Source organism: Triturus cristatus, chromosome 9 (assembly GCF_964204655.1).
Source record: "Triturus cristatus chromosome 9, aTriCri1.1, whole genome shotgun sequence".
NCBI classification, from domain to species: domain Eukaryota; kingdom Metazoa; phylum Chordata; class Amphibia; order Caudata; family Salamandridae; genus Triturus; species Triturus cristatus.
This window is the reverse complement of record NC_140592.1, coordinates 1,096,562,214-1,097,715,646: the sequence shown is the minus strand read 5'-3', so window position 1 is coordinate 1,097,715,646 and position 1,153,433 is coordinate 1,096,562,214. Positions and strand designations below refer to the sequence as shown.

The window sequence follows — 1,153,433 nt, the reverse complement described above, 5'->3', positions numbered from 1 at the left end:
GTATTCAAGGGATTATATATGGTATCACAGCTGGCTTCACATGCCATTCAGAGTTTAGCCTAAGACTGCTCTTGTCCATGCTACCACTAGGATAGCTGGTCTATAAGGCTGACTTTACAACCAATAACCATAAGGGTTGTTTGGACTGATATAAGGTGTACACTAGAACTACATACATCAGTCCAACTTCTCACAAAGGCTACCTGTTCTCCATAGGCCAGAATGGGCAGTTTGAATATTACATTTTATAATCCTAACTGACTCAGGGAACATGGTAGAAATTCAAGTTTAGTATGCCTGAACTCAGAATGATAAAATACATCTTTTAGTGAAGTTGGTTTTAACATTCTGTGTTTGAAAATACCACTTTTAGAAAGTAGGTATTTTCTTGTCTAACCATCCGAACCTGCCACTGCTAGGCTGTGTATTCCTTGTCTGGAGTTTGAGTGACAGGGGCTGGGGGATTCCAGGAGACAGGGTCAGCACAAGGTTGAATAGAGAGATCTGCATCTAAATAGGTGGGAGGAGTTGCACCTGGGACCTGAATAGGGCTGGGCCTTTCCTCCACAATGCTGGGTCCACCTCCTGTGGTGTGTCTGATGTCCCTGCCCTGCACTGTGAAAGGAAAGTAGGAGACATGTCAACAAAGTGCTCCAGGACTGACCAGAACTGGTTTGGACTAGACAAAGGCCTCTCTGCCTTCAGAGAACAAAGTGAAAAGTAGTAAAAATATTGGGACCCAGACCCAAGAACTTTAGATCACTTCTGGGAATCAAGACAAACCTTTGCTGAGGAGAAGAACCAGGATGCCGAATGAGGAGACTACCCCTGTGCTGTGTGTTTGGGGGTTGGCCTGCAGTGGTTGCTTCATTAGCAAAGAGAGGAGAAAAGGACTGAGTGTGCTTTCTATCAACTTGAAGAAGAATCTCCAAGGGCTTGAACTAGAGCTTGCCTCCTGCCTGAAGTCTCAGGGATACAAGACTTCACCAACCAGCTCCCCCCATGAATTCCCTTGCTGGGAATTGAAGTGCCTGCTGTTGTGCTGGGCCTTCTGAGAGACTGCTTGTCGCTGGGAGCTGGAAGCGCGACGCAACAACGAGAAGCGTGTCGCCGCCGCAGCCGCTGTCATCGCATCGCCAAGGAAGTGAGCCGCTGCTGCCGCTGTCATCATCACCGGAGAAGTGGGACGCTGCCACAGAGATCATCGTCGCATCACCGGAGAAGCGTGTCGCAGGGCCTGTCGCGGATCCAAAGATCATTGAGTCGCCGCACGGCCGTCAGGCGTGCACGCACTACACCAAAGTTGTCGCATCGCAACCAGGACGCCATTTTATCGCATCGCGCCGGTAACGAGTATCGTATGGAGGTGCCAGCGTGTAGCATCGCACCGGAGAGCAGTAAGAAACCGACGCATCAACTCCCCACACAGTAAGGAAGTGAGCATCAACTCCCCTGCGCAGCAGTAAGGAACTGACGCATCCACTCCCCTGCGTGTAAGAAACCGAAGCATCAACTTCGCTGCGACCCTTTTGTTTTCTTTGCGTTACTCATTTAAGGTACATTGAGAGTAAAGTGTCGCATTTACAACTTGAGAGAACTGAGCTATTTTAAAACATTCTAAAGTCTATTTTTGAGTACAGTATTGTGGATTTTGGTCATTTGGTCTTGTGTTAAGTCTATATAAAAATACCTATTTTTATAATGGTGTCCATTTGTAGTGTTGTCATTGTATTACTGTATGTGTTCACTAATGCTTTACACACTGCCTCTGAGATAAGCCTGTTTGCTCGTTCCAAGCTACCAAGGGGGTGAGCAGGGGTTATTTTAGGAGTCTAGCCCCTTACCCTGACTAGACGCAAGGGTCCCTATTTGTCACAGGTACCTACCTATGCCAACTAGAGACCCCCAAATCTAACATTGGTGGTCAGCGGTGAGGATTTGGACTTGCATTTGTGATTCATATACAGTGATTGGTGTACACTACTAGTGAGTGCAGACCATAACGCAACCACATACTTTGAGAGAATTTTTCCTTGGAACTTCTTTTCTATTTTGGATTCCTGAGAACTGACAGTCTTTTTGCTACCATGAGCAAGTCAGCATCCGTAGTATCTGTAGACATTGTGTTGGAAGAAGAGAGAATTGATACTTACACTGTGCCTCATCTTAAAGCTTTTTGCAAAATATTTAAAATCTCTGTGAAAGCCCTCACCAAGAAGGAGGAATTCCAAAAGGCGCTGAGGGCCTGGGTGGAATCTAGGAATGCCCTGAGCATTCTGAGGAGCCAGCAGTAGAGGCACAGGATTTAAATGGGCAGCTTGAGGGGCCAGTGGGCCTAACCGGATGGAAAACACCTTCAGGGGCGGGCAGCAGTGTTTCTTCCAAAGGATTGTCCCCAGGAGAGCTGGAGGACAGAGCAAACAAGAGGATGCATAAGTTGGAGCTGGCTAGGCTCAAAATGAATGGTCAGAAAGACATAGAGAGCAAGAAAATAGAGCTTGGGATGGAATTAGAGATGACGAAGTTAGCCTTAGAGGAAAAGAGAATGCATTTTGAGCATGAGAGAGGATTGAGGGAATTAGTACTCAAGGCCAAAAGTTTAGAGGTTTCTCCCTCTGATGGCAGCATACCGCCAGTGCAGGCAGAAGCAAGAGCTTACATCTCCAAAGATGTAGTTAAAGATTTTCACAAAAATGAGGATATTGGTCAGTGGTTTAGGGCTTATGAAGCTGCAATGTTGGCCCACCGGGTCCCTGAGAAGGATTGAGGAGCGGGGTTGTGGGGCCGCTTTGTTAGTGATGGGAGAGACACTTTGTTGGATTTGCCTACAGAGGAGCAGATGTCCTATACCCACATGAAGGGAGCCCTAATGTCCAGATTTGGTTTGACCCCAGAGTTATGCAGACAAAGGTTTAGAAATTGCAGAAAACTGGAGTCTACCACTTGGGTCTTTCTTTTGCAGAGCATTGGATGGTTGGGTGAAGGGTAGCAAAGTGCATAAGTTTGAGGCGCTCTATGATTTGTTACCATGGGAGAACTTGTCAAATAACTGATTTCCAGAGCTATGCCAGCATCTTATTGATAGCAAGCTAACTAACCCTAGGAAGCTTGCTGAGGAGGCGGACCGCTGGGTGAGCACCCGGGTCCAGAAGGGTCATGTGGGAGACTTCGCCAAAGGTGGGCAGGATCCCCAGCAGAAGAGTTGGGGGGACAAGGGTAAACAGAGGGAGTTTCAAAAAGGGCCCCAAAGTAATCCCCAAGGGAACCAAGGGAAAGGTTCCCAGCCTCCCCCTGAGAAGAAGGCAGTGGCCCGACAGATAAACCTGTTCACAAGGGGCCCAAGACCTATTTTAAGTGTGGTCTGGTAGGCCACTGTTCTTATGACGCTAGATGTCCCTTGTATGGGAAGACAGCACCCACTGGTGCACCACCCCGGCAGTTGGCTAGTGTAGCCCTGGGGGAAGAGATGGGTGCCCAAGGTGGGTGGGGTCCCGCAGAGATGTCCCTCGTCTCTTTAAGAGACTGTGAAGTGGTCCCAAGTACCCAGCTGCCTGATAACACTAAGAAATACAGACAGTGGGTGACCATCAATGGCAAGAGGGTGGAAGCTCTTAGAGACACCGGAGCAAGTGTGACAGCTGTCAGTTGTCGGCTGGTGTCTGAAGAGCAGGTAGTCCCAAATGCATTTTACCCAGTTGTTGCCGCTGACAACACAGAGAGCCACTGCAAGGTGGCACAGATTCCCTTTGAGTGGGGGGTGGTCTCAGGGACTCTTCAATTAGCTGTGAGGCCAGCCATGCCTGTTGATTGTCTGTTAGGTAACGATCTGGAGAGCTCCCCTTGGGCTAAGGTGGAGCGAAGAGCTGATTTAGAGATGTTGGGTTTGCCTGAGTGGGCCTGCATGACCACTCGGTCTATGGCAGCCAGTAAGGGTGTTTAAGAGGACCTGGAGCCTGAGAAAATGGCCCAGGTGCCTGCTTTAAAGAGAAGAGGTAGGGGGCACGGGAAACCGGCCCCTGAGATTCCCACGGCCCAGGAGGAGGCAGACCCTGAGGGGGATGCCCTGGAGCCTACTGGGGAAGAGATTGCTGAACTCGGAGACCTGCCCGAGCTGACCCATTGGCAGCAGGAAGGAGGTCCCTCCAGGGAGGAGTTCTGTGAGGAGCAGAACAAGTGCCCTTCTCTTGTGGGTTTGCGGCAGCAGGCTGCAAACCAGGTAGCAGGTGATCAGTCTGGATTACATTGGATCTACTGGGAGAATGGTCTCCTGTATAGTGAGCCTAAGGTTGCTGAGCCTGGGTCAGCCCGTGTGCTGGTGGTACCCCGGCGCTTCAGAGCCTTCCTACTGGGGCTGGCTCATAATGTGCCTTTAGCAGGACATTTGGGGCAAGACAAGACCTTTGAAAGGCTTGTCACCCACTTTTATTGGCCCCAAATGCGCAAGAGTTCAGACACTCATTGCAGGACCTGTCAGACTTGCCAGGTAAGTGGAAAGAGTGGGAGGAAGCACAAAGCTCCTCTCCAGCGATTCCCTGTGGTCAGCACCCCCTTTGAGAGGGTGGGCATTGACATTGTGGCGCCTCTGGATCCCAAGACAGCCATGGGCAACAGGTTCATCCTGGTCTTGGTGGACCATGCCACCCGGAAGCCATACCTCTGAAGACAGTGATGGCCCCCGTGGTGGGACAGGCACTGATGGGAATTTTCTCACGAGTAGGATTCCCTAGAGAGGTGGTGTCTGATCGAGGTACCAACTTCATTTCTAAGTATATGAAGTCCCTGTGGCAGGAGTGTGGTGTAACCTACAAGTTCACCACTCATTACCACCCCCAAGGAAATGGGTTGGTTGAAAGGTTCAACCGAACCCTAAAAGGCATGATAATGGGTCTTGAGGAACCTATGAGGCATAAGTGGGACGTCCTCTTACCAAGCCTGCTCTTTGCATACCGTGAGGTGCCACGGAAATCTCTAGGGTTCAGTCCCTTTGAGTTTCTCGATGGACACCCAGTGAGAGGACCTTTGAGTTTGGTCAAGGAAGGCTGGGAGCAATTTCCCAGGAACCCTCCCCAGGATGTATATAGCTACATGCTGGCCTTCAGGAACCAAACTAGGCGTTTCAGAAAACTCGCTGAGGCGAATCTGGAAGCCAGCCAGGAGGAGATGAAGCAGTGGTATGACCAGAATGCCACTCTGGTAGAGCTTTAGCCAGGTCAGAGAGTGTGGGACATGGCCCCAGTGGTGCCCTGTGCGCTCCAGGATAAGTGGACTGGACCATTTGAGGTGGTGGAGCGCAAGAGTCCGGTTAGCTACTTGGTGGACTTGCGGTCTCCCAGGAGCCCCTTGCGGGTCCGGCATGTCAACCGCCTGAAGCTCCACTTAGAGAGGTCCAAAGTGGGCATGCTCCTAGCAACAGATGCTGGAATGGAGGAGGAAACTGAGCCTCTTCCTGACCTCCTGTCTGCAACAGAGCAAGAGGGTCTCTTCCACCTTGACCCCTGAGCAACAGGATGACTGTCACCAGTTGCTGAGACAGTTTTCTGACCTGTTCTCCCTGATTCCCAGTGTCACTGATTGGTGCGTCCATGATGTAGACACTGGGGGCAGTCCTCCTGTCAAGTACAAAACTTACAGGGTGACTGACAGGATGAGAGCTTGCATCAAGGAGGAGGTCTCCAAGATGCTTGCGTTAGGGGTGATTGAGTCCTCTAACAGTTCTTGAGCCAGCCCAGTGGTCCTGGTCACAAAGGCTGCTGCACCGGGTGTCACGCCAGAACTGCGGTCCTGGGTGGACTACCGAGGGCTCAATTCAGTCACCAGGACTGACGCGCACCCCATCCCCAGAGCTGATGAGCTCATCGATCGGTTAGGGGCTGCCCGGTACCTCAGCACGTTTGACTTAACGTCTGGGTACTGGCAGATCGCCTTGACTGATGGGGCAAGAGAGAGGTCAGCATTCTCCACACCAGATGGGCACTACCAATTCCGGGTTATGCCCTTTGGGATGAAGAATGCCCCTGCCACCTTCAGAGGTTGGTCAACCAGGTGTTGGTTGGACTGGATGAGTTCAGTGCCGCCTACCTGGATGACATTGCAGTGTTCAGCGCCAGTTGGGAAGAACATCTGCACCACCTCTGGGAAGTGTTGATGGCGCTGCGGAGAGCAGCCTCACGATCAAGGCGAGTAAGTGCCAGAACGGGCAGAGTTCCGTGGTGTACTTGGGACACCAGGTTGGGAGCGGCCAGGTGGCTCCCCTACAGCCCAAGAATGAAACCATCCTGGCTTGAGAACCCCCCCAAGACCCAGAAAGAGGTGAGAGCCTTTTTAGGACTCACCGGGTATTACAGGAGGTTTGTCAAGGGGTATGGTAACATTGTTGCACCCTTGACAGAGCTGACTTCCAGGAAGCAGCCCAAGAGTGATTTGGACTGACACCTGTCAGAGAGCTTTTGATGCCCTGAAGTCTGCCATGTGCGCTCGTGCACCTGGCACCCAACTTCTCAAAAGAGTTTATTGTGCAAACGGACAAATCAGAGCATGGTGTGGGGGCTGTTCTATCACAAATTAATGAAGAGGGCCTAAATCAACCTGTAGCCTTCATCAGTAGGAGGTTACTTCCACGGGAACAGAGGTGGAGTGCAATTGAGCATGAGGCATTTGCTGTGGTCTGGGCACTGAAGAAGTTGAGACCATACTTCCGGGTTCAGACAGACCACAGGCCCCTCAGATAGTTTATGCAGATGAGGGGTGAGAATCCAAAGCTGTTGAGGTGTTCCATTTCCCTACAGGGGATGGATTTCACGGTGGAACACGCCCTGGTACAGAACATGCCAATGCTGATGGTCAGTCCAGGTTTTTCCGCCTTAGTGATGAGAACTCTCAGGTGGTAGGGTAGTTCTCCCCCCATTTCAGCTGGAGGGGACACGTGTTAGACCTTGCACCATTGGCGTGGGTCTCCCTTACATTTTTTGCTGTTGCCTCATGTGTTTTTGCTGGTTATAGATGCTTAGGGCACTGTGCCACTGCTGTTCAGTGCCACAGTGCAAGTGCTCCCTATGGTAAATTGATGTATGGATTAGTGACTCCATGATGGGCTTGATTGGTTTACTTGTCAGACCCTAGTACATGGCACTGCATGTGCCCAGGGTTTGTAACCAATGCTGCTGGTGGGCTTGCAGCACTGATTGTGCCACCCACCAGAGCAGCTTGTAAAGTGTGTCTAAGGTCTGCCACTGCAGAGCCTGGGTGCAGTCTGGTACTACCATGCTGACTGGGCAAGTGCACCCACTTGCCAGTCCCTAAACCTCCCCCTTTCATACATATTAGTCACCCCTATGGTAGGCCCAATGGCAGGGTGCATTGTAGGTAAGAGGTAGTACATGCCCTGATGTGTTTGGCATGTCCTGATAGTGAATTACAGCCATTTTCGTTTTTCACTATTGCAAGGCTACCTGTACTCCATAGACCAGAATGGGCAGTTTGATTATAACATTTTATAATCCTAACTGACTCAGGGAACATGCTAGAAATTCTAGTTTAGTATGCCTGAACTCAGAATGATAAAATACATCTTTTAGTGAAGTTGGTTTTAATATTCCGGTGCCGATTCCGATCCGGGTCGGAAAGCACTCCGACCGAGCCGGATCCAAGTGTTTTCCGACCGAGCCGGAGTCCTGCAGTCCGACCGAGCCAGTACGATGCCGCCGTATGCTGCCGGACTCGGTTCGGTCAGACTCCCATAGAAGTCAATGGGAGCCGGTCGTACAACGCGTACATGGGCTCCCATTGACTGAATGGGTACATCTCGCGCAAGGGCGCCCCCTACAGTGGGCATACGTCGGTGCCATCCGCCCCGTACATGCCTGTGTCCGAGTCGTAAGACAGGGGGTCCGACGCGGACTGGCAAAGGCAACCACCCGGACGATTTGCGAGCCGGACACTCCAGCTCGCACAGGCTGTCCGACGCGTGCATCGTACTGGCTCGGTCGTGAATCGCATCCATTGCATGCCACGGTTAGCTTACGACCGAGACGTACGGAGCGATTCGGACCCAGAAACGACTCGGTCGGTGAATTTCATGTAGCTCGCATCATACTTGCTTGCTCGTACAGCTGTACGGGTCGGACGGAAAACACGCGTACGGCTCGTAGTTTTTCCGGCTGTGTATTCCTTGTCTGGAGTTTGAGTGACAGGGGCTGGGGGATTCCATGAGACAGGGTGAGTCAGCACAAGGCTGAATAGAGAGATCTGCATCTAGATGGGTGGGAGGAGTTGCACCTGGGACCTGAATAGGGCTGGGCCTTCTCTCCACAATGCTGGCTCCACCTCCTGTGGTGTGTCTGATGTCCTTGCCCTGCACTGTGAAAGGACGGTAGGAGGCATGTCAACAAAGTGCTCCAAGACTGACCAGAACTGGTTTGGACTAGGCAAAGGCCTCTCTGCCTTCAGAGAACAAAGAGAAAAGTAGTATAAATATTGGGAACCAGACCCAAGAACTTTAGATCACTTCTGGGGATCAAAACAAACCTTTGCTGAGGAGAAGAACCAGGAAGCTGAAGGAGGAGACTACCCCTGTGCTGTGTGTTTGGGGGTTGGCCTGCAGTGGTTGCTTCATTACCAAAGAGAGGAGAAAAGGACTGAGTGTGCTTTCTATCAACTTGAAGAAAGAATCTCCAAGGGATTGAACTAGAGCTTGCCTCCTGCCTGAAGTCTCAGGGATACAAGACTTCACCAACCATCTCCCCCCCTGAATTCCCTTGCTGGGAATTAAAGTGCTAGCTGTTGTGCTGGACCTTCTGAGAGACTGCGTGTCGCTGGGAGCCCGACGCAACAACGAGAAGCGTGTCGCCGCCGCGGTCATCGCATCACAGAGGAAGCGAACCGCCGCTACCATCATCGCATCGCCGAAGCGCGGCGCATCGCCGGAGAAGTGGGACGCTGCCACAGAAGTCTTCGTCGCATCACCGGAGAAGCGTGTCGCAGGGCCTGTTGCGGCTCCGAAGATCATCGAGTCGCCGCACGGCCATCGGGCGTGCACGCATCACACCAACGTTGTCGCATCGCAACCAAGACGCCATTTTGTCGCATCGCACTGGAGAAGAGTATCGCATTGAGGTGCCAGCGTGTCGCATCGCACCAAAGAGCAGTAAGAAACCGACGCATCAACTCCTCACACAGTAAGGAAGCGAGCATCAACTCCCCTGCGCAGCAGTAAGGAACCGACGCATCCACTCCCCTGCGTGTAAGGAACCGACTCATCAACTTCCCTGCGACCCTTTGTTTTCTTTGCGTTTCACATTTAAGGTACATTGAGAGTAAAGTGTTGCATTTACAACTTGAGAGAACTGAGCTATTTTATAACATTCTAAAGTCTATTTTTGAGTACAGTATTGTGGATTTTTGTCATTTGGTCTTTTGTTAAGTCTATATAAAAATACCTATTTTTATAATACAACCTGTGTGGTGTCCATTTGTAGTGTTGTCACTGTATTACTGTATGTGTTCACAAATGCTTTACACACTGCCTCTGAGATAAGCCTGCCTGCTCGTGCTACGCTACCAAGGGGGTGAGCAGGGGTTATTTTAGGAGTGTAGCCCCTTACCCTGACTAGACGCAAGGGTCCCTATTTGTCACAGGTACCTACCTATGCCAACTAGAGACCCCCAAATCTAACAAATATTTAAAAGGGATTTAGGCCTTTAGGATGTGCATTCTTCAGGAGCCTTCCCAGGTTTAAAAATGAGGACAATGGTCACCTGTATAAGGTCTCTAGGAATTGTACCCCTAGCACATGCCTTGTGGTACATCTCACTAAGGGGCTTGACCACCTTGCTATTCACACACTTGAAAAACTCTTTAGGGAAGCCATTAGAGCCCAGAATGTTCCGAATCTTAATTTGAGATAGTGCCTCTGCTATTTCCCGCTCCATAATTTCTGCATCTAGGGAAGTCCTAGCCTCCCTTCCCAGCTGTGGTACTGGGATGTCCCTGCGGAATTTCTGCATTTCATCTACCGCCTCCTAGGAGAGATGGGAGGCATACAAGTCTCGCAGAAACTGCACAAATGTCTACACGATCACCACTGCCAATTCCGTCAGCTCCTCCGGTGCACACACATTGCCGAGATCCACCTCTGGCCCTTCTCTTTCTTCGCCAGCCAGGATAGCATCTTTCCCACCTTATTCCCCTTTGCATTTATATGGGACTGCCACGCCCTATAGAGTATCCTGACCTCCTGGTGGACCAAGTGCCAACAGCTCTTCCTAATGTGAGCCAAACTCATTGCTAGATTAGGGTTTGGTGTCTCAGCATACCTGGCCTCTCCGTCTAGTAGCGCTTCCTCCTTTTCTACTTCCATTTTGTCCTGTGAGCTCTCTTGCCTGCTATGCGGGATAGGAGTTGGCCTCTCACAAATGCCTTATACACATGCCAGAGGACCACCTTGGAAGTCACAGACTCTTCACGTTCCTTAAAATACTTGGTGGTCACTTCTTGGATTGGACGTGTTTTGGGGTGGTCCAAACTGTCAACACCCATGGGTTCAGGCGCCAACAAGTTCCAGTCCAAGGACCTTCCAAGGCCCATAACTCCGTGGAAATATGCCTTACATTTGGCTTAACACAGGTATATAAAAACGCTTGCCTGAAATGATCTCTCATTCTCTATAAATTATGGTCTGATATAATAACGGCCTATAAGATCTCAGAAATAATTTAAACCATGTCTACCTGAAACAACCCTGATTTCCCAGCTGCATTCAAAATTTCTACTGGGCAAGCAAGGACATTTGAGCATCTAAATGCTTTTGAACAAATTCAAATCTTGTGATCAAATATTACAAGGATATGGGACTCCGAGGTGATTTTCAACATCATTAATATGTACCAGTGTGGGAACGTTATCCTATATGAAATAGTGACTCCTAGAAATGTATCCAGTTGGGGGTATATTATCCCATAACATGTGTATCTGGCGGCTGGCCCACCATGTGCAGTCTCTCTCCGTGGCTGAATGGGCAACTGTGCATGCCCTTTCAATGTTAAGGACTGGAAGAAGATGGGCCAAGGTATGTAGTTCTCAGGGCTTGCTGGTCTGTGCACTCTCGTTAACTGGTGACAGCTCCCTACGCAGACTCCCATTGTTAACAGGCTACAGATGGTGGCTTGGCAACGCCTCTTACTGGTTGGATAGCCACCTGCTGGTAAGGTCATAGAGGGGCACACACTATTTGCTTGTGAATTGTTATTATAAGCAATTGGTGTCCTGGATGTCAAAAATGCACTTGTGATAAGAAGATAATATGCAGCCTCTGAAAGGTAAATATCACTGTGTCACAAACTATGCACTTCAAGAATTATCCAGAACTGGTCTTGGCACTCTAGGAGATGTCCCAGGGCTAGATAAAGACCCCAGAAATGGTCACAATACACTACAGATAGCCTCTAGGACTGAACACAAAACTTAAGGTAAGTCTTTTGGAACTGGGACAGGACCCAATACTCCAGAGATGTCCTTGAGAACTTGCCAAAACATTCCAGATGTGGCCTCCAGAACTGGAGTCAATACCGCACAGTTATTCTCCAAAACTGCACTCCAGACACAGTCTACCAACAGATTCCAGACAAATCACTCCAGATGAGGCCTTCAGTATAGCATACAGTGATGCCAGATGTGGCTTTTAAAAGTAGAAGCCGTGCTTCACGTGTGGCATTGTGAGCTAGTCTCGATTTTCCAGATGAGTCTTGTAGAACTGGACACAGCAATATAGGTGGTGTACATGATGCACTGGTAACAAAGCCTCCTTTATCTGCTGAGTTTATCACATTTGGCTCTGCACCCAAACATTCCTTCATCTCTCCCTATGTTTAGTCCCTCTGACGTCATTCAGGGTCAGAACTGAAGGATGTCCGAGGACAAAGGATGCTATTATTGCTGTTGCTAGTACTGTAACTGGTGGGATGTGCGTGAAGCTTGCACTGCAACTGCATGTGATGTGCCCGTTTGCTGTAGGGATAGAGGCTTTGATTGCTGCGCCGTGCATTGCATGGTAGGAAGCATTCCCTACTGCTTCCTGTGCTATACATGTACAGGAGTTTGATGAAAACCTTTCCACTATGTGAATGCCAAGCATTTGGCTTCTTCAGCGTTTGCTGTAGCTTCTTTGGCAAATCTCTGGTCTGTTCCCTATGTGGACAACATCAGAGGATGTCTGACAACTTTAAGGAGGCTGGCGGCTACTAAAACAGGAGTACAGAGGATAACATGCAGTTTGTATTAAATTCAAATTCATTGAGTGCCCAGTTACTCATTAACAATTGATTTTAGCCATAATCAGGCGAATGAGTGCAGGGCATGTTATAGGTCCTATCCTTAGTAAACTAGACTATGCCCGCCCAACGCAGTCCGATGAAACGCTCAGATAAAAACAGCATTGCACATGTTTAACAGATTGATTCAGATGCATTTTATTGATCTCCTGTACATTTGAAATATACTGTATACTGAAGACAAAAAATGAACGAAATACAGAGTTGTGTTCAGAAGCAGACAAATAGCATGACTGACAAAATCACTGCTCGACCCATAGAAAAAACACACATTGTGACACTCGTGTGTGCCACTCTCTCTCTTGCACCCGCCTAGGGTACACAGATATAAAAAATGAACGAAATACAGAGTTGTGTTCAGAAGCAGACAAATAGCATGACTGACAAAATCACTGCTCGACCCATAGAAAAAACACAAATTGTGACACTCGTGTGTGCCACTCTCTCTCTTGCACCCGCCTAGGGTACACAGATATATTACCTGGTTGGGTACTTTTATTGCACAAAATCCAGTGGCATAGACCCAAAGACCTTTTCGATATGGAAACTATTTCATGGGTTCTTGTGAAAAATGAGTTTTAGCATCACAATGAGAGTTCCAAACCACTCTGCTTTATCATTGCCCATAGTTTAATCAATTTGTCATAACAGGTAAATAAAACTTTAACATTCTAATTCCAGTCACTGCACCTTGCAGAAAACAGCTTCAATGGTCTCTCTATTCAATTGACGGAATGTGTTGTTAACAATGCAAAGAGTATTTTTTCTAACATTCTTCTATTAACTTTAGGACAAATGTACAAACACTGGGAATAGCAATTTCTAAATTGAGATTTACTCTGAATCACAATTTGAAATCGCTAATCCTAATGTATGAAACTTTTATTTTTAAATTAGCAAATCCTAGTGGGTCTCAATTTGATGAGGTAGGTCACAACTGCGACATACTAGTAATAGCAGTCACAACAGAGATGGTGGCCTGCTGATGTCAGCAGAACCCCATGTCTGTGAATGCTTTTAAATAAAGCATTTTTTTTTCTTTAAATGCATCCCATTTTCCTTAAAGGAAAAATGGATGGGTTTAAAAAAAAATAGAAAGCGTATTTATTATTTTTTTAAGAGTTGACAGTGGACTCTTGAATATTTTTTTCAACTTTCAAAAAAGGAGAGGGGTTCCTTAGGGACACCTTACTGTGTGCTAATGGTTTCCCATTTTGTTCGAGGAGGTGGTATAAGGTTCAAGTTTTGCAATCAGAGTTCAGTCACAAAACATTAATACATACCATTCCAATTCGGTATTAGGGAGGAACGTCCTAAACATACCCCTTCCTAATATCGACTTAGGTTAGCGATTTGTTAACCTGTAATGATTTGCAATTTGGGTATGATACATCAGAAAAAGCTATTTTGCTGTCACAAATGAATTGGGCCGTTAGCGAAGGCAAAAAGGCTTCGTACATCTGTCCCCGAAATGCTGGAGTTCGGTATCTCACTTTTTTCAATAAACATTTCTCTAACTGAAGTAAACAGGTTTTTCAAGTTAACTGCTTCAAAAGAAACATACAATATAAAAAACACATATAATGAATAAAGTATAATATAGTCCTGCATCGCCATCTAAAGCTTCAGGTGTCATTTTCAAAGCACTTGGACTCGGGTCCTGTAGTTTATGATGACAACAGAAACCTACTAAAGTACTATGGAACCATATTACATGGTTACCCGTTATGTATAAAATCAAAAGGAAGGGACACCTACCAACTTTACGTACATTTTTTAATATTTATTGAAACAGACATTATTCAGCATTGTAGACTGTACATTGTCGTCCAACTAAAAATATATTTGAGGTAGCACCAAAGGAGAGGTAAAACGCACTGTTCTCTGCTGATTAGAACACAAACACAGCTGAAATCAGAAAAAAGAATGACACGATAGCGACATGTTATGGATGAAAAAATACAATAATGCGGGTGTTTCTGTTTTGGCACGTTGGGTATTTTCATTTATTTTGTTTTTATTTTGATTTGGCTTGCTTGAGATCTTACTGCGAAAAAAAATGGCAGCACGTGCGTTTGGCGACTTTATGAACTGCAAGCATTGTCATGGGAAAAAAGTTGTGATCTTGTTTTTAAAAAGGTAAAATGCTCGCCTTTAGTGCATAGAATGTCATTCACAAAAAACGCGGCACTTGATTCAGTGCCATTTTTTCAATCACTTGGTGAAAGTTACTTCTGTTGTTACATACAATACACCGTACATCTGCCAAAAAAGAGGATTAAACGAGACTGCCACAGTTAAAAGCCCTATTACTGAATGAAGGCTCTTGACTTTCATAAATCCAAAGTAATGCATATAAAACAAACTTATCGCATAAACCATTTTAGTTTAAAAATAGGTATTGTGTCCTTCACCGCAGCTTCGTTTGCATCTGTCCCGCCCAAGCTTGAAATATTCTTCGTCCAATGTCGCCGCGGTATGTCCTCTTTCTTGAATAAATATCTTTCGGATGGGGGGGGGGGGGCGCCAGATTTAAATGTTTGGAAACCGGTAGTTGAATTTCCTCGTGTTGGTGTAATAATACTTCTTCCCATCCAAGGCCGGTAAAATGTTACTGCTGGTCAGCTGAGGCAGGTGCTGTAACTGAACATGGAAGACAAAGTGTAAGCGTTAAAGTGACTCTTAAAGAGCGTTCCCGGAAACACAGATGTACTGGCCTTTAGAAACATTCCAGGACCGACTCAAAGAAAATCATAAACCCGCACCCACAAGTTCACGAGCCCGCATGCGTGGAGATTTACGACTGTCTGGAAATAACAATGCTTTTCCTAAGTAGGTCGTCAAAGCAGTGTCAGCTAGCTGTAGGTTTCCAGGCGTAATTCTGCAATATTTCATGAATTCCTTTCTCGAAAAATTGTGGTAGCTTTTTTGCATGTGTAATTAATTGTACATGTTGCATTATTATGCATTACTTTTTTTTATTATATTCAAAATTTTCCTAGTGGAGAATACCTTCCCTTACACCTAACCAAATTTGGGAGGCTTTCCTTTCGTTTTCCTCTAAGTAAAGGGGAGCTCTGACTATATATTTCCCTTCTTTTTACCAAGCACTTCATTCAAGTTTTACTGCTTATTTTATTTTCATTTTTTTCTGGAGCTTCTCTGAACTACTGTAGTAACCCCCTTCTTCCACCATGTCCTCCACCTTCCACCCTGTTGTAACCCCTTGCGCTACTCCAGGAAATTGTCTTCGAGATCTGGGTCTTACATTTTGTTTTATCTTCAATACACACTGATAGCCATTAGGTTGAGGGTACCACTATATATATAAAGCATATTATAATAAACACATTCCCAAGATGGGAGAGGAGTTTATGAACATCTCCAAAGTCTCAGGTGTGTGGGTGTTCACAAGCTTTACAAGGAAACCTTACCCTAGAACGCCCTGAAAGAGATTTACAACTGAGGTTTATTATACGATTGTGGGGTAAAATGATTTACGAATGCATGGTCAACTTGTCTAAATAACTTACATTCTGACTTAAAACTGCAAATGTCTTTATTGTACTCTATGATTTACAAGGTACCAGAATTGTTGACCATTACTACCAAAGACAAGTGTGCAACATTTTATAAACCTAAATATTTGTCTCGGTTAAATCCAGGAACTAGAATTATTGTACTTATGACCTTCCTATGGCAACAGTTGCACAAACACGCTACTTATTGCTGCTGTCTTTGAATAAGAGAAAGGGTAGGTCCCGATAAGTGGGCCACTTCCTCATGTCCACCAGTATTGTGCAACATAATGTCTGCTACCTTAATAGAGTTCTGATTGGTTCATTGCATCTTATACTTTCCATCATGTCTAGTTTGTTATAACTTCTTTTTCATATTCTCTCATCTTGCCCTTGGTTAGTTTTGCCTTCTCTATTTTCACCTGCATGAAGGATTAATATCTGTATCTATCATGCCTGTCTTAGCTGTATCTCCAGACAGTTCCTTTGACTTTGCAGTGGACAAGTGCTACACAGACTCCTAAGGCGTTTACGCAAGTGGGAATATCTTGTGCATAATGTAGGCAGTGTATACATACATTGCACGTCTAAATTCTGAATTACATCCGAAAACTGATCATAAACAGTGTAACTGTCACAGGAGTAGCCAGGTAAACCGAGTGCAGAATAGGGTACCACACACAAAATAATCGCTTTTTGGGTATTGCCAAACATATAGGACTACGCTGCTACACCAAATAGATCAGGTGCAAGGGAAACAGTTGGGAAGAGTATGGGAAAGTGCACTAATCAGCATATTTTTCTGTATACGTCAACAGTCTGTTTTTTTAAAAGAACTGTACAACATGGAAAACCACATATTTTTTCTAACCGTCCATATGCATACTAAACACATGGCATACTTTACAGAATATCATCCAATATACATGACTACCATATGTTTAATATTTAATGCAGTGCAAGGTACATAATTTACAAATGGGTTGCAAGGCCATTTATGTGACTGCCCCCCTAAATGCAGTAAACTATGAATACTCAAATTGTAAATTATACACTGCAGAATTTACACATCTAAATCTGTATGTATATGAATTGAGTTATTGGCATAGTGGTAAATCACAGTTTAATACTAATGATTAATATTGTTAATTTGGTGTAATTATTTGGAGGAGGAGTTGTAAAACGCATGAGCTTTTCAGTACTGCTCAAACTTCAGAGCAAGTTTTAATTTTCCAATAGTTACCCCTGGAAAGTGCTTTCTGGCTGGTCGCGTTGTTCGCCTTGTGACTCTCTCTGGTTCTCTTCCAGAGTCTGTATCTTCTCGAATGCTATCGAAATACGGATGTTCAAGAAGCTGCTGACATGTTAACCTCTCAGAGGGGTCCATGTGAAGGCAACCCTGAGTAAGGGATAAAGAACACAAGAGATCTGAGTTATGCACAAATCAAGAACAACTGTATTTAGTACTGGACCGCCGAAGACCAGAATGTCAACCTGGCCTCCACGTGCATTCCCACCAAATCGCGTGAGTGGCAGCCAACTTTGGTGTAGGCCCTTAGTCAGCCACACTTCCCTTCTCTGTATAGACCCTTTGCTGGACATGCCTGCTTACAACACTGAAACCCTGGAAATCCATCATTGGGAAACATCAAAATGGAGACTGAAACATAAAATTGCACTCAAGTTTCATTACTATAGCTGGGACAATCTCTTCAAAACTATGCAGGGACATAGCTTTAATAGAGCCACCCTGAATCGATTTGCTGTCTCTTTCTGGTTTTGTATGTTAACTCCTCAGGCCTCTATCACAGATTATTGCTGGAGATCTGTAGTCAACCACCCATCTGATCGTGACACAGTCCGCTCTCAACAAATCTCAAACGAGTGTTCACCTATGACCTGACAACCATCACAGGCAAGTCCATACAATCTATTGATTTTCGTTTAGATTTTTATGAAACTAAAAACGATTTCTACAAACTTCCTCAAACCTCTGACAGGACTTTCTCATACTCAAAAGTCCCTTCCTGTTGATCTTCCATCCATCTCCCACTGCTTGCATCCCCACACATCTTTGTGGCAGATATATCTATCCCCCTTCCTCCAAATCAGATCTTCCTAAAAAACAGAAATAAGGGTCGTGGCTGTGTTGTAGCCTTGGTTCATCATGGTCCCCTAATACTCTGGGATACTTGATGACCCATCATTTATTTATTTATATAGTGCACTGCTATCCCGAGGGCATCTAGGCGCTTGCAGAGTTGGCGCACAGAACACCAATGAGATGTTAGAGTTCCAGTCCTTAAATGAGAATATAGAGTATAAAGCCATGTCTTAAGATCTTTCCTAAAGGACAATAGATCAGAGGAATTCTTTCAATAAAAAGGTAGCTTGTGGTAATACTAGTAAAGCTTTTACCACCCCATCTCTGGAGAAGGAAGGTTGGCTCTATCACCAACTTCAGTGAGGCCGACCGAAGTGTATGTGCTGGGATGTGCCATTGGAAGCACTTTATCAGGTAGATAGGGCTTGAATTCTGTAATGCCTTAAAGGCAATACATAATGCCTTGAACCTGATGCGCTTCTCAATTGGTAGCCAGTGTAGGGTGTCGAGAGCATGTTTAGCTGATAAATATTTAGCTTGTCCAAAGAGCAATCTAGCTGCAGAATTCTGAAGTACCTGCAGTTTTGCCACTACTATTTTGTTTGCTCCGACCAGTAGCCCATTGCAATAATAGAGTTTCGATAACCCTAAAGCTGCCACAGCTGTTTTCTGCAGATTTACCGGTATAAATGGAAGAATTTTCCTCAGGATTTTCAGAGTGTAGTAGATAGATGCAGTAAGCGATTTTACATGATGGAAAAAAAAGTGGTATCTAAGATGACTCCAAGATTTTTGGCCTTGGTGACTGGGGTAGGAACAGTTCCCAACTCCAACAGCCACCATTCTGAGGACCAGAATGATGCATCGCTGCCAAACAGTAGAACCTCTGTTTTATTGGAGTTCAACTTAAGGCAGTTCTCAGCCATCCATTCACTGACACATCTCATGCACTCCTTGAAATTATGGGCTATATCATGGTTTTATGATAATCGGAGTGTCGTCTGCGTATGATACCAACTCAAAACCATGAGTTTTAATCATACGAGCCAGAGGAGCGACATAAATGTTGAAAAGGGTAGGGCTCAAGGATGAACTTTGATGCACCCCGCATGGGAGCCTGACACATTTTGATTTGAAACCTCCTACTTCAACAAATTGGTCACGATGAAGCAAAAATGACCAGAGGAGGAACAGAGTTGGACCTGCTACCCCTGCTTCTTGAAGCCGATATATTAAAGTGCCATGATCCTCCATATCAAAGGCAGCTGACAAGTCTAGTAGTATCAGAGCTGCCGAACCAGCTTTGCCAACCGCCAATCTAATTTCCTCAGCTCCGGTGAATAAGGCCAGTTCGGTACTATGCTGGGCTCTAAAACCTTACTAGGTGGAGTCAATAAAGGCGACTAACTCATGATTCACGTTTCTCTAAAAATTTTGCTGGTAGAGGTAAACGGGAGATGGGGTGATACTTCCCTACATCTGTTTTATCAAAGTTTGATTTTTTTAACGGAGGTAAAATTGATGTTTTTTTCCACATCATTGGGAAGCTCCCCATTTCAATAGCGGTATTAAGAACCTCCATGAGTGGATGTGCAACTGGCATTTGAAATTACTCTAGGAGGACAAGGATCCAAAGGGGATCCAGATTTAGTGGCTAAAAGAAGTTTTAAGGTTTGTTCATAAGAGATCGATGTAAAATTTTAAAAGCAGGATGGATTGAGTTCAGGATATGGAATGGACAAGTCTGAGAGTGGATTTACAGTATCTATTATTGAAGCCTGAACACTCTGGGCATTTACAGAGCGTAAGGAAAAGGTGAAGTAAATGGAAGAAACTTTATCACAAAAGTAAGAGGCCAAACTATTGCAAAAAGCTTGAACTGTTGTGCTTTGACTAGTCTCCTGCAAATGGCTGAGTTTCAAAACCGTTGTTCTTTGCTCCTTCTGTTTTTCTGAAAAATAGCTGATTTTAGTTTTCTTAATCATTTCTTTATATTGTGCCAGTCTTAACTTATATATTTCTTTCTCCCTGGGATCGTAGTGTTTGCGCCTGCATCTTTCTTGACTACGACAGAGTCTTTTTGATAGCTTTAGTTCTTCAGAGAACCAGGGTTCAGTGGGTGCTTTCCTGCTTGTTTTCTCAGCTCTCTGGGGAATGGTGGTATGTGCCGCTGCTGTAATCCAGTTATGATATTGTAAAGAAGTTGTTTCTGGGTCTCTGGCAAGGCAGGGGTTGTTCTGACTCAAATGAGTAGAAAATTCGGTTTTATCTATATGCTGCCACAAGTAGCTTTTATGGCTACTATCATGACCATGCTAATAGCCGGTTGAAAGAGGCGGAATGAGAGTTAGCATCACTGCAAAATGGTCGGATCAGTGAAGTTGTAAGTTAATATTGTATTTCAACAGGGACAAGTCCAAGAGGTGTATTGTAGTAGGGCCCAGCAGTATGAGTGAGCCCTTCTACAATCTGCTCTAGGCCTGCGCCTATCACTAGGTCCATCAAGGCCCGAGAATCTTTATCAGAAAGGTTATCTAAATGGAAATTGAAGTCGCCTAAAATGGTGAAATCTTGTGAGTTTACTTTATATTCCAAAAGCTGCCCCATAGTTTGCATGAAGTTGATTCTGGAGCCAGGCGGCCTATACACTCGCAGCCCATTGCATGAGAACACATGGCTGGCTGCTATCTTAAAGGAGAGTACCACAGCTTCCTTGTCTGTGGGAATACCTTTAAAATATGCTTTCAGATGATCTCTATCAAATTTTTGCCAGACCTCCTCCCTTTTTGTCCAATCGGTCCTGCCTGGCTATTGCAAACCCTGGTGGGATAGCTAGGACTAAATCTGGCCCGGAGGTTTCATCAGCCCAGGTTTCGTGACGAAAATAAGATCCGGGGCGTGGGAATCAACAAAATGACCAAATTCATACTTTTGTTTAATTAGTGACCGCGCATTTAGCAATGCGCATGACCACCCGCGATTAGGTTTTTTGATCTTAGGGCCGACCTGGTCCCTCCTTGTCCCTACCGGGTGCACCTTATGGCTGTCCGTTGTAACCTCATCTAAGTGAACCATACTTGAGTATATTTTAACCACCTCTACTACATCTCTGGTCTGTACTGTTTTCTACCATCCACCCAAGAAATGCTTCCACACCTTCAAATATAATCTACTAAATCTCAACCAACATGCTCTGCTGCTCTCTGATTATATGGGTAGACGGTCTTACAAATTCTTTTTATCTGAGTATAATCAAATATGTGCACACCCTTCGTTTTTCAGAATTGGACAAAAAATCAACACGATTGGACCACTGCCTGGACCTCAAGTTTAGTACATTACTTGAACTCCAACTCCTCGATGTTTATCAGCTATCTTGATGAGACTAAGGAGGTGAGGTGGTAAAGTCAGTGATAATGATATATGGGACTTGGGATGACTTGCAATTCAAGCAAAATTGGATGAAATTCCACCGCGATTACAGGTATACTAGTTGGGGAAGCCTCGTATTATTTGCTTCTCATATGTGGACTCTTGCTCCTAATTCAACCAAGTGGATATGATATGCACATGGATTTTCAAGGAAAAAGACAGAGTAGTTTGCTATTGATGGGTGGTTAGGAACATAACTACCAAAGTAATTGGGTTTGGTATGGTGCAGAATAAGGTGTACTAAACTAATGGAATGGAAGGATGTTGTATCCATCACGTACAAACATTATTATGTGCTCTCTAGAGGGAGGGCAATGATTTAAAGCAGGATGCTGCTTGGATTAGGTACTAGTTGTTGTAGTTTTTGTTTATTGCACTGATTAAAGTTCAGATGCTAACTCTCACAAGAATCAGGGGTGAAGATGTAATATTTGGAGATATACATGTCTGATTCATTGTTGATGTTGGATTAATCGAGCTGCCTGAGATAAAGTGTGTCTGTCTTCATATAGTTGAAATTTAAATAAAGGATGAATACAAAAGGCCATTCTGGAGCCATCACACAACAATAATTTAGATGTTTTTAACCATTTGATCTCAAAGTTATCCAATACCCTTAACTCCGATGCTCCCTCCACAGTCCAGAATCAGAGCCCTGTGAAACCCAGTAGTTGGTATACCGACAGCCTGTGCCAAAGGTAAAAAGTGCTTTACTCAGACGATGGATATTAATCAAATGTCTCTCTGACGATATAGCCTGCCATGGCCATGCAAACAGCTTCTTAACCACTGGGATAACCCCCCAGTTCCTAAAGCATGACATTATTACCAGCATTGTAAAGAGACCCATAGCTGATTTGGGGAGTCACAACCCCTAATGTTCACTAGATCACAAAGTTTGTGACAGCTAAATGGCTTTAAAATATTTACTAAACCAATTTTGCGATTCAGTAAGTGCTTACTTAATCGCAAAATGGATTTAGAAATGCATACTGACTAGCAGTTTGTAAAGTTGCTTCCATTAGTTATTATTTCTAGAAAATATGCTTCCTGTTGCTGAAAGGGAAATATATTATCTTTCAAGTACTGTAGCCTGAAAACATTGTTTAAATACAATAAAATGACTATAAAAAAATAGATGGATGTAAAGAAAAAAAACATTGGCCAAATAAAGTATAAGCCCACCAGCCTTGGCCCTGACGTATACTACTTTTTAGGTGTTTGTGCGGGTGATCAGGTTGAATGCCATCACTCACAGTGCAAGAGAGCCAATGGTCGAAGTGGGCTGACCCAATGCTGTATGCTGTGGTTAGGTGGATGTAAAATGTGAAAAACAGGTGAACAAGCCGGTACTTAAAGAGGACCGGTTCAAAGCCTCTTTATACATGTGAACAGGCTTATACGTTTCTTATTACATGACACAGGCGAGACAACTAGATCAGTCTATAGACCAGAACCAAAAGGTGTTCTTGGTTAATTAGTGTTACAAAGGGTTTGCTTCAGTGGGGTTTGGAGGGGTGAATCATTCATGAGTAACAGAAAGAGGGACAGAGATTAGTATGAGCGCTACACTAAAGTCTTTCATAATAGTAGACCATAAGGAAAGTAGTAAATGCGTAATTAGTTCAAATATTTGAATAACTTACTCACTACCAAAACACTGCTCCAGATTTTTTACGTAAAGATTGATGATTTCTCACAAAAAGTAACATAATTCAGTGAGTGAAACTCAAAACAGTGTTGTTGCAGCTGAACTACAGGCGTCCCAGGAGGTTCTACGGTTAAGGCAGTGTATTTGTATTCATGTCTTGGCAATAATGCCCCTCTGTAAATACAATATCGCCAATTCTAATGGCCTGCTGTCCAGTAAAAGAATTCACGTAAAATATCTGGGATCTCGTTGGTCTGGTTTATTGTGTTTTTGCAATGGATGCAGAGTTAGGGATCTACATGTTTTGTTGTGTGAATTAACTCCCCTTCCTGCCATTGGCTGGTAGCTGGCGGCCATGTCAGATCTTCCAGACTGTTATTAGATCATGCTTTGCACAAGCCAAACTGAGTCAACTAAACGTGATATAAACGTGCATTGAACAGAGTGCTAAAGGAATTGGTATATTGCACCTTTTTAGTGAAATCTCAGTTTGAGGACGAGTTGAATGTAACGATTTGCTTTATGCAAAACCAAATAAAGAAGTATTCCCTATAACACTTTTATCTATTACTTTATTTAAAAATGAAGGAACAAGATAAGTAAGAAAACAAGTTACTTACCTGTAACTACAGTTATCCAGTATTGGTATCTTTCATAGATTCACATGCCTGAATCATTCCCCGTCTCCGAGGCGGGAGTCCCACGGTAAATACAAAAGTAGTGCCAAATATTAATAGTAGTAGTAGGCCCCAAAGAAAAGGCCTGAGGCCTAGATCTTAGCAGCCTATCTACATCAGTATTCCAAAAGAACCACAAAATTGGTCCCAACCAATCAGCACCCTCTAGAACACTCTCAGCAGAGCCAGTTCTCCTCAGATTTTCCTTAGCACAAGTGGGAAGTAAGTGTCCCAAAACATAGAGAACTGACTCTATGGGGAGGAGGGTGGGTGCATGTGAATCTATGAAAGATACCAATACTGGATAACTGTAGTTACAGGTAAGTAACTTGTTTTCTTATCCGGTATTGGGGTATCTTTCATAGATTCACATGCCTGAATCAGAGTAGCAAGCAGTATGCCAAGTATACAGTTGTTTGCGGATGGTGGGAGACTAGTGCTGATAAACTCCCAATTGCATCCACAACTTGTTAACAAAAGGTATAATAAACCAAACTTTAGAATTCAAAAGCATGTAACATACACAGGGAAATGAATCATGCACCATAATAACATTCTATGTCAGACATGCCATCATTGCAGAAAATGTCAGTGTCATGAATATTGCAAGCCATAGATAGCATGTAAAAGACAGAAAAGGTACCTGAAACTGACCTCAAAGAAAAAGATGGCGTAGGACAGCTTGTCCAACTGCTGCACCATCCTGATGTGTAGATTGAAGGCAGTAATGTCTCGTGAACGTGTGGACATTCTTCCATGTCACAGCACGACCGATATTTTCTAGAGTTACCCCAGCAAACCACGCTGTAGACGCTGCCACTGTTCTTGTGGAGTGGGCCTTGGCTTTCCTTAGCAATGGCCTGTTAGCCTTGTCATGGCAGAAATGGATTGTAGATGCTATCCATCTGGCAAAAGTGGCTTTTGTGCCTGCAGTTCCCAGAGTAGTTTGGCCGTAAGCCACGAACAACTGGTCGGATTTTCTAATGCTCTTTGTTTTTTGAAGGTAGAATTTTAAACATCTTTTAATATCAAGAGAATGTAAGGCTCTTTCCGCTGGTGTAGACGGATTTGGGGAGAAAGTCCTTAATTTTACCGGTTCGTTGAGGTGAAACTGTGACGGTACTTTAGGTATGAATGTAGGATTAGTCCGGAGGGTCACGTAGTCCTGAGTGAAATGTAGAAATGGTTCTTTTATAGTGAAGGACAAATTTCACTAACTCTTCTAGCGGATGTCAGAGCCAGAAGTAAGGCAACTTTCCAGGTGAGGAATTTGAGTTCGGCCTTGTGGATCGGCTCGAATGGGTGTTTCATTAGTTGCGTTAGGATAGTGTTAAGTTCCCACTCCGGTGGAGGAGGCCTTACCGGAGGAAACGCTCGGAAAAGTCCTTTCATGAATTGTTTGATCAAAGAGGATGAACATAAAGAAGGAAGTTGAGCACCTTTTCTGAATCTGGAAAGTGCGGCTAAATGGACTTTGACTGATGAAAAAGTGAGTCCAGACCTTGCCAGATTTAGCAACTAAGGAAGGATCTGTTCCGCAGGAGCTTCCACAGGGTGAACGTTGTTAGCCTTGCACCAACAGCAAAAACGCTTCCATTTTAGACGGTAAGTCTTAAATGTGCTGTGAGCTCGCGATTTTGTCAATATGTCACAACAGTCCTGAGGGATGTTAAGGTCCTTGAATTCTAAGAAATCAGGAGCCATGCGTGTAAATGTAGAGACTGAGGGTCTGGGTGAAGCACCTGACCTTTGTTCCTCGACAACATTGTGGGTGTCGGAAGAAGACGGATCGGCGGGTCCTGGGATAATAACAGAAGTTCTTGGAACCAGTACTGGCATGGCCACCGGGGTGCAATCAGGATGAGACGGCAGCCCTCCAATTTCATCTTGCGTATTACCCTAGGGATTAGAGGTATTGGGGAAAAAGCGTAAGCACAAATCCCTGACCATCGCATGGACAGGGCATTCCCCATTGATCCCTGTTGAGAGTATCTGCTGGCGTAATATCGGCATTTTTTGTTGTCCTTCGTTGCGAACAAATCCAGTGCCGGCTTGCCCCAAGCTCTGAACACCTTGTTCACTTGATTCTGCTCTAGCTCCCACTCGTGGCAGTCCGATTGGGACCTGCTGAGCATGTCCGCCAGGGTATTGTGGAGACCCCTGACATGTTCTGCTCTTAGGGTTATGTTGTGGAGTGTGACCCATTCCCACAACTCCTGAGCCTCTCTTGACAAAGTTGCCGATCTTGTTTATGTAAAACATGCTGGTGGTATTGTCGGTCCGAACCAGTACTGATGAACCTGCAATCCTTGGAAGGAAAGCTTGCAGGGACAGGAAAATTGCTCGCAATTCCAGGCTGTTGATATGTTGTTTCTTGTACTCTGGAGACCACTTTCCTTGTATCTGTATATCTTGGAGATGACCTCCCCATCCTTCCATGGAGGCATCCGTTGTGAGAACAAAATCTGGAATATCCTGTATGAAAGTGAGCCCTTCTGCTAAGTTGGGCATCTGTGACCACCAATGCAGAGCGTTTTTCATGCGTGGTGGGACTCTGAGGATGTCGTCGAAGGAACCCACGGCCTGCTGCCACTGAAGGTGTAGCTCCTCCTGTAGAGGTCTTATTCGGAGTCTTGCCAAAGGGACGAGATTTATTGCCGAAGAGCACATCCTCAGGAGTGAAGCAAACATGCGGACAGAAACTGACTTTCTTCTGGAAATCAGAATTGCCAGCTTTTGAAGACGAACCTGTAGTTCGTGAGATAAGAATGCCCTGCAATGGACTGTATCCAGCAGAGCTCCAAGAAATGGAAGGACCTACTTCGGGCGTAACTGAGATTTGCTCCTGTTCACAGTTAGCCCCAGAGATTTGAAAAGATGAAGAGACGTTGTAATGGCAATCTTGACTGCTAGTTCCGAAGGACCTTTGATTAACCAATCGTCCAAATACGGGAATACTTGGATTCCCCAGGATCTTAACGCAGCTGCTACAGGAGCTAGGTACTTTGTGAAGATCCTCTGAGCCGATTTGAGTCCAAACGGGACCACCTTGAGCTGATAATGGGCGCCAGCCACAGTGAAGCGAAGATATTTGCGATGTTTGGGATGTATTGGGATGTGGAAGTAAGCGTCTTCCATATCCAGAGAAGCCATAAAATCTCCCTCGTTGAGACAACCTAGAATCTCTGAAAGTGTGACCATGAGAAATCCTTGTTTTTTGAGGAATCTGTTCAGGTTGCGATGGTCTAGAATCGGGCGCCATTCCCCCGATTTCTTTTTGATCAGAAAAAATCGGGAATAGAAACCTGTCCATTGCTGATGTGATGGAACCTTCTCTATTGCATTCTTGAGGAGCATCGTTAAAGTTTCTTTGAATAATAAGTGAAGACGAGGAGGAGGGGGTCACTTGGGCGGAGTGGTGGGTGGCTTGGTGACAAATTCTAGGGTATGACCGTTGTTCACCAGGTCTAGAACCCATTGATCTGAGGTAATTTCTTGCCACTTGTCCACAAATGCTGAAATTTTCGCGCCCACGGGAAGGGGAATAGGTGTGGTAGACGGCCTGCGGAGATCACTGCTTTCTGTTGGCGTCTCGTCCTTGATTTTGAGATCGTTTTCGACCGCCCTGATGAGAGAAACCAGACGTGTTGGATTGCCTGTATGAAGATTGGTAATTTTGTCTATATTGGGGCTGGTATTGTCTGTTCTGCTGGTTTTGGTATCCTCCTCTAGAGGAAAACCCACGCCCCCTTGCGCCTCTGAAGGATCTGCGTTTGTACTGCAATGAACCCAATGATCTTGCAGTATCTGTATCAGTTTTTATTGCCTGGAGGGCTTCATCGATGTGTTTTCCGAACAACGATTCGCCATCATAGGCCATGTACAATATTTTTGTCTGGACTTGAGGTCTGAAAGTGGTGGCCTTAAGCCAACCCTGGCGTCTGAGTACTGCCACACCAGCCAGCTGGCGAAAATTTGTATTGACAATGTCTAGTGCGCAATCTATGGTTTCAGATGGCGCGCACTCTCCCTCTAATAGAATTTTTCTTCCTTCCTGTCTCCTGTCTTCCGGAATGAGCTCAATAAGTCCAGCCATCTCCGACCACATTTGGCAGTCATAATGCCCTATTATTGCTAGGGAGTTAGCTGCTCTGATGGAGGCAGCTGCCATTGTCGAAAACTTTTTGCCGATCAAATCAAGATGACGCCCTTCCTTGACTGGCGGTGTAGTAATGGGTGTTGCGGGTTCTTGGATCTTTGTTGGGCAGCCTGGGAAATTACTGAATCTGGTCGAGGAAGGCCAATGAGACAGGATGGACTATTGGCCGGAGCACTGTATTTCTTATCTATCCGTGGAAGCACTGCTGGCACAGATGCAGGAGTTTTCATGATTTTGATCCCTTCTTTCCAGATGTAATCAATTATCGGGACAGCCCTCGTATTCTTTCTGGATTCCTTCTTAAAATCATGTAGGAAGCATTTAGTTTGTTCAACCGTGACAGGCAATTGAAATCTAACAGCAGCTCGCTGCATTAGATTATGAAATCCCCCTATATCCTCTGGGGGGGATTCATATGGTAGAGGAGTCGGTGGTGATAATATAGGGATAATATAAGAATCCCAAGGATTTGCAGGAATGGTCTCTGGAAGTTCACCCTCTTCAACTTCCTCTTCGGAGGACGTGTCCTGACCATGATGAGGGTCTTCAGGAGGGTCTGGAAGCTGAGGCGTTGGAACAGGAGCGTCAGGTGAAGGCAAAGGATCCGGAACCAGCACAGGTGGTGGTGGAACTTGTGGAATGACGTGCTGTGGGGGAAAACACTGTCTGTAATCTGCTAGCATGGCTTGCAGGTCTTGTATTAGAGTTGGAGGCAGATGGCACATCTCACTCTGGCGAGGTTGTCTATGGTAAACTCTCTGATGCGGGACAACAATGTCCTCTTGATAATATTGTTCTTGATAATCCTCCTCCTCTTCATCATCATCATCATCATCTTGACATTTGATGTGTAGCTCCGAAGGATGATGAGCTATCCCAAATAGTCCTTCTTCCTCTTCGTCCTCGTAATCATCATCCTCTTCCTGCACATATGTTTCCAGGAGATGTGAGGGAGTAAGCAGTGAAATATTGCTATATTCATGTCTTTGAAATGTTCTGAGCTGAAAACACATAGATGAAACAGGTGTTGAATGAGTAGGAGCCATAGGCAATGCAGGTGCCGCAGACGGAACAGGTAAGTCCCCAGTCGATGGAATTGTCGTCGACGGGCTCTCCATCGATGGATTAGTCGTCCTACGTCGACGGGACCTTCATCGCCGGACTCGACGTCGACGGGACCTTCGTCGACGGGCTTGACGTCGATGGAACGGTCGTCGACGGTGTCGTGGGTAATCACCAGCTGCGTCTTCGTCGACGATACTACTCTCGTCGACGGTGGAGGCTTCGTCGACGGTAATTTCGTCGATGTGGACTTCGACGCTGACTTCCTCGACGACGGTTTTCTTTGACAGGATAGTAATCCTCATCGACAGACGTCGTCGACACAGTCTCTGTCGACGAAGGAGCAGAAGAAGTGACAGAAATCGTCGACGATGGAGGGAAAGCCAGAGATTTTGAAAGGCTTTTACTCAGTTTTTGTAGACGTCTTTTTAGAGTCCTTGAGAGCAGAGTCCTGAGGAGACTGCGTTGACCCAGAGGAGATGAGAGGAGTCCTCTGAGAAGGGCCAGAAGTAGAGTGGGAAGATTTATGGTGTTTTTTCCCCTCGCTTGAAGAGCTGTCCTGAGACCTAGCTCTCTTGCTAGAAGTTGAGGCTCTATCATCCTCTTCAGCCGAAGAGGATTTAAGCCATAACAGCACTCTCGCCTCCCTATCCCTAAGAGTCTTAGTAGGGAAGGTACGGCAAATTTTGCAATCTTTTACCTCATGTTTAGGGTAGAGGCAGTAGATGCAGTCCATATGCTGGTCATCAACATGGACTCTCTTCTTGGCGCAGGTTCTGCAGGACTTGAACAAGGCTTTATTGTCAGACATCATGGAATAAAGAAGAAAAACTGAGTGGCACTCAGGGAGACTCCCTTCCACACAACGTGCGGTGAAAATCTGAGGAGAACTGGCTCTGCTGAGAGTGTTCTAGAGGGTGCTGATAGCTGATTGGTTGGGACCATTTTGACATAATGATGTACATAGGCTGCTAAGATCTAGGCCTCAGGCCTTTTCTTTGGGGCCTACTACTACTATTATTTGGTACTACTTTTGTATTTACCGTGGGACTCCCGCCTCGGCGACGGGGAATGGTTCAGGCATGTGAATCTATGAAAGATACCCCAAACAAGCATTATTTTATGATTCTTTTTCACCATACACGTTTTAACTGCTCCATACAAGTAGTTTTTTAAAACAAATAATTTACTTATTAAATTGGGAAGGTAAGGGGTGTAAGGACCAGGAATTGAGTTAGAAGTGAAACAAATAGTAACAAGAAAGCCTGACGTAATAATAGATACAAAATTCACATAGATGAAAAAAAATAAAAGAGGGAAAATGTTTGGTTAAGGGGGTAGTCTAGGGGAAACACTAGAGCGCAACCAATTTTGGCAAAAATGAGAGGGGGAGGGGGAAGCAACACCAGCCAACAAAACCTGGCAAACCACAACAGATTTGGCCTAGGCAAATGTTTATTTTATTTTTTCCTTTTTGTCCCCCAAACACCTGCAAAATGCATAAAGACTGGCAAAAAAACACACAAAAATAAACAACATGAGTTGCAGAGGAGCTATGGCACACCAGTCCTGGCACGGACGTGCACTTCTTTTTGTACTTGTAATCAGTCAAAATACAGTCACTCTTAGTGCAAGACACTCTGTGGATGAAGTTATCCTACCTACCGCCCTGGCTATATGCTGAGGTGGACAGAAGCAAAATGTGAATGACAGTGAACAGATCAATGGATGAAAAGGGTTGCCTGAAAACCCGTCTGTACATGTGTGTGTAGTTTTATTATGATTTTCTTTGAAAAACATGTGGCTTGTGTGGCAGCTAAAGCTATTTATAGGTCAGGCTTAAACACCATGTTCAAAAAATGTAATGAAGACACTTTGATTTAAAGTGATATTGATCTTTTGAACATCGATATTTTAATATATATCTTTCTAAGGAAAATGTAATATTGTCTTAAATCAAGTCTATTCTGCAGATTTTGTTTTGTGTCCTCATATTTATAATATTGCAATTATACTATAAGAGGTGGCTGAGGAAATTGGGAACCCCTGATCCTCCTGCTGGTCTGATCCGGCTTATGCCTCCAATAATAGTGGGATTTGGTAATATTTGTTTAAAACCGTGAATTTTATACTATTTATTTAAACTTGGTGCAATCTAATAACCTGTTGTTCGGAATTCAACAGATGCTACAAATAGCACTAAGAACAGAGTTTGTCCTAAAAAAATGGAGCATAACACAGAGATTTTGGTGATTTATGACGTAAAAGAAAACAAGTTACTTACCTGTAACTGTAGTTCTCCAGTATTGGACCTTTCATAGATTCACATGCCTGAATCATTCCCCGTCGTCGAGACGGGAGTCTCCGGTACATAAAAAAGCATTGCTTAGTATCATAGCAAACAGAAAAAAAGGCCTAGGCTCATTTTCCTTTGCAACCCATAACCTTCGTTATGTAAAAAAGGACTAACCTTGTCCCTGAGCCAATCAGAGCCTCTCACCCTCTAGAACACTCCTGAGAGAACCTTCTGCCCTCAGATTTTCGTGCACTTGTGCAATAACACTCTTTGTGCTAAATCCGAGGTGAGCCTCTCAGGGGAGGAGGGTGGGTTGCATGTGAATCTATGAAAGGTCCAATACTGGAGAACTACAGTTACAGGTAAGTAACTTGTTTTCTTACTCCAGTATTGGAGCCTTTCATAGATTCACTTGCCTGAATCAGAATAGCGAGCAGTAAATAAATGCACATTTTTTGTTACCTAGAAAGTGAATCCAGGAAACATATACAGTGTGATAAAACTGGTATCTGTAAACCAAATTCCACATATCAAAAATTCTTTGCAAATGGTAATACAATGAACAATAAAATGTGCCAACGTACATAACCAAGGAAGGAGGGATGGTAAAGAACGCTCACCGTTACTGGATAAGGTTCCTCAGCACCGCTTCTCCCACCGCCACATCTCTCTCTGTGGCTGCATCCAAGCAGTAATGCCTGGTGAAGGTGTGCATACTCGTCCAGGTCGCCGCCCTGCAGATATCCTGGATCGGTACTCCTGCAAATAGAGCAGTAGAGGTGGAGACTGCTCTTGTAGAATGTGCACGGACTCGTGCATTCAAAGGTCGGCCAGCTGCCTGATGACAATACCCTATGGCACTTGATATCCATCTGGCAATTCCTCTCTTTGACAAAGGGAAACCCTTTCTGGGTGCGCTGTAGGCCACAAAAAGCTGTGAAGACTTGCGGAAAGGCTTAGTTTTCTGCAAATAGAATTTCAAACAACGCTGGACATCCAGCGAGTGGAGAGCTCTTTCCGCCGCTGTTGATGGTTGTGGAAAAGATCTTTTGAGAATTAAAGGTTCGTTCAAATGAAAGTCAGTTGGAACCTTAGGGATGAATCTTGGATTAGTCCGGAGTATTATCCTGTCCTCCTTGAACTGCAAGAAAGGTTCTTGGATCGTGAGAGCCTGAATTTCTCCCACTCTCCTGGCTGAAGTGAGCGCAATGAGAAGCGCAACTTTCCAGGAAAGAAATTTCAGTTCCGCCCTGTGAATTGGCTCAAAGGGCTGTTTCATCAACTGGGAAAGAACGACGTTCAATTGCCAGAGAGGTGGTGGCGGTTTTATTGGAGGGAAAACTCGGAACAGACCTTTCATAAATTGCTTGATGACTCTAGCAGACCACAGAGATGGACCAGAGGCCGTTCTTCTAAATCGTGAAATTGCAGCTAGGTGTACTTTTATAGATGCATGAGCCAAACCTGACTTAGCCAAAAGCAAGAGGTATGGAATAATCTCGTGAGCTTCTGAAAGCAGCGGATGAATGTTAGACCTTTTCAACCATAAACAGAACCTTTTCCACTTCATCCGATATGTCTTGTTTGTACTATCCGCTCTGGCTCTAGATAGAATCTCTCTGCACTCCGTAGGGATATTCAGATGTTGAAATTCACGGTATTCAGGAGCCAGGCTGCTAACTGCAGAGATTTCGGATCCGGATGCAGAACTTCCCCCTGGAACATTGTCAGCAGAGACGGTATCGGCTGTAGGCAAATCGGGCGCTCCTCTGACAGTAGAAGAAGCTCCGCAAAGCAATGCTGTCTGGGCCACCACGGAGCTATCAGGATTAACCTGCATGGTTCTTTCTTGATCTTCATAAGAACCCGCAGCAGGAGGGGAATTGGAGGAAAGGTGTAGGCAAAGATGCCTGACCATGCCATCAAAAACGCATTCCCCCAAGATCCCCGTTGGGGAAGCCAGCTTGCGAAGAACCGGCATTTTCTGTTCTCCCTTGTCGCAAAAAGATCTACTATTGGAGTTCCCCATTTCTGGAAGATGATGTTCAAAATCCCGTTGTCGATTTCTCAATCGTGACAGACAGACTTTAGTCTGCTTAGAGTATCCGCTTTGGTGTTCTGGTCCCCTGGAAGATGTTCCGCTGTAATGGATACTTGGTGTCGTAGAGCCCATTCCCATATCCACTGGGCTTCCAGAGACAGGGAGAGTGATCTTGTTCCTCCCTGTTTGTTCAAGTAGTGCATTGCTGTTGTGTTGTCTGTTCTTACCAACACGGCTGCACCTTGAATCCTTGGCAGGAACGCCAACAATGCTAAGCGGACGGCTCTGAGCTCCAAAAGGTTGATATGCAATTGTTGTTCGTCCGCTTTCCAACGACCGCTGACCTGCAGATCCTGAAGGAATGCTCCCCATCCTTCCAAGGACGCATCTGTCGTAATGACCAATGGAGCTGGCTGAGTCAGGAAAGAAAGACCCTGCAAGATGTTTCGTTTTCGGGTCCACCATGTCGCCGCGTGGATCATGATCGGCGTCACTTTGATTGTATCCTCGAAGGATCCTGTCGCTTGATGCCACTGAAGATCCAACTGCTCTTGTAACGGACGCATCCGTAGCCTGCAGCAAGGTACGAGGGGAATGCAAGATGATATCGTTCCCAGCAAAGACTTGTACCTGCGTACTGAAAGAGACTTTCTTTTTATAAACGCCTGGGATAGAGATATTATTCCCCGCTGTCTCTCCTCGGAGGGGAACGCTCTGTTTACTTACGTATCCAGAATCGCTCCCAAGAAAGTTATATTTCTTGACGGTTGCAGAGTCGACTTCTCCTCGTTTAGAGTGAGGCCTAAACTGGCAAATAGTTCTATGCAAGCCTCTGTTGACAACTGGGCTGACGCTTTCGATGGAGCCTTGACTAGCCAGTCGTCGAGGTAAGGAAACACTTGGTGTTTCTGTCTCCTTAATGCCACTGGAGCCAGGCATTTTGTAAAAATCCTCGGGGCCGATTTCAGACCAAAAGGAAGCACCTTGAATTGGTAATGATCTTCGGCCACCACGAACCGAAGGTACTGCCTGTGTGAAGGATGGATTGGGATATGGAAATACGCATCCCGTAAGTCCAGTTTGGTCATATAATCCCCTGGGTTTAACAGCAGCAGAATATCCTGGAGGGAGATCATTCTGAAGGTCTGATCCTTGAGGTAAGTATTTAGGGATCTGAGATCCAAAATGGGGCGCCATTGAAGAATGTTTTTCTTGATCAGAAAAAAACGGGAATAAAATCCCCTTCCTTTCTGGGAATTCGGTACCGGTTCTATTGCTCCCTTTCGGAGCATTGTCCGAATTTCTTGACGCATCTGATGTAAATACTTGACCTCTTGAAATCTTGGAGGTGAACAAGGGGGGATTTCCAGAAACTCTAGAGTATGACCGAATTGTATTATGTGGAGGACCCATTGGTCCGTCGTTATCTGCTGCCAATTTTGATGAGGATAGGAAATTCTTCCACCCAGGAGAATATATGACATATGAGGAGTAAGTGTCACCAGAATGTCATTGTCTTCGGGTGGTGTCTTTGGCGACCTCCTCGACCTCTAGGAGTAGATTTTGTGAAACCTCCTCTCTGTGAATATTGTTGTTGACGATATGGTTGAGATGATGTGGAGTAGGAAGAATAGCGGCCTTGTTGATAACCTCCTCTATAAGAGGGCTGGCCCCTACCTCGTGAGCCACGAAAAGGAACTTTTCTATACTGCGATGTTCCCAGAGATTTCGCTGTTTCCGTATCCTTCTTGATACTCTGTAAGGCCTCATCCACATGCTTTCCGAACAGATCTTCCCCATTGAACGGAAGATCCAAGATCTTATTCTGGACTTCAGGCCTAAAAGATGTTGCTCTCAACCATCCTTGTCTGCGTAAAACAGCCGCTCCTCCCAGAGATCTGAAGGCCGTGGTCGCAATGTCCATTGCACAATCTATGACTTCAGCCGAAGTCCTTTCACCTTCCTGGAGGATTTTTCTGGCCTCTTGTCTGTCCGCTTCAGGTATGCTATCAATGTATGGTGATAGGTCGCACCACATCTGCCTATCATACCTGCCCAGGATGGCTAGTGCATTTGCTGCCTTGACCAGAAGAGCAGACATGGACGAAAACCTTTTACCTGCATTATCCAAGCGCCTACCCTCTCTGTCCGGTGGCGTCGAAATTGGAGCAGACGGATTCCTCGATTTTTGCTGCGCCGCTTGAGTTATAACCGAGTCCGGTTTGGGGTGACCTAATAAACAAGCCGGAGCATCGGAAGGCGCTTTGTATTTTTTGTCCAGCCTAGCAAGCACTGGAGTAACCATTGCCGGCGTAGATGACTCACAATTGGAAGAGATCTAACCGTCTTGCGAAACGGTTCTTTGAAATCATATAAAAAGCATTCTGCTTTATCTGATGACATATTGAGCGCAAATCTCTGCGCGGCTCTTTCCATCAGATTATGGAACCCTCCAATGTCCTCCGGAGGGGAATCCACAGGTCTTGGTGACAGAGATGAAGGGGACGGAATCAAATACTCATCCCATTCCTTACTAGGATCTGTTCTCTCCCCTTCCTCCTGCTCTTCATCCTCAGAAGTGTCCAGAACCGGCTGTGGCAAAGGTGTTAGTGGCCGCGGAACCGGTATCTCCTTTCTTCGCACTGGTGTACATGGAACAGAGTGCGCCGGAGCCACTGGCATCCTTTGGGTAGACTGAGGCAAAGTATGCCTCTTCTTGTAATCATCCAACATGAACTGTAAATCCGTCAGAAGAGAAGCTGGAACACTCACCATCTCTTCCTGATCATGTTGTCGGGGGCGGTCCTGATAACCCCCATACTCATCCTCCAAGTCATCCTCCTGACATTTAACATGCAACTGAGAGGGGCTACTTGCATAGCCAAACGGACCCTCATTATCATCTTCCTGCGAATCTTCCTCCTCCAATAAATGGGATGGAACCAGAGGCGTTACCTTACTATGAGACGTAATGTCCGGGGTAATCCTTCTTTCCCTGGCAAAATCCCGCTTTTCTGGGGTTTTTTCCCTCGGCGACAAGCCCGTCGACGAGATTGCCATAGTAACCGCCGACGACACCGTCGTCGTCGATGCCGTCGTCGACGCTGTAGACATCGTCGTCGTTGCCGCCGTCGACGATGTAGTTGTGGTCGTCGTCATTGTCGTCGCCGTCGACGCTCTCGTCGTCGACACTGCCGTCGACTATGCCATCGTCGACGAGAGTATAGGTTTAATAATGACTTTTATTTCACTCTTCTTCGTCGACGACGCTACCTTCTTCGTCGACGATCCCGTCGACGATGTAGATTTTTCTAATTTCTCCTCAGGTGAAGTAGACGCTGGCTTTTTAAGCGCATGTTTAATTTTAAGGGGTGATTTTGAAGGCTCAGAACTTGTTTTCTTTGGCTGTTTCACCCCTGAAGCATGACCCTTGCTCTCCTTTTCTTTAGTTTTAGGAGATTTTGAGGGACTGCGCTCTGAAGACCCAGAAGTGGTCTTTTTAAGAGCCTTCTCAGGTTTCTCCCCTGAGGTATGAGCCTGAGGAGATCTGCCTCTCTTCTGAGATCTCCTTGAAACAGTTGACGCCTCATCACTGTCACTAGACACGACGTCCTTCCTGGTTTTAAGTTTTTGGAGCCAAATTAGCAGTCTGCCTTCACGATCCCTTAAAGTCTTATTAGAAAAGGTGCGACATACCGTACACTCCTTCGCCTGGTGGTGTGGGTAAAGGCAGTATATACAGTCTTTATGAGGATCATCAGTATTTAATCTCTTCTTTGAGCAGGTGGCACAGGCCCTAAACAAGCCTTTCTTTTCTTTATCAGCCATTCTCCAAGATGATGTAGAAATTTCAGTAGAAAAAATCTCCTCAATCTAAAACCAACTGTAGAATTTGAGCAGAGCTCAAAGGAGACTCCCTAGCACAACGTGCGGTAGAAAATCTAAGGGCAGAAGGTTCTCTCAGGAGTGTTCTAGAGGGTGAGAGGCTCTGATTGTCTCAGGGACAAGTTTAGTCCTTTTTTACATAACGAATGTTATGGGTTGCAAAGGAAAATTGGCCTAGGCCTTTTTTTCTGTTTGCTATGATACTAAGCAATGCTTTTTTATGTACCGGAGACTCCCGTCTCGACGACGGGGAATGATTCAGGCATGTGAATCTATGAAAGGCTCCAATACTGGAGTAATGTGCAGGTGCTGATATTTACAGTGGTTTTTTCACCCATTAAATTTCGATAGATGGACCCGCCAAAATTTAAATGGGAAAAATTCAAAGAGTGTAACGTTTATCGCAACAATTGTAATTGCTACCCCCGCGCAAACAAGTGGTTCTGCAGTAGCTGCAATTTAAGAGCACACTATACATTAAGGTCTTTATCTTTAGGAAGGCAAAGTGGCCGAAACGAGTTAAACCACCATTCATAGGCAACAGCGATTTGCCCGCCTTCATTTTTTATTATTATACAATTAGTATAATAAAAAGGCTGACCCTCACCAGGGGCAGTGGTCCGACAGTCTGAGGCAGGCAGCGGCAGCTTTCTGATGCCTGGAACATGAAGTCGACTGCACCAGCCAACAGACAGAGGGCCGAATTCACAAAGGTCCTTTGCGCTTGTGGCAGAGACCCCACATTCGAGGGGTAGTCTCCGCTCTTGAGGCGGAATCTCCGCAATGTGAATTCTCATGGTGGAGATTCCGCCCCGAGTGCAGCGTCTCCCTCACGAGTGCCGGGCCTCCGCCATGAGTGCCGGGCCTCCGCCATGAGTGCGGAGGCTCTGAAATAAGCAAGGCAGCCTGGTTTCATATGTTGAAGAATTTATTGTAATGGTACCACCCACTACATGGAGCGACCTCCTGGCCTGGTGATCGGACGGCAACTGACAAGATGCCATTCAAACCCTGGTCAGTGACCACTTCATGCGCGGGACATATTCAAGTATATACAAACACATGCGGTGCTCAGGCGTGAAGTGCGCGATGAACTAATAACAACTCTACAACACCTTCCCCCTTATTAAAATGAAAAGGAAACGCCACACCAAAAGACATGGCTACACATTCTCTAAAAAAACTAAACATAGGTGCAAATACTTAGCAATTAACAGAAACAAATATGTATATATTTTCTTAATATCTAACAAAGTCCTCAAAACTTTCTGGTGCCCTAATGACACGGCCCCTGCTTGAACTACTTGAACTAATGTGACGCCCTCCTGGATCAGAGCGGACGCTGATGTTCCCCCCATCTGTAACCAATGCCCCCAACCAAGATAGTCTTCAACACACTTCTTTCTATGTCACATGATATCAGCTTGCTCAGGAGACACATTCTTAACAGTTGCCTCTTGTTCCACCATCCTTTACCTCCTACAAAAGCAGCCCCCTTGCTGACCCTGGTCAGCCGCTCAGGTATTGAAAATTTAGACTCTCCTTTCTTTACTTTGATTGCTGACAAGATGCCATTCGAACCATGGTCAGTGACCACTCCATGCACGAGACATATTCAAGTATATACAAAAACACATGTGGTGATGCACTAATAACAACACTACAGGCTCTTTGTGAATCAGGCCCAGAATGTCCAGGACTGGTAGAATCCCAGCCCTGGCCTCGGGGGCCTGCCATGCCTCAGTTCTTCCCCATTTGACATGCATTTGACTGTCTCTGCTTTAGGCTTACGCCTTCTTATGTTCGGGATATGTGCCAATCACCCTGCCATCCCACCCTTTGTAAATGTGTCACAGAGTTAAAAAAAAAAAAAAGGGTCTGGTGAGAAACCAGGTGACTGAAACCTGGAGCATGCAATTTGAGTTTCCTGCTTTAATCGAGTGTCTGCCTCGAGGGTCAAAAGGGGCACCAAGAGCTGGAATGGTACAAGTTTAAGCAGCTGAGGGGAGTAAAAACAAAATGCTTTCATTTGCATGTTGTTTGCATGCCAGTGAGCATGTGTATGTGTGAGCATGCATGTATGAGTGAGCACCTCTGTGAGTAAAAGTGAGGGGCAGAGGGAGTGAGAATGAGTGAGAGTCAGAGTGAGAATATCTGAGATTGTAAGTAAGAGTAAAAGTGAGTGAGAGAAAATAAATGAGTGTACATGAGTGAAGACAGTGTGAGTGAGTGTAGTTGTGATGGATCACTGATGGTAAAATGGTGGCACTGGCATACTAGAGGACATTCTTGGCATATGAAGCACCTGTTGCAAAATGCAGCCCCTGGCATTCCATAGTTAATACATGCATATGGCACAGCAAGGGCGCAGTGCTGGTGTTCACATACGCAACATATGAGGCACCTGTGACAAAATGCTGGTGCTGGCATATTGAAGATCATTTTTGGGATAAGTGTAGTATGCAAGGTTTAGACCTTGTTGATGTTAGGGGCAGAACATTGGGTTTTTAGTCCCTTTTGTCCAAGTGACTAGTCTCCTTCTTGGAGAACTCACTTCTTATATTTATCTTCCGTATTTGAGGAGGGGGATGGGTATATTGTATTGAGTATCCATCTTTCCTTCTTGTCTTTGGTTCCTTTCCCTCTCGTGGTGCGGTCCCGTCATCCCTGGGTCTGGGCTTTTTTTTTTTTTTTTTTTTCCAGAAACCTTTATTCTTGTAAATCATTGACACAGCTATTCAGCCGACAACCCGGAGGTACGGCAGCTTTAGAAACACAACACATGCGAGCGTCTACATTTCACTGACAGGAGAGTCAACGGTTCTGTTTTAAATAAACACAAACCCAAACCTAAACACAAGCAAGGCGATAAGTACTGTAAGCACCAAAAGGGGTTTCCATCAGGGGGAGCGAGCCCCATTTCGTCCAACAGACACAGGTCTATAATAAGGGAAAGGAGGGGAAGTCAGAGACTCAAGAAGACAAACACATACCAGCAAGGAGTTCAAAGCCGGAAAGAAGCTAAGGGGAGAGCTGCTCCTCAGGCGGGTCCGGATCTGGGGGCAGGCATATGCCCCCTCTGTACTGGTTCCATCGCCCCCATACAGAGTGCCATTTCCGAGGGCGCCCTCGAGCACAATACACTGTCTTCTTCCTAAACATGCTCCAATCCATGTTTTCCATCCACGCTGTCAATGTAGGAGGCCTATTAGAGCCCCACAGACGAGCGATGTCGCGCTTGGCTACCATGTTCCCTAGGGTCACCCACTGAGTCTGTGCCGCGTCGTGGTCAGTAGGACCTCAAACATTCAGGAGACAACACCGCGCCTCAGGCTGTATGACGATGCCCGTCACCTCCCCCATCACCTCGTGGATTCGCCTCCAAAACTCCATAATCGCACCGCATTCCCAAATAATATGTAGGAAGGTGCCCACCATACCACAGCCTCTCTTACATTAGCCCTCCTCAGAGAAACCCATATGGACCAGCCTGGGCCCCGTCACGTAGACCCTGTGGAGTATTTTAAGCTGCACCAACCGCAGGCGCGCGGGGATAGCGACCTCTTTGGGAGAAGAAACTGCATACTGCCAATCCTCGTCATTAGTTCAAGGCCATCCCTGGTCCATTGATCGCGCAACCCTAGAAGAAGATCCGCCCGAACATTAATAAGTTTCTTATAAATGAGCGAGATCGTACTCTCTGGCATATGGCCATCCAGGATCCGGTCCTCTAACGGAGAGGACTCAGGCACCTTCTCCCCTTCTACAAGGACTGACCGCAAGGCGTGGCACACTTGAGCGTAGCGGAAAAACTCCGTGCGCCCTAGCTCGTATTCCTTCTGCAGCTCCTCGAATGTCTTTATCCTACCCTTAACCAAAAGGTCTCCAACCCTGGATATACCGATCAAGTCCCACTTCTCAAACCCTTTTGTATGCCAAAGCTTTCCCAGAATATCGGAGTCAAACAGAGGGGTGGCAAGGGTAAGTTTACCCTTCCAGCCCAGTGAATCCGTCGCCACCTTCCATACATGCACGGCCACCCTGGTGGGCCCCGTAAGGGTTAAGTCCGACGACTTCGAGTACAACGCTCTGGGGTAATTACCCCCACGTAGCAACCATCGGTCCATGGCGAAGCCGGTGCTCAGCGCCGGACCATATACACCATGGTTAATCGCGCTCAACTGGGTGGCCCAGTAATAACGTCGAATGTCTGGAAGCGCGATACCACCGTCGTACCACGGAAGCGTTAACTTAGCAATCGCTATACGCGGACGCCCTTCCCACAATAGCGCACGCTGGTGGCTTTCGACCTCATGGAAGTAACTGGCCGGGACCAAGTCAAGGGTATTCTGCAGGGCATAGAGGAAACGGGGAAGAGACATCATTTTGAACAGAGCGGCACGGCCAAGGAGGGAAAGCGGCAACCGCCGCCAGCCCGCCACGTCCCGCCGCAGACGTGCCAAGGGAGGGAGCAAGTTCTTCTCGTATCGTAAAATGGGGTCGGTGGAAATATAGATCCCCAAATACAAAAAGCCCTGCTGGGCTATCTGGATCGAGCAGTTGCGCGGGACAGGCGGGACATCCCCACACAGGACATACAAGTATGACTTCCCCCAATTAATGACAAGACCAGAGTTCCTACCGAAAGAAGTCAAGACGTCACAAACCACTATCAGAGATTTCTTAGGCGAGGTGAGGTATAGCAGAATATCGTCGGCGTAAAGTGAAATATGGTCTTCGTGGTCAGACGACCAACGAATCCCACGTATATCCGGGTGCCATCGTATCCACGCCGCCAGTGGCTCAAGAGCAAGGGCGAACAACAACGGCGACAGGGGACAGCCCTGCCGGGTGCCTCTCCCGAGCTCGAACGGTGCCGACGCCCGCCCGTTCACCACAACGCTAGCAAGAGGCCCCTCATAGAGCAACCTCACCCAGCCTACAAATCCAGGCCCAAAGCCGAACTTGGCTAGCACAGCCCACAGGTATGCCCACTCCACCGTATCGAAGGCCATCGTGGCATCGAGGGACGCCACAATAGCCGGCTCTCGCATCGTGCCCGTCCTAGCAATCACTCCATGGAGGCGTCTAAGATTCAGTGCGGTGTTACGGTGCGGGATAAAGCCCGACTGATCCGGGTGGATCAAGTCGTCAAGCACCCGGACCAGGCGGTTAGCAAGGATCTTAGCAAGGATGTTCGGCTCAGCGTTGAGAAGTGATATCGGCCGATAGGAGCCACACTTGTCCCGGGGCTTACCGTCTTTATGTATTACCACAATCGTCGCCAGCCGTTGATCGAGCGGAAGAAACCCATTCACCCGCGCCTCCACGAACATGGCGCGCAGGTGAGGAGCCAACTTATCCGGACGAAGCTTATACAGCTCAATCGGCAAACCATTTGGGCCCGAAGCCTTACCGGAGCGCAGCGCACGGATAGCACACGCCACTTCGTCTACAGTTATATCTCCATCGAGGTCATCCCTATCAATGGCAGAAAGGCAGGGCAGAGCGATATCACGCAGAAGGTCACACGAGTCCTCAGTCGGCCTATCCGAGACCGAGGTGTATACCTTACGAAAATAGTCCGAGAAACACTGAACTATACCGTCGGGGTCAGTGACAACCTCTCCCCCATCCGTCGACAACTCCGGCACCACTCGATTAACACGCTCTTTTTTATCTAACCACGCCAGCAATTTCCCGGCCTTATCACCAACATCGTACAATCGACCCTGCTGCTCCCTATTGAGGGTCTTGGCAGCGTTCGTCACCAGATCCCTATATTCCAATTGCTTCAAGCTCAAATTATGCAGTGTGGCCGTTGCAACATCCTCTTCCAAGGCCACTTCTAAAGCCGCTATCTCCTCCTCTACTTGTGTCACCTCGGCGTCTCTCCGCCGCTTGGCGGCCACTACTAAGGAGAGGGCCTCCCCTCTCAATACAGTCTTAAAAGCTTCCCACAAGGACACCGCAGATTCAACTGAACCCTGATTATCTTGAAAATAGTGGTCAACTGTCTTCAGCAACGCACTGCGCAGCTTGGGGTCACGAAAGTACCAGGGGTTAATGGGAGCCACCCTGCCACCCACCACCCGGCCAATATCCAGACGGGCCCACACCGGTGAATGATCAGATATGCCATGTGCCTAGCCTCAGATACCAAAGAGGCGTGCGCAGCCAGAGTGAGCAAGTAATCAATCCGAGAGAGACTCCCGTGGGCCCCGGAATGAAAGGTATACTGTCTCTGAGTGGGGTGCCGTAGCCTCCAACAGTCTACCAGACCAAAAGTATCTATAAAATCGGGAAGCCACTTCTGAGCACCCCCGGTGTCTCTGGGCGGGTACCTATCGAGCATTCCAGAACCAACCGCATTGAAGTCTCCTCCCACCACTAGCATCCCTTCGGGGAGTTCCAACAAGGCCTTGCCCAGATCAGCAAACGTGGAGGCCTGCAGGGCAGGAGGGACATAAACAGAAACCAATACCAACGTTCTGCCCTCCCACCTCCCCGCCACAGCCACAAAGCGCCCCCTGTCATCAGCAATGGTGGAGTCAACCTCGAATGGTAGGGAAGCTCTAACAAGTATGCCCGCACCCCTGGAGCCCGAGGAGAACCCCGAGTGAGCAATGAATTTATAACCCTTTCTGTTAAGTGCATAACACATATTCCCTATAAGGTGGGTCTCCTGCAGGAGGACCACATCAGGCGAGGTCCGTTTCAAGAATTGCAGGACTATCCCCCGTTTAATACGATCCCCTAAGCCATTAACATTCCAGCTAATTATGTTTAAGCCCCTATCCCCTATCCCCGAACACAAAGAGACCTCCACCCCCCCCCCGGAGAACCACGATCGGACAATACTGACAACCATTGCTACGCCTTGCAAGAAAAAAACAACCCCCAACAACAACCCCAACATCCCGAATCCCCCCCCTCCCTGCACCCCTGCGTCAGCTTACAAAGCCCCCCCAACTTGCAGTGTGCCTGTCGCCCTATCAAAAAACAAATCTACAAAAAGTACCCCAAGGGAGGAAAGAGCTCCTATCTTCCCCCCGCCGCCCTCCCATTACTGCAGTAAGGTGCGAGTCACTGTCCGGGGCTGAGTCAAAACAGGCCGACACCGGAGTTATCACTTCTGTCCATCCCGGTCGCCTTCCGCTCCGTCCACGCTGTCCCGGCCGGGCTGTCGCCGAGGGAGCGCATCCAACCAGTCCCCTGCCATGTCCGGTGATTCAAAGAAGAAAGTCCGATCCTCATACACCACACGTAACCTGGCGGGGAAAAGCATGGCATACTTCAGGTCCATCTCCCTAAGCCGTCGCTTCACCCCCAGGAAACTTTGCCTCTGTTTCTGCACCATCTGGGTGAAGTCAGGATAAAAGCTGACAGAGGCATTCTGAAAAGGCACCGGGCCTGTCACCCTCGATGCTTGCAGGATAGCGTCTCGATCCCGAAAATTAAAGATCCGGGCGACAATCGGCCGCGGGGGGGCTCCCACCTTAGGCCGTCCGCCAGGCACTCGGTGAGCCCGCTCCACCGCAAAAAACTTGCCGAGGCCCTTAGGCGCAAGATGATTCACCACCAAATCCTCGACGAGTAAATCCACGGAGAGCTCCTCTGAAGTTTCCGGGACCCCAATAAGGCGCACATTGTTGCGCCGGGCCCGACCTTCAAAGTCTTCGAGCCGGCGGGCGGAGAGGTCATTCGCGGTTCGTAACTTACGAACCTCAGCCTGGAGTTCCGAGACATCGTCCGCGAGGCCAGTAGTCTTGAGGTCCAGGGACTTGACCCGCTCATTGGTTTTGCCCAGGTCCGCGCGAATCAAGTTGACATCAACCAAAATCATGTCCACCTTGTGCGCCAGGGTCTCGAACTGTCGCCCAATCGAAGATTGCATCCCATCTATCGCCCCCTTGATATCCTGCAATGATAACTCCGAGGCTGGGGGTGAATCGGCCTTCTGTGCTTCCAGCGACTGTCCCGATCCACCAGGCGACCCCTTCTGCTGGGCATAACGATCCATATTGTTGGACTGGGTATAACCTCCCCGCCTGGTAGTCTTAGACTTCGACCTGTCTGCCTCCGATTTGGTCGACATCTCGAACTGCAGGACGGTCAGTCGCAGAAGGACGTCCCTCACTCAGCTAGAGGAAACAGGGTCAACTAGGACTTCAGCAGCCAGTCAGGACCGAGTGGAGGTCTTCCAGACAACAGAGGATCTGCATGAAGCACTCCCAACCCAGAGCAAACAAAGGGCGAGAAAGCGAAAGTGAAAGTGCAGCGGCATCCGTCCGTCAGTTCACACCTCCCAAGGCCGCTGTTGTTCAATTAGTAGCCGGGCATCCTGCAAACGCAAGCCCCTGGAATCCTTCGGAGGTAGGCCGCAATCTTCCGCCATGCACAACTTCGGTCCCCGGTGGGCGATCTTAGCCCGGACAACGTCAATCGCCCCAGCTGTGACTCATCTGCAGGATTCCGTGCATGAAAATCAGGATTTAGGACAGGATGATTGCCGGAGGGCGCGAGGGTAGCGGGAGCTCAAGGCTCACGCGGCCATCTTGGTCAAGCGCTAGGCTTGACCAAGATGGCTGGGCTTTTGACTCTGTTTTATTATAGTTCTTTTCACTTTATGGTGTGGGTGTGTTTTCCTTCATCTTTTGGTTGTGGACTATGTATTTTTACTGTATTTATTATGTTCATAGTTTATGTATTGGTTTCGTTCATTCTTCTGTTCAAAAGGGAAGAGATATGTAGCATTCTTACATGATGTTTTATTCCCTATGTTTCTCTACTATAGCTGCTCAGCCTGTATGTGTGTCTGCTGCATGGAAAGTTGGTGAGTGACCTTGAGTAGAATGCCTGGGTGACTGGATGAGGAGCGTCAGTTAGTGAGAGGGGCTGAGCAGCTAGCAGGCTGCTCCTGGTGGGGCTGTGATTTACCACCTAGAGGACTTATTTACCTGTTATGATTACTTGCTGAAGATTTTTACTACCTGTTAATCTACCTGTAAATAAACCTACTTGGTTTACATCATACCAGCATGGCTTGATTACTACAATAAGGAGTGCCATCCATGACGAAATTCTGTCCTTAACATATTAGAGATCTTTCTTTCCAAATGGGCCACCCGTTGTTCTTTACTTAAAAGGGCACGGCTGACTTACGGAAGCCCTGAAAACAAAATGCTGGTCCTGGCACAAAGGAGGAAATTATTGATATATGGAGGGGTTCCACAGTGCATTTTCAAAAAATTGAGTAAATTTCTGAGGAGCATCAGCCTTCAGTGGCTTGGCACATCAATGGTTTCTGAGCAACTTTATGTGAAAACTGTGTTTAAATTCACTGTTTAACATCCATTTTTTCAACATTTTTCAAGGGAGAATCACACTAACTTCACTAGAAAATGTTAGGCTTGCTCACTTCATTCTGGAATTAGGGGCATGTATTATTCCAACCTCTTTCAAAGAAAACTAGCTGCCACTAAAACAAGTTATGCTTCTCCAAAAGTTACATACTTTGCATAGATCACAAATCTAACATATACCTAGGTGTTAAAAACAGAATACGCGATTGATACCCTTCTTTATGGAACTCGTTACATTTAACTCAAAAGAATGAACTGCTGAGTTGCTCCTGCTACAGTGGTTCACTAGATCCGGTGGTTGCTGATCTGGACTTGTCATCATTAGACTATGATTCTGAGCGAGAGAGAGAAAGTCAGAATGGCAGAAAGGAGTAGGAATCGAAAGGTGGCAAATGGAGAAGGTAGCGATGAAAAAGAACCCGCAAGAGTGAGATCAAGATACCCTTTAGCTTCTGCACTTAATATTTGTTATTTCTTTTTGCAAATTAAGCACAGCCCTGCTGTGACTCAAGCACGCGGCAAGCAGTATAGGTTCGTGGTCATACATGGTGTGAACGCGATGCTTCACCTTAACAACCAAGGGCTTTTTAAATTCTTCACGTTGTCTTCCAGGACGTTTTCTGCATTGCAGAAGGAAACGTTCTTTATACAGTTATGTTGTATGTGAGTGGTAAACTCTATCCACACCTTCTCTCAGGGTTCACATAGCTATCCTGTAAAAGACATGTCCCTGTGGTATCTGTACACATGGAAGCTGCATTGGAGAACCAGACTGGCTGTGACACAGGCAGCTATAGATAACCCTGCATGGCATTGCTCGTCTGTGCTGAGTGAGTAATGAAAGTGAAGCATTAATAATATTTGGAGGTTTGACAGAGGATCCCATCTTTATTGATGCTGAGTTGTGACAGTGCCTGGATCCACGCGTCACATACATCTCAGCCTTGTCACAACTTCGCTGCACCAGGAAGCATACAGATTCCGTTGAGACGATAAACGGCAGACTAATCAATGAAAAGCCTATCTCTCCCCATAAACACCCACCATGTCTGGTGCAAGCCTTATTTTTATTTTAACCAATTCAGTTCAAGTTTATTAAGGTTAAGACTCTTGCCTTTAAACAATAATACGTAAAAGCAGTTTAAAATGATGGTGCACACCTCAACCAACGGCAAACAAGAAAGCCACCAGAAGCGTCGAGGGTGGAATGCATCCTAACGAAGTAAGGTAAATAGGCCACCTCGGCCTGTATGACCAATAAGGTGCATTGCCTCAGTCTTTAACAGGATGCGCGTTGAGCAGTCTGGGACACTAACCCCAATAGCACTCAGAACAGCACACTAGTGAAAGGCTGAGTGGCAGTGTGAAACTGCTAGTCTGCTTGTCACTTTGCAGGGATCAACCCAGCTTGCATTTGAGAAGAGAGCAGAAACCTTCCTACAGGTGGTGAATTGAGTGGCTGCATCTGTCTGCAGTGGGATGCCGAGGGGGTCCCTGGAACTCCTGTTCCATTTCTAGGGGGCGGGGCGCTCGTGGGGATGTGGACTGCTCTACCTCTATGTAGCATAAATTCAGTGTGCCTCCTGATGGCCCCTTACCCTTGTAATGTGGTGCAGGTGCAAAGGTAAAGTGTTTACTTATTTATGTGCATCCCACCCCCATGAAAATGGGGGAATGTCCCCTTGTGATTGCACCAAAGCATATTTTATATCATAGGAGGGGCCTCACAAGCATCTCCTCCCCCTTCTAACACACCAAAGTTCTCCGGTGCAGAAGAAGTGGGTGTAAACGCAGCTGTGCCCTCGGGCAACTTACTGCCCTTGGTATGGCAAGAAGGAGGAGCCCTGCCTAGAGTGCAGAGGGCCCAGTTAAACCTCTGGAGCCACTTCCCCTGCGGCACTAATGATAGCTGGGTCACTGAAATTGACGATTCCCAGCCGTGCAAAATAGGAACTTCTAGAAGAAGAGAACACTTTTATCTGCGTTATGGACAAAGGGCTAATTTGTATGTAAAATATGTGGAGCACCCTCCTTCCTCCAAAAGGATAAATGGAAGGCATGCTTATTATTTGCTCCTAAAACATGCACAAATCCAAGGCTGCAGGTTTAACGTCAAATTCTAAGCTGTACATTTCGGAAATCGAAAAGGAAAATGATATTGAACCTTACTTTTCAAAATATCTTTTGGCAAAGCTCCACTGCAGAAATTCAGAAATAAGCTTTTGTACCAAATTACAAAAGAGCAGCATAGACATGACAGAACCCCCCAGAAAACAACGTGAGACTGCACGAGTATCTATAGACGGATTTCGAAATGATGCGTTCTAGCTTTACAGATATCCCCCTGCAGTGTTTTCAACGAGCAATGAAGCATCTACACTTGTTGTAGTGAGGAAATTAGCACAAGAAGAGTTCTGAGTTGGTGCAGGTTGAGTTGATTGAATATGCTGTAGCATCCTTCAAAGGGCTATCCCCTGTAGGGTGAAAGACACTTATCTTTGCCCAGTCCGGCATCTCGAACAACCACCAACAAGAGGAGTTCTAGTATCTTTGTTTGTCTATGCTTTGCTCCGCCGAAAGGTTAAGCGCATGGCTACCTGAAGGCTTCCACGCGCTTAGTGAGAACCAGCGAGCATGCAACTGCAAGGGCAGAAGAGGGTTACATTAGTGAGGGTATAACTAGGGTTTTAACAATTTTCTGAACCTGAGCTCATTTGTTTCGATTCTCAACCCCTGGGGCATTGAGTTCCACAGCTTTGGTACAAGGTACGAGAAGGATCGGCCTCCCCATCTGTCCCTTTGTATTCCCTGCACTTTTAGTCGCTGTGCATTGGAGGACTGGCCATGGGTGTAAGGGACCAAGAAATTCCTGATCACCGAGGGCCCTTGTGTGCAAGTTGGAGTGCCTTAAATTTGACCCTCTAGTCTACTGGGAACCAGTGCAAGGAGGCCAGTGCATCCTTTACCGAGACATATTTGGGGAGTTTGAAAATGATCCTTGCAGCTGCGTTCCAGACCACCTGGAGTGTCTTGATAATGTATTTAGGCGACCCCCAGATAAAAAGAGTTCCCGTGGTTCAGACGGTAAAGAATCAGAGTGTGGACCACTGACCTTCTGAATTGTGGGGGTAGCAGGTCTAACATTTTCCTACACTTCTAATTAAGCCAAAACAGGTGGCTGTCATTTTTTTTTTTTACCTGGGCTTCCATAGATAGCGAACTATCTAGCCACATGCCTTAACTCTTTATGAAAGAGGCAGGGGCAGGTTGGCTCCAGACGTTCTTCTGCCAACCAATGTCTTTTTGTGGTGTCTCTTTATTTCCTATACAGCATCGCCTCTGCTTCGTCTCGTTTAGCTTGAGTAAGCAATTTGCCATCCAGCTTGCCACCTTTTCTAAGCATGAGATTAGTTGTTGTTGTGAACCTGCTCCTGAAGAAATTGGGTATCGTCTGCATAGGAAATAATCAACACTCCACATTCCCTTACTGTGTCTGCCAGAGGACGCAGCTAAATATTAAAGAGTGTGGGGCTTTATGGTGAGCCCTGCGGAACCCCACTGTTTAGAGGGAAGACATGGGAATAACATGGTGGCTCCCAAATTTGACAGGACCTTTCTGTCAAAAAGGATTATAGCCAGTTCAAATAACCATCCTTAATTGCAACTTCACTGATTCCTGAGCATCAGAGTATCATGTTCCACAGTGTCAAAGGCTGCACTCAGGTCGAGGAGAATAAGAGCAGCAGCCACACCTTTATCTAGGAGAGATTTCAACTCTTGCATTACGGTAAGTATGGCGGTTTGTGTGCTGGGGACGGAAACCAGTCTGTGTAGGACAAGGAAGATAGTTATCTTCCAGATATAGAGAGAGGGTTTGGTTGATATGTTGTTCCAGCACCTTCCCAATGATTGGGAGCAAGGAGATGGGCCTATAGCTCCTGGGGCACAGGGGGTCAAGAATCGATTTGTTTAACAGAGGTTTGACCACTGCATGTTTCCAAGCCTGGTGAACTATTCCAGTGTCAAAGAAGAGATTAAGAAGGTTAAGCATCTTGGAAGCTCCTTGTCACAGGATATAGGGTGGCACTAGGTCCAACGAGGACCAGTCTGAGGATGTCAGATAGGGTTTTGACATCATTGACCGGACGACCCTTTTTCCAAGCTATGAGAGGACCCAGAACCATGTATCACGTACAACTTAGTTCTGTTGCACCTCCGCGAACCACAGCCACCACCTCACTCTTCCTCGTTATTTCACACACCTGTCCAGAGTATAACAACCATAATTACACTGAAAAGTAAAGTTCCTATTGCGTTGCCCCTGCCGACTCATCAGAATGTAACAGCCTTGTTGCCAGGCAATGTATATATGTCATCCAAATTATCTACGAAGTCCTCCCTGCAGTTGTTTTGGTACTAACTCCTGGTGCTGCCTTCTTGCATAACCACAGAGAATAGAAGTGGGCTTTACTCCTGAATAAGGATGCTGTTGTGGCAGCGAGCTTTGCAGTGTACAGAGTGAATGCTGTGTGGTTACGTGAGTGAGTTTTGCACCATCTGTTTTGAGACGCATTTTACCTTCCCCACAGGGACTGTTCGTTTATTTTATGAGATATCTGACTTCAGAGACTTATTAGGTCAGGCCTAGGGTCAACCTCAGGAGTCTCGCCAAGGTCATGTTTTCCCCAAAATCATAAATATATACATATATTTCAGACAGCTCTCTTCATCCATTAATCTGTCCACCTGTCATTCACATTTTGCTAACACAAAACATTACAGCAGGGGCCAATGGGTTAGCTCGCTTCATCCACTGGCTGTTTTGTCCTGTGAGTGACAGCATTTTGGCTGATCACATTCACAACTGCCTGGGAAGGAGTGTACTTGCGTGCCAGGGATAGTAGAGCTGGCTGCTAGGTCACTCCTTTACTTATATATGTTTTAAATAGGTTTGCCAAACATTGTTTTGCATGTTGCATTTGTTTGCAAAAAAAAATCCAAAAACATTACATGCTTGTCAAAGGAGATATTTGTGCTTGTTCGGAGGTTGCAGACAGACAGATTACTAACCGAGAACAGTTGGCTACAGCATCGTGGCATCCTCAAATTTGGAGCATATAGAAAAGCATTAGCACAAGTCACATCAAAGGAAAGGCCCAAAGAGCTGTGACAAAAATTCTCATTAACCGTCAAATAGGCAGAGGAGGTAAATATATGTTTCTTCTTACTCCTCCTTAGATACTGACATGGTGCAAGTGTCTACAGAAAAAACAGCAGCACTCCTATAGAAGGACACGGCAAAGGCTGATAAACAATGTCTCCTCCTCCACATAGGTTTCCCTCCTGAAGTTCTTCAGCTTGCCCGGCTTACTTAGGAGGTCAATGCAGAGACTGAAAAGCCCTAATGAGCAGGATAGTAGGACTCCAGTTTTTTATAAAGTTCTCAAGGTGTTCATGTGGCTCATGTTCTTGGACATGTGGAGGAAAATTTGAGTTTCACATCCGCTCCAGCAGAAGACAAATTAATAATTTCCCCAAGAGGCACGTTCGGACATGGCCTTTAATGGTGAGGAAGAGAAGGCAGGACTTCTTTGGACGTACGCCTTAGTCGTTTCTCCTCTATCTCCTGCTAAGCCACTGTGATCTGAAGACTCTTCCGAGTGGGTTGTTTACAACATTTTGATCTTGTCTGGTCTTCCTGGATGACCAAATGGTGTGTCCTGGCAATGGTCAAGGCAAAGTCACTCAACAGAGTTCCAGTTTTTACAAAAGCCCAGTGGTTGAGGCCCCATTGAAAAAGACTGCGATTGTTCCTGTACCTCAGGAAGAGAGAGGAAAGTATTATTTATCTATGCCAGTCTCAGTCCTAGACAAGGTGGAAACTTCGAACCTGTAATAGATTTTACGTATGAGTTGGTTAATAGTTCATCTCCCATTCAACAGAGTTTGCACAGCATTGAGCCAATTGCCCCTGGAGGCTGCCACCACAATGAGCACAAAACTGTAATGAAAGGCCTCAGAAAGAATCTGGTTGCTCTGAGAAGATGGTGGGGGGAGGGGGGGGGGAGAAAAAAGGGCTATTTTCTCTGAGGCTTCAAAATTCCTTTCACCAGAGCTGCTTTTCAAGATGATTACTCTCCGACGTATCATTAGAATCAGCAGGTTTCAATGCTGCAGAGGAGACATTTATATCTGTATAATCCCACCTTCAATGGTGGGATTTTTGCTGAACAGGAGAGTTACATTTTTGTCTATCTGGAAGAAAGAGATACTCTGACAAGTGTCTTCAACAAATAATAGAGTTCTGAGATGGCTTGTTCCTTCACCCAGGAACACAGCTGCATAAGTTAGCATCAGAAATGTTGTCTACTTCTGGCCCAAATTTTGTTGTTTATCAGCACACTCTACAAACCAGCAAAGGGAGAAAGTATTCCTGATGCCAAATGAACACCAGCTGGACAATCTTGTACACAAGTCTCGGCATAAAACACATAAACAGTTGATAGCTCAAGAGAATATGACTGCCTTTCGAGCTATTGTTCTCGAAGCTACTTTATGCCAGAAGCCATTGGTGCCCGAGCTGGTGCATTTATGGTGTCTGGCCTTCAAGTTCTTTAACTAGTAAGTGCTCATTTTCCAGCAGTTTCAGAGGGTAAATACAATGGCTTGTCTCAAACGTCTGGACAGGGGAATGCGCCCAGGTCCACCAGCACCAACCAACATCATAACAGATGTCTGTATCCAAGTCTGAACTACTACAATGAGTTCTTCCTTCTGCAAGGCCTAGTTATCCTCCGCTGATGCACATTACTTATGTAATTGGAGAGAACTGTCAGAAGGCTTCCTTGCGTCTTTCATGTCCCGATGGGATTTCCAATCCAGGTTCACAAGATAGCCTTATACACAAAAAGCTCTGTTCAGGGAGGTTGAACAGAAGTGGACACATTTGGAAGTTGAAACTGTGGAAATGTGCAATGTGGGCAAGAATAGGAATTCAATTTATTTTTGGGATCTCTGAACATGCAAAGGGGGGGTAACCCGAAATGTAGGCAAACTACTATGAAAAAGTAGCTGCATCACTAGTTACTACCAGATGTGCTCTCAATCACACAAGAATGTAATATGCCATCATAACACAGCTTATTTCATTGGGCGTATAGCAATGCAAGATTTTGAGAGAAGCGTTCCATGACTGTGAAGAGTCACAATGCCTAAGTGATACCCGTCGTATTGTGTTTTTTATGGAAGAATAGTTTTTTAAAGTGCCAAACCACCATTTCCAGAATTATATAGTGATTTGGTGAGATATGCAGCTCAACACAATTTTACATGCTCACCTTTACTGTGGAACTCCATATTAGCCAAGTTCATGTATATGCAGGATTCAACGCTCACTACAGCACGATCCCAAAATGAGCATTGTTCAGCAAGTGGGTCAGAGTGAGGGGGACATATGTAGAAGTGGTGATTTTTCAAAGAGCCTTAATTTAGCGCCAGTGACCTCTAATTCTTCACATAGTCTACAATCCTACTTTGCTCTTACTGTCAAGCCTTACTCCTGATCTATAGCTAACTTGACTATCACACCTTATTGAACTGTGGCTATTCTACACCTATTATGTTTGTCAAATATTTGGCTTTTTTATAGTAATGCCTCTTTTGAAAGAACTGTTGCTATATATTATATAGTGCCTATATCCTTCACAGTGGATGAGCGCTATAGAAAGCTATTAAATATAGACCCTGCCATATTGCACAGATACATCATAGACAATATTGTTAAGAAATTTGCATATAACTAACACATGCTTAACCATTCAGCAACAAATTGGGAAGGGACAACATTTTTGCTGATTTTGAAAATAAATTAAATATTGGTGCTCTAATCTTAGACGTAAAGGACTCTGTAGTAATTAAAAGATCAAAACCAAAATCAACCAGATGAGCAAAAGCAGAATGCTGTAGAACATTGTTATGTCTAGCGGTGATGAAAAAACTACCCCAACCCAGCCCCCCCGCCCAGAGCACCAAAACCTGCCCCCAGTCCTAAAAACTACCCCTACACCACAAAACCCAGCCAACTTACCAAGCCGCGTTGCGGTCCTTCCTCTCCCGATCCTTCCTGTTCCTCTCCCCGCCCATCCGCTCTACATCTAGACCGCTGACCGCCTTAACCACGCATACGTGTGGTTAGGGAGGGCATATGCATATCAGGCAAGTGTTGTTCCGCTTGCGTTGAAACGGCACACGGGGCTAAGCCTGTGTTGTAAAAGCCATTTCCCCCACCAAGGCATCACTAACCACAGATGCCAGCATCTGGAAGCTCACTTAAAGCAAACAAACAGCAGAGCATGTGCTGTAGCACCACCATATTGGCAGAGACTTTAGGGGACACCAGCAGTCACTGTAACCACCACAGGCAAGCTCACCTATAACTCAATTACCCTGCATGTGGTTTTTGCAACAACCACAACTTGGGGGTCCTTCATCTGTTTCTTAAAACAGAAACAAACGGGAAGGCTTCCAGGGCAGAGTTCAATTTAAATCTAGGCTGTAAAGAGGATAGTCCCCACAGGACTGGTGTGGGTGAGTCAAAGACATCATAAGGAACTCCACAGTGCACAGATTCAGGTGTTCGACAGACACGTTCTGGAGCTACAGCTGACAGGGTATACTCCACCAAGGCAGCACTGCAATGAACTTCAAACCTTTTTCAGAGCTGAAAAATACCTACAGAAACATTGCACTGCATAGAAAGAAGTGTCTACATGTGAACATGGGTCAATGTAGCGGCGGGCCAGAAAAGTAATCTCACCTGCAATAAAACTATCTGCATCTCACATCTCAGGCAGCAGGGCAGACCACGGGTTCATACACAGCACACAACACAGGCTGCAGAAATACACAGCTGTGTGCTGATAGGTGAAGGCTAATCCAACTTAATTATGCCAAGGAGAGGTCATCACATTATGTCACTCAGTGATAGAGTGTAGAACTGTATTATTGCAAGGTAAAAATGGATCTAAGAAACAAGAACACTTAATTCTCAGGTCCAAGATCATATCCACCGACAACAGCAGCTTCGTCTGTTCAAGATCTGTTTTGGTGGCTGGCATCTAACGTCATATGGGTACAATAACCTCCAACCTACTAGAAAGCGCGCTCACTTACAGAGTGAATTTATTGGAATTGTATAGCCATATTTTAGTGTGCATTGCCTTAAAATGTATACAGTGAACTCACTGTCCAGTCCAACAGCTGGACTCAAAATGTGTTACGATGCAGAATGCCTACGGGCTTTCAGAGACGGAGGTTTCAGCCACCTGGTAAAAGTCAGTAAGGTACGATCTGTAATTGTTAAAAAAAAAAAAAAGCTTTGACATGTTCAAGTGATGTCATAGCGCTGAAGCGCAAGCCACCAGCAATACACTGATGGAAGCATGGTTTTATCATATATGGCATAACATTAAATCATGATTAGATTCCAGGCCCTTCAAAATAAGAAATTGATGATAAACTATCCCCACACGAATTATTGTAATAAACAGCCTAACTAAATCTGCACTTACTTTCATTAGTCCAAATGCATGATGGGAAATGTTAGAGAATTTCACCTCTAGCGGTTCCTGCGAACATAAAAATATACTATGTAAATATGTATGAAAAATGTACGATGACAGTGCAAATAACAACAGGTAATAATCACATTTAACATACATGCAACAGAAACAAATATATGTCTTCCCCATCCCAGAGCACAGGCTCTGAATCTTGTTAACTTCATGTCTATTAACATTTCTTCTGGATTAAATCTCAAACACCTCATTATTTGCTCTTAGATTTGTGCTTTTTATACTTTTATACTTTTATATCTGACACTCACTTGAACACATGCCCAGGCCTCTCTCCAGTCCACGTTTGAGTGTAACTAGCCCTTTAATAAAGGCGTTTGTTCTCAGAAACACTTCCATCAAATGTACAGCCCGTTTCTCTTCTCATCTCTTCCTCTTAAACACCTGTCACACTGAGGGCAGGAAGTAAGTTTGGAGGCGCATGGAGTTCTCTTTAACTAAGCTTGCATACACGATAAGAAATCTTCATCCAAAAATGATAGTTTGTAAACAAAGGGTGGTGGTATGCCCGGTGCTACACCTCATTTTGGTCATATGTTCTGGTCTTAACACCATGTTCCGGAACCCTTTAATGAAGTCTCTTTAGAGGCCTGGGCTTGTGAAATCCTCAATGGACCTAGCTGTCATCTAGGGACTTGTCCTAGGGACAATGGAGCTTAGGGTCCTCTTTCTGCTGACGATGTTCGGCTGTGTATCACCAATCCAGATTGCAGAATTCAAGGTGACTGCGTTCCCAAACCAAGACCCAAGGGCCTAGCACGGCAATGCAAGCGGTATGTCCTGAAGGAAGACTACACGGGGACCAAAACAGTCCCAGCTGAAGAGGTGATTCCAAGGGAGGAAGAGGAAGAGCTCTAGGGGTTGTATTTGAGATGTACAGTAGTTAGGGACACTTCACGTTGATATATATCAGATGTGGAGTCAAGGAATACACTTCTAAAGAAGCAGATGAATACCCAGTGCTGTCCCATTCATGAGGATGTCAGAGATCAATTTGTGAAAGAAAGAGTGCCGGTGCCCCAAGCTCTGCACTGAAGCCGGCAACCAGTGCCCGTAAATGTTGGTGCGGCGAATAACAGGGTCGGTAGTCTTTACTCCACTACCAGACACTTCCTAGCTCTTTTTCTCGCACTTGCAGATTCCTGCTTTCAGTTTGAGACAGTTCTGCAATCCTTTTCTTCCACTGTCTTCACCAATCTGTGTGTTTTTCCCAATCTTGCACTTGGTAAATACTTAATATGGGAAAAATAAGAGCCTGTCCCCAAAAATAAGTGCCGACGCCTCCCCTCCCTACCGGCATCCAAAGGCTCAAATTAAGCACTGCAGAGATCCGATGCAGCAGAATAGTCCTGGTAATAGTGAACAACATATCTTCACTGGGGTGGGTACAGGACTTTGACTGATTACGAAGAACTCGAGCTTAAAGGCCCAGATTCATGCATATCGAGCTGTAAAGGTAAAATGCCCCTGCACATGCAGCTGAACGACAGGTCAAAGGGTTAAAGATGTGGGACAGACTTATGAGGCAGGATTTGTGTTCATCTAAACGATCAAATGCTTTTCGAAGGAAATTGTCACAATGAGGGCTGATTTGCAATGGCATCCTCCTGCAAAGAAATACTTGAGAAAGAGGTATCTGAACACCTCCGAATGCTCAACACATCAAGGCCTCTCTCAGGACGCTTAAGAGGGTTTTTCTTTTTTTAGGCACACATTTTATTGTTAATGGTCTTACACGGGGCTGAGCCCCTAAATCCAGAGAGTAACAGCCATAAAATACATTTCCAAGCAATGTCACTGACATTTAGTTTACACCATTGCGAAATAAAGATAATATCAAACAAAGTAACCTGAACGAATTGAACCCCACCCCCCCTTGCCTTAGGCCCCTGCTGCGTCTCTTTTGCCACCAACTTATGACGTTTATTGATGAATGCAGTTCCTATGCAGGGCCTGCACTTGCAAGGTGCTGTTTTTGCAACCATACCTCCTTCCAAAAGAGCTTATGCACTTACTAAGATTGTGTTTTTGAACCTTCACGTCTGTGCATTGCCCCACACTACAGACCAGGTAGGTCAGGGCGATATTATTTTGGAACCTCCTCGAAGGTGGGTGATACAGGGGTGTGGTACCACTATTGTGCCCAACATATACAAAAACACAGCCTGACTGAAGTAAACAATGGAAATTCTACATCAAAAGGAGTTTCGCAAATTATATTTAGGACACCATTATCTGAGACACCATTCCTGCATACAAAATTCTGACATTAAACCATTCCTCAAGAATGAATGACAGTCAGGGCTGTGATGGGGGCTGCCTAATCTTTGACAGGATCAAAGCTGTATTGGTCTGCAGCACTTTAGTCCCCACCATTGCCCTGTGGACAAGCATATTAATTACAAAGGCAAGCAGTGCAGCATGGTGCTTAGAGCATGGAAATAATCTAATTAAACAAATCTCTTCACCAATGACCCCCTACTTTGCCAGCTCGAATTCCTGTAATCTGAAAAAGTGCAAATCTGTGTCCACATCAGTCAAATGTAAAGTTAATAAAGGTAGAAATGTACACAAATAACTCCTACACAGGCAATCACAAAATAACTTTCTGCCTAATTGCTGACCTGGGGCTTGAGATGCTAAATATTTTTCTCTCAATGTATCTGTGCTGTGATTTCACTTGTCTCATACAGACAATCCAAACAGGGTCATTCTAGGACTTCCTGAGTACTAGGTTCAATGCTTGGAAAGGCTATAAAATTCAGCAGAGCCCAACATGGTAAGTATGTTTCCAATCTGCTGAAGTCCCTTTGCTGGCTCCCAGTGGAACACTGGTAGAACTCAGGATTCTGTGCATGGTAGCAAAGGCTGGCTCACAAGCCCTTTGTTCTTGCCAAATTTTCTTGAGGATCTGATGCTCCTCATTCAATTTTCTGCTGAAAGCCACCAAGATCTGTAAAGAAGGCACTGGCTGGCTCCTGCCCACCAAACCTGGATAGCCCTGCCACAGCATCTTCAAGGAACCATCAAAACAAAACAAAATTCAGGCGCAGAAGCTTAGTTCATTTCTCAGTAATTCAATTTTACATGTAATTGTCCATCCCAGGGCCATGAGGCCACAGACTGTAGAAGTTCTCAATGAACGTTTATGACATACGACAACACAACACATACTCACAAGTTGTCTTCAGTGGACAGTGCATGGGCCTCTAACCCTGTAAGCAAAATGTTCCATTCAAAGTGCTGAAGATACCTTAATTAGAACATCCCTGACATCCATACGATCTCTGTTTTCCGATCTCTAAATTAGTTGCCAGTGAAACAGAAGATTCTGTTTTAAAAGTCTTGCATGATACAATGTGCCATTTGAAAACAGGGTGTAGCTTTGTCAGCAGGAATGTAGTCTCTTAGAAGCCATCTAAAACACTACGCTCAGCTTTGGTCCTACTCTGGCTGTACCAAAAATTAAAGTGGATTGTAGTTGATTCTAAACCAAGCTTCTTTGACATACACTGCCACTGGCCTCGAGATGGATTGACCACCTCTGATATTGTTCGAACACCTAAAATCATTCCTAGTAATTATTAACCATATGATAGCTGGAGCGGATGACTGTTGTTCTATGTGTGGCAATAATTTATGTAGAGCTATTCAGCCCAAAAGTCAAGAGATAGCCTGCTTTTCCATCTGCCATTTGTTGAAAGAATGGCGTGCAACAGAGTAGACTTTGATTATAATCCTGGTGACACATAGCTTAAAACATGTATCTGAAATCATCCCAAATGAGTTATGAAAGAAGAGTTTTGATTGTAATTTACAGCCTTCAACTGAACCGTGCCATTTCGTGAAGCCTGTATAAAGGTGGAGTCCGGCAGTGTGTCTCACTTACTGTCAACCAATAGTATACCTTTACCTTGTCTCCGCTTAAGAGTGCCAGCTAAGCAGAAAATTAGGGACTCAAGTTCATTACTGGATTCAAACTTCCCAATGGGAACAAGAATTGGGTTTCCAGCAGCCTTACTTACCATATTTTCTGGATCTGGAATGGACACTCCATTAAAGAATTGATTGGTGCTGAAGGCCTGCTGATGCCTCGGAATTAGATCTCCTTGAAATGACAGAAATGAGTGTTAGCATAATAAATACTACTCTTTTTTTTATTAACAACACTTTTTATTGTTCTTTTTTGGTTTTTGCAACAGGCGATACCAGAAACAATTCTACACTGTAGACGCTGGTTGAGTATACAACGCTCCACCATTACAAAGCCCCTTTGGAAGGCCCCCTCATTAGACAGTCCAGCAATAATCACCAATCCTCCTCTAAACGACCAAAGTCCCAATTGCATGTATTTCATTGTCCAAAAACCACTCCCGAGTTGGGAGTGGCTCAAGGTGTATAACCTTGTGACGGGCTCAGTCTCACCATATCCTACAGTGTTTATGTGGACAACCCTGTGCCATGTATATGGGATTCTTGAACCATGGGCAGTGGTCAAATCCCTTCCTCCAACACTCCAGTGACATCTCCTCAGCCCCCTTTCATGATTTCACGATGTGCCGTTTGGCTAGTACTAATCCGAGCCTCAGCAGGGTCCTTCTATATCTTTCACTATCTATATCATCAATAAATACCATTCCTTGTTCAAAATAGTAGGATTATGTGCATAAACCTGGTATTGAACAGCAACCAAGATTTCTGCATTTCGGGAGCTAATCACCAAGTCATTTTGTAGTATGTAAAGTACACCTACAGTATTCTTTTAAGAACTCTTAGATGTCTTTGTCGATTCACCCCAAAACATCTAAAATGGAAGTAAAATGAGAATATGCAGCGAATATTCAAATACCATTACTACAGATAGAAGGCACTGTGCCCTCTTTGAACTTTTACTAATAGGTAGTTGGAGATTTTGGAGTGATTCACAAAGGCTTGTACATAAAAAGTACTTGTTAAGGTTTTCTTCCCACACACAAATGCTTCTGTGAATTGCCCCCCTAGAAAGGATATTACTGAAATCAGTTTTTACTGCACAAACCTGCAGTAGCATGTTCCAATTTAGACATTGATGGCATGGATTTGAGGCTATTTTGAAATGTAATATTATAGAGTTAACGAATAAAAAAGAGGGCAATATCATGAGATCACTGCTCACTACCCAAGGCGTGCATCACTGGGTAGGAAAGTGAGAGTGCAGAATGGAAACCCAAGTTATTTGACTAAAACATGCCCACCAAGAACAATAGGGGTTTAGGAAATATCTTCTGAATCTACATTAAACAAGCACCATGAGCTGTGTGCCTAATTTCTGTGCAAAGCAATGCCAGTCAATACGCATCTGCTTGTGATGCCATAAAGAGGACCTTTGTATGAGTTAAGCAGCAGAGCCAGTCATGAGAGTCGCATTATGATCCATTGAATATTACATTTCAAACTTCAGAGCTGTGAATAGCACCTTTCATAGTAAGTTAGCGCCCTCTTTCTTAAGCAAGGTGATCGGCTGGCACAGCCTGATTAATCTGTTACATGTTCCAATTCTAGCATAAGGCTGTTCATGTTGTTTTATCTTAACTGATGGAAAATGTGATCATTTCAGGAGAATTTAGTGGTCTTAAAAATATGAATCTTCTAATCCTGAGTACACTAGGGACTGTTTCAGTGAAAGCACTTTTTTTTTTCAAGGACTTGCAACTTGCACGACTTTTGCATGACCCAAAAAGGGAAAACTGTGTGTAGTGTTTGTAGAATTTGTCAAACACGTGCAGCTTTGTGGTGTTTGTGAGTTTCCTATGTTAACTGTAAGTAGCTGTAAGAAGGCAAGTGGACGGGAAAAAAAATTCAATAAAATCATCTCGTATGCGTATGAAATCTCAGTGGAGGGGTCATGTACAAGCAATTCAAGAGACTGAATGCAACATAAATGTTTGCTGCTTCAGAAAGGTTGAAGTATGTGCACAGATTACTCTTTGCTTATGATGGGCCCCCATCCAGACCATAGACAAAAAGATATGTGCCCACATGGCTCCAGTATGCCCCTCCGGCATATAGCAAATATCATTTAGTTTCAGATAAATATTCCTTTTACGAGGCAAAATCCTTCAAACTTCCGTAAATCCTTTTTATTGCTTAACCTTATGCCACACACTAGTTATACTTTTGTAAGTGTTACCTGCATGTCCATGCACATCTTGAAGTATGCCTAACCTAGACATTTACACAAACTCAACTTAAACCTTGTAGAAGTACCAAACATATGTTAGACAGTTCTGGATGTATTTACTAATTTACATCATTAACCAAGGACAGTTCAGTACCCTTAATCAAAATAAGTGATATAGTCAAGTGCAGCCAAGCAACCATAACAAACGAGCACTGGCAAAGCCAAAAGATCTTGCTCACTGTGCCAACACATATAAACCCAGGCATTCACAAATTCTGTTTACATGTGTAGCACACACAAACGTTTATCATATTGAAGCCCTACTGGGTTTTCCAAAGTGTGTGAACAATATAGCAAACAAGGACTGCTTTGTGTAAAGAATGCATGCTGGATGCAAAGATTATGAATAGATCAATGGATAATTGAGTGTACTTTTCAGATGTGAAATAGTCCCTAATGATATCCAATGGAAGCACCCCCTGGAAGACAGAATAAAACTCCAGTCAACAGCATGAATAAGAGAAAGTAATACTCCTGCGAGTGGAGCCAAAGCCCACTTTACAGTACTTGCAACAATATGTCTTGCAGACAGCTGCACTGTCAAGAAGGACCTGAAAATGATAGCCAAGATTTAGGGCCTGATTTAGATTTATGGATGGGTTACTCTGTTTCAACAGTGACAGATATCCCGTCCACCGAATTATACATTTTATAGGATAATATGGGGTTTATATTTCGGCTGACCAGATATCCGTCACCTTTGTGATGGAGTAACCTGTTGCGTGAAATCTAAATCAGGCCCTTACACAAAAGTGATGCAGAATGGTGTAACGTATTGAATTGGGATTTACTGCCCTGTTGCTAATAAACAATAGTTGTAGTCAAGCACTGTTTAGCACCTATTACAGCAATATTATAATGTGGAAAATTAAAGAATGTATACCCTTTTACAAAATAATCCTAAAAATATATAGGCATGGTCTGGTGTCCGTAACAAAAAATGGTTTAAATAGGCAAGCATGGTCATATATACTCTATTTTAAAAAGTGGCAAAAGAGTCAAGGAAGGTCTTGTGCCAGCAAGAAAACAGAATAGTAAGGTACAGTGTAGAGCTTACATGGTGAACACAAAAGTCCAGCACAGCATTGCACCAGTAGGGAATATATGATATAATAGGCTCCCGGTTTTATGGTATTTATTTTTTTGACATTTCCATCTGTATTTATCCATATTTATTTTTTGTCAACTTTATCTGTATTTATCCATATTTATTATGGGTTTTGTGGAAAAAATCAAGCTGAAACTGGTATATTTCCACATTTATCAAGCCAATAAAGATGCTTGAATGCCTGCCAGGTTTCAGTAATATGAACACCTGCAGAAGATAAATCAATGCACTTATATGAAAATATGCACACTTCTGTTTCAGCCTTGTGCATATGTACTGCTGTTTAAGCCTATTTACTAAAATTCCTTTCTTTTATAACCCTCTTACCTATCAATGCACACAATTTGGGGTCTGGTAGTGATGGCAAAGTGTATTTAGAATAACTGAAAAAGCACCGAATTTCCTTTTTTATCCACATTTAAAAATAAATACAGACAAGAAAATAAATGGTTTTTGGTCTGTATTTATCTGTAAAAATCAGTAAAAACGGGAAAACAGCGAGCCTTAGATATAAATAGCCAAAGATTGTTAGCAATCATAAATAAAAATTATATACGTAGTCAAGCACATTCTCCCAGACGCAATAATAAATAATACAGCCCACCATGGTCTATTGTAGATAATTAAATTATATAAATATTCGAGATATTGTCTGGACAACAAAAGAAAAGTATACACATTTTCAAGCACATTCAAAAATATTAGAAATGCCTTAGGACAATTTATGGCACCATGTTTTAAAAGTCACACATAATTATGGCATACCACCTATAATTCCAAATTTTAGAACAGCTTACTACGTGTTTACTCAATAACGTGAGCACCAGAGCATAAATAAGTACCCATAATTACACAATAATATACAAGACCAGACTTGTATACCCTCTTACAAATTGATAAAATGCATAAGCTCAGTATAACAACCAAGAGTCTCATTTGATCTCCTTGTCTCTCAGGATCCATTGTCTTCTTCTATCTGAACACCTAAAAACTGGTTCCATATCTCAATCTACTGCAACAACTTCATCTACCTATGACACTGGTATTATCCAGGTTTGGTTATGTCAGTGGCTTCTAGCTAGTTCTGACTGCATTCTTGACAAAGTTTATATTGGTTACAGGCGTAAAAACGTACTATGTTTAAAATCCCATGCACAGTACGCTGTGCCTTTCATGACACTCAACTTTCTCTTCCAAGCAACACAAGTGAGGCATACATACACAGTCCTTGTTCCGCACGGCCATCTCTAGAGTTGAAAAGGAGGTTTGCATCTGTCAGACTTGAATGAAAGTGTGTTCTATTTTGGTCCTTAATCTTCTTCAGCTCTTGGCCAGCATTTCACCTGATCTCAGACCTTTAACTATTATTCATTATGTTTATTCATTTATTTTCAGTTTTCTATAGCGCTTTCATACCTAAAATGTATTAGTGCTCTTTACAAGCAACAGTTGAAGCATAAAAGACTAATACATTAGGGCTTCTCATATTGAGAGACTCGTAATAATACATTCAACAGTTTTCTGAAGGTGAGAAGGTCTGGTTGTGTTCTGAGCAGCAGGGCGTTCAGGAAAAGAGCTGCAGTGCCAGTTTAGGATTTGTTCAATGCCAGAGTTGGTTTCAGATTTGGGGTTTCCAGTTGAAGAGTATGTTTGCCCCAAAATCTCCTATGTCCTTAAAAAATAGTGCAAAAAGAACTATTGATGGACAGAATGCAGAACAATGTCATACATTCACCCCAGTACAGAGATCTGGGCCTAAATCCATCGTTTTTTTGCTCACCATGCCATTCCAGTTTGGACCCAGCCATATACAAATCAGTCTTGACCCTGTGCCCAATGGGAACAGTCCAGCCCGAACTGCCAGGCCAGGTCCTCCCTGGACTGGAAACAAGCATTCTAGGACCGGTTTCGGGGATTCACTCCTCTTCAGCCAGGATAGCTTGATTCCAGTGGCATGGAGAGCACGGGACTCACGTCTGAGCATACCCGCCCCACTTGGGGTGACAAATGCAAAAAGAACTATTGATGGACCGAATGCAGAACAATGTCATACATTCACCCCAGTACAGAGATCTGGGCCTAAATCCATCGTTTTTTTGCTCACCATGCCATTCCAGTTTGGACCCAGCCATATGCAAATCAGTCTTGACCCTGTGCCCAATGGGAACAGTCCAGCCAAAACTTAAAAAATAGTGAGCAGCAGTGTCAGATAAGCAGGGGTGACTGGGTGCAGAGCCTTCTAGCTCAGACAGCAGATTAATTTTTTTTATCCTGGCCTGGATTGGGAGTCAATCTGCCCCATTCTTGTAAATCACTGGAAACATGGCTGAGCGTTCCCTGTTGAGGCACCAAGACACCTGCAGAGACTGCGGTACACGATGCAAGAATATCTTGGAACAGGTTATTTGTAACAGGAACTTCCACCAGGTTAGGTAGTTCTGATCGATATTGGTTCTGGTCCTACATTTCAGCTGGTTGAAATTAGCAATGTCACCTCAAATCGCACCTCCTAACCTTTGGTGTACTAGAAGCCCCTGTCTTGTTTAACCTCTGTACTGAAACTATAGGCGAACTCCTGCAAAAACATAGAATTTATTTTTTCCAATGTTTGGACAATATCCAGATTTACTTGAAAATAGATTGTCCAAACGGCGTCACAGGCCTACCCTAAATGCAGACTGGGATGGAAAATATGAAAGTCAAACTTAAGTCACAGAAAAGAGAGTTCTTTGGTCTTTTATCCAAGCAAAATTACATTTCCAACAAGTTAGACTGAACACCTGAACAAGATGGGTATCATCCCACCATTAATCTAGACAACATTTTTGTGTGCAACTCTGCCTAACCTTGACACCCACATAAAATGAATCACAAAGAGCAACAACTAACATTTCAGAACCAATAAAATCTTCTGACACTTTTTGCCAAAATGAAACATGAAGGAAATGACTTAAGCTATGGATAGTAATATCCAAAATTGAATACTGTAACGCTCTTTGCACAGGCTTCGCTAAGATTTGGCTTGCCCCTCTGAAAGCAGTCCTCTACTCTGCAGCTCCCCTGGTCTAAAAAACTACACAATTTGATCACATTACTGGAATTAATGAAATGGCTGTTTTTAGAGGCTCTTTCAAATAAAAAGCACAACATATGGGTACTCTAAACTACCTGATTAACTAACCGAACTTAGTTGGAGAAAGTAAAACATTAAGAGGGAAAATCTCACTAGATCTCAACCTACCCAGTTCAAGAGAAGAACCACCATAATACTGGCATTATCGGGCAATGGTTCCAAAATCGATAATTCACTTCCAATTATGATCTGTTACACCCCGGTTCAGGAAAGCCCGGAGAGGTGGTAAAGCCTTCTCCTATTTGGCCCCCCATTACTGGAATCAACAACTGATACATCTTCTAAAATTTTCAGAATATTTTTCTTTTAGAAGACTTCTTAAAATGGAACTCTTCTGAGTCGTGGTTTTCTTGTCTGTTCTGTCTGCTTTGCTTCCTATAGCGCAGAGATATTCCATCGGGGGTGATTCATGCACTTTATAAATAAAAATAAAAAATAAAAAAAATAAAATCTGCACGGCTTAAGACCAACCTGAAAATGTATCTACTGTCTAAATGTTGCTGCTATACCCCAAGCTATGTGTACTGCATTTACAATTGTTACCAAAGGACAGTCTGTAAAATACCCTGCAGTGCACAATGTGTTCTTCAAAAGTAGCCTTGACTAGGGTGAGCAGAGTTCTATATATTAATAACAATATAAATAAAAGAACAGGTCCAGATTTGTTTAAGTTTTTATACTTATTTGAATGAACACTAGATAGCACCTTTTAATGTCAGACTTACCCAAAGTTTTTCTGATGAGGTACAACTGATCCACATCTGATTTCCCTGGCCACAAGGGAACACCTGACAACAGCTCTGCAAAGACGCAGCCCACCGCCCAGACATCCACAGGTGGCCCATACTGAGTGTCTCCTACCAATAGCTCAGGAGCACGGTACCATCTTGTTGCCACATAGTCTGTGTAGTAGTCGCTAGGACCAGCTGTGGAAAAATGATGGAAGAGGAAGAAAAACACATTATTAAAAGGCAGGATAATATGATCTTAACCACATTTGCGGGGTCCTGATGGGGTTTCAAAACACATCAATCTGTAGCATATTTGATGCCATTTTGTCATCTGTGAAGATTTCCAACACTGGGGTGCTTTGTCACTGACACAGGTCACATCAATACTCTGAAGATGAACCCAATGCCTTAATTACTACATCTGTTCCAAATTATTTCAGATCTATATGATGGTATATGCTAAATACTTATTTAGTGACACAATGTGTCAAGTATAAACTAATTTTATCTCCTGTAGAGAATACATAGTCAAGAAGCTCGAGTTAGTTACCTTACTAATAGAGAGGAATGTTGATGAACACATATAAAGATACTCAAGTTTTGTTATGCTTTAGTATTGAGAATAGCAAGTTTTGTATCAGAGCCACAGAGAGCTGGTTAGACAGAGATGTGGCTAAGGTTTATCCTTTCACTGTTGCCGTTAGATGCAGGACTTTATGAAGGTTACTAAGATATCTCCTATTACCTTTAGATCGCCACTTCGACCTGCAGACTCCGATAGCCAGCAAAACTGATGAGTCCGATTGGTGGTTTCCGGTATCTCTGTTTTCTCTTTGATCTCATTCCTCTTCCCCATGTCTATTACTCACCCGTATGTCATTAGCGAAGTGCTGAGACATGGAAGAGTGCATCACTTCTGTTAGATCCAGAGTACAAGGCTAGTGCTCTCTGACAGTTAATCACCAAGAGCTCAACGAACTAAGATCTTAATCAACAGGGGTCACCCATTTCTGGAAATTCAGCAGTGAGTAGTAAAGAGCGAGTAGGTCATACCTACAGGCCCATCTCTGTAAATTGGGATGTAAGATGTCTGCATTAGAGCTTGATAAGTAATTAGAACCTACTGAGAATTCCTTGAAGTACTGCTTCTTCCGTTGCCCCCGCCTTCTTTGTTCCCTATTCCTGGTTCATAAAAAAAGATTGTCTAAATGAATGTGTCCTCATGTTACGCAACTGGTGCTGGTGTAATGCGCTCTGATACCCGATACCTTCGGGTCAAGTTCACGCTATATAAAACTCAGTAAAAAAAAAACAAAAAAACTAATTCTTGAGAACTGATTTCTATGCATACTACATATTGACACTCTGTTTCTGCATCCAAGCTAAATAGTTTACATGAACATAATTTCCTTCAGGAAGATTTCTATGTGGATACTTTGGCCCACTTATATACTATGTCATTCAGATAATCGTATCGATTGCTCTTACTTTTCATACTTCCCATTGTTCAATTTCTTTTGTTAACTTAGAAATCATAGTACTGAAATAATCTGTCCAAAATAAGCTCACTTGTATGACCGAGTCTCATCTTTTACGATTTTTCCAAGTTTGTAGTAAATATTCATGGCGTTTCAAATTACATTCTTGTTAAGTTCGTAGTGGATGGCTCTGTTTTGTACCTTTAAACAGATCCATAATATATTTATCATTCTCATTTTAGGAGCCCAATGTATTGTCATGGTTGCTTAGGACGGCTTCCATTTTGCCAAACAACAATTTATACAGATTATCAAATTAAAATGTAAATATTTATAACAGTTTGGTTTATGCATCTTCAAAAATTCTATGGCCATGCAAACAAGTAAAATGACATTTTCATGTTCATAGCCAGTCATGAAAAGTCATATTTGCTAGCTTGTGCTCAGATTATCATAAATCACTCAACACAAGGGCCTGATTAGTGGCAATAGAGAAACGTTGCCCATTGTTTCCAAGACTGCAATGAACGTTTTTGCAGAAGCATCATTGTATCAGCAATTGAGACTTTTTGGGCCTCACTCGCGTTGAAATGCAACCTAGTGCTCTGGCCTGACACACAAATGTCAGCCAGATCATTAAATGAAAAGAAGATATACTTTTGTTGTGGTTCTTGGTGTTACTTGGAGCTGTGTAAATACCTTCTTGGTTGTCAATTTCAGCAAAACTGATAAACCATTTTCTACTAAAGTTTTCATTGAGGAAACATTTTCCTGTTTCCTGACTGTCGGTCAGGTAGAGTCTCTTTACATTCTCTACTCTCTTGACTCAATGGTGATCATGCTGTTGTGCACAAGGGTCTGCACCTAATTACGAAGGGTGGCATTTCACTTGGAGCTATAACTTTAAGTGGAATTCCACCATTCGCACTTCTGAGTGACCCCAGGCTAGGAGCTATCAGGTGAGCAAGTTCTGGAGCCGATAATTCTAGGATTGAGATACCGGACACTGATACAAGCTGCAGTAGCAGAGACTGTGGGGAGAAGCACAGCCTGGCGCCTACCTGGTGCCTGCAGCAGCTTGGGGGTACAGTCGATGCTCCCCACGGACAGGCTCATGCTGCCATAACCACACCCTCCCCACCGTCACCAGCCCTTTGGGTGACACTTTCTGGCTGCTCAGAGCAGGAGGAAAACGCCATCGGTCTTCTGCCCAGAATCAGGAAAACTGCACAGAAAAGGACCTGGTATCTCAGGGTCCTTGTTGTTACTTCTCCTTTTTAAGAAGAGAAATCATAGTTGCCATGGGGAATACGGCCCTGCAGTATACCTTCACCAAAAACTGACATAATCAGGACCTCTGTGCATTAGTGTCTCAAACAGTTCTGGCTTCAGATTCAGCAGTCGCAGACTACTGATGATCACGATCTGCCTAACTTCTCACGGTGACATATTCCTCAGGTAATACTTCTTCCTACCACAGGGCTTAGCAAAGGGGCATAACCAAAGAAAAGGTTGGCTAATGGCGAGATGGTGTATCCTACTCACACTTTCTCTCTTGCAGGCAGACACAGTAAGAAAGTCTGTCCTATCCTGCACTGTGCAGAACAGTCTGATCTCCCCATTTTTAGTTCTATTTCTCCCCCGCACAAAACACAGAGTGAGATAAGAATGCATACTATATCTCACTGCCCACGTCAACATGTTTATTTCTACTGACCTAATTGATGTTTTGTGGGTAGGTGTGTTACAGCTCACACAAATATACATTATCAAAACAGTAAATGTTTCTTTATTCCTCAACTAAATTACTAGGCAGTCAATGAATACACCAAGTGGAGTTCATTGGATGTTCTGGCTGCCATTTAAAGTTTCCACAAGCACTAGTATTGCTAACCAGATGTGTAATAGATGGGTCTGAAATATAGACAACATTATGAAGACGAGGGACACATCACACACATACATAAATGAGTAGGACTGCGACTAAAATCATCATTATTTATTTAGTTTTTATAGATCAAAGAAATGTAACTTACTGAGTATTCTGGCAAAGCCGAAGTCACACAACTTAATAACAGAGTGCTTTGTGATCAAGATGTTTTCTGGTTTAACATCACGATGTATGCACTGCAGAAAAAACACATCATCGACAGATAAGGACCCAGCAAAAGGGTGCATGCATATCATGAGTCATATTATTGAATAATGTTAAGTACATTACCCTTTAGTTCTACTGGGTTGTTGTTCACCCTTGAAAATTAACTAGGCGATGTAGAAAGCTGGCTCTGTATATACTATACCAAAGTGAGGTATAGTGTGCACAGAGTCCAGTGGAACCCCAAAGGTAGGCAGAGGCAATGTTAGATAGAACCTTACTCTCTCTTTGTGGTAGTGTAGTCGAGCAGTAGGGCAATATCAGAGGACAGTGTTAAGCATTTGTTGTACCCACCCAATCAGCAAATGATTTGACACACTCAAAGACTGAACTTCAGACCAATTGGTTTTGTATAAAGATTTTCTTTTAGTTATTTTATTTTCTAGAACCAAGCAAGCCTGGCACAGGTAAGTGATAAATACTCTGCAGTAAAAATACAGTTTGAAATGCAATTGTAAATGTGCTTCGCTGGAGAAGTGAACGGGAGCAGAGGTGCTGTTTTCCACTGCGGGGTGAAACGCTGAAGGCTACAATTGACCGCAAACATCTTTGGGGACATTCAGGCTCAGACGCACGGGACTCCCAGGACCAGGAGTCCATGCACCAGCGCACCTGTGCTGAGATCCGCCCCATCTCCACCGGCCTGTAAAACTCCTCGCCGGACCCGCTGGGATCATGTGCCAAACCTAAGCCCCACTCTAAACAGAAGCAGGTAATGGAACAATTCCTTTTTTTATATAACCCTCACCAACTCTAGTAGTGGCATCAGGTTCACCCTGGCTCTTAAAGGCCAGGGTGGGCTCGACCTTATTCCAGGGAGCTCTTATCAAGGGAGTTGTGTAGCTCACTGCTGTCTTGGAGCGGGAAAAGCGGGGAATCGCATCAGCAAATCTCGCAGGAGTGGCTACAGACCTCTATCTGAATGATGCCGAGCAAGAACAGACCAACTACTGGAGCTCACTGCCAGAGAAGACCCCCATGCGCACACACACACACACACATCAAATCCTCACTAAACGAGAAGCATCTGTCTGTACACAGAGCCCCACTGATAAGGCTACTCGACATCCATCAGTCTCAATACCACAAGAAACTGCACACCACAAACCCTCACAGAAAGAGAACTCTGTGCGGGGGTATAAAAGAACCTCACTACAAGAACAACCCTGCAGCCTCACTGAGAACAGCCACATAGATCAACGAACTGTATGAAAATTGGTGCGTACAAAAGAGGGACACTGACATAAAGCACTGAAAGCAGAAAACGGGCACTGAGAAAAGGCGCGTCCGCCAGCAGGGCCTGCTTGGACCACTGTGCATAGAGCAGAGCATCACTGTTACAAAACACTGTTCACAAAGCAGAGCCTCACTGTCAGAAGACACTACAGAGCAGACAGTGCATCACTGGCAGGAAGAACACGCATCAGAGTCTCACTGACATAACAGCATACATGGGCCCCAGCTGCAGAGAAAACACCGAAGTACAGCAGAGCCTCACTGTTGTAAAACACTACACAGAGCAGAGCGTCGATTATAGGAACGCCCTTACACGCACCAGTCTCACTGACTGAACAATAATAATAATAATTGTCAAGACCACACTTAGGGCAGTCTGCCACAAGGTGGCGCTGCTCATGTAATTTAGAGATTAGCAGTATAACAGTGTTTAGGAAAACAATATACATTAAAACATTACTAATACCTGCCTCCCCCAGCCATTCCTTTAGCTTTGGGGACCTGGAATAATCTGAACTGTCGCATTCTGATGCGAGAGAGATGGTCAGTTGTTTTGGCAGCGGTGACAGGGCGACGGGTGGTGAAAGCTGTAGTGGCCTCCTGGCCAGAGCCCTAGCACTTCATATTTTACAAATTAAGCACTGCTCCATCTTGTACGGTGTTATAACGTTAAATCTGGCAAGGGGACACTTAACGAAAACACGAAAATAGGATGTGAAAATGGTTTCAATGCTTATAAATTAGACATGGATTTGTGTGGGCTCGCATAAGAAAAAGGGCAGGAGTTTAGAAAAGGGCCACGCCTAGGCCAGGGGATTATTGCTCGGAAAGCATAACTCATTAGGAGACAGTATGGACAGCCGCCAGGCAAAGAAGCAACAGACGCAGCCCTTGCTCAGAGGGCATGAACATGCCTGTGGTCTGACAGACATGCAACAGTACAGATGGCAAGAATGGCAGCACAGAGAGGCGGCCGCAAGCTGACGACCTTGGAACTGGGAAGCACGCGATATTGTGCGGCCTCCGTGCGTGTTGCTGCTTGCACTTAACGTATGTGCCGCAAACTGAATAACTCCAGGCGCGGCCTTTTTCCACCTTGCGAACAGAGAACAAGAAGCCACGGCATATTGGAGAGTGAGCAAGGGGGAGGGAGTGAAAAAGTGTCGCGCTCGTGAGGGAAAGAGGAATCAGTGACAAAAAAGGCGGGGCATGTTCTGTCAGGACAGGAACCGGTGCTGGTCTGAGAGGGACAGAGATAAAGGCCCGAGAGGGATAAAGAGAGAGAGATGATTCACAGGCAGTGCATAAGAAAGAAGGTGTGGGTGCACCAGGATAGAGGGGAAGGCAGGGACTAGGGGAGAAACAGCAAGTGACAAATATAAGGGAAGCAAGGCGAGAATCAGAGAGAAGGGGCGGTGAGCAGTGCATGTGAGGGGTAGCAGGGCTAGAAAGAGGGGAAGAAGAGAAAGGAGACAACCACCATGGGTTGGCAGTAACATAGGAACCATGGTAACGATATCAAGAGTGGACAGGATCTCACCGAAAGCTGCATTAAAGTCAAAGGAATAAATATTGAGCATAAAGGGAAACTGAGCGCAAAAGAAAAACCACGATGGAAGAATCGAGAAAAGATTTGGGGCAACAAAAGAACCTGGAAAATTAAGAAACAAGCGGCCGTGCGGCCGCGAAAGTGAAAGTAATCACGGTAAAGCGCGGCGCGTGTGCCCGCGCACATGCATCGTACCTCTAGGCTGGCCTGGTAGCACTTTTTGGAGCCCTCACAAAATGTCTTGCCAGACCAGCGCATGCGCTGGGTCAGGCGAGACCTAAAAACTAAATTAGGGATTGGAAGGATATAATGGTCCTATGACCCTAAAACACCAACATGTTTCAGCCCTATACTATTGGCCTGAACGGTCCTGGCTTTTGTCAGGGTGGAATCATATGTATGTCACCCCCATAAATGTTGATGTGCATGAGTAGGTATATGATGCAGACACCCACTTACATTTTAACAGTATGAAAAAAGCACGGAAGGAGAGGTGATTGGTGTGTTGAATTTGAGCAATCAAATATTGGGATTTATCCTTATGCCATATATACTTTCACTTTCAGGAACTACCCAGAATGGTTAGTAGTAGCACTGCCTGTGCATGCTTTGAATAAAATTGCATGCCCACAAAAAAAAAACCACATTGAATATGGTAAGGTCGAGCCCACCCTGGCCCTTAGACGCCAGGGAGAACTAGACGATGAAGCATGGCATTACTAGAGTGGGTGAGGGTTATATTAAAAAAAATATTTTTCTTTTCCTTGCCTCACTCCTATTAAAGTGGTGCTTATGTTTGGTACGTGATCCCATTGTTTCCTTGCACATATGATGATACTGCAGAGGGGATACTTTTAGGTCAGAAGGAGTCACGTAGGGAGGATGTATCCCTCTTTCCATGGTTCAAAGGACCTCTTTAACCTTTTGGTACCGTGGGATTCCCCTAGCTCTCTGGACCTCTATGTTTTGAGTACACTGCTCCTCCACCACATTCTCACAAACTGAGACAATTAGAGGACGCACAATCCTCGGAGAAACAGTGGCATTCATTGTTGCCTGTCCCTATTCCAGCCCTCGGCATTGCTTCCTCTCCAGGCAGCTCCCAGAAGACCCCTTACTCAGCCTGCTTGTCTAGCAAGATGCTAGTGCTCAGGCCTCACCTGGGTTCAGCAGCAGAGCACTGACCAAGCACCTCTAAGTCTCCTAAGCTCTTAGGAAACCTCCTGCTGTGCTTTGCGGCATGGCAGTCCCCAACAAGCTCTGCCAGATGACATGTAGCAGTGATTAAGTGGGTCAGAAGAATCCCTGCTAAGCCATCAGCAGTACCTGCATTTTTGGAGGTAAATAAATGGGCGTAGGAGACTGGAGGTACTTTGTGCGTTTATGAATGTGTGGTTGTACAAGTGTAAGATTCAGGGCCAGATTAATCATAGTATTGCGTTGCACTTGAGTCACGCAGGCTAACGCAAGAGCAATGCAAACTAAACTCAGATATACCAAGCAACACAAGGCCATCTGTGTTCTTGGTAAATCTGGAGTAACGCAAGGAAGCGCAAGTCGTTGCCTTGCATTATTCCGCACCAGGGAGGTGTTACATGGGTGGAGATTCGGTGTTCACACACATCCACCTATGGATTTTGATGCATTCCCAGATTTACCATGAGTTGTAGACCTGGGAATGTGTCACAATGATAAGCCTTCCCAGGGGAGGCGTAACATGGAAAAATATAATTATTTCTCCTCATTTGTAACTCTATCTACATATACTGCATTCTGCAGCACACATAGAAAGAGGAAACAGCCTTAGAGTTTTATTTTGATCAGGCAAGTGTCTTCCTGCATATAAACAACCTTGCCTACAATGCATACACCTTGCACCACAGAGCAAGGGTGTCGTGCGCCATAGCAAAGAGAGGACAGGAATGCACCATAGAATGGTAAATGTGGCACATTCCTGTCGTCTCTCTTTCACGCAGCACAGCATAGAAAGGTTTCTTGCTGCGTTGCGTTGTATGAAAGTTTGATATATCTGGGCCTAAGTGTATATGTTATTTTGCATGTGTACAACAGGGCATATCTGTGCCCCTGTGTCTGGAATTATGTTTGTCCATGGGGGCATCCCTGGCATAATAGCAACTCTGCCATGTTGTGGCTAGCCTAGGCATTATGGTGGCCACCCCTGGTATACTGGTGACCATGTCCTATTATGGACATATTTAGCATATCGTGGCCAACCTTTGCATTATGGTGCTTTATAGCAAATACTGGCACTCTTTGTAGTATCCTCTCATTATTGTTGCCATTTCCGACATAGTGGTGGTTAACTATGTGGTAACAGTGGAGATCCCTGGTAGAATGGCGGCCCTAGAATATGATGGCCATCCTAGGCATATTATGGCCCTGCATTGTCAATATGGTGCCACCGCTGGCATTTTCTGTGTATGCTTGGTATTACAGTGGCCATCCTTTACATAACTATGGTTGTTTTAGGTACAAGGGTGCTTATCCCTGGCATAGTTGTAGGCCTAGCATACCTTGGCAAACCTTGGCCATGCTTTGCATTAGTTTCACTTCTGGCATACTGTGCCCATGCAGGGCATTATGAGGGCCTTTCCTAACATATGTATGGCTTTTCAGGCATAGTGGTGTTTATGTCGGGTATAACGGGTACCGTCTTCAGAATAAGGGTGACCTGGCACATTGCCGGCATCCTTGGCACAGTGGTGGCCAGCCCAGGCAGAGTGGTGGTTATCCCCAACACTTGGCCAATACAGGTTTATAGAATAGGTTTCCAAAATAGTATGAATAGTTATCATCTAGTTGGAAATGTATCTAGCCACCAAGAGAGGATGTGGCCTTACGCTAGAGTGGTCGACCTCAAAGCTGGGGAACCGGGTCCAAGTCTCGGCAGGGACACTCAACATCCTGTGATTCTGGGCAAATCACTTAATCTCACCGTGCCTAACAAAAAATGAATGTGTCCTTCTGTAACACAACTGGTGCTCGTGTAAAGTGCTCTAATACCTTCGGGTCAAGTGTGCGCTATATAAATCCCCCCTCCCCCTCAAAAAAACTGGAGTATCCCACATATCATACTGTAGGATACGCACATTTCTGTTGCATCCCCTCCACAATGCCATTGTAATTTTAAAAAAGCTGCCTCTGCTGTCTCATAGTTCAAATAACTGCATGTAACAAAACAAAGCTTATCTAATAGGATGGTTCTAAGCCACAGAAAATGCAAAAACAGCATGATGCAATGAAAGGCAATTAATTGAATGTTATTTGTGTATCAAATAGTCTGTCTCAACTACTACATTTTAATGCACAAACGTTGGTTTAGCATTGTGAAACAGAAAATCAGAGTTTACTAATTTATTTATTCTTTTGATAAGAATGCTTTTGTGTTAGCCAAGTACGTTAACCACTCCTTATTGTACATCAGTGTGTGCGAGTGTTACCTGAGCATCGTTATCAGCCCATGGTGTGCTGATTAACCCACACTGTGCTTCCAGTGTACCCACCACACACGAGTCATGTGCCACGTGACTTACATTGTGATTATGACAGAAGTTTACTGCTTGCAGCGTCTGCCAGGTTATGCTTTTTACGAGATGCTCTGGTACGCTATAAAAAAGCACAGTTTTTTAATGTGTTAGTAAAATTAAACAAACACAGAGATCAGACGTGAAATAAAGACAGTAGCTTTATGACAATCAAAACAATAGTATGAAGTCGATCACTAGCTGCCAAAACTCAATGGCGCTTGGGTGTGACGTTGCATCACCTTTGAAGTTACAAGGTGAAAATCTGTAGTAATGATTTGGCAGAGGAGAATACTGTGCCCGTCTGCAAAGTAAGCACAACACACTCCCTAAAGTAGTGATAATGTCATTTGCTTGGCTTTAGTACAGTAAAGGCCTCTTACAGGCGCGAGTAAGACAAAACAAGGGTACATCATGGGCCAGCATCAGTCCAGGCGGCACTAACACAAGAAAAGGTAAAAGACAGCATAGCTGCCATGTTTTTAGATTCCTTATGTGTGACATTTACATGGCTTCAGTGTACATATGAGTGCCATTAAACAACCAAATGTGTGACACCTGGAGTGACACTTTTTGTGAGTAAAACCAAGCAGTGAACTACCCGCCATCCACACACACAACACACATGGCAGGAAGGCAGGTGAAAGTTGTTTACATCCCTGGTTCCGTGGTGCCTAGACAGCAGCAATGTCTGCCTGGGGCCGGGGCTGCTGAGGTTGGGTGAGGATGGCTGTGAGGACTTGGAAAGCATCCTCCCTGTGCCAGTAAGCCCAACCTCCTCCACAGCAGAGCAGCATTGTAGGATCCCATGTAAACCAGGCGAGGCAACACTCTTGTGGCGGCTGGCCTTTCAAGGAAAACCAAATCTGCCGACCACCACCGAAGGGCCAATCATACACATTGTGATGTCACGGTGGGGTGGCGCCATGGCAGAAAAAAACAACAGGCAAGGCGCTACCCCAACGCCCCACCTCGATCCACATAAATGCACCGTTGGGTCCTCCAAATTGTATTGGTTTATGCCACTCTCTGACGTGTTACTCTGGAGAAAGAGAGGCCAGGATGGGCTTGATTGAAGTCCCAGCCCATGGTGCCTAAACAAGATTAAAGAGCTGTCGATCAGATAAACAAGAGGGCCACTGTGTATGTGTGTGACTGCAGGCTGTCAGACAGCACAGCACACTTACTACCAGTGCACTTGTTACTTACATGCGGTTCCGGTTAAGTGCGCCTCGTGGGGTGAACCCGGCGCTCTATAAATATTAACTAATACATTTTAGTGTTAGACGAGGACACTACACTGAAATGCATTACATTAGTCTAAGCCCTGAAGTTGGGAAATGGTGGGATCCTCACATACATCTATCTGACGAAATATTTAAAAGTTAGTTTCGTAGTATAGCAAAGGTTTAGTCCACTCGACGATTATAGTGCTGTCTGTCAAAGCGTCCAAGGGGCTGTATTATGAATGAATGCACAGGGAATAACTGTGCAATGCTTTTATGTGATCCTTTCTTGCGGTCACAGAGTAGAAGGGCTCTTGCACCCATTCGGCCTGTTTTTGTCGCCAGCAATGCTGCTCGCATCAGCGGCTCTTGCTTACTCGGTTTGGGAAACTGAAGATTGGCAGTTTGCAGCCGTCCTTCTGTAATGGGGGCACTATCTTTCGTGAAGATCAGGGCAAGACGGGCACTGCAGACCCTCTCTCCTCAGGAGACAGCAGCTTGCAGAAGGTCGGGTGTGACAGGCGTTCTGAGTGTTGGCTCTATGCAGAGCTGCTCTGAAAGTGGAGGTGCAGCATTCCAGGATGCAAAGTATTAATGCTGGAAAGTCATAGATTCCAGGCCATCACTTTCTTCACATAAAACAGGAACCAATTTAAGATGCTCACCGATAATCTGAGAAAGTGGAACACAGCCAATCAAATATAGCCCCTGTTCTTCTTTCTCTATGTAAGAGAAAACTAGAAAACTCTGTCGCAAAGCAACCAAGGTATTTAGCGATGGGTTCTACATACCTAGGCTTTTATTTTTGTCTCATTTTTATTCCACTTGCACACTAGTCATTGGATACTTTTCCAGCCTTGGTTTTCTTCTAGTGCTGCACTGTGCTCAATCTTGGACTCTGTTTGTTTTGCCCTCAAGCTTTTTCCATCCGCAATGGACCCCTTCTTGCAGGGACCTATCTTTTGCACATTAATTATGATCATGTTGGGACACGTGGCTACCGGAAGGCAGATCCCATGCATTGGAATTGCCAAACCCAAGACAAAGGAAGAGATGCTGCATCCGGCCCTTAACAAGTGTGCTGTCTGCAGCACAGGCATATGTGGTGGGGGAAACTGGACTAAAGAGAGACAAGCCTTCTCTGGCACGGCAAAAGTAGGTTTAATCGCAACGGCTGGGAGACCAGTCACTTCCGTAGAGCTGAAAAGCTGATCTCAAATGACTGCTCGCAGGCAGCTCTTTACATAGTCACAAAAATGCTGATTATCTTAAAAAGCAATAGCAAGGCAGGCAAAATACGCATTAATATTGCACTTTCACATAAACACAACACCTGTGTTCTTAAACTCTTTCCTTTCTCTAAGTTCCCCTTATCAAAATCCTAACAAAACATGGATGAAACATTAACCTTCCCTCCTTGTGTGTGTAAATGTTTATTGCTCTATTCCCAAGACTTCTTATCTGACTCTGTATACTCTTGACTAAAGTTACCTTTGGCCAAGTCCAAGTCATGTTTCTATTGACAATGAGAATGAAATACATGCTTGAGCATTGTGATCATAAACTCTTCAAGGCCTGTCAAACATGTTTTTGCATTTGACTAAAACTTGCTGATCTTGTGTTCTGCTTTCTGGCGAACTCTCACCTACTTTGTTTACTTGTGAAACTTAGGCTTGTACTGCTCTTTAACTATATATAGTTCTGCAACACTCCCTACTGATGTCTGTGGTGGTAAGATTTCCTCCCATTTTATTATTTCCTTGACACAGAGAAATTCCGTAGGCATGTTCATGACAAGGCCCCGAAAAATGCCTTCTCAGAAATGTGTAATTACGGTGCTGAGTTGCAGAATACATGGTCTGTGATTACCACTTTTAGCAGTAGATTAATGTATGCTTTAAACACTTGATAAAAGAGTTCAGTATCACATGTGGTGCTCCCTTTATAGCAGAGCAGGAGGTTTCATGATGAAGATGCAAGACTAGGTGACTTGGAAGAATTGTGGACACTGGTGGCTGGCATCAACAGGAAGGGTGTTGGACGCGCACTCAAATAAAATAAAAAAATTAACGGGCACGTGCAAATATAAACTTAATATATAAGGAAATACTTAACTGACAACAGAACCTCCTGATCCAGACCTCCTCGTTCTGCAGTCTGGCCACCTGGACATTCCCTTGACCAATCAGGACACAGCTCTCACAAGCATGAAAGCAGCGCCCTGACTGGAAGGAGCATCTTCCCTCTGCGCTCCACATCACTCTTGAGGCCTGCACTTACTCTAACCCAGCTGTCTTAAGACAGCTGGGTTAGAGGTTTCAAAGTGCGCATATCTGGCTGGCTGTTGCAAGACGGCCGGTCAAAAAGACATGCAGACTTTGAAAAGTTCACATACAACCCACCCTCATACCAGTCCCTGCTGCTGTCATTCAGAAGTGACCCTGCCCCCCGTCCTGACGCTTGATCGGGATGGGAAGATGAAAAATAAAATGGTAATGATCAATTTCCATTTTATTCTTCATCTTGTGGCTTTGGGGAAATTAATTGGAGCTACGCTCCTCTGCTCCAACAGAGGAGCCTCCCCTAACTGTGGAGGGGTAAAAGGAAATAAGATTAAGATGCAGTTGCAGTACTGTGTGGAGCACTGGAAACAGTGGAGTCTGGAGAACTTTGAAAGTTGTAGGGCTGACACAAAAGATGGAGGGTGTGAAGTACAACTAATTTTAGGGACCATAAGGGTGGAGGGGAGCATCTTGAAAAAGCACAGCCATATGCTGTAATTTGCAGCACAATTTTCAGAGAAACCAGCTGAAAATGTAGAGGTTCTGAATAAACTATTTCACTACCTTTGTCTTGTGACAGGCAAACCTTACGCTCCTGAGTAAACTTGAGGCTCAACTTCCCCTAAACATCATTGAAAACATGGTGGCAAAATTGGGGATGTTTCAGTACAATTTTCCTCAAAGTGCCTTAAAGAGATATATATACAGGCAGCTAAAGAAATCGGGATACACAATTCCATGAGACTTGTTTTTTTCCAAAATGTTTGAAGCGTCTTTATTCACTTCACTTCATTTTTCCTTTTCTATCTTGCTTCTTCAGTGTCATTTGGAGACAGTATTATGACCAAGGCAACTGGAATTATCCAATGTTATTACCACAGTATTTTCCGCATAATTCTGGATTTGCCACATTTACCTCATAATCCATCATCTGATGCGTAATTAGCAGATTTTAACAAAAAAATATTTCTACTTCAAACATTAATAAACATGCAGCAGCATGTGTTGCTGCACAGTGGAACGCCCTTTACAAAGGTCACCTTTCAGTTGCTTATTGGTGTATTTTATTTACACTGGTACTAATGAGGTAAAACTTTTGCCCATTGTATACATGTGTAAAGATTATGAAATAATGAATGAATACGACCATAAAATATGCTGCATTAAGCTGCATACTTTACCTTTTCTTGCTGCATAATTTAGTTATGTCAGAGTTTCTAATTGGAGAGGGCAGATTGGGAAAACAAAAGTAATACAAATCTCACAATCCCAGGCCAAGAACACTAGAGCCAGATAAATTCTACAGACTCATGCTGCAATGTTAATGTTCAATTCAATAGAGACTATAGGACCAGAATTGTTCAACCAACTGTGAATGCTCACCCCTCAGACTGCAGTGGCGATACTATTATATAAAGGTTTATCAATATGGGGGAATTAATGCCTCCACAAAATCAAACCAAGAAATAACATGTATCCTCTGGTTCCAAACAACTATATTAGCAGCAAGCTCACCCTGAACCATTCTTCGAATCCCAGCTTTAAACATTTTGCAAATACAATTATTATGCCAATAACGACACCTTGCCAGTTTTTGAAAATACAGCCATTTCACATGAAAAGGCAGATTATCATTTTGCATAAATAAATGTAATTGTCCAGAACAGAAGCTTGTCATTTTTATGAAAACGAGTATTTTGTCCTCATATATCAGATTTTCATTTTATATTGAATACACGTTTGATCACCAAACAGCTTGTAAGTTGCAAAACACTCACATGTACAGCTATCACATGGACAGATTCCACCTTTTTTGCCCATTTTTCATCATTATGTGCATGGGATACCCACCACATAGAAGGGATTTGGATTTTAACCACCGTTAAGCCAGGGATATCCAGATCAATGTACAAAATGACCACAACAACTCAAGAGCGGGCACCACTGTAGTCGACCACCATTATGCAATGAAGAGCGATAATTACAATTATGTCAAGAACACATACATTAGGTGTAGGATGAGGATTATTGTGCCATTGATAGTTGTCATAAATGGCCATAAAATGTCAAGTATGTGTCATTATTATGCCAGGATACCCAAACTACTGTTGCAAAATGCTCACAGTATGCCAAGAATAAGCTATTATTATGCAGACATACCCGGAATGTTGTTACAGGTGCCCACAGTATGTTAAGGATGAGCCACTAATACACCAGCAATAGCCAAAATGTTGTCATAACTGCCCAAATGATATCAAGAATGGCTCACTTGTCCTCCCACTGTTTATGTCAAGGTACTACTTTTATTTTTTTAATTGCATGTTATTTTAATGGGAGGGAATGTCTTTCTTCTAACTTTTCATTAGTGCTCCTGGTGCTCTTTCCTTTGCTCCCCTGGACTCGCTCCTTCTCTCCGTATCACCCTCCCTCTCATTACTCCTCTGCCAGGGTTGTACTGGGATTAGAAATCGACCCGGGCACGCAAAAAAAAGTGCCACATATTTGCATATTGCCTTTCCGCAAAACACTTCTTCAGCGAAGTTTTATAACCACCTGAAAACAAGTGAGGCCACTTCTGCTCAGGCCCCCTGCCCCCGCTCAGTATGCACACATTAATTGAGGGCCCAGCGAGAGAAAGGGAGTGACTCCTCTGCGAGTTGATAAAAGGGAGGTAAAGGACGCCCATCTGCCACCAGAAAGGCCACTCAGGGCCCCACTGGGCCGCTGGAGACATCTGGCCATTACAAAAATGGGGTTACCCAATCATGGTCAAGGACCTGGGTTCAGTGTGATACAGAATACAATGGTCCTGGACCTCTATTTACAAATTAGTATAAATCAAAAATCACAGTAATAAGTAAAAATCGATTGAGAAGCCTGAATGAGTAAGCTTGCTGAAGTCAATACTTCACAGTGATTACTTTGAAGGGGAAGAAAAGTGCAACAACCATAATGCTTTTTCATACACCCGGCATTTATTAATTTATATCACTGGGTGAACAATTAAATATTCACTGTATTTGAGGCGAGAGAGGGAAAATGAAGGTTGCTCCAGTGGGAACGTGCAAGGAAAAGGGGTGAGGGGTGCTCCATTGTATATAGGAAGTGAAATTAGAATCACAGAAAAATGCGGGAGAGAGTATTAAAACCATTTACTCCTGGACTGGTTATACATCCCAGTCTTCTGAAAGACCTGGTCACATCAAATAGTAGTCAACACTTTTTTGTAAAGTTCATAAACACAAAACACAAAAAATGTTTGAATTGAATGGCACATCTAAAGGTAGAGCTGATGATCCAGGCCACTTAAGGGGGAGGCGTCGACGTTTCGACCCGACTTGGGGCTATCAGGGAAATTCGTGGCCTCAGCCTTGCGGGTCTTCTTCAGGACTAGGTGAGCAACCTAGATAGGTGTGATGGTTGAGTCCTACACCTGTAGGGGAGAGGGGACTGGCGTCAGAAAGTTGCACTAATGGGATAATCAAGTGTGATTGAATGCGTAACCACGCTTACCAACAATGTATGTGCTGGACACGCGGTCATCATGTGGAATAAATCACATAAATCACAAGTGGGCATGTCCTTCCAAGGTAGGTATTAATTCCACTGTGCTGTGAAGGAGGAGTAGATTATTTGTGGTAGGTTCTCCAAAGATAATAGTTGGGCTAATTAACATGGACAAGGGACCAGCTATAGCAAGATTCAAATTACCTGATGGCGGTAATAAGACATCCAAAACCATGTGGGATTAACTCGATTATTTCCTTTTTACAGCTTGAAAAAGCGGCTCCGTCCGTGAGTCACAATAGGGCAGAGCCAGGGCAGTGAATGCTAAAGAGAAATTAAAAGAAGGGGGGATTTAGGGCTGGGAATTGAGATTAAAAAAGACTCGTCTGTGAGGGGCCAAGGGGAGTCCCTGATTGAGAATTACCTTTTGTGGAGTGCGTGTTCGGCAACCGTCCTCCGCTCGTGTCGGCTGGAGACAGAACCGGTGCACCGCGAGGACGTTCTATATGAAGTCCCGCTTGCGTGTGTTCCACGTTAGGTACGCGTTGTGAACGTACCGGAGAAGAAAGACTATTGGCAGCTCGCTGCCCAGTGTTAAGAAGGAAGATCCATAATTGTGAGGATAGCATGGTCATACAGTTAATTTCGTATCAGAATTCATAAGAAATTCCTTTTGGAAATCGAACATTTGTTTTAGTGTGGCAGATAACAAAAGATTCCTACTCGAGCATCCACATTTACATATAACACAGGCACATGTCAATACATAAATGTGCCAAAGCATTAAGCAACATCGTTATCATAAATAGTAAAACGAAAAACGTGTTATTGAGAAGTGTCAGGAAGACGACAAAGCATCGGACATCAGATATTATGTAAGTAACTGCAAAAATAGAATGTAAAGATACATATCCCACAAAATACATGATGCGCCAGGTTGTGGAAATATGGATTTTTATGATCAGTTATGTCCCCTATCTTGGACCCCAACGATTTCATGTATAAGTCACAAGTACATGTATGTTCCCTCCAGTTCCAGTTTTGAAGACGCAAACACATGTGCGTCCACCGTCAACATGTCCTCTTTCAGACCCGCCATGAATGGGTCAGATATCCTATTCCTAAGTATGAAAGGCCACCGGCTTTATATGGTTCATTTATGCCATTTTACAGTCCAGGCGAGTAGGCCCTGATTCTGCCATTAAGCCTTTTCCTGCCTTCTGCCTCTGAAAGCTCCAGTCTGAGCTCGCATCTGTATCCATGAACTTTGTCCTACTCCCTGCGCGGCTAACGGTGCCTGACTCGGCCTGTCGGCCTGTCTGCCTGCCAAAAACTGTATTTCACCTTCAAGATTATCTGCTCTGCTCCGCTCCTCATCCAATGCATTCCTGTCTAGCAGTTTAAGTAAACATTCCTCTAGCTACCGTGCAAATGGGCCCGGCTTCTCTGTCTTTATGCAAGTAATTCATAGCACTGTTACTATGGAAGATTTCTGCCCTCGCATCTAGTGTAGACACTTAGACGCTTGTACACGCACTAACAGTCAGTATAGTCAGTATAGAATAAGATTCTATCCTAAGAGACCTCTCTTTTTGGATAACACAGTTCTTTAAACATAGGATATTAGATATGATTTGGGATTAGGTTGACATAACCCCAGACTTCTGTCTCCACATGTAGAGCTAAATGTCAAGTCCCATTCACCCCCTAGTTGCACGTCAATCACACGTCATGCTGCTGCGCGCGCAGCTATGCCAAGTATTTTTGCTGACATTGCGAAATTCTTTCATGAAACCACCCATTTGTGACATCATACCTAATGACGTTCTTTAGTTACGCCTAGTTACACCCATTTTAGTTACGCATGTATGCCTTTATCTCTGTTATCAACTGTTACGCCTCCTGCATCTGTTTCACTGTAATGCCTCTTCTATAAAAATGATTACCTGTCAATAAAGTATTGTCCTTCACTTCCTGAACCTTCGTGGTGATGGAATATGAAGCCCACAAATTCGAATTGTGTTTTGGAATAAAGCCCGTTCCGAACCTCTAATACCACGGATTCTGCCTCTTATTTTATTGAGCTATTCTTATTAATTTTCCGCATCAAATTAAGTTCCGGTAATTAAATTATTTACCACATATATGGCGCCCGAACAGGGACACTTTCTCATCTCACGCGCCGGAGGTGCGTTGCAGGCCCGGTCTCCTGCCACAGCTGGACGGACAACAACGCGTACCCACAGGATTTCCTGTATCTCCCTCCTGCCGAGCGGGGGTAACTGAGGCTGCGATCAACACCCAGACGAGGCGGTGAGAAGTGCGAAGTATCCCGACCAGAGCCTAGCTGAGAGAGCAAGATCCGAGGTATACAGAGGCCCACCAGGTTCCGAAGTTCCAAAGTTTCGAGTCGAGTCCAGTCTGGTCCAAGTCCAGTTCAGTTCAGTTCAGTTCCGAGGCCTTCCGTTCCGAGCTACCCGGTGAGTACCATTGCCGGGGAGGCGTTCTGACGTGCACATAGGTTGTGCCGGTCAAGACGGGTTTGGGTACACAAATCCGGTCTGCACTGTTTCAGCAGTGTATCTGTACTGTTTAGCAGTATATCAAGTATGTCTAGTATATAATTCAGAATTACCTAGTTAGTGCCGAGTATTGTGCTTAGTGACTAGTTCCCTAAATGGCCATCATTGTTGTTCATTAAATGTTAAATGTTAAAATGTTTTAAATACGTTCTGCATATTGTGGTGTGAATGACTGTTCATTATTGTGTTTTGTTGTATTAAACGTGTTCAAAATTAGGTATCAGATCAGTTCTCAATATGCCGCTCTTTTCGAGATTAAGACAGATCAAAACTAGAAAAGGGGTACTCGAAGAAGCTGTTCCCATTCCTCCTAGGGACACTCCAGGGTACTTCATGTATCATAAACATGGCCTAGACGCCATATTATTTCTTGATTTATGGGTAGACTACACCAAGGAATTACCAGAAAGTCAGAGGTGGCCCGCAGCTGGGACCTGGGATGCAGGTTGCATCATGAAAGTAGAGGAAGAATTATGGAAAAAGAAAGCTAGACAATCACAGAAAGATGCCATTGAATTATGGCGTAAAGAATCATATAGACGTACAGAAAAAGCACTCAGACAGGAAGAGAAAAGTAAGGAGAATTCAAATAAAGTCCGAGAAAATCTATTAATTGAAGAAGGTACCCGAGCAAAATCAGAACAAGCAGACAGACAAAGAAATGCCCTTATGAATGGTATGTATCCTCTTCTGGCCGAAGGGTTACCTAAGGCTACTCCGGAGATACCAAAAGACTTGCCACCTCCATTGTTTCCGATAAAAGCACATCCCAAAGGGCATCCCAGAACCGCAGAAGATGTTTTCCTTTCCTCTTATTTAGACGACGCAGCTCCCGAGTATGCTAAATACTGCACCACATAGACCGCCTGACGAGGGGGTTCAACGCCAAGACCCTCCGTCTGTACCTCCGCAACAACAAACTCCGACACAAGTTCCGGCAAGCACATCTGTTTCTACAGCTGTACCCACACCTATGGTTGCTATATCACGTTCAACGAATCCTTTCACATCCAGCACCCCAGGCGGTGCTACAGGAGGTACAGCAAACATTTTTTCCACGCCACCCAGAGTAAATAAACTTTCCTTTCAAGAATTAGCCCACCAACGTACGCCCAAACTAGTAACTCCCGACATGCTTAAGGAACTTCTAGTAGATTGTAGATATGATCCTGTGCCCGGCAAGGAGGACGAAATGCTGCTGGCATCATTACGTATCCGACGAGCTGCAATATATTTAGGGAGGCTACCAGGAATGACTACACATTTAGAAAATATATATCACTTTGTCCAGTCAGGACGAGATTCTGAAAGTATTAATAGAGCCATGGAGTACCAGAAAGTGGAGATACAGGGGGAACTGTTACGTTTCCTCATAAATTGTGTGATCAGAAATCAAGACCGACCAGGGGTAAATCCGGAAGAAATGCGAATTCTTACCACATGGAGTCGGAATATATCAGAGGGGAGACATAATAAACTATTAAGTATAGTAGCTATGTGTCGAAAGATCCGCAAAGAAGTAGAACGAATACACGAAGAAAGATTAGCGGTAGACCAGCCTGAACAAAACGAGGAGGAGGAGGAGGAAGAATTAGAACTGCCCACAGGACAGTTAGAAACCATGGCCTATGTAGGTAGAGGGAGATCTTGTAATAATACTAGATGCTTTACTGATCCGATACGTCCGATACGTCCAGATAATAACAGAAATTTCCAAAACCCTATAATAAATATAAGGTCCCCCGAACATTCGTTCCAAGCCGCTGACAAATTACTCCGAGAACGAAGGGGTTATCATATACTCGATTCTATGGACGAACAAGAATTAGCCAGGTCAGCCGTTCACTGGGTTGACAGTCCCGGAAAATATAGTGATGATACACTAGCACATACGTTTTTGAACCTCACCCCAGATGAACAGCGTTTAGCTGGTATCTATATGATTCAACAACTCCTTATATTATATAAAAGCCAACACTCCGATCCTGGTCCCTTACCTGATATATTGACTGAATTACTCACGAATAAATGGAGAGGTTCAGGTACTGAGTTAATTAGAGAAATACTGGAATCCAGAAAGCAGTACATTCTTTTTGTATGCCCCGAACATGTCTCACTGCCCATCAAGGAAAGAACGACGTATTATATGGATAGACAGAATCCCTTACGCGAAGTCCACCCAATAAAAGGTGATGACAATCAGTTTAAACGTGTGTTTGTATACACACCCATATCTAAAATGGAACTATTAGAAATGAAGAAAGTGGTACCCAGTCATGACAAAGACCCAGCGGGTTTCCACCGTGAAATTAAAGACATGTTGCTCATGGGAGAGTATACCTATCCCGACATTATGAAAATATTAAAGGTATTAATGCCTGCGGGCATTTACGAAAAACTCAAAGAAAAGGATTGGGAGGTGGGAGACCAAAAAATAGATTGGACAGCATTAGAAAACGAAGAAACAGCTCGAGGTCCAGGTTTAGGGCTCGGGGAAAAGACCAGAATACTACCAGGTTTATTAGTACAGGTACTGCCACGTTTATTAACTACGAAAAAGGAAGACTGGGGTGCAATCTCAGCCTGTAAACAAAAGCAAGATGAAGACACTAGTGATTTCTATGCCCGATTAGAAAAATGTTTCGGTATAAATAGTGGAATAAAAGCAAGTAGCGAATCGTATCCACATCTGTTTGTGACAAAATTAGTTGAAAATGCCTTGCCCCAAGTTAAGAATAGAGTATTGAAATTCGAGAGTACCTGGCAAGGTAACACTCCGTCACAAATGTTACAAATGCTACAGTACCATCACAATAGAATTAGAGAGGAACAAGAACATGAACAAAGACGCATGAAAGACACGAAAATGAAAATGCTAGTTTCCCAGACAGTTCCAGCTGACGGTCATAAAAAGGGTATGACACAGTCCAGTGTTTCAGCAGGTCCTGTAAAAGGGACATGCAACTATTGTAAACAGCCAGGTCATTATGTACACGATTGTCCAGTTTTAAAACATAATATCGCCATAGGTAATACAAAAGAAAGACCACGGCCACTTAGACAGGATCAGAACCAACAAGGAGCCCCACAGCATGCACAGTCCATGCCAGCTCCGCAACAGTCTATGCCAGCTCCACCACCGCAGCCTATTGCTGCCACACAAACAACGACACAACAGATGTACCAGACCGCACAGTATGACTATCCTGATTATCAACGATACTCATGAAACAGCCTAGAGAGGGAAGTTGGCTTACCCCTTATCGAGGTCCCTGTAGATCAAGAAGGACCTTATGTACACAGTGAATTATTAGGCCAAGATAGAAAATTTTTACTTGATACAGGGGCAAGCCGAACAACCATAAAACGTAGTGAAGTTCCAGGGGCACCCCTCTCAGGCTCACAGAATATTTCCCTTGGTTTTTCGGGAAAACCTATCATTAACGAAGTATCACAGCCTCTTCCCCTTACGATTGGTCCTTTGACACGAACTACAGATTTATTACTTACTAAATCATGTCCAGAAAACCTGTTAGGTATAAAAACATTGAAAGCTCTAGGAGCTATAATATGTTGTTCTCCGGAAGGAGTAAGATTGTTTTTATGTGATTTCAAAGGGCACTACGTGTCCCGAGACATGGATCACCGACTGCAGACTTTACCCACACATTTATGGGCACAAGGCCCTACAGATGTTGGTTGCATGAACATTACACCATATCGAGTCACACTAAAAACAGGAGTGGTACTACCACGAATGCGACAATACAAGTTACCCCCAGATGCTGTAGTGGCTTTACTGCAAATCATTGACGAGCTTATTACCCAAGGAGTGGTTGTGGAAACCGACTCCAATGTATGTAATTCCCCGATAATTCCGATTCTTAAACGAACTGATCCAAAGGCCCCGCCAGTATATCGATTGGTTATTGATCTGCGCGAATTAAATAAATGTATTGTACCACAATACCCCGTAGTCCCAGACATTTCTTCATTACTGACAGCCATTGATTCCGAAGCAACATTCTTTACTGTAATTGATCTCAAGAATGCCTTTTTCAGCGTCCCAATAGATCCGGAAAGCCAATACTTGTTCGGATTTAGTTTAAATGGACGAAGCTTTAAATTCACACGCGCACCTCAAGGATTCACAGAAAGCCCCAGCATCTATAGCCAAGCACTGAAACGAGAACTTGACAGTATCCACATGCCAGTCAACACTGCCCTGCTTCAATATGTCGATGATCTGCTGATCACCGCTAGAAGCGAACCTGAATGTGAAAAAGCCTCACTGACGGTTTTACAATTTTTGGCCGAAAAGGGGCACAAGGTGTCCCCTTCTAAGCTGCAATTCTGTGTTCAGCGAGTTGTTTACCTTGGTCACTCGCTGTCCAAGGAGGGAAGGCAGCTTACACCCGATCGCATCCAGTTAATTGCTAACATGCCAATACCCAAGACACAAAAGGAGGTGCGGGCTTTTATAGGCCTCACTTCATATTGTAGGCAGTGGATCCCTCAGTATGCATTTCTAGCAAAACCACTCATTCAGTTGACAACACAGGAGGCAGCCACATCGACTGTCCTCCCTTGGACTCAGGAACATACACAAGCTTTTGAAAGCCTAAAGAAAGCTTTATGTCAAGCACCTGTTTTAGCAACACCATGTTACAATAAACAGTTTACACTCTTTGTTACAGAACGCGAAGGTACTGCCTTGTCAGTACTCACTCAGGAACAAGCAGGATCACACAAACCATGTGCTTATTTTTCTAGTACATTAGATCCCGTAGCTCAGGCTCTGCCTGCGTGCCTGAAATCAGTGGCAGCGACAGCTTTAGCAATCAGACAAAGCGATGCCATAGTGTTAGGACATCCATTGACAGTACAAGTACCACACGCAGTAGAGGTTCTCTTGAACCGAACGCAAACACAACACTTGACTATAGCAAGACTCACCGGTTACGAATTAACATTGTTTCAGCCACACATAGAAATCAGACGTTGTAGTACATTAAATCCTGCCACACTGTTACCAGTAAACGGAACAGACCCACTAGCACATGATTGTATTGAAGTTATTACTATCACGACGAAACCTAGACAAGACTTGACAGACGTCCCATTGTCAGATCCAGACCTGACGTTGTATGTAGATGGTTCATGTATGAGAACAAGTACAGGAGAGCTAGTGGCCGCGTATGCAGTCACAACAGTCACTGAAGTCATTGAAACAAATTGCATAAATACCTTGTCAGCTCAAGCAGCAGAGCTCATCGCTCTGACACAAGCCTGTATTCAAGCCAAAAATAAGAAAGTCAACATATACACTGATTCACGTTATGCATTCGGAGTTGTACATGACTTCGGCGTGCTGTGGCGAGAGAGAGGTTATTTAACTTCTCACGGTGCCCACATTCAGCACGGACCCCTCATTCATGCCTTATTAGATGCAATACATCTACCCACTGCAATATCAATTATGAAATGTAAAGCTCATACGAAAGTTACTGATATCATTTCCCAAGGCAATGATCTAGCTGACAGAACAGCTAAACAGACTGCTCAAACTTACACATCTGACATGACAAAGACAATAGTTCCGACACCAACACATTGCATGATGGTTAAGGATCCCGCTCTTGACGTAATTGACATACAGACACATGCTACACCAGATGAAATAAAGAAATGGACTGAATTAGGAGGGATCCAAACGGATCAAGGATGGATGACGAAGGAAAAATCTGTATGGTTCCTTCCTGATTCTATGGTTCAAGTTATCATTAATACAATACATAGTCCAGCACACCTAGGAGAAAAAGCTATGCTAGACAGCATTCAACACATTTGGTTCAACAAACATTTACGAGCAGCAGCTAAACAAAAAGTTCGTACCTGTATGATCTGTTGTCAGTTTAACCCAGGTAAAAGCATTCCCGTAGAACAGGGTGGATTTCAGCCTCCTGATCACCCTTTTGAAGTCCTCCAGATGGATTATATCCAGATGGAACGATGTCGAGGATTCAAATATGTTCTTGTAGTTGTCTGTGCTCTTTCCCGTTGGACAGAAGCATACCCGGTCTCAGATTACACTGCCCCGACTACTGCCAAACAGTTGGTTCGAGAATTCTTCCCACGGTACGGTTTACCACGTGTTGTCTACTCAGATAACGGCCAGCCGTTCTCATCCGAACTAATGAAACACGTTTCACTTTTGTTAGGCTATCAATGGAGATTTCACTGTGTCCGACACCCCGAGGCAGCAGGTCTCGTGGAACGACATAATCAAACTCTGAAAATTAGATTGTCCAAAATATGTAGGGAGAAAGGTGCCGATTGGGTAGTAGCCTTACCAGTTGCACTCTTTTACATGAGAATGGTAGCACACTCTCGAACAGGGCTATCCCCTTATGAGGTGATCTTCGGTAGACCACCAAATATGTGGGGGACGCCTATACCACGCAAAATAACTGATGTTGACTGTAATATGCTGACAGATTACCTGGCTTCCTTGATGTCTGCACTACAATCTTGTCGTTCACAGGTAGCTGCAGCCTTTCCCGACAACACCGAGGTGAAACCCCATGACGTAGTTCCCGGGGACCTGGTGTTAGTGCGGAATTTCGACCGGAAGACTCAGCTGGATCCTAGGTGGAAATCGCCACAACTTGTACTACTCACCACGAGGACAGCCGTGAAGATCGAAGGTCGCAAAGGTTGGATACATTCAAGTCATATCAAGAAATTTCATGGACTACCGTCTGATGTAAATAATACACCTCGCGTGTCTTCACCGATTGACTCAAAGCTTCCTTTGGTTGAACTAAGCGATAAGGAACTATACAAACTAAAACTACGGTCTAAGAAGTCAGACAATTTGATTGTTTAAGTCCTCTCCAAGGTGAATCGGTCGAATTTGTCTCTGACATGTATCCCCTAGACCTGAATAGAGAAAGAAACGGAAAAATGCAGTTGAAAAAACATGCGTACTATAAATCACTGCGTAGTCATTGCACAGTGACGTTATTAATTTTGTTTTTCTTAAGTCTTTTAATAATCGTTGCAAGTATATTGTTGCACATATATTATCCTATTTCTAAACATGTTTACAATGTTACTGCTGAACATTCTTTTAGTGAATTACCCCTGCATGAGTTGTCCTATAGATTTGCGCTGCGCAATAACACTTTTATTAGTATGTTACATCATTCCCATCAGACTAGCAATGCTACAAATTGTTGGATATGTGGCCGACTCCCTCCCTATCAGAACTATAAGGGAATTCTGCCTCTCTTTCCATATCCGTTCACACACAATGGTTCCTGTGGAGCATGGTTTAGTTTAATTAATTCCCTAGATTCGAATTCTGCAGTTTATCAAGATAACTGGGTATGGGGAAATCTGAACTTAGTTTTGCTTAAAGTCTGCTACCCTAACAAGGAGGGACTTCCCAAAAGAACAGGAACTGATCTAGAAAATGAAGTATACGGATTAGGTAATTTCACGCTTAATCTCATGATCCTGAATGTTGAATCCGAAGCTGCACCAATTTTGCCCGCTATGTCAGTATTTCCAGTTAAAGGTGAATTGTGTGTAAGAAAGAATGGTTCCATACATATGGGCCATAGTAAGTGCACCACTGTAATAGAATTCAGTGATCAAGGCAAGTCTACATTTAGAGCTTCTCGCCATTCCTACTTTATATGTGATCAGACTGCATATACACGTTTGCCTCTAGATTGGGATGGTACCTGTTACATCGGATTCCTTTTGCCACCTGTTTTCCTAGCTCCTCCTGATTATCATAGAAATACTCATTTAGTACACAATAGACAGCAGAGAGATCTCCCAATCGTCGATTACACTGAAACAGCAAGGGAAAAATACACAGATTTCAATAAAGGTTTCTTCCCCTATATAGGTACAGTCACTAATAGTAAGTTGATACGTAGATTAACCAGAACCCTTGAAGCAGTAGTGAACGAAACTATTTCCGCCTTAGGCAATTTAACAGAAGAGCAGTCTGCTATGCGGATTGTCGTGCTTCAAAATCGTCTTGTCCTTGACGTCATCCTGGCCGATAGGGGCGGAGCTTGTAGGGTCATCGGATCAAGTTGTTGCATTTTCATACCAGAAAATTCGCCGTCTGTATATAAAGCCATAACTCGCCTTCATAAGATTGTAAGCCAGATACACCAGAGTCCAGGCACCTGGACTTGGTCCGGTTGGTTCTGGGGCGTGTTGTCAGCCTGGGGATGGAGAATGCTCTCCTTCCTAGGTATTGGCTTTCTCATACTATTCAGTTGCTGCTTATGTCTACAATGTGGGCCAGCGATTTGTGGTCTGTGTGCCACCTCGTGTATCCCACATCCAAGTTTTCGTTCGAGATCCCGGAAGAAGAAAGAAGAACAAATGATGTTATATGAACAGATCAACGGATTGATGAAGATTGATATCTCTTAAGGGCAAGTAGGGGACAAGGAGGGAATGTGGAAATATGGATTTTTATGATCAGTTATGTCCCCTATCTTGGACCCCAACGGTTTCATGTATAAGTCACAAGTACATGTATGTTCCCTCCAGTTCCAGTTTTGAAGACGCAAACACATGTGCGTCCACCGTCAACATGTCCTCTTTCAGACCCGCCATGAATGGGTCAGATATCCTATTCCTAAGTATGAAAGGCCACCGGCTTTATATGGTTCATTTATGCCATTTTACAGTCCAGGCGAGTAGGCCCTGATTCTGCCATTAAGCCTTTTCCTGCCTTCTGCCTCTGAAAGCTCCAGTCTGAGCTCGCATCTGTATCCATGAACTTTGTCCTACTCCCTGCGCGGCTAACGGTGCCTGACTCGGCCTGTCGGCCTGTCTGCCTGCCAAAAACTGTATTTCACCTTCAAGATTATCTGCTCTGCTCCGCTCCTCATCCAATGCATTCCTGTCTAGCAGTTTAAGTAAACATTCCTCTAGCTACCGTGCAAATGGGCCCGGCTTCTCTGTCTTTATGCAAGTAATTCATAGCCCTGTTACTATGGAAGATTTCTGCCCTCGCATCTAGTGTAGACACTTAGACGCTTGTACACGCACTAACAGTCAGTATAGTCAGTATAGAATAAGATTCTATCCAAAGAGACCTCTCTTTTTGGATAACACAGTTCTTTAAACATAGGATATTAGATATGATTTGGGATTAGGTTGACATAACCCCAGACTTCTGTCTCCACATGTAGAGCTAAATGTCAAGTCCCATTCACCCCCTAGTTGCACGTCAATCACACGTCATGCTGCTGCGCGCGCATCTATGCCAAGTATTTTTGCTGACATTGCGAAATTCTTTCATGAAACCACCCATTTGTGACATCATACCTAATGACGTTCTTTAGTTACGCCTAGTTACACCCATTTTAGTTACGCATGTATGCCTTTATCTCTGTTATCAACTGTTACGCCTCCTGCATCTGTTTCACTGTAATGCCTCTTCTATAAAAATGATTACCTGTCAATAAAGTATTGTCCTTCACTTCCTGAACCTTCGTGGTGATGGAATATGAAGCCCACAAATTCGAATTGTGTTTTGGAATAAAGCCCGTTCCGAACCTCTAATACCACGGATTCTGCCTCTTATTTTATTGAGCTATTCTTATTAATTTTCCGCATCAAATTAAGTTCCGGTAATTAAATTATTTACCACAAGGTTAGCCAATAAAGAACACATCATTGTCATAATATCAAAACATGAAAATGTGTTATTTAAAACTTAATGGGACATCCGTCATTACAGATGTAAATGCTGAAAATAGTAGTAGCCTGTGTGTTAAAAAGGGCGCCTACCCCACAACAACTTGGAGGCCCCAGCCTGGTCAATGTTGTGGTGCGTAAGTAACAACATTATCTTAAAGTTAAACAAAGGGCGCATGATGGTCAATTTACAAGGGATAGCCCCGATGAAACATAAATGATTATACATGTAAATAAAGAAAGCTTAGAAAATTCCTGTGTTCTTAAATTGGGCGTACGGCGCCAATAAGGTCGAAGACCAGTAACATACATCTGTGTGTGTGTTCTGTCACGGAAAGGGAGGCAATAAAACCTGAGAAAACCATGGGTCACGTATGTCGTATGTGACCGGTAATCATAAGGCTAGAGTATTACAAATGCTTAACCATTATTTAATACCGACACCTGTCTGCTGATCTCCTCATACTCGTTGAGGCCCCGTGATATGGTGTTGAATGAATGTATCCACCTGCATTCCTGTGTATTGAGTATGTTGCTGAAGTTGCCACCTCTCGGGTTAGGTTTGGCCTTCTCTAGGACCCACCATTTGAGACTGTCTGGGCTATGTACGAAAGTTGTAAAGTGGTCCACTAAAGGGGCACCCTGAACTTTACATCGTATACGGCTGCAGTGTTGTAGAATGCGACATTTGATTTTTTGGGTGGTCTGGCCGACGTACAGAAAACCACATGGGCAGATGATGGCATAAATGACCCCTGTCGTGTAGCAGTTACTATGGCCCTGTAGTGTGTAAGTTTGGTCATTGTGGATAAACTGAGTGCCTTCCTAGGTTAGAGGGCAAGCCTTACAATGGCCAAATCTGTGATGACCCTTAATGGGTGGAATACCCCATAATGTTGTTTGACGAGGGGTGCACTGAGTGGGTAAGAGTGATTTTACGACATAGTCCCTCACATTCTTGCCTTTCTTAAATGCGTGTAGGGGTGGTGGCATGTTCCCTAGTTCGTCAGAGATCAGATGCCAATGTTTGTTGATAATTTTCTTTATATCACTACTTTTAGTTGAAAAGGTAGTGGCACACACTATACGTTCCTCATTTACTTTGTCCTTCTGTCTGGGTACAAGGAGGAACTCCCTGTGATTATGCCATGCACGTTTACGTGCTTTGAGGAGTCTGATCGGATATCCCCTCTCTATCAATCTGGACATGAGGCCCGTAGATTCCTAAAAAAAAAATCTTCTTTTTTGGAACAGTTCCGTTGCAACCTCAAAAATTGCCCAAAGGGGAGATTGTCCCTGAGGTTGCGTGGATGGTGGCTAGAGTAGCGTAATAATTTTATTCCGTTCGCTGCTCTTTCTGTACAAACTGGTGTGTATTGAGTCAGATTCTGCTTTAATCGTGATGTCCAAAAAATGTATGGAGCACCTGTCAAACTCAAGGGTGAACTGTATATCATTCGAACATGTGTTGAGGCAGTTATGGAATGATTTTAATTGGTCCTCACTACCCTTCCAGATGATGAGCACGTCATCTATGTAGCGCCGCCATAGTTCTATGCAGTCGTTGTACGGGTTTTGTTCATTGAGTACATATTGTTGTTCATAGTCATCCATATAGATGATTGCCAGATATGGGGCAAAGCTGGCCCCCATAGCCACACCTTTAGTTTGTAAATAGTATTGGCCTTGAAAGAAAAAATAGTTCTTGGTCATGGCGATCCTCAAGAGATCTACAATAAAGTCTGTGGGGACCCTATGTGGCACTGGTCGTCTATTGAGGGCTGCTTCAATGGTGATTAAAGCGGCAGATTGTGGAATGTTGGTGTATAGTGACGTAATGTCCATGGTAGCCATCAAAGTGGTAGTATGTTCATGTGGACGTTCGTCCTCCAGTTGGATGGTTTGCATGGTGTCTCTAAGGTATGTCTCAGTTTTCTCAGCGATAGGTTTAAGGAACACATCAATATATTTGCATAACGGTTCCAGGACTGAACCACATCCTTAGATGATCGGTCTACCTGGTGGATCGTGCATGCGCTTGTGTATCTTAGGGAGGGTGTAGATGGTGGGCATCCTAGGGTGTTTATTGTTGAGGTAATCATATTCCTGTTTACTAAGAAGTCCCTCATTTAGTGCCTTTAATGTCAAGTTCGCTATCATGTCACTGATCTCTCCAGTGGGATCTCCCCTAAGTCTCTCATAGTTTCCTTGAACTCCCAATTGTGATAGGATTTCCTTCTTGTAATCCTCAGAGTTCTGGACCACTATTGCACCTCCTTTGTCGGCAGGTTTGATGACTATGCTGCTGTTCTTTAGGGATTCTAAAGCTTCCCGTTCTAATCTGCTAATGTTGTATTTGACATACTGCCGGTTTGAGAGTGTTTTGGTAATGTCCCGCAAGACCACCTGTTTATAGGCCAGGATTTTATGTGGCATGGTGTGTGTGGGAGGGTTAAATTTAGAGGGCGGTCTCAGACCACTTCCTGAAAAAATGGGATTAGGAGGCATCTTTTGGAAATAGTGTCTCAACCTTATTTTCCGAAAAAACTGGTGGAGTTCCAACTTCAAGTTGAAACTATTTGGCATCGATGTCGGGACAAAAGACAGGCCCTTTTCCAAAATGTCTTGCTTATTGGGTTTCAAAATGTAGTTGGATAGATTGACCACAGGGTTCACAGGTGTATGTACTACCATCTGTAGTGTTGTCGCCGTGTCTGTATTTCCCCGTGGGATTCCTGCTGGAAGTGTATTTGACGTTTGGACCTCCCTCTGCCCTGATTCCACATTGGTTGCCTCGCCCCCCTGGGTCTGCCCCAGGGGCGACCCCGCCCTCGGTGTCCCCACCATTGACCTTCTCCTAAAAAAGGTTGTTGGTCAGTGAAAGTACGACTTTGTTCAGGTGTGTCGGTGCTGGTGCTGGGGCCTGGGCGCTCGGTATCACTATCAGAGCTACTCCCAATTGAGGAACCCGAAAAAGTTGTGTATCTTCTGAAACCACTTCTACCTCTACTTGAGAAAGTCCCTTGTTGTTCCCTTACGTAGTACCCTTCCTGCAAGTATGGGTAAGCGATTTTTTTATCGTAGGATCTTATGTCTCTGGCTACTTTATCTAGTTTAGTAGTCTGTGTGTAGAGGTCAAAATCGCGGATAGTCCTCTCCAGTCTTTCTAAAGCTTCCTTAGCATTGCTAAGTGCTTTATCATCAATAATTTCTTTTTTTAAATCTGATATTTCTTTTATCAAGCGTTGTACCTCTTCAACAGCTGTCTCAATTCCAAGCACCATCCAGTGCCTTGAACAGTTGTTAGAGACAAAGCCTCCCCCTTAAGTGGCCTGGATCATCAGCTCTACCTTTAGACGTGCCATTCAATTCAAACATTTTTTGTGTTTATGAACTTTACAAAAAAGTGTTGACTACTATTTGATGTGACCAGGTCTTTCAGAAGACTGGGATGTATAACCAGTCCAGGAGTAAATGGTTTTAATACTCTCTCCCGCATTTTTCTGTGATTCTAATTTCACTTCCTATATACACCGGAGTACCCCTCACCCCTTTTCCTTGCACGTTCCCACTGGAGCAACCTTCATTTTCCCTCTCTCGCCTCAAATACAGTGAATATTTAACTGTCACCTAGTGATATAAATTAATAAATGCTGGGTGTATGAAAAAGCATTATGGTTGTTGCACTTTTCTTCCCCTTCAAAGCAATCACTGTGAAGTATTGACTTCAGCAAGCTTACACATTCAGGCTTCTCAATCGATTTTTACTTATTACTGTGATTTTTGATTTATACTAATTTGCTGGAGACATCTGAACACAACAGACACAGCCCAAATCGGCCCCCCAGGCTGACTAAAAAGCAGCCCAGAGCTGGAACTTCGAAAGCAGCCCTCGACCTATACCCAAGTGCCCGCCTTACCAATCCGACCCTGCCCTCCGCAGCACATCAGGCACCGAATAGTGGCCTTGTGAATGCGCTGGATATTGTCTTACTATATTTTCAAGGTGCTCTTTGTGCCCCCTTTGCCAGTCTTCTCCCCCTCAACCTCTGCCCCTGTCTTGCTCCATGGTGGCAGCTCCAATTTGTATTGCACCAGCACTTGCAAAGTCAATGGTGGTGACTAAAGTAGAGTAAACATTGCTTTCTGGATTGTCAAGCTGGCCGCCTCATTTCATGATACAACATGAGTTCTATCATGACGTTGCGTCATGCAGCACGGCAGCCATCTTGAAAGTGTAGAACGTTTTTCCTCTGCTTTCAAGGTGGCCGCCGTGTTGCATCATCTTGAGGGTATAGAAAGTACAGAGGACAATGTTGTCCATACTTTTAACACTGCGGTCCGCCACTATTGGCTTTGCCAATGCCAACACATTTTAAAAGCCTCCAAGACTAGCAAACCCAATAGCGCTGCCTGCACCGCATTGACAAAGCAAGACTGACTGGTTTTGACACTGCTTGTTTAAAAAGGAAACAGAAAAGCCTGTTTCAAGATGTCACAAGTCCCTGCAGTCTCTAAAGGTTGATTAGTAGGGAAGTTAAAGCAGAAACCACCCAGATGGAGTGTTTGGGGTGTTACACCCCCCACCTAATACATCTATTTTTTGATAATTAGCTAGGTGCAGGGGCTTTTTGTCAGATATGCTGAGGTGTCTTTCGGATTTCACCAGGAATTTTTACTTACACACAAACAAAAAAGCACACACACTCTCTTCCTCTCTCTGTTTTGAAAGTCCTAAAAAATGATATTTAAAAAAAAAAGTTATTATGTTTTCCCTGATTTGGTACTTTGACCGATCCACAGCCACTCCCTTTCCACTGCCCCTTTGGCCCCTCTCATGCACGCTTCTTGTCCCACAATGAATTTTAACATTATATGCCAGAGTGGTAGTTGGAAAATCTGAAGCTCACACCCCACCCCCAATTTTACTGACCAAGCTACGCCGCGGAAACAATCTGTGTCGCTTGTTTGATGCATTTCACAGACCAGGCATCCAACAGGAAACATAATTTAAAAGACTTTAGCTGGGCCAAAATAAAAAAAAAAACAGCGAGGATGTGGAAAGTGATAGTAAGTGCACAGGAGGTTGGCTAGGCAACACGTCTTTACAGCTGCTGAAATGAAATCAGACTTTGAGCCTGTGTAGTACAAGACGTTCTACTGAAGTACATTTCATATGTAAAAACAATCTTCAGAGTTTTTTAGAGGGGTTAATAGAAAAATACAGACAGAAGAGTTATTTAATGATGCTGAAAACTTCTTTTAATAGTATTTCCTACATTGAGAATTCGATTTTGATAATAATCAGCACGAGCATTAGAGGCCACTTTTTTTTTTATACGTTTTAATATTTTCTCCAATTTATGATCAGGGCACCATGCGCATTCAGCTTTTGCCAGTGATTTTAACCTTTAGTAGAGAAGCATCTTACCTGGGGGTACAGCGACCAGAGAATCTTTTAATGCTCTCTTTGTGCAGTGCAGTAGTCTGCACTGATCAAAACATCTGATATTAATAAAACTGATTACCATAGAGCGCTTCTTTGAATGAAAAAGAAAAAAGAATGGCCCACTAGTATACCACGGATAGAAGGAACAGTGACAAAAATTATGCCAGGAATAGCCAGAAAGTTGGAAAATATGTTGACAGATTTCCAAGATGGGTCATTTTAGTTGTTGGGCGTAGTAAATATGCAGAGACATTCAAGCACTAGTACTACCTCTCATCCAGGCACACTGGTACCCAACTCTAGCACCAGATCTCACGTGGACAACTATCTGTGCTGTGGGGTTACAGATGCCATAAAGACTCTCTGCTCATTCTTTGGCTCTGCAGAGATGAGACATCTGACACTGCCAAGACTCAAAGTCACCCCTTTCTATCCTAAATGTTTCAGTTAAAACAGCAGTATTACATACTCCTCCTGTCCCGGACCCAAAACCCAACTCAGTACCTCCAAGATTTTTGGTTAATCAATCCCAAACTGAGCTCAGGCCTTGCCTAAAACCTCAGTTTACCATTATGTCAGAGCAGGGAATATCACACAGAAAACTCAAACAACTTTTAACTGGTAAAATGATCTCCGCACCGACACCACAACCTCAAGCCCTCCCCAAACAGCTGATAAAGACTCCTCTCTCTATCACGTGCCAGGATAGCGCTCTGGTTGACCCTTCTAGTCCGGAATATCCTGGGCTCTCTCTGGCTTGGCTTCTGAAAGGACAGGGGCTACATATCTCCCATCACCCAAGCAGGTTCCTAAACTCGAGATGCTACGCTGCCTGGGTCATGCACAGCAGCCCCAATATGGGTTATGCCTGTAGGAAGGGAGAAAAAATTAAATATGCCCCTCACGTGCACAATCAAAAGCTCAATGGAGCCTGCCTGATGAAACAGACGGATCAACAATTTGTCACTTGGTTTTCATCTGTGAAGCTTGAAGCTGCAGAGGCATCTTCGCTATGTGTGCACGCGGGTGGGTCGGTCGTCACAGTGACACCAGCATGTTGGGATTACATGCACACCTGTGTGGAGGTGGAGTGTTGAAACTGCAGCTGCTGTTTCATTACACATGAGCTCCATGCAAGCCTTGAAACAGTATTTATAATTATCCCCAGGTCAGGATTGGGAGTGCACTGGATATGGTTTGTAGAGTCTGTTTAGGTGCCACTGGATGATTAATAAAACAAGCATTGCAGCATCTTGGTGCTAAAACTATTAAGCAAACTTCGATATATAGGCATGCTGTATGGTTCTCAGTGTTTGTCGAGTAAGGAGACACGACGACTACATAAACAATTTCAGTGCAGACTTTCATAGGTTTTTTTTATCAGATCTGCTGCTCTCCACAGAACACCTACACCAGCCACTGTCTTTAGGAGACCTCATAATGGTAGGAGGTTGAAACACGTCGACAAGAGGGTCAACGGAAATTGGACCACAAGGACATGAAAAATCAGCCCTCCAGAGATAGCTAGTCGCTATGAAAAGCCCTATGGTCTGCACCCTGATCACGGGACATTTGAAGTGGGATACACAATAATCCTGGAGCAGTCCCCAGGTGAAGTTTTAAATTTAGGAATGGTATTTCAAAACTCATTATGCACTACACTATACGTTTCTGATCATTGAAACCCTTCTCTTCTTATGCACATTCTCTCATTAGGTTATATGTTGTGATGGTGTTTCACCGTTCTAGGTTGTTAAATGAAGAAGTTGAGGAAATATGTGCTCGTCTTGTTTATTTTTTATATGGATTAAAATTATGCAATGCAATGTTGAAAATTGATTGTTAAGTTTCTTACAGGATACAATAGATTCACGTGTATTTTACGTTGAGCATTAGAGAAACAGAGCAGGAAAATTACAGTTTTCTGTACAGTGTTCCTATATTCAGTCAAGGATTAAAATATACGGTAAGAATCAAAGGCAAAGCTCATGTGCTATGCTCTTTATAGAATCCAACCTTGTTTATCAGTGTTGTTGTTATACCCTATGCTAAAACTTGAGTTATGTGTAATCATAATGGTTTTCCCTTGAATTCTGTGAAAATTACACAAAGTTACATGATAGTTTTTGAATTCCCATGGTGCAATTGTGCATGAAAAGTAAATGAATACTGTTTTAGCAATCTGGTCAAAACCAGATTTCAGGTTGATATTCTTGTGAAATATTGGTTTTATTATTTAGCGCCTTTTCAAAAGAGGACCAGGCACAAATAACACATCTGCAACAGTGCTGGACAAATTCATGCACTCAGGTTTTCTGCAAGCCCTCCTTCGCTTTGGAGTGGGTGCTAAAATTCACATCCAATAGTTTTTATGATTTTGCTGTGGGTATTTTTAAAGGAGTAATGTTCTGTGGGTTTTAAGTTATTAAAAACACAAGGACTGCTTAAAAAGATTTAGGATGTTCTTCTGGTGATCTACACCTTTGAGATTATAATCTGCCTGCTCTTAGTTTAGAATGGGTGTATTTCTCTTATTTCATTGAGATCGCAATGAAGGATTTTGAACTTTGTTGATTTATTTGCATTTGATGATACACGAATTTGCAACTCGAATAGATGTTCTTTATTATAATGAACCCTTGAGATAGCTGCTGTAGTATTTTCTGTAAGATGCTGTACAGAGTGACTGAAAGCCAATAGGTCACAAAACAAGACCTATTGACTTTGCCAATGCTTTTTATCTTTCGCTCAATTTATATTATGTGCACTTCTTGATTAAGAAAACTTCCCTACTTCGAGAAACGAGACAGAAAACTGCAAAACGCCTACAGCCATTGATGATCCTAACCAGTCACAAATGTTATTGGCAAGAGGATCGGCGGATCTGCTTTTTGAATACATCCTGTTTCTTTCTGGTCTTCCATGGGATCTTCATAAACTGTTCTTCAGATTTTGTTTATCTCTAATGGCTTTTATGGTGCTTCAATCTGTATAGGTTTGCTTGATTTTGTTCTAGGAATGAGTTCGAACATTTCTGTAGCAGTTTTCAGGTCAAAGCTGCTGCGTTGTGAAGCACTGACACCTGCGACCTCAAATCATTTTAAGTCTCATGACAAATCTTTTATAGTGTGTATGTATATATATATTCACTTAAAAAACCATAGGTTTCACACATGTTATAGTTAGGTGGATATTTCACTCGTAAAAAACCAATGAAATTCCCCCGTTATAGTTACTTCAGATAACTATAACTCGCGCGCACACACACACACACACACTATAAAAGATTTGTCATGAGACTTAAAATGATTTGAGGTCGCAGGTATATATATATATATATATACCTTGCCACCACCTCGAGTCAGCCTTGGAAAAGGCCTTTATTATCGGTACCAAGCCGGAAAACCCAACGCGTTTCGGCATAAACGCCTTGATCACGGGTAGTTTTTGTTTTCTTCTCTTATTGCATATATACAAACAGTCACAAGTCATTTACAGCGTGCATTTAGTGAAAACAAAAAGTGGACTGCAAAGTGAGCAAAAACGACCTTCTAAATGTCGGCCATCATGTAATGGGTAATTTTTCACTTCTTATACCATTCGGATACAGTTTTATAAAGCCGTTCTCACAGTTGTCCTATATTTCAGACATCTATATGACAATCTCTATTTGTTTTACAATTGTATATCTCAATAACAATTCATAAAAAATAATAACCTTGAACCCTTCTAATATAAAAAGAAGTGAATGTCTCTCAATTGTTCCAATCAATGTGCTAATATAACAATTCTCAATCATTCTTCTATTCACAGATTGGATTTGGTCACATCAACAGCACAGTTATCGTCAAGTGTACATTCTCCGTTAGCATAACTCAATACATATTTACTCTTGCGCAATAGTACGCGCTGGATAGCGTAATGGTTGCTAATACGACAGACATTTAGTAACATATCCATCTTTATGCGGAAAAACATACCCGTTAATTCATATGCATAATTCTTCATGTGAACTAATCTATATAATCCAAGTGGAAAAACTTACATATTCATACATTCTAGACTTAAGTACTTGGTGTTTTAGGTAGTTGCGCCCAAGTGGGCTAATTACTAGACGTATCCAGTAATATCTTCATAAGTCATAATATAAATAGAAGTAATTAATCACAGCAACTTTACGCCAAAATATTTCACCATCTGGAAAATGAGGAAACAAAAGGGAACTAAGTCTAATCCGATTATTTCTGATTTTATACTTCAATGGCTCATTATAGCAGTCAAAACAGTGGTGTCATTCAAAACGTGAAAAGTGCAAATTAAAATTATATAGTTAAGTTAAAAAATCAGATACAGATTGCCATAAAGACATTAAACGCTAAAAACTAAATCAAAAAACACTCATTGTTTCTCCAATTTTGAAATTAGCAAATTTTTCTTAGGAATTTCATTAAAAGTGTCCGGAATATGAAGACATCCAAGAACATTGATATCTAATAGACTCCACAATCCTGTTAACAACTAGATATCCCTCTTTAAAATAATGATCATACATGTTAAATCTGAGCATAATCCATCAAGATGATACACTTATTATTCACCCAAATGCCAGGACAGTTCTTCTTCAGAATTGAGGCCCCCAGGAATTTTAGTGTCCAACTCTAGAAGGTAGTTGGATTTCAACTGACGTAATTTACGTATCCTATCCCCACCTCTACTAATAGGAAGGACCAGATATATCACAAAAAAACGTAATAGATTGCGATTACTCTTATGGAGTTCCTCAAAATGGCGCGCCAAAGGAGATAACTTGTCTTTATTTTGAATCGCCCTCATATGCTCCAAGATTCGTCTTTTGCAGGGAACATAGAACTGCCTACATATTTTTTCGCACATGGGCAGATTAGGACGTATACACAAAAATCAGAAAGACAAGTCAAATGTTTTTCTATATTTCTTTCCAAATTTGTCACTGGATATAATACCTTCTTTACATTAGAACTAAATTTGCATGCTTTGCATGACATACAAGTAAAAAAGCCTTGAATATCTGAATTATGTGGTTTTGTGAGGGATACTCCATTCTTGCACAGTCTGTCTTTCAGGGAATTAGCCTTTCTAAATGTTATGGTCGGTGAGTCTTAACACCATCTAGTGTTACCTCCGTTTTTAAGACACCCAAATGTTTTCTTAGACATTTCCTCAGAACTTGTGAGCTTGAATTGTATGTAGTCACATATCTGATAATGCTATCTTCTTCTACACTCTGTTTAGGAGCTAACTGTGTTTCTCTTTTCAAATCTGTAGCTTTAGCACATGCCAAACTAACAGAATTGTAGCCCCTATCCAAAAATCTGTCCGTCATACACTCACACTCCTTTGTAAAGTCAGTGTCAGAGCTACAGTTCCTTCGAGCCCGAAGGAACTCGCCATATGGGATGCTTTGAATCAACGCTCTAGGATGCCCACTTTCTGCATGTAATAGAGTGTTTCCCGCAGTTTTCTTACGATAAAGTTTAGATGTTATTTGAACTTTTACTACTTCTATTTGTAGGTTCAAGAAATCAATGCTGGTATCACTCATACTGCCCTCAAATCCAAGATTCACCTCATTCTCATTGAGAATTGAAACAAAATCTAAGGCTTGTTCTTGGCTGCCATGCCAAATGATGAACAGGTCATGAATATAGTGTAACCAGATTTTAACATGGTTGGCATATTGTACAAAGGCCTTGGGCACCTGCCGCTCCCACCACCCCATAAAGTGGTTGGCATAACTGGGAAAAAAGCAGGTGCTCATTGCAGTTCCTTGTTTCTGTCTAAAAAACATCTCATTAAAAATAAAGAAATTGTTTTCCAGACAAAACTGGATCATCAGCAGTAACATTTCATTATGTTGCAGAAAGGAAATAGAGCGTGTTCTTACAAAATGTCTACAAGCCTGAATGCCATCCACCTGTTTAATTGAGGTATATAGGCTGCACACATCTAGCGTTATCAATAGAAAGCTATCTTGCCACACTACATCCTTGATCTTATTAAAAAAATTGTTGCTGTCCCTTACATAAGAAGGCAACATCTCAACATAAGGGCGCAAAAAGAAATCAATATATTTAGATGTTTTTTCCAATAGTGAACCTATAGAGGACACTATGGGTCTCCCTGGTGGTTTAAGTGGGTCCTTGTGTAATTTGGGCAAAAGATATAAGATAGCTGTTTTAGGAGAACGATTCAAAAGATAAGAATATTCATCCCACTCAAGTATACCTTGCGTGTGCCATGATTTACTAGCTCACGGCACATCCCTGGACCCAAAACAAGTAACAACTTCTCCTCAACTAACCACAGGACAGGCTATTAACAAGACAGCCCCTACATCAGACCACAGACTTGATGTGATACTACTATCCCTACATCAAATCAAAGAGGTCATCCAAACCCTTCACGACTTGATTCTGCAACAACACAAGCCACAAACTAAATGTAGTCATCGGCCATGTACTAACCCCCTGCCTCAGTTGCCCCCCAGATGGAAAACAGTGCCTTACCCCAATGCCCCATCACGCCCTACCAGGAAAACAACCCCCATATCAGCGAAAGATCTTACCTCCCTACTTCGCTCCTACGAACTCTCACCCCCTCCCCAGGAACCTATGCAGACAGACAACCTGCAAAAACTATCCTTTATCCAACCCATCCATCCTAATGCCTCTAGAGTCTCGAGACATACTCCTAGAGGTATTGTTGAAAACAACCTCAAGAGGGTACCCATCCTTCACAACCACAACACTACTCCCACCATGACCCAGCTAAAATGTATCCTACTAAACTGTAGATCCGCATCACGTCATGCCACGGATATAGCTGACCTCATATTAACTACTGAACCCGATCTCATAATTTTGACGGAAACGTAGCTAAACAATTCATCCACGCCCCTTTTAGACATACTAGTTCCCCCTAACTATTACATCACTAGACTAGACAGACTTGATAGGCCAGGGGGTGGCATTGCTTGCATCCATAGGAACTACCTCTCTGTGAACCGCATCAACTCACCGGTGCTTTCCTCCTGTGAGTACCTTTGCCTAGACATCACGAGCAATAACAAGCCTCTATGCTCTCTACATTCTTTTTACCACCCTCCTGGAAACAACCCCATCTTCATCAAACATGTAATGGATATCATAGCCGCAAATGTCGGACAACAAAATACTCAGATCTTCCTGGGGGACTTCAACCTCCACTGGAATGATCCTGACGACCCAGAGGTCAATAGCCTCCAAGCTTTTCTGTCCGACCTTAATTTGGCCCAAATCTGTGATTGCCCCACCCAGAAAAGGGTTCCATCCTCGACCTAGTAATTGCCAAAACAGACTCTACCCTTTTGGAATCGATTTTCCCTTGCAACTGGTCTGACCATCACATAATCACTTTCGACATCAAGAAGGAAGCCAAGCCCCTCTCTGTCCAACCGACGAGAACGAAAATTTGGAAGAGGAACCTAAAACACATTACCCCTGCCTCTCTCACAACCGCTAGTCACACCCTCACAGGATGGTCTAAAAGATATACATGTTCTAACCAATCACTACTTTCATTCTATGAACCAGGTACTAGACAACTTAGCCCCCCTACAACTGAAAAGAGTCCCCGCTAAAGGATCAAACCCCTGGTATGATGGTAGGCTAAATGAAGACAGAAGATCACTAAGAGCAGTTGAAAGACAATGGAGAGCCGCCCCATCCGCTGCTCACCTCAAATTTCTAAGAAGTAAGAGAAATTCCTATTATAGAAAGATTAATCGAAAGCGGACTTCATTCGTCAACAATTAGACCAAGCCAAGAATCGTCCCAAAAGACTATTCGAAATAATCAAAGCTCAATCTAAGGGTGTCTCCCACTCTCCCCAAGCTAATCCCGAAACACTTCCCAATTGTGAGGATCTTGCATCCTTTTTCAAAACAAAGACTGAAAACTTAAAGACAGTCCTACTTAACGATCTATTATCACATACTGACCCACATATGAGTGGCTCACTGATCACACCAAGTATCCCCATGATCTGCTCTACAAAGCTCGAACTCAAGAACAATGCCTCCTGGATCGACTTCAGCTTTTACAACGAAGAAACTATTTTAAAAATGATCACAGCACTGAATCCTTCCAATCACTTCACAGACCCTCTCCCAGCAACCCATTTAAAAACCTTCACTCCACTGCTATTGCCCCTATGGACAAGGATTATAAACACTTCTCTTTTACAAGGAATCATCCCAGACATCCTCAAAGCTGGTCAGGTGTCCCCCGTCCTAAAAAAACCATTGGCGGACCCATCTGACCTGAAAAACTATCGCCCAATTTCCAACATCTCGACCCTGGCCAAACTGCTAGAAAAATGTGTCCACGTGCAGCTTAGTAATCACATAGATCACTTCAACCTGCTCGATCAATTCCAATCAGGCTTTGGGTCAGGGCACAGCGCAGAATCAGCCATGACCCACATAACTGATGACGCACTACAAATATTGGATCAAAACAAGGGCTGCCTGCTAATCCTGCTTGATTTATCCTCAGCCTTTGACACAGTCAAACATGACAATCTTCTAGACCTCCTGAAACACAGGATGGGACTATCTGGTACTGTGTTAAATTGGTTCACTTCCTTCCTCCAAAACAGAACACAAAGATTCAAGATTAACCAATCGTTATCCATCCCCTCCCCTGTCACTCTGGGAGTACCCCAGGGTTCCTCCCTCTCCCCGACACTCTTCAATCTGTTTATGGAACCTCTCACTGAGCTTCTCAATTCATCAAATATCCAATACCACATGTATGCCGACGACACACAACTCTACATTAAGGTCCACTCACTTGAAGACATCAAGTCCCTTAATACAACACTCCATAAAACACAGATCTGGCTGTCAGAGAACCATCTAAAACTAAACACCCTAAAAACAGAATTTCTCTTAATCGCTCCTCCCAACCAAACAACCACCATCCGCGAATGGATGAAGCACATTACAGCACTCGATGGTCAACCTATCGTCATTGATTCCGCTAAATCACTAGGAATAACCTTGGACAATAAGCTAAATATGCAGAAGCACATCAGCGCTGCAACCAAAGGAGCTAATTTCCAGATTAACACCTTGAGAAAACTGTAACCCTTCATACCGGCAAGTGACTTTAAACAGGCAGTTCAATCCCTAGTAATTCCCAAAGTGGATTATGGAAGTATTACTCTTTGCGGCCTGCCCAGATCAACGGCCGCTCCTCTAAGAGCCTCAATAAATACAGCCGCTAGACTCATCACAGGCTCCAAAAGAAATTGCCACATTTCCCCTGACCTTCGTGCTCTCAACTGGCTTCCTTTTGAGGCCAGAATCCATTTGAATATCGCCTGTATGACACATAAGACCTTGTATCACAAAACAACGAGATACCTAGCGGAGAAATTGGTACTATCGGGTGGTAACAGATCTCCTAGGAGCTCCAACAATCTTCTACTTAAACCACAACGTTTCTCCAAGAAGAAAACATACTACTGCTCCTTCTCAGGAATGGCTCCCAGGATTTGGAATGCCTTGCTCCAAGAAACAAGACTTAATCCAACCGCAGCCTTTTTAGGTCTCCGCTCGAAGGCTGCGCTTGCGCAGTCTCGCTCCGACATTTAAATTTAATGTTTTGGAGTGGGGCTTTAACCCGCTCCTTTTTTTTTTACCTCTTCTCCATTGGCTGGCCTCTTAAATGCTGGTCAGCCATTGAAGAAGAGGTTTGTCTCTCCAAACAAGCCCCGTCCTTTTCGGATTCGGGGGCGTGTTTTTTCGCTACTTTTCGCTGGGCGTGTTTTTCTCTCCTCCAGCCAATGGCAAGAGGAGAGAAAAAGAAAAACACGCCCCCGTATCCGAAACCGCCGCTGCGTTTCTCCGAGGCATTTCTGCTTCACCTCGGAGAAAGGCGGCGGCGTTTTCTCCCCACTCACTACATAATCCCTACGTAACGCAGGGTCAGGTGTCGGGCCCGCTTGTGTGTTTGAAAGTTAGTGTAGTCCTTACTGTTTCTCTGGACTCTGCAGAACACCACCGTCCAGCCCGATTTTTCACTTTTCTGCCATCGCTCTCCCGTGCGCCTTAGCTCGTAGCTAACCTCGGGCCGCAGCCCCTTATCAGCCGCCATCGGCCTCCACTTTCATTATCCCCTTATTATTGCGATAATCACCAGGGTTATTATTAATAAGAGCCCGGAGGGGGCGGGGGCGCTGACAGGCCTTCCTTGTCCCTTCTCTCCGCGTTTTTTAATCCTGGGCCCTTATCTGGGCTAGAGACAACCTGATCCCTCCATTTTAATTAAAGAGCCACTGGTCAAGAGGGCCGAGAGCTGAGTGACGGGCACTGTGCGCACTTCCGGTGTCCAGGGGCGGACTGTGGTGGGCCCCTGTGTATAACAATGGCTGATGGTTGATTAACGGGCCCCTCGCGCGTGGTGGGTGTAGTTCCGAGTGACAGGCTCTGTGGGTAAGGCGGGTGTAGTCTTGAGTGACAGGCCCTGTGCCTATCAGGAGTCCGGAAGGTGAAGAGCAGGCCTTGGCCGTTGTTGTAGGCCCAGGAGCTCAGGGATGGGTCCAGTATATGCCAAGAGTTCAGAAACGGAGTGAAAGGTCGTGTAGGTATTGAAGGCCCGTCTTGGGGGGTTGACAGCCCCTGTGCATATCAGGGGTGCGGTAGCTCCTCCACAAGCCTTCAACCTATCGGAGATCTCGGACTATATCCATGATGTCACGTCGGAAGAGAGTTGTAAAACCACGACCACAGTGAGTAATTTTTGACACCGTAGCCAAACTGGTGTCTTGTAAGGTGTAGAATAATAGGGCACCCCCATTGCAGCAGAAAGCCCCTAATCTTTACTAGTTGAAACGGAAAAATGAACCAATTTCGTTCGTGGCCACGCCTTACCATGAGAGTGCCTTGGACCTAAAGGGGTACATTATAAAATGCCGGAACTCTATCACTGAAGCATTATCAACCCTTTATGTAAACACCAAACTCACTCCCCCTGTGCTAATCTTTCAAACCATGCTACCAGCCCCTTCGGGATTCACGGGACAAGCATGCAGCCAGAGGGCTGGGCACGGCCCGAAGGCATAAAGGCTGGGTGATTGCTCGTGGTCACTCGGCGTCAGCAGCCTCTTCCACGACAAAAAAAAGAGCGCCTCCGAGGAGCACATGTAGAGTTTGTGTGCTGTAAACAAATGAAGCCCCATGTATTCACATGCCACCCACACACTGTCCGCGCTGCTCCTCTTCCTGTTACAGGAAATTCATTTTCTGGGATTCCTGCACCTTTCAGTACCACCCATTATTTTAATTTCCTGTTTTAAACACCCATTCCTTACTTTAAAAAAATAATAATTTCGCATTTTATTTTATTCACTTTTGAGAGAGATGTGCAGAGCATCTATGTGTAATCCTATACCATACACAACAGCGAGGTTTAACTGCTTTGTTTTTGTGACTGGAAGTGCGATAACTTGATGTGAATGCCTCAGCATGAGGCCCATAGGCTTTGTTCAGCTTGGCCGCGAGCGTGTTGTGTGGAGGTGTTCTCTTCAAAAATGGCGGCGCCCCGATCACGGGTTCTAAGCAGGCTGGGTTGTTTGTCTGGCACTTGCTCGAAGAATTCTTTATTGGAAGAGCCCAGCTGCTAGACCAGAAACTAATATACTCTGAAAGGTTTCTCAGTTTGACCACATGAGCCGTCTGTCGGCATCTGCGTCAGTGTGTGGCTCTCTGTGTGTGTGGCTCTGTGTGTGTGGGGGTGGCTCTGTGTGTGTGGGGGTGGGTGGCTTTGTGTGTGTGGGTGGCTCTGTGGGTGGGTGGCTCTGTGTGTGTGTGTGTGGGTGGCTCTGTGGGTGGGTGGCTCTGTGTGTGTGTGGATGGGTGGCTCTGTGGGTGGCTCTGTGTGTGTGTGGGTGGGTGGCTGTGTGTGTGGGTGGGTGGCTCTATGTGTGGGTGCAAATGCAATAGGTCTCGCATTTGAGTGATTAAGCTATTGACATTGTAAATAACAATGCCGTTTCTTTAAATGTTTTAAAAACAAAAACATAAACAAAAATAATGTCATGAGCAATGCCAATAGCTCTAACTTTAACAATGCCGAGACCGTTGCATTGTAAATGCTTGTTCAAACAAGAAGTTAAATCGATTCTTCTGGCCAAATTCACCTGACTCATTGATATTCCACTGTAAATATGTGCTGTTCTTGTATGTTTACCATTACTGTATTCACCTGGTTCACGTTACTTATACGTTTTTATGTTGATATATCTGCACTGTAAAGCGCTCTGATACCTGCAAGGGTCTTGTTCACGCTATATAAAACTGTCCAAAAAAACCACAAAAAATAATGTAAGCATACCATGATATGATATGAAAATTTCCAAATCTCTCAAAGAGTGGGGGTCCAAGGGATTAAATTTATAGACTTAAACAGCTTTTATCCCCAAATCGACATATAAACTAACAAAACAAACTGTAAGTCTCAAAATATGATCCTACGGTGACAAAGAAATCGAAAAGGACTAATTACAGAGTTTCTAGGTTATACTTAGTAGTTGATTAAACAGTGATTCCCATCACCCACAAAAAGTGGCTTGCTTCATCATCTGGGAACCAAGAACTATCAGTAAACCACTTATTACTAAATATCGTGGTTACAGATGAGTCCCAGAGTTGATAACCATATCATTTATATGAGAGCAGCCTGTATGATTTCAATGGGGTGATGTTTGCAGTGCCTGTGATGATGTGAAAAAAGAAAAGTGATGTTAAGATTGGCTATCAAGACTCAAAGTTGTTTTAATAAGGCGTTGCCGTGATGCCAAAATAAAAACAGTGCTTATACAGCTCGAAATAATAGCTGTGAGAAAACAGGTCTACATGTTTCAGCCCATGGATGCTCGAATCCGGGCTTTCGTCAGGACCATGGGATAAGCTACTGCAAAGATGTATTAAATTTTAAACAAACACAGATTGGTTTACAAATTCGTAACGGTACAACCTGACCACCGGTACCCCTCACTATTCCTGAGTTCAAACTCAGGAATAGTGAGGGGTACCGACGGATAGAGCGGTGCCTCATGACCTGAGCAGTTGCCAGGTGAGGCGAGGTGCGTACCCGCAATATACCGGGTTTCGTTTTTGGAATCACTATCTGCCCATTTTCTCCGGGATACACAGAAGTGGTCAGGTTGTACCGTTACGAATTTGTAAACCAGGAGTTTCAACATTAATAACCGATTTCACACCACTAGATCCAAAGAGATTGAGTGCCATCTCCTCACGGCCATCATTATATTTTGGCATTTTTACAAAGATACAATCGTAAATTGGGTAAAAGAGTGCTTCAACAGTCCATAAAATGTTTTTACAAGAAAAAGATCCCACAGCCGACTATTGTTGAGCACATCAATATTTTAGTCCCATAATGGGACTAAAATATTGATGTGCTCAACAATAGTCGGTTGTGGGATCTTTTTCTTGTAAAGACAGTTTTATAAAGCCGTTCTCGCAGTTGTCCTATTTTTCAGACATCTATATGAAAATCTCTATTTGTTTTACAATTGTATATCTCTATAACAATTGATAAAAAATAATAACCCTGAACCCTTCTAATATAAAAAGAAGTGAATGTCTCTCATTTGTTCCAATCAATGTGCTATTACAACAATTCTCAATCATTCTTCTAAATATATATATATATATATTTCTTATTGAGGAGAGTAGATGATGAGGCTAGACATATATTTTGCTTGCAGCTGAAATCGATAACTACAATTACGTTCCTCTTTATATTTTTCTCTTCAGGGACACCAAGCTATAATTTGAATATTCATGTTGATCACACCAATTATTATCCTTTTGTGAATGTTACTGACATTCTTTTCACTCAAACACCCAAGGATGTGCGGCACAGGGTATAATTTAATTTCTGCCATTGTGAATTATTTCTATTTATACCACTGAAACAATAAGTCTATGAAGTAAATGTTCAGTGTCTTTTTTCTACACTTGCGAATAGATCTGCTCAGGAAACCCAGGTACTAAATACTTATGGCTTACATGGAAGCTTAGCCCACAGGTTGTTTAACCCATCTACTTCCCTTTCCTCATGACAGCTTCCTTCTGAATTCTTTCAATCACTAGTTTTTACTCTTCATAAGGTGCTGGTGACCATCTTGCCTGCTTTATTGGGAGATGGTGGCGGAACATCTCGTCCGTGTGCGGGTAGGTGGCTTGATCCTTCGATACACTCTCACCGTGCCATTCAGTGCATAAGCAGCATTCTGTGATATAAACATCAGTGCCTCCTCTTCTGCTATTCAAACGTGCCGAGCCAAGGTTTAGGAGTAACCTACCAAGTGCGTTAGACTGTCTTTTACAAATGAAGCCTCAGCATGTCCAGGAATAACTCCAAAGTGAATTAAAGGTCAAAGGCCCACGACAGCAAGGAACTCTTCAGCATCGTCAAAGAGTTCTCCAACCCCAGTGCCGGATACGACGACATCACTCCCTCGCAAGACCTATGCAACTCACTCGCCCCGTTCTTCCACCTCAAGATTGCCGACATACACAACAGCTTCGACGCACAGACAACGCACCCTACCACCGAACCAACGCCCGCCACCACCACCCTCTGCAACTGGACCCCGATCAGCACCGAAGACACCACCCGCACGATGAATTCCATCCACTCCGGATCTCCAACCGACCCCTGCCCACACCACGTCTTCAACAAAGCCGACGCCATCATCGCACCCCATCTCCGGGACATCATCAACTCCTCCTTCCACACCGCCACCTTCCCGGAGAGCTGGAAACACGCCGAGCTGACCGCCCTCCTGAAGAAACCAACGGCAGACCCCACCGACCTCAAGAACTACCGACCCATCTCGCTCCTTCTTTTTCCGGCCAAAGTCATCGAGAAGACCGTCAACAGACAGCTTGCCGCCTTCCTCGAGACAAACGGCTCCCTCGACCCCTCGCAGTCCGGGTTTCGGGCCAACCACAGCACCGAGACCGCCCTAATCGCAGCCACCGACGACATCAGAACCCTGATCGACAACGGGGAAACAGCGGCCCTCATCCTCCTGGACCTCTCTGCGGCGTTCGACACTGTCTGCCACCGCACCCTAGTGAAGCGCCTCAGCAACATTGGAATCCAAGAGAAAGCACTGGAATGGATCATCTCGTTCCTCGTCGGAAGAACCCAGAGAGTCCGCCTCCCCCCCATCAGATCCGAGGACACCGAAGTCATCTGCGGCGTACCACAAGGATCTTCACTCAGTCCAACCCTCTTCAACGTCTACATGAGCCCCCTCGCAGCCATCGCACGCCAACACAACCTCAACATCATCTCCTACGCCGACGACACCCAGCTGATCCTCTCCCTCACCAACGACCCCACCACCGCCAGAGCCAACCTACACGAAGGGATGAAAGACGTCACCGACTGGATGAGCAACAGCCGCCTCAAACTGAACTCGGACAAGACGGAGGTCCTCATCCTGGGATCATCACCCTCCGCCTGGGACGCTCCCAAACCAACAGACCACGCACGCAACCTGGGCTTCATCCTGGACTCCTCCCTCTCGATGACCAGACAAGTCAACGCCGTCACATCTTCGTGCTTCAACAACCTGCGCATGCTCCGCAAGATCTTCAGATGGATCCCCACCGAAACCAGGAAGACCGTCACCCAAGCACTCGTCACCAGCCGCCTGGACTACGGGAACACCCTCTATGCCAGAACCACAGCCAAACTTCAGAAAAGACTCCAACGCATCCACAACGCCTCCGCACGACTCATCCTGGACATCCCCCGACACAGCCACATCACCGGACACCTGAGAGTCCTGCACTGGCTCCCCGTCAGCAAGAGAATCACGTTCAGACTCCTCACCCACGCACACAAGGCTCTCCACAACCTGGGCCCCAAGTACCTCAATGACCGCATGACCTTCTACACGCCCACCCGCCAGCTACGATCGACCAGCCACGCCCTCGCCACCGTTCCACGCATCCGCAGAGCCACCGCCGGAGGAAGATCCTTCTCCTACCTGGCAGCCAAAACTTGGAACTCCCTCCCCACCCACCTTCGGCGAACCCAAGACCATCTCTCCTTCAGGAAGCAGCTCAAGACCTGGCTGTTCGAGCAGTAACATTTCCCCTTCCCCCAGCGCCTTGAGACCCTCCCGGGTGAGTAGCGCACTTTACAAATGCCGTGATTGATTGATTGAGATAGGATTGTTTTCGTTGGTTAATTGTCAGTGTTAATTTATCATTTACATTCATGCACCTATTACTAGCTTTAGCAACACTTTTACATACTTCAGAGTTTTAAATAATTGCATGTCCCTCACATTGTAACCAATAACTGGGGCAAGACACTTCTCACCCATCATTCCTACATTTCGTTACAATATTGGCCACTTAGCCCTTCTGCATAAGAAATGTTCTATCCTTCCTCCAGGGAATCATTTACCATTTCCATTTGCTGGAGGTTCACCTCGAGTAACCACTACGGTTGCCATTCTGCCCTTTTTGGGACAATAAATCAATCATAGAGTGTTGCTCTTTTGTCCATTTCAATAATTTGTATTCGATTTTTAGGTTATTCAATGCTGTGCAATGCAGTCATACATTTCGACAAGCATTTATCCACTGTATACATTAGTAGAGATTAATTCATTGGAGTGATATTACAAGACATTTAATATATAATGTGAATTGACATCAAGAGGTGAAGAGGTTTATAAAAAAAGGTTGGATCCTCCCTTTATCACTTGTCTCTAGTATGGAAAGAGAGCCTCTACTGTCCTAGACCTTTGAGTCTTAAATATTTGGCTGAACCTGGTTTATACTTCGTTGGGTGTGGTACTGTTTCAGCAAGGTTGGGTTATCTAAATATGATTAGATACTACTGAATATTTGGGGCCTCCAACACGGAGTAAAGAGGAAACTCTAACATGGGGAGGAAAACAAAGTGGAATGCAGGGGTGATTAACATGGATAGGCGGATGAGAGGACAGGGGGATTGGAGGGGAGGGGGTGCCCCGGAAAACTTTGAGCATCTAATAGCAAGAGGTGTTAGACCGGATTTCTTACTTTCCCCTTCAGTGGAGAATTGGGGGGGGGGGGGGGGGGTGCCTTTGAAGTTTTGTAGGGGATGATCACTGTGCATACAGGGAGGGGAAGGATGCCTGACTGGAACACGGAAGAGGACCTTTAGGATGCATTGGCTAGCCCCGGGTCTGAAGGGCGAGGAGTAGGGAGATGCAGGAGGGTTTTCAGCCATGAGTTCTTTGAATTGCGTTGCCAAGGGGTCCCAGGCTGCTGCTACAGGTACGTGTTGCTCTTTTGTCCATATCTCCACAACACATGGGATAGAATTCCAAGGCTTGAATATGATTAGTTCGGAATAGGGGTGATATTTACCTGACGCATACTGTTACCCTACACGGAGGTATTTACATGGAATCACCTCCTATTCCTAGCTTTCTACATGGACACGAGGTGTAATATGGGGATCAGTATTTAATGCAGCAAGTTTCACAGATTATTCATTGCTTCTGGGCATATTCCCCCCCAGTATATTTTAAAAGGTTTACCTGCTGAAACCTGTTGGGGTAACAATGTGAAGGTCTCATGTTTACCACAGATCTTGAATTCTGATCCAGTATGCACTCCTTATTTTATTATACTACTCAAGCAGACTAGGCGATTTTGCGGTTAGTGAACCCTGTACATGAAACTACGGAATACTCTCCAAACAACCCTTTCATCTGGATGTACGACTAGGCATGGAACCTATGGGCTGATGTGAGGTTACAATTGCCAGATTTAGCCTATCTTTCAGGCTGCAACACTCCTCTATACCACCGTTAACAAAGTCACCCACACTGCACCACATTTTGTTACTGAGAGAATTTTACTTGCCATCAGGGAACAATTGCTCTGAGGGAATTGTTCATTCACCATTCTCTCCCTAGCAATTGTCACAGCCTTACTCCTGGGAGCCCTGATCAGAACCCAGCATGTCCACAGGCACTTACGAGAACCCTGTAATCCTCCTTTTTCATTTTAATATGTCATCACATAGAACATGCAGATAAGTTATCTTTGTTGCGGTAGTAACCAAAGTACATTAAAGTGGCTCCAGTATTATAAATGTAATTGTCACTAGGAGTATTGGTAATGGGTCTTGTGAGACTATGGACAGAATATTATTCGTGCTACAGCCAGAAACTGGTTCAGGATCAACGAGATTTGAATACTCAAGAAAAATTGCTGGCAAGTCTTTAGGAGTCTTTAATTTGCAGAGAGTAGGTGCCAGACAAACGTCTATATGAACAAGTTACTTACCTTCGGTAACGCTTTTTCTGGTGGATACAATATCTGCCTGTGGATTCCTCACCTTTCGAATACCCCCTGCGCCAGCATTCCGCGGGAAAATTCTTTCCTAGCTCTCCCACGTCGACGAGGGCGGTACAATGGACCGGCTCCGCTCACGGCACCGTATGACGTCATCAGAGCCACAAAAGGACCTCGTCGGCGTGCTGACGTCAGTTCCACCTATTTTGTCCGTGCCACCGAGGCAAAACGGGCGGACCGACACATTTTCAAATGCAAACATAGCATACCAAATATATACATATATATAAATTCACAAGAGCATAATCAATAAAAGTATAGAGAAATAGCAACAGAATAAGCATTTCTCATTATTAAAATATAAACATGATTAAGACATATCAAAATAAAATATTTTTTGGTAGAAACAGGTGGACAACGGGGAGGCGGGTGGGAGCGTGAGGAATCTACAGGCAGATATTGTATCCCCCAGAAAAAGCGTTACCGAAGTTAAGTAACTTCTGATGGATACTTCTGCCTGTGGATTCCTCACCTTTCGAATAGATTCCCAAAGCCATACCCCACTCGGAGGAGGGTGTCCACCTGACTAGACCAAAAAATCCTGCAAAACAGAGCGAGCAAAATGGCCATCCCTCCTAACCTCAGAATCCAAGCAGTAATGCTTTACAAAGGTGTGGAGGGAGGCCCAGGTTGCTGCCTTACAGATATCAAGAACAGGAACACCTCTAGCCAAAGCAGAAGAAGTAGACTTCGCTCTGGTGGAATGAGCTCTGATACCTTCAGGAGGTTCCTTCTTGGCCAGGGCGTAGCAAATCTTGATGCACAAGATAATCCACCTGGAAAGTGTCCTCTTGTGCACTGCCTTGCCTTTCATTTTCCCAACATAGCCCACAAAGGGCTGATCGTCCAGCCTAAGATCTCTAGTCCGATCCCAAAAAAAAACGGACAGCCCTTTTAAAGTCCAACCGATGCAGTCTGTCTTCCTCCTTGGAAGAATGAGGGGGGAGGATAAAAGGTGGGTAAAGTGATGGATTGTCCCATTTGAAAAGGAGTAACCACCTTGGGAAGGAAAGCAGCCCTGGTTCTTGGAACCAACTTATCCGCATGAATGGTCAGGAAAGGAGGTTTCGAACTAAGAGTTTGAAGCTCACTTACCCTCCTAGCCGAGGTAATGGCAATCAAGAAAAACGTTTTAAAAGAAAGAAGCCTCAACGGGCAAGAGTGAAGAGGCTCAAACGGAGAACCCATTAAAAAAGTGAGTACTAGATTCAAATCCCACTGAGGCATAATGAAAGGTGTGGGAGGAAACTTATTTGTAAGGCCCTTAATGAACCTCATGACAATGGGGCACTTAAATAAAGACGGCTGGTCCGGCAAACATAAAAAGGCCGACAAAGCCGATAAATAGCCCTTAACAGTGGCTACAGCACAACCTTGCTGTGCTAAAGAAAGCGAAAACTCCAAAATATTAGACAAGCGGGCCTTCAAAGTGTCTCTCTCTCTGCACCACTTAACAAACCTGGACCACCTGGAAGAGTAAACAGACTTAGTGGAGTGTCGCCTGGATGATAAAATAACATCCACTATATCCGGCGGGAGAGAGAAAGAACTCAGGTTGCCCCGTTCAATCTCCAGGCATGAAGGTGCAGGCTCTGGAGGTGGGGGTGTTGAACCTGCCCCTGTGACTGTGAGAGGAGGTCTGCCCTGAGAGGGAGACGGAGCGGAGGGTGCGATGAGAGGTGAAGAAGATCTGTGTACCACACCCTTTTTGGCCAATCTGGGGCGATCAATATAACTTGGGCCCGGTCTTGGCGAATCTTCCTCGGAACCTAAGGAATCAAGGGTATGGGAGGAAACACGTAAAGAAGTTGTGAGCTTCAATCTATCTGAAACGCATCCCCCAAAGCTCCCTATAATGGGCAGGGCACGTTCTCGCAAGTGGCAAAGAGGTCCAACCGAGGAGATCCCCACATCTGAAAGATGCGATGGACCACCTCCGGATGAAGCCGCCACTCGTGATCAGCCGAGTAACGCCGACTGACACTGTCCGCACAAACATTCAGCACACCGGCCAGATGATTTATAAACACACAAATCTGTTAGCCCTGAGCCCAGGACCAGAGCCGCAGAGCCTCTCGACAGAGGCGATACGACCATACACCTCCCTGTTTGTTGATGTACCACATCACGGTAGTGTTGTCCGTTAGGACCTGAACTGACTGACCGCGAAGGGAAGGGAGAAAAGCCTTCAATGCTAAACGTATCACCCGTAATTCCAGAAGGTTGATGTGAAGCAACCTTTCCTCTGGAGACCAAAGGCCTTTGACCTTCAGATCCCCGAGATGAGCACCCCACCCTAGAGTGGAGGCATGCGTGATCACTGTGGCCACCAGTGGAGGAGGCTGAAAGCGCTTCCCTTGAGACAGGTTGCCCTGCACACTCCACCAAGACAGCTCCGCTGCAGCTTCTCTGGAGATTCTGATACTCTCCCCAAGATCTCCGTTGTGCTGATACCACTGCCTGCGGAGGCACCGCTGGAGTGCCCTCATGTGCCAGCGTGCATGGTTGACCAACAGAATGTAGGAAGCGAGCAGACCAAGCAGGCGAAGAACCTTCAGGACTGGAACAACCGCTCCATCGTGAAACAAAGGAATCATTTCCTGTATGTCGAGAATCCTCTGCGGTTGTGGGTATGCTCAGCACACAGAAGTGTCCAGTATTGCCGCTATGAACAGGCTGAGCTGAGAAGGCACCAGGTGAGATTTGGGTACATTTATTGAAAAACCCAATTTGAACAACAGATGAGTTGTCACTTGCAAGTGGCGCGAAACCAACTCTGGAGACTCCGCTTTCAACAACCAGTCGTCCAGGTAGGGGAAAACAGGAACCCCTAACCTTCTGAGATGAGCCGCTACCACCGCCATCACCTTTGTAAAGACTCGAGGCGCGGAAGTAAGACCGAAAGGAAGAACCGCAAACTGGTAATGTTGTGATCCCACCGTGAACCAGAGATACTTTAGATGCGACCTCAGGATGGGAAGATGAAAATACGCATCCTGCAGATCGATGGACCCATCCAGTCTTCCTGTTGCAGCGCAAGGAGAACCTGAGCCAATGCCAACATTTTGAACTTTTCCTGTCTGAGGTAAAGGTTCAAAATCCTGAGGTCCAAGATTGGTCTCAAGCGACCATCTTTTTTGGGGGATCTGGAAATATCAGGAGTAACAACCCTGACCCCTTTCCTGCTCCGGAACCACCTCTATCGCACCTCTTTGGAGTAAAGTGAGAACCTCCTGCTGCAAAAGCAACAGGTGGTCTTCTGAACAACCACCTTGGCGAGGAGGGTAAGGAGGAGGAAACTCCAAAAATGGGAGGGTGTACCCATTCTCTGCAAGATTCAAGACCCAACGATCTGATGTGATCAGTCTCCAATCTTGTAGAAGGTGGGACACCCGACCTCCAACTGGACCAACATGTTATAAGATGGGGAATCTAGAACTGCTTTCCTGATGTACCAACGGTGGCAGGAGGGGAGGAAGAGGCTTGTTGACAATTTGCACCCCTGAGGCCTCTCTTATTCTTCCCTCTGTATGATTTGTACAAGGGATTTTGCTGTTGATGGCTCTGCTGAAATTGTTGGCGGCCACAAAAGGAAGCAGATCTTCCAAAGCCCCGATATCTCTTGTATCTATAACCTCTAGACTGTACCTGAAGGCCTAAAGATCTTGCGGTGGCTCTACTATCTTTGAAACGTTCCAAGGCTGAGTCCGCCTTAGAACCAAAGAGCCTTGACCCATCAAAGGGCAAATCCAACAAGGTCGCCTGTACATCAGCCGAAAACCCTGAAGACTTGAGCCATGCCTGTCTCCTTGTAGCCACAGAAGACCCCATAACACGAGCCACAGAGTCAGCAGTGTCCATGCCTGACTGAATCACATGACGTGCTGCGGCCTGTGAATCCGAAAGGACTTCCAAGAAGTTGGCACGATTTTCCTCAGGCAACTTAGGAGCAAGTTGAACAACAGAGTCCATCAGTGCATGTATATATCGTCCAAGAAGGCAAGTCACATTAGTAGACTTTAGGGCCATTCTCGCAGATGAAAACACTTTCTTCACAGCTTGCTCTGTCTTTTCTGAGTCCCTATCACCCAAAATGGTAGGAAAAGCACCAGAAGACTGTTTTGAGCAAGAAGCTTGAACAACTAGACTCTCCGGTGTCGGATGTGATGACAAAAAAGCCGGATCACCAGGGGCAGGCTTGTATCTTCTCGAAATAGAACGAGATACAGCTGGAGCAGACAAAGGCTTCTGCCGCACCTCCAGAATTGGATCTGTTAAAGCCTCTGTGCATGGAAGTAGGGGCTCAGAGGTAGATGAAGAAGTATTCAAAACTTCCGTCAGTATGTTAGACTTAACCTCAGCAGAGGGAAGTTTAAGGGCCAATAAATGAGCTGCCTTCTTTATGACAACATGATAAGGTGCAACGTCTTGCCCAACACAACCACTTGCAGATGGTAAGCCATATTCAAGAGAAGTATCTAGGCCACTAGCTTCCTGAAGGCCTTCAAACTCATTCACAGAGTCCACAATTTCTCCTTCCTCCTGTTCTTGCAAATACTCCTCCTCCTCAAGCAATCTCTGAGCTTCTCTCCTGGAGCGTTGCTTAGGCAACGGTGCCGGCAGAGCCACACGCGGCGCCGGAGAAGACACCAGCGGCGTCGATGGAGGAGCCTCGACATCGAACCTTGACGTCGATCGAATCCGAGGTGGAGCAGACTCAGCAGCTGAAGGAGTCCGGGGAGCCGGGGTAGACTATCTCGGCGACGGGAAATGCCAAGCCGGAGTCGACGGCATAGAGGGCATGAAAGGTGCCTGGGGATAGAACTGAGGCACACCCAGGTTGAAAGCCAGAGGATCCACGGGGCCTGAAGGCGCACCGGATGGAGTCGAGGCTCTTGCAAATAAACCAAACATCACATTGAGAAAATGCGAAGAGTCAGCCCCAGGAGCAGGAAAAGGAGGATATGAATCCGTACCTTCCTGTAGGGGAGTTACCTGAGGTCGCACTGGAGCCTGCGGAGCCGGGGACGGCACCCGCACAGGTGTAGCCTCACGGCCTGGAGAGGACCCTCCCGGCGCCGGTGTCGTCGCTGGAGCCGGTGATTCTTCATGAAGCGAAGAAGCCTCTGAAATCTGCGACGCCACAGCTGGAGATGGTACTGGCGTCGCCAGAGGAGAAGGAGTAGGAGTCGGCGACCTCAATCTCGAGACTCTGGCCTTCGAAGAACGATGTCGAGAGGTATGTCTCCTCTTGGAATTTTTGTGCTTCTTTGACCTCGAAGTGTGTGAAGACGAAGACTTCGCCCTCTTCCTACCTCTCTTTTACTTCTTGGCTTTCGCCATTACCAATTTGGCTTCACGTTCTTTGATAGCTTTAGGATTCATTTTCCTGCAGCTCCTGCATTCCTCGACGTCGTGGTCAGAGGATAAACACCACAGGCAGTCATCATGTGGATCCGTGATAGACATGTGTCCTCCACACTTTCTGCAGGGTTTGAATCCAGTTTTCCTAGAAGTAGCCATTCTGACAAACTACAAGATATAACGTTTTCCACGATGAATATGGAGAGCCCTGAAAAAAAAACGTTGAGCGTCGACTGCGCGGAAAAAAGGGAACTGACGTCAGCACGCTCCAATGACGTCATACGGTGCCGCGAGCGGAACCTGTCCATTTTGACGTCTTCGTCGACGTGGGAGAGCTTTGGGGCAGGGGGTATTCGAAAGGTGAGGAATCCACAGGCAGAAGTATCCATCAGAAACATATGTTATAGACAATTTGACCTATCATTGTGTGTTCTGTAGCCCTGTGGGTTTAGTGGAGATCTAAGAGTTGATCACTGGACCCTCCAAAAAGAAAATCTTACCCATGTAATTCTGGATTAAACATCTGATGAACGGCTACCTGGCAGACTCCTAATGACAAGCTAAAATGCCAGGAAAGTAGAAGTCAGGCTGATCAGGTTTGAGAGACAGATATCCTTCAGCCAAATACTGGGGGATGCCTCTTGGTTGTTTTGTGTCCTGACCTTAAATCACATTATTCTGCAGGAAAGGAAGGGATAATATTATTGAGGGCTAACACCTTCTACTTAATCGGGTTAATTAGCATTTTTTCTGGAGCGCAGCCAAAAGGATCCTCAAACCATTTCTGTCATTGACACCACTAGGGGAGCAGAGACAAAAGAGATTTCTTGAATAAGGATGTTATTGTTGAACCATCAGGAAAGAGATAGGCAAACCTTCTGTGAGCAAGCTGAGCAGGTCCTATGCACAGATAAGTGTGTGATACTATGTTGATGTCAAGGGTCACGTGACAAAGTCTCCATAGGAACCATCATACAGTCGTCATGTTTCTCTCCTGGAAAACAGTCATCATTGTCCTGAGGATAATTCCTCTGTGTAATAAAAAAATGTAAAACACCAAACAGCACTATTGGAAAACAGACGAAAAAAATGAATAAGTGTACAATAATTGCAGCCCTGCAAAGTAAAGGATGGGGTTAGATATGGATGTTGGTTCTTTGAATGGCTAGGATTATGTTAAAATGTAAAGTGAGGATTAGGGTTGAGGATGGCGTTAGGGATTTGGTTAGGTTTAGGCTCAGGAAAGATTTGATGGTGTGAGTTAATTGTATGCATAGGGGTAGTGTTGTACTTAGGGTATGTTAAGTGGCGGTTTATGCGTGAGGGCGTCGGGGCTCCGCCCCCTTTACTTTCACCCCCTGGGTTGGTTACTACAAAAATAAAACCAAATTCAAATAATCAGTAAAAAAATTTAATAAATTACACACACCTCTTCTTGCTTGGGGCCAGTCCGGGGCTGTTGTTGCTGCGACCAGCAGTGATCACGAGTGTCATGTCATGTGACCCTGGCTGCCAAGCCTATGCATTCCATTTTGGCCCCGAGTCTTCTTTGCCGGGCTGACGAGCTCACAGCCCTGAGGCCTGTGAGGTCATCAGCTCGGCAAAAACATAACCTCAGGCAGCAGTCTCCACCCCCTAATGACGTGTGACTACAGTTAGCCCCGGGCGCTTCAGGCTCAAGCCCTGTATCGCCAGGGGCTTCACGTCAGTCAGGGAGTGGAGAGGATGACATCCCACCCTTTCCCAACACGTCACAGGGAGGTGGGTGCTGCCCTCTGACAAGCTGGGAAAGGCGTAGTAGAGGCTGCAGGTGGGAAGTCGAGTTTGCGCAGTTTGTCATCTGGACGCTTGAATACTAACTGCGCAGACTCAAGGTGTCTGCTTCCCGCGCTGCTGGTGCAGGGTTGTGTGAATGGCTGCCATCATTCATTTGCAGCTCCGGTGTTTCAGTGGGAGGCTCTGACCACCCTTTGTCATGGCGCACCTCTCTGTCCATGTCCTACCTCACACCTGTTATGTGCACCTTTTCTCTCCATCCAAGTCCCTTCCCAGGGTCTCCTCCGGCCCCCGACTCTGTGCTCATGAGTGCTGCAGTAAGAAGTCCGACTCGACTCCGCAGCTGACGAAATCCTCAGTCTTCTACCTGCGTTAGGGAAAGCTGACAGGAACGCTCCAGAAAGTTCTTTTCAATCTAACACACTCCCAGCTCGAGCACAGCTAGAGGCCGGAGACAAGCAGTCTAACAACTGTGCCAAGGTGGACAAAGAGGGCCAGTTGACCCGTAATCAGGTGAGACAATCCTTAAGTGTGACTTTGTTCTCTGTTGCAGATAATTAGTAAAACTTTGTTTTGGTTAGTTTGGCGGGAACTTAATGAGCTGTAATTATCTTCCGCTTTGCACAGCTGGTATCAGGGACCTGACTTCAGCCCTTCAGCTAACTAGCTGCTCCAGAGGGCTCCGAGGGCAGGGTGTATGCAAGGGGGAGGCCAGCACGGTTGCTACATACCCAGTGCTGTGAGCCGTGTGTATTTGAAGGGATGTAACTTAATTTTTCTTTCGGGGTTTTGGGTGCCTGCCCTTTGCTCGGCCAATGCAGATTGCAGAGTGTTTTTTAACTTAGACGTTACAATGAAGGTAAGTGCTATGCTGTGCGTGTGTGCACGAGAGTACAAGGGTTTTGTGATGTGCAAAGTTTCTCCCTTACATCCTTCCCTTCCTTCCTTCCTTCCAGGCATCTGACTCTCCTCTACTTTATGTCCCTCCTTCATGCCTCTAACATTATCTTCCTTCCTTTACTCCTTCTGTGCCTCTACCTCACGCTTGTTTTCTTTTCTCTCTCCATGTCTCTCTCTCGCCATTTCTTCCGGTCCCCTCCATGCCTCTTCCCCTAGCTTCAACACTCTTTCAGTCTCCTTTCGCACCTCATTTCTTGCTTCCTCGGTTTCCTTTATTACCCCTCCTTTCTTTCTTCTCTGCTTCCTTCCAGCTCCACTGCCTCCTTTTATCGCATGTGCCTGTCGTCCCATGTACAAGACGAGGCTGCGCTTTTCTCTGTGTTGCGATAGTTCCCCAGCAACTAAGTCAGGCATTTGATGGGAACATATGTCTAGCGTTTGCCTTGCTGCTGTACACAAAACTGAGCTGCACAGAGAGAACGGATACAGACAGCTATTAGGAAACAAGCATTGGCATAGCCGATAGGTCTCGCCTTTGGGACCTTATAAGTGTTTAGCTATGCAACAGTTGCATAACTAAATACTTATAAGGTTCCAAAAGTGAGACCTATTGGCTATGCAAAGTGATCGCGATCAAACATCAAAGTGGCCGCGAAAGTGAAAGTGAAAGTAATCGTGGTAAGGCGCGGCGCGCGCGCCCGCGCACATGCACTGTAGCTCTAGGCTGGCCTGGTAGCACTTTTTGGAGCCCTCTCAATAAGTCTCGCCAGACCAGCACATGCGCTGGGTCAGGCGGGACCTAAAAAAAAAGGCCAAACAATCAAACTTTCCCCGTTAAGGGAAAAAAAAACCTGCCTGGCCAAACTCGTGAAAGGTGGTAAATACGTTGTAAATTGGCAGTGAGGGTAATAAAGAGCAGGCAGCCCTCTCATGCACCTAGTGTGGAGTGGGCCCTGCACATTCCTCTCTCTCTCGACCTGTCCCTGGGCTCAGTTTCTTGTCTTGCAAAGTGTGCTCTTGGGCTCACAAGCTGCAAGCTTCAGGCTTTGAGCATTTCACAATGCACAATAGTTTAGCCTATTGCTATCGCAACATATTGTGGGCTCAATGCAAACAAGAGGGCGTATTTCTCCTGCAAACAAAAGAAAGGCAAGAAAACCATGTGTGCAGGTAAGATTATTACAAACCTTGCTTGTACTGTAAAATGTGTACACTACAGTTACTAAACAATTTTATTCTGTAAAATATGGAGTATTTGTCATGTGTTGAAATATTTCAAGTCGACACATCACAATTGCATTACAAATGGTCTTGCTTCATCAACTATGCCTTTAAATGCACGTATATGTTTGGTGAGGCAGTGTGGATGAGATATAATGAAGAGATGAAGGCCAGGATAGAATTAGACACCACAAAATCTTAGGGCGAGATTGACCAAGAGTTATGGCTGCACAATAACGAACTAGATCAGTACCAGCTGCAGATGCAGCGAATGGGTTACCGTTCCTGCATGGGCCAATTCAAGGACGCCCTGATTAGGATTTGACAAGGAGGCATGAGCTGGAATTTTAACAATGGAAGCTGCAGTAGGTACAATGCAGGTTCAGGCACGAGTGCTGCAGGCACAAAGCTCTATGGGGCAGGCAGGAAATGGCAGGGGCACTGAAGGGGCCAATACACCTGTTAAAGTAGAGGCCTTGGAGCTATGGCTGCACTTAAACCCCGACACACCACCTGCAGAGAAGTTGAGGAGGAGTTATTCCAGAGGTGTTCCCATATACCAGGCAGCTTCGGAGAAGGAACTGGGCTGACAGCCTGGAGTTCGTCAAAGGACTGTAAGACATTCTGTGGGACAAATTGGGAAAATAAATATGGGCGGGAACAATGCTAGGTGCATTTTGGGAATTACCCATTGCGAATTTGATGATTTCCCTTTTGGGGATTGTGTGCAAGAAGACAAAAAGAGAATGCAGATTGATACACCACCTGTCCTGGCCTGAAGGCAACTTGGTCAACAACTACATAGCAGCGGGTGAGTGCTCATTGTGTTCTTCGTATATAAATGAGGCTACACATTTAGAGAGAAATTGCAGAGTAGGGGCAGCGATGGAGAAAATAGACATCGAACCAGCCTTCAGAGCTTCCGAAGTTTTCTATATTAGGGATTCAGTTTGAGAGAACATATTTTGTAGACATAGTCAGTCCATAGGCTGCTCTGTGGCATGTGCTGTCTTTGAGGCCTTCCCTACACAACTGGGAGGTCAGAACTGTGACTTCTGCAAAGTGCTCTGCGAGGGCAGTGTGCCCTCCTACGGAGGCAAGTGTGTGTATTATACTTGTCTGCGGCCTACTCAAAAGTGGTTTCTTAAACATCATCCATACACATGGCCTGAAAACCTGATGATGCATTTGCATCTGGGAAAGAAAGTGGCTTCTCGTCTGCTACGGCAGGACCAGCTGCACGTCTTCTCATCTCAGAAAATGAATCAATCAATCAGGCGTTTATAAAGCGCGCTACTCATCTGTGAGCGTCTCAAGGAGCTGGGGGTGGGGAGGGTGCATCTCCGGATCAGTCGAAGAGCCAGGTCTTGAGGCTCTTCCTGAAGGTGTGCAGAGTGGGGGAGCGTCTGATGTTTACTGGGAGAATAACAACTACACTGAAAACTGGTGGTGATTCACCGTCCATTTTTAGATGCTGCAACTTAGAGCATGTGGTCGGTAATGGCAGCTTTCCAACACACTTATCTACAAATGCCTTGTCAAGCACACCAGGTTCTTCGGGGTGCTCATAGTAACTTAGCATATTAACCTTGGTGATCACGAGCTCTCTACTTGTGGGGTAGATTTGGGGAGGCATCTTTTCTCTGGTTGGAGAGGTAGTTTAGCGTGTTTATGCATCTGCTGCAGACATCTGTCTGTAACATGAAGGTAACAGAATCAAATCTTGGTTGGGCTCTCGGAGCATTTCGTTCTTCAGAGGATTATAGTGGAGTTGTACTGAGGTGGACAGTTTGCACTTTGGACTTGAAATAGAAACGTTATAAATGTATGAATGCATGCTTTTATTTTGTCACACTTCACAGCACAGTATTAAGTGGAAATCACCCCTGCCCCCACCCTTAACACAACTCTTTTAGTGCGCCTTAACCTCTGTTCTGTCAGATGTGACTTAAGAACCATCAATGATTTCAAGGTAAGAGGTCGAACAATCCTCTACCAAAACAAGATTTAATTACCATGAAGCACTGGAAAGCATATCAGTCTGAACCACTTGGTTTGTATATAACAAGTAAATATTGTTATGAGATACTTTAAGACAATAGAATTCCACAATATTACTCTATAAGGTGCTCCGTGCGTTACACATACTGTGCTTCACTCAGGCTACAATGGTAGGTGTGACGCCATGGTTGCACTGCCACTATAGAGAATGGCACAATAGGCGCTGTAGTCCCTTAGTGCCATCTAACTTCCAAGCCATTGGTACATTTTGTACCATATACAAGGGACTTATACACAATTTGGATATACCAATAAGGAGAATACCAATTCAACCATGGTTAAAGGAGGAGCAAAGTCACTTTAACACTGGTTAGCAGGGGTGAAGTGTGCAGAGTTCTACAGCAAGCACAAATATAGGGTCCGGCAAAAGGTGAAAAATCAGGGATGACCATGCAAAAAAGTTGGATTTCCTACAGGGCTTGTACTGGGTAAAGTAGTGCATAGCCTAATTGCCAGGTACCTAATGTCATTGCACTATACTGAAGTCACCTCACCCATCTACCATCTCTGCTTCAGACCAAACAGCACAAGCGGAGATAACTTATCTTCTCTCTGAGTATCCTTCATAAACAACATTACAAAGTTAACAATCGTCTGTGCACTTTTACAAACATTGTATGGCATATAAAATTCTCAATAACGCAACAGGTGGCAAGCGATAGTTTGGAGTGGTGGAAAAAGGGCAGAATGTTGCCGTGGAAACGGAGCTTAAGGACCATTAATGGTAATGTTGCCAGGGTGGTACCCAAGTATTCAAACTAAAAGTTATCCAAAAACCAAATGAAACTGTAATTTATTTTCAGCTGAGATTGGCAAACAATAACATAGTATTCTGATAGGGTACTGCTTTACTTTTTTCCAAGCAATCTGTCCCTACACTGTCCTACTTATTACAGATCTTACCTGCTCTTCACTAATATTATTGTTAATGTCACAGCGACTTGTAGAGCGCAAACAAATACACGAAGGGGTCAAGGCACTAGCAACTGAGAGAGAACATACATAACCCATAAAGTAATTGCTTAGTGAAAATCCAAGTTTTCAGTGCCTTCCTGAACTGGAGCAGGTTAGAGATAGATCTAATATGAAGGGGAAGTAGGTTCTATTGAATTGATGTGGTATTCGGAAAGCTCTTTCCACCCCAATTGGTTTGTTTAAATTTTCTGACCACCAGTTTCCCAGCTCCTGAAGATCTCAGATTTCTCTTTTGGCTGTACCCTCTGAAAGATTGTTTAAGGAACTCTGGGCCAGTTCCATGCAGACCTTTATGGGCAAGGCAAAGAGCCTTAAACTTAATGTCCTGCCTAATGGGCAGCCAGTGAAGACGTTTGATGGCTTGAGATGCTGATTTGTGTTTGGGATCCCTAGTTAACATTCTGGCCCCTGTATTCTTTAGAACCTGGAGTCTGTTAATCTGTTGCTGCTGCATGTTAGAGAATAAGGCATTGCAGTGATCTAATTTTGCTAGCAATAGTGCTGTGATCACTATTTCTTAGCCATTGATCGGGACAAAATTAAAAATCTTTTTGAGCATCCTTAAAATCAGGAAGGCCGAAGATGTGACCACCTTCACCTGTAGTCCAAAGGTTAGATGTTTGTCCATAACCACCACTAAGGTACTGACCTTGTTAACTGGGGTTGGAAGGGCACCCTGCTTTTCTGGCCACCAGGACAGGGCCAATAAAGAAGGTTATTTCAAAACAGGATGACCTCTGTTTTACTTAAATTAAGTTTTAAGCAATTGAGGTTAATCCATTTGTCAATGGCTGCCATACAGTCATGGAAATTTACACCCGTTTGGTTGTTGGAGGAAGACATAGCTACAACCAATTGGGTGTCGTCTGCATATAATTATAATAATCCACATTTGTAAAGTGTGAACAATCACCCGTAAGGGTCTCTAGGCGCTGGAGGCCGTCGGGAAGATTAAGCAAGCTATTGCCCAGAGTCACATGGTGCTGGGCTAATCTGCCACCGGCACCGGGGATCGAACCGTGATCCCCAGATTCCGGAGTCAGTCGCCCTGTCCGCGGCGCCACACCTCTTCCCATATGAAGTAAGTTCCAGCCCAAAAGATCTTACAAAGGAGGCCAGAGGTTTAACATACCAAGTTAAACAATGTGGGGCTGAGTGAGGCCCCTTTGGGGACCCCATATGGAAGACAGACAGTGGCGGCTGGTCCATTAGGGGCGTTGGGGCAGCGCCCCACAAAAGAATCGGCCAGTGAACACTACAGGATGGAATGTAAACAGACGAATTGACAGGCTCAGCTTACAATTCGTCTGTTTACATTTCCGGGCCGCCTGTGCGCTTCAATGCCAGTAAAAGTGCGCTGTGCGCATGTCACGCACAGCGCACGCAGGCAGAGACGAGCAGGAGTTAATAAGATGGTCTGCGCATGTGAGCGAGGAGCAAAGCCCCTCGCTCACATTCACAAACCATTAGGTTTGCTGCGCATGCCCTGTGTAGAGCAGGCGTTTGTAGATAGGCTCCTGTTCGGGCGGTGATGCGTTTTACGCAAAGTTGCCCCATGCCCAATTAAATTCCAGGAAATTAAAGAAGGTTCAGCCGCACGGCCCCCCAGTCTCCTGATTGGCAAATGATTGAAAAGAGCGGGGAGAAGTTACTTCCACCACGTTGCAGAGACGTGATGCGACCGTCGGGACCGGAGCGGAGGAGACTCAGGAGATGCCTGCCTGGTAAGTTCTTTAATTCATTAAATTACCCCCCCCCCTCCCAGCGCGTACCCCCCTCCCCCCGCGTGTACCCCCCTCCTTCCCCCTCTCATGCCGGCCGAGCCTGTCTATAATTATAAAGTGACTGGTGGGGTTTATTTCCGGTAATTCGGAGAATGCAGCGCGGTAATGACTTTCTCTGTTTGTTCTCTCTAATTGTAAGGTGCTATGCAGACACGCGTGATTACTCGGGGGGGGGGGGCTCGAGGGACAGCTGTGCGCCCTTCACAGGCCCTCCTGCAGTCTGTAGATACCATTACGCCATCATTCTGAGTCGCCACTACCACTATAAAAATCACCATGGGATATTCCACGTGCTGTGTTTGCGCTGGTGTCTGAATTTTCCTGCTTAGATGAACGATAGCCTGGCTTGGTCTTGTCAATATAGTGAAAGTTTATATTTGACATTTTTTTTGCATGGCGCAGTCTTGACAAGTGACTGGGCTTCTAGGCGCTGTTCAGAGGCTGGCCAGTTCGAGCCGTTTGTGTGTTGTGGATCATTCCAGAAGAAAGTGCAGAAGGTGTTGGGGAGTAGGAAGGAAAGAGGAGGGAAGGAACTTGACACACCAAAGGAAGCATGTAGTTCATGAAAACACACTGTTCATGTCAAACACAGACGTAATGTGTGTTTCCATTTCCCAGTAAGTTGCATTTAAGTTTACAGATCTCTTTCAGTTTGGGAAACAATGCATCATCAAAGATGGGAAAAGGGAAGAGGTCAAAATCAATTTGTTTTCTACAGTAGTTGATTCCGTGCTTTATTCGTTTTGACATTTCTTAGCTATGAAGCAAATGTTAGCTTTGAAAAGCCATTATCTCCAGCTCTTTCCTCAGCTTTTCGGCCATCCCCCTGACGTGTCGCTTTGGTTGTCTGCCTCAGCTCAGCATGCAGTAGCATTTGGCAAGTGAGTGGGCACTGTTTGCAGCTCAGTTTGACTGTATTATTCAATAGTGCTCCTGTAGCAGGCTTCACTATGGCATATTTCATTACCTATTCCTCTGTCAAAGTACAGTACGCGCCATGCTTGTTTATGTACAGGAAGAAGGGCAAACACAATCTTGGTGAGAAACTGCTGCAGCGGCATTATCCAGAACATAACCTCTGTCTGCGATTGTGTCACTATACCTATGCGTACCTGTTTGTGCAGTATGATATACGAGTGTATGCCAACGTGCCACTCACCCTGCAAGTGCTTATTTGTCCTTGGTGCAGTCACAGTGTCATGTGTGATTGTGCTGGACTCTTCCGTCGCTTTTAAGTGCCCTTGGTGCAATGTGCTGTGCGTGAGCGCGCAGTGCTGTGCTTGTGTGTGTGTGTGCCTGAAGCTGGGCCGTCGCACCCTGGGCCTGGCTCTCCCAGGAAGGCCTCTCTGCAACGAGCGGCATAGGACGCCATTGAACCCCGTCCCCATTGAACCCTGAAGAGTACACCGTCTGGCCACGCCACCCATGGGCGCACAAGCCCGGCTGCAGCTCTGCACACGTCCAATAAATAAGGAGAATTAATATGCGCGGAGGTGCTGCTGTCAAAGCGGGCAGCCTTTCAGATGGCGCTTCCCAATGTCAGGAAACAGGGAACATTTATTTATTTGTTAATATGGCGGTTGTGCAAGGGGGAGTGAGTTGCTGGCTACTCTACTTTCTATTACCTTCTGTGTGGGGCCAAAGCTTGACTTCCTGATCACAATGGCTTTGCTTTACCTTTGTCACTTTATTTTGCACTTTTTACAAAGAGAGGAACAGAGAGAGATGGAGCTAAGCAGAGCCAGAATGAGAGAGTGTGGCAGAAAGAGAGAGGGGCATAACGGGTATGTTGAGCTAGAGAGAGAAAAAGAGGGACATAGGAAGTAAGACAGATATAGGTATGAGCATACGTACACAGTTATCTCTACTATAATCAGACACTGAAACAGACCATTGAATGTTGGAATGTAAAATCTTGACCCGCTTTGGGGTAACTTAAAATTTTGTCTGCTACAGGAATTTTTAAATATGAGAGAATGTTACTTTGCTTTGGCAAGTCATGCATTGTAGACTGCACTTAACACACATGAAATGACACATGGGAGGCCTGCTTTGGCAGTGAATTGGATCTGGAATTTCTGAGTTTGAGTTGCATGGTCAATATTTGTGTGTCACTTTCATAGTTATTTAGACTGTGTTTCTGTTTTATACTGTTTCTGCCTACATATTGAGCCACAGTTTTGGTTGATTTTGATTGCAGTGGCTCAGTTTATTTGGTGATTCACAATTCCAATCATGGGTAAAACATGGCTTGTTGAACATAGATGAGATGTACTTGAAAATAATTGTTGGATTGCGTATTGCAGTTCAGGTTTTCAATTTGACAAATCTTTTTACTTCTTACCACCGAAATATGAGTGTCTTCCTGGTCGAGGACCACACTGCTTTTTCTCTTATCTGTCTTGTATCAAGACCCTGCTGGACTATGGGGTGAAAGAAAGCTTGAATAAGCAGCTACCTATGTTATTTGACATCTCTTTATTAATGTAATAACTGCACTTTCACAATTGCTTTATTAACCTTCCTGCGTTCTCAAATTTGCTTGAAAATGCACCATTTGTCCACTCGTTTTTCAAAATTTTCTCGGGGGGGGTAATCCCCCCGAACCCCCCTTAGGTTGTTCGGGCTCGCTCGCTACGCTCGCTCGCTGCGGTGCAGTATGCCAATACTTTTACGCCCCACCACTTTCAAATGTCACCAGCCGCCATGGTTAGGATTAGGATTAAATTTAAAGTGTTAGGGTTCTGCTTAGTGTGACACTTGGTGTTGGGGTGTTGTTTAATGTATGAGTGTGGGAAAGAAGCAGGGTAAAGGTTGGTCTTAAAGTCAGTTTAAGGATTATGTTTGCTGCTCTGGATTTATTTTTTTATTTTATTTAATATTGAACTCTCAAAGGTTTCTTCATAACTGTAAATACAAGTTCGTTATAATCACTTTTTCAAATATATTTTTGCATTACTCACTGATATCTGAAGAAATATTGTCATACACACTTTGTCTTTCTTTACAATGGCCGCTGTAGTACCTAGAGGTAATGTCAGAGGAGGAAATACAGCCACCACAGAGTCCAATAAGTCACCGGTGTGGCCTTACCTGCCCGCTTACAGCTCGGCTAGTCAGAATGGGGAATAATGCAGTAAAACTCTGCGCTTAACCGCGTTGTGATTTTAAAAAAATCAAAATCTTCTTCTGTGAACATTTCACCATGCTTTACCAGTTTACCTGAAAAACAATTCTGGGTAATTGGGTAATTGCACACCGATTGCAATCTAATTCGGGTGAAAACAACTATTTGAAACCATGTCAGTATTAATGCGGCCCATGAAATTAGAGCCTTTGTGTTTGAGACATAAAGGTTACCAAAATGTTATTAATGTGTTTAGTTATCTATATTAAATGTTCCGTTTTAATGTGTATGCATTCTAACGCCATTTTATGTGTTTGAATCCACACTTTTATACGCTGGTGCTTATGTGAATATTTATTCATGCACAATAATGCTACAACAATTTATCTGAATTATAACTGCTACCTACATACTTAAGAATATTACACGACGCTCAACCGGGTTAAAAAATGCAACAAAGGGAATGAACAAAAACAAACTGTAATAAAAGACACTCCTAGCCGTCCTTAACTGCACAAACCAACTTGAAGACAGAAAATAAGAAAGCGTTAGGCAATTGCTTCTCCTTCATAAAAGCACACACAAGAATCCTAAAAATAAACCGCGAATGTGTTTTTCCTCTCTTTTATTGCACCAGATGAAGCCTTGCCTTCTGTTTAACTGTTTACTGAGATGTATTTTCTCCTTTGGTAATAGCCAGGCCTAGACATGCAGCAACCTGCTGTATGTGCCATGTAAAGCTATAAATTGCTCTCTAGTGACATTTACAAGACCCAGCTGGATCCGGCGCTTGAGACATACCATTCAGAGCAACTCCAAGGGGGCCTCTCTTTAGGTATAGCTGGCCTGGATATTAGCATTTGTTCTTTTCCTCTCTGTGAACATTTATTCAATATAAAACGTAAGTACGTAATTAGTGAATTATTGAATTGCGATTTGCTTGAAAGGGGAAACAAAAGGAAACCATGTGGAAGCAGATGTCACGGTGCCCTACATTAAACATCGTTAAAAACCTCCTTTTCCTTTCACTGTACTAAATACACCCCTCTTCTCTGTCGCTTCTTCGCTCTCTACGTCCACATCTCTGGACTCCTTGGGCTGGCTTGATGCCCCTTAGCTGGCAGGACCATCGGCAGGGAATCCAAGCAGGGCATGTGGATAACATGAAGCTTCAAGTTCATAAAGTATGCAGCACAATCCTCAAGGATCTGTGTCGATGTAGATCTTCCCTAAGCTGTGTTGGAACTTCACCTCGTAATTGGGTAGCTCACAGCCAATCACTGCATAAAAACCTACCCAACCAAGATGGGGCTGAGGGTACCTCCTTGAGGGCTTCAGGGGAAGGGAGGCCTTGCTCCCAGAATGCACTGTTGGTCCATCGTTAAGTAGTTGGAACCTGGCAGTTGTGTCTGGAGAGGAGGCTAAAGGGTAAATTGGCCTGGTGAGTTAGTAGCCCATCAAGGTAAATGTCGGAGGGGGCAGTGGTGGTCTGTTGTGGATAAGTGAGGAAGCGGAGTTTTAGAATCAGACGAGGCAGGAAAGTAAACTACCTCTGGTTTTGATGAAATGAGTATTAGAGAGGAAGGGGCAAACCAATGTTAAATGGTAGCCAGACTTTATTTTTTTAGCTTTAAAGGAAGTGAGAGAGAAGTAAAGGTTTATATAATCCACTCAGAGGTGACGGGGAAACCAAAAGAAGAGATGTAGTCAATGAGTGAGGAGGCATTAAGGATGGGTGTTTCAGGCCAGATGTAAAGAGATGATGCTGAGCAGACTGCATGTATGTGTGTGTAGCAGATACACAGTGATGAATCTGCTGAGAGGCATTCTGTTTGTCGGTGTTCATGGAGGGGAAGAAGGACACAAAGGTGTTGTCAATTAGGCTAGATTGTATATCAATGTGGCGTGACAACGACTCACCTCTTTAAAGAACACTGCATCACAATGCAATAAACATCCACAGCCCAGCTACCTCTTCTATAACTTGATGACTTTATTCTTGTCTTTGACCATGTACAATGCTTTGTTGCCTCTTACCTAGGTTTGCGCTATAGAAATAACTCATACATACAGATGGATGCCAGTAAAAGATTACACCTCTACTTTTATAACACTTTGGCTCTGCCATTAATGACATACCGAAAAAAAGAGTCTTACCGCCACACCATCACTTGTGTACTACATTTGTATATATGGGTCCTCTATGATACTACTTGAAAATGAATTATTCCTCTGGTGGGAACTTGTTTCCAACGGTTGACCTTCTGCAAGGTAGACTTCCAGTTAGTAGCATTGCGGATGCGCCCTGCGTGCAGCTCACCTGATGCGAGGGCAGGGTAGACTATACAGAATCCATTGTGAGAACTTTACACACAAGGTAGTAGCATAACAAAGAGAAGAAGTTGCCACCGAGCACTTAGCATGGAAATAAGAAAACAATCATGTACATTTACACCAGGAATGGGAAGTAAGGTTACCCCAACCATAAGTTCAACTTATTTACACAAAACAACACCATCAGCAAGAACAAAATCGCAACCCTGTTTGACAGACTCCGGAATGATGGACTTTTGCTCTTACTTATAGCATTTGCAGGTACGAATAATCCACCAGTATCCTCAAATTCCGGATTGAGGGTACGTTTGTGGGCCTTCCGGAGAAGCACTACCTACAAAAGTGAGTGAACACCACTCAAATGGTAGTCAGTCACCGTGGAAACAAATGAAATTGTACTTCTATCAAGGGCAGGAGTGTGTGCGTTTCCAGGATGGCAATAAAGTATTACTCCAAATTTTATGGGGTGGGGAGGATGGGTTTCTTTGCATCTAAACAAGAAATTGAAATGTGTAAATGCAAATCTATGTCAGATGCATATACACAGAATTTCCCACATGGTGAAAATTCCACACATACACTTTACGAATGCAAGCAGCCCTGGTGAAACTATGGGGCCAGTTCACAACGGCATTCAAGTGAGTAGGATTTCTATAGTACTACTTCATGTACTCGTGAATGATTGTGTGAATTGGCTACAACATATCTAAAATGGAAATATTCAAAGGAATTTTAATATACAAGGATTATAAATAGAAACGTGTTTGTCATCTGTGCACTTTACTAATAGGGACTTGAACATTTAGGGGCCAGTTCACCAGATATTTTTGAGTGTGAGAGGTAGTACTCATGTAGAAGTACTTCAGGTATTCGTGTAAATGGCTTTGTGAATTAGCTCCTATGAGTAGTGCGCGTGCGCCAAGAGTATCAGCCAGTCAGTGTTCTTACCCATGGCCTGAAATTCGTTTCAAAGATAGAAATAGGCCTGAAATTCGTTTCAAAGATAGAAATAATACAGTGGAAGCAAATTTCCAGTTATTTTTTCCTGACTTCGTGAATCAGGCTGTGCGATCGGTCAAGCGGTGTACTCAAACCACTGCTGGCAACAGCAGTTCACATAAGGAGAAGGACGGAAGTGATGTTTTTCAGAGGGAGAGAGCGCTATAAAGGGAATGGCGTCACCGTTGCCATGGTGTGAGCTCCGAAACACCAAAAAGTGGTAGGGGGAGAGCGCTTCTCGAGAGCAAGTGATTCTGAAGTTGTTTTTAGACAGCAGCTGCAGCGAAAACCGGCCTGATTACACACACTAAACGTCACAACTAATCGTTTTAATGAGAGTTGTAATAAGTCTACTAGAATCCGTAACAACGTAAAGCACTCGGGCTATCTATGCGGTGTGCTTTACAACCAGGACAATTCCTCTCAGCAACGTTTGAGGGCCTGGTTAATAAGAGCTCCTGCAAAAGGCGCCCTTCTGTTGTACACAAGAGCCAAATACACAACAAGCATTGGCATAGCCAATAGGTCTCGCCTTTGGGACCTTATAACTGTTTAGCTATGCACCTCCCCTCCAACCATCAAAGACCCTGGGCATCAGTAAGCCTAGAAATAATTCCTCCAACCGCTACATCTGAATTATATTGACCATCTATCTATTCCACCCTCTTCTATATTACTATGTATGCCTACTATTTTTATTGTGTACTCCTTGTAATGATGTCTGTGCACATTTTGTAAAGCGCTCTGGTACCCTCGGGTGGATGTTACAGGGTGCAAGAGGAGGAAGGTTGCGTTTAAGGTTTTAAGCATAGACAAAACAGAAGTACCTTTTATTTTGAGAAAACAGCTCCATAGGTCATGGAAAGAAGCCTATGAAGCTCTCTTGCCTCAGGTGACCACCAGGGTGAATATAGCAGTTTTTTTGTTTAAGTAATGGCGGTGGTCACAATGTTTAGCAAGGTTTCAAGTTTTTGCAGGTCACTGGCCAACATGCCCAAACTGGTTTGATCCAGCGGGGTTAACAACATGCTTCCTTCCATATTGCACTAAGACTTGTTTTGGGGTGTTATCTGTGTGAAGGGTGAAAAAGTTGAGTAAAAGGACAACCTAGAATAATAAACACATGACACAGACAAATTCCAAAACTACACAAGTGATGTGGGGGTAAAGTGTATATTTTCCAGGGGGCAATTAAAATTAATGAGTGAATGCATTAATACCTCTTGAATGCAGTGAGTCACAGGTACTGAATAAAAGAAAGCATGGGAGTGTGCTGAAGGAGATGAGTGCGAGCGAACACGGACTAGATGTTAGGTTATTTAAGACAAAAAAAACATATTTACCAATTGATGGGGGGGAGGGCGGGGGGGACCTAAGGAATTAAAATGAATTTAGCATTTTTAAGTATGCTAAAAAGAGGACCGTTTTTGCACGGAGAAGGAATGCTCCTTGGAGCCGTACGGTTTCCCAATTAAGTGACATGGAGCGTGGGGCATGGCCATTTAACCAGAAAACAGACTCTATACATATACCCCCTCCCCCTTTTAATGGTCATTTGGTCGTACAAGCATGTTTACGGCGTGCCTACAGGATATGGCGTTGCTTGCCACACAGAAAGCTGCACCGGTTCATCTCATGCACAGCAGCGAAAGGGGGGGGCGCAGAAGTGTAGCAATTACGTACAATACCCTACACCACAAAAAATTGTACTCTTCACTAAATGGAGATTAACGCATTTGCCTAAAACGATTACAGCGCTAGTGAGGTACCTTTAATGAAGGCTCTTAGAAGCAGTCAACATGTGCCGCTGTAGCCTGATTTTAGTCCCCCTTAAACAGCCTACTGAAAAGCGCCGAACACCGCCACCAAAGCCCCACCAAAACAAGATTTATTTATTTATTTATTTAATGCGATTTTATATAGTGCGAACTTTACCCGAAGGTATTTTCTTTTATTAAGTATGCAGGGATGGCATTTTTTCCTACCGGTTCTCGAATGGCTCTAAAAGTAAGGTAAGTCATGAGGGAAGGAAAAGATATTAACAAGGCGGCTGCCATAAGGTAAATTTAAACACGCATCCACTTTAGCTAGAACGGGCCTCATAGTGCAAAAATTGTAAGATAAGGATTGGGGAGAAAAGGACAAGAGGCTGCGGGGGCGGGAGGAGGGAGGCATGGTCAGAGAGGAGAGGTGGGGAGTGAAAAAAACAATCGCGGCCGCGATGGGATGTTGTCGGGTAACGAAGGAAAGGAGTTCATAAAATGCCTGATGGTGGTTCCGAATTTTAAATGGGCAGGATGCTGTCTCATTCGTCCCTCCAGTACGATCGGTAAGTCTTCGATCCCCAGCCCATGTTCCCTTTTCTCCACTTCTGCAGAGAATACAGGCAGATCAGTATCGGTGGTACACAAGCAGGACACAGACATATCAGTGATGCCGAACACTAACTGAGCATGGCTGAATACTGGCACAATATGACAACAGAGTACAGACACAACACTGACCCATAGTACAGCTCCAGCAAGTCTGAACACTGGCACAGCAGCGGACTAAACAAGCACTGGCAGACCCCATAGGTCTGGCTTGTATTTTCAGCTCGGACTAAAATATTAAAAACAAACAGTCTCCTGCAGTGAAAAAACTAAAAAAGATAGTTTTCTGTGTCCAATGCATGTATGAGATAACGTATGATGGTTTACAAGACTTCTGAGACGTAAAATAGCCCGCCAGGCATGGCAATGCAGCCACAGCATGGAACACCAAACGACCAATAATACGAGGGGAGAGAAATGCTCCTCTGGGGGAGACGAAGCCCACTCCGTGCATATTTTAAAAAATCGGTACCGATAGGTCCCGAAAACAGCTGCGCTGGAACACTTTCATGGCGGCGTAGAGGACAGGCACACAGCGCAGAGCACAGGCACCGGGCGGGGGGGGGGAGGAGGGCGGCAGGCTTATTGAGATGGGGCAAGCGGAAAAAAAGTGACAAAAACTGCACGAAAAGCAAACACAACGAGGGAGAGAAACGAAGGTTTGGTGCTTCGGCCTGTTCATTGGTTCCCATGCTGGAAACTCGCGCCTTCGGCAGTCCCGGATGTGGCTCGCAATGTATACAGCTTCAAAAGAAATTATTAAATAAACGATGTTGGGTTTGGGCCTCTCTTTCAGTGACTGGACCATACCGTAGAAGGGAATATGGGCTGAGTATAAACAGTGCACATCGAAGGGGAAAAGATCCGGCTCCAATCACGGTTAATAAAGGTTCGCGTTGTACTGAGCCACATTCTAACTTGGGGCAGTGCACTGGGGAAAGGAGAAACGCGGGGGGAACAGACAAGCACGCACACGTGCGCCTCGCGCTTAAAGTAAAAAAGAAAACAAGACAAGCCCGGCAGTGGTGCGTCCAGCGTAACATGTACGAAAGCACTAATAGGTAGAGAGAAGCAGAACATAGGTATTTGTCTACAAAAGTGTTTTTTTAATTTTAATTAACAGCGTAACATGTTTAACAAGCCCGGGAGTGGTGTGAAGCACGCGAGTGGCGCGCGCGCAGCAGCGGCAAAAGTTTAAGTGCTCGCCCTCCAGATGGCGCCTCAGGCGCTGAAAGCTGGCAGCTGCGCGCGTAACTGCAAGCTTGAGGTCAGCAAAAGCCTCTGGTGGCACTTTTAAAAGCCACTTACTAAATGTCTCGAAGAGACAGCGCATGCGCTGTCTCAGGCGAGACCTAAAAAACCGAGTAACTTTCACCACGTGGTAAATGCTACTAATTAGGGCTGCGCATGAGCAGGGCCGCTAGAATTATGAGGCAAGAGAGAACCAAATTATGCGGCGTGGTTAACTAAATTATGAAGAAAGAAAATACAAATTATGCAGCATAGTGCGGCACATTCTGTGATATCACTTCATAATTTTGTCATTTTCACACGTTAACACTGTCTGGCAAAAGATTTAATTTTATTAGTACTAGTTCTACACCCAAATACAGAAATATTCAACTCAAATGTAAATCGTCAACCTTTGCGAAGTGCCTTCCGTTGCAAAGTAACACGCATAACTGCATTCTTAGTAACTTTTGATCTGTATGAGCTAGAAACAGATTTTTTATGTTGGTTACAGTCTGAAAATTATGCAGCAAATTATGGATTATGTGTCAAATGCGCCAAATCCATAATTATGTGAAAAAACCTGCAGCCGCAGAATCGCATGACTCCAGTGACCCCGCACGTTAACATTATTCACTGTTTGGCAACCGGACAGTTGCAGAAAAATACCCAAAGATGATGGACAATTAGCCAAACCTGTGCTTATTATGGGTAAAACAAATTGCAACAGAAGGTGTTCACTTTGGGTGTAACAAGCCCCTGCAGGTGCAGTGAGCCCCAAACCCTCCCGGATGGCTCCATTCCGCCCTAAACCGATGAATATATACGAGGGTGCCTTCTTCATGCTCTGCAGGGGACCCCAATTATTTTGCGTTACGTCAATGTTCTTATGGGTTTGACAGGCCGCAGGCTTCGTTGCAAACACTGTGGAGTTAGCTTGCAGATGTTGGTGGGTGAAGCCTGGCTGAGGGTTGTTAGTGAGATGATGGTACTAGAGGTCTGAGACGATCCCAGGCAACTGTGAGGGTGCAGCGAGGGCTGCTGTGTGGTAGAGGAGGCGGGACTATGCACTGGAGGCTTCTGCACCAATAAGGACCTCCACTGAGGCCACTTGACATAAGGAACCCCTCTGTGGCCTCGAGGTGCTGTCATGTACCGGTTCCACTTCTGCGATGGTCGCTCCAGAAGTTCTAAAAATGATATAGCGCAAGGCCTTGTGAAACTCAACAGTTCTGTTTTGCGTGAAATGAAACTTGTGCAGGCCATTGTAACAGAGACTCACATGCCAATGATGTTTTGTAGGTTTGCATGCAGGCAACTGTCCAGGGGCATACTGCGTAAAATTAGTAAATTTGTGGAACGTAACCATGTTCCGAGTGGAACTATCATGCGATATTATGCAAGCCTATTTACTGCCTGGCTTTATTTGGTGTTAGGATTCCACACAAGCTAGTTTGTACTACTCTGCATGCAATGTTAGGTTTATCTGTGGTGTACCTAATTAATTATGGCCCATCTGCACAGATCAGCAGTGCCTTGGGGGTACCCGATGCAAAGCATTTGGATTTACACTTAAATCAACTTTTGGCATGAAAATTGATCGGTGAAGCTGTTTGCCCCACTTAGTGTTGCAAGAGCGGCGACAGTACTCCTGGAAAATCTGGCTCTAGAAGCTAATAATAGCTACCTATTGGTGGCGAGAAGGAATGCAAGTGCTCAACTTCTTCAGCAAAGCGTGATGCTGCTCCACACAAAGAAATCGCACTGCCAGACCAGTTCTTCAGGACTTTTCAAATTCAAAGGCCATAAAGCAATTTTTGTATCAAGTGTACCTATTGTCCATGGAGCCACAAACACTAGATACTACCATTATATTACTAAATTACCAAGTACTGTCTATTCAGGTTTTGACTTTTAAAAGAATAGCTGGGCACATGAAGAAAAGAATCACTGCAAGCGTGAGTAGTACAATGAGAGTCAAGTGCCATTGAAGGCGCCTGTTCCTGGCTTCTCTACATACTCCATATCGCAGAGCCGCGTGGAGTACTGCAGTCTGACAATCCTTTCCTGTGCAGTGTCCAAGGTTCACGTAGGATAGATAACATGGCCTCCACCGTGTCATACATACCCTTTTCAGCACCAACCTAGCAAATCGATCACCCTACATGTGACCGACACCGGTCTACGGCACTGATCCATTAGAGCAATCCTTCACTTCGACCACTGCAGCCCAGGAGACACTTGTCTGTGGTTTAAGAGAATGTCACCGATAGAAGGTCCTCGAAGCAGCATGGTGCTCAGATACAGCCAGAGCTGGAAGATAAATTGAGATTGCGTCTCCACATTCCGGAAGGTCTTCATCTTCTCTTAGGCAGGGCGCAGCAGCAGACCCTCTTCCTTAGTCCTGGAGTATATTCACTACCCATACCGAGACGCAGCCAATATTTCTGCCTCAAGTCCTACCCTTGTCCTGTACAACTGTGCAAAGCTCTTCAAGAATAATCATCGACATTGAATAAGCCAAAACACCTGGGCGTTGATTCCCCAAAAATGCCAGGGGTAGCGGAAGTGATATCTATTGCATAATTTGTGCTGGTGGCCACCAGCACTTATTTTTTCTGTATCAGACATTTTCTGAGAGCAGGACAAGGAAAACACACATGTTTATGTAAAAGACAGAGGTAGAGAACGAGAAAGAGAAAAAAAAATCACAGAGGAAGAAAGCAGGAACCTGCAAGAGTGAGATAAAGGGGCAGGTAGTGTCTGGTAGATATAAAGCTACCAGCTTTGGTAGCTGGTGCCCCAACATTTAATTGCACAGGCATCCGAACAGAGCTTCGGGCTCTGGCAATCTTTATTTTAGGAAGTGAGCACTGGTGGCATCGCATAACATATGACCTTAATGACATCACTGAAAGTTACATTATAGGCCCCTTGACTCTGATTTCTTCCAGGAAGGTTTGTCACATTACCCATACATCACAATTGCCATCTCTGAAGTTCCATAATAACTCCACGATTAGCACAACAGCATAACAAACAAATGTCTAATTTAGATATCACCTATATTATGGAGCTGACTTGAACTTTTGGAAGTTTGGGTGGAAAATACTTGCCCTGAATTTTAGTGAGTGAGTGAGCAAATAAAGTAATCCAGAACTCTTCTAGGGGGTTTCTTCCCCCATGAGAAAAACTTGAAAAGAATGGGGTGAAATAGTGCATTTTAAAGTAAAATATTCACATAAATTTGCTAAAAAGCCATAGGCACTGAAATGGCACTAGTTAAATATTCAAATCATTTCATGGTGTACCAAGCCAATTCATCCTGATGTTCTCCAGGAGTTAATCCCATTTTTTTTTAAATGTGGTATGGGTGCCCCCATGTGTCAAAAATGACCTCCTTTGTGCCATAGCCAATATTGTGTCACGAGTGTTCCCATATTCCATGGCTGCCCCTTTCTACCAATAGTGACATAAAATGTACCAGTGCCAGAATTCTGCACGTTATACCATGCATATACCATAGGTGACTCCTATGTCAAAATGTACCTCTATGTTGTTGGGCAGCATTTTGTTATGGCTACTACGTTCCAACATGCCAGGTTGTTCACTGTTATGCCAATAATTAAGTCCATTGTGCTAGCATCGGCATTCTGCCACTGGTGTTCGCATGTCAAGAATTTCCTCAAGTACTGGGCTTAAACGCATGGGGGACCTATATGAAGAATGGACTATTCATTGACCGTGAGGCTTTGTTCGCTGGTGAAGCACCTACACCACTAGATGTTTTTATTATATCAGGCTCTGACATAACGTCAAGGCAGCCACTCCTGACTACCCCCAAGAGCCTCCCACAATTAATACCCTGCATACTTAACTCCACCAGTCCTACACATTTAGTCTGGTCTCTGTACGCCACGGTGCAGCTTGAAGCACCAGAGTGAGTTGGCGCAGAACGCCTTTACGGGATGGGATTCGGAGCTCGGGAGTCCACTTACTGAAAAACAGTATGCCAGCAGACACGCATATCTCCTCCAGTAGCATGCTCCATATCATTCATCTTATGTTCTAACTCCGCATATACTACATTCCCGCGAGACAGTACTGGTATCACTTAAACACAGATGATACGTGCACCAGGTGTGGCGCAGAGGGGGCGGACTTCCTTTATCAGGCCTGGTCTTGTGGACCGGTTTGGGCATACTGGAATAATATAGAACGGGCACTTGCACTCATGCTTGATCACACTATACAGCTCACACCACTACTCGTGCTACAGGGACATAAAGAGGCCATTGAGGCAAGGCGTAGGAAATATGTGGCACTTAGCAATCTCTTGGCCATGGGTAGAGTTGCGTGTAAGTGTGGTAGAAACAGCGCACCAAAATGTATGGAGTGGCTGGAAGACTTCACCTATTATAAGGACCAACTAACCACATACGCTGAGTTACTCCCCCCAGTACCAGACCCTGGGATATCTGGGATCCCCTGTAGGTATACCTGATGACACAAACATCTGACTCTGTTAGGCACACACGACACTAGTTAAAGGGCATAAATCCCCCGAGCCTACTGCGTAGCATATTACAGAGAATTAAGGAATTTGCATGATGTGTTGTTTTACTGCAGATGCTTCAAGTGCTGTTTTGGACGGGCATATATGAGGGGGTAATTGCATGGCAGACACTTTGAGACTGCTTCCTACAGGCATCTTGAATGACACCTAAGCATTGACCATAACGTAACAGATGCTCAATTCTCCGAATACCTTTGATGTATGAGGGTGGGGCTGGGTTACACTAGAGTCACCTGTTTTGGGGGGCACTGGGTATTGGAATGGTGCATAATGCTATTGCTTTGTCATAAGTTTTAACGTTATTGTCTTTGTACTGTGTCATTGATGAAAAATGAATAAAGAAAGTTTAAAAAAAAAAAATCCTCAAGTATGCAGGTATTATTCCATGGTTGTCCTATATGCCATTAAATACCTCTAGTATGCCAGAACCAGTATTTTACGATTGGTTTCCTTTATGCCAAGAATTATCCCCACTGTGCCAGTGACAGTATTTTCTCATGGGTGTCTGTCATGCTGAGCATTATTGCAAATATACTAACATCAGTATTTTGCCCCGAGTATAACATCACATTCTCCCTCACACACACACTCACATACCCTCACACTCATTCATTCTCAATCACACTCTTTTACACCCCATTACACTCATTCCTATTCATTCTCACTCACTCACTTGTATTCACTCTTCCTCTCACTTACTCACTTACTTACTGACACTCATGTGCAGGTTTACCAATGCTTTGTGGCAGGTTTGCATCACTTTAAGTATTAGGGTGGTATTTACTATCCAATGCAAATCAGGATTTCTATTGGATAGCATAACAAAGTAAAGCACAGTTGCGAGGCTTTACGCTACTTTGCATCAAGGGGGCGTTAATGCAACCCCTCATGGGTAGTGATGAAAATCCCAATCTACATACATTGGTACACAGGAATTTGACCAAATTCTTACACCTCCTCAAGCACATGTCCAGCACACATGCAAAGTAGGAAAAGCATTGAAGCATAGTTTTTTTTTTATTACTGGAAGGGACTCCTTCCAGTACAAAACCTATGCACACACACTCTTGCACTGTGGCGCCTGGGTGTGTGTGTTGGTGCATGGCTTTCAAAAGTGCGCCAGCACAAGGGGAGAGCAAACATACACCATATATTACACCATATATTTGTATACATGGCAAATGTTTCCTCTATCCCTTTGAAGCAATTAGCGCACAACCTTGCCTTGGTTCAAAATATAGTAAATCCGGTCCTCAATCTTACAAAAACTTACTACCTGCCACCTACTCTCACTTTCACTCAAACACTGTGGTGCTGGAGCAATTTTCAGACTGGGGGAGTTGCCATCAGTCTTACATCACTGAAGTCCTAGGGATTGTGAAAATTCCAAGCGCCACACAAAGAATATGTATTCAGCAGGACAGTGGTAAGGTAGCTGACAGAGCTAGCAGAAAGTGGTATGCAGCTGCTTTTTAGAGAACACTGTCCCAAATATAGTACTAAAGCATGGTAGCGCAGTATCATTTACAGACAGCATATTTCCATTGAAATGGCCTCTAATTTTGCTCAGACACATTTGTTTACTGATACAAAATGTATAAACAGTGCATTGAAATCGGATTTCAGGTAATAAGTATATCTTGACTCATTTTGATCCTATTCAAATCTTTGCTTGCATCTCACTTCAGAATTACAAACAAATTGTGCTTCGTTTGTGCTTTCCGAACTGCTGATAAAGTCTGAAACATTTTTGCAGTTCATTTACAGGTGTTTACATTTGATCATGTATTCGAAAAAACGACTTCTACTGTACACCTGCAAGATTGCCATATAGTTCGCTTTACAAAATCACCTCGCCTTGCAGTTAGAGAAAGTCAACTTCAACCTCCATGTTAAAAGAATAAATAGCCATTTGCGAGAATCCCAGTTGCCTGACCTCTGTATTAGAAGCACAGCAATTGTTACCAGACAACGAGCATCAATAGGTCTCGCCTTGTGGAAATTTAGCTTGTAACTGAACATTATCTGCGCCATCTTGCCTCTCCCCAGCGCCACGCACGGCGAACGCACGGCCGCCATATTAGGCACCCCACTCTCTCTCCCCGCTCATTGTCGATCGCCAGCACGTTCCCCTGGCGCTGCAAGCATCCCCCGCGCACCGGCCACCCCCGCTCTCTCATACACGGGCCATAAACCCTCTCCTTCTGCGCGACCCTGCCATGGAATCACACCCCGCGCCTGACCGACATCCCATACATGGTCATGCATCTCTTTGATAACCCCCTTCCTCTGCGCCCCATTGTCCGAACCGATCCCAGGCCATCACCTAGCCCTGCGGATGCAGTTTATTGCCCCTACTGTAAGGGAAACACCCCACATCAAAGGGATTACAGTAGATCAAAGCCCCTACCCCCTGAGACCCGGCCGGTCGCACGCACCCCCGGGAATTGGCGGAATGTCCAGCTGTGTGATAGCCATCTCCTACTGTGGATGGGAAGGGACTTCCACTGTAGATATGTGTGGGAACGAGCTCGAAGTGGGGATTCCGAGGATGTTCTTTCATGTTCCAAGACAATCTCAAGAATGTGCCATGTACGATAACCCTGCAATAAAGTCATAAACCTGTGTATAAGAGGCTAGGCCTCAGAGATGCAGTTAGAGCACCTCGTGACGATACCTTGCTGTCTGATCTGATGTGTTCTGCTCCGACGGAATAAAACTTTGTTTCCTGCCTTCCAGTCTCCGGCGCCTGCCTCTTTATTGGTTTAACATCGAATGGTATAAGAGGCGATTACCGCCGGGCAATACTTGAAAGGTTATCGACTGAAACTGCCGCTACCGTTTAACAATTGGCGTCCCAAGCGTGGGGCCCATCAGCGACACGTGGATCCAGTGGGAGAGGTCCCGACGACAGAGTGAACGACTGCAACGATCGGGAGAGCTCCTGCCCGATAGACCCTCGTCTGGCAGCTGATCATCCGAACTTCACTGGTTCCGAGCAGACCTCTCTCAAGTGATCTACGGTCCTGACTGGGAACCATCAGGAGTGCCGCGGCAAATACGGAGAGTAGAGGACGATCGGGCGCTGGAGGCGGAAGACGAGAAACTGTCCACGCGGTCCGGGTAAGGTCGTGAAACACGACAAATTGCGAAATAATTGATTGATTGACTGAAATACTAGTATTGCTCATTGATTGTTCTCTTTGAGATATTCGCTGTCTACAAACGGGGAGGAGTAGAAATACTCTCTCTCTCCCTTTGCAGATAGTGAAGGGTAGGTAACGCAGACTTTTGTCCCCGTTGTAACCCGTCGTGCCTATCTTTATCTCCCCACTGATTGATTGTCCGAACATTGATTGTTTTGAAGAATAGTGCTCTTTGAGATATTCTCTGTTTGCAAATAACGTAGAATAGAAATATTCTGTCTAGTCTTTGCAAATAGTGAAGGGTAGGTAACGCAGACTTTTGTCCCCGTTGTAACCCGTCGTGCCTATCTTTATCTCCCCATTGATTGATTGATTGTCCGAACACTAGCTGTTCGATATTGGTTCTTTTGGAGGTATTCTCTGCTTACAAATAACGAGGAATAGAGATATTCTGTCTGGTCTTTGCAAGCAGTGAAAAGATAGGTAGTGCTGACTTTTGTCCCCGTTGAAACCCGTCATGCCTATCTTCTCCCCACTGATTGGTAGTTGGTTCTGCCCGGACCGCTTATTAGAGGTGAACCATCCGGCTCCTCTGGAAGGCACCCCTAATAAGGACATGTTCACTAAAATACGAACTAATCGCCGTAGTTTATAGCAAGCTATGGCATAAAATATACAAAGGGGGACCCCGAGAGTCAGTGGCCACTGGTAGGATACTTTTTGACCCTACAAAACTAAAGAAACGCTAGGAAATAGCCCTTTGTGGGATATATGGAACTAGGGGAAGGAACCAAGCTCACGGTCAAGACGGCCACGAGGTAGCCCGGCTCCATCGCTCTCGCTGCCTAAACATGTCTGCCCTACCACCCACCCCGCCCAGTACACACGACCGAAAGCCTGTTGATACCCACCATCGACGTCACCGAACTTGACTAGGATCACGCACAATTGGACAATGCCATTTTCCGATTACACTAACTAGATTGCAAATATGTACAACACTCCAACAAAGTAGTATGATTAAACATTTTAATAACTTATAGGTATAACAACATTCCGACAAGGTGAACAGGTTAAAACACGTTTTAAACAACTATTTACATGACAGTCTGCTGCGACCTGCATCCCAAAGCATTTACGTCCACGTGACACCGTCCTCGCCTCTCCTCCTTTGAAGTTGCAACATTGACCTGCTTTGGGCGGTCCTTTTAGTCGGCTTTGGGCTATAAAAGCCATGCAAAATCCATCAACATCAGTGGCGGACGACTGTGCGAATAGGCCGGAGGCTACACGAAGCGCCGAAGCTCTGGCAGCGCCAAGGCGGAGTCTGCCACGCTGTGCGGATCTTCCCATTCTCTTCTTCCTTCAATAACGGAGGGTGCCCTGGCGGGGGGAAGCGACGCGGACGGGCCTCCCCCACCTCCCCAGGTGGAGGCTCGCCAGCAGATGAGGGCACCCCAACCGTCTCTTTCACCGGCCAGCCGAGTTACACCCTGCCATTTTACTCGCCGGCCAGCCGAGTTGCGCCCTGCCATTTCACTCGCCGGCCAGCTGAGTTGCACCCTGCCACTTCATTCGCCGTTCAGCTGAGTAGGCGCCCCTGCACTCGACCGCCGGACAACCACCCAAGCACGGGTTCACCAGGATTGCCACTAGCGCCCGACGCGAGGAGTGGGCCCCCGCAGCCGAGTGATCGGGGACCCACCCCGGTGGCGATACCATCTGAACTGCTGCTGTCGCTGCTACTGGACCCCCGGGGTGGCGGTTGATCTTTCAGATCCAGGCCCGGCCCGCTGGAAAGACGGCTCTGGACTCGGAAGCTTGTCTGCTTGGGCTTGGGCGTGGGCCCCACCCTTGGAAAAACGCCACCACAGCTTTGCAGATTCTGCGGGGGTCATTGGCCCTCGACTCCCGCGGACTTCCGGTAAGGACAAAACCGCCGCCATTGTTCTTTGCCCCGGGCGGCAGCCACCTTGCCTCCGCTTGGTGCAGTGAAAAAGACTGAGGCAGGACGTCGGCAGAAAGACCCGCCTACTGTCCCGCCCTAAGAACGGATCACGGCATCACCGTGAGACCGTGGTGACGCCATGCTGACGCAAGCTTCTGTTTGAATTATCAGAAGACACCGCGGCCTATCCGCTCGGATCGGGTCCGGTGGAATCTCAACATGACCCGGTAGGAACCAAAACTGTACCTCCCCATCCCCGAATCACGATTCATGCTGTCTGTTCTTTTCCATCGATGCCAACTAAAGTTCTCGAACTACCGAAAGGAATTCTGGTCCGACAGCTAATTCATGGAAAGACTTAGTCTGTACACTGGCCCGACCTCGCCCCAAAATGGCGCCGATGTAGGAGAGGCCTACAACTCCTTGTGGCGTTCCCGTCACGTGGCATTTGTGTTAAAAGGATATGTATGTGATGTTTCCACACATGATGAGCAGAGCGACGGGAAGGGTACTGACCGAGCATACGTACAACCTTACTGATTGCTGACCTACCCATTTTTTATTTAGCGTTTTTATTCTTTTATGCTAAGATAGTGTTGCTCATGATACTCGACGCCTCTCACGCCGTGGCCGGCCTGAACGGTTGTAGGCCCGTATTTGTATACTGACATTGTTTTAAATAAAGGGCTTCTTGAAAGGATTACGGAATCAGTGTCATGACAAATCATCTAGGTTGGTAAAGGTTTTTCTTTTGAATAAACGATTGTTACTCCCAACCAATAGAAAACAGATAATGCAGACCCCATTTACATGAATCTTTTTGATTAACGGAATTTGTGCCCGTCACACCTGTCTTTTCCAAGAGTTGTTAGAAAATGGTCAACCATAGCTTAAGGTATATGCCGAATGCAAGGTATGGTATCTTGCACCATAATACACGACCGATTGAGAAATGCATGTACGACCAGGGAACCCGAATTTAGGAGATGAATGAAATAGAGCATCTTTGTCTCGGGAGAAAAGAATAATAGGTCTGTGGTATTACCCACTCCTGCGGCTAGCCTGGTACGTGGTAAGTAGAACTTTTTCGTGTCTACGCGCGCTAAGGTACTTTGAATACTGCACATCCCCTCCCCTCTTTTCCCTCTCTATAGGTCACGACGAAGTTCCGACTGAAGAATGGAGTGGACATGGACCGCACCGTGTTCAATATCGAGAAAAACATAGACAAACGTTGTGGGATAGTGCGTAAAGTGCAGACCACCGTTGGGAACATGAAAAACTGTATGGTATGATTGTGCGTGTGTGCTACGATTATACGGTATGAATGTGTATGCATTTCATGCTTGGGTCGCTTGAAGAGAGCGTCATCGTATGATTGAAGTGCTCGTCCATCGATCAAAGGGAGGAGAGTAAAAGGTCCGACACCCCCCCCCCCCCAAGATAAACTACAAAATACTGAAAATACGCAGCATGCATAGGAAAGAGGACAGGAAAGGAGAGGTCCCCATACTCAACGTAGCCCTGAGTCTCCGTCTTAAGTTTCTGCGCTTGATGCATGTACTGTCCCACCCTATCCGGTATTCGTGTGTGCGTGATCACCAAATTTATGTCTTTCCCCCGCTTGTGTTTTCTTACATAGAACAGACCCATGCTACTCCATGTTGTGTGTGCACCAAGTGGCCTATTATCGTACACATGTCTCTCTCTCTCGTTTTGTGTCGTACATATGCCAAATAGCCTACTTGATGCACACGTCTCCGTCTCTCTCTCTCTCTCTCTCTCTCTCTCTCTCTCACTCTCTCTCACTCTCTCTCACTCTCTCTCACTCTCTCTCACTCTCACTCACTCTCACTCACTCTCACTCTCTCTCACTCTCTCTCACTCTCTCTCTCTCTCTCACTCTCTCTCACTCTCTCTCACTCTCTCTCCCTCCCTCACTAAAGGCTTTCTTGCCCTCTTTCTTTTTGAATAAATTAACGACACATACCTCTTCGGTAAGTGTATAATTGGCCTGAAACACGGCGGTGTTCGAACAAATTGGCAGAAACAAAAACCGACCGTACTTTACCACGTTACTACCTCTCCTTTCTGCAAATGTTGAACTTAATTGGCTGAGAAAGAAAGGACAGGTAAGACGACTGATGTCTCCCAATTTGGCCCTCATCACGGGGACTATATGTCAGTGGTTTTTGTTTCGTTTTTAGAGCTTTAACAACACCATCTCCACCGCCCAGAATTCCCCCGCCCAATTACCCCGAAATAGAATGTCTAAAGCACCCCGTTCTCCCAAAATAACCCCAGCCCTATACTAGCCGTCTCAGAGTATTTCGAACGAAACAGCTGGTGACCTTATTCTCTAAAAAATACATCGCCTAAACTGATAAGGGTTACCTATTGTCTCCAGCAAGAATAATGTTTGGCTTATGTCCCTCCCCGAAATAGATACCTGTGAACCCATGACAGTAGCACCTCGTACTTTTTCCATAAACTTAGCATTCCTCGGAGGAAAATGTGTATTAATAGAACTTGTGTTAAAATGAACGAGTCTCTACCGGAGAAGCCGGTTCGAGTTTTTGATAAACCAGAAAGTCAACAGATGTCAGGCCTCCTGCAACGATTATAGGGCGCAGGAATCGACACCTAGCAGGCCAGACGATGGACAGGGACACCCACAGAAACCTGCACCACAGCAATGATTAATAGATTAGTAACACGCACACTAACATCAGAGTTAATAGACATCAATCATACAGCAACCGATAAAAGCATTTCCCCAACTACTCGGTGGTTGGGAGAGAGGATGAAGTGTGTAAATGTCTTCCCTGCCAACTCTCTAAGATTTTGTTTCTCATTTAAAGATAACGTGCAGCCACCGGAAGAGAGGGGTCGGACGTGACGCACAGCCTGGCTACGGACCATGGAACATCTATGGCATCGACCAAGGGGGAAGCAACGAAGCAAAAAGGGCGTGAGACAAGGCACCATTATCAGGATGATAAGCGATAGAACGAAGGGCTATATCGAGGCCCCCTGCTCACTGACCAGCGTGCCTGAAGTCCCAACCCGTCGGGCCCGATTGATGGGCCCAGTGCTGGAAGATTCTGCTCTCCTTGGTCCGCATTTTGATCCGATCCCACTCCACCCCCTCTTCCCTCGGCATCCCGAAGCACGTCACACCCTTCTCTCTCTCTCTCTCTCTCTCTCTCTCCCTCTTTTATATGGATTTTGAATTTGACTTAACTACAGAAGAACAAAAAGCGGGTACCCTGTCTCAAAGTACCTATGATGAACTGTGTTAGGGAACAGGACTGTGATCGGAGAACAGCGAATGGTCACACCCTGCCACGTGAGAAATTGGATTTGAGCTGGACCTTAGCTCCACCGCCGGTGCTCAACAGTGCCAACAAAAGAACAACAATAAGAGCTTACCAGTGATGGCTCTTTATAATAGGACACTGGAAAGAAAAACTCATGTTAAGTTGAATTCCTCTCCCAACCACCTTTTTATATTAACTATCTTCCTATCGAGTTTTCATGATGCTGCGTCAGTCACTTCCGACTGTACACTGAGAAGTTAAGAAAATCTAACTTTGTATAATGACATTCATACAACACCAGCCATGCACACGACTATACTGACTATTTTTGATCCACACGAAGTCTGGGCCTTAAGTAATGTACGAAATATCCCTTGTTTTGCCAGAAACATTTTTGCTTTACAGTATCCTGTTTGTGCTCAAACAAGCTCCCCTCCTCCTATCCCTGGGCCTGACAAGCGGCGCAGCTGATGTAATTTTGTATGTACTACCTCCTCGCCTACTTTATCAACTGTATGTAACTATGTACAAATGTGTCAGATTGCTCCTGCCTGTCCTAAAAACTCTGTACTTTTAAGGAATGCATGAAAAACATTTACGATATTATAGCTAAAAGGTTAACGAAGGCGAATGTCGGCCAGGCAAGCTGGCGAGATATGTTAAAAGGGAGGACTGTGGAAATTTAGCTTGTAACTGAACATTATCTGCGCCATCTTGCCTCTCCCCAGCGCCACGCACGGCGAACGCACGGCCGCCATATTAGGCACCCCACTCTCTCTCCCCGCTCATTGTCGATCGCCAGCACGTTCCCCTGGCACTGCAAGCATCCCCCGCGCGCCGGCCACCCCCGCTCTCTCATACACGGGCCATAAACCCTCTCCTTCTGCGCGACCCTGCCATGGAATCACACCCCGCGCCTGACCGACATCCCATACATGGTCATGCATCTCTTTGATAACCCCCTTCCTCTGCGCCCCATTGTCCGAACCGATCCCAGGCCATCACCTAGCCCTGCGGATGCAGTTTATTGCCCCTACTGTAAGGGAAACACCCCACATCAAAGGGATTACAGTAGATCAAAGCCCCTACCCCCTGAGACCCGGCCGGTCGCACACACCCCCGGGAATTGGCGGAATGTCCAGCTGTGTGATAGCCATCTCCTACTGTGGATGGGGTGGGGACTTCCACTGTAGATATGTGTGGGAACGAGCTCGAAGTGGGGATTCCGAGGATGTTCTTTCATGTTCCAAGACAATCTCAAGAATGTGCCATGTACGATAACCCTTAAATAAAGTCATAAACCTGTGTATAAGAGGCTAGGCCTCAGAGATGCAGTTAGAGCACCTCGTGACAATACCTTGCTGTCTGATCTGATGTGTTCTGCTCCGACGGAATAAAACTTTGTTTCCTGCCTTCCAGTCTCCGGCGCCTGCCTCTTTATTGGTTTAACATCGAATGGTATAAGAGGCGATCACCGCCGGGCAATACTTGAAAGGTTATCGACTGAAACTGCCGCTACCGTTTAACAGCCTTTGGAACCTTATAAGAGATTATTAAAGAGATGTCCTTGCCTGTACTTAGAGGTATCGTATTACAAGATTTGGGGGAACTGTGGGTTGTTTTACCAAAAATGTAGTCTGCTGTTCAAAGTAAGTATTGAAATTCTTAAAGTGTCTGAAAAGCACCATTTTAAACATGATGAAATGGGCACGTTTTTTTTCCCACAAGACTTACTTTGACTGCTGAACTCTAATCAAAGCCCCGCAGCTGAACAAACAAACACAAGCTTTAAAGTTGCAAGGAAGCATGTTTGATTAATGTTACCTTTCGGATGCAATAAAGTGGGCCGAGAGCGCCATGAGCGAAATGAAATTGTAGAGGAAACAAGCAGGGACGACGTCAGCTCAACATCCTGGGATTTGTGGCAAATCACCCCCGCCTAAAAAATGAATGTGACCGTGTGTAAATGTAACTGGTGCTCTTATAAGTATCAATAAATGCCATGTTTGTGAAGCCCCTGAAGGCTTTACCCTTCTTTTAAATCACTCCGGTTGGTCTTCTTGGGCGAAGAAGCAACATTGATAGCTTGTTATGCTCTAGACTAGAGCGTAGTTTGTATCAATCAACATTGATGTTCCTTAACCAAGCCCTCCGTTTCTCTTGATGCAGAATCCACTATTAAATCCAGTGGAACGCTCAATCTTCAAGTGAAGTATTAAACAAAGGAACTGGATGTATCAATGGCCTATCACACAGACCTTCCTCTCCTAGGCACACTTCTGTAATTGTAATCAAAGACAGTCCTCTCGGATCCCATGCTCCCTTTCTATACATGGTCTCTTCCAATCAATTCAATTCACACATAATTAGTTCATAAGGCACAATTATAGCTTAATTCCTGAATATGTGTAAGGCTATATCAAGCTCGAATGGCACCCACTGCACACAAAACAAAAAGTGTATGCCAAATTGCAGGCACACAACGTATGAAGCAAAGTAAACAAGTGGCATTTGTTTGCTTCAAAGAGCGAAACCACAACTTAACTTAACAAAATCCAGTCCCTTAAACTGAAATCAAACTAACAAACAAGTTACTTACCTTCGGTAACGATATATCTGTAAGAAACATTAGTTAGTTATAGAGTCCTTACCTTAGAATTACCCCCAGGCGTCAGTCTGGATCTGGAGAGTTTTTTCATCAGCAGTACCTCTGCGCGTCGGATGGTGTCGTCGGTCGGCTCCGCGTCCGTCGGTGGGCGTCGTGGTCGCCGGGATGACGTCGCGGCTGCTACTTACACGCCGCGCTCGAGCGCGGACGTCAGTTCTGTACAGGACTTTCCGCGCCAGAAACACAGAGCTATGCAAGGCAATGACCACTGGTGCACAAAACTAGGGCCCTGAAGGGATGTCCTTAACCCTAGAAATCAGTTCGCAGAACCAACAGAATGGGTGGGACGGAAAGGAATCTATAAATAACTAATGTTTCTCACAGATATATCGTTACCGAAGGTAAGTAACTTGTTCATCTGAAAGAAACACGTTAGTTATAGATTCCTTACCTTAGAATAGATAACCCAGCAATACAAACCCCGGAGGTGGGTCTGCTAACCAAGATGACACCAGAAAATCCTGGAGAACAGAACGGCAAAAGAATCCGTCCCTCCGGACTTGGTTGTCAAGGCAGCAGTGTTCGGTAAATGTGTGCAGCGAAGCCCACGTAGCTGCCTGACAGATGTCGTTGAGAGGCACTCCTCGCCCCAAAGCAGTAGTTGGTGCCGTCGCCCTGGTGAAATGGGCGTGCAGCCCCACTGGAGGCTCCGTCTTTGAAAGAGAATAGCTGGCTTTGATACAGATCGGGAGATAGTCCGCTTGTGTACAGCCCGACCTTTCTTGGCAACCACATACCCAACAAAGAGCTGATCATCCACCTGGAACGGTTTGGTGCGATCCAAATAAAAAGAAAGCGCACGTTTTGGGTCCAGACGGTGGAGCCTCTCTTCCTTCGAAGGATGCGAGGCGGAAAGAAGGTGGGCAAAGTGATGTCTGCCCGATGTGAAAGACAGTGACGACCTTAGGCAGGAAGGATGGACAAGTCCGAAGGACAACTTTGTACGGATGCACATATAGAAACGCAACGAGGTGGAGGCTGGACTGGTTCGGGTGGAGGACCGTCCACTGTTGGTGCGACAGAAGATCCTCCAGAAGAGGCAGAGTGGTTGGAGGATCGATGGCCACGTTGAGCAGCTCAGGATACCATACTCTCCGTGCCCAGTCCGGAGCCACAAGAATGACTTTGTCCCGGTCACGCCTGATCTCCTTCAACACTCTGGGCAGAAGAAGTATAGGCGGAAAGGCGTACAACAGAACGCAATTCCACTCGCGACGAAAAGCGTTGCCTAGTGAGTGCCGCCTTGGAAATTTCAACGTACAGAATTGCTGACATTGCGTGTTCTCTTCGGTGGCGAATAGATCTAACCAAGGCTCTCCCCACTGTCGAAAGAGACCTTGCACCACCTCCGAGTGAAGACGCCATTCGTGATCCATCATGCACCTGCGGCTGAGTTCGTCGGCCCTGGTGTTCAGCGAACCTGCCAGGTGTTGAACCACCAAGGATATGCCCTGATGTTCCAGCCATGTCCAGAGGCGGAGGGCCTCCTGACAGGGCCCACGATCCCACCACGCCCTGTTTGTTGCAGTACAACATGGCGGTGGTGTTGTCTGTGAACACCTGCACTACTCTTCCCCGGACAGAGGGAAGGAATGCTTTGAGTGAAAGACGAATCGCCCGAAGCTCCAGAAGGTTGATGTGGAGCCTGGATTCGGCCGAGACCAGAGGCCACTGATCTCCACCTCTCCCATGTGGACACCCCGTCCCAGAAGGGATGCGTCCGTCACCACTGTGTATTCTGGTTGGGGAAGGGAGAGGGATCTGCCGCTGACCCAATCCTGGTTCGTGAGCCACTACTGCATTTGCCGTGCAGTGCCCTTCAAGATCTGGGAGCAATCGGACTGATTCCCCCGATGCTGCATTGACTGGAACTTCAGGTCTCACTGCAGAGCCCACATATGCCACCTGGCATGATCGACTAGCAGGATGCAGGAGGCCATGAGGCCCAGCAGCCTCAGTGTCAAACTGACTGAACCCAGGATAGAGGCTGAAAGATCCGAATCATAGCCTGAATAGCCCGGACTCGCTGTTCGGTAGGATAGACCTGAAACCGCATCGTGTCCAGAACCGCTCCGATGAAGAGGTGCTTCTGAGAGAGAATCATGTGTGACTTCGGCACATTGATGGAGAACCCCAGAGGTCAGCCGTAGTCTGGAGGTGGGTGACAACTGCCTGGGGCGAGCCCGCCTTCAACAGCCAATCGTCGAGATAGGGGAAGACTGAAACCCCTTATCTGCGCAGATGAACTGCGACCACCTTTGGGCCGCGGACTCGTTGGGGGGCCTAGGCCTTCTCAGCCGACTGCTCCGGCCATGGCGCCGCAGGCGCCCCTTGGATCCAAGCCCGGATCCGAATTGGTGCCAGTTGACCTGATTACGCCTCCACCGGAGCCGGGCAGTGGCGTCGGGCAATCATCCTGTCCACAGGAGCACCCTTGTTGGGCCTGGACCACGTGCCCAAAAGGAAGTTGTGAGGGCCTCATTAAACAGTAGCAAGGGCTCCGTAGACCTCGCAGCCGGTTGAAGCACTTCAGTCAGGAGGTTAGTCCTGACCGCCACCGTAGGAATCTCGAGGTTGAGAGCCTCGGCGGCCCTATGCAACACCACTGCGTATGACGCTCCCTCCTCCGTAGCCACAGTAGGAGGAGACAACATGCCAAGGTCAGGGGAGGTGTCCAGACCACTGGCATCCTCCAGTTCCTCTCTCCAGTCCTGTTCACTGTCCAACTGGTCAGTCAGAGGGTCCCCTCCTCCTCATCCTCTGGGTGTTAATCTGGCCTAAAAGGGACCCCAGGAGTGAGCAGGTGCACAAAAACCCCTCTCAGCGCCGGAACCGGCATCGGGCGGCATCGGTCTGGCTCCATGTCAAGCGGCGCCGGTGGAGGCGTAATCAGGTCAACCGGCACCAATTCGGATCCGGGCTTGGATCCAAGGGGGGCCTGCGGCACCAGGGCCGGAGCCGTCGGCTGAGAAGGCCTAGGCCCCCCAACGAATCCGCAGGGCCCATAGGTGCGCCGGCAGGTTTGGGCCGCTCAAAGATGGCATGCATCGCCAAGTAGAACGTACGAAGCTGGGTGGGAGTCGCTCCGGGTCCTGGGAAGGGAGGGAAACGCGAAGTCGACTCTTCGGGGCTCCGCGCGCGGAGCCGCGGGAGGGGCACCACCTGCATCCCTCGTCTGGTCGGTCGACTGACGAGGAGAAGTCGAAGAACGACGATGCTTCTTTGACTTCTTATGCTTCGACTTATCCGACCTTGAGTGCGAAGACATGGACGAATGGTGGTGGCTCTGCGACCGGGCCCTCGACCTCCCTCGCCACCGGGACCTCAAATGGTGTGGAGCCGACTGCTGGTGCTCAAGCAGCTTTCGGGACCGCTCCCACAAAGCCTTTGGTGCGATCGACCAGCAGTCGGAGCACGACTTGGGGTTGTGGTCGCGGTCCACGCAAAAGAGGCCCACGCGGTGCGGATCCGTCACCGGCATCATCCAATGACAGGAACCGCATGGCTTGAATCCGGGCATCTCTCGTGCACCAGGAGTCAAAGACTCGAAAAAGAAGTCGACAAAAATCGAGAAAAAAGTCAGTCAAAAAGTGACTGGAAGTACCGCTCTTTCCAGATCTGTGTTGGCTGGTGCGGAAAAAGAAAGAGCCGACGTCAGCGAGCGAGGGCGGCTTCTAAGTAGCTGCCGCGACGTCATCCCGGCAACCACGACGCCAAAGACGGACGCAGAGCTGACCGACGCCACCTTCCGACATGCAGAGGTACTGCTGATGAAAAAACTTTCCGGATCCAGTCTGACGTCTGGGGGTAATTCTAAGGTAAGGAATCTATAACTAACGTATTTCTTTTAGATAGCACTCATATGCACAGAAAAGGCAACCCACATCATGGTTTGAAATTACTGCTATCTCCAAGACATGAAGCTACCAGTCCTAACAAGGCAGATGTCCCAATTGAAACGCAACATTGTTCTCTAACATTTGAACTACGGACAGGCAGGAAAAGCAACTAGGAGAGACCTAAAAATATCTTCATAGGAAAAGAAATTAGACTGTATCAGTGGTACATATTATCCACAATGAGAAAGGAAAAGTAACCAAAAAGAGGGAAACAATGACAAAACAAACTATTAACCTCGCAGAAATGAAAAGTGTCCTTAAAGTAGCTCAAACTAATTTGGATGGTGAGAGTAGACCATTTCAAGTCAGCTCTATGAGGAATTAAGTCATGATAAGCCTTAAAAAAATGCTGAAAAAGAGCCACCGTAATATATATCAAGGAAATTGGCCATTATCACAAGGCACTGCAGAAATTAGTAAAGTAGAATGCAACTGACCTAAACCACATGGGATGCGACTACTCGCTCTGAACCATGAAGGCTCAGAGTGTAATCTGAATGCTAAAGTAGCGTGCACATCCAAAAAGAACGCCCCCAAAAATAGGAGGACTCATGCGAGCATCCCGCTATGGTGCACACAGGCATGCCATCTTGGAAGTTCGCCCAGAGAGCTGTGAGCAGCAAAGAAAACAAATCCTACCTTTAGATAAAGGGGCTGAAAAAAGATTATCTGAATTCTAAGTGCAGCGCGGGAGCCACACGTTTATTTAGGTGTTACAGAACATAAAGTATGACCCAAGTGTTATACTGTACAAGCACTTGTCTACAGTTGCACAGAAATGAAAATAATCTACTGCAGCAGTTCGTGCAGGAGTGCCATTTTGGGTATCCCCACCTTGTTCCACCACACAAAGTTAAAGTATTGAAAAAACAAGTGAGAAAAAAATATAAATAAATGACAAAACTCGGCCTCTCCCAGCCAAACACACTAATGCCTATGCCAAGCAATATTTGGAGAGAGGATGTGGCATAACATTTAGAGCTGCGGACTTGGAAGTGGGTAACGGGGTTCGAGTCTCAGCATCTATTATTCTCATGCCTCCAAAACAAACGATTTAAATACATGAAAATCGTTAACAAATGGAGATCGCACAAATCAAAAATACATTTCTAAAAAGCACTAACGCCATTTCAAAAGAAAAATAACGCAACCTCAAAAGAAAACAGAACTGATAGTTTTCATATCTTTTCAACCAATGAAAAAGCGGTTTGACAAACACTTACAATAAAATTAACTAGTGGAGTGATGTTGTACTTGGTCCCAGCTCTGGGGGTGGGATAAACACTGAAAGAGGCATGACAAATACATACCATAAACAAATAGAAAAGAAAGAATAGGGGGGTGAAAATGGAGCCAGCAAACTGCTCACACATACACACGCTCTCACTCACATAAACACACTCTCACCCAGAAGCCCACAAACAACATACATTTTAAACCATTTTTACTCATCACAGATCTAAAAAAAAGGTTTAGTTCCAGCTAAGCCTTCTTCATTTTAATTACACTAATACTGAAAATTAGGATATTATTCACTATTAGTATAATGAAAACAGGCAGAAAATCAAGCATGCAAAGCCGCTCCTGTATGCTTGCCACTGATTTTGCCACTTCTGAGGCCTGGTGTCGCAAAGGCAGTGCCCACAGGCGCAAGGGCCAAGCCAGAAATCACAGCTGCAACCCCTGGTGACTCCTAAATGACGTCCATGTCAAAAGGGCTAGGTTACATCTAGCACAGTGGAAACTGGCTAACCAGATTTGAAGATGGTCCCAAACCTTTGGAGGCAGCTAATCAGTAAAAAGTTAATTTCCTTCATGTGTGACTCAGCACCATGGCAACTAGCTACCATGGGAACTGCCTCTACGAGGTTGTAGATTGTCAACCAGATGACCTCTGTCCAATCAGGTGCTCTTGTGGGGGTCATGAATTCTTGAGAGACGAGGACACATGATGCAAAGGATCGGCTTGCAGCTCACCTCTTTTGTCAAAGTTTTCAGGTTTGGTCTCAGCTTCAAGCACATTTTTTATATGTGCTGCTTCACTTCGGCCCCAGACTGACCTAATTAAAATGGCTTTCATCTCGGAATACAAAACATTTTCCATTAAAGTGGATGTGAATTCCAACCAAACGTATGCATTTTCCCTTACAATAGATTCTGTGTGGAGTTGACTGGGGTGCTAAAGGAGCAGTGTTGGGAGACTGGCAGAGAATGGGTTGACAGCTACTTTGACTAACTCTGAATCCTCTCAAACAACCTTTTTGCCTACATGCATACAGGTGGGGACCCATCCAAAGGGTATCTACACCTCTCATGTACCCAAACCATTCTCATTCAATTATGGGAAAGTAATGGGCACAGTTTTTACAGACTATAGGGATATACACAAATATAGCTCATAGCAGTAGGCGGTCATCCCACTGGAGTGCAGGTAAAAAGGACTGTTCCCCACAACTATCACTCAGCTCCCACCAACTGCTAGTCGTATCTTGTCCTGGACACAGGGTCAGTAGTCGCCCTGGTGAAGCAGTACCACTTTGGGTGTACCCTTACGTTGGGACTTGGCAGTGGAATGTTAGGGGACAATGGTGATGGAATGTTATGGGGAGTTATTTAAATATGTATCAGTTAAGTGCTTGCTGCCCGCCCTGCCGGGTGTACCTTTAATCTTGAGTAGTTAAAGTTACCTTTGGAGGAAATCTAGAGTTTGTGTATTCCTTCCTGGACTTTTCATTAGCGAAGAGTGGGTTTGAGCCTTCCATGTGGCTCATTCTGTTCATGTTTGCCAGCAGGGCAGACATGCGAAGATGTGCGGAGACTGGGCCAGCACTGTTGAGGGCCCGGAACTCCAGCATGCCCGTCACCTTGCAGTAGACACAGCAGTAACATTAAGCATTTGGTGGATTTTGGGTTGAGACACACATAGATTTTCCACAAACTGCATTTTGGGAATTGCCAAAGGCTTGATGCCTACTAGGATGCCATTTGTGATCAAATGCGGGTATCGGACATTGGAGCTTATCGTTGCCATAACAATGCCAGTGGACACTTTCTTTAGGCTATAACATCAACATCGGTTATTGGCGTGTACAGTGCTGGGTTTCTCATGTAGTAATAGAATTTGTGCATATTGATAATTTGCACACCACAAGTTGTTTTGATCTCTCAATGCATTTCTTGGGTGCATCACAGGATCTCAGTGATGCCCAACATAGTGAGCAGGGTACTATCTTAAACTAGTTTTTGTACAGTGGAAATTGCGAGCATTGAAATCGCACTGATTCACACACCTTTGGATTAAGGGAATGGGTTTGATATATTTTTCACTTTCATTGATTTTGTTTTTGTCATTAGCCTATTGTGTTTGATTAGCCAGCATGCAGCAAAGTATGGTGCCCCTTCCTGCCTTCTTATCCCTACCTGGTAATCCTCCGGTGGAATGGGAAATGTGGATTTAAGGCATATCTGTAGGCTATTGAAGGGGAGGTTTTCACACAGAAAAAAACGTGCTTTATTGCGCCATTCTTAGAGTACGGAAGGGAGGAAAGTATTAGAACATTTAACTGTTGCAACAGTGATGGGTGAAAGAGATGCTGTGAAGATGGTAGACATGCGGTTTTAAAAAAAGGGAATGTTATTATGGAATGGCATAGGTTCTACATGAAATATCAGTTACCTAGTAAACCTGTGGAGAGTTTTGTTAGTGAGCTGAGAGTGTCAGCTGCAGCATGTGATTACAAAAGTTTCGTGGATGAAATGATAAGGGAACAACTGATGAAGAAAACTAGTTGTAGGAAAGTCTAGGAGAAGTTATTAACCCTGAAAACTTGATGTTGGATAAAGCTATTGAAGGCCACAGCATTATACATGGAACAAATGGCATTGCTGTAAGATATGTCAAAGAAAACAGGGAGGAAGAGTCACTGAAAACAAAAACATTTAGAATGTTACTGGTTTGGTAGCAAGAATCACTTGGGTAATTCCTCTTGTTGTACAGGTATGGATAAATGTAGTGCAAAATGCAAGAAAAGGTGGCATTTTAACAGTTTGTAAATCCAAAGTACAGGGTACCAGACTCCAATTGAAGAAAATTGTTGTGGCTGAGGTCAACCCGGATATAAGGGTACATTCAGATTCTGATGATGGTAATGTAGTGATGGGTGATTGATGAAATGGTGTCTGGGTGTGTATGTGAAGGGACGATATGTGCTGATGGAGTGCTTAATGTAGGTGCGGGCTCCATTAAAAGACCGTACTGTCAAATTGAAATCTTAAGGGTTCCCAATTCAATGATAGACTCCGGTTCTTTCTTCACTTTCATTGGACTGGAGGAATGGAAGAAATTTCAGAATGTAACCTTGAGACAATCCCAGTAGCCTATGGGGGCAATTCTGTGGAAGTTTTGGGAGAGTTCAAAGGTACTCTAAGTTTTAAAGGGAATCGCACTCCTGGGACAATTTATTTAGCCAAGTATGGAACATTTCTGCTGGAGTGGTTGGAACAAAGACATTTGGGAATAATTTTGGATCCCAACAGCTCTGAGAAAGTCAAGTTGAAGAACGAGTTTATGTCTGTGTGGAGCCTTAACAAAGCTGTGTGGGAAATGGCTTCCCGGAGGTTTTTAGAGAGAACCATGGAAAGGTTAATGGTTCTTCCCATCAAATTGTGCTGAATTCAGATGTGTGTCCAATGGTACATAAGCCAAGATGGGTACCCCTTGCCATGAGGAAAACCTGGAATAGAAATTAAAAATGTTATGTCAACAAGGTAGTATTTAACCCATCGAGAGTTCAGAATAGCTGTCACCAGTGGTATTGGCTAGGAAAAGTAATGGGTCTTTGCAGATGTGTATCGACTTAAGGGGTTTGAATGAAACAATCTAGATTGATAGGCATCCCTTCCCCAATATTACAAAAATGTTGGGTTCTCTGAAGGTAGCTAAAATTTTCACCACTTCAGATATGTCATCAGCATATCACAGGGAGAGTCACAGTTTAACATTGTTCCTTAACCATGTAGCTAGAGGCATTGGCTTTTTTGTGTGAGACGTTGATTACTTTAGGAAGTACTTGTAGGGAAAGGAGTTATTTACAACAAAAGGAGTGAGTGAGGCAACACCTTGGATTGCCAAATGGCATTGCAGGCTGCAAGAGTTTCAGTTTTATTTGGTGTGAAGAATGTTTTCACTGATTGTTTGTCCAGGATGCCCCTCAAGGTGGAGAAGGCAGGGAAGGATAATGAGTTTTTTTTGTATTGTTGCTTCTTTGTCAGAGTGTGAGTGACTGCGCATTTCACAGGAAGAGTGGAAGGCAGCTGCCATGGAGGATGAAGTTTTGCAAGAAATCATAAGGTGCCTGAATAAAGTTTGGATTGATAAGGGAGCAGGTGAATCGATTTCAGCATTCAAGATTGTGTTCCCGGAACAGAATGTCAAGGATGATATTTCGAGGAGGACCTATTTGCTGGTTGTTTCCCATTGCTTGCAGAATAAATTATTGAGTCTAGCGCTTCAGGGTCATGTGGGCATGACAGCCACGAAGAGACGGATTAGAGAAGTATTATGGTGCCCTGGTGTGGATAGGAGCATGGAACATTTTGTAAGGGACTGTGTAAACATGTGCGATCAGTGATAAAACCCAAGTCCAATGGAGGCTATACCTGTTCCAGAGAAACCCTGGTAAAAAACTCGGTTTCAACATTGTCAGACCAATGCATGTACTGGAAGAATGTTGTAGATATGGTCTGGTGTTGGTGGATCATAGGTTACGGTGGCCTGAGGTGAAATTTGTTAGAAATGCTGACACAGAGGAGGTGGTTGCTGAGGTTTTGTAGTCCCTGTTTTTGAAGGAAGGTGCCCATGTTGAGTTAGGGATGGACAATGGGGTGCAGTTTGTTTTTAAAGAGTTTTGGAGGTTATTGTCCCATTGGGCATAAAACAGATGACAACATCCTTGTATAATCCCAAAAGCAATGGGTTGTTTGAGAGGTGTAACAGTAATTAAGGATTACATTCAGTTGTCTGTGGCAAACAGGATGGATTGGAAAAAAGAGCTTAAGGACTTGGTGTGGGCAATTCGCACTCCTCCTAATGAATACCTGTTTACATTACTAAAGGGTAGTTTGGCGTCTACCAAGTTGGTTCGACCCTGCATGTGTGGGGGAACATCCATTACAACAAATGTATGACGTCGCATGCGTTTACGTCACAAGTGTTACAACGCAAGCAACGTTACACTGTGGACCATTACGCTGCGTACCATTACATCGCATGCACATTTAAAATGCATATGGTTTTAAATCGCATGTGGTGTAATGGACGCGAGGCGGGCTGCACGGACGAGCACCGGGATAAAGGCGGAGGACCACCGGGACGACGCGAGGACAGAGAGGTAAGGGGGAATTGTGCTTAAGAGTGTAGTGTTTAGGGTTTAGGGCAGTGTCTGGTGGTCTTAGTTTAGGGCAGTGTGTTAGGGTTTAGGCTTTAGGGTCGGTCTGTGCTTAGAGTGTAGTGTTTAGGGTTTAGGGCAGTGTCTGGTGGTCGTAGTGTAGGGCAATGTGTTAGGCTTTAGGGTTTAGGCTATAGGGTGGTATCTGTGCTTAGAGTGTAGTGTTTAGGGTTTAGGGCAGTGTGAAGTGTGTGTTATGTAGGCTAGTGTAGTAGTTTGGGCGTTACTTCGGGGGGAAAATCGCGAGGGTAAAGCATGCGGGGTGTTTGTGTGCGTTGTAAATGTCTTTTGCATGCATTTCAATGGGGGAACGAAGTAATGGTTTGTGTTGTGATAGGTTGCGTTGTAAATGTACATGTGATGTAAAGGCGGCAATGTTAAGGTATGCGATGTAAGCGTTTGCGATGTAGCATTATACATCCGGATGCGTGACATGTCAGTGCCTAAACAGAAACGTGCAGATAAAGAACGTGAGTGAAATAGTTCAAAGGAAGTACGTGAGTGCAGAGGTGGGAAAAGGAAGACTTCAAATAGCTTTTAGTGAAGTAGATTAGATGAGTGTTAAATAATTTGGCATAATATCCAAGGGCCATTCCAGATTTCTGATCCCATGGAACTAGTGCGTGTCAAGGATTGTGTGCTTATTCTTGAAGATGGTAAATGGTGGAACAAGGAAAAACTGTTGAAGCAGAGAAGGGACGTGATTTCAGGAAACAAGGGGACATATTTACAAGCCCCTATCGCCGTGCTGCTTTGAAAATAAGGCACCCTTTCACGCTATACTTAGCGGGAAAGTGGCGGGTCATGGGTTCTGTGGTGGGTGTTCCACCACAACACCCATTGATTTTGACGCTGCCCCATATTTACAACGGTGGCGTAAATATAGTGCAGCGCCAAAATTAGGACAAGGGAAAACCTGATCTTACCCTGACAAAATGAGGAGAAATGCTTTATTTCTCCTTGTTTTTGCTGTTTCTATGTGTGCTGCATTGTGCAGCTCACCTAGAAACAGCAAAACGCCATTGATTATTTATGTGCAGGAAGGGATCCCTTCCTGCACATAAACAATCATAAAAAAAAAATGACGAGTTGCAACTTCTATGTGTGCTGCAGAAGCTACACTTTGATAGTGGATCACTTTCAGACTGTTAAACCAACTGATGTTATTGCCCTTGAGATGGTGAAATGCAAATGCATCTGAGTGAGGACAGAAATGGTGTTTCTTCATTTCACATTATTTTCATTTATTCATGTCGATTTCTAACTGAAAACCAATACCTAGGAGGTAGCAGAAGGGTGTACATTCTGTAGGGCGGAACCTGGCACAGCTGTTAGGATAGGATTCATCTTTACATTCAAAAGTGCAGAAATTAAGCATATGCCAGGTAGAGGTAAAATCAATAACAGTTACATACCCATGTGTTTTGTGAAGTTTTGAATAATTTACTGTGTTAATTGAAGCTATGCTTCTTTCCTAAGTTGCAAAACGTTTTGCTGTTCGATTATTCAAACAGTTTCTAGTATTTTACAATCATTGGTTCTTATCTTATGAAAGTATATTACTATATTGCTAGTTTCGGGTATAATATTGCACTATTTTTACTTGTTTTCTCTCACAAGTTGATCAAGGAGCATTTTCATGTACACATTTTAGCCAATCCCTTGGCCACTTTCACATGCATCTTGACTGTTTTGGCAGACCTCTTGTTTAAGTTTGTGTAAATCCAATGTATATTCTTAATTATATTCAGTATTCCCTTTTGAATAGTCCAAATATTTTCATCAACCAAAAAAAAAATCATTGATAAAATACAGTTTCATTAGTCTCGGAGTCCTTATCATGGACAAAATGCTTTACTCGAGGCACACATCAATATGACTTTGTTGTCAGAAGAGTCAATCAAATGCCTCCAATACATGGAAAATAAATTAATAGTATCTAGTCATCAAAAAGTATTCAAAGCGTTTTAATTCAGTAGAATAATGCGGTCTCATTTTTTTTCATACCCCAGGTAGACATTTAAATTGTTTCACTAGTCAAAAAAATGTTTTTAAAATTTACAATAAACTATATCATTATTCCTACTATAACTTCATCATTTTCTTTTTGTCTACCTGTACTGCAGATCTCATATTTCTTGGGATGAACTAATATATATATATTTTATCATGTAGTATATTTTGCCTCTTTCAATTAAGTAGCGATTGCCTACATTTTTAGGTGGAAATGGTCCTCAAGTTTTAATTACAGGTTACAATTTCTATGCAGGAATCGTATTTGTCTTTTTCTTTTAAAGGTGCCAATTCAGGTTCCTAATGTTAAACTGAACTGAATGACTCGAATATTTTTTAAGGTGGCAAAGAAGGAGTAAGGAACAAGTAAAAGGGGGTAAACACTTCCATCCACAGGAGTGTACACTCTTTTCTGGTTTTCAAGCAGACTGTTGATTACAGATGGAGTTCTTGTTGTGTCACAAGATATGTGGTTTCTCTGAGGTATGTTATACAGTTTGTGGCCTCTATCATTGGCTGGATCCTTGGAAGACTCTGAAAAGAGACACAAGAAGCATGGTTGTCATCAAAAATGGTATAGTCAGAGTGAGCTGGGACAGATAAAGCAAATATGTTGCAAGTGACAGGTCAAGCACGTTCCATTGAAGGAGTGAAGAATGGTTTATGGTACAGGTCCCTGCCATTCCTAAGAGTCCCGGAAAGTCGGAGATGAGAAATAAGCAAGGAAGACCCTTGTTGCACGGGTACATAACTGAACAAAAAACAACAGTGGGCGATAGAGTCAGAGTCTTGGGGACAGGTGAAGAAACTTGGAAAGACTTTGCGTAAAAGAGAGAATATCTCTGGGGAACCTCACCCAAGTGGATGGTCAGCTCCCTTGGGCTCAGGTATAACTGCAGGATCCTAGCTGGGCCTCCAAGGAGCAGGGGAAAAAGCAGACATCTTTTGTGTCACAAAGTCACAGCTGCAAGCCTCTGCTGAGATGGAAAAGTAGTGGGAGCTTGGTGTCAGGGATTTCTTGTGGGATTCATAGTACTTTATGCCGGAACACCAGCTATGAGCTTTCTGTAGCGCTTCTCAACACTGGTTCATGCCCAAACAGAAGTAAGAAATTCACTAATTACTGTGTGACTACAACTGTAGTTTACTTAATTTCTTAGGGAAATGTGGCTACTTCCATCCGTGAACCCTGGTATCGCTATTGCATTACTCGAAGGCTGCAAAATTCTATCTCGGTCTAGTAAGGGATAAAGAGACAGCGACATGACTGTAGTATATAATCATAAGCTGGCTTCACATAACTGATGGCCTGGGATAAACAGACATACTGCTTTGTTCATGTCACTCTTAACGATCCTAGTCGTGGTTTATTGCACCCTAGGAGTAGATAAAAATACAACAATACCCTTAAAGACAGCATAGGGCAAATTATACTTCATCATCCTAAGACAATAGTCATAGGGCTTTTATTATGCTTATTGAAAATGTCCATGCTTTGTCTGCCAAGGACTTTTAAACACCATGTCCTCTCTCAGCTAATCTCAGATGCTGAAACTGCCCACCCAGCTAGTGGGGCAATGCCTCAATCAGAGTTTTGCGTTTGCGTTGAGCCAGAAGGCTGTTTATCAATGGGATAGACAGATCACCATCTGATTTTAATGAGATTCTTGTGTGAACCTCCAAACAGACCAAAATTAAATCTGCCAAAAACTGAAATTAAACTTTGGGCTACAAGGGACAAGAATGCAGTGATTACTAAGCTTAGAGCGGGTAAACATCTTCTAAATAGACAGGGTCAAACATTACCCTCTGTAAGCTGTATCAAAGAAGCTTTCATCTACTGAGTTCTTAGCAAACCGACTGGAACAAAAGCATTCATCTGCATAAGGGATGGCTCTCAGAGGAGACAAAAGAAAAACTCTGCACTCCTTAAGCAGAAAGAAAGTGAAGGTCTAGATATCAATTAAAAGTCTACAAGCAACTGCCAAATCCCAATTCTTTAATAAACAGATCATGGAAGCGAAAACCTCCTTCTCTCAGGTAGTCAATGTCATCATACACTTACTTGCCCCGTCTAGCCCAGCTAAAACCATGTCAGAAACTCACGAATTCTGCAATCAATTGGTAGACGGTTTCCTGCAAATATCAAATTGTGTATAGGGAAATCAACAATAGCACAGATTTCACAATAAAAAAAGCATTATTCTGTACAGCACGACGAGTATGAACAAACATTGACAAAGCCAATAGCTTTCGCCTGTGGAAGGTATTGACTTGGTGTACGAGTTACTTACCTTCGGTAACGTTGTATCTGGTAGAGATGATTCTAGCTGCAGATTCCTTCACGTAGAATTATCCCCAGCCGTGAGACTGGATCCGGAAACTTTTTTGCCACAGCATCCCTGCGCGCTGGGGGCGGGGTGACACCACGCGACTCCGCTCAGGCGTCGTTCGCGTATGTGAGGTCACATAAGACCCACCCCGGCGTGCCCACATCAGTTTTCTTCGGAGAACTTTTCCGCCCCACAACGCAGAATCACCAGATAAAAAACTGTGGAAACAACACCAGAGTAGTGCCAACACCGCAGAACCCAAGGCAGGGAAAGAAGAAAGAAGAAGCAGGAACCTGCACAGTCACCCTGCCTGCCCAGACAACCTCCCATCCCTGTGCCCCGGAGGCAAGAGCATACATAAAAGTCATGGCACACGTAGGCAAACACCCCCCCCCCCCCATCCTGAGCAAGGAATGGGACCAGTCCCAAGACAGACAGGGACAACAAACTTCCAAGCCACCCCAACCTAGAGGGCAACCACCTACGAGGACAAGGGCAAGACATGGCCAGAGGACCCTCAAACTAGAGGATAGCAATGGAAGGAAGGGAGGGAGGACAAGGATAGAAGGAATCTCCCCCTAACCTGGAGTAGCCAGAGCAGCAGGGCACCGGCGCACCAAAACCCCATCCTCCAAGGAACCAAGGGAGGAATGAACCGCCCCCAGACGGAGCCACCCGTCAAGAACAAGGAAGGCACTCACAGGAGACACAGCCCCCCACCGGGAGGCGAGTACCGAAGACCAACCAAAGGGTCCTCGCAGTATAGGGGAGGAAGGGCGGGCCGTGAAGGAATCTGCGGCTAGGATCGTCTCTACCAGATACATCGTTACCGAAGGTAAGTAACTCGTACATCTGATAGAGACTACTAGCCGCAGATTCCTTCACGTAGAATAGATACCTTAGCAATACCCCCTGGGAAGGAGGGTCTGTGAAAGGACCCCACCAGCCAATGCAGAACAGAGGGTCCCACAGGGGACCCGATCTGTGGACCAGGTGTAACCTCGCCCTTGACAGGCCAAGGGACCACCAGCAGAACCCCACCGACCCCATGGGGATGTTGGAGGGAAAGAAGGCTGAAGAGGCTCGTACACTCACAGCAGAGGAGCCAAGGGCAAGGGCTGAGAGGCCGAAGCACCCCACTCCCCCACAAGGCAACATAGCTTCCGCCGAATGCCAAGACAGGAAGACGGAAGAAGAAGAAGAAGCCTAGAGAGTCCAAGGAAACTAGGGAGAAGAAGGTGAGCCCACTCCAGATGGAGAGCAGCCTACCAGCCAAATCAATGCCGGCAGTCAAGGCCAGAAGCAAGAAGAACAGCCCGAGGCCCCAGGAAGGCCGAGTAGGCGACGCTTGGCAAGGGAGAACACAGGGACACCCCAGACCGCATAACGGGAGCAGGGAGAGGACCGGGCCACCACCATGAGTGGCCGCGTACATGACCGCAGGAAGCAAAAGCAACCTACGTAAACAGCATGGAGAACAGGTACCCGAAGGCTACCAGAACCCTCCAGCAGAGTGCAAGCCATATGACTGCCACCATAACTCCACATAGGGCACGCGAAGTCCCAAGACATGGGAACCCTCTTTGGAAGAACTTCCGCTGCAGAGGAAGAAACAAAAGAACCATGGGGAAAACAGCAGCCCAAGCAAAGCAGAAGGCCCAATCTCAGGGCCAAGTCTGCGCAACAACTCCTGCCGAACTCACACACAACAACAAAATGGCCGTCCAGCAGCCAACAATGCCAAAGTCCCAAGGAAGGACGTAAACGGCCAGAAAAACATACTCCACAACCAGAACAGCCGGCCGAAAAAGGCCCAGAAGCAACCCTAACTCCGAAGTCACTGAGGAGGGGACGGAGGAGGAGGAGGACAAGGCGGAGAAGGAGGACGGAGCCCTGCCAAGAGCCTCTGGATGGTGGAGTCGGCCGGGGCATGGAACAACAGACTGCCATCAAACGGGAGATCAATGAGCCTCTCCCGAATATTTTCGGGGAAGACGCAGTCCCGAAGCCAAGCATGGCGACAGAGAGCGACCGAGGAAGTCATGGCCTGGCGCCTCAGACGTCCAGAGCGGAGCGGAGAATAAACGCCACAAGCTCCCGGTTATCCAAGGCATGATGCCGCAAATCCATCTGAGCAGACTCCTTGGACGCTGCAGACCCCAGAGACTCAGCCATGTCCCACAAACAGGAGGAGGCCCGAGTCAGCACACACAAGGTGTTAAGGGCCCGCAGGGCTGCGCTGGTTGAGACGAAAATGTTGCGTCCCCAAGTGTCCAGCCAGCGGGCCTCTCTGGACGGCGGAGCCAACAGGGGCGGCAGGGAGGAAAAAGCAGTCTGCAAAAGGGGGCTGGCGGCTGAGGGGTGAATGGACAGGCACGCCGGGTCACGCGGCGTCGGAAGGTGCCGATGCAGAAGCACCGGGTCTCCGGAGGCAGGACGCCTCCAAGCCCCCGTCAAGGCAGAAAGGAGCGAACCTTCAAAGGGAAGCAAGATTTCCCTCCCACCAGAGCCCCGGTGGAGGACCTCCAACAGATGGTTCGCCGGAAAGTGAGCCACCGGGTCACCCATGCGTAGGATGCCCACAGCCATGGACACCGCGTGAGCGAAGGCCGCACCCGCATCCGTAGGGCCCCGAGGTGGAGAAAGCAGCTCCTCCGTGGGCGACGGCTGCAAACTAAGGCGACCGTCCCTGAGGCCAAGCGAGGCGGGCAAGGGCCAGACCTGGAAGTCAGGGGGAGCCGAAGAATGAGGGACCTGCCGCTCTTCTGACAAATACCTCTGCCTCAGGAAGGGCGGGGAGCCGCCCTTTGATGCCGGTGAAAAGGACACCACACGGCGACCAGTCTCCGGGGAGGACGATACCAATATGCAGCCTGCCTACAGAGAAGAAGGAGCGTCCGAAGACGAATACGCGGTACGACCCCTGCACGGAGCCGTAGAGTCCACCGCTTGAAGCAGGACACCGGCGCAATCCGGCGTCACCGGGCAAGGGACCTCCAAGTCACTCCGCACCGGAAACCGGAGCGGGGACCGGAGTAGAGCTGGAGCTACACTGGTTCCGAAGCGGCACCAGGACGGCGTCGGCCCGTCCACCGCCGACGCAACCACCTGCGTGGGGACACGGGACGGGGAAGCCCTCCGCTGGCACTGGCCCAGAAGGAGGCGAAGGTCGCCCGGCAACCCCTGTGGCGGCACCAGGGACGATACAACCTCCAACTCGCCCTCCAACAAGGCAGCCGCCTGTGAGGAGGTACGAGAGGGGCCCGGAGAGGGACGAGGGGTCCGCCATTGGCCTCGACCCGGAGCGGGACGAGGAGAGTCAACCGACTCCTGTGGCTCCGCACGGTCCAGCTGCTGCCGGCGCCGTAGCGGTGTCACCTCGGCTTTAGACAGGACCACCCTGTCAAGGGACCGAGAGGGGCTCGGGGATGCGACCCGAGCCCCGGCGACCTCCTGCGACACCACAGGGACCCCCGAAGGAGTTTGCGGTGAGGCAGAGACACCGTGGCCAGAAGGAGGTGCCCCAGAGGAGCCGCAACCCAACAGCACCACATCCTTCAAGCCTGGATCCGACCCAGCGGCGACACGGAGGGCCCTGCGCAGGGCGAGGGATCCACCGACGCCTCAGGAGGGGAAGGAGGAGGAGACGCTAGTGAGGCCTGCAAAGCCGGCGAGTAAGTCTCCATCTGGACTCTCGACGCCCCAGCACCGGGAAACGGTGGATAGGACGACACGCGTGCCGCATCACCCGCGGAGAGTCCATGCCCCCGGCAGGCTGGAAACCAGCCCCTGGGGATGAACTGCGACACTTACCCATCAGGGAGCGACGCTCACGTGACATCGGAGAAAGGCGAGGACGACGACCACGGTCAGACCTGAAGCCATCTGCCGAAGCAGACCCGAGGGGAGGATGTCGACCTGGAGAGACGCGCCGAGAGAAGTTTCATTTGGCGCTCCCGCCGCGACTTCGGCTTCAACTTTTGGCACGCCGCACAATCTGTGGTGCCGTGATCCTCCCCCAAACACCACATGCAAAAGAGGTGAGGGTCTGTCGCCGATATAAGACGCCAACAAAACGTGCAAGTTTTAAAGCCCGAAGGCATTCGCACACTGTTCCACCAAAAAGAATGTAAGAAAGGGGGGCCCTAAACAGGCCCGTAGCAAGGAAAGGATCCGCGTTGCACGCAGAAAAGGAAAAAACTGATGTGGGCGAGTCTATTGTGACCTCGCTGACGTCACGTACGCGGACGACGCCTGGGCGGAGTCGCGTGGTGTCGCCCCGGCGCTCAGGGATGCTGTCGCAAAAAAGTTTCCGGATCCAGTCTCACGCCTGTGGATAATTCTATGTGAAGGAATCTGCGGCTAGTAGTCTCTATCAGATCAATGTTTTTAACCAAGTTGTACAGTAGAGCCGCAGCTGTGCAGCACTGAAAGTTAAAAAAAAAAAAGCTTCTAAAGGCCAGTTAAGTCATTTTCAAAATTTCTGGGTACAGGCAACAGTGAGGATGGATGGGGGGTTCAATACGCACAATAGTGGGTGTGGGGAAAAAAGCTCTATGACACAGCCACTGGAGTCTGCGTCAGTGCTTTTTTACTTTATGGTGGATGGGGGAAGAAACAACAACACGGACAACAGGGGGGTGGGTGGTAGGTAGAAAAAAACAACAACATGGACAACATAGGAAGAAGCAACAACAAGGACATCGGGAGGGTGAGTGGGGGAAGAAGTAACATTACATTGACAACTGGAAGGCGAGTGGGGGAAGTAGCCATACAACATCAAAAACTATAACAACATGAAAAACGTGAGGGACGGTGTTGGCGAAGAAGCAACAACATAGTCAATGTGCGTCGGGCGGTGGGGGGAGAAGAAGTAACATGAAGGATGGAGGGCGGGTGGAGGAAGAAGCCACACAACATGGACAACTGGAGGGTGCTGTTGGGGAAGAAGCAACAATTCGGACAGCATGAGGGAGGATGGGGGAGAACAAACAGCACTGACAATGGAGGTTGGGTGGAGGTAAGAAGCAACAATACAGACTAGACAGCAGCAAGGAACAACATGGGCAATTGGAGGGTGGAGGAATGGGGCAAGAAGCAACAAAAGAGTAGTAGGACGAATGAGGGCAGGAAGCAACTACACAGACAATGAGAGGACAAGTGGGGGTAAGCAGCAACACCACAGACGGATGGTTTGGGGACATGCAACAAAACCACAGAGGCAGGGCAGGCGGGTAGGGGCAAGAAGCTAGACCGTTGATGGAATGAGGGAGGGTAGGCTAGTGGAGGCAAGCAACAGCATGGAAGTTGGAAAGGGAAGCCAGGTAGAAGCAAACCCATTACACGGATGAGGGGCGTCCGAGGGGCAAGGGGGAGGCAGGTAACATAATCGAGTGAGGAAGATAAAGGATGCATGGTGGAGCAAGCTCCATGGATGAGAGTGGGTGGGGCAAGCAACACATACGAGGGAGGGAAAGAAAGGGGCGTGAGAAGTACACAAGGAAACCATCTGAAAAAGCTGCACTCTGGTACAGTGCTTAAACACAAAAAAAAAACTAGTGTCTACAAAAATCAGCATTGCATGGATACAAATTATGCGTCTGTGCTCCAGGGGAGGGACCAACCCACGAAAAGGAAGGAAGCCTACAGCGGCTGACCAATAAGAAGCAATTGAAAGTGACAAAGGAGCCAACCAATGGTAAGAAATGGGCAGCCTCTAAGCCTATTGTTCGAAAACAAAAGATTTTGCAAGCAGAAGGGCATGCATTAAAAATGCAACAGGTCTCGTCTTTGTCCAAGTTAGAGCATTTTTTTTACCAAATGGTGTTTCTTTTTAGAAGTGTTTTTATTATTGTGTTAGCAGTTTTCAATGTATATATTATGCATATTTAGCGTGCATTTAGAGGTTTCGTTATTTAGATATGCAGATGTATTGTATGTGTATATATGTGCATATACATGTTGGTCTATATAGGTATATAATAGCATAGTGTGCATACATATACAGATCTATACATGTATAAAAGCATATTTTAGTGATATTGGGATGGATATATGTATATATAGTGATATCTTTAATAAAATTGCTTCAACTTTCACAAATGCGAGACCTGTTGCATTTGTAATGTTTGTTATTTAGTGTACATATATATATATATATATTGTAATCCAATCCCAACGGCGGCGAACAGACAGGCACTGACTCCGTGATATGATGGCAAAGAAATTTTAATCCAAACAATAACCTAGACGCGTTTCGACGGCGTACCGCCTTGGTCACTGCGTCAGGTTCAATCAAAAGTACAAGGTTATATGCACCTAGTTTCCACACGGTTGTCACAGCAACCACCAACCTGATGAGACATAGAGGGTTCCTATGTCCATTCAAACATGACAGCGCATATTATTTGTTTATGGTGCAAAAAGGTCAAAGCAAATAATTACAATTGCTGTTAATGTATACATATATTAGTAGCACAACAATGCACGATTAAAAGGTGATATAATGGTGATAAGTGAATTTCAAGAATTAAAAAACTCACACATCACATCATACCTCACCCTATATGTAGACATGGAAGAGTTGGCTAGGTCCGAATATTCCGTGGTGAGTGCTAATGTAAACGGAGAGTGTCTGCGAGAGTATGCTAACAGGTACGTGTATTGTAAATAGACACGTAGCGCTGCCATCGTCTATGTGAAAATCAATGCACGTGTGTAAGGCGGGCATGTTGGAAGACGTAGGATATATGTGGCAGCATTGGATTGTGCACGGTAACCTGTTAGGACAACTATGGTGCCCCTGTGGGCTGAGTGTATTGAAAAAGCAGCAATCTAGTGAGCGCTGAGTACAACGCGTGAATTGGGGTGTCATTAACAAGTGGACTAGGGGAGTGAGCGTACAAGTGTGTTTGTCGTTAATAATCATAATAATGCTGTTCCTAGTTACCCCTGCAAGTGCGCCGATTGGGGGACTTGGTTGGGAGCGACGGCCTCATATGCTGATGGTGAAGCTCTGGAGAACTGCGATCGCTAATGGCATGCTGCTCCCTGCTCGCGCATATCTATATGTAAGCGCCTGTATAAGCTAGGCATGAAAGAAATCATACGGGGAAGTGCGGCAGTAGTAAATGTGCACAGTAGTAATGGAACCCAACTGTGGTGCCCAAGTGGGCCAAGTATGTGAAGCGCTATGCCTCTCCTCTGTATAAGAAAAATAATATCTAATCGTATCTACTCAGAAAAACGGACACTGAATACAAAGCATACAGTCTGATGTCATTAAAATGTGAACTAGGATGAGAGTGGAAAAGTGTGAAAAAATTAATAAAAGTAAATTAAAAAAGTGATTGTAACCTGACGTTACAGAGACTGGGTATGGGGCGGGAGAGACAGCTAGGGGCAAGTTATAAGTGTACAGTTAAAGCTTCATCCGCATTCATTCCATGAGGAATCTTGGAATTATAGAGGATGATGTAACGAGATTCAAGCCTTCTAAGGGCGAGTTGTCTGTTACCTCCCCTTGGGTTTTTGGGGACGGTATCCACCACCGAGAAGGATAGGTCTTGCGCCTTACCACTATGGGATGTATTAATGTGTCTAGCGACGGGATAGGTAGGGTCATTGTTTGTAATGGCCCTAAGATGTTGCAAAATACGAACGTGCACTGGGTGATGGTACTACCCACGTACACTTTGCCACATGTGCAATTCAGGACATAAACCGCAAAATTGGATTTGCAGTTGTAACTGCCTCTGATCACACAAGGGGACTGCCTGAAGGGCATTTGGACCTCTCTAGTGTTCACGCCATGCTTGCACGCCTTGCATTTGGCACATTTATAAAATCCCTTAGGGGTTTTAAGCCATGTGCCACCCTTACTCGTGCTTAGCGCATTTTTGACTAGCTCCTGGCTCATCGATTTGGCTCTCCTAAAGGTAATTTGGGGAGTTTTGTTACAGAAGGTGCCTATGACTGGGTCATTGCGTACTGCATTCCAAAGCCTATGTATTATTCTACGTAGATTGGCATGGTACGCGTTGAAGCCTGTTATTAGTCTGGGCGTGTCCATTTTCTTAGGTTCATTGTCTGTGTGAGTTATTTTAGTCTCCTTGAACAGAAGATCCCTTCTGGTTACATTGGCTGTTTTATTTTTGGCTTTGGTGAGTGTTTCAGGACTGTAGCCTCTACGTTCTAGTCTATTGCAGAGTTCGCTGGTGGATTGTTCTAAGCCACTGGGGGTGCTACTGTTGCGCTTCATGCGTAAGCATTCCGCGTAGGGTATGCTTTCTTTCAAAGTGGTGGGATGGAAACTATGCGCGTGTAATATCGCGTTGCCCGCTGTGGGTTTTCGAAATGTTTTGTACTGTAGTTTTCCATTCTCTACATAGATCTCTAGGTCAAGAAAGTGTATACTCTTATCACTGGTGTTGCATGAAAACGTTAGATTAAGAGAATTGTTATTAATTTCTTCAGAGAAAATTCTGGCACTTTCAGCTGAACCTTTCCACAGGATAAAAATGTCATCTATGTACCTGACATATAGTACCACTTTTTCTGTAAATGCATCATGTTGGGTTGCCTTGAGTACTTGCTCCTCCCACCAGCCCATATGCAATTAGCATAGCTGGGGGCGAAGCAAGTACCCATAGCAGTACCCTGCAGCTGTTTGTAGGTGAGGTTATCAAATGTGAACACATTATTATCTAGACACATTTCCGCCATTTGTACAATCATCATAGAGTGTTGAAAGAGGTGCATAGATCTTTTGCCAAGGTAATAGTTCAGGGCATTGAGTCCATCCTTATGTCTGATACTGGTATAGAGCGTGTTCACATCTAATGTCATTAGTAAGTAATCACTATTCCAGTTTACATTGTAGATTTTTGTTAAAAAATCCCCTGTATCCTTAATGTATGCTGGTAATTTGCAAACAATGGGCTGAAGGAAGTGGTCTATGTATCTAGACCTATTCTCAAACAGACCTCCTATTGCGGCAATTATAGGTCTCCCCAGGGGGTTCCACACTGTTTTTGTGGATCTTGGGGATTAAGTATAGCAGTGGTATTGTAGGATAGTCAGTTTTGAGGTACTCAAATTCGTGCTTAGAGAGTGATCCCATGCTTTTCCAGTTGTATAAGGCTTTGTGGAATTTTTCTTTTATTCCCACAATGCTGTTCGGACTCACTCGACTGTAGCAATCTTTGTTTTGTAGTTGGTTATGCGCTTCTTTGTTGTATTGTTCCAATGGCCAGAGAACAACATTTCCACCCTTGTCTGACCAGCGGACCACTACGTCCGGTCTTTGTTTGATCTTATCAATGAGTTCATTGTATTTGGTCATCCTATTGTGATTAGTACTCAGGAATTCTTTGCTGCTTTTGTGTGCTAATTCTTTCAGATATTTTATGACATTTTCTGCAAAGATATCCAGCCCATCTTTGGGCATCATTGGTGTAAATACAGATCTGGGTTTAAAGGGCGTTCGTATAGTACTGAAAATGTCGAGGCCAGTTGTTAAGGCAAATTCAGTGGTTGTTTCTTGATTTTCTGTTTCCTCCATATTGACTAGATCTTGCAGTAGGGCCATGTCCCCCATTGTGAGAGAGTCGTTGGTATTTTCATTGTTAGCAAATATGTGGCAATGTGGAATATGTGGAAAGATATATGCATTTATATTGACGTATGTATACATATATATTTATATATATATATGTATGCACATATATACGTGGAAAGATATATGCATATATATATTGACATATGTATACATATATATCTTTATATATATGCATATATATGTGAAACAATGCTCGATCTCACAACTTCCATTCCGAAGATGAGAGAGACCCGGACTCCAGAATGCTTGGCAAAGTAGGTTTTTATTTAAAAGCCGTTATGACGCGTTTCGAGCACCTCCGTGCTCTTGATCACATACGGAAAACACAGTCCACTTTTACTTTTTATATTCTTCCACTACCACCTCCCCAGTGTCATGTGATTTCATAAACATAGAAAAAATTGTGATCATGTACCATGTTGATAGTGTGTTTTTAAACAACTGATAGTTTCAAAATTGTGGTATTTATCATGTAGATATTTTGTTTAAATAAATATATAAATAGACATATAAATATGTATATGTATTCCTATTTACAATACATAATTTATAAAACATAATTGAAAAATAATAACTGCTATTTTTGCTTCAATGCATAAATTATTACAGTCATTAAAATCAGATACATAAAATCTGATAAAAATCCACATGTGCAAAATGTGCTAATATATAACATGTCATTTAGACCAGGAGTATTTCGTATGGATCTTCATTGGGCACTTGCGCCTCTGAGTATCCTTGCTTGATGTCTGCATCAATGCTAGTAACAAATATAATGTAATTTGGACTTCCCTGGTCTTATCAATTCCTCATGATTGAACATTGTTGGCTGACATAAAAAACGCACGGTTGTATTCATAATTCAAACTAAGGTGCACATGTGAAAAAAAGCTCATGAAATTTTTGGCTCTCTTTTTTCCTTTCCTTTTCCCAATAAATCCAGTAGGACAGCCGTCCCAACATATAATTAAAGTGCTAGTGCATACAAATAATAAATAACAATAAATATGTCTATGAATATGTATATTTACTGTGAGGTTAAAATGTGGATACATTTAGCTGCCTGAGGTCTAATAGCAATATGTGAAGGGAAATACTATTGACAGCATGCATAATTTCTTTTTGTGCATATTTTACTCCCTTCTCCCTATTTATTACTTATGACATATGTATACATATATTTATATATGCATATATATGTATGCATGTATATAGGTAAGTGTGTAGGCCTCCTTTTGTTCGAGTCTCTTGGTTGGGAGCAGTCAGGAGCCTCACATCTGATGCAAATGCAGCAGGGAAAACAAAGGCTCACACTTTGTTAGCACTTCACACATACTTAATAAAGGCTGCTTGTGGACAATGACACAAACCAATGAAAAATATGGGCAGAGAGTGGGCGAAGCTTCAAGTCCATACCTGAATACAACATGCCTCGCAGAGCAGCGCATGTACTGCCCAGGCTCTACCTAAAAACAGTATTTGATGCCCAAATGCCTCAGCTAAGAAGCTTATAGGAGCAATTGGCTCTCCACTTGCTTACAATTGACAGTACCGATTATAAACTTTAAAGAGAGGTTTATCTTGCACAGAGGCACCACATAAGAAATGACCCATCCCTAATCTCCTCAGCAAGCAACATTACTGGCATCCCACCAAAACCAAATTAAAAAGGAGAAGCCAACAAGAGGAGATCACTTCACTTCCCATCATTCATCTGCACAGGATGAATTCTCGGGTGGTCTCACCACCTCATCTTTCAGACACACCCACATCACCCTCTTGGGTAACTTCACCTTCCCAGAAAAAGCAACGCTCAAAAACACAAGAGACACCCTCACCTACTTCATCGACACAGTCAACACATCGCTCAACCAACACACTTCAAACGCCACAACTATGACCTCGTCTTCTCAACAGCACCAGCAATCTAACGCAAAACACATGCTCCGGACCAGACCACCTCACCATCTCTATCTCCCTTCTCAGCATCTATCAACACCAGACTGCCTGGTCGGCAGTGGTTTCTACATCCTGGTGCAAGAGAGTGCCTCGTGGCAGCAGAGTTCAGCCGCATAAGCACCTGGGGAAGATGTGGCCTAACACCCAGAGAGGACGACTTCGGAGCGGAGGATCGGGTAGGTTCGAGTCTCGGCAATGACTCTAAACATCCTGTGATTCTGGCCAAATCACCTATTCCCCTCCTGCCGAGCAAAGATGAATGTGTCCTCGTGCAACACAACTGGTGCTCATGTAAAGCGCTCCGATACCCTCAGGTGGAAGTCGCGCTATAGAAAACTGCAAATGTAGCACCAAGAAGCAGGAGCAGACAGCGCTTGTCCTGCCAGCCTCATAGATGTGCGCTCTGTCCAGTGTGAGGGAGAGGGGAGGGGGGGCACACAGCTCATGTGCCCCTACAGCTCTCATTCAGTTGTGCGCCCTTAAAATCACAAACGTATCAAGCACTGACAAACCCAACAGGCGGGCTTTCGTTGCTTCTCTTTGTGTAATGCAAGCAGATGCCACAAAATTAAATCAAATCAAATGCAGATGTCTAAACTTGGCGGCCGCACGTTTGCTAAAGCCAGGGTGCATGATAAAAGCCCAGTTCTTGGGGAGTACACTGTTCATAGTAGTCACAGGTACAGCGGAGATCGCCTAGGGTGCCTGGCGCAAGAGAAAATTAGGCCACCCACCACAAAACCTGGTAATGAAAAACTGCAACAAACTGGGGTACCATAGGCCACACAATCCCCTGGGCCCCCTGGTGCCTGGCTATTGATAGCTCCACCCTCTACAGGTAAGGTCTCTTCATATAGGGCCACCCATTCACTTGTGATTCCCAGGATAACACCTGCTTGCATATTCATGAGTGTGGTCTATACAGAAACCTATGGTGTAATTCCCTTCAGAGAGGTGCGTAATTACAAAATAGTTTATATGGACTCACTATTTTTAGGTCTTTAACAACCTATTCAGTTCCTTGAAACTTCTGCTCCCAGGCATGAATATTAAAGCCTTTAGATGATACTTCACTATTGGGAACACAGCTCTTCAAAGGCAGAGGAGCGGCTTCAAAGCAATGTTACATATCAAAAGATCAAAAGGGAAAAGAAAAACAGCAGTAGTCGAATTTAAAATGTGCATACGTAAGTGGTATTTGTAAACGAATACTGCTTCGGTACCCGCTGCCAGCTGCAGTTTAGAAAGATGCTGTTCTACTTCTACATCCAGATTCTGGATACCTACCTTTGAAGACAGCAATAACCCTTTGCACCTTGATGTTGAACACATCAGGCCCTACTGAATAAGCAAATGCGTTTGCATGAATTTTATGTTTTCCGTTCACTGATTGTTTCCTGACACAATATGCCCACACGGCGTACAAAGTCAGGGTCAACCCACTGCAGAAAGTCCTAGTTCATATCACAGACGCTATCTTCTGGGTATGTCAATTAACGAGTCTCTGATGAACCAGGAGCAGTGTTCATCCCCTAAGGATTTAATTGCTCCTCACAGGATCAGGTCATTCAAACCAATACAATATTTTAAATACACTTTTTAGAATTAAACGTAAAGCACATTACACTTCACGATAAGACTGACAAGTATTATTATCAAATCATGAAGGTTTATTGAGCGTTTAAATCATTACAGCAAGTAAAATAAATGGTTAGAAGTCAGTCAATTTGTCATTTAAATCAAGAGCATGGAGCCCAGAATAAAATGCAAATAATGAAACAGCAGTACAAACTATCGTTCAGCTCGAGTAATGTCAGTCATAAATCAGAGGTCGGACCGACATACTGTCACCTCTTAAAGATCAGCAGAGTGAGCCCACAACCCTGGGATGTGGCCTCTGCTATAGGAAACTACTCAACAAGAACCATACATTTGGTGTCAATGTGCAAAGGTCCCACAATCCTATCCAATCACATTAAAGAAAAGAACAATACAGTTTGAAATCACATTCTTAAGTACTATCCCACAGATTCACATACTACAGGTTGCATTCTTCGTGCAGAGACCCAATGACTGGTACATAGTTTGTTACACAAGATGCAGAAGCAGGGTGACACAGTCACACCGTGGTCCCAATAGAGGAGGCATTGGGACAATTAACTGTACTAACAAAGCATTCTATGAACTTTGGGGATGTAGTATCATGCTATACATAGGAAAGAAACAGGTTTTAAAACATTGCTTACAAAGTTGCCTAAGTGTACTGTGAGCATGGTGTCTACATCTGCGTCTCTCTACCTATCATTAATTTAGCACTATATACATTCTACCTACTTCTGTTTAAGTACCTCTCTTACCTCTTGCTCTATCACCCCTCTCGCCCTACATTGCTCAAACTTTGTCTCTCCCTACCCATCTGTCTATACTCTCTTCCACCTTATAACGTACCTACTGCTGTTTTCCGTGCACCTCTATCTACCTCTTGCCTTTCTCTTTCTACCTCACTTTTCTATAATTCAACTATCTCTACCACAACAATCAGTAAAAAAAACCTCTCTCTTTACTTCATGTCTCTCAAACCCACCACTCATTAAAGCTTGAATTAGCTCAAAATGAGTAATAGATGTACTGATGTCTGGAACAGGGAACCCCAAAATATGTCTTGCCAAGGGCCCCCCAAAATCCTTAAGATGACACTGACTCCTACATGATGCACTTACAATACCTGACTGCCCTTCTGGGATATCAGAGGGTGAGGAAAGGGGGTGTCGTCAGGTGTCGAAGGGGGGACAGCAATGAACACAGTCTTGCAATCCTGTTTTTCTGCTCCCTCAGTGGAACTGCCAGTAAGAGTGCTGGAGGAATTAAGCGATTTCTGTTGTCTTCTGGTGTGACGTGCAGATCATGGGTTCGCAGGCCGGTAAGGCCAACATTGCAGTTCCACTTTCCAAGATCGACTAATTGAACGTCATTCAATTGTGTGATACCTGTGTTTTTGCAGCTCTTATAAACAGTTGTACTATATAAAAAGCAGATTACTTAGCATGTTGTCTGGCATTTCTACTGTCTGCAATATAGGGGAGGAGGCCTTGGAGACTGCTGTGAGCAGCTGTCAACTGTGTATGCAGAGGTGTTGATAACAGTGCGGACCAGCACTTACGGCTACTTAGTCTGAGCGGCCAGTTAGCCATCAACCAGTGCATGACCGGGCACACACACAGTCCGGACCATTAGCAAGCCATACATACCCTTAGTGACTTGCTTCATTGACGCCAACTAGACAGGAGAAACAATGGAAAACAACAAAAAAGATAACAGAGAGGTGAGAGGGCTTGTAAACAGTCAGTGTGTCTTTAATGAAGTTGGGACCATGCTGGTTCTAGTATGACAGTGGTGCTTTACATAGTGCAGGCTTGAGGTAATTCTTTTTACCTTTTATCAAAAAAAAGCCAAACGTTCCTGTCAAAATGCACTGGAAATTATGTGATATTGATTTTGTGATTATATTATTATTATTTTTTATTCATAACCCTTCTTACCCCCACTTTATACCTGTGCAGAAACTTGTCAGATCCATAATGATACTGTCGCGATTCACTCCCTGTTGGAAAACCACTCCCACACTAGAAGGGGTGGTGGTGGTCTTCCGGACACACTGTGGTAGCTTGGCTCGAGTGGTCAGGTATCAGGCTCCGTGCTAAGCATACAACATACCCAAACAATAACCATGCGTGCATCCGTTCCAAAAACGACTCTACACCGTAAAAATTATGAAAATAACTTTCTTTATCTGCTTTTTCTCTTAGTTGCTGATTGGAGAAAATAAATAAGTCAATCACAATATACAAATTTTAAATAGTGCAGATCAAATAAATACTGTCTGGAGATTCAATAAATAGGGGTGATCATAAATATAAAGGACATAAATAACAGTGCAGGTAATACAGGCAATTAAATATTCTGAGGCAATAAATACTGTCACCAATAAATATTGTACACCAACAAGTCCTGTGGACCAATAAATATAGTGAAGCAATAAATAGGTTAACCACAATAAATACAGGGCCCCCCAATAAATAATTAAGAGTATACAGCAACACTCATGTAATCAGATCACTTTTCAATTCCTAAGGGCTGATTTGGCCCAGGCACAGCTTGTAGGGTTGTGGAAGGCTGGAGGGGTTCTACTCCCTGGCTGGGACAAGGCTGAGGCCTAAACTGAGGTAGATCAAGGGGGGAATACCAGTGCCCTGGCTTTCTCTCTCCACACAACCTCTCTAGGTTAGTCCCAATTCACCCCTGGCACAGTCAGGTTGGTTCCAGCACCTCCCTAGCCCCTTAGAGCAGTCTCTCAGGTCTCCACAGGGCCTTAGGCGCCCTCTACTCCACTTACTGCCCTTTTTCTGATGTTCCGACGCCGCTGGAGTCGTGTCGATGCCGTGAGGCGGTTCCGGTTCGGTCTCGGCGGCCTCGGCACAATGTCAGTTCTAGACGACGCCGGTAGGCGGGTCCGGTCCGATGTCGGCGGCCTCGGTTCGATCTCGACCTCCGATTCGACGGCGTCGGGCAGTCTCTACTCGATGTCAACTTCGGGCGGCTCCGGTCCGATGGCGCTCTCGGCTTCGATGACGTCGGCCGGCCTGGCCTCGATGTCGACTTCCGGCGACTCCGGGGTGCGATCCTCACCCCCGACCTCCGGTGCTCCTCCTCTCAGGTTCCGGGCGACTCCGGAGTGCGATCCTCACTCCCGACCTCCGGTACACTTCACCTCGGTCTCCGACGACTCCGGAGGGTGGACTTCACTCCTCCGATGACGCCGCTCACTCGACCTCGGTTAACTTCCTCCTCGACCTTTGGTATTCCTCACGACCTCCGTCGGCGCCCTCTCACGACCTCAGGCGGCTCCGGGTACGACGTCTGCTTCTTCAGTCAGCGCCGCTTCTCCACCTCGGGCTCCAGGTCTTAGGCTACTCGACGCCGGACTCCAGGGAAACCAGTTTCCAGGTCAGGATCTTGCTGCTTTCTGCTTCTAAGGCCTGTTCCTGCTGTCCAGGTCCTTAGGATGAGTTTTTCTGGCTTCTTCCCACACAGGGCTACAGGCTGGGATCCATCAGTAGGGACTAGTATCAAGGGTGGGTTTATGGACCCCACTCCAGGCACAAGTTTCCACCCCTGCTGCTTCACTCCTTCCTCCTTCACTGTTGTGCTGCTCTCCCTTCACCAGTCAGGTGCCAACTGCCAGCTCCAACTGCCAACTCTCTCTCTTAGCTTCCCAACATTCTAAACCGCCTCCAACGGTCACAGGGTTCTGGAATGTTCTGGAAGGTGCTAGTAGGTTCCAGTGGATTCTGGTGATGTCACAGGTGGCCACCATTTTGTGCTCCAGGCCCTCAGACAGAAGTTTCAGGGGTAGGTAAAATGGCTCCCTGAATCTGCAGCAACACTAAAAAGTCTGGTGGTTCCCAAAAAGGAAAAATTCAAACAGGGTTTGAGGCAAAAGTGGGACAAAATAAATAATGATGAGGAGGGACCACCCAAAGGGCTGACAGGTCTAACACTCCCTGTGCTCTCGTTCCTACCACCAGGGGGGCGAATTGTGGGGCTTTTCAGTATTCTAATATGTTTCCAGACACTCCCCTGTTTGCATATCCTGACGCCCAGGCATTTGGACATCATTTAGGAATTGACACCCATTCCCAATCCATGCCGGGTTTTGTAGAAGCCAGTCTGCTCATGCTGGAAACTCCATTACCTATAATCCCCTGCTCACTGCTTTGTCTCCATCCCTGCAGGCCATGGAGGGGTGTAGAAATTCAGCTCACGTGTGGCTGGCTGCCGCTAGCCGGCTCACACCTGATGTGCATGAGTACTGTGAGCTCTTTTAAGCCCCAGCTCGCTTCAGCCCAGTGTTGGTCATTGTAGCTGTATACCGGTGAGACCGATCCTTGTTCCCAATACTTTTGATATTCCTCGATTCCTGAGCTATAGTTAATCCTTGTTCCTTGATTCCTTAGCACTGCCTCCAGTGCTACCTTGTTTCCTGAGATATAGTTATTCTTTGTTCATGTTCCTGGGCTTCAGCTATTTCTTGTTCCTGATTTGCACTGCTTGTGTAGTGTAGTTCCTATTTCCCTTATAGGCTCTGCGTATTGGAATAATATACTCTATAGTTCTGTGCATAGGACTGAGGTCAGTATGCTCCTATCGAGTATATTAAACTTAATTACTTGTGTGCCAGCTAACTCAGAGGTCACTAGAAACTTCTCGAATGAACAAGAAGGGATTAGTTTCTGACAACCCCATAAACATGACAACTTTGTTACTTTTCCGAATCAGAATGTGTCTCAGAATCGTGGAAACAATAGATAACAGTTTCACTCAGTCAATCGTGCATGCTTAGTTTCTTCAGAGTTACACATCAAATAAAAAGACGGCGTGTTCAATAAAAAAGGATTTATTGAACAGTATAGTTCTCGTTTAAGAGATATGAGCTGTCACGATCATTAGACAGTAAGCAAGATATAATATGCACAGCGTCAGCAGTAAGAAGAAGTAAAACTGCAACAGCATTATCTTTTAGCTATGACCTATATCTATATACATACACATAAATACACAGGCTAAAAGTGGATACTCATCTGGTGCTTCTAAATAATTGTACCCCAGTGTACCTAACTTGAATGTAGTGCGAGGTAGGAAGTAGGTGCCGATTTAAGCTATAGTTGGTCTGAGCTTAAGTTAGTATTTTATATGAGATGCCAAGAATTTCCTTAGGTTCTAGTCAGCTCCATACCTTAGAATGAAAGAGGTGGGAATCTCTTTCCAGATCTCGATCTCCAACACCCCGCAAGGGGAGTTGGAACACTGCAAGCTGGAATCTCTGCGTGCAGGGAAGACAGCGTCTGTTCAGTGCATCAGGCGGGGACTCGAACTCCTTCAGGACTTGCCTTGGCGAGCCGTATAGCCGAGCAGTGCCGTGCTGTGCTTTGCCAGGGCAAGTGAAGGTATATTTATACCTGGAAGGGGTCTAGGAATGCTAGCATTGACGTAAAGTCGGGCAGAGGAAGACGTCATGAATGAACCCCTAAGGAATAGTAGTTCATGCATAATAGATGAGTTCTTGGAGAAATCAATAATCCAAGCAGGGAAAATCCCAACGGCTTAAGGGTCTGGTTTCTAAGAACTCGTTGTGACGTGGATCAAAAACAAATTCAACATCTGTTGCAGCAAGAGAATTAACCCATTGTATCCATCGTGGATGTAAAGCTTTTACATTCAGAATGCTCGCTTTTGTAACCGCCTCTAAGGCTGGTACCGGAGTCACGACACTAAAGCATTTCCCCTGAGCTAGAGCTCTTTCTTTTGCTACAGCGGTTTGAACTGCTGTCAGAATTTTTTCTGTTGAAGTGAAGCGCATTTCCGCTTGTGTGTACAAATGGGATTTGTATGCAATCGGTACTTTTTCACCTTCATTAAATGTTAAGTGGGTGAATCCGCATTGACCCGGTATTATTCGGATTACTAAGTTACGTGTATTCACGCGTGTTTGTAAGTGGTTTGTTGCTAACATGTCAGCTTGTATTGAACGCAGGATATTTGTGTGTTCCTGTGTCCAATCTTTTTGTTTGAAATCTTGTTTGATTAATTCGTAGAGAGGTTTAACCCTTTCTGCGTAATTTAGAATGTAAGTTCTTCCAAAATTCAGGAAACCTAGAATCGACTAAGTTTGCTGCCAGGCTTTTGCCTTCACCTGAAAGTTCATGTCCTAGAAAGAGGACATTGAGATGGGCAATTCTTGATTTTTTTAAATTGAATTTGTAGCCCTCAGAGGCAAATCACAGAATTATGGTATTTACCCTGTTCAAGTGCCCATCCAGGTCATCGTCTGTTAAGTATATGTCATCGACATATGACAATGCCTCATCATCATAAATTTGTAGTAACTCTGTTACTCTTGCTGAGAATAACCCCGGGCTGTTCTTGAACCCTTGTGGGAGTCGACAAATGTGACGCTGGGTCCCCATTATTGAGAAAGCTGTCAAGTACCTACTTTCAGGTGCTATGTATTGACAAAAGAAACCATTTGAAATATCCAATGTGGTTTTATATTTTTTACGCACAATGTTATTCATTAATGCTGTACTGTGTGCATTTTGCACTGCAAATGTTTTAGAACAAGTGTTCAGGTGTCTGTAATCCAAAACTAGACGATAATTGTCTGGTTTTGCAACAGGAAACAAAGGATTGTTCATTGATGAGGTGCATGTTTCAATCACCCCTTGATATTCAAGTTGATCTAAGATCTCCCTGACCTGTTTTTTAGCTTCTTGCTTAATAGGGTACTGCCTTTGTGCAGTTGGTTGAGTTTTTAATTGGATTTTGTGGTAAGGTGAGTCCTCATCCCATCCGACATGATTTTTATATAATGTAGGAGCTTGGGCAACTGCCCATTTCCTGGCATAAGTATATTTTAGATGTACTGAAACATGGTTAGAGAAGGCTGGCATAATGATGTCTTCGCCATGTGGGCACTCCCTGACAAATTGTGGTGGCCAGTCTGTATCTGCTATCAGTATGTCATAAACCATTGAAAGCTTCTCCCAAAAGAGTGCTTTCACTTTTCTTGGTATGTCTCCCTCCATCCTGAGTGTTATTTCGTATAACTTTTGGGGAGAACGAACCCTGGTGTCTATAGATTCAACTGTTAAGTGTCCATTCAAGTCCACTATCTCCAGAAGTTCCTTCAGGTTCTGGCAACCTATTGTTACTTCTGCTGCACTGTCCAGCATTGTCTGAGCCCATTCTCCGTTCTTGAGTTGTGTCCTCAGGATTTTTGGCATGTCTGATCTTCACACCTGCTACCTTTTTCTTGGAGAACTGAGGTTTTGGTTTATTTTTCTGAACGTGTTGATCGTCTCTGGACTTCACGCATTCTTCTTTTTATTCTGACCATCCTCTTCTTTCGGATGTCTGTGAAGATGTCTGAAAGGTACGAGACGAACGTGTATCAGTATCTTGATACCTGTCAGGTTTTCTCAAATTGTCCCTATTCCGGAGGTAGGGCTCTTTTTGAGGAGCCCTACCTCGGGATTGAGAATGTTTCTCCTTTGAATGTAGTTTTTTGTTATCCCACTTCTTTTTAGAAGACGTAGGATTGTTTTTAATTGAGTCCTTTTCAGGATCGTTAGACAGTTGTGGTTTAAGTGGTTTCCCTCCTAAACAGTTCCTGCCCAATTCCTCATAGGATTTTTCTATTTTTCTGGGTAGTTCTTTTTGTTGTTCTGTTACATCAAATGCCCTTAATTTCTGGTGGATCGCCACCGATGCTGCCTCTCCTTTTATATTAGATAATATTATTGTTGAGACCTGGTCGAAGTTTTTCAGTAATGTCATACCTAGGTTCAGAGCAGGCTCTGCCCCGTATTCATTTTGAATATGTTTCAGGACATAAGGTATTACCGCAATAGACGGAACACCGTGTGTTTTAGTATAGATGGCAGCAAAGACTGTGCCCCAAGTGGTGCAGTCTTCCAGATGTGGTGTGATCCCCATTGGTAAACAGATTGTTAGGATTCTGTGTTTCTCATAAGGGCTAGTATTAGGAAATACTGCTTCGATTTGACAAATCTTTTGATCTATCCAGAATGGAATTTGTTCACGTTTTGTGGGCATTTTACCCATGACGGCGTGTAAAGTCTGTGGAGTAATTTTTAGTGTATTCCCCTGGTGGGGGGTTTCAGTTGGAATGGTTAATGGTTGCTGGACTGTGAAAGTCTGCATAACATATTGGACTAATTGTCTGTAAATTTTTATTAACTCTTTGAGCAGAGTGAGTAATTCATCGTCTCACATCTCTTCAATATCAGGATGAGGTGTGTAGCCAGCTAAAATCGGCCATGTTGCTCCTGGTCTACCCAGTCGACCGAGCCTGGTTATGTGATTGTAATGTTTTAGAGCGCCTTTAAACCAGAGCTGATGCTCCTGGTATGTGAGTGGAATTTCAATATCCTCGAAGGGAATGTATTCCTCAGGTGGTTCATCTTCTTTGAAGAAGTGAACCAAATGTGTTACTGGATTTGATCCTGGGAATGTAATCCATGAATAGAATACCTGTCTGAAAAGATTCATGTGCCTCTATTACAAAAACTGCTCTACCACCTCTTGGTGTTAGGCCATGTTTTATAAGTTTTAGAGTGATGGCTCTCCTTAAATTTGGATGGATGTTTAGGACACCCTCATCGGTTTCATTTAAACCTGTAGTATTAAAGGTTGCTATGGCTTGGTCAGCCGCAGCCTCAGTATTAACCTCGTTCTGGGACATTGTTTTTAAAAATGCAGAACAAGTTTCAAGGAAACAAAGATAAGGTGCACAATATTTTGGAACACTGTATCCTTCAACGTTGAATAAACCAAACAGCTAATACATAGGATTTTCGTCCTACTCAGCTATGGCGGATATTATCCCTATCCACTCCAGATGTCTTATGGAGTATTATGAGTAGGGGTCTCTGAGAAAAGCACGACTGAGTTACTTCAGTATCTAGCGTTAAATTAGTGCCTTACCAAACCGTTGGGCGCCATGTAGTGTAATTCCTATTTCCCTTATAGGCTCAGCGCATTGGAATAATATACACTATAGTTCTGTGCATAGAACTGAGGTCAGTATGCTCCTATGAAGTATATTAAACTTAATTACTTGTGTGTCAGCTAACTCAGAGGTCACTAGAAACTTCTCGAATGAACAAAAAGGGATTCGTTTCTGACAACCGCATAAACATGACCACTTTGTTTCCTTTCAGAATGTGTCTCAGAATCGTGGAAACAATAGATACCATTTTCACTCAGTCAATCATGCATGCTTAGTTTCTTCAGAGTTACACAGAAAATAGGAAGATGGGCGTTTTCAATAAAAACTGAGTTATTTAGCATGTTGTCTGGCATTTCTACTGTCTACAATATAGGGGAAGAGGCCTGTCAAGTCAAGTCAAAAATAAAGTTTATTTAGACCAATTGATCTATAAACCACAATACATATTTTATCATCTAAAATCGACATAACACAGATTCTTTCCATTTACTATAAAAATTCAACTGTCATAAAACTGCATTTATACAATTAAAAACAAAATTCATTAGAATTAAAAAACTTTGGCCTTTTCATGGGTCTCTACTCAGTTTAGAAATGTATAAATTTATAAACCCCCTGCATAAATTTCCCAATGGCTATCGCAATGTCAAGATTTTCCATTTCCACTAGGAGATCACGTGCTTGTGAGCGCTCATTGACATCATATTTTAAAAATATCGGGCGAAGAAACACTTTACGTAAATTTAAAAACAGATAGCAGTCCAATAAAAGGTGCAAAATATCACACTTCATTCCTATTTTACACACACATTTACCATCCGGATATGAAAGGGCAGCTTTTATTCTGCTATTTGTAAATAGCGGATTGATTCCTATTCTTAACTTAAAGACTTCTTTCCTTAACCAACGATTAGGTAGCAAGTCCATATATGGAAAGCTGGAGTCTTTCTCCCATCCTGCACTCATAAACTTTACAGAATCTTTTTCTCTCAAATACTTTAGATTTATTGCCCTCGAGCATACCTTACCCTGCACTTTAAGCACATTCTTTATCACATTAATTTGGAATGTCATAGGGTCTATGTCCACCATCAGGTGATCACAAATGGTCAGGAGTTTCCTTCTTGTTGCCTTCGCCCACTGTAACTCACTGGATTGAATTTCCTTCATACACCATTGTGATACCTTGGTGACTGCCCCCAGACCCAGGCGGTTCCAGAATCTAAGCAAGCTTGACTGGACCTGGACATTCCATGAAGGTAGGTCCAATTCCAATCTAATTGCCTGAATCATCGCCGACCCTAGAAGGGACAGCAGGGATTTTAGACATTTACCCTCCTCTTTGTCCCATGAACTTTTCCCATCAATGCATAGAACCTCTGCCCCATATTGGAATTGTGGCGGAACCATAGCCTTAAAGGCGGTCAATAAAGGTTTATGTGACATATCGCCATAGCTATAGTCAAATCTTTTCAACCCACATACCGCTAGAAGCGCTTTTAATTTCTGCGCTTCCAGATGGGTATCCCACTTCAAAGACCTTGTAAACCATATTCCGAGGTATTTATATTCATTTACAGTATCTAACTTGGTTTGGCCCAAGTACCAGCTAAACTTCGTACTCTTCTTCCCAAAACACAAGATTTTTGTTTTATCCATATTTACTGTAAGACGCTTTGCAGTGGTGTAATCGTTAAATACATTCAACTTTCTCTGCAGCCCTACCTCTGTTTGGGCCATTATTACAAGGTCATCAGCATACAACAAGCAGGACAGATGCTTACCATTTATTTTTGGGCTTGCACCTCTGGCTGTACCCAGGAGAAGAGGCAAGTCTGCTAAAAATACAGCAAAAAGTAACGGGGCCAATACACAGCCTTGCCTCAACCCATTGTTTATAGGAATTTCCATTGTAAGCCCGCCAGAGGTATCTTTGATTACACGTGCCCAGTTATGGCTATGCAGTTCTTGAATTACCAACAAGAGATCAGCAGGCACCTCATACTTCCTCAGTGCTTCCCACAGACAATCCCTATCCACTAAGTCAAAGGCTGCGCGAAAGTCCATGAAGCAGCAAAACAATTTGCCCCGCTGCTCCATGGACTTCCTCGCCACCGCCCACAGTGCAAAACAGTGATCAATAGTTGAGTGCCCCTCCTTAAAGCCACCCTGCTCAATTGGAACTATTGACCGCTGCTCCACCCATTCCTTCGACTTGCCCAGGATTATTTTCTAAAAGACCTTAACCCCAATATCTAATAAGTTAATTAACCTATAATTCTTGGGGTCCTTTTTTTCCCCTTTTTGTGCAAGGGTCCTTTCCAGGTCTTGGGGAAATTGCCTGACACCAGAATTGCCACAAACATATGGGAAAAGAAACCGGCCCACCAGTCTATCTGAGTTTTAATTAAGATAGCTGGGATGTTGTCTGGGCCAGCTGCACGTGATAAGTTCACTTTTTTGATGGTATCTTTTACTTTCTCTACAGAGAAGTCTGGTATTAAACCTTCTACTCCCCTTATCCAAGTTAATCGATTATTCTCGATTTCCGGGGGCCTTTTGGAATTGTAAAGGTTGCTTAAATAGTTTCCCCATGCTGCCTCCTCCACAACACTGCTCATAGTACCCGGAGTTCTACCTGCAGCCTCCTGTATCAACCTCCAAAACCCTTTTATATTTTTATTTTCAATTGTCTGTAAGAGGTTTGCCCAACATTCTTCTTTGAAAATCCCTTTCTGTCTCTTTATTAGGGATCTATACTCTTTTCTCAACCCGCACAACCGTTCCACATTCCCGGGATCATAACTGGTCCTCTGACATCGCTCTAGTTTCCGTATCACTCTTTTTTTGCTTTGACATTCCAGATTAAACCACTTTGACTTACATTTCATGGTTTGGGTATTTACCTTGCCCTGTTCCTTATCTTTCAGGTACACCCTTATACACTGCACCGCCTGTGCTATTATGTCCTCGTACCATGCTACCTGCTGCCCTTCAAACCTTTCCTTCGATAAATTTTGCTGGAAACAAGCTAATTTCTCAATATACTCATCCGTCAATTTTGTGGTCATGCGCTTGGGATATTCCACATTTTGAGGAATCACCCTTTCGCATTTACCTAATGACTCACCTACAATTTCACAGAATAACGCATTGTGATCGCTATCCCTGCGCTTGATTACATGGAATTTTTTTACCAATGCATAGTTCCATGCCAGGGTAAAAATATAATCTATAGGACATTGTTGGTTTCCCACTCTGAAGGTCTGGGAGGCTGGCCGATCTGTATCCTTCCTGCCATTTAAACATATTAAGCCCTTTGAACCCAGGAACTTCCCAAGAGCTTCATCCTGTCTGGTGGCTAGACACAATGGGAAAACTTCTGGTCCAATGCTATAGGCACTCATCATATCTTCAAACCAATGATCTAGCTTTTCAAAATTTAATTTATGGTTAAAATCGCCCATTAGCACCAAAGTATTCCTCCCATACTTTTCTGTCAGATCAATTATCTCCTTTTTAAAGAGGCTTAATTCTCTCTCATATTCTTTTTGAGACCCCCATTGAATATATACATTTATAATGATGAGATGGACGTCCTTGCCTTCGATACCTTTGTAACATACATTACAAACCAGCAGCCATTTGCATAATGAACTGATTAATTTTGACTCTTTTACGAACTTGGTTGAAGCAAGGGTCAACAATCCCCCTGAGGGGCGTCCAAATTTTGTATTTTTACTGGCTGGTTTATACACATGAACAAACCCTTCTACTACCTGAGTGTTGCCGCATAGCCAAGTCTCCTGTAAGCAAATGACATCAACACACTTTGCGAACTGGTTTAAACTATCCGCCTTTGATGTTCCTCCCAGCCCGTTTATGTTCCATGAAATCAATTTCAGGCTATGCGGCAACTCAGTAACCTAGTCGATGTCACTGAGGCATCCTGACTCATTCAAACCCCATGAACTGATACTATAGTCCCAATCCCTACATTCCTCTTCCCTACTGGGTTTGGAGTTTTCTACAGCTATGGTGATGTTGGCCTTCTCCCTCCACCCCCCGGTTAACCACCTCACCTGCCTTTCCCCCAGACCCGCATGAAATCTCAGGAAGCCTCCCTTTCGTTGTTTCCCTGCATCTACTTCTTCTTCTGAAATAATCCTTATACCCTCATTTAGGATTTCTTTCCCTGCTTTCTGAATTGCCGCTTTAACAAGTCCTGAATAAACTTGCACCTTTGTGTACTCTTCTCCATTATTATCACAGCAAAACCCTATCTGTCTCAGATCCTTTGATCCAATTTCTTTTAGGGATGGGCATTTTGCAAATGAAAATAAGAGATGGGAACGATTCAGCGGGCCTAACTTTCTTTGTTTTTTCCCTCCTGTTACCTGTTCATTGTGTTTAAAGTAAATCCACATTTTATTACTATTGCTTTTATCTGGGATTTCTAGATCACTGCCACCTCTTCCCACCTGTGTATTCGTTCTTAGGCAAGTGCCTGCTCTACTGCCTCCGACATCTACACTTTTTATTTGTACCTTCCCTCCTCGCTTGTTACAAGATTTTTTTAGAGAGGGGTTATACGTGTTTAACTGTGGTACCTTTTTCCTATCCCTTTCAATTTCAGTGACAGCACCTACAGAGTCTAGTTGCCTCCCAATTGCCCTTTTTTCTCTTATCTGATTTTTCCGCTGGGCATTTTCTTTTGGTTTTGTCCTGGACTGCATTTCTTTGCTCTTCTCTTTTTTTTGGGCCTTCAACTTGCCCTGGACATGAGAAGGTCTTTTACGTAGGTACCTTATGGTCTGATGCCTCAAGAACTCACCCCGCCTCTTTACCATCATAGGCCACCTAGAGATATAGACATTGCTCTGGGAACCACCCTCCACTGCTGGCTCTACTTTTTCTTCCCTTTGGTCGTCTAACCCTGGAGCTTGTACAGTTCTTACCATTGTAGGCATCAATCCCCTTATCCCCTGCAGTTCTTCTATCATTTTTTTAAACTGCAGTTCGTGATTATTTAACAAAGTATTATTTAACACCGAAACCTCCAGCAAGCCTTGCAACATTTTTTGGAGCATTAGCATAATGTCCAACATCGAGGCTGAGGATGAAGTTGTAATATCCATACCCAATGTACCATTACGTAGTATTTCATTTAAGGAGTCCAGAGGTTTCGGGCTTTGGAACCAGACTTGATCCAGGCTTTTGTCCAACATAGTTCTTGCCGAAGAATTTAACAGGATTGAACAGTCCCCCACATCAATGGGCCGCAAACCTGCCAAACCTACATCCACTGCTCTTAGCGAAGAGAAAATGCGTGGGGAGGATGAAAGTCTTGGTTCTGGGAGCGGTATCCTTTGGCTTAAATCATTCTGTGAAAAGGAGGTATCCATAATCTCCACGACATCCCTTGCTTCAGTACTTGGTATCTCTTTGTTAAACTCATGGATTTGGACTGAGGTTTGAGCTTGACTTTTACCTGGGGTTAGTGTTCTTTTAAAATGCTTCCCCACAAAGTCCTTTATCGATTTGGACACCAAGCCTCCGTCTTTCTCACTACTTATTAGTGTATTCTCAGTAATAACCTTCTTAGTAGCCTTTTTCTTTTCCTTTTTATCATTTTTATCATTAGTAACGCGTGGCTTCACAGTGATCTCTTTGGGCCCTTCTGCAGAGAAAAACACTTCGGACTCATCAGCATTATCCAATGACCCTGTACATGTTTCCTTCTGCTTTGCCTTCCTTGGCGCCATAACCGCGTTTCGCACCTGCTCTCTGGAGTATGCTCACTGCGTATTTTTTCCACCCTTTCTTTTTTCTTTTTATTACTCTCCCACTAGGCCAGATAATCAAAACAAATTTAAAATAAAATTTAAAACTCTTACCTTCCCTGTGAGCAGAACAAGTTTCAAGGAAACAAAGATAAGGTGCACAATATTTTGGAACACTGTATCCTTCAACGGTGAATAAACCAAACAGCTAATACATAGGATTTTCGTCCTACTCAGCTATGGCGGATATTATCCCTATCCACTCCAGATGTCTTATGGAGTATTATGAGTAGGGGTCTCTGAGAAAAGCACGACTGAGTTACTTCAGTATCTAGCGTTAAATTAGTGCCTTACCAAACCGTTGGGTGCCATGTAGTGTAATTCCTATTTCCCTTATAGGCTCAGCGCATTGGAATAATATACACTATAGTTCTGTGCATAGAACTGAGGTCAGTATGCTCCTATGAAGTATATTAAACTTAATTACTTGTGTGCCAGCTAACTCAGAGGTCACTAGAAACTTCTCGAATGAACAAAAAGGGATTAGTTTCTGACAACCGCATAAACATGACCACTTTGTTTCCCTTCAGAATCGGAATGTGTCTCAGAATCGTGGAAACAATAGATAACAGTTTCACTAAGTCAATCTTGCATGCTTAGTTTCTTCAGAGTTACACAGAAAATAGGAAGATGGGCGTTTTCAATAAAAACGGAGTTATTTAGCATGTTGTCTGGCATTTCTACTGTCTACAATATAGGGGAAGAGGCCTGTCAACTGTGTATGCAGCGGTGTTGATAACAGTGCGGACCAGCACTTACGGCTAATTAGTCTGAGCGGCCAGTTATCCATCAACCAGTGCATGACCGGGCACACACATAGTCCGGGCCATTAGCAAGCCAGATATACCCTTAGTGACTTGCTTCATTGAGGCCAACTAGCCAGACAAACAATGAAAAACAACACAAAAAAAACAGAGAGGTGAGAGGGCTTGTAAACAGTCAGTGTGTCTTTAATGAAGTTGGGACCATGCTGGTGCTAGTATGACGGTGGTGCTTTACATAGTGCAGGCTTGAGGTATTTGTTTTTACCTTTTGTCAAAAAAAAGCCAAACGTTCCTGACAAAATGCGCTGGAAATGATGTGATCTTGTTTTTTGTGATTACATTATTATTATTTTTTATTCATAACCCTTCTTACCCCCACTTTATACCCGTGCAGAAACTTTTTAGATCCATAATGACACTGTCACGATTCACTCCCTGTGCTCTCGTTCCCACCATCAGGGGGGCGAATTGTGGGGCTTTCCAGTATTCTAATATGCTTCCAGACACTCCCCTGTATGCATATCCTGACTTCCGGGCATTTGGACATCATTTAGGAATTGACATCCATTCCCAATCCATGCCGGGTTTTGTAGAAGCCAGTCTGCTCATGCTGGAAACTCCATTACCTATAATCCCCTGCTCACTGCTTTGTCTCCACCCATGCAGGCCAAGGATGGGTGGAGGAATTCAGCTCACCTGTGGCTGGCTGCTGCTAGCCGGCTCACACCTGATGTGCATGAGTACTGTGAGCTCTTTTAAGCCCCAGCTCTCTTCAGCCCAGTGTTGGTCATTGTAGCTGTATACCGGTGAAACCGATCCTTGTTCCCAGTACTTTTGATATTCCTCGATTCCTGAGCTATAGTTAATCCTTGTTCCTTGATTCCATAGCACTGCCTGCAGTGCTACTTTGTTTCCTGAGCCTTAGTTATTCTTTGTTCATGTTCCTGGGCTTCAGCTATTTCTTGTTCCTGATTTGCACTGCTTGTGTAGTGTAGTTCCTATTTCCCTTATAGGCTCTGCGCATTGGAATAATATACACTATAGTTCTGTGCATAGGACTGAGGTCATTATGCTCCTATCGAGTATATTAAACTTAATTACTTGTGTGCCAGCTAACTCAGAGGTCACTAGAAACTTCTCGAATAAACAAGAAGGGATTAGTTTATGACAACCCCATAAACATGACAACTTTGTTACCCTTCAGAATCGGAATGTGTCTCAGAATCGTGGCAACAATAGATAACAGTTTCACTCAGTCAATCGTGCATGCTTAGTTTCTTCAGAGTTACACATAAAATAAGAAGACAGAGTTTTCAATAAAAAAGGATTTATTTAACAGTATAGTTCTCGTGTAAGAGATATGAGCTGTCACGATCATTAGACAGTAAGCAAGATATAATATGCACAGCGTCAGCAGAAAGAAGTAAAACTGCAACAGCATTGTCTTTTAGCTATGACCTATATCTATATACATACACATAAATATACAGGCTAAAAGTGGATACTCATCTGGTGCTTCTAAATAATTCTACCCCAGTGTACCTAACTTGAATGTAGTGCGAGGTAGGAAGTAGGTGCTGATTTAAGCTATAGTTGGTCTGAGCTTAAGTTAGTATTTTATAGGAGATGCCAAGAATTTCCTTAGGTTCTAGTCAGCTCCATACCTTAGAATGAGAGAGGTGGGAATCTCTTTCCAGATCTCGAACTCCAACACCCCGCAAGGGGAGTTGGAACACTGGAAACTGGAATCTCGGTGTGCAGGGAAGACAGCGTCTGTTCAGTGCGTCAGGCGGGGACTCGAACTCCTTCAGGACTTGCCGCGGCGAGCCGTATAGCCGAGCTGTGCCGTGCTGTGCTTTGCCAGGGCAAGTGAAGGTATATTTATACCTGGAAGGTGTCTAGGAATGCTAGCATTGACGTAAAGTCGGGCAGAGGAAGACATCATGAATGAACCCCTAAGGAATAGTAGTTCATGCATAATAGATGAGTTCTTGGAGAAATCAATAATCCAAGCAGGGAAAATCCCAACGGCTTAAGGGTCTGGTTTCTAAGAACTCGTTGTGACGTGGATGCAAGGATGTAGGTGACCATGCCTGTATTTGGATCTGCATGGCCAATGCCTAAATAAGGACTGGAATATTATGCCTAAATAAGGACAAGTCGAATTGAGCCTATATAAGGACAAGATTCAATAGACCTATATACGGGTATCTAAAGCGACACACAACACCCACTCCATTTCCGATAGAACGACATTACTACTAAATATGTAAAATAGAGTATCAAATGATTTGATAAAAACATATCTAAAAGCATAAAAACCGCCTCTAAAAACAGTGGCTATGCATTAAAACACAATAGTGCTGTACATAATCAAAGCAAGTCTCATTCTAAGCAGAACATATTACATTGATCGCTAAATGGATGAGCACAAGTATGTAAAAATATACATACAATGAAATGGGTCAATGGTACAGAAAGGAAAAACAAACCATTTCATGTCATCATTACACTGGTATTAAAAAAAATAAGATGACAACGTAATTTGTAATTTGAGAGGGTATTTGTAGAGCGCAACGGTCGCTCCGGAAGGAGCATCTTGGCGCTGATTTCCAGGTAGAAGATCAAGTAACTTCCTAAAGGTAGAAAGGTTAGATGGCTGCCATGGTGTAGTCGTCGGGAAGATTAAAAATCCAAGTTTTTAGTGCTTTCCTGAAGTGTTTTTCTTGGGTTAAGGACCTCAGGAATTTTAGCATGCTGTTCCAAGCTTTAGTGGCAAGATGATTTAAGGTTTTGCCACCTTTGGTTTTCAAAGAGAACCTAGTAGGAAGGATTAGATTGTCCTTAGAGGAACGCAGGGTTCTGCTAGGGTTGTAGTGAGGGAAACGCTTGATAAGATATTTTGGGCCGGAGTGATTAAATGCCCGAAATGCTACAATAAGAATCTTGAAAAATATTCTTTTGTGCAGTGGGAGCCAATGTAAAGATTTTAAAGCAGCGGATATTGAAGATTTTCTGGGTAACTTCAGAACTAATCTGGCTGCAGAGTGAAGTACGCTTTGGAGTTTTTTAAGTTTAGCTTTCTTGGCGCCAGCCAGAAGACCGTTACAGTAGTCCAAGCGAGCAAGAACTAGGGCCACTGCGACGGTTTTTCTAGAGTCTATGGGTAAAAAGTTAAAAAACTTTTTTAAGAGATTTGATGATTCCGAAACAACGGCCGGCCACAGTCCTCACGTGTTGGTCGAAAGACAGATCAGTATCAAACAGGACTCCAAGGTTCCTTGCAGTTGTTACAGTCTGGGGGGGAACAGCTGAGTCTTCAGGCCACCATAGGCTAGGACAAAAATTGACATTTTTTCCCATAGGGAGGATCTCGGTCTTGCTGGAATTACATTTCAGATGGTTTAGATCCATCCAATGAAAAACAGCTTTCAGACAGCATTTGAGGTTCTGCTCCGCCTCAGTCGAGTGTTCCTCTAGGGGCACAATGAGTTGCGTATCATCGGCATATGATGTTACAAGTATGCCGAATGACTCAATCAGAGAGATGAGTGGAATTAGGTAAATGTTGAAGAGGAGAGGGCTCAGGATGGAGCCCTGAGGGACTCCAGATGAGACCCTCTTCTCTTTGGAGAGGAAAGGACCTAGGGCGATCGTTTGCGATCTGTCCGTTAGAAAGGACGTTATCCAAGCTAGAGCCACCTCTGAGATACCAATATCTGTCAGTCTGCTAATCAGAATGGAGTGTGAGATGGTGTCGAATGCCGCCGTGAGGTCTAAAAGAATGAGGACGGCATTCTTCTTCTGATCCTGCAGCAGCTTTATAGAGTCTGTTAACTCAATCAGTGCAGTGTCTGTAGAGTGATGGGGGCGAAAGCCTGATTGTTGGGGATGGAGTACATTGTGTGCTTCAAGATACCTTTTAAGTTCTCTATAAACCGTTTGTTCGGTGATCTTTCCTAGTGCTGGAAGGAGCGATATTGGGCGGAGATTAGTAAGTTCAGAGGGGGATTTGTTAGATTTCTTCATCAGGGTCCAGTGCTAAGAGAGGAATTAACAATCTTGTTAATAATTGGGTTCACCACGTCAATGAGTTGATGGAGTATTCTAGGGGGCAGGGGTCAGAGGGTGAACCAGATTTGCATGCCAAGATAGTTTCTCTAGTTTGATCTAAATTAACTGGAGTGAAGTTTTTAAGACTTCCAACAGGGATTTCTTTCTGGGCGGATTTACTTAAGGTCTGTGTTACTTGGGGAGGAGGAAATTTTTTTGGGATGGCATCTATTTTCTCCTCGAAGAAATCGGCAATTTGGTTACAAAACTCTTGGGATGGTGGAATTTCAGGTTGTAACGCTCTGGGCTGGGTGAACGTCTTCATAATTGAAAACAATGTTTTTTGTTTATGTTTGGACTCTTTAATGGCGTTTGTATAAAAAAAATTTTTTGCTGTTTTAATGTTGGAATGATAGGATTTCCTCAGCTGGATATATGAAAGTTTGTCTGCCATGCAGTACATTCTACGCCATTTGCGTTCAGCTTTTCTGCAAGCTAGATGGGCTATTGCTAGCTCTGGGGTGAACCAGGGGGCTCTGGTCTTAGATTTTTTATCTATTCTTCGGGGACGATTGGGAGGTTCACGAGCTTTAATTTCCTGACGAATCCAACTGTGGAAAAGGTTAGCGTCATGTTCGACGTTACCGGTAAAGTTAGGAATCTGAGAATTGGTGATGGGATTTAGGTCGATGTTTTCCTGTACCTTTTTCCAGTTAACGAGGTTATCCGGGTGTTCGCTAGGTTTACTGGTAGTTAGCACGCGTGAAGTTTTAATTTGGAACGGGATCAGGCTATGATCAGTCCATATTTGAGGGACAGGAGGTAGGGTTGTTAGAGGGGAGAGGTTAGTGCAAACCCCATCAAGTGTATGCCCTAGTAAGTGAGTGGGCTGATTAACTCTTTGATGGAGATTAAAGATTTCTAGGGTCTGAAGAAAGTTGTTGACTTGTACATCGGTTTTGGACTCAAGGTGTAGATTAAAGTCCCCAACGAGAGTGAAATGTGGATATCTGAGGAGGAGGTGAGCCAAGGAGTCACTCAAAGAGTCTAGGAATCTGGTGGCATTACCAGGGGGGCGATATATCAATCCTCCGGAGAAGGACGAAGAGTCGTTAAGTTTGATAGAGAAGCCAAGACCTTCCATGTCTTTTAGGGGGTCTAAGTTAAACGTGTGGCAGTTGAAGCTGTTTTTGATTACTACAGCGACACCACCACCTCTTCCCTTCAGTCTGTCTTGCCTAAAGATGGAAAAGCCCTGGGGGAGGGCTATGGCTAGATCAGGGTTACTATCGTCCGTTAGCCAAGTCTCAGTAATCAGGAGGCAATCAAGATCTAAATTTTGGATAAGGTCCCTTATGTCTTGGCTGTGCCGACACATGGAGCGAGCGTTGATCAGCCCTCCTTTAAAGTGTGGTGAGTTATCCGTGGAGTTGGTTACGGAGGTAGGTGATTTAGCTGGGTCGCTGTCAGAGGACCAACGGCAGAATTTACAGCTGAAGGGACCATATAGGTTCTTCATGTCAGGTTTGCAATTGCAATTGTACATCCCGCGTAGGCGGTATAATTCGTTAGGCAGATACCTTACTAAGGGGGGAGTTAGGACAGAATTTCCTGCGCCTGTCGCGGACTTGGCACGGACGGGCACAGACGGGCTTGCCTTAGGCGCGCCTTCGGCGCGCAAACGGCGCTCCCGCTGCGCTCGTCCGCTGCGATTCCTGTGCATGCACATATCTAGTTGAGGGGGGTGTGGCCTCAAGGGGGCGTGGTCAGCGAGCACGCCTGTGGGAATGGCGGCCGCTCGAGTAAACAAACAAACGCTACAGCGTTCAAATCGGCTGTGCGTGAGAAGAAGGAGCGAATGGCTGCTGCCCCAACCAGAGTAATGAGGGCGGTAAGCTTTGTATTGTCAGTGCGCAATTAAAACATAGCAAATTAAGTGACACCAATACAATTTTTAAAACCAGGAAGAAACAAGAAATCGTACCGCCACCTCCCGGCTTCCGCCTCAGGAGTGGGTTAGGAAATCGACGTGAACGCTAGTAATCAGCGTTTTTATAGGCTGTGCAGGGGGGCGTGGCCTCAAGGGGGCGTGGTCAGCGAGCACGCCTGTGGGAATGGTGGCCGCTCGAGTAAACAAACAAACGCTACAGCGTTCAAATCGGCTGTGCGTGAGAAGAAGGAGCGAATGGCTGCTGCCCCAACCAGAGTAATGAGGGCGGTAAGCTTTGTATTGTCAGTGCGCAATTAAAACATAGCAAATTAAGTGACACCAATACAATTTTTAAAACCAGGAAGAAACAAGAAATCGTACCGCCACCTCCCGGCTTCCGCCTCAGGAGTGGGTTAGGAAATCGACGTGAACGCTATTAATCAGCGTTTTTATAGGCTGTGCAGGGGGGCGTGGCCTCAAGGGGGCGTGGTCAGCGAGCACGCCTGTGGGAATGGCGGCCGCTCGAGTAAACAAACAAACGCTACAGCGTTCAAATCGGCTGTGCGTGAGAAGAAGGAGCGAATGGCTGCTGCCCCAACCAGAGTAATGAGGGCGGTAAGCTTTGTATTGTCAGTGCGCAATTAAAACATAGCAAATTAAGTGACACCAATACAATTTTTAAAACCAGGAAGAAACAAGAAATCGTACCGCCACCTCCCGGCTTCCGCCTCAGGAGTGGGTTAGGAACGTGTCCCTGGAAGTGTTCAAGGAAATCTAGTCTCTATGAATAGTTCTACTATAAGCAGAGTCCATGAGCCAAAAAAAAAAAAGAAAAAATCGAAATGTTCCAAGCTTTGTCTTTCGTTTTTAGAAAAATGAAGGCCAAATTCAGTGATTGTCTGGTACAATGTGAGCCAAATCAAAAGTCTGTGGAAGGTGTAGGAGAGAACATGTAATCCTCCAATCCTGTAGACAAGAAGTCGTCCACCGATTTTGGTGACAGGTCAAATACCTCGTTTAGAAGATTAACTGCACATAGATGTGAAACATCGTCAAAAGCAGTATTCAATGTTACCTGTGTGCCTGTTGATCCATCTCGTACCTCAGCAGTAGCATGCCTTCAACAGGATTGGTAGCCGCTGGGGACAACACAGAGCATGGGCCGTTATCCGGTCCAGTAGAGTATCGATATCCGTAGGCATGACTGATGGAAGTGTCAGACATATGTCTAGCACGCATACTTCACAGCAAAGCAGGCAGCACAGAACAGGTAAGATGCAATCCTGCCAGATTGGTCTGAATGACAGAAACCATGTGGCGTTCAGTTCTCGTAGACGAGGTAAACCCAGTAGTTGTACTATGCGCTCATGACACCTCCTCTCTAGGAGCACTTTTTCCAAATTGCTGGGAGTGACGCTGGTGGATAGGCTTGCCATAGCGCAGCAGGAGAAATAAAAATAGGATTCCCACAATGAGTGCTAAAAGAAGCGGCAGACCTCCAACCACCAAGTGCATAAAGTTTGGAATGATTTTGAGGACTGCTTGAAAAGGTGTTAACAGTCCTGAACATATGATCTTAAATACATGCACAATACCGCTCGTATCAGACATGTTTAAGATACGTCCCAATATTTCCGTGAAATGTGTAGGGCAGTTGGTACGTAAAACAGCCTGTATCTCAGCGGAAGTCCTTGCAATTTGTAGATCATAGGTCTCTTTGGCAGAGGTCCAAGGCACAGTTTTCTGTAAAAGAATGGCTTTCATTCTGCTTATAGTATCAATTTGTATAGAAGAGATGTTCAGTGAAGGCCATAAAGGTGACTCCCTCACTGTGTCTATTTGGGGGAACAAGACTTGCATACAGCAAGTGACCCTGGAAGTAACCGTTACTAGATATGGGATACCTGCCAACATGCCACAACAGCTCTGATCATTCAACATGAGGTAACTCCCATTTGAAAGTTGTTCAAACGTTGGATTAATCACAGCGGCTGGTGAACCTTGCAGGTGGCAGGATAAATTTGAAATGGAACCGCTACAGGCCCCGTGTAAACTAATATCCCGACATATGAGTGAACCGCTCAGTGCATTTTCACAGTGTGTACTGCTAATAACCACTTCACGCCCCCCACTCCAGCATCTGTGTGTGTAAGGTAAATCCCAGGATGTCTTGATGTATTCTTTACCCAACCTTTCATATTTGCCCGCTGGTATGTATTTGAGGCAATACTGAAAATGGAAGGTTGTAACAGGCAGAGTTATTTTGCCATGAATTATCCATTCAGTAGCTGGTTTTTCTGCTACCGTAAATGGCATTTTTTCCAGTTTTTCAATGCTCAGCATTGTATACTTAGCTCCCCTTTGTGCTAGTTCGATCTGTTTATAAGTGAGATTGTATTCTGAGAACAGACAAAAATGTGTTAATGAAACGCCAAGGCACATAGCCTGCACGCAGGTTTTGTAGCGTCCAGCCTAATGACAGAATAGAAAGTAATTGATACTGGCCTTGTTACAACTGGACCAAATCTTGTTCCACAATGTCTATTGCTGAGGATACAATGTTGCCCAATGAATATATCCTGGATGACAGTCGTTAACCCATTGTCGACTACAGCAAGAGCTTTCTCTAAATTAATACGATCAATTTCTCGTATTCTTTCTGCAGCGTCTGCTTGGGTAACCTTCCATATCTCATTTTAAGCAGCATAGATACCTGCATATACGAAACATTTTTGACGCGGTTTTCTTGGTTCTAGCAAGAAATACCTAAAGTCTGCGTTGTCTTTAAGTAAAGATAAGTGCTGTTTCACATCCTCTAGTGTAGATGTTTGCAGCCAATCGAGGCATAATTTTCCTACACTGTATGTTGTTACTATCCCTGGATGTTGTCTTTGGACATAGCGTGGGTCTGGCCTATTGATTGTGAAACCCCGTGTTCTGATCAGGAATCTTTCTTGACAGTTGTTTGTGTCTATGGGCCAGAGAAACCATTTCTCCCATTCGGCATCTGTTCTGTTGTTTTGTAGAAGTTTATGTACGTCGACCTCCGCCTGTGTAGTGCTATCACTGGCAGGTTTAGGTATGGACGGAGTGTTCATGTCTTTGATCTTGGCTTATCCAAGGCAAGACCTTTGTTGGACAGTGTCATTCAAAAACATTATCTGCTGTGGGATGATGCAGGCTCTAAACAAAGCTTCTATCCCCTGTACTTGTAAATCTTTTGTACCCCAGACAGACTGTGTGTCAATAGTTTGTTTCCAAAAATCGAAACCCTGTCTAGACAGTTGGTCAATAAAGGATGCAGAATAAATCTGTTTTGTAGTTGTTAACATATTTTTATTTCCTGTTTTGTTGATATTTTTATAATAAAACGTTTCTGGGATGGATGCATTGTACCCTGAAAATATGGAAACTTCTTTTCAAATGTTTTTGAGCTACCCCTTGGTGGTGTAGGACAATGTTCCCATTGGTTATACAAAAATACATTTCTAGGAGTTGTAGATTTATGCAAGAAATGATTACCATAGTGGTTGTAACAAAAACAGCTGTTCATAGTCTGTTGAACCCTCTAAATATTCATGGGTAGAAAATGCAGCAGACCTTTCTAGATCAGACATCATGCTTTTTCTCAAAGTCCCAATCATCAGAATAGGTACTAGAGGTAATAAAGTCACTTAATGATATTTTGAAAAAGTGTGGAATCTTCACAAGTTCAGACGGACAGAACATATCATAATCCGTTTTGTCCCAACTATACCATCTTGTATAGGAACGGCTGTGATGTTCACTGCTGACAAGTCTCTTGCTTCACGAAGGGATGATTTGTGTGGTTTCAGAAGTAAGTTCACAGTTCTGCTTTCTGTGTCCAAGTTAATATTTCTTCCCTCTGTCAACATGCTCAAAGTCATTACCAAAGCAAGCCAAAGTAGAAAGAAGAAAATTCCAGAAATAATCCATAGTTCAGTCCATGGTGAAACCAGATAAGTCTTTTTCAAGTGATGAAAAGAGTTTTGTGCTTGTTCTTTAAAAGTCATTTTCGCTGGCGTCGTTTCAGGTTCGCTGGGATCCTCAGAAAACGTATCACAGTTAATGAAATAGCCAGAGGCAGTTCTGTCAATGGTTGGAATTGCTTCAGGATTCGTTGGAATCGCTGGCACCAGCTGATCACGTGTTACGTTGCTGTAGACAGGTGTATCAGGACGAACTGTTATTTGGGTTTCAAGAGGAACGAGTTCTATAGCATTGTTGCTTAGTCCTTCATTTCTTACTGTTGGAATCTCAAAGGTGATGAGTCTTTCAGTTTGAACCTCTTGGATAATAGCTAGAGGAGTGTGTCTGCTACTTGGTCGGAGTCCACTTGGCCTACTATTCAGTATTGGCCACATGATGTGGTTTGATGTGGTCGATGGACACAAATCTTTTCTCCTTTTTACCAGCAAGGGGCGGCAGAAGTACTGTTCTTGTTCCGTGGATTGCTAGGACAGGTACTGGTTGTCTGTAAGAAGGCCCAAATTCCTTCTTATCCGCGATCTTTTCTCTGACTAGATCCCCAAGCTTTGGGATCCAGACAGGCCTTGCTGGGACGGCTGTTTTTTCCCCAGTGGTGGTTGGCTTCAGGAAGACGTTGCTTTGCTTCGTTCTCAATTCATTTAAGTCCTGTAAAACAGCCAAATGATCTTTGATATCAAAAGGTTTATTTTCCACCACTGTGCCTGCACATTCTAGATCTGGAACCCACATTCTTGTCCCAAATAGAACCTCATATGGAGTGATTCCCCCTAGAGAACTTCTTGGCAAATTGTTTAAAGAGCGTTGGACCCCATAAAGATGTTTGACCCACCCATCACACGTACCTAATACTCTAGCTGTTATAGACCGCTTTATGTCCCGTTTTTTTCTTTCCACAACAGAATTTCCCTCAGGATGGAATGGAGAAGAGTACCGCAATGCAACGCCCAAACTGGCCATGGCTTCTTTATAAGCTCGAGAGCTAAACGCAGGGTCCTGGTCAAAGTGTAGCGTGCCATTTGTGCGGATAAAGACTCGCAAATCTTTTATAACAGTTCGAGCGTCAGCCGAACGCTGAGGCCACATCCATAGGAACCTTGAGCACGAATCCACTGCGACCATGATATATTTATAGTTACCATCCCTTTGCAAGGGACCGCAGTGATCCAGGTAAACACAAGCTAATGGTTTATCTGAAATTAACAGGGGTGTCTGCGCAGGAAGTTTCACTGTAGGGATCTTCATTTTCTGGCATATTTCACTTTACAAAACATAGTTTTTGGTCTGTTTCCTAATGCCGGGCCACCAATATCTCTGTTTTAATAATGATACTGTTGCAGAAACACCTGCATGGATAGAGGCTATTCCTGCATGTGCTGCTAGGATTAGTCCTAATCTATTTTCCATGTTTGGAATTACCCTATCCCCACTCCAGGGATTCGAGCAAACGGAACATTGTTTGCATCAATTATGTATGAGTATTTGAGTGGAAACTTTTTAGGTAACGCTGCGCCGCTGCCTTTGCTTGAAGCATTGACAGCCAGTAATATCTCACTGTCTATTTTCGTTTTTGAACGAGTTATCGCAGCTACGGAAATTGTTTGCACAGCCCCCTTCGCGGCTTCGTCAGCCAATGAATTACCTGCAACGTGAACGCCATCACGTTGATGACTCAGCGTGTGTATCACGTGAGTGTTTTGTAGTCCGTCTCTCAACTGAACTACTTGTTCCCAAAGCGTCTTATGCTTAATTGTGCCACCTTTCGCATCTTTGAAGCCGGTTTGTAGCCATTTCTGTAAATATTCATTATATGATTGTACACAGTAAAAGGAATCGCACACCATAAGTGTGGGGAATTCGCGGTCCGTATTTTCAAGTGCCAATTTGAATGCTTGTAGTTCAGCTCGCTGAGCTGTACAGTCTCCTAGAGAATGTGTTTTTGTAACCATTGGTTGGAATTTACCATTGCACATATGACCTTTAACGATCGCGCATGCTGCACTGTAAGTTTGCTTACTCCCGGTAGCGAGTTGTGCTGATTTATACATTTTTACTGGTCAAGAGGGAGAATCTCAATAGGCAGAGGATATTCATGTTCATGTTGCAGGAATGCTTGAGTTTTCAAATAAGGATCAAAAACAAATTCAACATCTGTTGCAGCAAGAGAATTAACCCATTGTATCCATCTTGGATGTAAAGCTTTTCCACTCAGAATGCTCGCTTTTGTAACCGTCTCTAAGGCTGGTAACGGAGTCACGACAATAAAGCATTTCCCCTGAGCTAGAGCTCTTTCTTTTGCTACAGCGGTTTGAACTGCTGTCAGAATTTTTTCTGTTGAAGTGAAGCGCATTTCCGCTTGTGTGTTCAAATGGAATTTGTATGCAATCAGTACTTTTTCACCTTCATTAAATGTTAAGTAGGTGAATCCGCATTGACCCGGTATTATTCGGATTACTAAGTTACGTGTATTCACGCGTGTTTGTAAGTGGTTTCTTGCTAACATGTCAGCTTGTATTGAAGGCAGGATATTTGTGTGTTCCTGTGTCCAATCTTTTTGTTTGAAATCTTGTTTGATTAATTCGTAGAGAGGTTTAACCCTTTCTGGCGTAATTTAGAATGTAAGTTCTTCCAAAGTTCAGGAAACCTAGAATCGACTAATTTTTTCAGCGTTTTTGGAGGTTGGAGCAGCGCACATTTCTCTAAAAAGTTTGCTGCCAGGCTTTTGCCTTCACCTGAAAGTTCATGTCCTAAAAAGAGGACATTGAGATGGGCAATTCTTGATTTTTTTTTCATTGAATTTGTAGCCCTCAGAGGCAAATCCCAGAAATATGGTATTTACCCTGTTCAAGTGCCTATCCAGGTCATCGTCTGTTAAGTATATGTCATCGACATATGACAATGCCTCATCATCATAAATTTGTAGTAACTCTGTTACTCTTGCTGAGACTAACCCTGGGCTGTTCTTGAACCCTTGTGGGAGTTGACAAATGTGACGCTGGGTCCCCATTATTGAGAAAGCTGTCAAGTACCTACTTTCAGGTGCTATGTTTTCCCAAAAGTAACCATTTGAAATATCCAATGTGGTTTTATATTTTTTACGCACAATGTTATTCCTTAATGCTGTACTGTGTGCATTTTGCACTGCAAATGTTTTAGAACAAGTGTTCAGGTGTCTGTAATCCAAAACTAGACGATAATTGTCTGGTTTTGCAACAGGAAACAAAGGATTGTTCATTGATGAGGTGCATGTTTCAATCACCCCTTGATATTCAAGTTGATCTAAGATCTCCCTGACCTGTTTTTTAGCTTCTTGCTTAATAGGGTACTGCCTTTGTGCAGTTGGTTGAGTTTTCAATTGGATTTTGTGGTAAGGTGAGTCCTCATCCCATCCGACATGATTTTTATATAATGCAGGAGCTTGGGCAACTGCCCATTTCCTGGCATAAGTATATTTTAGATGTACTGAAACATGGTTAGAGAAGGCTGGCATAATGATGTCTTCACCATGTGGGCACTCCCTGTCAAATTGTGGTGGCCAGTCTTTTTCTGCTATCAGTATGTCATAAACCCTTGAAAGCTTCTCCCAAAAGAGTGCTTTCACTTTTCTTGGTATGTCTCCCTCCATCCGGAGTGCTATTTCGTATAACTTTTGTGGAGAACTAACCCTGGTGTCTATAGTTTCAACTGTTATGTATCCATTCAAGTCCACTATCTCCAGAAGTTCCTTCAGGTTCTGGCAACCTATTGTTACTTCTGCTGCACTGTCCAGCATTGTCTGAGCCCATTCTCCGTTCTTGAGTTGTGTCCTCAGGATTTTCGGCATGTCTGATCTTCACACCTGCTACCTTTTTCTTGGAGAACTGAGGTTTTGGTTTATTTTTCTGAACGTGTTGATCGTCTCTGGACTTCACGCGTTCTTCTTTTTATTCTGACCATCCTCTTCTTTCGGATGTCTGTGAAGATGTCTTAAAGATACGAGATGAACGTGTATCAGTATCTTGATACCCGTCAGGTTTTCTCAAATTGTCCCTATTCCGGAGGTAATACTACCTTTCAGAGGGCTCCTTTTGACGAGCCCTACCTCGGGATTGAGAATGTTTCTCCTTTGAATGTAGTTTTTTGTTTTCCCAATTCTTTTTAGAAGATGTAGGATTGTGTTTAATTGAGTCCTTTTCAGGATCGTCAGACAGTTGTGGTTTAAGTGGTTTCCCTCCTAAACAGTTCCTGCCCAATTCCTCATAGGATTTTTCTATTATTCTGGGTAGTTCTTTTTGTTGTTCTGTTACATCAAATGCCCTTAATTTCTGGTGGAACGCCACCGATGCTGCCTCCCCTTTTATATTAGATAATATTATTGTTGAGACCTTGTCGAAGTTTTTCAGTAATGTCATACTTAAGTTCAGAGCAGGCACTGCCCCGTATTCATTTTGAATATGTTTCAGGACATAAGGTATTACCGCAATAGACGGAACACCGTGTGTTTTAGTATAGATGGCAGCAAAGACTGTGCCCCCATTGGTAAACAGACTGTTAGGATTATGTGTTTCTCATAAGGGCTAGTATTAGGAAATACTGCTTCGATTTGACACATTTTTTGAGCTATCCAGAATGGAATTTGTTCACGTTTTGTGGGCATTTTACCCATGACGGCGTGTAAAGTCTGTGGAGTAATTTTTAGTGTATTCCCCTGGTGGGGGGTTTCAGTTGGAATGGTTAATGGTGGTTGGACTGTGAAAGTCTGCATAACATATTGGACTAATTGTCTGTAAATTTTTATTAACTCTTTGAGTAGAGTGAGTAATTCATCGTCTGACAGCTCTTCAATATCAGGATGAGGTGTGTAGCCGGCTAAAATCGGCCATGTTGCTCCTGGTCTACCTAGTGGACCGAGCCTGGTTATCTGATTGTAATGTTTTAGAGCGCCTTTAAACCAGAGCTGATGCTCCTGGTATGTGAGTGGAATTTCAATATCCTCGAAGGGAATGTATTCCTCAGGTGGTTCATCTTCTTTGAAGAAGTGAACCAAATGGGTTACTGGATTTGATCCTGGAAATTTAATCCATGAATAGAATACCTCTGTCTGAAAAGATTCATGTGCCTCTATTACAAAAACTGCTCTACCACCTCTTGGTGTTAGGCCATGTTTTATAAGTTTTAGAGTGATGGCTCTCCTTAAATTTGGATGGATGTTTAGGACACCCTCATTGGTTTCATTTAAACCTGTAGTATTAAAGGTTGCTATGGCTTGGTCAGCCGCAGCCTCAGTATTAACCTCGTTCTGGGACATTGTTTTTGAAAAACGCAGAACAAGTTTCAAGGAAACAAAGATAAGGTGCACAATATTTTGGAACACTGTATCCTTCAACGTTGAATAAACCAAACAGCTAATACATAGGATTTTCGTCCTACTCAGCTATGGCGGATATTATCGCTATCCACTCCAGACGTCTTATGGAGTATTATGAGTAGGGGTCTCTGAGAAAAGCACGACTGAGTTACTTCAGTATCAAGCGTTAAATTAGTGCCTTACCAAACCGTTGGGCGCCATGTAGTGTAATTCCTATTTCCCTTATAGGCTCAGCACATTGGAATAATATACACTATAGTTCTGTGCATAGAACTGAGGTCAGTATGCTCCTATGAAGTATATTAAACTTAATTACTTGTGTGCCAGCTAACTCAGAGGTCACTCGAAACTTCTCGAATGAACAAGAAGGGATTAGTTTCTGACAACCGCATAAACATGACAACTTTGTTTCCTTTCAGAATCGGAATGTGTCTCAGAATCGTGGAAACAATAGATACCATTTTCACTCAGTCAATCATGCATGCTTAGTTTCTTCAGAGTTACACAGAAAATAGGAAGATGGGCGTTTTCAATAAAAACTGAGTTATTTAGCATGTTGTCTGGCATTTCTACTGTCTACAATATAGGGGAAGAGGGCTGTCAACTGTGTATGCAGCGGTGTTGATAACAGTGCGGACCAGCACTTACGGCTAATTAGTCTGAGCGGCCAGTTATCCATCAACCAGTGCATGACCGGGCACACACATAGTCCGGGCCATTAGCAAACCAGATATACCCTTAGTGACTTGCTTCATTGAGGCCAACTAGCCAGACAAACAATGAAAAACAACACAAAAAAAACAGAGAGGTGAGAGGGCTTGCAAACAGTCAGTGTGTCTTTAATGAAGTTGGGACCATGCTGGTGCTAGTATGACGGTGGTGCTTTACATAGTGCAGGCTTGAGGTATTTGTTTTTACCTTTTGTCAAAAAAAAGCCAAACGTTCCTGTCAAAATGCGCTGGAAATGATGTGATATTGTTTTTTGTGATTACATTATTATTATTTTTTATTCATAACCCTTCTTACCCCCACTTTATACCTGTGCAGAAACTTTTCAGATCCATAATGACACTGTCACGATTCACTCCCTGTGCTCTCGTTCCCACCATCAGGGGGGCGAATTGTGGGGCTTTCCAGTATTCTAATATGCTTCCAGACACTCCCCTGTATGCATATCCTGACTTCCGGGCATTTGGACATCATTTAGGAATTGACATCCATTCCCAATCCATGCCGGGTTTTGTAGAAGCCAGTCTGCTCATGCTGGAAACTCCATTACCTATAATCCCCTGCTCACTGCTTTGTCTCCACCCATGCAGGCCAAGGATGGGTGGAGGAATTCAGCTCACCTGTGGCTGGCTGCTGCTAGCCTGCTCACACCTGATGTGCATGAGTACTGTGAGCTCTTTTAAGCCCCAGCTCTCTTCAGCCCAGTGTTGGTCATTGTAGCTGTATACCGGCGAAACCGGTCCTTGTTCCCAGTACTTTTGATATTCCTTGATTCCTGAGCTATAGTTAATCCTTGTTCCTTGACTCCTTAGCACTGCCTGCAGTGCTACTTTGTTTCCTGAGTTCCTGAGCGATAGTTATTTTTTGTTCATGTTCCTGGGTTTCAGCTATTTCTTGTTCCTGATTTGCACTGCTTGTGTAGTGTAGTTCCTATTTCCCTTATAGGCTCTGCGCATTGGAATAATATACACTATAGTTCTGTGCATAGGACTATGGTCAGTATGCTCCTATCAAGTATATTATGGTCAGTATGCTCCTATCAAGTATATTAAACTTAATTACTTGTGTGCCAGCTAACTCAGAGGTCACTAGAAACTTCGCGAATGAACAAGAAGGGATTAGTTTCAGACAACCGCATAAACATGATAACTTTGTTTCCTTTCAGAATCGGAATGTGTCTCAGAATCATGGAAACAATAGACACCAGTTTCACTCAGTCAATCGTGCATGCTTAGTTTCTTCAGAGTTACACAGAAAATAGGAAGACAGGCGTTTTCAATAAAAAAGGATTTATTGCACAGTCTTAGTTCTCGTGTAAGAGATATGAGCTGTTACAATCATTAGACAATAAGCAAGATATAATATGCACAGCGTCAGCAGTAAGAAGTAAAACTGCAACAGCATTGTCTTTTAGCTATGACCTATGTCTATATACATACACATAAATACACAGGCTAAAAGTGGATACTCATCTGGTGCTTCTAAATAATTCTACCCCAGTGTACCTAACTTGAATGTAGTGCGAGGTTGGAAGTAGGTGCTGATTTAAGCTATATTTGGTCTGAGCTTAAGTTAGTATTTTATATGAGATGCCACAAATTTCCTTAGGTTCTATTCAGCTCCATACCTTAGAATGAGAGAGGTGGGAATCTCTTTCCAGATCTCGAACTCCAACACCCCGCAAGGGGAGTTGGAAAACTGGAAGCTGGAATCTCTGCGTGCAGGGAAGACAGCGTCTGTCAGTGCGTCAGGCGGGGACTCGAACTCCTTCAGGACTTGCCGCGGTGAGCCGTATAGCCGAGCTGTGCCGTGCCGTACTTTGCCAGGGCAAGTGAAGGTATATTTATATGTGGAAGGTGTCTAGGAATGCTAGCATTGACGTAAAGTCGGGCAGAGGAAGACATCATGAACGAACCCCTAAGGAATAGTAGTTCATGCATAATAGAGGAGTTCTTGGAGAAATCAATTATCCAAGCAGGGAAAATCCCAACGGCTTAAGGGTCTGGTTTCTAAGAACTCGTTGTGACGTGGGATGCACGGATGTAGGTGACCATGCCTGTATTTGGATCTGCATTGCCAATGCCTAAATAAGGACTGGAATATTATGCCTAAATAAGGAAAAGTCGAATTGTGCCCATATAAGGACATGATTCAATAGACCTATATACGGGTATCTAAAGCGACACAACACTTGCAGTGCTCTCTTGACTCCTTGTTTCCACAGCTGTAGCTATTTCCTGTTTCCTTGAACTAGCACTGCCTGCAGTGCTACCTTGACTTCTGAGCTCTAGTAGTTTCCCTGTTCCTGAACTAGCACTGCCTGCAGTGCTACATTGACTCCAGAAGCTTTAGTAATTCTCTGATCCTGAACCAGCACTGCCTGCAGTGCTACCTTGACTTTTGAGCCTTAGCTTAATTCTTGTTCCTGCCACAGCACTGCCTTCTATGCTACTTTGTTTTCTTGATTCCTTAACCTGCACTATTCTAGTATACCCTTGTAGCCTCCCCATAGATATACGGTTCACAGACCCTGCCTGTCATGCGTATCCTATATGTGGGTATTTTCAGTCAGTATCTGTAACAGCAATTGTGGGAGAGGAACTTACTGAGCTTCAGTCTTACCGTGTGGAGATCCTGAGTGCTTTACCTCACACTCCCCTTTATTGTTAATGTTGTATTATATATATATGTCTTGCACGTCTGTCCTGGGTGTAGTTAGTCTGAATGCTAAATTGCCTTGTAAGTGCCTTTCCTTTCTGACTCTTAGCCATCTTGTACAGGCTTCCTCTTTGGATCCCTTTTTCTCCTCTGACTCCGTGTGTGATCCTGGGCAGTGCTGTACTACTCTTTCTGTGCACGGTACGTTTTCTACCCAGCCCTTACTCAAGTCCCCGACTGTGTCCCAGACACATTTTAAATATGTTGAGATCTATTGGCTTTAGCAATGATTCTTTATAAAGAGACTTTACATTTTAAATAAATTTAACTGAAAATAGTGTAGGCAATGTCTACAGAAAACTGACAATGTTCTTTAAATGATGGAAGGCAGTGAGCACATTTGACATTCGAACTGTTGCCCATAGGCAGGGGGTTATAATGTTTCACTCCATATAAAGAGCAGGCAAACTTGTAATAAAGTCTTAAATGCTTAGTGTCAATGCGAGAAGAGGATCACTATTTCCAAGCATTGTCTTTGTCCTTTTGCTTGAAAATATTCTTGAACCATTCGAAAGTTCTCTTAACTGCACTGCAATTGTGTTGTGTTTTCACTTTCAGTCCTGTGTTGATGTTTGTATTCTTATAGCGTGCATAGCAAAGCTGCAAGGTTTAACCCCTTGTGTGCGCACGACGGCTCCCGGCCGTCGTGCATTACGGTGGGCGTGTGCGCACGACGGCCGGGAGCCGTCGTGATCGTGAACGCCGTTTATTTCTCCCGCACAGTGGGAGAAATAAACCCGCACGCAAGGGGTTAACACTGTATACTGAATTTATTTACTGTGACACTGTGTTTAGTGTACTTTCTATTTTTGTGATCCCATTTGTACTGTAAAAACAATAATATATTTGGAACACAGGCAGTACATTCACATTCACTTGAACTAAGCCATGAAGTTTACTCATGTCCATCCATTAAGTAAAGGAGGCCAACTTCTGTCACAGACTATCAAGAGTCCTCATAAGAGGGGACCATAAGAAGTCACACTTTTGATAGAGCTTGGTTGTCTTTTCGACCGCACAGGCCAGGGTACAAGCCTGGCACTATGCCGTAAGAGGAGACAAAATGAGTTCATAACAAATATGTCACAGGTCTGATCAGGAGGTTTGTCGGCAGGGCCATTTCTATGACAAACCAGACAGTTCCAAGGACAACTCCAGAAGACCATGAGACCTAGAAGCAGCGGTGAACGTTCATCAAGGATGGGAAACATGTCGCTGATTTCAAGGCACCAAAAATTCACAGCTGAGCCCAGTTTGTAGGCAGCCAAAACCAATGTTAATACAGTTAAATGAAGAGGTATAACATGGGTCAGGTTTACACAGGGCCACTGTTGATGCTTTTCCGCATGCTTGTATTTATTTCCTGCTTACCTTGCAGAAGTGATATATCAAGCTGTGATTAACATTTCCATGGAACCAAGATGTTATGAGTAACTCATTCCCAGACATTACAGTTGCCACAATGTAAGAAACCCAAACCCTGCAATGGAATGTGCTTTCATCTACTGTAAACATAAGCCTTCCTGACAGCAATCGGCCACTTACAAGCGAAGTGCTTTTCACTTACTGAGAGGGTGCAATCAAAACCTGGGTGGCGTAACAGTGGCGCGGGCTGAGGTAACTGCCAAACACAGCGGATTAGTGTTTGTACCAGTCACGCTTCAGATCACCTTAAGCATTCAAGCGTAAGTGACGACGGAATCACTAGGAAGGTTTTTTGAACCAAACAATTACCATCATAAAGCCAACGGTGTCGCCTTACTGTGTATCTCTTAAATGATACTATACTAAAACGTTAACCATGTGTTGAGCCCCAGTTCTACCCCAAACACAGTCCTATTCCCCAACAGCCCCTTCTTAAACAAGCATTTGCAATGCAATAGGTCTCGCATTAGGAAAGTTTGAGCTTTTTGTATTGTAAATTGACTAATTTTTTATTTATGAGTTGGTATTGAAAATATTGAAATTACTAGCTTTCTCATGTACAATGTCAATAGTTTTAACTGTTGCAAATGTGACACCTATAGCATTTGTAATGCAATATGTGTTGTATTTACGTGACTTAGATGTATTGATATTACAAATAACAATGGCTTTTAATTTTTGCAAATAATTAATACTTAAATAAAAGTTAATGTCAATTATAATGGCAATCGTTTAAACTTTTGTTAATAACTCTTGTGAAGATTATGTTTAGTGTATTTAATTGCGCCTAAAATCCAAGAACAGAAGTTAAATATTATCATTTTTTTTGTGCCTTTTGTAATAAAGCCTAAATATTGAGAGAACATATTAGAGCCAGTTGTTGTTGAATGGTTGTACAGATTGATACTGTGGTGGCGGTGAGTGATGTTGTGGTGGTGTCGAGTGATGCTGTGGCGTTAATTGATGCTGTGGTAGCGCATAGTGATGTAGTGGTGCCCTTGAGTGATGCTGTGGTGGTGCTAAGTCATGCTGTGGTGATGCGATAGATAGATAGATAGAATGCAATAGTCCGATAGATAGATAGGTAAGATAGATAGATAAGATAGATAAGATAGATAGATAGATAGATAGATAGATAGATAGATAGATAGATAGATAGATAGATAGATAGATAGATAGATAGATAGATAGATAGATAGATAGATAGAGAGGGCGATAGATAGATAGAGTGTAATTATGTAGAATATAATTATGTGGCACTGAGTGGTTTTGTGTGGAGTGTATGTTGATTTTAGTGGCGTGTAATTATGTGGCATTGAGTGTTATTTTGAGTGTATCTTACATTGTTTGCATTGTAATTAATTGGCACTGAGTGTTATTTGAAGTGTATGTGGCATTGAGCGCTGTGTAATTATGTGGTGTGTAACTATGTGGCACTGATTGGTTTTTGGAGTGTCTGTTGTATTGAGTGCATTGTAGTTATGGGGCATGTAATTATGTGGCTCTGAGTGGCATTCGGAGTGTATGCTGCCTTGCCTTGTATTTCTATGGTTCCTTAAACCCTTAGAGGCAATTCTTTTATTTTAACTAAAAGGATGGTAGTTAAATGGTGTTTACGGCAGGATGGTCGTTAAATGGTGGCTACGGAGAAGCTGTGTGCTGAAAGGCAAAGAGAACACGGGCATGAAAGTGAAAGCGAGGATGAAAATGGAATGAGTGTGGCAGGATGATCGTTAAATGGTGGTTACGGGGAAGCTGAGTGCTGAAAGGCAAAGAGAACACGGGCCAAAGCTGGAAGAAAACACGAGATGCGAGAGGCATGTGTGTGTGGCAAACACTGGTGGGGCTCAGAGCATTCTGTTGCTGCCTTGATGCCTGTGTGTGTGAGCAGTGGGGCTGTGTGTGTGTGAAGTGCCTAAAGTTGCAAGAAAACATATGGTTATTTAAATCCTTAGACGCAGAATTAATGGAGCTAATGTTATCGACCTTAGAAGGATGAAAAGGGAATGAGCGCGGCATATGTTAACTTTGTAAGCGCAGAAAGCGTGCAGGGCAAACGTATTATTTTGGTTGTTTGAGACTCAGATCTGGGCAAAGCTGCAAGAAAACACGGAGGGGGGAGGGCGGGGGAGAGATAGGCGAGAGGCATGTGTGTGTGGCAAACACTGGTGGGGCTCAGAGCGTTCTGTTGCTGCCTTGCCTTGTATTTCTATGGTTCCTTAAACCCTTAGAGGCAATTCTTTTATTTTAACTAAAAGGATGGTAGTTAAATGGTGTTTACGGCAGGATGGTCGTTAAATGGTGGCTACGGAGAAGCTGTGTGCTGAAAGGCAAAGAGAACACGGGAATGAAAGTGAAAGCGAGGATGAAAATGGAATGAGTGTGGCAGGATGGTCGTTAAATGGTGGCTACGGAGAAGCTGTGTGCTGAAAGGCAAAGAGGTACAAAAGGAAGTGGTGATGGACGGAGCATCAGAACCAATCAAACACTCACACCCAGTCAACAGATCTGGGTTTGATCCATCACCGTTCTTTAGCCCACTCTGCCACCCCAGTTCAGACATGGCCATATGCAAATCAGTCTGACCCTGTGCCTCATGGGAACAGTCCAGCCCGAACTGCCAAGCCATGCCTTCCCTGGACCGCAAACAAGCTTCCTAGGACCGGTTTCTGGCATTTCAGCCGTCTTCAGCCAGGCTTGCTTGAATCCAGTGGCAAAGTGAGCAAGGGACTCACGTCTGAGCATACCCTGCCAACTTATGGCGAACAAAGCGGTACAAAAGGAAGTGGTGATGGACGGGGCATCAGAACCAATCAAACACTCACACCCAGTCAACAGATCTGGGTTTGATCCATCACCGTTCTTTAGCCCACTCTGCCACCCCAGTTCAGACATGGCCATATGCAAATCAGTCTGACCCTGTGCCTCATGGGAACAGTCCAGCCCGAACTGCCAAGCCATGCCTTCCCTGGACCGCAAACAAGCTTCCTAGGACCGGTTTCTGGCATTTCAGCCGTCTTCAGCCAGGCTTGCTTGAATCCAGTGGCAAAGTGAGCAAGGGACTCACGTCTGAGCATACCCTGCCAACTTATGGCGAACAAAGCGGTACAAAAGGAAGTGGTGATGGACGGAGCATCAGAACCAATCAAACACTCACACCCAGTCAACAGATCTGGGTTTGATCCATCACCGTTCTTTAGCCCACTCTGCCACCCCAGTTCAGACATGGCCATATGCAAATCAGTCTGACCCTGTGCCTCATGGGAACAGTCCAGCCCGAACTGCCAAGCCATGCCTTCCCTGGACCGCAAACAAGCTTCCTAGGACCGGTTTCTGGCATTTCAGCCAGGCTTGCTTGAATCCAGTGGCAAAGTGAGCAAGGGACTCACGTCTGAGCATACCCTGCCAACTTATGGCGAACAAAGCGGTACCAAAGGAAGTGGTGATGGACGGAGCATCAGAACCAATCAAACACTCACACCCAGTCAACAGATCTGGGTTTGATCCACCACCGTTCTTTAGCCCACTCTGCCACCCCAGTTCAGACATGGCCATATGCAAATCAGTCTGACCCTGTGCCTCATGGGAACAGTCCAGCCCGAACTGCCAAGCCATGCCTTCCCTGGACCGCAAACAAGCTTCCTAGGACCGGTTTCTGGCATTTCAGCCGTCTTCAGCCAGGCTTGCTTGAATCCAGTGGCAAAGTGAGCAAGGGACTCACGTCTGAGCATACCCTGCCAACTTATGGCGAACAAAGCGGTACAAAAGGAAGTGGTGATGGACGGAGCATCAGAACCAATCAAACACTCACACCCAGTCAACAGATCTGGGTTTGATCCATCACCGTTCTTTAGCCCACTCTGCCACCCCAGTTCAGACATGGCCATATGCAAATCAGTCTGACCCTGTGCCTCATGGGAACAGTCCAGCCCGAACTGCCAAGCCATGCCTTCCCTGGACCGCAAACAAGCTTCCTAGGACCGGTTTCTGGCATTTCAGCCGTCTTCAGCCAGGCTTGCTTGAATCCAGTGGCAAAGTGAGCAAGGGACTCACGTCTGAGCATACCCTGCCAACTTATGGCAAACAAAGCGGTACAAAAGGAAGTGGTGATGGACGGAGCATCAGAACCAATCAAACACTCACACCCAGTCAACAGATCTGGGTTTGATCCATCACCGTTCTTTAGCCCACTCTGCCACCCCAGTTCAGACATGGCCATATGCAAATCAGTCTGACCCTGTGCCTCATGGGAACAGTCCAGCCCGAACTGCCAAGCCATGCCTTCCCTGGACCGCAAACAAGCTTCCTAGGACCGGTTTCTGGCATTTCAGCCGTCTTCAGCCAGGCTTGCTTGAATCCAGTGGCAAAGTGAGCAAGGGACTCACGTCTGAGCATACCCTGCCAACTTATGGCGAACAAAGCGGTACAAAAGGAAGTGGTGATGGAGCTAATGTTATCGACCTTAGAAGGATGAAAAGGGAATGAGCGCGGCATATGTTAACTTTGTAAGCGCAGAAAGCGTGCAGGGCAAACTTATTATTTTGGTTGTTTGAGACTCAGATCTGGGCAAAGCTGCAAGAAAACACGGAGGGGGGAGGGCGGGGGAGAGATAGGCGAGAGGCATGTGTGTGTGGCAAACACTGGTGGGGCTCAGAGCGTTCTGTTGCTGCCTTGCCTTGTATTTCTATGGTTCCTTAAACCCTTAGAGGCAATTCTTTTATTTGAACTAAAAGGATGGTAGTTAAATGGTGTTTACGGCAGGATGGTCGTTAAATGGTGGCTACGGAGAAGCTGTGTGCTGAAAGGCAAAGAGAACACGGGCATGAAAGTGAAAGCGAGGATGAAAATGGAATGAGTGTGGCAGGATGGTCGTTAAATGGTGGCTACGGAGAAGCTGTGTGCTGAAAGGCAAAGAGAACACAGGCATGAAAGTGAAAGCGAGGATGGAAATGGAATGAGTGTGGAAGGATGTTAGTTAAATGGTGGTTACGGGGAAGCTGAGTGCTGAAAGGCAAAGAGAACACGGCCCAAAGCTGGAAGAAAACACGAGATGCAAGAGGCATGTGTGTGTTGCAAACACTGGTGGGGCTGAGAGCATTCTGTTGCTGCCTTGATGCCTGTGTGTGTGAGCAGTGGGGCTGTGTGTGTGAAGTGCCTAAAGTTGCAAGAAAACATATGGTTATTTAAATCCTTAGACGCAGAATTAATGGAGCTAATGTTATCGACCTTAGAAGGATGAAAAGGGAATGAGCGCGGCATATGTTAACTTTGTAAGCGCAGAAAGCGTGCAGGGCAAACGTATTATTTTGGTTGTTTGAGACTCAGATCTGGGCAAAGCTGCAAGAAAACATGAAGGGGGGAGGGGAGGGCTGTGTGCTGAAAGGCAAAGAGAACACAGGCATGAAAGTGAAATCAATGGATGGCAATGCGGCCGTGAGACTAGCCCTGTGGTGGGGGAGGGACAGTTGTGAGAGGCGCCATGAGGAAACAATCTCTCGGCATGCTGTGGCGGGGGAGCACATTCCAGGCGGGGGAGCGGCCCCTTTGAAGTATGATGCCGAGGCTGTGGCTACACGTGCACGCACCAGTGGGCTGAAGCGCTTCCCCAAACGGATTGCATGGCTGCACGATGCACGTGATTGTGCGCGTGCTCGCCATGCAATCCACTTTTGGGAGCACTTTGAAATGCCCCTCTTACTAGAGTCTCACATAGCGATTGCGTAAACGCAATAGATAGGCGAGACCTAAAAACCTTATAGAGTCTTGCTATTAACGACCACAACAAATAGGCTTCCACCTAAGACACCTAGCTTGTTGCCTATGAAGCTTAGCAAGAAGTGAACACCGGCTCTGCCTTGGACCCTCACTCTTTCTCCACATAATCTCTTTTAGAGAGATAATTTCCTCGCTCATCTCAGGCTGTAATTTGATTTGTGACACAAATAATCTTTTGCTTTCCATTTGAGACTTACACTGTCCTCTTCCACCTCATGTTATCATGTACCCCTTGTCATCTGTAGCTGTTTGGTTGTGCACTGCCTACCACCAGTGACGTAACTGGGGGTGGAGGGGTGGGGTGTGGAGTTACTGAACCGGGCAGCACACTTTTTAGGGGCAGCGAAGGTGAGCAATTCGCATCTGTCAACAACAACTAATCCCCGAGAACAAGTCGTCCTTCCCCCACCAACCCACCACCCCCTGAACAAGTCATCCATCTGCCAGAACCCCCCTCCCCCACTCTTAGCCTGCAACGGGTGGCAAACTTAGGGGCCGCCACGGTTGGCAGTAGGTCTAGCTACGCTACTGCCTACCGCTTAACTCCCCAGTGATAGACATAATATTCTTATTATCTTCCACTGCAACCCAAACCATTACCCCTCTCAAGTCTTTCCACCCCAAAAGACAGACCGGCCAGGTGGGAGACAGCAGAATCCTTGGCAGCTAGTAGTCTGTTCTCAATGTGGTTGAGATGAGTATCCCTCTGGCACTCTCTCAGCCCACCAGGCAATACTGCCAGAGAGGTTTATGTTTGTTGTTGTGCTCACTCTGTGTAAAATGGCACTGGTATTTAAACATTTCCCAGCACTATTTTTAGCTCACAGTCCAGCCCTGAGCTTGACAATAACAACCACTATCACTGGAACAAGAGGAAATCTATTGCGGTTTGACATCGAATGTTTTTGCTTACCTAAATATTTACTAAGGGGCAGATTTATGGGGATTTGGCATAGGGCAGCGCAGCAAGTCACCTTGCTGTGCTGCCCTACATCAAAATGAAAGGGCACTGTTTATATAATACGGTGCATTCTTGTCCTTTACCCCAGCAGTGGCGCTGTTTCGGCAGCCTAGCACCAATGCAGGCACCCTTGCACCATGGTGGAAGGTTGCCTGTGTTGTCGGCAGGATTGTTTTTGTGCAGGAAGGGGCGCCTTCCTGCACAAATAAAATTCCGGGAGGCTTTTTCCTCTTTCACACGGAAAGAGGAAAAAACTAGGAAAAATAAAGTTATTTATCCCTGTTGCACCTCTCCAGGGGACGCTTAAGGTTTTAGCGCATCCCCATGTTAACATGGCTTTGTAAATCTAGGGAAGCATCAAAATCCATTTGTGCTGCGGGGGAACACCCACCGCAACACCCATGGAACACCTCCCTAGTGCAGAGTAAGGCAACGCTGTGATTTGCACTGCCTTGCCTTACTCCATATCTATGAGGCCATTCAAAGTTATGCAAAGTGGGTTTGATTATATGGTTTGATTGTATGGTTTGCGCCACCGGAGCGCCACAAAAAGTAATGCTATGGTGGCCTAAGGTGCTCATAAATATGCCCCTGACTGGATATTGAGAGCAAGGTTGTGATCAAGTAGATAATGTAGAGGTGGGTACAGCCTGGCTTGTGTCTTTCCCTCAATAAATATGAACCTGAAGTCTGTTATGAAGGTTTATCCAAACCACCTTCTGCCACAATCTCTCTAATAACTGCCACACAGTGGTTTACGGAAGAGCTTTGATTTATACACTGATGAAGCTCGATTACTTTTATCAAGGCCCTATGGAACTCATCTTTAAACACCCCAAGTTTTATCATCAGTAGTGAAAACAAAAACCATTATTTTCAGGTACTGAAAGATATAATGATCAAGTCATTCACATTTACACATGGTTCATGTGTCACAACCAATACTATCCAAATCCAAAGTCCAATTTCAAGGCTGAGGTTTTAATTTCTCCAACGTACACCTTTACTGCTCCTTTCCAAGGAATATGTACCATTAAATGCAAGGACAATAACTGGCCAATGAGAAAAAATTCCTAATCAAAGCTCGCAGGGTAATGATGGAGCTCGATGATTCACATTCACTCACCATGGAAGCAATCTACCTAGCTAGGGCTTCCTTCCTATTGGCTCAAAACATACCTCACTCGCAGAAGGCAATCAGGAGTTTTGTGGCTCTCTCTAAAGCATTCCAAATCAATGTCTTGTAACAGCAGAGAAGCACACCCTGTACCTGGGTGTTAGTGCTCTTAACTAGCTGAGGCATAATGGACCAATTCTGCTCCAGCTGTTTCTGGCATTTATGTACAAATAGAATTTCAGAGTAGCCATCCTACCACAGACGCTCTCATGATCTGCTGCTTGAATGTTCATAGATACTCCTATCATTCAAGATTATATTCTGGAAATGAAGGGGCATTCAAACCTCTACAGGGACTCTATGGATTTGGTACTTAAATGTAGCCAGAATGAGGTGGGGCTAGAAGGTGAAAGGAAGAAAGTGTATGCTATATGAAAGAAACTCTGGGCACTATTAGAACCTCCTGTTCCTTTTCAGATCTTCAGAAGCTCTGGGAGAAACTTTACAATGAGCAATAAGAAGTATTCGAAGAACAGTGCCACACCTCGGGCCAGGGTAAACCTTGGAAGCAACTGAGAAACCATCTCATTCCTTTACATTGATTCAAAAGGAAAAGTCAATTAAATCACTTGTCCAAGTACCTGGATGGTATCTAGTTCATCTTTTATCCACCCAACCATGAGACAAGAGAGTTTAGAAGAGGATTTATGCAGAAACTTAAACAGTTGCTGCGGAGTTTACACTGCTTAAGAAGTAAGCACAAGGCGACGTTGAACTGAACAAACAAGACTATGAAATAGGGCAATCTTTAGCAGCATAGTATCTTACAGAAGGTTGCTGAGGCCTTCAGAAATGCCTACCTCAAACTTCAGACCCTGAAGTACCAGATTCCAAAATTCAAAACAGTCTAAGAACTGATCTTTTCCTTCACGGCCTTCCCTGGAGTTGTGGCACAAGTCATTTTGCCTCAACAGCATTAAGGATCATTTTACAGTGCTTCTGTCTGTGTAGTTGACAGACACATAACATGTCACCAATTCAGCAGCCAAAAAGAACACCTATCAAGATCTACAAAGGTCTTTGCAATGTCTGGATTTGAGACTGAAGTACTCGGATAAAAGCTGAAGCATGAAGCAGGGTATTGATGACATCCCATGCCATACCTGTTTATGAATAAATGGTGCATGTGACAGTTGGCTGGTGTCCCTAATTGGATAATTAATGTCATATTTGGTACATTTCCTGAAAACTCTTAAAATAAAAATGCATATCTGGATCTGACATTATACAGATATTTCAACACAAGAATCAGTAGATGTAGGAATGCTGCCTTTCCTGCATGAGCACCTCGGGGTTTTCACCTTTTTAATGAACTCTATTTTTAGGTGGTATTATGACTCTGTGCATTGTGACAAGGTCATTCACTGCAGCGGGTTGCAACCAAAAGGTGACTAAGTCCACCCAAAAACTCTGGACCGAAGGAAGGTGGCAATTCTGACAGAGTGAAGCAGTCTCAGGGACCTTAGGAATGCAGCTTATTCCCGCTTGGCGATTTTGTGCCATAACCAATGGCTTGCCTGGGCCTCCACCTTTGAGAGACTCTCCACAGCGTCAGTGTTTGCCTTACCCTGCTGGAGGACTTGGAAATCCAGAAAATACATTAAAGGGGTTATTTTGTGTTTGGTGGGCTGCACTCAGTACTGCAATGCAGCAGGTGCATGTACTTTGCTGCCTTGGTCACCTACAGCCTGCCATATGAGGCGATCCTCACCTGCCTGTCAAAATCTCTGTGCCTTAAAATGAGCCACCGCACATCGGCTCCTATGATGACAAAGTAGGTTTGCTGAATGGCCGCCATGTTTCAAAAACAAACTCCATAAGCAGGAGTTTATTTCTGGGAAAAATAGAATGGCCCCCACACTCTAGGAGTCTTTCTCCCAGGATGTGACGGCCATTTTTCATTTTTGATGTTCTGGACTTCCAGTTTCTCTTTACGATCCTGAAGAGAAAACAAGCATATGCAATGCAATCGATCTCGCCTTTGGGACCTTATATGCATTAGCCTGGGTGCTGTAACATCTACTGTTCTTTAACATGGAGGGAAAGTAAGCACCAAACTGCATGGCACGCCAGTTATGGGACCACATGGAGAGAAATATTGCCTTTCAGCAGGAAATGGTATAGTCCAAAGCTCTGTTTTTAATATAAAATCAGGGCCTTCGGTGGTCATATCACTGAAAATACAAGATTAAAAAAAATATTATTGTTTGGGGGTGCTTGTGGAAGACAATTTCTATGGACTGGAATCTAGAGAATGCTAAAGTGATTCTGGTATTTTACTGACCTCTGCTGGTTGTTTTCCATCAAGAAAATTAAATAGGGGCAGTTGAACAAGCAGAAAGCAATTCTGTGTTTTACTGACCATTACTGGTCGTTTTCTAACAAGACAGTTAAATAGAGGCAGTTGAACAAGCAGAAAGCAATTCTGTATTTTACTGACCTCTACTGGTCTTTTTCTACCAAGACAGTTAAATAGAGGCAGTTGAACAGAAAAAAAGAACCTACTCTCGACATATTCATACTGTTGCGCCTCCAGAGTACCTGTGCATTTTGTGTGCATTGTCTGTATCTCCTTGTGTGTCATATATATATATGCCCATGCACCTTAAGCATGCATGGAAACATTTCCAAATAAGAAGTGATGTTCCCAGACTCAAATCTTATCTTCCTCCTCCGTACACAGGTTTGTAATTACTTGACTGCTCCGCTGCTTTGAAGATTTGGGTTCAACTCCACCAAATTCACTGTCTCAATAAGTGTAAACTACTTCGATAGGCGAGGGCAAGGAGAAGCAATCGGAGGCAAGTTTAAACTGATTGACAGGATTCGGGGCAGCACTAGAAGGCTCAGAGCCGCAGAAATCCTGCAATTGGTTAGAGAAAACGTGCCGCCGAGAAAAGAGGTTAGTAATGTGACGCTAGATATACCCGTCACGTGGGCCAGACGCGTTGCTAGGGAACTTGCTATAACAGGAACTAATGACTACCAGCGAGCTCCACTTAGTGCACTTTACAACAAATTTGTTTATAGACACGGCTAAATATACCACCTGTGTCTACGTTTTGATGTTTAAGATAGTTGTATGGTATTGCAACGTCATGTCTGCGTGAATTTTTTGCACAACCATGAAGCTTTTGCTTGCAACAAAGCGGCCTCCCTTCTCGCTCGCTGTCCTTGGATTTCAAGGGAGCAACACTAACTTGCTTGTCACGTGGTGTGAACGCGATTCTTGTTGTTTTACTGTAATGTAATGGGATGTAGTCATTACGGAAGCTAGACTGGGGCAATTGGATTTTGTAGTCTGTTCATTCGGGGACTGAAGGTAAGCCTGAAGTCGGTAACCTTTAATCTGGTTCAGGACGATTGACATTAAAGCAGCATTAATATGTGTTCATTGTGTTTTTTAAATAATTATATTCTCTAACTATGCGCATTATTGCATTTTTTCCGAAAGAGGTATAATATTGTATCTTTGTTGTTAGAACTGCCCATAATGTGTAGAGAAATTAGTCTCCGTAGAGTGTGACTTAGTAGGACACAGAGAAAGTGTCACTGACATACTAGTCTGCTATAGTACTCATTCCAAGCAAATATTTACTTTATTCAGCTATTAAACACCGGTGCTCAGTGTTCTCATGTACCTCTGCATTACATCAAAGTTAAAGTTTCCAGTGTCTATAAGTGACGATAAAAAAGCATCTACTCCCAAAAGTACAGATACATCGAGCTACCTAGCACTGGCACATTTTTAGTAGCACCTTTAGTTCTTATTTGTACAGTCTGGGTGACACATTTTTATATCAAATGCATATTTCGCTACGCTGCTTTTTCTCTACCCTCTTAAATGTGCAATGGGTGGAGAGTGGATTCTGGTTGCAAGTTGAATCTTGCGAGCGTTGCTTTTCACGCCAAGGGTGTGCTTACCAGTGACAAGACAATGTTGCCAAGTTCGTAGAAGGTTTAGTTAAAATAATGTGCAGTCCTTTTCCCAATTTGAATCGGCGCGGATACATCAAAAGTCCAGTTTTATTTTAGTAGGCATCGAATTGGAGAACAAATAATCGCATTGGTAGCATAACGCTTTACAGCAAGCTAGGAGCACTCCCTCCTACGTCATGCCAAACCAAAGATGGTGTTGGCCTGTCCAGATGGGCCGTCCTAAAAGTGGACAAGGCGGTAACCCAAAAGCCCAGTTTTCAATCACGCGCCAGCATTTAACATAAGCGATTACGCGTGCCAATTGAAAACAAGGGCGGGGCTTAAAAGTCCCTTCCGAAACTGTATTGACTCCAAAAGGCCCTTGCATGGACAGAGCAGCGAATGCGCGCTACTAACGCCAGGCGAGACCTAAAAAGTATGTCAGAATTCCTTTCTTAAACAGAGTAGACAGCCTGATGTTCATTGGGCTAAGAATTCTGCCATCAGAGCCAGCAGTGCACTTGGCCTATCCCACCAACTCAATTTCCCTTACGCAGCCTGACATCGTGCCTAGGGCCAGGTTAACGGCAAACTCAACATTCTTATTGGTGCTTTGTGTTTTCCTGTGTTTTTTTGCCTCTCCAGATCCGCTTATCTAACTGCATTTTTTTGGTGTCTTTTTGCTCAAGAAATTGTTCTCTAAATTGCTTTGCAAATGATATTGTGTTGTAGTCTTGTGTTTTGAATTGTTGGCACTGTTTAAAATAACATGCATTTTTCTAGGGATTTGACCGTTGCTTCTACCACATCTACAATGGTGTGTTTGATAAGTTGGTAGGGGTAGCCCACTCCCAAATGATTACTCCATGTTCTGAAATCACTTACCATTTTACTCAATGTGGGAATCCGTGTGAAGGAGTCCTAATGATCATGGTTTAACCAAACCTAAGGTGAAAATTAGGCCCAGGTGAAATTTCTATTACAGTACCATAATCTTGTGTAATTTGGGGAATTTTGCATTACGCTTGTTACATGACATTCCTGAAATTACGTGATTGTGCCATGTGACAAACTTTTAGGCAGAGCACATGAATAACACAGAATGCGACCAACTGTTGTTTGTGGCATCTGTGTTTGTTGTGCAATTGTTTTTAGTGCTAAATGCTTACCCGTGTCCAAGTGGACACAGGGGCATGTTTTGAGCTACAATATAGTACTAAGGGGCATATTTACAAGCCCCTATCGCCACAGGACCGTCACTTTTTTCGACGTTCCTGTGGTGATAGGAGGTTCGCCTTATTTACAAGGTAACGGCTTAACGCTGCCTTGTAAATAACGCCACCTTTCACGCTATGCTTAGCGTGGAAAGGGAGGACAATGGGTGTTGCTGTGGGCGTTCCACCGCAACACCCATTGATTTTGACAATGTCCCAATTTACAAGGGCAGCATAATTATGGGGCAGCGCCAAAATTAAAACCTGATCTTACCCTGGCGCAACGAGAAGAAATATTTAATTTCTCCTCGTTTTTGCTGTTTTTATGTGTGCTGCATTGTGCAGCACACACGGAAACAGCAAAACGCCAATGATTGTTTATGTACAGGAAGGTCCCCCTTCCTGCACATAAACTATCATTTTAAAAAAATGCTGTTTTGAAAACTATGTGTGCTGTATTAAGCAGCACAATGCAGCACACATAGAAGTTACTAAACGGCATTTTAAGATTGTTGTAATCTTCCCCTCAACGCAAAAACCCTTGCACTATTGTGCATGGGTGTCTGCGTTGGAGTTAGGCTGCTGAGTTTAGCGCCAGCACAGAGGGAAGCACAGGGCTGCACCATATTCTTGTAAATATAGTGCAGCCCGGCGTTTCTGAAGTGGCGGAGTGCGGCGTTAAGTCAGGAAGGCTAACGCCTCACTCCACCACTTCCCTTGTAAATATGCCCCTAAATGTCAGCTTTGCATTCCATGTCATTTCTCATACCTTTACACAATTTTGGGGAAATTTCATGTAATTACTCAAACTCAAATTACGTGAATGGCGCACAACTTTAGTTACAATGTGTTATTTCCAATTTGAAAAACCCGAGCCTAAGTAAGAGCTAAAAGACCAGAACCAAAGCTTCCCTTCTGTCAAGGAACCCATTGCTTTGAGTGTTGGGGGAGGGCAAGAGAGCACTTAATTGTCAACAGCAAGCCATCCAAGAAAGAATGGAGAAGGAAGAGATAAGTATGGTATTACTGTGCCAAAAACAGAGTTAGGATATGGTTTCTGATCTCTCTTCTGATCAATGAGACAGCTCTACTAAGCAGGCCCTAGATCCTTTGCTAGAGATGAATCCCCATAGGGAGAGCCTCCTTCGCAGGAAAGTTTGACCCTGAACAAAAATGGCACCAGAAGCAGTGAAAAGGAACCCAAAGAAGGGTGCCACACCCCTTGGCCACAGACTGATGCTGGGGGAAATGGACGATTCTACACAAATGAACGTGGTTTATTGGAAAGGAAGTACGGCAGTTCAGACTTTGCCTCAAAAAGCCATACATCTCTCTGGATGCCTCCATTTACACTGACTCGACAGCAACGGAGATACAACAAAACCAAAGAACAAGATACACTCTAATCCACAAACCAAAGAGCATCATCTAAATACAATGGCGTTGTTCTCGCCATGCAGCATGGGACGGAACCTGAATTAATTTGTGTTATACATAAGGCACACACTAGAACTGTATTGCATTCCTGCAGCAAACAAAAAACAAGCATTGGCATAGCCAATAGGTCTCGCCTTTGGGACCTTATAAGTATTTCGTTATGCAGCAGAATATCCTTGGTGCAACAACATTAACTGTTGCATGGCTAAATACTTACAAGGTCCCAAAGGCGAGACCTATTGGCTATGCCAATGCTTGTTTTTTATGTTGCCGTAAAAATCAAAAGCATGTGAGAAGAAAAATATGAGTTGGATGAGCCTTTTGCAGTTTTCTCCCAGCTTCACTGCGTGCTGTATAATTTTGTAGGCAGTCCCCATACTCTCGTTTCTCTGCCGAGGCCCTTCAGCTCGGCTGGTTTGCAGGGGTGATGAGAGCCTCAGTACTATGCGGTGTTTGTCAGCATGTGGAGAGAATAGTAAAACAGATGAAGAGCAGAGTTTTTCTGAAGGCCTGCTTTGGCAGCAATGCTAAAATCTCAACTCGTATTCTATATGAGGGTGCAATTACACGATCTACATCATGAAAAACGCACTAAAGTTTTTTTGTTTTTTTTAAATGGAGAGTGAGTGATCTAATTTATCTCACCGACAATAGACCAATACCTCTTTATGTGCTGTTTTCTAACCCTTACTATGGCATATTTTGATGTCTAGGGCTCTGTAAACATCATGTTTTGTTATTGCTTAACACAGTTCACTATGGAAAGCCCAGAAGGATGAAGGGCTGGATTTATCACGTTGAGATTATAACTGTGAGTGCAGGATGCACCCAGACCGGCGCGCAATGCCCACTGCGCTGAAAGCGCATAAGCTGTGTGATGCCTGACCTATGCGTAGACTGAGAAATAGCAGGGCTGAATGTATAATTTATGTCTACCCAGAGGCTTACCTCTGTGAACAGTAACTAACAGTGCATTGTAAGAAATGTAGAATCGAATGAAAGCTTTGTGTGCTTTTTCTTCTGGATGGTATCTATGAAAAGGCAATAAATACACCAGCACTCCCTTGTGTAGCTATTGCATTGCCGTCTCCTGACTCTTCCAACTACTGTAGTTTGGTAACAAAATGCTTTTGAAATCTTATTCCACAGTCCAACTAAGCCTGTGTCCATCAAAAGCAGTATAACTTTTGATATTGGTAGAACAGGTTTCCAATGGAAAAGCAGTGCGCTATGAAAACACTTCTGTATGTGATACTTGTACCAATGTTACAGGGACAAACAGGAAACCTGACAAACTGGAAACTAAGGGGCAGATCTATGTTGCAGTTGCGCCACTTTTACGCCGCCGTTGCGTCACTTTTGTGACGCAGCGGCGGCGTAAACCCTGCGCCATGTTGCGCCCTATTTACATCATGACGCATCTATGGAGATGCGTCACGGTGTAAAGCCCTGCGCCACATGAAACCTGCGTCAGGTTTCATGTGGGCGTTTCGACACAGGGGGGGGCGTTCCGTCGCAGGAACGCCCCTGAAAAGTGACTATAAATCTATAAGATTTCACTGAGTCACTTTCCCAACGCTGATGCGTCAAACCCCTGCGCCTGCTTGAAGCAGGCGTAAGGCTTGACGCACCATGTTAGGGATAGGGTAGGTTGGAACAGTGCTGGAGTTGCGTCGCGCTTGCGACACAACTTCAGCACTGCGCCAACGTTACGCCGGCAGATACGTCACGCCTCTGCTTGTCCTTGTGCCACGATGCACCGCATCGTAAATGCGGCGCATCTGCGGTGGCGCAAGGGCAAACTTGCGTGACGCATCTTCCCTGGCGCATCCATGCTGATTTGCAGGGATGCGCCAGGGAACATAAATCTGCCCCTATGTTCTTCGCCTGTCTCTTGTGCCCCATTCAACATTGTCCTTTCGCTACCTAAGGCGGTCTAATTACTTTTATTAGCATTGACACTTATAAACAACCTTTATAGAGAATAAGGTCATTCTTAAAGGAATTTTGGATAAATTTGTAACATATGTCCTATTTTATAAACGGCGATACATTGGCACGTTTTAGAAAACAACATTGATATTTTAGTGGATCTGATTCTTAGTGTGCAGGGGGCTTCAGAACAGAATTGAAAGCATGGTTGTTGTTCTGATAGAATATGCTATTAAGAGGCACTGTTTATGTCAGAGTGACCATTTGTACTGCAGTAGTACATATCAGCAATTTATTGTAGTGCCGCTGTAGCTCACACAGAATAGACTGCTTCCACTCACTCATACCATAGGGGAGCATATTGCTCAGAATTACGGCACCAAGGAAGTGGAGGCGCAAGTGTGGGTAAAATGGGAGCCCGTATTCGAGCAACATTTTTCAATGCGTAAAAATGGAGCAGATAGATTCCTACAAGAAAGCACTGCAGCGTGCAGAAGTTTCAGATGCTTCGAAATACCCACCCCCCTCCGTTTGTGTCTGGAGAAGAAAATGGTTAAACAGTATTGAATCTTACCCTGGTCAATAGGGAATTGGATACCACAGATCACCGGAAGATGGTTCAGTGGTTAATACTCATTGTGGCCTGAGGCACACACATGCGTTGTCCCTGCCAGGGACTCGTGAGAATGCATAAAACATGAATCCATCCCTGTGCCAGAGGTGCACAGACGTTTCTCTGTAGACAGTGGTACGAGTCTTTTAGGAGCCTCAGCCACGTTGCTGTGGATGGCAGTATGTTACACTGGAACTCTGTGAGCTGTAGAAGAGTGTGTTTATATTTGTAGGTATCTTGCATTTGACTGCTGCTTGGGAAGCAAAATGGAAACCCTTACCAGAACACAAATGCAAATGATACAAAAAAGCAGGTGGTTTCAAGCCGAGTCAGATACCTGGAACGCTTGATGAAGGCTTGATTGGGGAGAGAATGTGGTCAATCGGTTTAGACTGCCGACTTTGGTGCAGGAAACCAGGGTTCGAGCCTCGAGGTCGCGTCCACATCCTATGATTCTGTGCAAATCACTTAATCTCCCCGTGCCTGAATGTGTAATGTAAACACGGTGGTATATAAAGCGCTCCAATACCTTCGGGCCGAGTTCGCGATATATAGAAGATGCAAAAATAAAAGGCGTCCTTGCTCCGCTTCCAGAATTCAAATGGTTGGCCTCGATCACGTCTTTTTAAAGTGACGAGGTAACAACAGGAAAGACAGCATGCAGCGCAGGAAGGCGGGTGGACTGCGTGCGAAACCCGGATTCCAAAGCTGGACCTGCGCTGCTCCCTGCGGCCGTGTCTGAGCCTGTCTTTGTAAATAAGCAGGTCCCCGGTGGCGCGGCCCCATAATGAGGAATAGGAAAAATAACAACTAAACATGTGTACAACAAGGAAGTTAACCGGGGAAAAATGGTACCGCCGGCCACAGCTTGCAATGCATGTGCGCGAGTGGTGCGCGCGGAGCAGTAATCACGCCATATGGCGCCTCTGCTCAAGCGCGCGCCCGCGCACATGCACTGTAGCTCTAGGCCGGGGGTAGCATTTTTTGAAGCCCTCACATAAAGTCTTGGCAGACCAGCGCAAGCGCTGGGTCAGCCGAGACCTAATAAATACAAACAGAAAATGGACAGTTTGACTTTGAATAAACCAGTGGCGACTCCTACGCAATGGCGGAGGAGCGTCGCCCCACTGCCTGGCTTAGAGCCAGCAAATGTAAAATAAAACGATGTTCTTGCATGGTTTTATTTTACATTTGCTGGCTCTTAGCCAGCGGTGTTGGGACGGGCAGGGCCGAGGCATGAGATGGGGGAGGAGAAGTGCTAGTGCACTCCACTCCCTAGGTGCTAATGTGTGTTTGTGTCTCAGGCTGACCAAAACACACATGCGCACTTAGGTTAGGAAACCCCACAGACTCCCTGGTCTTTCCTGCCTGCTCTGACCAATCCCTGCGCTGCTCTAGTACTTTAAAAAAAAAATTTGTATCTTACTCTTACACTTACACTTCCACCCCCGCCCCCGCGCGACGCCTCCTGCGCAACCCCACCACCCTTTGTTTATGGCGGCTGCCGCTAGAATTAATAACATAGAGGGAAGAGAAAATGCGACAATTTAAGTAGGGAGGCTTTTAAGCTTGTCTTTAATTCGAGCAGTGATGGTGAGGAACAGAGTTCAGAAGGCAAATAACTACAGCAAATATCCATCTTTGATGCTGCCTTTCCAAGCTATCTTGTCTTGATATGCATCCTTCTAGGGCTGCTTCAAATATAAACTTTCCTCAGACCCTTGCATAATATTGTATAATTTGAAAGAAAATGTAGATTTTCATAGTTGGAACTGGACTACCCTGTTCAGTTTACACTGCACGTTACCAAGTCTCTTGTGCACAGAGACAGCAGATATGTCTTTCCATCACATAACTCACCCTCGTTGGTACCGGTCCAGTTCGTGAAGTACGGTATGATCACAGTATTCAAACACTAAGTGAAGCTTTCGTTTTCTCCTGAAGACCTCGAGCAGATTGACCAGGTTGGGATGCTTGAGTTGCTGAAAAACAAACATGAGTTGGGGTTAATTGCTGTAAAGTTAATCTGCAATCAAAATAATTTATACTGCCATTTTTAGAAACTAAATGATCATTTAGGTAGAAGCCTGCTGAATCATAAAATGTGATGAAACTTTCTAGTGGTTTTTCATTTTGCAGTCTGAATATTGATTTGTGTTTTAATAAATAGGGTACTTGCTGATTCTGGATAAGTTGACTGGACAGAGATGAACATAAAAGTTACTGCAGTTAAAAGTGCTCCAACTGAGGCAGGGGGCGGATACCACATAACCCGCTGCTAGGCACAATCGGCCCGTCCCCTTCACTTCGCCTTCGTTTCCTGACTGCGGAGACGCCGCACGATGAACGTCCAGAACACCAGCCGAAATAAAGGATCGGCAGCTCTTGGCCGTGCTATGCAGCAGTGTGTAGCGTTTGTGGCGAGAAGTAGTTTCCTGACCAAAATGAGGCTTTTTATGATGCAATCGCTCCAATAACATCCAACATGGATGTGAAAGCAGTGCAGCACAGGGAACCACCGGGTTTCGCACCAGGGGTAAGTGCTATGGCTGCCTCCTAGTCATTTGCATGTTCGCCCGGTTGTGGGTCGCTGGGTAGGTTTTTCCCCTAAAATCTCAGACACTTCTATCCTGGTGGGGCTATCGTCAATCTGAGGTTGGCACCTGAGACTGGTTAATTAAAGGAAAATAGCGAAGGCCGCTACAACCATGGGGAACCCTCCTAAAAGCTGCCAATTTTGTTGGAAATCAATACTCTGCTTCAACACTCGCCCTTCAGTGAAATACGCGTGGGCAAAAGCAGTTCGCAGCTTTCAGTCTCGTCACGGCTCCGGGATGGCAACAAGTCCACTGAGCTCAGAAGAAGATTTATTATCAATCTATGAGGAAAGAGAGTTGGGAGTGGCAGGTGCCCCTCCGGAGACAGAGGGAGAAGGTGTGGTCCCAGGGGCAGACTCCCATAGAGGCAGAAGAAGGAAAAGAGAACAATGAGAGAAATAAAAAGACTGAGAGCAAAGAGAAAGAGAATGAAGCCAAAAACGATACACCGCTGGCTGGCACAGTAGATGGTACCATGAAACGTATCAAAACGAAAGAGTATACACTGTTTACGAAAGGGAAAGTAGTGTCATTGGGTCACAATGGGTCACATCAGCACTCTGATATTGGTGCACCAGCAGCTTTGCAGGCTCTTGCTCTAGGCTCACCCACGGGATGCTGAAGATCAGAACACTGAGCTTCAGCAATCTCAGTCTTCAAGCCCAGATCTAATTCAGAGGCACTCTCGCAAGTGCACCATCAGACTGCAGTGCCATCTTGGTCCCAGGAGATGCAACATCAGAATGTACAGGATGACGCAAAGTTCGCTGCACAGGGGGATATAAAGACAATGCTCAATGTCATCTTACACAAAATTAGAGAACTCAAAGCCTCACAGGCAATTGAAGAAGCAATGACACATTTTCCAGAATGGCTCCAGGAAGCCGAATGAAGTATTTCACAACTAGCGGATCAAGTCAGCTCAATGCAGGAGGAAGTCAGTCAGTCCAGGGAGCAAATATCTTCACTGGAATATAAAATCAAGGAGTTGGAAAATCTCTTGCGCCACTGTAATCTACAGATTGTTGGGAGTTCCGGAGGGTTGTGAGGGCCCTCAGTTCTTTCAATAGGTGGACTCTTTTATTAAGACTCATGTTTTGCCAGAATATTCAGAAGCATCGACAACTACACTAGCGCATCTGGTCCCAGCTCAACCATTTCCAAATTCGAAACTGCCTTGCACTAAATTGGTGAACTTCGCTGACTGTTGTCTTAAAGAGTGTATATTAGCAAGGCCATTGAGAAGAAACAGTTTTCAACAACAGAAATACCTCAGTGTCGTATATTTTCAGATATGCTGGCCACGGCATATTACACTCCAATGGCTCTCCACAGAATGTATCCATCAGTGGGGGATCGCTGCTTTCGCTGTCAGACACAGGGGATGGGAAGTTGTTTGAGACAAGACTAAAGTGTCCGAAGTTTTTGTACTGCTTTATAAAAACTTGTATAAAAGTAAGTACTTAATACCCCAATACTTTTAGGCCATCAGGTTGCTGAAGGTGGCAAATGGCCAGTTAGAAAGAATGGCTTTGGGTAAATTAGCATTAGAGATAAAGCAAGTGCTGTATGCAATGCTCAGTGGGAAGGCTTGTGGCAATAATAGTCTTCCTGTCAAGAGTTTTCAAAGCATTCGCGGGCGAGCTTCCAAGAGTGTGGAGGTTCCCTCTAGTTTCAAGGAGTCAATGGTTGTTAGTTTTTTTTAAAAGGATAAGAATCCAAGGGATGTCAACTCATATCGCCCAATTAGCTTGTTGAATACGGATTACAAGATTCTTATGAAAACATGGGCAATTCACATAGACCGGGTTTGTGGCTGGTCGGGAGATGTCAGTCAATACAGGATTTTTAATATACGCAGTGGACTACTTTGCTGTTAACCAGACTCCTGCAGCTATAATAATGGTCGATTTAGAGTAAGCATTTGACATGGTCAATTGGAATGCTTTTTTTATGGCTTGACAAGGTCTGGCATCCCTGCTCAATTCATCATAATGCTGCAGAAGCTATATCAAGGGGCTCAATCAAAGGTGTTTGTGAATTCTAATCTTGAAGAGGTGGTAGATATAAACAAGGCAATGCATCTGTCTCCAATCTTATTTACTTCCTTTTTAAGAGCCCATGGGAGTTTAGATTGGGGGCAATGAGGGGATTGAGGCCCCTGTAATATAGATGTCCAAATTTAAATTATTTGCGGATGACATGCTTCTTTACCTTGGGCCAGAAAAGCAGATTATCCAAAAGCTGTTGGAGGTGTTTGAGCAGTTTAAAAAGATTGGGGGATATAAAATCATGAGAGCAAAACGGAACTGCTCCTATTTAATACCTCCGTTAATAATCTCCTTCCTTCTCATCAGCAGCAAGCCTGCTCTCAAAACCCAATCCGCTACTAAGGGATCTATGTAACGAATGTGGTCATGATGAAGAAGATTAAGGAATTGTTGGACAGATGGACACCCCTTCCCCTTACACTAGTAGGTAGGGTAGCCCTTATTAAAGTGTCCATTTTACCTTTGTTGTTATTTCTTTTTTCAAATGTCCCCAAAAAAGTTAACAAGAGCTTTTTTAAGGAACTTGAGGCACATTTCGGGCGCTTCGTGTGGAATAAGAAGGCTCCCAGGGTTAAACTCTCTGTACTCCTATTAGACATCACCCAGGGTGGGGTGACATTACAAGAGGTGCAGACCTATTATGAAGCATCTCTTCTAGATGCATTATGTTATGTTAATGAGATTTGTAGAGCGCAACGGTTACCCTGGGGTGTCCTGGCGCTATGTACTGCCTAGCCAGAAGAAGGAGGAAATCATTGAGTAAATAGCCAGGTCTTCAAACCCTTCCTAAAAAGAAAAAGACTGGAGGCATTCCTCAAATGGAAAGGCAGATCATTCCAGGCCCTGGATGCACATGCCGTAAAGCTCCTGCCACCCCAGCTGGCCTTTTTATGTCTCGCTGGCTATCGCGTAAGTGATCGCTCAGCGAGACTCTAGTAAAGGGGCTCCCAAAAGTGCTCCCAAAAGCGGATTGCATGGCAAGCACGCGCACAATCACGTGCATCGTGCCCCCATGCAATCCGTTTGGCATCCTACTTCAAAGGGTCCGCTCCCCCGCCCCCGCCAAGCGCGCAAGCCATGCTCCGCCGGGCTTGTCTTGTTTTTTTTTTCTTGAGGTGCGCACGCTTGTCTTGTTTAAAATGAGAGTGCACTTTGAAAAGCACACGGAGAAACCAAAATATTTCATTTTGAGGAGAATGTCCGATCAACTCTTCGCCTGAAAACTGCCTCAATTGAGCCTTCGATCAATGATATTGACGGAAAGGGACAGTCCATATGTCACTGCGTGTATCATCCAATAGCGTTCCGTCCGGACGGCCATCAATCACTCTCTAATCATGTGATGGAGTCAGTGTAAACATTGCCTTCGCAAGAAGGGCTGCGCGCGCCGCCTTAGCATCTTCCACACAACACGCGCGGAAATTACACACACAGAGGGGAGATAATGCGCCCGCCGCTTCTAGAAAATGAGCCTTCTGGGAAGTGCTGAACGTCGTCGCCAGATCGCCTGTCTACCTAATGACAGGGCGAAGGAGTTATATTGTTTTTGAAAATAGCAGGTGTTATTCCTCTAATGCAAGGCCCTTGTTAGATGCTGCTATTGCGGTATTGGCAAGCGGTTGACAATGGCCACAATACAATAAAACGCCTTAAAAATGCGTAGGACTCGGAAGCGGTTCTACTCAGTGATTTTCTTTCAGTTGTGAGTAAGAACGACGAGACCCCGAGCGATGAATCCACCGAAATGTCATTAGATAGAGAGATGACCTTGAAATGACACTTGCCCGATTGCGAAGCTCTCGTTCGAGCCAAAATGCTATTTCGATGAAAAAAATGAGCGAATACAACATTTATAAAATGACGCTGATACTCTAACGTGCCTGTGCTAAATTGACCAGAGACAGCAGCACATCTGTTTATACATGATTAGTTGGGGCTGTAATGCTTATTGGCATCTGTGTAGCGCATCTATCTTCTTTCGTTGGTCTAATCGCTGGGGGCCCCACGATTAAATGTCAGAACAGAATGCAGAATAACTGCTGGGGCACAGGATATAGCAGAAAAGCTTTTTTACTTCATCTTTTTTGTACAGTCGCAGTAGGTGGGGGCACCATTCCCCCTAAAGTAAAGTTATCTCTGCAAAAATCACCGCTTCAAAAGCTGATTAAACACAGGAGAGGGTCCTCACTGTGCCACCAGATGTGCACAAGTCTTAATTAATTCACCTTTGATATTGGGCTGGGAGACAGGGTTATCAGCAAAGCATGCGTTTGATTGATTTTCGGTTGGTGGAAAAGAGAAGTTCTTCCAGTGTAACTTCCGCTCCAGATGTGCTTCCTCCTGATTTAAAGAGCTGCAAGAAGGTAGCAGACAAAGCCTACGCGCCAGAAACTCTGATCGATACCATACATAGCCAAATAACTTTTGGGAAAGGCATCCTCTTTATCGCTATTTTTGCGGTGTCAGAGCGAACCACACCTATGCACTTTTGTAAAAAATTAAATCTTTGCAAGCTCACAAACATTGAAAGAAAGAGGAGCATCTTGGCACACACCATCCCCAGAGAGCCGAGGGTGGGCTCCCAACCCCACCCAACCAGAGGTCATCCACTTGAAGCCAAATTCCCAGGCGCAGGAGGCCCACACTTCTGCGACAAGCATTGGCATAGCCAATAGGTCTCGCCTTTGGGGCCTTATAAGTGTTTAGCCACGCAATAGTTGATGTTTTTGCACCAAGGATATTATGCTGCATAACTAAATACTTATAAGGTCCCAAAAGCGAGACCTATTGGCTATGCCAATGCTTGTTAACAAAGGGCTTAGGACCTTTTTCGCTCCAGAGGACCGGAGGGTCCTGCTGGGAACGTACCACCTGAGTTTGTCCTGCAGGTGTCGTGGACCTATCCAATTGAGGGCCTTGAAAACTGTACATAGGGCCTTGAAGCATACTCTATGCTTCACAGGAAGCCAATGTAACCTGGTTAATTCTTTTTTTACCGAAACAAATTTCGGAATACCAGATAGCAACCTAGCAGCCGCATTTTGAGCCATCTGCAACCTGTTGACCAGATGTTTACGGGCATTCAAAAGAATGCCATTACAGTAATCTAATCTTGACATAACAAGCACCGTGACCACCACGTTAGCATTAGTAAGATTGTTTGATGGGAAGAAGACAGTCAATCTCTTTTCTTTTTTAGACAGAATGTTTCAGGAAGTGGAATCTCAGCTGCTGGTCTTTATTAAGACAGCCAAACTCCCAAAGAAAACAAGATATAAAATTATACAGGAGCCAGACTTCTAATGTTGAAACTTAGGGGTATTGGAAATTGGTTTAGACTACTACAGGACAAAGGGGGCAGTCAGCACCGGCCAAAAAGTGTTTTAGATAGAATTAGTCGTCAACACAATGCACTGTTTTAAAGGTAGAATGGCAGTCTATCTTGCTGTTAGGCCACAAGGCTTTAAGGCCACCAAATTTCAAGAGAATGCCCTTATTATCTCACTGGATGGCATATTACACTCCAATGGCTCTCCACAGAATGTACCCAGCAGTGGAGGATTGCTGCTTTCACTGTCAGCAACAAGGGCTGGGAGGATGGTTGCATAATTTTTTACCTGCCAAATGGTGGCACTGTTTTGGGAAACTGTTTTTTCTGCTCTTTGTCTTGGTTTCCAGATTAAGAGTGATCTGGATGCTCTTTGGGTTTCTAAGAAAGTGTCAGAGCAATGGGATTTATAGCTATGGCTTCATTAAATGCTCGCTCATTGATCCTACAAATCTGGAAAACATCTAAAGTACCAACACACCAAGAGTGGCATAATAAAATGGTTTGACATAAAGGTTTGAAGAGACATATGAAAAAGGTGGAGGGTCTAAAAAGATTTAACGCCTTGTGGCAGTTCATGGAGGCAATAGAAAAGGCGGCCCCAAATGCAGCAGCAGTGTAGCAATTCTTATTGGAAGGGAGTTTAATAAGGCATGATGGCACTTTGTGTGTTGCCTGTTGTTATACGTATATTGTACAATACTTCTGAACTTTTTCAGATGGCTCCCACTACATGTGTACTGTAGGAAATCTTTTTTTTTAGTAGAGTATGTATAAGCGACTGGGAAGGTTAAGAAGCTAATTTGGCACAAAGGCACTTTACTGTTGAATATAATTTACTATATATGATTGTTTCTCAATGAATGAGCGATCCTTGAAATTATAATTGATCATCAATTTTTATATTTTCTGTGGATAATATGAACGGCTATTTATATTCCATTTCCATGTTATGTCTTTTCCAATATGTAATTACTTTATGATTCTGCTCAATAAAAAATAAAAAAAAGTTACTGCAATTGTCAGAATGACTGACGCGGGGCCTGGTTTATTTGTTTTTGAGAATATAAAATAATATATTAAAAACCTCTATGTATGTGTGAATGCAATAGACTTGATCTTTGTTAGTCCGATTGGTGTCAGAAGTATATTAATTTTTCATAAATGAAGAATTATGTTGTTCCTTTGAATTTTATCTTGCAGAATTAGAGGTTCATCTGACCTATAGGTTGTCCTCCTAGCTAAGCATTACTCTCTGATTGGAGCATAAAGATTTTTGTCTTGGAGTGAGACTACAGGAGATGGGAGGAGACACTAAACTGACTCGGCAAACACGAACCAGCTATGTTCACAGGGCACAGTACTTGCCACCATTCAATATTGTTGATTCAAACTGCATGAACTCACTGAGGATCATCCAGTCAGCAAAGCATCTGTGACTGGGAGCATTTCAGAAGTGTGAAGATTGGTCAGGATAGTGTCTCAAAATCAGCATTGAAGATTCTGTCAATGCTGGGGCTGAACCGTAAGCATTGTCATGATTTTCTATATAACATTTTAGGAGTCATTTTTACGGGATGACTATCATGGTTCATTACCACTATGCGTACCACATCTAATGAAAAGAACATAAAACGGACTCTCAGGAATGCAAACAGAATACAATTTTCTTTTTTTACCTATGATCCATTGTACCACAATGTTCTGACTGATGGGGCGGGGTGCTGCACTGTGTGCATTATTCCCCTCACAAAAGTCCATTTCCCCTTCCTACATGAACACTTGCACTCGGCCCAATCCAAGCAGCCACCGAGAGGGTGCAGCACCGGCATGTAAAGCCAAGGAGCCACAAACCGGTTTGCTAATATGTCTATCCTTCTCTTGAGAAAGATCAGTCTGGGTTTAGATTACGCAGCCAGATATTGGAAACACCCAATGAAGTCCTGTGGATTGATTAAAAAAGTCAATGCAAATGACTAGAAGGCCAACAAAAGGGGTTGATCAATTTCCCTTTCTATGTGTACCGTACTGTGGGATGAACCCATAACAGACTGACACACCCACAAATCAAGATAAAAAAAGGCTGACCTGAGTCCCCTTTCTGTAAGTATTATTGCCATTAATATTATGTATGACTTTTGGAGATTCTGCTAAAGATGTACCGGTCTCTAGACCAGGCCAAAAAACTTGTAAAAAAGTTATTATAACAAGAACCATTATTATTAGTACTGCTACTACTAAGGAATTCACAAAACCCACAGCAAAACTAATGGAAACGTTTGACATTTATGAATATTCAGGCATGCTGTAGTGGAATAGCACATGGTAGAAAATCTATTGAAGTACAAATGGCAGAAATGTATACAACTCTTGTACCGTTTCCTACATTTACCCCTGAACAGGATAATCTTCCCATAAACCCTCATGAAAACAAAAATGGAGCTGTATCCCCTTCCTTTAGGATATAGAAATTTCCATCTGCAGATCAATTTTTGTGCTCTTCAGTGCATCATGCTAAATTTCATTTAAGAAATGTAAGAACTATATTCTGTACTATATTTATCACTATGAAAACCTTTCAATTACTCCAAATTTGCACATTTGAGCTAAGTCAGTTGCTCTTTTAACAGGCACTCAGCTCGCCATATTTAGGTGTGTATAGATGTCTTAGACCACAGGGTACTTGTGTTTCGTCTTACTGTGGCACTAAGCGCACTGGTATCAAGCATAAGTAACAATGGTCTATGATTTCTGTACATTTTAGTGCCCTAAAAAACTTGACCTTTTTTGAAATCTCAACATTACACGACACATCATTTAGTATAATCCAGTAGTATTCCTGTATATCAATTCACCAAAATACTAGGGGGTAGTGGAAGTGACACCATGCCTCCAGTAATCACTGGTGACATCACAGTATAGTTACCCCTGTCCCACACTTAGCCACTAAGATATCACCTATCTGCTGCTGGGATGCAAAGCATCCAATCAGCAAACAACGAACATTTTAATGTAGCAATGTTTAAATTATATTCCCTTTACAGTCATAATTATGATGAAGTAGCACAATGTGATCTTCATCTGGGACACCAGACCTGGCAATCTGCAGCAATCAATTTTGGAATATAAAAAGAGCGTAGCAATGTTTTCTCTATCACGTTTATTACAGATGACATGACCAGTGCATATATATTGATAAACCCCGTTTCCTTTAAATCCAATAACAGCTCTCTGAATAGCACTGGTAATAACACGATCCTGATAGGTGTGGATCCAATCTGTGTTATAATCAATGTAATAGATGTAATTATTGATGCCAAAAGCAGAGGCCTTTCGTCCGACTTGTCCGAGGTTCACCAAAATGTGCATAACCATCTGAATGGCTAACATTTAATGACCAGGTTTTCTGTTTGGGCAAAACATAAATGGTTCTCAGGAATTTACATACAATGACATCCATTTGCCTTGACCAGCCTATCATGTACTAAGATGTGTTTATGGTTTTATTGAGCAAAACAAAGTGGTGTTGTCTATGAACTAAGTTTGGACTCAAACAAACCTTCCTTTTCTTCAGTATCATCCATAGAAAATAATTCCCAGCTATTCTCTACACTAATATAAATCAGGCATGCACGTCATAAGCCATAAACATTCATATCAGAGTCATCATTAGTTTATTAGAGTTCTCGTGAGGAGATGTGAATGAGATTTGAGCTATGTTACCTATACTTATTCTCAATTTCTTATTTCTAAAGACTTATTTTTAGGGATCACTTCTTCATTAACTTCAATTCCTCTAAAGGAGATTATCTGTATGTATTCGTTAAAATGAGTACCCTAGTAAACAAAGATGTATTACTACTCTGGTGTCTGTGTAATTGAGACAAACCACAATTTTTAATTCCAGCACACTAGAACTCAGCTGCCTTTTTACCTCACAAACAAGAAATCCACATAACCATGATAGGTTATTGGATTTGCTAAAATAACAATCACCACTGCTCTAATCTATGGTGATTTTACATAAGGAATATATAATTTATCATTTTTAGATTTAAAAAAAAAACACTTTTTGAATTCTTCTTGAAAGAAATTGGTATGTTTTATATAACATTTTTCTAAAACACATCCAAGTTTGTTTTTATACTATTTTCCTCCCATTGTAACTGCTATAATGTACTATATATTTTGTGCTTTATTTTGCTTTTTCTCTTTTATAACCTTTACTCCCATTTTCCCAGTAAGTAGTTTCTCTTTTATTACCTTCTCATTACCACTAAGGGCAAGATTAAGAGTCTGGCGGTCCTCGGAATGACAGACTCGTGGTTGCGTGGCAGATCCAGACACCGCTGCACCCGCGGTGGTCATGCCCAATTAAGACTCGGGCAGTCGGACCGCACTAATTCCGCCTGCAAACCGCCGTTCCTTGGCATAGGAGCACCGGTCAGAGGCTGCAATATGCTTGGCGGGACAAAAGTTAATTATTCATTAGCAGTTGAGATACAAAAATATGTATAAGTAAACTAGAGAGAAAGTTCACTTTGGAATGGGTGCCCTCTGCAATTGCCCACTTTGCCCATGCCTTAAAACGTTTCTGCATTGGTATTATGCATTCAGTCTCTAATTTCATAGATGCCCAGGTTTCCACTGGCACCAACCAGAAGCTTTATTTTTTTTTAACATTATGTGGAATTGTAAAACACTCCTTCAAGTTGCTCAGTTCAAAAATAGAAAGCTAGAGCCACTATGTGTTAGACAATCATAATTCTATGTCAGGACTGGAGGCGAGGATTATGCCTTCTTTCTTCACTCTTTATTACAACAGCAGCCATGTAAAACATCAACAAAACTACTTTTCCCATGATACATCGGGAAACAACTGTAGTTTTAACAACCAATGAGAACATCAAAGTCCACCAATCAGCATAGATCCTGGTCCATATAGTCCCTTCTCTCTGTATGCTTTTCCTCTTTCTTCGCTGCTGCGCAGCCAAGATAAGTACACTGTTTGTTTTCCTAACAAAAATGTAACCTCGAGTTGATAATTGCTGCATACGTTTCTTTACAGATGTTTTCTGCTTTTGCTCTTATTGTTGCGGAATACCTGTGCTTAACTATTGTGCTTAATTATTTGCCGCTTTGGGGCGCAGTGTTCATGTTTTCCGTATTTTGTTGTACTTTCGCTATGTAACTTGCATTGCGTGTTGTTTCATGCTGCGTTGGTTTTTGGTGATTGACATGCTCACAGCGAGTATTCTCCAAGACGGGAGAGCGGTTCACTTCGCTCTTGCGCGTCCTTACACCTGGAGAGCAGTGACCTCCCGCCCCTAGCGGGCGTGGGAGGCACAGCGGGAGCGATGCGTTCCTTGAATTCCTCTCAGAGGAGTTTCAGCGTTCGCGCGCTTCCCGCTGTGTGGTACGCCAGTGAAGGGTGACGCCGGTGATGGGTCCGTAGATTGTGAGAGCTGGCCGGTTATTCCACTTGGCCTGAGCTGATACCTGCCAAAGCGGTATGAAGTTTTCACAGAACGCCTCTTGTGAGGTCTGGTAATCGCCTGTAAAAGGCTTGTTTGGGACACTTCCCCCTGGCTTATTCTTGGTTACCAGCTGCACATAAGTCTCAGACTCTAGGTGGTGTCCCAGGGATGTGACCCATTTTAAAACCTGCGTTTGTACGCTTCAGCACTGGACTGACACCCAGTCCCCCATATTCAAGGCCACTTACTCAAGGGCTAACAGTCTACCACCCAGACTTATTACTCGGTGGGGTCCCTCACTGTGTTTTTTCTCCATTTATTGGTTATTTATTTAACTTGGAGTATGAAGAGGATTCTCAGGGAGGTGCAGACCCAATGGCTGACCTCCCTTGGGACGACGATTTTTATGACGCAGTGGACGCCTCGATATATCGGGCGGTTGAGGAAGCTATGACTCCTCTTGAGGAGAGATTATCACGTCAGATTGCCCAAGCTCTTGATCAATTGGCTCAGCCATCTGCATCAGTTCCCCCTCCCCCTGTTTCGGTGGATCCATTGGGCCCTCCTGCAAAACGTATTCGTGAAGCGGGGTGGATATAGACAATTTTGACAGACTACGTCAGGTTTTTATGGCTTCTCAGCTACTTTACCACCTGGGATTGACGGGGTTACACCACTCACTCTCCCTTCTACCCCTAAGGGAGCAGAGAATGCAACTGATCTTTCTGGTCTTGCTGAGCCAGCCCGGCCTCCTCCCCCTGATGATGATATTTCAGACATGCTGAAACCAGCGGATATAATACACCTTCGATCCTCGGAGTGGGCGCCGGCCGCTAAGGTCGCGTGCTATATTGCAAGTCGTGTACGTACCCCACTGGAAAAGGAGGCGCGGAACTGCTTACGTGCAGAATGTCCCGACCCTCTTTGGAGGGAAAAGTAGCCTTGACCCGAGAAATTGATTCACGCATGGCTACTGTTTTGCAGAAATTTATAAAGGATCCCAAAAAGGGGATTGGTCGTTTTTGGCGCGCATGCCAGGATAAACTCCTGGATGCTTTGGGACCCCTAGCCAAAATTCTTGACATGGCTGAGGAAGCCAAGACTTCTGGTACACTAATTTCCCCTAAAACTCTGTCTGGGTGGGCTCAACGAACTATAATATTTTTGGGTAACGCAAACTGTGCCCTTTCAACTGAGAGACGTCGATCGCTTCTCATAAAAGTGGACCCGAAGTTGGGGGATCTTGCGGACTCTGAGGCAGGTGCTGTTGCCCAGGGGGGCCTAATTGGAGAACCATTTGTAAGAGAGCTCGGCAAGTTTGTGAACACTTTCACATCCTTGGATAAGGCGCAGTCAACCATTAAAAAAGTGTTTCCGCGGGGCTGGTCGAGGCACGGGTCGCTCGTCCGGCTGAGGTGGCAACCAGTACAAGCAGAAAGGTCAAGGCCCCCATCAGTATCAGGACCAGACAAGGTTCGGAAATTTCTACCCTACATGAGGACGACGTGGGAAGGGTAGAGGATACAGAGGAGCGAATTCAACCGCAAACTCCGGTGAGTGTACTCCCTTCTTCTCAGCTAAAGTTAGGGGGGCGGCTCGCAAATTTTTTCCCAACCTGGACTACCATCACGGGGAATGCATGGATCCTTCAAACAGTCCAGGGCTTTCATTTAGAGGTTTTGGGGAACCCAGTACAAAGAGGACGCCCACGCCCTCTCCAGTTTTCTCTTCAAGATACCATTCTAGTAGATCAAGAGGTAGCTTCTATGCTCATCAAAGGCACCATTCTGCCGACCGTTCCTCACCCTGCAGGGTTCATCCACAATATTTTTCTCGTCGAGAAGGTAGACGGTGATAAATTTGAGCGAATTCAATCAGTGGGGGGTTTATCACCATTTCAAAATGGAAGGGATTCACCTTCTCAGAGATGTACTGAGGCCTCTGGATTGGATGGTCCGCTTAGACCTCAAGGATGGGTATTTGGTGGTTCCGATATTTTCTCCACACAGAAAATTCCTACAATTCATCTAGAAGGATCAGACCTACAAGTTTGTATCCCTTCCGTTCGGTCTCTCTACCGCCCCGTGGTGCTTTACCAAGGTCCTCAAACCTGTAGTGGAACATCTCAGGACTCGAGGGGTACGCCTTATGGTCTACTTAGAGGATCTTCTCCTCATGGACTCTTGTCCACAGAGACTACTTTCACACCTTCACATGGCAGTGAATCTCTTGCAGAGCCTTGGTTTTATTATAAACGAGAAGAAGTCTCTTTTGACACCATTTCAGTCAGTGACGTTCTTGTGGTTCATCATAGACTCCACCTCCGCCACCTTGAGTCTTCCGTCCAGGAAAATGGCGAAGATTCGTCACGAATTGAGTTGGACTTTGTCCAAACCTCAGGTGACTCTCAGACAAATCGCTTGTGTGGTCGGTCTGCTCTCTTCATCGATTCAGGCCATTTTCCCAGGACCCTTGCACTACAGAGCCCTTCAACGTCTAAAGGCATCCCAACTCCTCAGGGGTTGTCCGTACTCTCACAAGGTGTCTCTCTCCGCAGAAGCCCGAGAAGAGATCGATTGGTGGCTTTGTCACATGAAGGCCTGGAACGGCCGTGCGATTTTCAGTTCAACGTCAGATTTAGTTATAGAGTCCGATGCCAGCAGGACAGGCTGGGGGGGCAAGATGCAGAGCAAGCAGTGTCCACAGGCTGTTTATGGTCGCCAGAAGAGCAATGCTTACACATAAATTGTCTGGAACTGCTAGCGGGTTCTTTTGCAGTGCGTTGCCGGACCAAAGACTCTATTCAGTCGTGTGTCCTCTTGAAGATGGACAACGTGTCGGTGGTCTGTTACATAAATCATCTGGGGGGCACATGCTCAAAGGCTCTTTCGGACCTGGCAGCGGCCTTTTGGCAGTATTGCCTGGAGCATCAGGTCTCAGTCACTGCAGAATACCTACCAGGCTGTGACAACCCGGAGGCAGACTTTCAATCTCGCAACCTTAGAGATGCCAGCCTTTGGAAGGTGGACACAGAGATTTTTGCAACACTAAATTGGTTTCCAGTTCTTCTGGAACTTTCTTGGGATTCTCCAATCCTACTTCCCCAGTTTCCATCTCTTCTCACGAGTCTGGAACAGGTTCCTCATCCTCTTCAAGAGAATTCACTTTGGCTCATGGCGTGGTGGATTTCCGGACACGTTGGGAAATCCCAGGCCTTTCGTAGACAGCTGAGTGTCTTATGGCCAGAGCATGGGCAGACAGTACGGTCAAGAGGTACAAGTCCGCTAGGGGCAGATGGTCCAGTTGGTGTCTGCGAAGGAGTCTCAATCCCTTGGACACAGCTGTAGTCCATATTCTTAATTTTCTGGCTTATTTAGCTCAGAGAGGATTGGCCTATGGGTCCATCAATACCTTCCGATCGGCCATTTCGGCCGGCCATGTCCCAGTTAATGATGTTGCAGTGGGTGAACACTCTCTCATCTGTAGATTACTTCGGGGTATCAGATTATCTTTACCCCCAGAACCTCGTTATTCCTCTCTTTGGTATGTTAATCAAGTTCTGAACCTTTTTCTCTCCTGGAAGCCTAACCAGTTGCTTTCCAGGAAAGAGCTTTCGGCCAAGTTGGCTATGTTACCCTGTCTAATTTCTTGCCGCCGTGTCTCTGATGGGAGGGCATTAGATGTCACTGGTCGAATATTTACTCCAAATGGTATCTCCTTCACTTTACACAGAACAAAATGCCATACAAGGGTTATTTCTTATCCAGAATTTTCAGAATCCCCTCAACTATGTGTGGTGCGATGCCTGAAGGCTCATGAAGAGATGACGGAGGAGCTCCGCCCCCCCGGGTGAGCGGCAACTTCTCATTGCTCTCCGGAAACCCTTTAGGGCAGTCTCTTCTCCCACCATTGTTCGGTGGGTTAGAAGGATGATGCAGGAAGCCGGAGTAGACCTCAAAATCTATGGAGCTCATTCCACTAGAAGCGCTATGGCCTCTAAGGCTTTTGGCTTAGGTGCTCGTTTGAAGGATATCCTAAACGCGGCGGATTGGTCATCAGATTCTACCTTTAAAAGGTTTTACTTCAAACCGGTGCTTAACATGGCACAACTGGTGTTTGACAAGCTTTAAACTAGCATAATCCTCGCCTCCAGCCCTGACATAGAACGAAAAATGTCCTAGCTAACGTAACAGAAAGTTTCAATTCTATTAAGGACTCGGAGGTGAGGATTATCCCACCCTAGGGAGTTTCCGAGGAACTTCGCCCTCCCCGTACTGAAGTACATAATCTATATATGTTCTGATTTCAAAGGTTTATGACTTAAAGTCTGTACTCAACCCACAGTCTATATTTATTCACAGGTTGGGTATCAGGATCAAAAACTTTGTGGTGACACGTCCTTCGTGTTGTAGGTGTTGATTCTAATAAACAAGATGCATGAAGAGGATCATTTGGCTGTCTTCGCGCTTTGAAAGAACAAGCATACAGAGAGAAGGGACTATATGGACCGGGCTCTATGCTGACTGGTGGACATAGGTGTTCTCATTGGTTGTTTAAACTACAGTTGTTTCCTGATGTATCATGGGAAAAATAGTTTTGTTGAAGTTTTACATGGCTGCTGTTGTAATAAAGAGTGAAGAAAGAAGGCATAATCCTCGCCTCTGAGTCCTTAATAGATTTGAAACTTTCCGTTACGTTAGCTAGGACATTTTTCATTATGTGCCAGTATTTTGAAATAAGTGCTGGTGCCAAGCACTGGCAAACACTCATAAATTAACCACTGGACTGGCTCTTCTACTATTTATCTGTGCCTAATTGTGAGTGCACAATCATAAGTCTTGAACTTACACATACGCCAGTCGTGTAGCTTTCTAATGTGAGAGACTTGGTTCAAGCAGAAATGCTTCAGGGCTGGACTGGGAACTGAAGGGAGCCAAGGTAAAAGATTTCATATCAGCCCTTTGCCTGTCTTTTACTTTTTCCTCTTTCCCTCTTTATGTTGCTTGATCTGCATCTCTCTTTGTAGCTGTCTCCTTGCATCTATCTCTCTTCTTAGGCACGAACTGTGCCTGCCTCAATAAGCTCCAGGGAGCTAGAGTCTTTTTGAAGGTACAGCAGCTGTTCTGGGCCTTTCAAAGCATCTGAGCCTTCAAAATCGTACTCCAAGCTCTCCAACCACCTGGAGAAATCACTGATGAGTTCAATGGCTAGACGTCCCTAAATGTTTTATGGGAACTGTGAAACTGACAGGTGCAGCAGAAGCAGGTGCTGTGGTAAAAAAAAATTGCTGCACCACATTTAAAGCTGGATGAACATACATTGATTGGCACCAGTACCTTGCGAGCCTTTCATATGAGAATGTGCACCTCATAAACACTTGCCTTGTTATTCACTGGAAAGTGGATAGTCATGAGGTTAAGCTACGAGGAAACGGATACTCATTTACAGGTGGTGAAAATCAGGGTGAAACGCAGTGCTGATTTCCAAATTTTTACATGTGCACTTTCTCTACTAACATGTGTAATAACCTGTAGTTCTCGGCAAAAATATGCATACTACCAGAGGAAAAAACCCTGTGACCTCACACCTAGTAAAATCTATGCTTGAATTCAGAATCCCCCTTCCATGGCGGCTGAGTGCCCAGAGTGCTTCCCACATGAGGGTCGGTATGCAGCGGATAGTCTACGGGGGCCAATGGAGAGCCTGGAGGTGCAGAGTGGGGCCTGGAACGGTAATGAGCATATAGAGGCTTGGTGAGTGCGCTGGGTGTTGGGCCCTGCACAGAGGGGTGCTGCGGCAGCGTTCCTGCACGTGCCCTCTTCCTCTCATCGGGCTCGTGCTCTTGTGGTGCTGGATGCCTCTACCTTAGGTGTCAATGGCGCAGGCCCCCGACTGACAAGGACTGGTCTCACTATGCCGAATGTTCCCCCTTCCCCAGATCTTGTAGTGGCCTTTCTGGATAAGACTGAGGTGTGGGGACGGGCCAGGCGCCCTTGAGGGAGCTGAGATTGCGCCTACAGTGTCTGTGACCCTCCCCCTCCTCTAGTGAAAACAGGTGAGGGACGTCATGCTGGCCCAGGCCCCTGGTGGATGGAAAGGAACCTGCTTCGGCTGATGTGATCTGGCCTGATGGGATGTGCGCTGATGTGCCAGGTTGTGTCCGGCATGTTGACAGAGGGAAAGTGCAGTCCCCCTGGTCATCCCGCTGGGTCTAGAGGCCTGTGCGGAGAGGGCCCCTCCGGAGGCGAGGGGGTCAGGACTACATCGGTTGCAGCCTAGACAGTGATGGTAGCTTCTTACTAACACCTGGCCGGTAGCGGGCCCTCTGGAACATCAGCGGACTCTGTTGGTGGGAAGGCGGCCCCGTGTGCCCACCTGCACTGGCGCCTTGGCCCCGGGTGGTCAGCAGATGCTGGCCTGCAGACTTTGGGGCTTGGAGGGGCCCTGGTGTGCCATGTCTGGGTTTCAGATTGTCTGGACTGGTCTCCCCCGCTTACCCAATGGCAGGGCTTCTTGGATGGGTCAGACGCGCGTTCCTGGCCTTTGGGGACCGTGGGACAGCGTTCTGCCTGCACTGCCTCGTTCTAGAGCACTGGATTGCACACCTGGCACTGATGCCACCAGTGTAGGACTCTCTTAGGGGGCCTCGCTGAGGGTGAGCCCCTTTGTTGCAGAAGCGATTGGGCTAGGTCCTGGTGTGGCTTGCAGCAGGGTGCTGACTGCTACACGGGTGTGCGGCGACCTCCTCTTCTTGGACTCCTCTTCCTTCATGGCTAGTAGACTAACACATTCTTCCTTGCTGCCGACAGCTTGTGCCGCCCCTCACGCTTGCTTGTAAGGGGACTCGCGGGTTAGGTACGGCGCTGGCGGTGTGATCTGGGTGCCATCACGAGAAGCATTATTCTCCATGACATAATAAAAACCACCCCATGTAGCTGTCAAACAGAGCACAATGGACAAATACGCTCAGATCAGGCCTGCGGCTCACGCGGTGGGTGCAGCAGACATTCCAGTAATGTGGCACTGCTGGCAGCCATAACACAGTCACGAAACATACTTGATACCAAGATAGGAGCAGTGCGCTCTGACATCCACTCTCCTTCGACAGGATCTTAGGAAGGAGATAGAGAGAATCATAGAGGCAGAGACAAGTGTCCAATGTCGAAGACTCTGTCACAACCATGCAGCTAAAGGTAAATGCACTAGTTTGTGACAGAAGAATTGGCCGTGCAAATGGAGGACGCGGAAGGCCGCGCCTGCCATAATAATCTATGGTTTGTTGTCTTCCCTGAAGGATGCGAGGACTAGTTTCTGGTGAACTGGCTCTGATGGATTGTGCCTGTGGAGTCTCTTTCGTCATGCTTTGTGGTAGAGAGAGCCCACAGGGCGCTGGTGAAGAAGCCCCCATTCTGGGGTGAGGACTCAACCAGTGATTGCTCAGATTCTCAACTATATGGATGGAGACAGGATCCTTAAGCACACCCGGAGTCAAGATAAAATCTCCTACCACTCCCATCACAATATCATATTTCCTGACTATACCAAGATGGTGCAACTACAGTGTCAATCCTTCATGGCTGCTAAGAAGCCCATTCGAAATCTAAATCCCAATACATGCCACTTTACCCTGCACGCCTAAGAATGGTCTCCCAAACCTTGTCCTTTGACCCTCCTGAGAAAGCTTTTAGCTGGACAGACGAGTCAGTGACTTTGAAGCTCATACCCCGCCCGCATGGACTCAGACTCGTCATAGGGTAGATTTGAAAACTGAAATCCACAGTGAAGCGGCATAATTGCTCTCGATCACAGAGGTCACGATGATATGACAGATCCTAGTTAAACTTGGCTGCCCTGGGTGGCCATTCCCTATTTACATAGGATGGATGCAAAATGCATCTTGGCCATAGTTGAATGTTTGGTAATCATTGCATGCTTAGCAGTGTGAGCTCAGTCTAAGACTGCGAACCACAGAGATAGAAAGCTAATTATCTCCAGTGATATTTCTTTTTTAGGTCGAACCTTGCGCAGCGCGCATGCGCTGCTCTGGGGAGACTTCTAGTAAGGGGGCTTCAAAAAGCTCACCACGTGCTCATGCATGTGGCCTATTGCTTGCGGTTACCCGCACAGGCACCATCTGTTTTGAATTGTCGTGCCCAGACGCGTGCGTGATAATGCAAAACAGATGTCCTGGTGCTCGCTCTCGCTCACACCAGTTGACGCTGCATTCCTTGAATTCCTTGTTCTCTCTCGTTCTTCAGACCTCATAGATGTCGATCTTGTCAGAGGTTTGTTTAAAGATGTTATAATAAAAACATGTTTCTGTACTTTTTGTTTTTTAATGTTTAGATTTTGTATTTTTTACTCCCATCATTTCCATCTACTGAAAACTTCCTCTTATTTCAACACTGCTTTTTCTTGAAGTCACTCAAACACTCATCACTGTTCATACACAACTACATTTGATTGTCTTTTTTAGTATCTTGCGTTTGCTCTCACTTATGATCTTAATTCGCCATCAAAATGATGAATGATGTTTTGCGTCTGAACCTTCACTGCTGCCCACATTGATTTTCTAAATTCTCTACGGGGGAAAGAAGAAGGGCGACCGCGGTACCTGGTCAGTAAAATGTTATTCATTGTTATAGCGTTTACACAGCTGGGCGGCACAAAGTAGAGGCAGGTAAATAAATACAGGTACCCTGTTTTCTTTAAGCCCCGGATGGAGCCACTCAAACTGCACGGGGAGAGATGTTTGCAAAGTGTTTGTTTCTTTAACAGCAAATTTACAGAATAAGATTTTTACTAACCATTCCCGTTTAAACTGCGAGCTTGACCTGTAGATAATGCTCAGTGCAATATTTTATCCTCATTGACTCTGCCATCTAGCGGCCACTGAGCTAATTACAGGCTAGTAGAAGCACCAGGTGAAACGGTTCTACTTATTTATTTTCCATTATTTGGTCTTTGTCGTTTTTTGTACTTCTTCCTTGTGAATACCGTTCCTACATATTAGCCCAGTACAAGCATTTAACAGTCACTTTATACATATTCGCCTGTCTCTCCTCATCCACTGAAAATGGAAGCATTATAAATGACAAATAAGAATCTACTTTGTTTAAAAAAAAAGTACAGCAAAGCTTGGTGATTAGAATCATGTCCACGTCTGACTTACCTGCAACAGGATGTACTAAGGCGCCTTAGCATGCTGACACCGCTGGCAGGGCACACTGGAGATAAATCGAGAATGCGACCGTAATTAAGGCTTCAACATCACTCTCTGCCGGGGATCTTTCGCTCTCTCTGTTAGACTCTTCTCTCTCCGCAATACTTCGTCATCCTCCTTTTTACTCTCCTACTTGATCTCAAGCTCTCAGTTCTGAGCCGCTCCTCGCTGCCCACCTTTCTTTTCACTCTGTTTTCTCCTCTTCGGTCTTTCTTTCTTTGATACTTTCCAGCTTTCACTTTTCTTCTCCTATGTCCTAGTCTATCTTGTAGCAGCTTTCGCTCTCTCTGTTAGACTCTTCTTTCCCCGCAATACTTTGTCAGTTCTCTCTGTCTCTCTTCTTCCTGTCTCTCTTTTTTCAGCTTCTCTTTCTTGTTTCTTTCTTGCCCTTCTAGCTTCTCTCCTGTCCCTTTTTTCCGACTTCTATTTCCTTCGTCTTTAGGGTCCTGTTCTGTTTTTTAGGCACTTGTCTTTCCGTCACGCTCTTCTTTTCATCTATTCCTTCCTATCATTTTCTTTTCGATCTTTCTTCTATTTCTCCTCTCCTTTTCCTTGATTCTTTCTGTCTCTATATTTCAGAGTTGTTAACTTCTCCGTCTCTCTAGCCCTTCTCTCCCGTAGTGTTTCACCTATTTTAATTCCACTCTTGCCTGTTCTCTGTGTGGAACATATGCTGTCTACTTTCCCTCCGCTTTTTCTCGGGTGTCTCTGCTTTCAGCGACCGCCCTCCCATCATCCTGTTCTACCAGTTCACTGACCCCTTCTCCTTCCTTAGCAGCCCGTGCCTGGAGAGAATGACACACCTGTTTTTCCAAGTCTAAAAGTAAAGAACCTGACGTTACTTCAAACAATATCGCGACATGTAGTTATCTTGGAACAAATTAAAAGACGTAGAGGACACCAACTTTAGTGTCATCGTGGGGCCACCAACATCCAACAAGCATTGGCATAGCCAATAGGTCTCGCCTTTGGGACATTATAAGTGTTTAGCCATGCAACAGTTGATGTTGTACCAAGGATCTTGTGCTTCATAATTAAATACTTATAAGGTCCCAAAGGCGAGACCTATTGGCTATGCTAATGCTTGTTTCAGTTGGGAATGGGGATCCATTGGAAGTACTTTTAGCGCCCTCCTTTGGGGCTCTGGGAAGACACTTACCGAGATAGGTACTTCTTGATGGGCGAAGTATTGGGGTACGTTGTGGGGTTGGGAATCTTCTTTGTTTTTAGAGTTGTCACATTCACTCCTGAGGCCATCCATTTTTGCCCAGATACATCCACTAACTTCCAATGAGTGCGTCATTAACTTCTAATCCCGCAGTTTGTGGGGTGTCCTGGAATATACAGGGGTTCTCAAAAAGATTAACTGTGTGTGGTCTTGAAATATGCCAAGAAGAAGGGCGCTGACATACTGCTCATACAGGAGATGCACCTCCTTAGTACTAGCCCATGCCTCGCCAGATACGGCTAAACTCAGATATTTCATTCTGGGTTTATGAAGGGATCGCAGAGGTTGACATTTTGATCCAGCATGGTGTTCTCTTCAGGCTCACCACATCCGACACAGTTTATGGTGAATCCCTTACACTTGGCAGCATATATGCCCCTCCCCCCTCTGTAGATCATGCAATCCATTTGTGGGGGGCCTTACCGGGTGGCCTCCTGGTGTTTGGAGGCAAATGGAATGATGAGGAATCAGAGGAATAGGTGGAATCCCCAAGGCAGGGTGGCAGAGGAGGGCAGGGCTAGGCTTGGTTCACCGACGTCGGTCTGGTTGATGCTTGGAGAGTGTACCACCCTACAGATAACGACTACACGTAATGACTACACATACAACTCCACAGCTCATGCTTCATTCTCTAGGCCTGATTACTTCTTGGTCCGCAGTACATTCATTCATAGGGTGTCTGACATAGCAAACAATAACCAGGGGCTTATCTGACCATTCCCCGGTGGCCCTTCGATTTTATGTAGGGCCCAAGTGACCTGTGTTTTGCCGTGGCATCGACGGGTTCCTACTTACAGGGCTCTGTCGACAAAGATTTTACCCTTAATACAGACACAGTAAAATCTATGCTATGGGAGACCTTTAAATCAATAATGCGAGGGATTGATATTAGCTATTGTGCTGGGAAACATCAACCTAGGGCCCAGGGCCTTGTTGTCCTTGAGGCACCGGTACAGATGCTGGAGGCGCATGGTCATCAACCTGACGGATCCATTGTGCGGCATAAAATGGGTATTTCACAACATCAGTACCAGCAACTATTGCTGAATGAAGCTAAGCTGGCTTGGTGGACGGCTCAGAGCCGCATATATCAATGGGGGGGACAATTCAAGCAAGATCCTGCACAGACTATGGCATGTTACCAAACATTCCGCCACTATACCTATAATCTGCAAAATGCAAGGGCAGATGCTGTCGGATCCTCATGAAGTGGCTCAGAGTTTTGCCACATAATTTAGATAAGTGTATGCTCAGAGGGAGACTCTCAACCAGATGATTGAATTTGTGACCGCTCTGCCTCTTCTTTCCCTATTGGACACTGCCAGTGTGAAACAAGAGGAAGCAATAACAGAGATGATCTCTCTTCTGCCCTGGCGAGGTTGCAGACCGGGAAGGCTCCAGGCCTCAATGGGTTCCCGTGTACATTTTTCAAGACATTTATGACTTCCTTGGGAAAGCATCTTCAGAAAGTGGTCCACTCCTCATTTGAAGGGACGTCACTCACACCAGACTAGCGACATGCAGAAATTGGGGTCTTTCCAAAGCCGGATCAGACACCGGAGAAACACTCATCGTATCACCTGATCTCCCTCTTAAATATGGAGGTAAAACTCCTCGCCAAAACCCTAGCTAATCGGCTGATGAGATGTCTGTCGGACCTGGCTCATCCTGACCAGGCAGGCTTTATGCCAGACTGAGCAACAAGGTATAATATCAGACGAGTGTATAATATCCTAGCTCTAGCTGATCGCTTAGGAAGGCCGGCTGCGATACTACTGGCAGATGCGGCCTGCATTGCTCTCAGGAAGTGTTTCTAGTCCACATATTGTGAGTGCCACAGCAGCTGTTTATTCATATTATTCTCCTTCTCACCTATTGCGTATAAACGATTGGTGGTATGACCATCATGAAGACCCAGCGTATGCAGTGGAAAAATGGGCAATGGGTTCTGCCTCTATACTCGACAACTTATACGATGGGGGGGAGTGAAGTCCCTTCCACCGGCAACACAGGTGGTCTTAACCCTGTGGAGGTGTTCACTGCAGCGGATGGGTTGGTGGTGGAAACTTACTGAATGGACGCGATTATGGCAACTCAACTTGCTAAGACAAGTAAATCAACGTGTGGGCTTTTGGAGGTTGGACACCATTGGAATCTCCACCCTTCGAGATATGATTCGAGCACAACCATGAAATCCTTCCAACAGATAAAGAATGAATATCAGCTGCACCGCAGCCAATTCCATCAGTATTTACAACTCAGCTATGCACTTACTCCCTACATTAAAGACCTTGCGACCCTTCCCGAATTTAACACACTAGAGGGAAAACTACTCCTAGGGGATTTTGGAGGTCACAAGAGAGCACAGATATACCAAACACTTGTTACGAATAGCACCAATACATTACCTGCACCAAGAGCGGCTTAAGAGGCAGATCTAGGCTCCTAGATGAAGATGACTGGACAGAGGCTTTGGGGGCGCCGTGTGAGGCTGCAATTTCGGCCCGTCTACGCTTGATTTAATTGAAATACCTCCACAGAGTTTATTACATGAAACATCACTCGTGACAAATGGGAGTGATTGAATCCCCGATATGCCTCTGCTGCAGGATGAATGAAGGCACTTTTATCCACACAGTGTGGACTTGCACATTTCTGGAATGTTTCTGGTGGGGTATGACAGCTTGTATAGGGGAGGTCCTTTCCTAGGTAAATGTGTTGGACCCCTAGTTGATCCTTCTCCATAGCACAGATGGCATGGGGGGGAACAGATATAAATGGCTATAAATTGTTCCTGGGGCTCACTTTGGCAACAAGCATTGGCATAGCCAGTAGGTCTCGCCTTTGGGACCTTATAAGTGTTTGGCCATGCAACACTTGATGTTGTTGCACCAAGGATATTGTGCTGGATAACTAAACACTTATGAGGTCCCAAAGGTGAGACCTATTGGCTATGCCAATGCTTGTTCTTATGAGTTTTTGCTGTGGAGGCCGAACCACTACTATAAGTCTCACACAAGACAAAGCCGGGTCGCCCTTGCACTGCAGCACAATGCTTAACATCGTTCTAAGACAGCATTTTTAGCAGGAGTGTAGCCAATGACATCATCGGCGTGCTACTTTTTACAAATGTGGTGTTGCACAAGTATTATTCCTGTCACAACGCGCAGACTATGCCCGCTCAGCACTGCTTCAGTGTTATAAAATCTGGGTCATTGTGTGATCTTCGCCAATTAACCTATTTGGTCTCTGTTTGGGAAGGCAGGAAAGTGGGCTAAACTCAGCGACTTTTAAATCAAAAAGAAAATATAGCATTTACATTTATATTAATTGCATACTATAAGTTTCCAGGAGATTCGTTAAAACATTCCAAATGCATACGCTCAAGCAAAGTTATTGGTCTAAGCCATGTTTGATGTTCTTATAATGAAAGGATGAAAAGATCATATGTCAATTTAAAAGCCGTTTGCTTCGCAAGTGACCAGTTTCTCGTTTTCTATGCTCCCTGCATAGGTTAGAGGCTAAAGAGCGCCTTGAGTCAGTTCCTTCTGCAGAACTCGACTAAACTATCTATTCAGTCGCCCAATTATTATTCTTCAAAGGTTTATGTATCAGAGATGGGAGCATTAGCCTTGATGCAGCCAGGAGAAGGTCTTCGGTGACACACGTGACCTTGAACTCGAGTTCAGAGGTCAGCGAGCTGCATTTGAATCCTACCTTCGCGATACAATTGAACCAGACTGAGGCAATGGCTATGCAATGAATGAACATCCAGGCCAACGGTAAGAAGAATATAGGTCACATAGAGAGGGAGAGGGCTGGGGAAGGGGGAGTGCAGTCAGAGGGAAATTGGGGGCGGCATGGGGGGCAGTCATAAAGGCCTTGAGTGAGGATCAGATGGACCAGGGGAGTGCGGCATTGGGGTACTGTCAGAGGTACCTGGGGCGGAGCACGGTGGAGTGCAGTCAGAGACATGGGGTGAGGCCTGGGGTGTGGGGAATAGTGGAGGAGAACTAGGACTAGGAGGCGGGTGACACTCAGGCGGAACTTGTACAGTCAGATGGACCTGGGGAGTGCGAAACAGAGGTGTGAACTGCCAGCGAGATCTGGGGCAAAGCATAAGTGTGAACCGTCAGGGAGATTCAGGGGGCGGGGCATACGTGTGAGCCGTCAGGGTGATGGGGGGGGGGGGGGGTGCATATGCGTGAACCGGCAGGGTGATCAGGGGGCGAGGCATACGTGTGAACCGGCAGGGTGATCCAGGGGCGGGGCATACGTGCGAACCATAAGGGAGATCCGGGGTCGGAACATAGGTGTAGAGGGGCCCAGACAGTGAAAGGCATGCACGTGAACAGGTGTGTACTACCACCGAGTTCTGGAGAGGGCGGGGCATATGTATGAACTCTGTTCAACAGTCAGAAAGATCTGGTGCACCGCATAGGTTGGAACAGCCAGGTAGATCAGGGGCGGAATACTGGTGGGTAGTGTCAGGGAGATCTGGGCGGTGCATAGATGTGTAATGACAGGGAGCTGTGAGGCAGGGCATAGGTGGGAACAGTCAAGGGAATCTGGGGGTGGGGCATAGGTGTTCACATCCACAGAGTCCTGTAGATGGCGGGCATACATGTATACAGGGCTCGAGTCGGGGTACCACGCTGGTGGACGGCGTCCCCCCACTTATTTTACCGGGTGGACGCCGTCCACCCTGCCCAAAAGATGGAGCCGGTACCCGAGCCTGCGCGCGCGCTCAGCACTCACCAAACCTAACCTTCTATTGTCGAGAGAGGGCGAATAGAGCTCTTTAAGTTGTTTCACGTTGATGGAGCCGTTCAGTATGACAGACGGGCGCTCGTGGCCCTATATTAGAAAAGGTCAGTATGTGTTTATGCATTTCAGACGGAGACCGGCAAATTTACTGTGGGCAATAAATACGCACCGAACAAGCGCATCTTTAATTTCCCCGCTCCTTTGAGTGTCAATACGGTGACTAATTCCAACGTAAACATTCTCCTTTGCCCTTTGAACCTGCCCCCATCGCCTTCTAACCTTTGTTAATTAGTGGGGACTCCATCTCGTGACGTCACTTCCGGCTGTGAGGTCACTTCCGGTGACACCACCTAACTTGGAGCGTCCCCCCACTTCTTTTTTTAGGACTTGTGCCCTGCATGTATACAGTCCTGTAGATCAGTCAGGGAGATCAGCGGCGGAGCATAGGTGTGTAGTGTCAGGGAGACGTGGGCGGGGCATAGATGTGTAATGAAAGGGAACTGTGGGTGGGCAGGGCATAGGTAGGAACAGTCAAGGGAATCTGGGGGCGGGGCATAGGTGTGGTTTCAAGTAGATCCGGGATAGGGGCATAGATGCGTACAGTCAGGTAAATCTGGGAGTGGAGCACAGGTGTGTACAGTGAGAGGGGCAGGTGAGGGCGGGGTACTGGTGTGTACAGTGAGAGGGGCTGGTGAGTGCAGGGCATACGTGTGCGTTCAGGGAGATGAAGGCGGGGCGTAGAGGGTAGTCAGATGGACGAGCTGGGAGTAAGGGGCCGAGGGGTTGGACAGTCCGAGTTCTGTCAGAGCTCCGTGGACCTGGGAGGTGAATGTAGTGTTTGCCAGTGGACCCTACCACTGTCATGGTGGTCCCTGGCAATAGCGAGAGTAATTTCCCCCCCTGAGCATGCCCACTGTGGACGTGTCTGACGTGCACACGGGAGGCACGTGACTTGAGCAAATAAATGGCCCGGAGTGCTGGGCGTGGCAAGCAGTGTTCTAGCCAGCACTTGTTAACACGTGTGTCGTGGCTAATGATTTCTAGGCCCCAGGCCCCAACATCACACTGGCGACGAGGTGGTCTTGCCACCCCATCGCGTGCTTCACCGCCCTCGCTCTTGCCCAAGGAGCGGACCTGTTTCCCCTCCTCGTGTGGCCGTCGCACTGCCCCGGTGTGGCCCCTGCCGTCTCCAGGCTGCCTACCTGGTGCCCAGCCGTGCTGTGTACATCCTTTGCCTGGACAGGCCCACCGCTGCGCCCTCGGCCCCCAGCGACCGCCTCCTGCCTGCCCGGGACACTTCAGAGCCTGCGGAGCCTGTTACTGCGGAGCAACGCGACTCGCCTGCCGTTTCTCACACATCTCGCGTGCAACGCATGGTCCGGACTTGCCGTTTCTCACGCATCTCGCGTGAGATGCAAATTTAGCCGTTCTGAAGCCCTGGATCGCCCTTCCTGATCCCCTGGCCGCCCCTGGACACCGCGGGGCCCCTCAGGACCAGCACACGATGCCTGGAGGACTAGTGCACCGCCACCGGAAGGGTGAAGGTGAGCCCGCCCCCGCTGCTGCGCCCATCCCTAGCGGCCATGGCCAACGTACCCCCTTTGGAGCTGTTTGCGGTCACCGGCAACCCCCCGTCGCAGGCGGCACGGTGGAAGAAGTGGGTGGAACGGCTCGAGAACTACTTTGTGGCGGCAGAGGTCGTGGCCGAGCGGCGGCGTGCCATGCTTCTACATTTAGGCGGAGAAGCCATCCATGACATTTCGAAGGACGTGACGGAGGCTGGCCCGCCCAAGACATATGACACACTGCGCGACGCCATCACCGCGTACTTTGAACCTTTCGCTAGCGCCGACTACGAGAGATTCCTACTCCGCCAAGCCCGCCAACTCCCGGAGGAGTCGGTTGACGTCTTTTACGCGAGACTGAAGAAGCTGGCCAGCACGTGCACCCTTACCGACGTGGACGACGAAATCCGCGCCCAATTCATCCAGGGCTGTGCGTCGTCGAAATTTGCCGAGAGGGTGTTGGAATCGGACAACATGCCCATGTGCGACATCCTCGTACTCGGGCGGTCAAAGGAGTTGTCTAAAGCCAGGGCCGCGCACATGGAGCCAAAGCCGGTGGTGTTGTATAATTGGGAGGGAGGCGTGCGCTTATTTTGCAGACAGTATGGTGAAACAAATTGTGTAAGGTTTTCTATGTGGATGTGCAAAAACCAATAAACTATGTTTAAAAAAAAAAATGGAGCCAAAGCCGGTGGTCGCAATCAAGACTGAGCCAGTGTGCGCCCTCAAGACCGACGCCGCCGAGACTCACACGAAACAATTCCGGTGAAGAAACCCAAGACCGGCGCAAGCCCCTCCCAGCCGCGCCTGCGCGTGTTGTGGTGGCGCGACACCCCACAGAGGAGTGTGCCCGGCACAAGGCAAAGTATGCAGCGCGTGTGGGAAGGCCAACCATTTCGCGAGCGTGTGTCTGTCGGCGCCCAAGAAGAAACAGAGTGGCCCACCCAGGAGGGTAAGACAGGTAGAACCGCTACCCAGTACATCCACCAGCAGCGACATGGATGACGACGAAGCAGACGTGGCCTCCGTACATGTCGTGAGAGTGCTCCACACGCTGGCGGCTGCACCATCCACAGAACCCATGTGTACAGTCAACGTGCGAGAACAAGCAGTGGCGGCCTTGATAGACACAGGCGCATCAATCAACCTGATGGCTGCCAGCGTATACCGGACGCTAGAAAATGCCCCGGCACTCCATCCCACGAGGGTACAAGTATACGCCTACTGCACCAGTCGCCCACTCCGCCTGTGCGGGATGTTCCGAACGGATCTGTCCCACGACACCACTCGCCTGCAGACCAAGATCTATCTGTCGCAAGAGGGGTCGGGATTCTTGCTTGGTTGCCGAACAGCCCAAGATCTCGGGCTGATCCACTTCGCGCTCACAGTCCAAGCCCGCAGTCTTGACCATCTGGTTCAAAACCACACATCTCTGTTCGAAGGGATCGGCTGTTTGAAGGGACCCGCCATCCACCTCCACATAGACAAGTTGGTCACCCCGGTAGCCCTCTGTCACCGACGTATTGCGTTCCACCTACGGCCCAAAGTGGAAGCAGAGCTGAGGGTACTCGAGCGAGCTGGAATCATTGAGATGGTAAGCGGGCCCACCCCGTGGGTGTCACCCATCGTAGTGGCCAAGAAGCCGAAACAGCCGGACGCGGTGCGAATCTGCGTGGATATGCGCATTCCCAACCTCGCTATCAAGCGCGAGCGCCACCTGACGCCAACCATAGACGAAATAGTCGGGGAGCTGTCGGGTTCGAGGTGGTTCTCCAAGATGGACCTGAGGTCTGGATACCACCAAATCCCCCTACACCCAGATTCGCGCCCAATTACCACCTTCTCCACGCACGCAGGCCTCTGGCGCTACACCCGGCTCAACTTTGGAATATCGAGTGCGGCGGAGGTGTTTCAAAACATAATTCAGAACATACTACAAGGGCTCGAAGGAGTCTTAAATGTCAGTGATGACATTCTGGTCCACGCACCAACTTTGGACGAGCACATCCAACGCCTCCAGGCAGTGTTCACCCGGCTTCAAGAGCAAGGGCTGACCCTCCACCGAGAAAAATGCGACGTCCTACGCAAGGACATCAGTTTTTTCGGCTACCGGTTTTCAGACCAAGGAATTGGCCCGGACCCAGAAAAAGTCAAGGATATTCACGCGGCCCCCGCCCCCACGTCGGTGACAGCAGTCCGCAGCTTCCTCGGGATGGTCACCTACTGCGGGAGGTTCATTAAGGATCTGTCTGACCTCACCGGCCCCCTTCGGGACCTCACAAAGGCGGCTGCCACCTGGGAGTGGGGCCTGGCACAGCAAGAGGCATTTCAGAGGACCAAAGCGGCACTATCGGCCGACACCACCATGGCCTATTTCGATCCCAGCAACGAATCGCAACTGGTGGTGGACGCCAGCCCGACAGGCCTGGGGGCCGTGTTAATCCAACAACAAGCATGCGGAGAGTGGGCCCCCATTGCATATGCGAGCAGAACCCTCACCCCGACGGAGCAGCGGTACTCGCAGATCGAACGAGAGGCCATCGCCATCCTGTGGGGGTGCCGGCATTTCCACATTTACCTGTACGCGCACCCCTTTGTGGTCATCACAGACCACAAACCTCTAGTCCCGCTGTTCCAAGGTTCCTGCACACGCCCCCCTCCTCGCATCGAGAAATGGGTGCTCCAACTCCAGGAATTCCAACTCACGGTGGAGTATCGGCCGGGCACCCGGAACCCTGCTGACTTTCTGTCGAGGCACGCACGCCCTGCAACGGACTCGGAAGCTGCAGAAGCCGCGGCCACGGAGGAATACGTCAGGATGATCGTGGAAAGGTCACGGCCGCTACCGATCTCTTTGAAGGAAGTGGCGCGAGCCACCAAAGATGATGACTGCCTACAGATCGCCATCCAAGCCGTCACGTCAGGCAACTGGAAAGCACTCCAAAGCCCATCGTCATTCCACACACCGGATGCCCAAGCGACACTTAAGGCCCTCCATCAAGTCCGGAACGAACTGTCCGTATCTCCGGAAGGATGCCTCCTGAGAGGGCCCCCTCACCCAACAGGCAGCCCTCCTGGAGCATGGCACGCACCAAGGCATTGTGAAGTCGAAGAACCGCCTTCGGAGCAAGCTCTGGTTCCCCGGCCTCGACAAGATGGTGGAGACAATCGTCCAGCGATGTCCTGTGTGTCTAGCGACCAGCCTACCCAACCCTCCAGCGCCAATAATCACCGAGGAAGGACCAACGGCTCCATGGGTGCGAGCCAGCGCAGACTTCGGCAGCCTCCCCGGGGGAAAGTACATGCTGGTGGTGGTGGACGATTTCTCGCGATACCCCGAAGTGGAGCTCCTGTCCTCGACAGCCGCATCTGAGGTAGTTCCCAAGTTGGAAAAGATACTTGCCACACACGGCCTCATCGGGGAGCTGCGCACGGACAATGGTCCCCCGTTCAATGGCACCGAGCTGGCAGAGTATTTGCAGTCCCACAGCATTAAGCACCGACACATAACCCCGAGGTGGCCTCAAGCTAACGGGGAAGTAGAGAGACTAATGAGAACTCTAAACAAGACAATTCAGATTGCACTGGCGGACGGCCAGGGCATAGAGTTGGCCCTCTATCAATTTCTACGGGAGTACAGGGTGACGCCCCACTGCACCACGGGGGTTGCTCCAAGCCGCCTCTGTTTCGGCAGAACGGTCACCGACACTATTCCACACCATCCCAGGTGGGCGTCAGCACCGACCCCGCCTAACCGGTCCATGGAACACAGGACAAAAACCAATCGCGAAGCGTCCCGGAAAAGGAGAGCTGCCGACAGCCCCATCCAAGTGGGTGACCGAGTGCTGGTGAGAGACCGCCACCCAGGGGGAAAGTTCCACCTGCCCTTCGAGCTAGACCCCTGGACAGTCACGAGGATCAGCGGAACACTGATCACGGCGGTCAGGAATGGAGAAGAGGTCACAAGAAATGTGTTGTTCTTCAAGAGGGTTGGAATAAACTGCTATTGATGAATTTGGCTTACGTCGTGTTCTTGATGAGAGGTTCGGATGGCCCAGCAGGAGCATTAGAAACCTGGGAAATTGCCTTAATACCTTGCATGCTGATTGGACAGTTTCTTAGAATGGTGAAATAGTGGAATGAATAATGGTGGAAAAGAAAGTGACTAAGCGATGAAGAAAATATTAAAATGCATCGCAAATGCAATTCGCTGTGCCAGTGGACAGGGGCAGAAAGTTGTCCCAATTGTTGGAGTTTAGTTAAATACGTGCCTGTTGGGCTGGGCACGATACCACTGAGCACGCTATGTAAAAAATGACCTTTTAAAAATTTGGAGGAACTATATAAGACATAAGATATGGTGTCGCAACCCGCATATATTTGATGTTCAAGAGAGACGGCCCTATCGTGTTAGCACCCACACAGAAAAGTGCATATTCAAGAAATGGATTGGCAATTACGTGATTCACCTTCATGCAAGGCGGAACATCTCAATTCACTTAGCATGTTTATTTTTGGTGTCAGAAGAAAAGGAAAATGTTTTTGTTGTTTTAAAATGAACTTCTTATAGAATGCATGTTGCATACAATTGGAAATGGTTTTTAACCATGACCACAGCAGCATTGAAATGTTATAAAGATGTTAAACGCACTCAGTATTTGACAACGTTCTTAAGTAAATGCATTATGGGAGTTGCAGTGTTTCATGTACGCTCGGGAGTTAAAAAGCAGCGCAGGTGATAATTACGTGGAGAGTAGGGGACAGGCTGCTAGATGGGAGGGGCGGAAGGTGTTTAAAAACAGCTGGGTGAAAGGGAAAAGGAGAATTTTTCTGGTGAAGGAGAGCGGAGGATGTTTGTTTGCTAGCAGGTACGTGATGAAGTCAGCAAAAGAAGTGGGGTGGAGTAACGCAGAATTGGGGCAAAAAGAACTTGGTAGCATGTAAAAAGGAATAGCAGAGCTAGAAGGAAAGAGAATACTTGGGAAAATTGAATGTTTTGGAGGGAAGGGTGATGTTGAAGGGGTGCGATAAACGCACAAAGAGAAGTGTGAAGAGGGATGTTTTGACGAGTGGAGTTGAAAGGGAAGGCATCGTTTGGAGAAAGTCAATGGGGAAGGATGAGATTGTAGGTTCTAGCAGTGGGGGTGAAAATATAGTAATTACTCATAGTGAGGCACTAAGTTTTACATGCTAATGGGAAAATGTAGAGACCGAGCTTGAATAAAGGCACCGAGGGGGTGATGGCGTTAAGTAATGTTAACAAACCATTTAAATGCAAAGAATAGCTGAGTTCGATAAGAGAAGTGAAATTGTAAAAATGTGACGTTTATGTATACATTGGTGGTATGGAATTTTAATCATCGACCAATTGTTATTTACAGTTTCCCCTGACGAAGGGCCTTTTCAGGCCCGAAATGCATTGGGTTGGAATTAACTGCTATTGATGAATTTGGCTTACGTCGTGTTCTTGATGAGAGGTTCGGATGGCCCAGCAGGAGCATTAGAAACCTGGGAAATTGCCTTAATACGTTGCATGCTGATTGGACAGTTTCTTAGAATGGTGAAATAGTGGAATGAATAATGGTGGAAAAGAAAGTGACTAAGCGATGAAGAAAATATTAAAATGCATCGCAAATGCAATTCGCTGTGCCAGTGGACAGGGGCAGAAAGCTGTCCCAATTGTTGGAGTTCTTCAAGAGGGTCCCAGGCGAAAGTGAGGAAGAGTCACCGAGCAAGAAGACTACTGGCCGGCGGCGCCCCCGAGTCCCAGAGAGGCCACGGAAGAAGAGACAGCGGCGGCAGGAGAGACTCCACGCAGAGTCGAAGACAAGGAGAGCGCCTCGACCACACCGGCCCAAGGAGATCGGGAATCGCAAGGAACACAGAGCAGCCCCAGCGTGGTGGGTGCAGACTGTTCAGAGGACATGTTCCCGACTCCTTCAGAAGGGCGCAGCCAGAGCAGGTACCACCTACGCCCATGCCCGCAGCCATCCCAGAGGTACCGAGACTTTGTGGCCCGATGTCAACTCCCAAAGCGGAAGTGAGCTGCACCAAGACCAAGTAAGACTGTTCTTTTGTTTGTTCAGGAAATCTGCAGAGACTGGGCTAGAGACTCTAGAAAAGTTTGTCGTTATGCATAATGTTTGTTCTGTTTTTGCATTTGTGGGTAAAGGAGGAATGTAGTGTTTGCCAGTGGACCCTACCACTGTCACGGGGGTCCCTGGCAATAGCGAGAGTAATTTCCCCCCCTGAGCGTGCCCACCGTGGACGTGTCTGACATCCACACGGGAGGCACGTGACTTGAGCAAATAAATGGCCCGGAGTGCTGGGCGTGGCAAGCAGTGTTCTAGCCACCACTTGTTAACACGTGTGTCGTGGCTAATGATTTCTAGGCCCCAGGCCCCAACATCACAGTGATGGGTGCGCAAGGGCACCTGAAAGGTTTACAAAGCCATGATAGATCGGGCTGACGGACCCCAACACAACAGACTCCAGCGCCTGTCCTCGTTACACACCAGGGCTCCGAGTTCCACAGCAGCCTCCTTATACACAGGGAAGAACTCCAACACACAAACCAACTCTTTGACAGGCGCGGGCACACTAACACGCACAGGTACAACCACGCATACAAACAGGCACATTCATAACAAGCAGCAGAGCCAATTAATGAGGGGCAGCTTTATTTGCTAAGTTGATTTCAGCCATGTGAAGTGCCACACATTTTCATGACTGTCTTCAAGCCTTGCAGGTATACGAAGACATTATCTATATGTGTAAATCACATCAGAGCTGGTATTTTGGAGCAAAGATTGGAAAATTGGTGGGAAATTTAGTTACTGCGGCATTACCCACAACACTAAAAAGACATTTAAAAAGACAAGCCCGCGAGTGGTGCGCGCACCACAGCGAGCGATCTGTTTACAATTATCACTCCCGGGTCTGGGCACAATAATTGAAAACAGATGTGGCCTGTGCGGGTAACCGCAGCCAATAGGCCATGGGCGGAGCAAAGGCGGGACATGCGCCCGCCTTTGCCCAATTGAGTGCTGTCTTTCTTAGAAAGACGCACGCAAAGCCCAATTGTCTGCGACGAAAACAAAACCACATGCACAAGCGTGTGGTGAGATTTCAAAAGCCCTACCAAAGTCTTCACCAGAACAGCGCATGCGCTGTTACAGGCTCGACCTAAAAAGAAATATAGCCAAGGCATGAAAAGCGGATGTACTCTCAACCATTGGGGTGTGAAAGAAGGGATTAGACAATTGTATGGGTTTAGAGATCGCTGTGTATCAAGGGAGAGGTTTCCCCCTGAAACACCCAAAGGTCTGGCAGCAGTAGGCGGACTAAATGGGCATCGTTCTGGATCCAATTCGCTCCCATAGTGCCCTTCTAGAGGAGGATATATGCCAATATGGAGCGGACTTATAAGAAACCGTTGTATATTACTAATATCTGTCTGTTGTGGGGTAAATAAATTTTGTTATTAAAAATAATCAGAATCTGTTTGATCATGGACTGTATGTGACGGTGATCATACAAAAACACCCACAAACCAAGTGCGGCCATGTACAGCATAGCTTTAACTAGTCTGCTCCCTTGAGCAAAGGCTATTTATTCGCAGACACTCATATACACACTGTTTGCACAGATACTTAGGATACAATCATTTACACACACTTGTTTGCACAGATACTTAGGATACACTCATATAAGCACAATTGTTTGCACAGATACTTAGAATACACTTATATGCAAACAACTGTTTGCACAAATACTTAGGATACACTCATATACACACAATTGTTCGCACAAACCTATAGTTTGGATACACCTACGTACTGATACTTGTTCGCACAAACTGACACTTAGGATACACTCATATACACAATGATGTTAGCACAAACAGGTACTTAGAATAAACAGGTACTTAGGATACACTCATGTACACATAATTGTTCGCACAAACCTATACTTAGGATATACTCATAGACACACACTTAATCGCACAAACAGATACTTAAGATTTCCTCCTCGCCACACTGAATACATTTCTTCAGTGTTTCACATTATACTCTGTTCCTTCGGCTCCACACGTTAGTTTTCTGTACCTATAAAACTAACCATGGTATTTTCTGAGAATTTGGACGGGCAGCTACAGATTGGCATGGATACCATCCTATGCAAAAAATGTCACCCCTTGATAAATTGCCTAATATGGCACTGACCCTGGCTCTGACAGAGAGGCTCAGAAGAGCTCACTGTTTTGATAGAACTTTGCTTGAATCTGTGTCAACTTTAACTCCGTTCAGGATTTTTCCTCTGTTGTTTGCACACTCTTGCTTCACTGTCCTGCCATAGACGCCTGGCAGCAGATTGGGGTTCCATGTATCCACCCCATCTCCTAATTTCTATCTTTCTAGGGCACCCAACCTGGACATCCAGGGATATGGCTTTGAGGATGTTTTCCCAGCACAAACATAACACCTAACCATCGCACTCCTACAAGTGTGACAATTCAGACTATTTCAGGCCACACAAAGCTATAATAACGGCATGAGAGGCTGGTATTATTCATTTTCAATGTATATTGGCTTAATAAATATAGTTGTGCTCATCTCAAAATTAGAAAAGACAGTGCCACCATGTGGTGAACTGTCACTAGTCCAAGCTACTTGCTTGAGGGCTCAAAAGTCTGAGACTTGATAAGAACGGTGTGTTGTTGTCAGTAGCCGTGTCAGGCTTCGATTCAGTTGGTGTGAGAAAGGACTATTACAGACCACACGTTATTCTGATCCTCTGGACCGCCAAGGACTTCTTGATGCCAATATCCCTGGTTGCCTTGTAACACCTTGAAAAAGACCCAGGCCTGCTCGTCATTAGGGGGCAAAACACATGTTGGCTGCGCTCTTAGAACCAGTGAGACTGACTTTAAAGAATCACATTGGAGTTTTCACTACTGAAAATAAAGACACAACTATAACACAACCTGTGATACTATCAATCTTCTCTATTGGAATTGTAGAAATATTTTAATAACACCCACTTGTCCATGCCCTTTTGCATGCAATGACAATGATGTCGATAGTCAAAGGCAGGGATACTCAAAGTACGGCCTGAGAGTTGCATGCGGTCCTCCTGACCTTGAATTGCGGCCCCCTGGTGAACAGCAGCACTGGCTGTTGTTCACTTGACAGAGCAGGAACATTCAGAAAGCTGCCAAACAGGCATACTTTATTTGCACTTTAATTAAACTAAAGATAAAGAAGCAAAGAATGTTTTCTAGACAACTTATCTTTAGCATGCATCTGCTTTGTGTCTCGCCCTCGGGAAGCGGTACAAAAGGGGGTGGTGATGGACGGAGCATCAGAACCAATCAAACACTCACACCCAGTCAACAGATCTGGGTTTGATCCATCACCGTTCTTTAGCCCACTCTGCCACCCCAGTTCAGACATGGCCATATGCAAATCAGTTTGACCCTGTGCCTCATGGGAACAGTCCAGCCCGAACTGCCAAGCCATGCCTTCCCTGGACCGGAAACAAGCTTCCTAGGACCGGTTTCTGGCATTTCAGCCGTCTTCAGCCAGGCTTGCTTGAATCCAGTGGCAAAGTGAGCAAGGGACTCACGTCTGAGCATACCCTGCCAACTTATGGCGAACAAAGCGGTACAAAAGGGGGTGGTGATGGACGGAGCATCAGAACCAATCAAACACTCACACCCAGTCAACAGATCTGGGTTTGATCCATCACCGTTCTTTAGCCCACTCTGCCACTCCAGTTCAGACATGGCCATATGCAAATCAGTCTGACCCTGTGCCTCATGGGAACAGTCCAGCCCGAACTGCCAAGCCATGCCTTCCCTGGACCGGAAACAAGCTTCCTAGGACCGTTTTCTGGCATTTCGGCCGTCTTCAGCCAGGCTTGCTTGAATCCAGTGGCAAAGTGAGCAAGGGACTAACGTCTGAGCATACCCTGCCAACTTATGGCGAACAAAGCGGTACAAAAGGGGGTGGTGATGGACGGAGCATCAGAACCAATCAAACACTCACACCCAGTCAACAGATCTGGGTTTGATCCATCACCGTTCTTTAGCCCACTCTGCCACCCCAGTTCAGACATGGCCATATGCAAATCAGTCTGACCCTGTGCCTCATGGGAACAGTCCAGCCCGAACTGCCAAGCCATGCCTTCCCTGGACCGGAAACAAGCTTCCTAGGACCGGTTTCTGGCATTTCAGCCGTCTTCAGCCAGGCTTGCTTGAATCCAGTGGCAAAGTGAGCAAGGGACTCACGTCTGAGCATACCCTGCCAACTTATGGCGAACAAAGCGGTACAAAAGGGGGTGGTGATGGACGGAGCATCAGAACCAATCAAACACTCACACCCAGTCAACAGATCTGGGTTTGATCCATCACCGTTCTTTAGCCCACTCTGCCACCCCAGTTCAGACATGGCCATATGCAAATCAGTTTGACCCTGTGCCTCATGGGAACAGTCCAGCCCGAACTGCCAAGCCATGCCTTCCCTGGACCGGAAACAAGCTTCCTAGGACCGGTTTCTGGCATTTCAGCCGTCTTCAGCCAGGCTTGCTTGAATCCAGTGGCAAAGTGAGCAAGGGACTCACGTCTGAGCATACCCTGCCAACTTATGGCGAACAAAGCGGTACAAAAGGGGGTGGTGATGGACGGAGCATCAGAACCAATCAAACACTCACACCCAGTCAACAGATCTGGGTTTGATCCATCACCGTTCTTTAGCCCACTCTGCCACTCCAGTTCAGACATGGCCATATGCAAATCAGTCTGACCCTGTGCCTCATGGGAACAGTCCAGCCCGAACTGCCAAGCCATGCCTTCCCTGGACCGGAAACAAGCTTCCTAGGACCGTTTTCTGGCATTTCGGCCGTCTTCAGCCAGGCTTGCTTGAATCCAGTGGCAAAGTGAGCAAGGGACTAACGTCTGAGCATACCCTGCCAACTTATGGCGAACAAAGCGGTACAAAAGGGGGTGGTGATGGACGGAGCATCAGAACCAATCAAACACTCACACCCAGTCAACAGATCTGGGTTTGATCCATCACCGTTCTTTAGCCCACTCTGCCACCCCAGTTCAGACATGGCCATATGCAAATCAGTCTGACCCTGTGCCTCATGGGAACAGTCCAGCCCGAACTGCCAAGCCATGCCTTCCCTGGACCGGAAACAAGCTTCCTAGGACCGGTTTCTGGCATTTCAGCCGTCTTCAGCCAGGCTTGCTTGAATCCAGTGGCAAAGTGAGCAAGGGACTCACGTCTGAGCATACCCTGCCAACTTATGGCGAACAAAGCGGTACAAAAGGGGGTGGTGATGGACGGAGCATCAGAACCAATCAAACACTCACACCCAGTCAACAGATCTGGGTTTGATCCATCACCGTTCTTTAGCCCACTCTGCCACCCCAGTTCAGACATGGCCATATGCAAATCAGTCTGACCCTGTGCCTCATGGGAACAGTCCAGCCCGAACTGCCAAGCCATGCCTTCCCTGGACCGGAAACAAGCTTCCTAGGACCGGTTTCTGGCATTTCAGCCGTCTTCAGCCAGGCTTGCTTGAATCCAGTGGCAAAGTGAGCAAGGGACTCACGTCTGAGCATACCCTGCCAACTTATGGCGAACAAAGCGGTACAAAAGGGGGTGGTGATGGACGGAGCATCAGAACAGAACTTTGCGGCCCCCGGGGAAATGTTTACAAGTACCCATGGTCTAAGGTCAAACTCCACGTCATTCATTTCAGAGGCCTTTTATATTTTCACTAGATATTTATTTCTCAGACACTGTAATTTGAATAGGGCCTGATGCATTACCCCTGCTCAAAACCTATCGATATGTAAATCAAGCACTGGCTGGTTTGCAAACCGGGATGTCATCTGCAATTCGGCCGGTGTACGGTGTTACAGTTAGCGCTCTAGCGTTTCCGCTAGAGCGCTGCAGAACGCGCGTAGGTTGCGCTCACGTCCCCGACGTGAGCGCGTGTATAAATAATAAACGGGTGGGCGAGCCCGGCAGTTCGCGCCCAACCTAACAACAGTGTGTGTGGTCTGATTATTACGCTGCCCTAGCGCTAGGCCTCCCCTGGGCTCCCCATACCACAAGGGTGCTGGCCCAGGGCCTTACCCCTCCCAGACAGAGGTCAGGGGTTAGAACATTACACTGGCGACGAGTGGTGACCACTGAACCCCAGGAACTCCTGCTACTAGGCTTCACAGCCAAGGAGGTCTCGCCTGACGGCGCAGCGCGCTGCACCTGCCCACGTGCGGCGACCGACCCACCAAGTGAGTGCACGACGACCCCTGTTCACACGTCGGTGATTTTGACACCACGATGGGTGATGATGAGACGCCCGGCCCTGCAGGGGCACTGCCCCATCACCCCGCGTCTGGAGTGCTACCTCCTTTTAGCGAAGCCGCAGACCCCACGACCGCCGCTCCAAGGTGGCAGACATGGCTGGGGAGGCTGGAAAACTACTTCATTGAGTCCAGAGAGACGGATGGAGCAGTGAAACGTTCTCTACTACTCCACTACGCTGGGGAGGAGATCTACCTCCTGTTCAAGCACCTGCCTGACACAGGTCCCCCGACGGACTATGCAGCAGCGGTTGCGGCCTTGAACGCACACTTTGACCCCCAGGTCAACCCTGATTACGAACACTTCAAACTTCGCCAAGCGAAACAGCGCGAAGGAGAGTCGGTTGACGCGTTCCACACGAGGCTGAGGGTCCTCGCGGACACGCACCTGGTCGGCGACCGGGCTAAAGAGGAAATCAGGGCGCAGCTGATCTTGGGGATCAGGAGTAAAACGCTACGAGGCATGATACTTCGCAAACCTAACATCGCGATGAACGACATCCTCGTCCTGGCCAGGACTCACGACCTGTTAGCGGCACATGCAGAGGAAATGGACTTAGCCCTAGTGAAAGGAGCTGCCAGCACAGTGGAGGTCAAAGTGGAGAAAGCGGACGCAGTCCGGAGGAAAGAACGGCCGCCTAAGCCCCGCGACCGGCGGGCCCCCGATCAAGCCAGGCAATGTGGGTACTGCGGATACGACGAACACCCCCTCAAGGCGTGCCCAGCCCGAGGGAAAACATGCACCAACTGTGGCATCGACAACCACTTCGCGTCAGTCTGCCGCAGGAAGATGCAACGGAGCAGCCACAAGCGGGACAAGCCGATGAGGAAGCTGGTACGGCAACTGTCACACACGTCATTATCGTCGCAGCCACGGCCCAAGAGAGAACCAGCCAGGGAGTACCCAGAATCAGACACTGAGTCCGACAGTGAGGAAGAAACGTACCTTGTGTCGTTTACCAAAGCCCTCAAAAGCACCCGGTGACCTCAGCCGCGCTGCGACATATTGATTGCTGGATCGGAGGTGAACGCTGTGATAGACACCGGTGCGTCGGTGACAGTAATGGGGGTGCAACAATACAACCGCCTCAGACCAAGGCCGGAGCTCCGACCGTCGAAGGCCAAGATCTTCGCTTATGGAAGCGACACGCCGCTTCCGCTGAAGGGTAAGATGACGGTAGCGGTACAGTCAGAGAAGGCGGAAATCGTCATCGACGTTCACATCATCAACCAGGAAGTAGACACACTTCTCAGCGGCCATGCGGCCGAGGATCTAGGACTGATCACATTCCTCAGAGTGGTCCAAGACCGACAAGTCGACGACCTGCTGGAAGCATTTCAGGGCCTGTTCTCAGGCCTAGGGAAGATCAAAAGGCCGCCCGTACGACTTCACATAGACCCCGCTGTGCAACCGACAGCCCTCCGGCACAGGCGCATCCCGTTTCACTTACGCCCATTAGTAGAGGAGGAGCTCCGACAACTGGAGGAACAGGGCGTCATAGAGAAGGTTACGGGACCCACACCTTGGGTGTCACCAATGGTAATAGCCGAGAAGCCACGACAACCTGGGAAGATCCGGCTATGCATCGAAATGCGCCTCCCGAACAAGCCCATCACAAGGGAGAGGCACATCACACCGACCATGGACGACACTGTCTCCGATCTGAACGGCGCCCGATGGTTCTCGAAACTGGACTTAAATGCAGGGTACCACCAACTCACCCTAGCCAAGGAGAGCCAAGACATTACCACCTTCAGCACGCACTTGGGGCTACGGCGATACAAACGCCTAAATTTCGGGATCTCATCGGCAGCCGAAATCTTTCAGAACACGATTAGAGACATCCTGGTCGGACTGCCTGGCGTCCTGAACGTGAGTGATGATATCCTCATCTACCCCAAGACAGTCGAGGAGCACTACCGACACGTCCGGGCCACCCTCACGCGCCTCCAAGAGCACGGAGTCACCCTACACCGGGAGAAGTGCCAGCTGTTCCAACAAAAGATTGAGTTCTTCGGCTACGTCTTTACCAAGGAAGGCATCCAAGTAGACACTCGAAAGTCGCTAGCCACCAAAACGGCCGCGGCCCACGCGTCAGTGGCGGAAGTGCGCAGCTTCCTAGGGATGGCCACATATTGCGGAAGGTTCGTCCCGAATCTGGCCACCCTGGCTGAGCCCCTGAGACGCCTCACCAAGACCGACGTGGCGTGGCAGTGGACTGACGCCGAAGAGCAGGCTTTCGAGGCGATCAAAGAAGCGCTTCTAGACCAGACAACACTGGTCTACTTTGACCCGACCAAGAAGACCGAGATCCTAGTGGATGCCAGCCCCGTAGGGCTAGGGGCAGTCCTAACGCAAGAACAGGAACCTGGGCAGTGGGCAACTCTGGCGTACGCTAGCAAGGCCCTCACCGACACGGAGAAGTGATACTCCCAAATCGAGCGGGAAGCACTACCAATCCGGTGGGGCTGCCGCCACTTCCATCTTTACGTGTGTGGACACCCATTCACAGTGGTGACCGGCCATCAGCCGCTGGTGCCGCTATTCCGGGGAACAGCACCACACCCGCCCCCACGCATAGAGCGGTGGGCCATCGGTCTGCAACAGTATCACCTGAGTGTAGTATACCGGCCAGGGGCCAAAAACCCGGCCGACTTCCTGTTCCGCCACCCAGAACATGACGGTGAACCCGAGCACAGGGACGCTGAGGACGACACCGAGGAACACCTTGACATGGTGGCGGCACTGACGTGTCCCCGGGCCATCACGCTTGAAGAGCTCCGAGATGTAGCCGACCAAGACCCCCGTGATGATCAAGGTCAAGAACACCATCCTCGAGAGAACCTGGCAGTCGTTTCTGCAAACGGCGAACTTGTGGGCCAGTGGAGACCGAGAGGATCTTCAACACATGTGGAGAGTACAACACGAGCAGAGCGTGACCAGAGGGGGACTCCTTCTAAGAGGTTCCCGAATCGTCGTCCCAGGGGCACTCCGGACAAGAGCGACACAGTTAGCACACAAGGGACACCAAGGTACAGAGAAGATGAAAGCCCGGATGAGAGAGAAGGTTTGGATCCCGGGTATGGACGACTATGTCACCGACACCGTCCGCAGCTGCCAGTCATGCCAGCTAACAGGGGAAGCCCAACCACCAGCGCCCATCATAACCGAAGAGCATGGGCATACCCCCTGGGAGAAGATCAGCGTGGACTTTGGGAGCCTGCCCGATGGGCGAGTCACCCTAGTCATCATGGACAGCTACTCGAAGTACCCTATTGCAGAGGCCCTGCCGTCCACCGCTTTCGTATATGTGAAACCTGCCCTGGAGAAGATATTTGGGATGTTCGGGTACCCCGAGGAACTGCGGAGTGACAATGGACCCCCGTTCCAAGGGCACGAGTTCGAAGAACTCCTGAAGGCACACGGCATCAGACACAGGCGCATCACCCCGCAATGGCCCCAAGCTAACGGGGAGGTGGAGCGGTTTATGCGCACCATCAATAAGATACTACGCATCGCTGTGTCTGAACAACTAGACCCAGAGCAAGAGCTACAGCGATTCCTAGGGGAATACCGCAGCACTCCCCACTGCTCCACCCGACAAGCCCCCTGGGCATTGATGTTCCAAGGAGCTCGCAGGGATGGGCTGCCAGTAGCCCCAGGCTGGGTAGCGCCACCTTTCAGTGAGGAAGAAGCTTTCCGAAGCCGCCAAAGGCGAAATAACAGAGTCAGTGAGGCTCGGCGGGCCGTGACCCGGGAAGTTCAAGCTGGAGACACGGTGGTCCTCAAAGAGCGCCGGCCAGGAGGAAAGTTGAAGACTCAGTATGAAAGAGGGTATTGGAGAGTGGTCGACCGCCGAGGAACCATGATGACAGCGCGTCGAAGGAGAGACCTGGTCACCCGGAACATATCGTGATTCAAGGTGGTGAGGAGACCCGCGGATGACCCAGAGACGGCAGATCTCGACGTGGACCACGACTTGGGAGACGGCTCGGGGGACACATCCCGCTCCGACCCACGGAGCAACACAGACTCTGAGCCAGGTGGCGCCGACGGCACAGAAATTGGGCCAAGGCAAGAAGTACCACCGGAAACCTCTGCCCCAGGCGCACGAAGGGCCACCAGGTATGAGCTGAGGGAGAACCCCAGGCCCAGCAGTCGGCTGAGAGACTTTGCGTGCCAAGTAAGTGATGCGGCGAAGCAATAAAGGAACTGTTGTCAAGGACTGAGTTGAGAAGGGATGTTACAGTTAGCGCGCTATCGTTTCCGCTAGAGCGCTGCAGAATGCGCGTAGGTTGCGCTCACGTCCCCGACGTGAGCGCGTGTATAAATAATAAACGGGCGGGCGAGCCCGGCAGTTCGCGCCCAACCTAACAGTGTGTGTGGTCTGATTATTACGCTGCCCTAGCGCTAGGCCTCCCCTGGGCTCCCCATACCACGAGGGTGCTGACCCAGGGCCTTACCCCTCCCAGACAGAGGTCAGGGGTTAGAACATTACATACGGGTAGGTCGCATCGCAAATTGTCCATAAGCGTGGGTGTACAAAACGACCTACTTAATTAATATTAATGAGACAGATTGCATTTTGGGACTCTTGTGAATTGCTGCAAATGCCAGGATGGTGGACTGGAACGGACAGAAAGGGACAGCTCACCATCACCGCTGCATTTGGTCCTAAACAGGAAACATTTTTAGAAGTAGCCTGTGTCTATTAAAGCGACAGGCGCTCCTTTTAAAATACATATTTCTCGGAACATATCAAGCGAAGGGGAAGCCCAGGGCCATCCATCATTATTTCCAAAGGGAACGCTCTCCTACATGGACAGTTAAGTCTGTTGCGAATCAGTTGCTCCCTCAACTTAAGTAGTAGTAACTGTTGAATGGTTTGCAACTCTAATTGAGGTCACAGACCATTGGTACGGACGGTCTGTTGTGAATTGCAAAGGGTGGGGGGGTTATGCCTCATCCACTTTGTGATTCAGAAAGAATCACAAAACCTTTTTCCTGAGATAGAAAAACTTTTCCAACTTACACAAAAGTTTTTTTACATTGTGAAAATCCGTTTTGTGGTTGCTAAGCCACATTCACAACCTTTGCAACCACAAAAAATTGAAGTACATGAGATTGATACTTAATATCTTTAACATACTGCTAAAATGTAATGGCTTTTTGTGAACACATCTTGAGGTCTGCTCATCATTAGTATCGCAAACAGTCGCGGCTCCTAGTGGCAGTGCTGCGGGGCGGGAGAGGGTGGGGGGTAGTAAACTCCAGCATACGGCCGACCGGTGTTAAGTACATATATAAATAAAACAAATTACATTGCTTGTGCTGCAACGCAAATAGCATTGCAGCACGAGCAATGTAATTCGTTTCATTTATTTATTTATGTACTTAACTCCGGTCAGCCGTATGCCGGAGTTAACAACCCCCCTCCCCACCCTGCCCCTCCCCCACGCCGCACCACCGCCCCGCAGTACTCCAACTAGGAGCAGCGACTGATCGCAATAGCTTTCTCTTTCAACTGTGCCCAAATAATGATATTCCCATTTCAGGAAAAACAATAATAAATTACCACTGAAAAAACATTTGATACTCGTGGCAACAATATATTACTTCAAGATGTCCAGAACAAATACTCAACTGGTATGGCAACAACGAGTAATAGATCTTTGTTCGTTCAAATGGACGACAATCCCAAAGCGCCTGGAATGTACTGTTAAACAATATTCTTCAAAGGTTTTTTGACAGGAGTGTGGCAAGCAATTGTTTGTCCCACAGATATTTCATTAAAGAGCACATTTTTGTATTTATTAATTATTTCAAGAAATAAGAACAAGATGTCTATTACTGATGGTGTACTATTTAAAAAACAATGTATTTATAAATGTTTCCGGCCATGGAGAATGCCTCTGAGTTGTTGTTACACTTGTGAAAAGGCTGGCAGGATTACTGACTTGCTCCCCAGTGGCAAGCAGCATTTTGCAGGCCAGAAGGACCCAAGCAGGTCCATGCTGCTCATTGTAGGGCAAGGGGTGGGGCTCATAGCACATAGAGGTAGCATGCGATATATAAATACTGCAATACAATAAACTATATATATCACCCCACCCTTGGGCAAGGTGGGGGTGGTAAAAAATGAACTTCACACAAGTGGGCAAGGCAGAGGAGCTAGATATACCCCTGAAACATGTATGGTCATATGGTTTTAAATCTTTACCGATATTCGCTAACATTGTAAGATTGGAAGAGACATCAAAATATTCTAGCCCTTGGGCCAGGCGAGGAGATAGGAGATTAATGTTAGCCCCTGCTCATTTGAATAAGGTCCGGGATACACCTGATTCAACGAAATTGACATTTTGCTGAAAATGAGCTGTTTTGATAACAAAGTGGCAATTTGGTTGAAAATGACAATGTTATTGATAGTGGTGATAGTGAGCAAGGATTGCGGACCAGGGACGGAGAGTAGGCCAAGTCCTGGGCAGAGTTTAATTAGTTGAATGATTCTGTCTGACCAAGGCTGGTGGAGGTTAACAAGGCAGAGAGTAAATGTTGCACCCCAATTCAAAGTAGTAAGACTCAAATGAGAAAGTGTACTGGGTGATAGCACAGGAAGGTGTGGATAATGGTGAGAGTTAAGGTTACATGTATGATATAGTGAAGTGGAGAAGAAAGGTGTCAATTAATAGGATCTTATAAGGAGTTAAAGTCAATGAGGTCTGAGATGCAGGATATGTTTTAACAAGGTTGTGCAGGGAGTGCAGTGAGGTGAATTGCACTTGGGAAGACAATACTGATAATCAGATTGAAATGCCAATTGGACTCACACATTGAGAGTGGCAACAGGAGAAACTGTTCAGTCGATGTAGAAATTCTCCTTTTTTTACCTAGTTGGAGGTAGGTCCGCTTCTCAGCGCATCCACGGACAGCTGGCTATTTCGTGAAAGCTGAAGGAAGAAGGATGCAAAGCTGAAGCTGGATCTGTAAGTAGTACATTTAAGAAGAATTTTCTCAATGTGAAACCAGGATTCGTTTGTATCAGGAAGTGAATCAGTAACCATCAGTAACCACGCCTCTGCTGCAGTGAAGGCAGTTTTGGGAAATTTGCAAACATTATTTTACAGTTTCATGAAGTTGGCAAAAGCATAACTGCGTAATTAAGAACATTCTTAGGATAGTGCTTTTATCCAAAGTGATATCCCCAATGGCCCTGTTCTACTCTTTAACTGGGGACAATCATTTAGTTCTGTGTTTCTTTATGTGACAGTTTGGTTAAGGGCTCTGTATCTTACAGTAATTTCAGAGCACTAAGGCACTTATAACAGTCTGCATTTGGCAATTGAGTGAGGTGTTACAATTTGATAGGAGTGAAAGACCTTTTCCTGATGTTCTTCAAAAACGAGCCCTTTTCCTATGTAGAGTTCATGTGCGGGCAAGCTTGAAGAGCTCACTTTTCAATATGTTTCTGAAGTACATCTCGTGTGATCTCGAATGTTAGGTTTCTGGTTCAAGGCATTACACGTTTTAGTAAGCTGAACTCTCACGTATCTGTTTCTATGCATGACTCGGTCGAAGGTACATTAGGCAAGGGATAATAAGTAAATTAGACTTCTCCACCAGAGCTTTGTGAAGAATGAAAAGGGCTTTGAACATATGTCAACTGGGAGCCAACATAGATTTCTCAGGACTTATTTATAATGGACTAGTTTGGGAAGGTTTGGGCACATCCTGACTGTTGTTAATATGCAGGTAATGCTGTAATACTTGAGGTTTGTCTTAGCTAAAGCTATAGTGAGCTCCACCCTGTGGTTAGGTTGAAGTAGCAGGTGTATTTTTCACAGGGTGGAGAGCTGCATGTTGAACCTCTAACTACAAAATTGGCTTGCCTTGGTATAAGAAATAATCCCAAAATTTCTTATGGTTGGTGAAGTGGGTAGTGTGGTTGCGAGGCCTTGGGACAGGTGTAGGTTATGTAATTGGGACCTGCAACCCTAATACGGCTTTGAGGGTTTACCTAACAGCCGAGGCCTGTGCAGGCAAGAGCAGTAGGGCCCACGGGGGAATGGGGGAGGGATTTCGACAGACGAGGGAAAATTAACTATTTATTTAATTTTCCCTCGTGATCGTCTGTTGAATCCCCCCAACCCGGCCCCACCGCTCTTAGCTGCACAGCAGGGGCTTAACACAGGCCCCCACAGAACCTGCAGTGTGCGGGGAGCCCCCAAGCTCCAAGGGCCCCCCCTCAGGACAGCACTCTGGCTGCAGAGCTCCTGTTCGAGCCCGGAGGGGGCCCCTCCACCTGCATTGCAGGGAGGCCACCTCCAGTTTTGTTACGCCAGTGCTGCACAGGCCACGGTTGATACCTGAAAATTGGAAGGGTTGTTGACAGTTTGCTTGCAAAACTGCTCCAGGAGGATGAAATGTTATAGAAACACAGGTGTGTAGACATAGAGTATGGTGAGCAGCACAAAGCAAAACTCCTGAACTTAGTACTGAAATGTCAAATTATGGAGGCCCTTTGAAAAATGTGGGGATCTCTTGAATAGCACCCCTACCTTGCTACACCTCTGCCTTAGACTTGCTTGCTTATGAAACTTATTGAGCATGTGCAGGGTATGTAAACTAGATCTAGGTTCACAGAAATTGAAACATTTTGTGTCAGGTTCCTGAATGAACAGAGAATAGAAAATGGTGGCGGTATGTGCCCTCTAAGCTCAAAGCACAGGAAGAATATCAGGCCGTGATTAGTCAGACTTCAGATTTTGTCTTGCTGAAGAGGGAGGAACTTCTGCTTTTGCTACAGAAAACACAGAGTAGAAGACACAGACTGGTCGGGCCAGAGTACTTAACCATAGCTGTTCAAACACTTGCATTGAGATGGCAAAAGAACTGCAGCTAAGCACATTGCCTTCTGCCTACAAGCAGATGAGCTGGATCATTTACAAACAAGCAGAGGCTTCACCATTGGACATCTTGTCTCCATTTAATAAGCAGGTACATTTAAAAGACTCTACCTCCAGAGTGGTACTCCTATCGCAGTTTAAAAGGGGGTCTAAAATAAAACCCCTTAAGTCTAGAGCCTTTCCCTACCACCCTTTCCATCCACTCTCATTAAGCCTGTGAATACATTTGTTGTTACTTCTTTTGCAAGTATATCCTTGTTACCAACAAAACGTCAGCAATATTGAATTTAACCAAGCCTGGGATATTTCTTGCCTGATACCAACACCCTACTGAACATGGCTCTATCTGCCGAATATAGGCTGCCTCGGAGGAGGAGGTTGGATGGATTGACAAACCAGTCCTTCATTTTTAAGTTTGGTTTAGTGGAACGCCTTTAACCGTGACTACGCCTCCCCACTGTAGCACATAAAATACAACAATGACCATCATACACATTTTTTTATATTTATTTCTGGGTAATGTATACTTGCCCCTTTTATCTGGCTCTACACTAACCCTTCCGGCTCTTATCTACCATAACGAAATGATTGTTTGTGTTACATGAATTAAATATTTGCTGCTTGTATTTGATCTAGGGCGTACTTGCCATTCCACAGTGAATCATCCAGGGAGGGAACGATGCCTATACAGAATCAGGCTAATCTTTGTATATCAGCAAGTGTAAGCCTAACAATGGAAGGTCCCCTCAAGCACAGTCAACATAGGGCATTCAAAGAACTCGGGTCACTGAAACCTGTGTCAATAAAGCTAAGTTACACCAGTGAGGGACTCACATTTATCACTGATACCCCCGACTGTAGGGTGCATGTGCCCTCTCAACAGACAACCGCTTTCTTCCACACTTTCTTGAGAGGCCTTAGATACGTCTTTGGTATGCTATGGATGACTCCAATGAAATTACATTTCTAACAAAATCTTTCCTAGGTCTTCTTCATTATTTGGAGTTGGAACGTTAAAGGATTCTTCAACTCTTAGTCGAGATTTGTGTCAGGTTTTTATGCTGTGCACCACAATCTAGCTGATACAACAAACAGTTATCCTACTACCAGGAATGATATAAGCAAACAGAGATCGGAAAAAGCACACCAGCACAAAGCACATAGACATACCCAGGTACATCCATCACCATATAGGTTTCAGAGGAGGATGAAAGGGATTAGCTTTATATCGCCAACTAGAAGAAGCTTGGTAAAATCTTACTCAATCCCTGACCACAACTATACATATATAGCTCAACTTAACTACTTCAAACAAATGTTAAATTGGTGCATATTAGCTGCATTGTGAACATGGATCCGGTCCCAAAATCAGCAGGTCATTTGCATATACAGAACAAGTGTAACACGTCTTCATTAGGCGCACTACATCAAACAGCATGAATGACATCATTTAAATCCTAACCTGGTCATTTTCAATTTTGTTCAGTAAATGTGATAAACAATGTTCTGCTGTAAAAGGTTTATGTCCTAATTGAATGATGATTAAAAGTTTGAGATTAACACTATCCCCAGAACAACATGTTGGATGCAGTGAGTTAAGGTATGAGTTGTCTGTGTTCATAATCCCAACTGGCGAATTTTAGTGTTTTTATGCGTTTGAGCCAGAACCATAACTCTTAACTGTGTTTTTTTCCAGTTATTGTCATAGTTTTTAGGTCTCGCGCCTAGGGTTGCAGTGCGCAGACCTGCTCGCGTAGTGAGAGTCTTTTTGTCCAGGGTTCGGAAATCGAGCCTGGAATTGCACACGCTCGTGCATGTGTTTTTACTTTCCTGTTCTGCTATTGGCCTTGGCGTGCGTGTTTGTTACTTAGTTTTACAGATGACCTGTGCACACGTTATAATGTCAACAGTATGAATTACTGCATGTAATGAATCCACAACTATAACAGTAGTCAATTGGCGTTTTCTTTCTTTGTGGTTTTAATCGGTGATCAGATGCCCAGCCAACACGTGTTTCGTCAGGGTATGAACCCACGACTTCTTCAGGGCTACAGGATGTACAATAGCAATGTATTAGCACAGTATATCATAAATTTAAAATTGCCTGTTGACGAAAAGGCGATACAATGTGACAACGGTGAGAAAAGCACCCAGTGCAACAAGAACCATGACCTGGAAATAACGTCGGGACTCCGATACACAGAGGGAAATGGAACCCACGTGAAAGTTTGGTGTCGGTGTGTCCAACCTGTCAAAAGTTGTGCACGACGTATACATTACATATGAACAATCAGCAACAAAATTATTTTAAAAGAAACATACAGATTATAATTCCACAATATAAGATGCATGATACAAAGTGACAGTGGAATAGCTATTTGACCGATAAGATGTTCAACTGTGCAAGTGACATGAAATAAAGGGAAAGAAAACCCTCACCAGAAAGACACTCAGAAAACACGATAAGAGAATAGCAAAGATGCTGAAAGGATGAAGGTATGAGAAAAAATAAAAAGTTGAAAATTCTAAGAGCACATCTTACCTAATGGACAGATGGTCTGAAAAGTGAATTTCTGCAAAATGAGGGGGGGGGGGGGAGGAGTAGAAGGGGAAACTAGTCAGTGAAAATGTTGCACGTGGGGTGGCAGTTTAAGTAAGCTAACGAGAGGATGAAAATCAAGCTCACCTCTCCACCGGTTGTAGTTCCGTCCCGGCTGAAATTGGTGAGCACCTCCCAGGAAGGGCAATGAGTAAAATAAGGTGAGTACCAGAATAGGGGCACTAGAGGGAAACAAAAAAGTGGGGTGTGGAATTAATATCAAAGCGGGCGGGAAAGGGGAGCAAAAGGATAAACTCAAGTAAAATAGAGGAATTGTAATCTAAGTATCTGCACCTCTGCCAGGTGATAGTAGAGTGCCAAAAAGTATGGTGTGACCCCATACGACAAAGGGCAAGAGCGGTCATCAATCTCAACCGTCACATCAGCAACAAGATATACTAAGCAACATGAGTGCAAACGGCCAGATCAGAAGCCAACATAAGGCTGATCCATGAATGAGTAAGAATAAGAATAAAGGATGGAGTGGGATAAGAGCATGAGGTGCACTCCATCGGCAATCCATACGAACACGTAACGTGCAATTACAAAATCCTCTACGAGAAATGCGGTTGGTAGGCATAACGTGTAAACAGCACTAATTAAACACTACAGTAGTGGTGGCACAGCAAACCTAGAGCCTAGGATAGGCGCTCGGAACAGTAAAAATGCACTGTCGGCTCTAACTAAGGCGCGTAGCTCTAAAATAGGATAGGACAGCATAACCAGTAAACGAGGTCCAAACGTGGACGATAATGTCTGGAGGACCTAGTACGAAACGCTATGAAGGCGGAGGGCTGTACGTCAAGTAAGGCAACGCGTGGGAATAACATAAAACCAGGGAATAAAAAGCTCAGATCCCCAAATAAAGGCTTACCTTCAGTGTAGCTGGATTCAGGTGGAAAGCGAGTACGCATACGAACGAAAGAGTAAAGCAACAAACCGGAAGTAGAGGGGAATCCATAACTTCCATTTAAATAACATGAACATAATTGAAAGGCTAGAACGTTAACTCAACCCCGACGAAACACGTGTTGGCTGGGCATCTGATCACCGATTAAAACCACAAAGAAAGAAAACGCCATTTGACTACTGTTATAGTTGTGTATTCATTACATGCAGCAATTCATACTGTTGACATTATAACGTGTGCACAGGTCATCTGTAAAACTTTCTACTAGACTCTGGTCTTCTTAGGAGGTTCAGGGTTATCCCCCCACCCTGTAGCACCGTGCAAATTTGTTTTGCTAGATACTGATGTCTACACGAGGAGGCGCCATCGCATACCGCATCACTTTAAATCCCTTGCGAGATTTTGTGTTTGTTACTTAGACTGCACGCAATAGGCCAAAGGAGGACGCATTGCTCCGCCCATGGCCTATTGGTGTCTATTACACGCACCAAAGGCCATGTAGTTTCAATTATCGTGCCCAGACATGTGCGCGATAATTGAAAACACATGTTCGCTGTGGCACGCGCGCACACCACTCGCGGGCGTGTATTTTTTATTTACAATAGCGATCGCTTTTGTGATCGCTTTCAGTGCCGCTTGTCTCTGTATTGCTCGTTTTTTTGTTTTAAACTGCAGCCATAGTTCATGCTTCTCCTTCTCTTATGTCGTTTTTCACTCCTCCGCTACAATTTTAAACTATTTCTTTCTCAATTTTTCTTACAAGCGCCATTCCTTCATTCATCTGTTTCTTTCTTTTCTCCCCTTGTGTTCGCTTCCCTTTTTTCCTTTACTCTCCCCTTTGTACCTTTCTTCTCTTGCATATTGCTTTCTTCTCGTTCATTTTCGTTCGCAATCGCTATGGGAGGGGGAGCCACCTTGTTTTAAGCACTGTCGCCGTTTTTGCAGAAAAGAAGATAGGTGACATTTTAAATATATTTCAGCGACATTGTCTCCACGCCCACAGGCAGGACCCCACAGCTCTGGCTTAATGTTTATTTAGTTGCACATCTTATTTGTTAACCAGACGAGTTAACGCGTTGCAGTGCTATATGGAAGTTCAAACAAGTGTGAGCTAATTTTGCATGCAAATAACAATACATGGTTGCTGTATTCGGGAACATCCTGAGCATTTCAGCAGGATACCTTGTCGTCGAAGCACCAGGTTTTTATGCGTGGTCCATTACCGGGCATTATGTGAGATGAAAGTCCACATTCATCAATCTGATTCTTCTTTTGCAACAGTATGTGAATCAGTTCTTTGGGAACTGGACTTCAGACTGAATTGCAATTGTATTTATATGGCGCTTACTACCTGACGAGGCGTCCCTTAGTGTTTATAGGTGAGTTTCACGCAACTCTGAACCCAAAAAGGATCAGTGGCGAATTAATATAGGGAAATAAGAATTAATTTGAGCGGAGGACATGGGAGTTTGTTGGTTGGTTAGATTGAAAAGGATAATGGAGAGATTAGGGGGAAAAATTAAGACATCACATAAACACAAAGCTTTATACAGCAAAGAATGATCATGTACATGGTTCTTTGAGAACAAAACAACTTGCATGAACTATGGTTACACATCAATTACAGCACAAGTTACAACATACACACTCCTGACTGAAGTAACTCCGCCTCTTTGAGCACCCATGTCAATACCTTTCCTTCTGTCACAATTCGATTACATTCAAATTGTATGTAATATATTTCCTTTTACAGGTTGATATATTTCTAGTTCGACGCTGCGCGGACTTTTGTCGACAGCATTTATACTCTCGTTCATGTCCCTTAAGTTATCACTGTTGTTTTAAAAAGTGTTGCATGCTGTGGGTCCGTTACATCGCTCTATATTTTGATCAACGCCGTACCGGTGACATTTTATCAGTCTGCCCGACATAGAACTGACGGCTGCCTCGCTGTGCTTGTGCTGCAGCACGCCCTTTACAGGCTGCCTCTAATGCCTTCTCTCATGGTCTCCGACTCATCCCTGACCTGACGGGATGTGCCTTGCCTTCAGATCAGCTTGTCAAGCATTTCTATATCTTAGACCCTGTCCTACAGGGTGGTGCGGTAGGCGGCATTTACCCTTTCCAAGTTAACCCTTTGAGGCGGACGTCCACCAGAGCAGTGTCAGGTTGAAAATTATTGATTTAGGTTCTCGGTATCTGGGGACACTGGGCCTAGGTCACACTCACTAGAGATGTTGATGGGCCTCTCAAGAAGAAATGTTTTCCGTTTAGGACCCCTCTCCCAGATTTTACACCTGGCCTGATCAGCAAAAATGCAAAGTTTCTCAACCCAGATGTTTGAGCGGGCTGGGCGAAAGTTCCTTTTGGCAGATTGGGAATGCGAACTGCGACCTCTGGGCGGACAGGATCAGCTCCATTTCTACTAAGAATTTATCTTATACTCTGCGACCTAGCCACGGATGAGGCAGGCCAGTGGCATAACGAAAATGCAGAACCAGTCTTCTACAGATATTCAAAGGCCTTGGGCTGGAGGGAGGCCCACAGGAAGGTTGCCTCACCTCATACTGTAAGGTCTACGCTGGGAGCCTTGACCAGTTGGCTGGAGGTCTATTATTCAGTCATCTAATTGTCAAAGAAACAAGGTCACTGGACTGACTACCAACAGAGAAAGGTCGTTCCCTCCAAAGCAGGAGCTGCTAGCGGTCATGCAGCAGGCCCTCTAACTCTTTTCATATGTGAGGCTGCACATTTCTTCTTTGTTACAACTGAGAGCAAGACTTTGATTGTTTAGTGAGGCTTGGGCTCAAATTACACAGGATGCTTGAGTGCTTTAGGTGGTAAGGGGCTTCCATTTGAAATTTTAGGACACTCCTCAAACTGTTCCCCTTGACACAAATACAATTGTCAACAGAGAAAAAAAAGCTGCAAAATAAATAACATTATTCCCCTTCCCCTATCTGGAGGTTTTATAAGCAACATTTTCCTCCTGGACAAGAGAGTGGGACATAAGTGGTCTGTCATCAACCTAGGGAATACAACATCTGGATTCCCTACAGGTATTTAACAAGCATTGGCATAGCCAATAGGTCTCGCCTTTGGGACCTTATAAATGTTTAGCCATGCAACAGTTGATGTTCTTGCACCAAGGATATTGTGCTGGATAACTAAACACTTATAAGGTCCCAAAGGCGAGACCTATTGGCTATGCCAATGCTTTTTTTTTTTTTTTTACCATAAGCTATGTTGCGCAGCAGTTCTAGTGCTGTGTAATATGTCAAACAATTGACAGAGCTAATAGATTTTGTAAAGGCGTAACCTGCTGGCTTTGCCAGTGCTTGTTAATACAGTAATGAGGGTGGTTTTTAAACGTATTTGCAAATGACATCAGAGATTCCTTCCTTGCAAGGTACCTGCTCTAAAATAAAAATTAATGTGAACGAGGAACCTTTATCCTAGTTTAAAGAAACAGACTTGCATGGCCATTTGCACATGTTTATTGATAAGCAAGTTTGGCTACTGCTTATGCTATCAATTTTTTAAAAGGAGGGTTCGGTCTACTCACTATGCCCAACTTGCTAAGGGCTAGTTTATTACAAGCATTTGCAATGCAATAGGTCTCGCATTACTGAATGTTTGAGCTATTGGTGTTGCATTATTATTAGCAATGCCAATAGCTCAAACTTTAATAATGCAAGACCTATTGCATTGCAAATGCTTGTTTTATGGGGTACTTAATCTCCAACCTTCACTGTGCACAGCCATGCACCTCAGGGTTTGGGCGCAGAACCTGCTTTGTGGCCGTGCCCTGAACCCAACTCGCCACGGGTGGGCAAGCCCTGCTGTGCACGGTATTCAGACATGCACAGTGGGGTTAGACACAGGGTCTCGCCTGCGGTCAGTTTGATATAAATGTATTTAGCTGTTCAGGCTACAGGTGTGAGCAAAATTTCCTACGAGATTGTCCAATGCATAAGACTTCAGGAAACGTAGAATGCAAAAACCTAGCTGCCCAAGTAAGTAAATACAGTGCCAACCACAGAGTAAATCTGTCCAAGACATAAAAATATACAAGCAAATCAAAAAATGTATTTTCCATGGGAATACGGTTTATAAAATCCACCATTTCTGCGTGATCACCCTGCAATTTTCACCTTTTGATGCACTGTATATTTTTGCTGGCTTTAGAACTCTGTGCACTTTAACCCTTCAAACCAGTAGTAAAGTGTCAGCATTCCCCATTTAAACACGGTTGAATTGTCATACTCCCCAGGCCAGGCATAAAGATTTATCAGGTCGAGCTATTTTTAGCACCTCTAGTCCCATCTGGTGAGTGAATTTAGGCTGGAAAGGAACAGATGTTCTGTTCATTCAGAAAGTGAATGAGCAAAAAAGATGCCACCAAACTTGTTTTTATCTTGACACATTTGCTGTCTGTTCAAGGAAAGAGGTTAAATGTCAGTTTTTCTTTTTACTAACTGATGCTTGGAAAATTGAGATCATTTTTCTCTCTCTTACTAGAGTTAGAGGTTTTTGGCAAGTGAGCTGTCTGAAGATGTCAGCTATTTTTCTCTAACACATAATATTAAAATAAATAGCCTGGAATTAATATTACAAATATTTCAATATATATCAGGAATTACAAAAGCACATTTATTTGTAATTAAGAAGTGTGATGCAAACAAAGAGTTAAATAGGAGCAAAATAAACCAGAACACTTGGTGAAGTGCAAATGACACATTTGTAGAAACTCTATTTCCAAACATTGTTTGTACACTGTATGGTTTTATCGGTAAAACTGCATGTTAGTGGGAAAGTTTGTGGCCATTTCAATGTAAAATCTGCTGATTACAAATGACAGTGTACTCTCATGCTTTGAATATTTATTTAATAAAAGTGAAAGTTTTAAAAATGATTTGAGAAACAATCCTGCCCCCGCCCTGATGACAACGCTATTAAAGAATGAAGAGGCAAGTGATGTGTATCCTGTGGCTAGATTTTTATTATATATGGAAAAAAGTTTAGTCTATTAAATCAAACGAAAGAGTTATTTGTACAGCAGACATGCTGAACTCCTACATTTGAAGGTGCTATCATATGTGATAATGGAGAAAATTGTGGGTCAATGAATTAAAATATATGACCACAATCACATCCTTTGAAACAAGTTTATGGGTCAAGATTACAAATAGGTCGAGTAGATTATTTAAGTGACTAGACCGGCAGGTCTAGTAAAAAATTTAGGATTTTTCAAGCCCTGCAAAGTGGCATATATCATTTACCTACAAGTCCCTAGAATACTGTACACAATGTAAGCAGGTCCTGGAAGTTAATTGCCACTACTACTACACCTCAGCACCTATTGTGACATCCTCTACATGTGGCTGTGCAAACCAGTGTAGCCTGATGTAACAGTATAAAAACTGCAGTTCAACCTGTCAAAATAAACTCTTTTGACATGTGAAAACCTCATTTTTAATTATTAGTAAGTCACTCCTATGTAGACATTGTCACCCACGAGCTAGGGTGCATGGTATTTAACAGTAGAACAAGCAGAAATGTAATGTTGACATGTTCGTACAGTGACCATCACCCAAAAGCTATTTTTCACTGTGTGGGCCTAGCAAACAAATGTAGAAAACCAGAGTAAATATTAAAACCCTAATACTGTACCTCAGAATGGGGCTAGCTAGAAAAATAAAAAGCTATTTATAATAGCTATTCAAAATACAATTCAATGTTGAAGTTGGAATTTTTTTTTTGATAAACAATTTTTATTGTTTTGGAACATAAGAAACAAATCAGCAAAAGCATGGAAGACATTAGATCAATTACATTCATAGGAGCATAGCATCCCAGAGTTTCAAACCCCATAAGATATACACAAGCAAAGTAAGGAAGCGAGTTAATCCAAACCTTTCACAGTACCCAGACACTTTCCCCACACCCTACGGTACGTCTTGGGACATCCTCTTGCCACATAAAGGGCTTTTTCTTGGGTCGCACACCGGTCCACCCCCTTTCGCTACTTCCCAAGGTCGGGCGGGTCAGGACATTTCCAAGCCGCCGCTATGTCGTGCTTGGCTACAATCAGGTCTGTGTTAAAAAATATCTTTTCATTTCTGGACCCGTCCAGCCCATCCGTGATCCCCAATAGTGAATGACGTGGGTCATGGGGAACCCCCCACTCCAGGACCTCCGTGAGCGCCTCCTCAATGGCCCCACAAAATCGCTCCAGGCGGGGGCATGACCAGACCACATGGAAAAATTTGGCCGTGACATGGCCGCACCTCGCGCAGGGGATTGAGGTAAGCAGCCTGCAGATACTATAGTTGGATCAACCTAAGTTTGGCGGACGCGGTGATCATCTTGGGTGCCATGAGGGCGTCGCGCCAATCCACCTCATCTAGGGGGCCCACCCATTCTACCCATTGGTCCCTCAACTTGTCCAGTGAGGTGGGAGTGTTGTTGACTAAAGTGCGATATATGCTGGAGATGCCCCCTTTGCCTAGGTCACCCGACATAGTCTGCGCGTCGGGAGGGCTGTATTCCGGGAGCCAAGTGTCATCAGTGCGTGCGCATGGAGGGCGTGCCCCAGCTGTAAATATTTATAGAATTGGGATGGATGTAGGGAGTAGCGGGCCCGAAGTTCCTGAAATGAGAGCATATGGCCGTTAGCCCACACATCCCCCAGTTGCGAGATGCCGATAAGGTCCCATGATTTAAATGCCCACAGCCCACTAACCTCTTGGAGCCAAGCCCCCTGACCGAGGAGTGTACATTGGGTCAACCTATGCGTCCAGCCAGTGTGGCGTAGTGAGGCCCGCCAGGCCAATAACACGGAACGCGTCACATCAGGTAGTTGGGATGGAATTAGCCCCCCCCATACATCATCGATTGGACTTTGGGTAGTCCCAGCTCACTCAGCTCGAGCCGATAGGCAGGGTCGGACCAGCCCCCATGGAACCAGTCGTGGACCACCAGGAGACGCGTAGCCAAGAAATAAAGATACAAATGTGTCATCCCCATACCCCCGTCAAAGGAGGGGATCCGGCATGCAGACAGGGCCAGGCACGCCCCCCCCAGCCCCCCCCCCCCCGGCTCCAAAGAAATTTGGTAGCGAGACTGTCCAGTTCCCGGAACCAGGTCCTGGGAAAGCAGAAGGGGGCATTCTGAAGGACGTAAAGAAATCTGGGGAGGATCATCATTTTCAACAGGGCAACCCTCCCCAGGTGATTCAGAGGCAGTATCTTCCATTTTTGAAGATCCTCTTTGGTCTTCTTTACCAATGGGGCGACATTGAGAGACCAACCCAATTCGGGAAGAAGGGTGACCCATATCCCTAAGTATTTAAAAGATTGGTGCCGAAGCGGTATGGTGGATTGCCAATCGTAGCAGTCCCTAGATAGGTGCAGTGGGACCAGTACCGATTTCCCTGGGTTCAGCCGAAGACCGGAGGCTTGCCCGAAGAACTGCAAGATCTGGAGGCAGTGCAGTCCCGAGGAGGTGGGTTCGGCCAGAAAGAGCAAGACGTCGTCTGCATATAGAGCAATCTTGTCCGTTGCCGTATTAGGCCACTCCCAGCCACAAATACGATCCTCAGCCCGCACCCGGGAAGTCAAGGAGCTCCATCGCCAGGGCGAATAGCAAGGGTGAGAGGGGACATCCCTGCCTTGTGCTCCTGGTAACAGGGAAAGCCTTGACAACACACCGTTGACCAACACGCGCGCTCGCGGGTGGGCGTAAAGGACATGGACCAAGGCACTAAACTGGGGTCCGAATCCCATCTCGGCCAACACATCCTGTAGGTATGCCCAGTTCACCGAGTCAAAGGCCTATCTATCTATGAGAAGGAGAGGTAGGTATGGATGGGCTAGAGCCAGCTGTAGCCTCCGAAGGCAATGTCGGGTCCCACGCGTGGGCATGAAGCCACATTGGTCTGGATGGACCAGAAGGGGTAGGTAGGGCTTCAGTCCTGAGCCAGGATGGTGGCATACAGCTTAACTTCCGTATTGAGGAGGGAGATGGGACGATAGTCCGCACATTGACAGGAGGGAGGCTGGGATTTTGGGAGGACCACAATGGTGGCAAAGTACGTCTTGTGGGAAGGAACCTTTCTCCAACGCTTCCTGAAAAAAGTCGGCCAGACGGGGCACAAGAGTCATCGCATAGTATTCTTGGGGAAGTCCATCTGGGCCCGGGGTCTTACCCGATGAGGTGAGGGAGATCGATTCATCGATTTCCTCCCGAGAGATGGGGCGGTCCAGATCCTTCTGGGCGGCCGTCTCCAGCCGAGGGAGACGTACGTTACCCCATTCAAGGAGAACATGGAGCGGTAGGTCGGGGTTTGCGCTATATATAATCACCGATAGTAGAGGGCGAAGGTGCGGGCCATCGCCAGTGGGGCGCGGTGCACTGTTCCCTCCTCGTCTACTACCTCCGGGATAATGCGGTTCGCCCTGGGATATGTGGCTAGCCTGTGTAGGATCGTACCGTTTCATGGGAGCTTAGCAGCATCCAGGGATAGTTGTCTGATTTCGGCCCGAAGGTGAGCGAGCTGTCGGGCATGGACGGCATCGTCGGACAGGGAAAGTGACTGCTCCAAGCGAAGCGCCTGCGCCTCCGTCAAGGTGATCTCCGGCAGTTGTGCCTGTCTCTGGAGCCCCTGTACTAAGGAGCACCGGGGAGTGATCGGAAACCCCTCTAGGAAGGATGCGAACATCTAGAATCTCAGAACAGTCAGTTGCGGGGAAAAAGACCACATCTATGAGCGCCTGTGTGAGGTGGACCTCTGAGGTGTGTGTAAATTGGACGGTGCGGGGGTGCCATGTGCGCTAAGCATCACAGAGGCCCAGAGACTCGGATCAGTTCCGTAGCTGTTTCTCTTGTGCCATTCGGGAAGCAGAGGGAGGGCCCGTTGTATCGAGGGCCGGGGAGGAGACTGCATTAAAGCCGCCCCCAATAACAGAGGCAGAGTATTCAGCAGGGCCGCGGTATGCATAAGTGTAGGTGTGAGCAGCGAGGGGGTGGGGGGAGGGTAGATGGACAGCCAGTGAGCCACAAATTATCACACATGAGCCTTGAGGGTCATGGATAACCTGGGAGAGGACAAAGGGCAGCATGCATTTCAGGAGGATAGCCACCCCATGGGAGCCACCCCATGGGAGCCCCTGGAGGAGCCGGAGTGCCATACTCTATCGTACCCGTAGCGAGCCAGGAAGGAACAACAATTGCCCAGGTGGTGTGTTTCTTGAAGTAAGAGGACGTCTTTGTGGAGGCGATGCGCGTAGCGCAGGACCACCGTGTGTTTAAGCCGGTCCAGGAGACAACTGACGTTCCACGATAAAACATGGAGAGACGCCCTAGGCGCAGTAGTATCGTTCATGGTGGGCGGTACATGGGTCTGGGACGTGTAAACCTACAGGGATGTGAGAATGGGCGTGGGAGCCCGCAAGTGTATGGGTATCGCATGCAGTGAGGACATATCTAGCCCCTGGAGAGGAAGCGCATGTCAATCCGTGGTAGCTGAAATAACAAAGCAATAAAAACAACAACATAGGAAAAAACAATACCAAACCCCCCCACCCCTCTCACCCCTAACTTCCGAGAACTGAAGCATCTGTCGACCCCCCATTGTAACAGTACCAAACTACAACGCTCAGGTTGGTTGCGTGGAGGACCCCTCCAGAAGGACGGATAAGCACTGGATCGGCATTAAAACAAGATAAGTGAGCTTAGAAGTCTACCAGTGCCATAGAACCCCGCCAGGGGAGAGTCCCGCCCCCGTAGCCTATAGGCAGCAAACCTGGTCCAGCAGGCCCTCAAAGAGTAGGAGTGCGGGAAAGGTCCGAATCTAGTCTGGGTGAGCCCACCCGGGCCGGCGATGAGGATGGTCCGGGTAGATCCTTGGTAGATTGGTGCAGGGAGGAGAGCCCGATTGGCGAGAAGAGTCTTGGAAGTCCATAGGCCGCCACGCTCGAGGATCTGGGTGCTGCTGCCTGAGACTGGCATCCCCTACGAGATTGCGTGTGGCGTTGGCACTGACGTCCCGGTGACCACGGCCCCTTGGCTTGGGAGCCCGTGGATCCCGGAGACAGATCACACCTCTGGCGGAGGGGACGCTCCTCCATCAACCATGTCCACGGTGCCTGGGGTGAGCCGAAAAACTGTGTTTTGTTCTGGAAAATGACCCGGAGGCGTGCAGGAAACTGAAGCGGATACTGTAGGCCCAGGGCACGCAGCTTCTTTTTAACATTTGTGTAAGAGCGCAGGAGTTCTTGCACCTAGTGTAGTCTGGGAATACCATAATGGTATGGTTTTGAAACTTGAGGGGACCTGTGGCACGTGCCGCCCGTAGGATGGCATCTCGATCTTTGAAGTTAAGAACTTTCGGAATGATAGGGCAAGGTGGAGCTCCAGGGGGTGGCTTAGGTGCAAGGGATCTGTGAGCTCTCTCAACCACAGCCATGTCGAGAGGGTGTCTTTAGGCATCCACGATGTAAACCAGGCCTCGACGAAGGTGGCCACCTTGCCCATCTCAACCCCTTTGGGAAACCCCACCAGGCGGAGGTTGTTGCGACGTGCGCGGTTCTTGGCCTCTTCAGCATGCCAATGGAGTTCCCTGGTATGAGTGCGAAGGTGAGCTACCTGTTTCTTCATCTGTGAGATGCCGTCCTCCACTGTGGATATGTGAGACTCTGCTTCCGTCAGCCGCGCAGTGGCGTTGCGGAGATCCTGCCATGCCGGAGGAGGGATACGTCCACCTTGAACTCCCCAATCTTCCCCTCAACGGATGCCTGCGAGGCACTAACAGCCTGAAGAATGGCGTAGAGATCCCTGCATTGGGGAGGGGGGAGCCTGATCAGAGGTGGTGACCCGGTCCATTTTCATCTGCATGGCCCGGCGTGGATTTAGGGGACCCTGTCCCTCCCCATAGCTGATGATAGGTCCTGTCGTTGCCTGGGCTCCAAGGACCAGATGTGGGGGGAACCAGCGATCATGGAAACTCTGCACAAAGGCCAAAAACCCACCGGTGCAAGTGGTATATAGGTCGGAACACAGGGACCGCATGAAGAGCAGGCAGCTGGGGGACCCAGCCCAGCGGAGAGTCAAGGCACCGGTATCGCAAGTCACTAGTCCGGAGGCAGTGGGAGACCAACCAATTAAATGCTTCCAGCAGGGCCCCCGTGGACCCGGCCCCAGGGCCGCCGGGGTGGTCCGCCGTGGGTTATGGCTCCCTCCCACCGCAAGTGTGGCACCAGGGCGGCAGGGAATTCACAGTCGGGGGGAGGGTGCCGCCAGTAGACAGGCCGGACGATCCTGGACACGCACCCAGGGGCTGCCCACAATGATGCCGCCACCCGGTATGGTGGCTGAAGTTACCCACCCATAAATAGAGGGCACTGGGTCGCAAGAACGTGTCCGAATCAGCCCCACCAGCGCACCGAATCCTGCAGTCCTCCACTCAGTGATGAAGGCAGAGGAAGGCCTCGGCCACAAGCCGGGGCACAGCCAATGTGTGAGCCAGGTGGTCTAGAACGTGCGCCCAAGGCTCATCCACAGCGGCACCCACGACCGCCACCCGATATGAAGGCCGAGATCACTTGCTCATCGAGGACGGGACCCGGGGCATAAGGGTGTAACAGGCCCAGCCCCACTGACACAGCAGGCCGCGAACCAGGCCACACCGTCCCCCACACAGCAGTACAAACAGGGGAAGCCCCCGCGGCGCGCCGGAGCACACCGGCCCCCAGATCAGCCTTGGAGTGGGGGGCGGGAGAAAAAGGGAGGGCATGCGTTTTCCCTCACGCTCGCTGCTGCCCGACAAGACAGCCGGTCCCCCGCCCCACTCACCGGAGGATGTAGCCACCCTCAGTCACGGCTGGAGGTCAGCACGGCTGATTGATCCCACAGGCACTCCTACTGGGGCTCAAGGATTAGATAGGCCCAGCCCTGCCGACGCAGCAGGCCGCGTTGCAGGCCTCACCGTCCTCCACACAGCAGGGCAGGCGGGAGAAGGCCTCCGCAGCACGCCGGAGCACACCGGCCCCCCGAAGCAGCCTCAAAGCATGGGGGGCGCCCCACCGTGCCAGGCCCAGGAGGGGGGGGCACGCATTTCCAACACGCACCACTGCCCGACCAGACAGCCGGTCCCCGCCCCACTCACGGGAGGATTCAGCAAATTAAGTTCACAGCCGGAGGTCCCGCCTGGCAGATTATCCCCACGGGCACTCCTCAACACCGCCGATAATGCCCCAGGAGCCCCAGTCGACTCACTGGCCGAACAGCGGAGGACAAAGGATTTCGGGCCTCGGGCCCCCCACTGCTAGCTTCGCGGGTGGCGGGGTTCCCGGAGTGCCTCCGAGCCGATCCTGCCCGCTGATCACGGGAACCCGCTCAAAAGGCCAGGGCACCAGACACAGCACAGGTGGGCTCTGCCGCCGCGGATCGCACAGCCCCGGCCCGCACCGCCAAACAAGAGGCACCTCAGCGCTGCCAGCAGGACGCCGCCGCAACAGGGGTGTCAGGCCTCTGCGGGCCGCGGGCTCTGGATGGTCTCAGAGGCCCCGCACCAGTATTTCGGGCACAGGTCAGCACCACCGTTCCGGGGATCGTCTTCAGACAAGTAGGGGTCACGGATGGGTGCCGTTACTAGCAGGATGCGAGGGGGATGACAGAGCGGTACGGAGCACTCTTAGAGTGCGACCGCCATCTTGACGCCTCAGGCCACACCCTCTGAAGTTGGATTTTTAATAAGTATTAAAAAAAATAACTTTTAAAAAGTTAATTTTTCCGTCTGGGGTTTTTGGAGGGTGTATTTGCATTTGCTTTCCCACTTCTGACAGCCAGTAATTAGCATCTGAATAGATGCTAAAGGCTTCCCAGAGGATGCCTCTTCTGAACTTAACAGAATATGGAGGATGGGGATGTGAGCATGTTTTTATCAAAAACAGTGTTAAATTCTGCTTGAATGTTAAATCCTGCTTAACAGGTCGGCTGGCTTTTACATGTAACACTGGGTGCACACTTGAAAGAAAGGGAAACAGGATGCCAAAAACAATTCTTGTGTGTCCACTGTTTGGTTGCTGGAAAACCCTGCTTTTGTTCTACCAGACTTCAGTCTCATGGTTTATCGTTTTTTTACAGTTACTACTCCTAACTGGATTTTAGTGTTAGATATGGGAAAACACTAGAATTACATAGTACTCTCCCCACAAATACACTCACAACCCTTAGAGCCCAAATTTAGGGTGGCCAAAGACGTTTGGCCATCTTGAAAATGTTCAAAGTGGTTAGGATTGCTCCTAAGAACTTGTATCCCATTGATTAGGGAGTGCCCATGAATCACTCCCACCAACTAGCTCATGCCAGGCATAAATGTGGCAGTTCCACGCACCCACTTGAGACACTCCTGGACTTGAGGAAGTTCAGAACGACTGAGCCTGCAGTTTGTGACCTGAGAAGAATCCTGAATGACTGGACCCGGACTCTCTTCTACACACGTGGATGACCACCTTTTAAAGCAACAGGAACACAACAATCTACAAGAGGCCTTTACCTACAACTGCCCGGTGGCATCTGGACTTGGGCTGGACCCTGCTCTTTGGCCTCTGCCTGACACCCTGTGAGTTTCTAAGTGCCTCCAATGAGGTCCTGGGGTTCTTTAGGGGTGTTATCTGTGGTGGATTTGGGACCTAAAAGACTTAAAACAGAAGGAAAAATCTTTGGCCAGGATGAACCTGGTTGGTGTATCCAACCCGTGTTCCATCGCGGTCAGCATCAACTTGTGCCCAGGTCCCGGTCTACGGTAACCTTTGGCACTTTTTTTGCTTCCTGGTGCTATTCCTACGGTTTCCCTCATTGGATTTGTGTCATTTTGGTGTTATTTTATTGTTATTTTATTAACTTTCATCTCCCAGAGGCTGTCGCCATTGGGTAGTTATAGTTAGGACAACATTGCCACTCAAATTTGATTGTTTAGGTTTGCTAATAAAATAACGCGTATGAAGAATCTTCACAAAACTTAATAAAAAAAAGCCTAGTTAACCTCAGCTCCTTAGGAATCGGGGTAGAAAGCTTCGGGTGATCCGTCATGTGGGGGGCAAAAAAAAGGGGAGTTTCAAATACACGTTACCATCATTCATTTTTCCATAGAAAAACTATACATAGCTATAGACAAAAGAGCTAAACAGAATTACACCAAATTTGCCAGAAAGATAGAGCTTGGTCCAGATAGCGCGATTTTTGTGATTTGTGGTAAGGATTTGAGCCATTAAGGTTTAAAAAATATAAATATTTCATGCAGGGGAGCATCCGCTGAGCTGACAGCTCTCTAAAAAAACAACTTTTATATTGTCATGGCCAGATCTTGCTGCCATTCCGATGCCGTCTGTGGGCGTTTGGGCAGAGCCTGGGCACACACATGGGCAATCCCAACATTGTGATGCCTTGGGCAAACTGAGGGCCTGGCCTGTGGCCAGTCTCCAGGCCCATAGCGCACAGGCACCATGGGGTAGGCCATAGGGCCTGGCCATCACAATATAAGGGTGTCATTTTTAAAAAGGCAGACATATTGGCTTTGGCAGAGGGTTACCACAAGAACATATACAAAGCAGATATATTGGCTTCGTCAATAGGTCAGCACATTAATATATCAGCCATATATCATAATTAGGGCTTCCAGTTTTATGATATTTATTTTTGTGCCAATTCTGCCTGTATTTATCCATATTTATTTGTGTTTTGCGTATGAATTAAGTTGTAAAACGGAACATTTCCATTTCCATTTAACAGCTAGACACGCACTCATACTTTGATGTCTGTCATATTTTAGCTATTTAAGCTGCCATATATTACACACCAATAGATACAATGGTAAATAGTAGCATTATACCATAAATGCATGTTGACATACGCCGTTATTTAAAGAAATGTCATCCTATTTTTTCATTTCCTATGCTGTCCATCTGCTCAGCTGCTGGCCTATAATTCATGAAAGACAGCACGGAGAGTCACTTAAAAGAAGCACAATTTTCTGTATTTATCCACTTTAAAAAATAAATGTAAACAGAAAACACATTGTTTTCTGTATGTATTTATCTGTAAAAATCTGTAAAAACAGAAAACAGGGAGCCTAAATCATAATTTACCATTAAAACCAATTTAATCAATAACCATAATCCAATGCATTCATTGCAATACATTGCACTGCAATGTTCAATAACAATAATTCTTCCTAAAGTACTTTTAAAAAACACTTTTAATGAAAATAACCATAAACATGTGTTTGAGCCTTTCCTTAATACTTTTTAGGCTAAATAATGCAACGATAGGACCAACCACAAATGGAGCCCAAACTCCAGCTAAAGAGCATGTGGCTCCAGCTTAGAGTGCTTAAAAATGATGGTAAGTTCTCCTTGGGTCATGTATTCAATGACCCATGAGATGCAAACATGTAGTTCTTTTCAGTGGTGCAAGATCCAAGTCATAGAGAGAGTAGAGGCACAAAGAGGCAGAGACAGCAAATAGATTTCAAGGCACAAAAAGAATGCATGCAGAAAGAGACACCTGGATGCACAGGGGCATGGAGACATAGGGCCATAGAGAGAAAGGGGCTGTAAGCATTGAGGCCAGAGGGACAGCAGGCATAGAGAGGTAGAGGACACTAACAGATAAGGGATACAGAAAGATGCACAGAAGACACAGAGAAACAGGGAAAAGAAAAACTGAGAACACGAACACAAAGGGAACAGAGGGATGTGCGGCACAGAGAGAAGATATATAGAGTGAAATGGGGCAGAGAGAGCGTCTGAGGCTCATGGAGAGACAATTGTATGTTGAGAGGCAGATTGAACAGAGAGAGACAAGGCACAGAAAAAAGAGAGAGATGTGTTAGAGAAACTGGTAAAGACCAATAGAGAGAGAACTGGGAGGTAGAGTGAACAGAGAGAGACATGGGACAGAGAGAGATGAGTTACAGAAACAGGCACACAGAGAGAGAACTGAGAAGCACAGAGTGAACAGACACGTGGCACAGAGAGATGAGCTGTAGAAACAGGTAGACACACGCAGAAAGGGAACGGAGAGAAAGAGACCAGAGAGAGACAAGGCTCAGCGAGATTGAGGGGGTACAGAGACAGGTAGAGACAACTGACAGGCAGAGTGAACAGAGAGGGGAAAGGCACAGACAGAGAGAGAGATGAGTTACAGAAACATGGAGAAAGAACTGAGGCAGAGTAAACAGAGAGACAAGGCACAGAGACAGAGAGAGATGAGTTACATGCAGGTAGACACACATGGAGAGAGAACTGTGAGGCAGAGTGAACAGAGAGACAGCACAGAGTGATGAGTTGCAGAAACAGATAGAGACACAAGGAGAGACAACTGAGAGGCAGAGTGAACAGAGTGAGACAAGGCACAGAAAGCAAGAGGGAGATGGGTAGAGAGACAGGTAGATACACATGGAGAGACAACTGAGAAACAGAGTGAACAGAGAGAGACACGGCACAGGGAGAAAAGAAAGAGCGTGGGAGAGAGGCAGAAAGCCTAGGGTACATAGCGAGCCGAGAGACAGATATGGCACAGAGAGACAGGGAGCACAGAAATACACATACACACAAAAGCACACAGGGGATGCAGAGATATGGTGTGAGGAACAAAAAGAAAGACTGACACAGAAAGGAGATGTGTACAAAAATGCTCTTAGGAAAGAGAGGAACACGGCAGAAAGATGCAGTGTTCTTTTACCTAAGGTAATGAAGTCTGTGCGTGACGTGATGAGGTGTGCCAGTAAGAATGAGTGAGCTCTCAGGGGCTAGGATGATGTGTGTAAGTATATGCTTTATAAGAGTCCCATTGCCTTTTGTCTATTCGCTCTATATTTATACTACATACATACATGTCCCTGAGCAAGAAGCATGTGGCCGGGCACACTGTGAAACACATCATGCTCTGCTTTGTCAGACTCCGCCTATTTAGTGTTCATAAACTTCTGAGTCTGTCATCCGAGCAGCTGAGCACTAGTTGGTATTGGAGCGACGTGCAGATCACGTTTTTAGGGTTATTTAGTGCACTCAAGAGGTACTACGGAAGTAGTAATAGTGAGACTGAGCATGCAAATTGGCCCCAACTACACCTCACATACCTGCCCAGGATATGCATTATGAGCATCCCCATGTACGGGTCTGCACTAACTCAGACGCTGTTGTGAGGGGCGAATGTCAGAGACGGGAAACAAGGGCCAGACTGAGGTGGAGTTATGTTATGTTACAGGATATTTATAGAGCGCGCGGCTACTCCCGATTGTGTCCCGGCGCTGACTTTACCCCATTGACAGAACAGTTGTACGCAACAGCAGGCGCTTCGTCTAATATTGAAAGAGCCAAGTTTGTAGCTTTCTCCTAAAGCTAAGGAGATCCACCACCTGGAAAGAGCGTCCGCCCTTACGCGAACTAGTGATTGGGCACAGAAGGAAAAGGATGGATAAATACACTGCAGGCAGTGATGGGACATAAGGGCATAAAGCAGTGATACTCAGTGCTTTAAATGGGTGGACCTAAAGACCTTTGGTAGCTTGGCTCAGGTGATAAGGCTTCATTCCGGAGTATTATGTTGTGCTTGCATTCCACTCAATTCAGCACTCCAGCGTACCACCACTAAAAACGACACTACACCAAGGAATTTAGAGAAATTAAAAAAGCTTTATCTTCTCTTTTATCATTCTTTTCCTTTCCTTTCAAATGGCCCTAATTAGCTTTTATCCGCTTCACATTAGGGTCTAAACATTTCTTCGTGACCAGATTGGCATTGCATAGACATTTTAAATCTGTTACGAAATCAAGCACGCCACCTGATGATCAATCACAGTACTGCCAATTCAATAGTGCTTTGGATAGAGACATTAAATATAGCACTACCTATAGCGATTTCATAGCGCCTTAAATAGAGTGTCTAAACGTAGCACTTCACATAGCGATTTCCTACCACTTTAAATAGTCTTTAGACATAGCGCTTTACTTGGCAATCACATAGTACTTTGAGTAGAGTCATTAACTATAGTGCTTCACTTATGGATCACATAGCACTTCAAGTAGAGACATTAAATATAGCGTTTCTCTTAGCATCACATAGTACTTTGAGTAGAGTCATTAAATATAGCGCTTCACTTATGCTTTTCATCAAGGGGACAAAGCGCTGAGCATTGAACTGGCTACCTCTGTAGGGGACTCATGTTGACTGGGGAGGCAGTTATTTCCACTCTGGGGGCCAACGTTTAGTATTACACTGGCACGAATTCACTGGGCCATGGTTCGACCGCTTCCCCCACTGCGGGGTAGTTGCAGGGCCAAGCAGGCCCGACGATCGGATTCCCCGGGGGAGGGGCGTGCACTGGGCTTCTCCCAGGCCTCCCACCCTCCTCCCCAGGGTTTACCTCAGACTTCGGCCTCACCGGCCCTTGCGAAGATCCTCCATCAGCCGTGCAGGTTTCCCGGCGATGTCCGGGTCGGTCACACCTCTCGAGGCTCCGCACTGACGACGCACCACAGCCAGGGCGCACCCGCAGCCGCCAATGACAGTGCGGCCTGCAGGGGCGCGGCCCAGTCAGCGACAGGTGAAGCGGCGGGGGCGGCGCTTGACAGTCCGCCCCCGTCAGATGACAGGAGACACCGGCTTCAGGCCTACGCGGCCTCGATTAGTCTGCTCGGCCTAACAAGGCCCTCCCTGAACTCTAGCGGCCTCCTCAGCCCTGGGGACCACGCAAACTCAGCTGTGACGTCAGCGACAGGACCCCGGGCTTCTCCGCGAGCCCCAGCAATAGCAGGGACAATCTTTCTGACCCCCAGGCCAGAGTGGTGAGTTCTTTAAGGATCTCCTCAATGGGGGTGTAGAAATTAAGGCCACATTTGAGGGGTGGTGAATAGTTTGACATCCAGCGCCCCCTACTCTCACAGGGTCGCCTCAGCTAAGCAAAGTCAGGGAAATGGTGGATAAGGTCGGTGAAGGTCACTCTCTCTCACTCAGTTCTCTTCAGGGGTCCTGAATAGGCGGGAAACACAGACGGTTAACGTGATCCCAGAGTTAGAGGTTGAAGGCAAGGCTAGGTCACAAGGTAGGGGGTAGTATCAACTGTGGGGGGAGAAACAGCAGGCCCTAAGAACAGTCAGTCCCCCCCCCCCCCAGCGCACCTACCTCCCCACTCAGGTGCCTTGCTCCTGACCACCTCACTTCACACCTTCCACCCCACCTAAAATGGCCGATGCAACTCCCCTCTATATATAGCCTGGGCCCTGACTATCCAGAGTGGTCCAGAAGGTTCTGGAACTCCTCATGCCAGCCTATGGCCCAGGTTCTGAGGTGACAGTTTTAGGCCACCATTTTGTGGAAGAGCTCTCTCCCTCCCTCCATTTTAGGGAAGCACCTTGCGCCACACCATCAATTAGTGATAATGGGGCGCCCAGAGCCTCTAAGTCAACACCAAAAAAACTAGTGGACAGAAAAATTAGAGGGTAAAGGAAGAAAAAATGAGGAGGGGACAGCCAGAGGACTGGCAGGTCTAACACGCGTCCCCCCCAGCTGAAAGTGGGGAGAGCTACCCAATCCCTTGGGAGTTCTCTTCACTAAGGCGGAAATACCTGGAGAGACCGTCAGCATTGGCGTGGTCCACTCCTGGCCGATGTTCCACCCTAAAGTCCATTCCCTGTAGGGAGATGGACCACCTCAACAACTTAGGATTCTCACCCCTCATTTGCATCAGCCACCTGAGGGGTCGGTGGTCGGTCTGAACCAGGAAGTGCGAGCCAAACAGGTATGGCCGCAACTTCTTCAGAGCCCACACCACCGCAAAAGCCTCCCTCTCAATCGCACTCCACCTCTGTTCCCGGGGGAGTAGTCTCCTGGATAGGAAAACCACAGGTTGGTCCAGACCCTCTTCATTGAGCTGCGACAGCACTGCCCCGATGCCATGCTCCGACGCATCCGTTTGGACGATGAATTTTTTGGAGAAGTCAGGGGCCCTGAGGAAAGGCGCCGCACACATTGCTTGTTTCAGGGTGTCAAAGGTTCTTTGATGTAAGCTCAGTCAAGGGAGCCACGAAAGTACCATACCCCTTGACGAAGCGTCGGTAGTAACCGGTGAGGCCCAGAAAGGCTCGGACCTCCGTCTGAGTCTTGGGGGGTTCCCAGGCCATGATGGTTTCGATCTTAGCCTGGAGGGGTTGCACCTAGCCCCGACCCACCAAGTGACCGAGGTACACTACCGACCCCTGCCCGATCTGACATTTGCTAGCCTTAATCGTCAGACCCGCCTGCTGCAGGGCCTGAAGGACAGCCTGAAGGTGACACAAATGGTCCTCCCAGCTGCTGCTGAAGACGGCGATGTCATCCAGGTAAGCAGCCGAGAAAGCCTCCATCCCGGAGAGGACCTGGTTCACCAGCCGCTGAAAAGTGGCAGGGGCGTTCTTGAGCCCAAAGGGCATCACGCAGAACTGGTAGTGACCCTCAGGTGTGGAGAAGGCTGACCTTTCCTTTGCTTCATCTGTCAGGGAGATCTGCCAGTACCCGGATGTAAGGTCAAAGGTACTTAGATATTGGGCAGCTCCCAGCCGGTCAATGAGCTCATCCGCCCTCGGGATAGGATGAGCATCGGTCTTCGTCACAGAGTTCAGTCCCCTATAATCCACACAGAACCTGAGTTCCGGGGTAGTGCCCGGTGGGGCAGCTTTAGGTACCAGTACCACCGGACTGGACCAGGGACTGCTTGAAGGTTCAATCACTCCCAGCTCCAGCATCTTGGTGACTTCACCATGGATGCTATCCTTCACCTTATCCGACAAACGGTAGGACTTGGACTTCACAGGTGGGCTGTCCCCTGTGTCCACATCATGGGTACACAGATGAGTCCTTCCCGGGATAAGTGAGAACAGTGAAGCATACTGCTCCAGGACCTGGCGGCAGTCTCTCCGATGTTCGGGAGTTAGAGATGGTGAGAGGATCACTCCCTCTACCGACCCATCCTTATCTTGGGACGCGAAAAGATCAGGGAGAGGTTCACTTTCCTCTTCCTCTGACCCATCAGTCACCATCATCAAAGTGACCTCTGATCTCTCTTGATAGGGCTTGAGGCGGTTGACATGGAGCACCCGATGGGGCTGCCTGGGGGTCTTAAGATCCACCACATAGGTGACCTTGCCCTTCTTCTCAATCACCTCAAAGGGGCCTGACCAGCGATCCTGGAGGGCGCTAAGCTCCCCAGGCTCCATGACCCACACCTTCTGGCCAGGCTCCAGCTCCACCAGGTGAGCATTTTGGTCATACCATTCCTTCATGACCGTCTGGCTGGCTTCTAGGTTTTCGGAAGCTTGCTTCCACAACCTAGCCATTTGGCTACGAAAGGCCAGCATGTAGCTCACCACATCCGGGGGACGTTTTCTGGGAGTCTTTTCCCATCCATCCTTCACCAGGCTGAGGGGTCCACAAACAGGGTGTCCATACAACAGCTCAAAGGGGCTGAAGCCCACTCCCTTCTGTGGTACCTCCCTGTAGGAGAATAGCAAACAAGGCAGGAGGACGTCCCATTTCCTCCGCAGGCTCTCGGGCAAACTTTTGATCATGCCCTTCAATGTTTTGTTAAACCTCTCCACCAGACCATTGGTCTGGAGGTGATAGGGGGTGGAGAACCGGTAAGTGACTCCACACTCTTTCCACATAGCCCGCATGTATGCTGACATGAAATTGGTACCTCTTTCAGATACAACTTCCTTGGGGAACCCCATCCGGGTGAAAATCCCCATCAGGGCCCGTGCCACCGCAGGTGCGGTAATGGTCCTCAGAGGAATAGCCTCTGGGTACCGGGTGGCATGATCCACCAGAACCAGGATAAACCTGTGACCGGCAGACGTTGGTGGATCCAATGGCCCAACAATGTCGATGCCCACCCTTTCAAAGGGGGTGCCAACAACAGGCAGTGGTTCCAGGGGAGCCTTCAGCTTCACCCCTGTTTTCCCACTAGCTTGGCAGGTAACACACGTCCTACAAAAAGTGTCGGACGTAATCCTCATCTGAGGCCAGTAAAAGTGAGGGACAAGCCGAGCAAAGGTCTTGTCCTGTCCCAAGTGTCCTGCCAAGGGTATCTCGTGAGCCAATTCCAAAAGGAAGGCTCGGTAACGCTGGGGAACCACCAAGGCCCGGGATGATCCATGCACCAGAGCCTTGGGTTCGCTATAGAGGAGTCCATCTTCCCAGTATATGTGGAAGTTCCCCGAATCGTTACCCACTGCCTGGGCTTCAGCCTGCCGCCGTAAGCCCTCAAGGGTGGGGCACTCCTTCTGGGCCCGACAAAACTCCTCCCTGGTAGGTCCTCCCTCCATCTGCCATTCTGCAGGGGTAGGTAAGCCCACCAGGAAAGTCACATCCCCCTCTGTGGACTCCGGGACCACCTCAGTTGCCCCATCTACCTTACGAGGTGCAGATGCCGGGGCAGGCTTCCCCTGTCCCCGTTTACCCTTTTTGGCAGCTGGTTGGGCCTTTGTCCCAGGCTCCAACGTCTGTGAACTCCCCCTCCGGGCAGTCACGGACCGCGTGTTGGCACAAGTCCACTCAGGCGAACCCAACATCTCCATATAAGCCTTGAACTCGACCTCCTTCCAGGCCATATGTTCAAGGTCATTTCCCAACAGACAGTCGACCGGCATAGCAGGGCTTACCGCAACTCGTAGAGGACCCGTAACCCCTCCCCACTCAAAGGGAATCTGGGCCACCGGATAGTGACCCTCTCGGTTGTCAGCCATCACAACCGGGTGGACTACGTTGAGAACCACCTGCTCTGGGGACACCAGCTGACTCCTTACCATAGTCATGCTGGCTCCTGTGTCCCTCAGAGCCTCCACCCTCTGGGCATTGATGGGTCTTAGGAACCATCTCGCAATCTCCAAGGGACACTAATGTTAGCCCTGCCCACTCACCTCCCTTATCTAGGGGCAACTCCTCCCCGAGCACTACACTCGCCACCCCAGGGGTCTTTCCTCCAGTGGGAGGGTGTGGTCTCTTGGGACACTTGGTATCCCCCTTGTAGTGCCCAATCTCGCCACACTCATAACAACGGACAACCCTAGGCTGCTGACTACGGTCAGGATTAGGGGGTTTGTGGGGGCCAACCTTAGGAGGGAATCCTGATCCCTTTCCCTGCAAATTCTTTTGGGGGCCTTTAGGGAACTCCCTCTTTTTGTCTCCCCCCTCTTTCTTCTGGGGAGCGCCCTGTCCAGTCCCATGGGAATTCCCCCCAACTCCTTTGGAAGACACCCGGGTACTAGCCCAGATGTCCGCCTCCTCCGCAAGCTTCCTAGGATTAGTCAGCTTGCTGTCCACCAGGTGTTGACGCAGCTCCGGAAAACTTTTCTCGAGGAGGTGCTCCCTCAAAAACCCCTCGTAGTCTTTCACCTCACTGCCCTGAACCCAGCCCTCCAAAGCTTTTTTGGCGTAGTCCAGAAAGTCCCCCCAATTCTGGACGGCCAGCTTTTGGCTACCCCGGAATCTCTGCCTGTATTTCTCAGGGGTCAGCCCAAACTTCCTAATCAAGGCGACCCTCATGGTGGGGTAATTGGTCTGCTCCCGTTGTTCTAGGGCTAAAAGGGCATCCCTCCCCACCGGAGGCATGTACCTGTACAGACCACCCCCCCCCACTGAGCTTCCGGGATCCCATGGGCTCGTAAGGAGAGACACTCTAGGTGAGATCACCGAGTGTGCGCTTGGCAGCTAATTGTGATTTTTGACTTGTTTAATGTTTAAATGACGAAGAAACTAGTATACCGTTTACCGTTTTTAAAGTGTCCAATTTTAAAAATTGTGTTTTTAAACCCTTGCGTGATTTGCACATTTGAGTGTTATACTGTGTAATTTTGCAAGCTTACCGTCTTCTGCCCGCCCCGGTCCATCCCGGCTGTGTGCCGTTTGTGTGGAGGGCGGGGCAGAGCGTGTCAGGACACACCACTTCCGGTCTGGTCGGCAGAGGCGGGGCTTCCGCCGGACTGCCTACAAGTAACCAATGTGTTCGCGACCGCGCAGCGGACGCGCGCAGCAGGCGCGCCTAAGGCGTGCCCAAGGCAAGCCCGTCTGTGCCCGACCGGGACCTAGGGCTAGGGACCCTGAAAGTATAAGGCCGGATACAAAGAAGCACTACACTAAAAAGGAATTACTTGGTCTACGAACAGCTGTCAGCACTGTTTGCAGGCATAGCACGAACGTGGATAACATGGAACCCGCATGTACACACTGTAAAGCATAGGTTTCACATAGGGTACTTACTATGAAGGAATCTAAAACAACTAGCTCTTTTAAACTGTAGGTCTTTGGCCAAACACAAGCTTGAGATATGCGATCTCCTTATCGAAAAACGTATTGATGCCTCAGCACCCGATATAAAAGACGCAGTCCCGAAGCACTACCACATAGTAAGGCAGGATAGAGAGGGCCAGAGAGGCGGGGGGATCGCCATTATCTACAAAGATGATATGTCATGCGAGATTAAACAAGCAGGTTTAGAAAAATGCGAGGCTTTCTTTTTTACCCTGTCTATGGTAAAGGGCAATACTATGACCAGTTTCCTTATATATCGCCCTCCGGGCCAGATAGCTCTGTTTGTGGCCAGTTTGGAGGATAAGATAATACACCCTGCTCTGAGACACAACAAATTGTTAATACTAGGAGACCTCAATATACACTTTGACGATACTGATAACCAGGAAGTATGGGCTATTTGCAAAGATATGCTCACACTTAATCTAACACAGAGAGTAGAAACGCAAACGCACCAAGGAGGCCACATATTAGATCCTATTTTCACCAACTTCGAGGAGGTTGAAATAGGAGATCCCTGGCCAGTCCCATGGTCAGATCATTTTTTAGTCCCGTTCACAGTGCCATCACATAGAAGGAGGGCGCCTTTTTCCAAGGAGGTCATTACCACTAGAAAGTGGAATAACTTGAACCCCTCATCCTTCGCCCAAGCATTGGGGGAGCAGAAACCTACGCTAGATAATAACATCGACGTAGCAAATGAGCAGATTGAGCTCTGGATCACCAAGGCTTTAGACAAAGCTGCACCTTGGAGTACTAGAATCCCTCAGAGAGAGAAAGCGACAGCACCCTGGTTCAATGAGGAATTACGTATGGCAAAAAAAAGATGTAAAAAGGCAGAACGAACTTGGAGGAAGACCTATTGTACTAAATTAAAAGAAGAATACAATAAGGACCTAAAAGCTTACCACTTGTTGATAAAGAAAACTAGACGGGTCTTCTACTCGGACAAAATTGATAGTGCAGAAAACTCTCACAAAGAACTGTTTACTATCCTAAAATTCCTCAAAAACCCTGGTGAGGAAAGAGTTACCACCTCCTCCAAAGAGATCAGCAATGAAATGGCGGATTTCTTTGCAAACAAAGTCACGAAGATATACTCGTCTTTTCCGACTGCGGCTCAATTGGGCTGTAACCAGTCTACGGGCAATCAGGGGGAGTTTGCTGGAGTGATACTCAATGAATTTATAATACAGGAAAGGGAAGAACTTATAGCCACTATCAATGGAATAAAATCTGAATCACCCCGCGATCCAGCACGATTTGAAAGAGTTATGGTAGGGATTAACATGATCCTGCCGTACATCTCCGGACTAATCCAACATTCTTTTAGGACTGGGACAGTTCCTTTAAGTTGGAAACAGGCCATCGTCAAACCTCTGAGGAAGAAACCCTCACTTGATTTCACTGTACTAGAGAACCTACGTCCCATCTCACTACTACCTTTGATGGCAAAAATTGCGGGAAAAATTACCAATAAACAACTAGTGGAGCACATCAACGCTAACGATCTTTTTCATCCTTCTCAATCAGGTTTTAGAAAGGCGCACTCCACTGAATCAGCCTTACTAATGGCAACTGAGACCCTAAGAAAATATGCGGATGAAGGGAAGACAGCTGCGCTGATCCTACTGGATCTCAGCGCAGCTTTCGACACTGTTTCTCATCCCCTGTTACTACAGAGACTAGAGGCTTGTGGCATCAGGAGCAATGCCCTCAAATGGCTGACTTCTTTCCTATCCCAACGGAGCTTTCAAGTAGCCCAACTCTCACATATATCAGACAGTCATCCATTAATGCAGGGAGTCCCTAAGGGATCTATTCTAAGCCCTACCCTGTTTAACATGTATGTGGGACCACTTGCAGAGTGTGTGCAAAAGCATGAGATATCAATTGTATCCTATGCTGATGATACCCAACTAATCGTTATGCTATCCCAAAATAGAGAACAGGCTGCCATCCGCTTTACAAAATGCCTTGAAGAAGTGGCAGGCTGGATGACTGACCACTGCCTCAAACTTAATGGGAATAAGACAGAGGTATTGGTAGTAGGAAAATCACCTTCCATTTGGTCATCTGCATGGTGGCCTGAAACACTAGGACAAGCCCCCCTCCCTAAAACAGAAGTAAAGAATCTGGGGATCTGGGTTGATTCTAAACTGTCTTTTGTCAGCCAGATACGTAAGGTTGCGGGAAAATGTTATGGAGCAATGAAAACCCTGAGGAAGGTTATAGATTTGCTCCCATTAAAAGCCAGGAGAACCATAGTCCATGCAATAATTACATCTCAACTAGACTATGGCAACGTACTGTATCTAGGTGCATCTAAAAGAGGACTAATGAAATTACAAAGGGTGCAAAATGCAGCTGCCCGCCTAGTCCTCAGCCTACCCAGGAGAACGAATACGAAAAGGGCTTTGGCTTCCCTTCACTGGCTGCCTATAGAAAAGAGAATTCTATTTAAGGCCATGTGCTATTGTCACCGCAAACTCACCTACAAAAGCCCTCTTTATCTTCAATCACTATTGACAAGATATACCCCTGGACGTAATCTACGATCCAGGGATATGGCCTTACTGACTGTCCCCAGAATATTTAGAGCCAGAATGGGAGCCCGCTCCTTTAGGTACCTGGCAGCCAAATTGTGGAATACTCTGCCAATGACCATGGGAACAGAATCTAGCGAAAATACTTTTCGTAGAACTCTCAAGACATGGCTATTTCATAAAACAGATCACTGATTGGCGCACGTTTTTTTTCTATCAGGTCCTCCCCTTGATGTCTCAGCGCGGGGACACACCGCTAGGTGTAACCAGGCGCTTTATAAGTGAATAAATAAATAAGGAGACCTCATAGGCAGCCAACCACTTGGCGATGTCGTCCCCAACACCGTAGCTGGCAACTACGTCCTTTGGCAAGTGGGGCCTAGGTTGCCTGGTGACTTCTTTCTGTACGCTGCCACCAGCAGGACTACCGGGGGCCCCAAACTGAAGGGCCTTGAGATCCAATTCTCTCAAATGGAGCTCATGAAGGAACCTCCGCTCTTCCCTCTCCTTCTCCAAGCGGGCTAATTCCATCCTGAATTGCCTCTCCTCCCTCCTGTCGGCTAAATCAGCCGAAGACAGGCTTCCCCCTGAAGCGCTACTACCGGCCCTTGAAGGTGCCCTGGGTCCTGCATCCATATTGCTGCTCTCAGGGGGGAAAAGTGATTCTGTCCCTTCCGTGGTGTCCGGTTCTGGTCCCTCCTCCTCCTGTCCCCCGCTAGGGTGGGCCATCACCCAGGCTCTCAAGCTAGTCTGGAGCTCCTCTTTCTTTGCTCCCCGCTTGAAAAATACCCCCCTCTCCTGGCAGAATTCCTTTAACTGGGTCACAGTGTACTCTTCTAGACTACCCAGCTCAAACTCCATCCTGCCAGATGGGGCCCTAACCAATGCGGAAAAGGACTCAGAAGGTAAGAAGAACCTTCTTTCAAGAAAAAGCCACACCACAGAACAGGGATAATTTCAGGAAATCAAATCAGGGAGACAACCTGGAGAAAACTCCAATAAAAACAAAAATCCGGTGTAGGGTGCGTGGCGCACACTGAATTGCTGATAAGTGGATGCAAGCACAAGCTCAGAATCCCACCACTGAACACCAACTTGTTGGACCTAAAGACCTTTGGTAACTTGGCTCAGGTGATAAGGCTTCATTCCGGAGTATTATGTCGTGCTTGCATTCCACTCAAATCAGCACTCCAGCGTACCACCACTAAAAACGACACTACACCAAGGAATTTAGAGAAATTAGAAAAGCTTTATCTTCTCTTTTATCATTCTTTTCCTTTCCTTTCAAATGTCCCTAATTAGCTTTTATCCGCTTCACATTAGGGTCTAAACATTTCTTCGTGACCAGATTGGCATTGCATAGACATTTTAAATCTGTTACGAAATCAAGCACGCCACCTGATGATCAATCACAGTACTGCCAATTCAATAGTGCTTTGGATAGAGACATTAAATATAGCACTACCTATAGCGATTTCATAGCGCCTTAAATAGAGTGTCTAAACATAGCACTTCACATAGCGATTTCCTACCACTTTAAATAGAGTCTTTAGACATAGCGCTTTACTTGGCAATCACATAGTACTTTGAGTAGAGTCATTAACTATAGCGCTTCACTTATGGATCACATAGCACTTCAGGTAGAGACATTAAATATAGCGTTTCTCTTAGCGATCACATAGTACTTTGAGTAGAGTCATTAAATATAGCAATTCACTTATGGATCACATAGCACTTCAAGTAGAGACATTAAATATAGCGTTTCTCTTAGCGATCACATAGTACTTTGAATAGAGTCATTAAATATAGCGCTTCACTTATGCTTTTCATCAAGGGGACAAAGCGCTGAGCATTGAACTGGCTACCTCCGTAGGGGACTCATGTTGACTGGGGAGGCAGTTATTTCCAACCTGGGGGCCAACGTTTAGTATTACACTGGCACGAATTCACTGGGCCATGGTTCGACCGCTTCCCCCACTGCGGGGTAGTTTCAGGGCCAAGCAGGCCCGACAATCGGATTCCCCGGGGGAGGGGTGTGCACTGGGCTTCTCCCAGGCCTCCCGCCCTCCTCCCCAGGGTTTACCTCAGACTTCGGCCTCACCGGCCCTTGCGAAGATCCTCCGTCAGCCGTGCAGGTTTCCCGGCGATGTCCGGGTCGGTCACACCTCTCGAGGCTCCGCACTGATGACGCACCACAGCCAGGGCGCACCCGCAGCCACCAATGACAGTGCGGCCTGCGGGGGCGCGGCCCAGTCAGCGACAGGTGAAGCGACAGGGGCGGCGCTTGACAGTCCGCCCCCGTCAGATGACAGGAGACACCGGCTTCAGGCCTACGCGGCCTAGATTAGTCTGCTCGGCCTAACAAGGCCCTCCCTGAACTCTAGCGGCCTCCTCAGCCCTGGGGACCACGCAAACTCAGCTGTGACATCAGCGACAGGGCCCAGGGCTTCTCCGCGGGCCCCAGCAATAGCAGGGACAATCTTTCTGGCCCCCAGGCCACAGTGGTGAGTTCTTTAAGGATCTCCTCAATGGGGGGTGTAGAAATTAAGGCCAGGTCTACCGTTTGAGGGGTGATGAATAGTTTGACACCCAGCGCCCCCTACTCTCACAGGGTCGCCTCAGCTAAGCAAAGTCAGGGAAATGGTGGATAAGGTCGTTGAAGGTCACTCTCTCACTCAGTTCTCTTTAGGGGTTCTGACTAGGCGGGAAACACAGACGGTTAACGTGATCCCAGAGTTAGAGGTTGAAGGCAAGGCTAGGTCACGAGGTAGGGGGTAGTATCAACTGTGGGGGGAGAAACAGCAGGCCCTAAGAACAGTCAGTTCTCCCCCCCCAGCGCACCTACCTCCCCACTCAGGTGCCTTGCTCCTGACCACCTCACTTCACACCTTCCACCCCACCTAAAATGGCCGACGCAACTCACCTCTATATATAGCCTGGGCCCTGACTATCCAGAGTGGTCCAGAAGGTTCTGCAACTCCTCATGCCAGGTTCTGAGGTGACAGTTTTAGGCCACCATTTTGTGGAAGAGCTCTCTCTCTCCCTCCCTCCATTTTAGGGAAGCACCTTGCGCCACACCATCAATTAGTGATAATGGGACAGAAAAATTAGAGGGTAAAGGAAGAAAAAATGAGGAGGGGACAGCCAGAGGACTGGCAGGTCTAACAGGCCGGTACTGTCCGGTACAGAGTACTGGCACTTTTTTATTTTGAGACTGAGAGTACCGGCACTTCTCAAGAGAAATGCTATACTTTTAATTGGAGAGTACCGGCACGTCTCAAAAACATGCAGGTACTCTGGAACAGAGTACCTGCATTTCTATTTTTCCATTTCAAGCACTGGTGATACTCAAAAAGGATTGGGGCGCTTGCGGCCCTCCTGACCTTCACGTTAGTTAAGAGAAAGAGAACGCTAACTTTCAGAAAGATATTAAATAAAGGGGCAAACTATTGTTTACAAGATAACTGAAGGAAAAGAAGCAAAAAAGGTATCCAGCACCACCTGACTTTAGGAACACTTTCATTTTTTAAGATCTCTTCCAACAAACGTGTATACAAACGACAAAGTCTTTCCAAACCTCAAAATGGTTTATACTATTGACATGAACAATTGTTTCACTTTAGTATATCAAATTATATCAGTGCATTGAGAAGTATTTATTAAAAGTGATAGTTTTCAAAAAATGACCGTAGAAGCATTCATGCCTCCTCCCTCCTGACAATGATGCCAATAGTGAGCTATGCAGTAAATTAGTCGTCGTGTGGACCCTTCTGGGTGGCCTGGTTTGTTATTATACATGGGCAACATTATAGTTCATTAAATCAAACACAAGAGAATGTTTTTTACTGGGCATATCCTGAACACATATATTTCAAGGTGACCTTACATGTGATAATAAAGAAAAGGGAAGCACAGTGAAATAAAACATTTGCTTAGGATCACACAATTTGGTCAAGTGGGGAAGCCAGGACTGATCATAGGTTTTCTGATTTCACATTCTGCAATGCTATTTCATTCCAATTCAGTAATGAAGTTACTTTTTTCACACCTGACTCTCCCAAGGTAGTGACAGCAAGTAAAGAAGGATTACCCCAAGGAGTGGTAGTGGGAAAGCGATTCAGATACTACACAACACAGGACTGTCAAATCTATGAATCTTCTAGACTAGAGGTTTATTTAAAAGGCAGTATGGAATGAAACCTTCAGAATGACACCATGACTCACGGACCACACTATGTACATGTTTCCCTTTCCCAACGTCCATCTTACCGCCGCCCTGGCCCTCCAAAGCAATACTCCCACCCCGCTTGTATCAATGCAGCCCCTTGGGCACATCACAAGCCATACTTTGTGGCCGCTGGGAATATGTTTATGAGTACCCATGGCATAACGGATAGGGTGCATACAGGGAAACCTGCACAGAATGAAACGGGGCTCAGTGAGAAACAGGACACTCGGAGTCAGGGGCAGCAAAAACAGATAGGAGCGAGGAGAAACATCCGGCGCAGACAGGAACCGGGGCAAAGAGAGACTGGGGTTGACAGACATAAGAACGCGACACAGAGTGATTTGGCTTCGGAATAAGTGTGCATCTGTGTCAATGTGTACACACAGTGTACTTAGGTTTTACAGAGTGTGTCTTGTTTCTACGTGTTAGTATCTGAGTTTGAGTGTCTGTGCAAATACATTTTGCCTTTGTGTCTCTGTACGTCTTAATATAGGCGTGAGTGCAGGGCCGACTTTTGGCACTGGCGAACTGAGCCAACGCCCAGGGCGCCAATCTTCAGATGGGCAAAAAGAACTGTCTGCATAAAGGTCTGGCAAACAGCAACGCCCCTCTACCTTACTCCAGTGCTTATGTTTAAAGTGCTTTAAATATGTTTTAATGTGCTGTGCTTTAGCATCCTACCAGCCCACTACCTTGCCCTCCCATTTACCTGTCACCCCCTGCCGCCACACATCAACAACCCTTCCCCTCTCCTTCAAACAACTTGGAACCAGCCTGACAGAGCTAAGTTATCAGTGATTTAGGTAAGCAGGAGAGATGCGGAGTTATGTGTTCAGAGGCAGGTCACTGCTTTGATGTAGCCAGCCAGGGACCGACCTGTCAAAAGGGACTGCTGTCTCATTTCACTCACCATCAGTAGGGATGGTGGCACATTTCTTTGTGCTCAGAGCGCTATTGGATCAAGGGCCGGCTCTGCGTGTGTGCCAGAGTGTGTACGCTGTGCGCGGGGTGCACATGTATGTGCACGTGTGTCCACAATAAAGACCTACACATTTGTTTTCCCAATTCTTGCTTATATGGTCATGCATTTCTTTTAATGAACACTCACTCTACATTGCCTCACAGTCCAAGCAAAAACCCTTTATGTTAACTGCCTGCTAGCTTGTTATGCATTCCTTGTTCTCTGTTGCATTCTAGCTACATCCTATACCCACAGGCCCATTTACCATACCTAGTAGCACAGCCTTTGTCATAGGTTTGAAACAGATACATGGACGAGATAGTTCTGCTCACGTCATGCACACTTTGACCTCCCCACCCCCTGTGACATCTCATGGTTGACCTGTTGTCTCACATATAGCCTTTCTTCCGCCTTCTATTGCAGCTGAGAAGCTAGACGAAGGACAAAGAATGTTAACTACAGAAAGCAAACGTGCCTCTTTTACGACTCTGATAGAGCGCGATGGTGCTCTTTCATTGTAGGGGTGCATCATAATCGTGAGTAGTTTGCACCTACATTTATTCTTTTGTCTCAGTAACGTGGAACAGTAGAATGTGTACAATAATAATATGAAATGTGATGTGCTAGGTATATTTTCATACAGACGTGAAGAAATGTATGTTGCAATAGATATGCGTTTAGCTGTAAACATCAACTTGCAGAATTTGTACAAGAGGCTAGCAAGAATTCACGTATTTGATGTGCTCATGTAACGTGTTGACTTAGAAATGCTCAGTAGAAGAGTTCATTGTTTGTTGATTTGATTTATTGCAGTTTTCCTCGCCGGATTTTAACATTAGTGTGAACTGTATTAGGTGCAGTGGTCGAAGTGGGCGGGAACGGCAGGGCACGGCGGGCCCCTACTGCTTTAATTCTATAGCTTCCGTTCCCCTACTTTTTTATTTTGAACATGCGTCCCGGGACGTCAGAAATATCCACGGCCTCAGAGAAGGCTTGGCATTAGTGGCTGTTCGAGGAGCAGGGAAGGAAAAGGTCTCCGTCTCTTGCTTCCTGCCCAGACGAGACAAGGACAGTGTCCGCTTCTGCTCTGCCGCTGGTAGCTGCCCCCCCCCCACCCACCCACCCTCTTTCTTACTTCTATTCCCTCTCTGTCTGTCTAACTCCTCCTCACTTACCGAAAACCATGACTCAAGAAATGGTTCTCACCCTCATTCTTTCTGTCGTTCATTTGTTCGCCTGTGAAATGGATGCAAAAAAGAAAACTTTTTCTGGAAATGCCATTTTTACATTTTTCTATTCCAAAGTGCAGCCGCGGAAATAAAAGGTTCATAATATGAAAAATCAATTTAAAAAAAAGTCTGAGTGTTCTTAAAGTGGCCAGATTGGTTTTATTCAAACCCCAAAAACATTAGCGTCACTTTACTGAGTTTGCCAGTGAAGCGCTGTTTTCCCCCGTTGGGGAAGTGCGCCAAACCTGGAGGTACTGAAATACTTGGTTGATGGGTGGATTGGAAAACAAAATGTGTACGGCGGCTTTGTGTTCACGAATTGGGGGGCATATTATCAAGGACGGTGTTAAAATTATAGCTGGTTTAGAGGCAGAAAACTGCCGCTAAAGCGGTGATAATGGGCTTGATATTATGCCCTAGAGAATTCCAATAGAAGCCCAGGTTCACACCAGAACATGGGCTTCTATTGGAATTCTCAAGGGCATATTATCAAGCCCATTATTGCAGCTTTAGCCACAGTTTTCTGCCGCTAAACCGGCGATAATTTTTAACGCCGTCCTTGATAATATGACCTGTGGTCTATTTAAACCTTACTGCTTACGTCTTGTAAGCATATAAGCAGTGGACATTGAAATGGGTCCTTTCTGGGCCCTGTAGTTTTCAGGCAAAAATACTCGTTGATTTCTGCATAAATGTAATAGCGTTAAGTTCACCATGTTTTTTCTGCTTGCATTTCACATCCTTTATTTAATCTTTCATTCCCAATGAGTGTTTGCTTTTCCCAGGATGTTGTTAATTTTTTCTTTAGGCAGCATATTGCTCTTGCCGAGTGCGTAATTTGAATTGAGTCGCATCCAGTTGTTTTTAGCAGGTCAAATTGGATTGTAGTTGAAGGCAGTGTGAATTTCTCTCAGTGGGGCAGTATGGTGTTCAATGAGGGAGTGGATGTAGCACTGGGGGCAGAGCTGCCGAATTTAGAACTAGGAACCAGGTTCAGCCTTCATGAACAGTCCCCCAGACCACTCTCCTGAGGGAGCACATTGCCATGCTAGGCCTTAGAAGGCCCTGCAAAACCGGAAAAGCCCTGGTGTCTTAGCACCAGTAGGTGGACCCTAGCAGTGGCAAGTGTGGGTTCACCTTGAAGGCTTACCCACCACAATCCATACTGAAGTTCACCTCCAGTCTTGTGAGCAGGCCTACGAAGTAGCAGACCCTAGAGCAACAGTGACTGTCACTGAGGTCACAGGACCCCTGAGAAGAACTGGCTCAAGGGTGATGCGAACGGTGTGACTGCAACGGGTTCTGACTTTGAGCGGGGGCGTTGTGAATTATGGTTTTAAAAGCACTTGCTGCCTCCTTCCTGGCCTACAGCAATTTTCGGCAATAATAAAAATGTCATGATAACTCCGGTGAATAAACTTCTTTCTAGAGAGAGATCGGAGTTTTGTCTAGTGGAAGTTTTGACTCAGGGAAAGATAGCGCAGAGGGTTAATGTGCCTGCTGCAAAGAAAATGTACCATGCCCATCACAAAGTGCACATATTGTAAATAGGTCAGTGGGTTACTGCTTTTGCCAGTAAGATCCTTTTGTTACTTGCAGTTTATAAGTTAAAATCCTAACAAAGAACAGTAAGCTATTAACTTTCATCTAAGAGCTGCATAAAAACTGCAAGGTATAAACTAGAGCTTTATGTTTTTTTCCCTAAGCCTTTCATTATCCTAATGTTGCAAAAAGTGTGTAGTATCCTCAGGTCATGTTAATATGTTCTCTTTCATTTGTACCTAGCTGCTCAGCCAGTGTCAGTGTTCCGCGTAGAATGTTAGTGTGGGTGGAATGCTTGGATGCCTGTGTGGGTCTTGGACAGTTGGGAAGATGGGCTGAACAGCTAGGATGCTGCTCCTGGTGGGGCCTATTGTGGAGCCTGATCTGGGGCCTGTTCTGGGCTTGTCCTAGCTTGCTGTAACTTCTATCTATGAACTTAATAAACTACATTAAATCACCTCGGCTACGTCTACTTCATCACATGAACATGTGGGCTCAGCCCACTACATTTATGGCGACGATCTGGAGCTCATCTCATGCAAAGAGTAGCCTGATGACAACTAAGAATGAGGAGTGGAGCAAGATTAAGTGTAGGAAAGAACCTACGTCAAGTAAAAGGAAGAAAAAAAAAACAAGCTTCAAGAAATTTAAAGAAAAGAAAAGAAACCCGTCTTGTGACGCAACTGAAGTCTAAGAATTATGTCAAGCATGCCTGACTGCCCCACCAGTGTCCATCACACCGGACAGCCCAGCCCAGGCATGCTGTGCCTTCATCTCGTCATCTACATCAGTAAACACGGTTACAAGCCAGTCTACATCTGGAAAAGAAGTTATACCACAAAAACGTCTACTATGCCACAACCAATGAATTTTGTGCAACAAGTAACAAGGTAATCAGTGGCTGTTTGTGACTTTGCCCACCAGTGCGGGGTTGAAATGTTTTCTTTGGCAAAAGGCATCCAGTTTTAAATTTGTGGCTGTGCTGAAGCTATAGATTTTAATATCCCATGGGCTCTGAAAGTGTGTTCTACAGCTTCGTACTTGTGGACTTGTTATTTAAATCTTCGGGTGCTATTTCGTGCCCAAATCAGTTGTTAGGGAATTTTCATTTTTTTTGACTGGTACACTGTCATTTTAGTGGATGCGAGAAAATACTGTCAAGTTTTAAGGAAGCGAGCGATGTACAGAGAGTTTTATGGAAGCGAGCGATGTACCGTAAGGAATTGTGACCTCATGTTGACTCTTTTTGGCTAAACTGCCGTTTTAAAGCATCTGGGTGAGAAAAATACATTTTCTATACTAGTTAACAGTTTATCAAGTATTCTCTCTGCATGGCTGGTGAGGATTTGCAGTTGCGCTTATTTAAAAAATTCAAAAGTGGCTCGTGCACCGCACCTGGTCTGTGTGTCGCGCGAAGCAGCTCCTGTTATCCATGACGTCCTTTTCGTTCTAATGCACGCATTACTGCCAAAAGACGTATCTATGCCTGGTGATGCCGGGAGCCATCCGGTACGGCGTCAGGCGGCGTGCCTCCATTTTGGAATTGGTGAAGTGTGTTCGTCTGGTATTTCGCAATCTGCCAACCACGTTTTTTTTTCCCCCTCAAGTACAACGTTTTCAATAAAGTTTTTCAATGACAAGGATGCCGCGATGACTAAGATCACTTGTTTTTCTTCTGTCACGCGTGTTCTCATGGAAGCAAGAAAAAGCAAGTACGGTTGGCAGCCAAGATATTGTTGAACTAAGTTTACTCACAGCTCAAAGGTAATTTATTTTTTGATCGTTTCGAAGATTAGAGATTTTCACACTCCTGTCTTCGCAATAAGTTTACGCATGAAGTGTTGGACAATATTCTGTTTTCGACCCGACGTAAGCGCAACAGTTGGCATTTTTAACACGTGCTGTTGGTTTAAAGTCCTCTCTGGTTCAAGCATTGGACACAGATTCTATTTTCATTTATGGTGCTCAATTGTTCCTAGGAACGCCTGTCCCTCATCATCGCGGTGACCGGCACACCATTGACTTTTTGAAATACGAGTGTGGTGCATGTTTTAAAGATTTAACGTAAAAATGTTGTATTTCACAGGAGAATGAGTTTTCTACAGTGTTTTGTATTGCTGTATGCCAACGATGTTAATTTGTTTTTCACACGTACATGTTTTGTTGGCATGGGAGTGGGTACTAGTCCCATGTCTCTTATTTACGCATTTTATCGTTTGTGATATTGTATCCCTGTACTGGGATTGGGAGTGGGTTTTTAGTCCCATGTTTCCATGTTGAAATTGCGTTATCCTTGCCTAAGGGATAGGAGTGGGTTATAGTCCCTTTTCCTTAACAGATATTTTATCCCCGTCTAGGGATGGGAGTGGGTTTTTAGTCCCATGACCCTTATTTCACATGTGTTATCCTTGCCTCAGGGATAGGAGTGGGTTTTAGTCCCATTTCCTTATTGATAGTTTAATCCCTGTTTAGGGATGGGAGTGGGTTTTTAGTCCCATCACCCCACGTTCACAGTAATTTTTATGGCAATGGGTTTCAGTCCCATTTTTCAAATTTGAAAGGGGGTTTTAGTCTCACCTTTGTTATTTTGAGTTTGGGTGTCAGTCCCATTTACTCTGTTATAGGGGGTTAGAGTCCCACCTATGTTAGGGGGTGTTAGTCCCACCTTTGTTACGTTTGTGTTGGGTATTAGTCCTTTCATTAACGTATTCGCTGTCTTGTGTGTGGGTAGCCATCTTTTGGTGCCACACTGTGCTGCATGTCGGTTTTGCACGCATGCTGCGCAAGTCAGTGGGTTTTAGTCCCATGTGACGTATTATGTACATTTGGGTGTCATTCCAAAAACAAAATGTTTATTTCACGTGGGTTTTAGTCCCATAGTGTCCCTCACATGAGGGGTGGCGTATTGGGTTGTCGCCACAGTCTTCTCACGTGAGAAGTACTTCCTTGGGTGTTGTTCTATACATAGGCATTTATACCCGTAGGATTCTACTCTGGGTATCCTATTCACTTGTTGTTTGTGAGCTCTTATTTCACTTCTTACATTTTTCTTTGTTCAGTATTAAGGGAGGGGGATGGTGTTAGTGTGTTGATCTATGCTTGCATCTTTCCTTTCTCCTTAGTTTGTCTGTTTTCCCTCTCGTGGTGTATTTCTTTATGCATCCCTGGGTTTATGGACTCTTTATATCTTTTGTACATTTTTGTATTTATTGTTTTCATTGTAGTTTGGGTTTAGTTTAAGTCTATTTAATTTTCAGAGTAAAGGGAGAGGATGTGTAGTATCCTCAGGTCATGTTAATATGTTCTCTTTCATTCTGTACCTAGCTGCTCAGCCAGTGTCAGTGTTCCGCGTAGAATGTTAGTGTGGGTGGAATGCTTGGATGCCTGTGTGGGTCTTGGACAGTTGGGAAGATGGGCTGAACAGCTAGAATGCTGCTCCTGGTGGGGCCTATTGTGGAGCCTGATCTGGGGCCTGTTCTGGGCTTGTCCTAGCTTGCTGTAACTTCTATCTATGGACTTGATAAACTACCTAAAATCATCTCGGCTACGTCTACTTCATCACTTGAACATGTGGGCCCAGCCCACAACAAAGTGTTAATTTGGATAGAAATCAATAATGATTATTAAAGAGAACCCCAATCATGGTATTAAGTTTTAAATTCTGAGTTTGTGTTTCTCCAGATCAATCACTATTAAGCAATACTGCCTGCTAATATGGTTGTCATGTGACTCCTACATCTTGTAGTCCTTTGTCTTATGTAACATTTCCTATACAGTGATTTACACACGTAAAATTGATTGTCGCTGTGTATATTGCTGACGACAGAAACTCCATGGCTCGGAAACAAATGGCTTGTGCTTCCATTTTTAAGCATATTTGGGACATTCTGTGATTAGAAACATATCCCTCTTTGTGAATTTATTTTAATGTCAATAACTCATATTAATCGTTAAATAATCATGTGTATCCATTGGATGAATTACATAACATAATAAGCTGTAACTGGTCAGTGAAATGCCAAACAAATACTAAAGATTGGGATGTTTTGCCAATCCTGGCCACACCTCTAACTCCGCCCACTGACCCCATTCTCGGGTTATTCCCACCATCTGATTCTCCGCCCATAGTTCCCCTACTTTTTTTCCCCCACTTCGACCACTGATTAGGTGTTATATTGCAAAATATGTACGAGCTTTATTGATTTTTGTATATGTTTTGAAGTTTTATTAGCACTCTGGAGTACAGAGTTTTTTTTATCATAAAATAATGTTAAACGCTACATCTCGATTTGGGGCATACATCTAAGATTTAGATCTCTACATATTGATTGAATACAAGAGTGTATGTATTATGAGCATGGTGTGCTAGTGAGTGGAAGTGTTGGTGTTATCTCTTTCATCCAGGGGAAGTCTTATTTCTCTACCGAACTCACCTAGCACAATAGGCGCTACTAGCATTGCAGACAGTTGGAATTCCTCACGCCCCCCCCCCCTCCCACCCCCCAATATGACCCCTTCGACCCGTGTCCTCCTGATATCCCCACCCTATATATATATATATTATAGATGTACTCAGATCTTCAGTTTGCAAGTCATAAGGCCCAATGACTTCAAACTTGAAGCCCATTCTGTTGTTGTGCAAGTCTAACGACTTCGACGACAAATTAATGTAAGCCACTTGGAGTCCACATGCCGCCGGTTTTCTTTTCAAGGTTGTTTAGAAAATGTAAGACATAGCAGCTAATCAGCTTCGAAGGAATCCGAGCTAAGGGAAGCAGGATTCCGTTCAAGGGAAGCGACTGACCGTTATAAAGTTTAAGAGGACTTCTGTGACGTTTGAATCAATGCAATCTTTGAGCGTCCTTGGCTTCCGGTCTCATGCATTCGGGATTTTTGTGGCTTTTACCAACACCTCAAAAATGACCAACAAGGCTTAACTGAGGCACTTGCGAGGAGGCGCCTCGGTTCGGAACATAGACGGCTCGCAAACTTAACAACGCTACCTGTTTGCTCGACGTTGTAAGTAATTTGTCCATATCGCTTCTGTCGCCGTCGCTGACAGGACCGGTTGGTTACTAACTGCCTGTTTACTAAATATTTACTAGGCAGCATTATTGCCGATGGGATGATTGATATTGCACGCATCCCAAACCCTTATCACACCAAAACAAACACTCGGCTGCTCAATAACGCGCCTCTGTTGCTATTTGCCGTGGCCGAGGGCCAGCGCAGGCCTCCACACGTTGAGTCAACACCGGTGCGCTGCGGCCTGCGCGCGCCTCGCGGGGGAGCACAGCCTCGTTTGTCTTTCTTTCATTTCCACAAACGACAGATTCATGCTCACGCGCTTCCCAAGAATGCTAGAGCCGCCAACCAGAACGCACCTCTCATTGTGTTATTGTTCTGGAGTTTCGTCGAAGTCGTTGCGTCTTCTCCTTCCGAAGCCTTGACAAAGTTCAAATTCAAGCATGTAACACGTCAAATGGAGTCCACACTAAAGCTGATCAAAAATCTTTAAACATGGGAGACACTGGCCCTATTCACCAAGAAACTAAGTTCTGCACTGGCTCTTTAAAGAGCCAGTGCAACAGCAGAGCCATAAAAATGTTTGCTATGTCAATCGTACAACAAACATCCCATAAAATAGAATAAAGTCTCTTCAAAATTTAACAAGGGTAATTTGACATTAATACATCATATTTTAAGCACAGCACTAAGAAGTACTTATTAAAGGAAATAGTTTATAGACATGAACTTAGAACCATTTATGCCCCCCCATCCCCTCATAGGCGAAAGTGTCATTAGTGAACCAAGAGGTATGTCACTTGTCACGTTTATACTGTATGTGGCCCAAATTACCATGGAGCAACATTATAGTCTATTAAATCAAACACAATAGGTTTGTGTACAGCCTGTATTCTGAACTCACACAAATTTGAAAGCGCTTTCATACGGCAATATGAATATCAAGCATTGGCATAGCCAATAGGTCTCGCCTTTGGGACCTTATAAGTGTTTAGCTATGCAACAGTTGATGTTGTTGCACCAAGGATATTGTGTATTGTGCTGCATAACTAAATACTTATAAGGTCCCAAAAGTGAGACCTATTGGCTATGCCAATGCTTGTTTTGGTAGGCACGGGGAGATTAAGTGATTTGCCCAGAATCACAGGATGTGGAGTCGACCCTGAGGCTTGAACCTTGGTATCCCAGCTCCAAAGTCGGCAGTCTAGCCGTTAGACCACATCCTTTCCCCTTTATTACACACAGGTACGCAAACATAAACTGGAACTTATTTCAAATGTGACAACTATGCCTTATGCATATGCGCCAATCTTGGGATGAGTTTTTCTTTATTTTTATTTTTTAAAGGAAACCCATTCTAAGATGGGTACCAGGCATCATGACGCACACAAATGAGTCATGCACATGCATTGCTCGTCTGCAGCAGGGATTGGATAAACCTGCAGTGCCACTCAACCCACGCTGTGCATGGTCTGCACCGAACCTCATGCCTTCCAAACAACTCAGCCACTTATTTTAGTGTTTGGATAGGTTAGGTTTTTTTTTTTTTACACTGCATCCATCTTCTGAATCAGTAACGACTCACGAGTGAAGAAAACACATGACTGCCAAATCCAGCACCAAAAATAGTGGCTCACTAGTCCTCGAGTCAGCCCCGATTTGCGAGCCGAGCACCAAAAATTCTGATTTTTTTAATGAAATGGTGGGTACCCATAACCATTGCCTTGGGTGGGCCACCATTTGGATTGGGCTCCCATGGCTGTGTGGATTTGTTTTACACAGCACGAAACATGTGAGTAGGTGTGTGCGAAGTTGGTGTAATTTGCATAAGCATAATTGGGTAAAATTTCTGAAAAAGTATGTAAAACTGCACATAATTACATGACAGGGACATCTGGTATTTAGTGTCTATTTTAGTGTAAAATGCGTCATCGCGTCCATTTTGAATGCATTTTGTACAAAAAAGCACCAAAAATTAGGTCCCACAACCAATTGACGCTTGCGTTCTAGTCATTTGTGTTGTTCCTGTGCTTTGATTTTGCCTCGAACACCCTGTAGCCTGTTGGCATAATTTCAATTAACAAAAGTAACATTAAATTCCCAAAATGACATTAGTTACCTCCTGCGTGATGTCCCCTCACTCCTATTTGTGAGTCGGCGCCAACTCCTGAGTTTCTGTTTAGCCAGAAAAAAAAAATCAGCCCTAGTCCAGTCAATCACATTGTCGTAAACGGGAAGGACTTGTGGATTTAAACGGCAGAGATATTGTGTTAACACTTTAAAGCCCGCTTGACACCTCTTGTAAACACTAATTTCTAGGGACGACTGAATGGATTTACCCCAAAGAGAAAAAAATGTGCTTCATGTTAAGTTAGATGGAAACATGTTCACCTGTGTGGGCTGTAGATGAGATGTGAGCTAAAATGCGAAATCACTCATTTTTGCACTCTCCCTTAACTTTTTTCCACAATAGATACATCTTCACCAAACTTGTCATGCCAAAACTAAGATAATGGAATTCATAGGCTGGTAAGTTTCGTGCCTATCTTTCAATGGGGATTAAAGTTATAGGCAAATAAAAAAATGATTTACAATGGAAAGTGTGATATATATATATATATATATATTTACACAAGAGAAATCAGACGTGAAAGGATTCCAGACGAGCCCACAAGGTTGATTCAGCAGGTACGATTTATTCCTAGCAGGTAAGACAACGTGTTTCGACCACGTATATATACACTGGTGCAGCGTTGGGGCTAAAAAACCACGAACCCCCGATATATACTACACAAAGAGAGACAACACTGCACTCCCGGAGGATCCAATTAGCAACATACTTTTGTTCAACAAACAGCATTTTGCACCACAACACGTTTCGACATCCGTCATTCTCACGTGGTGCCGATCTCATGTTGCTTTTATTGACTTGCCTTAAGTATACTCAAGGGCATTCTGGGAAATGTAGTGTCTTTCGCTGGTACACTTGAAAATCCTTGAGATAGTTTCAAAGAGTTTGACTGCAAAGTGCTCATATATTTTCCCAAAAGTCCCATTAGCCTAATTTCCAATGTGGCAGATTTCAGCTAATGTATCATTAAAACTCTTTTGCTGGCTCCCGGGCCCCTACTCCTGTTAATCATGGGCTGCATCAGTGTTGGGAAATCACAAGGACATTTTCTCACCGTTTCTCTTCGATGAAACTGTCCTATGAACACGAAGTCGCCAGGCATTTTGAAAAGACCTTCGGTCCTGCGTCTTCAAGTGTGTAGTACACACGCAGGAAATACGTATCTCCTCGCCAACTTCAAGATCTCAAATAGGTTGACAAAAAACTGGGCATGCCGCTTTTCTTTGAAGGTCAAACACAAAGTGGTCTGCAAGCTACACGCTGTGACTGCTGGCAAAGCGTTGGGGGTAAAAGACCTCAACCCCCGATATTTCCTACACAAAGGGAGATGACGCTGCTCGTCCGGAGGCTCCAATTAGCAACAGTCATTTATTCAATAAACAGCATTTTGCACCACAAAGCGTTCGACATCCGTCTTTCTTAAGTCTTAAGTGGTGCCGATCTCATGTCGCTTTGATTGACATTTGGAAAATATACGAGCACTTTGCAATCGCACTCTTTGAAACGAATTCAAGGATTTTAAAGTGTACTAACAAACTACATTTCCCAGAATGCCCTTGACTATACTTAAGGCAGTATAAGTATATATTGCAGACTTAGGGCCTAATTTACCAGGTTAGCGCCACAAGGAATCTTGCTGCACTGCCCTGCGTCAAAAGGAAAGGTAAACAAGCACTGGCAAAGCCAATAGTTCACGCAATGGCTTTGCCAATGTTTCTAGCCCTGATGTACAGGATGCACACTGATGTGAAGAATGGCAAAAAATAAAACATAAAAGCTAGATCGGTAAATAAAAATTACAAAAAATAAGAGGGGGAAGCATCTCAAAGAATACGGAAGGGGGAGCATTACAAAGAATGTGGTCGGGGAAGCATCATCACAGGCGTAGCATGAGGGAAATAACTGGAGGGCGGGGAAGGTAGGAAGCAAATTGGAAGGGCTCAAGAGGCAAGAAGCAACACAAAGTGAGGGATGGAAGCAAAATAGAATGGGGCTGAGAGAATAAACGGGAGAGAGCAACGTGAAACAGGCTGTGGAGAACCAATCGGGTGATAAAAGCAGTGTGGGAGGAGAAGTACACGAAGGCAAGTGCTACAGTGAATGGTCGGAGAGAACCTCATACGCAACAAATAGCAAAGCAAAGGAAGAGAAGTACATGGAAGAAGACAACTGGAAGACACATGCACTAAAACGTAGTGCCGAACCAAAAAGAACAAGCGCGCTCCTCTCACAAGTGGGGGTGGAGTGAGGCTGAGAGCAGGCAGCGTTTCCCTTGCGGGAGCGAGCGCATTAAATGCTACCATATGGTGCCGCTCGCTCCCGCAAGGGAATCGCCAGACGTGCACGCGTTGCCATTGGAAGCAATGCAACGCGTGCACGTTTTTGCCCGTAAAGCTGTGCCGATGACTAAAGGTCTCTCCTATGCAGCGATTGCGCGCTGCGTAGGTGAGAATTAAAAAGGAGTTTTTGTGAAATATCACATTTGGGTAAATTCATATAATTTAAGCGGGGAAGCCCTGATTTAACCAGGTTTTCTGGTTTCACTTTGTACAAATCAGCCAATAAATAGATATCTAACTCTCTCTCATTGTGATGTTAAAGATTTGTTTTTGCATATTTTTCTGCAGTTTTTATATACCGCAAACTCAACCAAAGGTATTGGAGACGTTTACATGAACACCAGTTACTTTACACATGGTTCACATGATTTTTTTTATTAGGTACAGGGAGATTAGGGTGACCATCTACATACAGGCAAATTCTGGACAGGACTGTAAAAAATTCAGGAGAAAGGGTCAAAATTCATGAAGAAAATTCACGGCTGTAGGAGGGTGGAATCTGACTACATGGTTGCCCCCACTTTTTTTCCTGGTGTTTGAATGGTTTTTGACTAGTCTGGCTGGGATCCTGCTATCCAGGACCCCAGCCTATCTGCTTACTCCCTTAAATGACTGGTGTGCATATTAGATGCACTAGTGATTGGATACTGTGGTACCTTATGAGCCCCTAGTATATGGTACCTTGGGTACCTAGGGCATAGGTACTTCACAGGCCTACCAGGGGCTGAAGCATGTATTATGCCACCCCTGGGAAGCAGACTCAATCTGACATCCCAGGCCTGCTACTGCAGCCTGTGTGAGGTAGTGTTAGCACTCCTCACAGAGATATAGGTTTCTATATCTCACCATACACACACATATAAACCTATCAGCTGCCCCTATGGCAGGCCCTATCAATCCTAAGGGCAGGGTGCTTGGTTTACATTGTGAGGGGGTGCCTCTGCCTGAGCAGGGCCCCTCTGCAGCCACCAGAGTCTATTCTCTATGGCTGTTTGTGGATGCGGTTAAACCATATACTCTTAAGTGCATTAAAATGCTAACTTTGGAATGACTGCATCAAAACATGTCGTGTTTGGTGTCAAACAACTTGGAATCATACCCCCACATCAGTCCATGATGTGGGAGCATGATCCCACCCTTCTAGAGGGGACGACATGCAAAACGATAGAAATCCTATAGAGCCCTGGCATCACAAAATGGATGCCACCAGCACAGACACTGGGCTGCCCTACTGCTGCGGACTGAAACTCGCAGTGGAGGAAGCCCAACAAAAGGCATCCTGTCACAGGGAGGTGTCACCACCTTCCAGACAGGATTTAGTGTATTGGGGCTAGGTGGGTGCACTCCTAGAGTACTTTGAAGTCCTGCACTGGGGGAGCAGTGCATATGCCAGCTCAAACTGGTTCAGAGGCTACCTGCCCCTGCTCTGGCGCGAAACTGGACAAAGGGAAGTGGGTGTAACTCCCAGAGGAGTGGTCATAGAGCTAGTCCCTCCCCTATCTTCACTATAAGATAACAAGCTTTGCCATTGCAAATCAGATAACCCTGGACGACGCTCAACAAAGAAGAATCCTGGCCCTTTGACGTTCCACTACCTTTGGAAGACAGAAGAATCTCCCTTGGAGTCAAGGAGTGACTCCCCTGCGTGGCAGGCACCAAAAACCTTAATCAATGGTTGTAAACATTCCCGCTCCCGCCGGAGTTCGAAGTCCCTGCTGCCCCGGAAGTGGATTTCCTGACTTCTCGATGGCCATTGTGAGTCCCCAGCAAAGCTGTGGCGAGTGGACCCCATGAGTCGACGAGGAACAGCAATACCCGGGGACCGTGCACTATTGTCGAGTACAAACCCTTCACAACGTCCTATGGACTTTTGCATTGGACCATTTGTGGCCCAAGCCTCCAGCAGGTTTTGCAGTGAAAATCAGAGGCCTACTCCGTCCCGAGTGACCGTGGGCTCCTGTGAAGCATTTCCTGAAGAGGCGCCTTTGCGATCCCTTGCCCGTTGGCTTGTGGGTCCCCCGAATACTTTCTCATCAACTAAAAGGGCCCCCCTGGTTGCTCCAGGCCTGCCCTCACTTACCCTTGCTGGGTGAGTCCCTCAGACCTTGCTGGTCTGCACCATCAACTTTCTTCAGTCTACACGTGACTTGCAGTTGCCAAGGCTTGTTGGCTCCAATCCGGTTGCCGACACCGCCATCAGCTGCAGTCGTTGTGGGACACGCCGAATCCAGCTGCTGGTCATCGTCGATCACTCCTGGACCTCGTGAGCGAAGAATCAAAACACCATAGATGACCTGAAATCACCCAACATCTGTGGTCATCCATATTCCTGGCCACCGGCCACTGGCAAGTGACCTTGAACACTGTCCCTTCAATTTTCAGGTCTTCTGCATCTAGAATCCACCCTTGGATTCAACCGGACACTTCTTCAGTTGATGCAAGCGGCAAGTCTTCTTTGGTCTCCATAGAAAACAGCGACGCGACCAGACACCAAAAGACACCTATGCACCCGGCTTCCCTGGGCGAGGTAACTCGTGCACTCCGGTGCCCTAGTGTGTGTTGGCCCTCGAAGTACTTACCTTGTAAGTGGCTTGCTTGTAGACTTCCTCGAAGTACCCTAGAACTTTAAAAATCAAACCGCAACTTGCACCATTATAATCAATAGGGAACCCGCGGCTGTGTTCACACACTGCATGCGTCTCCCGTGGGCCTGTTACTTACCTGCTAACACTGCAGTAGTGAAGCCCCAGTGATTCCCCAGGCCCTAGGCCTTGTCATTTTGCAAGTCGACATTCTTATACCATTTTTTCAGTATATGGTCTGGTACGCCCCTAGGGCTCCAGCCATATTTGTGCTTAATTTATTGTGAAACGTTGATTTGAATGTGTATCTGGCTTCTAATCTCATAAAGAGATTAGTAGAGTGTGTCTAGTAATAAATACATATATATTTGATATATATACCTGTGTGGTGTCCTTTCATTGGGCCCCATAGGGGGGGGAGGGCAACACAGACCACAGACTATATTGTTGGTGTGAAAAAGGCCGCTTTATTGGAAACAGGTGCACCTTACATAGAAACGTCCCTTGGCCTGTGCCGTACAAAACTAATCCTCGCTAAATATAGCCTTCCTAACTGACCCCCCACCCCCTCCCCTAAAAATGTTTCCCGCCCTGCAACAATCATAAACAACTTACAATTCCCAACTTTCCTACCCTATCTAACTAGGTAGATTCTTATATCCTACCCCCACCGTAAACACAACTCATTAGATGTTCCCCATGCCCTAGGGAAAACGCCCAAAATCCTAGCGCACCACACCAGCACCTGTTCCAGCGACAAACCCCCACAACTCAACCTTTCCTAATGCACCTGCCCCCAAGAAAAACACCCCTCCCCAACCCCCAATAGAGGGGTGGGGGGGGGGGCCACCAGCTCTAAAGGGAGGGTGGGCGGGCAAAAACCAACCCCTGACACACACCCCGCCGGCCGCTGTGTCACGATCCACCAAATGGTGGGTCGCCACACAAAATGGCCGGCTAAATAGCCCCCCAGCCCAAAACCAGCCCAAGGAGCCCAACCAGCCCAAACGGAGACCCCAGACCCGGAAGAGCTTGCTCGCGCTCCGGATGCCCTCCCCCTCCCCTGGCCCAAAACCCCCCGGGAGGGCGAGCCTCCCGCTGGTCGGCCGCCCTCCCAAAGCCCTATTGGGCCCCATAGGGGGGGGGGGGGGGAGGGCAACACAGACCACAGACTATATTGTTGGTGTGAAAAAGGCCGCTTTATTGGAAACAGGTGCACCTTACATAGAAACGTCCCTTGGCCTGTGCCGTACAAAACTAATCCTCGCTAAATATAGCCTTCCTAACTGACCCCCCACCCCCTCCCCTAAAAATGTTTCCCGCCCTGCGACAATCATAAACAACTTACAATTCCCAACTTTCCTACCCTATCTAACTAGGTAGATTCTTATATCCTACCCCCACCGTAAACACAACTCATTAGATGTCCCCATACCCTAGGGAAAACGCCACTCGAAAGTCGGAACTGCCGTCTTTCGACCCCCCCCCTTTAGGCCTCCTGACTTCTCGGGTACCTGCACACTCCCAATGCCCTGTCCACTGCCTCCTTCAACTGAACAATGTAAAGCTCCATGCCATACCGCGACAAATGCACCCCATCCTCCCTGAAAAAGTATACTGCCGCATAACGTAATTCCGGGTGTTCCATCCTGCCTATCCCCTCTCTGTCACAAAAAACCCGCATGTCCCTATTTATCTTCCGGCGCGCCCTATCTATGGCCGCTGGGCGCACAGCCCCCCTCCAAGTTCTCCGCGGAACAAATTCGGACCAGATGATGTAACACCCCGACCACTGTGACCTAAACTCCAGCAGATCCCTTTTCATCTGCTTCAGCAACGCCAGGCCCTTGCACTGCACCAAATCATTCTCCCCCAAATGTACCACCAGAACATCCGGACACACCCCCCCCTTTACAAACCTACGAAATACCGGGAAAAGTTTGTGCCATCTCATACCCCCTTGCCCCTGCCATTGACATTGAAACAACCTAGAATCCAACTCTAAATTCAGGTTCTTGCTCTTGTCCCATTCGTATCGCTCCGCTCGCTTGATGAAAGAGTGCCCCAGGATGAGGATGGACAGAACGTCCGCGTCCGGCCCCGCCACCGCACCTGGAAAGAGACACATGTCAGCACAAAGGGAGCACCCCGCCTACTCTTCCCCTCCCCCCCACCTGCGGCCGAACATATGTCTGGTAGCAGTCCGACTTCCACCTCCCCAGACGCATAATGTCCTTCTCCCCCCACCCTTGACGCGCCGCATCAGTCGCCGCCCGATCCGAAATGAATGTGTCCCGAACCATTTCGGCTCCATCCCCATGTCGCGCAGCGCGTGCCGCAAAACCCACAGCAGTTGGGCCGCCGTCACCCGTTCCCCCGCGACCCGGCGAAAAATCTCCCCCTCCGTTGACTGCAAACGTGATGCCAAACGCCGCCCCCACCCCGCTGGGCAGATGTCCTGCTCCCCTGCGGGCCCCAGAAAAACCCAGGTCCCCTCACCCCGCTGATCCGTCTTTGAACGTTGCAACCGCACCGCCACCTCCCCGGCCCGCAGTTCCACCGCCTCCCAGCACACCCCAGCCTTCCCCCGTTGCCCCACCAGCTCAGACACCCTGAAGGCCCCAAAATACATCCACGACATAAGGGTGGAAAACAAAAGAATCTCCTCCCGCGTGTGGCAAAACGCCGGCAGGCGCTGCAGCACCCCTCGGAGCATGGCCCCTGTAATAGGCCGACGTTGCCGAGCCGTGGCCCCCCGTTCCCGCACCCAACCCTCCAGTAGGCGCGCGCCCAGTTCACCTGCCGACGGCGCATAGCCCCACCACAACTTCCCCATGAATGCTATGGCCGACAGCTTGCCTGCAATTGTCGCTTTAGACAAGCCCTTGTCCATCAGTGCCAGCATGAAACACACCACCTGCTCACACCGAACCCCCGGATCTCCTTGCCACCCTGCCCCGCCGTCCACAAACTCCCGCCACGCCTGTTCATATGCCCTCCACGTCGACCTGGCCACGGACACTCTTACCAACTGTACGACCCTCTCTCTCCTACTGACCACATCCCCTCCGGCACCGGCGTCTTGCAGTCGTCCACCTCCGTGGCTAGCCCATGGAACCTCTGCCACTGTGAACAAGACAAAGCATCCGCAATGTCATTGTCCACTCCCGGCACATGTCGTGCCTGAAACAAGATATCATGCTCCAAACAACGTAGCACAAACACCCGCAACAACTTAAGCACCTGCGGATCCCTAGCGGACTGCCGATTTACGACATGTACCACTGCCATGTTGTCCACTTTGAAAATCACGCGTTTGTGCGCCAGCTCCCGTGCCCACACTGTCACTGCCACCACCAATGGGAACAGTTCCAAAAATGCTATGCTCCTCCCGCCGCCCTGCCACTGCGGCGGCCATTCCTCCGCACACCACTTCCCCTGCCAGAAAAGCCCGAAACCACCCACTCCCGCCGCATCCGACGAGATGGTGACATCCCACTCCCAATCTTCCGGGGGAGCCATCGGGATCCCATTGAAATGCGCCAAGAACGCCCGCCACATGCGCAGGTCCTCTTTTGTCCCTGCAGACAATCGCATATGATGATGCGGCAATGTCCCGCCCGCCAGGGCCAGCCCCAATCGCCTGCAAAACGTCCTACCGGCCCGCACCACCCGGCAAGCGAAATTCAAATGCCCCAACAGAACCTGCACCTCCCGCACCGTCACTTTCCGCTGCCCCAACATGCCGTCCACCAAACTCAGCATGCCCAACTTTTTGTCCCCCGGTAACCGGGCCTCCATGGCCACTGAATCTAGCTCAATGCCAAAAAACAACAGCACCGTGCTGGGACCTTGTGTCTTCTCTGGCGCCAGGGGCACACCCCAGTAGCCCATGAGCTCCGTAAAACTGTCCAGCTGCTGCTGGCAGTCCGCCGAACCGGGCAACCCCACCAGGAAAAAGTCATCCAGATAGTGCGTCATCGTCGCCTTCCCCGTGTGCCACGCAAACGCCCACTGTAGGAAGGTACTGAAGCGCTCAAACAACGCACACGAAATTGAACACCCCATGGGCAATGCTTTGTCCACGAAGATGTCACCGTCGAACTGTATCCCCAACAGTTGGTAGTCCTCCGGGTGTACCGGCAACAACCGGAACGCCGACTTGATATCGCACTTTGCCATGAGTGCCCCGGGTCCCACCGCCGTCACCAAACGCCGCGCCACGTCCACCGACGCATACGACACTGATGACAAATCCGTAGCAATATAATCGTTGACCGACGCCCCCTCCGGCCATGACAGATGCTGGATCAGTCGAAACTGCCCCGGCTCCTTCTTTGGCACCACCCCAATGGGCGAGATAATGAGATCCGGCATCGGCGGCCCCCCAAACGGCCCGCCATTCGCCCCTCCCGCACCTCCCTGTCCAACTTCTCCCGCACCACCGCCTTCTGTGCCGCGACCGATTTCAAGTTTTCCGCCCACCGAGCAATGCGCGGACCCTCATAGCCCAGCCGGAAACCCTCCCGGAAACCCTGCCGTAGCAGCCCTGCGTCCTCGGTCCGTGGATAAGACGCCAGCAGGGGTTCCAACCGATCCAGTCTAACCGGTGTACGAGCCCTTTCCCACAGTCCCTTGTCCCCCCCTACCTCCCCTGCCCGCCGCCTGCTGTCCCCCCGGCGCGGGCTGCTGACCCTTGTTTCCCCCCACCCCCCAGCATTGCACCACCGGGTGACGTTTGCCACATTTCGAGCATTCATGCCGGAACTTGCAATATTGCCGCGTACATAGACCCTTGTTGAAATCCCAGCATGCCCCCACCGGGGTTCCCCCGGCACTGTCGCCTTGCCCCACCCCCCCTCGGGTGGGGAGGCTGGGAAAGGGGCGGGGCGCCAGGGGCAACCCACTTGCCGTGTAGATTGTCTTGCCAAACTTGGCCCCCCCCCATGGTCTGCTGATACAAGTCGGAATCAATCTCTCCCCATTTCGCCACCGGGTCCCAGGCCAACCGCGCCCGAAACTCCTCATCATAATGGGACCACGCGTAACCCCCGTAGGTAACTTCCGCCCTCCGGACTACATCCATATACTTAAAAAGTGCCACGGACCTTTCCGGGTATTTTTCGCAGTAAACACTCGCAAAAATCAAAAACCCCGCGGACCAGTTCTCAATGTTCATGGGCACCCTGGGGCGTTTGGCTAATTCCTGTTCCTCTTCCTTCGACCCCTCCTTTGCTGTCAGTTCCCTATGTAAGAGCTTCAGGATGTCTACGTAGTCCCCTTTCCAGATCTTTTCCTTCGTGCCCAGCGACAGATGTGCCCCCAAGGGTTTCGTAATGCCCATATAGGGCAGTTTACGCACCGGCAGCTCATGGCTCTCCTTCCCCTCCTTCCCATCCAGATAGTGCGTCATCGTCGCCTTCCCCGTGTGCCACGCAAACGCCCACTGTAGGAAGGTACTGAAGCGCTCAAACAACGCACACGAAATTGAACACCCCATGGGCAATGCTTTGTCCACGAAGATGTCACCGTCGAACTGTATCCCCAACAGTTGGTAGTCCTCCGGGTGTACCGGCAACAACCGGAACGCCGACTTGATATCGCACTTTGCCATGAGTGCCCCGGGTCCCACCGCCGTCACCAAACGCCGCGCCACGTCCACCGACGCATACGACACTGATGACAAATCCGTAGCAATATAATCGTTGACCGACGCCCCCTCCGGCCATGACAGATGCTGGATCAGTCGAAACTGCCCCGGCTCCTTCTTTGGCACCACCCCAATGGGCGAGATAATGAGATCCGGCATCGGCGGCCCCCCAAACGGCCCGCCATTCGCCCCTCCCGCACCTCCCTGTCCAACTTCTCCCGCACCACCGCCTTCTGTGCCGCGACCGATTTCAAGTTTTCCGCCCACCGAGCAATGCGCGGACCCTCATAGCCCAGCCGGAAACCCTCCCGGAAACCCTGCCGTAGCAGCCCTGCGTCCTCGGTCCGTGGATAAGACGCCAGCAGGGGTTCCAACCGATCCAGTCTAACCGGTGTACGAGCCCTTTCCCACAGTCCCTTGTCCCCCCCTACCTCCCCTGCCCGCCGCCTGCTGTCCCCCCGGCGCGGGCTGCTGACCCTTGTTTCCCCCCACCCCCCAGCATTGCACCACCGGGTGACGTTTGCCACATTTCGAGCATTCATGCCGGAACTTGCAATATTGCCGCGTACATAGACCCTTGTTGAAATCCCAGCATGCCCCCACCGGGGTTCCCCCGGCACTGTCGCCTTGCCCCACCCCCCCTCGGGTGGGGAGGCTGGGAAAGGGGCGGGGCGCCAGGGGCAACCCACTTGCCGTGTAGATTGTCTTGCCAAACTTGCCCCCCCCCCATGGTCTGCTGATACAAGTCGGAATCAATCTCTCCCCATTTCGCCACCGGGTCCCAGGCCAACCGCGCCCGAAACTCCTCATCATAATGGGACCACGCGTAACCCCCGTAGGTAACTTCCGCCCTCCGGACTACATCCATATACTTAAAAAGTGCCACGGACCTTTCCGGGTATTTTTCGCAGTAAACACTCGCAAAAATCAAAAACCCCGCGGACCAGTTCTCAATGTTCATGGGCACCCTGGGGCGTTTGGCTAATTCCTGTTCCTCTTCCTTCGACCCCTCCTTTGCTGTCAGTTCCCTATGTAAGAGCTTCAGGATGTCTACGTAGTCCCCTTTCCAGATCTTTTCCTTCGTGCCCAGCGACAGATGTGCCCCCAAGGGTTTCGTAATGCCCATATAGGGCAGTTTACGCACCGGCAGCTCATGGCTCTCCTTCCCCTCCTTCCCCTCTTTTCCCTTCCCCCCTTCCTTGTCCGGAGTCGCGGCGCCCCCCGCCGCCCCCACGCTGTGCATGCCTACCCCCGCATCGCACACGTACTTGCCCTTATTCAGCCGCACACCCCCCTCCCCTCCCCCCGTCTCCGTACCAATCGCGACCGTGCGCCTGTCCCCCCCGAAACCCCACCCTGCCTTGTTTCCTGCCTTACCTGGCGTCAAGGTCGGCGTCCGCACCGGATCCCGCCGCCTCACCAGTGGAACAGGGGGGGCCGTCACTCTCGCCGCCTTGGTCCGCCGAGGCGCCTCCTGTAATGTACTAGACACAGCATTACTCGGCTCTCCCCCTCCCTCCTTCCGAATTTCCCCCTCCTCTTCACTCCCCTCCTCATAGTCCACTGACTCTCTCTCCTCCTCGCCATCCATTCCACGCTCTCGCCACAGGCCGCCCTCCGCGGGCTCCAGCCTGCTCAGACCAGCCCGCTCCCTGCACGTGAGCCACAGCTCACTAAGGTCCACACTCGCTCTCCGCCTCTTGCCCTGCCGCGCTTCTGGGTCCCGATCAAAACGGACGGACCGCTGCCCCCGTCCCCCAGCGGCCGCATCTACCCTTTGGGGTGGGGCTGGCGGGGACCTACCGCCCCGTCTGTCTCGTGCCACCGCTGCCAGGTCCCTCGTTGGAGCGCGGCCGCCCGCATGAAGCAGAGCCGGCCCATCCCCTTGGCGGATTGGAGCCGTATGCAGCTCTCCCGAGCACCTCTCTTGACGCTCCTGTGGAAACAAAGAAGTGGAGTCCAACGTGCCGGGGTTAAAACGACCCACCCCCCACCCCCCCGCATCACCCCACCCTCCCCCGCCCCTCCCGATCCACGACGAATGACCCCCCCGCCGCGCCGCGGCCGACCGCCATGCACCCGCCTCCCACCCCCCGCCCCCCATCCCCCAACCCGCCCCCTCCTCCCCTTCACTCCACTCCAGTGCCTCCAGTTCCCGCCGCACCACCCCGCTCTCCTGGGCCGCGCCCCAGCCCCCCACCAACCCCCCCGGCGCCCCCCACTCCAGGCGTCCGCACGGTCCCCCCCGCTCCCCCCCCCTGCTGCCCCGCCCGACCGCCCGCACTCCAGGCCCCCTCCCCGCCGCTCCCCGACCCCCCCCGGTCACCCTCTCCCCCCTGCTCCACCCCCTCCCCCGCGCTCCGCGTCCTCGCCCCCCGCGCACCCCCAGGCCGCCCGCCTGACGCCTCCCCGCCGCTCCTCTCTCCTTCCCCCTCCTCCGAGCTGTCAATCAGAAACGGCGATGCCCCCCCCTCCCCCTCCACTCCACCCCCCTCCCCCCCATTTGCCTGCTGTCCTCACTAGCACCCTCCCCTTCTGGCACTCCCCCCCCCTTTCTGCCGGCGCCTGCCCCCCACTCACGTCACCAACCTCCCCCCCTCCCCCCACGAACTGTAGCCTAGGCCGCTGCACCCCCCCCCGCCTACCCCCCCGCCTCCGGCGCACAGGAGCCGCTACCGCCCCCCCCTGCCCCGCCCCCCCACCGCCGCCCGCTGTCGTGCCCGTGGGGGGTCGCACGCGAGAATCGCTGCTGCGACCCCACTCGCCGCTCTCCTCTTAGGCCTCACCTGCGTGTCGAGCCGCAGCAGGTCTGTGCGGCCTGCTTCCGCGAGGAGGCGGAGGGCCTCCACTACTCTCGGGTCCTCGCTCATGGTGTCCCTGTCGCTCTGCACGCCACCGCCGTATGCTCAGCCGCCTCTGCCCCCTCTCCTCCGCGATACCGACACCGCTCCGCTAACTGCAGCAAATATGCCCCGGAGTCAGCCTGCCTAGTGTACCGTGTCACCCTTTGCCGAGATCCGCCTCCCGACGCTGCCAACAGCACCGATTGAAGTATCCCGCAGTAAGTAAAACAAAAACCAACCCCCGACACACACCCCGCCGGCCGTTGTGTCACGATCCACCAAATGGTGGGTCGCCACACAAAATGGCCGGCTAAATAGCCCCCCAGCCCAAAACCAGCCCAAGGAGCCCAACCAGCCCAAACGGAGACCCCATACCCTGAAGAGCTTGCTCGCGCTCCGGATGCCCTCCCCCTCCCCTGGCCCAAAACCCCCCGGGAGGGCGAGCCTCCCGCTGGTCGGCCGCCCTCCCAAAGCCCTATTTGGTAATTCAAGAGATTATAAGGTAAAACAAGCTGCTTTACATTCCTCTGAGACTTAGCCTGAAGGCTGCTCTCCACAGCTACCACTAGGATAGCTTTCTTTAAAAGGTTGTCTTAAACCTATCTACCATAAGAGTCGAATTGGACTGGTGCAAGGTGGCCACTATAACTAGTGACCAGCATATGCTAGGCCAACTTCTCACAACGACCAAGGGTCAAACTTCAGGAAAAAATTCAAGACAAAAGGTACATTTCCAGACACATCCAAGGAGAGGATGTACCCCACTACGTCATCAGTGCATTTATTCACTATTTTCTACATAGCATTATTTATTCACTATGGTCTTTTTGTGATTGCCTCTAGGTATGCTACATTCAGGTGGCACATTACGTCCTTGTTCAATAATAAATAAATGTCCATGAGCACAGTCTCAAGACCATCACTCCTACCCAAATGTACCCAATCTTTATTGAAGAGAACGCAACAGCAATATTTTGATTATGTTTCTACACATTTTGAAACTCACTGCAAACAGTTTGGGAAACATTAAGGTAAGTGACCTTCTGCTAGTTTAACCCCTTCGCTGCCAGGCCTTTTCCCCTCCTGTGCCACGCCCTTTTTTGGCTATTTGGGGTAGTGCACACTGAGGCCCCTGTAACTTTTTGACCACATAAGGTATCCACGCCAAATTTGCGTCCTTTTCTTCCAACATCATGGGGATTCTAAAGGTACTAAGGGTTTGTGGATTCTCCTAGAGGGGTCACAGAAATGAGCCAAAATACAGCAAACTTTTGTTTTTTTTTCGGAAAAATTGGAAAAACGGGCTGCAAATGAAAGCATCTGGGTTTTTCCCTGCAAATGTTATCAAAAAAGTGTTTGTGGGGTTGAAATCACAATTTTCCCAGCTTTTCGGGGATACCGGACTTTTGTCAGAAACCCTTCCAGTTATTGGCAGAAATGGGTACAAAAGCAATAATGGATCCTGGAAAGCTATACATTTTCGAGAAGAAGACAAAATTCTGAATTCAGCAAGGGGTCATTAGTGTAGATCCATCAAGGTTGTTTTATAGAAACTAACAGTTAAATATAGGATAAATTGAAAATTAGTTGAAAAAAAAAGCCTTTTGTGTTAACGTTTTCACCTGTAACTTCTTCTAATTATGACAGCTCTTTGAAAGCAATATACCATTACATCCGCTGGACATTACTGGTTGTGGGGATATATAGGACTTGTAGGTTCACCAAAAACCCGACGAACCCAGAGCCAAAAACTGAGCAGCAACTTGCAATGGTTTTTTATTATGTACCGGGTATATAGTAATTATTCTGTAAAAATGTGTACATGGAAAAATCGGTATGAAAGACACCTATGTATTTCTGAAATGGGAACAAAATATAGAGTTTAGAAACAGTAGATATTTGCACATTTCTGAAATTGGTAATACTCATACTAGCATGAGAATTATCAGTCATTTTTTAGAATGACTTCTTTTTTACACAATATCTTTCATTTGGAAGGCAGAAATGCATCGAAAGTCAATAGATAATACCAGTTCCTTTACAAAACTGAATTACCCCAAGTCTCTCGATAAAAATGGTACCTCACTTGTGTGGGTAGCCATAGTGCCCGCGACAGGAAACGGCGCAAAATGCAACGTGGTCACAACTCAATATCGCAGTGAAAATTTACCCTTTTTTGACAAAATGTCTAGCTGTAGTTTTTGAACCCTAGCTCTGCGGGCACCTTGGGAAACCTAGTACAGATTTCGGGGAGCAGAACCCAATAGAAATAGCCCTTGCTTTCTGTAGTAATCCACTCAACAGCATTCAGTTCAAAGTGTGGATTTATTGAAGTAAAGACTACACAGCTGATAATATGCCAGGCACATCCATCATGATAGTCAGTTTCTCTTGAGTTGAATCATAACATTCTAAGTGTGACCAGAAGTGCTGACATCACAAACACAATTACAGCTGTAACCAGGAGGATGATGAATACTGCATTTAACATTGAAGATAGAATATAACATACCTCCTTTTCTTCAAACCAAATTAACAAAGAAAACAAAATCAAACAAAGTAAATAGGACAGTGTAAAATAAACATATACAATACAAAACCTTAATCACGAAACCTATGAGGAGTAACAGGAACTCTAGAGCTCTTTCTATGTTGTCCAAGAGAAGGCGTGAAGATACCCTCCTGTCCAGTCGAACTAGGAACTTTAGAAATAGGACAAAATCTAGTCTTGACCAATTTGGACAAATTCCACCAACAACCACCCTCCACCTGGACGGCATTGTTGCAAATTCTAATAACCTTGACAGGTTCACCAAATTTACATCTTCCTTTCTTTGTGTGCACAGGATTCTCAATGCGAACAAAATCACCAACAGAAAGAGAAACAACCTTGACACCTTTCTTTCTGTCAAACCACATTTTCTCTCTTCCTTGTGCAATATCAGAATTGACCTTGACCATTTTCATGAGGGATTCTACATTAGACAGTGAATCTATCCATTTCCCCATCCATCCTGGTCGAAAACTAGTATTAGCCTTTCTTCCCCTTAATACCTCAAAAGGAGAAACTTTAGTCGATGAATGGGGTGTGGTCCTGTAAAACCACAGCATACTTTCAAGTGAGCTAAAGACATCACGTTTCCCATTCACAGCCCACTTGACACACTCGCCCACAACCCTGTTCATTCTCTCCACAAGACCATTGGTCTGTGGATGATATAATGAGCTTCTGAGGTGTTTAATTCCACTTCAAGCAAGAAAAGATTGAAATTCCTCACTTAAAAATTGAGTTCCATTGTCAGAAACCAAAAATTGTGGAAACCCTTCCCTCAAAAATATGTCCTTGAGAAACTTGACAACGCTAGAAGAACTAGCCTCCCTGACCACCTTAATTTCCGGCCATTTAGATGTATAATCCATCAAAAAAATAATGTACTTCATTCCTAAGGGTAGGATTTCATATGGTCCCATAATGTCAATACCTACTTTAATCCATGGACCAGATGGACATTCAATAGGAAATAAAGGTGGAGTGACAACCTTCAATGTTTTCTCTGACGAGCAACACACAGGACAATGTTCAACTGTCGTGCTGATATCATCATCCATGCTGGGCCACCAGAAGTCTTGGCGGACACGTCGTTTAGTGAGGGTGATGCCCAGGTGTCCCTCATGAGCCTCTTTGATAATAATAGCCCTCAGAGAATGAGGTGGAATAAGCTTATCACATCTCATTAATAGACCATCTTCTACTGATATTTCGGACTCAAGTTTCCAATATGGTTGAAGTATGGTAGGCAAAGATTTCTCTTTTGGCCATCCATTTTTGACAAGCATGCAAACTTGTTGAAGACTATCTTCCAATAGTGCTGTCCTCCAATCAGCTTCAGTACCAACTGCAAGAACAGAAATATCTAGAGAAGCCACAAAACAATCTTCAGCATCTTCTTCATTTAAATCTTGAAAACTGGTCCCTTCACAAAACCCACTGCTCTGAGGAAAACGTGACAAGAAATCTGCTCTTGTATTTTTTCCCCCAGCAATATGTGAAACTTCAAATTGATACTGAAGAAGCTTGCTGACCATTCTGGTAATCCTTGGAGTACAACATTTACTGGGACCAGAAGTCAATATTGAAACAAGGGGCTTATGATCAGTAAACAAGTTAAAACGTCTTTCCCATACGTAAGGTCGATATTTATCTATGGCCCACAAACAAGCAAGTAACTCTTTCTCAATTACGGATTACTGGACTTCAGCACTCCCGAGCACTCTTGAAGCAAACGCAACAGTATTTTCTCGACTACCACTCTGTTGTGTAAGGATGGCACCCAAACCATCCTGACTAGCATCTACAGTTATACAGCATGGTAAGTCAGGATCAAAGGGAGTAAGGGCATCACTTTCTTTTAAAGAGTTCTTAACTTCCTTAAATGCACGATCACATTCTACACACCACAAAAATTTGGATGAACTCTTGAGCAGATTACTAATAGGTCTAACCATTGATGCATAATTAGGAATAAATCTTGAATAATATTCCAAAAGACCTAATAGAGATTTAACACCTGTCTTGTCTTTTGGCACAGGAGCATTCAAAATGGCATCGACAAGACCTTGTCTGGGCTTGATTCCTTCATGAGACAACAAATGACCAAGGTATTCTATTTCTCTACAAGAGAACTTACATTTTTCAGTTTTTAGTACAACACCACTTTTTTTGAAAATTTCAAGTACATGTCTGATAATAACATCATGTGAATCATTGTCTTTAGCATAAATAAGAACATCGTCTTGAAAAATGAGAACCCCTTCTACACCTCTCAACATGTTCTGCATGACCCTCTGGAACACTGACGCAGCGGAGGCTAACCCAAAAGGCATCCTCCGATAACGAAACGTTCCAAGAGGGGACACAAACGCTGTTAAAGCAAGAGAGTCGGGTAGCAGTTCTATCTGATGGTAGGCGCTAGCCAAATCCAACTTGGAGAACACACATGCACCTTTTATACGGGTAAAAAGATCAGAGATTCTAGGCAAAGGGTGAGAGTCAACCCAGATCTCTTTGTTGAGAGACCTGAGATCCACACACACACGCAACTGCCCATCACGTTTTCGAGCAACGACCAGGGGTGACAACCAAAGGGAAGATTGTGTAGGTTCAATAATCCCTTTGTCGCAAAGTGTTAAAAGCTCCTTATTGAGGTCTTCCCTGATGCTGAAAGAAACACCCCTGAGTTTGTGCTTAACAGGGATTGCCCCATTTCTGACAATGATTTGAATCCTGTAATCTTACCCAGGCTATCACCAAACACTGAAAGAAATTCAGTTTTCCACTATGTACACTCCTCTTCACAGGTAACTAACATGACCTGTTATTTAGTTCCTTGTTTTAATATCATGCCAAAAAGGCCCTGGTGAAACCACCCAAGAATGTTGAGCCCCTTGACCGCTACATAGATTTTGCCCCTGATTCTCCTCCCCTTAAATATAAGAAAATCTTCAATTTATCCCAATAGTTCAATTTTCCGTCCCTCATAAGAAACTGGTGATCGATCGGGAGGGAACAATTCTCTCTCACCCCAGGTTTCATAGATTTATTTCTGAGTTATCATTGTGATTCTGGCACCAGAATCTACGAATAAATTGAGTTTCTTATCTCCAACAAAAATTTCAACAACAGGGTCAACACAACATGACGGATCACCGGTAAGAGGTATGGACGCATCATCAGGAAGACCGTCCTCCTGAACGACAGAAACAATTTCTCACTCTGACTCATCATCAGATTCTATGACACAAGCTATAGTTTTCTTTTGAAATTTGTTTTTGAGACAGACTGTTGCAAAGTGTCCCATTTTCTTGCAATAATTGCACATGGAATTCAGAGCAGGACATTTTGACCCCTTGGCGTGAGAAGAACTACCACAGCGTAGACAGACATTGCTGGGTATAGGTACATCAGATTTGATTTTAGAAAGATTATTAGTAGTCTTCTTGGGAAATTTGTTCGTGGGTTTCTTAGTAGACCCAACAAAATTGACACTTTCAACTGGTTTATCTTCAAGTTCTTTGAGAGAGACATGGGAGGTTTCAATACTTTTTGCAACCTTAATAGTTTCATCGAGTGTGGGATTATCCATGGAAAGCAATTTTTGTCTAATATGTTTGTCTTTACAATGGCAAACAAACTGGTCGCGAATAAGCTGTTCAGTAAAATTTTCAAAAACACACACTGAAGCTAACTTTCTGAGAACGGAGATGTATGCGTCGACATCTTCACTTTCAGCTTGCTTCCTCTCGAAAAATGTGTGTCTAAGTACAATTAAACTGGGTTGCTTGTCAAAACGTAACTTAAGTTTGGATACAGTAGTTTGGTATTCGTCCAACACTTCACCATTATCAGCTACATCTGGGAAATGCTTAAATATTAACCTTCCCTCAAACCCAAGGGAATGTAATAGTAATTATTTTTTTCTTTCGGGTCGGTATCTTAGGGCACCAATTGCCCCCAGATAAGTCTCGAAAGCATCAAACCAAATATCCCACTTTACAGGCGGTTCTCCTGGAGTTTCTAGAAAAGAGGGAGGAGCATTGATTGATTGCATAGTTGATATACTGCTAAAATAAATATAAAAAATGAGATAGTATAGAAAACCCTATAAAAGAGAGAGCTACACTATGGCTTGAAATGTTGGAAAGAGAGCATAAACCACTTTTAACTCCTAGTGTAGAAACAGTGTGAATAATAAATATCAAATTTCAAATGAGTTCTGAAGTTGAATGAATTTCACAGAGAGAGATTTCTCACAAATAGCGTACAAATCACTGTGATACATTTCCAAGAAAATAAACCAGAGACAAAACAAATCTTTAAAAAAAAAATAAACGAATCATAAATGGTCCATGAATGAAACTCAAGAATGATGAAGATAGATAAAGTTCATTGTGTATGACACTGTACAATTAGTGTGCGAATCACTGCGATCCGCATTGAACTGGAAATGTGGATGAAGCAATAAAAGTTTCAAAATTGCTTGAAGTAGATAGATGTAAATGCTTCAGCTCCTGAAATGAAACCAAGTAAAACTCTATTAAAGTTGGTTGCTGTGGAGATGAGGTTGGCAGTAAATGTAACGTGTGCAGATCCAACAGTAATTGTAGTTGACAAGAGATAAGTAGAAAACACTCATAAAAAGAAATAAATTGAGTGTGGTCGTGGTTGGCACAGTTGTGGTTGGCAAACGGTCCCAAAAAATGAACGATGAAACATGTGAGAAGACACTCGCGGTAATGCTGGTGAAGACGATCGTAGTCGTGGTTGCCAATTTGTGGTTGGCAAGGAATACTAAAGGAGAAAATGGCCGCTGAGGCATGCGCGAGAGAACACTCGCGATAATGTGCGTCCTGGCAACAACAGATCAAACTTCAATACTCGCGATGAAGCGCAAGACTGCTCTTGTGTTCATGCGCATGCTCGCATAATAGACACTGTAGCTTGCGCGAGGCAGAGTTCGAGATGGAGTCGGTCCGATGAAATCCCTTAAAGAAAAATATGCACGCGCCAGTTGAATTCGCGCACAGATTGAGGATATGATAAATAAAGTTGAAATCTGCCAAGTACAAATAGCCACCCACCGGCACCTTAAAAAAAAATCTCGTTTTCCTTTAAGAGTGTGATCCAGAGATTTGCAACACTCGTCTAAGTACGGAAGGGTCACGGGTAGAAATACAAAGAAAACTCACTGTTGCTGTGTCAGCAAGGACGTCTCTCTGAAGGTAACGGGGAGTAAACTCAGAAGCTGGATGTAGGCAAAGTGGATGGAGGCACACCCAGGAGAGACGTCATGCAAACCAACCGTATCGATGCTAGAGTTGAAGCCACTGGAACACAGCTCGACAGAGGCAGTGACACAAGAGTAATCGATGCAAGAAGAAAATGCAGACAGCTCCAACTCTTCCGTCAAAGTAGAAAACAAGGTAGATAAAACAGCTTGATTTGAAGTTGATTGATGGTAGTTGTATAGAAGGCAATTTAAGCAGATGTTCAAAATTGTTGAAATGTGGGTTCTGCTGTGTAGTCAAATCGTCACCAAAAATCTGTAGTAATCCACTTAACAGCATTCAGTTCAAAGTGTGGATTTATTGAAGTAAAGACTACACAACTGATAATCTGCCAGGCACATCCATCATGAGAGTCAGTTTCTCTTGAGTTGAATCATAACATTCTAAGTGTGACCAGAAGTGGTGACATCACAAACACAATTACAGCTGTAACCAGGAGGATGATGAATACTGCATTTAACATTGAAGATAGAATATAACACTTTCCCATTCAGGGAGAACATACCAAACCCTTGCTGCACTTAGTGATTTATCACCATCAACTGATAACTTGAGGCTATGTTGGAAACTAGCTGACCCTCCTGATTTTCCGAGCAAGGTAATTGCTGAGCATATTAATTTAGTCATGGGTTGCTTGGAGGGCGATAGTTGACTATTTTGTCGCACTGTGCTTTAGAATTAGTCAGTCCCTCTCCAAACCGCCTAGATCTATGCAGCAGGCTCCGCTGTGGTTTGACCATGACTGTTCTCTGGCTAACCGTCATTTACATAAAGCTCTAAATAATACCAAGAGGGATCACACCGCCATAGCAATCTCGAGTAAACAATATAAAATGGTGACGGAGAAGAAGAAAAATAAAATTATTTGCCATCAGTGGGATACCCCCTGTTGCATAAGGCTCACTCTAATGACAGAAAATCCTTTTGGAGAGCCATATCTAGCATCCGCTCCCTTAGCAAGACAACTACTACCATTAGTTGCCACATTAGTAGCTCAGCGGGGGAGACTCATTTTACTGCAGTATATTCAGCCCCAGTATCACCTTTAGCCCAAACATTACACCAGATTTGCCCTTAACATTACATGTCACACAGTGATTTTTGCCATACAGAAGAGTAAAGGGGGAAAGTGCCAGGGCCAATTGGCGTCCCAATTGACAATCAAATGCAATCTTGAATTATGGGCGTCCCTCCTGACAAACGTTTTTAACAATATAAGCTATCAGACTGTACCAAGTTCCTGGGTAAGCTCAGTGATTCTTCCAATCTATAAAAAAGGGGACTGGTCTAAATCACATTGTTATTGCCCCATATCACTGATAGATATTCTAGCCAAAATCTTAGGTTGGGTCCTATATAATAGGATACTGGAATGGGTACTAGACAACAATATCTTAAATGCTTGTCAGTATGGGTTTCATACTGGAATTGGTACAGTGGAACAAAGCCTACATTTGAACTTACTCATTGGAAAATATATAGTGGCCAAGCAGTACTCTATTTATCTAATCTTTATGGACCTGTCAATGGCATTTGATTGTCTCAACAGGTCAAAGTTGTGGCAATTGCTTCTGGAGATGGGCTAGAGAAAAATGTAGTGTATTCACTCATTTTTTTACATACAAACACTAAGGCCAGAGTCAGACTTGGCCAAAGTGGGGAGGTCTCAAATGAGATCTGCATAGGACCGGGTAAGGGGGGGGGGGTGTCGTCATGGATGCATTCTTGTACCATTACTGTTTATTCCTTATATTAATAAATTAGGTGCAAAACTGACATTAAGTACCCCCGATGTTCCAAAAATAAATGGTGTACAGCAACTAGTTCTGTTGTATGTGGATTGTATGCGGATGACCCCCTAAAGCGCTCCGCTCACAAGTGCAATCATTTGTACAGTTCATGGCTGATCTTGAGCTAACTAATTAATGATGCTAAATCCTTCATTATGTCCAGTGTCCCTGAGCACATTAAACTTACGTCCATACACGCTGGATCTCATCGACTAACAAGCACAGATACCTTTTCTTATTTGGGTGTAAGCTTCAGCTCCTCGGGCTCTTGGGCTCCTCACATTGCATTATGCAGAGCAAAGTTGGCCAGAGCAGGGGGATCCCTTCTTAACTTCCCATGCCCCCATAGGAGCTGGGTATTGCCCCCCGTTGCAAATTTATACCATCCAGTGTGTCCCATTAGCCTCATCTGGGGCAGAAATATGGGGAATAGGGTACTGTGTAATAGTACAGAGGGAAGAAAATAATTTCCTCAGGAAAATTGTCCTCTTTGCTACCCCTTTGCTACCCCTCATTATATTTGCCATAAGGAACTGAATTTGAATTATTTAAGTTATCTCTTTCATATTAAACCACCTTTACTGTGGTCATTAATTTAGAAAAAAGAGGAGGTGGTTTTAACCCAGGACATAATAAATGATTAGCTGGTTTGAAATAAGGGGCTTACAATGCCACGGCTGGCGAATGTTAATAAATCATTTGATGAGATAGGCCTATCCTGTGTTTTCTTAGATAGAGCACCTCATGCCATCCCTGGTAGGAAACAAGTACAAGCTTTATTGCTCACCCAATTACAAGGCAATTAGGTTAATCGCAGAACGCCAAAAAAGAACGGTTGCAAATTATTTACATTTAAACCCTGAAATCTTCGCCAGAAGCTATTTATGGAACACTAGGGGGCATTTGGGGCGTTCATTATTGTTTCGTTTTAGAGTTGATCTGAACAAATATTTGCTTTGTTTCTCATTTGGGTACCAACTTAATTTAGAATGCAAAGTTTGTCTTGATACATCCAACCAATCAATGTTACATTTCTTTTTTTCTGTGACTTTAAAAAAAATGTACAGTAAGAGGTATTGAGTCCCATTCCTAACATTTAGGAACCTCTGGCAGTGCATCCAGGCTTACTATCATCTCCAACAGCTTTTAGATAAGGAGTCCTGCCTCCGGGTAAGCTTATTTTTGCGGTCAGCATAGCGGTCATGTGACAGTATGCAAAGAGATTCATTGTATTCTTATGATTTGTATAAAGATAGAGATAAATGCATAATGTTTTAGATATTTATTCATGAGCCAGTAAAATGTATTGAATTATTTTATGCATTTTATGAGTGTGTATGCTTTTATGGTTCAATCATGGACCAAATAAAGTTATTCTGAATTGAATACAGGTAAAATCTTCAAAATATTTAGGATGTAAATTGCACAAAGTGTAATAACATGATAAAGATTTTGAAATGTAAAAATAGTTTCTTTAACACATGGTAGTGTTTTCCCATTTATTTACAATCATACCCCAGATTGAACTGGGAATCAGTCACTTTTCGATACCTAGGGATTAATATTTACTATTCCCACACCTATTTGCAGGATAGAAATGTAGGCAGAGTCACAGTCCCTACAAGCTCAATTTGCTTTTTGGTCTTCTCTTCGTCTTTCAGTAATGGACCGCAAGCCACTTGTGAAGATGGTGGTGCTACCTCAATTAATGTATTATTTTGCAAACCTTTCCCTGCTCATCACTCGTTCCTTCCTCAGACACGTCCCATGTCTGATTTGGGGGATGGGGCGCGTCTGGGTAGCTCTTTCCACTCTAAAGCTACCCGTGACTGCAGGTGGGTTAGCCCTTCCGGACTTAGAACACTATTATATAGCTGCACAGTGCCAATGGGTGGCTTGCTAGCTGTCTGACCGCCCTCTGCATGAGATGGGATTTACCTGTAAAGACTTTAAGGAGGGCCTACTACTCATTTTACAGAACGCCACCTGGGGTTATTATGCTCCGATTTGTCTTACTTTACTAGAACCCGTAAACTCACTAACACAAAGAAAGCCTACGCTCCTGCACTACCTTTGCTAGGCCTTCCCACTCACAGAGGACAGTTAAGCTCAGGGCAACTCCATTAGTGGCATGCTGCAGGGCTCTCAAAATTGGGGAATTTGTTTGCTGACGGTGAGCTACTAGCTTTCCACATCCTAATAGTAGACTACAATCTCACCTAGGTCAACTCCTTACTTACGTGCAACTTAAACAATCATTAAATACACTACTTCATGTCCACCACCTGGCACCAACCCACACTCTACACCATAGGGACTACCGGCAAACTGACAAGATGGGTTTACAGAGCTTTCCTTCAACATGGAGACCACTCCAGGGTTTATCTCTGTACTATCTGTGAGACTGATATAACTAAACCACTCATGATATGGGCTAAAATATTGGATTAGCCCAACAAAATATCCTGTGGCTGTCATTTTAGGGATATTCAATTTGATATTCTGAAGTGAGCCTACATTACACTTGCCTGAATTAACATATTAAACCCGGGAGCCACAGCTGCATATCCTCACTATATGCAATTAGATGCCCATTTCCTTCATTTGCTTTGTTCTTGCCCCACACTCCTTACATACTGCGTTCGAGAAAATATTTTTTTGCACAGACGTGGGGTATTTTGGTGGAAGGCTTCCCTGTGCCGATAGGTAAGGCAGCGGCAACTAGGCAGGGGGGTGTGGAGGGACAGTTTATTATGGGTGAGTCTGTCACACAGAACATTTTTAAAATTGTGTGCCAACTTCATTAATGTATGAAAGCCAGCACTGTTCTTCCGTAAATGTATGGTAGAATCTGTTGCTACATACCTGGCTACTTATCCTGCTATGTAACCTCTTTTGGCATACAATAAAAACATAATTAAAAAAAAAACATATGGTAGTGTTTCAATTTAGTACATATGAGCACAACATTGCATTGACGTTTATATGAAATGAAAGTTTCTAAACATGAACTTTAAAACATTCATTAACCCTCCCTCTTGAAAACACCATGAGTGAACAAAGTATGGCCATTATGGTTATGGATGTTGGAACATTACAGGCTAATAAAACATACAAATGAGTTTTTTTGCACTAAGTCCATCTTAAACTGAATTACTTGAAAGTTCTCACAAATGTCACTTTCGCAAGAATTAGAAACAACGTAAATTGATTCGACTTAGATCACACAATTTAGTCATGCAGGAAATACGGAATCTGAACCCAGGCTTTCCCGTCACACATGGTGCACTTTAGCCACTGACGAGGTTAATTTCGTTTTCTCAACTACCTTTGAAGCCAGAAGACAGTGGCTCTCATGTTTGGGGATTTGGCCTAGTGCTGTGCAGCAAGTCATCGTGCTGTGCTGCCCTAAGCCAGAGTGTAAAGGCAGGAAGGCACAGTATTTATGTAATACAGTGCACTCCTGTCCTCGCTCCCTGCGCTAGCGCCGTTTCGACTGACTGGCACCAACGCAGGCACCTTCTCGCCATGGAAAACAGCGCACATACATAAACTGGAGGAACAAGCACTTGCATTCAGTTTGCTGCACGTTGGACCTGTGCTCCTGTGATAAGATTTTTACCTGATCGAAATGCAAATGACACTATGTGGCGTAATGAAGTAATTTCAGGCATCTTACGTAACAATCATAAAAGGAAATACACAAAATTCAACCCGGGCCTATTTAAAATGAATTTCCTCATGCAAAATTGAGACTATGCACCTCTGTGGCAACAAGGCAACATCACGGAAGCGCTGGCTGAATACGGTTCCTACACAGGCGACTGCAAAGAAATCAAGAAATCCCGAGTGTCCAAGACTCCAAAGTGTGCCTCAAAGGACTGCTAACAAAAGTGGTGATAGCCACTAGCCAAATCTGAACACAAGAAATGGGATCAAGCTGCCTCTTCCACTAATGACACCTGAAGCCTCTCTTGTGGCCCCCAGTGACCCTTGGAAACTGCTTCCTACAGGCTACTGTCTGCCATTCCTACAACGACCAATGCCCCAGAGGAGCAAGATAGACGCCTGAGCTCTGATTGGCTCCACATCCAGTCATCAGCATGCCAGTGTCAGTGGAATTGACAAACTGGCACGGTGCTAGGTTATGTGTATGTGTAACGCGCACTATCACCGCCAGGGTATACAGGTGACGGGTACTTCCTCCACTACAGGCGCTGTTGAGTATTCCCCCTACTTGTTTGCGCCTTGTCTAGCGACAGCACGGAGTTGCAAACAGCCCGAGAGTAACGCACGGTGTGCATCTCACCAGGGCTCTGTGCCAAAGGAAAGGCATCTCTTCAGTCTTAGTAATGGCACTTTTCGAAGCTCACACAATTTCAATGCCCTTAACTCGCCCGCTCCTCTCCATTCCATCTGCTCTTCGGCCTGTCTTGTGACAAAGGTCTTGAAGCCGCAGACAACATTACCACTCGATCTGGCCGTGGGAAGAGTGTGGAGTTTATGCAATGAATAAAATATTTGCCCCTGCCCTACTCACCTCAAGATTAGGTTTCATTCTTGAGTAAAGTGGCCTCCTGATGAAGACTTTCTTGCCAATTTTTCAGTCTATGTTTTTTTTTAGATGATGCAAAGAATACACACAGACAGCACATTAGAACAAATGACTCGGACTGGAATTTCAAACCACAATCTTAACTTCTTGCATGATATAGTATGACATTAATAATGCGTATCCAAATATTTATTTTTTATTTTTTCTCAGGTAAACTATACAACGTGGGGCTTGGATAAATCAACTTAAGTTTCCCAGTTGAGGAAACAAAGGTTAGATGACTCGCACGAACTGTGGTTGTTAAAGCATTAATAATAACACAATTGGATAACAGAATTTCACTTTGCATTAGTAAATATCTTTCCAGAACATCCCAAGAAAAACCTTTTGAGCTGAAAGATTTAGCAATTCCAAACGGGTCTGGTGGCTCAGTGGACTAATGCATCCACTGCAGGGGCCTGTGTTTGACCTCATGGTCACAGGTTCAAATCCCCGCGGGTCTACTCAGCCTTTCATCCTTCCGAGGTTGATATAATGAGTGCCATTGAGTTGGGAAACAACAGTGCCATGATACCCTTCTGGTTGAATGTGTGTGTTACAAACACACCTTATGTTAAAGGCAGACTTCAACAACTCTCAGTGTACCCAGAGCCCTGGACCCTCTCCTCCACAGTTCCAATTTTCAAGAAAGCGGACAGAGGATCCCCACCAGTTACAGGCCTATTTCTCTTATTGATGGTTCTGTGAAGGTCCTGGGGAGAGTTGTATTCAATCGTCTTCAGGCTTGGGTTAATGATAACATTCTGTCTTCTTGTCAGTATGGCATTTGTCCCGCGTTAGGTACAGTAGAGCAGGGCGTGAACTTACATGGCATTGTAAGTACACAATCGCTAGGCGCTGGCCTGTTTGGACCCATCTTCAGCTTTTGATCAGGTGAACCAAAGCAAATTGTGGTTGATGTTGCTTGAACTAGCGGTTGATGTTTCTCTCATTAATTTCCTACACTCTCCGCATGAAAGTCTGGGTGCCAGGGTGCGGTATGATCGGGCTGGAGCACTTTCAGATGTTTTTCCCTTACCGAGTGGGGTGAGTCAGGGGTGGGTTTTAGCTCCCCTGCTATTGCTATTTATTATTTACATCAATGGTCTTTGCACCCAGTTATCTAACATAACCCAGGGTGTTCCCAGGGTTGCTAATACCCCTGTTCCGGCATTATTATATGCTGATGATGCAGTGTTAATGGCTAGGACCCCACTTGCTTTGCGTTCCCTGCTTGATTCATTTTTAACATTTATGGGCAGCCTCGACATGAAGAGCAACTTCGGGAAGCCCTATATAATGGCTTGTGGGCTGGGTCGGAAGTCCTTCTAATCCTTTAAGATCCAAGAACAGCATCTTTGTCCAGTGCGAAACCTTTGTTGTCTGGTTATTATGTTTGATGCCAATAATTCTTGGCAACCGCAGGTAAACATTGAAAGAGCGAAATTAGGAAGGGCGGCAGGGTCCCTGTTTTGCCTTTCTCCAAAATGGGGTAGGAGTACCATCTCTCTATACGTAAAGATTTATAGTCTACAATGTGTCCCCAGGGTCCCCTATGGGGTGGGGGAATACCATAACATGACACCCATACAGGTGGAGGAAAATAGGATCTGAAGGCGACTAATGAATTGACCGCCCTCCAGCTCCAATTTTATTTGCATTCAGAGCTTAATTTGGTCCATGTTTCCAACCTTATTAAGTTGGCCCCTCTTTTGTTATGGGTGATTGTACGGTCTAATAACAAAGCGACTTTTAACAGAGAGGTTATGCGTGATCGTCTTAATCAAGACAAGAGTTTGTCCTTTCCTTGGTTAAGTTATGACAAGTCAAGTCAAGTCAGAGGCATTTTTATAGCGCAAAACATATCACTCTGAAGAGTCTCATGGCGCTTGCAGCGGCTCTGGTCAAGAAGGAAAGAAGAGAGTTATTGATCAAACAGCCATGTTTTCAGCTTATTCCGGAAACAGCTGTGAATGGGAATGGATCGTAAATGTACAGGCATTTTATTCCAGGAAGCCAAATACCCTAGAAGACATCTGACTTTTAGATTTGTTTTCCACATCAGAGACCCTTAGTAAATTTGATAAGAGGCGGGTTAAGACCGGTTTTGAAGAGTTGGCTCTCTCTGAAAGAATTAATGACGCTTTACGGTAGCATTCTGCTCGTGACTACCTAGTTGCTTTATCGCCTGGAGATCCTGCACCATATTTAATCTTGAACTTTACATGTTGGGAGTGATCGCTTCTTTTCCGCTTCAGGCCAGGCACAGTGTGGTGCGCCCTGTGCTTCCCTGAAGGGGCAAAGGTGTGGGATTCTAAGCTGCCCCCTTGTCCTTGTGACAGGATGGCAGAACGCTTTGTTTTTTATTGCAAATTTTATTGTAAGTTTTTTCACCCTTGCCTCAAGCAAACAGAGAAATCTCTGGCTTTTAAAAGGTGTAGGGAGACTCTTTTGTATTTACAGACCTTAAGTTATCAGCAGGCATGTTTTAGTGTTTGCTCCTTTCTAAAAAATGTTCACCGCAGCAGGCAAGTCCATGGAGGGGTAATTGATTTCAAGTCTTCTGAGTGGTGTGCTTAGGTATTTTATTGATTTGTGATGGCTTGTTTTACTTATTTAACTTTTATCTCATCATTTTTTTTATTTAGATTTTTTAATATTTTATTATGATGCTGATTGAACTGTTTGTATTTTGAACTTTTATGAGCTTTTGTTACGGTCGAATTAAGGTTTATTGACTTGACAGACTTCAGCAGCTACACCACTAAGAGGTCATACTATGACACATGAATAGGCTGATCTTTCCTAGTGAGGATGCTAAACAGTAAGAGGATGGTTAATAGCTGTAGAAATTGTGCTTTAACTGAACCAGGCTAATTTGGGGACCGTCGTCCATCTTTAACGTGACGTTGTACTAAACCACGTGATTACTTTGCTGCTTCATTCTCAGTTAGAATAAAATAATGATTTGGCCCCACGAGGCAAGTAGAAGACTTTGCTGAATGTTCTAAACTAAATGTAATTTTCCCAAGGTTGAGTTTAGCTGTCTCAGACTAATAAATGAACTATGTCACCATTGTGTTCCCGTGTTGTTGACAATGTGACCACAGAATCCCAGTAGTGTAAAATGCCATACTTTACTTGATTTCTATTGGTTAGGAGCATGAGAACCTCCTACAAACGTTGTGAATGTATGAACCTTTTGTCTAAAATCCTGTACAAGAGTGTAATTTTGGGTTGTAAGGAGGAGTCCTTTCCCCATGCTTAGAAGACAAATCTGTCATTTTTGAGGCTGAACTCTCCTGAATGTATGATTTGATGGTATTTTGGGCTTAGCACTTTGACTACATTTCTATCTGGCTAACTGCAAATTGTGTCTTTGTACTTTCAATATTGCCAAAGTGAATCTTAAACTTAAGATGTTCCTGTCTGTCCTCTTTTAGATTTCATTGTGACTGAATGACATGGCACTGTGGGTTTTATTGAAAACAGATATGGACCCATAGGGGAGCGCCGAAGTTCCTATCAGGACTACACTGCTTCCAGTCCAAGAAGTCCGCGTGCCAAAGGGTAAACAAACCGAAGAGTGGGTTTGCAGGCTGACATTAGCATACACATAGCAAATGCATCAAGCTATAGGGAGCTTTCCTACATGTAGGACATTGTTTGAAGAGTGATTCCTTTACATGTAAACCTGTGAACAGCGACAACGCTACCTCTACCATAATGGATACTCAACACCTCGTACAGTGCTTCATTGCTTTGAGGTTAAAGATGAGCTATACAAGTACACTACGTATATACACCCAAAGGGTGTTTGAACTTAAAAAAAACCTTTGTACCACTAGACCAAATTTGGCATTGTTTGGGTCTGGTAGCTCATTCATAATTAGTGTCTCTTCACCACCTAATCTCCACTTAAACCGAGCTCTTCAGCAGCCAGTGCTAGAAGCAGAACACAGTGCCCATAATCTAACCACGATGGAGATCTGTACGACAGTCTTACATCTTGGGACATCACTACAGATGACTCAAGGAGAGAACATGGCAGCTGCTTGTTTTGGTCCTTGCTCACAGCCCTCCTGGCCTTCAAGTGAAACATATGCAGAGTCAATAGGGGCTGCTGGCATCCCAAACTCAAAGCACAAGCAACGGAAGGCCTATGCATTAGTGTAAGTTCCGTGCAGAAAACTTCCAATTGCAGCCTAAAATCCAGGTATTGACTGACAAATCAGGTTGTACGGATGTGCCGAAGCGCTGCTTACAACAGTGCGAAAACTGTAAAACGTGTAATATTGTCTGAAGCTGTAAGCAGTATCAAAGTGTGTTTTTAAGAGACAGTGGGGAAAGAGGGCAATGCAAATAGATTGAACACTCAAAGTTATAACATTGAGAGTATTCACAAACATTTCAATGCCTTTCAAAAAATGTGATGACCTTCTAAAGACATACTTGGCTCACCCAGAAGCAAGTTGTGCTTAAAATGTCAGAGAGGGTTTGAAACTCCCAAATCATTAAAGGCATGGGAATGAGAAATATTCACATAGACCTCCCAACACACACGGTGCAAACGTGTGTTACCCGGTGAAGAGACAATATCACACGGTAAACACCGGTAACTCCTATTCCGAGTGGGTTTCTAGCTCTTGTACGTACGATCAGCACTCTTGAAATCCATTACAGATTTCGCAGTTGTTAGACCTGATACTCTTCAGGTAGCTTTTCCCTAATTTTTGCTTTTTCCACCGGGGTTTTGCTGATTCTCTTGTAGAGGCCTTAGGACATTGGGGCACTTTCCCACTGTAAATGCAGCAGGAAAGTGCGCAAGCCCTTACGGCACGCGGTAGGAAGTGGTGCTCACCTGATGTGTGTAACACAGGTGCCCAGCCTGCCATTGCAAGCCAGTCTGCGCCCTTGCACCAATGATATGCTTAAACTTGTGTCCAGCCTGCCAATGCAGGCCGGTGTGTGCACCTGCACCTGTGGTTTTTCTAAACATGTGTCCAGCCTGCTATTGCAGGTCTGTATGTGCGAAATTGTGCTTCTGCTCAAGCTGACCTTTTTAAATCACTAGGCTTCCTGAGAGAACCTTTCACCATCACTAGAGCACTACAAGGGTATGTTTGAAGCGAGTGGAAGATGAAACACATGTGTTTCCTGCCCAGGTAGTGAGGAATACCCATGTGTGTATTCACTACCCATGAGGGTTGCTCTTCCCATAGGCTAACATAGGGAAAGCATAGTAATTACTTCACGTTGTAATAGTGGACTGCAGTAGAGCAGCCACATCATGTTTCCTAAGGCAAACAAAAGGAGATGATGGACGAAGCCCTGAAACTTTTCAGACACTCACCCCCAGTCACAGATCTAGGGTGAATCCATCATCGATCTTTAGCTCACTTCACCACCCCAGTTCAGACCCAGCTATATGCAAATCAGTCTTGACCCTGTTCCTTATGGGAACAGTCCAGACCGAACTGCCAAGCCAGGTCTTCCCTGGACCGGGAACAAGCATCCTGGGACCGGTTTTGGTGTAACATCCCTCATCAGCCAGGCTAGCTTGAATCCAGTGGCAAAGTGAGCAAGGGACCCACGTCTGGGCATACCCTGCCAACTTAGGGCGAACAAAGCAAACACAAGGAGATGATGGACGAAGTGCTGAAACGTTTCAGACACTCACCCCCAGTCACAGATCTGGGTTGAATCCATCATCGTTCTTTAGCTCACTACGCCATCCCAGTTCAGACCCAGCTATATGCAAAAAGGTCTGGATCCCGTTCCTTATGGGAACAGTCAAGCCCAACTGCCAAGCCAGGTCTTCCCTTGAACGGCAACAAGCATCCTGGGACCGGTTTCGGGGTAACACCCCTCATCAGCCAGGCTAGCTTGAATCCAGTGGTATAGTGAGCAGGTGACCCACGTCTGGGCATACCCTGCCAAATTAGGGCGAAGAAAGCAAACACAAGGAGATGCGTTTAGGCCCAGATCTCTGTACTGGGGTGAATGTTTGTCATTTTTCAACATTCTGTCCATCATATGCTCTTTTTGCATCTGTCACCCCGAGTGGGAAGGGTACGCCCAGACGTGGGTCCCGTGCTCTCCATGCCACTGGAGTCAAGCTAGCCTGGCTGATGAGGGGTAAAACCCCAAAACCGATCCTAGGATGCTTGTTTTCCAGTCCAGGGAGAACCTGGCCTGGCAGTTTGGGCTGGACTGTTCCCATGGGGAACAGGGTCAAGACTGATTTGCATATGGCTGGGTTTAAACTGGAATGGCATGGGGAGCAAAAACGATGGATTTAGGCCCAGATCTCTATACTAGGGGGAATGTTTGACATTGTTCAACATTCTGCCCATCATATGTTCTTTTTGCATTTGTCACCCCGAGTGGGATGGGTATGCCCAGACGTGGGTCCCGTGCTCTTCATGTCACTGAAGTCAAGCTAGCCTGGCTGATGAGGGGTGAAACCCCGAAACTGGTCCCTGGATGCTTATTTTCCAGTCCAGGGAGAACCTGGCCTGGCAGTTCGGGCTGGACTGTTCCCATGGGGAACAGTGTCAAGACTGATTTGCATATGGCTGGGTTCAAACAAGAATGGCACGGGAGCAAAAAAACAATGGATTGAGGCCCATATCTCTGTACTGGGATAAATGTTTGACATTGTTCAACATTCTGTCCTTCATATGTTCTTTTTGCATTCATCATGTTTCCTATCATTGTATTCACAATGACAAACCCTTTCCTGTGGTAAGGTGATTTTGTCAATACTAGCTTAGAAATGCCTCTCCCTGAAAGTGGCTATTTCTCTGCTCTACAGCTCGTTAGCTGAACTCCAGTCCACACTGAAGGCTTGGGTGATTACATCTGGGCATTCCCTAGCGACAGGTATAAAACATTGGGCATGCAACTTGAACAACAGACCTCTGCCATTTGTGGGCCTGGTGGATAGATTGGAGAAAAAGGTTTTGACACTTGGCCTCTGGAGCCAGATCATGGCCCCAATAAAGATTAAGATCTGCATTCAATGGCTTCATGGCAGACAGGGCTGAAATTTAGGGAAGACTTGTGATTCAAAGGGAGACCATTAGAACCACCTCCAACTTCAAAAGCACACTACAGTATAACTACTGGCGCCATAATTCAGCAGGGCAGAGATACACGTGTGGAGATGTGGAACCAGAGAATCTGGAACTGCGTGGTACACACTGCCAGAGGAATCTGTTGTGCACAAGGAGGATTACTGCCATTTAAAGGGACCGTGCATCCTTCCTGAATAGCGGCTGGCCTGGGCTGACTACCTGCTCCTGTGTGGCACCATGAAGTGTGCTCTCCAAGGGCTTGTTGTCTTGCTCCCTGTTCTTTTGGAGGTCTCAGGGACATCAAAGATCTCCTACGAGGGACCCACACTGTCTACTTATGACACCTGGAGAGCGGTGCCCTCTTAAGTGCCCACATCGTCTGCTGGATCTCAACTGGTAGCACAGCGTGAGAGTGGAACTAAGAGGTGTGCCTGGAGACTGGAATGCCTGGTGCAAAGCCCTAGAATTCTTGCTCGCATCTAAAGCATGTGGCCACTGCATCCTGAGGACCTCGGCGCGCGTAAGCATCTTGTTGGTGTTGAGCAGATTCACCGGTTGTGAGATCCAGCGTGGTCCACTTACGTCGATCGTGCCGCATCTCTCTTGTGCGACACGCCAACTGCATGCAGTGTTCAATTCACAAGTCGCAACCCTCAAAGGTAGGGGCGTAACCGTAGTAGAGCCTTATTATACCTCATGTGATACTGCTGAACTTGCGCCTGTGTATTTGACCGAAATTGCTTTGTGCGACCAGTATCAACGCACACCAGGCATTGTGCCTCATTTCCAGGGAGGTACGGAATTTGCATCTCTTTGTTGTGTGTAACCAGAACTGTCTGGTGAGACCCGTATCAACACGAACCAGAAGTTGTGCCCGGACTGCCTGGGTGCGACTCTGATCGACGTGTACCTGATGGGGTGCCTCCTTCTTCCGAGAGGCTCTCCTGCTTCATTCCCCATTCATCTATTGTTCCCTGTTTGGCCCTCAGTGCAGAGGACCAACTGCTCACTCCTCACCTGGCCCCAATGACATTGTGTTGCCAGGTAGTATTGCCCGGCTCAGGGTTGGGTAGTGAGAGTGACGACTGGGTTAAAGGAGAGCGATGCCTTGACCTTTCAAATGGATTGCATGTAGGAAAAGCTCGACAAGCATGCCAAATGCCTTGACATGATTGATCGCTGTAAATAGAAGGCGGAAGCCAAACAGGTTGCACTATCAACCACCTATTAAAAGATGGATAAGTTGCTTCTTGCAATGCAAGCCAAGACTGAAGACTTCAAGGCTCCCTCCCGTAGGAATAATCTCAGGAGAACTGGAGTGGCAGAATCTACCCGAATCGACAATATGGAGAGGTATGTGGAACAACTGTTTAGTGATCGACGGGGCGTGTGACCTTCTCCACTATATCTGTAGTGAAACGTGCACCCTGGTTGTTGGCCCCAAGCTTTATTCCTGGAGCCCCACCACGCCGCGTTATTGTGAGACGCCTCAACTACAGAGATAGGGATGCGGTGCTCCAGAAATCCCATGAAGTGAAGTTTTTACGCCATGAGGGCTCCGATTTGTCGTTATATCCGGATTTTACTCAGCAGGTGCAGGAGGCAAGGTGGCAGTTTTTGCAATCAAAGCAGCGGCTTCGGGAGCTCCAATTGGCCTACAACAAGCTTTACCTTTCGAGATTACGAGTGATGGCGGAGGCAAAGCGCTAGTTTTCCTGGACCCTAAAAAACAGCATCAGTTCCTCAAGCAGAGAGATGCAGCATGAGGGAGTCGCATATCTCCTGGTCCAGACAGCGGCGAGGCGGCTGACGGGCTAGATGAGGTGAAATCAAATCCATCCATGTGGGATGGGTGAATGACCCTTCCCTTCCGGCTATTGTTGCATGGACTGATGATCCGGGGGATGCGTATTGAGTGGCGTTCTAGAGCTCCGTAATTATTCCCCCTGCTCTTCTGCATTACTTGAACATCATGGACTCGTGAGAGGTATTGCTAAGGACCCTAACAGAGGCAAGCCAGGGATGTGTATGGTTCAGGGATTCAGATGCCGAGTGCGAGGGCTGCACTGGATTCAGACTCCGTATTGACAATGAGGGATTATGCATAGTACCTAAGACTGTCTGGAACCTGGGTTGTCCAATCAGAGTAAATGTAATGTTATGCTTCAGATAATAGATGCATGCTCTGAAGGATTTTCGGCCTCCAGTAACAAAAAGAGTTACAGAGACGAGCCGGGCAACATCTATCCCCTACTTTGTTCAATTATGATTATGTTGGGGAGGGGTGCAGGTCGGTTGTGGCAGGGAACTGACTCACTGTGTCTGTTGTGGAGTAGCACAGTGTGGGTGGAGGGGTACTGTGCTTTCCGGTTGTTTCTATGCATGTTAGCAGAGGCTATGGTATCAGAGCATGTCACAAATGTGGAAATTGGAAATGTGGAAATGGGAATTGGAAATGTGGAAATTGGGAGATATGAAAATGCAATGGAATGACGAAATGCATACAGACCACATAGATAGGCTCTCCTGGGCTCCCGCTACTGATGACATGGAATGTCTAAGGGCTGAATGATTGTCAGAAAATTCACACAGTTGTGGCCTACCTGCAAAGGCACAGGATTGATGTTGCAATTTTACAGGAAACGCACTTAGCACCTGGGAGTAGAGTTTTAATACAGGGCAGGATGCAGGATGTGGGGCCAATGCTATGCAACAGAATTTACGTCACATGCCAGGGCATGCTTATTTGGGCATGGAGGCGGTCAGGGATTTGACTACAGGAGGTCTGCTCAGATCAGGGCGGCAGGTACATCATGGCTCGGTGCCACAGCGATGACTTAGCAGTCCTTTTAGTTGGAGTGCATGGGCCCAATCACGACGACCCGCAATTCTAGCATGCACTCAATACTAGGCTGCTGCAGTGGTGCGATATGCCTTGGAAGCCGGCATGAAATTCAATTCCAGGAGGTGGCGCAGAACCTAGAATTTAACTACCATTACAGGGTGAACTGAGTGTCGCCGTCTCAGACCCCTGCACTACACCTTTCACACTTTGCACGGTCCTGAAGAAACACCATGCTACTTCATTGCAATATGTATTAGATAGTCTGTGACAACAGCGCCATCATACACCAGTTGCGACCTGTATAAATCAGTATCGTATCATTCTCTCGCCTAAGGTGCAGCAATGCTCCTAGGGTCTCCCCTGGCCACTCCTCCTATCCTTACATGAGCACCACTGCATGCTTCTCCATGTGGTTAACCTCACTCTGCAGCGCCACCCCCACAAGGAGCAATGCCCGATGATGAAGCATGACACCTGCTTGGGTGTGTGAGGGCACTTCTTCAACAAAGAGGAATTCCCCCCTCTAGAACAGCCAACCTATACCCCCGGATAGAATTCCCCTCACCTGTCCCCTTAGCAACCAGACTGGTCAGCTTCTCCTAGGGACAGCTACCCTCTACTGATCATAAAGTAGACTCTAGGGAGCACAGGTACTGGACCTTTGTATCCATTTTTCTCCCAGTCCCCCCCCCTCTTTTGTGTGTTAGAAATTATTCTTGTTCGGCCCTATTGGGAGGAGTTGTATATTGTTTTGCAAATCATAATTCGGTACATGTTTGTAGTTTTATAACTGTATGCATGATGGTTGTCAGCCTATGCACACTTTAGTAGGCCTGTGTTGGTTATAGTGCCAAGCAGGGGCGTCTTGAACCCCCCCACTTTACCAGCTACAGTGGGGGTTGGGTACTTTATGGGCCTCTTATCTGCAACTTGGCAGATACAAGCTTATAATTATTGCTAAAAGAAAGATAAACTGATAGAAAAGATTATGGAGGATGGGCGAGTGGATGCATGTGTAAGTGAAAGGATGGATGAGAGGGTGAAAGGGTGGGTAGATGAAAGGATGGATGGATGTATGAGTGGGTAAAACGATGGGTGGATGGAAGGATGTATGGATGTGTGGGTGAAAGAATGGGGGGATGCACAAATGGGTGGATGAAAGGATGAGTGGGTAACAGGATGGATGGGTAGGTAACTGGATGGGTGGGAAACAGGATGGATGGGTGGGAAGCAGGATGGATGGGTGGGAAGCAGGATGGATGGGTGGGAAGCAGGATGGATGGGTAAAAGGATGAATGGGTGGGTGAAAGTTTGGATGGATGGGAGAAAGTATTGAAGGGTGAAAGGATGGATGAGTGGGTCAAAGGATGATTAAAGGAGTGGGTGAAATTATGGCTAGATGGGTGCATGTAAAGATGGCAGAGTAAATATAAGTTTAAGCGGATGGATGGGTGGATGAGAATTTGGCAGAGTAAATGAAAATCTGGGAGGGATGGATGAATGGATGGAAGAAAAGAGGGCAGAGTAAATGAAATCTGAGAAGATGGATGGATGGTTGGATGGGTGAAAGGATGCCAGAGTAAATAACATGGACATCTGGGGATTAGTGGATGGGTAGGTGAGTGGATTGAAAGGATGGTAGAGTAAATGGAGATCTGAGAGGATGGATGGATGGAGGGGCATCGTGAACTCCCCCCACACCTCTTTATGAGCCTCATATCTGCAACTTGGCAGATAAATGCTTATAATTATCACTGCAAGAAAGATGGGTCTAAATTTAATGGCAAGTGGATGCATGAGTAAGTGAAAGGATGGGTAAGTGGGTGAAAAGATGGGTAGATGAAAGGATTGACAGACAAGTGAGTAAAAGGTTGGGTGGATGGATGGATTAGTGGGAGGAAGGATAGGCGGGTAAAAGAATGGATATATGGGTAAAAGGATCAGTAGAAAATGGGCAGGTGAAAGGATGTGTGGGTGAACAGTAGGATGGATGAGTCGGTGAAAGAGTGGATAGGTGGGTAAAAGTATGGTAGGGTAAAAGGATGGATGGATGAGTGGGTGAAAGAGTGGGTAGCTGAGTGGGTGAAAGGAGGGGTGGGTGAGATGAAGGCAGAGTATATTGAAATCTGGGAGGGTGCATGGGTGGATGAAAATATGGCACCATAAATGGAAATTTGAGTGGTCTTGATGAATAGGTGGGTGGATATATGGGTGGAAGAAAGGAGGGCAGAGTAAATGGAAATATGAGGAGATGATAATGGATGGGTGGGTGAAAAGAGGTCAGAGTAAATGGAAATCCAAAGATGGCTGGATTGAAGGGATAGCATAGTAAATGGGAATCTGAGAGGATGGATGGATGGCAGAGTAAATGGAAATCTGAGAGGATGGATGGGTGGGTGAAAGAATGACAGAGTAAATGGTAGTTTGAGCGGATGGATGGCAAATAAATGGAAATTGGAGCGGATGGATGAATGAACGAACGGATGGGCAAAAGGATCAATTGATGGATAAAAGGCTTTTGATGGATGGGTATGTCAGATGATGGAAGTAAAGGTGAATGTATAGATGGATGCAAACATATGATGTCTGTATGGATGGATAGATGGAATGGCCAGTGGATGGATAGAATGGTGAAAGATTGAATGATGGATGAAAGAATGAATGAGAAAATGTAAAGGTGAAATGGTAGATATTAGTGGGTGGTTGGATGGGTGAAAGGAAGAATAGATCGATTCTCGGATGGCAGAGACAGGAGAGCTGCTCTCAGAAGGTTTGTGATCACATTCCTCGCTTGCTTGGTACCATCAGAGCTTGGGTTCAAAGTGTGGGGTATTTTAATTTTCTGCATACTCCTCTGGTGTTAAGCAACTGGTAAAGACTACAATACTTATTGGTTTACTGGGAAACGTTATGTCAGATTCCTTAGATGTGATCTGTTTATAATGAAATGTTATGACGAAGCAAGTAATCTTGACTTATTTATTGTGAAACACTTGTGTTAAATGCAAAAGGGTTTTAAGGGTGGATTGCTTTTATACTATGTTAAAGTCTCTGGGTAGGTATTTTTTTACATGGAATCTCACAGATTAACTCATTAGATAAAGGCTGTGATGTTGATGACCCACTAGAACAATTCATGGAGATTAAATATGTGCATTATACTCAGCCATATAATGTTCTACTAGTCAGAATTTTAAATTGGTTTGACAAATATCATTTTCTACATATTTGTAATCTTTCTGTAGTATACCTAATGGCTGCCTTGTGGGAAAGCTTATGACCTACAAAAGAGATCTGAGTTGGTTATGGTGACATGCCACTGATTAATATTATAGGCCTTATTTTGTTTTATGAAAAGTTATAATAAAGGTAGTAGTCCTGGCATATTGATTGTGAAAAGCATATATTAAAGTTAAAATGCACTTAAGGGAGGATTATTCTGTATTAAAGCCTACAGGTAGGTATTTTGTTACGTTGATGTTGCAGGGAAGGATTTCTGTGTTGGTTACCCCCTCAGACAATCCGTAAGGGTAGAAGATTTGCACTGTCATAATTCATAATTCTTGCTAGAACCTCCTCAGATTGTGTGCAGACTTAGCAGTCTGCCAGGATCTTGTAATAAGAAATTATTAAATAATGCAGCCATCCATAATACGTCTGTCTGTCTCTCTCTATAATATCTATCTATCTATACCTATCTATCTATACTATATATATATATATATATATATATATATATATATATATATATATATATATATATTCACTGAAAAAACCATAGGTTTCACACATGTTATAGTTAGCTGGACATTTTACTGATAAAAAACCAATGAAATTCCCCCGTTATAGTTACTGTAGGCAACTATAACTCACGCGACCGCAATCCTCTGCTGATGCTAATACTGTATTTAGACACTTATTTGCCCATATCTTCTTCCATTAAATTTTAGCTATACATATATTACAAATATTTTTTTTTCATAAAGACACATATGTCATCAGCAGAGGATTACGGTCGCGTGAGTTATAGTTGCCTACAGTAACTATAACGGGGGAATTTCATTGGTTTTTTATCAGTAAAATGTCCAGCTAACTATAACATGTGTGAAACCTATGGTTTTTTCAGTGAATTAGCAAGGTTTTTTAAATGCTATTTCCTAACTATAACGTGTGTGAAACCTATGGTTTTTTCAGTGAATTTGTACGGTTTTTTAAATGCTAAGTTACTTTACGCCATTTGTGGCGTGCGCGCCCACTTAACGCAGTTCGTTCCGTGCACGGTTTTTATCAACTTTAATAAGCCCTGTACATTTGGTGGCCTTCGGCCACCAAAAGCACAGGGGGTGAGGTCAATGTGGATAGTGTTTTTTTTATTTCGATTTTATAATTTCATGTTGCCAAAATTACGTTTTTTTTCTCTATTAATAAGCACTGCACATTTGGTGGCCTGCGGCCACCAAAAGCACAGGGGGTGGGGTAAGTGTGGATAGTGTTTTTTTTATTTTTATTTTTTTACCGTAAGCGTACGGTAAGCTTACGGTAAGCGTACGGTAAGCGTACGGTAAGCGTACCCCGCGAAATTGCCGAAAAAAAAATAAAACCGTTTTTGCTCTTGGGGGATGTTTGGGGACTCCCTCAACATGACTATGTGGGAGGGAGTTGTCAAAACAGCCCCGTAACATGTTTTTGGCCATCATGTTTGATAAACAACACTCAGTGCGAGAGACAAAATGGCGGACGCCGCTTCCTGGTTTCGGCCGATTCGAATGTTTACTAAGATCTAAGAGCCAATCAGAATCGCGCTCGCGCACGCCACCGTAAGCTTACGGTAAGCGTACGGTAAGCGTACGGTAAGCGTACCGTAAGCGGGCTCAGATATATATATTGATTTAAAGGCTATTTTCTCAGAATCTACTGAACAGATTTACACCAAACCTACAAAAGGCACTTCCTTGACCTAGGGACTACCTCTCTGCCAAATTTCTAGTAATTCTGTTCAGCCGTTCGGGCTGTAGCTCGTTCTAAAGGTCCTATGGAAAAATGCATGGGAAAAACGCGTTTTGGGACCCCCCTTTTATCTCAGCCCCCGCTTGACGAATCCCCCCGAGACTTTCAGGGTAGGAGCGGAGCGTAGCGCCCCACCTATTTTGAGAAATTCGCGAGGATTCGTCGACCGGCGCCAAAGTTATTCAAAATAGAATGTTGAGGTTTTCCTATGGAAACGTGGTCCTAACTATAACTACCTACTGGCGACCGCCAGTAGGTAATATATATATATATATATATAAATAGAGAGAGAGTTGAGAGCGAGAGACAGACAGACAGACAGACAGACAGACAGACAGACAGACAGACAGATAGATAGTTAGAACGTTTGGGTCAGCCCTCTGCTGCCACTGGTCTGTCGGAGTGTCATTTACGCTCTGCTTCTATCCATGACAGTGTACTACATGTGTTAGTGGTTCAGTCAAAAACACAAAAGGGGAGAGTAGAGGTAGGTAGAAGTAGGGACCTGTCCTCCACGGCACTCTATAAATAATTAAGAGAGGTACCCTCTATAAGGAAAGGGGGGGTTTATTCAAGACCTTGCAGAAGACACAAAAGGAAAAGAAAATGTTTTTTCTTTTCATAAAACCCTCACTCACCTGGGTTTCCCCTTGGTGGCATGCTTCATCATTGGGTCCATCCATGTACAAGGTTGTGCTGCTACCAATGAAAGTGCGGGAGCACTGAATTAAAGCTAGTACAGTTAATAGAAAAAAGTGGAATAAAATCGAACCATATATGCCAGGAGGAATCATTTCCTGTGCAGCACAGGGTCTCAAGCCCCCTGTTGCTGCTCAGATGGAGAGCACTACCACTCACGTTTCATACCCTGCCAAACGGAAGTTCAGCTCTTAAGGGTCCGATATCTGTAGAATAGCACATGGGTTATAGAGAACTGTTACTGTTACGATGTTTCCTAGTGCCACTCAGGGCTATAGGCTGCCCTGTGTAGTAGCAGCATAAACTCTGTAGTTTCCGACTTAAGTTTCTGAAAAGGAAGTTGAAACCCTCCATCTGGGCGAGCTTGCAGGCTTTATCCACCGAGGTCCCCTTGAAGTCGGATAGCCGCTAGATGAGGTCCCACTGAATCCACTGGATTTGGGGAGGGGGTGTGGGGAGGCAGGCAAAGAGCAGGAGAAATTAAAATGTTGTGACTGGCAAAGTGCTTATGCCAGGGTAGGATCATTTTCACACCTTCATCGGGGCAAAATTTTTAAAGGTCAGTTTTATGGAGTTCAAAATTCCGAAGGTGTATCTGACGAAGTTACTTTGAAATCGTTCACCTTTGTAACTAGGTCCCAATGATACTCCGGAAGTCTCACTCCAGTAGAGGCCGCCAGCAGGGTCCAGTCAATACTGGTCACTTCAGGAAAACGGCCTCTTGCAGCTCTTTGTGTCCCTGTAGCCACACAGGTGGTCAGCCAACTAATGCTTGGATTCCACTTCTTAGACCTGGGTAAAAGAGTGTAAACTTTGACAGCAAATTGTCCTTTCTTCCAAAAGCATCGGCCGCTGCCAGCATGTGCTTTAATCTTATAAAATCATTGACATTTTTCTTCAATTTCTTGCCTCTGGCCGCAAGGAAAACAGCTGCCTTTGCGTTCATTTCGTCACGTCTAGACTACTGCAACAGTCTGTATGCAGGATTTTCAAAACGAATCATCCACAAACTCCAGATGGTACAGAACTCAGCCACTAGATAGTTTCTACAACTGCTTAGGAGAAGTTCAGCATCGCCTGCACTCAACAAACTGCACTGGCTCCCAATCAATAAGAGGGTCCTTTTCAAATTACTTCTGTTTGCTTATAGAGCTATCAATCTTTCTGGTCCACAATACCTAAACAAACAGTTTGCCACTATCTGCCCAAACAAACTTTAAGATCTTCCTCTAAGAATCTCTTGAAACCTCCAATGTTTCGATTACTATCTCGAGGTGGAAAGTCTTGCGCAGGGTTGGGCTCTAAAGCTTGAAATCTACTTCCCAGTAATTGGCGCACCATAGGATTTGAAGCATCGTTTAAAAAAAGAACTTAAAACCTGGCTACTTCAGGCCTCCGATTCCTTCTGCATCTCACTAATCTAACCTTTTCTGTTTACTCTTGAGAATCAATAGTACTTCAAGCATAGCGCCACGGTGCTCTCTTCTGAGTGACAGTACTGCTCTACAAATGATGCATGCATTCATTCATTAAGAAAGTCCAGCGCCTCCAGGTCTCCACACAGATCTGAAACAGCAGGTCCAGTCATCTTGTGTTCTTCCGCAAGTCCTGAAAATGTTCTCAAAAGGCTCTCTCTTGTGCAGGTTTTTAGGTCTCGCCTGACCCAGCGCATGCGCTGGTCTGGCGAGACTTATTGAGAGGGCTCCAAAAAGTGCTACCAGGCCAGCCTAGAGCTACAGTGCATGTGCGCGGGCGCGCACGCCACGCTTTACCGCGATTACTTTCACTTTCGGGGCCACACGGCCGTTTTGATATTTGATCGCGATCACTTTCACTTACAGGGCCGCACGGCCGCTTGGCATAGCCAATAGGTCTCACTTTTGGGACCTTATAAGTATTTATTTATGCAACTGTTGCAAGGCTAAACACTTATAAGGTCCCAAAGGCGAGACCTATTGGCTTTAGACGCATTGAGGCCTTTCTTGGAACAAACTACTTTTTTTTAATACGCTGCCTTTGCAATATATATTTTGGCTGTGCACCAGAAGGCGGCAGGCACTACTAGCGGACAAAACGCATTGCTCTTTCCACGATTCAGAGCCGGAATGCGTGTTCAAACTTTAGTTTGGTTGTTCAACACAAGGTGCGATTCATCTGTGTTCAGGGGAGCTGTCCAGAGTGCTCCAAACCGCACACGTTTTCATTTCAAATCCATAAATGTAAACTGTGTTCGGTATGCAGTGCTCTGGGAAAATGTTAAAACGTTTTACATTGTATCAATATGCTTTCGAAAAAATCAAATGTGAGGTAACTGGTCAGCATGAGGTGGCAGTGTGTTTTATGCGCCTTTCATACCCCCACGCTGGCGCAGTGCGCTCCCTTCCAGCTAGAGGCGTGTTCTCTGAACAGGTGTTTAATGAGCCTCGCGCTCTCAGCCGGCCTCCAGGGACCGCGCTCAGGGGCGTGGCTGAAATTAGTACAGCTGGTGCAATGGTACCAGGAGGCATGGGTTTGAGAGCCATACTGAATCGCTTTGCCCCAACCCGCTCCATGTTGCTCTCGCACCAAAGTATTGGAGTTGGGCAATAAGTGGGGGCTGGTTACAAGCCATGGCCACCAGAAATGCCGAGAAAGTGTACCAGCTTCCACTGGGAGAGGGCGTCCAACATCACTCCATCAGCACATCAACAAGCATTTATAAAAAAATAAAATTAAAATAAAACTTGCTCAGTTTACTTTAACTGGTATCCTGTAGGTTGCTATATGGTACCTATCGCTGCAGGGCTCCCAGAGAAGGCCACGTTTTTCGCCAGGCTTCCGGTTCTGCAGAGCTGTGCTCTTTGACAAAGCATCAAGAGCATTGGTCATATTGCCTCCACTGAAATGCAACAAGACTACAACTGCCAGACGCATCCAGGTTGTTAAATCAAAACCTAGAACTGGAAGCACTGTGTGTCCCTGTGACAGATGCTAGTCTGCTCATAGCCATAGTATGAGGCCATGCCAGCACAAAGCATGGCATACTAATTAAATTGGTATTCTTAAGTGTGTAGAACAGAGGTAGAATGTGTATTGACCACCGCTCGTTTCACTGTCAGCGCTGGAGAGGAAACAAGCATTAAAAATGCAATAGGTCTGGCCTTTTATTAAGTTAAAGCCATTTGCTTAGCTATACAATACCATTAGCAAAGCAAATGGCTTTAACTTAATCAAAGGCGAGACCTGTTGCATTTTCAATGCTTGTTTTAAATTGGGGTGGAATGCTTTAGAAGGTAGGCATCTCTGCCTAGTCCTAAAGTAACACATAATCAATCCACCCCTGTCCCAATCCTCCTGAGCATCATTTTGGGACATTGCAACATGGCAACTACAACTTGAAGGGGTCTGTTGAAAGACTTCTCTGAGAGCCTGAAACTACGATCTTAATTGGCACAGTTGCCTTGTACCTTCCCTCCATAACTTTAAATGGAAGCCCCTCCTGGATTTGGCTCCAGAGGTTTGATTGTTCTCCTTTGGGAGTGAGCCTTCCCATGCCGGTGCATTGTGAAAGGTAATTAGCATATGCAGATTCTGTCTCCACCCTCTCCTCTGAACAGGCCCGATTACAGCCAATGGCCCTATTGTGCGGCAGAGTAATTAGCTTGGCCAAGCAGGCGGGACAAAGGCCTAGAATCTCATTAGAATCCAAGAAATATGAAAAATCCTCAAGCACAAGGAAGGCGCATATGACAAACGTGTCATTCTGGGTTCATTTTTACCATATCATCAGTGAGTCGCGCTAATCTCTAGGCCTCACGATGGTGAAACTATAGTTTGTTGCAGATTTCACCCTTAGTGTATAATATAGTGAAGAACACACACACTTTTCAGTAATAATTACAGATGTACCTATTCACCCTATTAATGCCCACTCACATTATAAAGCCTACACCAGGTGAGCACCAATCCCTGCAGGGGCCCTTCTGCAATAGGTTACTTAAGCGCAGGTACCAGGCTGAGCTAGACTGCAATCTCCCACGTTCAGCCCACACATGTGGACGTAAGAGTTCATGTGCAACCAGCCCAGCACCTCTTACCCTAGCTGCACAGCAACAGACCTTACATTAAAAGGCAGACACTGGCGGTTACCACTCCCAATCCATTACTACGGAGATTACAGTCAGTGAGACTCGGGTAGTGAGACTCCATAAACCAGGTAGTCTCTTAAAAGTAAAAAAAAATCCATGGGACTGAGTATTTGTAAACCTGGGCCTTAAACTGCCTTTATTGAAGGGTCTATTTTCCATACTTTGCAGGTTAAGGTTCATCCTTCAGTCACTGTCCGCATCACATACCGATGGGCACTGCAAGTGGAATGCTAGACACGGTCTGTAGTGCAGTTGTGGCCTGACTAGTGTCTTAAACAGTTGAAAAGCTTGAGTAGTGGTATTTTACCAACTTAAACAGTGGTAAACGGTTTCTTGTCGTGGGAACTTGTCATGGGAACTTTATGGTTTAAACCTTTTTACTTAAATTTCAAGAACACACAGAGAGAATCTGACAGGTCGAGTTATCAGCTCCCTACTGACCTAAAATAGATGACTGAACAATTCTGCTTGGAAGTATCCACTTGACAGTGGGCGAAGAACCCCCTCCCCTCCCTGGACCCTAGCCACCCCCTCCCCTGTTCCATGTCCACCCACGAAGCTCTCCAGATCCCCAGCCGAGTCTTCATCACCCCTCCTCCCCCGTCATGGGAACTTTAAAGGCATGTGCAGCAATTAGCTGGAATGTAACAGCGTTTGTTGAACTTACTAAAATAAACACCAAACCCTAGCACAGTAACATATACATATGGCAAAATAACAACACATTTACGACATAACAGACAGAACACAACATTCAAAATGCCAATGCAACACATCAACCATTGTAAAAATAAAGCCCTAAGCACAAAAAAGGGCATCACCCTCAAAACTAAATGCCACATAACAAATATGCACAAACATTCCGAAACATTAACACCTCCAAAATTCTGTTTTCAAAATACAGTGGTAAAGGTGTTTGGGGCAAGCTCTTACCAACCAGGACATAGAATAGTGCCAGTCAAATATGTGTTGTGATTTGGCTAGCCCTTGTGTCTCTTTCTTTATGTTTATTTTGTGCTCTATTTCGGTCTGTTCATACCTGCGGTTTAATGTCTAAATGCTTGTATGTGAAATATGTGGTTTTCTCTGGACCAGCGATATAACGCATAATTCTGATTTTTTAAAAAACACATTGAAAATTGTCAGCACATTTCCATCTCCCAACAACCATTTTTGCTGAAAAAAAATCGATAAGTTTTCTATGAATAAGAGTTTATTTTATGTTTCTTACACCAGATTAAATGAGCTTGTGGCTTTTAAATAATATGAGAGTGGCTGTTGTTATCCATGTGTATGGATTTCAAACACAGCAACGCTGAAACTGGATTGTTTGCCAACCCTTACCGTATCCAACAGTACACAATAATCAATCATAGGAATAGGCTGGTGAAGCAATAAGGGAGACAATAGAGACTTCTGCCGTGATTTATGCATTCATTTAAAGGGGGACGTTAGCACGGGCCACTGCTTGGTGCATTGTGGCTCTTACAACAAGTAACAAAAATGCATCCAATTTTTGGTTACTTACATGACACACAGAGGCTGGAAAATCTCTGCAAATACAAAAGAAGTACCCTATAAACAGACATACTTCAAATCCTATTGAAAATGCAGCTACATGCATTGTTTCAGGTAGTATCTCCAGATATACAATTAAGATAATGTAGCATTGATTAAGAGCCTATCAAATAAAGTACAACAATGGAAAATATGCTAGTCATATTGAAATCAGCCATTATCATTATCAACTAACTTATAAAATGGGATGGTTGATGGGCCTATAATATTCAAACCAAGTTCACATTATCATGTGTTTTAGAAACTAAGAATGCCATGCAATTAAGTCTTTGAAAGTAGGTAACGTTGCTATTTTATTCAGGTCAAGTTCTCCCAGCAACCTTCCTTTCCATGACATGGTATACATCATTCTAAACCTGTGGAGTCATTAAACTTTTCCAGGTTTACTATCATTAATTCCTTCTACAGAAAACATGCACATCACAGGTTCATTCCACCAAAACATGTACCAAGCAGAGCTGCTCCTAGAGGAGAGCGAGTCAAAACATTTACAGGGCGAGCTGAGGCAGAGGCGAGCCAAGGGTCTGGCTTGGCTCTTAGAGCTCATGCACAAGCCAATCCTTGAAATTGTTTGTTTTGAGAATCATACAAAAACCTCATGTAAATTATGATAAAGCCTCTTCAAAATTCAGAAAGTGTAAAACATGGCAGAATAGCCCTGCACTGATAAGTGCTTATTAAGTGATAGTTTTTAAACACGAGCCATCAGTGAACTAAGAGGCAAGACAGTTATCATGTAAACCCTGTACATTGGCCAGATTATAGAGCAACATTATAGGCTAATAAATCAAACACAATAGGTTTTTTTACAACTGATATTCTGAACTCACATGTTGAAAACGCTTTCATATGCGATAATGTAGAAAAACAGGTTTTGGTGAAATAAAATATTTGCCTATTGCCTAGGATTACACAATTTACGTGGAGAAGCTGTGATTTACCCAGGTTTTCTGGTTTCACTTTCACTTTGTAAAAATCAGCCAGTAGGCTTACTCTATTACTGCTGTTGGGCCTAACACTCACTGTAGTGCTCATAAAAACAACAGTACCGGTTGGTGACATACCGCCCTTCCACAGGCTGCCTATTGAACGGGTCAATAGTGAATTAACATTGACTCTGGAGGGACTCACTCACACCCAAGGCGACTCCTGCAGCCCTTGAGCTATCCGTGGGCTATCACCGTGTCTGGGTGAAGCCAGACTATCTGCAGAGCACCTGCCAGGCTAAGACACACATCGCCACTCTGCCAGGGCCATGCTTGAGTTCCAGCGATTGTCGTGTTCTCTTAACTTTGCCATTGAAAGACATCGACCTAGCGGAGCTCCATGCTCACTTCAATGCATCGCTAAAGAAGATCCCAATGTAGACCCACCCCTCCCCCCAGGCTTGCACACGCGGAGAATTCAAGTGCAACGTGAAAGTACTACCGTGTCCTGCTATGACGTCGCCAGTACTGTCTTGTACATTAATGAAGTCAGGAACTGGTTCATAACCGTAGGTGTAGTGTCCTGAGAGATGGGGCACGAGGGCACTAGGACCTCGGAGGAGGTCAGAGTGCCGGACAGGTCACCGGACACCAGTTCCGGTCAGGGGGGAAACAGGTAGTACACAGGAAGCAGGGGACGAGGCAGGACGTGCAGCATGCTGGCTGCAGATCACATACAATAAAGAATCAACAACTTACTTGGTGTCGCTGTGATTACTGCGACGCGACGCGACAACTGGCGACGAGGCGGGATCGAAATCCACGCGTCGCGGCGACTGTCGGAGCCCACCCGGTCGCGGAAAGAAGATCGGAGCCAGGAGCCCACCCTGGTCCGAAGTGCCCAGCAAGAAAAGAACATCGTTGCGGGAGCCCACCCCGGCGCTGCTAAGAGAAGTAAGAGCAGCGCGAGACTGAAACTGATCAAGCAACTGAAGGAAAGACTAAAATCCCTCTCGCGCGTGAGTTTCAACGAACTCTCGCGAGAGGTGGCAGCCATTTTGAAGTCAGACGAATTGAGCCAATCAGCGTCCAAGATAGACGGCGGCCATTTTGAAGGGTCAGGCAAAGTCCCGAACAGCGCAAAATCGCGCGAGAGTGCGGCGGCCATTTTGAAGTCAGGCAATTTGGGCCAATAGCAGCACAGGAAGGCCGGGAGGCCATTTTAAGGTCAGGCAAAAAGGAAAATTGACAAAAAAAAGGTCTAAATAAAAGAGAAAAGACAAGAAAAAGGTGCCAAAGAAGGAAAATAGCACCAGAGGGACAAGAAGGAAGTAAAAAGGAACAAATAAATAAATTAGCAAAATAACAGAAAGGAAGGATATGGGTGACGAAGAGACAAGGAGCACACAAGCTGTGTTCCGCAGGCCACTGCCATTCAACATATCGGAACCGCAGGCAGGCATCAGATGGGAGAGATGGCTACGACAATTTGAACGATACATGCGCGCAACGGACGTCGTAGAGAGCAAACAACTAGATTTGCTGGTCAACCTTGCGGGAGACGAAATAGAAGACCTAATGATGACACTACCGAGTGAAAAAACGGCAGATTATAAAGGCGCGAAAGCGTGCCTCACGGAGAAATTCGACCCACAACGCAACATTGATTTCGAAAGATACACGTTCCACACAGCATGCCAGCAACCAGAAGAGAGCATGGACGACTTCGCAACAAGGTTGCGGAAGTTGGTGACGTACTGCGAATTTGATAAGTTTGACAATGAAGAAGCAATACGAACGCGCCTCATCGTAGGGTGTTTGTCAGTAGAGTTCAGAGCACGCATCCTAAAAGAACCAACGACACTTGAAAAAATACTGACGATGGCCCGCACAGAAGCACGGGCCACGGACCATGCCAAACAGATACAAATTGGCAAAGAAAAAGGAACAGCGATGGCGCCTCGGATGACGGAATATTTCAAAAGGAACGACAACAGGGAGCAACAACATCCCAGGAAACAAGCGGTCACATGTTACAGATGCGGCCTTGACTTCCCACACGTTGGCACCTGCCCAGCAATGGGCCAGAAATGCAGAAAATGCAACGGGAACAACCACTTCGCAAGCACCTGCATGAGCCGGCAATTTAGGAATGAGAGGGGACGAACAGCTAGACCAAGGACAACAGGCACCAGGCATGCCAGACACATGGAGACAGAAGAGAGAGGATCGTCGGATGAGTCGGACGGACAGACGACGGCTGGGAGAGAAGCACGGCTATACCTCATGTCCGACACACCAAAGGAAGGAAGACAGCAGGAACACATCCAGCTGGTGGAGAAACAGCAAATAAAAAAGACGGCCACAGTAGACATCGACGTCGGGCGCCACAGAACAAAATTTGTGCTAGACAGTGGTGCCACATGCAACATAATGTGCATGTCAGAATACATGAAGATGAGAACAAAGCCAAAGTTATCGCCATCAAAAGTAGATGTGTTCACGTGGGGTTCAAAGACACCCGTTGAAAACATGGGCAAGTTCACTGAAACATTAACATATCAGGACATGACATATCAAGAAGAAATACACGTCCTGAAAGGGGACATCCCTGCACCCTGCCTGCTGAGCAACGTCACGGCACAAGTCATGGGGCTGTTGGCTATGACATATCACATGACAGAAAAAGAGAACATACTGCAAGAATATCCAGAAATACTGCAAGGACTGGGGAAGCTAAAAGACAAACAGGTTACCCTACACATAAACGAAGCAGTGAGACCAGTGGCACAGCATCACAGGAGAGTGCCAATTCACCTACAACCGCAAGTGGAAGAAGAAATAAACAACTTACTGCAGCAAGACATAATTGAGCCTGCAGATGGGCCGACACCGTGGGTATCACCGATTGTGGCAGTCCCGAAGAAAAATACGTCCAAAATACGGATCTGTGTGGACATGAGAATACCGAACACTGCAATATCGAGGGAACGTCATCCAGGACTTCATCTGAACGACATGATCAGCCGGTTGACAGGGGCGTGCCGATTCTCAAAGCTAGATCTGTGCAAAGGGTATCACCAACTAGAGCTGGACCAACAATCAAGGTACATAACGACATTCTCCACCCACCTAGGACTATTCAGGTACAAACGGCTCAGTTTTGGTATCTCGTCAGCGGCCGAAATATTTCAGGAGACAATAAGACAGGTGATACGACCAGTACATAACAGTTTCAACTACAGCGACGACATCCTAGTGTTTGGGAAATCGGACGGAGAACATGATAGTGCCCTAAGGCAAGTGTGCAAACAACTAAAGCAGGCTGGATTAACACTGAATGGAGAAAAGTGCGAGCTAGGGAGGAGAGAACTGATCTTCTTCGGACACATATTCTCGGAAAAAGGGATGAGGCCTGATCCCAGCAAAGTGGAGACGCTGAAGAATACAAAGCCACCGTCAGATGTGGCAGAAATAAGATCATTCCTAGGCCTGGCAAGCTACTGTGCCAGATACATACAAGACTTTGCCACGGTGAGCACGCCGCTGAGAGAACTAACGAAACAAGGCCAGACATTTGTCTGGTCTCAACAATGCAATGAATCGTTCAAAGAGATCAGGAAGGCCATGATGACTGTGGAGCACCTCGCATACTTCGACCCGCTGCTTTGTACCGAGCTGACGGTCGATGCCAGCCCAGTGGGTTTAGGTGCAATATTAGCACAACACCTGCCGGGAAAGGAGTCACCAAGGAAGATTGTCTCATACGCCAGCAAAAGCCTGACAGACATTGAGAAGGCGTACTCTCAGCCGGAAAAAGAAAGCTTGGCGGTGGTATGGGCATGCGAGCATTACCACATGTTTGTGTACGGGAAGCCGTTCACCATCATCACAGACCACCAAGCACTAGTAACAATTTACGGCAACCCAGCAGCAAAGATGCCGCCCCGCATCGAGCGCTGGGGCATCCGATTAATGGATTACGATTTCAAAATTGTCCACAAACCAGGGAAAGAACATAATCCAGCAGACTACATGTCGCGACATCCCCTGCCGCACGCTGAAAACAAGGCCTCAATGGCAGAAGAATACTTGAACTTCGTGTTAAAGCAAAGCACGCCGGCACCGGTAACTCTAACAGAAATAGAGAGAGAAACGGGAAAAGATGACACTCTTCGAGCGGCCAGAGAAACGATGAGACAGCAAAGGTGGAGGCACGTAAACAACAACTGCACTTGGAAGGCAGGAGTAAAGAAGGAGGAGATGCTGGCTCTACAGAAAATCAGCGGGGAACTGTCGGAGAACAACAGTGGAATTGTAATGCGGGGCACCAGGATAGTCATTCCAAGCTCACTACGACGACAAGTGGTCAACATTGCACACGAGTCACACAGAGGCATAGTAGCGACAAAGAAGTTGCTGAGAGAAAAAGTGTGGTTCCCTGGATTAGATCGTCTAGTAGAAGATACTATTGCGGCCTGTCACCTCTGTCAAACGACAGGTCCACCTGCAAGACAAGAACCACTACAGATGTCGGAACTGCCAAGGGCTGTATGGACAACAATGGCGGCCGATTTCTATGGACCTCTAGACGCGGGAACGTACCTACTGGTCATCATAGACGAATACTCCAGATTCCCCATTGTGAGATCGGTCTCCTCAACGTCAGCAGCCGCAACATTACCGGTTCTGGACGACATATTTGCAGCATGGGGCTCGCCAGAGACACTGAAAACGGATAATGGTCCTCCGTTCTCAGGAGAGGAATTTCGAAGGTTCATGGCCTACCTTGGAATACAGCACAGAAAGATAACACCACTATGGCCGCAAGCAAATGGCATGGTCGAAAGGTTCATGGGAAATATCAAGAAGGCAGTTCAGAGGGCGAAGTTGTCACAGATTTCCCTGGGCCAAGCACTATGCCAAATACTGAGAGACTACAGAAACACGCCTCATGGGTCTACAGGGAAATGCCCGGCGGAGCTAGTACTAGGGAGGACAAGCAGAACGAGGCTGCCGCAGGTAGAAGGACTGACAGCACCAGGGCACGACAGCGTGGCAGTAAAAGATGAGGCGGCCAAGAAAAAAATGAAGGAATATGCTGACGGAAGGCGACATGCCATCAAATCACACCTCCATGAAGGAGATACTGTTGTGGTACGACAGAGACAACAACGGAAGTCGGACAGTACATTCGCCCAAGACCCGCTGACGATAACAAAGGTAAAAGGAACAATGGTAACAGCAGAGTCAGACAGCCGACGAATAACAAGGAACAGCTCCCATTTCAAAGGCCTAAAAGAAGAAAAGGACGAAGAGCAAGTGACAGGCATCGAAGAGACAACAAAAAGGGAGAGCCAAGAAGCAGGTACAGAAGAAGCTGCCAGGCCAAAGGAGGGCCAAGGACTTGTGACGAGGCCGAGGAGAGACATTGTGAGACCAAAGAGACTAATAGAAGAAATGTGAGCTGCCACCCTAGGCAGCATCTCGCGAATAACATCTATCGACATTTCACATTTGCAACAGACTATGCGAAAGAAAGTGTCCCATTTCTGATTACCAACGAATGCTACTGTTGTAACTTTTTGTGACAAAAGGGGGAGATGTAGTGTCCTGAGAGATGGGGCACGAGGGCACTAGGACCTCGGAGGAGGTCAGAGTGCCGGACAGGTCACCGGACACCAGTTCCGGTCAGGGGGGAAACAGGTAGTACACAGGAAGCAGGGGACGAGGCAGGACGTGCAGCATGCTGGCTGCAGATCACATACAATAAAGAATCAACAACTTACTTGGTGTCGCTGTGATTACTGCGACGCGACGCGACGCGACAGTAGGCATTAAATATTTCTGTTCTAAACGCTAAAGTAAACAGAATCTATTTGATTTTATGTAAGGGCCTCTCATAATGTAATTGCTGTATCCTGACAAACAGTTAGGGAAGCCAGGGGTCGCAAGTAAGGTGGCAGGGGTCACAAGGGGTGGCGTAGGGGTTCCAGTTACTACCCCAAATTGACGTCCATGGTTATTTCCCTCTTCACATTCGCCTTAAGGTATCAACCATGACAGACACATTTTAACATAAGGTTTACTCACTGCTTCTCCACCATATTGAAGCAAAATGGCATTCTGCCTTCTAGGTAATTTTGAGGTTTGCTGTATCGCCGGAGTAGCCAACGACTTCTACATTTTTATGTCTAGCATTAGCCAAGTCCTTTTGATTTTAACAAAATGATAAGTATAATATACTTTCTTAAAGGGTTTTTTAGCCAGTCATCTTTATCCATTGGGCTACTGTTGCGTCATTCATATTTTTCTTCCGCCCACTACAGCATGGCCAGCCCACTTCAGGCAGTGGTTAACTTTTCTGTGAGTGACTGCATACTGCCCTTTCACATAGAGAACTTCTGACAAAAAAAGTAGTCCCCTTAAATGCCAGGAATACTAGGGCAATGTGTGCTTTTTGAGACCAAAAACATATTTTAGCTTTTAGCCAATGTTTTTGAAGACTGATGAGGGCCCATTAGCTTTCTCAACAAACGTTTTGCAAAAACTATGACAAAATAAGCATTGACAAATTTAAAAGGTTGGTGGCAAACACCAATGCTTTTCTCTTAAGGAGTGCTGAAAGAGAGAAATCACTTTTAGTAGGTTAGGACGGTCAGGGCTTAATCGAAATTACAAGTAAATGCATTTTTTGCATCTTGATAAAAAAAAGAGTGCAATGAAACTCAGGTGACTGGTGGGCTATGTGTCACAACATGTTTCGGTCTTCTCTAGGTGTCACAGAAAGACTGAAAGCTAGAGCCTTGTGTTCAATAAACTGCAGACTATGCAGGAGCAGACATTACGTGTATAGTGGGGATAGTCACTTCAGGGCATAAGCCCTTGGTCTCCCCAGCCTTCTCTAAGCAATCGAACATCTCTTAAAAGAAGTATACAGCACTTTACAGAAGCCATAAACAAACAGGGACACGTATTTCTCGAGTTATAGCCACTTTAGAATGTATTCACAAGCTGCATACCACACACTGGGTCTCCAGCATAAAGGTCCAAAGGAAAATGAATGCAAAAGACACATCAATTGCAGTAGCCGGCAAGACAGCTCATAGTGTTAAAAGCTAGTGCTTAGCAACATTAGCAGTGTCCAATAAAGCACCATACAAAACAAGCATTGACAAGGATTATAGATTTTACGTTTGTACACGCATACATTCAAATACACAGACAGCAACACACGTGGTAACTTGAATCTGGTGTGTAGCGAGCATGCAACCCACGTCTGGGCATATACTACCCACTTAGGGTGACAAATGCCCTAAAAAAAGAAGAGCTGATAGACCGGATGCTGAACAAATCAAACATTCACCCCCAGTCACAATTCTCGGTTAAATCCATCGTTTTTTGCACGCCACACCATTCAAGTTTAGACTCAGTCCTAGACCCAGCCAGGATGCTTGTTTCAGGTCAAGGAAGGCCCTGTCAGTTTGGGATGGACTGTTCCCATGGGGAGCAGGGTCAAGACTGATTTGCATATGGCTGGGTCTAAACTGGAATGACATGGCGTGCAAAAAAAAGATGGACTTAACCCATATCTGTGACTGGGGGTGAATTTGTGATTTGTTCAGCATTCCGCCCATCATCTGTTCTTTTTGGATTTGTCGGCCAACGTGGGAAGGGTATGCCCAGATGTGGGTTCCATGCACGCTACGCCACCAGATTCTAGCTAACCTGTCTGATGAGGGGCGATACCCCGAAACCGGTCCCAAGTTGCTTGTTTCCGGTCCAGGGAGGACCTGGCCAGGCAATACGGGCTGGAATTTTCCCATAGGGAGCAGGGTCAAGACTAATTTGCATATTTCTGGGTCTAAACTGGAATAGCATGGCGTGCAATAAAAAGATGGACTTAACCCATATCTGTGACTGGGGGTGAATTTTTGATTTGTTCAGCATTCCGCCCATCATCTGTTCTTTTTGGATTTGTCGGCCAACGTGGGAAGGGTATGCCCAGATGTGGGTTCCATGCACGCTACGCCACCAGATTCTAGCTAACCTGTCTGATGAGGGGCGATACCCCGAAACCGGTCCCAAGTTGCTTGTTTCCGGTCCAGGGAGGACCTGGCCAGGCAATACGGGCTGGAATTTTCCCATAGGGAGCAGGGTCAAGACTAATTTGCATATTTCTGGGTCTAAACTGGAATAGCATGGCGTGCAATAAAAAGATGGACTTAACCCAGATCTGTGACTGGGGGTGAATTTTTGAATTGTTCAGCATTCTGTCCATCATCTGTTCTTTTTGGATTTGTCGCCTACGTGGGAAGGGTATGCTCAGATGTGGGTCCCATGCACGCTACGCCACCAGATTCTAGCTAGCCTGTCTGATGAGGGGTGATACCCCGACACCGGTCCCAAGTTGCTTGTTTCAGGTCCAGGGAGGACCTGGCATGGCAATTCGGGCTGGACTGTGTCCATAGGGAGCAGGGTCAAGACTAATTTGCATATCGCTAGGTCTAAACTGGAATAGCATGGTGTGCAAAAAACTAATGGATTTAACCCAGATTTGTGACGGGGTGAATGATTGATTTGTTCAGCATTCAGTCCACCCTCTCTTCTTTTTAAATTTGTAGAAAATAGAGGCAACTGTTTATCATTCAGTAATGAGCAATGATGAATGAATAAAGGGCACGCTCAGTGGGTGTGGACTACAATGGAACTAATCTGGGCTTCTCACATTTTGTTGTACATCCTTCTATCCTACTGGCCTAGAATGTCACTGTATTCATCAACCATGCACTACTGGATAAAGTTTTTACTGGCTGTTAAATACCTCGACAAAAACGTTCATGCAAAATAAAAAAAAAACATAATGGAATTAAAAGTGTAAAATTTACTAAATGGCCCACCAGCCAATGGAACCTCTAATAAATCAATTTCCAAATGTTTGTCCTTAAAATACTGGATGGCAATATATCTGCAGTTAAATCACTGACAGGCTTTTCTAATGAGCTGAGAGGTTTTATTTAAAAAATATATTTTAAAGTGCTCTAACACTTTTGACTTTTGAAATTACTTGTGTGTGTCCAAAGCACTCAAAGTCAAGTAGCCCCAGACCACCGGCACAGCAGGGGTCTAGTAAGGCCCAGTGGCGTAACATAGGCCCCCTACTGTGCTGGGGGGGGCCACGCTCTAGGGGACCCCCTCAGCACAGTACCCTGATCTGAGTGCTCCTGGTTACTTCCAGAAGGTGGGGGCCTGCATGTACCATTCAGGGGTGCCCCTCAAACAGGTTTCGTTATGCGTGGTGAGGCCCTTGAAGAGCTCGTAGTGTCCCACAATGATTGTATAGTAAATGATATGGGAGCACCTCGGCCATGTCCCTTTACAAAGTGCAGTCACTGAGGGAGGGGGGGCTTACGCGACCAACCAACCATTTTAAGTGGGCTGGGCACCTGCGGCAAGGGTCACGGGCCATGGTTACAGGAATGCTACTTTCTATGTAAAATAAACATAGCACAATGGCCTTGGAGAAGAGTCCTTGGCTCTTTTGCAAACCCTGCCTACCAATGTCTTTCCTTGCTTGAAAATCACAAACGACTCGGGGTAGAAGCTGCTCCCCGGCATCGTCAGTGGTGATGGGCCTGGGAACCTGTAGGTGGCAAGTCCTTCCAGGAATTTTACTACACCTGTTTTGTGAATTGGGAAAAAGTGTAAAGTGCGTTCATAAGGAGTCGTACCACTCTGCCGGTACTTTCCAGCTTTCCTTCGTGCATCACACTGTTTTTGCTCAAATTTAAAACGCTTTCATAAATAAAGTAGCTGGTAACCCCTACAAGCTGTGCATGAATCAGATTTGGTCTCACGCGCCACCCGACAAGGCGGCGCTGAGAACGTGTCCTCGAGCGCGCTGCGGGCCCGCCCTCCGAACGCCCCTCGAGCACTCACGGGGAAGAAGAGCTGTTGATAAATGGAATGACCGCGGATCAGCGCGCGCAAGCATTAATTATGCGGCGACTAAGAGAAGGGCTCTTACCTTAAGCATCCGAATCTCCCGAAGAGCAATCTTCTTAATCACCGGATCGTCCTCCGATTCCAAGAATTTCTTGATGGCCACGATCTGGCCGGTGTCTTTATTCCGGCACTTGAAGACCACGCCGTAGGAGCCTTCGCCGATCTTACTGATTTTCTCGTATTTCTCCATGGATAAACGTCAGAGGGCTCAATGATGCTTTTTTTTTGCCGGGGCTCTCTTTGGACTCAGTGACCTTTAAGGATGCTTTGAAAGGGCGCTTCCCATTGAATGTGGTCTCCTCGGGGGCCCGGGCCCCGCACGGCGCTCTGTCTCGGAGACAACAATGTGCTCTTTGTCCAAGACCTAAAAAACAGAAGGTGGAATCTAGTTAAGGAGCAGAAAGTGATGCAACGGGCTTTAACAGTGCCTCGCTCAGCGCAAGCAATGGGAAACACTACACCACCCCATACTTGCCTCGTCAAACAGGTCTCCCGTTTGCAATGCATACCTGGAAATCACATATTCATTGGAAAGCTTCGAATAATGCCATGGTCTGCCTAGCTGCCCGGGTCACCGGCTTACTTGAAGCCCGGAGTCGTCTTTTAATTCAATAATTAAAGTTCGGCTCTCGCCGGCGGCCGGCGCACCGGCAGTCATTAAGCCTGATTGCTCGGGAGAAGACGTTTGTTCCTCGGTGACCCGACACCGCTCGTCTATCCCTGGCGCAGTTCTGGTTTCTTAACTCACTTTCCTCTCTCAGAAGAGATGGCGCCGTTCGCGATGGCGCCATCTGCAGAGCGTGGGCAGGCTCGGCGCGGCACGGCCAAGGTCGGCTGCGTCTGCGCCCTTCCCGGCTGTGGGGTGAAATGAGCTTCTGTACCAGCCCCGTATTCTAACCTGGCGATGAGAAAGAACCAACCATAGGTTGGTAATTGGAACCAAATCTAACCTGGCAATGATAAACAACTCTAGCATGCCAGTCACAACCACCTCGAACCTGGCAGAGGTAACAGGCTCTGTACTGCAAGTGAAAATAGGTGCAACTCGTTCGCCCGAACGTGGTCAGGCTCAGAAGGTACTAGCATTGCCAAAGCCAATCGGCTTGGCTTTGCATTTTCAATTATGAGCCAGGACTGTAGGCTTGCCAGTGTTGAGGCCTAAATGGCTTATGTGTACAGATATATTTAGACATACGCTGCATGTGCCAACACTGTGAAGCTCTCTGATGCCCTCCGGCCAAGTCCGCGCTAAATAAAACTAAATAAAAAAAGATATTGGAAGGGAAAGCTATGGGAAGAGACAGTAGCTATACAAAAGAAGTATGGGTAAGGAGATGTGCAGGCAAGAGGGATTTTAGCTTGGAGAAAGGAGGACAGGGAGATAAACGGGAAGGGAGAGAGAGGGAGACGCAGGTAGGGTGGGATGGAGAGGTAGAGGTGAAGCTGAGAAAGGTGTAGGCAAGGAAAAGTGACATGGAGAATCTACAGTCTGCAAGACATGTCCGTGTACTGGGAAAGGTACGGGCAAGTAGGGAAAAGAAGAGGAGCGGGCAGGGAGGGCGGTGGACAGGGTAGTGGGCTGGTAGCGGTGCTGGTGTAGCAGTTGTCGGGCAGTGAGGCCAAGGTTGGGAAAGGCGCATGGAAAATGACACCGATGGAGTGGTACAACAAGAGCGCGACAGGATGGGAGCAGTAGGGACAGAGAGGAAATGGCAGGCAGTGGTGCACAGAGGTGGATGCACCGGAAAGGGACAGGTATGGGGAGGTGAGTCCATGGAGGAAGGCAATCTTGGGGAGAAGCGGTTGGGCAAGGAGAGGCATGGGCAGGGTGAGGCAAAGTGTGAACTCGGGGCAGATTTAATAAGATTTGATGCAGCGCAATTCAGCAGGACAACTTGCTGCGGTGCACCAAATGGAGAGGGCCGTAAAGTGCCAGATCTACTAGGATATGACGCATTCCTCCTCTCTCTCTGCGCGGTGCACTACTGGCTGCCAAGCACCAACGCAGGCACCCTGGCACCGTGGTGCACAGGTGGCTGTGTTGTAGGCAGTATTGTTTTTGTGCAGGAAGGGACACAGTCCTGCACAAAAACATTCCTCGGAAGCTTTTTCCTCATTTTATGTGTCCTGCCGAATACAGCACATGTAGAACTAGGAAAAACATATGTCTCTTTGTTACTCCTCCCCTGGGAAGGTGTAGCATTTTGAAGCATTTCCAGGTTTACTATTGTCAGTAAAACTGTGAATGGGCCAAAAACCTTGGGTGGAAGCGTTGAAACACCTTGGCTCCACCAATGGAACGCCTTCCAGGGTTAACTATGCTACACAGAGCCACGCACGATGCAGCCAGGGTTAGGTTTGTGGCAGGAGAGGTGCAGGCTGGGGGTCTCAGCTGAGAAGGGTCAGGTTGAGAAATCTGCAGCTAGGGAGAGATGTGCAGAAACAGATGGGTGCTGGAGAAAGGTGTTGGAGGCAAACTGCGTTGGACTCCTAGACTGCATGTTTGTTATCACGCAAATTACCTTAATAAATAGTCACTTTTAGAGTGTAAAATTCAATGTATTTGCATGAATACACGGCCTTATGTTATTTATCAGTGCAATAAAGTTAAGGGTGTTTCAGGGCAGGGCTTATTGGGGATGGGGCTATATAGAAAAGCCGGCCACTGAATTTATGCTTTTCACACTTATAATTTCTTGTAATTGTTTATATTAAATTTGCTTTCCCTATTGCTTTTATTTGCACCGTCATTTTCAGTTATTCTCTGCAAATTTGAAGACGCAGTTCAATTATGTCTTTCAGTTGTTTAAATTGTAAGAGAAGGGTTGTTTGTAATGCTTCCAACCAGGGTGAATGAAAGATATTCTTGCCTCCTAGACTAGAGAGAATCGATGCACTCAGAGAAATGATCCTCGGTGGTGCTTTCCTTCTGTTGAAAGAATTCTGAGCCAATGGCTATCCGATGGGAGTTTGCGTGGGCTTGCCTACTAGCTGGATGTGAATGGTTTCAATCTCTCACCTTGGAACAGTTAACTCTCGGGCTACCGTATACTCGGACTCCCTTTTTGAATGAATATCATATTGAAGTGATGGCAAAGGGTGCTGGGATAGGTCAGTAGTAAACTGGCCTGGATTGGGTCGCAAGGGATGGAGTTCATAGGCACAAAAGAGATCTGACTGGCTAAGAAATCATTAGATCGGATACTTTCTGACCTGCAAAGGATCCTAGAAGAATTCCCATGCCACGAGGCTCTAACAGAGCTGGAAGTAAATCACACATTAAGGAAATTGGAAGATGGACTGTAGGAACTATTTTAGGATTGAGTTACGTGGACTGTCCAATAACTTGCTGGTTTAAACCCATTATCAGCCCATTGGATGTTCAGAACAAGCATGGAAATGGAGAACAGGGGAAAGCGTTCTAGAATTATGTTGAAACGAATCCGTTTTACTGCTGGAGGAAAAATGAAAGAACTGTTCCAAGGTCCAGCCTCAATCCCTAGTCCAGGTCCTGCTTTAAGAACTTCTAGATATTTTCCATGTCTGGGCAGGGCTGCTGCATGGACACCAAACTGGAACCCTGTGAAGGAGGACATAAAGGGCTTTTTGGGAATCCCCTTAATTTCAGTGCCATGTCTCTTCATTCTTTGTAGGGTTGTGTGCTGACACAGATGGTCTGAGACTCGACAGCACAGGAAGCATGCAGCTAACGGGTCGAGCAATGAGAAACAAGGGTCCGGGATTCTGCCAGTGTCTCCTCCTTTGTCCATGAGTGCAGTCAAAAATGTGGGATAAGATGAAACGGGGGGGACTGGGGTGGGGGGGTCAAAGGTTGCGGTGGCCAAGGCTCTGTCACTTAGATCTCTTTACATGAAGCGAGGCGGTGGCCTCCATAACTAAGGACATGGTCATTGAAAGACGTGAATTAGAGTTCTGTGTGAAGACATTGTCATCTGTCACCTATATGTGACCTAGTTTCTTTCTCTAGATGAAGCGCCATTATAGTCTATTAAATCAAATACAAGTGTTTCTTGTACAGCGCACATCCTGGTCTCATGTGTTGAAGGCGTGTCATGTTATAACGAAGAAAAGGGAGGCTCAGTGAAACACAATATTTGCCTAGGATCACACAATTTGGTCAATCGGGGAAAGCTTCGATTGATCTCACGTTTCCTGGTTTTACGTTGTGCAGTTCAGCCACTAGACATCTCTCCATCTGCTTTTTTAACATCAAAGGTTTACGCTTTATTAATTTCTCAGACACCCTCGTACTGTGCATGTGTCACAAATTGCAAGTGGGCAGGCTGCTTGATGTTGAGGAAACTCTCACCAAACCGTACAAAATATGGACCCAGTTGACTCCAAGCGCATTAACACAGGAATTTTCTAACGATCTGTTATATGTGCTTCTAAGACCCTTTCACTATTTTGAACACGGTTTTTTAAAAGCAAAAACCCACTGGAAGTGCTTCACAACTGTGGTTCACAAAACTCATAAATACTCCGTGACATCCTCCAGTTCCACTGTGTCACTCACTGGACTGTCGGCCGCCATTAGAGGTAACACAACAGTCGCATTTCCACGGAAACATCGCACTCGGCGAACTTCTAACTAAAACCACACGGTTTGAACCGAAACAAGCGTGAAGAATTGGTCCTTTACGCTTCCAAGAGACAAGACTACAAGCTGAAAGGGACGCCCTTCACAGCGCATCGCGAGCCTCAACGTGGCGACTTCAAAGAAGAAAGACGCCTCACACAAGGCGTCAGGTTTCCTGCTTTCCCAGATGCATTCAAAAAGAGAGAAACTGTGAAAGATTTGACAACCCTGACTGCTTCAGTGTGCCCAGCACTGCCTCGGGCAAGAGGAAATGCATTAAATAAGAGAGTGCATTTTAGTGGGAAAAGGCACAAATTGAAAGGGCGCCGATGTTTTACTTTGCAAAACTGCGCCCTGTAGTTATGAGAACGCACCAGAACAAACGGCACCAAAGAAGCTTATAAGGACTTTTATAAAAAGAAGACGGCCCTTCTTTCAATAAACACTGTTTTTCAAATGCTCCTATTATTAGCCATAAAAAGAACAAACTGAAAGCAGTTCGTGATCGTGAAAGGGCATTTGAAGTATTCAGAACATCAAATGCCCTTTCACGATCACGAACGGCTTTCATCATTTACCAGGTAGTTTTCTACCCCGGAACTCTGAGTGACGTAGCCAACTCCAGCTTCACGCTCGTCGCCTATAACGCCGCTCAGAACCCCTCGGCGAAGAACGCCCCTGTAACTGATGGCCGCCCATCTATAATTCTATACATTACCCCTGAAAACTGATGGGCTGGCACCACCACCAGTCCGCACACAAAGATCTGTGCAGCAGACAGACGCTACAGACCCCTCCAGCAAAGACCCTGGCAGTCCAAGCATGGCTTCGCGCCTTGGCCTCACCCGCCTCCTAGGGCGTCTCACACCCTCACTGGCTACGCATGGGAGTCAGGACAGAGTGGCAGGCTGGTAGAGCCACTGGCAGTCATAGAAGTGTCCAGCACTGCACACAAGTATGGCCGGAGGCGGGCTTAGGAGCTGGAGAGGAGACCCCGTAGTCTCCTCCTGGGTCCAGTCCCGCCGCTGGCCTCCCTCACTTTCGCTGGTCTGATGGTGAAGGTCCCTCTGGAGTCTAGTAAGCCAGGTGGTCGACAGCACCACGGTTGATGACACTGGAACTCAATGCATGAGGACACACAGGCTGGAACTCTTGAAAATTGGGAGGCTTCGTAAGCAGGCGTTCAGGGCAGGTCAATGTGATTCAAGCAGGGCATTAAGCCGGGTACCCAGCATGGTTGGGTGAGTCGAGAAAGATACTTGCGGGCCTGATAGGCACCCCTTTCAGAGTATACTTTTTTGTTGTTGGGGCCAGGCTCCAGCAGACCCCGGCTCAGTTAAAGCACTGCATTAGGGGCGCATCAGGGGTCTGTTGCAGTACCCGAGTTCAATAGCTGCATAAGGAAAACATGATTGATAATTGGGAAAATGGAAGTCGGAGTGAAGCAAATGATGTCTCTCTATGTGGCTGGCATGGCTAGCCATCTGTCCTCATCGACTATCACAAACACACGGTCTACTGTCATAATCCACTCATGCACCAAAATAATGTTGGTCTCTGAACTTGATCTTTTGGTGATATTTGCAACTGAGAATTAATTTGGTAAATCATATTTACGAAGCCAGACAGGTATATTGAACAGTTCTTGTCTAAGTCCGGTAAAAGGGGAAAGAGTGTGTTAAGAGCCTTTATAAAAGATTGTATCTACAGCATGGTCACTCTTACAAGAGGTCTCCGGACCACAGCCTTTCATAAAGGCAGCAATGCTATTACTTTGATCCTTGCGTCAGAGCATGCTTGTGGTCTCATCGGTGGTTACTAGGGAACGATCTGTCCAACCTAAGGTTTTGCAGAAAAAAATACTTTATTGAAAATATTTTGTTGTAATATATCAATCTTTAGTTTGAAGGACTATAATGGACTGAAGGTAGGTTAGAAGGTGAGCTCAGAGATATATCTATGCAAACATTTAAGAATATTGGCAAAACTTCTTCTAGTCTCCGCCAAGAGGTATTGATCTCCAAGCACCTGTCTACAGTGGCTAACAATGCCAGCTGGTTACACCCGCCCGTCTTCCCCGCTACTGATAAACCAATCCAGTGACAGTATCACAATGGAAAAGATAAACCACCAATGCATTGTAAGCCCACCAATATGGAAATAACTCTCTCTAGTTGTGATAGATTGGCAGGAGAGTTGTATCTCAATACCGATACGGCAACTGGATCACACATAGCTTCCAGGCAACATCCAATCAAACAAAGAAAGTTGGATGGAGGAAGAGGAAATATAATTACAGAATAGTCGTGAAAGTGTAAAGGCCAGTCAAAATGGGGAAACACATGGAATCGCAAGACTCCTAAAGGTGATCTGGCAAAAGCAAACTCTTCTGCTTCAAGCTAATGCAATGCCATTCTTAACGGTTATGTCGTTTTTCTTTTAAAATATATTTTATTGATTTTTAGAAACTCCAAACGACTTTTCATAGGCATATACCGTGTCCAGTCGCATGCAAGTGCAACAAATACATTTTGCTTAAGTCTCGTGCGGCATTTAAGTGACAGCACAAAGAGCCTCAAAAGGAAGGTGAAGGTAGAATCCAGCAGGGTCTCAAGTGGCTTCAGGCCTTTCTTGTAGATATGGCACAATATCACAACACTCTCCTACTAAGGGTTGGGGCAAATGAGAAGCTCCAGAAGGGTCTCGATTGTCTCGCATTAAGGTGTATTATTTGATCAAAGTGACTGATTCAGGGCAAGGGCTTAAAGTTTCAGTCCCACGGGGCGACACAGTTGAAAAACCAGAATGTGACTCAAGTGATCTTACGCTGACTACCCCCCAAGTAAGAGGTGCTCTTGCAAAGACATTGTCACCTCCGACCCTCCCCGCCTTGCTTGATGTTTTTTTATTGTCTATAATTCTAAGGCCAGCAATTTTGAAGTAATTTGCAATTTGGATATCACTTATCTGGTGCAATCTATCTTCGTCTGTTCCCATCATCAAAAACAACCTGCACCACTTATAAACAAGATGCACCACAATGGCAATTAGGCTCTCTAAATAAGTTATAATTAGATTATCACATCTCTCTGCTATGGATTGCCATCACATTAGGTGACATTTTAACATAGTGTCTCATATCACTCTTCTACTGCTCCCAAGATAGCTCAATAAAAGGTGTTAATATTAAAGAATTTAGTGATCTCCATTTACTGACCTAGGAAGAATGGAAGGCTGCCTGGCCTTGGCAGATATCAACTTGTGCCCTGCAGGTCACAACAGATGGGAACAGTGAGCCGTGAGCGTTGAATCACTGGGCCATCTTGTCGGCTACATAATATATGCAATTCACAATGCTTTGAGGTGGCAAACTTTAAAAAGAGAGCTAGCTATACTAAGTATATAGTATAGCTAGCTCTCTTTGATTATTACCTACATTCCATGGGGAAGTGAACTAGCTACCTCAGTTCCTCCCTCAAACTTTAAAAAGAGTCATTCTTCTTATTGTTAACTAGGGGGCACTTCTATTATTATTTCAGGCAAAGCGGCACAGCAAAGGAACTTGAGGCGCCTTGTTGCGTGAAAGGGAGAGAGCAGAAATAATCTTTATTTACAAATATATCGAGCATTCTGCTGCCTCTTTGTGCTGGTGCACTGTGCGCGGCCTATGCTCAACGCAGGGACCCTTGCCCCGCAGTGCAAGAGTGCCTATGTTACAGGCTGGATCGTTTTTGTACAGTAGAGCAATCATTCCTGCACAAAATCAACCCTCAGAGACATATTGCTCTTTTTATGTGTGCGGCAGGACGCAGCACTCATAAAAAAGAGGCAGTAATAACGAGGAGGAATAAAGATATTTTCTTCTTGTTACGCCTCTGTCAGGCACACCATTCTGCCACAAACCCAGGGTTACACGTCTTTTTAAATCTGCATTTGCATCAAAATACGTGTGGATGCTTGGGAATGTCTATGCTTCTCCAAAGTAATTCCTACCCGACGTAACGTAACAGCGCAGCACATAACACTGCCTTGCATCACTTTGCATTTTACTAAACCGAGCAAAACCACAAAAAGTGGCTTAATATATGGCAAAATTATTTGATTTTGCATACGAGCTGTGCCACAAAGGTGACGGAACCCCTATGCAAAATCACAGTAGATCTGGGTCTCCGTTGGATTTAATGGTTAGGCCAAAATAAGTGATCCGGGGGGCTGGCTAAAAAAAGGTATGATTTACAGATTTTCTTTTGCTTGGGACTGTGGAGAGGGCTAGAGTAAAGGTAGGAACCGGGATAAAAGTTGCTGTCAGTGATTTTCCTCATTGTGGGGTTTCTTCTTAATTGTCATTGTAATGTAAAAAGCACTGTGCATCATCACACCCTCTTCATAGTCACTTTAGTGCCATGTACTTCTTAAGGTTTGCATTCATTTCATTTCATTTAAATCTTTATTTCGACGCATTTGTGTCATAAAAGAGCAATAGAAACATTTGTTATCTTACATTTTGACATTTGCTAGCACAAAAAGAAATAATAAAAGTAGCAGTAAATAAAGAGTCAAATAAGCTAACCTATTCGTATATATCCATAGCGTCCTTATATACAATGTCTAATTTCATAGTCTTTGTCAAACACATTTTACCCGGGTGGAAAATTTACAAAGTTAAAAATACAATTTAACAATAAATATAATTTAAAAACTATTAAAATAGTATTAAATCAGTAACCGCTAGGACATTTTTTATATAAAAGGAATTCTTAAAAATTCGTATGAAATTCATAAAAAGCAACAACCACATATTCCTAGTTGGAGAATAATGAAGCAACAATTACATGTTTTAGTATCATGATCTTTTTTTAAAAAAAATATCAAATAATGTATCTCGTCGATTTATCTTTTTCTTTAAAAATGTAGACCCAACTTTATTCTAATAAAATTAGCAGCGAGAAGAAACCTACTAACTCCAAAAACTATCACCTGGCTGGTGTCAGTTTTTAAAATTCTACCAGCCTCCTTGTAGGATCTGGAGCCTATTTTATGGCAGAGTGGTACTATCCACTTTTTCCTTGGTATTACATAGCTGGAGCAGAATAGAAGTATGTGTAAATCATCTTCCTTAGTACCATGAATACATGAGAGACAGAGATCACTTCCTGATTTCGCCCAGCTTTTTTCAAAGGCCTTAGTTCTAAGGGTACCATATCTAAATTTTAGGTACAAGGTTTTTGATAAAGGCGGATGGATCTCGTCTAAAAATGGTTCAAAAGATGCGACATCCTTAAACAATAGGAAGTTTTCAGTTAGCGGTCCATGAATTCTTGCATATACTAATTCGTTGCTCACATATGACCAGAAAGATAATTTAACAATTTTCTTGGAGCACGAATTCATAGCCTCAGGATCATTCCAAAAATGGGCTAATCCAATTATGCCTAACCAAATTCTTACATACTTGAACCAATAAACTTTATTACAATTGTCGAGATCCATAACTTCTTTCAGGCCGTTCTTGTAATTAAGTAGTTCTGGGGTCGTCCACAATCTAACCCACAGCAATAATGGTCTCAATATTGCGTGTTGATCTGTTCGTTTCAGGTTTAGATCCAAAAGAAGTGGTATTAAAGGGGTATTTGTAGGTATTTTTATCAACCCCCTAAGAAACTTGTTCTCAAGGTTTTCAAATGTATGTCTACATACAGGACCCCATATTTCCGCCCCATATAATACTGCTGATTGGACTTTATACTTAAAAATCTCTATCGCAGGGGTCACTGCCTTATTCAAGCATTCGTTGTGTCTCTTAAGAATTGGTAAACAGTTTTGTTTGAAGATGATCTTATTCTTTTCTAGCTGCGGTCTCCAAGCTAAGGAAGAGTCTATAGAGACACCTAAATATATAAAATTCTGCACATAATCAAGCTTCTGTCCATTTAACATTAAATTTTTCTTGAAGTTCCTATGTGGGCTCAATGCCATGTATTTCGTTTTTTTTGTATTGATTTCTAGGCCCTTCAAGGAACAGTACGACTGGAATCTATTTAACAAATTTTGAAGGCCCCGTGGTGTTTGGGAAATGAGAATGGTGTCATCTGCAAACAAAAGGGAAGAAACCCGTTCACCCCCTAGTCTTGGAGCGTCGTTTTCACTACACTCCATGTAAGATGGTATATCGTTAACAAACAGGGAGAATAGGGTTGGCGCCAGTACACATCCCTGGCGTACTCCTCTTTTTATGGGGATAGCTTTTGTGAGTTCCCCAGTAGGACCCCACCTCACCTTTGCATAGTTGTCCATATGTAGTCCAATAACCAATTTTAGTAGACCTAGCGGGATCCCCTGGGATTTCAATGATTCCCATAAAAGGTCTCGCGGTATAAGGTCAAATGCGGCCCGTAAGTCTACGAATGCCACATACAAATGACCTTTACGAATAACGACGTATTTCCAATACAAACAACAGAGCCTTAAGACTTGGTCGATGGTTCCTGTTTTTACTCTGAAACCTGCCTGATATTTCGTTAAAATTTGTTCTTCTTCCAACCAGGTATTTATGCGGTTTAGTATATGCCTAGCATAAATTTTTTGGGTAATATCTAAAAGACTTATGGGACGATAGTTAGCAGGATTGCTTCTATCGCCCTTTTTAAAAATAGTAATGATTTCCGCCCCGTTCCATGTGTCCGGAATTGTCTCCCCGGCAGCAACAATGTTGCACAGATGATTAAGGTAAGGAACCCAGACATCTAGTTCATGCTTGAACAGATCACCTGGTACTTTGTCCAGCCCAGGAGCTTTCCCATATTTAACAGAGTTGATGGCTAATTTTGTTTCCACCAAATCAAAAACTATATGTGTAGATTCAGCCTCTGTAAGCAACACAGCATGATCTTCCTGCGCTGCATTAACAGTCCCTTGGGCGGCGTACAGGTTCGTAAAATGGTCTATCCAGGTTGCTTCATTGAGATAAACTTCTCTCGAACCTTTCTCTCTTTGATTACCCTTAACCACTGTTTCCCAAAATAGCTTTTGGTCCTTCATTTTAGCTGCCATCAGCATACCGGACCATAATTCCTCATCCCATGAACACTTTGCATTGGTCAGCACCTTATTATATAATTTCCTATTTTCTTTAATTACCATAGCATTTTTACTTTTGACCGAGTCTATCAAAGCTGATTTTGCTTTCCGGCATTCTTTGTTAAACCATGGTTTGCCTGTAGGCTGCAGCTTCACTGCGCCCATTCCTTTTTTTGGTCTTCTAGTCATGAGTTCTAATAGTTCATTAAAGAACTCTTTATGTAATGTAAGAAATAAACCGGGTTCGCTTTCGGAGGGATTATAGATGTCAAATACATTAGTGAGGCAATTATAAATATTTGCCACTAGATCTTCTTGTCCCAGTATGTATGCCCATTTAACGGACCGACGATTATTACTTAATATAACATTATCTGGGACAGGTTGGTGTCCTCCCTCATCTACTTCCTGACCCAGCATTAAGCTCTTTGCAAAGCTGACTTCCAAGGAATGGTGATCACTATCAAATCTATCTTTGACCATCAAGTCATTTATATATGGCCACAAGTCCATGGAAATAATAACATAATCAATTAAACTTTGGCAATTACGTCTCGTGAAAGTAGGTACCTTGGGACTATCAGAGGGAAAACGTCCGTTACATGCCCTCAGTCCATGGCTTACCAGTACCCTTGTAATTTGGAAAGCTAGGGTAGAACCTGCAACTGTCCCATTACTAGATAAGGATGGTATGCCATTAGCATTATCTTCATCCTCATACAATTTATTCATTCCGGCAATGGGTTCAAAGTTGCAGTTCATATCCCCACATATTATCGTGCTTGTTTCCGGGTCCAGCGTATCCAGTATTGATTCTAATTTGTCAATACATGGTGACTCCTTATATGATGGGCATGGTCGATTATATATATTAAAAAGATGAATCATCCGATTATCAATGGTAACCATTTTTAAACCGAGTATATCTAAGGAATCGGTTCTTAATTGCTGTATGGCTATATTAATGGACACACTAACCCATATTATTAGCCCTCCTGATGGACGACCTCTTACTGATGGAACTGCTTCCAGCTGGTACGTTCTATATCCGACCCTATGCCTAGCTGTCGTAGCCCATGTTTCTTGTAGAACACATATTTCAAAGGAGTTTATGTAAAGGTTCCATTCGGGGTCACTTGTTTTTGAACCTACTCCTGCAACGTTCCATGAAACAATCCTGGCCATAGAGGGGCCTTGATTAGAGCTGCAGTTAGCAGCCGATGAAGATTTACCTAATCTTCTCGGTATTTCTGATCTATTACTAATAGGATCGCTTGCCTCTTGATGCTTTATTTGTTCCACTTTGGATGTGGGTTCAGGAGCTTCCAAGGGTTTTTTTTTTGATATAATATTTCCCCCCTGTATACCAGTTGATAGTAATTGAAGTGAACCATTTAAACAATCAGGTGTCCTAAGGGGACTTATTAAAGCCACGGGTGAATTTACGGATAAAACAAATGGACAGAGTGTGGATTTGTGTCCTTCCCCATGTGCTTGGAGTCAATCAATGCCCTCCAGTCCACTAAACCTATTGTAACAAGAAATTAAGGGTTGAGTGTACTGTGGGCCCATCCATTCTCTGTGATACTGAGAGTTGGCATGTTGGGGCCTCCCTGCCCTACGTTGTATTAAAGTCCAGCCATCTTCCCCCTCCCTTTCCCATCTTTTAGGATATGTATTCCTAAAAAATTCACACCCTATTCCACCCCTATCTGGATTTGAGTCCCTTAACCAACTCCATGCATTATCTTGGTGTTCCGTTGGTGGATAAAAATAAGCCAGGGGTCTTGCTACAATCAGTGAACCATTATTCCTTGGGACTCCCGAACAGATATGTCCTACTGTCCGAGGGTCCTCAAACGATACAATCACACAGTCCCCTTTCATTTTTTTCCTGTTATGGCCTACCCAGGGGACCCTCTCTACCATTAAGATATTGCTTCTTATTGTTGGTGGTAATGGATGATTGTTATTCAGCCAATGTGACACTTTGTTTTTAAGCGCCACATAAGGTTCTAAGACTGATGAGCCTAATTCCGGAACCCCAGTTAGAATAACTACATAATCACATGCTTCAGGGGGTAAGTTAATATTCCTGCGCTTTTCTATGTGCGTGATGTCGTTATTGTTTGTAGAGATACTACAAGGAGTCAACTTTTTAGCTGTTTCACATGTTGGTAAGGACTTTGCACTATTTTCATCTACGTCAATGATGATGGGATTGTTGGTAGAGACCTTTAGGGCTGTATTCCTTTCCTTTTCAATGTCATTGTCAAGTATTTTTGATACCTGTACATTGCTAATAGGGGCTGGAACCTGCGTTACCTTTTTTTGATTGCTAGTATATTCATCTTTTTTCTCTTTCCTCAGTTCTATAAGTTGTTTTTCTATCCCAATTAGTCTTTCTTCTATAGGAATGAGGAAGGTCTTAAATATTTTTGACAGGGTCAATATAAGGGAGTCTTCTTTCCCTATGTTTGTACCTATACTTTCAGCTGATAGATTAACAGATAAAATGTCGGCTAAGGAGTTATCTAAAAAGCTGTCATCTACAATGTTCATGGGTAGTGTCTTAGGGGGCAGCTCCTCCTTTCCCCTGTTCTTGGCCCTTGCCTTCCCTTGACCCTCTTGCATTAGATATATTATTTTCTTTGCACTTTCCTGACTTAGAAGCCTTAATAGGTTTAGTAGCGGGATATTTTTTGTTTAATCGTCTACTTGTTATTTTTTTGGGAATTGCTCCCTCCCTTATCCCTTTTCTTGAGGTATTATTGTTTGCTGTCTGGTTTTCTGGCTGAGGGGCTGGCAAGGTGCTTTCTATAATAGCCAAACCTTGTGGATCAGGAGTATTACAATCTTGAGTATCAGAGGGTGTCAATGTAATACCGTGAACCTCTGCATTAATATGCCGTGTGTTAGAATTGATAGTGTTATTCTCAAGAGTTCGCGTTGGAGTGCGAACTGTAGCAATGTGGCCCATTGATGACCTTTTTGCTTGGGCAAGATCTTGGGAGACCCTCCTTTCCATGAGGACAATACCCTGATCTATCAGTGTATTTGTACGAACTATAAAATCATCTAAGGTTCCAGTTAATTTGGAACTACCTGACACAGCTTTACTACTTCTGGTTTCACGTGACATTATATCAATATGGTATAGGCAGCCAAACACAAATGGATAATGACGAGAAAAAAAAAAAAAAAAAATTTTTTTTTTTTTTTTTTTTTAAACTTGTTTAACTAATTACCATAACATTTGTAATAGTTAGTCAATAAAATTCCTATTACTGCAATGGATGGGGGATAATAGCATCTATTGTGTATGACAAATTAACCCACATCTACATATAACACTATTGCCTAACTGTCCGAGTAATAGTAGGAATTGGCAATGGTGTGCTTACAATGTCCGAAGTTTATCCGACGAAACGACCAGCGTCCCTGGCCCAGTCCAGTCTCCTCAGGCCTCTGAGGGCCTAAGAGGGCCCGCCCTATGCCCGGGCTTAGCCCGGCTGCGCCCGCGCGCGTCCCGCGAAGCGGAGGGCGGCGTCAGTTTTGTAGCGCCTTCAGGCGCGAAAATGCGGCACTTCCGGGGTGCCAAGGATCATGGGAGATGTAGTTTTCCCAAGCGTCTCCCCCCACACAGCGGTCGCGTTTGTCCTGCGACGGCGGGAGGGAGATTCAGGCGTCACAGGGAAGGCTGCCCCGGGGAACAGGATGCACAGCAGGTAAGCACTCAGAAAATGTCTCCTCGTAATAGCAACGGGCCCCGCTCTGCCAAGGGCAGCGTCAGTTTTGTAGCGCCTTCAGGCGCGAAAATGCGGCACTTCCGGGGTGCCAAGGATCATGGGAGATGTAGTTTTCCCAAGCGTCTCCCCCCACACAGCGGTCGCGTTTGTCCTGCGACGGCGGGAGGGAGATTCAGGCGTCACAGGGAAGGCTGCCCCGGGGAACAGGATGCACAGCAGGTAAGCACTCAGAAAATGTCTCCTCGTAATAGCAACGGGCCTTGCATTCTTTGTGCCACACAAGTTCTGAAACAAATCTTGACCGTTGGCCAACATGGCTGATCTCAAAGCTGAAGAGCAACAACAGCAGAAGACTAGATACAAAAGGCAGATCAAACACGACCAGGGAGACAAAGAGGACACGATGTTAGCTCAAGATCAAGTTTAACCTGCTGAGTGTCATCTTCCTTCGGAGAATGACTTGCATGGCCTGGCGTCCTACCCTTCGAGCTTGAGCTTTCACATCCGTTTAATCCACTTGAGATCAGGAGACCAAGAGCTGTTGTGGCAACTCTGGGCTCCACCCACCAGGCATGGCGACCGCTGGGCTCAGACTCCCACACGCTAGTGTCAATCAAAAGCAACCACGTCCACCCCTGTAAATATCCTATATACTGAACCTTTTACCATAGATTTAACTCTCTCTTGTGTGGTTCGCGTCTCTTTTCGTAAATGCAAACCTATGATTGAGGTCAGGACTGCTCAGCTGTGAATGTTACCCCAGAACCGCTGTCATTGTCTTCTATTTAGTTCGCTCTGCTTTCCTCAAGCATATTAGTCATTTCTCAATAAGATCATGAGAATGCAGCACCATGTTGTGGCACCTCGACTTAAGGTCCCTTACCTGGGTAATTCCATGATCATTTACATACATATTTATGCCCAGTTTTCCATATAGTGCTTGTTGCGAGGGAGGGGTGGTAGGCATTTCTAAGAGCGCATGCCTGGGGTAGATTAGGGAGTTGAATAATAAGAGGCTAGAGTGAATTGCATGGCTCCCTTTTATTGGTCAATCTGAAAGTCAAGATAAGAACTCAGGGTCCAGTCCCATGAGCGACAACTTGGTTTCTGGTGTATCCCACGGGGCTGTAATTTAGCAGCTAGAATTCTTGCCTAATGGCTTGAGATTCCGTTGCTGGGTTCTGTCCTCCGTCCTGATGAAAGGTCTTAAGACAGATGAGGCCATGTTGAGTGCCTGTAGAGCGTTGACTAGTCCTAGCAGTGAAGAGGTCCAGGCCAGGCCCTGCAGAGCGCTTAGGGAGTAAAGCGCACTCTTAGCTGGGGGGATGCCGTACAGAGTGCTCGTGGATCGCAGATGCTCGTACCTAGGGAGCGCGAGGCAATGCTTTGTAGAATGCGCATGGAGTGTGGACAGTGTAGGGCCCCCTCCTCACCAGTGGTGGGTCCAAACGTGTTCATGCAGAGTGCTGACGAAGTGCATACCTCCTTTGATGAAGGCAGGTCCAGCCTTGGTTGTGTAGAGAGCTCGTTCAGTGCAGATTCTCACTCGACGAGGAGAGACCCAAGCACAGTTGTACAGATTTCTCATGAAACGAAGAGGCTCCCTTGACCTGGAGAGGCCCAGGTACGGCCAGAGTGCTCTTGAAGTGCAGTCTATGCAAAGTATGTGTGCAGGGCAAAGCCTTCATCAAAGAGAAGGGTTCCTGGCACAACTAAACCCATACACTCCTCTGATAAGCAGAGGTTTAGGCATGGCTATGCAGACAGTACATTTAATGTAGAACCTCAGTGGAAGAGTAGAGGCCTAGGTGCAGCTATTAACAGTGTGCATACGGTGCATAGCTTCCATTAACCAGTAGACGCATAGGTGTGGCTATGCATAGTATGCATAAAGTGAAGAAAATCCATCAATTAATAGAGAACCAGGGTTTGGTATGTAGAGAATGCACGAAGTGCAGAGCAACCATCATTGAGAGGCTCGGGTACAGTTCTGTATAGTGTGCATAAAATTCAGAGCCTCCATCAATGAGCAGAGGTCTAGTCGTAGATATACATAGTGTGGCTAAAGTGAAGACCCTCTACTGGTGAGGAGAAGCCTAGGACTGGTTATACACAGAGTGAATGAAGTACAGGGCCTCCATCAGCAAGTAGAAGCCTAGGTACGCTTGTATATACTATGCATGCAGTGCACAGCCTCAATGATGGGGCACGGCCCAGGCGCTGCTATGCATAGTGGTATTGAAGTGCACAGCTGCCATCGCTGAGTAAAGGCCCAGACACGGTGGGGCCTCCTAGCCAGGGAATGACCAAACAAAGCCAACTTAGAGCAGCAAGGAATGTTGATCTTGCATATAATAGTAGTGAAAAAGAGGAAGGTACCCTTTCGGATCCAATCAAGGACAGGGTCACTATATACAAAAACACAAAAAGTCCCTATTTAAACAAATTCAATTTTGAGCTTATGCACAATGCTGATGCTATGGGGGAAGTAGCAGATCCGTACGATATTATTTAATGCTAGTCAGACAGTATAACACAGATAACTAAGGACACACTAATTAAAATGAATACAATGTATTTCACATTAATACATAATGAAAGGTTAAAAACATTTCATATACAATACAGTTAAACTATTACAAGAAAACAGAAAGGTTGACGCTGCGTTTTGTTGGTTGAATAATCTTTCACCTTCTTCAGGACAGTTGTCTAAAAAGTTGAGGACGTAGCTAGTATTTTAAGTACACTAGACTTTCCGATGAAGCAATTTGCTTTCACATACAGGGATTGAAGATGCCCCAATTATAACAACCTTAATATAAAAACCAAACAATGTTGGCTGTGTTCGTTCGTGCCACCGTTCTAATATAAAGGATAAAATCATAAAACCAAATGTAATCTTATAAATCAAAGACACAGATTGCTGAGACGTGATTGGATACACAGATCTCAATAGCAAAGTCTGCCCCGTTTGTTTGATATTAGGGCCACTCGGCTTCTATAGTTCCCGTGCTGAACGTGCATCTGGGAATTTTAGAAAACCTATTAAAATCAAGGCGGCTTCCTTGCACGTAACGAACAGCTTCAGTGTATCCTGACCCGGAAGCTGTTTGTTACGTGCAAGGAGGCCGCCTTTATTTTAATAGGTTTTCTAAAATTCCCAGATGCACGTTCAGCACGGGAACTATAGAAGCCGAGTGGCCCTAATATTAAACAAACGGGACAGACTTTGCTATTGAGATCTGTGTATCCAATCACGTCTCAGCAATCTGTGTCTTTGATTTATAAGATTACATTTGGTTTTATGATTTTATCCTTTATATTAGAAAGGTGGCACGAACGAACACAACCAACATTGTTTGGTTTTTATATTAAGGTTGTTATAATTGGGGCATCTTCAATCCCTGTATGTGAAAGCAAATTGCTTCATCGGAAAATCTAGTGTATTTAAAATACTAGTTACGTCCTTAACTTTTTAGAAAACTGTCCTGAAAAAGGTGAAAGATTATTCAACCACCGAAACGCAGCGACGACCTTTCTGTTTTCTTGTAATAGTTTAACTGTATTTGATATGAAATTTTTTAACCTTTGATTATGTATTAATGTGAAAAAAATTGTATACATTTTAATTAGTGTCTCATTAGTTGTGTGTGTTATACTGACTGACTAGCATTGAATAATATCGTAAGGATCTGCTACTTCCCCCATAGCATCAGCATTGTGCATAAGCTCAAAATTGAATTTGTTTAAATAGGGACTTTTTGTGTTTTGGGATTTCACATATAACTCTTTCAGACTACTATTGAAAGACATGGGGAGTGCCTACCCGTGCATCGCTTGCATGGCGATGACTTGGCCAATCATGGGTGGTAGATAAGTCAAGCTTTGGGGTGAGTCCTGTTTTTGACATCCTCCCAGTTCTTCCATTGGTAAGATAGCACAGATTCCAGGCAATGCCAACTCAGCCTTTCATCCGCGTGAAATCCACTAAACTGCATCCTGAGGAAACCACCTCACGCCATGGCCCAGTAGCTCCACCAGCCATTGTTTGAGCCCCGAGTTGCTCAGTAGAACATCAGCTGTTTTTTTCCGATACATCTCATGTTCTCAAAGCCTTACAGAATCTGAAGCAGCCCATGAAATACCTTCCTTTGGCACTACAGAAGGAACTGCTTTGTTTCATTGCCTACATGAATTGACTTCTGCTCCAGCGCATTGAACCCAATAGCTCCCGTTCCATCTGATGTCCCGCCTTTCCTCTTTTGACTCCAATCTTTTAGGGTCATATCTCAGGAAAGATTAAGTCAGCTGGATCCTGGCTTTCTATACCTTCTCATTGTGTGTTTGTTTTGTCAAGTAATTAAAGGGATATATCTCCCAAAATCCTAAGTCTCAGTTGGAACCCAAGTGGCGCAGTGTAGAAAATTAACAGTTTGTTGGCTGAGACATCTCAGAGTCACAAAACCTCTGGAATCGAACAATGGCCGCCCCTTGTCACAAAGACAGGACTCCAAGATTGTGTTGCTAAAGTGGACTCAATCCGAAGCTATGGTACATCATTTAATGCTTTTACTGCCGCCTACTGACTCTAAGCCTGGTGGGATAATCTCTCAGAGATTGGTACTTTTACTACAACACATTTTAGGGCTGGCGTGGAGGCTGCGTTAGCGGTTTTATAAGCCTCATCTAGTTAAAAAAAAGAATTATAATTAAAAGACACATACATATTCATACAGAGGGGGATAGTGTCAGCCCCTCCAAACATCGATCAGTTTGACTATTATATACATTTTGCTTCTGTCCAAGACAGCCTACAGCCTGGGGCAATGGGCCTGCCCACTGAAGCCTTTGGCCCTCGGCCTCTCGCGCTGGGAGGGACAGCAGCTTGATCACAAGGGATCGCCTGGCTAAACAAATGCTCCAGCACCAGAAGGCTAATATTTTTATTTTCCAATGTCTTTTCTTACTATTCTTTTTTCATCCTTGTGTGTTTTTATTACGCCTTCAGGTTACATCCAATTAAAGCCACTAATGCATTTTCTTTGCTCCACTAAGAATACAATATTTCCTGTGATGCACATTAAAAGTAAAAAGGGTTTCTATAAGTGTGCTGAAATGCGGAGCCTCGCTGCTGGGCCCAGGCAAGGCCCTGCTTAATGCACTTCAAGTGCAGAGTGCTTTTGAAGTGCAGAGCTCTTCTCACACACTTAAGATCCTGCCTCTAGAGTCAGTGTTTGCTCTTCATCAGCTCTGACAGAACTCAGCATGTCGGTTGTTGTTGTGCAAACACCAAAGGTCAAGCTACACCTTGCCTCAATGTTTAATTCCAAAGTGTTTGCAAATAATTGAAAATCCAACTTCTGTCGCATAAAGTGAGGAGGGCCGTGGGTACCAATCACTGCGGTTTTGCTTGCTCTTTTGGCGAGATGCCCATCTCTGCTCTGACCTGCAGAGGCTCAGAGGTCAGTGTCCGGCAGCCCCGGTCACACACACACTCGAGAAGGCTCTTGGACCTGGCTGCAAGGCTGACCAACGTCTCCCACCATGGGAGGGGCTGGACAGCGGCAGTGAGCAGATCCCGGATGTGTGCCTTCAAACTATGGCTTATTGCGAACTGCTGATGGCAGTGTGGAGGCCTCATCTGTGAAAGCTCCTTAGCCTCACGGGGTCAAGGTTCGAGATGTTAGCCTAAAAAAAAGCCAAAGACACTATTTCACGAACGCAATTAAAATAAGTAGACTCCTAAGCAAACTTATTCAAGCAGAAAAATCCATTGATGATCCTAAAAAAGGTATAAAAAAGGCACTTAATGTAAAACGCGGCAGGGTTGAGTAAATTGTACATCAAGAAAACGCAAATGATGCGGCTTAATGCTGTACAATTTTGTGACAGCATTACTTCATTATTTTGTCATTTTTACACAGGTTACCACTGTCTGGGAAAAGGTCATTAGTACCAGTTTAACCCCCAAATACAGCATTATGCAAGAGAAAGGTGACTAGTCCTGGTTTGCAAACGGGCTTCTACTGGTCTGCAACAGGTATTGAAGCGTGTTTAGTAACATCTAATCTGTAGGAGCTACAAACAAATGCTATTGTTAAAATCTGCATGACAGAATATGTGGCAAAATGCAGCGAATTCATAATCATGTGGAAAATGCCACAGCCGCAAAAATCGCAGAATTCCAGTGACCCTGCCTATGTGCAACAACGAGAGCTTGCCTTGCCATCCTTATGTCGTTCAGAATGGACATTCCGTTTAAGCATTTCCTCGCTTGTTGCAATTAGGACGCACAGATGAACGTGACAGGGTATTATTACTACACACTCAGATTACAAAGAGTCCATATACGTCCTTTGAGTGGCAGCCCTCACTGGTTACCAGCGTTATTCTCAGTGGCAGACTCTCCCTTTTAGGTCTCGCCTAGCGAAGCAGCACATGCGCTGCACGCCTTGAGGAGATCTATTGTTGTGGGTTTAGCTTTGGAAGGGGGACAGGAGATGTGCACGTGCCCGGACAGATGATGTGCGCGTGTCTCTCACAGCAACAGTTTTTTAAAATTTTTATTTAAGGGAAAGCGTGATGGCAACAGCTTGTTTAGGTTTCTCAGAAGGAAAGTAATTTGTACCAAACGGGAAGGCGTCAATTAGCGGCTCCGGCGGGAAGCGGTGTTAAAAGTAGTAGTGCCCGAGAGCCGTCCGGGTGTATGCTGCCAGCGGGAGCAGCAGGTAATTGGAATGTCTCCGTGCACGGACTGCCGGCACCAAAGCAGGGCGCAGCCATGAGGGGAGCGCCGCTCACCCCCCTCCCTTCCCTGACAGCCACAGACTCTCAGAGTGTGCTATTTAAGGAAGCCGGTTTTCCATATTCATCGGTCTCATCCACATCGGACATCTTGTGTGCCAGGCAGGTGGCTGACATCCAGCCAGTGATGCCACAGCGTGGACGGTACCCCCGGGCATTCACTCCCGCCATTCCACATCATTCATAAACTGAGTCGGTGCTGACTTGCTGTGCCTCGGGCAAAGTCCAGAGTTTAATTCGGTACCTTGTTCAACTCAAGCTAGAGGCCAGTGCTCTAACCCGCGCTACTCTTCCTCATCCTGTCCCACGATCCCAACGTGATCACTGCTGATCCCAGCACTGCCTCCCCCGGAAGCATCGGCGATCCGAAGCCTCTGCTGCAGACCCCAGCAGTGCCTCCCACGCCAGGCACTGCAGACAGGTCCAAGCAGTGCTTTCATTGCAAGCACTGCAAACATCCCACTGGTGCCTGCACTGCAATCACTGCAGATCCCATTACTACCTTAACTGTAAGCACTGCTGTTCCAAACAGTGCCTTTACTGAAAGCAATGCAGGTCTCAGCAGCGCATCCACTGCAAGCGCTGCATACAGATCGCAGCGATGCAACCAGCGTTAATGACACAGAAAACAACAGAGTTGTTCTAGAACAGCAGACATCCTTTGCGAGGGGACACCGGAAACCTTAATATCGAGTCCCCAAGGCCCAATCTGGATTCTTGTGTCCAGAATATTTCCGGCAGCAGCGCCAGGGTCACTATGTCTATTCTCGAAGTGTCACCATAAATGATGCGCTCCATTTTTTTGGCCCTCGTATAGAGAACTGCGCCCATTTCTGGAAACACCTCAATTTGAGATGCGTGTACAGAGCTGGAGGCCTCGTCTCCAGAAGCAAAGGGTCCCTAAGCAGGACTGCCAATATACTGCAAGCTCTGCCCCGGAAGTGTTACACATTGACCCCTACGAGGCCTCATCATTCAGAGGGGAGAGGCATACCTGAGCTACATGAGTACAGGAGGAGAGGGAAGTATGTACATCCACAGCAGATCCATGTTAGAAGGGGGTGATATGACAGACTTAAAAATTGCAACTGTAGTTGTACAGTAGAAGAGAGAAAACAGAGGTATGAGAGGGAGAGTGGAGGCGAGGAGAGTGGAGGCGAGAGAGGGATTTAAACCTCCCAGTGGTATCAATACAGTAGAGACGATGAACACATCCCCAGTAAGATCACTGCAAATAAACCCCAAATATTCATAAGTCTTTTGGGTACAAAGTGCCAAAAAAGACATGCAAGTATCAACAGAGCAATTGGTAAATGACTCAAATTGCATTTAGGCTGGGAGTGCACGTGCAGAAAGTAACGGAATTAGTTTAAACATGCAGGGCAGGTTCGGAGCAGTAATGGCAATGTGAGAAGAGTCTAAAATGAGGCAAAGCATTTGGTGGTATAGTACAGCGGGGCTTGGCATCTAGGGATTCTTCAAGTACTTTTTTTTTGTCTTGCTGGACAGTGCGATTAATATATCTATACATCAAATGGGCTTATGAGCAGGGCTTTAAGTGGGATGAAAAAACGGGGGTCTCTCAAAGGGGCGCGGTCAATGTAATTAAGGGCGTGGCTTAAAACACATAAGCTAAAAATCTGTGCTTAGCATAGTGTGCCGCCCGACTTCTATTTTGTTGTTTCTGTCATTGCATCCAAATATATGATAATAATGATGAAGTTTGAATGCACACAAGCCTTATGTTTTGAGGTTGAATAGTTGTTGTGTGCCTCGGAGGTCTCACTCTCTGAATCCAAATATATGATACAACAACTAACATCATACCTACAACAAGGCTGGACTATTGGCTTTGTTAATGGATGTTATATATAATATTGAAAAATCATCCACTTAAAGCCCTGGTGACACCACGACAATGTTGCTGCTCCTGAGTTTCAAAAAGAGAAGGGAAATCCAGAGAGAAAATGACTAAAGGATTTCCCTTCCCTACAACGCTCGCCTGGCATGATGTCATGCCATGCTGTAACTTCTCCACTAGTGATCAGTGAGCAGTGTGAGCACACATCGATGTGCCTGCTGTCACTGCAGTCCGGAAACAAACATTTTCAATCCAATAGGTCTTGCATTTGCGAGAGTTTGAGCTATTGGCATTGGAAATGCGAGACCTATTCCATTGTAAATGCTTGTTAAATTTAGGGGAGTGACGTAATTCATTCTAGATTTACATACAGAGCCGCGTTCACAGAATCAGTGAGTAAATGTGACCGACACGTGTAGTACTGGTCGCTTATTCCATTACATTCTGCAAGGGGGAGTGGGGGATGCGTCATTTCCAGTTACACCCCTGACTTACTCGTCAATTTCAAGAGTAAATCTTTGTGTATCGGGCCCATAGCCTTGAACTTCCTTAGGAAGGGCGGATTCAACGGGGAGGGGGTGGGACGCCCCGAGCCACTGTTGTAAATGAAATGAAATGAAAAGGGCATTTGTAAAGCGCATGCTACCCGGAGGCCTCCCAGCGCTGTTGTAAATAATCAGTGACGCTGGTTGTAATAGCATTCCTCACATCGTCTCCATCATCGCACGACCATCCGAGGGTAGGGAAACGGGCCGGGTGAACACAGGAACGTAAATAACAGGAACAATATATGCACTTCGCTGCCCAGCAGACATGTCAACCCAGGAGCCGGCCAGAAGGACGCAGCGACCTCATCCGATGAAGGCATCGCGCGCCCCGAATTCAATTCCCATCACTGCCAAGTCAAGCCAAAGCACCTGGATCAATAGGAACTTTTTCATATGGAGTAACTCCATATGTTCTCCACCTCCTCCACCCCACGTCCTCTCGATAGCATAGAAGCCGCATCTTTATACCCAGTACCTCCTCTTTCTGGAGTGGTGTAGCGGGACGTTGGTTACAGGATTCTGAAAGAGACGGCACACATTTCTCAATGCACTGAGACCTCTCAACCCACATTCGGGCACTCACAAACGTGCAACTTCTGCTCAATTTTTAGGGCACCGTGTGGTAGAAATTCCAATTGACCAGTTAAAAATACCTTCTACCAAAAAGAGCTTCAACAAGTGGGTGCTTGTACGTTGGACTGTAAACTACAGTGAAAAAACATAATGGGCAGTTATATTGAGCTAGTTAAAAAAAAAATGAAAGCAATAGCACAAAGTGACAACAAAAAGGCGAAGTAAGTTAATACTTCACCACGGATTCTCCCTTGCATCACGCGCCACCTGCCCCATGATGGGTGCTACCTTCAGCCTGTTCTGGGTATTTAGCTTCACAGGGTACAATTTTTGTCCAATGCTTACAATGTTAAAATGAAAACTGCAACTCCCAAAATGCGGTGGGCCGACAGCAGCGACTGTCTGAAAGTTCCACTCTTGACCTGGGGCCCTTGGCAGGTGCGTCACACGCTTCCTGTCTCTCCTCACTCTAACACCCCTCCACCGGAGGCCACATTCATCACCAGACCTCGGCCTCTCCTCGCCTTCTGCAGCTGGACTGTACCAACCCGACCGACGCTTGGGGGCGGCCTGAGTACTCGGGATATTTCTGTGCTTCTTCCGCCCCAAGGGTGTGAAGTCGGAATACTTCCCATGCATCATGGCTTACAGTGTCAGTCAGATCATTGAATGTAAAGGATATAGGCGAAATACGCCACGCATGGGCCCCACGAAAGGACGCGGAGAGTTTGAGGTGAATGATCGATATATTACTGAAACAAGGGTTCTTTTATCCAAATATTATGTATACGGCATGTGCGATGGCTATGGATGACAAGCTTGGGTGTAACTTGCCCAGGATCACACCGTGCAGCAAGCAAAGATATTAACAAATATATATTTTCATATAATTAAAAATCGATAGCAATGTACATTTTTCAACAAAATGGAACCTTTCTGGGCTCTAGTGGCGACAAGGCGGCCAGTCAAATATGAAAATGAAGTGTTTGAGGTCAATAGGAAATATTAGGCAATCATATTTGAAGTGTGATCAGAGACATGGTAATGCTATTTACCCCTGAGCAGCTGCAGCATTTCTGTATAAAAATTAGTTTTATTTACCAAGACACTGCTGGTTTAGCACCATGGACACGGTCAGGCTGAAGCGTTAGTGCCCTTCAACAGGACGTCTTGAATACTGATACACTGGGTAACAGTAAAACCTGTTATTTACAGTGTGAAAAGACAGAAGTGTGATAAATGAAAGCACATTATTGCGAGTATAAATCGTGCAGAATCGGAGTTATTTAACACAGCGCCCCAAATATCAGAGATACATTTGTGCTAATTAACAGAACATCCTGATCACGAGGGCACAATCTGCTGTTCAGCCATCCACCCGGCTAAATAAGGCCTTATGTGATGTATTTCACAGGCAGGCCAGATAAACAACTCATTGCATCTCTGGTATTAAGCATGACACAGACAGCTCATGTTGAATCTACACTCTTTGAGCGGGCACCCGGAAGAATACAGTAATATTGAGCCGACTGTCCGGACACATAGTGAAGAATATGCACTATTGAAAGTGCACCTGGAAGAATAAGGCTCACTGCTGTTTTTTTTTTAAACAGGACAGTACGATACATAGATGCTGCTATTTTAAGGGGCAATTGGGTGCCAGAATCCGTAATGTTTTTGTGGTTTTTAAGAGCTACGTGTGTCTCTGGCATTATGCCGCTATAGGAATTACTTAGTTACACGAGTTGCCGTAAGACCAGTTTTCCCTACAGCTTTGTTCCTCAGCTCGTGTGAACCTTGACAGACCCACCTCCCTTTCCCCGTATACTTAAATGCAAAGTACTGATGGGGATTAAACATTATTTTAAAAATGTGCTTTACTGAAACCACCTAACACGTGGAGTTCGACCAGGCGTCGAATGAAGAGACGGTCTTCTGTGCAGTAATACTTTACATAAAACCGACATTGAGCTGCCAAGGTTTGCCCAATTTACTAGCTGGCAAAGGTGCTCAACATTAAATATCAAATAAATGGGTGAAAACTGCAGCATTTCACCCTCTTCATCCCTAAAGCGACGTCCTCGCCTAGTAACACGATTGAGAGGAGTCGGCGCTGAGAAGCGGCCGAGAGGCTACACGTTGGCGCTGCGTACAAGTGCACTGGAATGAAATATACGCAGAAGAACATATGCAGGCTGGGCGTCGAGCGATCACGGAGTGTGTCCGCAGTCTGGGTGCAGTACAATCTCACATGGAGCACACACAGCACGTGTGCATGCGCAGCAGGGAGCTGTGTACGAACAGGCACGCGGTGTGCATAGAGAGATCACATCGGTTATAGAGACAGCACGGAGGGTGCAAACAACACACTGAGATCACCCTATAAACCACTCGGGACATACATGCAGTATTTCTACGGATAACTCGCAGTACAAAACAGCAGGCTTGCGGTATGCAGACAGAGCAGACTGCGCATAAACACACAGGAGGCTGCAGGTACGGCATTTACAGTAGGCACACGCACACAAGTGCATAAGGTATACCTACATAGCAGATGACGAAGTGAATGTACACACAAACTGCGCCTACAACTGTAAACGCATTCCTTTAGAGAACACACAGAGTATACACCACATGACGCACGCCTACATACACAGCGGGCACAGTCACAAATAGGCACACATGCAGTCTGCGAGTACAGCAGACACATGCACCGGGCATATACAGCAGAAGCAGGCACATGCACATAGAAAGACACGAGTGAAGCGCACACACAGGGACATTCACAGTGTCCACATGCACAGAGCGGGGGTCACAGCTGACGCGGCGCTCGTGCAGGATGCATACATGCACACTAGTAATAGTATGCGTAGTACACAAATAACTACACGCGCTCCGCAAACAGACGGCATTGAAGCCGCAAACACAACCACACACGAACAGCCGCTGCTGTTTGGACACTAAAGGTGACCCCCGCAGACCGAGATACCCGCTCCAGCTCACCTACACCCTGAAGCACCCCACCCAGCCCCTGGCGCCCGCTCGGCGGCACACACCAGTCTCTGGTCTCTCCTCCGGTGCCCGCGCTGCAGCGGCTCCTCGCCGGGTACACTCAGGCCGGCCTCTCCCCTGTTTGCGCTCTCGCTCCTCCACAGAGCCTTGCCTGTCACTAGCAGTCGAGCTACACCCGGGGAAGCAAGGCATCCTTGGCACACAGCTATGCCCAGCCAATCAGCGAGCGCGCGGGAGGCAACAACTCGCCACCCCAGCCAATAGACGATCGAGCTCCGCTAGGCACACATCCCTTCACCTGCAGCCTGAAGGTGCTGATGCACGAACACCCGGCAGGGGCGCCACTGCGCCCAGGGTGGCGGAGGCACAACACCATCTCGGCTTCCCCAACGAAAAACAATACTCCGGCTAATATAAAACCGTTTATACTAGACCAGTGGTTCTTAACCTTTTGACTACCATTGACCCACCCCCTTTATTCCTCACTGGAATCCGGGGGCCCCACCCAACTAATCTTAACAGGAATTCGGGGACCACAAATTCATTACTGGGACCTGGGGACACTGCCCTAAGCACATTAGATGAACAGAACTGCAAAAAAATGCACACAAATTAAGACAGAGGCATTCGTCAAAAACTCAAATGAGGAAACATTGCATTTAATTAACAAACAAATAAAGAAAAACATTTAAACTTTTATGGAAAGGACGTAATTTTTTTAAATTCTGTTGAGGCCCCCCCCCACCCCATCATCCATATTATATTCTGTTTGATGCACTTGCAATGCTCCCATGAGTCAATTCGAGGATACTAACTTCATTTTTACTCCAAATTCCTTCACATTTACAGAACGTTTTTAAATTTTACATATTTTTTCGTTATTTCTGTACACTTTATTAACTGTTGATATCATTTAATTTTATAAGCTGTTGCAGACCACCTTGAGTTTGAGTTGCGCACCAGGAGGGGTTCCCAGACCACAGGATAAGAACTGCTGGAACTAGACCATGGTATCCTTTTATCATGTGACACCATTTAAATACAGAGCAGGCTAAAATGCTGCTCTCAAAACGAGAACACTTTTCGCTTTATCTCTAATTTGTGGTTGCATAAAAAATATACTGCAAATAAAGTAAATAAACAAGCCAGGACAATACATCCATAGGCTTGTCTTTTGTATGGTGTATGTACACTGAAGTACACAATTTACAGGTACAAGATAAGCACACGTTGAGATCGATTTTCACAAAACCAAACAATAATACAGACACAGGCCAAGAAACCTACAGCAAAGTATACAAAAAAGGGATGGATGGAATGCTTGGATTAATCTCAGCCACTGGTAATTACTGGGGGCCACATCCCAGTTCATCCATATTTCGCACGCCATGCCACCTCAGTTTAGACCCTTCTATATGCAAATCAATCTTGACCCTACTCTACTGGAAACAGTCCAGCCCGAACTGCCAAGCTAGGTCCTCCCTGAACCGGAACACAAGCAACCTGAGAGTGGGCAGGACAAGCATTCCACCCATCACTTTTTTGCATACTTTAACAAACCTACATCAGGCATCTATGGACAAGGTTCAACAAACAACGCTTGCATTTCATCGGTAACAACAATTAAACATCTTTGTTTTACTGCAAGCATACAGTTTCTCTTGTGACAAGATTTATTTTTTATGTAAGAGCTTTCTCACTTTTTAAGCATACCCCCATGCTGAACAAAAAAGTGAGTATTAAGTAGCTTTTTAACATATTTTCATGTACCATTCTTAGGGACATTGGAATTTTGTGATTGTGCTGGCTGTGGTGATTTTCACATAAACATAGATTTGTCGCATTTGCCACACAATAACATAACGTGTACTTGTAAACTGCATGTTCACCCGAGGCATCTTGGTGCTGAATAAGAGATGTTTATTGTTACCCAACTGAATGGTACTAATTTTATCGACCTCAGATGAATGAAAGGCTGAGTGGACCCGCCGGGATTTGAACCTGGGACCATGAGGTTGAACATATGCATGTCGAACATACGCCCCTGCAGTGGACGCATAAATCCACTGAGCCACCAGACAATCCATCATCTGCAGGTTTTATTGAAAAGAATGGGTTTTAGTTTAACAGTTCAAAAGTTACTAAAAACATAGCAGCACGTGTTGCTGCGCAGTGGAAGGCCTTTTGCAAAGGTTGTTTTGTTACATTTCTATTGCTTATTGGTGTATTTGGGTATTAAACTGGTACTAATGAGGTTCACCCAATGCCTAGACAGTGTTAACAATTGTAAAAAGTACAAAATCTGATTGAAAAGCTTTATTTTCGATTTCCAGGATCATAAATGCAGCATACAGTACACAACAAATGAGTATAAAATCATAAAGTAAAGCTACTAAAATATGTGCCGCATTATGCTGCATAATTTGCCTTTTCTTGCCGCAGAATTTACCCAACCCTGCCGCATCTTTTGGCCCTCTCCTGCTGCATATTTACAGTGGCCCAGAACATACTACTCTGAAACATTTTCAGTCGAGAGACAAGATTCCAAGCAATAACTCATTCTAAAAAGACATGCAAAATATAACAAAGGCTTGCTGAATTCGCCCCCATGCTGCAAGGCCATGCCCTGGCTGACTCGAATGATTTCAGTGAAGACCACGCTTCCTTTGTACTAGCACCAAACTAATAAAAAGGGCAAGGGCAGGGCTAGATGTACAAAGGGTATTTTTGGTCGCAAATCCTCAGATTCAGAAAAAACACCGGGTTAGCGACCACAAAAACTTTTTTACACATGTACAAAACCTATTTTGCAATTCAAAAAAGCTTTCCAAGTTGCAAAATGGGCTTGGAAATGATTACCAAATTATGAGGGTGTGTTTAAGGGCCTCCCTTCCAAACTGGAATTCAGTAAGTTATGTATCAATGGTTTGCAACCGTAATTCCAGTGCAAACCACTGATCAGTTGCCAACTTCAAAGTTGGGGTAGTAACTAATTCACAAAAGGAAAGTGGGTCCCCTTTGGTCAACTACCCATTGAGTGGTCAAGGGGAGCACTGCGAACTCTGACTCAAGTTTTTCAAAATGGAAAAAGTCTTCTATTTTTTAAAGCAACCCAATTTTCTTTAAGGAAATCGGGCTCCTTTAAAACAAAAACGTTTTTCATTCTCAAATGGTGGTGGCCTGCTGCGCCTTGTAGACCACCATCCCTGTCATCACAGCCAATTACATTTGGATAGCAAATTGTAACCTGCCTGCTGAATATTAATTAGGCACTTCATTCTGCGATTGCTTATCTCACAAACTGACCTACTGATACATAGGTACCTAAAATGCTGGTCACAAAGAACCGGTCCACAATTTGTGACCACTTTTTTGTAGTCAGAGCATTTAGCCCCAGATGCTGTTAAAACATCAGCAAGTAAGCTAAAATCCACTCCTGAAACACTCAGCTATTCATTGACAATATACAAGTATAAGTAGAACAGCTGTGCATCATAATGCTCCTCGATTGATTAGGGGGAGAAAAGATATAATGGAGAAAACCTAATCGAAATACATCACAGTAATGTGTCTTTATCCTCGACACACACAAATTACATGAAAAAGTGATTCTTTATCCTGGCTGCATGTTCTATACCTTCTTTGCTCTAAGGGCCTACCCAACCATGCACCTATAACATCCCGAGCGAACCAGTTACTTACCTTCTGTAATGCTTTTTCTGGTGAATACAGTATCTGCCTGTGGATTCCTCACCTTTTGAATTACCCTTTGCGCCAGCATTCCATGGAAACTTTTTTCTAGCTCGCCCACGTCGACAAGGACGTCACAATGACACGGCTCCGCTCGCGACTCCGTATGACGTCATCGGAGCCATAAGAAGACCTTGTCGGCGTGCTAACGTCAGTTCCACTAATTTTGTCCGTGCCTTCTAGGCGAACGGGAGGACTCACAACATAATGCAAGTATACCCAGTAAATATAAACACGAATACACCAGCATATAAGTAAAGAGGAAAAGCTAAAACCAAAGTATTTCCTAACAACAAACAGTAAGGCAAGCAAATGACATAGGAAAACAACAAAGTCATACAATGAAACCCTTTTTGGTATACATAGGTGAACAACAGGGAGGAGGGTGGGTCAGTGAGGAATCCAGAGGCAGATTCTGTATCCATCAGAAAAAGCGTTACAGAAGGTAAGTAACTTGTTCTTCTGATGGATACATCTGCCTGTGGATTCCTCACCTTTTGAAATGAATCCCACAGCAGTCCCCCTCCCGGAGGAGGGTGTCCACCTATTCATACCAAAAAGGCCTGTAGCACAGACCGTGCAAAATCGCCATTCCTCCTCACCTCAGAATACAAGCAATAATGCTTCGCGAAAGTGTGGAGGGAGGCCCATGTTGCAGCCTAACAATTGTCCACCACAGGGACCCCTATAGCCAAATCTGATGTAGAAGACTTTGCTCTAGTAGAATGAGCTTTGATACCTTCAGGTGGCTCCTTCCTGGCCAGGGCGTAGCATATCTTGATACACAAGATGATCCACCTGGACAGCGGTCTCTTGTGGATGGCTTTGCCCTTCATCTTCCCCATATAGCCTACGAAGAGTTGGTCGTCCAATCTAGAGTCCCTGGTCTTGTCCACGTAGAAGCTGACTGCCCTCCAAGGGTCCAGGGCGTGTAGTCTCTCCCCCTCCTTGGAACGGTGAGGGGGGATAGAAGGAAGGCAATGTGATAGACTGGCCTAGCTGGAAAGGAGAAACCACCTTACCGAGGTGAGAGCTACCAGAAAAATATTCTTAAATGAAAGTAGCATCAAAGTGCAACTATGAAGAGGCTCAAAAGAAGACCCCCCATTAGCAACGTAACTACCAAATTCAAATCCCACTGAGGCATTATGAAGGGTGTGGGAGGAAACCTATTGGTGAGGCCCTTAATGAACCTCATAACAATGGATGACTTAAATAAAGACGGCTAGTCCGGCAAACAAAGGAAGGCCGACAAGTAGTCCTTAACCGTAGCCGCAACACAACCTTGCTGGGGCAAGGAAAGACTAAGTACATCTGATAAATGGGCCTTCAAAGGTTCAATGGATCTCTCTCCACACCACTTCACAAACCTGGCCCATCTAGAGGAATAAACAGATTTGGTGAAGTGTCTCCTGGACACCACATCCGGTGGGAGAGAGAAAGAACTCAGGCTGTCCCGTTCAAGCTCCAGGCATGAAGGTGCAGGCTCTGGAGGTGGGGGTGTAGAACCTGCCCCTGCGACTGCGAGAGGAGGTCTGCCCTGAGAGGGAGATGGAGCGGAGGGTGCGATCAGAGGGGAAGGAGTTCTGTGTACCATACTGTCACGAGGAGAGCAGGGGCGACAGGCTACAAGGGGCGGACTGGTGGGAGGCTCGAGAGGTCACGGACGGTGTCTTTTATGATTCACAGGGAGACGAATGGAAATCGACAACATCGGAGGAAGCACCTACGGACGTCTTCCCCTTTAACTGGAGTGCGCTCCCTGGTAATCACGCCCCCTACGATGACGATGAGGTTGATCACCCAATAAGGCCCCAGGAAGGAAGAGTCGTGGTGTGTGGCTACACCGGAGCGGGAGACGGAGAAGTGAGAAGAGCATCGGAGCAGGAGTACGGAGAATCGAGGAGCGAGGAGACGAGAGCGACTACGTCGAAGGAGGAGAAGTCGAAGACGGGAGGACTCCGGACCCACGCTTCGCCGAGCCGCGCCCACGGAGGAGCGTGGCTGACCCAGGTACGTGAACGTTTCACAGGCTGAGTCGGGAGGCGGGAGAAGGCTGAGAAATAACCTAAGAACCGCTCGCCGCCTCACTTGTACATATTGAGAGCACTTGACCCCTTTTCCCCCCCCCTCACTTGCACCGCCTTCCCTGTTCACACCGGTCGTGTAGAGTGTTTCGTTTGTTTGACACCCGGGCCCTTGACGGTAATTTACCCTGAGCGTCCTACTGACTCCAGCCTCTGTTCTTTTTCTCTACTTCTGTTGGGGTGGCCGCCATCGTGAGTCCTCTGACGTCCACGCCCGTGACCAGAACCGTCTCCAGCCCACGCCGAAGGGGGAAAGAGAGCAAGAACCTTTTGGGAATTGAGACCTTACATCCTGGATACTTGGAACTCACATGTACCCTTACGAATAAAACCCTCACTTACTAGACGCCGTGTTTTGCGTTGTCCTTCCGACCCGCTCACAGTGGTGGAGGATGCGGGCACTGACCCTCCCATCTGTACAGTGAAGATGGATGCTTCAATTCAGCACATGATAAAAGGACAGGAGAAGCTCGAATGGGCAGTCGAGCGACAAATGGCCTCCGCGAGTGCGGACCGCGAGGTGTTCAAGGACACGATCGCTGCCCAACTGGAAGGGCTACAGAAAGCGATAGCCGATCCCCAAACCACTACCTTACGTGAACCTAGGGATCCTAGTCCTCACACTCCCTCCGGACTGTCGTTGCAGAAATACATTCCTGGTGAGGACCCAGATGCCTTTCTTACCAACTTCGAGAGGGTGGCCCGTGCATGTAGTTGGCCCCTGGAAAAGTGGCCATTTTTTCTGGCTCCTCTCCTGGTAGGGGAAGCCCAGTCCGCCTACCAGGTGGCTAACGCCAACGGATACACACCATATGGGACCATTAAAGGCATCATATTGGATCATCTGGGTCTGGATGCGGAGGCATATAGGGTACGGTTCAAGAAGGAGAAAGGGGGACCAGGGGAAAACCCTAAAACACTCTTCTTCCGGCTAAAAATGGCGGCCGATAAATGGTTGACTCCCAGTGTAAGTTCCAAGGAGGAGATCATGGAAAAAATCTACCTGGAGCAATACCTCGAAGCCTTACCCTATCACACTCAAAGGTGGTTGAGGCAGCATAGTCACCTGACAATACAACAAGCGGTGGAGATGGCTACCACATTTTCCAGAGCCCAACCTAAGGGATTCGGGGGGGAGGGGGAGAAGCCGCGCAGTCTTCCCTACCGAGCCGAAAGGAGAACCAAACGCCCGGAACCGATAAAGCCACGACAGCTAAGGCTCGAAGTACCTGGATTGAAGGGCCCCCAATGTTTCGAGTGTGGGGAGTGGGGCCATATAGCCCGCGTTTGCCAAAAAAAGAGACCAACGGAAGAACCCATGGAAGTGGGTTACATATCCAAGTCCATTCTATATACAGCGGAGATGGGGACGGCGTTCCATGTGAATGTGCAGGTAAACGGTAAAACCCTAAAAGCCCTATTAGACTCAGGTTGTAAGCAATCGGTGATACAGGGGATGTGGGTGTCTCTTGAACAAATAGTCCCCGAGGCCACCGTGCACATTAGGTGTGTCCATGGAGACGTGAAGCCTTACCCGGTAGCTGTCATCCCACTCGTACACTCAGGGAGGGGGTGGAAGACCCACATAAGAGTAGGGGTCTTAGACAACCTCCCAGAGGACCTCATTATTGGCACAGATAACCCGGACTTTTGGACATGTTCAAACGGGTACTGCACATGCCAGGGCGGGATAGTACAACGAGGGAGGGACTGTCCCCTCCTTCCTCAGCATTGTTAACCCCCGAAACCATGGCTTACGGACCGTAGTTTCAAGTTCGCACAAGCCAACGACGCCACCCTGTACAATGCGTGGGAACAAGCACATAGCTGCGCAGATTCCGAGTCCCAGGGGTACCCCAGGTTTCTCATTATATCAGGGCTCTTGTACAGACAGGCGTCCCCGTCTGACCCTCACCAGCTACTGGTTCCTAAGTCCTTCAGGGAACAAATAATGTTCTTTTCCCATTCACACGTCCTGGCGGGACACACAGGGACAGAAAAAACAACCCAAACCGTATTACGGCATTTTTACTGGCCCGGGATATACCAAGACATAAAAACCCATTGTCAGGCTTGTGTAATGTGCCAGAAAAGGAACACCCACCGGCCACCTGGTGTCCCCTTACAGCCCCTACCTGTGATAGGGACTCCTTTGAGAGGGTCGGGATGGACCTTATAGAGCCTCTGCCCCGGACAAAAAAAGGCCACTTATACGTATTGGTGATAGTAGATTATGCCACCCGCTTCCCCGAGGCTTTTCCCCTAAGGACCCCCAACACCCGTAACATAGCTGACTGTTTCTTGGAGCTGTTTTCCCGGGTGGGATTCCCTAAAGAAATACTAACGGATCAGGGAACCCCGTTCGTCTCTAGACTCATGAAGGAGGTGTGTCGCCTCTTGGATCTCCGCCACATCCGTACATCTGTGTACCATCCCCAGACGGATGGATTGGTTGAGAGGTACAATGGCACACTGAAGAACACGCTCAAGAAGATGTTGGAGGTTGAAGGAACAGAATGGGACAGACTACTACCTTTGGCCTTGTATGTTATCCGAAGCCAAGTACAGAGCAGCCTTGGATGTTCAGCCTTTGAGCTTTTGTATGGACGCCGACCTCGCAGCCTCCTGGAGATGACCAAGGAAGCGTGGGAGAAGGAAGAGACACTGGAAACCAGAGAGATGTTAGAATATACACAGACGTTAAAAACAAAAATCGGGAAACTTAGAGACCTGGCATACTCCAATCTCGCTAAGAACCAAGAAAAACAGGCCTCTTATTACAACCGAGGAAAAAAATGGAGAACCTTGGCCGTGAATGACTGGGCCCTGGTGTTACTCCCTAACACCACGAACAAGTTCAAGAGTGAATGGAAAGGTCCCTTCCGGGTCATCGCAGCTATTGGGAAGACTACATATAAATTACAGCTGTCACCAAGCCGAACCCAAGTGTACCATATAAACATGTTAAAGAAATGGATAGGACCTCCTCCGAAGACCGCCTCCCTAACCCTACCCACCAAGGGGAAAGAGGGGGACACCTTGCAACACTTACCGGTCAACCCAGAGATAAGCCAAACCGAGAAGACAGAACTAATGGAGGTCCTACAAGCACACGCACCCATATTTTCAGACCTACCCGGGAGAACCCACCTCGACGAACATACCATCGAGACGACCCCGGGAAAAGTTATCAAACAACGCCCTTATAGGATCCCAGAGGCCCGAAGAAAAACAGTACATCAGGAAATTCAAGACATGATGAAGCTAGGGGTCATCAGACCATCCAGAAGTGAGTGGTCGTCTCCTATAGTGATGGTACCAAAACCTGATGGGAGCATACGGTTCTGCATGGACTTCAGGGCACTGAATGATATATCGTCCTTCGATGCCTATCCCATTCCCCGCATCGATGAACTTATAGAGAAATTAGGAGACGCCCGTTACATCACTACCATCGACCTAACAAAAGGGTACTGGCAAGTACCCTTGCGAGAGGAAGATCGGAAAAAGACGGCGTTTTCAACTCCCGACGGATTGTTTGAATTCACGGTTCTACCCTTTGGATTGCACGGCGCCCCGGCCACATTCCAGAGACTCATGAACACCCTCCTACAGACCTATCAATCCTTTTCATCGGCATATCTTGACGATATTGTAATCTTCAGCCCGGACTGGAAAGCACACCTCTAACATCTGCACACCATTTTTCAGGCGCTAAGAGACGCCGGTTTACACGTGAATGCCAAGAAATCCCGTATGGCGTTCCATAAAGTGAACTATTTGGGGTATGTCCTGGGTCATGGCCTCATAGCCCCACAGACAGAGAAAGTAAAAGCCATCACTGATACCCCTTTTCCTTCCACAAAAAGGGAGATGAGGGCGTTCCTGGGGTTAATCGGGTATTATAGACGCTTTATTTCCAACTTTGCAGAAGTGGCCAACCCTTTGACTGACACCCTTCAGAAGGATGTGAGCCCCCAGGTCCTCCACCGTCCCACCAACCAGATGTTACAGGCCTTTCACTCTCTAAAAAGTACAATCGCCTCTAGTCCAGTGTTATCCTCCCCAGACTTCTCTCGCCCCTTCATATTGCATACTGATGCCTCAGATCACGGGTTGGGGGCTGTTTTGTCGCAAGAGACGGGGGAGGGAGTAGAACATCCCGTAGTCTATATCAGCAGGAAACTGTTCCCCAGGGAGGCGAGGTACCCGACCATTGAACGCGAATGTCTAGCGATCAAGTGGGCTATCAACAAGTTACGATATTATCTAGAGGGGCGTCACTTTCTCCTCTATACAGACCATGCACCCCTCCAGTGGATGAGCCAGAACCTCTCCAACAATCCTAGGGTTCTCCGTTGGCTTCTCTCCCTCCAACCCTTTTCATTCACCCTGAAACACCGGAAAGGGAAGGACAATGCTAGCGCGGACTACCTGTCCAGGACATTTCCTCTCCCCGATAGGGAGAAACCGGTGGTGGAGGAGTGTCACGAGGATAGCAGGGGCGACAGGCTACAAGGGGCGGACTGGTGGGAGGCTCGAGAGGTCACGGACGGTGTTTTTTATGATTCACAGGGAGACAAATGGAAATCGACAACATCGGAGGAAGCACCTACGGAAGTCTTCCCCTTTAACTGGAGTGCGCTCCCTGGTAATCACGCCCCCTACGATGACGATGAGGTTGATCACCCAATAAGGCCCCAGGAAGGAAGAGTCGTGGTGTGTGGCTACACCGGAGCGGGAGACGGAGAAGTGAGAAGAGCATCGGAGCAGGAGTACGGAGAATCGAGGAGCGAGGAGACAAGAGCGACTACGTCGAAGGAGGAGAAGTCGGAGACGGGAGGACTCCGCACCCACGCTTCGCCGAGCCGCGCCCACGGAGGAGCGTGGCTGACCCAGGTACGTGAACGTTTCACGGGCTGAGTCGGGAGGCGGGAGAAGGCTGAGAAATAACCTAAGAACCGCTCGCCGCCTCACTTGTACATATTGAGAGCACTTGACCCCTTTTTCCCCCCCTCACTTGCACCGCCTTCCCTGTTCACACCGGTCGTGTAGAGTGTTTCGTTTGTTTGACACCTGAGCACCGGAGTGTCTCCTTCACTTCCCCGGGCCCTTGACGGTAATTTATCCTGAGCGTCCTACTGGCTCCAGCCTCTGTTCTTTTTCTCTACTTCTGTTGGGGTGGCCGCCATCGTGAGTCCTCTGACGTCCACGCCCGGGACCAGAACTGTCTCCAGCCCACGCCGAAGGGGGAAAGAGAGCAAGAACCTTTTGGGAATTAAGACCTTACATCCTGGATACTTGGAACTCACATGTACCCTTACGAATAAAACCCTCACTTACTAGACGCCGTGTTTTGCGTTGTCCTTCCGACCCGCTCGCACATACCCTTCTTGGCCTATCCGGGGCGATCAATATAACTTGGGCCCGGTTTTGGCGAATCTTCCTTAGAACCTGAGGAATCAAGTGTATGGGGGGGGGGGGAACGCATAAAGAAGCTGAAAGCTCCAATCCAGTTGTAACACTTCTTTCAATGCCCCCTGCATTGGATACTGGAGACTGCGGAACGACAGGCAGTACGCGTTCTCGTGGGTGGCAAACAGGTCCACCTGAGTAGACTCCCACAACCTGAAGATGCGGTGAATCACCTCCGGGTGAAGCCTCCACTCATGGTCGGCTGATTACTGCCGACTGAGACTGTCTGCACGCATGTTCAGCACCCCAGCCAGATGATTTGCAATAACGCAAATCCGGTGGTCCTGAACCCAGGACCAGAGCGGCAGAGCTTTGCTGCCTGCGTGTTGATATACCACACCGTGGTAGTGTTGTCCGTCAGGACTTGAACTGACTGACTGTGAAGCGAGGGGAGAAATGCCTTGAGAGCCAAACGAATTGCCAGCAATTCCAGAAGGTTGATGTGGAGCAACCTTTCCTCTGGAGACCAAAGACCCTTGACCTCCAGATCCCCCAGATGTACACCCTACCCTAGAGTTGAGACATCCATGATCACTGTGGCCACTGATAGAGGAGGTTGAAAAGGCTTCACTTGAGACAGGTTGACCGAAACACTCCTCCAAGAAATATCTGCTGCAGTATCTCTGGAGATTCTGACCATCTACCCAAGATCTACATTGTGCTGATACCACTGCCTGCCGAGGCAGCACTGGAGTTCCCCCATGTGCCAGCGTGCATGGTTAACCAACAGTATGCAGGAAGCGAACAGACTGAGCAGGCGTAGGACCTTCAGGACTGGAACAACCGTTCCTTCGTGAAATAAAGGAATCTATTCCTGAATGTCGAGAATCCTCTGCAGAGGCGGTAAAGCTCGACACACAGTAGTGTCCAGTACTGCCCATATGAACAGGTGGCCCTGAGAGGACACCAGGTGATTTTTAGGTACATTTATTGAGAAACCCAAGTCGAGCAACAGCCGCATTGTTACATGCTAATGATGCAGCACCATCCTTGGCGATCTCGCTTTGAGCAGCCAGTCATCCAGATAAGGGAAAACAGGGACACCCAACTTTCTGAGATGAGCTGCTACCAGCACCATCTTCGTGAAGACCTGTGGTGCGGATGTAAGACCGAACGGAAGGACTGCAAACTGGTAATGTTGAGATCCCACCGTAAAACGGAGATGCCTCCGATACGACTGCAGGATGGGAAAATGAAAATACGCATCCCGCAAGTCGATCAACACCATCCAGTCTTCCTGCTGCAGTGCCAGAAGAACCTGAGCCAGGGACATCTTCAACTTTTCCTGCTTGAGGTAAAAGCTCAATATCCTGAGGTCTAGGATCGGCCTTAACCGACCTTCCTTCTTGGGGATGAAGAAATACCAGGAGTAGTACCCCTGACCCCGTTCCTGCTCTGGAACCACCTCTATCACACCTTTCTGCAGTAAAGCAAGAACCCCCTGCTGCAAGAGCAGCAGATGGCCTTCCGAACACCATCCCTGGCGAGGAGGGTAAGGAAGTGGAAACTCCTGAAAAGTCAGGGCGTACCCATTTTCTACAAGATTTAAAACCCAAAAATCTAATGTAACAGATTTCCAATTTTGTAGAAAATGGGACACCCGGCCTCCTACGGGGCCAACATGCTCCAAGATGGGGGATCTAGAACTGCTTCCCTGTGGTACCGGTGGTGGGGATAGGAGAGGAAGAGAAGGAAGAAGGCTGTTGGTTGGAGGCCCCCGTAGACGGCCTCTACCCTTTTCTCTGTATGACCTGTACAAAGGATTTTGCTGCTGCTGTTGCTGCTGACTGCCTCGAAAAGAAACTGTCTTTCCAAATCCTCGAAGCCTCCTGAATCCATAGCACTTTGGTTTGGACTGCAGGCCCAAGGATCTTGCAGTGGCCCTACTGTCCTTGAAGCACTGCAGAGTAGAATCTGCCTTCCCATCAAAAAATCTGGACCCATCAAGAAGCCTGAACCACCAAGCTCTCCGGCGAAGGGTGAGCAGGCAGGATCACCCGCCGCCGGCTTATACCATCTAGCCACTGACCTCAATAGAGCAGGGGCAGATAAAGGCTTCTGCCACACCACAATAATTGGCTCTGTCAAAGCCTCAATGAAAGGCAGCAATGGCTCAATAACAGAAAAAGGAGAATGTAACACCTCAGTCAGGATATTTGACTTGACCTCTGCTGTGGGCAATTGAAGATCCAATAGATCAGAAGCCTTCCTGATAACAGAGTGGTATGGTGCAACGTCCTGTGAGGGCAAGGCTTTCAGGGAAGAAAGCTCCCACTCTAGGTAAGTGTCCAAGCCACTGGCCTCCTGAAGGCTCTCAAAGTCATCCACGGAGTCTAGGATCTTCCCCTCTTCAGCCTGATCCTGACGGTACTCCTCGTCCAGCAGTCTCTGGTCCTTCCTGTTGGAATGCAACTTCAGGATCAGCGTCGGTGGTGCCGGGCGTGGCACCGGAGACATTGGTGCCAAAGGAGGACCCTCAGAAGCAGGCAGCGGTGCCGCTCGAAGCCGGGAAGGCGTCAGTCCAACACCAGACGGCGCTGGAGACTGTGGTACCAGCGTTGAAAACCTCAGCACCGGGTACTGCCATGCAGGAGCGGAAGGCATGAAGGGCACGAAACGTGCCTGGGCATGTTGCTGGGGGATGTACAAGTTATGAGCAAGCGGACTCGCAGGGACAGACGGCGCACCGGTAGGGTGAGCTGCCTTGGCAAACATGCCAAACATCTCATTTAGGAAATGTAATGGATCCGCACCCGGAACCGGAAAGGGTGGATAAGAATCCGGAACAGTCGGGTCTGGATCCGACAGAGGCCGTGCAGCGGGCTGTGGCTGCAGTGCCGGGGACACCGGGGCCCTACAAGTGAAGCCACAGGAGCAGGAGAAGACTCCCTGGGCCCTGGCGAATCCCTAGGCGCCGGTGAATCCCTTGGTGTCAGAGAGCGAGCCAGAGTCCCCTGCGGAGAAGGCGAGGGCGATGGTGAGATGACATCTTTAGAATGACGCCGCTTAACAGGAGAAGCCGATCTCGAAGCCCTGCCCTTCGAAGATCGATGTCGAGACCAATGCCGGCGCTTATTTTTATGCTTCTTCGACTTCGAAGTATGAGAGGTCGACGACTTCGACCTCTTGCGGCCCCTCTTCTCCTTTTTCTCCTGGGCCATGAAAAGCTTTGCCTCACACTCCTTCAGCACCTTTGGGTTCATATTCCGATAGGATGAGCAGCCTTCGGCATCGTGATCCAACGACAGGTACCAGAGACAGTCATTGTGGGGATCCGTGATGGACATATGGCCCCCACACTCCGTGCAAGGCTTGAAACCGGATTTCTTCAATGTAGCCATTGCACTGCTACACCAAGGGAGAAAGCAGTAACAAAGTAATACGAAGGAAATGGAGAGTCCCAGAAAAAAACTGTTACGCGTCGAAGGGACGGAAAAAAAAGGGAACTGATGTCAGCACGCTGACTAGGTCTTCTTATGGCTCTGATTACGTCATACGGAGTCGCGAGCAGAGCCGTGTCATTGTGACATCCTCGTCGACGTGCAAGAGCTAGGAAAAAGTATCTGTGGAATGCTGGCGCAAGGGGTAATTCAAAAGGTGAGGAATCCACAGGCAGAAGTATCCATCAGAAAGTGAACTGATTAAAGTGAAAACCCACAATAATGTTGATTGTGGCTCAGCTTTGGAAAATCACAGCCTCATGTGAAGAGATGATTTTAAGTAGAGATGTACAAGATATTTCTTGAAAAATAATTCTCAAATCTGGGTCCTCAAAGCCACTTGAAATTGAAGCCCAGCAATAGATGAACATTTGGAACCGTTGTTAAATGGTAGCGGCTGTTTCAGTCGATAACCTTTCAAGTATTGCCCGGCGGTAATCGCCTCTTATACCATTCGATGATTAACCAACAAAAGAGGCAGGCGCCGGAGACTGGAAGGCAGGAAACAAAGTTTTATTCCGTCGGAGCAGAACACGTCAGATCGGACAGCAAGGTATCGTCTCGAGGTGCTCTAACCGCATCTCTGAGGCCTGGCCTCTTATACACAAGTTTATTGCTTTATTACACGGTTTATGGTACATGGCACATTCTTGAGATTGCTTTGATACATGAAAGAACATCCTCGGAATCCCCACCTCAAGCTCGTTCCCACACATATCTACAGTAGTAGTCCCCACCCCACCCATAGTAGGAGATGGCTATCACACAGCTGGACATTCCGCCAATTCCTGGGGGTGTGTGCGACTGGTCGGGTCTCAGGGGGTGGGGTGTGGATCTACTGTAATCCCTTTGATGTGGGGTGTCTCCCTTTACAGTAGGGGCAATAAACTGCATCCGCAGGGCTAGGTGATGACCTGGGATCGGCTCGGACAATCGGGCGCAGAGGAAGGGGGTTATCAAAAGGATGTATGACCATGTATGGGATGAAAGGAGGTGTTGGTCAGGCGCGGGATGCGGTTCCATGGCAGGGTCACGCAGAAGGAGAGCGTTTATGGCCCACGTGTGAGAGAGCGGGGGGGTGGCCGGCGCGTGGGGGGGGGTGTTCGCAGCGCCAGAGGGACGCGCTGGCGATCGGCAATGAGCGGGGAGAGGGGCCATGGTGTCTAAAATGGCCGCCGTGTGTTTCTGCATGCGGCGCTGGAGAGAGACAAGATGGCGCAGATAATGTTCAGTTACGAACTAAATTTCCACAGTCCTCCCTTTTAACATATCTCGCCAGCTTGTTTAGTTCGGATCTATCCCCATAATACCACGTACTTCTACCTCGTACAGAGCTTTCATATGTTCTGCTTCAAAGTTCAGAGTCTTTAGGACAGACAGGAATGATCTGGCACAATTGTACATAATTTCATGTAGTTGATGTGATAAGCGAGGAGGTAGTGCATACAAAATTACATCAGCTGCGTCATATGTCAGACCCGGAGATAGGAGGAGGGAAGCTCGCTTGAACACAAACAGGATACCGTGAAAAAATGTTCTTGCAAAACAAGGAATATCACGTGCATTACTTAAGGCCTAGACTTCGTGTGGATCAAACTAGACAGCATAGTCATGTGCACGGCTGATGTTATACAATTGTCATTATACAAAGTTAATGTTTTTTAACTACCAGTGTACAGTTGGAAGTGACCGATGTAATATCATGAAAACTCGATTGGAAGATAGTCAATACGAAAGCGGTTTGGAGAGGAAGTCAACTCAACATGAGTTACAGTCAGGGAAGGGAGTTCTTCTTTCCAGTGTCCTATTATAGCGAGCCATCACTGGTAAGCTCTCATTGTTCTTCTTCTTTCGTTGGCACTGTTGAGCACCGGCGGTGGAGCTAAGGTCCAGCTCAAATCCATGTTTTCACGTTGCAGGGTGTGACCATTCTTTGCTCTCGGATCACAGTCCTGTTTTGTCCTGTTCCCTAACTGATCTTATCATAGGTACCTCGAGGCGGGGTACCCGCATTTCGTTCTTCTTTTGTCAAGTCAAGTTCAAAATCCCGTATGAAAAAGAGGGGGGGGATAGGGGCGTGCTTTTGGGAGGCCGAGGGAAGAGGGGGTGGAGTGGGATCGGATCAAAAAGCGGACCAAGGAGAGCAGAATCTTTTAGCACTGAGCCCATCAATCGGGCTCGACGGGCTGGGACTTCAGGCACGAGCTGATCAGTGAGCGGGGGCTTCGGGATAGCCCTTCTTTCTATCGCTTTCCATGCTGAGAATGGTGCCTCGTCCCGCATCTTTTTTCTCTATGGCTCCCCCTTGGTCGACGCCATAGATGTTCCATGATCCGCAGCCAGGCTGTGCGTCACGTCCGACCCCTCTCCTCCGATGGCCGCATGTTATCTTTGAATGAGTACAAGAAACAGAATCTTAGAGAACTGGCAGGGAAGACGTTTACACACTTCATTCTCTCTCCCAACCCCAAGTAGTCGGGGAAACGTTTATCGGTCACTCTATGGCGGATGTCTATTAACTCCTATGTCGGTGTAAGCTACTAGCTCACTAATCATTGCTGTGGTGCAGGTTTGCGAGTGTTCCTGCAAATTTCCATCATCAGGTCTGCTAGGTTTATGAAAAAGTGCGAGGAGCTACTGTCATGGGCTCACAAATATCTGTTTCGGGGAGGAACACAAGCTAAACATTTTCCTTGCTGGAGACAATAGTTAACCTTTATCAGTTCTAGGCGATGTATCTTTTAAAACAAGGTCATCAGCTGTATTGCTTAAAATATCCAGGGATGGCTAGTACAGAACTGGGACTATTCTGGAAGGACGGGGTGCTTAGACGCTCTATTTCTGTGCAATGGGCAGGGCGGTTCTGAGCGATGGAGGTGGAGTCGTTAGAGCCCCAAAACAACAAAAAACCACTGACATATAGTTCCCGTTATAAGGGCCAGATTGGGAGACATCAGTCATCTTACCTGTCCTTTCTTTCTCCATTTTACAGAAAGGAGAGGTAGTAGTGTGGCAAAAAATACGGTCGTTTTGCTTCTGTCAATTTGTTCGAACACTGTCGTGTTTAGGCCAAGTATACATATACTGACGAGGTATAGTGTCGTCATCTATTCAAAAAGAGGGCAAAAGGAGCCATCAGCGAGAGAGAGAGAGAGAGAGAGAGAGAGAGAGAGAGAGAGAGAGAGAGAGAGAGACGTGCGCATCAAGTAGGCTATTTGGTACACGTACGACATAAAACGAGAGAGAGAGAGAGAGAGAGAAACGTGTACGGTAATAGGTGACTTGGTGTACACACAACATAGAGCAGCAAGGATCGCTTTTATGTACAAAAAGCTGGGGGAAAACATAAATTCAACGTTCACGCACACACAAATACTGGATAGGGTGCAACAGTACATACATCAAGCACAGAAACCTTAAGACGAAGACACAGAGCTATATTGGGTAAGGGGACCTTTCCTTTCCTATCCTTTTTCTATGCGTGCTGCGTATTTTCAGTATTTTCCGTAATTCATTTTGGGGGGGTGGTCGGACTTTTTACTCCCCTCCCTTCCTGGGCAATTTTGTTGGAGGCCTCATTTTCGAAAAAAAAAGTACTTACTCCTCTTTTTCCGGCCGGACATTAGTCCAGTCGTGTTTATACTCACGGTGGAGCCTTCCGACCCCTGGGCAGGCGGTGATCCAAACTGAGGCGGAGGAGGAGTATCGGTCGGACGTTCAATGGTACAACTCTTATTTTCTAAGTGGACGGAAGAAGAAGTGGTGAATCTAAAACGTGCCAATATCCCTAACTTCTGGGCTGGGGGGGGGGGTTTTGGATGAACCCCGACCTGGGGTATTCTTAACTTCTCTTAGTTAGTCAGCACAAAAATCGACTCACTGGTGGTACATTTGGGTCATCAGTTGGAGTCGGGTTCGTCGTACTGAAATGATCCTTCGAGTTTCTGGCCTAAGTCACCCTCCAATTTACTAGCTTCCGGGAGAGGGAGAGTTGTTTCTTCAAACGAGGAGTTACCATATTCGGGTTTATTTTCCCATCTCCTTGATCGAAGGTGGGGAAAGCAAAGTTTTTATTTTTCCTACCGGGTCATGCTGAGGTTCCACCGGAACTGATTCGAGTTGGTAGTCTACAGTGTCTCCTGGTAATTCGAACAGAAGCTGGCATCAGCATGAGGGCACCACAATCTCGCAGCAACGCCGTGGTCCTTTCGGTGAGCGGGACAGCAGGCGTGTCTCTCTGCCGACGCCCTGAATCAGTCTCTCTCACGGCACCAAATGGGGACAAGGTGGCTGCCGCCCGGGGCAAAGACAAGTTAATGTGGAATGATCGAGCAATAGTGACGGTTGCCCCCACCGGAAGTCCGCGGGAGTCTAGGGTCGATGACTCCCGTAGAATCTGCAAAGCTGAGAGGGCGTCTTCAAGGGTGGGGTCCCTGCCCGAGCAGGCAAGCTTTCGGGTTCCAAGGTAGCCCAGAGCCAGCTTAGTGGACCAGGCCCGAATCCGAAGAGCCGGCCGTCATTTTGAGAGTCCTGTGGCAGCAGCAGTTCTCCACCACAGCCACCGGAGTGGGTCCCCCGACCAGCCAACTGCGGGGGCCCACTTCTTGGGTGGGGTGCTAGTGGAACCTTGGTGCAGAAAGGAACTTCCGCCTGGGTGGTCGTCCGGTAGGTGAAACGTTAATAGCTACCCTGCTGCAGCTGGCCGGCGAGTGAAACGCTAAGGGGTGCCCTACTGCAACTGAGGAGCCTCCACCTGGGGAGGCGGGGGAGGCCCGTTCGCGTCGCCTCCCCCCCAGGGCACCCCACGTCGTCTTTCTATGCTGCATTTGCAGGATGGCCAGACCAGTGCAACAACTTGCTGGACACCACCTCAGTGCCGTCCGGATCTCGGCGCTCCGTGTTGCCTCCGGCCTACTCGCACAACAGTCCGCCACTGATGCCGCCTCACAGGCCGATGGATTTTGTGGGCGTGTTTATAGCCCAAAGCTGACTAAAAGACAGGCCAAAGCATCCCAGTGTTGCTACTCCGAGGAAGGAGGGGCATGGACTGTGTCAAGCGGACGGTGAATGCTTTGGGATGGGTGTTGCGGCAGGCTGCCATGTAAATAGTTTAAAAGAGTGTTTTTAACGTGTTTTACCCTGTTGGAGTGTTGTATATACCTACAAGTTGTTAAAGCGTTTTAATCATACTACTTTGTTGGAGTGTGGTATATATAGGTTGGGAGGGAGCGTATGGAGGGGGCATATAGATGATCGGAGGACCTAATAGCAATTCATTGTTTGCCCGTTGCTTGGAAGGCAACTCAGGGTAGAGCGTAGAGGGGATCCTAACAGGGCACTGGCCTGTCGTTTCAGATTCTTGTTTTTGTTTAGCTTCCTTTCTCTTTTTTATTTCTTCCTCTAACTTTCTGGCGGGAAGGTGAGCTGCCTTTCGTAGTTCTTTTTTTTTCTGCCTTTACTTCTTCTCTCTTTTTCCGTTGCGTTGTTTCTTTGCGCCACATGCCGATACTGTCGAGCATAGTGGGCGTCGTTTTATTGCTACGTAGAGCTATTTCTAGCGTTTCTATTTTATGGTCATCAAAGGATCCCATCAGTGGCCACTGACTCTCGGGGTCCTTCTTTGTATATTTATGCCATAGTTTGCTATAAGCTACAGTGACTAGTCCATATTTAGTAAACATGTCCTTATTAGGGGTGCCTTCCAGTGGAGCCGGATGGTTCATCTCTAATAAGCGGTCCGGGCATAACCAACTACCAATCAGTGGGGAGAAGATAGGCATGACGGGTTACAACGGGGACAAAAGTCTGCACTACCTATCTTTTCACTGCTTGCAAAGACTAGATAGAATATCTCTATTCTACGTTATTTGCAAGTAGAGAATACCTCCAAAGAACCAATATCGAACAACCAGTGTTCGGACAATCAATCAATCAAATGGTGAGAAAGAGATAGGCACGACGGGTTACAACGGGGACAAAAGTCTGCGTTACCTACCCTTCACTATTTGCAAAAACTATACAGAATATTTCTACTCTTCGTTATTTGCAAACAGAGAATATCTCAAAGAACCAATATTCTTCAAAACAATCAATGTTCGGACAATCAATCAGTGGGGAGAAAAAAATAGGCACGACGGGTTACAACGGGGACAAAAGTCTGCGTTACCTACCCTTCACTATCTGCAAAGGAAGAGAGAGTATTTCTACTCTTCCCCGTTTGTAGACAGCGAATATCTCAAAAAGAACAATCAAGTAAGCAATACTAGTATTTTCAATCAATCAATCAATCGTTTCGCAATTCGTCATGTTACACGACCTTACCCGGACCGCATGGACAGTTTCTCGTCTTCCGCCTCCAGCGCCCGATCGTCCTCTACTCTCCGTATTTCCCCGCCGCACTCCTGACGGTTCCCAGTCAGGACCGTAGATCACTCGAGAGAGGTCTGTTCGGAACCAGTGAAGTTCGGATGATCGGCTGCCAGACGAGGGTCTATCAGGCAGGAGCTCTTCACGATCGTTGCAGTCGTTCACTTTGTCATCAGGACCTCTCCCACTGGATCCACGTGTCGCTGATGGGCCCCACGCTTGGGACGCCAATTGTTAAATGGTAGCGGCTGTTTCAGTCGATAACCTTTCAAGTATTTCCCGGCGGTAATCGCCTCTTATACCATTCGATGATTAACCAACAAAAGAGGCAGGCGCCGGAGACTGGAAGGCAGGAAACAAAGTTTTATTCCGTCGGAGCAGAACACGTCAGATCGGACAGCAAGGTATCGTCTCGAGGTGCTCTAACCGCATCTCTGAGGCCCGGCCTCTTATACACAAGTTTATTGCTTTATTACACGGTTTATGGTACATGGCACATTCTTGAGATTGCTTTGATACATGAAAGAACATCCTCGGAATCCCCACCTCAAGCTCGTTCCCACACATATCTACAGTAGTAGTCCCCACCCCACCCATAGTAGGAGATGGCTATCACACAGCTGGACATTCCGCCAATTCCTGGGGGTGTGTGCGACTGGTCGGGTCTCAGGGGGTGGGGTGTGGATCTACTGTAATCCCTTTGATGTGGGGTGTCTCCCTTTACAGTATGGGCAATAAACTGGGCTAGGTGATGACCTGGGATCGGCTCGGACAATCGGGCGCAGAGGTAGGGGGTTATCAAAAGGATGTATGACCATGTATGGGATGAAAGGAGGTGTTGGTCAGGCGCGGGATGCGGTTCCATGGCAGGGTCACGCAGAAGGAGAGGGTTTATGGCCCACGTGTGAGAGAGCGGGGGGGGGGTGGCCGGCGCGTGGGGGGGGTTGTTCGCAGCGCCAGAGGGACGCGCTGGCGATCGGCAATGAGCGGGAAGAGGGGCCATGGTGTCTAAAATGGCCGCCGTGTGTTTCTGCGTGCGGCGCTGGAGAGAGACAAGATGGCGCAGATAATGTTCAGTTACGAACTAAATTTCCACACCGTTCTCCTTCACCACCTGGCTGTCGTGAAAGCTGCCTATACATGCTCTGTTAATGTTTGATTTTCTCTACATTCCGTCCACCATCAGCGTGACTTTTGATTTCTCGCCCGAGATGCAAAAAGGGCAGTACAGGAGAGAAGTGAGGTAGAGAGACATATGAGGAAATGAAAGAAAGATGAGGTAGAAAGATAAAAAGAGGTAGAGAAAAAGGTCAGTAGGGAAAGAGAGAGAACGATAAGAGAAAGAGGTAGAGCTATAAGTAAGGTGTTAGAGTTAAGGCGGAGAGACAGCTAGAGCTAGGAAGTAGGAAAGTAGGAAATGTAGAGAGAGTGGTGTACACAAATGGTTGAGTCATGAAGAGACGTAAGGTATATTGGGACGCAGAGGTAGACAGGTGGAGAGGTGAGGTAGAGAGACTGAGGTGTGTTAGAGAGAATGGCAAAAATGAGAAGAGAAGTTGGTGCAAAAAGGCAGGTCATACAGAGAGAAAAGTGAGGCAGAGATGAAGGTAGCCAGAGAGAGACAGATATGGGTAAAGAGTAGAAAGAGATGGGGTGTAGAGACAAAATAAGTGAATCAAAGAGACAGTGCTGAGGCAGAGACAGATGGGAAGTTTATACTGTGGTAGAGAGGGTGAATGTGAGTGTGGTAATTATCAATAGAGAAAAGAAGAGGTGGTGAGGTAGAGATGTAACAAGAGGTGGAAAGGGAGAGGTGGGGGTGTGAGTTGACCAAGAGAAGGTTGTAGGCAAGAGATAGAAAAAAAGAGGTAGTGCATAGGTAGGGAGAAATGAGCAAGGAAATGAGGGAGAGGAAGTAGAAGGAACAGAGGTAGTGTAGGAATAGTGAGGTAAATGGAGATTAAATAGAGTCAGAGGTTATATAAAAGAGATGAGGTAGTGAGAAATTTGTGAGTTAGAGGGAGAAATGAGGCAATGAAAGGGGTAATGTAAGGAGAGGGATAGAGCAGTGAGGTAAAGAGAGATGCGGTTGAGAGAGAGAGAGGTGAAGTTGATGTAGGAGAGACAGAGGGAGGTAAGATTAAACAGAACAGTGAGTTGAATAGAAATGGGTGAAACAGGCGAGGTAGAGATATGGGCAAGAGAGCTAGAGATGTAGGGGTAGGCACAGAGAGTGGTTAACAGAAAGGTGAGGTCACAAGGTAGAGGTGGGGTAGAGGTAAGAGTATTGAAAGAGATGAGGTAGACAGGTGAGGTACAGAAAATAGAGACTGGGAGATGGGAAGATACATAACGATCTAAAGATTGGTCTAGAGAGGTAAGCGAGGGGTGAGGTAAAAGATGCAAGGTGAAGTAAGGAGAGAGATATCAGACAGATAGGTGAGGCAGAGAACGAACGTCAGAGGATGTTAGAGAGGTGGCACAGGCATTTACAAACAGTGGTATATAGAGACATAAGATATAGAGAAGGCCAGGAATTTATTGATTGGTGAGGTAAAGAGAGAGGAATTCCAAGATAGAGAAGTAAAGAGACAGATGAAGTAGAGATAAGTGAGGTAGAAAGAGGAACGACTTGGAGATAAAGGGATATAAGGGTAAGTTAAGGATAGGCAGAGAAGTAAAAAGGGTGAACAAGGTAGGGGGAACAAGAGGTGAGAGATAGATGAGGTAAAGAAAGAGTTAGACATGTAGAGAGTGAAGAGGAAAGGCTGGATCGAGAAAGAGGGAGCCAGAGATAGCAGTAGTCAAAGAGAAGGGGAGAGGTTGAAATAGAGAGAGAGGGGACAGAGATAGAGTGTCTTCTGACTATTCTCATCACTTTACCTAGGACTCCTTGGAATGTGGGGGTCCTGGGCAATCGCCTACTTTGCCCATGCCTAATAATGGCTCTGTTCCTACAAGCAGTGCAGATGGAGTAGTTGTACAATGTGCGAGCAACAAAACAGGCCCCAAATAAACAGCAAAAGAGACAAGTGAAGTGGGCAGAGTATGCTATGCGTGCAAGACTGATGGAGCCAGAGGCCACTCAAGTGTACCGACTGAAGGGGAGCTGACTGGTGCACTGTCCTCAGAAGAGCAAAGGCGTGAGTACAGGAAAACCCCAGCACCACAGTGCAATTGGAAGATGATTAGCATGAGTGGGCACCACAAATGGGAAGAGCTGCACAAGAGGTCGAAAAGGATTCAGATAAGAATTGGGTAGAGGAAAGAAGGCAAAGGGGCTACTCACTACAGAGGCAACGGAGGCAGCAGTGCAGCATAGTGTGTAGAGAAGGGTGCCCACAAGACAGTGATTGGGCTGTGTGGCCAATGTTAGTATTGTATTGTATTGTAATTGCATTTATATAGCGCTTACTACCCCTGACGAGGCATCGAAGTGCTTTTTCGGCAAGTAGCACGCTACTATGAACCCATAAAGGATTAGTCGTGAATTAGTATAGTGAAATATGAAAGTAATTTGAGTGGTGGATATGTTAGTCAGTTATGTGGATTGAGAAGGATAGCGGAGGGATAGAAGAGGGAAAAAGGTTTGCATTTATATATCGCTTGAAACCCCCGATAGGGTGTTGAAGCACTTTTTCGGCGATTAGCACGCTACTCAGGAACCCATAATGGATTAGTGGTGAATTAGTATAGTGAAATATGAAAGTAATTTGAGTTGTGGATGTTATTCAGTTATTTGGATAGAGAAGGGTAGCGGAGGGATAGAAGAGGGAAAAAGGGTTTGCATTTATATAGTGGAGCCAATAAAGATGTGCTACGTAAGCTGTAAGTGGTACAGAATACAGCCGCCAGATTGCTTTGCCAGATTCCCAGAAATGCCTGTTTCTAGTTCTCTGCGTGATCTCCACTGGCTCAAGATTGACAATCACATTAAGTTTAAAGCCCTGAGTTACATGTTCAAGATTAACTCTGGAGTGGCCCCTCAATATTTGAAAGTTTTAGTCTACCCCTACGTAGCGTCCCGCCTTCTCCGCTCCAACACGCAAGCAAAATTCTCAGTTCCTAGGATCAAACTTTCCCGGATGGGTGGTCGCTCCTTTGCCTGTTTGGGACCGATTTTGTGGAATGCTCTCCCCCTTTTGCTCCATAAGGAAACTGATTATGTTAAGTTTTGCAAAGAGTTAAAAACCTGGTTGTTTAATAGGTAACTTTTCTGCTTTCTTGATTCCTATCAGGCTGGTGCCGGGAAACCTTTTTGGTAGCTGTGCGCCATACAAAACTAAAATAACATAACATTACTACCCCTGACGAGGATTTGAAGCGCTTTTTTCTGTCGAGTAGCACGTTGCTCTGGAACCCATAAAGGATTAGTGCTGAATTAGTATAGTAAAATATGAGATTTGAGAAGTGGACATGTTAGTCTGTTATTTTGCATGGAGGGTATGATACCACTGACCTGTGCAGGGAGTACCAGAATCATATGGGGAGATAACTGAATTCCACACTCTGATGTATTTAAATCCGAGGTGCTTTTTTCGAGTTGAAACAGGGCGCTTAATAGAAAGGAAGCACTCCAAATTTTGGTATAATAAAGAGTGTCGGGAATCGAAGCCTGCTCGGATCGTTGTGATCAGACAGAGAAACAGACCATTGATTCAGGCCGCCAGACGGTGTTATAAGCTTGCAATGGCCAAAAAAGAAATGGGAGCAAGGAACTTGGGAGGCCCTCCTAGATGCTGCCAAAGCGAAAGACCACCGTTCCTTCTGGAACTTGTAAGCAACTGGCAGCACGGATGGATTCAGCACCACAGAAAATAACAGTGCAGCTAAAGCTTGGGTGGCACCCTTCTCCAGTTGATATATACAAAACGGAGATCAGCAAGACAACACGGGGAGACAGTTGGGGCCTGGGGGAAATCGATCAGCCACATCTTCTATCCTTCTGCTATCCTTCCGAATCCAAATAACTGACTAACCTATCCACCACTTAAAATTTACTTGCATGTTTCACTATACTAATTCAACACTAATCCTCTATGGGTCCCGGAGTAGCATGCTACTCACGGAAAAAGCGCTTTGACGCCTCGTCAGGGGTAGTAAGCACTATACAAATGCAATTACAATACAATACAATACGTGTACATGCTGAGGCAGTGAAGAGTCCCAAGAATGTCTCATCAACTATGTACAAGAACAGGGGCCCCAGGATATTTCAGTGGCGGAAATAATGTTGGCAATCAGGGGAATAGTCCCCAATTAAGTCCCATGGCTAGATAAAATCCCTGGTGACCTATTCCTGAATGAGAAAACTCTGGAGTGCTTACTTTGAAGTGCTTTCAGCAATTCTGAAGGGGGCAACCATTCCACACACCTGGGCGGGGCAGAAATAATCCCCATTTTTAAAAAGGGCTCACATGATTTGCCAGCAAACTATCGTCCCACAAGTCTTATAAATAGCACACAAAAGCTTTTTAGTAAAGTGATCCTAGGTAGACTACAGGATTGGCTAGCTAGTAATGAGATTCTGACACCCCTTCAGACAGGCTTTTAAGAGTTCACAAGTACAATTGAGCAAGTGTTCCATTTACAAATATTGAACTGGAAGATAGTTACAATGGGATGTGGACTTTATGTTGCCTTTGTAGACCTGCGCTCTGCTCTGCCCTTGATATAGTAACAAGATAAAGCTTTGGCAGGTCCTTTTCGAGCATTAAGTCAGCTTTGTGCAGGTTAGACACAGGTGAGCTAACCGATCCCTTCCCTAGAACTAGAGGAAACAGACAGGGGTGCGTGTCGGCATCCACACTCTTTACACTCTACATTAATGGCCTTCTTAAATCACTGGACCAGTGTGAAAATGACGAGCCCAGATTAGCAAACATGAGGGTTCCTGCCCTCATGTTTGCTGAGGATGCCTTATTACTCTACAAAACCCCAATAGGACTTCAGAAGCATCTGCATCAGTTTGATTGCTTCTGCCAGATGAGGGGACTGTAGATCAAGCACATGGTCCTAAATCCTGAGCTCTCAAATAGGACACACCTCACTCTTGCAGGGGCCCCATTAGAACGTGTGTGTACTTTTGGGAATTTAGGCGTCACTCTAAACACCCGAGGTGGCAAGCTCACATGACGCAGCAAAGATTAAAAACAAATAAGTAGTGGGCGGTATCTTAAAAATGTCGCACAGCTATCAGAATCGCCCCCTTCCTGCCAGCGATTCAGATTTATAACCTAATGGCCTTGGGGACAACTGCCTATGGCGCTGAATTGTGGGGGGCATCTGGGAGCGGCCGGACTGGGAAGAAGAGAAGAAAAAATAAATTGCTTTATGGTGTCTGCCGATTAGCCCTCCTTTGCTTCCACTTAGGCTGGACTTTGGAGTCAGAAACATATCTCAGATTGGCATTGCGCCCCATGCTTTATTGGAGGATCTGGGATACCCTGGAGTTCTGTTCATCAACAAGGGTTAGAAGAAATTTTGTCTCAAGCGGGCTCCTGTAGAATTTCACGGCTAAAGCATATGAAGGTATACGGTCAAACATTTGCCTTCATGGTCTATGGGGTGCCCCGTACCAGGATGGGGCCATTTCTAAATCACTTATTTAAACTGCATATTGGTAATTGTGACTATATTTGCAGTTCCCCTATGTTGGATAATTCCGCTCTGCCAGAATCTGGGAACTAGGCAATACAAAGAAGCACTCAGGATTGTGAGATACGATACAAGAGATTGATAGTTTTTGCGGTCACGTTTTCTGATGGTATGTGGAGGATAAGGCACAAGACCACCATCTCCCATAACATGTGTATAGTGGCAAACAACAAAACGGTAATTGACATAATTGTTGGAAAATGGGATGCACAACACTTATGTTATAGCAAAGGAGCCTTTCAGAGTATTCATATTTTCTTTTCGTGGCCGGCTAACCTCTATTACTGCACATTGACTTATGTACAGCTTGATGTGTACTTTTAGCTGGTTATGCATGTATGTTAATGAATCACATCAGCCAGGGAGATAGTAGGTACTCCTTGACATATTGCACAAATCTATCTTGTTGCAGGAGCCTAATGGTCAGAAGTAATAGGTTATTATAATGTCTACATTATTGCACATTTTATATCACATAGCGTAACTGTTTTAAATGTATATTTAATCGTATGTGCTTTTATGTCTTTATAAAGTAAAGGACACATGTATGAAGCAGAGTTGGACACACTGCCTATACTCACTGATCCTTTCATGGTAGTCACTCTCATCCACTTTTTACATTAATCTTTTCATGGTGATACATTCTCAAATGCAACACTTGGTGTCCACTTTTAATTCATGCAAATACTTGTTAAAACCTTTCAAAGTCTGCAAGTGATCCAGCATTCGCATTTCTGTAGAGGTCGCAATTCCACAGTCTACATCTACAGCAGAGCCAGGGCTTCCAGCAAACTTGTAGGAGAGCAATTATCTGAAGATTTAGCCCACTTGTGTTTGAGTCCCAGTACTATTTGCATCTCGAGTAAAACGTGGCTTTACACACCAGAACACCTGATATTAGCTTGTTCATGTGCATCCTCTTGGCCAATTTGGTGGTAAAATCCATATCTGAAAAGAGTCACAAGGAAAGTTGTTGCAATCCCTCCAACCCATTCCACACTAAAAAGAGTCACATCTTGTTTTAATCATGAATGCAGCTGGAAGCAACAGTATGCGTTGAGCATTCCAAAAGTAGCCCACACAAATCTTATACAGCTTGGTACTTTCAAATTAACCTCGATCCCCCTATTAAGAAGGCAAGTATGGTGAAGACCAATACAACGTTTGACAGGTGCAACTAAATGGCTACAGCCTTGAATTCCCCAATGCTAATGAGGTTACTTTAAAACCTGCATGAGGTAGCACAGTTTGTCCCTTTGAAACTCACACCTGTGCATGTTGCATCACTAGCAGCCTCAAAACCAGAACACAGCACTCACATGGTAATTGGAGTTAAATGGTCCATTGATGCCATGCCTACCTTGGAATTCGATCAAAACGCCTGTGGATAAGTAAGATACAGGATTGACTGCAAGACACTCCCTCCCCCAATAACCTTGTATATGTGGACATGGACCTGTATAGCACACATTTACTTGGTACAGAGACTGAACAGGTTAACCAGCCTTGCCGTCTTGATTTCTGCACTGAACACAAGCAGTGGTTCTGGATGCTTTAAACATCATCTCACTTGGACCAGTCAAGATTACCCAAATAAATAAAAAAAGTCAAAGCACCGTAGAATGTATTCTGATGCACATAAAACATTTCTGGTTAACCATCTCAGTTTGCCCTTAGAGCTTTTGCATTACATTTGCATAGTATAAGTAAGACAAAATGTAATTGCAAAAACATGGGCCTTTTTTACTCCCATCTTGGAACATTTCAGCAAGCGGGACTTCATGATGACAAGGAATGCATTTGGTAATATGTTGCTACAAGCATGCTTGTGTGAAGTCAGGCGAGTAGAACAAATCACCCACCAAACACGGCATAGAGAGTGCCTGCAAATCAACAATGTTGTGTACGAGGGGAGGAGCCTAGCGCGCAACCAAGATGGCCGCGTAGGTGCGAGGCTCCCGAGGACCTCCGCGACCTCCTGAATTAATCCTGGCGATATCCTGTCCTTGTTGAGGGGACTGTGTCGGGGAACCCGAGCTGAGGCGCCACCCGTTTTTCGGGCTCGAATTGGACCCCGGACACCGGTGGGAGCACCGATCGAAGGTTGCGGCCTTCTCCTCGCCGGCCCCCCGGATTGGAGTAGTGGGGCGATCCGGGGACAAAGTGAACAACAGCGGCGGGCAAGGCTGGGCGACTCGCGTACCCCGCACTTTCACTTTCGCTTTTGCGCCCTCCTTGCCCTCAAGCGAGGTAGGGTTGCGGAGCGGGGCGCGGTGGTGTGGTCTTGTCTAAGTGCCCGGCTGACCCGCCGGCTGTGGGTTGACCTGCGGCTCTGTGGTCGCCCCCGCCTCCCCCCGGCGCCCGTGAATTGGTATAGCGGCCCGTTCGAGGAGATTGGCACGACGGTGGGAGGGCAAGCATGTCCACCAAACAAGATGGCGACCGGGCGAAGGTGAAGACGACCCGCCGTGGCACGGCGCACCAAGCTAACAGTATGGACCGCTACACTCTCCAGAAGGGTTCTCCGGAGACATCGCGCACATCCCCGGCGGGCCCGACGGAGGCATCTGCTCAGCCTGTGGATCTGACCCTCCGGGACGTCATGGGCGCCATCGCAGAGATGAAGGCCTCGGTGGACCAGCGTTTCGACACCCTAGCGCAAAAAATAGACTCGGTCCTGGTGGATGTGAGCCTTGTGAGGGCAGACTTGTCCAAAACGAACGACCGGGTTGATTCCCTGGCCCACACCGCAACGAGCCTCACGACGGATGTGGTGGCCCTCCAGAAGGAGGTGCGCCGGCTTGGCCAGTCGAGCGCCCTGATGGACCGGCGACTGGAGGATTCCGAGGGTCGGGCCCGGAGGAATAATGTCCGTATTGTGGGGGTGCCGGAGGGACGAGAGGCGGAGGCGGCGGATCTTTTTGTGGAAGAATTGATCCTTACCCATCTCCAGCCCCGGGGGCTGAGTAAGTTTTTTGCGGTGGAGCGTGCTCACCGGGTCCCTGGGGGCAGACCTAAGGCCGGTGCCCCGCCGCGGCCTCTCATTGCCCGGATTTTTAACTTTCGGGACAGAGATGCTATCCTCCAGACCTCCAGGCAACAGGGACCGGTCAAGCTTGACAATATGGATGTGCATTTCTACCCAGACTTTACTCCGGCGGTTCAGAAGCAGAGACAGAGCTTTCTTGGTGTTAAACGTCGCCTACGGGACCTGAACCTTAAGTACTCAATGCTTTTTCCAGCTAAGCTGAGGGTGGAGGTGGATGGTCGCACGCACTTCTTTGACCGGCCAGAGGCGGCTGGGGACTGGTTGGACACTCTGCCTGGAGATCGGGGCCGGGGGGGCGGGGGGGGCGCGGCTGGCGAGGAGGGCCCGCCGTATCAGAATTGAGGGGTGACTGAATAGGCCTTGCTCTGGACGATGTTCCTTCCCCATTTATTGATTGCATATGTACCCCTCCTATGGAGGTCGTGCGGGGTCTGTTGGGGGCTTCCCTCCTCCTCTGGGGGACTAGTTAGTTTTTAGCTATGGGGCGACAGGCACACTGCACTTTGGGGGGGCTGTCTGGGCTCATGCAGGGGTGCAGGGAGGGGGGAGTTCTGTTGGGATGGGGGGGTGGGGGGGGTGTGTTGTTTGTTTGCACCGCAAGGCAAACCCGCTACTATATTGTTGTTTTTAAGATGCTCTGTGGGGAACGACCGATTGTTTCGACGTATGATGGGGGGTAGGGATTTGACTGTGTTGTCATGGAATGTTAACGGCCTGGGGGATAGGATTAAGCGTGGTGTGGTCCTGCAGTACTTGAAACGTATTTCACCAGATGTTGTCTTCCTGCAGGAGACACACCTTATAGGTAACTCCTTTCAGGCAATGAATCGGCGGGGCTATCGTTTGGCGGCCCATTCTGGCTTCACTTCGGGCTCGCGGGGGGTGGGTATTATGATCAAGAACTCGCTCCCGTTGGAGATCGATGAGGTGCGCCATGATGAGAGGGGACGCTACACTGTCCTGGTGGGAAGAATGGAGGGTAGAGTGTTTATTTTGATATCAGTGTACGTCCCGCCTGGGTTACAAGCCACCACATTTGCGGACCTGGGGCACCTCCTCCTGGACCTTCCGAGTGGACTGCTGGTGGTTGGAGGGGACTTTAATGCGGTAGCTTCTGGGTCTATGGATCGCCATCCCCCCAGGGACCTCCCCCGGGCACAGGCGTGGCTGCCCGGCCTTTTAGACACGTTGGGCCTGGTGGATTGCTGGCGACTAAAGCATCCCGCACAGCGGCAATACACCTTCCACTCGGGTGCCCATGGTAGCCTCTCGCGGCTTGATTACATCCTTGTCCCGGCGGCCCATGCAGGGAGGGTGGGGGAGGTGCGCCATCTGGCGCGGGGTATCTCAGACCACTCCCCATTGCTGTTACATTTCGATGTCTTCCCGAGGGGGGATGGCAGGGTGGCTCCAATCAATGCATGGTATTTGCGCGACCCCACCATTCGTGCCGATTTGATCAAATCCTTACAGCGTTATTTCGACGAGAATGTGGGGTCGGTCCCTTCGGCCATCTCCCTGTGGGAGGCTTTTAAGGTAGTTCTTAGAGGGGAGGCCCTCTCCTTTATCTCCCATGCCCGGCGGCGCGAGCGGGAGGAGGTGACCCGGGTAGAGGCCGAGATTGCAGAACTGGAGGGTGACCTGGGGAGCGGGGTAACAGATGCCAAGCTGCATGTTCTACACCTAAAGCAGGCGGCCTATCGGGCCCTCGTCACGGAGGCGGCCAGGGGCCTCAGTCGAGAGCAGCAGGGGCGATTGTATGATGTGGGTGATAAGGCTGGCAAATTGATTGCGTGGTTGGACAAGAGGGAGAGAGCGAGTCGCGTGGTTCCTTTGATTGAGAGTGCGGATGGTGCGTGTGTCACCGAGCCGGAAGCCATTGTCTCCTGCTTTGCGGATTATTTCCGCGAAGTCTACTCCCCGGTTTCCCCCTGCTCGGAGGAAGATTCCCATGCCCTGCTTCGGGACATCGCACTGCCCTCCCTTACGGTGGAGGACAGGGATTCGCTGGACGCTCCTCCCACCTCGGACGAAATTGCCTTGGCTATTCGCTCGGTTGCATCCGGCAAGGCCATGGGCCCCAATGGTATCCCCATCGAACTATACAAGCTACGCCCGGATGTGTTGGCGCCCCACCTGCGTGCGATGTTCCTGGCGGCACACTCGCAGGGTTCCCTCCCGCCGGACCAGCGTCTGGCTACAATCGTGGTGATCCACAAGGAGGGGAAGCCCCGTGAACGGGTCGCATCCTATAGGCCGATCTCGCTCTTGAACGCGGAGCCCAAAATCCTCGCCAAGGTGTTGGCCAACCGGTTGGTTGGCGTGGTGGGCGACTTGGTCCACCAAGACCAATCTGGTTTTATACCACACCGCAACACGGCGCTCAATCTACGGCGCTTGCACGGTGTGCTCGCGCGTGTCCCATTTGTGCGGGAGCCGGCCATCTTGGCGTCCTTGGACGCCACCATGGCGTTCGACACGCTTGAGTGGTCATACATCTGGGCGATGCTGGCGAAATTTGGATTTGGACCGGGCTTTATCAGCTGGGTCAAATTGTTGTACTCGGGCCCCTTGGCGCAGGTGGTGGTGAATGGGCGAGTCTCGGCCCCGTTCGCGCTGGGGCGGGGCACGCGACAGGGTTGCCCCTTGTCACCTCTCCTGTTTGCACTGGCCCTGGAGCCCCTGGCGGAGTGGCTGCGGTGGCACCCTTCCATCCGTGGTCTCCGCTGGACCCCCGAGCATGAGGACCGTGTGTCCCTCTATGCTGATGATATCCTCCTCTATCTCGCCTCCCCGCGTAAATCACTGATCGTCCTGGTTGATGTTTTGCGCTCATTCGGTCGCAACTCAGGCCTTGTCATCAACTGGGCGAAATCCTGTGTATATGTGCTTTCCGGGGAGGCTCCGGTCCTACCACGGGACTGTCCGATCCAGATTGCCTCCCAGGGGTTTCGGTACCTGGGGATATATATCACTCTTGACCCGGAGGCCCGTTATGAGCGGAATTTGCTGCCCCCCCTCCAGCGCTTGAAGGAGGACGTGGTGCGCTGGCGGCGTCTGCCGCTTTCGCCGCTCGGCCGAGCGGCCTTGTTTAAAATGATGTCCCTGCCGCGCTTCCTCTACGCCCTCCAGAATACTATGGACTTGGTTCCGGCACGCTACTTCCGTGAGGTGGAGGGCCTCCAGCGGCGCCTGTTCTGGGACGGGAGGCCGCGCATTGCTCTGGCTAAATTGACGCTCCCGTGGTACGATGGGGGGGTCGCCCTCCCGGACATTAAACGGTATTACTGGGCCACCCAACTGGCTGCAATTAATCATGGCCTTTACGGGCCCGCCTTGAACCCGGCGTTTGAGATGGACAAGATGCTCCTGCCCGGTGGCGACTACAATCGAGCGCTTTACTCTGCCGCGCCCAGCCCCCGTCTGATGGGACCGACGCGCGTCATGGTGCGTGTCTGGCACGCGGCTAATGCAGCTATGGGGTGGAAGGACCGTTTGACCCGGGCGTCACCGCTATATGCGTCAGAGAGGTTGGGCTCCCTGTGGACATCGAAGGGCTTTGAGAAGTGGGACACGATCGGAATCAGCACTGTGGGAGATCTCTGGACGAGGGGGGGATTCAAGACTTTTGCGACGCTGCAGGCGGAGTTTCAGCTGCAGGGCAGTGAGTACTTTCGGTACCTACAAGTCCGCCATGCGCTGGGCTCCGTCTTCCCGGATGTCGCGTCCATTCCGGAGTCTTCCCCCCTGGAGGACAGAGTGCTGGATGGCCATGTCCCAGACAGCACGATCTCCCTCATATATAAAAAACTGATCAACGACAGATCGTGCCTGCTGACTAGTCTCCGCGAGGCCTGGGTTGCCGACGGGCTAGAGCTGGACGACGAGGATTGGATTTCCGCGGTGGCCTCTCCAAAAGAGGTGGCCATCCCGGCTCGCCTTCGTTTTGTCCAGCTTAAGATCCTTCACCGGGTTTACGTGACGGGGCCAAGGCTTCTACGTATGGGCTTTGCTGGTGACGGAATGTGTAAGCGTGGCTGTGGCGCGTTGGCAACTTTCATGCATATACTGTGGGAGTGCCCAAAGGTGGAGCGATTCTGGCGTGGTGTGCATGAGGTCCTGCGTGTGGTTACGCGTGTCGCGCTGTTGCCTGAAGCGAGGAGATGCTTGCTGAATGTGTGGGAACCAAATGACTATTCGGTCCCGCAGACGCGGTGGGTGACTCTGGGATACATGATAGCTAAGCGTGACATTGCTCAATTGTGGGGATCCCAGAGGCCCCCTGCGGTGTTGGCCTGGAAAGAACATATGGATTGGTGTATGTTTCGTGAAAAGGTGGTGTATGTGGCGAGGGGTAAGCCTGGGGCGTGGGTGAAAATCTGGGGCCCCTGGAACGCCTACCGCGGGGGTATTTGTGAGCCGCCACAGCTACCGGCTGCCTCGCCTGCCCCGTCTCCCTAGATGGCCCCCCTCCCTTGGCCTTGGGCACGCGGTCCCCCAGTCCCTGATCTATTCCCATTCCCCTCTCCAGAGTTCTGCTGCTGGTTGGGATCCCCCACTTATGGAGCACGTGCTGTCACTTTGGATCGCGGGTTGCCTTGCGGGTGTGGTTTTTTGTGTTGTTTTGTTTTGATAAAAGGGAACCGTACTGTGGGCATGGAGCTATGCGGCCTGCAACATTGATTTCTCCTGTTTTGCTAAGCTGCACTGCCAAGAGACTCTTACTGTATGTATGCAATATGCTTTTGTCACTCTAGCGGCCGGCCGAGTGGTTGTAGGCCCATACCTGTAACTTTTTCAAACTGCAATAAACGGTTTCAAAAAAAAAAAAAAAAAAAAAAAAAAACAATGTTGTGTACTTAAGGAAGATGGGGATATTAAGACCAAAACAACTTGTTTTGCTGCAAAAAGTAATGGGGTTCTGGGGAGCACAGGGTAGTTTTCCCATCAGATTTCAGCCAATGACCAATAATTACCATGGCAACCGGATTTGGTGTTTAGCACAATGATGTTGTCGATGAACTCCTGACCAAGGCCCATTAACATGAAAGCTGAATAAACTGGGAGTTTAACTTGATCGGCCTGTAAAGCCATTAACTGCAGGTTGTGGAGCAGTGGGAAACACGGCGGCCTCAACACTATGCGCACTGGCACAGCGTAAACTTACTAGCCAAGGTCAATGAATTATGTACAGGGTGGGGGTAAATTATGAGGCAGAGTTGAATGGATTTTGTGGCAAGAAAAGGCCAAATGTACGACTTGCATAACCTTGTAATATTCAAACTTTACTCAAAATTGTCTGGGCAAAGGGTTAACCTCATTCACAGCAGTTTAAAAACCAAATACACTAGTGAGCAGTTGAAGGGAGAGCAGTCAACTTCCGCAGTGTAGCTGCAATTTTACTTCCTTATGGTCTAGAAAAGTTTTGGTGAAAATATGCATTGGATAATTATGCGAAAAAATCTGTAATTCTGCAGCCATGTTAATAGCAAAGGCAACTTAATGTGAAAACGGCAAATAAAGTGCACTTTAAGTCATCCAATGTCGACATCTTGAAATAAATCAAATCATTCCCGCATAATGTGGCCGCAATCGTTTAATTTGAGGGGGCTGCGCTGCTTTTACTCATTCTGCTGGTTTCGGGAGTTTCAGTTGAAGCCGGTCGTGCTCCCAATGTCTTATTTAATCTACAGGTAAATGTAGCCTTTGAAGGGTGCGCTTACCTTACATGTGGCTTTCTGACTAAGCACGGAAACCTAAAAACTGTCTCAGATGAGTAGGTGCAGGTAACCAAGCTAGCCTGGCTGATGTAGGGTGTTACCCAGAAACCGGTCCCTGGATGCTTTGTTCCGGTCCAGGGAGGACCTGGCCTGGCAGTTCGGGCTGGACTGTTCCCATGAGGCACATGGTCAAGACTGATTTGCATATGGCTGGGTCTAAACTGTGGTGGCATGGTGAGCAAAAGAACATGGATTTAACCCAGATCTCTTGACTGGGGGTGAATGTATGATTTATTAAGCATTCCGTCGATCATTTGTTTGCGTAGCACTTTTCACCCTAAGTGGGATGGGCATGCCCAGACATGGGCCCCTTGCTCACTGTGCCACTGGATTCAAGCTAGCCTGGCTGATGTAGGGTAATACCCAGAAACTGGTCCCAGGATGCTTGTTTCCAGTCCAGTGAAGACATGGCTTGGCAGTTCGGGCTGGACTGTTCCCATGAGGCACATGGTCAAGATTGATTTGCATATGGCTGGGTCTAAACTGTGGTGGCATGGTGAGCAAAAGAACATGGATTAAACCCAGATCTCTTGACTGGGGGTGAATGTATGATTTATTAAGCATTCCGTCCATCATTTGTTTGCGTAGCACTTTTCACCCTAAGTGGGATGGGCATGCCCAGACATGGGCCCCTTGCTTACTGTGCCACTGGATTCAAGCTAGCCTGGCTGATGAAGGGTAATACCCAGAAACCGGCCCCAGGATGCTTGTTTCTGATCCACGGAGGACCTGGCTTGTTAGTTCGGCTAGCCCTACAACATAAGTCTGCAAAGCGGGGAGGCATAGGTGGGGCTGTAAGGAATCTGCAGATATAGAGTCTCTACCAGAAAATGAGTTACAGAAGGTAAGTAACTTGTTCATCTGATAGGCTGCAGATTCCTTACCTTTGAATTAGATATCCAAGCCATACCATCCAGGCGGGGGATTGCAGACCAATACCTCAAACTAGGAAGTCCTACAGGACCGAACCGGTAAAATGCTCATCTCTGAGGACCTGACTGTAGGAGTCACATGTCACCCATACTGGTAGGCAGTAGTTTAAGAGTGCTTGGTGTGGAGAAGCACAAACGCAGAGTCGAAAAAGAAACAGCAAAGTTGGGAGCTTCCTTTAATAATAAGAATTGTTTTTTCGCCAAATGTACCCTCTTTGCAACATTAATCAATTTTGTAATGTATATTTGTCGGTGTGTTTATGCAATTCTGGGCTGAAAGTTAATAGTTCACTATTCTATATTAGGACTTTAAGTTATAAATTGCAAGTCACCAACGGATGTCTCTTTTGAAAGCATTAATCTGCAGATCTGTTTCCATCTGCGGTATGAAGGCTCCGGACCCGCGATGTTAAACCCGCGTTGCGATGGCAGCGCGTGAATCTGAATTCGTTGTAATGGGTTTTTCCACCATGAAGCGGTGGTAGCGCAGCGCGCCTGCTTGCGATACGCTTTTTTGACGTCCTCATCTGAGGCGCCGAGGCGGGCCAGGCCTAGGCTTTTGTACTAATTAATCTACCCACGCACGGTTGCTAAAAATATAAATAAAAGAAAATCGCAGCACCTTTGTCACAATATCACACAATTCAAGCGGGCAAAACTGCTTATTTTACCTGAATGCTTATTGCAAGCCTCGTGGCGGCCATGGACTACTGCTTGCAGAGGCTGAGTGACGTTTCACTCCCCCAGCCAATCACTGGCTAGAGCCCAGTCATGGGCTGCTAGCCAATCAGATGCCGCCAAAGGCTCTCTGCAAGCTTCGGATTGGCTGTGAGCCCCAGAGTGCCCAGAGCCTGTTGTTTTAACGTGATTAAAACGTGATTAATGTCTACATGTCCGTCGGACATAAATAGACAATAAATCTTCTTGCCCGTCAATATAAACAACATGGTTCGGGCGTCGGGCGATATGATTCCCCCACCCCATTCTCTTAAACATGGTTCGTGATATCACAGCAGAAGGCTTTTTCACATGGTAAAATCACCTTAGAACACACCACAATTCCTAAAATGAGTATGGTACCATCAACAAATGATTTATAATGTAACTAAAGTCTTAAAACCTTCTATTAACTGCAATGCTTTAATGAGGTGCTATCATGTATATTGGTCCCAAGATGGCTGCCAACACTTCTTGGATGAAGTGCTGACAGCCAATCAGATCTCACGATGAGATGTGTGGTTAGGCTCCGCCCAGATATGTATATGATTTTACTTTTGATTTTCTCAGGAACTACTGAACAGATTGACACCATATATGCAAAAGGCACATGCCTGACCTGAGGACTACCTCTTTGCCAAATTTCAAGTAATTCTGTTCAGCCGTTCGGGCTGTACCTTGGACTAAAGGTCCCTATGGAAAATTGCATAGGGAAAATACGTTTTGGGACCCCCTTTTTTTCTCAGCCCCCGCTTGACGAATCCCCCCGAGACTTTCAGGGTAGGAGCGGAGCGCCCCACCTATTTTGAAAATTTCACGAGGATTCGACAACCGGCGCCAAAGTTATTCCAAATAGAATGTTGCGGATTTCCTATGGAAACACGGTCCTAACTATAACTATCTACTGGCGACCGCCAGTAGATAATATATATATATGAACATATCGTTGATTAAATAAAGAAGGTTATTTCAGCATTGGCGATTGAAGTTGTCCGTTCCTGTTGTTGTGCGCCACTGCACATTTGGAGAGTTCTTTCGAATATATATATATATATATATATATATATATATTCACAGAAAAAAACATAGGTTTCAGGCACGTTATAGTTAGGAATTAGCATTTAAAAAACTTCAGAAATTTACTGAAAAAACCATAGGTTTCAGGGGTGTTGTAGTTAGCTGGTCTTTTCACTTGTACAAAACCATTGAAATTCCCCCGTTATAGTTAGTTCAGCTAACTATAACTCGCGCGCCCGCAATGCACTGCTGATGACGTCACATATTACATCACTCATGACATGGTCAGTGACATCACTCATGACATCACTGATGACATCTCAAATGACATCACTGATGACATCATCGAGTGAATGTCTGTTTTTCTGAAAATTAAATATGTTTTATATATGTATATCTCAAGGTCGATGGAAGAATGAATGGGTATATAAGTGTCTAAATGGATGATTTGTTTTTGAAAAATTGATTGTGTAACTGACTGATTAAGTGTATCATAGTGAATACATGGCTTAGTGAGTAATGTTTAAATATGTAAATATCTCTATCAGTCTCTCACTTTGTGTATAAGTGGCTGCATGGGTTGGTGAGTAGCTACATGGGTGTCTATATAGGTTATTAGTTGGTTTTTTGAGTATCAGTCTGAGTGTCTGCATGGTTCGGTGGGGGGTATTACGTAGTGCATAGGTGCATGAATGAGTGACTCACTGTTTGTATGTGTTGAAGACAGCATGTGTGCAGGACTGTATGGGTGGATGAGTGTGTGTATGGGTGTGTTAGTGAGTGAATGACTGTCTCAATAGTGTCTTTATGAGTAACTACATTTGTTTTAAACTAGTATATGTGACTATTGGTGTATATAAGTGAGTATATGTGAGAGTGAGAGATTGAAAGAGTTCCTGTATGAATAAGTATGTGTTTCTATAAGTGATTGTTTAAAAGACTAAGTATGTGTAAGTTTCCGAAGAAGTAAGTGTGGTGGTGTGTGTATAACTGTATATGCAAGTAAATGTATGTTTGATTCTTTATTAGCATGAGTGACTATGGATGAGTGGCATTGTGTAACAGGATGTATAGGTGTATGAGTACATATGATGAGTGAGTACATTTATGAGTGACTGTATAGGACTGTTGGTGAATGAGCGGATGTGTATGTGGATCTTAGAATTACTGAAGAGGTTGTTGTAACTGGTATTGGTATGTCCATTGTTCTGAACATTTTAGTCTCTATTTTTGAATGTGTGTATCAAAGGTTATATTAGGGTGAGAGGAGCTCTGCCACTCTATCACAAGGATGATGTAATCAGTGATGCCATCAGTGATGTCATTTGAGATGTCATCAGTGATGTCATGAGTGATGTCACTGACCATGTCATGAGTGATGTAATATGTGACGTCATCAGCAGTGCATTGCGGGCGCGCGAGTTATAGTTAGCTGAACTAACTATAACGGGGGAATTTCAATGGTTTTGTACAAGTGAAAAGTCCAGCTAACTATAACACCCCTGAAACCTATGGTTTTTTCAGTGAATTTCTGAGGTTTTTTAAATGCTAATTCCTAACTATAACGTGCCTGAAACCTATGGTTTTTTCTGTGAATTTCAAAGGTTTTTTAAATGCTAATTTCTAACTATGCCTACAGAGATAGGACATGTGAAGAAAGAAGAAAAAATGCACAGAAAGAAAAAAAAGAAGTGCAGAAAGAAGCAACAGAAGTCCTCAAAGACGAAGAAAAGTGCAGGAAGAAGGATAACGTGCAGAAAGAACAAAAAGAAGAGCAGAAAGAATCCTTTTTGCAAAATCATCCTGTACTCTCAACTTTTTCAGACGGATACTGGTGGTAACTGAGTCTGACTAACCAGTCCTAGAGCCAGTGCTATGTTAAAAGACAGTTAGAATACAGTGAAAACACCTACATACACTAGGGAACATTATGCGTTGGGGTCTCCCTGTGATTAGCATGACCTCCTCTGTAAGCCCCTAGTATATAATAGGGCAGGGGGATTAAAACTACCTCTTAAAATAGGCCACAGGGCGTTTTTGCACACGTTAACTCAGGGCCCGTCCCCTCCCTTCACCACTGTGTAAACACGCCCTGTGTCCGTTTTTAGTTGGGAGATTAAGTTCATTTGAATCCTGAGGGTCCCTAGGGTCCAACTAGCCCACTAGGTACCTCCAGTAAGTGCCACAGAGCTGCGTTGCAGAGAGGTGTAAAAAGTGGCACAGCCTGGACCACCTCTCTGCAATGCAGCTCAGTGGCGCTTACTGGAAGCACTTGGTGGGCTAGTTAGCCCCCAGGGGCCCTCAGTATTGAAGGGAAATTATATCCCCAATTTAAAACGTGCCATAGTGCGTGTTTGCACACGTCACCTCAGGCCCCGTCCCCTCCCTTCACCACTGTGTAAACGCGCCCTGTGGCTGTTCTAAGTTGAGAGATTAAGTCCCCTTGAATCCTAAGGGTCCCTTGGGTCAAACTAGACCACTAGGTACCTCCAGTAAGCGCCACAGAGCTGCGTTGCAGAGAGGTGTAAAAAGGGGCTTGGCCTCAGAACACCTGTCTGCAGCGCAGCTCCCTGGCGCATACTGGAGATGCCTGTTGGGCTAGTTGGCCCTCAGGGACCCTCAGTATTGAAGAGGAATTAATTCCCCAACTTACAACTCGCCAGGGGGCGCGTTTGCAGAGTGCTGCAAGGAGGGGGCGTGGCCTCCGGCACGATGCCAGTCTTTTATTTATTTTAATTTTTTAAGAAGGGGGCTGTGTGGTTCCCCTTCTTATTCTAATTTATTGGCCCTGATGACCCCATCCCCCAGGGCCTGTCTCCTAATTATATTTTTTTGACCCCAATCCCCAGGGCCGGCCACTGTTTTTTATTATTTTAAAAAAATATATATTTATAGACACACCTAGGACATGCTGGACAAACCGTACGTACATATCACCATGACGATTTGAGTGATATTCATTAAAAGGCGACTATGCATACAATGAATCCACGTGGAATGTATTTACACCACTAGTGAAGCTCTGACATGTCTGATGCCCTACCGTGCCTAATCCCGGTAGACACCCTTGTCGTTTATTTATACAAACATGGGTAGCTATTGACGGGCACATTTAATACACATGCACACCAAGCCATTCAAAGGGGATTCAACAAAAATTCGACCAAAACTATGTAAGAAACCCCCCTCACGGTTAATAAAACACACATCCACTGCCGGATGTGTAATACTTTTTATTTTACTCTCTGGAAAGGGGACGAACATCACTTGAGAGTCACAGCGCGCTCCTGGCAGAGCCCAATGCTGTGTTACACCCACCATTGCCTGCCGAGTGCCACACACCTCTGTGTTGTATTCCACCAGCTATTGCATATGCTATGACACTCTCTAGCCCATGTGCACTGTAACACCACCCCGTGAATATGTCATGCCACACTTGTCTTTGCACGGGCTATATTGCCCCATCTAACGTGCCTTCCTCGATGCCTATGTTATAACGCACAGTGCTATGCCATACATATTACAATCTGGGATCCATATCTTTGTCACAGTGCATATGCAACGTTACACTCCCAAGCACATATTTTATATTACAACTTTAGAGACTAGTTAGGTTACACAACATTGCCCTGTGCATATTACACTCCAAGGCGCACATCGCATAGCACGCGCTAGTGCCTGTGCTATCTCGCGCTCTCCAATGAATCTGTCATTGCGCACAATGTATTGCATATTATATTTCACGCCCGGTTCATCTTATATCATACTTTTTGGTGCATAGTTTATACCATACACTATATCTAGTTTTCATTTTCAATCGTGCTCTCAGGACTATGTTCTATATAACACTGTGTTCACCTACCCTTTTCACGGGCATTACATTTTGCGATAGGGGGTGGAGGGTCAGGGGGTGTTTCTGCCAAGTGAGCCCGGAGTCACAGTCACAAACGTCCTCTTGTTCCTGAATAAAAGTGAGATTATGCTGCATACTTGTTCATATTTTAAGTAGTTTGCACAGACACACGTTTTAAAAACAATAAAGTTCCTAATACCCGCCTTCTCTGAACAGTTAGCTTGCTGCCCCATCCCCCTCCTCCCTATCCTCTGTTGTGTGAATCCATGGACTAGCCTCCTCCCTCCTGCCATGCATGGTCTGATGTGCTGCCACTGCCCTCAATTTAGTATGATGTACCAGTCCCCTCCTCCTGCCCTCCATTGCCCAATTCTATGCCCCATCATTGACCTCCTGCTTAAACTCTGTGCTTAGCTTGCTGCCCCTATTCTCCTTCCCCCTGCCCTCCGATGTCTTTGTGCATGCCCCTGCTCCATCCTTTTTGCCCACCATGTTCCATGGACCTGCCACTCCTATCTACTCTGAGTGTTCTGTTGAGCTGCCACTCCCCTCCCACCTGCCTAGCATTGTCAGATGACTGTAACCTGTCCCTGCCACCTCCACCCTGCCTGTCCACATGCTATGCCCCTATCCTCTTCCTCCTGTCCTACATGGTCCATTATACTGCCACACCCTTCTGCCCTCCCTGGTCTGTTGTGCTGCAACTGCTCCTCCCGCCTGCCCCGTGCGGTCTGTTGTGAGGCCCCTTCCCCTGAACTTTCTTGTCTGTGCACAGGTCCTGACCCTCCCTTCTATCCTCCATCGTCATTTGTGCATGCCCCTGCACCCTCCTTCTTGCCCATCATAGCCATTGTGCTGCCACTAACCCTCCCACTTGCCATGCATGGTCTTCTGTGCTGCCATGGCCCCTCCCACCTTCCCTGTGTGGTCAGTTAGCTGCCCCTGACCCCCTCCCACCTTCCCTCCATGGTCTGTATGTATGCCATCACAGTCTCACTGTTGCTCTTCATGGTGTATCTTGCTTCTAATGCCCATCCTGCCTGACCTCCATGGCTATCTTGCTGCTCCTGCCCTGCCCCCTTGCCCCCAGCCCTCTGTTTACATGTGCAGACCCCTACTCCCTCCCTTCTGGCTTGTCTGTTCCATTGTAATGCCCCTGATCCTTCCCTCCTGTCCTTTATGGTCTGTTATGCTGCAACTTTCTCTCCTGTCTGTCCATTATGGTCAGCTAGCTACCATTGCCTCTTGCCCCTCTGTTCTCTGTTGTCCATGTGCATGGTCCTGTCCCCTCCCTCTTGCTTTCTATGGATTGTTGTGCTGCACTACCGTCCGCATGACCTGTGTGGTGTATTGTGCTGCTGCAAACCCTGATGCCTGCCCTGCAGGGTCAGTTTGGTGCACCTCTCCATGTCCCTCCTGTCCTCTGTTATCCAAGTCCATGTCCCTACCCCATTTCCTTCCATGATCCAATGTACCATACTTGCGAACATTTTGAACTTGGTAAGAGGGAGATTTTGAAAAAAAACTGTGGTATTGATTTTCCCCTTTGAGTTACATTGAAAAAGAGGAGATTGTAGACAGGAGACAGATCAAATAAAGCCCATTTGAGCTTAAAAACATTGGAAGTTTCCTGGCTGAATCGGGTCTGTTGGCATGTATGGTTGTACTACCATTGCCTCTTCCTTCTGCCCACAATGGTCCATTACATTGCCACAGCCTCTCTTGCAAGTCCTGTATTGTTGGTTTGTTGCCCCTGCCCCCCTTTCCATTGCCCTCCATAGTCTGTTGTGCTGCCACGGCCCTTCCTGCCTGCTCAGTGTGGTTAAATTGTTGCCTTTGCACCCTTCTACCTGCCTTCAATTTTCAGAGTCCGTGCCCCTGGCCTCTGCCTCAACAGTATCCTAATGAACAACTAGATTGCTAACATTCTATATTTATTACAAAAGTGTGGAACGCCTGACGTCATCTTGATGTAATCAAAACTGTAATACCTAGAGCATTTCCTTTAGAAATTACATATATGAAAGGGTCTTATTGGCATCAAAATTATGGTTAGTGCTCTAAAAGACTAAAATAAGGACATATTTTCTGAGTTTTCAAATAGCGTGTTTTTTTTATCCAGTTGACCACTTGATTAAATGTTGCACTTAGGGGAGAGGATGTGGTGTTACTTCCAGACCTGCAGACTTTGCAACTGGGGAACCAGGTTGGAGTTTCTGCTTCAGCTCGACATTCTGTGATTTTGGTCAAATCACTTAGTCTCCCCATGTCTACAACCAAAATGAATTTGTTCTTGTGTGATGTAACCAATGCTCATGTAAAGCACTCCAATACCTGACAAGTCTGCACTATATAACACTGCAAAAACACAAAATAATAAGTGTTTTGCACACTTCTGTCATTGGGCTATATTTGGGCTACATCTGGGTGATTTTGGGCTACATTTGGGCTCTTTTGTCTCCGGTGGCCATCTTGGTAGATTTATTTGTTATGAAGTTTCCTAATTTCCTCATGTACTGCAGTCTCCTCAGTAGGAAATGCTTTCAGTTTTTTACTTTGATTCCATCATGAAGGTATTCAGATATGTCACACATTTGCCATAAATTCTGAAAGTTAGCACTCTAGTTGCTCATTAGATCACTGTAGTAAAACTACTGTTTACCATGGAAGTCTGCTCCTGGTATTAAAAGTGCATGTTTCAGTCTGCATGTCAGAATTTTTTAATGAAATAGAAGAGGATTTGAGAAGTAACTCAAAATGTGCCCTCATTTTCTTTCTTCAGCATTAATCATAATTTCTATGGCAAAATGAACCCCCTCATTGTGTTCCTTTTTAAATTAAATGTTTTAAGTGTTACCAGTTTATTCCAATCAAGATGGCTTCAGGTGTGCCATACTTTTGTCATAATGAAGACAGTAAGCGCTCTAGTTGTTTTTAAGAACACTCTGGGACATTCTGTCATTGGGCTATACTTGGGCTACATCTGGGTGATATTTGGGCTACATTTGAGCTCCTTTGTCTCTGGTGCCCATCTTGGGAGACTTATTTGTTATGAAGTTTCCTAATTTCCTCATTTACTGCAGTCTCCTCAGTAGGAAATACTTTCAGTTTTTTACTTTGATTCCATCAAGAAGGCATTCAGATGTGTCACACATTTGCCATAAATTCAGAATGTTAGCACTCTTTTTGCTCATTAGATCACTGTAGTAAAGCTACTGCTCACCAGGGAAAACTGCTGCTGGTATTGAAAGTGCATGTTTCAGTCTGCATGTCAGAATTTTTTAATGAAATAAAAGAGGATTTCAGAAGTCAAAATGTGCCCTCGTTTTTCTTTCTGCAGCACTAATCATACTTGTTATGGAAAAATGAACCCCCTCATTTTGTTCCTTTTTAAATTAAATGTTTTAAGAGTTACCACTTTAATCCAAGCAAGATGGCTTCAGGTGTGCCATACGTTTATCATAAGTAGGACTGTTAGCACTCTAGTTCTTCTTTGGAACACTCTGGGAAACTGCAGTAGAACACAAAGGAATCAACTGACAGTCTCTGCCCTTGTTGGATGTACATGTTTTACTGAGAATGTCAGACTTCATTCTCACATGACTGAGAAAGATAATGTGAATTTACAGAAAATAAGCTCTCAGTTTAGCTTATAGATCACCTTCCAAACCTCTGTGGGAAAAGCATGAGAAAATATTTTTCTCTCAATCATGATATCCCAGCAGAAGGCTTTTTCACATGGTGAAATCACCTTAGAACATACCACAATTCCTAAAATGAGTATGGTACCATCAACAAATGATTTATAATGTAACTAAAGTCTTAAAACCTTCTATTAACTGCAATGCTTTTTAATGAGGTGCTATCATGTATATTGGTCCCAAGATGGCTGCCAACACTTCTTGGATGAAGTGCTGACAGCCAATCAGATCTCAGGATGAGATGTGTGATTAGGCTCTGCCCACATATATATATGATTTTACTTTTGATTTTCTCAGGAACTACTGAACAGATTGACACCAGACCTGCAAAAGGCACTTCCCTGAGCTGAGGACTACCTCTCTGCCAAATTTCAAGTAATTCTGATCAGCCGTTCGGGCTGTACCTTGGACTAAAGGTCTCTATGGAAAATTGCATGGGGAAAACGTGTTTTGGGACCCCCCTTTTTTCTCAGCCCCCGCTTGACGAATCCCCCCGAGACTTTCAGGGAAGGAGCGGAGCGGAGCGCCCCACCTATTTTCAAAATTTTGCGAGTATTCGTCAACCGGCGCCAAAGTTATTCCAAATAGAATGTTGCGGATTTCCTATGGAAACACGGTCCTAACTATAACTATCTACTGGCGACCGATGACATATGTGTCTTTCTGAAAAAAAAATATTTGTAAAATATGTATAGCTAAAGATTAATGGAAGAAGACATGGGTAAATAGGTGTCTAAATACAGTGATGTAATATCTGACGTCATCAGCAGAGGATTGCGGTCGCGTGAGTTATAGTTGCCTGCACTAACTATAACGGGGGAATTTCAATTGTTTTTCACGAGTGAAATGTCCAGCTAACTATAACATGTGTGAAACCTATGGTTTTTTAAGTGAATATATATATATATATATATATATATATATATATATATATAGATATAGAAACCAAGACCCCCAATGTACACAATTTAAGCGAAGATTTCCACCCATGGTTATGATGAATGTGATGGATTATCATAGCATCATAACCCTTTCATGTGAGAACCAATAAATTCTCCAACTATTATCAACTTAAATATCTGAAATTTTATGATATTTATTCCCTTTTTTTAAAAAAAACATTAGATCAGTACACTGCAACAGCATTTAATTAGTATTTATACTAATATATATATATTTTTTTATAAATATTTAACTCACACAATCCCAGTCACCCCCCCTTTTTTTTTTTTTATAATTATCACTATAGGATCATGGCTCGAAAAGGACAGGACACAATACAATATGATGCGGATTATATCTACCAATGTGCATACTATTTTTATCAGTGTAATATATAGGAGTCAAAAACTTGGATAAACAACACATTTAAGTGAACATAGTGAAATTATCCTCATACTGCCTATATAATCACAATATTAACCACACAAAAATCGTAACTAACACCTTTGATTGTATTAATTGAAATTTTATGTAATTTATGCATCATTTGGGTTTTATACGTATTTTTAAGAAATTTGGATTTTAACCACATATTCTTGTTTTGTAATGCCATACACATGTGTATTTATATATTTATATTCATGTACATTTATGACTGCTGATTTGCACAAAGATATCAATTTGGTATGATTTTACATCAATACATGTTTACATATTTATATATTTATTTGTATACCATAATTTGCACATGTTTTTATTTTTTATGTGTTATTTTAACACAATTAGAACAACAGTATTTTGTCTATGTCCATGTTAATCACGTGAGAGGTACTGGTCCCTTTAAATAGACTTTGGCGACTCCTAATGCGCGTCATGTGAACAAGGCCGAGGCATGCTGAAACGCGTCATGGCGGTCATGGTGGCAAAACAGCAATAAACTAAAAAATTGAGCACTTATCTTGTGGTTCGCATCCGTTTGTTCCAGTGGAAGAGGAGTTGCAGCAACGGTGTTTGTGGAATATATATATATATATATATTATGCCAGTACTGTATGCAATGGTTTACACATTAGGCCAGGATTACCTTTCTGTTCTATTTATGGTCTTAGCTTGGCCAAAACAATCAGAGGAATTTGGATATAATTTCAGCTACCGTAAATCCTTTTTTGAATCAGCTGTAAATACTCAAATGTACCTATTTAACTTGTTTGAATCTGGAACTGTCTACATTTAAGTGAATAACTTTTTTAACAGTCACCATTTGAATTTTTTCATCGCAATATCACTTTACATTTTTTCATGTATGGGAGGCCTTTACTTTAAAAATAAAAATAAAAGTTCATATTATTTCTGACATGCGTACCCTATATTATGCTGTTATTAGGTTGAGGATGCAGGGGTTTTGACATTAGGCTTATGATAGTTATAGCATTATGGCTTCCTTAGTCAGCCCTGTAAACCTTACTATAATTCTATCCATTATGTATTCATGCATTGATTGAAGCCACATTAGCATTATTTTGCACATTACAATTGGCACTAGCGTTGTTAGCACATTCTTCTATATCTAAGCTGCTTATAATTCCATACGGTCGCTATGGATGTAAAACTTGTATTTTATTGTAACAGTTTTTTTTTAAATTGACATGTTATATGTTTATTTAATATAAACATTCAATGGTACATGTGATGTCATAACTATGCGTTCTGCTTTATAATGAAGGATAGTATTTTTTTAGTGTCCTTGATTATACCTCCCACGTGATCACCAGTACTATGCACTGTCACTTCCCGCAGTGTGTGGAGGTCTGAGGAGATTCGCTGCAGACAGAGTGCGTTCTCGTTTGTGGGGCAAACCTGGAGCTTTTATCTATACACGGCGGCCCGGCCGTGGAGAACGCACCACCGCATTAATGGACAGCGGGCCATGAAGCTTGAAATCTTGTCAGGCCTTTATATGGAGAAGCAGTACCGAGTATGTAGACCTTGCACACTTTGGGGCCCATCAGTGGGCTTTGATTGGGGACCCTCAGAACGCTGCACCCATCTGGGTAGAATCACCGCACTACATTTCCCATAAAGACCTTGGGCGATGCTCATTGGAGCAGCTTACCGGCCTATCAGGAGGCAAGTAATTAAATAAAGGTGTGGAAAGAAACGCTACGAACTGTGGTTACCAGCCTGTGAAGAAGGAATTTACTCCGAAACGCGTCGGCTACATCCCGCAGTGTGTGGAGGTCTGAGGGGATTCGCTGCAGACAGAGTGCGTTCTCGTTTGTGGGGCAAACCTGGAGCTTTTATATTTATATATATATATATATATATATATATATATATATATATATATATATATATATAGATATATATATATATATATTACCTACTGGCGGTCGCCAGTAGGTAGTTATAGTTAGGACCCTGTTTCCATAGGAAATCCGCAACATTCTATTTGGAATAACTTTGGCGCCGGTCGACGAATCCTCGCGAAATTTTCAAAATAGGTGGGGCGCTACGCTCCGCTCCTACCCTGAAAGTCTCGGGGGGATTCGTCAAGCAGGGGCCGAGAAAAAAGGGGGGTCCCAAAACACGTTTTCCCCATGCATTTTTCCATAGGACCTTTAGACACAGCTACAGCCCGAACGGCTGAACAGAATTACTTGAAATTTGGCAGAGAGGTAGCCATAAGGTCAAGGAAGTGCCTTTTGCAGGTCTGGTGTAAATCTGTTCAGTATTTCCTGAGAAAATAGCATTTAAAAGCATATATATATGTGGGCGGAGCCTAACCACACATCTCATCCTGAGATCTGATTGGCTGTCAGCACTTCATCCAAGAAGTGTTGGCAGCCATCTTGGGACCAATATACATGATAGCACCTCATTAAAAAGCATTGCAGTTAATAGAAGGTTTTAAGACTTTAGTTACATTATAAATAATTTGTTGATGGTACCATACTCATTTTAGGAATTGTGGTATGTTCTAAGGTGATTTCACCATGTGAAAAAGCCTTCTGCTGGGATATCATGATTGAGAGAAAAATATTTTCCCATGCTTTTCCCACAGAGGTTTGGAAGGTGATCTATAGGCTAAACTGAGAGCTTATTTTCTGTAAATTCACATTATCTTTCTCAGTCATGTGAGAATGAAGTCTGACATTCTCAGTAAAACATGTACATCCAACAAGGGCAGAGACTGTCAGTTGATTCCTTTGTGTTCTACTGCAGCTTCCCAGAGTGTTCCAAAGAACTACTAGAGCGCTAACAGTCCTACTTATGATAAACGTATGGCACACCTGAAGCCATCTTGCTTGGATTAAAGTGGTAACTCTTAAAACATTTAATTTAAAAAGGAACAAAATGAGGGGGTTCATTTTTCCATAAAAAGTATGATTAGTGCTGCAGAAAGAAAAATTAGGGCACATTTTGAGTGACTTCTCAAATCCTCTTCTATTTCATTAAAAAATTCTGACATGCAGACTGAAACATGCACTTTCAATACCAGCAGCAGTTTTCCCTGGTGAGCAGTAGCTTTACTACAGTGATCTAATGAGCAAAAAGAGTGCTAACATTCTCAATTTATGGCAAATGTGTGACACATCTGAATGCCTTCTTGATGGAATCAAAGTAAAAAACTGAAAGTATTTCCTACTGAGGAGACTGCAGTAAATAAGGAAATTAGGAAACTTCATAACAAATAAGTCTCCCAAGATGGCCACCAGAGACAAAAGAGCCCAAATGTAGCCCAAATATCACCCAGATGTAGCCCAAGTATAGCCCAATGACAGAATGTCCCAGAATGTTCTTAAAAACAACTAGAGCGCTTACTGTCTTCATTATGACAAAAGTATGGCACACCTGAAGCCATCTTGATTGGAATAAACTGGTAACACTTAAAACATTTAATGTAAAAAGGAACACAATGAGGAGGTTCATTTTGCCATAGAAATTATGATTAATGCTGAAGAAAGAAAATGAGGGCACATTTTGAGTGACTTCTCAAATCCTCTTCTATTTCATTAAAACATTCTGACATGCAGACTGAAACATGCACTTTTAATACCAGGAGCAGACTTCCATGGTGCAGTAGTTTTACTACAGTGATCTAATGAGCAACTAGAGTGCTAACATTCAGAATTTATGGCAAATGTGTGACATATCTGGATACCTTCATGATGGAATCAAAGTAAAAAACTGAAAGCATTTCCTACTGAGGAGACTGCAGTACATGAGGAAATTAGGAAACTTCATAACAAATAAATCTCCCAAGATGGCCACCGGAGACAAAAGAGCCCAAATGTAGCCCAAAATCACCCAGATGTAGCCCAAATATAGCCCAATGACAGAAGTGTGCAAAACACTTATTATTTTGTGTTTTTGCAGTGTTATATAGTGCAGACTTGTCAGGTATTGGAGTGCTTTACATGAGCATTGGTTACATCACACAAGAACAAATTCATTTTGGTTGTAGACATGGGGAGACTAAGTGATTTGACCAGAATCACAGAATGTCGAGCTGAAGCAGAAACTTCAACCTGGTTCCCCAGTTGCAAAGTCTGCAGTTCTGGAAGTAACACCACATCCTCTCCCCTAAGTGCAACATTTAATCAAGTGGTCAACTGGATAAAAAAACATAAAGATAACAAATAATTTAAAAGTGCTTTGTCGCTATTTGAAAACTCAGAAAATATGTCCTTATTTTAGTCTTTTAGAGCACTAACCATAATTTTGATGCCAATAAGACCCTCTCATATATGTAATTTCTAAAGGAAATGCTCTAGGTATTACAGTTTTGATTACATCAAGATAATGTCAGGCGTTCCACACTTTTGTAATAAATATAGAATGTTAGCAATCTAGTTGTTCATTAGGATACTGTTGAGAGGCAGAGGCCAGGGGCACGGACTCTGAAAATTGAAGGCAGGTAGGAGGGTGCAAAGGCAACAATTTAACCACACTGAGCAGGCAGGAAGGGCCGTGGAAGCACAACAGACTATGGAGGACAGTGGAAAGGGGGGCAGGGGCAACAAACCAACAATACAGGACTTGCAAGAGAGGCTGTTGGAGGGAAGATCTATTACGGGTCAAGGAAGCTAGGGGCGGTCCCCAGATCCCCGGGAGCCACCACAGAACTGAGCAGGAGAGTGAGTCAGGGACAAAAGGGGCACCTTAATTTGAGCCGGGGTGCCTAGGAACGCTTGCTCCAAAAATGAAGAAAACAGACATATGAGACATGGAATTGGAGGCAGAATACAATGACAGTTTAATGAGAAGATGCAACTTCAAAGAAACCGCAGAATAGAGACATAAAGTACAAAATACAGAATCCAGATAATCATACAGCTGTCATAATATTCTCTGTATCTCAATTAATGTACTGACAGAGAGAGAGAGAAAACACATCTATAAATGCATCATGAGAAACAAGTTACACCAAGGAAAATGTTACCTAGGAACACTCACGTTTACTCTTAGAGCAAGCATTCCTGCAATTACAATACAAAATCTTTTAAATGCAAAAGTAAAGAGAACAATGGTTAAACATAACATGACATTTCATATAGGTAAAATAGAATAAGATACTTCAAGCAAAGCAGAGCAAGACATTTTAAGCAAAGGAAGACAAGAGCTCCCAGCTCTTGGGGAAAACCTGCACTGCCTGTTAACCTACATACAGACGGCGAGGTAGTCCGTCGATATCTGTGGGTGCTCCCTTTTTATATCATTTTGTGGGCTCCTTTGCACGCTACATCTACCTACGTATGCTACCCAAAAGCTTCGTCTGCAGATTTTACCAGACATTTCGTCATTTACCCACTTAATGCTGACAATGGACTGGGTGAAAAGGTCAGTCTCTCAGGCCAATCACTTATCGTAAGTTCCATAGAGCAAGCAGAAAATAATGGGTATTGTACGGGAATTCAATATATTCATGTATAAAATCTCCTCAGTTCTCCTAACTTGACGCTTTGCGGTTGCCACTTCCTTAAAAGCGGGAAACCTGCCCAGGAAGCAAGTACCAGTCCAGGATGCAGCCTACTGTATGTCGACAGCTTCAGGGGGATGTTGAACTTTGATACCGAGCACGGAGCACTCGGGTAGGGTGGGGGCTACTAGTTTGGATCAGAAGGCCTCGCAGACCTGCCTTCAGACTGCTATACACTAAAATTGCAGAGCTATGGTCAATTTAACAAAGAGGCCTACATATTGAACAGAAGGGCCTACACAGGGGTTTTATGCTGGCTGAGTGGTAAGGATGTGTCAGGATAATTATATAGCAACACAGGACCCGCTGGTCAATTTAATACGGCCTACAAATGCAGCTGGCAGGGCAAGGACAAGGGTCTCATACTTCAGGTGTGGACAGAACGGGCCAGGGGCCCCCTGTGATACAAAATCTACCCTCCTTCAAGGCTGTGGCAATGTAATAGACCATTGTGGGCAGAAGGAAGAGGCAATGGTAGTACAACCATACATGCCAACAGACCCGATTCAGCCAGGAAACGTCCAATGTTTTTAAGCTCAAATGGGCTTAATTTGATCTGTCTCCTGTCTACAATATCCTCTTTTTCAATGTAACTCAAAGGGGAAAATCAATACCCCAGTTTTTTTTCAAAATCTCCCTCTTACCAAGTTCAAAATGTTCGCAAGTATGGTACATTGGATCATGGAAGGAAATGGGATAGGGACATGGACTTGGATAACAGAGGACAGGAGGGACATGGAGAGGTGCACCAAACTGACCCTGCAGGGCAGGCATCAGGGTTTGCAGCAGCACAATACACCACACAGGGCATGCAGGACGGGAGTGCAGCACAACAATCCATAGAAAGCAAGAGGGAGGGGACAGGACCATGCACATGGACAACAGAGAACAGAGGGGCAAGAGGCAATGGTAGCTAGCTGACCATAATGGACAGACAGGAGAGAAAGCTGCAGCATAACAGACCATAAAGGGCAGGAGGGACGGATCAGGGGCATTACAATGGAACAGACAAGCCAGGAGGGAGGGAGTAGGGCTGGGGGCAAGGGGGCAGGGCAGGAGCAGCAAGATAGCCATGGAGGTCAGGCAGGATGGGCACTAGAAGCAAGACACACCATGAAGAGCAACAGTGAGACTGTGATGGCATACACACAGACCATGGAGGGAAGGTGGGAGGGGGTCAGGGGCAGCTAACTGACCACACAGGGAAGGTGGGAGGGGCCATGGCAGCACAGAAGACCATGCATGGCAAGTGGGAGGGTTAGTGGCAGCACAATGGCTATGATGGGCAAGAAGGAGGGTGGAGGGGCATGCACAAAGGACGATGGAGGATAGAAGGGAGGGTCAGGACCTGTGCACAGACAAAGTTCAGGGGAAGGGACCTCACAACAGACCACACGGGGCAGGCAGGAGGAGCAGTTGCAGCACAACAGACCAGGGAGGGCAGAAGGGTGTGGCAGTACAATGGACCATGTAGGACAGGAGGAAGAGGATAGGGGCATGGCATGTGGACAGGCAGGGTGGAGGTGGCAGGGACAGGTTACAGTCATCTGACAATGCTAGGCAGGTGGGAGGGGAGTGGCAGCTCAACAGAACACTCAGAGTAGATAGGAGTGGCAGGTCCATGGGACATGGTGGGCAAAAAGGATGGAGCAGGGGCATGCACAAAGACATCGGAGGGCAGGGGGAAGGAGAATAGGGGCAGCAAGCTAAGCACAGAGTTTAAGCAGGAGGTCAATGATGGGGCATAGAATTGGGCAATGGAGGGCAGGAGGAGTGGACTGGTACATCATACTAAATTGAGGGCAGTGGCAGCACATCAGACCATGCATGGCAGGAGGGAGGAGGCTAGTCCATGGATTCACACAACAGAGGATAGGGAGGAAGGGGATGGGGCAGCAAGCTAACTGTTCAGAGAAGGCGGGTATTAGGAACTTTATTGTTTTTAAAACATTGTGTCTGTGCGAACTACTTAAAATATGAACAAGTATGCAGCATAATCTCACTTTTATTCAGGAAGAAGAGGACGTTTGTGACTGTGACTCCGGGCTCACTTGGCAGAAACACCCCCTGACCCTCCACCCCCTATCGCAAAATGTAATGCCCGTGAAAAGGGTAGGTGAACACAGTGTTATATAGAACATAGTCCTGAGAGCACGATTGAAAATGAAAACTAGATATAGTGTATGGTATAAACTATGCACCAAAAAGTGTGATATAAGATGAACCGGGCGTGAAATATAATATGCAATACATTGTGCGCAATGACAGATTCATTGGAGAGCGCGAGATAGCACAGGCACTAGCGTGTGCTATGCGATATGCGCCTTGGAGTGTAATATGCACAGGGCAATGTTGTGTAACCTAACTAGTCTCTAAAGTTGTAATATAAAATATGTGCTGGGGAGTGTAACGTTGCATATGCACTGTGACAAAGATATGGATCCCAGATTGTAATATGTATGGCATAGCACTGTGCGTTATAACATAGGCATCGAGAAAGGCACGTTAGATGGGGCAATATAACCCGTGCAAAGACAAGTGTGGCATGACATATTCACGGGGTGGTGTTACAGTGCACATGGGCTAGAGAGTGTCATAGCATATGCACTAGCTAGTGGAATACAACACAGAGGTGTGTGGCACTCGGCAGGCAATGGTGGGTGTAACACAGCATTGGGCTCTGTCAGGAGCACGCTGTGACTCTCAAGTGATGTTCGTCCCCTTTCCAGAGAGTAAAATAAAAAGTATTACACATCCGGCAGTGGATGTGTGTTTTATTAACCATGAGGGGGGTTTCTTGCATAGTTTTGGTCGAATTTTTGTCGAATCCCCTTTGAATGGCTTGGTGTGCATGTGTATTAAATGTGCCCGTCAATAGCTACCCATGTTTGTATAAATAAACGACAAGGGTGTCTACCAGGATTAGGCACGGTAGGGCATCAGACATGTCAGAGCTTCACTAGTGGTGTAAATACATTCCACGTGGATTCATTGCATGCATAGTCGCCTTTTAATGAATATCACGCAAATCGTCATGGTGATAGGTACGTACGGTTTGTCCAGCATGTCCTAGGTGTGTCTATAAATATATATTTTTTAAAAATAATAAAAAACAGTGGCCGGCCCTGGGGATTGGGGTCAAAAAAATATAATTAGGAGACTGGCCCTGGGGGATGGGGTCATCAGGGCCAATAAATTAGAATAAGAAGGGGAACCAAACAGCCCCCCTTCTTAAAAAACAAAAATAAATAAAAGACTGGCATCGTGCCGGAGGCCATGCCCCCTCCGTGCAGCACTCTGCAAACGCGCCCCCAACAGGCATCTCCAGTATGCGCCAGGGAGCTGCGCTGCAGCCAGGTGTTCTGAGGCCAAGCCCCTTTTTACACCTCTCTGCAACGCAGCTCTGTGGCGCTTACTGGAGGTACCTAGTGGTCTAGTTTGACCCTAGGGACCCTTAGGATTCAAGGGGACTTAATCTCTCAACTTAGAACAGCCACAGGGCGCGTTTACACAGTGGTGAAGGGAGGGGACGGGGCCTGAGGTGACGTGTGCAAACACGCACTATGGCACGTTTTAAATTGGGGATATAATTTCCCTTCAATACTGAGGGCCCCTGGGGGCTAACTAGCCCACCAAGTGCTTCCAGTAAGCGCCACTGAGCTGCATTGCAGAGAGGTGGTCCAGGCCGTGCCACTTTTTACACCTCTCTGCAACGCAGCTCTGTGGCACTTACTGGAGGTACCTAGTGGGCTAGTTGGACCCTAGGGACCCTCAGGATTCAAATGAACTTAATCTCCCAACTAAAAATGGATACAGGGCGTGTTTACACAGTGGTGAATGGAGGGGACGGGGCCTGAGTTAACGTGTGCAAAAACGCCCTGTGGCCTGTTTTAAGAGGTAGTTTTAATCCCCATGCCCTATTATATACTAGGGGCTTACAGAGGAGGTCATGCTAATCACAGGGGGACCCCAACGCATAATGTTCCCTAGTGTATGTAGGTGTTTTCACTGTATTCTAAGTGTCTTTTAACATAGCACTGGCTCTAGGACTGGTTAGTCAGACTCAGTTACCACCAGTATCCGTCTGAAAAAGTTGAGGGTACAGGATGATTTTGCAACAAGGCTTCTTTCTGCTCTTCTTTTTGTTCTTTCTGCACGTTATCCTTCTTCCTGCACTTATCTTCATATTTGAGGACTTCTGTTGCTTCTTTCTGCACTTCTTTTGTTTCTTTCTGTGCATTTTTTCTTCTTTCTTCACATGTCCTATCTCTGTAGGCATAGTTAGAAATTAGCATTTAAAAAACCTTTGAAATTCACAGAAAAAACCATAGGTTTCAGGCACGTTATAGTTAGGAATTAGCATTTAAAAAACCTCAGAAATTCACTGAAAAAACCATAGGTTTCAGGGGTGTTATAGTTAGCTGGACTTTTCACTTGTACAAAACCATTGAAATTCCCCCGTTATAGTTAGTTCAGCTAACTATAACTCGCGCGCCCGCAATGCACTGCTGATGACGTCACATATTACATCACTCATGACATGGTCAGTGACATCACTCATGACATCACTGATGACATCTCAAATGACATCACTGATGACATCACTGATGACATCATCCTTGTGATAGAGTGGCAGACCTCCTCTCACCCTAATATAACCTTTGATACACACATTCAAAAATAGAGACTAAAATTTTCAAAACAATGGACATACCAATACCAGTTACAACAACCTCTTCAGTAATTCTAAGATCCACATACACATCCACTCATTCACCAACAGTCCTATACAGTCACTCATACATCTACTCACTCATCATATGTACTCATACACCTATACATCCTGTTACACAATGCCACTCATCCATAGAGTTACTCACACACATAGTCACTCATGCTAATAAAGAATCAAACATACATTTACTTGCATATACAGTTATACACACACCACCATACTTACTTCTACGGAAACTTACACATACTTAGTCTTTTAAACAATCACTTAAAGAAACACATACTTATTCATACAGGAACTCTTTCAATCTCTCACTCTCACATATACTCACATATATACACCAATAGTCACATATACTAGTTTAAAACATATGTAGTTACTCATAAAGACACTATTGAGACAGTCATTCACTCACTAACACACCCATACACACACTCATCCACCCATACAGTCCTGCACACATGCTGTGTTCAACCCATACAAACAGTGAGTCACTCATTCATGCACCTATGCACTACGTAATACCCCCCACCGAACCATGCAGACACTCAGACTGATACTCAAAAAACCAACTAATAACCTATATAGACACCCATGTAGCTACTCACCAACCCATGCAGCCACTTATACACAAAGTGAGAGACTGATACAGATATTTACATATTTAAACATTACTCACTAAGCCATGTATTCACTATGATACACTTAATCAGTCAGTTACACAATCAATTTTTCAAAAACAAATCATCCATTTAGACACTTATATACCCATTTATTCTTCCATCGACCTTGAGATATACATATATAAAACATATTTAATTTTCAGAAAAACACACATTCACTGGATGATGTCATCAGTGATGTCATCAGTGATGTCATTTGAGATGTCATCAGTGATGTCATGAGTGATGTCACTGACCATGTCATGAGTGATGTAATATGTGACGTCATCAGCAGTGCATTGCGGGCGCGCGAGTTATAGTTAGCTGAACTAACTATAACGGGGGAATTTCAATGGTTTTGTACAAGTGAAAAGTCCAGCTAACTATAACACCCCTGAAACCTATGGTTTTTTCAGTGAATATATATATATATATATATATATATATATATATACACACACATACACACACCTCTATACACACTTTTAATGTTATACATTTCGTTTCCAACCGAAAACTTGCACCCACCCCAAACCTTAAAAATTCCCTCTCCCCCAAAAAACCTATACCCACCCTAAACCCTAATAATTCCCTTTCCACCCAAAAACTTACTTCCTTTGCCCCTAGCTTCGCCAATCTCTTCTTGGGCCTTTGGGAAGAAAACATGCGAGAAGACGCTGACTTCTCCCAATACCTCAAAAAAGTCAACACTTGGCTGCGTTACATAGACGATCTCTTTGTTATTTGGGAAGGTAGTGAGGAAGAGGCAGTAGAATTCATTCAGCAACTAAACATCAACACCCTCAACATTGTATTGACATATAATATCAACAAGGAAGAAATAGATTTCCTTGATGTCAAAGTTAGAGCTGTGAACAACACACTGGAGACCAGGCTGTTTCGGAAAGAAACTGCAGGTAACAGTATTCTACACGCTCACAGTCACCACCCAGAAACTCTGAAATGGAGTATACCTTACGGGGAGTTACTGAGAGCGAGAAGAAACTGCAGCACTGAGAACAACTATAAAATTGAAGAAGCTATTATGCTGAATCGGTTTAGAGAGCGTGGATACCCTAAATGGGTATTAGATAGAGCTGTCTCTAAACTTAAAGACATAGACAGAAAAAGTACCCTGAAACCTAAGGAGAAGACTGTAGAGTCATCAGAAACACGAGTGATTCTTACATATAACAACAGCTCGAGTAAAATCCAGAAAATTCTCAGTGATAACTGGAACATCCTCAAAAGTGACAATATTGTTGGTCCTTCAATCAGCAATAGACCCAAAATCACATATAGAAAAGGACGTAATCTTAGAAACATCTTGATGCATAGTGATATCACTGAATCCAACACTACATCCTTGCACAACCTTAAAGGCTTTTTCCCATGTGGTCACTGTAAGGCCTGCAAAACCAGTCATATGGTCAACGAATTCAGTGTACCCCATACCTCCAAGAAAAACACCATCTCACAGTTCCTCACGTGCAGTTCCACCTATGCCATATACGTGCTTGTATGCCCATGCCAGAAATGGTATGTGGGGAGCACTACTCATATGGCTAAGAAGCGGGTCCTTGAACACCTCAGGGCTATTAACAACAAAGATTCTCATTATCCAGTTGCTAGACACTTCGCTGAGTACCATTTATCCAACAGTTCGTTACTGAAGTACTTTGTGATTGAACAGGTATTGAGCAGTGTTAGAGGTGGTAACAGGGAGCTGGTACTCAGAAAGAGAGAATCTAAATGGATTCTTAATCTCGAGACAAAGTACCCGCTAGGACACAATATAGATGAGGAGTTATCAACACATCTCATGGAACCCTGAGATATGAGAGTATTATGTTTTGGGTCTTTCCTGTTTAGGAGCATAATTAAATGGTTTTTGATGTTCTGATATTCATGTAAGCGTAAATGTTGCATAATAGCATGCATATCTATGTACAAATAACTGTAATTGCAATGTTTTAATTTTATTATTCTAAACTATGTTCTCTTTCTTTTCTTTACAGGAGGAAAGGAAGGGGCCCTTTGGGTATTCTGTGCACGTCACGGGTCACCTACCCTTTTCTTCACTATCCTCTGAAGAGAATATCATCACGTATAGATAAGCTCTTCTTTTCACTATTTTATATCATATTGGACAGTGTTTTTTCTGCATGGAGTATAATGCTAGCCCTGGATTCATTTATACATTGCATTATCTCTATTGTCTCAATAGCAGTATGAGTGTTATAACCCATTTGGGATTACTTTTTTTTCCCCCCCCAGCTGTAGCATTATGCCACTTGGCGCTAGTATGGGCTATTTGCTTTTCTATTGAATCCCATTTTTGTGCTTACTCCACTTCCCGGTACATTATTGGCATAGATTGAGGGTTCTCACTTAGTAGCGTCGAGTCACTTGGCAGTTATTTTCCCTATTTCTCACTATGAGGTATTAGTATTTGTCTGTACTGGGCGAATACGAGCTAGGACACTTTCCATGCTTGTCGTGTGCACTATGCAATTACTTGTTTACTTGCTAAGTTTCGTATAGACGTGTTGTACCTGTGGACCTTACAAGATGGCCGACACACTTCCATTACGGAAGTTGATTTTTTGCAACACTGTCCTATGTCTATGTTTAGTACTTTCTCACTATGTAAGGGGTGTGTGTATTTGGCTCTTCGTGTGACCAAGGAAGCTTGTCTTCCGAAACGCGTAACCTGTACCTGCAATAAATATCCTCCTTGGAGTCCTGAGAGCGCGTCTTTATTGCTTTGCGGACCTCATCTGAAATTGCCAGCTGTGCCTTACTGGCTTCACGCGCCACCGATCCACGGGCGGAGCTTCCAGGAAAGGCGAAGCTCATTACATTATATATATATATATATATATATATATATATATATATATATATATACACACACATACACACACCCCTATACACACTTTTAATGTTATAAATTTCGTTTCCAACCGAAAACTTACACCCACCCCAAACCTTAAAAATTCCCTCTCCCCCAAAAAACCTATACCCACCCTAAACCCTAATAATTCCCTTTCCACCCAAAAACCCACACCCACCCTAAACCCTGTAAATACCCTTTCAATCCCCAAAACTCATACCTACCTTAAACCCTAAAATTACCCTTGCCACCCAAAAAACCCCACCCACCCTAAAATTACCCTTGCCACTGAAAAACCCATACCCACCCTTAACCCTAAAAATACACTTGCCACCCAAAAACCCATACCCACCCTAAAATTACCCTTGCCACGCAAAATCCTACACCCACCCTAAAAATTCCCTTTCCACCCCAAAACCCATACCCACCCAAAAACAATGCCCACCCTAAACCCTCAAATTACTCTTTCCACCCAAAAACCCATACCAACCCTCAACCCTAAAAATACACTTGCCACCCAAAAACCCCTACCCACCCTAAAATTACCCTTGCCACCCAAAAACCCATTCCCATCCAAAATGTAAAAAATGCCCTTGCCACCCAAAAACCCACCATAAACCCTAAAAATACCCTTGCCACCCAAAAACTCATTCACGATACACTTGCCTATATATATATAGATATAGATACATAGATAGATATCAGTCAAACAATCCAAGAGTGCCATCTACTGGTCTCAGAAGGTAAATGTAAACAACATACATTAATTAGTAAGATTTCATAATTAAACTTAATTAAAAGTTAATTATGTTTACAAAATGTTTCGTTCTATGAAAAAAACAAATCAGACAGACTTAACTTATTATAACAAAAGAAACAACTAATCTCTTCATGCTGGTCGTTGTTTAGACAGGTCGTTGTTTAGACAGGTCGTTGTTTAGACCGATCGTTGTAAATGCAGTAGTGGTTGAGGGATCGTGGTTCAGGCCCCTCGTTGTTCAAGAGTAGTGGTAAAGGTAATTTCCCCACGGAAGCATCTCAACGTTGCATCAGCTTGACGCCCAGAAGATGGGCACCATCAAATGGCATGTCGACCAAAGTCAACTGGACAGCCGTAGAGAAACCCGAAGTTGCCAACCAAGCCCAACGCCATATTGCCACTGCCGATGCCATAGCGCGACCCATAAGAGTCCGTGGAGTCCATACCACACCTTATGCTAAGCCTAGCAGCTTGCTGACCATCTTTAATCAAATCACCAATCTCTGAGTGGAGGTTATCCGGAAGAGATGGCATGGAAATAACGCCCCAGCACACAAGATGTATTTATGGATCTCAAGACTGAGCTTGCTGAAGCAAAGATGTGTTTACCACATACATCACGACTCCTAGACTCCTTACCCACTGGAGTTTTAGGAACAGAATCTACATCCCGTGAATAAGTCGCAACTTGAGTCACCAAGCTACAGGTGGAAGGGTGTCTATGAAGACAAACAGGTGCAGGCAGGTGGCTACGTGCAATATCACGGTCCACTGAGGTCCCCGACTCAGGCTTGGCCCAAGTACCTAATAAAGGGCCATATGTAGGTAGCCTAATACCGGTCGGTAACGGCCGATTTTCGGTAAATATACCGTTACCGACCGGTATTTAGGCTTTTGCTATGTAGGGGGACCATTTCAGGATTCGGTAAAATTACAGATTCGGTAAAATTACCGATTCGGTACAATTACCGATTCGGTAAAATTACCGAATCGGTAATTTTACCGATTCGGTAATTTTACCGATTCGGTAAATACCGAATCCTGAAATGAGATGTAGGTGACACTCAAATGAGTGATGTGTAGGGAAAATAATTCGGTATTTAGCACCAAATATATGTTGGTGCTAAATACCGAATTCATTGCAAAAAGCAATATTTTGCTGGAATAACAGTGCCATGTGGCAGACATACATGCCCTTAGGGCATGTATGTGCGCCACATGTGCACACATGCAGGAATCAGGGGTGCAACAGGGTGTCAATGTGACACCCTGCCACCCTTGAATGTGCTCCCCCCATTACCGAATCGGTATTTACCGATTCGGTAATGTGGCATACCTTCCCATTGATTCAATCAATGGGAAGGTATGCCTCATTACCGAATCGGTAAATACCGATTCGATAATTACCGAATTTCTCCGATTCGGTAATATTTACCGAATAATTACCTACATACGAGTTACCACTTCTTAAATACCGAATCGGTAAAGTTCGGTATTTAAGAAGTGGTAACTTGTATGCTACCTACATATGGCCCAAAATATCTAAAAAGGACCTCCCAAAACAGAAGAACAGGTTCTTCCCCTGTCTGTCCCTGAAAAAGGACCTCAATCAAAGGGTCTGTGGAACTTTGCACCGGTGGAAGTGACAAGTTTAAAACTATAGCCACTTTTCTTAGCATGTCTGCAAAGGAACTTGCCTCCGTAGCAAGGCCAGGGGGGAGAATGCAACTCTGAAGCTGGTGATGAATCCAGGTCACTAGCCTGTTCCAAAGCAGAACCAGCTCTCCTCCATCTGAGGCACAATAATGTCAGAAATGGGCTGAAAGGACCTTGCCTCAATAGACACAGGCTGTCTTTCCACAACCTCTTCCTGAGACGAAATCAAAACCTGCATATTCCCCTCAGTCTGAATAGTCTACTTCGCATCCAACGTTGTATGATGCCTACATGGAGGAGAAGAAGTGACTTTGACGGACGCCGCCAGGGTCAAGGCTAATTTGCATATAGCTGGGTCTCACCTGAAGTGGCGAAGTGAGCTAAAGAACGACGATAGATTCAACCCAGATCTGTGACTGGGGTGAGCGTCTGGAAAGTTTCAGCGCTCCATCCATCATCTCCTTGTGTTTCCTTTGTTCTCCCTAAGTTGGCGGGTATGTCTAGACGTGGGTCCCTTGCGCACTTTGCCACTGGATTCAAGCTAACCTGGCTGATGAGGGGTGTTATCCCTAAACCGGTCTCAGGACGCTTGTTTTCGGTTCAGGGAGGACCTGGCTTGGCAGTTCGGGCTTGACTGTTCCCATGAGGCACAGGGTCAAGGCTGATTTGCATATAGCTGGATCTGAACTGAGGTGGTGAAGTGAGCTAAAGAACATTGATGGATTCAACCCGGATCTGTGACTGGGGGTGAGTGTCTGAAAGGTTTCAGCACTCCTTCCATCATCTCCTTGTGTTTGCTTTGTTCGCACTAAGTTGGCTTGGCAGGGTATGCCCAGACGCGGGTCCCTTGCTCACTTTGCCAATGGATTCAAGCTAGCCTGGCTGATGAGGGGTGATACCCCGAAACCGGTCCCAGGATGCTTGTTTCCGGTTCAGGGAGGACCTGGCTTGGTAGTTAGGGCTGGACTGTTCCCATGAGGCACAGGGTCAAGACTGATTTGCATATAGCTGAGTCTAAACTGAGATGGTTAAGTGAGCTAAAGAACGAAGATGGATTCATCCCAGATCTGTGACTGGGGGTGAGTGTCTGAAAAGTTTCAGCGCTCCGTCCATCATTTCCTTGTGTTTGCAAATTCCTCAACTTTTCCCGCCTACCTTTTGACTTCCCCGGAGAACGATGTCCTCCAGAATGGCTTCGGCTACTAGATCGACCCAAATGCTCTTCCTGAGACGATGAAGACCGAGGCTGGGAAGCCTCCGAGGATCATGACACATGCACCATCAACTTCAGATGCCGCTCCGTTAACCGCTTTGGTTTAAGTCTCTGGCAGGAGTCACATTCCTTGGCATCGTGGTGCTCGCCTAAACACCACATACAAATTGTGTGCGGGTCAGTCACCGACATCTGTCGGTTACAAGACCCACAAGGTCTGAAACCTGAAGACATTAGACAAAGGCACACTTTTCCACCGACACAAAGTGTCGAAGCAGGTCAAAAAATCGACACAAGGAACCACTTCTCCAGATCCTTGTTACAGCACGGAATTGAAAAAACTGACTTCCATGTGCCGGAGGGGACTTCCATGGCTCCACTGACATCATGACCGGAGTCGACATCATCGCGGAGCTGTCCCTCGGTGCGCAGAGGTACAGCAAAAAAAAAAATCCGGATCCAGACTGGTGCCAGGGGAGAATTCAAAAGTTAAGGAATCTGCGGCTAGATATGTCTCTCAGATTATCCTGGACTCGCTGCTCGGAAGGATAGGCCCGAAACTACACTGTGTCCAGAACAGCTCAGATGAAAGGGAGCGTCTGAGAAGGAGTCAGGTGTTACTTTGTCACATTTATAGAGAACCCCAGTGAATGCAGGAGGTCTGCCGTAGTCTGAAGGTGGGAGATGACAGTCTGGGGCGAGGACACCTTCAACAGCCAGTCGTCGAGGTAGGGGAAGGCTGACACCCCTAAGCAGATGAGCTGTGACCACTGCCATCACATTGGTGAACACCCGAGGGGCGCTGGTAAGGCCGAAGGAGAGCATGGTAAACTGAAAGTGCTCGTGGACTACCTTGAACCACAGGTAACGCCTGTGGCCTGGCAGGATGGGGATGTGAAAATATGCTTCCTGTAGGTCCAACGCTACTATCCAGTCTTCTTGGTCTAGGGCAGACAAGACCTGAGCTAGTGTGAGCATCTTGAACTTCTCCTTCTTGAGGAAGAGATTGACGGTCCAAAGATCTAAAATGGACCGCAACCCTTTGTTCTTCTTCAGAATCAGAAAGTAGCGGGAATAACAGACATTGCGTACTTCTGGCACCGGGATCCTTGTATAGCTCCCTTGGCCAAGGGAGCTGTAACTCCTCCTGGAGCAATACTAGATGATCCTCCATCAGTCCTTCCTAATTTAGCAGAATGGAAGGAGGAATAGAAAGGAAAGGCAGAGAATAGCCCTCCTGAATGACCTGCAAGACCCACTTGCCTGATGTTATGGGTCTCCAGTGGGGGGAGATGATGACGGATTCTCCCGCCAACTGGAGTGGTGTGGTCTTGCAGATTCAGACTAGGAGTGCTTGGAGGCTGTGGCTGCTGGGGGCAGGGTGGCCGATGACTTCTGACTTCCATTCCTAGATCGGAATGAACCGTGTCCACATCCCTGCACGGCTTGGGAAGCCTGCGTGGGATGGTGGCTGGGATAGGGCTGATGCGGCTGGAAACCCCTTCCATTGCCACAGACGTGGCGAAAAGTAGACTGGTCATGAGAAGTAAAGGAGAGGCCCAAGGATCTGGCTGTAGCTCGTGAGTCCTTGAACCTCACCAGGGCAGAATCTGCCTTTTCCCCAAAAAGATGGGTTCCATCTAAGGGCATGTCCATCAGATTGGCCTTGACATCGCCTGAGAAGCCAATTGTCCTTTGCCAGGCGTGGCACCTTAAGGCCACTGTCGTGGAAATCGATCTGCCCATCAAATCCGTCATATCAAGGACAAACCGTATGGTGAATTTTGCTGCATCTCTCCTGTCCTTAACTGCTTGGGAGAGCACAACCCGGGCCTCCTCTGGGACTTGTGGCAGCAAATGCGTAACCGTCTCCCACAGGGAGTGGGAGAAATTGCCCAATATCTTGCCAAATTAATCCAGCCTCTTGGATTCCCTATCCGGAGGGGCGGAAGGGAATGCGCCCTGGGATGTAGAGGGCTGCACCACCAAACTTTCAGGGGTGGAGTGTTGGCTGAGGAACTTTGGGTCACCCGGCGCTGCGCGATGGCGGCGTGCAATTGTCCTATGCACAGGAGCCCCTGTGCTAGGCTTGGAACATGTGCCTCGAAGGACATCAGTCAATGCTTCATTAAAGGGCAAAAGGGGCTCAGAGGTGGAAGCACCAGGTTGAAGCACTTCAGAAAGGAGATTAGTCCCGACCTGCACAGAGGGCAGTTCTAGTCTTAGGACCTCAGCTGCCCTTTTTACCACCATGGCATAGGATGCCCCCTCCTCCGTAGCCACCGTTGGCGGAGAGAGCATGCCAGTATCTGGAGAAGTGTCCAGTCAACTGGCTTCCGCAAGTTCCCATACCAGTCCAACTGCTCCGCCGAGTCATCCTGGTGTTCCAAAGGGTCCATAGATCCTTCCCATTCCTCTCTCAAGCCTAACACGTCCTCAAAGTGTTCAGGCGACAACATAGAACCCCTGGGGTCAATCAGCACCGAAATCAGCGTCTAGCTACATCATTCCGACTCTGTGTCATCGGGGATAAGGATGGGGCTGGTGCTGCTGTAGACCCTGGCGGCACAGACTTCGGATCAGACGCCGGGTGAAGTCTTGTTGGCACGACCGGAGTTAACCCCGATTGGATCCACAAGGCCCCACCGGTGTCAAACCCGATGAGGCCCCTTCCGACTCAAGCCAGAGAGCTCACCAGAGGGTTAGGCCCGCTCAAATACGCGGCGCATTACCTCGTAAAATTATTTTATTTGAGCGGGGATCGCACCAGGTCCCAGAAAAGGAGGGAGGCGCGAAGTCAACCCTGGCTCCGGCTCCGCAGAACCATGCCTAGAGTGTCGGTGCTCCTTACCTCTTTCATTGACGGACGACAGCCGAGGTGAAGAGGAAGTCTGCTTGGACTTCATCTTCTTCTTGCGCCCCTTCCCAGAGTGTCCTCAGGACCTCAAGTGGGATGAAGACGACTTTGGGCTCCAGGAGTGCTCCCATGACCCCCTGTTCTTCGATATGGACCGGGATCTCCGCGGAGTCTTGCTGAACGGTGTCGACTGCTGGGCAGCAAGGAGCTTCATAGCCCTCTCCCACAAGGCCTTCGGAGCCATGGCCCGGCAGTTTGAGCACGACTTCGAATCATGGTGCGCTTGAGACACCAGAGGCAGACGAGGTGGGGGTCGGTAACCTACATCATGCGGTGACAAGTACTGCATGGCTTGAACCCGGTCTTCCTAGAAGACAACCTTGCACACAAAGGAAAAAGATTTCAAATTCGAGAAAAAGTAGAGAAAAAAACCTGTCAAAAAGCGACAGAGGGGTAGCTCTTCCCGGATCAGCGCTTAACTGGTACGGAAAGAAAAGAACTGATATCCGCGTGCCTGGGTGGCGCCTATATTGTTACCGCACGTCATAACCGACACCGCGGACGCCACACTGAGCAAAATGGAGCCACCCGATGGCGTGTGCAAGGTGTATTGCTCAGCGAAAGTTTTCGGATCCAGCCTAATGCCTGGGAAATTCAAAGGTAAGGAATCTGCAGCTAGAAGTCTCTATCAGATAAAAGTGCCAGATGGCCATAAAGAGCATGAAGGGAGAGCTAAATGCTGCTGGATTTTGAAAAGGCGTTTGATTCCCTTGATTGGGGATTTCTGTTTCCTAATAGGTTTCAGGCCTCACTTTCTCTCGCTGGTCAAAGTCCTCTATGCCCAACCTTGAGCGCAAGTGAGGGTGAATGCTGGTATCCTGTCGCCCCCCCCTTTCTTTATCAGTAGTGGTACTAGGCAGGGGTGTCCCCTTTCACCTTTGATCTTTGCCTTGACAGTTGAACCCCTTGTGGTATGTATGCGCTCGATGCCAAGGTCAGGGATTTCCAGTGGAAAGATACCCCAGAATTGTGTTTTACGCAGACAATGTACGGTTGTTCCTTTGCCAGTCACACGTAACTAGATCCCATCTCTTCCAGATGCTGCATCTATATGGTGTGGCATCTGGGCTCACAATCAACTGGTTTAAATCAATCCTATTCCCCTTGCAGGGTGGCCGGGAGGTTGTTTACTGGCAAGACCAACTCCCTATTCAGTATCTCAGGGTATTTAATGATCTGGAACCCAGGTTCACCTGGAGCCTTAATCTTACGCCCCTACTGCACTGTATTCGACAGGACCTGCTCAAGTGGTCTAGTCTGCCTGTCAACCCCTTAGCCTCTGTGGCACTTTTTAAAATGATTACCATCCTGAAATTGTTATATGCAGTACAAAACCTCCCGTTGTTTGTCCCCCAATATTTGGTTGCTGCCTTGTTGAAAGCAGTGCGTTCCTTTCTGTGGGCAAAGAAGGCCCAGAAAATGTTATTCCACAACTGTGTTCAATTCCTTTACGACAGAGGGATTGGCTGACGTGCATGTATACTACTGGGTCTTGCAGATCCAGTTTGGCTGTTTGGGGGTTCTGACGATCCCACGTTCCACCTAGAGGTCTCCCTTCTAGGCCGCCAACACATTCCGCATTTTCTGTATGGCTGCCCCATCCCCCAAAATATCCCTGGAACCTTGAGGGCTACACTTTTGAACTGGAGGTGGGCCCCCCGGATGGATTTGCTGGGATCGCAAGCCCAACCAACCAACTTCCCTATGGCCGGGTAACTGACTCCCCAACTGACCCCCAAGTTACCACACTGGACGGATTTAAGCGTTGAGACCTTCTCGGTATTTCCCAACTAGGGGGCATCTATGCTGGATCACAGATGAAGATCTTCCAGGCCCTCCAAGAGGAATTCGGGCACCACAAGTCACAATTCTATAGATAATTGCAGTTGTAACATGCGCTCATGGTGTGCCAATCACAGTTGCTTGAGATACCGGGGTATAATCCGCTTGAGCCCCACGTCTTCTCATTGGTGATGGATCAGAGTGGTCTCGAGGTCACATGTTCTCAATTCCCCAGACTCCTTTCATGCACTCTGGAATAAATAGGAGGATTGGATGGGCACCCTAGACGGCAATGATTGGAGGGATGCTAAAATGACTCCCAAGTAGCTGGTCATCTTTTCCACAATTAAAATATTTACATATCTCCAATCATACCCGTCAGCGGTCGTGAAAAATTGAAGCGATCCCTACCCCAATGTTTACCAGATATTCGAGCAAAGACAGTGATTTCTTTCATATGATGTGGTCTTGTCCAGTGGTTGCACACTATTAGTCTCGGATTTTCAGCACTCTATCTAGGATATTGGAAAGACTGGTGGACTACTCCACCCACATTGCTCTGATGGGCATCCTTCAAGATGTGGGTAGTCTCCAAGGCAAATGCACCCTAGCGGATATTGGTACAGTGATCGCCAAACGTGACATTGTCCGACCTTATATTGTCTTGGAACCACCAACGATGCCCAAATGACAATCTGCGATGGATTGGTGGGCTAAGGTGCAGCAACTGATATACATTGTTTTGGCTGCCTTGGCAAACATGCAAAACATTTGGGGGAGATGGTAGATGCACTGTGGCTTGGGTTATGATTGAGATGGTGTTACTTCCTTGACTAATGCACATTGCTCTACTACTGGGATGCTTTGTACTGTGTAATGTTTTCCATCCCAGTTGCTTGTGCATAAAATCAATAACATTTCAGATAATAAATGGATGACAGTAACAAAGGAAACTATATTGAGATGTTTCATAAGGCATGGTGAGATTCCTGGGATAGATATTGGAAAAGACACCAGTATGGCAACATCAGAGGTCATCATAGAGCCTGCTTTGCTACCTGTGGTGGTCATGGTGGAGTGTAAAGTAAGCATAGGTATGAGAACTCATACTTTGTAGCCACCACAATAAGAATATTGCCTTAGGCATCAGACTTTCTCCAAAAAGCTTTTCACCATCAGTAGCTTTACAGTGCCCCCAGGTGGAGCTATGCAGCTCCAGCTGCGACTCTGCCCACTGGACAGGACATCACTGGTGTGAAATAAGTGCCAACTTGAGCATTGTTGTCAGTTCGGCTCCCCAGAGAAGGACGAGAAGAAGAACTGAGAGCATCAATGACAGTGACAACAGCAGCACCCAACACATTTGCTTCCCTTGAAATCTTATTATATTTGGCTTGGACTCATCAAGGGAGGAGGCAAGGTAGTATGGAATCTGCAGGAAGTGTCTGTATCCACAGAAAATATTGTTAAAGAAGACAGGAACCCGTTTGCTTCTGATGGATTCATCTTCTTGCAAATTGCTCAACTTAAAAGCAGGGGAGGCTCCTCTGCGATGGTGGAGGAGCGTCGCCACGCTAGCAGAGCCAGAAGCTAAGAAATAAAATGAGGTTTGATTATTGTTTTATTTTTAAGCAGCTGGCTCAGCCAGTAAGTGCGGGGCCGGGGACATGGGAGGGGGTAACAGGAGTGCTATGTGCACTCTAAGTACGCACATTTGTTTGGCGTGCCGTCTCAGGTGGACCAAAACACACATGCGCTCTTAGGTTTCTCCAGCCCAGCTGCATTAAGCAGCCGGAAAACCCCCAACAGACTCCCTGACATGAGTGGAGCATTTTTTCAGCCCACTCAGGCCAATCCCAGGGAGTCTGATTCAGCCCCAATGCCTGCGGGACACAGAAGAGGAAACACGACGCGGCCGGCAACTTAAGGTACGTTTTATTTTTATTATACTCTCCCCCCAGCGCTCCCCCTTCCGCGCCCCACTACATTTTGTATGTGCCAGCTGCCACTGCTGAGTCGTACGAGTCCGGAAGGTGGGACTAACCAGTGCCAATTAAGCAAGAAAGTCCTGCAGCACAGTCCTGACAAATTATAGGTCAATTCACATTTGGGGTGTGAGGAATAATGTTTAGCAAACATTTAAGGATCACCATGTTACTGTCCAGCAGAAAGCTTCTGGTGAGAGCTTTGTAAGAGGCCGTAGCCCTAGTGGAGTAGCCATGAATGCACTCTAGGCCTTTCTTGGCCACAAAATACCAGAACATGGTACATAGGAGGACCCAGTGCATACCTGCCAACTCAAACGGTGCCACCGTGTGACACACGATATCGACTCCCATCACACGGCCTTCCGGTGAGGAGCCGATATCACACGGTGAAAGCCACTGTAAATAGTGGTTTTCGAGCTCGTTTTCTGAGGCTTTGAATTGCTGACGTCCATTAAGGGGTGTGAAAACACCCCAGGACATCGGTACCAGCAAGCTTTTTTTGGCGGGTAGGGAGAAGCGGCTTGGGGGTTCAAAAGTGCCTCCTAGGTACTTCACGGCACAAGGCCCGCCCGTTTCTCACACTGTAAGATTGTTCCTAATGTTGGCAGGTATGCCAATAAGAAATGGCAAGTTTTTTCACAGTTTTCCTTTCTAAGCTCTAGTATAGTACAAGTTACTTACCTTCGGTAAAGATGAATCTGTAAGTGACATACATTAGTTATAGATTTCTTACCTTAGAATTATCCGCAAGTGTCAGACTGGACCCGGAGAATTTTTCTGTAGCAGTACCTCTGCGCGTCGGTAGGTGGCGGTCAACTCCGCGTCCGTCGTCGGCGTCGTGGTCGCCGGGCTGATGTTACAATGTCTACTTAGACGCCGCCCTTGTGCGCGGACATCAGTTCTGACACGACTTTCCACGTCAGAAGTGCAGAGCCGTGCAAGACACTGACCACTAGTGCCCATAACTAGGACCCCAGAAGAGAGTCCCTATCCCTAGAAGTCAGTTCGCAGAACGGGGAGAATGGGTGGGGGGTAAGGAATCTATAACTAATGCATGTGTCTTACAGATACATAGTTACCGAAGGTAGGCAACTAGTTCATCTGAAAGAGACCATTAGTTATCGATTCCTTACCTTAGAATAGATACCCAAGCAATGCCAACCCCAGAGGTGGGTCTGCAAACTAAGTTCACACCAGGAAGTCCTGGAGAACAGAACGGCCAAAAAAGCCGTCTTTCCGGACTTGGCTATCCAGGCAGTAATGTTTTGTAAACGTGTGCAGGGATGCCCACGTGGCTGCCTGGCAGGTGTCAATCAGCGGAACTCCCCCGTTCCAAAGCAGTAGTGGCTGCCATCGCCCTGTTAGAGTGGGTGCGCAGTCCCACTAGAGATTCCCTCTTCACCAAAGAATAGCAGATTTTGATACATAGGACAACCCATCGAGAGATGGTACGTTTGTGCACAGCCCGACCTTTCTTGATGCCCACATAACCCATAAAGAGTTGATCGTCCACCCGGAAATCTTTAGTGCGGTCAAGGTAGAAGGACAGCGCACGTTTTGGGTCCAGACGGTGGAGTGTCTCCTCCTCTTTGGAAGGGTGTGGAGGTGGGAAGAAGGTGGAAATGTGATGGTCTGACCTATGTGGAAAGAAGTAACCACTTTGGGCAGAAAAGAGGGCTTAGTGCAAAGGACCACTTTGTCAGGATGAACAGCGAGAAAGGGAGGCCTGAAGGACAGAGCCTGAAGCTCACTCACCCTGTGAGCAGAGGTGATGGCAAGCAGGAAAGCGGTATTCAAAGTAAGAAGACGAAGAGGACAATTATGTAGTGGCTCGAACGGAGCACGCATAAGATAAGCAAGTCCCATTGGGGCATTACGAAAGGAGAAGGAGGAAAGAGATGAGTAATGCCCTTTAGAAATTTATTTACAATCGGTGAAAAAGAGAAGGCTGATCAGGAAGCGAAGAAAGGCAGAGATTACCGAAAGATAGCCTTTAAGAGTGCCCAGAGCAGAGCCCTGCTGGGCCAAAGATAGAATGAAGAGGAGAACCACTGAAAGAGGGGCAGAAAGGGGATACACAGCCTGTGCTGTGCACCATGCCACAAATCTGTTCCACCTACAGGCGTATACCGTTTTAGTGGAGGGATGCCTGACTACCAATATGATGTTATAGACTTCGGGAGGAAGGTCAAAAGCTGTCAACTGTCGCCACTCAATCTCCACGCTAGCAGGTGGAGGCTGGAGAGTTTCGGGTGGAGGACCGTCCCCTGCTACTGCGACAAGATCCTCCCGAAGAGGCAGTCTGATCAGAGGATCGATGGTCATGCTCAAGTGCTCAGAGTACCAGACTCTTCACGCCCTGTCCTGAGCCACAAGCATGACTTGGGCCCGGTTGCACTTGGTCTTCTTCAGCACTCTGGGTAGAAGTGGTACAGATGGAAAGGTGTACTGGAGGCCGCAATTCCACTTGCGATGATAAGCAACGCCGAGCGAGTGCCGCCTTGGAAACCCCAATGCGCAGAACTGACATAGTTCGTTCTCTTCGGTGTCGAACAGATCTAACCACGGCTCTCCCCACTGCTGAAAGAGACCTTGCACCACCTCCGAGTGAAGACGCCATTCGTGATCCATCATGCACCGGCGGCTGAGTTTGTACGCCCAGGTGTTCAGGGAACCTGCCAGGTGTTGAACCACCAGGGAAACTCCCTGATGTTCCAGCCATGTCCAAAGGCGAAGAGCCTCTTGACATAGGGTCCACAACCCCACCCCGCCATGTTTGTTGCAGTACCACATGGCAGTGGTGTTGTTCGCTGACATCTACACTACTCTTCCCTTGACAGAAGGAAGGAATGCCTTCAGTGCAAGACGGATCGTCCGGAGCTCCAAAAGGTTGATCTGGAGCCCGGACTCCGCCGGAGACCAGAGACCCCTGATCTCCACCTCTCCCACCTGGCCATCCCAGGAGTGACGCATCTGTCACCACTGTGAAATCTGGTTGGGGAAGGAAGAGAGACCTGCCGTTGACCCAATCCTAGTTTGTGAGCAACCACTGCAATTGACGTGCAGTCTCCTCCGAGATCTGCACAACATCAGAGAGATTCCTCTGATGCTGCGCCCACTGGAACTTCAGGTCCCACTGTAGAGCCCGCATATGCCATCTGGCATGATCTACCAGCAGGATGCATGAGGCCCAGCAGCCTCAGGGTCATTCTCACGAGATAGAGGCTGAAAAATCGGTATCATAGTCCGAATATCACAGACTCGATGCTCGGGAGGATAAGCCCGAAACTGCGCTGTATCCAGAACTACGCCGATGAAAAGGAGCTTCTGAGAGGGAATCAGGTGCAACTTCCGCACGATGACAGTGAACCCCAAGGAATGCAGAAGGTCCGCCGTAGTCTGGAGGTGGGAGACGACAGCCTGGGGCGAGCCCGCCTTCAACAGCCAGTCGTCGAGATAGGGGAAGACTGGAACCCCTAATCTGCATAGATGAGCTGCGACCAAGGGCATCACTTTCGTGAACACCCGAGGGGGCGGTGGTCAGGCCAAAGGGGAGCACGGTGACCTGAAAATGCTCGTGGCCTACCATGAACCATAGGTAACATCTGTGGGCCGGCAGGACGGGAATGTGGAAATAGGCGTCCTACAAGTCCAATGCTACCATCCAGTCCCAGGGATCGCGGGCAGAGAGAAACTGAGCCAACGTGAGCATTTTGAACAACTTCTTCCAGAGGAAGCGGTTGAGGGCCCTGAGGTCTAACATAGGACGCAGGCCTTTGTTCTTCTTGGCTCCCAGAAATTGTGGGAATAGAAACCATGACCTACTTCTGGAGGGACCTGTTCGATAGTTCCCTTGGCCAAGAGAGCTGTAACTTCCTGGCAGAGAAGGGCCAAGTGATCCTCCGACATGCGATGGAGTGCTGGTGGCATGGAGGGAGGGGTAGTCTAAAAGGGGAGGGAGTAGCCCATTCGGACTATCTGCAAAACTCACCTGTCCGACCTGATGTTTTGCCAGTGGGAGAGGTGGTGGTCAATCTCGCCACCCACTGGCCTCTGGTTGCACTGAAGGGTATGGCTAGGAGGGTTTGGAGGCTGCTGCAGGGGGTATGGGTGGACTGGCCTGCCTGCTGGCCCCCAGACCCACGTTGCTGGGTCCCAAGTCCTTGGCCACGCATAGACTGGGTAGCTTGAGAGGCCCTGTGGCTCGATTGGGAGGAACGTGGTGGGGCACCCCTTCCGTAGCCACAAAAGGGGTGAAAGGCAGACTGCATGGGGCGAGAGGTTGCCGCTCGGCCCAAGGATCTGGCCGTAGCCCTAGAATCCTTGAAGCGCTCGAGCGCCGAGTTCACCTTGTCACCGAACAGGCAACGGCCATCAAAGGGCATGCCCAAAAGGGTGGATTGGACATCCCCTGAGAAACCACATGTCCTCAACCAGGCGTAAGGCCTCAAGGCTACTGACGTGGAAACCATTCTGCCCAGAGAGTTGACAGTATACAGCCCACACCGAATGGTGAACTTAGCTGCATCTCGACCCTCTGCAACTGCGCGGGTGAGAACAGCCCGGGCCTCCTCCAGGCACTGTGGCAGCATTTGCACAACCGTATCCTACACCGTATGGGTATAATGTGCCAAGAGGCACGCAGTGTTCACTGACCGCAGCGCTAAGCTGGCAGAAGAAAACATCTACTTCCCAAGGTGGTCCCGTTTTTTGGATTCCCTATCTGGGGGAACAGTAGGGAATGCACCCTTAGATGATGAGGTTTGGACCACCAAGCTCTAGGGGGTGGGGTGTTGGGAGAAGAAAAACCGGGTCGCCCTGGGCCGGGCAGTGGCGTAGGGCAATCATCCTGTCCACAGGAACCCCTGTGCTGGGCTTGGACCAAGAGCCCAGAAGGACATCAGTGAGGGCTTCATTAAAGGGCAGCAGGGGCTCCGAAGAGGTTGCTGCTGGTTGAAGTACCTCTGTCAGGAGGTTAGTCCTGACTGCCACCGTAGGAAGCTCAATGCCCAAGGCCTCAGCCGCCCTATGCAACACCACTGCGTACGAGGTTCCTTCCTCCATAGCCATGGAAGGGGGGGAAGAGCATGCCAAGGTCTGGGGTGGTAGCCAAATCACTGGCATCATCCAGTTCCTCTTGCCAGTCCAGCGCTTCAAGCTGGTCGGCTAAAGGGTCTACAGACCCCTCCCAGTCCTCCTCACCCTCCTCTGGCTACCACTCAGGGCGAAAAGGAACACCAGGAATGAATAGAGGCACAAAAGTACCTTCCGGCGCCGGTACCGACGTCGAGCGACATCGATCCGGCGCCGTGTTGAACTTGGGGTGAGGCTGGGGTTGACGCTGGTTGGGGGCACAACCGGTGCTAGGGGCGTTGTCACTGGAATCAGCGCCGGGGAAGGTACCGTGAGGTCAACCGGCATCGATCTGGATTCTCGGGGGACCAGAGCCACCAGCATTGAAGGCCCAGGGCCCCCAGCCGAGTCCGTGGGGCCCAAAGGCACGCTGGCGGAGTTGGGCTGCCCACAGATGCTATGCAGCCCTTCGAAAAATACTCGAAGCTGGGCATGGGATGCTCCAGCTCCGGGAAAGGGAGGGAAGTGCAGAGCCATCCCAGAATCAGGCTCTGAAGCCGGAGCAGCAGAGCGACAACGCTCCGGGTCCCGCATCATGTCAGCCAACGGACGGGGAGAAGGTAAAGAGCGAAGATGCTTCTTTGCCTTCTTCTTGTGCTTTGACTTACCTGAGGAGTGCGAAGACTTCGATGACGAGTAGTGATGGCTCCGCGATTGGTCCCGAGACCTTCCTCTCGACCGGGACCTCGAAAGACTTCGGGTCGAGGTCGCGCTCCAGGCATCAGAGGCACATGAGGTGCGGATTCGGGATTGATATCAACTTGTAACAGGAGTCATAAGGCTTGAAGCCGGTCCGACAATGGGACAATGGGACATCCCTCGTGCTACCAGGAGTCGATGGACTAAAAAAAAAAAGACATTGACAAAAGTCGAAAAAGGTTACTCAAGAAGTGAGTAAGGGGCAAGCTTTCTCTGGATCTGCGCTGGCTGGCGTGGAACAATAAAGAACTGACAGCGCGCAGGGTCGGCGTTTAAGTAGACACCACAACGGCATCCACGACGCTGATGCGGAGTCGACTGATGCCACCTACCGACGAGCAGGGGTACTGCTACAGAAAATTATCTGGATTCAGTCTGACGCTTGGGGTAATTTAAGGTAAGGAATCCATAACAAATGGTCTCTGTTCATCCACTCGGTTCTGTTAAATACGGTCAATATAATACAAGACTGCCAAGCTGCCATGCAGTCAATGCTGTCTCTCATCATCCTTGGTGGGATGACAGGGAGGAAATAAGAAAGCTGGAATAGTGTCATGTAGTTCCTATAAACCTATATAGCATCTGCGCATTTAGACAACCTTCACTGGGATTGGTGTCCAAACTGATTCCAGACACCCCCACTGAGTATGTGAGCCTGTATACCAGCTAGCTCACAGCTCTGTCCCATCAGAATCATGGAAACAGTACTGTACTTTTCGTTCAGTCACTCATGCTCACTTTGTCTCAGAGAGATGCACAGAATAAACTGTGAGGTGGGGACATTTTTCAATCAATGTTTTTTGAACCAGAGTCATTCTAATGTAAAATAGGTGTGCTGAAACAACCATTAGACAGAAACAGATATAAGTGATTATAAACACCAACAGAGTAAAAGGATGGTAGATTTCTACCATAGTGCTAAAACGATGAATACAAGCAGCTATAAAAATACATGACAGTAAAATGCGTCCTCCTAAGATGCGACCCTAACTAAATGTACCTAAGTGTACCTAGCAAGTATGTAGGTGCAAAGCCAAGAATCCCTCTAGGATAAAGTCAACCCAATTATCTGAAGTGAGAGACTTTGGGCCCCCGTCTTAGTCTCGAGATAGACACCCTGCAAGGGATGTCAGACCACTGCGAGCCGGAGTGTCTGCATGCAGGAACCTCAGTGTGTCAGCATGGAAGTCCTTTTTCTCCTCTCCTGCCTCAGCAAAGATGTGGTGTTTATATACCCAATGCGGTACCCCCAGGGGATATACCTTGCTGTGTCATGTCGGACTAGGATGACGGATGGAATGACCCTTATACATAGTTATTATGCAGGAGATGGCATACCTGCTGTGATTCAAAGAATCCTCATGCATAATGAATGAGGCTAGTTTTCAGAGACAACCCCATGTCATTTAGGCATTACCGTAACTAGGTAAAAGGTCAGTGCTGAGAACCATTATGTAGTGTAATGTCTGGAGAATAAAGGTGAAAGGTCTAGTTGCTACCTGGGCCTATATCGGGCACCTGTATGAAACATAATAGTAATTGGGTGGGTCACGCAAAAGGCCAAAAGCACTTTGGGTAAGAAGCAGTAGCGGCTGGGCGCAGGGGAGGCGCAGGGGGGATGCGGGTGCAGGGGGTCACGGGCGGATGCGCAAAACACATTAAAAAAATTAAATTACCTTCCTGCTGGGTCCGGCGTCTCTGCCCCATGCTCTTCTCAAGAATCAGGAAGCACAGCCAGGCCCCACTGACCAATCACAATGCAGCGTTGTGATTGGTAGGCACCCAGGCTCCCCTGACCAATCACAACGCTGCAATTTAGCATTGTGGTTGGTTTTGAGCATTCTGGTTTGACGCTCAACCAGGGAATGGGGGCTTTGGCATGTTCTCCATGCAGGCTGTAATGCAGCCTGCTTGGAGAATGGGAAAGTGCACATGACTGGTTTTGGCGGCCCCAGTTACTTATCTTCGGTAACGCTTTTTCTGGTGGATACAGTATCTGCCTGTGGATTCCTCACCTTATGAATATCCCCTCTGCGCCAGCATTCCGGAAACGTTTCGTAGCTCTCTGCGCCGACCAGGTCGTCACAGCGTCATGGCTCCGCACGCGGCTCCGCATGATGTCACCGGAGCCATAAGAAGACCACGTCAGCATGATGACGTCAGTTCCACCCATTTTTTCCGTGCCACAGAGGCAAAACGGGCGGACCAACATAGAGACAACATATACATAGTATACAGAATTCACACAAATACACTCAGTTTATAAAGAAAGAAGAACGCTTGCACTTCAAACATGACAATAGCAAGTAAACATAGGTAATAAAGTCTTGAGTAAACATATGTCAAAAAACGAAAACCTCAGCTTTCATGGTATGAAAGGGTGGACAACGGGGAGTTGGGTGGGTCTGTGAGGAATCCACAGGCAGATACTGTATCCACCAGAAAAAGCGCTACCGAAGGTAAGTAACTTGTTCTTCTGATGGATACATCTACCTGTGGATTCTTCACCTTATGAATAGAATCCCACAGCAGTACCTCTCCCGGAGGTGGGTGTCCACCCTTCTATACCAAAAAGTCCTGCAAAACACAACGCGCAAAATGGCCATTCCTCTTCACTTCGGAATCTAAGCAGTAATGCTTCGTGAAAGTGTGAAGGGAGGCCCAAGTTGCGGCCTTACGGATGTCCAAAACAGGTACACCTCTAGACAATGCAGAAGTAGAAGATTTAGACCTGGTGGAATGAGCTTTAATGCCTACAGGAGGCTCCTTACCAGCCAGGGAGTAGAATATCTTGATGCACAAAATGATCCATCGTGATAAAGTGCGCTTGTGCACCGCCTTGCCTTTCAAACAACCAGCATATCCAACAAAGAGCTGGTCATCCTGACGGAAGTCCTTTGTTCTGTCCAAATAGAAGCTAACTGCCCTCTTTGGAGCTAAACGATGAAGTCTCTCCTCCTCGTTGGAAGGGCGAGGGGAAGGAAAGAAAGTAGGAAGGTGGAAGGGAGTCACCACCTTAGGCACAAAAGCAACCCTGGTCCTAAGTACCATCCTTTCAGCATATATGGTCAGAAAAGGCGGCTTTGAACTCAAAGCCTGGAGTTCACTCATCCTCCTGGCCAAGGTGATAGCTACCAGGAAGATCGTTTTAAAAGTTAAAAGTCTTAAAAGACATCTATGCATCGGTTTGAATGACGAACCCATTAAAAAGGTAACACCAAATTCAAGTCCCACTGGGGCATAATAAAAGGAGTGGGAGGAAACATGTTTGTCAGCCCCTTAATAAATCTTAAGACTATAGGAGACTTAAATAAAGAAGGTTGATCAGGTAAACACAAAAATGCCGACAAAGCAGACAAATAACCTTTTACAGTGGCCACAGCAAAACCCTGCTGAGCCAAATGAAGAGAAAAATAAAGAACATCAGATAGATGAGCTTTTAAGGTATCAATAGATTTCTCTCCACACCACTCAACAAATTTAGACCACCTGTATGAATAGACAGTACCCCTGGGAATGTGCACGGCGCTCCCACATGGGGGCGATTGGTCGGGACTAGCCGCCTGGGAGGATCTCGGCATACAAATGGTGGGCGACTTATTTAGGGAGGGGGTGCTTTTGCCCTTCCAAGACCTGCAGGACTCTTATGGGCTCCCACAGGGGGACTATTTACTTCACGCGGCCCTTGTAGCGGGCCTCCAGAAGCATTGGAATGTGGGGCTCTCGGAGCCGCCGGTCGCCGCGGGCTGCCAATACGTGGTTATGGCCGCGGGGACGTCCAAGGCTATTACCTGCCTCTATCGGAGGCTGTCGATGGAGCGCTTGCCGCCCTTAGACACGTTGAAGGATAAATGGGAAGGGGACCTTGGGAAGCCCATCCCCGAGTCGACATGGCCAACGCTGGTGCGGCGGGCTTGGAAGGGAACGCGTAACGCCCGGTTTCAGCTAGTTCAGTTTTTCACACTGCACAGGGCTTACCTGACGCCAGTTAAGATATTGCAATATTTTGGGGGTACGCATGCTCAGTGCCCACGCTGTAGGGGAGAGGGGGCAGACATCCGGCATATGTTTTGGTCCTGCGCGGCGTTGGGTGGTTACTGGGACGACGTCATCGACTGCCTGAATCACGTGACAGATCGCACAATTACTTCAGAGATGGGGGCCTGCCTGTTGCTTTGGTTCCCCCACACCCGCCGAACGAAGGTTACTAGCAAGTTCTATGACTTAGGGTTGATTATGGCTAAGAGGGAGCTAACCATGCATTGGAAGTCGAGGGCGGGGCCTAGCTTTCTGAGGTGGAGGACGGCTTTTGTGAAATGGACAGGTGCGGAGGGCACACTTCGTTTGCAGTTGGCACATAGGAGGAACGACGAAAAGGCCTTGGCATCGGCCCGTGCATGGGAGTCATTGGTGGTTGAACTTCAGGGGCTGGGGTCGGACAATAGAGGAGAAGGGAGCATACCTGACGGACAGGAGGAAGCGATCAGTGGGGAGTAGAAAGGGGGCCATGATGGTGGGTGGACACGCTCGACACGGCTGACCCTGGGGGAAAGCCCAAGCTGCCATGGGTGGGTCTGAGCACCTCTACACGAGTCATAGTAGGAGGGGGGGCCTCATCAGGGGGAGGACAGGAAGACGGGGGCACACTGACATGGGTTGCGGGAGGGAGTGGGAGGGGGGAGCCCAAGCGGGAAGGGTAACTTTTCCTATGCATAAATAGTCGAACTGGTGGGGTGCTGGGGCACCTGAGGGAATTGTATTGGTTGTTGGTACGAAAATAATAATAAAAAAAATGTTTAAACAAAAAAAATTAATAGACCGAGTAGGTGGAGTGTCGCCTGGCCGATAATAGAACGTCCACCACGTCAGACGGGAGAGAAAAATAATTCAAGTTGCCCTGTTTAATCTCCAGGCATGAAGGTGCAGGCTCTGGAGTTGAGGATGTAGAACTTGCCCCTCCATCTAAGCGAGGAGGTCTGCCCTGAGAGGGAGACGGAGCGGAAGGTGTGACGAGAGGTGAAGAAGGTCCATGTACCACACCCTTCTTGGCCAATCTGGGGTGATCAATATAACTTGGGCCCGGTCTTGGCGAATCTCCCTCAGAACCCGAAGAATCAAGGGTATGGGAGGAAACGTGTAAAGGAGTTGTGAGCTCCAACTCAACTGAAACGTGTCCCCAAACGCTCCCTGCGTCGGAAACTGGAGACTGCAGAATGACGGGCAGTGCGCATTCTCGAAAGTGGCCAACAGGTCTACCCGAGGAGTCCACCACGTCCGGAAGATGTGTTGGACTACCTCTGGATGAAGCCTCAGCTCGTGGTCGGCGGAGAACTGCCGACAGACTGTCCGCACGCACGTTCAGCACCCCAGCCAGATGATTTGCCATCAAACAAATCCGATGGTCCTGAGCCCAGGACCGGAGTAGCAACCCCTCTCTGCAGAGACGGTACGACCCTACTCCTCCCTGCTTGTTGACATACCACATCGCAGCAGTGTTGTCCGTCAGAACTTGAACCGACTGACCGCGAAGGGAAGGGAGAAAAGCCTTGCGCGCCAAACGTATCACCCGCTATTCCAAAAGGTTGATGTGAAACAACCTTTCTTCTGGAGACCAAAGACCCTTGATCTCCAGATCCCCCAGATGTGCTCCCCACCCTAGGGTAGAGGCATCCGTTATCACTGTGGCCACCGATGGAGGAAGACAGAAAGGCTTTCCTTGAGACAGATTGCCCTCCACGCTCCACCAAGACAGATCCGCTGCAGCTTCTCTGGAGATCCTCACAGACTCCCTGAGATCTCTGTTGTGCTGATACCACTGCCTGCGGAGACACCACTGGAGTGCCCTCATGTGCCAGCGTGCATGGTTGACCAACAAGATGCAGGAAGCAAACAGACCGAGCTGCGAAGGACCTTCAGAACTGGAACAACCGCTCTTTGTTCCTGTATGTCGAGAATCCTTTGAGGTGGAGGGAATGCTCGACACACAGTGGTATCCAGTACCGCCCCTATGAACAGGTTGCGCTGTGAGGGCACCAGGTGAGACTTGGGTACATTTATTGAAAAACCCAATTTGTACAACAGCTGGGTTGTTACCTGCAGATGACGACACACCATCTCTGGAGACTCTGCCTTCAGAAGCCAGTCATCCAGGTATGGGAAAACTGGAATCCCCAACCTTCTGAGATGGGCTGCCACCACTGCCATCACCTTGGTGAAGACTCGAGGTGCAGTAGTAAGACCAAATGGAAGGACAGCAAACTGGTAATGTTGCGATCCAACCGTGAAACGGAGATACTTTCTGTGTGACTTCAGGATTGGGATGTGGAAATACGCATCCTGCAAGTCGATGGACACCATCCAGTCCTCTTGTTGCAGCGCCTGAAGAACCTGCGCTACAGTGAGCATCTTGAACCTCTCCTGCTTGAGAAATAGATTCAAGATTCTGAGGTCCAGAATAGGACGTAGCCTGCCATCCTTCTTGGGAATCAGGAAATACCGAAAGTAGCGTCCCTGACCCCTCTCCTGCTCCGGAACCACCTCTATCGCACCTTTTTGTAACAGGGTAAGAACCTCCTTCTGAAGGAGAAGCAAATGATCCTCCATGCAAAACCATTGGCAAGGAGGGTAAGGAGGAGGGAGTTCTCTGAAGGGAAGGGCGTACCCATTTTCCACAAGATCTAGGACCCAAAGGTCCGAAGTGATTAACCTCCAGTCTTGAAGAAAATGGGTAAGCCGACCTCCCACAGGACCCACATGATCCAGGATGGTGGGTCTAGGGCTGCTTTCCTGCATTACCGGGAAGGGGAGGGGAGTTAGAGGAGGAGGAGGAAGAGGGATGTCGTCCAGCTCCATGAAGGCGACCTCTGCCTTTACCTCTGTAGGATTTATACAGAGGGTTTTGCTGCTGTTGTTGCTGTTGCTGAGGCTGACGGGAACGAAAGGAAGACTTTCCAAAACCACGGTACCTTCTGTAACCATACCCTCTTGACTGGGACTGCAAACCCAGAGATTTTGCCGTGGCTTTACTGTCTTTAAATTTCTGCAAGGCCAAGTCTGCTTTCTCCCCGAAGAGCTTAGAAGCATCAAAAGGGAGGTCCAAAAGGGCAGCTTACACATCAGGTGAGAATCCTGATGATCTTAACCAAGAATGCTTCCTAGTGGCAACAGACGAACCCATCACCCTTGCCGCTGAATCTGCAGTGTCCAGACCCAACTGGATTACTTGTCGAGCAGCAGCCTGGGAGTCCATCAAAACCTCACTCAAGTTGTTCCGATCCTCTTAAGACAGCTTAGGGAGAATTTGCTTAGCAGAGTCCATGAGGGCGTGGATATATCTGCCCAAAAGACAAGTTGCATTTGTGGACTTTAATGCCATACTGGCAGATGAAAATACTTTCTTTGCAGATTGCTCAAGCTTTTTTGAATCTCTATCATTCGGTGCTTGAGGGAAAGAGCCAACCGACTGCTTCGAACAAGAAGCTTGAACTACCAGACTTTGAGGAGACGAGTGGGAAGACAGGAAACCATGGTCCCCTGGTGCCGGCCTATATCTCCTAGAAACAGATCTAGAAACCGCAGGAGCAGAAAGAGGATTACTCCAGACTTGCAATATCGGCTCCGTCAGAGCATCATTGAATGGTAAAAGAGGTTCCACCACAGCACAAGGAGAATTAAGCACCTCTGTTAAAAGATTAGGCTTATATTCAGCCATAGGAAGCTGTAGGTCCAACAGTTCAGCTGCTTTCTTGATAACGACATGATAAGGAGCTACATCCTTCGAAGGAGAAGCCTTCTGTAAAGCAAAGTCACCTTCCGAAGAGACATCCAAACCACTTGCTTCACACAAATCTTCCAATCAGTCCTCAGACTCGTACATTTCTCCTTCCTCTATGTCACCAGCCCGATATTGTTTCTCCTCAATAAGCCTTGGAGCTTCCCTTCTCGAACGCATCCTCGGCTGCGGCGTCGGCAGTGCCATCCGTGGCGTCGATGGATCCGGCAACGGCATCGAAGTAGGCTCCGTGACAGGGACCTGCGTCGAACGAATCCTGGAAGAGGGGACGCCGGATGGAGCCGGAGAGTGCTCAAGCGGCATCTACACCCTTGGCGCCAGATACTGCCATGACGGCGCCATCGGTGCATAAAGGGGACCGGAGGATAATGCTGAGGCACGCCCAAATAAATGCCAAAGGGCCCATGGGACCCGAAGGTGCTCCAGAGGGGCATGTGGCTCTGGTAAAAATACCATACATAGCATTCATGAAATGCGACTGATCTGATCCCGGCGCCGGGAACGAAGGAAACTGCGCCGGTTTAACTTCCCTACGTGGAGCCTCCGGAGGCGGATCCACTGGAGTAACAAGTGGAGCCACAGGAGAAGCAGGAAACTCTTCCTCTACCGGATTCGAATCCTCATCCGAAGCCGGAGAATCAACCAGCGCCAGAGACTGCACCGGAGAACTCAAGACAGGAAACTGGTCTGGAGAAGCCTGTGGAGACTCAGAAGGTGAAGGAGAAATAACATCGTGGTACGACGTCGAGGAGCAGGAGAAGGCGACTTCGAAGCTCGAGACTTGGACGATCGACGTCGAGACCCATGTCTTCTTCTTGTGCCTTCTCTTGGATCCATGCGAAGTCGACGACCTCGACTTCGATCTCTTACGACCTCTTTTCTCCTTTCTCACCTTGGACATGTAGAGTTTGCCTCTCTCTCCTTCAGCGCCTTAGGGTTAATTTTTCTACAGGATGAACAACCTTCGACGTCGTGATCGCTAGAGAGGCACCAGAGACAGTCATCATGCGGGTCAGTAATGGACATGTGACCTCCGCATTCCTTGCAGGGCTTGAAACCAGACTTCCTAGGAACAGACATAGTCGAAACAATAACAAATAAAGTCTCAAAACAAAGTAGCAGTTGAAAGACAGGAGAGTCCCAGAAAATACGTTAGCTTGTAGCGCGGAAAAAAGGAACTGGCGTCATCACGCCGACGTGGTCTTCTTATGGCTCCGGTGACGTCATACGAAGCCCCGTGCGGAGCCATGATGCTGTGATGACCTCGTCGGCGCAGAGAGCTACGAAAAGTTTCTGGAAGGCTGGCGCAGAGGGGATATTCATAAGGTGAGGAATCCACTGGCAGATGTATCCATCAGAAAGTCATTGCACACTTAGGAGTGGGCAAACCACTCCTCCCCTGCCCTGCTCCGAGAGCAGAGCTGCCCCGCCCACCCGCAAAGCCGCACAAAGATAAAATGATAATAACGTAAAAAGTTATTATCATTTTATGTTTCCACTTCTCGCACTGCTTGAAAGCAGTGGGGTGACGCTCTGGAGGAGCCGCCACTGGGAAGGAGAATGGGCCGGTGCACATCTAAACTAGTCCAGGTAAAAACTGTGAAAGGTGGACAAACTGAGAGGGCCTAAAATGATCTGACTCTATGAGCAGAGATTATTGCAACTAACAATACTGTCCTCAAAGTAAGAAGCTGAACTAGACAACTGTACAACTGCTCTAAAATAGATGGCATCAAGAAAGTGAACATAATCCACATTGGAATCCAATTCCTACTGAGGAACGATGAAAGGAGAGGGAAGAAGCAGGTAAAACCTGGTACTAAACTATATTGTCTGATCAGGGAGATACATGGAAGCGGACAGATAACTCACGACTCCGCTCACTGCTATTCCCTGCTGTGTGAAAGAGAGTGCAAAATGTAGGGCATCAGAAAAGTGCTACTTAAAGGGATTTAAGCTTTCAGACTCACACCACTGCATACACTTCTTCCATTAAACCGCATAAATGGACTTTGTAGTAGGTTTTCTGGCATCTAAGATGACAACTACAACTTCATCAGGGAAGCAAAAGGGCTCAAGAGGGCACAGGTCAACCTCCATACATGGAGACCCAGCATTTAAAAATTGGGGTGGAGTACCTGACTATCCTGTTGAGAGAGCAGATCTGACCTGTGAAGGAGAAGGAAGAGGAGGCAGAGTGCTAAGTGGCAACAGATTAGAGTTTTCACCTCCTTGAGATCAGCTGTCCATCATCCAACACCTTCAACTGAACTTTCGGATTAAGTCAATGAACATATGTGCAGCAGGCCAGAGACTAGCTGAACCCAAAGTCATCCCCAGGAAACCATTCAGAGGGAAGTGTATGGCACAAAACCAAGGACAGTTTCTGTTCTGGAACCATGGCAAAGAGGTCCATGGATAGACATCCCAGTTGGGAGAAAATTACTTCCACCACTTCGGACTGTAGATATTACTCATAGGCTTCCAGCAAGTCAATTGAGGGTATCTGCTCTCTCACAGAGACGTGACTGGATCGGTTGCTACCAGGAAAATACTACTTTATTGTCCCCATTATTACAGGCGAATTGCCTCTCAACACCCTTCAGTCTTATGCCACAACCCAAAAGAGTGCAACCCAAATAATTTACTACATCAACCTGGGGCTCTGAAGTAGGGCTCCAATCTTATCGTATTTTGTAAACCTGCTCTAGTGCACTCAAATGATTGCAAACATGTTTAGAATGCACTACTATATCACATTTTAACTAGACAACATTGAGGTGGTCCATGCATTACCTGGTACAAAAGTTCAAGTTATTTACCTTCGGTAGCGAAGTGTCTGGTAGAGACATAGTCTAGCAGCAGATTCCTTAACTTGGGAATTCTAGCCAGACGTCAGACTGGATTCAGAAACTTCTCAGCAGTACCTTTGCGCACCAGGGGACAGCGCCGGATGGCTCTGTAACAACGTCAACTCCAAGTGTGACGCCAGTGGAGCCAGTTTCTTCAGTTAAAATTTCCACACCAGAATGCGGAGACACCGTAGAAACTGGCTGTGGAAACAGTGTGCCAAAAAAGATGAAAAATCTTTACCACAACAAGAGAAATAGGAATAAAGCATAATAATACCAGATATGGACTTTTAGAAAAAAGGACAAGAAAGCAATGAAGCCTAAGCCAAGATGAACACTGCGCAGTGGTGCATAATGCAACGTACAAGGAAAACACCTCCCACTCCACCGAACATGTACCAAGGGGAAATGGATGGAATAGCAACCCCATAGAAGACCAATGAGACTGGCCTGCGGGTCTGGAGAGTCCCGCCATAACAGAAAACAGAGATCAGTGGATTTGAAAAACTGGTGTGGAAAGGGAGGACCACTCCAACACCAAAGGTCACTCAATATAGGAAATGAGTGGACTACCAAGATCAGATCTCATAGGTCGTTCGCAGAGTGCGGAGGATGAGACTGGACGTTAAGGAATTTGCAGCTAGACTATGTCGCTACCAGATACATCGTTACAGAAGGTAAGTAACTTGTTCATCTGATAGAGACATCTAGCAACAGATTCCTTAGCTTGTGAATTGGATACCATAGACATACTCCCTAGGAGGAGGGTCTGCAAACCAGTCCCACAATAGCTCCAAAGAGTACCAATTGGTCGAGAGCAAAGACCGACCAGCCCCACTTGGGAGGAGATAAAAAAAGAGAGCTGCCTCTTTCATTGAAAGTGTGGTAAAGACCACACAAAGAATGCAAACAAATAACATATATAATGAGTAAAGCGCACATCCACCCATAGGCCTATTAGCGCTGAAGTACAGATGTGCATTGTTACCAGAGTCAATGGTATGTATAGCATGGATCCAAAGCTTATGAAAGACCGAGAGGACCCAACAGAATTTGGACGTATGACCACGAGAAGGAGCAGAGGTTCCCGCAATGCGCACAATAGAGGACAGAGGCACCAGACCCAGCTAAGCAGTGGATGGCTTCTATCTTGGAATAAAAGAACTTGTGGACCAGAGGAGCCAAGGAAAACTACTGTATTGGATTCAAAATGACTAAGATAGAAAGAAAAAATGCGAAGGGACCTCCCAAGCACAGAAAAACAAGCATTGGCATAGCCAATAGATCTCGCCTTTGGGACCTTATAAGTGTTTAGCCATGCAACATGCAAGTGATCGCGATCAAACATCAAAGTGGCCGCGAAAGTGAAAGTACTCGCGTCAAGCGCAGTGCGCGCGGCCGCGCACATGCACTGTAGGTCTAGGCTGGCCTGGTAGCTCTTTTTGGAGCCCTCTCAAAAAGTCTCGCCAGACCAGCGCATGCCCTGGGTCAGGCGAGACCTAATGAATAAACTCTTCCGAGTAAGCAAGATGGCAGCTGTGTGATCGCTGCGGGAACCACTCACCCAAGTCGCCTGTTATAGTATCATGGTGTAAACTTTGGCAAGCAATCGTGTGCCCTGATGAAACTCCACCAAGGAATCGGACAACTCTGGGCAGCTAGTACGAGGTGGATACTGCGAGGGTCCACTGGCGCCTGGCAACTTACTTTTTTGATGATCCGCGCTGTGTTGAAGGTGCTTGTTGGTCATGGACAAGGCAGGCAACAGCTTCAGCGGCTCGGGATGCCTCCCAAACAGACCAACGCTCTCAAGCATCACACAGAGGCTGGAGTGGCTGCAGGAACGCGAGGAGCTCTGCCAGGCAGGAAGACGCTGGCCGGACAGAGGACGCTGCTCTCCCTGCGGAGGGATGGGAAGCAGAAGAGGCAACCAGCAAAGCGAAACCAAAGGAGCAGCGTCCCCACGAGCAAGTAATGAGAGTAAAGCAGGCTGTGATCCCGGGAATGTTCTCTGGATGGGTTACTGCGGACAACAAGAATGCAGCACCCACGGAGGTGGCGGCTGAGAAGCAAGAGACCGTTGGAGTTGGCAATGGGGCGGTCTCCTCTGCTAATGGCGCGAGTACTGATTTGGCTTCTTTGACTTTTGTAGACAGTTCTGGTGGGGCATGCAATGCCCGGAATGCCCTGAATTTGCCTTAAAGTAACTCTGAGGATGGGGGAGGGGGGAGACCATGCCCTACCTGTTCAACAAATTCAGGCTCAACAGGGGGAGAGCTTAATTACCCCAGGCAGCCCGATTACCAGGCCAGAAACGAGCTCCAGTTGGATACACTTAAAAGCTGGGGGGACCCCAGAAGGGGATACATTTTTCTCCCTTACCAATGATTCGGATTTATCTAGTGCAAGTGAATTGCATTCAGATGGGTATTCGGAACTGTGTTACTCCGGAGGCAGCCCAGATAGCTCCTTGGCTAAACCAGCAACCCAAAAACATGCGGCTTCACAAAAAAGGAGGAAGAGCACTGGGAAAAGGAGGTCTGGTAAAGGGGGCTCTGAATCTGACCAAAGTATGGCTAGTCAGCTGAAATGGGACTATTCAGGCAGTAATTTTCTGCAGGAAGACGGGGGGATCAGCAGCAGATGGAATACCGCAGGAAAAATCAAAGCTGCTCCCAGAGAGAGTCAACATCTGAACCTCCCCCCTTGATGGGGCTAATTTACTCCACACTAAAGCAAATGCAAAGTGAAGCACAGCTGGAGAATAAAAGGGTTCACTTAGCTACAAAAAAACACAAGGTGAATAAAATCTGCACCGAAATATCTGGTCGCACAACTGTGCTGGAAGAACGGACAGTTGCATTGGAGGCCAGGGCCAAGGCTATGGGGCGGCAAGTTTCCTTACATGAAACCTGGATGACAGATGTCATGTGGAAACTTGAGGATTTTGAGAATCGCCAGCGGCGGAATAATCGGAGACTGCTGGGTATAGCAGAGAATGCAGAGGGGGATGACATCGGGGTTTTGTGTTGTGTCTGCTGATGGGGTCTTTTCCGGAATTGGCTCATTAGGACTGGGATTCAGCGGTGCAGAGTGTGCATCGGTTTCCACTTATGCTTAAAAAGAAAAGGGGTCTATCTGATACTAAGGAGAAATCTAGGGCCATATTTATCTTCTTCGGGAACTTCCTCTTGTGACAGGCGGTGTTTGAAAAGGCAAGACCCGAGGCCAGGCGCTCTGCCGGTGGACATACTTTTTTTGTAAGACCAGACTTCTGCCACATGACTGTGGAGAGAAGGTGGTGACTGCAGCAATTGATTGCGCCTTTTCAGAAGTTTGGGTGCCAAGTGTATTTGTTGAGTCCTGCTCGCCTTAAGGTTATCTTTAAGGGTAACCCAAGGGTGTTCTCCTTGGAAATTCTGGCTCAGGAGTTCTTACAGGAAATCTTGGGTGGAGGGAAGTAGAGGGTGAGATGGTTAATAGAACGGTGGCATTTGTGGATATAGCTTTTGCAGGTTTTTTCTCTCTCTCTTTCTTTAGATTGCTTTAGCACCAGAGTTTTAGAGTTGCAGGTATATTAGGGCTGGGGGGTGGTAGCAGGATTGCAGGAGGCATCACAAGGGTCCTCGGACTGATTTTGCCTGGTAAGGAAGGGAAGGGTTGGGGGGCTGATTCAAATAGGTTTGTTTGGGGAGAAGGTGATGTTCGAAATGCCCAACATTTACAGACTGATATCTATCTCATGTAGATGGGTAAGCTAAGGATTGCATCTATCAATATTTGTGGTTTAAATAATCCCCTAAAGAAACGTAGGGTCAACGAAGATATACAACATTTTAAAGCGGACATAGTGTGCCTTCAGGAGGCACACACAGAGGCAAGCAGACAGGAAGTTGCTTAGCTGACCGGCTACCAATCGGTCTCTAGTACGTTACAGGGGACTCGTATGCGGGGGGCGTAGCTATTATGCCACGCAAGGCAAGAGCTAGGTTCCTACGCTGCAGCGCGGACAAACCTGGCAGATGGGTGATTACACAATTCTGCACCAATAGCAATTCTTTTACGCTGTGTTCAGTGTATGGTTCAGTGATGGATGAACCAGCTTTGAGTGGCTTAATACAAAATTGCTTGGGTGGCCGCTCCCCCTCATAATCTGTGGAGATTTTAATATAAACATTAACTCTGGAGGGAGCAGGGAAAAGGTAGGGGTAAGATCGTATCAAGGCCGTAAGCCTAAGGTTTTTAAGTCCCTGACACAATTATGCACGATGCATGGGCTATCTGGTCTATGAAAGAACCACAGGATCACGGGTATACATTTTTTTCAGCCCCGCATTGGGTGCATGCCAGGCTAGACTACTTCTTTGTATTCGATGAGCTGGCGCGGCTAAGTCAAATATATAAATTCCCCAGAGTTATGTCAGACCACAATCCGCTGGTGCTGGAAATTGCAATACAGGCAGTCCTGCCACCCCATGGACATTCGAAAGGGCTCTGCTGTATGATGAGGAATTCATTAAACACATGAATATCTGGATCCCCGGATTTATAGCAGAGAACAAAGGAAGCGCCCAGCTCGTTGTGGTTTGGGACGCCCTCAAAGTGGGCATAAGGCGTGAGACATTAAGATATAGCTGGGTATCCCAGAAAAAGGGGAAATAATTGGTGCAGTACTTATATGAAAACTGCTGGATGCAGAAAGGCAGCTGGTTGGAGCAATTGTAGGAGGGGAGGATATCGATAAGGCCCAATCGAGAGTAGCGGTTGTCAATTCTGCAATAATCGATATCTCGTCAAAGAAAGCGGCAGGGAAATATACAGCTTAGCGAAGCAAGGTGTAGGAGTGCAACGAAAGGGCGGGGCATCTACTTGCGGTGCGTACAAGGCAGTGGACAACTCAGGGGGAGATCAGGGAAATAAGGAATCCAATCTGTGGCCCAATCTCTGGGCAACAGCGATATGCTTATCATTTCAGAGGTACTACCAGCAGCTGTACACTGAGGATGTTCACAATGGGAGAAGAGAAATAGACTATTATTTGGTGGGTCTACCTGGGGAAAGAATATCTTCGGAGGTGAGGGAGGTGCTTGAGGAACCAATTGTGGGTGAGGAGGTCACTATGGAAATTCAGTCGCTTCTGACAGGGAAGGAGGTTGGAACCGACTCAATTCCGGGAGAATTCTATAAGGTGTTTGCCCCCTGCCTTCAAGAAATCATGAGAGAGGTCTTCTTGGAGGCACAATTAGGTGGGGTAGCACCAGATTCATGGGGATCTACTAATATAGTTGTGTTCCCCAAGAAGGGCAAGCCAGCTAACGAGCTCGGATCATATAGTCCAATTACGCTGGTTAATAGCTATGTCAAGATCTATGCTAAGATTTTAGCTACGCGACTGGCGGGGGTAATTAAGATTTCCAAACAGGAGAGGGGCCCCCCTTAACCAAAGAGACAGGGCACCAAATTGACAATCAGTCAAAAATAAACAATTTCCCTTTGGATATGTTCAAAGAAGACCTAATTTTACATCATACACATTCATCCCAAGTTCAACTAATATCACCAAGAAATACTGAAAAATTATCTAATCCAGTATCTAGTTTTATTTATTAAAAGCCAGTTTAAAATATCATTTAAACATTTTTTTTTCCAATGTTACAATAGATATATTAAAAAACAAATTGTTCTATATGTAAATTGAAAGTCCACACCAGAATTATTCTAAAATACAATAAGTTATTCTAAAAACCAACAGTAAAAATTCATGTTATTACAATGGGAGAATACCATAGACATACATTTTTGTCATTTGGGTCCACTAATCTAACAAAAAAATGACTGGTCAAACCACCACTATGAAAGAATCTCTTGTTTAACCAAGGCTGAGTCGATTCAGTGTTTTAACAAATGAACGACGCGTTTCGGTGGGTTTGAATGATCCAACCATCTTCTTCAGGAAAATGACTTGATGTCTCCCAAAACTTGAAAATCTGTAATAGAGGTGTAATTTATATAAATATAGCTTCTAATTGGCTGGCTCCTTGACTTCAGATCCCACCCATGAGTTATCAATATACAGATCTCAATATTGGGCGGAGTTATGGTTCTGTACTTGCTCATTTTGAGTGCGGGATTAACCAATCTCCACCACTCACTTGTTCTAGCTTGTAATTACATAAATTAACTCCTCCAAGTCCCACAGGGTACCGTGACAAAGTCTCCAATCCTCCAACTTCCGCCTTCCGTATTACTACATGAATGTTTACTGTTGGTTTTTTAGAATGACTTATTGTATTTTAGAATAATTCTGGTGTGGACTTTGAATTTACATATAGAACAATTTGTTTTTCAATATATCTATTGTAACATTGGACATTTCTTTTTTTAAATATTTCAAACGACACAGGAAGCGGAAGGTAGTCATCCAACTCCGCCCGCAGAGCCTGTTGGGTCGACTCCGGCCTTCCTTCCCTCCTTTCCCAGGAGCTGGAGAGACCCCTGCCCAACTTCGTAGCTTTTATGAAGCCCTCCATTTTATCTTTGGGCAGCCTGACTCTGCCGGCTCGCCTTCGGGCCCCGTGGACTCAGCTGGGGGCTCTAGGCCTTCGATGACGGCAGCTTCGGCTCCAGGGCTTGGATCCGGATCGGCTCCGGTCTACCTTGTTACACCTCCTCCGGCACCGAATCCAGTCGCGACACCTCCGCCCCCCCCCCCGATGCCAGTTGTGTCCCCAGCAGACATGGAGCCGGATCGGCGTCGACCAACATCGGGACTAGTGCCGACCGGTACTTTTGTACCACTGTTCTCCCCTGGTGTTCCCTATCGCCCGAGTGGCTACCAGAGGAGGGGAAGGAGGACTGGGAGTGGTCTGTGGACCCTTTGGCAGACCAGTTAGAGGAACCAGACTGGAGAGAGGAGTTGGGTGAAGCCAGTGGTCTGGACACCTTACCAGACCTTGGTATGCTATCTCCCCGTACCGTGGCTACAGAGGAGGGTGCATCTTATGCAGTGGTGTTGCGTAGGGCGGCCTAGGTCCTAAACCTTGAGCTTCCTACGGTGGCGGTCCTCCTCCTGACTGAGGTGCTTCAGCCAGCAGTGACCTTTTCAGAGCCCCTGCTGCCGTTGAATTAGGCCCTTACAGACAACCTTTTGGGCACTTAGTCCAAGCCCAACACAAGGGCTCCTGTGGACAGGATGATTGTCCGATGCCACTGCCCAGCCCTAGGCAACCCCATTTTCCTCTCCCAACATCCAACCCCTGGTGGCCCAAGCATCGACTTCTAAGGGCACATTCCCTACCGCACCACCTGATAGGGAATCCAAGAAGCTGGACCATCTTGGGAAGAAGATGAGTTCTTCCTCCAGCTTAGGACTGCAGTAGGTGAACACTGCATGTCTCTTGGGTCGTTACTCCCACTCGGTGTGGGACTCGGTCGCGCAGGTCCTGCCACAGGCCCCGGAGGAGGCCCTGCAGTGCTATCCCGTGCAGTTGCCGGAAGGGAGAGATGCAGTGAAGTTCGCCTTAAGATGTGGGCTGAACACCACCGACTCACTAGGCAGGACGATGTCCACGTCAGTAGCACTGAGACGCTACGCCTAGCTGAGGTCCACTGGCTTCTCGGGTGATGTCCAAGCAACACTTTTGGACATGCCCTTTGATGGCCGTCGCTTGTTTGGCGACAAGGCAGACAACACGCTTAAGCGCTTTACGGATTCTAGGGCTACAGCCAGATCCTTGGGCCTCGCTTCCACCTCCTGCCCAGCGCAGGATGCTTTTTGCCCCTTTTGTGGCTACGGAAGGGGTGCCCCGTCATGTTCCGCCCAGAGCCTCAGGCCTGTGCAAGCTGTCCAGCCTCTGCATGGCCGGGGGCGTGGATCCCACTGACGTGGGTCGGGGTCCACCAGCGCCCCCTCTGCAGCAGCCTTCAAACCCTCCTAATCTGACCTTTCAGGGCCACCATTCGCCAGTGGGCTGCAGGATTCGCCATCACCTCCCCCACTGGCTCAACATCACGTGGGACAGCTGGGTTTTGCAGATAGTCTGAAGGGGCTACGCCCTCCCCTTTGAGACTACCCCTTCATCCATGCCACCTCAATTCCATCGCATGTCGGAGGATCACTTGACCTTTCTCCAACAGGAACTCACGGCTCTCTTGGCCAAGGGAGCCATCAAGCGCGTTCCTGCACCCGAAGTAGGTTGTGGTTGTTATTCCCACTACTTTCTGGCACCCAAGAAGGACAAAGGCCTGCGTCCTATCTTGGATCTCAGGAACGTCAACAGCTTCCTCCGGAAGGAGAAGTTCAAGATGTTGACACTGGCTCAGGTCCTATCTGCCCTCGACCCTGGAGACTGGATGGTAGCGTTGGACTTGCAAGGCACTTATTTTCACATTCCTGTCCTGCCGGCCCATCGGCGTTACCTACGGTTCACGGTAGGCCATGAGCACTTTCAGTTTACGGTGCTCCCCTTTGGCCTTACCAGCGCCCCTCGGGTGTTCACGAAAGTGATGGCAGTGGTCGCAGCTCAGCTGCGCAGATCAGGGGTTCCAGTCTTCCCCTATCTCGACCACTAGCTGTTGAAGGCCGGCTTGCCCCAGGCTGTCGTCTCCCACCTCCAGACTACAGCCGACCTCCTGCATTCACAGGCACAGGGGTTCACCATCAATGTGCCAAAGTCACATCTGATGCCCTCTCATAAGTTCCTTTTCATCGGAGCGGTTCTGGACACAGCGCAGTTTTGGGCTTCTCCTCCCAAACAGCGAGTCCTGGATATTCAGGCTATGATTCCGATCTTTCAGCCTCTATCCCGGGTTTCGGTCAGAATGACACTGAGGCTACTGGGCCTTATGGCCTCCTGCATCCTGGTGGTGGACTATGCCACGTGGCATATGCGGGCTCTGCAGTGGGACCTGAAGTTCCAGTGGGCACAGCATTAGGGAAATCTTTCCGATTGCGTCCAAATCTCGGAGGGCACTGCACAACAATTGCAGTGGTGGCTAACGAACCAGGATTGGGTCAACGGCAGATCCCTCTCCCTTCCCCAACCACAGTTCACAGTGGTGACAGTTGCCTCACTTCTGGGCTGGGGCAGCCACATCGGAGAGGCGGAGATCAGAGGCCTCTGGTCTCTGGCGGAGTCCGGGCTCCACATCAACCTCCTGGAGCTTCGGAGGATCTGTCTTGCACTGAAGGCATTCCTTCCTTCTGTCAAAGGGAGAGTAGTGTTAGGTGTTCACGGACAACACTACCTCCATGTGGTACTGCAACAAACTGTGCAGGGTGGGGTCATGGACCCTATGTCAGGGGCACTTTGTCTCTCGAAGTGGCTGGAACATCAGGCATGGCCCTGGTGGTTCAACACCAGGCAGGTTCTCAGAACACCATGGCGGATGAACTCAGCCGCCGGTGCATGATGGATCATGAAAGGAGTCTTCACTCGGAGGTGGTGCAAGGACTCTTTCAGCGGTGGGGAGAGCCTTGGTTAGATCTATTTGCTACCAAAGAGAACACGTAATGTCAGCAATTCTGCGCGTTGGAATTTCCAAGCTAGGCAACGTTTTTCGTCCAGAGTGGAGTTGCAGTCTTATATATGCCTTTCTGCCTATACAACTTGTGTCCAGAGTACTGAAGAAGATCAAGGGCGACCGGGCCCAAGTCATTCTTGTGGCTCTGGATTGGGCATGAAGAGTCTGGTATCCCGAGCTTCAGCACATGGCCATCGATCCTCCGATCAGGCTGCCCCTTCGGGAGGATCTTCTGTCGCAGCAGCAAGGGACGGTCCTCCACCCGAACCTGTCCAGCCACCACCTCCTTGCGTTGAGATTGAACGGCGACAGTTGACAGCTTTCGACTTTCCTCCAGAAGTCTGTAATGTTATCTCGGCAGCCAGGCGTCCCTCCACCAAAACGATATATGCTTGTAGATGGAAAAAATTTGTAGCATGGTACGCAGCAAAGGCTGTGGATCCCCTTTCTGCACCCCTTTCACAGGTTCTCCTCTTCATCCTTTCTTTGGCCCAGCAGGGCTCTGCTCTGGGCACTTTAAAAGGCTATCTCTTGGCCATTTCGGCCTTTCTTCGGCTTCCTGATCAGCCTTCTCTTTTCAAGTCCCCCATTGTAAATCGCATCCTTAAGGGCATTACTCACTCCAATTCCTTTCGTAATGCCCCAGTAGGACATAAACTTGGTTCTGACCTACCTTATTTGTGCTCCTTTCGGGCCGCTGCATAACTGTCCTCTCAGACTTAAAACAGCCTTTTTGGTTGCCATCACCTCTGCTCGCAGGGTGAGTGAGCTTCAAGCACTTTCTTTCAAAACTACTTTCTGGCTGTTCATCCGGATAAAGTTGTCCTTCGCATTAGGCCGCCTTTCCTTCCCAAAGTTGTTACCTCTTTCCACATAGGACAGACCATCACTTTGCCCACCTTCTTTCCGCCTCCGCATCCTTCTAAAGAGGAGAGGCTCCACCGTCTGGATCCAAAATGTGCGCTTTCATTCTATCTGGATTGCACAAAACAATTCCGGGTGGATGATCAGCTCTTTGTTGGCTACGTGGGCTCCAAGAAAGGTCGGGCCGTGCAGAAAAGAACCATCTCTCGATGGGTTCTTTCCATAAAAATCTGCTATTCCTTAGCGAAAAAGAAACCTCCAGTGGGGTTGCATGCCCATTCCACCAGCCACTACTGCTTTGGGACGTGGAGTTCCTCTTCTTGACATCTGCCTTACATAGGCTTCATCGCACACGTTTACCAAACACTACTGCCTGGACAGCCGAATCTGAAGAGACAGCTTCTTTAACCGTTCAGTTCTCCAGGACTTTCTGGTGTGAACTTGGTTCACACACCCACCTCCGGGGTTGGTATTGCTGGGGTATCTATTCTAAGGTGAGGAATCCATAACTAATTGGCTCTTTCAAATGAACAAGTTACTTACCTTCGGTAATGATATATCTGTAAGAAACATAGATTAGTTATGGATTCCTCACTGCCCCACCCATCCTCCCCGTTCTGCGAACTGACTTCTAGGGTAAGGGACTCCCTTTCAGGGCCCTAATTTTGTGCACCAGTGGTCAGTGTCTTGCATGGCTCTGCGTTTCTGGCGTGGAATGTCGTGTAAAGAACAGATGACAGCGCGCAGGGGTGGCGTCTAAGGAGATACCGCGACGTCATTCCAGCGACCATGATGCCAACAACGAACGCGGAGTCGACTGACGCCACCCACCGACGCGCAGGGGTACTGCTGAAGAAGAATTCTCCGGATCCAGTCTGGCGCCTGGGGGTAATCTAAGGTGAGGAATCCATAACTAATCTATGTCTCTGTAAGGATGGGTAAGGAGAGACGGACACAGGAGAATGATGTAGAGCGGGTTTTATTTTTCTATACGCTCTTTTAGTATAGCACGCCAGGCTAAGTTGACAGGAAAATGTATTTTATCCTTCTTTCCCTTTCTTTTGTATGCGAAAGTGTGGCAACCCAGTCCGGATAATTCTTCTTATGCCGTCGTCTTGGGACTAGCGTAATCAGTACCTCCTTTCTCGCCTTCGGTTCTTCGGGGTCGTCTCCTCTTAAGGGCTCCACGTGTGTGGAGAGAAGAGATAAGGAGACCGACAGTCTATTGTTCTAAAGTGCTCCGAGTGAAAGGGAAGGGAGTGGGGGGACCACCGGTGCTCAATCTCTCAACTAGTGAATGTCATGTGAAGGGGACTCGAGACCCATGAGGGGCGATGGAGCTGCTTACAAAACAGGTTTCCTTCCCACCCAGCCTGTGACATGGTCTCGTACCTTGTATAGCCATGCTCCTCCGGGAACGTGGCTGGGTGTAGCACCGTCTCGGAGACCTCCTGTCTCCCTGCTCGGTACCACGTTCGCGGGTTTAACAGCAGGCTCTCTTCCGTTGGCTCCTCCGGTTCCTTCTGCTCCTCCAGTTCCTTGTGTCTCCAAACGCTTCTTTCGCTTCCCGCTTCCCTCTCGTTGGTGTTCCGCGCTCCCTCTAATGGCCAGCTGCAGTATACGTCGTGACGTTCCGCGTCTCCCAGCCCTCTGCTCTGTTTAAAGGGGCCGCTCCTCGTACCTGTCTCTTGCGGGAAGCTGCCGTATTCGCTGTAGTCTTCAGGCTGAGGAAATAAAAGGGGACGGGTTGGGTGAGAGACACCTTCCTCAGCTTGCTGCTCCCTCGGAGGGTCCCAAAGGGAGGAGAAATCGTGACACACCCTCACCCCCCAGGATTCTCCCATTCGGGGAGAGGTAGGACTCGTGACAAAAAGTCTGCATTGCCATTTGTGATACCCCGTCTATGTTTCACCTCAAAGACATAAGGCTGAAGGGATGAGAACCACCGCAATATGCGGGGGTTGTGTCCTTTGTTGCGGCACATCCACTGGAGAGCGGCATGGTCAGTGAAAAGAGTGAAGGGGCGAACATCCAAGTAATATTTCAACTTCTCGATTGCCCATTTTATCGCCAGGCACTCCTTTTCTATGGTCAGGTATTTCTCTTCTCGGGGAAACAGCCTTCTACTGATAAAGAGCAGGGGGTGTTCTATCCCTGTTGGGGAGAGTTGTGAGAGGACCGCTCCTATTCCTAAGTCTGAGGCATCGGTATGTAGGAGAAAGGGCTTATCAAAATCGAGGGAGGCGAGAACGTGACTAGTGGTGATAGCTTCTTTCAGTAGAGAAAAGGCCTTTTTCATCTCTATTGATGGTTGCAACAAAGTCTGGGATTTCACGTTTTTACGGAGCGCATCCATAAGTGGGACGGCTATTTCTGAGTAGTGGTGTATAAACCGCTGATAATACCCTAACAGCCCCAGAAACGCTCTGACCTCCCTCTTGGTGGTGTGAAAAGGGGTGTCCTGGATGGCTCTGATCTTTTCTTTCTGAGGTGCAATAACCCCCTCACCCAAGACATACCCAAGATAGTTGACAGAGTGAAACCCCACCCGGGACTTCTTCGCGTTAATGTGAAGACCGGCTTCTAGAAGAGATTGTAATACCAGCTGGAGGTGTCGTTTAAGGTCATTCCACTTTGGACTGAATACGACAATATCATCTAGATAGGCAGATGAAAAGTCCTGATGTTCTCGGAGCACCTTCTTCATAAGACGCTGGAACGTCGCGGGGGCCCCGTGAAGCCCGAATGGCAGTACATTGAACTCATAGAGCCTATCAGGAGTCGCAAATGTGGTCTTCTCCTTATTGGACTCTCTGAGGGGAACTTGCCAGTAGCCTTTCGTTAAGTCGAACGTGGTGATATAACTTGACTTCCCTATCTTCTCTACCAGTTTATCGATTCTGGGAATGGAGTAGGAATCAAACTTGGATATGGCATTAAGGCCCCTAAAATCCATGCAAAATCGAGTTGATCCGTCTGGCTTGGGTACCAAGACGATTGGAGACGACCACTCGCTTTTAGAGGGACGTATGACTCCTAATTCCAACATACTCCTGACTTCTTGTCGCACCGCCTGTCTTCTGGCTGCTGTTATGCGATATGGTTTTTGCTTGACAATCTGTCTAGGCAGGGTGGATATGGTGTGTTCGATGAGGGAGGTAGCCCCTGGACAATCGGAGAAGAGGGTAGAAAAAGAACACAAAAGGTCATCCAGGGCTGCTCGTTCTGGGGAATCCAGCTCTTTGTTTATGACCAATTGGTCTAACGTGCATGAGGTACTTCTGCAGGGCAGGGGATCTATAACCTGAACAGAGCTAGGGGGTGGTCCCAACCATTTCTTCAGTAGGTTTATGTGGTAGGTTTGTACCCGCGAGAGTCGCACCTGCACTCTGTAGCTAGTATTCCCCACTGTGGCTGTGATTTTATAGGGCCCCATCCAATCTGATTTGATCTTACTCGATGCTGATGAACAAGTTACTTACCTTCGGTAACGCTTTTTCTGGTGGATACAGTATCTGCCTGTGGATTCCTCACCTTGTGAATATCCCCTGCGCCAGCAACATTCGGAAACTTTTGTAGCAGTCCACGCCGATGGGGTCGAAGATGACGTCACAGAGACACGACTCCGCTCGCGACTCCACTGACGTCACCGGCTCCATAAGAAGACCTCCTCGGCGTGATGACGTCAGTTCCGCCCCTTTTTTCCGTGCCTTCGAGGCACACGGACGAACTGACAGCAATATGTACATAAACAGCATACACAGTGCACAATATGCATATCAACACACACAGTGTGGAAAAGAAACATCAAAGCACTAGAAATAACCCAATGTCCCTGACAGTCATAAATACATTAGAAATCATCAATAGAATTACCGTCATAGAATCACTGGAATAGAAGGATGGACAACGGGGAGGCGGGTGGGTCGGTGAGGAATCCACAGGCAGATACTGTATCCACCAGAAAAAGCGTTACCGAAGGTAAGTAACTTGTTCTTCTGATGGATACATCTGCCAGTGGATTCCTCACCTTGTGAATAGATTCCACAGCAGTCCCCGCTCCCGGAGGAGGGTGTCCATCCCCCTATACCAGAAAATCCTGAAGGACGGAACGGGCAAAATGTCCGTCCCTCCTCACCTCAGAGTCTAAACAATAATGTTTTGCAAAGGTGTGAAGGGAGGCCCGAGTTGCCGCCCTACAAATGTCCTCCACAGGAACACCCCTAGACAAAGCAGAGGTAGAAGACTTTGCTCTAGTGGAATGAGCTCTTAAACCCTCCGGAGGCTCCTTACCAGCTAGGGAGTAGCAGATCTTGATGCATAGCACAATCCATCTTGAAAGGGTGCGCTTGTGCACCGCACGACCCTTCCTGCAGCCAGCAAAGCCCACAAAGAGCTGGTCATCAATCCTGTAGTCCTTGGTCCTGTCCTGTCCAGGTAAAAGCTCACCGCCCTCTTAGGGTCCAAACGGTGAAGTCTCTCCTCCTCCTTGGAAGGGTGAGGGGGAGGATAAAAGGAAGGAAGGGTAATGGACTGCCCCAGATGGAAGGGAGTTACCACCTTAGGCAAAAACGCAGCCCTGGTCCGGAGAACCATTCGTTCAGCATGCACAGTCAAGAATGGGGGTTTTGAACTAAGAGCTTGAAGCTCACTTACTCTCCTTGCCGAGGTGATTGCAACGAGGAAAACCGTCTTAAAAGACAACAGTCTCAAGGGACACTTATGTAAGGGCTCGAAAGGAGAACCCATAAGATAAGTCAGTACAAGGTTTAAGTCCCATTGAGGTACAATAAAGGGAGTAGGAGGGAATTTATTCGTAAGGCCCTTGAGAAACCTAAGCACAATAGGTGATTTAAATAAGGACGGCTGATCCGGCAGGCATAGGAAAGCCGACAAAGCCGATAAATATCCCTTAACAGTGGCCACAGCAAAGCCTTGCTGGGCAAGAGAAAGAGCAAACTGCAGAATGTTAGACAAACGCGCCTTCAAGGGATCAATCGACCTCTCTCCACACCAGAGAACGAACTTAGACCATCTATAGGAGTATATGGATTTGGTGGAGTGTCGCCTGGCCGATAAAATAACATCCACCACATCTGGCGGGAGAGAGAAACAATTCAGGTTGCCCCGTTCAATCTCCAGGCATGAAGGTGTAAGCTCCGGAGGTGGGGGTGTAAAACCTGCCCCTCCGACTGCGAGAGGAGGTCTGCCCTCAGAGGGAGACGGAGCGGAGGGCATGAGGAGAGGTGGAGAAGATCTGTGTACCACACCCTTCTTGGCCAATCCGGGGCGATCAATATAACTTGGGCCCGGTCTTGGCGAACCTTCCTCAGAACCCGAGGAATCAAGGGTATGGGAGGAAACGCGTAAAGGAGTCGAGAGCCCCAACTCAACTGAAACGCGTCTCCCAACGCCCCCTGCATCGGATACTGGAGACTGCAGAATGACAGGCAGTGCGCGTTCTCGAAAGTGGCAAACAGATCCACCCGAGGAGTTCCCCACGTCCGAAAGACGTGACGAACTACCTCCGGATGGAGCCTCCACTCGTGGTCGGCAGAGAACTGCCGACTGAGACTGTCCGCACGTACGTTCAGCACCCCGGCCAGATGATTCGCCATCAGACAAATCCGATGGTCCTGAGCCCAGGACCATAGACGCAGAGCCTCTCTGCATAGACAAAGAGACCCCACTCCTCCCTGCTTGTTTATATACCACATCGCGGTAGTGTTGTCCGTCAGAACCTGAACAGACCGACCGCGAAGGGAAGGGAGAAAAGCCTTGAGCGCCAAACGTATCGCCCGTAACTCCAGAAGGTTGATGTGAAGCAACCTTTCCTCTGGAGACCAAAGACCCTTGATCTCCAGATCCCCCAGATGAGCACCCCACCCTAAGGTGGATGCATCCGTTATCACTGTGGTCACCGATGGAGGTAGATGGAAGGGCCTTCCTTGAGACAGATTGCCCTCCATGCTCCACCAAGATAGATCCGCTGCAGCTTCTCTGGAGATCCTCACAGACTCCCTGAGATCCCCTTTGTGCTGATACCACTGCTTGCGGAGGCACCACTGGAGCGCCCTCATGTGCCAGCGTGCATGGTTGACCAACAGTATGCAGGAAGCGAACAGACCGAGCAGGCGAAGGACCTTCAGAACTGGAACAACCGCTCCGCTGAAAAACAAAGGAATCATTTCCTGTATGTCGAGAATCCTTTGAGGAGGAGGGAATGCTCGACACACAGTAGTGTCCAGTACCGCACCTATGAACAGGTTGCGCTGAGAGGGCACCAGGTGAGATTTGGGCACGTTGATCGAAAAACCCAATCTGTACAACAGCCGAGTTGTATCCTGCAGATGACACAGCACCTTCTCCGACGACTCCGCCTTGATCAGCCAGTCGTCCAAATAAGGGAAAACCGAAATTCCCGATCTTCTGAGATGGGCTGCCACCACTGCCATCACCTTTGTGAAGACTCGAGGTGCCGAAGTAAGACCAAACGGGAGGACCGCAAACTGATAATGTTGCGAACCTACCGTGAAACGGAGATACTTCCTGTGCGACTTCAGGATGGGGATGTGAAAATACGCATCCTGCAAGTCGAGCGACACCATCCAGTCCTCCTGATTCAGCGCCTGAAGAACCTGCGCAAGGGTGAGCATCTTGAACTTCTCCTGTTTCAGGTAAAAGTTCAGGATTCTGAGGTCCAGTATCGGACGCAATCTGCCGTCCTTCTTCGGGATCAGAAAATACCGGGAGTAGCATCCCTGACCCCTCTCCTGCTCCGGAACCACCTCTATCGCCCCTTTCTGAAACAACTTCAGGACTTCTTCCTGCAGGAGAAGACGGTGGTCCTCCGAGCAAGCACCTTGGCAAGGAGGGTAAACTGGAGGAAATTCCCGAAAGGGAAGGGCGTACCCATTCTCTACAAGATCCAGAACCCAAAGGTCTGTAGTAACCGATTCCCAATCTTGTAGAAAATGGGTAAGCCGGCCCCCCACAGGACCAGCATGATCCGGAATGTCGAATCTAGGGCTGTTTTGCGGTGGTGGGAGGGGCTGAGGAAGAGGAAGAGGAGGAGGAGAGTTGACGGCCACGTGAGCGACCTCTAAGTCTTCCTCTATATCCCTTGGAGCTTTGCTGCTGCTGCTGCTGCTGCTGCTGCTGGGCTGGTCTATAAGAACGAAAACTCGCCCTTCCAAAACCTCTGTACCTCTTGAAAGTACCTCTCGGCTGGGATTGAAGGCCCAACGACCTAGCCGTAGCCTTACTCTCTTTGAAGCGCTCGAGAGCAGCATCAGCCTTCTTCCCGAACAGACCAGACCCATCAAAAGGTAAATCCAACAAGGTCGACTGGACATCCGAAGAAAATTCGGAGGACTTAAGCCATGCACCCCTCCTGGTGGCAACTGAAGACCCCATGACCCTGGCAACTGAGTCTGCTGTATCCAAGCCACTCTGTATAACCTGGCGAGCAGCCGCCTGGGCATCCGACAGTACTTCACTGAAGCCTGCCCTATCCACCTCCGACAGCTTCGGTGCCAACTTTTTAGCTGAATCCATAAGCGCATGGATATAGCGCCCCAATAAACAAGTCGCATTAGAAGACTTTAATGCCATACTGGCTGAAGAAAAGACTTTCTTGGCTGATTGGTCCACCTTCTTGGCCTCTCTGTCCCCTGGGACCTGAGGAAACGCACCTTTTGAACGCCCAGAACAAGCAGCCTGAACGACCAGACTTTCAGGTGAAGGGTGTGATGACAAAAACTCAGGATCCCCCGGAGCCACCCTATATCTCCTTGCAACCACCTTGGACACCGCAGGAGCCGAAAAAGGCTTGCGCCACACATCCAACACAGGCTCCAATATCGCTTCATTAAAAGGCAACAGCGGCTCTGACACCGCAGTTGGAGAGTGCAACACCTCAGTCAAGATATTGGACTTGAACTCAACAGATGGCAATTGAAGGTCCAACAACTCTGCAGCCTTTCTGATTACAGCATGATAAGGAGCCGCGTCTTTAGAAGGTTCATCTGAAGGAGGAGTGATCTCCCACTCCGGAGACAAATCCAACCCACTTGCCTCCTTCAACTCGTCAAACACCTCATCGGATTCGACCAATTCTCCCTCTTCAGCTTCATCCATAAGATAGCTCCTCTCCTCCAGCACTCTCTGCGCCTCCCTCCTGGAACGGATCCGCACCTGCGGCGTCGGCGGCGCCGTGATCGAATCCGACGGCGCCGGCAGAGGCGTCGAACGCGGATCAGCTGGAGCAGCCGGCGTCGAACGAGGTCGAGTCGGCGCCGGTGAAGAGGGAAGCGGCGTCGATGTTTTCGGCGCCGGCATCTGCCAAGACGGCGTCGCTGGGAAGAAAGGCATAAACGGTGCTTGAGGATAAACCTGCGGCACTCCCAGATTAAAAGCCATCGGACCCATCGGACCCATAGGTGCACCAGAGGAATACATGGCCCGTGAGAACACCCCATACATCGCATTGAGATACTGCGAGGGGTCCTGACCTGGATTAGGGAAAGCCGGATACTGGTCAGGTAACACCGGACTCGGGCCTGCCGGCGCCGACGGTGGAACTTGCGGCGTCACAGACTCACCCGGAGCCTGATCATCCTCATCCTGGGCCGGAGTCGGAGACGGAGCCGAAGGACCTGCAGGACCTGGAGAAGCCATCGGCGCCGGAGAGGACACCGGCACCGGCGAATCAGCCGGAGCCGGAGAAAACACAGGAGAAGATGGAACGGGAGGCGAAGCCGGAACAGGAGAATGAGGCACTGACTCCCTTCGACGCCGAGCAGGTGATTTAGACTTCGACGTCGAGGCCTTGTGATGAGACGAATGCCTCCTTTTCTTCTTATGCTTCTTGCTCTTTGAAGCATGACCCGAAGTCGACTTGGAAGCCGACCTCGACCTCGACCTCGACCTGGATCTTCTTCTACCTCTTTTCTCCTTTCTCTTCATCCGGGCGATAAAGAGCTTTGCCTCTCTTTCCTTAAGAGCCTTTGAGCTCATCTTCCTGCAACACGAACATCCTTCAACATCGTGGTCCGATGACAAACACCAAACGTAGTCGTCATGCGGGTCAGTGATGGACATGTGTTTGCCACATTCATGGCAAGGCTTGAAACCAGACTTCCTTGCCGACATTCTCGAAGAAAGACAGAGAAACTTCGAAATAAACACAAAGTAACAGGTAAAGCTACCAGTAACGATTCCCGAAATCCGTTGGCGTCGTCGGCGCGGAAAAAAGGGAACTGACGTCATCACGCCGAGGAGGTCTTCTTATGGAGCCGGTGACGTCAGTGGAGTCGCGAGCGGAGTCGTGTCTCTGTGACGTCATCTTCGACCCCATCGGCGTGGACTGCTACAAAAGTTTCCGAATGTTGCTGGCGCAGGGGATATTCACAAGGTGAGGAATCCACTGGCAGATGTATCCATCAGAAGGTAGTAGCACCAAGACCCAGTCTCCCACTGACAACTTTCTCCATTTCTTTCCTTTGTCATACCAATATTTATGTCTTTCCTGCTTTTTCTCGAGGTGAGTAAAGGCGAGGTCTCGGAGATTACCTATTCTGCTCTTTAGGCTGGTAGTATATTCTAGGAAACCCCTGGCCTCGTCGCCCTCCTCTTTCTCCCAGGCCTCCTTGGTCATTTCTAGGAGAGACCTGGGCTGTCTTCCATATAGCATTTCGAATGCTGAGCATCCAAAGCTGCTCTGCACTTGGCCTCCGATTACGTACAAAGCCAAGGGTAGCAACCGGTCCCACTCTGCCCCTTCGGTACCCAACATTTTTCTTAGGTTCTTAGGGTCTGCTTTAGAATCCCATTACATCGCTCCACCAGGCCATCGGAATGGGGGTGGTAAACAGATGTCCTGATGTGCTTTATGTTGAGCGTCTTACAGACTTCGTTCATGAGGCGTGAGATGGATGGGGTCCCTTGGTCCGCATGTATCTCACGGGGGAATCCTACTCTAGAGAAAAACTATCAATTTCTCTGCTTTGTTGGTGGTTGTCGGGGGCTCTCAAGGGGAAGACTTCGGGGTAGTGGGTGGTGTAGTCTACCATGACCAACGTGTATTGATGGCCTTTACGTGTCTTGGGAATACCCATTATCTAAGATGTTCAAAACCCAGAGATCTGTATTAACAGACCTCCAATGCTGTAGAACATGGAACACCCATCCTCTCACGGGACAAGTATGCTCTAGGATGGGATAGCTAGAGCTGCTTTCCTGCCACACCAGAAGAGACACACAGAGGACAGAGGAGGAGGAGGAGACTTGCTGTTGTGCAGCACCCTGCAGACAACCTCTGCCATTTCCCCTGTAGGACCTGTACAAGGGATTTGCCTGCTGATGTTACTGTTGCCCGGCACGAAAGTCCATGAAACTTGCGGAACTGCCCAAACCTCCTGGGTTGAGATTGAAGTCCCAAAGACCTTGCTGTAGTTTTAGTGTCCTTAAAGCACTGCAGTGCTGAATCTGCTTTAGCCTCAAACAGGCGAGATCCATTGAAGGACAAATCGAGCAATGTAGCCTGGACATCAGGAGAGAATCCCAAACCACACAAACATGCATGCCTCCTAGTAGCCACACTCCATCTCATTACCCTGGCTACCGAATCAGCAGTGTCCAGATCAGATTGTATCACTTGGCGGGCAGCAGCTTGGGGGCATCCGACAACACCTCTGAGAAATGCCCTTGTACCACCTCGGGCAACTTTGGCAAAAAAGGCATGTGGCATTTGCGGACTTAAGTGCCTTACTCCCCGACAAGGACATCTTTGCCGGCTTCTCCATGCTGTTTGATTCCTTATCCGCAGGCATAGGTGGAAAGGAACTTGCAGACAGCCTCGAAGAGCACGAAGCCTGGACTAGTAAGCTTAATAATTAGTTGTTAATTTATATTAATTAATTGATTGAAAATTAATTATGGTAATTGTGTGAGTCTTTTAGGTGTGGGTAGTGAGGTTTATGGGGTAAAGGGTGGGAAGTAATTTATGTTTAATTAATTCATAATTAGTTAAGTAATATTAATGAATTGAAAATTAAATATGGAATTTGGGTAATTAATTTTAGGTGTGGGTTGTGGGGTTTATAGGGGTAAAGGGTATGAAGTAATTTATTTTTGATTAATTATAATTAGTTAATTTATATCACTTGATTGAAAATTAATTATGCTAATTCTGTAAATGTTGTTAGGTGTGGGATGTGGGGTTTATGGGGTAAAGAGTAGGCAGTCATTTATGTTTAATTATTTAATAATTAGTTGTTAATTACTATTAAAAATTAATTGAACAAGAGGAGCCAAGATGGCGACCGGGACGGCAGCGTAGACTCCCGGCTCCGTGAACCTCCGCATCCCGCACGGATATCCTGCACGAGATCCTTAACCTGTGCTACGCGGTCGTGTTTCTGAAGGAGAGTGGCACCCGACTGTGTGACTCCGAGGTTTCTGGCTGCGGTATCGCCGGAGAAACGTGCATTTGAACTTTGCGGCCTGTGCGGCCCTGGAGCCGGGACCTCAAGTGGACGCCGTGGCCGGGTGGCAATTCAACAACAGCGGCCTGTTGTGACTGGGCGGAGGCGGTCCACCGGAGTGGTGCCAAACTCGGCCTACATTTCGTCGTGGTCGTTTCTACTGTCAAGTGTAGTGGACCGAGTGCATGCCCGTGGGTGCAATTCTCAGCTCCTCCGGTGGCTGCCCCTGCCTTTGATGGTGAGCTGCCCGGCCGCCGCCCGTATCCTGCCCTGATCATTGCGGGCCGCCCCCGGATTTTTACGGGAGCGGGTCCGTAGTGGGGACGACTGTTGCCCGTGACCACGCAACGGATAACTTTTCGCCTGCCCCCGGAACCCGGTCACCAGCGACGTGGCCGTCGAGACGCTTGTCCCAGGGTCCCGGCCCCGGTGAGGGTCGGGCATACTTGGCGGCCATCTTGTTGCGATGAAGCCTACCATCCTGTCCGCTGGGTCGCGGCGGGCTTGTGAGAGTGCGACTTTTGGGAGTGTGGCGGCGCGATCGCAGAGAGCTGTGCTGCCGTACGGCGACCTCCTCGAGGCCCTTGGTGCTCTTCACTCCTCCTTGATTTATGGTGTCGGGGTCTTGGGGAGTAAGCTCGACGGTGTGGCGTCGGCGTTGGGGCAATGGCGGCCTGCCTGTCCGCACGTACACAGGGACTACCCACACTGCGCACGGGAGGACACTTTGGCGGCCACCCCTGAGGTTAGTGCACAGCTGGACACTCAGGCCAGTATGCTACAGTGTGTTCGCCCAGCTGAGGGCCTGATCTGTCCCGGAGGCATCGGACCTGAGTGGGATGTGGTAGCCTCGTCCCGTACGTGCCCTCCTGCGACCCAGGGACAACTCCAGCAACTATTGTCTGCTTTGGCTGCTTCTGCCTTCCTGGACCTTGAGTGCAGTGCATATCCTGGGGCAGCACTGGGAAGCCCGTTTCTCCACGCTGCGGACTGTGTTGATGCTCAGAGACTTCCACCCCACCTGTGTGCGTCGCTTCTCGGAAGTTTTTGGACAATCCTCTACCTTGGAACGTCGGATATGGTGCTGGGTCGAGGGGTAGGCATGGGCAGAATTCCAAAGAGTGGTCAGGGATAAGGCTGATCCTTCAGGGGTGGTCATCTAGTGGACGGGCGGGCTCAGGGGTTGCGTGCTCTCCTGGCATAGCTAACAGCATAATAGGTGCATAATGCTCCCCATCTTTCTTTGAGAAGATCGCTTTTGTGCTGTTTATTGTTCACTTTGGGGGAAACTTACCGTGCGGGAGGGAGAAGCCGGGGGTATGTTTTGAAGGCCCTCCTCCAGTTTATTAATACTTTCTCTACCCCCCCGTCTGGTGGGGTTCTTTTCCTACTTCTTTTTCCCTATTCTCCTATATTTCGGGTCTGGTTCCAGGGCGACAGGCACACTGCTGGGGGGGGGGCCGTACTCATCTGCAGAGGTGCAGGGTGGGGGGTTGGGGGAGGGGATTCTTTCGTCTTTTATCTTCTTTTCCATGGCCTCCTTTTTCTTCTCTGATTCTTTTTGTCTTTCTTTTCTGGGATCAGCGTGATACACCTCCTTTGCTATGACTCGTTGCCGCTCCATGTGTACCACAATTTCCGGGGTGCTCTCCGGGAGTTCTGGCGGGGGACTGCAGGCGCAACTGCTTATGATATTCTTCCTCATCCTGATGTTCTTGTGTTTGCGCCATTGACCTAATAGATTGCTGTAAATCGTTGACGTCTATTACTCTGCATATCTGTAATTGCTGTTTGAAAATTGTCTGGCACCTGATCCTTCTGCCTCGTTTCATTATAAAACGAAAACCTTTTTCTCCTGGTACCCTACCTACGCTGTTCACAGTATTAGCATCACGATTCTGCTCCCCGATGTGCTGCCTGTGTTTACACTTGCCTGTTTTTGCTCTGATTGCTTAGCGGCCGGCCCCGGGGGGTTGTAGGCCCATACTTGTTCTCTATTGAACTGTCAATAAAGGTTTTAAAAAAAAAAAAAAATAAATAAAAAATAAAAAAATTAATTGAACATTCAATATGGAATTTGTGTAATTAATTTTAGGTTCGCGTTGTGGGGTTTATAGGGTGGGAAGTAATTTTTGTTTAATTAATGAAAAATTAGTTGATCATTAATAATTAATTAATTTATATTTAATTGGGGTATTTGTTTATATTTTTGTGTGTGGGGTTTATTGTTATAGGGGTTCAGTGTGGGGAATATATTAATTTTACTTACTTTATAAATAGTTTTTAAATACTATTAGTCTTTTAATTGAAAATAAGTTTTACTTGTGAAATACATTTTTTACGGTTTAATATTAACTGTGGGTTGTGGGGATTATAGGGGTAAAGTGTGGGAAGTTAAATAATGTTATGAGTTGCTATTTGTTTTCTAATTAATAATATTTCTTTAATTGGTAATTAAATATGTTAGTTGAGGAAGTACTCTTGTTTTAATTTAGATGTGGATTGTGAATTGTGTGGTGTTATAGGGTAGGAAATAAAAAAAAGTAAATTTATGTAAAACTAATGTTTTTGTTTCCAAATAATTTTTATTACAAAATATGTATTTGTTTGGAATTTTTTATTAATTTTATTATATTTGTAGGTCTTTGTTATATATCTATATATATATATATATATATATATATATATATATATATATATATATATATATATAATTTCCAAAATGCTTACATGCCGTACTGAGTTTGCAGTTTATGTTTTACAATGTACTTGTAAACTCAGATATGTAGGAAGTACTAAACTCCAAGTCTTCAATCGAATCCTACAGCACTTGCGAGCAATAGTTAACTCAGACCCCAGTTACCCAGTAGCACGTCACTTCAAACATGTACATAACAACAACCTTAATGACCTTAGCTACTTTGTCATAGATATGATACCCAAATCCATCAGAGGGGGCAATAGGGAGAAAAAACTGCGGCAACTAGAGTCATATTACATCTTGACTCTAGATTCCAAAATGCCTAATGGTCTGAATAACAGTGAAGAATTGCACCATTTCCTGTAAATTATTCCTGTATTATTTATCTGGGACTAATATACTGTCTTACTATCCTTTTGTATGTCTGCCATCCATGTTTTAAACCTTTATATTGTGCCATGCTATCAGGCTTTTATTGAATTTTTAGATGTGTTTTTTATCATGGGTTTTACTGGGGCTCCGGTTTTACTTACGATTTTAAACAATCTATTAATGATATGATCGTCGATACAGGCAGGTACATTTGGTTTTACACGTATTTAGCATCTGCTTTTATCTGTGCGTATTAATTACTTATAAACTCCCTATAGGCATGTTATACTATCAACTTTAAAACATATCCTTCTAGCACCAGCACGTTATATCACTTTTAGTTGGAACGTGAAGTTTATATCACAACCTCACAGGAGGCTGATAATATATGAGCAACGTTCAGTCTCATTTATTTGTTTACTTCATTTCCAGCTTTGCCTTTGTATGAGTTTTTTATATAATATATATATGCACAGTATAGGCAGTTAGCTTCTCTACATTGATTAATCTTCATATGATTTTAATATGGATATTTTATCAGGATGTATTTTAATCATTATTAATATCGGTGTTTGAATTTAATCTTTTATATACTAATAGATTTTTAGCACTTGCACTTTCACTACGTTTACATATTTATTCTTTTATTGTAAACTGCGATCTTTGCACATTTGTCCGTATACAAATACGTATTTGTAAAATCTCCAAGAATATGTTAAATAATATTGTGTACTATAGTTACTTATGAGATTTCAAAAAATTGGCGGCAACTAATGTCTGTTTTCACTGTTTGATCACCGATATAAAAGCTCTGATTGGCCGCAAGCATGTCATGTGATCAAGACAGTTGTTTACTGTCGAAACGCGTTATGCTGCTACTTAGCCAAAATTGCTGACAACCTTTGAGCAATAAAAACTGCACTGAATTCATCAACACGCTGTGGTCTGTACCTGTTCTTTCCGGAAATTGGAGATCAGACGGGACGGTGATACTTGATAGATATATATATATATATATATATATATATATATATATATATATATATATGAAACAAGTCTCTCCTTTCAGCAAGGTAAAGAACGCACTCACTCATTTTCAAAAGTGATAAAGCGGATTTATTCAAGGTTTGCCATGCCCTACGCGTTTCGGTCAAGTTACTTTGACCTTGTTCACGGGATAGTGCAATACAGATAAGAGTCTTCTTTTATTTCTACCTACACAAAGTTACTTCCTGTTTTGCATTATAGTGCATTGTGGTTGATGTGGTTTATACTAAAAGAAAAAAACATAGTGAAATTTAATAAAGTGAATTGAGTGTTCTTATCTCTATATCATTTTTTGTTTGTATAAACAATTTCTTTTGTTTATTATTCTTTCGGCAAGTCCTGCTTAGATGTCTGTTTTCTTGGCCATTGGCTGCCCTTATTCCCAATGTTTTTAACGCTCTCAAGTGGGCATATTTAGCTTCGATTTTAATTACAATTACAAAGTCGATTTCATGGCGATTCTGGTATCGCTTTTCCATGTTTTCTTGTTTTTAATGTTTGTGTTTTATCTTCTTTTACTCACTTGTGTTTCCATAGCTTTTTTGACTCTCTAGTGACTTATCACACTGCTGTGCATTCTTCATATTTTCTGGTGTTCACTTTTTGACGATATGGAAAGAATTTCAGAGATGTACATAGAGTTCTTCATCTTGGTTGAGGCCTCTCAGATCCAGGGTTCTGAACGCAACTATATGTATAGATTCTTTTTGGCGTAGGATTTTTTCACGGTTTCCTCCCCTTTCTTGTTGTGGTACTTGTTCTATGGCCCAGTATTTGAGACATTCCCACTGACTCTGATGTTCTTTTTCCATATGTTTCGCTATCGCATTGGAGCGATCCATATGTTTGGTGGCTCGAATGTGCTCAAGAATTCTTTTCTTTGCTTCAAAGATAGTGCTTCCGATGTAGCATAGCTTGCATGGAGACTCCACCATATAAATTACATAGTTGCTTTTGCAAGTCAGGTGTTGTTTAATCTTCCATTTGGTGCCCTTTTGTATGTTCAGTTCTCTTTTATGTGTTGCAATTTTGCACGCTTTACATTGTTTGCACGGCCAAAATCCTTCTTTTTGTAGTCATGTCGTTGTTTGTGCTTCTTTGAAGTGGCTATGTGTAATTTTATCTGCGATATTCTTTGCTCTGCGGTACGTTAGGTTTGGATGATCTCCCATTATGTTTGCCAACGTTGGGTCAAGTTGTAAAATACCCCAATGTTTTTTTATGATTTTGATTAGATTTTTATTTTCCATACTGTATGTTGTTATTAACCTTATTGCTTGTGGGTTGACAGATTCTTCAACATTTGATTTTGTTTTCTTGAGTAGACCCACTCGTTGTTGATTTACCACTCTCTGTAGGCTTTTTTCAATTACTTTCCTAGGATATTTCCGTTTCAAGAATCTGTCACTCGCTTGTTGGCTGTGTTTCTGAAATTCGTTATCCGCAGAGTAATTCCTCCTGAGTCTTAAAAATTCCCCGTAGGGGACACTCCATTTCAGGGTTTCTTTGTGAAAACTTTCCCCATGTAATATCGCATTTGTTGATGTTTTTTTTACGAAATAATGTTGTGTGGAGTGTATTGTTTTCCACATAGATGTTGGTGTCAAGGAAAGTTATTTGTTTGGCACTGATTTCAAAGGTGAATTGTAATTTTGATATGTTGTTGTTCAATCTTTCAAAGTATCTTTTAAATTCTAGTTCTGTGCCATCCCAGATGATTAGGAGGCCGTCTATGAAACGAAGCCATAAGATGGTTTTTTCCAAGAATTCATAATTTTCTGGGGCCCAGGCGATTTGTTGTTCGAACCATCCCATCGTTAGATTAGCATAATTGGGGGGAAAAAACGAGTGAGTGCGTTCTTTACCTTGCTGAAAGGCGAGACTTGTTTAATTAATACCGGCGTGGCTCTGCCGGAAGAAACGCACCGCCCCTCATGATTGCAGCGCCAGCGTCAAACACTTGGGCCGAAAACTGACGATCCAACACTTTCCCTACTGTTGCACTCACTGAAGTGAGAATAATAATTTTTACCCCTCCGCTATCCAACACTTTCCCTACTGCTGCACTATTAGATTTTATGTTATTGGGACACATATATAGATATATATATATGTGTGTGTATATTACTGTGACAGGGTCGACGGGGCTCAGGAACATAACAGGGACAGTGACTCTCTATCTTTATTGCAGACTAGGGACTGGCCCTTTAACGAAGACACGGACTCGGGGGAGGCAGAGTTCGCCCCTGTGACATCAACCTTTGTCGACCTATCAGTGTCCTCCTCGTCGTTGAAGAAGGACGACCCGGAAGACGCCAGCGTGAAAGCCGGACCCAGCGAAGGAGAGTGGAAGCAAACGCCGGAGGAGCGGAGACAACGGGAACCCAACAAGGACGACGGGACCAAACCCGGGAGCAGCACGGAAGCCACAGAGGAAGGGCCAGGAGGCCGAGTACACCGCGCATCGCCCAGCCACACTTCTGGAGAAGTGTGGCTACCAGAGGTACGCAAGAGAATCCGGGGGCTGTTCTCCTGCAAGGGGGGAAGCGGGTGAAGTGCCGATGGGCTGTCCAGACGGAGGGGGTTGAGGAGCCTGACCGCTTAGGGGTAATTCGCCTTGGGGGACAACATGTATTTGCTGACAGATAACTTTTTTAAAACCTGTCATGTTGTGAAGTTTTAGTAGCATTAGAATCCAGTCTTTGCTTATGCGTTGATTAAATGAGTCATGCTTTGACACTGATGTGCTGTACTTAAATATGTAGATTGTGTGCAGTACCATTAACTCTTCTAGACTAGAGAATGTGTTTTGGCAAACACCTAGGATAGTGTTGATTGTCTAAAATCACACTGTGAGTCTGTGTTCATTTGGGTAAGGATTGTGAGAGAAGCATTTGGTAACATCGTGTATTTGCTGACAGATAACTGTTTTAAAACCGGTCATGTTGTCAAGTTTTAGTAGCATTAGAAGCCAGTCTTTGCTTATGCTTTGATTAAATGAGTCAGGCTTCGACACAAAAGTGCAGTCCTGAAATATGAAGATTGCGTGCAGTTCCCTTACCACTTCCACAGTAGTGAATGATTTTTGGTAAACCCCTAGATATAGTGGTTGTTGTCTAGAATCACACTGGGAGTCTGTGTGCATTTGGGAACCACTGTGAGAGAAGCATTTGGTAACATCGTGTATTTGTTTAGCAGATAACTCTTTTAAAACCGGTCATGTTGTCAAGGTTTAGTAGCATTAGAAGCTAGTCTTTGCTTATGCATTGATAAAATGAGTCAGGGTTTGACACTAAGGTGCAGTACCATGTACTATTCTCTTCACTGTGGCAGAACTGAAAATGTAAAAGTTTTACCTAAGCACTGTCCTAGAAGTAGTCTGATTATTTAGTCAGTCACTAAGTACCAAATAGATTGCTTCAAATGTCTATGCAGTATGCATGTAGTGTTCTAACATACTATACACTTGTCTTTTACACCTTCAAATCCCTAGTCAGTATCCATACACTTCCAGGAAACACCCTGTCACTCCCTTTGCAGTCCTCTAGTGACCCATTCAACACCATGTACTAATCCATTCACTGTGCCAAAACCCAAACACTTATAAATTCACCAAGACACTCTCTTTCCAGTTCTCTAATGATTCAGTCACTGCCTAAGTATTCATGCACTGAGCCAGGCCTTAGCACATGGACTTCTTCAAACCCCTATTCACTATGCATGCAGTCCTCTAACCACCTACACACTTGTCTTTCACACCTTCAATTCCCCAGTCAGTATCCATACACTTCCAGCAAGCGCCCTGTCACTCCCCTTGCACTCCTCTAGTGCCCTTATTAAGCATCATGTACTAATCCATTCACTGCCCAAACCCTAATAGATTCACCCAGGAACTCTGCTTGCAGTACTCTAATCATTCAGTCAGTACCCAAGTACTCATCCAGTGAGCCAGGCCTTAGTATATGGACTGCTTCAAACCCCTATCCAATATGCATGCAGTCCTCTAACCACCTACACAATTGTCTTTCACACCTTCAATTCCCTAGTCAGTATCCATACAGTCCAGCAAACATCTTGTCATTGCCTTTGCACTCCTCTAGTGACCCATTCAGTACCAAGTACTAATCCATTCCCTGTGCGAAAAGCCTAGCACTTATAAATTCATCTAGGCACTCTCCTTGCTGTACTCTGATCATTCAGTCAGTATCCAAGTAGCCATGCAGTGAGCCAGGCCTTAGCACATGGACTGCTTTAAATGCCTATGCAGTATGGATGCCGTCCTCTAATCACCTACACAGTTGTGTTTCACACCTTCAATTCCCTAGTTAGTATTCATACTCTTCTAGCAAACACCCTGTCACTCACCCAGTGTGTCTCCTTATAGTACTGTAATCATTTAGTCAGTTAGCATGTAGAGTTTTAGTGAGGGAGGCTTTAGGGCATGAACTGCTTCAAAGTAGTATGCACTATGCATGTAGTGTTTTAACCATCATCACACTTGTGGTTCAGGGACATAGTTTCTTAGTCAGTATTTATATAAAATGTGTTTGTACAGTAATGGAATGGTATCATTTTTAAAGTTATTAATATACATTTATTTGTGTTTCTTTTTTACAGATACAGAACAGGAGTGTTTTTCATCTGTTTGCACTCTTCTGGTGCAAGATTGTTTGGATGAAGGGTCCTTAGGTGTTTTATCATACTTGCTGTGCCGCATGAGTATTTTTTGTTAGGATCCCCTCGTAACAGAACTCTTTTGAAAACCTTGTGCATGAGAAAGGTGGTATTGGTCTTTGTTTGCCCCTCAAGAAAAGTAGAACATTTCCACATCACTGAAGGAAAACGTTGTGGGCGTGGTGCATCCTCCAAAAATGCAACTTTAGATTTGGTGAATATTTTATAGCGACATCATTTACAGTTTTTGTAAGTTAAAGTTAAAAAAATTTGTTAGCTGTGTGCATTTTATATTTCTGTGATTTGTATTTTGAGAATGGCATGTTGTTTCTTTTTTAACAATCTTTGAGATTGTGTTTTTTTTTGCCCGCTGTTAAGTGATGAGTACGATTGAAATCACTATTTTTAGTGATATTCAATATATTCTGAGAACTGCAAAAAAGGCAAAAAAAATTGCTTTGTGGAAATTATGCTGTGTTGTAAAAAATGTATTATTACATGTTATAATTTTTGTTTCCTTTTCTTTCACAGATCCAAATTTTAAAATAAGCAATTTATATGAATTTATATTTGAATGAAAAACAGAAATAAAATGTATACCATTTTTTATTCCTATTACTGTGAAGGTAAGTTTAACTAAGTCTCAATATGCAGAATGAAGAGGCCTGCAAGAAGCTACAAAGTTGAAACGCGTTTCTAAAAACACTCTGTTTATGTAGTTTTGAAATCTGACCATAATCAGATATCATGTGACCTGCAAAAAAAGAGATTTGAGGGGTTCATAATATTTCACCTTTTTAGCTGTTGAAGGACCGCAATCATTTCAATCATTCTTCTTTGAACATCTTTGCAGACAAAACTCTGTGCTTACCTTCTACCATACGCAAGGAAATTTAAAAACGGAAATATGTCACTTTTTTTAACATAGTTATTGTGCAAGATACTCTTTTATATTTACAAAGAGAGGAAAAGGCACTCTGTGCACTTTTTATACTCCATGTAAATATAACCTCATCATGCACACCACTTTGTGTTGAAAGGGTGTTCTATAAGTGTTGTTGTGCATGATTGCACTTAATACTCATAGAACAAGACACATGTCTAGATTTATCAGAAATCTCGATATGTGTGTGAATGCTGCACCATTCTAAAATTGGTGTAGGAAAGCACAACAAGGAGAATTGTTTTAATTTCTCCACATTTTTATATCTTCAATGCATGCTGAAATGTTCAGCATACATTGAAGAAGAAAATTGCATTTTCTCATTGTTTTTGTGCAGGAAGGTGTGTCACCCTGCAGAAAAACCAACAGCACATGACACAGATATCCTTGCACTATGGTGCAAGGGTGCCTTTCTCAGCACATGGCTGCAGCTTAAGCAGCCGTGCAGAGAGAAGCATAGATTTGCAACATATTATGTACATATGTTGCATCCCTGTGCTTCGGAAGTACTACAGCACACTGCAGTTAGAGGTTACTGTGTGATGCTGCAGCACTTCCTCATAGTTCTGCACTTATACATTCGCCATACGCTACTAATGCATTCATTCAGTCAATTACATACTACACATACATTCATCTAAACTAACACTAACAAAGAAATGTAGCTCTTTTTTTTTAAACCAGGAAAGTTAGATCTTACAAGAATTTTTTTTTTACTTTCATAATTTTTTGGGGGTTTTCTGAACAATTTTTAATTTTTTGGGGTTTTCCTGCAAAAAAACAAAAACAAATAAAAAACAGGAGAAACCAAACAATGAACTTCAGGGAACAATAAATTTTTTTTTTTAAAAACTAGCAAATGTGACTTTCTTGCCGGCGGCAGATCAGATCGATCGACTGCTCACCATAGCATAAAGTCTTATTGCACTTAGTGCAGAGCACTTTTAAAAATTGAAATTGAGGACGGATGTCCATGGTTTGGGCTGATGGATGCACTCTTGATGTGCTCGGCTGCGATGAGGTGGATGGCGCCGGAGAAGGAGTGTTTCTCATCCGTCGGCACTCTTCTTGTGCAAGATTGTTCGGATGAAGGGTCCTCATGTGCTTCATCATACTTGCCGTGTCGCAAGAGTATTTCTTGTTAGGATCCCCTCTCGATAGGACTCTTTTGCAAATCTTGCACGTGACCAAGGTGGCATTGGTCTTATTCTGCCCCCCGGGAAAAGTAAAACATTTCCACACCACTGAAGAAAAACATTTTTTGGGTGGTGCCTCCGGCAAAAATTCATCCTCAGAAGTATCAGGTGATGCAGGTGATGCCTGCTGCCCTGAAGCCATTTTTGGTTGAAAAAAGTTAGAGCTAAGTGTAAACTTAGTCTAAAAAATCTTCTTCCCTCCAAAGAGATGGTGCTCTAAAGAAGGTCAAAGAAGAATGATTGAAATTGGTGGGGTCTTTCAATAGTTGGAAGAGGAAGTGTAATGAACCAATCAAATCTATTTTTTTTGCAGGTCACATGGGATCCGCGCACCCTGCGCATACGCAGCACGCACCCAGCGCGCATCCGTGAAATTGAATTAAAAAGAAATTAGATGTAAAAATATATTACTTTTAAGACTAGTTTAGAGTTTGTCTTCAATTAATATTCACATGAAATACATATATATATTTTTTTAAATTTTAAATATTTTGCGGGATCTGCGCACCTACCGCATCATAGGCGCACATGACGCATCGCGGAAGCGCGGAAGCGTCGCGTTACGTTGTGGAGAAGTGTGGCTCACTGGTTAGAGGAGGCAGACCTGGAAGGAGAGGTCAGCCCGGGACCAGGGTTCAATTCCCGGCTCGGCTGGGTCTTGAGTCCATAATGTCCATGGCCTCGACAATTCTCTCGCTCCGGTGCCTACTCGATTCATGGGTTCACACTCTGCGACTCTGGGCAATAGCTTGCTTAATCTCCACAACGGCCCCTCGCGGTGGGATGCCTGGCTTTCACCTTGCGGATGCCCTGCCGGGTTATTTCACAGGGGAATACCAGGACGGGTTCCCTAAGCAAGCGCTTAGAGACCGCTTGGTGATTTGCGCTATATAAATTCCTGTACATTTACATTTACATTTACATTTTACATTTACGTACATCGAACGTGTCCCGTATAGGCTGGGAGTCGCGTACCTGTTGCATTGCGATCGCGCATTAAACACGTACCCAACTCGTACCATGCGCGGATGCTATCGCGTAGGGATCGAGAACGGTGTGCATAGGGTGCGCGGATCCAAAAACATTGAAAAAATATATAAAATACAGTTTTGAACATATAGTTAAAAAAATATTTTGAAAAATATAAAAAAATATGTTTGAAAAAACCATTAAGTTCAAATAACATTTTTTAATTTTTAAAAGAATTAATTGAAAAAATAAGTTTAAAAAATGGCGATAAAGTATTTTAAAAAAAAGATAATTATTGAAATGGACACACTGAATTTGAAAAATATAGAAATCCAATCAAAATCATTAAACATGATATCTTCAGAAAAGTTACAGATAGGAATTAGCATTTAAAAAACCTTTGAAATTCACTGAAAAAACCATAGGTTTCATGCACGTTAAAGTTAGGAATTGGCATTTAAAAAACCTTTGAAATTCACTGAAAAAAACAAAGGTTTCAGGGGCTGATAATTAGGAATTGGCATTTAAAAAACCTTAGAAATTCACAAAAAAAAACATAAGTTTCAGGGGCGTTATAGTTAGCTGGACATTTCCCTCATGCAAAACCCTAGAAATTCCCCCGTTATAGTTAGTTCAGCTAACTATAACTCACGCCCCCGCAATGCACTGCTGATGACGTCACATATGACATCACTCATGACATGGTCAGTGACATCACTCATGACATCACTGAAGACATCTCAAATGACATCACTGATGAATGTCATCCAGTGAGTCTGTGTTTCTGTAAAGTTTATTATGTTTAATATATATATATTGAAAGGCCTGTTGAAGAATGAGTGGGTGTACAAGTGTGTGAATGGATGATTTTCTAGGTGCGTAACTGACTCTATAAGTGAGTCATTAAATGTATCTTACTGCAGACTAGTGACTAAACTGTGTGAATGTCTGTATGTGTCTGTGTGTTGGTGTATAAGTGGCTGCATGGTTTTGTGAATACCTATATGAGTGTCTATATGGGTTATTGATTGGTTGTCTCAGTATCTGTATGGATGCCTGAGTGTTTGTGTGGGTAGGGTGTGTGTGACTCTGTGCATAGATGTGTGAGTGGGTGATTCTATGGTGCATGGTTTTAAGAGTGCAACTGTGATGGACTGTATGGTTGGGTGAGTGTATGTATGAGTGTGTTAGTGATTGAATGTATATTTCAGTTGTACATGTGTCAGTAACTACATATGTGAAACGCAGTGTATATGTGTGTAAGAGTATATAACTATCTATATGTGACAGTGTGTGATTGAGGGAGTGCATGTATGGATGAGTGTGTTGTGCTTGTATTAGTAATTGTATATGAGTGTCAGAATTTGTTAGTATTTTTATGAGTAAGTGAACTTGAGTGTGTTTAACTGTATAGGTGAGTAAATTGGACTGTGATTAATTATTTGCATGACTGACTAGGTGTGTCAGTACCTCAATGGATAATTGGCGGTGTGTGAGTGTCTATATAGGTATATAAATGCATATGATAGTCCTGTACGGAGTGACTATAAGTATGAGTGACTAGACAGGTGAGTGAGTGGAGATGTATGTAGACCTAAGAGTCAATGAGTGGGTATGTAGTTATTGGTATTGGAGTATCTATGGTTTTCAAAATGGCCGTCTGAAATTTTGAGTCGGTGTATCAAAGGTTATATTAGGGTGTGAGAAGATGCACTAATTTATCACATGGATGACGTCATCAGTGATGTCATTTGAGATGTCATTATTGATGTCATCAGTGATGTCACTGACTATGTCATGAGTAATGTAATATGTGACGTCATCAGCAGTGCATTGCGGGGCGCGAGTTATAGTTAGCTGAACTAACTATAACGGGGGAATTTCTAGGGTTTTGTACGAGGGAAATGTCCAGATAACTATAACGCCCCTGAAACCTATGTTTTTGTTAGTGAATTTCTAAGGTTTTTTAAATGCCAATTCCTAACTATAACACCCCTGAAACCTTTGTTTTTTTCAGTGAATATATATATATATATATATATATATATATATATATATATTATATTACCTACTGGCAGTCGCCAGTAGGTAGTTATAGTTAGGACCTATTTTCCATAGGAAATCTGCAACATTCTATTCCCAATAAGTCTGGCACCGGTTGACGAATCTTCGCGAAATTTTCCAAACTTTTGGCCAGCTCCGGTCCACTCCTATCCTGAAAGTTTCGTGGTGATTCGTCAAGCGGGGGCTGAGAAAAAAAGGGGGGTCCCAAAACGCATTTTCCCCATGCAATTTCCCATAGGACCTGTTGATACAGCTACAGCCCGAACTGCTGAACGGAATTACACCAAATTTGGCAGAATGGTAGACCTTGGTTCAGAGTCGTGCCTTTTGCTTAAATGGTGTAAATCCGTTCAGTAGATCCTGAGAAAATCAAAAGTAAAATCACATATATATCTGGGCAGAGCCTAACCACACATCTCATCGTGAGATCTGATTGGCTGTCAGCACTTCATCCAAGAAGTGTTGGCAGCCATCTTGGGACCAATATACATGATAGCACCTCATTAAAAAGCATTGCAGTTAATAGAAGGTTTTAAGACTTTAGTTACATTATAAATCATTTGTTGATGGTACCATACTCATTTTAGGAATTGTGGTATGTTCTAAGGTGATTTTACCATGTGAAAAAGCCTTCTGCTGGGATATCATGAATCATGTTTGAGAGAAAACTATTTTCACATGCTTTTCCCACAGAGGCTTGGAAGGTGATCTATAAGCTAAACTGAGAGCATATTTTCTGTAAATTCACATTATCTTTCTTAGTCATGTGAGAATGAAGTCTGACATTCTCAGTAAAACATGGACATACAACAAGGGCAGAGACTGTCAGTTGATTCCTTTGTGTTCTACTGCAGCTTCCCAGAGTGTTCCAAAGAACAACTAGAGCGCTAATACTCCAACTTATGATAAACGTATGGCACGCCTGAAGCTATCTTGATTGGAATAAACATTTAATTTAAAAAGGAACAAAATGAGGGGGTTCATTTTGCCATAGAATGTAGGATTAGTGCTGCAGAAAGAAAAATTAGGGCACATTTTGAGTGACTTCTCAAATCCTCTATTTCATTAAAGAATTCTGACATGCAGACTGAAACATGCACTTTCAATACCAGCAGCAGACTTCCCTGGTGAGCAGTAGCTTTACTACAGTGATCTAATGACCAACTAGAGTGCTAACATTCTGAATTTATGGCAAATGTGTGACACATCTGAATGCCTTCTTCATTGAATCAAAGTAAAAAACTGACAGAGTAGTAGAGAGCGAGTAGTAGAGAGTGAGTAGTAGAGAGTGAGTAGTAGAGAGTGAGTAGTAGAGAGTGAGTAGTAGAGAGAGTAGTAGAGAGAGTAGTAGAGAGCGAGTAGTAGAGAGTAGTACAGTGAGTAGTAGAGAGGGAGTAGTAGAGAGTGAGTAGTAGAGAGTGAATATTAGAGTAGTAGTAGTAGAGAGAGTAGTAGAGAGGGTAGTAGAGAGTGAGTAGTAGCGAGTGAGTAGTAGAGAGTAGTAGAGAGTGAGTAGTAGAGAGTGAGTGGTAGAGAGTAGTAGAGTGAGTAGTAGAGAGTGAATAGTAGAGAGTAGTAGAGAGTGAGTAGTAGAGAGAGTAGTAGTAGTAGACAGTGAGTAGTAGAGAGTAGTAGAGCATGAGTAGTAGAGAGTGAGTAGTAGAGAGTAGTAGCGAGTGAGTAGTAGAGTGAGTAGTAGAGAGTGAGTAGTTGAGAGTGAGTAGTAGAGTGAGTAGTAGAGAGTGAGTAGTAGGTAGAGAGTTGTAGAGAGTGAGTAGTAGAGAGTGAGTAGTAGAGAGTGAGTAGTAGAGAGAGAGTAGTAGAGAGTAGTCAGTCAGTGTCAGTCAGTCAGTGAATCAGTGTCAGGCAGTCAGTGTCAGTCAATCAGTGTCAGGCAGTCAGTGTCAGTCAATCAGTGTCAGTCAGAGTCAGTCAGAGTCAGTCAGAGTCAGTCAGAGTCAGTCAGTGTCAGTCAGTGTCAGTCAGTCAGTCAGTGTCAGTCAGTGTCAGTCAGTCAGTGTCAGTCAGTGTCAGTCAGTGTCAGTCAATCAGTGTCAGTCAGTCAGTCAGTGTCAGTCAGTCAGTGTCAGTCAGTGTCAGCTGGAGCAGCTCTGCTGACCTGGTTCTCTGGCTCTAAAGCAGCTCTGCTGACCTGGTTCTCTCTCTAAAGCAGCTCTGCTGACCTGGTTTCTCTTGCTCTACAGCAGGTCTGCTGACCTGGTTCTCTGGCTCTAGAGCAGCTCTGCTGACCTAGTTCTTATGCTACAGAGCAGCTCTGCTGATCTAGTTCTCTGGCTCTACAACAGCTCTGCTGACCTGGTTCTCTGGCTCTAAAGCAGCTACGCTGACCCAGTTCTATGGCTCTGAAGCAGTTCTGCTGAAATGGTTCTCTGGCTCTAGAGCAGCTCTGCTGACCTGGTTCTCTCCCTCTAAAGCAGCTCTACTGGCCTGGTTTCTCTGGCTCTCCAGCAGCTCTGCAGACCTGGTTCTCTGGCTCTAGAGCAGCTCTGCTGACCTGGTTCTTAGGCTCTAGAGCAGTTCTACTGACCTGGTTCTCTGGCTCTAAAGCAGCTCTGCTGACCTGGTTCTATGGCTCTAAAGCAGCTCTGCTGATTTGGTTCTCTGGCTCTAGAGTAGCTCTGCTGACCTGGTTCTCTGGCTCTAAAGCAGCTCTGCTAACCTGGTTCTCTGGTTCTAAAGCAGCTCTGCTTACCTGGTTCTCTGGCTCTAAAGCAGCTCTGCTGACCTGGTTCTCTCCCTCTAAAGCAGCTCTGCTGACCTGGTTTCTCTGGCTCTACAGCAGCTCTGCTGACCTGGTTCTCTGGCTCTAGAGCAGCTCTGCAGACCTAGTGCTTAGGCTCTAGAGCAGCTCTGCTGACCTGGTTCTCTGGCTCTACAGCAGCTCTGCTGATCTGGTTTTCTGCACTCACGATGCACGCACCCGACTTCGCGAAAATATATTTAAAAATAATATAAGTTCATTATAAGTACAAATATATTATTTTGATGAATATCTTACATAATCTCTTGCCTTAATATGTATTTTAAAGACACATACATATAATTTTGGAACATAATTTTTTTTTGCGGGAGTCGCGAACCCAGCGCGCCCCAGCACGTATATGATGTCACGCGCGACCCGCAACCGCGCAAACATCTCGTACCGTAATGCGCATGTGTCGCGAATGCGCGGGAGCAGGAGTCGCAGACTGGTCGCATACCAATCGCGCATATCACGTGATATTAAATGTATATGATGTAACTGAAAAACACGCAGCCGTCGCACACCATACGCGGATGCTTCATGACTTTTCTAAAATGGCGGCTAGAATGCGCGCACCCACCGTGATGTGTACACATTTTTTTTAAAAAAGAAAATAATATAAATATATTAAAATAAAAAAAGAAAACAAGAAAATTAATCAATATTTTAGTTTTAATTAAAAAAAAAAAATTGTTGCAATTTTCAGAGAAATATATAATGTTATTTAACCTCTTGTATGCATGGAGCACAGTCGCATGCGCATGTCGTGCCGACGTCATTACAGTGAAAGTGAAACTGAAATGAGCCAAGAGGCTCATTTCAGCTTCACTTTCTACGTGCTCAGGGGGCTATCGCAGCCTGAGCAGTGGATCCCTGCTTGGGGATCGCCACAGGAGGGCGATCCCCGAGCAGGGATCCACCCACTAGACACCAGGGAGGGGGGAGCGGCCCCTTGGGCAAGGGCCTTTGCTCCCCCATGTAACTTTGGTGCAATTTAGTCTTTTTGTCCCCCCCCCGGGGGGGCAAAAAGCCCACTAGACCCCCGGGAATTTTTTTATCAATAAAAATAGGGGTGGGGCTGCCCAAAACGGGCAGGCCCATGCCCCCACCCCCCAATTATCACAGTATTTCTGCCCCCCCCCGGCGGGCAGATGGGGCATTGGCCCCTAATCTGCCCCTTCGGGGGGCAGAAAGCCCACTATACACCAGGGATTTGTTTTCGGTTTCTTTTTTAGGGAGGGGGCTGCCCGAAACGGGCATGCCAATGCCCACGCCCACCCGCCCGCCACCATTACAGCCTTCCTGCCCCCCTGGGGGGCAGATGGGGCATTGGCCCCCAATCTGCCCCCCGGGGGGGCAAAAAGACCACTAGACACCAGGGAATTGTAAAAAAACAACAAAAACCCCTATTATCAGTCTTTCTGCCCCCCCGGGGGGCAGATGGGGCATTGGCCCCTAATCTGCCCCTTCGGGGGGGGGGGGGGGCAGAAAGCCCACTAAACACCAGGGATTTTTTTTACGCAATTGTTTTTAGGGTGTGGGCTGCCCGAAATGGGCACGCCAATGCCCCCACTCTCCCCCCCACAAAAATGACAGTCTTTCTGCCCCCCAGGAGGCAGATGGGAGCTGTAGCCCCCAATCTGGTCCCCCCTGGGGGCGCAGAATGCCCACTAGAAACCATGGATTTTTTTGTTTTATTAGTGTAGGGGCTCCCCAAAATGGGCATGACAATACCCCACCCCCAGAGAAATTCCAGTCTTTCTGCCCCCCCCCCCCCCCGGAGGGCAGATGGTAGCAGTGGCCCCTGATCTGCCCCCTGGGGGGGGCAGACAGCCCAGTAGGCGCCAGCGAGTATGCAGGCTTCATTTATGCGTGGGGGTGGGGGCTGCCCAAAATGGTCATACCAATGCCCCCACCCCCACAAAAAATAGCCACAGTCTTTCTGCCCCTTTAGGGGCATATCAGGATGAAACCCCCTTCCCCGATTCCCCCCTAGGGTGGCAGAAAGCCCAGTGTTGGGCCCTTGCCTATCACGGGTACTTGGGCCTCCCACACGAGTGAGGCACCGTTTTTATCGGGAGACCCGGGGGAACTCTGGGTGGTAGGAAATTTGTGTCAGCCCGGTGATGCCTCAACTTTCCCACACAAAAATGTGTGAAAAAGGTGATTTTTTCAGCTAAATTTGAGGTTTGCAGGGCATTCTGGGTAAGGAAACCTTGGGGGATCCACGCAAGCCATACCTCCCTGGAATCCCCCGGGTGTCTAGTTTTCAGAAATGTGTGGGTTTGGTAGATTCCCCTAGGTGGCCGCCGAGCACCGGGCCAAAAACCCAGGTGACCCCCTTGCAAAACCAGGTCGTTTTGAGGTAGGCAATTTTCATGTCGCCTCAATACGTTTTGGGCCCTTGCCTGTCGCGGGTACTTGGGCCTCCCACACAAGTGAGGCACCATTTTTACCGGGAGACCCGGGGGGACGCTGGGTGGTTGGAAATTTGAGTGAGCCCGGTGATGCCATAACTTTCCCACACAAAAATGTGTGAAAAATGTGAATTTTTCAACTAAAATTGAGGTTTGCAGGGAATTCTGGGTAAGGAAACGTTGGGGGATCCACGCAAGCCGTACCTCCCTGGAAGCCCCCGGGTGTCTAGTTTTCAGAAATGTATGTGTTTGGTAGGTTTCCCGAGATGGCCGCCGAGCACCGGGCCAAAAACCCAAGTGACCCCCCTTGCAAAACCAGGTGGTTTTGAGATAGGCAATTTTGATGTCGCCTCACTGCGTTTTGGGCCCTTGCCTGTCGCGGGTACTTGGGCCTCCCACACAAGTGAGGCACCATTTTTACCGGGAGACCCGGGGGAACGCTGGGTGGTGGGAAATTTGAGTGAGCCCAGTGATGCCATGACTTTCCCACACAAAAATGTGTGAAAAATTTGATTTTTTTCAGCTAAAATTGAGGTTTGCAGGGGATTCTGGGTAAGGAAACGTTGGGGGATCCACGCAAGCCATACCTCCCTGGAAGCCCACGGGTGTCTAGTTTTCAGAAATGTATGGGTTTGGTAGGTTTCCCTAGATGGCCGCCGAGCACCGGGCCAAAAACCCAAGTGACCCCCCTTGCAAAACCAGGTGGTTTTGAGATAGGCAATTTTGATGTCGCCTCACTGCGTTTTGGGCCCTTGCCTGTCGCGGGTACTTGGGCCTCCCACACAAGTGAGGCACCATTTTTACCGGGAGACCCGGGGGGATGCTGGGTGGTGGGAAATTTGAGTGAGTCCGGTGATGCCACAACTTTCCCACACAAAAATGTGTGAAAAATGTGATTTTTTCAGCTAAAATTGAGGTTTGCAGGGGATTCTGGGTAAGGAAACGTTGGGGGATCCACGCAAGCCATGCCTCCCTGGAAGCACACGGGTGTCTAGTTTTCAAAAATGTATAGGTTTGCTAGGTTTCCCAAGGTGCCCGCAGAGCTAGGGTTCAAAAACTACAGCTAGACATTTTGCCAAAAAAGGGTCATTTTTCACTGCGAAATTGAGGTGTGAACACGTTGCGTTTTGCGCCGTTTCCTGTTTCGGGCACTAGGCGACCCACACAAGTGAGGTACTGTTTTTCTCGAAAGACTTTGGGGAACGCAGGGTGGGTGGAAATTTGTGGATCCACGCAGATTCCGGAACTTTCCACCACAGAAATGTGGGGAAAATGTGTTTTTTTTGTCCATTTTTAGGTCTCGCCTGACCCAGCGCATGCGCTGGTCTGGCGAGACTTATTGAGAGGGCTCCAAAAAGTGCTACCAGGCCAGCCTAGAGCTACAGTGCATGTGCCCGGGCGCGCGCGCCGCTTTGATGTTTACCGCGATTACTTTCACTTTTCGCGGCCGTGATGTTTGATCACTTTCGGGGCCGAGCGGCCGCTTTGTCTAGCTAGGCATGCTGAAAACATTACCCCCTAGCATTGTGTCTGTTTACAGAAGGCAGGGATGACAAGCTGAACCCCCTTACACTGTTTCTACGTTTTGCTTATATAATATAGAATGGTGCACGTTCAAGCCAAACCGCAGATTAGTCAGGGAGACGCGTAGATTTCAAAGCACAAAATAATTTTATTTTACCCCTCTCTCTCTTATAAAATCCTACTATTCAATACAGTAAGGAAATACCTTTCCTCTCTATAGTTTTACTTCCCTCTCTACTATTTTCTCAAATCTCAGCAAGTTGGAAAAAGATCAAACTAACTGATGTCTCACTAGTGTTGTCAGACATTGGTATGATCTGATTAGTGTAGCCAGATACACACGCAGTGTGAAAACTGCGATCCTTGGCCCATATGTGTATTGTAGGTAGGCATAGAGAGAAAAGGAAGTGGTTATCGAGGGACTGCCTGTTAGGTGAAAGGTTGCCTTGCATGGTTTCTGGTCACGTTACAGCGCGCTCTTCCTGTGAGCCCCGCCATCTGTCTGACTGTTATCCAGCTCGCTAGCCACGTACATAAACTGATTATAAGTGACGCGGTCAGTCGTCGCTTTTAACACTTTAGTGTAGCTTTTTGTTGACCTTTCATTTGAAACTCCGCGCCCCTAGCCCTTATGAAATCTCCCCAGGAGACCAGTTAGAAGTGAATTCTGATGCCACCCCTGGCGCACAGTCTGAGCTTGCTCAGGGGCGTGGCTTCAGTGTGGTGTTTGAAGTGTGACACCCCCTCAAATAAATGCATACTTGGCTTGGTAAATGGGTGTGTGGCCCCAGGATCGGGTCTCCTGTGTCTTAGTTGTTTTTTCCGCTTGTTTAGTTGGGAAGTGTGATTCACACCCCCTAAATCTCGCTGACTAAGCTACGGTCATGACCTTGCTTAATGGTAGGCCTGCAGTGCGCCCTTTCATTTCAGAGATCGAAACTTTCACAGATTGAAACTTGCACCCCGACAGCGTAAGCTCAGCATGCGAGAAACGTGTAAAATCTAATTTTTCGTCTCCTATGTTACATTAAAGCACACACTTCTTTCTGGTCACTCTAAACGGGTTTCAACCAGGGCTTTAAGTGGGATAAAAAAACTGGGGGCTCTCAAAGGGGCGTGGCCAATGTAATTAAGGCCGTGACTTAAAACATGTAAGCAAAAAATCTGTGCTTAGCATAGTGTGCTGCCTGTTATATGTATTTTCCTGCTTCTGTCATTACATCTATATATAAATACTACAACAAATAGCATTACACCTACAGCAAGCCAAAACTATTGGTTTGTTAATGGTTGTTAGTTGCATAAGCAACAACTATGACTTTGTTGAATATAATATGACAGTCCTTTAGTTCTGAAATGAGACTGTGAAAGAACTTTAACAAGTCGCTTTGAAGTTACCCCAAAGGCAGTGATGAGTGGTCCAGCTGCAGAGTTAAGACTTTTTTCTCACCCGGAGGGTGAGGGCAAAAATGGAGAGCCCGATAGGGACCCGTCTCGGCACCTGCTTTTTAGGTCTCGTCTACGCAGCGCGAATGCGCTGCATAGGAGGGCCTTTAGCCGTCGTTCTTCACTTTTTCAAGCACTGTACTCGTGCTTGTGGCGGCATCCACCTTGCGGGAGCACTCAGCGGCGTGCCACAAGCATGAGTGTAGTCCTTGAAAAAGTGAAGACTGCGCGCATGCGCACGCACGCACCACTCCCGGGCTTGATAAGATAAGAGTTTAACATGTTTTCTCAAGTGTGTTGTAATCCTTACCCGATGTGCTGTCTCTCTATCATAATTGAATTACTTTAAAATGAAATCGATTAATATCAATTAGCAATGACGAGCACACGCACGAGTGCTTTAATATAAATTAGCAATGACGAGCACACGCACAAGTGCTTTAAAACAGCTGCTGCTTGTGCTCTTTTGAAAGATGGGAAATTACAGGTTTTCAGAACATGCAGATTCAAGTCTTCACTATAGTTGTTTCTTTTATTTGGTCTGCATGTATTTATTTGCATATAATAATGTAGTATCCTCAGAGCATTAGGAATAGCCACAAATCGTTAAGCTCTGCAAACATGTACAGGTTTTATATTCGAACCATTGTCACAATGAAAGTTGAGCTTTAGAGTACTCACCCTAACTGCAAATGCCTTGTATTAATGGCTGACTCACTCTCGACTATCACACTCTCACTGACACTCTCACAGACTCTCACTCTCACAGACACTCTCACTGACACTCTCACTCTTGCACTGACTCACTCACTCTCGCACTGACTCACTTTCGCACTGACTCACTCTCGCACACTCACCGACTGACTGACTCTCTCGCACACTCTCACTGACTCTCTCTCGCACACTCACTGACTAACTGACTCTCTCTCGTACACTCACTGACTGACACTCTCTTGCACACTCACTGACAAACTGACTCTCTTGCACACTCACAGAAACTGACACTCTCTCGCACACTCACTGACAAACTGACTCTCTCGCACACTCACTGACTAACTGACTCCCTCTCTCACTCTCATTCACTCTCACTGACTCACAGACTCTCTTTCACTCTCACTGAATCACTTTCACTCACTGACTCTCTTTCACTCTCACTGACTGACTCTCACTGACTGACTCTCACTGACTGACTCTCTGACTATCTCACTGACTCTCTCTTTCACTCACTGACTAACTGACTCACTCTCTCACTCACTCTCACTGACTGACTCACTCTCACTGACTCTCACTCTCACTGACTGACTCTCACTCTCACTGACTGACTGACTCTCACTCTCACTGACTGACTCACTCTCTCTCATTCACTCTCACTGACACTCTCACTGACTGACTCACTCTCTCACTCTCACTGACTGACTCACTCTCACTCTCATTCACTCTCACTGACTGACTACCACTCTCACTGACTGACTCTCTCACTCTCACTGACTAACTGACTCTCTCACTCACACTAATTGACTAACTGACTCTCTCACTCTCACTAATTGACTCCCTGACTGACTGACTTTCACCCTCCTGTTATTTATGCCCCCATAACAAAACAAGCATTGGCTTAGCCAATAGGTCTCGCCTTTGGGACCTTATAAGTGTTTAGCCATGCAACAGTTGATGCTGTTGTAACAATGATATTCTGCTGCATAACTAAATACTTATAAGGTCCCAAAGGCGAGACCTATTGGCTATGCCAATGCTTGTTTAGGTTTGCAAGGGATTCTGGGTAACAGACCCTGGAGGGAGGCATGATCATAATGGGTGGTGTCAGTTCCTTCAAAGAAGGGAAATTACAGCCAGCAGATAAGCTGTAAATGATAGAAAATGTCTCCATGGGATAAGTGAGTATGCAGAGAGGAGAGAAAGTACTCCTATGTATGGTACGTGGTGCCCTCACACACCCTTGCGAGTGTATAGCATCATCATTGGGCAAAATTGCTCCTCGTGGGGGTGGCGCTGCAGTCCCTCACGGGCCCTGTTCACGGGCTCTCTGGCGGAGATCTTTTCAGGAGTTGCCGCATTTGTGTCTGAGGGTATGTGGGTTGGGAAGTGATAGTGAGTGCAAGTTAAAATGAGCCTGGAAGTCCTGGTTATTTTATTCGGAGGACCCCTGGTTCAGAGTAAAAAATTCACGTGGATGGAGATGCACCGAAGTGCCACTTGGAGAGGGGAGACAAGACCAAATAGAATCCCGCTTCTCTCAACCCGTGTAGTGTGTGACTAAAGTGTTTTTAGAAGAGGGTCGACATGTTTCGCGCTGTGAAATGGTCCCTAGTGGATCCCAGAGCACTTCATCAGGACCAAATAGAAAGCTGGAGGGAGGCAGTCAAGTCACCCCATCCTGGATTCTCCTGGGTGTCTAGTTTTAATGTATAGGTTTGCTAGGTTTCCCAAGGTGCCCGCAGAGCTAGGGTTCAAAAACTACAGCTAGACATTTTGCCACAAAAGGGTCATCTTTCACTGCGAACTTGAGGTGTGACCACGTTGCGTTTTGCGCCGTTTCCTGTCGCGGGCACTAGGCCGACCCACACAAGTGAGGTACCGTTTTTCTCGTAAGACTTTGGGGAACGCAGGGTGGGTGGAAATTCGTGCATCCACGCAGATTCCGGAACTTTCCACCACAGAAATGTGAGGGAAAATGTGTTTTTTTGGACAATTGTTTAGGTTTGCAAGGGATTCTGGGTAACAGACCCTGGTGGGAGGCAGTCAAGTCACCCCATCCTGGATTCCCCTGGGTGTCTAGTTTTAATGTATAGGTTTGCTAAGTTTTCCAAGGTGCCCGCAGAGCTAGGGTTCAAAAACTAGAGCTAGGCACTTTGCCAAAAAAGGGTAAATTTTCACTGCGATATTGAGTTGTGACCACGTTGCGTTTTGCGCCGTTTCCTGTCGCGGGCACTATGCCTACCCACAAGTGAGGTACCATTTTTATCGGGAGACTTAGGGTAATTCAGATTTGTAAAGGAATTGTTATTATCTATTGACTTTCGATGCATTTCTGCCTTCCAAATGAAAGATATTGTGTAAAAAAGAAGTCATTCTAAAAAATGACTGATAATTCTCATGCTAGTATGAGTATTCCCAATTTCAGAAATGTGCAAATATCTACTGTTTCTAAACTCTATATTTTGTTCCCATTTCAGAAATACATAGGTGTCTTTCATACCGATTTTTCCATGTACACATTTTTACAGAATAATTACTATATACCCGGTACATAATAAAAAACCATTGCAAGTTGCTGCTCAGTTTTTGGGTCTGGATTCGTCGGGTTCTTGGTGAACCTACAAGTCCTATATATCCCCACAACCAGTAATGTCCAGCGGATGTAATGGTATATTGCTTTCAAAGAGCTGTCATAATTAGAAGAAGTTACAGGTGAAACGTTGACACAAAAGGCTGTTTTTTTCAACTAATTTTCAATTTATCCTATATTTAACTGTTAGTTTCTATAAAAAAAACCTTGATGGATCTACACAAATGACCCCTTGCTGAATTCAGAATTTTGTCTTCTTCTCGAAAATGTACAGCTTTCCAGGATCCATTATTGCTTTTGTACCCATTTCTGCCATTACCTGGAAGGAGGTCAAAAGCACAAAAAATAGCAAAATTAGGCTATGTTCCAGAAAAATGCCAAAACTGTGTAAAAAATGTTGGGTTTCTGACAAAAGTCTGGTATCCCCGAAAAGCTGGGAAAATGGTGATTTCAACCCCACAAACCCTTTTTTGATAACATTTACAGGGAAAAACCCAGATGCTTTCATTTGCAGCCCAATTTTCCAATTTTTCAGAAAAAAAAAAACAAAATTTTGCTATATTTTGGCTCATTTCTGTGACCCCTCTAGGAGAATCCACAAACCCCGAGTACCTTTAGAATCCCCATGATGTTGGAAGAAAAGGACGCAAATTTGGCGTGGATACCTTATGTAGTCAAAAAGTTACAGGGGCCTCAGCGCGCCCTACCCCAAATAGCCAAAAAAGGGCGTGGCACAGGAGGGGAAAAGGCCTGGCAGCGAAGGGGTTAATGAATAAAATATTTATAAATAAACAGTTAAAAAACTGTACAAAATCATTACAAAAATATAGATACAACTACTATCACACTTAAAAGTTAGCATTTAAAAAACCTTTGAAATTCACTGACAAAAAACATAGGTTTCAGAGACGTTATAGTTAGAAATTAATATTTGAAAAACCTTAGAAATTCACAGAAAAAAACATAGGTTTCAGGGGTGTTATAGTTAGCTGCCCATTTCACTCATACAAAACCATAGAAATTCCTCCGTTATAGTTAGTTCTGCTAACTGTAACTCACGCGCCCGCAATGCACTGCTGATGATATCACATATTGCATCATTCATGACATGGTCAGTGACATCACTGATGACATCATCCACTTGACAATCTGATACACCTCATCATACACTAGTATAACCTTTCATCACTCACTGTAAAATACAGAGTACCATATTTGAAACCATTGACACACCAATACCAGTTACTACATACCGACTCACTGATTCCTAAGTCTACACACACAACTACCCATTCAACAACAGAATCATCTATACATGCAGTCATTAATAGAACACTATCAAATGCACTTATACACATATATAGACATTGACACATCAGCAGTCATCTTAGTCGGTTATGCAGTCATCCTACTCACTCATGAAAAAAATGTATCGCACTTAAATTTACTCACTTACACAATTATCCAACAACACCTAATTTATTCAAACACATAGTAACTCATCGTTAATGTGTTAAAAAAGCACCATTACAATTATTCACTCATTCATATAGTTACTCTCACAATCACTGACTCTTACACATACTTATTTATATACACCAACTCTCACATACAATGCCTTTTATTTTTTTACTTTGCTGAAGATGTACAACTAAAACATATATTCGCTCACCAACACACAAATAAATACACTCAGTCTCCCAAACAACTGTTTCCACATGCACTCTTAAACCCATACACCTAGTCAATCAACCATTCACACATCTATGCATAGTTACACACACCCCATCCAACCACACACAAACTCAGTGTCCCATACAAATACTCACCCAACTAATCAATAACTAATATACACACTCATGTAGTTAGTGACCAACTGATGCAGCATGTTATACAACAACAGAGACAGTGATGCACACATTCACATAGTTATTACTAATCCATGTATTAAGTGAGACACTTTTAATTACTCACTTAAAAAGACAGTCAGACAGCTACTAAATCCTCCATCCAGACAGTTATATATCCACTCAATCTTCAATACAGATTGGTATATATATATAATACATATTTCAATTTCAAACTAAACCACATTCAGTGGATGATGTCATCAGTGATGTCATAGGAGATATCAGTGATGTCATCAGTGATGTCACTGACCATGTCATGAATGATGCAATATGTGACATCATCAATAGTGCATTGCTGGCGCGTGAGTTATAGTTAGCAGAACTAACTATAACGGAGGAATTTCTATGGTTTTGTATGAGTGAAATGGGCAGCTAACTATAACACCCCTGAAACCTATGTTTTTTTTCTGTGAATTTCTAAGGTTTTTTGAATGCTAATTTCTAACTATAACGTCTCTGAAACCTATGTTTTTTGCAGTGAATATATATAAAAAATGTGTGAGGCAACTATAAAGCACGCTCTCAGGAACCACAACAGCGATGCAGGTACATACATAGATTTATGAAGTAATAAATCTATTACTTGTACCTGCATCGCTGTTGTGGTTCACGAGTGTGCTTTATTTTTGCCTCACACGTTGGATAATTACCGGCGGCTCCGCCGGATTGCGCACCACCTCCCCAGGTTTCCAGGTTCCCAGAAGGAGTTTTCTTGGATGTGATAGATATATATATATATATACACACACACACACACACACATATATATATATATATATATATATATATCGCGCTCACTCTCCGTCTTTTCTCCCCTTCACTCACGATCGGGTGCTTTATTGCGCGGTGACGGATATATATATATATGTAAATTATTATATAATTTTAAAATTATAAAATGAATTAAAATTAATAGTTTAATTGTTTTAAAGTAAATATATGAATTATGTTTGTATTTAACTTTATTTACTCAAGTTTATTTATATTTTCTTAATTTATTTTACATCTACTTTTATATTAATATTTAACATTTAATATTTATTATATATATATATAAAATTCGATATTTTGTACAACTATATTTTTTACATCGATTTTTTTTCTTTATATTTTTGTACTTACCTGTTTAAGTACAGGGAGTCAATATTTTTGCATTCTATATTTTTGCATCGATATTCTTTACTTCTATTTTTTTAACATCAATATTTTATAGGTGAACCCATCCACCCTAGACTCTCATGTGCGATCAATGAAGAATCACAACACTATTTTTGGGTCAAGATGGTTGAATCTCTCCTTTTCTTTAGAAGGATGAGGCAGAGGAAAAGAAGGTAAGCAATGTGCTGGGTTGGCCTGCATGAAAAGATTTCACAATCTTCGGGAAGAAGGATGCACGGGCCCTCAGAACCAGCTGGTCTGGGTAAAAGATGGTATAAGCAGGGTGATCAGAGAGGGGCTGCAGTTCGCTGATTTATGGCCACTAGAAAGGCCGTTTTGATAGTTAGCAAGCACAGTGGCCAAATGTGTACTGGCTCAAAGGTAGCACACATAAGGAAAGTAAAAACTAGGTTTAGATTCCACTGGGTCATGATGAATGGCCAAGGGCAAACATAGGTTGTAGCCCTTTCAGGAATCTAGTTACAATGGGTGACTTGAACAAAGGTAGTCTGGCAAACGCAAGCATGCCAAAATGAAAGAGAGATAACCTTTAACATGCCCAGAGCAGAGCCCTGCTGGGCCAAAGAAGAAACAACAAATAGAAAAACCTGGGATAAAAGTGCAAAAAGGAGAACAATGTTTCTGGATGCACGCCATGCCACAAGTTTGTCCCAACGGTAGCAGTATACCGTCTTGATAGAGGGATGTCTGGCTGCCACAATAACATCACAAAGTTCGTGAGAAAGGTATAATGCAGTCAACTGTAACTGTTCAGCCTCCACACATGAAGGCGGAGAGCGCACAGGTTTGAGTGCAGAGCCATCTTTTGTTGCTGTGACAGAAGATCCTCCCGAAGGGGCAGCCTTATTGAAGGGCTGATGCTCATACTCAGAAGCTTGGGGTACCAAACTCTCCGTTCCCAATCTGGAGCCACAAGAATGACTTGGGCCCAGTAGTTCCTGATCTCCTTGAGAACTCTGGGAAAGAGTGGTATTGCCGTAAAGATGAAGAAGAGGCCTGAGTTCCACTTGAGACAAAAAGCGTCTGAGCGAGAACCGCCTTGGAAACTCTAGCATGCAAAACCGCTGACATTGCCTGTTCTCAGCTGTGGCAAACAGATCTAACAAAGGCACTCACTCCCATTCTTGAAAGAGACCTTGCACCCAGCGGTAGCTGGCAACCCCAGAGAGTGGTGGGCAGATAATTGGGTGGTTGCAATCATGCGCAGTAAATCAAACAATGAGCATTTGTATAGCGCAGCACAGTCACACCTAGGGTTATCTGGGCACTGTGGATGCAATGTCGAGGAGCCAGGGTAGAAATGAGCAGAAAAGAGGAAAAATAAATGTCATAAACAAGCAGAAAGAGGAAAAATGAAGGTCAGATATGAGCAGAATGAGGCAAAAGAACGGGCAGAACGAGCAAAGAGAGTACTTACTCACTCCGCTGCTCGCCTCCTTTGGTTCTCTGCTTCAGTCCCTTGGCCCTGGAAGCTTGAAGCAGCTGAATTCTCTGCACCAATTCAGATGCTGCTGATAATGTTCAACAGCAAGACAGCAGTGCCAGGATTGGCTGGAGTGGGCTGCCTCGACGCTCCTACAGAGACTATGTGCCTGTGTCTGCTCTCCACTCAGCTGTCTGACACAGCTGGGTGGAGAGCTTTACACTGCACATGTCAGCCAGTCAAGGTGACATGCCCAGTGTAAACTGCTGGAGTAAGCACCATTCCCCTGCTGCCAGTCAGCAGCAGTGGCCCGCCCCCAAACACCATCTCAGGCTAAGGAAAGGAAAAAATAAAATGGTAATAAATTAAGTTTATTACCATTTTATTTTTCACCTTTGCGGCGCTGCCAACGGGGTAGCGATGCTCCTCTGCCCTTAAGGAGGGGCCGCCGCTGCCTTGCACAACCTGTGGATGGTGATGCCATTTGTGATCCGCTAGGCATTGATGGCCAAGTTTGTCTGCCCTTGCGTTCAGAGAGCACCAGGTGTTGAACCACCAGGGAAATGCCCTGATGGTCCAGCAAAGTCTAGAGGTGTAGGACCTCTTGACAAAGGGTCCATGACCCTACATCGCCCGGAGCTCGTGCAGGTTGATGTGAAATCCAGGCTCTGCTGAGCACCAGAGCCCTCTGATCTCCATCTCTCCCAGATGGCTCCCCAGCCCAAGAGTGATGCATCCATTACTCCCAACAGCTCTGAGTGGGAAAGGAGTCTGACCCAATCGCAGTTCGTCAGCCACCACTGCAGGTCTTTTGCAAGATCTGGACCATGTCGAAGAGATTCCTCTGATGCTGCGCCCACAGAAATTTCAGGTTGTTCATATGCTGGCGGGTATGTGTCACAGGAAAGATACACAAAGCTATCAGTCCCACCAGCCGCAGAGTCAGCCACACTGAAACTCAGGATGGAGGCTGAAACATCGAAATCATAGCCCGAATATCCTGGGCTAGCAGTTCGGGAGGATAGGCCTAAAACTGCACTGTGTCTAGAGAGGCCCGATGAAATGGAGCATCTGAGAGGGAATCAAGTGAGACTTTGGCACATTTATAGTAAACCTCAGCAAATAGAAGAGGTCCACTACAGTCTGGAGGTGGGAGACGACTGCCTGGGGAAAGCCTACCTTCCACAATTGTTGAGGTAGGGGAAGACTGGAATACCTGAACTCCTCAGATCTGCTACTACCACTACAATCACTTTCATGAACACCCGAGGGGTGCTGATGAGGCCGAAGGGAAGCATGGCAAAGTGGAAGTGCTCTTGGCCCACCATGACGCACTGGTAGCATCTGGGGCTGGCAGAAAGGGGATGTGGAAATATGCATCTTGTCCAAAGCAACCATCCAATCGCCAGGGTACAGGGCAGACAGAACCTGAGCTAAAGTGAGCATTTTGAACTTGTTTTTACGGAAAAAAGTTTAGAAGGCAGGTGACGGCAAATCCTGCCCCCCCCCCCCCCCCACGTGGTGCCCACGCTGATATAAGGGCATACTAAAGTGGTTTAGGGATATCACTAACACACCAGGAGATGCACTCTAAAAAAAAGCATCATCAAAAAGTACAGAAAAAAGTCAGTCAAAAAACAGAATGTGGGTAGCTCTCTGGATCTGCGCTGACTGGCGCAGAAAGCAAAGAACTGACGTCAAGAGTACTGGGGTGGATCCTATATAGGCACAGCACATGTCGCATCTGGGGCAGATGCCACCAATGTGGAGCCGAACGACACTACCTACCAGTGTGCAAGGGTAGTGTTCTGAAAATACCCAGATCCAGTCTGACGCCTGGGGAATTTTATAAGGGAAGGAATCTGCACCTAGAAGTCGCTATCAGATATATATATATATATTACTGTTAACCATGGGTGCATCAGGCCAACAACTTAATATTCCTCAACAAGCCCTCAACACAACAAACACTGAGGCCTGCTATTATAAAGGCATTAAATATCAGTGAAAAAAGAAAAAAAAAGAAATATATTTATATTTATATATATATATGTTGAAATGGGAATACAACGCAATTGAAGGTGGTGTGGAGTATGTAGAAAGCATCACTTTAGTCCATCAGTTTTGTTACAGGAGGTACCAACCACTCTTGAAATTTAGCAGCTCCTTACATGTGCCGACTCAAGTGAACTTGTCTATGGCATATATTTTCTCTGCTCCATAAAAATGCAGGACAAAGGAGCAGAACAGAGAGCACAACCATAAAAAGTATTACCAAATCGGATCTAGCTGCGCGATCTCACTTTAGAGGACAGAAGTCATTTACCTACCTTTGGGAATGTTTTTTTCTTGTCGAGACTAACCACAGATTCCTCACATTTTGAATATTCCCAGTCAGACTGTATCCGGAAACGTTTGAGAAGTACCTCTGCGCTCCGGTAGGTGGCACCAGGCAGCTACACACTGACACCGTTCTGCTCAGCAAATACTATGCGGGGCTCGCATAGACACCATTCCCACGCGTGACATCAGTTACCTTCGAGGCTGTCCGTACCCTCAGAGGCAGAGCCCCAACAGCAAATTGACTTTAACCAGTGTGCAGATTGCTAGACTTGGGATCTTAATAACGAATAAAGTCCAATTAACAGAACGAGACAGATATGAGGGCTGGCGAGAAATCAGCCATTAGAGCCTCTATCAGAAAGATATTTACCGAAGGTAAGTTGCTCTTTCTTCTGATAGAGACTTCTAACTGCAGAATCCTCACCTGAACAGATACTCAGAGCAGTACCTATTAAGAGGTGGATCTAAATTGGCTCAAACTAAAAAGTCCTGATGAACTGAGCGGGCGTAATGCCCTTCTTGGTGATCCTGGCTGTCCAGTCTGTAGTGCTTTATGAACATATCAAGTGATGCCCACGTAGCCACCTGGCACATGACCAGGACAGGCACTGCACATGCCAACCCAGTGGTCGCAGCCTTGGCTCTGGTGGTGCAAGCCTATAAGCCTGCAAGCCTTCTGGAGGCTGCTTCTTTGCCAGTGCACAGCAGATCTTGATGCCGAGCACAATCCAGTGAGAAATGGTATTCTTCTGCACTTTCTGGTCTTACTTTGCTCTGGTGAATCCGATAAAGAGTTCATGGTCCACCCGGTACGATCTGGTAAGATCAATATAGAAAATTAAGCCCTGTTTGGATCCAACCGATGAACTCTCTCCTTCTCCTTAGAGAGGTGAGGTGTAGCAAAGAACGCCGACAGGGAGATTTTCTGGCTGACACGAGTCACCACCTTTGGGAAAAAGGAGGCTTGAGCCAGTCGTCCTGATGTTATGGCAACAAGAAAGACCATCTTAAGGGTAAGCACACAGAGTGGACAGCTGTGCAGAGGTTCGAAGGGAACAAACACGAGGAAGTTAAGAATACTCAAATCTTATTGAGGTATAATGAACTGAGACAGGAGAAACATATTGTAAAATCTTTAAAAAAGTGAATCACAACAGATGATTTAAACAATGAGGGTGGATCTGGCAACTGTAAAAAGACTGAAAGAGCATCAAGATATCCTTTGAAAGAATGTCTGTGCTGGGCTAGGGACAACTCAACTAACAATACTTTGGGTTGCTTTGCATAAAGAGGGTTAATCTACTTTGTGATGCACCAATTCACAAACTTGTACCAACGGCAGGTGTATACATAATAGGTTGGGGGACCCCTGGCTTTCAATATCACAACAACAACTTCAGGAGGGAGATCGAAACCCCTCAATTGTCACCACTCAATCTCCAAGCATGGAGGTGGAGAGCGCACAGGTTGGGATGCAGGTCCCTGACCTGCTGCGACAGGAGGACTCCTGTAGGGGTAGCCAGATTGGAGGACAGATGCTAATGCTCAGGAGTTTGTGATACCATATTCTCTGCGCCTAGTCTGAGGCCACAAAGATGAGGGGAAGATAGGGAATGTATTAGCGGGAATCCGGCGCTCCAGACTACAGGAACGTATCTCTGAGCGAGAGACGTTGGTAACTCCAAAGAGCAAAAGTACTGACATTGTACATACTCTGAGGTGGCAAGAACATAGAGCCTAGGTACCCCCCATTTGCGGAAGAGTCCTTCCACTACCTATGGATGTAACTGCTGTTTCAGGCATTTCCAGAGACACAGGGCCTTCTGGCACAGGATCCAATACCCCTATCCCGCTACGCTTGCTGAAGTACCACATGGCAGTGCTGTGGGGAAGATAGGTAGGGATGTAGGCTTTCAACTCCAAATGGATGGCTCAGAGCTCCAACAGATTGATTTGAAGTCAAGCTTTGCCTGAGACCAGAGACCTCTGCTCTCCACCTCTCCCAGGTAGCCACCCCAGCAGTCATGTATCGATCACTAGTGTTAACTCCAGGTGGGGTAGGGAGAGGGGTCTGCCACTGACCCAATCATTGTCCAGTAGGCACCACTGCAGGTCTTTTGTAGTGTCCTCAGAAATCTGGGCTCAATCACCTGCCCATGTGACGGGGTGAGTGGCCAATCAATATTACATGAAATATATCAAGTGGCTTCTTTTCCAATTTTTTAATAAGAGCAGGCCTATTAGTTTGGTTTCTGCTTATTCATGTATGCTTGCCTTGGCTGATGAAGACCTGGTTTTTCGTCTAATCACATTTTTGAGAATTGCCACCAGGGCGCGTAAGACAATGTCTAATCACTGAGTTTTATTCACGTACGGACAGTTCTTAGCCATCAATTGGATTGGTTTTATATATTAGTGATTTATTTATTAACTCTTGTTTTATTCTGTCATCCGAATTTTATGATAATGTGTTTATACAACTGTAATTCTAACTATTATGTATTGTTACTTTTTTCCCTGTAATTTTTAACCGTTGTCGTACTTTTATGGATACTATGTTTATCCGAATAAAGTTTTGTGAACTGATTTGAAGTCAAGCTTCTGCCTGAGACCAGAGACCTCTGCTCTCCACCTCTCCCAGGTAGCCACCCCAGCCCAGAAGTCGTGTATCGATCACTAGTGTTAGCTCCAGATGGGGTAGGGAGAGGGGTCTGCCACTGACCCAATCATTGTCCAGTAGGCACCACTGCAGGTCTTTTGCAGAGTCCTCAGAGATCCTGCTGGTGCTGTGCCTACTAAGACTTCAGATCCTGTTGCTGAGTCAGCTTATGCCATCTGGAGTGCCTGATGAGCAGAATGCAGGAGGCTATCCATTCCAGAAGCCTCAGTGTCACCTCAAAGAAATCCAGGACTGAGGCTGAATGTCCTGGAGTCTCCGATCCGGGAGACAGGAACGAAACAGCAGTGTGTCCAGAATGGCTTCGATATAGGGGAGCGTCTGAGAAGGAGATAGGTGTAACTTAGGCACGTTGATAGCAAATCAGAAAGCTTTCAGGAGGTTTACCATAGTCTGGAGATAGGTGACGGCAGCCAGGGGCAGTCGTTGTCGTAGGTTAAGACTAGCAACACAGACCTCCAAAGATGTGCTGCAACCACCGGCATCACTTTGGTGAACAGCCAAGGGACACTGGTAAGGCCAAAGGGAAGCACAGCAAACTAAAAATGCTCCTGGTTCACAATAAACCAGAGTAACCCATGGGGCCTGCAGGACAGGTATACTGAACCAAGCATCTTGCAGGTCCAACACTCCAATTCAGTCTCCAGGGCCAAGGGCAGACAAGATCTGGGCCAGGGTGAGCATTTTTTAATTTTTACTCCCGCAGGAAGCTATTGAGACGGTGAAAATTTAAGATGGGATAGAGGCCTTTATCAGGAGTAACAAACACAACCAACTTCTGACGCCGACACCCTCTCTATGGCTCCTTTGGCCAAATGAGCCTGAACTTCCTTCTGCAAGTGACAGAAGGTTCTCTGTAATCTGGTGTGAGAAGGGGGAAGGTGCAACAGGGTTGCAATGATTCGTAAGGAGTAATCACACTAATTGCAGGACTCACTTGTCCGAAGTTATTGTCTGCCACACTGACAGAAAATGTTGAATTCTGCCTAAGACATGGCGCCTGTGTGCCGTCAGGGGATTGTCAAAGAGGCTTGTGGGCTGCAGAAGCTAGAGGGGTGGAAGATTGGTATGCCCACTGCCCCTATAGTCCATGCAGTCTGTGGGCACCACAGCCACTCAGGGCTGGGGAGTGGAATGCTGTAGTAGTTGCATCTGCTGGCGATACTGAAAACCCCTACTATAGCCACTAAGTGGGGAGAAACTGGTGATGCGGCTGACGTGGAGGAGCAGGCAGGCCAAAGGAGCATGCTGTGGCCCTGTTATCTTTTTGCTTTTTATTAAGTTTTATTAATTAACGGTAACAGCAATACAGAAAACAAAATTCTGAGGAAACCTCATTGCTTTAAACATTCCCCAGGACAATGCATAGCACCACAGCATAGGAAATAATCCTGATATGGCATAGGCAGTGAATCAGGCTGACTTAAGGCCCTTTTTTTTTTTAAAGCACTCCAGGGACGAGTCTGCTTTATCCCTAAAAAGATGGGAACCATAAAAGGGCATGTCCATGAGACTTGCCTGGACATCGCCTCAAAAAAAAAAAAAAAGTGGACCACATTCAGAAATGCCTGCTAAGGGCCATACTGGTGCCTAGGGCTCGACTAAAAGAGTCAGTGGTGCCCAGTCAACAGCGAATGTTGAATTTGGCTGCCTCACGATTGTCCTGTATGGTCTGAAAGAAGATGTTCCAAGCTTCCTCAGGAACAATAGGATATACCTGGGCCCACAGTGTGTGTAGTGACCTAAAAGGCACTTGGCAGTCAGAGCCATGGGCCATAATTGTGGATGAGAATATTCACTTTCCAAAAGTTTCTATCCTCTTCTATTCCCTGACAGGGGGACTAGACAAGAACGAATTAGGGCTGACCTTGTTGGCTAAGCCTGTATCACAAGGCTCTCAGGAGTGGGGTGCTGGGCAAGGAAGTTTGGGTCACCTGAGTAGGGCAAAGGCACCTGGTGACCTGTTATTTGACAGGGGGCCTGAACAGGGTTTAGCCCAGATCCACAAAAGCATATCTGTAAGAGACTTGCTGAAGGAAAGAAGGAGCTCAGAACCTGTTTGAACTAGCTGAAGCACCTCAGTTAAGACATTGGTCTTAACGTATTTAGTAGGGAGTTGAAGAGCAAGAACTTCTCCTGCCCTATGCACAACCATCGCAAAGGAGGCACGTCACTCTGTGGGAATACCTGGAGGTGAAACCAATCTAGTGTGTGGAAAAGTATCCAGACCACTGGCATCCTGGAGATCGTCATACCAATTGTCCATTTGATAGGGCTGGAAAAACTCATCGCCATCAGCATCATAACCACCAGTAAAAGAGTCTGCGCCAAAGAATTCATGTAAGACATGAGCTCTTCGGAAAAGCAAGGTTAAGAGGTGTGGTTTAGAGGGTAGGCTCTGTTAGAGCAGCACACAGCCTTGGTCAAGTTCAGGCACTGCATCCTCAGCATCAGACAACATTGCCAATGGTTCCAGTATCAGCAGATAGTATTCTGGTGTGGGATGTGGCACCGGAGGAGGAGCTGGTACCAAGGTCAGTCTGGAACACAAAACAAAACCAGAGTGCCCATCTGGTGCGCTGAGGGCACACCTGCCAGCAGAAGAGCAGGTGGGAGGCCTATCGGCTCCTTCTGGCCCGAACGCTTGCCAGAGGGAGACAGTAACATGCCAAAAAGCTGTAGCATGGCATCATGGAATTCTTTAATTTGTGCTGGCATCGCCGCTAACCTCAGAAATTTGGATTTCTACAGGACAAGGGTCAGAATCGGGTCAGAAGGGGAACAGTTTCTGGAGAGAGACCTGTAGGCACGCTGACTCCCACGCGCCTTCTCAGGAGATCAGTAGTGATGGGAAGGGGTCAAATCCCTCTTGGACTGTTTTTTCTTCGACCCACCCAAAGACTTGGAAGCCGATGAGGAAATGCCTTGACGTTCCAGCCACGTCCAGAGACGTAGAGCCTCCAGACATAGGGTCCACGACCCCACCCCGCCCTGCGTGTTGTCTGTGAACACCTGCACTACTCTCCCCTTGACAGAGGGAAGGAATGCTTTCAGTGCAAGTAGGATCGCCCTGAGCTCCAAAAGGTTGATATGAAGCTTGGACTCGCCGGAGACCAGAGGCCTCTGATCTCCGCCTCTCCCATGTGGCCGCCCCATCCCAGGAGGGACGCGTCTGTCACTACTGTGTGCTCCTGTTGGGCTGTTGGGGAAGGGAGAGGGATATGCCGCTGACCCAACGCTGGTCCGTGAGCCACCACTGCAAGTCCTGTGCAGTGCCCTCCGAGATCTGGACGTAGTCGGACAGATTTCCCTGATGCTGCGTCAACTGGAACTTGAGGTCACACTGTAGAGCCCGCATATGCCATCTGGCATGATAGATCAGCAGGATGCAGGAGGCCATGAGGCCCAGCAGCCTCAGGGTTTTCCTGACCGAAACCCAGGACCAGGGCCGAAAGATCGGAATCATAGCCCGAATGGCCCGGACTCGCTGTTCCGGAGGATAAACCCAAAACTGCGCCGTATCCAGAACCGCTCCGATGAAGAGGAGCTTCTGAGAGGGAATCCGGTGAGACTTCAGCACGTTGATGGAAAACCCCAGCAAATGCAGGAGGTCGGCCGTAGTCTGGAGGTGGGAGACAACTGCTTGGGGCAAGCCGGCCTTCAACAGCCAGTCGTCGAGATAGGGGAAGACTGAAACCCCAGATCTGCGCAGATAAGCTGCGACCACCGCCATCACTTTTGTGAACACCCGAGGGGCGCTGGTAAGGCCGAAAGGGAGCACGGTGAACAGAAAGTGCTTGTGGCCCACCGTGAACTGTAGGTAACGCCGGTCGGCTGGCAGGATGCGGATATGAAAATAAGCATCCTGCAAGTCCAACGCTACCGGCCAGTCTTGCGGGTCTAGGGCAGACAAGACCTGAGCAAGCGTGAGCATCTTGAACTTCTCCTTCCGGAGGAAGCGATTCGGAGGTCTAAGATAAGACGCAGACCTTTGTCCTTCTTTGGAACCAAGAAGTAGTGGGAGTAACAACCACGGCCTACTTCTGGCGTTGGAAACCGCTCGATGGCCCCCTTGGCCAAGAGGGCCGCAACTTCCTGATGGAGAAGTGCCAAGTGATCCCCCGACATGCGGTGAGACTGAGGTGGCATGGCTGGAGGGGTAAACTCAAAGGGGAGGGAGTAGCCCCTTCGGACTATCTGCAGAACCCACCTGTCCGAAGTGATGGAGCGGTGGTGAATTGACCTGCTCGCTGTCCTTGGGACCCACTACCTCGGGTCCCACGTCTGCGCTGAGACTGGCTGCGCAGGCCTGCGGGTCTGAAAGGAACACGATTGGGCACCTCGACCCTGACCTCGAAAGGAGCGAAAAGCGGACCCTGAGGGAGTGCGCGTGGTGGTGAGACCCACGGACTGGGCCGTAGCCCGAGAGTCCTTAAAGCGTTCCAGGGTGCTATCCGCCTGGTCACCAAAGAGGCGTGTGCCATCAAAGGGCATGTCCAACTAAGTGTTCTGAACATCCCCGGAGAAGCCAGTTCTGAGCAAAGCGTAACGGCGGAGCGCCACCGTTGAGGAAAGTGCCCCGCTGAGTGAATCGGCCGTGTCAAGTTCACAACGGATAGTGAATTTAGCAGCATCTCACCCCTCGGTAATGGCTTGCATAGGGCATTAAGGCACACCTGTGCCACTGTGTCCCACACAGAATGTGAATAGCGGCCGCCCGTAACCCTGAGCCAGCAGAAGTGAAAATTTTTTCCCAAACTGCTCCAGTTTCTTAAGATTCCTTGTCCGGAGGGGCAGAAGGGAATGCGCTCGGCGAGGCAGAAGCCTTGGGTGTTGTGTGAGAAAGCTGGGGTCGACCGTTGCCGGGAGGTGGCGGTGCGCCACACCCTTATCCACAGGAGCCCCTGTGTTGGGTTTGTTCCAGGTGCTTAACAGGACGTCAGTAAGTGCATCGTTGAAGGGCAGCAGCGGCTCCGCAGAGGACGACGCTGGCTGCAGTACCTTAGTCAGGAGGTTGGTCTTGATAGGTACAGAAGGGAGCTTGAAGTTAAGAGCCTCAGCCTCCCTACGCAACACCACAGAAAAAGTCCCAACCTCCTCCGTAGCCACGGAAGAGGGGGACAGTGTACCAGGATGTGGAGAGAAATCCAGATCCACTGGACTTTACATATCACCTTCCCATTCTGGTTCATCCTCGCATTGAGCTGCAAGAGGATCTTCAGACCCCTCCCAGTACTTCCCTTCATCCACCGGTTGTTGAAGAGACCGGTAAGGACGAGGTGCCCGGGGGAATGGGATAAACTCTCCACCAAGAAACGGAACCGGGGGGTAATGGACCAATCCCGGTTTGGTGCCGCCCCCGGTGCCAGCGGTGACGCCGTCGCCGAATCCGGAGCCTGGCCCGGAGGCGCCGTAGGGTATAGTGTCGGCGTAGCCGGGGCCAAAGGCTCAGGCATGGGGGCAGAACCAATCAACAGATTTGTGGGGCCCGAAGGCGCTCCAGAGGGAAACCGATGGGCCAAACAAACGGCTCATGGCCGACAGGAAGGCCTGTATTGCGCGAGCGGGCCTGGAAAGGGCGGGTAGGCCGCAGGCAACAACGGAGGCTCCATCAGAGCCGCGGGGGAGTGACCACGCACCCTCTCCACCGTGTCCCGCGACTGGTGAGGGGTAGATGAAGAGAGACATTGCTTCTTCGACTTTTTATGGCACCGTGACTTACCTGTCCCCGAGTCCGACGAGCGATGGTGCCGGCTCCGCGACGAGGGCTCTCGACCTCCCACGGGAGCGAGACCTCGATTGGCACGGAACCGATTGCCAGACCTCCAACAACTTTCGGGAACGCTCCCGCAAAGCTTTCGGCGCCATGGCCTGACAAACAGGGCTCGCCTCGGGGTCATGGGCGTGCCCCAGGCAAAAGAGCCGCACGTCGTGTGGGTCCGCTACTGACATGTTCCGACGGCAAGCCCTACAGGACTTAAACCCGGGCATCCCTACTGCACCAGGAGGCGAGTACTGGACAAAACAAGAGAAACAAGTTCTCAGAAACCAAGTTAAAACATTAACTAGGGATACCGCTCTCTCTCGGATCTGCGCTTGCTGGCGCGGAAAAAGAAAGAACTGACGCACAAGTTACTACTTGTGCAACAATATATCTGTAAGAGACATTAGTGATAGATTCCCTACCTTAGAATATCCCCAGGCGTCAGACTGGATCTGGAAAGTTTTTTCGTTAGCAGTACGTACCCCTGTGCGTCAGTAGGTGGTGTTGTGCGGCTCTGCGTCCGTCGCTGGCGTTGTATGCGCCGAGATGACGTCACGGAGACTACTTAGGCGCCACCCATGCGCGCAGACGTCAATTCTGTACACTACTTTCCGTGCCAGGAATGCAGAGCCGTGCAAGAAACTGACCACTGGTGCCATGAAACTAGGGCCCTGACAGGGATGACCTTAATCCTAAAAATCAGTTCGCAGAACGGGGAGGATGGGCGGGGCGGTAAGGAATCTATCACTAACTAATGTCTCTTACAGATATATCGTGACACAAGTAGTAACTTGTGCATTTGAAAGAGACACATTAGTGATAGATTCCTTACCTTAGAATAGATACCCCAGCAATACCAACCCCGGTGGTGGGTCTGCAAAGAGATTACACCAGAAAGTCACAGAGAACAGAACGGCCAAAGAAGCCGTCTCTCCGGACTTGACTGTCAAGGCAGTAATGCTTGGTAAACGTGTGCAGCAAGGCCCACGTAGCTGCCTGACAAATATCCTGAAAGGGAACGCCGCGTCCCAAGGCAGTAGTGGCTGCCGTTGCCCTGGTAGAATGGGCACGCAGCCCCACACGAGGTTCCTTTTTAGCCAATGAGTAACATGCTTTGATGCACATAATGACCCACCGAGAGATGGTCTGTTTGTGCACAGCCCGACCTTTTTTGGCATCCACGTAGCCAACAAAGAGCTGGTCATCCACCCGGAACTGCTGTGGGCGCTTCAGATAGAACGAGGGCGCACGTTTCGGGTCCAGACGGTGGAGCCTCTCTTCCTCTCTCGAGGGATGCGGAGGCAGAAAGATGGGCAAGGTGATGGTCTACCCGATGTGGAAGGGCGTGACAACCTTTGGCAAAAAAGAAGGACGGGTCCTTAAATCCCCCTTGTCCGGATGAACAGAAAAGAAAGGAGGTTTAAAAGAAAGGGCCTGGAGCTTACTCACTCTTCTGGCAGAGGTGATAGCTACCAGGAAAGCAGTCTTGAGAGTGAGAAGATGTAAAGGACAGTTATGAAGGGGCTCAAAGGGAGCGCACATCAGATAGGTCAAGACAAGATTTAAGTCCCATTGAGGCATTACAAAAGGCACGGGGGAACGTGTGCGTAAGGCCTTCAGGAAACGGTTAACAACCGGAGACTTAGAAGGCGGATATGGAAGCCTTGGAAAGGCGGAGATGGCCAAAAGATAACCTTTGACAGTGCCCAGAGCAGAGCCCTGCTGGGCCAAGGATAAGAGGAACAGAAGGACCTCAGAAAGAGGCGCAGAAAGGGGATCCACAGACTTCGCTGTGCACCACGCCACAAACTTGTTCCACAGGCAGGCGTACACCGTCTTAGTGGATGGACGCCTGGCTGCCAGAATGACATCACAGACTTCGGGAGGAAGATCGAAAGCTGTCAACTGTCACCGCCCAATCTCCACGCATGGAGGTGGAAGCTGGACAGGTTCGGGTGGAGGACCGTCCCCTCCTGCTGCGACAGAAGATCCACCCGAAGAGACAGACAGATCGGGGGATCGATTGCCATGCTGAGTAGCTCGGGATACCAGTATCTTCGTGCCCAGTCCAGGGCCACAAGGATGACTTGGGCCCGGTCGCGCGGAATCTTCTTCAGCACTCTGGGCAGAAGTGGTATAGGCGGAAAGGCGTACAACAGACTGCAACTCCACTCGCGACAAAAAGCGTCGCTGAGCAAGCGCCGCCTTGGAAATTCCAATGCGCAGAACTGATGACATTGCGCGTTCTCTTTGATGGCGAATAGATCTAACCAAGGCTCTCCCCACTGTAGAAAGAGACCTTGTGCCACGTCCAAATGCAGACGCCATTCGTGATCCATCAAGCACCGGCGGCTGAGTTCGTCCGCCCTGGCATTCAGAGAACCTGCTAGGTGTTTTACCATCAAGGTAATGCCCTGATGTTCCAGCCATATCTAGATGCGCAGAGCCTCCTGACATAGGGTCCACGACCCCACCCCGCCCTGTTTGTTGCAATACCACATGGCGGTGGTGTTGTCCGTGAACACCTGCACCACACTTCCCCGGACAGAGGGAAGGAATGCTTTCAGTGCCAGTCGGATCACCCGCAGCTCCAAAAGGTTGATATGGAGCCGGGACTCCGGCGGAGACCAGAGTCCTCTGATCTCCACCTCTCCCAAGTGGCCTCCCCATCCCAGGAGGGACGCGTCCGTCACTACTGTGTGCTCCGGTTGGGGAAGGGAGAGGGGGATCTGCCGTTGACCCAATCGCGATTTTTGAGCCACCACTGCAATTGTCGTGCAGTGCCCTTCGAGATCTGGACATGATCGGACAGGTTGCCCTGATGCTGCGCCCACTGGAACTTCAGGTCCCACTGCAGAGCCGGCATATGCCATCTGGCATGTTGCACCAGCAGGATGCAGGAGGCCAGCAGGCCCAGGAGCCGGAGGGTCATCCTGACTGAAACCCGGGATAGAGGCCGAAAGATCGGAATCATAGCCTGAATATCCCGGACTCGCTGCTTGGGAGGACAAACCCGAAACCGCGTCGAATCCAGAACCGCCCCTCTGAAGGGGAGCTGCTGAGAGGGACTCAGGTGTGACTTCGGCACGTTGATGGAGAACCCCAGCGAATGCAGGAGGTCGGCCGTAGTCTGGAGATGGGAGACGACGGTCTGGGGCGAGCCCGCCTTCAACAACCAGTCGTCGAGGTAGGGGAAGACTGACACCGCTGACCTGAGCAGATGAGCTGCTACCACTGCCATCACTTTCGTGAACACCCGAGGGGCGCTGGTAAGGCCGAAGGGGAGCATGGTGAACTGAAAGTGCTCTAAGCCTACAGTGAACCGCAGGTAACGCCGGTGGGCCGGCAGGACGGGGATATGAAAATATGTCAACATCTTGAACTTCTCCTTCCGGAGGAAGCAGTTGACGTTCCTGAGGTCCAAGATGGGACACAGCCCCCCTTCTTCCTTCTTGGGGACCAGAAAGTAGTGGGATTAACAACCACGTCCTACTTCAGGCCCAGGAACGTGCTCGATGGCCCCCTTGGTCAGGACAGCCGTGACTCCCTGCTTGAGAAGCGCAAAAATGTCCCCCGACATGCAATGGAACTGAGGTGGCATGGCTGGAGGGGTAGTCTCGAAGGGGAGGGAGTAGCCCCTTCGGGCGATATGCCCAGGAGTCCTTAAAACCAGTGGACCGCAACAAGGCGTGAAGACAGGCTGCGGTGGTGAGGGGGGTGGGGGGACAGGGGAATATAAATGGTCGAACTGCGCCGGTCAATGCCGGCTTGGCTCCGTGTCCCAATTAGGGTCCCAACCAGGAGCAACTTTGTCCAAGAACCCGGGCAAGGGCGGAGGTGGAAGGAACGGAACCCACTGCGGTGCCGGGATTGGAGCCGCGGGTGGCGCCGGGACTGGAGCCGCCGGCGGAGGTCCCTGCGTCAACGGAGCCACCGGTGGAGGCCCCTGCGGCGCCGGAGCCGCTGGCAGAGGTCCCTGCGACGCCGGGGTCGGAGCTGCTGGCGGAGGTCCGTGCGGAGCCGGAGCCGCCGAAAGCAAGGGAGGGCCCTCAACTGGGACTGTGGGGCCTGAAGGCACGCCTGCGGGAGCCCAACGCGAGGGAGAACCCTTAACTGGGACCGCGGGGCCCGAAGGCGCGCCAGGGAGCCCGAGACCTGAAGAGGCGGTCCATGGCTGCAAGAAAATCTTGCACCTGGGCAGGAGTCACCGACAAACCCGGATAAGGTGGGTAGGCCGCGGGACTCTCAGGCTCCAAAGGAGCCGCGGGGGTGGAACCCACAGCCCCCTCATCCGCATCCGGAGACTGAGAAGGGGACATCGGAGAGTGGAAACAATTCTTTGACTTCTTCTGATGACGTCTCTTACCCGAATCCAGGTGGGAAGACTTCGACCCCGGGGAGCGATGACTACGGCTCCGCGAGAAATTTCTCGAGCGACCCCTGGACCTCGAATGGCGCGGAGACGACTGCCGGGCCTCCAGTAGCTGACGGGACCGCTCCCGCAAGACCTTCGGAGCCATGGCCAGACAGTCGGAACATGACCAGGAGTCATGGCCATACTCCAGACAGTAGAGACAGACGCCTTTGGGGGTCAGCCACCGACATTGTACGGCGACAGGCTCTGCAGGATTTAAATCCAGGCATCCCTACATGGCACCAGGAGTCAAAGACTCAAAAATGGAAGTGACTAGGGTACGTGCTCTAACCGGATCTGCGCTTGCTGGCGTGGAAAAAGAAAGACCTGATGTCAGCGCGCATGGGTGGCACCTTAGTCGTCTCCGTGACGTCATCTTGCCACTTACGACGCCAGCGACGGACGCGGAGCCGCATGACGCCACCTTCTGACGTGCAGGAGTACTGCTGACAAAAACTTCCCGGATCAAGTCTGACGCCTGGGGATATTCTAAGGTAAGGAATCTATCACTAACGTGTCTCTTTCAGATTCTATAACTAACGTGTTTCTTTCAGATCACCAAACTCTCAGGGAAAGGATGGCGAGTAAGAACATCCAGATCGCCAGGTGCAGTTCTACAGATTCCGACTACCTACCCGTTGAAAGTGTTAGCTCAAGTGCTCATAAGGGTAAGGTAACAGTCAGACCACATGGTTGGAAAATAAGTCTCTCCTATCTAAAGAAATTATGGCATTCAGATACTATAGCCAACATAACATTAACACATCTAAAAAAAATCTTTAGAAATGTTCTTTTCATTAATTATATTTAAAGTAAACAACTATGTGTTTAGTCTTTTTAGCAGTCTGGTTGAATTGATCAGCTCTCTCATACTGTGTCTGTATATGTTGTACAGTTTAAGTTTTAGATGGGTGCTTTTTGTCTCTTACTTTATAGGACTATCCATGAAGCTATTAAATTTTTTAAATGTGTGATTGGTGATGCATTTTTTCCATTTTCTGTTTTAGTGATTTACTGGACTACTGGAAATGTTACATAGGGCCTGATGAAGTGATTTTTATTGTGAAACACGTGTTGGCCAAATTGTGCTTGGACAATAAATTTATTAAGAATATATTTTGCCTATTGCCCCTCTCAATTCTTCCTGCGTCTGAAATTTTGATACTGTGTTCCAGGCAGGCACATCATGAGAAAGAATTTGTTGTCAGTCGCCAGTGGATATTTATAGTTAGGTCTTTAGGTCTGCATTGCCATAGAGAGTTTTTTTAAGTTTGCGAATACCTTTGGTGCCGTTTGTCAAATCTTCACAAAACTTTGCCCCCCAGATAATCCACCATAGCTTCTTCCTGGAAAGTTTCAGGGTGATCCCAAAACGCAAAATCGCCATGAATTTCCTTAGGCTTTTTTTTTTTTTTTTTTTTTTTTAACAGCACTACTGCAAAAACTACTGAACTACACCAAATTTGTCAGGAAGCTTGATCTCGGTCCAGAAAGCACATTTTTGTGTGATTTGGTGTAAATCAATTCAGTAGTTTTTCAGAAATAAAGGATCAAAAATATTTGTATATCTGGACAGGTGGGTTAGAGGGAAGATGGTTGGGTTCGAGGGACTCTTGCAAGAGACCCTAGAACCCAAATTAAAAAACAAAGTGTTCATTGGCCTAGGAAGCTTTTTCCCCCTGGGCCAACTTGATGCCAAGGGAGATAGGCTCCTGCCGCAGCAAACACTCTGGTTGGCTGGCTGCAGCATGAGAAAAAATGTTGTAGGCAGCAACTGTAGGTCTCGGGGACTCAGTCTCCTGTAATGAGTTAAACAACAATAAAACCGTTATAAAGGAGCACGGTAGGAATACTCTGTCCGCCTAGCCCTAGTTGGGGTGGGGGGGGGGGCAGAGGGACCCCCACATCTGGCTAAATTAAAAAGGGCATTAGAGTCCTTATTTTATAATATTTGGGGGAGGAGCGTTAGTTGGGCCTCCCTCTTAGCCACTCCTGGCCACGGGGACCCCATTCCCAGGGACTAATTCACATTAAAGGGGCAAGGGGGCATGCAGCCCCTTCAGAGTGCCTCCATTGGGTCCCAGGGACCCCATCTTCTTGGGCTGATTACTTAATAATTGGAGGGAGGCATGCAGCCCCCTTCCCGGAGCCACCATTAGGCTCTGTGAAGCCGATGAACCGCTGCAGTTAAAAAAATAAAAATAAAAACAGGGTAGGGGTGTGCACCCCCCTCCAAGAGTTTGGGACCCCAGGTCCCTATCCCATGGCATCAAATTACTTACAGAAGGGGAGGGGGGGGGGGCGCACCCCATCCCCTGGGGTGTGATACTTTAAATTGTCCCGGGGAGTTCACCACTGGGGCCAGAGTTATAGGGCCAGATGTACGACCCTAAATTGCGGTCACAAACGAGCAATCGGCCCGTTTGCGACCGCAATTTAGGGCATGGCCATGTACAAACCTAATTTTGTGAATCAGTAAATTTTATCGATTCGCAAAATGAGGTTTGCGACTCGCTATTAGGAAGGGGCGTGCCAAGGGCGTCCCTTCCTAATAGCGACTCGCGTTTGTATGTATGAATGTTTTGCCGTCGCAAAACACTCAAAATTTACTATCTACTTCAAGTAGGTGGTAGAACTATTTGCAAACATACATCAGCAGGCCACCATCCCTGTGAGTTCCAGCCATTCCTAATTTGGTCGCAAATTGCACCTGCCTCAATATTAATGCGGCATGCAATTTGCGACCCCATTAAGAATCGCAAACAGTATCTGAGACACTGTTGTAAATCCCAATTTGCGAGTCGTAAATTGCAAGTCGCAAATGCGACGCAATTTGCGAACTGCAAATTGGTAGGTCGTATATCTGGCCCATAGTTACTTCTGGGCACGAGTTAATGCTACTTGAGATAAGTATAGCAGGTGAATTTCAGTGTTTTTTTAAGTTTACAATATTACATACTCACTGAAATATACACCTAACTATAAAGTTAATTTAAAATTGATATGGTGTTCATCACTTCCCATTACACAAAGGAACTTCAGATGGAATGTACAGATAGGGATTTGAAAATACACATCTTGAAAACCTACGGAAATCAAACGGTTCAGTTCCTGAATTGCCTGAATGATTTGCTGGAGGGTTACCATTTTTCTTCTTTAAAAACGTGTGCTCTAAATATTTGAGGAAATACTCTTAACAATGAAGTTGTAGCCCTCTTCTTGCTCTGCTCTGTTTTTGCTGTTCTTGTCAGTCAAAGAGACTATTTCTTTCATGAATGTCTTAGTTTGAGGATGGAGAAGATGAATGAGAGCATGGGAGGGGCAGCATTTTGAGGAAATACCTCAAATTTGGCATCCAGAGCACCCAATGGTTCAAAAAGTGATGAGAAGATTGCCACTTGCACCCAGATGAGAAATCATGCTATTTTCTTACTGAAGTAAGATGGTGTGGTTAGGTGTGCTTTCTTGTTCTGATATATAGGTGAACGACTCCCAAAAGTGTATGCACTGCTGGCAAAGTTTTTCGATATCTCCAGATGTTGAGCTCTAGCCTTCTTATACAAAAAGCTCCTTCAGCTTTTCTGGGTGGCTCGATCGAACAAGTACAGCCGTTTCCCATATGACATGAGAATATCCTGCAATCTAGTAAGTGGCATAGCATGTTCTTGGCACCAAAATGTTGGAGGAAAAGACCTTCCTTTCCATTGAGTCAAGATATTAAGATTTCGGCTGATGGGAACATTTTCAGGTTACCTTAGTTGAGAAAGGAAACAACAAAATCGTAGGAAGCTGAGCTGTGCTTCCTATCTACTTCTCCAATGGAATATGGTTTACGTCATGATGCACATATCATGTTCATCATGACGTTGTTGAAATGGGGAGATAATGTCAGCCTTCTGTTTTGATGCCAAAATCACTGGGAAGACGGATGGTTTTGCTTGCCCTGAATAAACTGCAAATCTGCAGACGCCTTCCATATTACTCAGCAAAGGGGGAACGCAGCTGAGGGATGTCCCTGTGAGACGGGGACATTCTGCACAGGTGAGGGTTTTGAGGCTGCTCATTTGCAGATCCAGGGAAAGTTCAGCAGTGGTAGTGTTAGGTGGGAGGAGGTTCACTGCCTGCCTCTCATCATATTCATCCTTACTGGGATATATTTCCAGAGTCACAGGGCCCCAGAGTCTACAAACAGGTTATTGGACTTTGACAATACTTTATGAAGAGAGGAGGCTGTGCACTTAGCAGGGTTCAGAGCAACGTTGAAGCCAGAACCAAAACCTGAGCCGGGTCTGGTGGCTCAGTGGACTAATGCATCACTGCAGGGGCCTGTGTTCGACCTCATGGTCACAGGTTCAAATTCCAGCGGGTCCTTTCAGCATTTCATCCATCTGAGGTCGATAAAATGAGTACCATTGAGTTGGGTTACAACAAACATCTGTTATTCAGAGGCATGATACCCTGTTTGGGGTGAACGTGCGCTTTACAATACACCTGTTATGTTATGTCACAGGCATTTTCTCGCAGGTTGGCCTGCTGCCTGTGCCAGGCTATCATTTTATTTAGAGGTCAGATTGTTTTGGCCTTGTGGGAACTGTGACCGCTTACATCAAGACTGTGACCTCTATTCTCAATATTTTAACAATCCTATAGTAACACCATTCATTAAAACATTAAAAAAATGTTTAGGAAAGGGAACATTTTTATTAATGTGTGACGTTGTGACTTGGACACCATTACGAAGGGCATGCATGCCAACAACAATAAGTAGCAGTCATCTGCATGTTGTTCAAAACAATGGTAAAAGCTTTGAGCAAAAAAAAAAAAAATCAGACCTTTGTATTTGTGTGTTTTGCACATATATATTATAGACAATTGTAATGAACAGAGGAATTCATTACATATTTGAAACCTAGACAATACAATACAGGCAGAGACAAATACTATATTAAACCGGGTAATACATCTCCCCAATATCATGTTTTAATTTGTAAACATGTTAGATGGAATGGTAAATAAGAATGACCATATCTGAAGTGACCTAAAAAGGCGAGAAGAATGAACAGTCAATTTTAAATACTGCTTCCTACATTTAACATCACCCTCATCACACGGATAAAAGCAAACTCATGTTTCTGGTAACGTACAAGAAAACAACAAAGCACTTTTTTGTACAAAACTGAACATACATGTTAAAAAGAATACAATCAAATTGAAGTCTTGAACTGTGCTACATACTTCAATTCTAAAATCAGATTAATGTACTAAACTGCAACGCAATCCTATGTTCCAAAAGTTATATATAACCCCATTTTAGCAGCAGATTAATAAATAAAGATTAAACATCACATTTCACAGAATACTTCTGCTTGCTTGATTAAAAAACACAACTCACCTTTATACATAAACTCCCAGAAAAATATTAAGTATTGTGCCTCAAAATTGGAAAACAACTTTGAAGTACTAACGTAATTGCTGTATTCATACAAAATCATGTAACATGTTAAGGCACCCATATCAATTTATAAGTTGTACATCATTATGACACACAGGGAGGGACCATTTCTTTAGTAGCTTTTATTAAGCTAACTTGATAAAACCAGCCACACAGTGGCGAGAGAGAGAACAGCTGTTTCCAACAGCCAGATAAAAATGATCTATTTTCCTGTCAAAAGAATTATTCTAACAAACTGAACTGAAAACCAAGATACACCGCTAAAACGTCCTTTGAGTTGACAATTTTTATGTTGGAAGTTGAATATTCCTATGTCAATAATAATATATATCTGTTGATATTGCTGTAACCTAGTAACTATTTTCATGTCCAGCCAGTATGTAGAGATTGCTGTGAGCTGTAGGATTATCTGTTGGTCTGCTCTCTAACACCACGACCCTGCAATGAACAGAGGAAACAGTTAACCATCAAATACTGTTTTATTTCCTGATTAATAAACATCTTTACAAAGAAACAATAATCATCTAACCCCACACCCCAAAACGTAAACATATTATTTCCAATACAAATATAAAAAGCAGAATAACAATTTTTCATCTTGTCCACAAAACAATGAAAATTAGGAACAACAAGTTGCTTACCTTTGGTAACACATTATCTAGACAAGATCTAGCCGCAGATTCACTACCTTTGAATTTCCCAGGCATCAGACTGGATCTGGAAGATTTTTGTGTGAGCAGTACCCCTGCGCACTGGTAGGCGGCATCCATCGGCTCCGCATTGCATCCTTGGCGTCGGAAGTGACGTCTGCGTCACCTACAAAGGCACCATCTTGGCGCGTTGGAGTCAGTTACTTTTCACGCCAGGAGTGGAAAGCCATGAAGTGCACTGCCACTGGTGTGTCCAAACTAGGGCCCTGAAAGGGATCAGCCCTGACTCTAGAAACTTGTCCGCATAGTAGGAAGGATGGGTGGATCGGTAAGGAATCTGTCGCTAGATCTGGTCTCTACTAAATAAAGCGTTACCAAAGGTATGTACCTTGTTCATCTGATAGAGACATCTAGCGGTAGATTCCTTACCTTGGAATGGTAACCAAGCAATGCCATCCACGGTGGTGGGCTGCAGACAAATTCTAAACCAAAAAGTCCTGCAGTACAGAATGGGTGAAGTGCCCATCCCTGACTATCCAGGCAGTAGTGTATGGTAAACGTGTGCAGGGATGCCCACGTTGCTGCCTGGCAGATGTCGAGGACTGGGACGCAACACACTAATGCAGTGGTAGCAGCTTTACCCCTGGTAGAATGAGCCCTTAAGACCTCAGGGGGCTGCTTCATGGCCAGTGTGTAGCAGATATTTATACAGAGAACAACCCAGCGCGAAATGGTTTGTTTCTGTACCGCCTGACCGTACTTTGCTGCAACATACCCCAGGAAGAGTTGGTCACCCACCCGGATCTCTTGTGTGTGGTCAAGGTAGAACGACAATGCTTTATTTGGGTCCAGAGGGAGTCGCTCCTCTTCTTTTGAGGGATGTGGAGTAGCATAGAAAGTGAGCAAGGGGATGGATTGACCCACATGAATGATGTTAACACTTTCAGCAAGAAAGAGGCTCTAGTGCAGAACTTGTCTGAAAATAGACAGGAATGAAGGCTTGGATGATAAAGCCTGCAGCTCACTCACCCTCCGGGCAGATATGACTGCCACTAGAAGGGCTGTCTTGATGGTGAGAAGCTTGAGGGAACAATTATGACGCCGTGAAAGGAGCACAAACCAGATGTGAGAACCAAATTAAGGACCCACTGAGGCCTAATGAAAGGGGAAGGGGGGGAACATACGTACAAGACCTTTCAGAAATCTATTTACAATGGGGATTTAAATAAAGAGGGTTGGTCCGGTAGCCGCAAGAAGGCAGACAAGGCAGAAAAGGCAGAAAGATACCCTTTCAGAGTGCCCAGAGAAGAGCCCTGCTGGGCATGGGTTAAAATAAAAATATTCCTAAAGGGATGCATAAAGAGGGTCAAAAGACCTTTCTGTACAATATAATACAAATTTCTTCCACTGGCAGGCTTACACCGTCTTGGTGGAGGGACGCTTGGATGCCAAAATAACAATGCAGACTGACTTCAAGAGGAAGGTTGAATGCTGTCAACTGTTGGCGCTCAATCCCCACACAAGAAGGCGTAGAGTTGACAGGTTTGAGTGGGGGACCATCCCCTGCTGCTGCGAGAGAAGATCCTCCGTAAGAGGCAGCCTGATTGGAGGATTGATACTCATGCAGAGAAGCTCGGGATGCCAGAGTCTGCCAGAGCCACAAGGATGATTTGGGCCCAGTTGTTCTGGATATTCTTGAGAACTCTTGGCAGGAGTGGTATGGTCACAAAGGTGTACAGGAGGCCTGAGCTCCATTTGAGGCGAAAAGCGTCTCAGAGCAAGAACCACTTGAAGACATTGAATGTTCTTGGAGGAGGCGAACAGATTTAACAAAGGCTCTCCCCAGTGCTGAAAGAGACCTTGCGCCACCTCTGGATGGAGACGCCACTCTTGATCAGCTAGGTATCGTTGGCTGAGTTAGTCCGGTCTGGCGTTCAGGGAACCTGCCAGGTGTGGAACCACCAGGGATATGCACTGCTGTTCCAGTCATTACCCTTGATAAAGGGTCCACGACCCCACCCTGCCCTATTTGTTGGAGTACCACATGGCAGTGGTGTTGTCTGTGAACACTTGTCCCAGCCTTCCCTTGATGGAGGAGAGAAAGGCTTCCAATGCCAGTCGGATCACTTGGAGCTCCAGCAAGTTTATGTCGAGTCTGGATTCGACGAGAGACCAGAGTCCTCTGACACCCACCTCACCCAGATGGCTGCCCCATCCCAGGAGTGACGCATCTGTCACTACTGTGAGATCTAGTTGGGAAAGGGAAAGAGTTCTGTCTCTGACCCAATCGCTGGTCGTTAGCCTCCACTGCAGGTTTTTGCAGTTCCATCTGAGCTCTGAACCATGTTGGAGAGATTCCCTTGGTGCTGCGCCCACTGGAGAGCCCGCATATGCCATCTGTCATGTCACTAGCAGGATATAGGAGGCCATGAGGCCCAGCAGTCTCAGTCATTCTCACCGCAACCCAGGATAGAGGCTGAAACATCGGTATCACAGCCTGAATATTCCCCCAGCCCGAAACTGCAATGTGTCCAGAACAGCTCAGATGAAAGGAAGCATCTGAGAAGGAGTCAAGTGTGACTTCAGCACGTTGATAGTGAACCCCAGCGAACGCAGAAGGTTCGCAGTAATATGGATGTGGGAGATAACAGCCTCGAGCAATCCTGCCTTCAGAAACCAGTCGTCAAGATAGGGGAAGACTGGCACCCTTGATCTGTGCAGATGAGCTGAGACCACGGCCATCACCTTGGTGAACACCAGAGGGGCGCTAGTAAGGCCAAACGGGAGCACGATGAATTGAAAATGCTCGTGGCCTACCATAAACCGCAGGTAACATCGATGGGCAGGTAGGATGGGAATATGAAAGTAAGCATCCTGCAGGTCCAACGCTACCATCAAGTCTCCGGGGTCCAGGGCAGACAACACCCGAGCCAAAGTTAGCATCTTGAACTTCTCCATTTTGAGGAAGAGGTAGAGGGTTCTCAGATCCAAGATCGGGCAAAGCCCTTTGTTCTTTGTGGGGACCAGAAGTAGCGGGAAAAGCAACCACTGCCTACGTCTGACACGGAACCCTCTCTATGGTTCCCTTGGCCAAGAGATCCGTGACTTCCTCATGGAGCAAGGACAAATGATCCTCCATTAGTTGATCATGAGTGGTGGCGAAGGGAAGGATTTGAAGGGAAGGGATATCTGTCTGATGTGATGCGATGGTCTGCCAGTGGCGGAGATGATTATCATTCTGCCATCAACTGGATGATCTTGTAGGGCAAGATTCGGAGGGCTTTGAGGCTGCAAATGCAGGAGGATTGGTGGTTGTGGCAGACCTCGGACTACCCGTTATGACCGCATCCTTGCCTCAGCACAGACTGGGCAGCTGACATGGGGTGGTGGCTGGAGTAGGGTAGGCGTGTTGAAAATCCCTTCTGTGGCTAAGAAAGTGGTAAGAGGCAGACTGGGTTGATAGGGGGCAACTGAGAGGCTGCGCCTGTGAATCCTTAAAGCGCTCCAGCCCAGAGTCTGCCTTGTCTCTAAAGAGACGGTAACCATCAAAGGGCATGGCCATGAGGGAAGCCTGAACATCTCCTGAAAAGCCAGGTGTTCTCAGCCATGTGTGGCATCAAAGCACCAAAAACGCTCTGCCAACCGAGTTGGTCGCATCCAAACCATACCTAATGGCAAACTTTGCTGTATCTCTTCCATCTGTTACTGCTTTTGCGAGCACAGCCTGGGCCTCCTTCGAGACCCGTGGAAGCACTTGTGCAACAGTGTCCCACAGTGTGTGGGAGTAGTGGCCCAACAAGCATGTGGTGTTCACCGACCACAACGCAAAGCTGGTGGAAGAAAAGATCTTCTTCCCCAAGCTGTCAAGCCTCTTCGATTCCCTGTCCAGAGGTGCAGCAGAGAATGTGCCATGGGACGTAGAGGCTTGGACTACCAAGCTCTCAGGTGTCGGGTGTTGAATAAGGCAACTCAGGTCCCCAGGTGCGGGTCGGTGGTGGCGGGTGATAGTCCTGTTTACAGGAGCCCCTGTATTGGGCTTGGACCAGGATCCCAGGAGGACATAACGTCAGTGCTTCATTAAAAAGGAGCAATGTGATCTGAAGAGGAAGCTCCCAGCTGTAGCACTTTCATCAAGATGTTAGTTGTTTTTTTTAACTTTATTTTAATTTTATATTCAAACAGGTGTCTATTGATCATTGCATTACATACAGCAGCAAAGATACAAAACAAAACAGAGTCCATCCCGACAGTTACAGCAACATGAGTAATTCCAGCTTTACATTGACACTGGGGGGGGGGGGCAGTATCCTTATACATTGATGCACATACAACAGCATTTTACAATCAGGAGGTACATCCCAATCCCTCTCTCGCAGCAGCGTGAAACAGCCCAACCCAATAGGTGGCAACTCAAACAGGGCCACACTGCAGTCCCGTAGTGTCCCCACAAATTCAGCCAATCCCCATCCTCTCCTGTTCTACCCATGCTTCTTCCTCAACAGAGTTACGGGCCAAATATTTTTAGGTTTACAGCGAGTGGGCATGAGTGCATTGAAGTTTTCTGAGTGTGTATTACAGCGAGATAGGTCGGCACACCATTCCTCTATTGTGGGTGTGGGGCCCTTCATCCATCGATTAGCGATCCTACTCTTTGCTAATAGGATACCCAGAGCTAATTTGTGTGTGCCTTTGGGATACTCCTTAGTGTAGCTTAGCAACGTTTCCAGGGGAGTCAATCTCATAGCTACTCCCGCTATGTCCTGCAATGCAATGTGCACCGCCTCCCAAAACCTCTGAATCCCCGGGCAGGCCCATGCTAGATGCGTGAAGTTTGCCTCTGCCGCCCCACATCTCATGCATTTGTCGTCATCGCGGAGCCCACACTTGTGCAGACGAACTGGGGTGTAATACATTCTCTGCAGAAACTTATAGTGTATTGAGCGATGTCTGCCATTTTGCAATATAGTCTTTGAATCCCTACAGCAATATACACGTTGTTCATCAGTAATTTCTATCTGTAATTCTGCCCGCCATTCCTGAAGCGATTAGCCAGCAGGAGGGTCTGGCTCCGCGTTAGCAAGTGTGTACAATATCGAGATCAAGTGTTGTGGGGCTCGTTCACTTAGCAGGTACGATAGAGGGGTAAATTCGGGTGGTTCTAGCATGTCCTCCCCAGTATTGTTCGAAGCGGATGCCTTGCTCAGAAAAAATGAAATCTTGCCATCAGGGAGGCTGCCGGGAAAGCGGTGTAAAGCGTATCGCATTGCTTGACTGTCCCATCTAGAAAACAGTCACGCATAGTGATTATGCCCAAGGCACACATGGCTGAGATACATTCTTGCTCTTTTCTCATTGGCAACCATCCGCACATTTCCAATGGCAATTTGGGAGAATATAGAGTAGGGTAAAACCCCAAGATGTTAATTTTGACTGCCACAGAGGGCAACTCGAGATCCAGGACCTCAGCCTTACCATGGACTAAGATGCTCCCTCCCCCATAGCAACGGTAGGGGGAGAGAGCATAACAGTGTCTGGGGAGGTGTCCAAACCACTGACATCCCTGAGTTCCTCACACCAGTCCATATCACCTTCAAAATGGTATTCCAAAGGGTCCAGGGACCTCTACCCACTCTTCTTTTTTGTCTACCCCTTCAGAATAGGGCTAAGGCTCTGACCTAGGATGCGGTGGTCCTGCCAGCGCCAGAATCGGTGTCGGTTGATGCACCTCTGTGTCATTGGGTATCAGAATAGGGCCGACAGCATCAGCGTCCGGGCTGAGGAAGGTTGCGGTGGTAAGCCAGCACGAGTGCGGGTCCATGAGCAATCGGTACAGAACCCAATGGGGCTCCTCCATCCCAGTGGGGCCCAAAGGCCGCTCAAATACTTGGCAAATGGCCTTGGAATATTCTTTGATTTGAGCGGGGTCGCTCCAGCTCCCAGAAATGGTGGGAGGCTCTAGTCGGTTCTGGCAACAATTCTGAAGAACCATGCCTCGACAGTCGATGCTCCTTTGTCGCGTCGGCCAACGGCTGAGGGGAAGTCGAAGTACACTTAGACGACTTGTGTTTTTTGTGCTTCTTTCCCGAATGGCCGGAGGACCGGGAATGGAAAGAAGACTACTTAGGGCTCCTTGAGCTGTTCTGCGACATCCCTCTCAATCTGGATCTCAGAAAAGTGGTGGACCCATTGGCGCCTGAGGGGCAGAAAGCAGCTACAGGGACCGCTCCCTCAAAATCTTCGGAGCCATGGCCCGGCAGACCGAGCACGACCTGGAGTCGTGGTCGTGCTTGAGACACCACAGACACATTAGGTGTGGGTGCTTAACCGACATGGCAGGGGGAAAGGCTTTGAACCCCACTGTATCCAGTACTGCCCGAATGAAAGTGAGTCTGTTAGGGGGTCAGATGTGACTTTGCTTGAAAATCCCACCAATATTAAGAGACTGGTTATTGTCTGAAGGTGGTCCACAATGGACTGTGGCGGACAAGCCTTCAGCAGCTAGTCTTCAAAATTCAGGAATACATGCATTATCAACCTTCAAAGATAAACAGTGACTACTGCCATCACCTTTGTGAACTACGAGGAGCCGAGGTAAGGCTGAGGAGGAGCAAGAGGAAAGGAAAGTGTTCTCGGCCCACGTTGAACGGCATGTAACACCTGTGGGACAGCAGTATGGTTATAAGAAAATATGCAACCTCCATGTCCAATCGGATTTCCTGGGTCCAGAGCTGAAAGAATCTGAGCCAACATGAGAATTTTTAATTTGTCTTTCCATGGGAAGACATTTAGATGCGAATGTCCATCTTTTTAGGCATGAGAAATAACACCTTACATTTCTCAGAGTCAGGTACCTGCAAATTAGTCCATTTGGAGAGCAAAAGTACCTCCTGCATTAGGATTTGCAAGTGCTCCTCGAACGCTTATTCCAATGTGAGATATAAATGTGTGAGAGAAAATCAAGGATAGGGCATTGCCCCTTTGAACTCCCTGTAAGGCCCATTTGTCAGATGTAATAAGCCTTAAGCCAGGGAGGAAATGTTAGATCCTACCAGCCTGGCATGTGCCTGTACATCTCCCAAAAATTCAGTCGAACGCATCCATGTATGCCTCCCTCAAGGCCACACTGGTACCAACAGCCCTTCCAATGCAATCTATAGTATTCAGGCCAGCACGAATCACAAACTGCACTGCATACTTTTAGTCATGTATTGGTTGTACAAAAAAGGCTCTACGAACTTATGGGACCATCGGCAAGAACTTGCTGGCAGTGTCAGAGAGAGCATGTGTGTATCTGTCAAGCAAGCATACAGCTTTTAAAGACCTCAGGTTCAAACTCGCAGATTAAAACATTCTCCTGTCAAATATGTCAATCCGTTTGGATTCCTCATCCAGGGGGAATTGGTCAGCAAAGAGTTAGGGTTAACCTAATAAGTAGAAGCCTGCACAATGAGGCTCTCAGGAGTATATGTCACTGGTTATTAGCCTGAAGATGGGCAAGAACAGGGTTTTGACCATCTAGCAACTAAAGTGTCAATAAGTGCCTCATTAAAAGGTCACAATGGATCAGAGGCTGAAGAAGAACAAAGGGCATTTTAATTTGTTTTGATGGAGAGCAAATGCAATTCTAGCACCCTAGTTGCCTTCCTGTACATCTGCGCAAACAAAGAACTTTTCTCCGCTGATGGTCCATGTGGTGAGTCAAGCATTTTGCAGGTCTAGGTATAATACATCATCAGTATAATGGGGAGGGAGCAGAGCATCTCCCTCATCCTAATCTTCCTTGCGTATCCTGAGTGGTCCTGCCTGGTTCCTGTATTTGGTTAGGGTAATAGCTAAATAGAGAATGGAGCCTCTGTTGGTAGTCGAATTGCAGTGGAGGTGTTAGGTTAGATTTAGGTTGAATGATAACTGGTTCTGCTTTAGCAATCTTGTAGCATGATATTAGTCGGGATTGGGCTGAAGTCGCATTGGGAACTGTAATGAGACATCCTCTAGCGCTATCCTGGTCAGTCTCCGTGCAGGGAGAACCAGCATGGATCTCGGAGCTGGAGTGGAAGACTGCACTGGAACCAGAACAGGCCTGCGAACATGCTCTAAAGAGACAGAGGGCGTGGGGGGAAACACCAGTGGTAATACAACTGGAGGATCCTGCAGCTCTTTGGTGCCTGAAGGCACTCCAGAGGGGGCCTGTATTGCAATGATGATTTGTAGTATGCCTTCCCTGAAAGCCACGCAATCTGCTGCAGAGTCAATCATAGCCCAGGAAACTTGGAGCCGGACTTATGCCTTGAGCGCAACATAATTGTGTTCGGCAATGTGGAGCTTTGCCTTGTGGTCCCAGATCACCGTCAAGTGCATAAGAGTGCACTTGTCACACAACTTAGAGGTGTGGCAGGAGCCCAGGAACAACCGACACACATCATGTGCTTCTGTGATGGACATTTGCTTCCCGCAGTTGCGGCACGGTTTGGAGCCTGTAATGTTTGAATTTTGTTTCACTGCATTGAAGTGCACCAAAGGAACCAGTCCTATTTCATAGAAAGATAGTGACCACATGAACAGCCATCTCCCCAGTATCAATAGTGCCTATTTAATGTATGGACAGATTTCCATGTTTTGGCTCTACAAACCTCTGCAAAAGAGACATTTCTTTTCCATGCGGTGGTAGCATTTTCCCCCTCTTGTGGCGTGAGCTCTAGGTTTGTCTGGTAATGGTTTGTTTGATGGTTGGTAACATAAGGAAATACAAGCCACTATCCAACTGTGATGGATTGTTAAGACGTGGCCATTCATTACCTACCTCATACCTAATGTGACCACAATTAACAAATGTTTCCTTTTTCTAATCTCTGTTTTTTAACAAATGAAACCTAACAAGTGGAGAGCCGTCTCTGCTGGTGTAGATGGGTTGGGGAAGAAAGTTGGTATGGTAATAGTTGGGCTGATGTGGAAATTAGACATGACTTTGGGTAAGAATGAAAGCTCAATTCTCAAAAGAACCCGATGGGAATAAAAAAACCTAAATGGTTCTTCTGCTGATAAAGCTTGTAACTCGCAGTCCTCTATCTGAAGTGACAGTGACTAAAAAGGCAGATTCTCTGAGAGCTGCTGCAATGTTGCTCTATGAACAGAACAGCACATTCAACTTGAAAGTAAGAGCTGAGCTCCCATGGTGCAGATGGCCTTTTTACTAGTGGAAGAACCTTTTTGAGGATTTCTAAAGAAATCCTTACTTATTAGAACCTTAAACAGTAAAACCTGCTTTGGTGACTTTCTATGTGCCATTGAAGCAGCCAGGTGGAGTTTTATAGAAAAGATTTGTAACTTTAATTTGTCTAGATACACCACATAAGGTAGCAATACTTCTGGGAATTCAATAGGATTGTGGCTAGCTATTAAGATTTTGATCTTAGATTCGCATAATTTGGCAATCACTGTATGAATGAGCACAATGGGAGGAACACCATGGACAATGGTGTTGACCAATTGGCAAAAGTACGTTGTCCAATAAGTTCTGGTGCCCTGGAAACAAAGTCTCAGCAATTCTTTGTTTCTTGCTGTGGCAAATAAATCTAACGTTGGGGATCCCCATTCTCGAAAGATGTTTCATACGACTTTGCTCATGATATATTTGCAATTTCCATTGTGATGTCGACTAAGGAAATCTGCTTCTTGATTCTGATTTCCAGGGATTTGTATTGCTGTTAGATGTCCGTCTGGTCAGGGCCCAAGGCCTCACCCTTTGAGCTAAAACAGCTAAATCGCTTGATCTTGTGCCCCTTGCTTGTTGATGTAATGTATGGTTGTTGCGTAGCCCTTTTAATAATGAGGTTTGTTATTGAGCAGAAAAGCCTTTTGGGCAAGGTGAACTGCCTTTAGTTCCAAAAGACTGATGTGCTGAGTCGTTTCTTTGACTGTCCAAAGATCTTGAATTGACAGCTGATTGAGGTGGGCTCACCCATCCTGACAGGGAGGCATCAGTCACTAGGATTTGTTTTAGAATTTTCGTTTGGAAGAATACTCCTTTCAGGAGATTCTCATCGGTGTACCTCCATGCTAGCGACTGTATAGCCTGGGGCGTTAGGACTACATGTTCCTTCCATTTGTCTTTCTTACGAGGCACTGTTGGAGAGGTCCCATAAACAGTTTTGCATTTTGGACTATGTATATGCTTGATACCACAAATCCTACAAGGGATTTCACTTGATGAGCTGTAGGATTAGTGTTTCATTTCCAAGCATTTCCTTAGAATGGTTGATGAGGCTCTCTCCTACAAAGGATACACTTTCTCTTTTTAGATCTATTTCCGGTCCTAAGTATGTGAGACACTCGACTCGCGTTGGTCCTGACTTCTCCATATTGATGTTCAGATCTAAACTAAAGAAGGTTTAAAATGGAATTGAAGTTTTGAGCTACCTTGGGTCTGCCTTTATGAGCCAGTTGTCCAAGTATGTGTAAACAAATCCTCTTTTTTACTCAGATGGGTTGCTACATCTGCCATGCACTTTAAGAAACTCCAGAGAGTAGACCAGAGTGTGAATGGAAGGGTGGCGTACTGCCTGTAAGCATCTCATACGAAGAATCTCAATTATTTTCTATGTTGATCTAGAACATTAAAATCAGCGTCCGGCAGATCTATGGAACTGAGCCAATAGTTCCTTCTGAGAACATATTTGTTGATGAAATAGAGGTCTACTTTTGGATGATATTGGTTTTAGTAACTCTTGTATGGGAACCAGGAAGTACCTGGAGTACATTCTTTTGTTTTCCTGTTGTGATAAAACATTTTCTACTAATCGTTTGGCTAATAGGAGCCGGTATTTTCTTTTAGTACAGGGAGTTGGAGATTCAAAATTGGTTTTGGTGCGACCGGCGGTGGAATTGCCTCGAAGAAAATGGGGTATCCTTGTCTTATGATGTGTGATATCCATCGATCTGTGGTTATGGACCTCCACTCTTCCAAGTGAGACATCACTGCTCCCCTTACAGAAATAGGATAACTAGAGCAGGCTATTGGAACATCACTGGTGATTACCAAAGGAATTCCTTGCCCTGCTATGTAATGTTGGTCTTCCGTGGAGTAGATTTTCTTCTTTGGTACCTTCTACTGGTACTGATGCTTTTGGCCCAGTTTGTTGAGGTTGTGCCTGGTAGGGTCTCCTCAGATTCTGAACCCTCTGTTGGAAAAAATGGTGTTCATTGGGTCTACATTGCATGAAGTAATTTATTCCTCCAAGCTAATGGTAAGAAGGGTTTCTGCTTCATTTTTCATATGAAGTATCTATTCCCCCATATGCTACCCAAAGAAAGCTGTTCCTGAAAAGGGCAGATTGGCCGTTTTGAGCTGAAGCAGTTTTTAGGTTTCACAGAGGAAAGCCTTAACCATGAAGTTGTGTTTTGAGAGATGCCATGGCAGAGTTTAGTGGTGGGGAGTTCTGCAGAGTCTACAACAGGGCAATGAATAAGTTAGTTACCTTTGATAATGCCTTATCTGGTAAAGACTCCGTCTAGCTGAAGACTCCTTACCTTTGACTATTCCCCAGGCATCAGACTGGATCCGGAAAATCCTGAACAGTACCTCTGCATGACGGTAGGTGGCATTGTTAAGCTCCGCATCTGCCTATATATGTGCCACTACAGCGCACTGACATCAATTTCTTTTCACGACTTTTCACGCTAGAAGTGTGGAGCTACAAAGAATGCTGATGCACTGGTTTGCAGTGCTAAAGCCTCTAAAGGGTGACCCTATACAGAAGAAATCAGTTCATGGGGAGGATGGGATGGTCAGTAAGGAATCTGTGGTTAGACAGAGTCTCTACCAGATAAGGCATTACCAAAGGCAAGAAACTTGTTTATCTGACAGAGAACTCTATTCACAGATTCCTTACTTTAGAATAGATACCCAAGCAATACCTCCCCGGAGGTGGATCTGTGAGAAGATTAGACAAAAAGTCCTGCAAGACCAACCAGGCAAGATGCCCTTCACAACAGACCTGACTTTGTTGCCCACAATGTTACCTGACAGATGTCCAGGACAGGGACTCCGCCAGTTAACGCTGTTAGCCCAGCTTCGGCTCTGGTGTCATGTCACAAACTTGTTCTAAATTCAGGCATACACTGTCTTTGTCGAGGACTGCCTGGCTGCCAGAATAACATCACAGATTTCTAGGGGAAGGCTGAAAGCTGTCAACTATAGCAGCTCAATCTCCAAGCATGAAGGTGGAGGGCACGCAGGTTTTGGTGCAAAACCCTGCACTGCAGTTGCGACTGAAGATCCTCCCGTACAGGCAGCCTGATCTCAAGGCGAATGATCATGCTCAGAGAATGATCTACATCGGAGAATCATCTCTGTATACCTTTCGAAAGAGCTGGATCATAGTAAATAACAAGTTAATTACATTTGTAAATGCTCTTTGAGGTGGGCACTTAGTCTAACCGCAGATTTCTGACATCAGAATACTTCCCAGGTACCCGATTGGATCCGGAACCTTTTCTTCAGCAGTGCTTCTGGGTGTTAAGTGGCGCTGAGTGGTTTGCGCTGGCCCAACTTAATGCCCCGATAAGTGACGAAATGAAGTCGCATGTAGGTGCCACCACTGCATACTGACATCTGTTTCTTGATTTATTCTTGTTGAGCCTTCAGATGAGTAGCGTGAAACAATTGTTGGTTCCATTATGCAGATTCCAAACTTGGGATCTCCTTAAATGTTTATTAAGAGGACACTCCACAGAATTGGGAGGGCAGTGAGGAATCTGCGATTAGACAGAGGATACACAAAAAAGAGCACTACTGACGGCAACTTGTTCTTCTGATAAATACTTCCAACGACATATTCTTCACCATACAATAGATACCTAAGCAGTACCTCCCCAGGCGGAGAGTATGTGGAGTGGACCTAGACCAAAACGTCCTGCAGGACATACTGGGAGAGGAGTCCTTGCCTCTGGATCTGGCTGTCAAGGCACAATCCATTATTGTATACATTGACCCTCCGTCGCATCCTGACAGATGTCAAGAAAAGGAACTCCACAAGCAAATGCAATGGTTGTAGCCTGAACCCTGGTGGAATTGGCTCCTAAGACTTTACGGGCTACTTCTCATTCAGCATGTAGCTGATCTTGATGCATATGACTATCCACCTCAATAGGGTCCTCTTCTGCACAGCCTTCCCTTTCTTCGTTCCAGAGAATGCCACAAAAAACAGTGTTTCTTGGTACGAGCAACATAAAAGCTTAAAATCAACTTGTCCACCAACTTGTTTAGGAAAAAGGTGATGTGAGGCTGTTGCACTTACAGTGCCTGGGGTTCACTTATGCGACAAGCAGACAATGAGGACGGCAGTTTTCAAAGTCAAGAGATCGAGCGAGCAACTATGAATCAGCTTAAGGGCATACACATGAAAAACGTCTAACTGAGGCCTCAAGAATAGCTTGGGAGAGAACATACGTGCAAACCTGTCATAAATCCTATCACAACAAGTGATTTAAGCAAGGATGGTTGATAAGTAAACGCAGAAAGGCCAAGAGCGCCAACAAATAACCTTTAATAGTGTCCACTGCAAGGCCTTGCTGGGCCAAAAATGAAGCAAAAAAAAGGATGTTTGATAGCTTTGCTCGTAAGGGACCAATATTATGAGCGCCACACCAGGCCAGAAATGTGTGCCAGCAACTTGCATACATGGATTTTGTGAAATGGTGATTAGTAGCAATGAAGACTTCAACCACTTCAGGCGGCAGATAAAACTCAGTCGATTGCCGCTGCTCAACCTCCACCCATGCTGGTGCAGATAGTGCACATTCAGGTGGAGGACCCTGCATTAACATAGCAACAGAAGATACTTAACAAGTGGTAGAGATCGAAGGACAGATGCTCTGGGTATCACACTACCTTGGTGCAATCCAGAGGCACTAGGATGACTTGGGCCTGGTTGTTCTTGATCTTTTTCAGAACTCTGGGCAGGAGAGGAGATGTACTGGAATCCTGTGTTCAATTCCAGTCGGAATGCAATTCCCAACGAGTGTTCTTTCAGAAACTCAAATGTGCAAAACGTCTGCCTTGCACATTCTCAATAGTGATGAAAAGAAGCCAGGGTACTTCCCACTGCTGGAAAAAGCCCTGTGCCATCTCTGGATGTTGATGACACTCCTGATTTGCCAGACACCGCCTGCTCAGCTAGTCTGCGGTCGCACTCAGGAACCATGCCATGTAGTTCGCAAACAGGGCACTCCAACCAATCCCAGAAGCGCAGTCTCTCCTGGCACTGGACCTCCCTCCACTCTGCTTGTTGCAAAACCACATGTCAGTGGAGTGGTCTATGAGAACCTGCACCAGTTGTTCCTTGATAGATGGCAGGAAGGCCTTCAGAGCTAGACAAATGGCCTTCAATTCCAACAGATTGATGTGCAGTAGGCCTTCTGATGAAGAGCGGAGTGCTCAGTTCTGCACTATGCCTAGATAACCTTCCCAGCCAGGCAAGGTCTAATTCGCTCTCTGTGGAAGAGGGGTCTGCAGAGAGACCAATTTTGGTCAAACCGCCCCCACTACAGATCATGAGCTATTTCTTCCGAGATCTGGATGACATCTGTCGGATTTTGTTTACGCTGGACCCACTGGAACTTCAGGTTCCATTGCAGAGCCACTTGGCATAGCTTACAATAGGATGCAGGAGGCGGAGAGTCCAATAAGCCTCAAAGCCACTCTCACCGTAATCCAGGACTGAGAAGGACCAAAACAGATCCAATGAATGGAAGCATTTGCAAAGTTTTCGGGTGCATATCTGGCTCTTAGATAGTGAACCCCAGTAATGTCAGGAGGTTTACCATTGTCTAGAGGTGGTCTATGACTGACTGTGGCAAGCCTTCCCTCAACAAGCAGTCATCAAGGAAGGGAAAGCCTGGTATCCATGAGCTCCTTAGAAGGGCCACAACCACCGCCATCACCTTTGGGAAAATGGCGCTGGCGAGGCCGAAAGGGAGCACAACAAACTGAAAATGCTCTTGGTCTACTTTGAATCGCAGGAACGTCTGAATGACTACATAAGGGGTTACTAAAATATGCATCCTGCAGGTCCAACGACACCATCCACTTGGAGGGCTGCATGGCCAGCATGAAAATTTTGAATTTGTGCCTACACAGGAAGGTATTTAGAGGTTTAAGGTATAAAATCAGCTGGACACCCCAGCCTTTTTTCTGCACAAGGTAATAGCGAGAGTAACAACCCTCGAGTTTGGTATTCTCTCAATGACACCCGTGAACAGTAATGCTCTCACCCTCCTGCAGAAGAATGGACAGTTGCTCTTCTGAAATGCTCTCTGATGTGTGAGGAATGATTGGCAAGGCAAAAAGGAAAGTTATGGCATAGTCATGCTGAACATTTTGTAAGATGAGTCTGTCGGACATGATGGATCTCCATTACACCCCCAGCAACACCACCCCACCCACCCCCCACTAGAGGGGCATGCACCACTAAGGCTAAACTAAAGCACTTTGGTGGCTGGTGCAGCAAGGGAGGGGGAATAGCTGGACTGATGCCACTGCTGGCCTGCACACTGCCTGCAAGGCCCCATGTCCAGGGCCTCTAAAAGACTATGGTGCCTGCTGTACTGGCTGGAGAGACTTTGCAGAAAACCATCACGGGACAACCAACAGATTCTCGACTGCACAAAATGTTACCATGTGAGTTAATGTTGTGCCCACCTCCAAAGAATGGTTGTCTTCGGCCTCAATAATTATAATTGATCGAAGATAGGAGAGGCACTGACAGAACAGGATTTACAATCTACATGAGTAGCACTGCCAATTAGGTAAATTAGGGCTGGGGTCTCCAACTTTTTCCATAATAAGAGATACTTTTGTTTATTGAAAATCATCCCGGACTATTAATGTTGTTATAGTTGTAATCATGACCACATCAAACAAAAAAACGATTACGACCATATGCAAGATTACCGAAGTTTTTCACCTCAGGGCATCAGGCAGTTTTACGAGCAAAAGAAAAAAATGCTTTTTTTTTTTTACGGAGTTTTATATAGCGCAAACTTGGCCCGAATCGGGTATCAGAGCGCTTTACATAGCACCAGTTACGTTACATGAGGATACATTCATTTCTTTTTTTTGTAAGGCACGGATAGATTGAGTGATTTGCCCAGAATCACAGGATGTTCAGCGTTATTGCCGAGACTCGAACCCAGTTCCCCAGATTCGGGGTCGACCGCCCTAGCCTAGCCGTTAGGCCAACTCCTCTCCTCTCTACATCCATACTATATAACCACTATAGCTGCAGTGCCAATTCAGGTATTAATATTAGTAATAATTCTCTCCAACACTACATGATTTACCACCCAAATATGAAATTTAAATATCATTTGGGAAATTCAACGATTTTTCTCCAAACATCAATTTATGTGTTCAGAAAATACAAATGTTTATCTCGAAATTACATTTTCAATTTTAGTATGCATACATTAAATTCAATCTAGCAGGGGGACGGGGCTGGACCGCGGACCAAGATGGCTGTGTAGTTCTGTAGCTCCGCTCGATTCCCTGGACGATTTTGCCATACCGGCGGCCCTGGAAACAGCCGAACGATAACGAGGGTTGCAGTCGGCTCCCCAATTACTCCGATCCCTGCCGAGCCCCGCCTTTCATCTTCCCACACTTCTGAGCGTGCTCGGCCGACCCGGTGACTAAAGTTGCGCATCTGCCCGCCGGAACACGCACCCGCGAGCAGGACTGGAAGTTGCTGCTTCCGGGCCTGGGAACCACCTGTGTCTTCTCGACATCGGCTGCGGGGAGCCCACCGTGCCACTGCATGAGAGAACAGCCGGGAGCCCGAAGCACCACAGACCGCACGCAAGTAGGCACGCACAGGTCCCCCGGAGGCCCCGTGGAGACAGGGTCCACGGGTGAGGCTGGGGCCCGGCCGGATCGATGCGGTGGCACCTGTGCCCTTGCTTTCCACTCCCGCCTCACTGCTTGGCTCCCCTGCCAGCCCTGGAAGAACGATGCATGGGCAGCGCGCTTTGGGCCACGGACTCCTCTACCCTTGCTCTCACTGATGCTGAATGACAATGGGCCCCTCTGAAATGGCCAGTTAAGAGTGTGGTACCGGAGCAACAACAGGGCATACCAATTGGATTGGCTTGTACTTCAACCTACCTTTTGCCAGCAGCGCTCCGGAACCAGGGGGCATCACTACCACACAGATGCCTGAACCGGCCAACCCACCCCTTCACCCCGCACCAGGCAACCAGTCACCGCCATCTTTGATTCTGCCCCGGTGCTCCCCGACTTGTTGTTTTCTTCCTCTCCCCCTTCAAGTCCATGGGAAAGGTCGACCCCCAAACAGCGCAAGCTTCCATTTGAAAAGTCGACGGGCGGCACTGAACCCACAGGAGGCACTATGGAGGAGGGTGGGTGATTCAGTGTGCCCTCCCCAAATACCTAGTGCGGGTAACGAGGCCCTGATGGCGGAACTGCAGGCCGGATTTAAAGCGCTCAACAAGATTCTACTCCCTGGCAGGAGACTGGACACAATGGGGGCTCGATTGGATAAACATGACCCGCGCCCCGACACAGCTGAGGGCAGGATCTCGGACCTGGAGGACGGGTCTGCCCTGGCGACCAAGGACCTGGAAAGGATGGAGAAGGTGCTCAAGACCACTGCAATGAGGACATGGAAGCCAGGGGGAGGCGCAACAATATACGAATCATGGGTGCCAAAGTCTACGAACACTGGGCGGCTTATCGGGTTTGTTGAGGGCCTCCTCTGTGACCTATTTGGCCGTGACTCTTTCACTCCCACCTTTGTCATTGAAAGGGCGCACCGAACACTCGTTCCCCGCCCCAATCCTGGTTGTCCACCTCGCCCGATTATGATGCAGTTCCTGAATTTCAAGGACAGGGACACCGCCCTCCGCCTGGCCTGGGAGCGTGGATCTCTGGACTGGCAAGGTTCTTCCATCTCTCTGTATCCAGACTTCACTGCAATGGTACAGAAAGCCCGCCGTAAGTTTGGACCAGTAAAACTTGCCCTCCGAAAGGCTGGTCTGCGGTATGAGATGCTCTACCCTGCCTGTCTTAAGGTGGACATCGATGGCAGGTCTAGGGTCTTCGATTCACCAGCTGAGGTCCAGGAGTTTCTCCGACACAGGTCGAACACTTCCCAGTTGCATCGCTCGCCCACTCCTGATCGTTCAACCTCGCTTACCGGACTCTGGCACTAGTGCTGACCTATTCTCTGCAAGTTGATATCTCCCCCGCATTTCGACGAGCTGATGAGTACTGATCCTTTTCTTCCGACTCGCTTCCCTCACTGTTTTCTGTGGGTCCGCAGGTTTATGGTTTCTTCGATTTGATTTCACAAGACTCTTTTCTGATCCGGGAGATTGGTCGTAGCGTTGCCTTCCCCAGTGCTTTGGCACCTATTTGTGGTTTACAAGGTTTGATTGTAGTAACGTTTACACATGTTTCTAATTGGGATTGGGGAATTCCCCTACGTAACGGGTATGGGGATGGGTGGGGGTGTTGTAACTTAATGATTTTTCTTTCTTTGCCCAGTCTAATTGCTGAATCTATTGTTATGTCCTCTGATCCAATGTGCAGCTTTGTAAAATATTTTATTAATGTCACGTAACGCTCACGGTACAGAATCTATCGCCCTGGTGTCCTGGAATGTCCGGGGGCTTAATGACACCCACAAACACATCTTACAATATTTACAGCACCATCAGGCGGATATTGCCTTTCTCCAGGAAACTCACCTTCCTCCTCATTCCTCTCTGAACTTTGCCTGAAGCTGGGGTCCCAACAGGTATTTCGCAGGTTATAACAACTACTCCAGGGGGGTCTCAATCATTGTGCATAAACGTCTGCCGTTCAGAACGGTGGTGGTGCACTCCGACTCGGCAGGCAGGTTCATTTTGGTGAAAGGCTGGCTCCTTGGATATACGATCCTCCTGGTGAATGTCTACGCGCCAAATGTAGACAGCCCAGATTTGTTCACGGAGCTCCACTCTCGCACTGATGCAATGGGAGCTGAGCACATTTGCTTGGGGGGTGACCTTAATATTCTCCTTGACCCCAGACTGGACAGTACTGCCACCTCACCAGACAAAAAACCAAGGGCTAGAAGGACTCTTTCTACACTGATTGACACTCATTTGTTATCTGACGTTTGGCGTCATATGGACGCAACCACTCCCGCATATACACACTATTCTGTTTGGATTACTGGTTACTTTCCCCTAGTGCTGCTACCTGGTCGAGCTCAATTGCACACCTCCCACGCACTCTCTCGGGCCACGCTCCAGTGGTGCTTGGGCTGCAGATCCCAGGGGACGGGGACAGACGGGGCAATGGCGGTTCCCTGAGATGTCCCTCCGAGACTCTGTCTTTGAGGAAGACTTCCATGCCGCCGTGGAGGAATACTTTGAACTCAATGTGAACACGGTGGAGTCCAAGGCCACCTTGTGGGAGGCCTTTAACGTCTATATTAGGGAGCTATGCATCTCCAAAAGTGCTGGTATATTGAAGAATCTCTGCCGCACCCTGGCTGGGATTGAGACCAAATTAGCCGCCCTGGACATTAGACATGAGTACCCCCGTTCCGGTCCCGACGTTCGACTAAGAGCAACATTACTGACGGAGTTTCAGGAGGCGGCAGATAGGGAAGATCACTTTTTGGGGAAGTTTGCCATAGCCAGACGGTACAGGGAGGGTGAACGTCCCAGAAGCACACTGGCCAGACTGATACATCCCCATCGTGGACCCTCGTACATCACTAACCTGTTTGGCCCACAAGGCGAGCAGATCAATAACTGTGCAGGCAGTGTCAATAGGGTTTTTTCTTACTATCAGGACCTCTACAGGACCAGGGTTAATTCTGACCTGGCTGCCAGCAACGCCTATCTGGACGAGGTAGCCTTGGTCTGGCTGGAGCAAGTACACAGAGACTTCCTGGTTCAACCCTTCTCGATTGACGAAGTGACCCAAGCAATCGCGGATATCGATGGCTCAAAGGCAACGGGCCTAGATGGGTTCCCTGGTTGTTTTTTATGAGGTCTTCAAAAAAACCTTAGCCCACACCTCATTGATCTGTTCCAGGAGGCCGTTGAGCTGGGCGAATTACCCCCACGCTTCGTGAAGCAGTTGTAACTCTCCTCCCTAAAGCTGGTACAGACCCGCAACACTGTGAATCCTACAGGCCACTCATTGTTGAATTTTAATTATAAAATTCGGGCAAAAATGCTTGCTAATAGACTCTAACTGATCATAGAGAAGATGATATCACCCACGCAGGCTGGATTTATTCCCCACCGGTCTACCGCATTGAATCTGCGTACAAGGTTTGCCACGCTCCACCAAGTCAATCCCTCCCTCCCGGCCACGGCAATCAGATTGGACGCCAAAAAGGCTTTTGATTCACGCTTTCTTAGAGCCACCCTGGTGCGGCTCGGCCTCCCACCCAGGTTAATTTCAGTGATTTCAATCAATCAATGAATCAGAGAATTGTAAGCGCGCTACTCACCCGTGAGGGTCTAAAGGCGATTTCACTATTATACACTCGCCCCAAGGCTAGAATTCTGATAAATGGCACACACTCCCCTCCCTTTGAATTATCCAGAAGGACCAGACAGGGCTGCCCCCTCTCTCAAACTCCTCTTTATAATTGCAATGGACCCGCTTGTTCGTCATCTCCTAGATCAACACTCCCACAGGGGCATTCTATTTAATACTGGCCCTTTGTTGCTCACGCTTTATGCTGATGTCATTCTTTACGTAAGGAACCCAGACGACAATTTAGAGCCGATCCTTTGTGAATTTACCCGCTTTGGCGCCCTGTCGGGTTTACAAATTAACTGGGGTAAATCAGGGGTCTTTCCTATAACAGAGGCCTCGTTCACTCGCTCCACTCAAGTGGTGTGACGACTTCGCCAAGTACCTAGGCATCCACATACACCGGGACCAATCACAAATCTTTCAGTTAAACTATGGTCCGGCCATGGTGAAATTATCTGACAACATTGACCGCTGGTTGAAGCTCCCTATGTCAATGGCCGGCAGAATGGCTCTAATTAAAATGGTAATTCTCCCGCAATTTCTGTACTTGTTTCAGAACATCCCCATACCCTTGTACCGGAGCTTCTTCACGACCCTTCGTTCACAACTATTGCGGTTGGTTTGGGGGGGTGGCCAACCCTGGGTCCGCTGGGATGCGCTGACTCTGCCTTTTGAGAGTGGGGGATTCGGTGTTCCTAATTTTCACAGTTATTATTTGATTGCGCAATGCTGCTTTTCACGTAATTGGTTCCACACCAATGCCCAGATCCCGTATCTCAGGCCTGAAGCAGACCTTGCCCTCCCTACTCCTCTGTCGGCCCTGCTACTGATCAGGTTGCCCCAGAATCCTCAAGATTTGCAGACACTCTACACAACAAGTTGGCATTGGAAGAAAATGACCCGGGCAACGGGAGTTCCACTGCTTTATTCCCCTTCCCTCCCACTAGCGGGAAACCTATGGCTCCCCATCACCAAGGAGGCAGAAGTGCAGCGCACTCTCTCTAAATTCAGTTTGGGAACATTCGGGGATCTTTTTCCAAACAATCACATCTTCTCTCGCTGTGAGGACACTTGTTCCATCAACGCCACATTCCTAGACCACTTTATACCACAATGACTATTGAGCGCGCTGAGGGCCATTATCCTGACTTACCCGATGGAACCACCTGACTTTCCCCCATTGTCTCTTCTAATCAGTGATGCCAGTGGAGACCATTTAATGTCCAAAATGTACAAGGCCTCTATTGCTCTTCTCCCGCCTAGGGATTCGAGACTGCGGCAGGCATGGGATTGCGACCTGGCTCACCCCCTTTCGGATGAGCAGTGGCGCTTTTGTTGCGAACAAACCCGCAAGGTTTCCTTTAATTACAGGCATAAACTGCTAGATTTCAAATTCCTACAGCGGGCATATGTAACACCAAGCACGGTCCACCATATGGACTCCACTAGGCCTCACACATGTCCCCGATGTAGATCTCCCATGGCTGATTTCCCACACATGGCATGGACTTATGGACTTGCACCAAAGTCGCTTTCTTTTGGGTAAAAAGTGTTTGAGGTGCTTTCTTTAATGCTGGAAACAACCCCTCCCTGCATCCCCCCTCATGGCCTTACTGGTTTATGTCGGAGGGCTCCCCAAATCATCTAGGTGTTTTTGCGCCCTTGCACTTCTTTTGGCTAGGAGGGAGGTCGCTATCCATTGGGGAAATATATGCCCTCCCACACTGAAGAGATGGATGTACAGCATGACCTAGTGCAATACTAATTCCGAACTGTACGCCCAGCCGCAGCTTCCTATGTCCCGTCCCTTCGATATTTGGCAGCCCTTTAAATCTTATTTGTTGGTCCACGCATCATTGTGCTCACAAACCGATCCGGAGTCCACTCCGGAGCTGTAGTGTTGAATTTATGTTATGTTAATTCTGTTTCATATTGTAGGTATTCAGGGAACAAGAGGACGTGAATAGGTACGTTGTGATTGACATGTATAACTGTGGATCAATGATGTACTAACTATCTTTAAAAGGAAAAAACTTTAAATGAAGGTTAAAAAAAAATACAATCTAGCAAAAGTTGCCAGTTTAGTTGGCTAGGCTGCAAACTGGAGAGCTACTTTCAGGTATCTGGAGAGCTACTAGTAGTTTACAAGCTACTTGCTGGAGAAGCCTGAATTAGAGTAGCGCAAGTTGGTCCAGAGTAATTGCCAATGACTCTTTGTGAGCAGATTTAGGCAAGAAACCTTTTTAGTACCTGGGATTCCAGGTATCCTTCTAGGTTCTGCAATTGGTTTTCATTTTGGTATGATTTCTCAGCCTAAAGAATATTTTATTGATAACCCATAGCAAATTTTAACTTCACTTACTCCAATTTACCACCTTGCCTTTCATCCCTTCTCTAAGCTAGGTGCAGGGCATTACTCAACTGCCTTTTCCAGGCAGCTTTGGGTAAGGAAAAGATCTTCAGCAAAGAGTCCCCACGTTGGGACCCACTGGGCATTGCAGCACCCACACAGCAAGGAGCATGGTCTAATGATAAACATGCCACTTCTGCGAGTGAGGGCTTATGTATCCGATAAGGGATGCTGTATCTGTCTGACTAGCTATTTGAAATACTAAATAAGTACCAATCTTTCCGGGGAACAGCATACCTTTTGGGATGTTTATTTAAGGATTGGGGGGGCGTGTGCTGGACTGTAAAATCCCCTATAGCCCCTCATTTGTTTCATATAAGAGTCAGGATCCAACCATGAAGCAGAGCTAACAGCTGTGATCTGGTAGAACTGGGATGTGGAAGCTGGCATCTAGCAGAACCAGTCAAGCCATTAAGTCCTGCGAATGGTTGAAGGCCAAAAAGTCCTGTCTCGAAAAACAACATATTAAGTTTGTTCAGCTTGAAGGAAAGGTTCTGAATCCTCAAGTCTGAAATATATATAAGGCCGCAAAGCTCGCTGGGTACCAGAAAGTAGCACAAATAGAACCCTGTTTCACTCTATGCCAGAGGAAACACTTCCATGGCACCCCCTAAAACAGGGCAAAATCCCCTGTCTCCAAGAGTGAGGCATGGTCAGACCAGCAAATCTGATCCTCAGAAAGAGGACGCATAAGAGGAGTGGTCAACAGTTCTCCAAAGGTCCAGAAAGGCAAATATCCTCACCCCAACCAATTCGGAAGACTGGGGAAGAACGAACCAAAGCAGATTCTTGGCTACACAACTGGTGGCAGTTAAAAAGAGGGCAGGGAGTCTATGGCTGTTGGCCTTTGTTTCTGCTTTTTTCATGAAAGGACTGTAAGAATTGCTGTGCTGTTTGAATCTTTAGAGACAAGAAGGCTATTGTCTTGAAAAGCTGGAAAAATGGCACTCTTGCTACGGAACTGTCTGTCAGAGGAAGCTAGCTCCAGTTAATGTGCTGTGGCTTAATCTTGTAGTGCCCCAACGCGTCTGCCTTCTCCCTGAAAAGTCGATTACCATTGAAAGGCCTGTCCCTGAGGGAAGTCTGAATACATCATCCAGAGTGTCTTGTAGAACCATGCTTCTTTTTACTTTTTTTTTGCATTTTCAGAAAATACAAAACTGCTAACACAGCAACCTTCACTGCCACTTATCTTGAAATATACTAGCATTCACTGTACAACAATTTTCACAATTGTAAGGATTAGTAAAGGAACTCAAAGAAAAGATAAAACACAAGAAGATATTGAAGGCTACCATCCCAATGATATCCCCTCCTACACTCCCTCCGGAGCAGAGAGCAAATAGGCTGTTACGAGGCTACAAATGTATTACGCCCATGATGGCCCTGGTAGCTCTTCCTCATACATTTCCAACTGTTCCCTGTAGAATGGGAGGTCCAAGAGCCACTGCCATTTGGCGGGAATGGCTCATGTGTCCCAATGCATGGCAACTTTCTGTTTTACAAACAGTAAAGCAACAGCCACCCAGCGTCTGTTGGTAGTCTAAGTATTTTACCAGTCCCAGCAAACAAATTCTGGGGGTACAGTCCACTGTCTCCAGCACCATAGTGGTCAGAGCCTCTGTAACATGAAACCAGAAATTCTGGACCAGAGGACACAACTAAGCCGGATGCAGGAAATCTGCGTCCTGCACTCCACACTGCACGCATTTTCCATCTTCCCTCAAACCATAGTTACACAATTTGACAGATGTATAGTACATTTGGTGAAGATACTCAAAATGAATGATAGCAAATTATATTATATGCGAATATACTCAGTTGCGCATAGTAGAAAGCCCATCCCACCGACTCCAGTGGTTGATCCGACACCGCATGCTACCTATCTGGTGCGGGATCCACCTTTGAATTTGATCCTCCAAATGTGAGATGGCCCAACCATACTTGTAGAGGATTACCAGTTCCGGGTCACTATGAATCCAAATACCCAAGTATTTAACTGGATCCATACTCCATCGCAAGGGAAAATCTTGTGTGTATGCTTGAGTGCTCGGCGTCAGGGGGAACACAATCGATTTCAGCCACTTAATGCTCAGGCCAGGGTATTGCACGAATCTCATATATTCACAGATTACTAGTGCAAGATGTGAGACAACATAGTGGCGTAGTGAGCACGGGACCCACGTCTGGGCATACCCTTCCCACATAGGGTGAACAGCAAAATACACAAGATGATGTACGGAATGTTGCACAATGGCAAAACACTCACCCCCAGTCACAGATCTGGGTTTAATCCATCGTTATTTTGCTCACCACACCACCCCAGTTCAGACATGGCCATATGCAAATCAGTCTTGACCCTGTGCCTCATGGGAACAGTCCAGCCCGAACTGCCAAGCCTGATTTGCATATGGCCATGTCTAAACTGGGGTGGTGTAGTGGGCAAAAGAACGATGGATTTAACCCAGATCTCTTGACTGGGGGAGAATGTATGCATTGTCAGCATTCCGTCCATTTGTTTGTTGTAACGCTTTTCGCCCTAAGTGGGATGGGTATGCCCAGACGTGGGTCCCGTGCTCACTACGCCACTGGAGTCAAGCTATCCTGGCTGATGACGGCTGATAGCCAGAAACCGGTCCTAGGATGCTTGATTCCGGTCCAGGGAAGACATGGCTTGGCAGTTCGGGCTGGACTGTTCCCATGAGGCACAGGGTCAAGACTGATTTGCATATGGCCATGTCTGAACTGGGGTGGTGTGGTGAGCAAAATAACGATGGATTAAACCCAGACCTGTGACTGGGGGTGAGTGTTTTGCCATTGTGCAACATTCCGTCCATCATCTTGTGTATTTTGCTGTTCACCCTATGTGGGAAGGGTATGCCCAGACGTGGGTCCCGTGCTCACTACGCCACTGGAGTCAAGCTATCCTGGCTGATGACGGCTGATAGCCAGAAACCGGTCCTAGGATGCTTGATTCCGGTCCAGGGAAGACATGGCTTGGCAGTTCGGGCTGGACTGTTCCCATGAGGCACAGGGTCAAGACTGATTTGCATATGGCCATGTCTGAACTGGGGTGGTGTGGTGAGCAAAATAACAATGGATTAAACCCAGATCTGTGACTGGGGGTGAGTGTTTTGCCATTGTGCAACATTCCGTCCATCATCTTGTGTATTTTGCTGTTCACCCTATGTGGGAAGGGTATGCCCAGACGTGGGTCCCGTGCTCACCACGCCACTGGAGTCAAGCTATCCTGGCTGATGACGGCTGATAGCCAGAAACCGGTCCTAGGATGCTTGATTCCGGTCCAGGGAAGACATGGCTTGGCAGTTCGGGCTGGACTGTTCCCATGAGGCACAGGGTCAAGACTGATTTGCATATGGCCATGTCTGAACTGGGGTGATGTGGTGAGCAAAATAACGATGGATTAAACCCAGATCTGTGACTGGGGGTGAGTGTTTTGCCATTGTGCAACATTCCGTCCATCATCTTGTGTATTTTGCTGTTCACCCTATGTGGGAAGGGTATGCCCAGACGTGGGTCCCGTGCTCACTACGCCACTGGAGTCAAGCTATCCTGGCTGATGACGGCTGATAGCCAGAAACCGGTCCTAGGATGCTTGATTCCGGTCCAGGGAAGACAAGGCTTGGCAGTTCGGGCTGGACTGTTCCCATGAGGCACAGGGTCAAGACTGATTTGCATATGGCCATGTCTGAACTGGGGTGGTGTGGTGAGCAAAATAACGATGGATTAAACCCAGATCTGTGACTGGGGGTGAGTGTTTTGCCATTGTGCAACATTCCGTCCATCATCTTGTGTATTTTGCTGTTCACCCTATGTTCGAAGGGTATGCCCAGACGTGGGTCCCGTGCTCACTACGCCACTGGAGTCAAGCTATCCTGGCTGATAGCCAGAAACCGGTCCTAGGATGCTTGATTCCGGTCCAGGGAAGACATGGCTTGGCAGTTCGGGCTGGACTGTTCCCATGAGGCACAGGGTCAAGACTGATTTGCATATGGCCATGTCTGAACTGGGGTGGTGTGGTGAGCAAAATAACGATGGATTAAACCCAGATCTGTGACTGGGGGTGAGTGTTTTGCCATTGTGCAACATTCCGTCCATCATCTTGTGTATTTTGCTGTTCACCCTATGTGGGAAGGGTATGCCCAGACGTGGGTCCCGTGCTCACTACGCCACTGGAGTCAAGCTATCCTGGCTGATGACGGCTGATAGCCAGAAACCGGTCCTAGGATGCTTGATTCCGGTCCAGGGAAGACATGGCTTGGCAGTTCGGGCTGGACTGTTCCCATGAGGCACAGGGTCAAGACTGATTTGCATATGGCCATGTCTGAACTGGGGTGGTGTGGTGAGCAAAATAACAATGGATTAAACCCAGATCTGTGACTGGGGGTGAGTGTTTTGCCATTGTGCAACATTCCGTCCATCATCTTGTGTATTTTGCTGTTCACCCTATGTGGGAAGGGTATGCCCAGACGTGGGTCCCGTGCTCACCACGCCACTGGAGTCAAGCTATCCTGGCTGATGACGGCTGATAGCCAGAAACCGGTCCTAGGATGCTTGATTCCGGTCCAGGGAAGACATGGCTTGGCAGTTCGGGCTGGACTGTTCCCATGAGGCACAGGGTCAAGACTGATTTGCATATGGCCATGTCTGAACTGGGGTGATGTGGTGAGCAAAATAACGATGGATTAAACCCAGATCTGTGACTGGGGGTGAGTGTTTTGCCATTGTGCAACATTCCGTCCATCATCTTGTGTATTTTGCTGTTCACCCTATGTGGGAAGGGTATGCCCAGACGTGGGTCCCGTGCTCACTACGCCACTGGAGTCAAGCTATCCTGGCTGATGACGGCTGATAGCCAGAAACCGGTCCTAGGATGCTTGATTCCGGTCCAGGGAAGACAAGGCTTGGCAGTTCGGGCTGGACTGTTCCCATGAGGCACAGGGTCAAGACTGATTTGCATATGGCCATGTCTGAACTGGGGTGGTGTGGTGAGCAAAATAACGATGGATTAAACCCAGATCTGTGACTGGGGGTGAGTGTTTTGCCATAGTGCAACATTCCGTCCATCATCTTGTGTATTTTGCTGTTCACCCTATGTTCGAAGGGTATGCCCAGACGTGGGTCCCGTGCTCACTACGCCACTGGAGTCAAGCTATCCTGGCTGATAGCCAGAAACCGGTCCTAGGATGCTTGATTCCGGTCCAGGGAAGACATGGCTTGGCAGTTCGGGCTGGACTGTTCCTATGAGGCACAGGGTCAAGACTGATTTGCATATGGCCATGTCTGAACTGGGGTGGTGTGGTGAGCAAAATAACGATGGATTAAACCCAGATCTGTGACTGGGGGTGAGTGTTTTGCCATTGTGCAACATTCCGTCCATCATCTTGTGTATTTTGCTGTTCACCCTATGTGGGAAGGGTATGCCCAGACGAGGGTCCCGTGCTCACTACGCCACTGGAGTCAAGCTATCCTGGCTGATGACGGCTGATAGCCAGAAACCGGTCCTAGGATGCTTGATTCCGGTCCAGGGAAGACATGGCTTGGCAGTTCGGCCTGGACTGTTCCCATGAGGCACAGGGTCAAGACTGATTTGCATATGGCCATGTCTGAACTGGGGTGGTGTGGTGAGCAAAATAACGATGGATTAAACCCAGATCTGTGATTGGGGGTGAGTGTTTTGCCATTGTGCAACATTCCGTCCATCATCTTGTGTATTTTGACACTCTAAGTTTGGCATGTTTAGGGCATCAGAGTTATAACCAAAAAAGCTCCTCAAATTTAGAAAGAGACTGATTAACCAGTTGTGGACATTACTCTAAAAGCAGTGCTACCAGCATGGATGTCAAGAGAAGCTATATGGTCTGGCGCACCGGCTTCCATCGTGGAGGAGTAGGCTATGACGCGGTTTGAGATGGAGAAATCAAAGGCACCAAACTTACTGGATCTTTAGCAATCTTGGGAACCAGAGGGTGCCGAGAGGAAGGAGCAGAGGTCAAAAGAGTTTTAACATGGCTTGTTGACCGGCCTCCACTGTTGAGGTCGGCTGGCAGACCTGGAGATTAAACTCCAACTGGAATTTTTATTTTATTTTTTTAAGGCCAGAAGTGGCTGTAAAGAGATGGAAGAGGAGTGGAACAATCAAACTAACTTTCCAATCAGTCCAGAGTGTTGGACCTCTTCCCTGATGAAGATGATGTGGACTTGCCCCTCCATATTTATTTTTGTGAGAAGACCCTTTGGAGGATCATACTCGACCTGACAACTTGCATGAGTGAGAGAAACTATTTATAAGCCTCCTCATGGGCCTGAGCTAGGAATAACTTGGACTCTTGATCCCTTATGTCCGAGGGGAGCATGGATGCACACAAGTATCAGGATGTTGGGTCGTGGTTTGGCCTCAGACACCACAGGTGCAGTGGGGATGGAAAAGAGATACCTGCTTGCAGAATTTTCTGCACGTTTTAGACTCCGACAACTAGGGAGGTGGTATTTGACCTAAACTGCTGACGATATCAAAAGAATTTTGAAGACTTCAATAATGACTGAAAAGGAGCACCCGATCCACGTAGGTAGGCAAAGGAAAAACAGAAACCGATGCCAGCTCTGCTTGGGGAACTTTTTCTGAGCCAGTCTATCACCAGGGATATTCATAAGGAGATAAATCATTGGGCAGTAGTATCCATACCAATGAGTCAATCTTCGGCGTTTGAAGAGCTTAAAGGAAGGAGACACAGTTTCTGGTCAAAGAGGGAAATGGACACCTAACTGATCTGACCTCTAAGCAGAAAATGTACACAAATAAATGATTTGTGATGGTAGCGAGGGGGCTCAATTTAGGTTCGCTCTCAGTTGTAAATAGAAGTCATTGTACAATAAAATGTATTAAACAGATGGTAATTAAGATTAAATGAAATAAGGGTATGAAGAAAGTCCAGTTGCATGGAGGCGTTTATGTAATCTACTCCACAGGATGCATTGAGAAGACATGATCTGTTTCTACAGACAGGAACACAAATGTAATTGTGGCTGTTTAGGGTAGGAGGGCAAACGGAGGAAATGATTTATCCAATACAAAAGCCAATGAAGGAGCTAGCTCCCCCTGTTCCTCTATTACACCAACCAACCTCAACTCTAACATATAAGGAGGTTTAATATTAGAGTCATGCATATCGAAAGATTAGACGTACATGATTGTTGGAAAGTCAAGATGTAAATCATAGCTAGTAATGTGCATCTTTGTTTTATTCTTTAATAAAAATGATTCAAACACATGTAAGAGCAAAGCTTTCGTTTACCATTTTTTAGCAGATAAATTAACTGGTGAAAAAAACATTTTACTAAATGACTGTAAATTAAGTTAGCAGATTGACCAATTCATCTTCGGATACAACATTCCACAATTTAAATTGACCCTTGTGTCTGACAGGAATGTTTGCAGTGGATAGGTGAACATACAAAAGAAGGTGACACTGAATGGCCTCCCCCACTCCTGCCCCTTCATGTTTAGAAGACAAAATAAGCTAAATTAATGGGGAAATCAACAGCATTTTAACAGTGTTTACATTTAGCTACATAAGATTTACAATATTAGTTACAAGCATTCAATTTAATCAATGTCTAAGACTTCTGTGTCGGACGACAAAATTGTAATATCTGTAACTTTGGCGACTGCTGTAAAGGTAACTTTGTTCAGGCTATGTGGAAGCAAAAATAGCATTGGGATTGACTGGGGTTTTGTAACTAAGACTTTCTCTTGGAATCAGAGAGACCTACAGAATCATTATACGAAGTGCTCGGAGATCTTCTGTCAGAGGAAGCATATCATTCTATTTTGTACTTAAAGCTAATCAGATGCAATCTATCAATAAAAAGAATAACTGGATGAATTGTGGAAATATATGAATAGATCTATTTAATTTTCGATAGAATAATATACCTGTCTGATCCCAACAATCGAAAAACTCTAGATTCATCTGAAATCTCCTGGGTGACCTTTAAATAAAAAATATGTAAATATTAAAATATAGCCTATCACTAAATTGATGGTACAAAAGAAATCATTCAACATGAATTTACATTTGTCTTGATAACCAGATGAAGACATTTAGACAATCACTATACATAATGAAAACAAAGAATCTCAGAAAAGACCTAATTACAATGTTATACATATTAGAAAGTGTGTTTTATAAAAAACATATATTTACTTACTTCATTCGACTTGAAGTTTTTACCCTGCATTCCATGTTTCCAGAAAGCTAATACACTATCTTGAAGGCACACTAAGGAAGAGCAAAGACAAAAATAATTACACTTTAAAATTTAGAGCCACTACTAAAAACAAGTTGAGTGGGTTAAGCTTTACTAAAATTTGCCACTGTATAGTCTGCAAAATAAACAATAGAAAGCTAATCCGATACATCCTGCTCCTCATCCACATTCTGTTACCTTGCTACCACTTGTTAGCAGGACCTCCTGAATTGGTACTGTATGTCAAAGCTGCAGATGGGCAACAGAGGTGGTGGCTGCAGTCCCTAATTTACATCCACGCTCCTCAATCCCAACCAGGTGTTGCATGCCCCCTCTATAACTGCATTCAAAGGCAAGGGCCTTTATTGCTAGGTGTGCTCATAAACACACTGTAAATGTCAATACCCTCCATACGGTTACACAACTTTTTAAGGAAGACAGAAGGGTCTAGAAAAATATTCTCATCTGAGCTCAAAAGTATATGAAAAGAACACTACATCACACAGTGACAGTACACTTACTAGAGGTGAGTGAAGTGATAGCCCTATGGACATTTTAACCTACTTTAGCCACAGGGCAGATTTTATTGGAGGCTGTGAGGTTGAAAAGATCTGAAGCAAACACAATCCTCGGTAGGGATTCCAACTAATTCAGTTTGCCATCTTCGGGTGGGGGACGAAAGGCACTGGGACTCACACAATGTGATGGTGCTAACACATGCCTGTAACATCAGCCTCTCAGGAATGGGGTGCGTATGAGGGAGCCACGGCGCACAGTTTGGGAACCACTGCCCTAATCTTACGGTACACAAGGAGCAGAGCTCGCACGTGCCCATGCCTGACCTTTCCTTGAACACCAAATAAAATCAGCATGAGAGTCTATAAACTAAACTTGTCAGCAACAATTCGACAAAGAATTTAAACTCTAATCATTTGTGAGATGATAAGACCACAAATAAACAAAACAAAAAAAAATACTCAAAAAAAGGGAAAATGTTAGAGGGAAAACGTGCAGGTTTCAGTCCCGTAATCCTTTGTCATCTGTGAATGTCGTCTTTATGAATCCAGCATCTTACTTTTGGTATATGCCTCACACATCCACCTGGTGCCTGTAAACATATGTTAGACATTTTCCGGATCCAGTGCTATGCGCCTATGAAGTAGGTGTGTACGAGGGATCTGCGGGAAGGGGTACCCACTAGTATTTAAAAAACCTCATAAAACTAGAAGGAGGGAAGTCCACATGGGCTTGTAATTTTTAGCAGCCAGGCATTCAAGTTCAGAAATGGTGATGGGGTAAAGAAAGATGGAGTCTCACTTCCTCCTTAGAGGGGTGAGGTGGAGCAGAACATGCTGGGAGGGTGACAGCACGACCAATATGAAAAGGAGTAACGACTTGTGGGACGAATGAAGTTCGGGTTTTGCGTTTGGAAATAAATGTGGCAAACCTTTTGAAACCTCATCACAACAGGGGATTTAAATAATGAAACTTGATCAGCAGCCGCTGGAAGACTGAAAGAGCTGATAAATAGTCCTTAACAGTGCCAAAGACAAGTGCTTGCTGGGTTAGGGGCAGAACAAATCGGAAAACTTCAGACAACTTTGCCTGTATGGGATCAATTTGTCAGGTGCTGCACCAATCCACAAATCTGTTCGAACCGCTGGTGTACACTGATTTAGAGAAGGGGCGTTTCACTGCCAGGATGACATCGGCCTTGGGGTGCAGGTTGTAGGAAGTTGACTGTTGCTATTTAATCTCCAAGCAGGGAGATGCAGGGTGCGCACATCTGGGTGCAATACACTGCCCTACTGCTACGACAGAAGATCCTCCCAAAGTGGCAGCTTGATCGTAGGACAGATACGCATGCGCAGTAGATCTGGGTACCACACGATCCTGGTACAATTCAGCATTACTAGGATGACTTGGGCTTGGTCATTCCTAATCTTCAGACCTCGGGTCAGAAGGGCAGTGGTGGGAAGGCATAGAGGAGTCCCGAGCTCAACTCTCGACGGAAAGCGTCTGTGAGCGAGAGCTGCTTCGGAAAGTCCATTGTGCAGAAGTGCTCACATTGTGTGTGAGTTCTCAGCAATGGCAAAAGGACTGAGCTAGGGATTTCCGAACTGAAGGAAGATGGCCTGAGCCACTTCCGGGTACAACTATCAATTGTGAGCTGCAAGACGCCTGTAGCGGAGTTCGCCTGCCTAGGCGTTTAAAGATCCCACCCAGGTTGTTCTCCGCTAGAGAAATCCCAGGTGGTACAGCCACTTCCAGAGGCGGAAAGCCTGCTGGCACAGCCCTCAGAAACCCATTGTCCTGTATGGCGTTGGTTCTGTACATGAGTACCTGCACCAGATTTGATGTATGAGGTGGGTAGGAAGGCCTTCAAGACCAAGCGACAAGTTGATGTGGAGTTAAGTCTCCGCTGGACACAGGAGGCCCCTCATCTCTACCTCTCCTAGATGGCCTCCCTAACCCAGTACTGATGTGTGTGTGACCACCATCAGCACTGGGTGGGGTAAGGAGGAGGGCCTGCCACTGACCCAAAGGCTGTCCAGTAGGTACCACTGCAGATCTCCTGTAGTCTTTTCTGATATTTGGATACATTCAAACAGATTTCCCTGGTGGAATTTCAGATCCAACTGCATAGCCCGCAGATGCCAGCAGGATACAGGCAGCCACCAATCCCAGCACCCGCAGAGTCCTCCACACTGAGATCCACGACTTGTACTAAAACATCATGCTCATAGCCTGAATGTCCTGGACTCTCCGTTCTGGGGGAATGGCAGGAAACCGTACAGTATCCAGAAAGGCTCAGATTAAAAAGAGCATTTGCAAAGGAGTCAGGTGTGACTTTGGCATGATGAAAGTGAACCCTAATGATGTTGACGTGGGGGTAGACGACTCTCTGTGCAGAGCACGCTTTCAATAGCCATTAAAAGACTGGTACCCCGAATCTCTATAGAGGTGCTGCAAGCACCCCCATCACTTTCATGAACATTCTAGGGGCACTCGTGAGGTCAAAGGGGAGCAATGCAAACAGTAAAATGCCCCTGAGGTACGTGAACCGCAAGTAGAAGCGGTGAGCCTGGAGGAACAGGATGTGAAAATAAGAGTCCTGGAGGTCCTAAGTCACCATTCAGCCTCCAGTGTCTATGGCAGATAGGACCTGGGCTAGCGCGAGTATCTTGAATTTGCCTTTCCGCAGTAAGGCAAGGAGTGCGAATATGTAAAATAGGATGAAAGTCTCCATCTTTCTTCAGCACAATGAAGTAGTGAGAGTAACACCCAGTTCCTACTTTTGAGGCCGGAACCCTCTCTATGACTTCTTTGACAAATAGGGCTTACACTTCCTGTCGAAAGACGGACACAAGGTCATTAGCTAGCTACCCTGAGAGCTGTGGAATTTGCAGCAGTGTAGAAAAGAAAGGTTGGGGGTAGCCTGATTAACAATTTGTAGGAGCTGCTTGTCTGTCGTAATTGAAATATTGGATTCTGCCTCCGACAGGGTGGCTTTGGGCCTGCAAGACATACTAAAGCTGAGAGGGGTACTGAGCTGCATGTTGTACCTGCTGTCCTCATCGTCTGAGAATTTCGGTCTCGGCAACCAATAGGCTGAAAAGTAACCGTTACCTCCCTGCTGTAACAATCGTTCTGGAGAATACTCCACCTGCAGATTCCTCACCTGTTGAACAACCCCAGGAGTCAAAATTGATCTAGAAACTTCAAAGTTTGGAGGCCACCAGTAGAGGGAGCTGGGTTCGGTCAGTGCGAGAAGTGATGAACAAGTTACTCATCTTCAGTAACGCATTACCTGGTAGAGACTATCTAGCTGCAGATTCCTTACCTTTGAATTTCGCAGGAGCCAGGCTGGTACCGGAAACTTTTGCTGGGCAACACCCTTTGCGCACGACGTCGGGTGGCTCCATTCCGCTCCGCGTGACAATATCAGCGTCGGTTATGAAGTTGTGGTGCCTATATAGGTGCCACCCAGGCGGGCGGACGTCAGTACTTTTAGATTTTCCACGCCAGAAGTGCAGACCCACGAAGTAATTGACTTAGTTATGTGCAAAACTAGGGCCCTGGAAGGGGGGAAACAGCCCTAGTCCTACAATATCGTTCCACAAAGCGGGGAGGCATGGGTGGGGCTGTAAGGAATCTGCAGCTAGATAAGAGTCTCTACCAGATAATGCGTTACCGAAGGTAAGTAACTTGTTGAATTGATGCACAAGTTACTACTTCTGTAACAATATATCTGTAAGAGACATTAGTTAGTGATAGATTCCTTACATTAGAATATCCCCAGGCGTCAGACTGGATCCGGAAAGTTTTGCTAGCACTACCCCTGCGTGTCAGTAGGTGGCGTCCTGCGGCTCCGCGACCGTCGCTGGTGTTGTAAGCGCCGAGATGATGTCACGGAGACTACTTAGGCGTCACCCATGCGCGCCGACGTCAGTTGTGTACACGACTTTCCACGCCAGGAACGCAGAGCCATGCAAGAAAATGACCACTGGTGCCAAGAAACTAGGTCCCTGAAAGGGATGACCTTAACCCTAGAAATCAGTTCGCAGAACGGGGAGGATGGGTGGGGCGGTAACGAATCTATCACTATCTAATGTCTCTTACAGATATATTGTTACACAAGTAGTAACTTGTGCATCTGATAGAGACACGTTAGTGATAGATTCCTTACCTTAGAATAGATACCCCAGCAATACCAACCCCGGTGGTGGGTCTGCGAAAAAAGATTACACCAGAAAGTCACGGAGAACAGAACGGCCAAAGAAGCGTCTCGGACGTGACTGTCAAGGCAGTAATGCTTGGTGAACGTGTGCAGCGAAGCCCACGTAGCTGCCTCACAAATGTCCTGCAAGGGGACGCCGCGTCCCAAGGCAGTAGCGGCTGCAGTTGCCCTGGTCGAATGGGCACGCAGCCCCACAGGAGGCTCCTTCTTAGCCAAGGACTAACATGCTTTGATGCACAGAACGACCCACCGCGAGATGGTCCTTTTATGCACAGCCCGACCTTTTATGGCGCCCACGTAGCCAACAAAGAGCTGGTCATCCACCCGGAACTGCTGCGTACGCGTCAGATAGAATGCGAGCGCACGTTTTGGTTCCAGACGGTGGAGCCTCTCCTCCTCCCTTGAAGGATGCGGAGGCGGAAAGAAGGTGGGCAAAGTGATGGTCTGCCCGATGTGGAAGGGCTTGACAACCTTTGGCAAGAAAGAAGGACGGGTCCTTAAAACGACCTTGTCCGGATGAACAGAAAGGAAAGGGGGCTTGGAAGAAAGCCTGGAGCTCACTCACTCGTCTGGCAGAGGTGATAGCTACCAGGAAAGCCGTCTTGAGAGTGAGAAGACGCAAAGGACAGTTATGAAGGGGCGCACATCAGATATGTCAAGGCAAGGTTTAAGTCCCATTGAGGCATTATGAACGGCACAGGAGGAAACGTGTGCGTAATGCATTTCAGGAAACGGTTAACAACCGGGGAATTAAAAAGAGAAGGCTGATCTAGAAGCCGTAAAAAGGCGGAGATAGCCGAAAGATAACCTTTGATAGTGCCCAGAGCAGAGCCCTGCTGGGCCAAAGAAAGAAGGAACCGAAGGACTTCAGAAAGAGGGGCAGAAAGAGGATCCACAGCCTTCGCTGTGCACCATGCCACAAACTTGTTCCACCTGCAGGCGTATACCGTTTTAGTGGAGGGACGCCTGGCTGCCAGAATGACATTATAGACTTCGGGAGGAAGATCGAAAGCGGTCAACTCTTCGCTGCTCAATCTCTACGCATGGAGGTTAGACAGGTTCGGGTGGAGGACCGTCCCCTGCTGCTGGAACAGAAGATCCTCCCGAAGAGGCAGACGGATAGGGTGATCGATCGCCATGCTGGGTAGTATCTTCGTGCCCAATCCAGAGCCACAAGGATGACTTGGGCCCGGTCGTGCCGAATCCTCTTCAGCACTCTGGACAGAAGTGGTATAGGCGGAAAGGCGTACAATAGACCGCAACTCCACGTGCGACGAAAAGCGTCGCCGAGCGAGTGCCGCCTTGGAAATTCCAACACGCAGAATTGATGATATTGCGCGTTCTCTTCGGTGGCGAATAGATCTAACCAAGGCTCTCCCCACTGCTGAAAGAGACCTTGCACCACTTCCGAGTTCAGACGCCATTCGTGATCCATCAAGCACTGGCGGCTGAGTTTGTCCGCCCTGGCGTTCAGAGAACCTGCCAGGTGTTGAACCACCAAGGTAATGCCTTGATGTTCCAGCCATGTCCAGAGGCGCAGTCTCCTGACAAAGGGTCCAGGACCCCACCCCGCCCTGTTAGTTGCTATACCACAAGGCGGTGGTGTTTTCCGTGAACACCTGCACCACACTTCCCCGGATAGAGGGAAGGAATGCCTTCAGTGCAAGTCGGATCGCCCGAAGCTCCAACAGATTGATATGGAGCCGGGACTCCGCCGGAGACCAGAGGCCTCTGATCTCCGCCTCTCCCAAGTGGCCTCCCCATCCCAGGAGGGACGCATCCGTCACCACTGTGTGCTCCGGTTGGAGAAGGGAGAAGGATTTGCCACTGACCCAATCGCGATTTGTGAGCCACCACCGCAATTGTCGTGCAGTGCCCTCCGAGATCTGGACATGATCGGACAGGTTGCCCTGATGCTGCGCCCACTGGATCTTCAGGTCCCACTGCAGTGTCCGCATATGCCATCTGGCATGTGTCAACAGCAGGATGCAGCAGGCCATCAGGCCCAGAAGTCTGAGGGTCATCCTGACCGAAACCCGGGACCTCGTGGCATGTCAGCTCGTGCAACGGGTCCCTGGCCCTACTCTTGTGGCTGGGCACCTACTTGATCCTGTCTTCACTAACATACCGTCCCTTGAGGTCCTCGTTCCGGATCCCATGGATTGGCCTGACCACTATTTAGTTACCATGGTGATCTATGACATTTTGCCAGCAAGCAATCTAGTCAGTACCTCATCTTTTAAGCACCCTTGGCACAAACTGAGTTGGGAACTTCTCCAAAGTCATCTTGCGGTTACCTCCCCGGTCATTCCGCCTGCCCCCAACTAGGCCTATTCTATCTTTTCCGATTGGATTACTCGGCCGCTGGATGTTTTTATTCCTGCTAGGTTGTCTAGGAATCGGCTTAATAAACCTAATCCTTGGTACAACGCAAAATTAGCCGCAAGCTCTGTAAGAAGCTGGAGAGAGCCTGGCGACGGGATTTTGATCCTTCTTCCAATGCTCTCTATTGTGCTGCTATCAAGCGCTATCATAGGGCACTCCTTAATGAACGTGCCGCATACTATGTCGAGCAAATTAGCGGTAGTTCTAACCCGGCCAAGACTATGTTTTCTATAGTGACAGGGCTTAAAACTCAGAGGGACGCTGTAAGCTCAGGGATTACTTCCAATTGGCAGTGTGAAGATCTGTCCAACTTCTTCATTAAGAAGGTTGAGGATATTTACAAAAGCTTTCCTATGGTCTCCACAGGCCCTTCTGAGACCTCTTGGAAACCCATCGATGGGGTCCTTGAAGCTATTCCTTCCATAACACAAGAGCTTTTAGTGACATTCTGCTCCAAGGTAAAGTCAGGCTCTCCTGTTGATCCTTTGAAGCCTGACCAATTAAAAAAAATATTATCAATTATTATTATCCACCCTTTGGAAATGGTGATCAATGGGCCTCTGAGTGCAGCGGTTGTGCCCAGGGCCTGGAAACAGGCCAGGGTCCTTCCGTTGCTTAAGAAACCTTCCTTAGACCCCCATAAACCTGAAAGTTTTCGCCCCATTTCCTTGTTACCTTGGGTTGCGAAAATTACTGAGGCCTATATCCCCTCCCTTCTTACGGATTTCTTTACTGTACATCGGAGATTTGATCCTTTTCAAAATGGCTTCCGGCCCGGCCACAGTACGGAGTCAGCACTTTTGGTTGTGACTGAACATCTGTGGACGGCCTTAGACGCGGGGCAGACGTCGGCACGGATCCTTCTGGATCTCAGTGCCGCGTTTGACACGGTGTCCTATGTCATCCTGCTGAATCGCTTATCTGAGGCTGGAGTCTCTGGGTTAGCTCTTAGATGGTTGTCCTCCTTCCTGGCCGATAGGACGTTTCAGGTAGTTGCTCCCCCTTTTGCTTCTGGCACCTTACCTATTGGTCAGGGGGTTCCTCGGGGCTCGTCCTTGAGCCCCCTGCTCTTCAATCTTTATGTTCAACCTTTGGCGGAGGTTGGCAGAGGGTTGACCATGGTCTCTTATGTCGACGACACTCAGTTGGTGGTGGCTCTCTCGGGTGACCCCGAGCAGGACGCCAGGAAATTCCAGGGCGACCTCTCGGCAGTCGCCGAGTGGATGACCGCCAACGGTCTTCAACTGAATTCCAACAAGTCAGATGTGTTGTTGGTGGGAGGGAACCATGGTTGCTAGAGTGATCTGTGGTGGCCTGGGAGTTTAGGTACGGCACCTACCCCCAAGCCTGTAGTGAAGAACCTGGGGGTTTGGATGGACAGCTCACTTAATTTTCAGATCCAGACGAAAAAGGTGGCAGGTACTTGCTTTGGTCTGTTGCGCAGGTTCAAATCTATTCTGGCTTTCTTCGACGCTACTACCAGGCAGATCATTATTCAGGCCCTGATCTTATCAAGGCTTGATTATGCTTGCTCGCTATATTTAGGAGCAAATAAATCCGAAATTCAGAGGCTACAGAGAGTCCAGATTGCGGCCACAAGATCTCTCCTGGGCCTGCGTAGAACCTGTCCAGTGACTAGTGCTATCCGTTGCCTTCACTGGCTACCTGTAGCCAGGCAAATTGAGTTTAAGGCACTTTGCATTGCCTTTAAATTCCTGAAACTGACATCCCCCCAAATTCTGTCTGATCTTCTTCTACCTTATACTCCCACACGATCTCTTCAATCTATGGGATCTAGATTTGGATACATTTGCCAGTTCCGACAGTGGGCTGAGACACAAATCTAGATTTACACCACAAATGCCAAGTCATAATTTGATAGATAGATTCCAGCATAATATCTTTAAAGATCTATACAAATTAGAAGACAAATATCTTTTGAAGAGAATATATCACCCAACTAACATATCAAGGGAGGAAAAACAGGCTTTGTTCAATCTCAAAAATGACCCCTCCCTTGTCATCCGGGAGGCTGACAAGGGAGGTAATGTGGTACTCATGAATAAATCTGACTACATGGCTGAAATAAACAGACAATTAAATGACGATATGACATATCAACTTCTAGATCATAATCCACTTCATACCACCAAAGAACTCATATGCAACACGTTACGATTTTGGAAAGACAAATGTTTGATTACAGATATCGAATTCAGATACCTTTACAATGACACACCAACCATACCGTGCATGTACGTCTTACCCACAATACATAAAAATGCACCCTTTCCCCCGGGTAGGCCAATCATTTCGGGAATCGGATCCCCAACTGAGCGTATCTCAGAATATATTGACTCATATTTACAACCACTGGTAGTCAACTTACCATCGTTCATAAAGGATACTACAGAGGTGTTAAGCAAGATTTCGGATGTGGACTGGGTAGAGGGACACTATCTTGTCACCTTGGATGTGTGTTCCCTCTACACAAGTATACCCATGGATATGGGAATCCTGGCAGCACAATATTTTTTGGAATCTAGGTCTATACAATACCTGGAACATACGGTCATGTTACTGGAATTAATAGAATTGGTGTTGAAAAACAACATTTTTATTCACAATGATGCTTGGTACCGACAAATTAGAGGTGTGGCAATGGGGGCAAAATTTTCGCCCTCATTTGCCAATCTCTATATGGGCTACTTTGAGCTCAATCATCTCTGGAAGAAGGGCCCCAGTATATTAACGGATAATGTCCTTTTTTTAGGCCGTTACATAGACGACATACTTATGTTTTGGTCAGGCACAAAGGCAATGTTGGATGAATTTTTTGAGTATCTAAACAATAATCCCTTCAACTTAACTTTTACCAAAACAGAAAGCACCACACATATTAATTTTCTTGACATCACAATCATAGTTGATAAGAATAAACTAATATCACGTCCATACAGAAAGGACACAGCATGCAACGCAGTCCTGCATGCCACCAGCGCACACCCACCATCACAAATTAAAGCAATCCCTTTGGGGGAGATGATCCGCACAAAAAGAAATTGCAGCGATACACAAATATTGGAGAAGGAATTAAACACAGTTGAACAACGATTTTTGGCCAGAGGATATAAAGTATCAGATATCCGTAAGGCACGAAACAGTGTAAACAACATGACAAGAACAGATTTGCTGAAGGGCTGCACCAAAACCAACAAAAGGCCATGTGGTACAAGAACTATTAGGTTCATTACACTCTACTCAAATGCCAGTCCTGAAATATTTAAAATTCTGAAAAGACACTGGCACTTATTGACAGATGATGAAAAGATTTCGGAGGCGGTGGGATCCAGACCTAATATTACTTTTGCAAGGGGTAATACTCTGAGACAAACTTTATGCCCCAGTTTTATCCCAAAAACTGCTCAAATGACATGGTTACCAGCTAAACCAAAGGGGTTTTTTAAATGTGGGACTTGCAATGTCTGCCCCTTTGCGCTAAACAGGACAACTACCTTTAAATATAATTCTGAAAAAACCCATACAGTCAATGGGTTTATCAATTGCAACACCAAATTTGTCATTTACAGTATTATTTGTATTTGTGGGAAAATTTACGTAGGTAGTACGATCAGACCACTTAAGGAACGGATACAAGAGCATTTAAGGGCTATCAGAAACAATAATACCCAGTATCCGTTAGCCTCACATTTCAATACTTTACATAACCATACAGAACTGATCAGGATAACGTTTCATGGCCTTGAGGTGATATTGCCACATCAGAGAGGTGGCAATAGAGTGAGTGTCTTAAGACAGAATGAATGTAAATGGATCATCTTCCTTAGAGCAGTGGAACACGGTATTAACATTGATAAGGAGCTATTTGAATTTTTATAAGTTAATGTTTTATGTACAATGAGAGATAACTATGATTGTCTGTTTTGGGAAATTATTCGACTGATGCTGATCCTAATTGTTAATGTTTCGTAATTGAACATGTACTAATGATGTAACAACAGACCACTCGGACTTCATGCTTTACAGAACAGTATTTTTGACGTATGTTGTGGCTCCAGGATTCTTATTCCATATGACCTGCTGCTACCTGTCCTTTCTATTTCTATCTTTTCAAACATTCATCACATAACATTAGGACTTCTGGTTTTTCTAACAACACTGTGGATATAAAATTTCGGTTCTTATCTGTTAAAAATAGTATATTTATGATAATTTACAATTACGTTCCTATTAAGAGACGTGTGACATGTCTAGATACACGACATACTTATGTTATTACATACATATTGGATCGTTCCAATATGGCCGCCAGTCCATGAAAGTGAACTTTGACCACCTAATTCTTTAGTCCACTCTCTATTTTCATGACCTCACGCTCCGCGTTTATTTTCGACAATGGCGGGAGGCACTCGGAGTACAAACACCCAGATACTGTGAGAGAACTAGTTACAGTAGCAAGGTGAGTGTTACACGGGTCTGTATATGTTACGATCTTTGTAAAATACGAGCTGACTTAGCGCAACTATGCACACCGTAATGGCCACGGATACATTTTTCTTCGTACCGGGACAGATGCTATCTGGTAATTATTATGAGACATTAGAGACGCTGGGCTTATAGGAGCGATACTGTTGCTTATTTAAATACCGTTTTTAACACACATAATGCAAACCTAAGGACGATAAATATTAAGAATACGTACGGAGTAACTAACATTGTCGACGCCATGGTCACTTTCTGACTCAACGCTAATTTCTGGGCTTTGAATACCGAATCCTAGACGCATACGCGCTCATTAGATTCGTTGTGATAATGATTTGTACGGAACATGGTAGTGATTACGTGTCTTTGTAATATACTCGTTTCAGAGGGGGCGGATCCTGGTCCTTCTTATTGCTTCAATACTATTACAACTGCCGAAAACGCCGACAGTGTCCAACTTAAGCCACTCTATACAAAATACACGGGACTATGCTGTTAAGATTAGGTAAGCAATACCTAACGTCTCGATAAACGGTGTGTCAGATATCGTGACAGTTTATCACCAGTGTATATATCTGGTATATTATTTTTTCTTACAGATTTTACAAACTTCACATATTATTTACGAACAAGATATTGAACTGTACAAGGTGAGACCTTATCACCTCGTATACATTTACCCGGAGCACCTCACGGGCATGTCCCCCTCGTTTGGCTGATTCAGTATCTAACATGGGCACCCCCATTAACACTCACTGTATATATCGGTGATATGCACATGATTGAATTGGGTAACTCAAGGATACAGGATACAGTTACTCATTGGTGTTTTTTACATTCACTACCTTTCCATCTGGGGAACCTTTCGGGACCTATCTCTCTATAAATCGCTCACTCTAGGGGAGCATTCCTTTTTTTGAGGGTACTTTCCCCTGGAGCCCTTTTTTGAATGTGTTAAACTATATGACAGATCCTTGATTATGCTTGTATGTTAAATATAATGACTTTGCTTTGTACGCGCAGTACAGTTGATAATATTGGTTAGACATCTGTTCGTACAGATTATTAGATACCATGTTTTTCTTTTCTCTTGTATATATGCAGCCTTGAGAAAGCCCGTTGGGCGAAACGCGCGTCGGCTGCGCTGTGAAAATTGGACACCTGTATGATTACTACCGAATAAATATTACATATCCAGTGATATCAAGAACGGATATTGATTGTGTTCTTTGAACAATATTTACAATTAACGGACTACACCCGGAAATAAGATTGGTTGTGGGGTGTATGTTACTTTTGTGGTGTGCTGCATTGCCTTTTGACAAATTGTAACATCTTGGGAATTTTGTATTCTTTGAGATGACTATTACTCTTGGTGGATGAGTATGTGGTGATTTGCCAGCACCCAATACAACGGTCAATAATAACCTATTGCATTACAGCACTTACCTTACGATGTGCAGGTCCTCATAGCATATCCACTGTTAAGTATATTTATACAATCTATGGGACAATGTTTGGTAGTGATCCCCCGGGTGAGAAATGTCCGTGCAGGTGGGCGCTCTTTCCGGAACAGAGCGGCCATTATGTGGAACTCTCTGCCAGTCCATATTCGAGGGCTTACTAATTATTTCCATTTTAGGAAAGCAATCAAGACACTCCTGTTCCCGTCCTTGTAGGCCTATAGTGTTTTAGGAGTATTGCTCCTCTGTTGCTAGGCGCCGGGACGCCTCTTAGCTGAGGCAGCTGTTGCGCTTTATAAAATCTTTTAACATAACATAACCACCGCAATTGTCATGCAGTGCCCTCCGAAATCTGGACATGATCGGACAGGTTGCCCTGATGCTGCGCCCACTGGAACTTCAGGTCCCGCTGCAGAGCCCGCATATGCCATCTGGCATGTGTCACCAGCAGGATGCAGCAGGCCATCAGGCCCAGAAGCCTGAGGGTCATCCTGACCGAAACCTGGGACAGAGGCTGAAAGATCGGAATCATAGCCTGAATATCCCGGACTCGCTGCTCGGGAGGATAAACCAGAAACAGTGTCGAATCCAGAACCGCTCCAATCAAGGGGAGCTTCTGAGAGGAACTCAGGTGCGACTTTGGCACGTTGATGGAGAACCCCAGCAAATGCAGGAGGTCGACAGTAGTCTGAAGGTGGTTGACAACTGCCTGGGGCGAGCCTGCCTTCAACAACCAGTCGTCGAGGTATGGGAAGACTGACACTCCGACCTGCGCAGATGAGCTGCGACCACCGCCATCACCTTCGTGAACACCCAAGGGGCGCTAGTAAGGCCAAAGGAGAGCATGGCAAACTGAAAATGCTCCTGGCCTACCGTGAACCGCAAGCAATGCCGGTAGGCCGGGAATGTGAAAATATGCACCCTCGAAGTCCAACGCTATCATCCAGTCTCCAGGGTCGAGGGCAGCCAAGACCTGAGCCAGAGTCAGCATTTTGAACTTCTCCTTCCGGAGGAAGCGGTTGACGTCCCGGAGGTCCAAGATGGGATGCAGACCCCCTTTGTCCTTCTTGGGGACCAGAAAGTAGTGGGAATAACAACCATTCCCTACTTCTGGCCCAGGGACGCATTTGATGGCCCCCTTGGCCAAGAGGGCTGCAACTTCCTGCTGGAGAGTCGCCAAGAGTTCCCCCGACATGCGGTCATACAGAGGTGGCATGGCTGGAGGGGTGGACTGGAAGGGAAGAGAGTAACCCTTGCGGATGATCTGCAACACCCACTTGTACGATGTGATAGCATGCCAGTGGGGGAGGTGATGACGAATCCTGCCACCCACTGGCTTGGGGTGCTCCACAAAGCTCGGATTAGGAAGATTTGGAGGTAGAAGCAGCGGGGGCGGAGGTAGACTGTCCCCCACGCTGATTCCCAGAGCCGCCCCTGCGGAAGTCGTGTCTGCGCTGAGGCTGGTTCTGCACAGGCTTGCTGCTGAAGGGACATGCCTGGGCGCCCCTGCCTTGGCCACGTAAGGAACAAAAACCAGGAGTAGCTGGACTCTTCGTGGAAAGACCCAAGGACTTGGCCGTGGCCCGCGAGTCCTTAAAACGCTCCAGTGCACTGTCGGCCAAACAGGCGAGTGCCATCGAAGGGCATGTCCATGAGAGAACTCTGGACATCGGGGGAGAACCCAGTAGATCGCAACCAGGCGTGGCGAAGCAGCACCACAGTCGTAGAAATCGCCCTGCCCAACGAGACAGCGGTGTCCAAACCACACCGAATGGTGAACTTAGCTGCATCCTTACCCTCAGCAGCCGCCTGGGAACGCACAGCATGGACCTCCTCAGGACACTGAGGGAACACCTGAGCAACCGTATCCCACACAGCGTGAGAATAGCGGCCCAATAAGCAGGTGGTGTTCACCGACCGCAGCCCCAAGCTGGCCGAAGAGAACAACCGCTTACCGAACTGTTCCAGCTTCTTAGAGTCCTTATCCGGCAGAGCCGTGGGAAAGGCACTCTGCGACGTTGAGGCCTGGATGACCAGACTCTCAGGCGTGGGATGAGTGGTCAGAAACGCGGGGTCACCAGGCGCCGGGCGGTGACGCCTGGCGACATTCTTATCCACAGGGGCCCCCTTGGCCGGCCGCGACCAAGTGCCCAACAGGATGTCGGTGAGGGCGTCGCTGAAGGGGAGCAGTGGCTCCGATGAGGTAGACGCCGTCTGGAGCACCAGTGAGGAGATTAGTTTTGAGGGCCACCGTAGGAAGATCGAGGTTAGGACCTCAGCAGCCCAACGGAGCACCATCGTATAGGAAGCACCCTCCTCCATGGTAGGCGGGGGAGAGGCAAACCCCGGGTCAGAAGAGACATTGAGGTCGCCGGCGTCCTCCAAATCGTCCACCCAGTCCTGGTAGAGTCACACTGATGGGCAAGAGGGTCCTCGGAGCCCTCCCAGTCATCCTCCCCCTCCGTTGCAGGAGGAACCGGCCGTGGCTGTAGAGCCAGAGCCGGGGAAGGGACATAAGGTGCCGTGAACGGTGCTGGCAGGGGTCAGGCCGGCACCGTCTCTCAATGCGGGTCCCAGGCTGGAACAAAATGGTCCTGGAACCGGGGGAAGGGCGGAACTAACGGCACCCACTGCGGCGTCGAGGGCGGCGCGGGGGCCGGAGCCGGCAGCGCCGGACCTCGTGGCGCCGGGGTCAGAGCCAACGGCATAGGATCCTGTAGTGCCGAAGCTGGATCCGCCGACGGCCCAACAGGATCCGGAGACGGCCCAACAGGATCTGGAGACCGGACCGCGGGGCCCGAAGGCGCACCGGCGGGAGCCCGAGGCCTAAACAGGCGGTCCATGGTTGCAAGAAATTCTTGCACCTGTTCGGGAGTCGCCGGTGGACCCGGGTAAGGCGAGTAGGTCGCAGGACTCCCAGGCTCCAAAGGAGCCGCAGGGGCAGAACCCATGTCCCCCTCGTCCGCATCCGAGGACCGACCGGGGGACGTCGGAGAGCGAACACGCTTCTTTGACTTTTTTTTTATGTCGTCGCTTACCAGAATCTGAGGGCGAAGATTTGGAGCCCGAGGAGCGACGACTGCGGCCCAGCAAGCACTCCCGGGAACAGTCCCTGGACCTGGAACGGCGCTGGGACGAGTGCCGGACATCCAGTAGTTTACGGCGTCGCTCCCTCAAGGCCTTCGGGGCCATGGCCAGCAGTCCCGGAAGGACCGGGAGTCATGGTCGGGCTCCAGGCAGTAGAGGCAAAAATCGTGGGGGTCTGCCTCCGACATATTGCGACGGCAGGCCCCACAGGACTTAAATCCAGGCATTCCTACGTGCACCAGGAGAAAAAAGATGAGACAAAAGTCTCAAAAGAGTAGTCAAAAAGTGACTAAGGTACGTGCTCTATCTGGATCTGCGCTTGCTGGTGCGGACAAAGAAAGAACTGACGTCAGCGCGCATGGCGCCTAAGTAGTCTCCGTGACGTCATCTCGGTGCTTTTGAAGCCAGCAACGGTCACGGAGCTGCAGGACGCCACCTACTGACGCGGGGTACTGCTAGAAAAACGTTCCAGATCCAGTCTGACGCCTGGGGATATTCTAAGGTAAGGAATCTATCACTAACGTGTCTCTTTCAGATAGAGACTTCTAGCAGCAGATTCCTTACTTTTGAATCAGATACCCGAGCCATACCAGCCTGGCGGTGGATTGCGGACCCATATCCTAAACTAAAGAGTCTTCCAGGACTGAACATGCAAAATGCCTGTTCCTGCACACCTGGCCATCAAAGCAGTAATGTTTTGCGAACGTGTGCAAGGAAGCCCACGTTGCTGCCTGACATGTCTTGAACTGGGACACCCAGAGCCAAGGACGTAGCCGCAGCTTTTCCCCTGGTGGAATGGGCCCTTAATCCCTCAGGGGGCTGCTTCTTGATAACAGATCTTGATGCAGAGAATGACCCAGTGAGAGATGGTCCTTTTCTGCACTGCCCTTCCCTTTTTTGCAACCACGTACCCCACAAAGAGTTGATCATCCACCCGAAACTCTTTTGTGCGGTCAAGGTACGATGACAATACTCTTTTTGGGTTCGGTCGGTGGAGCCGCTCCTCTTCCTTAGAGGAATTAAGGGTGCAAAGAAGGTGGGTAAAGTGAAGGACTGACCCAGATGGAATGGGGTCACAACCTTTGGCAAAAAAATGCTTTGGTGCGAAGCACCACCTTGTCCGCAAAGGACATAAGATAAGGAGGCGAGCAAGATAACACCTGTCCAGGCAGATGTAATTGCCTCTAAGAAGGCTGTTTTGATGGTCAACAGCCGGAGGGGACAATTGTGCAAAGGCATAACGAGAGCAAACATCAGATAGGTAAGGACCAAATTAAGGTCCTAATGTGGCATACCAAAGGGCGTGGGTGGAAATAACTGAGCCAGCCCTTTTAGAAACTTATTTACAATTGGAGACTTGGAGAGATGGCTGGTTTGGCAGCCGCAAAAAAGCAGCTAGAGCAGAAAGATAACCTTTGAGAGTTCCCAAAGCAGAGCCCTGTTGGGCAAGGGTTAGAATTAATAAAAGGCAGTAGAAAGAGAAGCAGAAAGAGGGTCAATGGATCTTTCTGTACAGTATAATATAACTTTCTGGCAACAGCAGACATATACCGTCTTAGTGGAGGGCCACCTGGCTGCCAGAATAACGTTACAGACATCCAAAGGAAGGTCAAAAGTTATCAACTGTCACCACTCAATCTCTACGCATGGAGGTGCAGAATTGACAGGTTTGTGTGGATAACCCTCCCCTGCTGCTGCGACAGAAGATCCTCTCGAAGGGGCAGGTGTTGAACCAACAGGGTTATGCCCTGCTGTTCCAGCCATGTCCAGAGACGAAGAGCCTCTCGTCAAAGGGTCCACGACCCCACTCCGCCCTGCTTGTTGCAGTACCACATGGAGGTGGTGAACACCTGCACTAACTTCCACTTGATAGAGGGAAGAAAGGCTTTCAATGCCAACCGAATAGCTCGGAGCTCCAGTAAATTCATGTGGAGCCCTTTCTCCGCCGGAGACCAGTGTACCCTGATCTCTAACTCTCCCAGATGGCCGCCCCATCCCAGAAGTGACGTATCGGTCAGGACTGTGAGATCTGGTTGGGGAAGGGAGAGAGGTCTGCCATTGACCCAATCGTGATTCGTTAACTACCACTGCAGTTCTTTTGCAGTTCCTTCCGAGATCTGAATCACATTGTGAGATTTCCCCAATGTTGTTCCCATTGGAACTTCAAGTCCCACAGCAGAGCCTGCATACGCCATCTGGCATGTCTTACCAAAAGGATGTAGGAGGCCATGAGGCCCAACAGCCCCAGAGTCAGTCTCACCGAAATCCAGGATAGAGGCTGAAATATCCGAATCAAAGCCTGAATATCCTGGACTCGCTGATCGGGAGGATAAACCGTAAACTGCACAGTGTCCAGAACAGCTCCGATTAAAGGGAACGTCTGAGAAGGAGTCGGATGTGACTTCGGCACGTTTATAGAGAGCCCCAGCGAATGCAGAAGGTTCACCGTAGTCTGAAGGTGGGAGACAACTGTCTGGGGCGAGGACGCCTTCAACAGCCAGTCGTCGAGGTAGGGAAAGACTGACACCCCTAACCTGCGCAGATGAGCTGCGTCCACCGCCATTACCTTGGTGAACATCTGAGGGACACTGGTAAGGCCGAAGGGGTAAACAAAGTGCTCGTGGCCTACCTTGAACCGCAGGTAACGCCTGTGGCCTGGCAGGATGGGAATGTGAAAATACGTGTCCTGCAGGTCCAACGCTACCATCTAGTCTTCCTGGTCTAGGGCAGACAAGACCTGAGCCAGAGTGAGCATTTTTAATTTCTCCATTTTGAAGAAGAGATTGACAGTCCGAAGATCTAAAATGGGCTGTAGCCCCTTGTTCTTCTTAGGAATCAGAAAGTAGCGGGAAAAATAGCCACTGCCTACTTCTGAAATCAGGACCGTCTCTATAGCTCCCTTGGCCAAGAGAGCCGTAACTTCCTGTTGGAGCAGATTTAAATGATCCTCCATCAGCCATTCCTGATTTGGCAGAATAGAGGAAGAAAAGAAAGAAAGGGTAGAGAATAGCCCTCCTGGACTATCTGCAAGACCTACTTCGACAAACTGGAGTAGCGCCCACCCTGGCATACTGACGTCAGTTACTGTCTGTTTTTTTCCAAGTCTTCGAGGTGAGACAGTAGAATGTCAACAGGAAAACTTTTAGCAGTATCAAAAGAATGCATAAGGGGATCTCATTAATCGGTGTCCAGAAATCATTCATTAAACAGAGAAACGGTTGGGACAGTGAGGAATCTGCAGGTAGATCCACCAGAAAGATTGTTACAGCAAGTACATTTTTCTTCCAATGAATACTTCAACCTGCAGATTCCTTGCCTGTAGAGCAGATTCCACAGCAATGCAATGCCTAGGAGGAATGTTGGTAGATGATTACATCAGGAAGTCCTGGATGACTAATCTGGCAAAGTGATCATTCCTTCTCACTTCAGAGTCTAGACAATAGAGTTTTGCAAATGTGTGGAGGGAGGCCAAGGTTGTCGATTTGAAAATATCCCCAAATGGAACACCATGCATAAGAGCAGAAGCGGTGGATTGTGCTCTAGTGGAGTGTGCATGGATCCCTTCAGGCAGTTCTTTGTTGGACAAGGATTAGCAAGTCTTAATACAGAGAGTTATCCATGTTGATAACGTTCTCCTCTGGACCTCTTTCCCCTTTCTGGCACCACAGTAGCCAATGAGGAGCTGATCATCCAATATGTGGTCTTTGGTGCGATCAAGGTAGTAATTGCCAGCTCTCCTAGGATCTAACCTTAGCAACCTCTCCTACAGATGGAAGAGGGTTACCACCTTGTGAAGTAAAGCAGCCCAGGCTCACAACACCAACATGTCTGGAAAAAATGTTGTGAAAGGAGGGCGACGGCTAATGGGTTGTAGCTCACTGACCCTCCTAGGAGACGTTCTTTAAAAAAAATGAAAGACAGTTTTGATTGTTAACATATGAAGGATACTGTGGAGACGTTCAAACAGAGATCCCACCAAAAATGTAAGGACCAAATTCAAGTCTCATTGAGGAACCACAAATGGAGTAGGAGTAAAAAGATTAGTCAAGCCCTTGAGGAAACACATGACCACTGGGGACTGGATGATCCAGCAGAGAGATGAAGGCGGACAAGCCAGCTAAATAACCCTTCACAGTGCCAATGACACAGAAAGGTGTAAACTACAACACATGGGATAACTTGGCCTTCAAGGGATCCACACCATTGTCCCAATACTATGCAAAAAAGTAGTATATCTGCCGGGATAGACCATCTTAGTGGGATGGCGACGCACAGATAAGATAACATCTACCACCTCTGGTGGCAGCTGAAAGGAGCTCAGTTGTTTCCGCTCAATCTCCAAACATATGGAGGTCTAGGAGATTTGGATGCAGAACCACTCCCCCCGACATAGATCTGGCCTGAATGGCAGTCACTGCAGAAGACACTTGGAGAAGCGCTGGTCTACATTCAACACCCTTCTAAGCCAATCCTGAGCAATGAGAAGGACTTGGGCCCAGGTCTGAGTTAATTTTCCTCAGAACCAGAGGAATAAAGGGTATTGGGAGGGGTGGGGGGGACTCTGGGGGAGAAGGAATGCAAGGTGCAGCTGAAAGTTCCACCTCAACTGAAACCGGTCCCCCAAGGTTCCCCTCAACGGATACTGGTAGGCACAGAACTGCGGGCTTTGATAATTTTCCAAGAACGAAAGAAGTCCACCTAAGGAGTGCTACATTGGCCAGAGATGTTCTGGACTATTTCCAGCAGAAGACTCCACTTGTGACCTGCAAGATGACATTCAGAGACCCTGCTGGGTGATTGGCGGTGAGCTAGATCTCTTGGCAGTGTGCCAAAGACCACAGCCTCAATTCTTCCAGACAAAAGGAGGTGAGACCCTATTCCCCCTTGCTTTTTGAGATTTGATATCGCCATTGTGTTGCCCGTCAAAATATGGACAGATCCACCGGCAATGGAGGGGAGGATGGCCTTGAGTGATAGTCGAATCGCACACAATGCTAGAAGGACGGAGGCATCCATTATTACCAAAGCCACGGCTGGCAAAAGAGTAAAGGCCATTCCTTAAGTCAGGTTTGCCTAGTTCCCCCACCAAGCCACTTCCACTACAGTGCTGGGACAGATCATGATGGAATACGCCAGAGCTCCCTCGTATTGCAGTCACTGGCTGCAGAGGCACCACTAAAGGGCCCTCATGTGCTAACCGGAGGGCATGATTAGGAGCCTGCTTGAAGCCAGCAGACCCATGTATCACAAGACTCTCGACTGGAATTCTCACATCTGGTTGGAAGAAGGAAGTAATTTCCAGGATATCTTTAACCCTCTGTAAAGATGGAAAGGTGTACAGAAGATTGATGTCTAGTACCAACTTTATGAACTAGATTGGTTTGGAGGGCCACAGCAGAAATTTGGGCTTGTTGATCGAAAAACCCAGGTCGAACAGCAGAGATGCTGTTGACTGCAGATGGTGCAACACCAACTCCGGTATAAAAATATGGGGGATGACCGACCATATGAGATATGCCATAACCATTGCCATCGCCAAGACATGAGGTGCTGATGTCAGACCAAAGGGTAGTACCACAAACTGGTAGTGCACGAAGCCCACCACAAACTGCAATTACTTCCGATGGGACTGCAAGATAGGGATGTGAAAGTATGCATCATGTATGTTTAGGGACACCATCTAGTCTCCAAACTCCAATGCCAGCAGAACGTGTGCTAGGGTCAGCATCTTGAACTTTTCCTTTTTGAGGAAAAAGTTCAGGCACCTGAGAACCATGATAGGGCGGAGACTGCCATCCTTCTTGGGCACTAGGAGCTAACATATGTAACAACCATGGCCCTTTTTCATCTCGAGCACTAGCTCCAATGCTCCTTTGAGAAGAGCTGCCTCCTACTGCTGCAGGATGGACAGATGGTCAGGTGGGGGAAGATTGGGGATGGGATGGTTGGCAGAACTGTAGAAAGGGGAGAGAGTAACCCTTTTCTACAATTTGTAGGACCCATCAGTCCGCAGTAATGGCTGTCCAGGTGTATAGAAAATGGGTCACCCTTCCTCACACAGGCCTCGGGTGAGGCTGAGAAAGGGAACTAGACCCGCTTTCCTTGTGGCACTGGGAAGGAGGATGAGGAAAAGGAACGTGAACGTTACAGGGTAGATCCTCAGCCCATTGCCTTGCCACGTCCTCTGTACTATCTGACAAGCAGATTCTGCTGCTGTTGTTGCTGCAGGAGCAAAGGTGAGGACTGACGGGGACAAAAAGAGAATCCCCTTCTGAAGCCTCAAAAGCAGTGAAAGTTTCTATATTATTTAGCAGGCTGACTTTATATCCAAAATGCCGAAAACCATCAAAAGGTAAGGCCATGAATTTAGCTGTATGAATGAAACTCTGTAGGAATAGGGACAAGCTCCGGCGCAGAGGACGAGGGTCCTGTTAGAAAGGGAAAATATCTAGGAGACCTACCTCTAGGCCACTTTTTTTTCCTTTTTCTTGTGCTTGCATCGCTTCTTCTCAGATTACGTCAAAGGGGTCTGAGAGCGATGAGGCCGCTTGAAGTGACATTGATTATCCCTTGCTCGAGCCATAAAGTTTGCCTTATGCTTCTTAATGCCCTTGGGATTCATGCTGAGGCATGAAGAACACAACTTAGTGCTGTGAACACCAAACTCAAATGGCATGGGGATCTGTGATGGACATTTGCCCTTCACAGTCACTGCAACACCTAAACCCTGACCTTTTTTGGTGGGGGAGGTGAGGAGGGGTATTTTGCCAGAAGGTACTGCGTAGTTTCAGTTTGTGAGGAAAGATTTCATTCAGGAGAGGAGCTCTGGGTCCACATCTAAGGCACTGAAAAAAGGGAACTGACACATTTGCTAAACACTATTGTCTCAACTCCGAAGTGAGAAGGGATGGTCACTTCATCAGGTTGGTCACGAGGACTTCTTGGTGTAATCATCCATCAACCCTCCTCCTCGGTGAGGTATTGCTGTGGAATCTGTTCTCCAGGTGAGGAATCTGCAGGTAGAACTATTTATCAGAAGAAAAAGTTACTTACCTGCAGTAATGAGGTTTCTGGCGGAAACGTTACCTCCAGATTCCTCACTGATTAACCCTCCTCCCAGTTTGATGGATCATTCCTACACACCGATTAATAAGATCCCCTTATGGTACTGACGGCCGCCATGCTTTGAAGCTTCTGATGCCTGGGGTTGTTCTATAGGTGGGAAATCTTCAGGTAGAAGTATCCATCAGAAGCCTGTTGAGCAGAAGGATGGTTCTGGTGTTGATGAGAAAGGGAAGCCTTTAATGTAGCCATGAAGAAGTTGAAATAGTTGGTAAAATTGCCTTATGGGAACAGAAAGGCCCAAGGAACATGCTGTGGCTCTGTTCTCCTTAAAAGGCTCCAAGACTGAGTCTGCTTCCCTACCAAAAAGGCGGCAGGATTTGTCAAAAAGAATGCACATTAACAATGCCTGGACGTCCTCAGACATTTGTTTGAGACAGTCCCTACACAGCTTGAACTCTGTGGTTATAAGGAACGATACTTCCCTTGCACAGATAATACATTTGGATTAAAAGTCTGGTTGAAGAACAAGGCAAAGCACTGGATCAGTGTCTGAAGGTGTAGAAAGAAAGAAATGATGTCAGCACGCTCGTCTGCTGCGCGGCTGAACAGCAGCAGCTATTAAATAGGGGAGGCGGGAGTGGGAACCAGCAGGGGGGGGGGGGGGAAGGGCCGTGGGGCAGCAGCGGCGGGGAAAAAAGGCGGGAAGAACGGGCCGCGAAAACAGGCAGGAGGGCACAAAACGAGGGCACAGGCACAAAAATAGGGAGAAAACAGGATAAGGATTAAACAGGCAATAGACCAAAAAACGGGCACAAAACGAAACAGGCAACACAGACCCAAGACAGACAAATACCAGGGCAGCAGCACTAACAGCGGAGCTGCAGGGGGAGAGAGCAGGTCTCTGACCAGGATGTCACTATTCTTGTTAGATCCAGTCAAGGTTTCAGTAATTTAAACCGGAGCTCAACCCCAGGTAGCTTTGGCACAGAGCAGACAGGTCCAACTTAAGAATATGTGCAAAGCATTTACAAGTACCAACACAGTTAACAAAAAAAACTGAGAACACAACACAAAATCCCACTCCAATTTATAAAAATATTTTAATTAACACAACAACACCAAAACAACAAAAATCTAATATGGAGAACAGCAGATAACATTTTTTTAAGTTTTAAATAAAAATAGAACCAAAAACCACAAGAGGCCAACTGCGGGCAAATGGCTGCTCTAGACCGGGACAAGGCTAAAGTTTAACGCTGACTGCATTGGAGCGTTGGCCAGATAGATCCCATTCGGAAAGTATTTCACACTAAGAACATTTCCAAGAAGGTACAGTCCTCAGTGGGGCAAGGCTGCAGGCTGGAACCAAAAAGATGCTCTTTGATGCTGTTGTAAAGCTGTTGACAAAGGCTGTAAGAGCTCCAAGCAGGAAAAGTCCAGACTTTGCGTCCAGGAAGTAGTCAACATCGATCGGATGCAACTTGTAGTCAAGTCCGGTGAAGCTTTCTACCTTCAGACTTAGACTCTTTTCTGGAAGTCAGATTTCCTAAGTGGGTCAAGGCTGCAGGTTGTAGCTGAATAGGGTTTAACGTCATAGGTTGCATGTCAACGTTGAACCCACTGAATAAAATGTGCTGCTGTGGAGAAGAAAATAGCCACAGCTGTGGCAAAATCAGGCCCGTTCATGATGCATCCTCAGCGGATCGGCTGGTAGGCTGGTCCTGGTCCCATGGCGGGTTTCCAGGCACAAATTTGGTAAAAGGTTTTTAAGCCACATGTTTTTAGTTCAGGCAGGAAGAGTACTTTGACAGCAGTTATGGGTTCCAGTACATGGGGGTCAGGAATCCCTCCACCAGAAGCCACCAGCAGGGTCCAGGGCACTTCAAGTTGAAATTGGTCAGCTGGTCTCTTCTAGGAAAGTAGGCTTCTTGCATCTTTTGCATCCCTGTCGCTTAACAGATCGTCAGCGAACTGACCATTGGATCCACTTCTTTGTCCTGGGTGCAAGTAGGAGCAGGTCCAGTCCTCTCCCTGTCTCCCACAGGTCCAGTACTGTTTTCAAAAGGGTGGCCAGGTGTGACATTTATGCCTAGGACAAACCTGTGTTTGGGGGGGGGGGTGACTCGTGGCCCTTCCCTAACCAATAGGAAATAAATTCCCTGAAGTGACCCTATCGATATGTGCAGCATTCTTGTATGCCCTACTGCAACAAATTCCCACAGTGCCCCCTCACTACCTGCAACCTAGATGCAGAATGTTTCCCCTGTGCAGAGCTCCTGTGCCCACCCTAGAAGTGTGGCCATGGAAATGAGCAACCCCTCTGACTACTCAAAAACGGTTCAGGTAATTTCCTCTCCCACGTGGTCTGGTTGACTAGGGGGGCAAAGGAAGAGTTCAGACCCAGGTGTTTGTTACATTTGCATGTGACATAGTAGGCATCTTTAAAGATAGTAAAGTCCCTGGGCACTGCCCAGATGGTCATCCTGTCAGAGGAACAGAAGACATCCCCACATCCAAGCCCTGTGTCTCAGCTGTGGGAGCAAATTCACAGCTCATTAAAGAGATATTCCGCTTCTGGGTGACAGTTGGAAGCTCATACAAATGGGCTTCCAGAGACTTTAAGCAGGCAAAAGTACCTTTTGTAAAATATTTATTGCCATTATTTATTAATGCAGTAAGCTGGTTTGATGACAAACTAAACAGGGAGTTTAACTTAGGGAGGGGGGGCTTTCACCCACAGGGTACAGAAAGAAAGCCTGATAGGGAGTGGTGTCCTGAGGAACTACCTGCATGTGATTGATCAAGCAGATAACAGTTGTGTGGGATAGAGTGGTTAACAGGTGCTAAGTCGTCCAGTGTTTGAGCCTAACATACTGCTGTGGGTGATCAGATCCTTTACGAACATAACAAGACAGATGTATGTGTCCGGATGGCAGGAAGAAGGATGCATACGTGCTGGAAAGTGGATCTCAACAATACATTTCACTCAATACAAGCACAAGAAGCAATCAGCGCAGTTTTCGTAGCATGGAGAGCATGGAGGAGTGATACATTTGCGGAGGCGTCTACACCCGCTGACAGGGCTGTCTCTGCCAGGAATACTGAGCTCTTGGCTCCTTAGAAGAAATCCCTGACATTTCTGTATTACTGATAGAACTGCCTCACAGGCACAACAGGTCCAGCAAGTAGCCAATAACTAGTTTTACTGTTCTTAAGTGCCTCAGTGAGGAGTTGGCCTTTTCATCAAAAAGCTGCAAGCAAAAGGAACTGTCCATCAGAGTGTGTTGGATGTCTCCTAAAACGTTTGAACATGGCATCCAAGCATGCCAGTGTGACGAGACAGCTGTGTCCAAGGACTAGGCCACAGACTCTGCAGAGCAAGGAGGAGGGAGCCGATTGCAGGTTTCTGAATTTTCATCATCCATGCCCCCATAGTCCATACCAACCAAAGCTATGGCGAATTAGTCAAACCCGCATAACTTCTCCATTTGGCAACATTTCTGGACCCTATGAAGACTGTTCTCCAGAGCAAGTTCTGACCTTTTGATGCTCTATCCAGATAAAATCAGCCACCGGAAATGTCTCTGAATGTGGCACTAAAACCGGCTTTGTAGAGATGTTGTGGATAGACACAGACCCAGACTTCTATTTAGGTGCTAATGCTGGAGTCTTTAGAGACACGGAGTTGGAAGGCATGAGGGGGTCAGTGCTGCCTGAGCAACAAAACCCAATGGACAGGCTCTGTCCTTGGAAAGTACCCATAAGGTATCAGAGCCATCCTGAAGGTGTCAAACATGGCTTAACAGAAGGCCTCAACTTGCGCAGGATTGACAGATCGAGGTTGAAATTTGTGCAGAATGTTCATCAGCTTCAGAACCCGCCTCGAACTTCACTATCTTCTACACAATGCACAATCAGGATTCAGAAAAGAACCATAGCACCGAAACTGTACTCATAACGGCCACCGACGAAATTCGAAAGCAACCCTCATTCTGGCTCAACCTCTCTGCGGCCTTCGACACTGTCTTTTAGAACACCCTCATCAGAACACTCCACGAGAATGGCATACAAGGATGCGCTCTCAAATGAATCTGTTCCTTCCTCACGGGAAGAACCCAAAGGATCATGCTGTCACCCATCAAATTAAAGACCAAAAAACTGATCGATGGTGTCCAGCAGGGACTGTCATCACTCTTTTCAACATATACATGTTATCACTCACTAACATCATCCGATCACCAGACATCATCTCCTATGCTGATGACACTCAACTCATCCCCTCTAAATTAACAAGACAAACACCACCAGAAGCAACTTCCCCAACTGCATGACCACGGTAGCATACTGAATGCAAACCAACTGCCTGAAGCTCAATTCGGACAAGGTGAAAGTTAATGGTATTCGGCAACAAGACTTCTCCATGGGATTCCACCTTAAGCAGTTGGAGCTAGGACCAACACCCACACCCAACACCCACACCAGAAATCTAGGGATCATCCTAGACAACATGCTCACCATGATGGCTCAAGTCAATGCAGAGTGCACCTACTGTTTCCACATCCTACAAATGCTGGAAAAGATCTTCAAATGGTTGCCTCAGAACACTAGATGGACTGTCACACAAGCACTCATTACCAGCAGGCTCCACTACGCAACACTCGAAGCCAGATTCGCCAAACAACTCCTACACAGACTCCAGACAATTCCAAGCGCAGCCACAAGACTCTTACTCTACCTCTGACCCACAACACTCCACACCTCAGGAAGCTTCACTGACTCCCGATTCACAAGCGCAGTCAATTCAAACTTCTCACACACACATACAAAGTCATACACAACACAGGACCAGAATACCTGAACAGCTGCATACACTTTCACCACCCTATCAGGCACCTACGCTCTGCCTCATGCTCACACAATCCCCGCATCTGCATAAGCAAAACTGGAGGTCACTCATTCTCCTACATCACACCCAAGACATGGGAATACCTTCCTCAACACATCAGAGTCTCCTCCTCACTTCTTGATTTAAGTAAGAAGCTTAAGACCTGGCTCTTCATACAAGGACCTTGGGACCACACACCTTCCCCAAGATCCTGAATACCCTCTCAGGTGATTAGTGCCCTATACAAATCAACAAACCATAACATAAAACAATCAGCTTAGAGGAATAGCCAGGCATCAGAGAACTGCATGGTAATTCCAAAAGGTCCCAGGAGCAGGACCATTTCCTCAAAGAAATTATCTCAGTTTATGATGCTTTTTGTGTTTTTCTGGGAGTCACAGGAGGCCAGAGAAATGTGTTAACTACCTTCAGTAAGGAGTACTTATCCCCTATTGTCACTTTTATTCTTCCAGAACATGGTAAAGTGAGGAAATGAAGGGAGATGCTGAAGCTTTCCTCATTCAGCCTATGAGTGACTGCTACCACCAGAACAATTTTCCTGGTCAGCACTAAGTTAAGATCCCATGGAGGTACACATTAAGTCAGTGGTTCTTAAGTGGTCATTACTGGATGCAGAGGGTCATGGCCTCAGCATGTTTGATAATTTGGACCACAAAACAAATACATAATTGAAAAATATTTTTTGATTTAATTCACAAACGAATTTTGAAGAAAAATCAAAATCAACATTTATTTGGGGGGAGAGGGGGGAGGTTGGGGCTTTTATAGATTCAATTGAGCCCACTCTTTGTCCATACTTTGTTTGATGCACTTGCACTGCTTCCACAAATCTATTTGAGGATACTAAATCCATTTTTAGCCTCCAGTTTCGAATTCACATTTACATAAAGTCTTAACATTTTTTAATTTTACGTGCTGCTTCTTTATTTATATACTCTTTATATTATTTAATTTTCTAAGCAGTAGCGGACCGTCTGAATAGGCTTTGCGGACCCCCAGGGGTCCCTGGATCACAGGTTAGGAACCACTGCCTTAAGGTATGGTATTGAACTTGTTCCAAAGACGTTTTAAGAGCCTGGTTACTTTAAGCAACTTGAATTAGGAGTCTTGATCAGAAGATAACATATGGAACATCAAGTCAATGCCAATTGATACAGAGTTAATAACTTCCTCAAAAAGACTGAAAGATTTATGGACAGAATCTAGGTTTAACTTGCTTAGCTCTAGGAATGTGAAAGAAAATTGCAAAAATGTAAGAAATGTAAGTTACATTTCACGCTAATAACATATTGCTGGCTTTACCTTTTAACGGGCAATCGTCTCATTGCAATGTACCCGACTGTATGTATTGTTTGTAAATTCAATTTTGGTGGCACCAGCATATTGAAATATGCAATTCCTATATTTGGATTTGTTGAGAAATTACTATTTACTCATTCTACAAACACAACAACAAATATTTTTTGAAAAGGTTGAACATTATAGCATACTAAAAAGAAAACAATTGACTTAGCACATATATTCTAAGATGTAATTGTACTGAATCCCCAATTAAAGAAGTTTATGCCTGGGATATGAAGGAAAGCATGACATAAAGGAGAATTTATACAACCTTGATCCGAAAAAAGACAAATGCTGAGTGGCACTGTATATCTTTATAAGTAAACATGGTAAGGCAGGCTTAGCAGGTTATCATTAGCATTAGTTGTTTGCAAATCAGATTGTGAACTGAAACATATTTTCTGTCAACATTATTCAGATTTAATTAGAAATACTAACGAGAAGACAACTACCATCCCTGACAAAATTGTGCATTATATTTTAATGATAGGCTACCTACATTACAATTGAAAAATAGTATAGCAAAAGTGCCCAGAGCTGACGTTATTGGTTATAAAGGGCAATAAACAGACTGCAATGATGTGTTTCAGATTAAAGCGAATTTTGGCACCAATTAAACGTTCATTAAAAAAGAGAGGCATGTTTGATCTTTATTTGCTCCTTTAACAACTGTAGTCGTGGCATTCATAAAACTCTTTTTGGGTCAAAGTAGTTGACAAATATATTCAACATACCTACAGATTCAATCTGGAAATCAAAACTTAGTTCAGAAGCCAACCTTTTGCTTGGTTTTAATCTTCCTTGCAGAGTCACAATTTTCACAAATTCTTAGGAACCATCATTAAATCAAATGTTAAAGAAACAAGGGTTAATATGCATGTCACATATTTGATATTAACTTAATAATATATAACATTTACAAAAACTAAACATGCCTTAATGCCTAGTTCAAACCAAGATAATTACTGCTGAGAATAATATAGTTAGACATCTACAACCAGTGGAAAGTGTTAGCATATGTGGATACCTTTGCTTCCAAGCAGACAGATAACTGTTTGAAATAGTCAAGTACATCATATAGTAATCTGTTAATCTTAGCAGAGATTCTGTGCTAGAGTTATCAAAGGGTAAACCAAAATAGCCTTTGTCATTGTAAGTGATAACATGCTCTGTATGAAAGCTATTGCCCTATTGTTGTAAATTACAACAAAGACTGAAAGGGAAAAACAGTGAGGTGAAGAATAAGTTGCTTACCTCCAAAAATGTTTTATTTAGAGATGTTGAGCAGAATACTTTTTTTTTTTTTTAAGAAAGATCCCACAACTCAGGTTCAGAACACCTGTTAGACGTGCTGCTGACTGGATCCAAATATTTCAGCCCTGTTGTCTAAGCGCCAGGTGGAGAGAGAGACATAAGCAAATCTGTATGGACGTCATTACCACGGGTGGTATTATGGCTCCTTATTGGTGCTGGCTTTGCTGATTTTTCATGCTGATTCCCCACAGCAAGGATTGGGGAAAAAGGAGCTAATTAACATGCTATTTATTGTTAATGTATTGATTCTGCCTATTCTAGCCTCCTATATGAACTACCTTTGGGTGTCAGGCTGGATCCGTTAATCACGCAGTGGGCACAGCATAGTGGGCAGTATAACTATTATGGTAACAAAACCACTCAAATGCATCAGAATAGATGTTTGAGCACCAAACGGATGCTTCCTGGCACCACAGCCACCCTTCCACCTAATTTCCTGCCCTACAGAGGCTTGCAGTACAAGCGGCACCTAGAACAAACGTTACCAATACAACACCCAACAGCAAAGCAAATCATAACAGGAAAGGTGCATTTGCAAGGAGATGGGGTAGCAAAGGTAAGGAACTTGCTCTTCTCATATATACTTCTTGCTGCACAATCCTTCTCTTCTGAAAGACTCCTTCAGCAGTAGGAGCCACCAGAGGCAGATTTGAGAGGGGCATGAATTGAGGAATTAAAGGCCTGGCTGCTGCAAACGTCTTCTGTAACACGACTCTACCAAAACTAAGCTCATTTATTTCCAGAACTCATATTCAAGAACCAGCTATATCAAATAAAAAATGACATGCACAAGAAAACTGCATGACAGATGTCAACAGATACATTTACAATGTGTCTGGGTCTTCAATAGTATACATTTAGATGAAATCAAAATATGATTTTGTGCAGGGTATGATTTACACCAATATAGTCTGCTTAAGATCTGCTTCACATATATTGAAGGAACAAGGTTCTTTTTCCCCCAATGGTGTTCCTTTTGATGGACACACATTCCACATTCCTTTCTCTTTACAGTCGTCACAGCTTAATCCATATTTTCATCAATTCTTCGTTGTTGGTGGTGATGGTGGGGAGCAGCAACAGGTACGTGAGATGCCACCTCCAGAAATGACCAAGCAAATCAATAGAGGTGCAAACCAGCAGTGGTGATGTCTTCGAAGGCTCACAGAGGCCAAGATGGAAAGAAAGTAGGAGCAACTGAAAATATTGACTAAAAAGTAATATTTGCTTGTCAGCAAAGAACGCAATGCCCTGAAAACTTTATTGGCATTTGTAATATTGACCCAAACAAAACCGACATCTGCTGGAATTTCGACTTTTTCCAAAATACACAATACAGGAGGGTCACAGCGGTAAAGGTGCCTTTACTGGCCTATCAAACAATCAATTCTATATTCAGGCACTCCGACACACATGTGGCCCCGAGACTGCAACTTTTGATATGTCCAGGGTCAGTTTTAGGCTTTGTAGTTTGCTAAAACCTGAAGCCTGGAAGGGTACAGTCTTGATTTCCATTTGACGACACTCAGGTCTTCTCCAGTTTTGAGTAATGGCTCTAGTTGCCAGAACAAGTCTTAGTCCCAGAAACGATAGTTTTGTGCAATGTTTGTTTTTGCTAGAATGAGACAGTCACAGAAACGCTCTCATATCTACTGGGCCCAAATCTTCTAAAATACATTGCAGGGCTAATTAGAGGGGTGGAGTACCATGGAGGTCAAAAATATTCAGTAACCTCGATAGAGGTCAAGACTGCCTCCCATGTCTAATTTTCATAATATTTTTGCCCTTTTCTATTGAAGCTTTAATGCTGTCTGGAAGTTTGGACTTGTGCATTTTGTGGAAAAAGGACAGAAATCCAACCCACATAGCTTACTATAGACCTATATCCGCTTCTGAACTGTAACACCAAGGTCTTTGCGAAGATCTTGGGGTCCAGACCTATAGGGGCATTTGGTAGTATTATTTATGGAGATCAGCAGAGATTTATATTTGGAAGAAAGAAGAAGAAAACGATTCAGACGGCCTATGTCGATAGCCCTAGTCAAAGTGAAGAAGGCTATTAAATCAGTCGACTGTGAATACCTCTGGGCAGTGCTTATGGCTTATCAGTTCTCTTGAAGTTATGAGACTTATGACTGCTCGCTATTGGAGCCCTTCAGCTCTGTGCTATCTCTAAACAGTCTGCCCCTTTTAGAATATATAGTTATTCAGCAGGGAGGCATGCTAACATCCCTTTTTCTTGCTCTGTAAATAGAACCTTTCGCACAGATGCTCTTGAAAAATCTGTGCTACACACCCTTCTGGAGAAGGCCCAGATTATAAGAAAAATAATGATTTTTGTGGATGACATGTTGGTGATGACAACAAAGTTGAAGGTGCTCCCTATTTTGATGTCAGAGCTGGGGAATTTCTACAACGTTTCTGGTCAAATAGTTTACTAGGAGAAAATGGAGGTTATGCATTGGACAATCTAGAGTTTGAACAATGAACTGGCCACAAAAGCATAATATTTAGATGAAATATACCAACTTGATTTGAAGATCTATTTCAAAATTTATTTTGGTAAAACCTGAAATAGGATTTAAAAGTTCTGAGGCTGAACTGGCCAGCCTGAGTGTCTACACTTGGGGAAATCAGTCACTGCTGCCGAATCAGCCCCACTGCACATGTGGAGGGAGAGCTAGGCATGGAACCTTGCTCAGCCCTCCGATCCCTACTGAAGTGCACCAGCCATGCAACTCCAAATGCAAAGGATATTAAAATCCCTTAGGGCGTGGGGTTTACCAGCCTGTTTCACTAGGAAGGGGTCATTGTTGGAGACATGCCTTTCATGCCACTCTTTCAATTATGTCACACAAGGTGGGATGGGGTCAGCTTTGGTGTTACCACCCCCAGTCTTTTATAAGGTAGGAATGGGTGGAGGGTCTAACTCCTTCCTTCTTGTCAAAGGCTGGAGGTGGGAATAGTATAACTTAAGCCACCCTAGCCTCTGACAAATGAAAAATAGGGGAGTGAAAGGCATTTTAATGTTATTACTGGCCTACTCCTCCTGCTATGAAAACAAAACCAATGAACACCATGGAGGCACACTACATACACCATCAAGCTGCTGCATAAGGAAGCAGCTATAGCCATGTCCGAATAAGCAAATAAGGTTTACATGGTGCACAGTCACGTTACCCTTGATGGAGCGCGATTATTTTAGTGAGTTTTTTGCTCAAGCAATTCCTGCTCATTGGGTGTGATACTTAAACATGACTAACAGAGTGTCTTGTGAAACACGTGAAAGTTTAAAACTGCATCGTAAAAGCATGCAGAAGGGTCGTGGCATCGTGAATCACATGAAAGTTTAAAACTAAATCGTAAAAGCATGCAGACGGGTTGCCAAACTGGTTTGAGAATAAGTTGTTCATGGCAAAGAGAAAAAAAACTACTAATGTGCAAAGACGAATAATATAGTTGAGAAATGTAATAATGAAGTCGATACTTTATAGCAAAATGTGTTTCTGAAGATACTCAAGTAAAATTATATCTGCTTATGTTCTTCTAGCACATAAATCTGAAAGAAAATGCTGGTTTGATTATTAATGAAATTGTAAACAGACTATGCTTATAAGCATAATGAAATGGTGTATTGATATTAATTTCCTATGCATTTCTATTTCTCTAAATGTTTGCAAAATGGTGATTTAGCTTTGCATCGTAGGTCTCAAAAATGTATTTTGTCCTTCATCATTTCCTATTAATAAACTAAAAATGCTGACTGGTTGCATTATTGCTACGAGTATTATCGTTGGAGTTTCTTTCCTACTTTTTGAACAATGGACATTCTCTCTGTTGATATAAAATTGTGACAACCTTGTTGCAAGCTCGGAAGAGAGCGTGTGGAGCAGACATGTTAAGTTACAAGTGTATTTTCCTATTTCCGAAGAGAAATGATATCGCACATTCTTAGAAACAGTGAACGAAGATATTACGTATAGGTTCTGGACAATTTTCGACAGAGAACGATCACACCACGGTCGAGCCATGGATTTTGACCAATAGAAATCAAGCAAACTGTGCAAAAGTTACTTTGTGGGCAGGAACTAGGAACGTTTGGAGGTATAATTGCCTCGTGGGAAAAGGACATGCACAGCTATTTTCCTTGCAAAATCGGAGCTTGACATGCTGTCAGTCTGAACTCTGATTACCCTCTGCATTTTACTGGCTGGTAAAGTCAAGCAGACCTAAATCCTTTGGCTGAAGAGTTGATGACTCCAGCTTTCGCAAGCTGTGCTCTGGTGTTCTACTGGGTACTTCTCGTGTCCTGGTCCTGTTAAATCTACAACTGAATCTTTGGTTTGTATGATTCTAAACTGCATACTGTAATTGCAATGGGTATTTTTCTCTCTCTCCTTCACACCCTATCTCCAGGTATTGAATTTGTGATGTATTTGCTCTAAACTGTGACGTTTTGTGATTTTACCTGTATACAGATTAACAACTGTTAATAAATGATTCTAATGTATTTTTGTGATTTGACCATTCACCTTGAAGTTTAGATAAACGTTTCTTTTTAAACATTTCATGTATTTGTTCATTGACATTGTGTGAATATTGCTGTTAGACAGGCACTTCTTTATCACAGGTCCTCATGAAGGAGTGGCTTTCCGTCTCTAATTACACAAGACCCTATTAGCTCATACAAAGATCTGCCGGAGGACCTTGTGGGGTGTGAATGTTTGTAGAGTTTCTATGGGCCAAACTCTGATGTTATGAACTGTGCAGCTGTGGATGAGATTACGGTTTGGTAGGTAACTCATGTCTGCGGCCACAACATTTTACACTGTTTCCACTGAATCACCCTAAAGACCCAAAAACTACAAACTGGAGCGGTCCTAAGCGAGTTGGAAACACACTCAGTGTGAGTATCTGAGGCAAGTTGTGTCTTTCCTTTCAAAATGATAATCGTAACGAGGGCTCACAGAAAATGTTATTTTGCTAATAAAGGCCTCAGCAAGAAAATTCTTTTTGTATAAGTAATCTGCATTTATAAAGAATTATGAGCTTGATAAATTTCCTTTCAGATATTTGCAAAGTCCTTTTAGGAAATTATATTTGGGATGATGCAGAAGCACCTGACCCTCTAACTTGTGCAAATTGCATTAGCTGTTGTTCGATAAGAGCTGCAAAGAATCTGGCCGCAGCAGCCTGGTCCTAACACAATCCACTGGCTTCATTCTAGGAGCCTTGGGACTGGGCTGTTCATTTTGAAATGTAGAAATAGTAGTGTGACAGCTTTTGACCGGAGCTGGGACATTTCTCAGCTTTTTGTGGACTTGATATGAATGGCACGAGGAATTACAGCACTGCTCAATAAGCAATTTCTGTTCAACTGTCCTCAGTGTCTTTGCATAATGGTTTGACAGTGCCGGACAATTCTCTTTCAGAAGGGTTCAGCAGACTTTTTACAATCCCACAGACTCACCACCCCCATCAATTAAACACAGGAGTGCTGCCACAAGAAACCTGCACTCAACAGCACAATAAAAAGTCAACAGTGGACCTGCAGTCCCTGCGGTGGCAACAACTGATAATTTACTGTACCAAGAAACCTCCAAAATACAGGTATTAAATAATCAGCCCCTGTTCCTACCAATATGCCTACACATATTACAAGTCTCCTTTGTATAAGGCAAAGTAGGAATGGGTAAAAGGAAATCCTCTTAACGGCTCTCTTGAGCACGAAGTCTCTGCTCATCCCAACCACAGCCTTTTTTACATTACATATTTACTTTCAGGTCGTCAGAACAATATAGCAGTTTTGAAGCCATATTTGATGTGAAACACAGGTGGTTCTCAGTTTCCCTTGCAGGATCTGACCCTTTTTGCAGCGGTCTAGCCTCTTCTTCCAGAAACCGTTTAATCTGAATGTATCTCATAGTCCTGCCAGGGTGTATGGAGAGGTCAAGCTTGCCTTTGTTACTTTTTGTTGCCTGTGGATGTAACAGACAGTTAAGCAGGGATGCTGGAGGTTGAAGTCCGTGAAGTTGAAAAGGCCACAATTTAAACCTTACTCTGGGCGTGTTTAGTCTCTGCATTTCTGGGTTCAACAGAATAGTGGGAACTGCCTCATCTAAAGGTCTAACGGCCTCTCGACAGTGCCGCAAGCAGCAGCACATCTTGCTGCACAGTGTTTTCCTTGTACCAATACATGGCATCAAGCCCCATGCACGTGAGGATTAGGAATAACGAGATTGAAAGAGAATGGGAGAAAACAAATGTTAGGGAGTAGAAGAGTTATGATAAATACACACTTTCTGTAAGAAGATATCGGGGGTGAAGTGACAACGATTGGAAGAGTTAGAGAGAACATTGTGAGAAATGGAAAGATGCTGGGAGGGGAGAAGGGCAAAAGGAATCAATGAGAAAGGAAGAGTGAGGTGATCAGAATATATTAGGATATAGAGGGATAAAAATCACTCTACTGGTTATTTTCTCGAGTGCTACTGTAAAATGTACCATTTGGCTCTATTCTTTTAAAAATTTCCTTGGGGAGAACCCCTTCAGAACGCTTTAAGCATTGTATCTGCTCCCTACTCTTGCAAATCACGTCACCAATATAAGCCCTACCAGTTTCAAAAGGCGTGGGTATAACAGCACAGAAGGCAACTGGCATTCACAGACCGTAATGCGAGACTTGCAGACACGTTAACTTGCTTTTCAAATGTTTGAATTTGTTTGAGTTCGCTATCAGGAGGCGTGGTGGGGAATGCAATTGGATTGACCCTACTGGCTGAAGCCTGCACTAGCAAACTCTCGGGTGAGGCATGCTGGATCCAGAAAGCAGGATCCATAGGGGCAGGACAATGATGACAGGCAAGCTGGCGGATGACCGGGGGACTCAAACAGGGCTTTGCCAAGTTTCCCAAGAGAGTGTCACTGGGGGCATCAATAAAGTGAAGTAGGGGCTCAGAACTAGTCTGACCTGGTTGAGACACCATAAGTTAAGATTTCCTGGGTGGGGAGTTCTAGATCCAAAACGTCTGCAGTGCCGCATCAGCATGGCAAATGAAGCATTCTCCTCAGTTGTACAATGTCAGAAAGACTGTATAGAGTAATCAACGGAATAGTGCGTGGCCTTGATAGAGGTTGGTGTCATGTCATCCTTAAGTCAGACAACATTAGGGATTGCCCGTCGTTAATGACGTCACCACTGGAGGATCGCATTTCAGAGTGGGTCGTGGTGCAGGAAGAGGGGTTGCTAGCGATGTCAGGGCAGACTCAGGAGCGGATATAAAGTACCCAACTGGTGCTGAGGGAGTTCCTGCCAGCAGAAATCCAAATGGGAGGTGCCTTGGCTCCTTGGGGCCCACAGACGCAGCAGAGGGAGCCGATGTGGTGTCAAAAATGCACTACAACACATTCTGAAACTACAGGATTTGTTGAGGGGTGGCCCCAGGCCCAGGAAATGTGGGCGGGTGCAGGGTAGGATCCAGAGCCAACTTTGCAGAATAACCCCAGGAGCGGGTCCCGGATGCACAAGGACACCTTAACGCCCTCTCAGTAGACAGAGTGGGTTGGGTACCGCTAGGAAATCTTTTGCTTCTTTTTTGACTTGTTCAAAGATGTGGAACTCGACTAAGATCTATCACGAGAACATCTTCGGGATCAGGGCCAGATCTTCTCTGTGGATTTGAACAATGCAAGGCCTTCCAATGCTTAGCGATGGAGAGCTTCGCCTCGCGCTTCTTAACAGCCTTGGGTTGCATCAAGGTGCAGTCGCTGCAGGTCTTGGAGTCGTGGTCCGACCCCAGACACCACAGGAAAACCAACTGGGGATCAGTCACATACATTTGTTTGCGACATTCCCCACAAGACTTAAACCCTGTAGTCTTTTGAACGGATACAGTCTTACATACCGGGAGATTATTTTCCCATCCTCATTCCACAGGGAGATCTTTTTCTATATATGGTGACCCTCCGCACACCATTAAGCCGCACATTAAAGGAGGGTCGCGAGATAATAAAGAGACAGGTCCGTGAGGCCCAGTCCCCCAAGCTCCGTATCCAACTTAAGGATCTCCAGCTTAACTCTATTGTGCTTCTTGGCCCATTCCAGAGAGACACAGAAACTAGTAAGGGACTCAAAGGTGGATCTGGAGATAGTACAGAAGGAGTTTTGAAGAACGTATAGGCAACGTGGCAGACGTATCATCCAGGCCGATGCCACATGACCCATTATAGAGAGGGGGAGGCGATTCCAGAAGCTGATAGAGGACTGTAAACCTGCAAGGGTCGCTCCAATATTCAATGCATATTGTGCGTTGGTGGAATGTGCCACTTGGATTCCTACACACCAGAAATGATTGCATTCCCATCTAAACACCGTTGTGGAGAGATCTGCTACCTCCTTGCCAACCAGCCAACCAATGCTGCAAGAGGAAACATAACTGATTTCTGAATTGTTAACCTTCAGCCCTGAAAGGGAACTAAATCCCGTTAAGTTGTCCAGAAGAACCGATAACGCCCTCTCTAGGTGGGTTATATAGAACAGGGCAACATCTGTGTATAGGAATACGACGTGAACTCGGCCACTCACGGAGACACCCCAGTGAGCCATGTCCTATCACAATCGGATGGCAGGTGATTTTATCGCCAGGGTGAATAGAAGTGGGGGCAGTGGGGCAACCCTGTCTCGTGCCACGCTGAATGGGAAAAAGGTCAGAAATCACACCGCCATTTCAGACCCTAGCAGTTGGCTTACTGTAAAAGAGACATACCCAGGAAATTAATTTTGTCCGAGCCCCAATTGTGTCAGCACCACCCACAGGTAGTCCCATCTTAGACTATCGAAAGCCTTTTCGATGTCTAGGGCTAGGACGACAGTGCTGATGTCCATAGCCTCCTTAGCGTGTAGGACATAAGACAGTCGACGTAGGTTTGTGTGTGTACCATGACCTGGCATGAACCCACACTGGTCTGTGAGGACCAGATGAGTCACCACTCTGCTCAGACGGAGTGCTAATACTTTGGCCAGTATTTTGGTGTTGACACCCAGCATTGATAAGGGCCGATAAGAGCCTGGCACACATGGGTCCTTATCTGGTTTAAGAAGCATCACAATTTGAGCCTGCCACATTGATGGTGGTAGGGATCCCATGCATCTGGCTTTTTGCAGGGAGTCCAGTAGGTGAGGGAGTAGGAGATCTGCCTAAGACTGAAAATACCCCACTGGCAGACTGTCAGAGCTAGGGGATTTGTAGCGAGCCATGTTGGTCACTACTTCCTTCAGGTCTTCCAGTCGGATTTCTCCATCGAGGCCTTCGCATTGGCCTTCAGTGAGGCTGGGGAGCGTTCGGTCATCCAAGAAACCCTCCAATATATCCCGGGCAAGACGCACCTCTTCACTAAACACCGACGACAGTTGAGCCTGCATGATAATACCATGCTGTGCAGATACATGGCTACCATCCGCCTGCTGGAGTTTAAGAATAATTGGGAGAAGGGGGAGGGGTGTTCACGCTTGAGATGTCATACCAACAGACCTGATTTGTCCCACTCCCAGTGTAGCAGTGGACGTTACTCACGTCGAACCAGGCAATCCAGCCTATCCCATATTTCTCCCACCCTGCGTTGGGCATGTAACAGTCTCTCTCCATGGGCTCCCCCGCCGGGCTTTATTCCCTGCAATGCAGCCAGGTTATCCTCCGCCTCTGATAAGTCCCTCTCCAGTTGTCTCTTTAGTCCACCCATACATTGCACCTTCATGTGCTATCAATGCATGCTAAAGTAAGTTCTGGGGTACCAGTTTGTACATACCAAATATAAAAAATCTACCAAAGGAATAGTAGCCATTAGAAAATATTATTGCACCGCGCCTCCAGAAGCATTGTCAGCTTGTCTACTTGGTTGACAACACTGAACACTACTATCAACCCTTGATCAAAACCTCCAAATTAGTTAGTAGGAAAAGGCAAAAGCACAGCAATACCTGTTCTTATATAATGGAACTGCAGGTTGAACGACAATGTGACAGTTTCCAAATTTGAGTGAACATATTCAACTTGTTTAAAATGTTTTACATGTGAAATAATAAGCCTGACAGATTGGCCAATACAACCACAGTCATTATCCATTAGAGTGTAATGTGTGGGCATATAGGCACCAGACCAATAATGCTGGACTCAGAAATACCAACACATTATTATTGCTGGGGTTCCCTGGTATATGATCTGTTTGGAACATGTCGGTCTCTGACTTGCCCAGGATCACTTGAATGACCTAGGAACTTGGGTAGGCAGCAATGTAGGTTGTAACCACACTGCCTGCTTTTTAGAATCCCCACCATGATGCAAATGCCCTGCTGTGCATTTTGGTTGATTCCTTCAACTTTTACGGGTCAACCTCTATTAGTTACTTGGCAATAATTTCAGAAAAGAAATGATACCAAAGAAAAGCACCCATAACTTGTAAAGTTCTATTTTTCCCTAGTACATCAAGCTAGCTATTGACGTTCATGATGCGGAGGGTAAGGGACAATAACCAGTTGGATTGACTGGCCCCCACTGTCAACATGCTATTAACATATTGATGTGCAGTAGCATCACCACCTTTACTCCCTTTCATGCAATTACGCGCAGCAGAATGGGCAGATATGTATTTGTGGATTTTGTGACTGTATCAGAGCAGTGGACTCTATCAATCTGTATACTATAGCTTTTCCTTCTCATCATAAACACTGAACTATCTGAAGTGATAACACCCAAAACATAATTCAGATCCAAAACATGTTGCAGTCAAAAGGCAATTCAATAAATTGTGACTGTGCTTTTCATTTAAATTTAGTAACATAAAGCCAAAATGATCTAGTTTGGTTACATCAAACAAATGGTGATGGAAGAAGTTTTACCACCATCCGGATTAGCGCTAAAGATCAGAGAGGAGACATATTTTTGATCTGATCAACCAATATTTTCAGCCCTTTTAGTGATTTCTTCAGAGGAAAGAAATAAACCACCTTCTCCATCAAATTCTAAAGATCCTTATTGTATCCTTGTATATCGGAGCTATGAAAATAACTCCAAGATCTACCGATGTTTTGCCGATGCAAACCACTTGCTATTTAGATTTTTTTGTTTTTTTAAAGGTTTTTATGATGTTCTGCCAGGCCAACTTAAGTAAGAGGATAGAATTAGGCCGTCTGGGACTATTCCATATTGTGTGAGCTCCCACATACTATAACATATGGTTAAACATTCACACGACCTAGTTTATGCAAATGTTTGTCACTCTACAGACAGACTTTGGTAAAAAAGGAAATAAAGAACACAAAAAGATAAATAAAAAACAAAGACAGTATGGTGGGTTTTTCATGATATAAAGTATGAAAAGGAATTGTGTTTCTGCTATTCAATTTTTTCCTGAGAGACATTGTTAGAGGGAAAAAAACAGGAGAACACTGATCTCAAGCGCAAAATGGGTATCCTAGCCTTCAATTCATGCTTATGACACGAACTCTTGCTTGAATTATTTCAGTATTCTAGAGAGTTACTAGTTACTAACTTAGTTGAGTCACAGTGTTGGATTTTGTCAGCTAACACACACAAATTGCTTTTGTGAAGCTAGTTTGTCTCTACACCTATCTGAATAAGAACACTGTTTAAAAGGATGGATGTCTGACAGTTATATGTGAAAACACAATAAACCTGTAGAATTGCCACCAAAAACAAAAATGGGTGTTACACATTGATCATTTGATCAACTCAGTTCGATACGTGAAAAGAATCCATAAGACCACTTACTGTCCAAGCAGACAAGAACTGTATCTCTTTCTAGCTGAGTTACATGGATAGCTTCCAGCTGATGACCACCTATAAAACAAATATTTAGAAATAGTATACCGGTAATCTAATGAAATATACAGAGAGAGAATTCAAGAATATATACTAAAAAAAAGAAATGATTACAATTTAAAGGTAAACCGCTTTGAAAAGCGAGGTCTAAAATGTAGAAAATTCAATACATAAGGTTTTGATGAAACCTTAAGGAATTTTCAATTAGTAACATGGATTTGGATTTTTTCATGTTTTGGGATTCATTATCAAATTTTCATACACTGTACAATTTGTTTAATAGTACGATACTTCAAAGAATACGAAAAAGTAGCAAATCAGTGTGTTCTGTTTTTCACCACATTTTAATGTTGGACGTTTTAAAAGATTTTATTAATGTTGATTGGAACCCTAATATTAAAAACAATTTTATGTCAATGATTTTGTTTAAAGGGAAAAGTAGAATCACAGTAAATAAATGTTGCAGCACATACACTACAGAGCTATCTGATGATTTGAAATGACATTACATTAAAGTTGCACATATCTGAGAGTCCAAATGTAACACAAATGTGGATTTGAAAGGTGAGGTACTTTGGATCTGGATAAATATGTTGCTGTGTATAGCTAAAATTAAACAGATAAGAGATAAGCAAGCTGGAATATCCGAATGATGGAAGAATGTCTACAACGTCCTTGCAGAACAGAGTCTCATTACTAGAATCAGGTGACGAGTATACACGCACAAGTATCCAAATATCAGACTGATGTGTGTCTTATCTATGTATGACAGCGTCTAGGACTACTACGCATGTTTGACTCCCCAAATGTTGTACACTTTTGCATCGAATGTGAAGGAGGTGGACTGACTGTTTCAAAATATGTAACGTGCATTTGTATAGCATATTTGTATACTTTTATGTCCCAGTAATGCTTTCAGCTTATTTGTCCCCTTTATACATCTGGGGCTCTTAATGACTGGTTAGGATAGATGAAATTTCAAAATGATCTTCAGTAGGAAGGAGTGTGCTAACATTACAGTCACTTATTCTTCGTGAAAGGATTGAAAAGAGTGGATGAAGGCCTTGGTAGAAGTGAACTGTTAGGGAGAAGCAGAAAGGCTGAAAGAATTAGAAACTGATAACGTGCATCCTTTAAGACACATCTCAAAAAGTTCTTGCGATCCACTCCTATTAGGAAATGAAACTATGCATTCTGCAGGTTAGGAATACTAACAAGTCCTCCTCTGACATGGCTTAGAGAATTTGCTGCAGCAAAATCATCTTTAATCTTTTAATTGTTCAGATATTTATTCAGAAATCTGTGGGGGTGGCTAACAGAGGATGTTAGCCACCCCCTTACTTGCGTGTTAAGGAGTACCTCTTTGGCAATCTCAAATGGGCACCGCTGTCTATGGTTCCCTTCATCAAAATATATGTACAGAGGGAGATGTAGGAAGGTGTACAGGCACAGACAGAGTTGGAGAGGTCCTTCTCAGAAAGGCAAGGCAGCATCCAGACTTCCACATTTGTATAGCCCAAGGATACAGGTCATTTTCTTCTGATTTGGTTGGAAGGATGTTGTGCCACAACTGGGGCGCTGTGATAATGTCTTAACGTGGATTTAGATTTGAGGTGCAGGAAGATTACTACAAGTTTTTTTTACTTCAAACTTTCATCTGCCCCTTCTCCCTGTAGGGGGGACAGTGCTGTTGGCATGGTGGTTGGTTTTGCTACATTGGTTTGTGTACTGGTGGCTGCATCCCTGAAACTTCCTAGACTGCCACAGGAAACATTTGGCCAGAGAAGCCAAATGAACTCGGGTTCAACTTACATTTCGCTTTCATTTGTAAGCAATTTAATATTAAAGATTTTATACAAAGGGATCTAACAACCAGTGGTTATCACAGATCCTTATGACTACTCGTCAGATGAAACAAAAACACAGGAAACTGAGCCACCAGTGTCAAACATTGGAACAGAAGGCTAGAACAGACCTAAAGAGAAGAAGGGATGGGAGAGGTAGTTAACGGATACTCTGTCTAAGTTAAAAAAAAACAACAAAAAAAACAATGCTAAACCTAATAACTGAATCTTGACAGGAAGAGCTTCAAAGTCCAACATCAGCGTCGAGAACCCTGGCTTTGGGAGAGGCCATGCTTGAGTCATCGGCATGAAAGTCACAAACGGTGCCTGTGCATAATGCTGGAGAATGCCCAAATTAAAGGAGAGCAGTCCCACGGGGCAAGCTGGCGCACCGGATGGGTTAGCCGCTTTGGCAAACATCTCATTTAAAAAACGCTATGGATCCGCACTTGGACCCAGAAAAGGTGGGTATGGATCCGGAGCCGCCTGGCCTGGCTGAGTCCGTGGCCATGAGGCGGGTTCTGACAGTGGCACCGGAAACACCAGAGCTGGAATAGGCAAAGCCGGAGAAACAGGAGACGCCTCCCTTGGCAGCAGCGAACCTCACGGCGTCGGAGAATGTACCGGACTCACCTGTAGAGAAGGAGAAGGCGAAGGCGAGATGTTATCTTTTCTGTGATGCCGCTGGACTGGAGAAGCTGACCTCGATGACTTCGAAGAACGACGCCTGGACTCATTCCGCTGCTTCTTCTTGTGTTTTTTGGATGACCTCAAGGTGTGCAGAGTCGGCGACTTCGTCTTCGACTTTGTCCTCTTATGCCCTCTCTTCCTTCTTTGCCCAGGCCATAAACAACTTTGCCTCCCTCTCCTTAAAAGCCTTCAGATTCTTCCTTCTACAAGATGAACATCCATCGATGTCGTGACCCGATGACAGATACCAAAGGCAATCTTTGTGGGGCACTGTGATGGACATATGACACCCACATTCCCTACAAGTACAAGGTTTGAACTCTGACTTTTTCTGTGTGGCCATCCCACTGCTACAACCACAGATCGACTATAACAAAGTAAATCCTACAGAGAAATGGAGAGTCCTAGAATAAACCTTTACGTGTCGACGGCGCGGAAAAAAGGGAACAGACGTCAGCACGCCTACGAGGTCTTCTTATGTTTCCGATTATGTCATACGGCGTCGCGAGCAGAGCCGTGCTATTGTGACATCCTCATCGAAGTGGAAGTGCTGTGAAAAAAGTTTCGGTGGAATGCTGGCGCAAGGGTAATCAAAAGGTGAGGAATCCACAGGTAGATGTTATCCATCAGAACCCTGTCTTATTGTTGGGATTGCAGATCCTCCTGAAAAGGCAGGTGAAGTGAAGGGCATAGGCTCAGGTTCAGCAGGTCAGAAAACGAGACCTTAGTCTGGGGCTTTCATGATGAGCCGCACATGATCTGACCTGTCCTTGCTCAAGACCTGTGGAAACAGTGGCAGAATAGGGAATGTGTACAGGAGGCATGAGCCCTTGGGAAGGCTGAATGAGTCTCAGAGAAAAAACACCAAGGTGTTCCAAGAGGTACAAGCAGATTTACCACTGACACGCAAAGATGCTCTGTGCCACCTTTGGTTGGCAAGATTATGCCAGCAGAGTTCTTCAGTTAGGATGTTGGCAGAGCCCACAAGGTGGCTGCTCATCAAGGAAATCCCATGAGGGACAAGCCACCACCAAAGCCAGACAGGCTACAGAGAGAGCGCATGAGACCCCATACCAGCCTGCTTGCTGCAGTACCACATGGCTATTGTGCTACCCATCAGAATCTGGACACCGCTGCCCTAGATGGCAGGCAAAAGCTCCTTGAGGGCAAGGTGAATTGACCACAGGTCCAGAAGATTGAAGTTGTGCTGCTGCTTCAATGAAAACAGAGGCCTAAGATCTGCATATAGTCTAGGTGACATCCCCAGTCCAGACGTAATTCATCAGTCACAACTGTAATCTCTGATTGGGGCAAGGAAAACAGTCTGATGCACGTCAGGTTGACCTCAGCCGTTCACCACTGAAGGCTCAAGGCTGCCTCATCTGAGAGACGAAGCTCAATGTTGGGCCCACTGCAGCCACAGGTGCCAATGCAGATCCAACATGTGCAAATCAGCATGAGGCTAGCAGGATGCACAAGGCCAGAAGACCAAGAAGCTGCAGAACCATACAGGCAGTAACATGGACTTGTGCCCACAACATCAGGATCATAGCTCGAATATCCCAGACTTGTGGCAGGGCTGAAAAGAACTTTTGCACCACTGTGTCCAAGATGGCCAATACAGAGAGAGCAGCAATTACACCTCTAGGTGGTGTAAGACTACCTGTAGAGATGGTGATTCAGGGACCTGTAGTCAAGGTATGGGAATACATGTACTCCTTAACTGTGAAAATTAGCTGCGGCCAAAGACCTCACCTTTGTGAACATCCATGTCACTGAGCTATGGCAGAATCGAGTAAATAGGAGTCCTACAGGTTCAGAACAACATTCAGTCTGTGAGGTGCAGGGCTATGGTGACGAGTGCTTTGAAGATAGCAGTGAGTTTGTTGCTGATAATCTTGCTCCCGAAGTTGAAGATGTGGTGGGAACAGGGATCCGTGGGTGCTCCTGAGTGGACAGAGTTCATGAAGAGTAGTCATTTGTTCAGCATAAATAAGTGTTTTGAGATACTCAGGGGGTTCAAGGAGGGTTTTCAACAGACAACAAGGCTAACATTTAAAATGCTACAAGCGAAATCATATTGGAAAGTTAGATGAAAAAATTACTTACCTGCTGTAGGAGAGTAGGATCTGCACTTATGTTGCCCCCACTTTTTTCTGATGTTAACACTGGTTTCTGGCTCTAGTCTGGCTGGGTCCCTGCTAATCAGGTCCCCAGTCTCTCTAAACAACTTGGAGTGCATATTAAATGCACTAGTGATTGGATACTGTGGTACCTTATGAGCCCCTAGTATATGGTACCTTAGGTACCAAGGGCATAGGTACTTCACAGGCCTACCAGGGGGTGAAGCATGTATTATGCCACCCCTGGGAAGCAGAATAAATCTGACACCACAGGCCTGCTACTGCAGCCTGTGTGTGGTAGCGTTAGCACTCCTCACTGAGGTATAGGTTCCTATATCTCACCATACACACACCTATAAACCTATCAGTCACCCCTAAGGCAGGCCCTAGCAATGCTGAGGGCAGGGTGCTTGGTTTACAATGTGAGGGGGTGCCTCTGCATGAGCAGGGCACCTCTGCAGGTGGCAGAGTCTATTCTCTGTGGCTGTTTGTGGATGCGGTTAAACCATATACTCTTAAGTGCATTATAATCTAGCGGTAAATGCTAACTTTGGAATGACTGCATCAAAACATGTCGTGTTTGGTGTCAAACAACTTGAAATCATACCCCCACACCAGTAACTGGTGTGGGAGTATGATCCCACCCTTCTAGAGGGGAAGACATGTACCTACTGTGGAAACACGGTAGAAATCTGAAAGAGCCCTGGCATCACAAAATGGATGCCACCAGCACAGACACTGAGCTGCCCTCCTGCTGCTGACTGAAACTCGCAGTGGAGGAGGCCCAACAATAGGCATCCTGTCACAGGGAGGTGTAACCACATTCCAGACAGGATTTAGTGTATTGGGGCTGGGTGGGTGCACTCCTAGAGTGCTTTGTAGTCCTGAACTGGGGGAGCAGTAGGCTCCTCTGTGCATATGCCAGCTAAAAACCGGTTCAGGGGCTACCTGCCCCTGCTCTGGCGCGGAACTGGACAAAGGGAAGTGGGTGTAACCACCCACTCCCCTGACCCTCCCAGAGGAGTGGTAATAGAGCTAGTCCCTCCCTTTCCTTTAGTATAAGTTATGGAACCCTTGCCATTGCAAGTTAAATATCCCTGAAATATCCAAGAAGAATCCTGGCCCTTCGACGTTCCACTACCTTTGGTAGACTGAAGAATCTCCCTTGGAGTCAAGGAGTGGCTCCCCTGCTTGCCAGGCACCAAAAACTTGAATCAACGGTCGCAAACTTTCCCGCTGGAGTCCAAAGTCCCTGCAGCCCCGGAAGGGGATTTCCTGACTTCTCGACGGCCATTGTGAGTCCCCAGCAGAGCTGAGGCGAGTGGACCTCACGAGTGACGAGGAACAGCGGTACCGTGCACTATTGTCGAGTGCAACCCCTTCACGACGTTCTACAAACTTGTGCATTGGACCAAGTGTGGTAAAAGCCTCCAGCAGGATTTCCCTCGAAAATCAGAGGCCTACTTCGTCCCGAGTGACTGTGGGCTCCTGTGAAGCGAATCCTCACGAGGAGTCTTCGCAATCCCTTGCCGGCTGGCTTGTGGGTCCCCTGAAGACTTTCTCATCGAACCAAATAGCTCCCCTGGTTGCTCCAGGCCTGCCCTGACTTACCCTCGCTGGGTGAGTTCCTCAGACCTTGCTGGTCTGCACCGCTGACTTTCTTCACATTCCACGAGACTTGCTGTTGCCAAGGCTTGTTGGCTCCAATCCGGTTGCCGACACCTCAGTAAGCTGCAAACTTCGTGGGACACTCCGAATCCGGCTCCTGGTCGTCGTCGATGCCTCCTGGACCTCGTGGCTGAAGAGTCAAAACACCCTTGATCACCTGAAATCACCGACTTCCGTGGGCATCCATCTTCCTGGCCCGGGTCACTGGCAAGTGACTGTGAACACTGTCCCTTCTGCTTTCAGGTCTTCTTCATCTTGAATCCAGCATTGGATTCCACCGGACACTTCTCCAGTCTTCACAAACAACAAAACTTCTTTGGCTTCCATTTAAAACGACGACGCGACCCAACACCAAAAGACACCTATGCACACGGCTTCCCTGGGTGAGGTAACTCGTGCACTCCGGTGCTCCTGTAGGTGTTGGCCCTCGAACTACTTACCTTGTAAGTGGCTTCCTTGTAGACTCTCTAGAAGTACCCTAAAACTTTAAAATTCCAACCACGACTTGCTCTATTGAAATCAATAGGGAACCCGCGGCTGTGTTCTCACACTGCACGCGTTTCCCGAGGGTCCTTTACGTACCTGCCTTGGGTGGATTAGTGAGGCCCCAGCGATTCTACAGGCCCTAGGCCTTGTCCCCTTGCAAGTCGACTTTCCTAAACCTCTTTTTTAGTATATGGTCTGGTACGCCCCTAGGGCCGCAGCCATATTTGTGCTTAACTTATTGTGAAATATTGATATTTGCATATATTCCTGACTTCTAATCTCATAAAGAGATTAGTAGAGTGTGTCTAATAATAAATACATATATATTTGATATATATACCTGTGTGGTGTCTTTCATTTGGTAATTCATGAGATTATAAGGTAAAACAAGCTGCTTTACATTCCTCTGAGACTTAGCCTGAAGGCTGCTCTCCACAGCTACCACTAGGATAGCTTTCTTTAAAAGGTTGTCTTAAACCTATCTACCATAAGAGTCGAATTGGACTGGTGCAAGGTGGCCACTATAACTAGTGACCAGCATATGCCAGGCCAACTTCTCACACCTGCTGTAAACATCTTTCTGGTGGATACTCTACCTGCAGTTTCCACACCTGTAGAACAACTCCAGGCGTCAGACTGGATCAAGAAACTGCAAAGCTTCGAGGTCACAAGTGGAAGGCGCTGGATTTGGATAGCACCCTCTGTTTTTTTCCAAGCCTTTGAGGCAAAAGTTTAGAATGACATCAGAAACTTTTTTTCACAGTCCCAAAAGAATGCACAAGGGAATCTTATTAATTGATGTGTAGAAATCATCCATCAAATGGGGAGGTGGGCAGAGGCAGCTTCTGTGCTATGGCGGAAGAGCATCGCCCCCCCACACCACCCCAAAAAAACGTCAGGAAAGGAAAAATACAACACTAATTTGAATTTCGCATTTACGGTCGTCTGGGGGGCGGGGCCTGGTGAGTGACAACACTGAGGAGAGTGGTGTGTGCTCTCCCTTCACTGCACATGACTGATTGGCTGGCCGTTTCAGGCCGGCCAAACTGTCATGTGCAGTGAAGCTCTTTCCAACCCCAGCTACCTTGAGGGGTTGGAGAGAGAAGGCAGTCTGTCCTTGAGCGCTAATCGAGAGCGCTCCAGGACAAGCAGCTTCAGGATTGGCCGGAATATTTTTTATCCCCCCCACTCCCTTCGCAACCCCTATGCCCACCTCAACACCACGCCGCCTGCCCCGCAACTCGCAGAAAATACCAGCCGCTACTGGAGGTGGGTGGGACGGACAGGAAACTGCAGGGAGACAGAGTATCCACAAGAAAGATTGTTACCGCAGTTAAGTAACATTTAATCCTGATGGCTACTTCTACCTCCAGATTCCACAGCAACGTCCCATCTAGGATGAGTGTTGATGGATGATCATACCAGGAAGTCCAGTAGGATCCACGGGGCGAATTTACCATCCTTTCTCACTTCGGAATTGAGACAACAGTGTTTAGTAAATATGTGAAGGCAGGCCCAGGTTGCCGCCTTGTAAATATCCACAATGGGAACCCCCTGGGCGAGAGTAAAAGTGGTATATTTGGCTCTGGTTGAATGAGCACGGATCACTTCAGGCGGTTCTATCTTGACCAAGGCATAGCAAGTTGTAATGCACAAAATTATCCATCATATTAGCATCATCTTCTGAACCACTTTCCCCTTTTAGGCACCACTTTAGCCAATGAAGAGCTGATCATTCAATCTGTGTTCCTTAGTGAAATCAATATAGTAAATACCCGCTCTCTTAGGATCTAACTGATGCAACTGCTCCCCCTCTTTTGTGGGATGAGGTGAAGGGTAAAAAGTGTGCAGTGATGATGGACTGAGCAAGACTAAAGGGAGTGACCACTTTGTGTTATGAATCATTGTTGCTTTCCTTCTCAAACGTTTCCGAGAGAAATGTTGAGAAAGGAGGACAGCTAAGGGCTTGTAACTCGTGGACCCTCCTAGGAGAAGTTATTGCAACCAAAATTACACTTTTGACAGATAACAAGGGAGTGGGATGAAAAAGGTTAGTCAAGCCCATGAGAAAACACATGTTCACTGGGTACTTAAACAGGGATGGCTGATCAGGCAGACAAGGCGGCTAAATAACCCTTCACAGTACCAATGGCACTTCCCCTCTGAGCCAGGGAAAGCTCAAATCACATGAGATAGCTTGGCCTGCAAAGGATTCACACCACTGCACCTATACCAGGCAACAAAGTTGCATCATCTGCCATAATTGACTGTCTTAGTGGAGGGGCACAGCATGAAAAGATGATGTCTACTACCTCCTGTGGCAGCCTAAAGGAGCTCAGTTGCCCCCACTCAATCTCCAAGCATGTAGGTGGAGGTTTCAGAGATTAGGGTTCAGATTCATTCCCCCCCGACTGGGAGGAAAGATCCAGCCTCAATGGCAGGCGGAGCAGAGGACACGTGGAGAAGAGCCAGAGATCTACACACCACCCCCTTCTCATACAATCCGGGGCAATGAGAATGACTTGGGCCTGTTCTTGGCGAAATCTTCCTCGAAATTCGAGGAATCAAGGGTGTAGGGGAAACCCATAGAGCAGCTGAAAGTTCTACTTCAACTGAAACGCGCCCCAAAAGCTCCCCTTAACGGATACTGGAAGGTGTAAAACTGCAGGCAGTAAGCATTTTCTGAGGAATCAAAGTCCACCTGAGGAGTGCCTCACTGGGTGAAGATGTTCTGGACTACCTCCGGTAAAAGACGCCACTTGTGATCGGCAAAATGATGCCATCTCAGACTGCCGGCGCTGCCAATCAGAGACCTCGCTAGGTGAATGTCAGTAAGCCAGATCCCTTGGTAGTGTGCCCAAGACCACAGTCTCAACACTTCCAGACAAAGGAGATGAAACCCTACTTCCCCTTGCTTGTTGACATACCACACCTCGGTCATGTTGTCAGTCAAGATCAGGATGGACTGGCAAACAATAGAGGGGAGGATATCCTTGAGTGCCAGCCGAATTGCCTGCAATTCCAGCAGGTTGATAAGAAGCACCTGCTCTTCTGGAGACTAGAGGCCCCGATCTTCAGCTCCTCCAGATGAGCAACCCACCCTGGGGTGGAGGCATCAGTCACTACTGTAGCCTCAGCTGGCAGAGAAGTGAAGGCTGTCTCATATGTCAGGTTCTCCTCTTTCTCCCACCAAGCCACTTCCACCGCAGTGCTGGGGGAGATCTTGATGGAGTCCGCTAGATCTCCCCCGTAGTCTAGCCACTGCCTGCGGAGGCACCACTGCAGAGCCCGAATGTGCCAATGTATGTGCGTGACTAGGAGAATGTAGGAAGCTAGCTGACCTAGGAACCGCAGGACCCTCAAGACTAGAATTGTCATGATGGTTGGAAGAAGAGACTCATATCCAGGAGGCCTAAGACTCTGTGAAGGTGGAAAGACGAGCAGATGATTGGTGCCAAGGAATGACCCTATGACTCTATGAGGAGGACATACTTAAGATTTGGGCTCGTTGATCGAAAAGCCTAGGTTGAACAGCAGAGATTTCGTCGACTTCAGATGGCACAACACCAACTCTGGCGAATTAGCTTCGAGGAGCCATTCGTCTAAGTATGAAAAGATGGAGATGCCTGAACCTCTGAGATGGACCACCACCACTGCCATCCCTTTAGTGAAGACTCAAGGTGCCTATGTCAGTCCAAAGGGTAGTACCGCAAATTGGTAGTGAATAGAGCCTACCAAAAATTGTTGGCGCTTCCAATGAGACTTAAAGACAGTAATGTGAAAGTACACATCTTGCAACTCTAGGAACATCATCCAGTCCCCACGCTCCAAAGCCAGCAGAACCTGAGCTAGGGTCTGCATCTTGAACTTTTTCTTCTTGAGGAAAAAGGTCAGATTCCTAAGATCCAGGATAGGGCAGAGACTGCTGTCTCCTTCCTGGGCACCAGGAAATAATGTGCATAACAACCTTGGTTTGTTTTCCTTCTTAAGAGCAAGCTGCACTGCTTCTTTAAGAAGGAAAGCTGCCACCTCCTGTTGCAGGATGGTCAGGCAGGGAGAGAGGAGAATGGGGGGCAGGATGGTAGGTGGAACGTGTAGAAAGGGGAGGGAGTCACCCTTTTCTACAAATTGTAGGACAAATTGGTCCGAAGCAGTAGCCTTCCAGTCCTGTAGAAAATTGACACTCTTCCTCCCACAGGCCTCGCGTGGGTTTGAGAAAGAGAACTGGGCCTGGTTTACTGGGAGGTGGGGGGAGGGGAGGGTGAGGAGGGTTGCAGACTAGATCTCCGACCTCTTGCCTTGCCATGGCTTTAGTACTATCTGACAAGTGGATTCTGCTGCTGTTATAGAAGGGACGGTGGGTATTGGCAGGAACTAAAGGAGAATCTTCCAAAGCCTCAAAAGGGACAAAAGCTTCTACAGTTCCTAGGAAGAAGAGGCTGCAAGCCTAAGGATCTTGCAGCGGCTTTGCAGGCCTTAAACCTTTCCAGTGCAGAGCCTGCTTCATCCCTAAAGAGGCGAACGCCAACGAAAGCAAGATCCATGTGAATAGCTTCGAAATCTGAGAACAAAATGTGATGTTCTAAGCCAAAGCATTCTGTCTTACTGAGATGGAGGTGCCCTTAGCTCTGGCGACCAAATCCGCAGTATCCAAGCTGGATTTCAAGATGTGCAGCGAAGCATTCTGGCTATCCACTATGACTTCATTAAGTGTTCTTTCATGTCAGATGGGACATGAGGAAGTATTACTTGTGCAATGTCCCACAAAGCATGCAAGCAATTTGCATTAAGGGATTTGAGAGCCATGTTCCCAGCTGAGAGAACTTTCTTCCCCCAAGCCTCCATCTGTTTAGAATCCTTGTTAGAAGGGAATGTCGGAAAATTGTCACAAGATTGTGTCCCTGAACAAGAGGCTTTTATAACTAGGCTTTCCGGAGATGGATGAGAAGTCAAGAAGGCTGGGTTGAAAGGAGCCAAACTATACCGGCAGGGAGGCGTTTCACTGCTGGGGATGAAGAGGGTTTCTCGAAAACCCACTAGTACTGTGTCTAACAGAGAATTGTTGAATGGGAGAAGCAGCTCGCCGAAGAAATCAGAACCTCAGCAAGTACTTTAGTTTTTGTAGTTGTCTCAGGTCCGGCACCTCAGCAGCCTTGAGCATCACTTTGTGGAGTGAGGTAACCCAGTGGAATAATCCATAGCGAGTTTGGGCTAGGTGTCCAGCCTGATTGCAGGTGAGTGTTCTTTAAAATACAGGAGGTCGTGCAAGGGATTGCCGTCAGAAAAGTGCTCTAGTGGGTTGAAGTCCGCTCCATATTTTTTTGGGGAGGCAGGCTCTTTAAAGAATTCTCTGGACCTCTTGACGTCTGGCTGTGGTGCCATAGCTCCGTATCCAGAGGATGGCAAACATGGCCTTAGGAAACATAGCAGGATCCGCACTAAGCGCTGGAAAGTTGGGAAATGCCAACACCGGTGCTGAAGGAATCGCTGGCATCTGGACTGGTGGTTGGTCCAGAGCCAGTTCCTCAATGATGCTTGGAGGATCTTCCAAGAGGATAAGGACAAGCTCCATCTCAGACGACGAGCATCCTGCTGAAGAGGGAAAGCGTTGATGAGATCTACTTCTAGGCCACTTTGTGGCCTTTTTCATGTGCTTGAGGTGCCTTTGCCCTGATGATGTCAATAGAGACCGGGTTGTTGAGACCGTTTTCGGTAACATCGATAGTCCTTTGCCAGGCCATAAACAACTTGGCCTTGTGTTCCTTAATGGCCTTAGGGTGCATACTGAAGTAAGAGGAACAGAACTTAGTGGTGTGTTCAGAGCCCAGACACCACAGACAAATGGCATGGGTAACTGTGATGTACATTTGTCCTTTATAGTTCCTGCAAGGCTTAAACCCAGACTTTTTTGGGGGACATATTCTCTTTTAAAGAAGGTACTGAATATATAGAATTTGTGAGGAATGATTTTCCTAAGAAGAGAAGCTCCGGATCCACGTTGATGGCATGGATAAAAGGGAACAAACATCGGTATGGCAAGGCGGGCGCTATATAGGCTCAGGAGGCGTCATCTTCGGGCACTGACTGAATCCAGCACCCTCTACTGGCGACCTAGTAGCTTTGAACTTTCCTAATTCAGTCTGATGCCTGAATTGTTCTACAGGTGAGGAATCTGCAAGTAGAAGTATCCATTGGAATATAATATGATCACAGATGCACTATACTAGCCCAGTTGAGGTAGCCACAGAACAACTTTAAAACCCGTGGGCCCAAGACTAGTGCGCTATGTTTAAACTTAGGTTCTACACTTTGGTGGTGAGTAAGCAATGACATTTCAATGCATAAAAAAACCAAGCTTTTTTCTGCATTTTTTCAAAATCCATTGTACGCTGGTGCTTCAATTTATCATAAAAAGCAAACTAACTTTATCTGCATCAATAGACCACTGGGTGGCAGATATGGAAATACCGATTTCAAAGATTTGAACTCAATATTGGAGCACACCCCACACACCTCCAGAAATGCCAGGTTTAAGCACATACAATTTTGTTTGCATAGAGTATATGTAACACCTAAACATATACACATGATGTTCCCAACAGCACAGGCAGAGTGTTCCCTGTGTAGTGTGGTGTGGTGGATGCCAACTTCTACCATATGACTTGGGCATGCCAGGCCTTCTTTTGGTACTGGGAAGCTGTTTTCCAGTATTACAAGGGCCACTTACTGTACACTATTGGGCCTTTTCCCCAGACCCAAAATGAGAGTCAATACGTCACGGTTCCTTGATCTAGCCTTGATACAGGCTTGTCGCAAAATAGCAATCTCCTGGAAATCTACTACGCTGGCATACTGAGGTAATAAATTGTGCAGAATGTGACGAGACAGCTCTCCAAAGGGAGATGTAACATGGCCTTAGAGCATCAGAGCATGTTCAAGCCTGGCACACCATAGTGCAGGATTTCCACCTAACAGATAACATGGGTAAGACACTCCCTCCACCCAGGTCAGCCAACCTTAGAAAGTGGAGAGAACAGCAAGAACGAAATAGGATCCCCCGTTGGGTCTGACAAATTCCCTACATGCCCTCTAGAGTACTGAAACTTATTATCCCACACTTGCCCAACGTTATCCCCACAGCCATTTACCCCTCCATGGTGTGGTGATCGCTGGCTAATTGAGCAGCCCTCCGCAAGACACCAATCGGGTTTGGTGTGTTCCATTTGTTTCATGTTTTTTCACCTGTTTGAAACAGTGTTAGTTATGAACTATGCTGAGGAGAGTAGATAATGTCCATGTGTCCCAGGAAACAGAACCATTCTTGCTTTGTATAGTATGGTTGGAATTATTAATACATCATCTTTGTAAGGACTAGTGGGGCTCCCTCCCCATCCTCCTATTGCTTGTACCACTGGAAGACAATATTGAATTGACTGAGGGCGAAGACTGGGCAGCGATGTCATTGTACCACTTTACTGTTCAAAAAATGCAAAAACACTAAAATAATGTTTAAAAAAAACATTATTCACATCTACATTTTTAATGCATTTTAGGCAACCTGCTCTTTAGTGGGCATGAAGCGTTCAGCTCAATGTTAAATAGAATCATTCTAAGCCTGTGGGGCCAGCCAACCCTACCGTCTGAACATAAATGGATTGAGCGTCTGTGGTAGATCCTTAGCATGTAGAAGTTCTGGGAGCTGGTGCGAGGGCAGGAATAAACTTTCACTAAGCAATGGGAAGGTCTCTTAAACTACGTCAGTGAGGTTACAGGAGCTGTTGTGCCCGAAGTGAAGCCGGACACTGAGACTCCATAGTTCCTCTAAGCTTGAGGACTATTACACTCAATGGCGCAGCTTGGTCAGTAAGATTGTAGGTGGGCGGGCGGTTGGGGGAGGGATTCAGATTTTCCAAAAATCACACTGCCATATAATATTGAAATATATTATATGACAAGCAGAGCGTGTGAGAGGGGCTTAAAGGTAAGTGGAAAGAGAGAGCAATATGGTTTGGTAGGGGTGATTTTCAAACAGAGATGGGTAGAGTATGTGTGAGTTTTTGTCTGTGTGATTGTAAAAATCCAACAGACACCTCACCAAATCCGATTGAGAGCATCTGCACCCAACTATTTACCTGAAAATACATTTATTAAGGGCTGTTATACCACAAGCACCCCCCTGACGCTACGCTCCTCATAACACTGGAGTCCGACAGCGACACAGAGACTGGCTGGACCCCGGAATGGCTGACCATAAATTCTCAGAGGCCTACCTCACAACTGAAATGGTGTGAATATTTGATGTGGGGGCCCTGGGGGTGGGGGAGGTAGGGCAGATAGCTTGTGGATGGGAGCCTTGAAGCATGGTGTTATTAGGGGCTATCTTGATGTTTACACATATAATGGACAAGTCTACTTATGATGCTTTAAAGATGTTTGAACACAATGTCAAAAGGTTAATTAAAATGTATTCAAACCTGATGTTAAATGTAAAGCTTCATGCTTCAGTTTGGTCACACAGATCGTCTCGCACACACAATGGCTTAATTCTGAAAATTGCTTTTCGAAGCAGTGTATGTGATAGAATCGAGGCCTGGGTGCTGTAATATTTGCAAGAAGGGAGAATAAAAAGCAGTACTTGCCGAAATGTAGTAAGACTAGGAGCAATGTAGCTTGTCGTGCAGGCTTGAGGTGGATTGTTAGTGGCCTTCGGGAGAGACAGTGTCATGGTCGCTCAGACTGCAGTAGAGATACACAGCAGAACCTCTCTCCAGAAGCTGCAACCGCGGGTGCTGAAGCATCAGTCTGTTGGTCTTAGAAGGGACTTCCCTTTTTTGATACACTCCGGAGTGCTGTTCACTTGAGGCAACCAAACCACTGGTACCCGTCATCTCGTACGCTTTCATTTGATTGCCCTGTTGTGATTCCTACTATAAGCTGTGCAAGGGTAGTCTGGGTTGCTATCTGGAGTGATTGTAGTTTCATAGTTGATACTTTGTAGCTACATATTTGGCTATAATGAAAGTAATATTGAAAAAAACTAACATAAAAGTGCCTTTACAATATGTTCAGCTCATGTGTCTGAGTTTCATACCTTGGTCTTTGGTACAACATACACATTCTTCTACCCAAAGTAATACACATACCCACAGGCACACCCGCTTTGCATCCTAAAAACAAAAGTACCCATGTTTAAGGGTGGGAGGGAAGAGAGTGCTTGCTTTTTTTTTATCTGACACAGTTGATATATAAGCTTTAGTAAGCCTGGTCCTTAAATAAAACTTTAACATTCGTAATCCCTCCCTAGTTTGTAACAGTTTCTCTGTTTGTTACTCAAGCTCTCAGGCTTTTGGTAAGCTGTTTTTGCATTTATTTCCTGCAGTGCTTTAATGGTATGAAAAATCTACAAATCCAAAAGCAGTCTTTTTTTCTTAGGACACACCCCTTTGCATTCTAATTTCAAGATGAAAATATATATTTTGTATTCTCATTTTAAATAATAATAAATGCATACTTTCGTGGCTACTGCCATTACAAGATATTAATATGTAAACTCATCTTAAAAACCCAAGTATTCATCTCACTTAAAGCACCATATTTACAGTTTTGAAAGAAGGTGCTAAAAGGTCATTATCTATAGGAGGCAAGTGGGGCGATAAAATGATAAATTACTCATTAATTTATTATCTGCACTGGCCCATGTGGCCAGTTATTAAACATCTAGCTTTAAAATTTGCAAGAGCTATATGAAAACATTTGATAGTTCTTGTTCCAGTAAATAAGCAACAAAGAGTTAGAAAAACCTTTTTAAAAATGTGAATACAACAAGCAGACAAACCAGAGGTACACACTAGAGATCAGAATATTTGGGGAGCGAATCACAAGCGTTTAATATGGGGAACCAGTGACCGAACTCTACTATTACACTATGGATTTGGACCTGTCTAAATTTTAGGTTTGAGCATCGAGTGACATATGACACGTAAATGCTATTTACAACCACCATCACACAAGCAATAAATAAATAATATATCATAAGCTCCCTTTTAATTTCTAAAAGAGCCATTTTCCCTGTGGAATTTATGAAGCCGATTCCTGCTGCTGGATGAGTATTAAAAGTACTGTAATTTAGGATTTCATGCAGGACTACATAGCTGTAACACTGGCAGCTATTCCATTTCTTAGCCAAACCTTTAGTCTATTTAGTTTTTATAGTACCCACCATGTGCTAAAAAACAAGAGACTCAACGACAATTGCCCAGGGATGCTTTGCCAAGTACTAGCTTGGGATGGGAGAAAGACTGCGAATCATAAGACTTGTATTGAAGACAAAAGGTTGACTTGGGTGTTAAGATGCTAATATGAACATTATACACATTAAAGAATCATCCAAAATTCAGAATCTAGAGCATTCATGAGAAGAGTACACAAAAAAGAAAACAAACTAATTGAAACATACCTGAGCCTATTTCTGTAAACCATGAGGAGGCAGAGCTTAAGTTGATGGTTTCAAACTGAACAACTTGATCGGACTCGAACCCTTTACTTATCGAAACACAAACCATTGGATAATCTTGCTCTGGTATTACCAGCATTTCAAATACTTTTAAAGGGCTTGGAAGAGGAAAATCAAAGTGCTGAAAAACATTTGAAAAAAATGTTAAATTTAAAGTGAAGCATTTATATGCTGGAGGCAACAATCTACAACACATTTTTCTGTGGATGAAATGTTAGCACCTAAACATCCAACATTCTTGTAGCTTGTGCTGCAGCAGATTTCCCCCACTTTGAATATTTCACACCTCCAGGTGGTGAATGTACCAAAACAAAGAATAAATTACTTAGATTTGCTATGGAGGGTCGGGGGTGTAGAACGCACAGCCTAGTCTCCCCCCAGGAAACTCCATAGAGGGGGAAGTCAGGCCAGGAATTAGGATTGGTCAGTTTAGGGGCGGGCGGGAGCTAGAGAGGAGATAACAGGTTGCAGGGGTGTTGGTGGTAGTTGCGGGGAGAGAGGGGGTGGAGAGTCAGATGTGGGTCTATCCAACCTGAGGGGGGTAGCGTAGGAGAAAGGAAGACGGTGTTTGGGATGTCTTTGACAGGATAAAGAGGCTTCATTGGAGGATGCTTTGATAAAGGAAGTGAGAAAGAACCTGGGAATGGAAGGAGGTCATTGATTGAAAGGAAGAGTGAAGCAAGATGGTGTGCTGGGATGAAAGCTTGATGAGAAGCGAGAATTGTGGGGTGAACAAGGGGATTACGTATTAAAGATATTTGAGGTTAAATTAATACTGTTGATAAGGAGTACGGCGTATGATTACTTCACAAATGCGCGTTCTGGTAGACACTCTGTTGAACCGCAGAATCCTCACCTCGTGAACCTCCCTAGGTGTCAGACTGAATCGGAAAACTCTTGCAAAAACTCCTATACACTGGAAGGGAAGGAGCAACATGCTGACATCAGCCTATTTACTGGTCTTTTCTGTGCCCTTTACTGACAGCTTCAGGACACTGACAGTTTGCATAATCTAATTTGGAGCTACCATTTATTCAGTACTCAAATGCACACACATTTTGTGTGATAACTAAATAAAGTGTCATCTAGGATGTAAGCTTAATGGTAGCCTTTTATTTTTACTTTTGAGTGCTGAGATTATTTGCAGCCATATTAATTATCATCTCTGCATATGCTAGTTGTTCAGGATAAGCTAAGCTTAGGTGTAACTGATAGTTTAGGAAAGCCATGAATATAGTTCTGTATTTTTCCATATTGAATCTACTTGTCTTGCATTACAATTTGTATTGTTCTGTGGATGTAGTGCTTTGAAATGTTTTGGGGTAGATATTTATAGAAGTAATAGACACTCCTTAGTAAGGTCGCATGTACATCTGACAGAGAGACATTGTTAGATGTGTGGTTTATTTTAACATAAAACACAAATATAGTTTCATAATAAAATGTTCCAAGGCCCACTTTTCCATCAAATATTCGTGATAGGTTTGTGACTGGGACAGTAGTTTCTTTTTTTGAAATTCTTTTTATTAACAATTCAGTTAATATATTCATCAGGAGATAGTTACATCACATCACAGTATATCCCATTACCAGCAAATGAACACAGATAAATGTACTGTTTGCAACACAATCTCTACCTATTCTGTTTCTCTTCCATCCTGCGTATAGGCCTCTGTAGATCTGCCAGGCCCCCCATATCTTTTCCCACTTCTTCGGACACCCCCTGCTCTTGTATATTGTCTGTTCTGCCTGTCTAAACCAGTCTAGATCGGTTTTTTATTCTTTTATTGTTGGCAGATCAATTGCTCTCCATTTCCTCGCTACATTCTGCTTAGCTACCCCAAGCGCTAGTGTCACCCATTGTCTTGTGTGTCTAGGCCAGTCTTCCTCTCCGGCTATCATAAGTAGCACCCATTTCGGCAATAGGTGCACCTCTACTCCTATAACCACTGCTAGGACCTCCCCAACTTTCGTCCAGAATACTTGCAATTTTGGGCAATCCCAGATAAGATGATAGAAGGTACCCTCCATTCCACACCCCCTCTGACACTTTGCATCATCACATCTCTTCATACGGTGTAGCGCTGTTCTGGGGTAGTACACTTGGTGCAGCACTTTTAACTGTACTAATCTAAATCTTGCCCTGATCGCCGCCTCCCTGGGGTCTTGCAACGCATCTGTCCATTCTTTGTCAAGCTGACCCATGTCTTCCTCCAAGGCAGCCCTCAGCGAAGTCAATGTGTCAGGAGCATTGTTGATAATTTATTTGTATATCAGGGAGATGGCCTTTTCAGTCAGTGGCTCGGTCAGTATTCTGTCCTCTAGGGGCACAGTTTCTGCCAGTGCTTGCCCCTCCATGATGTGGGTACATATGGCGTGACCTAGCTGGAGGTATCTCAGCCACTCCCCTTTATTCATGTCATACTCAGTCTGCAAGGTAGAAAATGTAATGTATGCTTTGTCCCTCCATACATCCCCAAGGATTTCTATGCCCAGGAGCTCCCATTTTACAAAACCCTTCAATTTGTCAACTGATTTCAGCCCAGAACCCACTCAGAGTGGGGACATCCCCGTCAGCTTCTTTTTCAGTCCCAGAAATGTTGTTGCCCCCCGCCAACTAACGCCACTGTCCTAGGGTGGTGTGTTGCTCGCCCAGCATGTAGCGTAGAAAAGTGACGTGACATCCCTTACCCATGGCGAGTCTATCCACTCTGTAGGCTGGTTCTGATCGTTCTGCAAACATCCATCCGTTCACCGTCACTAGTTGGGCCGCCCAGTAGTAGCTACGGATATCCGGTATTGCCAGTCCCCCCTCATAAACCCCTCTTTGCAGTTTACAGAGTGCGATCCGGGGTGCCCCCCCCATTCCACAACAACGTGTGCAATTCAGCTTTCACCCTTTGGAAGTATGACTGGGGCACCTCGTAGGGTGTATTCTGTAGCGCGTATAACAGCCGGGGGAGACTCATCATCTTAAACAATGCTGCCCGCCCCAAAGGGTAGGGTCAGACAATGTTTAACATCCATTATTAACCTATCTAGTTTTGCGCCAAGATTACGATCTCGTGTTACGTATATTCCTAGATACTTAAACCCTTCCGTCTCTACCGGGACTACACATCTAGATGTTAACTCTGGGGCACCCCCGGCCAGGGGGAAGAGCAGTGATTTATGCCAATTAATTTGGTATACTGAGTATACCCCATATATTCTAAGCATCTGTAATATCTTGTCAACCGACTGGGGAGGCCTCCAAATGTACATTAGGACATCGTCAGCGTATAAGGAAATGCGTTCCTCCCCAATAGGTATCCCCCATATCAAGGGGTCTCGGCGTACCCATGCCGCCAGAGGTTCTAAAGTCAAGACAAATAACAAGGGGCACCCCTGTCTTGTGCCTTTCTGAAGCGGAAACACTCTCGACACTGTGGCATTGACTCGAACCCTAGCTAGAGGGTGTTGGTAGAGTAGTCTCACCAATCCTATGTACGCCGGTCCCACTCCCAGTTTCTGAAACACTGAAAAAAGATAGTTCCACTACAAACTATTGAAGGCCATTTTGGCATCCAGGGAGAGAAGCGCAGTCTGGTCATCCGATGTGGACTCTGTAAGATGTAGCACCCCAAACAGCCTACGCAAATTGAGTCTGGTCCCTCTTTGCGGCATAAACCCCGATTGGTCCGGGTGCAGTAGTGAGATAATCACCTTACCCAGCCGCATGGCCAAGAGTTTCGCTAGAACTTTAACTTCGAAGTTGAGTAGAGAGATGAGTCTGTATGAACCACACTCCATAGGTGGTTTACCCTCCTTCGGGATTACAACAATTACTGCCGTCCGCTGATCTGCAGAAAGTAAACCTTCTGTTTTGCCCCCCCTCTAGTATTGCTACCAGATGATCCGTCGAGCTCTCTATTAGGCATTTATACATCTCGACCAGAAGTCCATTTGGCCTGGCTGCCTTGCCCGACTATCGATAGGGTAGCTGCTTTGATGACGAGGGCTGTAACATCCTCCTCCAACATATCCCTGTCCTCCTCTGACAGTGGTGGGAGCTTAATATCCCACAAAAAGTCACTACAATCTTGTTCCGTTTTGGTGGAGAAGGAGGCATATATCTGCTCGTAATGCGTTGCAAATCCCTCTGCTACTTCCATCCCCATGACCAGGTTCTGTCCCTTTTAATTTATCAAGCCTGGTACCCATCTACCATCCGCCCCTCGCTTGTCTAACCATGCCAACAGTTTATCTGCTGTGTCCCCAACATCGTATAATCTGAGTTGTGTGCCTAGTGCTCGAGCTTTGGCGCTTTCCTCCAAAATATCTCCTAATCCTTTTTGACGGAGCCGCAGGCGGTGCTGCCCGCCTGGCGAGATCCGTACTACCTGGGATTCCAGTACTGTTATTTCATCTTCCAGAGTTTGGCCCTTAAGAGCTATCTCTTTTCTTTCTGCCCCTGCCCTTGCTTGAATCTTTTTACGGATCTCTATCTTGAAAGCCTCCCACAATGTCACTTTAGAATCTACAGAGCCCACGTTCTCTGCAAAAAAAGAGGTCTGCTCCCTCCATGGTATCTTCCCTGAATACTTCGTCTTTAAATAGCCATTGGTCTATCCTTGGAGCTAGTAGTGTGTGGGATGGTAGTTTCACCCACAAAAATAATTTAGTAGTAACGTTAAATTATTCCTCTGGAAAACTGCTGACTGATGTGATAGTGATGTACCATGGAAGACCGGAGTGCTGATCTCAAAGTCGTCCAGGTAACCACCGAAATCTAAAGTGGATCCTTCACCGACATTTGTATGAGGAAGGAACAACAGGCTGACACGTCAGAGTGGCCTCCGACACCAAAGATGAGTCTCACAACTGTCAACCCTGGGCCAGTACCTCTTTACCGGAAACATTGAGATCAGAAGCTGATAAAGAAAAGCCTCTAAAAAGGATGAATATGGGACTTGGTATTGTTGATTGAAAATCCCAGAGTAGACAGTAATGATAGCATTGTCTAAATGCGATCCAAGACGAGCTGAGATGAAGCCCTCATTTTACAGACAGTTGTTAACGTACAGGAATACATAGACTCCGACTGGCAAAGATTGGCCACCACTACCAACATAACTGTTAGAAAGAACGAGGTGGCGGAAGTCAGGATGAAGGGAAGGACTAATAATAAAAGTGATCCACGCCCACTACAAAGTGGATATACTTTCTTTAGGGCTGTAGTATCACCAAATTAAAGTATGCCTCCTGCAGTTCTAGGGTCACCATTCAGCCTTCAGGATACAAGGCCAGCAAAACCTTAGTGAGGCATCACTTTGAATGGCTCCTTCTTGAAGATCTTGCGCAAGACACGGAGGTCCAAAATATGTCTCAGACTCTCATCCTGGGGACTATGAAATATCTGGAATAGCGACCCAAACCACTCTCCACTTTGGGTACGATTTCAATCACTCCATTGGCAAGCAAAATCTTCACCTCTTTAGGACAGAATAGAAGCATTTGCAAAAGACTGTGCACAAACTGGAAAAACATGATAAACAAAAAGGGAAGGATAACCTTTTTGTAGCAATTTTAAGGAACCATTGGTCTGATAAAACAGAGTACCAGTGGAGCAGACAGTCTTAAATGTGTCCTCATACTTGCCCCAATCAGCTGATGAATGGGAAACTGAAGTGCCTTGGCGGCAGCGGATGGGGTGATAAGGAGGGTGACTGCAGCCTGCAATAAAGCACCATGAAAAGGACATCTGTACACAAGCATGACATGACAACGCCATTGGTAAAAACAATTGGTAGTATCCAGACTGGACGTCAAAATACACTTTTCTACATCACTGTACTGCCTGTGCAAGGAATTTCCTTGAAGTAAGACGGTAAAATCTCACTTGCCATGTCCCAGAGGATGTAGGTTTAATGATTCAAGAGATATACGTCTTTCGATGACTGGAGCACTAGGTTAGCTGATAAGACTCTTTCAATCTCTGGCCAGTGGAGCAGTGGGAATAGAATATGGGTGGACTTTGCTCATTGAGGACTAAACTAAAAGGCACTCAGAGGTAGGATGCTGCATTAGGGAAGATGAATCACAAGGGGTGGTTCTGTGCAGTCTAGAAATTGGGCGATTCATTGGCAGGTCTGGCAAAGTCTGGACCTGGCTGGCAGAAGGGCCTCATTCATGCCTTAATTTAAAGGCAACAATGGCTCCTAATAAGAAGCCTGGGATGCATGATTTCAGTCAGAAGGTTGGCCTTTGTCTCCACTGTAGGCAGCTTCAAATCTAGCACCTCTGAGGCTCTGTGTACCATTGCAGCGAGAGAGGCCTTCTTCTGTTGGGGACCCTAAAGGTGAATTAAATTTGGTCTCTCATGGAATGTTCAAGTCACTGGCATTTTTAAGTCTAGGCATAAGCCAGCATCAGCGTAATAGAGAGGGAGCAAATGATCTGCTTCCTCATCATCTTCATAGTGGGAACATGCTAAACAACTTTAAAAGCATCACAGTCAGAGCCAAAGAGGGCCTCCATCTGCCTGAAATTCTGAATACAAGCAAAGAGTACAGGAGAAGAGCATTCCTTATATTAGGTCGTGCCTTGCTTATTGAACAGATGTAAGGGTACCTCAAACTGTTGGTCCTTTGATCTTTATACACAAAAAAGATCTCTAATAAGTGCTTGTTTTGGAGACCATTCAGTATTGCACACTTCACCGAACATGGTGAACAACCTGATTATGAAGCAATTTACTTTGGTGGGTGAGGGTCAATGCCTCCTGTAAAGGACACCCCTCAATACTTTGTGTTATGAAGGAAAAATCTCCCTTTAAGTACATTTTCCAGAACATTAAACTTTTTGATTGATGTACACTAGCTTGGGAGAAAGTGTTATGCACCAAAATAATCCTCTCACGCCCCTTCCCTTTTTTTTCCTGATGTGGCACAAAGTTATTTGACTTTGGGGAAGGCCCTGCCTGCGGAGGTCTGATTGGATGATGGTTATGAATATACAGAACAGGACTGCAATATATATAATATTGGCAAAAGAGGAAGGAGTCTATCCGGTTGTAAAACAAGAATTGCGGTGTGGTCTCCTTTAAGACCGGATTTGCTGTGGGGTCAATAATGTCTCAGGTAACTCATTGCACTTCGGCTACAGAAAATAAATCACTTTAGAGAGCCAACAATGAGATCTCTCCCTCGATTGTACGCATAGGGAAGGCAAAGATCCCAATTTGGAATTTTTAGGAATTTTTCAGTTTATCTTTGACTTACTCGAAAACGGCGAACAGAAGCACGGCCGGGAATCGCCTTGCAATTTGAAGTGGGACCAACTTGGTTTCTTATGTTTGCCAACCTAGAGTTCAGCTTCCTGTTACCCGATGGCCTTCGGATACATCAAGGAGCATTTGCTGCAGGACTTTGAGTCATGTTTAGCACAGAGGTACCAAAGAAAAAACACTGTGCAGGACTGTAACAGACAAGTGAACGCAAAACAATTTAAAGATTGTGTTTTTGGGTGGGGGAATGGAATTTACTTGAGTCCGTCACAATGTTTTGATAAAAAAACAAAAAAGTTGAAACATAAAAGGAGCTAGGCTCTGAACCCACATAGAAGGGTGTGGAAAAGGAGGAAGTTACATTATGGTGAAGGGATGGCCCTTACATGTGGCTCTGAAGAAGGGACACAGTCACAACAGAGGCGATGGTGCCACCTCCTCTAGGAAAGAACCTTGTGGCACTGGGCTAGATACACAAGGAGGAAGAAGCAGTGGCTGGAATTTTCATCAGAACTGATGGTCTAGAATGACACCCTAGTACTCTAGTCTTTAACCACTGTGCTGAATCTAGAATCTCAGTGTGTGATGTGGTTGATATTTTCTATAAATGTAACATGCGCTAAATTATTTTACATTTTACTGTTCTGCTCTGTCAAACATTGCACCAGCTCTACTCTTAGAGTCCACACAGTAATGCTTGTGAAATGTATGATTGGGATTGTAAGTGGCAGGCTTTCTCACTTTCAGAGTTAAGCAGTATCAGTCTACTAAAACTTTTTTTTTTTTTTTTTATTGCCATTTTTACATTAGACACATTGTACATCGTATAGATCATTCAAATAGTTATAACAGATTGTACATTCCATAGTGGTACACATCATCTGCATATATCCGTGATACGTCATCGGAGAGCATGACCCACGTGCAAACTTGATATGAGGTGTATACCCCGGTGTCTCAGGTTCCAGATATGGCACAGAAACTAGGGTAAAACGAAGGCCTAAACTATGGGGGGGGGAGGCATGAACAGGCACAACCAATGACATCAGCGAGGGTATGTAGCGTCGTGGGGGTAAGGCACCACTGTGTCCCATGAGTGTCTATCCTATTGGGGGTCGACCTAGAATTACGTTAGCATAATCGATCTTGGAGTATGTAAGGATATCATGTGGGCGGAGTGTCGAGAGATTGGTTGGGCGGGGTCTGTGACTGCGCGTGCAGGGCCGACGGTGTGAGTGGGTTGTCTATTGGATCTGCACCCGGGGATAGCTGCTTGAACTGGTACAATAGCATGGCCCATTCCATTGATATGTGGTGTTTGCGGACCCCGCTCACCTCCTCCTCCCGCAACGTCTCCTCCTCTGCCGCCGCCCACTTGTGTGTAGCTCCCACCCAAGCCGCCAGCGGTGGACCTGTGGGGGAGCGCCAGTGCATAGCGATGCTGCGTTTGGCCAAAAGCACCGCCAGGGAGAGGAAGCGAGTCCGCACCTTGTGTTGCTTACCCGCGCGGAAGATGCCTATGGCGGTGGCCTCCCATGTGGTCATGCAGGTTAGCCCCGTGAGGGTACCTAGTGCGGTGTGAATGTGGTGCCAGTAGGTTTTGATGATGGAGCAATTCCAGAACATATGTTGGAAATCTGCGTTCTGCTCTTGGCATCTGGGACAGAGGAACTGAGTGTCAGGGTAGAACCGTTGTAGGCGTGCGGGTGTTAAATAGGCCCTATGCAGGATGTAATATTGAATGTTCTTGAAGCGTGCGTTCCTAGAGACCTTCTTAGGGTACTCCAAGGCTCTCCCCCACTCCCCCTCGTGAAACGCACGCCCAATTTCGGCCTCCCAAGTGGCTAAGCAGTATCAGTCTACTAAAACAAGTTGCTGGCAATTTTGATCTGGCAGAGTGAACTATGAAGACTTGAAAGAGAATAAAAAGAAATTGTTGGTTGCATGAAAATATGCACTGGAGGTAGGTAGAAGCAAGGCGACTTTGTGGAGGGAACAGGCCAACCACACCCAGGTTAAACTCATAGTCATTTTGGCCTCTTCTATGCTGTTGTGGAGCCCTCAAAGCCGTGCACAATGATCTCAGTATTGGCTGAATGGCCCAGAATGTTAACTTATCTGATGATCAAGGCAAGATGTCATAGTCAACCTGAGGATCTACCACATTTAATAGTTTGTGTGCTGCTCCAATCCTCGAGAAGCAGACTATCCTTATTGCTGGATAGATTCTGTCAACTTCTGGACCCACAGTCAGACTAGTTCTAACTTATGATGTGTATTGCCTCATAGAGATGCTTGCATCTGCTACCTGGGGAGATGGCACAACACCCAGGTAGGGAAAGGGATTGAAGTCTAAAATCAAGTAAGTACACAAAGAAAGCGTGAAGTAGAGCGTACATGCAAGTTGGTAAGTCAAAGATGGACAATAATAGCTCGATAAAGAGATGAACAAATATTTTTTGCAGTACACACACACACACACACACACACACACAAACACACACACAACCACACAACCACACACACACAACCACACACACACAACCACAACCACACATACAACCACACCACACCCACAACCACACACAACCACACACACAACCTCACAAACACACACAACCACACGCACAACCACACACTCACAAACACACACAAACAACCACACACACAACCACAACCACACAACCACCCACACAACCATACACAACCACACACACAACCACAACCACCCACACAACCACACACAACCACACACACACACAACCACACACACACACAACCACACACACAACCACACACACACACACAACCACACACACAACCACACACACAACCACACACAACCACACACAACCACATACAACCACATACAACCACAACCACACACAACCATACGCACAACCACACGCACAACCACACGCACAACCACACACTCACAACCACAACCACACACACACACAACCACACACACACACAACCACACACACACACACAACCACACACACACACAACCACACACACACACAACCACACACACACAACCATACACAACCACCCACACAACCACACACAACCACCCACACAACCACACACACACAACCACACACAACCACCCACACAACACCACACACAACCACCAACACAACACCACACACAACCACCCACACAACACCACACACAACCACCCACACAACACCACACACAACCACCCACACAACACCACACACAACCACCCACACAACACCACACACAACCACCCACACAACACCACACACAACCACCCACACAACACCACACACAACCACCCACACACGCCCACACACACAACCACACACACGCCCACACACACAACCACACACACACAACCACACACATACACACCCAACCACACCCAACCACACCCAACCACACCCAACCACACCCAACCACACCCAACCACACCCAACCACACCCAACCACACCCAACCACACACACAATCCCACACACACAATCCCACACACAACCACAACCATACACACAACCACACCCAACCGCACACAAACAACCCCACACAACACACACAACCCCACACCCAAACACAACCACACACACAACCACACACAACCATACACACAACCACACACACACAACCACACATACAACCACACACACAACCACACACACAACCACACACACAACTACACACACAACCACACACAACCACACACACAACCACACACACACAACCACACACAACCACACACACAACCACTCACACACAACCAACCACACACACACACACACAACCACACCCCCCACCCACAACCGCACCCACACACAACCACAACCACACACAACCAACCACACACACACAACCACCCACACACACACAACCACACACACATAACCACACCCAACCACCCATCCACACACACACCCACACCCACTCCCACAACTTCACCCACACACAACCACAACCATACACACACACAACCACACACCCAACCACACATACAACACACACAACCACACACACACAACCACACATCCACACACTCCCACAACCGCACCCACGCCCACAACGACACCCACACACACAACCACACACACACACACAAACCACACAACCACAACCACACACACAACCACACCAAGCATTGGCATAGCCAATAGGTCTCGCCTTTGGGACCTTATAAGTGTTTAGACATGCAACAGTTGATGTGGTTGCACCAAGGATATTGTGCTGCATAACTAAATACTTAGAAGGTCCCAAAAGCGAGACCTATTGGCTATGCTAATGCTTGTTTTTAATTCTATTAACCTTCTTAATTGCTTCGTTCTACCAATTATTTCATTCTTACAGTTCATAGGATCATGAAGGCCAGAAAGTGTGGTCATTCTTTCTCCTATCAGACTTTCAAGAGCAAGAATTCTTTATCCATATACATTCGCTCATTGAGTAACCCAGCCATATCCAATTCCGAGTAGCCTTAAAGACTTGGCTCTTCACTCATTTGGTAATAATGCCCTCTCTGAAGTTAAAAAATAAACAAATAGATCAGGCACAGACTGGAAATTAACAGAAAGGTATTTTGGGTGTAAATTCAAACATGGTGTCCCTTCATGTAAGATGCACCTGTCATACATGTTCCTGAAGCTCACTTTTCTCTGCTTGCGGGAAGGCAAAGAATCATTGCTCCTAAAAGTTTGTTAACACTTGGATGTTCAGAGGTGGTCTGGGGGGATGGAAGCCGTTGCTAAGCAACTGTACATATGTTAATGTAATCAATTAAATGGTGTTTTGAGCTCCTGCTGAAAGCAGGGCGTGCCATGCAGCCGAGGTCAGGTGAAGAAATGTGGCATTTAGCACGGTGGTATATGTAGTTGCTTTCTAGTTGGGCTATCAGTCCTCTTCGTGTAACTTTGAAAACAATTACTATTTCCACGTAAATCGAATATTTTTTAAAATTGCCAAACTCTAAAGAAGTCCAGCTGCCCGCAGAACCAACATGGAAAGTGTAAAATGATTGAAACCTATATTTCTTTCTGGCACATTTGTCCCATAAGCAAGTAGGACACATCTCCAAATGCAGGTTTATTGACAGAATTTGCTTAGAATTAACTTAAGGAAGGGTTAAGATTCAGAACACTTAAGCAATACATTTTATTATAGGTGCAAGACTTTAATATTCTATCTTCATGAAAGCACAAACGGAGCAATTGCAAAATATGTGTACAAAGTTTTTCATATAAAGGACATCCTTCCAACTTCAGACTTAACTTCGATTCGGACGTGAAGCTAGAATACCACCTTTATTGACTTCCAATTATTAAAAAACGTCACATTTCTGATGGCCCAGTGAATATGCTGTTTCTTTTGCTATAGGTTATGAGTAAACAACATTTATAAGTACGCAGTGTCATTTCGACTCAAGTACAAAAAATGGGCCTTGCCACAGTTAATATTGTGCGCATATTTTGAACATGCTTTTGCAACCTGCCTTTTTAGTAGATTGTAATAGCACATGGAAAGGGTGAAGTGCAAAAACGAAATGCGTGCATTACTGCCATGTTTTAAAACAAATTGGTAAATCTAGTATAAAAATTCACCCACATTTGTGCTGCGGTATTTTTTGCGCCCGCTACTTACAATAGGATCTAAATGATACCTTCAGTGTCATGTTTCAGATTTTCTCACCATCGATTTTGCAGAGCAGTCATAATTTAGCTTTCGCTGAAAAGCTTTGCAGGGCATAATAATGCATGGATTAATTACTTGTAATCTCCATGTAGATTTTTTCCCCCACATTCTGACCTCAGAGAAATTACTTTGAAGGACTGCGCTCTAGGAAAAACACTGCGACTATTAAGCAGCGCAGTGGAGCAGCCGCAAATACTGCACTGCATGGGTAGGAGAGCGCCATATTCACAGAAATATGGCAATCTCCTCCCCTCTGCCTCTCACCGGTGCAGAAAAGTGCTGCTGTGCACCACACACACACACCTTTGCACCATAGTGCAAAGGTGCTTCCGTGAGTGTAGCATAGGTTTTGTAGTAAAAGGAAACACTTCTGTACAAAATACTATGCTTAGACTAACTTTGAAACTGTTCCCACCTTGCATGTGTGCTGTGCAGTGCAGCACAGTTGCAATGTAGGAAAAGAAAGGAGAAATGAAAGCATTTCTCTGTGATAGTGCCTGGTTAAGGTGGGAGTTTTTTTATGATGCAAAACCCTGTCTACCTATTTTATTAAATAGGGTTTTGCATCAAAAACCATTTGGTGGTTGCATGGGAATGCCCATGCACCACCCATGGAGGGTCCCTCTTGGTGCTAAATTATGCAAAGCAGCAACGTGTGCTGCTCTGCGTTATCTTCAAGTTATTTTCCAGTGCAAAAAAAGTTTTGCGCTGGAAAGTAAATTTGTAAAAAACGGATTTTGCGTTGATTTGGGTGACACCTTTGTGATGCAAACACAGCGCTACATCTTAGTAAATATATCCCCCAATCTCGTGGTTTTGTTTTGGGGCAATATTGCTGCACAATTCAGAGTGTTTCTGCTCAGAATGAGGGATGATAATATGTGCAATGAGAGCTATCACACTAAATTTCCATACTTTCTGCTAGCAGTTTCACCATGTAAATATTGGCAGATAGTACCTGACAAAATGTGAACATGGAAAATACACAGGCATTCTCAACTGGAACATAACTGAGACTATCAGGAACTGATGCAGTGCTTTCCCAAATCTATTCACTCACTCACCCAGTCATCTAAAAGGTCATATTCCATTATGTATTTTAATATCTAAACAAGGGCAAACCAAAGTAAAGATTCAGGATACCTGGCAATAAAGTGTAACAACGTGCATAACTCTCAGTTATTTGCACAAAAATAATCAGATCAGTTGATATTGTTTTGCAGTGCAATGCACTACCATTTCTGCAAATGCAGATAAGGTCAAACAGCAATAGTGAACTATTCTTTGATTTGAAACTGACCCAAATTGCATTTAACAATGTTTATCAAACCACTAACACATTTTCAAACACAAAAGTCTTAATTCGATAGTAAATAAAATTTCATTTTTTTATAAATAGAGAAAAAGTTAATGTGCATAAAAATATGTGGATAAATGCACGATTCAGCCGTTTTCCCTTTTAAAGGTCTGTGTTATCTGCTGTAATTGTGCTATTCTGGTGCAGTTGGTGTGTTTAAATGCAAAGTGTGTTTAAGGCTGCAGTACCGGCTCCTGTCTACAGGGGCAGAGCTGAGCAAAAAAATAAACACACTTGGAGAAACACAGGTCCCCACAAGGCAATTTTTTAAAAAGTTGTAAAAATCGACACAGATGTGTCTGAAGTCATTTTTTATCATTTAGAAGACATTGCCTTGTGGGGACTTGGGTTCAGGTCCCCACAGTGCAATCAAGTCCCCACAGCGTGAGTGTGTTATCACACCCAAGTCCCCACAAGGATAGTAACACAAACCCACACACACGCGCGCGCGCACACACACACACATATATCTCTATCCAGGATCATATTTATCATCATCCAGCAGTCCCCCTTCCAACACGTACAACATGCCTCTTACAATCATGTTCCAAGGCTTGATGAAGACCAAGGACTACAGTTATGGGGACTGGACAGATATTTACTGGGTAGAAAGGTAGGCAGTCTGCCGTCAAGTTTACATTTTTAAAAACTTGTGCCTTTTGTCGAGAATCACACTGACAACTGTGTTAGTCACTGATGTCAGCAACAATCAGAAATGATGAAGAGCACCACCAGTGGGCTTGCAGAATTGTCAAGCTAAGTAGAGGAAAAACAAATGTTTGTCAAAAAATAGGCAAGGGCATGGCAGTACCACCTTCCAGAGCCTAGTGGAGGCCACTCATCCCAACATTTTCTAAAAACTGTAATCGTAGGCATACATTCTTCAAACACTTTCAAATCTACAAATTCTGCCCTTTTCAGGTTGCATACCCACGCATTTCAGAGATGTTCACAAGAGTACTGTAGTCTCTTGCCTGCCGAGAAGAATCTGGCATATATTTAGCCTAACTAGGAAGCTCAAAGTAATGTGTCTGAGTCAGTGAACCAAATGAGTAAATCCACTTCAAAGCCATCTTAATAAAGTTACATTCAAATATTGTCTTGATAAAAAGAAAAATATTTTTCCTGTTTTTTGTAATGTATGCTTTAACTTCAGTAGATAGTTCATCCTGGATGTATGGTCAGGTGTCAGACTAGATGTCAAACATTTCGAAGCAATTCACCCATCCAACACCTGGGCACAGAGGTGTCAACATCACTCCCAGAAGTGACGCTGCAACAGCATAGCTCCATGATGTCCCTTCCCCAAAATTTCATCAGCTCCACCCAATTTTCTGCTCAATGGAGGGCAAGCTAAAATACAGAGACAAAAATACTAGAAACAGGAATGTCTTTAACAGAGATTAGAGAGCCATGCCCAGAAAGGAGGAGGTTGAAGGTGGATGGGCAATCTTGAGAACAGCAAAAGACACAAAATTGATGGACGGAATGCAGAACAAATCAAAACATTCACCCCCAATCAAGGGATCTGGGTTAAATCCATCATTCTTTTGCTCACCATGCCACCCCAGATTAGACCTGGCTATATGCAAATCAGTCTTGACCCTGTGCCTCATGGGAACAGTCCAGCCAGAACTGCCAAGCCAGGTCCTCCCTGGACCAGAAACAAGCATCCTAGGACCAGTTTCAGGGTTTCACCCCTGTCCAGCCAGGATAGCTTGATTCCAGTGGCACAGTGAGCCCAGGACTCACGTCTGTGCATACCTGGAGCACTTAGGACGAGAAAGCAAAAGACACACAATTGATGAACGGAATGCAGAACAAATCAAAACATTCACCCCCAGTCAAGAGATCTGAGTTAAATCCATCATTCTTTTGCTCACCATGCCACCCCAGTTTAGACCTGGCTATATGCAAATCAGTCTTGACCCTGTCCCTCTTTTTGCAATCTTGAGAACAGCAATTAAAAAGTCTTTACTGAATATAACTAAGGTATTCCTTGGATGCATGTGTCTACTCCAAGAGTCCTTGTCTCACAATGACTCCAAAGGCATTAAATCGCAACGGAAGGTTTAAGGACCAAAAGTAAACTTGAACTTGTGCGAGACATCGCTGAATGACAGCAATAGCAAACATAGCTTTTAGAAACACTAAACCTGGGTATAAGATGGACAAAAAGATGGCTCGGTCACCAGATCCTTCAGACGTAACCTCTCGATACTGGAATAGATTTTGAGAAGGCGTCTGAATAATGTTTCTTCTTTTCTCTTTGTACACATGACAAGAGGTGGAGCACTTTTGTTTCATCTGTCTTTTTTGGGATATTTGATGAGGAAACCTACATTAACAAGGTCTAGACCTGGATTTCGAATGAGCCTCTCAAGCAGAAACCCAGAATAGCTGTTACTCTTTCACCCTGGATTCTTTAGGATGATTCAAGGAGTATAGCTCACACACTGTTACATTATTATTCATTTCAATCACCAACGACACACAGAATATGAATTAATTACCAACATCTGTCAATAACATTGGGTGTAGGGTTTCAAGCCCGAAGACTTGGAAAGAAACAGAAATAAAGAATCTCAAAATCATAAAAAATAACAAAGACAAGAAATTTCTTGATAGTTCAGGATTAACGGTCTCTAAAGTATAGAAAAACTGGAATGGATGTCACTGAAGCTCATGACACACTATACTGGATCCTAGATATTGCCAATAGTGGAATATATTGGAGCCTCAACTTAAGTAAAGTAGCATGCAGCCATCAAAACAAGGGTTTAAGATATTAGGACAGTCTTCTCACTTCTCTTTAGAATACAGTAAGTTTGTGATATTCCTTAAAATAAAACACTGATCATGAAATCTAATACACTCAAATTATGAATATATTATTAATACTGGTATATTTACAATGACTATGCGTTGGGAATCCTAAAATCGCCTTGAACGCATTACTAGCAAAAAGGTCAATATATGGGACTTTTACAATGACTATGCTTTGGGAAACATCAAACAGTCTTGAATGCATTAATAGCAAAAAGGTCAATACATGTACAGAAGTAGGCCTGGGCGTAGAAAAACTCCGCTGCACATCGCGAAGCAGAGTTTTCTGCACTCCGCGAGCTCCGCGGAGTGCAGAAAACTCAGCGAACGGAGCGAAGTTTACCACCCAGGCCTATACATAAGCAACATGCATGAAAATAAAAATGTGAAAACACCTGTTTCAACATTAATGATAAAACAGCAGTAATAACTGTTTTGCAACACATCAAAGTAAGAAATATAAGGGTCTGAATCAAAGAAAATAAAAACATACCTTTATTAACATGAATTTTTGCATCGGTTCATACCACTGTAGCAAAACAATTCCAGATTGTAAAGCACCACAGAGGTACTTGTGCCCTGTGTAAGGATTTCTTACTGAAAGTAAACAAAAAGGTTTCATTCACTTGTGGTTACATTTAAAGTATTATCTGTCAATAATATATATTAGAAGAATTCACTCTTGAGGAGAAGACCATTTCAGGAGCACATCCATGCATAAGACAGGAAAAGCATCAAAGATAAATATGTCAATACTTTTATGATGCATACTACACTTTTCAAATAGATTCCAAAGCATTGCCAAAATACTTAAACACATTTAATATGAGATTTGACAATGAAGGTAAGGCTTCTATGTATGTGTGGGATGGATCATCCAAAGAGATGAGCAGATGGGGTAAGATCTGGTTGATTCCATTTGGAAAATAATGGTGCAGTAAGTTTAACATCCCAGAAATTAACGTTTTAAATGAGGGATAGTTGTCAAAATGGTATGTACAGACAGCTAAGGAGCCTGCCTCAGTAGGGTTTGTATAAAGACAAAAAACCTCACTTGAAGGTTTTAGAGCGGTGGGGTTGCTTAATGGTGAGACATGAAATTCAGAAAGAGTGGGAAAACAGTTATTTACCCCTGTCATGTTACTTCTGAAGGGGTACTTGATCATGTCCTCATACATCCTATTGTGTTCAAACTAAATCTGCCAAACATTAGGGGTGCCACGAGGTGCTTCAATACCCACGTTCATGGAGTCTCTAAGGTATCCCCATGTCATAGATGCCTTCTTCTATAAAAAAAAATCAGTTCCACCTAAATCCTCAACTGCAGTGTGACATATACACAACTAAGCAGAGCAGAACTTTAGAAAAACAAGCAATGGCAAAACCAATCGCCTACTGGCTTTGCCAATACCGTTCATCATTACCCAAAAAATAGTTATTGCCGAAAATGAAAGTAATTTAGATTATCCTGCGTGTTTCTGTATAGCCAAGACAACTGTCCGAGTATAAATAGGACCCACCTGCAGCTGATAGCGAACCGACTCAGACCCAGCTGTTGTGCAGAGGGATACAAGTGAGGGAAGTCTGCTCTATCTGCAGATCCTGCAGCAGCTGGAGATCAAGCATTGGCAAAGTCAATATAACTCGCCTTTGCAATCTATTGGCTCTGCCAATGTCTTTAGTTCATGCTGTACAGCATACCGAATATTACAAAAAAGGCATCATATACTTCTGCATGACTTTAGTGCCCTTTTTTTAAAATTGGCGATCCGGAAATGATCGGTAACGTAGCATTCTTTTTTTTCTAGGGCAATGAATACAACATTTTGGTAAAGAATAAAACAATACGTGTTTTGAAAAGAATCTCAAGAGTCACAAACCCTTTATAATAGGGTGAAGTATCCATATTCTCGATTGACCTCAATGTGGGAGATGCCCCTTTCCCACTAGAGCAAATGCATCCGAGATTTAGAGGTCAAAATCAACTTGTTTATCTTCTTGATCGCATTCCATATGCAAAATTCATAAATCCAAATAATGACTGGAAAGTTCTGTTTTAATGTATAATTAGACAAAGTTGCAGGTTCAAACATTGAACCAGATCTTATGTGAAGCTAACAGCCAAAACGTGTTTCATCCCTTCCCGGCGAGCAGGCCTGGGGCTTTCTCAAGGCAGATAAAATGAAAAGGTAATTGTATTGTACATAGCTGACAATAAAAAAGATATCAAAAGGATACATTTAGCTATGTATGTAGGTGTCCTAAAATTCCATGAATCAATATTCAAAGTTTATCCATAATGCACCCATCAATCGGCACATAGCATAGAATATATACAAGTGGCACAGTAAGTGTCAGTGCCCAGAAAAAATATTTTTTATACAAACACAAACTCTTAGTCCTTGTGATCTGGCCCTCCAGAACCTCTGACCTTATTGACTTGGCCTTTCTCCTCATAGTCCTTTTGTTCTAACAGATCCTGATCTCCTAGCCCTAATTCTATTGATTGTCCTGTCTTCACAGTCCTAGCCCCATTCTTCTACCTGATGGTTCTGTAGTGGTTCTGTTTTTGAGCGGCTTCTGACTAGCTTTTATGAAGGGGAAAACAGAGCCTAGGGGGGACCCCGCTCTCAACACCACTATATCTTTATCAGTGCTGAGCACTAGCTGATCGGTCCACTGAACACAAGGAAATAAACACACCTCTTGCACAGATTTATATGTATCCAGTACGTTTCAGAAGGTAATACTAAGCTAACACTGGTATTTAACAAAATTACTAAAGAGAGAGGAGTGCCATCTTTTGTCTCAGGTTTGAAGCATCATAAAATAGCATACAATGGTAACATGCCTGTTTCACAGCAAACATGCAAGGCACCTGAGTGGGTTAATGATGTTATTGCTCTGATCCTTGTTCTCCCTGCAGGGCACTAGTCATACTGCTGGAACAGCTAAATGATTAATGTACCCACTTCACACAGCCCCATGTAACAAGAATGGCATGGGTTTTAAGCCGTGCAGGTTTTAACTTATTTCTTCCTTATTCTGGTCTTGATAAAATGGGTTCAGTTGAGTAATAATTCCCACTTATGAGGTGCCAAAAACTCAGTTTGTATAGTGTTCTATTTAACGGATTACCCCAATAAAGGTCTTACAATGATCAAAACAGAGGTAAACCTCCACAAGATCTTTGATGTGGTAGATGCATGATATGGAAGGGAAACGGATGTACAAACTAGTAAATCCTGCTATAATGAAAAGAAGCCAATGAGCGGAAATCACTGCAGCAGCTTATTTAACAAGCATTGGCTAACTCACTGGGTCTAACCTTGGGAAGCAGATAGAAAAGTAATTGGCAAAGTAAAGCACTTGCCTACTGGTACTGTAGTGCACTTTGTTTTAGTCAGATGGGCACACTTAATAAAGATGAAACACAATCTATCACAATGCAAAAGAGTTAATTTCAGAAGAGAGCTTAACCACTGCCAAATGCTGTAAGCAGTGGTGGGTGGAAGTAAAATGTGAATGAGAGCTTAAACTAATGAACTAAAAGGTTGGACCCCTCTATAAATGTATGTATATATGAATGATTGATTTATTCATTCATATTTATGATTACATGACACTGGTGGGATACCTAAGGCGGTTTCTAGGTCAGATGTAAAAACACTACAGTCAGAAATAAATGGGAAGAATAGTGCTGAACTATTTAAAATCCTTCAATTGTTCCCTGGTGTCACCCAAATAGCTTTTTAACTGACAAAGACAAATTACACTCAACATTCACTTAGCAAGCCTTAAGTTTTCCATCCAGCACACATACCAAATACAGATTAATTTTAAATGGGAGGGATGTAACAACAAATAAAGTCAAATAGAAAAAACAATACTGAAAAGGAAAATACAGGGGAGATTGGACTGCCAGACGTCTATGCACCCAGAAACAAACACAAGAGTTTCTTTCTCAAAACTGAAACATTTCAGTAGACTGCTTTGAGCTCAGAACGGTTTTTGGAGGTGATGTTAATGCAATTCTACATCTCGAGAGACAGTCATGACAGCAGAAAAATTGTGGCAACCAATAGAAACACATGCTCGAACATGGGTTTCATATTTATTTAACAAAATGATAAGCATAGCCTTATAAATGCACAATTGATAAAGTAACACTGTCGGTAAGGATCACTTCGAACAAAAGAACACAACTAATTCACACAATCAGCAGAGCCTTAACCTCGTGGTCATCTCTAAATAATACAGTCTAGTTTCCATGTCGTTTGAGACCTTTGAATTCTCCAGATCCCAGGCTTTCCTCCAGTGTCTGAGAACACCACAACCTGCAGAGTCCTGTCCTCTCTATGAAACTGATCGTTTACTTTAAGTCTACAAAAATTGTTATGTACATTTAAGAAAAATCACAGGTAGGTAAAAAAAAAAACACACAACTCAGGATAACATCTTTCAATTGCCACACAATCATTTTTGTCATTTCTAGGTAGTTTTTAACAGACAGATTCTTTCTAACTTTTTGGAATTTTTAAAACCTTTTCTTTAATGTTAAGCATGACATTTAATTTTCATATCACTCATTTAAAGATGTGGATTTTTGAATTTATTAATCTGAAGATTCTGTAATGCAACAACAAACGTTCTTGGAAAGGTGTGCTCTAATCACTTCGACCAAGAGCTAAGAACTGTTGCTCCCAAGTTCGAGAAGGCTAAGTTATCGTAAAGTTAAAAGATATGATCATTTTCAACATCCATTTTTTAAAGCATCATTATTTTACTGGATGTAAGAAACCTTTGATAAGATGACTCCCAAAGTCACAGACTGGGCGGCATCATCTGCTGCAAAAATATGTCTTGGTTGAAAAGTGCCACTGCACGGAATAATAAAGAATAGAGCCTCTCTTATCCTTTTGTAAAAGAATACCCAGAAAAAGTTCACCGGTGGTCAATCAGTTTTTAATGATGCTTCATCTGAACACTCAGAAGCGGGTAAAGTTCCCTGGTGTCACCCAAATAGTTTTTTAACTGACATACCAAATACAGATTAATTTGAAATGGGAGGGATGGAACAACAAATAAAGTCAAATAGAAAAAACAATACTGAAGAGGAAAATACAGGGGAGATTGGACTGCCAGACGTCTATGCACCCAGAAACAAACGCAAGAGTTTCTTTCTCAAACCTGAAACCGATGGTCAATCAGTTTTTAATGATGCTTCATCTGAACACTCAGAAGTGGGTAAAGGTCCACTAAGGAATAAATTACTTAATAGGATGAAAAATCTGCACTGAACTAGTGCAAACAAAAGGGCAGCATAGAAAGCCTGATGTATATGCTCATACATTAACTTTAAAAAGAGGGCAAGGTGCATGTGTTTGGTGAATACAAAGATGACATATGAAATAAAGGAGAAGAAAGTGAACGGAGGGATAAAGAACCAATAAAGAACACTACTTACAGGTCCTGTTCTGTTCCTTACGTCTTCTGGTAAACTCATCAGGTGTCAGACTGTTCATGAGCAAATTAAGGGCCTGGTTGGGTGCTGGGCGAAAAAAGTACTCTGTCACAAATACAACAGAGTAGTCCGCCTAACTCTTAGTTTATATGCCTCATTTAGAGGTTTCCTTTGACAGAGCCCCCGTTCACTCCGTTGACTAAATGTTTCCTCCAAAGGAGTAGGAGCCTTTGGAGTAGGGGCATTACACCTCCCACTCTATTTTGGGTGCAGATGTGTTGTCTTTTTTTTTTTTATTGTCACGCCATGAAAACCCTGGGGTTTGGGACAGAAAAATAATAATGGCCCCACACCCTTAGAGGTAATTCCCAGGGTGTGGGGGGTCAGTTTTTTGTTTTTCAAAAATAAATTCCCACTTTGGGAGCTTGTTTTTGGGGGGAATTGTTTTTTTATTTGGGGATGGCCATCAAAACCGACAGCCACTGACAACTAATCTTTTTGGACCCTGAAGTGAACCGTTGTGACGTGGTACCTTTCAAAACACAGAGGATCGATGGGCCGGTGGTTATCAGGGTGGCTGAGGTAATGTCCTCCTACACCCGACAGCCGGACTACTGCCAGCTAAAGTCTAAATCAGGCCCTAAGTGTTTGAATATCTGGCAATTTAGGGACTGTGTTCATAGATTTTACTAAACTAACTTTTCCGCTAATTTAAGGTGTACTTTCAGAAGTACTTTGTCCTGAAATGAGTAACTCTCACGCAGCAAGATATAAACCCAATCAATCAAGGTGGATCGTAACTTGCACTGCAACGTTGTACATTATGACACAAAAGTGAGACACTGATGGTCTTATGTGCACTCCTCCAAGAGCTGTTCGGCCACACTTCGCTTCAAGTACCACTTTAACAAATCAACAGAGTAAAGATGATTGAATTTGGGTGTTTGTTGCATATTATTCCAAGATTATTTCGCCTCTGATTCTAAAGCCCCTGCTCAAAAGCAGATTAAGGCAGTGCAGAAAGAACGTATGGATTACAGAGAGTTATCTACCTGTTGGTAACAATAGCCTTCCTAGATAATTTATATTCTCAACTTATGTTTCCTATTCAGGATCCGAGAGGTACCCTACCCAGCTTCCTCACCTTATGTAAAACCCTCTTAATATTTCTTAAATGTACACAGGTGGGGAAGTTAGATAAAAACACTGAAGTATAAAGGGAATGAGAGAGAGAGAGAGAGAGAGAGAGAGAGAGAGAGAGAGGGGGTTCTGACCAGCTAACACCCCCCTCCACAGACTTTTTGATTTCGGAACTCTGTGTTTTGTTACCTTAGCTTAAGTCTCACTAATTAAGTCTCACTCTCTGTAACCCTTGTACACCTATTAAAATACAGTCTGCTGTCCTGCACAGCTGGATAAAAAGGCGTGTTGCTGGTTACATGTGAATGCGGGTGTCACCGTAGGCATTTCCACCTGACAATGTCCACATATTAGTTAGTTTGAGCTTAGTATTTAGTAATATGTATAAATAATGAAGTACTTTTCATTGTTAAAAGCAAAGGCATTAACTGGGCAGCGATTTATTGAGTTTTCTTTGTTGTGTGGATAGGTTCGGAGCCTCTAACTCACCTTAATAAGCCATAGACAGCTGTACCTCGCTACACAGAGTCTAGCTTAGAAGGGGTAACTGGTTCCCACTTGGGGGGCTCGCAGTACAGGTGCCTCAGGATAGCAGTGGTGTAAGACCCCAGTTGTTACAATTAGGGCCCAGCCCAGTCTGTCCAGCAACCCTGTGATCTGGATTGTTTTTTCAGTGAGTAGGTCTAGCACAACTCAGTAGAGCTTCCAAGACATTAAACAGATTCCATAGTTTAAGCCCAGAGGTTAGGATTGTTTTATAGATAATCTACAGAAGAAATAGAGCACCTTTCTAAAACATTACAGCAAATAGGCATTATTTGTTTAGAACATGGAACACATAACGACTACCACAACATTTTTGTTACATTATTTGACTGTTTCAACTCATTTACCTAAAACCTTTAATAAAGACCTTTCATCATTAAATATTTTTACAAATTCAAATAATAAAGCTATAAAATATTGACACAAACAAACTTACCAATGCAGCATCTGTGACAGCCTTTTGTATCAGGGATTTTTGTTGTTAAAGCAAACCTCCTGAAAATTAAATACAGTGTTAAATATCCTGAACCATAAGTATGACGCACACTACAAAGAAAACAACTGCATTTATAATGGCACATTTTTGCCCAGTTATTTTTAAGCTGGAAAGGAAGGCAGGGAAGGCATCAGAACTAAATCTTAAGCTATATTAAAACCTGTCTCCTGAGTTATGTGCTCAGTAAGCAGAGCAAAGTTTCCTGCATGCTTTCAGGCTAAAGCTGCAGAAAAGAGCACTTTTGCCCACAGGCCTGCCTGTCTCTCATAATTAATTTTTGAAGGGCACACAACAGTCATTACAATTATGCCATCTCCAGAAACAAAAACATACAAAAAGTGTAAGCACCACCCATGGCAAGATGATGCGTTTGAAGGAGTGCCTCTCTAACAGAGTCTCCGAGATTCAGGAGTAAAATCTCAACCGGTAAAACTATCTTCTCATTTTTTCATTCATGAATAAACTATCATAATATTACTAGTTATAAAATGGTTGCTACCATAGGAATGCTACCAACAAAAGGAGGCAGAATACCTTTAAGCCTTCCATAAGGAAAAAGCTCAAGTATCAGCTCATGATGTACCTCATCTTAGTGCAGGATCTTTCTAGCATTCCAGCAGGCCGGCGCCACACAAAAGATCCCCTGCTGGCAAAATTGCTTTGAAGAGCAAAGTCAGTGTCCAGCCAGTGTGATTAACTTAACGTGAATATCACTAAAACACTTACATAGTCCAGCACCTGAAGGACAAGTTACTTGCCTTCGGTAATGCCTTATCTGATAGAGACATGATCTAGCCACAGATTTCTTACATTTGGAGTTCCAAGGCGTCAGACTGGATCCAGAAGGTTTGTCCTCGAGCAATACCCCTGCGGGTCGGTAGGTGGCGTCAGTCTGCTCCACGTGACGTCTTCTGCGCAGTTGTGACATCCATGTCATCTATTTAGTCACCACCTCAGCATGCCGATGTCAGTTAGTTTTCATTAATTTCCAAACCAAAAGCATGGAGCCATGAAGTGCACTGACATTAGTGTTTTTCGGGCCCTGAAAAGTATCAGCCCTGACCCTAGAAACCTGTCCACAGTGCAGGGAGGATGGGTGGGCCAGTGAGGAATCTGCGGCTTTCAGGAGGAAAGAGGCCCTAGTGCGAAGCACCCATTTATTAGGGAAGTTGACCGGTTCGAGAGGCGGTCCTCCCCCTGCTGCGACAGAAGATCCACACGAAGGGGCAGCCTGATCAGAGAATTGATGCTCAATTGGAGTAGCTTGGGATACCAGACTCTCCGTGCCCAGTCTGGAGCCACAAGATTGACTTTGGCTCAGTCGCTCCTGATCTTCTGGAGCACTACGGACAGGAGTGGTGTGGGCGTAATGGCGTATAGGAGGTCTGAGCTCCACTCAAGATGAAAAACGTCTCCGAGCAAGAGCGGCCTTGGAAATTCCAGCGGGCAAACCTGCTGACATTGTGAGTTCTTGGCAAAGTGGAATAGATCTAACCAAGGCTTTCTTCACTGTTGAAAGACCTTATGGCACCTCCAGATGGAGACGCAATTTGTGAAACGCTAGGCATCGACGGCTGATTTCACCCACTCGGCAGTTCCGAGAACCTGCCAAGTGTTGAACCACCAGAGGCATGCCTGCTGTTCAGTCCAAAGTTCCAGTGCGTCTTGACAAAGGGTCCAGGACCCCACCCCGTCCTGTTTGTTGTTGTACCACATGGCGGTGGTGTTGTCCATGAACACTTGAACCAACTTTCCCTTGATTGAAGAAAGAAAGGCTTTCAGTACCAAGCGAATTGCTCGGAGCTCCATCAAGTTGATGTGGAGTCCGGAATCCGCCGGAGATCAGAGTCCTCTGATCTCCACCTCTCCCAGTTGGCCGCCCCATCCCAGGAGTGACACATCTGTCACTATTGTGTGGTTTGGTTGGGGAAGGGAGAAGGATCTGCTTCTGACCCAAATGCTGTTGGTCAACCACGACTGCAGGCCCTGTGCAGATCCCTCTGAGATCTGGACCATGTTGGAGAGATTCCCCTGATGCTACGTCCACTGAAACTTCAGGTCCCATTACAAAGCCACATATGCCATCTGGAACGTGTCACTAGCAGGATGCAGGAGGCCATAAGGCCCAGTAGCCTCAGTCATTTTCACTGAAATCCACGGAGAGAGGCTGAAACATCGGTATCAGTCTGAATATCTTGACTTGCTGCTCTGGAGGATAGGCCCTAAACTGCACTGTGTCCAGAACCGCTCTGAAGAAAGCGAGCGCATGAAAGGGAGTTCGGCACGTTGATAGTGAACCCCAGCCAACTGGAGTTGGGAGGTGGAAGATGACAGCCTGGGGCGAGTCTGCCTGCCTTCAACAACCAGTCATCGAGATAGGAGAAGACTGGTACCCCGAGGGGTGCTGGTAAGGCCAAAGGGGAGCACGGTGAACTAAAAGTGATTGTGGCCTACCGTAAACTGCAGGTAGCCCCGATGACCAGGCAAAACAGGAATGTGAAAATAGGTGTCCGGCAAGACCAACGCTACCATCCAGTCTACTAGGTTCAGGGCTGACGAGACCTGAGCCAGTGTGAGCACCTTGAACTTTTTCTTTTTTGAGGAAGTATTTGAGGGCTCGCAGATCTAGAATACGACATAGAATCTTGCCCTTTTTTGGGGTCAGATAGAAGCAGGTATAAGAACCACAGCCTACTTCTGGGTCCGGAACCCTCTCTATGGCTCCCTTGGCCAAAAGAGTTATGACTTCCTCCTGAAGCAAAGTCAGGTGATCCTCCGTCAGCTAGGCGTAAGTTGGAGGCATGGAGGTAGGGGTAGTCTTGAAGGGGAGGGAGTAGCCACCTCTGGACTATCTGGAGAAGCCACCTGCCTGACGTGATGGCTGATCCAGCCACCAACTGGCTGCCCATGATCTGGAACGGCCAGACTAGGAAGGTTTGGAGGCTGAGGGGGGAGGGGTCTGACCTGACCTTTGGCCGTCCGAACCACTGGGTCGGAACAAGCCATGCCCACTGCTGTGCAGAAGTTGCTGAACTTGCGCGCTCTTGTAGCTGGGGTATAACTGGCGTGGGTGAAAGCCCCTTCCGTAGCCATGTAAGTGGTATTAAGGCAGACGGGGGAGGTGCGGCCACTGAGAGGCCCAAGGACTTGGCCGTAGCCTGTGAGTCCTTAAAGCACTCCAGCAAAATATCTGCCTTGTCTCCGAAGAGACAGGTGCCATCAAAGTGCATGTCCATGAAAGAGGCCTGGACATCGCCTGAAAAGCCAGAAGTTCTCAACCAGGCATTGTGTCGAACAGCCACTGCCGATGAAATCGCTTTGCCCAGCGAGACCACAACGAATGGTGAAGTAAAAATGTTCTTACACTACTGTCCAGCCTCTTGGAGTCCGTGTCTGTGGGTGCGGAAGGGAACATGCCGAGGGAGGTAGAGGTTTGGTCCCCCAAGCTCTCGGGGGTAGGGTGGTTGGTGAGGAAATTTAGGTCGCCTGGTGGAGGGCGATGCTGGGGGGTGATTGTCCTATTCACAGGAGCCCCTATGCTGGGCTTGGAACAAGTTCCCAGTAGGACATCAGTTAATGTCTTGTTGAAGGACAGCAAGGGCTCTGAAGAGACACCTGGCTGCAGGACCTCTGTCAAGATAATCGTCTTGACTGCCACGGAAGAGAGCTGAAGGTCCAGAACCTCAACTGCCCTTTGCACCACCATAGCATAGGGAGGAGGGTGAGGGGTCTGACCGTTGGCTACCTGTCAAATGTGGTCTGTGGGGCTGGGAAGCCTGGTGGATGTGACGGCTGGAAGGGTAAGGACGAGGTTGAAGGCCCCCTCCCTGGCCAGGAAAGGGGCAGAAGGTGGACTGGGGATTATGAGGGGCTGTAGACAAGCCCAAAGACCTGGCCGTAGACTCGCAGTCCACCTTCTCTACAAAATGGCAAAAGCAATTATGACAGAAACCTGGACATCCCCTGTAAAGCCAGTCTTTCTGAGCCAGGCTTGCCGCCGCAACGTCATCAACCTAGCGAATCCGTCATGTCGAGCCCACACCCAATGGAGAACTCAGCTGCATCTCGTCCATCAGCAATCGCCTGGGTGTACAAGGCCCAGGCCTCCTTGGAGACCACAGGCAGCACATGCACAATTGAGTTCCATCTCTTATTGTAATAATGGCCTAATAGGTACACAGTGTTCACCGACCACAGTGCTAGGCTGGCAAATGAGAACATTCTCTTTTCAGCATTTTCCAGCCTAATGGATTCCCTATCCGGTGGAGTGATCGGAAACGCAGCAAGATTAATTCTGGACGTAGAGGCTTGGACCAACAAGCTCTCCGAAGTGGGGTGCTAGGAAAGGAAACTGTCACACCCCAGGAGGGGGGGGGGGGCAAGGGCGGAGGGCTATTGCCCTATGCCCAGGAGCCCCTGTGCAGGGTTTAGACCAGGACAGCGTAGGATGTCTTTAAGGGCTTCTTTGAAGGGGAGTAGGGGTGCCGAAAAAGTGACTCCCGGCTGAAGCACTTCAGTGGGCAAGTGAAGGTCCAAGACCTCGGTGCCATACACACCACCACTGCAAAAGAGACTCCCTCCTCCGTTGCCAAGGTAGAAGTAGAGACCAGGCCCGTGTCCCATGAGATGTCTAATTCACTGGCCTCCGCCAGTTCCTAACACTAGTTGTCCTGTTCCTCATCTGGTTTCTGGTGACCATAAGGGTCCAAAAACCCCCTCCTATTTGTCGCCCTCACCAGGCCCATCAAACAAATAAGGCACTGGCTCCACTCCAGGAAGCTTGGACATGGTCGCTGCCAGAGTCTTAGCATGGAACGATGTCCATCCGACTCCGTGTCAGAGTAGAGTATAGTAATTGGAAGGAGGGGGTTTTGGGAGGCATTCCAGAGGGGCTGGCCACCCAAATATGAGGCGCATGGCCTCACATAACTCATTAATCAGGGCGGGGTTGCTCCGGAAAAATTAGGGTAGCGCAGAAAAGACCTAAGTTCAGGTTCTGCCGATTCGCGGGGCCTGAGATGCTGATGCGCTTGTGCCTTGTCGGAAGACTTCAAAGGGCACGATGAAGTTGAAGATCTCTTCGACTTCTTGTGTATGTAGGACTTACCCAACGACTTGGAGTGCAACAACAAATTCGGGAAGGGCTCCGAGAAAGGTTCAGGGACCCTCTGCGCAATTGGGGCCTTGAGTAAAACAGAGTCCACCAACGTCGGGTGGTGAGGAGCTTGAGGGAGCGTTCCCTCAGCACCTTGGGATGCATGGTGTGGAAGTCCTTGCAGGTCTTCGAGTTGTGGTCCCATTCCTTGCACCACAAACACACCGAGCGAGTGTCAGTCACCGTCATTTGACAGTCCACACATGGATTGAAACATGCCAGTTTATTGGGTGACATAACCTTACACCAGGAGAAAATTCTCAAAAATGTTTGACAAAATATCGAAAAAGGCCTTTTAAAACATGACCAAGGAGTAGCTCAGACCAGATCAGAGCTATCAAGCAGGGAAAGGAAAGAACTGACGTCAATGCGCTGAGGTAGTGCCTATGTAGACATAGCCCATGTCACTTCCGTCACTGACATGGCAGACGTGGAACCGAACGCCACCTACCGGAACACAGGGGTACTGCTCAAAAATCTTCCGGATCCAGTCCGATGCCTGAGAACGTTCTAAGGTAAGGAATTTGCGGCTAAAAGTCTCTATCAGATAGTTTTTTTGTTCAGTTTAACAATCACTTTTTACCAACATAGAATGGGAGGGGTTAGATCTATAATCCACAACAGAAAAAACACAGTTTTAATGTAGGAAGCGATACAGAATGAGTACTGTGTGCACTGGAAATTTATACACAGGTAGTTTCGTAATCAGTGATCAGAATCTTTATCATGACTGCAGATAAAAAGTAGGTGTATTGTCCAAATGCTCAGGCAATTAATGGAAGGTCTTTCTAAAAATAGTGAGGCAAAGGCATAGTTTCATCCGAATAAGCTAACCTATTTGTACTAGAATATAAAACTGAGGGGTCCCTTCCTCTTAGTCACATGTTTCTATAAATGGTAGGAGAAGTGCATTTTGGAGTGGGGTCAAAGGGACTGAGACAAAAGTGAAATAACACTTCCTTTAATTTAAACCTCTAAACAAGTTTTAATTTTTATTAATTCATAAAGATTTTATAATAACCCCCTCTGACTGGAAGTTCTCTACCATCTGGCAGGAATCCTTCATGGCAATTTATTTTTGTTATTTTCGAAGTACTGCCCCACATTTAAATAGACTAATAGCAACTCACTGAAACCGAATCACCTGAGCAGAATAAAACTTATTTTTACAGCTTTCTATATTTGTTTAACGATCATCATAAGTAAGGTTTCTCATCATCTAGGTAATAAGTATATGTCCTGAATAAATCTGTCAAACTGGCAGCTGTACAGATAAATTGCTTTACCAAAATAAAGATCCTGATGGGAAAAACATGTTTAGCAATTAGTGTGATGTTACCAACACCCAAAGCTTGGATAGACTGTGCCCAGTTGGAAACTGACTAACCCTATATTCATTCATGTCCTCTTCCTCACTGGCTGTTGTCTCTATCTAAATGTCCCGATCGCTGTATTTTAATAACTTTATTTGTTCCCTCTGTACATTGAAGATTGTAAAAGCCCAATTATCAACACACTATCTACTAACTCATTGTTTTAATTATTGTCCTTTCAATATTCTTGTTCTTCCCAGCTTTAGCTTAAAATGCAAACCAATGTAAACTGCATAATAAGAGATTGAAAAAGGACAGAAATAGATTACTCTAAGCAGAAAATAATTTTGGCTTACCTAGTTAGGTATCACTTATTGCAACAATGATCTTTATATCTTACCCATTCAAAATGTAACACCACCCTCAATTCCATTGAAATAAATCACGTTTTGCAGGGAAATAATTCTGGACATCTTTTCATAATCTCAACAAAAGGGGATCTTAAGAACGGTGATGCTGAGGCGATCACTGGAAACATTTCTCAGTGCTCATTTGTGGCCATCCGTAATCAAGGAGAAGGTAATATCCATAACATGAGCAAATCCACACAAAAAAGAAACGCACCAGGCTAAAAACCTCTTTGTATGGAATGTGTAAACATTGTTTTTGTGAAAAGAGAAAGTCAAACGGCTTTGCTAAAATACAGCTCCAGGGATCAATAAATGCAGTGGGAATGTTTTGATGAAGAATTCCCTCCTCCTCTGCGCCATTAGGCTGTCCACAGTCTATGAAAGGTGCAGGAGGAGTGAACCAACTAGAAGGCCCATGATTCATGCCCGTTTCACAATGTTTCAAACACTGTACTCAGCCTGATCAGCCCATCACCATAGAAATTGTCTGTTTCCACAACATGGGTAAAATAAACTGAAACATCACGATTAATGACTAAGGACCAAAAGCTCAACGTTCCTCTGCAAAGATGGAAAGAACCCACTCCAGATCTACTGTTGACAAAAAGCATTGGCTCTGATGTTCTCTGTTAAGACCAGCACATGCTCTGTCTGCAAAGATATTGCAAAGTTGCAAACTGGTGATCAGTTTCCAGATCGTGAAAAGTGATATGGCATTCACTTTTAGGTATTATAGAGACCGTGTGCAGACAGGTCTTACACTTCATTAAAGCGTAACTGGTTTGGTGCCAAATTGGTCATAAGAGATTCCCACCAAAATGGTGTCTCTGAACTATCACCATATATAGACTGAACTTGGGGAGAAACGGAATGTCTAACAGCTCCCATGCTAGGCTGTAATATTGGGTCCACAGACACAATTATCGCAACATTCGGAGAAAGCAGGAGACTCCCTCTCGAGGCAGAAAACCTCTTCATTGTGTCCAAAACTGCTCCCATGAACTACAGGAGCTGCTGTGGAATGAGAGGTTATTTTCCAAAGCAGAGTACAAATCCTAGACAGTGAACAAGGGTATGTATTATTTGCAAGTGAGAAGCGGTTAGTGGGAGAGAATCAGACTCTGATACACATGTCCAAAAAAGGACAATATAACTCCCGTATTGGGCAATCTAGGAAAGGAAGAAATGGAAACTCTCATGAACAGATGTGCTGCTATCACAAACATCAGCTTAGTGAAAATGTTTGGGATAAATACTGAAGCTACAAGGCAGCATGAGAAATTGGAAATGACATTCTTCTAATCTTGAAGCACAAATGTCAAAATACCTGTAGGGATTTGGATATAAGAAGCTAGTATCAAAGATGAAAGCTGCTTCCTTTTAAAACACTCACCACCATAACACATATCAAAATAACTCTTGTTGCTGTTGAGGCTGAGGAGATATTGCGCTTAGGAAAGAAGGACCCCTGAAGAAATGACACAGTAAATATAATTGGCTGACTGACAAAACATTGAAGACACTCCACAATCCCTAATATTTTCTGACTGTGGAGGACGTGAGGAACTATTTGGGAGATTTGAATGGCTAAAGTTGCATATATAACAAAGTCTAAATACAAAATAGTGCTCCTAATTAAGAATGGGTGTCTCCACCCACAGACAAGAGTGGATAATGCATTAGATAATACAAATATTGGCAATTTGTTAAGATTAAGTACGAAGTAAGTAATGAGGGTCACCTATTAAAATACCAGACTATCGTTTCCAAGTTAGTGCCCTTCGTAGGGCCTGGGACAGAAATTTCTAAGGAGCACACAGTAAGCACAAATAAGTGTCTATAAACAGAGTCTAGTGATAATTTTTAATTGAATATATTAGTTAGAAACCACAAGTGTTAGTAACCAGGACCTAAGATGTTGCAGTTGCATAGCTTGCTTGATTCTCCCAAATGGCTAGTCAACTTTCTTGTATGTGTACAAAATAACATAAGCATTTAGGCCTATAAATTACAGCCTTTGTGGCAAACTCTTCAGAGAGCATTATCTAGGCTAGGGGAAAACAACTCGGGTGATGCTAAGAACACTGAAACTTTGTACGTCAGCTAGTAGTAAGGTGTCTGAATCACTAGAAGAGAGGATGTTTCCAGCCTCACTTTATTTTGGACAGTAAATGTTTGAGAGGAAAAACAATCCCTAGATTGAGATTCATAAACATTCTCAAAGAACTAAAGTCATTCAGCCTAATGATTTTTTTTTGTGGAGATGGCTCCTTCAGTAGTCTCCAACCAGCTCTCCATTTTGCTTTTTCCAGATCCAATCTCATATCTGGTAGGCTATTTATAAAGATAAGCAACCTGCTGAAAAAAATCATTGTAAAATAACATCAAACCTTGAAATGTAGTTTTCAATCGGCTTACCGTGGTAATATTCTGTCAGGGAACCTGTGGGCATGTCCGGCGAGGCCTGGTTTTTTAGCTTGTTCAAACAAACTATTAAGGTTGTGTGAATAAAGCTGAAATGTTTTTCCTATTTAACAAAAGAAAACATACAAACATTAACATTCCATGGTACTTTTTATTAGAATATGTTTAGGAGAGCTTCAGCATTTGTGCCCCCAATTTGAAACATGATCCAAACATATCAAAGATTTGCAGGAACTAGTACAAAGTGCTGGATGCACACCTCAAAGCAGATGAAATTTGGAGCCTCTATACCCAAGCGAAATTTACACTAATTACACAACAATGCTCAATGAGGGGAAAAAGGAACTCCTAAAATCTGACCTCATAGAAAATAGGGCTTTTTAATACATGGCAACATGAAAAGTGGCAGGGTTTTTATAAAACATTGGATATCTGTGGCATGCTGGAAACTTGGGAGTTGTATATTCGGCCTTATAAAGGGTTTCCTTGTTGTATATTCTCCAGCTGAGATTTGGCACCTGGTTTTTGACTACTACAAGGAAATAGAAACCCATCGGAATTTTCAATCGATATACGCATACAAACCATATAAAATGTCAAAGAAATATTTAAAATAATGAATGTAAAAAGCTATTCATCCAATATAACACAGAACTTAAAAATATATACATAAAATTAACACACACTCTTGAATATCCTGTCTACAGAATAGAAGCAAGAACGCATGCACTCTTCACTACTTGTAGCCTTCTTCTCTATGCTCCTTCTATATAATGCGATAGTAAATGAACGGAACCTTATAAATGTGCCTATCAACCGCAGCACTCTTTTTGATTCCACCTTCAATTCCACCAATAAAGGTTTTATCCATTTGCACCTAGTCATAATTAGAACATTGGAATGTTGGAAGCTCCATTGAAAACAATGGAGTGCTCCGGGCTTTTAATGGCTGGTAGAAGCCTGGAGCTCCAACGTTCCAATGTTTGTTCACAGTTGTTGCTGTGAACAAAGGCCTCACCGAGTCTGAGGGAATTTCAATCCTCTCGGGCTCCGTGAGGCCTTTGTTTTACAAATTAGAACGTTCTGCCCTGTAGGAGCAGAACGTTCTAATCGCTTTGCAGCCCTCCGTAGCGTGCTCTACCGGCCAATGAAGGCCCGCTCCCTTGTTAATGGCCCTCACATTCGGCTTTGGCCTTTAGCGCTGGAGAAACCCTCTAATGGCCGGTAGAGCCCACTATGTCAGATTCTAAGGCTATATTAAAAACCAACAAATAAATTGAAAATGTAACTTGTATTCTATATGTTTGAAATTGCAATTGTCAGATTCTTCATTAGTAGACGCTCATTTCGCGGTATAACGTCTTACCTGTAACATTCCTACGGGAAATTCTAAATAGAAGTGTTTTGAGTAAGAAGGCACCAGCATATCAAAATAATTCTTTAACATGGAGGTTTTGACATTTAAAAAAAAGTCTAACCTAAAGAGCAGTCTAAAACTGAGATACAAAATAAACATATCTTGACTTCCCTGAATCTTCTTTTAATTAAAAAAATGGTGATGCTTGTACTTACATTAGGGTCAGACACACATCATATCAGTGCTCATCAAAATATTCCTTTACAAGCTTAATCCATGCTAGTGGTGTAGCATATTCTGTTAGACCAAACTAGGGCCCACAATAAAACAGGTTTAAGTGCAGCCTCTTCTGGAATGCCCAGATCTTGAAATACCAGCTCTAACCTTAAAAATTGTGTTGGGGCTAATTTAGGTAATATGAAAATCACCCTCATAAAGAAAGCTTTGCACCTCCGACAGACAATTACACAAGTCTTCTATAAAAATATTTAACAAAAAGGGTGACAAAAGGCAACTTTGTCTCACAACCTTAAAATGATTCTTTACATCTCCTTGTGGACAGCATCGCACAGTTGCGTTATTGCCATAGGTAGATAGTCTGTATTATGGCTTAAGTAGTATAATTTTGAATTTGGCCACCCAGCAGCAGTTTTTTATCCACATTATTAAAAGTCGTCTTGAGACTGGTAAAGGCCATAAAAGTGGCCTTGCCTCTCAAAGGGACATATGCCATAATAAGACAATAGAGGCAAAATTCCTGCTGAACTGTTCCCATTTTCCTTTGGACATTTATTATTGCTTCTTTTTCCATCATTGTCTTAAACCCACTAACTAAAAATGTTCTAAAAGAAAAAATCCTACTCTGTCTAATAAAGAAATTTGACAGTAAGTTGAAGGAACCATTCCGTTACGCTTCTTACATATGGGCACTATCAAGGCATGACAGCATGATGGTAGCACAGTCTCCTATTTTTACAAACTAATAGAAAAATGTAATAAAAAGGCCACACATGATGTCAGGCTTAAATGAGAAGAAGTCTACAGAAAGCATTTTGGGGGCTCCAGTTCTCGATTCACTTCCTCTAATTCAACGGCTCGTAAATTTGATTCACAATGGGACCCTTCCCCCAAATAAAGTCTCTCTTCCCATAAAATACATATTTTTGCTTGATCTCATTACTACAAGAGGCTTGAAAGTTGGTGGAATCATGCATCTTAAGGTATAGGACTTTCTGAAGATGCATCTGCACCATTCACACCATTTGCAATATGCCTGCAGAATTCAGGCCAAGTTTTATTGTTGCAAATCCTCTCTTTATCACAAATACTCTTTTGTGATCTGATTTTTTTTTTTTAAATAGTTCAACGATGTACGCTATCTTGCCCAACCCCAGACATTCTCTCTAGGCTGGCCGTCGGATTTTAAGACTGCGGTTTCTTGATCGCACTTTATGGTGCCTGAGAGCTTCTGTGTTACGCTCTATTTACAGGCACTTTGCACTTTTTGGTGGCTCTTTTGGGAAGAGGTTGGGGGAAAGCCGTGCTTTTGGCTTCATGGTAACGATGTGTTTGGAGCGCGATTTTTGCTCCGTCTTGTTTGTACCACCTAGAGCCAACATCTTGAGGTTAGTGGTCTAGTGGCTTGGGTGCCTCTAGTTTCTTCCCTCCCATATAAGAGATGCACAGTTGGCACGCAAATGGCGCGCCTAAGGCAAGCCTGTCTGCGCCAAGTCCATGCCCAGCGCTAACCATGATGCCCAATCTGCCATTAATCAATGCATCAGTTATTTCAGGGAGATACTTCTGGCCTTGAATACCAATCTGTGCTGTCACCCGAAGAACTATGCCCCCTCAGAAACGGGTAAGAATATTTTTTTAGCCTTGTCTAATAATGTTACCAACGAACGAGTTCGGCTGCTTCCTGAAGCAGGCAGGCTTTCATTGCCACCGAAAACAGACTTGGCAATCTTGGCATTCTGGGCAAGGCTCTTTTATGGCTCAAATCTTTCTTGGAGGCCAGATCCCAACGGGTGTATTTACACCTGAATTTTTCCTCTCCAAAACCATTCTGCTCTGAGCCCTGTTTTAATTTTTACACTGCCCCATTGGCGAATGTCATCGAATCTTGGGGTGTCAAGGTAGTGTCTTTCGCTGACGACACCCAATTGCTTTTTGTCATTCCAAGATAACACGAAGGCAGCTTTTCACAATTTTAAAGAATGTCTTAGGGGTGTTGCGGCTTGGATTGATGCAAACTGATTAAAATGAAACTCAAACAAAAGAGAACCTTTGTTTTGTAACCAAAATAGCCTCCCACTGCCTTCCCTCTGGTGGCCTGATGAACTTAACACCCTCCTGATCCTACCACAGTGGTTAGACATTTGGGCATTATCTTTGATTCACTCTCTCCTTTGAGGCTCAAAATGAACACATTTCATCTGTCTGTTTTGTGAAGATGAAAACTTTAAAGAGGTTTCTTGATCTGGTCCCTGAAGAGACAAGGAAAACAGTAGTTCATTCACTGGTTACATCCCACCTGGACTACTCAAATAGTCTCTGTCTTGGTCTCCCTGCGTATTTGAAAAGAAGACCAGTTAGTTCAGAATACAGCGGCAAGACTAATCAGGAGAGTTCCGAGGCATCAAAATCTCTCCCCACATTTGGGACACTTGCATTGGCTCCTGGTGGGACAATGTATCAATTTCAAAGCTTTGACGTTAACTTTCAGAGCTTTTTATGCTGAGGCCCACGTTATCTGTTGAATAGACTATCTCCATACACTCAACAGAGGGCACTTGGATCCAACAAGAGTCGCTTCCTGCGGATCCCAAAATTCTTGAAGACCTGTCGTAGCAGCAGGTCCTTTACTGTGTGGATAGCAAAACTATGGAATAATCTTCCTTTCAAACTATGGCAGGTTGAATCTCTGTCTACCTTTAAAATGCATCTCAAAACCTGGCTATTTGACTCTGTTTAGTCCCACATTACTCCAGCATGTCATACTGTCTACTAGAGCGCCTGAAAGCTTCTGTTGAAGCAGCTGTGCGCTTTATTAAGTGTCATTCGCAGATTCCTTACCTTAGAATTATCCCCAGGCATTAGACTGGATCCGGAAATTTTTCTTAAGCAGTACACATGTATGCCAGTAGGTTGCGTTGTTTGGCTTCGTGTGGCATCATCGGTGTCATCCGTCCCAGCGTGCTAACGTCAGTTACTTTTCACAACTTTCCATGCCAGAAGCGCATAGTCACGTAGCACACAGACTACTGGTGTGTTGAAAACTAGGGCCATGAAAAGGGAAAGCCCTGTCCCTAGAATTCGGTTCGCAGAGCAGGGAGGATGGGTGGTCGGTAAGGAATCTGCTGCTAGATAGTCTCTACCAGATAAGGCATCAATGAACGTTAGTAACTTGTTCATTTGATAGAGACTTCTAGCCACAGTTTCCTTACCCTAGACTAGATACCCAAGCAATATCTCCAAGAGGTGGGTCTGCGGACCAATTTCACATGAGTAAGTCTTGCAGGACGAAATGGGCAAAATGTCCATCTATACAGACCTCACTGTCGAAAGCAGTAGTGTTTGGTAAACGTGCACAAGGGAAACCACGTTGCTGCCTGGCAGGTGTCCAGCACAAGAACCTAACATGCTAAAGAAGTGGTGGCAGTTTTAGTTCTGGTGGAATGAGCACGTAAACCGCCAGGGGGTTGCTTCTTAGCCAATGCGTAGCAGATCTTTATACAGAGCATGATCCATCTGAGCTGGTCCACTTTTGCATAGCCCGTCCTTTCTTCACTCCAGCATACCCCACAAAGAGTTGGCTGTCTACCCAGAACTCCTGTGTGAGGTCAAGTCAGAACGACAACGCTCTTTCGGGTCAAGACAGTGAAGTTGCTCCTCTTCCTTGAAGGGATGAGGCAGGCGTAAAAAGTAGGCAGAGCGATAGTTAAGCCTATATGAAATTAAGAGAGCGCTTTCGGACGAAAGGAAGTCCTTGTACGATGCACCAGTTTGTCTTGGGTAGATGTTAAGTAAGGAAGCTTGGATGACAAAGCCTGAAGATCACTGACTGGGCAGACGTTATTGCCACCAGGACAGCCGTCTTACTGGTAAGGAGCATGAGTGGGCAGTTGTATAAGGGCTCTAACTGAGTGCATATCAGGAACATCAGGCCCAGATTATGGTCTCACTGAGGCATTATGAAGGGAGAAGAAGGAAACGTGTTGCAAACCTTTTAAAACCATGTACAATTGGGGATTGTAAAAGGGAAGGTTGGTCAGGCAACCACAGAAAAGCAGATGTTGCAGAGAGATATCCCTTAACCGTGCCCAAAGCAGAGCCCTGCTGGGCAAGGGAAAGAATAAACAGAAGAACCTGAGAAAGAGGAGCAGAAAGAGGGTCAGCTTTTTTCTGCACACCATGCCACAAACTAGCTCCAATGGCAGGTGTATACCATTTTGGTGGAGGGACACCTGGCTGCAAGAATAACATTGCAGACTTCGGGTGAAAAGTTGAAAGCTGTCAAGTGTTGCCGCTCAACACCACGCCAGAAGGCAGAGCGTTGACACGTTTGGGTGGAGAACTCTCGCCTGCTGCTGTGACAGATCTTCCCGAAGGGGCAGCCTGACAGGAGGACCGATGGCCATGCTCACAAGTTCAGGATACCAGAATCTCTGTGCCCAATCTAGACCAACAAGGATGACTTGGGCCTTGTAGTGACTGATCTTTCTTGAGTACTATGGGCAGGAGTGGTATGGACAGAAAGGCGCAAAGATGACCTGAGCTACACTCAATACAAAAAGCTTCACCAAGTGAGTCGCCTTGGAAACTCAAGCATGCAGAATTGCCGCCATTGCGCATTCTCGTCAATGGCAAATAGATCTAACCAGGGTTCTCCCCACTGTTTAAGGAGACTTTGCACCACTGCTGGATGGAGACGCCATTCGTGATCCACTAGGCATCTGCAGCTGAGTTTGTCGGCTCTGGCGTTCAGAGAGCCTGCCAGATGTTGAACCACCAGGGATATGCCTTGCTGTTTCATCCATGTCCAAAGATGGAGGGCCTTTTGAAAAAGGGTCAATGAACGCCACCCAGCCATGTTGGTTGCAGTACCACATGGCAGTGGTGTTGTCCGTGAACACTTGCACCAGTCTTTGATGGATGGACGGGAGAAAGGCTTTCAATGTCAACAGGATCGCTCAGAGCTCCAACAGGTTGATGTGGAGTCTGGATTCCCATTGAGACCAGAGTCCTCCGATCTCCACCTCTCCCAGATGGCCACACCACAGCCCAGGAGTGACGCATCTGTCACTACTGTCAGATCTGGTTGGGGAAGGGAGAGAAGTCTGCCGCTGACCCAATAGCAGTTCATTAACCATCAGTGCAGATCTTTTGCAGTGCCAGATCTGGACCATGTCAGAGTATCCCCATATGCTGCGCCCACTGGAACTTCGGGTCCCACTGCACAGCCCACCCGCATATGCCAGCTGGCATGAGTCACAAGCAGGATTCAGGAGTTAATGAGACCCAGCAGCCTCACAGAAATCCAGGATAGAGGCTGAACCATCGGTATCATAGTCTGAATCTCCTAGATTCGTAATTTGGGAGGATATGACCAAAACTGCACTGTGTCCAGAGCAGCCTGATAAAAGAGTGCGTCTGAGAGGCGGTCAGGTGCGACTTCAGCACATTGATGGTGAACCACAGTGAGTGCAGGAGGTCCACCGTGGTCTTGATGTGACAGACGACAGCCTGGGATGAGTCTGCCTTCAAAAGCCAGTCATCCAGATAGGGGAAGACTGGCACCCCTAATCTTCGCGGATGAGCTACCACCACTAACACCATGATGAGCACCCAAAAGGCCTGACAAACAAAGTGCTAGTAGCCTACCATGAACTGCAGGTAACGTCTGTAGGCAGGCAGGACGGGAATGTGGAAATGTGTGTCTTGCAAATCCAACGCCACCATCCAGTCTCCGGGTTCGAGGGCAGACAGGACTTGAGCAAGTGTGAGCATTTTGAATTTCTCCTTTTTCAGGAAGAATTTGAGAAGACGTAGGTCTAGGATAGGACGAAGACCTCTGTCCTTTTTGGGCACCGGAAAGTAGCGGGAATAACAACCATGACCTACTTCTGATGTCGGCACCCTCTTTATGGCTCCGTTGTCCAAGAGAGCGGTCACTTCCAGAAGGAGCAAAGACATGAGCCTCTGCAATCCTGTCGTTAGTAGGTGGTATGAGTGGAGGGATAGTCACAAAAGCAACAGAGTAGCCCTTTCGGAAAAACCCAGCAGTCAGATTTTATCAACCTCCAGCGGTGCATGTGATGTGTATGCTACCACCCACTGGGTGCTCATGATGGTCAGAGGGCAAACTAAAGAGGTTTGGAGGCTGCGGCTGCTGGGCAAAGGGGGCGGTGGACGGGTCCGACCTTTGGCTACCTGATTCAGGAGGTCTGTGGGTACAGAGTCATTGACTATGCAGGGGCTGGGAATCTTGCCAGCCATGGTGGGTGGGTATGATCGCAGCTGTAAACCTCTTATGCAGCCACTAAAGGAGCAAAGGTGAATTGGGGTTGACAAGGGGCCATGGAAAAGTTGAAGGACCTGGCCGTCGCTCCGCTATTCTTGAAATGTGCTCCAGCACTGAGTCCGCCTTATCTCCAAAGAGAGGGGAGCCATCAAAGGGCATGTCCATATGCGAAGCTCTGACATTCCCCCGAAAAGCCTGTAGCCCTCAGCCAGGTGTGGCGCCTAAGGGCCACCAAGGATGAAACTGCTCTGCCTAGCAAGTCGGTCTTGTCCAGTTCACAATGTATAGTGAACTTAGTTGCGTCTCTTCCGTCATCCATAGTCTGGGAAAGTATGGCCGAGCCCCCTGCAGAACCACAGGCAACACCTGTGCAACCGAGTCCCAGAGTGAGTAGGAGTAACTGCTCAAAAGGCTAGTGGTGTTTGCTGACTGCAATGGAGGCTGGCGGAAGTTAACATCTTCCCTAAGACATCCAGCCTCTTGGATGTCCTGTCTGATGGAGTGGTATGAAATGCACCGGAATTTACTTTGGAGGTGGAAGCTTCGACCACCAAGCTCTCCAGGGTTCGGGCTGGGTGAGGAAACTAGGGTTCCCTGGGGCGGGGAGATGGCGGCGGGCAATTGTGCTACTCACAGGATCCCATGTGGAGGGCTTGGACCAGGTTCCAAGTAGGAAATATGTCAGGGCTTCATGAAAGGGGAGAAGCTGTTCAGATTGGTTTACTCCCGGCTGAAGTACTGACATCAAGAAGTTCGTGTTGACAGTGTCAGTAGGTAGCTGAAGGTCCAGGATCTCGGCTGCCCTTCTCACCACCCCTGCAAATGAGGCTCCCTCCTCCGTAGCCAAAGAAGGAGAGACCAAGACAGTATCTGGAGAGGTGTTCAGTTCACTGACATCTGCCAGATTTTCACACTAGGTGTCCTCTGTGTAATCTAGGGGCTGGTATTCTTCAGCATTCAGTGGCCCCTCCCTTTCTTCCCCAAGTCCTAGCCCATATGAATAGGGCACAGATTCCACCCTGGCTCAATGTTGGAGTCGGGGATGAGAATGGGGACAGCACCGGGGACGTCAGCATCTGAGCCGGCACCCCGGAAGGTCGAGATGACTTGACCAGCGCCAGTCCGGGTCTGGTAATCGATCCAAGGAGCCTGACTGGTGGCAGGGGCGAACCCGCCAGCAGAAGAATAGTAGGGGCCCTCCCGAACCCACAGGAACTGAAGGCACGCTGGCGGGGCTGAACCGACCAGATACAAGGTGCACAGCTTCATAAAACCTACAGAATTGAGCGGGAATTGTTCCAGCTCCAGGAAACTCAGGGAGGCAGAGAGATGGCCCAGGCATAGGCGTAGACACCGAGCCCGGCCTGGAATGCCAATGTTCTCATCTCATCGGATGGCTTCGATGGACGGGTGAAGTCGAAGACCTATACGGCTGCTTACTCTTATTTTTGTGGGACTTAACCGAACAACTTCGACGAAGAACGATGGCTCTGTGACCAATCCTAGGACCTTGCTCTCTACCAGGATCGTTGTGGAGTCGTACATCGAACTGCAAGGAGCTTGCGATATCACTCCCTCAAGGCCTTGGAGTGCATGGCATGACAATAGACGCAGGTCTTGGCATCGTGGTTGCACTGGAGACACCAGAAGCAGACAAAGTGTGGGTCCATCACTGATATTTTCCACTGACAGGCACCGGGCTTAAACCCAGCCTTTCTTGTGTATATAACCCTGCCACATCAGTACAACAATGTTTCAGAAAAAACTTTGACAAAAGGTTGAAAAAGGTCAGTCAGAAAGTGACTGAGGGTACCTACAGATCTGCGCTGATTGTGCTGAAAGAAAAGAACTGACATCAGTCCGCTGGAGTGGCCACTAGATAGGCATCGCGCACGTCACTTCCGACGCGGACGATGCCACGTGGAGCCGAACAATGTCACTTACCAGCGAGCTGAGGTGCTGCTCACAAAATATTTCCGAATTCAGCCGGAGGCCTGGGGATCATTCTAAGGTAAGGAATCTGCAGCTATAATTCTCGTTCAGATATAACACACACAACGCATTTCTATATTTTACTGTTGCTTTAAACATACAACATAAAATAATCTTTACCTTCTAATAATGCCGAGGGGATGTGTAGAACCGAAAACAAGTCATAAATGGGAGGAAGAAAATACATGTTATAAACCATGAGACACAAAGTACATTAAGTTCATTTTAAACTTCATTAAATATTGTAGGATCGATCAATAAGTTACACATAAAAAACTATAGTGTTACACATGCAAAAATACAGGTCCATTTAAGAATATGTACCATATGCTTAACACTTGGCAGAAGACATCAACGCATAGTTTTACAATAATCATAATAATATCTTTTTATTTTAATTTTATTTTTTAATAACAGTTTTTATTAGAAACAAACTGCAGCATTAATGACACATTATAGACATTTGAGGCAAAATTATACAAAGCTCACAGCATTACTCCACAACCTGAAAGCCATCGGGTGCACATAGGCTTACGCCATATTAACATCTGAACAATCACTGTAAGAGTTGCAACTGTATCCCCGGACCAGGAGACACTACTTGTACTCCAAGTTATCTTCCCTTATTTGTCTTGAGGCTGTATAAATTAGCTACTCATCTTCCCCCTCCAGCACCAGGAGTCTCTCCCTCCTCAGATCCACTGTTGGAGAAACACAAATCTCACCCCTGCATTTATTCCAGCGTCCCCAATTATGGTCCCATTTGCGTGGAAATCCCCTTCCCTTATACACTGTTTTCTCCGCAATCATAGCATGATCCATGTCTCTTGTCCAGTCCCTTAAATGCGGGATAGTGTCCGCACCCCACTTCTGTGCAATGTTTCGTTTCGCTATGCACCACCCCATAGTGGCCCACAATAATCATAATGATATCTTACAAATGTGAATTATGAGACAGTCTGACTATCTGAAACATATGAAATATAATTTGTGCTAAAAAAGTAAACATAGGTTTAAGTTATTTCAAGCAGCCCAGAAAGCGACAAAGGTGGCATCATTTCCAAATTACTGTAAGGGTAATTCGGCTGGCAGGGAGGAGTTAAAGAGACAAATATACAATGCTTAAAGGCTGGATGACTTTCAGTGAAACACCTTGAATAGCGTGAGACATACTGCAACTGTGGCAAATGTTAAATAAGCATTTGCAATGCAATAGGTCTCGCATTTGAGAGGGTTTCAGCAATTAGCATTATAAATCACAATGCTTTTTATTTATGCGTTTGTTTTTTAAAACAGATAAATTAAAGGAATTGTTATTTACAATGCCAATAGATTAAACTCTCGCAAATGCAAGACCTATTACGCAACGTGTAAATGGATCTGCGCCCCATGCAGCCTGCTGTGTTGTCACGACCATGAAACCAGTGAAAGTTAGGTGAAAATAAAACTATAGTTATGCACTGCTACAATTAAGATGTTAGTAGTGAACGTCTTAATTACAGCTGTACATCATTATAGTTTTCTTTCCTCCTAACTTTCACAATGCACGCAGCCTTCAAATACCAAGCAGTGGGGGAGGGGAGAAGGAGGCGGCAGCTGCCGCGCTGGTATGCATTGACAAAGATGAAAACAGGAATACAACACAGGTGGATGTTGCAAAGCATTTAACTCATGTCCCTGCCATGCCGTAGTGCGGAGCAGTGGAAATGCGACCGTGCATGCGCTACATTTTCGCATTTTCATGTGTATTGGTGGCAAAGAAAGCGGGCGCCCGTGTAAATCTTAAAGCGGGCGCTGTGCTGAAACAAAGAGCGGACCACGGGGGCGGGACGGAGATACACGGGGGCGGGACGGAGATGAGGGGCTACAAGCCAAGGGCGCCATTAGCGAGTTTGTGTTAATTTCGGCAGCCACGCACAGTCAAAGAAACAGGCGGCTGCCATTCTCGAATCTAAAGATGCCTTGCGCACATTTTAAAAGCTGTTGCAGGAAAGCATGATGTGTCTGCAGTAGGACAAAATGATTAAAGAAAACAGTGCTCACAAACTAAATAAACATACTGTGTAATCACACAAGTAAAAAGTCTAGTCCTCATGGAAGGTTATAAATGCAGACAAGGCGTTACTAAGGAGGCACTAACAGACCTGCTTAAGGAATTAGAAGCAACCATTTAGAAAGGACAGTAACAGGAGCCAATTGAAAAGATGGGCGGAGAGTGGGCAGAGTTTGAAGTCATACCTGAATACAGCATGCCTTGCAGAGCAGCACATGCGCTGCCCAGGCATGACCTAAAAACTGGCTGAAGTCAAAGAACTGCTGACATGTGGATGACCAAAGCCCGCAGCAACATGACAGTGTGGAGCACCCGCTTGAGGGAAGCAACTTTAAGACACGAATAATACCAGTATGAGCATTTGCTCGATATACGAATGTACAGAACGTAGATGGGTGTGTATGTCCGTAATTTCACTGGAAGGTCTGGGGGCCCACAGCACCGCGTGGGCCTTTGTTACACCCCTCTGCACCACCTCTGAAAAGTCAGTACCAGAGACAGTCAAATCTGCGAAAAAATATGAAAACTCGATAGAAATAACTTCTGTGGGAAAAGGATACAACTTTAAAAACCTGTGGAGAGAATTTGAAAAATCATTCTTTCTTAAATCAAAGTAAAAAAGAATAAGAAACGTTGGTATTTATTTTCAAAATCCGGTAGGTTTATAAAGGAGGAAGTTTCCACCTTGAGACTTTAAACTAGGGACAGAGAAAGCCTTGCTTTTGTGGCGGGTTCTCCTCCTTCAGCTAGCTCACCCCTCTGTTGAAAACATTCCTGCATGGGTTACAAAGGCCGAACATGAAACTCAAAGTGTACAGTTTCCACCTCAGTCGTGGACTGCTGTCTCTTCTCATAAGGTGTTCACAGTAACTGACAGAACAAGCATTTGCAACGCAATAGGTCTTGCATTTGCAAAAGTTTAAGCTATTAGCATTGTAAATGGAAATGCCTTTTATTTATGTTTCAAAAATCAACACATAAATAAAAGGCATTGTCATTTGCAATGCCAATAGCTCAAACTCTCCTAAATGCGAGACCTATTGCATTGCAAATGCTTGTTATCCTTACCCGCAGGGTGAAAAAACCCATCTTAACTCTAAAGCAGTACCACCCTTCACTGCCTTTGAGGTGATTTCAAAGAGAATCATTATAGTTCTTTCAGTCTCATTTCAAAGCTGAAGCATTTTTTATTGTTCTATAAAACGAAACCATAGTTATTGCTTATTAATCTTAGGCAACCAACAACCACTGACAATAGTTGTGGCTTGTTGTAGGTGTATTGTTACTTGTTGTATTATATATCTGGATGCAATGACAGGAGCAGCAAAATACAGTCGGGCTAAGCACAGATGTTTAGCCTACCAGTTTTTAAGCCACACCCTTAATTATAAGAGCCATGCCTCCTGGAGAGACTCACCCTTCCCTCCACACACACACAGTTTTTTCATTCCACCTAAAGCCCTGAGTAAAAATATGAAAAGTCTGTACATAGAATTACATCAATAATGAAAAACTGATTTCTGGAGACTATCGCAACAGACACTTTTAAAACAAACCAACCGCATGTTTATTGAGCTGAAGAGATGCAAAGATCCAGTTGAAACCTCAGGATTCAAAGTCAGAACTTGTAGATTTCCTGTAATAGTGTGGCGCAGCATCACAACATACTGAGCCATATTCCAGCACTCGAACATGTGATCAGCAAGCTAAATAGGAGTCCGATTAATTAAAACAAAATATATATATGGAAGTATGATTCTGCTTCTGCTGTATGTCATTACAATACACATTTGTGAACTGTAGGTTACACACAATACTCTTGTAGCAGGCATATTAACCCTGTTGGGTTATTTTACGACAATTCAAAACCGTGACCTAATTAAACACACAGTTCCCTGCAGAAAATGTATCCAATGTGAGCTATTTTACAAGTATCGTATTCCTTAGACTGGCAGGATACAAGTAGATGTATTGTAAAGCAGATGCATTAACCCCCTAAAGCCATTTTCAACTACTGCATGTCAATGGCCAGTGACTTAAACTTGAACAGTATTTCAATCTCATTCTTCCATGTTAAAGGACAATAACATTAATACTTATGCAATCCAAGGCTACAAGCTATCATTTACTACTTCTCATCTCCGAACTCCATCCTCAATTTGTGGGTTCTCATGCAGCCATTTTTTCCCCAGCAACGACAGGAGTGAACGGTTAAACAAAGCAATATTAAACCTTACATAGATTCAGATACACTGAATCCCACCCCTTACCATAGATATCGTAGAAAAGTGTCACCATACTGACGGAGCTTTACATAAAACAGCTCTGGCAATCAGGAGTGTAAAATTGCCCTGTCATACCTAAAAAATATTCAGTGACTTGCCTTTCAAGAGCCGAACTAGTCCCCAAACCCCGACGTACAAGTTTCATAAGCTTTCACACATGCCTCTCCCAGTGCACACACGCCCCTCTATCGTTGGCAACAGACTGACTGCTCTCTTCTACTGGAACCCACCCCATGCATCACCATCCCTCACCTATGGCGAACCGTTCATCTCGATATCGTAATCCTGCATATCGAGTTTTCTCTCATGGCCCTCGTTTCAGCTGGACCCCAATGCATGAGGTTTCATGAGCCTGTGAACAGTCACTAGCCTTTCACAGCAAGGGCGAGACATCACAGTTCTACATTGGTTGGGGCCATACCTAAAGTTCCACGATCCCTCTGTGCTCAGAGTTTAAAGGGTTACTTCCTCCAGCCTCCCCGCACCGCCGCTACACACAACGGAAGTGATGTCACGCTTAAGACAGGAGGTTCTGATTGTGACCTTATAGTTTTGAATAGTCTTGGAAACTTAACGTGGAGTGGGGGTGGGTAAAGACTTGGAATGGGCGGCGCACCCGGGAAGCAGGTAGGTCTCCACGGCATGTGGGCTTAAGTATAATGGTTATACTACATTGTACTTGAGTTGGTCAGAAATTACAGCAATTAAGACATTCAGACATTCGCATCAAACGTACATGCAATCCAAAATGGTGTGGTATTCTGAGGTTTGCTGAAGGAAACTGAAGACATCAGTTGCAGCCCGGACGGATGCTTGCCGGTGCCTCCTTCCGCAGCCCTTCCCTCCCAGTACTATAAAATATTCAGCCCACGGAGCCGTCACGAGTGCAGCGGGGGCATTGAGCGCGAAAAGTGAGAGCGCGAAAAGTGAAAGCGCGGTGGAAGCGCGCGAGACGGCGTGAGCGTGCACATCGGCTGTCTGGGCAAGTGCACATCTCCTGTCCCCCTTCGGCAACCAAGTCGACAACAATAGATCTCGCCAAGGCGAGCAGCGCATGAGCTGCGTCGCTAGGCGAGACCTGAAAAGGCCCCCAGTAGAATGAGTAGAGTTTATGCCCAGCTGTAAAATATTTCACTCCCATTAAGCGCAAGAACTGCCTTTTAAGTGTTTACTGCGTTACAGCTCTCGTGTGATATATTATACGTGGTTTTAAAACAGTTAAGCGTGCAGAATGCTTTTTCCATAAACTACTTCTATTTAATCTCGCATTTTATATGCCATACAGTATGAATACATACCAGACAGTGACATCAATGTGTTATTGATCACATACAGCCAAGTACACCTCCGAGGAAATACCTAGAAAAATAGCAAACAATTAATTGATAATTGATCTTCATCATTTTTGACACAACACAGTGTACAACAGAGAACCAGAACAACCAGAGACCACAGGTCCAAACTATCCCCTACATAACGAAAATCCAACCAGAGTTCACTCCCATCCGCTACAGCAGTAAACACTCATCTTCAAAAATGTGGTGGATCATTTTTAAAACCTTTTTTTCCCAAACTCTGAGTGTTTCGCAGTGTGACTGCTGAGATTCCAGTGGCCACAATCATCCAAAAAGCTACACGTTACCCCCTGCAAGGGCACTTGTGCTGTCAGAGAGACACCCTCTACTGAAGATCAATGGGAGTTCAACTTGTAAAATGTGGCATCAGAAACCTCTTTCAAGGCAAAACAAACATTCGCAAGGAAACCCCATGAACCTGCAGGCCTCAGCACCACCTACAGAGCCAGACCCTGGTACCCGCCACTGTACTCAAACTGCTTCTTAAAGTCTACAGTGGAGACAGACAGCAGTGAGGAGCATGGGACCGAAGAGCATCAGCACGAGATTAACCACAGTGAGGTACGTTCTCGTGCACTGCTCCCTTCTGTCGCCCTACTGATGGATTCATGGTAAGCTGTCACCTATTTAACCGAACAGTTTAAATAACATTGCTGCCAAACTGACCATTTGTATTAGAGCTTGTATGCACAGGTCCTCATAAGGGAGGCTGTGAAGCTTTGTGATGGCGCACCTAGATATCCAGAAACAGTGAGGTGGGGTGTGTGTGGTATTACCACACTAATCCGATATTTCCCATTCTGTGGAACCCACACAGCATGACAGTGCCAACCTACCACTGTCCTTTTAGTACTATTGAGCAGATCAATAAGGCACAAGATGTTCAGAGGTCTCAAACAAGCGATTACACAAGTATTCTTCACTGAAGTGTACGCTTTTGCCATGACACTGCTTGTGACACTGCTGTTACCATGGCAAGTCTTTTGCAAATTGCTTGGTTGATGTAGCTGCCTGTATTAGCCTTGGGGAGCAGCTCAGAGCTGGCCTTGAATGATATATCAGCTTAGCATCCTTCTGATCTTGGGGTGCATGGGCACTTACAGTGGAACCCTGATATCAAGTCATAAGAGAACGGCTGAAATTAGAAATTACACAATAGCTAAGGGTTTCAAAATGTGTTGAGTTACCTGGGAAAAGTAGATTTGGAAGCAGAGGTTGTCAAAAAGAAATTCACTTATCTTCTCCTTCCCTATGATAATATTTACACACAGGTAAAGCCTTCACTTGAGTGCTCAAGGTAAATGAGAACATGGGATCATTAGATTACAAACCAAACCTCTCACAAGCACAGTCTGTGGGATCAGCTGATGAAAACTGGGGCTTGACAAAAGTGACCAGAAGCATACTCGCCCTCTGAGCGGTGCAAGGAACTTGTTGATCAAGTAAAGTCTTGGCGCTAAAGGACAAAATGAAAAATCTAGCCCTGCTCTCTGTGCAGGAAAATGTTGGTCCCTAGCCAGCAGGCCAGTTGAGGTAAGGTCTAGGATCCAAGCAATAAACCAAGCCTCCAATTGTTAACTCCTTTAATGCTTAATTAAACCAGCCTTAGGGGTCTCTTGGGAAGGGACACATCAATATATTATACATTTGGCAGCAGAGGCAACAGATGTATGATCACTTTGTCAGAGCTGCAGGCAATTTTTATACTGGTTCTAGTAGCACATGAGGCAGAAAGAATGACTGTGTATCCCCAGTCAACGATAGGCTACCCAGATACCTTGACTCATTGCAGTAGCCCCACTGATTTTACTTAGTCCCAGCCCAGATACCTTTATTAAAGAATTAAAAGGGCCAGGGTCTATTTTATTCACCTCCACATACTAAACTAGGAGCCACTGTCCTCCTCCATTCACACACAAAATTCACAAACGGTGTTCTCAGATCAGAAGATCTCCGCTAAAGATGCCACCAGGCCTGTTGGACATTGCAGCGCCGGTCCGACGAGGAGCGCCCAATGATGAAGCATGACACCCTAACAGGTGTGTGAGGGCATCAAGATCTGAAATTCAGATCTCCCCCCCGAGTCCACAATACTACAGGCGGTGAGTGATCCTTATCACCCCTGCCTTAAGAGAGGAACTGTCTCCTTACTGTCTGTAATCAGTATTTATCTGTAAATTGTCACAAGCAGTGCCTTGACCTAAAACTGAGTGTTCTTCTATTTGACTGGCAACATAACTGACTGGTACTAACAAGACTAAACAAGCACTGGCAATGCATATATGTCTCACCTTTGATACCGGTCTAAAGGCTTTGCTAATTATTATTTTTTTCCCCCAGATGGCCATCAAACAGTACAAGCCTTCTGCACGAGATCCCACACCTAATCCGTGGTTGGACAAGAACTGCACGGAAGCCACAAAAAACCTGCGTAAGGCACTTAAATTTACACTGAGAATACTGACCAGATTCTGATCCTAAGGAATATCTATAAGTCAGCCAGGGCAAATAGGCTAAGACAGTTGAAACTAGAGGCTTGGGAGAACCTTAAAAAAGCATCTCTCCTTCGGCATAATACCGCTTTTTGAAAAACTGTTAATTTGCCCTTCCTAAGTGATAACAACACTCCTTCATTAGACACCCATATCGATGAAGATTCATGGGTAAAATATTTCCAGGACTTTTTCATAGGGTGGAGTCACCTACAGGTATACATGATCCCCCTATTTTAGATCCTTCCACACGCCTGTTATTTGACCTGGAAGAAGTCAAACTCGCCCTGACCCAATCTCCATCTGGCAAATCACAGGGGCCCGATGGAGTCCCCATGGATGTTTTTCCTAGCCAATATCCCATTTTGGGCTCCGCTTGCAACTGTGGCTTTCAACGCCATAGCTGTGAATGGTCCTCCCCCCTCTTAGAAACAATGACGCCTCCGCACCTGCAACCTATCGATCAATCTCTTTGCTCGATAGTTTGGCCAAATTAATGGCTCACGTTCTGCTAAATAAATTAGAAACATGGGCAGAGGAAAGGGCCATTTTGTCGGAAGTTCGGTATGGGTTCAGACAGGGTAGGGGAACACTGGACCAGTGTCTACATTTGGCTCTTACAATCGGTAAATATACAACAGCAAAATACACTCAAATCTATTTGGCATTTATGGACTTATCCAAGGCCTTCGACTGCGTGGTCCATAGTAAGCAATGGGAAATTTTAAGGGAGATGGGAATGGACAAGGGTATTATTAATTTTTGTTAGGGAGCTCTAAGCGAGCGCCTCTGCTATGGTACGATATGGGAGAAATGGTGATGCACCAAATCCTTTAAAATGAGAGAGGGTTTCAGGTAAGGTTGTGTGATGGCCCCCTTCCTGTTTGCTCTCTACACTAACAGATTAAATATAGCTTTGATTGAGACCATGAAAGACACCCCCACTAGTCTCGTCATCGGGCCTCCCGATCCTGCTATACACACATGATGCAGTTTTATTAGCGAGCACTCCAATGGTACTACAAAATCTCATCTCCCAGTAACACAGATTTTATGCTTAATCTGGACCTGCAATTTAATAAATCCAAATCTTATGTAATGTCAACAGACCAGGACAAAAAGAAAAAACTGAGATTTAATTTAGGTGGGGGCAAAATAAATCAGGTACTTCATATTAACTACTTAGGGGTTGTTTTTTACTAGAAATTAACATGGAAGGAGATGCTGCAAAATAGAACTAACTCAATGATTCAAAGTATCGCAGCTTTATTTAGGTTCTCTAAAAAACTAGGCCATAAACCAATATTGGAAATGCTCACAATTTACAAGGCAAAAACACTCTTGATGGCCACTTACGGGGCAGCATTATGGGATGTCACTGCTGCAACTACCCTTCAAATACAAGAAGACAAATTAATTAAAAGACTATTGTCAATACCTTATTCTACTAGTAATTTCATTGCCCATAAAGAAGCTGGCATGCCCTATATTACCGATGCTATCAATTTAGCTCCCCTTGCTCTTTGGTTATCCATCTGGAAAAGAGAAACGGTGGGTTTGAATCAAACTATTATATAAGATATTTTAACCTTGGATTATGCCTATAGAATCCGGTAGATAACCTTCATTAGAGATAATTTTACTTCTTTGGGTCTCGGGTTCCTGTTTGATACCCCGTCTCTCTGCAAACATTTTCCCAAACCAAGACTACAGGGGATATTTTTAAACCAAGTTTCACAGGATTGATGGAATAACTATAAAGGGAAACAATCCGTAAAGTCCTACGAATATATACCATAGATACTAAATCATTCTCATTCCTACTTACGAATAGTGGAGAATAACCAGCACTGATTAATCACGGCCCACGGCTGCACTCAGTTTGGTTCTGCGCAGGCTTCTGGCTGAACGAGCATGCAGGGGCGCCCCTTCCGTGACCACGAAAGGAACGAAAGTTAGACGTGGCTGGGCATGTGGTGGAGAGACCCAAGGACTTGGCTGTAGCCCAAATCTTTCAAATACTCCAGTGCACTGTCTGCCTTATCGCCAAACAGGCGAGTACCATCAAAAGGCATGTCCATGAGAGAACTATGGACGTCCCCCGAAAACCCAGTGGACCGAAGCCAGGCATGGAGACGCAGGGCCACTGTAGTGGAGATCGCTCTTCCTAAATAACTAGCGGTCTCCAGCCCACACCGAATGGCGAACTTCGCAGCATCCTTCCCCTCCGCAACAGCTTGGGAAAGTGTAGCCCGAACCTCTTCGGGGCACTGGGGCAGTGTCTGCGCCACTGTGTCCCACACAGCGTGAGAGTAGTGGCCCAAGAGGCATGCGGTGTTGACTGACCGCAGCCCCAAGCTGGCAGAGGAAAATAACTTCTTGCCAAACTGCTCTGGCTTTTTCGATTCCTTATCCGGCGGGGCGGTAGGGAACGCACTTTGGGAAGTGGAGGCCTGAATGACCAGGCTCTCCGGAGTCGGATGATTTGTCAAAAAGGCCGGGTCACCCGGTGCCGAGCGATGATGCCTGGCCACGTTCTTATCCACAGTAACCCCTGTGGCTGGCCTAGACCAGGTGCTCATCAAAACATCCGTTAAGGCCTCATTAAACGGAAGCAGAGGTTCCATAGAACTTGTCGCTGGCTGAAGCACTTCAGTAAGGAGGTTCGTCTTTGGAGTGACAGTAGGCAGAACAAGGTCAAGGGCCTCAGCTGCTCTACGGAGCACCACAGTATATGTGGCGCCCTCCTCCATGACAGCAGGAGGAGACATAAATCTAGGCTCAGAGGAGAGGTCAAGGCCACCTGCATCCTCCGAGTCCTCCGCCCACTCATGTTCAGACTCGCACTGCCGTGCAAGAGTGTCCTCTGATCCCTACCAGTCATCCCCCTCCTTCACGGTCCGAGCCACAGGCAGCAGCGGCGAGGGAGGCTCAGGGGAAAACAAATGCTCCGGCGCCGATCCGGCTCCATGTCCCAATTAGGGTCCCAATCCGAAGCAAAATTGGCCGGAAACTCGGGCAAGGGCGGAGGTGGGACGAACGGAACCCATGGCGACGCCGGGAACGGAACCGCAGGGTGCGCCGGAGCCGCTGGCGGAGGACCTTGCGGCGCCAGGGTCGAAGCCGCCGCCGGCAGCGCCGGTGGCAAGCAATCGCCCTCAGTAGGGACTGCGGGGCCCGAAGGCGCGCTGGCGTGAGCCCTAGGCCTGAAAAGGCGGTCCATGGCGGCAAGAAACTCTTGCACCTGGGCCGGAGTCGCCGACGGACCCGGATAGGGTGGGTAGGCCGTGGCACTTCTAGGCTCCAACGGAGCCGCCGGAGGACCCCTGGTCCCCTCGTCCGTGTTCGGAGACCGACGGGGGGGGGCGGGGGGGGACGTCGCAGAGCGAACACACTTCTTCTACTTTTTCTTGTGACGTCTCTTACCCGATTCCGAGAGTGAAGACTTTGACCCCGAGGAGCGATGATGATGGCTCTGCGGTTGGTCCCTCGAGCAATCCCTGGACCTTGAAAAGCGCAGAGACGACTGCCTGGCCTCCAGCAGCTTTTGGGACCGGGACCGCTCCCGCAAAGCCTTCGGAGCCATGGCCAGACAGTCGGAACATGACCGGAGTCATAGTCGCGCTCCAGACAGTAGAGACAGAAGTCATGGGGGTCGGCCACCGACATCGTACGGCGACAGGCCCCGCAGGATTTAAACCCAAGCATCCCTACGCGGCACCAGGAGTCAAGACTCAAAAGAAGTAGAGACAAAAGTCTCAAAAAGTGACTAGGGTACGTGCTCTACCGGATCTGCGCTTGCTGGTGCGGAAAAAGAAAGAACTGACGTCACCGCGCATGGGTGGCGCCTAAGTAGTCTCCGTGACATACGCGGAGCCGCAAGACGCCACCTACCGACGCGCAGGGGTACTGCTGACGAAAAACTTTCCGGATCCAGTCTGACGCCTGGGGATATTCTAAGGTAAGGAATCTATCACTAACGTGTCATTTTCAGATTCTTTTTGACAAGATTCAGATTGAACCTTATCCCGTTAATGCTTGCAATCAATTTGTTCTTTGGAACCTATCTTTTTGCCACTGTGACAATAAGTCAGCCCAATCGACGTCACACTTCCTCCTCTTTTGCACACATTATTTAAAAGAGAGAAAGGTTTTTATTGTCCCACTTTTAAGGAAATTCTCAATACGAACAGTAGCAGCAGCGCAAGGTCCCTTGTGCTTTATCTATAGCACTTTGCCTGCCTGTTTTAATGTATTCTCTTTTGAATGTGTCTATTTTAACATGTGTACTTTTATGCAAATTCATTGAACTGCGAAATAAAGTTTATAAAGTAAAGTACAAGCATGGCAGCCATCTTGTAATGTTTTTCCTTCATTCCAAATGGCAGGATGACACTATCTTGTTTGAAAGCTTGTGACAGAATTCAACAAAACACTGACAAAGCCAAAAGCAAGAGCAGCGGTTGAAGAACTACATCCTGCAGAGAGCGCTGGCAGGAGGCAAAGAGATGGTGGGGACAGAATTAGCAGTGGAACTCTGGAGAGGCTACCAGAGAAGATTAATGAAAGCCCCATGAAACTTTTCATGAAGGGCAATGGAATGGATTTAATAATCTCTGCAGTTATTCTAGCATGCTTGCATCTGCACAAGCTGTTAAGCAACTCTGGAGGAACCCTCACTCCTCTAACTACTATTTACCTTTTATCAGTTAGATCTTGTCTGTATTATATCACTTGCTTATTTAAGATAAATCATACAAACTTAGAGAGGCTCATTGCTAGCACTTAAATGCTGCATTTTGATTAACGATAAGCAACAGCTCACTGAGATGCCAGAAATCAAGTGCCGCTCTTCTAATGATAAAGAGAAATAACTAATTTAAAGCAATGAATTAACAGGATATATATTTACAAGAGGAACACCTATCCTAACCTCAACAACAGTGTGGGAGGTTAAGTCTAACGAAACAGAAAGAAAACATCAATAATCGAGGAAGTAGGTGAGATGACAACTCTATAAATGCACCCAAAAGTCATCTGCGGCAGCCTACAGTGGTGCGAGGTTTTGGTCTAGACACAGTTTCACTCATTGACTGTAAAACTTCATACAGCTCTGACCACAATGGCTATTTTGAGCTAAATGTCTACTTTTGTTTCAAAACCTTCTTATCGAGAAACTTTCATCTTGCATTTCTATGATAAACACACAAGATTAAAACCTGTTACACAGGATACACACCAATACCATACTGGGATCCACAAAATGCCATTCTGGTCGGTTATGTGCACTACCACCCCCCTGTATGGAGGGGGAAAACATCTCTGCTTCTTAATGTTATCCCTTGGATTCAAGTCTCATGGATATTAAGTTTGAAGTCCTCTAATTTTCATTTACAAATAATTTTTGTTTTACAGGTGCTGGTCCAACTCAACTAAACCAAGAATAAAAACACCAGACAAAGCTGTGTGACCAGGGATATAGTGTTTCAGTTCTCGATTTTAATTTAAAAACCTAATGAATGCTGGCAGTTGTTGTACTGGTTCCTTTCAACTGCACTAACAACTAAAACAATGACCCCTACCAGTCATCCCCCTCCTTCACGGCCCGAGGCACAGGCAGCAGCGGCGGGGGAGGCTCAGGGGAAAACAAAAGCTCCGGCGCCGATCCGGCTCCATGTCCCAATTAGGGTCCCAAGCCGAAGCACAATTGCCCGGAAACTCGGGCAAGGGCGGAGGTGGGACAAACGGAACCCATGGCGGCGCCGGGAACCGAGCCGCAGGGGGCGCCGGAGCCGCTGGCGGAGGACCTTGCGGCGCCAGGGTCGGAGCCGCCGCCGGCAAGCAACCGCCCTCAATAGGGACTGCGGAGCCCGAAGGCGCGCTGGCGTGAGCCCTAGGCCTGAAAAGGCGGTCCATGGCGGCAAGAAACTCTTGCACCTGGGCTGGAGTCGCCGAAGGACCCGGATAGGGTGGGTAGGCCGCGGGACTCCTAGGCTCCAACGGAGCCGCAGGAGGACCCCTGGCCCCCTCGTCCGTGTCCGGAGTCCGATGGGGGGACGTCGCAGAGCGAACACGCTTCTTCAACTTTTTCTTGTGACGTCTCTTACCCGATTCCGAGAGTGAAGACTTTGACCCGAGGAGCGATGATGATGGCTCTGCGGTTGGTCCCTCGAGCAACCCCTGGACCTTGAAAACCGCGGAGACGACTGCCTGGCCTCCAGCAGCTTTTGGGACCGCTCCCGCAAAGCCTTCGGAGCCATGGCCAGACAGTCGGAACATGACCGGAGTCATAGTCGCGCTCCAGACAGTAGAGACAGACGCCATGGGGGTCGGCCACCGACATCGTACGGCGACAGGCCCCGCAGGATTTAAACCCAAGCATCCCTACGCGGCACCAGGAGTCAAGACTCAAAAGAAGTCGAGACAAAAGTCTCAAAAAGTCAGTCAAAAAGTGACTAGGGTACGTGCTCTACCGGATCTGCGCTTGCTGGTGCGGAAAAAGAAAGAACTAACGTCACCGCGCATGGGTGGCGCCTAAGTAGTCTCCGTGACATACGCGGAGCCGCAAGACGCCACCTACTGACGCGCAGGGGTACTGCTGACGAAAAACTTTCCGGATCCAGTCTGACGCCTGGGGATATTCTAAGGTAAGGAATCTATCACTAACGTGTCATTTTCAGATTCTTTTTGACAAGATTCAGATTGAACCTTATCCCGTTAATGCTTGGTTACCCGTGCAATCAATTTGTTCTTTGGAACCTATCTTTTTGCCCCTGTGACAATAAGTCAGCCCAATCGACGTCACACTTCCTCCTCTTTTGCACACATTATTTAAAAGAGAGAAAGGTTTTTATTGTCCCACTTTTAAGGAAATTCTCAATACGAACAGTAGCAGCAGCGCAAGGTTCCTTGTGCTTTATCTAGAGCACTTTGCCTGCCTGTTTTAATGTATTCTCTTTTGAATGTGTCTATTTTAACATGTGTACTTTTATGCAAATTCATTGAACTGCGAAATAAAGTTTATAAAGTAAAGTACAAGCATGGCAGCCATCTTGTAATGTTTTTCCTTCATTCCAAATGGCAGGATGACACTATCTTGTTTGAAAGCTTGTGACAGAATTCAACAAAACACTGACAAAGCCAAAAGCAAGAGCAGCGGTTGAAGAACTACATCCTGCAGAGAGCGCTGGCAGGAGGCAAAGAGATGGTGGGGACAGAATTAGCAGTGGAACTCTGGAGAGGCTACCAGAGAGGATTAATGAAAGCCCCATGAAACCTTTCATGAAGGGCAATGGCATGGATTTAATGATCTCTGCAGTTATTCTAGCATGCTTGCACCTGCACAAGCTGTTAAGCAACTTTGGAGGAACCCTCACTCCTCTAACTACTATTTACCCTTTATCAGTTAGATCTTGTCTGTATTATATCACTTGCTTATTTAAGATAAATCATACAAACTTAGAGAGGCTCATTGCTAGCACTTAAATGCTGCATTTTGATTAACGATAAGCAACAGCTCACTGAGATGCCAGAAATCAAGTGCCGCTCTTCTAATGATAAAGAGAAATAACTAATTTAAAGCAATGAATTAACAGGATATATATTTACAAGAGGAGCAACTATCCTAACCTCAACAACAGTGTGGGAGGTTAACTCTAACGAAACAGAAAGAAAACATCAATAATTGAGGAAGTAGGTGAGATGACAACTCTATAAATGCACCCAAAAGTCATCTGCGGCAGCCTACAGTGGTGCAAGGTTTTGGTCTAGACACAGTTTCACTCATTGACTGTAAAACTTCATACAGCTCTGACCACAATGGCTATTTTAAGCTAAATGTCTACTTTTGTTTCAAAATCTTCTTATCGAGAAACTTTCATCTTGCACTTCTATGATAAACACACAAGATTATAACCTGTTACACAGGATACACACTAATACCATAATGTGCACTACCACCCCCTTGTATAGAGGGGGAAAACATCTCTGCTTCTTAATGGTATCCCTTGGATTCAAGTCTCATGGATATTAAGTTTGAAGTCCTCTAATTTTCATTTACAAATAATTTTTGTTTTACAGGTGCTGGTCCTACTCAACTAAACCAAGAATAAATCCACCAGACAAATCTGTGTGACCAAGGATATAGTGTTTCAGTTCTCGATTTTAATTTAAAAACCTAATGAATGCTGGCAGTTGTTGTACTGGTTCCTTTCAACTGCACTAACTCAACTAAAACAATGACATTCAAAGGAAAACCCAAGACTGTAGCATTGCATTTTTGTGAAATGGAGCCAACAGGCAGTACTGCGCCAATATACCTTGATCTCATATTGGAATGTGGGGTTTATGTACAGGACTGGCAATGTCAGCATCCAATTCCTTCCCTCCAACACATTTTTCTGTATTCCAGTTCTATGACCTGCGTTATCCGCATGTTCTACCAATGCAGCATAACTCTCATGAATAGGTATCAAAGGGTTGAGTCCTTTTTTGTCTTTTTTAGGACTGTCCCAAACACAGCACAGCCAAAATTCCTTGATCATGATCTCTATGGCACTACTACGAATCCAATTCCAGTGTTGGTAAGCACTTCTATGAACACATTTGTGTCTTTGCTTCAGCAGTTTGCTATCTCATCACTGAGACCGATACACCTTCATCACCCTAGAATGCTCTTCTAAACCCATGCAGTGGTGGCTGACAGTGAACGGGGGTGGCAGGGGGAGGAGGGGTGAGAAAAAACAAACAAAAAAAAACACTTACCTCTTCCGTCGGTCGCATCTCCTCCGCTGCCCTGCTGACATCCCAGAACTGAAGCACACACAGCCTCCCCTAAGCCAATCACAATGCTCACAATGCTGCATTCAGCATTGTGATTGGTCTGAGCACTGTGGTTCGGCGCACATATAGGGAATGAGAGCCCGGGCATGTTCTCCACACAGACTGTAATGCAGCCTGGGTGGAGAACATGCAAAGTGTGCATGAATGTTTTGCCTGCCCAAGACAGCCGGCTAAACATTCATGCACATTTACAGAGTGCCCACCACTCCTCCCCCATAGACCTCAGCTCTGCCCCACCCTAACCTAGCCGCGCAACTACCATAAATAAAATGATAAAGTTATTATCATTTTAGTTTTCCATTTACTGCTTTGAGAATAGTGGGGCAATGCTCCTCCGCCTTAGCGGAGGAGCCGACCCTGGCCCCACAATATAGATCTGGAACATTACCCACTACTTTACCAATGCACGTGATTATGTCCATGCAGCAGTTCCCATGTTTTCATTACTCACATTGCAGTTGGCAGTCTGCATAGGTTAATAATGTGGTCTTCTCTCTCCTTGGCATCAGCAAGGTAGTTAAATGTACAGTACATGTGACTGAATATGGAAGATTACAGACGTGGGGCCAACCTACACAGGGACAGCAAATTAAAAATACAGAACCCAACGTTGCCCTAAGTAGGAGCTGTGCAGCAAAATGTTTAGCACAACATTGGAACGTGTAACTTATGTAGCAATTGTGGTAAGAAACTGTGAAATAAATGATTTCTTTTGAAGATCTGCCTTCAGAGTAGGAAAGGCACGCGTTAAGAATGCATAGAAAATTTTTCAGAAAATCAAATTAAGGAATCAGAATTCAAATAGCTAGTTACTTATCTTTGGTAACTCCTTATCTGGTGGAGACAATCTAGCTACAGACTCCTAACATTAGAATTATCCCCAGGCATCAGACTGGCTACGGAATTTTTTTCAGGAAGATTACCCCTGTGTGCTGGTAGGTGGTGTAGTTTGGCTTGGCGGCGCCGTATTCACCGAAAATAACGTGTGGTTCCTATATAAGCTAAAATAGTTATGATGAGGGGACACTCCCTACTTTGTGTGTTTTTTTTAATCAAATGTTTTGAACTGTTACTCAACTTCTAGCGTGCTATGTAGGCCTAGGGAACTGCCTGTCTCTCTGTAAAGCAATAAAATGACAAAGGTTCAGGGACAATTGAACCTGAAACTGCCTATATGCACTGCCCTTATTTTATTTTTTCTTCAAGAAAAGCTTTATTGAAAAGATTAATATGATCATAAAAACAATACTTCGTATATGCAGTTATTTGTTAATACATAAATACATGAAGGTGTAATAAAGAATAATAATGATATATAATATCCATTAAAATAGTAAAAGGATAATATAGAAGATGATATGACTACAATCAAAGGTTCACAGAAATCGTAAATAACAATAGATTTCAAAAATACACATTTATAATGATAAATTAACCCCTTGTGTGCCACGCCCTTTCCCCGCCCTGTGCCGGGCGTTGCATTAGCGGGCGGGGTTCATGACGAGCTGGACTCGTCATGGGCACAGCGCAACCGCGGCCCATGACGAGTCCAGCTCGTCATGGGCACAGAAGGGGTTAAACATAATTAAAAATAAACAATAGGAGGGCAAGGAGGCTGTCAAGATGAAACTGCTCACCAGGCAGGCTTGTGGTCAATGATTTATTGACAGTATTGTAGGATCCATAACACAGCACCAACACTTCTTCCGTTGCTCTCTCTCCCTCTGGAATGAATCGGCATCATCCGATGCATCACTCCATTCCATGACATGGAGAGTATTCTAACTACAGATCACAACACATCCCCCTCCCAATAAACAAACAACAACACAAACCAACAATAAAATACTAATCCACAAAAGAATAATAAAACAGCTACAGAAAATGACACTCTGCAAGGAAACATAAATTAAGCAGAGCAGGTAAAAATAAGCACTAGCGCAACATGTAACTTCACTGCTACAGCACAGTATAGCAACTGCAATTACTGCATGCAATTTCACTGCTATAGCACAGTATGGCAACTGCACAGACAATAGTAACATTAATTCAACACGTAGTCATTCAACTTGATGGGCACCCTCCTACACCTTGGACAATGAGGTCTAGTTTCCCCCCTATCAAGGGCGCCATTATCAACAGGACTACCCATACCAGACAAAGCAGGTCTGGGAACCCCCACATTCTGAAAACCACCCGAATATCTGACCAACCTAGACATACTCCACCAGCAGTCAGTGTCAACTCTCACAACATTCTTCCTGATTGCCACAATGGTGAAGGGACCCAGAAAACCAGATCTACCTTTGAAAGTGTGTCTAGGATTTTTCACAAGCACACGATCTCCAATACACCACTTCTTGTATTTCACATTCATCCTAGAGTCATAACTTGATTTATACTTCCCCTGGTAACTAGCAACCCTGGTATGGCTCGTGTCTGCAGATATACCACTACCAATGCTGGGAGGTAACCAACTAGGGTTCAACTTGGAAGGAGCTTTCCTCCCCATCAAATCTTCAAAAGGAGACTTTAGTGTGATGGCATTCGGTGTAGTGCGGTGAGCCCACCAGGTTTCCCTCAAGACAGTACCAAAGGGTATCTTAAATTCCAGAGCTCGCTGAGCACAACCCTTAACCACACTGTTCATCCTTTCAGCTAATCCATTAGCCTGAGGCGAGTATAAGGCTGTCTTCTGATGAACAATGTTTGAATCCCTAAGAAAATTGCACATTTCATGAGAGACAAACTGTACTCCATTGTCAGTAACTAAGAACCTTGTAACTCCTTCCGAAACAAAGACATCCTTAAGAAAGTCTATCACCGTTTTCGTGTTAGCCACAGACACACATTTGGTGACCACCCACTTGGAGGTATAATCCACAAGCAAAAGAACAAACCTGTCAAAATAAGGTAGCAGCTCAAATGGGCCTACAATATCCAAACCCACCTTCGTCCATACCTTCTCAGGAACCTCCACAGGAGACAAAGGAGCATTGCTGGGAGTGTGAGACTTATCGTTAGCAGCACAAGATAAACAATCTTTAACCACAGCCTCGATCATGCGGTCCATACTGGGCCACCAGTACTTCTCTCTCACCCGAGCTTTAGTTAGACTCCTTCCCAAATGACCTTCATGAGCAAGGTTAATTATTCTTTCCCTAAAAGCACTGGGAGGAATTACTCTATCACCTTTCATGAGATTGTCACAACAAAAAGACAACTCCTCCCTCACAGCCCAAAAAGGTTTCATGTCAAGACCTAGAACCTTGTAATCAGGCCACCCATGATTTATCCACCCTTTAAGAAGAATAAAATCCCTGTCACTGCTTACACCCTCCAACCATTCTTCAGATGAAAAGGTAGACTCCGCAACCCAAAACACACCTTCAACCTCACTACAATCCGAGGTTTCTCCAACCGGTAACTGAGAAAGACAATCTGCAGACTTGTTACTCAAACCCGGAATGTAGCGAGCCACAAAATTAAATTCTTGAAGTCCCTCACTCCAACGCTTGAGTCTGGGCGTAATGTTTTCATTGTGGCGACATGAGAAAACTTGAACTAAGGGACGATGATCCGTCCGAACCAAAAAAGGAATCCCCCAGAGATAGAATTTAAAATGTTGTACTGCCCAAAAAACACTCAACACTTCTCTCTCAATACAAGAGTAATTCACTTCAGCATCCCTGAGAGCCCTAGAAGCAAACGCAATAGCTCTGTCCTCACCATCCACAACCTGGCAGCCCTTTTAGACTGGCATCCGTCGTCAGAACAGTCTTACAGTTCACATCAAAATGTCCCAAAGTGGGCATCTTGCCAATCTCAGCCTTTATACAATCAAAAGCTTTCTGACACTCGTCAGACCAAGCAAACTGTGTCCCTTTTTTAAGCAGAGTCCTGATGGGTTCAGCTACACTAGCAAAACCTTGAACAAATTTAGAGTACAACTCAGCGAGTCCCAAAAACGATCTCACCTGGTCTTTATCTTGAGGAATAGGAGCTTTCACCACGGATTCAGCTAGCTCCAACTTGGGTTGTATACCCTCCCCAGAGATCACATGTCCTAAGAATGTCATGGAACTCAACCCCACTCGACATTTCTGCTTTTTAACCGTGAGTCCAGCTTCCCTCAACTTTCCCAACACTGTATATAGGGTTGAGCAATGTTCCTTCTCATTCTTGCCATATATCAAAATATCATCTTGGAAAAACATAACGTTAGGTATTTTCCCAAGCACCATCTTCATGACCCTTTGGAAGCAAGCCGCCGCCGACGCTAACCCAAAAGGCATTCGGAGAAACCGATAAGCCCCCAAAGGCGTCACAAAGGACGTAAGGTGCCTAGAGTTTTTGTGCAGCATAACTTGGTGTTAAGCCGAAGATAGATCCAGCACACTGAAAATTTTAGCTCCTCTCAGGATACTAAGAGACTCAGATATGTTAGGCAAAGGTTGGCGATCAACCCAAATCCACTCGTTTGGTCCTCTCAGGTCCACACACATCCTGACACTCGTTCCTCCATCCTTTGGGGCAAGAACAATGGGCGGAAGCCATTCTGAGGCCTCAATCTCTTCAATAATCCCCAAATCACGCAACCTCTGCAACTCTGTTTTTAGTGGTTCAACCATCATGTTAGGCACCCTCCTCACCTTGTGCACACAAGGTATGGCCCTTTCTTTTAGGACAATACGATGCTCAAATCCCTTAAGGCAGCCCAGGGCATCTGAAAAGACCTCTGGGAACTTATCGTAGCATTCATCACTCGCACCCAACGAATCTACCAACATAACTTGATCCTTGGAATCATTTGCACAAGGGTTAAGCATAATGCCAAGATCCCGTTGGTGCCTTCATCCAAGCAAATTGTCCCCTCTTTCAGCCACATAAACTTTGCCCATGGTGTGCCTATCCTTAAATTTGATAAGAGCTTGAACATAACCAAGGACATTAATCTTGGCACCACCATAACTAACAGGGTTGATGTCTGGTGTCAATAAAGTCACATTCTCTAGACCCACACACTCATCCCATTGCTTATTACCGATCATGGTAAAAGGCGAACCAGAATCAGCTAACACAGTAAAATCATACTCATCAACCATGATTTTACATTCTGGCATGATTACTCTATCTGCATCTACTTCCCCACTATCAGCTTTAACGCTCAAAAGAAAAGTGCGTACAACTTCAAAAATTTTCTTAGAGTTGCGGTTCTTATCAAAGCCTTTGCACACTCTAGCATAATGCCCCTTGATGCCACACTTGTTGCATACTGCCTCTCTCGCAAAACAGTGTGGATAATTTGAGAAGTGTGAAAAACTACCACACCTCATACACTTAGATTTAGGATTAGGCAAAGCAGTTTTATCACTAGAGTCACCACCCCCATCAGCAAGGTGGCTGTCACGTTCTCCCTTATTATGAACACTTTTAAAAGGAGGACGCACACGTGTGTCCTTCTCAACAGGCGTCTTGCTGTTAGCAGAAGAAGAAATCTTCGCCAAAGTACTGCAACCCTCAAAATTGTCCTCTTCTTCTATGGCATGTACTTCACTTGGTTTTTGCCCTTTTTCTTCCTTGTTCTTCCTAATCTCTTTCACCCATTTGGAGGTATTCTCCATTCCCTCTACAATAGCTACAGCTTCAGTCAAAGAAGGATTTTTTGATAGAAGATTCTCTTGAACACGAACACTGTTGGTGCACCTCACCAATTGGTCTCTTACTAATGAATCCGACAAGTCACCAAACTCACACGTGCGAGCAAGCGTTTTCAATGCTGCGACATAACTCCCAACACGTTCCACTGGACCTCGGATCCTAGTAAAAAACTTGTGTCTTTCCAAAACTACATTGATGCGGGGACCAAAATACTTTTCCAGCATAACTAAGGACATCTCATACACCTCACCGGGCGATCCGTCACCATCACCAATGGGAATTAAATCCATGCTGTCATAGGTATTCCTTCCTTCAACGCCCAAATTGTGAAGAAGAATGGCTTGCTTCCTAAAAGCAGAAAATTTGTCACCCCCAATGGCCACAATGTATGAGTCAAACAGGTTTTTCCATCTTTTCCACGGTAGAATTGGATCACCTTCTTCAGAGAGAAAAGGCGGCGGTTGCGACATGCTGGAAGACGAAGCTAACGCCATCCCACCCCTCTTAATTAAATTTGACCAAAAATGGTGTCGAAATTTTGTTGATTCACTAATTCAATTCTACACAACTTGTCTTACTCTTGCCATGACACTGTCATTTTGCATTTATAGTTAACTTCCCTTCAAACTGTTAATTTCAAGAGTCTCTGTAGAACATGAAGTACAGTCATCAGGTAACTTCCACTGAACACCGTTTAAACAAGGGTAGAGGAATCAGTTTAAACCTCTTTACCTCTTTTCCTCCTTGTGGACTGAAGGAATAAAGTTCAAAGAAGAGAGAAAAAAAAAACACTTGTTCGTGTTTCGCTCGCTCCGTGTAACCAATGACGTAACCAAGGAGATTGTAAACAAGATGGCCGCTATGACGAGGCGCGTAGGAATGTGTAAATTGAGCTGTGCGTTCCAGTACGTGCGTTCCACAGGCAAGCGACGATGCAGGAGCTCGCGAACAAGCTCGTGAAGACCAACGGTGTAACAGTAGGATCTAAATTATTTCAGTAATGTCTCCAAATTGATTGAAATCATGTCAAACTCACGTGAATGAGTGAAGTCTTCATTTCACTTCACAGTATTCATTCAAAGTTGAAATCAGAGTCCAAACTTAATCGAAATTCGAAAGTTATAGGGGAATTGGTGCTTCGCTGCGTTGCCCGTCCCCAATCAGGCATAAACAACTTGTCGCCAGTGTAGATTGAAGATTTGACGGGGAGGAAAGCTCCTTCCAAGTTGAACCCTAGTTGGTTACCTCCCAGCGTTGGTAGTGGTATATCTGCAGACACGAGAGGCTTAGTAACTTCTTGTTGTGAGGGAGCAGGTAAAGAAGCTTTCTTCACGGTATCGTCCAGAAATTGTGTGAGTGGGCCCCAAAGGTGAGAACGTTTAGTAGCAAGAGCGATAGGATGAATGAGTGCTGTATCGAGGCGATGATTGTGACATACAGCATACCACCAAGCTAAATAGGACAATTTAGAGAAATCTTTCCAGTTTTTTTATATTTGCTGAAAAGCTACAGCTATTAACAAATCAATAAGTGGTAACTGGGATTGACTCGTTTTCCAGTCCGGTGTTAAACTACCTAGGAAAATGTTTGTGGGGGAGAGGGGAATTGTGGTGTGAAATAGTGTTGATTTGGTGCCAGACCTGTTTCCAGAATATAAAAACATGTGGATAGGTGAAAAGCATATGATGGAGATCAGCGTCAACCTGGGAACATGTCCAGCAAGTGTTGAGATTTGTGTTGTGTATTTTTTTTTAACATACAAAGATTCCTTTAAATTACATCAGTTAATTTTCTGACCTGGAACGTAAGAGGGTTGGCGAGCTTCGAAACACCACCGGGTGCACCAATATCTAAGGAGGAGAGGGATTACCATTGCGCTCCTACAGGAAAAACACCTGACTGCACAAACACTCGCATCCATGCGAAACAGGTGGAGAGGCACAGTGGTGGGAAACACATACTCAGGATACGCCAGGGGTCCCTTCATATGGGTTGCGCCAGGCACACCACTCGAGGCACAAGTTACTTACCTTCTGTAACAATATATCTGTAAGAAACATTAGTTAGGTATAGATTCCTTACCTTAGAATTACCCCAGGCGTCAGACTGGATCCGCTAAGTTTTTTCTTCAGCAGTACCTCTGCGCGTCGTAAGGTGGAGTCGGTCGGCTCCGCGTTAGTCGTCGTGGTTGCCGGGATGACGTGGCGGGAGCTACTTAGACGCCGCCCTCGCGAGCTGATGTCAGTTTTGTACACGACTTTCCGTGCTAGAAACGCAGAGCCATCAAGACACTGACAACTGGTGCGCAAAACTAGAGCCCTGAAAGGATATCCTTAACCTAAGAAATCAGTTCGCAGAACGGGGAGGATGGGTGGGGCGGTAAGGAATCTATAACTAACTAATGTTTCTTACAGATATATCATTACCGAAGGTAAGTAACTTGTGCATCTGAAAGAAACACGTTAGTTATAGATTCCTTACCTTAGAATCGATACCCCATCAATACCAACCCCGGTGGTGGGTCTGTGAACCAAGATCACACCAGAAAGTCCTGGAGAACAGAACGGCCACAGAAGCCGTCTCTCCGGACTTGGCTGTCCAGGCAGTAGTGTTTGGTAAACGTGTGCAGCGATGCCCATGTGGTCGCCTGACAGATGTCATTCAGAGGCACTCCTCTTCCCAAGGCAGTAGTTGCTGCCGTCGCCCTGGTGGAGTGAGCGCGTAGCCCCACTGGAGGCTCCTTTTTAGCTAGAGAGTAACAAGCCTTAATACACAACACAACCCATCTAGAAATGGTGCGCTTGTGTACGGCCCAACCCTTCTTTGCACCTACGTAGCCAATAAAAAAGTTGATCATCCACCCGGAACTGTTGTGCGATCCAGATAGAAGGAGAGCGCACATTTTGGGTCCAGACGGAGGAGCCTCTCTTCTTCCTTTGAAGGATGCGGAGGCGGAAAGAAGGTGGGCAAAGTAATGGTCTGCCCGATGTGGAAGGCAGTGAAAACCTAAGGAAGAAAGGATGGACGGGTCCGGAGAACCACCTTGTGTAGGTGAACAGACAGGAAAGGAGGCTTTGAGGAAGGAGCCCGGAGCTCACTCACCCTTCTAGCAGAAGTGATGGCTACCAGGAAAGCAGTCTTAAGAGTCAAGAGACGTAAAGGACAGTTATGAAGCGGCTCAAAGGAAGCGCACATTAAGTAAGTTAGTACAAGATTCAAGTCCCAGAGAGGCATAACAAAAGGAATTGGAGGAAAGAGAAGCGTTAAGCCTTTCAAGAAACGGTTAACTACCGGGGACTGGAAAAGAGAAGGCTGATCTGGCAGCCGAAGGAAGGCAGAGATGGCTGAAAGGTAGCCCTTCATAGTGCCCAGAGTAGAGCCCTGCTGGGCCAAAGAGAGAAGGAACAAGAGGACTTCAGAGAGAGGGGTAGAAAGGGGATCCACAGCCTTTGCTGTGCACCATGCCACAAATTTGTTCAACCTACAGGCATATACCATCTTTGTGGAGGGACTCCTGGCTGCCAAGATTACGTCACAGACTTCGGGAGGCAGGTCGAAAGACGTCAACTGCCGCTGCTCAATCTCCACGCAAGGAGGTGGAGACTGGACAGGTTCGGGTGGAGGACCGTCCCCTGCTGCTGCGAAAGAAGATCCTCCCGAAGAGGCAGTCGGATCGGAGGATCGATAGCCATGTTGAGCAGCTCGGGATTCCAGACTCTTTGTGCCCAATCCCTAGCCACAAGAATGACTTGGGCCTGGTCGCACTCGATCTACAGCACTCTGGGCAGAAGTGGTACAGGCGGAAAGGCGTACAACAGACCGCAACTCCACTCGCGACGAAAATCGTCGCTGAGCAAGTGCCGCCGCAGAATTGCTGACATTGCGTGTTCTCTTCGGTGGCGAATGGATCTAACCCAGGCTCTCCCCACTGTAGAAACAGACCTTGCACCACCTCCGAGTAAAGACTCCATTAGTGATCCATCATGCACCTGCGGCTGAGTTCGTCCGCCCTGGAGTTCAGAGAACCTGCTAGGTGTTGAACCACCAAGGAAATATCTTGGTGTTCCAGCCATGACCAGAGGTAAAGGGCCTCCTGACATAGGGTCCACGACCCCACCCCGACCTGTTTGTTGCAATACCACATGGCGGTGGTGTTTTCCGTGAACACCTGCACTACTCTTCCCCAGACAGAGGGAAGGAATGCCTTCAGTGCAAGACGAATCGCCCGGAGCACCAGAAGGTTGATGTGAAGCTCGGCCTCGGCCTCTGATCTCCGCCTCTTCCATGTGGCCGCCCCATCTCAGAAGGGAGGCATCCGTCACCAGTGTGTGGTTGGGTTTTGGGAAGGGAGAGGGATCTGCCACTGACCCAATCCTGGTTTGAGAGCCACCACTGCAATTGTTGAGCAGTGCCCTCCGAGATCTGAACGTAGTCAGATTCCCCCGATGCTGCGCCCACTGGAACTTCAGGTCCCACTGTCGAGCCCGCATATGCCACCAGGCATGATTGGTCAGCAGGATACAGGAGGCCATGAGGCCCAGCAGCCTCAGGGTCGTTCTGACTGAAACCCGGAACAAGGGCTGAAAGATTGGAATCATAGCCCAAATGTCACAGACTCACTGTTCTGGAGGATAGACCCGAAACTGCCCCGTGTCCAGAACCGCTCCGATAAAGAGGAGCTTCTGAGAGGGAATCAGGTGTGACTTTGGAACATTGATGGAGAACCCCAGCAGATGCAGGAGGTCGGTGGTAGTCTGGAGGTGGGAGACGACTGCCTGGGGAGAGCCCGCCTTCAACAGCCAGTCATCAAGATAGGGGAAGAATGAAACCCCTGATCTGCGCAGATGAGCTGCGACCACCGCCATCACTTTCGTGAACACCCGAGGGGCGCTGGTAAGGCCAAAGGGGAGCACGGTAAACTGAAAATGCTCGTGGCCTACCGTGATTCGCAGAGAACGCCGGTGGGCCGGCAGGACAGGGATGTGAAAATAAGCCTCCTGCAAGTCCAATGCCACCATCCAGTCTTGCGGGTCGAGGGCAGACAAGACCTGAGCAAGCGTCAACATTTTGAACTTCTCCTTCCGGAGGAAGCGATTGACGACCCTGAGATCCAGGATAGGATGCAGGCCGTTGTCCTTCGTGGGAACCAGAAAGTAGTGGGAGGAGCAACCACGACCTACTTCTGGGACAGGAACTCGCTTGATGGCTCACTTGGCCAAGAGAGCCATAACTTCCTGCTGGAGAAGTGCCAGATGATCCTCCAACATGCGGTGATAACGAGGTGGCATGGCTGGAGGAGGGGTAGTCTCGAAGGGGAGGGAGTAGCCCCTTCGGACTATCTGCAAAACCCACCTGTCCGAAGTGATGGTGCGCCAGTGGGGGAGGTGATGGCGAATCCTGCCGCTCACTGGCGTTTGATGGGCCTGAAAGGTTGGACTAGGAAGGTTTAGAGGCTGCTGCAGAGGGGGGGTTGGTGGACTGGCCCGCCCGCTGGCCCCCGGAACCACAATGCTGGTTCCCACGTCCCCAGCCGCGCGAAGGCTGGTTAACTTGCTGCAACCTATAGCCCTGGGTGGGACATAGCGGGGCACCCCTTCCGTAGCCACAAAAGTGGCGAAAAACAGACTGCGCAGGATGGAAGGAAAGGCCCAAGGACTTGGTCGTAGCCCGTGACCCCTTGAAGCGCTATAGGGCATTGTCTGTTTGTCACCAAATAGGCGAAGGCCATCAAAGGGCATTTCCATCAAGGTGTTCTGGTCATCCCCTGAAAAGCCAGTGGACCTCATCCAGGCGTAGCGACGAAGCGCTACCGACGTTAAAATGGTCCTGTCCAGAGAGTAGGCGGTGTCCAGCCCACAGCAGATCGTAAACTTCGCTGCATCTCTCCCGGTGGCGATAGCCTGAGAGAGCACTGTCCGGGCCTCCTCCGGACACTCAGGCAGCACTTGCGCCACCATAACCCACACGGAGTGCGAATAACGGCCCAAGAGGCATGCGGGGTTTACGGACCGCAGCCCTAAGATGGCGGAAGAGAAAATCTTCTTCCCAAGATGGCCCAGCTTCTTGGATTCCCTTTCCGGTGGAGTGGTAGGGAAGGAGCTCTTGGAAGTCGAGGCTTGGACGACCAAGCTCTCCGGGGTGGGGTGGTGGGAGAGGAAAGTGGGGTAACCCGGAGCCAGGGGTTGGCGTCAGGCAATCGTCCTGTCCACGGGAGCCGGATCCAGCGTCGATCAACGCCGGTCCGGCACCGTGTCCACGTCAGAAAGGAGGCTGGGGTCGCGCTGGGTGGGGGGCGAACCGGCATCAGGTACGGTAGTGGTGCCGTCAGAACCAGCGCCGGTGGAGGCGTAATAAGGTCAACCGGCGCCGATTCGGATCCAGTCCTGGATCCAAGGGGGGCTGTGGCGCCGGGGTCGAAGCCGCCGGTAGCAAAGACCTAGGCCCCCCCCAACCTAGTCTGCGAGGCCCGAAGACGCGCCAGCAGGGTCGGTCCGCCCAAAGATGGCATGCATCGCTTCATAGAACGTATGAAGCTGGGCAGGGGTCGCTCCGGGCCCCGGAAAGGGAGGGAAGCTTGGAGTCGACCCTTCAGGCTCCACGCGCGGGGCCGCGGGAGTGGCCCACCTGCGCGCCTTGTCGAGTTGGCCGATGAGGAGAAGGCGAAGAGCGACGATGCTTCTTCGACTTCTTCTTATGCTTCGAATTACCCGACCGCGAGAGTGAAGACTTCGAGCTGGACTGATTTAACTTTTGGGACCGCTCCTGCAAAGCCTTCGGCGTCCACAACTGACAGTCGGAACACAACTTGGGGTCATGGTCGCACTCCAGGCAAAAGAGGCACACGCGGTGCGGATCCGTCACGGACATCAGTCAGTTATAGGAACCGCAGGCCTTGAAACCGGGCATCCCTCGTGCACCTGTTTGGAGTCGAGGACTCGAAACAAGACGTCGACAAAAGTCGAGAAAAAGTTAGTCAAAAAATGACTGAGGTACTAATCTTCCCGGATCTGTGTTGGCTGGCGCGGAAAAAGAAAGAACTGACGTCAGCGCGTGAGGGCGGCGTCTAAGTAGCTTCCGCGAAGTCATCCCGGCGACCACGACGCCGACGACGAACGTGGAGCCAACCGACGCCATCTTCCGACGCGCAGAGGTACTGCTGACGAAAAAACTTTCTGCATCCAGTTTGACGCCTGTGGGTAATTCTAAGGTAAGGAATCTATAACTAACGTGTTTCTTTTAGACATACAATCCACCCACACAGATCCGACTGGATGTTATACAATCTTAGAGGGGATACTAAATGGTCGCCCAATAGCGCTGGTTTCATTATATGCCCCAAATTCAGGATAAGCCCTGTTTCTGCAAACACTCACATCGGCGTTATTACAAAATCCCACCGTACCCATGTACTGAAGGGAGGGGGGACTTCAACTGCACCCCAAATATAACGCTTGATGGCTCACGCCCGCCAGTGAAGGGTGCTCAATTTACCAACCTTTCACATCAACTTCGGGCCAGGCCAGGACACATTTATATGATGCATGGCGCGAATTACACCTCACATGTAGTGAATACTCTCATTATTCTGGACTTCACAACCTGCATACTAGAATAGACCTGATATATTGTTCACCAGAACCTCTATCAATGATATCACATGCCGAATACCTACCCCATACACTAATGGACCATAACCCCTTACAAAGCCGAATGTCATGCAGACCAATCCGAGCCAGTATCCCAACATGGAGGCCTCCCTTGGAAGCACTTAAAGACGCACCACTACGCGACTCGCTAACACAAACTGTAACAACATACTTCTTAGAAAATGAAGGCACAGACTCCAACGTAGGTATTGAGTGGGATGCATTCAAAGTGGTCCCATGGGGACACGTAATACAAACAATAAATGGGACATGTATGACACTTACAAAGGAACTAGAGAGGCTGGAGGAGGAAATAGGAAGTCAGAAACGGCAACTACCTACGGACCCAGAGGTCACGCCCAAATTAGTTTATCCCATAAAGAAAAGCTAGACAAGCTATGTGCATTAAATTATAAAAGATTCCTAGAGCTAGAGAAAAAGCATGCGGAGAGCAAAAAGGCTGGCAGTACATTGGCCTGGCTATTTCAGACAGACATGAACCACACCCAATTGCCACTATATATAACTCGGGGTCAGCTGGTCAATACGCAAGCTGAGATAAACTTAGCCTTCCAACAGTACTACGCAGCCCTACATAACACCCCACCACCGCAAACGGAGACACACCAGCATTTTTAGAGCACATAACACTCCCTCAAATTCCGCCCAACTACTATGAAACATTGGAAGCCCCCATCACAGCTACCAAAATACCGGAAGCTCTATAGCAGCTGGCGAGGGGGGGAATACCCCGTGAGCTGATGGCTGGCCTGTGAAATGTTATATCACTTGTAGCACATTAATCGTTTCACGTCTTCATCATGTATACCTGGACGCATATGACCGGGGCACGCTACCACCTTCGATGCAAGAAGCTATACTAGTAGTACTCCTGAAATCTGGTAGGGACCTGCAACAAATGGGATACTATCACCCTCTGTCATTACTAAATACAGATTATAAGATATTGGGCAAGGTTCTAGCTAATAGACTGACGGAGGTAACACAATTATAGGTACACCCAGATCAAAATGGATTTATACATGGCAGAAATACCAGTCTCAATTTACGGCGTCTTTTCCGATTATTAGACTGGGGATGCACATCGGGGAACAGTCATGGATTACCTCCTTAGACATAGAGAAGGCATTCAACACACTGGGCTGGGAATATCTAGGGATGGTATTAGCACGGTATGGCATTGGAATCAACTTCCCGAAATGGATTAGACTGTTATATAGCGCACCACAGGCCAGGGTAAAAACTGGCCATTATATCTCAGACCCGTTCCACATCAAGCAGGGCACCAGACAATTATTTTTGCTCTGGCGATGGAACCCTGGCATGTGCGCATATGCAATAGACTGGGGCATCAAAGTACATACTCAATGGCATATAATCTCATTATATGCGGACAAAGCATTGTTTTTATATTCAAGACCAACAAACAAGTTACTTACCTTCGGTAACGCTTTTTTCTGGTGGATACAGTATCTGCCTGTGGATTCCTCACCTTGTGAATATCCCCTGCGCCAGCAACATTCGGAACCTTTTGTAGCTCTCCACACCAACGTCACTATAGCATGGCTCCGCACGCGGCTCCGCTGATGTCACTGGAGCCATAAGAGGACCTCATTGGCGTGATGACGTCAGTTCTGCCCTTTTTTTCTGTGCCATCGAGGCACACGGACGGACCGACAACAATATATACACAGTACATAATATTCAAACCAACACACACAGTGTGAAGTCAATGCAGGAAAGCAAAAGAAATAACACACTTCCTTTGACAGCAACAGATACATTTTTTCACATTAGCACTGTTGTAGGTATACAAGGGTGGACAACGGGGAGGCGGGTGGGTCAGTGAGGAATCCACAGGCAAATACTGTATCCACCGGAAAAATCGTTACCGAAGGTAAGTAACTTCTTCTTCTGATGGATACATCTGCCAGTGTATTCTTCACCTTGTAAATAGATTCCCACAGCAATCCCCACTCCCGGAGGAGGGTGTCCACTCTTCTATACAAAAAATTCCTGAAGGACAGAACGTGTAAAGTGTCTGTCCCTCCTCACCTTGGAATCCAAGCAGTAATGCTTAGAGAAAGTGTGGAGGGAGGCCCAAGTTGCCGCTCTACAAATGTCTTCCACAGGATAAGGCAGATGCAGAAGACTTTGCCCTAGTAGAATGAGCCCTTATACCCTCTGGAGGTTCCTTACCGACCAAAGAGTAACAGATCTTGATGCACAAGATAATCCACAAGGGTGTGCTTGTGCACCGCTCTGCCTTTCCTGCAGCCAATGAAGCCCACGAAGAGCTGGTCATCCACTCGAAAGTCTTTAGTTCTGTCGAGGTAAAAAGTCGCCGCCCAAGCGGTGAAGCCGCTCCTCCTCCTTGGAAGGGTGAGGGGGAGGATAGAAGGTAGGAAGGGTAATGGACTGCCCCAGATGGAAAGGAGTTACCACCTTAGGCAGAAAAGCAGCCCTGGTCCTGAGTACCATTCTTTCAGCATGAATGGTCAAGAACGGGGGGTTTCGAACTCAGAGCTTGAAGCTCACTTACCCTCCTTGCCGAGGTAATGGCAATGAGAAAAACAGTTTTAAAAGACAATAGTCTCAAGGGACACTTGTGCAAAGGTTCAAAGGGAGAACCCATCAAGTAAGTTAAGACAAGATTTAAGTCCCATTGAGGCACAATAAAGGGAGTAGGCGGAAATGTGTTGGTAAGGCCCTTAATGAACCGTAATACAATATGTGATTTAAACAAGGACGGCTGATCCGGCAAGCAAAGGAATGCCGACAAAGCCGATAAATAGCCCTTCACAGTAGCTACAGCAAAGCCTTGCTGAGCAAGAGAGAGAGCAAACTGAAGGATGTTGGATAAACGAGCCCTCAAAGGGTCAATAGACTTCTCCCCACACCAATGGACAAATTTGGACCACCTATAGGAATAGATAGACTTGGTGGAATGACGCCTGGCAGACAAAATCACGTCTACCACGTCAGGCGGGAGAGAAAAATAATTCAGGTTGCCCCGTTCAATCTACAGGCATGAAGGTGTAAGCTCTGGAGGTGGGGGGTGTAGAACCTGGCCCCTGCGACTGTGAGAGGAGGTCTGCCCTGATAGGGAGACGGAGCGGAGGGCACGAGGAGAGGTGGAGAAGATCATTATACCACACCCTTCTTGGCCAATCCAGGGCGATCAATATGACTTGGGCCCGGTCTTGGCAAACCTTCCTCAGAACCCGAGGAATCAAGGGTATGGGAGGAAACGCGTTAAGGAGATGTGAGTCCCATTTCAACTGAAACGCGTCCCCCAAAGCTCCCTGCATCGAATACTGGAGACTGCAGAATGACGGGCGGTGAGCATTCTCGTGAGTGGCACACAGGTCCACCCGAGGAGCTCCCCACATCCGAAAGATGCAACGAACTACCTCCGGATGGACCCTCCACTCGTGATCGGCAGAAAACTGCCGACAGACTGTCTGCATGTACGTTCAGAACTCTGGCCAGATGATTTGCCACCATACAAATCCGATGATCCTGAGCCCAGGACCAGAGACGCAGAGCCTCTCTGCAGAGACAATGCGACCCGACTCCTCCCTGCTTGTTGACATACCACATCGCGGTAGTGATGTCCGTCAGGACCTGATCTGACTGACCGCGAAGGGAAGGGAGGAAGGCCTTGAGTGCCAAACGTATCGCCCGCAACGCCAAGAAGTTGATGTGAAGCAACCTTTCCTCTGGAGACCAAAGACCCTTGATTTCCAGATCCCCCAGATGAGCACCCCACCCCAAAGTGGATGCATCCGTTAACACTGTGGCCACCGATGGAGGTAGATGGAAAGGCTTTCCTTGAGACAGATTGCCCTCCACGCTCCACCAAGACAGATCCGCTGCAGCTTCTCTGGAGATCCTCACAGACTCCCTGAGATCTCCGTTGTGCTGATACCACTGCCTACGGAGGCACCACTGGAACGCCCTCATGTGCCAGCGTGCATGGTCGACTATAAAATGCAGGAAGCAAACAAACCGAGCAGGCGAAGGACCTTTAGGACTGGGACGACCGCTCCATTGTAAAACAAGGGAATCATTCCCTGTATGTCGAGAATCCTTTCTGGAGGTGGGAATGCTCGACACACAGTAGTGTCCAGTACCGCCCCTATGAACAGTTTGCGCTGAGAGGGCACCAGGTGAGATTTGGGCACGTTTATCGAGAAACCCAATTTGTACAACAGCTGAGTTGTAACCTGCAGATGATGAATCACCTTCTCTGGCGACTCCGATTTGATCAGCCAGTCGTACAGATAGGGAAAAACTGGAATCCCCGATCTTCTGAGATGGGCTGCCACCACTGCCATTACCTTGGTGAAGACTCGAGGTGCAGTAGTAAGACCAAACGGGAGAACCGCAAACTGATAATGTTGCGACCCTACCGTAAAACGGAGATACTTCCTGTGCAACTCCAGGATGGGGGATGTGAAAATACGCATCCTGCAAGTCGATCGACACCATCCAGTCCTCCTGTTGCAGCGCTTGAAGAACCTGTACAAGGGTGAGCATCTTGAACTTCTCCTGCTTCAGAAAAAGGTTCAAGATCCTGAGATCCAGGATTGGACGTAATCTGCCATCCTTCTTGGGTATCAGGAAATACCGGGCGTAGCATCCCTGACCCCTTTCCCGCTCCGGAACCACCTCTATCGCACTTTTTTTAGTAATGTCAGGACTTCCTCCTGCAGGAGAAGAAGGTGGTCCTCCGAGCAAGCACCTTGGCAAGGAGGGTAATTTGGAGGGAATTCCCGAAAGGGAAGAGCATACCCATTTTCCACAAGATTTAGAACCCAAAGGTCTGTAGTGACCGATTCCCAATCGTGCAGAAAATGTGTAAGCCGACCCCTCACAGGACCAACATGATCCAGAATGGCGGATCTAGGGCTGTTTTGCGGTGGTAGGAGGGAGGGAAGAAGAGGAGGAGGAGGAGGGCTGACGACCTCGTGGACAACCTCTGTTTCTACCCCTGTAGGTCTTATACAGGGTATTTTGCTGCTGCTGCTGAGGCTGCCTATAGGTCCGAAAGGACGACCTCCCAAAACCTCTGTCCCTTCTGAATGAAGAACCTCTAGACTGAGCCTGCAGTCCCAGAGACTTAGCTGTGGCTTTGCTGTCCTTAAACCTCTCCAAGGCTGCATCTGCTTTCTTCCCAAATAGTCCAGAACCATCAAAGGGTCAATCCAGAAGTGTAGCCTGCACATCTGGGGAGAACTCAGACGACTTAAGCCAAGCACGTCTTCTAGTGGCAACCAAAGAGCCCATGATCCTGGCACCAAGTCTGCAGTATCCAAACCACTCTGTATAACTTGTCGTGCAGCAGCTTGAGTGTCCGACAAGACCTCATTAAAATTCTGCCGGTCCTCCTCTGACAATTTAGGAGCCAGCTGGTTTGCAGAATCCATCAGGGCATGGATGTAATGACCCAAAAGGCAGGTGGACTTAAGGGCCATACTTGCTGAGGAGAACATCTTCTTGGCCAACTGGTCAAGCTTTTTAGACTCTCTATCGCTAGGAACCTGAGGAAAAGCTCCAGAAGACTTTTTCGAACAGGCAGCTTGAACCACCAGACTCTCAGGAGAAGGATGGGAAGTTAGAAAGTCCGGATCTCCTGGAGCCGCCCTGTACCTCCTAGCAACAGACTTAGACACTGCCAGAGCCGAAAAGGGCTTACGCCAAACCTCCATTACTGGCTCAGTGATGGCATCATTAAAAGGAAGCAAAGGTTCTACCACAGTAGAGGGAGAATGAAGAACCTCTCAAGATGTTTGTCTTAAATTCAGCAGTTGGGAGCTGCAAGTCCAGGAGCTCCGCTGCCTTCCTTATGACTGTGTGGTAGGGAACCACATCCTTAGAGGGAGCATCTGATGGAGGAGAAGCTCCCATTCCGGGAACATATCAAGGCCACTTGCCTCCTTTAATTCTTCAAAAAAAGTCATCAGACTCCTGAAGTTCACCCTCTTTCATTTCCTCTGCCTGATATCTCTGTTCTTTCAAGATCCTCTGCGCCTCCCGCCTGGATCTCATCCTCGGAACCGGTGTCGGCGGCGCCACACACGACTCCAACGGAGCCGGCGTCGAACACTGATCCGGAGGCGCAGCCTGAGTCGAACGAGGTCGAGCTGGAGCCGGAGAAGAAGGGAGCGGCGTCGACGTCCTCGGCGCAGGGAAAGGCCAAGACGGCATCGCTGGAAAGAATGGCATAAAGGGAGCCTGAGCATAGGCCTGAAGAACCCCCAAATTAAAGGCCATTGGACCCATGGGACCCGAAGGTGCTCCAGAGGGGTACATCGCTCTTGAAAAGACACCATACATGGCATTTAAATAATGCGATGGTCTTGTCCCGGGCCAGGAAAGGGGGGGTAAGGCTCAGACTGAGGCATTACCGGACTCGGGCCAATCGGCGCCGACAGTGGAGCCAATGGAGTTGACGACTCATCAGGAGCCGGAGAATGTGTTGGCGATGGAGCCGGAGCACGCTCCGGAGAAGCTGCAGGCGAAGCCGGGCGAACAGGCAAAGCCGGATTCAACACAGGAGAGGAGGGAGAAACATAGTCCTTACGACGTCAAGGAACTGGTGAAGTCGATCTCGGAGCCGTATCCTTATCTGAACGGCGTCAAGAGCCGTGCCTCTTCTTCTTTTTATGTTTCTTCGACTTTGAAGCATGACCCGACGTCGACTTCGAACCCGACCTCGATCTCGAACGCCTTTGACCTCTCTTCTCCTTTCTCATTTTCATTATAAATAGCTTGGCTTCTCTCTCCTTTAAGGCCTTTGGGTTTATCTTGCGGCAGCAAGAGTACCCCTCGACGTCGTGATCCGATGACAGGCACCAGACACAATCTTCGTGTGGATCCGTAATAGACATGTGTTTACCACACTCTACAGAGCTTGAACCCTGACTTCTTCAACGACATCTAGTGAAAGAAGCAAGATGAAATCAGAAACACAGCAGAAACACAAAGTAACTAGAAAAGCTACGGAGAGTCCCACAAAACCGTTAGCGTCGACGGCGCAGAAAAAAGGGAACTGACGTCATCACGCCGACGAGGTCCTCTTATGGCTCCAGTGACGTCAGCGGAGCCACGTGCTGAGCCATGCTATAGTGACTTCGTCCTCGTCGGCGTGGAGAGCTGCAAAAGTTTCCGAATGTTGCTGGCGCAGGGGATATTCACAAGGTAAGGATGTATCCATAAGAAATGACTTAACACTACTGGAATCTTTCGGGCGTATATCTGGGCTTAAAGTAAACTGCGAAAAATCCCTCCTGTGTCCGATGGTCCCCCAAACCTTGGAACAACGGACGGCTCTCCTGCACACACATCTTACCCAGACATACGACTCCTTCAAATATTTTGGGGAACAAATATATCACTCACCAGCAGATGTTATAGAATGCAACCTGGGGAGGGCAATCTACAGGGTACGCTCCTCCATGACATTTTGGACGGAGCTACCCCTCTCCCCAATGGGACGCATAGCTTTATCTAAATGTTACCACTTCCTCGCCTGTTCTACTACTTTGCGACACTACCATTCCGATTACCGAATAAATTATTTTGTGAACTGAAATCAATCCTAACGATTTTAGTCTGGGGCAAATCTAGAGCTGAAGTCACCCTCACAAAACTCTATGCCCCAATTACAGAAGGGGGACTAGGGGCAGCCAACTACGAAAAATACTATGTGGCTGCCCAGTTACAATGGCCGATGAGATGGTTAGCGAACCAAAATATTTCTGAACTGGGACAATGGTCACCATACAGCACCCAGACGTCACTACTGGAGTGGCTGGGCGGATCGAAGGTGAAGATCCCAAAACATCCGGACAACATTTATTGTCCATGGCAGGCTGCTGTTTGACTAGTTATGTGCGATATACTCCCTCACCCCCACCTTACGCTCCAGATTTACCTATAGGAGTGCTCCCCGGCTCGCAAGTACGTTTCTATCACCAGGAAATGGCGGAATGGCATGCGGCAGGGCTCTTGACTGGGAGGACCTATTTGTTGAATCCACACTGTGTGAATTTACGACTCTTGTAGAAAATTATGGATTATCACCTGGATCGTTCCTATTATATGCATCACTAACACAACAATTGCTCAAGACGTGGAACACAAGGCTAGAGGAGACAAAAATCTCTGATGCACTCCAAACGCCACTGACACATGGCACAGGTAGGAGAGCAATCACTATGCTGTACAGCTCACTCAAACCAGACACTGCGACTCTTATGACCCCCAGTACTGGAATACTGCTCTTGCAACCACACTAACAGAAACAATGAGCACAAGCTCTGACATACCCAAAAATATAATCAACCAATGGCCGTATCAAATTCACACAATTTAACTACTTACATCATACTTATTTAACCTCACATGGACTAGCAAGGATGTATGTGGGCTACACTGACACTTGCCCCCACTGCCGAGGCCACATTCAGACACATGGTGTGGGACTCCCCGAACATAAAAAAATACTGGGTTGAGGTGGCAATTGCTTTTTCAGAAGCCACTGAACCCTCAGTGACAGCAAGTGGGTTACACTTCCTGCTGGGAATTACCAAACGCACTGCTGGGAGAAAAAATATCAACAAATTTCTGGATTTGGCGCTCGATTGGCCAAACATAGATTGGCCATGACATCGAAGTCAAACCTACCCCCATGCACACGTACATGGCTCACAGACCTCAGAAAAAAACTGATTGCGGAATAGTTACAGGATACCACACAAACACGTACCACAAGCGCTGACCCCCACAGACTGGCAGAAATACTTAACACACACAGAATCGAAACTCTGTTAATAAGTGCATAACAACATCTTCACGAAGAAGTAACCCCCATAGTCACACTTCGCTGCAGAACTCTACACCAACCGGGGCCACAGTATCCTACAGTTCTACTGCTCCAACCCCGCAGGCTCTTCCCCCAAAACCACCCACAGAAATCATAGGTCAGACAACCTACTCCCCCTACTTGACTTAGACAAGCCATAGTCTAGTCTCTCCCCTCACATAAACACCAGCATCTTTGACAGGTAATTCAACACACAGTACACAGACACAAATCACGCACGTACGATAACTTAAGCGAAGGGTCTGTTCAACAAATCCACAGGGCAATTATAGTTAACATGCAAAGTTGTTCTTTTTCTTTTTAAATTAGTAATGTCTTTATCGTGCAATACTAGTACAGTGATTTAATGATACGCAACTAATATTTTCTTATATACTACGAATATGTAATCCTGTAACCCTGTACTAAACGTTATGATTGAACACATGTGCATACTCATCCGCTCAGTTGTCCCAGTATGTTAAAACTAAATCAAACATTATTGATAAAAATAAAGTTATATCAGTGGATTTTTTATTCATATACATCCAGTACTCTAATCCTTTTGTGTTTTCTTATTTTATGGTTATTACATCATAATAACTTTGTACACTTAAATCCTTACAATACAATGATAACCAATATAGAATTTAAAACATTTGTATATCAATTACATCGGACAACTTGATTTTTAACATGATGTTCATAATTCATAAATACAGGAGTCAGTTCAAGACCCCACCCGTCCTGTTTGTTGCAGTACCACATGGCTGTGTTATTGTCAGTGAACACCTGCATTAACCTTCCCTTGACGGAGGGTAGAAAGGCTTTCAATACCAGTCTGATCACCCAGAGCTCCTGTAAGTTGGTGTCCGGTTTCCTCAGGAGACCAGAGGCCTCTGATTCCACCTCTCCAAGATGGCTGTCAAATCTGGTTGAGGAGGGGAGAGGGGTCTACCCAATCAAAGTTCTTTAACCATGTCAGAGAGATTTCCTGATGCTGCGCCCACTGGAACTTCAGGCCCCACTGCAGAGCCCAAATATGGCAGCGGGCATATGCCACAAGCAGGATGCAGGAGGCCATGAGGCCAAGCAGCCTCAGAGTCACTCTCACAGAAACCCAGGATAGAGGCTGAAACATTGGTTTCATAGCCTGAATAGCCTGCACTCAATGTTTGGGAAGATAAGCCCAAAACTGCACTGCGTCCAGAACAGTTCCAATGAAAGGGAGCATCTGAGAGGGAGTCAGGTGTGACTTCGGCACATTGACAGTGAACCCCAGCAAGTTCAGGAGTTCAGCCATAGTCTGGAGGTGGGACTCAACTTGTCTGAGGCTATCTCACCTTCAACAGCCAGTCATCAAGATAGGGAAAGACTGGCATCCCTGATCTCTGACCTGCAACCACAACCACCGCAATCAGCTTGATGAACACCCAAGGGGTGCTGGTAAGGCCAAAATGGAGCACAGCAAACTGAAAGTGCTTGTGGTCAACCGTGAACCGCAGGTAATGCCTGTGGGCAGACAGGACAGGAATGTGGAAATATGCATCCTGCAAGTCCATCGCTACTTTCCAATTTCTCAGATACAGGGAAGACAGGACTTCAGGGATTGTGAACATTTTGAATTTCTCCTTTCAGAGGAAGAAATGAAGAGGGTTCAGGTATAGGATAGGACAATGGCCTCCATCCTTTCTGGGCAACAAATTAGCGGGAATAACAACCATGATCTACTTCTGGCATCATCACCCTCTCATCACACTCTGGCGGAGTACAAAGAGGTGATCCTCGGTCAGCCAGTCGAAGAGTGGGTGGCATGGGTGGAGGGGTAGTTACGAAGGGGAGGGAGTAGCCCCTTCTGACAATCTGGAGAACCCTGCGGTATGATGTTATCGACATCCAGTGGTGCAGATGATGATGTATCCTGCATCTCACAGGTTGCCCATGATGGTTTGCCTAAAGTGGTTTAAAGGTTGCGGCTGCTGGGGGGGGTGGGGTGAGGAGGTGAACTGACCCGACCCCTGGCTGCCAGACCCACAGGGTCTAGGGGTACTGCATCCTTGGGCACGAAGAGGCTGGGGAGCTTGTATGCAGTGGTGGCTAGGCAGGTAAGGAAGCAGCTGTAAGCCCCTTCTGTGGCAACGTAAGAAGCGAAAGATGGGCTGGGGTTGCTGGGGGCCATAGAAAAGCCCAAGGACCGGAATGCAGCTCCAGTGAGTTGGAGTGGTAGGGAATGGGCCAGGGTTTTCACAGGAAGTGGAGGCTTGGACCACCAAGCTCTATGCGGTAGGCTGTTGGGTGGGGAAATTTGGGTTCCCTGGGGCAGGGCATTGGCAGCAGGCAATTGTCCTATTCACAGAAGCCCCTGTTCTGGGCTTGGATCAGGACTTCCGTAAGGGGTTTGATCAAATGGGAGAAGCAGGTCTGAGGGCGTCACTCCCAGCTGAAGCACCTCTATCGAGAGGTTAGTCTGAGGGCAGGCTAAGGTCCAAGACATCGGCTGCCCTTCTCACCACCACAGCAAAAGAAACCCCCTCCTCCATAGCCACAGCAGGAGTCTGCCAAGTCCTCACAACAGTCTATGTTGGAGTCTAGGGGCTAGTTTTCCTCAGTGTCCATTCTTCCCCAAGTTCTAGCCCTAAGGAAGAGGGCTCAGGCAACCGGTCTGGAAGCCAAGGCTCCAGTTGGTGTTGGACGACACCCCGCTGGCACCATGTCGGAATCAGGGAAGAGAAAGGGGATGGCGGCACCAGGAGCATCGTAATCGGGAACGGCAGTCAGAGAGGAGCGAAGTGGCATGAATGGCGCCAGTCCGGATCCATCCGTGGATCCAAGGAGCCCAACTGGTGCTGGGGCGGATCTGCTGGCGGTAAACCAGTAGGGGCCACTCCCCAGCACATGGGGCCTGAAGGTGTGCCAGCGGGGACGGGCCACCCATATATGAGCTGCATGGCCTCATACAATTTACAGAAAATTGGGCGGGGGTAGCTCCTGCTACCGAAACTCAGGGAGGATCGCAGCCAGCCCAGGCTCAAACGCTCCCTCATCTCGTCGGACGAAGTCAACGGATGGGGCAAGTCGCAGAACTCCTACTTATTTCTTTTTTTGGGACTTACCAGAATGCCTAGATGACTTCGACTGAGACGAGGATTGATGGCCCTGCAACAGACCCCAGGATCTTTTTCTCACCCGGGATCAAGGGCGTCACACATCGAGCTGCAAGGAGCTTGAGGGACTGCTCCATCAATGACCTGATGTGCATGGCGTGGCAGTAGACGCAGGATTTTGGTTGTGGCTGTGCTCAAGGCACCAGAGCCAAACAAGATCCGGGTCCGTCACAGACAGATGCCGCAGGGCTTGAAGTTAACTTTCCTAGTAGACATCTCTGCCACACCAGGAGATTTAAAAAACAAAAAAAAAAAAAACTTCAAAAAAGTCGAAAAAAGGTCATTCAAAAAACGACTGGGGGTAGTTCTCTCCAGATTTGCACTGGCTGGCGTGGAAAGAAAAGAAATTACATCAGCGTACTGGGGTGGCACCTACATAGGCCTCGTGTACGCCAATTACAACGCTGATGACGGCACAAGGAGCTTAACGACGCCTCCTACCGGCGTAGCGGGGTACTGCTCACGAAAAGTTTTCAGATCCAGTCTGACACCTGGAGATAATTCTAAGGTAAGGATTCTGCAGCTAGAAGTCTCTGTAAGATAATATCTTTGCAGTGATTAACCCTCTCTGTCTTGCAAATTCCAAATTCGATAATTACAAAACTACTGTTGTGCCGTTTTTTTTCTTTGTTCCTTCAAGAATTTCTTTTTTTTACGTCAAGATGGGATACCGTTGCGAAACTGCAACTCTTAGCGATCCACTTTCGCCTACTAGTGCTGCTTCCCTGCAAGCAGTGAGGTCACAGTTAAGCAGTACAACATTGCCCTGTCTCTGTTTGCAGTGACGTCAGTGTCAAGGAATGAAAATGCCCAAGAATTCTGTGGAAGTGAGGGAACGTGATAAGCTAACACATTAGTCAAAAGCTAATAGTCTCCTGCGCGAAACAGGGCACAGATGTATTGGCTTTACTAATGGTTTTGTCTCTGAAGGTGCACGCATGAACAACTGCCATTTTGTAATGTATTAGTATTTGTTTTTTTAAGAAAATACTTTACAAGATGGCTGCTGTTACAGTGTCTGTGTGTGTGCATATGCACGCAAAAGCAGCAAACTTAAAATGGTTTCAAAACTATTTAACGATGGTCAGCTGCCTACCAATACTGGAGGCCAGGCAAGAGAAGAAAGCCATTCAATCAGGAGCAGACAAATGAGACAGAAAGAAAGCCACTGAATCATAAGCAAGGGGTTGGACCCAAAGTCTACTTCAAGTCTGTAATGAATACTATAAGTCTGTCTGAAAACAGGTGTCTGTAGGCGAGACCTTTAAAGGAAATTTGGAGTTATAAAATTGTCCAGCCAAGTACACACATTAAAATGGGTAGTAAATTGTACATCAAAACCACTGAGCAGCTCGCCTGTGCAAATTTGCATTTTTATTAATACTGCTGAAGAATAAACAAAGGTGTTACCTGTTCCATTGTAGCTTCATGGAGTTCATTTAGGTTCAATGCATAAATTCCCTCTTCTGTTCCAAATATGATGTACTGATCTACAATATTCAATAAGCCAAAATGAGACAAACAATTTTTTTTTCTTAATAAGAAAATAACTAGAAGGAAAACAATCTACCTTTGGTATCAGTATGTATCCATGATGTTGCACAATTAATCTTTAAGGGGCAGCCATCAAATACTTTAGAAAAACACGCTCCCATCTAAAAAGACATTTTGGAAACACTGGATGAGTACAAATTACATGTTAACATTTTCATTAGCTAAAATTTGTGCTTCAAAGATTTTAACTGTATTAATAATCATGTAACTTAATATGATAACATTGCATTCTCTTGTTGCAAAGTACGTTAAGGAGCCATAACGATGTCTCTAGCAACAGACATGCGTCCTTCAATGTCTTATGTGCGCTCTCACCGAGAGCCAATAGCGTGAACACCACGTTAAAACTGGTTATTCGCTGCTATGAAGTACCAATAGTGGGAAACAACATTGTTTCCTGCTGTTGCTATGTCAAAGGAATTCCAGGCCACGCTGACAGGGCCCCTGTGCTGGCTATCTGCTCACCTCTGCTCTGAAGGAAGGAGGTGGGGGCGCGCCGAAGGTACAGGGGGTGGTGGGGTCGGTGGCAGGACTTCAGACTATTTTATTTTGATGAGGAGGGGATAGTGAATACAAATGGTGGTGAGGATGCATGACAGGACACCTAGTACATTTCTAAAAATATTTTGGGTGAGAGGTAATACTGACGGCAAAATGAGAGGGTAGCAGGATTTTTTTTTAGAGAGGGTATGTTAGACTTGGCATCTTCTGGCATGTTTCCCCAGAGATTTTGCTTTCTGACTTCCCGGTTTGCTGGGGTAGTGTGTCTGCGCAATTTTCTCACTGCTGATCAGTGGTAAAGTGCAAGTGCTCCTGTGGTAAATTGTGTTATGGATTGGTGTGTCCATGAATGGATATTTGATTTACTTGTTAGTCCCTAGTAAAGTGCACTGAGTGTGCCAGGGCCTGTGAATCAAATGCTACTAGTGGACCTGCAGCACTGATTGTGCCACCCACACGATTAGCCCTGAAAAGGTAACTCAGACCCCAGGGGTGTGGAATCTAATAAAATATCTACTTGCCGAATTCTATATAGTTTTACTTTGTCCTAATAAATAGGACTATTGAGTGACATTTTTATGAACGTTACGTTTTATACAATTGTTTTATATATGATTACAATGCTATATCTTTTTTTAGAATACTTTATACTATGTTAAAGTTTTGCAGTTTAGCACTGAAACTTCATTAATTTGTTAAACAAGTACTGGCAAAGCCAAAAGATCTGGTGTTGGCAGTCAGCTTTTTTGCTTTGTTCTTTGCTAGCAGTGAGGTTAGCCAAGAGCAGAAGTGGGCTGCCCCATGGTGGATTCTGGTTTGGCACAATATATGAATGACACCATAACAGAATAATAGACCATGATGATGGATGAAAGGCCCCCTATAAGTAGCATCAAAAGACCTAATGTCAGACCTAAAAGTTTGCAAAAAAACCAAAAAAAAAGGTATACTGGTAAAACATTGCCCAATGGGTGAGCATACTGTTAACTGATCTTTATGAAAATCCAAACTCTTCAGTCTGGTGCTACTATAAAGGCCATGGAACGGGCAGTTTTCAGCTGAGTTACAGGGACCTGCTGTAGTTTCAACAAATTACTCATCCTTAGTAAAGTGTGCAAAATTGGTTTTTAATGCACCTTCAAGCCATCGTCTGTGTTCCACCGCACAACAGTAAGTATCAAGAGCATAAGTAACTTCATAAACCGCCTACTCTCTGTCCTCCGACAAACTAGAGACAGATGGACCCCAGTTTGGAAATCCTAACTTCCTTTTTATTCCATCTAGCTTAATACTTTGTGTACATATGCACTGAGTAGATGGGCTGCAATTGGGCTGTGTGAAGGAAAGGCAGCGCAGGGCTCTCCTTGCCACAGGAATACTAGGAGGTAAAATAATCTCACAGTAAAACTTCTACCACACCATGCAGTTTTCCTGCAGAGCAATTTTGCTTTGTTTATAGGGTTCTGAAGGTCAAAATGATGAGTAACATGCGATTTTGGTTTTACCGATGGGTAAAAAGAGCATGTTCTTTTATCTGCTCCGTGCCCACTCTTTCCTCACATGCTTGGAACCTTGTCATACAGTAAGATTCTTTGAAAGATGGTAGCTGAGTCAAAAACAATTTTTAATGCGCCTGACTAAAGCAAAACATTAACACTTACTTTAGAGCAAATACTTACGGACAGCGTTTGCTTAGCATCTGTGGCTGGCTTGCAGAACACATTAAAAAGCATATGTCTCAGAAGTGATTGACTCAAAATTGAGGCCCTGATCATGAAGAAGCTCTTGGAGGGAAACATTAAATGGAATGGAAACAAGCATTGGCACAGCCAACAGATCTAGGCAGTGAAACCTACTGGCTTTGCAAATACCTTTTTTGGTAGCTAACTGCAAAAGATGCAGCAATCTTTACATGGCTTTGTTCAAACAGAAATTCATTCAAAGATGGCCATCATAGATTCACACATGCATCATTACACCCTTTAATTATGGTGCTACAGGGCACAACACGTCACACTATTCCTCCTTGAAGTGTGCCTTGCTCAATTAACAGGTTAGTTGGTTAACATTCAAATCTCTTTTTGACTCATTATAACATGATTAAGACCTCATTCTGGAGCTATCATTTCGATTATAATTTCTTCAGGTCACTGTATTGTAAGGATGTGGATCAGGGGAGAAGCACAGGAGTTTCTGGGCCCGGTTGTAGCAGATTTCGATAGAGGACTGGTCATCTGATGCAGAGATGAATGTCCAACCAATGGTCTTTTGTGCCATCCAAGTACAAACTCAACACTCTCTTGGGGTCATGGCAAAGGAGCCGCTATTCATCTTTCGAGGGATGAGGTGGCGCAAACAAATCAGGCAACGTTGTCGACTGGCTGATATTGAAGTGTATTCTGACTTTCAGAAGAAAGGTTGCCCTAGTTTTCAGCACCAACTTATCTGTTCAAAAAGATGGGATGGGAGAAGGGAAAGCTGCATTTATAGATCACAGCGCTTTACACTCTGCCAGCATTCTTGCGCGCTCGATCACAGGAAAATACTCGCGTTTTTAAAAAAAATAATAAACTTACCTAATTTAGATATTTGATTTAGTTATTTGTTATTTACCCCTGATTTTAAATTAGAATCATTGTCCACATTCTCGCACCATAATTGTGCCCCCACCGCTGCTTTAGCGGGCCGAATCTGTGGTTATTCGTGTCTTGCCGCCATCTTGGGGGTAGCTGGGGAGGTCTTGTGGCGCCATAGTGCTGAGCGCTCTAGTGCTCAGGCGGACGGTGAGTGGAGACTGTACTTAAACCTCCCATGTATTCGCGCAGCGGTGACGCGCAGCGGTAGCGCCTGATTAGTGCCTGAGTCGGGCCAGAGTCTTGCCCGTCTGCGCTCGTCAGCGCGAAGGAGGCGCGGAGGCGGCGCGGAGGCGGGAGACGCTGTGCGACTCAACGTCCACGATACGCCGATATAGGTATGTCGAGTATATTCTCGTCACCCCCCATTGTGCTAGATTCGCTTTGTTATGAGGTCTCAAACCCTGACAATCAGTCTGATCCTGTATGTTGTGGTCAGGGTAAATCTGTTTTACCTTCAGAGCATATTAGTAAGGCCTCCTCTGATTCCCCTGTATTACGGGGTGGATTAATCAATGCCCGATCGCTCTGTAAAAACTCCCAGAATGTACACGATCTTATCACGGAAACCGATCTGGATTGGCTTTTGGTCACTGAAACATGGCTTAAACCGTGGTCTAATCCCGATTTAGCCATAGCACTCCCGCAGAGTTACTTGATTCAGCGCTTGGATAGAGTTGAACAACGGGGAGGAGGCCTGGCTATTTTCTATCGCAATTCTCTAAAATGTTCCACCCACGAACTGACTGATATTAAAGGAGCAGAGGCGTTAGCTTTTTCTTTGGGCATTCACAACTCTTTTACCTTCTCAGGTGCCCTTATCTATCGCCCTCCAGGATCCCCTACGGAGTTTCTGGAAACAGTTGGAGATGTACTGAGTGATTTAGCGCTCAGATTCTCCAACTTTACAATACTGGGTGACTTAAACTTGCATTTAGACTCCCCGAAAGAACCAGGAGTTGGTTGCTTTATGGACATCATTAATGTTCTTGGACTCACTCTTTTGAATCATGAACATACACACTTAGCAGGACATTTATTGGATTGTATTTGTTCAAATTCTACTAGGCTCATAGTTAAATCCCCTTGCCCTCAGATCTGGTCCGATCATTTTTTCATCCCATTTCATATCCTACTAAATCACAAAACTACGGTCACCACTACAAATAAAATAAAACGTCCTGATGGAAACCTCAAACCTAACTGGAAGAATCTAGCTAGTAGACCTGACATCATAGACATACTAAAAACTAGTATACCGGTGCTAACAGGCAATACCTCTGCGGATAATCAAATCCTCTGTGACTGGATAGCCATGGCGGGCGATTTGTTAGGACCAATTGGTAATAAGAACTCGAATCCCACTAAGACCAAAAAGAATGCCCCTTGGTTCTCATTGGCCCTGAAAACAGAGTTGAGAGAAGTGAGAGTACTGGAACGGAGGTGGCGCAGGAATTATGAGGTCACTCACCGTGATGTCTATAAATGGGCTAGAAGGAAATACCATGCAGGAATAAAGTCAGCTAAGAAAGCTCACTATCTACAGGCTATCACCATGGCAAGTCATGGGCAAAAATAAATTTTTAAGATAGTAAAGGATTTTATGAATCCCTCAGCCCTCTCGCAGGAGATTCCTCCGTCCCAAAATCTCTGCAATGCAATATCTGATTACTTTGAAGAGAAGATCCTTGATATTGTGAAGACCTTTCCTCCAGTGTCCCTTATGTCGGGAGCTGCTGAAAGGACAGAGGGAGAGAAGTCCTTAACCTGTCTAGAAAGATTTGCCCCTGTTTCCCTTGAAGATACCCTCAAAGCTGTTCTTGCCAGTAAATCCGGATCCCCGTTTGATCCTTGCCCCCCTCTGGTCTTGCAGACCTTAGCAGTGGCGATTAATCCTATTATTAATAGTATTATTAATTCGTCACTAGCTACGGCAGATATTCCTAACGTGTGGAAGCTTGCAGCCGTTAGGCCTCTCCAGAAAAAGGCACTAGCTGATCCAACTACCCTCTCCAACCTGCGCCCTATTTCCCTGCTTCCAGTGATGTTCAAACTGACAGAGAAGTTCGTTAACAGTCAACTTACGAGCTTCTTGGAAGAGAATAACATCTTACACCCTAACCAGTCAGGGTTCCGGTCAAAACATTCTACCGAGTCTGCCCTATTGTTCACAGCAGAGACCCTACGAATGGCTATCGACCAGGGAAAAAAGGCTGTCTTAATCCTACTTGACCTGTCGGCAGCCTTCGATACGGTTTCACATAACATCTTAGTGGACCGGTTGGCTGCTGCAGGTGTGGATGGGGAGGCTTTGGCATGGCTCAGTAGTTTTCTTAGTAATAGACGCCAAGTCACTGTGCTGGGTCAATACCAATCTGAAGCTAAAGTCGTCAGCTCCGGGGTCCCTCAGGGATCGAGTCTAAGCCCTATACTTTTTAATCTGTATATGGTCCCCTTGGTAAAACTGATCGCATCATTCCAGATCAGTACAATATCTTATGCTGACGACACTCAGCTTATCCTGGTACTGGATAGGGAACGGCCTGGCGCCGAGGAAAACCTTAAGAAGTGCTTAACGGCAACATTTAAATGGATGACCAACAATCATCTAAAATGTAATGCCGGAAAGACAGAAATCTTGCCGTTTGGAAATCAAAATCTGTTTTCCCCAACGATTTGTTGGCCTGATGACGCAGAAGCCCCTCCAGACACCATTACATCTGCTCGAAACCTGGGTATTAAGTTTGATAACCAACTGTCTTTTAAACATCAAGCGGTTGCCGTAGCTGGCACGTGCTTTCATATCATAAAAGCCTTAAGGAAGTTCTTTGATCTTCTTCCGTTGCCAGCTAGAAAAACGGTTGCAGTCGCCTTAATAACCTCCAGGTTGGACTATTGTAATGGTTTGTACGCTGGAGCCAATAAGTCTGTACTCCATAGATTACAGATGGTCCAACATGCAGCAGCCCGCTTAGTATTACGTTGGCCTCGCAAGTCATCAGCCTCAGCGGCACTTAACACGCTCCATTGGTTACCAATTGGTAAAAGGATCCTTTTTAAGATTCTACTAATCACTTTTAGGGCATTTCAACAACAAGGTCCAAAATACCTATGTAACGGCTTTAGACGATATTATCCGACACGTTGTCTAAGGTCCGGAGGCCAGAATTTGCTTACAATTCCCAGATTTAAGTTAGTAACAAAAGGGGGTAAATCCCTTTTTGTACTGGGCTCTAAGGCCTGGAACAAGCTCCCGCCCTCTTTACGTTTACTGCCTCATGAAACCCAGTTTAGGAAAGCATTGAAAACATGGGTGTTTTCTTTGACCAAAGCGGCCTGTAGAGCACTAGTGTAATGTGTAGTGTAAAGTGTAAACTGTCTTCTTCCCCTCTAACCCCTCCATCTGGGTCGATTTAGCGCCAAGATACTCCTTGGAGTGATAGAAGCGCTATATAAATGTTCTTTACATTACATTACATTGTGCAAACAGTTCCTCTAATTTGCTTGTGCGGTGTGCTAACATAATGGCACACAGTTTTTCATGTTAAGAGCAACTGTGCAAAGTCTTAAGGGTGTGCACATCAAGAAAAGTCAAGATCAGGTTTAAGTCCTACTGAGGGATCACAAACTGCGTGGGGGGGAAATACATTCAATGTCCCACAAACAGGGATTTGAACAATGATGGTTGGTTTGGCAAACACACAAAAGCTGATAAGTAACCTTTTACAATTGTAGCTGAAAGACCCTGATGTCTACTGGTAGTGGGTGATTTTTAGGAACTCTATTACTCACTTACTATACATTCTAAATCTTCAGAGATAACCACGTGATGCGGTGCTTAAATGGGAGGATGTCCACTAACATCCCCAAATGAACCGTAGGGTTTCAACACAGCCCCACAAAATACGCGGCAATTACATATACAATTATGAAAAAAATTCTTCAGATGTGGATTTTCCTTACTGGCCAATATTCAAAATGTATTGGTCTTCTGGCAACATGTGTTTCGCTGTGTTTGGGCGTCTTTCCGTACAACTGCAACAGGGCTTCAAAAAACGAAACCCAGTATTTCACATAAGCCAAACATATGCCTTCAGTGTGAAAACAATCACCCTGTGACATGATGTGCATACTCCTTATTTAACAATCATATTTGCCATATAGTGGAAACCCATGCACCAGTTATATACGTATACAAATCTGATATATCAAGCATTAGCATCACACCGAAAGCATTTGATTGGTATATGGCATAACATTCAGTCATTAGATATACACACACAGCCCCTTGTGCCACATTCAGCAGGGGTGTGGAATTTAATAAAATATCTACTTGTCCATGGGGCAGGTCACTTCATAAATCTACTTGTCCTGTAACAAAATCCACTTGTCCCTTTTGTGCCATATAATGCGGCGACAAATTACGGCAGCAATCTCATTACAAAAGAGTTCAGATATAGCCTCTCTAATTATGCCAGGGCTCGTACCATAGTAGGGTTTGAATACTAGCAATTCGCTTAGGTTGCTACGTTTCTGCAGGTCTACATACTGGGGCTGAAGGTAGTGGTAAGCAATAGTTCAAGGTTTGGAATGCCCTTTTGAGTCTGTGCAAACCTACTAACTTGCATGTTTAAAGGGTTTTCACCAACTCTTTTCTGATCTTTTCCTATACTGGAAAAGGTTGGGCAGACATAAAACTTTTTCCAGGGTTGGGCAAAAAGTGGTTGGAGGAAAAGTGAACCTGAAACATTCAGACTTTCACATGAGCAAATCTACCATGCACATTTGCTCATGCTAAATAAAATGCAGTTCACAAATATTTTCTAGGAGTACTATTTCTAGGGCTACTTCTGTAAATTCTTGTGTAACTGTATATATGCACTTAATGCAGGGATATATACCATGAATGCACTTTTGTGAATTTCTTTAATAATTGGGCCTCTAATTAGGCCTGGCGTTAACCATGACCTTTTGTGTATAATGAAATTCTCTCTCTCCTCTCTTCTCCTCTCCTCTCCCCTCTACCCCCCCCCCCCCTCCTAGGCTTCACTGTGAGTGACTGTATTATGCTCTTTTACAAGGAATATATTGGCACACAAAGTAGTTTTGTTCAGTGCCTGGAACTGCTGTGGGGGCTTTTTGAGACCAAAAACAATTTTGCTTTTGCCACTGCCTGCTTGTTAGAAGTGTGAGGGCCCAGCAGCTCTCACACCGATAAGATTTTACAAAAACCATGCCGAAACAAGTCACACATTGACAAAACCAAAAGGCTGACCACCAATTTCAGACCTACTGGCTTTGCCAGTACTTGTTTATTTTTGTTTCCCATAATCGTATTTAAACTGGTTACACTGATTTTCCATTATGAATATTTTGGGGAAATACAAGTATACATCAACATGTTACTAAATGATGCTGCAAAGATATGGTATCTAAAATATTACAGTAGTTTAACAAAAAATCTTTTTTCCTACTTGCATTTTTTTGTGAACATTTTATTTTGAAAGCAAAGAATCATCACTTGCTTTCAAGCTTCTGCAAATATATGCATAAAATCGCAGCATTCTGGGAGCATTATACATAGCCTCATATTACTAAATTTTGAAAACGTGTGTACACATTTATACTGGAACCACCGTCAGTAGTGCAGGCCGAGCTTACAACATTTACTTTTAGTGCACACCATAATATTAAAAGCTTTGCATTAATGAAGCATAAATACAAGTTTGAACAGCATGAACACACACATTACCTTAACTGTAGACAATGCCCTTCCCTGATCCATAATGTGGTACTGTAAACTGGCAGCCAAAGGGTTTGTGTTGTAGGGGGTTGGGCCTACTTGTCCCAAGGACAAATACACATGAAAACTTGTTGCCCTTGACCCCAAACAATATGTCCTGGGTGTCGGGCTATAGGAATTCCACATCCCTGCGGGCCACATGCAGACTGCCCCTCCATCAACTTAGAAGCCTCAAAGCATTCTGATTTAAAGCCCATAAATGACCAAACCTCAAACTAAGACGCATATTTTGAATTTATACGACATACAAATTGTCTCAAGGCCCTGATGGCCCAAGGACTTCACAAAGTCTAGCCTGGAAGGGATCAGTATTCTAGGCACCACATCACGCAATAAACGTTTCCCAGCAGAGACGTACTTAGTAGTAGAAGCGTGTCAAGCAGGAAGGATGACTCCCATCACTTTGGTAGGTAGGCCGAACCTATTTAACTGCTGCTTCTCAATTTCCACACATGGAGGTGTAGGCTGAGGAGACTCAGATAGAGGATCCTGCTATTTTGCTGAAATTAGGTCCTACTGAGGTGGAATCCTAATCAGAGAAGAGATGACTTGGGCTCAGTCTTTGCTGATGTTTTGCAGTACCTGAGGCAGGAGAGGGAGTGGTGAGAATGTGTACATATGTTCTACACTCCATTCCAGCCAGAATGTATCCTCTAGAAAAAGATTTAAAGCAAATTCCAGTGCACAAAACTACCAACTCTGCGTTATATCAGTGGTGCTATGTAGATCCAACAAGGGCTCTCTCAAATGACTGAAGACGCCCTCCATTACCTTGGGGTGTAGAAGCCACATGAGGTTTGCCAGACAACGCCAACTCAACTTGTCCGCTCTGGCATTCAAGGACCCTGTTGGGTGATTGGAGACCAACAAGACATTCTGTTGTACCAGCCACTACAAGAGACATTGGGCCTCCTGGCAAAAGGCCCAGGATCCCACTACACCTTGCTTATAGCAGTTTCATATGACAGTAGTGTTGTCCGTGAGGGCCTGTACAGGCGTGCCCTTGACAGATGGCAGAAAGGCTTGCAGAGTTAAGCGGATCAACAAAAGCTTTAGCAAAATGATGTGGTGCTGGTTTCCTGCAGAAGCCTCCGATCTGCACATCGCCTAGTTGATCGGCCTCCCACAACCCAGCAGCGACGCATCTGTCAACACTGAATGTGTGCTTCCATAGGAAGGATTTTAGCTGGCAAAGGAGGCCCCCATCCTTTTTCAGGACCAAACAATAGAAGGAATAACAGCTCTGGCCTTTCTGCAAGTCTGGTACCAACTCAATCACACTTTTGGAACACAAAAAAGAAGCACTTCCTACATTGGGATTTAAGAGTGAACCTTCCAAGTTTGTTATGGTGTGGGAGGTAAATGAGGTGTGGAGGAAATGAAGGATAGGGTGTAGCCCCTTTGAACTATTTTAAGACATATTTGGTCGATATATTTGGATTCCCACCGGAGGACACCGGGGGTAATTGCTTGGGGTGAATGTTGCATCCTGTATGCCACTAGCCTGGATTGAGCTATCGAAGACAAAGTAAAGTGGCTTTGTAGCCAGTGCAGCAGGAGAGGAAGAGTTGGAGGACTGTAGTTTCTGCTGCCCTGCATGTTGTCTGCTGGTGACATGTCCACATTCCTGAAACTTCTTGTTGCACCACCGGTTGCGACTGCTGCCATTGTCTTTAGGCCAACCCCCTGGAGTAAAACTTGAAATTAAGTAACTGGTGTTTAAATTGTTGCGCTGGTATAAACAGTTCTGAGTATTGTGGAAGGTCTCTGCTAACATTGAACCTCTCTAGGGAAGTCTGCCTTTTCCCCATTAAGCCTGGACCCAAATACAATGACCAATAAGGGCACCTGTACATCATCTGAAAGTCCAGAAGACCTCATCCATGCATGCCTCCTCAATGTCATGCTGGTACCAACAGGCCAGCCATTGGAATCTGTTGTATCCAGGCCTGCACAGATCACAAATTTTGCAGCATCCTGTCAGTCATGGATATTTAGTGTGAAAGAGGCTCTGAGATCTTCTGGGACTGCTGGAATGATGTTGCTGGCCACATCCCAGAGAGAATGCATTTTTCTACCCAGCAAGCATACAGCCTTAAAGGACCTCCGGGTCAAACTCACAAATAAAAACATTCTCTAGTCACATGCGTTAATCCATTTGGACTCCCCGTCATGTGGATTGGTCGAAAAGTGTTAGGGTTAACTTTTCAAGTGAAAGTTTGCACAAGGAGGCTCTCGAAGTGTATTGTGTTTATTCAGAAACCTTACCAGGCACAGGTCTATCTCGCCGGGCTACTCGACTACTAACTGGTGGGCATGAATAACGTTTTGACCAAGAAGTCACTAGAGTGTCAGTAATGGCATTGTTAAATGGCATAATTGCTCTGAGGTCATAGGCCCTAGCTGTAGAATCTCTGTGACAACACTGGACTTTGCTTTGATGAAGAGCAACTGTAATTATAACAGTTCTATCACCTCAGATGCCCTCCTGACTACCTGTGCAAACAAAGCAGTTTCTTCCAACATGTGGTCCATGTGGTAAATCGATCTCTTTCAGTAAAAGTGGCCAGCTCACTGGAATTTGGTAGATATAGGTATAGCGTAAATGGAATAATGAGGAGGGAGCAGAGCCTTTCCCTCCTCTTCATCATCAGTATATCCTGAGGGACCCTATCAGGATCCTGCACAAGGTGAGAGCCAAAAACAGAATGAAGCCTCATTGGCAGTTGCACTGCACAGTAGGCGTGGGGTTAGAATCAGGATGAATAACACAAAAAGCGCTTTTGGAATCTCAGAGTGAAATCTGCCGGCTCAAGCAAAGGTCTGTTCGAGATCTGACAAGGGGGTCAGGACAGGGTCACCCTTTGCGGCAGCAAGTACCAGCCTGGATCTCTGAGCAAGTGTGAACACTGCACTGGAACTGGTACAGCCCTGAGCGGCAGAGTGGGTATTTGAGGTGGTGCCGGTGGAGTCGACTGAGGAGCCGAAGGGGTCAGTGGTAAAGGCTGGTCTAGTGCCGAAGGTGAAGATTCCATAGGTATATTAAGTTGAGGTGGTCTGGCGTGGTTCTGAGCTGGCGGCAGGCACTGGTGTTCTAGTTGGAGCCAAATGAGCAAAAGGGGCAGAAGAATATGGTGTCAGGATAGAACCAAAGGTGTACCCCATAGGATTCATGGGGGCAGAAAGCAATCCAGAGGAGGCCATGGTTCACTGAAAAATGTCTAACATTTAGTTGAGGAAAAGAGCCGGATACGTTCCGGGGCCGAAGAATTCAGGGTAAGGCGGACTGGGCTGGGACCTTGGTGTCGGCGCTGCAGATGGTAGTGGGTCTGGAGTCTGTGCTGGGTCAGAGGGAGCCGCAAGCACCGGGTCCTTCTGAGTAAGTCACCAAGATACGGTTCCGAAGAGGAGTCCTGTGGAAAAGATTGGTGATTTGGAGACTTACCTTTTGAGGAGTGGCATCACTCAGTCGTGAAGTCGCTTTTTCTATGGTTTTGCTATGGCAACTTCAACATACGTGGTGACTCTGGAGTCCTCGATCTAGGTCTGGACTTCCTTTTTGTTTGATGTTCATCCCAAGCCCGGGTCATGGACATCTTTGCCACTTGCTTCTTAATAGCTTTGTTGTGCATACTTTTGCAGGAGCTGCAGTCCCTGGCGTTGTGGTCCAACCCCAATCACCAGAGACAAATGTCACAGGGGTCCGTGATGGACGTTTGTTCACCATAGTCCCTGCAAGGCTTAAATCCTGACCGTTTAGGGTGTATACATTGTGTACTGCACAAGGAAATTTAGGTAAAATGTTGTTGGACTTTAACCGTTTCCCGATGTAGAATTGAAGCTCCAGATTTGATTGCTGCAGAAAAAGGGAACGGACATCAGTGCGCGGGGGGGGAGCCGGGGGAGGGGGGGGGGGGGGGGGTTTAATTAGGCTTACTGTGACATCCCAATGGTGTTGCTTCTAGCGCTGAAGTGGCGCCACAGCAGCACTTCATACCAGCGTGGAAAACTATTGAAAAGATTCCGGATACAGTTTGATGCCTGGGTGCATTCAAGGTCGGGAATCTGCTGATAAAATTATCACAAGGAAATGATGGACGGAGAGCTGAAACTTTTCAGACACTCCCCCCCCAGTCACAGATCTGGGTTGAATACATCATCATTCTTTAGCTCACTTCGCCACCTCAGTTCAGACCCAGCTATATTCAAATCTGTCTTGACCCTGTGCCTCATGGGAACTGTCCAGCCCGAACTGCCAAGACATGTTTTCCCTGAACCCAAAACAAGCATCCTGGGACCGGTATCGGGGTAACAACCTTCATCAGCCAGGCTAGCTTGAATCCAGTGGCAAAGTGAGCAAGGGACCCACTTATGGGCATAACCCGCCAACTTAGGGCGAACAAGCAAATGCAAGGAGATGATAAACAGAGAGCTGAAACTTTTCAGACACTCACCCCCAGTCACAGATCTGGGTCGAATCCATCAGAAAATAGAACTCAAAATCCACTCCACACATCGCAGCACAATTCTTGTACTAAAAAGTGCTCCATTTTGGTAGGACAGTAGGTGAGCCAGTTGCACTCTATCACAAGCAATGCCAGACTCTGGTACAATTCAAATAGTTCTTGGCAAGTGCAAAATTCCAGACACAAGGAGCTATAATAAGCTCAGGTTTTAAGAATCAATATTTTGACACCTGATTTGCTCTTGTAGCGTCACAACACCAGGAGCACATAAACTCGTACACACAACGGGACAACAAAAAGCTGGCATTCACTCCCAGTGAATTAACTGCAAATACCTACTGGGTAGGTAGATCACTGACTCAATTCATTCACATTCAGCAGTAACAGAATTCAGAACTACTCCAGGATACTAAAAGGGAGCTGAGAAAGAATTCAGTTCATCAATAAACAGGGTACCGGTGCACTCTTGTGTATGTAGTGCAGTATCAAAATGTGAGCTTTAAAAGAGGTCAACGTGCCATCATATGAGGTACTAAAGAGGAACAGTTGACTGGACACAAAGCAGTATCAAGCTACAGCACTTACAAGTGGAGTATGTTGTGAACAAAGTAGTAATTCCTCGTCTTAGGCCAATATAATTTAGGATTGCTAATTGAAGTAAGCTGTACAACATGTGGTCTCCTCTGCCATCAAAAGGGCAAAGGTACCTCAGATCTCAGCGTTGGCAAGGTATAAAACCATCTCATTAATCCATGCCTCAAAGACTTTGATCTCATGTATCAGAAATAAATATTCCGATCACTTTAAGAAAGACTCAATTTGTAGCCTGCATAAACAGTGAGTAAATGTCCAAATCCTGGGAATTTGAAGCATAGCAAAGTCATTTAATTCTCATGTATTAACGATCAGTTCAAACAATGATGACTTGTTGTGTTACAAACATTGATAACATTAAACTACTACACTACAAAACAAACATTCTTACCAGAACCTTCGGCGTTGGGGGCAGACCATTGATTGCGGATTTCTGTTGAGGAAAAATTAGATTAAGCTACTGACTAATCGTGATACTGAATGCACAGAAGGAAGGGCAAACAATAACTGTATATACATATGGTATAGGAAATCCAACTGTCTGCTGAATTAAAGAAAGAAAAATAAATTTTATGGTGTACTGCTTACAGGCCATGCAATCTTAACACCCATAGGCAGGGAAGAAGAAAAAACAAACAGAGCAGTTTAAGAACCATGGGAAATTGGTGCCACATATTAAAATGACAAAACTTCCACGCTATAAAATAAAAACAAGTTTACCAGAAATTAAAGTGCTGAGTTTTAATGAGCTTGCCCATAACAAACTAAAGCCAACCACTGTGTCTTAAAAAAAAACTCCAGGCAAACATGTAAAATTAACGTCTCCAGCATCCCAAACTCACCAACAGCCTTTGAAACCACAGTTGACACAGCCTTTTGCTCTTTGTCAGCGAATAAGTTGTGCTCCTGTCAGTACTGGTACAGCTAATGTTAGAAAGTGAATAACACTACCCTCACCCTCTTAGTTTTATTTGGCAACATCTACCTCAACACTGGACAGCAAGCACTTGAAATCATAATGTACCAAATGTGACCGGTAACTGACTAGAGCACTCCTGGTTACAAACAAATACCAATATGTCATCCTTGGCTCAAACCAATCAAAGAGACACTTTTGTGGCGTACTCCACATCTCCATGTGATAAGCCCTCCAATACATCTCTACTGCATTCCGAAGCACAATTGTCAGAAACTGATTTTCTTAGTTGGCAAATCCATGAATAACTGGAAACCTAACCTTCTAATGGAACTGAAGATAATTTGTGGTCAACAAAATACCTCAGCCCTATCTCAGACTGGATGAGCTGTGTCTTTTCAATCACATATAAAAGTGTTACATACTTTGGGCAGGAAAATAATAATTTCCCTGTACACATTGTGTGTAGATTGTAGTCCTTTAGAGTCACGTGCTCTGCATGCTCATGCCATTTAGTGTTGGGCTTGGATGTTTACCAGTTATTTTCCTTCAAAGAATTATTTCAAGTCATGCAGATGCGCTGCGGCTACTCCATTAGTAGAAAGTTTGCAAGGGCACAGATAACATGATCTTGGATTATTTTCACACAGCGGGTGAGAATGTGTATGGAATGTCGAGTGAGCATGGAAAGGTGCCCTATGCGTGTTGTGTAGTGTCAGCTTCATAATAAATTAAGACACTTGTAACCAACACAATCTTCAGGGGAGGAGATTGGGTGTTTGTGAATCTGTCGCAGTACACGTGATGAAGAGATGTTTACATGGTAAGGTGTATTTTCTGTTCGTAGTATGTGTGGCTATCGATAGACATGCTCTGCATACACTGTAAAGCAGCACCGTCCAAAGGCGGTGCCTAGTGTGTGCATGATGCAAATGTCTAGAATGAAGTCCTTAGGCTGGTGTAGTCAACAATAGACTGCTGGGGGTCAGTAGTGCTCTGTAAAAGGTGTGTGGTACGGACCAGGTGGCTGCTTTGCAGATGTCAGCTTTTTGTAGCAGGTTTGATGCACTTCAATATCCATTTACTATACCTGCATTACAGAAGGGTGGCTTTTGTGAAGCCCACTTGCAGGCTGTGTGAAATATCATAATGTCAGGAGGGATATGGCTTTTGATGTAAATAGGACCACTAGGGCAGGGTTTGTATTTCATCTCAACTCTAGGCGTCACTACCCTAGCTTTAACTGGCTCCTTGAAGTTCTCTGGGGCGGACTTAAGCAAGGCATTAAACATGGGTAAAAATAGCATGGATCATACAGACTTTGAAATAGTCTCCACAAGGAAGTCCTCTTATTCCTGAATGACATGCATATCAACTTTATGATACCCCACAGCCCTCTGGGTGATCAAATGATAGGCCATGGCCTCTGAGACGTTGGCCTGGTATATGGTGACCACTAGTTATAGAGGGCACCTTACACCAGTCCAAACAACCCCTTATTGATGATAGGTTAAAGACAACCTTTATTGAAAGCTATCCTAGCGGTAGCTATGGAGAGCAGCCTTCAGGCTAAGTCTTGAAGGAATGTAAAGCAGCTTGTTTTACCAGTCTATAATCTCTAGAGTGGCTAAATGAAAGTAGACCACACCAGGTATATATATAAAATATATGTATTTATTACTAAACACACCCCTCTAGTCTCTTTATGAGGCTAGAGGCAAAAGCACATAAGTTACACTTCAAATAGACAGTAAAGTAGCACGAAATACACGTCAGGCCCTAGGGGTGAGCCAAACCATACACTAAAATAGTGGTATAAGAACCACGACTTAACTAGACACAAGGCCTAGAGCCTGTAGAATCGCTGGGACCCCAAGGAAACACCCAAGGTAGTGACACAGGGGACCCACTGGGCCCGGTGCAGTGTGAGAACACAGCCGCGAGCTCCTGTTAGCTTCTATGGGGAAAGTCGCGGTTAGATTTTTAAAGATAAAGGACACTTAGAGATGGACTAGGACCAAACCCTCTAGGACTTAGGCAGTTCTAGGGTCATCACCCACGGGAGCACCGGAGTACTCGAGTTACCTCACCCAGGGAAGCCGGGTGTATAGGTGTCAAATGGTGTCGGGTCGCTTCGTCATTTTCAATGGAAACTGGTGAAGAAGTGCTGCTGCCGGGAAGATGCGAAGTGTCCGAAGAGATCCAAGCCTGGATCGAAGATGTGAAGAACCTGAAAGCAGAGGGGATAGAGTCTGGGTCACTTGCCCGTGACCAGGGGCACGATAGACGAATGCCCACTGATGTCGGGTGTTTCAGGTGAAGAAGGTGAAGCTTGACTCTTCAGCCACGAGGACCAGGAGGCATCGAGGATGACCAGGCGCTGGATTCGAGCAGAAAGGAGAAAGATGCTTCGGTGCGGACCAGCAAGGTCCGAGGGACTCCCCCAGCGAGGAGGAGTGAGGACACGTCTTGAGCAACCAAGGAAGCCCAAAGAAAGTCAGAGTTACCTTCACAGGGACCCACCAGTCGACGGACCAGGGATCGCGAAGGGATCTCGAGAGGAATCACAAAATGGCGGCCCACGGGTCACTCGAAGTGACTAGGCCGACAATCTTCAGTGGATTCTCTGCTCGGGGTCTGTGCTACAAGTAACACAATGCACAGCCTCAGGAGACATCGAGAAGCTGATGCACTTGCAAATGTGCACGGTGTCCAGGGGTTCCCGTTCCACGGTACCCACGAGGGCTACGGGTCTCAGCTTTGCTGGGGACTCGGTTCGGCCTCTGGGAGGTCTGGAAATCCACCGCTGGTGTTGCAAAGTCTTCGGCGTCCAGCAGGAGCTTTGGAGATGCAGACCGGACAAATGCGTCTTTGGTGCCTGCCAAGCAGGGGAGTAACTCCTTTACTCCAAGGGAGATTCTTCAGTCATCTGGCATTGAACAGATCATCGAAGTTCCAGGATTCAGTTTCAGAGTTTCGTCCAGGGATATCTAAAGTTCTGGTTACAGAGGTTCCTTCTTTATACCCAAGGAAGGGGTTGGACTAACTCAGGGGACCCACCAATGGGAGGGTTTGGAAAGAGGGGTGGCTACACTCATTTCCTTTGTCCAGTTTCGCGCCAGAGCTGGGGCTGGTAGCCCCTGAACCGGTTTGAGCTGGACTATGCACAAGGACACCAAATGTGCCCCCAGTGCAGGACTTCGAATCATTCTCAGAGTGCACCCACCCAGTCCCAAAACCCTAAAGCCTGTCTGGGAGGTGGTGACAGCTTCCTGTGACAGGAAACCTATTGTCCAGGCCTCCCCTGACGGAGTTTCGGTCAGAAGCAGCAGGCCAGACTCATGCCTGTGGCTGCAACATCCATTTTGTGATGCCAGGGCTCTTTTAAGCTGGTACCGGGTATACCGGTGCTCTCATGTCTCTCCCTCTAGAAGGGTGGGATCATACTCCCACACCAGTTACTGGTGTGGGGGTATGATTCCAAGGTGTTTGACACCAAACACGACAAGTTTCTGTGCAGCCAGACCAAAGTTAGCATTTACCGTGGGGTTATAATTCACTTAAGACTATATGGTCAGGCTGCATCACAGACAACCCCGGAGAAGAGATTCCGAGGGCTACAGAGGTGCTCTGCTCATACATGAGCACCCTCTCACACAAAACCAAGCAACCTGCTTTTAGGATTGATAAGGCCTGTCATAGGGGTGACTGATAGGTTTCTATGTGCAGTGATAGGTGAGATCTAGTGAACCTATATCTCAGTAAGGGGTGCATGCACCACCTTACCCAGGCTGCAGTAGCAGACTTATGGTGTCATTTTGGAGGGCTTTCCAGGGGTGGCATAATACATGCTTCAGCCCCTGGTAGGCCTCTGGGGTACCTATGCCCTGGGTACATAGTATACCATATACTAGGGACTTATAAGGGCACCTCAGAATCCAATCTGTTGTGTACCTAAGGTATTAGGAATCAATTTAGAGAGGAGGCAGCTAGGCTGGGGTCCTGAATAGCAGGGCCCCAGTAAGACTAAAGTCGGAAAACAGTGTTACAGCAGCAAAAAGTGGGGGCAACCATAAGAAGCAGATCCTACTCTCCTACAGCATCATCAGGCAGGGATGTCCTAAATGGGTAGTGGTCCAAGTTAGGATCACTCAGGTTCGACATTATAGTCTTCCCTGGGGTTATGAGTGGGAGCTGGGTCCAAGTTCTGGTCATGTAGGTCAATAGTGTCATATGGACTGCCGTGATCTGAAAAGGTGTGTAGGGATCCCTCAAGTGACTAGTGAAGACAGAGGAAGTGGTGTATGTGACCGTGGCGGTGGATTAGGTGGAGTTGGTGGCAGAGGAACATATGGAAAACGACTTAAGCCCCTATCACTGTGTTTCTTCATTGCCGGCTATGTGAGGGGGCTCCTAAGGAGGGTTCTCCTTCAAAAGCAAGCCTTCTCTTGAGAGGGAGTATATCGGTTGGCTTTGGTAGGGTGGTTTTGCCAAGATCTTTCTGGTGCCAGTGTGAATAAAAAGAAACGTCTGCCCGCTGTGGAGCTCGTCTTCCGAGTCTTTACAGAATAAGCACCTTCAAATGCTCAAATCTGGCGGTCAATGAAGCTTTCAGCATCGACTTGATCTTCAACATTGATGGGATTTTTGGCACTGGCTTTAGTGGACTTTTGGTGCACACTTTAGATGAGAGTGGGGATGCTTGATTCCCTTGAAATGGGTAGGACTCAATGAGTGGTGAGTTTTAACCACCTGGGTGAAGATTTGGTTGACTATGAAGCCGCCTCTCAGTGCCAACTAGCGCTTTGGCATGTGGAAATCAGAGCTGGGTGGTGTACTTATAATACTGCTCAGGATCTTAGTTTGAGGGCTGCTGTCTTCAGCACCAGATAGATGTTCTTCTATTCCTCATGCTCCAACATGCTTGGGGAAACAGTCTTTAATCTGGGTGTTCCCTGGGTGGCTGGTATTCTGGATGGGCCAGACTCTTAATCTTCTTTGGTGCCAAAGACATCTTCATCTCTGAAGATGTCCAGAGTTTGAGGATGGCTGATGGTGCATCATACAGTGTGCCCAAAGCCATTTGCTTTGGTACCTTTGTGTCTTTTTCAAGCGTAAGGCAAGGCAGGACTTACAGGTGGTGCTGTGGTTTTGGTCGGGAGAGAGGCACAGGTTGCAGACGTTGGGACTGTCCAACCATGGGTATTCAGAGCTGCACCATGGGCATTGTTGAAAAGATTTACGTTTCATCACTCCCTTCCAGTCTGCATTATCCAGTGTCAGGAGGACTCGCAGGGCCCAAACGGTGCGGAGAAGCTCCAGGCATCTTGTGCATTGAGTGTTGGTCATCAGTCCTCTGAAGATGTCCAGTGAAGCAGCTCGACAGAGTTAAGGCGCAGACTGGTTTTCCAAAGCCTCATATCAAAATCTAATTGTGTAGGCCTGAAAAAAGTGTGGGAAGGAAAAATTACTTACCTGTAATCCTAGTTCTCATCGAACACCCAGGGCAACAATCCAGGAGCACTTATAAAATACACATATTTATGCATACATCAATCTAAGAAACTATCTACACTCACAACAATTGCAGGCTAGGAAGTCCAAATTCTATTCTTATTAAAACAAAAACAAAAAAACATTTACATTCATATGTCACCATAGAGTATAGATAGCAAACCTGAAAAAGAAATGAAAGACAGAATTAGCCAATTATTATTATATTATTATATATAGATTTGTTAAGCGCACAGCTACCCGTAGGTTTCCCGGCGCTGGAGCATAGCAATGAGGAGCAGGCAAGGGTACAAAGAGGGAATTATAAGGAGAACAACCAAGTTGAAAGTAATACATTCAGCTAATGCGACTGGTACTGTGTCTTTAAGAACCTCACAGTACCCTCAGTATCCCATCATGTCCCAGATGTTGCAGTTCGGTCAAGTCAGTTTTACGGAATTAAAGATAAAACTGGGTTAAAATGTAATGAGGACTCCCATATTTGTTGTCCAGGGATTGTAGCTTATGACTTTGATGAGGATACACTTGGAAGAGAACTAGGATGAAAGGTAAGTAACTTTTCTTTCTCTTCCAGGGGATCCTCATCAGTAGTCATAAGCACTCTGAATAGAATGGCAAGCCTATTCCTCAGAGAGTGGACAAGAAATAGTGGCAATCCCAATATTTACCCAAAAAGATTCCTCAATGATGCCTGCCCCACTTGAGTATCTTTAAGTTTGACTAGACTGTAACGTCTTGTGAAATTATGGATAAACTCAAGGTTGCAGCTTTGCAAATATCTGCTATGGGAACATTCCTAAGAAGGGCTATGACAGCCACTTAACCTCGAGTAGAATGAGCTTCTGGCCTACCAGGTAAGGGTTTCTTCCCCAATTGATATGCAAAAACTATACAAGAAACTATTCATCTTTATATTGTTTTGTAGAAGGCAAACCAGTTCTCACCGGTCCATAATTTATGAAAAATCTCGGATTTTCTTGGGTATCTAGTTTTGTCCAATTGAATTTAAGCACCCTTGATACATAAAGGGAGTGGAGATATTTCTCCGCTGGAGTTGAAGGATTTGTAGAGAAAAGTGAGCAAAGAAATAGATTGAGTAATGAGAAAAATCAGAAACCACTTTAGGGAATAAACTAGCATTACAACTACAAACTACAAACGAACCACATACAGTTTTTGTGAAAAGCTGTATGTGGTTCGTTTGCACACAGAACTTGGAATTGGTTTGAAAGTATGCCCCATTAATTTAGATTAAACAATGTTAAGTTCTCATGGGAAGAAGGAGTTCTAACTGGAGGAAAACCCTTCTTAATACCCTCTAAGACACCCTTAACTACAGGCATCTTTAAAAAAAAAATGAGGTTGGTGAAGGGGATTTACAAAAGGCAGTTATGGCTGTATGGGATACCTTAGAAGATGAGTACTGTAAATTAGACTTCACTAGACAAAGCAGGTAAGGTAACAACACTTCAACTGACGATTAAATGGATCAAAATTGTTTTGAATACAATACATGCAAAACCTCTTCTATTTAGAAGCATAGGATTTTCTTGTGGAAGGTTACTTAGACTCTCTCAAAATGTTCATACAGTCTTGTGGTAGCTTTAGATAGCCAAATTGAAGGAAATCAGGAGCCAAGCAGTAAATCGTAGCGATGGAAGATAAGGGTGGAGAATCTGACCTCCCAACTTGTTATGTTATGTTATGTTAAACGGGGTTTTGTTAAGCGCTCAGCTACTCAAGCAGAGTGTCCCAGTGTAAACAAGTGTGTGATATTTACAATATGTCTCCTTTGTAGTTGTCGATGCTTATTTTTCTTTTACAGTTTGTGTGAGTACCTTTCTTTATAATGTAGAGAATTCTTAGTGTGTCATGATTCTGGGCTTCTGTCTGTGTTTGGCAGTTTCTTTTGGAACCTGGACCCGACTGTACCTGTTGGGGTGCTCTAATTAAAGACCCTAGTTATGTTTGAAATTCAACTACAGCGTGGACATAACTACCTTTTACAGAGATCTTGTCTGCAGGGCAACCTCTTGTGTGGGCTGTGGGAGAGGTGAAGAAGGTCCGTGAACCACCATTGAGAGGCCATTCTGATGCTATTAGTGTCATTCTGGTCTTCGATTTGTACAGCTTGATCAAGACTCCTGGAATAAGAGGGATCAGTGGAAAAGCACAGAACAATGCCCTTGACCAGTTGATCAAAAAGGATTTCCCCTTCGACCCTGGTTGGCAAAATCTGGAGGCGCAGTCTTCGCATTTTTTGTTTTTTGCATTGGCAAACAAGTCTATTAGGGACTAGCCTTGAGTAATACGACTGAGAGAATCGGATTCTGTATTTTGAACACCTGGAAGTGAGCTGCTGTAACTGTTCGGGTCCTCGCTATGACCCATTTTCATATGGTTCGTGATTAGAGGGACAGAGGTCTGGAGTGTGTTCATCCCCGTTTGTTCAGGTAATGCATTGCTCTGGCATCGTCTGTCTGAACCAACAGGGAGTTTGTCATTACTGCAGGAAGAAAGTACTTCCATCATAGGTGGACAGCTCTCAGTTCTAAGGGATTGCTATTGTAAGACGCTTCTTTGTCAGACCACACTCCTGAAGTCTGTAAATGACCCACGTGAGCACCCCATCCATGGAGGGAAGCATCTGTGACAAGAGTTTTTGTTGGGAAATCACTATGGAAGGGATTCCCAAGTTTAGATTTTTAGACTTGTTCCACTATGGGACAGACTGGAGTTTAGACTGTGATAGAGTTAGTTTCTGTTCCCAGCTGTGAGACGTCAGCTTTCCACTGATCTTCGAGACAATGTTGTAGTCTCATGTGAAGTCTGGCATGGTGAACTATGAATATGCAAGATGCCACTGACCCTAGTTCGTAACAGAGTGAGACATTTCAGGTGGCTTGATGGTAGTCTCTCAGCCGAAGGATACATTTTTGTGGATTGGGTATCCAGAATAGCACTTTAGATAGTGTATCTTTTGGACCGGATGTACTATTAATTTGTTTAGGTTGACTTGAAGACCTATTCGTGAGAACGTGTCCAGACATATTTAGAAATGCTCTAGAGTTGTTTCTGTGGATGGACTCTCTATTAACCAATCGTCTAGATAGGGGTAGACAAATAACATTTACCAAAATGGTAGAACTGTGAACTGAAGAGGTTTTTAGCCTACTATGAATTGTACATTTTTCTGATGTTTATGTACGATTAGTATGTGGAAATAGGCATCTTGTAGGTCTTCAACACATCCAGTCTCCTTATTGTAAATGGGGATTTATCAGGTGTAATGTAAGCATCCTGAACTTTTCCTTTTTTTATAAATTTGTTGAAATTTCTTTAGTCTAGTATGGGTCTGAATTCTTGTTTGGGTCCTTTCTTCTGAACCAGAAAGTACCAGGAGTAAACTCCCAATCCTTTTTGATAGTGCAGAACGTCCTCCACTGCATTCTTCAGCATCAATGTGTTGACCTCCTTTCGCAATGCTCTGATAGCTCAATGGTGTATTGAAGAAAGAGAGGATCTGAAAAGTATTTTTTGGTGCCACTTTTGAAAATAATTGCTCACATTTCCTCCTACTGGAGTATTCAACAGGGAAGGAGGAAATCATTGTTTTGCTGGAGGTTTTCCTGCAGGTGCGGTTTGATGTTGTTGGAGAGCTCCTTTCACACAAGATGATTGCCTGTGGTGGTACGGTTGCCTATGTTGTTGCTGCTGTTGGTGCAACCAATGAGGGGTTTGAACCCTCTGAGGGAAGTTAACACCTGCCATAAGGCCTGTACCACATTTTGAACTTCTTCCTTTTTTTCCAGGTCTACTGCTTTTAGAGTGTCCATTTCAGACTTCATTCTTGACATTTCATCATCCATATGTGCGCCAGATAATGTTGATCCTGAGAATGATAAATTAGCAATCCTCTGTTGCACTTCCGGTTTTAGGCCGGTCAGTCTCAGCCAAGAGTTGCATCTCGTGGAGATGCCATGGCAGTACCCATGCGCTGCCAGGTCGGACGTATCTGCTACTGCCCCAATGACTGGATTTGAGACTAGTATTCCCTCATTAAGGACATCTTAGAAGTCTTGACTGTCTACCTTGGAGAGTTTATCAAAGTATTTTTTGTAAAGAGTCCCACAGGGAATGATCATATCGTCTCAAAAAAGTTTCGCACTTGCTGCCTTCATGATTGCTGCAGATGTTCCACAAATTTTTCTGCCCAATGAGTCCAATATTTTGCTTTCTTTTTTGGGGCAGTAGCAGTAACAGTATGTGATTTTTTTTTAGCTGCAGCTACAATCACTGAATCGGGCATAGGATCTTCTCTTTAAAAAAAAAAAAAAAAACAAATGGTCCTAATCCGGTGGATTGTAATTCTTTAGAAATCTGGAAAGAATGGACCTAAATGATTCAGGCATCAGAAACAGCTGCATTGCTGCTCTAAAAGACCTGTAACCAAAGGCAGAAGAGGTCTATAAGAGGTTCTTTGGTGTAAAACCTCAAAGATGACTTAAGTCGACATAGTCGTGGTGGGTATTGTGATGTTCAATTTTGTAGCCCCAGCACCAGGAGACAGCAAGATGTTCTCTGCAGTGTTCTTTGCTGACAAATATGTTTGAGAACAACCCAAACCAGGAGAACTCCTTCTCCATTTATTTAAGTCTTGCAACCATCTTGGTGACAAATGGAATGATGGAGATCAAGATCTTGACATCACAGATGTTGGTAGTGACTGAGACCGATGTGACAGTGAAGCCTTCGACGCTGGTGGCAGTGTCGCTGAGGTGTGTGCTTCAACGTCAACCTTGGTGCTGTCGTTGATGGAGGGGTACTCAATATGGACACCTGCCTTGACATCGATCGACTTTGGTTCCTTGATGTTGACTTCGATGGAGTACCTGTTGACGGTAAACAGGTAGGCAAGTTCCTTGAAATCAAGATCCTGGACACCAATCTGGAATGATCTCTCTCCTCATGATGCCTTCTGTCCGTGGATCTGCCTCTCGGGGAGTCCTCGGAGCAGGAGGGAAGCTCTCTGGTGGCAGAGTGACCTATACCATGGCTTCTTAAGGGACCAGCATTCTTCTTCTGTTTTTCCTGTAGAACATGCAGATAGCGATCTTCTGGAAGGCAGTGGATACAAACCCTGTGTGGTTCTGTTGGAGCCATTTTTTTCCATAGGAAGGGCACTTCACAAAAAGTGAAGGCATTCTGACAAAAAATCACCTCTTTTAGGCAGAAAAAAGGTGTTAAACTACTCTAATGCTAGAGGATGTTGCATAAAAACCTGAAACCACGTTTTAATAAAGCTTTTCTCTGAATATTTCTTTAAAAAGGCAGAGCTCAGTGCCTTAGGATCCTGTTCCCAGAAGCTGAAAAAAGTGAACTGCCCTAACTGTCATCTGGGAGACATGATGGGATACGGAGGGTATTGTGAGGGAAGAATACCAACTGCTTTAGTTGAACGTATTACTTGCATCCTATTGGATAATTCTATCCTTCACAACCTTTTCCTTTTAAAGAAAGTTTGTGGAAGGTTTTCTATATTCACCTATAGTCCATGGTGACTTGTATGGAAGCAAATGTTTTATTTTTTTTAATGAAAATAACATTTGGACTTCTTAGCCTGTTTATAGGCTGCAATTGCTGTGAGTGTAAATATTTTTTTATATTATTTATATATACATTTTCTAAGAGCTCCCTGGTCCTGTTCATGGGCTGAACTATCCAGTTCTTATAACTATCGATGAGGATTCCCTGGAAGAGAAACACGATTATCCCTATGTACACTCGAATCTAAAGGCAGAAAAAAACAACCTAAAATGAAGTCGGTGCCCAGGCAGATTGTCCGCTAGGGGAGGTGTCACCACACACCTTGAGACTAGAAAAACAGCTTTGAAGAAAAACAATATGCCAACATCCAAACCTAACACTTGATGACAGGAAGGAGTATGCACAGCATATCTGTTTAGACATCCTTTTTGAAAATGAATACATTTTTCAAATGGCTCCTCCATCTTTCTACATATCCCCATACACAAGAGTGGTTCTAGACAATTCAGACAGACAGAAAGAGCCATCTAACCTTAGTCGATGAACAGGTATACAGGCAGACAAAGGCACTGCCTGCCTCATTAATAGAGTTCAGTCTAAACACCCCAAACGACATAGGCACAAAAAGGAGCAATCTGAAAAGTAATTACCAAATTCCAAGGGGAGAACTATGGTACTTAAAATAAGTAGAAGGGGGCCGGGGGGAGAAAAGAGTAATTTTTGGAAATCCATGAGATAAAAAGTTGGAATGAGTGACTTGTTCTCCAGAAGTACATTAATTTGTCTATATGCATACTATATAAAAACTTCACAGAAAATATAGGCTGGGTCTCAGGAGAAAAAGTAAACAATCAAACTGGTAACGTCTGGAGAACAGTATGACCAAAATGTGCCTTATCCCTCAATTCAGAGTCCAAGCAATAAGGTCTCTTAGAGAGTGAACAAGGTACAGGCTAACTGACTTATTGGAAAGAAAAGTAGTAGGTCTTCTGCTGAAGATCAGGAGTTCTCTGTAAATCTCTTGAGCAGTAAAGACTTTTGTGATGTCAGAAGGCAACATAAATAAACATATCAATAGCACAAACACTGGGGGAAATATTTAATGCAACATATAGCAAACAAATGGTATGTGCCAAAGAAGATAATAACTGTGTGACGTGAACATCAGAAATGCATTGCTTAGTAAGTAACAGATAAAGTATAGTGATTACTTAAATAGTACAATAGTATTTACATGTTATGGCTTTTTTTAACCCAATACTCTAATTGTCCACCACTATCACAAGCATCACTTGCCAAGGAAGAGTGCATCTAGCTGCATCAATACAAATTTATAGTGAACAATACATACCGGGAAATCTTTTTTTTCTTTCTTGCGTGGCAGTTGCGGTGCTTGTACACTATTATCAGTGACTTCACAATCAGATTTTAAAGAGCCATCTGCAGTCCCTAAAAATAACATAGACGTTTAGTTACAAATTATTTTGGGGGTCACATCATGAATACTGCATGTAACTAGAAATTCTAATACTGTTACCATAAATGTATGCTGCTTGTGTCAATAGCCATCCTTATATATTTTGGTAGGGAGATTGATAGTATTACACTAACAACTATATTGCAACTTTGAAGTTGTAACATCTCTACATAATCAAACTTGTGAATCCCCAGTGTTGCTAGAGGAAGGTTATGGAATAAACTTTTGTATTCCAATGAAATTCCTTTTAGGGCTGAGGAGCTGTGATCACACCAAAGAACAAGTTACTTACCTTCGGTAATGCCCTTTCTGGTGGATAGTCTATCCCGATTCGGATACCTCACTTTGTGAATACGCCAGGCGGAAGACTGGAACAGGAGAATATTTTTCCAGCAATTCCCTCAGGAGGCGTCATGCGGCTCCAAAATGCCTCCATACCACTATGGTAGTGAAGTCAGAGCCAAATATAACCACTACCCCTGCGATCCAACGGGCAGTTAATTACTTTCAGCGTATTCTGATGCAGATCTGGAGATCGCTCCTTCAACTTGCAAGGGATATGTCCCCTCAAAAGACTAAAGTCGAGAGTGGCAGGAGAATGCAGGTCTTGCTTGGACTCGTGTTGTTTCGTGTGATTTTGAGTTACCGGACGATTTTGACTGTGAAGAGCACATTTCCAGACAACAGCTCTGAGAGAGACAATGGATTTGCGTCCCCAACCGAGACCAGCCTATACATGCCTTTCGACAATGGTTCACGACGTAGAGCTTGGCTTTGCTGTCACTGATCACCTTTGGATTGATTCTGGTGTAGTCTATGCAAGACTTGGGAGGTGTGCAACAAACCCAGACATTAGAGACAAACCTGACGACACACCTCGTTGGCAAGACTTTTGGTCTGAGCCCCCTGCTCATAAACATACTCTAGAGTACCTCCCGAAGTACTGTGATATTTATCTCAGTAGATTATTCTCCTTTCAGCTTTTCTCACCCCACCAACGTGCTCTCAAGTAACCAGATACGCAAACAAAATGGTAATGGAAAATGTAATTCAGGCATGGAAATGAGAATTTAAGGCCAGTGTCAAGATGACTTTAATCAATACATTTGTATAGTGCTCCCAGAACACAAGTTTATTGGGTGCTTTACTTACAACTCTATCATGTAACAACTCAGAAACACAGAACCGGGAGATACATGCCAAATAATCCAAGAAAATACAATGGGGCAAGAGATCCAAGTCAATTGTAAGAAAGACAGAGACACAGAAAAAGCTCATATTAGGTATTTTTCAAGAAGAAGCTAGGAAGGCTGAAGATTGCTACTTAGGAGTAAAGAATTTCAAGCCAAGTTAATGGCACCTGTGAAACATCGCTTCTGGGTAAACAGTGCTGTATGTGGATATATGTAATTCTGAAAACAAATCTGCATCACTGCTCAAAAATGAGAACAAAGTTTCTAATTCGGACTCGCCTTCTGGGAGATGGGTTTTACCTATAACAATAAACTGATTTAGCCATAGAGATCTCTGCTGCCCTAAAGGCCAATGCAGTTGGGGCTGTTGCAAAGCACTAGGCTCCCCATCAGCATCAGAGGTGAAGAGAGACTCAGAGATGCTAGGATTATGGTCAAGGATGGCACCAACTGTAGGAAAGTGCCTCTGTATATACTGTTCCCAAATAGGTACAGTGTATACAGAGTCCACAGTCCCCAGAGGTTTGGCAGAGGCTAAAGTTAGATATAACCTTACTCTCTAAAGTGGTAGCTTGGTCGAGCAGTAAGGCAGTATCATAGCTCAGTGTAAAGCATTTGTTGTACACACTCAGTCAGCAATTGGTCTCACACACTCAAGAACTGAACTCTAGGCCAATGGTTTGTATATAAAAATATATGGTTGTTTTATTTTAGAACCAACAATAGGTATCAAACTGTACTTTCTCAGAATGAGATGCTTTAGTTAAATACTTTGCAAAAGGCAATTGACTTTTGAATGCAATAGTTACAGTTTGTTGCAATAGGCAACACAATTTCAAACACAATAATACATTGAGCTCAATGGGAATTTCAAGTTAAATGCAATTAATTATTTTTAGGATTACTTTTCTAACTCCAGGACTAAATCCTAGATTCAGTCCTGGGACAGTTCCACGAAACAGGTGAGTAAATACGATTTAGTTACTGTTGTGATTTTTAAGCAATATTTTGGTATTTTAAAAGTTGACACTTCGAAACTTTTTCTAATGAAATCACCAATGTTATCCTAGGGGAGGAAATTCACTTAGCAGGTAAGTGGGGTTATTGTCACTTTTTCTAGCTCAGTGTTGGATCCTGGATCCAGCACTAGTGTACCACCTGTAAGCAGTTGAGAGAATGCGTTTAGGTTATACAGGCGATTTTTATTGAATATTTGTAAGTTTGCAAAATCGACACTTAGAAACGTTTTCAGAAAAAACTAGGCAATGTTAACCTATGGAAGGAAATTCAAATTGCAGGTAAAGTAGGTTCTCGTTACTTTTGTAATCCAGTGCTGGGCTCCTAGGCTCCGTGCTGGGACATCTATCTAAAACAGGTAAGTAATTATGTTTTCACAGTTGGTACGATTTTTAAAGAATATTTGTAGTTTGCAAAAATCAACACTTAGAAGAAATTTCACAGAAGAACAGTCAATATTTTCCCATTTGAGAAAATTGAGTTAGCGGTAAGTATGCTTGTAATTTCTTTTCAGGGTCAGTGCTGGGCACCAAGATCCAGCACTGGGATCTTTCCTAATAGCAGGTGAGTTTTTTCGATTCGTTACTCGGTTGATTTTAGGTGAATATTTTAAAGTTTAGAAACTCCACACTTAGAAGAATTTTCAAGTGAAACCAGCCAATGTTACCCTATGGAAGAAAAGTAAGTTATCGGCTTTTGGGTAAGTACTCAACTGGCAGAGTTAAGGTGCTGGGCATAGACTCAGGGTCTCCCAGGGTAAGGTAAGTACAGCTGTTACAGCCTCAGCGGCTCAGGGGCAGCCGAGTGAGGTAGGCCCAATGTTATCCTACGGGAGGCAGGGGGCCCGTGGTTGGTGGCTGCTGGCTAGCAGCCACCAAACACGGGGAGCTGTGGGAGCTGGGCTCCTGGTCACTTGCTCAGGGCAAATGGGGAAGTAGGTTAGAGTAGAAGTTACACTGCCAGGGCCACTCGGGCGGCTTGGTGCAGGGTGCTTTAGAGTCATCGAGCGCTCAATGGATTGCAATGGAGAAGCTCAAGAACGAACAAAGGCTGCAAGCTCGGGGACGAAGATTCTTTAGGTGTGACCACCACTTCGAGAGGTAAGTTGGGTAGTTGGAGGATAGGTAGGTACCAAGGAGTTGGGCACAAGGGGCCGCGGGGTGCCGTTTGGTGTCGGGAAATCTTACCCTCTGTTGATCGCGGTTGGGGGGGTCCCTAGTTCTGAGGCTGCAGGCGTCGTCAGGAGCGTCAAGGTGGGTCCTTGGGCGCCGGATTCGGGGTCACAGTCTCCGGGGACGTCCTCGTGGTCTTTGTCCACTCCAGCACAGGCCAGGCCTGGCGGGTGCAGAGAATGCAGGGTTCCTGGCTGATGCCAGGGGTCAGTTACTTGCTTTGAGCAGTGCCACTGCTCTTGAGAGTCCCAGATGCTCAAAGTCACAAGGTAGCCAGGTCCTCTGGGGTTTGTGAGGTTGCTGGCCACGGGAGATGCCGGGATTTAGCAGGAGCAGGTTCGAGGGTCGACAGGCCGGTAGGGCTGGGGCCAAAGCAGTTGGTGTCTTCCTCTTGTTAGCAGCTGCACGGCAGGTCTTCTTTCTTCTTGATCTTCTTTGCTGTTTTGGAATCTGGATCTAAGGAAGGAAGGGTCAGGGTGCCCCTAAATACTAAATTTAGGGGCATTACAGGTAGGTAAAGGGCAGGGACCACTGGGTCCCTGCCCTGGGGTAGGTACACCCCCTATTCTGCCACTCTCCTGTGGGAGGGGGGCAGTGGCCTAGTCCTGATTGGGCAGGGCTCCCCATCTTCAAGATGGCAAGAGCCCGGAGATGTGTTTCACCCCGCCTCCCCCACCTGAGGGGTAGGGTTGGCAGAGGCTGGCACACCCCCTGTCCTTCCTTGGGGTTTCCGGACAGTCTTCCCGCCAGAGTGGGGGTTAAGAACCGGTAGGGGCCAGTTGCTGAGTACAGCAAGTGGCCTGGAGTAGCTCACAAAGGCGGCATGCCTTTGAAGCTTCCCCTGCCAATCCTGGGGGAGGAGACCTAGCACCTCGCCCAGGATGTGCATTGTTGCAGGCCCAGGAGAGCGGATGGCTCTCTACCCAGGGGTCCAGCAACATGTCTTCTGTGTGGCAGCCTAGGCAGTCCCTCAGACCAGACGTGGATTGTAGGTTAGGTTCAGGGGGCATCTCTAAGATGCCCTCTGTCGTGCATTGTACATTAAAACCTGCACTGGCATCAGTGCAGGTTTAATGTGCTGAGAAGTTCGATACCAAACTTCTCAGTCTTCAGTGGAGCCATCATGGTGCTGGGGAGTTCGTGTTGACCATCTCCAGCACCATATACTCTTAAATGGCAGCACTGCACTTACAGTGCCCAGGAATGGACCTGGGTACTGTAGGGGCACAGGGCTCATGCTCCTATACCCACACTACTGGCATAGGGCACCCAGCTAGAGGGGTGGCTCATGTATGCCAGGGCAGTGTATTGTTGTGGGCATGGCCCACAGGGATGTGTGCCATGTCGACTCTCTGTTTTGTTCTATACCCAGACACTCAGCCTGCAAGGGCAGTGTGTTTGTGTCAGGGTACAGGGCCTTTAAGGGTGGCACAATAAGTGCTGCAGCCCTTAGAGGCCTTCCCTGGTCACAAGGCCCCTGGGTACCTAGTGTACCATTTACCAGTGGCTGACATGTGGCCAGGGCTTGCCAATTTGGGTTTTAGGTTTCAGCACAGTTTTTAGGGAAGGAACATAGGCCCTGGGCACCTGATTGGCAGGAGCCCAGGGCACACTCAGTTTAAGCAGTGCTTAGATTGTAAAATAATAAGTGCCGGGGTTCTAACCAGGAGGCCACTACACCTTGCGCCACCGTTTGCCTGTCATCACTGCCAATAACGGTACCAAAACAACTGCTAACCAGCTCTTTCACCTTCAAGCGCGACAGTTCAGATTATTCCTGGTCCCCAGAGCTAAAGAAATGGCTGGAGAGGCAGGAATTCGTATTTTTTAATGTATTTTGTGTTCATAAACGAACGATGTTCTGCTCATCTCTAAATTAGATGAGCAGCGCCACCATGTGGCAGAGTGTCATAAGTGTGGTGATGATAGTTAAGTGCTGGTGCTGAGCACCGGAAACTAATCAAGTGCTGGAGCCGAGCACCGGAAAGCACCGGCCCAAATTAAGCACCGAGTCAAAGTACATTCAGTAATTCAGCAAAAAGTGGGGGCATACCATGCAAGAAAGATGGCACTTTCTCACACCAACCCAAAGGCAGAAACTGCTGAATGAGTGGCAGACGATTATAGAGTGGCATGTTCAGAAACAGCTGCAGCTGGGCATGACAACACATCAAATTAAGCGGGATTAGTAGAATCAGAAGGCAAAATACCCTTCATTTTAGCAAGAATGGACACCAGCTTCTGGTACAAAGAGGAGGATTCAGGTATACTTTAAGAGCTTGAGCCATAATGATGCTCAGAAAACTAAGATGGCGTTGAATGGGACCTATTTTTTTTCTTTTTGTGGTGCTTTGAGGCTCTGAATGGCCTCTTGAGCAGTCTCCAACAATCTAATTCCAGCTAATGGATAAAGTAATCCAATCCCCTAGAAATACAGCATTAATTAAAAGTAAAATCAGATTATGAACAGCTACACTGAACAGAACAACTACAATCAATTCGAATTTTCAAATTCTATTAACCTTAAGTATAGAAGTTTAGAACTTCATCCTCAAATAATTCAATAACGACCAGATGGCCATCACATCTTTGCACCCAATCGTAGAAAGATAAACTCGTACTGAACAAAACCAATCCTACTTATTTGGGAATTTCAAGTTTACTCCCCTCAAGTGTTCAGTGACTTTAATAAAGATAAAACATTATTCATTGACAAATCCTACCTCGACCTGTATGACTAAACTCACTGTATGCGAAGTTGTGGAAGCATGTTAAGAGTTACTCAGAGCAACCTCTCTGCCAGTGGTAAGTCAGTTTTGTTGGGTTTATGGACATCAGGAGCTGCTGAAGAACGGAGGATGGACCCTCACAGTGTCCACTAAGGGACTTAGCAAACACAACACAAGATGATGGACGGAGTGCTTAAACTTTTCAACCACACACTCCCCAGTCAAGAGATCTGGGTTTAATCCATCACTCTTTTGCTCACTTTGCCACCCTACATTGGACCACTGAATTCAAGCTAGCCAGGCTGATACCGGCACCAGGATGCTTGTTTCTGCTCCAGGGACGCCCTGGCTTGGCAGTTTGGGCTTGACTGTTCCCATGAGGAGCAGGATCAAGACTCATTTGCATAGGGATGTGTCCCAACTTGGGTGGCATAGTGAACAAAAGAACAATGGATTCAACCCAGATCTCTTGACTGGGGGTGAGTGGTTGAAATGTTTCAGCACTCCGCCCATCCTCTTATTTTGTTTGCTGTGTTTGCACTGAGAGACTTATCCACCGAGGGATTTGTACTTGCCAGAGAGACTGGTCTTTTTCTTCTCTTATTCACTGGGTACCAAATTCCATCCAACTCTTATGTCTATGTCAAATCTTTCAAGCAGCACATTTTATCCACAGCTCCACAAACGTGTCTGCAGTCACAACACTTGTCCATTTCCATCCCAACAAAGTAATTCTCATCAAAAATCAATCAATCCAAGAACCCCACATCAAATATTTTCCTCTGAATCACGTTTTAAAAAGCCAGTTCTGCCAACCCTTACTGCAATGAAATACTCAATATTCAACCTCATCACAACTTGCATTCTATTCTCAGAATCATTGTTAAATGAGCGCTTAATCTCTAAGCTTGACCTCCTCATACCGCAAAGATTAAAAATTATTATGGCTACTGACAGTACAACACTGGAGGAGTATTTGCAATATTTAATAGGATACCCATCAAAAGCAAGATGGCATTATCAGAATCAGAATTCCATCTGAATGCCTTAACCTTTTTCTCAATTTCTTAACACCGCTTACACATAATTCATCATCCACCAAAGAGCACTGCCAAATTCAGTTATATATTCCGAAATCTGGTCAATGAATGTCATAATTTTCGCCAACATTTTTCTTGGGAGGATTCAAAAAGCAAATACTCTGAAGATGTATAAATTCTAACCTAGACAAATGACACCCAGCAAATGGTCTATCGTCAGACCCACACAAAATGCCAAACACCTGATCTCATATTCAACAACTTCAAAGACGTAGGTATGTTGCCTCACCCACCATCAACATTTGATTGGTCTGATAAATTCACTGTCCCATTTTCCAGCCTTACTCAGTCTCACCCACACCATCAAGAGGCTTGCTCATTCTTTAAAAAACACTCATCCCTCACACCCTCCTAAAGCATATCACTTCCAAACTCTGGATTGTGGAAAAGATTACTTCTGAATATGGCGGCATCATTGTAACAGTAGCTCAACTGGCTCCAGAAAAGTTTCACGTTGGCAAACAGAATTTCTCCTCTGCCCTACCACCATCAAAAGCAAATTTGATCTCATGCTCTGGGATTCTAAAACTGTAAGGAATCTTTCCCAACCCAAATACACAGAGACAGATCCTCTAGTCTTGCTCGTGATCCTGTCCTCTGACATGCCTTCCATACCAATTAGGTGGCAAAGGCATCAAACATCCATCCTCGCACCTGGAAGAAAATCAGTCACCCGATTCCCCCAGATCGATTAAAAATAGATGTCCCTTTGTCACCTCAAGTCTTGATTTTGGAAATATCTTGTTGGCAGGAGCCCACCAAACACCACTAGCCTCACCCAAAGTGAAACTATGTGCAGCTTTCAAGTGAGTCCATTTGCAAGCAAATGTGACCACATTACTCTTATTTACAATGGCTACCCATTTAGGCTAGCGCCCAATTCAAAATCTGCTACTTAATCCACAGGTCCATCCATGAAAATATTGTGCCCTATCTTGCTGATCTGTTCAACATCTCTAGCACTTCAATAGGGCAAAGACATCACAAAACCCTGCTTCTAAAAACTACCAAATTCAGATCTGCAGCCACCAAAGCTTGGAAGTCTCTACCTCCTGGTCTTAGAACCTGCCCCACTCCTCGTCTTCCAGCTGCAACTTAAGGCCCATCTCTTCAAACAATATCTAACTTACATAAGTCACTCTCCGCAAATCACACAAGTTACAGAAACGTACGTTTTATGGCTTGCTCCAGTTTAATTAATAAAAAATTAACATATTCACAGCTTATTATGGTATGATTTCTGCAAGTTATGACATTAACTTACAAATATCTCAGAGAAATGTCTGCTCTGCAAATGTTTCATTTTAAAGTGCCTTCTTACAGTAAACATCCAGGGAGACTATGTTAATGGTAAAATAAACAAACTAATTGTTCTGGACCCCATAAACATCATGACCTCTATGTCTTTTCTCATGCAGGAATGGAACATCTTAATGAGGTGATTATTCCTCCTCTGTTCCTGCAGTAGTATCACCCATAAATGTTTACAGTACAGAAGCCCACAGGGACCACACATTGGTGTGGTGGGAGCTATAACCTAGGAGAGGTGGTTAAGAAACATCAGCAAATAAATCTAACTAACACGACTAGCTTCCTTTAGCACCTCCTCTACTATTGCAAACTTGCTCTGATCACTCAAGATCTGGAAAATGGACCCACACCAATAAGTCCAGATTAGCTACCTGGGCATGAGTGAGCTGGACTTATGCATGAGACTCCTATTTAGCAAACATGGCTGCTAAATTGGCTCTATCTCGGCCACGTTCTGCTTCTTCATCTGCAGCACTAGCCGATCTGCACTGGCTACCGGTCCAGCAGAGGATTGCCTTCAAGGCTTCATGCCTTGTATTCAGAGCTCTGCATGGACTAGGACCAATACCACTCCAAAATCTTTTTTCTTGGTATCAAGCTGCCAGACCTCTGAGATCCTCCTCGGCGTTCCTGGTGAGGATTCCCAGGATTAATAGAGTGAGGATGGCCGGCCGCGCTTTTAGTTTAACGGCCGCCACATTATGGAATACTTTACCTCTGGCATTGAGGAGTAGCCAAGATCTGCCCTTTTTCAAAAGGGATCTTAAGACCTACCTGTTCCCAAGAGCAATGTAATACACCTCACCTGATGGTTAGATACGGTCTCAGCGCCAGGATACCCTTTCGGGTGACAGTTGCGCTTAATAAGCATTAAATACATACATACATTAAATACATACATACACTGCACTACTCATTGTCTATTATATTGCACACCTAAACTGTCCAACTTACTCATTGCATATATTCACTGCCTCACATCACCAAGCTTTCAGCTAAAACCAGGCCAGTAATCAAACTCCCCAGCATGGTATTTAAACAGTATGCAGCACCAACAAATCCTACTTCTTCCAAATCGCTCATTTTCTGCTCTATCACAAACACTACTATCAGCTACGTTTAATCAGCTGGCCATAGCTAAAACATAAGTTGTTCGTCCAGGATCAGGTGCTTTCAACTACAGAAACCTTAAACACTGGAAAACAGAACCCACCCCATCAAACTCCAACAAACTTATTCTTCCTGCCATTAAGCCTACTTTCAAAGCCACCTCCTCAGCCTAGATTTGCTGCACAGAGATGGCCTCATTGCTCCATTACTTCTGACTCTAAAACCATCCAAGCTGGTAGTAGAAGTGAAAATATTACAGACTATATATTTATATGTACTTTGATGTCACCTTCTTATAATTCATCACCAGTCAGCTGCATTAGCTCTATACATGATCACTATGTTGCAATGACCATATGTAATGCCATGACCATATGTAATGCCATGATACCACTTACAGCATTTCTGTTGGAAACGCTTTGTCCTTTTGGATGATATATCCCATGGAATGAAGTAACTAGCACTTGTGTTTGAAGAATGGTTCTAAGGTTTAAGACTGTTATAGAGACATGAGAATAAGGGGAATTTTTGTAGTTGTGTCAAATGGCTTTAAAACGGTCCATGAATGTATTCATCACAAGAGCTCACATAGACTATATTCAACAAAGAGTTGGCTTCAAAGAAACACAACGAATCATATGAATCTGTGGCAAAGCCTGCTATTGAAGAGAACGCATATAAATGAATCATTAAAGATCAAAAAAGAAAGCTATGAGAACCCGAAGTGTCTGCTCCTGGTAGTTGCCCTGTCTTTTTAGGTCGAGCCTAGCGGAAGCGCGCATGCACTGCTCGCTTTGCAAGGTATGCTGTATTAGGGTATGCACTAGCAGCTCGCCCATATTTGTCATTGGCTTTCCGTCATTGTCTTTCGTAAACGCTGGCTTCCGACTGATTATGAGGCTTGTTAGTCCCTCCTTAGTACCGGCTTGTCTCCATTTGTTACCGCCTATAACGACTGGACCTTTCACTTGGCTTGGTACACGGTCGGCTTTATCTAGTGGGTGAGCACTATTTTGTTTATGGAAACTAATGGGGACAATGGTGGCTGCTTTTTGTTGTATTTGCATTCTGAGCCCGCTTCGAAGACACCGCGCTCGGTTTCATTTTTTTTACTTTAGTAATGAGCGCAGCACCCGCTTCAGGGACAAGGCGCTTTTCTTTTTTTTTTTTTAAATAAACTTTTGGCTTCTTCGCTGCCCACTCCCTCCCCTCAGCCAGTCTGCGCTTGCCTCCTCTATTGGTACCTTCCCACCTTTGCATGAGGAGGCGGGGCTTAGAGGCAATCATAGCGAGTGAAAACAAGCATTGCAATGCAGTAGGTCTCACATTTACAAGAGTTTGAGCTATTGGCATTGTAAATGACAATGCATTTTATTTATGGTTTTGAAGCATAAATAAAAGGCATTGTCATTTACAATGTCAATAGCTTAAACTCTCGTAAATGCTAGACCTATTGCATTGCAAATGCTTGTTTAAACTTGGTTTCAGGCACGTCATCCTTTGGTCTTCGGTGGTCTTCAAGTGATCTTTAGGGAGTCAAATAGAAGCCAACCACTTGCCATACTAGTGCTTTTGTGTTTTCATGGGACCCCAGAATTTTTTTCCGGTGCCAGGTTCGAAGAGGTGGGAATCTTCTTGAGCATAGTGAGGCATCCTGGTCCCAGTAATACTGTCGAGCACTTTAGTAGAACTGTGGCACTCACACAATTTACAAGGAATAACTATGAGCTTTGAAGTACTTCATACTCTGATATTACTGGTGGATTTGGATAACAGGTACCGGTTAAGGCATTTCCTGGATAACTGTTACCAGTCTGTGCAGTACCAGCTTTACAGAAGTATTAAGCTAAGAAGGTTTCTGAGGCATCAACATGTCTTGGATCAAACCAAGATTTTAAGATACGGAGGGGGGTGAGAGGGGGAACTCTTGAGATTATGTGGCAACATCAGGGTGGGTCAATGGGCATTTCAGGCAAAGTCCTAGGTTGAGGCTCATGAAATAAAATGAACACCCATATTAACTATGAAAAGGTGCTTGCAATACTGCAGAAGAGCCAGAATATAATCTCTTTCCTGTAACCCAAGCACAAAGTTAACAAATGACTATGGTAAAAACTCTCTAGTAAAAGAAGGAAGATCAAAGAATGGGGTGTTAAAATTAAATAGCTAAATGTGTTTGAAGACTATTGGTTGAGTATAAAAGAATCCAGGAAGTGTTGAGAGGGGCAGACAAGATACTGAGGATCCCAGCATAAAGGGACAGAAAATGAACCAAAAACCAACCAAGCAGCTCAATTTGAGAGGATAATCAGGATTCAATCAGTAAGGCAAAGATACTGGTGTTCAGAAGGCTGAGTGGATGTGAGGGTAGTCATACCCATCTCATTGACTACCAACTACATCAAGGGGCTTCAAATCTTCACTTTAAGTCATTAGTCACATCATAACCACAGCTCATTTTTTGGAAGATCGCATTGCCAAATAAAAATAAATAAAATCAAAAACACACGCATACATAATTTAGTAATCAGCATTTAAATATTTGGAAATGTATTCAGAAAAGATTTCTAGGAACACACTTGCATACATACACAGCAGTGATCCATCGTCACCGATTTCAATATTCATCCTGCTTTCTTGATGTGTGCTTAAACACATTCCAACCCTATCAGTTCACTTGTATACGAAAACGTAGGGGACAGATTAATGGGTCTTTTAAGAGAGAGTAACTGGGCAAATACATTAATGTACAGTTTACAGTGGCGGCTCAAGTTACTTAAATAAGCTTTCTTAATTACAATATGTGAAATTGTAATCCTGAAGTGTGCTAGAACAGAACATTTTGAAAGAGTTTCAGGACAGACAGTTACAGTTTTATACTTTGTTATTGTGACCCAACATGGATCAAATGTATTAAGCTCTTCTCAAATCTCTCATCTAATCATCCAGATATTAAGTTTAAGGCGATCATATGCTTGCTATCTTTTTAAGGTGTTGGCATAGAGTTGGTTTTGCACTGCATTCCTATTATCATCTCTCAGTGAGCCACCACTCAAAGAACATATAATTTCACACATCTGCAACTGTGCATCGTCTTAAGACCAAATAATTCTGACTCTGAAATGACACAGTAGATATGTTACTTCATTATTCAAGATGCTATTTTATAAAGTTTTTGGCAATTATTCATTTCAAGACACTCATATTTGTAGGCGAGCTGACCAAGAGGGTTGAACATTTGTAAATGTAGCAGGTTGAATGTGAAAATACAGGAGCATGCAATGTGTGTGTAGATGGAAGGGTGGTTTTATGAATATGTTTTGCATTTTTTTTCTTCAATGTGCACTTAATGTGTTCCAGAACATTTTAGTTAAGATTAACACTCAGCAATTAACAGAAGCACAAATTAGGTTACTTAATATTTTAGATTCAAATCAGTTCCTTACCAATTTCACAGTATCTGGAAGATAGCAATCCGGGACTGCTGACACTGTTAGTCAGAGTGGAAGACAAAGGTTCAACTTGTTGCACAGAACCTGGAATACTTTGTGTTCTATGAATTGGTGGATGTTTGTTGTCTGAATTCTGAATACGTTTTATTGTTTGAATCTCCCCTTCATCTCCGGAGCGTTCTTCAGGACAACTGTTTATCCTCAATGGCTGAAACAAAATCAAAATTTAGAAAAGCATTGCTTTTATTCAGGTTTGTGCCCGATTATAGTTTGAAGCAAAAACAGAACAGTAATAAGCAAAGCATAACATACATTCCTCATTTTGTATCGCCAGGCATCACAGGCAAAGTTTCAGCAATTCACCCATTCAACGCAACCTGGATATCTGTTAGCATAATACTACAGACATTAATGCAGTAGCTTCATATATGTACAGTTGAGCCAGAGTGGCAAACTACGTTTAGGCTAATTTTCTCACTCCACCAAGGTTAGGGCAAAGATAAAACTAATGCATGGTAAACAACCAGAAATTTAATTAGGGGAAGAAGGAACGTGGTTGGAAGATCAGCAATGTGCAGGAAGATGGAATATCTGTGAGGGGCCTTTATGTAGCTACGGTGTCAGTGTGGTTACTAGGTAGGATCCATGATCAGATTCTTACATTAACTTGGATACCCCAGGACGCCAGGTAGCAGTGAAAGCCAAAAGGTTAACCAAGCTATTCCATTGCACACTTGACACGCAAGGAGGAGGTATGTCGAGCAGTCAAGATTTAATCCATGAAGTGGTTGTAAAATCGTAACTAGAACACACTGTGTAACAGTAATAGAGCTATCAAAGCAAGGTGCGGTCAGTATTTGAAAAGTATATGCCTGATGATGAGCAGTAAAATGATGATCAGCAACACACACCTAAAGGGTGTAGCACCTTTATAGCACTCAAGTGGTAAGGCCTCAACATTCTACATCTCAGTTTCACATTGTTCTGTGAAACTGCTTGATGTCCAGGCACATAGCCGCACAGTTCAATGGTGGATGATTTGAATTGCCCTATTCAAATTTAATAGTGCACTTGAAAGTCAAGTCTCTTGAAGAATTTTCCATTGCCTTTAAAGCAAGCCTTTCAAAGTAATCAAAATTCTGTAGAAATTGCCATGGTGTTAAAAAAGAAAAAGAGGTTCCATGAACTTCAGGTACAACTGATCTTAGAGACACCATGTCAATTTGCTTGATCAAACTGATTTATATTGAACACTTTGAACATACATTGTGGACATGTTAAAATCACTTCAGTGTTGCTGAAAATGTTGCAAATATATATAGGAAATATATGCACAGATTGAGCAATTGTAAACATACAAAATAAATATATTAAAGAAACAGCATTCAATGCTACAAGTCTCTAATAAGTGGTAGTGAATATCAATGATTTGTGTAGCCTTTTTAGACCGGGGCAAACCATGGAGCCCAAGCTGTCAAGTTGCAAAAGACCTTTGGTGGGCTTACCAAGAACTCACATTGTGCTTAGAACCTACCCATTACTTACCATTGGTTTTATTGTTACTCTAATTTGTTTGCTTCTTATTCAATGGCTTCTCTTATTCCCACCTTATCCGTCTAGCATGTGTGCCTCCCCTGGAGCATAGTCTCTTTGGTTGGGTAACTTGCATTTTTTAACTGCTTTTTATGGTTAAGCACTACATGCGATTTCCAACTCTCTTCCTCATGTGCTTTTCCCAAACACCTTCTACTTGCTATACCTGCTTCAGTCCATGTTGTTCTCCCACTCATGTGCTGCTCTTCGTCCCATGTGCTTCTCCCCCTAGTCTGTGTTGCACTCTCATTTGTGGGCTGCTCTCTCGCTCATGTAATTCTCCTTCCATTCCACCCCAGCGCCCTGTGTTGCTCACTCTCGTCTATAGGAGTGGGCAAATAATTCCATTCCACCAGCGGGGTCCGCGAGTTTTGAACACACTACATTCCACTTGGGACGCAGAGTTCCAGTAAAACTCCGCCAATTACAGAGTGGGAAGCTTTTTTCTGGTGAACTTTAAGTTTGAGTCCCCTAGCGTGATTTTAGGGTGATAGAACGCCTCCCGATGAGATTTCTCAATGTGAGAGGTTGAGAAAGCTGCTGCTTAAGCAGAAAATCTACTCGAGCGGCAGAGGGAAGCAGTGCCCTCTGGCGCACTGCATGGTGCTATTTGTGCTGTTCTTACAGCGTGGCAGAAGCAGCTCGATGTGCCGAATTACGCCTACTTGCGGAACTCCGTGGAATCTTGTGGAGTTTTTATGTAACTCCATGGAATTTCGCAGAGTAAAACCCTGCCTGTTCTGCCCACCCCTACATGTGTACTGCTTGTAACTTCCTTTTACCCTCTGGCTTTACTTTTATTTTACCCCTTGCTTCCACCTGATTCCCCCCCACTTGCTCTTCCATTGTTCCCCTACTCTCGCATGGCTTTACATATCGTATTTGGCTTTTAAGGACCTCGTGGCTGCCAGTTGCTGCAGAGTGCTCTGCGTCAAACAAAAGAACTTCTGAGCACTTGAAATTTCAGTTTTTTACTGTCCAATCTTGAACATTTAGTTTGAATAAAATGGATTTTAAACATGCAATATAATCTGTATTTTATTTTTGCTGCTTTGAACATGTTTAAAGAAGGCGACCAAGGGGGCGTGGCCAAGATGGCGGCAAGGTAGTACGCATCTCCCTGTCTCTCCCGCCGGCCGCCCGAGGAAGCACTGGTCCCTGGCCGTCTAGAGCCCCGAAACGAGCTACAATTGATGACTGAACAGAGCGCCTCTCGGGAGCACCCTGGGATTCCCCTGTTGGACGGCGGCAAGTGCTGGAACATATCGCGTGCATGGCCATGCGGCCGTGTGCGGATCCGCGGCCTGCCGTGCCTAGCTCCGACGGCCCTGCGAGGACACACGACAGAGCACAGAAGGGACCGCTGTGAGTGAAGTTGGCACTGGTGAGCTGCGCCGCGGTCTCTTTAGCGGTGCCGAGGCAGGTGGAGGAGTGGAGCCTTGGCCCGCAGCCTTTCGCACTGTGGCCTTTCACAGTACGGTCCGGAGCTAGTGGAGGCCGCAAGACAGTGCCCGCCATCTTGTCCAACGGCCACACCACCAGACAGGGGATCCAGTAGATGCAAGCCGCACCGTCGGGGAGCTGCAACAAGGGTACACTTTAAAATATTTCCAAAGCAAAATATAACTTGGAGACTGCATTCTTAAAAACTTTAAAAATTGTTGTGCCGTTCTTCAAGAGTTTGTAAAACACCGGCATTTTGGATTGCCTGTTTTACCAAGTTCGTTATTTGCTTCTTTAAAATAAAGCTGTACACTGCTGCACGCCCCTGGTGTAGTGCAGTCCTAATAGTACCCTGTCATGCAGGACCTACACTGTTTACGGATAACATATACTCTGGGTTTGGTGACAGACTGACTCCGTACACCCCCGCCGCATATGTTAGCCTATGGTTTGGATTAGCTAGTTCGCAGTGCCACTAGAATCTCCTGTTATCAGAGAGATTAGTTTTTGGCAACCTTAGAACACAATAACCTCAGACTCGTGGAAACAATATACTACTTTTCACCCAGTCACTTGTGCATGCTTGTTTTTGTTCTCAGAGAGAAACAGAGAAGAAACAGTTGAGCGTTTTTACAATAAGAATTTATTGTACCGTAGTTCTTCTCATGTAAAATAAGTGCGCTGTTACAACTGTAACACAGTAGCAGAGATATAGAACCAGCAGTACAGTGAATAAATAGGAATAGTATTGTTCTACCATTTTTCAATAGTAATGGACACATACATAAAACATGAAATGCATTTATAAAATAAAGTGCGTACTCCCAAGATGCCTGACTAGATGCACCTAAGTGTACCTAGCATGTGAGTAGGTGCTACAGACAGGGCCAGCTTTAGAGATGGTGGCGCCCTGTGCGACAACCACTGTTGGCGCCCCCTCTACCCACACATCAAACTATGCATTTCTTTCTTTGGTGCTTACTGTGCTTTCACAGCTGTGTACCCGCATAATTTCCATAGACTCACAATTTCACTTGGCCCATATGTGACCATTATTCTGTCTCCAGAGCGGTCAGCTGTGCAGTAGGCATGTGGTCCAGCTGATCTCCCTAACTGGGAGGGAAGTGGACATGGGATGGATGATGGAGTGAGGGATGAGGAGGGAACACTCAGGAAAGGGGGTACCCGCTGGACCATATATAACCAATTCCGTCTCTCTCTCTCTCTAGTTGCAAAGAGGCTAAGGAATAGATGATCATGTAATGTGGATACTTTTCTGACCCAGTGACAAGCACTACCAACGACATACACTGGATTCAGTCTCAGCTCCAAAGCTCTAAATCAGGTACCATCTTCAATATTCATTCACAATTTAAAGTCACATTTTACAAGGCTCATATTACATGAAAACCAAAACTACAGAAACTCATCAGAGAAAAGGAAATACTATTACAGGTTAGGAGAGCATACCATGCAACATGATCTAAAATGACTGAAATGTAAAAGAGGACTACGTGGCTGTCTTGAATTACTTTAAGGGTTCTTACAATCTTTGACGAGAACCAGATCAGAGTTTTTCATTTGAAAAGTTAAAGACTTTAATATAAGACAGCATAGAATCACATTTCAATGGCAGGCTGTATTTACTGTCAGTGCTTACCACTAGTAGGGCCCTTCCCTGCACACAGCACAGTGAGAAATGTAAAAGTAAATGCTTCTTTTAAAGATGCATGTCGATGGATCCAGCATGCCCCTTTTCCATCCCACATTCAGTTTTTGAGTGGGATGGAACAGGGTTAATGGGGGGGGGGGGGGGGGGGGGGGAAGAGTCTCCAAAAAGACCGTGGCAAAAGAAACCTAACAAGGAATCTGTTTCAAAAGGTGAGGCCTGTTTAACTGTGTGAATATTTGAAGTAAACTTGGAAATTATTGTATGCCTCACTGAGATTTCTTTAACTGCATCCTGTTAGATGACAGAACAACGTACATGTGCCTAAAGCATACCAGTCCTATTGGCTTTGCCAGTGCTTATTAACCATATCAAATAAACAAATAACGCCATGTGAACAATTAGAATTTAAAATGCATCAATTCCCAAAATATGAGACTGTGAATTTAACATTTCCAAGTTCTGTGATAGGAGTAGCTTTGGAGTGAATAATTTACTCCAGTTCTTCCTTCTGTACCATTTTCCTCTGCATTCTCTCATTCTGCTATACGCGTAGACCGTCGTATTCCTCGCATCTTTCTGAAATCCTCTCACAAATCTCCAGCATGGTTTTCACTCAGACCTTTTGCATTTACTTCCTTGCATTACATTCTCTTCACCATACCCTCACACATTTGTATTCATTTTCTCTCTCTGTCTCTCTGTCTCTCTCTGTCTCTCTCTCTCTCTCTCTCTCTCTCTCTCTCTCTCATCTAGAAGCACAGAATTTTCTTTTCGTTCTTGCTCAGTCCTAATTTCCACAACTGTGTTCCTCCATCACCCACTTTCACATAAATTAGTCATTACTATCAACACGCAAGTACACAAGATGCCAATGATTGGTAGAGCATGTAGTCTGTAACCTTTATGATCTACTGACACACACTGTGAGGAACACGTACCTCCTTCAAGTCATACCCTGAAATCACGTAGACACCTAGAAGTGACTCAATTCAGCTTATGCGCGATAGAAGAGTCATTTGCTACACGAAAAAAACACAAAAACACACGTATAAAACGCAAACATTGTAGAAGATGAAAAATAACGACATCCTAAATAGGGACAGCACCGCTGCCTTGGATTACCTTCAGAGTTATTACAATACTGAAAAAAAGATCAGAGTTTTAGAGAGCAAAGTGAATGACTTGAACATATTGCAGAGAATAAACTCTTTTCAAAGTTATTTTACTGACAGCTGTGGCTCCCCTGATCTTTTCTCTCATGACAAAAAAAGCCACCGTGCCATGGTAATTGTGGAACCACAAGGGTCTCCTGCTCTCATGATAGGCCTATGACATCTCTGGCCCTCTTCCGCACAGGATTTGCCAGCCCTGCTGGGCACCAAAAGAAAGACTAGCAAGCTGCTCGTCTTTTTAAATAACAAACTGCTGCTGCTCTCATATTTCTTCTGGTGTGAGGAGTGGCGTGAGCACTCCCACACAGCCTCTAAGTTCAAGGACAGAAAGATGCGAGAGCAGGCAGGCACCATGCACGCTCCAAACCATGTGTGCTATAAGCGCCCCACCCAAGCGTGGCACCGGCCGCACCACCCTACAGCCGGCCCTGGCTACAGAGCCTAAGAGTCTAAGAGCCAAGAATCCCAATAGGCTTTAGTCAGAAACCCATACCTGAATAGTGAGAGTGTGGGACTTCGTCCTGGACTTGAGCTGGACACTCCGCAAGGGATCGTCAGACCACTGTCAGCTGGAGTGATGGCATGCCGGAGCTGCAGCGTCTCTGGTCAGTGTGTCGGTCTTGAAGTCTCGGTTCCCTCCTGCTTTCTGATAGCAAGAGGTGCTGTATTTAGTCTATATACGTGTGTTACCCATCGTTCAGTATGAGGATGACGTTGGGGATTAAACCTTGTGCGTCGATGGGAGAGGTGAAGTATAACTCCTGGAGTGTGTACTCATCAATTATTCATATGCGCCAAGGATGACGTCTTAGCAATATCGATTGGGAAAAACCCACCCTCGGCATGGAACTAGGTGAAAGGTTTAGTCGATAAAAGGCTGCAGTCCTTATTAGGCGTGATGTCCCTATACGGCATTCTGTCCTTATTTGGAGTTATGTCCTTTTAAGGATCGTTCATATGAAATAATGGGAGCTGATGTAGGGAAAGTATACGATGTTCCCTGGACCTATATTAGGGTACCGATATGAAATATAACACCTACTCCACCTTATACTTAACAATATTAATACACATTGTTGAAATACACATTTATAACCGTGTCAGTGCATACAATTATCAAGTAGTCATTTTAAAATGTTTCTAAAAACGTAAAAAAATTATTTAAAAACAGTTTAAAAATGTTCTTTGGTAGTGTTTGACATTGTTATAAAGTTCCGCAAATCACAGTTCTTAACGAGTTTGATCACACTAGTTGAACTACTGTAAGCGTACTTAGAAGGCCATGTTTTGAGATAGAAAGTGTCAATTTGAAAAGGAGTCTTTTGAGAAAAAATGAAAGGGAAGGAAAAGTTCCAAATTCGTACCCAGGACACGATGAGCCAGATTCAGACTAGAAGTCCTGGCTGGGAGACATAACATTATCGCTCCCTGCTACAGCAGGGGACAAACATTGCAATACCTCGCATAGCACGTCAAGTGTGCATAGATGTAACTCCTCGTTGCCAGTAGCTGGTGTGCAGGCTTCCGGTACCGGATTCGAAACCTTGTTGTCAATGCTGGAGCTGAAATTTAAGTCAGACATGAAAGGCACCTGCGGCTCCTCAAGGAAGGCATGCGTAAAGATAGGAATATGCTGGGGACAGAGTTGTGCATGGGACCACAAAGGTTCCAGCCTGGAGTCTAAGTCAGCTGGCGTCTCCCTCAGTGGTGTAAGACAGATGTCCAACTCGCATTCGCCTCCGCAGAACGAGCATCGGAAGACAGGTACGATGCAGTCCTCAAAGACTGGTCTGAAGGATAAGAACCAAGAAGCACTTAGTTTTTGTAGGTGAGGTGCACCGAGATGCTGTACCATGCGCTCACAGTGATGTTTTTCCAGGAGAGCCTTCGCAATCTCGCTGGCGGATGGTCCGTCCACTGCGCAGCAGGTAGACGATAAACAGGATTCCAGCTACAGCGAGCAGGATCAGAGATAGACCCCCAAAAATGCTTCAGAACACGGGGTGTATGAAGTTAGGAATAACTCAGAGGATAGTCTGGAAAAGTGCTAAGGAATCCGGACCCTATGGTCTTAAATAGGTGAAAAATGCCACTCGTATCAGACATGTTAAAGATACGTCCCACCATTTCTTCGAAATGTAGGGGGCAGTTTGTTCTAATTAGCGCCTGTATCTCAGTCGAGGTCCTTGCAACTTGAAGTTCAAAGGTTTCTCGAGCGGAGGTCAGTGGCACGGTTTTCTGTAAAAGCATGGCTTTCATTCTGTTCAAAGCATCAAACTGTATCAACGAAACATTCAGTGAAGGCCATACTAGTGCCTCCCTGACTGAATTTGTCGGTGGAAATAATACTTGCATACAGCAAGTAACCCTGGTGATCACAGACATCCTGGTCGCAGCATTGTTTGATCATGCTCCAGTAGTAGCTACCCTGGAAGTTCCACCGACCCAACGGCCATGGAGCCTGGGCGACACCGTCCTCCACTGCGCATAGTCACCCAGATACAGCGTACACTTGACGACTACTTACTACACAATGGCAACCCTGATACACCCATGTCCACTAGGTGGGAAGCCCTGAAGGCGGTCATCAGGGGCAAAATAATCGCCATATCCTCAGCAGACAATGCAGAGCGCCAGCGAAAGTGAGAGGACCTTACACAGAAAGTGAGCAAATTGGAAAAATACATCGACGTACTGGGGCCACGCACCTGGCGTCAATTGACTGCGGTTCGGTCGCAGCTGGTGGCCATCGACCGTGATAAGGCGGAATATGCTGCGTTGCGCCACTCCTTTTATGTATGGGGGAGACAAATGCAGGTGACTGTTAGTACACAAACTCCGGGAGGCTCGACAGCGCGAGGGAGTCCAGGAAAATAAGGCTTACGGACGATGCGGCTATTGCCGAGACATTTCGCACTTTATATGCTCATCTTTACGACGAGCAACACCTGGTGATGGAGGACATAGACGCATATCTGACTCAGGCTCACTTTCCCACATTGACCCCAGAACAGGCGAAACATATAGAGAGGGATATACGACCAGAAGAAGTCATAGCAGCTATCTCCAGCTTGAAACTAGCTAAATCCCCCCGGCCCAGGTGGCTACACTGCAGCCTTTTACAAACAATTCTGCTCCATGCTTGCTTCCCTTCTCACTCGGCTTTTTGACTCTTTCGCATCCCCAGGGGTGATCCCTCCATCCATGTCAGAGGCTGCAATTGCAGTTATCCCTAACACAGGGAAAGACAAGACGAGCTGCTGGGCCTATAGGCCTATCTCCTGTTTGAACATCGACCTGAAGCTGCACACCGGGATCCTGGCGGCACGACTAGCACCTTATATGCCGGGGATCATAAACACCGATCAAGCCAGTTTTATCCCTCAAAGGCAGACTAGCAACAACACGAAGAGAGTTATGCACCTCATAGAGAAGGCGTCCCGAATCCCAGGGGATTATATGCGTCTTACTGTAGATGCCGAAAAGGCCTTTGATCGTGTCCACTGGCCCTACCTAGAGCAAGCAATGATCCACATTGACCTGGGGGAAAAGATGAGGACACACATCCTTAATTGTTATCGCTCCCCCTCAGCGACGGGGAGGGTACACAGGAACACTTCAACCCCATTCCTCATCAGCAGAGGCATGCGGCAGGGGTGCCCTCTGTCGGCCCTGCTCTTCGCCCTCTACGTGGAACAAATGGCGCAGAGAGTCAGGGACCACCCACAAATCACAGGCATCCGCTTCGGCGGTGATACACATACCATAAGCCTGTATGCGGATGATGTTCTGGTCACCCAGGCGGTCCGACGACTGCTCTGGGAGCCTTTTTGGTGGAGCTGGACTCCTTTGCGAAGGCTTCCGGGATTAAAGTTAACATCACAAAATCCACGGCTTTGAATCTCTCGCTGTCGTCACAGATGCTGGAAGATCTCCAGGACCTTGAGTAAACAGTGGTCCTTGTTAAGGAGCTAAAATAGGTGTGCAATCAATATAGACTAGAATCAGTACTATATTACTGCTGTCCAGCCAGACAGTAAATTTTAATAAATGGTCAAGTAAGATTCTTAACAAACAACAATTAGGTAGGACATAGTCCTGCGTCCTACATAGTCACAAAACATATACATTTAAACAAAACATTCAGGCAAGACAAGAAAAGCTTGTATATAATGCAAATGGTTAGGTGGTTAGTGCTTATTACCACAGTTCTACTATTCCAGGGCACTGTAAACAGTACTACCAGACTCAATTTAAGGGCATTCCATTTATCAGTCACAGAAGAATGATCTTAGCATAATTCTAAGCTTGTGACTTGCACATCTATTAGGAATTCAATATATGAGAAAGAATATTCCTTAACAATATTTTTCATCTAGCCATTGAATTAAACATCTTCAACCATCTAGGTAGTTGCAGAGCTTACCTTGGGAGGTAGCGGGGGTGGCACTATTCGTTTTAGCGTTGATCTATAGCACAATGACAGAAACACATTATTTACATTTGGAATGCACAAAGCACCTTACATACATCCATATACAGAGAGTTTCATAAGTTACCATGTGGATATCTTACTGGTGATTTCAGATTTATAATTTATGCTTATGTTTTGCATATTTACAGTTAACTTTACACTACTCCATTAAGTATATCTGCAATCATTCAGATACCAAAAACAAAAATGTGAGAATGCTTAATCTTTGTTTCTCACTATAGTTCTGCCTTTTACACCTCAGGATTCATAGGAGTAAAACACCTTAGCGCATTTTATTTTAAAAGCTGCATTTAGGACTTTGCTATTGAAAACATAATTATATGTATTTGTCCAAGCAATTTAGGATTTTATATATACCTAAACTTCCTTCACACAAATGCTGTGAGAGCTTATCAAGAACCTCAGTGTTTTGGACTCTTGCATATAATCTCTTATTTGTTATGCAAATGAAATACAATTTACTAGATTCTATAGGTGCACTCAGTTCATCTATGGCAACAGACTTCTAAACTTCTCAGCTTGACCTTCATAACTAATAACATGCCCGATTGCCTTGTTTTCTGCATATATTTTCTGTACTTTTGCTGCTTACATAGTTTTACACATACTGGTGCTCAGGTAAAGCGCTCTGATATCAATGTCTCTGGTCTAGTTCGCACTATATAAAACTAAAAATGTAATTAAAAAAATACTACATTGATGTATTATTCACAAAACATTACAATCTGATAACTTGCAAGTGTTTTCCAAATTTGTATATGCTCTGCACTAAAATTGGCTGTGGACATCAAACAAACATCAAGCCGGCAAGGAAAGTCCAGAAATTACTTTTTACCAGCTTACAAACATCTATTTTTCAGATGAAATTTATCATGTAGAGGATTCCATTAATACTGTTATGAGAGGTGACCTTTAACCTACGTACACAACCGGGCACAGTCCATCTCGATTTTTTTATGGCAGAATAGATGTTGTAGAATAAATAGAGAATTCCATCCTTTAAAGCGGGGATATCTCTATAGTGAAGGCAGGTCTCTTCATGCCAGACTTTTAGGTTGTCCATGCAAAATAAATGCAGTGGATGTAAATATAATTCAATTTCATATCATACTCGATAGTTTTTCCTGAAAATCTGGCTTGGATCCAGCCCTTCTGTATTTAGACTGGATATGTACCTCGAAGCACAGAGCAATCAGAGTTCGCCATACAAAACCATACGGATCACCAAGAGCTCATGGAGAGAAGACCGCACGGCTTTAACACTGCCTATGAGAGGATATGTCTCGGTTCCTAAGTAATGGTGTAGACGAAATCACACCCCTTCCTTTTTAAAACTACAATTGTAATAGTACACTACATTTAGAATTTTTTATGTTTTAGAAATCCATCTTGTTTTTGTGGACTCCTGAATTCTGTGATTTGGACATAACGACTTTTTTCCCCTCACTTTAGTAGGGGCTGCAGCATACATCCAAGACAAAGTCCCAAGTTGTTTTTTTTTTTTTTTTTTTTTTTAAGGTGTGCATTACCTTTGTCAAGGTGTAGCTCGTGTTATGGCAGAAATGTCCGATGTAACGTCCTAGCAGTAGTACTGGACAGTAGTACTATTTAGATACTTGCCAGACAGCAGTACGTGAACAGGATGCAACATTAGGTCTAGTTTAGAGACTGTTTAAACAACCAACGACATGCCATAGAGAAAAACAGCCTTATAACTTAGTATAGATGTACTGAGACTTCATTCTATGTAAACATTTAGACATAATCTCTACTCTTTTTTGAAGTTCTGGCGTTCGTTAAGGGGGCAGACTAACATACTGGTGACAAGCAGGATGGATGAGGACGTTTTTGTCCAGCAGCTACAATGCAACCTTAGTAGTTTAAGATGTGAAAGTCTCATAAGATTAAAAACTAAAAAAAAACGTGTGACCAGGCAAGAGGTTCGAGCAAACGTTCTATATTAGAGCCCTGAACCTCCTCTGAATTACGGAATGTAACAAAGGTTTAAGGTGCAGGGTTTTGTACACTTGGAGGAGTTGATCCAAACTGAAGAAAACTAGCTGCATACGTTGGCCACCAAAACTATCTGGCGTATGCTTGGCAGCAAGTCATTTGACTGAGTTGCTAGAGATCAGCAGAAAAGTGTGGAGGACGGCAGATGAGGAAATAGGTCTGAGGAGCAGGAACACCCCGAAGTTGCTGTGGCAGTCCCAGAAATTAAGACATGGCATGCAAGAAGTGGTGACCTTGTCCTACATATAATGGCAGCAGCGGCAAAGCTCGATCGAGGTAGGAGGAAGTGGCTAGACTGTGTGGATGGGAAGACGCTTGGAATTGGGGATGGTGCAGCAAGAGGAGATTTGGGCCCAAAGTATGGATGAGAAACAATAACCGGGATGGAGGCACACCGGAAAAGAAAGAACCCTCTCGGATCAAACACAGTTGCTGTGATCTGTAGGTTTTGCCACCAGCCAGTAGGCACCCCAGATGCACCCGAAGGCCTGGAAATGCTTGTGGGACAAGTTAACGATGGCCCCATGCACCTCGAAATAAAAGGGGGGCAACCAATTGTTTGCCCTACACGTTGATGTACATGGGACCTCAGGTGCCTTGTGTGCGGTTGCTGTGCTAAGGATGTGCTGGGGTCCAAGTTACAGGAACAGATGGAGAGGCAAGCTTGTGCATGAGACAATTGGGAGCTGAAAGGAAAGTGAGGGAAGTTGGCGGTTCCTGCATGAGGGCGTAGGGGGCGGAGTACCACCAGTCTCGGAGGACAGAGAAGGAGATTGGACTGGTCTGAGGCTGCAGCACTTACACTGTCCATTCTGGTAGCAGTGCAGCACAGCCGTGTACAAACACACGCTGCGCATGCGAGGTGTTCCACATCAATACCACCCAAATCCCGCATGTGCAGTGTGTGTGTCTGTGAAGCACTGGTGAGGCCAAGCAGGCGCTACTTACAGCAGCAGTTTTGCCAGGACTTTGGTCAAATACTCGGCTCGACCGGATCTATGACATGGCTCATCACATCCTTCTAGGATCCAGCCTCCTTCTGTGTCTGGCTGACCCATGTTACTGTCAGCCTATGAGAATAGGAGGCGGGATATCCAGCATTGCTTCCTTCGGTCTGTGCGCCTGGATTCCTATTTCCCTCCTTCCCTCAACGAGATGCATCTGGGCCCGAGAGACACTTCTGGGAGAAACACTGTGTCCATGACCAAGCTGAAAACGGTGAGTACAAGAGCGCCTTGCGCCCCTCTACTTTCAAAATTGACCGGCCGCCCTTTCCCCAGGAGGGACAAGCATAGAGTGGCAGAATCACTGACTGGAAGTGCAAAACAAGGAGCAACAGTGCAACCTGATAGCGAAGACCGCTAAGAGGCAATGTAACCTGGTGTATCTACAATGCCCGGTTAGTAGACGGACGGTAAGGAGCTCTATCAACAATTACAGGTAAGACATTCGAGGTCTGCGACACCAGATACTGTAGCAGCTGAACCATAGGTAACCCATCCAAAAACAACAAAATTGATCAATACCCTTTAGGATATCTGGTGATGGGTCAGCCCAGAGATATGGGACTCAGCCTCTTGCCAGAGAGCAGCATAAGAATACTCACAGGCTCTAGCACTGGAAGCTGTGGTGACTACGGACAGCTCTGGAACAAATAAATCTCCATAGACGTGAATCTACTCAAAAGTAGCAGAAGAAGGTTTGTGCTTCTTCGACCGTGGCCAATACCTTTCTGAGAAAGTGGAGGGTGTCAAAGGGAGATCAAGGTGGAATAACCTGCACTTTCTAGGATGTGTTTCAAACCAGACTTTTTGGGGTACATCAACAGTTTGTACGGTGAGCCCAGAGCAGGGTAAGCAATTGCGTAGTAATTCAAAAGAATTGGTCCAAAGAAGATAAACTAGACATGGGTGTCTACTTATCCCCCATCCTCTTTACCCTGGCAATGGAGAGACTGTGTCACATGCTGCAACTTGAGTTAAGAGCTTGCAGCATGAAGAAAGGTGACACCAAGTATGTGGCGTTAATGTAGGTAGTCGACATACTGGTCTAGCTACGAAACCTGATGGAGTCTGTCCTACTTCTGATGCCGGTGCTACTAGACTTTGGGAAGATATCCAGGCTGACAGTGAATCAGGCAAAGACCAGTAGGTTCCCCTTGCTGTGGCTTGCTGGGCAAGAGTCTGGATTGCTTCCAGTCTTAGACATTTTAAGGTAACCAGTGCACTTTAGATATTTAGACATTAAGGTGGCACGTGACCTACAAGTGCAATACAGATGCAATATGGGGCAGGTGGTGATGGGTCTGAAGGAGTCCATAGCCTTTTGGAACACCTTACCACGCTGGAGAAAATGGTCCTGGTGCTCAATATAACAATGAGAAACAGTTATGGGACAGGGGTGTACAGGGTCTGCAGGACATGGAGCTATTATGCATGGTACACAGTTACAGCAAGTGATACATAGGTTAGATTACTGATCCAGCTGGGAAACAGAGCTGCTTAAGGGCATTCATAATTGAGTGGTCCTGAAGGAGTTGCTAAAGATGGGGGCACATATTCCCAGAAAATTGCCATTCTACCGATACCAGCGAGCAAAGTCTGGAAACAGTAGTCAGTTGGGAACCGATACTCACATGGCAGGCTTATGATGGTTTGCAGACCCCTAAGTACCATTTAATGTAAAAGAACAATTTTCACAGCATGCAAAATTAGCATAAGCTACTAGGGAGTTATGGAGTGGCTTCCTAAAGGTGCGACCAGTGTTGTAAATGCTAACAACTTATTTGACATGGCCTTGTGGAGACACTTGCTATCTAATATCTATGTCGCGCTCAAGAGGGACAAAGGGGTAAGAGAGAACATAAGTGCCTACGTAAGATGGGAAGTAGCCTGGAGCCCATCATAGATAAATAATTGGCAAAGGTGTGCATACAGATACAAATGATATACAGCAATGCTAGAGTCAAGCTTGTCCAATTCAATTACCTTCACAGAAAATACCTTGACATCAGTCAAACTGCACAAGTTGTACCCTGAACACACAACTGGCTGCACTGCTATATGGACAAAAAACTGTTTTTGCATAGGACATGGGATGCCTCACATTATAAAGGTTCTCAATAGACGTTCTTCTCAGGCTACCCTGATAACATGGGGAATGCCTACTAGAAGTGTCTACTGGGGATTGTCCGAAACTCAAAAAATACAAGCTCAAATACAGATTTGCCCTGCAGGATGCTTCTCTAGCCAAAGGCTGACTGGCAAAACACTTACTCAGACTTTGGTGGTCAGATAGACAGCTGGATTAGGCATATGGTGAATGGGAACTTGCGTAGAAAGGTGTTATGAAGGCAAGGAGAGAGAAGAGACTGGCAGATGACTTGGCGGACCTGGCTAGGATGGAGCAGGAATCAGTAGACCCCCAGATGCTAGACCACCATGAAAAAGTGTTGTCTGAGACATGAAAAAGTAGTAGGGACTGACATGGTAAGAGAAAAAGAAAGAATAGACTGAGAAAACAACAGAGGAGCATTTCACACTGGAGGCACCTTGAGGGCGAGATTTGCTCCTCAACAGAGAAAGGAAGGGAAAGATACAACACTATTATGCTGCTGGGATACGAGCGGGTGAGCAGGGAGCCTAAGTAGAATGCAAGGTTATAGGAAGCCCTTGGTAACTGCTTGACCTTGAAAATCACTGCCTTGTTCATATGTAATGTGTCCTCTAGGAACATGTGTATGGCTTGGGTTTTCCTCTTCTTTTTGGTGATGTATGTGTCTGAGTGTCATATATATATATACACATTTTAGTAAAATGGCGAACTGCCATTTTCTGTTAAATTACTTGTTTTTGTAATTTTAATTTGTCTTACATTTTTTGTCGGAGTGCGGTGATTGACAGAAAAGGCCATACACATCATCTATGAAAGTGGGAGTTAACTGGCCAGGTGACCAAGAAAGCATGAACTGGAGAAAGACCTCAAAGGAAGTAAGGCAGGCGCAGAACACTCCAGTAGAGAAAGAAGAACTCCAGCAATAGCACTTTATGGAAGAAGGCCTACACAAAATAGCATTACCAGCCATGGCATGTCTCCCAGTGTATTAGCGGTAAAGATGGAAGTCATGAAAATGGAGCCATAGAGCAGAAAAAAAACAGCAAAATAAATGCACCTTGAAGTTGGCTGATTGGGCGTCAGAAGGGAAAAAAGGCAGCACTGGCCATACAAACTCAAATGGCTTAGCTGGCTCCCAAGAACATCATGAGAAAGATGGAACTTAATGTATGGCAGTTCCCCGCAACAAGCGCTCATAGTGGTAGAGAAATTTCTGGTAGATGGAAGAGCAGCACAGGGGTGGGTAATTTTCAAAGGTGGGTTGGGTACTAGTTAAAAGTCAACTTACCAAAAGAGGTTCTTCTCAGCTATGTGATTGGTGATGGGATAGAAAAACTGTCACTTGCTTTCGAGTTAATATGTTTGGTGCAGCACCCAGTAGAAGAGCAGCACTGGGTGGGGGTGATGCCTCTGAGGAGAAGGCCCACAAGGGAGGGGTGTCATTCACAGTCTGACATCATGCAGAGCTGCTGTGAGAAGTTGACCTGGTATATGCTGTCCACTAGTTAAAGTGGGCACCTTGTACCAGTACAAACAACCCCTCATGGTGATAGGTTAAAGACAACCTTTACTGAAAGCTATCCTAGTGGTAGCTATGGAGAGCAGCCTTCAGGCTAAGTCTTGAAGGAATGTAAAGCAGCTTGTTTTACCAGTCTATAATCTCTTGAATGACCAAATGAAAGGACAACCACACCAGGTATATATTCAAAATATATGTATTTAAGATAAAACACACCCCTCTAGTCTCTTTATGAGGCTGGAGTTCGAAGTACTTAAGTCACAAGTCAGTATTCAACAGTAAAAGCACAAATACACGTTTGGGCCCTAGGGGCGTACCAAACCATATACCAATAAAGTGGTATAAGAACCACGACTGAACTAGACACAAGGCCTAGAGCCTTTAGAAGTGCTTAGGCCCCAAGGAACCACCCAAGGTAGGGACGTAGGGGACCCACGGGGGACGCGTGCAGTGTTAGAACACAGGCGCGAATCGCCGTTGACTTCTATGGGGAAAGTCGCGGTTGGAAAATTACAAGTTAAGGACACTTAGAGGACGACAACAAGCAAACCCTTTTGGACTTAGAGGTGTCTAGGGCCAACAGCCACGGGAGCACCGGAGTACTCGTGCTACCTCACCCAGGGAAGCCGGTTGCATAAATGTCTTTTGGTGTCGGGTCGCGGCGTCTTTTTCAATGGAAGCTGGCAAACAAGTGCTGCTGCCGTGAAGAGAAGTGTCCGAAGAGATCCAAGCCTGGATCGAGGATGGAAGGAACCTGAAAGCAGAGGGGACAGAGTCTGGGTCACTTACCAGTGACACGATAGTCCAATGCCCACAGATGTCAGGTGCTTCAGGTGAGTTGACGGGTGTCTTGACTCTTCAGCCACGAGGTCCAGGATGCTTCGATGACGACCAGGGGCTGGATTTGAGCTGTCACACGGAGTCTGTCGAGTGCTGCGGTGTCGTCGACCAGAATGGACCCAACAAGCCTTGGCAACGGCAAGTCAAGTGGAAATAGAAGAAAGACATCGGTGCAGACCAGCAAGGTCTGGGGGACTCACCCAGCAAGGGTAAGTCCGGGCACGTCTGGAGCAACCAGGAAAGCCCAAGCAGAAAAGGAGTTGCCCTCGTGGGGACCCACTAGCCACCGGGCTAGCAATCGCGAAGGAGCCTCAAGCAGTCGCACTGGAAACTGGCCCACGGGTCACTCGTGGAGTGGAGGCCAGAGATCTTCGTGCAGTCGGTGCTCAAGGCTGGGGCTATTCGGAGCCCAAAGCACAACTTCGAGGAAGACCAGGAAGATGATGTACCGGCAAAAGTTCACGGTGCCCAGGAGTCACAATTCCACGTCACTCACAATAGCCACGGGCCTCAGCTTTGCTGTGGACTCAGGGTAGCCTCGGGGAAGTCTGGAAATCCACCTCTGATGATGCAAAGACTTCGGCGTCCGGCGGGAGCTTCAGAGTTGCAGACTGGACAGTTGCTTCTTTGGTGCCTGCCAAGCAGGGGAGTCACTCCTTGACCCCAATGGAGATTTCTTCAGTCTTCTAGTTGAAATAGAAAGTCGAAGGTGCAGGATATATGTTGCAGAGTTTAGTCCAGGGTAATCCAAAGTCTCAAGGACTGGGTTCCTATACTTGTACTAGGATAGGGGGTTGGACATACTCTGGGAGGGTTTGGAAAGAGGGGTGGTTACACCCATTTCCTTTGTCCAGTTTCGCGCGAGAGCAGGGGCAGGTAGCCCCTGCAACCGGTTTGAACAGGACTATGCACAGGGTCACCAAGTGTGCCCCCAGTGCAGTACTTCAAAGCACGAGAGGGTGCTCCCGCCCAGCCTCAATACACAGTTGCCTGTCTGGGGAGGTGGTTACACCTCCCTGGGACAGGAAACCTATTGTCCAGGCCTCCCCTGCCGGAGTTTCGGTCAGCAGCTGGAGGCCAGACCCGTGTCTGTGGCAGTGGCATCCATTTTGTGATGCCAGGGCTCTAGAAAGTCTTTACCGGTTAGACCAGTGTGTACATGTCTCTCCCTCTAGCAGGGTGGAATGCTATCCCCCACCGCCAGAACTGGCGGGGGGAGGGTGGGGTAGTATTCCAAAGTGTTTGACATAAAAACACGACATGTTTCTGTGCAGCCAGTCCAAAGTTAGCATTTACCGCAAGGTTATAATGCACTTAAGAGTATATGGTCAGGCTACACCACAAACAGCATCAGAGGAGGTACTCCGAACTCTGCAGAGGGGCTCTGCTCATGCAGGGGCACCCTGTAACATAAAAACCAAGCACTCTGCCTTCAGGATTGTTAAGGCCTGCCATAGGAGTGGCTTATAGGTTTTATATGTGTGTGCAATGGTAGTGATATAGGTAGCCTATACCACAGTAAGGGGTGCATGCACCACCTTACCTAGGCTGCAGCAGCAGACATGTGGTGTCATTTTGGAGTGCTTCACAGGGGTGGCATAATACATGCTTCAGCCCCTGGTAGGCCTCTGAGGTACCTATGCCCTGGTTACATAGTATACCATATACTAGGGTCTGATAAGGCACTCCAGAATCCAATTAGAGATGTACCTAATGTACATGGAAATCATTTTAGAGAGGAAGCAGCTAGGCTGGGGTCCTGATTAGCAGGTCCACAGCCAGACTAAGGTCGAAAAACAGTGCAACACCAGCAAAAAGTGGGGGACCCATGTGAAGCAGATCCTACTCTCCTACAGCTGCACATATACATAAAGGAGAAGTTGATGATGTTTGGTCTGAGAAGTCCATTATAGAGTTCACGAACAGTGCAAAAGAGGCTTATTAATTATGGGAAGACCTCTTTAAAATTACTAAATGGCTGGGTGAAAGGCAGTAATGCAACACCTTATAATGGACTGCATAATTTGACTACAAAGGAGCACATTTATAGTAGCGGTTTTGTACATTAGTGGCAGTATCTAGTGGACTGTAAGCTTACTTAGCTTAGACGGTTTGGAGAAAGGATGCTTCGTGAAACAGCACTTGAGTGACCACAGTCACCATAGGCACGTGGGGCCTCAACGAAAAGTAGGATCAGGCCCTCACAGTCAAACCAAGGTGGAGGTGAGAAAAATGAAGATGTCCCCCAAGGACCCCAAAGTTAGAGCACGGGAAGAGCAACCTATACCTCTTCAGGATAGAATGAACACCGTTTCCCCATTTGTGTTCTTCCCTAAAGTGGGGAAGTAGTCCCTTCACAGCTGACAGGTAAAGGGCCTGCAATTCCACTGCTTACAGCCAGGCCATAATATAGGGAACTTCTGGGGAGCGGAGGAACAGTAGGCCCCATTATTCTTTAGTAGGAATTCTATCCCAGAAGTTAAACTTGTATTATGTGTGTGTTCTTAAATAACTTTTGGGAGACCTTAGTTAATGGGATCTCTGAGACTACAGAAGGATACCTGTACCAGCTAGACCTCCTTAGTGGAACTGTTTTTCTCCTATGTAGCTTTTAGGAGTCAGGTCAATGTGGTAAGGAGTGTCCATGGCATTGAAAGCGATCACCAAAATGCTACAATCTCCATGAAATGGTAGTGTTGCTTGCCGATAGCAAGGCAGATGCCTGCCAGAACCTGCCTGTAGACTGCATCTCAGACAGGGAATTGACAATTAAAGGTAAACTTGAGAGTGCAAACATGTTGTTTAACCACCAAGTGCTTAGGCGGCATAGTCCTGAAGTTAGGGTTTAGGGACACTCGTGAAGAGGCAGAAGCAATCTACAGTGTTGACACCAGGGGTTACCTACTCATTCAGGAGAGGACCATGAAATTTGCATAACTTGTAACAAGGAGATGCTGCCTTTGGTGTTCCAGCGATAAAAGACATACACCAGGTAGAATCTGCAGGTCGTGGGCAGAGTGTGCTGCATGTAAGAGTTTGATCTGTGCGACAGGCAAGCAGTCCGTCTAAGAGTACAGATTTTCAGCCGAAGAACGGTGTTCAAGGTGCACTCAGAGATGAAGGTGTTTGTGGTAGAAGTGGGTCTGCATTCTGAGGCTGTAGATCCATTCCCTACAAAGGCCTCTGGGGTGTCCCACAGCTGAACGTTGAGGGGCAGTACATTTTTACTGAGACCAAGGATGTCATGAGTTGCCTGCATGGCTTTTGGGTAGGACCTTCAAGGAACTAGGAGGGCTAATTAGCCCACGAGGAATGCACAGGCGGCATTTTTGTGCTCTGAAAATATCTTCTCCTCTGAGGATGCAAAATGTATTCTGGCTACTTAATTCATTCCAATCTACCATCCAACATTTCTCTGAAGAATGTATAAACAGAATATGACTAGAAATGTTCCTTTGGCAAACCAATTGTGAAAAGTACTGTTTTAACTTTTAATTTTAAAACCATGCGTAACTGGTTCAGAGGAATTGAATGGCAGGAGTAAAAAGTGGTTGTTATATATATTTCCATGAGTAAAATAGAATGGTGGTCTACATTTTGACAAAAAAACAAATGTATGTTTACTCAATAAACTCAAACATATTCATATGTGCAATATAAAACTTTTAACTGCTCTCAAATAAAAATAGTATGGTCAGATGGTCACCAAGCAAGCAGCGCCGAGCAAACACAATAAATGTAGCAAAGGACAGTACCGAGCAAGCACAATAAATGTAGCAAAGGATAGCACCGAGGAAGCAGTATGATCATATCAAAAGATAGCATTGAGCAAGCAGTATGATTTTAGCAAAGATTAGCACTGAGGAAGCAGTAGGATTGTCGCAAAGGATAGCACAGAGAAAGCACTTTGATGTAGCATAGGGTAGCACCGAGCATGCAGCATGAATGTAGCAACGAACAGCACAGAGCAAGCAGATTCCTTGTGGCAAAGGATAACGACAAGCAAGAAGAATGATTGTAGCTAAGGATAGAACAGACAGGTGTCAGGTCGCAAAATGCTGGCCCCTTTAACTTTTGCATTACACGTTGATAAGACTCTTAAAAAATATTTTTATTGCTGACTTGGACTGAAAAGAGTACCAATACAGACAGATAAACGATGACCTAACCTCGTTGCAGGTTATATGCAATGAAAGTAACTTGAGTGAACTCTATGGTCAACATGGAGGCTGTGCAATTCCCTTAAGAAATGTGTTTGTATCTGTAGCACCAATCAAGCCCCCTTACAGGAATTAAAGTCAGTACTTAATGCGAGTCTGTGATTGTTTGAGGGGACGCCAGCACTCATTTTTGTAAACCAACACCTATTTTTCCTAAGCAGACATTTCCTGAGAGCAAGAGAGGGAAATATGCAAAATGGGGAAATTGGAAGAAATAGAAACGTAAAACTTCACAAAGGTAAAAGCAGTGATATACGAGTAAAGTCTGGTAGTCGATTAAAGAGGCATAAGGTGGATTCCATAATACCAGCTTTGGTATTAGGTGTTCTGGTGCCGGTTGCAGGCTTCTGAGAAGGCTTTGGACACCGATACTTAATTATTCTACAAACTAAACACTGATTGCAATAATAGTGATTCAGTCGCGAACATGTGCTAACAGTCAAACTGGTATAGTGAGAAGGCGGGAACATGGCACTTTAGGCAGGAAAATACAGACAAAAATCCTTACAAATATGCATGGGGGTAGGGGACACTAGAAAGAGGAAAAACACGCTGGAATCACTTGCCAAATACTGCTTCTCATTGTTAATCACCATAGCCAGGTTTGAAACTGGGGGATAGTGCAGCAACTGTGGATACTGACATGACATAGCATCTCAAGCTAATGTTAATTTCCGGTGCTGGTTTACCACTGCAGGAAGCTCATAAAAGGGGGAGGCCCAAGTAGTTGCTTCACTACCTTTTGCATTCTGAATAATGGCTAGTTTCAAATGCAACAATGTTGGTTTTTCACAAAAAAGGTAATTGCCATAATGAAGCTTAATGACTGTGGGCAAGAAGACAATCTTTCTTACCACAGGAAACAAAGAAAACAATTTGAAATGTAAATGATAAACAACTGAATGATTAACACATTTAGAATGCATCTAATAAAATTAAATGTTCAATATATGATCCAGATATGTTTGCTATGGCTGGTTTAATCTATCAAAGCAAAAGGGCAACGTGCCAAGACAATCGAAGATTCACAATGTAAATAAAACATGCACTTACTCTTCAGGATCCTCCACGCTATCAACGAATCGTGTCAGCTGTGCCCTAAATAAAAGGATTATGAAACTGAAAACACCACTTCACATTTTATTTTGGCTTAATGCAATAGTACACAAACAATAAACTAAGTTTAAAGACTCAAGTAGATATCACCAAATTGCCAGTCGAACATGGTAAAATATACATTTACGTATGAAACAGTTCTTGCACTCCTTTTAAGTTGACCCTATTATCATCTGCCAAACCTGCTCCTACGACGTGAAGGGTGAGTCAGTCACCGAAACAATAACTTGCAAGCACCTGCTCCCACACATCCGCACGATGACGTTTAGAACTGTCTCAATAAACATCACAGTCAAAGACCAATAGGAAGGAAACCAAGAGAAATAACTGGAATCTTGGTTTAAAAATATGAGAGAGACCACACACCTTGCACTCTCCAGAAACGGGCGCCCCAAGCAAGAAAACTAGAGGGAAATATGGAACGTCACCAAAAGCCAGTCTTCAAGCTTCCATTTTTCTCTGGACGCTGTGTGACACAAGGAAGGCATTCTACGCAGAAGAGCAAAATAATCTGCATATCAGGCCTACAAATGTTTTGGAGTGGCACATTTTTTCCAAATAGTGCTCATGCCGCTTTAGCCCTAGAGGAGCGTGCACAAACGTCCTCTGTAGAAGAACCTCTAAATCTGTAGTAAAAGAAAATGCTAGAAACCATAGATTTTGTGATAATCTTTAATACAGAGATAATGGCATGTAGGCCACCAATAGTAGTGAAGGGGACGTTTGACCCCTATTATAAGGCAGCCATCTTGTCGCCTGAAGTGGAGATGGGTCACGTATAAGTTTCACTCGGAAGCCTTTCTTATTTAGAGATGAAAATAAATCGTAAGTCAGCCTCCAAGCATGAATACCAAACTGTGAGCTTCTGCCCTAAGTAGAAGTTTAATAAACATGCTGTTGGTGTCCTTAGGCACATGTCACCTTACAAGTCAATTAAATAAATGAAAAGGGCACCACATAGACTTCGACTTACTTCTGCCATGGCAAGTCCCAAACTAGTCTGCGAAAGGAGGAGGTTTATCCGTGGGGCTAGCTACCCCACCACGTAAAAATTCTAGCTACAGAAACATCCACCAAAGGACATTACGGCCTTGAACAGAGAGGAATCTTCTTCACAGAGATCCAGGACGCTTTGTGGTGAAAGCCATAGATCCCTGGGAGCCACAAAGCAGATCCACCTGCTTTCGACCAAGTGGCAGCGGAGATGAAAAACTACAACCTTGACCAGCTTGGCATCAGCAAGACCAGATGGACACAGTCCGGACAGAAAAGACTGGCTCCAGGAGGAATTCTAATGTATTCTAGACATGAGAAAGAGAACACCCCACACACACTGAGGGAGTAGCACTGATGCCATCACCAGCAGCCAACAGAGCTATGATTGGATGAGAAGTCAACGGTCCCAGAATCATCACGGCGACCTTCCACACAAACAAACAGAGGATCACCATGAAAGTTATCCAGTGCTATGCACCTACAAATGACAGCGAAGAGAGAAAAGAACAGTTTTACAACAGACTCCAGTCCATCCTGGAGAAATGCCTTGAGTGAAACCTCACCATACTAGAGGGAGACCTCAATGCCAAGAGTGGAAGCGACAACACCGGGTATGGAGAAGTCATGGGCAACCCTTGCCTTGGAGACATGAACAAGAATGGTGAAAGGCTAGCAGATGTCTGCACCCAAAACGGTCTTGATGATAGGTGCAGTGTATTCCCACACAAAAGAATACACAAGGTAACATGGGTGTCAACAGACCATTCAGCAGAGAATCAAATCGACCATGTCTGCATTGCCAAGTAGTTCTGGAAATCCCTGCAGGATGCGAGAGCGATGAAAGGAGCGGACATGGTGTCAGACCATCAGCTTGTGGTTGCCACGCTAAAGCTGAAGGAATCAACAAACCTACACCAGTGATATAACTCCACCCTCAGCAAAGATGCACCGAGATGGAGTGAATACTCAGTCACCCTTAGCAACAAGTTTCAAGTCCTGCAAGAACTAGAGAACGACAGAGAGCAAGAGGTGGGACAGTAGGAGAAGATCAAACAGTTACATCAACTTGCCAGGAGTTATAGGGTCCCAATAAACAGCAGCATAAAGAAAGAATCCTCACAGGGACTTTGCGCAAAATCCAAGAGAGAAAGAAAAACAAAGCTGCAGTCAACACCAGCCAAACAAGAGCAGAAAAAGCAAAAGCACAAAGCAGTGCACCGAAATAAACAAGGAAGCAAACAGAAGTTTAAGAGTAGACAAGCAAAGATTCACTGATGGTGTTGCCAAAGAAGCCCAGGAAGCAGGAAGACATGGAAACTTGAAGGAATTCTCCGGCAGGTACAGCAAGCCAGAAAGACCTGTTTAAGACAAAGCTGAGAAGATAATCATGGGTAACGAATACCGACAACGAAGATGAGTGGAGCACTTTGAAGAACTGCTGAAACAACCCATGCCAGTCTCTACCAGACATACAGCCAGCCAACAGGGACTGACATTTTCTTTGCTGGACCGTGTGGTGAGTTAAAAGGAGCCATCGGCCAGGACTGGGTTGGCGCTTTGCACTGTTTGTGTGTGTTGAGTTAGTTCTCGCAAGGTGACAATGAGCCACACAGAATTCTTTGAAGCGGAACAGGTTCAATACCTTCCTCTGGATGATCAGTTTTTTGAGGCTGTGGATGAATCTATTTTTTAGGTGTGTGAATGATGTCGTGGGGCCTATGGAGGAGCGCCTCTCTAACCGCATTATTGCGGAGTGCGCCAAGTTAGCATTCTCCCACGCAAGCCCCCAGGGACCGGTCCCTACCCCTTCCCAGGAGGAGGGGCCGCCACTGCCGAAAAAGGGTCGCAAGGAAGAAGGCTCTGGGTAGCCGCGGGGGGTGGACAAGGACACTTTCGACCGACTCAAACACGCGTTTCTCGCGAAGACGCCCTTGTCGTGGCGAAGGCACGCCAAAGGCAAGCCCGTCTGCGCCCATCCGCCACCAGCCGGGGCCAGAACCCCTGCCCGACTGAGAGCCACCTGTAGGTATACCTCTGAGCAACTTATGGCCTTACGCCCCCCTATCTTGGAGCAGTGTAAACATAGCATCCCGGCAGGGAACAAATGGCATAAGTGCAGCTATTGCCCCTTTATGTCTGCGACTAGCTTCAGAACCAGAGATAACAACCAAGTCCAGAACTGCTCTTTGATAAATTGTAGGTCCCTACGGAAACATAAACATGAAATTAGTGATTATTTGAGAGACGCCCAGCCAGACGTATTATTCCTTACGGAGACCTGGTTAAATGAGGGCTCGGCTCCTGATATTCTGGAAGCCCTCCCTCAGGACTATGGTATTACTAGAATTGATCGCATGCCCAATAGAGGTGGAGGAATCGCCATTATTTACAGGCTAACTATCCAATGCACCCTGGAACGCACAGAGATTGAGGAGTGTGAAGCTGGGCACTTTTCCATCACGGTACCCTTAAATTGTTGTATTAAGGGCTTCCGGATATATCGCCCTCTGGGGCCTTACACACGCTTTGCGCCCAGCCTGATAGAGCAAATAATGCAGCCTGCTCTACGATATGCCAAGTTGCTATTGGTGGGGGATTTGAATGTGCATTTTGATGATCCATCTAACAAAGGTACGCAGGAGGTCTGTCACACATTGGCTGACCTCCATTTGACACTCAGATCCAATCTTCCCTCTCACCAACTTGGCCACTTATTGGATCCGATCTTTGCCAACTGGGATGCTTTGCAAATTCAAGACCCTATCCCAGTTACATGGTCTGACCACTTTTTGGTCCCTTTTGGGATCATGTTGCCACAGTCCGCTGCGTTGTATAAAAAGGGTACCCCCAAATTGGTGAGGAATTGGGCTAAGTTCTCTACACTCGGCTTCAATACGGCCCTACTAAGGGGCGGGCCGCCTGGGGGTACTGATATCGAGTCTGATTGTGAGGCACTTGATAAACGCATCCTGATGGCACTGGATAGCACGGCTCCTTGGTCACTGAAAGCACCAGGTAGACAGCGTAAAACCACTCCCTGGTTTAGCAATGAACTTAGAACTGCTAAATCAGCTTGTAAGCGCCTTGAGAGAGCCTGGAGGAGAAACTATGATGGATCTGCTAAAACTGATTATACACTTAGCTCACAAAAATACCATGCCTTGATTAGAAAAGCGCGGGCCACCTATTATAGTATGAGGATTGAGACAGCTGAGAACTCCTCGAAAGAACTCTCCACTATTTTCAAAGAGATCACTTCATTGGCAAGAGTAACAGCTCCTGATGTAAGTTCTGCTGATTCCTGTGATAGGATAGTGGATTGTTTGCGGAGAAGGTGGGAAAGATTTATGCTGCTTTCCCCGATTCTGCTCAACAGGGTGGTATAAACAGTAACGGGCTCCGCTGGGTTCCAGAGGCAGATTGCCTCTGTGACCTTGGAGTCCCCAGTAGGGACATACTTAACAAAATAATCCATGGTATTAAGTCCGGCTCACCAAGTGATCCGGCCTCCCCTAAGGTTCTTAGTGAGAGTTTAGAGGTTATAGAGCCCTACATTAGACATCTTCTTGAGCTCTCTTTCTCATCAGGAGTTGTCCCTAAAAGTTGGAAAACAGCCACTGTCATACCTCTAAAAAAGAAACCTAACATCTGCATGAGTCAATTGGATAATCTTCGTCCCATCTCTCTCTTGCCCTACTTCGCGAAAGTAGCAGAGAAGGTGGCTAACATCCAACTGACTGCGCACATTAATTATCATGACCTTCTCCACCCTACACAATCTGGCTTCCGTGCCACTTATTCTTCCGAATCGGCTCTGCTTTTATCTACTGAATCGATCCGTAGGCAGGTAGATGCAGGACAGACAGCTGCTCTAGTCCTTTTAGATCTCAGTGCCGCTTTTGACACTGTTGCCCATCACACACTGCTACAACGTCTGAGAGAAGATGGTGTGGGGGGCAGGGCGTTGGAGTGGTTCTGTTCCTTTCTATGTGATCGCAGTTTTCAGGTGGCACTGAAACCTTTCCTATCTAAAAGCGTCAAGTTGGACCAAGGGGTGCCTCAGGGCTCCATACTGAGCCCAACTCTCTTCAATCTCTACATTGACCCTTTGGCTGAGATTGTGGGGAAGTTTGGTGTCTGTATGGTGTCATATGCTGACGACACTCAGCTTGTGGTGACTCTTATTCAAGAATCAGATGAGGCAGCACTGAATTTCTCAATGTGTCTTCAGGAATTGGCGTCCTGGATGGCCTTAAATTGCCTCAAATTGAATGGCAACAAAACAGAGGTTTTAGTGGTGGGTAGGGCCCCCTCGATCTGGTCCTCTACCTGGTGGCCCCAAACCTTGGGCCCGACCCCATCTACCAAGGATCAGGTAAAGAACCTGGGGATGTGGTTGGACACTACATTGTCCTTTGAGACTCACACCAGGCGAGTGACAGGAAATTGTGTTGGGGTCCTGCGCACCCTTCGGCAGAAATTGGATATACTCCCCGTGTCAGCCAGAAAAACGATGGTTCATGCCCTTGTGACGTCCTGTGTTGATTACAGTAATGTTCTGTACTCGGGTGCTAATATTAAATGTGTTCAGAGACTCCAGCGCATCCAGAATGCGGCTGCACGCCTCGCACTAATGCTCCCAAGAAGAGCGTCCTCTAGCATGGCCCTGGCCTCCCAGCATTGGCTCCCGGTGAGGGAGCGGGTTTTGTTCAAAGCCATGTGTATTAGCCATCATATTATACAGAAGAAGGGACCTTCTTATCTGCATGACCTCCTTACTCCGTATGCTCCTACACGGGACCTAAGATCCAGTGGGACTGGTCTGGTCAGCATCCCAAGGATTAGGAGAGCCAGGATGGGCGGACGCTCTTTTAGCTTTTTAGCAGCCACCCACTGGAATATTCTTCCTACACAGCTCCGGTTGGAATCGTCGGAGATTGTTTTTCGGAAAAAGCTCAAAACGTGGCTCTTCCCATCTGACCACTCTGTCTGACCTCTCTCTCTGCTGTTTTTTTCCTCGCTGTCTAAACCGGGTTCTTGTCCTTGTCGCAGCGCTGGGACGCACTAGCTAGTGCAGCCATGTGCTTTATAAATTTGTTTTGATTAATTGATTGTCGCCCCCAGCGCCATCCCCGGTCCAGACTCCTGCGGGATCTGTTGTACCAGACTCCCCGTCGCCGGATATAGGTTCGCCGGCGGATACGGATGATGAGGATGGATCCTCACGGTCTTGGTGCCCGGCCATCTCTGCCGCCGAGTTACCACAGGATTCCTCGGGCATGCTGGACCCGGATGAGATTATTAATCCGCGGTTAGTGGCCTAGGCACTGGAGGCAAGGTGGCAAAGATTGTGGCGGGTCGCCTCCGGAAGCCCTTAGAGAACGAGGCTAGGGGATGTCTGAGGAAGGAGTGTCCTACCCGACTTTGGGCGGGAAGGTGGCCCATACGCCGGAACTGGACTCCAAGATGGCCACCTTCTTGGCCAAATATATGAAAGACCCCCGTAAAGGCATAGACCGTTCCCTGGCGTTCCTGTCAGGACAAACTCCTTGACGCGATAGGGCCATTGACAAAAATTTTGGATATTGCTGAGGAGGCCAAAATCACAGGATCCACCATTTCTCCCGATGTTCTTTCAAACTGGGCCCAGCGGGCGGTTATCTTTTTGGGTAACGCCAATTGTGCCCTCTCAACTGAACGGCGGCATTCATTTTTAATTAAGTTGGACCCCAAGCTGGACGATTTGGCATCGTCCGAGGTGGGAGCTGCGGCAGAAGGAGGCCTCTTTGGGGATCCTTTTGTGAAGGAATTGGGAAAGTTTGTGGCCACCTTCACTAGTCTGGACAAGGCCCAGTCCAATATTAAACGGGTCTTTCAGTCCCGTTTTTCCGGTGGGGCCAGTCGTGGCAGGGGCCGCGCGACCGGCCGTGGCAGACAGCACAACCCCGGCAGGGGACAAGGCTCCGGGCGGGGTTAGTACAACATTACGCCAATTTTACCAACTTTTACCCGACTAGAGGACAGAGATTCCGGGGTCGTGGAGACTACAAGAACACCACCGGAGTGCCCGCACCCAGCGGTAAGTTTAATTTCTCCTTCTCAAGTTCGTATTGGGAGTCGGTTAGTGGCCTTCCGTGAGGCCTGGGGAGCCATCACAAGTGATGCCTGGGTCCTGCAAACCATTCGGGGTTTCCACATAGAGTTTTACGATTCACCCCGTCAGGCAAGTCTTCCGCACCCTATCAGTTTTTCAATGGCCGATGCACGTCTTGTCGACGAGGAAGTTTCCGAATTACTCCGCAAAGGGGCGATCTGTTGGTCGACTCTGCATCCCCATGGTTTCTTGATCAATATCTTCCTAGTGGAGAAGACAGATGGGGGGCGGCGGACGGTCATCAACTTGAAGGAGTTCAATGGTTTGTTGATGTACCGCTATTTCAAGATGGAAGGGATCCATCTCCTTCGGGATGTGCTCCTTCAAGGCGATTGGATGGCGCGCTTGGATCTCAAAGACGCGTGTTTAGTGGTCCCGATCCATCCCCCTCACCGCCGTTTTTTGCAGTTCCAGTGGAGGCAACAGGTTTACGAGTTTACCGCCCTTCAGTTCGGGCTATCCTCGGCACCGTGGTGCTTCACAAAGGTTCTCCACCCAGCGGTGGAGTTTCTGCGGAGCCAGGGGGTGCGAATAATCATCTATTTGGACGACATTCTCCTCATGGCACAATGCCCTCAAAGATTGGTTTCTCAGCTACAACAGACTGTTTCCCTCTTACAGGGCTTGGGATTCATCATCAACGGGGACAAGTCAATTCCACACCCAACTCAGAATATAGTCTTCCTAGGGTTTGTGGTGGACTCGGTTCACACGTCATTGAGCCTTCCCTAGCGGAAGATGGCCAAGATTCAGTACCTGCTCCGGCAGACTGTATCCAAGTCCCACACCTCCCTCCGTCAGATTGCCTGGGTGGTGGGCCTTCTCTCCTCGTCCATCCAGGCAATCTTTCCGGGACCCCTGCGCTATCGTGCGCTGCAATGCCTGAAGGTACATCATCTCCGGAGGGCCGTGTCATACGACCAGAGGGTTCCTCTATCAGAGGAGGTCAAAGAGGAAATGTCCTGGTGGCTCGCCCACATGGATGCCTGGAATGGCAGAGCCATTTTCGGGGCCGCCACGACATTGTAATAGAGCCCGACGCCAGCATGTCGGGGTGGGGCACTCACTGCGGCGATTATTCCACCGGAGGTGCTTGGTCATTAGACGAGCAACTCTGGCGAACTTGGCGAAGGAGTTTTGGGGTTTCTGTCTGGAACACCATATATCCTTGACAGCGGAATATCTACCAGGCCAGGCCAATCAGGTGGAGGACTGGCATTCACAGCACTTACGGGATTCCAGCCAATGGAAGCTGAACGTTCAAATTTTCAAGTGGTTGGTCAGCCTTTGAGGCCCTTTCTCGGTGGATCTGTTTGCGTCCCGTCAGGACCATCAACTTCCGAGGTTTTTCAGTTGGAGGCCGGACCCTCTTGCGCAGGCAACGGATGCTTTTCTGAGTGGGGGGAGGAACGGAGTTATGCGTTCCCTCCGTTCTCCATGATTGTGAGATTGGTGGCTCAGGTACGCCGTCAGAAGGCAGAGGTGGTCGTGGTGACACCGTTTTGGAGGAACCAAGTGTGGTTTCCAGTTCTTCTGGAACTTTCTTGGGATTTTCCAATCCCACTCCCCCCGTTTCCTCATCTTCTTCTGAATCCGAACGGGGAGCAACATCACCTGGTCGCCCAGGGTTCTCTCCACCTCATGGCACGGCGGCTTTCAGGCGACGCTGGTCGCTCCCAGGCCTTTCGGAGCCGGCTGAGGTCCTCTTATCAAAGGCCTGGGCCGCAAGGACCTCCAAACGCTATCGGTCCGCCTGGACGAAGTGGCTACGTTGGTGTCTTCGACGGGGCTTGGATCCCGTGGTCGCGGGTGTCGTTCCCATTCTAAATTTTTGGGCAGAATTGGCGACGGACGGCCTGGCATATCGAACCATTAATGCAATGCGTTCAGCTATTTCGGCGGCCCATTGTCCGGTTGAGGGTGCCCCCGTGGGCTAACATCCTTTTGTTTGTCGGCTCCTGAGGGCTATTCGGTTGTCCTTGCCCCTGGAACCGCGTTATTCGGTATTGTGGGATGTCAATGTGGTCCTTAATTTGTTTTTGTCCTGGCAATCTCATAAATACCTTTCCTTGAAGGAATTGGTCACACTGCTATGTCTGGTTTCTTGTCGTAGGGTCTCAGATGTGCATGCGCTAGACATTTCTGCACGAGTGTTCTCTCCGGACGGAGTGACGTTTACGATTGGCCGCCGAACAAAATCGGCTTCGAGAACAATTTCGCTTTTTTGGATGTACGCAAACTATGTGTCGTAAAATGCCTTAAGGCTTATGAGGACATAACCTCTGAATTACGCCCTCTGGGCGAGAGACATCTTCTTATTGCATTAAGGAAACCGCACAAGGCAGTCTCGTCCCCCACCATTGCTAGGTGGGTGCGGTGGGTCATGCAAGAGGTGGAGATAGACACAAAACAGTTTGGTGCTCATTCCGCTAGGGGAGCAATGGCTTCAAAAGCGTTCTTCCTGGAAGCTCGCTTGGAGGATTTGATGCAAGCTGCGGACTGGTCTTTGGATTCCACTTTTAAACGGTTCTACTTCAAACCTGTGGTGGATTTAGCACATTTGGTGGTAAGTAAGCTTTGAACTAGCATAATCAGAGCCTCCGTAAGTAAGTTTCAATTCTATTAAGGACACTGATGCGAGGATTATCCCTCCCTTGGCAAAATTGGTGCAAACCCACCCGTATGACAGTAAGTAAAACTTTTTAGACCACGGTTTTTTGGCATGTTATGCATAATGCTGGTTTAATGTTTGCTTCTATTTTTCTGTGGTGATAGATTATACAGTTTCAGGGATTCTTACGGTATCTGTTTGTTTCAGAAAATGATGGTTCCAAACAAGACCAATGATTCTGAGGCGTTCGCGCGAAGAAAGAGGAGGGACAACTGATGTGAAGGACCTTTCTCGCAGAGGCGGACACTAAGGAAGGACTAACATCGGATGGGACTTTGACTCATGGGAGTTGTAGTCTTTCATGGACTTGTGTTGTTGTTTATCCCTCAAAGATCGTTTTGCCCTTGTTTGGGATAAAGAGATGTTGGTTGGTTTTTCTGGGGCTGCTGTGAACAAATGTTGTTAATAAAGCGAAGAAGGATAAGCATAATCCTTGCCTCCGTGTCCTTAATAGAATTGAAACTTAACGTTACTACGCTAGGCAAATTTCGATTCCCCCGTCTAAGTCAACTTTGACAATGAGAAGGCATTCAATAGCGTGGACAGAGACCCACTGGAAACTCATCCGCCACTACAGTGTGCTACATAAACTCATAATTATCATCAGGAACTCTTACGAGGGAATGGCCTGCAAGATACTCGAAGGACAATTCACCGAAGCCTTCCAAGTGAGGACCAGAGTCTCCTAGGGTTGTTTTCTCTTCCTGCTGGCCTTAGACTATATTATGAAGACATCCACAGCAGGGAGAAGAAATGGGATCCAGTGGACACCTTAGGCGTAGCTTGACGACATGGACTTAATAGACAACCTGGTCTGATTCTATCATGCCCAAAACAGAGATGGTTGGAGAGTTCTGGTTGACAGCCTATACCCCAGGAGGGGTAGCAGGCATAAGTAAAGAAAGTAATAGACTTAGAGCCTCATTAAAGTAAAGAAAGCAGATGTTCTGTCCACCCAATTTAAAATGTAGAAAGCCTCTATGCACTCTAAGTCGGTGGAATGGGAAATATGATGTTTTTTTACCGCAAAATTGTAAATAAGGCCTTAAGGCTATAATAGCTGCTAAGCCTAGGAAATTTTGTAGGCACTGGCAGGCTGAACACTATACGGGCATGGAGACACAGATATAGCATTTAGCAACATCAGCAATGCCTTTACAAGCTTATTTTCATCTACCGTCTCACCCTTTGCCAAAACAAAAGCAACTTGACTGATGTGAAGGAGACCATCAGCATAGCTCGAAATCTCATTTAAAAAAAATGAAGACTCCATCTAAACCCGATAATTTATGGTTCCCTTCCCTAAAGTGCCCCCCTGCTCCAACCCCCACCCTACCCTGGTTAACACGTATGATTACTCTTTTACGAACAACGGTAATGGAGGCCAAAGGATCCTCATTTTCAGAAGGCTGCCATCATTTCAACTGACTACAGTGGAAAAAAGAAATCAAAAACAAGTTCATCTTTAAACATTAAAATCTCAGAAAGGACTTCCAAATCGGAGAGGCATTCGCTAAAATCATATTTTCTCATCCAAGGATGTCTTGCAGTGTTTAAAGAGTGCAGGCACACGTCCAAGAGGACTATAAAATGTAATTCTCAGAGATCTGAAAGCTATTAAGTAAAGTGACGCCATTATCCAGTAGCGTATGTGAATGACAGAGGAAGCAGGCGGGCCAAGTCTATCTTCTGCTTCCCACAGAAGTAAATTAAGCAGAACATTAGCTTATCACTGAGCACATCCATGATGAAGGATGACTAAATAGTCTACATCAGCACAAATAAATTGCTATTGGTGGATGTGGGCTGCAACATAATTCTGTGGGGGGTATGTTGATGCTTTCAGTCAAAAAGGGATCGCTGGAATTTACATAATGAATCTCTGGTGAGGAAAGACAGCCCACCTCATAAACCTTAATTTGAACAGCAAATTGGGTTGATGCTTCAGTGGCTCCTGCAGCAGTTTGAAGAGGTTTAAAATGAAATGAATGTGAGACAATAAGAAAGCAAGAGTTGTCTGACAAAATAAGGAGCAAAGTCTAAGATCTTCACACCTCTTATGGTCCAACTCAGGGATAGTTGGAGGAACCATAGCAAAGTCATACTGTGTAACTGGTTTGCATGACTATATACAATCAACAACCACATCACACAGCCCTTCACCTGTACATCAAGCACATGATCCCACAGTTTATCCAACACCATCACAAGGAAGATTGGGAACTCACTACAAGACAGTGGCTTTTGTGGCTCTCAAAGCAATAAACTTCAAAAGCAATGCCTTTAGGCATCCCACCCATTCAGTTTGATTGTCTAGCAGCAATGTTGTAATGCATTGTGCATTTGACTTTCCCAAGGAGGGAGCTGTGTTGACCACTAGGGGAGTAAGTCACTGAATAGTTAGAAAGATCTCTCACCTTTGACCTACTGATCTTGAAAAATCGATAGCAGACAACTTTTGAAACGAACTTTGTCAATGGCATCACAAATAGGGTCATAGATGCTTTTATTCACAGTACCACTAGATAGCATTTTTTTTGCAGCCTCAGGGCAACAAAGAATGCCCCAGGTTTGTCTACATATGCTGACTCTCCAACACCCTAAACTACTTCCTGTTACCAAGCTGTATGCTCCGACAGGCTCTCTATGAACTTCAATTGTAAACCTCTGCAGCGGTGCTTAGCTCTTGGACTTCTGCAGTACCTAGATCTCGATTGTGGAAAGGTCTCAGTGGGATGAGGTGCCCTCCTACACCAAGGGCTGGGTTCAGAAACCACTTCTGAGGCGGTTTACCAAATACCTTCCTGGAAGACTTCTACTCAGCACAAGGGCCAGGGGAACAATATATTTTCTCCTTCTTCACTTAGGAATGGCAATATCTACAAGACTGGAATTCACTATGAAACCTAACCCTTTCCTCCTTTTTTGTGGAGCCTTTCCCACCACAAGACTCTGATGGGAGTCCTGACAACACCAATGCAGAGCAAGCATGTACTCCAGGCTCCAGAGGCAACCTGCCTGTTGGAGGCAAGCATGGTCTATGACTAGGAAGTAACTGGGGTAGTGCAAGATTGCAAAGTTATTCCTCTACAAACTTTGTAACCTTTGTAAAGGACGTGAAGTTTTAATTTTAAATTGCAAGAGAAAAAAGCCTACAAAAGTAGGTTTTTAGGTTTTAAAGCAAAAATTCACTTAAGGAGGAAGACTTCTCTTGTAAAACAAAAGTGTTGTAGGCAAATGTTTCTGCACACAGTTTTGATAATCTGCGCTATATGTGAAGTTCAAACTTTAAAATGTGGCAGAACAAGGCACAAATTAAGGATATGATTACAAGGAAAGCTCTCAAAAGGCAAAATCCACAGGCACTGATCAAACCAATACATTTTCATCGTTTCCCTGCTTAATTTGATGAGATTTAAATTCTGTGTGATACTACAAAATGTATATATTAAAATGTCAATGTGGCAAATTTATGTTGCAAAGACTAAAATGAAGATAAGAGTGTGGCTCAATCAACATAAAAGTACCATCAGAAACAAACATATCAAATTGCAGTAGCCAAGCATTTTTGAGAAGAGAAGCCCAACGTCAATCAACTACACGTTCAGATTTTAGAGACACTGCCACACAACATCACAGGTGATAAAAGTTAACAAAAGTACCAAAAAGACATTTTGGAAGAAGAAAGCGGATATTATTCAAACCCTGTTTGAATTATCCCACTGAATTCAGCATTGTTTTTGTAAACAATTTTTGACTTATAAATGTACTGCCAGTCAATCCGTCGTATTGACAAATCGGCATCAATAATGATCGTATCATTGTACAAAATCTGCTTAATGTTTAGCACTTTGAAAATCGAATACTTTGAAAACCTGTCGTTTTATCAAGGTACCCAATATTACATTTGTTTCTAAACTACATCACACTACAAAAGACAGACCAACAGTGCCAAACTTGGTTGAGTCAGTAAATACGTTGAAAGCTGCAAAAAACAAAAACAAAGAGAGGCTCCATTGCTAAAGGACTCCACGGAAATATGTTAAGCAGATGCAATGGCAGAGCTCACAACCACTGGGAATTACAGACCTTTGGTGAGTCCTGTGCTGCAATGAACAATACAGAGACTGAGAAATAAGTGGCTGTATAGGTACTGCACTGGGGTCAACATGTGCTTAGAATTCATCCCCACAATAGGATATTTGACTTGGCCTTTTAAGTTACCAAGACAGATACATCTCAGTAAATTAGCTGCGAACAATTAGACTTGGGATTGTACTTCTCTATTTCATTTTCTAGTTATCTAGTCATCTAGCAATTGTCATTACCTTCTGATGAGGTGTGTATTCATGTTCTCAAAATGCAAAGAGGAAGCAGGAGAGGATAATTATATATGAGAAAATACTAACATGCATAACTAAATAATGAACTGTGTGTGTGTGTTAAACAATGAAATAATATATCACAGGAATTGTACAGCAATAAGAAAATTAATATCGCCCCACAACTTTAAAGGCATGAAAGCATGACCTAATTCATTTTGGAAATTGAGACTTTTTAACAGAATATAACATTAAGACAGTGGTGTTTAGGAGCTGTGTATAAAGGGCTCGCTTGGAGTATTTTTCAGCATTTATTTTCATTATACTGAAGTGTGATTGAATCAAATGAGAACATAAGAATGCACTTGTATAGGACTTGGCAATGTGTGAAGTATCTTGGGAGATATCCTGCACTTCGAATTTGACCTGCACAGCAGCCTCTCTGGTTCTCGGGATAGGGGAGGTTTGGATAGTAATGCTGGTGTAGCCAGATGGGAGCAATGAAGTGTTTTAGTTTAATAATACATGGAAGAAGCAGAGTTTGAGAAAAAAACACACACATGTGCTTCTAGTCGGTCTATTATAAGGTCTTGCAATTTCTTCTGTGTAATTGGAAACCTGGGCACTTATCAGCGTATTTTGCAGTAGCAAAAGGTTTAAGATTTAAGCATCAACGTCTTCCAAATATTTGTCACTAAGCACACACTAACATTGTTTGAAGACATGGTGGTCTGTTTTTGTGTTTTGAAGGCTCTGGATGTGAACCCCCTTTACCTGCACTTTCCAGGACAGAAGACCGAGCCAAATCAGTTGAACTTCTTTAAAAAACGCTAAGGAAAATCTTCTGCTGGCTTAGAACTACTGCCATCACATGATTATTGAAACTACATATGGCCCAAATCCAAGCCAAAAGGACAGAACTCCCCTGATCTTTCAGCAAGGAACTTTCCATGATTAATAATAAATAAGTATATGCATTTGTCAAGTACATCCAATCATATTGGGGGTTTCACCCTCTTTGAGGGTTTCTTTCTATATCCACTTGTTTGCAGAGCTCATAATCAACAAGATTGAAACGTCGTACGACTTTTTGATTTGCCCACAAACAATGAAAGTATATTCCCTAGTTCCTTGGGGTCCTCAGAACTCTATTGATTGAGAAAATGCCAAAACAACTCGTACAGAACATTTTTAGAGGAAACATCTAGCACCCATTCATATCTTGTGATAGATGGACAGGCTCCCTGACACAGTACGCTGAGCAGCAAAGGAGGAACAATTAAATAATTGCCTGGCCATTGCTGTGACCTTTCTCAGCGCTGCAGGTAGCTGCTGATTTCCTCTACTCCTGTAGACTCGGTCTGCCTTTTCAGGTAGTGATATTGCCCCCTCCTGGATGGGCATTTAAACTAGCTAGATGGAGACGCCTGTTACATATAACTTGACAAACTATAGGCATAAACGCATCTCTTCTAGCTGACCGACTTCAGTATCTTCTCTTTCGTATTCATTTTTTGGATCTTTTCTTATGTTTGAAACCATAAAAAATGTTTCAAGGGAACAAAAGATTGTGAATTACTCTACCTTTGGGAAAGGAAGGTAAGCTATCCTAGCTAGCCTTGAGACCGCACTACGCAACAATAGGGCCAGCTTCTGAATAGGGCATCAATACAGATTTGAATAGTAACAGCAGTTTTCAGACAAATTGGGATTACCACTCCCTTGGGAAAACACATCTCTGAGCATTCCCTCCTGGATATTTATCCGGCTAAACACTCATGAAATCTCCAGGGGGGGGAAGTGGGCAAAAATTAAAAATTGTCATTAGAACTGGGTATATGAATGTACACATGTATGTGGTATTTGCACAGTGCAAATCTAGCTGAAAAATAGAACAGCGCTGAGTAAGGACAAGGGGAAAAAATACATCAAGAAGTGACAGGAGGGGCAGCTGGGTGCAGTATGTGGAAACCGATTTGTTCTTTCTTGGGTGCAGTATATCCCCTTTTTGCATTAATTCCCCGTTTCTCAGGGAACAATCAGAATTCTACTTGGAAATTACAGGCAATTTTAGGCAGACACTGGCTTTCATGAGACCTTCAAGGGGTCTACCAGATGATTTTGATTCTGGCTTGTGCTGTGAAGGCTGGAATTTTAGCTTTAAATAAAACTGCCAAATGTGTTTTAAGGGTGATGCAGTTTCCTATCAGATGGTCATTGATCTAATTTGTGTACACTTTTCCCTAAATGTTTTGAAGGGCAACATAAACTCTTTGGTTTGAGTTGCCTCATTTGCTAAATTTTAAAAATACATATACAAGATCAGGAAGATAAGATACCTTTCCTAGTTACATAGGATTTTATTTTAAGAAATTATAGAATTCAACATTTTGAAAGTTAGATTTTGCCTTTTGCCTTTAACTGAGCAAATGAAATAGGGTTTGAACCATCATATGGATAAACTAATACGCTAATACCCACAAGTTTTTCTTGGCACTTTTTTACTCTAATTCTAAAATACCTTTGAATATATATATATATATATATATATATATATTATCTACTGGCGGTCGCCAGTAGATAGTTATAGTTAGGACCGAGTTTCCATAGGAAATCTGAAAATTCTATTTTGAATAACTTTGGCGCCGGTTGACGAATCCTCGCGAAATTTTCAAATCTAATGGGGCGCTCCGTTCAGCTCCTACCCTGAAAGTCTCGGGGTGATTCGTCAAGCGGGGGCCGAGAAAAAAGGGGGGTCCCAAAACGCATTTTCCCCATGCATTTTTCCATAGGACCTTTAGTCGAAGGTACAGCCCGAACGGCTGAACAGAATTACTTGAAATTTGGCAGAGAGGTAGTCCTCAGATCAGGGAAGTGCCTTTTGCAGGTCTGGTGTCAATCTGTTTAGTAGTTCCTGAGAAAATAGCATTTAAAAGCATATAAATATCTATAAGCGCGCACCGTACGCGCACCGTGCGAGCACCCTAACATGCGCAAGCGTAATTCTGATTGGTGGTTACATGTTAGTCAACGTTCGAATCGGTTGAAATCAGGAAGTGTCGGCCGCCATTTTGTTTGTTTTCAGTGCGAGAGTGAAAAAGGAAGGTGGCGAACGTGAAAAGGGGGCAGGGTAGAGACTTCCTGACCCCCTAGCCTTTGTCAGGGGGTCCCTGAAGGACCCCGAAGGCAGACATTTTTTTTTCAATTTTTTTTTTTTTTAAATTGCGGGGGTGCGCGCACGGTGAAACCCCCCCCAAAAAAACAAATTTTAATACGTAGTTTATTGTAAAATAAATATACAAAAAAAAATAATTAGCATTTTAAAAAACGTACAAATTCACTGAAAAAACCATAGGTTTCACACACGTTATAGTTAGGAATTAGCATTTAAAAAACCTTGCAAATTCACTTAAAAAAACATAGGTTTCACACATGTTATAGTTAGGTGGATATTTCACTCTTAAAAAACCAATGAAATTCCCCCGTTATAGTTAGTTCAGATAACTATAACTCGCGCGACCGCCACTCTATCACAAGGATGATGTCATGAGTGATGTCATGAGTGATGCCACTGACCATGTCATGAGTGATGTAATATGTGACGTCATGAGCAGTGGATTGCGGGCGCGCGAGTTATAGTTATCTGAACTAACTATAACGTGTAAAACCTATGGTTTTTTAAGTGAATATATATATATATATATATATATATATATATATATATATTTATATATTCACTGAAAAAACCATAGGTTTTGCACACGTTATAGTTAGGAATTAGCATTTAAAAAACCTTGCAAATTCACTTAAAAAACCATAGGTTTTACACGTTATAGTTAGGTGGATATTTCACTCTTAAAAAACCAATGAAATTCCCCCGTTATAGTTAGTTCAGATAACTATAACTCGCGCGACCGCCACTCTATCACAAGGATGATGTCATCAGTGATGTCATGAGTGATGCCACTGACCATGTCATGAGTGATGTAATATGTGACGTCATGAGCAGTGGATTGCGGGCGCGCGAGTTATAGTTATCTGAACTAACTATAACGGGGGAATTTCATTGGTTTTTTAAGAGTGAAATATCCACCTAACTATAACATGTGTGAAACCTATGGTTTTTTAAGTGAATTTGCAAGGTTTTTTAAATGCTAATTCCTAACTATAACGTGTGCGAAACCTATGGTTTTTTCAGTGAATTTGTACGGTTTTTTAAATGCTAAGTTATGTATGTATTATTATTTTTTGTATATATTTATTTTACAATAAACTACGTATTAAAAAAATGTAATTTTTTTTTTTTTTCCTTTTTGGTTTTTCACCGCGATTTTTTTAAAAAAAAATTAAAATGTTTTTTTCTGCCTTCGGGGTCCTTCAGGGACCCCCTGACAAAGGCTAGGGGGTCAGGAACTCTCTACCCTGCCCCCTTTTCACGTTCGCCACCTTCCTTTTTCACTCTCGCACTGAAAACAAACAAAATGGCGGCCGACACTTCCTGATTTCGACCGATTCGAACGTTGACTAACATGTAACCACCAATCAGAATTACGCTTGTGCACGTTAGGGTGCTCGCACGGTGTGCGCACGGTGCGCGCACGGCTATAGATATATATGTGCTTTTAACTGCAATTTTCTCAGGAACTCCTGAACAGATTGACTCTATATATGCAAAAGGCACATCCCTGAGCTGAGGACTACCTCTCTGCCAAATTTCAAGTAATTCTGTTCAGCCGTTCGGGCTGTACCTTGGACTAAAGGTCCCTATGGAAAATTGCATGGGGAAAACGCGTTTTGGGACCCCCCTTTTTTCTCAGCCCCCACTTGACAAATCCCCCTGAGAATTTCAGGGTAGGAGCGGAGCGGAGCGCCCCACCTATTTTGAAAATTTTGCGAGGATTCGTCAACCGGCGCCAAAGTTATTCCAAATAGAATGTTGCGGATTTCCTATGGAAATACGGTCCTAACTATAACTATCTACTGGCGACCGCCAGTAGATTATATATATATATATATATATATATATATATATATATATATATATATACATCCACATCCTATAACTGACACCACAAACGTAGTTGGCAAGCACCCACTTACATTTTTAAATGGGTGCTTGCTAACTACGGTTGTGTTATCAGTTATAGGATGTTACTGGGATTGTATTATTCCTTCTCTGCCTGAATCCACTGGGGAAGCTGAGCATTTGTTAAATTGGGCAGGAAACCACTGTGAAGTTTGAACAGCAGTAAAGGAATTTTGGTACTTTTGGAAAGTTTATTAAATGTATGCCTCTGGCAATTTTCCTGAAATAGAATTTGATCACAGCCATACTGCAGATTATATTGCTCCATAAGAATATGAGGATGATGTGTTCCATTTTTCTGTAGTGGTAAAGAGGTCATTATACAGTGAGGCTTTCAGTAGTCTGCCTAATCACTTTAAATATTTCAACCATACCCCGCCATCTATGGCCCATTTCCAAATATTTTGAGCTAGGTGCGACAGCTGGAGAGAGTGTGCTCCCCCCTTTGTATATAATACATAACTGTCATGTTGTCGGTGCTGACTAGGACAGCTTTGTTTAAAAGGTGAATTTGAAAGGCTTTGAACGTTAGAAACACTTATAGCAGCTCTAGAGGATTTATGTGCAGAGCTTTTTGCTTTTGACTCCACAAACCTTGAATTGTGTGATTCTGGAGATGAGCTCCACAACCAGTGAATGACGCATCTGCTGTTAGTATTGTCTGCGGAACAGGGTCTATGAAGGGCCGTCCTTTTGACAGATTTTGTGGGTTCCACCACTGCAGAGAGTGAGGAGTACGGCAGTTTACCAATACTAGATCAGTTAAGAGACCCTGCAACTGGTTCCACTGACTTGCTAAGCATTCCTGAAGGGGACGCATGTGAAGCCTGGCATGGGGAACAATCATGATGCCAGAGGCCATCATCCCCAGCAGCAGCATGTTCACTCAAGCTGGTAGTGAGCGAGTGAGCTGAAACTGAAGAATTAAGAGCCTGAATAATACGAATTCTGGCTGCATTGGAGAAAGCCAAAGCTCTTTGAGTATCTAAAGTGGCCCCTAGAAAGTTTTGAATGTTGAAAGGTTGAAGATGCGACTTCAACACATTGATTGTAAACCCAAGTCGGTGGAGTAACTGCAGTGCTATGTGAGTGTGCTGTAGACACTTTATGTGCGTACTGGCTTTGATGAGCCAGTCATCCAAGAAAGGGAAGACATGAATGTGTTGTCTTCGTAGGTGAGCAGCGACTACTGACAGACATTTTGTAAATACTCTGGGAGCTGTGGTGACTCCGGATGGAAGCACTTTGAACCAGTGATACTGCCCGCTACCACAAATCTGAGAAATTTGCGATGAGCGAGATATATTGGAATGTGGAAATACGCGTCCTTTAAGTCTAGAGTAGACAGAAAGTCGCCCTGCTGTTGAAGTGGGAGTACTTGTTGAAGCGTCACCATATGAAAATTATCTGATTGTATGCAACAATTTAATTCTCTGGGGTCTAAAATAGGTCTGAGAGAACCGAACCTGGTTGGGTATGAGAAAGTAAAGGGAGTATACGCCCGACCCCTGATATTGTAGTGGAACAGGCTCTATGGCTCCCTTCAAAAGGAGAGACTGAACCTCTTGTTTGAGGAGGTGTAAAAGGTCTGGTGACATTCTGTGTGAACATGGTGGAATGTTTGGAGGATTGTTGGTGAGCACCAGGCACTAACCAGAACAGATAATTCCTAGCACCCATTTGTCTGTAGTTATTGATTGCCAGACAGGTAGGATTGTGAAAGACGTCCCCCAACAGGTGTTAAATGATTGGACGGAAGTGTAGGCAAGTCACTGTTTGTTATTTGAAAGGGAGGTGTTTGTGTTGGAACCTCTACCTCTACCTTTGCCATTGTTGCCTCTGTAGCTTCCTCTAAAGAAAGCCTTAAGAGCAGAGGGCTCATTGTTGCCCTTGTACGGTGTAGAGGCAGTGTCTGAAGAGATTTTCTTGGACCTCCCATGATAGAAGGTGCGCCGAAAGGAAACAGGACTAGAAGGGGACTGTAGAGCTCCCATAGATTTTGCCACGTCTTTGTCCTTTTCTCCAAGGACGTGTCTACTACAGGACCAAAGAGGTGCTGTTTGTCAAATGGTGTGCTAAGTATAGAAGTTTGAATTTCTGATTTAAATCCTGAAATTCCTAGTTCTTAATCTTTTCATGCTGAGATTTTCAGTGCCGTTGTCTTGGCTGCAGAGGATTTTGGTTCCGAAGACTGTTTCTGTGTCGAAGGAGTTAGGCCTGAGACAGGTTTCGGTTTCGACCCCAAAGGATTTGGCTCGGTGCCGAGTTGGAAGGCTTTGACGTATGTTTCGGTGCCGAGCCAGAAGGCAGGGCGTTGGAAACATGTTTTCAGTGCCGACCATGGCCCGAAGGCAGAGGAGGGGCCGGAGCCTTTTTCATGGGTTGAGTTAGACTCTGGGGCAAGGGAGGATCGGTACTCACGATACGCTGACCTTACGGAATGTCCACATTGGAGCCGGACTCGGAGACGGCAATAGGCTCCTCTTGTTCTTCCTCAGCCCTTATGGCATAGCCGGTTTCTTCTTTGGAATCATCTCCGAAGAGGTCCGTAATGGAGCTCGTGTTCTGACTCTGCATGTTGCGACGTGGAGCCCGACGGTCGAGGAGTGTTTTCTTTGAACGGAAAGATTTACAAGTGTCGCACTTCTGTTTGTTGTGCTCTGGAGATAAGCACAAGTTGCCAACTTCGTGCGAGTCTGTGCGCAGGAACTTTGCGTGGCGCCAAGGGCAGAATTTGAATGGAGTCTGTTCCATCGACTGCGAGGCGGACCGACACAGGTAGGCCCGACGGCCTTCCACGAGTTTCCCCAATCGAAAAGAGTTTTTGTATTAACTATGATACGCGGAAAAAGGGGAATACGCGATTGAAAGCAATACCATCGAGGGTAAGTGGACTGTGCACCGAGGGGAACCCGAAAAAACGGTGTTGAACCAGAGCGCAGCAATCCAATCCGAACCCGATGGCGGAATAACAATGGAGTCGATGCCCATGCGCACTATCACCAAAGGAGGAGTCACCTACCTCGTGACTGGAAATACTTTTTCAAAGTAAAACAACTTGTAAACATCTGGACTCAAGACTAGATGGCAGGAGTATGCAAAGCATGTGATCGACAGCTCACATTCCTTGAACACATTTTTATCCTGTTTCTGCCCTAAAAGGGGCAGGGGCACTACCAATTGTTTTTGAATATGCTGTAAGGGCCTGCAACAGCCCTCTAGGAACATTAACAACAAAAATTGCAGTAAGTTTCCTGGGTCATTGAGTACCTTCGCCCAGGAGGGCATACCATATTTTTTTAAAGCATTCTGAGCTGCAGCTGTATGCTTTTCAGTTAGCATGTAGGGACCCCTTGTGGTTGGTTCTGTGGCTTTATTTTGTGGCCTGAAGAGTGTTAAAGAATCATCAAGAAGCAAGCACTACGATGTAAAGACTGACCAAGTGATTTACACATGAGACTTTCATTTAAAGCATCTGGACAGTAACCTCCTAAAGAACATTTTTCTTACCTGACATTTCCACTGTCAGCAAATGGATGCCAATGTGATTCAAAATAGCCTCTGGCCTCACTCTAGAAATAGAAAAACAGACCTTTAAAAAGTAAACTTGACATTTTCAACATAGGGCATTTGAGTAACCTGAAAACATACCAAATTATTTTAATCTTCATGTGCACAGTTGTACAAATATTGCTGCATTTCAAAAACAAATTTACAAGAAAGGTTGAAATGCAGCTTAATAAACATTCAGGCATTTCGACAAACCTCACTACCTCAATAAAATTGCACAATAACAATGAGGGCTGTCTATTTGCATGCATTGTTTGTGCATCGGGTCCAACATACTCATACCAACAAAAAAAAAATCGAATGCACTGCACGGATCAAAATCTGGTGGGTCTGAAAATCAGGCTCAATTAGGATAGAAAATGACAGTATATGTCTAAGTGCACACACAAAACCATGCTTTCAGGAGTAATCAAAAGAAGAAAGTGCAAAAACTTCTCTGTAACTACAGTTTTTCATTTGGCCTTTCTATGAGAGAATAAAACAGATAGAAGTTTAGTCTGAGGCACACGAGCGCTGGTTAGAGTGGTGGCTACAGACGAGGAGAGCACGACAGAAAGTGGACAAGATATAGTCAAAGGAAAGAGACTAATTACTGCAATCAAAAAGGTGAACAAAAGATTCTTATTGAGATTCCCTGGGTAGCAATGTAGCATCCAGAAGCCCTTTCCCGTAAACAGAGAATGACAATACCACTAATCAGGCTGTTGTGTAAAGGTTACCCATGGGAGGAAACCTATTCCTTCACCACCTTCTAAAAGAGGCCAGAGGACCTCAGCTAGGGAGGACATATTCAATGACATCAACTGTAGCTCATGCTCGGATTGCTGCAGCAAACTAAATCTCTACAATGAAATGAAGAATTACGTTAGATTCACCTGCCCACTTCTTCCACAACTGCTGAAAAGCTAGTGAGAGAAATGTGTCATCAACATTCCCCCTTTATCACAAAGACATAGAAAATGCAAAAAGGAGATGCAAACTGTCCCATCAGGTGATACAGAATATGGACCACAACAGATCCTTCACAAAGAAAAAAGCGTATTACACACATCAAGGTCCTCTTTTGTCACCTTCTCTTTTAACAGGATGAGCAGCAGTTTAAACAGATGAATGGTAACCCAGAAGTCTCCCTAATGTGGACGCCAATTTCCGATGGACCGTCTCCAGGAAAATTCTGAGGAGGATAATTATACTGAAGAAAAAGGTTCTAGGGTAAGCTAAAAGGAAGATAGCATGGATTAATTCAAGAATGTGAATCGAATGGGACAGACGTGCTCTCCATATGCCTACCCCAAGTCCTTCTCAGGCAAAACTGGGAGACCGCAGACTCACTCAACAAATGACATGCAGACGTTATTTACCCAGACATTTGGAAACACGATCAGGGACAGATTAGGGGTGTTAGGAGTCTGCACTTGCTGTGGCTCGACCTTTTGACCTATGTTCCTTAGGAGAAGACCTAGACAACTGAATGGGTATACCACGCGGGAGGATCTAATAAATGAATCCATTAAGGTATTCTATTACCAAAGAAAGCCTCAGTGGAAGAATGTTATCCGGAGGAGTCTAGCTACAGATAACCAGATGAAGGCCGGTTTAGCGTGAATTAAAAGAAACAACTATGAGACTTTGGAGGTATCACAGAGAAAACACCCCAATACGTCATGGGTTTCCAATGGAACATTCCTGATGAGGTGTGCTTACAGAAGACTACCCTTCCATGGCTATATAAAGGTAAAGACCAGGAAAAAAATAGGCAAGGTCTGTCCCACTACACACAAAGGTGAACACCCACTGTACCCCAGTTAAACAGGAATCTGTTAATTCCCACAGTGTGACAGAGTGGTCAGCTGTGATATTTGAAGGGAGACAGATGCCTTTTGTTTTTTCAATGACTTCTCATAGTCAGCTTCCACAGAATGGGCACTGTCAAACATTGGGCATAGTGGGGCACATACACGCAAAAATTCGATAATCGAATCATGGGCTTCATAATACACTTTACTTGTGATGGAAATAATGCATTTCTACAGTTTGTGTACTGAAATGTACACATGAACCTCACATCCTAAATATACACACTACATCACTAGGCACTATAAAAAGGTATTTAATATAAACCTTTCCAGGGGCTATGAAATGGGACCAATGAATTTGCCTAAAACCACACTGACCTCCCGTAAAAAAACAAGCAATCTCAGAGACCAATAAAACCGATTCTAGTAAACCAAACCGGGCACAATTAATACCTGTAAAATATATGCAGAATTGGAAAGAAAAAAAAAAAATACATGTTGAATGTAAATTATATTCCAATGGCGTAGTAATACCAAAATATATCTGAAATGGAATCACACACAAATGCTTTCATTTTCAGTAAAAACATACACAAGTAGGTCAATTTTGGGTCTCTCCATGAATGCCTGCTCAATATATAGTTATGTTTAAATGGCTAAAGTAAAAATATAAATAAACAGCTTAACCAATTAACTTGGTAAAGCTGCTAGCAAAAAGAAGGGTTGATATGACGTGAAAAAAACAGTGGTTGTCCACATTTACTTCGAAATTGATTTATATAAAATTCACGTGGTACATTTGCAGCTGAAGACCACTGCATACAGAGACAAATTCACAATCACGCGGGATTACGTGATGAAGTTTCTAACCCTTAACATGTGCCATAATGAAACGTCTCCAGAAGTAAACCAACAGGAGAAGATAACTGTGACACAGTCTAGAAACATGACAACCAATTATATTAAAAATGTTAAACCTCAAGTTAGAAATATAATCAACTGACATACCACTTCATCACGAGCTTCAGTTTCCTTTCGCAAAGGGGGTTCGAACTGCAGTTTGTCAACTAGAAAATAAAGAGCACACATCATGTTTTGTGTCATGTATATAATACAGAAGATACAAACTCAGCACGTGCTATATATTTTCACCTTTCTTAAAGATTCATTATTACAAATAAAAATCACTGACTCCACCAGTGCTTCACATTTACTGTTCTGTTATCTACCCCCAAAATAAAATACCTCTTTCCAAGACCAAAATATCTTATTTATGCTCACTCAGATGAATCGACAAATGGCATAGTGCAGTGAAGCAATGACAATGTGAAAAGTGAATTGATGAAAGTGAAGTACTCTCTTTGCCATGAAAACCAGATAACAGGTATCGAGTTTAAGATGGACGACATGGAAAACTTGAAGAGAAGAAATTATAATACAATATTGTCATACAAGAAAGGACGAAACATTCCAACTCAATCTAGATTATCACAAACCTGCAAACAGACCTTTGACATTATCTAAATTCCTGGAATTTCTGACAAATTCAGTTGGCTCATCGGCATTCTGTGCACCTCACCGAATTTGGCAACACTGCCCTTTCCTACTCAACATTTCGGATGTTACTGTTATATAAACTACTTTGTGAATCAAGAATCACAAAACTGCAGAGGGTTTCACATTTCTCTAGAAAAAAATATGTAAAAATATCAGTGGTCAAATTTAAAGAATGATAGTCTGAAAATGCAATCATGCCATGTATATTAGTGCTGACTGTTTATAGTGTTAAGTTTCAATAAAAATAAATAAATTTTTAAAACGTAAAAAAAGAATTTGAAGAATGATAGAGGTCATGGTACAAGAGCAGCAAGGTCTGAACTTGCCTTCAGAGAAAAAAAAACATTGTCCCATTAAACTGTAAATCAAAAAGCTGGAAAATATCTGTACACTGACAAAAAGTGCAGCAGGAGTGCTAAATGAATGTGGAATGAAGGGTTGCAGATATTCACAAAGTCTGAACGCAGGCAAAGGACATTGACAAGCTTCTGCCATGAGTAGTATCTGGATAAACTAAGACAGAAGTGCTCATATGTTTGAATCACAGTGCTTTGGAAACGTACTGCAAGAAATGCATTCATCTATGTCATACAACACAATATATGGTGTGTTTGGCTGCAGGTGAGGAGGTCATTAAATGACACTTTAAAAGCTGGGCAACAGTATAAATAGATAAAAGTCCACGGTTTGCCAACCAGGTTGCAACCAGGAGAAAAAAAGGGGACTATATCTCAATAACTTACTAAGACTTGGAAAGGTTATAATCCTCTGATGTTTGGTCCAAAAAATAAAAACCTTATCTCATGGCTCAATGATAAGACTAGGCGTTCACATGAGATGTCTACAAATTCAAAGGAGGCAAGTTAGTGAAGTCAATCAGAGAACATCTGCACAGACTATCTGGAAAATGCAGGTTAACAACCACCCCAATATTTCAAATATGTATTCCAAATATACTGACTTTACTAACTTGCTCCATTTGAATTTGTAGTATTCTCATATGCATTGCGTAGCTAAACTTAACCCAATGCTTCCATTTTACATTCCCAGTTCATCAGCTTGGCCTATAAACTGTTCTTATGGTGCCTCACCGGAGGGCAGCTAACACACAAAAGTGATGGGACGAATGTTTGCAATAGTTGAAACCTCTGACAATTGCTCAGGGCATTCCAACCCATGGTGTCCTGAATGGCATTAACTCTTCCTCCATTGGCAAAGTTTGGTAATTATTCACCCTACTTCTGGGTGGAGGTACTTAGGACTAATTTCAGTTTGTGTATCCTTCAATTTCTCTTGTCCCCTCCCCGAGCCCCAAAACAATTTCAAGAGAGTAAGTCTTGAGTTAAGCCACACTGCTAAAGGGTGACTCAAGAGCACTTTTAAGACATTTAAATGATCTTGAGGAAGCTAGTCCAATGAAAACAAGTACTTGTCTAGTCACCTTCTACCCAAGTCTGTCAGGGTTTTTTTCTTTTACAATGGAGACAAAGTGGGATCGACAGACTGATTGGTTTACTAACTCTTGCTTCTCATATACATGGCTGAAGTGTTTCATCGCTGGCATACCCACAAAGAGATGATGGTCCCCATTCTGCTAGATGTAATTATGGGCCTCATTTTACACTAGACATTGTGCACTTCTTGTACATTGATTGGGGTGAGTCCAATATAAGGCCAGTCAAAGCTCTGGAATGCCTTGCTTTTTGCCCTACACAGACAGATTTCAGACTACCAGGATTTCACTAGTACTCTTATGAGAACTTTATTTTGTGTTGAACTGCTTATCAAGGTTACTATACTGTCTAGCCATTCCTTAAAACCGCATCTCTTTAAACGTAAGAATTGCTGGTTTGTATATATCCTAATAATTTGAAATCAATTGATGGCATAGAAGTGACTTAAAAATACACACATAAATCAAATATACCAGTTTCAGTGGTCATTAAGTACTTGAATCACAATACAGACATTTATGTAATACTAAGCTATGATCATTACACCTCAAAACTGACCACGGGGCTACCTTCCTGCACAAACCATACTAACATGATGTCTCTCAAACTTACACTCAACTGCAAAAACATTTGAAATACTTCCGCTTGGCTCTTCTCTGCCCAGTTATCCACCTTGCCCCATGCCTTTAATCTGGTCAAACCCTAGATGCACCCAATCCTTATCAGTCACGACTTCTCAGACCTGAGGTTTATATTGGACAGCACTCCAAACTCAACTGTGCACTCATTCAACTATAATGTAAATGTTGTCATGAATCGTATCCCATGCCTATGGTTCAATCAAGAGAATACATCATTTTTTTGCACAGCGCTATAAACTGAAACACAAAGGCACTTCCATTTTTAAGAGCAAGCATGAAAAATGAGTCAAATAAGACCAGCTCTTCTTAGAAGGCCTAATTGTTGGCGTTTTCATGAAATGCCAAAAGGAGTTGAGTGCCATAACCGAGATCCTAGGATTGCAAAGTGTGCTTATCAGTTTTACCTATCTGGATGTTTTTGTCAGGTGACCACAAGAAGCATCATGGTCATGGGCCTTTCTATGGGTTAGTCAGTGGATAAGGTACAAAATGATGACATGGTTGCAGATGGAAAGCCTGTTTACTATTTTAAGTGTTGTGTGGCCTGTTTTTCAGTATCTTGCTTTATAAATGTTGCAGTCAAAATATTGACCACCACAATATTGTGAAGATAAGTATAGATTTAGGTATAGATATAGGTAAGAGCTGATTTAGTATTCTGAACTCTACATAGAAGTGCTTTGAAGATAGATCTATCTACTACAGTTAAAAACAGTAAATCAAGATATATCTAAGTATAATAACCTTGACTTATGGTATAGTGGTAGTAGATATTTTGGCTATGATATTTTTGTAGACCGATATTTAAAACATGATATTCTAGTAAAATACCCAGAGTGCTTTTTCATAGGTGCAAGTCTTCCAGTACCATTTAGGATCTCTTCTAGACAAGGGAAATTATGTTTGAGCAGGAAGGAGTAGAGTGAGTTAGTAAATTCAAGTCTGGAGAGGATGATGAATCTCCCTACTGCTGGAAGGTATACCTCGTACACAAAGCCTTAAATGGTTAAGCACACTATCATCAGACCCAAACTCTAAGATTTTTACCCTACCAAGAATTTCTAGTCAACTGCGCCTCACAAACCTGCTTTGCCTAAAATCCTGGGAGGTTTTACATTAGGAAGCAATACCTTTGCTGTACGGGCAACCATAAGTTGGAACTCTATGAAGGAGAACCTCCTATTGTTTCAGACTAATTTAAAACTAACTTGGTCAGCCTTACTTTAAGAGCTCAGATTGCCCCCACTTTTTAACAGGTTTTTCCATTTCTTTTAGTTCAAACACTCGAAAGCTCAATCCACAGCCCTTGTTCATAAGGATGAGACTTGATGAAAGCTACGGGTAGCTTGGTATTCATGTGTCTCACCCTCATATTACAGTTGCTCAGTGGGAAAAGGACTGATAGTGCCATTGCTTTGAGAGAAGGGTGACGTTTTTACTGCGCATCCGATGAGTACTGGCAATGACATTATTGGGACTTGAAATCAATGAATTGGAGTCAAAGTGCTGTACATGAACACAACATATAAACTGACAGCAACATCAAAACCCTACAGCAGTTTGAGATGCTGTGGTGTAACAATTCGGAAAACACGTCATTCCATTAGATGCTGGAAGGGATGGGGGGGGGGAGGGGAGGGGTTCAGTGGGTTAAGTGGGAGGGTGCCATGTGAATATTAATGTTTTGGTACACAATTCTAAGAGCAGGTCAGATATTTAATGACAGTTCAAGAGGATGAGTTGAGACTGATTCACTGGGCAAAAAAGTGAGACCTGGCCTCTAAGGAACTTGCTACGTCTCATTAAAGCTGTAAATATACTGAATCAGAAGCACATTTTGTTTTCTCCAAACCACCTGGACTAGTCCAAACAGAGAGCTTGAGATGAGGTAACCCTTTCAGTCATAAACATATGTAAGGAGTTGGTCCAGAGATCGTCAGGTTGATATCCCAGAAAGCTCTAGGGAGGGATATTTGGCAGTGGGCAGGCAAATATTTCATTTGCATCAATGTAGAGAAAGTTCCACAAAGAAATGTTGACATGGTATATGATACAGGTAAGACTGAAGGCAATGTTCGGCGGTTCAAAGACATGCTGGAGGGGATGTAACGATATAGGCTCCTACTACTATATGTGGTGAAGGTGTAAACACATTAAAAAAGTTTGGAAGATCATATCCAACTGAGACATTACAAATCTACACTTGCTGCTATACCCACTAACTGTAGCATATGTGAACCAGGATAACCTTTATTCATGCTAGTCTTTTCCAGAAAATCTTCCAGTTTTATCACCTGCCAGACTAATGACAGGCCAAAAACCGAAGGTCTGAGACTGCCTAAGCACGAGTCTATGGTGGTCTATGGCTTGGTAGCAGTGTGCCATGGAAAACATTACAGCAGCTATCAGAGAGAGTTTCATGCTAACTGAGGATATGAACTCTCAACCTCGCATGCATTAAAAGTCAAACTTCCATTAGGTCCTCTACCTCTCCTGATGGCTGATCCTTGCAGGGCTATGAGCCCATCTCATGACTTTGGAAAGCAAAAGACAATCCAAATCTGTTTACATCTGTATTATGTTTAATATGTCACCCCTTGGATGACACCTTGCAGCATTAACTTCCAGATTGTAAATTTACTGGTCATGAAATTGATCAATATCCTTGACAGAATACATGTTTTGCCATGATTTATTGACTTGACTATGAATGACTTGTTGAATGTTCCTCAACACTTATGGCATACGATATTGAGCTTCCTCTGCTCTTAGCAAAACTTGCTTGGATGCTGAAACATATTCCTATAGTTTCAAAAAAAGAAGGCATGGTATTTTTAAAAAGAATGAATGTCTAGAGTAAATAGAGAATCCATCTTGAGTTGGGTCCCTAACACAATGTGAATGTCTGGAGATCAAGGAGTTGCTGTGTGCACACACTGTACACACATTTTTCTGTCATTTAGCATGCACATTTCTCTAGGGGCAGCAATACAAAACTGTTTTTTCTATTTAAACATATCATTCCTGGACAGGGGTGTATAGGTATCTCAAATGACCCACACTGGGATTTTAGTCACGAGAAATGAGGAGACAGCCTTTACAATGCTGTATTTACAACTAAATGCATTTACCACACATCCATTACCACGGTTTGCCTTAAACGTGCAGCCTTTACCACGCATGTCTTTACCACAAAAGGTTAGTATATTTAAGGTAAGTGTGTGTGTTCATTAATACGCATTACCCAGTGGTGGTTGCCACTATGTAGTTAGGTAGGTCAGCTGATCCAGAGGGAAAGCATTTCTTGTGTTGCTTTTAACTTTGACCTGTTTGACGAATCTCCACAAAACTTTCCAAAAAGGTGTTACTTTAGGACTAGTTTGTGCATGTGGAGTTTCGTGGTGATCAAGTGGAGGCCAAGAAAAAAGGCAGTGTCCCAAAATGCAAAATCCCCATGCATTTTCTATAGACTTTCTTAGGTAGGGCTACAGCAAATACTGCTGAAAAGGAATTACACCAAATTCGGCATGAAGCTTGATCTTGGTTCGTAGATTGAGCTTTTTATGATTTTGTGTAAAGTAGTACAGTATTTTTTGACAAATCAAGGCTAAAAAATAATTGCATAACTGGAAAGTTGGGTCAGCGAGAAGCTTGAGAGATTTTCGCTGGAGCGCCAATTAAAACATGGAGTGCTCGGATTTGGCCCAGGGAGCTTCATTTCCCTTGGGCCATCTTACTCCCACGGGAGCGAGCGCTCTGATTGGCTGCCAGCAACACAAGAACAATTTTGCTGGCAGCCATTATAGGAATTGGGGACGTAGTACCCTGTTCTGAACATGTGGAAAAAAAAAATAGTAATAATATAGAGGGCTGGGTAGTAATCAGAACAAAACAAAATTAAAACAAAAACAATGGCGGCCTGGCCCACTTTTTTATTCATGGGGAGAAGCATCTGTCCCCCACCCCCCTAGTCACTATGAACCCCCAGGGAGCCCCCACCCGGGCCAAATTTATTGAATTGAGCCATCACAGGCCCCGTGGAACACACCCCTGGGGACCAACCCATTCAATATGGGAAGGGGGGCCCCCCCAAAGTCATCAACGTGCCAGTGGGACAGACATTTGCCAAAATGGGGAGTGGGCTGTGCGGCCCCCCTCCCACAGCCTGTAATGGCCACTGGGAGCCCACACCCAATTCGAAATCATACAATATGGTGAGTGGATCCCCTTCCAAAGACATCAGAGCCGCCAGGAGCCCACCCCAGCACCAACATTTGTCAAAAAGGGGAGGGGAAAAATGTAATATGTGAGGTCATGAGCAGTGCATGGCGAGGGGCAAGTTATAGTTAGCTCTGCTAACTATACATGGTCAATTTCTGTGTTTGTTTGGGTAAGGGTATAGGGTGGTAAGGGTGTTATTAGGGTATATGGGTGGGGAAGGGATAGGGTGGGTAAGGGTGTTTTCAGGGTTTGGGGTTGGTTGGGGCATAGGGTTGCAAGGCTCCTTTTAGGGATTAGAGGTGGGTAAGGGTACTGGGTGTGGGGGGGGGTTCCCCCCCAAAATAAAAAAAATCATTTTTATAATAAAATAATTTTTAATACTGGGGGTGTTTTTGGGGGGTAGAGGGGGTGCTCACCCCCAATAAAAAAATAAGATTAATATATATATATATATATATATATATATATATATATATATATATATATATATATATATATATATATATATATATATATATATATTTAATCTACTGGCGGTAGCCAGTAGATATTTATAGTTAGGACCGAGTTTCCATAGGAAATCTGAAAATTCTATTTTGAATAACTTTGGCGCCGGATGACGAATCCTCGTGAAATTTTCAAAACTAATGGGGCGCTCCGCTCAGCTCCTACCCTGAAAGTCTCGGGGTGATTCGTCAAGCGGGGGCTGAGAAAAAAGGGGGGTCCCAAAACGCGTTTTCCCCATGCATTTTCCCATAGGACCTTTAGTCGAAGGTACACCCCGAACGGCTGAACAGAATTACGTGAAATTTGGCAAAGAGGTAGTCCTCAGGTCAGGGATGTGCCTTTTGCATATATGGTGTCAATCTGTTCAGTAGTTCCTGAGAAAATTGCAGTTAAAAGTACATAAATATCTATCTCTGTCTCTGTTCTTTTGTGTTAGTGTCTGTTGTGTTATATCTTGTCACGCGCCAGGACGCCCCTTAGCTGGGGCAGCTGTGCGCGTTATAAATACTATTAACATAACATAACATAACATATGCGCGCACGGTGCCGTGCGCGAGCGTAATTCTGATTGGTGGTTAGATGTCAGTCAACATTCGAATCGGTCGAAATCAGGAAGTGTCGGACGCCATTTTGTGTGTGGCAGTGAAAAAGAAAAGTGGAAAACGTGAAAAGGGGGCAGGGTAGAGAGTTCCTGACCCCCTAGCCTTTGTCAGGGGGTCCCTGAAGGACCCCGAAAGGTGAAAAAAACATTTTATTTTTTTCAAAAAATCGCGGGGTGCGCACACCGTGCGCGCACGGTGAAAAACCCTTAATAAAAAAAAAAAAACACATTTTAAAACGAGCCATTCCATATTACAGGATACAGTCAATCTATAACTATATACATAGGTAGTTTATTGTAAAATAAATATATAAAAAATATAATAATACATACATAAATTAGCATTTAAAAAACCTTACAAATTCACTAAAAAAAAACATAGGTTTCACACACGTTATAGTTAGAAAGTAGTATTTAAAAAACCTTGCAAATTCACTAAAAAAACCATAGGTTTCACACATGTTATAGTTAGCTGGACATTTCACTCGTAAAAAACCATTGAAATTCCCCCGTTATAGTTAGTTCAGCTAAATATAACTTGCGCAACCGCAATCCACTGCTGATGACGTCACATATTACATCACTCATGACATGGTTAGTGACATCACTGATGACATCTCAAATGACATCACTGATGACATCATCCAGTGAATGTGTGTCTTTCTGAAAAATAAATATTTTTTTTAATATATGTATATCTAAAGGTTAATGGAAGAATAAATGGGTAAATAAGTGTCTAAATGGATGTTTTTTTTTTGTAAAATTAATTGTATAACTGACTTATTAACAGTATCTTAGTGAATACAGTGATGTAATATGTGACGTCATCAGCAGTGGATTGCGGTCGCGCGAGTAATATTTAGCTGAACTAACTATAACGGGGGAACTTCAATGGTTTTTTACGAGCGAAATGTCCAGCTAACTATAACATGTGTGAAACCTATGGTTTTTTTTTGTGAGAACACACACACAACCACACACACTAACACACACACAACCACACACACACACACACACACACACACAACCACACAACCACACACACACACACATATATATTACCTACTGGCGGTCGCCAGTAGATAGTTATAGTTAGGACCCTGTTTCCATGGGAAAACCGCAACATTCTATTTGGAATAACTTTGGCGCCGGTCGACGAATCCTCGCGAGATTTTCAAAACTAATGGGGCGCTACGCTCCGCTCCTACCCTGAAAGTCTCGGGGGGATTCGTCAAGCGGGGGCTGAGAAAAAGGGGGGGTCCCAAAACGCGTTTTCCCCATGCATTTTTCCATAGGACCTTTAGACACAGCTACAGCCCGAACAGCTGAACAGAGTTACTTGAAATTTGGCAGAGAGGTAGTCTACAGGTCAAGGAAGTGCCTTTTGTAGGTCTGGTGTAAATCTGTTCAGTAGTTACTGAGAAAATAGCATTTAAATCAATATATATATCTGTGGCAGCTTACCGTGCGCTTACGGTAAGCTTACCGTACGCGTACGGTGCCGAGCGCGATTCTGATTGGCTGTTTGATCTTAGTAAACATTCGAATCGGTCGAAACCAGGAAATGGCGGCCGCCATTTTCTCTCTCGCACTCTGAGGGGGGGAGGAAAAACAAAGTTGGATATCAGGAAAAGGGGCAGGCTAGACAGCTCCTAACCACCTAGCCTTGGTTAGGGTGTCCCAACAGAACCCCCAAGGGCAAAAATTCAATTTTTTTTTTATAAAAAACGCCGATTGCGCTTACCGTACGCGTATGGTAAAAAATAATTAAAAAAAAAAAATATCCTCAATTTCCCCCCCCCCCCCGTGTGCAAAAGGTGACCGCAGGGCCCCTTTTGTGCATGGCATATGTATAAATTGAACATTTAATAGATAACCTTTCACAACGAAGCGCATAATATGTCCTCCGTGTGCGGACGGTGCGCGAAGTGCATCGTGCGCACATGGCCCATCCAACGTAACGTGCGCACCGCTTGCCCACCGTGCGTGCACGGCACTAACTGCGTAAAGTGGGCGTGCGGTGCGCGAAGCGCACCGCGTGCTCACTGTGCGCGCACGGAACGAACTGCGTGAAGTGGGCGCGCACGCCACGAACGGCGTAAAGTAACTTAGCATTTAAAAAACCGTACAAATTCACTAAAAAAACCATAGGTTTCACACACGTTATAGTTAGGAATTAGCATTTAAAAAACCTTGCAAATTCACTGAAAAAACCATAGGTTTCACACACGTTATAGTTAGCGGACATTTCACTCATAAAAAACCAATGAAATTCCCCCGTTATAGTTAGTGCAGGCAACTATAACTCACGCGACCGCAATCCTCTGCTGATGCTAATACTGTATTTAGACACTTATTTGCCCATGTCTTCTTCCATTAAATTTTAGCTATACATATATTGTAAATATTTTTTTTTCATAAAGACACATATGTCATCAGCAGAGGATTGCGGTCGCGTGAGTTATAGTTGCCTGCACTAACTATAACGGGGGAATTTCATTGGTTTTTTATGAGTGAAATGTCCGCTAACTATAACGTGTGTGAAACCTATGGTTTTTTCAGTGAATATATATATATATATATACACACACACACACACACACACACACACACACACACACACACAGTATTGATATTTCAGACAAGCAATCACCAGACCAGAGAAACGTCTACCAAAGTGAAATATAGTTGAATAGCCAATAAATTTGTCCACAGGGTATATTATGCCCTGATAGAAGTGACCCAACAAGGCAAAACAGATGACAGCAACTGCTTGCACCCAGAGGCATACTTTATTCTTCCAGCATGGCAGTGCCATCAAGTAGCCCTGTTCTAGACAAAGGTAACTCAAGCGATGGAGCCAATGGTTGGGTGAGGGTTTTGCATTACACTCATCATGGCTCTCCTGGTCTATGTTAAGGCTACTCGGAACGAATACAGAAAATTGGTAGCTACTGCTCTTTTGTTGGGGCAACACAGGGGGTTGCAACGACATGGGGGAGAGGCCGTGCTTCCCCTTTCAAAGCCTGGCAAAAGGATATGGCATTATGAGAGGAACTAGCTGGAATATATGCCTTCACCCTCCCAAGTGCATCTCACCCGATTTACTTCTGGTGACCCCTGCAAACTTTTCTCCTCTATCTTAATGCTCTCCAAGACTCACAAGAAGACACAGCTACTGTACAGATGCTGCCTGTTCTGTTTGATGGGTATAATCTATAACACTTCTGTTATACAATGTCTGTTTTCCTGTGTTCTAACAATAGATATGATCTTTGCGATTTTTTAGTTATGTCACTGTATTACAAAAAACTGGTATTATTGAATTGACTGCATAATAAACCCCCCCCCCCCCCAAAAATAAATTAAAGAATATAATGTGGTACTTTCAACTTACAATTGATTTCTGATGCAGTCCTTTCTGCTCTAGAGCTTTTGTTTGATGAACGAATGGTATGACGTATAGCGACTGGCAGCGGCTGTAATTGGGAACAATAAATATACATATAAGTTTACCCTTTCCACACTGTGCGCATCGTAACAAATTAACCAACCCTAACAGCAAACTGACTGAGTAATAAAGACTGGCTGAATAAAATTATCACCCATCAGAATTTCAAATGTCAGTACAAGGAATAAACAAGTCCCATAAATTCTCAAGATAAAGATGATATGGAAGTAAACATTGTCAAATCCACAAGTGTCATAGTTCCGCTTTCAGGCTGTGCACTGACTTTCCTATTTCCAAGGTATGCCAGATCTGTAATGGATTAAATCATGGGTCACACTTCACAATTCCCACACTAAAAGTACTTCCACAATAACCTGCACCAACTGGAGTTATTTACATTCTAATCTGTAGCCAAAAAGGTAAGATAGCATGAAGCAAGACTTGGATTCTTACAAATATGATGCATAAGAACTGATGCTACATAACTGATGGAAAGTAGCACTATACCAAGTAGGAAATACATATAAACAGTGCATGGAAAAAATGTTCTCTCCATCATTGGATCGCCATTATTCCATTTAACGTCTAGAAAGGAGTTGTAAACGTTAACTGTGAGAAAAGCAAAAGAGGAGAAAGTGAATAGTTCAAATAAGTTACAAAAATACTTAGGGGAGACGTGGTGAAGCCTGTTCCAATCGCACATCAGCTACAGAGACACAGTATGAGTAATAATGATATCAAATAATGCACACTCAAAACTAAGCTTCTGATCAACAAATCTTTTAAATTGAGATTCCTTAAGTGAAGACAGGAAAGAAGACTCGCCACAAGTACTGAATTGTAGACCATCTAGGAGAGGTATAACACCAGGCTTTACAAAACATTGTGAAAAGCAATCTCTCAAGCAGCCTCATGATTACTTTTAATATATTCATGAAATAATGAAAAGCCCAGGCACACCTCAGGAACTGAGCTATAAAGGTGAGCAAAGTCATGCTCTAATGGTGTTAACATTTAACTTCTACTGAGCTACACGCTCCTGGCGTATAAAGGGGTACCACATACCAAACATTCTGCAGCTAAGCCTAGACCGATGAAATCTGAAGGCAGAAAGTGGAGAGACTTTCACACACTGCAGTGTTTAAAATATTGGATTGAGTTGTGAAGTCTCATTATTGGGGTGTAGAATTCCTATAACCAGATGTCAAATTAACTGCTGGTCTTGAAGGTGCGGGTTAGATTGTTCCACAGTGTGCCGGGTAATGGAACAAGTGTGGAAATAGTCTGAGAAGACTGCCTTGGCCTATTCAAGACATGAAGGCATTCTGATTTCTAAAAGCATCAAGTGCTTCTACCTCGTTTACGAGGTTACCGGTTATACTAGGACTCCCTGGCCAAAGAGGGTAGCCCCTGCGAAATATGTTGCTATCTAGCAACAGAAGCTCAGTTTTGCTAACATTCGGTTTAAAATAGTTGTGGTTCATCATTTGCCAGACCACTGCAAAATAGTATTGACATTTCAGTACAGATGTTGACACATCATCAAGTTTGACCCGCAGTTGGGTATCATTGGAGAAAGGAACTGCAGGTAAGGATTTTTACAGTAAAAGATAGAGGGCTTATATAAATTGAATATGCTACTTACCAGTATGCATCTGTTCTTGGCATGTAGGGCTGCTGACATTCATATCTGTGCATAGATCGCCGCCTAGTGTTGGGTCCGGATGTTTGCACGTTGTTATCCTGGAAGAGTCTTCGAAGTATCCTGAGATAGGTGACTCCTCCCCTGGACCACAGTGCGCATGGGCATCCTCTCCATCCTCAGATTGTTTTTCGCCATTGTGGCAGTGATGGAGTAGATACAGAAAGTGATGACCATGCTATACAGTAATTCTGAGAGCTGCAGCTGCTACAGGCGCCGGGGAGGAGGGTGGGCGATATGAATGTCAGCAGCCCTACATGCCAAGAACAGATGCATACTGGTAAGTAGCATATTCAGTTCGAGGCATGTGGGCTGCTGAATTCATATCTGTGCATAGAATACATAGCAGTACCTCCTATTAGCGGCGGCCACCAGTGCCAGCTGCAGCGGTCTGAAAAAGAGTTTTGAGAACTGCCTGTCCTACAGCTGCCTGCTGTTTTGAGTGTACATCTACACAATAGTGTTTGGTAAATGTATGTATAGTGGACCATGTGGCTGCTCTACATATATCCTGTAAAGGAATGTTTCCCAGGAAAGCCATGGATGCCCCTAACTTACGTGTTGAGTGGGCTCGTGGGGGAATCGTTAATGTGCGTTTAGCCTTTTGATAGCAAATTTGAATACATTTAACGATCCATCTGGCTATACCTGCTTTGGAGATGGCGTTGCCTTTGTGTTGGGGAGAAAAGGCAACGAAAAGTTGTTTTGTCTTCCTAAAGTCTTTAGTTCTGTCTATATAGTACATGAGGGCTCTTTTGACATCTAGTGTATGGAGCATTCTTTCAGCGACATTTTGTGGATTCTGAAAGAAAACAGGCAGTTCAATAGTTTGATTCATGTGGAACTGCGATATAACTTTAGGCATGAATTTGGGGTTGGTACGTAGTACGACCCTGTTTGCGTGAACCTGTATGAATGGCTCTTGAATGGTTAGTGCCTGGAGTTCACTAACTCTTCTTAACGAAGTGATTGCCACTAGGAAAGCTACTTTCCAGGTGAGAAATTGAATCTCACATGAGTGGAGAGGTTCGAAGGGTGGACCCATCAGTCGGGTGAGGACCAAGTTGAGGTTCCACACCGGTGCTGGTGGGTGTCTTGGGGGAATTACTCGTTTAAGTCCCTCCAAGAAAGCTTTGATGGCAGGCACTCTGAATAAAGAGAGGTGCTGCCTGTTCTGGAGATAGGCTGCTATTGCTGTCAAATGGATACGTATTGAGGTGTATGCCAGATTGCATCGGTATAGGTGAAAGAGGTAACAGATTACATTTTGAATGGATGCGTCTAGCGGGTTAATGTCATTGTTGTTGCAGTAAATGACAAACCTCTTCCATTTAGCTGCATAGCAAGCTCTGGTAGTGGGTCGCCTGGCTTCCTTAATGATCTCCATACAGTCAGGTGGCAGGTTTAGGTAGCCAAACTCTAAGACTTCAGGAGCCAGATTGCCAGGTTCAGCTGTTGCGGATCTGGGTGCTGAATTTCGCCATGGTTCTGCGTTAAGAGTGCAGGTTTGATCCGCAGCCTTTGATGCGGCACCACGGAAAGTTCTAGAAAGGTGGTGTACCATGGCTGGCGCGCCCATGTGGGAGCAACTAGGATGAGAGTCAGTGAGTGCTGTCGCAGTTTGCGTGCCACCAGCGGTATTAATGGCGCTGGGGGAAAAGCGTACGCAAATCTGCCGGACCAGTTCATCCATATCGCATTGCCCTGCGACTGTGGATGTGGGAACCTGGCGGCAAAGCTTTGGCGAATAGGTATATCTCTGGATGACCCCACTGTTGGAAGTACGGTTGGAGTACTGACGGATGTAGCTCCCACTCGTGCATCTGGTGGCTGTGTCTGCTGATCAGATCCGCCATCTGGTTGTCCTTGCCCGGGAGGTGTTTCGCCATGAGGAAGATGTTCCTCTGAATGGACCACTTCCACATGCTCTGAGCCAGATGAGACAACTGTGGAGAGTGTGTTCCTCCCTGCTTCTGTATGTAGTACATGGCAGTCATGTTGTCCGTCCGGATCAACACGACTTTGTTGCACAAGTGTACCTTGAATGCTTTCATTGCCAGGAAGATTGCCATCAGTTCTAGAAGGTTGATGTGCATCTTCTTCTGTTGTATTGTCCATAGTCCCTGCACTGTGTAATTGAGTACATGAGCTCCCCATCCCTGGAGAGACGCGTCCGTTGTCAGTATTATTTGTGGAACAGGCTCTTGGAACGGTCGGCCCTTGCAAAGGTTTTGTGGATTCCACCAATGCAGAGAGTTGTATGCCCGACCGCTCACCAACACTAGGTCTTTTAATTGCCCGTGAGCCTGATTCCATTGACGTGCCAAGCACTCCTGAAGCGGGCGCATATGTAGTCTCGCGTGCGGGACTATGAAAATGCAGGAGGCCATCATGCCTATCAACTGCATGAACACTCGGGCAGGCAGGGAGTGTTGAGGTTTGAACTTTGAGATCAGCATTTGCATGCTGTTGATCCTCACTAAATTTGGCTGAGCTGTGGCTGCCAGAGTGTCTATGGTCGCACCTAGGTACTGTTGTACGTGTGCGGGTTGGAGATGTGATTTTGGGTAATTTAGTGAGAATCCCAGACTGTGAAGAAGGTGAATGGTGAGGGACATGTGGCTGGCACATTGTTGGGCTGACCTTGCCTGAACAAGCCAGTCGTCCAGGTAAGGGTAGACGTGGATGTGTTGTCTCCGTAGATGTGCAGCTACTGTAGCTAGGCACTTGGTGAAAACTCTGGGTGCTGTTGTCACACCGAAGGGGAGGACTTTGAATTGGTAGTGCTGCCCCTGAATAGTGAACCGGAGATATTTTCGGAGTGACGGGTGTATGGGTATGTGGAAATACGCATCTTTGAGGTCTAGTGTGGCTAGGAAGTCTCCCTGCCTGAGCAGCGGGAGAACCTGCTGTAGGGTGAGCATATGGAAGTGCTCTGAGAGAATGTAGTGGTTGAGGGGTCTCAGGTCTAGTATAGGTCTGAGGGACCCGTCCTTCTTTGGTATTAAGAAGTACAGAGAGTACACCCCTATCCCTTGCTGGTGGACGGGCACGACCTCTATTGCGCCTTTTTGCAGCATACTTAGCACTTCCTGCTGTAACAATGCTAAGATCTCTGAGGACATAGGACGGTGCTTTGGCGGTATTGTGGGTGGAGTGGAGGTTAATTCGAGACAGTAACCGCGTTGGATAACATCCCTGACCCACCTGTCCGTGGTGATGGTATTCCACGTGGACAGGAACCGCTGGAGTCTCCCCCCGACAGGTGTTATGTGGTCGGGGGGAAGGGAGAGGGCGTCACTGTTTGTTCTTGGGTGAGGACCTGGTGTTGCCGTAACCGCGTCCTCTGCCCTTGGTGCTGGAGCCACGATATCCACCTCTGGTGTTTTTATCGTAGGTACTCTGTGTGCCCCCCTTATTGTAGGTTTGCTGTGACCCCTGTCCTCTAGCCGCTCCTCTATTTCCGGGGCGACGAAAGGAGCCACTACGAAATGTTTGTGTTTGCAGAGCCCCCATTGACTTTGCAGTGTCTGTGTCTTTTTTGATCTTTTCTAGGGTGGTGTCAACCTCTGGTCCGAATAAGTAGTCGGGGTTGACAGGCTGGTTGAGGATGTTATTTTGAACCTCAGGTTTGAATCCGGAGATTCTTAACCAAGCGTGTCGTCGTAGCAGGACGCTGGTGTTTATTGCCCTTGCAGCTGTGTCGGCGGCATCCAGTGCACACTTAATGGATGCGTTCGTGAGAAGTTGTCCCTCTCTGACGAGGAGCTCCGCTGCCTCTTTGTACTCGTCTGGTAGATGTTGGAGTAGGGACTCCAACGTGTCATAGTGTGAGCGATCGTAGCGAGCCAGGAGCGCCTGTGTATTGGCAATGCGCCAGATGTTTGCTGCTTGGGCTGCAATCCTTTTGCCGGAGGTCTCCAGCACCTTGGACTCCTTGTCCGGGGGAGGAGCATCACCAGTTGTCTGCGAGTGCGCTCGTTTGCGAGCGTTAGCAACCACGATGGAGTCTAGAGGTAACTGGCCTCTAATGTACATAGGGTCCCCGGGCGCAGGCTTGTATTTTTTCTCGATCCTGGGGTTTATTACCCGTGCCCTGGTTGTTTCCTTGAAAATGTCCTTTGCTGGCTTGAGGACACCTTTTAACATGGGCAGAGTCTTTACGGTCCTCTCTGAGGAGGCGAAAGTGTCCACCAAGAAATCGTCCTCAATTGTGTCCGAGTGGAGTTGCACTCCATGATTGGCTGCGGCACGTTCAATGAGGACGTTGAAGGCAGCAGTGTCCTCTGTGGGAGATGTTTTTGCGCCATAAAGCTGCGTGTCCTGGGTATCTGTAGCGGCACCCGGGTCTGCAGGGTCATCCCAAGCTTGATCTGGGTCCTGCTGCTCCTCAGGGTCTATATCCCTGGGGTAGGTGGTGTCATCACCCATGTAATCCTCCATTGCGTCCGTGTCGGAGTGCGTTGGAGAGAAGGACTGGGGATCCGGATAGGAGGTGTGGAGGCGTTCATATAGAACTGGTTCCGATTCTGCTGGCAGTTTTTGCTTTAGAGGGATTCTGTAAGAGTCCAAAGCCTGGTCGGAAGTGACCTTCCTCTTTCGGAGCATGAGCCTGCCGGTGTCGGCGTCGATGAAGTGGGACAGTGAAGGCCCAGTAGGAGAGTGTGCAGTAGATGGGGACCTTGTCTGGGTAACACGTGTTCGGATCTCGGATAGTTTCGGCGCTGTGGACGGCGGCAGACCAAAAGTGATGTTGGCTGGTGCCGAAGGTGCCTTTGGAGCCTTTTTCGGCTCGGAGCCAGACGTGGCCTGGAGGGCTGCCTGTTCTCTGATACGTTGTAAGGACGCTGCAACTTGTCGCACCGAGAACGCCGAAGGTTCTTTGGTGCCGAGGGGTTCTGTAGAGGTAGGTGTGGACTAATCTTCGGAGCCAAAGGGTCATCGAGTCGAGGAGAGGTAGTAGCCGTTGACGGCGTCGATGACTGGACCGCAGTCGCTGCCTTCGAAGTGGATTCCGATGGAGCGGCCATTTTAACCTTGGTGGTTGGTGCCGATTACTTCGGTGCCGGGGGCCGAGGCGCTTTTGGTGCTGTCGGAGCCGATGGTTTTGGCTGGCGTCGAAGGAGTGGAGGTCTTCGAGCCGACCAGTGCCAGTTTCACTTTCGGTTTCTGTTGAACCGGTGCGACGATTGGTTTCGGTTTCGTGGAAGGGAAACCAGTCTTTTTCGGTAATAATGGCTCTCGCTGGATGTTCGAGGCCGGGCCAGAGGGCGGGGCCGAAGAACTGCGGGATTGATCTCGGGTAAGGCCCGAAGGCGATCCCTCGACCGGAGCCGTAGACTGACGCACTTTAATAGCCTCCGTTTGGACGGGTAGGCCCTGCTCTTCACCAGAGCTATCTTCTTCGGCCCCGAAGGCCTCATCGTAGTCCCCTACCTCATCGTCGGCTTCTTCCCTGTGGAAAAGCTCTTCATCTGCGTCTTCCGATCGGGAATCGTGTTCGGAAGCGGGGCTGGAGTTTATGTTTTCCACGCTTTCAACTCTTCGTCCTCGGTGCTGAAGATGTTGGTCGGGGCCGGTGCCGATTGCTGCGCTTCTAATCTCGCAGCTTGTCGATTCCGGAGAGTCTTCTTGGATCTGAATCGGGCACAGGCCATACATTTCGATTTGTCGTGATCCGGAGAGAGGCATTTGTTGCACACCGGGTGGACGTCGATATGTGGATATTTTGCGTGGCAAACAGGACACCGTTTGAATGGGGTCCTCGATTCCATCGTCGATGTAAGGCCGATGGTCGGATGAAACGGATCCGAAAAAAGTTGTTAAAGTTGGTAAACTAGTAAGTAAGCTGTCGATACCGATCGGGAACAGTACCGACGTAAAACTAAAGGCCTTTTGGCCTGAAACTAAATTTTCCTAACTTGAGTCAAGATAAGCAGATCCGAACCCAATGGCGGAAAAAAACAATCTGAGGATGGAGAGGATGCCCATGCGCACTGTGGTCCAGGGGAGGAGTCACCTATCTCAGGATACTTCGAAGACTCTTCCAGGACAACAACGTGCAAACATCCGGACCCAACACTAGGCGGCGATCTATGCACAGATATGAATTCAGCAGCCCACATGTCTCGAACATTAAACTTCATTGGAGAAAAGGATGACCGTTGAGATACACTACAGGTGTCAGCTACCTTGGCTGACTTGAAGGGAGGGAATGAACATCTGGATGATCAGAATTGACTTCAAACAATAGTACAACCTAAACCGATGTCCACCAATCTCAGAAGGAAATTTCATGATCTACAGAATCAAATGCGACATATCCAAAAGGACGAATTTTGTCCCATCCTCCTTATTCATAATGGCCCTGGATTCATCACGGGTGGATTCAGTGACCAGGACAAAAGCCCAATTTTCACAGATGCTGAAGGTTGTGTCCTAGCTTTCAAAGTAACAGGAACGTGGTTTGACCACCACTTTATACTGAATCTTCCCACATCTGGCAATAAAGTGATATCCTGATAACTGGCTTCCTTGACAGGGTCAAGGTTGAGTTTCTTCTGGATAAACTAGCGATCCTTGGGCAAGGTCAGTCAGCACCCAGAAAAGAGCCACCAGCTGAAGTGCAACTGGAGGCCGTCAAAGGACCAAAGAGAGGCAGTCATATATTAAAAATTTGCTTCACAGTCTCTATGAAGGCTGCAACTTTCTGCGGATCTGAAGATGGTCTGGTGAACTCAGAAGCTTCTTTTCCAGGATGTGAATATGATCCGAGGAAGCCCAAGTCAGATCCAGTCAACTCTAACTAGACGACTTAGCCCAACATCGTTGAAAGTCCCTTTTAGGGTGATTTTTGATATTCTTCAGAGTCATGACTAGTATAGCAGTCCAAGACTATATCCCTATTACACTTCCTTATAATGCTGTTCACTAAAAGTTATTCTAAGTTAAACAAAAATCAGATGAGTGGCGCTACGGATCCACGTTAAAGGGTTCAGGATAAAATGAACTGACGTCAGCAAGTAGGGGTGGCTCCCATATATGGTTGAATGTCGTCATGTCCAGGGCAGGAGGGAGAAACAGTGGATGCCAATGGCGCCACCTACCGGCATGTAGGGCCCATGGAAGCTTTTCTGGTTCCAGTTTGGATCGTAGCAGAATTCAAAACCTATAGAGGTCAGTATGCCTCAGAACAAATGAAAGCCACACTCCACTATGTCATAAACATCCTCCCCACCACACACCGCATCAAATCCTGGGCATACTAACTCACCATACAGTTTATGGCCTACCAATAATAGCAAAGCAACAGTACTCTCTCAGGGACTACCCTGTAGACACACTTAATGGAAACTTAATACACCCTCACATAACACAATGCAGAAGCACCCCTCCGGCCATCACACCCCAAAAAAAACAACAACATCTGCACCCTCCAGCCTCTCCAAAAACAAACTGTGACGAATAAGCTAAACACACTTTGCTGCAGGTCTATCCATGAACTTTGATAGAAAGCAATATCCTCAAACCAGAGATTCCCAAACAGGACCTGGAAGTGTTAAATCTTGGATTAATGCACATACACCTCTTCACAGCAGCAAAAGCTATCTATCATAAAAGAACATTCTCTTTTAGAAGCAGAGACATGTTGGAACCTAGCTAACACTATATTCTATTACGAGCCCTACTCGTGCCACAGAACAAATTGGAAAATAAGATGTCATACTGTAATTCTACAAAGAAAAGATGGCCAAAATTGATAGCACCATGCTATGTCATCTATCACTGAATGTTATGCAAAAAAGTTAGTCTTCAAGATGCCCCAAATTGCAGACCTCACTGCTATCAGAACACCTCTTAAAGCAAACACCCATAGAGAAAACCCCTGACCATTTTGAAAAAAGCCAATGGAGAAGTACTCGTATCAGTAAAACCATGTTTTCCTCACCTCAATATCATCCTCGTCTGGTTCCACATAATGCTGATGGCTTTCTGGGTTATTTACTTTGTCCAGCAATTCAATGGCTAAAGCTTTAGAGATAGCAGACTGACACACAAAGCTATGCTGAAGAAGAAAAAACAAATTCTCCGTTAGCAAACCAGACTAGTTGCTGTATTCACCACATCTTTATAGTTGCACTGCACTTTTATTTCGCAGAATTTTTTCTCAATTTTTTCCAGATTAATTTCAGTGGTGTTATTCACAAAATATAAACAGTTAAAAAACAGCAAAACAAGTTATTTACCTTCATAAAAGATCTTTGGGTAGACACTAACAGCCATTTCCACAGGCACCAGATAGGGTCAAGTAAACTTTCTAGCAGTTGCTCACACATGCTGGTAGGTGGCACATTCAGCATCTACAGCAATCTTACTCTGCCTCCGCAAATGCCAGCACGGAGCATATAGACGCACCGCGCCTTTGCACTGACATACATTTAAAAACAAGGGGATCATCAGTAATAGATTGACAACCATGACAGTGAGCACAATTGAAACTGGGACCTCATTAACATCTAATAGACTGTTTCACAGAACAGGGAGGTCCGATGAGGAATCTGCGGTAAGTGTATTCATCTAAATAGCATTACAGAAGGTGCAGGCAAAATGGCCATCCATGCAGACCTGAGAGTCAAAGTATACTGCCAGGTCAAAGTGTAGCCACCAGACAGATGTCCTTGACCAAGGTCGTGCCACTAGTCAAATGAGTCCAAAGGGCTACTTTTAGGCCAAGGCAATGCAAGTCTTAATGTAAAAAACTATCCAAATGGATTAGGTATATTTCTTACCTGCTTTTCCTTTCTTTAGCACCAGAGAACCTCAAAGGAAAGTTAGTCATTCGCTCAATCTGATCGATCGATCGAAAGCTAAGTGCCCTCCTGAGGTCAACCGTGAAGCTACTACTCTTTCTTGATAGAGAGATGTGGTAAACAGAATAGAGCATGCGTGCTGGACTGCCCCACACAGAAAAGCAACACCATCTTTGGCAGACATGATGCCTGGTCCAAAGCGTGAGCTTTTCTAGTAAGAAAGTTGTGAACGGTGGTGTGCGCAACCCATTGACACAGCATGCAAAAGACATACTAAGGAAGATAGTTTTAAGGGTGAGTAGCCTCAAAGAACAGCTGTGCATAAGCTCATGCAGTGTGCACCTAAAGAAAGTAAGAAACAAATGATTGACTTGCTGGAGTAGTTTTGCAGCTTGAAGAACTTACTGGATTCATATGCCATGCACTGATTATGTATGGTATGCTTTCCCCTTAGTAGGTCGGGTTGAGAAGATTGTGTATTTACACGTGTCACAGTACCTTTTGCCCCACTTCTGCTTTCTTGATAACCTGGAGCCCACACAGTAATGTGTTGTGAAGGTGGGTCTTTATGAACAAGGTGCAACTAGAACAACACAATGTTTTTACGTACTTGGGGATTACTCTGGGCAGGAAGCTAAACTGGAAGCCCCAGATTGACCTAATGGCCCTCATGCACTGTCAATTGGCAGGAGCATTAATAAAAGAACAGAGGCTCTCCCAAACGAAGCCGGTAGGCCCCGTATTAAAGACTTATAACACCAAGGTTAGGGCCTCCATCTTATCTGGAGCGGAGCTCTGGGGCTTCGACAATTTGTCATCTTTAGCTACAGCTCAGAATAATTTGTGAGAGCCCTAACTGGTCTCCCACAATCTACCCCACTTTATTTACATCTGGGATGTTGTACCTTAGAGGAGGCAGCTCGATTTAGACCTCTAGCATTCTAGAGAAGAAATGGTCTGCCCCAGAGTTGTCACATTACGCGAACGCGTTAAAAGACATTAGAGACGCCGATTCATCATGCAAGATCTCTTGGTTACAAAAGATAAAGTGTACTTTGGTGAACATGGGTTTGAGCCACCTGTGGGAGGACCCAGTTGGTAGTCTATTTCCATCAAAAGATTTTAAGGAAGCATACTGGTCTTTGGTCAAAGCAAAATGGTCACGATCTATTAAGAACACCTCTTTGACCGGTAAATTTTTGGAGCATAAGCCTGACTCTGAATGAAGACTATTGGGATTTTATATCAACACCCAGCGACAGGAAATTATTTAATCAATTTAGGGCAGGCACACTCCCTGTTAAATCCTTCACAAAAAATGGCCCAACTCATTGGATAGCAGATGCGTATCCTGCCTTCAGCAGGATGAGACAGTTCCCCACATCCTATTTGTTTTTCCAGCTTACAAGCCTCTCAGGGAAAAATGGCTCAAGCCAATATGCTCTAACATGGGTACCAGGTCAAGTGCTACAGCTCTTCGAATATTGAAGACCAATACACATGAGCCCATAGTGATAGCCATGGTTAAAATTTTTGGGCTGGATGTGGTGAATTCGAGCCAACCTCTTGAAGAAGCAAGAGTCATTGAATTGTAACAATGTCTATGTTGAATTATGACCATTGCCTTTTGCACTCTAACGCTCTTTGCTTAGCGGGATTTCATCCTCCAGTTACTAGGAACATGTCTTATTTTTTTTTAATGTTTTTAGTATTACTATGAAATGGAAGTAAATGTACTTGAATTGTAGCTAGGTACAGCAGTTTGACCGATGTGTTATAATTGTTTTTATAATTATTTTTAATGTGTTATTATGATCGTTTTTAAGTTTTTTTTTTTCAATTGCACTGTAAATACCAAGAGTCCCACTGTTTAGTGCCCAGCGCAGTTGCTGTATTATAGTTCTTGTATATAACCACATTTCTATTTTTTAGTCTTACTGTGACAATGTAAATATTATCCGTGTCTTTTATGATCTGCACGATCGAAATAAAGACTGATTTGATTTGAAGGTGTGCATGGAAGACCATGTAGATGATGTTGTTAGCAATGAAACAGAGTGTTGCTCCCATTTTCCTTGTAGACTGTGCCCTTGGCTTTTATCCCAGTGCAAGTCCTGCTATTGTGTAAATGCCTGGATTGTCTACACTATCCAACTAGCGATAGTTCCCTTAAAGGCTGGGGAATCTTTGCTAGACAGGGAGAAGGGCATGGAGCATTGGTTCCCTCTCCTGATTGGTTTTGGTTTCTGTAAATATAGAACTGCTTTACTGACATCCAATGTATGCTGGGCCCATTCCGCTTGCGATTCTGGCTGCTCAAAAATCGCAGCCAAGTATGGCCTGGTTAACATGAAAGTGTGAAATTACCTTTAGGAGAAACTATAGGTTTGTTCTCATTACCACTCTGTCCTTGTGCATTTGCAGGTAAGGTTCCTGTGTTGTGGGAACCTGCAGTTCACTAACTCTGTAGAGATGTAATTGCAATTAAGAAGGCAGTTTTAAGAGTTAAGTGTTTTAGTGGTGTCATGAACTGTGTCAGCACAATGTTCAGATTCCCCAGAGGTGTTGGGGCTGACCTTGGGCACCATTTTCTTTGCTGCATCTAGGAATCTTTTGATTACCCGCGTATTGAAAAAACATCTTCCCATTACTGTCCTTGTGTATGCCACTATAGATGATAGATTTACTTTAAGTTAAGTCTCTCATCTAGTAGGAGAGTGAGGTACCCAAATACAGTAGGTTTGTGGGCCTATTGTTCACTAAGCCCTTTCCTGTTACACCAGTATATGAACATGTTCCACTGTGAGGCTTCACTTGGCCTCCATGGCCCTTTCCGGTGAGCCCCGGTGAAAAACTCTAGGTCTCAGATGCCATGCTGCCAGACTCAGGGTAGCTGTCTGTAGGTGGCTTACCTGACACCCTTATATTGTGAACCAGTCCTGATGAGCTGGTTTGTTCTATTGTTCGTCATCAAAGGCCTTCTATTAGGCATGGCGCTTTACAAGCTTCCTTTTGGGCGTTGTATCCACATTTTACAGAGCTCCTTATCCCCACCTGCGCTCTTGATCACCTTCAGGAGTGCAGGCCAGTTCCAAACGTTTGTTCAGACTGTGTGTTTTTGGTTATGAGCCTCATTTTGCCTTTGCCTTGTGTTGATTGTCAATGTTTTTGGTGTCAAGAATGCCTTTGAGTACTTCAAGTCGGTAGAGTTTGGCTCAGCCACATTGTGTCCATGTGGCATGACCTGCTGTTTCTTGCTGTGACCATATTTTGCCTTGGCTCAATTTCATGCTCGACCTCGATTACTTCTTCATAGCAGCATTCCCCTTGTGCTAGATCAGTTTTTTCAGGGATTTCTTCACCACTTGACAAGCCCCAGTCAGTAAATAATCCCTGCTTGTGCTGGATTTGCGCCATAGTGTAATGTGCCAATCCCTGCTTTTCATTTGCCTTCAGAAGGTCGTAATCTGGTATTTCGTGCACGTTTCGCACCACTGCGATTTGCGATCCTTTGAGATACAAAGACTGCACGCATCATGGCTATCCTCCAGTGCAAACCTGTGGTGGCAACTGAGGCAGAAACTAAATGGTGTTTAACTCGTATCACTTCCTCATTCTCTAACCCAAGGGGTTGGGGTGCTTCCTTCGGAAACTCATCGAAAAATGTCCTTGGTGTCTTGGTGATCTTACATGATGTCTGTTGGTAGTCTGGTTGAATTCCTCCTTGACTGTTTTGGAGAGAAACTTTTTCGTTCATTCTTCCGCTCTGGAGCTGTTGGCTGTCCTTCCACACCCAACAGTAGAACAAAAAATATAAAGATGGTAGCCACGAGAAGGGGCGCCAAGACGTAATCTGATATCACACAAAGAGTGATAAATTACCAAATGGTCGACGACTAAGACAATTTAAAAAAAATTAAAGTTAAGGGACTAAAGGAGACAAATTCAGGGCCTAACCCCTAGATGGTGGAATAATGTACAGCATGTAAATCCAGAAAAATTCAAACCGTATCAAGGCCGCCATGTGGAAATATAAAGGGCACAAGGGAGAACAAATATGAAAGTACTATTTAAAAAAAAATATATATATATATATATATATATACACATCACAACTGATAACTTAAATGAAGAGGGCTGATCTGACAAATGGAGAGAGGCCCGACAAATAACACATAACCATGCCCATGCTAAAGACTTGCAAGGCTAAAGACAGGACAAACAGGAGAACATTGGAAAGTTGAGCCTGTAGTGGAATAGACAGTATCACAGTAGGAAATGAACTTTGCCCAGCGTCTAGAATAGATCAACGTCATGAATGGGAATAACGTTTCTGACATGACATACACTACTTCCTTGGTCAACTAGAACCACTCATATGGTTAAGCTCAGTCTATTTGCATGGAGGTGTAGATAGTAGAGGTACGGGTGTAGCACTCTGCCCTATTGTTGGGAGACAAAGTCTTCCCAAAGAGGTAGGGAGAGTGGGGGAGGGACACTCAGGGGGTCAGCGTACCATACCATCTGAGGCCAGTTGAGGACTATCAGAATGAGCTGTTGTAATGAATGTGCTTTTCACAAAAAGGACACACCCAAACCCTGCACTCCCACTTTGGAGGCAAATATATCACTGCACCTTTAAATAATACACTTTGAGCAGCACCCCCTAAAGACGAGGAAAGGACGCAGCACTCCCTTTAGGCGAGACAAGAAATTAAATTCAGCTGTCTTTAAAATAACACACGCAAGTTTATTAATGCAATGTTTAGAACGGTAGGCCAAATATATCAATAAATGCAGACTCCCAAATATCAAGTGAATGATTAAATGAACAATTGAAATAGAATGCAGTATATACAAGTAGCAAAGACTGAATTTGCATCATCCTTGCCAACTCAAGCTGGGGAAGCTCTTCAACAGCCCAGGAAGAAGTTCAGTCAGGACTCCAGTTCCGTCACCTCCACAGCAATACGTCTATTCTGTGGTGAACTTCCACCTGGCCCCCATAGGCTCCCAGCTTTAAAACTATTGCTCAACATGAGGCGAAGCTTCTAGAAAACCTTGCCCCCTTCTCATTGGAAAAAAACGAGCTGGCTGTACCAGTCTGCATCAAGGCCAAGACGGAAGGCTGGCCAAGCTCCCGTATTTTGACTCAGAGGCAGAGTTGTACATTAAACAAAAGCAATCACTCAGAAAAACAGAAAGACCTTGAAATGTGAAACGCAAGCACTTCTATTTTCGCAGAAGCAAGACAAGTCAGAGAACAAGATGACATGAGGCCATGTCAAAGCCAATAGTCAAAGTCAGAAAACAAGATGACATAAGGCCATTTCAAAGCCAATAGTACTGTTCTACTCCGTGACAGCTCCCACTAAAATACAGCAAGATTACAAGACGGAAGAGAAGCAGGCATATGCAGGACCGTCCTACATGAAGGCTAGGGTAAAATAACACACTAAAGTCAGTTAAAATGATGGTAGTCAAAGGTCATCATAGGGGGCCAAACCACAAGAGTGGCTCTTTCATTACAGCTGTCTCTACTGACCTTCTACAGAACCAATTTGTAAGTGGCAGCGCAGGAAAATCGTAAAGGTAAAGGGAGTCCTATGGAGGGTGAAACCAATCTCTAATGGAACAATGATGCTGAAACCATAGAGTGCAAATAACTCAACAGTAAGCAAAGGCATGTCCCACTGCGCAAACATGCCCAGCACCACCTCCGGATACAGAGACCACTCAGTCATCTAGATGTTGCCTCCTCAGCTAGTCCACTCTTGTTGGCAAGGACTGCCCCAGATGACTGACAGTGAAGGAAATCCCCTGAAGGTCCAGCTAGTGTCACAACCTCCGCACCTCCCAGATCAGCATCTCGGAACCAACACAGTTTGCTGCAGTCTAGGTGTCTGTCCATCAGAACTTGCATAGGACTACCCTTGATGGAAGGCACAAAAAGGCCTTGAAAGCTAACTGGATGAACTTCCGGCTCCAGAAGACTGATGTGGTGCTTCTGTTGCAGCGGTGACCAAAGGCATCTGAGCCCCACTTTGTCCAGGTGGCGTTCCCCACACAATCATTCAGGGGTGTGGAATTTAATAAAAGATCTACTCGTCCATGGGGCAGGTTGCTTCATAAATCTACTTGTCCTTATTATGGTAGCAGTCTCATTATTTACGAGGTCTGATATAACCTCTCTGATTATGCCTGGGCTCATACTATAGTAGTGTTTGAATACTTCCAATACCCTTATGTTGCCACGTTTCTTCAGATCTACATACTGGGGCTGAAGGTAGTTCTCCCTGGACCATAAACAAGCATCCTGGGACCAGTTTCAGCGCATCACCCTTCATAAGCCAGGCTAGCTTGAATCCAGTGGTGTAGTGAGCACAGAACCCATGTCTGATCATACCCTTCCCACTTAGGGCGACATATGCAAAAGAAACAATTGCTGGCTGATGAGGGGTGAAACCCCGAAACCGCTCCTAGGATGCTGGTTTCCGGGCCAGGGAGGACCTCACTTGGTAGTTTGGGCTGGACTGTTCCCATGGGCACAGGGTCAAGACTGATTTGCATATGGCCAGGTCTAAACTGGGGTGGCATGCTGAGCAAAAGAATGATGGATTTAACCCAGATCTCTTGACTGGGGGGTGAATGTTTTGATTTGTTCTGCATTCTGTCCATCAACTGTGCGTCTTTTGCTTGTTACTTATCAGGCATCATCAGCCTTAAATACTTTCCCTATTTCTATTTTTAAAATAATTTGGAAAGGGATGATTTAGCCTTACTCTGTTATAATATAGATACATTTCTAATTCAGATTGTATTTTCTGAGAAACAGTTCATGCTGAAAAGAAACAGGAATATTTTAGAACACTGTATTTTATTAGAAAGAGAACAGTCTTTTTTGTCAGTGTTTACTGCAGACATGTGGTACTATTTATAAATAACAATGAAGATCTCAAAAATTTTCATCATCAGGTACTTTGAGCTGATTTGATTATGAAAGTTTTGAAAGATAGCACTTAGTCGAAGAAGAGATATAAAACTTTAGCACAATCGATGAGGGAAGTGAAAAATGCGTTAAGTCCCATGTCAGTGATAAATGTAAATGTATGGATACTTGTATAGCGCACGACTACCCGGAGGTCTCTCGGCGCTTGTACGAATACCGCTGTGGAACCCATCCTGGCTTTTCCCTGTGAGGCGTCCACTCCTGGGCACCCCCAAGGTGAAGGCCAGGCATCCTTAGCGTTGTGGGGGCCGTTGTGGAGATTAAGCAAGCTATTGCCCAGAGTTGCAGAGTGGGACTCCATGATTAGAATGGCACCGAGGCGAGAATTATCAGGTCCGTGGAATTATTGAGCCCAAGACCCGCCGAGGCGGGGAATTGAACCCTGGTCCCGGGCTAGACCTCTGCATCAGGGTCTGCCGCTCTAATCATTGAGCCACACTTCTTCGTTGGAATGTCGGAATTGGGTCTGGTGAAGGAAATAAGGTTGAAATTTGCCTTATGGGGTTTGCTTTTAGAGAGACACTGGCAGACTTCCCAAACAATTCCCTACTTTGGTCCACCATTGCAACTCAAAATGCACCTCATGACCCTCTGCCATCTTGCTTGAAGGAGCTGCCTAGAACGGATTCAGTTAGTTTCTTGGGCACCACAAGAGGGATTTCACCTTCAGTGGTGAGTAAGCAATCACAAACCCTTGACACTATCAAGTCCAAAAGACAAAAACATTTGCAATGCATGTAGTTTTGCAACTGTTCGAGACATTGGAACTATATTCAGTGTATCCTTTACTCTCTCCTTCTGAGGGAAGGCCTATCCATCTCTGTGTCTAGCACCCTAAGAATTGTTACAGTATTAGCAAGGATTTTGTACATATCATATACCTCGATGCAGATTCATAAAGATGCATTTTCGTTAAGACAGGCTCTGTCTTTATCTGATAACTGTCCAGAAAACTGTTGTTAAGAAGGAGGTGAATCATGCTTCTCTGATGGGAGCTGTTCAGAAAAGATACCCATCATCTGTTTGTGATATTTTGAGAATAACAGTTTGAGGATACTGGTGTTAAGTACTTATTGCTGGGGAAATCATGTAGAGCCTCAAGGCTGCCTGGGTCTTGTGTACCACGTCCTAGAATAGTCACTGATCTACCTGTACACATTATGGCACTGTGTGACCAGGGACAACATGAAGAAAGAAGCTACTACTCTGTACAACGCATTGTAGAGAATAATCTGCTTTTTCTCAAAAAGGCTTGGACATCTACAGAGAAACACACAGCACATTAAGGTGTATAACGAACACAGTATTCATCGGGCTATTGTGTTCACTGTGCCTCTGCCTGTTTTATAATGTCAAGTTAGACATATGTACATAGTGGGCATTCTTCAGTTAATAACAAGTTGGCTAATAATGCTTTCCCTAACCTCGATGGTTAAGCTATTTAAGACCAGGACTGCTATCTATCCCAGGGTAAGGGTGTATTCATTCAATAAGCATGTGGCAACACGAAGAAAAGATGTACATCCCATTGGCACCCAATTTTACTTTAAGGAGGAAAAGGGGGTGAGAGGGTGAATTTGCACAGCTCTGTCAAGTATGCAGTACTCAACTTAACGATGGGTACAGAACAGTCAGTGACTTCAGATCAGATGGTACACACCTTTGACCATGTAAGATTTCTCTATGGCTTACTGGGGTCGGACTGTGTTTCTCCCACAGGGTTAAGAATTGGGTCGGAAGTGCCTCACTTAAAGGCAGTAATTAATTCATCAAAGATATAGTTAAGTTGCAGTATTTCTGGAAGAAAACGAAAAATGTATTTCCGTGGATACCAAATGCCAAAGTGGTTCATGGTTGAAAAATAAACAGTCACTTGAAATGGGTCTCCATGGAAAGAATATGCAGTTGCTGCCCACTCATCCTGCGACATCGACTACTGCTTTTAAGGATAGCAGGGAAGCAATCATATAGCAGTTCACAGTTAGCTGCAAGATTAAGGCCAGCCAACAGCCTTTTATTATCCCTGAGAAGTGGATCAGTGCTGGGATCTGCTTTCACTGCATCCCGCTCACTCACACTGTCGAACACCGGGTGTTGTTGGATGACAAGTGTTCGCTGAACGTGCAAATTACGCACATCACAGCTAACTGCTTTCTTTTACACCAGCAAAGGAGTGAATAATTCTATACAAACCATCATCCAAGGCATTATCCTACGTGACTGGACAAGGATAGCATTACAGCTCTTGGCCTTTCCACATTTTTGATTGCACAAATTCAGGTGATCCAGAATGCTGCTTCACGTAGTAGGCTTATTCTTCTTTGATGCACTGCCGCTTGTAGCTGCTTGCCAGGTCTACACCTGCTCAAATTGATACACAGGTGAGTGAGGGTTATGGGCCTCTGCATCCGTCAAGGTGCTTTCTGGTAAACTGGTCCTTCTTTATGTTTGGCATCTCAATGCTAGTTTCTTCAGGTGCAAAGATTGAGAAGGCTCAAAGTGGAGCCTGAATATTTTCTTTTATGACTATTAAGAAATAAGTTACTTACCTGTAACTGCAGTTATCCAGTATTGGTATCTTTCATAGATTCACATGCCTGAATCATTCCCAGTCGTCGTAGTGGGAGTCCCGCAGTACAAATATCATAGCAGTAAATAGTAAAAAACCATAGGCCTAATAGATGCAAACATGCATTGTATAGCCTATTAGTCTCCTTTGGTAAAAAAAAGTACCAACCTGAAAAGCACAACCCATCAGATACCAGCACCCTGTAGAACCTTCCCAAGAGAGGCTGATTCCCTCAGATTTTCCAGCACAAGTGAGGTAAGTACCATAGTATAGAAGCAGCCTCTCCGGGGAGGAGGGTGGGTGCATTTGAATCTATGAAAGATACCAATACTGGATAACTGTAGTTACAGGTAAGTAACTTATTTCTTATCCAGTATTGGGGTATCTTTCATAGATTCAAATGCCTGAATCAGAATAGCAAGCAGTGCCCATATGGACAATAGACACTTATCCATATATATATAAGTATGCGTATTAGTTGGTAAGCACTATAGTGGACGGTGGGTAGTGCTAACATATTGCTTAGTAGCCTCCTAAACATGAAAAAAGATGGTGTAAAGCAAACATTTTCCATTACTAAGAAAACAGTAAAAAATGCTATCTATAGCATAGTAAACAAAGATATGGTCATATTAGTGTATATTGCAACATTCACCAGTACATTGTAAGAAACCAAAAGTGGCTTACCTTAGTGAAACAGTTTTTTGTAGTACTGCCTGTCCAACAGCTGCGTCAGCTCTGTGCGATGACTCGAGGCAGAAATGCTGTGCAAACGTGTGGGTTGTCTTCCACGTTGCTGCTCTGCAGATCTTTTCAAGTGGCACTCCGGCAAATAGAGCAGCCGAGGCAGAGACTGCTCTAGTGGAATGCGCTCGTACAGTTCGTGATAAAAGCTAGCCAGCATTGTCGTGGCAAAATTGTATCGCATTTGCTACCCATCTAGCTATGGTAGCTCTGGTGACTGCAGTTCCCTGGCAGTTTTGGCCGTAAGCCACAAACAACTGATTTGATCTGCGTATTTCTTTTGTCCGTTGCAAGTAAAATTTGAGACATCTTTTTATGTCCAGAGTGTGTAAAGTTTTTTCAGCCGGCGTAGCAGGGTTAGGGAAAAAAGTTCTTAGGATCACCAGTTCATTAAATGGAATTGAGAGGGCACATTCGGAATAAACTTAGGGTTTGTTCTTAACAACACTGCCTCATTAGAAAAACGTAGGAAAGGATGAGATATAGTGAACGCTTGTATTTCACTAACTCTTCTTGCTGAGGTGAGAGCCACAAGAAGAGAGACTTTCTAGGTTAAGAATTTTAGTTCCGCTTTATGTCTCCTCATCAACTGAGACAATACTACATTCAGTTGCCACTCTGGGGGTGGAGCCTTGACGGGTGGAAAAGTCCTAAATAGGCCTTTCATGAATTCTTTCACTAATCTTGATGACCATAACGATGGGCAGTTGGGCAATCACCTGTATCTCAAAATAGCAGCAAGCTGAACCCTAACCGATGAATGTGTAAGACCAGATTTCGCTAAGAAGAGCAAATAAGGTAAGATTTCCTCAGCAGTAGAGCGAAAAGGATCTAAGGCTTTGCGTCTGCACCATATAAAGAAACGCTTCCACTTGAGTTTGTATGTTCTAATCGTGCTGTCTGCTCTCAACTTAGCTATGATTTCTTTACAATCCTGTGCAATGTTTAGGTCTTTAAATTCAAAGAATTCAGGAGCCAAGCATGTAACTGCAGTGTAGCTGGTTCCGGGTAACACACTTGACCCTTGCTCCTGGATAACAGTGTTGGCGTCGGGAGGAGGCGAATGGGCATCGTTTCTGACAACAGGAGAAGTTCTGAGTACCAGTGTTGCCTGGGCCATCTGGGGGCTAAGAGCAGAATGCGACAGCGTTCCCACTTGATCTTCGTGAGGACTCTGGGAATCAGTGGTATGGGGGAATAGCGTACGCATAGATCCCTGACCAGCGCATCGAAAGCGCATTCCCTTGAGATCCTGGGAGAGGTAATCTGCTTGCGAAGAATCGGCATTTGGAATTGATCTGAGTCGCAAAGAGATCGAGTTCTGGCTTCCCCCATGTCGCAAATATCCTGTCTAGTTGTAATTGTTCGAGCTCCCACTCGTGACAGCTGTTTGCTCTGCTCAGGGCATCCGCTAGGGTATTTCTAAAACTTGGAACATGTTCTGCTGTTAAAGAGATCTTGTGGAGCGTTAGCCAGTCCCAAAGTTGTTGGGCGTCTTGTGACAGGGATAGGGACTTGGTTCCTCCCTGTTTGTTGATATAGAACATGCTCGTGGTGTTGTCCGTGCGGACTAGAACCAAGGATCCCTGAATCCGTTGGAGGAAAACCTGGAGTGAGAGAGATATTGCTTTTAACTCCAATCTGTTTATATGCATTTTGCGCTGAGCTGAGGACCACTTCCCTTGAACTTGAAGGTCCTGTAAGTGTCCTCCCCAACCTTCCATGGATTAGTCTGTTGTCACAACGTAGTCTGGAATCACAGGGAGAAAAGAAAGCCCCTTGGATAGATTTGATTGCTGAGCCCACCAGAGGAAAGATTCTCTCATTAGTGGAGTGATATCTACTACATCGTCGAACGAGCCTTTGGTTTGTATCCACTGGCATCGGAGCTCCTCCTGAAGAGGTCTCATGTGTAGCCGAGTCATTGGCACCAGGTCTATTGCCGATGAAGGCATTCCCATGAGAGATTTGAACACCCTTACATAAACGCACTTTTTTCGGGACAGTCTTAGTGCTAGCGTCTGCAATCGTTGTTGTCTTTCCTGGGAAAGGAAGGCCTTGTTCTGAATTGTGTCCAGAATTGCTCCCAGAAAAACCATTCTCTGGCTTGGAATGAGCAAGGATTTTTTTTATAGTTTATTGATAGACCTAATCGCTGGAACAGAGAAATGCAATCTTTCATTGCCGCTTCCACTAGACGGACTGATGGCGCTTTCAGAAGCCAATCGTCTAGGTATGGAAATACCAGATGATCGCTGTTCCTTAATGCAGGTGCTACTGGAGCCATGAATTTCGTGAAAGTTCGTGGAGCTGATTTAAGGCCAAAAGGAAGGGCTCGGAATTGGTAGTGGGTACCAGCCACTGTGAACCTGAGGAATTTTCTGTGCTTCGGGTGAATAGGGATATGGAAATACGCATCTTTGAGGTCCAATGAAGTCATGAAGTCGCCACTGTTGAGGCGGCGCAAGATGTCTGCTAGAGTGACTATCCTGAATGTTTGAGACTTCTATATTTGTTTAACTTTCTGAGGTCTACGATAGGTCTCCACTCTCCTGATTTCTTGCGAATGAGCAAAAAAACGGGAGTAGAAACCCTTCCTCCTCTGCGAAAAAAGGACCTTCTCTATTGCTACTTTTTGGAGCATGATCTTTGCTTCGTTCTTGAGCAAATGCAGACGAGGGGGGTGCGATCCCCTGGGGGGTGGTATTGGGTGGTATCTGAATAAACTCCAAGGTGTGGCCGTGGGATACGAGATCTAGGATCCACTTGTCTCAAGTAATGTTGTGCCACAGGTGAAAATGCCTGGAGAGCTTCGCACCTTTTAAGGGGAAAGGAGCACTCGCTGGTACCCGACTGAACTCATTGCTTGCGGCCGGAGTCACGGCCTTCAAATGCTGACTTCCGCCTTGACGAGAGAAACCAGCTGTAGTTGGTTGGCGGTTATATTGGTTTTGATAGCCCTGTCGAACTTGCGGTTGGTAAGACATAGTTCTGAGAACGCTGGTAATTGCCCCTGTAGTTTGAGAAACCTCGAGCTCCCCCTGAAGAGTACCTAAAGCCGTAGCTGTGTCTGTATCTTTTTTAATTGTAGTCAAGGCCTCATCAATGTGACTACCAAACAGGCTATCCCCACCATAGGCCATATCCAGAATTTTGGATTGCACTTCCAGGTAGAAACTTGTTGCTTTCAGCCACCCTTGACGCCGTAGGACGGCAGCTCCCGCTAACTGTCTAAAACTGGTAGTGGCAATATCCATAGCAATGTCAATCAGTTTCAACGCTGCTCTTTCTCCTTCAGTGATGATCTTGGTAAACTCATCCTTATTTGCTTCTGGGAGGAAGGATTTCATCTCCCCTACATCAGAACATAACTGTCGATCGTATCTGCTCAAGATCGCTAGAGCATTAGCCGCTCTTACAGAAATCGCCGCCATTGATGAAAATTTATTTTCGATTGTGTCATGACGCCTACCATCTTTATCCGGTGTGGAGGTAATAGGAGCAGACGGATTCTTCGAGCGTCTAAGCCACCTGAGAAATTACGGAATCCACCTTGGGGTGACCTGTTAGACAGACAGGAGAGTCCTCAGGGGCTCTATACTTCTTATCCAGTCTCAGCAACACAGGGACCACAGAGGCTGGCGTTTTCATCACCTTCACCCCTTCCTGCCAAATGTGATCAATGATAGGTATGGACCTCACAATTTTTCTGGATTGTTCTTTAAAATCATATAAAAACAGTCTTCCTGATGCACAACTGCTGGCAAGTGGAACCTATTAGCAGCCCTGTCCATGATATTACGGAAACCTCCTATATACTCAGGTGGTGAATCCGAAGGGCGGGGAGGTGGTGGTGATGGTGTTGGTATCATGTAGTCATCCCAATCGTCTGCAGGTGTCGTAGGGTCAGGAATCTCGCCCTCTTCCAGCTCCTCTTCAGAGGTAACAGGGTCCTCTTGTGGAGGCATTGGGATAGTGGGATTTGGCATAACAGGAGACGGCAGTGGGGGTAAAACTACTGGCTGTGGTGGAGGCACTATAACTTCCTGTTCTTGAAGGGGGAACCTCTTTCTGTAATCTTGCAGCATACGTTGGAGGTCCAATAGTAACGCTGGTGGAAATTGGGCAGGTGGTTGCACAGGCTACTCAAAGTATCTACATTGCCGGTAGTGCATAGGAGGGGCTTCATACTGTTGGTAGTAGTGCTCCTTCTCACCATAGTCATCGTCCTCCTGACATTTAACATTCAGCTGCGAGGGGCTATAAGACGCTCCAAATTGACCCTCTTCATCGTCCGTATCTCCCACATCAAGAAGATTGCTGGGAGGCAAAGGTGAAATCTTTGAGGTTTTAAACTCCATGTGCGCCCTCTGCAATACCGGCGTTGAAAAGCTGGCATACATAACTGAAGGTGAAATTCTGGTAGTCGATGGCTCCGTCATCGACGGTGGTATTTCTGCCGTCGACTATGTCGCCATCGACGATGGTATCGTCGTCGACGACGGTGCCGACGACGTTGCTGAGAGTGATGCTGTCATCAGCGATGGCTTTCTCGACGACGAATGGCATGTCGACAGTGCAGTTGACGTCGAAGCTCTCGATTTGGAAGCCTTCGACGACGAAGGTGTCGTCGACGATAAAGGCAATATCGATGGAATGGAACCCTTGAGACTTGCCGTCGACGAGGTAATCTGTGCCGAAGGTCTGGAAGATGACATAGTCGTTGTTGTGGCGGTTGAAGAAGTAACAGGCAAGGTTATTGAACTTGCTGAGGTGGTTTTCTTCCCAGATTTCGTCTTAGAAGTTCCTGCTGGCTGAGGAGATTAAATCCCTGAGGAGACTTTATATTATTTCTCCTGATTAAGGGATTCTTTTGCCATGAGAAAGGTTTTAGATTGTTTCCTTTTTTCCTCAGTCTGTCCCTCAGGTGACCTCTGTCTGTTATGAGACCTGGAGGAAGTATCACTTTCCACATCTGAAGAAGCGTCATTCTTCTTTTTCAGTGCCTTGCTTCATGCTTTGGATAAATACAGTCTTTGTGGGCATCAATGTGAACGTTCTTTTTCCCACAGGACTGACAAGGCCTGAAGCACAAGTTACTACATGTGTAACGATATATCTGTAAGAGACATTAGTTAGTGATAGATTCCTTACCTTTGAATATCCCCAGGCGTCAGACTGGATCCGGAAAGTTTTGCTAGCGCGTCAGTAGGTGGCGTCGTGCGGCTCCGGGGCCATCGCTGGCGTCGTAATCGCCGCGATGACGTCACAGAGACTACTAAGGCGCCACCCATGCACGCTGACATCAGTTCTGTACACAACTTTCCGCACCAGGAACGCAGAGCCATGCAAGAAACTGACCACTGGTGCCAAGAAACTAGGGCCCTGAAAGGGATGACCTTAACCCTAGAAATCAGTTCGCAGAACGGGGAGGATGGGTGGGGCGGTAAGGAATCTATCACTAACTAATGTCTCTTACAGATATATCATTACACAAGTAGTAACTTGTGCATCTTAAAGAGACATGTTAGTGAAAGATTCCTTACCTTAGAATAGATACCTCAGCAATACCAACCCCGGTGGTGGGTCTGCGAATAGATTACACCAAAAAGTCACGGAGAACAGAACGGCCAAAGAAGCCGTCTCTCCGGACCTGACCGTCAAGGCAGTAATGCTTGGTAAACGTGTGCAGCGAGGCCCACGCAGCTGCCTAACAAATGTCCTGCAAGGGGACACCACGTCCCAAGGCAATAGTGGCTGCCGTCGCCCTGGTAGAATGGGCACGCAGCCCCACAGGAGGCTCCTTCTTAGCCAACGAATAACACGCTTTGATGCACAGAACGACCCACCGAGAGATGGTTCGTTTATGCACGGCCCGACCTGTTTTTGGAGACCACGTAGCCAACAAAGAGCTGGTCATCCACCCGGAACTGCTGTGTGCGCTTCAGATAGAACGAGAGCGCACATTTGGGGTCCTGACGGTGGAGCCTCTCTTCCTCTTTCGAAGGATGCGGACGCGGCAAGCAGGCGGGCAAAGTGATGGTCTGCCCGATGTGGAAGGGTGTGACAACCTTTGGCAAGAAAGAAGGACGGGTCCTTAAAACCACCTTGTCCGGATAAACAGAAAGGAAAGGAGTTCTGTAGGTTTGTCTGGGCAAGGTTTATATGTCTTATTCTTGGTGGAAAAAATTCCAATTCAATACAGATTGATCCAAAGGTGAGTAATCATTTATTTGCACTCTCTACATAGGAGTGGGAATGAAGGATAGAGAAAGAGGTGGCACAGCCAACACGTGTTTCGCCCCCTACATGGCCTATCGGCCTGGGGCTTCTTCAGGGCTGTACAGTTAAGGTTAATAGAGCAATTGGAAAAATATGCAGTGAGATATGTGAGTATGTAGCAAGAGAGTGAGGAAAAAAGGTGGGTCGGGGTTTGAATTGCGTCAGGAGGAGATAGGAAAGGGAAGGAAGAGAGGAGAAGAGAGAAAGTGGGTGAAAAGAGTGATGGATGTTACAGGACAGAGGACATATAGTTAATATCGGAGAGTTAGTGAGGACATGAGCAGTGCATTCAAGATGAGAAAGGTTGTAAAGTAGTCGTCAAGTGGGGGTTACTGAAGGAAATTCAATTGGACACGGTATATACAGGTTTAAATATATAAAGCACATATCATTTGTTGAATGCAAAATAATGATAATATCATATGGACATGTTTAAAAGAAAAGAGAACAGGATAATGTACAATACAGAATTACAGCCGACCATACAGGTAGTATGAAGGTGTGCGTAGGCCATGGTCATTTTTAAATAGGAAGAAAGACATGGTTTTTTACAATAGGATTTTCAAAAAAAGGCCATAAAAAGAAATTGCGCGCGTGGTTATTACAAGTTATAGGGTGATTTGATTGTAGTCCACGTAAGCGAGACGGAGAAGTTAGACAGGTAATGGAAGATAAGGGCAAGGTAACGGTAATAACGGTGCGTACAAGAAAACAATATTTGTGAGGCAATTATAATTTCAACAGGAATGTAAAATAGAAAAAGATGTATATTTACAGAAGTGTTTCCGTATCAGGGGCAGCAGAGTGATGAGTTTGTATTTGTTTCCACGAGAGAAAAGGTCATAATTAGTATTTATTATAGATCTGACTGTCGAACACGCAGTGTAGATCAGGCGATATCTTGGTGGTCGAAAAGTTAAGTGACTAACTCGTTTGGCATGTTGAGGTGATCTGTGGTCGTGTAGAGGCGACTATCGTAGTTGATAAACGGTATCATGCGTGATAAGAAAGGTGGTAGTGGTTTCAGCCTTCGGTATATCAGATGGCAGGCGTGATCTCAGTTTAAGGATCCAACGTAGTGCTGTCAGGATTTGTGTAAAACGATAATGATAATCGGTGATAAGGTGCTCATGAACGCTTCATGCGTGAAAATATTTACAGTGGTGGTGATTCCAGCTAAGGTCGGCATCAAGGCAAAACGGTCTCGATATAGAGATTGGCGTGTTGCTATACGAGTGGCGCGGTAGTGAAAAGAAGGGAATGAACGTGCTCGTAACAGTTAAGGCGCAATTAACTATATATGTGGGAGAGTCATAGTATAGAGCCTCGGATAGAGGCAAGAGGAAGTGTTGGAACGAGCAGTGCTCTGTACAGAATTAATAAAGCATTTTCACAGTAGTACCATAATGTAGTCAGAATGGGGCTTACCAGGTGTTTCTGTAATGAGTAATCTCAACGAAGTAAATGGTAAAATACCGAGAGATTCTAAGGGGAAGAGGATCAAAGAGAAAAACTTCCTTAGCGCATGGTTGAGGGTAAATCAGGACTGTAGTCATGGTGTTTTTGAGTGCAGATTGCTCATATCCTCTTTGGGATAGTCTTGATACAATCTATTTTCCTTTTGCTTCAAATACTTCATCTTCGCAGCAGTTCCTGCGAGTCCTCAGAAATTCCCCTTTTGGGATATTCCTAATATTGTGACGTGGGTGAAAGCTATCAGCTCGCAAGATGGAATTAGCTGCTGTGTCTTTCCTGTATAGTTTGCTTTGTAAGGTGTTATCCTTGACATAGAGGGCAACGTCGAGGAAATTGACTTCCTTCTTGGAGAAGGTATGAGTCGTTTTTATTCCCCATAGGTTTTTGTCAAGTTTTTCCAGGAATCTTGTTAGAAGTGTTTCATCTCCTTGCCAGATGCACAAAATGTCATCAATATATCGTCGCCATAGTATTATGTGGGAGGTGAAATCAGCAAAGTCATGGTCCCACAACCAGAATTTTTCTACATGGTTCATAAAGATGCATGCGTACGGCGGAGCGAATTTGGCTCCCATAGCGGTACCGCGTCTCTGTCTGTATATCTTCCCATTGAAACTAAAGACGTTGTTTTCTAAACAGAAGTTCAGCATTTCAAGAGTCATTTTATTGCATTCCAATAGGTTGGCTGATTGTGTCCATAATGAGAGTTGTGCTGCAGTTAATCCGTCGCGGTGTTCAATAGGTGTATACAGGCTGACAATGTCAATGCAGACTAGTAAAAAATCTGATTCCCAAGTTATATCTTGGAGTTTCTCAAGGACGTCTTTTGTATCTTGGATGAAAGACGGTATTTCTTTCATAAGTCCCTGTAGTTTCCTGTCCACGTATTCCCCTATCCGTGACCAAGGTGATTTGATACCTGCTATGATAGGTCTTCCAGGTGGAGGGTAGATGCCTTTATGTATTTTGGGGAGGAGGTAGAGGGTGGGCATGGTGGGGTATGGGATGTATAGGAATGATTTCTCTGATTGGGATATAAGTCCCAGGGTGTACCACTTGTCAAGTCTGGTTTTGATAGATTTGAGGATATCTTTGGTGGGGTCGCTGGTGAGGAGTTCATAGCAGGTGTTATCCCCAAGTTGTCGATTTGCTTCTAGTATGTAATCATCTATGTGTATTGTCACCGGGTTTCCTCCCTTGTCTGCCTCTTTCACAATCAGGTCTTTTCTGTCTTTAAGTTGTTTTATTGCCCTCCTCTTCTGGTGTAGTGTTATGTGGGAGATATTTTGATTTGCGTTGGTATTTGGTGTATTCATGTTCCAGATCACGTGTGACTGCTAGATGAAAGGCATCTATGCTGTTACCTGCAGGTAATTGTGGTAGGAAAGTAGATTTTTTGGTTAGTTTGCTGTCTATGGAGATGTTGGTTTCTATTCCTAGTTCAAGTGCTGTTGTAGTTAGTGTGTCTGAGTCGTTTTCTTCCTCGCTCAAGTGAGTTAATAGATCCACATGTTCTAGTTCTTGATTTGATAGTCCTGAGGTTGTGGCCATGAGTGGCGGTTCCTGTCTCTTATCCTTGTCTGCAAAGAAAACCTTGAGTTTTAATTTGCGAACGAATTTGAACAGATCTATTTGTGTTTTGGTCAAGTTCCATGGGGCAGTTGGGCAAAATGAAAGTCCCTTGTTGAGTATACTGGTTTCCTGTTTTGATAGTTGGATGTGGGATAGATTCTTTATTAGGTTGACGGGCATTACATCCTTCTTTCCATCTCCATTTTCCTTGATCTCGTAGTGACGCCGATTGTTGGGGTCTGTTGGCGTCCAAATTGCTGGGAACCTCCCATGGTTGAAGTATTTGGTTGACAAATAGGGTCCCTTTGAGTAACGCCGTCGGTGAGGTATAGGACGCTTGTAAACTCAATTAAGCGCGGTCAAGTGAAAGTGACAAAACCAAGCTTTGAAATGTGACCAGAAACAGATGGCACACTACGCGTCTCTGCACGTAACCGCAAGGTCTAGACGTCAACATTCTAAGAAAGGGTGGGATAAAAAGCCGCCTTTGGCCAATTGCAGGCGAAAGCCACAAGCAAAGGCCAATGAAATGTCACTATTTCGAGCACAAGCTTGCTTGAAGTCCAGAGCCCTAACTTAAAGTCTCGCAGAGTAGCGCATACGCGCTGGCTCAGGTGAGAACTAAAAAGTGCTTTAGAGCAAAATAAATTTATTAAATGTTTATTTACCACTCCAAATGGTGTTTGGCGTCTTGACTTGGGAAATAAAACAAATAAAATAGTGCCTCTTCATTCAGTAGGCACACAAATAAGTGCGGACACTTGGCTACACCTACTGAATGATGCTGCCTAAAGCAGCATCATGACGTGTATGCACTCGTGCACATGTCACATCACCATGTTCGAGTCAGAACCCACTTAATGCAGAAAGCAAAAAAAAACAAAAAAAACATTCATCCAGACCCTGTCACAACGAAGCAGCAAATCAAAGTGTACAGAGCAAAGGATAACCCAGTATCCCTCAGAACCTGGGCAAATCAAAGTGGGCACATTTTGTGTGGCACAGCAAATGGTTTATTGGTGGTGACAGCACTATGCCAGATGCCATAGAGACCACAAAAGATCTCATTGTTGAAACATTTATAACCGGGGTGGTACAGGCAGTAACTTCTTTTCAGCTTTATCAGTAAAACATGTGCTCTGCCATGGTAGCTTCATTAAGCCTACCAGAAAGCTGAAAGGTCAGCCTCAAACGACTGTACAAGGAATAAGAAAAAACATTTGAGTTTCAGCTTTTTGAAGACTGGAATGGGCTCCAAAGAGGAGATCACACTATCTAGACTCAGTGAACAATAACTGTATATTGTGTGCTCTGCCTTAGAACCAGTCTTTTATTGATAAAAAAGCAGATGTTTTCCTTGTATTTGCTATGTTTACTCTTCTAATGACGGGAAGAGGTCTGTTCAGTGAAAGACTTTCTTACTTTGTCTAGACTCCAGAGAAAAACCACTTGCCCCTTGAAAAGAGATGCTGGAAATCAATTTCCCTTACAAAGAAGCGGTGAGGCCGAAATGTACTTTCCTTTATTTTTCCATTGTGGGTGCCCTGGTTCCACCCTGGCCACACACTGCCAATTTCTTTTTCTCTTTTTTAACCTGACAGTACGGTGAGCCCACTCAAGCCACTTTTTTTTTTTTTTTTTACTGTACAGTTTTATTCTGTTGAGTGACCCTGTTCCACCCGTGGCACCCCGAGCCTTGATTTGTTTTTAAAGTAATGGAAGCACGACAAGCCCACTCCAATGCTGCTGAACTGGCTCCTGCTTGCCAACACACTCACTGCTGCTACAGGAGCCAGCACCTGCCGGCTCAGTGTATGTTTGTGCGCCACGTGACAGTGAGTGGAAGGGCACACTGCAAAAGGGGAGCCATCAATGTGGGGCTGCGTGAAGCAGCCCCAACTTCCAAGTGCTTTGGAGTTCCGGGACCCCTTAAAACCTGTGGCGCCCATGGGGACTTTATCTACCTCAGGTAAAGACACCAATGCAGGCCTCAAACAATTTTATTTTAAACAGCAACCCCCCACTATGTCCCACAGCGGAAGGATTTTATTGTAAAGGGTGGTTGTGTCCTATTTTTTCTTTTGTTTTTTTAAAGGTTTCATTACATAATACTGTACTACCACAAAATGTTTTTTTTTTCTTCCATTTTGTGTGCTCTCGGGGGCCATTTCCTTACCGGCCAGGGTATCCCTGCCTTGCCCCATATGATTTTTTACTTTTTTCTTAATAGAACACAGGGACAAAGTCCCCGAGTCCTAAAATGCCATTGTTATGGATGTTGACGGAAGCCAATCAGATCGTATCTTTTGATCTGCCAGTCAGACTGTACTATGCGGCCGAAATAGCCATACATTTTTAACCTTAAATTCTCACAAACTACAGAACAGATTTACACCAATAACAAAAGGCATACTTTCTGAGAAAAGATCTAGCATTGTGCCAAATTCAACAAAATAGGATGTAACGCTGTTCAAAGTGCCTATGGGATGGGGCGTGGCCAGCCTAGAAGACAGTTTGGACATAATCCACGACGGCTCCATTACCATCCATACAGAAATGCAAGGAAATGGCCATAAGCGACGAACCAAAACTTAAGATTTTGAGGGGCAGCACCTACCAGTTACGAATTGAGTGAGGTCTGTACTCGGGGGCAGATTGAGAATGGATGATGGTGAATAGCGGTTGGCCCAGACGGTCGTGGAGCTGAGGAAGGAGTAGTTTCTTTTCTGTAACTCCAGTTCTGTAGTAGGGGTATCTCTGTTATAGTCATAATCTAATGAATAGTCCCGCCCATGTGCGTGGACCCCGGAGCAATAAAAATAATCTCTTAAATTGTCAAGCCATGCAGACCTGCATCTACACTTAAGAGAGAATTCAAAGACAGATAATGCAGCCTATATCCACAGGCTACACTGTCCAGTACTTCAACTAGAAAATCCCACCAACATCCACCAACAGCACTGCCTGCCCAGCTTTTTCCACAGAGATAAACCTGCCTCTACCAGCAAAAGCCTCCGAAATGATAGAGAGGGAGGAATGGACAGACAAGCCCCATAGGCTGCCATTATGTGGCTCAGAACAGGATACTGTGCCTTTAAGAAAACTTTCCAGAACTTTTCCAGTATCCCAGAAGGCACAGCAGGTCCCTTTTACTTTCAGTTCTTTTTGAAGGCGTAACACGCCAGACCGGTAGCATTCCTTACATTAACATTTATCTCTCCACCGGGGAGGAGGGCGGGCGCTTATGACTATAACAGAGATACCCCTACTACAGAACTGGAGTTACAGAAAAGCAACTACTCCTTCTGTAGTAGGGGATCTCTGTGTATAGTCATAATCTAGTGAATAGAATGGCAAGCCCATCCCCACACCAAAACGGCGGTGGAGAAGACTACAAAATAATACCACTACTGTGCGAAAAAATTTCGCAGCGAAGCCTGCCCAACCTGAGCATCTGCCCTGGCATCCGTGTCCAGACAGTAATGCGCAGCAAAGGTATGGACCGACCTCCAAGTGGCCGCCTTGCAGATTTCTGCAATCGGAACATTACTCAGCAAAGCAGTCGTGGCAGCTTTGCCCCTGGTGGAATGAGCCTTAAGTTTACCCCCTAAGGTCTTATTAGCCTTTTGGTAACACAATTGTATACAGGACACAATCCACTGAGAGATGGACTGTTTGGAGGTAGCAAGACCGGTCCTGACTGATCCACAATTGATAAACAATTGGTCTGACCTACGAATATCTTTGGTCTTATCAAGATAAAACTTCAACACCCTCCTAACGTCCAGGGAATGTAGAGACCTTTCCGCTGGAGAAGAAGGATTCTGTAAAAACGTAGGTAAAGTTATGGTCTGGTTGACATGAAAATCAGATATAACCTTAGGAAGAAATTTAGGGTGAGTACGCATAACAACCTTAGCAGCATGAAATACCGTGTAAGGTTCTAGACAACACAACGCCTGAAGTTCACTCACCCTGCGGGCCGACGTAATGGCCACTAGGAACGCCGCCTTCCAAGACAGGTGCTGCAACGAAGCCTTGTGAATAGGTTCAAAAGGCTCCTTCATCAATCTGGACAGCACCACATTCAATTCCCATGAAGGCGAGGGAAGTCTGACAGGAGGGAACACTTTTTCAAGCCTTCCAAAAAATCCTTGATCACAGGGATCTGAAAGAAGGAAGTCTGTGAAGGGCATTTCCTGTAAGCAGTCAAAGAAGCGAGATGGACCTTAATGGAATGGAAATTAAGGCCAGACTGCGCCAAATGCAAAAGGTACGGAAGGATGACATCTTCCTTACATGTCGTCGGGTCAAAGTGCTTGGACTTGCACCAGATGCAGAACCACTTCCACTTGTAAGCATAGGACGTTCTAGTGGAAGGTCGCTTAGCCTCCTTCAGTATATCCATACAATCTGCTGGTAGATTCAAATGGCCATATTGCACTCTCTCAGGAGCCATGCCGCCAAACTCAAAGACGAGAGGTTGGGGTGCACCACCTGCCCCCCAAACTTCGTGAGCAGGTCCGGCCTGCACGGCAGCCGTATGTGAGGAAGGAGAGACCGGTGAAGCAGGTCCGTGAACCACCACTGTCTGGGCCATTCCGGGGCAATCAGGATCATCCGCGCCCCGGACTGGGACAGCTTGATGAGCACCGCCGGAATCAGGGGAATGGGTGGAAAAGCGTACAGAAAGCTGTTCGACCAGTCGATCCATAGCGCATTCCCCAGCGTCCCCCGCTGGTAGTACCTGGATGCCAAGTCTCGGCATTTGCTGTTTTCGGCGGAGGCGAACAGATCTACGTCTGGAGTCCCCCACCTTGTGAAGACGTCCCCTAGTACTTCGTCGTTTATAACCCATTTTTGGTTTTCCTGAATCAGTCTGCTCAGTGCGTCCGCCTGAACATTCTGCACACCTGGCAGATGCGTGGCTGTAATCATCAGTCCTCGGGCCAGAAGCCAGTGCCAGATCGACTGCGCCTCCTGCGACAGAGTGCGTGATCTCGACCCCCCCTGCTTGTTGAGGTAATAAATCGTGGTTGTATTGTCCGTCTGTACAAGCAGCGAGTTGGTCTGGAAGGACAGATGGAAGGCCTTCAATGCCAAGTAAACGGCCCTGAGTTCCAGGAAATTGATGTGGTACGTCAACTCCAACGGGGACCACTTTCCTTGTATCTGTAAGTCTCCGAAATGCGCTCCCCAGCCGTGGAGAGACGCATCCGTCACAATACTCTGCGGGGGAATGTCCTTGTGGAAGGGAACCCCCTAAGGAGATTGTCCGCCGAACACCACCACTTCAGCGACTGAAGAGCATGCAGAGACAGCCGTATCTTGTCGTCCCAAGAACCTGTCTTCTGATCCCACTGATCCTCCAAGCACTCCTGCAGTAGTCTCATGTGCAGCCGTGCGTGAGGCGTGAGGAAGATACATGAGGCCATCAATCCCAGCAGCGAAGACACCTTCCTCACTGTCGTCGATGGAGCGGTCATAGGAGCCTGAGCCTTTCGAAGGAGTGATAACCGTCTCTCCTCCGAAGGAGACACGCTTGCTGACAGCGTATTGATGGAGGCCCCAAGTACTGTGTGCACTGGACCGGAGTCGGGACAGACTTGGACATGTTGACGTGCAACCCCAGCTTGTTCAAGAGAACGCACGTCTTCTGGAAGTGCGCTTGTGCTTCCGAGAAGGAGAAGGCCTTGATCAACCAATCGTCCAGGTACGGGTAGACAAACACCTTGTTCCTCCGCAGGTGTGCAGCTACCACCGCCATGCACTTCGAGAAGGTCCTGGGCGCAGACTTTAGCCCGAATGGCAGTACTGTGTATTGATAATGATTGGCGCCGACTTGGAATCGCAGGAACTTCCTGTGCTTCTGTGCAATGGGCACATGGAAGTACGCATCTTGTAGGTCTATGGCACAGAGCCAGTCTCCTCGTCGCAGCTGAGGGTAAATCTGGTGCAACGATAGCATGCGGAATTTCTCTCTGCGAATCCATTTGTTTGCTTGCCGCAAATCCAGAATGGGCCTGAACTCGTTCTTGTCCTTCTTGCGAACCAGGAAGAACCGAGAGTACAGACCTCTTCCCCTTTGAGACAGAGGTACGTCTTCCACCGCCTTTTTCCACAACAGGATATCTGCCTCCGCCTGGAGCTCTCGCAGTTGATACTGTGAGTTTACCGGCGGAATCGCTGGAGGCGGGCTGATGAACCGAAGACTGTATCCATTGCAAACAATATTCAGCACCCACTTGTCCTGAGTAATTTTTCTCCACTCTGCCAGAAAAGATTTAACACTTCCCCCCCACTGGAGTGGGTAACGGTTGCAGGGGAAGTAACCGCTCAGGGCCGAGACCCAACCGGGCCCTTGGTCGCTGTAGCGGACTGCTGGCCTCCTCTACCCTTCTGGCGCTTCTGGAAGGGTTTCCGGAACTGCTGCTGCTGTTGTTGCTGCTGTCCCGAGGCCTGCCCACGCCCTCTGCCTGCAGCCCCGAACCGTCTCTGGAACGGGCGCTTTTTCTTCTCAGGCTTCTCTAACCCGACAGCCATCAGGGTCTCCGCCTCCGTCTTCATGCGGGCCATTTCGTCTTCCGCATGCTGGCCGAACAGTGTTTCCCACGAGAAGGGCAGGTTGGCCACTCTTTGTTGTGCCTCCGGTTTGAGTGAGGTAAGGCGAAGCCAAGCGTGACGCCGTTGGTTGATGCCATGACAATATCCAGGTGCCGCTAACAGAGACACATCCGCCGCCGCGCTGATAATCTAATTTGGCACCAGCATCCCCTCACGCACAGTCTCTAGAAAGTCCTCCTTCTTGTCGCGAGGCAGCAGCTCCGCGTACTGCTGGAGACACTCCCATAGGGCACGGTCGTAGCGCCCCAACAGAGCCCCGGCACTCGCCGCCTTCATGGTGGTAGAAGCCGTCCCACAGACCTTTCTGCCCGCCGAGTCTAGCCAACGGCTATCCTTATCAGGCGGCACTGTCGAGGAAGGAGTGGTAGCATGCTGCTTCCTTGCCGCCGTCACGATGACCGAGTCCGGTTTCGGGTCCATCCTCAGAAAGGTCGGGTCCGATTCCGGCGCCCGATACTTCTTCAGGAGCCTTGAGGGGGCTGGCTTTGTCACCGCCAGAGTGAGGAACAACTCCGTAGCGGGCTCCACCAATCCCGGCACTAGTGGCAGCAGGGGGCGAGACATGTGCTTCTTGTGCAGCGTCTCGGAGATCACGGACGTCCTAGGTGTTGGCACCATCACCGTGATCCCTAGCTTGGCCGCACCCCTCAGTAGCACCTCCTGGAAGGAGACTACATCGTCAACAGGCGATACACCAGTCACTGGCGAGTCCGACAGCGTCGGCGAGTAGTCCCTGGTAGACGATTGGGTGCGGGATCTGGCTCTGCGCCTCCTGCGGCGTCACCCAGATGTCGATGACGACCGTCCACGGCTCCGTGATCTTCCTCTCCGTCCGGAGCGGGAGCGCGATCTGCTGGTCTTCGGCCGCCCAGCCGACCTCACAGGCGCAGGCGACGGCGGCGTAACCTGGTGCCGCGGCCTCGGAGTTCTCTTAGGCGGCGTCGGATACCTAGGCAACGACACCGACCGTGGCGGGGCCATAGGCGGGCCCAACGGTGTGTGAGGCGGAATGGGGGGAGGAGGAGGAGGCGGAATGGGGGGAGGAGGAGGCGGAATGGGGGGAGGAGGAGGAGGCGGCGGCGGAATGGGGGGAGGAGGAGGAGAGGCGGAATGGGGGAGGAGGAGGAGGCAGAATGGGGGGAGGAGGAGGAGGAGGAGGAGGCGGAATGGGGGGGAGGAGGAGGAGGAGGAGGAGGCGGAATGGGGGGAGGAGGAGGAGGAGGAGGAGGCGGAGGAGGCGGAATGGGGGGAGGAGGAGGAGGAGGAGGCGGAATGGGGAAGGCGGAATGGGGGAAGGAGGAGGAGGCGGAATGGGGGGAGGCGGAATGGGGGAGGAGGAGGAGGCGGCGGAATGGGGGGTGGCGGAATGGGGGAGGAGGAGGAGGAGGAGGAGGAATGGGAGGAGGAGGAGGAGGAATGGGAGGAGGAGGAGGAGAATGGGAGGAGGAGGAGGAGGAGGAGGAGGAGGAGGCGGAGGCAGAGGCGGAGGAGGAGGCGGAGGAGTATACACCACTGAGTACACCGAGCCCGGTGACTCCGTCCTCTTCCCTTGCGACCCCGAGGGACTACCGGCGTCAGGACTCCTCCTGCGCTGCCTCGGCGACGGCAAACGCCTCCGACAGGTCCTCGACGTCGGGGATCCCCTAGACGGTGACCTTCTCCTCTTTGTCGACGGCGAACGGCGACCTCGCCTCGACGGCGAGCGCCTACGCCGGGACTGGTCTCGACCCCGATGACTCGACGGAGAAGTCGACGGCGTCGACGAAGATGCTGATGTCGTCGACGGTGGACTGCTCAGCTCCCTCGACGGCGAGCGTCGACGCCGTTTCTCCCCGAGACGGTGAACAGACCGCAGCCATCCCGGCCATGACGGAGACGTTTGCTGGGCTTCCTGCCCCTGGGGAGCCCCCCCAGGGGCCTCAGCATGTCCTGACCCACCTTATTCCCTCAGCCTTCTGTCCTCCAGGCCTTGGAGCCTGATCTTCATCCTTTCTCTCAGGGTCCTGGCTGAGAAAGATCGACAAATGTCACACTCCTCTGGAACATGGGTCTGGGGAAGGCAGACGATGCACACCCTGTGTGGGTCCGACTTGGCCTACTTTCTCTCGCACTCTGGGCACTTGTCAAACAGACCAGGCATGTTGACAACACAGAGCACACACAAGAAGGAAGGCAACAAGGTACGTAATAAGCACTTGAAAAGTGACTAATTCCAAATAAACCCTTGAAAAGGGAGAGCTCAATGCTCCAGGGTCCTGCTAGCAGGAGCCGGAAAAAAGAACTGAAAGTAAAAGGGACCTGCTGTGCATTCTGGGATATTGGAAAAGTTCTGGAAAGTTTTCTTAAAGGCACAGTATCCTGTTCTGAGCCACATAATGGCAGCCACTGGGGCTTGTCTGTCCATTCCTCCCTCTCTATCATTTCGGAGGCTTTTGCTGGTAGAGGCAGGTTTGTCTCTGTGGAAAAAGCTGGGCAGGCAGTGCTGTTGGTGGATGTTGGTGGAATTTTCTAGTTGAAGTACTGGACAGTGTAGCCTGTGGATATAGGCTGCATTATCTGTCTTTGAATTCTCTCTTAAGTGTAGGTGCAGGTCTCAATGGCTTGACAACTTAAGAGATTATTTTTATTGCTCCGGGGTCCACGCACATGGGCGGGACGATTCACTAGATTATGACTATACACAGAGATCCCCTACTACAGAACAGGCTCGTCGCGACCACTGCTGAGCTGCAGGTCGCAGGGCCACTGCAAAGGGTGGTGCCCATGTTCCTGTGTGGCTGGGCTGCCGTCGCCACACCCGCCGAGATAACAGGAGAAGATCAGCGGCTCCCAAGTCGCACCGGTGAACAGAGGAGTGGGGCATGGAGAGACCGAACGGGTGACTCTCTCACCTGAGGTGACAGCGGCGAACAGGGGGGCAGGGATGGGGGTCTCCGCTGCCTAGTATGAGAATCCGAGAGGAGCGGGGGCGAATCGAAGCAATGGAGTCACTACCGACCCAGGAACAAGAAGGACCAAGGAGAGATTCACCCTAGAGGAAGAATTACGCTCCTACAGAAGGCCCATAAACTGACGTAGCACGACAGGGAACAAGAATACAAAAGACGGTCTGACTGCTCAATTTTATAAAACTTATAGCGCAGAACATATCCTTTGCCTACCCTCTCTTTTCAATCATTTGACAGAGAGTGAAAGAGTAACCCCTACAATGAGGAAGGCAGTCATCACGGTCATACCGAAACCAGGTAAGGATATAGGGAGCTGTGGCTTTTATCATCCCATAGCACTCCTCAATCTCTATGTGTATTCCAACATCCTGGCCTCGCGACTGGAGGACCTGATGCCTGATCTGAGTCACCCGGCTTAATCGGGACTCATTAAAGGCCGGCAGGCTCATGATAATGTCCGGAGGGTGATACATCTGATCGAGAAGGCTACATAAAAAATAACTCAGCAGTAATGCTTGGTCTAGATGCCGAGAAGGCGTTTGATCGGGTGAACTGAACCTTTTTGTTCCACACCCTGAAGCGATTCGGCTTCTATGAAGCCTTTAGAGTGATAGTCCGGCCAAACACGCTGCTCCCTGCTACAGAGTAATTGTTAATGGAGTGGGCTCAGAGCTGTTTCACCTAGGGAGGTGAAAAAAAGAGGAACGTTCGCTTCCTCCCTCCTCTTCGCGCTGCATATAGAGCCCCTCGCATCGAAGATGAGGGCAAACCAGGCCATTAAGAGTATCAGTTTTGGTTTGGTGGAACATAAGATTTCACTGTTCACAGATGATATTCTATTAATCCTCGCAAACCCACAAACCTCCCTGACAACTTTGCGGAGGGGGCTCCAACTCTTTGAAGTGGCGGACTTTCGTATTAATTAATCTAAGTCCTCCCTCCTTAATTTGACGCTACCAGACACTGAAGTTGGGGTTTTGGTGTCCACGACCCCCTTTCAGTGGGCGAAGAAGGAGCTTACCTATCTCGGCATCAAATTAACTCCTAAGATCTCAAGTCTATTTCAGGCTAATTACCATCCCCTCCTCAGACAGATGCAGTATGACCTTAAGAGGTGGGCCCAGGCTGTACTTATCATGGCTCGGTAGAATACACGTGATTTTTTAAAAATATTTTCTTTACAAGTTTATTTGCATTTTCACAAAATACGACGTGCAGGATAGCTCATGCATGCATAGTGTAAATAACATCCATTACTTATGTAAACTTAGCGGTAGCAACGAAAAGGAAACAACTTTTTAGGACAGTTGCATGCTAACATCGATATGCAATTTATCATTACTATCTAAACATTCGAACATCTAAAGCATGCAGCTTACCACAATTCAAAAGACATTTGTTACAGCATAGTATGACAATAATTGTTTTATACAATCAGGGGACTTGTGCTAGTGGTACCTGCAGCAAGTGAGGGTATTTTAGTGTCTTCAGATTGTTGTAGTCTCACCCACTTCCCTATGGGGCTCCAGATATCCTTAGGTCTAGATGCTGTGGGCATACGTTCCCAAAACAGCCAGAGTTGAGTTTGACATTATATAACATCGCTTAGCCATACCTTAACTGAGGGGTTTTTCAGTTTCCTCCAACGAATGGCTATTCAGCGTTTAGCTAATAACAAAAGCATGGCATGCAGTTCCGAAGTTTTGCAGGTGTGCCCTTTACAAATCCCAATAATCCTATCAACGGATCAGGTGTTGTTGGTGTATTCAGTACTTCCCCGATGATGTGAAATATGTCTACCCAATATTTTGCAATGGAAGGACATTCCCAAGCTACATGTAAAAAGGTGGCTGATTCCGCTCTACATCTCCAGCAGTCAGCAGTTTGCCTCAGGCCCATGCGGTGCAGCTGTAAGGGGGTACGATAGAATCTGTGTAAATATTTAAAATGGATCAAGCGCAATTTATAATTAGGGGATAGCATCTTTAGTTGACCGCAGCAATATTTCCAGTTTTCTACTGAGATTTGGGAATTTACTTCGGTATTCCAGAGCAGTAGTGCTTTGGGCTCGATCACTGCAGCCTCAGTTTGCATACTACTATATAGCCTCGTGATCAATCTGCGCGGTGATGAGCAGTAGAATACATGTGATTAAGATGGTGGTCTTACCGAAATTCTTCCACCTATTCAAATGCCTAACAATTGACCTTCAGAGGGATTACCTGAACACACTGCGAACACTGCTAAATAGGTTTATCTGGCAAAACAAAAGTGCCCGCCTCCCCTTTAAATTGCTTAGACGTCAAAAAGATAAAGGGGGTCAAGCGAATCTCGATTTTAAAGCCACCCGATTACGCGTCATTACAGAATGGTCGCAGAGAGAGTCAGATAAGCACTGGCTCCATATGGACATGGCGGGAAGAGCCATATGGGATATATTATGGAAACCAAAGGCAGACCGCCCCTTCAATGCATACATAAGCACACTCATGAGAACAACCATAAGCCTGGGATGAGGTGGTCAAGATGGCCATGTGGATGACATTCCCCTCTCCTTTCACCCCAATACACTATAATCCGGCCTTTTAGTCGGCGCTACAACCGCACTCATTTGATGCATGGAGAGAGAGGGGATACCTCATATTATCCCACCTATTTCGCAATTGGGCCATTCTTACCTTTGAGCACTGTCAACGAGTCTTCCGATTCTCAGATACCGAACACTTCCACTATTTGCAACTACATCACTGGGTGCTACACCCAGAAATTCTGGAGGCAGCGACTAGGGAGCTCACTCAAGTACAGCGCTTTGTGAAGGGGGCTAGGGCAACTAAGGGCAGTACATTCTTTCTATACTCCCTGCTACTCCATACACTACCTTCACAGAAACCACGTCACATTACCTTTTGGGAGCGCACGTTGGGACGCGATATACCGGAGGGGCACTGGAGGTCATTATGGAAGGACACGGCCCATCACAATTTCTCCTTAGGCCTATGGGTGGTACTTTACAATTAGTATTTATACCCTACTAAATTGAAAATGTCCCCACCCCCACCTAAATACGTCAGACCTATGTTGGCGGGGCGGTGGTCTGCTGGGCCATTTTCGCCACATATGGTGGGACTGTTCAACAATCCACCCTTTTTGGTCCGAGATTCATTAAAGACATCTTGGGGTACCAAATCCCAGACTCCCTGGACTATGATCTACTGGGATTAAATGACTCCTCTGAAATATCAAACAAATACTGACCGAGATGTGGTGCGGCTCTGCCTAGGAACAGAAAAGCTTGCAATAGCCGGATGGAAGAAGAGGGAGGGCCCTGCCCTAACACAATGGCATGCCCGGCTGTGGCAGGCAGTCACGATGGAAAGAATGAGTGACATCTTTAGAGAGGATTTCAAGAATTTGGAGTATGCATGGGGAAGGGAAGAAGCAAGGAGGGAGGGTGTTGTTAAGCAGGAATATGTGAGTTACATTAGGTGTTTAGACTTGGTAATACATGGCGATGAATCTGTGAAGAGGAATTCCCTGAGAAACTGGGGAATACTGATATAGCTTCTGGATGACTTCTTACGGTCTTTTTGATTGGAATATTTTGTGATCCATTTTGTTATAAAACTCAAAAAGATTTTACAGAAAAAAAAAATCTTATGGGATATTGCATGGGGAAACAGCGTTTTTGGCAAACTGCGTTTTGGAGACCACCTCCCCCCCCCCTTTTTCCCTCCAGACCTCACCTGACGGATCACTATGAAACTTTCCAGAAATAAGCATAGGTGGATTAACTTTTTTTTTTGTTTATGGAAAGTTTTGTCAAGATTAGTAAATGGCGTCCATGTTATTAGCAAAACAAAAAATCAATTCCTTATGGAAACCGGTCCTTGCTGCAACCACAGAGTCACTATGTAACACATGCGTGTGTGTAAAAATGTTTGTTTTAGTTCAATTGCAAATTACCTTGACTGCATACAAAATAGAATGCTTTATTTTACAAAATTAGAAACTATATAATCAAATATTAACAACACTTTTTAAATGCACATTGTTATTGTAAAAAGAAACTACTTGTTTTTAGTTCACCATTTCATACTTCAATGTTTTCCATGCCTTAATTTCAGCGAGGTGAAAACATGTTCAAGTATTACAAACACTTACGGTTAGAAGTCTCTCAGCTGTTGGTCTCTTCTTTGGATTTTTTGTTAATGAGACTTTGACAAAATTATGAAACGTTGCTGACCTTTAAAATAATTTATAAAATAGTTTAAAACACTCATTTGGAAGATTACGCATATAACATGACTGTGCAGAGAAATTGATTGCTGCACAACAAAAGGGTCTTTAGTAAATAATCAAATTGCTTTCATCTAAAGGATCAAGAATTACTCCAGTAAATATGGACCTCGTGAAAATTTAAAAAACAAATCTAAAAAAACACAAAATATGAAACAGTATTTGGGTATTGTCTAAAAGCATTCCAATATTCCTGTTAAGAAAGGTCACAGGAGTGCTCATAAGTCCACATTCTACTATATGTGTGATAACCAATACCACAAATATTCAGTTATTATTTCAATTTTACAAACAGACCCAGCGTCTTCAGTAGCTGGAGGAAAAGAAAATCCCACGTTCTGATTGGATTTCCCATATTCCTGAATGACTAATACTTGTTATGTTAGCTTTGCCTTGAGTATAAGCTCAACCGATTGCCCCTTGAATTCTTTTTCAGCATTTTAAAATCCAGAAATTCCTGTGAACACTTATTGTAAGACAAAATTGTTCATATATAAATATCGCAGACATACAACACTTCAGGATAAGATTTATTTTCTGCACAAAATAAAAACAGAAATTCCAAGCTAAAGGTTGAGGCCTTGCTGAGGAGGTAATCACAAAAAATCACTCACAATGAGATAAAAAATTTTAGGTCATTTCTTCACAGGTCAAATTCGTTAAAATCACAGTCAAACATTGCCATGGTGTCTGTGCTAAAATAAGGCAGAGACCCAAACAAGTGAAAAGGCTAGCTTCTAAACTCAGTACAGTTGTTCCACGTGATTTCAGATTCTTGTGTTTGTCAGGGCGATGCAGTTAGTGGCTCCTTCTCGATGGGGTTTAAATGTGGGGGTTAAAAATGGGTTTGTAGGAAATTAACAAATACTCTGTGAGCTTCAACGGATGAAAGGGCAAAGTGCCATATTTTCCCCTAAATATCAACAAGAGCTTTTTGAAGGCATATGGAGTGAACTATCAACTGCATGTGTAATACCTATTGCTTTGGTGGTTATGTCTGCTTTCTTACATAAATCCTGTCCTTTAGTCTCTTCTGTGCCGGCTTGTGTTTTCCTTTGGCAAAGGCATTCTATTATGTTCCTTTGATTCAGAAATGATAGTCTGATGTAAGAGTGGATGAGTATGGTAATTATTCTCTTTTCTGTGTCTTCAAATTTCTAAATTAATAAACCTACTACTCCAAAAATAGTCCAATACCAAAGAGTAACTAAAATGCACCTTACATTTTTATTTAGATAGAATAAACCATTCATATCAATTTTTGCATTTGATCAGTTATAATACAGGTAGAGGATAAAAAATAAGGAGAAGGTACAAAAACAAAACAGTAAAGAATATTTTCCCACTGTTGAGCAAGTAATAAATAAGGTTGCTTTTATTATAGTATGTTTAATGACTCACCATTTCGCTTTTTCCTTCAGTTTTGGAGGTTGAAAATAACTTTTGGACATTAAAAACAGAGCTCTAAATGGGAAAGAAAAAATTATTCATTTTGAAATACATAACGTTCAAAATTGTGCAAAAGAATGTGATGCATTTTACAGCAGACCTTCAAAACAATTATAGAATCCATATTTTAGGAAAGGATAATCCGACTGGAAATTATTTCCATGCATTCTACCTTAAAGAAATGTGTACAAGTACACTCACCTCATTGGATGAAGGTCAAACATTGGTGGCTGAAGTTCGGCAAGCTCAATTGCTGTAATCCCCACTGCCCATATATCACACAGTTGGTTGTATCCACCATTCTTTTCCACTGCTGCCACTTCTGGTGCCATCCTAAATATAAAACATTCCAACATACATGAAATCACTGAATATACATTAACATACTATTCTTATAAACCATGAGAAAAGAATTACAGCTGTCTTGCAATATTTAAGAGCAGTCTTAAGCGGAGCATCAACAAATTATTTCCCAGGAAAAGACCCTATAGGAAAAATATTTTGAAATAATGTCCAGAAATCATACACACTATGTTGAGTGGGAGGCTGCTCAAAACTGTGATAATGCTTACTAATGACGATTTTATTTATATCTGATTTATTTTTACCCCTGAATAAAAATCAGGAAACCGGTCGCCAACAAAAAAACAAATAATCCGGAATGGAAAGGACACAGAGTTTCAGCATTGCAAGCGAAGTGTAGTGCCGGCTACTTCCTACTACTCTTGTGAGTAGATGTAATTGTGAGTCAGAAGGTGAAGAATCCTCACTTGTCCTCCTCAGGAAACCTAAAGACACAACTGATTTAACTCCACCTGTCCTCATAAATCACACCCAGAAAGAAACGGATTTTCAACCTTGCCGGTTTATCAGGAAACATTGGTTTGAAATTCAGGTCTGGATTCTACATAAAGATCGCAATATCTCAATGATTGCCTAAAGCTATCAGAGAATTCCAGGCCAGTTGAGGTAAGAGTCATTTCAGAGCTTGCTCCTCGAGAGGGCTGCCTGCAAGTCAGTGGAGGGTGCTACATTAAAAACTGTCATACTATTACCCTACCCAATACGACAACAATACTTAATTTGGAAATACTTGTGCCCCTTGTGGCACAATGTATGAAATTCCATAGCTGTAATGTCACTTTCCACACCACTTACTGCCATCCAGCTTACAATAATTCCTTGACTAATCAATCTCAGGGTTAGCCACCTGTCCTGTCATCTAGTATTGGTTCTTGTTCTACATGGCATTGGAAGTAAGATTAATCAGGTTTTGCAGGATATCAATGGTTGTCTTCAAACCTTGTACCCCGGTCTCCGATGGATGAGAGGTGTATTCGTATTGCAGACTCTTTCAAAAACATGCTGCTTAATATAAGAACATTATACCTGCACTCATCACTTAGTCAAAGGTGGCCAGCTTTCTGAGGTGTTTCAAATACCCATTCAAGCTAATGTGGGTTTACTTCACACCAGAGAGGTGTTATGTTATCAGCAGCAGATCTGTATCCCAATCAATACAAGAGTGACACAAAATATGGAAAAATGTGCAAAAATGCAATAAACACACATAAGCAAGCATAAAGTATAAACTACAAAGAATAAAGGGCTGTAAAGTATACATCTCTGTCCAACAAATTGGAAAAATAACTATTGTGCGTTTAGAGACCCATACTGAAAGAAGGCACGAGGACGCGCCAAATGTGATTTTTTTAAATTCCCATTTTTTAGTTTAAACTTACAATTAAAAACTGTATCCTTTCTAGCGTTACTATTTTTTTAAGGTCGAGCCTAGCGCAGCACTCATGCGCTGCTCTAGGAAAACGACCTCTTGAAATCACTCTGGACTTTTTACACGCTAGTGCATGTTTTTTTTTAGCATTTTTTCTATTGGGCTTTGCGTGCTTCTTTCTAAAAAGACAGCACACAATTAGGCAAAGGCGGGTGCATGTCCCACCTTTCCTAGAAAATGTATCCGCCTACGGTTACGAGCAGGGGCGCCATCTGTTCCGGGTCATGTCACCATCTGTTTTTAATTAGTACGTTCGCCGCGCTGCCGTGCTCACTCGCCCCCGCTTCTCTCTCGCGCCATTCTTTTTAACCAACCCTCCCTTCACATGCCACATGCACACGCACAGCCCTGCCAATGCTCTGTTTGCAATGAGAAACTTGTGCATTCGCTGTCATGCTAGGCCCATTGCAGTTGACTTGTAGAAGGAGGAAGGCAGCAGAATCGTGTTTTGACAGTGGCGGCAGAGGTAGCGAGGCCTCTGCTTACACATACAGCTCCTGATTTTCTCTACTGTGCTCGCTTTGTGATTTGGTACTGGCATTATATAATGCAATCTTAACTTTAAGGCAAGCACCCTATTAATCTTATGTTTGACCTCACAATCGCAGGTTCGAACCCTAGCGTGTCTGCTCAGCCTTTCATCCTATTAGAGGCCGACATCTGTTACTCTGCACCAAGATGCATCATACTCCAGCCCCGCCTTTACTTGCCCACAGGGATAACTCACTTCCGCCTTCTTCCAATTCGGCTCCTGATTTTCTATACTGTGCTCGCTTTCTGATTTGGTACTGATTTGGTACTGGCATTATATAATAGGAGCCAGCAGCGGCGGAGCGCAGGCTGCCATCTGTTTTGGATCAGGCTTCATTTACAGCCCTTGCTGCTTTCATTAGAAGGCGCGTCCCCTACACCCCACCTCTACAAGAGTGCGCTTTCGTTTTCTCTAAAACACAAAGGAACAGAAACTAAATCAATTACAGTGACATCTTACTTTTCAGCGGAATCGTCAGCACCGTCTAATGAGCGGGCCTTGGCCAACAAGCCTACCCTGGAAGGAAACAAGCAGCTGCTACAGTAGTTAAAGCTCCTTAAAAACCACTCATGTCATGGGGAGGAAAGGAACAATCCTTGTGGGGTTTCAGTAAATAGCTACATTGTGATGCTTAACCATTTGTTGACCGGATGATCATGCTTCTGGTTAAACAAAACAGAAGAACGTTAGCAACCAGCATTTTACCCTAACTGTTGTGGAGAAAAAAAAAACCATCAACAGCAGTTAGGCACAGCCTAAATCTACAGAGTGCATCTTTTCGCTCCGACCCCCTCAGAAATCTGCAAGCACATCTCCTTTCATTCCTTTTTATTTCTTGCACTATGTAGCGCAAATGAAGGTATCAAAGCACTTTACATAAGTACTAGTTTCATTACAGAAATCTGCCCGGTGGATGATTATGTGCTGCATGGCTAAACACTTATAAGGTCCCAAAGGCGAGACCTATTGACTATGCCAATGCTTGTTTTTATATGGAAACGCTCCCCTGACTTCATCCCGCACATTTTGAAGAAAAACTTATGAAATGATATTGACTGAATCAGTTATCCCTCCATTTAAATGTAATATGAGGCAGCTGGATAATTTTAAAAGTAAATATTTGGAAATGGAATTTCAAGTGTTTCCACGCACTGCTTTCAAAACTATAGAGAGGAGCATATTCTCTTCCGGAATCAAGGGCTGGAGAGGAGCTAGTCCTGGCAATTATATAGCAAAAGGGCAGAGTCTATCCTGGGATTTCAGTATAGACCTAATGAGGAACAGTGCCCCCAGCAAGCAGATAGAAATTTGAGGATTTTTCCACTTCTGAATATTCTTTAAAATTAGCAATTGTTGTGTGCCTTATATGGTAATGGTCAAGCTACGAAGGATGCAGTGATTCATGTCTTACCAGTAAGGGGTACCAATAAATGATTTTCTTTTTGCAATAGTAGCGGTTATTTTTGCTGCTACGCCGAAATCAGCTGTAAAACATAAGATGAATTATAAAGAATTTATTTACACAAAGCATTTCTAAAAGCCCACCAATAATGACTTAGGCAAATATGTCAATATTTCAATGTGATTTACAAAACCATTCACAGTAGGAGCCTTTACTGTTTTAATGATACATTATGAATATTGGCTCATTTGGCATTTTATTTTATAGTTTGCTCTCCCCACTATGCAGATAGGATTCCAGGGATGAATTATGGATGGAACAATAACATTTAAATATTGAGCTAACTCTTCAAATTGTCGAAGAAGTTACTAAGATCACCACATTATGTTTTTTAATGCAGAATACAAACTATATTGAAATGTTCACTTACAGAGTGCATTTGAACAACCTAAAATGCCCCATCACCATGTCCCTCCAGCATTTACTGCTGACTTTCACTTTGAGTGGCATTCGGGTATCCAGTTTAAGGACAGTAGGATACTGGTGTACTGGCTTAAGTCAGATAAGGCTGTTTCTTCTCCACAAGTCCCAAAGTATCTTCCTCCTCCATTTCAGTCAAACTGGGCTGGACACGAGCACCCACCTTTAGAATGTTTTACTTAATACACTTCTGTGTAAGATCGCAATGGGATGGGTAGTAAATTATTGACACTAAATCAGTCTAAACTAAAAATACTGGTTGTCTGAAACTGTACTGTGACATCGAATATGCTACTTACCAGTATGCATCTGTTCTTGGCATGTAGGGCTGCTGACATTCATATCTGTGCATAGATCGCCGCCTAGTGTTGGGTCCGGATGATTGCATATTGTTGTCCTGGAAGAGTCTTCAGAGTATCACGAGATAGGTGGCTCCTCCCCTGGACTACAGTGCGCATGGGCATCCCCTCCATCCTTAGATTGTTTTTCGCCATTGTGGCAGAAATGGAGTGGAATACAGTAAATGATGACCATGCTAACTAGTAAGAACTGAATGCTGCAGCTTCCACAGGCGCCGGGGAGGTGGGTGGGCGATATGAATGTCAGCAGCCCTACATGCCAAGAACAGATGCATACTGGTAAGTAGCATATTCGGTTCGAGGCATGTGGGCTGCTGAATTCATATCTGTGCATAGATTATATAGCAGTCCCTCCATTTAGCAGCGGCTGTCCGTGCCAGCTGCAGCAGTCTGAAAAAGAGTTTTGAGAACAGCCTGTCCTACAGCTGCCTGCTGTCTTGAGTGTACATCTACACAGTAGTGTTTTGTAAATGTATGTATAGTGGACCATGTGGCTGCTCTACATATCTCCTGTAAAGGAATATTCCCTAGGAAAGCCATGGAGGCCCCTAACTTTCGTGTGGAGTGGGCTCTTGGAGGAATCGTTAGTGTGCGCTTAGCTTTTTGATAGCAAATTTGTATACACTTAACGATCCACCTAGCTATTCCTGCTTTGGAAATGGGGTTGCCTTTGTGCTGTGGAGAAAAGGCAACAAACAGTTGTTTTGTCTTTCTGAAATTTTGTGTTCTGTCAATATAGTACATAAGAGCTCTCTTGACATCAAGTGTGGAGCATTCTCTCTGCTACATTCTCAGGATTAGGATAAAACACGGGTAGTTCTATGGATTGGTTCATATGAACTGTGATATCACCTTGGGCATGAATGTAGGGTTGGTGCGTAGTACGACCCTGTTTGCATGAACCTGTATAAATGGCTCTTGAATGGTTAGTGCCTGGAGTTCACTAACTCTTCTCAATGAAGTAATGGCTACTAGGAAAGCCACTTTCCAGGTTAGAAATTGAATCTCACAGGAGTGTAGAGGTTCAAAAGGTGGTCCCATTAGTCTGGTGAGGACCACATTCAGGTTCCAGATTGGTGAAGGTGGGTGCGTAGGAGGAATCACTCGTTTGAGTCCCTCCAAGAAGGCTTTGATGGCAGGCACTCTGAACAGTGAGAGGTGCTGCCTGTTCTGAAGGTAAGCTGCCAGCACGGTTAAATGTATACGGATGGAATTGTATGCTAGATTGCATCTGTATAAGTGTAACAGATAATGTTTTGAGTTGATGCATCCAGCGGATTGATGTAATTATTTTTACAATAAATGACAAATCTTTTCCACTTAGCCGCATAGCAGGCTCTGGTCGTGGGTCGTCTTGCCTCTTTGATGATATTCATACATTCTGGAGGCAAGTTGAGGTAGCCAAATTCTAAGATCTCAGGAGCCAGATCGCTAGGCTTAGCTGTTGCGGATCTGGGTGCTGAATAGCGCCATGGCTCTGGGTTAAAAGCCTGGGTGTCAGCCGCAGTCTTTGATGCGGTACCACGGAGAGTTCTAGAAAGGTGGTGTACCATGGCTGGCGTGCCCACGTGGGAGCAACCAGGATGAGCGTCAGTGAGTGTTGCCTTAGTTTGCGTGCCACTAGCGGTATTAATGGTGCTGGGGGAAAAGCGTACGCAAATCTGCCTGACCAGTTCATCCATATCGCATTGCCCTGCGACTGTGGATGCGGGAACCTGGCGGCAAAGCTTTGGCATTTTGCGTTTTCCTTTGTGGCGAAGAGGTCTATCTCTGGATGACCCCACTGCTGGAAGTACGGTTGGAGTACTGATGGATGTATTTCCCATTCGTGCATCTGGTGGCTGTGTCTGCTGAGCAGATCCGCCATTTGGTTGTCCTTGCCCGGGAGGTGTTCCGCCATGAGGAAGATGTTTCTCCGAATGGCCCACTTCCACATGCTCTGAGCTATGTGAGATAACTGTGGAGAGTGTGTTCCTCCCTGCTTCTGTATGTAGTACATGGCAGTCATGTTGTCCGTCCGGATCAACACGACTTTGTTGCACAAGTGGACTTTGAATGCCTTCATTGCTAAGAAGATCGCCATTAGTTCCAGAAGGTTGATGTGCATCCCCCTCTGCTGTGTTGTCCATAGTCCCTGCACTGTGTAACTGAGTACATGAGCTCCCCATCCCTGGAGAGACGCGTCCGCCGTCAGTACTATTTGTGGTACAGGCTCTTGGAACGGTCGGCCCTTGGCAAGGTTTTGTGGATTCCACCAATGCAGAGAGTTGTATGCCCGACCGCTGACCAACACTAGGTCTTTCAACTGTCCTTGAGCCTGATTCCACTGACGTGCTAAGCACTCCTGAAGCGGGCGCATATGTAATCTTGCGTGCGGGACTATGAAGATGCAGGAAGCCATCATGCCTATCAACTGCAATAACGCTTGGGTCGGTAGGGAGTGTTGAGGTCTGAACTTTTTTATTAGCAACTGCATGCTGTGGATCCTCATGGAATTGGGTTGTGCCGTGGTCGCCAGAGTGTCTATGGTCGCGCTTAGGTACTGCCGTACGTGGGCGGGTTGAAGGTGGGACTTTGGATAATTTAGTGAGAATCCCAGGCTCTGAAGAAGGTGAATGGTGTGGGATACGTGGCTGGCACACTGCCGGGCGGACTTTGCCTGGATAAGCCAGTTGTCCAGATAAGGATAGACGTGTATGTGCTGTCTCCTTAAGTGTGCTGCCACAGTTTCTAGGCACTTGGTGAACACCCTTGGTGCCGTTGTTACTCCGAAAGGGAGGACTTTGAACTGGTAATGTTGATCTTGAAGAGTGAACCTGAGATATTTTCTGCGTGATGGGTGTATGGGTATATGGAAATACGCATCTTTTAGATCTAGTGTTGCGAGAAAGTCTCCCTGACTGAGCAACGGCAGCACCTGCAGCAGGGTGATCATGTGAAAATGCTCTGACAGAATGTAACGGTTCAGAGGTCTTAGGTCCAGTATGGGTCTGAGAGACCCGTCCTTTTTGGGGATCAGAAAATAAAGTGAGTAAACCCCTGATCCTTGGTCTTTTACCGGCACTAGTTCTATGGCTCCTTTGTGGAGCATACTGAGCACTTCCTGGTGCAATAAGTGCAAGTGCTCTGCGGACATAGGACGGTGTCTTGGTGGTATGTTTGGCGGAGTGGATGTGAGCTCTAGACAATAACCGTACAGGACAATTTCTCTCACCCACCTGTCTGTGGTGATGGATTTCCAGACCGGCAGGAACTGTTGGAGTCTCCCCCTGACAGGTGTTATGTGGTCGGGGGGCAGTGACAAGGCGGCACTGTTTGGTGGTGGCGGAGGACCTGGAGCTGTTGTTTCCTCGGCCTCTACCCTTGACGTTGTTGCCACGGTATCCACTTCTGTGGTTTTTATTATAGTTGGTCTGCGTACCTTGTTTAGTGTACTGCGACTGCTGTGAGTTCTGACCTCTAGATGGCCCCCTGTTGGTAGAGCGACGAAAGGACCCACTCCTAAACTGCTGTGATTGCAGAGCCCCCATAGACTTTGCAGTCTCTGTATCTTTTTTGATTTTCTCTAGGGTGGTGTCAACCTCTGGGCCAAAGAGGGAGTGAGGGTTGACAGGTTGATTGAGTATAGTTGTTTTTATCTCTGGTTTGAATCCGGAAATTCTTAACCAAGCATGTCGTCGTAACATGACGCTGGTGTTAATAGCCCTAGCTGCAGTGTCAGCTGCGTCAAGAGCGCACTTGATGGAAGCGTTGCTTATGAGCTTCCCTTCTCTAATCAGTGACTCTGCTCCTTCCTTATATTGATCTGGGAGGTGCTGTAGCAGTGTCTCTAGGGTATCGTAATGCGCCCTGTCATACCTAGCAAGAAGTGCCTGAGGGTTGGCAATTCTCCAAATGTTAGCTGCCTGTGCAGCAACTCTCTTTCCAGATGTTTCTAAGACCTTAGACTCCTTGTCAGGGGGAGGAGCATCACCCGTTGTCTGTGAGTTGGCCCTCTTCCGAGCCTTGGAAACCACCAACGAGTCCAAAGGCAGCTGGCCTCTTATGTAGGTAGGGTCCACAGGAGCTGGCCTATACTTTTTCTCAATCCTAGGGTTCAGTACTCTTGCCCTCGTGGGCTCCTTAAAAATTTCATTAGCTTGTTTTAGGACACCCTTGAGCATGGGCAGAGTTTTAACAGATCTTTCTGAGGTAGAGAAGGTATCCATCAGAAAATCATCCTCAATAGGATCAGTGTGGAGCTGTACATCATGGTTCTCAGCTGCTCTCTCAATTAATGCATTGAAGGCAGCAGCATCTTCAGTTGGAGATGTTTTCACCTCATATGCTTGTGTGTCTGGAGCAGTATGATGGTCCCCCGCACCAATAGTGTCCACCCAAGGTTGGTTTTGGTCGTCAGGGTCAGTGGTCAATGGATAAGTGCTATCATCAGCACCATAATCTCCTGCATCCACATCAGACTGTGTGGGTGAGAATGAGTGAGGCTCCTGTCCATAATCTTGAACATGTTCCAGAAGAACTGGTGATGTGGTTTTCTATTTCTTAAATGGAATTCTGTATGGTTCCATAGGTTTCTCTGGCACTATCTTTCTTTTATGTAGTGAAAGTTTACCAGTCCCAGAAGAGATAAACTGCCTTGGCTCCTCATCCTCTTGAGGTACTTCAACAGTTGTTTGTCCCATTGACACCCCTTTTGGCGCTTCTACAGCGTTCTTCGTGTCGATACCTTTCTTCGGTGCGGGACCCTTCTGTGCGTCGAACATCCTTGGTCGCACCGCCGGTGGTAATCCGAACTTGATGTGCGTCGACACGGTCTGAACCGTGCAGGCCGTGTTCGGCTGCGGGGCTGTTGTCGCGGTGAGCAGCGAAGCCCGGTCTTGGATGCGAAATAACGACTCCGACACCGTCTTCTTTACGAAGGGGGACGGTGTCGTGGACTTGACATGGTCCTTCGAGACCTTCCTTGGTGTGGCATCGAGACCCATACCAGACGTTGGTTTCTCGGCACGAGGATTGGGAGGGTTTGGCTCTTGAGAGTTGCCCTTTTTTCCCGTATCGACGATCGTCAGCGCCGATGACCGAGGTCATAGGTGCCGTCTTTTGTGTCTTCGGCTCCGACGGCTTCGAGGCCTTGTCGCCGCTGAGAGTCATTTTCTCTTTCGGTTTCGATTTCGGTGCCTGTGCCTTCAGTTTCGGTTTTCCTTGACCGGATGATGGCGCTTTCGAGACCGATGGCTCCGTAGGATAGTTCGAAGCCGGGCTTTGAAGCGGAGCTGTAGAACGAGAGGAAAGATCTCGGGTAAGGCCGTGTGGCGATCCCTCGACCTGAGCCTTATCGAGTGCCTCTTCGGGCCCTGCACCGACACGTGGGCCTAGCTCATCTTCCGAGCCATCTCCCTCGGCCCAAAGGGCCTCTTCGTCGTCTCCTACCTTATCGACGGCATTATCTTCCTCGACATCTACGATACGCTCGTCTTCGGCATCATAGTTGGATTCACGCTCCGAATCCGTATCCGATAGTCCCTCCAGAACTTCAAGGTCCACGACTTCTTCATCTTCGGTCCCGAAGATGTTGTCCGGGTTTGGCGCCGCTTTCTGCGCCTCGAGCCGAGCTGCTCGACGAATGCGAAGAGTTTTCTTCGATCGGAACCTGGAACACGCCATACAGGTGGCTTCGTTGTGTGTTGGAGAGAGGCATTTATTGCACACGGGGTGCACGTCGAAGCGAGCATACTTAGCGTTGCAAAGAGGGCAACGCTTAAAGGGGTAATTTGAGGTTTCCATCGTCGATCTCGATCGGGCCTCTGGCGTCGAAGGGCAAACGGCTAACTTCGATGCTTTTCTAGAGAATCAACTGTAGAAAAATACTTGGCGCCGAACGTAAAACAATACCGACAAGTTTAAAAGCCTTTTGGCTTGACAAAAATAAAGTTTTCCTAAATACTCAAAGAGCTAAGATTAGGACATTCGAACCCAATGGCGGAAAAAAACAATCTAAGGATGGAGGGGATGCCCATGCGCACTGTAGTCCAGGGGAGGAGCCACCTATCTCGTGATACTTCGAAGACTCTTCCAGGACAACAATATGCAATCATCCGGACCCAACACTAGGCGGCGATCTATGCACAGATATGAATTCAGCAGCCCACATGCCTCGAACCCATGTCTAGCCACATCCTGAAGATACCAATCTTTAACTGGAGCACATGAACATGGTGACACTGAAAAACAACCTTTCCTTATCTTGAGGATTACCAATTTCTGATAGTTTGGTACTGTGGAGATTAAACTAGGTCAATGGCACGTTCCTGCCTGTGCCAAGCTGATGAGAAGATTATGACTGGTGAATGCTGCAGCTAGAGTAGCCAAGAGGCGTCCGGAAATCCTATATCACACTAATGTTTCACAGCAAGAAAGACATTACATAGCACTTCATAGGAGAAGATTACATCCCTGCTATAAGAAGAAAGCTAAGTTGGAACCCTGCAGCACTCATTTCCAAAACTCTGCTGTTTAGGTTTGCTTCTGAGGCAATGAGTTGGAATAACAGGCACACAGGAGCTTTAAAAAAAGTTAACATACAACTCCTTCAATGACGTCCAAGTCTCACACAAAGTCAGCAGGGTGCGCTTAAACTGTGGCCTCATCCGGGCATGACATAAACCTAAAATCAGGACAAACTCAACTGCGCAAAAAAAAACTACAAATACTAGACATAGAGTTACTTACCCAACTTTACATCTCCATGGTCTGTAAGAAGAATATTTGCACCCTAAAGGCAATTGAGAATATTTTAACAACCATCCATTGGAAAGAGGAACACACATTTGTAATCAATACATGCTGCTACTATTTTCACCTCAAAATGAGATGCAAGCAGAAGGAGCAGCATATACAATTTCTCTTGAAGTAAACTCTTGTTTTTAGATTATTACATTTCCAGAATTTCTTCCAAAATATATGCATCTATCATAGGTAGCACATTACAATTCAGCAGCAACACTCTTGAAATGGGGGCACTGCCATAAAGGTGAACAATGAAGTTGCATACAGGAATCCAGCTTTGCTTATACTGTCTAATCAGAACTGCACACATTGGGGGAATACAAAGTGGTTACTGTAAGATATTGGCACTATTGGCCATGAGCTGACTTGAATGGTATATTCACTATATGACCTCCTCACCCAGCCTTGGTATCAGCGGCTGGGTTAGGAGCTCATATAGGCGTAAGGAACAATGGGCCTTTTGATGAATGTGTGACTAGAGAGGACAATGTCTCCTCCCACACCTTGTAGTCAGTATCCCCCTAGTTAGGGTCTATTTAATCACAAACAACGTAGGATTCACCTCGGTAAAACGGTTAATAGGCCAGTCCATTAGAGATCCTTGGCCCTGATGAATGGGTGTAACCTGTATGGGCAATCAACAGGGGCAGAAACAGGCTGGCGTAAGGGGGATGATTGAGTCGCTGAGCTTACATTCAGTCTCAGAATAGGTTTTATACGTACAAGAGGCTCCCAATATTAAAGATGATAACCTGGGTACCTCTAGGTATTTTTAGTTTATCTGGATCCCTCACTGTCCAGTAGTACTTTATCTAGGAACTCCCTCCCCCTGCTTTTTGGTGGTTGAGTCCGACCTTGTGGTACCATCCTACAAGGGCGAGGAGAGGTTTCCTATGATGAAGCATGCAGTAGCGGCCCGTGGAGGGAGTCCCGCGGGCAGTGGGGTGGGGGAGGGGCAGGGTGGGGGGTAGTAAACTCCGGCTCACGGCCGACTGGAGTAATGTAACTAAATAAATAAATAAAACAAATTTCATTGCGCGCGCTGAAACGCCAAATGCGTTTCAGCGCGCGCAATGAAATTTGTTTTATTTATTTAGTTACATTACTCTGGTCGGCCGTGAGCCGGAGTTTACTACCCCCCACCCTGCCCCTCCCCCGCCCCGCCCCACGGCACTCCCTCCACGGGCCGCTACTGGAAGCATGCCATATGTTGTAGGGAGGCTTCCTCTTCCAAGCTTGGTCTTTTTGCTAGTTTCCTAAGCCCAAGTAGGGTACTGATAATTTGCAACTACGGAGGGGTAAATAACCCCCTCGCAACTACCACACCTTGTTGTGCGTTTTCCTACTGCTAGGGGAGGATATGCATTGGCTTGTCTCCCCCTTTGTACTTGCGTTTTCAGAAAGACAAATTTAGCTCTCATGAGAATAGGGACATCCAAAATGCTGGGTTTTAACAGACCTCCAAAGATTGCATTTTTGCAGCACATATCTGCGTTGATCACTGCTGAAAGCTGAAAAGGATACCCAATTCCAGTCAAATCCTATGATTCGAATAGCCTGCTATGCCTCTAGGAGCCAACAGCATGAAGATATTGAAGAATCCACCATCTCACCAAACAAGCTGTTAATGGTTGTTTGGCACACTTACTAATCTGCTCTAGTCTCAAAGTCTACCATAGGCAGGGACACAGACTTCAACATGGAATGCCCTTCCAATATCTACTGAAAGAGACGTACCCAAAATTGCCACCTTTGTACTTCTTTGTGGAATGAGCCGGGGGGTGAAACAGCTTAAACCTGGGATGTTTTCTGATAACAGAATGTTACAAAGGTGAATAGTCTAGATAGACATGGCTTGCTTGTAAACAGCCTGAAAACTGCTCCATAAACCACAAGGAGAGATCTAAAGGCTCTGAAGTCTGAAGATAGCACAATGCATGCATTACACAAGAAAGATGTGGTTGTGCTGCAGGCTTCAAAAATACAGGAAACCGGACTATTTTTTCTGAAATTTAGAGACCACTTATGGCAGGAGTATGCAGACCTATTTAATCACCAAGGATTCCTCGGGTGTGGTGACACTTTTTTGGAACTCTTGGCTGGTCACAAAGTTGAGTATTTCACATAGTGTTTTTTGTGTGCTTTTTTCTGTAAGTGAAGTGTCACGACCTTGGCTCACAAACTGTTGTAATTTTAATAACACCTGGTTTGATCTTTTTGTGTGCATCAGTAAGGGCCCTATTCAATTTGTATTGCATCATATTTGCAGGTACTGCTGTTGGTTATTATCTTGTGGATTCTTGAAGAAACACGCATAGGAATACTACATAAAACCCAGAGAAGAATGATTATAGATGTAATCTATTTACTGTATCGCTTTTTGACCATTAAATCATTCATTTTCAATTTTTGATAAAACCATCATTGTACAGAATTGATGTACTCTGCTGTGTTTTAGGAGAGGGTGTGTGTGACTGAATGAATGAAGATGTGAAAGTAATAAATTCGCGTTAGTTTCTAAGCCCTATGCTGAACACTTTTGTTCAATAATGTTTTTTCATAATTCTTGGTTATTGTAAAACACCGATTTAAAATTAAATAATAGAAATAATTTTGTTTGATACACCCTCTATGTAATTGTTTCACCTGCCCTCTTTCTTTGTTGAATGTTTTTTTTTTATAAATTAGTGTTAACGATTTAAATCACTGGAGTTTCCTCAAGTTTATGTGCATAGATATCTAATTTCCCTGCCTTAGGAACTCACATTACTAGCAGAAGGTCCCCTTCTTTTTTACACAGTATATCTGGCAAGACCATTAGAGGGCAGCCATCAGTGACACAGGGTTTCAGGTCAGGCGGGACTGCTGTGGACACTGGTGGAGACACGAGCTGAGCAAAGAGAAAGTCAGACTCAGCTGGCAGAATGAACACTATCCACAAGTAGCTCAAAGGAAAGGGGATGTTCAGCATACTCCTCGTGGCTAACATATGCCAGCTAAAGCAAAATAAAGAATAACCCTCCATAATAATTAGCTCTGTCCCCGAACCAAACAACAATGGAGACTATGATAGACTCACAAGACTAATGACAACAAGTGAGGAGATGGGAAGAGGATATAGCGTAACGGCTAGGGTGCTCGATCTCAAGCCTGGTGAACCAGGTTCGAGTCTCGGCAATGATGCTCAACATCGTGTGATTCTGGGCAAATCACTTAATCTCCCCGTGCCTAACAAAAATGAACGTGTCCCTGTGTAAGCAACTGGTGGTCCTGTAAAGCGTTCTGATACCCGAGGCAAGAAATAGTGGTCCAGGTTCATCAATCAAGCAGACACGAGTTTGATAATGTGCAGCTTATGGAAATGGATAGATACAACCGGGAATGTTCCACCCCGTTAGACAACTCTAAAGGGGTACAGTTGACTTTGCACAACCCCCACAATCCAGGTCTCACTGACCCCTTGGGGGTCTCTCAGCCTTCAAATTTTGAAATCCTGGAGAAGCACGAATTGGAACCACCTAGACTTGGAAATACTATGAGCACAAAGGGGGTCGAGCTCTGGGGAGTGTCTGGCGCCACACTCTTAGGAGATAGCCACACGCGACATAGTGCAAGAGATGCAAACGTACATGATTCTATCATAAATACCATCAACTCCTCCTTACTAGCTGCTGTCAAGGCTCTTACATGGCAGTCACACAAACAAGAACTACAAGTGGAACTTATACAAATACTTGCCCATAGTGTGCTAACGCTTGACAAGAAACTGGATATGCTCAACCAGAAATTAGACTCCTGTGTGAACAGAAACAAGGAAGAAGATGGAGCGGTTGACAACGCCATAATAGATAAGTTAGCTACTCTGCCACAAATACTGATAACCCTAGTGAATTATTTAACTACAGAGCCCAGCCCTAGATTTGGCAGAGATACCTCTCTCAGAGACAATCGAATAAAAGAGCAGGCCATGGAACATGTAGGTAATGAACCCATGACAGGCCCCACTGGCAGCCACGCTCACACATAACTGGACGAGCAAAGCAGCTCAAATGCCACACAACTCACAGCATCATGAAGTAAAGGATCATACAGTAGGGGCAGGCAATGCAACTTTGTTGATAATCAACAGAATGTACCTTTAAATCCCCACCCCCCACTATCCTACTGGGCATCCTCACAAGAAGGCCGGACTACAAACATACCAGAAAGCTCCCCTCCGCATACAAGCCCTAACCCGATCTATTCAAAGGTACAAGAAAAGGAGAGCCAAAAACAGTGCACACATGCGGATCAGCCAAAGTATACTCCATAGGATGTTGCTATCAACATCCAAGATAGCGCACGTGCAACTAAGCTCTCCGAGCACTGAGGACCAAAAAACGCAGTGCATGGAGACTAGGGCCACAATCAAAAACAAGAGTGGTCGGACAAGAGTATCAAACTGTCCTCGATCAACAAGCGAGCTGACTGGTACGGTGGGTGGAAATCAAACTGTGGCCTACATATTACAAACCCAGCTCCACAAGTAACCAAGAAGATGATTTTTACACCGGAATTCAATTCGAGAGGAGCTTCGGATACATTAAACAGGTTGAATATTCTAAAAATAAATTTATACATACAGTCATTAGCGTATCTCACATCGGAGCACCTTAAACTATAAAGTTTAAAACCTATTCCTGGATCAATCACAAAGAATCCACGATAACGGAGTTGATTGACATTGCAGACGTTAAAAACATCATAACAGAAAACAAGCAATTCAAGTAAAGGGGGGGGGGGGGGAAGTCTTATCAACGAGCTACGGATAGAAAAGTCCCAGGTCTTAATAAAGAGACAAAATGCCCTGCGGAGCGCACGAGATCCGACAACATACTAAGAGGAACAAAGCAATCAACTGGCCATGCATGGGAGAAAAAGATCACAGTGCACCGAACAAACAAGCAGGGGGACAGAACACGGACGATGCTGATGGCATTAAGCTAATAGACACCATCTACGAACGCACAAAGGTACTGCTCAAGAGTTTACAGTTCCAGTCTGACACCTGGAGAATATTCGAAGTTAAGTAATATGTGGCTAGAAGTCTCTTTCGGGTGATGGTAGTAGTGGTCTTGGTGGTAGTGGTGACTGTAAAGATGGAGATGGAGATGGTGGTAGCAGTGGGGTTGGTGGTGAAAGTGATGGAATTGTGAGTAGTACACCACTGGCTGCCTGTGAATGATTGCGAGCAGTCTGAGAAGAGTGCAACTACTAGTCTGAGGGTTGGGATTGCTGATCTGTGAGCGGCCAGTGCTACTCTGATGGCAGTTGGTAGTGCAAGACTGCTAGTCCTCAAGGGGTACGAGAGGGTTTCTGGAAGGATGACTGCCACTTTGAGGACTATAACAGTGCTTGTGAGAGTGCTGTCAGTATGACGGCTTGTACTCTGTAAAGGGGCAGCACTTGCGTCAAGGAAGACATCTATTTCGATTTCAGAGAGGGACTACTTTCTCATCCTCTTTCTAATATAAAAACAATGGAAACTGCGTAAGTGAGCAAATGAGCACCAAAAGCTTCTCTGCATTCTCTTTTTTGTAGGCCCATCTAACAAGCATTTCAACTTTCAAATATTTAAAAAATCATTAGAACACATATAAAAAATGCCCACCTCTATTTAAAATAACGAAAAATAAGAATGGACAGAGATTACATCCAAATGAGCAAGTAAGATACACGCACTCCTCACAACCTGAATCCAGAAAACATACCATAATAGGGCAACAAGCTGCAGGAAACAAGAGAACTCCTGCAGCAACCCCAACCACTTTATTTAGCTTTCGATTAAACATTTCTTTGCATCTATTAAAGCCACAGTTTTACCATCAAGTAACATCTGTGAATGAAAAAAAGTAAGGAGCCACAACAAAATGTTACGTCTTCAATACAGCCATCCTTCTCTCGTTGTGTAATAGGCAGGGGAGTCGTCACATTCAACCTCCCACTACCTGGATTTTGTACTCTCTGCTGAGGTTTCACTTTGGCCAGTTCACATGAAGCACCCTGTTGGGTTCTAGTGAAGGTCCTGCCTCAACCAAGTAGCTGAACTCACAGATCTTCTGGACCACTTTGTAAGAGCTTCACCATTTGTCCTACAAGACCCGTGGGGGGAGGGGGGGGGGGGAGGGGGTTTGGGGGAGATAGTTTTCAGAATCTGCTTTCTGGTCATATTACTACTGGGCTGGCTTGAAGGTTCTTTTTCTCCTTACTCATGTGCCACCATTAGTAGGTGACTCATGAGTACCTGCTTAACACTCCCCGCCAAAATCAGTGGCCTGCAGAGAGAACGCCCAAATAGAAGCTCAAATGCAATAAACCCTACATACTTCGATGGAATCGCCTGATAAACAAAAAACACGGCAGGAGAAGATCCCACTTCCTCCTGAGGGCATGAGGCATAATTGCCATCCTGCTCCTGAAGGTCTTGTTAAATCTTTCCACAAATCCATTGGTCTGGGGATGGTAGGGCACACCAGCCTGCTCCCACCTCTCTGTAATATATAAGAGGAGATGAAAATAGCTCCTCTGTCAGACATCAATGTCAATGGAAACCAGACCATCAAAAATACCCCAAACTATGTACTCAATCAATCAATCAATCAATCAGGGGGTTTCTAAAGCACGCTACTGACCCGTGAGGGTCTGAGGGCGCTGGGGGAGGGGGGCGGCTCCGGATCAGTCGAAGAGCCAGGTCTTGAGGTCTTTCCTGAACGGGTGCAGGGTCGGGGAGCGTCTGATGTTCACAGGGAGCTCGTTACAGGGTTTGGCTGTGAAGTAGGAGAAGGCTCTCCCACCGGTTCTGTTTCTGTGGATGCGGGGGACCTCTGCCAGGGCGAGGTCGGGGGAGCGGACGTTCCTCTTGGGTACGTGGAAGGATACTCTCTCGTTGAGGTATTTGGGTCCGATGTTGTTGAGGGCTTTGTAAGCGTGGGTGAGGAGTTTGAAAGTGACCCTCTTCTTGACGGGGAGCCAGTGGAGGCTTCGTAGGTGTTGGGTCATGTGCTTACTGCTACCTTGGCAATCGTACTCTCAAATGTACCACCCACTGTCACCTGGTGGTATGAGCTACTACAACCAATATGTATAGGTTGGTGGAAGAAAAAAGGGGCTGACGTCAAAGGGGCCAACTATACAGATGTCTTCCCTTTCAAGCAGCACATCAACCACAGGTAGAGGCACCAACTGTGCTGTGGTCTAATCTCCAGGCTTGACACTCATTTGACTAGTAGGGTAGCTTCTTTACACCTACTTTTGAATGCTGGTGCAGACAGGTCCAATGTAACAGAGTCCACTATGGTTTGGGTATTTCTGTTGTCCAAATGCCATGCTAAAAGAACCTCAGGGGCCAGTGATAACAGGAAGTTCCTGTGTACTAGAACCACCAGCCCCTACCTGAGGGAGGGGGGCTGAAGAGGTAGCAGTGAGGAGGTGTAGATGGGGCAAGTGGCGGAGGGGAATGGAGGAGAGGGTTGGGGGTGGCTCACTGTACAGGAACGAGTCCTTCAGTTTATGCTATGTTTGATAGCCATCACTATGGTGACCTGTATTCGGGCTTCCTTCGAAATACCTATTGAGCAGGGCAACTGGCAAGTAGGACAATGCTATTGGAGCCAAGGAGAATCTCCTTAGGTTTGGCATATTTACTATAAACCGCATTATAGTTGGTGCCAGTACGCCTCAGGGAAAGAACCGTAATCCCCGATAACCACTGCAATAACAAATCACATGGTGTTTGTGTGAATGTGTTTTGAGTGTCTGGGTCTCTCTCCCAGATATACATAATGACTGGACTGAGTGCCACAAAGTCTTCAGAGGTACCAATTTACATAGGTAGTATGCAATCTCTCAGGCATATGGCTGGTACAGAATCTTTAATAGGTACAATCCTTTATGCTAAGCCCTCTCTGTTGCACTTAAAACCACAGAGAAAGCAGGGGATGAGCTCACTCCACACCCACAGTGGTGACTTTATTTAGGAGCCTAGATCCCCTTACACTTCTGTCCTGGCCAGGATCGTTGGGTACAGCACTGGCCATGTCCTTCCAATTTGAAACTATTCTGCTGGGGGCTCTTTTCCCCCTTCGACTTGGAACAATGCTGCTCCAGCCATTTGTTTAAGCACTTGGATTACCATTTGTCGGCCAATACAGTAAGATTAAATGGATCCCTCTCTGTCAAATCCGATTGAACTGCCTTCTTGTTCTCCAATAACTTCTTAGGATACTGGGCTGACCTCCTTAATGTGCTCAGACTTTAAATTCTTAACCTCAGGAATTTTTCCAATGACATAAGATCTCTCCGCTCAGCAGGCCATCAGCTTTTATTTCTCTTTCAACTTTGGAGAACCGCAAGTGATCTCCTAACTCTCAAACTATCCACAAATATATGAGCCTGGCAAAGGTGTACAAGATACTTTAGTGCACATTGACAAAGAAACAAAGCTAGACACTGTGAATGTTATTTGTGTCTACTTGCAAAACACAGGATGAATTCTTGCCTCAACAATCCTATGGGATTTTGAACAGCTTGTACATTGGGAATACAACATATATTGTCTTGTACCAGACAACTCGTCTTTGATTTTACCACATGGTATCTCTGTGGACTGACAGACTGGGAGTTGTGATTCAGAAAGGTGAGGTTGAAACAGTAAACATCTACTTGTTCTGTGGGCAACCTACACTATAGGACATATTGCCCTTGACCAAAATGTGGCCCTGGCATTCTGCCTTACTTCCTTACATCACCTTATTCCTACACTAAATGCTTGCATTTCACAGTTAACTTTAGCCAACACAACTTCAGTAATCGGGTCACTGATGTTTGCTTGGTTTACAGCTCCCAGTCTGTGTTTGACATGCAGTCAGCAGCTCACCATTAGACGTAGGGCCCTTGGCTATGATAGCAACTAACCTCCTCTACCCGGGCCTATCGAAGAGGTCAATCCACATGACTCTCCATGCCAACTCTCCTCTTGTACTGAAACAACATACTTAGATATACATTGTGTAACTCAATACAAAATTACTGTACTCTAGGGTCTGAAAGACTCAGGATAGTAGGTATGAAAACAAGAGAGGTCACCTGCAACCCACCCACCTTAGACCAGGGACACATCCAGGTTGAAAAACGCTCATCTTTCTGACATAAAGAAATGTGGGTTTGTCTGGCACACTTATGTCAGGTAGAAGACAAAATGTACAAGACTAAGCATCAAATACATCAGCAATGGAGAAGACATTATTTCTCGGTCACATCATGGAGAAACAGGAGACTATTAAATAGCCTACATTTCTAGTAGAAGTCCATAAAATATTGAAAAGATATGCATTAAATTCCTTGAATGGAAACTAAGAGCTCGATAGTCCTTTACCTTACGGTCACTAGTCAAACCAGCTGAAAACTGCAGTGATCAAATATAATTAAAATGTAGTATGAACCGATTAAGTATGTGAAAATAATCCAGTGGCTTTAACCTAATTTCTTCAATCCCTTTCTGAATTACAGGTTTTAATGCACATGGACAGCAATGTGGTAGAACTAATATGATTCTGCTAAGATTACCCCTTGTTAGCAGATTGATATATGCATTTTCAGTCTATGCATACAAAGCAACAGAGTAATTTGGCTTAAATCACCACTCTATCAAAACTCGTGTTTCTTTTTCCGCCCCAAACATTCTTCAATAACTTCACTACTCTGTTCAAATTCCATATGGAGTTGGCTCATCAAATCAATGGATGTACAAATCAAAGATAGAAAATCCTCCTGAAAACCCAAAGTCGCACTGCATTTGAAACAATAGATCACAAACTCAACAAGACACCAAACCCCGCATCCTACTCTAGCCAGCGCAACTTTCCTCCTGTCAGGTACGAAATCATAACCACTTGCAGAACCTGCACTGGACATATAGACAAGGCCAGATCAGACTAGCTTGAACAAAACAGTTCAGGACAGGACTTGACAGTAACCATATTAGGAGATAAGGTTGACATTTGAATGTATTGAAGAAAATCGCAGTACTACAGGTTACGTGCACTCAGTTTAGGAATCAATCAGTTGGTGGTCGTCCCAACATGAAACAAGTTGTCCACAATAATGGGAATTTAAAAAAAACAATGCACTTTATTACTGTCAGAGCAAGCTTTTCTCAGTTCCTTTGGGCTGTGTAATTTTCCTAAGATTGCATTATTTTCAACCACTTGTTTGCAATCAAAATCAAAAGAATGCTATAAAAGGGCATTGCAGTTAAATGCATTCAACGTATTCATCTAGATGCAATTTTACCATATGGCATGGTTAGAGGTATACACGAAGCAGTAGCTTTTAACAATTAAACAATACTGCAATTGGGTATTAGCCACGTCTACCACTTTTTTTCAGGTATTCACAGAAACCCCATTACTACGCAATACTTGCCATTTTCATAGCACGTACCTCATGAGGCACAGAGACAGTGCCATGAAAAAAGAACAGTACATACCTGTATTAGCTGTATTTTTCCCAAACCCCCATGAAGTACCTGTTTAACATATGTGGTTATGCATAACCCCTTGGTGTACGATCTACAGCATTCAAGTGTACGATCTACAGCATTCAAGTGATCTCCTATACAAGCTGCCTTTGTAAAATTTTAAAATCACAAAACTCCCTCCCAAAGAAAGTGATCCCTGTAAACTATCATTTGGTTTTACACAGTAATTAACTGTCGGGACACCAAATAAGTAACTGCCTTTATGTAAGCATCTTACCTTGATGTCTCTATGCATTTTGCTTTTGCAGTGTAGATAAGCAAGACCCTAAATAGAAATAGAAAGGTTAATAACTACATAGGTTCACTGGATTAAAAAAACAGTCACAATAACTGAAATGTTTATTTAAACCTTAATAGGGAATTTAAGAAAAATTAGGCGGGGTTGTATGGAAGGAGACAACACACAATTAAATAAGTACAAAATGTATTTCCTATTAAGGTTCATTTTTGGTGGCGGACAACATCTTTAATGAAAACATGCATGTTAAATTGCAACGTGTTTACTGCACTGGGTTCTGTTAATCTAACAGTAGTGTCTTGCCTGTTGATGGCTGCATATAAGGAGAAGGGAAAGAGGTGAACAGAGTTGAAAAACTAAGAATTTGTGGAAAAATCTGTTGTAGTAAATGATCTATAAAACTGATATTCAATAATGGGGTTTTCTAAAACCATGATGATGTAGAATGTTGAATTTATAATATGCAAAGTAGCAGGCGTACGGCTACAGTAGCAGCTGTGGGATGTGATCAACATTACAATGCATGCAGGTCCCACGGTTGAGAGTGACCTCGTACTGATGGTTGCTCACAGAGCACAAGCTTTCCACAAACAGACAAAGGGGATGGGATTTAGCACCCTTACCAGTCCTTTTCAACCTTATGGAGCTGGCATTTTGTGAATACCTTTGGTTTAAATCAAGACCCAATGGGAAGCCTTTAAATTGCCAGTGTGACTAGCCTACCATGAACCAGATAAATCAGCAGTGCTTTTTCTAAATGGGAATGTGAAAGTATACATCCGCCTGATCTATAAAGCGCACTCAGTTTCTTTTCTTTAAACATATAGAATGTCAGAGAGTCACTATCCTAAAGCTCTGGTTCCATTCTCTTATCTCAAGTCAATGATGTATTTTGGAGCAGTGGTTCTTAAACTTTGGACTTCCGTGGACCCCCACTTAATCATTACTGGACACCAGGGACCCCCAAGGAATCATTATTGGAATCCGGGGACTGACACAAAGTCATTACTGGAACCCAGAGACCATGGCCTAAGCCATTTCAATGACTTGGACCACAAAACAATGCACAAAACTACAGAAACAAGAATTTATCAAACAAATATACAAATGATTTCATTCACAAACATATAAAAAAACAAATCTGAATTTTACTTTTAATGCAAAGGCTGGAGCCTTTTGTAAATTCAATTGAGGCCACCGATTGCCCATACTGTATTTTGTCTGATGCACTTAGATTGCTCCATCAATTGTTGAGGAGGAATTTTTTTCTGTGACCTTCAGAGTGTGACCATTGAGTAGAATGCCCAGGACCCTTATGTCAGAGGTGATCTGTGCCTCAAGAGGCATAAATGGAATCATCCGCAACCTTTCAAAGAAGAGGTAATAGATTTGTGTTTGTCAAGCCTGTTTTTACTCTTTTCCTCTCTACTGGTTTCCTTCTTTTTTTTTTTGTTTGATCTGTTTATTAAAGGGGTTTTTTCAGCTTTGTTTCATGAATACAAAATATTACGGTAGAAGGGAAAGACCATACAGAACCAATAGGTAATCATAAAGTCCAGATAATTAAACAACAATATAGCTACTTGGTCACATCGTTCAGCATATACAGTATAAGTAATAACATTTAGTATATTCCGTTAACTATAGCATTTACCTCCCATAATCAAAAGAATCTAAGCAACTGCAAATCAGTGCACCGTGACTGCAACTTATACAACAACTGGTTTCCTTCTCTTATGTCAATGTACTGCCCTGAACCTATCTTACGCCCTTGGGAATAGGATGGCTTACATCCATAAGGCATCAATGCTGAAGCAGAACTGGAGGCAACAATCTATGCTTTTGCAAGTACCTTTCACTCAAGCATGGGACAAAATGACTCTTCCCCCACAGATTTTTCTATGCCTGCCTTATTTCTTCCAAGTGCAAAAGGAACAATTGATGGACAGAATGCTGAACAACGCAAACATTCACCCCATGTCACAAAGATCTGTGTTTAATCATTGTTCTTTTGCTAACCACGTCAACCCAGTTTGGACCCACCCATATGCAAATAAATCTTGACCCTGTTCCAAATGGGAACAGTCCAGCCCAAACTGCTGAGCCAGGTCCTCCCTGGACTGAAAAACAAGCATCCTGGGGTATGCCCAGACATGAGTTCCTTGCTCACTTTGCCACTGGATTCAAGCTAGCCTGGCTGATGAGGGGTGTTATCCCGAAACTGGTCCCAGAATGCTTATTTCCGTTCCAGGAAAGATCTGGCTTGGTTGTTCGGGCTGGCTGCTCCCATGAGGCACAGGGTCAGGACTGATTGGCATATAGCTGGGTCTGAACTGTGGTGAGAAGTGAACTAAAGAGCAATGATGGATTCAACCCAGGTCTGTGACTGGGGGTGAGTGTCTGAAAAGTATCAGTGCTCCGTCCTTCACCTCCTTGTGTTTGCCTTCTTTCTTCCGAGGGCATTGCCTAATTGCCCCTAAAACAGGCCATCTCTAAATGGCACATTCACTAATCAATGTCCGTACTTTAGGGCACTGCAGCCTGGCGTGCATCATTTTTATGACAACGTTACATCATAAGATCACAGAATGGACACTAAATAACAGTTTTCGTTTTTAAATACACAGTAGACAGTTCACAGCTTGGTGGGGGTAGTTTTGAAAAGTAGGGGGCGTAAGAGAAGTGCAGTATTCTTCAGGAATTCAAATATTTAAAAAAGAACATGTTTGGCCTATTATGTAAGCTCTGTACCTGTAAAGTTTCTCTGCAGACATATGCGATTTGGAACTCGGCCAGAGGGCCCGTCACTGCAAGAAAAGAATAACAGATTTGGAAAACGAAAGATGCAAATATTACAGCAGTATCAAGGTCATATTTGAATACCAGACCAAACACTATGCTTATCCTGTGCAAAATGCATTTCTATCAAGATGGCACCTTACTACAAACTAATAGCACATGGGTGTATGATTATTTTTATTTATTTATTTGAAAAGTTTTATATGGCGCTGGCTAGACTTGGAGGTATCAGAGCGCTTTACATGAGGACAACATTGTTTCAGAGCATAGTTACAAGTTACATGAGTTACTGGAGCGAAGTTACATGCGTTAAAAACATAGATGTAAGGAAAAAAAAGCAGGCAAGAGGAGAGAGATTCAGGGGAGAGAGGATAGGAGCAGGGGAGGTAGACCAAGAATGCGAGAGGGAAGTAGGTGGGGGAGGGTGAAGGAAAACACAACCGGGAGACGAGGAGAAACAGTGTCCGACGTCCGGTGTGCTGTGATCCCAGTGGAAGAGGTATCATTCCCATACTTCTGCTGCGTGTGGTTCCCTTAGCGCAGTGGACTCTCTCAGAAGGGTCTCTTAAACTCCAGGGCATAAATATTGGATCCCTCCCCAACAAGGGGAGAAGGAGTGCTTTGGCAAGGGGCACCATTCCCACAACTCCGCTGTGTGTGGCTCCCTTGACGCTATGGACTCTCTCAGGGGGTCTCAGACTCCTGGGTGTAAATGCTGGATCCCTCCCCAACAAGGGGAGAAGGAGTGCTTTGGTAAAGGGCACACACAATGGTGGTAAATTTAGGGATAAGGATGTATTGCGTTATATGATTAGAAGCATAATATTGGAATGCTCCTCATTTTTCAGGGTGTCAACAGTCTGATATAAACAGTAATCATTTATCTCTTTGTACAGTCTGTACACCCCAAACTTACTGTGCTGAGTGCTAAAACGCACTGCCAGTGGGCAAGGATATATTTTCCAAGAAACGGAAATCGATCGTTGCGCTCAATACAAGAAGAATGGACTGCGATTTGAGTAAATTGGCAACCATTGAAAGGTGACCACTTTACCTTGCCACGGTTTGAAACGACTGTGCCAGTCACACATGCAAAAGCATTTCTGTGAGACTCAACAGGAAGAAATCCTCACAAAAAGTGCGTAGACTCCTAGGTGTGTCTATCATCGAACCACACCACTTGTGACCAAGTCTGCAGAGCTAATGGAAGGTTCTAGAAGGAGCTGAGGGCGATGCCAGCTTCTGCAGGTATTCTTGGCCTCTGCTCCAACAAGCACTCTTAGTGGGATAGAGGGCTCACACTCGTGCTGTGGCAGATAGCGGGCACTGCTGGGGCGGGTTTCATATGGTTTATTTTAAGATGGTTTGAACTATAATCAAGGAGCTTTACTGACATTTTACTTAGTCTGGGTGAGGCGTTTTGTAAACCTGCAGTGGATAGAATTTTAACAAGGGGCTTGTGGTCTGTGCGTAGTAGAACCTGATAACCCCATGTGTATATAAGTGGTTAAGTGACCATGAGCACTCTATTACAAAATATTTTTCTTTTGCTGGGGTAAGGGAACGGGATGCGAAGGCAACCCCCCTTAATTGTTATTAGCTTCTTTCTGAGATAGGACAGCCCCATGACCTTTGTTGCTGGCATCAGTGGTAATAATGTTATGAGCTTTTGGATCAACCCCCTTGAGAAAGGGCTCATGACTTATTTCATTCTTAATGTTTTCAAATGAATTTTGGCACATAATGGACCAATTGTACTTGACTTTATCTTTGAGGAGTTGCTAAATGTGGTAAGTTTTCTCAGAAAAGTTACAGCTGAATTTAGAATAGTACTCTTTTAAACCAAGGAATGCCCTGACATCTTTGCTGGTAGGACAGGGAGCTTTGACAATGGCTTCAAATAGACCTTGTTTCAGCTTTATACCATACTGACTAATACTGTGACCCAGGTATACAACTTCCTTTTGGGCAAATGTACATTTATACAGTTCAACAATTAAACCATTATGTTTCAATATTTCAAATACCTGCCTCAAGCGTGCATCATGCTCCCTTTTGTTGCTATCCATGACCAAGATATCATCCTGGAAAAACTTCACACCAACAGTCCCCTCAAAGATAATCAACATTATCCTTTGAAAGAGCGCTGCGGTGGAATCCAATCCAAATGGTACACGAGTGTAGCAGTAGCAACCAAACAGCGTTATAAATGTAGTGTATTTTTTACTATACGCATGCAATGGTACCTGGTGATATGCAGACTTTAAGTCAATAGTGGAAAACCATTCCATGCCTTTAGTAACACTAAACATTTCATTTATGCGAGGCAGGGGAAATTGGTCAGCAATAATATTCTTATTAAGGTCTCTAAGATCAATAAAGAGTCTGACCTTGCCATTGGGACGTTTCACAACTACTAATGAGGAAACCCATTCGGCAGATTCTACCCTCTCAATAATACCATTGGTAACTAATTTGTTGAGTCCATTGTGAACTTCATCTCTAATAGAGATTGGCAAATGTCTTACTTTGTATACAGAATTTTCTTTTGATTCAATTTTGTGTTGGAAGTTGTTTAATAAACCCACAGCACCAGAAAAAACTTCAGGGCATTCTGTAAAGATGCTGGAGTTATATTTGTCAATATCACAAATGGACATAACTGGATCGGCACAATTGGGGTTAAGGATGATGCCCATTTCGGCTTTATCGCTCCAACCAAGGACAGTAGGTTCTTTCTTTGCTACTAAGAGTTTGCATATAGCCTTTCTATATTTGAATTCAAGTTAGCGAGTTCCAATGAATTCAATATTGTTTCCAGTATAGCTTTTAGTAATCACTTTGGATTTCTCAAGAGAAGCCCCTAGTTTGTCTGCAGAATGTTGTTTTCAGATGTTCTTATTTACTATTGTAAAGGGAGAGCCAGAATCTGCGACACCATTCATTAATACTCCACCCAGATTTACCTCACATATTGGTTTCTTAATTTTAGTAAGGTTAACATCCAAAATGTCGTAGTCAATGGAAAATACATAGGTAACGTTATCTGATTCTGACTCATCTGATTCCTCTGAGTTTGCACTATTATCTTCGTATATGTGCTGTACTGACCTTCCCCGCTTATAGTTTTTCCTCTTACATACTTTAGCAAAATTGCCTAAAAACGGCATGAGGCACATTTTTGGTATTTTGCAGGACAATTATTATAATTGGCTAGATGAGATGTAGATCCACAACGGTAACTTTTTCTATCAGAGTAATCAATAGCTTTCTTCGAGTATTTGTTTTCCGTCATTGACCTTTTTCTTATGATCCATGTTAGCGCTGTGATTGTTTTTATCAGATGTTTTGTATTTACTAGCATTGGAGGTGTTTACTAATTTTATATCATTGGACTCTTCTGTGGGACACCCCCGCGCTGCACGGCCACCAGCTGCTGCGTGTGCCCCTTGCCTGCCCTCTGCCTCGCTGCTGCCTCGTTTGCCGGTTGCCGGCTGCCTCCGCTGCTGCTGTTTTTGCCTTGTTTTGTCAGTAATTTGTGCCTGTTTGTAATTTTATTTCACTGTGCCTGTGTTGGTTTCCTTCCTTGTTGTCCGCCTACCTCGCCGCCCTCCGCCCTCCCTTCCCGCCACCGCCGCTTTTCCCCGCCCCTTTTTCTATTCTGTACCCTCCCCGCTCCCGCCTCCCAGCTGCTCCGCCCACCCGCGCACTTGGCCTTAAATGGCGACCGTGCGACCCTCAGAGGCACCCTGATCTACCGACCCCCTGGACCACGCACACAATTCAGCGAGGACATCGCCGACTTCGTCAGCCCGCATGCCCTCCCCTCCGCTGACTACATCCTCCTGGGAGACCTCAACTTCCATCTGGAGAACAACAACGACCGCAACACCAGCACCCTGCTCGACAACCTCGCCAACCTGGGACTCAAGCAACTGGTGTCCACCCCCACCCACCTCGCCGGACACACACTCGACGCAGTCTTCTCTTCCAGCACAGACATCGACTTCAGCCACGCCACAGAGCTTCAATGGACGGACCACAGCTGCGTCCACTTCACCTTCAAGAGAACGACGACCCACCAACACCAGCAACAGGCCGCCCGCAGAAGCTGGAACAAGATCACAGCAGACCAGCTCGCCACCTCCCTGAGCCAGCACCCTCCTGCCAGCTCAGCGAACCCCAGCCAGGCCGCCGACAACCTCACGAAGTGGATCAGCAACTGCGCGGACGAACACGCCCCACTGAGGACCCCGCCTAGCAGACCCGGCAGCAAGAAGGCCCCATGGTTCACCGACGAACTCAAGAGCTCCAAGAAGAACTGCCGAGCCCTCGAGAAAGTCTGGAGAAGGGAACCGACACCGGACAACAGGACCTCCTTCAAGCTTGCCACCCGGAAACACCACCAGCTGATCCGCGCCGCCAAGAAAACAGCATTCAAGGACCGGTTGGACAACAACGCACACAACTGCAAGGAACTCTTCAACATCGTGAAAGAGCTTTCCAACCCCAGCGCAGGAAACAACGACATCACCCCATCGCAAGACCTCTGCAACTCCCTCGCTTCATACTTCCACAACAAGATCACGGACATACACAACAGCTTCAACAACCAACCAACGCACACCATGACCGAACAACCACCCCCCACCACCACCCTCCACGCCTGGACCCCGATCAGCACCGAAGACACCATCCGCACGATGAACTCCATCCACTCCGGATCACCGACCGACCCCTGCCCTCACCACGTCTTCAACAAGGCCGACGCTGTCATCGCACCCCACCTGCGAGACATCATCAACACATACTTCAACACCACCATCTTCCCTGAGAGCTGGAAACACGCCGAACTCAGCGCTCTACTCAAGAAACCAACAGCGGACCCCACCGACCTCAAGAATTACCGCCCCATCTCGCTCCTCCCGTTTCCAGCCAAAGTCATCGAGAAGACCGTCAACAAGCAGATGGCCGCCTTCCTCGAGACGAACGGATCCCTCGACCCCTCACAGTCCGGCTTCCGAGCCAATCACAGCACCGAGACCGCCCTCATCGCCGCCACCGATGACATCCGAGCCCTGATGGACAATGGAGAAACAGCGGCCCTCATCCTCCTAGACCTCTCCGCGGCATTCGACACGGTCTGCCACCGCACCCTAGTACGGCGCCTCAGCAACATCGGAATCCAGGACAAGGCGCTGGAATGGATCATCTCCTTCCTCGACGGAAGAACACAGAGAGTCCGCCTACCACCGTACAAGTCAGAGGCCTCCGAAGTCATCTGCGGCGTCCCCCAAGGATCATCTCTGAGCCCCACCCTCTTCAACGTCTACATGAGCCCCCTCGCGGCCATCGTACGCAAACACAACCTCAGCATAATCTCCTACGCCGACGACACCCAACTGATCCTCTCCCTGACCAACGACCCCGCCGCCGCCAGAGCCAACCTGCACGAAGGGATGAAAGAGGTAGCCGAGTGGATGACGACCAGCCGCCTGAAACTGAACTCGGACAAGACGGAGGTCCTCATCCTGGGCTCCTCACCCTCCGCCTGGGACGACTCCTGGTGGCCTCCCGCCCTGGGCACCGCACCCAAACCGACAGACCATGCACGCAACCTGGGCTTCATCCTGGACTCCTCCCTCTCCATGACCAGGCAAGTCAACAACGTCTCCTCGGCGTGCTTCAACATCCTACGCATGCTACGGAAGATCTTCTGGTGGATCCCCACCGAGACCAGGAAGACCGTCACCCAGGCCCTCGTCACCAGCCGACTGGACTACGGCAACGCCCTCTACGCCGGTACCACCGCAAAGCTCCAGAAGAGACTCCAGCGGATCCAGAACGCCTCAGCCAGACTCATCCTCGACATCCCACGAACCAGCCACATCTCCGGACATCTGAGAGACCTTCACTGGCTCCCCGTCAACAAAAGAATCACCTTCCGCCTCCTCACCCACGCACACAAAGCCCTACACGACCAAGGCCCGAGCTACCTCAACAGCCGAGTCAACTTCTACGCTCCCAAACGCCACCTCCGTTCAGCCAACCACGCCCTCGCCGCCGTCCCCCGCATCCGAAGAGCGACTACAGGAGGAAGGTCCTTCTCCTACCTGGCCGCCAAGACCTGGAACTCCCTCCCGACCGACCTGCGCCTGACCCAAGACCACCTCTCCTTCAGGAAGAAGCTGAAGACCTGGCTGTTCGAGCAGTAGCGGCACCCCTCCCCCCCCCCCCTCCCCCAGCGCCTTGAGACCCTACGGGTATGTAGCGCGCTTTATAAGTGTCACTGATTGATTGATTGATTCTAGAACAGCTTTTGGACATCTCCCAGTGAGTTTTGCTTTTTTGACTAAAGCAACAACATCTTTTACTGGGATTCGCCATTAACCCACAATTTGTCTTGTATGTTGGGAGTGCATGATGATCTGATCTCGTGTAAATTTCTCCTGCAAATTGCCGCATCTACACGTCAAGGCTAAGGTATTTAAAGCAGAAACATATTCCTCAATGTTTTCATTTTGACCTCGTTTGTGTTGGAAAAATTTGTAGCGATCAACAGCCACGCAAACAATTGGTGAAAAATGTGCATCAAGATCCTCAAGAGCGTGTTGAAAAACATCCTCCCCTTCCTGTGGTTCTTTTTCAATTTGATTGTAAGTCTTCCCATTTGGACTCCACTCGGCGAGGCACACTCTCTCTCACCGTCCGATACCTCGATCAAGCACTGAGGGCTACCACTTGAGCTATAGACACTTCTGCACAGCGATATGACGGGCACACAGCTTCCTGAGAGAGACTTGAACGCAGAAGTACAGATTTGCACAGTGGTGGTTGGAACCATACACTGCTTCACTCCAATGTGAGGGGCTTCATCCGCTCCTCACCACGCTGTAGAAACTAAGCTGGACACTCGTTGAAGTTTGTTCAAGTAAGTTTATTACAACAAGCCCCAAACAAGTATGGTAGATCTCACAATCCACAGTCAAAATACAGTTACAGTCAGCTGAACTGTCAAAACGGAATGTGGGGTGAGGCAGGGGAAAAGGAGCCAATGGGGACAGGGGAAGTTATGTACATCATAAAGACTGTTCTCGTGCAGGTTGCTCTTGCCAGGGGATGGCTCGTGCCAACCTAGGTCATTATAACAGGGGGCACGATGCGCTTTGCGAGAAGGACACTCGTCACCTAGAGAAATGAGTCTGTTTGGAGTAGTGAAGGATTTTATTGAGTACGCAGAGCTGCATAATAAAGTCTTTGGCTACTGCAGTGATGGTGGGTGACAAATGAAAGTTCTACAATATTATGTGGTGATCTGTGGCATGGGGAGTGGAGAGTTCAAGGAGTACAAGAGTAGTTTTTTGGGGGGAATACAAGTGACCCTCGAGGCCTTGCTCCTGACTGATGGCGATGAAGATTGTTTTTTTCTAAATGCTCTTTGAGTTTCAAGCACAGGAAGATCACTAACAATGGAAGAATCTATTTTTACATTTAGCATAACAGCGACACGTTTGCACATCACCTGTAGTCACAAAAAGTATTTGAAATAACAGAGTAGATATTACAGTACCGTGGTAAATATCTTGAAGTGATCCACCGCCGCAGTATTCCATGCAGATCCATAGCTTCTCTCGACTAAAGACAAAAAAAGCATTATAAAAGCTTTGATTTAACTATTTAGTTTTACACAGCACAAACTAACAAATGTGTTTCTCCAACAGCCGTTCTTTAAATGTTGCAATAAAATCACTGTAGCTTAATGTTTAAGCACATGCTCCAGATGCGAAAAAGCTATCTTTCAACTGCTGTGGCCCAAGGTCTGCTACGTCCGCTTTGATGCTCCACAAAACAGCGTAAATGGCAGAGCAAAAGCCTGAATTCACACCTTCCTGGTTAGTGAGGCTGCATCCTCTGGAGCTGCTCAAAGATATAGTAATTAACAGCAAGCCAAGGTAAACCAAGTTGTGCGATTCCTCTTAATTCCATGGTCTGGGATGAAAGGAAAATTAGAGGCAACCGGAAGGAATTCAAGATTAAACACATAGTTCGAGGGCAAGAACAGCACAGACTTCCCTCTTAACAATCCTTCAAGTTTTTTTTTACATTGCTCTTTGCAGAAAGCAACAAAAAAAAAACGTTGGCATAATATTAAATAACCGATCCCACTACTAGTGATCTAAAGGCAGCAAAGATAATCAAAACAGGCGTACTCCTTACTTTAGAGGCAATAAGTGTTTAAGCAGCAATTCAAACAGTAATAATGTGAAAACACAACACACGGGAAATCCCACACAAATTTTGAAATAGTCAATTTAAAAAAAAAAAAAGTAATAAATTGGATCATAAAAATCAAATCAGTAGATCCGGACATATGCAATTATATAGAGTTAACTGAAAATAGTGCCTAGAAGCACAAAGCGCCCACTGCGCGAACAGGCACAATGTCACAAGTTCAGGTCGAGCACGATGGAGCGTGGGCCGGATACAGGGACAAAGTTAGGTTTGCTGAACAAAGTTCCTCAATTTCTGGTTTGCGGAGCACCTCAAGATCCTGCGTCGAGGATGCTTCGCTCAGCTGCGGTTCCGAGAACACTACGAGACAGAGTCCAGCATCGTTGTTGAGGAGGCTGTCGATGAGGGGCTTGCGATGTGTAGTCCTGTGTCGAAGATAAGTCGCGCAGAGGGAGTTTGGAAGAAGTTGGGGGGCTACAATGCGGAGTCCTGCGTCATAGTCAAGGATGCCATTGATCTGTGGCTTGCGATGCGAAGGGTGTGTCGAAGATGCATCGCTAAGTGGTGGTTCCAAAGCGGCTGCAGGAAGATGTGTCGCACTGCATCAGTTCTGCTCACAGGACCACATCGTGGTGGCAGAGCACCTACAGGCCACTTTCAAGAGTCCAGGACTGGGGTGGCACCTCTTGGTGGGGGCAAGACTCACAGCAGGGAGAGTCCCAGTGATTGCTTCAAGGTGGCTGGAGCCTTTCTGTCCCTGAGGCTCTGATCAGGAAGCCAGCCAACTAGTCTTAGGAGTCACTCTGATGGTCCTGGGCTCAAGATGCAGGTCCAGTCCTTCTTACTCAGGCAGCACAGCAACAGGGTAGCAGTCCTTCTTGCAGAGCAGCACAACAGTCCTTTAGTCTTCCACAGGTCCAGAGATGTACTGAAGAATTGGGTCTGTGGGCCCATTAAGTATATCTGGTGCCCACTTTTTTTAAAAATATTTTATTGGCATTTTAATATACATGTTGACAATCATTACATTAGTGGAACATTCTGTAGTGCATACAATAGATGACAGAAACAATTTGCAGCGGTGTATCTTTTACATTTAGTAATAGGTCCCCAACCCCCTTCATATTTATTGGTGTGTTATGCGTTGCGTCCCAATCTCTGTCCAACTCCCCACCATGGTCAATTGCTATCTTACAACCCCTGTTCTTCTTGTGGTGGTTCGCAGATATCACCACGGAATCGATTCAAGTGCCAACACCACGCAGGCCCATTTTTTGGGGCAACCCCGGTGGATGTAGACTGAATTCTCAGTAATCATCGTGCCATCCATATCACAGCACCACTGCCGATGTGTCGGGGTCACTCCTGATCCCCAGTGTTGTGCTACATTACGCTTCGCTAATGCCAGACCTAGTGTTACCCAATCCTGAGCTGCATGATTTAAGTCTGTGGGCTCCCATATGTTAAGTAAACATCTTTTTGGTTCTGGTGTGGTCCCCACTTTGATAACTTGTGACATTGTGCACATGACGGCCTCCCAGAAGCGAGTGATTACCGGGTGTAGGAGAGTAGGGTCTGCTATCCTATGGTCACCCCAAATTTTTGCTTTTTGCTTCACTGGTTTTTGACATATTGAGGCTGTGGGCCTGCCAATCAGACCCCCAGCCTGCTGTTCTCTCTTCTAAATTTACACTATGCACCCTAGGTGCATAACCAATTTGAAGTGGATCACCCTGTGAGCCCCTGTACCAGTGTACACTAGGTACCCAGGGCATTGGTGTATCTAAGGCCTACCAGGGGCTGAAGCATGTATTATGCCACCCCTGGACTGGCCTAACGAATTTGACACAACTGGCTGATCACTCAGATGGGGTAAGTTGGTGTAACCACCTCTTACTTAGGTGTAGTATACCTATACCTAACCTTAAATGGGACACATGTTAACCTATCAGTCACTCCTATGGCAGGCCTTGACAATCCTGAAGGCAGAGTGCTTGGTTCCATGTGAGATGGTGCTCTGGCATGAGCTGAGCCTGTCTGCAGTGGTCGGAACCACTTCCTTCTACTGTTTCCAGATATCGTCATACCATATACTCTTAAGTGCATTATGAACCTCGCGGTTAAATGCTAACTTTGGTTTGGCTTTATCAAAACATGTCGAGTAAGGTGTCATACGAATTGGAATACTAACCCCTCGCCAATTCTGGCGACGGGGTTAGCATTCCACCCTTCTAGAGTGACACGACATGTACAGTACCTGAAACCCGGGTAAAATCAGACATAGCCTTAGCTCCACAAAATGGATGCTGCCACCACAGACACAAGTCTGCCCTCCTGCTGCTGGGAGTCCTTCCAGCTTGGGAGGTGTGGACAAAGGGTTTCCTGCCAGGGGAGGTGCGTGCACCACCCCAGACAGGATTTTGTGTATTGGTCAGGTAGGGCTTGAAAGAAACCAGACATGCCTGAGGCTCACAAGGAGCCTCGGTGCATATGCCAGTCCAAACCGGTCCTGGGGCACACCAGTCCCGGGCCTGGGGCGAGCTGGACAAAGGATTGGGGGTGTAACCACCCCCCTTCCTGGTCCCACCCTTAGGGAGGGACCTAGCAGGTAGTCCGGCCCCTAGAATCCGCTTAAAGGTAGGAGCTGTGTCCTAAGACTTCAGACATCCTGGAATCAACTTAACTACAAGAAGAAGACGGGATCTTCAACGCTCTGCCGCACAGAGGACTGAAGCCAATCTCCCCTGTGGTCAGGGAGTGACCACCTTGCTAACGCAAGCACCATCCAGCGAATCAACGTCTGCTTTGCCTCCGCCTCCCGCCGGAGCCCGAGCCCAGAGACTGACAAGACCTGGACCTCCAGACCTCTCACCGCCCGATCCACAGTCCCTGAAAAGAAGGAACCCGTGGAGGCACCGAGACACGTGGAGCCAGCCATCTTGAAAAGACTACGACAAGCTGCAAGCGCAACAACCGAGGCTCCCTCCAAGTTGTGCTTTGGGATCTGAGAAGCCCAACACCCGAGCAGCATCTGCACCAAAGGTGAGCCCTCCAGCATCTCCACGATCTGCGTGGGGCCCTTCTGCATTTTGCCACTCGACGCGCCTAACCGGTTGCTGGCCCGCTGGCTAGTGGCCATCTTGGCGACGAACTTCAAGAAATACACCGCTGGTCTGGTTGCTCCAGACTGGCCCTTGCTCCCCTCCAAAGGAGCAATCCCTCTGACCTTGCTGGTCAGAACCATCAGCTTATTTCGTTTTCCACAACAATTGCTTTTGCCAAGGCTTGTTTGCTTCGATCAAGTCGCCGACACCGCCGACAGCGAGAGCCTGCGTGGGACAGCTCGTGAATCGACTCCTGGACGTCGTCGACCTTCAGGGACCACGTGGCTGCAGAGACAAGCTGCACCTTTCTTCCTGTTTGCACCCGACATCGCCTGGTACCCACCTGGTGCCACGCCGGTCACTGGCTAGTGACTGTGAACACTGTCCCCTCTGCTTACAGGTCTTCTACAACTCCGATCCACCCTTGGATCCACCGCATCTCTTCCGGACCGACCGCCTGCAGCATCTTTGTCTTCAGGCTCCATTGAACAGATAGAAGAAACCCGACGCACTTCGAGACCTATGCACCCGCTTCCTGTGGGTGAGGTAAAGCTGGCACTCCGGTGCCCAAGTGTAGAGTATCATCTCTAGTGTCTGTGTTTCCAATCTTGAGTTCATAGTCCATCCGGAAGATCCTTTTTGCAGTAACTTTGTAACTTTTACGCACCCATTGAAAACCTATGGGAGCCCGCGTGTGACTATTTGCTCTGCACACGCAACCCGTGGACCTCTTGGTCACTAACCAAAGTTAGCTCCTTGTAGGCCCAGCGATTCTAGAGGCCCTAGGCCCTTTCCCTTTTCTGTTCGTGGTACTTATACCACTATTTTAGTATATGGTTCGAGCGGCCACCAGGGCCTATCCATATAAAGTGTAACTTCTGTGTATTCTAACGTATTCTTGTTTAACGATTTGTGCTCCTGTGCTCATAAAGAGTCTAGGGGATACTTTGAGAAATAAATACATATATATTTTGAATATATATCTGTGTGGTGTCCTTTCATTGGGATAAAAGGGGGTTACATTTGGTAAAACAGCCTGCTTAACACGTTTCACGAGTTTAGCCTCAAAGACTGCTTAGCCTACGCTACCACTAGGGCAGCTAGTCCGAAAAGGTTGACTTACAACCACACCATAAGGGTTGCTTGGCATGGTACAAGGTGGTCACTTTAACTAGTGAACATCATATACCAGGCCAACTTCTCACACCGGGCAATCCCAGATCGTGTGCCAGAAGGTACCTATGGCGCCACACTGTCTGAGGCAGAGTGCATAATCCGCCCTACCTAGCTTATGCAGCAGAAATTGTGTGGAATAGATGCAATGTAGAATTTTTTATTGCACTAATTTCAATGTAGAAGGTATCGCAACTTCCTTTGGGGACGCCAGGGCTTTCTGCCAGTACTCCTCATCTAGCTCTCCCACATCTGTTTCCCACCCTTCCTTAAGGGTTGCTGTGGGGTCCAGCTGATTATTTACCTGTACGTCAGGGAGATAGCTTTTTTACTAAGTTGATCTGTTAGGAGTCTGTCTTCCAGTGGCTAGGCCTCCAGAATCTGCGTGGCTGTTGGAAACTCTGCCATTAGTGCATGTCTAACCTGCGCATATCTGTAGATGTCTGTCTGCGCCAGTTTGTAGGTGACTTGTAGTTGGGCAAACGGGAGAACTGTGCTTTTTTTCCATAGGTCTCCCACTCTGGAGATGCCTATCAGGTCCCACTGTTGGGATCCCTTGGTGTTTCGCAATTTCCCTAGTTCTCTGGTGTCCCATAAGGGCGTCGCTTGCGTGAGTCCCCCCTCCCAGCCCAAAGCTCGCTGTGCCGCATGCCAGACATGTATTGTGTGAGCCGTGGGGCATGTGTGGGTCGGTCTTCTAGATCTATTATACAGAGCCCCCATGATCCCTTCTTTTACTAGAAGATGCCTGTCCATACGATATGCTGGGTCTTCCTGTGGCGCATGAAGCCATTGGTTTATCACAATGAGCTGTGAAGTTCAGTAATACATTTGAATATGTGGGAGGGCTATGCCTCCGTCATACCAGCCTTTTACTAGCTTTTTCATGGCGATACGGGCTGATCTTCGTCCCATAACAATGTAGTTACCTCAGTGCTTATCATCGTGAAGTAGGAGGAGGGGGACTGGAAAAGGGGTGTTAGAAATGGGATCTCTGATTGTCTAGGGCTTGCGCCAAAGCCAGGCAGAGACCACCACTCTAAGTCAGGGCTGGGGAGTTACACGCCAAAGATAACCCCTGCTCACCCCCTTGGTAGCTTGGCACGAGCAGTCAGGCTTATCCCGGAGGCAATGTGTAAAGCGTTTGCGCGCGCACACAGCAACACCACCCTAGGCCCACCACAAAAGAAACTCCACACAAGGTTATATATAAAAATTGCCTTTGTATTTTACCAAAAGACATTAGATAATAATCACATAATTTACACTGTGCCAACTGGCACTGGGCAGAATTTTACAGGGGACTATTTACACAAGACAGGGCCACATGGACCACTGTCAGAATTAGCACAAATCACTAATTGTAGATGTAAAACATATATCAACTGTACACAAATTATAACTGTAGAGCACAACCAGTAACTACTGGCGAGATACTATACTCTGGAACATATTATGCATAATTATTCTGGCATTGCAGCAAGCATAAACACATTGCGCCCCCTCGGTAGGCATAACCTCATTTGTGAAAGCACATGATGTAAGAATCATGGGGCAATAGGTTTAGCAAGAATAACCCTATTATGCAGAAATCTTTGGAGGCATCACATTCGGTATAAATCCACATTAGGTATAAATCACATTAGGGCCCTCTTATGCGCAACCCTCACAGCTGCTGAGAACAACCAGTACTCACCGGTAATAGGGCCTTACACTTAGCACATCCCAATATGCCCAAGTGCCCTGAGCAGCAGGAATGAATGGCACAACTCCCCTAGGGTTACTGTCCCAACGTTAGTGTTCCCTGAGTGGGGGCCCTGTCCTGGGCTCGCCCGCAGTGCCACTTCAATTCGCACTTGCCCCCAATAGCACTAGCACCACTGTGCCTCCACGTTGCAAATGGCACTGGCGCGGCTGTGCCGGTTGAAAACCCCCCCTCCGGGGGGATTTGTAAATAACTCTGGCACTACGTGGCAGCTGCCCGCTACGGCGGTGCAGCTGCAGAGGCAAAATAATACTGGCACTCCAAAAAATGCACCCGGTCTGCCCCTCCACTCACCGGGCGGTTACGGAGGCTCCCCGGACTTCACTGAGGGGGTCACACAACGGCGGGGTAGGCTCCCGCCTTGACCCAGACTCCGTCGGTGTCCGCTTCGTGGCCTCAAACGCGGGGAGGATCCTCCTCTGGGGACCTTCCCTCTCTTCCGGCACCACTCTCCTCGGCACCAGGAGACTTGCTCCGACGCTCGTCCCAGCGTCGGGTAGGCTCCCGCCTGGGTCGAGAGCTCTTGACCAGCCGAACGACGCGCCACGCGGGGCTCTCCCTTTCCTCCTGGGAGCCCCGCCCCAGCCGGCGCCGACTTCTGCGTCACCTCAGGCCCCGCCCACAGTCAGGGGTTGCCTGGTTTAGTTTCCGGGTCGCCGCGGGCAGCGCGGCGGCCCTCAGGGTTTCGGCAGCTGCAATACAGGGTAGGGTCCCGTTTTAAGACACCACGGCGGGGTGGGCACCCGCTGCTTTTTAGATTACCATAAAGCGGGGTAGGCCCCCGCTGAACCGGCAAAACGCGGGATGGGCACCCGCTTTAAAACAAAAAGCAAATCCTTACGGCAGCAATAACGCGGGGTGGGCTCCCGCTGGTCGGTAGCACAGAGGGGTGGGAATCCCTACGCTCGGGATTCCCTCAGCATCGATAGCGCTGCCGGCCCAACGACAGCAGTGCTCCTCAGGGCAGGAAGGAAGCGCTTTTCCCCACTGTCAAAATAAAGCGCTCATCAGAAATGGGAAATAAAGCGCCCACAGGCGCAGAAGTTCAGAGTCCAGGGGAAGATGAAAAGCTCTCCCCAGCAATAAAGGCAAAGTTCAGGGAAGTCTTTCAGGAGGCAGGGGGGCAAGGGCTGGGCCCAGGGGCCAGCTCACAGGGTCCTCCAGGCAGGGAGGCAGTCCCCAGTGGCAGTCCTCCTGGTGCCCAGCAGCAGGCCCCCCCTCCAGTTAGGATCAGAAGAGCAGAGCCAAAAGGTCCTGAAGGCATCCAGGGGGCAAGGTAGGGCCCAGGGGCCAGCTCACAGGGTCCTCCAGGCAGGGAGGCAGTCCCCAGTGGCGGTCCTCCTGACACCCAGCAGCAGCAGCAGGCCCCCCTCCAGTTAGGATCAGAAGAGCAGAGCCAAAAGGTCCTGAAGGCATCCAGGGGGCAAGGTAGGGCCCAGGGGCCAGCACACAGGGCCCTCCAGCAGGGAGGCAGCCCCCATGGCGGTCCCTCCTGGGCCCCACCAGCAGCAAGCCCCCCCCCTCTGTCAGGATCCAAAAGAGAACATTTTCATGGGGTCACAGCCCTCTTTTATACACAAAATCCTTTGTCTTCAAAGGTGCAGGGAAGGGGCGAACCAGATGCAACTGGTTCCTGAGCACTTTGTTTTGCTCAGCCCCTCTGCCTATTCACAGGACAAGCCAGGGACATCAGACGCACCACAGGGGGTGGAGCCAGCAATGTGTAGGGAAAACCCAGCCCTATTCAGGTCCCAGGTGTACTCCTCCCTGCCATCAACATGCAGATCTCTCCATTCACCACCGGGGCAGACCCATCCTGACTCCTGGAGCCAGGCACACCAGCCAATCACAAGCCAGACAGTCACTTCACATTTATTACACAGACATGCCAGCTTCTAGAAGTGGCACTTCTACACTAGACACAGTAACGCTGCACACATCATCGCGCAGCATTCAATCCCACGAGTTCGCACATACCAAACTCGACCCGGCACTCCTCTCACATCAGGACTTAACACGGTCACTCAGATCCCCCATGCATTCCTATGGGAGGGCAGGTCAGTCTCACTAAAACATCCACAGAGCACACGCACTTTCCACTGGGACTCAGTGTAAAAGCGCCTAGATGCCTAAAACCACTAATGCAACATAGGAAAAAGGCTAGGACAAATGCAAAAATTTCTGGGGGTGAACTTGCCAGAAGGGCCAAGTCCAACACAACCCCCTTCCAGCCAAAACGCAGAGCAGACCAATCACCACCGTGATGGTCTTCCCTGCTTGGGGTGATAGAACACAGACGCAGGCCCGCACTGCAGGGACACCCCCCGGTTCTACGCCACTCTGAATCAACCTGGGTCCATCTGAAAAAAAAAAAACAACAAAAACTCAGGCCCAACTAGGCTACCCCACTGGTACTACCTAGTTGTCCACGGCCAGGACCAGGCCCTAGGCCACCAAGATACCACTGGTCCTTGCCAAACCACAGAGTGGGGGGTAGTAACCCCTGGCATACAAGCCATTTTCCACTCTCCCTCTCAGTGTAGTTCCAAACTACCACTGATTCTTCAACCTAGGGTCCGCACCCTCAGGCTGACCAGAGGTCATGGGCAAGAATGCCCCACCCTACCTCTACTTCTGGGGTGCCGCACCCTCCCAGGGAAGCACCCTCCAGAACACAACTCTCCCACCAGTTCAGGACCTCTCTCCATCAACTGGTCTACCACCTGGGATCCACCGTGGTCAGAGGCGAGGACTCCCTCCCTCTGCACCCCCTTCCACTGTAGAGCAGGGTCTCTTCACGTACGATGAGCCCCACCTTCCCTCAGGACTACAGCTGCCCTTACGTCCAGATCCGGAAACACCGACTACTGGCTCCCCAACCGAGGGACATACCCTTTGGTCAGATGCCTGGCGAACAAGGACTTAACGAGGGTGACACATAACTAATGGGTCGTGTGACAGTCTGCCTGGCGCTGATCTCACGACCTCTTGTCCATCTGACAGTGTGTGCAGACCCCCCAGGACAGAAGTGGCAACACCATGGTCACTCAGTGGCGACTCAGCCCTCCCAGCCGGTCCCTGACCTACTGGTTCCCACTGGGGACTCCCTCCCCCTCTCACCCCTCCCTCTGGATTTCCGCACCCTCTCCAGACTGGTAAGACAGTTTCTACTGCCCCTGATTTCTCAACCTGACCACCACGTGACACAGGTACCATTACTCCGGGAACTGGGAATGGGACGTTCACCTTCATCCAGCGCGTCACACATTCATCCCCAAACCCCTCCCAAGACTGGTAAGACAGTTTCTACCGCCCCTGATTTCTCAACCTGATCACCACGTGACACAGGTACCATTACTCCGGGAACTGGGAATGGAATACATGCACTGGTCACACATCTGCTGCCACCACTGGATCCCACCCTCACTGGGGAATCCAGAAAACTACAACTATGCTCCAGGTCCCATGGATCCTTTTGCCAAAGGATCAGGTTGTCCCTCAGTTTGGACTGGGTGTCTGACTCACCCACCTTTATGTCTCTCTCTTCCCAGAACCTTACCAACTCCAACATACTGTATCTAAACAGACCACAGAAATTAAAAGCAGGCTCCATTTTGGCGGACGTTCTCAAGAAAAGTTCAACACAAGGAACCTAGATGTCTGAGCTAAAACAGGAGTACACAATTCACAAGGAAATGGCACTTAGAACAAACTTAGAACAATAATCCCTTTCCATGTGACTATCTAAAATGCAGAGTTTTGTAGTGCAGCCAGCTGTCGCTGTGGTACTGCGCAAACGCAAGTCCTAATCCCACCGCTGATCACCAATGTTCGAAATGGGATCTCTGTTTGGCTAGGGCTTGCGCCAAAGCCAGGCAGGGACCACCAATCTAAGTCAGGGCTGGGGAGTTACAAGCCAAAGATAAACCCTGCTCACCCCCTTGGTAGCTTGGCACGAGCTGTCAGGATTATCCCGGAGGCAATGTGTAAAGCGTTTGCGCGCGCACATAGCAACAACACCCTAGGCTCACCACAAAAGAAACTCCACACAAGGTTATATATAAAAATAGCCTTTGTATTATACCAAAACACATTAGATAATAATCACATAATTTACACTGTGCCAACTGGCACTGGGCAGAATTTTACAGGGGACTATTTACACAAGACAGGGCCACATGGCCCACTGTCAGTATTAGCACAAATCACTAATTGTAGATGTAAAACATATATCAACTGTACACAAATTATAACTGTAGAGCACAACCAGTAACTACAGGCGAGATACTATACTCTGGAACATATTATGCATAATTATTCTGGCATTGCACGAAGCATAAACACATTGCGCCCCCTCGGTAGGCATAACCTCATTTGTGAAAGCACGTGATGTAAGAATCATGGGGCAATAGGTTTAGCAAGCATAACCCTATTATGCAGAAATCTTTGGAGGCATCACATTCGGTATAAATCACAATAGGTATAAATCACATTAGGGCCCTCTTATGCGCAACCCTCACAGCTGCTGAGAACAACCAGTACTGACCGGTAATAGGGCCTTACACTTAGCACATCCCAATATGCCCAAGCGCCCTGAGCAGCAGGAATGAATGGCACAACTCCCCCAGGGTTACTGTCCCAACGTTAGTGTTCCCTGAGTGGGGGCCCTGTACTGGGCTAGCCCGCAGTGCCACTTCAATTCGCACTTGCCCCCAATAGTACTAGCACCACTGTGCCTCCACGTTGCAAATGGCACTGGCGGCTGTGGCCGGTTGAAACCCCCCCCCCCTCCGGGGGGGTTTGTAAATAACTCTGGCACTACGTGGCAGCTGCCCGCTACGACGGTGCAGCTGCAGAGGCAAAATAATACTGGCACTCCAAAAAATGCACCCGGTCTGCCCCTCCACTCACCGGGCGGTTACGGAGGCTCCCCGGACTTCAAAGCGGGGGTCACACAAAGGCAGGGTAGGCTCCCGCCTTGACCGAGACTCCGTCGGTGTCCGCTACGTGGCCTCAAACGCGGGGAGGATCCTCCTCTGGGGACCTTCCGTCTCTTCCGGCACCACTCTCCTGGGCACCGGGGGACTTGCTCCGACGCTCGTCCCAGCGCGGGGTAGGCTCCCGCCTGGGTCGAGAGCTCTTGACCAGCCAAACGACGCGCCACGCGGGGCTCTCCCTTTCCTCCTGGGAGCCCCGCTCCAGCAGGCGCCGACTTCCGCGTCACCTCAGGCCCCGCCCACAGTCAGGGGTTGCCTGGTTTAGTTTCCGGGTGGCCGCGGGCAGCGCGGCGGCCCTCAGGGTTTCGGCGGCTGCAATACGGGGTAGGCTCCCGTTTTAAGACACACCACGGCGGGGTGGGCACCCGCTGCTTTTTAGATTACCATAAAGCGGGGTAGGCTCCCGCTGAACCGGCAAAACGCGGGGTGGACTCCCGCTTTAAAACAAAAAGCAAATCCTTACGGAGGCAATAACGCGGGGTGGGCTCCCGCTGGTCAGTAGCACGGAGGGGGGGAATCCCTACGCTTGGGATTCCCTCAGCATCGATATCGCTGCCGGCCCAACGACAGCAGTGCTCCTCAGGGCAGGAATGAAGCGCTTTTCCCCACTGTCAAAATAAAGCGCTCATCAGAAATGGGAAATAAAGCGCCCACAGGCGCAGAAGTTCAGAGTCCAGGGAAAGATGAAAAGATCTCCCCAGCAATAAAGGCAAAGTTCAGGGGAAGACTTTCAGGAGGCAGGGGGGCAAGGGCTGGGCCTAGGGGCCAGCTCACAGGGTCCTCCAGGCAGGGAGGCAGTCCCCAGTGGCGGTCCTCCTGGCACCCAGCAGCAGGCCCCCCTCCAGTTAGGATCAGAAGAGCAGAGCCAAAAGGTCCTGAAGGCATCCAGGGGGCAAGGTAGGGCCCAGGGGCCAGCACACAGGGCCCTTCAGCAGGGAGGCAACCCAATGGCGGTCCCTCCTGGGCCCCACCAGCAGCAAGCCCCCCCCTCTGTCAGGATCCAAAAGAGAACATTTTCATGGGGTCACAGCCCCTCTTTTATACACAAAATCCTTTGTCTTCAAAGGTGCAGGGAAGGGGCGAACCAGATGCAACTGGTTCCTGAGCACTTTGTTTTGCTCAGCCCCTCTCCCTATTCACAGGACAGGCCAGGGACATCAGACGCACCACAGGGGATGGAGCCAGCATTGTGTAGGGAAAGCCCAGCCCTATTCAGGTGCCAGGTGTACTCCTCCCTGCCATCAACATGCAGATCTCTCCATTCACTACCGGGGCAGACCCATCTTGACTCCTGGAGCCAGGCACACCAGCCAATCACAAGCCAGACAGTCACTTCACATTTATTACAAAGACATGCCAGCTTCTAGAAGTGGCACTTCTACACTAGACACAGTAACGCCGCACACATCATCGCGCAGCATTCAATCTCACGAGTTCGCACATACCAAACTCGACCCGGCACTCCTCTCACATCAGGACTTAACACGGTCACTCAGATCCCCCATGCATTCCTATGGGAGGGCAGGTCAGTCTCACTAAAACATCCACAGAGCACACGCACTTTCCACCGGCACTGTAAAAGCGCCTGGACGCCTAAAACCACTAATGCAACATAGGAAAAAGGCTAGGATAAATGCAAAAAGTTCTGGGGGTGAACTGGCCAGAAGGGCCAAGTCCAACAAGGGGTGTTTTGTAGGATATATAGGAATCTGTGCAGTGCCATTATTTTGAAGAGCGCCGCTCTGCCCAGCAAGGTAAGTGGTAGTGAACACCAATGTTTGACGTCTCGGCGAAATCGCGCCAGAGGTTTCATAAGGTTTTCTTCCGTATAAAGTGCGATCTGAGGAGTGACGTATATGCCCAGATATTTGAAACCCCGTTTCGCAATTTGAATTTCACAATTGCGTGGTAGTCTGGGTGGGGGCCGTGTAGGATATATAGAAGTGATTTCGACCAGTTGATGGTATAACCTGAGGCCCTGCCGTATGCCGCACAGTTGCCTAATAAGCAGTTGATGGAACATGATGGGGACGCCAAGTAAAGCAATACATCGTCAGCATATAGTGATATGCGATCTTCCCGACCGATTGTCCACCTTAGCCTCCGGATAACCGGATCCTGGCATATCCACGCCGCCAATGGTTCCAGCACTATCGCAAATAAGAGTGGGGAAAGTGGGCAGCCCTGTCTCGGTCCTTTACCAAGGGGGAAATCCGCCGAGATTCGGCCGTTCGCCACAACCTGCGCCATAGGTTTATTGAATACTAAGTGCACCCATTTGCAAAATTTGGGGCCAAAGCCCATATGTTGGAGAACTGCAAAGAGGAAGGGCCATTCGACCATGTCGAATGCCATACGTGCGTCCAGGGTAAGAATAACGGTCTTCCTCAATCGTCGATGCTCGGGCCATGACACTGTGGAGTCTCCGGAGATTCAGGGCCGTGCTACGGTTAGGCATGAAGCCTGACTGATCCGGATGAATGAGCATTGTGAGATATGGCTGTAATCTGATTGCCAGAGCTTTGGCCAATATTTGCGCTTCAGCGTTTATTAGGGATATAGGTCTATAAGACGTGCATTCCTGTGGTGGCTTGCCCGTCTTGTGAATCGCCACTATGGTCGCCAGGACCTATTTGGTCCTAGGGCTTTTCCTGTATGCAGTGCACCAATTGCTAAGGTTAGTTCATCCGGAGACAGCTTGGCCTCAAGCGACAAGGTGGCGTCATGTGGCAGTGTAGGCATGTGAATGTCTTTCAGGAAGGCTAAGTTGTCTTCAATTGTGTTGTTGGCTGTGGGCGTGTACACTGTTTTATAATGTAAGGCTAGTGCGTCTACTATGTGTTGGGGGTCTGAGGTCATGTTTCCATTTTCCAACCGGAGTTGGGCTATCCAACGGCTGGATCGGTCCTTTTTGTCTAACCTGGCGAGGAGCTTGCCAGCTTTATCGCCCAATTCATAAATTGTGTGCTGTATGGCTGTGAGCTAAGCCTTCGCTTCCTCACGTGCAAATGCCTTGTTTTCCTGCTGTGCTAAATGTAGTCTATGTGCTGTGTCTTCGTTGCTATCTAGTGCATGATTAGCTTCTGCCTCGGCTTCTCCCCGTTCTAACATTTCTATCTGTTGTCTCTGCGACTTCTTGTGCCCAGCGACTAGTGAGATTGCATGGCTCCGAAGACCTGTTTTGTACGCTTCCCAAAGTGTTAAAGACTGAGTGGTCGTTCTCGGCAAAGTAATGCTTCGTGGCTGTACGCAGTCCCTTTTCTATCTTGCGGTTTTTAAGATACCCTGGGTACAATGGGAACAGCAGTCGTCGAGTTGTAGTGGGGGACGTGAATGTTATGAGCAGTGGCGAGTGGTCTGATATCCCCCGGGGTAAGTGTTGGATCTCTAGGACCCTTTCTAACCCTGCTGCTATCGTGAATATGTAGTCTATTCTAGAAAGACTATTATGTACCCCGGAGTGGTATGTATATTGTCGGTCTTGCGGGTGCTTAGCCCTCCAAACGTCAATGAGACTAACGGCGTCAACGAAGTCTGCCAATTTAAGACTGACACTGCTGGGGTCTCTAGTGGGTCTTCTGTCAATAGATGGATCTATGGTGGCACTAAAATCTCCCCCAATTATAATTTGACCTTGTCGCAGAGATAGTAAAAATGTCCCCAGTGCCTGGAGGGATGTTTGATTTAGCGTCGGTGGGATATACACTGAGACTAAATTGTATAGCCGTCCCTCCCATTGACATGTCAGCACTGCTGATCGCCCAAGCTAATCCGTTCTAGATCCAGTGAGTATCAGCGGGAAGCGTTTGTTGATCAGTATTCCCACCCCCCCCCCCCCCCCCCCCCCGGGAGCCGGAGGTGAATTCAGAGTGTAATGCCATTCTGTACCCCCATCTATCCAGGGGTTTAGTGGCTGATCCAGTCAGATGCGATTCCTGTATCAGTGCTTTCGCAGGACCTTTACGTTTTATGTACTGGAGGACGAGTCCTCTTTTAATCTTGTCACCCAGTCTGTTCACATTCCATGATAGCACTGTGAAAGGAGGGGGCCGCTCGCCAGGGCTCTGGTGAGGGTTATTTGTGGTGTCTGACGGCGGGTTTGAGTGTGCCATCAGCGAGTGTAACTATGTAGGGGTGTACGACTTGTCATTGTATCCACCACAGTCTGTTGTCATGTATGCCTTCTAATAAACTTAAAACAAAGAAACATAAAACCAAGAACTGTCCCTCCTTCCCCTCCCCCTCCCTGCCTGGCAGACCCCAAACTACCCGCCTCCCCAACTGAGCAGAGTGCTTATGCCCCAGAACTAGTACTTGCGTGGGGGGTGAGAGATTGTCCGTGATCCTTGGAGGCCCCCTCTTAATCGTGGCATCAGCAACGGCTAGCATGGTCTCTGGAGGTGTATAATTTGCTACAGTATATGTGGCTTGCCTGGTATTTTAGCAGTGATAAGTGAGGCGTTTGTGCATTAGTTCAGTTCAGTTCACGCTTGGAAAGAATTGGCCTGCAGGTTGGTTTAAAGTTACTATGATTCTCGATTGGTGGTTCGTGTCCATTCACTCCCTTTTGTCGCTGGATTCCGGAGATCGTGACCTTTGTGACTCGTGGAGCCGGTGTTGCTGTTGGGTTCTTGATTTGCCAGACCTCGTTGCTGGGCGCCATACTTCCAGCCATTCCCGGGCTTTCTCAGGCGTGGCAAAGAACCAGGTTTTTCCTTCGCTTCTACTCTGAGCTTCGCAGGGAAGAGCATTGAGTACTTGAGCTCTCTGGTCTGCAACTCTTTCTTTACATCTAGGAAACTGCGTCTTTGTTTGGTTACTGCTGCAGTGGAATCCAGGTAGAGCGCGATCGTTCAGTTCTCTAGACGGATTGGTGGGGCTATTCTCGCCACTTGCAGAATTGCGTCTTGGTCTCGAAAATTAAAGATGCGTGCCAAAATTGGTCTGGGGGGGGGGGGGGAGCACCCGGTCGTGGCCTCCCTCCCGGTACGCGATGAGCTCTTTCTACAGAGAAGAAGCTAGATAATCCTCGTGGTTGCAGCTGATTTTTTATGAGGTCTTCCACAAAGAGGTCTTCGAGTAGGTCCCCCCATCGTTTCCGGTACGCCAATAATGCGGACATTGTTGCATCGAGAGCGACCTTCTTGGTCGTCCAGTTTGGCTAGGATAAGCTTATTGTCAGCCTCCAGATGGCATACCTGACGTTGTAGTGTGGCCGCATTAGTGGAGAGTGTCGTTGTTGTGGCTTCGACCTCTGTCAGTCTCAGTGACAATTTTGAAAAATCCACCCATATCAGGGATATATCTGTGGAGATCGTGCCAATAGATGACTGAACTGGCTGGAGAGCAGCCATTATGTCCACCAGCATGACTGCATCAGGGTCATTAGATGCGGGAGCCCCTGTTTGGGGCGAGTTAATTTGCGATTTTTGTACCTGGTCCTTGCTGTATGCGTATTTATCTAGTTTGCCAGCAGGTGCGCCTTTTGGGCATAGGCCTCCCATCCCGTTCCACGTACTAGGGATTCCGCCAGGTACACAGGGGGAGGGCAGTAAACGCCGCTGCCTACCGGGTTGTATGCTGTCATGCACGTACTTTTGGGTTTCTTACCCTCTCCACCTGTGGCGTAAGAAGTAGGCAATCGTACCGTGTGTTCCGCTCCTCTCTATGACGCTGTTGTGAGGCGTTAATTATTCCAAAAATCCTTTGGAGCACCGTGCGAAGTGCAGGCCTCTAGGTCAGCAGCTATGATTCCACCCAATTCCGTTTATGAGGCCTGCTACTTGTCCAACGCGCCTTACTAGTGTTGCCTTGTCATGGACTTACACTGTTTCTGGACTGTAAGGGGAGCTTTCGTAGTGAGGCCTGGGACTCTGAGCGACAACACAGATGTAGCGCTGCCAGGCCGCGTCTCGCGGCTAATAATTACTATGATAGGGTGTGCAAAGGCCGTCCTCACTGCACCTATAAAGGAGATTTGTCCCAGCCGTCTTTTACCGGCGTCGTCTCAGTTTGCTCTCCTGACTCTCCCTCGTGGCGCTGTATTGGGCCGTCTGATGCATCCGCCGTTGTACGTAGGAACAAACTCGCGCAATATCAAAGTTCTTGGTCCCTAGAGAGTTTGTACGTTATTTCTTGAACCAGCTTTTCCTCCCGATCCGCTTCTGTGCTTTCGCACTGGGCACGTTCACAACGCCGGTCGGACCCCATTGATGCACCAGTCCGCCGCCGCTCGACTCACCAGGCTCCACGGCGCTGTATTAGCGTGCACTTCAGCCTCCCTCCGGATCTTCCAAGGAAGGCGTCCTCTGTGTCTCAGCCCAGTCGTCTTTCCTGCGCCATCGCGTCCGGTGCCGCCGATCTCTTTGTGGCCACGGTTTCACGCGAGGCCCCGGCTTTAGCTCGACTTGCAGGCCTTGACTCGTCGCTTCACGCAACTCTGCGGCTGGTTATCTTACGGAGTTCTGGAGCGTCGCGATCTGCTCTGCTGAAGCTCCGGTTGTAGCGCCATCTCGTTTCGGCTGTGTAGCTGCAGGATTAATGCACAGATTTACGAGGAAGGATCTCTCGGTCACGGAGCTCTGCTAGACTGCGGCCATCTTGCTTGGCTGCTAGCCACATCCCCCCTGGTGCCCACTTTGAAGTAGGAGATTGTTCTGGAGATTTCCACCACCAGGGGTGTTTTGAATTTCCTACCTCCCTGCCCTGACCCCAGCTTATATGAGATCACAAAAGACTAGTGTCAAACCCGTTGAGAATGTGCTCAGGCAGAGTCTTTGTGATGTACAAGTGAGGTAGGTAACAGCTCCTCCCTCTCATCAAGTTAGAGTTGGCTATCCTGCCAACACTTATTCTCCCTCTGTCTCACTATCTGAGAGCAATACACAAAGACCAACTGCCATCTACACCGAGTCATGTGACCCAGGATACAAGCTGCAGGAACCATATGGATCGGACATGTAATAAGGTGACCCAATGTTGTCCTATGGGAGAGGCAGGCCTTGCATCAATGAAAAACAAGCTAAACTGTATTTCACTAACAGGACATGCAAATTAAAAGTACATGTCCAACTTTTTAAACACACTGCACCCTGCCCTATGCCTGTTTAGGGCCCACCCTAGGGGTGACATATGCATTAAAAAGGAAGGTTTAGGCCCTGCAAAAAGTTTATTTTACCAGGTGGAACTGGCAGGTTAAAACTGAACACATGGGCAGCAATGGTAGGCCTGAGACATGTAAAAAAGGCTACTTAAGGGGGTGCACCCATCAGTGTTGCACGCCTGCTGTGAGCATTTAATTTACAAGCCCTGAGTACATGTAGTATCACTTTACTAGAGACTTACAAGTAAATTACTTTAGTAGTAGTTAGCAGCGGTAAAGTGCACAGCATCCTAAAAGATGAGAAAAACTGGTTCAGAAAATAGTGTAAAGGCAAAACGTTTGGGGTTGGCCCCCGCAGTGAGGACCAAATCCAACACTAAAGTTCCCTATTCTGTGTGCATCCCACGTATGGAAATTAAACTTACAAGTTAGAGGCTAAATTTTGATCCCACTGCAAACACGTATTTGCATAGGGGCTGGAATTATGGGTGGTGTGATAAATACCCCACCTTTTCAGTTTTCCCTTGATAAAACTCAGCATGTCAAATCTGCTAAAATTGAGGGAGCGGGGCGGAACATTGAAAAAAGGCAAAATATGAGGAATTTGTTGTATTAAAAACGGATTTTAATATTTAGTCTAATTTTCCTGTTGAAAACTGGGAACAGGAGGTATTTATCACACGTGGTAAATACCTTACCCTGGAGCAATAGTATTTACCTCGTGTGGCAAATACTCCACCCCATTCTGACAAACTTGTAATGAAGTCCTAATTTATACCCCAATACATGACTTAAAAATTGGCATTACTCAATATCACTCAGACTTTAATTTTAGAAGGCTGGCACCACAAAAATAAAAAAGTTATTAAAAAAAGGAATAGGTGCATATAAAAATGAAGACATGCTTCACATTTGCAGATTTATTTGGACCAATTAAGTATCATACTCTCCATGCTCATAAGTCTTACAGGGTTCTGGGAGTATACACAACCATAAAGTAGCTCATTTCACATACACTTTGAAAAACTTGTTTTTATTTTAGAGACTGGCTCTCTGAGATAAACTGCCAATTCATGTGTACAACAGTAGCCTAGGTATTAATATTTCAAACAGCTCTTATAAAAACATTGGCAGCGTATCAGTACTCTACAGCAAAGGTTGTCTCCTAAAACAGGCTTCATAGTCAGTATGATGAAGAAAATGTGTGAGTACAAACTCACAGATCAGGAAAAAAGTGTTCAACTCACCAAGGAAAAAAGAGAGACTGGTAGGGGTGCACACAATGTGCCTGGGAACAAGAAGGGATGGTGGTGGCACATAATATGCCACAGGTACCGTACCTGCTTCTCAATCGACAGGTACCAGCATGGATGTGGCAGATTGAGGTTATTTGACTTAGCACTGTGGGTTACCACATGCTGGGAATCAGAAAGAGCTGGACATAAAAAGGCACCTGCGAGATAAGTAGCATTAGTGGGACTCCGCAACAAACCCTGGACAAGACTTTATTCATATAAGTAGGAGCTGGACAGGATACAACATAAATGTGAACCTTACAGTTATAAAGCTAAAAACTTAAACGCAGATCCAAACAGCCCAATGAAATCAAGACAGCAAAGAAGAGTAGTGGTGAACTCAGAAGTAAGAATTAGACAATGTAGTTAATAGTGCTTTGATGGCCACAGTGTGAGATGGTGGATGATTAACAGGAGAGTATTCTCAATGTGGTGGGTAAGTTAAACAATGCAAATAGGTTAAAGTAGACCTGGCATTTACAGAGAAGTTGAAAAAGTTTTATTAGATGAAAAACGGGAAGAGACCAAAGAAAGAGAGGGACTGAAAATGAAGCAGCCGCAATATATAGAGGTGATTGATGAGGCTGTGTGTTGAAGGGAAGTGCTGCAAAATTAGCAACGTTCAAGGAAAGAGCAAAGTGATGTGCAAGTTGTACCAACGGTACATATCTACATCTCTCTGGACCACAAATGTGACTACTTAAGGAAAAACGGTCAAGAACATTCCTTGCATCCTTCAAGCCTTAGAGGCAAAATACAAGTATAACAGCCAAAGGGCTGCCTAGGGCTGTGATTGGTTCCTAGGCTTAGGGTTCCCATTGCATCTATGGGCTAGGGCTAGGGTTATGATTGGTTAAGGGGTAGGGATACCAATGGCCCACGGTCAAATCATCAAAATGGCTATTTAACCATAGGGCTCAGGGTGTCCAGATAAAGGATAGTGCCTGTTAGGCCCAGTAAAGGGCCTAGGGCAAGAAACTGCATCCTTATCGTAAGAATTACAGGTAAGCAACCTCTTACAAATATTTTTCAACTAATAATCCCTAAAACTCCACCTATACTAAAACACACCCCTCAGATACAAACCCTAAGTAACTAACTACTAACAAATTTCCCCATCAGCCATCTAACATTTCCAGAACAAATGCAACCACAACGCCACACAACATATAGCAAGCAATATATCAATTCAATAACAACTACAAACACAATGTCACTAACCAGAAGTAAAATAAAAATCAAGGAAAGGTGCGAAAGTATGACCACAAGGTTCCCAATTCGTACCTTCCCACCACAACCCCCTACACAAATCACCAGACAACAAAGAAGTTACAACACAATGACACTTCAAAAAGCACACACACACACATCCCAAAGTCCTCATTTCTCTAACCAAACAACCAACATTCCACCTCCACTGTAAGCACACAAGACAATACAACCCCGAACCAGCCACATCAAAACACCCTATTTCGCTCCACCTCCACCCTTATTACAGGACAAGAAGAAAAAAAACCTAAACTGCCTAGTCTTCAACCCAAGCTCCATGAACAAAAATTGATTTAACATCACTGACCTACTCTCAGAAACACCAGACCGCACCTTCAAAACAAAAGCATGGCTCAGCAAAGATTCTGCACCCACAGGCCACAAAGCCACCCCTCATGATTTTCAAATCAATACCAGAAACCGCATTGTCAAAATTGGAGGATACCTAAGCTGTCATCCAAAATAACCACTACAGATAATAATCATTGAAAACTTCAACACAGACGGTTGTGAATCCTTGATAATATATCACCCCAACTCTAACCATTACTTATTCCTCCCTCTGACTCTATAGACCACCATGCAGCAATGCCAACTTTAAAGTCCTTCTTGATACAGTAACCAATACTCATCTGGATCACCCATACCTATACATTCTAGGAGACCTCAACATATGGTTTGGCAAGAAGAATCTAACCATAACCAATACAACCAACCTTAAAGTCTTCAAGCAACAGCAAATCGTTTACGGCCCAATTTACTGCACAAAAATACGTTAGAAGCCCCCTTTAACATCACATCCTCACACACAACACTGTGGCATTTCTCATGGGTCTATCATATCCCCTTCTATTATTCAACATCTACCCAATCCCCTTACCAAATCTGATTAAAGTATACAACCTTGTCTGTTATAACTTTACAGATGACACTCAAATCAAAACTTGATGACTGCCTTCATGCCATAAATACATGAATGATGAAAAACCATCCAAAGCTCAATAACGCAAAGACAGATTATTTTATTTATTAAGAAAGTTTTATAGAGCGCGAACAAGATCCTTGCGGATATCAGAGCGCTTTACATAACAACTGGCTGTAAGAAGAACAAAACAGAAATATGCAGTGAACAATCATATAAAACCATAATGAGATCAAATATAGTAGGAGGAATTACAGCATGGTGCTGTCAAATATGACTGGAACTAGAGAACTCAGTTCTGAGGAGAAAGTGCTCATGTAAATTTTGCCATGAGAAGCGCTTTGACTTCTTTTTTGAAAGCGGCGGAGGAGACATTCCGTCTGGTTTCAGGGGGGAAGAGTGTTCCAAATTTTGGGCGCCATCCCAGAGAAGGATCGATTATATGTTTTCTTTTTGTTGAACCTTTGAGGTTTCAGTAAAAGGTTTTCGGCGCTCCTGGAAGTCCGTAGACCACCAGAGATTGTCAGTTTCTGCGCGAGGTAGCTGGGAGAGTTGTGGTGTAAGGCTTTATGAGTCATGCACGCCACTTTTAGATGGATTCTAGCTTCAAATGGAAGCCAATTCAAGGATTTTAAGTCCGGGGTAATGTGTGCAGTTCTTTTCGAGCCAGTGATGAGTCTTGCCGCGGCGTTGATAGATGCTCTTAAGGGCGCTGTTGCAGCTTTTGGTGGTCCACACAGGGAGACACTTTCCGTAATCCACACAAGGGAGAACTAGCGCTTGTACTGCCAACTTGAGGTCCTCGAGTGGCAGGAAGGGTTTCAGCTTCCTTAGGGTGCTTATCTGGAAATTAGCTCTCTTTGTGGCGTTACTAATGTGTTTTTGCATCATGAGGTTGTTGTCGAGAGTGATCCCCAAGGATTTTACAGAATCCACGATAGTTGCTTGTACGTTGAACGCGGAGAGCTGTTTGATCAGGTCATGCATTAAAGGGATCTTGGCCGGTGGTGCTATGAGGAGGAATTCTGTTTTTAATGACTTCCGGATAATGGAAAAACTACCAGCTTACTGCCAGTCAGCCTAAGGTATCTGAAGTCCCTCTGACAACATCAAGAGAAGTTATATACCTAGGTGGAACGATGGATTCAGACCTATCCTTGATACTGCATGCTAACATCACGAAGAGTGCCTTCTAACAATGAAAATACTATATTGCATCTTCCCATACCTTGCATACAACTCTCCAAGCTTGACTATACAGCCTAAACCTTGGTGCACCCCCATTAGTTATACGAAAACTACAGCTCATCCAAAATGCTGCCACAAGGCATTTTCTGTTCTAGATGTCATATTTGCACCTTTACGGCAAGACACAGCTACAGACAAGTCCCCTCTAAGCTGGAGCGACCACAACATCACTTTCAAGACCTACACACCTATCAATAACACTTCGAAGGACATTAAAGCAAACAACAACTCATACAGACAATGGAATAAACTAGAAATTAAGCAACTCAACACCCACCTTGAAAAAGCCCCCCAAAACATGGAGGCAAAAGACATACACACCTTCTACAACTGGATCTCCACAGAATTGGACAATCCGATACCAAAAAAAAACACATCCAGGCTGATCACAAAAAGAACACCACATGGGTTATGACAACATAAAAAGAATGAAGACACAAGTCAACACACTACAAAGCACATGGAAAACATCAAAAGATTAAATGGACAAAAGCATGCTTTAGCACTATAACAGAGTCCATAAAAGCCATTAGAACCGAAAAAAGACACCACTATGCCAAGCGCACAACTGAAGCAGATGGCCCTTCTAAATTACTCCACAAACGTCTAACAGAATCCGTAATCCAGAGTGCCTCAACACAGAAACACCATGATCAAAAGACTTTTGCGACAAATTTTTTTGACCTAGAAAATTACCAAGATTGGAAATTACCTGAAAGAGAAAGCAGACTACAGCACAACACATGACCTAACCACCACAAAAAGAAACGCCATTAACCATCCATCAATGCATACCTTCGAAACGCAGTCGCAAGCAATTTCCTCGACATTATCCTTGTAGACAGACCATCAGGATCGCCATCAGCATGTATACCAATCCTAAACTGGACTATGCCAACAGCCTAAACCTTGGTTGCCCGTATTAAATTATACGCAAATACATCTCATCCAAAATGATGCCACTAGGCTTCTTCTCCACCTTCACCCGAGAGTACGCACAAGTCCAATCCTGCAATCGCTCCACTGGCTAACTATGGCTAGAAGACCAATGTTCAAGGCACTCTGCATTGTCCACACAGCCTCCTAAGGAAAAGGACTGCTATTCCTACAAGTTAAATTTAAGTAAAACAAACCAAACAGAAGCACTGCCCTCAAGGCTTGCACCACTTATCATACCACCTTAGTATAAGAAATCTGTAGGTGGCACTGCTTTCTCAGTACAAGCCCTAAAGCTCTGGAACTCACTGGCAGCCAGCATTAGAAACAGCCAGGAGCATATACAGATCTGAAGAAAGTTGACAACATGGCTGTTTACTAGATACCTACACCCGTCACATCCCAGCAACATAGCCCAGAAAACAGTGGCACGCTCAAGCTCAATTCTCAGCTTACAACCCACAAATTGCAAACAACTCAACCAGCAAACTGCTTTGGATATTCAGGTAACCAAAAAAGGGCTGCACTATGGTTCGCTGTGGCATTATATCAGTATGTACTTAAGTGTATAGCAGTTATTGCCCACAATAATACTAAAACCATAATACACAGCGGTCAGCAACAAAACTTAACTTATACATCCTTAATTTCATTACAAGACTGGAGGCTACCATTATGCATATAACTTTTAATGCGTCTCCAAGCAGCCGCAAACATCATAAAGACAAATGTTCCAGAATAGAATATTCAAAACAAGTAAAACGGCATGAGCTCCTAAGAAACAGCCTCTTTTGAAGGCGGCTCCAAGCAGATAAGTTCATTCCTTTCTACTCATTCTAAATTATAATGTTTCTCTCCTTAGAACCTTTTTATTGGATGTTGCCCATTTGTAGGTTTGATTGTTCACTGTTTGGCCTTGTTTTGATGATTTATTTATTTGTCTGATAATACCTTTTGTATTGTGGGCTTTTCATCTCCCCTTCTGATGCTTCATCTGACCTCTTCTCTCCCCTTCTGGCGCTGCCCCCGCGCTCCGCTCGCTCTTCTCTACCGGTCTCCAATTTACGGAGACCGGTGCTGACTCCCTGCTGCCTCAGCTCAAAGCACATTGTCGCGCACGGAGCCTCTCCCGTTATGCTGCCATGTTAGAGGAAGATTCCCTGGCAACGCACGCGTCATGCAGACGTGTTGCCAGGGACCTTTCCTCTAATTCTTCCTCTCTCTATCTACCAGCTGATCCGATGCTCGAGCCCTCTGTCGGTTGCTCGCTTCGCAGGATCAGCTGGTAACCCTTATTACCGGCCCCCTTCTCATAATTTGGAATTGAATATAATTATATATATATATATATATATATATATATATATATATATATATATATAAAAAAAATTGAGAACTAAAAGGGAAACGAAGACAGTAATATCATTAAAAAAAAAAAAAAAGGTGACGCTACTCTCTCTTTCACTTTTCAAAGCCTAGTTATGTCTGATCTAGACTCTGATGACAGTAGCGCACCTATCCCTAGTATGGATAACCAGGCCTTTAAGAGCATCATCCATAATGAAATGAGATCCTGCTTGCTGGAAACCTTATCTAAGGTTATACCACCCAAAAGATCTCTCCCTATTCTGGTGGACGATTCCAGCGAAAACCCAACTAATCTCTCTATCTCATCGAAATAAGGGGGGAAAGATTAAAAAAAGAACAAAAATATTGAATATACTACCCCTAAGAGTTCATAACTCCTCTAATTTGACGGGACGTCTCCGCACCTCAACTTCATCGGGTGTCCTTAGCGGCACAATTTATAAAGGTGTCCTCAGTGGCACACAATTTATGGGTGTCCACAGCGGCACAAACTATCCCAGTGCTCAACAGAAATTCATACAAGATTATGATGACTCACTACAGGATGATTGCTCTGAGCCTTTTGACGAAAACGTCTTGGATCTAGATAACGATGATCTAGATTTTTACGATCAAACTTTAGATGAAGATAAGCCATCCACATCCAAAGACGTTATTCTTGACCCCTCAGGAGAGCAGATGTTCTCTCCATTCAATATAAAACACCCTCGTAGCTCTGAATGGTACCCACAAGACCATGTCAGCCAATTTATTAAGAAATGGATTCAATTTGGAGAGAGATACCCGTAACTTACTCAGAGCAGAATGCTCTAGACCCTGCATAGACAAAGTTTGTCATACTTCCAATCTCGATCCAGAACTTATTAAATACCTTTTTAAACTCAGGAGAGATCCCAGAAAAGGAATGGAAAGGTCCCTTAAAGGTTGTCAGGACCGCGTTCGATATCCTAGCTCCTCTGGCTAGAATCATTGATTCAGCAGAAGAGAGCCATATCAACGGGACACCCCTAGACACCGAAGCAATCGGAGGTTGGTCTCAGAGAGCATTGATCCTTCTGGGCAACGCAAATGCAAGCCTGAACTCAGAGAGAAGAAGAGTCGTCCTCCCCAAAATCAGTCCTAAATTGGGCGACCTCGCTGACAAAGAACTCTCCGTCAACCCTAAAGGCTTGCTTTTCGGAGAGGATCTCATCAAGACGCTCGGAAAATACGTCATGACCTTTACAGCCTTGGATAAAGCCCACCAGAACATGAGAAGGGTCTTCAACAACAACCTTTTTGGCAGGGCCGGAAGAAGGGGCCTCTCTACCGGCCGCTTCAACCGCAGGCCCTATCCAAGATATAGAGGATCCGGCAGAGGCTACCAACCCTCCAATACGCCCCAATTCTAGCCTCAAAGAGGAAGAAGCACACGCTCTAGAGGATTTAGAGCAAGAGGAATCTCCAACAACAACAACTCCCAGAGTGAGTACAACTTTTCCCTTTTTCACCCCTCCTCTTTCTCACAAGGTCGGGGCAGATTAAAATATTTCTATCAGAACTGACTAATGATTACTCGAGACCCTTGGGTCCTAAATACTGTGAAAGGGTTTACAATAGACTTTATTCAGACACCGTTTCAACCTTCTTTCCCCAGAGATATGCCCCTTTCCCTAGATCAGGAGAAAATAATAGAAGAGATTCACTCTATGCTCCAGAAGGGTGCAATTCTAGAAGTTCCCATGGAAACACTAACCTTTCTAAGCACTCTCTTCCTTGTAAAGAAAAAGGACAAGGGTTGGAGACCTGTTATAAATTTAAGAGAACTCAACAAGTTCCTTGTCTACAGAGATTTCAAGATGGAAGGTATCCATCTTCTCAGAGACCTTCTCCTGAAAAACGACTGGCTAGTCAAGTTAGACCTAAAAAACGCTTACTTCACCATCCCTATGGCCAAAGATCGCCAACCGTTTCTGCAATTCATGTGGAAGAACCACCTTTTCCAGTTCCAAGCACTCCCTTTCGGTCTCTCATCAGCCCCATGGTGCTTCACCAAGGTAATGAGATCAATCGCTTCCTCAATAATAGAAAAGGGCATTCGTTTAATCATATACATCGACGACATTCTCATCCTTTCCCAGGACCATTCTCAACTCATTCGAGAGCTGAAATGTGTAATAAATCTTCTCGAGAACCTATGTTTCATTATAAACAGAGAGAAATCTATCTTAACTCCCTCCAGATCCCTGGAGTTTCTAGGTTTCACCATAGATACCACAAACTGCCTTCTTCTCCTCCCACCAAAAAAAATCACAAAAATCAGGAAGGAGATAAGACACATCTTAAAACAAGACAGCCTATCCCTAAGAGAGCTCGCCAGACTTCTCGGTTTCCTTTCCTCTTCTATTCAAGCCATCTTCCAGAGCCCTTTAAAGAGTAAAAACGAAAGCCTTAAGATCAGGTCTCTGGTACGGAGATCTAATTTCTCTCGACCAAGAAGCCAGATCGGACCTCACCTGGTGGCTAGAAAACCTGGACGCCTGGAATGGCAGAACAATCTTTGGCTCCGCACCAGAATTCATTCTGGAATCAGACGCGAGCCTTCATGGTTGGGGAGCATGTCTCCTAGACCAGAATACTGGTGGTGTTTGGTCTCAAAAGGAATCCTTTCACCACATAAATTACCTAGAACTTACAGCCGGCCTCTACGCTCTCATGAGTTTCAAACATTCTCTTCAAGGCAGATCAGTAATTCTAAAGATGGACAATATGTCCGCGGTGGCTTATATAAATCGTCTGGGAAGCACGAAATCTGCGGATCTCTCAAATCAAGTCAAAAAGCTTTGGATGTTCTGCCTGGAACACAAGATCACCCTCAAAGCCGAATATCTTCCAGGGAAAACTAATATTTCTGCAGATTGGAATTCAAGATTCCTCTTAGACCACAGCGACTGGAAACTGAATGTTTCAGTATTCAATTCCCTCAACAATATTTGGGGTCCTTTTCATCTAGATCTCTTTGCCAGCAGACTAACCTTCCAACTGAAGAACTACTTCAGCTGGATGGCCGACCCGGGTGCTCTAGCAGTCAACGCCTTCCTTCAGTGTTGGAAAGGGACCAACGCATATGCCTTTCCCCCCTTCTCTATGATCCAGAGAGTTCTTCAGAAGGTGAGACATCAACAATGCTCCATAGTCATAATCACTCCCTTCTGGCCATCTCAAGCATGGTTTCCCACTGCCTTGGAACTAACTTACGATCTTCCATTCCTAATTCCTTGCCTACCCGACCTCCTTACAGACGCAGACGGTCTAATTCACCCTCTAGGTTCAGACAGGAACTTTGAGCCTTCTTGCCTGGAGAGTGTCAGGAGATCCAACCTTCTCTCAAAACTTTCGTCATCTGCTGCAACTCTCCTCCGAGAATCCTGGGCCCCCGGCACACATTACAGATATAACAGCATCTGGAAATCATGGTCACGTCGGTGCATGGAATTGAACCTGGATCCCGTGGAAGCACCTATCGCTGACATAGTTAACTTCCTCGTAGAACAATTTGATCGAGGGCTCAGCTATAGATCTATTAATTGTTACAGGTCTGCTATCTCCGCAGGTCATTCTCTCATCAATGGTAAGACAGTTGGTAAGAACCCCATTATATGTAGATTCCTCAAAAGCATCAGAATCAGGAACCTTCCAAAACCCAGATACCAATCTCTCTGGGATGTTAATCTTATCCTTGACCTCTTTTCTAGCTGGCCAGATAACACTTACCTTAATAGAAAAAACCTCTCTATTAAATTGGCCACTCTTCTTTGCCTAATTTCATGCCGAAGAGTTTCTGACGTTAAAGCACTTGAAATCTCTTTTAGATCCTATAACATGTTCGGAGTCAAGTTCGAACTCTTTAAAAGAACTAAGACTATGTCCGACTCTATTTTTTACCCACGATTTGATTCTTGTAGGAAACTTTGCATAGTCGACTGTATGAAAGAATACGACCGCAGAATGAATCCTCTTCGTCCTCCAGGTACTAATCAACTACTTATCTCTTTTGTTAGACCACACAATGCCATTTCCTCTACTTCTATCTCTAGATGGGCCAAAATAGTTATGAGGTTAGCTGGCATTGACTTGAACTTGTTCCAAGCCCATTCTATCAGAGGCGCGATGGCAAGCAAATCCTTTTGGTGTGGAGGGAAGTTAGAAGATATTCTAAAGGCCGCTGACTGGTCTAATGCTAGTACCTTTGCTAAACATTACTGTAAACCAATTGATCATATGTCTGATGTTGTGTTACATGGCTACCAACATGCATAATGGTAGCCTCTGGTCTTGTAATGAAATTGCGATTCTCCTATTTAACATGACTAGAGAATCTGGATTTCATTAAAGACTTGGAGGCTAACATTATCCCTCCCACCCTTTACTCAAAGGGTTTACTCATTACTTAATGTTATACTTATATTTGTTACTGAATCAAATTGTTATCAGAATTTAAGACTTTTCATTGCTTACCTTTGACTGTCTTGCATTTACCATTAAACTTCTCACATATTTGTTTTTCTCCTTACAGGAACATCTTCGCTAATTTACATCTTTTATCTTCTACACCTTCCTGTTTGAGAGATTATATGTACTTACTCATTTCTCTTTTCAGACAATCTCTAACCAGCTGTTGACATCTTCGATTCTTCTCTCACATCGTCATATTCTTCGTTTACTGATGATTTAACTAACTCTTTGAGTCTACTCACCGTTATATATATGCCTCATCTCTTCAAGACGATTCCTGTTTTACGCCACATTCAAAAGAGGCTGTTTCTTAGGAGCTCATGCCTTTTACTTGTTTTGAATATTCTATTCTGGAACATTTGTCTTTATGATGTTTGCGTCTGCTTAGAGACGCATTAAAAGTTATATGCATAATGTTAGCCTCCGAGTCTTTAATGAAATCCAGTTTCTCTAGTCATGTTAAATAGGAGAATTGCAATTCACATAATACATTTCTGCTATGAGGGTAGTCCATCAGCAGCACTGTACAGCCAAAAACCTAGCTATCACCAAATGAGCAGTCATAGAATAAGTGAAGAGATTTGTCAGATAATATGCAGGACTTTAATATAATACATTAACTGCAGGTATCTATACAATCTAACCACTTCTTTACATCTTACAAAGACACTTAGATATGGGATGATAATAAAAGTGCCCATCCCAACAGATCCCTCCACTTAGCTCTCCATCCAACCATGCCAGCTCAGGACCACAAGTACACACAAAATTGCAGATTTGACAACTCTGTGCAATAACAAGCTAAGCAGACTATATCATATGAAATACCATAAAGGGATCTGCAGAGCGGTTTAAAAATACCAGCATTCTGGAAACAATAAAACTGCGTGTCTGTCGATCTCACCTCATCATCCAACACACTGCTATTCGCTGCGCACCTTGGTGGTGGTAACCGCGCACAACACGGAAACACTTCCCACAGAGGATCAAAACAAAAACATCCTTCCCAGCACACACCCTACATGGTGTAGCGTGCTACTCATGTAGGCAGGAGTTTCAGCACTCCACATAGGGGTTGCAAGCACTATATAAATGCTGCAATAGAATACAATACAACTAATTTTGAAGTTATGTTTCACTAACGCTTGACTAAATTTTTCCATTCCATCCAAAGTCTTAAAAGTTATTGAGAAAGCAGCCGCACAAAATAAAAAAAGGTAAACACAAATATATGAAATCAAAACAGAATACAGCGAGTAAAGCACTCATTGTTTTTGACAGAAAAGTAAATGCAGGAAAGAAACCAAAAGCGATTATTCTAAAAATTCACATCAAACAAGTGCTTTGGGAAGGAATATGCTAAAAACGTAGGATGAGCTCAAAGTATTTACCAAGGATGCAAAGACCCTTCACTGTTCATGGAAACAAAAATTACAATGGTGCACTTTGAGAATGAGGGCTTTAAATATCTTAGAGAACTGGATTCTCTCAGAGCACAGGATATGAAGACACTTAAGGAAGTCCTCTCAAAGTGATTCGTATGTAAATTCTCAGCATGGACCTAGTGTGCAGATCTTTCCTTAAAAAAAAATAACCATAGATTGTCTGTCATCCAGTGTCCTCTAGCAATCACCAACAATTCTAGAAAATGTATTTACTAATATCAGCTGGGATGTAACAAATTGTGACATACACCGGATGGCCCCTTTAAGCTTTCTCAACATCTATACTACTGATAGCGTCTTATACAAGAGAACGCAAAATTTCTCACATTACCAGGGAACTCTTGGAGTTCAGCATATCCCCTAGTCATGTGTCCTCCAGCAACAAGTCACTACTTCTGTGCGAAGAATAATTGTATGGTAGCCCCCATTCTCTGCTGATAGAGGGAGCCAGTATTTTATTTTTACATGACCCGTGGATATTACTTTTACTCTTTTTGGAACATGTGTCATGCAAAAACACATTTGTGTCGCTTGTGGAGCGAACTTTACTCCATTATCAAGCATCACTGAGTATAAGCCTTGGAGAAGATTTCAAGCGTCCCCCGCCGAGGTTCCTGCACTTTGTGGTCCTTCATATTTTAGCTCCGGTTGTCTTCCACTGGCTTAGCCACTTTAGGGATGAGCAAATGGAGCTGGGGTTACCAGCAAGACAATGGGTCTCGGATGTCCACTCCTGCTACTGCCTCACAGTAAACTCATTCATGTGCCTTCAGTCAGAGGGACAGTAGGAGGACACTGCAGAGCCACCACACAAGGGCACCAGGATAGAGATGCAGGAAGAGACTGTAGGTGCGTGGCTCAGGTGGAGCAATAAACCTATTTTCAGCCATGTTCATGCAAGTTGGTAACAGAAAAAGTAATTAAAAAAAATAAAGGGGTTGGGTGGTGTGGTGCAGAAATCGCAAGGGCTACTGACTGGAAGGTGGTTCTTCCAGGGCACCACGGGATTAGAGAAAATGGAGCGCAAAGAGACCAAGCCGTGGCAAAGACCATAGGTCTCGTCTCTGGGATCTAGCAGCTTTGCCAATGCATTTTGGCGATGCAATATTGGCCATATGCTGTGCTGCAAGAAGGTCCCAAGGAAAGAAACCAGGCACGATGCAGCCGCGTCGCATGCATGCACATATGCATCATTTACAATTCAGGCCCATTTTTTAATTATTAATTACCAATCCGAGATAGAACGGTAAATCAAAAATAATATAAAACAGAAGCAGCATGGAGGTGTTTTATCTGTTTTTTTTTTTTTATGTCGCAGAGGCCAGCAGCAACTTGCATCCTTGTCCTCCACAAAAATCAAAAATAAATCACGAAAAGTAAGGAGAGAAGCACACAAGGGAGATAGATGGAATAGAGTTGCACTCTCATGGAGTGTTTAGACAAACAGAAGGCAAATGCTACTTACAAGTATGCATCTGTTCTTGGCATGTAGAGCTGCAGATCTACACACTGTGCATAGATCGCCATCTGGTGTTGGGACCGGAGTTTTGCAATTGTTTTTCTTCTTGGAAAGTCTTTGGAAGTCACAAGGTATGTGACTCCTCCTTTGGATCATACTGCGCATGGGCTTCGGCTCCCTCCTCAGATTGTTTTTCACCAGCAGGGAAATGATGGAGCGTAGTAGTAAGTAGTGAAGATGCACATGTGTGTTGTATCTAAATAAGATAAACTGGAACAGATAAAGGTAGCCGGGGAGGCGGGTGGGCGTGTGTAGATCTGCAGCTCTACATGCCAAGGACAGATGCATACTGGTAAGTAGCATTTGCCGTTCGAGGCATATGAGCTGCAGATTACACACTGTGCATAGATTATATAGCAGTACTCGTACCTAGCGGCGACGACCAGTATCTGTTGCAGTGGTTTGAAACAATGTTTTGAGTACAGCCTGGCCCACACTAGCTTGTTGCTTAGTTTGCACATCTACACAATAGTGTTTAGTGAAACTGTGCGGTGTAGACCATGTAGCTGCTTTGCAGATATAATCTAAGGGAATGTTCCCTAAAAATGCCATGGAAGACATTATTTTACGTGTAGAGTGGGATTTGGGGGGGGAACAGTTAGTGTTCGTTTTGCTTTGTGGTAGCAAATCTGTATACGTTTAACAATCCACCTAGCTATCCCAGCTTTGGAGATGGGGTTGCCTTTGTGTGGTGGGGAGAAGGAGATGAACAGTTGTTTGATTTTACGAAAGGGTTGAGTTCTTTCAATGTAGTAGAGTAAGGCTCGTTTGACATCTAATGTGTGGAGAGCTCTTTCTGCAATGGTCTGTGGCTGCGAGAAGACAACGGGCAGTTCCACAGATTGGTTCAGGTGAAAGGGAGAAATGACTTTAGGGAGGAATTTTGGATTAGTGCAGAGAACCACTTTGTAATGGAGAATTTGCAGAAAGGGTTCTTGAATGGTGAGTGCTTGTATCTCACTGACTCTTCTGAGGGAAGTGATGGCTACAAGAAAGGCAGTTTTCCATGTTAGGAATTGAAGTTTACATTTGTGCAGAGGTTCAAAGGGAGGCCCCATTAGTCTTGTGAGAACGATGTTTAGGTTCCACACAGGTGAGGGTGGCACTCTGGGGGGAATTATTCGTTTAAGGCCTTCCATGAAGGCTTTTATGGCAGATGACAGATGTTGCCTGTTTTGTAGATAAGCTGCTATGGCTGCAAGGTGCAGTCTAATAGACGTGTAGGCTAGATTGCATCTTTGTAGGTGTAATAAATAGCCTATGATGTGTTGAATGGGCACATCAAGGGGATTGAAGTTATTGCTGTGACAATAAACCACAAAACATTTCCAATAGGCTGCGTAGCAAGCTCTAGTGGTAGGTCTTCTAGCTTCTCTAATGACGTTCATACAGTCTGGGGGAAGATTTAGATAACCGAATTCTAGGATTTCAGGAGCAAAATCGCAAGGTTGAGCTGAGCTGGGTCCGGGTGCCTGATATCTCCATGGATCTGCGTTAAGAGGCGTGGAGAGAGGTGTAACTTTTGGTGCGGTACTACAGATAGTTCCAGCAGTGTGGTGTACCACGGTTGTCTGGCCCAAGTTGGAGCTACTAGGATGAGAGTAAGGGAGTGTTGTTGTAGTTTGCGCACCACTAATGGAATGAGTGGCAGAGGCGGAAAAGCGTACGCAAATTTGCCTGACCAGTTCATCCATATCGCATTGCCTTTGGACAATGGGTGTGGATACCTGGCGGCGAAGCTTGGGCATTTGGCGTTTGTGGGTGGCGAAGAGGTCTATTTGTGGATGCCCCCACATTTGGAAGTACGGGTAAAGAACTTGTGCATGGAGTTCCCACTCGTGGATCTGTTGCGTTTGTCTGCTCAGCAGATCGGCCATAGTGTTTTGGACTCCTGGGACATGTTGGGCTAGGAGAAAGATTTTTTGGGGTATGGCCCATCTCCATATGCTCTGTGCTAGCTGAGAGAGCTGCGGAGTGTGTGTCTTCTTGTCTCTGTATATAGTACATGGCTGTCATGTTGTCCGTGCGGACTAGGACGGCCTTGCCTGATATCTGTGTTTGAAAAGCCTTTAGTGCTAAGAATACGGCTAGTAACTCCAGATAGTTGATTTGGAGTAACTTTTGTTGAGATGTCCACCTGCCCTGCATGGTGGAATGTAGTAGGTGTGCTCCCCAGCCGGAGAGCGATGCGTCCGCAGTCAGTACTATCTCAGGAAAAGGCTCCAGGAACGGTCACCCTTTGGAAAGGTTTTTGGTGGTCCACCACTGCAGAGAGCGATGGGCACGACCGTCTACCAACACCTGATCTGTCAATTGACCCTGGGCCTGGTTCCATTGGCGCGCTAAGCACTCTTGGAGAGGACGCATCTGGAGTCTCGCGTGAGGTACTATGAATATGCAAGAGGCCATCATTCCTATGAGTTGCATGAACACTCTAGCTGGAAGAGTGTTCCGGCTGAAATTTGGCACGTAGTGCTTGAATGCTTGCTATCCTGGCAGGACTGGGGTAGGCTAGCGCTTTTGAGGTGTCTATAGTGGCACCTAGGTATTGTTTTACGTGGGACAGTTGCAGATGGGACTTTGTGTGGTTTACTGTGAAGCCCAGTTCGTGAAGTAGCTGGATAGTGGCGTGAGTGTGTTGTACACACTGGTTGCATGAGCTGGCTCTAGCCAGTCTTCTAGGTATGGGAAGACGTGGATGTGTTGTCTTCACAGGTGTGCTGCCACGACCGCTAGGCACTTGGTAAACACTTGCGGTGCTGTGGTGACTCCGAATGGGAGTACTTTGAATTGATAGTGTTGACCGTCCACTACAAACCTGAGAAACTTTCTGTGAGCTTTGTGAACGGGAATGTGGAAATAGGCGTCATTGAGGTCTAGGGTGGCAAGGAAGTCGTTTTGGGAGAGCAGGGGAAGTACCTGCTGGAGTGTTACCATGTGTTAATGGTCCGAGTGTATATAGTGAGTTAGGGGTCTGAGGTCCAGGATGGGCCTTAGAGTGTCATCCCTTTTTGGTATGAGAAAATATAGGGAGTAGACTCCCATATTTTGTTGGTGGGCAGGAACTAGCTCTATCGCACTCTTTTGTAGGCGGGAGATTACCTCCTGCTTTTGAAGTGACAAATGTTCCTGTGACATTGGGCGTTGTTTGGATGGCATGTTTGGGGGGATAGATTTTAGTTTGAGGCAGTAGCCTGACCGAATTATTTGTGTTACCCATTTGTCTGAGGTGATAGTAGCCCAGACACGAAGGAAATTGTGGAGTCTGCCCCCGACTGGAGTGGGATAGTCTGGGGGAAGTGGAGGGAAGTCATTGGGTAGGGGTGGAGGCAGAGCGGGAGGTATTTGTTTTGCCTCTGCCTTTATTGTTGTTACCCCAGTAGCCACCTGTCTGGCAACCCCTAGTGAAGGTGGATTGTGAAGGGGCTTTATAGGAAGTAGAGGCGCTATCGGAGGAGTAGCCCCTGGAGGTGCTTCGAAAGGAAGAACGGCGAAAGGAGCGCCTAGGAGGGTGGGACTGTAAGGCTCCCATAGACTTTGTCGTATCGGTGTCCTTCATTTTTTCAAGGGCAACGTCAACGTTTGGGCCAAAGAGATGTTCTTGGTCAAAAGGGTGGTTGAGGATGGAAGCCTGTACTTCAGGTTTAAAACCCGAAATCCGTAGCCAGGCATGCCTACGGAGGAGGACGCTGGTATTAATTGCCCTAGAGGCGGTGTCAGCAACATCGAGGGTGAAGCGTATGGAGGTGTTGGTGATGGTTTTACCCTCCTGGATTAGCTCGTTGGCTCCATTCTTGTATTTGTCAGGGAGGTGTTGCATTATGGCTTCTAGCTCATCACAATGTGCCCTGTCGTATCGTGCTAAAAGCGCTTGGGTGTTTGCAATGCACCATATGTTGGCAGCCTGGGATGCAGTTCGCTTGCCAGAGGCATCTAGGAGTTTGGACTCTTTATCAGGTGGTGGCGCCTCGCCTGATGCCTGGGAGATTGCACGTTTCCTTGCAGTGGAGACTACTAGGGAGTCTAGTGGTGCGGGCCCTCTGATGTAGGTGGGGTCTGTTTGGGCGGCCTTATACTTTTTTTTCGAAGCGAGGGTTGATGACCCTGGCTCTGACCGGGTCTTTAAAGACCTCTGGCGCGTGTTTGATAACCCCTTTAAGCATGGGCAGAATGGAAGTGGCCCTGTGTGTAGTATCAAAAGTATCTAGGAGGAAGTCCTCCTCCACGGGGTCTGTATGGAGATCAACTCCATGGTAGTGTGCAGCCCTATAGAGCAGTTGGTTAAACCCCATAGTGTCTTACGGGGGGGGGGGGGCGGTCTTGAAGGGTAAAGGTCGTCCTGCGGGAAGTTAGGGACGTCTGGGATATTGTAGTTGTCCCATGGGTCTGGGGAGCCTGTAGGAGTGGGGTCCCCTGTGGGTTGGTCATGGGGTCCGTCCCCTGTGTCGTCGTAGACATCTTCATCATCCTCATCCGGAGAGGGTGTGGGGGAATGATGAGGTGGGGGAGGCAGAGGAGATGGAGGAGGTGGTGGAGGAGGAGGGGGTGAGGGTAGTCTCAAAGGGGAGGTAGCAAAGTCTCTTCTCTTTGGAGGTGGAGCTGGGGCAGGCTTGTCCATCGGTCTCTTCTTGATGCTGAGCATCAAATGTCCAGTTTTAGGGTCTTCGATAAGTGTTTTTTAGGAGTGGATCGGGCCGAAATAGTTCCTCTGTGAGGGGCTGATCCGTCGGCACCGAAGGTGTCGGAGCCGTAGGTTTTTTAGTCTTGGAGTCATCAGTTCGTTGTTTTGAAATGTGTGGTTCAGAAAAGTTCGGTTGTTTCCTCAGCTCCGAGATGACTTTCGGCTTCTTGGTGTGGGTGTCGATGGCTTTGGATTTTTTTCTCGGTTCCGGGGATGGTGTCGGTACCGAGGAGCTAGTAGTTGTCTTAGGTGCCGAGTGCTTCGGTGTGGAGATCGGCGCGGAGGAGGAGGAGGAAGCCATCTTCTTTTTCGCTGCCGGTGCGGAGGAGTGTTTCTCGGCACCGACCGAGGCTGGCTCGAGCCCAAGCTGCCAGAAGGCTTGATGGGCTTCTTAACCGGGCCCGATAGCAAGGTATGTGAAACAGTGTCTTCGGTCGTGCCTAGGCCCGAGGGCGAAGGCGTGACCGAAGCCTTTTTCGATGCCATCGAGGGTGGGGATCGATAGTAGTACTCACGCCCCTCTGTGCCGGAGTGATGTCCTCGACATCTGAGTCGTCGGCTTTGGAGGCGCTGACGAGGCCCTCTTCGGTGTGCTGGTCCTCAGGAACATGGACGCCTTCTCCGAAGATGTCGTCGGGTGATTGTAGTCGACGAGTGTACCATGGTTCTCGCCCTTCGGTCCCGAATGTTCTTTTTGGACCGGAAAGATTAGCAAGCCGGACAGTCTCGTGCCTCGTGTTCTGGGGAGAGGCAGAGGTTGCACACCTCATGGAGATCGGTGTGGGGAAATTTGGACCCACATCGAGGACACTTCTTAAATGAAGTCCTTTCCATGAGCCAGGACCGGAGCTGAGGTAGGCCTGCGTCGACAACCGGAATCGAAGACGTCTAATGATGAGTCGCGTCGACTGAGGAGATCGCGATCGAGAACAATACCGCGGAAGGGAAGGATTGCGTGCCGATTAGGAGAACTGGAAACGGTTCGGAACCGGAGTGCGAAGAACACATCCGAGCCCGATGGCGGAAAAAAACAATCTGAGGATGGAGCCGAAGCCCATGTGCAGTATGATCCAAAGGAGGAGTCACATACCTCGTGACTTCCAAAGACTTTCCAAGAAGAAAAACAACTGCAAACATCCGGGCCCAACACCAGATGGTGATCTATGCACGGTGTGTAATCTGCACCTCATATGCCTCGAACAAAAGTAGTTCCCTATAAGTGAGCAGCAGAAGAATAGAAGCCAGCCAATCAGAGATGGCAAAGAGGCTATGTTCCGGGGGGGGGGGGGGGGGGGGGGGAGAGACAAACAGGATGGACAACCTGGGAAAAGGCAATCCATTGATTAAGAAACAAGCAAGACTGACTAAAAAGCCAACTACATTTCCCATTTTTGCACACATGATCTCGAACAACATCCATGTATCCATCAGGACTGATGCAACCATGCTCCAATTTAGGAAACAGCTGGAAACACATCTCTTTAAAGAACACTACACCACAACAAAGTGATAGTCTACAACCAATCTCAGAACCCCACATTGTTCCAAACACGGATTAACCCTGTAGAGCAGTTTGTAGCCTTTTGGCTAGGTAGAAACACCATATACATTCAATACAAGCTTGAGGGGAAAACCTGGGAAAGTGTGAGCAAATCCACTGACTAGGAAGAGTGGTTGAAAGATGAACCAATTTCAAAGACATGGTAGCTATGCCCATACATTAACATCATTGGACAAGGTTGAAACTTCCATGATATTATTTTTTGCCAAGACTAGTTGAAACCAGAGCCCTGCATGCAGTCAAGGTATAGGTTAAAAACTATCACTAAAAATTGCAGTACACAACCAAAGGTCAGAAAACAGAGCCACACTTTTTCCACAATAAGAGAAATGGGCAAGTCTAATGTTCAAACACAAGTGGGCAGGCACATTACTAGAGGTTTGGGTATTGCAGGTGATAGATGGGTTCTGGACACAATCGTATGAAACAAAGTGGAGCATAACCATGCTAAAAATTATCCACTATTCCCTACAGAAGCAACAATTTCTGAACAAAGATTAATGCTGTTTAAAAAATATATATATATATTTTATGTACATACTGGCATTCAAGAGGCTTTGTAAGCAAACTGTTCTCAGATCTGAAGAACGGAGGACTCAATTCGGTCTCAAAGAGCGAGCTCAATGTCGGGGTTTTGTAATGAGTATTTCAATATGGAGGGGGTCCAGCTTCTGAAAGAATCTCAGGAAGGAATTTCATGGTGCATCTAGACTTTAAATATACCAATCCCTCAGTTCCCATTTAAGGACCACACAGAAGGGTTGTGTAGTTCAGATGACGAGAAAACGTCTTGCAGATTATCTTTTAGAATCTTTAATGAGCCTTGGACTTTCACAAAGGGTTTGAAGCCAGTGGTAGCAGGCATTGAAGATGGTAAAGTAGCTATATGATTTGACCAACTTTTAGAGGGAATTGTACATATTAATTTTACACTTTGGGAGAGTTGAAGTTCATCATAAATAGAAAATAAATTAATCTTCCTCAGAGGATTGTGATGGAACTCAAAATAAATTTAATTAAGCGTTGGTGATTTTTCCCTCTCACAGTATCTGTAATATAAATGATGGTCAGATGGATGGTTGTGGTGGATTGTTCTTGCTTGAGTGGGAGCGCAATCGTCAACAAATAACTGAATCTGATATGAGTAGCACGTCTGGACAAGATGAAAAATGTGCGGACATCACAAATGGAGGTTTAATCATCTTTAGAGGAGTTAAATGTCTACAGCTCCTAAAAGCTTCTTTTCAGTGAACTCTTGAGCAGGATATGGTCTAATCCTGCATTAATTAAAGAATAGTCAGAATAGTTAGTATTTTGGCTATTTAGACCATAACCACATTATAAAGAGAGAGAAAATAGACTCAGTTAAGATGCTGGCAAAGCTATCAAGGACCTTCCATACTGATGTCTGGGATATAGATTTCCCATACAGTGGATAACTTGACAGAGTATGCAAATGTAAATTGTACATCAGCAAGCACACTGTTTCAATGAGGCCACAACTGGATAATGGACTGGAAGTCAGCACGGATGCTACAAGATATAGGATGACTCTTATAGAGGGGACTAGTTGCATCCTGCCTCAATGCTCAAGATGGAATAATTCTCAGCTGCAGAACGGATCGGGTGAAAGAAAGTTGATGCAATACTACAAAAAAAAAAAAAAAAAAACTAAATATGCCTTCCCTCCATTCTAAATGACACCAAGAATGTTTGTTCAGATAAGGAGACAGAGAGCACCACTGGTGAGCACAATTTATTGGCAGATGTCTCAAGTAGACGAGTTTCCAATTCTGATAAATGCTTTGTGTCAAACAATCCTGTTCAGAGAGGTCCTGATCCATAGGTCTTTATGGAGGATTTCAGGGCTTTTGGGCTCTTCCACGACATTCAAAATCTGCTGTTGTGGTCATGCATGGATTATGCATACCAGTTACCATCATGATTTACAAGCTGGCCTGGGATAGACATGCTGATTGGTGAGTGGGATAGTATTGCAACCTTGCTCTAAGCAGTCATGGCTTTCATTCTACATTTTCTGTAGGAAATTGCAGGTAAACCCTAAAGCATGACCAACACTATGAGATCACCAGTCTCCACATGTAACGGCTAAGTGTCAACACAAATGGGGATCAGAGGAAGGCATTAGGAAAAAGTGTTTTGGCTTCCTAAATAAGTTCACTAGATGTCGGTGCAAAGAAACAACATGACATTTATTGGTCTAGAAATGGTGAACACCACAAATGGTCGCAGGGTGGATGAAATGTTTAACTATTCTACTTACCTGGGGTTGTGGGAAATGCAATTTTGAAATGGCTAATATCACTAGTGATGACGTTGAGAAAGCATAATCTCAGTCTCCATCTCCTTAACGTGAATTTATGGTAGCTACCTTTTGTATCAAGGAAAACTTGCTCTTCTACTTTATAGGGTGGAGAGTCACCTTAAACATCAATACTTTAATTTGTGATCATATTTAAATGCATATTAAAGAAAATCATGCCAAATCAATGTAACTATACATGCCACTATAACTTTATTTAGATAAACAAATTTACCAGAGATAGCTTCCAAAATAGGCAACAATGTTCCGATGTTTACATTCTTTAACCATAAATATTTCTTGTTGTATTAAGGAAAAATCATCCCCTGAAATAGAAAAGCAACAGTCGTTAGTACAGTATGTAGGAAGTAGAAATATTTACTCACATTAGTGGCTTAAAGAAGTATAAAAAAAAATAGTGTTTGTATACATACATTAAATATTTGTTTACAACTAACGATCATTATTAAGCAGCAAACTTCAGGCAACATTTGGGCATATACATTTCTGAAATTCTCAAATGGTGCATCTTTCTTCAAGGAAGCATTACAAGCACACTGCGTGCAGAATGTACTGAAGTAGCTGTAGCAGCTACCCTTCACATATCACAGTTGGGTCCATGCAGGGATACTGTAAGCAAAGCTACCTTATACCCGAACAGAAAGGGCGCAAACAGAACAAGAGCATCATACACAGAATTATCCACCCTAAATAGCCTAAGCGACACAATCGCTTACAACTATATCAACCTGAGTATTTAAGAAGTGGTCTAATAATTACATTATTGGTAATATCAATGTAAAACCAAAGTTAATGAGAGCCTGAAATTATTGTTGTGAGTTAAGCTAAGGAAAAGGAAGAGTATGGAAAGACAGGATGTTAAAAGGTGGTCTTCAGCCAAAGAACCAAATCAGCATTGATTAAGAGGTCTACCTTGTCCTGATGGACAATAGCATAAATCCAAAGGCCTGCAACTCTAAGAGGTGATAACTTTGTATTCAGGCAAGGCTGCCTGATCTCACAGGAGTCCACAGGCTCATATGGAGTGTGCTTAAGATCGGTGATAACTAAGTTCACAACTCAACTGACTGTGGGAGAAGTAGACCAACAACAGTGTGTTACAACCTCATTCAGGCTGAATAAGCCTTTACCACTTATTCTAGTAAGCATCCAGCCTCAAACATAGGTACCTATACCTCAAGTTAAACGCGTCAGATGTTAACAGAACAGACAAAGTGAGTTACATGACACTAAGAAATTCAAGAGATGTCAAACAGCATTACTCAACACTCTGGATATATTAATAATCACAATGTTATCAAGTCTCCACTTGTGGGATTATTCCAAATTGTACAAGTTTCCCATTCATTCCCATTCAATATATTGAAGGATAGTCATTAGCATGGTTTGTTTCCACAACTTTATTAGATCTTCATTTAAAACAATTTGAGTGTATAAAACTATTTCGTTCTAAAAAGAACTTCTTCAGAGCTCACTGTACAACCTTATTTGTTCTGAGAGTACTCATTTTTTAGTCTATGCCATTCAACAGACCACTGGTTTCATGCATTAGATCACATGATACAGATTCCAATAGTGAAAAGGAATGGCATGCTTTCAGTAAGAGATGTAAAGAAGTCAAGAGATGTATGTGCTTTAACGAGGCCCACTGACTTAATCTTCGCCACTTGCTCTTGTACTGTGATTTGGATCATGGCATTTAGCAGCCATCAGAACATCAAGCTTTTCTAAGGAGATGCCTTGGTGGGTAAATATCAATTACTTAAAAACAACATATGTCATCTGAGCACCTGTAGAGAGAATGGGAGCCCTCAGCCACCTTTTATTTCTGGACAGAAATATTTGTTGATAGAGCAGATGAATGACCTTTGCTTGATGATAGTGCGGGATCGCTAAAAACCAGAAAGAGCATGGAGAAGCTAAAATCATTAGAATGCAATCAAAGCTGTTGCTGAATTTCTAGAGGATCACTGACAAGAAAGAGGTGGAAGGGAAGATATAAAGCCACTTAGATGACCAACTGATGATCAAGCTGACCTTCAATGAACAGTCAGTGTCTATCCAAGAGGTACAACGTATTTATCTGATATTGAGAATAGTTCCTAAAACGTTCACTGGAATCAATTAGTGATGCGGGTCATAAAAAGACTAGGTTACCCCACCTCACTGTGGTGAAACTGCAGCATGTCTACTTGCAAGCTGAGTAACCCACAATAGTGAACGTTTTAAAAACATTCTCCAATTTTAGTGAAATTGTCATATTCAGTCTAAATATTGCTGGCAAATCAGATCCTAATGATATTATTGTAGGGGGTCAAGCCAGGTTCTCCTGCATGTGCAGATACATACAGTGCTGGCTTCTCTACAAGGCAAAAGCTAGGGGTTCCCAATAACCAGAATCCGTGATCACCAGAGCTCAAGAAACCAAGTCTGCATTAAAAATCTAATTTCAATTAAGTGTCCATCATTATCTGGGTACATTTGGGCAAGCAGTTTAGGGATAACTCAAGAGTGTGTGTGGTGGGAGTCTAGGAATAGTGTCATACATTCATCAAAGCAACAAACTATAAAAAAAAAATGTGGTTGTGTTTTATATAGCACGAGCTCGACCCAAAGGTATCAGAGTGCTTTACATGAGCACCAGTTACGTTACAGACGGACACATTCATTTTTGGTAGGCACGGGAGGGTATGTGATTTGCCCAGAATCACAGGACGTTGAGCGACCCTGCCGAGACTCGATCCCAGTTCCCCAGCTTCAAGGTCGAATGCCCTAGCCATTAGGCCATACCCTCTCCCAAATAAATGGCTAGCCAAGGTTGACTGCACACACACTTTTCATACTTTATCATGCACACGGAGCACAAAACACAATACCACAAATAATTCCACAATATTAACAATAACAATGTAAAACACTAGATGGTACAATTAACTGGTAATCTTTCAATGAGAATGGTAATCTTAGTAGAGACTCACACAGCAGTTAAACATATGTCAAAGCATCATAAAGTAACAAAGGCCATTTGCTTAACACACCATGTAATTTTGTGATCACTTGTAATGTTTGATAATGCTTACTGTTCATAAGGAATACAGCTTGGAAACTAATAATGTCCATTAGGCTTTATGAAAATGAACAATATAACTGAAAAAAAGTGATTACAACATTCTCAATAACAGTGGATAATTTATATCTCTTCAATTATTTAAATGATATTTGCTAAACTAAACACTCCTGGAAAGTGTATTACAGCAACGCAACATAACAGCATAGACGAGTTTAATGTAATGGAAAGGAAACAGTGCCTTAGAGTTTGAGGATGTGGAGAACGGTATGGAGGAGTAACACCAGCCTCAGACGTGTTGTGAGATGTGCAACACAAAAGCCAATTACCTTATGCGGCTTACCATGGGCAATAAAGGTCTTGCTGGCTAGGCAATGAGGTGCTGGGTTGCGTAAAGGAGAAACAAAGACATGGGTAAAATAATATATATTGGTGCAAACGGGTCTGCTCGCCAGACTTAGTCACCACTGTCTCACCATTAGTTGCAGCTGTCAACCTCCCCTCCATCTTGTGGTGTCGGGTTTACTTGAATCCATCAATAATCATGAACAGCAGCAGCCTTAAAGGTCAAATTATGACCAGCATGTCCCTTTCTCAGATTCTTAGGACTAGTTGGGCTGACTGGGGATTCCCCTTAGGGTACAGTCAGTAGCAGCGAAGCAAGGAGAGCTTCAAAAGGGCCACCACTTTAGTACTAGCAGGAGGAAGCGGAGCAGCTCACTGGATCCACACTTCAAAATCACTTTAACACAGAAACACACAGGGCCAAATCTGGAAAATGATGGATGAGCTGCTGAGCAGCTCCAGGTTTTATACACACAGTTTGTTAGCTCAAGTCACACTGCCATTCAACTTCAAGCAAGCGCATCTCTCTGCTTCAAAGGTTTAGCCAATCAGGATACAGTCAGGTCTTCTATCCATGTAGAGCGGTCTTGATAGCAGGAGCCCCCGCACAGGGGTTCACATCAGGGGCTTGTCTAGTGGAAAGCTATGAGTAGCCCCTCTAGGCTTGCTCAAAGGAAGAAGAGAAGTTTTAACAATTTTTCGGGAGTCCCTATAGATTACGATCCCCTGCAAGATCTGCTAAAAATAAAACTTTCAGAGGATAGCTAGCAAAGAAAAGGAAAATAGTGGGACTTGCACAGTGGTTGTGCTGGTACTGGTAATATGTTGTTTACTACCATTATTTATGTACATATACACATATTACGTGTTTGGGTGCTTTCATTGCGAAAAATGTATAGAAATATACAAAATATTTCACGGTTCCCTGTCAAATTCGCATTTCATCATCATAACATCCTCCACACCATTACCATAATCAGGGCAAATAGGATAGGATTATATGGTAAATGCTGCAACAACAGAATCACATACATCCACTGGCCCTCACCATTAGCCATTGTTTTATCAACAATGCATTTAAACAAAACCTAAAAGTTCTAGTTCGTATCAGTGGCCACTGTTAGCTACCGTCTAAAGAAAAGAGCTTTTTCACGCTAACTCCATCTAAATAAAAATGAAATATAATCAGGGCCACTGGAATTATGCAGTAGGTTCAAATTATGTGGCATGGGAGGGCTTAATTATGCATCAAGAAAAGGCAAATAATGTGTCATAATGCGGCACATTCTGTGACGGCATTACTTCATTATTTCCTCTTTTTACACTTGTTAACACTGTCTGGGCATAGGTTGCATCTCCTTAGTACCAGTTTAACATCCAAGTATAGCAATAAGCAACTGACAGGTGGCCAACGAACCTTTACAAAGGGGCTTCCACGGCGCTGCAACACGTGGTGCTGCGTTTTTAGTAACTTTTGAACAGGGTGAGCTAGTATTTGTTTTTGTTAAAATCTGCACATTATGCAGCAGATGATGAATTATGGCGTAAATTTGGCTAATCCATAATTATGCAAAAAAGGCCATGGCCGTACAATCGCATAATAAAAAGATGCAAGAGGTGATAAGTAATATGGTTCCTATATTGACACCTTGGGATTCAGGTGACATTAACAAACCACTTAACCTTCACCCTCATGATTTATGATGGATATTTATATATCTCACATACATATAAAACACTTTTGAATAATACAGGATGAAAAACGGAACAATTTACTGAAACCAAAAACAACAACATACTGGTTTGAAGAAGATGCTTAATATTTGTATAAACCTAATACAGAATGATAAACCTAAATTAATTACTGAACATCGAAGACTTAATAAATATTCTGAAAGAGCAAGTTACTTACTTTCAGTAATGCGCTTTCTGGTGGATACACTATCTAACCACAGATTCCTCAGCTTGTGAACATCCCCAGGAGTCAGAGTAGATCAGGAAATTCTTAATCAGTTCTCCTGCACAACGATAGGTACCGCCACGCAGATCCAAACCAAAGTTGTTCTACTCCGGAAGAGGTGAGCAGGCCACGTATAAGCGCTACCTACGCGCGCCAATGCCAGTCGCTTTCAAAGGCTTGCCTACGCTCTCAGACGTTGATCTCATTTGCAAACTGGCTTGACAAGTGTGGAGGGTTACTGTTTGGGACCTTTTTAGATGGAAACAAATCCATTCCACAGAATGGGGAAGTAGGAGGGCAATGACAAATCTACTGTTAGATTATGGCATCCGGAAAGACCGTTACCAGAGGTAAGTAACATTCATTTGATGGATACTCCCAAACAGCAGATTCCTCTCCTTGTGAAAAGATACCAAAGCAGTGCCTCCATATATTGTGGATCAGTGGAATGGCTTAGATCAAAAAGTTCTGCAGGACTGAAAGAGCAAAATGTCCATCCTGACACACCTGACTTTCAAGGCACTAGTATATCGTTAACAATGACACTGATGCCCACAGCACAATAGTAGTAGCCTTTGCTTGAGTGGAATGAGTCCTTAATCCTTCAGGTGGCTACTTTTTAGCAGATTTTGATGCATAGGATTAGCCACCTAGAGGTGAGTTGTTTTCTGCATTGCCTTTCCTTTCTTTGAACCCTAGAGGCCCACAAAGAGCTGATAATACACCTGGTAATCCATGGAAGGATTAATGTAGAAGGGCTATGTGGTGGTCCAAACAGTCAAGTCTCTCCTCCTATTTATGGTGGGTCTGTGGAATGGCTCAAACCCAAAGTTCTGCAGAACTAAGCAAGCAAAAGCCCACCCCCACAAACCTGACTGTCAAAGCAATAGAGGTGTGTGAACGTATGCACTGATGCCAAAATAGCAGCCGGACATATACGCAGGACAGGCACGCTGCGTGACAACGGTTCTTTGCTCCTGAGAAGCCCACAAAGAGCTGATCATCCACTGATGGTCCCTGGTAGCATCAATGTAGAAGGTCTCTCTTGGGGTCCAAAGAGCGGAGTCAGAGGGGTTATAGTCTGCCCGACATGGAAAGGTGTTACCACTTTTTGCAGCAATGCAGCTCAAGCTTGCAACATCAGTTTGTCTGGAGAAAAAAGAATGTGTCTGCAGTTCACTCATTGGGCGAGCAAACGTTACTGAGACCAAACAGACAGTTTTCAGGGTCAAGAGTCATAGTGGACATAGTGGCTCAAATAGGATGCACTTTAGAAAAAAAAAAGAACTAAATTCAAGTCCTACTGTGGCATCTTAAAAGAATTCAGTGAACCATATGGTAAACCTTTAAGAAACCTCATCACAAAAGGGGATTTAAACAAAGAAAGCTGACCAGTAACCTCAAAAAGCTGAAAGAGCCAACAAGTAGCCTTTAACAGTGCCCACTACAAGTCCTATGACACAAAAAAAAAGAAAAATTGACACTTCAGACAGCTTAGTTTGAAGCAGGCCAGTCGGATAGGTGCTGCACCAACCCATAAACTTGCTCATGACCAGGCGTACATCAATTTCATAGATGGTGCCTGGCTGCCGGAATAACTTCATGACCTCGGGAGGAAGCTGGAAGGAGGCTAGCTGCTGCTGCTGCTCAGTCTCCAAGCATGGAGGTTACATTGTGGCAGCCCGGACGTAGGACCCTGCCCTGTTGTTGCAACAGTAGATCACAATAGATCGTTCCAAAGTGGCAGCTTGATCAGAAGGCGGATGCTCATGCCCAGATTCTCCGGATATCACGCCCTCCTGGTGGAACCAGGAGCCACTAAGATGACTTGGGCTCAAACGTTCTTGATTTTCTTCAGAACTTGAGCCAAAAGGGATGGAGTCAGAAAGGCATACCAGAGTGCCGATATGCATTACAGGTGGAATGTATCTCCGAGAGACCGCCTTCTTGGGAATCAAGGATTTAAAAATGCTGGTATTGAGAGTTCTCACCAGTGGCAAAAAGATCGCACTAGAGTTCTCCCCATTGCTGAAAAACTACTTGCACCAACCCTGGGTGTCCCTGCCATTCGTGATCTACTAAGCGTTGGCGACTGAGTACCTCCGCCCTGGCATTTAGAGATCCTACCAGGTACTTATCAACCACAGAAATGCCATGGTAAGTCAGCCACTTTCAGAGGTGAGAATCCACTGATGCCCACCTCTTCCAGATGGACCCTGCCCCCCAGACAAGTAGTGGTGCATCTGGCGCACCATCAGCTCTGGGTATGGGTAATGAGAGGAGTCTCCCACTACCCAATAGCAGTCTGGCAGCTGTCACTGCAGATTCTTTGCAGTCCCCTCCAAAACCTGGATGGAATCAAATAGGCTTTCTTGGTGCTGTGCCCACTGGGATTTCCAATCCCACTTCAGAGCCCGCATTTGCCATGCAGGAGGCCAATAGTCTCAGCAGCCTCAATGCCATCCTCACATAGATCCAGGTTAGAGGCTGAAACATCTGGATCATTGCCCAAATGTCCTCATATTGTCCTGGACTCCCCACACCAGGGGGAAGGCACAAAACTGCACAGTATCCAGAATGACCCAGATGAACAGGATTGTCTGCGAAGGAGTCAGGTTTGACTTCCGACACATTGATAGCGAACTTGAATGATGTAAGGAGGTTTACTGTCATCTGGAGTTAGTCCACCACTGCCTGAGGCAAACCTGCCTTCAAGAGCCAGTCATTGAGGTAGGGGAAACTGGTACACCCAACTTCCAAAGGTGCACTGCGCCCACTGACATTGCTTTAGTAAAAACCCAAGGGGCACTGGCAAGTCCAAAAGAAAGCACTTCAAAGTGAAAATGCTCCTGGCCCACTGCAAACAGCAGATACGGTCTGTGGGCCTGCAGGAAGGGCATATGGAAATACATGTCCTGCAGGTCCAATGCCACCATTCAGTCTGCAGGATCCAGGGCAGACAAAACCTGGGCATGCATTAGCATTCTGAATTTGTGCTTTCATCAGAAGGCATTTCGAGGGTAGAGAATCAAAACAGGACAAAGGCCTCAGTCCTTCTTCAGCAGAAGGTAGTAGCAGAAGGTAGTAGTGAGACTAACATCCAGTGTCTACTTCCATAGCTGGAACCCTCTCTATGGCTCCTTTGGTCAAAAGGGCCAGCAATTATTGCAAAACTGGTGTGTTCCTATGTCAGCCACACTGATGGGTGTGGAAGGTGCAGCAAGAGAAATGAGGGGGCATAGCCTTATCGGATAATTTGAAGACCCATGTATCCAAAGTGGAAATATTTGATCCTACCTTCTATAGGGTGGGGTGGGTTTATGCTGAAAAGGACATACTAAAAAGGATTGCGGTTGTGCTTGCCGAAGGGGTGGGGGATGGAGTTGAACATTGTCCCTGATGCCCTGAACATTCTTTGGGAGCGGCAGCTTCGGCCACGAAATGGCTGAGAAGGTTGTCGTGCCGGCAGTGGGGTCTGACAGTGGTGATATTGGAAGCCCCTGAAATAGCAATGAAAGTGGTGAAACTGTCTAGTAGGGGTAGAAATTCCCAGAGAACGGCAGTGGCATGACTTTCCTTAAAGAGACGAGAACAGTCAAATTGCATGCCCATTAATGATGACTGGACATCCCCAGGCAAGCCTGAAGACATCGCCTAAGCGTGGCACCAAAGCACAACACTCATGCCCTTTTCCCTACCCCAAACAATCGGTTCTCTCCAGGCCAAACCAGTTAAGTTTGCTGCATCCTGTATAGTTTGGGTTAAAGACCCCTGTAGGTCATTCAGAGCTGCTGGCAGAATTTGACCAACCACATGCCATAAAGCATGGCTGTAGTGGACCAGGATGCAGCATTCATGGATAGCTTTGTCCTCAAAGTTGGCAGTAAAGAACATGTGTTTGCCAAATGTTTCACGTTCTTGGCCTTGTGTTCAGGAAGGGTATTAGGAAAGGCTTAAGGTTCACTTTGCTGGTCGACGCCTGGACCACCAGAGTCTCTAGCATCGGGTGTTGAGTCAGGATAACTTGACATCAGTTTGAGGCAACAAGCTACCTGCCTACTTACTGGGAGCCCAAAACATGGTTTTGCACCTGTGGGTATCAAGTAAGAGCTTTGTTAAAGGGTCTCAGAGGATCAGTAGGCTCCGAGCCAGGCTGGAGAAACTGTCAAGAGTTTGTGTTGATTTCATTGGTAGGGAGCTGCAAATCAAGTACTGCCATAGTGCGTCGCATATCCATGGCAAAAGAAGCACTTTCCTTTGTGGCAGAAACAGGGGGAGAGACAATTTCAGTGTCAGAGGAGGTGTCCAGATCACTGGCATCCTATAATTCTGCATACCAGATGGGTTCATTATACTGTGGGATGAATTTGTCCTACTCTTCACAGTCATCATTGTTAGAATGCAAGCCAAAAAGCTGGTGTAAAGTATGAGATCCTGCATGCCAGTAGGTGGAGTCATGGCAACAACGTTCCGTCCTGCAAGGGACAAGCGGAGCCCATGTGCGCTAACATCAGTTAATTTCTAGGTTGTTAGCGACCTCAGACGCAGTGCCAGTTAACAGATTGGCATGACCAGTCTGCAGATCTCTAAATTTGGGATCTTTTTACATGTGACAATAGTTCAGTTAAACAGAACAGGGAGGTGGGAGCATCGGTGAGGAGGCTGTGGTTAGAGTATCTACCAGAAACATCGTTACCAAAGGTAAGTAACTTGTTTTTCAGATGGATGCTTCTAACTGCAGATACCTAAACTTGTGAATGAATACCATTGCAGAACCTCCCAAGGTGGTGGGTCTGTTAATTGTTGCATACCTAAATGTTCTGCTGCACTGAGAGGGCATAATGAACATGTGTACCAATGCCCACAAAGCCACTTGACAGATGTCAAGGACAGGCACTGCATGCTCACGTAGTGGTAGCAGCTTTGGTCCTGGTGGAAGGAGCCTGCAAGACTTCTTGGGGCTGCCTCTTCGCCAGTGTGTAGAAAGAACAATCCATAAAGAGATGGTCCATTTTTGCACTTCCTTGCTCCTTCCTTACTCCTGAAAACCCTACAAAGAGCCCTACAAAGAGCGGATTGTCCACTCAACGTTTCATTGAATGATTGACATAAAAGCGGAGTGCTCTCGTAGGGTCCAAATAATGGAGTCTCTCTTCCTCCTTAGAGGAATGAGCTGGAGCAAAGAATGCTGGAAGAGTCATAGCCTGCCCAACATGAAAAGGAGTGGCCACTTTCAGAAGAAAGGAAGCTTGGGTCCTCAGCCCCAGCATATGTGGGGAGAAAGTAGTAAAAGGTGGGTTGACATAAAGAGCATGCAGCTGGCCAACACAGAGTCTAGCCAATGTGTTAGAAATGAGAAAGTCTGTCTTCAAAGTAAGAGGTCTCAAAGAACAACTGTGCAACAGCTCAAAAGGGGTGCACATCAAAAAAGTCAAGACTAAGTTCAAATTCCACTAAGGCATGACAATAGGTTTTGGCAGAAATAAACGTTGCAAACCTTTCAAAACTTGAATTACAACAGGTGATTAAATAACAAAATCTGATCCGACAACCGCAAGAAAGCCAAAAGAGCTGAAAGAGCTGATAAGTTGCCCTTGCAGGGCCCAAGGCAAGTCTTTGATGGACTAGGAAGAGAACAAACAATAAAAATGTAGATACTTTTGCCAGTAATGGATTAGTCAGGAGGCGCACGCATCCACCAATGAGCGGCAATTTTATTGCAGAACAAATGCTCATGCCCAAGTGTTCTGGGTATCACATTCTCCTGGACCAATCCATTGCCACTAGGATGACTTGGCCCTGGTTGTTTCTGATCTTTGTCAGAAATCGGGCCAGGAGAGGCACTAGCAGGAAGGCATACAGGAGTCCCAACCTCCACTCTAGACAGAAGGAGTGTCAGAGAGAGAACTGCTTTTTGAAATTCCAACCCACAAGTAGTGAAACTGCATGTTTGCTGTGGTGGCGAAAAGCTCAGGCCAGGATTCTCCCAATTGCTGGAAGAAATCATGTGCCACCTCCAGGTGCAACTTTAGAATACAAGCAGCTGAGTTCATCCGCCCTGGTGTTTAAAGATCCTGGCAGGTGGTTTACCACCAAGGAAATACCCTAGTGGTCCAGCCACTTCCAGAGGCACAGAGCCTCTTGACACGGGGAACAAGACCAAACCCGCCCTGCTTGTAGCAGTACCACATGGCATTGGTGTCTGTGAGCACCTGCACCAGCCTTCCTTCCTTTAATATGGGCAGGAAGGCATTTAATGCCAAGCGAATCACCCTCAACTCCAACAAATTGATGTGGAGTCTAGTCTCCACAGGAGAACAGAGGACTTTGATCTCCATTTCTCCAAGATGGCCTCTTCATCCCAGCAGTGATGCATCAGTTACCACGGTCCGATCCGGATGGGGTAAGGAAAGAGGCCTGCCACTGACCCAATCGCTGTCCAGTAGCCACCACTGCAGATCTTGTGCAGTCTCCTCCAAAACCTGGATACAGTCCATCATATTTCCCTGATGTTGAGCCCACTGGGATTTAAGCTCCCACTGCAGGGCTTGCATGTGCCATCTGTTGTGTTTGGCTAGCAGGATGCAGGAGGTCAACAACCCCAAGAGTCTCAGTCATTCGCACTGAGATCTAGGACAGAGGCTGAAACATTGGATCATAGCCGGAATGTCCTGGACTCTCTACTCCATGTGAATGGCATGCAAAAGTAGCATTTCCGGAATAGCTCTGATTAACGGGAGCATCTGCATAGGAGTCACGTGTGCCTTCGTCACATGGATAGTGAACCCCTACAATATACGGAGATTCGCCATCGTCTGCAAGTGTTGGACGACGGCCGGAGCCATAATTAGCACTTAGCAGGAAGTCCAAAATTGGGATTTTATTCAACAAGGCAGCCAATAAATCCTTTGAGCACATTAAGTGGCACATCAAGTGGCAATACGGGTTAAAAGAAACCTATACCTTCAGGGACACACAAATCCAACACTGGGTGCTACACTAACATACTACACTAAGATATGAAGGCAGCTGCCAAGAGATCCCTTACACCATTTGAAAAACTCCTACAAAGGGTATTGAATAAAAAAAACATCCTTCTAGACTTTGCAAACTGCCCCACAAGAGGGGTAATTGGGAGAACTCTATTTCACAGTACGTGGGGGGTAGGACTGAGGAAAACCTTTAGAGAAGAAGGGTGGGACATAATGAGGTTAGCAAACTCTTCCATTTTTGGCACCAGGAACCGATAAGCTTATATGCCTTGAACAACAACAGCCCAGACAGAATCTCTCTGCATTTGTCCATGAGAAATGTCAGATGGCAAGATAAGATAAAAAAATATTTTGCAGCCTTGCAGGGTTAAGTTAAAATACAAAAAGAAGGAGGAACTTTCTCACTCCATAGGTCAGTACAGGGAGACACTATTCCAGAACCTTAAGTTACCTGTCAATCAGTGTTCAATAGCTTAAAAAAAGCACTCAAAACTCTTCTCAAGTGACTCTCTCCAGGTGGTCTGTGCAGGTTAAACGGATAGGTCAATAGTTTATATCAGCATGAACACTAATCAACAAAAAGCGAGAGTTGACTTCTGCCTCAGCTACCTTTTAAATACAATCTATCAAAAACTGTCAATTCATCTACAGCCCGAACACCCGATAAACCATTTCATCCTACGTAGAAAAGGTCGAAGTTATGGGCTAGAAACTCATCTCTCTTTTCTACTGCCTACAAAAAAAAATCTTGTCTCAAACGCTTGGCAGGACAGTATAATAAGGCCAGAGTACAAGCCAGCGCGAAAAAACCTCCTCAGCGATCACAAAAGCATGCTCCTCGGTGCTGCTCTGCAAATATCTACAAAACACACCCTGTGTAGCTCGCAGGACTGAGCACACGGAAGTCTCCTACCCCCACTTCACTATGTGGCAAGAGTGGATTTGACACTGCATCCAAATAGAGTGGCCAAAGTTAAGGAAACACATTCGGACACTGGAGCCTTCCCACCGCTTTGAAAAGATTATGGTTCAACAACACATAGGTACTTGGGGAGTAAGAGCAAGTTAGTGCTTAAAATCAGTGCAATTTAATGCCGACCCTATTGCTTTCTGCAGGAGAATGTTTGTAAGTGTTCCCTCCTAACTGCTTTATGTTTTTATGACAACGCATTTCACATGCAAAGTCTTAAAGGTTATGGAAAGTAAACTACGGAAATGTTTCGGCAAACATGTCATTGTTGGCGGGTGTAGTTACTAAGGCTTGAATTAGGTTTTCAAAGACTAGTTCGTAAAACGTAAGAGGCTTTCTTAAGACTGCGATAAGGATTGAGGGAAGGTGAACCTCTCACCTGCTTCATCTTTTATTAACGTAAGCTAACATCATCCCAGTAGACACAGGCCCAAGCATGCTCTGTTATCAGTGGTGTGCACATCAGGGACATGAACTGCTTTGCCATAAACTGCCCCCGCTCCCGCCACTGCCCCTGGAGTGGTCCGCTCTGAACTCTGCCCATTCAGGTCATCACTCTCTACGAAAACAGGGCTAGTGATTGGAGCCGAAGGGAGCATAAGGGCACAAAGCAGCCATAGACTGGGAGACAGATATGGGTGAGGGTCGACATGGTGAAGGAGAGAGTGAAAGAGGGATGGGCGAAAATAGGGCAAAGCAGCTTAAATAAGGCAGCGGTGGAAAGCAGGCCTGAGAGAGTGCACAGGAAGAGAGTGTGAAAAGGAAGAATGAGCCGGAGAGCCAGAATGGCGGTGGGAGCGACTAATAAGATGCATTGTTTGGGCCTACTTTGGATATTGGACTCCCTCCTACGACCTCGCGGCTGGCTTAAATGAATAAGTAGGAAATGGACAATGACAGCATACACTCCCCATGTCTCAGGCGTGTGAGATGCAACGGCAACATACAAAATAAATAACTTAAGGGGCAAAGCCGCCAATAAGTCCTTTTTAACACCAAGCAAAAGTGCATTATGTGGGGGAAGAAGAGAGACAGCTGTTCTTAGAACAGAAGGCGTGTAAAATGTGGCGCTATGGCCAGAGCTACCGGCCTTGTAACTGGGGAACCAGGCTCGTGCCTCAGCACAGGCAGAACATCCTGTGATTCTGCACTAATCACTTAATCTTACCGTGCTTAACAACACAAATATGAATGTGTCCTTGTGTAATATAACTGGGGCTCATGTACAGCGCTCCAATACCCTCGGGTCGGGTCGAGGATGTGCTCTGTAAAAATGCCAGCGCTTCATGCCTCTTTTTTTTGGTCCGCCCTGCAGGCAGTGTACATGCTCGACCCAAAAATGTGTTTCACCAGGGAATGAATTCAGAAAAATAAACGACTGGCTATGAAAAATATCCAAAAGAGCATGTAGACAAACATAAAAGAATGCATAATAATCAGTTTCATGTCTTTTTTTGCTAGCTTCTACTTCTAAATTTGAAGTTTGCACTTGTGGTTAAAGTTCTCCCAAGTCCTGAATTAGGACAGAATGAACAGGGTATAGCTATTCAATCAATAAAGTGGTAGTAGAGGAGGATGCGCAAAAACAAAACAACGAGTAACGTAGAAGAAGGAATTTACGAAAGCATAGTTGTAATATGGGAGAGTGCTGGGGAGAGCGGGACCGAGGGACTCGCAGACAACCAAACACAACAGAACAGCAGACAGACTTGAGAAGCAGGCACCTCTAAAAGTATGAGCATGAAATTAATGTTTTAGAAAAAGGTGAGTCTAAGCAAACTTTAGAAGGCACGCACAAGAGAGTCACCCAAGATGAAATATAAAAAGTATTCCACATTAGAAAACAATACCATTGAAAGTACTTTACTTGAAGAATTAGCAGCCTAAGAAATGATTGACAATAGTAAATAAATAGAATGGAAAATTGGTCTATGTTGTCAATGGAATCACGCAGTTGTGCGCAGTGTAAAAGTTCTTTGAAGCTTTATTTCAAGTAATTTGTGTTTATATATTTTTTCAAGAAAGGGGAAATTATTCTCGTATGGTTCTTTTGTGCAAAAGCAGCAGTGCAGTGTTTCGGCTTGTTATCAGTGATTGCGAATTCCTTGAAAGCAGCAGTGTTTCTAACCAAGTAAGGTCGCAACTGAACTGTAATAAATTATAATAAACGCGCTTCATCAAGTTTAGCAGTTTTTAGGTCTCGCCTAGTGGTGCAGCGCATGCGTTGCTCGCCTTGGCGAGACCTATTGTTGTAGGTTTGGTGGCCGAAGGGGGACAGGGGATGTGCACGCTAACAGCGTCTCTTTCGGACAGCCGATGTGCAAGCTCACGGCGTCTCTTTCAGCACGCACGACCCCAGAGACATCGGGCATGCAGAGGTATTATTTTCTTTTACTCTGCTTGAATATACAACTGCATGTTTCTATCTTACGATATCATGTTCTGTTTCGCCGGATTCGTCACAAGGAAGTACAGGGGACACTTTTTTTTTTTGCTGTGCCGATGTTCTCAATGAGTACCTTGGGTTTAAGGTCCCATTGTGACACCGTTAATCCTCTGGCACTGCGGGTGGTGTGAGGGGCGCCAGTACACATAATAGTACACATAATAAAATTAGAAATAACGCACACAAACAAACATTCAGGCTGCGGAGGGACCCTTTGGACATACAAGGCCCCTCCAGCCTGAGCGATGAGGCAATCAAAGGGGCGCTCATTCAGTGCTTTAAGCACCTATATGTAAAGGCGCTTTATCGCCCATTGTGTGCATTCCTCGGCTATCTCTCGCTGCATCTCGGTGGCCACAGGTGACCCCTGGCTATGGAGAAGAAAGCGGAGCCCCGCCTGGCTGTGGGAATAGGGGATGACTGCTGAGAAGGGTCCAGGGGCTGTGAGAATCCCGGTTTCAGATGGTTATCTGTGGGCGAACGTGGGATGGCCAGCGAGCTCCGAGGACAGGCAGTAGCCGGGGCTTGAAACGAACTGAAGCGTCCTCACGATTAGCCGTTCGAATCAGGTGCCCCCTCTTACCTCGCAGCCACCCAGCGCCCTGTGTGATTCTAAACAGACCCTCGCGGTGCCCCTGATTGGTCCTCGTTCCGTTGCAGTGGCCTCTGCCCTCTGCTGTTCATCTTCAGATGGATAGATGGATGGATGTCTTGCTGCAGATAAGATAAGCATCAAATTAAAAGATGACCAAATTAAAAGCTGACCCATCTTGGGAAGGCTGGTTTGACTCGCGTGTTACCGACTATTGCACCAGCACTACTGTCACCTGAGGGTTCAAAGGCCATCTGGGTGTCACCATCTTCATGGACCAATGCATATACAGGAAGATGTCTAGCAAAGAGGTAAACATATGGATGCTTAGCCAATAGGTGAACTCTGTGGGTCTGGCCCTGGCTGCACAGGTTACCACCCAATCTCTTTGCCACGGGTTCGAATCCAGGCCCAGCTTTATCCATCGGGTACCAATAAAATGAATAGCATTGAGAGGGCAAGTAAAATACCTGAATAGAAGCATTTGCAAAGCAATAGGTCTAGCGTTTGTCAGAGTTTGAACTATTGGAATTTTAATTGACAATGCCTTTTATTTATGTGTTGGTTCAGAAAACAGATAAATAAAAGACAGTCATTTACAACGCCAATAGCTTAAACTCTCGCAAATGCGAGACCTATTGCATTGCAAATCCTTGTTCGTTTTGAGGTGGAAAAGAAAGATAAAGGAACATCTGTTCCTAACTGTAAAACGGTACCAAGGCATTTGCAGCTCAGAATGAAAGAGAGATGCAGGGTTCCAGTCTGAACTCCCGAGTTAAGTTCCGGCAATGGTTCAACATCCTGTTATCCTGGGCAAATCAATAAAAAAATAATTGGATCTTATGTAGTGAAGGTGTTACTTATGTAAAGTACTCAAATACATTTATTTAGAATTTTGTGGAATATAAATATCCCAAATAATCAAACAACAAACTTGAAATGAGAAGGGGGTAGTGTTGTTCATACTAAATATGTACTGCTTATCAGTACTTCAGTTTTGAAAGAGCAGACCCGTCTTTCACATCCTTATGCAAACGGTTACAGGCAGAGTGGTGGACTTTGAAGCTGGGCCATCCTGTTTAATGGTAAATTAAAAAAAGATACTGAAAAATAAAGTGTCCTCTGCGCAAATCATCTGGTGTGTACCTACAATAAACAGCACACACCAGAAAACATATGCTGCCTTTGTGGGGGGGTGGGGGGGAAGCCATGGACTTGGGCGCGGTGTACTAGCAAATACTCTTTAAAGTTAAAGAAAACAAGCATTGAAAATGCAATAGGTCTCGCCCTCGTTTAAGTTAAAGCAATATAGGTGGCTTTTTAGCTTTGCTTTTATTAGTGTTTTTCAAACTTTCATGTACATAACATGCATATGTATGCATATATGTATGTATTTATATAGATATGCAGATGTGTATATATATACACACACACACACACACATATATTTATACACACACATATATATATATACATATATATATATATATATATATTCGTCAACCGGCGCCAAAGTTATTCCAAATAGAATGTTGCGGATTTCCTATGGAAACACGGTCCTAACTATAACTATCTACTGGCGACCACCAGTAGATAATATATACACATATATATAAATGTATATATAAATGTATATATATATATATATATATATATATATATATATATATATATATATATATATATATATGTGTGTGTGTGTGTGTGTGTGTGCGTGTAGAGAGGTAGAGGTAGAGAGGGTAGAGGGGTAGAGGTAGAGAGAGGTAGAGAGAGAGGTAGAGAGGTAGAATAGTGAGTAGTAGAGAGTGAGTAGTAGAGAGTAGTAGAGAGTGAGTAGTAGAGAGTAGTAGAGTAGTAGAGAGCGAGTAGTAGAGAGTAGTAGAGAGCGAGTAGTAGAGAGCGAGTAGTAGAGAGGGAGTAGTAGAGAGGGAGTAGTAGAGAGGGAGTAGTAGAGAGGGAGTAGAGAGTGAGTAGTAGAGAGTGAGTAGTAGAGAGAGTAGTAGAGAGAGTAGTAGAGAGAGTAGTAGAGAGAGTAGTAGAGTGAGTAGTAGAGAGTAGTAGAGAGCGAGTAGGAGCGAGTAGTAGAGAGCGAGTAGTAGAGAGGGAGTAGTAGAGAGTAGTAGAGAGTGAGTAGTAGAGTGAGTAGTAGAGTGAGAGTAGTAGAGAGTAGTAGAGTAGTAGAGAGTAGTAGAGAGTGAGTAGTAGAGAGTAGAGTGAGTAGAGTGAGTAGTAGAGAGTTAGTAAAAGAGTGAGTAGTAGAGAGTGAGTAGTAGAGAGTTAGTAGAGAGTGAGTAGAGAGTGAGTAAAAGAGTGAGTAGTAGAGAGTGAGTAGTAGAGAGTGAGTAGTAGAGAGTGAGTTGTAGAGAGTGAGTAGTAGAGTGAGTTGTAGAGAGTGAGTAGCAGAGAGTGAGTAGCAGAGAGTGAGTAGCAGAGAGTGAGTAGCAGAGAGTAGTAGAGAGTGAGTAGTGTAGAGAGAGTAGTAGAGAGCGAGTAGAGAGAGTAGAGAGTAGTAGAGAGAGAGTAGTAGAGAGTAGTAGAGAGAGAGTAGTAGAGAGAGTAGTAGAGAGAGAGTAGTAGAGAGAGAGTAGTAGAGAGTGAGTAGTAGAGAGTGAGTAGTAGAGAGTGAGTAGTAGAGAGTGAGTAGTAGAGAGCGTAGCAGAGAGTACACATATACGAAAGAAATGCCACACCTCTTACATTATACGCCAAGCATCAACACCACAGGTACACCGATAAAGATCAAAACCATACACCCAACAAACACAGAGACACATACCAGGCCCACAGACACACAGCTCATGCACAGATACTACCATACATACACACAACAGACATGAAACATCAACACAGAAACACAGACACACCACACAGACGAGCAATGATGGCAAATGTGCACATCCTCACGCAAACCACACACACCTTCTCCACACACTCACAAAGAAGATATGCATCAGGCACTACAAACACGGGGGACATGCAGCCACGCATGTCTCCTGCCGCATCTGTAGTTCCAGTAATCCTGCCATGAACCTTCTGCAGCTGTGGCGGGGCGGACAGAATGCTGGCAGGGAGAATCCGAGCTGCACATCTGTCCTGACAGCACTTTACACCGTTCCTCTTCATTAACGGCGCTTATGTGGATCGAATTAGCGTTCCTATTTACATTTTAATGTGATCTTTATTAGATTTATCACCAGCTGGTTTCAGCTTATGCAGGCACTATGCTGCGTGCACAGCCCCAGCTCGGATTCCTCCCAGCTGCCCTTGTCTCGGGCTCTGTTGACCGTTCTGCAGATATTTTTCACCTCTGTTAATCTCTCTCCTGTCACCTCGGAGCCATCCCTGTCGAACTCTGCATCCTGCGAGCTGGTCGTGCTTCATCCCTGTTGTCTGTCTCATTCTGATCCAAACACGGAGGTAGCTCTGGGCTTTTCACCCTCTGCGGATCACACATTCAATCCCCACTAGGTCGAACCCAGCTTTTCATCCTTCTAAAGCTAATCATACAAGCCCCATTGAGTTGGGGGGCATTATTAGCCACCTTGACTTCAGCTGTGCCATTATTTCAATGAATCTACTTTGAGCTCCGGATGCCTCCTTGGTAGCAAAGTTAATCTCTGGGCTCCGAAAGTGTTGTGCCTCCTCCATGTTGCGGATGTCTAGAAGACCCTGCGGACGTCAGCAACATGGAGGAAGCAGAACACTTTCGGAGCCCAGAGATTAACTTTGTTGGGCTGCATGCACTGCGCTGTAGAAGTCCCCTTGCTCTACTAGGAGAGCCTGCACCACAGAGGGCCACCGGCAAGGAGGTACAGCGTGGCCCTAGAAATCAGAAATACAGGTCCTGTTCATGTGTGGTGAAACCCAAAGCACCCCACTCCACTACATTTCCTGGCAAGCGCCCGGGGGTGCTTTTAATAAGGGGACGCGGTCCACACAGATACGGGGAGGGGGAAGTAAACAGACGCTGCTCAAAGTGGATATTAAAATAATGGCACAGTTGAGTTCCGGGCGGAGCACTGAAAGGCAGGCCATCTGTGCTGTGAAGAGCTCGTGACTCGGCTCTGCCATTACTGAGGAGCAGTCACACAAAAAACAGAAACAGCACGGCGCTCATGAAATGGGCGCCGCGCTGAATAGTTTAAAGTAAGCAGCAGAATTCCACATTTTGCGAGGGTGGGGGGCTGAAGCAGGAGAGGCTGTCAGCGGCCATTACAAGCGTGTGGACGGCGCAGCAAATGAGAAAAAAAGTGCTTAGAGTCCTTTAAAGGAAAGAGTGTAAATACGCCCGTAAACGATCCAATCCCGGTGGGCGCGGATCAAAGGAGACAGGGTGGCAACAAACAGTGAGTGACATGCCTTCATTGCAATCATTGTACTGTCTTTGGCACAATTCGCCATGCCAAACGACGCGCACAAATCACAACTGAAGGCGGAGCTGGGACGAGGCTTTTGGACTCGTATAGATTCCAAAAAGCCTCGTAAGACGAGAGCAGCGCATGCGCTGCTTACGTCAGGCCAAGACCTAAAAATGGACGAGGTGAACTAGCAAATAATTTTATAAGATATGTAGAAAATAAAAAATAAAAAACTCAGGATGTGTCCAAGGTGCACTACAGATAAAGGAAGAAGGCATCACGCGCTGCCCACGGCACATACTAGGAGACATACGAGGACTGGTTAAAGCACAAGAATGTGGCCGAAATAAATTCGAAAAGACTTGTTAAAGTTAAAGAAAAAAGTAGCTCCCCCAAGAGAAGCAGTGGAAAGACAAGCACATGTGCCATGCTCGAAGGGAGAGTTCAGCACACTGAAAGAAGGACAAGCTGTCACATGCCGACAACATACAAGCAAGCATATAAGAGTGACAGTGAAGGCAACCAATAAAAAGCAAAGCCCACTGATTGTTAACAACATTTCTCAAAGAGATCGCACATGCACTGTGTAGGGGAGACCTACATTTGGGAACTTAACCCCTCTCAAGTTCTACGGATAGCTCAGTTTTTATTAAACGGAGAAGAGGTGCTGTTGCCACAGTCACTTTTGTTTCTACCAAAATAACTGGTTAAAGTCACACATTTCCAAAAATATGTAACATTTTGCATATAGATAAACTTGGGAATGGGTTTAAGAGGTGACTGATTTAAGAAAAATGCCATATTTACTGATATCGTACAGAAACTAGAAGGGTTTTTTTTTGCTATATTTTACTTTTTTTTTTTGTTTGACAAATTTTAATGAAATAAACGTAAACGTCTGGGACATCCATTTAAAAAAATGTTGGTCAAGCACAATCTTTATGTTGAGCCTTTAGACAAAGGTCAATGTTATTGAAAAATAATACATGAAACATCAGGGATGCCTGGTGAGCGTAATAACTTCCCTGTCAATGTATATATGATACATATGGTGTGACAGTTAAAATATGTTATAAAATTTGGGTGTAAGGGAAAAAGACCTAGCGCTCCAACAGGAATCCACAGTGCAAATAACTAGTTCCTTAAGAGTACTTGCGATGCTATCAAACTAGGGAATACCACCCAATTCCCTAAAAGGCTCAATCAGTGATTGATTAAACTAACAACTAATGTTGATGCACACGCAATAATTAAGACACAATGTGACAATAAATCAAAGAAAAGACAATATTCATTCGGGCTTCCGTTCTTCTTTAATCCTCAATAGAGTCTTCCACTCCCGACACGTTTCGTCGCAATAGAGATTAACCCAAACGACTTCCTCAGGGCTTAAGTTCCTTAGGTCCAAAAAGTCCTCCTTATATTTCCATTCAAAATCAAATTCCCTCAGGGTTCCGAATATTCATGACAATTATCAATGCTGAAATAAAGTCCCTCACTTAATTCGTGAAATCAGCACCTCTGACTCCCACGTTGTCCACGACAAATAAGCTCTAATATTACCACTTGGGTAGCAAGACTGTAATCTTCAATAACCCCATACTTGTATACTTGAAAATTCAAAAGTAACGTTCCAACTTTGATGAGTTCGCTCCAAAATAGGTTGCAAGTAGGTTCCCTGAAGTACCGGGGCCTCTCAATACTCCTGCCACCCGAGTACAGGTACGCGTAGGCCTACGCGTTCCGGTACTTCAGGGAACCTACTTGCAACCTATTTTGGAGCAAACTCATCAAAGTTGGAAAATTACTTGAGAGTGGAAGACTCTATTGAGGATTAAAGAAGAACGCAAGCCCGAATGAATATTGTCTTTTCTTTGTTTTTTTGTCACATTGTGTCTTAATTATTGCGTGTGCATCAACATTAGTTGTTAGTTAAAATATGTTATTGAAGGAGCTATGACGCTAAGAATTAGGATTAGATTTATTGGTCTACTAGCAAAACCTAAAAAAACAAACTCTAATTTGGTTCAGGTTACAACAATCCAGTTGGTAAAAATAAAAGATTACTAAATATCAACTCAAGTGGGAAGTCTTCCAAAATTAAGAAAGTCAAAAGATACATTAAAAAAAAACATGAGAAACCAGATAATCTGCACCTTATCTGAGAGCATATCTGATGCAGATAATAGAAATGCAGTGATTCTGATGTGTCATTGGGATCATATTGCACTGCGATCGGCTAATATAAACAATGAGTACTTTATTTTTCCGGTGGTTAACAAGATTATTTCCCTAGCAGCTCATAACATCACTTACAGGAAAAACACCCAAAATGAAGTAAGCATTTTACTTCGAAATTATAACAGCTGAGTCGTACGTGAAGTATTAAATAGTGGATGCTAAAAGTTAAGACTGACCTTGTTCAAGCTTGATAATTTTAACTGCAGCCATCTCCCCTGAATGTAGATTTCTGGCCTAAAAAAAAAAAAGACAACAGTAGGTTAAACAAACTATAATTTTGTGAATTTAAATCACTTTGTAAACACATGTATAACAGTATGTTATTGGCAAGAGAGTTTAGCGAGTGGCTTACCTCGCGGTAATGAAGGAACGCAATAGAAGTAATAAAAATCGATACAAAAAGTAGGCCTTTTTGTATCGATTTTTATTACTTCTATCAGATCACTTGAGTTAGCTGGATGTAATTTTGGGGCTTTCGTGTTACGCTTATTACATAAAAATCACAGTAAACTTTTACTGCATGTGTGCACAAAAAGTGAACTGCCAGAACAAAAGCAGCTGTTACTCACACCACTTGTAATTTGTGTTCTACATTTTTACCGCAAAATGCATTCTCACTCCAAAAATTGACATGACACATTTTGTACTAAAATACAGCACAAAACGACGGATTTTCATGCTGCATAATTACATGCAATTTTTTTGTCATTTTCCCATCATTTCACTTATTTATGAAAAAGTATATAAGGCCTTGTACTGTTTCCACGATCCGCGAGATATCGGGATTGTCATGTTCAGTGGTTGCCAGAAACCATTCGCTCCCTGGTAGGTTACGATGCTTACGGTGGCACTGTGAGCTAGCTGGTCGATAAGCAACTTATCTTGCGGGTGTCCGGAATCAGTTTTGGCACCAAGCCCCTAATTTATGTTGTCCAAACAATGCGCAGATTCTACGGATTAGTACGTTACATGCGCTCTTCCTATGGGGCGTTGCAAAGATTAATGCCGTTTGCCACAACATTTCAGCCTCCAAACTGATTGACGCTGGCTACGGCTGTGGGCAATTTAACACAGCATGTTGATTTCAGAACACTGGACTCTGTGTACATAAAGATTGAGATTCCTCATCAGATTGGATCCATGTTATCGCGACGGTCTTGAAATAAATGCAGATTTGTACCGGTAGTCAGAAAAGCCACCGATGCAAACAAAACATGGACTCCTTCGTTGTGTATTATTTATATGTGGTGAAAGCAATGAAAAAAGATTGTGCCACATTAATTTGGTCACTCCCTTGCTTTTTATTGTGTGTTTCTTGATTCAAAACTACATTTATTTGCATCGTTCATCCAAAATCTGTTCACATGTCATTAAATTCACTTATAGCTTACTTGGTAAACAATTATTTTCAAAGCTAATTGGGTTTCCTCTGTGAGCACGACCGTTCTAGGAAATCTTTATCTAGCCTTCGTTTGCTTTGTTAATCGTTCTCATTCACTGGGAATAGACTCAGAATTACCTGCCTCTTCTATTTTAGGCTCTGTTCTCTTGTACCATTACTGGATGTTTGATGTCAGTTGCAAGAGCTCTATACCCTGCCAATGCTCCCGTATCCAAGACAGGACTCAATGGACCAGTACAGCAATCCTGAAGACCTCAACCAATCTGGGTGGGGGTAGGGGGATTATACAAATTAAAGATGGGAGTTGATCATGAAAAACACACAAGTAGCCACAAAAGCAGCTAAATAGAAGTATTGTCATGACCAAAAGTAGTTAGAAATAATTCCAATTACTAGAACCTATTTCCCTTACCTGAATAAGTTAAGACTTTTCCCAGAGCAGATATGAAGTAAAAGCTAGCCTGCACCGAAGCTATCTAGATTGTCTTACTTTAGTTCAGCTCCAAAATACTTAATGCATGGTTTCAAAACATATCAAACTATTTCTCCATTTATAAAATGTTGCCGAAAATCAGTGTGCATGAAGTTCTGCACAACAGCCCACAATCTGGTTTCCAACCAAGACAGTTTTTTTTTTTTTTTTAACTTGCATGGCTGACATCACTCCATTCTGTAAATAATCCGGTGTCTCTTCACGTAGGTTTGCAGTTGAAAAAATATATATATTTTTGGGGGGTTGAAAATGGCACTCAGTTGCACTGTAGCACCTAGCGCTAGTTGTGCACAAGTTAGGAAACATCCTTTATTCGGATCGGAAGCAGTGACGTGGACGCATAATATGCTCCCAAGAGATTCAACCAGGAATCAGCTTCAATATCTTGAATACCTGGAAGCTTGTAACTTCCCAAAATGTTCCAGTAGAATTCTGGTAAAGTCCAGAATGGAATATCTACATGCACCAAGTTTGAAAGGTAAGTTGCCTGGCAAATATTTTCATGAAGAAGCAAAATTACAACTAAAAAGGTCTTCTAAACTGCAGCAGTATTTCTGGTTTGCCTATAACTGCTTTTAGCAGAGTGCAAGAGTCTCACACCCATTTCTCTCACACTCGCAAACATAAGAGTTGTTGAGTGCCACAGCAAGAGCTTCTTTTAGAAGTACAAACTCCCCTCTTCCAACAAACACATACCACCACTTTGATCACAGTGCAGTCACACTCTCGCTTCAATTACTGCACCCTTGTTGTTGAGCCAATAACGTTAATCAAACTACTTCTGATATACATTGAAGTAAAATTGCATTCTTGCTTCCCAGATGATGGATTTCTATGAAACAGTTAGAAGACTTTAGACAAATGACTGTGAATTTTTAGCTGTGACATAAAAGGGGGATTACTAATGAGCACTCGTGTTTTAACTAGTTCTTTAAATGTATAAAAATTACTTTGAAAGAGCCTCAGTTTGATCATCGATGAAGGCCAATAAGATTTTCCCTAGGGCCACTCTGATCAGAGGAATTTGCTGCCTGGATTTGCCAATGCCACCAGAAAGGTACACTCCCCAGATTGAATGCCCAGTGGACTCATTGCAAGCCATCTTGTTGCTTGGCTTACATAGACAGGCACAGGTACATAGATCCTCCAATTATCTCTGTATTCAGGAACTTCACGACTGCTAGACAGACATCTCCTGCCTGAGGGGGAAAGGAGGGCCCAGGATACTGGTTAGGAATGCTCGTGCCGTATTTTGTGGTGTGTCAGTGATATAACAGTCAAACTGCTTACACCCCCATGTGTCAGTTAGTCAAACTCTAGTTTATTTGTAATTTAAAATTATAAACATTAATTGAAAAAGCAATTAGCATTGCAGCAAATACTGATCACCCTCCTGACGATGGATGATTCTAAAATCCATCATCTCATTGTATAATGGATGGTTTACCATCGTGTAATCTAAGTAGGAGACACATTTATTGGATGACCTAGTCACAGTTGGCGTTATGTCACCTGGCAGGTGGCCGTTCAGGATGATGAGGCTTGCTAGCTCAGATGCTTTTACAAATTTTGCAACAATCTTGTCTCATCGAATACAGCGTGGCAGACTTTGGTCTGGGAGGGACCCAACTGAATCGGTCTGCTCTTCACTTGGTTGATGAAACAAGTTTAAATTAAAGTCTCCAGTTACTAACAAACAGAATTGCTGACGTTTTAACTGCAACATATTTGCAATAATCTTATCCACTGTTGCAGCCTTCCTCTTTGGGTTAATCTAAACATTTACAAGCAGCAGCGGTTCGCCTAATTGCTGAGCCCGACTGTCCAAGACCAGGGCCAGAATCCAAGGTTCGTTTGTGGTTAATTCTGTGATTTTTACAGTCAAATTAGCCAGGTCACCTTTTCCTCTTCCGCGTGAGCAGTTTTTCTGCGCCAGTTTAATGTGTTCAACAAACCTATGAGGGGGACACTGACTTGAGGCCAGGTTTCGTGCATCATTATTATATCAAATGAGCTCAGAAATTCCACTACGGAGGCATCCTTGATTTCTGACCGCAGACCTCCCATATTCCATGAGTAGATGGTTAAGCCTCTCCATTCCGTGGCACTAGATTGAGCTGCTATTCAGTCTTTGACGGTTGTCAAGGATAGAGCAGATGGCAACCAGCTCCAGCCATTCTGGATTTCTTGCATCTTTATGATCCTTCGCTGTTCTATGAATGCCCTCTTTCTTTCTATTTACTTAAACAGTAAAACCTGGGTACTTTGCAAAGCTTGAGGGTTGTACAGCAGGAGGATGAACCCCCCCCAATCTACAACATTAACGGGGTGCTGCTGCTGTTCTATCAGCGAGAGTGGGGTACCAATCCCCCTGGGAACACCATCACTTCTCTTCCCTGGTTCTTCAGCAGCTTCTTACTCTCCGAGGCCTGTACTGGGAGATCCGGCACAGAAAATGTAATGAGCGTGGGTTCTGAAATCTGCCTTCCTCTAGTTGGCAGGAACTGAGTGGAAAGAACATCGTCTGATACTACATGATTCAGACCAAGTACTGCCCTAATCAGTTTCAGGACATTTGCATGATTTAGAAAATCCTGTAAACCCCTGGATTTGAATTCAGGATTCCATAGGCACCGGCGCCCCTGCTCTTTATAGTCAACTGATGTATGGCTTGAGTCGTTCGCTTTTGGCATGCCGCTAGTCATGCCCCATTTGCTAGAAGGGCTGGGGCAGTTTTCAATATAGTCCTTTTCTGATGTTTGAACCGAGATTGCGAACTCCATTGGCCTCCTGTGCGTCCCTCTGCACTTTCAGGGAACCACTGCCCTAGGCAACAATGACCTGCTGAGCTCAGGATTAATAATGTCTTCATTGATTGTTGTTTGCTCAGTCTCTTCCTTAGACTTTATGGGCGGGCTGTCATCCTTGTCACCCTTCTTGGCTTGCGAGTTTAGCTCAGTTGCAGGTACAGCCCTGCCTCGATTACTGGGGCATGCTCACCTGGCCTAAGACCATCTGCCGATAGGATGGAACTTTCCACATTCGCCTCTCCCACCCTGGGTGACTGTATTGAGATTAGCACTACAGTGCAAGAAGTCCTAGGGCAGGCATTGTTTCTGCCCTTCCTCGAGTGCTTCCGTTCCCTCTACCTAAGATGAATAAGTGCCAGAACAGGTTCCCGGCGCCGGCTTGGTGCACGGACTGCATCCCACTGCGGGCTAGGTGTTAGCACTTGGCCTACCCCATTATCCGAGGGCTCCTTAGGTAATGGGTCCCTTAATTCCCCCTTATCGGGAGAATCCTGATGTAACATAGCCCTAGCAGCAATTCAATCATCCGATGTAATATAAGTTAGAGAGGCTTGAATGCGCACCCTTTGGTGCAAAGTTAGCTTTTACTGCTCCCAAAATTCCTTCAAAGACCAACGGAAGTTACACCAACTTATCAATCACCTGCTTGTAAGAACATATGGTGAAGTCATAATCCTTGTTCACTTGCACCCGAGTGATCAGGGTGTTTAGCTTTTCAAGCTTGTCATCAATGTCTGACACAAAGACTGCCATGGTATTGAGGAAGTTCACCTGAATATCCATTTTGTTGGCATGATAATTAAGGGCCAAAACTGTAGCTTGCAAGGAGCTCAGAATAGATGCCCACAGCTTGTTGGTATCAGGCACGCTTTTGGGTACCACCATTATGCACTTCTATCCCTACCATGCCCCTTGGATGCCAGACAGGGGGGTTGCACAGCCAGCCTACGATATGTGCGTGAGGCAGGTTTTACAAGTGCTGCTGGTGCCCTCCATCGAAACCAGTCCCACAACTTTAATGGCCTTAAAAGCTGGAAAAGGGCAGGAGGTGCTTTCCAGGCTTTCTAAGCTGAACTTGCGGCCTTGCGCAGGAGATATCTGGGCAGAGTACTGAACTATCCGCCCTATTGTAGGTGTTACTGCATAGATCTTGTGTGACTGGCTCATCCGAGGTCGTCCAAGGGAGGAGAAGTTCATTTTTTAGGATCACTACTTTGGGAGACAGAGGAATCTGAGAAGGCTCCTCCCTTATAGCCACCTTGTTACCACTATTTGTGAGGTTGAGTGCCACGTAACTATGTAATCTAAATTTGGGGGCAAAATTACGCTCCGCCTCAACACGCTGGCCGTCACTTGCATCTACTATGAACCTTCTATCTGCAGCGGTTAAAGACTGGAAGAAGTATGATATTTTGGTCATCTTGAAGGGTGCAGTCAATCCTTTTGACCATCTGGATTTTTGCCCAACTTCCAGAGATCTCTCAGCCAGTGGGCTCACCGTCGTAACTCGAACCCTCTCTGTGACCGGGTCGAGATTTGCATTATTGTTCAGTGGGGAGTTTGTGGCTATTGCACCCTTGGCTCTCCTTTTTGACGCAGTCTCGCCTATCTTTAACACCCGCTTTCTCTTGCTGGGTTTCAGGGCCTGACCTCTCATCTTGTCGGACCTCATTTTGATTAAGAATTAGGATGACAGAGGGGCTGAGTGCAGATGCCTGCTTGAGAAGGTGGCCTGCAGTCTTATCTTGCAAGCTTAGCTTGCAGGTGATTAGGGCAAAATTGAATTGCAGGCACCGTGGTCCTGCTCCTGCATGCATTAGTGTCAAATATGCGGAGTATCTTCGCAGGGCAGAGTACAAAGTGCTGTCTCGTCACCCCCCCCACCACCGCCCTCCCCCGCAGAGTTCCACTGCTTTCCTTGTATGTTGCAATAGTAGGGGGGGGGGCGGGGAGGGCAGGTTGGGAGCACCACCTCACTCCCCCTGAATGCCACCCACTTGCTCGTATGTTGCAATCCTGGAGAGGTTCTCTGCCAAGGGAGTGGGGGCTCACCTGGTCGGAAGCTGCACCCAGACCTAGCCAGGCCGTTTCCCACCCCAGAGCTCAACCCAACTCACAGTGGAAACTAATTCCACAAGCTTCACCAACTGCTCTTTACTGTTGGGGTTACCATCTGCGAGGTGCTAGTTGTAGGGTGTGGGCAGTCATAGAAAGTAGTAAGGAAATAAGGGAGTGATGGGCTGGGCTCTTCTCCCACGCTCAGGCAGCTGTAGCAGCTAAAGCGGCTACAGCGATGTTGCGGGTGGGATGGCGGGTGTGACAGTTGCTCCAAAAGTGGGGGGGGGGGGGAGCTGCACCTGCGCCCGTCCACTACCCATTGCTGTCCACCACGCCGCCAAACAGCCGACCCCTGGTACCTTCATAACAGCAACCCCACACCAAGTCACAGAGAGGCTCCTCCTCCTCGTATGTGTGTGTGACCTCTTATATGTCAGATTCTGTCTCCTGCACCACCGATTCATTTTTTATGACCCTCTGGTCTAATCTGTTTCACCATCTGACCTTTCACTTCCTCCACCATGCTTTTCATAGTGGATATTTTAGCTGCGAGTATCTTTAATTATTTCCGAAGGTCAGCCAACATGGCTATCATCAATGATTCAACCCACATCAGACCGGCGTCTTCCATGGGCCACTTATGATATGGATGGTACAGAAGAAAAAAAATCACACCGCTCCTTTGTCCGTTTGCTCTGCTTCTAGGTATTATGGCAGACCCAAGACAGCATTACTTTGCTTTAGAAATGGGTATAGGCCGCAGTCTTGCAATGAATGCACACAAGTTTTGCCCTGGGTTTCATCTTTGCTTTCGCTCCAGGGGAGCAAAGTCAGCAGTTCCCAGCATCCCTTCTTCATTCGGTTTCCTTTCCCTCACTTCTCAGCACTATTGCAGAATTGGGAAACCAAATTGCTCCTTCCAGTGTCTGTTCCACAAGGGGTCTCAGGATCACGAGCACACTTCCCTCACTTGTTGGTACTAAACATCTCATGTGGGTTTAGCCAATGACATTATGTTATGGTTCATGCCAATGGAAGGTTGCACTGGTTTACCACCTTCCAGAAGCATGTACCGTTCTTTAAAAGTCTGTGTTCTCTAAAGTTCTTGAGGTGGCAGTTGGAGCTATCCTGGGGACGTCTGTGTACCATGTGGCTGAAGAATAAATATTCAAACACCTGCGTGGAGTGTGTCATCCTTCTTGGAAGAGCGTAACATTGCTAAAAGGGCCTATTCCACCTGCTGACGTCAATCCATCACCATATGGGAAGTACTAACGTTTTCATGGGGAAGGCTGCGACCCCTGGAAATTTCAGGCTCTGAGCAGACTTTGGCTATCGGGCTGGAGGTTACTCAAAGAGCAGGCCGACACTTCTTCCACACAAAAAAAGAAACACTCTGGAGCCCCTTGTGAGTTTTGAAACTGCCATCTTTGTTTTTTGTTTTTTTACTTCCGATACTCAGACTGTGAGAGAAAACAACGGACCCCTAAATGATTATTAACTCGATCTCACTTTCCTTTTTTTTTTTTTATTAGTTTTTTTCCCCCCGACTTGTACTAAGGTCATTATACACGCATTTATTAAACCATCAAATGTACATCACTACAGTGAACACACGATTTACATATCCACTGTATCATTTTATTTGTCTTGCTACAATGACCGCCATTACATACTTGATAAGTAGCATACTTCCTCATGGATCCAGCTTAGAGCAGGGCAATAATAACAATTTAGAAATATGAATTCTCAAACACCCAGTTCATTAACAGCTGTAATGCTCATTCACATCAAAGCAACTCTGCATACTATAAAATGTCATAAGTAAACCTCATTTTGTAACCTCTCGTGGTATATTTCAAACACTCCATTCACCAGAAAAGGGGATTCTCATGGAAGCAACTCATGTTCAGACCAGGTATACCACCACCATGCCTGCTGACAAGCCTGCCTCCTACCCAGACCAAGAACAGAATCAGTCCAGCTATACCAGGAAGCATCAAAAAGGAACCTGGAAGACACCAAAGCATTTTGGCTCCAGCAGTGATGCAGACTGACCACAGTGGCAGCCACAGATTTATTTCCAGTGCATCGTATGCGGTACGATATGGAAGAAGACACTACTCCATTTCCAACAGCGGCCTGCACCAATATTGACTTGAAGATCTGGGCAATGGCATAATGCAGCAGCAGGACATATCCCACCAGGCCAACACAGTCTTTTTTGAGAGTGCGCCCCATTTTTGCACCAGCACATTGATTAACTTCACCCAATGGCAAAACAGCTTTACCCTTTTTCCACCAAGGTTTGCAGTCCTGTCACAATCCCTAAGCCAACGTCTACTCCACCAACCCCTAGTCACAAATGGTATTTCTGTTACTAGGGTGGAGAAAAGTCAGGTTGGTGGTTACCCCATTCTCTGAGATGGAAAGCCCAATATGCATCCTGATTTCTTTTGGTACTACTCGGCATAAAAAAGTACCAAGATTTCAACAAACTAAGCAGCAATAATTATAGGAGAGGCACAGCTGCCTCCAAACTTGAGAATGTGAAGGAACTGTCAACTGTGGCCACTTTTCTGTCCTTCTGGTCCTGTCCCCACCTAACCAACACTCACTGTTTCAAAAATGCACCCCATGCCTAGGTGGACATACTTCAATGTAAAGATAAGAACAGGACAAAACTGAATCCATTAGGATTTTCTGAATGGAGATGTGAACAATTGGTATGTTTTTTAACAAAGATTCACCAAGCATCCACCAATAGCTACAAAACACAAAAATGTTTACAAACTTGATCGCTGGGAATATTTAAGAATGTAAGAATCGCATTCACTGAGCAAATGGTTACCCATAACCCCCTGTAAATATCAAATTTCGAGGATAAACACAATTTTCTTGGATTCACTGGCAACAGCAAGTGTCTTACCAGACAGCATTCCACACTTCCCCTATAAAAACAGCAAATCACTTATTGATGAGCATATCGTGCATGAGAGGATCAGGGTAAAATTATCAAGTCCATTTCTCTGGGGCGGTTTCAACAAAATTTAATAAGAGTAACTGCTGCGGCCTTGGGCTTGCGCTGCAGCCTAAAAACCCTAAAAACGGCAAATACTTTTGAAAACTCAAGATTAAAGAGAATACAGGGAGGCGTGACCTGCACGGATCACAGTACAGTTCATTACCCAGAATACTCTTCAAACTGTATACAAACATGATAGTTCCTCACACACATTTGCCACCAGTGACTAAAATTTGTTGTCAGCTGCAGAAGTCCAACCCAGGCTGTATTCTCACACTTCTGCTCATACCCTACATATGTGAATGGGCATACCGTAAAAAGAGAAAAGCAGGCAAAATCCACTGTCAACTCAACACAATATTGACTTGCCTTGGTATGGTAGGCTGTAGTTTAGATTGCTTTATTATTATGCGCTACAAGCTATATCCACTTTTATTACATTTTGGTGAATCATATTAGATCATCATTTCTGTCAGTTTTCCTAGATTCTGATGGCAGGCAGACTTTGGAGATACAGAATAAATATGGCAGCACCTCGGCAGGTGATCAGCAACAAAATGATGCAGGTTTCCTTTAGCCAAAGGTATGATTCTATATTACATAGGGGAAAATAATACATCATAAATTAGAAGTATAACCTTTCATTTTCTGCAAATGTGGTTCCAACATGACTTATGACCTAAAAAAAGAGACGTGAACAAAACAGTTGTTACAGGTAACTGGAACAATGCAATATGTGACCTTAGGATAAGCTATAGAGTAAGGGAACGGTCATGAAATAGCGCAGCAATCTGCTACATTTTAGCCAAGTGGATCATACGGTCGCACCGTCTGGAGACATTGTATGTGAACATGCAGCACAGAATGTAACTTAAGTCTTTGAAAGTACAAACGGCTTTATAGATGAAATGCATTTGTATTGGCACAGAGAATGGATACACACGAACAAAAAAAGCATCCCAGCAAGGTCTAAAATACGACATTCAATCTGCTTGGACCATAATCTATATTTAACAATTCATAGAAACTTAGAATTTCAGAGTGCTGGCATTGCAGCTAGCCACTAAGCAAATCCATGCCATTAGCGGACCCCCCACAAGTGTATGGCATTCATATCGCCCGACGCACAAGACAGGTTGATTTTTATTGTGGGCAAGAAGATTTAATGTCTATATTGTCCGATGGAGAAGTAGACATTAAATGTTGGTAAACAATGTAAGAGCAATGGCATGTTGCAGCTTACAGCCAATCACGGAAGCTGAAAGAAATTCCATAATCATGTGGGCAAATGTTTGGAGGCCTCTGGTAAGCTAGGAGCCGGTAAGCGGGCTCTAGCCGGTGATTGACTGGGGTAGTCTTGATCCCACCTCCAAAGAAAAATATTTCTCCTTGTTGCGATGAACAATCTCGGGATGGGTGCTGTGATGCAACTGCCTGTTGGAGTCAGACAGCAGCTCGTGCTTGTGGGGGACAACATGCACGCTGGTCCCACAGAATCGAGTCGGCACCATACAGCTCTGGTAAGAATGATCTTGAGGACGGCGGCTAAAGTGCGGCCTCTCATTCAGCTCCTTGCGCCTCTGGCCTGCATGTCTGTACAGCTACATCACAGACAAGTGGTGGCCCGTCCACAGAAACTCTGGGCATTGCCCCCCCCCCTCACCTCCTACAGCCACAACATACATTGTGCTTTTATATGTATTTTCTCAATATTGTTGAACTTCAGTTTGGTGCAGGTTTTTATTTTTATTGCAGCAGGTGATTGCATTAGATTTACTGCCACATGGGCCTCTGAGGAGGCATGACCATCAAACACACCATTTCTTAAGTGAAATCACGGCATCCTCGTTCGTGCTTCCAAAGGACAGATGTACAAAAACATTTTCCCATAGACACAGACTAGGTAAAACCCTTTGATACATCTGGCCCCAAGTGTCTGAATTTGTGATGCAGCCGAGAGCAGGGGGATAGAGAACGCAGTCCCCTGTTTTCCTGTGCAGCACTGTGTTGCCTTGCTCAATTAATCTCAATTTCACTCTCAGTCTCTGTATTGTAATAAACAAAATGAAGGCAACATCGGGATTGGCAGGAAGTGGTTTGAGTTCTCTCGGTAAGCAACCCCTGCAGGCCCTGAAATTAAGGAAAGCGCAGAGTGGGAATAAGAGGAACATGGCCATTTAGCATCGTTATTTTGAACCTGCATAGTGATTGGTCATATCATTCTGGCCCTTGGCTCATTTTCTTTTCACCTCCTACGCTTCCGTGAGTTGGTGTGCTCGAGACAGCGGAGCAGCCAGGCTGCCATGGTGAGATTGTGAGCTGTTGTCCACGAGACTAAGAGCAGGTGGGCATCAGGCTCACCATGTCTTTGGGGAGTAAGGCACATACTCGCCCACTACAGCAACAGCTACATTAAAATATTCCAAAATGTGGATTTGTAAGCACTACTGGTAGTAGGTGGCTTATTTAAGATGTTCAGGTGCCGATTTTGGATGTGGCTTTTGCACCAGTTTTAGAACACTTTGAACATGTTCTACTTTATTGAGTCTGTGACATTTTAATAGGCCCTTAAAGCAGCACAACTTGGTAGTGGGACACTAGAGACCTGGGAGTTCCATTAGGCCATAAGCTGTTGGAGCAAATCGTTAACTCTCTCTGTAAAGATCTCTTCAGGTATCTCCAGTTCATTTTCATCTTAGCCTCTTCTCTCTATATACTGGATATTGACCTTTGTGCCCCTGAGTAGTGATGTATATGCAAGAGAAAAAGCTGAATTCAAAACGTCCAACAATATTTTACTCGTCCAAAACCTTTTTACTGGTTGGGAGTAATGTCGTAGTCTATGACTGTTAAGAAAAACATATCAGAAATAGGCCATTAATTTCCCATTCGTGCCTGCGCTTCGTCACTTAAACCATATAAATGGTGTTTTTCAATACATTCACCAATACTACCTGTCCTGTTATTAAAACAAGCATGAGTAAATGCATTAGGTTTTGCCTATGTGATAAATACGTTTTTTTATTGTACGTTGTAGCTTGCGGAGTAGTTGTACAATATAAATTACAGAAAGTGTTATGACTTATTTATGTACAAAAAGGCAACATATTGTGATGTTACTAGTGGTATTATAAAGGGGGGAGAGTAAGTAAATGGTGGAGGACAAAGATTTAAAAAAAAATGTACAAGTAGGCTTGAAAGTGGTGCAGCTATGGGGAGCATAGGTAAAGGATGGATGAAAAACCATTAAAGTGCAGCGTAAGCGCAAATCCAAAAAAAATAAGATTACGAAAACTAGATGAAAGGTGTTGCTTGTGTATTGTCCATTGCTACAATAAACAAATGAAAATTAACTTTACATTTTTCAAATGAGCATTTGAGCAATTGTGCAATAGAAGTGAAAGAAACACACTGAAAGTGAGATTATTGTTTTATTGAGATGGGCAATTTTTTATTACAGATTTTTTTTATTACAGTTTTTTTTATTTTGTACTGCACTTTTTTAATTATTTAGAAAAAACTTAAACATGAACAAAGTCAAACAATAATGAGCATATAGCAAATATTTGCACTTGCATTGTCATTGTGTTACTTAAGGTGTACAATTTTTCTTTATTTAAACAGTACACTGACATTTTCAATTATCGTTCTACAAACTTTGAAGTTCGTATGTTGTAACAAAGACTGTATTTTTTTTTCCAAGAAATATGTTATAATAAGCTCCGGGGCCACTACACCTGCTGCACCATTGAAATCATGACCCTACTGCCTGCTAGATAACTGCACTTTGCCTGTTTTAAGAATGTGCAGTCGGTGTTCTTTACATTACATAATAACAAAAATACAAGAGGCTGTTTAAATTACTTTGGACAACTGAAACCCAACAAATATTAAGCTAAAATACCATGCATTAAAAGTATGCAAATAAATAGGAATGCATTTTACATCCACGGAAAGATGAACGGCAAAATTCTCACCATTAGGAAATAACTCCTGCTTCAGTTTACAGAATATCGCTCAATTACCGCATTGCTTATTCATATGGCCAATGGAAAATACAGCAAACTATATAAAATGTTTTTGGTGCTAGAACAATATAATCTGCACACGAAAGGCCAGCTTGATAAAAAACTGTCTTACCACTTACCTGCTTACTAAGCTAAATGCTCTGTGTTAAAAAAAAGTGGAAAACTCACACCAAAGAAGATTTTTTTTTTTTTAAAGTTAGAAGTATTCCAAAATAATAGACACCTCCTGAAAAAAGAACAGCACCACAAATCTCATACAACCACCAAATATGCTTGCTCACAAAGACAAGCTTTGACGCAATGCAACAGCAATGGCCAGCAGCTGGAATTTTCTAATTCACTGCTCTTGAATCAATACAGCCTCCCTTTCCAGCTAGTAGAAGGAACAGGTTACAATAACAAAATTTGAGGAATACATTTAGAACAGGCACTTGACCGTGTTTAAAATCTAAGACTCTGCCGCAGTGGTCTGGTGCTGTAATGCTATATAGAAACTGTCTCAACTGATAAAGGAGGTTAAAACCTCTTCCGAGCACCACGTAGGAGCAGATAAATATCAGTAAACAGTAAACACTGTGCATAAGAAAAAAAGTTCGACCACTTTTGGGCCCGGTGCCATTGAACCTGCTGCACAATTCAAATCATGAATCTAGTGCCAGCAAGGTAACTGTACTTGTGACTATTTGGTTTTTAGAGGAGTTCTGACAATTTTTGGTCCCGGTGCCACTGCACCTGCTGCACCATTGTAATCATAATCCTAGTGCCTGCTAGATATCTGCATTTATGACTGTCTGTCTAGTAGTAACATTTATCGATATTCTGTGTTTAGTGGGGTCCCTAGAGCTTTTGGATCCGGTTCCACTGCACCTGCTGCGCCATTTAAATCAAGCCCCTATTAACTGCAATTGTAACTGCCTGTTTAGTAGTAAAATATAGCAATATTAGGTGATTAGAGGAAAAGAGAACGTGTATGCAGCGTTAACCAAAAGAAAAAAAATTCAAACCACTAATGCGGATGGGAATGAGTAGTTAGGCCATGGGAAACTAATAAGAGAGTTACCAAAGGGAGAACAGGCTACCACTAATAGCAATGGAGGAAAAAAACTGGCAAGAATACGGACCAATATTTTATTTATTTTTTTATTTATTTTGAGAGTTTTATATAGCGCGAACCAGACCCTTGCGGGTATCAGAGCGCTTTACAAGGTAAGTGTCTTAGTTACATAGGTACAAGGTAAATAACAAAGTTAAATATTAGTATAAACATCCTATCGTAGATACATAGGTATATGATAAATAACAAAACGTTCCCTGTATATCAAGCATAATATAGATACAATATCAAGGATATCTAGCTGGACAGTAGACATTATAAAGTTCCATGCAGAAGATACGTTGGGTCGCATTATAACAGTAGGTCATGCTCAAGTGAATTTAGCCATGAGAAGCGATTTCACTTATTTTTTGAAAGATGCAGTAGAGGGATGAAGTCTAGTTTCTGGGGGTAAAGCATTCCAAATTCTGGGCGCCATCCCTGAAAAGGTTCGGTTATAAGTTTTCTTCTTGTTGAATCTTTGCGGTTTCAGTAGAAGGTTTTTAGCACTTCTTGAAGATCTGACCCCACAAGAGGGCACCAGTTTCTGTGCCAGATAGCTGGGTGCGTTGTGATGAATGGCTTTGTGCATCATACATGCTATTTTCAAATGAATTCTGGCTTCAAAAGGTAGCCAATTAAGGGATTTTAGGTCAGGGAATATGTGGGAGCTTCTTTTGGAGCCAGTGATAAGTCTCGCTGCGGCGTTGATTGAGGCTCTTAGAGGGGCTGTTGCAGCTCTGGGCAGGCCGCAGAGAGAGACACTCCCGTAATCCACTCTTGGGATGACTAGAGCTTGTACTGCCGGCTTGAAGTCCTTTTCCGGTAGGAAAGGTTTCAGTTTTCTCAAAGTATTTCACTGAAAGTTTGCTCCTTTTCTTGCGTTGCTGATGTGTTTTTGCATATTGAGGTTTCTGTCCAGTGTTATTTCCAGCGATTTCGCTGAATCAATGATGAGAGGTTGGCAGTTGAGTGCAGTAAGGTGTTTGATCCAGTCTTGCATTATGGGTACTTGGGCGGGAGGAGCGATTAGGAGGAATTCGGAGGGCATTCAGTTTTAGGTGGTTTTCTGCCAGCCAGGTCTGAGTTTTCCGAGAGTAGTGTTGAGAGATTTGATGTCTTCTAGGGTATGAATCTTAAGGTATAGTTGTGTGTCGTCAGAGTACATGTGATATTGCACGTTAGACGAGTAGAGAATTTCAGTGAGTGGTTCCATGATTAGATTGAACATTGTCGGAGATAGAGAAGATCCTTGTGTGACTCCTAAAGTGACTGGGACGGGTTTGGACAGGGAGTGGTTGACCTTGAATCGTTGTGATCTGTTTTGAAGGAACGAAGTAAACCTATTTAGAACTGATCCAGATAATCCCATTCTGTGTTTCAGAAGGTCTATCAGGTTATCGTGTTTGGTGGTATCAAAGGCCGAAGAAAGGTCTAGCAAGATGAGTAAGCAGGCTCCGTTCTGATCTAGGATTTGTAGAGCATCATCAATTATATAGGTCATGGCTGATTCAGTGCTGTGACCTGCACGGAAACCGGATTGGTATTTGTTGAGTAGGTTAAAATGTTCAATATGTCTTACCAGCTGGAGGTATACACGTTTTTCTAAGAGTTTGGACAAGGTAGGGATGTTGTATATAGGGCAGTAATTGTTTAAGTCTGCAGGGTCAGCCGTAGGTTTCTTTAGAATGGGGGATACCTACCCGGCTTTGAGGGTGTCAGGGATGCAACCTTGGCGTAAAGAGTTATTTATGATCTTGGTCCAGAGAGGCAGCAACAGCGGGGTGAAGTTTTTTACGAAGTTTGCTTGGAGAGGGTCAGTGAAGTGATTGGCATGGTTCAGGGCAATAAGCATTTTGAGAATAGAGTCTTCATTGTAGGTATTTAAGGATGACCAAGATGCATTCTTTTTTAGGTCGAATTTTGATGCGATTCGATGTGGGGCATTTAGAAGGGAAGGTGAAGGGTTCGTATGTGAGACAGAGTGTGTGATTAGATCGTTGAGAAGGTCCTTCTTTATGCTATCGGTCTTCTGAGTGAAGAAGAAAGCAAATTCTTCACAGTTGGGTCATGGGCCTAATTTATCTTGGGGGCGGTGAGGTGCATCCTTAGATTGAGTTTTGATTAACTCTAAAAGTTTTTGGGGACGATTTTTTGCTTGGTCTAATTGGTGGCTGAAGAAGTCTGCTTCAGTGCACTTGAACTTTCTGTAGTAAGCGTTTCTCTTCTTTCTTAGTATCTTGAGGTGATTGGCGGATGGAGCTGATCTCCATCTGCGTTCAGTTAGTCTTCCATGGTACCAAGGCTTAGAATCTTTTGTGGAGACTTTTTAGTTGAGGGGGGCTACCTCATTTAGTATCATGTTCATGGAATTGAAGTAGTGGTTGGTGAGATCATGAACATCGGATATCCCTTCGGGGGGAAAAGTAAGTTGTAGCTGGAAGTTGTGATTATGTTAGGGTCAATGTTTTTCAGATCCCTCTTCCATACTTTAGGTCTTGTGGGATGAACCGAGTTAAGTTTCAATGTTTCATTGATGCAGAAGGTGGTAATATGATGATCAGACCAATCACATGGATGGATCGTGTCTAGCTGGATGGAATCAACTTTAGAGATTACTAAATCAAGGAGGATCCTTTATCGTGTGTAGAGCTATTGCAAATTTGGGTGAGGTAGAGGTCAGAGAGGAGGTTTTTTAGACTATTGACCACTGCATTATTGGGGTCATTCCAATGGAGATTGAGGTCTTTGAGAAATATTTGGGTAGTTTGATGTCCGGCATTAGTAGAGACTATGTCCATGAAATGTTCGGTAAAGGTGAGGTTATCACCTGGTGGATGATAGAGGGTGTGTAGAAAGCATATTGGTTTGCCATTGCTAGTGATGTCGAGGTATATGTATTCACAAGAAGGGAATACAGGGGATAGGGATCTATTTACTGAGATATTATTCTGGTGTATGCAGGCGATACCACCACAATATAAAGTGAAGGAGGGATGTAAGCCCCTTTTAAGATATATTAAAAACAAAAGATTTAACAAGCGCAGTGCAAGCGAAACCTAAAAAAAAAAGCCTGTGATTTGAGAAAATTTTCAGCACACTTGAATGCAGAACATACAGCAGAAATGCATGCATTCTTAATTCATGTACATTTTCATTTTACGTTAAGCTGCCCCCCAATATCTGCCTTATTTTGTGGATGATCGTAGACGTAAAAGAAAACCTAGCAGGTCTTCCTCATGTAATCCCTAGACAGTTTGAGGAAGTGGCCCTCCCTACGGGTATAATGTAGGACCCGTTCGCCAATTTTTTATATTGGATGGCCAGCTCCCCGAGTGACTGCAGTCCAGGCGGCGCTTGGTGCAGAGAAGGTGTCAGATGGACTCTGAACTACATAGGCCTGCCATGGAATACTGAATAAATTTCTACTGACGACAAGTATGTAGCATAAAAAGGTAGCACCTTTCCCTCCATGCCAACAGCACCTTCTTGTTTATTTTTGTTTAAGCAGACCAGAGCTTTATTAATTTCAGTTTTGCTAGTTTATGCAGGATACAACGCTAATATATCAATATTTGGAGTAGCTGTAGTATCCGTCACTCGATTTCGTGCAAGTTCAGCATGATGCTCTGGGACATGATACAGAAATTAGCAGAGACTCCAGTGCACTAAGACAGCATGTGGTAGTAAGGGCTTGGGCTGGTGTTTCAAAAGTGTCCAACGTAGGTTGAGGAATGGCAAATTTATGCCAGATTTTCACTGAATTACCACATGAAATAAACTTGCACGCAATTAATCACTTTAGAACTCTTTTACATAGCCAGCAGTTATCCTGAAAGTCTGAAATGGATCTAGCCTTTCTGAACCCTCATAGGACACCTCTGCCATAGAGCCTAGAACAACACTAGAACCCTCCTCTTCCGCAAGCTCCTTAGCTTGCATAGTTCTTGTCTTATGTTTGTAGAATGGCTACTGCTCAATGGGCTTCCAGGCCTTTTTAGAAATTCATTATTTTCCAGGCAGGCTGCTGCCTCCAAAAGGTCTGCCTAACATGTGCCTGATTTGGGATTTGCCAGAGCAGTAAGCAAAAGTGTGGCTCTTCCTGACAACTTGCCTTGCCTGTGCTGCAGCTGCTGGATCTCAATCCATCTCACAATTGTTTTGTAAGTTGAGTCATCTGTGACTGCTTCGGTGTCAAAAAGCTTCTCCCACTGGCCAGGGGAGGACCAGGATGCCTCGCTAAGCCAGGGGGTGATGTCCGTCCTCAGCCCTGCACACTGTGAACAAGAGCTGGTCAACTAATGTCAGTATAGAGGTCATAGAACAGTCTGCCATGCAAACTCAAGTTTAGTTGTACTTCTGGACTTTGGGCTAAATAGGGATATCACAATTAATTTTTGCTCTACCATTATTGCTAAATGCTGATATGGTTTATCATCCTTGATCAAATAAAATGTTAATGTTTCTCAGTCCGTATAATTTGTAGGGAATAAGTGGGCTTTTCTTGCGGCAGATAAAAAGGCATGGCATCTAATGCAAAAGGATGTCAGATAGCATATCTGGTGCACAATGACTTGGTCCTCGCATCAGTGGAACCAATTACAGATGCCCTAGCTGGAAAATTACAGTTATCCATCTGAAGTAGAACAAATATCGATCATGCAATTTGTAATCTTCTAGTTAGAGTTCCCAGTGATCATCCTGTAGCGTGAGAAAACAAAGTAACTATACCAGTACACTTGAAAGAATGATGTAAAACGTTTGAAACAAGATTGGTGCTCATGAGCTTTTAATTCTTCAAACCTAGAATCGTAAGATATTTCCACAATAATATGAGTGAAACAAATGAGTTATTAAAAGAATAACATTTGCCAGAACAAATAAACTAAAATAAAACAAATGACAAGTATCTGTCAGTAACGGTGCTGCCAGTATGGACAATGAGAAAGAACAGCGTGATCAGCAGCTAAATTAAGGGGTATTTGAGCACCAGCATAAGGTTCAACAGCAACATTACAAAAAATAAATAAAAAAAGCATTGACAAAGTCATTTAATGGCCCCTTTTTTAACGAGTTTCTGGATTTACTAGCTTGTTCTGGTTGCAAAAAGTTAATTTAAAAGAAAAAAAACTTCAACAACACTAGAGTGAAAACATGCAACCACACACACCTACTGTCTATTTTGAATGCCTTTTGTTTTTAAAAACCACTTCAAGGTGGCCACCCATCTTGGAATAGTACAAACATTTCAAGATGTCCATCTGTGCTTGCGGGATGATGCACTCACGGTCATTTAGTTTCTTTTTGTTCTTTTCTACTTTAACTTGCGGTTCCAAGATGGATGACGGACTTTCTGCAACAGTAAGTCATAAAATACATTTTGTGTGGGAGGCTCCTCACACTAGCCGGGTTCTGCTGCTAGGCCTCTGCAAATGGAATTTGGAATAAAAAGAGAAGAAAGAAAAAACATGGAAGAAAGGACAGGGTCTGATGGCAGAGAAGCAATTGTAACAAGCATTGGTAATGCGTCAGTTTTGTCTATGTAATAAATAAAGAGCTGTTTTCATCACTCATCGTCCAGGAGAAGGAAAGAGCTCCCCGATAGATAACACGGGAGTGGAGAGAATGTGGCGCAGTGACTAGATCTGCTGACTCAAGAGCTGGGGATGCTGGTTCAAGTCTGGGCGGCGACGCATAAAATCCTGTGATTCTATGCAAATCACTTAATCTCTTCGGGTGATAAAATGTTATATAAATATGCTGCATTAGTAAAAGGAAAAACTTTATGAAAATATAGTTCCACCAAAGCGGATGTAAACAGTATTTCGGCAGCGGGAAACAGATGAGAGCAGACGAGGAACAAGCATTGTTAAATGCAGGAAAATATGCGCAACAGCCAATAGAAATGGAAGAAAGGTAAGTGACACGCACAGGAACCAATGAGAAGCCAGAAAAGAGAGGAGACGAGATAAAAGTCTCTTTTAACCCCTTCAGTGCCCATGACGAGCTGGACTCGTCATGGGCCGCGGTGGCGCTGTGCCCATGACGAGTCCAGCTCGTCATAGACCCCGCCCGCTAATGCAACGGCCGGCACTGGGCGGGGAAAGGGGCGGGCACTGAAGGGGTTAAGTTCATATTAAAAACAACAGATTTCTCAGCAGACGAAACCTGAAAAAGCAAGCAGCCCAGTAGCAATGTTCATTGCGAGGCTCTCAGAAAAATAATTTTAATAAAATAAAGCTGGAGAGGGGCAAGAGTGTGAATAAAGAAATCCGGTCCCAAAGAGAGGTACAGAAAAACAAACCAAAAAAAAGTTCACTCATGTCAACACAAAATGATACACATCATCCAATCCGAAAGATGGTACAAAAGACATTTTCATGGGTTGGGAAAAACACAAGAATAGAGACAAAAGCCATTGGATAAGGAGCAGGGAACTGTAATACACAAGAAAGACATCCAATCATGAGCAAGGTGCTGACCCAAATCCCACTATGTATATTGTAATATAGACAACAGATATTAGACAACAAACAGTTAAAACTGTCTGCAGGCTAGACCTAAAAATAGACAGTGATCCAACTTTCTGAAAGAATTTCCTGGGATGCTGTGGGAAACCACAAAATGCAAAGCAATCCATTACCAAGACAAAGGCAGCCAACTAGACTGGAGATCAATGGTTTAGGAATGCCATTTGAAAAGGACAATCACCTCCTCAGCTAGTCCAAAATCAAAAAGACTTGCCAATGCTTTCAGATTTAATTAAAGTTTATTGTACACCTCAACAACCAGTGTTGCAGGTGGTGGCTTCATTAACAGTACTTTCTACATATTGTCATTTTATCGCAGACATCAACAAAGAACACCTAAACTTGCTAGTAATTCTATATCATAATTTGAACAACAGTTTATGTCTCATTCAAAAATGAACTTTTTTTTATGCAAGTGTCACTAATTTGATTACACGCTCGTAAAAACGATGGTGCAAAATATAATCAAAAGCATGTATTTGCCAAGAATTGGAAACAATGAACACTACTTTTTGTTGTATGCTTGCTTTCTCGTCATAAAGTAGTTACTTTATGAACGTTGAATACATTTACTGTATACCATAATTATCATGCATGCAATCCTTTTATACGGTTAATAAATTATTCGAACGCCACTCATATTGGACAGTACTTATCCTGGTCAGTAACGATACTAGTTTCTAGTACTACTGGTATAAGTGATGTTTTGTGCAGTCGGCACAGTGCCAAATCACCAGCGAAACGAAGCATTGGACGGAAGAAGCCTCCTCTTCATCTAAACCTAGCATAAATGAGAGAGACTCAGAATTTCCATGGGGAGGGGCTAATGCATAGATTGCCTCACATGAGCTGCCTCGTACAGCTTATTATTTCGCATCTGAATAGCGAATCGTCTTTTAATAATACAGAGTTTTGTAAATGTCTGAGTTACGCTCCATCCTGCTGCAACAGGGCCATCCCAGTGGCCCTATTCAGTCTGTGGAGATTTACACTCAGGAGGATGGCGTCTTCGTTGGCATGGTGAGTAAGCATTGATCAATCTGGAGTTTGATTGGTTAGTCTAGGGGGGAGTACTAAAATCAGGCACAAGTATTCTCGTCTCTACGCATGTTCACTTTGTGGCAGAAATAAATGTGCGGTTGGGGCTGTTATACTATCAATACACAGAGGTCAGCCCCTAACCCACTGGTTGGTTTAAGTGTCATTCATGGCGCACTGACTAGTTCCTTTTCAAATGAATACAGCACGATCATTGTGTGCGATTCCTCATAGGGGGAAGAGGAATTGTTTTTTGGGTTGCACTAGGGGGTCACCACCATTGGCAGGGCGTGCCTGAGGCTGCCGCCCCACAAGTGGATTGTGTCTACTGTCCCCTCACAGTCGCTGCCAGCGGGGCTGCCACCTACTCGGCATCCTTTCTGCCCTCAATCATAGCAGTCCCCTGGTCACCCAGCACCCAGTCCACGACTACTACTCAGGTCTGCTGAGTTGCCCCATGGGATAAGTAGTAGCAGAGGCCGGTCAGGAAAAGAGGTGGTTGTAACAGAAGGGGAGGAGTGGGTGGCTTGAGCGAGCCAGGAGGTCCCCACTCACAGCGTCACTTACTGCAGCTCACCTCGAAATCATGGCAACTGTACTAATCTGTGCTGCGCAAAGAGGCGCTCTGACGATTGCATTGACCTGCGGCAGAGCTCCGCTGCCTTTTGGCTTGGGCAAGCATATACGGGACAGAACTGCTCTTGCTGACAGCTGAACATACTTGTGATAGGCAGAGACATGCACTTCTGAATGCATATGCCTACAATGTTTGAGGTATGTTTGATACAGGAATAACTGTACAATCGTGCAGTTGCATTTTTTAAGGAAATGAAGGTATCTGAACTGATCTCGACAAATGCTGTCCTCAGACCGGAAGGGAGCTTCATTGATTGGGACTGTCCACTAGTGACAGGTACATTAGAAACCGTTTCTGGACTACATTGCACCAACTGTGACACTGGAAGAGCTGCACTTACGAGCTGAAAAGACCTGTAAGGAAACAAATAAACCGAGAGGTGAACTTTCAAAAAGCCTTGATCCTCTGCTTGTGGAGTAGTCGGAAAGTCCTCAGGATTGTCTGCTTACAGTAAAAAAGCACAAACCGAGTTAGCGCTTTAAACAGTGGTAGGGACTGTCGAGCTGAGTAACCACCTAACTCTAACCCCCACTGGTCCATCAAAGGGGGCTCACAGGAAGGTCATCCTACTGCAACCCCCCCAACATGACCAGTCTTGGACCTCTTCACTATCCCATCACTTAACACAAAAATAGGTTGCACAAGATACAACACATGTGGCTGCAGCACCCAAGTTCACCCACAGGAATTGGTGCTGAATAATCACGGTTTACTGCTGCCCAACTCAATGTTACAAATTTATTGACCCCAGCAAGATGAAATGCTGAGTCGGCGCAATGCCATCAAACACAGATTCCTGCAGTGAATGCACTAGTCCACTGAGCCAACAGACCAGGCAAACCTCTGGTGCAGCGGAAGACTGGGCAAAAATGTATCTTCACTACTAAATTACCAATCTGATCATTTTCAGTTGCTGGGCCCATAAACATAACCTGCAACCACCACTGGTCCTCCAATAGATCTTTTCTGTGAGTTAACAAGCACTTGGACATTCAGAGAACGTGAGGCAATTCCTTATGAGGACCTGGAATAAGTAATGCCAAAAACATGCTAAATTCCATGTACCAATTCACTGGTATTACCAACAAATATAAACCATAAGATCATAAGGTTCACTCCAAGAATTACAAATACGATAAGATTTGTTCGTGTAAATCATTTATTTAAAGCCTCAATCTGAATGGTCAGGAAACATGAAATCGCATTTCGCAATCAGATTTAATAACAATCAATTAGTAAATTAGCCACACACTGTCATACAGTTTCAAAATAAGGAGAAACATTTGCTGGTTGCCTAGGAAGGAAATGATAGAGAAACCTGGGGAAAATTGAGATTCGGCGTTTAGATCATACAAACCAAGTAAGGCAGAATCGAAGTTCATTGTGACGCAGGAAAGAGTCAGTGAAATATATACAAAAATGTTGTGAGCTCCACATTGAAAGCAGAAGAACATACCTACACAGGACAACAACAGAAAACTACAACAACAGCTAAAACAGGAAAAACTCACATCCAATCATAATTCACAAAAAATACAACTCAAGACTCAGACATAAACCGAAATTCACAGATAATCTCATACATTGCAGTTGAAGTATTTGAACAGAATTCAGAGACATTATTATTCAAACGCGCACAATATATTAAATATAGACAATAATGCGTCAACGCGCGTTTCGGTAGTCACAATACGATTGTAAGGGTGAAACACAACCTTCGGCAGGGCGCTGTCTGTATTCAAAGATTCAATGGCAACTGCCTTCTCGTCTGAGTAAATTCACTAAATTGTAATTCATACGGGGTTCAAAACAATATTCAAGAACTGATTTTTAAATATAAACTCAGAATGAAAAAACACTAATCGGGTAATCTCATATCCATGGACATTTTCCTGGAAGAGCATCCAATAAGGTATAGGATCTTGATCATAAATTTCCCATTAGCAAATGGGAATAGGGTACCCCACACGTAGTCCCAGAAGTAATGAACAGTCATGGCACTCGTTCTTATGAGAAATATCCGGTAATTGTGTGCGAGGGAACCCCCTATTTTTTATGGATTCGAAAAGCTTTGGACCAAAATCTGGATCTCAAGAGATATAGATGGGAATCAATCCAGAGGGAGAAAGTACTTGCTATCCATGTTTCTTCGACAGTTCAGCCCACCTTATTCACAGCGTTGCAACAAACAAATGATGGACGGAATGCTGACAATGCAGACATTCTCCCCCAGTCAAGAGATCTGGGTTAAATCCATCGTTCTTTTGCCCACTACACCACCCCAGTTTAGACATGGCCATATGCAAATCAGTCTTGACCCTGTGCCTCATGGGAACAGTCCAGCCCGAACTGCCAAGCCATGTCTTCCCTGGACCGGAATCAAGCATCCTAGGACCGGTTTCTGGCTATCAGCCGTCATCAGCACAGGATCAGACTGATTTGCATATGGCCATGTCTGAACTGGGGTGGCAGAGTGGGCTAAAGAACGGTGATGGATCAAACCCAGATCTGTTGACTGGGTGGGAGTGTTTGATTGGTTCTGATGCTCCGTCCATCACCACCCCCTTTTGTACCACCTTATTCACAGACCACGAAAACATGTTTACTTATATTTCATATAAACAACAATATGTGAAATATCACTCATAAATAATACTAGAACGTACAACAGAATGTTCAGGCTATCAGATGTCTCAGTGGACATCATCTAGCAAGAAGTTGTTGTTTTCACAACTCTGGAAAATAGTGATTAAATGCGTTATATAGCTCCATCAGTTAAAATGGATATCATTCTCACTGCTTATCATCTGCTAAACTTTTCCCATTTAACCCATTACATGATGTTGCACCACAATAACGATCTTCGTTGATGTACTACCTGTGGAGTGTGATTGCAGGGATCAGTGTGTTGGTGAGAATGAGTAGGTACATGTATGGATGAATGAATAAATGTGTGGATGAACAAAGGGGCAAGTGGTTGCACGGACAAATGGGAGAGTGCATAAATGAGTGAGTGGACGTGTGGTTAAGTGTGTGAATGAATAGGTGAGTGAATACACAGATGGATGAATACACGAGTGCAAGGATGAAGGAGTCATGGCATAGAGGGATGAGTAGATAAAATGATCAGCAACGGCATATAGTCTTTGATACATCCTAAGATGCGGGAGATGCTCTATTGGTCTTCACATCCGTTTGCTTCGAAGAGTTAACCTTTCCCTGTTCGACCAGTCTACTCCTTTGCACAAGTACTGGCTGGTAGAAACATGTATTTAGATTCATGGCAATAGTAGCTGCATCCAGGCTTAGTGGCAACTGACCTCACCTTGACAATCAAGTCCAGTGAACGCTGGCAAATGTACCTCCTTGGAGTTCATTTTTGTGTAATGAAAGAGAATGTTCGTGAAAGGTACGTAGGCTCCATTTACAATAATGATCACAAATACTGGAAAGAGTGTGGAAGGAAAACAGACCATGATCATCTCCGGTCCACTAGTCATTAGGGTTATTCTTAAGTAATGGCCAACATTGTCTTCTGTGATCAGGAAATGTGCAATGGATGGTGGCCGCCGCCACAAAGGAAGGTGCTCAGCTTTGAGTTTGAGAAAATACACACGCACAGCCACCACAGCAGATTCTGGAGAAGGCCTTGTGTGACAGAGCCATGAGCCAACAACAACCTGCTCTACCAAGCTTCTTCCATGGAGAGAAATTCTGCTTCAAACAGACTGCTTGAATTTTAGAACTCCGTGGGTGCACTGATCAGGACTGGGAATATGCTGCTGCTAAACTGCAGAACACAGGCCACATAAAACTAGGCCCCACTACAGCAAATGGGATATCTGTTGACAGACCCGCACCAACCCTCCTGCGGTTCTTCCTGAACATGTGGCTGCATGCTACTCCTTTCACCAATGCTAGAACAAAGCCAGAGTCTGATGAATCTCTCTAGCACGGCCTGCTGAAGCCGAATGTGCCAGTGCAAAGCCCCAACCAGTGCAAGAGGCCATAGACAAAAGCACAAAGCACCATAAACTGCTCTAAACTCCACACGAGAATACAATTATTATAGTTACCACTGACTATGGTGTTCTGGCAGCAAAGGAAAAATCATGTGCAGGAATTGGAATAGGTTTGAGTTCACAAATTGGCTTGTAATTTCATTTACTAACTTCCGTAACCTACGGGTCAGTTCAGTTTATATTTTGCAAAGAGTTCACACGCTTGCAATCCTTATTTCTTCTCATGTGCATAACTACCCTTTGAGTTCAAGACTAAGTCTCTCAGTCTTTCATTACAGGCCTTGTTTTACCTGTCCAAGGGGCATGCATGGTCGGTATGGGGTTGGTGATGAGCCCTTTGCGGTCACAGAGTCAGCGTCTTAGCCAGCAGGAGCGGGATCATGAGAAACAGACCCTCCTCTCAGATCACACTCTTGAGGATGAAAAGCACATCCAGGCAGAGGTCACTAGTCTTCAGCAGCGGTGCCCTCTAGGCCGGTGTGATGGTCCTATGCTATGGTAGTTTGTCAGACCATAGAGGACTCGCAGCACGTCAGAGCAGCAGCAAATGAGGCCCCACTGGTCATGTCAATATGATGCTGGGCAAAACTATGTAGCTTTTGTGGAGGAGGTTGTTAGGGGGGTGGTTGTGTTGATTCTTAAGTCCATTCACCACTTGAACAGTACTATGAGGCCGGGTGACTCTTCACAGCTCTGGTTAGTGCTGGGTACACTCCCGGTAGTAAGTGTACACTTGTGGGTGCTCCACAGGTCAGTAACACAGCTGGGCTACTACTACTTCTCAAAGTCTCTCCTCCAGCAGGGCCAGGCAAACTCCTTCCCCTTCGGAGCAGGCAGAATGCTTTCTTGCTTTTAGGGGTATGCAGACCCAAAGTTCTCCAGCAAGTTGAACAGACTGCAGATGATGTGCCCTCACTTCTGGAAGACTGGCTGTCAGGCAGGCACCAGTCCTCGACCACAGCAGCACTTTAAGTACTCTGTGGAGCACTTCCTTGGTCAAAAATAATTTGGAACTGGAACAAGGGGTGTGGTTAGGGACCCACCTTTATACTGATTTTCTGGACCGTGGGGACTACCTACAAACTTCCCTACCCTAACAGAACTTGCTAACTCATCCCCATTATCCTGCCATCAACCAAATGACCGAGTCTAAAAGGTTCTCACATAATTTACAAGGCAGCCCAGTCTCTATCCTCTCACACTTCAGTGTCTGGGACCCCTCTCTTAAGTTCCAGGAATACAGGCAATGCACTTAGACTGTCTGGGAAAGCTGAACTCCATCCTCCAGCCTGTGCCATGTCAAACAAGGGGCAATCCAACATAGATAGATCACACTGGTCCCAGCAATCATACTCTAACCATAACACGAAGTCTTAATGAACAAACAAACAAACAAACACACACACAAACACACAAACACACAAACACACAAACACACACAAACACACACACACTTGACTGACACACACACACACACTTGACACACACACACACTTGACACACACACACACACTTGACACACACACACACTTGACACACACATGGCGTTTCAGCACACGAGTCAGAGTATAACACATATGCGGAACTTTACAAACGTGTGGCTAGTAGGGACAGCACTCCTTCTGAATTAGGAAAGGTCTCTTCACAGCACAATCTGTATGCTAACACCTCTGGTTCATGTCACCAATCTAAGACATGATCAGTCAAGACAGAAGACACGCTTGCTATGCTACTCCAGGCCGCAGAAAAGGTTCTGGACCTACAAGACATCACAAACAGATCTAGTCCGCACCCACAACAGCTTAGTGTGTTAGCTGGCCCAAAGAAAAGCTGAGATACCATTTCACGACCAACTGGGTTTCTCTGGAATGGGTTACACACCAGTTTACAATGCAGAGGACATTTCCATTGCACCAAATTGTGAGACAGTGATATACTGTCTCTAATCTAGAACTACACACCACTTTCTTTAATCGAGACCTTCTCTATCTAATCAAGATACTCCAAAGTGTCGGGAGACCAAAAGTCTTTTGCAGATAGAGTACACATGGCGCTAGTTAGTAAGGAACAATCACACCTGTGATATTACTAAGTCGCCCCTGCAAGAATAACGCTGGGAAATGTTTAGTGTATCTACACTTACAGAGGTGCAAAGAGCACCAGGTTAACTACTGTACGCCTGGACATTCAAATAAGCTGGAGATTTCCAAGGTTGATGCCTTGGCCCTTGGCAGAAATATAAACTCATGCTTACAAACTATACAACAGAAATCATAACCAACAAACAAATGGCAACACAAAAAAAACATTTAGTCACTCTCCAACAGTACATTCGTTTGTAAATCACATAGCATAGATTGACAAAAGCCAGACACGATGACTTGGTCAATCGTGTTTTTTTTAATTTTCATTTCCTCGGACAACAGGAGTAGTCTTGTGATCTAAAAAAGACAATACCAGATAGCCGTCTGTGTTTCACATAAGCAGTCGGGTGCCGAATATAGGTTTTCAAGAAAGGCCAATAAAAGGTTGAAAACAAAAAGCTTTTTCTGCTTGCAGCTTATTTAATATAAACTATGCTTTGTTTCATTTTCGTACAGGCAGCCAGAAATTTTACATACTGCATAAATAGATATTGTCGAGTGAAAACTCTTCCAGCGTCTGCAACCCTGCCTGTCAGAAAGTAATTTCTGCAAACCCACATTTTCTCAGATGTCTCTTTGTTCCCTTAAGAAAGGCTCATTTTAAGATGAATGCTCCGTATTTACAATTTTCCATCTGTGGTCTTAGGCAGCAAGCACTACCAGGCTCCATTACATCACCATGGAAGGAGGAGTTCAGAAAACTATACTTCCTGGACAGACACTTGACATACATACTAAGCACACAGTACCATGAGGTACTGTACAACAACTGTCCTACCGTGAAGACTTGAACGGAGAGTTATTCTAGATGGCGCTCTAGAGAAACCCATTTTTGCGCCGCTTGTATATCCGCACACATCTCCTTTTGGAAATATATGTAGGCAAACACAAATTACTTGACGATTCCTTTATACGACAAAAGTTGAAACGGACACTCATCTAGATAGTCAAATAACGCGCAGCTACTAACATGTTCATTTTAAATAAAACTGTCTTGGGACGCTATTTTCTCCAGAGCAAAAATGTACTTCTGATCATTATCTAGTCGAGAATAAAAGACTACTCTTCTAACGACGTAAAAAAAAATTTTTTAAAAAAAGAACGTTTACTTAATTCGTTTTTTTCCAAACATGCAAGCTGAGAGAGGGGAACATTATTTCTCATTAAATTCCGCAATAGATTGACACAATTAAAATCCTCACAGCAACGTCTGATGTGCAAAAATAATATGTATAAAGGAAACAAATCAGGAGCAGAAATTAAAAACAAACGCACATGGGTAGGTTTCCAGGGTTTAACCGTTAATATTTTCGTAAAACATCCTCCCTTTAGCATTTTTGCTTCTCTTTCCATTTTTTTTAAATCGCTATCACTAGACCATCCAGTCTTTATGGCACCTAATAAATGTAATATGCCCATAACTCTCTAGCTGGTATTCGGCACATTTCTTGAAGTCATAATATACATTAATATATGCCCACTTAACAGTCGACAGGCAGACGGAACACTTATCTAAAAACACGTAAACTTCACTGTGTAAATATAGAAGACAAGCACACAAAATCTTGTAGCGACTGTAAAGAAGCATATTATACACCAACTGGACAAACTATTTTGAAACGTAAACACCACATGGGGCCAAGAAACAATGTATCTACACCAAAAGCTGGGCACACCAGGATTAGATTTTAAAAGATAATTTCAATCATTACCCTCCTGCTTCCATTGAAAAGGATGGTCAATCTTGCCAACAAACCCCTCTAGGGGGCACCAGACAAGGGAGGGGGTAAACAAAAAAGGCATTTTAAAGTGACATGGTTTCTTGGGGATACTGAAATCTTAGCAGATGCTCAACTCAAACTAAGTGTTGTGTCACTGGAGTAGCAGTACGGATGAAGTATCATGCAGCTCCACATAGTGTGAGAAAATCGCCATATTACATAGGAGGCAGGTGGAATCTGCTGCTCTATTAATTCGCCATAGCGGGTTTAAATATATAAATTGGATCATGCGGTAATTGCAGATTCTCAAGGTCCCATCAGGGTCGTTTCCCATTCAACATCATCCAGTTGCCAAAGATCACCCTCCCATTTCTCCCACAAAGTCGGGAACGAAAAGTGGAGTATTAGGTACCAAGAACTTATATATGATACACCATGCACTGCTTTTACTTGCCACGTCACCAGAATAGTCCTAGAACAGGTGTGATTAGATCAAATCTCATCTTTCCTGGCTGATTTATCATCACAGACACATCTGAACCACCACTATGAACTCCAAGAAATCAGTGTGATGTGATCATCCTTCTCCTTGGAATGTAACAATGGCGTACACACTGTTCTTTGAATTTGGGAAATCCGAATGTTTAATTTGTCTAAGTTTTAAACTCTTAGTAAAAACATTTTAAAGGTGCAGCCACAAAATAAAACTCTGAAAAACACTACATATTCGATTTGACATTCTTATTTACTGTGTACTCATTTCAACAAATGAAAAATACTTTATTCATAACAGGACACAATGCGCATGCTGAAAAGAAAGACATGTCTGCAAGGGCCTGAAAAGATTAGCATAGTGCAAAAATTTTACCAGCTGTGCAATCGAAGACGACCACTGAATGTGCTGCGGCACACCATTTTTTACCAGATGCTGAAACCGTTCATTTACCTTTGTGAAAGATCAAATTGAAAACCATAAATATTTATAAACAATGAACCTTTCTGTAAGTAAATATTTTGTAAGAAGATCTGAAAAACTGTTGCCCATTTTTGCATACTTATAACCTAAGACCTGGATTGGTAACTCGACCCAGACCTGGACACTAAGAGATCCCTCTGTTTAGCAATCCAGAAACAAAGAAATCTGCTCTGTCGCGGGGTGTTCATGGCTATGGACCGATGAAATTATCACTTGGTGGCACATCGAATATACATTCAAAGAAAATTCGTGTAAGACCAAGTTTGTCACATCAATTCATCAATTATGATCGTTTTTTCTTAGGCACTCCATGACAAAAGCAATCACATGCTTAGCACGATTGTCTTTCTGGGAACCCATGCTTCTGTTAATCATGTAATACACTGGATTAAAGATATTGGATTCAATTACCATTGTAATGACAGAGGACCCAGTGTTTACTATGTATGCCAGTTTATTTCCTGCTCCCCATCTTACGTTATGGGGGCACATACTTTTCTCTTGTTCTCTGGCCCAGTTTAGTCCATGGCAGTAAACGGAACAAGGTTAACAGTGGTGCTTTCATCTCTGGAAACGCCTTTGATAGTTTAGTATATTGGCAATCTGGCCCAGAAATTTATATACCTTAAGATTTGCAAGTTCCTGCAACTCTCTCATTTGTAGATAATTTAGCATACAACTCTTCCACTTTTATTCATCTATAGCTAAACTGCAACTCCTTGTCCTCAGTTTATGGTGTGGCACTGAAGCAATGTACGAGTCCGACAACTTGGCTGCTTCCTATGCACCTTACAAATACCCGGTTCTTTGTTAAGCCTCTACACCAGACCAGTAGACTCTCTTTTTACTAACGTACCCAATGTCTTCTTGATATATGCTCTAGATTTTGATTCTCAGTTTTGCATTTGTTCGCACAGCAGATTTTCTTGAGCCTCTTTTCAAATGAACGTCTCTTTCCGCATGCTGCAGTGATTGCTCGTGCCTTCAGTATTCTGATTGGATTGTGCATTTCGTTCGGATGCTAAAAGCACAGAGCTGATTTGTGGCTTGCATTTATTTACTCACTTGCCACGAGACCTGTATCCTCTACAATGCCTTCCTTTGCATTCTTCTGATTGAACCAGAATAATGTTGTTACCATTAAACAAAACGATCATTGTAATAGTTTCCATGTGCCCCATCCCAATGTATGTAAGGTCGTCCCCATATATGAGAACCAGGGCTGATCCATCCTTGTTTTACGTGATCTTCGACACTAGTTGTATGATTAACGTCCTGAAGGATCGAGGATTTTCACCGTTACTTGCGGTCAGTAGGTTGGGACACCACCGTCAACTTTAACATTAACTTTATCACTGAAGTAGCCTTCATATTAGCAACAAAATGTATGCTGTTGGAATTTCTTGTCAGCAACTAACGCAATCCACGTTTCTGCTCTTCCCTGGGGTTATACTGCCTTTACGCTGGCCCTCAGGAGCAACTCCATCATGCTATTTGTTTGAGGAAGCACTCCTACTTCAAGACGCACATTCCTGATGCAGATAAAAACACTTTTTGGTACCCAACTCAATAGGGCTCATATAATCAGCCTAAGAAGCAAGAAAATCTTTATAGGGCTGCTGAGTTACACACAGATCTGTACATCTGGCGCTTAACTCATAGAGCTATCTCACTAAAATTATGAGTAAGGCATTGCTTAGTGCATATACGTCCCAATGATGGCTTTCTTTGTGCCATGTACATAAAATAGTAAAAACAGATTGCTCATTATTTTTAAGAATGGTCTGCAAGTCTGGATTTTATTTTTCTGAGACTAATGACTTTCACGTTTTGTTTTTAGCTCGTGGCTCCGTGAATGTGAGCCATCATTTACTATGTATAAGAGGAGGATACATGGAAATGGGTCATGGATTGTCATCTTCCTGTGAGTTCGAGTTCAGTACAGATGCTATGTTGGAGTTTTGTGTCATGTGAAGCTTCTAAAGGAAGTGCGAAATGAATGAGGATTTCACCATTTTTCTTTTTCACGTTTGCTAGCTTGAAGATTTCCTTAGTGCAGTAACCAAGGCCACAGATTAGCAGATCTATGCAGTACCACAAAATCATTTCCTGTCAAACGTCAACTCTGAAGCTATCCTGTAAACAAGCCCTGTACAGCTTCAAAGGGAGTGGCTTTGCATAGTTAAGATACATATTTCCAACAACCTCTACATTAACACTCCGATTTTCTAATCTTTACATTAATACTCCGATTTACTAATCTTTGCAACAGATCGAGGAGCACCTGATCCCTAAAGATCCCACAAGCTGCAGACTGGCTCTTAAATTCACCACTTCCGTGAGTTCTGAGAGAAGAGAAACCCACAGATCTCCAAACCATTAGACTTAAAAGAGTGGTCTCCTTTGGCCCTCTTGGCCTGAAGTACCAGCTAGTGGCAGCTGATATACGATTTCTGGGGTGCCTACGTGCACCCAGGAGAGCTGCTGGTTCGCCTGTGTAAACTGAAGTCCAGAGACCCGGGTTCTAAGGGAGTCCCATATGCAAGTATATATTTTTATTTAAATAAAAATCTTCACTAACATTACGTTGGTGTAATCCTCCGCAAACACGAGGGTCCATGAACTCTGATAAAAGGTTTCACATATATCACATGTGACTATGCTAGTGTTACCCATAAATGTGCTTGAACATTTATCATAAAGAAGAATGGTGTTGTGCAAGACGAAGGTCGAATTACACAACATCTTTTTGCTCACGAACATCCATACCTCCTGAAAAGGCTAATCAGAAGATGGAGGCGGGATGGATCCAGTTGCGGCGAATAAGACTAATGAGCACACCCGTCTCACCAGCTTTTATAGTTTGCTAGCTCCATTTATGGACTGCCACAAAGAGCGTTCCGGAACCGACTGGTTGGCCTACTACCCAAATGTAGGGTCTTTTGTGGTCCATGAGGAATCCTGTGTACAACCAGGCAGTTTTTCCTGTCTGTAGCAGAACAAACTCTGAGGTCGGCATACCTCTACCGTACCCCTTCATAAGTGCACCACTTCCATGACACTGTCCCTTTTGCATGTGACTTAATCTCAACACTTCAGTACTGTATTGTCCTTGCACCTGCTCTTACTGCTGCAGAGTAAAGTCACATATCTTTTAAGTTTTCACTGTGAGATTCCTATTTCACTGTACCAATACTGCATTATATTTAGAATTGTGCCCTGTGGGTTTCTGTAATTTACATGTTAGTACTTTAAAATATATATATATATATATATATATATATATATTCACTGAAAAAACCATAGGTTTCACACATGTTATAGTTAGCTGGACATTTTACTGATAAAAAACCAATGAAATTCCCCCGTTATAGTTACTGTAGGCAACTATAACTCACGCGACCGCAATCCTCTGCTGATGCTAATACTGTATTTAGACACTTATTTGCCCATGTCTTCTTCCATTAAATTTTAGCTATACATATATTACAAATATTTTTTTTTCATAAAGACACATATGTCATCAGCAGAGGATTACGGTCGCGTGAGTTATAGTTGCCTACAGTAACTATAACGGGGGAATTTCATTGGTTTTTTATCAGTAAAATGTCCAGCTAACTATAACATGTGTGAAACCTATGGTTTTTTCAGTGAATTTTTACGGTTTTTTAAATGCTAAGTTACTTTACGCCATTTGTAGCGTGCGCGCCCACTTAACGCAGTTCGTTCCATGCGCGCACGGTGCGCTTCGCGCACCGTGCGCGCACAGTGAGCACGCGGTGCGCTTCGCGCACCGCGTGCCCACATTACGCTAGATGGGCCATGAACGCACGATGCGCTTCGCCGTGCGCACATGGAGGACATATGATGAGCAAACTCTTAAATCTGCTTTTCATTTATTTTTTTTTATTTTTTTTACCGTACGCTTACCGTAAGCTTACGGTACGCGTACCCCGTGATTTTTTTTAAAATCAATAAATGTTTTTTTTGTACTTTTCTGTCCTTCTTTGACCCCCTTACAAATGTTAGGGGGTCTGTAACTCTCCTCATTGCCCCCTTTCCTTGTTTTCTCTGTTTTTTTTCTGAGTGAAACACACAAAATGGCGGCCGCCGCTTCCTGGTTTCGGCCGATTCGAATGTTTACTAAGATCTATGGGCCAATCAGAATCTCCTTCGCGCACGCCATGTTTCTTCCGTACGCTTACCGTAAGCTTACCGTACGCGTACCCCGTGATTTTTTTTAAAAATCAATAAATGTTTGTTTTGTACTTTACAGTCCTTCTTTGACCCCCTCACAAATGTAAGGGGGTCTGTAACTCTCCTCATTGCCCCCTTTTCTTGTTTTCACTCTTTTTTTTTCAGAGTGAAACACAGAAAATGGCGGCCGCCGCTTCCTGGTTTCGGCCGATTCGAATGTTTACTAAGATCTAAGAGCCAATCAGAATCGCGCTCGCGCACGCCACCGTACGCTTACCGTAAGCGTACGGTAAGCGTACCGTAAGCGGGCTCAGATATATATATTGATTTAAAGGCTATTTTCTCAGAATCTACTGAACAGATTTACACCAAACCTACAAAAGGCACTTCCTTGACCTAGGGACTACCTCTCTGCCAAATTTTGAGTAATTCTGTTCAGCCGTTCGGGCTGTAGCTCGTTCTAAAGGTCCTATGGAAAAATGCATGGGAAAAACGCGTTTTGGGACCCCCCTTTTATCTCAGCCCCCGCTTGACGGATCCCCCCGAGACTTTCAGGGTAGGAGCGGAGCGTAGCGCCCCACCTATTTTGAGAAATTCGCGAGGATTCGTCGACCGGCGCCAAAGTTATTCAAAATAGAATGTTGAGGTTTTCCTATGGAAACGTGGTCCTAACTATAACTACCTACTGGCGACCGCCAGTAGGTAATATATATATATATATATATATATATATATATATATATATATATATATATATATATATATATATATATATATATATATATATATAACCTACTGGCGGTCGCCAGTAGGTAGTTATAGTTAGGACCCCTTTTCCATAGGAAATCCGCAACATTCTATTTTGAATAACTTTGGCGCCGGTCGATGAATCCTCGCCAATTTCTCAAAATAGGTGGGGCGCTACGCTCCGCTCCTACCCTGAAAGTCTCGGGGGGATACGTCAAGGGGGGGTTGAGATAAAAGGGGGGTCCCAAAACGCGTTTTCCCCATGCATTTTTCCATAGGACCTTTAGAACGAGCTACAGCCCGAACGGCTGAACAGAATTACTAGAAATTTGGCAGAGAGGTAGTCCCTATGTCAAGGAAGTGCCTTTTGTAGGTTTGGTGTAAATCTGTTCAGTAGATTCTGAGAAAATAGCCTTTAAATCAATATATATATCTGAGCCCGCTTACGGTACGCTTACCGTACGCTTACGGTAAGCTTACGGTACGCGTACGGTGGCGTGCGCGAGCGCGATTCTGATTGGCTGTTAGATCTTAGTAAACATTCAAATCGGCCGAAACCAGGAAGCGGCGGCCGCCATTTTGTGTGTTTCACTCAGAAACAAAAGAGTGAAAACAAGAAAAGGGGGCAATGAGGAGAGTTACAGACCCCCTTACATTTGTGAGGGGGTCAAAGAAGGACTGTAAAGTACAAAGAAAACATTTATTGATTTTTTAAAAAAATCACAGGGTACGCGTACGGTAAGCTTACGGTAAGCGTACGGTAGAAAAAAAAAGAAAAAAAGAAATGAAAATCAGATTTAAGTGTTTAGATATTAGGGGGCTCTAAAAAGAGCCGTTGTGTTTATGAAATTATTTTTTTGTGGTACCTACAAGTAAGTACCGATGCAGAGTCTAAGGTTCAAGAGGAAGACTCTGTTCCCTTTATCATTGAAGTGCACACCATCTCCTCTATAAATGTCTTGCATGTCAAAACGCAAGTTGTTGTGGTAAATGGCACCCATACCATAGTCACGGAGGAAAGCAGAAACAGATTTGTTGACGTGCTTTCTTGCTTTGTCAATCTGCGGACAGAAATGATTGGACCAGTTCCATTTTTGCCTTTGGCATATGTTGGAAAACACAAAGGCAGTTTTAGGGAAAAGTGAAAACAGTTGTGCAAAGGTGTCCTTCATAAGCATTTCCAGACCTACCCCAGTCAAAGTGCCTAGGTCATTGCCACCACAGTGCACTATTATGAGGTCAGGGTGTTGGATTTGCATGAAGGATTTCACCAATGGCATCAATTGGTGCCAATTTAACCCTCTCTGACCAATCCATTTAATGTCTACATTTGGCAAAGGAAGGTCTCTCACCATATCTGTTTTCTCTGCAAACTTTTCACTCCAGAAGACATAGCTGTGCCCTACAATCCACACTGTGAACATCTTCAAAGGAGAACTGGATGCACTCAGGAGGTGTCTTTCAGTAGAATGGCAATATGAAAAGAAAGACAGTTTGGAAATGGAGGCATACATATTTTTTTCAAAACAAAAAGAACTGATTGGCTGTTTCATACCATTCTAGAATAAAAACTAGGCTGTATGTGTAAACTAATAGAAGCATGTTTTGTATTGGTACAAAAAAATGTGTTACCAAAGAACAGTACTATGGATTTGCTGTTAGGTTTGAAAAGTCAAGCACTCTTGCTCTGTGGAATTGAAACATTGTGTGGCGAACTTCTGACCTAACTCCACACAGCAGTGTTCCATGAGCTGTTGCTATGGTAGCAGGCAGAAGTCAAGTTGGGGGAAGGGTACTAGGCAGAAGTCAAGTTGGGGGCAGGGTACTTTTGGAAAAGGGTTGGTTTTCAACCAATAGAAATGTGTGATTACATTTGAAAAAAAGGGGGAAGCACTGAGATTTGAAACTTACATGTATATGTGTGGAAAAATAGAGGGAAAGTTTGCCATTATCTGGTTCTGCTGAGAGGAGAGAGGTGAACACAACAGAGATCCTGGCTCTGATAATCTGCTGTTTGAGTGTCACATTTCTTTCACAACTAACTAATTTTAAAGGTGAGTTTAGAGTTTGAGAGGGGATGTATGTGGTAACTTAAGAAATGAATAATAGAAATGGAAATTCTTTTTGTTGTAGTTGCGTTTATCATTTTCTGTTTTGGGAGAAATTTAAATGTGAGGAACATGTAAAATAATATGGAGTATGTTTTCACAATAAATTAAGGTGTACTGGAAAAAAAAAGAATAGTTTAAGGGTTTGAGGTTGGACTCAGTAATGCAAATACATTCAGCATCACTAAGGCTGGTTGCCCTTGCTGGAGTGTAGGCAGCCACCCAGGTTACACATGGAGGTGGTCTGAAAAAGAAGTTTGGACATGTGCATTTAAGAAAATCGTAAAAAGTGGTTTCATAATGTGACGGTCTGTAAAAGTGATTTTCACTTGCCCCAAAAAAAAAGAGCAGTAAGTGTGCTTTCAAATTGGCAAAGAAATTTCGTTTTGGGACTAATGTGAAAACATGACTCTGTGTGCAGAGAGGAATTATAGGCAGAGATTTATTGCGTATTGCTCTGGTGATTTCACAGTTGCATTAGATGGAAAGGGGGAGCGATTTTTTGGGGGAAGAAGCAGACTCTTAGCACACACCCATGTGCTTGCCATGTATAATCATGCACAGTATTTACAAGCGAGTGGGGTTTTCAGGTTTCAGTCTGTAATGCAAATACATTCAGCATCACTAAGGCTGGTTGCCCTTGCTGGAGTGTAGGCAGCCACCCAGGTTACACATGGAGGTGGTCTGAAAAAGAAGTTTGGACATGTGCATTTAAGAAAATCGAAAAAAGTGGTTTCATAATGTGTCAGTCTGTAAAAGTGATTTTCACTTGCCCAAAAAAAAAAAGAGCAGTAAGTGTGCTTTCAAATTGGCAAAGAAATTTCGTTTTGGGACTAATGTGAAAACATGACTCTGTGTGCAGAGAGGAATTATAGGCAGAGATTTATTGCGTATTGCTCTGGTGATTTCACAGTTGCATTAGATGGAAAGGGGGAGCGATTTTTTGGGGGAAGAAGCAGACTCTTAGCACACACCCATGTGCTTGCCATGTATAATCACGCACAGTATTTACAAGCGAGTGGGGTTTTCAGGTTTCAGTCTGTAATGCAAATACATTCAGCATCACTAAGGCTGGTTGCCCTTGCTGGAGTGTAGGCAGCCACCCAGGTTACACATGGAGGTGGTCTGAAAAAGAAGTTTGGACATGTGCATTTAAGAAAATCGAAAAAAGTGGTTTCATAATGTGACAGTCTGTAAAAGTGATTTTCACTTGCCCCAAAAAAAAAGAGCAGTAAGTGTGCTTTCAAATTGGCAAAGAAATTTCGTTTTGGGACTAATGTGAAAACATGACTCTGTGTGCAGAGAGGAATTATAGGCAGAGATTTATTGCGTATTGCTCTGGTGATTTCACAGTTGCATTAGATGGAAAGGGGGAGCGATTTTTTGGGGGAAGAAGCAGACTCTTAGCACACACCCATGTGCTTGCCATGTATAATCATGCACAGTATTTACAAGCGAGTGGGGTTTTCAGGTTTCAGTCTGTAATGCAAATACATTCAGCATCACTAAGGCTGGTTGCCCTTGCTGGAGTATAGGCAGCCACCCAGGTTACACATGGAGGTGGTCTGAAAAAGAAGTTTGGACATGTGCATTTAAGAAAATCGAAAAAAGTGGTTTCATAATGTGTCAGTCTGTAAAAGTGATTTTCACTTGCCCAAAAAAAAAAAAGAGCAGTAAGTGTGCTTTCAAATTGGCAAAGAAATTTCGTTTTGGGACTAATGTGAAAACATGACTCTGTGTGCAGAGAGGAATTATAGGCAGAGATTTATTGCGTATTGCTCTGGTGATTTCACAGTTGCATTAGATGGAAAGGGGGAGCGATTTTTTGGGGGAAGAAGCAGACTCTTAGCACACACCCATGTGCTTGCCATGTATCATCATGCACAGTATTTACAAGCGAGTGGGGTTTTCAGGTTTCAGTCTGTAATGCAAATACATTCAGCATCACTAAGGCTGGTTGCCCTTGCTGGAGTGTAGGCAGCCACCCAGGTTACACATGGAGGTGGTCTGAAAAAGAAGTTTGGACATGTGCATTTAAGAAAATCAAAAAAGTGGTTTCATAATGTGTCAGTCTGTAAAAGTGATTTTCACTTGCCCAAAAAAAAAAGAGCAGTAAGTGTGCTTTCAAATTGGCAAAGAAATTTCGTTTTGGGACTAATGTGAAAACATGACTCTGTGTGCAGAGAGGAATTATAGGCAGAGATTTATTGCGTATTGCTCTGGTGATTTCACAGTTGCATTAGATGGAAAGGGGGAGCGATTTTTTGGGGGAAGAAGCAGACTCTTAGCACACACCCATGTGCTTGCCATGTATAATCATGCACAGTATTTACAAGCGAGTGGGGTTTTCAGGTTTCAGTCTGTAATGCAAATACATTCAGCATCACTAAGGCTGGTTGCCCTTGCTGGAGTGTAGCAGTCTGGACATGGGCTTTTTAAAAAATCTGAAAAGTGGTTTCATAATGTGACAGTTTGTAAAAGTGATTTTCACTTGCCCAAAAAAAAGAGCAGTTAGTGTGCATTCAAATTGGCAAAGAAATTTCGTTTTGTGACTATTGTGAAAAGAAATGTAGTAATATATTTAAATAAAATAAAGGAATTTTTTTTTAGTTTTTTTCAGGTATTGCTGAAGAGCAGTGAACAAAATTAAAGATGCCTACAAAATCCAGAGTTCAAAAAACGCAAAAAAAAAAACTATATTTGAAGACAACTAGAGGATCAAAGTTAGTAGAAGATGCTGATGTTGGAAGGAAGAAAAAATCTTCTGGTAAGCAAAAAAAAGATTTTCTAAGGAATATATTCAAAAAAAGGAAAAATGTACAAAATGTCTGTACAGGAAAGAATGATTTCAAACAAAAAGGACAAGAAAAAATTGAGAATTTAGTTAATGCAAATATACCTTCTGCAACTAAAAAGTTAAACTTAAACAGAAAAACAGCGTTTAAAGAGATACGTAGAAAAATGTTTCAGAGAAGAGTTATGTCCAATTTGATAAAGGATGTGAAGAAATATAAGCAAAAGGCTAAGTTTTTTAAGAGAAAAAAAGAAATTGAAGCCATTGCAGCAAAGGCATTAGAATTAAAAAGGAAACTATTCATTTTAATTTTGAATAGGATGCGTACATTAGACAAAATGGTTAATGTACTGAAATCACATAGCAAAAGGAAAAGAGTAGTGAACAGAACAAACTTTTGTAAAGTGTTTTTAGGAAAGTGGATGCATAGTTCAAGTAGTGAACCTTTTTTTAATGAAGAGAGCTATTTTCAAAGTAATAGTTTGCTGCATGCAGTTGACACCAGAGGTCGTTCATACGAAGTAAAAAATGGTTGCATAATGGAGAAGGAGATAATGGTTCCAAGAGATGAGGTACAAGTGATGGCAGATGAGGCAATGGGGAGACGTCCTAAAGCCCCAGTGTACACTTGGAATTGTAGTAGTATTTGCACTGTGCGTCAGGAATCTATTGACAAATTTCGAGAGTTTCTAAGAGAATATAGTAAAAAAAGTGTAAAACAGAAGATTAAGGTGCTTCAAAGTCTGGATCCATGCAGAGTGAGAGAGAATACTGGTTTGCAGGGTCATTCTCTGGCTTGTCTATCTAGAAAAGTGTGCAATAGTGTTTTCCATCATTTTAGGATGGTGGCTGTTCATCATACTGAAATGAGAAAGTTTGTGAGACGGTTGTATTTTGCCAAAAGTCCAGCAATAAAGTTAAATGAATTGAATAGGGCTCTGTTCCGAGGAACGGTATCAGATGTAGAGAAGGTTGTTGATGAAATTCAGTTTTGTTACTTTGGTCCTGAACAAAACAGTGCAGAGAAGGACACAGTAAATGAGGAAGAAGTGGAAGAGAATGTAGAACCTTCTGTAAGTAAGACATTTAATGATCACATAACAAAATTTGCAATAGTCTCTAATGAAAGACCAAATGTTACTTGTATTTGTTGCCGCAGAACTCATTATAGAAAACAAACTAGGAATGTTGATCTCTACAGAAAGAGTGAAAATGAAGATAATTATAAGTGGAAGGATTTTGCCACATATATATTTCTAGAAAATTGTTTTGAATTGGGTGAAGATCAGCGTATTTGTAAATACTGTTACAACAAGTTAGAGGAAAATAGAATGCCGACCAGAGCTGTACATAATAATTTAGAATTGGATGCTATTCCTGCTGAACTTTCTGAATTAAATACATATGGAGTCTATACTCATTCAATGTGTTCATCCGTTCCAGACCATAGTACGTATGGAGCCGAAAACTGGTAAATTACCTCCTTCAGATTTACTGAGAGGTTTAAAAGGTAGAGTGGTGTATTTGCCCTTGGATTTGAAAAAAAATATGGAAACTATTGATGCGGATACTTTGGAAACTGAACCATTAATTATTCTGGTTAATGGTGTACCTACAAAGAATAAGAAGATTTGGCAGGAGCTGGTAGATGTGCGGAAAGTACAAAGAGCAAATTTGTATTTGAAAAAGAATAACAAATGGTATGAATCAATTTATATAGAAGAAGAAGAAGAAGAAGATTTACAAGAAGACACAGAAACACCAACTGGACAAATTGAAAAAGTGGACAAGTCAAAGGAAGAAGAAATTTATGAACATTTTAGCATACATCCTCTTCATTCGAAAGAAGTTATGGGAGACAATATTGATCTCTTTCAGATGAAGAAAGCAAAAGGAACTCCTGTGAGTGTATGGGAGGAGAGCTTGGAAGCTCGATGTTTTCCTCAGCTGTTTCCTAAAGGAAAAGGAGGACGATACGATGAACGTCCAGAACAGATTCCAGCTTCAGAGTATCGGACTACAAGACTATATGCTGAAGATCCCAGATTTCGACAAAGTATTCCTTATTTGTTCCATCTTTTATTTGAAAGCGACTTGTCTGCACTGTCTTATGCAGTAAATCACATTTTAAAAAGTGGAGTACATTTACAAAATGTGTCTGCTAAGGATTTTATGGAGAAAGTGCAGCACCGAGATGATCATTTGGAAACACAACTGATCAATCTGATGGCTTGTCAGCGTGGGACAAATGAATATTGGTACAGACGCCATGGTGAACTAAAATGCATGTTACGGAATTTAGGAACACCAACATGGTTCCTTACCCTAAGCTGTGCCGAGTACGCTTGGGATGATTTACTGGATTTTCTACGAGAGGCCAATTCAAACATTAAAAACATCGAATACAAGACAGCAGGAGAACTGTGCTCATTGGATCCGGTTAATGTTTGCAGATATTTCAATCATAGATTTGAGGCTATGATGTACTTCATCTGCAATAAAAAAAATCCACCCCTTGGAGAAGTAGTGGATTTCTTTTGGAGAAAAGAGTATCAGGCAAGAGGTGCTCCTCATATTCATATGCTGTTGTGGATCAAGGATGCCCCAAAGTTTGGAACAGATACTGATGAAGCAGTGTTATCTTACATTGAAGAATATGCAACATGTGCTATACCAAAAAGCACAGAAGAGAACAAGTTAAAGGAGCAAGTTTTACGTTTCCAAAGTCATCGGTGTGGAAAATACTGTCGACGGAAATACAAGAGCAAAGAAAAATACTACACTAAATGTCGATTTGGATTTCCTAGACCTGTTCTTTCAAATGGAAGAGTAAACAGTTTTATGTCAGCTGTGAGACATACTATCACAAGAAAATCACCTAAGAATACCTACAACCTTAAAAGAAAAGAAGAATCAAAAAATATAAATGACTACAACCCAGTCATTTTATCCATGTGGAACGCTAACATGGATATACAGTATGTTGCTGACAATTCCATTGCTGTTGCTCGATATGTAACGTCTTACATTACAAAATCAGAAAAAACAGAATTGAAGGAAATGTGGGAAGAGATTTCTCACGAGAAGACTGTCAGTAAGAAGCTGTACAGTTTCAGTTTGAAGATGTTATCGCATCGAGAAATTGGATCCTACGAATGTTCAGATAGGTTATCTTCTGCAAGTCTCTACTCGAAGTCAAGAAGAATAATTTGGGCAAGTTTAGGCCTTGCAGCAATGAGAAATCGGGTACTGAAATCTGTAGGAGAAATTGAATATTTGGCCGAGAATGACCCAGAAAGTACAGATATTTTGAAATCAAACATGTTGGACACATATTATCCCAAGAGAAGTCATCATCTGGAGAACATGTGTCTCTATGAAGTGCTGCAGAACTACATTTATTCACGGAAAGCTGCAGAAGACATCAACAATGGAAAATATAAAGTCGTTGGTGAAGAAGGATGTTTGGTGAAGCAAACAAAAGGAAGTTTGATAAATCACCGGAAGCTGAGTTGCGACACTACTGACAAGAAGGAATTTTACTACTTGGCTCTTTTACAGTAGTTTAAACCATGGCGTACAGAGGATGAACTACTGGGAGAATTCCAGAGCTATGAAGATTCTTTTAATGCTTGCAAAGACAGCATACAATGCAGTACATTCTCAACTTATCTGCAAATGTTAAATGAAGAAATTGAACAGGAAACTACAATTGCAGCAGAAATAGCTAGAGATAGTTCTCAGGACAGCCAAAGTTCAGGAACACTCAGTCAAGATCCCCTAGGACAACCAATCGTTGAAAATGAAGCATCAATAGCCATGAATGAAGTGGAAACGGCTATGAATCAAGCTCAAGAAGAATTTATAGACTTAGAAAATTTGGAAAGACAACTGAATCAAGAGCAGCAACAAATTTATGAAGAGATCAAAAACAAAATTGATCACGGATTTCTACATGAAAAAAAAGAGTGCTCATGCACATCATTTCATCCAATCAGGATGTATGTAAGCGGACAAGCTGGAACTGGAAAAAGTTTCCTAATAAAAGTCATCAGAAGCTACCTAAAGCAAAAAACGGATTCTACTTTGTCTTGTGTGGTTACTGCTCCAACTGGGTTAGCAGCATATAACATAAAAGGAATCACTTTACATCGTTTGCTAATGTTACCAGTGGAGCATGAGAACAAAATACAATTCAACAAGCTAACTGGAGAAGCATCCTTGGAAGTTTCAAGAGTATTGAAGAAGATGCAAGTTCTCATTATTGATGAGGTGAGCATGGTATCAAACTTAATGCTTGCCTTTGTGCATTTAAGAATGCAGCAAATTTTGAAGACAGACTATGACATGTTATTTGGTGGAAAACACGTCATAGTTTTTGGAGATCTTTTGCAACTTACTCCAGTTAAAGGACAACCAGTGTTTAATACTGTCACACATGAAGACACGAAGAAGTCATTGGGAAGCATCGGAAATACAAATATTTGGTCCTTCTTTGAGTACAAGGAACTTACTACTAATATGAGGCAAGCAAACGATGAAGAATATGGAAGTATTCTGAAAGATATCAGGATTGGACTACTCACAGAAGTTGGCAAAAAAGCATTACAGAGTCGGCTGCTACATAATTTATTTCCAAAGGAAGAAATAGTTGCAGAGAAGATATACAAGAACATTGCAGAAAACAAAAGTGTCATCTGCTTAATGCCAACTCTACGTGAATACTCAATATTCAATGAGGAGCTTTTGAAATTGGAAAAGGAAGAGATCAGGAAATTGGAAGCAGTGGACAAAATTGAGGATGGAAGAATTACTGTCACAGTAACAGGCAAAATGAAAAATAAATTGGACTCACTAGAGAAGAACATCTCCAAAACAGCTGGATTAGAAAAAAAATCTATATGTTTGCATGAACTGTAGAGTATTTTTAAGAAGAAATTTGGATGTTGAAAAAGGTTTAGTTAATGGAGCGATGGGAAGAGTTGTGGGTTTTATTAATTATCAGAAAAAAGAAGGAGTTGAATGTTTAAAAATAAAATTTGATCAGTTAGAAGAAGTTAAAGATATTTGTCGTTGTACAGTTCGTTTCATGCTTGTGAAAGACTTATATGTACGTAGGAAGCAGTTTCCGTTTTCTCTAGCATATGCTGTAACTATTCACAAGTCTCAAGGATTGACTGTAGATTGTGCATTTGTGAACATTGGTTCAACTGTGTTCAAAGAGGGTATGGCATATGTTGCTTTGTCACGAGTGAAAACATTATCAGGTTTATTCATGATAGACTTTGATGACTCAAAAGTTAGTGCTGATACAAACTGTGTAAAGGAGTATAATAGATTAAGAAGAAGCTATGCTCCTCATTTAGGTCAGTATCCTGTGTTAGAGAAACGTGTAGTTTCTCGTAAAAGAAAAAATGAGAATATCTGTAATGAAGATGTAGAGAAGAGGAAAAAAAAGAGGAGTGATGTAATTGTAAGCAAAAAGAAAAAGGAAAATGAAGAACAGGTTGTAGGATGTCATTTTGAAAATAGCTCTGGTGTCAACTGCTACGCAAATGTAGTGCTGAATGTTGCATTTTATCTGGAAAGTTTGCAAGAGCAGATAATAGTAAATCAGGGAAAAAGATTCTGTTCAGAGCTGACTCTCCTTTTTCAAAAGCTAAGTAAAGATAAAACTCAAATAGAAAGTGCTACTGAAATTAGAAAACTTTTAGATGTATGTTCAGGACGAACACAGTTTTCTCAAAATGTACAGCAAGACGCACAGGAATTCTTGTTGTATTTTCTTCAGGTAGTGGAAGAAGAAGGAGTTCCCATTGAAATTTTTTTTGGTCTCTCTTATAAATGGGAACATAGTTGTGAAAATTGTTATAATATATGTGGCTCTAATGTTGATAATGAAAGGTTTATTTATTTGACATTGCCAGAGAGTAAAACAGTTACTTTTGCAAAATTAGTTAAAGATGCTAATCATAGCATGAAATGTGGTGAGTGTAAATCTGACATGTTTTCAACATTAATTTTAAAGGAATACGGACAGTATGTAATTTTAATGATGCAACGATGTAGAGCTGATGGTTCAAAATTGGATACTTTAATAAAGAAGTTTACAGGACAGCAATTATCAATTTCAGGAAAAACTTTTGTAACTGTTGCAATAATTTTCCATGATGGACCTACTGTTACTTCTGGACATTACACAGTTTATCTTAAATGTGAAAAAGGCTGGACACTGTGTAATGATTCCCAATTGATTTTCAAGCAACGTTTGCCTTTTGATTTAGCAAATTCCTATCTAATCTTCCTGAAACCTAAATTTTAGACAGATTTGGCAAGATCTCGACAAAATAATTTTACCATTTTACTGGATTAGCATTGCAATTTTATAGAAAAAAGATTTTTTAAATTATCATTTGGCCTAATGGAAAGATAACCAATTGTAATGTGGACTTTTTTAATTTTAAATGAAACTTTGAAAAACCAATAATTTAGAGATAATCGGTAACATCTGCACAATTTAAATTTTGGAATGTTATTGGACTGCCATTGGAAATTTTTTCAAAAAAGATTTTAAAAATTACTATTTGGCCATGCGGAAAAGTAACCAATTCTATTGTGGACTTAATAAATTATTCAAAAAATTTTCGTGAACCAAAATGTTACAGAGAATCGGTGAGATCTGGACAAATTAAACTTTAGAATTTTATTGGATTACCGTTTGAAATTTATTCCAAAAAAAAAATTTAAAATTACTATTTTGCCTAAAGGAAATGGAATCAGATGTATTTTGGAGTTATTTGAGATATAATATTGTGATTATACTTCTGAAACAAACATATCAGACGGTATTTTAAAGAAATAACTATTGGTATTAGATGATATTTTTTTTAGAATATTATGCATTTCTATAATGTTAAGTTTAAGTAAAAAGAGATTCTGGGCTTTTTTATTACAATCTTTGTGATTGTTATTTTTTTTTGCCCGCTGTAAAATGATGAATGCAATTGCTTTCACAATTTATAGTGAAATGCAATATATTCTGAAAACAGCAAAAATAAGGCAAAAATATTTTTGGGAAAAAAATGTAAATATGTGTACTGTATTATAAATTGTTTTAAAAATATTAATACTTTTTTCTTTTTTTTCAGATTGATATAGAAAATTTTCGAAAACTAGAACCATTTTTAAAACTATTTTTTAAAAAAACAAATGAATAAATATTTTTTTGAGTGAGTATGGTAAGTCAATAATAATAATTGTAGTCTCTCAAGGACCTTGTAATGTGATAAATGATTTTTAGTGTTTTTTTTAAAAAATAAAAAAAAAGTACGCGCACCGTACGCGTACGGTAAAAAAAAAAAAAAAAGTTTTTAAAAACATATGTAAAAAAAAGATGAAAGATAAGGTTGGCTCTTAAAAGAACCGTTGTGTTCATGCAGGGACAGAGGAAAGAAAGCATGGAAAAATTAGTCTCTGTGACAAGTGTGCTGATCTATTTTGTTGTTCACTAGGGAAACACTGGTCTCCCTATGACAAATTAGATCATGACAAGAGGCACATCGAATATCAACCCTCAGAAAACGAGGGTTAATTTCCAGAGGGCCAGCAGAAGGAGATGCTCCCCCCACAGATGAAGGGCTCACCTGACCTGCAGAAGAAGGAGTCAGCCCTGCAGATGATGGTCCAGGCTGAGCTGCTGTGGATGTACTTGCTTGTCTTTCTGAAGAGTTACCTCCAAAAAGATGACCATGTGTCCTTCTGTGTACATCCTGGAGGTGTCTCTTCATGGTGTGATTCCCAAAGGAATACTTCCTGTCAGGATTACCTCTAGAAAGTACACGCTGACACAGCCTGCAAGTTACTAAGGGTGCATTCACCTTTTGCTGGCCTTCAGGAAAAGTAAAATAATCCCATACATAAGAGGGCTTTTGTTTCCTCGATCTCTGCCTCAAGACAGTGCTGCTAGTGCTAGCCTCACTCTCAGAAGAGCTCTGCTGTTCTGCCATCGTATCCCAAAGACAAACCAGCTCCTTCTCCCAAGGGATCACAAGCAGAAATGAGGGGAATGGGTGTGGTGTAGGAGAGTTCTAGAACTGAAAGTAGTTTCAACCAATCAAAAGTTGTGTTTCATGATCACATGACCTACCGTACGCTTACGGTACGCTTACGGCAAAAGTGCGCATGCGCGTAAAAAAGACACGCGCTTGCGCGCATGCGCATAACAGTCACTACCAGACACTTCCGCGTAACGTGCGCGTGTAGCATACACGCGTACGCGTCCCACGCGGAGGACGCGCGGCTACGCAAATTGCGTAACTATACGCAAACAGCGTAGATAAATTACGGACGTTGCGTAAACCGTACGCTTACCGTAAGCTTACGGTACGCGTACTAAAAAAAAAATTTAAAAAAAGGAAAAAATGTATTGCTAATAAATTTTACATGTTTATTTTATAAAATATATTAAAAAAAACATATTATAGAATTTTAAAAATTTAACCATAGTCTTTAAAAAAGGATAGAAAATTAAAATAAAAATATGTTTAAAAAAATAGAAGAAAAAAAACAAAATTAGCCTTTAAAAAACCTTGCAAATTCACTGAAAAAACCATGGGTTTCACACACGTTATAGTTAGGACTTAGCATTTAAAAAACCTTAGAAATTCAGTGAATAAACCATAGGTTTCACACACGTTATAGTTAGGAATTAGCATTTAAAAAACCTTAGAAATTCAGTGAAAAAAACCATAGGTTTCACACATGTTATAGTTAACTGGACATTTTACTCGTAAAAAACCATTGAAATTGCCCCGTTATAGTTAGTTCAGCTAACTATAACTCGCGCGCCCGCAATGCACTGCTGATGACGTCACATATTACATCACTCATGACATGGTCAGTGACATCACTCATGACATCACTCATGACATCTCAAATGACATCACTGATGACATCACTGATGAGATCATCCTTGTGATAGAGTGGCAGACCTCCTCTTCCCCTAATATAACCTTTGATACACACAATCAAAAATAGAAATTAAAATTTTAAAAACAATGGACATACCAATACCAGTTACAACAACCTATACAGTAATTCTAAGATCCAAATACACATCCACTCATTCACCAACAGTCCTATACAGTCACTCATACATGTACTCACTCATCATATGTACTCATACACGTATACATCCTGTTACACAATGCCACTCATCCATAGAGGTACTCACACACATAGTTAGTCATGCTAATAAAGAATCAAACATACATTTACTTGCATATACAGTTATACACACACCACCACACTTACTTCTACGGAAACTTACACATACTTAGTCTTTTAAACAATCACTTATAGAAACACATACTTATTCATACAGGAACTCTTTCAATCTCTCACTCTCACATATACTCACATATATACACCAATAGTCACATATACTAGTTTAAAACATATGTAGTTACACATAAAGACACTATTGAGACAGTCATTCACTCACTAACACACCCATACATACACTCATCCACCCATACAGTCCTGCACACATGCTGTCTTCAACACATACAAACAATGAGTCACTCATTCATGCACCCATGCACTACGTAATACCCCTCACCGAACCAGACACTCACACTCATACTGATACTCAAAAAACCAACTAATAACCTATTTAGACACTCATGTAGCTACACACCAACCCATGCAGCCACTTATACACAAAGTGAGAGACTGATACAGATATTTACATATTTAAACATTACTCACTAAGCCATGTATTCACTAAGATACACTTAATCAGTCAGTAATACAATCAATTTTTCAAAAACAATTCATCCATTTAGACACTTATATACCCATTTATTCTTCCATCGACCTTGAGATATACATATATAAAACATATTTAATTTTCAGAAAAACACACATTCACTGGATGATGTCATCAGTGATGTCATTTGAGATGTCATCAGTGATGTCATGAGTGATGTCACTGACCATGTCATGAGTGATGTAATATGTGACGTCATCAGCAGTGCATTGCGGGCGCGCGAGTTATAGTTAGCTGAACTAACTATAACGGGGCAATTTCAATGGTTTTTTACGAGTAAAATGTCCAGTTAACTATAACATGTGTGAAACCTATGGTTTTTTTCACTGAATATATATATATATATATATATATATATATATATATATATATATATATATATATATATATATATATACACATACACACACATAGGATAGGATATAAGTCTTGTAAAGCACTCGAATGCCGAAGCGTCTTGGCGCTGGTAAGTATAGAGAGGGAACAACAGTCTTCAAATCTAGGCTCCCTGAAATAGCCAGGTTTTTAAAACTTTCCTAAAACATTGATGGTGGTCTACTGATTTTAATGAACAAGGAAGCCCATTCCAAAGTCCTGCGGCACGGTTCGAAAATGCTCTACCTCCCCATCTGGCTTTCCTAATCCTACTAACCTGGATGAGGCTCTGAGTACTGGACCTTAGCACACGGCTGGGAGTATAGGGGATCAATATTTTCTGGATATCCTTGGCTCCATCACCAAAGATAGCCTTATGGACCAAACATATGGCCTTGAAATCGATCCGTTGTTGGACGGGGAGCCAATGTAAAGTGTTAATTCCCGCAGAGACCGATTGATCTCTGGGAATGTCCAGAAGTAATCTCGCCGCGGCATTTTGCAAACCCTGCAGCCTTTTAAGCTGTGCCTTGTTTATCCCTAACAGTAAGGCGTTACAATAGTCGAGCTTGGATAGCACAAGCGCCACAATGACAGTGTTGCGTAACTCTGGGGTAATAAAGGGGAATATCTTTCGTAAGGTCTTTATTAAGAAGAAACACGATGATACAAGGCTGTTGACATGGGCCGAGAAATTTAACTGGAAGTCAAACAGCACGCCCAGGTTTCTCACCTTGGACACAGGACTGGGACACTCCCCAGCCTTCAAAGGCCACCAAGAGTTATTCCACAGGGGATTCCCCTGGCCGAACTTAATGATCTCTGTCTTTTCAGTGTTGATCTTCAGGAAGCTCTCATGCATCCAGGTCATAATTTCCGATAGGCAGCTATGAAATTTAAGGGCCATGTCTTTAGATTGATTGGCAGTGGAAATTATGAGCTGGGAATCGTCCGCATATGAGACAGAGACAAATGCTTCCTGATGAGTCTGGCCAGAGGAGTGACAAATGTTAAACAGCGTAGGCGACAATGCGGAGCCCTGCGGAACCCCACATGGAAGATGAAAGCTGCCAGATTGTAGGCCATCCCAGTGTAGACTTTGCTCCCTTCCTTCCAGGAAAGATGAAAGAAGAGACCGCGCTGGACCCTCAATACCAATCTCCTGTAGCCTTCGTATCAACACTGTATGATTAACGATGTCGAAAGCAGCCGACAGATCTAATAAGACAAGAATCGCCCTGCCTCCTTTATTGACTATGCTACAGATCTCCTCTGCTGCCGTAAGAAGTGCTGACTCCGTCGAGTGTTGTGCACGAAAACCATGCTGGGTGGAGTCTAACAGGTTATGGGAGTCTAGATAGTCCATCAATGATCTGTTAACTGCTCTCTCTAAGATTTTGGCTGCAATAAGTAGTGCAACAATAGGGCGATAGATCTTAGGTACACGGGGATCCAGTGTAGGTTTCTTCAGTAGTGGTCTGATCGTAGCTATCTTCCAGTTGGAGGGGTAGCTACCAGAGTCCAATACTTGGTTAATTAGAGGGGCTAGTTCGCCTGCAATTGTATCAGCGGCGAGGTGCAGGATTGAGGGGGGGCAGGGGTCTTTAGGGGAGCCTGATTTAGTTAGAGTGATCAGTCTACGGGTTTCTTCTCTCGTTATTGATGGAAATTTCATTAAGCTAGGATGAATCATACCTCTGCTTGTCAGTGGATGCCCTTGCTTCTCTAGATCAGGGTCCAAATTTATGAATTCTTTGTAGATTAGCTGGACCTTTTCCTGAAAAAAGGAGGCAAATTTTTCGCACATCGCTTGGTCAGGCTGAAATGTATTGTCCTGAGGTGGTTTTGAAAGTACAGTTATTGTTTTAAAAAACTCTTTAGTTGAGTTCCCTGCTTTCCTAATTCTTGTTGCATAATATATGCTCTTTGCGGCAATTATTGCGTTTCTGTATTGTGAAAGGGCGTAATTGTACCTGGTTTTATTCTCTCCACTGTAGTCCACCTTCCAAAAGCGCTCAGGCTTTCTGCAGGCTATTTTTAGAGCCTTGAGTTCCCGACTACACCAGGGGGCAGACGGCTTAGATCTTCTAACGGATAGCAGCTTTTCAGGCGCTACCTCGTCAACAGCTGCCGCCAACCATTCATTGAAAACCTGAACTGCCTCCGAATTTTCCTTACTATGACGGGGATGGGAGTGGCCAAGTGCAGTAATTAACCTATCTGCACAGACCTTAGACCATTTTCTGATCTTTACCTTTGCCGGCTCTGGACGAGGTAGGGATTTTGGTAATCCCGATTTAATATTAAAATAGATTGCACTATGATCAGACCAGGGGAGAGCAGTGATGTTGACCAGCTCCAGCTCTATATTATTAGCATAAATACCATCTAAGGTATGGCCCGCTCGATGGGTAGGACCATTGACTACTTGTTCGAAGCCGAGGGCTGCCAGATTCTCAAGCAGTTTAGTCGAATCTGGATGATTGGTGAGTTCTAGATAGTAGTTGAAGTCACCAAGAAGAATAAAAGGGTGGGGGTCCATACGGGTTTCTAGATGGTTCATTAACGCTTGTGGAAAAGAAGTCTTAGGCCCAGGTGGGCGATAGACTAAAAGGCCCTGAAACTTAAAAACGTTACCTAAATAGATGGTAAAACAGAGTGCTTCTGCCGGTAAGTCTAAATGAGTTTCAACCCGTAATTATAAATGGGCTTGATGAACGATCGCTATCCCTCCACCCCTCTTGCCTACTCTGTCTTGTGCGGTAATCACATAGCCATCAGGTAGAGATGTATTCCAATCTGGACCAGAGGTGCTGTCGGTCCAGGTCTCGGTCAGAAAAATTAGATCTGGGGAAATATTTTCAATCAGATCCGCAATCTGATATTTGTTTTTATGTAAAGACCGAACGTTCAGAAGAATACAACGTAAGGTCTGAGACTGGCCCATCTTACTATCTGTCCGAAGATTATGTCTAGATGAGTCTTCTGAACAGGTTACACCCACCCGGTCTGAAAAGATATCTGTCCCTATGATGTTCGGACATACATATACATACACACACACACACACATATATACATACATATATACACAACATATTATTAAAAGGTATGCACTCATAAAACCCTTGGCTGGCTTTTCACAATTTACTGCTAACATGAAAACTGTGTTGCACTGTAGCCAGGCTCTCCTTCTTGAGTTAAGCACCGACTACTTGCCACGTCTACCCAGAGAGTCTTTAGCCACTTGGGACCCACTTTCTGCTGCAGACTGTCTCTGGGGTGCTGGTGACCATTATCGCTTAGCTTCCCACTCCACTCCTCCAATTAAGAGATCCCTCCAATTAAGAGATCAGCGGTCCCTTTAACTTCATTCTCTGGAGATCCAGCAGGACAGCCCCTCTGTTCTAAAATATCTACCATAAGAAATACACTTAACAGTCTCCCCCACTCTCTTACACTCATGCACTACCACTCAACTTCACCCTACTTTGCTCCTTCGACCCTGCATCCCCAATGGAACGGATGCCCATTATCCGAGCACACAACTAGGTTTATGGTACTACAATCAATTTACTATCCCTCCAAACCTCAAATAATGAAGGCACTAGCCCTAGCACCAAGGTGCTCACTTGTGTTACCTCCCCTTTTCCAGTTAGAATTTTTAGACTGCTGTCAAATCTCAATAGACAGCAAAGTAATCAGCTATTAAGAAGTAACCTCAGATCGCTTCCAAACAACTCTTCAGAATTTAGAAAGTGTATATAGTTCAACTTTCTATAGATTAATAATGCAGAGTGATAGAGCGAGGAGGAGGTCTGAAGAAAAAATAAAAATGAAGTGACAAAAAACACATCATTCAAGATCAACAGTACAGCAATTTGATTCAGCTAACCATATACGAGGTTCCCCTTTAGCAAGAGGATCACCATCTAGGCCCAGGAACAAAAGAGCAAAACCCAGCCCCAAGGAGACCTAAACAAATGTGATACCAGTTAATAACAAAAGACATTTTGCATTGCATCACTCTTTTGAAGACATTCATAAAAGGTCTGACAATCTCTTAAAACAAAAACGTATTTCTAGCCTTGGTGGTCTGGATGAATACAGCCCTGATATTCATCAAACTGACTTAATGAAAATGGTTTTCAAGCAGTCTCCAGCTTCTCATCTATGCTCACCACAATCCCCTTGCATCCGTTATTCTTCTTGACCTCTTAGCAGCATTCAATATTTGACCACAAAATATGATACAGACCCTTATCTATCTGGGACCTGCAAGAAAAATAGCGGAATGGTTCTCTTCTTATCTCTCTAAACACTTGTTCTCGGTTTCCTCTTGATCTCTGCTTTCACCAGCAGACCCCTGCTAGTTGCCAGGATCAAGGCTGGGTATATATGCTCCAATTTCTTCAGACCTTTAAGAGGCATTCTGCAGCATGTAGGATGCCTTTCTGCAAGTACTTTGGAAAGCTGTAGGGCACATCGATGCCACCATCCAGCTGCAAGAGAAAAAGGGTTGACCAGCAGTTCTGACATCACTTTCGGTGAAGAACGGTTTCACCTTAAGTACAGAGAGCTGTTAGCAAGCAGCCTTGTTAGGTTCCCCCTATGCACGGTTAGCGAAAGATAGCTTTAAAAATACATAAATAAACTTACCTTCACTTACCAACTTACCAGTGGTAGGCTCCCACCTCAATCTGGTTTTTTACTTACCATTGTTCAGCGCATTCCTCATCACCTCCGGCTTCCTCCTGGGCTTGGAGTCTTCGTTGGCGCTGTGGAGCATGGACCAACTACAGCTTCCAGTGGCCAGTGTCCTACCACTGGTCGCAGACACCTGCAGGTACTCTTTTGTTACTTTTGGACATGCACGGTTATTGAGTGCACGTCCAAAAGTAACTCCCCTTCATCTTGCTCGTATTTGCCCCCCCCCCCCCTCCCCGAACACTCACCCTACGTGCTTTTGTGATTTTAAACCCTCCCCCACACTAAATGTTGTTTGGGTGGAGTTGAACTTCAATTGGACATCCAGGTATGGATGATATGCAGGAAGTATTTGAGACAAAGGATTTCTATAGTGTGTCTCATCAGTGAATTTTGATGTTATTGGTGGGAAGACTCCCAAGGGTCCCCATGATGAGGTTCAAGATGATGAAGTACAAGATGGAACTCTGAGGATATTGATCTACTGAGACTTAGATGCGCCTGTGTGAAAGAATTTGAATCTCTTGGAAATGAAGGAGACCAAGTGAGGGACAATGCCAGTGGACCTCATCAATGCTTCGAGGTGTTGGGGAGGATGGGGCAAACAATGGTTTCAAAGGCAGCTGAGAGGTCCAATAATATCAGGAGGCAAGGGTATTCTTCATCTGTGGTTAAAAAGGTGTATATTTGTAAGGTAAATGACACTCAAGCTGCAGCACGATCTGAAGTTACATTTGTAGGGTAGGTAAGTAATGGGTCAGTGATCAGTGAGGTCATCAGGGTCTAGTGTGGGTTTCTACTGGAGTGTGGGGGGTATCTGGCCTATCTTTAGAGCTCCAGGGAAAATTCACAGTGTAAGGGGAGCACTGACAATGGTGAGTAGTGGTGAGAGCATCACCAGAGAGTAAAGTAATGAAGAACTAGAGTAAGACATCCTTATAGGAGGAGAATATCAGGGAGTTGAGGATAATGGTGAGGTGAGGGACAGGGGTTTGTAGGAAGATCATTGTGTGATGCAGTGCAGAGGGGTAGGTGTTAGAAAAGTGTTGTTAATAAGCTGGTGGATCTCTTTATTTCTCACTGAAGAAGTGGTTGATAGTGTGGCACTTGTCTGTGGAGTGCGAGATAGGAGAGTCAGGCTGGGGATTTATGCAGTGCTTGATTTTCTTGAATTGCATTCTTCTTCCATATAGTGTTGGTTTATTTCTTGGCTTTGGCTATTGTCCTCCCTTGAGACCACCTCACCTAGTGAAATAACTCACTGTGCTTTCTTTGAACATCTATAAGCTGATAAGGAGATAGTTTTCCTCCCCAAAATATTGTCTCTCCTTCAATCCAAAATTTTGGTCTCAAGCACAATTATATGATGATGCTCTGCAATTTAGACTCTAAGCTAAATTACTCAAAATAAATCACCTATTTCTCTACCTTGTCAGTCCCCACTACCCACTAAAATGTATTTCCCATGAATATACTTGTAAATTCTCTCTGCGCCAGGAACTCTTGGATACATTTCAATATCAGATTGCAACTGAAATCAGCATTTACATCCACCGCCATGACTGCCAGGCTCCATCTGCTAGAAACAGTCCAAAGAGTCTCCCATCCCAAGTGGCGCCTGGTGGAGTTAGCCAAACTACTTTAACGGTTCAATTCACCACAAACACTATATACCTTACCCTTCGAGTTACCCACCATTATTCAATGTCATCTAGCAATCCAGCTATGGTAACTACCAAACAAAGGCCACAATATGGACCACACCCTTGCCTTCAAACCCATTGCAGCTCTCAGCTGCTTAAATATCATACTACATGTGCTACCTACCTTCAGTCAACCTCCTCTTACTAATAGAACCCAGACCCCTGCATTCTCTTCAAGGTTCAGATCCTTCAAACTACTTGAGGATAATCACCCTAAAGAAACGTCCCTAAAAGAGATGAGGTGAGCCCATAACAATATTCTAGTCTACACCCTCCCCCCCCCCCCCTCAGCATCCCCTCCCCGGACACTCTTCCTCTCATACATCGGAACCCAAATCTTAAGTGTAATGCCATGGCAATGTACAAAATATAAATCTCTATACATAGTGTATTAAAAGTATGATAAATATAGTGTGAGCCTGTATACCACCACTCAATAAACATTATTCACAATCAATTCATCTTTTTATAAGCAACTTAGACAACTGGTCTTACGTGCCATCTCAAAGTCACGTTTGAGAAGACAACAACTAAATCTCAATAAATACTAATTGGCGCTTAAATGTACCAATGAGCTGACACTTGCCAGTCTAAATATGGAGTAGATCTTGGAAATTAGCAATTTGTGAACCAAGGCTAAAGGCTAGGCAAAGGGAAACATCTACCTCAAGATTGGAGCTTTGCAATTCATAGAAATTCTAGGTCGCAGCTCACATCTACTAATTCTCAAAGTACGATTCTCACGAGGAGGCTACAGGCTAAATATAATTCAAAGCAACACTGTAAGGAGACTGCAGCTCAGCAAGCAAGGTTTAAGCTTGTTGCTGAAAGTCTTAATTTAGCCAACTTATATAGAACTGTGATGATTCCAGTCTCCATTTCCATAAAACGCTAAACATGGTACTGCATTGTTACAGTAAAGTTGGCAGAGAAATAAGTTTCTGTTTTACCTATAATAATCACGGTTGGTTCCAGCCAAGGAATTACACAGATTCTCCTTGCATTACATAACCCAAAGCTTGCTTAAATTAAAGCGGGTCTTGTGTTAGCGGTTTCCTCATGTGAAGAGACAGCGTGCTGCTGAGGAATAGAAGGACCGATTACACACATGCATAAGGATGACAAAGTTAACTGAGATGGGTGAACTCATGGCGCCAATTGTAGGACTTTTACAGACCAGAATAGGACATCACCAGACTGAGAAGTGTAAAAAAAGAATAAGAAGGCAGCAGCATGCTTTTTCCCTCTATTTGCCCAGGATCTGGAATAATATCCCCGTGTCCATCAGGACTGCCCCAACGCTGCTTCAAATTAGGAACGAGTTGAAGACTCACCTCTTTAAATAACACTACACCACAATGCAATAACCACCCATACTACACCACAATGCAATAACCCACAACCACACCACCTCTCCTATCACTTTTTGACTTTATGCTGGTCTTTAACCATGTACAGCGATCCACTGCCTAGCAAATGAAGTCTAAGAAAGGACAGAAGTGTGGGTATGCTTCCTCCTGGGCTTGGAGTCTTCGTTGGCGCTGTGGAGCATGGACCAACTACAGCTTCCAGTGGCCAGTGTGGAGCAAAGCAAAGGTCACAAAAAAAGCTGCCATCTGTATTAAGGGGATACACATGATACTATTAAATGGCAACACAACTCAACAAATTAACAGGGAAAATTGGCGGGCCTTCTCCATTAGGAATTATTATTTTTCCTTGTACACTGATAATATTTCTATTAACTAAAAATACTCTTTCCTGAGTTTCTTGAGGGTACATTTTTTTATTACATCAGCAGATTACGAAACGGGAGCACAAGGCAGTTTAAAACATAACTGTCCACGTGAAAATCCATATGGTACAACCTTATATTTTTTACATTAATATAACATAAAAGTCATCAAAGTAACTGAATATGGTAAAACTATACACTGTTTACTTCTGAACATCTAGGTCAGAGGTCTCTAACCTTTTATACAAAGAGAGCTACTTCTGATCGATGAAAATAGTCCAGAGCTACTAATGATTGACAATTGTTCCAGTAGTGCCTACATCAGACACAATTGTGACCAGAAAACTGCATGATTACTAGTAGTGACTACTAAGATGTTATTTCGAGTGATGCCAAAATATCATAGCCAAAATATTGACTAATACAGTATTGTGAAGGTGCATATATATAGGCAGGTATAGATTTACAATTCTGTATTACACACCTACTTACCTTGAAGATATGTATATCCCTATAAACCGATTTAAGAATGTAAATAAAACTATATATATGTATACACACACACACACACTCATGATCTCGATGTCATCTATATTAGGGATAGAATATTTTAACTGGGTGATAGATAAAATGAGATATAGTAGAACACCATCCACCCCAATTTAAAAGACGAGGTTATGAACAGCAAGGTCAAGAAAAGCTTTACCTTAATAAAATGCCTACACATGACTAATGACATAACAGCAACAGCAGCAAGTGTCAACTGGAACAAAATACATTCTAAAAGTTAGAAATCTTCCGTACTCAGTATAAACTACCATTACCCATTTCCACTTTCAATCTAACCTTTGCTCTGTTTGGCTATAGATTGCTAAAGTATGGTTCCACATACTTCCACACTCGGGTTCTTGCCAGTACTCCTTTTTTGGCACACTTTTCATACACACTGTATGTTTGATGGGACTTGCAAACTGACCATTCTCCATGCAACTTTGCTAAATTTAGAGTGGAGAGGTGGTAATGTTGCAGGTAATGCAGCGTGTGTAAGCAAGTCTTTCTGCCACTGGTTTGACTAGAGATTACTCCAAGGATATGGGGATATTCAGCGCTGCCTACTTCAATATAGCTAGACCATCCAAATTAAAGATTACTGTGCTGGACTAGACTTCAGGTCGCTACTTTCAGGGTACTAGCGAGCCACTAGTAGCTCCTGAGCTACCCGTTGGAGGCCCCTGATCTAGGGACTGGTAAGTGAACGCAGGACCGTAAATTCAGACTGGTTAGTCATGCAGCCTCAATTAACGTAACTACACTGTTTTTCAAAATAGCTTTTACAAAAGAAGCAGGTTTAACTCTGGCTTCCTTAAACAAGAATGGTCATTGGGAAAATTATATCTACGAATGCATACCGTTCAGCTTCCTGAAAGTTGGAGATACTGAGTAGGTATCTTATTTCTACAATCTCTTAAATGTGTCTAGTGAATGACTCGTGTTTGACTAAAAAGGAGAAATTCAATTGCCCTCATTTACTCTTGTCAGTTAAAGCGGACTCAGGTGAAAAGGGAGACAACCTTGTCACTCAAGCAACACAACTACACAATACTTTGACTCAAAACTGCTAAGAAATAAAGGATTTGTACAAATGGTTCCCTCAATTTTGGAAACTATGGTTCCGATGTGATATTTCAGGAAGCAGTCCTCGATGCACTTGTCGATCTAGGAGGAATACTATGTAAAAACAGCACAGGTTTCTCCCGGAGGCCCTTTTGTGACATCCTGTAGCAAATGTGAGCACTATCCGCAAGTGAGGGTGATGCTATTTTGCATATATATGCAGTGAGAACTCAATTTGATGAAAAAGCAGACTGGCAAAGACAGCAGCGTGGAGGTAAGAGAAAGAAATAGCTCACTCAGACGCTGCACTCTTGTACCTGCACTATGTGAGTGGGAGACATTTGTACAAGGTTGTTGCAGGGATTCTGCTTATGCACAGAACTATGCGCAGGAAACCAGGACCTCAGAGAATTGTGATGTACCAGAAACTCCCCTCAGAACCAAGAACCCCTATGCGACTAGCTTAGTGTCACATTCGTTATCCGAGATTTAGCTCGGCGGTCCCAATGTATAGACAACCCAGAACAAGCGACTTAGATACTCTCAGGAGTGGTGGGAATCCGAAATACCCGTTGGTAGCTATATATCAGTCCACAACAGAATAACAAAGACACGGTAAAGTTTAAAGTGTTTATTTTATAAACCTCGCGTCCTAAGATGCAGTACTTTGGCTAACACAAGCAGACAAATGGTTAGAATCAGAACCATCAGCATTGTTACAATACCATAGAAAATGAAAGAAGCAATCATAATAATAATGACAGTGGAAAGCGACCACCCTCCTTTCTCTAGCAACTAATAGGTTATTATTAGACTAATAGAAGGTCTCTTAGGCTTGCATGGGGGACCTTATAGATCGGCTTAGTGGAATCACATCACAGGATCAGCTAGGCTCTCTCCTGCAACAGCTCTTCGTTTCGAATGTAACAGAAAACATGCTGCTCTGCAATATTAAAGGACTCGTCTTTCAGGTATTGGCAGCTGTATGTATGTTATGGCTAAGAAGTGGTATGATCAACCTGAACACAACAACCTGCACCGTCTAGTGACCCAGACTCGTTCTTTACACGGTGTACAGACCAAGGTCACTGCTCACTGTTAAGGATGTTAAACAACAGACGGTTCTCATGTGAAGCAAAGTCGAGTCAGCAGTTCTCGAATGAATAACATGTAACAACAGTGTCGCGTGCAAAAGCAGCAAAAGCGGCAAGCTGGCTTTCTAACAGCTGACGAGGTTATGCTAACTTAGCGTTGTACATAGGGAGTGGTTAACCCATACTACAAGGTAAAGGGCTGTTTTTTGTAACATGCTACAGTACATTTCAGGTTTCGACTGTGACAGCGCATGCGCTCTCGCATGACAGAGCTATTATATACAACAAGGAGATTGGAGCCCGCACATTGCTTACCATTCGTTAGCATAATTGTCACTCTTATTTTCTGCCTCCTAATTGGGTAGCGAGTGCCAGACTCACTTCCTCTTCTTTCCTCTGAAGCATGGACCAAAAACAGATTGCTTCATCTTGATTAGGGTTCTTCTGCTGCTGGCACTATGATTGAGGCACTATTTTTCTTTTTTTCTTCTTCCCCTCACGATGCTGCTTCTTTTTCTATTTTCTTCTTTTTGTTATGTTGCTTCCTGTTGTCTCTTCACACCCACGTCCCCTTGTCCATGTTGTTTCTTCCCTCCACCCCCTAAACCCTTCTTGCTCCTTCCCCCACCCGCAACCCGACCATTGTCTGGGTTGCATCTTCCCTCCCAACACCCCCAACCCTCCTGTTTGTTCTGCTCCCCCCCACCCACCATTAGAAAGAAAAGCGCTGTCAGAGCACCTTATTTTATTACCTTCCCACATCACAGCACTAGTCAAAAGTACACACTTATACCATGCAGAGGACATTCCGGTCAAACAAAAATCAATCCTAGGGCCAGACAGACCATTCGCCTCATTCTAGTGCCCATCAAAATCATTAATAGCACTGTCTCACGCGCAAATGTATGGTTTTTTTCTAAAGTATTACATCCCCAGGTAGCATTCTATCCGAAAAACCCGCATGCCACTATATTCTGAAACCCTGCATTAAATTGCACCTGGACTTAAAACTTTATTTCTTTTGAATGATCACCCTCTTTACCTCCATCCTCTACATGCCTTCACCCCCCCCCCCCCCCCGAGTATAGCCTACTCGACGTTGCGTACCAGTGTCGATTAATCTCCATTATTGTATTTTTGCAAATTGCCTAAGCCTCATTTCCGAGGCCACAACATCCCAGTCTTTGAAACCATATCCCTGCACCTTAGCAATACCATTATCCTCTAGCCTATCTATTCATCAAATAAACCATTGATTGCAAAAACCCCATTAATGATTACACCATAACTCTCATTAAACTAATCTATCCCAAAGAAACTGGAGCAAATGCATGGACAAAAATTCCTTGAAGCACAAGATAACTCCTAATAAACAATAATCAATAACGGGAGTAGCCTGCTACACACTGGAAAGTGCTTCAACGCCTTTGTCAAGGTATTAAATCCTACAGAAATCCGTATACATCACCATTTATAAATCACATCATACTAGGATTCAAACAGTTTCGTAATGTTGCCAGGATAATAAAGGACATTCAATATTTAACACATCCTTATGCACATATAACATGTTAAGTTAATTATAACTTATCAACATTTTTGTAAAACATTTTTCTGCTATTATGAAAGGAGTACAAGACACACAATAATGCCAAGGTAAGAAGTGAAACTCCAGTCGTGATAGTTCACTAAGAGTATCCAGGATTAACAACAGGCACTAGATGAATATGCATAATAGAAGTAGCATTAGAGAGACGAGATTGGTCGATTGGGATAAGATGTATTCTTTTCTAACGCCCCCTCCCCCCCCCCCACTTTCCATTTTTTTGGGGGGGTAGCTGTATAACAAGTTTGTTATGTTGGTTTGCAGTAAACATTGTCTAGATCTGTAATCAAAACTCCTTGAAGCCTGGAGCATTTGCCAATGTTCACTAATGGTAATTGTATAAATATTAGCATTGTACTATTATACTCTGCATTATGATGCTGTGGGTGGCTTTATGTATATGGATTAAATCTGCCATGTTATTAACATAGCGTACAACTGATGCTAATGCTGTATTGTACCATAAATGTGATTACTGATATTTGAAAATAAAATAAGTCCAACAACAGGCACCAGCAGACCATTGTATGATATAGTGCTTACAACATTTAAAAGAGCTTACGATGCATGTGTACCTCAAGAACTCCCCTCCCCACTATAACCCCCAACAAACCACAGCTACCACCGCCTTACCCGGTGATAGAACATACATGTGTAAATTTCTTGGGGTTGCCTCCCCTAACAGTTCCACAAATACCTGGGATCACACCACCTACTTTCAAATACAGTCTGTGTAGAATAGGCCCCAACGCTATCAACTGGGGAGGGTAGCCCAAAAACAGAAGCAAAGTGAAATAGAGTATCAGTGAGTTCCATACTTTCTCAAAGGTTTCGGTGGTCTGTGGATATAAAGCATGAACTTTTCTAGAACCACAGTTCATCATAACTCTTCTATTCACAATGCCACCAGCGTAGGGTCAGCTGTTACCCATAATATTGCAATAAATCTTTTGCCTGTACCCAAAATGTACATAAACGTTTTACAAATTGTAGCACCTCACGATGTGTTCACAGTGTGTGTGCGCAGGAGGATACTTACAGGGTTGTGCTCATTCGGCATCCCCCTCATATCACATAAAGGGCTAAATGTATTTCCAAAACATCTGAATTTTCACACACTCCCAACAAATGAAGAGCACTGTTACCACCTCGGTGTTACATCTTCAACATGCATCTGACACATTCGGATATATGGTGTGTAGTCTATGCAGTGCGAGTTACCACCTCATCCTAATTTTATTTTTAGTTTTGCTATGATGTAGGCTCTTGAGGATTTGAGGCATAGGTGCCAGCTTTTTCCCCCGCTGAGCTTCCGTGAGCTCACTCCCCTGGTCAGACTCCCATTGTGATATGGATCTCCATTTCTTAAAAGTTCCCCATTATTAAGGATGACATACAAGTCTGAGACCAAGCCCTTTCTAGATTAAAAACACCCCTTTCGTTTTGAGTCAATATATTTATATCTTCCATCACCCAGTACTGTATGAGCCCACAGCAATAAACCACCCATCACTAACTGAACAAGCATGGAATAAATTAAAAGAGCCGCCACATATCGCTTGCCAATGGAGGACTCTAATTTAGTCCACCGCTGCGAGTCACAACTACTATAGCCGGTTCTTGACATCTCGCAATCTTATGGGATGATAGTAAGGAAGTCCATACCAGCAGATGTCTACACCATTTCTGCCTCCAATCTATGCCTGCTCAGAACTATAAACTAAACTTTGCAGAAAAGACAACCCATTGCGGTAACCATCTTAATGGACTATGAAAAAACCTGCTTTCTTCTAAAAATGCAACGAGATAAAGAATTTGATGTATCCTGATCTTTTCAGAAGTAAAATAAGTCATAACGGATTGCAGGCACTGCGCAGGAGGCTATGAATCTGTCCTCCACGGCCTTTTGGCTGGGTTTATGCTATTCAAATACCATAGGCAAACATACATATGAGGCGGAGTAATAAACCAAAACAACTAATAGTATGAGATGACAGAGTGACATTTCTCTGGGCGAGGCCAAAGCTTATTTTATGTATATTTTCAGGGAATGGTAACAATATTCGTCTGCAGGGCTGTCAAGCCAGATTTGATGATCCCAATATAGTATCACTGGAGTTTTAAAAAATATATATTAAAAAATGGCCATTATTGTTCAGTGGCAGTAAGTTAAGAAGATGTCCTACATACACCTTGAAGCATGCAAGATGTCAATATCGATTGGGTTGGATGGGCGGGGTTCATGCTATACAAATACCATAGACAAACATACTGAGGCTGAGTAATAAACCAAAACAACTAACAGTATGAGGTGACTGAGAGTGACATTACTCTGGGCGAAGCTAAAACCTATTTTATGTATATTTAAAAGAAATGGTATAATACTCCACAGCAGGGCTGTCAAGCCAGATTTGATGATCCCAAGACAGTATCACTGGAGTGATAGATAGATAGATAGATATCAAAAAATGGCCATTGTTTGTTCAGTAGCAGTAAGTTGAGAAGATGTTCCATATACACCTTGAAGCATGCAAGATGTCAATATCAATTTGGAAATTTATCTAGTCCGATGATGTACCAAATTTGCAAAAAGGTAATGTATTGTTTTAAAAGTACCTTCCCCTTTGTTAAGTCAAACTGAACCATACATGCATAATCTTGAACCTGGAATTAGTGCGTTGACAAATTCCTCATACAGACAAAAATAATAAGGATGTTTGCCTTCAAGAGCCCATGAATAATAAAGTAGAACACCCGATACAATGCTTCTTTAGCTCAAAGAACCCAACAAAAGCTTTCAATGGCCCCTTCATTATGGTTTTAAAAAGAGAAGTGACAATGTGGCCTATATGGAGGCCCAGTAAAATATGCCACCACTGGGCTCTGCCAGTCAGCCACCTGCTCTGACTTCTCCCTCACCCCCACCAACAACCACTCGTCACTAACTACGCCCCCCTCCATGGTTTGCTGTGTTTTTAAAATGATCATGAGCAGGACGGAGGAGGCCTAGTGATGATGCCACATCCATTACTGCTCATGTGGGGACCAATGCCCTGGCGCAGCAAAATCAAAAGTGGGGTCCTGAGGAGACGAGCAACAGCGAAGGGAGAGCCACAATTAGTCTTGTAGCCAATGTGGTGCCTATTGAGACGGGCCCTTCATTTGTGGATACTAATTTGGCAAAATGCCCTCAGCAAAGCCAAGAGCCCCCCCCCCCCCCCCCCCCAAGGACCAAAACATCAAATACCTCCTTATTAATACACAATCTAATGGGGGTGGGGGGGGGGGAGAGAAGACATTGCAAATTATCCCCCTCAGTCCAAATAGAGCAATTGCGAATGAACACCGACTTACAGGCCCTAGCGACATATGGCAACATACAATTGATTCTTCAAGAATTCAAGAAGGAGTTAACAGCACTGCAAACTGACTTTTCCACGTATCTGAAGGACCTTGATCACTCATGCAAAAGGTTGAACTGAGGCTCGACCAAGTGGAAACCAGTCAGTCAGAGCATGCACACCACTAAGATGAGTTGCAGAGAGACCAACAGTAGAGCATCAACAAGAATTTATTCTACACAAAATCGAAGATGAAGACAAAATAGAAGCAAGCGCAACAATATTTACATTTGTGGCGTGAGTAAAGGTATGTCCAGTGCAGAATTCGAGAGACACTTCCAACAAATCGTGCCCCATTTGTTGGACCTGCCGGAAAAAAAGTGGCTCACACCCGTAGATTGTATTCAGCTTTCCAGATGAAGATCTTCTGTCAGATAACCACTGGTGTGCATTTCTCAAAACTAAGAGACATCCTTGCAGCTGTATGCAGGTGGTCTCCTTTAACCCCTTCTGTGCCACGCCCTTTCCCCCTCCTGTGCCGGGCGTTGTAATAGTGGGTGGGGTTCATGACGAGATAGTCTCGTCATGGGCACAGCGCGACCGTGCTCCATGACGAGACTTTCTCGTCATGGGCACTGAAGAGGTTAAAGGTGATAAAATCACACTGTTTTCAGACAGTTCCACCAGAACCTTAAACAAACAAAGAAATTAAAGAAATCAAATCTTGAAAATAAGAAAATACCACACAGTAGGGGGTGTCCCTTCACACTTTTCTTTATTTACAAAGTCCCCCTGTTAGAAATGGGGGTCTCTAGTTGGTAGAGGTAGGCACCTTTGTCAAAATAGGGAGCCTTGCTTCTAGTCAGGGCAAGGGGGATACACACTTTAGATAACCCCTGGGTAGCTTGGCACGAGCAGACAGACTAATCCCAAAGTCAATGTGTAAAGTATTTGTACTCAAAACACACAGTAATACAATGATATCACCACAAATAGACACCACTCAACAAGACCAAAACGACAATAATCCGACATACATGTAATAAGAATATGACTTTAAAAAGGTTTCAAGCAACTGGGTCTATAGAAAACTATGGATACGGGATTTCTCACAAAGTACATGTAGATGCGTCAAAATTTACAAAGCCAAAAAGCTGCAGAGATGGGAAGCGTCAAGAAACAAATAGATGAGTCAGTTCCTGAGACCATGGAGAGGCGATGCTACAGTTCTGCTGCACGCAGCAGAAGTGATGCGTCGAATCCGGTTCGTAGGGTGAAGTTATGCATCGACTCCAAGACGATTGTGGTCCGCGGGTAATGCATCGGGAAAACTTGGCGCACAAGTGCAATGCGTGGATATCCGGATGTGTCAGCGATCGATGCGGCGTAGAGTGGCGCTGCGTCAGTTTCAGGAGCGACGCAGCGATGCATGGAGATTCTTCTCTGGAGTTTAAAGTCTAATACTTATAGCCCATATTGTCTTTGTTCTCTTTGTGCAAGGGTCTCGGAGCCCAGTTCATACCAGTTCTATCCTCACTGGTGCAGTATGACCACAGGGGGTGCATTGTGCAAGGGAGACAGGCGCAATTCAGGTGCAAGGAAATCTGCTCCCGCTACTCTAAATTCAGCCAAGGTCTATTCAGCTCAGGTCTGAGTCATCCAGGAAGGGTCAGGCACACCTCAACCCCCTCAATGGCTGTCTATAGTAAATACACATCCCCAGCCCCTGTTACTCCGAAACCAGACAGTCAATACTCAAACAGGCAGAGGCAAACAGAATGGTTAAACAAGAACATGCCTACTTCCTAAAAGTGGCATTTTTAAACACACAATTTAAAAAACATGTACTAAAAGATGTGTTATTACATTCTGAGTTGAGAGAGCCTATACTTTATTTTTCTATCTTTTCCCAATGGGAAGTAATACTTGTAAGATGTTACAAAGCATTTTCTATTGTATCCTATGGGGCAAGATAGCCTTTCAATAGTGAAAACCGAAACTGGCAGGATTTCACTATCAGGACATGTCCTACGTTTCACATACACTGCACCCTGCCCAGGGGGTACCTTGGGCCTACCATAGTGGGGGGGCCTTACATGTAAGAAAAGGGAAGGTTAGGGCCTGGCAAGTGGGTGCACTTGCCAAGTCGACATGGCAGTTAAACTGCGCACAGACACTGCAGTGGCTGGTCTGAGATACCTTTTCAGGGCTACTTATGTGGGTGGTACAATCAGTGCTGCAGGTCTACTAGTAGCATTAGATTTACAGGCCCTGGCACACTTCAGTGCACTTTAGTAGGGACTTACCAGTAAATCAAATATGCCAATCAGGGAGAACCAATTGTAATAATTTACACAGGGAGCACTTGCACTTTGACAGTGATCAGCAGTGGCAAAGTGCCCAACGCATCCAAGCCAGCAAAAACGAAATCCAGCACAGCATCAAAAATACAGGATGTAGAGGCAAAACGTCTGGGGAAACCACGCCAAAGATGCCAAGTCCAACACATCCCAATCAGCACATACTGTAAGTGAGGCAAAAGTCATACCCAGAGTTAAACCAACTGATCCAGAACAGAGTACGAGAGGATGCTCACCTCAAAATGACCAGTCATGGTCGAAGGGGGAAGAAACCATAATTGAAAACAGAATGCACCATTACCAGACACTGGAAGAAGCAGAATAAGAAGGACTAACAGGGTTCATTGACGATTAATGATAACTGGGACATTGGTGAACTCCCCTTTACGTCCATTAACCTTAAATAGAATGGTCTACAAGTGCTCACGGTAAATTCACAACAAGAACCGCTGGGTGTCATTACACATCTAAACTAACGCAAATGCCTCACCAACCTGCGGAGCTCATGCTTTACCGGACTATAACTTACCCATAAAAGACACTTACATCATATAATGTCAGTTTTACTGGCTGGGCACTGCAGGTCCTCATACTAACCAAGGTGCCCTGCTTGCTCCTGCCGTTAACTGGTAAATACCACAAGTGTCGTTTAATGCTTTAGAGAGATGTTTTTTCATTCAAGTTAAGAGTCCTATCATGTACTCAGATTTTGTTTTACTCCGGTCGGTTGAAATTCTTAACATGGCAATTGTTAGCATCACACATCCGTCATGTTTATTTTCATAGGAATACGAGGTACTTACAGGGGCATTATTATTCCTATACACAATATATGTTTATAATATCACAGTGGTACTTTCTCAGTAGTCATTTCAAAGCAATAAAAGATAATTCACAGTTTTAATACACAGAGTTCTTATCTTGTTTGGAGAATGCCACAAACTACACTAGTGACCCTGAATGTTCAGGGCCTTAATTCTCCAAGGACATGGTGGATTCTTCTCAAACTGCTACATACAAAAGGAACATAATACAGAATTAGACTATTCTGGTATCTCAGTAGTGCACTAATCTTACTCCAGAATTGATATGTTTTTCATTAATGCAGCCCTGACTTCCTCAATAACTGAGACCCAAATAAATACATAAATCCACATCCTGGTGGCAATGAATCGGAAGTGGCACACCAATACACTCTCCTCACCCTCAGGGGCAATTGTGCAAGCCAGTTTTGAGAGATCCGATAATTAAGGCGACTAATCCAGGAAATATTACAAAATGAAACCGATGATGTTGGATACAATAAGGGATGCTGCAAACGCAGTCATTTGGGGAGAGCTGATTTCGAGATTGGGTGCTTTCATTTGTCATTAAAAATGAGAAAAAAGCTAAATCTCTAACAGGAAATAACACAATTGAAGCTTGTACACTGCCTAACCGTCTATATTCAATGCCAGGATCAGTCTTAATCCTAGCGTTAAAACTAAACATAAACAATCATTTAGATGAATCCTATCACCATATAGCTTTGCTAAACGTTGCTGCTATTTTTTTCACTAGAAATCTAGGTTGCAAGGCTAAATACCATACAGCAATCATTAATCTCCTGTTATGAATCGAGCTTTGTAAAATGCAAGCTAACCTGGGACAACAACAGACTGGCTGTTAATGTAATACACAGTAGAAGAATCACACACTAAGACATCGCTGCTAGCACATGACTCTGAAAAGGAGTTTGATAGACTACAACAGAATTAAACAGCTTAACAAGACAGGGCTTGGGCCCAACTTGAAAATAAGAATTTCGGCTTCCAACTGTTAGCCTAAGACAAAAATCATCATTAATGGCAGGTTTTTCTAGTTATACTACAGTTATAACACTGTCAAGGATGGCTAGGCAGGGCTTTCCATTGTCCCTCTTATTTTGCATTGTCAGTGGAACTACTCATTCAATAAATTAAAACCAAGAATTATATTTTGGGCCTACAAACTATATCTGCCCATCACAAAACAACCCTCTTTGCTGTCAACATGCTCTGCTTCATTACTCATATTCAACAATCACTGCCCAGTGGGTTTAACAAATTGAAAGGTTACAACCGCTTCCAGCTTTAAGATTAAATTGGATAAATCTAAAGGGCTAAATGTAGCAGATCTCCAGGGTGAGAATGGGGAGGTTCTCGAGAGTGCAGGTTTCAAATGCTCTAAGGAACAAATGAAATATATGAGGGTTTTTCCCCCTCATCAATGAAACACCTCGATGAGTGCCATATACCATGTTTTCAATGTATTGATTAAGGATCTTTATAAATGAGGGTGGGTAGAAATATCTTGGGTGGGACGCATGGCCTGTGTTAAAATTAATTGTATCCACAACTACTTTATATAGTTCAGACCCTTTCGCTAATAGTTCTATTGCCAGTCATAAGCATGATCCAAAAAAACTATAAGTATTGATCTAGGCAAACAAAACCCTTAGAAGAGCTAAATCAACCTTAATGAAGCAGAGATAAGAGAAGCGGCTGGGGTTCCCATATGATGAACATTACATTAGAGCAGTGCACATAGGACCAGCTTTTGAATGAACAAAAGTCACCATTATAGAGGCATGGCTGTTAATGGAACAATTAAATAAAAACATTGCATTACATTATCTTATAAAGTTTAGTGCCATTTCACCAGCCAGTGAATGACAGAACTCTTTACCACATCTCTACATTGTTAAACCACTGGGACAAAATGGGTTCAGTTACCTCGTTCCATTTTCCCATGACACCTATAGTGTTCAATTCTGATTTTCCTCCCAGTCTTCTAGACTCTGGATTTACATCATGGAATGGGAATTGTCCACCCAGATTGAGGGATCTTTTTAACAACAGCGTAATCCTGACTGGAGAGGCTCCACAGGCATTCAACTTGGCTCCATAAGAGACGTTGAGATCAATTCAGTTTCTTTAGTCATGGAATCGTAGAGAGAGAGGTGGCAGAAACCTAACACTCTTCGAGACCTTGTCTGACCAAACATCATCATACATAAGCTATCACCAACCTCTAAACTACATAGCTTGTCATCGCCCTCTAAACAAGGGTACGAATAAAAATGGGAGAATAAAGTAGGCAGGGAAATGTCCTTGGAAATGGGCATTATATGGAACAGAGATTCCACATCATCTATCTGTTCACAGTTTATATTAATTTTCTTTTAAGTTGTCATGAGATGGTATCAGACACCAGCAAGTTTGTGGGTTACGGTTAGTTACTCAAACAGACATTGGAAGGGATGTCGTGAGAAGGGTAAAATGTTCTGTGTGTTGCCATTAGTGTCCTACAGTGCAGGAATTATGGATAAGTGCAGGTCAGATGATGTCATAAATCAAAGAATTAGATCTGGTAGCAGTGCTGCTGGGTAGCAGAGGAGACCAAGAACAATATCCCACTATGATACCCGTGATAAACTATTGACACATGTTACTAGCAACCACAAATTATTGATAGGACGTAGGTCTGGGAGTTTCTAGAATTGCACTAAGTGTTTGGTCAATTAAGGACTATTCACACCAAGGAAAAATTGATAGTTGTACTTTACGACTGCATGGCAAAATTTGAGACCATATAGTCGCCCTCCCTTTGTTGTGTCGATAGGAGGGGCAAAATCAGCTGCCTCTATACGCCCAATGTAATTATGCCACCCCCATCCAGACAACACCTAGAACGAGACTGAACCCATCAGATGATACGCATAAATGTAATGTGTACCATTAAAAGATGTTCAGTATTAAGGATACCCGTTATGTTGATCATTGTTGCCAAAGCTTTATGCTGTAAATCCAAAATTGTTTTAGCAGCCTTGAATGTATATTAACATTTTAAAGTTGCTCTAGTCACCTATGCCATCTACCTATGTCTTATTTTTCCCTTACGTCTTTAAAGTTTGATTTCATAATTTATTTTTTGTGTATTTCTCGAATACCGGTTTTGTAAATCATAGCAAGCTCAATAAATATAACCATAATTTGTGGTCATAATTGCTTAATCAGGTAAGTGTGCTGTAATCAGGAGGAAAGTAAACTACTTTGGTGCAAAGGAGGCTGAATAGAAGAGTTAACATCTGGAAAATGATGTGCAAAAAAAAAAACCTAAGCAACTTGGAAATCTGTTTATGTTTGAGATGTGAATGCTTGAGACTGGTCAAATACCATGATTTCACATGATTGGCCCAAATTTCTAGCCTTACACCACCATTCATATCTGTGTGAAAGGCCTACTATTCAGGTTGATTGAAGTAGGCCACAAGTATTCTGGAAGGCTTCTTCTAACTAATCACAACTTCCAGGTGCAGGGTGAATATATCCAGCTGGAAGGCCATTGTCATTGATACAGATAGTCCGTGCCACTGACAGCGAGAGATCACAAGATTCCTTAAAGGATACTAAGGAACCATCCTACTTTAGTGCACTTCGTTTTATGAATTCGACAAACATGTTTACTGGCTACCAACCTTCGGTGCAAATCATGTACAATGTGTGAGATTGGGGAACTATACTTGTATTCAAATGAAAGGTACCCCTACATTCCAATCTCACTTGGAGCTGGCACTGTTTGCTACATAGGCAGTCAGATATGTGTTCAAGATAGTATTTGATGAGAGAGCCAGATAACGAGTGAGTGAGATACCTGTGTTAATAAAGTAGAGGGTGGTCAACTCATACTTTGATGAACACCATCTGCCACCAAGACAGAGAACCTTAAATAGGGATGATTTCTTACCACGAGTCGAGCAAAGTAATATTATCTGTGCAACAGCAGAAAGTAAATTCATCAGCTAATGTTTAAATCAGACTTGCAGCTCTATCATGCAGAGCGTTACCGTACTCTCCAAATAACTCGCAGAAAGATGGAGTCTACTGACTGAAAGAGGGAAACAAAAGAAAACCACAAATTCTACTCCCCTCTTCTCTAAATTTGCCTATATACCAACACTAAAATGCATCTTTAAAAGAAAGGCAATTTAGTTCAAAACGAGGAGCATGTTTCAACTATGCATTAAGCTGCATGCAAAACGTTAAATTTTAATAGGGTCAAAAATCTAAATTGTGATGTGGGCTCCAAAAACTGGAACAATACCTCCTACAATAGGAACAGTCGGTAGTTGTACCTTTCTTTGTCAGACAATGGCAAATTCATGGGGGTGATGTATTGAGAGGTGATTAAGACAACCGTCTCTCTGGAGGGTCTAATGAAGCCATGGTGCATATATTGTACTTAGGTGGTTGTGGAAAGCACTGCATAATTTCTTCATAACAGTACTTGGGTAAGATACAAGCCATGCTAACATTCCCAAAGATCTGCATGTACAACGCATTTAAGCAAATAAAACAGTCCTGAGTTCTGCAGTGTGAGGAACCCTTCATTGATAACCTCGCGTCACAGGGAGAGTCTTGAAATGCTAGGTTACATGGAAAAAAGCCTTAGACATGGTACAATGGAATTTATTAGCTTGAAGCATCTGACGAATAAGGCGATGAGGATACAACGTACATTTGTGACCCAAAAACATGAACAATTAAGGCAGATTAGTTATCTGGAGTATAAATCTGAGTGAGGTGAAAGTAATAGTGTCCCTTTTTCTAAGAGATTGAAAAAAAATGTTTCACAAAAACAATTCATTATTCCTAAATGATGGTGATTGGCCAAAGAATTGCATTTTATATTTTGAGCTGTCATTGAAGTACTAGCTAGAAGTAACAAGCATTGGAAATGAAATAGGTCTCACATTTGTTAGTGTTGGAGCTACTGGCATTGTAAATGGTCATGTTTTTTACTTATGTAATAGGTCTTATATTTGTTGGAGCTATTGGCAGTGTAAATGGCAATGTTTTTTTACTTCTGTAATAGCTCTTAAATTTGTTGGAGCTATTGACATTGTATATGGCACTGTTTTTTATTTATGTGTTATGGAGTGTATTTATGTGGTGTTGTGGAATTATGTGGGTTGGACTGGATTAGTTGTGTAACTGTTGTGTAGAATTGTGTGGAGTGGATGTGTTTATGGAATTATGTGGCATGGTGTGCTGTGGAATTATGTAGATAGTAATTATGTGGTATTGAGTGTACTAGAATTATGTGGAGTAAGATTTGTGTTTTGGAGTGTAATTATGCGGAATGGTATTTTGTGTTGTGGAGTGGTAGGTGGTGTAGTTTAATGCCTTCCATGGCACAAAAACGCATATAAATAATACTTTTGAAATTACATAATATATGATGTACACGTCCAAACGTGACCCTGGTTTCAGGCAGGTCGCTCCCCACGCAGCACAGCACCACCTGTGTGTCCGTGTCTCCCTGCCCTGTGCTGCCGCTACAGTAAGTTTGCCGCTCCCCCCTGTGCAGCCTTGTATTTTGTGCCTGCTTGATTTATTGCCTACTCGTCTTTTACTGCATTGTGTGTGATTTGTTTTCTGTTTTCCATTGCTGCTAGATCACCGTTCTTCCTCCGTTCCCATTTTTCCTTCTGTACTCCCGCTTTCACCCGCCGCTGCTTCCCTGCGGCCACGCCCCCGCTCGCCCATTCGCTGCCCCGCTCCTGAATCACAGCTGCTCCTCCCTCCCACCTCCCCTTATATGGTGGCCCTTGCGTGGTGAAAGGAGCGACCCTTTACCCTGGTTTCAGGCAGGTCGCTCCCCACGCCGCACAGCACCACCTACGAGTCCGTGTCTCTCTGCCCTGTGTTACCGCTACAGTAAGTACGCCGCTCTCCCCTGCTCAGCCTTGTATTTTGTGCCTACTTGGATTTATTGCCTACTCGTCTTTTACTGCATTGTGTGAGATTTGTTTTCTCTTGAGGTCACCGTTCTTCGTCCTTTCCCATTTTTCCTTCTGTACACCCGCTTTCACCGCTGCTGCTTCCCTGCGGCCCCGCCCGCCCATTCGCCGCCTCGCTCCCACCTCCCAGCTGCTCCTCCCTCCCACCTCCCCTTATATGGCAGCCGCGCGCAGCGGGCGCGCCAAAGGTAAGCCCGTCTGCGCCCGTCCGTGCCTGGACCACGCCCAGCGCCAGAACCCCTGGCACCCGCTGACGCCACAACGCCCAACACCGCTACGATGCCAGCACCCTCCATGCACTCAACACCGGACGATCACACACCTGCTTCCTGGCCGCCACGAAGCGCACCCACGGACCTTTCACCTGCCGGAACTGCAGCTTCACCAGCATCCGCACCGCCAAGCCGCCGATCAGGAAAGAACCCAACTAGCTCAGATGCATCCTCCTCAACACCCGCTCTGCCCGCAAACATGCCGTTAAACTCTGGGACCTACTCGACTCAACCTCCCCAGACGTCGCCTTCCTGACGGAGACCTGGCTGAACCCCGCCTCGGCACCAGACATCGCCATAGCCATCCCGGAAGGCTACAAGATCACCCGCAGGGACCACACCAACGGAGTAGGAGGGGGAATCGCCATCGTCCACAGGAACACTCTCAGAGTCTCGACCAACACCGATGACACCCTCAGCACCGCCGAGCACCTGCACTTCCAGATCCACACCGACCCAAACACCACCCTCAGAGGAACCCTCGTCTACAGACCCCCCCGGACCGCGACCACAGTTGCCGACTTCACCAGCACACATGCCCTCGCCTCCACGGACTACATCCTCCTCAGGGACCTGAACTTCCACCTCGAGAACAACAACGACACCAACTCCACCACCCTGATCGACAACCTAGCCAACCTCGGACTCAGACAACTCGTCACAACACCCACCCTTGCCGCCGGCAACACGCTTGACCCCATCTTCCCCACAAGCCCCCACGTCTCCTTCAACCACACCGCCAATCTCCACTGGACCGACCATCACTGCGTCCACTTCACCTTCAAGAAGCCCAGCACGCACCACCGCACCCAACAGATGCCTCGCCACTGCTGGAACAAAGTCACCGAAGACCAGCTAACCACCACCCTCGCCCAGAGCCCACCCGCCGACCCCACCGACCCCGACCCCGCCACCCACAACCTCAGACAGTGGATCGACGACTGCGCCAACACCCTCGCCCCGCTTAAGAAACCCTACAACAGTCACACCAGCAAGAAAGCCAGCTGGTTCACCAAAGACCTCCAAGCAAACCTGCCGAAAAATGGAGAAGAAATGGCTCCATGAACGAACACCGAACAGCTACGCTGCCCACAAGAACGCCACCCGCAGACACCATCACCTCATCAGATCGGCCAAAAGGGCCTCCTTCAAAGATCGCCTAGACAACAACGCACAATACAGCAAAGAGCTCTTCAACATCGTGAAGGAACTCTCCAACCCCAGCTCCAACACCAACGACATCCCACCCACGCAAGACCAGTGCGATTCGCTGGCCACCTTCTTCCACCGCAAGATCGCAGACATCCACGACAGCTTCAACGACACAACCACCGCGACAACCACTGAGATCTCCGCCCCCACGACCACCATCCGCACCAACCGCCTGCTCTCCTGGACCAACACCAACGACGGCGACACCATCAAGATCATGAACACCATCCACTCCGGATCCCCATCAGACCCATGCCCACACCACATCTTCAACAAAGCCAGCACAGCCATCGCACCCCATCTCCAAAAAGTTATCAACATCTCCTTCGAGACAGCAACCTTCCCGGAGAGCTGGAAGCACGCCGAGATGAACGCCTTACTCAAGAAAACCAAGGTGGACCCCAAGGACCTCAAAAACTTCCAGCCCATCTCCCTGCTCCCGTTCCCAGCGAAGGTCATCGAGAAGACCGTCAACAAACATCTGACTCACTACCTCGAGGAGAACGGCATCCTGGACCCTTCCCAGTCCGGGTTCCGCAGCAACCACAGCACTGAAACGGCCCTCATTGCCACCACCTATGACATCAGGACCCTGCTATACAACGGAGAAACAGCGGCCCTCATCCTCCTGGACCTGTCAGCCGCCTTCGACACGGTCTGCCACCACACACTACGTACACGCCTCCACGACGCCGGGATCCAAGAGAAGGCCCTGGACTGGACCACCTCCTTCCTCTCCGGCAGAACACAGAGCGTCCGCCTTCCCCTCTTCCGCTCCGAAGCCACCGAGATTATCTACGGCATACCCCAGGGCTCATCCCTTAGCCCAACGCTGTTTAACATTTACATGGCACCGCTCGCCCACGTCGCCCGACTGCACGACCTCAACATCATCTCCTACGCCGATGACACCCAGCTGATCCTCTCCCTCACCAAGGACCCCCATACCGCCAAAACCAACCTCCACGAAGGAATGAAGGCTGTCGCCGAATGGATAAGTAACAGCCGACTAAAACCGAACTCGGACAAAACGGGAGGTCCTCCTCCTCGGATCCACCCCTTCGGCCTGGGACGACTCCTGGTGGCCGACCGCACTGGGAACCATCAACCACGCATGCAACTTAGGGGTTATCCTCGACTCCACACTCTCCATGACTAAGCAGGTCAACGCCGTCTCTTCCTCCTGCTTCAACACCCTCCGCATGCTCTGCAAGATCTACAAGTGGATCCCCACCAAAACAAGAAAAACGGTCACCCAGGCCCTCGTTAGCAGCAGGTTGGACAACGGAAACGCCCTCTACGGAGGAGCCTCGGTCAAACTCCTGAGACGACTTCCAACGCATTCAGAACGCCTCTGCACGCCTGATCCTCGACATCCCTCGCCACAGCCACATCACTCCCCACCTGAGAGACCTGCACTGGCTCCCCGTCAACAAGAGGATAACCTTCAAGCTCCTCACCCAAGCACACAAGGCACTCCACAACACCGGACCAGCATACCTCAACAGATGACTCAGCTTCTACACCCCCACCCGCCAGCTCCGCTCTGCCAACCTCACCCTCACCACAGTCCCTCACATCCGAAGAGCGACCTCGGGAGGCAGATCGTTCTCCCACCTCGCCGCCAAGACCTGGAACACCCTCCCCACCCACCTACGGCAGACCCAAGACCTGCTGACCTTCAGAAGACTCCTCATGACCTGGCTTTTCGAGTAGTAGCAGCACTCCCCACCCCCCAGCGCCTTGAGACCCTCTCGGGTAAGTAGTGCGCTTTACAAATGATTGATTGAAACATAAATGTGCTTGGTAAAGGTATGCCCTCACCACCTTAATAAAACAAAGAGCTCCATTGTGTGTCTTTTTCTGTAAACAGTTGTACAGTATGCTCATTACTTAACAAGTCAGGGGTGCCGCTATAATCGTTATATAAAAATTAGATGGACTAGTTTTAAGTTAAAGGTAACAATGCACTATTATGTTTTTTACTTCCCACCTCTACACCTCGCCAGATGCAGGACTGATGAGGAGTTTTCTATCCCTTCATACCTGATAACTGTTGACTTAAGACATTCCACCTACTGTTTCTCTCAATCTCTTGACTCGCCAGATACAGGAACAGTGAGGAGGCCGCCATCCCAGCATTGGCGAGATAATCATGCTTTGTAAATTTGTAGTTTTTCCATTGGTCCAACCCTTACCACTTCAACTTTTATTAAAATGTAACCACGAGCGAATCTGCAACTTTTAGATATGTAACTCTAATCACTAGTATCTGTAGCAAGTAGACTTTTGTACTTACTACCATTTTTAAGTGAGTTTAGAATTTTTTTGTTTGTATCTTTTATATTAATAACAAACAAAGGGGTCTTAATGAATTTAAAGACCTACCTCAGGTTTAGTCCCCAACCTCAACATATAAACAACCAGAATAACCCGGGGGTCTATTCACCGATTACCAGTCTACTAAGTGTGCCCACAATGATCATGAACCCATATCTCCGCCAGAACAATTACAGAGCAGAAACAATACCCTTACGAGTGGTTGGATTCCCATCAAACCCGTAACCTTGATCAAACTTATCATCTGGGTTTCCAGCCTTCCATCCACTTCCCCTCTTGATCATAGAGGGTTGAGATGTGGATTAGATCATGAAGGGGTCTTCAGAAGAGACCACAGAAAAGAGAAAGATTAGGTACAGACAAACCCTATAGAAGTGGTCCTACAACGGTGTTACAATGGGAATGTTTTGTGCAGCGCAAAGTTTAAGTTCAGATTAAAAAGGATTCATAGCAGAAAAATATTTTATTAAAGTATCTGTTATAATCCTCATTAAAAACAGTGCATACAGGCAGTTTCATACATCACTGCCTGTCTATATGGTCAACGTGTTTCAGCTGACGGGACTGTTAGTCCCTGGCTTTCATCAGGACCTACTGGTGGTATTGCTACTGCAGCGGTGTCTTACGTGTAATAAGTGTGAAAAGTTTTTGCAAAAAAGAATTTTATAAAAATTATCTCAAAGTGCAGATTGGAATGAATACAACCTCACCTATCGAATGTATATCCTCTGAATCCACAGGGTGTAAATATACCTGGAACAAGAAGATCGTGCAAGGTAATGATACATTGAGTCACACAGTAATCACTTGTTAATGCAAAACACTTTGCACTGCACAAAACATTCCCATTGTGACACCCTGTTGTAGGACCACTTCTATAGGGTTTGTCTGCACCTATTCTATCTCTTTTCTGTGGTCTCTTCTGAAGACCCCTTCATGATATAATCCACATCTCAACCCTCTATGATCAAGAGGGGAAGTGGATGGAAGGCTGGAAATCCAGATGATGTTTGATCAAGGTTACGAGTTTGATGGGAATCCAACCACTCATAAGGGTGTTGTGTCTGCTCTGTAATTGTTACGGCGTAGATATGGGTTCATGATCATTGTGGGTACACTTGGTGTAGACTGGTAATCAGTGAATAGACCCCCGGGTTCTTCTGGTTGTTTATATGTATCTTTTATATAACTCATGTACTCAGAAGTCCTTATCTAATGTAACTGGTCCTTTTGTAAAGCGCTCCGACACCTTTGGGTAAAGTTCGCGCTATATAAAACTGCATTAAATAAATAAACAAACAAACTGGGGAGGTAGGGACGGGGGGTACATCTCCGGTAAAAAAAAATAAAAAAAATTGGGATTTTAGGTTACTTGAGGTACAGCCGAGTCACGCGAAAAACCAAAAACATGAATGGGCAAATAAAGTAAATTCGCCTTATTGCTTTTGTCACTTGGGTAACACAGATGGGCTTCTCCGCGGGTTCTACCCCCTCCATGCATTCTGTCTTTTGGTTGGAGGTACCAGCACCATTGTCTAGGACGAGTGTTTAGCTGTGTTGGGGGTGAGGGGCTGATTAGCTCACTGACAGATGCCTATCTGCTCCATTAGCAATGCTCACTGCGCAGTCAAGGGATCGCCAGCTGCTGAGCCCAAACCCACCTGCCCCCGTCAACCCGCCGTGCGCTCTCCCTAAAACATCTCAGGGGGGAGTCCGAGCCGGGCCCATGTTGCCTTGGCTCTCATTTCCATTGGCTCTTCTGTCATTGCGATCAATTATTGGCCAGGCCTCATTGGTATATGGGCTGTCTTTCTATTTCACGCCCTGAGGAGGGTAAACTTGCAGTCAAACTAGGGTGCCAACCGCCCCTAAAAACAGCGGGCACGCTCTCCTTCTAGACCATATGGCAAATGCAAGCATTTTACGCACACACATGCTGTTGTTTCTTTCATATTAACATTTATTGGGGGGCTGCATTTCTTGGCGCACATGCCGGAGCTGAAACTCACGTTACAAGAATTGGTTAAGGAGCATAGTTTTAATTTTTTTCCGAAACTGAAAATAGATTAGGTGATGTATACGATCTATGTTTCAGAGCAGTGCAGGGGTGTGTGTGTGTGTGTGTGGGGAGTGCTCGGAGCCTCAGTGAGTGGCAGAACCGAAGAGGCCTGACCAACCTTCGCTGCACTTTTGCCCTAATCACTGTTTGCATATATTCTACAGACCAGTTTTGTTACGCCCCCTCACAGAGAGCCTCATACGCCGCAGCTCCCATCTCTAACCCTTCGCAAAAAAAAAGGCTGGAATAGGAAGCCGCCCGGGCCGCCGCTGCGGGGCGCTTATTGAGAAATTAGCACCTATAAGTCAAATTATTAAGGAGTCAAGAATGGGGGTGGTGGAGGGTTTAGGCTTCACCATCAATGTGACGTAGCAGCCTCGATGAGCACTTAAAAACAACTACTACTAGCACTATAAAAAAAGCATAATAGCTAATTTATTTTAAGTTCTTTGGACTTGATCCTTCTCTAGGAATTATTCAAATGTTGAATTTGCATGCGCACCTCCGACCCCTGCTTACTCTTCGAAGGCAGTCACCCTGCAAAACGCCGGTTTTCTCATCAATTTAAAGATGAGGGAACGTGCGTTTTGCTTTTATTCATTCTGTGGATGTAATTTACGAGTGGTACCTCATTACGGTTAAATCACAACAAACTACCAGCAACTACTAAAAAAGCACGGCCAAAAGGGAACCCCGCGGAAAGCGGACCGTGCTGAAAATGAAAATAAAAAAAAGAGTGCCAACAGACTTACAAAGGAGACTGTGTAACTCCGCCAGTAAACGATCCAGTCCGGGTGGGCGGGGCCAAAAGGGGACAGGGTGGTAACAAGGAGGGACTAAGAAGCCTCCTTTACAATGAGAAGCCACTGTTTACCATGCACTATGACGCAAGCCAATAGGAATCATGGGCGGGGCTTCAAGTCCCCTTCCGAAAGCGTATTGACGACAATAAGCCTCGCAGAGCGAGGAGCGCATGCGTGCTCCAGCGCTAGGTCTGTGAGACCTAATAAATGAAGTATTTACTTAAAGCACTAAATTCAGCATTTTGATTTAGCAGCTCTCTCAATAGCTGTGATGATTTGCTTCCTTGTTTTTCAGACGTTGTCACAGGTGCAGTAGTCTTGACAAAATAATGATAAAGATACACATTTTCCAACAAAGGGTGGCCTGTGACTGATTTTAGAATGCGAAGGAATATGTTGTATGGTTGTCTTCTTAAAGACTATGGTTTAAATTTGCTGCGACAATTTATTTTTACTATGCTTAGATATGGATGCATCTTAAGAATCTCTTATCAAAAATGAGTGGGCCAATCGAGAAAAGGATACATTTATCCCAAAAAATATTTATGAGCACGGTCGTCTGCATCAAGCAGGAAACTCAAACATTGTAATCCAGCAATCAAAATACTGTCCCAAAACATAGTAACACCTCAAGCAAAGAACTGCACATGTACGCAAACACGTTAAACATATAAAAAGACAAAAAAGCAGTTTTGTTTTCCAAAGCAAACAAAAAAAAACATTCATGGTATGGTTTACTAAAAAGATATCACAACACAAAAAAGTACATTCTACAAAACAGTTGCCTTCTTATAAGCAAATCCAGCTAGGAAAAACTAAAAGATGGTATAAGTGAACATACCAAGAAGGCATATTTCAAATTAAAGCGTGGCAAGGCCCAAAACAGTTAACAAATATCACAATACCATCACTGCACAAAAGATCACAGAATGCCTTGTACCTGGAAGGCTCACCATCAACATTAACAAAAGCACTTCTAATACCATCAATTCAACATCCCAAAGCATAACACGGGCTACGATGATGGAGTGAACCTGCAATACGACCGGAAACTTCATAAGAATGCAGCCATACTTGGTGCATAGAGCCAAGTGAAACCTGAAGAGGATAACAGCAGAAAAGAAGAGCAAGTTCCAATAATACTGCTGCACTCTGAGGTTACACAGGCAGGGAATGTATGGAGGGGTGGGTTCGGATTCAATGAACACCACCTGAGACATACTCACCAGACACCAACAAAAAAAACACGTCAAGTCATGGAGACCAAGATGCTAAGCACACTATGCTACTATGTCTAGGAGTCAGTAAGGAGAGTCACTAGAGACAAAATGATCTTCTCAAAGCTATCTTTTGCGTTCAAGTCGCATGACAAGAAATGTCACTGCCCCCAGACACCATACCAGATGTAACAAGCAGAGTGCGACTGCAACAATATCAGTGGCTTTCCCTCACAATAAAAGTCACCAATTGCACACATGTCCTCAAGAGTACCCACAGAAGGCCTTTATGTACTTCAATCGCAAAGGATAAACCAGCCTGAATGTCCTTGTATCTCGTACAGGGCCTCTCCATGGCTGATGCACTTGATAACATTTGTGAAAGATTCTGAATCCATGCTTGGTTGCAATAGGTGAGGTGCAGTTGTCCTGTCTGAGTTGGTGAGGATGAGTTTATCATGCGGGTTCTGGTCGGCTGGCAGTGGTTGTCAGGTGTGCTTCCATATCAATCATCTCAATGAGATTAATTTGAAACAGAAGGGCAGGTTCTAGCACTGTCCAGAGTGGAGGTGAGTTGGCAATCATATTGGAGTATGTCTTCCCTTGCTTTAGATCAGCCTGGATTCTCCTTTCTCCAAATTGAGCATGGTTTTCCCCCACATGATTGATGTGGCTTTCAGTCTGCCGAGTACACTGCAGCAGAGACAGTTGCTTGGTGGTACCAGCTGCAATTCCACTAGTTTGTGTGCCAGGACGGAAATGCATCCTGGTGCCTTTCTGCAGTTGAATGGAATGGGAGCAGCTTGCAGGTGTGTCAAGAGAGAAAGGGCGGATAGGGCTGGTGCCTCGTGTGTCCTTGTGGCTATCCTGGACTTGAACGGATGTAAATAGAAAACACTGTGAAAGCCCAGAGTACTCTGCAGAACCTAGGTCAAACAAACATATCAATAAAAGGGTTCTGTAGAGGGATAGATTGAACCAGCGGTATTCATTATTGGAAATGCAACTCAATTTGCAATCATGAGGTCTTTCCCAAATTCTTTCAGTACATTTTCCTAATAGAGTGCTTTCTGTAACATTCAAATGCAGACGTGTAGGGATGCACAATGGTGGGACTTTCAAAGTATTTCTTGAGTAGGTTTTACCAATTTACTAGGCATCATTAGTGTGTTGTATTCATAGCATACTATTGTTTCGTTCAGCACAGCCCCAAGTGTCGGTTACATCTTGCAGTCAGGGTGATCTATGTGTAAAGTGGCATAAATATTTATACTGTGTACAGATACGGTTGGCATACTAAAATGTGGATTCTCTTAAAAAATCTGCGTGGATTGTGCTTTCCTTCAACAGTGACGTTTCTGATCATAGTTCTGTGGTAAATAAAAATTCCTTTACCGGGACTGAATTTGATACAGAAACATTATAAAATAGCTCAGTAAAATGAGAGGCAGAATCCGTGATATTAGAGTTTCGGAATGGGCTTTATTCCGGTGATCGATTATAATCGGATGCTTCAAGTTCCATCACCACGGGGGTTCAGGAAGTGAAGTACATACTTTATTGACAAGAAGTAACTTTTATAGTACATTCATTATAATGAAGTGAATACAGTAGGCGTAACAATTGATAAGGACATTGACGTTTGGTCTGTGTAACCGAAAATGGGTGTAATAATGAGTAAAAAGGAACATGATTGGTTGTGATGTAATACATAGGTGGATCTATAAGATAATACTTGGCATAGATGCGCGCGCAGCAGTATGACGTATAATTGACGTGTAACTAGGGGGTGACGGGGTCTTGACATTTAGCTCTACATGTGGAGACAAGAAGTCTGGGGGGTCAAGTCAACCTAATCCCAAATCATATCTAACATCCTATGTTTAAAGAACTATGTTATCCATAAAAGAAGGACTCTCGAACAGAATCTATTCTATACTGACTGTGCGTGCGTGTACAAGCGTCTAAGTGTCTACACTGAATGCGAGGGGGTAGGAATATTCCATGGTAACAGGGCTATGAATTACTTGCATGAGGACAGAGAAGATGGGCCTTTTTGCTTGGTAACTGGAAGAATGTTTACTTAAACTACTAGGCAGGAATGCATCGGCTGAGGGGGAGGCAGATAATTCGAAGGTGAAATACAGTTCTTGGCAGAGAATGGGCTGATGTCAGGCTTCGTGAGCTGCGCAGAGAATGAGACAAAGTTCATGGTCACAGATGCAGGCTCAGACTGGAGCTTTCAGAGGCAGAAGGCAAGAAGAGTTCGATGACAGAATCAGGGCCTACTTGCCTGGACTGTAAAATGGCATAAGTGAGCCATATAAAGGCGGTGGCCTTTCGTACTTAGGAAGGGAATATCCGGCCTATTCATGGCGGATCTGACAGAGGGCATGTTGACGGTGGACGCACATGTGTTTGCGTCTTCATAACTGGAACTGGAGGGAACATACATGTACTTGTGATTTATACATGAAACCGTTGGGGTCCAAGATAGGGGACATAACTGACCAGAAAAATCCATATTTCCACATTCCCTCCTTGTCCCCTACTTGCCCTTCAAGAGATATCAATCTTCATCAATCCATTGATCTGTTCATATAGCATCATTTGTTCTTCTTTCTTCTTCCGGGATCTTGAATGAAAATCTTGATGTGGAATGCACGATGTGGCACACAGACCACAAATCGCTGGTCCACATTGTAGACATAGACAGCAACTGAATAGTATGAGAAGGCCAATACCTAGGAAGGATAAAACTCTCCATCCCCAGGCCGATACCGCATTCCAAAACCAACTGGACCAAGTCCAAGTGCCTGGGTTCTGGTGTATCTGGCTTACAATCTTATGAAGGCGAGTGATGGCTTTATATACAGATGGCGAATTTTCTGGTATGAATACGCAGCAGCTTGATCCGATGACCCTACAAGCTCCGCCCCTATCAGCCAGGATGACGTCAAGGACAAGACGATTTTGAAGCACAACAATCCGCATAGCAGACTGCTCTTCTGTTAAATTGCCTAAGGCGGAAATAGTCTCATTCACTACTGCTTCAAGGGTTCTAGTTAATCTACGTATCAGCTTACTATTAGTAACAGTACCTATATAGGGAAAGATGCCTTTATTAAAATCTACATACTTGTCCCATGCCGTCTCAGTGTAATCGACAATGGGGAGATCTCTCCGTTCTCTGTTGTGTACTAAATGAATATTTCTGTAATAATCAGGAGGAGCTAGGAAAACAGGTGGCAAAAGGAATGCAATGTAGCAGGTACCATCCCAATCTAGAGGTAGACGCATATATGCAGTCTGACCACATAGAAAGTAGGAGTGGCGAGAAGCTCTAAATGAAGATTTTCCTTGATCACTGAATTCTACTATAGTAGTGCATTGACTATGGCCCATATGTATGGAACCAACCTTTCTTACACACAATTCACCTTTTGCTGGGAATACTGACATGGTCGGTAAGACTAGCTCAACTTCGGATACGACATTTAGAATCATGAGATTAGGTGTAAAATTACCTAATCCATACACTTCATTTTCTAGATCAGTTCCTGTTCTTTTGGGGCGACCCTCCTTGTCAGGGTAGCAGACTTTGAGTAAAACTAGGTTCAGGTTTCCCCATATCCAATGATCTTGGTAAACTGCTGTGTCTGAGTCTATGGAATTGATTAAACTGAACCATGCTCCACAGGAGCCATTGTGTGTAAATGGGTGTGGAAAGAATGGCAGGACTCCTTCATAATTCTGATAGGGAGGGAGTCGGCCACACACCCAACAATTAGTAGCATTACTAGTCTGATGGGAATGATGTAACATACTAATGAAAGTGTTATTGCGCAGCGCAAGTCTATAGGACAATTCATGCGGAGGTAAGTCACTAAAAGAATGTTCAGCAGCAACATTATAAACATGTCTAGAAATAGGGTAATATATGTGCAACAACATACTTGTAATAATTATTAAAAGACTCAATAAAAACAAAATTAATAATGTCACTATGCAGTGGCTACGCAGTGATTTACAATACGCCTGTCGTTTCAACATTTTTCGGGTATTTTCTCTACTCAGGTCCAAGGGATACATGTCAGAGACAATTCAACCGCTTCACCTTGGAGAGGACTTAAACAATCAAATTGCTCGACTTGGTGGGCCTAAGCTTTAGTTTGTAATTTTCAGATTTGTTCGGTTCAACAAAAGGGAGTTTTGTATCAGTCTGTGGAGGAGTGCAGGGCACAATGTCTATATCCGAGGATAGTCCATGACATTTCTTGATGTGGCTTGAATGAATCCAGCCCTTGCGGCCCTCGATCTTCACGGCTGTTCTTGTGGTCAACAGGACCAACTTGGGTGCTTTCCACCTGGGCTCCAGCTGAGTCTTTCGGTCGAAATTCCTCACAAAGACAAGATTACCCGGAACAACGTCATGGGGTTTCACCTCAGTGTTGTCGGGAAAGGCTGCAGCTACCTGTGAACGAGAAGATTGTAGTGCAGACATCAAGGAAGCCAAGTAATCTGTCAGCATATTACAGTCAATATCAGTTATTTTGCGTGGTATAGGCGTCCCCCACATATTTGGTGGTCTACCGAAGATCACCTCATACGGGGATAGCCCTGTTCGTGAATGTGCTACCATTCTCATGTAAAAGAGTGCAACGGGTAACGCTACTACCCAGTCGATACCTTTTTCTCTGCATATTTTGGACATTCTGATTTTCAGTATCTGGTTATGTCTTTCTACGAGACCTGCTGCTTCGGGGTGTCGGACACAGTGGAATTTCCACTGATATCCTAACAGAAGTGAAACGTGTTTCATTAATTCGGATGAGAACGGCTGGCCGTTATCTGAGTAAACAGCACGTGGTAAACCGTATCGTGGGAAGAATTCTCGAACCAACTGTTTGGCAGTAGTCGGGGCAGTGTAATCTGAAACCGGGTATGCCTCCGTCCAACGGGACAGAGCGCAAACAACTACGAGAACATATTTGAATCCTCGACATCGTTCCATCTGGATATAATCCATCTGTAGGACTTCAAAAGGGTGATCAGGAGGATGAAATCCACCCTGTTCTACGGGAACACTTTTTCCTGGGTTGAACTGGCAACAGATCATACAGGTACGGACCTTTTGTTTGGCTGCTGCTCGTAAATGTTTATTAAACCAAATGTGTTGAATGCTGTCTAGCATAGCTTTTTCTCCTAGATGTGCCGGACTATGTATAGTGTTAATTATAACTTGGACCATTGAATCAGGAAGGAACCATACAGACTTTTCCTTCATCATCCATCCTTGGTCCGTTTGGATCCCTCCTAATTCAGTCCATTTCTTTATTTTGTCTGGTGTAGCATGTGTCTGTATGTCAATTACGTCAAGAGTAGGATCTTTAACTGTCATACAATGTGTCGGCATCGGGACTATTGTCTTTGTCATGTCGGGAGTTTGAGTTTGAGCAGTCTGTTTAGCCGTTCTGTCGGCTAGATCATTGCCTTGGGAAATGATATCAGTAACTTTCGTATGAGCTTTACATTTCATAATTGATATTGCAGTAGGTAGATGTATTGCATCTAATAAGGCATGAATGAGGGGTCCGTGCTGAATGTGGGCACCGTGGGAAGTTAAATAACCTCTCTCTCGCCACAGCACGCCGAAGTCATGTACAACTCCGAATGCATAACGTGAATCAGTGTATATGTTGACTTTTTTATTCGTGGCTTGAATACAGGCTTGTGTCAGAGCGATGAGCTCTGCGGCTTGAGCTGACAAAGTATTTATACGATTAGTTTCAATGACTTCAGTATCTGTTGTGACTGCGTAGGCGGCTACTAACTCTCCTGTATTTGTTCTCATGCATGAACCATCTACATACAAGGTCAGGTCTGGATCTGACAATGGGACATCTGTCAAGTCTTGTCTGGGTTTTGTCGTTATAGTAATAACTTCAATACAGTCGTGGGCTAGTGGGTCTGTTCCGACTACTGGTAAAAGTGTGGCAGGATTCAATGTGTTACAGCGTCTGATTTCTATATGTGGCTGAAACAATGTAAGCTCGTATCCTGTAAGTCGCGCTATAGTCAAGTGTTGTGTTTGCGTTCTATTTACAAGAACCTCTACTGCGTGTGGTACTTGAACTGTCAATGGATGTCCTAACACTATGGCATCGCTTTGTCTGATTGCTAAAGCTGTTGCTGCTACTGATTTTAGGCATGCAGGCAAAGCCTGAGCTACGGGATCTAATGTACTAGAAAAATAAGCACATGGTTTGTGTGCTCCTGCTTGATCCTGTGTGAGTACTGACAAAGCAGTACCTTCGCGTTCTGTAACAAAGAGTGTAAACTGTTTTCTGTAACATGGTGTTGCTAAAACAGGTGCTTGACATAAAGTTTTCTTTAGGCTTTCAAAAGCTTGTGTATGTTCCTGAGTCCAAGGGAGGACAGTCGATGTGGCTGCCTCCTGTGTTGTCAACTGAATGAGTGGTTTTGCTAGAAATGCATATTGCGGGATCCACTGTCTACAGTATGAAGTGAGGCCTATGAAAGCCCGCACCTCCTTTTGTGTCTTGGGTATTGGCATGTTAGCTATTAACTGAATGCGGTCTGGTGTAAGCTGCCTTCCCTCCTTGGACAGCGAGTGTCCAAGATAAATAACTCGCTGGACACAGAATTGCAGCTTAGAAGGGGACACCTTGTGCCCTTTTTCGGCTAGAAATTGTAAAACTGTCAGTGATGCTTTTTCACATTCAGGTTCGCTTCGGGCGGTGATCAGCAGATCATCGACGTATTGAAGCAGAGCAGTGTTAACTGGCATGTGGATACTGTCAAGTTCTCGTTTCAGTGCTTGGCTATAGATGCTGGGGCTTTCTGTAAATCCTTGAGGTGCGCGGGAGAATTTAAAGCTACGTCCACTTAAACTAAATCCGAACAAATATTGGCTTTCCGGATCTATTGGGACGCTGAAAAAGGCATTCTTGAGATCGATTACAGTGAAGAATGTCGCTTCGGAATCAATAGCTGTCAGTAATGACGAGATATCTGGGACCACAGGGAATTGTGGCACAATGCATTTGTTTAACTCGCGCAGATCAATAACCAATCGATATACTGGCGGGGCCTTCGGATCTGTTCGTTTAAGAATCGGTATTATCGGTGAATTACATATATTGGAGTCTGTTTCCACAACTACTCCTTGGGCAATGAGCTCGTCAATGATTTGTAGTAAAGCCACTACAGCATCTGGTGGTAACTTGTATTGTCGCATTCGTGGTAGCACCACTCCTGCCTTTAATGTGACTCGATATGGTGTAATATTCATGCATCCAACATCAGTAGGGCCTTGTGCCCATAGACGTGTAGGTAAAATCTGTAATCGGGGATCCATGTCTCTAGACACATAGTGACCTTTAAAATCACGTAAAAACAATCTTACTCCTTCCGGAGAACAACATATAATAGCTCCTAGAGCTTTTAACGTTTTTATTCCTAATAGATTTTCTGGACATGATTTAGTAAGCAATAAATCTGTAGTTCGGGTCAAAGGTCCTATCGTAAGTGGCAGAGGTTGTGACACTTCATTAACAATAGGTTTTCCTGAAAAACCAAGGGAAATATTCTGTGAGCCTGAGAGGGGTGCCCCTGGAACTTCACTACGTTTTATGGTCGTTCGACTTGCCCCTGTATCGAGTAGAAATTTTCTATCTTGGCCTAATAATTCACTATGTACATAAGGTCCTTCTTGGTCTACTGGGATTTCAATAAGGGGTAAGTCAACTTCCCTCTCTAGGCTTGTTCATGCGTAACGCTGATACTCGGGATATTCATACTGTGCGGTCTGATACATTTGTCGTGTTGTTGTTTGTGTGGCAGCAACAGGCAATGGGGGTGCAGCTGGCACAAACTGTATTGGCTGTTGTGCGGCTGGCATGGCCTGGGCATGCTGCATAGCTCCTTGTTCATTCTGATCTTGTCTGAGCGGCCGTGATCTTTCTTGTGTTTTACCTATGGCGATATTATGTTTTAAAACTGGACAATCGTGTACGTAATGGCCTGGCTTTTTACAATAATTGCATGTCCCTTTTACAGGTCCTGCTGAATCGGAATGCGTCATACCCCTTTTATGCCCTTCAGCTGGAACTGTCTGGGAAACTAACATTTTCATTTTCGTGTCTTTCATGCGTCTGTGTTCATGTTCTTGTTCCTCTCTAATTCTATTGTGATGGTACTGTAACATTTGTAACATTTGTGATGGAGTGTTACCTTGCCAGGTACTCTCGAATTTTAATACTCTATTCTTTACTGGGGGCAGAGCATTTTCTACTAATTTTGTTACAAACAGATGTGGGTATGATTCGCTACTTGCTTTTATGCCACTATTTATACCAAAGCATTTTTCAAATCGGGCATAGTAATCACTAGTGTCTTCATCTTGCTTCTGCTTACAGGCTGAAATTGTACCCCAATCTTCCTTTTTCGTAGTTAATAAACGTGGCAGTACCTGTACTAGTAATCCTGGTAATGCCTTAGTTTTGTCCCCAAGCCCTGCTCTTGCAGTTCGGGCCTTTTCTTCAGCTTCTAACACTGACCATTCTATCTTTTGTTCTCCCACCTCCCACTCTTTTTCCTTGAGTTTTTCATAAATGCCAGCAGGCATCAATACCTTTAATATTGTCATAATGTCGGGGTAGGTATACTCTCCCATGAGTAACATGTCTTTAATTTCTCGGTGAAAACCCGCTGGGTCTTTGTCATGACTGGGTACCACTTTCTTCATTTGTAACAATTCTATTTTCGATATGGGCGTATATACAAATACGCGTTTAAACTGATTGTCCTCACCCTTTATTGGGTGCACTTCTCGTAAGGGATTCTGTCTATCTATGTGATACGTAGTTCTTTCCTTGACGGACAATGGGACATGTTCTGAACATACAAAAAGAATATACTGCTTTCTTGATTCTAGAATTTCTTTAATTAATTCAGTACCTGGACCTCTCCATTTATTCATAAGTAATTCAGTCAGTATGTCAGGCAAGGGACCAGGGTCCGAATGCTGACTCCGATATAGTATAATGAGTTGTTGAATCATATAAATCCCAGCTAACCTTTGTTCATCTGGGGTAAGATTCAAAAATGTGCGTACTACTGTATCATCACTATATTTTCCGGGACTGTCCACCCAATGGACAGCTGCCCTGGCTAAATCTTGTTCATCCATAGAATCGAGGAAATGATAACCCCTTCGTTCTCGGAGTAGTTTGTCGGCGGTTTGGAACGAATGCTCGTTAGACCTTATATTAATTGTAGGTATTTGAAAATTCCTGTTATTATCTGGACATATCGGATGTATTGAGTCAGTATGATATCTAGTCTGATTCCTATTACAAGATCTTCCTCTACCTACATAGGCTATGGTGTCCGACTGTCCTGTGGGCAGTCCTGACCCTTCTTCCTCGTTTTGTTCGAACTCGTCTACCTCTAATCGCTCTTCGTGTAGGCGTTCTATTTCTTTACGGATCTTTCGGCACATGGCTATTATACAATTTTGTTTATCATGTCTCCCTTCTGATATATTCTGGCTCCATCTTGTAAGAATTTTCATTACTTCCGGGTCTACCCCCGGTCGGTCTTGATTTCTGATCACACAGTTTATGAGGAAACGTAACAGTTCCCCCTGTATCTCTACTTTCTGGTATTCCATAGCCCTGTAAATACATTCTGGATCTCGCCCTGTTTGGACAAAATGATATATATTATCTAGATGCGCAGTCATTCCTGGTAACTTCGCTAAATACACTGCGGCTCGTCTGATACGCAATGATGCTAGGGTCATTTCGTCCTCTATACCGGGCACCGGGTCATATCTACAATCTATAAGAAGTTCCTTAAGCGCACGGGCACTAAGGAGTTTGGGTGTACGTGAATGCGCTGACTCTTGAAAAGTAAGTTTATTTATTCTGGGTGGCGTAGAAAAGATATTGGTAGCTCCTCCCGCGGCCCCATCTGGGGCGTCGGGTGTAAAAGGATTCGTCGAACGTGACACAGCAACTACAGGTGTGGACACAGCCATAGAAGTAGCTGTAGGAGCGGATACAGAAACAGATGTGCTTGCCGGAACTTGTGACTCGATTTGTTGCTGTAGGGATACGGGCACTGGATCTTGGCGTTGAACCTCCCTGGTATGTGGTCTATGTGGGGCGGAATTAGCATACTCGGGAGCTGCGTCATCTAAATATGAGGAAAGAAAAACATCTTCTGCGGTTCTAGGATGCCCCTTAGGATGTACCTTTATTGGGAACAATGGGGTTGGCAAGTCTTTTGGTGTTTCTGGAGCAGCCTTAGGTAATCCTTCGGCCAGGAGGGGATACATACCATTCATAAGGGCATTTCTTTGTCTGTCTACTTGTTCTGATTTCACTCGGATACCTTCCTCAATTAATAGATTCTCTCGAACTTTATTGGAATTCTCTTTACTCTTCTCTTCCTGTCTACGTGCTTTTTCTGTTCGTCTATGTGATTCTTTACGCCATAATTCAACGGCGTCTTTCTGTGACTGTCTGACTTTTCTTTTCCATAACTCTTCCTCGACTTTCATGATGCACTCTGCATCCCAGGTCCCCGCTGTGGGCCACCTCTGACTTTCTGGTAATCCCTTGGTATAGTCTACCCATAAATCAAGAAATAATATAGCGTCTAAGCCATGTTTGTGATACATAAAGTGCCCTGGAGTGTCCCTAGGAGGAATAGGGACGGCTTCTTCGAGAACCCCTTTTCTGGTAGTGATCTGTCTTAATTTCGAAAAGAGCGGCATATTGAGAACTGACCTTATACTTGATTTTGACCTGATACTTGAATTTGAACAGACTTAATACAATAAACACGATAATGAACAGTCATTCATACCACGATATACAGAACATACTTAAACACTTTAAACATTTAACATTAAACCTTTAACTGAAACAACAATGATGATCGTCTGCATAACTAATCACCAAGCTTAATTCTCGACAATAACTAGACAATAACTAGATACTTCGGAATACTTCGGAATACTTGATATACTGCTAAACAGTACAGATACACTGCTAAAACAGTGCAGACCGGATTTGTGTACCCAAACCCGTCTTGACCGGCACAACCTATGTGCACGTCAGAAATGCCTCCCCAGCAATGGTACTCACCGGGTAGCTTCGGAAACGGAAGGCCTCAGTAACTTGAACTTGAACCGGACTGGACTCGACTCGACTCGTCGGACACTGGGCTTGACTTCGGACTGGTGGGTCTCTGTATACCTCGGATCTTGCTCTCTCAGCTAGGCTCTGGTCGGGATACTTCGCACTTCTCACCGCCTCGTCTGGGTGTTGATCGCAGTCTCAGTCGCCCCCGCTTGACCGGAGGGAGATACAGGAAATCCTGCTGGTACGCGTTATTGTCCGTCCAGCTGTGGCAGGAGACCGGGCCTGCAACGCACCGCCGGCGCGTGAGATGAGAAAGTGTCCCTATTCGGGCGCCATCATGTGGTAAATAAAAATTCCTTTACCGGGACTGAATTTGATACAGAAACATTATAAAATAGCTCAGTAAAATGAGAGGCAGAATCCGTGATATTAGAGTTTCGGAATGGGCTTTATTCCGGTGATCGATTATAATCGGATGCTTCAAGTTCCATCACCACGGGGGTTCAGGAAGTGAAGTACATACTTTATTGACAAGAAGTAACTTTTATAGTACATACATTATAATGAAGTGAATACAGTAGGCGTAACAATTGATAAGGACATTGACGTTTGGTCTGTGTAACCGAAAATGGGTGTAATAATGAGTAAAAAGGAACATGATTGGTTGTGATGTAATACATAGGTGGATCTATAAGATAATACTTGGCATAGATGCGCGCGCAGCAGTATGACGTATAATTGACGTGTAACTAGGGGGTGACGGGGACTTGACATTTAGCTCTACATGTGGAGACAAGAAGTCTGGGGGGTCAAGTCAACCTAATCCCAAATCATATCTAACATCCTATGTTTAAAGAACTATGTTATCCATAAAAGAAGGACTCTCGGACAGAATCTATTCTATACTGACTGTGCGTGCGTGTACAAGCGTCTAAGTGTCTACACTGAATGCGAGGGGGTAGGAATATTCCATGGTAACAGGGCTATGAATTACTTGCATGAGGACAGAGAAGATGGGCCTTTTTGCTTGGTAACTGGAAGAATGTTTACTTAAACTACTAGGCAGGAATGCATCGGCTGAGGGGGAGGCAGATAATTCGAAGGTGAAATACAGTTCTTGGCAGAGAATGGGCTGATGTCAGGCTTCGTGAGCTGCGCAGAGAATGAGACAAAGTTCATGGTCACAGATGCAGGCTCAGACTGGAGCTTTCAGAGGCAGAAGGCAAGAAGAGTTCGATGACAGAATCAGGGCCTACTTGCCTGGACTGTAAAATGGCATAAGTGAGCCATATAAAGGCGGTGGCCTTTCGTACTTAGGAAGGGAATATCCGGCCTATTCATGGCGGATCTGACAGAGGGCATGTTGACGGTGGACGCACATGTTTTTGCGTCTTCATAACTGGAACTGGAGGGAACATACATGTACTTGTGATTTATACATGAAACCGTTGGGGTCCAAGATAGGGGACATAACTGACCAGAAAAATCCATATTTCCACAGTTCTATCGGAGTTTGGTTGCTAGAAGAACCTGGCTTGGCAGTTCGGGGTGGACAGTTCCCATGAGGCACAGGGTTGTGACTGATTTGCATATAGCTGGGTCTGATCTGAGGTGGCAAAGTGAGCTAAAAAATGATGATGGATTAAACCCAGATCTGTGACTGGAGGTGAGTGTCTGAAATGTTTCAGCGCTCCGTCCATCATCTCCTTGTGTTTGCTAGAAGAACTTCCCATGTTTGCATGGCGATCCCCATTTATGATGCAAAGTATATAAACATGTTATTAGTTATATAATTAAAGGATCTGATTTAGTGCCATTTCCACATCATCGAGCCATCTTCATCTGGACTATGTTTGCGAACTTCGGGTATATTACACATGAAATTGAGTGGTAAACTGTTTGACACAAGTCTGCTTCTCTACTGTGTCAAACAATTGCTGAAGTTTGTCTGCATGAATATAACAAGACCATGTATGCTGTGACGGGACCCTGCTCATATGACTTTTTTAAATAATGTGCTAAAATAGATACAGGATTACATACGTTGTTAGATGAAACTTCTCACAAATATAGCTTAAGAAGCTGATCTTGTTTATCCAGCTATGGTTGTAACTCCGAGAAATTTGGAAACTGCAGTTCCACCCCCCCACCCCCCCCTCCCGCCCCCCTCACCCTACATTACCCCACCATGGTCGATTCAGCTCTTAACTGCGTGACATTACAGATAGTGTCAATCCAATAACCTTCTTTGAATCTTAAAGAGATCAAGCATACCAATTGTGAAAGTGCTTTCTGAAGTCATCACAAGAATAACTGGGAACTACCTCAGTGAAAACCACAGCTTAATGTTACTAACGCTGCTTAATATTAATGAGCTATACGGAAAAGATAAGGTCCAGAATTGTGTGGTTAACTGGCGGAGTATGAAGACGCACCTTTTGCATGAAGCGTGAAAACATACGTTTTCTGGAGTTCATTAACCTCTCAAAAAAGTATATATCAATCATAAACATCTCACAATTAGTGCTCGAACAACCTATATTTTTCATAAAAAGTGCCCGAGCATCCATTTTATGCTGCTACAAGTATAATTTCATTCAATGCATTCGTTTCTATGAATCACTCCTTGAGAAAAATAATCATGTTAATAATCATAACAATAGGGTGGAGTCACACAAAATTCAACAATCCATAAATGACACCAATCACACAATGTAAGCTCATTTACAATTACATTTTTATGTAAGCCCAATAACACCATCAATAGTATAATTGACACAAAATGCCAACTTTTAATCAAAGTGGCCATCCAAACGCTGAACCTATCTTTAATTGGTCCCGTGACTCGCCCAAGAGCACCATTGTCTATATCTTAGTGAGACTGTCAACTTGTTTAGATTAATATTTCAAAGATTTTGGGTGAGCATCCTCCTAAAATATTGCGCGTTACTTTGTTTTCTTATTCACGTTTATCTTTTCAGCATGTTTAACTTTTCTTGGATCGCTTAGTGTGTGTAATGGAAAGCAACCAAAACAGCAGCATTAATTTACACTTAAACCCCGAGTTGAAACGTAAAATCAGTATAAATAATGTAAAACATGTCAAGCTTGCCAGAAAACATCGACAAGAGTAAGGAAAAAACTTAAAACGCAATTCTCATTAGAGGACATCGGTCCTATTGATGTGTACGAATACTTATTCTGAGATTCCACCTCTACTATATAGGTCTAAACTCGTCCAGAAATGTCAGCAATTTCACATAATTACAGATGAGTTTGTGATGGAATGGAGTTCAAAATTCCTCACCGGATTCTAAATGTCACTTTCATCTGTTCACGGCCAATGCACACTTGCAACAGAACGGGCACTTCGATGTTGTATACTGAACAAAAAAGTCAGTTGAAGGAAAACAATGCAGATAGGATGCACCCAAAGGATAGCGTGGTTAACCTTCAAATAGCCCCATGTCATGCTTTTTAACATGCTGGAAATTGTGGCCTGTACCGTACCAATAATGGAAATCTAAATAAGGGTATCACCAAGGACGTGGGCGGGGGTGTGGAGGGGGCTTCTAGCAGTTTTGTATTCCAACATCCTGTCGGCAATTTACGCACACACAACCTAGCCCAGCTATTTTTCACTTCAATTCTTATTAAACGTTCCTGCCTTTGGATACATGCCATCGGTTTTTTAACCCTTAATACTGTACATCTGCTTAAAAAAAAATAATAACACTCCCCTCCCACCCAACTGGCTGCAGCAGATTCGTCCTTTTATACAGAGGGTGATATTTGGCTAAGCACACACGACGCTTCGCTATGGGTCTCTTCCATTCCGAATCCAATGGGCTGTTATTTGCATTCTGCGATCAAGATGAGAAAGCAAAAGTGCAAGTAATTGAAAAGCAAATAGAAAAACAAGGTCTAGGATAGCCCTGCACACCTGCCACGCAGTTTTCAACGTCCTCTCCCCAACACTGCTCACGGAAAACGTAGCTACTGCAAAAAGGGTACCCAGTTTGTTTTCTAAACTGTCTTAAGAGATGTATTCAATTAAAAGGTGAAGTGTTTTGACAGCCAAATCGATCATGGGAGGTTACAGCCCGAGACGCCACCAAAGGGTGACACCAAAGGAAAAGTGGTCACATCTGCTTAAACTTGCAGGCGCTGCACTTAAAATATAAAGGCCGTGTACATCCTGTGCAAAGCCTTCCTCCGACACTACAGGGGAAGCAGTACACAAACTACAGCGCCAGTTAAAAGCTAAACAAACTCCAGTCTGCAGACTTCGTTAAGTCTCCAGCACCATTACACTGACAGGGCTGGTCCCACCCTCCGATCCCCTAAGCCGGACTCCCCGAATTGGCGGATCATGATGTCATGAAGTCACTCACCTTGTACACATCGCCGTAGGTTCCGCTGCCCACCTTCTGGATGAGTTCGAAGTCCTGCTGTGGGTTCCTCCTAAGGATGTCGGCGCTCGGCCGCCCCAGCCCGTCCATACTCTGCGCGGCGATGGCCCAGCGGGAGGGACCCGATCAGTGCCCCCTGGCTCCGGTTCACTACCGGCCACTGGACCCAAATAATACAGCTCTGAGGCGACGAGGCTTCGATGCAGGCAGAATCCAGCCTGCTCCGGCAGCGGATATATGAAAACTTCTGGAACTCTGTCTGCCGTTGCCAGGGCTCGGACAGTGGCCCTTGAGGGGCTTTGTCTGAGGTCCCCACAACTTTCTCAACAGAGACACCGGCACTTTGGCATAGCGCAGACAGCTGTGCCCAACTCTGCCAGGAAACGTCACACGCAAGCCACCCAGCACGCGCCCTGCTCACTGACACCCAAGAAACACATCTTCCGTTTCTACTCAGGCGTTTCTGTCAGAGAACTTTCACTGAAAACAAACAAAGGACACGAATGTTCGAAACCCAAAAGTAACACGACGGCCATCTTGAGGTGGGCGGGAGTAGGCTGAAATCCGCAGGAACTACAGAAGAGTAGAGCCGCTGTTAGAAACGCTTGTTAAAATATGAGTCGACGCTATAAGTCTCCAGAATCCAATGCTGAAGAATATTAATACTAATTATTTGTAGAAAGACTATTCCCAACAATTGTTAGATTAACATTAGAGGCAGAAAAAAGAATGATTTGAAGTAGTAACTAATATTTCGTCTTTCACTTTTGGGCGTGCTTTTTCTAGGCTTTTCGCGTTCGTGTAGTTATTCAGAGGTTGGCAACACAAACGACTGCTTTGCAGCGTAGCCCGTTTTCCTTTTCAGTACCCTACATCCCCCCATTGTGAAATCCTCGTGGACCAAAGTCAACAAGTTGTCTCCGGTTGAAACATTTTAAAAACACAAAAAAGCAAAATATTCAAACTTGTATTTGCTGCAAAAGAAAGAACTGCAATTCTGTTAAACCTTGAACTCGCAGTTGCTGACGGTTTCGTCTTGGGGATTAATCCTATTCGTACAACAAATAATGGCAAAGCAAAGCCAATAGGTAGGACACTGGCTACCAAGCCTACAGATTTGCCAACGTTTGCTTTTCTTTTGTCATGGTTTTTGCACAACTTTTATTGCTGGGTTAGCTGGCGGTTTCGCTACGAGTTAAATAAACATTAGCTAAATACAAAAATATTTTTGGTGTTAAAAAGCACATTTCACAATAGTAATACCTGCTAGGCTGCTACTCGGTGTGTGGACGTGCTACTTGCAAGAGGGCAGAATGCTGTCACATAGTAAAGTTAGGCAATTGTTGCAGTGTGCAGACCCATTGCCCCACACTGTATGCTACAGTACAGTTAGGCTTGCGCCCTTTCCAAGAGCCATTTGTTATTGTTTTAGGAGTCTGCAAAGGCCCAGACATGATACTGAACATTACTTTAAACAAAATCGAATGGTTTCTTTTGTAACATGAGTTTTCTGCTATTGTTTCCTTTAATGTATTAGTTAGGGGTTGTTAACAAAACTCTAGACAAAAGTGCTTTATATTTATATCTACGGTTTGAAGTATGTACAGATAAGGGCTAAAAATACTCGCTCAGGTAATTTTGCTTATTTTTGCAGAATACCTGTCACGTTGCAACCCTAGCTGTCCTGGTGGTTATCATTAGTACTTTTAATTATAACATGCGAAAATGAAACAGGTATTCGGCTCTAAAGTAAAAACCCTGCTCCATCAGCTGCAGTGGGCGGAAACAAATATAAATAACACAATAACAGACAAACAGAGAGGGCTGGCTGAGAGCTCATATAAGTAAATACATTATATATATATTTTTTTTGTAAAATCAAAAAGTCTTGGGGGCATATCAGCAAGGCGAGGCGATAGAATTATCGCCTAATTAGCAAGCTCACGCTAACGTGTGAAAACTTGCGTTAGCGTAGGAATTCCTAACGCCCACCTTTGCATCTCTAATGAGATGCAAAGTGGGCGTTCCTGACCTGACATGACAGGAGAAATCTCGCTAAGCGACATTTCTCCTATCATCAAGCCCCACGCTATGAAGCATAGCGGCAAGAAAAGTAGCAATAACTCCTGTTATCGCTACTTTCCTTACGCCTGCTTCAGGACTGACTTAGCCATGATATCCTATGGAAGATGGATATCATGGCTAAGTTTGTGGGGCCCTATCAACAAGCTAACGCCACATTGCGTGAGATTATCGCTGGGTTTCCAGCGATAATCTCACGTTAGGCAGTTAGCGTGAGGATTTTATCACTTTTGAGATAAGCGTTGCTAATAGCACGCTATCTCAGCGATAAAAATCCACGCTAGCCGGCGATAATTATCCTAGCGCTAAGTGCGCTTAGCGATAATTATCGCCGGATGTTGCTGATATGCCCCTTGGTTACTCTACTACACTAAAAAAGCACTGCCTAGACTTAGGCAAGACCATTACCTACGTAAATGCTTGGGCTGTTCATGTCACCAAAATTAGAGTCAGTGTTTCCAGTTTGGTTATTACGTTGGATACATTCTGTGGCAAGAATTAACTTCTTTCCCGGGTCAGATCTTGTTTGATTAATGTTTACCATTGTATCAAAAAAAGGGGTTGGGGAGGAAGAGGATACACTGAGTTTGACCTCCTCTACCATTAACATGATAACTTTGTTGCAAATGTTTTTGTAACACTTGCATTGTGCCAAGGATAATTTCTCTCTTCTGTATTTGTAGTAAAAACAACAGTTGATGGACAGAATGCAGAACAATGTCATACATTCACCCCAGTACAGAGATCTGGGCCTGAATCCATCGTTTTTTTGCTCACCATGCCATTCCAGTTTGAACCCAGCCATATGCAAATCAGTCTTGACCCTGTGCCTCATGGGAACAGTCCAGGCCGAACTACCAAGCCAGGTCCTCCCTGGACTGGAAACAAGCATCCTAGGACCGGTTTCGGGGTTTCACCCCTCTTCAGCCAGGATAGCTTGATTCCAGTGGCATGGAGGACCTGGCTTGGCAGTTCGGGCAGGTCTAAACTGGGGTGGCATGGTGAGCAAAAGAATGATGGATTTAACCCAGATCTCTTGACTGGGGTGAATGTTTTGATTTGTTCTACATTCCGTCCATGAATTGTGTGTCTTTTGCTTTTTCGCCCTAAGTGCGCCAGGTATGCCCAGACGTGGGACCTGGGCTCACTGTGCCACTGAAATTAAGCTATCCTGGCTGAAGAGGGGTGAGACCCCGAAACCGGTTCTAGGATGCTTGTTTCTGGTCCAGGGAGGACCTGGCTTGGCAGTTTGGGCTGGACTGTTCCCATGAGGCACAGGGTCAAGACTGATTTGCATATGGTGAGGTCTAAACTGGGGTGGCATGGTGAGCAAAAGAATGATGGATTTTACCCAGATCTCTTGACTGGGGGTGAATGTTTTGATTTGTTCTGCATTCTTTCCATCAATTGTGTGTCTTTTACTTTCTCGCCTTCTGTATTTGTAGTGTCGCCTCTATGAGAAACCTATCTAATTTGCTGTTTACGTAGGGGGACCAGGGATCACCTATCTAATTTGTCCTTTAAGTATGGTGACCAGGGGTCCTAGATTTACAGGAACAGTCTTGTTTTCCCACCATCTGGCCCATTACATATCAGTAAATTTAGCACATGTCCAAGGGTTTTAGAGAGGGAGAAATTAACACAAAGTGACACATGTTTTCATGTGTTCCAATGCAGAATTAACATTCCCAGCAGAAAGCACTTAAAGTTACACAAATATTAGTTCCTGTAAAATTTACATTGAATTCTCCTTAGTTCCACATTGTCTGTGTTTTCTATTTTACTGAGAGCTGTGAAGTCAATCTGTTTGTCTCGGCGATGCAAAATTGTAGTCCCATTTCTAGTTTGTTGAATGCTTTGGTTTTTGGGTTTTCAAAATCAGATCATCCAAACTTTGAGGTTTTCTTGATTATTGCACTTACCACATCTCATCCAGTGATGTGGAGTTCCTAAGTACAATTAACAGTTTTAACACAGAAATAGACCATGTGAACTTGTAACTGTCCACTGTACTTCGTCTCACTTACAAGACTAGTAGGACTATGGTTTAGCCGTTTAAGGTTCATCCAGGAGGAAAGAATCCACAATATATCATTCAATGGTTTGAGGCAAGGAACAGAATTACGTTCCACTGAAGTATTTTAAGTTCTATTAATGAAACCTGTAGTATTGGGTTTCATGATTTTCCGTCATCATGGAATGTAGAATGTAGCCTGGGAAATTTGGTGGGAGGAAGCAGCAGTTGAACGGTGGCAGCAAGAGGTCAGGTGTGGGAAAGAGCACTCTGAGATGGCTCTCCGTATCGGTATTACCTGAAGCATATTTGTGATATGTACCTGTGTGCTGATTCATTACAGAAACCCTCAATTCTGACCTCAGCCTCTTCAATCTTGGGAGGGGATCTGTAGAAATTAAGGTGTGTCCTCCCATGCACAACTATACTACCATACATACATTCACATATATTTCTCATTTGCATTTACACATTTGCATGCATTACACTTTCCTCTCTGTTTGTATTAGTATGTTGTCCACATTCGTGTACGTGCTGTTGCTCCTTTACTCGAGTTCAAAGTTTGAGGTAGTTTCCTGTCATTGAGAAGGATGGAATTCAGTGCAAGTAGCCTCCTATTAAACCCTATTCTTAAGGTTTCTGTGTGAGGTTCTTCATTCAATACCACATCATTTGATGACAGGTTCTTCAGGCGGAGCCTACCGACAAGCCCCCTCTCCCTCCTTCTGCTGAGCTGTTGGTTTCTCACACTTTCATCAGAACTTCTTTCCCAGGAGTCCCAACTCTGCAGATCAAGGACACCACTTTTGGTTACGTGACAAAGTAGATGATGCAGTTCTAACAGAGGTGCATTTCACCGGCCATTCAGGTCCAGAGATAGCATTGCATCATTTCCATAAATGCAGGTACAGGTATGTATGCTCACTGTTAAAAAACCAATGTTATCAAACACCACATTTCCATCAACAATCACTGGTGTGCGTCCCCTGTTGTAAGCCACTAGGCAGGAACACATCTAGTGGGTTGGCCATCTTGTGTTATTGCTTCTAATGCACTGGAGAGACGGTGTGTCTTTTGTGTTGATTAAAGAAGAGATAATTGTTCCCTCTGTTTTAAAGTAAAGGAAAGCAGCACAGTATTGAACCTCTCTAAGTGAGCAGCCTCTTTTGGGAGTTCCCTAGTAAGTTATAAGCACAGCTGTTTCTAAACTGATTTCACACACTCAAGTTTATGGTCAAGGCTCATTAACAGTTTCATCCAGCATTTTTCCCTAATCATTATTACCACAGAAGACCAAAATCATGCTGTGTTTTACTTAGACTCCAACTTGCCTGGCAAACCAAATATTAGATAGGAGAAATGGCTCAGGGTATTTAATAACTATTTTCTCACTATTGAGGAGGAGCCCTTTGACTGTAATTAGAGCTTCCAGTTTTCAGATAATCCTGATTAAAACTTATAAAACTCTTCAATGGGAATATATGTTTTTCTGTGGAAACCCAAAAACACTGTTTTTTGTTTTCGTGGCCTCTGGTGTCAAACCGTATAAATGCAGTCCTTCTCTCTAAGCTCTTTTCTGGGATGGATGCTCCCCATATGACCCACGTGGACCATGCTTAAGCCACTTAAAACGTCCTTGTGGTCAGTACCCGTAGGACCTAATTCCACTCTCGTTATGGGAACATGGCTCACATCATATTGCTTAATTTCATTGTTCCCTGCATGATTGCTGTGTAGTGGCCAGCAAGTTCACAGCTGAACCCCCTGCAGTATGTCAGTCCAGATCGAGGAGCACCTCCATGATTTTATCCTCCTTCATTGAAGGAAGGACAGCGCTTTGCTTCTGAAATCTCAGGAATTATGATTGTGGCAACAAAGACTACTCTGCATATAGATGCCTCCAGAATCAGTGTCTTTCCAAAAGCACACTACTCAACATGCTGTTCTGATTGTCTAAAAAGCATGTCTACAGGAACGGCATCCTTCCAAACAGAAATATCAGGGGATATATCATAAATATGTTCAGTGCCCATAGGTCCATGAGCCGTTTTTGGTAAAACTGTGCTGCTTTTAGTGCATACATTAACTCAGAAAATATATGAGGTTAGTACATAAACCGTAGACAATACTGCAGGTATGTTCCTAGTATGTGCTGCAGATGGTGTACTTTCAGCTAAAACAAATGGAAGGAGCCATTCTAAGCATGCAAACTGATACAATCCCAGGATCACCATGTTCAACTTTCAATTCTACTGCTTCCATACCAAAAACATGCTAGGAACTTATGGCACCAAAAAAAGGCTTGAAACTTGGCAACATCACCTATACAAAACACTCAGACCCCATTTAATAGAAACATATTGAGCTGTGCTCGTTCTTACAGTGAAGATATAAAATGCACTAGAACAGTGCCTATTGCACAAAATACAAAGCTAAAGTGCCTTGTACAACTGTCCCGGATGTCTGGCAGCAACACAGTCCCCTCACTGCTTGTAGAAAAACAAAGACTTACTTGCTGTTAAAAAAGGAATGCTTCAAACTTCTTTAGATAAACAAAATCCCACAGACTGGGACCAACAATGTAAAGTAAACAAGATTCCTGTTGTGAACTGCATATACAAATGAACTAAGGCATCCAGCTGGTGATGATACTTCTTTACAACCTTTGCTGATTCTTCATACAGCATCACAATTTGCTGTAACAAATTCCCTATAGCTAACAATATGCATGTAATCGTTTTTTGCAAGATTCCCCCCAGAACCAGGTGGAGCGGGAAGAGACCTGGATCAGACAATGATAATGCGTTTCTTAGACCAGTTCTTTCTTGGTTTCTCAAGCCAAGGAAGAGAACAGAGGCTTCTAATAATTGAGCATGGAGCACCCCATTATATATATTGCATGTCCTATGTGGAAATTGTCATTCAGCAAATCCTTGCAATTTATGAGAACAGAGCAGCAGGAAGGTGTGTTAAATGCCCACCATTAACCTTTAATCTGCTCCAATCAAATCTTAATGGAGTGCAAACATATCCCCAGTCATGCTCATCCTTTACATAGGGTGGGACTGGACTGCTGTAAATGAGTTGAAATACTGGGGAATTAGACATGCAGGGAGGTAGGAGAAATAATTAAATGTTACTTGAAAGAGCAAATTCAATGAAAGTGCACATAGAAGGGAGTTAGGCGCAGGGAAAAATGTAGGAATACTTGACAACAAGAATTAATGAGGGAAGAAGTAAATGAAAGCAAATTTCTTTGTAAGCCCTAGAAAACCACTAGCCATGTGATTATATGTGGAAAAAAATGAATACACACTGACAATCGCTGATTTTAAAACATTTTTAAAACATTGGAAACCACTGAAAAGATCCAACAAGAATTCACAACAAATAGAGACTGAAAACAGGAAAGCCTAAATGTAACAGTAAAAAAGCCCAGCTGCTTAATTTAATTGGTATGGAAAGTTAAGAGGTATTTACCTTCTCTTATGCCTCCAAAGGGAGTTGAAGCAAGGAAATATCACGTTTTCACTAATGCGTTTGACAGAAGCTTCATTTTGCAAAGGTGCGTTGCATTATTATCAAACATTTTAATTTCTACACCAGGGATCAGTTCGTTGATGAGCATACAGATTTGTATGTGATGGCGCTCCAAGTACTAAAGTTAACTGTGGCTTTAAAAATATTGTTGGTCTTTACATTCAAGACCATGTTGTAATTTATTGCTCCAATATGGAGTTTCAGGAACAGCTTTTAAGATATAGGAATGCCACCATAACGGATACAATTGATGTGACGAATAGGGTCAAAAGCTCAATATTGTCAATTAAGGCACTTATTATAGACACTGGTTCAAAGCTGAAAGTGGCTGAAGTTTTCAACAAACAGTTTGGAGACAAAACAAACAATGAAAGACTTAAAAACAAAAGTTTGTCTGAACAGCATGGCCCTTCTAGGAATAGATGTACACAGTGTGGCTCAATAAACCATAGATTTTCTAGTAGGTTTTGCCTGCTGTGGGAAGGGAGTATTTTAGTTGTAGTAAGATAGGACACTTCTCAAACACAAGCCTAAAGAAAACTGGTAACAAAGTTTCTGTCATCCACAAGAATCCATCTATTGTATATGAAACAGTCCGTGTGATGTTGAGAGTAGTGCAAGAGGCTAAAAACATCTTGGGAAATCAGACCATGGTTATGGGTGAGAGCACAAATATGGAGGCCGGTCAGATTATTGGAAGTTCAAATTTGTGTGATCATGAGTGCAATAGTATGGATACGTTTAGTGAAAAGCAGGTAGAAGAGGAAGTTGTGTAGGAATTGATGGAGAACAATACCCTCCACTGAATTGTAAACTGGAAATTGATGATCTCAGGGTGGAAGTTAAAGCAGTTTCAGGTTCTCCTTCACCAGCATATCTGATGGTTTCTTTCTCAAAAATTGTAACACCAGAAGTTAGAACTAAATGTTATCACGTCTTATGGGTATGGTGAGAAGAAGATTGATATGTGGGGATATTTTGAATCAATAATTGCCTTTGAGAGAAGACAAATTATTGGAAAAGTGTATGTAGCAGTCAAATGGCAACATGTTTTGGGTTTGCGTCATCAAGGAACTATGGAAATTGCTCTAAATCTACATGCTAGAAATCCACTGCATTGTGTACCTGATTTTTTTTCACCGCTATATATTATGGCAATTGCTGATGAAAGATTGCATGGCATGTTATCAAATTGGTATTTCGCAATAAATTGGGAAAGGTAAAAGGATTTTCACATCATATCCAACTTAAAAATTGCAGTGCCAGTTAAATACAAGTTAAGAAATGTGCTTATTACTGTATGTAAAGATCTGACAACTATAACTAAGGAGCTATGAGACCCAGGTGTCATCTGACCTGTTCATTCATCTGAATGGGTGTCTCCCATTGTTGTGGTTTGAAAAAAATCAGGCAGTTTGAAATTGTGTGCTGACCGTCTCTCAATTAACAAGCAGATTGTTATGGATTGTCATCTTCTTCCACATATTCATCAGATTCTCACCATGTTAGAAGAGCAAAACATTTTAATACCGTAGATCCTAAATCAACACACCACCACATAGAACTGTCACCTAGTTTAAGAGGCATTACAATATTTATCATTCCAGAAGGGGCTTTCTGTTGTATGAGAATGCCATGTAGGTTGACTTCTGCCACCTCTGTTTATCAGAAGCTGATGTAAAATGTGTGTAGATGGGCTTATAGACCATCAGGATGAAATATTGGTTTTTGGCTGATCAATGGTTGGACACAAGAAATGGCTAGAAAATGTTGTTAATCCTACAAGAAAGGGGAATTACCTTGCAAATGGAGAAATGCGAATGCTTAGCTAATGAACTTGAATATGTGGGTTTCAGAATTTCGGTAGAAGTAATTTTTTTATTCAATTTAGTTAGTTAACCTGAAGACAAGAATCTGTTGAGATAATTTCTTGGTCTCTGTGAATTTTATTAAATGTGTAATAACAAATTCTTGCTTAGGGCTCTTTTGAAAAGAGGTGTTAAATACGAATTGACAGATGAACAAGAAATGGCATTTGTATTTCTTAAAAAGCAAATAATTAGGTCTTCAATTCTCATTCCGCATTCACACCAAACTAGAAATATTGTAACAGTAGATACGAGTTCTTGACGTTTGGTAGCGATTATGAATGATAGCAATAGAAAGAGAGATATTGCCATGTGCATGGAGTGTTAAATATTTTGGGTGTTATTTGCGAGGGAAGAATGTCAAGATAAGAACTGATTATAAACCTTTATTGGCTTTGTTAAATTGTAATAGCACAGGAAGAGCATCTTCCAGAGTGGTAAAAAGAGCTTTTTTCGTCAAAGTTATATGCATATAACTTTGAAGAGTCATATATTCCAGGGGATGTGAATGTCAGAGCTGATTGCCTATTAAGATTACTATTTGGGCATACCAGTGAAAAAGATGATCAAACTGGTGAAGAATGTGATATTCTAACTGTCAAAGAAGCCATAGGGGAGTGGGCAACAGTAATTTCAGAGGAGTAATGGAAGGAGGCCATAAAGTAAAAAACTATGTTGGGTAGGGTATGAGAGTATACTAATACATTCTCACCAAAGGAATAGCAACTATTGCTGTAGCTCCAAGTTGTTTTGAATGCAAGGCTGGAGATTTCGATAATGGATAACATAGCGAAGAAAGTAGACAGTTTTTATAACACCAGAGGGCATTTGCAAGCAGATTATTAGTTCACATAGGGCACCTTGATGAAACGGCTACCAAAACGGCTACCAAAAGAAAAGTTAGACTTGTGTCTTGGTGGCCTTATATGGTTAACCAGATATTAAGGTATGTGCAAGGTTGTGAACGCTGCCAAAATTCTGACAAGTCACTGAAACCGTGTAGGGCAACAGTGTTATGTTCTGAGTTTCCAGAAACCATTTGGCAGGATTTAGATATGGAAGTGGAGGATATGAAGGACAGACTCATGGAAAAGTATACACAAATGATTATTTTTCAAAATGTGCTGAGTTAAAATGGGTCAAAAATCCGAAACCTGACTTTGCAGGCGAGTTTCGAAAGGACTGTTTTCACACGGAAGGCATACCCAGATGCAGATGTTTGGTTGCTTTTGGAGCTCCACAAATATGAATGGGTTGTTTGAAAGAGTCAGCAAAGTGGTGGTGGAGGGTGTACAAATCAAACTGAAAACAGGTTTCGATGTTCAAGACCACATCAGCAAGTTGATAATTTCTTACCACTGCACTCCACATAATACCACAGGGTTTCACTTTATATGTTGTTAAAAGAAATGAATCCATGTACCAGGTTAAATCCTGTGTGTCTCTGTGGTCATAGTGAACCAGTGTTGCTAAAAGAAGTCTACAGGGAGAGTAAACACAACGTGATGTCAAAACTTCACTCTGAGAAGGATGTAAGTGCTTCAGGTAGAATTAAGAATCAGTGTCACAGTTTAGTTTTTGGAGACCTGGTGAAAGTAAAAAAATCTACTTTGTTTACATTTTCAAAAGAGTTCAGAATTGCAAGTTTGGAAATAACTTTGGGGCTTCTTAGCAATGGGTCGTGGTGAATTGTATGCAGAAGTTGTTAAGTTAAAATGTGGTTCTGAGAAGTTTAGCATCCCCAGTTCATGAACTCCTTGGATTCAGAGATGTTCAAGCCTGCTTATCCTACTGCATAGACTGCAAGGAATACAGAAGTGCCCTCAAGAATCCATCGTGAATTAGAGTCAGAGGGAGCTTGTGTGTGTGTGACATTCCTTCTCTACATTATCAAACAGACTCTAAGGAAGCGTCAGATAGACCTTGTTCTAGATTCTCAGGATGAAGAATTCAACTTCCCAGAAGATATGCTTATTATGTCAGAACAATATAATAGCTTGGGGTTTGATTTAGAGTTGGGCGGACTGGTACTCTGTCACAAACATGACGGATTTACTGTTTACACTATCAAAAGTGCCTTAGACTATAATGCACTTGTAATGTTATGTTATTGGTATTTCTAAAGTGCGAACGGTTACCCAAGGGTGTCATGGCGCTAAATGCTTTCCTCTGGGCATTAAGATAAAGATATGAATTATAAGTTGAAAAGCCAAGTTTTCAGTTGCTTCCTAAAAATTAGCAGATCAGTGAAGTTTCTCAAGTAAAAGGGGAGATCATTCCAGGCTCTTGCTGCACAAGCTATAAAGCTTCTTCCACCCCATGAAGCTTTTTTTGTGGCTGGCACTGATACCAACTTTACCCCCAAGGAGCGCAGTGTTCTTATAGGCTGGTACCAATTCAGCCGCTGCTTAAGATAATCTGGGCCAGTGCCCTGCAGAGCCTTGTACACTGTACACAGGGCCTTAAAGCGCACCCTTTTCCTCACCGGCAGCCAGTGGAGTTTTTTATTTCATTAGAAATAGGCATACATTTGGGAGTGTCTGTAAGCAATCTAGCGGCTGCATTTTGCAGCAGTTGCAGCTTATTCATGGATCGTTTTTGCATGTTTAAGATGAGACCATTACAGTAATCTTCCCTAGACATGATAAGTGCCGTGACAACTGTCCGCCTACTATCTACCGGCAGGAAGTGTAGAATGTTCTTAATCATTCTCAGAGTGTAAAAAGTGATTGAAGCTACAGCATTTATCTGATCACTATAATTGAGCTTATCATCAATGATCACTCCCAGATTCTTTACCTTCCTAGTAGGTGTGGGGAGGGTGCCCAGATTGTCTGGTCACCAACTTGGGGCCCAGAAATTAGGGTCATTTCCAATTAAGATGACCTCTGTCTTACTTGAGTTAAGTTTTAAACAGTTTTGCGCCATCCACCTCCCTACTGCCTCCATAAAGTCGTGAAACCGACTATCTATGCTTGCTGTCTTACCAGGATGCAGAGCGACCACAATTTGTGTATCGTCTGCGTAGGAGGTAAGGTTGAAACCGTAGGAACCAATTAGAGATGCCAAGGAGGAGACATAAATATTAAAAAAGTGTTTGGCTAAGGGAGGACCCTTGTGGCACTCCACAGGGCAAGGAGAAGGGTCTTGAACAAAATTCATCCAAAGCCACAATTTAACACCTATCCGTTAGGAAGGATTTTATCAACTTCCAGGCCTTACCCTGGACTCAACAACTAACAGGAGATGCTCAGTCCGTTCATAGAGAACAGATAGCCACTGAACGCTGTGAAAAAATACTAAGAAACCTCCTCAGATAATTTGCTCATCACCTGGCAGGAGTTAAGAGCCCATCAGCCCACCCTTACTGGCGGAGCTTCATCATCTGAGACTCTAGGAAGTCAGGATCTAGGGCCACAGTTTTGAGCCACCGGGCCCTGCTGGGTACCTGACCTGATACTCCTGAAAAGGGCTCCTGCCGAGGTGTGTGTTCAAACTATATGAACTCTAGTGACGTGCAGTGCTCTGGTGTAAGTGTGAGTTAAAAATGGCTACCTGGGCAAAAAATATGTGGTGGCTCGTAGTCTGGCTTGAAGTACCGACGGACAGAGCGGTGCCTCCATCTCTGAGCAGTCAGCCGGGTGAGGTGAGGTTTTTCTCCCACAGAAAGCTGGGAAAGAAGAGATAGCTCTTACCTCCAAGTACGAGGTTTGCTTGTCCGGTAGGGTGGCAATTGCCACATACTTACCCGATTATTGTATTTCCTTTATGAGTATTGTTTTTCACGATTTTATGCACAAATTGTGTTTATCCTGCAGTAGCCTTTATTCCACTACATCTAGGTCCTGAAGAAAGCCGGGTTAGTTGACCAATTCGGCTGAAACATGTCGACCGCATTAGACTTAGCCAGGAAATAGTCAATTTTTTCAAGACTATTGGTTTTTTTAAGTATGACACCTGGACAATCCTCAATAAACATATTTTTTGCCCAGGTAGCCCTTTTTAACTCACACTTACACCAGAGCACTGCACGTCACTAGAGTTCATATAGTTTGAACACACACCTCGGCAGGAGCCCTTTTCCCAGCAGGGCCCGGTGGCTCAAAACTGTGGCCCTAGATCCTGACTTCCTAGAGTCTCAGATGACGAAGCTCCGCCAGTAAGGGTGGGCTGATGGACTCTTAACTCCTGCCAGGTGATGAGCAAATTATCTGAGGAGGTTTCTTAGTATTTTTTCACAGCGTTCAGTGGCTGTCTGTTCTCTATGAACGGACTGAGCATCTCCTGTTAGTTGTTAAGTACTGATTGGGGATTGGAGGTGTGTCAGTCCATAATTAACTCCCCTGTGACCCTTATGTACATTGTGTTTTTGCTTACCCTGGAATCCGCAGGTTGACAACCGGTCCATCAATAAATCATGATGGATCGTGTCAAAAGCCGCTGACAGATCTAACATAATCAGAGCAGCCTTGCCTCCCCTATCCAAAACTTCTCTAATCTCCTCGGTGGATTTGATAAGAGCGGACTCTGTACTGTGCCCCTCTCGAAATCCATATTGAGTTGGATCTAAGCCTCTTGTCTTGCCTAAAAAAGTCGTGAGTTGTCCATTCATAGCTTTTTCGACCAATTTAGCTGGTAACGGTAGGCAAGATATTGGGCGGAAATTATTAGGATCTTTAGGATCCAGGTTAGGCTTTTTTAGGGGGAAAATTGAGGCGATCTTCCACCGTTTAGGGAAATCCCCCACCTCAAACATTGAACAGAACAAGGAGCTAAGTGAACGGGCAACCGGTCCCGAAGCCCGTTTGATTACAGATATCGGGCAGGGATCATAGGGGGAGCCTGACCTTGCTGTCACCAAGAGCTTCTCTGTTTCAGCAGTAGAAAGTGGCTCAAATTTATCAAAAACAACAGGTGGAATAGCAGTGTTGGTACTTTCCTCCAAGTACGCCCCCATCCCCATCACACTTGGGTGTTGGAAGGCCGAAAAAATAACATCAACCTTTTTTTGAAAAAACAAGGCAATATCCTCACATAGTTCCTGTGTTGATTCAATTTTTTTAGGACGAGGGAAAGCCAAGCCAGACACTATATTAAAATGTTCCTTGGCCGAGTTCCCTGCAAGACTGCGGTTTGAGAAGAAATCCTTTTTGCATTACATATCATTTGCTTATAAATTGCAAGACTTTATTTGTAACTTTTTATAACAGCTTCCTCATAATCTCTCCTCTAAATCCGTTCGCGAGATTTACAGATGAGTTTCTGTTCCCTTAGATCCTCCGTATACCAGGGGGCCGTATGTTGGGATCTTCTGGGGACCCGCACGTTTTCTGGGGCGATATCGTTACACGCTGTTTCCATCCAATTGGTGTAATGTGTGGTGGCCTCTTCTAATCCTGGGGGAAACTGGCCCACACTTACTAAAAGAGCATTAGTTAATGCAGGGCCCTCAATTTGATTCCAAGCCCTACTTTTAATTTGACTCTTCGGTCCCTCCCTATCCTGACCGTGCACTGAACAAGCCAACTCAAATTGCACAGCGGAGTGGTCAGTCCAGGTAAGGGGCAGTACACCTATAAAATTGAGTTGTGGATGGTTTGAAAAAAATTCCACCTAGGGTGTGCCCTGCCTCATGAGTCGGGCCTATCACCCATTGACTGAGCTGTGCACTCTTCATTAGGTCTAAAAGGGCCACTGTGTCTGGTTCAGAGTGAACTTCTAGATGATAGTTGAAGTCACCCAAGATGGTAAATGAGTCAGCACAGAGCCCCGCCTCCAGGAAATTACCAACAGATGTTAAGAAGGTGCTTTTGGGGCCAGGGGTTCTATATAATATAATACCCTTACATGTAGAGTGATTAGTAAGGTTAAAACTAAAAGATAGTGCATCACAGTCTACGTTTGAGGCTGTCTAAAAACCCGCCTTCAAAGAATCATGGTAGATAATCGCTAGGCCCCCACCTCTCCTACCTGGCCTATTAAGGGTATAGCAGATAAATCCGGGAGGCGTGGCTTTCACTATATCTGGCCCTGAAGCTTCATCAGTCCATGTCTCTGAAATGAAGGCCAGTTTGATGTTTTCTTCCTCTAAAAAGGTAGCACACTCTAAGCTATGTTTCACCAATGATCTGGCGTTAAGCAGAGTACATTTTAGCAATGTTTCCTCTGGTTCCACCCCTTTAAACTTTTTGTTATTAAAGGGCCTGATTGCCTGATATTCCAATCTTGGTAGAGAGCAGTTCCAGTTGGAGCAAGTGATATATGAAGAGGGGGGTCTTGAACTCAGCAAAAGGCACACACATCCCTGAGTCTTCACAACCGGCCTCAGTTTGCATAGTTGAGGTCTGGAATAGCTCAGGGTAGGTATCTTACCTGATGAAAAAGGGACCGGGGTTCTGGCGCTGAGCGTGACCAGGGCGCGGACGGGCGCAGATGAGCTTGCCTTTGGCACGCCCGCTGTGCGATCGCGTCAGCGCTCCCATTTATGTCGTCCTGGGAATAGATTAGCCCGCTAACCCCACAGTGCTTTCAAAATGCCAGCCGCAACTAAACAGCTACCCCCGCTGGGGAAAGCATGCAGAACATTGTATTGTTGTTAATACGACGCATCACAGGGCTTCTAAAATGACGCAGCTAGGCGCAGCAAAATGGCTTGCGGCACCGTGCTCCGTCAATTTGTAGTAAATGAGGCCCTCAGAGTAAAAAGCCCTGCCTGGAACGCAGTCAGCTGCCATTTCAGCTCCTACCAGGCGCTTAAGATGTTGGGTGGTGTGAGCATGGGTGGAAGGGAGATGCGGTGTAGGAGTGGAAGTGGGCTGTAGGTTAAAATGAGAGACCTGAATAAAAGTGGACTTCCTTGCTGAATGGCACTGTGGCATAGTCGAACTAGTATTGTTCTGGAAGGCTTAAAGTGCCTTACGGTTATGAGCCAGTTCTATGGTTCAAGCAAGTTCGCTTCAAAGTGCATTAAGTTGAATGTGACTTCCATTAACTGTAGGGCTTGATGAGCAGTCAAGTTGCTGAAACAAACTATCAGATACCTGGGTGTCAAGGGACCTTTTTTATAGACGGCACTAAGTCCTACCCATCTAAATGCCTGAAGACTGAACAGTTCAGACAACCTTCAACTGAATTCCACAAAGAATGGAGATAGTTGATGGAGAACATCAGACCAGGGTTCCCGCCCACTCCTGCTTCTGTTGAGACCTAATCCATGTTAGCAGGAGAAGTGTGAAGGGACTCTCATTCCTAATGATGTGTGTATGGAGTGATGGGAGATTACATCTCATGATGCATATTTAGGCTGAAAGGGCACTGGTTCCTCATAGGTTAGCCAGAAGGTGCCGGAGGAAGAACCGGGTCTGTGGGTGACTGGCTAAACACATGAATGGCTGTGTCTGTTTGTGCCTAAATTATGAATATGCCAGTAGGTTGTGGGAGTTTTAGCTATTAACAAAGAGGTGACTGGCAGGTGAGGTTTAGGGTAATCCTGTAAGAGACTCCTAGCTGGAGATGCACCTGGGAAGGACAGAGAACAAGCTCATCAGGTGTTTGTGGGCTCTGGAGTCTGAACTAGGTGTGTCCTGAGCCACCTGTGGACATATTCCGCAGAGCTCTTCTATCCTAACCTATCGCTGTAGAGAAGGCTCGGGTTCAGATGAAAGAGCAGTGTCCTGGGACTTGGATCCACCCATGTTCCTGTGATGCAGTAAGTGGGGGATGCAGGTAAGTACAAGATTTTGATATCAACCTGTGGACACAGCTGGAAAGGCAAACCAAAAGCACCCCTGGCAAAAATGCTCAAACGAGCCCGCACCATTCATCGCCTCGCACAATCGCTTTATTTCCGTTTTTTGATTCTCTCTCCCTCTTTTTCTTCTCTCTCTCTTCTCCCTCTCTGGTTGATTTGTCTCTGCCTTCTCGCTGCCTTCTCCCTCCCCTTTTCTGTCCCATGACGGCTCTCAGTGCCGGCTGTAAAACTTCAGGGTTGAAAAAGTGACAAAGGCACCTGGAGCACTGAGCAGCAATGAGCTTTCAAACCCGGCCTCCAAGGGCTCCTGCCCACTAGGGAAATGCCAGTGGAATAAATGTCCTGCCCTCCCCATGGAAGGGTCAGAGACTTCTTTTTAAGTAGGGGATAACTTGAAAGCAGATGTCCACAGTGCGGCCTGGATTACGCCAGTTCAGGGATGCAGCAGGCAGGAGTGGACAGCAGTCATGGACAAGCACAGCATGTTGCCCTGCTGGAGGAAGAGAGCCACAACAAAGCCAAGAAATCCAGAGCCCAGGCAGGGGACTTGTCTTTCTCTCCAGTGGTAGCTGGACCTCCTCTCTGAGAGACTTTGGGAGCAACCGATATAGTAAGACTGTGCACTGACCTTAGAGGGCTGGTTCTAGCCCATGGCACTGACTTTGTGCTCTGAAATCAGAACCCACTCAGTCCTATCTGGTTCTCAAAAGCCCCAAATTAGATCTCCATGGAGGTACAGAGAGAGTTTAATCTGTAGTTTTCCTATATCTTCTGCAAGTCCCGAAACATGTCTGCAAGTACACTTGGGAGCACCATGACAACTGGCCTTAGTGGTGACTAAAGCCGCCCCCTGTCCCTTTTCAATAGGCTTTCCCGCCTGCTCCAGAGTCAGCTGGGATACACCATCTCTGAGCCTTCCATGGAAGGGGCTGGTACTACTCAGGATTTGTGACCCATTTGATCTAGTAGGCTGAAGTACTGCACCCAGTCATGGCCTTAAAGAGGAGGCTGATCTTTTCAAGCACTACTTAGTGAAAGGGTAATGGGTAGGAGATTGACAAGGGAATGCCTGAAGGAGAAATGTAGAGGCTATTTGAAGGGCAGTTAGCGGGAGGTGGAGCCCCAGTCTGCAGGGTTTCCCACTGTGTATTCCCACTTTCAGATCTCCCCTGCCCCCCGAAAGGCTCACCTGCCTCAAACCCTACTCTGCTTGCCCATCTGGGAGTTCAATAGGGAAGTCAAAACCTTAGCAGACAGACCACATGTATCCACAGCCATCGGTCAAGAAAACATGTCTTGAAATATTTAGTGAAGAAGTATAAAGAGTTGCCCCTTTGAAGCATGTTTTACCTTTGGCCCTTGTGGTGTGTCTCAGACACATGCAAACCTTCTAATGATTTCGGAGAACGAACATTACCCCTCCTGACTTTTCTTCGTCAGTTTATTACTGGGGTTTCTTCCAGTGATCCCATAGGTGAATATTTTTTCTATTTAAGATCCTGAATTTTGAGAATCTGCTCGACTGTTCCTAGTCAATGCCCATTAGCAAGTCGGGGGCAGGATGTGCTTTTCTATTTATTCTGTTTCTCCCTTTGGCGCTTGTGTGTCACACGCCCACCCTCGAACCTCGATGCTACCAGCCCAATCATGAGCTTCTGTCCTACCTTCATACACCTCAGCCTGTGCAAGACCTGTCAAGGCTGAGTCGGAGTACCACCCGCTCACCCGCTCACCCCTGAACCTTTCTGTTACACACTCCCCTTTGAGCCATTGCGCTACCTGCTCACCGTGAGCATGTTTGCTTCTTGTTCACCCCTGTGTCTGTGTGCTGCTGACCCATTCCTAACCTGTGCACAACCTGCCCACCCTAAGCCTGTGTGCAACCTGCCCTCCCTGTGCATGCGTCCTACCCACCCCTGAATCAGTGTGCTATCCACCTACCTCTGAGCCTGTGTGCAACCTGCTCTTCCTGTGCATGTGTCCTACCCACCCACCCCTGAATCAGTGTGCTACCCACCTACCTCTGAGCCTGTGTGCAACCTGCCCTTCCCTGTGCATGTGTCCTACCCACCCACCCCTGAATCAGTGTGCTACCCACCTACCTCTGAGCCTGTGTGCAGCCTGCCCTTCCCTGTGCATGTGTCCTACCCACCCACCCCTGAATCAGTGTGCTACCCACCTACCTCTGAGCCTGTGTGCAACCTGCCTTTCCTGTGCATGTGTCCTACCCACCCACCCCTGAATCAGTGTGCTACCCACCTACCTCTGAGCCTGTGTGCAACCTGCCTTTCCTGTGCATGTGTCCTACCCACCCACCCCTGAATCAGTGTGCTACCCACCTACCTCTGAGCCTGTGTGCAGCCTGCCTTTCCTGTGCATGTGTCCTACCCACCCACCCCTGAATCAGTGTGCTACCCACCTACCTCTGAGCCTGTGTGCAACCTGCCCTTCCTGTGCATGTGTCCTACCCACCCACCCCTGAATCAGTGTGCTACCCACCTACCTCTGAGCCTGTGTGCAGCCTGCCTTTCCTGTGCATGTGTCCTACCCACCCACCCCTGAATCAGTGTGCTACCCACCTACCTCTGAGCCTGTGTGCAACCTGCCTTTCCTGTGCATGTGTCCTACCCACCCACCCCTGAATCAGTGTGCTACCCACCTACCTCTGAGCCTGTGTGCAACCTGCCATTCCTGTGCATGTGTCCTACCCACCCACCCCTGAATCAGAGTGCTACCCACCTACCTCTGAGCCTGTGTGCAACCTGCCCTTCCCTGTGCATGTGCCCTACCCACCCACCCCTGAATCAGTGTGCTGTCCACCTACCCCAGAGCCTGTGAGCTATCAGACAACACGAAGCCTGTGTGCTGCCTGCCCACCCCTTTGTGTTACTGCCCACCCCTGGCCTCTGCGCTACCTTCCCACAGCCCAAGCCTGTATACTACATGCTAACCTGTGAGCCTGCGTGCTACATGCTCGTCACAAGTCTGCAACACAGAAACATGGATATAAAACTACTCACTGGCATTTGGGGTTGTTGTAGGATAAACCCTGTCAATTGCTGCAGTTTAGTCAAGTTATGTCAATGCGTACTACTAAAACATCTAAAACAAATCGCCAAAATTGTTTTGTCCATTGAGTAAGTCTAAGGAATTGTAGATGAAATGCAGATAAAAAAAATTAATTCCACCTTTCTAAAGTTTTCTAATAGTTTGGCATAAATTGGGCTCTGTTGGTTCAAAATAGCTAAATATAACTATCGAGAAGAAGTACCAATTTGAAGGAGGTTGGTATTTGAAGCAAAGCAAAAAAGTGGCTCCGTAACAAATACATTTTTTAGCATCAAGTTTGTAGTATTATGGTGTGGTAGGACAGATGGATCTATGACGAAATCCAGCTACTTCAAATTCATGGTCCTTTAGAGAAAGGATTTGAGATTTATAATTCCTTTGTCTTTCCTTTTAATGTCTTAGTATGCACACAAGTCACATATTTCTTTAGACATCATTCAAAATTATTTGTAGAGGCGGCAACTGAAATCTGTTGCCCGGCCCTCACATTAAAATGATCGTGTCCCATGTTAAAGTTGCATTTGTTTAATTGGGCCATACATACATCTGATCTTCCATGCATCATTTCCTTCGAATCGAGACTGTTCTATTTCTTTCGAAATATGGGCTCTTAATTTGTTGGGTACAGGAATGTTGCTTCCATGTTCATACCAACCTGTAACAACCATAGTCTTTACTATATGATTCTGAGTGATAATGCATATTAAGGATATAGAGGGCAAAGCTTCTAGCTTTGGCAAACCTTTATTATTTTGTTGTGACTTTGCATATTCTCGCTTATTATTTACTTCCTAATTGAAAATAAAATAAAAAAAGTATCTGTGGCGTGGATCTAATAATTAAGGCTGTGCTTAATTTGCATAATTTTACATTTGCATAATTAGGGAACATTTCAGGACAGTAATGTGAAATTATATGTAATTACCCAACATGTAGCAGGTATCTTGCACCATAATTTAGTGAGAAATGCAGCCGCGTTTTGATCGTTTGTGGTGTTGCCGTGCGCTTCTGCTGCATTTTTGCCATGAAAACATGCAATTATGCTACATGTGTTATAGTGTAATTTCGGGATTTCACATAGCAAGCATAATGTGAAATTGCTGAAATTATGTGAGATTATGCCAGCATAGCGTACATTTCAATGGGGCCTACCCATAATTATGATGGGGAGAATACCTGCTCTTACCAGCTCCGTAAGGGCTGCCTGCTGCAGTTCAAAAGAGATGTGGCTTTGTAGTCGCTGTGATAGAAGCCTACTCCCTTGACACCATCCTACTCAAAACAGACATGGATTTATACAATCTATGTCTGGCATACTAGGATACTGACTGGAAATGCCAAATCAGTGTTCCATGGGATGTTTCACTGACTGGTGTCTAGACTTCTCACCCAGTGCAGAGGAGAGCGTTTTACTGAGTTCCCAGGCTGGTGTCCTTGACAGCCAACTTCCCTGCCAGATTGGGCCCAAACCTGAAATCCAGCATCCTGCTACACCTTATTTTAACCCCAGACTTTGCACAGAGATCACTGTGGATGCCAGCCATAATGGACCGAGAGTAATACTAGCACAACATCACAAAGATGATGAGCGATGCTACATTTTGGCATATGTAAGCTTCAGTCTGACCAAGACCGAAAGGGCTTACTCACAACCAGAAAAAGAGAGCCTGGCAGAAGCATGGGCATCTGAAAATGTTCACATTTCACCATATGGCAAACACTTCACCATAGTCACGAATCATAAAGCCCTTCTGACAATCTTCAGCAAATGATTGGAGACACCTGGATGAAAACAACTCCTCAGCCGAGATGCACTAAAAATACTGATCTCACTCAGACACATCCAGGACAAGCTGTGAGTGGAGGAACTTAATTGTTTGATTAATAAAAATCATTACAATGGTAAACATGCATCTATAATAATAATAAAAACATGAATCAATATTTTCCTTCTTATTTAGAAATCTTCCCAGGAGCGGCCAATTAGTCCGTTTGCATCGTGACAGTGAATTGAAAGATAGAGTTCATCTATAAATAAATAAAAAAATCCGGGAGGCGTGGCTTTCACTATATCTGGCCCTGAAGCTTCATCAGTCCATGTCTCTGAAATGAAGGCCAGTTTGATGTTTTCTTCCTCTAAAAAGGTAGCACACTCTAAGCTATGTTTCACCAATGATCTGGCGATAAGCAGAGTACATTTTAGCAATGTTTCCTCTGGTTCCACCCCTTTAAACTTTTTGTTATTAAAGGGCCTGATTGCCTGATATTCCAATCTTGGTAGAGAGCAGTTACAGTTGGAGCAAGTGATATATGAAGAGGGGGGTCTTGAACTCAGCAAAAGGCACACACATCCCTGAGTCTTCACAACCGGCCTCAGTTTGCATAGTTGAGGTCTAGAATAGGTCAGGGTAGGTATCTTACCTGATGAAAAATGGACCGGGGTTCTGGCGCTGAGCGCGACCAGGGCGCGGACGGGCGCAGACGAGCTTGCCTTTGGCACGCCCGCTGCGCAATCGCGTCAGCGCTCCCATTTATGTCGTCCTGGGAATAGATTAGCCCGCTAACCCCACAGTGCTTTCAAAATGGCGGTCGCAACTAAACAGCTACCCCCGCTGGGGAAAGCATGCGGGACATTGTATTGTTGTTAATACGACACATCACAGGGCTTCTAAAATGACGCAGCTAGGCGCAGCAAAATGGCTTGCGGCACCGTGCTCCGTCAATTTGTAGTAAATGAGGCCCTCAGAGTAAAAAGCCCTGCCTGGAACGCAGTCAGCTGCCATTTCAGCTCCTACCAGGCGCTTAAGATGTTGGGTGGTGTGAGCATGGGTGGAAGGGAGATGCGGTGTAGGAGTGGAAGTGGGCTGTAGGTTAAAATGAGAGACCTGAATAAAAGTGGACTTCCTTGCTGAATGGCACTGTGGCATAGTCGAACTAGTATTGTTCTGGAAGGCTTAAAGTGCCTTACGGTTATGAGCCAGTTCTATGGTTCAAGCAAGTTCGCTTCAAAGTGCATTAAGTTGAATGTGACTTCCATTAACTGTAGGGCTTGATGAGCAGTCAAGTTGCTGAAACAAACTATCAGATACCTGGGTGTCAAGGGACCTTTTTTATAGACGGCACTAAGTCCTACCCATCTAAATGCCTGAAGACCGAACAGTTCAGACAACCTTCAACTGAATTCCACAAAGAATGGAGATAGTTGATGGAGAACATCAGACCAGGGTTCCCGCCCACTCCTGCTTCTGTTGAGACCTAATCCATGTTAGCAGGAGAAGTGTGAAGGGACTCTCATTCCTAATGATGTGTGTATGGGGTGATGGGAGATTACATCTCATGATGCATATTTAGGCTGAAAGGGCACTGGTTCCTAATAGGGTAGCCAGAAGGTGCCGGAGGAAGAACCGGGTCTGTGGGTGACTGGCTAAACACATGAATGGGTGTGTCTGTTTGTGCCTAAATTATGAATATGCCAGTAGGTTGTGGGAGTTTTAGGTATTAACAGAGAGGTGACTGGCAGGTGAGGTTTAGGGTAATCCTGTAAGAGATTCCTAGCTGGAGATGCACCTGGGAAGGACAGACAACAAGCTCATCAGGTGTTTGAGGGCTCTGGAGTCTGAACTAGGTGTGTCCTGAGCCACCTGTGGACATATTCCGCAGAGCTCTTCTATCCTAACCTATCGCTGTAGAGAAGGCTCGGGTTCAGATGAAAGAGCAGTGTCCTGGGACTTGGATCCACCTATGTTCCTGTGATGCAGTAAGTGGGGGATGCAGGTAAGTACAAGATTTTGATATTAACCTGTGGACACAGCTGGAAAGGCAAACCAAAAGCACCCCTGGCAAAAATGCTCAAACGAGCCCGTACCATTCATCGCCTCGCACAATCGCTTTATTTCCGTTTTTTGATTCTCTCTCTCTCTTTTTCTTCTCTCTCTCTTCTCCCTCTCTGATCGATTTTTCTCTGCCTTCTTGCTGCCTTCTCCCTCCCTTTTTCTGTCCCATGACGGCTCTCAGTGCCTGCTGTAGAACCTCAGGGTTGAAAAAGTGACAAAGGCACCTGGAGCAGCAATGAGCTTTCAAACCCGGCCTCCAAGGGCTCCCGCCCACTAGGGAAATGCCAGTGGAATAAATGTCCTGCCCTGCCCATGGAAGGGTCAGAGACTTCTTATTAAGTAGGGGATAACTTGAAAGCAGATGTCCACAGTGCGGCCTGGATTACGCCAGTTCAGGGTTGCAGCAGGCAGGAGTGGACAGCAGTCACGGACAAGCACAGCATGTTGCCCTGCTGGAGGAAGAGAGCCACAACAAAGCCAAGAAATCCAGAGCCCAGGCAGGGGACTTGTCTTTCTCTCCAGTGGTAGCTGGACCTCCTCTCTGAGAGACTTTGGGAGCAACCGATATAGTAAGACTGTGCACTGACCTTAGAGGGCTGGTTCTAGCCCATGGCACTGACTTTGTGCTCTGAAATCAGAACCCACTCAGTCCTATCTGGTACTCAAAAGCCCCAAATTACAGCTCCATGGAGGTACAGAGAGAGTTTAGTCTGTAGTTTTCCTATATCTTCTGCAAGTCCCGAAACATGTCTGCAAGTACACCTGGGAGCACCATGACAACTGGCCTTAGTGGTGACTAAAGCCACCCCCTGTCCCTTTTCAATAGGCTTTCCCGCCTGCTCCAGAGTCAGCTGGGATGCACCATCTCTGAGCCTTCCATGGAAGGGGCTGGTACTACTCAGGATTTGTGGCCCATTTGATCTAGTAGGCTGAAGTACTGCACCCAGTCATGGCCTTAAAGAGGAGGCAGATCTTTTCAAGCACTACTTAGTGAAAGGGTAATGGGTAGGAGATTGACAAGGGAATGCCTGAAGGAGAAATGTAGAGGCTATTTGAAGGGCAGTTAGCGGGAGGTGGAGCCCCAGTCTGCAGGGTTTCCCACTGTGTATTCCCACTTTCAGATCTCCCCTGCCCCCCAAAAGGCTCACCTGCCTCAAACCCTACTCTGCTTGCCCATCTGGGAGTTCAATAGGGGAGTCCAAACCTTAGCAGACAGACCACATGTATCCACAGCCATCGGTCAAGAAAAGATGTCTTGAAATATTTAGTGAAGAAGTATAAAGAGTTGCCCCTTTGAAGCATGTTTTACCTTTGGCCCTTGTGGTGTGTCTCAGACACATGCAAACCTTCTAATGATTTCGGAGAACGAACATTACCCCTCCTGACTTTTCTTCGTCAGTTTATTACTGGGGTTTCTTCCAGTGATCCCATAGGTGAATATTTTTTCTATTTAGGATCCTGAATTTTGAGAATCTGCTCGACTGTTCCTAGTCAATGCCCATTAGCAAGTCGGGGGCAGGATGTGCTTTTCTATTTATTCTGTTTCTCCCTTTGGCGCTTGTGTGTCACACGCCCACCCTCGAACCTCGATGCTACCAGCCCAATCATGAGCTTCTGTCCTACCTTCATACACCTCAGCCTGTGCAAGACCTGTCAAGGCTGAGTCGGAGTACCACCCGCTCACCCGCTCACCCCTGAACCTTTCTGTTACACACTCCCCTTTGAGCCATTGCGCTACCTGCTCACCGTGAGCATGTTTGCTTCTTGTTCACCCCTGTGTCTGTGTGCTGCTGACCCATTCCTAACCTGTGCACAACCTGCCCACCCTAAGCCTGTGTGCAACCTGCCCTCCCTGTGCATGCGTCCTACCCACCCCTGAATCGGTGTGCTACCCACCTACCTCTGAGCCTGTGTGCAACCTGCCCTTCCCTGTGCATGTGTCCTACCCACCCACCCCTGAATCAGTGTGCTACCCACCTACCTCTGAGCCTGTGTGCAACCTGCCCTTCCCTGTGCATGTGTCCTACCCACCCACCCCTGAATCAGTGTGCTACCCACCTACCTCTGAGCCTGTGTGCAACCTGCCCTTCCCTGTGCATGTGTCCTACCCACCCACCCCTGAATCAGTGTGCTACCCACCTACCTCTGAGCCTGTGTGCAACTTGCCCTTCCTGTGCATGTGTCCTACCCACCCACCCCTGAATCAGTGTGCTACCCACCTAACTCTGAGCCTGTGTGCAACCTGCCTTTCCTGTGCATGTGTCCTACCCACCCACCCCTGAATCAGTGTGCTACCCACCTACCTCTGAGCCTGTGTGCAACCTGCCCTTCCCTGTGCATGTGTCCTACCCACCCACCCCTGAATCAGTGTGCTACCCACCTACCTCTGAGCCTGTGTGCAACCTCCCCTTCCTGTGCATGTGTCCTACCCACCCACCCCTGAATCAGTGTGCTACCCACCTACCTCTGAGCCTGTGTGCAGCCTGCCTTTCCTGTGCATGTGTCCTACCCACCCACCCCTGAATCAGTGTGCTACCCACCTACCTCTGAGCCTGTGTGCAACCTGCCCTTCCCTGTGCATGTGTCCTACCCACCCACCCCTGAATCAGTGTGCTACCCACCTACCTCTGAGCCTGTGTGCAACCTGCCCTTCCTGTGCATGTGTCCTACCCACCCACCCCTGAATCAGTGTGCTACCCACCTACCTCTGAGCCTGTGTGCAACCTGCCTTTCCTGTGCATGTGTCCTACCCACCCACCCCTGAATCAGTGTGCTACCCACCTACCTCTGAGCCTGTGTGCAACCTGCCTTTCCTGTGCATGTGTCCTACCCACCCACCCCTGAATCAGTGTGCTACCCACCTACCTCTGAGCCTGTGTGCAACCTGCCCTTCCCTGTGCATGTGTCCTACCCACCCACCCCTGAATCAGTGTGCTACCCACCTACCTCTGAGCCTGTGTGCAACCTGCCCTTCCTGTGCATGTGTCCTACCCACCCACCCCTGAATCAGTGTGCTACCCACCTACCTCTGAGCCTGTGTGCAGCCTGCCTTTCCTGTGCATGTGTCCTACCCACCCACCCCTGAATCAGTGTGCTACCCACCTACCTCTGAGCCTGTGTGCAACCTGCCTTTCCTGTGCCTGTGTCCTACCCACCCACCCCTGAATCAGTGTGCTACCCACCTACCTCTGAGCCTGTGTGCAACCTGCCATTCCTGTGCATGTGTCCTACCCACCCACCCCTGAATCAGAGTGCTACCCACCTACCTCTGAGCCTGTGTGCAACCTGCCCTTCCCTGTGCATGTGCCCTACCCACCCACCCCTGAATCAGTGTGCTGTCCACCTACCCCAGAGCCTGTGAGCTACCAGACAACACGAAGCCTGTGTGCTGCCTGCCCACCCCTTTGTGTTACTGCCCACCCCTGGCCTCTGCGCTACCTTCCCACAGCCCAAGCCTGTATACTACATGCTAACCTGTGAGCCTGCGTGCTACATGCTCGTCACAAGTCTGCAACACAGAAACATGGATATAAAACTACTCACTGGCATTTGGGGTTGTTGTAGGATAAACCCTGTCAATTGCTGCAGTTTAGTCAAGTTATGTCAATGCGTACTACTAAAACATCTAAAACAAATCGCCAAAATTGTTTTGTCCATTGAGTAAGTCTAAGGAATTGTAGATGAAATGCAGATAAAAAAAATTAATTCCACCTTTCTAAAGTTTTCTAATAGTTTGGCATAAATTGGGCTCTGTTGGTTCAAAATAGCTAAATATAACTATCGAGAAGAAGTACCAATTTGAAGGAGGTTGGTATTTGAAGCAAAGCAAAAAAGTGGCTCCGTAACAAATACATTTTTTAGCATCAAGTTTGTAGTATTATGGTGTGGTAGGACAGATGGATCTATGACGAAATCAAGCTACTTCAAATTCATGGTCCTTTAGAGAAAGGATTTGAGATTTATAATTCCTTTGTCTTTCCTTTTAATGTCTTAGTATGCACACAAGTCACATATTTCTTTAGACATCATTCAAAATTATTTGTAGAGGCGGCAACTGAAATCTGTTGCCCGGCCCTCACATTAAAATGATTGTGTCCCATGTTAAAGTTGCATTTGTTTAATTGGGCCATACATACATCTGATCTTCCATGCATCATTTCCTTCGAATCGAGACTGTTCTATTTCTTTCGAAATATGGGCTCTTAATTTGTTGGGTACAGGAATGTTGCTTCCATGTTCATACCAACCTGTAACAACCATAGTCTTTACTATATGATTCTGAGTGATAATGCATATTAAGGATATAGAGGGCAAAGCTTCTAGCTTTGGCAAACCTTTATTATTTTGTTGTGACTTTGCATATTCTCGCTTATTATTTACTTCCTAATTGAAAATAAAATAAAAAAAGTATCTGTGGCGTGGATCTAATAATTAAGGCTGTGCTTAATTTGCATAATTTACATTTGCATAATTAGGGAACATTTCAGGACAGTAATGTGAAATTATATGTAATTACCCAACATGTAGCAGGTATCTTGCACCATAATTTAGTGAGAAATGCAGCCGCATTTTGGTCGTTTGTGGTGTTGCCGTGCGCTTCTGCTGCATTTTTGCCATGAAAACCTGCAATTATGCTACATGTGTTATAGTGTAATTTCGGGAATTTCACATAGCAAGCATAATGTGAAATTGCCGAAATTATGTGAGATTATGCCAGCATAGCGTACATTTCAATGGGGCCTACCCATAATTATGATGGGGAGAATACCTGCTCTTACCAGCTCCATAAGGGCTGCCTGCTGCAGTTCAAAAGAGATGTGGCTTTGTAGTCGCTGTGATAGAAGCCTACTCCCTTGACACCAACCTACTCAAACAGGGATGGATTTATACAATCTATGTCTGGCATACTAGGATACTGACTGGAAATGCCAAATCAGTGTTCCATGGGATGTTTCACTGACTGGTGTCTAGGCTTCTCACCCAGTGCAGAGGAGAGCGTTTTACTGAGTTCCCTGGCTGGTGTCCTTGACAGCCAACTTCCCTGCCAGATTGGGCCCAAACCTGAAATCCAGCATCCTGCCACACCTTATTTTAACCCCAGACTTCGCACAGAGATCACTGTGGATGCCAGCCATAATGGACCGAGAGTAATACTAGCACAACATCACAAAGATGATGAGCGATGCTACATTTTGGCATATGTAAGCTTCAGTCTGACCAAGACCGAAAGGGCTTACTCACAACCAGAAAAAGAGAGCCTGGCAGAAGCATGGGCATCTGAAAATGTTCACATTTCACCATATGGCAAACACTTCACCATAGTCACGAATCATAAAGCCCTTCTGACAATCTTCAGCAAATGATTGGAGACACCTGGATGAAAACAACTCCTCAGCCGAGATGCACTAAAAATACTGATCTCACTCAGACACATCCAGGACAAGCTGTGAGTGGAGGAACTTAATTGTTTGATTAATAAAAATCATTACAATGGTAAACATGCATCTATAATAATAATAAAAACATGAATCAATATTTTCCTTCTTATTTAGAAATCTTCCCAGGAGCGGCCAATTAGTCCGTTTGCATCGTGACAGAGAATTGAAAGATAGAGTTCATCTATAAATAAATAAAAAAATATCTAAAAATCTATGTTTGTTGATATAATAAAATATTGACTTCATCTAGGTGATACAACTTCATTGGGAACAAATAGAAGACAGTTAGGGGCCGTAATTGGCCCTTCTGGTTTAACGCCTACTAGGGCCACAGAACAGGACCCTAGTCGTTAAGAGTTAGTGATTAATACCACTGGTGGCGCAGTTCCATTAATATGGTAAAATCCCTACATGTAGTGGTTTGAATGATCCTGGGGCGCGCAAGAGGGCAAGAAGTGATCCATATGAAGACGGCCATGGTCAACTGCTGTTTAGTGGAGCAGAGGACTTAATCCTCCCTTTTGTGGTTGACCCTTGTTTGCTTGCTGGCTCTCTCTGATGGTGAATCTTCTTCATGCTCTTGTCAAAAACTTTGTGAACCGGATGTTGAGCAGTGAGTTATCCGGGTTCATTGATGCAAGGATAGCTTGTCGGCACGTGCGAATGCCAAGTTTATTCCATTCGCTCTTTAACAAGATCTTCCGGTCGTTGAGTAATTTGGGACAGAGACATGCCACATGCTCAATTGTTTCCTTGCTACTCCAGCACCCTCTGCACATTACATTGGTGTTTACGCATTGCCAGCTCGGCAGATGGTGCAGGAATGGCCATTCGCCCATTCTGAGGGCCATGAATCTTTTTTTTCACAGCACAGAGTAGGTGCTTGACAGATATGGGGCAATAGTCCCTGGTTTGAACCGTGATACAATTGTCCAGGCATGCTTACGTTGGGCCAGTTGGGCTCTATCCGAGTGGAAGGACCAAAGGCGGACATTCCTTTTGATGTGGATTTTGAGGGCCTGCTGCGATGGATTCGAGCTCCAGATTTCTTCTGAATCCAGGAGTTTTATGGAGTCTTGCAGATAACGCCAGTATGATCTTCCAAGTTGACCGGCTGAGATTTCCTGCCACAGGAGGGGCTCCAGGCTTCCTTTTCTGGAGGTACGCAACTTATTGCACTGCCTGATGAATGCTCCAGCTCCTACTGCTTGGGGGTCTTGAAGGCCAAACTCAAGACGTATTTGAGCAGGAGATGAAGATTTCGGAAGGCTCAACACTTGTTTGAATATTCTTGTTGATATTTTATTCACAAAGGTGTTGTCCTTCCCTTGCATGATCTCCTGGCTGTAGGTAAGGGAGTTGATAATTTTTGCCTTCATAACTGTTATGAGTGGAGTCAGGCTAGGCCCAGACAGTTGCCTGGCAAGGGTCTTAAATGCCACCTGGATTTTCAAGGCTTTGGCTTCTAACTCATCTCTATGTTTGGAGAATGAGCCCCTTCTGTCCATGTGAACCCCCAGGTACTTATATGAGAAGGCTCTATCAACACTTTTACCGTTGTATAACCAAACACCGCCTCGGTATTTCCTTGACCCAAAAGTGATTGCCCATGTCTTTGTTAAGTTCAATTCCAGTTTGTTTCCGATGGTATAAAGGGACAATCGATCAAGAAGTCTCTGCAATCCGACCCTGGTGTGACTTAGCAGAACTAAATCGTCTGCGTACAACAGCTTACTAACTCTTACCCCGGCAAGTTTTGGTGGATGAGAATTAAGTTTATCGAGTGACTCCGACAGGTCAGAAATAAAGAGATTGAAAAGAAGGGGCGCAAACACACAACCTTGTTTCACTCCGCGTGATGTTTGTATTTTTCTTGAGGTATATGATCCATCCCCAAGTTTTATGCGGATCCATGTGTTGGTGTGAAGCACGATTATGGCTCGAAGAAGCATTGGTGGGATCTCCTATTTCTGCAACTTGAGCCACAATAGGCTTCGGGGTACACGGTAAAAGGCGGCCTTAAACTCCACAAAGCAGCCATGCATTAGCGATCCTGATGAAGCCGCTTTGTCCAACAGAACAGATATGGCAAGCAAATTTGTTATGGTGCCTGATTTTTGCACAAATCCTGTCTGGTTAAAAGGTATTAGATGATCTTTTATTGCCCAGGACACCAGGTCTTGAAGGAGCAGTTTGGCATAGTATTTTGATTCTACGTCCAGTAGAGTAATCATCCTATGATTTTTTGGGTCTGATCTCTTGCCTCCTTTATAAATTGGGTATATGATGGCACCGCGCCATGATTCTGGTAATACCGAGTTGGACCAGCAGTAGGAAAAAAGGGGTGCCAGTTGATTGGCCCAAAATTCTGTGTCTTGTTTAAATAAAGACTGGGGTAGGCCATTTGTGAGTGGTGGAATGTGAACTGGTAGTAAGAAACAAGCACAATATCATGCCAAAGAAACTGCGTCAGGGAATAGTGAAAATGTACATGGTGCAGGGTGAACTGGAAGAGAACAACGCCTAGGAGGATGAGAATAAAAGTGGCAGGCCTTGCACTGAATAGAGCCGCTGGCCAAACTCCTCGACAACAGTTGCAGAAGACGTCCCGGAAACTAACATGACTGATGGAAGAAATGGAAGACACTGGTCAAAAGACAGCAGGGAGATGGGGGATTGGGAGACTCATCAAGTCGGGGGGGGGGGGGAGATGTGGGATAGCAGTAGGCAGAGATCAGGGCAGGACATTGGCTGATCAGTGGCCATTTGGCCAATCCCTTGGGTGGGGCCTAAAAGAGAAAGTAGAGGAGGAGGAAAAAGGGGAACAGAGGCAGTTGGAGAGACAGCATGGGACAGGAAGGAGATCCAATACTGCTGTGCAACAACAAAGGATCTTATTTAGCACCGCTGGTGTGGCGTATCCTTGCAAGCAAACACAGTGCTGTGCACACTGAGTTCTGTGCCTCTAGCCTGCATCACTTCCTGGAGTCAGGTTTGGACTCTCTGCCAAGTCAACTTGAGGGTGGCGTGCTAATGTGGTGTAAATTTGGGGCTCAATTGTGGGTCCATAATTAAGGAGGTCCTATGACATCAGAGGTAAAAGGCCTCAATCGACAAAAGTGGAGACTAGTAACCCATTTGGCCCATGACCCTTACCCAACAAGTTCCCCCAAATTTCATACATGGTTTATCAGTTCTTCTTTGTTGGTTTTTCTGTAAAGATATGCCCGCCTACATAGTTGTTCCTTGTACATCGCACTGACATCTTCTAAGCAAAGTGGCGCTTTACACCCACAAAAAAAGTACATCCCCACAAATGGCAGAATTTGATTATTCATTAATCCCTGGCCTATGATACGGAAGTGTGAACTTCTCCACTAGTTCGCCACCTCAGGGTAGTCGGGTTGAAGCTCTTTCAACAATGGAAGGACAACTCCATTTATCAGTGCCCCTGCCATAACACTATGTTTTAGAGAAGAGATGGTTGCAGCTCAGATTATAGTGTGTCATTTGGCATCTTGCCAATACTACCTGGGAGCTGAATGAGTAACATCTATCTCCTAGTTTGGCATCCGTCCATTGCACCTTCACATTTCTTCTATGTATTTTTCAACATGCCTGTTAGTGAATTAAATTGGTTCTACATGAATCAGCCTGCCTCCAGTAATCTTGGCCTAAGGCTAACAATGAATTTCACAACAGTAAGCCAGTAAGCATTGGCGGAGTCACAGATCCCTGCAAGGATTGTTTGGAGAGTCCAGGTTTAGCAGACTAGTGCTCTGCATTCACATAATAAACATGAAAAGTAACTCATACTAAAAAAGTAAAAAAGGGCTTAAAAATGGTATTTCGATCGAATATTGAAAACACAAAAACAGTGAGGCCAAAGTATTGTGTCAAAATATGGAGGACAAAAATATGGTGAAGGTAAGTTTATATAGGCAAGTAAAATGTTACTATATATAATTCCACATACATGTACCTTGACGATATATATTTCTTCAAAGTACGCAGATGAGGAGTTAAGAATAGTAAATCTATGTTTATCTATTTGCACTTACCTTCTCGATATTTTGGTCCTCGATATTTTTGGCCCAATATTCTGTCAACACGATATTTGTGTTTTCGATATTCTGTAAGTGATCCCTTAAAAACACCTAATGAAGAGAGGAATACAAAGCTGTGCGAATAAAGTGCCCCGTGGACGAAACTCATTTCAGAACCCCAGGGTTGCATGTTCATGAGGTCAAGCAGTTGACCAATCAGAAGAGAAATATCACTACTATAGACATAGGGTATTGTTCTGGGAATATGATGATTATAGGTAAATCGAATAAAGGAACTTAAACCACACCGAGGCCTGTATTAGGGGAGCAAATCCTTTTCAAAATACACGTAATGCAAACGGCCTTGCATCCTCAAATCTGTGTTATCAATAGGTTTGTGGCCCTGGATGTTTTCAATGGAAAGTCTTAGGATGCTATACATGACCTCTGTACTCCCCCAAAGTTAACTGGTTTTACAAGGCTAATCTCGAATTAAGACATTAAAATGTGTAAAATAATTATGAAACCTTAATGGGTGAAGATGTTGCCTAAATTACAACCCCAGTTTGCCAAACACTTTGCAGAATCTAATTGGGCTACAAAAACTGTCCAAATCCACACCATAGTTGAATCAATAAAATTGTCCGGTTTTAGGGATATGGGAGGTTTGTGCAGTTTGTATGGTATTCCATGGCCATCATTATTTGGTCTGGTGCAGAAAGAATCACATGAACAGCCCTGACTGCACAAACTGTCAGAACAAACCATGAATCATGTCGTTTGAGGTTCATAGGCATGTTGGTTGCGGTCACCGTCCTGTTTTACAACCTAGGAAGGTAGAAGCTTATTGGAAAAACTTAAGGGATACGCGCTGTGTTCTGCTTTCACTTACGAAGTCATAAAAATAAAATTCACCCAGTCCTAAATCTAATCTAATTAAATCGATTTGTAGAGCGCTTGGCCACCTGAAGGCTTACCAGCGCTAATCCAAACCAGCAGATCATAATAACCGACCCTCCTGATTGATGGCGAGAGATGACTATTTGACAAATAGCCATGTCTTCTGAGCCTTTCTGAAGGTGGATTCGGATTCAATTTGACGCAGTGGCAGAGAATTCCACAATTTAGGCACCAGGTACTTAAAAGGGAGACCACTCCATCTGGATCTGTGGATTCTTGGTGTTGTTATGAGGAGAGAAGTGTCAGATTTTAGGGACCTTCTGGGTTTATAAGGCTCGATGACAGCACATAGTATTTGTTGTCTGTTGCTGTGGGAGGCCCTGAGCGTGATGAAAAGAGCTCTGAACCTCACCCGCTGCTCTATGGGGAGCCAATGAAGGTCAACCAAGGCCTTCCTTGTGGACAGGTGCCTTGGAATTTTGAAAAGGAGGCGGGCAGCCGCATGTTGGATGATCTGTGACCTTTAGATGTAATGTGGGGATCCTAAATATAAGGAATGCCCGTAATCCAGCAGTGAGATTATCAAAGCCTGTACAATGAGTATTTGTGACGGGGGACAGAAGAACCAACACTTTTCTTAGTAGTCTGAGAATTCCAAAACAATTTGCCTGTGGTTCCATGGTAAGTGTGTCATGGTAAGCTTATCATCCAACCAGATACCCAGACTTTTTTTATTTGTTTTTATATGTAGTAAAAGGGGAGTTTACGGCTCCGCAAGTAGTTTTAAATGTCAATTCGAAGTAGCAATAAATTGCAGCCACAGGCCTTACAATAGCAGGTCTGAGGCAGGTTTGAAAGACTACTTGTGTGAGAGGCACAATCAGTGCTGCAGGCCCACTAGTGGTACAAAAGGGGGTGGTGATGGACGGAGCATCAGAACCAATCAAACACTCACACTCAGTCAAGAGATCTGGGTTTGATCCATCACCATTCTTTAGCCCACTCTGCCACCCCAGTTCAGACATGGCCATATGCAAATCAGTCTGACCCTGTGCCTCATGGGAACAGTCCAGCCCGAACTGCCAAGCCATGCCTTCCCTGGACCGGAAACAAGCTTCCTAGGATCGGTTTCTCGCATTTCAGCCGTCTTCAGCCAGGCTTGCTTGAATCCAGTGGCAAAGTGAGCAAGGGACTCACGTCTGAGCATACCCTGCCAACTTACGGCGAACAAAGCGGTACAAAAGGGGGTGGTGATGGACGGAGCATCAGAACCAATCAAACAAGCAAGCCTGGCTGAAGACGGCTGAAATGCCAGAAACCGGTCCTAGGAAGCTTGTTTCCGGTCCAGGGAAGACATGGCTTGGCAGTTCGGGCTGGACTGTTCCCATGAGGCACAGGGTCAGACTGATTTGCATATGGCCATGTCTGAACTGGGGTGGCAGAGTGGGCTAAAGAACGGTGATGGATTAAACCCAGATCAGTTGACTGGGGGTGAGTGCTTGCAATGTTCAACACTCCGTCCATCATTTCCTTTGGTTTTTGCTTTGTTCGCCATAAGTTGGCAGGGTATGCTCAGACGTGAGTCCCTTGCTCACTTTGCCACTGGATTCAAGCAAGCCTGGCTGAAGACGGCTGAAATGCCAGAAACCGGTCCTAGGAAGCTTGTTTCCGGTCCAGGGAAGACATGGCTTGGCAGTTCGGACTGGACTGTTCCCATGAGGCACAGGGTCAGACTGATTTGCATATGGCCATATCTGAACTGGGGTGGCAGAGTGGGCTAAAGAACGGTGATGGATTAAACCCAGATCAGTTGACTGGGGGTGAGTGCTTGCAATGTTCAACCCTCCGTCCATCATTTCCTTTGGTTTTTGCTTTGTTCGCCATAAGTTGGCAGGGTATGCTCAGACGTGAGTCCCTTGCTCACTTTGCCACTGGATTCAAGCAAGCCTGGCTGAAGACGGCTGAAATGCCAGAAGCCGGTCCTAGGAAGCTTGTTTCCGGTCCAGGGAAGACATGGCTTGGCAGTTCGGGCTGGACTGTTCCCATGAGGCACAGGGTCAGACTGATTTGCATATGGCCATGTCTGAACTGGGGTGGCAGAGTGGGCTAAAGAACGGTGATGGATTAAACCCAGATCAGTTGACTGGGGGTGAGTGCTTGCAATGTTCAACACTCCGTCCATCATTTCCTTTGGTTTTTGCTTTGTTCGCCATAAGTTGGCAGGGTATGCTCCGACGTGAGTCCCTTGCTCACGTTGCCACTGGATTCAAGCAAGCCTGGCTGAAGAAGGCTGAAATGCCAGAAACCGGTCCTAGGAAGCTTGTTTCCGGTCCAGGGAAGACATGGCTTGGCAGTTCGGGCTGAACTGTTTCCATGAGGCACAGGGTCAGACTGATTTGCATATGGCCATGTCTGAACTGGGGTGGCAGAGTGGGCTAAAGAACGGTGATGGATTAAACCCAGATCAGTGGACTGGGGGTGAGTGCTTGCAATGTTCAACACTCCGTCCATTATTTCCTTTGGTTTTTGCTTTGTTCACCATAAGTTGGCAGGGTATGCTCAGACGTGAGTCCCTTGCTCACTTTGCAACTGGATTCAAGCAAGCCTGGCTGAAGACGGCTGAAATGCCAGAAACCGGTCCTAGGAAGCTTGTTTCCGGTCCAGGGAAGACATGGCTTGGCAGTTCGGGCTGGACTGTTCCCATCAGGCACAGGGTCAGACTGATTTGCATATGGCCATGTCTGAACTGGGGTGGCAGAGTGGGCTAAAGAACGGTGATGGATTAAATCCAGATCAGTTGACTGGGGGTGAGTGCTTGCAATGTTCAACACTCCGTCCATCATTTCCTTTGGTTTTTGCTTTGCAGGCCCACTAGTAGCATTGAATTGACAGGCCCTCGTGTATGGTAGACCACTTTACAAGGGACGTATAGGTAAATTAAATATGCCAATCATGTATACACCAATTACACACATTTAGGGAAGAAGCGCATGCGCTTTAGCACTGGTCAGCAGTGGTAAAAGTCCTCAGAGTCCTAAGCCCAACAACAAGATTCAGCAAACGTGGAGGTCAAAAGCAAAATGTTTGGGGGAAGACCACCCTAAGGATGACAAGTCTAACACAGTCCAATCACCTACAATTAATAAAGAACAGGTGAAAGCCAGTTTGCTCTTTGGTTCCTCGGACAAGGCTGAAAGTGAAATGCGCAGGCTCTACATGATATATTTGGTGTGTTAGAGTCTATAGCATGTAGGCAGCCGCTGTCCACATTGACCTGAAAGCTCCGTAGTTGAGTGGGTGTGTATCTGATAGTTTTGTGTGTCCAAGAGGCAGTGGTCCTGGTCCCTGCTCCTCGCTGGGTGCGGACGGGAACAGACGGGCTTGCCTCTGGTGCGCCTCTGGCTACCCAGACCCCCACCTTAAAGATAATGACCTAAACACAAATAAAAACACTTAAAAATGCAACAAAAAGGAATTCTGATCAGTTTGCCTTGAAATGGATTTGGTAGAAACTGGGAGTGTTGACATTTGGGGTGCCGAACTTCAGTCAATAAAGGTAAGGTCCAAAGTGGATATCCATGATATGTCAATAATCTTACATGCAATATAGCTAAGTGAAAATATTGTACACAGTCAATGGTTAGATGAAAAATCTGTCCTGAACTTAGTCAGCCTTGTGTGGGGATACCAAAGTGCTGCAAGCTATCATTCCAGCCAATATCCCTGCACCATAACCAGGTGATCCCGCCTTTTCTCCCTGCCATGGGAAATAAATGATGGGACCATGCAACATCGGCTCCATTTCCAAGCAGTTTTCCCTGAATTTGCTCGGAGCAAACGGAACATGTCAGGTCGGGGGTGGGGTTAGTATAAGACAGGCTTCAACCTGTCACTGGGGCAGTAGAGGCTGGTGCAATTCGGAAATTGGAGGGCAGAGGGCGGAGGGGTGTCAGGAGAGGGGGTAAAGAAAAAAACGCATCTCCTCGCCGCATCTCGCCGCTTTCTCTACCGTCATTGCCGGAACGGGAATAGAGCACCTAGGGAGCACCCAGGCTCCCTTGAGGCAATCACAACGCTGCATGTTCTCCACCCAGGCTGTAATGCAGCCTGGGTGGAGAACCTTCATGCGCACCTTAGGGAGTGCAAACTACTCTTCCCCTCCCCTGGTCTGTCAGCAGAGCAGCTCTGCCCCACCCCGCCAACAAAGCTGCCACAACAAGAAAAAAATAAAATGATAACTGAGATATCAGTTTACTTTTCCTTTGGTTACACTACTTGAAAGCTGTGGGGCGATGCCACTGCATTGAGGAGGGCATGGTCTGCTCCCTGCACACTCCCTGCAGGAATCAGGCTTGTGCGGGCTGTGCTGCTGCCCTCAGCCTCTGCCAGCAGCCTGGAAAAGGGTCCGGTGTTTCTGGACCAAAAATGATACGTTCCGGAGTTTGTGGACCCCATAATTCCAGGCCAGAGACACTTTGAATATCGGGGGTGGAATTTCACCCAGAATAAACATTGCTCAGGGTGAAATTGTGTGACTCGGGTATTCGAGACTAGTGCTCAGTGGCGTAACGAAAGTTTAAGGGGCCCCCCTTGCAATGTACACGGAGATCCCCCCCTCTCCGGATTTAAAACGGAGCGCTCAGGTTTAAGTACTGTGCTGAGTGGGGCCTCTGCAGCTCGGGCCCCCACGCACCGCGGGGTATGTGGGGGCCTGTGTTACGCCCCTGCTAGTGCTTGCTTTGGGGGATGCGACCGGTGTGGTCACACTGGGCGCTGACCTGGAGGCGGGCAGTGACCTCAGGGGGGTGCTGTGTTTAACAGTTACTTACCATTTAAAAGCACCTGCTGCAGAGTTCCTTGTGCTTCTAGCTTTCAGGCAGCAATTAAAATGTGAAGATAACTCTTGTGGTTAATGTTCCTGCTAGAGAGAGAGATCTGAGTTTTGTCTATTGGCAGTTTTAACAGAGAGTTAATATGCCTGCTGCTAAGATCAGATCTGTGTTTTTAATGTGGATAGCCGAGTGGATTAGTAAGGCCTGCATTTACCAGTGCTTTCAAATAAATGAAATGTATGTGAGAGAAGGGCCATGGAGAGATGAGGGGCACTTTTGCAGGGTGGTAGTGAGGAAATCCGAGGAGGAAGTCATGGGCAGGGGTTGCCAAAACAGATTGTTGTGCTGGGCGCCACCAGCGCTAAAGTCGGCCCTGAGTGTGTCTGTTGTGTAGGTGACATATGACAGCGGGTCAGATGACAGTCTAGAAGCAGCACTCTGGGAAGTGTATGATAAAGATGACGCCACAGCGTGTGCAGTGACACCCTCAGATATACCAACATGAGGAGACTTTGTTTTCTTTGTTGTAAGATCGTCACGTGACACTGACGCTGCGCTTTTGGCATTCTGCTCTCTCCTCGGTGCTTGAACCCAGGTGTCGTTTTCTGGGAAGGAAGACAGAAACTGACACGAGTGGAATTCAACCTGTTTCATGAAGCAGGGCGGCGCCTGACAGCACCGGCTGCCACATGTCGAGGTATTTGTACTGCTTACAGCTTTGGCGACGTGCCGTCTCTTCACCCTTGAGCAAGTGTGTGCAGAATTATTCAGGCGGGGAGGGAAGGCCTGGCCCGTGGTTTAAAATCCATTTTTGAATGGAAAGACCACCTAAATATCGCATCATCACTGTTTGTAATCAGATTGAGTCCCGAAATAGACACAGAAGGGGCTGACACCTTTTTCATGAAAAATGTCAGTAAATTGTCCTTATACGTGAATGAGACAGCTTGTAAATTCCTCTGTAGTATTTTTTTAAATACGCAATCCTAATAATTTAGGAATAGTTTAGACAACTCTAGGATAATTTTGAAATTATTTCTTGGGTTTCTTGTTTTAAGTTTTTATTTTGAAAGCAAGAAATACTGGCTTTTCCTAACTATGCCATTTTTAAAGCAGCTTTGGCATAACAATAGCCATTTCCTAAAAGCAGTGAAGTACAGATGGTTTACATTTTATTTTATGTAAACATAAAAGTACTATTTGCCTCATAAAATGTTCTTATAAACTGATAGTTCTATAAAAAATAGTTTTTCTATGATAAATTATGTGATGGTCTCTGTAGACATTTTCTTTCTTCCTACTCATCATATATGCAGACTGTGCATCTCCTATTAGAGAAACTATCTTAAAAATTCACACTGCCAAAAAATGTCTTTTGGGTCCTTTGCCCATCGCAATGTAACCTCCGTAATCAGATGTTAGCCATGGAAATAAATTCAACCATAGAGTTGAACGCAGCAATGAATAGATAGCCAGGATGTCGCGATAGGAGACAGGACTTCCTGTTTCACTGTCAGGTGGCGGTGCTCCCTTATAGATTTCCAAAGAATTAGGCCATCTTTCACATCCGTGAATGCTGTGTGTGAGAATGAGGTTGTATGGTGAATGCTAAGTGTGCCATGCATCAGGTGGGCTTGTTCAGCAGGGCAGCTCTTCAATGTCCTACAAGTGGCAGTGAAGTAATTGCCCCTTAAGGACCTAGCTATCATTAGAAGCAGCAGATGCAGTGGCACCATCATTTGAAGCAGCGGATGCGATGGGAAGCCCTCTTTTCTTGCTTGCATTAAGGCTCATGGCACCCTTGCCACGGCACAGCTCTGCTTAGAGGTGGCATGGCAGTAACTATTGTTTTACAACAAAGGAAGTGATTTGGAAACTACCTTTGCAGAGCATGACGAGTCTTTGGGGCTGATTACAATGGCGGTCGGACCCCAACCAACGGCTCATCGGGTGCAGTCCGACCGCCATCTGCTGCTGCGGTCCAACCGATGCATTGCAATGTGTGTGGTCAGCGGCAGTAGGTAGAGGGACGATCCGCAGCGCTTCCGACAGGCTCAAGGAGCCCGTCAGTGCGTCGGAAACACTTCATAATTCCTTGGTGACGGCAGCTCCACCGTCAGGATTATGATGTCAGTTTCTGACAGCTATTCCATGTTGGCCATTCCGACATAGAAAGGCTGTCGTAAAGAGACATTTGGGGCCCCTTTCCCTCCTGGCCCTCCTCTCTGGGGCCTGTACCCCCCAAAACATCCCTCCACCGTGTGGCAGGCACTGTGAGGTGCCTATAGTACATCTCCCAGGGGGGAGAAAAAGGGTCCTAGGGAAGAGTTTAATGACCGAGCTACAGATTCAATCCCCCGTACAATTAATAATAACTCTAAGAAAAATCTGGTGGTCTAAGGAAACAACTGTAGGGGACAAAAAACCATAATCATTACACCTTTGTAGAGTATAACCGCAAAGTCAGTCACTAGAAAACAGTGATGCAGGTGAAAGAAGGAAAGAAAGGAAAAAGCCTTCGCGAATTAATAGGATTTCCATCGACTACTAAGAGAGGCCAGTGTCATCACTTGGATATCCTTCCATTTTGCTACTACTCCTCATAACATAGAGGGAAATCATGTAGCAAAGATTGCGA

General features: G+C 45.5%; 2 protein-coding genes across 6 annotated transcripts; both read right to left on the bottom strand.

Moving 5' to 3' along the window:
* Window positions 1-14,083: 14,083 nt before the first annotated feature.
* On the bottom strand, window positions 14,084-426,451 carry CDKL1 (cyclin dependent kinase like 1). Of its 4 annotated transcripts, none has more exons than XM_085626994.1 (10): window positions 426,296-426,451; window positions 398,050-398,391; window positions 242,938-243,059; window positions 77,311-77,383; window positions 70,853-70,943; window positions 67,333-67,533; window positions 60,172-60,254; window positions 56,084-56,140; window positions 17,086-17,241; window positions 14,084-14,967 (listed from the first exon to the last, which is right to left on the bottom strand). In XM_085626994.1, the coding sequence occupies exons 2-10, from the start codon at window positions 398,215-398,217 to the stop codon at window positions 14,857-14,859; spliced, it is 1,062 nt and encodes a 353-aa protein (XP_085483120.1). In that variant the 5' UTR covers window positions 398,218-398,391; window positions 426,296-426,451; the 3' UTR covers window positions 14,084-14,856. The 4 variants fall into 4 exon arrangements, with proteins under 4 accessions (XP_085483120.1, XP_085483121.1, XP_085483122.1 ...); XM_085626995.1 differs by having other exon boundaries at window positions 426,243-426,448; XM_085626996.1 differs by lacking the exon at window positions 426,296-426,451 and adding an exon at window positions 398,537-398,659.
* Window positions 426,452-586,766: 160,315 nt separating this feature from the next.
* On the bottom strand, window positions 586,767-1,111,891 carry MAP4K5 (mitogen-activated protein kinase kinase kinase kinase 5). Of its 2 annotated transcripts, XM_085626992.1 has the most exons (32): window positions 1,111,406-1,111,891; window positions 1,011,099-1,011,156; window positions 988,166-988,256; window positions 946,067-946,131; window positions 938,449-938,504; window positions 935,677-935,724; window positions 924,827-924,869; window positions 917,268-917,340; window positions 913,734-913,865; window positions 913,485-913,547; window positions 911,949-912,030; window positions 877,702-877,818; window positions 867,998-868,079; window positions 856,628-856,686; window positions 853,764-853,825; window positions 830,962-831,006; window positions 818,134-818,176; window positions 807,822-808,035; window positions 794,618-794,715; window positions 781,681-781,722; window positions 767,309-767,393; window positions 767,149-767,228; window positions 728,985-729,045; window positions 713,468-713,576; window positions 704,112-704,170; window positions 697,019-697,122; window positions 679,338-679,515; window positions 662,020-662,088; window positions 649,654-649,746; window positions 619,390-619,460; window positions 619,115-619,170; window positions 586,767-587,975 (listed from the first exon to the last, which is right to left on the bottom strand). In XM_085626992.1, exons 1-32 carry the CDS (start codon window positions 1,111,511-1,111,513, stop codon window positions 587,888-587,890), a joined length of 2,634 nt encoding a protein of 877 aa, XP_085483118.1. In that variant the 5' UTR covers window positions 1,111,514-1,111,891; the 3' UTR covers window positions 586,767-587,887. The 2 variants fall into 2 exon arrangements, with proteins under 2 accessions (XP_085483118.1, XP_085483119.1); XM_085626993.1 differs by lacking the exon at window positions 830,962-831,006 and having other exon boundaries at window positions 1,111,406-1,111,865.
* Between the last annotated feature and the right edge of the window lie 41,542 nt (window positions 1,111,892-1,153,433).

Excerpts from the sequence above, each read along its gene's own strand:
- MAP4K5 (XM_085626992.1), bottom strand. The coding sequence starts at position 1,111,513 with ATGGACGGGCTGGGGCGGCCGAGCGCCGACATCCTTAGGAGGAACCCA. Across the intron at positions 988,257-1,011,098 it reads AATTATCAAGCTTGAACAAG|GGGATGATTTTTCCTTAATA; the intron begins GTCAGTCTTAAC and ends TTTCTATTTCAG. Across the intron at positions 917,341-924,826 it reads CCATGGAGATGTAAAGTTGG|CTGATTTCGGCGTAGCAGCA; the intron begins GTAAGTAACTCT and ends TATGTTTTACAG.
- CDKL1 (XM_085626994.1), bottom strand. The coding sequence starts at position 398,217 with ATGGAGAAATACGAGAAAATCAGTAAGATCGGCGAAGGCTCCTACGGC. Across the intron at positions 70,944-77,310 it reads ACTTCTGTCATAATCACAAT|TGCATACATCGTGATGTTAA; the intron begins GTAAGTCACGTG and ends TTTTTTCTGCAG. Across the intron at positions 67,534-70,852 it reads CGGCTTTGCCAGAATACTCA|CTGGTCCTAGCGACTACTAC; the intron begins GTAAGTTACATT and ends ATTTTTCCACAG.